The sequence below is a fragment of the Aspergillus oryzae genome, chromosome 7 (genome assembly GCF_000184455.2).
Source record: "Aspergillus oryzae RIB40 DNA, chromosome 7".
NCBI classification, from domain to species: domain Eukaryota; kingdom Fungi; phylum Ascomycota; class Eurotiomycetes; order Eurotiales; family Aspergillaceae; genus Aspergillus; species Aspergillus oryzae.
Window position 1 is genome coordinate 711,301 of NC_036441.1, and position 1,060,249 is coordinate 1,771,549.

The following is a 1,060,249-nucleotide window of genomic DNA, read 5'->3' on the forward strand; positions in this document are numbered from 1 at the left end:
TGCCTGTCCCGTTCCGGTTCTGATTTGCCTGATGCTGTAGGCAAGCCCTAGCCTGCTCGTCCTCCAATGTTTTCAAGACCCATAGCCTTGTATATTGATACATGACTAGCCCCCCGTGCCGTACACTATACTAGTAGTCCATAGGCTCTACTTTCACTTCCTCAACACGGCTTAGGACAAGGCATTTTCACACCTTCATGTATCCATTTCTGGAGAGCAAACTTAGGACTTACTTGCAGTCCCCACCAACAGCTTTCGGCTAGAAGCGGCATGTGCGAGACGTTTTCCTTACCTTATGATGATTTGTTCAACGAAAGGCCCTTCACGTGTATGTATAGAAGTCACCTAAATTATACCACCGAGCAAATAGACTAGTCGGAAGGTACTTGTTTTTTGAACCTATTACTGCGGTTCTTAGGTTACTAAAGTGGGATAACCTTGGACTATACCGCTCCCGGGATGTTGATTCAGATCGGAATCAACTATCATGGTCTTTTTACCCAGTGGAAAAGCACACCCTCAAACCTGGTACCCAGAGCTTGAAGACTCTTCCCCCACAATTAAGCGTAAACCCTGGATCCTCAGCCCAGAATAAATCATCTAAACTATCACATGCTTTTCGTGCCGTTACTGCATTTGGCAATTGGCCAACTTGTTGCCATTCTTTCTTTTTCTTCAAGCCCTTGCGTATTCCCCCTTCGATCTGCCAATTACTTATCTGTACCCGGACAGGGGCACGACGGTCTACTGTCAATAAATAAAGATCAAAGGCAAGCACCACCTACGTTCCACCTCGTTGCCAACCCTCCACGAACTTTTCCACTCAAAAGCGAGGGACATTGAAGATATATTTAGGCCTAAGTCAAGAGCGCATTCATCGCAGGAAGAAAACAATGGTTTGTTTGACCAGCCCATTTCAAGTTTAGTGTGAGGAGCTAACCTTATCACCGTTCTAAATAGAAGCTCAATAACTCAACGCAGAAAACTGTCGATGTTTCTCCTTTGCTGAACAGCGTACGTCTACAGCGGTCAATATACAGTCCTATTACTAAGTTATTTAGATAATAAGGCTGAGCCAGGCGCTTATAACGCTGAGTTAACAATCACTGGCATCCACACACGACAACCAGGATGGCAGTGGACTACCTCCGCTAGATAATATTGACGAAATGATTCGTCTGCAGGACATGCTCTCAGAAAAGCTTTCCCGGTTAAATGATGTTCTATACCACGAGGGCAATCATTGACCATGTCTTTCCAGGAGCTTTAACCACCTTGCTGGGGTTAGCCCTTATCCATTCAACTTCTTATCAAGGGAGCAAGCAAGGCACTGAGCGAATTTCGAAACCAATGCTATTACGCAAGTTCAAAAGTGACATGCAACTGTTCAGTACCAAATGTGTACATCCTATAACCTTCAAATGGAGTTATCTCGAATGCCAGTAAAGTATGCGGAATAGGTGATGTGCAGAACAGGCAGGTCATGAGTGTCTGTGTCATTGGGTTGATATCTCAACTCTCTACTCCATCCTATATCTGTCGAGAGGCTCCTAGCTTACAGTATTTTTGACCCCTTGGGGTGATGGAGATGGGGACAACTGATGCTTTTGTGTCTTTGTTCTTTTCTTTATTTCTTTCTTTTTCCCCTTCGCTTAGAAGCATCATATGACATGGATTTGTTTCTTTGATGCCGAGAAATGGACCACGCCAGGAAGGTTCTTCTGCCGCGGCTCCACCTAAACAGAGTTTACATTTAGAAGGTTGAATTGAGTGTGGAGACGTGCCCTCCGGCCTCTGCACCCAAATTGACACATTTGTGACGCAGCATATGTAGAGAATGTAATCCAGTGCAGACGCAGCTAGAGGTCGATTTTCCACGTTTCAGTACTTACTAGTACATACCTATGTACCGTTTAACCCATGTCGTATCGTTCAAGCCCGGATTGGCACTATACTCTCGGATATAATCTCCGTATGACACTCTTGACAAGTGAGGTGGGTCAGCTAGGAATTGACCTACCTGACTACTAGCTGCATTAGCAAGCATTGCCATATACAAAATACCAAATTCTCATGGCGATAGAAATAGTTAATTATTCTGTAAATAAGGTCTTAGCTATATAACTATTTCATAAAGACACATGTAGGTAGTAATGTCATGCCTGATAGTCTGCTTAACCCCGACCTGTTTAGCCTCGAGCTTTAGAGGGAAGCATCGCTTAGGACATACTTATGGTCTTTTTACTGGAGGCTATTGGTAAAATATAGGCTCTGATAAATAAACCCTACTTTTACACTACTATCTTAGCTAATCCTGTTTGCAGTTGGAGAAGTTTATATGCTCGCTTTAGAATAGGGCTGTATATAAATAAAGGTACTTTCTTTTTATTAAATCGTTTCTAGCTTCGATAGGAAAGATAGATCTTGCTCCAAGACCAATATTTTTAAGTAGAACCGGGATGCTCACAGGAATTCCAATGATATGACCCATTGGAGTCTTTACTTCAATTTGACTTCCCCTTGGATGGGTCCTCTGCGCTGCCCACTCGTGGTCCAGTGCATCGTAGCTCCCTGAGCCAATCTCCTTTCAGTTTAAAAGCAGTATAGTGACATTGCTTGTATATTCTTAGTTGCTGTGCCCCTTACGAGGGCAAATCAAAATAGAGATGCAAGTATCGCAGCGCAAGATGTGCTTGTAGGAGCTGCAACTCTCAGTCCATGGGCGGAGTGAAACTTGACAGACATTAGCAAGCCATATATTAATCGAGCGGTATGAACAGCCCATATGAGGGATCGCAAACCTTTACTCTCCCAGATGGCCAGTTTCTAGGGGTAGTTGGTACTCCATTTCCAACACCAAAATATCGTTATCGTCAAGCCCTGGAAATATCCCAATCTTCATGTGTGAAGATTCGTATCTTACAACACATGAATGCCAGCAGATCTGGACTCAGAGAAACGCACCACGGCACTTTCTCTACAAAATCAACGCGGCAGACTCGGACCAGTGCCACCGTGCACTGGAACCCCAGATATCAAGGTATATTCTGATTCAATTTCCAATATATACCGGGCTGCGAAGTATATTACTTGACAAACTGGATGAGGTCTAAAGACGGATAGCTTACAACAGGATTATATTCCACCCGCGGGCCATCCGCTACGTCGCCGAATTTATATACTAGACAGGATTGCCCAGCCAATTTCGAGTAATTAAGTAAGCTAGTCACCACTACAGCCAGATACATATGGAAGTAGATAGGTATATAGTTATAGCAGGAGTACTAGAAGGAACCAAGGACAAAGGATAGAATAGAGGATAGAGAACTGCTAGGGGGGTGGCAGGCAGTTTTAGTTGTGTTTAAAAGTTTTCGGTTTAGACTATATTCTCTCTGTGGGTTTTATGGCGTTTACAATTAGATTCTAGGCTCCCCGGCGCACCTGCATAGCTAAACGTTCAGTAGTAGGCTCTAACAGTTAATAGAATCTTGATTGACTGATTGATTGATTGATATGAATGCCAGCAGATTTTAACGGAGCGATAGACCAGCACTGTATCGACAGCGCCCTCAAGGAATGTCTCCCGCATTCTCAATCAGGTGAATAGGTGAGCTGTATTGCGGTAAGTCAATCTCTTGCCAGGACATAGCTGGATTATTCTAGCTAACGTCCCCAACCCACAGATTCGGCTTTCCGGTTCTTTCCTGAATATCCTCGGAGGAAACGAAGTCACATATGCAGTTTCAGACAGCTGGAGCTAGCGCGCTATCTTCTATCTTCTAGAGATGCAATAAGCTACCATCAGGGGAACATCGAAGCTGTATATTATTGGGAGAATAGCGGTGCAAATTCTGCACTAAGCAGTAAGGATTGCCAATGTTGAATACCCCCACACACCGGAAAGACGTTCACAGGTCAATGCAAGATGGGTTTCATCCAACATATACAGAAACAAAACAAATCTCAACAGGATCTCCGTCGGCAATTGTCGGCAATCTTAGTAGATTACAAGCGCTACTGTTGGACTGTTCCTGCATCAGACAATTCTAACTCCATTATACGTTGTATCACATAGGTTAGCGTGTGATATTTCCCGCAGGATGATATGACTTCCTACCGCCATTGTCCTCTTGATCACCGTCAACGCCAAGAATGTAGAACTGTGAGCTGTCACCCTCCTCAATGTTCATTCATTTATAACACTTGCCATGCTGTTACTCCCAGTGAATGATTCCTGAAGACATATCCTCTTTTGAATTGCGATTGTTGAGACAGCAAACCTGGTCCAATCATTCACTGGGTGGAATTCGAGGTGGCGGTGGCGGTGGCGGCCGTATACTCCTTGGCTGCAGCCCTAATTAAGACATCAGAGCCCGCGCTGTTATATTATAACATATTTTAGCAGCTTAAAAGAGCTTATGGCTAAGGGTGGCAATTCACCATCCCGCATGGGTTGAAATTCTGTTAAACTATTACGTGCGTCTCGGAATGAGGATTGGCTAGTCATTCAACTGATCGCCATCTCAGCGATTGTGTCTAGACTGCTCAGCCACATAAGACCGAAAAACGCCGGTCAGGGCATCTACAGGCAACAAGCACTGCAGCGTGGTTAAATCGCTTGATGTTGGTAGGGCAACTCATACTGGCGTGCTGTGGCGAGTTAACAGTTGAGAGAGACCTTCCCGAAGATATTTACTCTCGGTGCTACTCATGTGTCCTCGTTCTTGTCTTATAACCTGGTGTATTTATTGTATGTAATTTTCACTTGCGAGTAGCATACCTGAGGTATGGAGTGGTGTTATTTATTCCGAGTAACCGTGTAATAGTCCCAGCATGGAGATAGTGGGTAGCTGAAAGAGATGCTCCCACGAGTATCCAATATCGCAAAGAAATAATGCTAGTATGAAGAATGGTTTGTGCCAAATCCACAATAGTTCAGGCGCTCCACGTTATTCCTATTCACGACGAATGAGAATGAGAAGACCGTCTGCAAGCTTCATACCATCCAATGCATCTTCTGGAAGATCATATGGAACAACAAACCTGACCACTGTTAATATTGAGTAGCAATGTTGAGTTTTGCAAACTTATAAGGCGGGGCCATACGATGCGTAATGTACAGGAGGCAGGGCTGAGGTTGGAGGGAAGAGATTAAAATCTGTTATTTCCTGTCCAGCCAGCTTCGCTTTGATTCTAGTGATATACGTTAGACATGGTTAACCCTGTGGTCATAGCTTCAGGCAAAGGGGGGTGGCACATCGTCTCAATGTCTTTGTCGCACTGACCAAATGACTCGAGAGTGCTGTACCTAACGATAGCAAGCTGTAGGTACGGTCAATATCACATTTAAGCGGAACAAAAGAAATGCTCAGACTAACGTATCGAGGCATTCTGGCCGATCTTATTTCCCACCTTTATGAGCTTCTACTAAGTGTACTCTCTACAGCTAATATTAACAGCAACTGATGGATTGTTCATTGGGCTCAGCAAAGTGCTGAAGGGTCAACGGCAGTTGTGCTCCAACTTAATTGCTGTGACTTGTCATTCCCGATTGCCGTGTCCACTCTATGAGGATCTGCAAGAGAGAGAAAGGACACCCAACTAGGCTCTTCCTTTGGGTTAAAGTGGGTACCACCGGGCGTGGCATACCCCAATAGTTAGCTTTCCTTGCCCCAAATATTCTTTAGGATACGTATCTCCCTGAATCCACGCGCCCGGTTGTGGATCCGCAATGTTAAAGCGTGGCATCATCCACCAACCATAAACAATGAAGATCCGATGATCTTTCCTGTATTTACGCCTTAGCTGGATAATTTCAGCTTCAGCCTGCCCTCACCTGTAATCTCTGATTCATGGCCACTTGTGCTAACCATATCGATCACACAAACATTATTAAGAGATATTGGCTGGATGTTTCATCATATCTCTATCTAGATTAGGCGTCCTAAGGGACCTCGAAATGGAATGTCGAGCCAATTTGGGCGTGGCTTGAATAGATAACCACCTTGGCACAAGGGCTATGCAAGACGCCAACCATATCATTCTAGACTTACCTTTCAGGTATAGGCATTGTATGGCAACCAAATGACCCCCGGACTGGGATACCAGCCCACAAAACATAAGAAAAAGAAAGAAGAACAGAAACAGAAACAAAAAACTTGGGTGGGCCAGCCCCACTATGTAGGCTCGGGCTCTCCGAACGAACGGAAGGTATCCTGTAAGGCGCTCTTTGTAAGCAGGTTCCGTTATAAGCAACATGTCTGTTATAAGCATATTGGTCTGATGGTAAAGTTGGCTCCGTGTCCTTAAAAATTTTATTGATCTTCTAGAGGCAAGCATGAATATCTTCCACACTTCCTCTATCGAGATGCTTATACTAGACCGCTGGAACGTCTTGACTTTGCATCATCATACGAGTCAATGCAGCGTCGACCTATTTCCAACAGCCAGAAGTTGGCCCTTCGGTCTCAACACGCATTGAAGCCATACTTGACCCAGCTTCAGCTCTGTCAGTGGTTTGAGGCAGAATATCAACAGCCAATAGCGGAGTCTTCTGTCTCACGAATTCTCTCCTCCCGGTATGACTCACTTGACGGAGCTTCAAGCCACCAATTGAGAGCCAAACGACGACGCGCCGAAAGCTGGCCAGAGCTTGAACGGGCCCTATACGAGTGGATACGGCGAGTACAGGACCAAGAATCTCTCTCCCAGCATCTCATCCTGCAGAAAGCTAGAACGTTCTGGGAGAGGCTCTATCCGGGCCAGGCGATGCCTCAGTTCAGTAACGGGTGGATGCGGGGGTTCCAATCTCATTGGGATATCAATAAAAGCAACTTACAAGGTAAAAGCGCAAGCCATTCTGACGATGGGACAGTCGAGATGATCGGCATTCGCCAGCTTCTCAACCAATACGCACCCCGGGATATTTTTGCTTGCGACGAGACGGCCCTTCTCTGGAAGCGCATCCCGGAAAGTGGCTTAGCTGCTGCAGGCCATACTCCTACAGGTACAAACGGAAATGACCGCCTAACGACCTGCTTCTGTTGCAATTCGGATGCTTCGGAACGTCTTCCTCTCTGGTTTGTTGGGACCGCGAAACGACCTCAGGCATTCAGCGCTGCGGGCATCAATATCGAGAACCTTGGGTGTCACTGGCGGTTTAATACGAGAGCCTGGATGACTTCTACCATCTTCACGGAGTGGCTACTATGGTTTGATCAAAGAATGACTGGTCGGAAAGTTGTTCTTTTGATGGACGGTCTCTCGGCCCATAAATTCGCCTTTGAGGAGGTAGGCTCGCAACTTCAGAACACATTTATTATATGGATCCCCGCAACGCCGGAAGAAAAATACCAGCCCCTTAGTCAGGGGATCCTCTTTACATAGAAATCATACTGGAAATGCAAGTGGGCCTCTTATTTGGTGCATGAACATGACCGTGGCTGGGACCCAATATCGACAATGACAATTCTACACGCCATCCGCTGGGCAATCTCTATATGGGAAATTGATTTGGCCGACGATATCTTTACGCACGCCTTTAGAGCGACCATGTCTATAGAAAGCATTGAACGCATCGACAATCGACAAACGATCATGGACATTGAGAACCTGCTGCATCAGTTATATCTTTCAGGCTACGTCTCCGAGCCAATGGACACTAGCCATTTCATAGACCCCGTCGAGGAGAAAGTTGATGATAGCACGCTACATCTCGACGACTCCATATTGTGCCATTTTGAGAACGCTAGCGAATTACAGGAGAGTGCGAGTACTGCTATTCAACCTCTTTCACTAGTTTCAGTGTCCGATGCCTTAGAAGGGCTCTATAAGCTCCGTCTATATGAAGAGCAGCAGGTAATTGCGAATATGGACCTACTGCAGGTCCTTAAACATCATGAAAAGCTACTTCTCCAGAAACAAACTGAATCCCAACGTGTGTCTGATGCGAGGGCTTTTTTTTGATTGACTTACCTGTACATCCATCGCTCAGTGTTATATTGACGCAATTCTCATAAGAACCTTCAAGCCATTTACTCAATCCTAATCCATCAAGTAGTGTGGGCCACTACTGTTCGTTTTCTATCTTTGCTCTCTGCTTCTTTCTTCTTCTAATACTTTTGCTTCTTTTTCCATTTTCCTTTTCTCTTCCTTTCGTCTTCTTGTCAGAATTTGAATATTTCGCAACGACCTTCTACGTGTTCTACGATAGCTCAAGATACCTGGATGAACTAAGAACTTTATTTTCGCGTGGTTAACGGCGGCTAGGTCCGCCGTTCGGACATTTCTAGTGTGGATAACTTGCGTATTTTTTTCGTTCTCTTGCTTTTTCTTTTTTCTTTTTTTTAATTTTTAATTTAATTTAATATTTTTTTTTTTTTTGTTTTGTTTTTTATGCACGGATAACAGTGCTAATCTAGTACTAGCCTGGACTAGCTTCTGGTGGGGAACTGAGCACTTGGCCAATCATAGCTCATATGGAACTCATATCCGCGTGATCTAGAAGAACCATACCTTCTCCGAGTACTTTTTCTAGGGCTTTGTCCTTACTTCGGTCATATAGAGTTTAAATTTCTGAATGATGATCGAACTTAGTCCTGTAAATACTCTCTAATCACTGTGTTGCGATTCTTGGGCTATGAGTTGATCTTATTCTTAGGGAATCCTGAGTTTAATACTAAGTTCAATAATCGTATAGGCTTGGGGATTCCACGCACTTTTTGAGGGTTCCTCCCTTCCGACCTGTGGTATGTGAATGGTCTAGCGTATCCTCCGTTATAAGCATGCCCTTATTTTAGTACACCCCACAGAAAGTCCCACCCTTGATACGCTGTACATACATGAAGAAACCGTACACCGTACAATAGTTTTCCGGGTAAAACGTCGCGACACGTTTTTTCCACCTGGACATTATTTTCTTGGGCTAACGGCGCCTCCGAACGCCCCTAGTTGTGATAGATCTGAACAAAATAATGAAACCACAGATTAAGTTCGTGTTATGGGAGTTTATATATACTTGGCACCCTATAGGGAATTCGTTATCCTAGGTGGATCGATCTTACTTGCTTGATCAACATTTATTATCGAAACATCTTCTACTCCGTACGCTCAACTAGGTTAGCGACTACTCTTTCTAGCCACGAATTTTTCGAAGTGGGTCATTCTGTAAAGTTGAATTGCCTATACCCTCCGCCCTTTTTGGTAGCGGTGATGTAATATAGTATCCAATCATATAAAGCTGGAAAGGCAAAGTAATGCCCCACTTCAATAGCCAGAAAGAGTAAAGTGATGCGAGTATAATGTATAAGGCTCTCAGGATGTTGATTCCCAACAGAATCACCTATCGTGATCTATTCCCATACTCTAGGATAGCATAGCATATTGCATTGTAATTAGAGAAATACTTTTCATACAGTTCGACTACCGTAACTCTTCCGTGGTTGCCGGTACGTCGAGCGTTTCCCATAAGATTCGGCTATTGAAAAGGCAATTCTGCATTTCACCACCCTCGGCAGATCCCAGTTCCGGAGTTTGCCTGGCAGCCTGTTTTGCTCAATAGTGATTGCCCTAGGAGATCAAATAGACGGAAGTTCTGCATCATACATATCAGTCTCCTAGTTGTACGTTTAGCATTTTAGGCAAACCGATCGCCATTTATTCGTTTCTCTCACTCCTTGCGCCTCAAAGATTAAATTGATCTGCCGCAGGGAAGATGCACCTGGAATGGAGGACATGAACCCATGTCAGCTATTAATAAATAGAGGTTAAAAAAGCCAAACCCCATCTCGCATCTCACCTCGTTGCCAATGCTCCAGAAAACTCTTCCACGGGGAAGCGAAGGATACCAAGACTCATTCAAACCCAAGTGGAGAAGACATTGATCGGATACAGAAAACAATGGTTTGCTTGGCCATCTCTCTTCAGGTTCCATATGGAGAAGTTAAGCTTACCACCGTTTTGAAAAGAAGCTCGTTACCTCAACGCGGCAGACGGCCGAGATCGGTCCTTCACTCGACAAAGTACGTTTACGACACAACCGCTCTTGTTCTAGCCCTGTTACTGAGTTCTATAGATAACGAGGCTGAGTCAGAATATCGTGACGCTGACTCGGAAATCAATGACAGCTATGTGTGGCAAACCGCATAGCAATGCCCTACCCACGTTAAACGATATCGACGATATTATTCGTTTGCAACTCATGCTCTCCACAGAGCTTTCCCGGTTATATGCCGTGCTGGACCCCGACGACCACTACTCGATCAAGTCTACCCGAGACCTTTAACCATTCTGCGGATGACGGCCTTTATCCGGGAAATCCGCTTTGCTTTGAGACAGTCGATGGAAACTTTGGAAAGTCACATTGCATACTCCAAACCCCCTTTATACAAGGAAATAATACACTGGAGGGAATTCCATCAGTAAGGCCACAGCGCAAGTTCAAGAGCGAGATGGAAATCTTCATCATTAGAGGTGTACATAGATATGGCCCGACCGCTTTCACTACATAAAAAATAGTTCATAGCCGGTTATGAGACATCATTAAAAATTATTTGCAGTTGTTAAATAACGGTCTTAAACTACCAATGGTTGTTAATAATCATAATAGCTACTCGAACTTTTATAACTGTTTTATTATATTCCCTACTAGCAACCATCTCTGATCACTATGTACATGCTATCTACCACCTTCCAAGAGAGCCATTCTGTACAGCATATCCCTGAATTCCACTGAACAGGTCATGAGAAGATAAGACCAGAAGCTTCTTAATGCCTGAATGATTTTTCATTCGATGGGTCGTCACGGGGAATGTTTTTCCGGCTCCACCAAAATAGACGTACAGTTGAAGGATTTTTCCACGCGACTGTTGTCGAACCAGGAATCGAGTCATGCAGGTCGATTGCCGATAGACTCAGCCCCTCCGGCCGAATTGACTTTGCCTTGCTGACAAGGCACTGTGTAATCGGGAGCGCGGACTGGTAGGAGGTTGTGGTTGGACATCTGCGGTCGCACTAGTATGGAGGTACATATGACACTATTCATGGCCTCGGAAGGGTCACGCGGGACTGTGATTTCATTGGTAGGAATATGTTGCCGCCAATGGCGGCATGCACTAAAGGAATGATCTTAGGGCTAATGATGAACTTTCAACTAACTGCCAACGTCCGAGCGGATGCAATGGTCCATATTAACCGGCGGTGACACTGCACACACTCGGCCGAAGCCACAAATGGAAAGAGTCATCATTTTGGAGGCTTCTAGTGGGAAAAGAAGGGTCCACTTGAAACTCACAGGAGCCCACTTGTCCGTTATAAGCACGGCTCGGTACACGCCCAAGCAACTCTCTGGTTATCGGCACTCGGCAGTTTTCATTGCTGAAACGGCGTTACAGTATTGATGTTCCTCATGGTATTGGTTTATGTGCTTTGACGCATTCCTTTCACCTATTGGTACACATACTTCCAAGTACCCAGGGCGATGCACTCTATCGAATCGAGCCCAGATAGGAAATCTCATGGAACTGCAGATCACCGTACAGCATTATTGAATCTGTGTAATATATTTCCTGCCACTAGATCTTCAAGGCATTCCTGGTCTACGTAGTTGGTCTAGTCCTTCAACCACTAGCGGCTATTCTTCCACGAGGAGAGGAGACTCGTAGCTCATTCTTTGGTATATGTTGACTGAACAAGAATGTGGGACCGAGTCCACGCTCGACAAGGAAGCTTGCGTCAAGGTTGATGATCATGGAATGTAGTCGCTGCCGAATGCCATTGACCGAACCGTGAGGTACATAAGGATGGGATACTACGGTGGAAGAAAATGAGGCGAACGGTACAGAAAGGCGTCCAGCCCCATAAATGTTACTAAGTTAGGTATAGGCTTTCGAAGTGAATACCCAAAATCTATTTCTCTGTACAGTATTAGATCAGGGGGGGCTGGCCCTCAGCCACAGTTATTTTTATACGTGGCTCATGAATGACTGCGCGCTAGCCGCACGACGGATAAATGCTTGAGGACAGCAGGGAGTTTGCACGGTAAGCTCAACAGGACTCCTCACGCCAATTCACCACATACCACAGGCTACAGTCTCATTCCTGCGGCAATCTTATGCTGCACTGGACACGACATCCGCATCCAGTCCAGCTAAATGTGACAGACCATACGTAGCACCCCTTGTTGGGACTCTTGCTTGGCAGTTGCTTCTGTTTTACTAACTACTTGAATTAAACATCTAATCGCTTTATAGTGCGTACGAGGATTACACCGTATGATCATTACCCAACAAAAAGCGATAGTTATCCATTATTGCGCATCACAATCACCTAATACTGCCGCTTCCAATCAGAAAGACAGGCCAGTCGCCTTCATACCCTGCCTCAGGCCCAAATAAGCTTCGCAATCTCATCATCCTGAGTTCCAATTTCGTGACCTTCCATCTCCTCATTCCCCTCCCTATACCTCCATCTCTTTCCCATCACCTCCTTAAACACTCCAGTGTCGATATCCCCACGCATGACAGTCTCAGAGAAAGGCCGTATCGGCTGAATCCCACCGAGAGGCCTCAGCGTCACGTCCAGATCAGGTGCAATGAACAAAACCGCACTCAATCGACGAACGCCCGGTGTACGTCTAACCCGGTGTCTAGCTGCAGCGATACGGCCACCACTCAAAATAACCGCACACCAGCCAGTCAGGACGACAGTGGCATCACCCGCAACAGGGACCCACGAGCCAGGCGCACTGGCATCTTCGAGCTCCAGGCCAGGGGTACCGTCTTGGAAGATGATAGTGAAGGTGCCGTAGTCAGTGTGGGCGCCGCATCCATTCAAGGATCCAGAGGCAGCGGTCACGGGGTTATAATCGCAGAGACGGAAGTTCATGTTGTAGGTACTGTGCGCGGGTGTAAAATCTGCGCCAGCAATGATACTGAGAGTCGAGAGTATTGATGGGACATATTCGGTGGTGAGGGTGTTGAAGAAATCAAGGACGTCCTTGAGACCGTGTCCAGCTAGAGACTGCTGCAGAGAGGCTGGGATCAGAGCGACACGCTTTGGAGAGAGGTCGATTGTGAATTTCTAGTCTGAGGAGGTTTTGATAGTTGCTGCTGTCTTGAGGATGCCGCGACGGGGGTAGATCGCATTGAGATTGGTGGCATCATCTGGATGAGAGTATAGGTGATCGAAGAGGGTACGGATGGCGGAGAATGGTGCGCTGACGTCTAGCCGGACGCTGGCCGCGGTGGCGTTTGGTCCCAGGAGAGAAATAGTGGGAGCTTCTGTTGAACTTGGCTGAGAACCATTGGGGGTAGCCAGCGGATGGCTGACGGTAATCTGAGCGGTAGCCATGGGTAGCTGAATAGGAGAGGATAGTAGGCAGGGTAGTCAGGGTATGCAGGCCGAGAAGGAATGGGAGAACAGTTGTAAACAAGAGGTTATACCATTGGTATATATATAGCCACTACCCCGCATTTGAAATCAATTGTGAATGAAATGTCCCGCTATTTATTCAATCACGGTAGACTATACCAGTCACTACGCAACAGTGGGTCGACATCCCGTCTTATCATCTTCAATGTTTATCAGAACGACAATTTCCAAGCACTCTATATATTCCTCTACAATGTATTACTTGCAATAATATAGATTATAGAAAGATCACTGTATATCATATCTATAACACATAGTGCTGAATATTGTATAATTCTCGCGGCCTCTGCTCATAGGAATAATCTAAGGGTTATCAAACAATGAATATATACTATTAATTGAGCAGAGAGTAAATTTGTCAGTGCCACACATCGAATGGCAATTCGGCCGGGTGACTGTACTGTATACCTGACTCGGCCACCGAATGATCTATATACCTATCTGCTGACTTTCAAATAGTGGTCACATTTTAAACAGAATGCATAGTAATTTAGTAAACCGGCCTTATACATAGGATCCTGGTGCCCTTCGGTGTAGCATCTTTGACTAAAGTTTCACGGTCTATTAAAGTAGTACGAGGTCAAAAATCAGTTTCCTGTCTTGATACTAGGAGTGTCTACTGCTTGTCTGGGGTTTCCTCTGGGCACGTATCTTCCCTTGTTGACCAGTCTTTTGCCCTGGACAGTTGACATTTTTGGTAATCTCTATCTTGAGTTTCGTTTTATAAACCTTTGCCGCCGAGCAAGCCAACTTCTCACCCGAGCTCTTGTGATCTGTCTGGAAATGGTCTTCTGTTCCTATTGTGTTGTACTGCATGCATACAGAAGCCTGCACAATGACCAAGTAATATTTTAGCTCCCACTAGACAAATCAGGCTTGCAGTCTCTAAATAGAAACACAGGAGTGAAAGTCTTTGGTGAGGATAAGTGTGTCCCCGAGCAATTCCGCAGATCCGGTTCAAGTCGTGGTGTTATGAGCTCATTAGTGCAGCCTTTTCTCTTTGCTACTTTGGGTATTGCATACAGACTAGAAGACAAGAGATCTGTTGTCCGATCTTGCTAATTAACGCCCATGACCACTTGCTTCGCATGCATATCACGTATTCACTCACTTCATAGCCATTATATAGACCAGACCACTGACAAGTCACTAAATGGCAAGTTTGCCGCTGAGAATGCTGAGCAATTTACATCCCAGAGGGACTCCAAAACCTAGCCGATGGAGAGACCTAAACAAGTGAGTATCATTGGGCGAGGCTCTGTGGCTATTTTATCCATGAAAATAATCGACAAATATGCATATGAGCCACCTGGCTGCATAAGGAGATAATTTGGATTTCTACAATTATGACTTCCCCCGGAAAGCACCGAAAGGTGCGAATAGCATTAAATAAAAACAGATCTCGGCAGCCACCAACTGAAAACACTGCGAGGCTCTCGAGGACTCATACTAACGTAGATTCCTGTTTTTCGGTTCAAGCTTGTCTTAACTTCTCTCAATGGTCATGCTTATGCTTCTTCGCAGTCACAATCACATCCGAATGAAGCGCCACACCGGCCTCCGTGACGATAGTGTCCAACGGATCCCTTTTCAAGAACATCATTTCACAATGCTCCAAATGAGCCATATTATCATATCGATGTTCAATAATTGTCCCATGTTCCTTCGCCAGAAACATCTTCTTCCAATAATAAGCACAGTGAACAAGATGCCACTGGTGCGTGGTGAAAAAGTGACCCCCTGTCTCAGGCAACATGGATACCTCCTCAAGAGAGAGCACTCGTGTCTTATTCTTATCCCCATAGTATTGCCAGCTACCATCGGGGTTCGGACCCGCACGTTCAAACCGATCGATGAGCTCATCATTCCGGCACGCTGGAGGTAGCCAGGCTGCAGCGAATGAATCGTACCGACATCCGTTGGCAATAGCCTCTGAGACGGTCTCGCCGCAGTTGCATGATATTGGTTTCAGAGATCGGAGGAACCAGTAGGTTTGGTATCCTATGTTCATGAGACCGATGCCGGCGAGGAGTAGGAGGAAGGTTTGTTTGATAGGAGTACGGGCGAAACCCTCACAACGACGTCGTCTTCTTGAGCAATCGGGGGTGAGGTAGGTGTCGTTGACGCCATTCTCTGTTGATATATCTGCTTCGGAGTCTTGGGCCAGAGGGAAACCAATATCGATACTCGGTCTGTCGCTGAGTGGCTTGTATTCCACCATCGGATGGCTTTCGCTTGGTGTTTTCAATACTTTGCTATCCCTTCCGAACATCGTTGAATTTTAATAGAGGGATGTGTGGCTCACACTATACAGTAGTTAAAGACTGTGGTATTGGTATGCTGCTATGGTGGTAGTAAAGGGCGGAGTGGCTAAAGGATCCTCTCTTCCACTCACCGGTCATTTGACTTCTGAAATGTACTAGTTACGCCTAGCATTTCATGCCTATACTTGATGACAGTAATGTCAGGGGTCCCTGACCGACTCTCTCTGCAAGTGGTCAATTGGTGCTCCTTGCATGACCTTGAACTCAGCTGAAGTGGTGCAAACCTGTTTTACAAAAGGACCTACTTGTCACAGTCATAGCTACCAACAGTTGCGTCAGACAGATGGTTGGAAATCTCAACTGGACCTATACCAAGGGAGTTAATGGTGCGTTTCGTGCAATATGGAACTATACCTTTGCTCGTTGGTATGATCGTATATAGCAAGGTGTATGTCGATCAACATCTTATGTGTAATATCGAGAAAACAGCCTACGAGAGTATGGCTTGCCACAGTTTCTGTACAAAACGAATGCGAAGCACTATCTATACGTGACTAAAGAGAACAGGATAATCCCGCAATGTTGCATTTGCAGTGGCATTTTTCATGCGTAGCTAACTAAAGGCAAAGAGGCTCTTGGACAACCTTCGACATGACGGGGCAATCGACCAGCCAGATCAGAACACTTGAACTTGCATATTAAGAGCATTTCTGAAACCAAAAGAAAAAAAAAGTCGAGTAACAAAGAAAAGGATCGTATAAAGTTTGTTGCAAGATCATCGTCACATTCTAAAGTCATTCATGCTTTCGTAAATTGGCACTCTGAGCTTCGTCATTGGCCCATTCAAGGATAGAAGGGAATAGCCTCGGCGTCTTCGCTCCGCTTTGGGTAGTAAGGAATAGCTTCAGCATTCTCACTACGCTTCGGGTAGTAGGGAATGGCCTCTGCCTCCTCGCTGCGCTTGGGGTAGTAAGGATTAGCCTCCGCGTCCTCACTACGCTTCGGGTAGTAGGGAATGGCCTCTGCCTCCTCGCTGCGCTTGGGGTAGTAAGGAATAGCCTCCGCGTCCTCACTACGCTTCGGGTAGTAGGGAATGGCCTCTGCCTCCTCGCTGCGCTTGGGGTAATAAGGAATAGCTTCGGCATCCCCACTCCTCTTGGGGTAATATGGAATGGCCTCAACCTCCTCCGTAGCTGGGTAAAGCATTTATGAGTACACATTGATCGAGAAGTACGAGAAGGAGTCCTTACGAATTGGAGATGCCAGGGCCAGTGGAAGGCCGATAGCAAGCAGCACAGTAAAAATCTTGAACTGCATTTTTGGAGGCGGAGAAGTTAGGGCTCAACAGCGGGAGATAAGTCGGACCGGGTAGTTGTGGCGTTTTTGCACGGACTTGTGTTCGACAGATGTTTCGATGTCTAACGCCATGTTGGACACGAGAAGGCCTAATCTTATACCTTAGATTCTAATCAAAAATATCTGTCATGCAAGGCTTCAGCCGGAGCGGGGTGGAGTATATTCACTCCATGGCACGGTACGTTGGCAAGCCAAAACCACCCCTTACTCGCCGCTTCCCTTGCTTGCTATTTTCTGTCGCTGCACAAAACGTCATATAACAAACATCACACTGAGAGTTTTAGGCGGTGTGGTCGGGTACCCTGCTAGTACCCCTCTTTGACTTTTGCAGGGTGCTGAAATCGTAAGGGGTAAGGCCATCAGGAGCTGGATTTCATCATAGTTGGCATACGGTGAAGTCCGATGCGAGGCCAAACACGTAGTCAACCAGCAGCCAGCCACTTCTCACAAAGATAACTACCCCTCTTTTCTTGCTCTAATCGACCATCATCATATTTAAATCGGAATCTCGAAGGCTTACTGGGTCCCTTTCTGTTGCGGTGAACAAACAAGCAACCGGCAGTTGATTCTCGGTCTGCGGTTGAGCCCTTGAAATATAGGTAAAGTTGGTCTCTTGACTATCCTTCCCATCTTTCAATCAAGCCGAAACATATCATGTCGCACTGCCAACTCAAAGAGACGGCAAGAACATCCATCGATGGGAAGGGCGGCTTTTGTAAGGGTGACAGCGAAAGAGATTCCGAGAGGGGTCTTCTAACTGACTCCCTGCCAGCGGAGTCAGGGAATTATTGGTCCTGCTCTGGTACTGAAAGCAAGAGACCTCACTGTTTGAGTCTTTGGATTATATGTTTGAACATCCTGATCTTCAGTGCCTCGATCGTATTCCTCTTATCACCACTCTCCAGCCGGGCCTGCCTCAGCCATCTCAGCGATCAGGACAAATGGAAAGCAACCTCATACTATGGTGAGCTGATACCACAAATAAGTGTCACAATCGAAACATAGACTAAGTCTGCACTTCAGCTCCTATACTAGAAAGATTTGACATCCCGCGCGTCGTGCTAACGACGAACGGCTCATTGTATGACTCCGAGCCGCCCTCAATTATGCGCATCCCTCAAGGCGATGAAGCCGATGCAGAGTGGTCCAGGATAAGCTCTGGAGTCTTCCCAATCCTGATCTCGGCGGAAGAGGTCCGCAAGTTAGGCAAAGACCCGGCACTAGCAGTCCGAGTCCCCGATGAGTTTGGTTATGGGCCTGATGCATACCTTGCACAAACAGAAGTTTTCCATCTCCTCCACTGTCTTGACATGCTGCGCAAAGAGATTTCTTACGAGCACTACTATTACCCAGAGTTCGGAAACAATCCCGATGCCCAGCACACGGCTCATATTACTCACTGTATTGATATTCTGGCTCAATATCTCAAATGCCAAGGCTCTACTGACGTGATTTTGTTCAATTGGGTTGGAGGTTGGGACCAACCTTTCCCAGACTTTATGAACAAACATGTATGTCGTGACTTTGAGGCACTGCTGGCGTATGTGAACGAGAACTCGCTTGCGACAGAAGTCTTTCAGAAGATGAAAGAGCCACCCGATGGTTACCCGGTGCAGCCCGATCCTTCAATAGCGCCATTCGTTCCTACAGCTGTTCCTGGAAGTTAATATAACATTGTAGTGTTCGAAAAAATACCACTATTAATAACACCATGCTATTGAAGTGATATGCCTGTTGAGTGAAATAATAGCAAGTAGACGAGGACACAAAAGGAGAAATGCTAATATGATAGCTCAAAGTTCATTGCTAAGATGTAGATGGGTTAGTTATCGGACTTGTCACGGCGATTTCTATGCAAATTCTGCTGTGTATCTTCCCCTGAATGCACAAATATTGTGCTTATCTATGTCTAATTCTCAGCTCAATTCTCGACACTATTGCACCTCAACAGATGTAGAGTAGGTATCCTTGCGGGCGAATAGACCAGTATAGGTGCAGCCTTTCCACTCGCATTTAACACTGCCAGCGTGACGTGCTCTACTGTAGATGAAGAGTTAGGTATCTCATGATTAGACAGGGCAAAGGTAGAAAAGGGAAAGCTACCTTGCTTTCGATCCTCTGAGGCGGGCATCCGGTCTTCGAGTGCGGGTCTTGGGTACTGTCACTGTCGTAGAAGGCTGCTCAATGGATGAGACAGCATTGGGGTTCGTTGGAGGAGATTTAAGAGGTAAAAGATTGTCATTGTCAATCACTTGTGGGCAATATGTTGCGGCTATTGCAAAGTACAACGGTGTATCATTAGCTAGCCAAGTGTCCGCGCCATTACTAGGGCTGGTAGAGCGCACAGCATACCATGTTTCAGGCGAAGACAGGACTGGCAATGCATTTGACTTCATTAAGGGAGGTCTGTCCGATGGAGACGCATTCTCGGGGTACGGGAACACAGTATGGGATGTGTGGCTCTCGTCCTCACTCCCATTTACCCACGGACCTGCCCAGCTCCTGCTGTACGGATCGGACGACATAAGGACAGCACTAAATAGACAAAACAAGGACGAGAATAACTAAGGAGAACTTGGGTTTTGTGAGGATGAGACGGGCAATTGAAGCATGATGAATATGAGGAAGCGATTAAATGGGGAACGGGGCTTTATACACGAACATGGCTGGGATTGAAGTTTTCTATAGAACACACGGCTAGGGCAACAAGAATATGGCTTTAAGGTTTATCATAAATCCTCATACATAATATGTAACGGGCCAATCACTGTACTACGTAACGGGCTTCGCTCATCTCAGCCACTAGGGAGATTAAGTAGAACGCACTATTCCAATTTTGGGTCTTCTGTTCCGTTTGGATCAGAAGACCCAGAATTGGAATAGCGCGGTAATCGCAATACTGGGCTGGGAACATATGGGGAAGTTGGAAGTGTCTTGCTTCTAGGGCTATCTCAGCCGATCTCACCTCAGTAGTACTTCTCTATCAATTTAGACTTCCGTGCACTGATTATCTTTCTTCTCTGGCTGTTGTTTCACGTATTTCCACTTCTCTGCGCCAGATTCCCAAGATCCCCACCGTTTGAATTTTGCCTCGCATTGATACTTCCTACGCATCGTCCAATATCTGAGGCATTTCCCATCTCACCATAACTCGCTATATCAAAACCAGGCCAGAGCAGCCAAAGCAGTCTTCCTGGCTCGATCTATGTATTAAATTATATCCATCATCTTCTAATTTGTGGACATATGATCATACGAAGCCACATCTGCAAGGGTAATCCATTGTCCTGAGGTCCCAAACCCTAGTGAACTTTCATCGTATTGCAGATTTTAGAAGACATACTCCAAGTCTGAACTCATATATAAAGAGATACCCATTCCTCTTGAGTCATGGCCGTTTCATGGTGTTTCCGTGGCGTCCTATGGCCTAAGAGGCCTCTGACCTATTCTCTGTTGTACTCGTCTACCTCGCAGTATGGAGTCGTATACACGCCAGAGGAAGTTGGTGGATTTGATCTAGCCTCTTTTGCCTGGCTTCTAGATAGGCAGCTTCGGCACTTTTCTGTAGGATTCATATGGCCTCAAGAGGCAGGTTGCTATAGTTGCCATTTTCGAGGGAGAATCCATCCTAAGCTTCGAGTGCGGCCATAATTCTCCGTACAGCCTCACTCAGATACTCTTGAGGTTGTGAGAAGACTATTCTATACCATCCACCACGCTCTGAGCCGAACAAGGAGCCACTAGCCAAGAAGACTTTCTTCTGTAATAAGAGATCCATGACCGTTTCACTAACATCCTCATCGTCCTTGACCTCGGGGTGTAGTTCGTGATACTTCTTCCCCAGATTCATCCAAATGAAGAATGCGGCGTTGGCTCCAGTCGAATATTCAATGCCGTTACTCTTGAGCTGCTGCACAACGAACGAATAGTTCTCCGAGAGCTTCTCGCGGTTCAACCGAATATATTCATCCGTAAAATTGACGTCTTCAAGCAAGAGAGCTACCAGATACTCCGAGACCCCCGATACGTAAGAATATAGACCAACATTCCTTAATGCAGCCAGGATGTCACGATTGGCTTGTGAGATGATAACGCCTAGTCGGAGACCATTGGCGCCAAAGTCCTTGCTCACGCCCCATAGTACATGAACAAGCTGGGGATCAATGATACCCGTCAGATCAAGCGAAAGGGCAGATTCAAAGTCGACAGGCTTCGGACTCTCGTCAACGGTATTCTTCCAGACGGACAATGCATAAATCTCGTCACTGATGAAGTGCATCTGGTATTTTTGGCAGAGTTCCATCAACTTCAATAGCACGTCTCTGGGGTAGCATCGCCCTAGTGGATTGTGAGGATGGCAGAGTGCCAGCCCCTTTACTTTCCGTCCTGTCGTCTCCTGGAAACTCAACAGTGCTTGTTCATACTTCTGGACTGCCTCCAAACTGAACGGATCACAGTCATCAAAGCTCACGGGGATAACGGTTGCTCCAGGTCGCAATGATATATCCGGTATGAATGTCCCATAGTACGGTCTTCCCAGAAGAATTGCCTCACCAGGTTCCGTTATAGCCCAAGACACATGCTCGATTGCCGACGAAACACCGTTGGTAATAAACAGATGACTAGGCTCCACCGGATGGAAGGGACGGAAGTGTCTGTTAACAAAAGCAGACACAGCACGTTTAACTCTCCCTGACCCAGTAGGTCCATCATTATACGTGAGTAGCTTGGCAGGCAGGTCGAGTTGCCGGTTTATAAAACTCAGCAGGTGATCGTGCATCAGGACATTCTCAGCAACGCCCACATTCACGTATCCATTGGGGTTTGTCTTTTCGCACCATAGGTCATTCATCACGTCCCACATCAGGTTCTTTGAACCTGCTACTAGAGCGCTCTGTGCCCTTTGGGAGATGGTTGAATGTGTTGTTTCTGGCAGCGACATTGTGGGTGGTGGAACACTTAGAGAAAGCGAGCAAGGGGAGAAAGAAAGGGTATAGTGGTAAACGAATACCGAATACGACAGGTACTCTGCAAGGTTTATATTGCTGAATATCAAAGTTCTTTCTAGGCTGAGTCAAATTGACAAAAGAATTGGGTATACTTCCACAACCGACTTCGGCGTTATGACGGTTACGGACGGTTACATTCGGGTGGATCTCCGAGGAATGACCGAGTCACCGAGATTTTATCATCCAATGAATTCGAGAACCCTCAAAGTCGTATACGTACCGACTCGACTTGCTCTATAGGCTATTTTCAACTGTATAATACCGCTAAAAAGGCCTAAGTCCTAACATAGGTCATATATGTGCGTATTTATATACAAAAAGCGTATTAAAAATTAAGGATTTTCAATTCATGACTATGTCGAGACCCACTTAACCCCATTCCTTATGAGACTAGGGCAGGCAAGACCATAGCCCTATTCATTCCTAACAGGTGCAACCCTTAATCGCACTGGCTAGCTCACGTCGCCGTTCCCCAGGGACTCCCCCATGGCCACCCCCAAAGGGAAGGCACCAAGTTGAGAACAGCACTGTTTACAGCGTGCTCTGCTATTAGTGATAGAGTACACATTTTGATAGTCCCAACCTTTCCCACCTGGCGGATATATAATAGTACAGTTCGCAAAATTAGTGACCCTTGGCGGCAGGTTGAAAGGTGTTACTGTGGCAATGTCACTTTGAGCTAAATGCACCTCCCAGGCCAATATCAACATCATTCAAGAGGCGACAATGTCTCACTGAAAGCAAAGTAAGAGTTCCAGGACGACAAGCCGTCAAATAGTCTAAAGTTCGGCAACTCCCATGAATTATCGGCAACAGCAGAAGTACTAGCTTCCATATCCAGAGGCCGAGCATCTAGAATACCCTCCACGACACCTGTAGAAACTCCGCGACAAGGATCTCGGCTTGAATCGGGAGCTGGAATGATACAAATTGTTGGGGTAAACTAAGCTTGCATGGCTACTATCATCCTTTGGGTATAGGATATCCTGGAATAATCTATACATCATGATCAGGAAGCCCTCTAAGCCAACGTGTCTGATATCTAGTACTTTGAGCGAAAGCTTCTGCACGCTTCAGTCATTGCCCTACCAAACATGATTTTATACTATACTTTTAAAGCCCTCCTGTACTGGAGCTACGAAGGAAAGGCTTATACCGAAGTTTATATGATCTTGATGATCCAAGAAACGTCCATTTATTTTCCACCAGAACTAGACATGAGTGAGGCTGACGTGAAAATAAGAAGAATGCACTCGCAGGAGACTCCGCATATTACAGTCAAGCTCTTTCCTTGAAAAATCTCGGTACTTAACGATTTATGTCCTGCTGGTTCGGAACAGGCAAACTGTACATTCTGCTCGAGACCTAATTGTTGATTTGACTCCAACATGCACCTAAGCTTGTGTTACCGCAGTGCATTGCATTGCTATATAAGAGGTGCTTCAATTGCAACACGTCAACCAATCTGAATTGCAGGACGGCACAGCATGGTCTAAGCCCATATGAGCCAACCCGGGCAAATGCTGCATTCAAGCTCAAAGCGGGGTACCTGTATGATAGTCTGACTACGCCTCACGTTGTTCTTCCTTCCTTAACCACCCACAAAGGCTATATCCAAGTCCCAACGTTTTGATTGCGATATACCGCACCTCTCCCCTTGAATCAAATTACATTGCCTAGTGAAAGGTCAGTATATTAACACCTTTGCAGGACACCAAAGAAGACTATCAGGCTGATCCTTCGATCCTCCGCCGAGATGAGCTCCAATCTACAGAACAATACCCAGGCAAATCAGGAGGCGGCACTCCAAAATCTCGAAGGAACCGACAGCAAACCGAAAACTATTAAACCTGAGGATCGCGCTGCCTTGAATGAAGCGTTGACGGACCAAGCCACCATGATGCTGCTATCAACGGCCGGACGCTCATCGCAGCAAGAACGTGAGCGAAAGAGAGCAGATGCGGAGGCTCGATCAAGAGCAAACGGGGGATTGTGATGGGGATTACTGTGGACTCAATCTCGTTGAGGCTACTAGACATATAAGATTTTTTGAGACAAGCGACGGGGTGTGGTCGATCGGAGGATAGTTTCGACGGCAAACTGAACGTGACATTCAGTATTGTCGATTGATAACCAACTTTTTCATCCATACTAAATTCAAGACCTCTATATCCTCTTAAACGAACGTAAGAATAATGATATCAGGGGGATCTGAGGGATCAGCTGACTGCAGCAAGCCCCGGCCCGGATATATTAAGCTCCGGGGCAAGGAGCGATTCCTCCCTATTTGAGAACTTGTAGACTCGCGTCGTAGCCAACTTTGGACGAGCAAAATGGATTTCGACGATATCAACCTCGACACTGTCGACAATCTGAGACAGGAATGGATCAAGTTGGCTTCCAACTCAAGTGCTGGAATCTGCGAGCTCGCGAATCGCTATCGGCAACGAGATGACTGCAAGCTATGTTCCATGCATTGTGGGTCGTTCAACTTTAGCTTCCGTCTTAATTGGGATGATGAGGGAGAGGACTGGTTAATCCGATTTCCACTTCCTGGAAAATCCATGTTCCTGGACGAGAAGGTCCGTAGAGAGGCGGTCTTGATGAAATACATCGCCAGAGAAACCAAGATTCCTGTGCCGCGCGTCATCGCTTATAGAATGGGAGATGAGAACCCAACCGGCTTGGGCCCCTATATTATAATGACCTGGATTGACGGCAAGAAGATGTCAGATGTTTTAAGACAAAACGATCTCCCTGACAAGCATGACACTCTGGATCCCACCATCAACCCCGAGACACTCAAGACGCTGTATGGAGAAATGGCGGAAATTCTGCTTCAGCTCTGGGGACTCGACTTTGACAAGATCGGCAGCATTAGTGAGGACAGCATGACTGGGAAGCCAGTTGTTGATGGGCGACCCTTGACTAGGGAGCTGAACGAGTTGATACGGACCAGTGGATTGAATGACTGTACACCGCGAAGGATTTACCATACCTCCGTCGATTACATCACTTCGCTTTTAGCCTTGCAGTCAATGCACCTAGAGCAACAGCGCAATAGTGTGTATGACTCCAAGGACTGTAGAGAGAAATATGCCTGCCGTCAGTTGATGAAAGCCACCGCCCTGAATTTCATCCCCAAGGAAGACTGCGGCCCCTTTAAGCTGTTTTGCGATGATCTGTGCCCTGGAAATGTTCTTGTAGATGACTCGCTTCGGATTGTGGGTGTTCTTGACTGGGAGTTTAGCTATGCAGCTCCTTCTCAATTTGCGGCAAGCATTCCTTGGTGGTTACTCTTGCGGCGGCCCCATTCACTTCTTAATCAATATGGTCCTGACGCTTTCTTTGAATCTTTTCTCCCGAAGGCAACTCTATTCTTAGAGGTGCTGGAGGAACGAGAGCAAATTCGGGGTTTGACTGGACATGATTGCCGCCTGTCAGTTCGGATGCGACAATCCATTGAAGACAAATCTGCATGGTTCACACTTGCATCGCATATGGTTGCTTCCGTTGATCTTCTATACTGGGATTTACTCGATGAATATTGCTGGGGACCGAGATCAAGCATAGCACAGAGAGTCCGTGCTATTACAACATCACCAGAAATGCACAAACGACGAGAGGATTTCGTTCATTTAAAAATCCAACAGCTTCAGGAATACTACAACGAACTTGGGGTGGATAATAATGTGAGCTATGAGCCAGAGCCACCTCTCCAGCCGATAGCTGAGCGTGACCCAGGTCCAAAGGTATGATGATGCCTTATGCACCCTATCCTATTTTATTAATTACTGATTCTTATTGGCTCAGTATCTGGATGTTGCAAACAGAGGCTTCTTGGAAGGAGCTCTTGTCGGATTGGCCGTTGGGTTGGGTATCACGATCTGCCTGAGGTGGCATCGGTCGCCCCTCTAGGGAGATCACACTTCCTGCTTACACAGAAGCTAACTTTATGCCACCTTGCATAAGACCACTGATTGCTAAGACGTAAACTTGTCAGTACGAAACTTCAAGCGGCATTCAAAGTCTTCAATCTCCCTAGCTGTGAAGTCCGAGGATGATTCTGGATTCCCTTGTCTGCTTCCAAACAGACCGTGCTACGTGAATCCAAGCCGGGGCCGCGCGCTTCTAGACATGCTACAGCATCTTGGCCACCTATCAAACGCCAACCGTGATCAGGCCCGGATCAAAACAGAATATAGCCCCGTACAGCATCTGAGGGTGCACCACCGCGAGGTAGATGCCCCGTAGCGCCGCTGACTTAGCTCCCCACGTGGATCCCACGGTGTCTTTGAAGGCGTTGAGGCTCGTGTCCGCCTTGTTGGACACCTCAGCCTTGTATGCCTCCATGCTCAGCTGCGAGTCGAGCTCTACCCCATAGTACGTGCCCGTACCCTGGGTAATGCTCCCGAGTTCTATCGAGCGCCCGCTTACTGGCTGCCGGGGCGCTGCATAGTGCACTAGCTATGCTTGCATCGCTTACTAGTCAGGTCCGACTGAACTGCGTTCCCTGAATAGCGCGACCTCAGGGCGGCACTGCTCACCTAGTAGACAGAATCAGACCTTCATTTTCCGCGAATTAGAGCCTTTTCGCTTCAAGCCTAGATTACCGGCCAATACCGAATATCGCATACTAGATAGCTATAGTTGTACAGGTTATATGTTATTGCGTAGTACTGGTCATGAAGACGCAAGGGTCGGTCTTGACTCGAACGGGTCTTTAACTCCCGGAAAACGAACCTGTATCCTGGAAACAAATTCTGATATCGACCATAACATTAAAAGTAAAAAGTAAAGTTTAAAGTTTGTCTCCACTTCAAAGCCCGAAGGGTCGGCGATCGGTGATTGCGTCGGGTTACCGACAAGACATCAAGATGAATCTGTTAATACAAGTCCAATGCACACCTCTCTTTACCTCGAGACCGTAGGACTGGACGGGTATATAAGTGCTACAGTACACTTGTAGGTTCCCTTATGGTAATATAGTGATTACAATCATTCTCTTGGTTACTTTGCTCCGAATATCTTTGAGCTTGTACTGCCCGTACCTATTCGAGCCTCATGATCTGTCAGATGCTGTGAGGTCTTTGCGATAAATCACAATTAAAAAGTCTCAGTTGCAGAGAATGCAGGACACTGGGCAGATTGTCATAGTTGAATATCCACGTTGTGTTGTGAGGAACCAATTGCTAGACATCATATGAAACTATATATATATAAGTGGAACAGCCAGATATTGGGGTACCTGAATGGGACCGGGACCACACTGTGCAAGCAAGCTTAATTAAAGCTTTGAGCGTTGCCTCTTGACTTAGAGATTAGTTTCTTATTTACACAAAAGTGGATTTCCCTATCTTTGGGGTTTAATGATGCTGAGCACGTATATCCACCTCTAGCTGGATTAAGTACAAGAGAAGTCTACAAACACATGGTCCAAGCGCCCTTTAGCCACGAGCAAAATAGGTACAAGAGGTGTAGTGACTGGTAAGGGTCGGGCAATACCGCTTTCGCTTTCAGAGTATCTTACGTTTCTGGAGGTGGGCAATGAACATGGCTTTAATATAAACCGGTAGATTTTATAGGGAACTTGCCCGTGTATGAGAATCTTAGATCAATACATGATAGGAATTTTGTTGCGGCAAACCAGCGGCTATTGAAACACATTTTGCTTGAGAACAAGGAAATACGAACTGAAAAAGATCATCACCATGGCGCATTCCCAGCAGTGACTCGTAGAATGTCCGCCAACTTGGACAACACATGAGATGAAAACAACAAACACAGCGTCCCACGGCGGTGTGTAATAATAATGACAAGGGGAAGAAGAGTAAGTCAACAATGGAATACATGACACCAGATTAAAGGGAATACTCCGCCTCGTCTGTAGGTGGGATGCTGGTACGAAAGAGGTATTTGTACAGACGTTTCACATAATGCAAATTCTAAGAAGCATTTACTCGGGCTTGCGTCCAACCATCAGGTACATGGGGGTGAAAAGCTTCTTCTCACCACCCGCCACGAGGCAGTCTCCTGCCAACGCCAAGCTGTCGGCGGTCTTCTGGGTGCCCTTGGGGGCGAGTCCAATAGTTTCCAAAGCACCGACGAAGCGATGAGCGATGCCACGTCCCCACCATGTCATGCGGGCGATCGTGAAGAAATCCCAAGGCGAGGTCATGTGCTTGAATGACCCAGCAAGAGGGTAATACCAAGGGATAGCGTCGGGACGGTCAGCCAAATCTTCATTGTGAAGGACCTCGAAGCCGGCGTTCTTGAAGGCCTGAAGGCCCTCAGACACCTTGACCATGTTGGAGATACCATCTCCCTGCTCGATACCCAGACGGATCTTGCGGTGCTCGGCGTTATCGTTATCATATTCGTCGGTCATAAGCCACTCGTAAACACCGAACACACCACCGGGCTTCAGCACACGGAAGATCTCCTTATACACACCCTCGAGCTCAGGAGCATGGCATGTAGCCTCGATGGCATAGACAGCGTCGAATGAGTTATCGGGGAAGCTCATTTGCATAAAGTCACCCTTGACGAAGCTCAGTTTGTCGCTCAATCCCTCGCGCTCAGCATAGCGGGTGGCACGTTGAATCTGGTAATCATTGTTGTTGAATCCGACAATGTTGGCATCGGTGAATTTGCAAATCTCGCGCGCGGGACCGCCAACACCGCAGCCGACATCGAGGACCTTCATACCACTCTTGATGCCCATGGTATGAGCCAGATAGTGTTCATGACGGGCAATGGCTTGGTAAAAGGGCTCGCCCTGGGCAAAGCGGCAGAAATGGAAAGATGTACCCCATCCGTATTCATACAAATCGGTCGCCAGGTTGTAGTAACTGAAGGGTGTTAGAACAAAAACCAGTGGTATGAAGCTGGGTTGGGATTACATACTGTCTGGTCAAGGTAGCATATTCCGCACGGCGGGCCTGTTTATATAGTTAGACCACATGTAGACAAGGTGTACATTTCGAGTATTCCATACCGCGCGAATCTCCTCAGTCTCCTCGGCGGCATCCTTGTTGTCCCAGTGCTTGAAGTATTCATCAACAGCAGCCTTCTGCGCAGCGGCGTCCTTTCCTCCAAGCATGGCGGCGAAGCCTCCCTGGGCCTGGGACGACTTTCCATGAAGGACGCGGTTGAATTCAGCGTCACGAGTATGATTCTCTTGTTCCAAAGTAGCGGGAGCCATGGTTATAAGCAATTGGTGTTGAAGCCTTCAAAAAGGGGTGAAGTGGTGGAAGACAAGAATTCAGCAGGACAGCAATGACGGAGCGGGAAACTTCTGAGTGATTTATACCCACGAAGTAAAAAAAGGAAGGAAGAAGCCAAGTAGCCGGATAGGCAACAGAAAAAGAGAGACAGGAATGAGAGAAGAAGAGGTCAAAAATAGAGCAGCAAAATAAATTCAAACAGCAACAAGATCGACGGAAAGAAAGGAGGCGGAATTGCGACGATTTGACACTTCCCCTGCCAATCAGCTGGCCAGCCAACCAAGCAGCAGCAGGCTAGACCGAAAGGGGCCATCCGGGGTTCTGGCCCTGGCGCCGGAAGGACGTTATTCCGTCATAGCGTTAAACCCCTTCGGGCAGTCACATGGGAGAAACCATCGTATTCCGCGTATTCGATGGAGATGGAGATTAAAGTCCACATTGATTTGATGTTACGAGCTCCTGGTGGACCCTTAACAATGTTCGTCTAGACACTTAATCTTCAATAATTGATTCTTATCGATGAAGAGCCCCCCACATGTGCATTTACCTCCAAATCTTTCAACTTCTCGGCTTCCGCGGACGTATCACGTGGGGTTCTACCGTTATGTCAGCACATTAGCCACTAAGCCACACCGCCCAGCCACAGTATGAACAAACGCTGCTATCGATAATCATCATTCTTTTGCCGGTCATTGAACGCCACCAACTCATCACATCTTCCTTGCTCTGGCCCGCGCCATCTGAGCTAGGATAACAACACATCAATATGCCTCCCCCGCAGATCAAACAAGACTTGAACCGGTCAGGATGGGAGACAACCGACTTTCCTTCGGTATGCGAAACCTGCCTGCCCGATAACCCGTACGTCCAGATGCTGAAAGAGGACTACGGCGCAGAATGCAAAATCGTAAGTCGGTTCCGTGTGTAGATTAGGTCTACCATATTCTCAATCTTGTCCTGCTAACTCAATGAAAAGTGCACTCGCCCGTTCACCATATTCCGCTGGAAGGCGGACCGCACGGCACGCACCAAGAGAACCGCGATCTGCTTAACCTGCGCACGTCTTAAGAATTGTTGCCAGTGCTGCATGCTCGATTTGTCATTCGGCCTGCCAATTGTCGTCCGTGATGCTGCGCTGAAGATGGTTGCCCCGGGTCCCGAAAGCACAATCAACCGTGAATACTATGCGCAGGAGCACGAGAAGGAAATCGAAGAAGGGCGCGGTGCGGTCGAAGCGTATGAGAAAACAGATGAAAAAGCGCGTGAGCTTCTCAGGAGATTAGCAAACAGCGAACCCTATTATAGAAAGCCCCGTCAAATCGAGGCTCCCCAGGATGAGGAGAGTGAGAAACCGTCGACAGACGCGCCGGTGGTACATAGCCGTTACGGCAATGGCCCAGGACCTATCCGCACGACTGAGAGCCGTAGGGGTACGCCTTTGCCTGGAAGAGGACGCGGAAATATGCGCGGTGGTCGTGGAGGCCGCCCGTTCCCCGGCACGGCTCAACTGCCGCCCTCCCAAGAAGATATTCTCCCGCCCGCGGATCCCAATGTTACGTCCCTCTTTGTCACTGGTGTTGAGGATGACCTTCCCGAGCATACTCTGCGTACCTTTTTCTCGCAGTTTGGTCAGCTGCGGTCGTTGGTCTGTTCTCATCGCGCCCATTCGGCGTTTATTAACTTTGCTACTCGCGAAGGTGCCGAGGCAGCTGCCAAGCACTGCCAGGGTAAGGCTGTCATCCAAGGTTGTCCGTTGCGGATTCGTTGGGGAAAGCCTAAGCCGTTGGATAACATGGACCGCGAAGAGCGTATGAAGTACGCGCGTGAAGGCCGCTCGTCCGCGACGACGGCGAGAGCCTCAGGCTCAGGTAACAAAGCGATTACCGCTGCTGGCGCGGATCTCGGTAAACAGGAAAAACCCCGGAGTTACGCTGTCGCTCCGCCCCCTGGTAGTGGTGAGGTTCAATATACCAGCTTGTCTGGTGATTAAGCACGTTGACATGTCCATTACTTCTCTTCATATTGTTCTTAGGAATCAGGAGGCATTACTTGTATGTTCAAAGCAGGCGTTGTTATGTGTGTCTATTTCTCTTGTTACATTTATATCTTCAATCGAAATACCCCAAAAGACGCCGAAGGAGAGAAAAGTTGGGTATACTATAATACAATGCAAAAATGCTGGTGTTATCATGTCCATCCTTCGTAGGAAGTTTCCACTCAGCGACACTTATGCCGAACAAGCCTTGTGAATCTTGATGTCCTTGCCCGCATGCTTAATCGAATCATTGTCACCACGCTCGATATCATCGTGAATGCGAAGTTCTAGAGAGCCCCGAGGGTTAGCCTCCATCTATATTCGACACATGCAAACCACTGCGCGATTAGTGAAAACCAACGTACCCCACTTTGCGGCTTCATCGCCCTCAGGTTTGACTCCTTGCACAATGTTGTGCTTCAAGATGCTTGCCACTTCGATGGCATGGTTGATCTGCATGGGTGTATCGATGCCTACGCGCTTATGTTCGTCGAATTGACGGCGTGCCTCTTGACGAGCGGCGAGGAGTACACGAGTGTCCTCTATGAGAGGGATAATCAGCCCTGAAAAGTGTTATCACATGAAGTAGAGTACTGACCATGGAAGGCAATGCGGGTAGCGCGGAGAATCTGACGGTAGGCGCCGCGTGCTGACAGGGCTGGAGCAGTCATTTTGTTGTTTATAAAGGATTATGAGTCGGAGGCTGTTCGAAGAAAGAATCTAATCGTCTTATATAGTTCTCTCCGTGCCAAATCCCGGGCTTTGCGGCGATTGTAGTCTCGATTCGAGAATTTGGCGACGAAGAAATTGGGTCGATGCGGCAACACAGATAGTCAACCGAGGTGATAAAGGCGAGGTTCTTTTATAGTTGAAAGCCAAAGTCGACAAATAATATCACAAATCTGGAATAAAAAGTTGTGAAGAGGAGATAAATATTCGTTCCTGGCCTTGTCAATCCATTGCCTTCGATGACCTCCGAAACACCCGCCGCCTGATTGGCAGTCCCGAACGCGGGAAGTCGGGGCAGAAAAAAATAAAAACCGGACTCTCAATTTTCTGCCATCAGCCCCCCATTCTTATCGCTAGCACACAACATTGGGTATCCTTCCCTCCTACTTTCCCCGAAGCACATTCAAAGACAATTGCTTCGATTTAGACAAAATGACTACTGTTCAAGTTGTCAACGTCTCTTTGCCCGCCCTTTCTGAGGGCTGGTCCGCCGAGAAGGACTTCAAGGCCGTTGGCACTCTCTCTGCTGCTACCCAGAGGAACTTGGAGCCTGTTGGCCCTCACTTCTTGGCCCACGCTCGTAGAGTATGTACTCATTCCATCAAATGCGGTGGTGGGGTTCCTGGCGGATCTCACGATCAGGTCTTGATATATCGCATCGGTGCTAACAACCCTCTAGAAGCGTCACCACCGCACTTTCTCTGAGGATGAGAGAATTCAGGCCCAGCAGAATGTCAAGAAGACTGAAGAGGAGGAAGATGACGAAATCTCCGAGGACGAAGACCCCATGATGCTGTCTCGGGACGCTAAGGACTGGAAGGTATGTGCAACGGCCTCGTTACGTATGTAATTTCAAAGCTTAAAAGATGCTAACATCTCTTTCACAGAACCAAGATCACTACGCCGTCCTTGGTATTACCAAGTACCGTTGGCGCGCCACCCCCGAGCAGATCAAGCGTGCCCACCGCAAGAAGGTTCTCCGCCACCACCCCGACAAGAAGGCCGCCCTGGGTGACCGTGACGAGAACGACAGTTTCTTCAAGTGTATCCAGAAGGCCCACGAAATTCTCTCGGACCCCGTCAAGCGTCGTCAGTTTGACTCCGTCGATGAAGCTGCTGACGTTGAGCCTCCCACCAAGAAGGAGGCTGCCAAAGGTAACTTCTACAAGCTGTGGAACCGTGTCTTCGAGTCCGAGGGTCGTTTCTCCAAGATCCAGCCCGTTCCCAAGCTGGGTGATGACAACAGCACCTTCGAGGAGGTCGACAACTTTTACAACTTCTGGTATAACTTCGACAGCTGGCGTACATTTGAATACCTCGACGAGGATGTGCCCGATGATGGCGAAAGCCGTGACCAGAAGCGTCAAACCGAGAAGAAGAACGCCAACGCTCGCCGCAAGCGTAAGGTTGAGGACACTGCTCGTCTCCGTAAGCTCGTAGACGACTGTGCTGCTCAGGATGAGCGTATTAAGAAGTTCCGTAAGGCTGCTCGTGCCGACAAGGACAAGAAGCGTCTCGAGAAGGAAGCCGAGGCTAAGCGTCTGGCTGAGGAGAAGGAGAAGGCTCGTCTGGAAGAGGAGCAGCGCAAGAAGGATGCTGAGGAGGCCGCCAAGGCTGAACGTGAGAAGAACAAGAAGGCCAAGGAGGCCGCTAAGAACGCTACCAAGAAGAACAAGCGTGTTGTTAAGGGCTCCGTCAAGGAGGTCAACTACTTCGCTGATGGCGAGGCTTCTGCTTCTCAGGTCGACTCCGTCCTGACCGACGTTGAGCTTATCATGAGCAAGATTGATGCCGAGGAGCTTGCCGGTCTGGCTGAGCGTCTTACTGCTGCTGGCAAGGATGCTGCTGCCGTCAAGAACGTTTACGCTGAGGAGTCCAAGAGGCTGGTTGGTGCCGGTAAGCTCAAGGAGGGCGAGACCAAGAACTTCTAGAGTACTCATCTAGAAGGTACGACTTTGTTATGAACATAATGCGTCTCTAGTACACGGTTCTTTGCTAGAGATGCTTGTCAAGCGATATGGGGCATAGCTATAAAACGCATGATTACGATCTATAGATAGATAGATTTGGTTCTCAAAAGACTAATGGAGGCAACGATTTTGATGCATCTTATACTTTGATTCCAGCTAGCGATTATACAATGTTATAGACCTATCAGGTGGCCTACATCTGACCAGTAGGACACTTCACACAAGTAATAGACATGGTAACTTTCTTTGTCCTTTCGATAACCACCCCTGAACCTCCTCAAGAGCATCCCATATATTCTATACCAACAAGACTAACCATCTTAATCTAACCCCTACCTAACCACATTATACTCATCACAGACTTGCATACTATTCATTAACCTAATAGCTCGTATAAAAAATAAAAGTAGTACACTAAGTTCTAACATAAACATCACATCAAGGAACCAACTCCTCACAACTCACGACCAAATCAAAGATATCTTGCTCCAGACAACATTCGGCCTCACGTTCCTTTCCCTCTTCATAGCCTCCAACCTAGCCCACGTCTCCGTCTCAGCATCAACCTCCTCAACACCAGATCTCAAATCCACATCCTCAGGCCTATAAACCCATGGATCCTTCCTTCCAACCGTCAACCTATGCCCAAAATAAATAGCCAAGAAAAGCGGAATCCCAAGATACGCCGTCAAAAACTCACTCGCCGAAAACCGCCCTGGAAAGAAAACCGTAAACCCATTACACAACAACAGCGCCGCAAAAACAAACAGACAAATCCAAGCCGCGAGCGGCTGGATATTCGAACGATAGGGCATGACGATACCCTGGGCGTTGCAGGCCTTCCGGAACCGGAGGAAGATGAGACAGCATGTAAGCCAGGATGTGTATCCTGATGTGTTGGTGAGACAGACGAACCAGTTGAAGACTTCGCCTGCCTGAGAACCGGCGTTGAGGTAGGCTAGGAGGGTGAAGCAGCTACTTCCTAGGACGGCGTAGATAGGTAGACCGTAGTTGGTGCACCGGGCGAAGATCTTGGGTGCGCTGCCTGCGACGGCGAGGGAGTAGAGTGCTCGGCTGGACATGTATAGGTAGGCGTTACCGGCGGACCAGGCGCTAGTGAGGATGCAAGCGTTGATGATGGATGGGAGGGCGGTTATGCCTGCGTTGCGGATAGCAATGACCCATGGGGAGGCGTTGGCGTCGCCGGTGTTGGATGTCAGGCCTTTGGCGTTTGAAGGACAGGTCACGCCCATGGAGAGGGTGCCCAGGATGTAGAAGACGACAAGTCGACCGAAGTAGCGGCGGGATGCTTTGGGGAGGTTCTTGCGTGGGCTTCGCATTTCTCCACCCGTGAATACCATCAGCTCGGGGCCGAAGAAGAAGGAAAAGCCGGACCAGACCCAGACGTAGAGGAAGGAGGTGAAGCGGCCGCCGCTCCCAGGGACTATGTAGGCGTTTGTTGCGCCGGGGTCATTCCAATATCGGAATCCGAGTCGGTCGTGAGTGGGTGCTCCACCGAGCATGATGATGAGGGATAAGATGATCATCCCGATTATCATGATTACTTTGATGCCTGCAAACCAGAATTCGGCTTCTGCGTAGACACCTACTGGACAGAGGTTGAGACCTACGATGACGACCAGAAGGACGGTGACCCATAAGGCGATATGAACGTTGTTTGGCCAGTAGTTGATGACAAGGCTGGCAGCCGTGATCTCGTAGGCGACGATGATACCAAACGAGTAGAAATAGAGCCAGCCTAAGGCATAGCCGAGGGATGGCGAGACGTAGCGGCTACAGTAGTATGCAATTGACGACCCGGGGATGGGAAGGTACGTGCTCATTTCAATCACTGCAGTGAAAACACCGTAGACAAGGAGGGACATAAGTCCATAGGCAAGGAGAAGGAAGCCTGGTCCTCCGATTGCAAGCGCCTGGCCAGCACCAACGAAGAAGCCCGTGCCAATGGCACCGCCAATGGCCATCATTTGAGCATGCCGAGACTTGATGTTTCTTTTTACTCCAGCCCGCTCAATATACTGGCCAGCCGAGCAACTTTCGACCTTTCCGAGATCAAGGGCCTCTTTCTTCCCAATAATACTCTCATCAGAGTGTGGTGGACCAGTGGTCTCAGCCATGATGAGGATGAATACAATACTTCTAGTGAAAGAGACAAAAGAGGAGAACTAGGTGTCAACGAGTCGAGAAAGGACGGTTCGACTCAGAGCCGGGCCACCCCATGATTTAAATTCAATCTACTGGACTGGGCATGATACTAGTATCTCTCGTCCTTGTACTGATACGAGACGTGGCTTATCACGAAGCAACGTTCTTATTGCTGGCATTATCTTTGCTTGATAGGGCATGACTTCTAAGACCTTCCCAAGACTGTTATATCCTTGATGGCTGGCTGGCCAATCAAAAGTCAAACTGCGTTGAGAAAGTCTCCGCATCCCGTGACTGCGTTGCCCTTCCTCTTTTGGCGAGTATGCATTCTTAGAGCTGGTATCGGATCTTTTCTCCACTTTTTCCAACCAAGGTCAGATGGAAAGTGAAGGAGATAACATCTTGTGGAGGGAAACACCTACTCGAAGTTGTCTGCCACATGATCCCGTTGCTCACTGTGGGCCAGGAGTATAGTAGGTAGAGTCCACAGTATAAAAGACGACATATAGGCCCCGCATGAACTGGCCATCTGGCAATTTCCCATCTGCCACAAGGACATCAGTTAAACATACTCAGCAAAAATGGGTTCCATGGGAGCACGAGAGCAAAACTACGATGTGTTGATAATTGGTGCGGGACTTTCCGGCATCTACAGTTTACACGAGGTTCGAAAGAATCTTCCCTCCTTGAGCGTCAAAGTCCTCGAAGCTGGAGACGGAGTAGGAGGTACCTGGTTTTGGAATCGCTACCCAGGTGCCCGGTTCGACTCTGAAACAATTTCCTACCAGTTCTCATGGGATAAGGAACTCTTACAGGAATGGAACTGGAAAGACACCTTCTCCGCGCAGCCGGATACCCTCGAATATATTGAGCGGGTTTGCGAGAAACACGACTTGTACAAGGATATTCAGTTCAACACTCGAATCAAGTCGGCGCATTGGCAGGATGCAGAACGTACCTGGCTTTTCGTGGATGAGGCCGGTTTCCACTACCGCGCACGCTTCTTCATTAGTTGCTTGGGTGTTCTATCCAATCCAACACTACCTGCGATCCCCGGTCTCAAAGACTTCCAGGGTCAATCTTTCCATACATCACGCTGGCCGAAGGATTTCGACATGAAGCGCGACTTCGCCAACAAACGGATCGGCGTGATCGGCACAGGAGCAACCGGGATACAGACCATCACGGAAACATCCAAAGAGCCCAGTATCAGATCACTCACCGTCTTCCAGCGGACTGCGAGTTGGTCTGCCCCGCTCCGCAACACCAAGATTACGCCAGAGCACATGGAGAAAATGAAAGCTGAATACGACGATATCTTCCAGCGGTGTGCCTCCACCCCGACCGGCTTCCTGCATAAACCCGACCCTCGCAAGTCTTCCGAAGTATCGCACGAAGAGCGTGTCGCCCTTTGGGAGAAGCTCTATGGAGAACCCGGTTTCGCCAAATGGCTAGGAGCATTCTGCGACACGTACACCGATCGTGAAGCAAATAGGCTATACTCTGAGTTTATGGCGAGCAAGATTCGAGCAAGAGTGCATGATCCCGTTGTGGCCGATAGTCTGATTCCCAAGAACCATGGCTTCGGTACGCGAAGGGTGCCATTGGAGAGCGGATACTTTGAAGCATTCAATCAATCAAACGTCCATCTAGTCGATTTGCAAAAGACGCCCATTGAGAGGGTCACTCCGAATGGGATCCTTACTTCGGACGGCAAGGAACATGAGCTGGATATTCTGATTTACGCAACCGGCTTTGATGCAATCACTGGTGCCTTTAATGCTGTTGAGTGGCATGGAAGGAATGATCGACCACTCATCGCCAGCAGTGGCACTGAAGCAGGGAAGCGTGCCGTCTGGCTTGACCATCGGCCTTATACTTATCTTGGGCTCATGGCTCCTTCTTTCCCGAACATGTTCATGGTGCTTGGTCCACATCAGCCATTCGGAAATATTCCACGGAGTATTGAACACGCCGTGCAGGTTGTGAATCAGCTATTGCAGTTCTGCCACAACGAGGGCTACACCGTAGTGGAGGCAACTGAAGAAGCTGCGGACAGGTGGACCGAGCATGTGGTCGAGTGTAGTAAGGGCGCGCTGTCGAATGAGATTGATAGTTGGATGACAGGAGTGAACACGAACGTCCCTGGAAAGACCGTGAGGAGCGTGGCAAGATATGGAGGCAGCGCAATTGAGTATCGCAAGCGATGCCAGCAGACTCGAGCAGCTGGCTGGGAGGGGTTCAAATTTGCACGAGGTTATTCTCTTTAAATACTCTAGGTTCCTATAGAATGTTGCAGATCTTTGTCCAATGAGACCATGTTGTCTTTCGACTTTTCTCTTTCAAACTACTCCCAGTAATGCTTAAGTGACCCCAATCCTGAATTCCCTCTTCAACGAGTTTTGGATTGATCAGTATTCAAACTGTAGGATAGGTGAAATGTCCTAGTTATTCGGACTTTATTTAACACACACACACACACACTCTCTCTCTCTCTCTCTCTCTCTCTCTCTCTCTCTCTCTCTCTCTCTCTCTCTCTCTCTCTCTCTCTCTCTCTCTCTCTCTCTCTGTCTGTCTCTCACCAGATTCCCTATAGCCAGTCAATGATAGTGTTGCCCCTTAAATCAACTGTGGTACGAATACATAGAGGAAGACTTAGGCTGCCCATCTATAATCAGATATATTCATTCTGACACCATAGGTAGACTACATCAGCAAAGCCAACCGCCATCAACATTATAAACGGTACCCGTCACGAAAGATGCCTCGTCGCTCAACAAATGCACAATCACAGTAGCTATCTCACTAGCCTCAGCCCTTCGCTTTTGCACCGTTGCTTGCAGGCCGCGCTTCACATCCTCGGGGTTCTCCCCCTGAGACATGGGGGTGTTAACGGAACCTTGAAGCGAGTTAGCATTAATCATTACCAGCCAGCAGCAGCAGCAACAACAACAACAACAACAACAACAACAACAACAACAACAACAACAACAACAACAACAACAACAACAACAACAACAACAACAACAACAACAACAACAACAACAACAACAGAATAGATGTAGTTCTCACCTGGTGCAACGCAGTTGACCCTTATATGCTGGTTTTCTTTCGCCGCTGTTCTCGTCAATCCGATCACAGCTGCTTTACTGGCGCAGTACGGCGCAACCCCAGGCGAGCCCATCTGGCCAAATGCACTAGCCGCAGAAACCTATAGCTTGAACATTAGTGTGGGTCTTTATATTTCATAAACCCTACAAAGAGACTCACAATGCTACCACCAGCTGTCATGGCCTTCAACTGGGCCCTCAGGCAGAAGAAGACACCTCGTGTATTCACAGCAAAATTGAAGTCCCAAGTATCGTCGGTTTCTTCGGTAATTGGTTTGGTAGGTGTGATGACCCCAGCCATATTGACCGCGCCGTCGAGTTTGCCCAACCTTTCCACTGTTGATTTGATCCATGAGTCAACTGACTGGCTGCTACGCACATCGACCACGGTGTACATGTGCTTATCGCTTCCGGTCAATGACGCTGTTGCCTCCTTGACTGCCGCTTCGTTTATATCGGCGAGCGAGATAATTGCTCCACGGGATGCGAGCAACTTTGCTGTTGCAAGTCCCATGCCGGAGGCTGCGCCGGTTATAGCGATCTAGCGGAACGTCGGCGTCAGCTGTGCGTAGGACTACGTTCGGTGAGTACTTTTACTTACCACTTTGCCTTCAAAGGATGCCATATTAATATATCTCGAATAATACCACCAGAATTGGGTGTAGCAAAAGGATGTGTGTCTAGGGCTAAACTACCATTCGGGTCTTTTACGACCTTGTCCATGGTAATTTATCACAGATACCCCTCCTTGATGATTTCCCATGGCGGGGTTACAATGTCAACAGGAAAACTAACCCAGGTGTAAATTTCCCTATGTTCCTGGCATGATGTTGGCTTATCTCGGATGTCCTGGTTGGTGTTCTATCTCGGAAGGTCTAAGGAAGTCATGTGGATCTAGACCTTGGCCCTAACGCGCAATAACCTTCCTAATCGTCAAGCGTCCCCACATGGCTTATCGTCCCCCGCATGCAAGACACGACACGATATAACAAGTCATTCACTGAAGATTAGGAAGTTAACCTCGATTGAACACCTTCCGCCCTCAGAATGGCCACATTAACGGACGAGCAAAGCATACAATCCCACCCCACCCGCACCCGGTCATTCGGGGGGTGCACTACGGTAACAATTACCTTCCCCAGGTCTGCCCTTGTTCTCTTGCTAATTACGTTACGCAGTGTCGAAGCCGACATGTGAAATGCGACGAAGGCCGCCCAACATGTGCCATGTGTCGGTACTTCGGGTTCGTCTGTGCAGGCTACGAGAAGGGCATCTTTTTTGACTTTGAGAGTTCGACGGACGAACGACGCTTCCGTCGGCCCTTGCTTACAGAGGCGGAACAAGAGCGTATGAGCCAATGGCTTGTTTCAAGCGTCCCACCGGAGTCTGCCCTGCAGTTACTGACTCGCATTGACGATCTGTGTGAGAAGGCGGCTCCTTTTCGGGATCTACAGGTGGATTGTGGGCCTTTCGGGGCGTTCAGATTGAGTCAATTACCTTCCGCTCCTTCACCGGATATCGTTCCAGAAGAAACACTGGATCCATTGAGCAGTAGCCCACCAGAGGACGTGGTTAGATTCGACGACGATTTCACAGCTTCATCAGAACCCCCATTGACGCCGCGTACTCAGAGAATCCTCGAGTCAATATTCGGCCAGGCGCCCAACCCGACATCCCCAGATACGGATACAGGAGACATGGCAATGGACCTCTGTCGCATTGAAGCCGTGCTCAACGATGCACCTCTATCCAACTTCCAAGACTTCCCCATGACATCCATGACAGCAGAACAACAGCCCCAGTACCTACACAATACCGACCTAGCCCCAATACCTCCCCCAAACCCCTGTTTCTCCCTAACGACGACCAGCAAAACAGTCCCCCAAGAAGTAATGCTCTTACTAAAACACTACACAACAACCGTGATAAGCCTCATGACCCCAATCCGCCACGCAAAAACCCCCTGGCACATCCTCTTCATCCCCCACGCCAAGACCTGTCTCGCAGCCCTCACTCTAAACGAAGACCTCGACAACGCCAGCCTAGCAGCCTTCTACGGCATACTGGCAATCAGCGCATTCAGCCTCAGCGGCCTCTCCCAGTCCCAGATGTGGCTGGCCCAGGGAACCGCCTACAAGCAACAAGCGCTTAAACACGCCAAACTAATGTTGAGAACGGCATACGATATTCCAAAAGTGTCCAAGTATAAATCCACAATGATCGCCCTCCTCACCATGGTCTATGTATCAATGTTCTCTGTCGACAGGGAGCAAACAGAATACTTCTTCCTGGAAACGGAAAGACTTATTAGGTTGCGGGGTCTGAAACGGAAGAAATCACGCAAGGTCCGTCTGCTCCACCATTGCTATGCCTTCGAGCGGTTCTTCTACGAGAGTACCTTTACGGGAGGTATGAACTCACGCCAACGACATTATTTCCGGCGATCTATTGAATCGAGCGGTCTGGCTCAATATAGTAGAGATGACCTTTCCTTCCGGCTACGCGGATGGGAGAATCTCGATCAGGAGATGATGGAAGTGAAGAGTCAGGAAGACGGGGAAAATGATTTACATCTTGAACGGCCGGGGATCTTCTCGGCGACTCTGTACCCTGAGATCTTTGGCGTCCCGGAATCATGGGTTCAGTTGTTATCATTGGTGATTCGGCTCGGGAGGGAGAAAGATATCGCAGAGAGTCATGATCTGCCGAATCCACTTACTTTGAAAGACTTTTCGAGTCGGGCGAAGGCAATTGAGAGGCGGATTAATAACCTCGAACGGCCGGGTCAAGCCCAGCTTGATGAGCATTTGAATGATATGCTTGATGCGATGCACCAGGCGTTGTCTATCTACTTCTACCGAAGGGTGTATGATATGGAAGCTTCGATACTGCAGCAGAAGGTCATTGCTGTCAGGGATTGTCTGTGGCGTTGTGCGGATCCTCCTATGTTGCATGCCTCTGCCGGGGTTATTTGGGCTGCTTTTATTGCTGCTTGTGAGGCTGAGGATCGGGAGCTGCAGATGTCGTTTTCGAAATGGTTCCAGGATTCGGCGCAGCGCAGTGGGTTATCTTCGTTTCGGGAGACAATGACTCGGATTGAGAAAATCTGGAGAGAGAAACGTTGTGGGAATGGGATCAGTGCCACATGGCTTAATTTGATGAGAATAGATGCTTCTTTTACGGTAGGATAGCAGGTAGGAAGTCACAATAGTAGTCAAAAGAAAGCATATAGCATTTGGAAATCTCAAGATTCACCCATAACTCCAACCATAGCCCATAGACCTAACGCTGCGTGTACCCCCCATCCACGAAAAGCGCCGTCCCCGTAACAAACGAACTCCTCCCCCCAGAAAGATAAACCACTCCATCCGCAATCTCTCGCGGCTCTCCCATCCGCTGCATTGGCACAGCAGTCGCCACCCTCTCCTGCATGGCCTGCAAAACCAACGGTGACTTTGTCGTCATCGGCGTCTCTGTATACCCAGGACAAATCGCATTAATCCTCAACCCGTCCTTGGCATAGTCCTCCGACGCCGTCCTCGTCAACCCAATAACCGCATGCTTCGTCGCGGTATAAGCAGTCGACAACGGAATCCCTGCGACTCCCTGAATACTCGAGAAATTCACAATCGACCCCCGCTGCAACGGCCGTCCATCAATACTCGACCGGATCGGCTCCTGGCTCAACATAATCCGAGCCGCAGCCCGCAGGACGAAGAACGTCCCCGTGAGATTGACGTCAAGGATGCGTTGCCAGTCGGAGGTTTCGGCGAATGCCGCTCCGCCTTGGTGCTTCATTGCTATTCCGGCCGCGTTGACCACGTAGTCTAATCGGCTGAAGGTTTGCGCTGCGCTGTTGATGACTTCGTCTACCCGGTTTTCGTCGGTTACGTTGACCGGGTAGATTTCTACGCGGCAGCGGGCTGTTTTGTCTTGGCTTGATTGGGAGTTGATCTCGGCTTGCACGGTCTCTAGGGCTGTTTTGTCCAGGTCGAGGAGGGCGATGCCGCTTGCGCCATCGCGCGCGAATGTATGGGCGCAGGCGCGGCCGATGCCGGATGCTGCGCCTGTTATTAGGGCTATGCCGGGGACGTCCATGGTAGGGGTTTAAATGTAGAGGTATAAGATTGTTGTTTTGGTCTTTGTGTGATGAAAGTCGAGATTTCTGTAGGCATTACTGTAGTATCAGCAAGTGGCAGGGCATATAAATGGAGCTCAAATACCCCTCACCTGCGGGGTTAATGGAATTACCTTCCCCATGATTAGATATCTAAATCAGGATTTTCTAAGATATCGCTATCAGCACATACTTTCCACATGAGTATGTGCCAAGCTTACTTGATCGTCTCGGCTGATACGAGATCCCAAGTTTCGGAAGGCCTCCCCTGCGTTGACTTGCCTATCTGGATGCCAAGTACTGCGGGGTTAAGTCAACTCGACAACGATCATGTAGCACTCTCTTCTCATCGATACTACGTCAGGATGCAATGCAAACTGCGGGGAGATGGAGCGTGATGCGTGCGGTAGAAAAATCACCAATTCGTGAGCGGAGAGAAAAGATAGTAGTCCCAGTTATAGTACACGCTTGTAGTGGAGATCGGGTAGGCAATGATATCCTAAAATATCGATATCGATATGCTCTGCGCCAGCGCATGCTCACTTTAGTCGAAGAAATGGATGCTCGGCTAATTCTCGTGCCGTCCTCCTCTCCTCCGGGTGCCAGGCAAGCATCAGCTTCACGAAGGACAAGAAGTTTTCTTTCTCCTTCTCTTCCAGGGAGGGCAGTGTATCTGCGAGGTTTCTGTCTGGAATCAGGTCATTATGCAAAAACTCTAATATAAGGTTGTTAGCAAGGTCCATAGACTGGCTCTATCCAAGTCGTTCAAATACCATCACCATCGAAGAATGGACCCCCAAAGAATTGATTGGAACTTTCGTAGACATTATCGTCCACCGTTGCAATAGGCTGGGGCCATTGGTACTTGAGCAACGAGCGATATCTTGTGATCAGCTCTTGGGGTGGGGGACCAGGTAAGGCTATCATCTCTGCGAGGTGCGCCTTTGCCTGATATCGGCCTTGTTCATCATAGACTTGGCGGAATAATTCCTTGCCTTCGATCAGATCCCATAGCTGGAACTGCATTAGCCATGCAATAAATCACAATAGAGTGCAAACTCACAATAACACCCAAGTTCCATAAGTCTGTGTTCATCCTCCAACCACAACCAAGAACCACCTCTGGTGCGCGATAGTGATCTGGCTGGATAGGATATATACCCCAATCGTCATCAGAATCGAGCCTTGCGCAATGTCCAAAATCGACAATCTTGGGTATAATATTTCGTAGTTGTCTCAGGGGCCCAAAGTCGTTGTGACGCTGATATACCGGTCGGCCAGTGGAGTCTATTTTGTATTCCATCGGTTGATCAAATTGGTCGTTCATAAAGTCACCCATCACAGCTGGGTCTTCGAATGAGACCATAATATTCTCAAGCTTCAGGTCTATATGACATGTTATGAGCTTGACACCAAGTCAATGGATTGACCAGCAGAGAGCTACACACCCGCATGTACCATTTTGCATTCCGTATGAAGGTAATCGAGACCCACAAGAAGAATGCGAATATAGGCCTTGATAATCGGACAAGGAGTAATCCCATCGATGAAGCGTCTCGGAAACAGCCAAAGTGGCTCCCTCGTGGATTTATATGCGAGACACACATGTCGTCCTTCTGGACCGGAAATCTCGAAACATTTCGAAGAGGTTCGGAGAACTGCAAGTCCACAATGTGATGGATCTTTCTCAGCAATATACTGCTCGATTGCGCGTTCGTTGTCAGCTCTATGCCAGTTGGTATTGGCTATCTTCAGTGCTACAACGCCTTCTGGTTCGTCTTCATTTCTAAAGGTGGCTTTAGTAGTTTTCGCATTCATATAGAGATTAAAAGTGATGATACCCCCGCATATCACGAGCAAACCATACGGTAGAGGTGGTACCCCAGCCAACCTTGACGAGGATTTGATAGCGCTCGGCGAGTACCTCGCCAGGCTTCGCGGGGTAGAAATCCTTGGAATTATATCCTGCGCATCTTTCCTCATCCACAGGCTCGTTTGGGGGTAGAAGAGGCCCAGGATGGGGGATTGGAAAAGGCTTTCTGCGGAGTGAGGAAAGCGAACGCGTCAGTGAACGTCTGAGTGCGTTCATTTCACGTAGCGTTTTGACGCAATTCTTCGTGAAAAAAGACCCGGTCCGCTAATCCAAGAGTATAACATTTGTGATAACTTAATTTAAAGGTAGATTTATCAAAAGCTCGGGTGATGTAGAGATGCAGACCAGGAAACATAATGGCGTACACAACAAGGAGGCTTGGCGGGTACAGAACAGCGGCCCATGCCAGTAAAGCGGCGACCCTCGTTGTTGGTCCATGAAAACCAAGTAATCAAAGACATAGGCACCTCATATTTTAGTAACAGGGCTACTTTTGCAATCGACTGGAAGTATATCTGGACGCATGGGTCGGCTTAAGTAGTATATCGGCCCTGAAACTAAGCACGTCCGCTATGGGGCTCATGCTAAGGCTTCAACGCTTCTATCTCTCGACAGAGCTTGTCTTGAGCACATTGCTATTGAAGGATTACGGCGACGCATTGATAACTACTGTTCGGGGAGTTCTAGGCTAATTATGATAAGGGCAGGACAGAAAATTACAAAGATAAATTAAAAAAAAGAAATCGACAGACACTAGACCCGTTCTATACCCAAGCTCTGCTGAATCTTATACTTTGAGCCGTGAAGCTAACTAGAACTATTCCAGATGGCGGCCCCCCCCCTTTTTTTTTTTTTTTTTTTTTTGACGCGTGTAGCGTTGATTATAAAACTTGAGAGCTCATCGTATGTTGCCGGATTGCTTAGAGGATACGAATTATCGAAGAGTAAGACTGTCTTGGTATAGGAGTAGATAAGCACTTCACAAGGAACCGTAGGAGAGCTTAACCAATGCCAAGCAAGCTTGAGATATATAATCCTACTGAGCAGTCGTATACATCTCCGGGACCAGTCGTAAATAAAGTTACATGCGTTCTCGGCAGCATTCAAATTCTAGATTAGGATCGGCGCTTTTCATATAAATCTTTTACGTTAAAAGAGTCCAGGAAATTGGGCACGCTACCTAGGGAACAAAAGGCCAGCCAGACTGTCAATGATTGATGCCAACGGGGGCACGTGCCCGGGACCATGAGCAGGACGGACCCGCCCGTAGCTGGTTCGGACTATCCAATCACCGACGGAGGATGGAGCACCTGATCGCCTTCCTGTTTGGGACCCGGGCGGATGATCCCCCGCAGCCAGTAAGCGGTCATCCATTTACAACGTGCAGAAGTGCCCTCTTCGAAGTTACATTGAGATTGTCATTTGCTTCGTAGAACGGGAAATCCCGACACTACTCTCCATGAAGTCGTATGGGTCATGCAAGCACGGCCTTGGACCGAGCCAATGCCCTCCTATCCCCACTTTTGCAATGTTGCGATGGCTCATATGTAAGGGCATCCTTCATGCATATAAATAGGGAACGGATCCGACTTCCTGTCTTCTTTCCTCCCCTTCTTCAGCTACAGTGAAAGGAACTCGCATACATAATAATTGTATTGTTCCTCCATCTAGCGAAGCAGCAGGTATCATGCTTACCAGACAATCCCTCGTGGCCCTACTTGGGGGTCTATCTCTCGCCGCCGCTCAGACATCCTCCGAGCAGAACCCCTCATTAGAGGAGATCCAGGCGGCCCAGGCTACCGTTCTGCCTCATTCTCCCGTCTCTAATGTCAAGGGCCTTGCCTTCAACCGTTTTGTGAATATCTGGTTGGAAAACACGGTATGTTCGTCCCTTCGGATAGCCCCAGCACGTCCCCCAAGGCCGGTCTGACTGTAATTCCAGGACTATGAGTCTGCTGCAAATGATCCTCATCTTTCCAAGCTGGCCGAGAAGGGTCTCCTTCTCACTAACTACTGGGCAATCACACATCCTTCGGAGCCCAACTACTGCGCTTCTGCTGGAGGTGATACCTTCGGTATGGATAATGATAACTTCAACCAAGTTCCTGCCAATGTGTCCACCATTGCCGATATGTTCGACGTGAAAAACATCGCCTGGGGCGAGTACCAGGAGCACTTGCCTTATCCCGGTTACCAGGGCAAAAACTACTCTAACCAAGAAACGGGCGCCAATGACTACGTCCGGAAACATAATCCCATGGTCTTCTACGACTCTGTTACCAAGGATGCTACCCGTCTGCGCCAGATTAAGAATTTCACCACTTTCTATGATGATTTGAAGCACGAGCGTTTACCTCAATACAGCTTTATCACCCCGAACATGACCAACGACGCCCATGACACCAACATTACCTTTGCTGGCTCTTGGACCTGGCGTTTCCTCTCCGAGCTTCTGGAGGATGAGTACTTCACCAAGGACACCCTCATTCTCTTGACCTTCGACGAGAATGATACCTATGAGATTGGAAACAAGATCTACAGCTTCTTCGTTGGAGGTGCTGTTCCAGAGAACCTTCGGGGCAAACAGGACGACACTTTCTACACCCACTACTCCATCATTGCCTCTCTTTCGGCCAACTGGGGCCTTCCCTCGCTGGGTCGTTGGGATTGTGGAGCTAACCTGCTCAGCTGGCTGGCCGAGAAGACCGGCTACGTCAACTGGGAGGTTGAAACCGGCAATTTATTCCAGAACGAGACCCACCCAGGTCCGCTGTCTGCTGGAGAATACAACACTTTCTCTCCGGAGTGGCCTGTTCCATTGACCAAGGGGAGCTGCTCTGCTGGCCATGGCATTCTGCCCGTCGTCCAGCAAACGTGGAAGAACCTTACCGCCACCTTTAACTACACCAGCCCTATCCCGTATGACTCTGTCAGTGGGAACAACGTCGGTGTCAAGTATAGCAGGACCTTGGTATGTTACTCCGCCGCTGACATTCTCGGCTTTCATTTACTTGAGCTCTGTGCTAACATTATTCTTATCAATAGAAGAACGGAAAGACCGAGTCTGGTACTACTGAGTAGATACCTCCTGCCACATAAAATTGCATTCATCTGATGCATATGGCATGTAATTATCTGAGTCCTTACATATGATTAAGACAAAATGTTAGCGCTGCCATCACTACTACTTGAATAAACGAGCAGTCCTCCCACCGGACACGATCAGTAGATAATGCCAACGAGAAGTAGAATAGTTGATAATGCGAGATGACCTTATCTTATCGGAACCCCACAACTTCAGTGGCCGGGCGATTGCTCCGGCGAGTCAGGGCCAATCATATTGACTCCACCCGCTCCACGCGGTCTTATCTTGGCCACATAAGGTGCAGAGTCCAGTTCAACACCAACCGTTGTTCTTCTCTCCGATGACTCCTATCCGAGTCCTAGTCCCCGCTAACCCGCACTTCGCATCTCACCATTATGCCACCCAATAAACGGCTCCGGACAGAGCCAATTGTCCGCGTCAGGACGGGCTGTTACACCTGCCGACGTCGAAAGAAAAAGTGCGACGAAGTCCGACCATCGTGTGGGGGATGCGTGCGGAACAAGCTCAGTTGTGAATGGCCCGTCAATATCCCCGCCAGCTCGACAAGGCAAAATGGCTCTCATACGATCAATCAACAAGCTGTGCCAGATCAACCTGGAAGTCCATGCACAACACGAACGCAGCGTGGCTCGTCGGGTTCACCGACTTCACCATCCGGATCGGCGGGATCCCCATCCGCGCTGTCGAACGGCTTTGAGGCTACGGAGGCATTCTCACCACCGACGGATGAACAAGCCCTTCTAGTTCCAATGGGCTATTCCCATGCTACCCCGCGAAGTTCTATCTCGGGGCCGGACTCGCCCACATCAATGACCATTGGGAGTTTCATGCCCCGCAGCCTATCCATGCTCCCAGGGTACAGCCCTGAATCCTTTCAACTACTGAGCCATTACCTTGCGACAACAGCCGATGTGATGGCCAACGGCTCGACTCCCGTCAATCCCTTCCTGGTTCAGATCGTTCCGTTAGCGTTTACCAGTGACCTGCTCCTGCAATTGGTTCTCACGCAGAGTGCGGCGCACCGGGCATTCCGGTGTCGCAACGACTCCGACGAGGTAGCCCAGAGCCACTACACCAAGGCTTTGCAACTTTTTCGAAAAGGTGTCACCGAGTTCATCGATGGGAAAGAGTCCAACCCGTTAATGCTCACGGTTGGGGCTCTTGTGATGTGTTTCACCGAGGTATTGTCCCCATTACGTAAAGAAAACTAGACAGCTAACACCTGGACAGACAGCCAAGGGGGACATGAACGGGACCATCTTCGACCATCTATCAGCGGCAAATTCATTGCTAACCCGTCTCCTCTCACTGAGCGACACGGCCGTGCCGAAGGATCTGAAAGACTTTGTCATTGAGTACTACACGTACACCGCCGCCGTGAGCATGATCTCCATTGACGCGCGGGTCAGCCATCAATTACTCCTCAACTTCGACTTGGAACAAAAGGCTCGTCAACTACTCGAGTCGGAGTATGTGGGAAACCTCTGTGGCTGCTGGTTAGAGTTACTGCTCATGATACCGTGCATCTTCGATCTGGGCCGCCAGTGGATGATGCTCGATGGCCAACCAGCCATGCCAACAGCCGATGATATCGCTATGTTTGGATCCTTGCAGGCTCAGATCATGCGATGGAATCCATTTTCATTCGTCACTCCGGAGGTCTTTTTAGCCGGTCGGGTCTTTCAGCAGGCCATGTTGCTCTATCTATATACCTCTTTAGGGTCGTTCTCCCGAACAGAGCAGGGAATGCATCAGGGTTTGATCAACACTGCGATCACGGAGGCCATGTCCTATTTGAACCAGCTATCAGCGACCGCTCGCATTAATTCTGGTCTCTGTTGGCCTATCGCTGTGGTCGGATCCTGTCTATATGACATAGAGCAGCAGGAGCAACTACGACAGCGGCTGATTACAATGGTAAACACTTTCGGTCTCGGAAACATGCAACGGACACTTCTACTATTGGAAAGCATGTGGCAGATGCCTCTAGACGAGGCAGGCCCATGGAATATATGCCGGGCAATGCAACAACATCAAATCTGGATCTCATTTGCATAAGCGTTGATTAAAAGGCTATATTCATAAAGTACATCATCAATCATGAAGTCCCGACAGAAAAGACGGTCTACCTCCGCTTATACCTATTGGCCCAGGTTCTTGGGCGCCTCAGTGGCAGGGCCCTCAGGAGTCACATAGGCCTTAGTAAGACCACCGTCGACGACAAAGTCAGCGGCGTTCACGAAGCTGCTCTCGTCGCTCGCCAGGAAGATGACTGCGTGGGCCTGCTCAATCGCTTCACCGAAACGGCCCGAGGGGAAGTGAACCTCGCGACGGAAACGCTTCTCCTTATCATCACCCAGCCAGTCTTGCAAAAGTGGTGTGCTAAATACTGTCAGCTCGGAGTCTCACACAACAAACAAGGAAGAACATACTTGAGAGGAGCAGGACACAAGGAGTTAAACCGGAAGCCCTCCCGGGCGTGCACAATAGCCAACTCTCTAGTCATGGCCAACACGGCACCCTTGCTAGCAGTATACGCCAATTGAGGGGTGGCAGCGCCCACAAGCGCAACCATGCTTGCCGTGTTAATGATGCTACCCTTTTTCTTGCCGTGCTTCCGGAGGCTCTTCACTGCATGCTTGCTTCCGTACCACACGCCCTTGACATTGATGTTCATCGTCATATCCCAGATCGCCTCAGGTGTCTCCTCTGAGTCTCCATCCTTGGGGTGCATGATTCCGGCATTGTTGAACATGACGTCCAGGCCGCCCCAGGCGTCTAGATGGGCCACTGCCGCCTCGACTTCGGATTCCTTGGATACGTCGACCACGCGGTACTCGACCTTGCCGTCGCGCTGAGGAACCACGTCGTTGGCTTTCGCAAGGGCCTTTTGGAGACCCGGCTCGCTGATATCGGTCATGAGGACGGAGGCACCTTCGCGGAGCATGAGGATTGTAGTCTCGAGACCGATGCCTCTACATGGCCTCTGTTAGCAATTATCTTGTCCATTTCTCAGAAAATGGTACATACCCAGCAGCACCGGTAACGATGGCATTTTTACCAGCTAATCTTCCGACCATTGTGTCTGTTGTATAATTTGTCGTTCAGTCTATATTGAAATTCACAGAAACGGAGAACAATACACACAGTTACCAAGTAGACAACAAAACAAAAAGATAGAAACCCCCTTTTATAAGTTGACCCCGCATCGACCAGGTAGAACGATACGTAGCCAGCAATGCGGTGAGGTGAACACCAATCCAGCTCCACACCGCGCTTACCGACCCTTTCATTCCCTACCAGAGAAAATGATCCACAGCAGAACAACCCCTCATTGCCTCGGTTGCGATAAGACGAAGATAAGCGTGGGGCAGCAGCAGTTGTTGTTACCCCTCGCGCGGTCCCGGAGCGCGCTCAAGCACATTACTCGATCCGGTTAGACTCCACCCAGCAATCGTTCTGCGGTACTCCGTACGTCGCATCCTATGCGACGGAGTAGTGACTGTACCCGACAGCGGTATAATAGCTCTTTTGGCAGGGGAGTAGCAGGACTTGGTTACTTAGCAGGTCCTATATGTATCTAGATGCAGTTACGAGGCTCCTAGTTACCTCGTTCCTCAGGTATACCATCTTGTCCATATAACATTTCCGTATGGATAACTAGCTACACTTGTATGGCTTATATAGCTTAGTATGCTATCCCCCTTGCGATGTAGATTTGATAACATTCTCGGAATCTCACCGTGTTTGGTATTTATCATGTTTAGTAACCTAGTCTCAGAGTTTAATGCCCTAGGTAGATCAACAGAGACAAGACAAACAGTTATGAGCTGAACAATCCAGGCTTAGTCCTCCTTCTCCATTGCAGTGTAAAGCGTCCTAAATTTCGAATCCCTCCCAAGCAACACAGTAGGTGAGTCGAACTCGACGACCTCTCCCCTCTCCAGAACAACTATATAATCGTAGCGCTCGATGCAAGCAAACCTGTGTAAAATAGCAAGAATGGTATGGTCCCGGAATTCCTCCTCGATGATCTGCTGTGTGAAGGTTGCAGTGGTGTCATCAACACTATATAGACCGTTAGTTCAAGATTATAGCAGATGGCACCCTCGCGGATAAATCACAGACAACTACATACCTACTTGCCGCTTCATCCAAAAGCAGAAGCGGGCTATCCCGGACCAGAGCTCTAGCCAGAGCCAGTAATTGCCTTTCACCTGAAGACCAGGTGCTTGGGTTCAACTGCATGTTTAGACCACCATTGCCACTCACTCGGTCCCAAAGTCCGACCTTCTGAATCGCAAGTTCAAGTCTATCATCCGTTACTTTGGCATGCGGATCTAGATTATATCGAACTGTTTCGGGCAGAAAGAAGGGTTCCTGGGGTATCACGTTGACACGGCTCCGAACCACCTCTGGGTCCAAGTCACTGAGGCATGTTCCATCGACCAAAATCGAGCCACATTGGTTGTCTATCATCTGAAGAATGACCATAAATAGCGATGTCTTGCCGCTGCCTGAAGCACCACAAATTGCTATCTTTTGTCCTGCCTTGATATTCAAACTCACATTTCTGAGCACTGGGGGATTGCTAGGGCTGTTTATGACAGTTACTCAACTCGGTCCTCACGTAGAATCAATAAACCTACCCATAGCCTGCAGTCACACGATCAAACACCACCGTACCCTCACGAGGCCATCCATGACTGGCTGCTGCGTTTGCTGCAAGGGTGCGACGCTCGGATGGTGTTTTGGCAAACTGCTGCACGCGAGAAACAGCGCCAATAGAGATCTCCAGTTGGGTCTAGGAATTAATTGTCTGGACCAGAGATTGATTGAAAGTCAAGACAAGATTAAGTGCCACACCTACTTCTCCGGGGGTGAACTTATCTCTAAGTGAGGTTGTTATGGCAACAAGAATAACTGCCATCCCAGCTAGAACTAAATCTAGAACTATGGTAAGCCATTGTTGCACGCTGAGAAGCATATAAAATGGTCTTTGGGAATAATTCATGTTTTCCTCGAAAAGGTGGTGAAGCCTGCTTTCCCACCCGAACGTACGGATGACAGATAGCCCTTTCAGTGTCTCTAGGAATTGAGAGTAAAGTGGTGATTTGGCCTCGATATCAAGTAATCGTAATTGGCGACAGGTCCGCAGATAGACCCTTTGGATTAATATGATCGCTCCTATCAAGAAAGGTAGGGAGATAGCGAGATACTTGCCCATCACGCACAGTACTACGAGCTTTACCACGCATAGAGCCAACCCTGCAATAAATGTTACTCTCATCGATAAAAGTCAAATAGGACCATTTCACTACTTACCCCCGATGAAACCAACCGCTGCAGATGGTAGTCTCATATCAATAATATCCATGTCTTGGTTGAATCTGTTTGTTGTAGTGCCACTGTCTGTTTGATAAAAGAAGGCAAGGGGTGCATTGAGTGTTGTTTTCAGAAGGATTGTGTGCAGGCCCACGCCAGTATGATTTATCACCTTGATGAAGAGCAGGCTATGCCGCAAGTGACATATGTTTGATTAGCTTGGAAGTCGTCTTTTCCGGGCATAGTTCCCCATTTCGACAAAGACTCACTAGGTGGACCATATATAGAGAGTGATATTCAAGAAGCTTAAAACGGCATATACCCCAAGGTAACGCCCCAGTTCAGCGTTAGGATGTTTTGCATTGGAGTCAGCCCACCATTGAATCCAGATAGCTGCATATTGTTTCGGTCAGTAGTTAGAGGAAAGATGCAAAGCAGGACCCACTGACTGCAAAATGTCATTACTAACGCTGCCAAGAAGGCACTGATCACAAAACAGCAGGCGGTCCACAGACCAGCATTTTGGGCATAGAATCTATAGACACCCCATGTGCCATCGCGTCTAGAAAGGTCGAGCTCTTGCTGGTCAACCCTGGGATTTGCTTTGTTATCAACTGCCAATGATATCGGGGAGTTAGCGTTTATTTTCTCGTCAGTGGTATGGACGTCCTCTTCGTCGATTTGTTCTAGAGACTGCAGGGCGACTCTTGGGACGGCTGAAAAGATCTCAGTATACGATCCTCTACTGCTGACTGCGCCCTTGTCGAGGACGATAATTTCATCAGCAAATGAGAGTAAAGAACCTGCAAGCGTTGTTACCCATAGAATTCGTCAACAGTGATGCATTCAGTGGACATACTAGTATGGGTTGCCAGAATGACCGACCTTCCTGCTCCTCGGAAAAAGCCATTCTTCCCAAAAAGGTGCTCAGAAATCATCCGTATATTATCGAGATCCAAGCCGCTGAAAACATCATCCAAGACCGCGACAGGAAGCTTGGAGTAGAGTGCCCGGGCAAGAGCCTATGTCCAGGGCGATTATGGTTACTATGTGTGTAGGTCTGAGTGCACGGGGATCAATTTACTATTCGCTGCTTTTGCCCTCCACTAAGGCCATTGCCATCGCTTCCAGGGACGTACATGTCACCCGCCAGGAAGAGCATCAAGTCTTTCTTGAGAGAACATATAGAAAGGCATTGGTTGTACCATTCCTCGTCCACCAGGTCTTCACATGTGATGTTGTATCGAATACTCTTGTTCATAATCCATGGTGTTTGACCACAGTACGCGACATCTGAGAAGTTGGTGTTAATGTGTCCTTTCTGGACAATTGTCTCTCTAATAATAGTTTCAATCAACGTGGACTTCCCCGAGCCAACAGGGCCGATGATCATAGTAATCCCCTGCCCAATATCTAAACTGAAATTTTTGAACACAGGCTCGGACTTCGAGGACCAAGATATGTCAGCCCCACGGAAAGAGATGAGGGTGTTTTTGTCTATTCCATGCCTAGAGCAAGGTGATAAGGAGATAGAGTTATTTGATGCAGCTTTCTCGAACACATTGGGCACTAAGGCTTGGTCATTTAGCGTAATAGGATTCCTTGAAAGGTAGGCTTCGATTCGGTCATAGCAAGCTTGGGATTGTAGTAGCTGTGGAACGGCTTGCACAAACGTCAACAACGGAGAGGTCATTAGAGATATCAGGGAGAGCGAGGTAAAGGCCTGGGCAGTTAGAAGAGATTTATCATTATTGATCACAGATATCATCGCATAAACCCCAAATGTTGCAAAGGGGGCAAAGTCGAGGGGGATATTAGCTGTTGAGTCTGATCAGCTAAATCACCAAAGGGCATGAATTTACACCCTTACAGAGAGAAACTGTCCATAAAAGTAGTTTTCGAAATCGCTGTGAAGTATTTAGCTCCATCTGCCGCAGGCTAGATATCATCGAATAGAGAACATCTGTCAAACCAAGCATTTTAACGGTCTTTATGCTCGCAAGCATCGTTGAGGTGACGGTAAGCCTGACTTGAACTTTCTCGACCCATGCTCTCTGCGCCGTTGCCATGCGGGTCGAAATAGGAAATGTACCACAGAGGCAAACTGGTACATCCTCTGCATCAGCGAGCCCTTTGGCAAAAGCAAGGTTACTTTGAATACAGCGAATGGTACTAACCCAGGGAAACAATGGCAGGTACTACACACGCTGCTCGGACCTGGCGCTCTAGCAAGTAGATTGCGACCGCAACTTCGAGTAGCGATGCCCAACAATCATGCAAGATTTTCAAGCTAATCCATATTCGCTCGACGTCAGTCCCCATCAGTGTGACGGCTGCGATGTCTTGAACTTCGCTTCTTGTTAAGGCGGTCGTATGTTGGTAGATGATGGAAATAAGACCGGCTCGGGCCATGGCGGCGAGGCAGTTCGTCTGGCGTACATACACGGCTCTTGATATCTTGTATCGTCGAATTAACAGCTGATGTGAAATCACCATATGGGGGATTGACATCTTCATACCGCCATGCCAGCATAATTTAACGCAAACGCAAGAATGAGCATCCTACTATAAAGGCGAACATCCTCCCCGTTCTCCTGAAACAAATGAATGGTGGTGTTGATAAGAAAAGGCTGGCAGAAGGTGAATGCACTCAACACCAAGCGAGAGGGGACTCCCAACAGGAGGGTGTCCAGGTACGCGCGCAAGACGGCCTTGACAAGTCGGTGTTTAGGTTTTGTATTCTCCCAGGCATGTTGCAATTTTCGTAGTGAATATTGCGAGTCTAACCTTGTATCAGCCTTCGGAATCTGTTCGACCTCAAGGATATCCCGATACCCTTGTCGAAGCAATGGTATCACCCAGGTATAGAAGCTCCTGCTCCAAAATCCCACACGCTGTTCTCTTCCAATATCACCGTAGCAAGTATGCAGGAACCCGATTTTGCACAGTGACTGTTGTATCACAGCGAGGACGGTGATTATAAATATTGCTGTCCACATGCCTTGGCAAACATTTTCTGTCTGTATCAGCGATAGTGAGCGTAACCGCGGGATGCCAAGAATTGTCAGGACAGACAAGTAAAGACTGAGCAAAGACGATGGGGAGATATGACTTCGATCTTCTAGGATAGAAAGGACGATACATCCCGCAATCGCCAACGACTGCACTACTTCTGACGCTGTCGACAGTGTGGTTCGTAGAACGGCAGTTTCTCGTTGGAGGATTGTATAGACGATATGAAGAATAAGTAAAATGCTTAGTGAGATCTGCCATTGGCATATCAAAGAGTCAGTATCACCTGATAAGTCTACTTAGGTGATATCTTACGATTTTGTAGATGGTTAGTCGATGCGATCGCACTTTGACGGATGTTCTAGCAAGATACAGCACCCTGCCTGGTAGAATCAATAAGAAGAGGGCGGCAGGTAGCAGACTGAAGAAGGCATCTTCAAATAACAGAGTAAAATCAAAACTGCGACAAGCCGTGGTTATTCGAGGACCGAAAGCATTGTCGCTATAAGGTGGGCATACAATACCGACGTTAGTTGTGTCCATTGAGGGATAGGAAGATGAACTGAGAACCCGAAACGACAGCCGAATTAGACGATATGGAGAGTAAATCCGAAACGGAAGGTGAAAAAACGTAGCTCCGGTGAAGAATACCCAGATAATCAGTCAGAAGGGCAGTATGTTGCATGGTCTAGACGCTAGGGTTATGCAAGGGGCTCGGGGCATCTTTTGTTGGCTACTTTCCACTGTGATGTGTCGGTCACTGACGACAAACGACGCCAAGCGCCCATTTCTGTCTTCCAGATGATATGGCCAGCATCAATGATCGGCAGTGCATGCATGCCCCTCGAAGTCACCCGAAAATGGCGGTCCTCTTTTGTGGTAACACTCGTGGATGTGGACATTCGAGCCCCCTTGCTAGTAGGTCTGTCAAGCTCGTGACAACGATATTTGCCCATCCATCTCACCCCTAGTATCCCCTTGTCTGTATAAATACTCTCTACGGTTGTGGATGCTTGCCGTTCCGCAAAACCATGACTATCAAAGTGATTGTTGCTGGCGCCGGTGGAAACCTCGGCCATCACATCGTCTCTGCCCTTGACGATGACCATCGCTTTACGGTTACTATTCTAGCCCGAGCTTCATCCAAATCCAAATTCCCTTCCCATATTACTGTGCACCGCGTGGACGACTATTATCCCGAGCTGGAAGTAGTTGAAGCATTCAAAGGCCAGGACGTTGTCATCTCAACCGTGACCACGGGAGCCATTCAGCGACAGAAAACGCTTATCGATGCAGCACTAAAGGCAGGTGTTGGACGTTTCATTCCTTCGGAATTTGGCCATGACACTCGCAATGGCAACGCCTCGAAGATGTTACCCCAAATGTACCAACAAAAGAGGGAGGTTGTGGAGTACCTGCGAGCGAAGCAGAACGACGGGCTTGAATGGACAGCATTCGTGACAGGGCCGTTCCTTGAAGTGTTTGTTCTGCTTTCAATCACCGAAGGGCTAGAAAGAACTGACAGAAGATAGGGCAATCGAGAACTTCCTGGGCTTCAACCTCAGCCAGCAACACGCCACCATCCTCAATGAAGGATCGGATCGCTGGTCAGCCACTACTCGAGCCACCGTCGGTCTAGCGGTCAAGAACTCCCTGTTAATTCCTGAGAAGACCTCAAACAGATACCTATTCATTGATACAGTGACAGCTTCCCAAAATGATGTACTTCTGGCCTTGCGGAAGATGACCGGTACAGAATGGGGCGTGGACTATGTGGATGCGGAGGAGCAGAAACGTGTTGCAATCGAGCACCTATCCAAAGGGCGCCTCATTGGCATTCCAATGTTGATGAGGTACATCACTTGTGTTCGTGGCTATGGCGGAGATTATCTAGATTATGAAACAAGTGCGAACGAGATACTTTCCCTGCCCGTCAGGAACGTGGATGAGGTTATAGCTAGTATTCTGAAAGGTTGAGTCCGTACAATGACGTGGCTTTTTCCGATGGAGAAAGGGCCACGCTTATGTAGCTCAATATTACACGTGGCCCTCAGGAAAGGAGGGAGATGGGAATAATGTGAGAGAGAGTCCTGCGAGTGTGCAATATTCCATCCTTCTCTTGATGTGCAAGGGCTCAAATTGAATCCTGTCCACGGATGCTGAACGTTTAATGCGTGCTACCACTGGGGGCGTTTTCCGATCGCGGAGGCAGTCTCAGAATCCCCAGTACCAGTGCTATCAAGGCCAATAAGAAACTAACTATCAGCCAGGGCAACCCAATCCAAAGTCCTCCTCTCCCCAGTCCCCAGTTCAAACTATTGGTAATATACAGACTTGCCGTCACTTCGCCTATAGATTGCGTTGCCTCGATGAGGGTATAGAGACGTGCAGTCTCCTCTCTTCTAGCCAGACCTGTAATTAGCCCTCTAGCTATAAGGACAAAGCCTGCCCCACCTGCGTGTAGAAGCAGACTCGGTATCAAAGTGTTGATGGAGGATGAAAGACCAATCCCGAACAGTCCAAGGGCGAGGAGCATGACACTGATTCGTGCTAGCAGGAGGTCTGATTGCAATCTTGATATATATGCGCGAAGTCTTTCGGATATCTGGGGCAGAATGAAAAACAAAACCGGAATTGTGAACGCATGTTGAAGCGCCACGAGGAGAGTAGCATCTGCAATAGTCCTATGGAAACGTATGGAGATGTATTGAACTAAGAATGCAGAGCCCCCGGCCAGTTGGGTTACGAAGAATGCCGGCAGAATTACTGCCACTGGGTAATTGTAGCAGATGAATCGATATGACCAAATCGTCTTCTTGATTCTAAAAAAGAGCGAAGTCAGAGAGATGGAGGTGTCCGCTAAGATGGTTGTCTCCGGAGACTTCTTCCTCAATGTCTCGGGCAGAAGGTTCGCGACGAGTAGCCCGGCGAAAAGCAGTCCACAGCCAGTCATGAGTGGGACTCGAGAATCAAATTTCATGACAAATGAGCTGGTAACGTTAGCAAGAAAGCCTGCCGAGACAGTGGCGATCCCAAAGCGAAGGATTACTGTGTCTCGTTCGGAATCAGCCGTCGCATCGGCTATCATGGACCAGAAAAGGGCGAATAAAAGAACCGGACCACCACCTAACACCCAGCCTACGGCACCAAACCACATCGTACGCAGTGGAAAGATATTTGGAAGCCATATTGGAGCGAACGACAAAACCGAGTTGAACACGAACCCGACACTAGCCAGGCGGATAGCCAGCTTGCGTCCATAACGATCGGCCAGCAAGCCATACGGAAGGGCGAAGGTCGAAGCTGTCAATGTATTAACTACCCGAAGTAGGAGGTCTGGGATCAGGACATACTCAGGAAAGCATTAAAAAACTCCCTATACCCAATGATAGTGGTTACCTCTCTTTGCACTTCGGGAATCTTGCACATTCCCTCCGAGATCTGTTCTGGACCCGGTAGCTGACTTGGATCATGAGCATTCCAGTAATTTCGACAAGCGATAGACTCTACGATTCTCGTCAGTGGACTTTGAATCATTGGGCCGCCCATGCCAATGGCTAGGTATATCACGAATAGCTTGATAATCAATCCGTGGTTGGAATGCTTCTGGAAAGGTATATCTGAATTCAGTGATTCTGGACTTTCATCATCTACTCCTGGTAGGAATGGAGCACCTTCGCCATCCGAGGGCTCACTGTGATGAGAGGCCAGTTCAGGGGAAGCCATTATGGATATTTCAATGAGTACAGATCAGCCAAGTCTAGTTTCAAGATGGGATTAATTGAGACTTTGCAAGTTGTGTGCGGGCTGAACTAATAAAAAGAGCTCTTGGGCACTGATTCAGAAACCGAGCCGGCAGTATTACCATTACCTGGCAATACCTTGTTACCATTTACTGCAGTTGATGCAGATCGAGGAAGTACATATGTACAAGGTTCACTATGCTTGATCTATTTCAATAGTAGTTAAATGGCTGCGACTTCGTGGCCCATGTAAGGGGTGGACCGGTCTGCAGCTTGCAAGGACAGGACGGACCATAATCTCTCACCGCTCCTCAACTTTACTGTATACCGTTTTCTGCTTGCTCTTCCGAGGGCAGGAAAGAAAATTCACGACAGGCCACGACATAATATTATCTAACCTTGCATTCTTCACGGTTGATTAATTGCCTACTAGGTCACAGTACAATACAGATAGACAGCAATGAAAGGCAATACTGGAATCAAGCTTCAATACAGCTCCATTTAAGTTCAATATCACTCAACCAAGTCGGACGTATTACGCTTCTGCAATATGGGAGCTATTCGTGCCTTTTCGTATGTTGGTGTCCAGCCTGCCCCAGAACCCCCTCTTGCTTTTGATGTTTACCCAATTTCTCCCCAAGTTCCGACTCCCGGTTCTCCCAAGGTGCAGGCCACACATAGGCATCGTGGGGGATTGGCATACGGTCAAACTTTCCAGCATCCACAGAATTCTCTAGTTGCCACTTGTATATGGCTTCGAAATCTCTACATTTGCGATTAACACTAAAGTCAGGCCACGGCTGTGTGCGACCTTCCACCCAGGCCAAGGTGATTACCTCGGTGTTAGCATTGCACTGGATGTTTTGCAGCAGAATGTCAACACAGTGGCCCAAGTGTGTCCACCGGCTCGCGTGGGTGTTGTTAGCATCGGTATGAGCACCAGTCGGCACATATCCGGGATAATCGTGGAAAGCAGCTTTGCGCAGCATGTTCAGGCAGTGGATTTGCTGAAAATCCGACGTTGGTTGTTAGCAGAACAATAACACTTTGATCTCGGCTGATATCTATTCAGAGCACTCACATGCATCACGTCCAGCTGAACCATATAAGCATCGTCTCCAAACCTCCAATAGTCATTGTCAAAGCGCATCACAGTATCAGGGTCCTTTCCCAACCTCAAGATGTCCTCGCGAGAGACAATGTGCGTGCGGATGGTCTCATATTGTTCCCAATCAGCGTCGTTCTCCGGGCCGGGCTCTTCGCGTGCAATCGACACCTCTGGTTTAGCAAAAAACGTTCCGTTGAGTGTAGTCTCGTAGGTGGGGATTTCAATAGCGTCGAGAATTGGTGCTATGAACCTTTATGTTAGCCATTCATAGGAATATCCGCCAATCGAGAATAGCGGCACAAGAAACTCACACCACCATGAAATTGGTCGTAAGTCCGCATTCTTCCCCGCGTAAAGCTGACAGTGAGAGGTAAGAATCATAGACACAGTGATTCCAAGAATAATGAGATTCGTTATAGTCAACAGGATCCAGATACGAGACTTAAATATTACTGTCTTTCTCTTGAGCCGTTCATCCATCAGCAGGTGTTCTTCATATTTGCCTGCGAGCTCATCATCACTGGCTGATGAAGAATCAAGTGGATGAAATCGGTGATATCTGCGAAACGACTTGAAAAATTTAGAGAAGGGCTCCATATTGCAAAGTTGTCTAAAGGGCTTCCGTACTTGGTATGGTGGAAAGACAGAAAGAACGAAATAAAAAGAATCTTTTGGTGAGCAGGGTAGGTCTCCTCGTAGTCTAAAGCTTTAAAAGACTCGCACGCAGCCAATCGAAGAAGAACAGTCAATGAAACAGAAAGCGAGATGCAAACTGGAGTGCTTCTAAGGGCCCGGAGAAGGGTTTCTGGGTCTCATGACTTGTAAGAAGTCCCTTGCAGCCGCGATCTCATCGGATTCCTTTGCACTTGCATCCCATTGTCCAACTTTCAGGGCTTTAGCGCAACAGCTGCTCATCTCTGACGTATGACTCGATTGAGTCAGATCATGCAGCATATCCGGAGTGAATTGGCTGACTGGTAGTTACACTTTGGTAGGTTTTGTAAGACATGCCTCAACGCACTAGGCAACTTAATCGCATAAAGCTGCATGTCTCACACCGTAATATAGCGCCATACGTTCACAGAGATGTGATAGACTTTTATTTCCAAATTCATGCGCTGTGCTGGTTACACGATTCGGTTTTCATTTTCATTCTTTCCATCAGTGCTCAGTCACTGCAGTCATTAGTATTCACACTTGTAGTGGCACGTTTGTGGTAGACGCCTTCAGTAACGCCGACAAGAACAAATAATGTTGCCCATTACACTTGCTCTCGGTGTAAAAGCAGGAGCGCTCGGGTCACATTTGTACCGTAATTGTCTCAAGCGGCAGATACCGTAAAACCGGTCAGCAAGTAAATATTGTCGGTCAAGAAAGCGTCATTTGTGGCTGGCTGAATGCACTGGTATGTATAGTTTACATAGTCCAGACGCATGTCCTTATCCAAGCCTATATTGACGCTATAGCTGCATATACATGTTACATTTGAATCTTTCTCTGTAAATTACTTTCTCACATGACCCTAACCCTTGCCGCTGAGCGTGTATAGGTGATGAACTTGCCTATCCTTGTGGCGGCCTCAATATATAAAGAGCCCTGTTATACCTACATCCATCTCTAGGGCCGTCGATCAGAAAGGAAACCCTTTCTTAGTGTTCTTCCTTGAATCCGAATCATCCTTTGTCTATTGCTCTAGAAACCTATAACCACTCGCTATTAGCGAAGTCTTATCATTTTCATCAATCTTCGGTTAAGATGCATCTCTCGCGCTACATCGCTGTACTGTTGTCGGCATCGAGCTTTGTCTCTGCTCTTCCACTTCAAAATGATGTGATCTCCGACGACGGATCTAAGCCCATAGATGCGACAATGGCCACCGCAATGGAGCACAAGGTAGTTAACCCCGAGGAGCTTGATGCGACCCCTGCAACCCCTGAGACCCCCGAGGATCTTGATAAACGATTCTACTATACCGGCTACAAACGCACCGCTGAGGCCCCCGAGGATCTTGATAAACGATTCTACTATACCGGCTACAAACGCACCGCTGAGGCCCCCGAGGATCTTGACAAACGATTCTACTATACCGGCTACAAACGCACCGCTGAGGCCCCCGAGGATCTTGACAAACGATTCTACTATACCGGCTACAAACGCACCGCTGAGGCCCCCGAGGATCTTGACAAACGATTCTACTATACCGGCTACAAACGTACCGCTGAGACCCCCGAGGATCTTGACAAACGATTCTACTATACCGGCTACAAACGTACCGCTGAGACCCCCGAGGATCTTGACAAGTAATCTACTCATGGTGGCTACTACAACCATGATGTTTCCTAAAGTTCCAGGAAAAGCTCGACCAGACAGATGCTGTGCTTTCTGGTGTTGTTATCTTCCTCCTCAGGCCTTCCTTTCTCTCTGTTCTATCTCACCCTCCCCAATCAAGATATAAGGGTGGTCACCCCGAGATCAGGTTGATTCTGAGATATTCCCTCTCTCGTATGATTTGCTTTTAATTCGCAGACTACTGGCTGTCCTGTCTCTCATCTCTACCCCTTCACTTGTTTTGTATTTGGTCTCCAGCCCACAGTCTTTTCCTATATCCCGAATCTATTTCCTCCATTATGCAAACCAAAGAAGCGCAATACTAGAGCAAGGGTTGCTAGCACGAATCCAAATTCACCACCACAAGTCGTTCTCACGGAAATGATATTCGTGGCTCTAAAGTTTCCAGCCCAATTAGTATGGTGCAGCGAGATGCCTCCTTTACTCCTTAATCCGCTCACAAATTCACCCAGAGCTATTCAATAAACTTTCGGTTGTTTTCTCTGAATGCAGTTCTGTAGGCCAATGATGCAAATGCCAATGTTTATGACACCTACTTAAGCAGCTTCTCTTCACCGCTACCTTTAGGGATACATACATTATGCAGTCATTAAGCGAACCGTGTAGCAGTGAGAGAGAGATCTTCAAATTGCCGTAGGTCAAATTCTGTCTACTCGTTAGTGTCTGCTAAATCTGATCTATTTGACGCACGAGCGGTTCTTGTTAGCGAAATGCGGTTGCGCGCTGGGTCCTAATGATGCACATATATCCCTATACACTCGCAGGTCTGATTTGGTAGGGATGAAAACCTAAACCTGCCAATTAGGAACGCGTAGGGACCACGAGTACCAAACTGTAGGAGTGATACGAAACTATAGGTGTACACAGGGAACTCATTGCTTCATCACTAGGACAAGGAGATACTGTATTCCATAGAGCAAGCATTATTCAAGGGGTTGCTTGTGAGTTTGGAGCTCTCTTGACTGTGTGTTAGGGCTCGAGTGTTGTGGAGAATCGCCCGTATCGGTCCCTAAACACGCATATTAATACCTTAACGAAAGGATGGACTGAATCGAATTGGTGCCCCTTGATTGATTCTAGTGAGACGAAGAGAACTACTATTAAGATAACAAAATTCTGCCGCACTGCTCCATCCTGTTCCATTCGTTTTCGTTTCGCTCCTGACAGTGTGTACCAGAAGGTCTAGGGTTAATGGGAGCTTTAGTATTCGATTTACTCGTATTTTACCAAAGTACTGTACTAGTAGTGCTGGCTCCGTTCGGCGGCCCCAGAATAAGCCCATGGAGTATAGTCTCAAGGACGAAGTCTAGCCACTTTTCTTCTGCTGACGCTTCTTAGTTCTCTTTATGTCAGATCGCATACTAGCACTACTTTGAAATCTTTACATGACGTCAGCTAGAAGCTAGGCAGCTGCTATGAGGACAGAGCGGTCATTTGGATCACAAACCCTCAGGTTACCTACCCTATATAAACTACCGAAACTCCTCCACATCTAAATATCAATCATCACAACCTCATATCTTTACGAGAACAAAATCCCACCATGACCGACACACTCCTCTCCATCCTAACAGATGAAACCTGGTCCTGGGACCCATACGAAAACCAAATCAAATTCAACACAGACGGCACAGGCACAGTACTACCTCACTTTACACCCCCCCCCCCCCCCCCCCCACCCTCCCAGCCCAAACCAATATCAACACTAACAAACCCACAGCTAATCTGCCACCTCGAACTCGTCGTCTGAATTGCTGCAGAATTTAACTGGAAGCCCAAAAACCCAGAATGTCTCTCCCAACCCATCGACTTACCCACCAATGCCCCAATACGCCCCTCTCAACTCACCCAATTCAACATTGAGATAACGCTTACCAAACGCCGCATTACCGCGCTGGGGGATGCGGTGAACCGTCTCGTCATTAATGAGCAACTCCTGACGGATGCGGCATTCCTGCCGAAGGAGTATACGGTTAAACTCGAGAATGGGCAGTTCCTTTGCGCGTCTGATGTTGGGGGGAGGTATAGTGATTCGCCGAGGTTTAGGACTCGTTTGGTCTTTGACAAGTCGCCTTATCCGCCGAGGGAGGAGTGGAAGGAGACGGATGGGGGTGTGGATGCAAATCGATTTTGGGAGTGGAGGGAGTTTTGCTCGAGGAGGTTGCCTGAACGGACGGGGTTTATTTCGAGGATTTTGAGGAGTTTGGGGGGTTGATATCAGTGTATGTGAGGTTGGATATGTGACTTTGGTTTAGTTGGTGGGCTTTGTATGATTGGCCCTTGTATTGATATGGACTTTTTGACTGCCTAATGGTGTTTTCTTGTGATTGGTGGGAAGACTATTGATTATAATCCTCAGAATAAATTATTTGATACATTTTATTATTCCGGAGTATCTAGCACTAAGTCTGCTCCTCCTTGATATGGAAGCTCTTCAACTTATAGAACCCGTCAAACGCGTGCGGTCCCAACGTACATCCAAGACCCGAGTTCTTCCATCCAATCCAAGCCAGGTCCTATATCAATTCGATCAGTATGAAAGCTCCCACGAACAACCACGGACAAATAAAGGAACCATACCGGACTCGGGTAATCACACCGATTGATATACACAGTACCCGCATCAATCTTCTCAATCAAAGCCTCTCCAGCCTTGATATCCTTCGTCCAGACACTAGCCGTAAGACCGTAGTCGCTATCATTCATGAGTGCCACGGCCTCCTCATCAGAAGAAACTCTCATAACAGGGATAACAGGACCGAAGGTCTCTTCACGCATGGTGACCATGTCATGCGTGACATTAGTAAGAAGCTTCGGAGCGATATAGTTGCCTTCAGCCGGAAGGGAGGTAAATGTGGTGTTTTCAGGTGTGGCGTCAATAGCACCTTTAGATAGTGCATCATCGATGTGGGACTGGATGTTCTTCAAAGCCTGCTTGGAGATAACCGGACCAGTTGTGGTGGCCTTGTCGGTTGGGTCGCCGAGTTTGTAACTACTTTTATTAGTTCTTCTTGATGTAATTTTGAGATAAACTAGAAGTAGTTCTACTAACGTGCTCAATTCCTTCTGTACTTCGGTAATGAAGTTGTCGTAGATATCAGCGTGAACGTAAACACGTTCAATTGAGCAACAGCTCTGTCCCGAGTTAAAGACAGCCCCGTCGACAATCTGTGCGGCGACATAGGCTATATCTGCATCTGGTCTGACGTAGGCTGGGTCATTGCCTCCTAGTTCGAGATTCACAGGAACGACACGGCGGGCGGTTGCTTCGCGCAGACGGAGTCCACCGGCCGTGGAACCAGTAAAAGAAACAAGCTTGATCTGAGGAAGCTTGACGATTTCGTCAAGAACATCGAGCGAGCCGACGTGGAGGAGTTGGAGGACGTTGGTGGGTAGCCCAGCTTCATGGAAATACGATACGAGCCGTTCGCCGAGGAGGGGAGTCTGGGGAGATGGACGGAGAAGAACAGTGTTTCCGGCGAGGAGGGCAGGAAGAAGAGTGTTCACTGTGATCAAGTACGGATACTATGGACTATTAGCTCGTGGCTAAATACTGAATGCAATTCAGAACATGTCGCCTTACATTCCATGCAGTCGAAATCAAAGTGACACCAAGTGGTTCCTTCTTGAGGAACCGTCTGAAGCCACTCTCTGCCTGTCCAGGGAGATTCTTCAGGCTGTCATCTGCAATACTGAGGAGGTAGTCTGCCCGTTTGCGCATGGTGTCAATCTCCTTTGTGCAATAGGCGATTGGGCGGCCCATTTGAGCCGTGAGCTCATTAGCAAGAGTCTCTTTGTTTGCATCGACTATGTTCAATGCCTTGACCATGATGGCCTTCCGATCAGCCAGGGAGAGCTGTTTGTAGGACTGGAAGGCATTCTCCGAGGCTTGTGCAATAGCTCGAGCTTCGTCGAGGGAAGTCCCCGGGTGCTCGAAAATGACTTTGTTTGTGGAAGGGGAGAGTGTGCGAATTTGATTGACCATCTTGGATGTTGTATACGGGGTTCAAGATAGGTGAGAAGGTTACGGTGTTGAAAGGTTGGTTTGTAGGCTGCGCAGCTCAGATATAGGTAGAGCGTTATCGATAGTAGCGCGCTCCGATAACAGATAACAGACTGCCCAAAGTGGGTGAGCGCGGTAATTCTCCATGGTGGATCCAACTAATTCTCTAGACTGGGTTTGAACAGTTCACTTGGATTCCCCAGAATTCTAGCAGTCTCGTTCAGAATTCTTGCCCACTATAAGCATATTCATGACTTTACAAAGTGTACCCCTATCATGTTCACAATTTTAGTGAAACACTATAGTCTACGACGCATTTCTAGATACTCATAACTCCATTACTAACAACCCAGTATTTATATTTCACCAAGAATATGTTTACAAGCGATCTTCGCAATGAGCGCACCATCATGCTGTTTCCCGGCTCTTGATAATCCATCTTTAGCGAGCTCGGCATCGAAAACTCCCACCGCATGTCGAAGGTTGATCACCTCCGTCATCACAAACTCATCATACTCCGGATGACCTTGTAAGGCCAGAACACGCTGTGGCATATAGAGTCCTTGCACCTTGCATCGAGGACTAGATCCAAGATTCACGCATCCTCGAGGAACGTCGTAAACAATATCCCGGTGCATCTGATGTATATCCTATATCGGTGAGCTAGGACCTATAACCACCTTTTAAATGACTTACCAATGAATCCTTCGAGAACAGCTGCTTCCCAGTATCAGTCAACTGGAATGGCTCGACCGAGATCTCCCATCCCTCGTCGTTCCGGCCCACACGTGCTCCGAGAGCACGCGCAACAATCTGGTGTCCAAAACATATACCGACAATGGGCTTCTTGTGCTGCTCGTGTATGTCATGGACGTACTTCACCAACTCGATGATCCATGGTACGTCTGCATGCGCATCGTGTCCTGGACTTGTTAGAAAAATCCGATGTGTGACGGAGAAGACGTACTGCTCCCTGTCATCAAGAGTGCATCGAAGTCCCCCGGTTTAGGATATTCAGATTTGTTCACCACATCCCAAATAGTTGTTTGAATCTCGGTATCAGTAAGTGTAAGCCCTTGGAGTCCTGTATTCAACCAACGATTGAAAATCGCGCCGTAGGTCCCATAGCGAGCGAGGATGGGGTCAATGGGCGTGTCGGTCTCCAGGATAGCAACTCGGATGATGCGCGTCATGATAGCTCAAGTGATGAATGGAGCCAGTGTATTCTGATTCTCTAGATATCAGTAGCGCATTCAATTATACTTAGAACAATTGCAACAGTAATCACTAGGCGTCTTCCCATGAGCAACCTGCCATTTAAGGTAAGTGGGGCGTGAGCTTTATCGATAAGCGCGGTCTTTTTCCCCGCAGCGCGGTCCGCGGAATGTTTACTTACACTAAATCTTTTCCAACTGCGGCGCGGTTAATGTCGCATCGATCGCTCTTTATGAGGCGGCACAATGAAGAAACCAGTGGATATTCGAGCGGCGTCAATGCGGCAGATTACGCCATGAGAGCTAAGCCGTCGCATCAAGGCTCGGTGGCTCCGCAGTCCTCTCCGGAATTCTTTAAAGCTCTGCCTTGGCCAGTTTCTTTTTCAAAACCAATCTGTGAAGCAAATTAACAATTAGAAACAATGGCCACAAACGTCACATTAGAGAACCTGTCGAGTCTCCTGGCCGACGACATCAAAGTCAAGGTCGCTGGCATTGACTGCGATGGCATCCTCCGCGGCAAAGTCATGTCCAAGGAGAAATTCCTAGGCATTGCGGAAAAGGGATTCGGGTTCAGCTCTGCAGTTTTTGGCTGGGACATGCAGGATGTCCTCTATACAACCGATGCCAACATTGCGCCCAAGGACTCTGGGTATGTGGACTTTATCGCAGTTCCAGATTTGAGCACATTTAGGAGGATACCCTGGGAGGATGACATCCCCTTCTTCTTGGTGCGGTTTATTCAGAACGGTCAAACTGTTTCTGCAGATGGCCGGAATATGCTCAAATTGATATGCGATAAGCTTGCGGCAGAGAACTGTCAGGGAATGGCCGGTGGTAAGCGTCTCATCCATACTGGTATTCCCTAGTTTATCTCTAACGGGATTAGTGGAATTGGAGTTCATGAACTTCCAAACCCCCTCAGAAGACGGATACAGCAACGGCTCCCAAACCCAGAATATCGCAGCCTTCCTCGAAAAGAACACCCCTGGATCTCTGCGCCCTATAACTGCAGGCAGTTTCTCCTACAGCGCAACGCGACCAGTGGCGTTCAAGAAATATTTTTACGACATCTTCAATACCTGCGCACAAATAAACTGTGGAATCGAGGGGTGGCATACGGAGGGAGGACCAGGCGTATATGAAGCAGTGAGTGACCTTGACAGGCAATCAAACGAATGTGTCGCTTATTTCCCAGGCCCTCAAAGTATGCGACGTTCGCGAAATGGCAGACAGAGTATCCTTATTCAAGTAGGCAATCCTTCCCTACTACCCGACATAAGCTAACAGTCGAAGGCTACTGGCGAAATCAATAGGTGTTGAGCACGGCATCACTCCCTGTTTCATGGCCAAGCCGATCCAAGGTCAACCAGGCAGCTCCGGTCACATCCACGTTTCGCTTTGCGATCTCGACGGCAAGAACCTGTTTGCTCGGGAGACTCCCGACGACAACGCCCCCTGGCCTGATGCAGTTGGGCTGTCGGATCTGGGCCGCCAATTCCTCGCTGGTCTTCTGGAAGCTCTACCCGACATCATGCCTCTATTCGCACCGACCATCAACTCCTACAAACGGCTAGTGGAGAACTTCTGGGCGCCCGTGAATGTGAGCTGGGGTCTAGAGGACCGAATGGCCTCGATCCGTCTCATTACACCACCGGTATGTAAGCCTGGCGCGACGAGATTCGAGGTCCGTATTCCTGGAGCGGACTTGCACCCCCACTATGCACTCGCTGTTATCCTCGCCGCGGGCTGGCGCGGTGTACAAAAGAAGCTGGAGATCAAGGTACCGCCTGTGTCGGCCATGAAGAAGGATAACACTCGTCCGGAATTATTGCCAAACACTCTTGAAGAAGCTTTGAAGCGCTTCAACGCTGCTGATAGTGTTGCACGCGAGATACTGGATGGGGAGTTTGTGGACTTCTTCACCGCAACTCGTGAGCATGAGTTGCGGGTGTGGAGAGAGGCTGTGACTGACTGGTAAGTGGATAGCCTGGTGAGCAACGTGAATAATGACTAACAGTCAATAGGGAGTTTAAGCGGTACATTGAGACAGTGTAGATGGATATTGGGGGGCATAATAAGCATTACTAGATCAATGAATCGGTAAAACTGTACTGTACATAGCAAAGTATATACCTACAATTACATGTTTTTATGTTCTTTTTTCCCTCTTTAAGGAACACGTAGAGTATGTTGGGGTGGTAAAACATATGTATAAATCACATGATGAGAAAGATACACTATTATGCTAATTAGGTACAAAAGTAACATGTATTGACTGGGTATATCATGGCATTGCTCATTCTTCGTCATTTGCATCTTCCACTGATGCAGAGCCCTTGAACGGAGTAGGTGTTTGAGCCCTATCTTGTCCATCTTCCTCCTCCTTGTTGTCCTGGTTATCCTCTGTATTGTCGTTCCTGTGGCTCTCGTTACCCTCCGGTCCATGCTCTGGTGGCTGTTTTTGAACCGTCTTTCCCTTGCCCTTGCCGTTCTCTAGCGGCTTCTCAGCTTCGCTTTTGAAGTATTCCGTCCCAGATTCGTCTACTCCAGGCGTCACACCGTCCTTTCCTTTCTTCTTAGCTTTCGCTCTGCGAATCAATCGGTTGTGGTACTCTTTCTTTTCAACCTCGGGATTCTCATCCAAAATCCGTCTAGCAGCCTCCCGTCCAACTACAGGCAACCGATCAACTCCATGTACCCCCTGAGGGACAAGCTTTGGATCCAGCAATCCGACCTGGACCAGAACACTAGCCTGATCCCAATATACATGCTCAGAGTACAGTCTACCCGCCCGCAGGCTGACAATGCTAACGAGGATAACTTCCACCTGCTTATTAGTAGGCGGCACACCGGGCAACATCCAAGGAACCTCCTGTGTGTGCTGGAATGTCGCGTGCAGTTCATCAGCCACCCGGTCAACCCCGATTGTCCGTGAAATTAACCGCAACCGCATCGAAGGCGGTAGCTGACGCAGGAAGTTCTGCTCGTAGAACCGCCGCAGAGCGTGGTTGCCGATGCCCCCGCTTACCGTGGGGACGTATGTCACGGCGGGGTTGATATGGCTCACATATGCTTCCATTGTGTTGGACAGATTCATGGAGAAGAACTTGGCTGTGTGGACCAATTAGCGAATGTTCTGGGAAGCACTTGTCTACTGGAAGACAAACCTTCAAGATGTTCCTCCCATCTTTCTTCCAGATCAATATCCTTGTTGAATCCTCTCCGCAGAACCTGCAACGTTCGACTAAACGCCAGGTCGCACGCCAGTCGATCATACTCGTCTAGATCATGCTCTGCGAATCCGGGCTGCACATACTCATACGTATACGCCGTATGGCCGATGTTCAACCGCTCGCCGGTTCCCATACCCGGATTGATCTGTCGAGTTCTCCGCTTCTTCTTCCCCTGCAGTCCCACCAAAGTCGGAATAGTTGTCACGTCGACAGTGGTCCCCGCCAAATGCGTCAAGATCCGGACGGAAGGTGGGTACCGCGACCGGGTGTCGGGAATGTTGGTGGGATAATAGGTGACCAAAGCGCAAAGTCGACTACAGTTGGTGGGTTTCAGGTAATAGTCCAAACAGAATGAGGCAGCGTCTCCGAAGGCTAAACATGGTAACAACGTCAGTCCTGTCCACATCATATCCACGATTCACTCTAGCATTAGCAAAGGGGGAGAACTCACCAAGCACGGCATAATTCTCTCCGACCCCCAGTCCTTCCTTTACACTCTTTAGTCGGGCAACATACTCTCTTTGGTCACCATCATATGGGACATAGATCACATCGAAGCCCTCATCGCGCCAGTTCCGCAACGTCTCCGTGTCGAAATCCGGCGTCTCAGCCGAAATGCACAGTCGCGCTTTACCGGAGGCGTTGTTGTATAGGAAGCCTGTTGCTCCCGGTGCGTTGATGGAAATGGTGGCCATTTGCCTTTTGTTCCTTATTTTTGTTTTCGGTCCCCTGTGGGGAATGCTTTACTGCAGGTGTACTCAGTAAAAGTTCGGTAGCTCAGGAACGAGTACCACGCATGGGAAAGGATGGGTTGTGGTTGATATACATATACTTGATATCAATCAATGGGAGAGGGCATACGTCATGGGGTGTCACACCGCATACGTCATCGCGGGTGGATCAGATGATTGGGTGCTTCCCTTTCATAGTAATTTATGTACATTTTATATCAAGGTCCGTGGGCTCATTCATTGTTAAATTCCTTTCAAAAAGAAACATGGTGGGTCTCCCTCTCGGACTTACTGCACAACGGTCCATGGACCTAATGTGATTCTAGTAATCCCGAACCCTCATTGATATATACTTGTTGCTGCTATATAAACACTCTAGGATTCTTTTTAGCAAGTACGTCCAACGCTTGTACCTTGAAAAAAAATAAAGTAAGATAAAATAAAATAAAAATAAATTTCGTGTCTCGCTCTAGCGAGTTGTAGATAGTGTAAAGGAGACGCTTTTTTAGCTTATCCGATATAGTAATTCTCAACAGCTAAGCAACCGGTACAAACGACCATAGGGTGTGGAAAATAGGGTTTCCTGCCCGCTCAACCGTAGTCAAGCCACAGTCAAGCCACGGCCCTGTTACAACAGACCGCCAAGCGAGGTATTTATTACCTCGTCCAAGACGACTTACTAAAGCCAACTCACCAATGTGATACTGTTGGTATATTAACGCTGAGCTTCCTTTCAAATCCTTGGCTGAGGGTATACTAGTCCTTGCACAGTATATCTTCCCATTAGCCGTGGCAAAGTACACAGCCTGGAGGTTGAATGGTGTGGCCATGGCGTGCTGTACGGTGGCTGCACTCTGTATGTATTCTCTGGTTTACACTTTCTGATACACATCGCTCATGGATATACTTCTAGTCTTCGACACTGAATGATTAATGCGACTGGCCCATGGAATCAGTTTCACGGAACATATCACGCTGTACCCATTGTGTTTCCGATTCGTTTGCATCCTATTCTCGTACATCATTAGACAAACTCTAAACTCCATAGCAGTTCATAACATCAGCGGAAAGATCATCAGGATTATCAACTTTGTCTTCTACTCCATACAGGCAACTACAATATCTCACCGAGTTTTCTAGTACCCCACAATTCTGATCTGACCACTCTAATAGTTGAATATAGTGCCGAAGATCCCTTCTCGGCAAACCCTGTCGTGCCGAGTACCCACATAATATTAGACACGTTTTTTCGACACAGCTCGTGAACATGGGGGCTGTATCAAAGCAGCGACGGTCGTTGTTCTTTTTGCGAAAATCAGTGAACCTGATTCGCGAGCGATGTACAGTGCATGTGCGATATCAGATCTCACATACAAAGATCTCCACTCTATACCAGAACACACAGACAATGAACGCCAAGTCAATAAATCCTCTTGGCCACAAAAGCCCCATTCAACAAATGCATTTCATTGCCAATAAAGATTAAATTGACTCTTGCCAATTGAAGCCGGTTTTCTTGTCTCCTTATTTTTTCGGCATTTACCATGATTCATTGCCCATGCTCAAGCTGCCATCAGTATGTATAAATAAGGATAACTCTACTAGTCAATGAGAGAAGACAAAAGCTCAAAAAAACCCAAAATGCTCTCCTCTGTTCTCCTTGTCCTCTTCTCAGCGGCCGTGGGGGCAAAGACCGTGCCCAACGGCCAAACACTCACCCTCAACGGCATACCCTACTATCTCAGTGGGATCCCGATTTCGAATTTCTCACATAATGTTTTCGATAAAGCAAGCAACGATGTCGATATCTTCCCTTTTACAGTCATCCAGACTTCTAGCACCGTTCATAGTAGCTTTCTGAGTGAAACAGTTGCCAATTTTACCCAGCAGGATGACGTGTTCCAACCTGCGTTTCTTCAGACCGTCTATTTGACTTCTTCTGTTGAGGCGTCGCAAATCGACGAACTGTCTGGCAGCGAAGCTTTGCACCAGTTTGACAATAAGATGTTCCTAACCGAATCTGATGCTTCCTTGTCTACGCCCCTTCCGAATGGACCTTATTTTGCTTCCGCCCGCACAGGACACATTTTCAGAGCCTATCGTCTCTACTCTGATGACTCTTTGGCGTTCATCTCGGCCGCTATTAGCGATGAGAGTGGTGGTTTCATTCCTATGACTGGAGTTACAGAGGGCGTCATGACGAAAAATGTCGCTGTCCCATCCCGTCTCTACTACACCCCTACTGCTGAAAAGCCTTTAGCTGGTTTCCGGCTGGCCGTGAAGGATATATTCCACATTAAGGGTCTTAGAACCAGTGGTGGAAGCCGTGCGTACTACTACCTCTACGATGAGCAGAATGTTACCACTCCCTCTGTGCAACGGCTCTTTGACCTGGGTGCCGTAATGGTCGGAAAGGTGGGCACTGTTCAATTCGCCAATGGTGATCGTCCTACTGCGGACTGGGTCGATCTGCACTGTCCATTCAACCCCCGAGGGGACGGATATCAATATCCCAGTGGCTCCTCGTCTGGTTCGGGTGCTGCCATCGCCGCGTATGAATGGTTAGATCTGGCTATTGGCAGTGACACGGGTGGTTCCATGCGCGGACCTGCCGGTGTGCAGGGTATCTATGGTAATCGGCCATCAACTGGGGCTATCACTTTAGAGCATGCCTTGCCACTCTCGCCTCCACTCGATACAGCCGGTATGTTCGCACGAAGCGCGTCTTTATGGTCAAAGACCGTCCAAGCCTGGTACCCCAACTTCAACCGCAGCTATCCATCCCACCCCAAACAGCTCTACCTCTCTCACAGCAACTGGGACGAGTCCACCGCACCCGAAGCAAACGAACATCTGGAAACATTCATGCAGAGACTCGAAGATTTCCTGGATACAAATCGCACAATCGTCAACGTCACAGAACGTTGGTCCGAAACCCACAACTCACCCTCTTTGATCAACCTCCTGAACACAACCTACGCCTACCTAGTCGGCGTCGGCCAATGGAATAATCTCGCCAAAGGCTTCTTCGCAGACTACGCCCAATCCCACGACGGCCGTCGCCCATTCATCAATCCCGGTCCCTTGGCCCGCTGGGAATGGGGCCAAGCAAACGGTGGAAACGCATCCTACGACGCCGCCCTGCATAACATGACTGTCTTCCGAGACTGGTGGTCGACGTCCGGATACGGACGTTCTGATGATGATTCTTGCTCGGAAGGTATCTTCGTACACGCCTGGGCCACCGGAGCAGCAGACTACCGTAACCGGTACTTCAACCCTCCTGGTCCCCCGTTCGGATTCACAGACGACGCTATCGCCGTTTTCGCGGGCGCGCCTGAAGTTGTTGTCCCATTGGGCGAGTCGCCTTATAACAGTACCATCACGTTGCACGAGGAGTATCTCCCTGTTTCGATCGGCTTGCAGATGGCTAGAGGCTGCGATCGGGCACTTGCTGAGTTGGTGGATGATCTAGGCAAGGCAGGGATTTTGAAGCCTGTTTCTGCGGGCTCGAGATTATATTCTTAATTATATGTAATTCTATGTATAGATCTTGGTATATATAGATTGATATATCTGGCTATGTATGAATAACACATCCCTCAGCTTAGAAGAGAGTTTTCAAGAGCCGTATTAGAGATTTGACTAGTAAGCTGTGCAATAGCAAAAGACTCTGCATTCAGAACCTCGCAAATAATTTGCAAACAAATAGAATATTTGCACCGCTACTACGCCAGATCTTCAATAGATGCAACTTATACTTGACGCTAGAGGCCTGTTTCCGACCAACTACATACACATCATTGTACACTTCCTGCACTTTTCATTCTCAATTCAATCAGCAAGTATGTAAGCCACGCACGAAGGCCACCGTCTCTCACGACGCAGATCTTCAACCGGAAGGGAGGATAAATACCTGGACAACTACTCCGTATTCGCGGCCAAGTGCCTTCTCTTGTTGTGGACTTTGTGCCCCGTAAGGGCAATTTCAGGCTGGTCTTGAGATGCACTACGATATCAAGCTTGTGGTGTGCGATGCTGCCAATGGTGTATAGTTTTGGGGTTCTATCTTGACCATAGTATAGGCTCTGTCATAATAATTATATTATATCTCTGGTGGTGAGAAGCTCGTAGGTGGGTGAGCTGGCTCTCAGCTTTTAGTGGCAGGCTTACAAGTTACAGCCAATCCTCTACCTACATAGATGGTATATACACCACGTCTACGTGTTAAGAAAGCTCCCCTGGCAGAAACCGCCTCCGGGATACCCAGTTATCTTCTCATCCTGTCTTAACAGCGCAACCAGACCATATTACATCGACACTTGACAAAGGGTGGGGGCAACGGAAAGTAGCAAGGAAGATTCCAGCCTCAAAATAGCACACTCCGATTAGTTAACATAAAAGCCGACATATAATAGTACCGATACTCCGATAGACTTTTGAACGACAAGGGGACAAAAAGAGGTACATAGAAGGGACGCCTCCAATGCCCAAGGGGGGTAAAGCAGGAGAACTCTTGCTCCTGGCAACATTCACATCTCCGTCAACACCATCAATTGCACCTGAACAACCATGTCACATCCAGGCGAGTGTGATATACAATATAAAAATGCACAGGACAGACTCTAATCAAGTAGACACTTGACCCGACGGAACTGGACTGTCACACTCTTACCATTGTATGCGTTGGCAAGATAGTTGTTGGACCTGATTTCTATCCCATTATTATTAGATGCCTGCCCGACCAGGACTAAGTTAATATAGCAGGTATCCTTGGAGTGCGTAATGTCGTCACAGTCTTCCATGTGAGCCTCAAAATACGCATAGTTTCTGGCTGAAAGGCCCGCCGGGTAGAAGTAGCCGCGATTGTTGTTGGCGACGAATTCTCCGTTTCGTGAATAGTGATTTCCACGGAAGTCCCACAGGTATAAGTGCCCTCGGTGGCGCACCTCCTGGTCCTGTGTATTCTGGCGCTGACAAGAGCTCATAAGTCGACACACTTGGAACGTTCTGGAGTTCGAATAACCTCCAAAGAGGTAGTAGTTCCAAGGATTGGAGTCAGACCCCAACCAATTCCCATCAGCCTGGACCTTGTAGCATTCACCGTATTGCAGTGTGTGGTTGGAATCAGCACTGGTGTCGAGCGCGAGGTCATCGGACGGGTCATATGGCGAGAGCACCTGCTCTTCTCCCATGTATGGAATGGAGGCTTGGTTTTCCGGTATATCTTCAACTACTGCAACGCCATCTTCGGGCAGTACTCCCGGATAAGGATTGGCGTATCCACATTGGACGACTGTAAGAGTAGCAAGTGACACCTTCAAGATGTGGCGAGGCGAGAGGAATGGTATATTGGCAGAATTAGGTTCTAGGAGTATGTTGATCGAGTAGGTATCTTTGCTTGTTCCCACAAAACTCGGATTTTTTGTTGCTTTTGAATTGAGCGTAGTACTTTGGTAATTGTATTATATAGCGAAGCGCTTGTAGGCTATGTGCATGACGTAGAATACTCAATGCTGTGCTAAAAGAACTGGTGATGCAAAGATAGAACAAATAATGACCTCATAAACTGCATGCGGCGTTCTACCTACGATACATACCTATCCGTGCGGCCTGAGGACTGTCATTTATTTTGACATCTATACATCTCTTATATCAATGATCTCATGATATGCACATAGCGAGAGCGCGTCATGAGTTGTTGTGATAGTTAAGCTTCCAATCATCTAGGAGACTTAACTGGAAACATGGAGCAGGGTGAGCATATCATAGAGTTTGACACTTGAACGAGCTAAAGGTTAATTACCCAGACGTTTCACCTCTTCAGTATTCGTCATCAGCTCCAAGACCCATGGTTCAACTCCCTGTCAACTCAACTAGGCCTATGCATTGGTTAGTAGGGGCTATTATGTTGCAGCAACAAGAATAGAGGCCTCGGCGTCATGACCTCGGAGTAACCCACCGATCTTATACCACATCAACCGAGCTCTCAACATGATGTATACCCCCTACTTATCAATTTCATGAAGCCAAAACCCCTTCCTGACTTTGAACAAGCAATTGATCGTAGCTTATCATGTCAACCTCTCAACTTACAGGTCGAACAACTATTCACATTTTAGTTGCGAGGGTGAGTTGTCTCCTTTTCCTTTCTCAGTGAGCAGGATGACTTGGCAGAGATCCATAGAAGCGGGCACATCCGGAAACGGAAGAGGCTGGAGGGAGACGCATGGCTTAGAGCTGCAACGAATATTTCGGACCACACACGTTAGACTGTTCCAGAGATAGACCTAGATAAACAATATTCATCGGTACTACACTTACTTGAACCGTAAAAAGCTACGAGTCGTCGACGTACTGTGTACTCTCGGAGACCTTTAAAGCTACCTGGATTAGGGTGCAGCGGCCCGCGTGCTTAGGGTTACGCCGGCTTGGAGAACACCAGTTCGTTGAAAGCTAAACGCCGAGGTTGATATGGGTCAGACCCACAACGCAATCGAACCTCATAAAGAAAGACAACAATTTGTTAAGTGTAGTAAGGTTCTTTTAAATACCACATACAACCGTGTCATTTCTGTCGTCATTCAAGAGTTGCTTCTTATTCCCGAGTAACCCAGTCGAAATGCTGAATTACATAAACTATCTAGGAGATCACAATTGAGAGTGTCTCTTAGCCTGAGAAACTAGTATTAGTGTCACAGATTCTCTCTACCCGAGGTGTAGCTGAGGACAAATTGTTTCCCCACTGGTTGTTGACTCGTTGCGGGCATTCGGCCTCCCGGCCCTAACTTGGAAGGAATGAAGCTGTTACCTATTTTCTACAGCGTCGAAGCCTTGATCCACCTGATACTTAACTCACTTATCCATATCGAGCAGACGCTCCTTTAGCACCATCAATGAATTATTTGATGTTCCTGCCCCTTTCTTACACTACGGAGTATCACCAAGTGTTAGTATGTGCGGTTTTTCTTCCATCTCGACCCGTCTGTTTAGCCAGACTACGAATGTGTCAACACAATAGCCAGGTTGACTAGTGGGAATGGCTATTTGTCTTGGACGGATATTCTGGGCACCCTTGTCTCCATGTTGATAGTTGGTAAGCTAAATTAGATCAAGCCTCACGTGTTGGAAGTTTTAGAAGTGCAAATGCTTACACTTCTTTAGGCTCTGAGCAATTTGGGTAGCCAGGGTTTGATATGCGACAGTTGAAAGGGACCGCCATCAAGTATTATCGAAATAAACCGTATGATATCGTATCAAGCTAACTCCGAGAATTAATAACCTTTACCATTGCTGACAAAGTCTGTTGAATGGGAAAGGTCCGCTCAACGACTTATTGAGCCCCACTGTTTACTGGGCTGGGAAAGAAATGATGCTTTGTAAACTCCATGGCCAAGAATTACTATCACTCACTAGATAAGTCCTATCTAATCCGTCTCCCTCATGAATACTACATTGATCAAATCTAGCCGGCACACTTGTATACACCCCACTCATTGAATCTTCACGTTCCAGCAACACAGTATCCATGATGCTGTGTTGTACCACTCCCTACTTTCTTTCCTTTGGGGCGTCTACCTTTCGTGCTACAAATTTTGAATGGTACGCAGCGTAGAAACCCTATAAGAATAGCTATTATATCATGGTGTTATGCCCCTATGGGTGGCTCAGAACCATTTCTTTGTAAACAAACGTCTGCCAATCTCAACTTAGATGCTAATTACTATATGTATCTTGTATGTTTTCATAATACCTGCTCGGGAATAGTGGTATTCTCTGTTTTCTCTGCTATCCAGCCCCTCTGAGTTGTTTTGGTAGCAGGGCCTCAGGATGTATTCAAAAGAGAAACGTTACACTATATTCCCCATTAATATCATTCAAGAGATTCATAATGACAAGACAAGAATCTATTCAACGAAATGTTCTTTCAGAAAGTCCACCTGGACCGATACGATACGTTCAAAGCCTTTACCAGCATAGCCATCAAAATGACCACCAGGGAATATGTGCAATTTCTTCGGCTCTCGAGCCCGAGAATACGCCTCCAGAGCAATATCAGCTGGAGTGATCACATCATTGTCCGCCACAGTCATCAACAGCGGAGTTGGTGAGATATGGGCGATATGTGTTGAAGGAACATACCCTCGAAGAGCCTCGAGACTAGTAATCAGAGAGATCAGCGTTAGAGTCAGTTTAGCGGAAGAGTGAGGAAGTACCTTTTCAGCGTGACCTCATTTTTCCAGTTCGACTTCACCTCCCACCCATGAAAGAACTGATAGCTATCTGGAGTAGGGAGTGCAGATGGTTTCAGGGGGTCTTCGTCTACCACTTTCATCGTCGCAGGGGGTTTCCCTGCGGCCCGGGCCAATCTGTCTAATATAAAGATCAGAGAAATGATGAGCACTGGCGCCCCCTAAGTGACTCTCATACCTTCCTGATAGGATTTGTTAAGGGCCTCCATAATATCAGGCCGTATGAGTCGGCCCATATTTTGCCACCCATCTACAAACGGAACTTGAGAGAGCACCACCTTCACTCGTCGGTCAACTGCTCCAACCCACAGCACATGCCCCCCGCTGTACGAACTTCCCCAGATGCCAATGCGGTCGGGATCCACGTCGGCTCGCGATTGCGCGTAGGTGATGGCGTCGGATATATCGCTTGTCTGTTGACTGGGAAGAATCTCATGGCGAGGCTGGCCTTCCTTGGTGTCACTGTCACCGAATCCTCGGTTATCGTATACTAGACAACTGATGGGTAGGTTTTGAGTGAAATATTCCGCGAATGTGTCCAGTTCCATTTCTTTCAGGGCGGAGAATCCATGGGACATGACAAGGCAGGGCAGTCTTGTTTCCGGTGCCTTTGTTGGAGGACGGAAGAACCAGCCTCGCAAGGTGACGTGATCGGCTGTTTGGAATTCGATATTATCACGAGGCATATTGTGGAGTGGTTCCGCGTGTTTAGGATTTGAGTATATCTTGCAAAAGGGAGGACTGAGACGAAGGAGGGAATTTACAAAGTGTTTGAACTCCAGGCGTCCCCATAGGTCATTTAAAGGCATCCATGATCATTTAAGGCCTCCCTTGGTCGTTTAAGGAGTCCTAGGGAGGGGAATAGACTCTCACGTCATTTTATGTCAGATCTCAGCTACACTTGACGTTAGAGGTCGAGGTCTCTTCGCGCCAAGAATCAGGCGAGCGAGATTGAAAGTCTAATTTATCCTACGACTAGCGTGGTGAATTGCGACGCATGTGTTGGGTACGAAACTGTCGGTCAAGAACTGCTCGACCGGTTTCCAGGTTTCATTGGTGCTTGTTGTGGTGCAGTGGGTGGTGCGGGAATAGTGATGGTCTATCGAAGGTGCTTGATGTCAAAGTGGTTAGGGACTCGTGACGTTGATAACCCTATGTAAAGGCTACCTACACCAAGAACATCATGTTGTATGTATTTTTAATTGTCCATTTTGTTTTGGTTCTTGCTATATTGTAGGTACCAGGATCACGCTCGCTCCACTATGACAGCCTCCGAAGCGAGCAGGGTTACGATGCCAGTCGAGACACTCTCAATGTTCAAGTCGCCTGTGATCCCACCACTCGCATCGACACTCTGACCAGCCCAAGTCACGCCAGTTCTTGCATCAGAACTTTGGCCCGTCAAGCGTCTGACCTTTAAATTTAGCCCAAGACTAGAGGCAATGTTGAATTCCCTACTCGATCGGGTGGTTGTCTCGTTAAAATACTCGGTATTCAGGAGAACGAGCTTCTGGATCTGATCATTGTCGTAAATAGCAAAATGCACGGCGGAGTTAGAATCAAGCGACGTGATCGGTGTAATCCTGGGACCATTAAGATCTGCTACGAGATCCGCAATGAAGAGCATGCTATAGTATCTATTTCACCTCTATGTGTCAGTTATGGGTAAACGACAACCTCTTCGAAGTAAACAGGCCAGAAAACTCACGTAGGGTTAATATGCGGAACAGGCGATGTCTCCGTCGACAATGGCTCCCACGTAGAATAGTAAAAGTCGCCTTTACCGTTATGGAAGAAGAGTCGGTCAATCCCAGCTGTGGCCCCGGAGAGGGCGTAGTCCAGTTGCCAGAGTGCTGCTCCAAGCGTATTCGATACCCCATCCTTTCCATGGCATGCAACGGAGCCTGTTTCGCCCATGTGCATCATTTTTCCGAGTGGTTTTGCGGCGGATATTTGACTGCTGTATTGGTCAAGGAGGTCTAGGGTCTGTTGGTGGTCGAGGAGGTTTCTCAGGTCGACTTTGGCTGCATCTTCGTCTGTTTATATTCGGTAAAAAGTGAGAATCGGAATAATAAAGCAAAGGGAAAGCAATGACAGAACATGAGCATGGGGAAACACACCCGTGCATATATTCCAGGGGTAGCCATGGACAGAGAAGTATTCAATTCCTGGAATGGACTGCGGTACGCCCAACCTCACTAGTTCCGAGATACTCATATCCGGCTTGAATAACTCCGGGCCTGCAAACGATGGAAACTGGAAGCTCGAAGCGGCGGATGAGCGAGCTCGGAGACGTGGTATCCATTCACGCATTTGACGGGCATAATCATTCACGTCGTAGTCTGGTGGTCGAAAGTCTCCATAAAGGTTCACTTCATTGCCTAATTCGTATGCCATGACCAGAGATTGATCGATGTATTTGAAGGCACCATCGATCTCGGCTTGAGCTAGGCTGTAGCTGTCTGTAGGGTAATGAGAATTGTTAGCAAATCACAGGAGCAGGGAGAGCAGATACATACTGTTACGGAAATTGAGCCCAAAAATAATCGGAGTTCCAGCTGGCACATTGTTTGCCAGGACATTGAATAGGTTCTTGTTGAACGTGACATTGACTGCTTCGGTGCCCTTTGGGTCGTTTGGGTCGTTCAGCACGATGCTACTCATTGTCTGGTTACAGTTCTCGCAAAAGTTAGCTCGATCTTGAGTATTGCCACCTATACGTAGGATAGCTGGACTCTGAGACCGATCCACGATGTTCTGCAGAAGTTGTTTCGAAAAGGCATTGGGATTGTTCACGTCGCCGAAATAGTCGACTGCGTTACCAAACCTGAAGCGATTGTTTGTTAGCACCATATTTAATGGAAGAGGGAAATAGAAGCCTACTCAATGGACAGACCCATCAGCTGTTTATCCAGAGGCACTGCGTCTGCAGCCGCTTGCTGGACGTTAAAATGCACATCTGAGCGAGAGGAAGGCGGCTTGATACTGTCCAGCGGTAGTGTAGCTACGAGCTTCACCGTAGTAGCAGCTAGAAAAATGAAGTGAGTAAGCACCATGGTGACAGTTAGCATGAGTTACAACCTTACTTCCATACTTACATCTTCAACATACATGTTTTATACATCGACATGCTTGCGCTGTGCTACATGGAACCGGGGACATGATTGACGGGGAAATCTATGGTTAATACGGGAAATTGTCCGGCCAAGAGTGTGGGGTAGTGCCCCCCGCCGGGCTTATAGCAATCTAGGCACATCGTTAAGACTAGTGGATCTGACTACTAGCTGGCATCGTCTATGTGACAGGAGACTCAAGAAACCCACAGGGTAGGAGAACCGTTAATGGAACCCCAGTTGAGGGAGCCTGGATTAGGTGCCAGGCAGATATTGCCAGTATATTACTATGATAATCATGCTGGAAATGATCCACGGATCTATCGATCCCACAGGATAACTGACCAGCACTCTTATGGTGCCGATCTATATGTACGTGGCCCTGCTGGATATCTACAAGGCACTAAACCTGGCTATATTGAGCGAACCCATTAACTAGGGTCGTCTATCTCTGCCCACCAGTTGTGACTTGGTCAGGGGTAGTTCTGAGACAGTCCCGTAAAGTGACCATGGTCATAACTATCAGTATTCATGAGTTCTGTTTCTCCGTCCACCATCTGCCGGTTTGCTAGTGAGTCGGAGCTGGTGAGTATCTCCGTGGCCGTATCCAGCGGGTCATTCCGTTGCCCTAGTGGGTCAATCATTCAGCCCTGACCTACTTAGACATGCTATCTCGTTAGTAGTATACTTAAGACCTCACAAACATTACAGGTCGTCAGAGATCTGGCATGGCTTCTTGCAGGAATGGCGCGAGAATGACTTCCTTGTTTGTGAGCACAAATCCAGCACGGGCATGGAGTTTGTGGGTATGATGCTGCGAGTGATTGACAGCGATTGAAAATACTTTCTATCCACAGTTTTAGTCTTCTGGGCTCTTCGCGGTAGAGAGTTGGCGAACCAGTCTAGTTTTCTAGATGGCTGCCTTCTACTGAGATAGGTTATGTATATCGTTTCCTTGTACGAATTTTGCCAGCTGTATCTAAGATTATAACAGGAGCCACCCTTGCCAATTTAGTTTCAATAGTTGATCTGGAAGCTAACCACTCTAGGGGGATCAACACGATTTCGCACTAGATTTACATGACTATTGAAATTCAAGACCTTTGCACCGGTGGCTAGTTGGACATCTTTACTACCGCAGCAATAGGCAGACGGCTCCATCAAAATACTAATAAACGCAACACCAGTACTCAATATAAGACTACAGCAGTTTCTCTCATAACACTTGATATATCTACTCGAAAATTGTTTATATAGATTACTTGGTCCTCTAAAAAAGATAGTCTATATAGCCCTCACTGCCTCTATACCTTGCCTTTCGAAGCTGGATGGAAGATTGGTACTTGGACGTGCATGGCGCCTCCATGGATTCATGTTCGCCAAATGCCTGGACAGTCTCCCTTTCCTGTTGCGACTTCCCATTCTCTCACGCTGTATCTAGTCCGCCAGGGCTTTCGCCTTGCATGGTTGGTAGCGTGTCTCTATCTGCGCTGCGTTCTCGACCGTATCCCGGATTGAGCTATAGTTGCGTTTGCCTGTCCAGCTCTTTGTTTTGGTGGTTAACCCATGAAGACAGACACATTGAACTAGATGAGCCGATAACTTCGTTGCGTGCCTTGCCCACTAACCTTGCTCCTCCTATAATACCCATCACTTTTCCATATCTGTCGTGGTGCAGTGTTGGCAGTCGCCTTTCTCGCAGCTTTCTTACGTAATATGAGGTGGGTTGTGTTCCAGGATACTGCTAAGTACATGCCACGAAGTTTGTGTCTAGGTACCGTGTCGAAATCAAACTATTCAAAGCTTTTAGTCAATGTGTGTAGTCTCTTCTTCAAGGTGCGGTCTACGGCATCCTCAAACCGCTGGCGCAGCACCTTCTCATACTCCTCTTTATCCTGAAGCTTAGTAGATATTATAGTCTCTGTGTCGACAGCCCAGTAGTCCGATACAATGCGCGAAAATTCAGAGCTGACGCGATGGGCTGACACAAAGATTGGATGAATATGTTAGTGGAAAAGATTAAACAGACCTCTGGGGCTGTCCAAGGAATGGAAGTACCAAAAGCCCCCAGTCTGCCAAGCCCTTCTCATAAGGTCTGTCCGGTATGAATGTGTATTGTCTATGGAGGGCAATAACCTCTCCTCCTCTTCGAAAACATCCAGAAACTCTTCATATACTTGCTTAAAGGCCTCGAGGTTCTCCCCGGTCAGATCATTCATAGAGCGACCAGTCAACCACAATGGGGGACGGAGGGTTTCCGCGGGTAGAGAACATGCCCATTCGAGCTCAACCAAACATTTTACATGCCAATGCCTGTCAACAAAAATGCTGCTTGGGTGTAGATCTGTTAGTCTGTATAAGAAAGGTCCTTGGCGAAGTTCCCGATTAGTAAAATGTGGTAGAAGTGCCCGCATGATAGCTAATCTTGCCATCTGTGCTCGTCCGTCATCCTCATCACTGAGGGAGTTTGGCTGATGTCGGATTCGGCTATCGTGGCAAGCCAGAAGATCATGGTAGTATGCGTCCTTTGCTGGATATGTCAGTGTTCGGCCGATGTTGGTGGGAATGCCCCCGTTCTCTAATTGATGAAGTCAAAGAGTAAGAGGGCGGTTCGAGAGTCGCAAGGCGCCATTCTGGTCTAGTGTCCAAGATCCTATACGGGGCAGTGGTTTCTGGCTCAAGGAAAGCATAATGCGGGATAGACCCCTGAAGAGGTTGATCCTCTTGTCTCGGTGATGATGGTCCTCCTCCCAGGTCTCTGATAGCATTTGCACTTCCGAGTTACCAACGTAATCCATGAGCAGGTAGCCGCTTTCCAGCATAGTTAGATGACGATGGCAAATATAGTTACACGACGGAGTAGACTCCAAGAGCCACGATATGTATCGTTTGAAATACCAGGGGATCCTAGTTGTCAAAGGAGTATTCTCAGGTTTCGTAAACTGCATAGTGTTAGAAATAGTCTTAGAAAAGATAATGGTTGAGATCAGTTGAAATCTCATACACTTCGGCCACCAACAAGCCCCAAAGCCCCATATCTGAGGGGTCGGAGTCTCTGGGCAATGCTCTTTTATCCAAATGTAAGTTGCAGCTTCGCAATGGAGTTTTTCATCCACATTGCCGGGGTATTTGGATTCCCCTAGCTTGTACGGTAAGGGGAACCTAATGAGAGCTCGCTTCTTTGGTTGCTGGCTCTGTCTATGGATATAAATCGGAATGCAAACCTTGAAGCTGCCGTGTAGCCATTCGTTTATGTCTCCGAGCCGACAGGTCTCTGACCGACCTAGGCCAAGGTGATATGACACAATATCCTCGATATCTCCACGATTGCTGTACAATGACACAAAAAACTCTATTCGCCGCTCAAGGAGTATGTCCTCTTCTTGCTCGATAGCTGACTCCAATGTGGGGGTACCCCGAAGGAGTGGAAGCGTAGCCTGTTGATGAGGCATGGTAGTGCTTCTATATATGTTGGTGCGTTGAGACAACACAGCAAACACGGTTACTCGAGCATCCAAGATATTAAATCAGCACGACCAGATATCTATCAGACATCAGCGGCGATAGAGCTAGAGGTCTCAGATTTCACTAGGCTTGTTTCCCTCAAAGACCGATCAAGCCCAACCAGGACAGGGCTATCCTTAAGTGGAGATGCATAAAGGAGCACAGATATGAGATGGCAACCTACGACAGGCGGTCAAATGCGGCAGAATAGCGACTCTGAGATTATAGCGAAGGTCATAGAGGTACTATTCTAGACCAAGAGCCCACATAAGAGTGCCTTAGCACCATGGGAGGCATATGGTCGAACCCCATTGTATAGATAGTTATATTGATTTATCCCTAATACCTTGAATGGGCTCCCCAAAAGTACACCAGTACTCGGCATCTGCAGTCCATACATTGACACATTGGAATCTAAGTTGCTAAACACAAAAATGAGTGGCCACAGCAAAATCACCGATCCTCATAGCCAATTGTATAATCCAAGGAGCAATTACAACGTATCATCAACTAGCCAACAGTATGAGCCTGTTGCGCCGCGCTATGCTATAAGATAAGCGTACATCGAAGGTAAGGTATCTTATGTCACAAAAGACCCACAAAACTTTATCTGGTCCGTATCGTTGCCCGCTGCCCGAACGGATGGTCAAATGAGATAAAAAGAAAAGTCGGAAAAGAGAAGAAAGACGAAAAAAATGAGGCTATTTGGCCTTCAGAGTAACGCCCGTAGCAATATTATACTCGACATCAATCGTCCTTGAACCTGTCCCCAGTAGCACGAGTCCTGCTCGTCCCTGCCGAAGGACTATGGAAACGGCCTCTTACTGAGCCTCCATCGTGAAGACTTGTTGCGGATCGGTTGATCTCGGGCCTCAGTATCTTTGAGCTGTCGCGAGATTCTAGCCCATCATTAAGCTCGATCAGGTCTCCCACCCCTCGCGTCGCAGGTCGATGGGCTGTACCGTTTATTTGGTGGCCTTGTGTGCTCTGCTGCAGTTCGTTAAACCCAGCCTTTGCGCGGCTCGTCATCTTTCTGACCCAGCCCTCGACTGCACCGCCTATATTATCCAAGCCGGTGGGAGTGTTGGACACAGCATTTGAGGTATACTCAGTGGAGTCTTGGAATTTCGGTGGAGTGGGAGTGGGGGCAAGGTTCGGTAGATGCTGGGCAAAGAATTTACTCAAACCGTCGAGAGCCGGCCCAGGAGCCATTGTGTCACGATCAAGGGTGCCAACTCCCGGCCCGGCTAATTGTATATTGCTGCGTTGGCGTTGATGGCGCACGGCAGGCTTGGATTTGGCTGATGCTCGTGACCCTGACGAGTCGGCGTGAGGTCTATTTCCGGATATAGGTGTATCGCGCGAAGACTGAGGTTCAATGCTTGATGAAGTCGAGGATAATGTCGGGGTTCTCTCGCGTCCAGAGAATGAAGGAATCTCAGAATCAGTATAGGAAACAGACTTCCGCCTTGAGCGCGGAAAGAAGCCTAACGCCCTGCGCGGGACGCGGCCAATCTCTACAGGCGCAGAGAAGCCGTCGATCTGGACCCAGGACTCGTGTTTCCATATTTGATCAGCTTCTACATCTGAAGGAGCATCAGGGATTGCTTCAGGTTGATCACGGGGCCCTGAAACCGTACTCGGAGCTATTGAGCTCCCACTTGGATCTTCCAGTGAATCACGTCTAGAACTCCCAGCATCCACCAGGTTAAGGTCATGCCGAATGGGTCGTCCTTTGACTGAGCAGGAATCAACTGGTAGAAGAACTGTCTTCCGACCTTGTATACTATCACTGGGCCAAAATCCATTCGCCTTCCTGAAGATTGCAGGCTGACAACCGTAGCGTATCGTTACTCCCGTTATACTGTCCGTCGGCTGGACATGATGTACGTACGCCAGAGCCTCCTCATCCTGGTTCGAACCTCCCTTCAAATGGCTCGTTCGATCACTGGAATCGCGTCGTTTGTGTTTCGTATTAAGATTTCCATTCGTCTCTGTATCCGCTAGTAGTAGCGCTTCCCTTTTTTTCGCCTGCAGAAATGCTTGCCGTTCTTCCTTAGTTCCAGCGCCAATTGCGGAGGTAGACGGAACTGCCGGTCCCCACGACGAGGGTGTCAAGGTCCGCGACGAGGTTCCCAGGTATGAATCGGGGCGCGAAGGCTTCCTCGCGTGTGTCCGCGCCGCTCCATTGGTGGCGGGCCGTGCAGTGTCACTTCCCAAAACCGATGAGGCCAGACTCTGTAACGATGACCAAGACGCATCCAGAAATTCAACGGCGGCTCGCGACGACTCCGCGAAGTTGACTTGATTCTTGCCAGTATAGCTGAACCCACCTAATGAGCTACTCGCACCACGGCCAGGCGAAGATACGACGCGGGAAGGATGCCTCATTGGCATCGGCGAAGCTCCGCGGGATGTGTAGGGGGACGGGGTGGCACCGCGAGACCGAGGTACTGGGATATCCGAGGACAGGGTGGTGGACAGCCCGGAGGGCTCCAGTTGCCTTCCATTATCACTTTCGTCATCGTCGGTGAACGATACTAAACGGCAAGGGCGTGATCGCACGGTTGAGGTGGACCTGCGGGAAGCATTCGTACCATTTGTCCCAGGGCTAAGGGTGTCGGCAAAGCTGGTACTGGAACTCATCCCTGACGACGACCACGATTATATCCGAGGGAAGTCGTCAGCTCTCCTAAGGGCAGGAAACTCTGGGTGAATGATCGCCAAACGCAAAGCGCCATGGGAAGACCCTATAGCACCACGTTCGTCATCCAGTCTTCCGTCCCTATCGCATCCGTGTCCTTCAGCGGCGTTCCAACGTGCTAGGGTGAGTGAGATTCAACAATCCGTCCAATAAATGATGATCTTCACACTGTGGGTTGAAGTCCAGTATGACGCACAGTCCAGTATGACGCACAGTCCAGAGAATCAGGGACATCGAATTAGGGGGACCATCGAAAGCTGAGCAGGGAGTATGGGGGGGTTTGGATTAGTAGTTTGGGGCGCGGGATGCGGCAGGAAGGGTAAATTAGTTGGTTTAGCCTCCTTTGTGATGACGACTGCCCCCGAGTTTAGTAGCAAGTCCAGACGTCGTCCACTCACGGCGGGGCGGGTCCAAGTCTTATGTAAAAGGTTAAGAAAATGGGGACTGTAAGGCGCCCGCTGAGATTAGATAGGTCATTCAGGACTTTGCCAAGGAGGAAAATTGAGAGAAAGGAAGTGACCCCCAAAAACGAAGGAAAAGACAAGAAGGGAAAATAGGCAGAGAAAGTAGGAACAGGAGGAGAGGGAAGAAAAAAGACAAAATTGTGCTCGGAATATTCGATCGGCAAGAAGGTGATCCTTTCCCAGTCGAACTTGTCATGTTTCTTATCATACCTAGGTTTCCTGCCTCCAGTTGGCCACCACTGGCTGATGTACGGTACCGTACTGTATTGCCCGACCGCAGATCGGCGAGTTCCCCCCATTTGTGGTGCAATGGCTTACGCCAACAACTAATATCATGGCCCAATTGCATTACAGTGCTTGTCGTCTATGCACCAGATATACTTCTATCCAGTCAGGGATACTGTGAAACTTCGTTCCTCTCATCCATTGGGAGATCCCTCTAAAGCTAATACCGAAAAACAGAGGAGCCGTCAAAAATACTCTATGGACAGTATCGGACTTCATAACCAGGATGGGGTGGAAATTGCCACATATGATAGCCATATCCGACGACGCCATTAAATATCTGGCAAGATGCTCAAAAACAAACAGAACGCCATTCCCTTCGTGCTGTATACAAGTAACATAGACAAGGTGACTGACACGGCAAGTTCACGAATTCAGACAGTTCACTCAGGCGGCTCAACCATTTCAGCAGATGGCCGTGTTTCAACTTCAGACGTCGCCTCAGATTCCGTACTCCAATCTTTCTCCGAGCTAGCCTTTATGGGTGCCTGTAGCTGTGCCGGCGGGGGAATAATTCTAACACCTCCAGCACGTGAGAAAAAGTCTTCTGTTCGAAGACCACGGACCTCTTCAGGGTCGACCGTGTTCATTTGAAGACCAGCAGCCTTTTTCTCACGAATGAGCTCTCGAACTGGTGCCATAGCTGCATCGCGACAAGCTTCCTTGATATCACTGCCTGACATGCCTGCCATGGCTTTAACAAGGTAGTCAAGGTCAAAGTTCTCCCGGTCTACCTTGGTATCTTTAAGTACGAGACTGAGGATTCGAAGTCGTTGTGGTGCTGGAGGAAGGACGACCGGGAACTTCTTAGGCATCCGCCTGAGAATGGCTTCGTCAATATCCTGTATGCGGTTTGTTGCACCCATCACAACAACCCGCTGGGGTTCACCCGACGAGTTCGCGGAGGTAAGGCCATCCCAATGGGTCATGAATTCTGCCTTAACCATACCACTTGCCTCGTGTTCCCCACTCCGCCTAGTGCCAAGGACAGCGTCTATCTCGTCAATGAAGACAATGGAAGGCTGCAGCTTCCTGGCTAGGGAGAAGACTGCATTGACCAACTTATTCGAATCACCGTACCACTTCTCCGTCAGAGTTGATATGTGTAGGTTAATGAAACATGCTCCACTCTCATGAGCAAGCGCTTTGGCAAGCATAGTCTTTCCGCACCCAGGAGGACCATACAGCAGAACACCCGACGGGGCTGTAAGTAGTGAAGACGTAGATGAATAGAGATGAGGCATGGTTAGTGGGTAGATAACAGACTCTTTCAGCTCCTCAATGATCTCATCCAAGCCGCCAATATCCTCGAATGATACGGGAATGTCGTCTGGGGCAACAACATCCATTGCGATCGCTTGTTCGTATTGGGTCAGGGCAAGGTCTCCACGCTTTTGTCTCCGTCCCCGCTTGCCTTCTCTACGTGGTGAATCTTCATCAGACTCTTCTCCTCCATCGAGTCTCCGTAGAATAGCAGCCGACTTACGTCGTTGCTCTTCTTTCTTTTGGCTTTCCGGGTCGAAATCAAGACGAGATAGGAGGTATCGAATGAGGAAGTAGGCAGATGCCGACTGAGCATATTTTGTTAGTCCATGCGACACCAGGGGATCAAATTTGACTGACAGTGCCGGCAACCATCACCAATTCCTGTAAGAATTGCTGCCATCTCGGACCGCGCGCTGAAGCCATGATGATACAACTGCGCTCAATACCAACGAATGATTATACTATGAGGAATAGAGCACGGTTCTGCTTCAGGAATGCAGTTGCAACGAATTACCCGAGGCCAACAGCGAGATGAAAGATAAATTATGCAACAAAACCCAGCTGAATGTTACTCGGGTCGGCAAAGCAGCTGTGGCGCTGATCGGGGCCGTGGCTTTGCCGACACCGTCACATGCTTCACTGCCTGTTGGTTGGTTTGCGGTGTCGTAGGCGGAGAAGGTCCCACCGACGCGCCAGTGATCATTCGTCCGAGTTTGTTGTCGTGTGTACAGTCTGAGTGTTGCGCAGTGCTTTTTCTTTCTACTATTTTGTATAAGAATATATAAATATACCTTCTTGCAATGCCACCCAAGAGAAAGGCCGCAGCCAAGCTTTCTAATTTAGCGGAGTCCGACAACGAGGACGCGACGCAGGCCCAGGAACCACGCGACGATGAGCGCCCTACGAAGAAGCCGAGAGGGCGGCCTCGCTCGAAGTCCGCAGAGCTCAAACCACTAATCCAATCAAAAAATGACACCGCAACTGCACCATCCCAGGCGCCGGAGGCTGCACCTAAGAGGGGAACAAGAAGAGGGAGACCAAGGGGCTCCAGGGGCTCACTGCAATCTGTTAACCAAGAGATAGAAGAGCAGAAGGAACCCGAGGAAGGGGAGGAAGAGTCTGGTCCTCAGGTCCCGGAAAGCGCGCCTGCATCTAACGATGAGCTCGTCGCATCGCAACCTGCTGCTAGGTCAACTAGGTCTGCGAAACCTGCCAAGCCTACAACCACCCGCGGACGACGCAAAGCAACTGTTGAGAAGCAAGTCAAGACTGACGGCGAATTTCAATATACCCCGAGAAATACGCGACATTATAAGTCACCGGTAAAGGCCAACGAAGAAGCTGAACAATCCACGAAACAACAGCAGAAAGCAGATCCACAGTCAGAACTGGAAGAGGAGGTATCAGAAGGTGAAAAGGCTGCGCCAGATGTTGTCGAGGAGACCTTTGTCCAGGAGGAACCCATGGAACCTCGCTCTATCTCCATGTCGCCAGCTAAGCGTAGACAATCTACTCAACGTCCTCTACAGGGTTCGCCACTAAAGCCTAACGCGGAGCCGGAATTAAGGCGCAAGATCGGAGAACTCACTAAAAAGTACGATACTTTGGAGAGTCGCTACCGAACCCTTAAAGAGATAGGTGTGGTAGAAGCAAATGCCAATATGGAAAAATTACGGAAACAATGCGAAGCAATGACGAATGGTTCGTGAATCCCTGCTTCTCCGGCGTAAGAAGTGATATACTCACTTATCTAGCTTCGAACAACTTGGTTGCTGGTCTGAAGGCAGAACTGGAGGCGCAAAAGGCGCTTGGTCAGCGAAGCCGGACACTACAGAAACAGTTAAAGGAGCGAGATGCAGAAATCGCTCAATTGAAATCTCAAGCTGAAGAAGCCACCAGTCAGCTGTCTTCCGCTCAAACTGAGGTTAAAGCTTTACAGACCAAGCTTGCAGCTGCTCGGAATACAGCAGCGAGTCTCGAAAGTGCTGCCGCCAAGGTCCCTGGAAGCGCCATCAAGGGTGGTAGCAACCGTGCTAATGCCGCAGCAAGTGCTGAAGCCGCGCAAGCAGCTCAGTTTGCACAGCTCAAGGAGGACCTTTACACTGATCTCACCGGTTTGATTATTCGTGATGTCAAAAAGGGAGACTCCGACAATCTGTATGATTGTATCCAAACAGGTATCAACGGGAGTAAGTTTCTATACCTCCAACTGCACCAGAAATACTCTAATACAGAGACAGCGCTACACTTCAAATTGGCCGTACCGCACGTTTCATCAGCCAATTTTGAGAACGCAGAGTTTCAGTATGTTCCACTTCTGGATGACAACCGAGATCGCGATTTGATCGATATCCTTCCTGAATATTTAACGGTGGATATCACTTTCGTCCGTCAGCAAGCGTCGAAATTTTACACCCGAGTCATTGATGCTCTCACAAAACGGCGGACGAGCACTGGTAACTAAAAATTATTTATCGCTCCTTCGCTCCTATACACACTTCCTGCGGAATTGGTTCTACTTTGGTTATGGATTCAATCCTTGCTCCGTTTTGCATGGTAGGAGTAAGGGCAGTGTAACGGCGTATCATCCCTGGAGAAGGTATCTGGATAAGGAGTTTAGTGTTAATTTGGATGGTCGACTTTACGTATGCATTTACAAACATACACGGGCATGAGATAATGGAAACCTTGGTGGACGTGTAGAAGTTTGGTACGCCCCTTTGTTGAGTAGTAGTATATATCAGGGGCAATTGCGGAACCCGTGGGTGCCGTCTACCGTAGTCCGCTGCCGTGCCGTATTGAGGACCACCGATTGGCTGCGGGTATCCCCAAGTTCCTCAAGGTGTCAGGGACGCGCGGAAAAGTGCCATCTTTCATCGGAAGATCACTTTGAGGCTGCTGTCGGTTTGTGAGCTCCCCATTGCTTCACTTGTCCTTCTTCCCAGCTTTATTTTTATTCAATTGCCTGATTAGCCAATATCCTTCTACAGAGACTCTTATCTGTCAATTGATACGGGGCTGGCAAAAGAAACCATGGCGCGTGTCGGCCGCGTTGGGTTTCTTACCCTCGCGGTGGTCTTCCACCTAATGTACGCCTATTCGATCTTTGACATATACTTTGTCAGTCCGATTGTTAGTGGCATGAGATCGTTCGGCGTGGAACGAGAGGCCAGCGCTGAGGCACCGGCCAAGCGTCTGGTTCTATTTGTGGCGGACGGCTTGCGCGCCGATAAGGCGTTTCAAGCATTACCTGACCCAGATGCACCTTCAGATCTTGAGAACGATGAACCGATCTACCTTGCACCTTTTATTCGATCCCGCGCTCTCTCTCACGGAACCTTCGGCATCTCCCACACGCGAGTTCCCACCGAATCGAGACCCGGCCATGTTGCGCTGATCGCGGGGTTGTATGAAGATGTTTCGGCAGTGACGACGGGCTGGAAACTTAATCCAGTGGACTTCGATAGCGTTTTCAATAGAAGCCGACATACGTGGAGCTGGGGAAGCCCGGATATTCTCCCAATGTTCAAAGAGGGCGCCGTTCCCGGAAGGATTGACGCAGACACATACGGAGAAGAAGCGGAAGACTTCTCGGCTGATGCGACTAAGCTGGATATCTGGGTTTTTGATAAGGTTAAGGAGCTCTTCGCATCCGCAAAGAAAGACCCAGAGTTAGACGCGAAGTTGCGAGAAGATAAACTGGTCTTTTTCTTACATCTTCTTGGTCTAGATACCACAGGTCATGCCTACCGTCCCTATTCGAAAGAATATCTGCGCAACATCAAGCTGGTGGATAAGGGTGTGCAGGAAATCACGCAACTTGTGGAGGATTTCTATGGTGATGGCAAGACGTCATTTGTATTCACCGCGGATCATGGCATGAGCGATTGGGGAAGCCATGGGGACGGTCATCCTGATAATACTAGAACACCGCTAGTTGTTTGGGGCTCTGGCGTGGCCAGTCCCAGGTACACACACGAGGGAACCATAACAGGACATGAAGATGGAGTCTCAGCAGACTGGGGTCTTGATAGCGTTCAGCGCAATGATGTCGCACAGGCAGACGTCGCTGCCCTCATGGCCTATTTGGTTGGACTTGACTTTCCCACTAATTCCGTTGGACAATTGCCCCTCGGCTATTTAGATACCAGTCCTAAAGATAAGGCATTGGCTGCGCTTGCGAATGCACAGGGAGTTTTGGAAATGTATCGTGTTAAGGAAGAGCAAAAGCGGGACGCATTGTTACGGTACACACCGTTCGAGCCTCTTGCGGATAACGGCGAGACGTCCGTGGAGGCGCGTCTTGAAAGGATCAAGACCCTAATCTCGAACAAGTCTTATGACGCCTCAATTCAGCTGAGCTCTGAGCTCTTGCTTACGGCGTTGGAGGGCTTGCGGTACCTTCAAACGTATGATTGGCTCTTCTTGAGAACTATCGTCTCTCTGGGGTATTTGGGTTGGATTGCGTACGCTTTGACGACGGTGATCGATCTGCATGTCTTACACGGAAAATCCGAGTCGAATCGCACAACCTTTAGTATCATGTTCTTCTCATCTATCCTCGTTGCTCTCTTTTCAGTCTTACTGTATCAGGGCTCTTCATGGAGGTATTACCTCTATGCACTGTTTCCCATCTTTTTCTGGGAGGAAGTCTTCGCGCGGCGGAAAGCCTTGCTTGCTGGTCGTGAGATACTCTTGGGTCATGTCCATTCTGTAAGCGGGTACTTTGCATTCGCCATACAGCTGTTGCTGTATGTGGGTGTATTGGAGGCATTGGTACGTTGAGCTACCCCTCACTCTTTAGTTTATTATTAGTACACGGCTGACAGTACCAACAGGTGCAATCCTATTTTCACCGGGACATCTTCACAGTTTGCTTTATCTTGGGGGGTTTTTGGCCGATAACCTACGGTACAAAGTTCCTTGGCCAGCATAAGTTGCTTTCTGCATCATGGGCACTCGGTTGTTTCCTGATGAGCATTTTTACTCTCCTGCCTGCCAACAAAGTTGAGGACATGATGATGATGTACGAGATGACCCCCCAGTGCTATAGTGCACCTCTGTTCAAGCAGATACTTACCTGACCTTTTTCGTGCAGTTCTTGTGGTTCCCTGTTGATGTTCTTGACGGGTCTACTGTATCTTATCTTTGAACGCTCTATCTTGGGACAAAAGCGCTCTTCTGATCCAAACTCTGTTGTCTCTAGCTGCGGCTCGCGAACTATTATGGGTGCGCAGGTATGGAAGCCCTCATGGATGCCAATCACACTAGATTCCCCTCTTTTGCGAACCACAAGTTCTCAGACCTTTCATGTTTTTCATTTTGTGACTAATTCTATCCAGGTCGGTATGATTCTCCTTGCCTTGATTGTAACCAGGTCAAGTGTGGCATCTCTTCAGGCCAAGCAGGGTCTCCCTCTTGGAAACCAGGTTCTTGGGTGGGCTATCTTGGGTGAGTGCTGTCTCGTCTTTTCCTCTCTCAATCTTTTCCATTTAGTCGCGCGATCCCTCATCGGATAACGAAGGACATGTTAGAACTAATCTCAAATGAATGTAGTTTCTTCGCTCCTGTTGCCATTTCTTCACCGTCTGTACCCCAACAGTCACTACCTCCACCGATTGATGGTTATCTTCCTTACCTTTTCTCCGATCTTCATTATCCTTACCATCTCATACGAAGGCTTATTCTACTTTGTCTTCTGCATGACTCTCCTAGCATGGGTCCGGCTGGAGCAGGCCATATACATTCATACTACGGCGCCGACTAGAGAGCAGGATCATAGTGTGGCAAACGGCTCTCTACCCGCGAAGAAACCCAGTCCGGGAAACACGGTGGTAGTCGAAGGCCAACCCTACCGATACCGGACACTTAGCGTCTCCGATGCACGTGTGGCGCTGTTCTTCTTTTTCCTCCTTCAGTCGGGATTTTTCAGTACCGGAAATATCGCATCTGTATCCTCCTTCTCGCTGGACAGCGTTTACCGGCTTATCCCGATTTTTAACCCCTTTGCACAGGGCGCGTTGTTGATCTTGAAGCTTCTGATCCCATTTGCGATTATCAGCGCCAACCTGGGCATCCTCAACCACCGGCTAGAGGTTGCCCCCAGCGCTCTGTTCATGGTAGTGATGTCCATCTCAGACGTGATGACCTTGAACTTCTTCTACATGGTCCGCGACGAAGGATCCTGGCTGGAGATTGGCACGACCATTAGTCACTTCTGCATTGCCAGTTTCCTGTGCACGTTCGTGGCAGTCCTGGAGTTTTTAAGTGAATTATTCATCAGTGGAGTGGACTTTGGCCACCCAGCCACCACCGTTGGATCCGCAGTTGCGAAAGCTGTCAATGGGTCCGTGGCGTGTGGACATTCTCCGGATTCTGATATATCCGGGGAGGATAGCACGAGCGTGGGGATCACCGCCAAGGCTGATCCGGATGCCCGTTCATAAAAGATATTTTGTACAATTCTCATCTAGATAGATTTCTTACATTTTATTATTACCTTAATACATTATTCAATGATCAGACTTGGCTGCGAGCCATCTGCATTGAACGCCATCGCGAGCGGTCTGATAAGCAAGCATGGTAATGAAAAGGAATGTAGATCGTCATGAGCCGAGGCATCACAAGCCAAAACGTGACGCAATTCCCATCTAGAGGTGTCAGCGCCTGAACCAACCCCCAAGCGCTCGTACCTGTCCGTCATCAGTGCAGAGTCCCAACTTGTGCCAAACTCTCCGAAACCTCCCTTGCCCATCAGCCTTAAGGTTTGGATAGATCCCGAAGCGAGATTGCGGGGAGCCAACCGCCTGGATTCCAGCGTGCCAATCGTGCTACCTGTCAGGCACGGCGAATGAGGCTTTGCTCGGGTTCTAATAACGCCGTTTGAGGAATTTCGGTATGGAGTGCGGTCAACGTCTGTGCGGAGGGGCGAGGATCCTACCCCGTCCGGGAAAGGACTGCGAGGGTGTGGGAAACGAGGTCTGGTGATAGGTGGGTGGCAATAACAGGTTGGATCTCGGGGGATGTGAGGTGCGCGTTCTGGGGAATAGGATCTTGTCTAAGATTATCTGATTCGATATGCGGATGGAATACTGACAGAGTATATCGCATGATCAGACGTTCGTGCTTAGATTGAATTGCGTATTTCGTATCGTTAATCGTAGGAGCCGGCCCCGGCCCATAGCCCTAGTTACACATCCTGTCCATCCTTGCAGTTCATACCTTGATCCCCGGTCCGGGGGGGGGGGACGCAGGAACAGAGTGCCTTCGTATCCGTGCAGGGGATATTCTGGTCATGTATCTCGTATCGGTATATATATCTCTCTCAATCTAGATATTTGTACGGTGTACATATGTACGCAATTGCATATATATAACTAGCATATACGGGAATGTGGGGACAAAAATATATATTATCTCTCGAAGCATTACTCTATATATTTAGACATGAGTATTCGGACAGCGGGGATCAGAGAATCCCGATCACGGGCAACCCGTTAGATTAGCACGAGTCAAGCGTTTTAACGGACCTTCCCATTGTTGATTTCTGAGACTAAACCATCAGGGGTAAGTGGTGAGAGCAGTGATGGACCTTTAGTAGACAGACCGCCGAACTTACCGTGCGCTTGGGATTGGACTGAACCTTTGGGTCTCCATGTGCCCCAAAAACTAGACCAATTCCAATTGCCGTTTTAGAGTCCACCTGATCTGGATGTCGTGCGGATCTTAAGTCCGCTGTTTTACCTGGAGGCTTTTCGTGGAGTCGTTGCCTAAATATTAGTGTGATCCTCCTGTTTATGATACCTAATTATTAATCTTCCAAGTTGCCTACCGTGCGGAGTATATTGAGTTGTAGTTCCAGGGGATTGTTCATTGTTGTCGGTTCCTGTTTTTTGATGTAATTTATGTGACAAAGTGCAAGATCTGATGCCTTAGTCATTGACTTAGTCCTGTGCATAAACTGATGATAAGTAGTGCAGGAGTCCATGTGGATTCATATTACCTAAAACATAAACCGGGGTGGAGTTGAAAATACATCAAAGAAGCTTAAACGCTCCGGTCAGCTTTTCCCCTTGCATTTGGTCACACCTGTCCATATGGCTTTTAAAGTTGGTTCCTTCACTGGGAGGCACAGAGAAAGAACTTTAACATACCGCAGTAGAAGAAAGAGAGGCACGTGCAGTAGAGATTCATTCACTGGTCTGACGTTCAATGAGTAGAGTACCCTATGGACTAGGATCTTGTTAGGGTTGGGTTACATCGAGGGCGCTGTATTACTTACAATACCGAGCTTGGGGGCATCGTTTGTTTTGGGTACTGACAACCTTACTCCGTAGCTTACATTACATGCCTTAGCTCTTCAGTGTCATACCCTTTACTCTGGTAGGTGTCCTTATGTACCTGCTTCATAGAGTAAGGTTTTTGAGGAACCACAAAAGACAGTTAAGAAAAACCGGGTGTCACTCCACCATGGTAGTATTTTCTACTACGTATCCAGAATTCTAGATATGGACCCTGGTCACTTTCTGGATCCTTAGGTTAGTTCTCCGGCGCTACCGAAGAGATTTGCCAACCAGCAAGACTTTAGTGCAGCAGTAGCTCACCCGTCTAGCAACTGGAAACGAAGCAATACTAATCACCCTTCTCCACATCATCTATTTCCGGGATGGATGATCCGCCTCCAAGTCCACTGTTCTGATTGTTGCTGGTATTATTGCCACTCCCCGCTCGTGTCCTTCTGCCACCGTCCAGAACGGAGTATACTCTCTCTCGCGCGCGCCCTTTGTTCTCCATCCTTCATTTTTGGAACCTTTTTACCTTGCTCGTTTTGGCTGTTTGCTCTTCTCGCTACCTTGCCGAATCAATCAATTTGCCAGTCCAATTCATCATCATCGCAATCCGGTCTATAGAATTTCAGGTTCCTGCCAACCCTTTTACCTTCCGGGAAATTCTCTGTCCACACTGTTCCCACCCTCCTTGACTGCTTCTCGGTCTCCGGATCCTCCATTCTCCCTCCCTTACCTTTTTCGCTCGATCGCATCGCATCCATTCTTCTGGTGGCGGCGACCTTCGACCCGTGATTTTCCCCAGTACTTTCACCTACCCCCAGTAACAACTGGGCAAGAAGGAAAAAAGCGCTGAGAAGGGGACAACAAGAGTGGTCAAGGCCCATCTTTCGGTTCCTTGTAATTTTCTTCTTTCCTCACTTTTCCATTTCTGGATTTATTACATTATTTTTTTATTTTCTATAACCTTGGCTATATCCCCAATCCCTATATTATCGCCCTCGTCGCTCCGAACGTTCTTTCGGTCGCGTTTTCTCTGCATGGATACTTTTTGGCCATGAGCACAACAGGAGAAAACCACACAGATTCTACTTCCAGACCAAGCCCGGCCCCGAGTGCCACGGGCTCAACGGGAACTTCAGGTATTACAGTGCGAGCGGGCTCAAACGGTCAGATGGGTTTCAGAAGGTGTGTGTGATGATATTTCCTTTGCCCTGGGGTGGTTTGACCAAAGTGTGGGTTTCTGCGCTGGTCGCGGGGCTGCAGCGCACGAGGGATGGTCGCAGACCACCAAAATCAGAGTTGGGAAGGTCCCTGGGTGGATGGGAACGGTCGGGATTTAAAAGGAGTACAGATGGATGCTAATCAGATTTATCTAATCGCTGTTTCCATAGACAACGTGCGTCGCGTGCTTGTGAGGTATGTCTCTTTGTTCTTATGAGGTCGACGCGACCTGTGAAAGCCTCGGCACCTCGGCACATCGCAGCTTTGCTGGATGGCCCCTATCATACTATCTATCCATCAGGCAATCCTGGTGGTGATGGTAGTATAACGCAACCACGATCATGGTTCTATTTGAACATATTGTTGGCTAACATATTTTACTTCTTATCTTGTGAAGACATGCCATGCTCGAAAAGTAAGTCCCCCCTGGTCAAGACTCATTTTCTTCTGCCCAATCCTTCCGGTGTCACCCGCCCGCCCTGCTAGGTCTCTGCAGCAAAGGAGATCGCTAATCGCGTCATTTACCCACAGGTACGCTGCGATGCTGCCAGTCTAGGTGTGCCATGCACCAACTGTGTGGCCTTTTCGATCGAGTGCAAGATCCCCACACCGAAACGCAAAAAGAACCAAACGAAAGCTAAAGAGAGCTCTGGGTATGTTTTCAAATACCTCGTATATCGATTCGCTACCGACGTTACCCCGACATCTACTGACTCACCATCGAAATGAATAGTAGCGAAGAGAATCCCCAGAAAGAAACACCCAAGGACGACCAGTCGACGACGGACGGCAAGGATGCCTTCGGTTATTCAAGTAATCGAATGGCCGTCGACGGTATGCCTGTTACATCACTCACAGAGTCGCAGGCCGCTCAGCAAGCCACCCAAAATGGAGCGTATGCCCAGTTTATGAAACCAAAGTTTGCGCGTGCCCCGATCAAAGAAGCTGGCCGCGTCGCTTACCTCGGCGAGTCCTCGAATCTTTCGCTCCTGGTGCAGGACCGCCATGGAACGACGGACGTCGTACACTATCCCCTCCCGCCCAATATTCGAGGATCTCGTGCTAGATTGGCGGATCTGGATAATTTAGAATTGGATATACTTCATCAGCGTGGTGCCTTCCTTCTGCCGCCAAAGCCCCTTTGTGACGAACTCGTCGATGCCTACTTCAAATGGGTTGCCCCCGTTGTACCCATCGTTAATCGCAGCCGGTTCATGCGGCACTACCGCGACCCAAAGAACCCACCGTCCCTACTGCTCCTTCAGGTTATACTTCTCGCTGGGTCCAGAGTCTGTACAAACCCCCAGTTGATGGATGCCAATGGTTCGACAACCCCGGCAGCCATGACATTTTACAAGCGGGCAAAAGCACTCTACGACGCTAATTATGAAGATGACCGTGTCACAATTGTTCAGGCGTTGGTACTCCTGGGCTGGTACTGGGAGGGCCCGGAGGACGTTACCAAAAACGTCTTCTACTGGACGAGAGTGGCCATGGTTGTAGCACAGGGGTCAGGTATGCACCGAAGGTATGTTATTGTCCCTAGACCTTTAATATCATAGACAATCGTCTAACCTTCGTAGCGTGGAATCGTCTCAACTGAGCAAGCCGGATAAAAGACTTTGGAAGCGAATCTGGTGGACCCTCTTTACAAGAGACCGATCCGTAGCAGTGGCCCTGGGGCGCCCAATCGGTATCAATACAGACGACTCGGACGTTGGAATGTTAACCGAGGACGATTTCATCGAAGACGAGATTGATATAGCAGCCGAGTACCCGCCGGACCCCGTGCATGTACAGTTCTTCCTGCAATATGTGAAGCTTTGTGAGATCATGGGATTGGTACTTGCGCAGCAGTACTCTGTGGCTTCGAAGTCGAGACGCATGAATGCTATGGACCTGACACACTCGGATATGGCCCTAGCAGATTGGCTCCAAAATTGCCCCAAAGAGGTGTGTTGGCAACGACAGAATCATCATTTCTGGGCCGCCCTCCTTCATGCGAACTATTAGTAAGTCTTACGGCTCCTCGGTACCCTATACACCGGGCTAACGTGGATAAAAGCACGACACTTTGTCTTTTGCATAGGGCGCACATGCCACCAGCTTCATCTGCCCCAAATAGTTACCGTGTAGAAGAGATGGCTTACCCCTCACGCACGATCGCGTTCCAAGCCGCTGGAATGATCACTTCCATCGTGGAAAACTTGCAAACGCATCAGGAGATTCGATATACACCAGCGTTCATGTAAGTTCGGTAGTGTGCCCTCCTCAAGCACGAAGTACTCACAGTGTCGCAGTGTCTACAGCTTGTTCTCGGCTCTGATCATGCACGTTTACCAAATGCGATCGTCTGTGCCAACAGTTGTGGCAACCTGCCAGGAGAGAATCAATATATGTATGCAAGCTCTGAAAGATGTCTCCAAAGTCTGGCTTGTGGCCAAGATGGTCCGTACTCTGTTCGAATCCATTCTGGGAAACAAAGTTCTGGAGGAGCGTCTCCAGAAAGCTGCAGGGAAAAGGCACCAAAGGATAAGGCACGACACGGCGCAACATCAGCCCCCAAGAAAACCGGATCCGCCAAAGCGGAAGTTCGACGATATGGATCTTGGTTTGCCAAATGGGGGTCCCACACCACCAGTCTCCTATGAACGCTCGCGGCCTCAGACGCCTGCAGTGACTCCCTCAAGGGAAATGGGACAACCTGGATTGAACGTTCCTCAAGGCTCTCCTACCGGTCCTCCAGCAGGCAACTCTCGAGGCAATACGCGGCCGACAACTCCATTTAATGCTCAATTTTCCCTTCCTGCAACGCCACCCGACCTCTTCCTTGTCACGCGTACTTCACCCAACCTTTCGCCTTCGCTGTGGGAGAACTTCCAGCCCGACCAGTTGTTCCCTGATGGCACTGCCATCTTCCCTGAGCTGACTTCCCCGCAGCAGACTGCCGTCGATCCACAATTACAGATGTCCTCTCAGTTACAGACACAAGGCATGGATCAGCGACATATGATGCCGCATCAGATGTCCTCCCGAGGTCTTCCCGGAACACAGGGAAGCCCGGAGATGATTTCGAACATCCCCCCGGGATTGGGCATGCAAGGTCAGCAACCACCACAGGTGTTCGGAATGGAGAATCAGCAGCCTTGGCCCATGGCAGGTTTAGAGGCAGCCCTGCATACCGGGGTGGAGGCTGCTAGCCAGGATGACACCTGGAGTAATAGCTCCCGAAGTGGGCCAACCGCACCGACGACTTTGAACGTGGAAGACTGGTATGTTAAGTGGTATCTAGCTGGATTCTCTTTTTACTGATGATTCTCTGTTTTCTAGGTTCCAATTCTTTGGCATCAATGGTAGCTTTGGCGACCTGTCAACTTCAGCATGAATATGGAATGTATATGCGATGACGACCCTTCATCATGACAAGTGTATAATATCTCTTTTCTGCGTTCAAGTGGCTACTGCATTTGGTTTATCTTTTTTTTACTCTGAATAGTTGCATGTGAAGGGGATTTGGATGAGCTCGGGGTGAGCTCCTGTACATACCTAGAAGTATAAAGCAAAGGATATATAAAAGAAATTAGTCTCCGTTTCTGCCTCAGGCGGCGAATGACGAAATCGACACTTACGTGGACCAGCCAATGAACGAGCAGTGGTGGGGAGGCCATCCTTACCATGTCGGGTAAGATAGAATGAAGGACGGGGCGCTTCTCGAATGACTCTTCCGGGGAACAATAAATATTATCTCTCTTCTTCTCCCTTTCACCCTTCCATTGATTTGCCAATCTTTCCGTGATTTCTTTCCTCTCTCTATACCTTATTATCTTGGGGGTATTAGTTTCGCTCCCTTCCTCAGTGCTCTAACTTTCTCTCCGTCCTTGCCCCCTCTCTCCGCTCATCCCCGCAGCGATGTCGGCTTCAGGATCCGGTGCCGCGCCCGCGGCTTCATCATCAACCAATCCAGCAAAAAAGGCGTTTCCGAGCGTAGATCTCGAGGGTCACAATCTTCCTCCCTCACCTGCTCCTTCTAGTCCTCATACCGGAAGGCGCTATGCAATTGCCACAGAACTCGTCTATACCGACAGCGGCGACCAGTACAACGCTAGCAGCGTTCCTATCTACCAGGTACCGTCCTCGCGGCCTTGAAAGATACCTTGCTATTGAAAAAAAAAGCCATGGATGGATCAATAGTGCTAACAAACATTGCTGCAGAGTGCCACTTTTAAACAGACATCCGGTGGTGGAGGTGGAGAGTATGATTATACTCGCTCCGGCAATCCGACTAGAACGCACCTTGAACGCCACCTAGCCAAGGTCATGTCCGCTCAGCGTGCACTGGTTGTTTCCTCCGGCATGGCTGCATTGGATGTCATCACTCGGTTGCTTCGTCCTGGTGATGAAGTCGTGACCGGCGATGACCTCTACGGCGGAACACACCGTCTGCTTAAATACCTGTCAACCAATGGTGGTATCATCGTCCATCATGTTGACACCACCCAGCCCGAGAAGGTGCGGGAAGTGCTGAACGAGAAGACAGCCATGGTCCTGCTCGAAACCCCTACCAACCCCCTCATTAAAATCGTCGACATCCCCCAGATCGCTACCGCCGCACATGAAGTGAATTCTACCTGTCTTGTGGCTGTTGATAACACCATGATGTCTCCGATGTTGCTTAATCCTCTCGAACTGGGAGCAGACATTGTCTATGAGAGTGGAACGAAGTACTTGTCCGGTCACCACGATCTCATGGCTGGTGTGATCGCTGTCAACGACCTGGCTCTCGGCGAGCGATTGTACTTCCCAATCAACGCCTCTGGCTGTGGATTGTCTCCGTTCGATTCTTGGCTGTTGATGCGTGGAGTGAAGACCCTCAAGGTACGGATGGATCAGCAACAAGCGAACGCACAGCGTATTGCAGAATTCCTCGAGTCCCACGGGTTTAAGGTCCGGTACCCTGGGCTGCGGTCGCACCCTCAATATGACCTCCACCACTCGATGGCCCGTGGAGCTGGAGCTGTACTGTCATTCGAGACGGGCGACGTCGGTGTGAGTGAGCGTATTGTTGAGAGTGCCAAGCTATGGGCTATCAGCGTTAGCTTCGGCTGCGTGAACAGCTTGATCAGCATGCCTTGCCGGATGAGCCATGCTAGTATCGATGCGAAGACGCGCCAGGAGCGCGCCATGCCGGAAGATTTGATCCGCCTGTGCGTTGGTATTGAGGATGCAGATGATCTGATTGACGATCTGACAAGGGCGGTAAGTTTGTCCCTCTAGATTCCCGGTTGGTGACTTTTTGGTCTAATCTTTTTCTTTAGCTGGTACAAGCTGGTGCCGTCAACCTAAGCTTGGATGATTTCCAAGCGAACACGACTACCAACTGATTTACGTATACATAATGTACCTGCGTGTTTTTTGGGTTATCATGGCGGAAAAATAAGTGCGTGGGCATGTCTCGGGTGATACATTGATGCGGCGTTCGGAGCCTCTGCTATTATTTTAAATTTTTTCTTGTACAAAGTCCATAAAGATGCTTTATAAAAGAATCGGTATCTATGTGATTTCCCGAACTTAGTTTCCATGGCAATAATACTGCGGTAAAATGTTTTGGTCAGAAAAATCGCGTGGCAGCTATAAAACGTATATCCGAGTCCTGGGGAACATTTGCCGGGGGATCGCTCGGCCGGCACCGGAGCGTTTCCGAGTCGCCGGTAGGCCTTTATCGGCCGGTCCATTCTCGTCCGCGATGAGAGTCAGCGAGTCAGCTTATTGCTTTTCCCCCTACGTTCGGAAATTGAGATGTGATCTCCATTAGTTTCTGCTTCGGCAGCATGTCTTTCTAATTTGGTTACCCTGATTTCTTCTTTTGACCTTTCCTTTCCTTACGCGACAGTTGCCCTGCTGGTGTTTGCATGACGCCTCTTATCGGCGTCGCATTCCTTCGTTGAGGTTTTATCGTTGACTCATCTTTGATATTTTTCGAGTCTCCTCTCGCTCTGCATCATTGAAGATTATGCCGGGAAATGCGATCTCTCCCGATGGAGCTCTCTCCATGCAGGCTGTCAATGAGCGGCCAACATCTACCTGGAATACCCGCCGATTAGGTTCGCGACTGGGTGTAGATATCGCCAGCGCTGCCACAGCAGGAGCTTTGACATGCCCCGTCATTACTGTTATCGATCGGTAAGTGTGCAATCTCGCCGGCCCTTTGCTGCAAAGTCTGACATTAACCGCTTGATAGCGCGATCATCGAGAAAGCGTCTAAAGGCATTCCCATTCGACAGACGATCACATCATGTTTCGGGTCCATGATTCGTCATCCAGCGGGCTTCTTCCTCAGTACACCGTTTCTCCTTATATATACACTCTATACATCGACATATTTAACCGCCAATGCGATTGACACAATCTCGTCGACTATGCGCAATCAACCGTTTTCCTCCGTATTTGCCGGCACGGCCAAGTTCCTCGCCACGACAACGGTGAATATGGGAATCTGCGTATACAAGGATGCCAGGTTCGCGCGGATATTTGGCGCACAGTCCAAGCCTACACCATCTTCCTCATCGACACCTGCGCGCACGTCTCCCCCGGCCTCCTGTCACCCATCCGGCGCAGCCACAGTCCCCAAGGTCTCATATGCCCTCTTCTGTCTCCGTGATAGCATTACCATCTTCGCTTCCTTCAACGTCCCCACGTTAATAGCGCCGTCAATCCCTGATTATATTGCATCCACACCCGGGATGAAGGCAGCGATAGCTCAATTCTCCTGTCCGGCCCTCATGCAATTCGCCAGCACACCGATGCACTTGCTGGGTCTGGATCTGTATAACCGGCAACCGCCGGGAGGGCTGGGATGGCGCGAGCGGGTATCGCGTATTCGTCGCGATTATGTCCCCAGTTGTTTTGCTCGGATGGGGAAGATCGTGCCCGCATACGGTGTAGGAGGTGTGGCTAATGTGCGGCTAAGATCTGCTATGATGGAGTACCTAGAACGGACGGAGAAGTGATCGCTCTCCCTGCTGCCTCTTCTCTGCCTTTTTTTTATTTGCGCGTTTATCTCTTTATCGCCCTTCTTAATCCCTTTGTTATCCACTCTCCACTCAACTGTTATTCAGGTTGCATCGGCGTTTGGTTCTCCAATTGGCGTTGGTATAGATTTAGATCTACGTGTGATGACATCTAATATTGCTCGTCGTGGCCAGTGAGTTGGTTGATCTAGTTTCTGGTCATGTCTATCGATATTCATTGTATATGTGGTTGGGAATCTGCACAGACAGACGGTAGAATATATTTGGTTAATATATTGGACTGAATTGGTATTGCAAGTATCTTTTGAATAGCGACTCTTGGAGTGATGGTATCCCCTGTGGATTAGGTTTGACAAATCGTTTGAAATTGATGGATATTGACAAACCATTATACGCGACTTGAGCTCGAGAAGTCCCAGCTATATTTGGCGGACTTCTTGGACTTTTCGGTTTCTGTCGACGATCAAATGAAGCTGTCTGTCCTCCCAGCCCGTAGAAGGTCTAGATGCGGTTGTTGTATGTGGAACAGGTCTGAAGGTACCTGCTCGGAGGCCCTCGGTGAAGAGTTCATATGAGGGGTAGTCTGATTTAGTTAGCATACCGTTCTTTTTATACATCGTCCTGCGCATAGAAGAGAAAAAGAGTAACGGGGTAGCGTACAGCCATTGACAAAGTGAGTAACTTGTTCCGGGGTCATGCCAGTTCCTTTGGCAGCAAGAAGCGTCCGTTCTTGTTCCTGTCGCCAGTCATAGACGAAGTGTAGGTCTTGGGCATCACTGCAGCTCACATTAGAACCCATACATGGATGCTGAAACAAACGGTAAGACCAGCAATCTGGGAAAAAGCTTACATATGGATCAAAGCATCCAACTGACTGTAGTGGATTACTCGTTAGCCCTTATACCTCCCACTTCAGTCGCACCCAACAAGGCAGGGACCCAAACTCACTCCGTGATCAGATCATAGTCCTTCAGCGCATCATTAACAGCCTTGGCGGCCTCAAACGGCACATATCCCAGCCGTCCATCATAGTCGCCCTTCTCTTTCCGCAAAACAGCAGCATCCCACTTCTCGCGCAGGAGCTGATCATCCAAAGCGCGGAAACCAACACACCAGCCCTCGAAGATAACGACCTTTATCTTCTCCTGCCCCTCACCGTTAACAATCTCCCATTGCGACTCGGGTACGCGATCCCCTTGCCCCGCATACGCCGATTTATCATACTGCGGAATAGCCGTGGCTCGGCCCGCGCGGAGAGATTCAAAGACCTCCTTGGCTAATGGCAGATCATGGGTCCCCGGTTGTCCGCGATGCTGCAGTAGTGGATTTGCCGGGTGCGACTTGGCGAGATTGACCTGTTCCTCGTGGGTGAGGTATAGATCGTCGAGCGACAGAGTGATAACGGGGAGGGAGTATGGCGGGGAACGCAGAGTCGATTGTAGAGTGGACACCTTTTTATGTTTTGTAAGATAACCCGTCAGACATATCCATTTAGACGTAGTTTAACAGCCAGAATGGGACTATATTTCTCGCGGGCAATTTCATACCAGCACCGTCTTTCCGGCTCCCTGGACGCCGTTCAACCCCAGAAAGAATGGTGGGGTTCTGGCCGGGTCGTTGCCGAATCGCTCTTGGTGGGCTTTTAAGCGCTCCAGGAGGAATGGGATGCAGTGTTGGGATTTGTCGTCGATTATTTCGGGCATTTTGGGGGTTTATTTGAGTATTTACTGGGTTGTTTCTTTTTTTTTTTTTTTCTCTCTTTTGCTATGACTACGGTGGTTGAGAGTTGTGTTTTATATGGGGAACTACACTAAAGAAAGGGCATGTCGGAGGTGCGCCGAAGCGGAGATTCTGGAGATTCGAATGTCCGGGCGGTGAAGGGCAAATGTTGTGCCTGATGGATCAAGCATGGGTCTGGCCATTGTCTGTGGTCTTTTTACCAGCGACAGGTAATTTTGATCATAGCTGAAGGGGACTGAGGGTCGTATTTAAATCTCTTGCCTTTCCGATTACTGAACATTTGACCGTTGATCTAATGACCGACACGTGATGATGACGTCGAATCACATGTCTGAGTCAGCAGGGTGATGTGTTGCCATATTGGGGTTAGTCTGTGCATTAAATGTGACGGTCATGTGGATTACATAATAATGCCAATGCATAGTTTTAGCGTCGGCAGCCAGACAAGGGAAGTTTTCCATGCTGTAGAGCTTGACAGATGGTGCACGGCAGTGAAGCAATGCTTCTATTGATTGGAGATCTCTTTATGACAACATACAATATATGCATAATAAACACGCAGTCAGTCGACAAAAGACGGGGGTCCCCATCCAGGAAAGATATATCGGCATGTGAAGGAGGGATCATCTGCCTAGATCCGCTTGGTTGTGTGGAAACCTCCGAGCTTCAAAGCAACCAGAAAGATGCCGAGGTTCCAAACCCATAGTGTCCTTGCCGAGCACCGCGACCGTCCACTTATTCCCCCAGATCCAGAGGCTTCTTCAACTCTGCTCTCCCCCAGACTTTCCCCTCATACTTAAACTAACTACTGACCTCTTTCAATCATCGTTGAACTTTGAATACTCTGTCTATCCTCCTCTCCTCCCCTCCTCTCTCCCCCTCCTCAAAACTATTGAAACATCCTGTGCGGAGGCACCACGTCAATTATATTCTCAGTGTTTGCTTTTTTTTCTTTCCTTTTAGTTCTAATTATACCCGTTCAAGATGTCTGAGCTGCGCTTCGACAACCAAACCGTCGTTGTGACGGGAGCTGGCGGTGGTCTCGGTAAGGCCTATGCTACCTTCTTTGCCTCGAGGGGCGCAAACGTCGTCGTGAACGACTTGGGTGGTTCCCACTCCGGTGAGGGCAAGTCATCAAAGGTACGAACCGAACTATGGTCACATGCAAGTTCTCAAATACAATTTCTAACATGGGATTTCTACCATAGGCTGCCGATGTGGTCGTCGAGGAGATCCGTGCTGCCGGAGGCAAGGCAGTCGCCAACTACGACAGCGTTGAGAACGGTGAAGCTATTATTGATACCGCCATCAAGAACTTTGGCCGCATCGATATCCTCATTAACAACGCCGGTATTCTCCGGGATGTCAGCTTTAAGAACATGAAGGACCAGGACTGGGACCTTATTACCAAAGTTCACACCTATGGTGCATACAAGTGCGCAAGAGCCGCATGGCCTCATTTCCGGAAACAGAAGTACGGCCGTGTCATCAACACTGCCTCGGCTGCGGGTCTGTTCGGTAACTTTGGCCAAGCCAACTACTCTGGTGAGTATCTATGAACAGAGACTCTTTAAAAAGATCATCAAGCTGACAGGACAATCAGCGGCCAAGCTCGGTCAGGTCGGTTTCACCGAGACCCTCGCTAAGGAGGGTGCCAAGTACAACATCATTGCCAACGTTATTGCCCCTATCGGTATGTAAAGAATATCAATGGTTTATTATGACGAATGCTAACCTGGAACAGCTGCTAGCCGCATGACTGCCACCATTATGCCTCAGGATGTTCTGGACATCCTTAAGCCCGAATGGGTTGTCCCCTTGGTGGCCGTTTTGGTGCACCCCTCCAACACAACCGAGACTGGTGGAATCTACGAAGTCGGCGGTGGTCATGCTGCTAAGTTGCGCTGGGAGCGTGCCAAGGGTGCTCTGCTCAAGACCGACGACTCCTTGACCCCTGGTGCTATCGCTAGGAAGTGGAATGATGTCAACGACTTCTCTCAGCCCGAGTACCCGACTGGTCCTGCTGACTTCATGACCCTCTTGGAGCAGGGCTTGAAGACCCCCAGCGCCCCGTCAGGCCAAGAGCCTGACTTCAAGGGCAAGGTTGCTCTTGTCACTGGTGGTGGTAACGGGTATGTGTTTCAGAATACGGCTTGAAGGTGACTGTTTCTAACGCTCTTATAGTCTCGGACGCGCGTACTGTTTGCTTTTCGCCAAGTATGGCGCCTCTGTGGTGGTGAACGATCTGGTCGACCCGGAGCCTGTTGTGCAGGAAATTAAGAAGCTGGGTGGTCAGGCCGTCGGTAACAAGGCTTCCTGCGAAGATGGCGACGCCGTTGTCAAGACTGCCATTGACGCTTTCGGACGTATCGATATCCTGGTTAACAACGCCGGTATCCTGCGTGACAAGGCCTTCACCAACATGAACGACGACCTGTGGAACCCCGTTCTCAATGTCCACCTCCGTGGTACCTACAAGGTTACCAAGGCTGCCTGGCCTTACATGCTCAAGCAGAAATATGGTCGTATCGTCAACACCGCTAGCACCAGCGGTATCTACGGTAACTTCGGCCAGGCCAACTACGCCGCGGCGAAGCTTGGTATCCTCGGTTTCTCTCGTACCCTCGCTATTGAGGGCGCCAAGTACAACATCAAGGTCAACACCATCGCTCCCAACGCCGGTACTAACATGACCCGTACTATCATGCCTGAGGAGATGGTCCAGGCCTTCAAGCCCGACTATGTTGCTCCTCTCGTCGTTCTTCTTTCCTCGGACATTGTCCCCGGAACCGGCACCAAGGGTCTGTACGAGTGTGGCAGCGGTTGGTTCACTAGCACTCGCTGGCAGCGTTCGGGCGGCCACGGCTTCCCCGTGGACGTCAAGTTGACCCCTGAGGAGGTTGTGAAGAACTGGAAGAAGATCACCAACTTCGACGACGGCCGTGCGGACCACCCCGAGGATAGCCAGGCCGGTTCTGAGAAGGTCATGGCCAACATGGGCAACCGCAGTGATGCCGCCGAGGGTGGCAACGACATCTTGGCCAATATCGAGAAGGCCAAGCAGGCGACCACCGACGGAACTGCCTTTGACTACGCCGACCGGGATGTCATTCTCTACAACCTCAGCTTGGGTGCCAAGCGCACTGACCTGCCTTTCGTATACGAGAACAATGAGCACTTCCAGGCTCTTCCCACCTTCGGTGTGGTCCCTTGGTTCAACACCACCGTGCCTTACAACATGGACGACATTGTGAAGAACTTCTCCCCCATGATGCTGCTGCACGGTGAACAGTACATGGAGATCCGCAAATTCCCCATCCCCACCGAGGCCAAGACCCTGACCTTCCCCAAGCTCATTGATGTTGTCGACAAGGGCGCCGCTGCTCTCGTGGTTGCCGGTTTCACCACCAAGGACGCTAAGACTGGAGAGGACCTCTTCTATAACGAGTCCACCGTTTTCATCCGTGGCAGTGGCGGCTTCGGCGGATCCCCCAAGCCCACCGCTGCCCGCCCCAAGGGAGCCACCGCGGCCTACAAGGCTCCTCAGCGCAAGCCAGATGCTGTTGTCGAGGAGAAGACCTCCGAGGACCAGGCTGCCCTCTACCGTCTCAACGGTGACCGCAACCCTCTTCACATTGACCCTGAGTTCAGCAAGGTCGGTGGCTTCAAGACTCCTATCCTGCACGGTCTGTGCTCTCTGGGTGTCTCCGGCAAGCACGTGTACAGCAAGTTCGGTGCCTATAAGAACATCAAGGTTCGCTTCGCCGGTGTTGTCCTGCCCGGTCAGACTCTGAGGACCGAGATGTGGAAGGAGGGCAACACCGTCCTGTTCCAGACCACTGTTGTGGAGACTGGCAAGCCCGCCATCAGCGGCGCTGGTGTTGAGCTGTTGGAGGGAGCCAAGGCTAAACTGTAAATTATAATTGAAACGAGAACTTTTGCGTGATGGCGAATTTATGGGATTAAATTGTGTACATAGATATAACGATTTCTGTTTCTTTCCAACTTAACAATCTCCTGTAAATTGAACTTAAATATGTTTACTTTTCCAGCTCGGTGTATCTGACTGACGGAGTGGTCAACCTGTTTATACATGCCCGGGTGTTGTAGAAGCTTATTATAGTAGGGTTTTAGCCATTAGACAGATCTGTTTAAGGCTAAGATGGAAGCTCGGTACTGTTTTCAAATGTCACTTTGCTTAATTTACAGAGAGGCCTTGAACTGACGAGGACTTTCGCAGAATCGGTTGACTTCTTATGCCGCTCTCTTTGACTTTTGATATACTTCGTCGATCTGCGATATAATTTATTAATAGTAATTCGACTAAAGTGTTCAGCAGTGACGGATAAGAGGTCTAGATCCCACTGACATTGGCCCGCCGTACGGTCATGTAACGTAACACAATACCATTGACTGATGTCCACCGACTTCATTCAACCTCTCCTCTCCATGACTCCAACTCCACTTATCTCTAGGCAGTCAATCAACTCTCAATTTCTAGCGCACATCCACGCTCCCCAGGAGACCCCCTTACTTTAACTTCTTTCCGCCTCAGGCCCGACCATGTAGCAGACTCCCCCATCGACGCAACGATGGTCCTCTCGCTACCTGTCCCAAGCTTCTCCAAATCCCCAACAACGTCAACATCAACCGCCCCTCCCCTCCGCCCCAACGACAGCAACCAATCCACCACCATCAGCGAAGCCCTCCGCAACAACCCCTTCGGAATCACCTCGCGCTCGCTCCTAATCCCCCCATCTGCTCCTACAACCGCAGACCAAAACCGCGAACAAGAAGAACTAAACAACGCCCTAGAAATCCTCGCCCGGATCTTCCCAGACGTGAAGATCGAAGTCTTCCGGGAATTACTCGTACGGTTTGACGGGCAGAGCCGGCTGCATGTCTGCGTTGAGCAGCTCTTGCGTCATAAAAAGGAATGGGTGGCCGGCCGGTGGAATGTCCCCGGGGATGACGCCGAGGCGGCGCCGGTAACTGGGAGCCTGGTGATTCCGCGGAATGAACGGTTTCGGACGACTGAATACAAGCTTGCTGTGAGGACGGTGCTATTAAAGGAATTCAGCGGGTTGAGCAAGAGTACGGTTGATGCGGTTCTGGCGGAAGTGAACTTTTGTTATGTGCGGGCGAGGCCGACGTTGAGGGATCTTTCGAAGAGGACGTGGCGGGCGACGTTTAATAGTCTTTTTCCTTCTTTTAAGAGTAAGAAGGATAAGGAGGAGAGTCCGTTGGTTGTATGGCAGCGGCATGCGAATGGGGAGGTGGTTCCGACGTTGAAGGAGACGGGGTGTGTGGAGTTGGATCGGGAGTTGCATGATGCTTTGCTGGCGCCGTTGCTGAGCGCGAAGAAAGTGGAGTGTGAGGATCGGGATCGCAGGTTGGCGGAGGAGTTGAATGAGGAAGAGGCGAAGGCCGCTGCTGCGCTTTACGAATGCGAGTGTTGTTTATCTGATGTGACGTTCGAGCAGATCTCGACTTGTTCGGAAAGCATGCATATCATCTGCTATGGTTGTATCCGGCGGACGATCCAGGAAGCGCTGTTTGGTCAGGGCTGGGGGAAGTCTGTCGACGTGGAGCGGTCGACCCTGAAGTGTTTGACCCCGTTCGCCCATGATGGCTGTAATGGGAGCTTGCATCCGGAGGTTGTTAAACGAGCTATCCTCCTTGACAAGGGCGGATCTGAGACCTATGTTAAGTTTGAGGGTCGGCTGGCCTCAGAGGCTCTTCTCAAGTCGCAGCTGAAGCTCATTCGCTGTCCCTTTTGCTCGTACGCGGAGGTTGACTCGGTTTATCATCCCTCGGCGAAGGGGATCACCTGGCGCTTTCGTCGGGATGGGATCATCTCTACAATTATACTTACCGTCATGCTCCTAGACATGATACCCTTGCTCGTCATTCCCGTGATCATTCTCTACATTCTAGACCCATCCGCCGTTCAGAACTTCCTGCACAACTCGTTCCTAAACCTGTGTCTTAAGGTGCGGCCGAAGAGGTTCACCTGCGCAAACCCATTATGCCAACGGGTCAGTTGCATAACATGCCAAAAACCATGGCGTGACCCACACGTCTGCTTTGAGCCACTCTTACTCGACCTACGAGCTACAGTTGAGGCCGCCCGCACAGCTGCAGTGAAACGCACCTGTCCCCGCTGCGGCCTATCCTTCGTCAAATCTTCTGGCTGCAACAAATTAACCTGCGTCTGTGGATACTCCATGTGTTACCTCTGCCGCAAGGGCCTCAGCCCTCCATCCAAAGCCACGCAACGATTTCGCCCCAGACAACGTCAACAAGAAAATATCAACCCAGCAAACGCAGCAGAGAACGACGACCAAAACCTAGACGACGAGGAATTCGATGAACCAGAGGGCTACAAGCATTTCTGCGAACATTTCCGCATCAACCCGGGAGCTCACTGTACCGAGTGCAACAAATGCGAACTGTATCAAGATGAAGACGAAGAGGCTGTCGCACGTCGAGCGGGTGAGAAAGCCGAACGCGAATGGCGCATGCGGCAAGGCATGGCAAGCCTCGGAGTCCGGTCTTTGCAGGTCAACAGGTCCTTCTCACGACCGAACAAGTCAGCCGGCGATATATCATTGTCGGGTCAAGGGAAGGGCCTGAACTACTGGCTGGATGAAGTGTGGCGGGAGGGTCGGTGGAAGATGGAAGGACAGGCCTTTGTGGATTGGGTGGTAGAACGGGTGGTTGTTATTGACGAGATTTGAGCATTTCTTTCCTCTTTCCACATTTCGTTTTTTTTTTTTTTTTTTTTTTTTGGTTTCTACTTAGATCGTGTTTTAATATCGGCGTTTGGCAAGGGCACAACAGACCTTTTGCATGGATTTGATGATGTGACGAGATATGACATTCCTTTGGTTACTTGACGTTCTCTTCTCTATTGGATTAATATACTACCTTCATCTGAGATGCAATAGATACATCCCTGCTTGATATAGATAAGGTGTTCTTTTCTTGGTCAAGTGAAACCCGCACTACTACGCCTTATACAAGCCTACCCTAGAAGATCTGACGCCAAAGCGGTGACCAAGACAGTCGACTCATATACCAAACAATACAATCGAAAGCTAACAAGCACCCCCTGATCAACTCCGCCGCCCTCTCCGCCACAGAATACACAGTCGTCATCGGGTTCGCATGCGACAGAAGAGGAAGCACCGGCATCAACCACCCGCAGGTTCGAAGTACCGTTCATCATATAGAAGACGCCTCAAAATTGCCACTGCTCACACCAGTTTCTCATCAACTGGGGCGAGACTTCCTCCATCTGCCGCATCGTGAAGCTATTCGACTCAGTCCGTGTGATAGCCAATGGTACTGCCTTGAATCCCATCTTCGCGCCCTCTGCTGCCGATCTATAGGTGTCAAGCAGCTTCACAGCCGGGTTATTGTCCATACCCACAGGATGAACCTGGCTTTTGTCAAGTGCATCAATCCACTCCTCCAATGAGACCACTTCTCGGATCCTTTCGCCATAGAACTCACGCAAGATGGGTATAAGGCTAGACCACTCGGTAACCTTGGGATTGAACGCATGGATATACCCTGTAATCTCTTCAACGGTCCAGAGAGAAGTCACACCCGAAACCTCCAGTACCACATTTGCAATGTCCTCAACTGGTGCCCAGCCCATATCACTAAATGTGCTAAGGGAGTCAGGCAGGAGGCCTAGGTAGACGGAACTGCGAACCAAGCTTGGAAGCCACTCTTGCGAATTCCATTTGCCCTTCTTCCCGCGCGGGCCTACAACTTGTCCAATCCGTACTATAACGCTAGGCACGCCTGATACCTTGGTAGAGTGGTCGAGAATCGTGCTGCTTACGAGCTTGGACTGGCCGTACCCTATTGCGGCGAGGGACCAGTCTGGTAGTGCCTTCTTGGGTACAAGCACTTCTGGGGTCGTCCACTTTTCAATTGTTCCAATGGTGGAAATGAACGTTATGGGTACAGTTTTGCGTGCCGCTTGTGCGCTGAAATCGACTAGGTGACGCACGCCGCGGACGTGTGGCTCAAAAGACGCCACGGACATGTTGAAGTTGACAGGCCAGGCGTTGTGGATTACGCGGTCCACCTCATCGGCGAGTCGACTATATACCTCGGGGACAAGGCCTAAGCCTGGCTCTGCAAGGTTGACATGCAGGAACTCGGCTCGGGAGAAATCAGTCGATAAGCCCTGGGATGTACTTACCACAGTCTGTCGCTCTAGACCGTTGACGGCACGGTTGAAACAGATCACTTTGCTAACATTGGAGCATTTTAAGGTGAAGTCCAGCAGGTACGATCCTAGTGCACCCGTTGTGCCTGTGATAACAACGACTTGTCCTTTGTCAGCCGGAGCTGGCTTATTGGGTACTGCAGCAGGAAGGTCGTGAATGTACTTGTCAACGAGTGCACTGCATATGGCCGTCTATCTAGCATCACCCCTGAGCCATTGGTGGGACTGCCCTGTCTATGATTTGCACTGACCAGGGAGAAGGCGTATGCCGCTAGCTGCGTGACCGTCGGATGGGCATAAATAACCCTTGATTCCGCCGCCTCCTTGCTGACCTTAATGCCCGCTTTCTCTAGACTGACAAGCAACGCACGGGAGAGTTGGATTGCTTGCAGTGAGTCCAAGCCAGCTGCAAAGAAATCCTCCTCGGTGTCCAATTGACGGATTTTGAACACGCTCTGGACCAAGTCGCGAACCAAATGCATAAATCCCGTCTCAGAGGTAACGTCAAGATCCACAGCTATGACCAACTTATCTCTGCTGTTGTCAAAGAACCCTTCAATGTCTGCCGCGTATAACTTTTCCACCATAGAGCGCTGGATAGTGCCTTTACCTGCACGAGGAAATGGCTTTTGTGGATCGGCCAAAAAGACATAATCGCGTGAGATACGCCCATGTGCAACCGTTTCGGCATTGACCTTCTCAATAGTTGGCTAAACATCATCAAGGAAATGCTGTTTTTCTTCCTCACTCTTGGGATACTGGATCGGCTCGATCATGAGTGCGGCATGGAATTGCTTACTGCCAACGACCTGCGCGCTGAACACTGCTGGGTGACCCATGACGGCCCCCTCAATGGTTACAGGGTTGAGCTTCTCTCCTGTCGAGAAGACAATTATGTCATCAGCCCGTCCCACGTATGTCCAGTGGTCTGCCAATGTTGGGTGAGGCCGGTACAGATCTTTGGTGCTGAACTCGTCTAGCTCGGGAAAGGTATAGAAGCAACCCTGTAGCCCCGGGTGCTTATCCTTGCGCACTATGACCTGCTCGTACGTATCGTCATCAATCAACCGCCATTCAATGCCCATCAACTCCTTGTGGATGATGAACCATGGCCACATGGCGGGATCCGGTTGAGAGTAATAAGGAAAGTAAAAATACCTGCCAGTGTTAATAAGTCAGGCGCTTGGCAGGTTTCACATTCAGTGCAGTCGGTTTGAAGGTTTCTTACTCAGTACATGCAATGGCATTTATCGTCTTAATGCCGTGGCTTAGCAAAATGTCAATCGAGTCGTGGGCGATAGCGCCTGATGAGATGGTGCGAGTTAGCTAAGTCTCACCGAGTCAATCGTGGCATAGAAATTGCGACGGTAACCGACCTCCTCCACAACCCACGGCATGCAATTCTTTAAGCTCGATTATTGCCTGCTGTGAGCGGGACATATGGTCTAGGATGGCCGGCGGAATGAACGTCCACCCAGAGTTACTGTTTTGCAACCACTCGACCACATTATCACCTGTGATAGGCCGAGAGGGCTCCCGGAACGCGATCGGCGCATTATAGTAGAAGGCGCACACAGTCATGATCATGAGACCTCCAGTATGGAACAAGGGCATGATGAGCAGGTGGCGCGGATTGGGAAAGCTGGTCCATGTCGAAAGCCAAGCCAAGTTGCCATTGCGCGCCGGTATATAACGATGAAGATCATTCATAGCGACCATACCATGCCGCACCACCACAGGTTTCGGAAGGCCGGTACTGCCACTTGTGTGTAGCACTACATACGGGTCCCATTCTGCCTCAGCAAATGTCTTGGTGTACAGAGCTGGCGTCACTCCTTCAGCAACCCACTCATCAAATGGAGCTACAGCCACACCCTCCATGCCCGACCTGGCGTCCGCCCACGGCTGTACCATTGAGGCGTACTGCAATTCATGATATAGTATGTTGCAATCTGTCCTCGCGAACAGGTTCATTTGCGCCTCGATCGAGTTGCGAGGCGAAATGAGTAGGGCCTTATAGCCGGCCTTTATAGCGCCGACCACGAAGATGGGGTAACGCGGGTCCTCCAAGCCGATGTAGGCCACTGTGGGGAACGTGCCAGGTGCCGGGTGCTCAGCCTGCATGATAAGCATCTGTGCCGCATAATTGACGGCATTGGCGACCTGAGCCCAGCTCACAGGCTTCCATCCGTCGTGGCGATTGTTGCTCCGTGGAGTCGACATGCACTCAACATCGGGAGTTTTACGAGCCGTCTCGTCAATTACATGGGGTATGAGACGCTTGCCGCACTCTCCACCGGAGAGCATCTTGGCTGCTGTGTCCTTGGCGCTACTAAAGGCATGGGCGATGGTAGTGCCATAGGTATCACCTGTCATGCTGAATTATTCTCCTGTGTGATGTGGAGCTGAAAAGCCGTAATAGCGTTTATACTGTGGAAGACTTTGCAGCCTGGGCGGGAATGACTTGAGATAATAGATAGGAATGTCAAGCCCTTTTTTATACAATGATAGAGCTGTGCAGGGAGAGACTTTGTGACGACAAACCTCCCCTTCCGTTGTGCCGCGGCTAATGCGGTATTTGTGCAGATAATACTATTATCCCTAGATTTCCATAAAATCCAACAATTACTGACGTTGTTACTCCTCATTGCCTTCGCGTTGGGCGGCCTGAAAAAGGATTGCCAATGCGCTCCATGTAAGCGCTTATGTCAAATAAGGTCAGACGACCAAAGATCGTAGATCCCAGTGGGGGAGAACATTTGGGAATGTCCATCATGGACGGAATAAATAGTAGCCCTTCGACAAATGCCAAATACTGATTCACGGTTCTTGAGAGCTGGTCCACTATACGCAGTAGTACTGTACATAGTCCTATGTACTAGTGTGTAGAGTTAAGTAAGCACTTAGTACACAGTAGACCAAAGCACCAATATACCCCACTAGAAACTGAGAGGCGAAGATCTTGGAAATTGAAACTCTGTTCAGTGTCCTTCCTGAACTACTTGTTCTTTTCCCCCCTCGCCAACCTGCCATCATTTGGTATAGGAACGATCCAGCCCTAAACCGACTTCTAACTCCAAAGGCGAGAATGAATCAGAAAGTGATGATCAACAAGTCCTTTATAAACATATACTATTGTACATATGCTGTTTGCATAATTGCTGGATTAGAAGTTAGAACTGGAAGCCTGATTCCTTAAGCGAACCAACTCAATCTCCCCGCTGCGAAGCATTCAAGGAAAGCTGACAACGAACATTCCAGTCTAAACCGCAAGTACAGTAACACCCATGCAGAGTGATCTAAGGTATTCAATATGATTTCACAGGGCATTTTTAGTTATGTCAACTACGGTACATACAAAAGTAACATAGCTGGTACGCGAGCGGATCACCCAGAACATCACAGTGTAGACACCTTATAAATATACGTTGATTACACAACGTCAACTGCTAATTCCCATCTCTGTTGCTGTATTGCTATATGCGAATTTGGAGCACGTCTTCGGCTCCCCAGATCAACTCTATATTTTAAACTGTCAAAGAGTAACAGCAGAATAGGAAAGAAAAAGCAGATGGAAAACCCATAGAGCAAAGTATATAAAGAAGTATTAGATCTGGAGCATCACGCTCAGGCTTACTCCGAAGTATAATCTAACAAGGTGTCGGCTGGAGCTTCTGACATAAGCAAAGACATCGAGATCTTTTTTAGAATTGACGCCATATCTATCTCTGCAAGTGCGCTGAAGTTGCTTTTAACCCATTAAAGCAAACACGTCCTGACCATTTCATATGAGTCGATTTATGCCCGGCTAGTCTATTTCCTAGATTCCGTAGTGATGGTAGCTCGAGCTAACACCACTTCACATTTGCTCGTTACCATATTCCTTATCAGCCGGTCCACTTTCGCTACCAGTGTTTCACACATTGTCTTGATGGAGGGTTGGCTGATCACCTGATAAGTGTGAATGGTTTGGCGCACCGCTGTGCTTGTTTATTTCTTCGTGCCACGGGCCGGGGCCCGCAGCGGCCTCCCACTGATTAAAATCTTGGCCCGGATTAACGGTCTCATAGTGAAATATACTGAGAAAACCATAGAATCCAGAAGCAAGGAGAGACCCCAGTAATGGTCCTACCCAGTAGATCCAGTGATATCCTGGGAAGCTGCGGTTGATCACGTCAGGGCCAAGGGCACGCGCAGGGTTGAGGGCACAGCCGGTATAGTAGGTTCCTAGTCTCACAGTCAGCATACACGTGTGTGTGTGTGTGTGTGTGTGTGTGTTTTAATATAGACGATTCGGGTGTACAGACCGACTAGTTGGTTCACAAATAAAACCAGGCCGATCCCAACAGGCGCGAGGAACGTTGACTTTTGCTTCACTACAGCCAACATAATCACGACAAATACCAGGTGTGCTGTCAGGAACATCTCAATGAACAGGCCCTGGGAGATTGAGGTGCCACCTCCCAGCCTGGTCCCAACACTTAGAGGTCCTGGGAACAAGCAACTAACCACGCCTGCTGATGCAATTCCCGCTATAATTTGAGAAGCAAAAACTAACACACCACGAACAGGATGCATGCCTCCGCAGAGGCAGAGAGCTAGAGTGACCTGGGGTTTATTAGTATAGCTATCCATGTCATTTTACTGACCAGGAGTCTTGTCTGTATATGACCGCTAGCTTAGGAACATACCACTGGATTAAATAAGCCACCCGTCACACGGTAAAATGTCCAGACATTCACAAGCAGAGAAAATCCGAAGGAAAGGGACAGATAGAGTAGGTTCGAAGTGTTTGGTGCCGCCCCCTCAGCTGGCTTAGGGGTGTTGGAGACCTGGCCACCAGCAAATGCGAAGAAGAGGAACATGAAAGTTCCAACAAACTCTCCCACAACGGCAACAAAGGTATTTTGGAATGTATAGGGTACGTGTAACATGGGCAACTGCCCCTTCTCTGAACGGACGATGGGGGCTGTGTTCCCTCCAGGTTGACTCCGTATGCGAGCTGCTAAGGCCTGCATAATCGGGGTGGACGACGTGGTCGACACATTTCTGGAGGCTGGATCATTGACCATATCGCCCCGTCTCTGATGGATCCAGCTCGGCATATTTTTGGGGTTGAGATAACAAATCTGTAGGGAAAGGAGGCTTCAGCTTGAGAAACAAGTTCTGAATGGCAAATCAGAAACACACTATTTAAGCACTAAAAAGGCCGATCGTTGGCCATTATTTATAATTGAAATCTCTTGTCAGATGGCATGACTGGTGGGCATAGATGATATCATGAGTGCTATCTCCCGCATTACTTCTAATATCGGTGTCAAAGCGGAGAGAACATATTGTGTCATAAGATGAGCGCGTGGCAAGGTGAACAACTTGAAAACGCCGGATAACCAATCAATGGATAATTGTAGAAAAAGATGAACATGGAAGCCCATTGTGACTTGTCCAAGAGCTGATGAACGGGAGATTCGGCGAATTATGCCATGCAGATTAGGGCAAGCTTTCGGTCACTTGCATATTACTCTATTAGACTTTTAGCTATTTAGTCTATCTTGTAATCTTAAAAGAACATCTTATAGAGCTAGTATAGCTCTATTAAATTTAGAATCTTGGCTAAAGATATAGATATATATTAAAAAAGTCTATTAAATTGTTTATTTTCTTTTATATTATTATATCATTATTCAAATTATATTAAATTAAAATACTATACTCCTAGTGCACAATCGAGGAATGGCGCCTGTCTTACGAGACTATGGGATGGATGACACAGGTGGCAATCGCAGGTGGTATTCGCAATTCTAGAATCTGCCTCCAGACTTATCACTCGTACAAGACATTGGAGTATCGTATGATGCATATGATATCAGCACTTTGACTAATAAAGACCGGAGGTCGGTCCTTCAGTATAAGTATCGGAAAGGGTTATACTATTCTATATGCTTTAGGAAAGACTAATTAACCAAGCACATCAAAAGTTTAATCTGGACCCACGCCAGGGGTGGGGCCCCAACTGTATAGTAATCGCCGCTTAACCTTTGTGAGTGACTTGGCCATTTCCAAGCTACTTCATCAGATGATCCGAGAGAAGGACCCCACTTGTAGAGACAGCTGAACGGCAATGTCACGACTCCGGAACAACGATGGAGGAGATCAAATGCTACACGTGATTTAGTCAGTCACATTATACATGCTAGGCCACACTCACTTTAGAGCTTCTACAATATATGAGCAGCTCATTTACGTGCATAAAGGAAGGTGCAACCAGCGTCAAACCAAACACCTCTTAGTGATTTATGCAATGATCACTCTACCTGTGAACTTGGATTTTGGTGTTCTGCAGCCCTCGCCGCTCTCCGTGCCCTCATCCTGGCTCTAGTGGCTTCTAAAAGATCTCTTAAGTTGCTTTTCTCCGCCTGGCATCTGGCTTCCATGACCTCGTTTAATCTTTCAGAGTACTCATTTCTCTTCACCCGCCACTGTTCCCTTGGTATCTCTCGTATCATCCGGGGGGTCATACCGGTACAGTGAGGGAGATCCGGATCAGCTCCGTGTGCAAGAAGAAGGTCAGCAATTGACCGAAATTCTTGTAACTCTGCCTGCATCAATGCTGTCATTTGCTCCTTCGATATAATGAAGTTCACATCAACCCTCGGATCATCTAGGAAAATTTTCACAGCTTCGTCGCAGTTATTCCACACGGCATTTAAAAGTGGGGTATTATCACACCAAACTGCATTCGGATCGAGAAGATTGGGCTGCGGACCTTCCCACATCAATAGTCGCTCAAGGACTCTTAGTTGGGAGCCCTTAATGACAGATCCCAATGTCTGTGCGGAGAACTTCGCCACAGCGGAAGTGTTGGGCGGTATTCTTTGACGAAGCGATATACAAGGATCGGCACCCCGATCCAGGAGTTAAAGCGCGATTGACTCGTGGCGGAATCTAATTGCCACCAGAAGAGGGATATGGTCCGTATTTGTGGAGTAACCGTCCACCTTCAATCCCGGAGCATCAGCTAGCAGAACATCAACCACCGCAGAAAAACCTCTGACACACGCTAGAGAGAGTGCCGAACGCCCGCTCCTGTCCCTTCCCCCCTCCGTCTCATTCGGATTTGCCCCATGAGCCAGTAGAACCCGGACAACAGGAGCGTGCCCGAAGGAGGCGGCGATGAGAAGGGGGGTAAAGTTATTATGGATATTTCGGCTATCAACCTTGACATTGTAGCGACTCAGCAGGAACTCGCATATTTCTGCATGTCCTGCCTTTGCGGCATGCGAGAGAACCGTCTGGTTACTGGCGATCAGATCTGGATCTGCCCCTCCAAGTTCGATGGCTTTTGTGGCTGTCGAGAGACGTCCATAACGTGCAGCATAGACAAGAGCCGAGCTCTTCGATTGACCGACATTGTGCTGGTAAAGGTTGGGAGTGAAACATCTGTAAAAGAAGCGGTTGAGCTGGGTGAAAACGCTGATGTCCCGTTCCGTCTCGAATTCATTGATAATCGAAAGGAGTATTTCGTGTGGCAATTCATATATTGATACCATTATTGCGCTGGTTGTTCCAGTTCAAACCAAACGAACTATCATTTCGGTGGCTCTTTCACACCCGAATAGAATTTTATTTCCCTCGTCGATAACAATCATTCTTATCGGCATTAGTCTCTCCCCCCGCCAGAAAACGAGAGTACAGGCTAGGCTACGGCTAGGCTACAGCGCACTAAATCGAGGTTCCGGACAAGAGCGATTTCTTACCGAAACCATAGCATTTTACATCGCTCTACAGAGTACTGAGTACTCGATAATATATTGAGATTATTAGTTAAAATAGAGCTTCTAGCTAATTTGTGGACTCCACTATAGTACAAGTGGTAATAGCATAAATGGAGGGAATATCTAAGATTTCAGTAGTAGTAGTAATAGACTAATAGTAGTTGGGTTGGTGTATCTAAGCTTAGAGATCCCAGTGCCTAAAGTTAGTGGCAGTAATCCCTAAGTTTAGGGACCCCGGGCTACACTACCTAAAGATACAAGTTTTAAAGCGGTAAATATATTCGGAACTGAACTGTCCAATAATGTAATTATTTAGTGGAGCCTTCTAAACAGATTTTATCGGCTGGAATATAGTGCATTGGTGTTGGTAAAACTGGTGATAACTTACACGATTTACACAGTCCCCGCACTTTCTATGAGGTTTCGCCCCACCAGGTAAATTGTGGGCCAAGGAACTGTTGCATCTACAGGAGATTGGATTCCCTTCGATCCCGATGATTATCCCTGCTTCATGTTGGAACAACATTATGGAGAACGCTAATATTTCCCAGCATATGAGAATGTAAGAGTCAAGACTTTAGACTCTTGTACAGTATAATTGGCTAAGTGGTGACCATGCATACAGTCTATGGGCCCCACAATGACTGATTAGAAACCGGATCCCAGAGACACAAGCGACAAAGAGCGCTATGAGTGCAATGATCGCTTCGGTGGTTAAGGTCATTTTCTGGCAGACGGCAATGTGTCGATTGTTGGGGAGGGACATTCCCCATCTTATGTAGTAGGGGCAGTGGATACAGTAGCCTGCCGAGTTGTATCATGACTGTTTGGAACCATGTCAAGGATTTCTCTCATGGTTTGCTTTCTGTGAGATAAATTCTTAGTTGAGGGCAAAAGCGTGTGTTATTCCATTTCAACTGAACCTTGCGTGGCGACCGATGGTCAACGGAATGAAAGAATGCCTTGGGAAATAGACAGTGAATGGTTGTTCGTATAGATTATGCCAGCGGATGCATTGCATCGAGCCAATTACACTAGATTATTTTGATTCTGTAGTGGAGCTCATTCAATAGGAAGTTGTGAAGGGTCTGAGGTACTGAGCAAACAAGGTCCGTGATCATACTGCGTATACTGAGCCCCACCTCTCCACTTTCTTCTAAATGAGTGGTACAGAGGAGACGTCAGGGAAGATTATCGAAAATGCACTGAGGACAGCTCCTCAGTACCGTACTATTGTGATGTTTTCGTAGCACCCTTCTGGTAATATTATACTACTACTAGTGGCGAGTATTTGGGGTGATCAAACTATGGGCAAAGCGAGTCAAGTTCGCTTACACTACACATAACTTTGGGGCTTTCTTGCGTCGCATTTGATTCTACTTACTATTGTCGCATCTTTCCTATTATAACTCAATAGAAAGTAACTATTTATGAACTATCTGCGCAATACCATCCATAGCTGTTCTCATTAATCCCAAATGGGAAAATCCATCACCGTCCCGACTGTTGACTGAGCCATGCATTAATGCTCCCGCCTAGACAAGAGAAGTTTTAAATTAACCACACACAGTCAAGCTGTGTGCAGAACAGTAATACGATCTATTTCACTACTGTGCAAGCTACCATTGGACACTAAACCAGTGATGCCACAGTCATAGTGATAGACTGAAGCAACTCAAGGATTTCAACCAGTTTCCTTTTTTGGAAAATTATAAAAGCAGTAGATTTCTTCAGGATTGGACTAGTCGATATTTTGAATACTGAGACTATTATAAGTATTGAATGATATAGTGGAATCTAGGGAATAGATTTATTTGGCTGGTATATAGTTATCAGTAAGCTGCTGTTAGTAAACTGGGTGAGTATTTCGTCGTAATGTCATATCATTGCCTCGCTAAATTATATGCTGTACGGCTCGCCTTCTTATGGGTTAATTTAGGTATAAAAGGTTTCACCATGTTATGCGTATCGGTACTGTAGTGGAGATATACCACCATATAGGTTGCGCTCTGCCAGTTGAAGGGTTTAACTTATTAGATAGTACATTTGCGTCAGAGCAGTCCATAATCTTTTATATCATCTCTTGGAAGTTAAAGGTCAAGGTCGGCACCAAGCCTCAATGACTTTGCTTATATCTTTTCCTCAAGCATATAAAACACCTCCTCTCCCTCATCTCCAGTTCACTGCTAGTAGCTATGAAACATTTGCAACCATAACAAACAAACCCATATGTACCCATCGCACCCCCAAATTGCAGCATGGTTCCACGAATGTAACTCCCAGATCTCACACCGCAAGGGATACAAAAGCGATTGTTGTTCTCTGTACATGAATACAGAGATATCTTTCCCCTGCGGCCCTTCATCATAGCGTTGGAGACATACTCTGCAGATCGTATCTTGAGACACATGTAACAAGCGAAAAAGTCGAGTCCTGCTATCGGCTGCAAGGGGCCGTTGCATTGCCCTTGTGAGAAGAAAGGCCATTTCTCTATCTCGAGAAGATCTTTCATGGTGTATGATTTTCCATTTTCAAGGTTGTTTTGTGAATGTTGGTGGGCCTTTGTGATGGTGTAAAGCTGTCTGCATGTCCACTGCAATGCAATGATTGAGGGATAAGGTAGGTGGTTGAGTATGGATGTGATAAGTTCGTTTGGGAGGAGTAATATTTTAGAAATCATGTCTTTATCGTGTGAAACAGTGTATCTTTAGAAAGATACTCTGATAATAGTAATATCGGTATAAGGGACAGATCTTCTCGAGTTTGATGGCCGAGGTAAGGGCAGAGGGAGGATGAGGCGGGGTAGAGACGTTCTCAGACATGACATCAGTGTCGGAAAGCAATTCAATGTATGAGATCCGGGTGTTGATTTTGTATTCCAACTATTCTAAACCTATAGTTTTCCAAATTGCGCTCCAAGTGAGTACATGTATTGCCTAATCTCTTCTTGTATTTTTTTTTTCTGCCTTTCCACTCTAGATCTACCTGCGATAATAGAACAGCTGATATCAGATGTACTAGGTCTATTCTGAAAATAACTATGTCGCTTGTCTCTGGGGCTGAGATTGGATTGCTAGGAGCACATTGTTGGACCCCACGACCACACTGAGCAATGTATAAGCTGAAGCTGTTTTTTCTACGTACGCTATCCAGTGGTTTGATTTCTAAGTGGGGCAGATATTTAGTTTATAGATACTGCTGGCAAACTTGATTCTCTGGATTATAGGTACGCATTAAATCTGGCCGGACAACCTTATCTCGACGAATTTTTAATCTAATAAATGTGCAAAGGTTGACTACAAGCCATCCGGTTGCGCTCATGATCCTGTCAGGCACTAAGATTGGCCTTTGGCCCTACTAAGCTCTAAGTTTCTGGCCCATGTTGTTCGATGCCAGCCTGGAGATGCCAATGAATTTCCTAATTAAGTCTAGCGTCACTCTAAGTCCCACGACAAAACATCTTATCGTACATACTAGGACTAAAGGGAACTTGTTCAACGGTTGATTGAATAGAAATCTGACATCGCTGTTGAGCGCCTTTCCTTTCATAGCCGCCCTCCTGCGCCACTGTTCTTCTAGTTGACAAACGTATCCGATTAGCCCCGAAGCAGCAATGATGTCTAGCAACAAGGTGGACTCGCCGTGACGTTCTCTTTCTGAGGGCCCATAGACATATTCGAACAGCTACAAGCTAGCTGGCTCATTGCGGGGCCATGACTAAAGAACAATTCATCGGGACTCCGGGCTAAGCTTGATGTCTCTCTACTATTGGGTACTGCGTCTGTCATGCATGGGGGCCAAACCTAATGTATGATAAAAAGCTTCCGAAGTACTGGGTGTATAGCTAACAATTTCAAGATATTCTCACTGTTTCGTATAGAATTGCTAAGCAGCACCTTAGAGCGAACACGCAGAGCGTTGCATTAAATTCCTCAGTCACCTTGGTTGTCAGTTCCCCACTCATCATCATGTCCCTGCCTTCGTACGATGCACTGGTCGTTGGTGCTGGGTTTGGTGGAATCTATCAGCTATACTCCCTCCTCAAGCTCGGGTTGACCGTCAAGCTGGTCGAAAGGGCCGAAGGACCTGGAGGAACATGGTACTGGAACCGCTATCCAGGCGCGACAAGCGATACCCCCTCTCACCTCTATCGTTATTCCTGGGATAAGGAAGACCTCCAATCATACTCCTGGTCCCATAACTACCTGGAGAGAAAGGAGGTTCTCGCTTATCTGGAACATGTTGTGGAGCGCCACGACTTGCGCAGGCATATGCAGTTTCATACAGAGGTGGTCTCCGCGATATGGAACGACGACAGCTGCACATGGACTGTAGAATCTAGCCAGGGTTCTTTCATGTCTCGCTATCTCATCACGTCTCTCGGTATCATCACAGAGCCAAATTGGCCGAACATCCCTGGGCGTGATCAGTTCCAGGGCAGTCTATATCATACTGCTCGGTGGCCAGACCAGTATGACCTGAAAGGCAAGAGGGTCGGATTGATTGGGAATGGATCGTCCGGTGTGCAAGTAATCACTGCAATTGCCCAGGATGTCGAGTCTTTGGTCTGTTTCCAACGACATCCCCAGTACATCGTTCCTGCGGGCAAACGTGCCGTCTCGCAGGAGGAGCGCAATACGATTAACAAGGCTTATGACGAGATATGGCAGAAAGTGAAACAAGAGATCGGAGGGATGGGTGTTGAGGAGGCCAAGACGAGTGCGATGAGTGTCGTGGACGAAGAGCGCGAACGGATCTACCAAGCCGCCTGGGACGACGGAGGAGCCTTCCGATTCCTCCTAGGGACATTTAATGATCTAATTCTCAACGAAGCATCCAACCGAGCGGCATGCGATTTTCTGAAGAAGAAAATCGACCAGATTGTGCAGGATCCAGAGAAGCGCCGCAAATTAACCCCGAGCGAACTCTACGCGCGCAGACCAGTTTGTGCCGATGGCTACTACGAGCAATTCAATCGGGAGAACGTCGATGTCGTCGACATCGCGGAGAGTCCCATGCTCGAGTTTACTCGCGACGGGATCAAGTTGGCCGATGGAACCGTACATAAACTGGATGTCGTTATTTGCGCCACGGGTTTCAACGCATTTGATGGGGCTTACAGAAGAATCGATGTGGTCGGGCGCGAAGGGAAAACATTGAACGAATATTGGAAAGACGGACCAACCACAAATATGGCCGTTGCAACAGCAGGGTTTCCAAATCTTTTTATGATATTTGGGCCTCAGACTCCCCTGACCAATGGACCCCCGGCCATTGAAGCCCATGTTGAGTTCATTACTGGGGCCATATCGCGTGCGGAAAAGCATCGCAAGGAGCAGAGCACTTTGCCGACCCCGGCTAAGATAGTAATTGAATCCACAGAGGAAGGGGAAGCTGCGTGGGGTGGATTGTGCAATGCTATTAGCGACGCCGCCCTGTTTAGAACAGCCGCATCGTACTTTAACGGCGTGAATGTGGATGGTAAGCCACGGTCTGTGTATCTCTTCCTGGGCGGATTGAATATGTTTCTACAGAAGCTGAAGGAGTGCGAGGAGAGCGAATACCCTTCTTTTCATCCTTTTTAGATCTGTGAAGTCCTAAGGATGCCGCTTGGAATGAGCTGCTGCCCATGGGCCGACCAAAGCTTCACAATCTCTTACGACGCTGTTTTCACGGCACAGATTGCCTGGGCTTGTCAGGATGTAAAGTTATGCGAAAGTAATACGTACCCACTTGTCATGTAACATGTTAGGTGATTGAATTGCAAATGGAGTGACCCGTTTCAGCGCCAAGCTCGGTTAACCTGCCCACTAAGTGGAGAGATTGATCTTATCAATCGCTGTTTTCTCACCCCACCAGGGCCTCTTTATCAATCAATGGCAGAACTTTCGAGTCTAACGGAGTGGAATTAGGCAGCCACTTATCTCAAATTCACCATGCCTCCTGCGCAGAAGAACATGTCGGCTTAAAGCGGCTATATTAGGCTGTATATGTTAGTAAACTCGCTGGCGAATTATGACATTCAAATCAGTATTGGGTAAAAGGAACTGCGCGAAGCCTTATTTTAATCATTTGGACTTCCTCTTGTAACTACTCTGTACAGGCTGTTTGACTCGGGGTTCTTGAAACTGGTGGAACTTGCCAGTTCTGGCCCCAGTGGGGAAACTATAGTACCGACTAATATCCATGGAACCTAAGACATGCGTCGCTCCGCACAATGAACCCTTTTCCACAATAGCTCTTGAGGTCGTTCCACAAGCTGTCTGGAAATATTGATGAAAAATGTCCTCATTCATGGCCCGTGGAGGGACCAGCTTTGAACCATCTCGGTGGAGTGAGTACTTTCAAAAATCAGGTCCCTCTGAGGCCGACTCCAACATGTCTCGCAACCGGTCTCTCAATGTTTCACCTTGAGAATTTCAATCTTATCTCGACCCACTTCTACTTATCTATTCCAGGTTCAAGGCAGCCCTTTTCATTGTCGGGAAGACTGCCGAGAATGGCTAAGAGGCCGATCCCTGAATTGACCGTAACGCTCCTAGATTACCAGACTATATCGATCAGGTATCGTCGGATGGAGAGAAGACCATTTCAATGCAGAGATATGTGGAAGCGGAGTAGTAGCTTGAGTCAATCGATTCTCAAGTGCAGGAGTAACTCTGCAAAGGGTTTCTCGGCACGAGAGACACACGGGCCCTGCGCATACACAATCTGTTGCACCAGATCCATCTGCAAAGCTTGTACGGAAAGCTTGTTGGGACTTGTTTTGCGGCTTAGTTGTAATAATCCCTAGTGTTAAATGTCTCTGGTGGATTCATTTAAATGTCCTGACCTTGAATCATTAGTCGATCTAGACCTAAGACCCACCGCTCTACGCCAGAAGGAGCATCGACCAGAAGGCGAATTTCATCACTTACTGGTTTCTTTCAAAATGCAATAACGCGGGAAAAATTCCAAAGTCCAGAGTGGGGAGACCACGGAACGGAGACTATCAGGTGGCCATGTGTTGGAGTTATAAGCGCCCCATGTGCCAATGTTAACCTCTTGATCGATCATGATATTTGTAGTTTGTGTGAGTATCTTTGATCGCTTCTATCCAGATGACCACCCACAAGGATTCCCCCTCTATTGGGGTCAATGAGGATCCGATACTCCCTGCGGTGACCACCAAGAACCAGGACCAACAGGACGGTGTTCGAGTCGCTGAGGCAGTGACTGCCTCCTGGTCCAAGAAATCCCTCATCGTAACATATGCCTCGTGAGTATCTTTCGTGTCTTCATTTTTTTTTTTTCATATCTCCTGCTGAGTAATTACAGCATGTGGATGCTGTACTTTGTCAATGGCCTGAACAACAATCTAACCTCCAACCTCTCGGCATATATCACAAGTGATTTCTCGGAACACTCGCTGCTCACAGTCATCAGCGTTGTGACAAGTGTAATGGGTGCCGCATGTGTGATGCCAATTGCAAAAGTTCTGAATCTGTGGGACCGTACTCTGGGGATCTCCATCATGGTCTTGATCGCCATCATGGGTCTTATTATGATGGCTGGTTGTAACAACATCACAACTTATTGTGCCGCGCAGGTAAATCCTCCAGCCCGAATTTTCCACTCTGGATCTCCGCATGTCGAGATACTCATCATATGAAGGCATTCTATACGGTCGGCTTTACCGGCACAATTTTCTGCGTGGATGTGATCACTTCGGATACTTCGTCACTTCGCAACCGTGGTATCGCATATGCCTTCACCTCGTCGCCTTATATTATTACTGCTTTTGCCGGATCACCCCTGTCCAACCAATTCCATGAGACCAACTGGCGATGGGCTTACGGAACTATCTGCATCATTCTTCCAATTGTTGCTTCTCCCTTGATCATCACATGGGAGTTGGCCAAGCGAAAGGCAGACAAGGAGGGTCGGTTGCAGTATAAGCCGCGTAGCACCAGGACATGGTGGCAGAGTGTGTGGTATTATATCATCGAGTTTGACAGTAAGGCACTTTTTTACCTTTGTCTCGCCTGTATTGGATAACCCAGACTAACATGCTTTAACTATTTCACAGTCATCGGTATTTTCTTCATGATCGGCGGGTTGATCCTCTTCCTCACCTCTTTCAACATCGCCGGGAATACCAAAGGAGAGTGGAAATCGGCTAAGATAATTGCTATGATGGTAGTCGGGTTTTGTGTCCTTGCCGCATTCGTTGCCTATGAGCGCTGGGGAGCACCGAAACCATTTATTCGTTTCGCGTTACTCTCGAATCGAACTGTGATCGGTGCTTGTCTGTTGGATATCACATACCAAGTCTCCTACTACTGCTGGGCCAGCTACTTTACCTCTTTCCTACAGGTGGTCTTCAACACAAGCCTCACCCAGGCTGGTTACATCAGTGCGATCTTCGACTTGATGGACCCCGTCTGGCTTATTGGCTGTGGATACCTCATCCGAGTCACTGGTAGGTTCAAGTGGCTGCTCATGCTTGCCGTTCCACTCTACCTTCTGGCCAGTGGTCTGATGATCTATTTCCGCGCCCCCGGTCACAGTGTCGGGTACATGTGCATGTGCCAGATCTTTCTGGCTGTCGGTGGTGGTACCATGATCCTGATTGAACAGATTGCCGTCCTGGCAGCTGCCAAACATGAAGACTATGCCTCCATGTTGGCGCTGCTCAGTGTGTTTGGCAATGTGGGCGGTGCTGTGGGCAATAGCGTATCTGGCGCCATTTGGACCAACACGCTCCCGAAGAAGTTGCGCGAGCTGTTGCCGGCGGAAACAAAGGATCAATGGGCGGATATTTACGAGTCACTGGATGTTCAGCTTAGCTATCCCGTGGGCTCGCCTACTCGCACCGCCATTCAAAACGCGTACGCGTTCAGCCAACGGAATATGATGATTGCTGGAACCGCTGTGATGGGTCTGTCCATTGGCTGGGTTCTGATGATGAGAAACATCAAGGTGAAGGGCAACAAGAATGTAACACAGGTTCTATTTTAGGCTTGGATGCCAGGGATTGACCCGCGCGGCGGTATTCCCCGAATCCATGGTGGCACGTTTACATTCGGCGGTCTGTGAGAGAAAGCTCCTCTAACACAACAACGGAAGAATGAGTAGTATATCTACTCTGTGGGGCTTGACTTCGTGCGTGAGGCCCAGATTTTCGTATGTTCGTCGTGGTTGCAACTCTGCACTTCCTGTCCCAGCCACCCTGTACGCTCGTGATCATTGTCAGTTGTGACATAAAAAGGTTCCAAACGCGGAAGAAATGGAGAAGCACGAAGAGAAAGAAAAAAAGACTGAGGTCCTGGGCCTAAGCGAGATACAGGAATACTTTAAAAGTTCCCCACTATTTTTGTGCGCATACAAAGCAATGCCCCTGCCGATATGTAGCCCATTGGATATTATTTGAAAATCTATGCCTCATGTATGTTAGCATAATCAGGGTGAGAATTGAAGTTCGACGGTGCGATCGACGATCCCGAAATCAGGCTAACCAGATTTGGTTAGGTTTGCGAGCCCATAGTTTGACAAGCTTCGGCTCATCAATCTGTCCGGAGCAGACAAACATGAAATATCTCGGCGCTGGTTTGGCCCATTTCATAATCACAATACAAGTGGACCATTCGACGTATTCCATGATACCAAGATGGACTCCATAACCAATGGCCGAGGCAGTGTCCTTCTAGAAGAACCCAATATTCGATATTTGCATTTATAAAGTGTGAAGCTTAGCTCTGACCGTCTAAATTCATCGAACTTGGTTTTTACGCAAAAATGTCAGACTCAAGCTCAATTCCAACTCCTGCACTCCCTTCTTACAGCCAAGTGGCTTGCATTGGGGCAGGCGCAAGTGCGATTGCTTTAGGTGCATCACTGAAAAGATGGTACGGTTTAGAAGATATTCGCTTTTTTGAGCGGCAGACAGACTACGGTGGAACGTGGCATATCAACACCTATCCAGGTAAGTCCGGGTGATATGGTTCAACGTACCATGCTTCATCCGGAACTCACACTCTTTTCAGGCTGCGCATGCGATGTTCCCAGTGCTCTCTACAGCTTTTCATTTGCTCCCAACGCACAGTGGTCCAAATTGATGCCTTCGCAACAAGAAATCAAATCTTACCAGGACGGTGTTGTAGCAACATATGACTTGAAACAGAGGATGACGTTCCGCACGGAGGTCAAACGCTGCGTATGGCGGGATGATGCGTCTCGATGGGTTCTGTTTCTCCTCAATGTCGAAACTGGAGAAGAATCAACACATGAGTGTCAGGTACTGTTTTCTGCTACCGGTCACTTTGCTGAACCTCGGCCCTGTGAAATACCTGGAGCTTCATCTTTCCAAGGCAACATTATCCATTCCGCCCGATGGGATCATAGTGTCAGTTTAGAGGGCAAAAGAGTTGTAGTCGTCGGGAACGGATGTGAGTGGGACGGATCTGTTTCTGTTATGGTTGCCAGCTAACATTTGGCTCTCTCTAGGTACCGCAGCGCAGATTGTACCTGCCATTGTCAAACGGACCAAACATTTGACACAGATAATTCGGTCCCAACACTGGATCTTCCCAGCAACTAACTTCACCTACCCGAAGATCCTGAAATGGATTTTTGAGTACATCCCTCTTGCATTAAAACTTCATCGACTGCATATTTTCCTTCTTGCGGAGAACGGCTTCCGGATGTTTCCAATGACAGATAGGGCTGCACGGCTGAGACAGAAGCGCAGAATAGAGGTTGAGAAGTACATGAAAGAAACAGCGCCGGCAAAATATCATGATATTCTGATTCCAGACTTTGAGATAGGATGCAAGGTGCGTGTAGATTGCATGAAATATGGGAACCAAAACGGATAGATACTCATGTCACTAGCGACGGATTTTCGATGACGGATATCTCAAATCGCTCCACAGTGAAAACCTTTCTCTCACAACAGCCAAGATCCTCGAGATTGTTCCTGAGGGTGTGAGAACTTCTGATGGAATTGTTGCTGCCGATGTCATTGTTTTAGCAACCGGGTTCAAAACGAATCAATTTACGCCCTTCATGGAAATTGTGGGGCGTAATGGGAGCCTGGATGACCACTGGAAGAGATACGATGGACCTGAGGCTTACAACTGCTCTGCAATGAGTGGATTTCCGAACTTCTTCTTGTTATTTGGGCCCAACGCCGGGACTGGTCATACCTCGGCGTTGATGGCTGCAGAAAAGTAAGTTATGAAGAAAGAATCCAGTGTTATCACCAAGCTAACTTCCTAAAGCTCTGTCAATTACGCGCTTCGTGTACTGAAACCGGTCTTTGAAAAGGGGGCGGACTCCGTTGAGCTCACACAGGTAGCGGAGGACGAATATTCTCAAAGAGTTCAAGAGGCATTACGAAACCGAGTGTGGAATGCTGGCTGCCAATCGGTAAATTTATTGCAAGTTTTAAATCCTTTGAAGACATGAAGTACTAATCAGAGATATAGTGGTATCAGAATGATAAAAACTGGAACGCCATGGCTTATCCTTGGTCCCAGGCCTATTTCTGGTACCGGAGCCTATTCCCAATTAACTCACATTGGAATGTTCGGGTACGATAATCATGGCACTATTTATCCGTTGATAGGAAGAGGCTAATTTAAATCCCAGACACGGAACCCCAAAAAGTTTCGGATTGGCAAGTACTGGACGATATTACCCATCATTCTTAGTTTGAGTTTCCTCGCATCCCGCACTGGAAATACTTTGGCTATTGGTCCTACGATACTCGACTTTGGCAAGAATATGCTGTCCTCCGTACGACATGCTACAATTTCTGGTTTTAAGGAGAGTTTGATCCGTGGAGCTAAGGGCTTATTTTAGAAGTCGAATTCACCATGTCTCTGAGCGTCCTCAATAGAAAGAGGAAGCAAAGAATTAAGCTGATTGATCCTGGGATTTATTTATTATTTGTTACTTTAGCTGTTTTAGAACATTTACTTAGAATTTCATGTTGAACACTTGTATTCAGCCAACATACTCTGAAATAGGATAATACTGAGCTACGAAGCAGCAATAGAAGGGTGCATGTTACTGGGTCAGAGACCTTAGAGATACCACAACTATGTTGGATATACTGAATAAGATAATGTCTACCAGTAGATATTTAATTTCTGTTATCGTTACCTCCTCCGAACGTTCTTATTCCAGAGAGATATGACCCAAACGGAGGTGCCACCTTCAATGGAAGTTATACTTCATCAGCCGTGGGAAGCCAGGTCGCAAACACCGCTTTGCAAGGCGTGCTGAATACCCTTGCGAGGATACCGGTAATCATAGGTTTGGAAGCGTTATCCTGTTCCCATGGTAGATTCCTAGAAGAAAGGCCTCTTGAGCTAATATGCTAGCAAAATACGTGATATGACTAGCGCAGTCTTTCCATTGGTTTTGACTTTAGAACGGAGGAATTTTACCAGGCCTACTACAATACTAATCAGCCTCGGCTGGACTGATTTATTTTTCCGAGGCATATGTTCGGCATATGGACAGAATGACGAAGAGCAAGATATACCTCCAACCATTTATTTCTATATCAAACGGCCTTCGGTGCAACCGCAACTCCGCCCCACCCGGTGGGTTAGTTCCACTCAATAATCGCAGAAGTTTATTTAGCACACAAAATGATTCGCTGCTGGAATTACATTATTGGAATATCTCTCTGAACAGTGGACTAGGTATACAGCAATGATGCTTCGGCAGTAACCGAAGGGCCTTTATAGAGTACATCCGGACATCGGTCAGGCACCGAGCCTTTCTGAAAATTATTTTAACCGTGATTCATCTAAGTACCTGAGCAAGATGAATCCCATTTTCTATTTGAAAGTATATGTTATACGCCTTCTAACTCGCCTATTCGCCTGGCTTGACCGACGAGGCGGCCCATTGCGACCACCTGGCCCAAATTTGACAGTAAACATCCCGTCAATACTTTCCGAGTCTAAGGGTTCATTCGATGTGTTCTTCTATTTTCCACCAGGATATGACCGCAACGATCCCAAGGGAAACGGGTTTCCAGTCGTTCTCAACTTTCACGGCGGTGGTTATTGCGTCGGACATGCTCGCGACGACGAACGTTTCATTGCCGAGTTGACCTCTCGCGGTGCCGTTGTTGCAAGTGTCAATTACCGTCGAGCACCCGAGAGTCCATATCCAGTCGCGATCGAAGATTCCTTAGACGCATTGCTTTACATCTGGCGCAATGCAGCCTCTTTAAATATTGACAAGCATCGAACCGTTCTCGCTGGTTCAAGTGTTGGTGGCCACCTCGCCTTCACTTCCCTTCTCATGCTCTGGAAGCGGATGAAAGATAAACGCCTCCAAATTGATCCTTCAAATCTGGGAACCGTCAAAGGAATAATGGCTTTTTATCCAGTCATGGATATGACTAAGAGCCGTGCTGAGCGTGCTCAATCCAACCCGGCATTCTTGGCACTGAAAAAGAAGCCGGCATCCTCTAAAAAGTTCATCGGATCTGTTTTCGACGAGGCTTTCTTCTGGAAACTGAAAGAAAAGCCAGACAAAGGCTTCATGTACCTCTCTCCCGGGCTTGCGCCTGAGGATTCGCTGAAAGAGGCTTTGCCTCCTATCATATCGTTCAAACTTGCGGGTCTTGACTATCTCTTGAGCGAGGAGAAAGAAGCAGTTCGTCGCCTGGGATTGTTGGGGAAGAAAGTTGACTGTGAAGTTGTGGAAGGGGTTTCCCATTATTGGGACCATATGGCAAGAACACCGGAGATGAAGGAACTGAGGGATAAATGCTTGGGAAAGGCTGCGGAGGAGATAGAGCAAATGTGGCAGAGCTGAAGTGATGCAGGGATTGGACCTACATTAATACCAAGCAACCATACAGTTTGATACCTTTGTTCGAAGAATAATACTGCTAAGAATTCAATTCTATAGCCATACGCCAATACTAGCCAGTTGAAGATCTCTCAACAGGGATTTCGACCATTCACCTTCAATGGTTCCCTTAGTACCAGTCCATACGATGTAGGCTATTTAGGGCTTTACTTAATAGGGGAAATATGAATAGGCGGAGCTGACAGACTAGCTAGATACGATACTGCAATTTACTTTGCCTCCTTCCTACAGTTGATCTATGATGCAAGAGGACGTCTCTGTTTTCTACGTACTAGATCCTCAATAGGACTTGGAACCTCAAATACCAGACAGAGTATAAAATAATAGAATAGATGGTAGTAATATGCTTCTTTTAAGAATACAGTTGGTATATCCATCTTCGCGACTAAAAACAGGTAGATAAATTAAGATCCACATATAACCTGTAGTCAGTAGCAAAAATTAAGCCTTTGAGGGAAAAGCACAACCTTCAGCTAAACTTGATTAAATTAGTCTCTGTTTAGGATCGCGGCCGCTAAATTGTGGAGCAGCGGGGTATTATTCTTCACAACACCATTGCATCTTCAGCCCCAGAGGATCATTAGACACCTCATCCGTGTTGCGTACTCCTTACTATGGCGCACTAATTCTTCTAGACCAACATTGTCTGCGTGTTTTTCCGTTTCCACTTTTTGGCAATCAATCTATTCAAGGAAATACTCCCCTTTAGCGATGTTCTCTTGAAACTTCACCCCACCATTCCTCAAAATGAGCAGCATCCCTCCCGACCCCAAGACTCCGGCCGAGTGGCTCAAGTATGTACATAGCGAGGTAATCACATTCATCCCATCGAAGCAGGAACAAAAGATCATCCAGGTACGTATGATCCATTCCTACTTCAAGCCATGCAATTAACCAACCCCAGAACAGTATCAACGAGCGAGACATCTATCTAGATGAATCAAAGATTATAAATCCACCATCCCAGCTATGGTATGCATATACAGATATCTTTGCATTTACAAAGCCAGAGATTACCATCTCTCCAGAAGCATATGCTTCAATGCAGATTATTACAAGGGTTCTCACCGCGGACACACCCATCAACCTGAAAATCGTCCCTGATACGATATGCTGGATTTATATCTACGCTTCTATCCTCGATCAGCCAATCTCAGTGTCTGTGGACGGTCAGGAGCCTCTGCTCCTAGAGCTAGGTCCGGGGACGGGAAACGTGGGGGTGAAACTGATCGTCTTCCCAGATAAGATTGATCTGGAGTATCTAGAATGTTACATGCGAGCAGTTGATGAGGAGTTACACGCGAGTCTCAATACGCAGTTGTGCATTGCTCGAGCGCTGCAATGGAATGATACCGCCATTGCCTCTTCCCTCTGCTCGTATGTTGTTTCAGTGACTACCGATATAGAGCTGAGTTTCTATTCCCAGATAAATGCTCAGGCAGTGGCACTGGGGCAGCAGCTGGCAGCTAAGCGATGATGGGGCCGGATATAAGTTGTGCTTCTGTACTGAACACCATTTACTCAGTGGACGATTAAATTGAGAAATCCCGACTTGGACTTCACGAACCTGTCTGGGCCAACCCAAGCCACTAGGGAAAAGGCCTCTAAGCCAGTTACTCAATCTATCATCTTCTCTCTTCTTCATTTACCTCCTCGTCACATTTTCCCTCCCCCTTAACCCTCTTCCTTCCCTCCTCCTTCAACTTCTCATCATCCGCCCGATTCAAGGTCACCTGGGGCATCAGCCAAAAGGCCAAAACGAAAGCAACAGCAGCCAATGCTGCACCAATAAGGAATATAATCCGGAACCCCTTCTGGTAAGCCGGAATCAACAGAGATCGGGCACGTTCTGCTTCTGCCTGTGGTAGCTTGGAGAGGTAATTCTGAGGGCTCGATAGAAAAGAGCGGGTTTCAGACTGTGTGAGGCCCAGTGAGGAGATAGAGCTTGTGATTAGATTGTTTCTATTTGTAACGCAACGGTTAGTTTGAGTTCAATCCGTTATTTTAGTCGTGCCGGTACGTACATGATGGTTCCGGCGATGGCGAGGCCGAGCGTGCCACCAAGGTTCCTTACGAAACTGGGTTTGTTAGTCTGTTTTGTCCTTCGGTGATTGAGTTAACCGAGATGTGGGATTGTGGTAAACGTACTTTCGAAATGAGGTGACAACTGCCATATCCTTCCGTTCTACTCCTGCTTGGACGGCGATCAGGGCGCTGGGACAGCTCAGTATCAGGCTACTCTGATGCATATAATTCTTATGCGGAACTTACGGCTGCAGTGTATTCCCCACACCAACACCAGTCAAGAGTCCATAACCAATTTGTTTTCCCAGACCGGATGATTCATCTAGAGTGGAGAATAAACCAAGTCCAACGGCCCAGATCATCCAGCCGAAGAGAATACACTCCCTATAACGGCCCACCCAGTGAACAACAAGGCCTGAGACGGTACTACTGACAGCTAATATCTTGATTAGTGAAAGATGCCTAGATAAGGGGGTATGAAATAGACATACTCTGCATCAATGTTACAGGTAAAAGCATCGCACCAGCTTTCACCGTGGAATACCCAAAGACCAGCTGATAAAAGGTTGGGATATAATAAACCTGGACAAGAAAGTTCCACCCGTTTATAAACATAGTCAGGCACGCACCATTCACAATCCGAGATTTGAATATATGCATCGGCACGAGCGGATATGTAGCCCCTTTCCACTGCCAGATCACGAACCCAACGGCCACAGCAAAACCCACCACAATCGTGGCAATGACATGGGCCGAAGCCCAAGGGTATTCACCTCCACCCCATGTCAGACCTAACAGAAGAACTGCAGTACTGCCTAAGGCGAGGAATGCACCGATAAAGTCAATTGCCTTGAGCTTCATCTTCCAGTCCCCTGTTACCTTCCGCAGAGGCATGAAGAACAGCACGCACAGGGTTGTTATCGCCGTGAGTGGGAGATTCAGGCGAAAGATCCATCTCCATGAATCCTCGTTGATGGAGGACAAGGCACCGCCAATGACGGGCCCAATTCCATTGGCGATTGCTACTACTGCGCCCAAGATGCCCTGGTATTTGCCCCTTTCACGTAGCGGGACGACGTCGCTGACGATCATCTGAGCCACAGTCATCAACCCACCACCACCTACACCGGTAAAAGCACGAAAGACTATAAGCTGCGTGGCCGTCTGCGAAAGCGATGCTGCCAGTGACCCGATGAAGAAGATGCCGAGTCCGACAAAAAGGACAAGCTTACGAGACCATATGTCAGAAAGGCGGCCGTATATGAGCTGGAAACAGGTCGAGGTGCTACTTGTCATTAGTACATCGCAAGGTTACCCATAACAGTCCTTACTACTCACACAAAATATCCTCCAGATATCCAAGAAGCTTTATCACTGGCGTGCAAGGCATTTCCAATGATTGACAAACTCGAGGCCAGAGTGGTCTGGTCCATCAATGCTATGAGATCGACTGTCGAGCATGCTAAGAATATCTAATAGTATTGTCAGCTAAAGATAGCTGTTAGTGTAACTATTAGTACACATACCGTAATGATTGTGCTTTTCGGGACATAATTCGTCTGTTCATTGAAGACATGTGGTATCTTCGACTCCCCGTCGGTCTCTACAACAGCTGTCCCCGAGGAGTCTGACGAGCTTGGAGACTTTTCCGAATTGAGTACTGCTTCTGACATAGTGCTCAGAAGTGTTTCAAAGCTATCGGGCGGCAGTAGAGAGGTATAGTGATGAGAACCGGCGGATGCCTTTAAACGACGAAGACTACGACAATCCTATATCGGAGCCACATTCTGGGCATTTCTAAGCGAGCGGATCCTCAGATGGAGATTGTGAATATTAATTTGCAGAAAAATGAAGTAGTCCATGATTGTAAAAATGACGAATCATCAATTCCAGCTCCCTTGACGGAACTGAGAAGCGCAAAGGGGAAACCTTCCCGTTAGTTGGTTAGGGCTAAGGAAATGATCAGCGTGATTGTTCCGCAACTTGCTCAAATGGACTCATCAAGGTACTCACACAGGCCTGTTGCCAAGAAAACAACAAGTCCAGAACCTGTTAGAGAACTTGCAGATTGTGAGGACCTGCGTGCTTTTTGTATGTTTATCGATCCCCGGTCAGGGACCTTGCGAGTTACTTTTGCCCGTGGATCGGTCTTCACAAGCCTCGAGCTTATGGATTGGCAGGGATGGGCATCCAAATGGGTGGTAATGAAAAGATTTAGGAAGGCATTGAGTTTATGGCCATGTAGATCTTGTCTTGTCCTCGCACCCTGGGGGAAGGAATTCTCCGCCACATGTACGAATCGCATACTATTTCCTACACGATGTATGTACTGCTATCCTGTATCGGCTTATGTATTATCCAACCATTATCCACGTTTCAAGACAAGCGGATACGATCTTCATTGTCGGGAACCGCGTTTCTAGGTCAGCCACTTCCCTAAAAGGAGAATTATGTTCTTAGAATGAGTGCAATAACGCCATGCGGGTGGGTCATAGCCTTTGACACTGCAGCAGTCTAGCTTGTCAAAGTCAGATGTAAGAGATTTCATCAAAGGAGGGGTTAATGCACTCTGCAGGGGTATAACTTAGGGGTTGTCCCTCCTTGCGTTCCTTTTGTATTATAGGTCTACTTGTAGACGTGTCTCTCATTCTTGGTACCATCCACTCAAGTCAGAAAGATGGCCAATCTCAATGAACGCAATGTATACTTCGGGCGAGATTCGCTCAAGAAGTACTTTGATCCAGACTGCCAGCCTCCTCTACCTCTAGTTGAACTTCCAGAACATCTGAATCCTTATCATCAGGATGGTGTACGAGTCTATGCCAAGATGATGACGATGCACCCAGCAAACAACGTCAAGGCAATGCCAGGTACATACACACCATATATGAAATACTCAAGAATGATCAGCTAATAATGTAGCAATGAACATGCTTGAGAAGAGTGTGACGCCCGGTAAAACAAATACTATCATCGAGTACAGTTCCGGATCCACGGTGATCTCAATGTCTATGATCGCCAGAGTCATGCATGGCATTCAAGACACGCGTGCATTCTTGAGCAATAAGACAAGCGAGGCCAAGCTCCAGCTAATGCAGTTCTTTGGGCTTAATATCACTCTTTTTGGTGGTCCCTCCCAACCTGAACCGTATGACGAGCGAGGGGGTATCCAAAGTGCCCGGAGGATGGCACTGGATTCAGACAGTGTCCTCAACCCGAACCAATACGAGAACGACAATAACTGGCAATCACACATTCGCTGGACGGGACCCCAGATCTACAAACAACTCCCTGAAATAAATGTTCTTTGTGCGGGTATGGGGACATCTGGAACAATGACTGGATTGGGTACATACTTCAAGGAAGCGAAGCCATCGGTACTCCGTCTGGGAGTGTGCACAGCCCCTGGCGATCGTGTTCCGGGCCCAAGGTCGTTCGCCTTGATGAAACCCGTGGAGTTCCCCTGGAAAGCAGCCGTAGATGTTATTGAGGAAGTAAATTCGTCGGACTCGTTTTCATTGTCACTAGACCTGTGCCGCGAAGGTATTGTCTGTGGCCCTTCATCTGGCTTCAACCTGCAAGGCCTCTTTCAGATGTTGGAAAAGCGCAAGGCAGCTGGTACCTTGTCCGAAATTGCAGGACCTGATGGTTCCATTCATTGTGTCTTCCTATGCTGTGACCTACCTTATCAATACATTGGAGAGTATTTCCAGAAGTTGGGAGCTGACAAATTCCACCCTATCCAGAATGAAGTAAGTTCTGGCCCATTGACTCTCATTGCCTCATTTACTAACGCACCGCCAGAGACTTACCAAAGTTGATCTATATCGATACGACGAAAGCTGGGAGCGAAGTCCAGTAGTCCTTTTCACTCATTTTTACAATACCCCCAACGTTTTGTCGGAATGTCTCCTAAGTGACATCAAGCTGAGGCCCCTGTGCTGTGTTCTAGACCTGAGAACAACGGCGGACTTCGCCTCATGGCATCTTCCTGGCTCGGTCAATATTCCCTTGCGGAGTCTCGACTCACACACTGTGAAGCCGTTCTCGGACCCCGGTGTACTAGAGGCACAGTGGTCAGAGTTAGAAGCAATGTTCAAGGATCCGAGCGTGATCACCAAGTTGGATTCCCACCATGTGTTAGTGATTTGCTACAATGGAGACACAGCGCGAGTGGCCACTAGCGTGCTGCGAGCCAAGGGCATCGAGGCTGACAGCCTTCGGGGAGGATACCAAGCTCTGAAAGACCACGGGTTATGGGGTAGCAGTGGAGTTGAGTCGGTGGAGAAAAACACATATCCAACAACAACCACGACAGAACTGTCCGTATCGACTAATTAACCGTATGGCGCTAAGCTGAACTGGGCATTGATTGATATGGGCGGACAGAAGATGTATCTTTTTTTATTTCACTTTCTATATTTCATTTCTCTTTTTTCTCCAGCATATTATGTAGCTTTCAAATACATGATGATTGTGATGATGGTATAAATTGACTACTTGACAACGATATCTTTTACTCTGGAGTAGTTCAGTATGAGATCTGAAATCGGACTAACATGATGAGAACTTAGAATTCTCCAAAAATTGCCAACGAAAAGATTAGATCATTGAATCCAACGCAAATGTGCTCACCCGTAGTATTGAACACGTATCTGTGCATGAGATTTAATTGACATGATCGACATTTGAATATTTGCAGGGACACACTACATACGCGCACGGCGACGCTAAATCCAGAAATCTGCTCAATTGCGAGCATACCCAGCCTCTTCCGTCCAATCAGCAGCTAGGGAATGTTGCAACCCTAACACGGCTGCGGCACCTGCGATGAGTATTGTAATCGAGGCCTCGTGTCTGATCAATGCATGCATCAGTGACACAATCTCAGTCTAGGGTTGATGGTGCAATCATGCTGGTGCTAAAGTGAGTTTACTACCTGACACATATCCAATACAGCGCACCTTGAAGATTCTTATCCGAACCTTTCTCTTTACTTTGCTGCCCATCTTTTCCTTGCTTGGAACGTTTTCGAAATACGAGAGACCCTGTTGAGAATTTCCTCTCCTGGTGGTACAGGCATCTGCATATAATCATCTATACAAATCTCGTCTCTGTTATGAGCTTTGTGACGTGCAACATTCACGATGATGTCCATGGATGAAGAGTCCAGCGGCGGTCTGCCATGGCTGGACATGCCGGTCATGTTTCACTCATCTAGGGCCGATACATGCAAGATGACACCGGAACAATGTGCCTATCGGTCAGGGCACTGGAGATACTGGTACTTTCCCTTTCTATGCTAACATTATGAATGCCCTGTTAATGACTGAGCTCAACGCAGGTACGAAGCAGACCACGTTTATTCGTTAAATACGGTATATTTCCTTTGTGCGACCATCGGATTCTTTACAATAGTCCATTTTCTCTCGAAGTATGTACCAGTACAAGCAAGACGAAGCGGCATATGGCGAAAGACGACGGCCGTTGGGCGATACCTCGCATACAAAGGTTACCAACTACCTGCAATTCGGTACTGTTCTCCTTCGTTGGGCGTTATGCTCCTGGGTATCATAGGCACAATCTTCTTCTTTGGTTAGTACATCCAGTTCGCTCCATGTTTTCCATATTGCTGATGTACAAGTAGCCATGACGCTCGGTCCTAAACCTTACTACTGGCCTAACACGAAAGATGGGACAGTCTCTTATGGAAATAGTCCGCCTATCGCAACTCGGACTGGGTGGATGGCATTGGCATTACTGCCTTTTGTTCTGTGGGTACCTTAGCCCATGTTCAATATCCGATGCTAACCAGTGCAGGGCTCTGGGCGCCAAAGCCAACCTTATATCAGCATTGACTGGAGTCCCTCATGAAAAGCTTCAGGTATGTTGACAACGACTAGAGCTTTATAATATGACTAACTGGATAGGTCTATCATCATTGGACCAGCTATGCCATGTTTGTCCTGGCTTTGATACATACCTTCCCATTCATAGTCTTCAATATCTGGAAAGGTCAGATGGTCGAGAAATGGAACACCAGCGTAGTCTACTGGACAGGAGTTGCGGCCTTGATTACGCAGGCTTATCTCACATTTATGTCCTTGCCATCTATTCGGTACGATCACTCATATCAAGCCCAAATCACTGCTAACTAGGTATAGAAATCGATATTATGAATTTTTCAAGGCAACCCACTTCCTAGTTGCACTACTCTTCCTTCTCTTTTTCTTCTTTCACTGTGACTTCCGCCTTACTTCCTGGTATGTCCTTCTATTCATCGAGACATACAGTATACTAACGACAACAGGGACTATTTCGTTGCCGGAGGCGCAATATATCTTTTCAGTCTATTTGCGGCATGGACCCGCACCCATCTCATCAATGGCCGTCACTCAGCAACAATCGACCTCCTCCCTTGCGGTTTTGTACGAATCAGAATCCCGACAATCATGTCCTGGCGACCAGGTCAGCACGTCTTCATTCGATTCTTCAGCCCGCAGCTAGGCTTGCACTGCCTAACAGCGCACCCGTTTACCATCTGCTCCTTATCGCATGACCCAGACAAGGTCGGCAAAGCATCTGAGATTGTCTTCTATGTCAAGCCCCGCCACGGCATCACGGCACGTCTGGCAAAGATAGCCGCTAAGAGCCCCGTATTCTCCCAGACCGTGCTTTTAGAAGGTCCTTATGGTGGGATATCCGATACTGCTTCTCCCGCTGAATTTGATACTGTTCTTGTCATCGCTGGTGGTTCCGGCGGTGGGTTTTCTCTCGCTATCGTCGAAGAAGCTCTAAGAGTATATGGTAATATGCCAGACCTCCAACAACGCAATATGCAAGTCGTTTTCGCCACGCGGAATAGCAAAGTAGCCGAGTGGTACAGGGAGGAAATTGGAGATAGGGTCTCCATGTACGACGTACCAGACAAAAGAATATCCGTTTCCATTCATGATACCTCGTTAGAGCAGGCTGAAAAGCCAGTGTCTGCACCTGGAGACAAAGAACCATCTAACGAGATCACCGATGAGATTGAGCCTGCCTTATCGGAGAAAGGGCATGATGTTGCAGCAACAAACAAGCACATGAGCACAGTTGTACATGGTCCTCGACCTGATCTTCCTCGTCTTATCAATACAGCTACGTCAACTGGTAGCCACAGAATGGCTATCTTTGCGTGCGGTCCTGCGTCCATGTTACATGACGTTCGGAATGCGGCTGCTGAGGCGCAAAAGCGGGCGCTGAGAGGAGGCGCTGAGGTCTATTTACATACAGAATCATTTTCGTGAGTGTTCATTTTCTATGTCTCGGACCATTTTTTGCTAATTAATGTCTAGGTGGTGATGCTCGACAAAATTATCAGAATAATACGTCTATAAAATTTCACATTGTTTACTTTCTGATTGTTGATCAATCTGTGTCCTTTGATTGGATTTGTTGGTGTGGAATATTAAGGGTCACCAGCTTCGATGGCTAATAGCTCTTAATGCTCTTTATAAGCAACATAGATGAATAGCCGAGATTCTGTGAAGTTTCACGGTGTACAAAATCACTTGAGAAATCATTAAGTTTCTCCTCGTAGTACTCATTTTATAGACATGTATCCAGCAAGAATAAGCTTTATTTACAATATATATACTAACTACCGAGATGCAACAACAGTTAAACACATCCGGAAAATATATAGTATCACGTACAAACCGTAGGTGCAGTCCCGATTATAGTTCACAAAGAGTTTATCGTGTGTTGAACATAGTTGAAGGACTCCAGGTGATTGATATTGCAATTGGTCTTACTTTAGGACTTATATAAAATGCATAGAGAGCAAAAAGTCGTGCAACATTCGATTTGGAAAGATAAGAGGGTATACAGAGTGAATTTAGTACAATCCAATGTATTGTTTCGTGTTGGTTCCATTAAGGATCCAACTTTGAATCCTGATAATCATGAGTTAGATTGTGGAAGTCTGCACTTCTTTTCATGAGGTTAATAAACTATTGGGAAACATCATTGCTGTATTAGGTTGCTATGGTTGGTAGGATATAGTAAATTTCTACAATGGATGTGAGAGAGGGTGGAAGGAATGTACGAGGTTTACTGGACAGGAAGATTACCAAAGAAATCAAAACGTTTAGGGTATCAAGCTATAGAGAGTGCATCAAGCTTTTCATTTTTGTGCTAAATTCAGACCATCAAACCGTCACAGTCCACGTCCCAGTACGAACACCAATCGCTCAGAGTAGGCAATCTAGTTCATCTGGCGGATGAGGGCGTTGATGTTCTCCTCACGGTTACCATAGTCACCACCCTCAATGAAGTGCTTGAACTTGCGCTTGTGGAAGCCACCAGTGGGGTTGGAGAGCTTGAAGGGCCAGAGGAAGTTGTTGGCCTGCTTGAAGTTGGGGCCAACGGTGTAGATCTCGTGGATCAGATCCTCAACACAGACGATGCCGTACTTGCCGAGGTTCTCCTCGATGATCTGGTTGTCGGAGATGGCAACGCGCTGCTTGTTGACCTTTCCGTAACCGCGCTTGTAGATGAGCTCACGGATGCTCTTGAGGTTGGGGTAACCGTAGGCGATGTAGGGGTTGATGATGGTCAGCATCTCCTGGGTAGCCTTGGTAAGGCGAACGAAGGTGCCGTTGTTGATCTGGAGCAGACGGAGGAGCTGCAGGATCTTGCGGGGCTGGGGAGAGATCTTGTTGATACTGTTGGTATAGTTAGACGCTTGAAACTTTAACAATGGATATGCCACAAGAACTCACCCCTTGATACGGATAACGAAGACAAGCTTGGGCTCCTCAGGAACGTAGAAGTTACCCTCCTTGCGAGCAACGCGGGCAAGGCGGATCTTCTCACGCTCAGCATCGCGGTACTCCTTGACGTAGGACTCGGCGCGCTTGAAGATGGCGGCACGCTTCTCCTTGCTGGCCTGTACAATCTCTATTAGCGAGAATTCTACCCAGTCATTCATGACAAAAACAGTGGTAGTGTTAACGTCAGCCCCGAAAGATGGTTAACAGAAGCGACAGCATCGACCGATGGTCTAGTCGCGTAGTGGTTGCTATCATCACCCGTATATGTGGAAAAAAAAGGAAAGAAAAAATAAATAAATACTCACGGCCTTCTTCTTCTCAGCCTCCTCACGGGCGACAGCGCGAGCCTGCTCCTGGCTCTTGCGCTTCTTCAGGAGAGTCTCGGGGACGAGGACATGGTCCTGAGTGGGGACGGTGCTGTTAAGGTCAGTTTAGTCTGTCCATGCAAAAATATGCATATATTCGCCGAGTGTAAGAACTGCAGCTATAGCGGCATTCTCAACTGAAGGCAAGAAATAAAGAAGCACTCGACGACATGTATTTAATCAGTGAGACATGAAGGGCTTGCCAATCGGTAATGGGACGTTGCTACTAGCGATGCATTTTCAGCACGAGTTCGCAACTCCGCGTTGGCAGCCACAATCGTTTAATTCTCATCCGACAAAGCCCCAAGCATTACGCTCAGGAAGATAGTGTTGACGCCGTTCGTCCCATCTCTGTTAAGCCATTCCAGGTCTAGTCAGAGTATGGGAACGCAGCTCGCAACAATTTCTTTCAAGGAGAAAGTAACCATGACCTTCAACCTCAATACCCCAGACCATTGTGCGATCCATCCATCATCTCGTGCTCATATCACTGAGGCGCAAGTTCATGGGGGACGACAGAGATCACGGGAAAAATCGAGCTGGTGCCCAGCGACCGTTTCTGATCGCAGCATCTCCAGCGAGAAGGACGACTATAACTTCAACCCTTACAAGCTCATAAAACGAAGCAGCCGAAAGGGTATCCGCTAAAGGGTATCATACGTAGCAGTAGAGGCCATTGCGACGGTCCGTTGAGTTCGCGAGTTGGGCGGTTGGCGAATGCTGTCGTACTGGAAGAAGTTCAAAAAGAAAATTGCTTCGAGTTGAAGAAAAACGAGTTTGTGGGTGGGTCTCGGAACTAGCCCACATGCGGCTAGCCTCTGTTAGCACGACGACCTTTCCGTTCTGGGTGATCTGTTTAGGGCACATACATGTCAGCTGACAGTCTCCGATAAGGCGCTGCGATAACCGATTACAAGACGCCCATCTTGATGTTCTCCATACCTACCCCACGTCCCTTCTCTCTGCCTATCCTAGACAATACGTTGCCATGGCGTCGCGTCGAGGTGTAGGACTAGGTGCTTTCGCAAACCGCTCCCAGGCTAGCCAATCGTACGCCAACCATGGCGCTAATCTACGTTCCACGCATCTCTCCTCCCTGCAAGCACAATTATCCGTGTTCCAGTCATTACTGCACACATTCGCATTAGAGCATAGCTCGACGATAAAGTCAAATCCAACGTTTCGTGCAGAGTTTGCTCGCATGTGCAATGCAATCGGTGTTGACCCACTTGCAGCGAGTAATGTCAGAGGCAAGAATGGTCGGAAGGGAATGGGTGAAGGGGCAAGTTTTTGGACGCAGATTATGGGCGGGGATATGAACGACTTTTACTTCGAACTTGCCGTCCGTATAGTAGAGCTTTGCCGAGACACGAGAAGTGAGAATGGAGGCTTGATAGGCGTCGAGGAGTGCCGTAAGCGAGTAGGTAAAGGCAAGGCTATAGGGAGCGGGTTGGAAGTAACTGAGTATGTAGCCTCGAACCATGCAGTACAGAAGGTATACTAATTGCTATGTTTGCGAATTAGTGACGATGTTCTACGTGCCGTCAAGGCTTTGGAACCCTTGGGCTCGGGCTTTTCGATTGTCCGCGTTGGTAGCAAACAATACATCCGATCGGTCCCTAAAGAGCTTAATACAGACCAGGCGACCGTGCTCGAGGTTATTCAGGTCCTTGGCTACGTGAGTATATCCATGTTGCGAGTAAACTTAAATTGGGAAAAGGCTCGGGCGCAGACTGTTATTGATGACCTTCTGGCGGACGGTCTAGTGTGGCTTGATGCCCAAGGTGAAGAGAATGAGTATTGGTCACCACAGAATCTACTCGACGATAGTGGATGAGGCTATTTCTACTGAAAAGCTACTTTCTCAGTCAGTAAAGATGTTAGCAAGAGCTATTTCGTGGGGTTTATGTCGATCGAGTGGATGACAACCATAGTTTCGCTCGATCAATTCGAACCCTTACTTGTATAGACGTTAAAGTATATACAGCTACGTAGTGGCGTGTCAGAGACTGCAGAAGCATAAATACTAAGGAACAGTCGAATTGCCTGGTGGTTTGGCGAGGTATTGGGTATTGGCGCTACCCTGTTCTAGACGCCCTGGATAATATATATATTTGGGGGCTGCGAGTAAACCCCTACAGAACCCAATGGCTCGTACTACAAGGGGCTGCTAACGCCTAAAAATACAAACGAAAAACTAGAAATATATGATCATCACATTCGTACTGCTACATAAAGCATACCTAGAATAAGTTTCTTGGTCCGAATATGCCTATGTTTACGTCCGTTTCCTTGCTTTTGCATTGCTGGGAGCACCTATCTCTCGACTTCGCTCGTCCGATTCCAAAAAAAGGGTTTATTTGTAAAGAGGAAATGCCATATGTATCAAGAAAGGGAGAATCGGAAATTGACAAAGTGTTCGTCAATAATAAGAGCACACGGGATCATACGTAGTTAAATTCCAGGAGCATTAGAACCATGAAAAACAAAGGGATGCCATTACAAACAATTTTATGCCTTGATCGCTCCGCCCAATGCACCACCGCTGAATTGCTGTCCACCGGGCCGACGACCTTGTTGGCCGCCAGGCAGTCTGGGTCCACCACGGGCTTGGCCTCCACGTCCAGGGCCACGGCCTCCACGGGCGCCGGCGCCCTGATCGCGCTGGAAAGCGTTGGCCATGCCTTGAGTGCGCTGCTCGAGAGTCTTCTCGTTGGCCTCCAGAAGGTTCATCGACTTGTCGGCGAGAGTAACAACCTGGGACTGGAGACGCGACAGCTCGACACCCTTGCGGAAAACAATGGCATCGTTGACCTGGTCAAGAGCAGCGGCGAGCTCCTCATGAGAGATCATACGGCTGATGATGGCGGCAATCTTCTTCTCGGACAGCTCGAACATGTTTGACAAGGTGGAAATAGAGAGACTGTCGTAGAAGGGAGCATATGTGAAAAGGTAAGTTCTCAGGCCCTCTTCTTGGATCTGCTGAGACAGCATCTCCTTGATCTTGTCGGGCTGGGGCATCAGATCCCAGATCTTGATGGAGTTAAGCATCTCTGCAGCCTTCTTCCAGTCACCCGCAGCAAGGAACTTAGCGCTCATGATGACACCATCACGAGTGTTCTCTGCAGGGCCAGTGAATACCTGACGCTCATTGTAATCCAACATACGACGGAAGGTCTTTGAGATGATACGGCGCTTCAGCTCGGGTGAAGAAGAGGTTTGAGCCATGAGAGGGACTTCCAAGAACATGCTTGAGGTAAGGTAAATGCACTCAAGAAGTTCAAGGTTGATGTGCATGTGGAAGGGCAGCTGACGCTGACGCTCAAGACGCTCCTGCTCAGGAGAAACAGTAGAGTAACGCTGGAGGATGATACCTTGAGCGAGAAGTTCCTTCTGACGGCCACTGCCACAAACTTCGGACAGCGTATTTTGAGCTTCGTAGATAAGTCCGGCACGGAATGCGCACAGACCGATTTGAACCAGGGTCCGGTTGAAGAGAATCTGGGTGTTGACGTCGAAGTTGGAGATATTCTCAGTAAGATGAGACATGAGCATCAAGTCACGAGAACGGTAATACTGGTCGTGCAAGGCAAGGAAATAGATCTGGCACAGCATGGCACGGGCCCTGATGATACCGTCACTGTAAGTGAAGAGATAGTTGCACAGGGTCTGGACCAGTCCTGTCACGTCACCAGCATTTCCACGAGGCGTAACCTTGGAGTCCAACTCGGAGGGAAGTGCCTTCCAAGTACCCTCTTCCAGGATTGTCACAACCTGAGAAGGCTTGAAGTAAATGTGCTCCAGCCTGCGCATGACAACCCGGTTGAGGCTGTCCTGGCGCATATCACTCTTCTCAGCTTCGACAAGGCCTTCAATGTAAGCTTGAACGCGAACAAGGTTGGTATACAGCTGCTTCTCATCGCTCAGACGATCGATGTATTCAGCAGTGTGGGGATCGATGTGTTGCAAGGACCGAGTCAGCTCGTCGTCGAGCCTCTCAACATGAGACACGATGCTGCCTGGGATGTGCAAGGTCTCGCCTGGCTTGACCTGGGGTTGCTTCTCATCATCTTCCCACTCTTCAGCTCCCTCAGTGACAACATGGTCGCGGTTGGTCTCGAGGACAGACAGTAGAGCGGCAAGCTCCTTCTCAGCAAGCTTCCATTGGTCGACACTCATGTAGTTGGCGGAAGACGTAGAGCTGATGTCGAAACGGGTAGAGAGAAGAGTGAGGTAGACACGAATGCGCTGGTAAGGAGTCTGAGCAACCTCCAGGAGCTTCTCCATGGTTTTGATCTGCTCGAGGCGGTCTGTATTTTTCTTTCCTCTGGATTCGACAATGACGCGGAGGTGCTTAAGAATGCTCTCTGGGGTGTACTGCAGGGTCTTGCCACCACGGCCAACAGTAGCGAAACCATCATCAGTAGAGGTTGCTGCTGCAGGTGCTTCAACTACACGCTCAACCTTGGTCAGGCGCGGGGCAACGATGGCGGGCTTAGCCTCCTCTTCCTTGCCCTCCATGTAGCCATCCTTATCACTGCGATACTTCTCGATATGAGTGGCGTACTCCTTGTTGTTCTTCTTAATACGTTGCTTGACCGCATTGAAACCCCTGGAGTTGCTTGCGTTCATCTTCTTCGCTGACTTCTGCTTCGTAATAGTCTCGTTCACGAAATCCTCGAGATCGGCAACGGCTTTGACATAAATCCTGGGAACTGGGCCCGATTGCGTAACCTTCACGACCTGGCGGTTAAGCTTATCGAACTCTGGATCCTTTGAGTCAGTATGCATGTACCAAGGGTTTCACACGGCCATGTTCTTCGGCCTATATCCAACGCACCTGACGAGATAACAGCCCAGTCGTTAATCTTCTCGGCATTTTCAATCAACTTGATGATGCCCTCAAGTTCCTCCAGCCTCTTATCCTTGGCACTCTTCACAACCGTTACTTTCTCCTCATCCTCGCTCTCCTCGCTCTCCGATGCATCCCTCAAGAAACGATTGGCACCGGTTTCACCCTCGTCATCGGAGGATTCCTCCTCCGAAGTCTCCTCCTCCTCTTCGCTGGATTCCTCCTCGGACTTCTCCTCCTCCTCGCGATCGGTGAGAAGCTCTTCCTCATCCGAGCTGGAATCGCTGTCGCTACCGCTACCGTAGAAGAAACGCGACATATTGGCGGATTTTCAGGTAATTCGGACCGGAAAGCGTCGCGGGGTTCAAAAAATGGCCGTCTCCTTTAGTGGTGAGACGCACGGTCGTGGAATAATTCGAAGGACGATTCCCTTAAAGCCCGTCGGTTCGCTCTCAGAAAATCAAGTTGTGAGGGTTGGAGCCGCAGAGTCAGACCGCGCGAGCCACAACGAAAATTAAGCGAGGTGACGCCTAACCGTATCGGGTAATCATCCATCGTACTACGGATCGCGCCTCCGCTACTAAACGTCTTGACAATGCGGAGAGGATTGTTCATATCAAATAAATGGGCTTAGTTAATAGATCTACATAATCAGATGCCCTCTCCCTCAACCTGCATCCCGTTAAGTGACTAGGAGAGAGGAGCGGAGACTTTCTTTTGCGTAAAAGCCGACGGTGGTTCGATATTGATGAAATCCAAATATCCAAGCTTAATGATGCTTCTCTTAAACGTGTTCGAATAAAAGGTAAAAAAAAAGGGAACAGATTTATAATGGGAAATGGTTTATCATTTCCGGACAGAAAAAGAAGAAAAACAAAATGTAACGTTTAACATGATAATGCGGTAACAAAGAGCATAAATCTCGGTCTTTCCAAGTACTCCTGGCCATGCCGACAACAGCCACATACACTAATCTGGAAGAACTCGATTGGGAAGACAGCAAACCGACGGCGAGCACCCGAGCACTAGAAAGGCGATTGTGAATAAGAACCCCCCTGCAGCGTCGGAGGTGTCGTCGGTGGATAGCGCCCGTGAAATGTTGCGCATTCGGCACCATAGCGGGGGACTGATTTTACATTATATCCCCTCCTAGCCAAAGCTCGAAGCTATGCCGTGTGTAGGTCCGCAGACCATGCCAGACCAAGTGCACAACTTGATGGAACAGGGTGCGCATTGGAAGACTTTTTATTCATGGTCGGGGCATGTTGGATGGCAAGGGCTAGTAGCAGAGGGGCTGAAAGGGAAGCGGGCAAAGGTCCAAATGTCAAGCAAAGCAGAACGAGAATTTGGAGCAGCTCTGCGGTCATGCCTTGAGAGCACACGCATCTAGAGCTTATGCTTGCCCGGTCAAAAGTGCACTCGCTAATACAAGATGTTAATGCACCCACGGGTGCCACTCAAGCTGGTTTCAGCACATTTGTGTTTAGTGCCACTGGTTCTGGCCCATGAAACCATCTCCCCCTAATACGCCGTCTTCAAGTGTCCTAATGAAGTCCCGGTTACGTGTGCCACCTGCGCGACTCCCTCGTCGTCTTTGATTCGCAGCACCGGCGTCAACGTATCCGTCAGGAGGGGGAGGGTAATATGCCGGGCTGGGTTGTAATCGAATGGGTGCGTTCGGGTCGAGATGACTAGCAACTCGCTGAATAGTTGGTGGGATCCCGCCACCCTGAGGGTCCATCGTGGAGGCACGTTGCCGACCCGCTCTTGTAGTTGCCTGGGCATAGAGACTCTGGGACGGTGCATACTGTGATTGAGGCATCTGACCTGGCATTAGATTCATTTGATGACCGTAGCCAGGTGGCTGCTGGGTAGGGTACGGCGGAGGGGCGCCTTGTTGGTGGCCAGTGAACACCCCGTTGTACATGGGAGGTGGGGGCTGGGCATGGGTGGGTGTGTGGAACTGGTTCAGTTGCATCGAGTAGGCAGTCTGTGCAGCTGACTGAGCATGTGCTGCTTGCGCCGCTCTTTGTTTGCTTGCGGCCTCGGCCTGCTGCTGCTGCTGAATACCAGGAGCAACAGTCTTATTAAGAGAAGAGTATTTTAGGTTCATGGGAGGTACAAAAGGCCCTGTAAACTTCTGCTGCGTAATGAAAGGATGCAGCTTGGCTTGTTGTGGAGACCAGCGCTCCAGCGGATTGATTGATAACAAGCCACGAACAAAATCAATAAAAGCCACTCGGTTGTTTAGCTCTGGTGCAATGTGTTAGCAAAGAGATAGTGTATTGTCTTTGTTGGAGACAAACCTCGCTCAATTTCTGCTTGTTTCATGTTTTTTCTCGGCATCGGGTAGCTTCGAATAATTTCTTCTAATGTCGACGCCTGAAAGTATTTTTTGCTCGGCTGCTCCTTCGTGCCATGCTCCCGCGAATATTGCTCCAGGCCTTTCAGGCGATATGTCTTTCTTCCAAACTCATCCTGGGTCTTTTCGAAGAATTCACCAGACTGCTTCCCCATCTCTAACATCCACGTTGGCGGCAGACCTAGCATTTCCACAATCCGGCAAACCTGATTGTATTCTGAAGATCCTGGAAAGAGAGGCAAACCAAGGAAGAGTTCAACGACGATACATCCTAGTGACCACATGTCGATCGCCGACGAATAACTAACTCACGTCAGTCTCAGGTGAACATCATGGGGTGGGAGAGAACATTGTATATCGACGTACGGTAATCCAAGGAGAACCTCCGGAGAGCGGTAAAACCTTGACTGTATATATGTGTACACTGTCTGTCGTTCATCACAAGCAGACCCAAAATCGATGACCTTAATTATGGGACTCTCAAGACTGAGAAGCTCAAGTTAGCTGCCAAGTTCTGTTCATCAGCGAAGCAAGGACGAACTTTTTTAATAATATATTCTCTGGCTTCAAGTCGCAGTGAATCAAGTGCGCCTTGTTCAACAGGCTCAACGCGTTCAAGAGCTGTTGAGCAAATACACGCACTAGTGTCGTACTCAACCCTCGGAATTGGTTCTGTTTGATTAACTCGTAAAGATTAACACTTAGTATCTCAAATACCAAACAGAGATGCTGTCGGTGAATGAACGTGTCCTTAAGTCGTAATAGATGGTGGTCATCATTCTTATCATATCTGCTGTTGAGCTGCGATAGAAGTAAGCATGTGACTCGTGTGCTGAGTAACGGGCAGCTTACCAGATCCAAGACAGACACCTCCATCATGCTTTGGTTAAAGTATGCGGTCTTGTTCTTGATTACTTTGACAGCCACGACTTCCTGTGTTTTTAGATTCTGGCACTTCACAACTTGGCCAAAAGTTCCCTGTCCTAGTACATCGAGGATGAGGTAGCGATTCCTTGGGTTGTCAATACAGACGGTATAGGGCGAGCGGATGAATGTTTAAACTCACTTGTGGCCTGCTTCCTCGCTCCCCAAAATGTCGTTGACGTACAGAATATAGTCACTGTCCTCATTGTCGTAACCATCATTCTTGACTCCCTTGCTCGGCTTCGTCAAAACTCGCCTTGGGTTTCTCGAGGATTCGTAGTTAAAGCCAGGGTTGCATATCCGATATGTAGCAGGGAGGTGCGTGGTCAGGGCTTGGAGCGGCTATAAAGATGTTAGAGATACAACCATTTGACCAGCCCTTGGTACATACACTAATGAAGCCACCCTCAGGGTTAGCACGTCTAAATGGGGGTTGCGCATTAACGCGCGGCTTCAGCTCCTGAACCGATTTGATCTTCTGGAACTTTGGTACTGGGCCTCGACCTGGTTGTTGGCTGCCGCCGGATATCGACGCAGAGCGAGGAGATCTTCCATCTTGCCCAAAAGGTGCACTGAGTTGAGATCCTGCCGACGGGGGGTAGAATTGCTCTGGGCTCATGTCTGTGGGCTGCAAAGGGGGAAGCCGCGGGGCGCGTGAACCAGCTGTTCCAAGGATTACGTCAGTCACCTAACTTCATAAGTCCGCAAGAAGACGTGAGCTTACATGGAGGCGACTGAAACGGCTGAGGCGGCGAGGAGTAATTCGGCACCCTTGTTGGTGAACGGCGAGTTTGATTTGGCCCAGGAGGAAAGGCATACGCGTTGTGAGGCTTTCCGGGACTCGTATTGTAGGGCATCGATGGTGACAGCACGTTCATCGGAGAATACCTACGGGCGGCCGATGATTCCTCAGTGGGAAAGTACTGGGAGGAAGGCCGGCTATGGTGGGATGGCCTCGCTGAATATTTTGCCCGGTTATACGGATCCGCATCTTCCATTGTCGTGTCTGCATCGGTGACATAATCGCGGCTACGTGGCGTCGCAGCTGGAGACGACGCCATCGATACGGATTTTGAGTTCATACCGGTCGACGCGGGTTTTGCTGCGATTCCGGGGGTTTGAAAGGCTTCGTAGGTGTATCCCACAGGCGGTTGGGACTGCTGTGGTTGACCGCCGTATTTGGGACCGAGCTGCGGTGGATTAGACGTCAACCCATTATTCAACTGCGCAGGACGACCCATTAAGGGATCCTGGTATGGCTGCCACTGCGAATCCATCTGTCCGTCCTCTTAACACAATGTCTCTCATAAATCGGAGACTTCCTAGGTCAGGAAATTGGACGATGGCCTTTTCGTCGTCGAAAGCGCACATGCACCGCGACCGGGTGATATACGGTAGCGGGGATGGCAAACGCACGTATCGCGATCAGGCGGAGACGAAGCGGAGCACGATCGAGCCCTATAGCAATTCAAAGATAATATAAGGAAAGAAAAAGGAATTGAAGCTAGGTGCGATTTGTGTGGCACTTCATCATCCAGGCGACTTGTCGCTATGGGGAGGAGGGTTTGGAGTTCCAAGGGCGAGGCGGCCAGTAGACGACGGATGAGGTGTGGGCAATTCACAGTGACGACGTGCGCAACAAACCGAAGCCGATGGGGCTGGCTGACACGCTAAGGGGCTGGGGAAACGAAGGGAGTACCGACTGCTGGAAGCCCCGGGGGTAAAGGGGAATCCAAGAAGAAGCACACAGCCGAAAAAGAAGACTGTGTGGAAAAGTGGTGGAAGCAACTTCCAGCCGAAAGAGCTGACAACGACTAATTGCGGAGGGGGGGAGAAGAAGAGAGGGAAGGGGGTGAGGTTGGTGGAGGTGGTGGAGATGCCTGAGATTCGAGGGGAGTGTTGCGTTTAAAGGCCTCAGGCTGCCGTTGGGCTTAACATGGCATTCGGGGCAAGGGCAAAGGGCAGCAGCCCATAAACTACATGCGTATTTTGGATGATAGTTTATCTCTCTCGTTAATAACAAAGCTAGACTACTGCTAGTTAGTTCTGGTAGTGTAAGGGGGGCTTGCTTCCTTTAACTTCCTCGACATTCGTATTGGGTTGACCAGGGCGTATGAACGGGCTGCTGATCTCACGACTCGTACGGAGTACTTTGAATACCTAGATTTGCTCTTTTGGAATGGTCTTCGGATTTCACAATCTTTCTAAAAGGAAAGGAAATTACTTGTCTTTTTTCTATCTTTTGTATTTATTCCGTTTGAATTCAAGGCCTTTTTATTTGTATGGAATTTAGTTTAAACTTCTTCCTATAGGGTTACTAATGGCTGTCATTATGATTTACTGCATTCCAATAGTCCTTAATATTACCTATTACCAAGTATCCGCAATATTTATTTACTCTACCTCGCCCAACCAGCTTCTTAGCGTTGAAAGAGCACACAATATCCCCATAAGTACTCAAGTCCCAGGAACTATGGCAGGGCAGGGTTCATAATGATTACATCGTACTGTGTACCCATGATTACCAGGTCTCGATGTGATACATAGAGAACCTGATTTACCCGTCCAGCTCGTACGTACTATACACAAAGTCAGTTGCCGTTTGCAGCATGAAAAAGACAGTTTCGTAAGTTAAATAATAGGTATGCCCCGTGGCATGCAACTTAGGCGGAACTAAATTAGGCCAAAGAAGGAATGCTCCGATAATTAGTGGCACGCTTGACATCCAACAGAGATGAGCCCTAAAATCACAATTGATAGGCATCAATCAGTCAACAAAAAGTAGATTAATACCCAATCCAGACTATCTGGCGGCCCCAGTGGCCCCAACGCTGATGCCACTAGTGACGTGGGAGGCTAAGAGCATGACGAACGTCTGGTTAGTCAGTTTGGGACAGTCCAGCCCCGAAGGCGGTCAGTGACTCACAATCGGTGAAACCATTCTGCCGTAATTATGATTATCAAGACATGGATAATACTTGTGAAGACCTTGCTGGTTCACTCACTTTATACTTATACTAATCCCAATCCCACTGACGCATATGGCTGATGCGTAGGGAACTGTATAACACAACCTAATCTCAGTCTTAAGAAAGGTTCCTCTTTCCCGAGGTCTCCGAGCAGTATCGCTAAAACTGCCCATCGAATCATGTACTGCGCCACCAGTTCTTGGGACAGTTATGGTGGATAATTCCTTACTCTTAAGATATACCCCTCTAGCGAGACTTTACTTCGTACATGGTCTCTCCTCATTTGGTAATCTGAGAAACTTGGTATAACGGCAACTTCACATTCCGTTCTTTTTCTTTTTCCTTGTCTTTACCGAGTATGGACAACAACATGGAGGCCGAGCCGGACTCCTTATCTCAGAACGAGCACCCCAAGGACGAACGAGCGATGCTCTTGGGGGCAGTCTCGTCAGCGATTCCAGTTCACTCAGATCAAGTTCCTGCAACGGGCACAGATGAAACGAGCCGTCTACGGGAGCTTCAAGCCGACGTTCGCGACCAGGATGACCTCGAGAGAGATATATCTCGTCAGGTATCTATCACCGTGTGACTTTGAGGTCTTGTTTGCTAATGTATACAGGCCGACAGGTTGCTCATGGAGCAAGCAGACGAACGTGACAATAGAAGATTAGAACGTACAACACTTGAAAAAGAGTATAAACATCGGCGGTAATGGTCTTTTTAACATATTCTAACATTCTTATAGAAAGCTTGAAGCGCAGATCCTAAAAGCACACCAGCGAATGTCTCAGCCCATCGGTACATCTGCTCGGGTCCGCCTACATAATGAGATTCAAAAATTAGAAACCCGTAATGCCGCGTTGGCGAATGACCTTAAAGAGATACAGCAACGCATTAATGAAAGACATGAAGGACAGGAGTCTGGTGGACCGGCTATGGGGACAGGTCGAATGCCTAATGAATCTCGCAGAGATTATCTCATCCGCACAGGGAAGATCACACCATTCTCTAAAATGAGTACCGGCCCGAATGAGGGACCCCTTGCTAGTCTGCATGACGCTCTCATCGACGCCGAGGACGAGCGTGATGAAAGAGAAGCATTGGAACAAGTCCGAAACCGATCTGCGGTATCTCACCGAAACCTTGTGCGCCCTAGCTTTGGCTTTGATGAAGCGAGCGAAGCGTCTATGGAAGGGGATGGCCATCCAAAAAAGCGGAGAAAATTGACCCAAAGGCCCAAGGACAGAGAGACAACCATGGATTCCGAAGAAATGGATGAGACAGTAACGCCCGTGGAAGATGTAGCTTCGGACGATGGTTCAGCAAGTTATGTAGCGTCGGAAGAGGAAAAGTCGCCATCAGAAGACGAGGAGGACTTTGTACCCGAGGGAACGCCGCCACGATCCGCAAGCCGAAGTAAGGCTAAGAAGACCCCGGACGATGTAGAGGATTTCAGCGGGCTGGACGATGGAAACGAGAAGGTCTATCAATCCAGGCTTCAAAGCTGGGTCACACGAAGGAGTGCTGCGCGGAAGCGTGCTCTGCAGGGTAGTACAGACGCTCATGAACATGAAGAACAGGAGGAGTGGTTCATGCCTCATCCCACTGTACCCGACGTGGACTATGACAACGGATATCGTATTCCTGGTGACATTTATCCCCTTTTGTTTGACTATCAGAAGACAGGGGTGCAATGGCTATGGGAATTGCAGCAGCAGCAAGTAGGAGGAATTATTGGAGATGAAATGGGACTTGGAAAAACAATTCAAGTCATTTCTTTCCTGGCTGGGCTTCACTACAGCAAAAAGCTAACAAAGCCGGTCATTATCGTGTGCCCCGCAACTGTCATGAAGCAGTGGGTTAATGAATTCCACCGCTGGTGGCCGCCTTTTCGTGTCTCAATTTTGCATACCTCCGGCAGTGGGATGGTAAATATTCGAAATGAGAGTAGTAGGGAAGATGCGCTTTTGTCTCAGACGTGGGATAGTCGCCGCAGTCTGGGTGGGCTGAAAGCCGGGAGAAAAGTCGTCAAACGTGTGGTAGAGGAGGGTCATGTGCTGGTGACCACGTACTCCGGCCTGCAGACCTACACCCCTCTTCTAATTCCAGTGGAATGGGGGTGTGCTGTGCTTGACGAGGGCCATAAGATCCGTAATCCCAACACTTCGATCACTATCCATTGCAAGGAACTCCGGACACCACATCGGATCATTCTATCAGGCACACCGATGCAGAATAACCTGACAGAGCTTTGGTCATTGTTCGACTTTGTTTTCCCAATGCGTCTGGGGACCTTAGTGAACTTTCGAAATCAGTTCGAGTTCCCCATCCGTCAAGGCGGATATGCTAATGCTTCGAACTTGCAAGTGCAAACAGCAGCGAAATGTGCAGAGACTTTAAAAGATGCCATTAGCCCGTATCTCCTGCAGCGATTCAAGATCGATGTTGCCGCGGACCTTCCTAAGAAGAGCGAGCAAGTGTTGTTCTGTAAGCTCACAAAGTTGCAGAGACAAGCGTATAAGTCATTCCTTGGCTCTGAAGAGATGCAATCTATTCTCAGAGGCCGTAGGCAAGTGTTATATGGAGTGGATATTTTGCGGAAAATTTGCAATCACCCAGACTTACAGAGCCACAAGCTTACGTCGCACAAAGCAGGTTATGGTAACCCTGATAAATCGGGCAAAATGCAAGTCGTCAAGTCACTCCTCGAGCTGTGGAAGGATACGGGCCATAAGACCCTTCTATTTGCACAACATCGTATCATGTTGGACATCCTTCAAAAATTTGTAGAATCTCTATCGGGGTTCAATTACCGGCGGATGGATGGCACCACACCTATTGCCCATCGGCAATCGATGGTTGACGAGTTTAACAATAATCCGGACCTTCACGTGTTTCTCCTTACCACCAAGGTAGGTGGACTGGGAGTAAATCTAACAGGGGCTGATCGGGTGATCATTTATGATCCCGACTGGAATCCGTCAACCGATGTGCAAGCCCGTGAGCGAGCATGGCGGCTTGGACAAAAGCGGGACGTTACAGTGTATAGATTAATGACCGCCGGGACAATCGAGGAAAAGATTTATCATCGACAAATTTTCAAGCAATTCCTCACCAACAAGATATTGAAGGATCCTAAACAGCGCCAGACTTTTCAACTAAGCGATCTGCACGACTTATTTTCTCTTGGAGAAGATGGTCAAGGTCCAACGGAAACAAGCAAGATTTTCAAAGAAGCCGATATCACCTACAAAGAGGGTGGTAGCACGACCACTCAGCAGACATGCACGGGTACCCGCGTACAGAGTCACCCACGGAACCAACAGGATGAGAAGAAAGATGTTAGCCTTGTTGAAGGTATAGCATCAATTGAGAACTTCCAGGGCGACTCGGAGCCGCCGAGCGACAGAGACCAGGGACCTCCCGGTGCTAATAAGGAGTCGCGTATCATGGAGGGCATTTTTGCCCGCTCTGGCGTTCATTCCGCTGTGGAACATGATCAGATCGTGAATGGCAAGCGTGTTGTGCGGGCGGATCCCAAGATTATCGAAGCGGAAGCGAAGAAGGTCGCCGCCGAAGCCGCCGAGGAGCTGCACCGAGCGGGAGAGGCAGCACGGTCTGTGCCCATTGGGACGCCAACATGGACAGGTCAGTTCGGACTTGCCGGGAGGCCGGAGGAGCCCGCAGCGCGCCCGGCCTTCGGTGGAGGTAGTAGTTCTGCGAGACGAGCCGCAGCCGGTCCGTCATCAGCAAGCATCCTGGCCAATCTTTCTGCACGCACTCCTTCCCGAAGCGGCAGTAACAGTCCCGCGCCAGGCAAGGCACCTAGTGGAACGGAGTTCATTACGATGATTCGAGACTTTATAGTATCCCACGGCGGGTCCGTTCATACACAGATGCTGATTGACCATTTCAACCGTTTCTGCACTACTCCGCAACGATCAGCTGAGTTTAAGGAAATCCTTAAAACCATTGCTGTGCTGGAGAAGGGTGGACGGAACGGTCGAGGTAAATGGTCTTTGAAGGCTGAGTACGCTAAGAAGAGATAATGGGTCATTGTCTGCTTTTTTCGTTCCCTTGCACCTGACGTTTCTCTTCCTTCTAGCTTTGTGGGTTACTTGATGAGATGGGACAAAAACTTCATTTCTTTACCTCGGTGGTGATATTAAACATTGGTGCAGTGGGTACTGTTTAAAACCGATTGGCATGCTACCATGCATGGTGATTTTCACACTGGCTTGGGCTTGGGATATGGAGTACCGTGGCTTTAGAAGGGAAGGAATTTAGACTTATATACTACTTGAATGGGCATGGCCCATCCCCATTCTTTGCCTATTGTATATGATATATATAAATACTTAATAGAAAGACAAATAAGCCTCCAAATGGATATGGCCCCCTCCCTCTCCATATGAGCTAGTGGAATATCAGAATATACCCAGTGTACAAGTAAAAAAACAACTATGACTACCAGTGATGCAAGACGGGATTTTATCCCAAGCTTAGTGGAACCTGATGATCATGATGTAAATACTCAATCGGACGCATTTATACAGAAAAATGAAGGATGCTCTTCTTCGAAACCATCGCCCCATCTTCCCCCCCTTTTTTTCCTTTCTTTTTTTCTTTTTTCCCCTTCCCAATTCCCATATTTCTAACATTGATTGGCAGTGAGTTAATTGCTTAGCACGGTTGAGCCTTGCATATTAGCGGATATGGAATCGCAATAGTCAGAATGGTCTTGTTCAATCCTTGCAGAATCGGCCCTGTATGGTCAATGGTGGCTCATCCATGGATCCAGAGTGTGGAGAAAAGAGCCGAAAGGACAATTATCGACGTAATTGATCGCGGGGTATGACAGTATTGGGGGAGGTTGAACCCACGGAATTGATATGATTATCCTTATCTGCCAAAGAAAATGTCCGAAACACCGAGGTGCGTGAGAAAAGAACTCATGCAGTGATCCTTTAATGTCGATCTCAGGTGTGTCACTGCAGTCAAACAGTATCGTGGAGGGATTAACAAAAATAGAAGCGAAGATCAGTTCGATTTAATTTAAGACGTTTGAGATCTATTCAATCAGGAGCCTCAGAAGAATTTTCAAGACCACCTAAGAAAAGAAACATGATGTACGTTATGGAGCAAGTCTGTATCAGAATTTATCCACATCGACTACACAATGCATTGCCGCACGGAGAATAGGAACCATACATGATGTACTGTATGTACTGTACATACTGTGTACATGTGCACTTTGAGGGAAATAATTTCACGGAAATAAACCGATCACACATAGTAGACTGTGTGTGCACTGTGCTGGCGTATGTCTCAGAATCTTAGCAATTCTCTGCGTCTTTATCCCCCAGCAACCGACGATCGTTCAACATCACTGGTCCACTGGGCTAAGGATCTCCGCTGCAAAGACCCAATTCCATGATTTCTTACGCAGGCCAAGTGGAAAGGATACAACCGCGTTCAGTGGAGCTGTCCCTCTCCTGCCAAGTCAGTGAGTCGCCCCAACTGTAGCACTACACATTTTTTCTCTTTCTATTTTTTCTGTTTCCGTGAACGATAACAAACCAGTAACTGATCATTCCACTACTCGGGGAACCGGAACCGATATTCTCTCCACAGTCAAGGGAGAAAGTGTGGTGGCTATTCAATTCGGACATAAATAGGACTTCAATCCGCCTCCCTTTGCCACCCCGCGATCGTACATTCCACATTCTTCATCAATCTTCAATCCTCACCTGTCTTTTCTTCTCTTTCTTGTCTGTTAGATTATCTGTCAAGAAGACTTATTACTATCGTGCCTAATTGATTCGAACGGAACGTCTTCTTTCCACAATGAAGTTCTTCTCTTCGCTCGCTCTGCTGGTCTCCGCCGTTGCGGCCAACCCCATTCTCCGTACCCGCGACACACCTAAGAACTTCCATCTCAAGACCACTGGCGCTGACAACTCAGCACACAACGACCTCTACGTCTACGGCTACCACACCGGTGCTGGATTCAACGATGCTGTTCTCACTTCGGACGTTGGCACCGCGAGCCCGGCCTTCCTGAACGGCACGAATGTCCAGTTCAGTCTCGACACACCTTTCCCTTGGGGATTGGTAATGCGACCACAGAACAACTACGGTGGTAAGCTTCCCCCCCCCTCTTGCCCTGACCTCGGGACAAAGGAACATAGGATTAACATATCCACAGCGTGGGAGCCGGTCGAGATCAACACTGGGTATGGTAGCGGTAGTTTCTCCATCAACGATGACAGCCTGGAGTGGTCGGAACAGCAGGGATTCGGTGGCTGGTTGGGTAAGTTTTCATCTTTAGTGGAGCCCTCAATCCGATGTCAGGAACTCGCCACTAACATCCCCGCAATAGTCTGCGACTGGTACCACAATGCGCCCCAGCTCTTCTATCTGTACAAGTACCGCGAGCCTACCATTCCCTCCTCCTGCAGCAAGGTTCAACTCGCCGTCGAGCCAGTTTCCTAAAGCGGAGAACCTGCACAAGGTTTTGCCACTGGCCTTCCATGGGTAAACTGCCCTGCCTTGGGTCTCGGAGTCACCGAGGCTTCGTGAGTCGTGATTTCATAGGGGATCCGGGAAAGACGTCCCGGTACCTGAGATGATTGTATCAATACCTAGATACATGTATATGCTGATTTAATGCTAATAATTATAATGAGTCGGTTGGGATGGGATTTGGATTTTGAGTGTATATTATTACACCGTGGTTGACGATCTTCAGTACTTAATGACCCTGATGTTACAGATAAATAGCAATAGCCAGAGAAAAAGAAGAAAATTCAATAAACATGTGGCACGTCCAATAGTGGTCAATAGTGATCTAGTGGCTGGTTAAGCGACCGGGGAAACCCTTGATGGAAGAGAAAACATTTAGATGGTAGCGTTTTTCTAGAGATATACTTCGTTGATAAAAAAGCATGGGGGTTAATGTGACGATAATTCCAGTACGTCAAAGAAATGCCATGATAAGTTTATCGGCAACAAGAATGACTTTACTCCGATAGTTTGAACTATTAAATGAGTGAAGAAATCACACGGTCGCGCGAGTGCCTCAGGCCGGCCACCGGCCCAAAAATAGCCCAGAATGTCTCACATGCGCCCAAAAGGGTTAGAACAGCACCAATCAATCCAGTTGTTTCTTCGTTCCCGCTGTTCTTTTCTCCTCGTCCTTTTCATCAGACCTTCAAATATTCTTGTCTAGAGTCACTTGTGATTGCTGTTTATTCTTTCGTTTTCATTTCCCTCGTTTTTCAACACGTTGGGTTGTTGCGATCTCAGTCACTCGCTTTGTTTACTTGGTCAAGGGTCCGCTCATATCATATCAGCCGATCTGCATGTTTCACCGGCCCACCAGTCTTGAATAGGACTTTTACAACCCCCCGTTGCCATTTCTTTCCGCGCAGAACCATTCGTCAGCATTGCATTGAACACGATACACCTCGCTAGGTTCATCCATCCACCATCAGTCAACGTTCGTTACTTGGACACAATCGCTCGGAACTAGGGAGGCCACAGATCCGACCGTTGACTTGAATTTGAGATCTTAAGGGGTTCATCGACCCCCCATATTCTGGTCCAAGCCAGGCAGTGAATCTTTCGGGTTAACTCAATATGCGGTCCTTCGCTCTTCTTCCTGTATTATGTCTCCTGGTCTTGCTGGGCATGGTCTCGGCTTGGCCACACCCGCATGGTGAAGTCGTGGCTAGAGCGGGTGAGTATCATCCGAGACTACTATCATCCTTTGATCGACAACCAACTCACCTCTATAGAAACAACATCTGCAGAGACTGCTGCCGATAAAGCAACAACAGGTGCCGCTGCTACCACTGAGCAGAGCGCCACGAAGACCGAATCCCAGAGTGATGCCACAGAAACCGGGAAAAAGACAGGCAAAGAGACAGGGACAGCGACTGGCACAAAGACTGGAACAGCGACGGGCAAGTCGACGAAGACGGGCACCGATGCCTCCTCTACCTCGATCGATCCTCGGGACCCCGTGGGTGGTATTTCGATGCTGACGTCCGCCGGAGCCACCACCTACTACAAGATCGGCGAATATGTGACCTTCCAATGGAAATACACCTCGCTTCAAGTGACACCGTCGGCCGTCAACGTTGTCGCATCCTGCAGCAAGAACAGTGAAACGTATACCATCGCCAGCAACATGAGCGTCTCGGAAACTGGGAAGGTTGTCTGGGATACCAAGAAATACCAATCTAATGCGACGGTTCCGCTGTTGACGGCGACGTACACCTTGTATGTCTATGATGTGAACTCTACGCTTGGAGACACTGCTTCTGCTGGACACTTGGGCTCGCAAATCGGCTACAACTTCGGAATGTACACTCCTCAGTCTTACACCCCTCTTGACCGTAGGTTCTCCCTTCTCCCGTCGATATCAAGTTTCGTTTCAAAATAAGCTAACACCAATGCCCCCTAGATTACATCTGTGCTACTTGTAACAGTGCCCTCACCAGCACCGAACGTAATGCGATCAAGTTCGCCGTCGGCATGGCCGCTATCACCGTCGCATCCTTCACCTGGTTCGCAAGCGGCACCGGTGCCTTCTCTACGTAATTCTTCAAAACCGACCCTTGATGAAGTTATACGTTACCGTTACTGCGTTGCATTAGCTGAGCGATCTCTCATGATAGCGATCATTAGCAGGCTGGACTGGCGTTTATGTGATTAAATTGTGTAATTGTTTGGGATTTGTGATTTTGGATCTTTTTTTCCTTCCCCTCCTTGTCGATTAGAGCAACAGCGGGATTGTTATAATTATTCTATATGATGTTAGTCATTTTTCTTATATGATATTGTCGATAGATAAATAGCTAATAGTGACTGATGTATATGAAGTCTAAATATCGTGAAGAATTCGGAGCAAGCAAAGACATCAAAACAATCACGTTGCCCAGACAGCAACAAACAGTATACTAATCTACACCAACCACATCTATGCATTTTATATGCTAGTTACTAGTACTGTAGTACATTTACCCGACTCCACAAAAAGAAAGAAGAAAAGAAAGAACCATACAAAAGAAAAAAGAGCAAAACAGCATTCTACGGAAATAGTACACACTAAAGAAACCCACCCTATGCGACGTAAACACGCCAGTTCAGCACCCGATGCTCAAAACCATCACCCCCATCTAATAAACATATCTTCATATATAGTCACCAGACACAGCTACTATACTCATGCTACTTCGTATTGACTGCGAAACGGATCAAATCTTACAACGTAACCCCGCCAATAAGATTATACATATTCAAATCGATTCGGCATATTAAAGCTCGATGCTTTCTGGATCTGGTATAATCCTTGTTCCGGGGGAGGACTTTGGTATTCGTTGGCTTTGGCTTGTAGGTAGCTTTTTGGATGGAGACTTGAGCGGGTGGGAGTTATATGCTTGGACAGGGAATGAGGGGTGCTCAATGAACTGGATATTGTTGGGGAGGTGTTTGGGATCCATAGTTTGAGGGAGCTGGGTCCGTTGGTGAGGTTTCATTCAAGGGGGTAGTAGTCTAATATCCTCAGGCCTGGGGTATGGTTTCTAGTGTAGACTTGTGATCGTCTGGTTCTCAGACTGCGTGAGAAAGCATGGTATTTGAGAAGGAATGAGTTGTAACGAGTCCGATAATGGGACGAATGTATTGTACAGCTAAAGATGTTGTAGGAATAATAGTGCTATCGGTAGGATGATGGTGGGTTGATTAGATACAGCTTGAGTGGTAAGCTTCCCAGATTGGTGGTTGCTGGGGATCAGACTGCTGCTTCTGTTGGCGAACGGCCGGTAGTTGTGCTGCGTTGTCTGTCATCCTGCCGCACTTTACGCAAGGTGTTTGTTTAACATCGGAGTAGGAGGATATCATGTCCTGGTCCATGTTAGTTAATTTACTTGGGTTTAGGGGAGTAAATCACTTACAAGAAGATAGGCAAGATCCCATTGTCGTGAACGAGAATTCAAGCAATCGGATACTGCGCTCTCAAGTTTCGTCTTAACTTGACCAGGCATCGTTCGGCTCGAGACCTGCCATTCAGGCACACCGTTCACCTCAGACCCACCGATCGTATGTACCTTGAATGTCATACCGGCCTTGGGTAGGACAACAGTGACTGAAGTCTCAGATTTAGTCGGCAAGACTCGCACCCCTGGCACATTCTTCTGGATGAAGCTGTCGACAATCGCCCTCCAACCCCCTTCAGTCGACTGGATCCTCGAACGCTCGAGCTCCTCCTCGGATTTCCGCTGCTGTTCCATCCTGGCATTCTCCTCCTTGACAAGTTCTTCAAGGAGGGTACCATAATTCCGATCCCAAACACCAGTCGGTTGCAACAATTGCCCTCCATTCTCCTTGATCTGCGCATCGACACGTTCCCACACAGCGTTCATTTCAGGGCTGCGCCACATGTTCTGGAACTCCGTCACCTCGGCGACACCAGCCTTCGCAGCCTGTGAAAGCTGCTCATACAACATCTGCGGCGACCTCGGCACTGCCCTCCCCGCGGCAGCCTTTGGGTTTACAATAGGCACCAAAGGCTCCAATAAACGGTCCGGGAGCAATGTCCGCAGTTGATGAATCTAGCATCACAGATTAGCCATGTATACCGAAGGATGAGCGGATGTCAAGACAAACCATAGCCTCCAATTCCTGGAGCTTTGCGAGAGATGATACGAGTTGCATTTCCGACTCGGAGACCTGCTTGCTTGCATCGGAGTCTTGTTTTATTGCCGGAGATGATGTGGTGTTGACATTTATGTTGTCACCCTCTGACTTGATGACATTGGTCTGGTTCGTATTACTATTGTTTGGCTTTGTTTCTGAGACCTTCGGCTGGCCTGGTTTAGATGGGAACTCCACCTTAGGTACCACAACTGGTACCGTGGGGAATTTCGGGGCAGCTTGTGATGTGCTGGCCATTGTTTCGGAACACGGAGGGCGATGGGCTTGAAATCTAATTTCAATCCACGCGACGCGCGTCCTTGCGTACAAGAGCTCTTGAGGAAAACAAAATCCGACCAGAACGATGGGGTTAACTTAACCCAGTCGAAGTGAATATAGTGATAGCGGTATTCAAATGTGCAATTCAACACCCAATTAGATTCGAAGCTTAATTGACTGGTCAAATCCTCGGTAAATTAACAATAATGTGCGGAATGTGAATGCTATTTCTTTCTTATTCACTATTGGTGAGATTGAAGGATGTGATTTAAAAGCTTCAAACGGCTGAATCAATGGGCGATATTCATCCAGTGACCGGACGGAAGTGCGCCACAAGATGTATCAGCCACATGTGGCTGGGGGTTTCCTTTACAGTGTGGATCTTTTATTGCCTCAGGCACAAAGCCTATTTATGACCTGAACTTTGTATACGAATCGAGCTTTGATACCCAATTGAATTTGTTTAATGAGGTCTACTCTTGAAAGACATTATTCATTACTGGAGATCGCAACTGGAAGAGTAGTCCAGTTCAGATAAATTCCGGAGACTTTCAGCTCAAATAACATACAGCCTAGAGCGACTTGTATCCAAGGTCTGCCGTGATGTATGGTCATAATCATTAAGACATTCAAAGATTGCATAATTACTGGTTAAACCAGCATTTTGGCACCGATGAAGATAGTCTAACCTTTACACCCCGATCATGCGACATGGTGAGGGTAGATAGGATCGCGGGCTGTTTCAATTCTGGGTCGGCGCACTCGAGGGTATCAAAGCGCTGGACCAACTTGACAAGAGTATAGCTTGCTTCTGTAAGTGCATATTGCTCTATAGGTCCTATAGTTAGCGCTTCTCTTTACGTGAGGGAAACTGAATATATAACTTACGACCAAGGCAGATCCGAGGGCCTCCGTTGAATGGAAGATAGTCCCAACCGCGTCTGCCATTTTCCTCCCAGCGCTCTGGTCGGAACGAATGAGAGTCGGGTCCGTATAAGTCTGTACGGCGGTGCATAGCGTAGACACTATATGCGACAACTTGTCCCTTTGGAATAAAGACTGGGGATCTTCCATCAGGGCCGCCTCCAACTGGTAGAGAAGTGTCCTTGGCAGCGACACGGAAGTTGAGAGGCACAGGGGGCAACAGCCGGAGGACTATTCTTGTTAGTCTTGTAAGCTATAACTGGCAATGAGGCAAAGTACGTACCCTCGTTCAACACATATCGTAAGTATGGAATATCCTTTAGCTTTGCTTGTGTAATCTCGCCCTTCGGGTTTTGGCTATCCCCGAACTCGTCGATGATAGTTTGCCGCAGCTTCTTCCAAACATCCTGGTTGCGTGACAAGTAGAAAAATGCAGAGCTGAGTAGACTGGCAGTGGTATCACGGCCAGCCACGAGAATGTTGAGCATATTATCTCTCAGCACCTTTGGATCATCGTTGTCTGCAGCCAAGGCCTCCGCAAAAATATATCTATCGGACTTTTTATCCGGATTATTCTTGGATTGGATAGCAAGTTGAACATAGTGATCAACGACCTCGTGAACGCGCTGATTGGCTTCACGGAACTCCTTCGGATTGACCATCCAGTAAAAGTGCATAGCACGCGAGCGGGTTGTCAGATAATCTTGGGCGGTACCAAATGCCTCTGCGAATCCCTGTGCACTTCCGACAGATGATCTCCCTAAGAGGCTTGCGCTGTTGGAAGATTCCAAAGCACCTACCGATTCTCCAAACAGGAAGTGCGTGGCAGAGTCGATTGTTAGAAGGAAAAAGAGACGTTGAATGTCGAAACTCGAACCATCCTGGGGAATGAGATCAATCATGCGGGAGATATGACCGTCCATGAGCTCTAGGTCAGCCACCTAAAGAAGTCAACAGTTATATCCTCCAGTAATCAAGGGATTGGCTTCCGTACCTGATCTCGCGTGAATTGAGGCCGTAACAGTCCACGTGCATGAGACCAGCCGGGGCCATCGAGAGTAAAGATCCCGTCTCCAAGCAAGGGATAGAATTCACGATGTCTGGTTCCCAGGCCGAAATCGTTGAATTGGGTTGCCAACAGAGCTTTGATATTCTCCGGTTCAATGGTAGACACCATCCATTTACCCAGAGCCTTCTGGGTATAGGTGTTTCCGTAACGCCCATACTGCCCGGCAATATATTCAACCCATCGTTTGTGCCTGACTTCGTTGAGCAACCGTACAAACGATCGGATTCCAAAGATGCCTGATGGCCCTTGAGCGGCAGGCTGACATCCAAGAGATTGGGCTCGCTTGCGCTGCTGATAAAGTCGCTGGAGGTACTGTAGAACTAGGAATGTAATGCACAGGGCACCAAACAGCGGAGCAATTTGGGCCAGCATGATGCCGACAGAGTTACAGTTCTCTGAAGTAGGGCAATATATGTACCGCTAAGTAATGTGAATATAACACAAAAGGGGAGAGCTTGGGAACAGTACCCGGGCGGGTGAGAGGACGGTACTTATACATTGATTGACTGAAAGCACATGTGTATGGACGACTTGAAAGATTGAATAATATGTACAGGAAAGTTCATCGCGACCGAAGACCGAGCACGAGGCAATACTGAGAGAGGCATAATCCAGGCACATGATTTGCTGGGCCATCGCAAGCATCTCCTAAAGAGGTTAGCTTTACATTGTAGGATCGGCCCTCGGAGGCGGGCGACTTAAGAGGTGAGTTGACTTCATCCACTCCACATCTGGTACCCTTCTCTTTTCCCCTACATCACCGCCCCCTTTGTTATTTCCGCCTGTGTGACGTTCACCATGGAAGCCTTGGAGCTTGAAGGCTTGAAGCACGGCAACCATTTTGTCAATGCTTCCTTAAACAGGTCACGAGCCGCCTTTCCTTCTGTGGATAAGCCTTGGAAATCATAGCAATGCTCAGAATCTTTGAGAAGGTATCCGAACACTTTGTCCTCGCTCGTCTCGCCACAATTCGGAATCTTGGTAGAGAACGTGATTCCATCGGGCGCAACTTCAGGCGCGATATCTTCAGTGGTCAGCATAGACAACGTCCTCCATGGATCAAACTCTCCACCAGTGAAGAAAGTATTAGACGGTCGGATATTCCAGCCCCCGTACTCTTTGTTGAGGGCTTCCGTCTGTGGGTATGATGGCAGCACGCCGTTTGCGACCGCCAGGGCGAACTGGTTATTGCATACTTCCTGCTGATACTCCAGGGTCTGGTAGCGGGAGAGCAGTGAATGAGGGCCAAAATTGCTGCTTTGATAGAATCCCCACTCAGTGCAATACTGCCAACTCCAGCTAATGGAATCAGGGTCGTAATATGTCATATCCAGCTTACAAGACGGCTTAGCAGGATCACTAAGTCCTCTGCAATTGGTCTCCATAAAATTATTGACCAATGGCGTGAACGCTGGCCATGCAGCCCAACGTTCAGCCACATGCTTGCTTCCACGGACTGGAGCGAAGCCATCAGGACCTGCTGCTTCCTTTGTTGTAGGATCCACTTCCAGATGCTCGCAGAGTTCACGCAGAGTTCCTTCAGGACCGTCAAGACCATAGTTCTGGAAATAGCTATAGATAGTCGCCAAAGCTGCTGTAAAGCCTTCGTTGCTGTTCTGGTCAGCTCCGGGGCCAAAAAATAGCTTTTTGATAGCAGCAGCGGTGTGATTATTTGACAGTTGCTGGTCTATATAACCTAGAGCTGCATGGATATCCTTGGCACAGTTTTCAAAGCCATGTCCGACCAAACCACGGTAGACTTGGTCATAGTAGATGCTCATATTCAGTTGTGCCTGGACCGGAGCAGAGGAAGAATAAGCAGCGAAGATAACGTCTGGGTACTTGTTACGGGCAAAAGCCGCCCGAATTCCAGCATACGAACCTCCGACGAGGACCCAGGGTGTGGAGCTGGGGGTAAGATCATGCTCGGCGAACTTTGGGCGGCTGAAGTTTCGCGCAAAATACGGGATATCCTCAAGGGCTTGTTTGGTCGTAAGGTATTTAAAGTGCTCAGGCGGTGTATCTCTACTAATCGGAAATGGAGTAGAGTTTCCGTAATATCTACATGCCGTTAGCTGCCTGGGCGACTCATAGTTATTCAAAGAACAAACCTATGTTCCCATATAATTCCCATTGCGTGAGTGTCCTCAAGGATTTTTCTGAAAAATGACAAACTCGATGTCAAGTGATTCTTGGCAATACTCTCTGCATTTGTTTCTCCGGCATCGTACATGATGATCGGACGCCCAGCCTCGTAGTAGTCATCATTCACCCAGAACCGGTTTTGGTATGTGCCAACAGAAGTATCATTATGATCGATAGGTATCTAGAAGTGTATTTAGCTATGAAGCCAAAACATATGAAAAAGGCAAGCATAAACATACCGTGATGTATTCTGTAGTAACCTTCTCAATTTGAGTATTGGCCTTTGCGAGCACTGAGTGTACAGTATTTTTCTTGGAAAGTGATCTGGGGTCCAAGTTCAACTCAGCAGCCAGCTGCAGCTCTCGCATATACCTAGATCCTCTAAACAACCCCAAGCCCACAGCGGGGCCAGCCAATATAGCAAGACTGGATAATATTAGAAAGAGGTCGAAACGCATATTGGTCAGAAGAGACAGAGACTTTTCATGCGCGCACGTGCACAAAGAAATGAACGAAGGGTATCTCAAAGAGTAAGATTCCAGATAGCTTACCAGGTAGAAAGAAGGGAGGGTACCAGTATCTATTATATGTATGCGCAAGATCGATACTCTTGCTGGACGGCTGCGTCAATGAGATCATCCCAAGTCTTGGCCTGGTCAGCCAACTCAACGTAGGTTCCTCATGACCTCTCAGCATAGGCCTGTCAGGATGACATTGTATGCAGTAAGCTCGTATGAAGTGAATGAGTATGTCTGAGTACGTTGGACAACATGTTACCCAATGCGGAAATGAGAGTGCTTGGAAGAATCCAGATTGGATGGCTTCGGACATCGGCCCGGGCGGTGGAGACACACGACGCCTCTAAGTTCGGCGTTTGTCGGCCCACCTGTGCACATGGCGCCAAGAGCCCTGTCGATCGTTAACTATTAGGGAATGTCATGAATGCCCCAACCACCAAATTAGATCGAAACTTGACTGAAAACGGTGACTGTCTTTATATAGCTGAAGTGAATCAATAAAAGCAAATCTGGCTCACTTTTAAGTTTAGCAACCAGTCAGATGGCTGTGAGGTAGCCACCAAATGACTGTGATTCCGTGAACAAATGCCTGATGGCTTAATCTAGGAAGCTTCATACCTGTGGTCTTGGGATAGTAGTTTGGGTGAAACATACTGTCTAGGGGTTCAGCTAGGGGGGCAATATGCTTGATCCAGCAGCTTATTCTAAAGACCCTCATATATATGTTTTCGGAGAAGATAATTTGGATGGCGTTGCTCACTGAATGTTACGTACCAAGGGCTGCGGCTGCAATGTGCTGATTAGGAATAAAAGCACTGCCCCAGGTCATCCAGATGTCATTTTCTGGTGTTTCGAACTAGCAAGCCTAGCTTGCACACCGCCCATGGCTTGGGGGCTGTACAACGCCGTAGATTATGCGTTGAGAATGTTTCAATTCTCAAAGACAGTGAGCCGCCACGTGTAACAAATAGGGTCTGCATACTGACACTACCCACACACCTAGTACGCACAATGATCTCTATTGAAGACCGTATTCTCCATATGGTCCCTTCTTGTTGCTATAGTCTTAGGCTTTTTTTTTTTTTTTTTTTTTTTTTTTTTTTTTTTTTTTTTTTTTGAGGGGGGGGAGCCCGCAGGCTTAAACCATAGCAACTTGTGGATATGTGTTACACAGAAGTGGATAAACAGTAAGCACGCATGCGCAGTATATGGTGGATGCATAGCAATCTACTGACGATGACTGCATCATTTCTAGCGAACTAGTCAGTGTCCGTCTGTTGCATCTTAGATACACACTTCCAGACCAGCATCGAAGACTAGAAGTAATGCCTGATTTGAAAATGATACACTCAATGTGGAAAGACAGTGTCAATGGCAGAGACCCTACCTTCAAAAGCTCATGTTTGATACGCAAACAACCCAGAGTTAACCTTGTACAACCACAGGTTTTTGGCCCAGCTCACAGATCGAAACCATTCCTGAGGAGCATAATCAGCTCCTACTGTCTTCTCGAGACCTGAGGATGGTAACGCGGCAAGTGCCATGAAGTTGCTTGGTACCGCTGAGGCTGAAGTGGGATGGGGCTGGGATGGTACGAGGAAGCATCCATAAGCGCAACTATGATTAAGGCGACCCGTGACCATGTTCAGGTGACAATTGATGTTTGCTAGCATAGCAACTGCCACAACATGGATACCCTTGAGACTTGAACGCCAACCGTGAACTACGAATAAGCCACAGTACGGCTCTCTTTAGCGACCGCGTGCAACCACCAGCCGACTTTTAGCGAAATGCATTTGATTGACAGTGATGGGCCATTTCAGGATAAGACCTTGTCTTCTTATTATTGAACATCAATGGCCGAATGTATCTCAGGTTCAAGACCTTCTCAACCTACACATTGGCGTAGAGACATCGGCGGCAGCTGTGCATCAAGGAAAAGGGGCAAGCGACACATTGCATAATATGTCCAAAAGCAGGACATAATGTCTTGTCTGGAAACCAGTCCATATGTCTTGGCGACAGACCGTCTACCATTGCTTGTCTCACACTGCAGAGAGGGGTCCACGTAATAGAGCTGAAGAATCCTCATGATACACTATGGCTTCCACTTTCGGAGAAGCATTTATTTTAGGGTCATGCCAAGGCGAAGTTCAATATAAAGCTTTTCGGCACATTTCGCACAAGAATGGACGGATCACACACGATTAAATACCTGATTGATGGAGATAGCATACGGCCCCACTACACTAACATGGGACTGATTTATGCACCAGTGTCCCAAATCCGCCGTGTGTGAAATCGGGACTCCGCATCGATTCACCACAAAGTCCCACCACTGAAGAACAGGAATCTGGCCTTTTGTCCGGCAGGATTTAACCATGCTAAATGAACTCACACACGATCGTTATATTACTTCGGGTGCTCGCTTTAAAGACATCCGAAGTCAGTTTCGCACAGCGACCGGACAACACCAAAGCGTTTTCCTTGCTGCCATGTTCAGAATAAAGACGAAACACGTATGCGGGAGTCCAGTGGATGACATACTCGCCTCGGTGATGCAGGGGTTCTTGGCCATGGGTTGACCCCATAAATCTCCGACAGGTATTCGCAACTGCCGATTTCAAAAAGGGAAACTTCGTTAGCGATCATCTTAGCGACGGCTAGTGCTCCGGTGTCCCCTGTACGTTCGTCGAGTCATGCGCGCTACGCCTTGTTTCTTCATCAACCATGGCCCTTGAGATTGGTGGAACTAAACTGATCCATCTTTTAGAAAGATTAACCAGGGGCTCTGTTCTTCGTAGCTTGTCCTTATGCCCCTCTCATGGTCTGGGCACTCGAGACTAGTAAAACTCATGTGGGAGCGAATATAAAGAGACAATGGCCGACAATATGGCGAATATACAGGAAGGGGATACAATTTTGCCGAAAATTGACAGACAAAATGTTGTCCAGAACCATTCTTTTCTCAACGTCTTTTCTTTGGGTCAGAGTCGCCAATGCGGCCTTTGGAATCACCACCTCTGACGACTCCTACGTTATTGACGCTGGGTCGGCAAATCCTCTCAAATTTACGGTTTCCCGTTCGAGCTGCGATATTACCTCTATCAATTACTATGGCTCGGAACTTCAGTACTCCGGCACGGGCAGCCACATCGGTTCTGGCCTTGGAAGCGCAGATGTTTCTGCGGTAGAAGATGGTGAGCTAACGATAGAACAAGCTATCCTCTATATACTGATATCATGTCTGTAAAGGGGACTACATCAAGGTTACCTGCGACACCGATACCTTGACACAGTATTTCGTTGTCCACAATGGCGACTCGGTCATTCACATGGCGACGTACACCACAGAGGGTTAGTTTCACGTCACAGCGCAAAGAAAGAAATTCCTGACATTCGTCTTAATCAATTCAGAGCCCTCCGTTGGTGAGCTGCGGTTCATTGCCCGCCTTAACTCGGAGCTCCTACCGAACGAGGAACCGTTCGGCGATGTGTCCACCACTTCGGGCGGCGAGGCAATCGAAGGCTCGGATGTGGTAAGTACAAAAATGAAGCTAGGGCACGAAGGTAGCTGATGAAGGCTATATATAGTTCCTCGTAGATGGGGAGACCCGTAGCAAGTTCTACTCCAGCCAGCGTTTCATCGATGACCAGAGACATTGTAAGGCACGTACTTTCTGACTGTAGCGTATGGCTAACCTGCTTCTAGGTGTTGCTGGAGACGCCCACCGTGTTTGCATGATCCTCAACCAATACGAGACTTCCTCTGGTGGTCCTTTCTTCCGGTCAGTACACTACTGTGCGTAACATGCTTACATACTAATTTTAATAGTGATATCAACTCCAACAACGGCGGTAGTTACAACTCCCTCTACTGGTACATGGTACGTTTGACACGACATTATGCTTTTCAATTATCTCGTTAACGAAGGCAGAACTCGGGCCACGTCCAAACAGAAGACAGACGCCAGGGTCTCCATGGGCCATACTCTATGTACTTCAGCCGCAGTGGAACACCCAGCACCGATATTGACACATCCTTCTTCGCGAACCTGGACATCAAGGGCTACGTCGCTACAGACGGCCGCGGAACTGTATCCGGAACTGCATCTGGCGCCGACTCCAGCTTCAAATGGGTCGTTCACTGGTACGATACCCGTGCAATAATAGCATCTAAATCTGACCACCAAAATACAGGTACAATGCCGATGCTCAGTACTGGACATACACATCTTCAGACGGTAGCTTCACTTCCCCGGCCATGAAGCCAGGCGATTACACCATGGTCTACTACCAGGGCGAATACAAGGTAGCCGAGACCTCTGTATCTGTTACAGTCGGATCATCAACAAGCAAGGACATCTCTGGATCCGTGGAAACCGGCGATACCATCTTCAAGATCGGCGACTGGGACGGAACGTACGTGTCCTATTCCAACCCCTGCTAGCTAGCAAGCCACCCACATGGGCATAACTGACTTATCACCTCCAGACCAACCGGCTTCCGCAACGCAGAGAACCAACTGCGGATGCACCCCTCGGACTCGCGCATGTCATCTTGGGGTCCCCTTACCTACACCGTAGGAAGCTCCGAGCTCACCGACTTCCCAATGGCTGCCTTCAAGGGCGTTAACGACCCCGTCACAATCAAATTCACAGCCACTTCCGCCCAGACCGGCGCCGCTACTCTGCGCATCGGAACGACCCTCTCGTTCGCTGGCGGTCGTCCTCAGGCTACTGTAAGGAACCCCACTGCAAAACCGACTCACATTCCCATAGACCGGGAACCAAAATAAACTAACAAAAACCAGATCAACGACTACGAAGGCTCCGCTCCCTCTGCACCCACAAACCTCAACTCCCGCGGCGTCACCCGCGGAGCCTACCGTGGCCTCGGCGAAGTCTACGACGTGAACATTCCATCTGGAACAATCGTCGAAGGAGAGAACACTGTGCGCATCCCTCAATACCCTTCTCCCCTTACTCAAAAGTTCATAATTAACACAATCATCAGATCACAATCAGCGTCATCTCTGGAAGCTCCGGCGATGAGTTCCTTGCTCCTAACTTCGTAAGTGCTTACTTATTTTCTTTGAGTTATTGTCTTAGCTGTGGATTGATTGGCTAATGAATTACTTGTTTTAGATCTTTGACTGCGTTGAGTTGTTCCAGTAAGAATGTGAATAGTGTATCGAGTGGAATTGTACATATTGATTGGTGCTGGTTACGAAATGACCAGCATTTTGTTAATAGTGAATGTTTAACGGGTCTACCTTCATCAATTGGATTATTTTTGGCTTTGAGCTGGGCATCTTAATAAGGATTGTTAAAAGGATACCCTATCCGGTTATACTAACACCCTACGTCCCACCTCCTAAGCCTACCCTCCAAAACAGAAAGAAACTAGAATGACTCGAGAACTCGCGAATATCCTAAAGGCTACAAAAGCTCATATAGTATCTCAACACAATCCTCACCTATCCCCGTGTTCCTCCTCCCATCGAAGGTAAGGCACATCTCCTACAACAACTACCTATACCTAACACAATCATACCATAACTACATGGACATAGAACCGCTACAATATATACAATTCCCTAGTCTATTATCCCTTGAGATTATCTATTCTCATCACATCCCCCCAAAATACTCAAAACTCTAAAATCTATCCCCAATCCCTCAATCAGGACCCTAAGCACCAATCCCAAGATCATCATCCAAAGACTACAGTCTCAAGGAAGACTGAAACGAGAATATCTCGGCATGGGACCTTAGGAAGGTAATCTGGCTAGATGGTAGAGGCGGGAGCTTTTCTCCAAGAATGGGCGCTACAAGGCTGAACTTTGGTTCAAGTGAGGTTTCGGAGGAGGGACTAGGTACTAGGTTAGCGTGGAGATCGTAGTTTAGTTTTATTGTGACATCTTTTGTTTCTTTTACACGGCTATTTTGTACACCGTCGTATTCAGGTAGTGCAGTCTGCCTTGTGATTTTGGGCGTACGTTATCTGGAGTATATAGATGATTGTATTGCTGTTGCGATGTTTGTAAAGCCATATTGCCTCTGGCCAGGTGTGAAGTACTAGTAGTAAGGCGTTGACACAGCAGGTCGCTACAAAAGGTTGTCGGTAGATATATAGCTGTGAATAGCCCCGAAGTGGGTTGTCAGTATCATCATTATCCACAGGGATTCACACCTTTCTTATAGATTTATAGCTTGTTTATATTATAAAGGTTAATTATTCTGTATGATCATCAAGCGGAATCCGAGATGGTCAAGACCATCTATAAAGATAAAGAGAACAAGTCTATATCTTACAGCCTCAACCTCCTAAGAGCAACAACAGCACCAACGCCCACAACACCAGCGCTCAAAACCCAAGTCCACCAACCAGACCGAATTTCACCCTCCACAGCATCCTCCCCATGCACCAGCTTTCCTCCAACCCAGACACCCTTAACATTACGATCATTACCACTCCACACCCACTTGTGGATCTTCTCTTCCCACGTCTCCCATCCAAAGACATCAACTTGGCTTTCGCCATTGTCATACCGGCTCGCAGGTAAGAACCGCCCCAGATGGATCAGCTGCGCATCGAACAGCATGCCGTCGTCGAATCCACCGATATCGTTCTCCATATTGACCGCAGCTGCGCCCCCACGTGTAGCCAGGTACAGAGCCTCTTCCACGCTCAGGACGAGTTTCTTTCCTTCATCTCCTTCGCTGGCCGGTTCCACATGCCGAAGTAACCGGGATACGAGACACGCTTGTCGGACGGCTTCCAAGATACTGGGGCTATACCCGCCGCTAACATCCGTGCCGAGACCGACAGTGATTCCCTTGTCGAGGAGCTTGCGAACGGGACAGATGCCAGACCCTAGGGCAGAGTTTGACGCGGGACAGTGAGAGACCTTGGCGCCTCGGTCGTGGATAAGATCTTGCTCGTCGGGTGATAGATGGACGCCGTGGGCGAGGATCGTTCGTGGTGTTAGAAGGCCGTATGTGTCGTACACGTCGGCGTAGCTCTTGGCACTTGGGAATTGGCAGTGGACGTCGAGGATCTCTTGTGTATTCTCAGATATGTGCGTTTGGATGTGCAGTGGGGGTTCGTAAGAAGAGGCTAGATCGGCTAGACCACGCATTGCCTTCGGGGTGCATGTTAATGCAAAGCGAGGGGTAATGATCGGCTTTATCATGGTTCCTTGCGGATCGATGGAGTGGATGTACGAGATGACTTCCTTGTTTAGCTCGACGGATTCTTCGGTTGAGGGGTCAATATAGTAGGGCTCAGAGAAGTTCGGATTGTCCATGCAAACGCGGCCGATGAGGGCACGCTGGCCGCGTTTGTGGCAGAGCGTCGCCAGCAAATTCGTAGCTGAGACATGAATGGTGGCGAAGTATGAGGCGAAGGTTGTGCCGTTAGCCAGAGTGCGCGAGACGACCTGATTGTAGACCCTGAACGCCCTGGGGGACGGGATGTTGGAAAGCGAGCTCCCGAATGAAGCCTCCATTGGGAAGGTATACTGCTTTAGCCAGTCAAGGAGGGTAGTGGAACCAAAGAGTCCATTGTTGGGATACTGAGGTGCGTGAATGTGAGTGTCTAAGCTTGTCAGTGTCTGCATATACAAATCTATGGCTACACGCCTACTCATATGGGGCAGAAAATCGAATCACCACTTACCAATGAACCCAGGAAAGAAGAATTCATTATGTTCTTCTCTCGCCCGGACGATCTTTACTCTCGTCCCGGATTTATATCGAGGAGCATCCTCTAAGACCCAGCTTTTTTCTTTCAAAAAGTCGCGCAGATCACTTTCAGTGATGACAGTCCAGTCGGCACCCTTGATTCGGCCATCGGCGACGGAAACCCATAAAGCCCCCTGTTGGATAGCGAGGGCCTTCGACGTTGAACGGGGAAGATGCACGAATACACCGACGAAGACAATATATGCGGGGGCCATGTTGATGTTCCCTGAATCTCTCGATTCTCAGCGATATAAATTGAGGCTACGTTGCAATGGGGCCAGGTAGCACCAGTTCAGCTCGAAAGGATCAATATGTGTCCGGTAGAAAACAAGGGATAGAGGTAGCAAGACACGGTATACGTGTAGGCTAACTAATCATGCCCAAACTGCCACTTCATAAGTTATCTTGAATTCGTCAAGTATGAAAGAATGTCATGGATTCACCTTGAATGCTGATGTGTATGCAAAGGAGAACTACTGCACCAACCAGCGCATTGACGGAAGGATGACCGTTGGAACCTTATCTTTACTACCTGACAGAACACTAATGCACTGTACCTCCATGAGATGATATTGTGTACGTTTCAACGCTCGAGGGAGAGAGAGGCTTCTTATAAGGTCGAGACTTCATACAACAAGGGGTATGTTGTCATCCTGTAAGATTGAGCTCCTTCCAACTCCACAAGGAACCACAATCACATCTCAGATTGGACGTGACCTCGGGTCACGGCCGGTTCCGATGCCAAGAGCGGTTTAGTGCGGAGGAGATAAGATAGCCACACGCACAACAGGAGATCCGGTGGGATTCTGACCACTTGGAGGGCTGAGAAAAAGCAATCTTTTACTTAAGAGCTGAGACGGAGTGTTCACGTGCCACCTAGGGGTGACTTCCGAATCAAGCAAGCGCTGACTACCGCCCTGGAATCTGAAAGTTCAGCTCCAGCCCTGATTAAGATCAACGTGATCAAACTATGCAATGAACAGCTGAACAGCAACCGCTACTATAGCGGCAAGTATCATTCACTTTGCTAAATAGAGTCTTTTGTACAACTCAGATGCAAATAGTAACCAGAACGCCCCCCGAATGTCTATCATGAATGTTGAATCTTGGCGTCGTGTCACCATCATTATGCCAACCCAAAACTCAAGCAACTAAACATGTGTTGAAAAAATGTATCTCGCAGGCCATAATAATAAACAATCAAACATGGGTATCATATCTCTAGTCAGTCTCCTCCACAGGACCGCAAGTGCAGAACAGGTTTTGGTCACCGTAAGCTGTGAAAGTTCAGGTTAGCTTTGCTTCTGATCAAATAAGGTAGTAAATTAAAGGAAAACTTACCATCATCCACCCGAGTCACTGAAGGCCAGAACTTCTTCTCCACAAGGTACGGCAAGGGGTAAGCGGCCGTCTCCCGGGTGTACGGGCGGTTCCACTCGTTGGACAAAAGATCGCGCTGAGTGTGAGGAGCCATCTTCAGCACGTTGCCCTCACGTGGCTGCGCGCCGCTCTCCACCTCGGCAATCTCCTGCCGAATGGAGATCAGAGCATCGCAAAATCGATCCAGCTCCGCCTTGCTCTCCGACTCGGTGGGTTCGATCATGAGGGTGTTGGACACGGGCCAGGACATGGTCGGGGCATGGAAGCCATAATCCTGGAGACGCTTGGCAATATCGATGGCCTCAACGCCGCAGGTCTCCTTAAACTTGCGGACATCGAGGATGAACTCGTGGGCGCAGCGGCCGTTCTCATTGGTGTACAGGATAGGGTAGTGTTCCTTCAGACGGGAGAGAATGTAGTTGGCGTTGAGCAGGGTGATCTTTGTCGCATGGGTAAGACCCTTGGCACCCATCATGTTGATGTAGTTGAAGGTGATGGGCAGGATGCTGGCGCTACCCCAAGGAGCAGCGCTGATCGGGGGCGAGGAGGATTCCGTACGCTTAGACTGAAGGTATTCGCTGGCCGGGTGAGACGGCAGGAAGGGGCGCAGGTGCTCTGCAACACCGATAGGACCAACACCAGGACCACCGCCACCGTGAGGGATACAGAAGGTCTTGTGCAGGTTAAGATGGCAGACATCCGCACCGATCTCGCCAGGAGAGCAGAGACCAATCTGGGCGTTCATGTTGGCGCCATCCATGTAGACCTGTCCACCATGCTGGTGCACGATCTCGCAGGCCTCCTTGACACCAGGCTCGTACACACCAAAAGTGCTAGGATAGGTGATCATAACAGCGGCCAGCTCATCCTTGTGCTTCTCACACTTAGCCTTGAGATCTTCAAGATCCAAATTGCTGGTCTTGGTGTCACACTTAATGGTAACAACCTTCATGCCAGCCATGGCGGCACTGGCGGGGTTTGTGCCATGAGCAGACACGGGAATCAGACAGATGTTGCGCTTGGACTCGCCTTGAGCCTCCAGATACTTCTTGATGACACGCAGACCCGCAAACTCACCCTGGGCGCCAGAGTTAGGCTGGACAGTGACTTCAGCCATACCGGTGATGTCGGCAAGTTGCTGTTCCAGATCATCGATCATCTGGGTGTAACCCTTCGCGACATCTGCGGGCAAGAAGGGGTGCATCTGAGAGAACTCAGGCCAAGAGATAGGGATCATCTCGGTGGTTGCGTTGAGCTTCATAGTGCAAGAGCCCAGAGGGATCATAGAGTGAGCCAGAGACAGGTCCTTGGACTCCAGATGGCGGATATACCGGAGCATTTCCGTCTCCGAGTGGTGGGTGTTGAATACCGGGTGAGTCAGATATTCGGAAGTCCGCTCAAGGCTGGCCGGAAGAGGGGAGATACCAAGCTCCCCATCGATGGACACTTCTCCCTTGGAAGCATGGGTAGCAAACACCTGCAAAATGGACTTGACTTCGTCCCGGCCGCTAGTCTCATCAAGAGAGATACCAACCTTGGTAGAGTTCACGCGGCGGAGGAATATAGACTGTTCCCGGGCAGCTGCAACAATGGCGTCCGCCTCTTGGCTGGTGGGCAACTCTACAGTAACGGTGTCGAAAATCGCACCGCCATCGGCGACGTTAGTCTTGATCGGAACGTTATAGCCCAAAGCAGCAAGCTTCGCCTGCAAGGTCGAAGTCATGGACATGATGCGTTGAGCAATAGATTTCAGGCCAGTCGGGCCGTGGTAAACAGCATACATGGCGCTCATGTTGGCGAGAAGGGCCTGTGCAGTGCAGATGTTGCTAGTGGCTTTCTCACGGCGGATATGCTGCTCTCGGGTCTGCAGAGCCAATCTCAAAGCACGATTGCCGAGACGATCTTTGGAGACACCCACAACACGGCCAGGAACCTTACGCTTGTACTTGTCTACACAAGCGAAGAATGCTGCGTGTGGACCACCGTATCCCATAGGAACACCGAATCTCTGGGCATTACCGAACGCAATATCAGCTCCAAACTCTCCGGGTGCCTTCAAAACGGTCAAAGCCATCAAGTCGGTGGCGACGCTGAAGGTACCGCCAGCGCCATGAATATTGTCGCTCAAGGCCTGGAAGTCATAGATGCCACCCTCAGTGTCCGGATATTGAGCAAGCACACCAATAAGATTGTCGCCTTGTTCTTTCACCAACTTGAAATCATCCGCCAGAATGTCACCGATAACCAGGTTGATGCCGAAACCCTCGGCGCGCGACCGCATCACGGCGATTGTCTGAGGGTGGCAAAGATGCGAAACAACGTAAGCCTTACCGGGCTTCTTCTGTTTTGAAGCAGGCATAGTAGCGAAAGACATGGTCATCGCCTCGGCAGCAGCGGTAGCTTCGTCCAGAACGGAGGCATTGGCGAATGGCAAGCCCGTCAAGTCGGCAGTCAATGTTTGGAAGTTCAGGAGTGATTCCAGACGACCCTGGCTGATCTCGGGCTGGTAGGGGGTGTAGCTTGTGTACCATGCGGGGTTCTCCAGCACATTGCGGAGGATCACAGGAGGCACAATTGTACCGTAATAACCAGTTCCGATGTAGGTTTTGCCAGAAACATCAATTTGCTTCCGGTAGACATCCAAGAGCTTCAGCATATCGGTCTCTCCAAGACCACCGCCCACATTATCCCGGTACAGATTCGTTTTAGCGTGAGGATCAGTAACCTTCAAGTCCTTCTTGGACAGAATGTCTGCGGGAAGCACCTGCTTTACGAATTCGTCGAGAGACGCCACTGGGGGGTCAAGAGTGGCCAGCATTTCCTTCGCGGCATCTGGCGAAGGACCGATATGACGTCTGGGGAAGGTGTCGAGGGGTTGAAAGAGGTCGCGGGGGTGAGGGTCGCCATGGTCAGCTACTGAGCTTGTGTAGACCGGTCGCCGCGACGGCTGCTGTGTAGCTGTGTGCAGGGCGCGATGGGTGGCGCGGAAGGGAGAGGATGGAGTAGCTTTGCGGAGTGCAATGGGGGAAGGAGCAGAGCGCAAGCGAGTCCGAAGAGCAAGCTGGCGAGTGCCACGAAGGGCGCACCAGGATGCAGCCATGGTGATAATGTGAAGAGGCCAACGGACTGCGGTGTTCAATGGTTTGGCTAAGCCAAGGGATAGAAGTATGTTCTGATCTAGTAAATCCCCGGCGATAGCTCAACACATGAGATAGTCAGGAAGTTGGATAGGGTAGGGGGGAGGAATACAATTGAAACGAACAGGAAGACAAGATTTAAAAAAGAAAAGAATGAAAGAAGACTCTTAGGGAAAAACTTATCGCCAAAGTCATACAATCTATGGATTCCTTCGGCCGGCAAGAAAACCGCGGGCGATACGGATAATCACGGGAAACTGTCGATAACCCGATAACGCTGCTGCCCGAGCCAATGATAACCTGGGGTTACTCTGCGGTCCCTTGCAAAGTCGCCCCGCACACGCGCCCGTAAACCGCGCTTGGCTTCTCCGCGAGCGATAAGAGATTATTTTCCCGCGGGAAAGTCTTAGCTTATGATCTTGGTCCAGACGCGGGGTCGGAGATTTCTGGAATTTTTCTACCTCAAATAGCGATATTATACTATTTTTCAAGACTGAAGAATTAATTGAATTACGTTTGATCGACCTGAACCAGTCAATACAATATCGATACCGCTTCAGTTGCTAACATAGGCAGTCGAGTCTCCCAAAAAGTTATGCAGTACTTAGACCCTCCACAGGTTCTTTCCGATCCGATGTGAACCAAGCTCGGGAAGCACAGTCGGGCTATTTATACATGCTATGACTAACGAGTGACAGTAACACCACATGGACGGTCTGGAACCGCCATCGCAATTCGTGTTATGCGGGGTTTTACAGCCATTTACTTTGTGCGACAGATTTTATCTCTTTGAAAAACTCAACATAGAACAAAGCATATTGTCGGTAATGGAACACAACATCGCTCAGTGCCTCTGTATATTTATTATCGGCTAAATATCCTACTCGTTGAGAAATGTACAGAAATAACAAAGGATGGTTACCGGAAGAGAAAAGAGAAACCAGTGTAGTGCGATAGATTTATATCGTATACCGAAACTCTGGAGACCCCTCGATGACACGCTCCCCCCGGTCCGCTTCTCTGTTCGACCGGCGGAACCACAAGCTCATCGCGGCCACAATGACTAACATGAGGAGATTGCATCTACACGCCGCTTAGTAACTCGATGCAATGAAAGCTTGACTTGATAAAGGACCAGCACTTACGCAATAGTCGTCCACATGCCCGGTCGGTATCCAGGTGCATCCTGAGACCTAAAGACCAAGCTACTCACAATTCCTCCGATGCCACCAAATCCCACCAATGTAGCACTAGAAAATGCACGGGTCCATTGACCACGGACATTGTTCGCTTGATATGCCATACAAGCTGGGATGTTGGAGTTGGCACCGGCCACAGCGAAGAATACGCCCACGTACCGCGCAGCATTGCCTTTCGCAAAGCCCATAATGGGAAGTCCAATAATACAGAGTAAAGCGTTGAAGACGACGATTGCTCCTCGTAGGCGATATTTATCACCAATCCAGGCGGTTGCGTACATCACGATTCCGGCGAACACATAGGGTGGCGCAATTAAACATTGTGCGGCAGCGGTACTAAACCCCATACCCCGTTCAAGGATGATCGGGAGGAAATATGCGATGGCATACGTGACGGTCGTAGTGCAGCTGTTTCATGTTAGAGGATCGCTAAGAGAACACAATGCATTCGGCACGCCTTACAAGAATATCATTGCAAACCCCCAGATCTTCAGGTCGAGGGCAGGTGACAGGAAGCGCTTGAGAGAGAAGGGCTCCACGTCTCCATCAGAACGATCCCGGTTGATACGGCGGACGATGAACGCGCATTCTTTCTCATTAAGAAACCTCCAAGACTTGTGCGCCTTATCAGGGAAGTCAACCAGAAAGGTGATGGTCAGGATGCCAATCACCCCTGTGATCTGCTGGAATTAGCAACTGGGGTCGCCCAGGGAAAAAGCGTACATACCACGCCTTCCATGATAAATATCCATCTCCAGCCTTCCAGATCCTGAAGCCCGCCCATCTGCATCAGCCCAAAAGCAAGAATACCAGACAATGCTGATGCTACGCAACCGATTAAGTAGAAGACCGAGAACCGTTTTTGCACGTCAACTAACCCTGTCAGTGCTTAGGAGTAAATCGTATCGTAGGTTTACACTTACACCGAGTGTACCAGCTTGACAAAAGATATACACAACCGGGGAAGTAGCCTATATCGAATCAGATTAGTCTTATGTTACTTCGGGTTCCATAGTGATGATAACCAGGAGACAGCGCCGGATTTGGGGAAAGTACCTGCTTCAAGTATACCCAGCAGTGCACGCGTCGCGACCATATGCTTCCAATTCTTTGCAAATCCCATGCCCTTTAAACAATATCAATAGATTGTTCGACGGCATACTGTCACAAACCAGCGCGCTGAGCGACTCACAACTAGAATTGCCCCCCAAAGAATAACAATGGTTCCCAAGAAGTAGGTAGGACCTATCTTCCGTGTTATAACTGTCATGGGTGGCTGGAAGATCACATAAGGAACGAAGAAGATGAGGACCATGACGGACTATTGATGTCAGCCACAGATTCAAAATGTACGATGAGGATCTTGAGACATACATATCGGGTTCCAATTGTCAAACCCAGGTCCTTGGTCATGCTATGGGCGATCAATCAACGGATGAATCATCCATTTGAGGCGATGCCTACTGCACCAGGGAAACTTACCCCGCGACAGCAGCCATGCTCAGATTTGTCCTGTCCATGAGGGACACACAATATGCTAAACCCGTAATGGTGACAAGACGTCTATCCACCCGGTGGATAATCTTACGCTGCTCTGCATATGTGTATTCTTCATCGTAGTCAACATCGTTCAGGGCAGGTTGATTGACGTCTTCAATCCTGGTGTCTGCACCGGGATCCTTTTCGCTGCTTGAATATGACATGGTTGAATAATTGCTCGCTCCTAAAGTGCGTTCTGGGGGCAAAGGAGGGAGGAGTTGTGGGGGTGTCGAGAGGAAGAGGGGCACCAGGGACAACCGCACAGATGTAGGATTATATAGAGGCGGTCTGGTGTGTTTGTCTCATATACGCTATTCAGTTAAACTTTTGACCACAATTGCCTCTTCAGTGTGTAACTCGTTCGTCGCACAACATAGGACTGTGAAGACCCATTGAAGAATGCGCTATAGACGCCATCTTTCGTGCCACCAGGCTGAAGGCAACAGAGAACCAGATAACCGACTCGAAATCACCATATTACCTCGGCCTTGGGAGACTGATCGCTATCTCAATTGGAAGATGGTGACCTCCCCACATTTTCCCCAGCTTTTTGTGTTTGAGAAAGTGGAGTGAAAAAGATGCGGGGGTGTAGAGCGATTGACATCAGGACTCCCTTGGCAGCTTGGCGTATGACATCCAGCTGCCCTCATTCGCTCTGGGATCAGACACTTTGCTGGAACTTCCGGAGTCGCCGCGCCAGCAGTCGACATCTCGGAGACATCCTAAACCATCTTGTTTTCTGAGTCTTGCTCTTTGTTCTCTGGATCGCATGGTTCTTCCGCTACCAGAACTCTGGTACTTCTTTTCACCGGGTCATTCACCCAAAAGCCCGTATAATCCCGCGTGGTTAAGGATTGTGGCTTGAGGCGGGCCAATCCCAGGCCAACGCCCAGATAGGTTCGAGACTGGACTATCTCGGAATTAAAAATCCAAAGCGAGGGTCCCGTATGCGCGGATTAACTCCGCGCGCTGGTCCAAAGAACAAAATCTCGGAGCATTTTAGACTTCTAGCTTGCGTCTCGCGGAAACTCTCGCACAGATCATAACTCGTCGAGCTTAGATCATGCAGTTAACATAGAGTGAATAAACACTAGAGAAGATAGTACTCGAGCGCCCTCCTTGTTGTTCTTAGCCATCGCCATAGGCCTTCCAGCCCGTCTTAGGATGGCGCGAATTGATTGGGAGGAAGCTAGTCTGTCTCAGGTGAACAGCGAGCTGTCAAATGAAAACATTCTTTGTGGGGAAAATTGTACGTTCATTCTTGTCTTCACCGTATTTGGCTCCTTAGGGTTTCGTTAGTGGAGGCCAGTAAAGGCCCTAAGAATCTGAACTAAATTCCTAACCCGGATTCTTCGTATACAAATCTCTACTGTGGAATTCGCGTGTCTGACTGAGACTTTGATCGGGGAAGAGAACTCGATATTGAATCCATCAACTTGCTCTGGGTATCTATGCAACTCTGTGAAAGCTTTACCATCTGTAGCTGCAAATTGCAAAGTATAGCTGATGAACCCCGGGTGGCGTCCTGCTACCAACAAGCTACAGCGCCAGACAACCGCAATCCTTACTACCGATACGAGAATCTGCTAGATAGGCTTTTCTTGCCACATATGGAGTACATCGTGACAATAGTGGTATGATGTAGCTGTGGCGAGAAAGTACTCAAAGCGGGGCAGTGGATGTCAGGCACATCGTAAGGTTTGATAAAGACTAGCGTCTCTTGATCCCAGGTAGAACCCCTCACTTAATGCGGCATGCAGGGATTCTAAGCTTACTGCCTCAGTGGGTGACAGGGTTCTGCAATAAAGTGCCTCGGCTAAACCTTGCTATATAGATCAATACATGTAACTATTGGTTCTCTAATAAGTAAGGTTCCAGGTCAGCTGTCCTTTGAATTGGGATTGTTTCACTCCATTAGTTAGCCTGTTCAACACAGTCGACAGGCATAATTCATCATATTCAAGTTCATTATCAGAGCAATGCTTGAAGATCGGGCATTAGTAGCTCTGGTCACCTATCTACCTGGGGATACTGTTGATATAGTCAATGCCATCCGCTCGGTAAGTGTCGGTCTCGATATAGCTTCCATCCTTGGGTAGGCGGAACACGAAGTTCGATGTTTCCTGGGAATACTGTGGCCATTGGGGAATATTTGCAACTGCGTATGTTAGGTTTCTACCTATATCCAATTTTTCAATGATAATAAGGCACATACCGTTATGTCCATTGGGGTCTAAATCGACAACAAATGAAGTCCACATTCGAGCAGCCAGGTTACCAAGCTCAAGGCGGGCGGGATCGTCTCCCAGTGCTGTAATATTCTGGACCGGATTGGCGAACACAAAGGGAATCTAAATTCCTGTCAGTGCTATTCTGAAATTTAGATGTTAAGCACTCACCTCTGCAAAGTGACCCACCCCAATAGTGCTGGATGTATTCAAAGCGGGTACGTCCCATCTATAAGAGTAAACCTCATTTCTATACTTAACCATATTTTGCGCGAGGAGGCGCCTCGGTCCGACCATGGTAAGGTCGCCTGCCATCGACTCATATCGCTTATACATGAGTCCCAGATTTGGCCATGTCGTATTCCCCCATCCATATGGGCATCCCAGGGCAGGGTCATTTGGATAGAATGTAAGCAGTTTGGTGGCTTGCTCACGATTAAGAACCCAACGTTTTGAGGCTATTGTTGTCAATAAGTATCTAAGCCAGAGGTTGTTTATACTCACATATAAGCTGCTCGATACACTCTTCATCTGTATCCGTCCCTGTCGTGCCGAAACTAGTTCCCTCGTCTGTGTTTGTTCCCAGGAGGATAGGGACTTTGGCCATTTTTCCTTGCGTAATGCTTATCTGGGGATACTCCTTGATATATGTACCATCGATCGCTGCGAACCATTCCAGTCCTTCATATGCGGCATCGTATATTGTTTCGTAAGGTGCATCTCGTAGGCATTGAAGTGTGTCCGATGAAGAAGAACAGCTTTATCTCATTAGCCGAGTGCCGAGAAACATCAAAGATAATCATACCCTGTTTTGTTCGAGATGCGATCGTACATTGGCTGGTACCACTCTGTCCCATTCCAGGGAGGCCCATTGGCATTTCCAGATTCCATGATAGCTGTTGAATTAGAAACTGGCCCATCAATCAAAATGGGGTGAAGCCCACCTGCTCGGAAAAGACCTTCATTATCCCCGTCATTAGCGATCAAGTGCGCCCCGACGCTATAGGCACCCCTACTATTATCAGTACCAGTAACCTATATTGATATCCACTCGTTTCTTACGCAGATTCCCCCCAGATCGTGACCTTATCCGGATCTCCACCAAACGCCTCGATGTTCTGTTTCACCCACCGCATAGCATTCCGCTGATCTCGAAGCGCCAGGTTGTTATTCCCAGAGGCCTAAGAACGTCAAACCCGGTCGCACAACCAAGTAGAGGACCAATGACTGTTAAAAAAACTTACCCGAACCTCCTCAGAATCCAAAAGACCAAAAGCTGCCAGACGGTAATTGATTGAAACTCCCAAAACAGGTTTATCGTTCAACGCACCCTGGCGAACAATGTAACTCATATTGTATCTGCCAGACGAACCTAATAAGCACCTCAACAGGTTTTCAACATGTAGTACCTTACCTTGGATCCGCCGTTGCGCCCTGTTGCCATCCACCTCCGAAAATCCATAACATGACCGGGAGCAGCTGGGTCTCATTAGGATGTAGCTTAGGTCTGATAATGTTCAGATTATGGCAATCTTCATTGAGTTGTATTAAGCCCATATCGACCAGTTTGGTCTCGTCGGACCCATATCCGGGGCATTCATAGCCGTATTCTGTAGCATTGTAAAGTACTGCTTCTTGAGATATGTTCAAGTCATCCATAGAGGCCGTGTATGCCCCAGAGTCGCTGTCATCGGCAGTATAGCTTGTCTTCAGGGATGACGGGGTAAACCGGACGGGCTTATCTGCGTATTTGATGCCGAGGAATAACTCCTGGTCGAATTCGGGCAGAGAACGACCGACGAATACGGTTTCTGTCTGCGCATTATTCGACTTTATGGTAGCCACGGGTGGCGATGGGCTTCCATCGGCTCGAGTAGCCTTTGATGAACCTGGAAGAGCAGAAACAGACACCCCAAGGGTGAGAGCTACCCATAACAGCTTCTGGTAATGGCAAGCCATTATTCCATGGATAAGGTAAGATAATTGGCTTTAAATAAAGCAAGGGGTCCCCAAGGTATATATGATATACCACGACCGCCATTGCCACAGCTATATTGAAGTGAATTTCTCCGAGTGGTCCATCATATCGACTGTTTGTGGGGCCTGAATTTCAGAGCTGGTCAATATTGAACGATTATTCAACAGTCTATGCTTGACTAAATCTCCTAAATCAGCCAAGAAAAACGATTGGATTGACTAGTTCATTGGACATGACAATACTCTCAATGGGATGCCATGGAAAGTGGATTCTCTGATTGAAATGCATATACAATTCCACTAATAAGAAATTGCACTTTCTGTAAAGTCTCAGTAGCTTACCTTCAATCTGCATCGAACATTCCACCAATTAGAACTGCGACCATCTCACTACCCCACGGGCGATCAATCCCCTCACTATTTTAGTCTGCTCCGCTGACTGTTAGTGTAACGCTAACCCTCAGCTTTCAGAACTCCTATAGTAGGATCACATATTGGATTCTAATTATATACCGAATTCCTTATTCCTCTTAAGCTTTCTAGCTCACTACCGGAGCACTCGCTATACATAGATGTCTGCCACAGGATATCTTTCACCTCACCTTTGCCTTTCAATAGTCACTACAAGACAACTACAATCATACCGCATCCCTAATATGTCGCAAAATCTAGTTGACCTCTTAACTATATATTCATTTTCCCGTCATATATCATTAGCCCAGTCTCCTTGCCAGCCCTGTCAAAGTTCTCAGCAGTGAGGCATACTTCACATACGGAAACATCAGCTATGTCTACAGTTACGCTTTCTCCCACCTTCAGCGCTCCTAATCTATGACCAGTGCACAGACATAGTAAGATTGAATTGAGGAAGGGGCACCTCACATCATATGTGGACCAGGCAGCAAGCAACCCCGAGTATGATTTCACAAGCAGGAACCATGCTCAGAGTATGCAACTTCCCTTCAACACTCCTCCTCTCCACCTTGATCTACTCTACTCCCGGATCGGCCTCACCACTATAAGTCACTACTCAGAAACAACGATCTACCAATTTTTCCAGGTATCTCTCAAAGAGAAACCCGAAGGGAGGAGTCGAAAAGCAGATTCCCATCTACTTCACATACAACTACGAAGCCTCCGAGCCACAAATCAAGACAAATGGAGTGTGAAACCCTATACCAAAGATATCGAAAACTCACCCTCGACACGTCCCTACCAACGGCGTCTACCACGTACTCCCGCGTCGGTTCTTTAAAGAATATCTTTCACAACACTACTGTAACGAACTCGAATGAGGGTAGTCCGATATGTCTCAAGTGCGGAGGTCCAGTACATCTAGACGAGAACTTGTGCCCATCTGTAGCCTTCCTTGAAGGCTATATGTACGCTGTATGGTTTTGTGTTCCTTATGACTATATCCAGTACACTGATATTTTGGTAGCAACGGCAGCACCAGCATGAGCCAAGGAACGGCGATAATGATGGCGTCGCGAAAAAGAAGAAGAGGAGGAGACCGAAGATGGTAATTGTATCCCTCGGTGTACTTGGTATCTGGGTTCTTTACAACTACTAATTCTCCTGATAAATTGGACAGCTTTACCAAATGTACCGCCCTACGCCCCCTGAGCCACAACTCCTTATTCAGACCAAGAACGCCAGAAAACGAAGACGTCGTCGCGCTAGGCGGCGTTTGATGAATGTATGAGCAATGCTTTGCTGAAGATGCTGTGGATCTGAGTTAGCTGACCTGTTTCTATTAGGAACAAATCAGAAAAGAGAAAAAGAGACAGGAGTGGATAATCAGAGAGGCAAAAACCAGAGAGGAGACAATAACCAGAGAGTCAAGACCGCAAGAGGAGGAAGAACAGGCACGTCTCATGAGCCTAGGATATGCACCGACTCGCGTATATCAGTCTGAGGCATATATGTTTATCAATTGTTGACTAGACATAATGGTTGCTTTACGTTTATGCTAGTACTATTATAGCGTGAGTTCAGTTCCCACTGATTGCAGAGCTGTGGGTACACGTTTGAGACATCGCAGTTCCACAGGGCAAACTTTTACGTGACTTGAAACTGTGTTATTAGTTTTCACGTGTTAAACTCTGGGATATAATCAAACGCCGTTCGATTCGAGAGAGATTCTGCAAAAGAGATCCACATGGTATCAGGGACTCGGGCTTCTTGTTAGGGCATGTTTTGGCTTTTGCCTATTAATAGGGGTACGCGCTCGTTTTTCTGGAATACTCTAACGAAACCTTGATGTAACCCAACCGACGATGTTTTGGATGTCCGATACACTATTGATTTGGAAAAACTTTGTTCAATAATTGGGATTTCTCCCTTTCTCTTTCGCTGCTGCTTCATTTGTCACAAGTCACTCATACGTAGGACTATCTTACTACCGAGGTATTACGGAAGAGAAACAAAATCAAAAGTGTGACGAAAAGAAACAGAAGAATGTTCATTCTGTGTAATCTATGTCCTAGAATAGCTCGTAGTGTCGTACAGTATCTATTACTTTCTCTACACAATATGTCTCTGGTCCGCCTCCTGCTGTCCATGGAATATCGAGACTTCAGTGGTCACTCCGATGCTCTTATTCCCCGGGCTACCCGGTTCCGTCGACTGCACCGGGCCACTTGGGGGTATATTAGTCTCCGAGCTCATCATCTCGTAGTCGTCATAACCGTGCTTGGACCAAGATAGCAGGCGCTTACTGTCTCTAGCCCTAGACTTTATCCCGGATGTAGGCTTCGATTGGCTTTTCATATTAGACCGGTTGCGCGTCGAGAGCGTGTACTCGGTCAGATGAGTGAATATGTTCCCAAAGACAGGCTTCAGGGCCGGCACAGACAGCGCAATCAAGGTGCCTGCAATCTCAGCATTCTCAATGACCATCATGGGATCGTAGGCCCAACTACCGTCATCAGCCCATTGGCCCACTGCGACAAAGTAAACGCGGACAGCGGAAATGACAATGACACTGTTGCACTCTTGTTAGATGTGGTGGGGATATAGTGGGAATCAATAAACCTTACAGGACACCTGGAAACATAACGAGAGAGAGTTGGGCCTTCCTCTTCATGGAGACATGGAGTTCCTTGATAAGGATGGTCGGGATAATAAACATGAGCACGTCGCAAGTCAATGAAACACCGGAGTTGACTGAATAGACCAGACCCCAAGTGAGACAATTGTAGCTGATTGGCTCTTCCTGCCAGGGGTAAGGCCATAGTCCGGTTACAGGTCGACAGTGGAATATTATTAGAAACAGCTGAGGAAGATACGCGGCGAATAGGAAGCCGGCTGCAATCTTGATCGCGAGGTGTAGTTTGCTGGAGCGTGCAGCCAGGCGGTGGTAAAACGCCAAACCCGATAGTCGACAAAAGAACAGAGCAGTGGTGTAGAGAACGTGCGCAACGAAATCCAGAACCTCAGTCTGACGCACCGTGGGCATCGCCAGAACATACTGGATGTAATCCATATGGCGACCACTTCCCAAATCAATCAAAACGAGAGACAGAACAACAAAGGAGATATATATCATCTATTTCAGGACTAAAAGTCAGTTCCAGTTCCATCGTCATATCTAAGGATCAGTTCAGGGAAATCATACCATAGTGAGAATAGCCAGAACATCGTCGAGACCGAGTTTCTTGACAAGCCATATCCGTGCGTAGAGACGCACTATCATGATCACCCCGGTGAAGCACACCAGAAATATGATGCCCACAATGGCCGGGCAATCGCGCGACTCGGCGAGGTACTCGAGCGACATCCCAGAAGGGATCCTCCCCGCGGCATCCGCGAGGAGAATGTCATCGGGAATGCCCATGGAGAACGATCCACAGAAGGCAGGATTGGGCCTCACTCAGCGGGACGTGCGTGCCATCTTAAAGGCAGGCATGTTGTGTCTACCCAACAAAGGCGGACAGAGTTGTTTCATGGTGAAAAAAGGACGCAAACACTAATGAGGAAAAAAATTGACTCCGTCATAAAACTCTAACCAGGTTCTGACAATGGCTCGCATTGCCCAGAAATGGGCCATTCGTCAAATCAGCTCTTAGCGATGCCCTGCAAAGTCTTGTTGCGGTGGATACCAGTGATATCGAGTGAGATCCGCAGAGTACCGAAGCCGTGGGCTTGACAGTCGGTAGAGGCGCATCGTATGGGCTGATGGTGGAGGTGCTGCCTTGTTCAGCGGGTACTCTGATTGCTAATAGACTTTAGTTCTTTCAATTCATGGATTCATAAAGAACGCTGACGTTGCATTGGAAAATTTTGCAGTGGAGATAAGGAGACCAACGACATTTGTCTCTTTTCTTCCCCTGAAGTTAATTTCATTCAAGTTCGACGATGGTTGCTTTGGCTAACCTGCAGGATGAACCCAAAATACGATCAAGTTACAGGGGTATCACGGTACTGCCACACATGACCGACTAGCCCGATTTGATCAGATCGAGATCCTCGATCTCAAAACGACATTGTAAAACGTTCCGAGTCCAACGACAACAATAACCACCACCCCGATCCAAGAGTGGGGATGTTCCCACCCTGGTTCGGTTGTTAGTGCCGCTCGTTTCTCTGCTCTGGTTCGCTCTCATTGCTGCCACTATCAAACTATTGATTGCAAAGGTGGAGCTAATTTGTCAATTTCCACGACGACCTTCTCAGATGAGTATATGAACGTGGAGTTCCGGAACAGACCTAAAAACGCTCCGTCCCCTGCATTGCTTAGCCCCTCGCGTGGGATCGACTCCTGATCAAAAAGGTCGATCTTCCCCTGTTTAAGGTGGTTGTTTCTACCAAACACCATTTTTCCATCTCGGTGCAACCATCATGGTCTCGAAAGTGTTCGGTCGACTTTTGACCACCGGCCTTGTATTGGCAAACTCTGTTTCCGCCAGCACCGAGGCAGCCCATGACGATAGTTTAGTTGCATCTCAGGTTGTGACAAATCCCTATGAATATGATTTCCCTACCTTGGGAGCCACAGGAGCCTCGCTCTTCCCCATGCGTTTGTGCAATGGCTTCAAGCTAGAGGAAGCCAGCATCGACGCCATTCAGGAGCAACTCGGTGCTGGAAATCTCACTAGCGTTGAACTCCTGCAATGCTACCTGGAGCGCATTCACCAGACCCAGCCTTATTTGAAGTAGGTTTTCCTCATCTGCGTGTATTTAATATGCCTTCCTACTGACGTCACCACCAGTGCGATTTTGCAAGTCAACCCGGATGCTTTCAAGATAGCGAAAGCCCTTGATGAGGAACGCGCGCAGGGAAAGAGCCGCGGCCCGCTCCACGGTATCCCGTTCATCGTCAAGGATAACATTGCTAGCAAGGATCGTTTGGAAACCACTGCGGGCAGCTGGGCACTTCTGGGCTCTGTCGTGCCCCGTGATTCCTATGTTGTCCACGGCCTTCGTAAAGCCGGTGCTCTTCTCCTGGGCAAGGCTGCCCTGAGTGAGTGGGCCGACATGCGTTCCAACAACTACTCTGAGGGTTTCTCGGCCCGTGGAGGCCAATGCCGCAGCGCGTACAACCTCACTGTCAACCCTGGTGGCAGCAGCTCCGGGTCTGGCGTTGGCGTTGGTGCCAATCTGATTCCCTTCGCCTTGGGAACGGAGACCGACGGCAGTGTCATCAACCCCGCTCAGAGAAACTCGGTCGTCGGTATCAAGCCTACTGTCGGTTTGACCTCCCGTGCTGGCGTTATTCCCGAATCTCTACACCAGGACACCGTTGGTACCTTTGGCAAGACAGTGCGTGACGCAGTCTATGCTCTTGACGCCATCTACGGTATTGATGCTCGCGATAACTACACGCTTGCCCAAAAGGGAAAGACCCCCGAGGGCGGCTATGCGCAGTTCCTCACCAACAAGACCGCCCTCAAAGGCGCCACATTCGGTATTCCCTGGAAATCCTTCTGGGCCCTTGGTGATGAGGACCAAATCTCTCAGCTCCTTGAGCTGGTCGACCTGATCAAGCAGGCCGGTGCCACCGTGATCAACGGCACTGAATTGCCCCATTACAAGACCATCGTCTCCCCCGACGGCTTCAACTGGGACTACGGCTCTACTCGCGGATACGCCAACGAATCCGAATACAGCTACATCAAGGTCGACTTCTATAACAACCTCAAGGACTATCTGTCTGAGGTTGAGAACACCAAGGTCAAGTCTGTCGAAGACCTCGTCCAGTACTATCAAGACAACTACGGCTCCGAAGGCGGATACCCAAGCATCCACCCCGCCTTCGGCTCCGGCCAGGACGGTCTGATCGCTTCCCTCGAAAGCAAGGGTATCATGGACGAGACCTACTACCAGGCGCTCGAGTTCTGCCAGCGTACCACACGCGAGGAAGGAATCGACGCGGCCCTGAAGTACAAGAACAGAACCCTGGACGGCCTCCTCGTGCCTCCAGATGTTGCGCAGAGCATCCAGGTCGCCGCTCAGGCCGGGTACCCCGTGATTACCGTTCCGGCTGGCGTTGGCAAGGAGTCTGGCATGCCTTTCGGACTGGCGATCATGAACACTGCTTTCTCGGAGCCCACCTTGATCAAGTATGCCAGTGCTATTGAGGATATGCAGAAGTCGACTGGAACTAAGTACCAGCGCTCTCTTCCTGAGTGGCGTGGCTATTTGACTCGCAACCTCCCTGTGATTATGTAAATAGATCAAGACACTAGGTGCCGGATGGCAACACCGTTATATCTGCTTTGTTAGAGCATACACATCATGTAATATTTAGTTAGACTTCTTATAGATTATGTATGTCTTAATACATAATATTTACTGTTTATTTGCTCCTTCTTGTCTTTTTCTGTCTCTGTCCAGAGATTCGAAATGTAAGCCCTGTGATTCACACACAAACTCCGAAGTCACGGCAGCGCAGTATGCAGGCACCAAGGATTCAACCCTTCATATGACCATGTATGTATCTCCAACAACATCGAAAGAAGAGAAATCTATCCATTCAGATCCCTAATCAAGGACTTATAAGGCTAATACCTCGACACGTCCCTCCCAAAGATATTATTCAATAGCCACCGAAACGCAATCCGCAACTTATTCCTCCAACTCATACTCATGGTCAAATATGCCGAATTCCACACAAACCACGCCATCCGTCCCGTCAAATACTTAGGCGGTTTATCATCCTCGGTAGGGAACTGCATCAACGCATTGGCATCTCCAATATACGCCAGGGTGCCCATATTATGGAAAGAGAACGGTTGGGATGTTTGAAGATCGCCCTTGTTCAGCCTGGTAGCAAGCCACTTCGCTTCCTGGGTCGTCGCCTGCGCTGTCGCGGGCGGCGCACCGGTTTCCGGCATGGCGTTGTCACCGAGAGCGAAGACGTCCTGATAAACGGCGATTTTGCCGTCGGCGTTTTCGAGCTGGACGCGGAGTTGTCCGTCGACGAGGAGGGCACCCACTTTTGGTGCCTTTTTGATGTGCCATGTTGTGTCTTTTGTGAGTTCTGGGGGCGGGTGGGTGCCGTCTTTCAGCAGGGTTGATGCGGTGGGGAATGTTTCCACATCTTGGAGAGCTTTATTCACGAACTTGTTCATTGCGTTTCCGGTTACCCAGACGCACATCCCGATGCCTACTTCGCCTTCTTCTTTGGTAGTGATTGTAAGGCAGCGTTTAGGGTCCATTTCGTAAGGAGGTTCGGCCCCTGGCTCGCCCCAGCGTAGTCCTTCTACGTGGTGCGAGGTCTTGATGTCGATACCCTCTTTCTTCATGGTCTCCATGGCGTACTTTGATAGGGACTCGTCGAACATAGATAGCACCTTCGGTGCTACATCGTAAAGGGTAATACGGGGGAGATCTTTCAGGGCTGGATATAGTATCGTCATATCCTTGTAAATGAAGTCACGAAGCGATGCCGCTAGCTCAGTTCCTGTCGGTCCAGCACCAACAATAGCGAAATGTAGCAGCCATTTCCGCATCTCCGGAGTCGTGGTCGGTAGCACCGCCAATTCAAAGCATTCTCGTACCCGACGTCTCACGCGTCGCGCGTCACCAATATCCTTGAAGAACATGGCATTATGCCTCACTCCAGGGGTGTTGAAAGTTTTGCTGACTGCACCAACGGCGATGACTAATTTGTCATAGGGAACCTCGAAAAAATCCCCCTTCTCCCATTTGCGCGCCTCTTGCATGGGCCTCATTGAGGTCGTATCCGGGCCTTCTTCGGACTCTCTTTCATTCTCGTGGGTCCGCGGCGTCTCTGTAACGCCACTCGTGACCACGGTTGACTCACAGAGAACAGTCTTCTTTTCCAGGTTGACAGCCCGTGCAGCGGCCTGGATGAAATCGACTTTAGCGTGAGGATCCCGAACTGGCTCCACGATGTTTGAGAAATCCAACGACCCGCCAGCAGCGTCAGTCAGGAGAGGTGTGAAGACAAAGTATGAACGAGGGGATATGATGACTGGCGAAAACGACTTTGACGACAGTTTTCGGGAGAGGGTATACCCTCCCCAACCGGATCCAAGTATGACCACTCTTTCCTTCCCCCTGTCGGATTCAGGAATTGCAGCCGAATGATCAGCCTGCGTAGCCAGACATCTTTTACACTGTACAAAGCTCGACTGACTCACGGGGTATGTACTTGATAGCAAAGGCCTTGATATCCGTCCGAGACGGACGGGACTATTCACAAACACCGACCTCATCTCCAGTATATTATTTTAGGAACCAGCCTCTCCGGGTGGAGTTGCAGACACTGACATATTGATCGAAGAGCTTTTTATGTAGTTGTTTAAGGTTCGACGATCGAAAGCAAAACCACAATGAGTCTTTGGTTCTGAACACATGATGACCTCATCTCCTCGGTGCATGGAAACAAAAAGTTAGGGCGGTGGAAGGAATCGGAAGCACATCAATGTCCACTTCAACGACGATAACCTCAAGATTCCTCGAGGCTTCGAGGCTTCTATCCTGCTTCCATCTCACCGAAGGTAGTTAATTGATCCACCGACGAAGAAGGGAAGGGGGCACTGACTCACGGAGAGCTTCTGCGCCCGAATCCCTCCGAAGAGCTCCGCAATAGCGCACGTGCTAGCATAAGTCTGATAGTTTTCGGGAGATCTAGGCATTTCACACAGCCTCCTAGAAAGGAACAAGCTTCTCTGGTGGAACCAAACATTCGTGAAGAATTCCTCCCGCAGAGTTCTTTACTCTGGACCAGATCGGAGAGGGCATCGAGATGCCCGCGGAACCCGACGGGTGCGGATCGTCGAGATCCCGAGTTCCTGAAGTCAGTCATCCGGATCCACATGGGAATTTGGGCGATAAGACTGCAGAATTCCGAAGTGTGAGTGGAAGGGCATGTGAGATGAAATAGATGGGAGACAGAGACAGAATTTGAGGGAAGGAAGTAACTGCCATGTGACGGTAACATCAATACAGGAAGTTAGTATGCACTAATCTCATAATATACATCATATCTATACTAAAACGTATCTCTTTCTTTTATAAACTCATCGATATGCCTCGTCCCGCCTCAAGGATATACTTCTTTTACCCAAAGAACGAACCGTTCCTCTAGTAGAGATAGGTAGTAAGCTTCCAGCCAGTTCTGTATCAACACTTCTCCGGGACTTTGTCCCACTGAGGACATTGTCCAATCCTAATGCTGTCCTCGGCCTTGGCTCTTCGATCATGGACCGTCCACGGGGTTTCTTCTTCCTATGAAACATCCACCGGCGGGCCCGCCGGAAGGCTTCCTGGCATCCATCGCCGATATCGTCCACGGTCAGGGCAAGGAGAATAAGTGGGATAGAAATGGCAACCCCAATGCCGAATGTGTATTCTGCGACGTATGAGAGGGGGAGTTGCTCCGATCCGTCTGCATTATGAGGGAACTCTTCAAGATTCATTGTAAAAAAGGTTGCGATGAATGACAGGGGAAGAAAGACAGTTGTTACGATAGTAAATACCATCATAATCTTGCCCTGGCGGGTTGTGCCAGCAGCTTGGTCGCGGGCGAATCGGGCCTCAAAAGCGTTTGCGTGCTTTTGCTTTAGATCTAGCAAATCCGTGATGGATGAATATATACGCTCCGCTTGCTTATCCATCCGCTCGATGTCCTTAAGGTGCATGTCGATATTGCGCTGCTGTTCCTTGAATCGCCTCTTGATGTCGTACTGCGATCGATGCTGTACTTGATAAATTCCAAAGATGATGTCTTGGAGGTCAAGTAGAACATTCTGCTGGTGTTCCAGAACGGTGCGAATCATATTGAGTTCGTCACGGATATCCTTAGCCTCAGCGAGAAGGTCGATCTCCTGTCCGATATCGAGGAGATTATCCACGAAGAGAGGTACTTCATCTTCGTCTTCTTCAAACTGTTTGTCACCGTCACGGTTGGTGACATCCTTTTTTGTCTGCGAGTTCCGAGCGAAACGACTCAACTTGCGATGGTTCTTGAGCCAGTCCGAGGCCTGGGCTGATGCGCGGTTAAACTTATTAAAAAGCACTGTCTCGCGGTCCGTTGCGATGCCAATTGACGACTCGAACATGTCCAAGAATTGGTACTCATCGTCACCCATACGGTGGCGGTCAAAGACACCCGAGCAGCGATTAGTTATGATGCTGGCCAAATCATACACAGAACGGACTGGTTCTCGAGTCTTAGAGTTTATGTCCTCGATGATACCGTCCAGGACGTTTAGCGGGTCGTTTTTGGGTTGTTCCCATCGTTGTGCGAAGCAAGTGACGATCAAATCCGTGCCCATAATCCACATCCACAGTTGGTCCACCATGAAGATTTTCGGTTCCGTTCCGTATCGCTCTCGTCCTTGCCCCATGGTCTGATAGCGATACACCACCTGATCCTGATCTCGGGTCTGAGTATCGATGTTAGGGTAGAAAAACTGATCCAGGGTCCGTCGGACATGAAGCGAAGCCGTGGAAGATGCCAGGTGCGCGCGGATAAGCATCTCATCTCGTGTAGGGGAGCGAGTGAATCCAGGTTGAAAATTAAGCGTCTCAGCTCGTTGTATTGCTTCTTGCATCTTCAGTCTTCTTTCAGCAGTTTCAAAGTGAAGATATGGCATGAACACGCACACATTACTGGTGGTAGAATGCCCGTTGTCTTTGCAAAGGGAGAGCGGATGTCGATGTTGTTCGTCATTCTTCGACTTTTGCATCGATTCACCCTTGGATTTACCACGTTTAGTGTGGTTCTTCGCTTTTTTCCCGTGGGAGCTATTCGAGGTATCGTCAGAGTCGGCCCGTTCGGACTTTCCTCCCTGTGTCTTCTGCTTTTTTGCTTTGTTGCTACCGCCGTTTGCTGGACTTTTTGGCGGCTCTTGGAGACGTCCATTGATGACAATCTGAGGGAGCTTGTTCTCAACCTTCTCCTCTGGACTTTCTTCATTTTCTTCATGAAACCGTTGCTTTCGTTGCGTGCGTTGACACATCGGTCGCATAAAGTGGGAATGCGTTCTTTGGCCTCGATGCTGGTAGTGGAATGACCTCTCGAGGCCCTTGAAGCTTTCGATGTCGTGCGCGCCCTCCTCGATGAAATTCTTAGTGAGCAGACCCTCGACCCAAGCCATGTTGTTTGCGGGAAGATGGATCCACCTGAAGTCGGTAACTTTACTATCCATAGGAACAGTAGTAAAAGCTTGTTTGTGTGGATTTTCGGGGTCTCGCCCATAGAGTAAGTTGAAAACCGAGGTTTTTCTCACTCTGTTCTCGTTGCGAAAGTTTCCAAAGTCGACAACTGTCGCCTCGAAACCTTCGCAAGCGCCCCGCGCATCCGGCGAAAGTGCATCTACGTTATTGAATGGTGCCAACAGCAACACAATATCCTTGCGCTTGAACTGTGCTGCTCGCAAGAATGGCGTACATCCAAAGTTATCACGGATCCTCCGCTTCAAATCCGGATACTCCAGGAGACATTTGACGACCTCGGTGTGTCCTGCCTGGGCTGCCAGATGTAGTGGTGTGACACCATTCAATAATTGACTATTGATCTTGGCCCCAGCGTGCAATAAGATGCGCACAATCTCCTTAGCGCCCTTATCGCACGCATTATGCAGCGGAGTCCAGCCGCCATCACTTCTGGAGTCAATATCCGCACCATGTCGGAGTAGAAGATGCACAATATTATCCCAATCGTGAGCGATTGCGATATGGAGTGCGCTTTTATTTCTGAACTCGATCGCATTCACGTTTGCAATTGGCCCATGTGGTCTTGTCAAAAGTAACTCTGCGAAGCGCAACTTCCCTGTCGCACAGGCCCAGTGCAGTGGAGTCCGGCCCAACTCATCCTGGCCGGCTTCACCATCGATCTCGCAAACTGTCTTTAACAAAAGTGCAATCACATCTTCACCCCAGTTGCAGTGCTTATCTGCTGCCAGGTTATGCAGCACATTCCTCTTTCTGTGATCTTTCGCGTTGACGTTGGCGCCTCGTGCGATCAGGAGTTGCAGCACATGCCAGTGGTTCTTCCAGGCAGCTGTCATCAACGCCGTCCGACCATCCTTATCCGTCGTCTCTAGAGGTGCACCATAATCCAATAGCAGCTGCACTATTCGGACGTGATTCCGCTCAACGGCGCGCAATAGCGGCGATGGACGATTATTCGCAGCGAGTGGAGAGGGTTGACTATTCCCATCCTTCAGATTCATACATAATAAGTCCAGCAAATACTGCGTTGCGGCAATGCAACCGCGCTCGCAGCTTCGCATAAGCCCAACTCGCAGAAAGTTGTCGCTGTACTGGCCATTTTCGTGGGCCAATTCAATAATGCGCCTCAGAGCCTCGACGCTGTCATTCTCAGCCGCTCGTAATAAACGTGGCTCCAGGCGGTCACCGCTGTCACTAGCAATACTAGATCGTGACCTGGACATGGTCAGGGCTTTAAGTGGATGCTGCTACCGCATTCTATCGGTCGGTGCAGTTTTTGACAAGACTGAACGCGCATCGAAGCTGAGGCGGAGGAAATCGCGATTCTGACAACAAAAATTGCGGTAAAGTGTGTGATTAGCGTAATTACCACACGGGAAACCAATACGAAGTCGATCATTTAAGCATTGGCCCGGACGTGAGGTAGTTCATTTAGCTGCAGGTTTTGAGGCCGATCCGCGATAACGGCCACTATTCTGCCATGATCTGAGCGATTCCTTTTTTTTTTCTCTACCTCCTTTTCCCCACCTCCTCACGCCGCCTAGATACCTGTATTATATGTAGGTGTCCTTGACAAATTGGTGATGGGGAGAAGATGCGCGTCATTTTCCTTTACAGCAGTTGCTGTGCTCTCGTCCTCAAGAGCCGCCCTTCCGCACTAAACAAAGTGGCTGGTTTAGCGCGGGTCGCTGACAGAATAACCTGTTTGGTGAGGAGACAACTTTCGATCGGCAAATTAGCAGTATTTCTCTGTATCGTACGGATTGACATAGAATGGCTAGGGGTAATCTTATGTAAATAACTTCAGAAAAAGGGGATCAGCGAACACCTTGGTCCTCTATTTGAAGGTATAATAGGATATAGAGGTTAACGGTTAAGTTTCAGGGAGTACCAAAGCCCCCAGAAACAGGGGATAAGACGAAGAAGGGGAAGGACAAAAAGTCGCTGCTGAGTTGCAAAATCCCCCAAACAGGTGGATTTTATTATATTACCAGTCCAACACGGACCATTATCTCTATCGGGTTCATAGTAAAAAACATCAAATCAGACCGTCATCAGGTCGACAGAAGAATCCCAAGGGAATTCGCCCAAAGAAAAAAACGAAAAGAAAAAAAGAAAAAAAAAAAAAAAAAACGAAAACAGAAAAGGAATGAGTCAAAGGAAAGGTTATATGCTTGATGAAGGACGACAGGAGGTATGAAAGAACGCAGTGCTAAGACATAGATCTTCAAAACCATGGCGATCTTGCCATTCTGCTTAATGCACGCTATAGTCAAAGTGAAGCACCCATCTTCTCTTTCAATTCCAGGTCTGGGATTCAAATAGATTTGTAATTACGCCATTCCAGCCTTTTGGTCCAAATAGATTTATGTGCGCCCATAATGGTTAATAACCGACGTTAAATACGAACAAGAGGAGGAAGAGGATGAAGTATTAAGAAGAGCCAATGGCGACGAGGAAAAGACATGAGAGCTGAAAAGGCGTGCAGTTAAAAATGCAAGATAGGAGAAAAGATCCGTGGCCCTGATGTCAGAAGGAAAAGAGAGGGAGAGAGAGAGAGAGGTTTTGAGGTAAGAGAAAAAAGGAGAAAAGGGGAGGGAGAGAAAACAGAAGGAGGGAAAGAGATGAGCCCGTATCCCAGTTATGGAAAGGGCTTCAACCAGACACTGTACACGCCAGTTCATAGTCCTTATTTCTTCCCTTTCTGGTTTGGAACCTGCTTCAAAATGTCATCAAAACTCATGTTGGGATTGAACCTGCTGATGGGCCTGGCAGGTGGGTCAATCGGGGCAACACCAGCTGGTAGCGGAAGTGCTTCTAGACCAGGGTAGATTGAGTGACGATGTTCCGCCCGGCTTCTCAGGGCTGGGGAGTTTGTCCGGGGGATGACTGGTGGAGGCGTGAGGCCATTACCTCCTGGTGCCAGGAGGGGGGTGGGTTGTTGCTGTTGATGTTCCGCTGACGAACCTGCGGACGATTGCTGGGCCTGGTAGGGCGAAGACAGTGACGACTCGTTATCATAAGGATCCTCAACCGTCGGGGGCGCCAAAATGGCATCCTTCTCCGCCCATTGCTCGGCAACCTGCCAGCAGTGACTACGCCGATAGATGCCCTCCACGCCATTGATGACTACATCAGACGGCAGACTGACGACACCAGCCCCTCCTGCCACGCCAAACCAGCTCCGTGCCACTTTGCCATCATTCTGAATCCAAGGGGCACCACCCCGAGGGGCGATACAGCAGAAGTACTCGACTCCATCCGTGTACTTGACATCCTGCACGTCGACCACGAGGAGGGGAAGGGACTGGATGACACAGTACAGGAAAATCCATTGGCCACATCGAAGATCTATAAGGTCGTTGATAGTCTTACCATGGCCACATCGACGCTCAAACTGCATAAATGACTCAATGAATGGCGTCGGCTTGAGACTCTCACGGGTGTAGGAGCCCATCAAGACAGCATTGATATCGGCATCCTTGAGCTTTTTTGCGTTCTTTTTGGCTTCCTTCTTAGCATCCATAGGCTTGCGCTGTAGCGGTTGCAGAGAGGGGAACTGCGGGATATCGAAAGGGATGGGAGGCTGGACGGGCGGTGTGCTTCTATCATACTCGCTCAAGACCTGCCGGAGTGCCCTGTTTGTCATTGTATTGAGGTCATCAGCTTCTGCTACCTCATCGGCACCCATATCTACAGTTCGGGTAGTGAGGGAAGACCGGTCGACCAGCATGTCGTAGAGGTTGGCGAAGTCACTATATAGCTCCATCAAGACTCGGCGATTGAGGCCGTTCTCTTCAAACTGGTTTTTCTTGGACCGTGCCTTAGGAGGCCAGGAGCCATATCTTTGTCGGTAATACTGGATGGTATGACGCCGCATATCCATAAACGCAGCCTTCCACGCTTTAAAGCGGATCACCTTGCTTTCGGCAGACGTGGTTGAATTGGCAGCGCCGGCAAATGCAGAAGGGAAATCGAAGTCATTGAGCTTGCCGTATAGGACTCGGAGACGCGTATCCAGATCGATGAAGCCTCTTTCCAGTCGCTTTTGGGTCGCAGCGCTGATGAGACCGAACTTGGGACTTCTCAGCTGCTTCAGTTCATCCAATTTACCTACACCATGAACGAAACCTTCAAGATACAGCGGGAAGAAACGCAGACGCTCTCCCAGAACAATCGCTTCTATCGTCTTCTCTCGGCTTTTGCGAACATCTGCCAGGTGTAATTCGTCGCAATAATTGCCAAAGCTCGTTGTTGCGGTTTCGCCGAAGTTGGATCCGTCGAAGTTAGTGAATTCGAATCGAGAGAGTAGTGTAGCGACATCCATGAAAATAGCGAAAAGCGAAGGGGAGCGAGGCGTTGCAATTAGCGACTGTCCTAATAGGAACGCAAAGAGATTACGGAATAATAGCAGAGTTTCCGTGTCCTCTTGCGAGATGCGGCTATTAGGGTTGGAAACATCGCTATTCAGGGGGATGGGTAGGTAAAGATGAAGTTCCTGGATCTCGTCCTGTCCGTCATCCTCCACGAAGGCCATCCTCCTACTACTGGTGCTGTCATTGTCATTGTCCGGCAATCGGTCTTGAGGAGTCAGGGGTGGTGATGCAGGACCCATGACAGGGGATGCCAGTGATAGATTGCGAGTTTGCTGTTCGATGGATCCTGGGGTCCGGGGGTCGGTCCCCCGGGCAAGGAAATTCAGGGATGGCGACTCAGCAAAGACGGTTGAATCGACTCTGAAGGAAGCGGGTCTGCCTGTATTCTGGGGGAAAAGATAGACGTATGTGTCGCCATTTTCGTTCCACAATTCAGGAATCTAATGGATTCCAGGGTTAGTGAGACTCAAACCCTCCAACTTTGTTGACATAAGAGGGTAGAAAATTCCATAGCTCGTTACGTACCTGTTCCCCTCTGGATAGTGGCTCCAGGTCATATAGGATTTTTTGATCTAACCCAGCAATCCAAGCGCTAGGTAATGAAGGACTCGTAGGCGCCGTTCTAGTGTCTACTGAGCTTGCCCGGGCCCGTCCGGGAATCCAGCTCCTTCTCTTCGAAGGAGTTCCGGGCCGTGAATCAGGACCAGTTCCGGGCACAAACAGGCCCGCGGAGCTAGAAGGCCTGCTTCCACTCACTATGCGGCCTCTGCTTTGGGGTCTTGAGTCTGGCGAGCCGGGCGCGCTTCCGGCTAAATCCTGGTTCACGGCGAGAAGTGAGGGGGGCGGCGGAAGAGGGGCATCCAAGTCAAAATTATCATTCGGGATTGGCGATATAGGCGTTCGGGATTCCGAGTAGTCGACACTAATTGGATTAGATGCTAAACGAGCCGATCGCGAGCTGCTTCGATAACGTCCATCTTGAGTCTGTTGATCGGGAGAAGCCTTCGGGGCTCCGGGAGACCCAGGCGACGACGGAATCGATGCCTCTTTGCTGGACCCCAACGAAAAAAGCGACGATATCCGCTTGGCCGACTTCACCGGAGCTGACAGCATCTTGACGGCTGCTGTTGGGTGTGAACAGAGGAGAGAAAGCGCGACGGTGAGACCAAAGAATGATTCGACAGCTTAACTCGAAACCTAGTGGCGGGCGCACGCAATCAAGGAAAAGGGGCGCGACACAGTCACGAAACAGTGAGGTCGAAAGGAATGCTGCTGAAGACCAACCATGCGAAAAATACTCTGGGTCGTGTTAAGGCAAAGAATTCCCAGTGGGGAGTCAGTCAGATGGTGAATACTCCCTCGTTGGTTGGATAGCGAAGGGAATGGATCGGCAGGAGGGATCCGAAGAATGATGAGAGAAAAGTTATGATGACAAGGGTTGGGAAGGGGTACGGAGTGTGACTGAGAGAAGGGGATTTGGGGGGTTACCCTGAGACTTGACAGAGCAAAACGATCCAAAAAGTTCCTCTGGAGAAATAATGGTGGTTTATTTATTATTATGTGATTTTGTTATGAAATGGGTTTGGGATACGGATTTTAGGTGTATTTTTAACCATGGGTGGAGCCACGGTATGGGCAGAAAAAAGGAAAAAATAATCGATGGTTAGAAGGGTAAGAAAAAACACTTCAGATCGAATGAGAACCATGGAAAGTGAGGTATTAAGGTGTAAATATTCAAAAACATGTACAAAAGAAAAGAGAGTGAAAGGCAAAATCATTCTTTTTTCTTAACTTGTCTGGAATTTCCCTTACTTACCCCAGAACATTCTCAGTCCCCTTTCCCCTTTGATTCTTCTTGTTATATACATACTCTCTGTGTATACTCTGTATGATCATGGGAATTCACAGTACAGTTTCTATTATTATTATCAGAGTATTTGAACTGTTTGTTCAACACTGTGGTAAATTTTAATAAGCGGGTCCTATATTTTTCTGTTTTTTTTTTTTTTTTTTTTTCCTTTTTGCTTTTTCACTTCTACTACCTTTCTAGAGCTTTTTTCTTACGGAGAACGGAGTACTACGGAGTAAAAGACCTGTATCACTCTTGTCCGCCATCCACAGATACCAAACCGGTTGAAGGAAGTGGGCTGGGGGGGAAGTCGGGAGAGGCTGTGCTTTTTTCCTGGTTCAGGAGGCTCAAGGATGGCATCATCACCTGTTGGTTTGATCAGTTTAGATAATGTCTCCCAAGGCAGAATTATTATTACTGTGCATTCTTTGAGGATATTAACCTACCGTTGGTCAAAGCCTTTTTTTTCCCTTTCCATCGGTCATCTTGTTTTTATTCTTGAACTGGGTTAGGGAATTCTCTTATTCCTTGTTTTTCCACTACCATGCCAATAATACCAGGCATCAAATCATATACAGCCTCAAGAGTCGTAGCCGAACTGATTGTTGGAACTTGGAACACTAATAGTACTCCTCTAAGCGGTCTAGTTGGTAACATAACCCCTGTCAACACGCTCTCCCGGTCCTCCGGAGCTCTTCGGAGTCTTCCATCGAGATCCAGAACCCCGGGTCTGTCGCCTATGGATCATTCAATAGTGACAAAGTAAATAAATTAATATTTCCAAGTGGTTCCTAGCTCGGGCATTGTTGTTTCGAGAAGGAAATGGCTTCGAAATTTATAATGCATTTATTATTTGTCTCCTTATACGCATTTCCTTCTGCACGGTCTTCTAGCACTTACACCAGCACTATAATCATATATATTATCAGGTTAATATAGGATCCTGTACGGTCAGAACTGCTGACGCTGACAGGTGGATATACTTTTCTATCCAGGGGCACTCCGTTGTGAGCATAACTTTTTTTTTTTTTTTGCTTTTTTTCGCCCCTCCAAAATCCAGATCCTACTACGTAGTAGTATTGTTCTCAGGCTGCATTTCGGACAGAATTCTAACCCACAAGCGCCGACTCCCTTTCCACTTTCGCTTAGATCTAAGTGATTAATTGTCAATCCAATGAACTTATCCGGAAGCCTAATGCTCTAACTGGAAACCTCCTCTTGAGTCTTGACTCCGTCGATTCTTGGGGGTATGTAGGTTACCTGGTAATACCCGGATAGAAGACCGTTGTGGGAAAAGAACTGGAGGAGGCACACGCTAAGAATAGCAGCGGGCCTATGGTACCGCGCACTACTCCGTATACATACGTATGACTACTACGTAGGTACTTCATCCCTCCATGGCCCATATTAATTGAGCATCATTCTGTACATCAGTAGTCGATTGGAGAAACAAGGCTTGACGTGTCACTTTTAGAACTTTTACTTTCCAGGACACATATGCTACAACTAAAATCTCAAGGTAAATGACGAGTCTTTTTGCAATATACCTTCGTACGCCGCAAGTCAAATTATACTCCTGGTAAATACCAGTACAACAGACCCGGTCTTTTTTGTGACCAATTATTATTTGGAGAGGAACTGAGGATTTACATCACCGCCTTCTACTATCATCCGGTACCTGTGTCTTGGCGTTCGTATACTGTCACGTCGCAATTTTGCCCATCCTCACGTCTATCAATAATGGACATTCCGGTATCCGAGTCGACCTTCGCTGTTGCATCGTCGGAGTAAGCCGAAAAATACAAGGAAACCAAGAGCGAAGTGCATGAGCCGCAATCTTCAACTCCAACAAACGGAATAAGGCAATGTTGCTGACGTGGTTGCCCGTGATATATAATTGTATGCAAAACTGAGGAATCTCACTGTACCAACGGTGCAAATAAACGATCACCACCGGGTCATGCACGATTGTCATTGATAGGCCACAGAGAGATTACTATTGCTACCTTATTACCCACATTCACTGCCATCAGATATCCATACACGATGGAATCTCCAGAAGAGGTCAACCTGTTTCGTGGCTGGCCGAACCCCGCCTTGCTGCCCACAGACGCCTTAGCTGAGGCCTCCGCCACAGTCATGGCTTCACCAACCATCCGAGTTCCGGCTTTAATGTATGGTCCCGATGAGGGTTACCAACCGTTGCGAGAACACCTTGCCCAATGGTTGACGGCTTTCTACCAACCCCGCCATCCTATCTCTTCCGAGCGCATCTGTATAACGGGCGGTGCCAGTCAAAACCTGGCTTGTATCTTTCAAGTCTTCACGGATCCATCGTATACTAGGAATGTCTGGATGGCGGCCCCCACCTATTTCTTAGCATGTCGGATAATGGACGATGCCGGGTTTGCTGGCCGCTTGAGAGCTGTACCTCATGATGAGTCAGGTCTTGATCTTACATTTCTCCGTCAAGAACTGGTTAAGGCTGAGGAGAAGGCTCAAGCTGAGCAGCGTCTTGAACCGGTATGACAGTTTTCTCGAGGGATTCAGGGCGTATGTCTACAATCATACCCGATTTCTCACTCGGATGAACTATATCTTCAGAGCAGTAAGGCTAATACCTCAAAAGATATACAAACTACCGAGACCATGGGCTAAAGTTTATAAACATCTTATCTACGCCACGCCCACATTTTCCAACCCCACGACCCTGACAATGTCTTTGGCGGATCGGGAGGGCTTGGTCCGCCTTGCACGAGAGTTTGATGCTCTGGTTGTGACAGATGACGTCTATGATTTTCTACAATGGTCACCTGATCCAGAACAACCACTAGCACAGCCCGACAAGGCTCAGATCCCCCGTGTAGTGGACGTGGATCGCTACCTTGATGGTGGCCCTAAGGATGAGTGGGGCAACGTGGTAAGTAACGGAAGCTTTAGCAAGCTAATCGGACCTGGCGCAAGAACTGGATGGGCAGAGGGCACCGAAAAATTTGCCTATGGTCTATCACAAACGTATGTGTTCAACTTCTCTTTGAAGTGAATGACACCACTAACGGTCGATGAACAACAGAGGCTCCTCACGGTCAGGAGGCGCGCCATCACAGTTTTCGGCCGCCATCATTGCTCAACTGTTCCCCACGGGGTTCATCCAAACCTATGTCGACCAGGTCTTGCGACCAAGATATGCAGAGCGCTACTATCGCCTGATATCTGCTGTCCGTGAGCACCTTCTTCCCCTTGGTGTAACGCTTCCATCCACCTCGTTAGAGGCTGTGGGAGGGTATTTTGTCTGGATCCAACTACCCCCACCACTACAGGCGGATGATCTTGCGACCGTAGCGCTTCGAGAGTATAAGGTGAATGTTATTGCTGGTAATAGATTCCGTGTTCAAGGCGACCCCGACACTAGAAGGAACAGTTTTAACCGAAGCATACGTCTTTGTTTCGCCTGGGAACATGAGGAGAAGTTAGCGGAAGGGGTGCGCCGACTTGCATGCGCTATACGCTCCGCATTGAAATAAACTCTTCGTCATAAAATCACAACGTATTGCGAGGGACAGATTTCAAGAAATTCCAGGTCGCAACAACCAAGGGTGGGCGGCGGATCGATCCGCTCCGGCCCTTGGGCAGACATTTCTTGGGTTTTTGATGTGGTTGCGTAGCGGTCATTGGTGCCAAGAAGGGGGTTCTGCCAATTAGCAAGTGAGGGTAGATTACTTGGGGTATCGCCAGGCGCCAGGCGTCAAATGACTCTTGGGTTGTGTGATGCGGTCAATGGCTCCATGGTGACACTGCGGGGTGCAGCAAATCAAGCGAGTCGGCGGATGCAGAGGCGCGGGTGACCAGTGCAGGTGCAGCTGTATTTACGATATGAGCTGTATATTATAGGCATACGTTTGTAGAGGCAAGTAGAGTTGAAGCAAAGACGACGTAAACCGGATTACCGAGTCAAACAGTTTGAGCGAGAGTATGTAGTCAAGGGGAGCGACACACATTCTTCGTCCCGCATTCAGGGTTCCTACCACGCATTCTCGACGCCAACAATTTTCTTGGAAGTCTCATCATACGTTTTGGACCCTTTCCATATTTAATGTCTTGGACGAAACACTGGGCAGGGGCGCTCCAGGTAGCTTTTGGCGGGAAATTACGCGTTGATTTTACTCAGTAATAGAGTTCAATAAATCCAATCTTGCGGCAGCGTCGCTTCCTGTGGAACTTATTGGTGAAGCGCCGCGGGTAGTGCGTGTGGTGGAAATCGTTGGTCGCGGCATCGCGGGAGCCCATTAAAGCTTGGCTCTTGCAAGCTAGCATATAAATAGTAGAGCTACTGACTGTACCGCCGCATCACAACACCCCCTGGATAGCCGAGTGGGTCATGTATTCTTCCCACACGCGTCAAGGCTATTGCTCCTGTCGGCAGATTGGTGCCTGTTTTGCGCAGATTAAAGGGCAGGGCCCAAAATCTCGATCAAAACAAGCAGTACTATCTCCGCCGTGTAGATGCTGGTGGTATCTCAAGATAAAGGGATGTACAATCACTCGTATGACAAGTCCAATTATGTGTGTGCCCTGGTGTGGCGCTTTGTTGACATCGATGGCCCGAGGAATGTATGCGCATCCATGCTGGTTACTATGATCCAACGACAGTCAGCAATGGCTTTAGGGTTAATGTACTGCGAACTAGCGCGGCAATCTGCACAATTTCTCTAACCGATCGAGTAGTCAGTGGAGCTGTACGGCGTCTGATCCATACCAGTCGTTGCGAATCTCTCCCAAACAGCTCCATAGAGGATTCCAGAGAGAAACACTACCACGCGGTCTATTGTTTAGATGGCGAATAGGGGACATCCGTTTTTTTTATCATTCTCAAAGAGCTCTTGTCAATCTCTTGGAAGGGCTCATGTCCACCGTAAAAAAGGAAAACAAGGTATTGGCCACAGAAGGGAGAAAAAAAGCTCGCGCACATAGTTTAGACACGTTGGACAAGAATCTGGCCAAAAGAAATGTTGATCAAGGCCTTGGCTCAGCACTATGGTGATATATAGCCTGTTAGATCTCCAGATTGGGTGTCCAAGGCGCTCTCTCTTTCCCTCTTGCATTTTGTCTTTCTGCCCCTCACTCCTTTTGGCTTGTCTTCAGGCCAGCGTGTGTATTTTGTGTATTCCGTGCACTTATTGACGGAGTCATTCCTTGAAGCGCTCTGTATACTTCTCTGTATACCTAGCTTTCCATTCGGCAGCGATCCTTGTCACATCTTCCATTCTACACCGTCGTTCCCTCAAGGATTCTGGCTGGTTCCCACTTGGTATGATTCCCATGCGCTCCTTTTAATCTATGTTCCGCGTGCCTTAGGGAATTTGTAGTCGAATCATGCATGGCTAACGGCAAGTAGTCCACCATCATTCGTTTCATCCCCTGACCGAAGTGTTTCAAGCCTCGGTTGGTGCGTGGTGATCAGTCGTGGTCATTGGTCACCAGGGGTGGATCAGCAGGCAGAGTGGACTGGCGATTGGCTGAAGATTACCGATCATCAAACCCGAAAAGGCTATTTCACAACAATACCTGATTCAGTGGTGATCGATTGCCGTATTTACCGTATCCATTCACTGTCAATCGAGGCCTGGCCAGGCACAATAAGTATTCGACCTGGTCCATCACTGACAAAGCTATTCATTCATTCACTCATTCCTTTGACCTCCGGTAGTGTCTCTATCCGGTGTCTCGTCCATCCTTATTGTTCTTTTGATGATTCCTTTGTCCACCATTCATTGATATACTTCCGCAAACAAGCTGATTGCTATTGGGGAGAACACGACCACATTCTTTTTGTTCTTCGACGTCTTCCAAGGGATCCCCACTCATTTGACCATAGACATCTTCTGATAGTGTCGTGTGACAAAGGTTCAGAGCCCTCCTTGGTATAAAAATACTGGTTGGTGATCAGCCGATCAGGATAGCTTGAGTACCGGATACTCGAGATTGACTAGATATTGCACCTGTTTCCCACATTCAGTGAGATCTCTGCTGGTTCAGCGATCTCTTGGTCATCTCAAAGATGGCCTCTCTACACACAACGATCATGTTGTTCCTCGCCCATGTTTTGCTACTTCTGGGGTTGCCCGCTGGCATGGTCGGTGCCGTGCCTTTGGGTCAAGAGACGGATATCACAACAAATTTAGCTGCCAGGGCGGCGTCAGAATACTGGGTTGGAACTATCAAACGGCAGGGTGCTGTTGCTTTTGGAAATGGCACAGATTATCAGGTATATCGTAATGTGAAAGACTTTGGTGCTAAGGGTATGGGCTACCACGTTGCGTGAAGATGACATATGCTAACTGCACTCAGGTGATGGGTCGACGGATGATACTGCTGCCATTAACCAGGCGATTTCCTCAGGCAACCGATGTGGCAAGGGGTGTGATTCATCAACCGTCACTCCTGCCCTCGTATACTTCCCTCCTGGTACTTATGTCGTCTCCAAACCAATCGTTCAGTATTACTATACCCAAATCGTTGGCGACGCCGTCAACCTTCCTGTGATCAAGGCGGCGGCGGGCTTTGCTGGTATGGCTGTCATTGATGCCGACCCTTATGAAGATGACGGCAGCAACTGGTACACCAACCAGAACAACTTCTTCCGTGCCATTCGTAACCTTGTAATCGATTTGACTGCTATGCCTCAGGGATCTGGTGCTGGTATCCATTGGCAGGTGGGCCAGGCGACCAGTTTGCAGAATATCAGATTCGAGATGATCAAGGGCGGAGGCGATGCAAACAAGCAACAGGGTATCTTCATGGACAACGGATCTGGTGGTTTCATGTCCGACTTGACTTTCAATGGTGGAAATTACGGCATGTTCTTAGGAAACCAGCAATTCACTACACGGAACTTGACCTTCAATGACTGCAACACAGCCATTTTCATGAACTGGAACTGGGCCTGGACCTTCAAGTCACTTTCCATCAACAACTGCCAGGTCGGTCTGAATATGTCCAATGCCCCGCAGAATCAGACTGTCGGTTCTGTCCTGATTCTGGACAGTCAACTTACGAACACACCCACTGGTGTTGTTTCTGCATTCACCGAGAACAGCATTCCCATTGGCGGAGGTGTCCTGATTCTTGACAACGTCGACTTCAGCGGTTCTAAGGTTGCAGTTGCGGGTATTACTGGTAATACTATTCTGGCAGGCGGCTCAGTCGTGACGAACTGGGTCCAGGGCAATGGTTACCTCCCTGGCAGCGCGAAGCAGAAGCGTGAGGCTTCCGTGAAGGTGATTACCCAAACTGTGACAGAGACAGTGGAGGTCTGCACTGCCGATTATACAGACTCTCCGTCCGCACCAACAGCGCTTCCTTCGTCTTTGGGAGAGAGTCGTACTGCAGGGCTTTTGCCGACTCTTCCGTTGCCTAACATCCCACTCTTGAGCGGTTTGTTGTCCGGCTCCCAGTCATCTGCCACCCAGCCCGCTGGGGTACTGAGCAGCGAGGTCCCCGAGCCCACTGCCACTCCGTCAACTCCAGAGGAGGCTGAACCATCTACTGAAGTACAGCCGACGCCTCAGCCCTCAGCCCCTGCACAGTCACAGCCAGAGACTCCAGTTGAGTCCACCGTGGCCGCGCCCCTCATTCCCTCCCAGCCATCCCCAACTGTTCAGGGGTCTTCCTCGGTGGTTACTGGTCCAGCTTCGTCTTCGGTCGCTCATGCAACAAATCAATGCTCCGTCAAAACGGTCACCAAGACTCGTCTCCAAACTGCTCTCCCAACTCATGCTAAGCCCAGCTCCCTGCTCAATGGTGGAAAGGTTTACGAGCGCTCTAAGCCTCTGTATACCAGCTACGATGCCTCTTCGTTCGTCAGCGTCAAGTCTGCGGGCGCAAAGGGAGACGGATCGACCGACGATACAGCAGCCATCCAGAAGATTCTGAACAGCGCCAAGGAGGACCAGATAGTTTACTTCGACCACGGAGCCTACATCATCACCGATACCATCAAGGTGCCCAAGAACGTCAAGATCACGGGTGAAGTATGGCCCGTCCTGATGGCCTACGGCCAGAAGTTCGGCGATGAGAAGAACCCTATCCCCATGCTTCAGGTCGGAGAAGTAGGTGAGACCGGCTCCGTCGAAATCACCGACATCGCGCTGCAGACCAAGGGCCCCGCCCCTGGCGCAATCCTAATGCAGTGGAACCTCGCGGAGTCCTCCCAGGGCGCCGCCGGTATGTGGGACACCCACTTCCGCATCGGTGGATCAGCAGGCACCGAGCTGCAGAGCGACAAGTGTGCCAAGACGCCGAAGCAAACCACCACGCCCAACAAGGAGTGCATTGCCGCATTCATGCTCATGCACATCACGGAGAAGGCGAGCGCTTACATCGAGAACTCCTGGTTCTGGGTCGCCGACCACGAACTCGACCTCCCCGACCACAACCAGATCAACGTCTACAACGGTCGTGGCGTCTACATCGAATCCCAAGGCCCCGTCTGGCTCTACGGTACCGCCTCCGAGCACAACCAGCTCTACAACTACCAGGTCACTAACGCCAAGAACGTCTTCATGGGCCTCATCCAGACAGAAACCCCCTACTACCAGGCTAACCCCAACGCCCTGACCCCCTTCACCCCGCAGACGAACTGGAACGACCCCGACTTCTCCTACTGTAAGACCGACGGCTGCCGCAAGGCATGGGGTCTGCGCGTCCAGAACACCTCCGACATGTACGTGTACGGCGCAGGCCTGTACAGTTTCTTCGAGAACTACGGCCAGACCTGTCTGGCCACGGAGTCCTGCCAGGAAAACATGGTCGAGGTTGACTGCTCCGACGTACACATCTACGGATTGAGCACTAAGGCTAGCACGAACATGATCACGTCGAACAGCGGCGCCGGTCTTGTCCCCCAGGATGAGAACAGGAGCAACTTCTGCTCGACTATTGCTCTGTTCCAACAGTCATGATTTCTCTTTTTGTATGATGTTAGACTTTCATTTCTGATGTGTCCCTTGCTTAATCACTCGGCCTTTGCTTCTATCGCGTCGTTGTGGAGTAAATATTGGAATCAAGTGATGTATGATTCAATGTAATGGACTTGGTTTGCCTGTTTGAATGGACGCCTGGGCGTTGTACAAGTCACGACTGCGATAGAAGGGTCGTTTAGCACGGGAGGCACTGCTTTTTGTTCTTTTTGTGGATACCACTTCGTTGTTCAATCGTTAATTAGACTTTTGGTTCTATGTTAACCCGAAAAATGTCCTGGTAGGATATCACATTAATTACATCATATTAGAGTAAGAGACTCTGCTCGTATGGTAAATAACTGTCTCCACTGATAGATCTCATGCACATATGCACACATGCATGTCATACATAACTCCCGCTTTACATAGCATATAAACTAAACGAGAATAACTTCTCTTGCAAATAGCAAGACAACAATAAGCAGCAGAGAAAGCGAAGCTACAATTCCTTCTTCAGAAAATGCTCCGGCTTATGCGTCGTCTCATAATCGACATGCACATATGCCCTCTCCACGTCAGGCAGGGACTCTAGCTTCATCTGCAGTTCCTCGGCAACGTCGTGAGTCGCGCGGAGGGAATCATTGGGGTCCATGACAACATCGACTTCGACAAGCAGACGAGGTCCGGAGGTGTAGGCGCGGACCGTATCAATGGCGGTGATGAAGGGGGAGTGAGTCATTGCTGTGTGAAAGATCAGCATTAGAACTTGCGCTTCCGACCGTTACGGGGCACAATTGGGGAGTGGATAAGACTTACAGATATAAGTAATCAGCTGCTGCATTTTAGTATCGGCGGTGACACCAATCAAAAGCTGAAACTCGTGATAGGCAGTATAGAGCCAGAGACAGCTGACCAAGACGGAGAGAATGATAGCGCCCATGGGATCAATCCACCAGCGCAGCTTACTTCCACCGACCGAGGTCAGGATACCGAACCCGTTAATGAAGAGGTCATTGCGGTGATCTTCCCAGAGGATGCGGATCTGGGAGACCTGGTGGCGCAGGGCGAAGCAGTAGACAAAGAGGGCGAACTTGGTGCAGAAGGCAACGATAACAGCGACGACGGAGGGCAGATGGAAATCGCTGGTTTCCGACTGGGAGCCCTCGACCAGTTCACGGATGGAGAAGGCGATAATGATGAACGAGACGGCCGTCATGAGGAAGCAGAAGCAGATGTTACCCGCCGTTTCGATGCGGGCTTTGCCGGCGGGAAACTTGCGGGGGTCGACACGGTTGACGGCCTTATTGCAGAGGAGCAGGGTGAGGTTGGACATGGGGTCGAAGACGGCGTCGGCCATTGTTGTGAAGAGGGAGAGAGAGCCCGATGCAATGGCACCGTAGAGTTGTAGGACGGAGAGGATGACGTTCGCGGCGAAGCTGCCGTACACAGCGATTTTGTATTTGAGTTGGTTGTTGACGCTGATTTCGCGAGCGTCGCGGACGTGCTCTTCCACGGGTTTCAGCATGCGCTCGATGTTCTCGTTTTGCGAGTGGTAGAAGCCTTGTAGCTGTCTGGACGAGATGGCGGTGTCCAATGCCTTCTTTGGGTTCTTGGTTGCGCGGAGGAGTCCCCCCGGGCCGCAGCTGTCGCGTTTACGGGCCGTGTTGGCTTGCGGGTGGATTTGTCGGATTTCTTCATCGGTCTTGATCTTCGATGCGAGCTGGAAGGGGTCATTTTCGCGCGTGTATCGTGGTGGTGGTTGGCCCTCTTCATCGCTGGTGTTGCCGGTGCGGTGTTGGGACGCCTGCGGTTCTAGAGCGGTGGTGGTTGCTTCATTATAGGAGAGAGTGGATGGGATATGCGAGTGTGGAGGCTGAGGAGAGTTGAACGGGGACGGATGATGCGACATGCTCTGGCGGAGGTGAGATTCGTCCATTGTAGGAATGATTGATGAGTTGCAGATGAAGAGAAAGAAAGTAAGTAAGAAATGCAAGGGGGGGGTTCCAGACAAGAAAAAGTGATTGTGGCTGAGCTGCGGGCCGGCGTTCTTATCTCTTTGATAACAAACCAAATCGTTCATTTAAGATTCTTAAGTAAAAACGTAAATCTTTGTTCGTGGAGTTGAATGTAACCCAAGACACCTTAAAAAAAAGACAAATCCCCCCCAACATGTAAGTATACTCGATACGATACAAAATATACAGAATGTAAGTAAGACATAGATATAAAATGGGTGGGATTCTACCCGCATAATTTCCATATTGTGATCAACCTTGGAACAACTCCTGGTTGGAAGCTGCCGAAAAACCTTCCCAAAATATCCAGTCGTAACCACAGACCAAAAGAGTTCCCACCGGAATAAAACCTCTAATGTAAGCCGATGCTCTAGAAACAAGCTTCTGCGCGGAGCAATCTATTTGAATTTCGTCGATCCGGGTCGACAAATCCGTTGATTCCTACTGGCGCTGGTTCAAAATTGCAGGGGTAGCTCAGTCGGAATCTTGGCCCAATAACGAAGATACTCGCAATGGTAAATCGGTGAGACATCGACACTGGCTGAGATCCTGGTGGGACCGTAGGAGATTTACGTTTCATTGTTTGTTTCATGGAGATCCCTGAACCACTGTGTAGTTGTCCATCCATGCTAATTTCACCGAAGTAAGGGTATAGTTTTATGATCAACTCAACACTTTTGTCAGATCAAATCTCTTGATTTTAGCTGGTTCCGCTCAATATGGTACATTGCTCACTGAAGGTCACAAAACCTCTATTCTAATTTCATGTAAAAGATAATGAAGAAAGTAAAAGAGAAAGAAGAAATATAGACACAGAACATGTTCGGTTTTAGAGGGAATCCGGAATGTAATATATACAATTCCAAGCAAGGCTTTTGCGCATAAGACTGGGTTCCAGTGTTCAAATGTATAATGCAGGCAAATTCTATTCACGTGCTAGGAAATATATATAGATCTTTTCACACCCAACAGATTGGTAAATCACATCACCTTTTTTAAGCAATGTACTTGACGAGGGTCTGCAGAAGGCTGGCGATCCAGTTGAGCTTCTCCTCCGCAGTGCCGTCGGTGGGGATGGTCACGGTCGAAGCAGCAGAGCTGGGGGCAGAGGTGGCCGACGGCTTAGCGCTGGTGGCGAAGCCGCTGGGGGCAGCGACGTTGTTGCCGGTGGTTGGGGTAGCAGTGACAGCGACGCCAGTGGCAGTGGAGGAGGCAGTAGCAGCAGCGGTAGAGGCGGCGGAGGAGGCACCGGAGGAGGCACCGGAGGAGGAGCCAGAGCCAGAGCCGCTCATGGTGAAGTCAATGCAGGACTCGTAGGTCTGGTCGATGGACTCGGCGAACCAGTACCACTGGAGAACACAGGCACCAGCCTCGGAGCACTTGCTACCGAGGTCGCTGGGGAGAGTGACGCTGAACTTCTTGTCGGTCTCCTTGACACCGCTCTCGGTCGAAGCGTAGACGTCCCAGGACTTGAGGGCCTCGCCGATGACGGTGTTGGAGGCAGTATCGACGACGGAGACGTTAGCAACACCGGTGTGAGGAGCACGGATGTCGACCGTGAAGTCGACATTCTGGCCAGGGGTGTACTGGAAGACATTGTCCTTGTTGTCGTCGAACTTGTAACCCTTGCAGAGCCAGGCGTTACATTTGGCGGCATCGTAGTCGTTCTGGCTGCTGGCAATCTGCAGTTCACCCTGGACGTTGCCATAGTTGTCGGCCTGCTGGTTGTTGTACATCTGCTGACCACAAGCCTCCTGGAAAGCGGTGCCAGGCATACGGGCCTTGGGCGAGGTAACGAAACCGTGGCCATGAGCCATGGAGACAAGGCCGGCAAGGGCAAGGATGGTACCAGTCTGCTTCATTTTGAAGGTGTGTGTAATTGGTTGAGTTTTGAGTGAGATCGAAGAAAGAAGTTTTTCAGAGAATGGATCGGTATACCAGTATACCTTAGTCAAATGAATGTAGAAAGAGAAAGAATGCGACGGTCACGGACCGGGTAGTATAAGAGAGTGTGCAAAGAAAGAAGAACAGAATAAGCCTGCGCGTTTAGAGAACGAGAGAAAGGACGAGACGAGCGTTCTCACCCATCTATATATACGGTCGGCTCATCTATCATGGCCGGCAGGAGAGCTCCATCGGGAGCCCACCGTGAAACATCTCTAGGCACTTCTCAAGGAGACGGTTATCTCCCGAAGGGCCGAAGCCTTTAGAATCAATTACCCCGAGACTCTCCACCGGAGAAGGGCGTTGGACCAGGCCATTGTCGCAAGGGCTTAGCAAGAAATCAATAGTTAGTGGAACTAGATTTCGGTGGGCTCATTAAAAGCGACAAGAGACAAAGCGCCCAGTAGTTTCACCTTAATTGATCTAAAACATGACGGTGGCCGGTGGATATGCTTAGACCAGCTCCTGATGCTTGGCGCCTTGGTTAGGGTTTCAGCTTCATTAACCCGGCGGCTCCATCACATGTAGCCACGACTTTTCTCCGACGATTAGAATCCCATGGTGCTCTTGGGATAGCTCCTGATTGACCAGATCCGTATCCTTGGAGGAAAACTTATCGCAATAGTCCAGCATTAGCATCCTCATATAGATTCGCCTCCTGCGCCCCACTTCCTGAGTCAGTCCTTGAGTCTCCATAATCATAAAGAAAGGCCAACGGTCTTCGGAGTTCGTATCTGAAATAAGGCAGAAGCCTCGTACTTATGAGTAGGGGCAAATGAGCCCACTCTTTTAGTCGGAGCTGAGTTGCCGCTTTCTTTTTGGGCAAGCACTGGGTGTTCATTAAGTGATCTGTGCGATACACGGCTCTAAGAACTAGTACAGTCAAAACAAGCCTCGGGAAGTCCTCCGCGGATAAGGATTTTGTTGGTGATGAACAGGGTGTGGGTGCTCTGTTCGTGAGCGTTAGCATGCCAATATGTAGCTGCCATGAGCCTTATTGACCGCGCTTACCTCTCTGACAATCGCTGGCAACAAGCCTGGCAACTCTCTGTTTGAGTATGAATTTTGAACAAAGCCTGAACGACGTTTTTGCCACAGGGGAAATAGGTACATTGTCTCGTCTAAGCTGGTGCATATTATGTGACGCAGACCAGGCGTCATTTATCTTCTCAGATGCAACCAAACCAAAAACTTATACAAGTAATATTGCTCCGCGAAAGAGGTATCACATCAACCAAAAAAAAAAAAAAAAAAAAAAAAAAAAAAAAAAAAAAAAAAAAACAGATATAACTACATTCAAGCATTAGGAAAGGCGTTTAATCGTGCGGTTCAGAGGCATAAAGGGGACTGGCGAACGAGAAAAGCAACTTAAAGGGGGAAGACGCTCAACTATCCACCACACATCACGCGCGCTGTATAGGTCGCTGATACGGATCGTACCACGAGTCGTTCGCTGTCCCCTCCGTCCGTCCTTCTGGTGGGCCGGTAGTAGTAGTGTTGAAGTTATCGGCGAATGGGTTCTGCACCTGAAAGTCCTCCGACCGATACTCCGATCGGCCCATGCTGTTGTTCGTCGGCGTTGAAATCCCGCTGGGGCTTGACGCCGCTGGGGGCATTGCTGGTGGTATATAGGGGTTTTGCGTATCCCGCGGCGGCACCGGTGGGGGGGTAGCACTGGAAGCACCTAGTGGAGTAGTCTCGGACAGCGAGGGTGACTGGCTATCCGATTGTCCTAAGGCTCGACGCGCGTTAAGAAGAGCACGTTGGTGCCTAGATAGCGACATAGAAAGCTCATCATTCGCTTCAATCAAGGTCAGGAGAGTATCCTCGTCCGGTGGAGGGTTCGTCGAGTGTATATACTGCTGGATGGTGTGTGATGCCGACCGACATCGGTCAGAGAACTCCTTGATGAGCTCGTTCTCCGCCATTTCTGCTGGAGGCGTCGACTGAACGAACTGCACGAGCAGTTTTGCCGATGTCTTGGCTTCAGTGATACGAGCCGCGAGCTCATCCGGGGATGGCAAGGTTCCGGCCTGACGCGGGCCAAAATAATCCGGACGAGGTTGTTGTGGTTGCGGTGAAGTCTGGGATGAAACCTGGGACCTCCAAGTACTCTAACGAAGGGACCGTTAGCACTGTGGCACCAAGGTACACACCAAGCAACACATGGGTACATACTCCACTATTAGTCCTCTTGAGCTTGGTCTTCTCCCTGGTCCACATCTGTAGGAGTGGAGCAAGATCCTCGTCCCATCCACGCTGCATCTCCAAGGCATCCAGAGTCTGCCGAAGGAAGCCTTGCACATTCGAGTCTCTCGTCTGACGCAGGAGGTCTTTCACAGTTGCGACAAATTTGGCATCAATGTTCCGTGTAAAAGTATGGCCAGGGTTATCGACGAGTATGCGAATCAGCATGATCGCATTGTACTGTACATTTGCCGGCGTTGACGCTGGGTCGGACAACAACTTGCGAATGCGATGCGCTGCTTCCCTGGCCGCATTGGGGCTGGATTCCGCACTTTCGACAATAGCGGGCAGATGGACAAACTCATTCCCTTGCTGTACATATATTTCTTGTCAGTTATTGTTCGAGTCAATACGGTCGGGTCAGAAGCGAAGTCGATGCGCGAGGGGTAAAGGAACGTACGGCACTGCTGGGAGCTGCTTCGCAAAATGCAGTCTAGAACATCAACACAAATTAGTCTAACTTCCCAGGGGAAACACGACAAGGGGCTTGGGATTCGAAAACGAACCACTTCTCTCAGGACAATACCCTCGGGAGAATCCTCAGCGTATGACGACGGACCTTCCGGTGTTGGGCCTGTTCTAATGAGTAACCCATTGGACGTTGCGGGATGAGTCGCGATACATACCGGACCGCTTGCTGAAGGAGGTCAGAATGCGCTTCATGATTATAAGTCAAACTCCCCGAGGCGCTGGCGTTTACGATACAATAGAAGAAGAGGGAAGCAGAAGTAAAGCCCCCAAACACCGACACGGTAGGGAAAGTAAGAAAAACAGAAAGTTAAGCACGAGGGTTTGATGGGGTAGCGTCGATAGATAAAACAGGGAGGTCTACTAGTCTTGTGTAGGCTTAGTGTTGGTTCTTAGACCACTGAAAGGCAGAAACCCTGTCATCACTCAGGTTGTCACCTAGAGAAAAGTGTGGCAAGCTGTTGTGTGACACGCAAGCACTAGTCTGTCCACTTGGGACGATCCATATGCCACGGTCATGGCATAGGTTACTCGGTTGAGGTTGTGCGGAGGTTCTCCATTTGTTGATGCCTGGGACTGGAGGACGATCCCGCTGCTGCGTCATTCCCCCAACGGGCTCATACGTATGCACATCGACTTTAAAGATCTTACACCAGTCACCTTCCTCATCACTGCACCCTTGATAGATGGAATCCGTTCGCCGATGCCGATGATCTCGGAGCCATACCGAATAATCGTTATCTTGAGGGTCTGTGGCTGACAAGACATTGCATCGCCACTCTTGGCTTCAATCAGGCATCACTCAAGATATATATACTTTCCGTACAGCAAGCTGATCACCACCACCAATTGGAAATCTCCGAGTGGAGTATAGTATTGCATAAAGAGAAAGAGGCTTCTTGGCTTTACCTTCTGACGACTAGTATGATGTCTCTATATTGTAAACGCTCTTCCATAAATTAACTAGACTACGGAAGTCTCCATTACGGTCTAACCTACGTATTCAGCACCCGACGGTAAACATGGACGCATGTATGACTGTTCTAGTACAAGCAAGATCATCGGCATTTCTCCCGAACCTCATTAATATAGATTTCCGTATGCCATTCGTGAAACAAAGCTCAACAGTATCCTGAAGTATGAGAATAGAATGTCCGATCCAGCCTGTACCTAGCCAAGCATCCAATTGTTGCAAGGCACCATGGGTGGTCTGCAAAGCCAGGGGACTATTGAAACAAATGATCCCTTTCTCCGAGAAATCACATAGTGATTGTGAGATATTCGGGACATGATCAACGCTTAAGGAGATATTCATGACAAGAGGGAAGAACTGATGCTTCCACCCATATATTTCGAAGAGTTGTTCAGTTTGTAGAAATTTCTTTTGTATTCCTTCCGTAAAAAGGTATTTGTTCCGTACAACAGAAAACTCCGGCTTTCCCATTCATTTTCCGACTACCTCATCCCCGACACCCATGAACCGCTTATGCCTGGATGGCACGGCGGACCTGGAGGCCACGCTGACGGGAGGAGAGGTGAGCCTCCTTGGCAACGGGACCCTTCTGGACAACCTCCTCACCCTCAGTAAGGATAAGCTCGATGTGGCAAGGGTTGGTCATGTAGGGGTTGATCTAAGCCTCGAGTCAGCAAAAGATATCAACCGGAAATATGGGGGAAACATACACGACCGTGAGCACGGTAGGTGCGTCTGCGGCCCTTGGGGGCCTGGTTGACCTGGATGTGCTTGACAACGAGGTTGCCAGTGTCAAGACCCTTGGTGTCGGCGTTGGCCTCAGCGTTCTTCAGGAGGTCGATGAGGAACTTGGCGGACTTCTCGGGCCAGCGAGCCTTGCTAACACCGAACTGCTTGCCTGTAGAATTTTGTTAGCGAATGCCGTGCCCTACGTCCCTCGCCAAACGCTATGGTCCATTTCCCAGCACACGCCACCCAAGTCACATCATAGCCAGAATCCCTCCTCTTTTCTCCCGTATCTTGCACAAATCCAAACATCCCATAAACCGTCCCGAACCATAATCCACCACATGTAAAGAAATATCAGCCACTCACCCTGAGCGCAACGGCCGGTGCTGCCAGCGAACCTCCGCATGGGGACAGCCTCGAGCTTGTTGGTGACGTTGTCAAGGAAAGTAAGAGCACGCTGGAGCTTCATGCCGTTGATGGCCTGAGCGGTCTCACGGGTGTTCTTGAAGCTGACGCGCAGGTAAGAGCCCCGGGCGCGGGCGCTCTTAGCGGCCGGAATGTCCTGAGCAGCGTAACGGACCTGAAAGACGAAAAAAATCCTGCATCAGCAAAGCCATATTCCTCTATCTCGAAACGCAATTGATGGTGGCTGGAGTGGGTGTGGTGATGGCAGGGTCGAAATATCGGGATAGGCCACAGAGCCTAATCTTGGGATTGACAGGATCGAACATGTTCGGTGCAAAGATGTCTCTTTCACTGGTGATTTTTCTCCATTCCTTTCTTTCCCTCCCGATCAATCGAATCCAAAAACTTCAAATAAAGCACTCACCATCTTGATGTGGTTGCCGAGCGGGGTGGTCCTCGATGTCGGGTGAGAAGTTTTGTCGCTTTTCTTTCGGTCGGCCGCTGGAACTTCGAGATCGCAAGTCTCGTTGTGGTGCGCTTTTTCGCTCTTGGCATTTCCTAGGGTTAACCCTTTAGCGAGCTCAAAGCGGACTAGGGCCGTTGCTGGTAAGGAAGGGTCACACCGCCCGGCAGTACCACTTGCTACGGACAGGGCCGCGGGCCAAGTCTCGGCCTTCTGGAGACTGATTAAGACATCAACGAAGCTACAGGGCACTCATATCTAACCCAGGGAGATTGTACTGGATCCAGAAAGCTCAAACTGATTATGACATAACTCTTTAACAATTTATTCTATCAATTATATCTAATCTAATCTCCAACCTACATCTAGAACACATTCTTCTGCTCAGGGACCAACGTGATCATCTTTCCCTTCTCTACCGCTGAGCGCAAGTTGTTCAACACCAACAACTCCATATCCTTCTGTGTCTCATATGTCATGGTTCCAATGTGTGGCAACAGCATCACCTTGGGGTTATTCACCAAACCCTGCTCTACAACAGGCTCATTCTCATAGACGTCCAAACCAGCGGACAAGACCTACCCAACATTAGATATCTTTAACACGTGGAAACAACAAACGCTCAACTCACCTTTCCGGAATCCAAAGCAGCGACCAGTGCCTTTTCGTCAATCAGCGCACCACGAGCGGTATTAACAATGACAATACCGTCCTTCATCTTCTGGAATTCCTTCTCGCCAATTATATGACGGGTAGAGGCATTAAGAGCGAGGTTCAGACTAAGGACATCCGAGCTAGCCAGCAATTCATCAAACGACACGTATGTAGCGTCTCCCTCGAGCTCAGGCGACAGTCGGGACCGGTTGTGGTACTGGATCTTCATTCCGAAGGCCTTTGCGCGGTTGGCCATTTCCTGAGACAAGTCAGTTCATGATCTGGCGCAAGGAAAGCTTTGGTCCTTACCCTGCCGATTCCTCCCATCCCGAGAATTCCTAGCACCTTTCCTTGGGGATCACGGCCCAATGTAGTTTGGCCTTGCCACTGACCTGTGGTTCGACTATCAGCTACCTCTTGTTCCAATTCCTTTTACATGTTGTAGATACTCACCCGCCCGGAGAGCAGACAACGGCACGTAGGCCTGCCGCAAGGCACCGATCATCAAAAAGATGCCCACATCAGCTGTAGCATGGTTAACAGCGACAGGTGTACTGGAAACGGCGATTCCTGCATCGATTATTAACTCGTCAAACCTTCGCTCATCCGCAGAAGACAAGGGTATAACGTACCTTTATCTGTGCACCCCTTGACATCAATATTGTCATACCCGGCACCATTATGACAAATATACTTCAACGACTTGGGGAGAACAGCAAGTAACTCTGCATCAAAGGGACCCGTAAACTATGCGCGACTTAGCATGCACTTGCACTCTGAGCTTAAACCTTCACCATACCTTCGTAGAAGTATTGGAGCGATAAATAACCAGAACATCATCATATTGACCCTCCTTGCAATTGCGGATAAAGTCCTCTCTAGTACCGCTGGGGAATTCCTATATAATGACCCGTCTAAGTTATCTGAATTCAATCGTACTTGCCACTGGAATAACTCCTACCGTGAGCGTCAGAATGGACGACAGCTCCTCCCACTCCTTGCGGGCATGAGTGATTTCGCCAATCAACAGTGCGGAAGGCATGATGTCAGAGTTGGAGCAAACGTGGGGTTTTGGTTTCTTGGACTGTAGGAGTAGCAAAGGGTATACGGAGAGGAAGAAGGAGAAAATATGGAAGAAGGGGGAAGTAGACAAGAGGAGGAGAAATTCCTATTACTGGTCTTTTAAGAATATTCCAGTCAATGATTATGTTTCACTGAGTGATTGATTGATTGATTGTTGCCCCCCAATTCCGGTTGGCGTGGGGTGGCCCTTTTACTGTATGTATTACCGTTATCATGGATATCGGTATGCAAAGATGTATTGGGGTACATGTAGGTGCACGTTCATAGTAGGTTTCCTCACTAAATGCTTGATAAAGTAGCTCTATGAATAACTTTGAATGCTACTTGAGGATTATGAGAAAGTATCTACATCTGGTTCTGGCTGAATCTCAAGCACTACGTGGAATCTGTCGGATATCTCCAAAATATACATCCTGTATTACACGTCGAGATCGTAACGTATCCCATGATTGCCCGTCGGCTATTGATAGCCCGGTTCAATAACCGACGCGGAGGGAATCCGTTCAACCCCACGTTGGAGCGGAGTCAATGGCCGACAAGCAAGTCATGCTGTGCATATAATAGCATTGTCATAATGGCGGGCCTTCGCTCAACTTCATTTTCAATTACAACACACCGAAAACACAAAAATGGCTACCGTCACTGATACAGTTGCCTGCCAGGCACTCGTCCTACACGGCGCAAAGGATCTCCGAATGGTATGATAACTCCAAAACTTCAAATGAAACTATATCTAACACTCTCGCCAGGGAACGAAGCCCGTCACTGCCCCCACCGGCTCCGAAGTCCAAGTCGCCATCCGCGCTACTGGTCTCTGCGGATCAGACCTTCACTACTACAACCACGGCCGCAATGGCGACTTTGTCGTTCGCGAGCCCTTCTGCCTGGGCCATGAGTCCTCTGGCGTCGTAACCGCCGTCGGACCGGAGGTCACCACCCTGCAAGTTGGCGACCGGGTCGCGCTTGAAGTCGGCCTGCCCTGCCGCAAGTGCGTCCTGTGCAAACAAGGCCGCTACAACATCTGCCCCGAAATGAAATTCCGGAGCAGCGCCAAAATCTTTCCCCATCTCGACGGCACCCTTATGGAACTCACCAACCACCCAGCCGAAATGTGCCACAAGCTCCCCGACTCAGTGTCCTTCGCCGGAGGTGCTCTCGTCGAGCCCCTGGCCGTCTGTCTACATGCCGTCCGGCGCTCGCATCCCCCATCCAAGGAGGAAGTGCAATTGGCCGAGTCACTGGGCGACCAGTCTGCTGCTTTGATCTTTGGTGCTGGCGCCATCGGTCTGCTTTTGGCTGGTGCGCTTGCAACAGCTGAGAACTTCTCAAACATTGTCGTGGCAGATATCGACCCGGCACGCTTGGCCATCGCTGAGTCGCTTAACCTTGGTCTCAAGACTGCCCTCATCCCCAAGGCTGACCCTGCACACCCACCTCCAGCAAAGGATGCCCCTCACGCTGAGCAAACTGCCTATGCCTTGCAAAATGCCCAGCGTGTAGCTGCTACCTTGAAGGATACTATCGGCCTGACCTCCGGTTTCTCTCGTATCTATGAATGTACGGGTGTACCGGCCTGTGTGCAGGCGGGTATCTACGCCGCTGCTCCAGGTTCAGTTCTGGTGCAGATCGGTATGGGCAACCCTATTCAGACTCTTCCTGTGGGTGCGGCGGCTCTTCGGGAAGTCGATGTTATCGGTGTTTTCCGGTATGATGGACACGCGTACCCCGCTGCCATTGCATTGGTCGCAAGCGGCAAGTTCAACCGTGTTGAGGAGCTCGTTGTTACCCATCGGTTGCCGTTAGAACAGGGAGAGAGGGCGTTTGCATTGGCCGGAAAAGGTGTCGATGAGACTGGACGACCTGTTGTGAAGGTCGTCATTGAGAGCTAGAATCTTTTGGTCTTTTTTTCCCTTTCATTATTTTCTGAGTAATACCCGAGGTTTGACTTGAAGGTCGGTGTGGTTTTGTGGGGATAGAAAACTTATGAGATACCATGAAGAAAACGGTGTACAGTAGATGAAATCCATCATGACAGAACTAGAGCGAGAGTGTGGAGGAGGGCATATGTATCGGCATCCTGGTGATGTTAGGAAAAATAATTTAATCTTTAACGTACAATAGAGGTACACAACTTGACACGTAAAGGCTATGAATTCTGCAAAATATAGCTTTCGATTAACCTATGGATCATCGTAGTCATTTCGTAAATGGGTGTATGATAGAACTATATATATACACTATTTCAATCCTCCTCCAAGCAGCAGACTTTGACCAGTCATGTAACCGGTCGTCACAAGCATAGTCACCACGTTGGCCACTTCATCCGGAAGACCCAGTCGGCCCAAAGGAATACCAGCGGCAACCTCAGGAATGGCCGCAGCGCTGGGGATCATACCGGTTTCACCGATCATGGCAGGCGCAACATCATTGACACTAATATTGTATTCAGCTAGCCTCGTGGAAAGATTCTTCATCATTCCCGTCAGCCCCCCTTTGGAAGCAGCGTAGTCTGTGCGCAAGTTAGTGAACGTGGTCAATATTATTCTGAGTAAGAATGATCACATACGACATCCATTGATCCCACCTCCTTGGCCGGCAATAGAGGACATGAACACTATCCGACCCCATCGCTGACTCTTCATGTGCTCCACCACGCCCTTCACCAAAATGAACGAAGCACGTAGGTTCACATTGATGGTGTAATCGAATTCTTCGAGGGAAATGTCCCAAACCTGTGGGACTCGCTTGCCGTATCCAGCATTGGAGACCAAGATGTCCGGTCGCTTGTTATGTTGTTGGTCAATCTCCTCGAACATACGCTGTATTTCGTCCGCGGAAGACACGTCCACCTTATGGATTGAAACCCGGAGACTGTAGCTGTCTGAGTGTTTGGATTTGAGCTCTTCGGCGAGAGAAGATGTCGAAGATACATTCGTGGAATACGTCAAGGCAAGATGGACACCTTTCGCAGCTAGCTGGCGAGCACAAGCTGCCCCAATACTGAGCAATACTGAGTTAGACCGGTAATGACCCTTAGCAAGTTGCTCTAGAGTACCTACCCTCCAGAAGCTCCAGTAATCAGGACCAATCGGCCACTGATGTCATTTTGTTGCTCCATTGTGTTGACGACGTCCAAGTATGTGTTTCCTGGCTTCGGTACAAGTACGACAGGAAGAGGTTATGCGGAGCTCCTTCGTCCGGCGCATAATATTCCAGCGGGTCGGAGAATAGTCCGAGTGAGGGACGGACACATCGCGATCGGCTTCTGGTCAAAACCCCACATTCTCATCAGCCCCGCACCAGTAACGTGGGGGACAAACAACATTGGAACAATGACAGTACGTTCAGTTTTGGTTCCATTTCGATCTTCTATGTGGATGGCTCGCTTTTTCTCAATAAAGGAAAAATACCTTTCGGTTCCAATCCTGAATAACCATGACTTAGACAACTAGAACAGGAGGTTGGTCATATCTCCAGGCCAATTTGGCTGCCAGGCTTGGGAACGGTCCTGCCCTGTCTGATACGGATCGGGGTTCTGGAACGAATCGAACGCCAATGTGTTCGCTCCGGGTAATTGGTCTCCCGAGACGTAGTCCCCAACTGCTTCAAGATCCAACCACGAGAAATCGTTCGCTGGGCTGAATTGCATATAATTACTTTGCTCAGGCAAGCGATGGGGTATAGTGCTACTCTGCACCTGGAAATCACTGCTCTGATGTGTTCCAGCCGGGGAGGCAATTGTCGCAGCCTTGGGCCTCCACAGGAGTTCCAGCAGCCGAGAATAACGTGAGCCGATATCATCCGGTCCAGCACTTGCTCGTTTCAATACGTCAGTTGTTCGTGTGACAAGATCGCGCACTTTTGTTTCCTCGCCATTTGGCATAACTCCAAACGATCGAGCCTTAAACTCGAATTAGCCCTGGCACAAGTGTTTCAAAGGGAAGCAGAGCAACTGTACCTTATATAGAAAAACAGCCGCATAAATTCCGTACAGATAAAACCTGAGAGGCATAAAGTGAAGATGCTTCTCTGGATGCACAAGGTCAACAAGAATTGTCAAGTAAGCCTTAGCGGCATCTACGGATTCATAGATAAACCTGGCATCCTGCATCGATGCCACATCATTGAATGTTGATCTCAGATGTTCCCTTTGTGACTGATCGTTCTTTAACTTCGACACCATTGATTGGGAAATTGCAGCCTGGAACGCGAAAGCATTAGTATACAGCCTTAAATATTCGTATGAGAGTTGTAAGGTAGCTTGTATGGGCGTAGAACCTGCAACTTGTCAGTGATGGTTGGTTCGCATCGGGTCAGGGAAAACCCTCAACTTACAGGACAATGAACCCCAGAGTGACTTCCACCGCAAAATCGCGAGACGAAAATCATCCACGTATTTTACATAGTCCCCCATAAGCATCATTTGGTTGCTTGTCCGCATACCAGAGTAAAGCACGTCATGAACATTCCCGTAAAGTTGTGTTAGATCCAAGGTTGCTTGGAAGATTCTCGCGTAATCCTCATCTCCATCTTTGATAGGTTGTAAAGAAGGGAAATCTTGACTGACAAGGCCTGTCATTGGGCCAGGTCCACGAGACCAAAAAGCCCGTCCGATACGGACAGATATTAACCGATCCGAAATGTAGCAGCTGGTCCATGCTAGCCTTCTTCGGGCTTCCGTCTCCGTATCTCCCGAGGGATCACCTCGGAAGGAGGTTCGATCCAAGCCTAGGAAATAACCTGACCGCAATGCCAGACCAACATGCATCCATGCGGCTCGATCCTCCTCACCACGACCAACGCGCTCGATACGCGGACGAAGACCCTGTGGTTCCCATTCGGCAAGTAGAAGAAGGGCCTCCACGGCCTCTACATCACAATCGGCACCAGCAGCTATTCCCGAAATCAATTCGTGCATATATTTTGAGCAGTATTCATGGATATCCGGTCGTTCGACTAAATCCTTCGATGCGATTGTAAGTACAGCAGTGAGCAGATGTTTCTCATTTGTAGCGAAGGAATCTAGCGCACTGCGGTTAAAATATTTCCGCGGTACCAAAGGGAGATATGGATGAAAATTTTCGGCGTATCGAGCCACCAACTGCCATACTGTGCCCGGGTCTAAAGAGCGCGATTGCACTAGTCTGTAAGCCTTAATCCCACTGTTCGGTTGAAAGTCGGCTACAGTGCCATTTTGGAGAGCACCAAAGGAGAAGGCGCTGTGGGTTGTGCGCAGAGAATCAGTGTTCGTCTCAGGGGTAGGACCGTCATCACCTCTTTTGGCAATGCCTGTGAGACACTGCCAAGCATCAGATGGATTTCGCGGGACCGACCCAATAGATGCCGTATCTTCATCATCTACCGATATGGATGTCGCTGTTGTGGGATTAGGAGGCACAAAAACAACCGGACCAGGGTATGAGGTATTTGTGGACTGGCGATTGTCTGAAGCTGTTGGGCTGATCGATTCGACAATAGATTCCCGTCGGCCTGAAAGAGTTGTATCCGGGGTGAAGTTCTTCATTTTGTTCTTGCGGATACGGCGCCCTCCACGGTTTGAACTCCCCAAAATACATTCGCGACCATCTCGGAGACACCGCTGGCATGGCGGTACTCCAGGATTGCCGTTACTATCTCTGTAGCCGTCGATTAGCTCATGAGAAGGGAATGCCGACTAAATAAAGCTAGTGGCAAGAATTACCTTGACTTCTCAAGGGGTGTACTTACAAATCGCATTTCGACTTTCGCTGCCTGCAATGCAAACAGGCTCTCGATACGCGCTTCAAATGGTCCGAGCGAGATTTCGGCCGCGTCGCCGGTGTGCTTTCCGGCTGAGAGGATTGCTCTTCTTGTTCCATTTCTGCCCTTGGGACGAACAAAAATAGAAATGAAAATTTAAAAAAAAATAAATAGATAAATTGTGGGATGAGGAGGATGGCGGAAAGAAAAATGTCCGACACAAAATTAGAGGTAACACGTCAGAAGTGACATTTTCATGGACGCCGTGTTGGAGGCAGGTTTTGACAACGCGTCCAGACTCATCTATAGAACCTGAGTTCTACTCCCAGTAAGCCAAGCAAGAAGCCAATTGAGACAGGCTCAGGTTGAAATAAACTGTAGGATAGTGATTGGAAAATAGCTCCGCTGTTCTGGAGATCGACCGGTAAATTGTATTATCTTTGGGGTAATCTTGGAGGCGCTCGTGCTTTCCCCACACAGAAGGTTTTTCTGTATCGAAAATCCGTATTATGCAGCATGTATGGAATAAAGCATATCCCCCCGGCCCTGTATTCCAAATGGCAAATTGTCAAGTCAACAGCCAAGATTGATCGGGATGTGTTGCATGTATGGCTAACAGCTTGGAGTTACTAGTTGGCCCACGGCTAAAGCTACGTACCGTTGCGGGTGTTTCAATACTTGGTTCCATACATACATGCATACATCTGTATTATGGTTTGTATAGTATTAAGTATGTAAGGAACAACAACGCCTGATGAACTTCCTTCATAGACTAACCTGAGAAGGTTTGAAATTATTTAGATGAAGGCGATCATGAGATGCTTAATTTATCGTCTTTTTACTCATATCCTCCGTCAAGCAGTCTTGAAGTTGCTTCCACCTTGCCTATCTGGCAACGTATTATATAGGCTGTAGCTGATGTGAGATTAGCAAGTAAATCTATGTGACCTGGTCTCTCTTGGAGGATCCAAGAAAAGAATGAATGTTAACCGGTTCTTCTAGAGTCTCCATGAGCTAGTCTTCTCTCCATCAGAGTTCTATTGAGTCCTTGTCGCTCAATGGACCTACGTGTTACCTTGTCTCTGGCCGTAGAATACGCCGGAGTTGATATCCCCAACGACAACTTTGGTAAGTCAGCTGCCTGTCCTAGAGACTTTCACTCAATTGATGTTTAAATAGTTAACAGATAATTATCGCCACCACTGAAGTCTATCTATAGTGTGTTATAGTAGACCCCAACCAAGATCGAGTGTACATACATACAAAGCACTTAATGGTCCCGTAACAGTAATCATACATGGCACGTGCTTTCTGGATGCTTGGCGAGGATGGTTCAATTACCGACTGCGGGGAGTCGGCGTTTGATCACCGTGCCGGCAATAGGAATATCCGTTTCAGGTAATGTATCTACTGCCCCGCACGTGGGGGGACATTTATTATGAATGGAAGAAATCATCGCAAAGCAATACCAAGAGCAAAAGAAACTCTTTTATTATATCCCGGGGACTATCTTGGTTCATAGCACTTGAAGAGGAGCGAGAGCTAAGGACGAAAAGCGGACCAATCTTACATCTCTGACTCTACTTGATACCACATCAATCATAATGTCGGCTTCACTCTTTTCGCTAAGCGGAAAGACCGCTATTGTTACAGGAGGAACGAGAGGAATTGGACAGGCTATGGCTTTCGCGCTTGCAGAGGCTGGCGCTGATATCGTGCTGATTCAGGTACGTGCCCCCGTAGCTATTTTACGCCGTATGGCACGCCACATTACTCAATAGGATGCTGACCTACGAGCGATACTAGAGAGACGAATCCAACACTTCCACCCGTGATGAGATCATCAGCCGCATTGGCCGGAAAGCCTGGATCCACGTAGCGGAGTTATCCAGTCGGGATGCAATTAAAGGGGTCATTCCGGCGTTAACTAGCCAAGGCCTGAAACCGGAGATTCTGTTAAACTGCGCCGGAATCCAAAGAAGGCACCCGAGCGAGCAATTCCCAGATGAGGACTGGGATGAGGTGAGCCTACCCCTTTTCTCCACGGAGCAGATGGTTTTGGTTCCTTTCCGCCGGATGAGAAAGCTAATGGCGGTTGTTGGTTACGTAGGTGATCCAAGTGAATCTGACATCGGTTTTTACACTATGCCGTGAATTCGGCGCCTACCTGTTGGCGCGAGATGCATCCGAGTTTCCGACTGGTCGTCGCGGATCTATTATCAATGTTGCTTCTCTCCTGTCGTTCCAGGGTGGCATCACTGTCCCTGCCTACGCAGCTTCCAAGGGAGGTATTTCCCAATTGACCAAGGCACTCTCGAATGAGTGGGTCTCCAAGGGCATTAACGTGAACGCTATCGCGCCCGGATACATTGCAACGGATATGAACACGGCTCTGATCAATGATTCGAATCGTAACGCAGGTATAATGGCCAGGATTCCGGCTGGGAGATGGGGCAGCCCCGACGACTTTAAGGGGGTGATCGTGTTCTTGGCTAGCCAGGCAAGCAGCTATGTCTCTGGAGAAGTTATCTGCGTGGACGGAGGTTGGATGGGACGGTAAACAGGCATAGCTGAGAAAGCTCCGTATAGAGTAGGGTTCACATGTACATATTTTCGGAGCCCAAGCTCCGAAATTTTTCTTAATGATTGATAGGCCATGATTTCAACGTTCGAATCAAGAAAAAGATACCGCTCCACCGTTCCTACACCCACTTAATAGTTTCGATTGATATACCTTGTCAAAAAGTTGTGTTGCCTTTGCCTTCGTTAGTCATGCCACGTTTTTAGCCATGTTCTGGATATATTACTGGCATGAGCTAGACTCCGATTAATATCTTCCGATAAGTTCAGGTCCGAGCGCTTAGGGAAACTATTGAATCTCCAGTGCCTTTCGGAGTGGATTAGCCTTATTAGCCTTATACCGGCAAAGTCTTTAGGCAATGGAAATCGAGATATTAAGCCTGGGATGGGCCTTCAATTTCAACGGTGTTCCTATTAGGTGAGAAAACTGTTTATTAATCGGGGCTGAATAGGAAAAATTCAGCCCAAGTCGCCGAAGTGGAAAAGCCCACCGTTGTCAAGAATAAAACCTGGGCAATAGCAGGGCAAATTAACATTACCCAATATAGGGAATAGATTAAAAAGTCTTGGGACCCGTGACCACCATGTGACTGTTGCCCACTCCGCCCATCAACAAAGACTGGATCGCGAATGCAACTATTGTTTCATTTTGAAGCACCCAAAACTATCTTGCCAGTCTTGGTTGACAGGAGCGAACTGCTTTTTCACGATGTGTATCCTGTCCACCTTCGCTATTTTCTACCTAAATTTGCCGGTGGGTCATCGATACTACCTACCGAGCAAGTTCTGGCCAATACGAGGCGCAGGTTCCCATTGACTTCGCGAAGCTGAAACGCAAGCAATGCGCCTTCGTGATCAACTAGGTTCGAACACCTCACGAGAAGTGGCGAGACTCTTGGATTATATTAGCTGCAAGCCATGGAAGTAGTGGCTGGATGCCTTTCACCTACTCGGCGGCTATAGCCCACAGTTTATGCTATCGGTCGGATCCTATCAGCAAGGGTCCGTGGCCAAAATAGAGGACTCCATTCCTCGATGGTGAATGGACCAATTCGCCAAGTCGAAACAACGATCTCCTTCTCGTGGACTCCCTGCCGAAATAAGACCGCTTGACGCCTTCCTTAGCGCTGGGAAAAGAACCCTTCATTAGACCACGCCACTTTCGATTGCTAAAAAAATTTCAGAGGGTCAGTTATTGGTCCTGATTTACCAACCAGCACCATGCAAGCTCAGATCCGCAGTGGTCTCCGTGATTGCCTTTTAAGGTGAAGATATTCCTAGTTCGCGGATCCTGATGTCAGGCAACTTTTCTTTACCGGCTTCAAAAGTCTACATTTCTTCTTTTTCGTCATTCTCTTCACTATCGCTCGATTTTTGGACGATTTCAGCTGGCTCTGATCGCACTTCCATTTCAACACATTCTCTTGTCGTCTGCTGGCACTAACACTCTTCTACATATTAAAATTGCTGGCAAGTTGGTCAGGGGCTCTTCCCCCTTTATCGTCTCCACCAACGATTCACTGCCGACACTTGGTCCGTTCGTATCGTAGCTGAAGAGCTTTGTCTTAGTCAATAGACACCCATTTGTTTCTCTCGCTCTTTTGAGATTTTTACTTATAACACCCGCTCTTTATTTGTCGTCTGACGCTGAGCGTCTATTAGCCCCTTGCTGGATTCCTTGGTTTAGACTATGCATGTAGGAGGATGCGAGTAAGTAAATCTCGAAGGCTGGATAGCTGCTGGTATCAACTGACCGTGCATAAGATTTGAATTCACTGGAGAATCCAAAATATCTTTTGTCCAATTGAGATACAATCACTCTTGAAAGAGACATTTCTTTCAATTGCGGACAATTCGATTGTTGGAACAAACACTGAAAGCGATAGCCTGGTAACACCCGCGGTTTATCATCAATATAAGGATATTGTTGCATTCATTCGAGTGGCATTGTTTCTTATTACACCAATTTGGCGATACTCCATTGCTTCCAACGTCACTGAAGGGCTACTGCATTCCACTCGTTCCCCCGCCATCCAGCATTCTTTATCACGTCATATTCCATACGAGGGGTCTCACCATCGACAATCCTTTATCACGCCCTTGATTCACGCTCGTTTTATCTAAACTTATTATAGTATCCCAACTTCAACGACCAGTCTTTACTCTGGGCCATAGGGAGCCCCAACTTTCGATGGATGATCTTCGTCGGCACATCATCCCGCGAGGCTATGGGACTAATGCCACGTACGTCTACGAGTTCTCACGAGGGCTAGGTGGTGTCAATGTTCCTCGAGATGTCATTATCACGCGAATTATCTACGTCTCCGTCCTCGCCCTGGCGTTTATTGTCTTCTGCGGTCGGATCGCCCAAATAAGCCATGCTTACCTTCGCCATATCACCTCGTTGAACTCGAGCAAAAGGCAGCAGACATACTGGAGTGTCGAAGAATCCGACACATGGACAAACATCAAGAAACATCTGCTATATTCGCCCCTCGGTAGAAAAAGGCACAATCGAGAAATACAACTTTCTTCCGCCATAAACGTGGGTACCTTGCCGTCCAGGTTCCAAACGATCCTGATCCTATTGTATCTTGCAAGTCAAGTCGCTTATTGCACTATACTCGACTATCGCGTGAATGAGAAAAAGGCCCTTGTTGCTGAGCTTCGTGGACGATCGGGAACGTTGGCTGTTTTGAATATGGTCCCGCTTTTCCTTCTTGCAGGTCGTAACAACCCACTGATCGCAATCCTGCACATAAGTTTCGACACATACAATTGTCTTCACCGATGGCTAGGCCGCATTGTTGTGATTGAAAGTGTGGTGCATACAGTAGCGTGGGCAGTCAATGCAGTCGATGAGGTAAGCGTCTCAGACATGCTAAAGCGCCTATGCGATACGCCTTTCTTCACTTGGGGCTTGGTTGGAACTGTTGCAATGGTCTTCCTCTCGCTTCACTCACCTTCACCGGTTCGGCATGCTTTTTATGAAACCTTCCTGCATCTCCACCAGCTTGCTGCCTTGTTGGCTTATGTTGGTGTGTGGTTTCACCTGGATCTCGATGGCCTACCTCAGAAACCATGGGCCATCGCAATTGCTGCCATCTGGATTTTCGATCGGGCAGCTAGATTTTCCAGGCTGTTGTACCTTAACATCTCGCCCAGGAAAGGGGCCACCAAACTTGTTGTCCAGGCTCTCCCTGGTGAGGCCTGCAAGGTGACGTTTCACTTGCCCAAGCACGTTCACATCAACCCCGGGAGTCACGTGTATACTTACATCCCAAGCGTCTCCCTATGGATGTCCCATCCGTTCTCGGTTGCTTGGGTTGACCCCTGCAGCTCTGTAACAAATGCAGCAGAACCGGAAAAGTTCGCCAAAAGCCCAACATCTACCGGAAGCATGAGTCCATCACTGCTTGAGAAACAACCCGTGGTTGATTTGAACGACTACATGAGAGAAAGTCAAGAACCAACATCCGTCTCTCTTATCGTGAGTGCGCGTCAAGGTATGACGAGAAAGCTATACAACAAAGCCCTAATTGCGCCCAATCAAATACTACACCTCTCAGGATACATCGAAGGACCGTACAGATCGCACGTCTCCAACATGGGCAGCTATGGTACCGCCGTACTCTTCTCTGCTGGTGCAGGCATCACCCACCATATGCTGTACGTCCGCGACCTGATCATCCGCGCAACCGAAGGCCGTGTAGCCACGCAAAAAGTCTACCTCATCTGGTCCGTGCGTAGCACAGAGCATCTCGCCTGGGTACAAGAGTGGATGGATGAAATCCTCCGCCTCCCCGGCCGCCGTGACATCTTGACAATTAAGCTCTTCGTTTCGAAACCAAAGAGCAGCCGTGAGATAGTTTCACCCAGCGCCACTGTCCAAATGTTCCCGGGTCGGTGTCGCCCTCATGTCGTTCTGGATGAGGTCATTCCCAACCGCGTCGGAGCCACCATCGTTTCCGTTTGTGGACCGGGCGCATTCGCAGACGAGGTTCGTGCTGCTGCCCGAGATAACATCGGCAAGGGCGCGGTCGTGGATTTCGTCGAGGAGGCATTCACATGGTAACATTGTGTCTTCTACCTTACAACTGCTCCATATCAACATTTGTCTTCTTGTTTAAAATTTTGTCTGTAGAATAGTTTTTCCATCCTCGTAATCTCTACCCTCCTGTCTGTCTGTCTTGTACCAGAAAATCTAGGCGTTTCGGTCGTGGTCTGTACTTCCGATAGGACAATGGATGCTTCGAACATTTATTCAAGAGTTGACTCTCACCACATTAAAGATCCAAATACCAATCCAAGTCAGAAAGACGAAGAGAATTTGTACAGAATCTTACACATAAACACTTAAAAGAAGAGAACATATAGATTTGTGCTATATTGCATTAGGTTCAAGATGTATTGTAGCTATAGTTGCCTTCTAGACATGTATATGCAAGTCTAACAAAGAGGGGAGTAAACCACCCATATATCCGATGAAAACAAAGAACAACGAACAATCCAAGCCCAAGGCAAGGAAATCGGATATATCGTACAAAGCCATGTACAAAGAAGCAAAAGAAAGTAACAGGAAGATAGAGGAGAGCATCAAACGTGATATGGTATATACGTCAAATCAGAACTCATGGTTCATAACCAGAGAAACACAACAAAAACGTCGACTCTGTACATCAAGATATCAGCAATACACTAATTATTTTATATGAGAAAGATATTTCTAGAACAAAAAGAAGAAAGATTAAAATAAGAAAGATTAAAATAAGAAAGTAAAAAGAGGAACGACAATCTGGATCCAGATTTTAGTTCTTAGACCTCGAGCCCTTGGGCACACGAGCAAGCCAGTAAATGAACACCGCGGCGGCGATGTTGAAGACGATGAAGGCCCACATGATACCGAAGTTGCGCCACCGGTCTTCGTAGTAACTGCTAACCGCAGACAAGAAGGTGTCCGTGCTCGAAATTTGGCAGAAGGAGCAGGAGTCGGTGGCATTGTCGTTTTCCAAGTAGCCGCCAAAGGATCCGATGTAATCGCTCATGTAGTCGTAGCAAGTGGTGTTGGCTGGCGGGGTGAGGTGCAGGAATTCGACCTTTTCGCAGACGGCGGTGGTGCGACCGACACCTGTTGCGAGCATTCCTGATACTAGGTATGTAAATGGGGAAACGCGGTACATGAAGATCCAGAAGCCGGGGAGGGTTTCGGGGGTGGCGAGGACACCACAGAAAATCAGACACAGAGAGAAGAGCAAGTTTGCAAGGTTACCACCTGTCTCGGCGAGCTCAATACCAGCGATCATCATGTGCGCGAAGGTGGAGGTGAATAGGAGGAAGGAGAGGATAAGAAGCCACATAAGGGCTCCACGCTCATGGACACTGTCGGTGGGTTCAGCATTGCGGTAGAGACCGATGGGGTAGTACCAGCAGACGAAGATGATGACACTCATAAGTGCATTCCAGGGGAGCTCGACCAGGATATTGGCTGTCATGAATGCTTTCCAGGAGTATGCCTTGGAAGGTCTTTCACGAGCCTCGTAGAGGGCACGTTGGGTGACGAAGTTGGGCATAATTTGTTGGACGAGGTTACCGAAGATAGTCATCAACATAAAGATACTGAACATCTGGTTTTGGAGACCCTGTCTGCTGTTTTCTGCATGGAAGAAGGAGAACCCGATGTAGAGAGACGTGAGAATACAGAGAACTGCCTTAGAGTAGATGTAGACTGGTGTCCGCCAATATTGGGAGAACACGCGGACCAGACACTCGTACAGCTGAACACTGAAGGGTGCGGCGAATTCCTTGAAGCTGCTCTCATCGCTGTGAGAAGAGTCAACTGACTTCTGCGAAAGTGTGGATTTCAGCTCTGCAAGGTGGTTGCGGACAGCTTCGCGCTCAGGGCTCTCACGCCACACGGCAGGCCAGTCAATATCACTGTGGGATCCGGGAGCGGCACCAATGACTTCGAGCATCCATTCAGCGGGGTTCGCCTCAACGGGAAGTTTCGGGGCACCGTTTCGTTCGAAATAGCTCGCGAGAGTTGATGATCTCTCTCCAATTTCACCGAAGTACACGGTCTTACCACCTTTGGCCAGGAAGAGCAGACGGTCAAAGCGCTGGAAAAGCATGGCGGAAGGCTGATGGATAGTGCAAAGAATGGCTTGACCATGCTTAGTCAGGGTATCGATAAGATCAAGAATAGACCAGGAAGTTTGACTGTCCAGACCGGACGTGGGCTCGTCGAGGAACAGAAGCAGCTGGGGCTTGGCAGCCAATTCAACACCAATGGTTAGACGTTTCCGCTGTTCAACATTCAGACCTGTACTGAGTTAGACATGAACGGAGTTTAGGACTGCATAGAAAGCAAAAGAAATTAGGCATGAGTGACAGAAAATTACCTTCACCAGGAACACCAACGACCGCATCTGCGTACGCTTCCATCCCAAGTAGCTTAATCACCTCTTCGACATAATCGAGCTTCTCCTGACGGCTAACATGTGCAGGCTGGCGAAGGATAGCACTGAATCTCAAGGCCTCACGCACAGTGGTAGTGTGAAGGTGAAGATCTTGTTGCTGAACATAACCCGTCTTTCGCTGGAAGGATTGGTCGCGTAGGCGGCCATCGACCAGCATCTCACCAGTTACCACACCCATTGTCACACGAGTAGCAAGTACATCCAGGAGTGTTGTTTTACCAGCACCAGACACACCCTATAGGACAGTGTAAGCAACAGAAGAAGAACATAACGAGGTCGTGATCATCAGCTTACCATGAGAGCGGTACAAGTACCAGGCTTGACCCAGCCATCGACATGATCGAGAATGCGCCGAGGCTCGCCCTTGATCTTAATGTCGTAGCACACATCCTGCCAGTGGAAAATGGCCTCTTGCCTCTGAATCGCAGCGCCTGCGCCGTCACTGGATTCGTTCGTCTTCTCGGTGGCAGATACTTCGTTGTGGGTCTCGACATCAGCCGCACCACGAGAATAGTGACCACGGCGGAAGAGTAGAACTTCACCCTTGGACTTAGCCTCCGAAATGTACTCAGTGGCAGTCAAATAGGTGGCCAAGAAAAACACCATGAAGGCAAACATGATACCCAGATTCCTCCACTTGTGGCTCTCGTAGTATTGGAAACTCTGCTCAAGGTAGTCGTCGCCATAAACATATTCAGAACCAGCAACAGCACCGACTGTAGAGCAAATCTTATTCGCCAGAGAAGCACCTTCATAATTTGGAATAAGCTCTGCGGAGGAGCATTTCCATTTGGTGTTGTGAAATTCATTGACCATCAAACTTTCGAATCCATAGGCAATCGGATCAAGGTAGTTCATCCATCGCGACCAGCCAAGCATATTCCGAGTGGGGATGGTGAAACCGGTATAGATAACCAAACCCAGAATAAGGATGGCGGCAGGCACCAAAGCTTGAGAGAGGGTTCTGGACGAAGCGGCTATCGTACGGAAAAGCATGGACATGGTCATAGTAGTCACAAAAGTAAACAGAAGGAACACGAAGAATGGACCTGGCTCACGGCGAAGATTCGTCATGAAATAAAGGGTAATATTAAATATTATTGCATTCGTGATCTTGTAGGGCATGTCACAAAGCATAGACGCGATGGCTTCAGCGAACGGATGATACATTGCGTAACGGGCCTGTTTTTCGACAATGGGACGTTGAGCGTATAGAGTCAAAATCTATGCAGTGAACTAATTAGTGTTGTCTTTGAAGTAACGGGGAGAAGAACTGCACATACCTCGAGCGCACTGGAAAATGCGTTAAGCAACACGGCAAAGAAAAGTAAGGCGCCACGAGAATAGAAACTTGACGTATCATGCTGCAAATTGTAGAAGACACTTCCAATGATCAAGGCCATAATGAAATTTCCAATCAATTGACTCATGGTCAAACTGGAATCACCCTTCAGACGTTGAAATCCGCGGATCATGCAGAGTCTGACCTGTTCGTAGATGGAGACTGTATACGGAGACCCCACGCGCCTGCAGGAATATAATATTAGCACCCAATGGGGTTTCTAGCATCTTGCCAATGAACTTACTGGTTCTTCGCCTGCATTGCTCTGCGGGACTCGACGAATTTCTGAACGGATTCACCACCCAAGGGGAATTCCCGGTTGTATTCTTCGATTTCCCTTATCAATTTCGCGTATGCCTCGCTGTTCTTCCAGGCAGCAGCGAATTCATCGGGTGTTCGTGGAACCTTGCCCTCGTAGCCCTTCTTCACAATACGCTCAGATGGACTAGTAAGGGAGGTAAGGAAATCGGCAGTCGTTTGACGCTCTGGACACTCGAATCCCATGGTGGTGAAGAACTCCTTTGCTTCATCTGTGCGACCAAAGTAGATCTGTCTGCCTTCATACAATACAGTCACCTTGTCAAAAACATCGTAAGCACTCTGAGAAGCCTGGTAGATGGCCACAGCGACTGTGGCACCAGCATATTTTGTCATCAGATTCAGGGTCTTGCAGAACTCCAAGGCGTTTGCACTATCCAGACCACGGGTACTGTTATCCCAACACTGGAGAGGACTGCCGCTGAGAGTTGCCTCTGCAATACTGACACGCTTCCGTTCACCACCACTGACACCGCGGACAAAGTCATTACCAACTCTTGTGTTAATGGTATGCGTGAGACCAAGCATAGCCATCACAACATCGCGCATATGGGTGGCGTATTGCTCTCGAGAGACACCGGGGAATCGATTCCGTGGACAACGAGTAAGTGCAGCAAACTTTAGGGTGTCACCAACCGACAGCTGAGGAAAGTGAACATCGGTTTCGGCGTTATAGATAGCTTCACCACGGAATTGTCTCCGCATTTGTTTGGCGGGAATACCCTGGTAGTTCAAGTCGGATTTATCGTCCATATAGATACCGTTCATCTCACCAGCGAGTGTTTTCAAAAAGGTGGAGCATCCACTTTTGCATTAATTAGCATGTTGCATTCCCGCCAGCAATGAAGCGAATCCTTACCTTCCAGGTCGTCCCAGCACGACAAGCATCTCACCGCTCTTTACGAGGCCGTCAAAGTCGCGCAGAATCTGAATCTTCTGCTTACCGGTGCCAGTGACCGCACGGAACAGGGCACCGACTTGAAGGACCATGTTGAACACATCCTTCTGGTAATCCGTCGGGCTTCCATAACCGTGAACACTAAGGTTGCGGAACGAGACACCGGCTTCACGTCTGGGGTGTCTTTCCGGATCACGAGATGTAAGGGCTAACAAGTTCTTCATCCAGTTCTTTGCCTTGAAGTTAGGGCCGAGAGGGTTTAGAGTGGAATCCTCCTTGGTTTCCAGGAATGGGTTCTCCGCATTCTGGCTGACGGAGAACCTCGTCGATTGGCGGGTCAGTTGCTGTGCCAAGCGGGTGACCTCTGCTTCTGCGATCTGCTCATCGTATTTGGATTCATCTTTGCCTAGTTTGTCCAAGGCGGTATCAGACGTTCTTGCGCTGTCGTTTCCCTCGAAGATAGGCATTGGCTCCCCTCCGCTCACAGGAGCTGCGCCCTCGGCATCACCTTGAGCGCCGACTGCTCGGGCGGGGTTGAGATTAGGGTTTATTGTCCCCAGAAGAGACATGGTGGTTGGAAGGTAGAGATGTCCAGTCTCGAGGTAGTATTAAGAGGTACTAGAAAGGGAAAGCAAAAGACCGTGCGGGGGTATAAGGGGTATATATTAGTATATAGTAGATATTATTACAAGTGTTCGTCCATGTGTTCAGATCTGTAAAAGAAAAGAACGTAGATAATCAGGAGGGAGAACGAAGAGGGGGCCATCTAATAATAAAGGTCCCAATGACACCCCCCAGTATTTAGATTCTAACGCCTCCATACTAGCTACGGCAAACTCCGTATTAGTTTCTTATTTCCATGCCAGGCTAAAAGGGAATATAATAAAAAATCTAGGAAGATCAAAGTCTGGGCCACTCGTCAATTTTAACTCCAACGAATGAGAATGAAGAGTTAAACGAACAAGCGAATCGGGTCCTGGAAATTCAGGCGTCCGGACCCATCGACAATACGGCAGACCCGAATAATTCTCTCCCGTTGCGTACAGTACACCCGGGTCACAGGGTAAGCGAATCCCGTTCTCATTCTGGTAAGTAAAGCACAGCTCCAGGCTCCTCTTGACGTTTACGGGTCTTGTCCCTGGGAAAGCTACCTACGAGCTTTTCCGCTTAAGGCTGACTCGATCCATGTGTCTGAGAACAGATTGCCTAATGACTCATGTTTACTCCGTAGGCAGTCATCAATAGTCATCATCGACTCCCGGGAGCACCTTAAAGGTTATAACTTATCCTACGCAGTTTATTGGCGATCCCGTATATGTCGGACAACACATCGGGTAGAAGCACAATATCAAAGTTACATTGTGTTACACCAACATTGATCACAATTGAATTGTGCCTCGGAAGCAACACAAAAAGAACACGGTTGTGTTACTTAATAGGGTTGCGCAATGAGCTTAATATGACCGTTAGTCGAGAAGACCTTGAATGTGGAACGCCTCGTAAGATTCGTATTCCCGTATACTATAAGTACAACATAGCCAAGAAAGGCAAATGATGGCCAGAAAATTCTCCGTTGCATTCGCAAAACGTGGTCATAGAGATTTTCTGAGCCTGAAACCTGGTGCATTGACCTTAATGAGTTTAGTCCCGGTAGTGAGTGGGGCGGAAACTACGAAATCCGAAATCCGGGTTCTTCGCCTCTTCGCCTCCTTTTACGGTACAGTATCGGGTGTGCCAGATCCGAGATCCTTCAGCGCCGCAAATGTATAATTATCTTATTCTAGCTGCGTTTCAGCAGTTGCCCCTTTCGGACGGCTGAGGTAAGCCCCGATAACCTAAAGATGATGTTTACATCTTATCTATCCATTGATACATCTGTATGTATGCACTCTCTCCACCGAACCCCGATGTTTTCCTGTCAACGGAGGATATATCCCCCACATATGTATGTCTCTGACCCTCATGACCGCGGTTGAACGGATAACGTTCAGACAGATCAGATCATCCGAACCTTTTTTAGAGTTGGATCGGAACATGGCCATGACGCACCTACCTAGATCTGGATACTAAGAACGCCTTGGCTGACCACAATGCCGGATTGTTCCCTCAATCACAGCTGTGTAAGCTTATAATCTGGAGATAGAGCGGAGTCAAGGCATCCAATGTGCACTATGGTCTACGTATCAACTTGGTGCCTAACCGATGTTACATAATAGAGATCAGGCTTAGACCACGATTGCGCTTATCCAGAGTCCAGAAGCTCTGTATTTCGGGATCTGTCATATTCGGGCCTTGCTGGTTACACTGCCAACTGGTATACATCACAATAGTGTAAACATATCATCTTGATACATATAACGGCAGTAGTGGCACAGGTTAAGCGTTGATATACAGGGTATATACTTGATACAAGTGGAGGCCTCGGGATCTCCCAGGCACAGTAGGAATAAAACTAGTTGGATGTAAACCACGGCTATTGAGCTGCTATATTACGTAGACATATACCGAGAATTCAAGAATTTTGATAAGGCTTGCTCGCCCCTTGTGACCTGCTGGAGACTGGTGTACTCGGTAGGGTTGAGGGGAATCCTCGGGTTGAACTAAGGCCCGTCCCGTCTACCAAGTAGTACTCCGATTTTACCCTATTCAGTCCAGCGCGCCAAGTTATCAAGGGTATTACTACGGCCACTCGACTCACCGCAAGACAGAGTTTTCTGTGGCGATGTCTTGCCGGTTACGCAGCTCTAGACATTCTGATGGGTTCATTTCAACACAACAATAGTCCTGTTTGCTAGTCCTTTGTTTTGGTAGATCGCCGCTCTACACCTTGTATGGTTGCCGGAGCAGTTCATCTAAAAAAAATTGCTGACAGCCAAGGCTGTTGCACATCACGTTATCTCTGCGGGCAAAAAGACCTTGTCTCTATCGAAAGGATTGATGGGGCGTACCTATAGTTGGTATCGGCAACTCAGTTGGTTGGTTTCTAAAGTCTTCTTAATAGTAGTATGGTATATAATGTGATTTCCATATGAATGCCGTATACTCCGTAGTAGTTATTAAATATATTTTGTAGACCCTGCACGATAGCGATATGAAAATCACGCCATCAACAGCCCACCATTTCGGCAAAAGGTCCATGTAGTCTTCCAGGGCTATAGATTAAGGTCCTACAGCAGGCATATCAACCTTACTTTTCTCTGTGTCAGAGTGAGATTATTTTATTTACTAACTTAGGAATCACTCGAACAGCTGGTATGCCTGTATCAATAACGCCGACACGCTTGTAGTGCAACATGCTAATAGTACGATCCACCTCACTGCCTCCTTTCACAGTATAGTCCCGATGCGACGTAAGGAAGTTCTGTCTATGGAATGTGTCAAAGCCACAGAGTTCAACACAAGGATGATAGTGGTGAATTTTGGCGGTAATAGACTGAGAGCCACCACTTAGGGGTCAATGCTAGGTTATCGTAGTGTCACTCTAGGACTGCCGTTGCATGCAGGTGCGAAGCACGACCAAATCCTTAAGTGACCACTTTGGCGCAATGTGATACGCATGCTCCCGAGGCTCCTATCCACAGGAAAATATATACTTGGTATATACCTAGTGAAACAAACAGGCCAAGCTTTCAGCGTCACTTATCAACCCAAAGAATCCTCAAGTTATTCATGATCTACAAATGTAGGGAGCACCGTCAATTCGACGTACCCGGTATTATTCGTGGTCATTATCGTATCAAATTTGAAAGAAACTAGTTAGACAAATCTAGTTTGACTCCATAAAAAGCCCTCGGCTAGTATGTATATATTACTAGTACAGCCCACAGTGAGACCTAGGACTCTTCCTCTTCCTCCTCATCACTTTCGTCGTCGATCGGTTCGACAAGGAGATTGCCTCCTCGACCGATCTTCTCCCGGATAGTCCCTCCGGCACTAACTTCATATACAGCCCGGGGCATAGGGGAAACGAGTCGAAACCCGTACTGGTGCTCAAACCCATCTGGTTTCTCAACATCCGTGGGTTTCTCGTGCGACTCTTGTAGGATATCATAGCACTCAACGTATGCATACAGCTCTTCAAGGTCAGCTTCTGGCGCGAATTTCCGAATCACACGCTCGCCCGAAGGCAGTCGAATGCTAACACGAACGGCATCTTTGACATCCGCGCTCGGTTCGTCGGGGATAGCCTGTACCCGCCAACGCTTCCACTGCTCAAGATCGTGGAGCCGCTTCTCCTCCGCGGCCTGGCGCTCAGCAGCCTCTTGTTCCTCCCGTTGTCTAGCAGCCTCGGCTTCCCGTCTTTGTCTCGCTCGCTCTCGGTCAATGGCTAATGAACGCTCGTAGGCGGAGTCTTGCTGTTCCCGTAGACTGCGGGAGGCCTGCTGCTCGGCCCGAGTGGCCCCGATCCTCTCTAGAGGCTCCTTGTGCTGTGAGATGGCGGTTCGGAGTTTCTCAATAAATTCTGATGGTGAAGTAGTTCCGGATATTCTAGAGACGACGGACATGGCCGTCGATGATACATTGGGAGTGTGAACAATGGCAGCTGCGAAGGGGAACTTGGTGCATCGAAGAGAGTTGGCAACCTGATATGCCTCCGAATCCTGCACATTGCCTCCCCAAACAATGATGTTGTTCTGCGGGTCATTGACAAAGTCTATGACCTCCCGGAACAAGAGGGTATCCCGGACCCAACCGTTCGTGTCATCATGTTCAGGAGCCAGGAGAACCACGAGAAGAAATTTGAGGTCCCGGTGCGCTTTTTCTAGGGCCATATTGTATCCATTTTCCAAGAAAGGCAGCGTGTTGGTACCATATTCCTCCTCAAACTCTCGAATGAACCTGGCAGCTGTGTCTTTGGGTCCCAGTGGCCGGCGTCCATTGGTGTTCAGTCGTGTACCATGAAGAGCTGAGCTTGCTGTTGTATTGAAGAAACGGGGAAGGAAAGGGAATAGTGCTCCAAAGAGGCGGAAGGAACTGTAAAGTAATCGGTATAGAAGGTTGATTGGGGTAAATAGAAGAGCTAGTAGTAAAGGCGGACGATAAACCGGTTGTCCTTCTGGTTGAGTCTCAACTCGGGGAGCAGGATCGGCGGCACGCACAGCCGAGGAGAAGTTTGCGGTGAGGTCATCTGTCATGAGATTTTGGGTTTGACGATTAGGTCGAGGAGGAGGGGTATTGAGAGCTGCACGGGCTTCTTCGACAGGGTCTGGGCCTTCCCCATCGAAAAACTTGGAGATAGCGATCTTCGATTTGATCTGTTAGCCGCAGCCTATCACTCAATCGACTATGAGATCTGCCATACCTGTACATTCCATTGGGAACGGCGCAACAAAGGAATAGCTTCCGACGGCTCCTGACCTGTTACAGCTATATAGGTGTCTAGAGCAGACCTTTCGCTGTCGGAGAGCTGGGAAATATCAAGCTCCGAGGAGGACATTGTCAATCAATGGCTCGATCCATACAAATTGGGAAAAGGAATCGCTGTCGCGAGAGGCTCGTCGGGATCAACGGAGAGGTAGCTAATGGCGTGGACCGTCGTTAAACGTAACGCAGTGAATAAGCACGAGGATATTTTGAGTAGAGATTGAAAGACTCTTCAGATCACAAAGCGCCAGTGAGCCCAAAGATGTAAGAATTACCAAGGTAGTGACGAGTGGTCAATGTCGATAAACTTAGCTGTCCTCTAACTAGAGCTCCGTCATCGCCGCCTCGAGTTTAGCGGTAGACGCGCGCTTGGTGACAGCACGTGGTCCGTGCACAGGCCATTCCGGAGTTGGACACTCACAGACCATCTCATTCCATTCCCTCTCTCGCCTTCCCCTCTCCCCGCGGGCCCTTTTATCCCCATGTCGCCTCGCGAAACCCTCTTCAACCCATCCGTGGCATGAAGACGGCGGTATGTTCCTAGTCTTCGGGTGGTGATTCATCGGTTCTTTTTGTTAGATTGTATATTCTCTCGCGTTGAGGGCAGCGCAATTTGGAAATACATACGTATCCGTCTTTGGCTTCTTGCGAATTGCCCTAGCAAAACCCTTTGTTCAAGGGCGTGACGCAAGTGTCACCCACTGGTTGGATTAGGCAGAATTCATTCAGTAGAGGAATGTGGTTTCCTCTAGATATACTCGGTCGTCCGGTTTTTCTTTGTTCTGAGTCAATGGATATCGTTTTACGTTAATCCCCCACCGAATCGTGGATTGAGATACAATGGCTTCCGCAGGGAAGCCTACCCTGGATGACTCCCGCCGGGCGACGGGATCACCTAAGATGAAGGCACGAGGTTAGTCTGACATACATTTGGATTCACAATGTGGGGAATATAGTTGACCTGACATCATGTGCTGTTGTCTTGGTAGAGAATGCGAAAGATACCCTATGTCGAAATGTGACCATATACGGTCGTTGTCGATATGAAGATAAAGGTGCCGCGATAGTCCCTTAGCCCATTGCCGCATGTATCATCATTACGAACTTCATCTGACCTTGGCATTTATTCCCGAAAGGATGCGCCTTCAATCATGACCCGCATAAAGTGAATACAACATATCAATCCGACAGGTTGGCATACCCAGGCAGCGAACTGGACTCTTCTTCATGGAACGTTCAGCTTCAACTTGTAGTGACAATGACTTACGTGGATTGTACCAGTAGCAACAACAGTAGAAGACGGCTGAACGTCGACTCCCCGAGCTTTACACCCTCTCTACTATCCTCCAATGGCTCTTCGCCAACTACGGCATCAGTTACAGCGAAGAAAGCCGCAACAATATCCCCCAAAGCTGCCAATGCAGCTCCGTTCCAACCAAGGAATATAACTTCACGTATGTCATGATGACCCTTCACTTACTGGTGCACCATTGCCCACTGACTTAAAGCAGGATCCAATACTAGCACCCCGTCGGGTCGTGCTGAAACAATGACGCCGGACTGGTCTGTGGCTGAAGTGCAGGAATTTGTGCCTCAGGGCTTCGATACTGCCCACATGGTAAGGCTGCACCTTCCGAGTGAAAATGCAAACAAAAACCGAAAAATAAATAAACTTCCCCAGCCCATGCAATTCACTCTTCTGCCTTTCTAACCCCACACCATGCCGCTCTGCCTGCCCAAGAATTCCTGTCGCCCCCAAAATTACCGAAACTCTCGGTTGTTGGCATCGTGCATTTGTTTGATGAGGCAACCCTATTGCTATCAAGATGCAGAGCGTTTGGACGGACTGCGGCTACATGCCTGCGGCCCTCTTCGCCTCCCCCGTTTGTCAACCTCCACCAGAATCCCATTACATCACATCCTCTACGCACCCTTCTCGTTATGACTCAACTAACGTACGTCCCCAGGCCTCTCTCCAAGGGAATAGTAACGGTGGCGTTCCTTCGACGAGCCCGTTTGATCCTTTTGTGACAGCCTCGAACCCCCTTTCCGCGGCTAGTGCGGTCGGACCAGTCCAGGCCAACCCTTTTGCACATGATACTGCGGCGGCAGCTGCAGCACTGGGCGGCGCCTTTTTCGCCGGACAGTCCGGCTTCCAACAACCTGTAGGTCTCTACGCCACTTGAAACTATGGGCTTGTCTTACATTATCATCCTTAATACAGGTCCAGTACCATTTGTACGCTCCTATTGGCCCTCATAGTCAAAACACGCTGGGCTACCAACGGAATGTTCATGATCTTTTCCTTCCCAATGACTTCCGCGAAGAACTGCAGAAGAAAGCTGCAGCTACACTACAAACCTTACCGAGTATGTCGATTCCATTTCATGAGCCATATCCAACGGAGCTGACTGGAAGCCAGACACCCAACTACCCGCTCAAGTCGATTACTTCCATTCCCTTGTCCCCTTGGACCTAAATCACCAGAAGAACGCAACCATCTTTGGCTTTCCCAGTTGGGTATATAAAGCGCAATCCAGCAAAGATGGCAATTTCTATGCTCTTCGAAGACTAGAAGGTAAACTTCTCTTTTAATTTTCAATTTGAAAAGTTCCCAGCTGACTCGCCCCAAGGTTTTCGCTTGACAAATGAGAAAGCGATCCGATCGGTTCAGGCGTGGAAACGAGTTTGTAACGGAAGCGTGGTAACAGTCCACGATGCCTTTACCAGCAGGAGCTTCCAAGACAGCTCGCTGATCTTTGTCACTGACTACCACCCTCTCTCTAAAACACTTGCCGAACAACACCTGGGTGCTGGGAATAGGTTTCAAGGCCGGCATAATACGCACATCCCTGAGCAGGTCCTGTGGGGCTATATGACCCAGATCGCAAACGGCCTCAAGGCTATCCACAGCAACGGGCTTGCCGCAAGGATTCTTGATCCCAGTAAAGTTCTCGTCACCGGCAAAAATCGCATTCGCCTGAACGCCTGTGCTATCATGGATGTGGTCCAGTATGATACCCAGCGGTCTATCGCCGAACTCCAACGTCAGGACTTGGTTAATTTCGGACAACTCATTGTGACTTTGGGCGCCAATACGCCCAGTGTCATGCATAACCCCACCAAAGCTATGGAACATTTTACCCGTGCTTACAGTCCACAACTCAAGAATTCGGTGTTCTGGTTGCTCAATGGACTGCAGAAGGACCAAGACCGAAATATTGACATCTTCATAACTGGCATTTCTTCGCAGTTAATGTCAACATTCGACTCAGCCCTCCATCTGGACGATGAACTGACGTCAGACTTGAGCCGGGAACTTGAGAATGGCCGTTTGGTTCGTCTAGTGACCAAGTTGAATTTCGTCAACGAGCGGCCGGAGTATGAGCATGATCGGCAGTGGTCGGAGAATGGGGAGCGATACTTCCTTAAGATGTTCCGCGACTACGTGTTCCACCAAGTTGATGCTCAGGGTGACCCGGTCGTTGACCTGGGTCATGTGCTTTCATGTCTGAATAAGTTGGATGCGGGCACGGATGAGAAAATCACTTTGGTGAGTCGCGATGAACAAAGTTGCTTTGTCGTTAGCTACAAAGACATCAAGAAAGCACTGGAGTCGTCATTTCAGGCGCTTCTGAAGCCCACCAGAAGGCTTCATTAAACAGCCCCATAGAGGGCCAATCCCACGACGGATCCTTTCCCTCGAAGGAAAGACCACTTATATATGCGGAGGGACCTAGGTTAAGGAGATATCTCGTATGAAATGATCTGGCGATGTCTTTGCACATGATTCTTATTTAGGAGGATATATTCTTAGAAATCTGCTCTCAGAAGACTGAGTCTCACGGCCGACTTACAACTGCTTTATCTGTGCGGAAAGCTGGGATCATACATCCCCGAGTTGATTTTATTGCAACGCGGCAACGAATGTTTGCTTGCTTTGAAAATACGATGCCATTGATATATGAACGAAGATACAGATGCAATTGATTACAGACATATCACATTATTCGAATGGCTCGGTAGACCTAGCATGAACGGACATATCTCGTAGAGCCAACTTTTGATATCCTAAAAGTAGTTAGTATAAACGATACGACTTCATTCCAACTACAAGTCAAAGGCATGAGCCCACAACTCCATCCCCTCGTCATAATCATCCTGATCATCCTCCACCCACGCGGCAAGCCGCTCCTTCAGACCCTCCACCGTCAACTCCTCGTTCCACTCATCCCACTCCGTCGCCCCCTCCACCACCTTCTTCGGCGGAACCAAGACCTGATCGACAATGTGCACATTTCCATCCCGCCCCAACGCATCCGCAACCGCCACCCGCTGAAACCCATTAACCTTCAACGAAGCATACGGCCCAAACCGCGCCACATCAACACTCAACCTCCTATCCCCCAACAACGTCGGCAGATCCAAATGCGTGAACCCCTTGACCCCAAACGGCCGGATCTCGCCCTCCTCCGTGTAAATCACATCCGAGTACAGCGTCCGATCCGGAACAATATGATACTTGAGAAGAGCGAGGAGGTATTTCTGGCCATAGGGCGAGAACAGGAACGCGTTGATTTTGAGGCCGAGTTTGCTGAAGGCTGTGTTGGAGGGGGCAAAGATCGTGTGGCCTTTCCCGGTGTCTTTGCCTGTGTTTTCGGGTATGGTGAGGTTGGTTTTGAGGATGGCGAGGTCGAAGGTGCTGAATTTTGTGGGGACTAGGTCGAGTAGCGTTTTGGTTGTTGGGGGTGGGATGAGGACGCTGGATATACCGTGGATTAGGCCGTTTGTGCCGGGCTGGGATTTGTTAGTTTGGTTTCTTTTCTAGGGTGTTTGGTGGTTTGTTTCCGTTGGGAAGGGAGATGAGGAGGGGGGTTGTTGATAGGGTGGAGGGACTTACAATATCAGGTGCTACGACCCGACTATAGAAGTTCAGCGTTAGACCTCTCCAGCCTGCTCGGACGGATAGTCTCTGCGGGAGCTTGTCTCCCAATGCTCGACTCTCCAATTCAGTCGGCAGCGTGTGGCTATGGAAGACGGTGCGGGCGTCCCAAAGTCCCGGGACGAGGTGGTACTTGATGAAGGCGCGGATGAGCTCCTTGGGCGGTTTGTGGTCGTCATGGTGCGGGATCTTCTTGAATGCGTCGTCTGTGGGCGCGAAGAAAGTGTGGTTTGCTTCTGTCGAGTTGAGGAGATGGACTAGTTCCTCGTCTTCTTTGATAAGCTTCGCCAGGATGGTGGTGTATTTGCTTTCAGTGATGAGCTCGTAGATGGTCTTGTCGGAGGGCGGGTGGTGTGGGGGATGTAGTTGGGAGAAGGGAGGCAGCTCGGTGATGTCCAAGGGGAAGTATTCTGCGTCGTCATAGTCGTCATCGTCGAAGTAGTCGTAGTCGTAGTCTTCTGCGTCTACTGTGTCAAAGATCGGGGGGAGGATGTCGTCTAGGCGACTGTTTTGTATTTCGGATGCGGCGTCCAATAGTGAGAGTTGAAGGAGGTAATCGTCGAGGGCGGCCTTATCGTTTACGTCTATGTTGTTGAGGTCGAGGTCTTTTAGGGCTTGTTGGGAGGTGGGAATGAATAAGGCCGAGGAGAGAGTGGCGGTTGCTGCCACCGTCCAGAGATAGACCTTCATGGTGATTCGATTTTAGTATCACTTAGGGTATCGGGATAAACACGATAAGGGAGGATGGGTGCGGGATCAACGTAGCTAGTACACGGGTGTTGAGCTGTATTTATGCTGGGATATAGGCTGCCGATTAGATATAATAAGCACCAGCGTTAGACTTTCCAGCCGAGCCGATTGATCAGGGTCCTTGAATAAGTCCACCTTGAGCTGTCCAATCTGCGACGGTCTAGAGCATTCGTAATCGTATTCGTGACCGAAAATGTGATTTAGCTCTGAGATTCATGACGCTAGCTTACTGTCATATAACATGATGTCACGGGCTTAGCACGGTCACGCCATGTGGAGGATATCTTAGTGATCCAACGTTTGGTAGAACAAAAGCTACGCGGATGAATAATGCCATGGTTTTCATGACTCGTGATTCATTATTTTAATTTTGCGTTTAACTGCGCTTCCGACCATTCGCTTTCACACGCTTCATATTATGAACAACCAAAGGCGGAGATACTACTCGACCTCATAGTTCAAGTGGATTCACCAGCATCGGCCTTAGCGGAAATAGATAAAGACTCGCCATGTGGGGAGCTAGCAAGTTGGGAAATAGAGGGGATGGTTAAATAAGTAGACTGACACCAGTCCAAACATGCAAATGTCAATAGAGTAAATTCCGCAATTGCTGTGATTGGTATCGCATGAGAGTAGGGAACTCGTCTTGAAATCCTCAAAGACCAGATGCAAGACTGGTAGTCAAGAATGGCCAGTGCTGTCCGTCGTATGAGAGTTCGCTTACTCCTCCGCTTGCACGAAGGGGTTGGCAATCTCTTCACTGCCATCGGCAGGAGAGATGAGTACAATGATAGTACCACGAGCAACGATCAAACCAAGAGAACGAGTATTCTCGTTGCCCTCGTCATCTATTTACAGGCCGTTAGAGTTAAGTAGAGAGGTAGTGGACAAGTACTAGAGCCACATACCGCGCATAGATTCCTTGACATCATCGAGAACCAGGTTCATCAGTTGGTCAAATCCCTTCAGCGTGCCGACGACTGTACTGGTCAGTGGATCCAAAAAAGTAAAAAAAAAAAAAAAAAAAAAAAAAAAAAAAAAAAAAAAATATAAAACTGATATGACAGGAGTGGACCTACCTTCTCTGCCACCATTGAACTTCACCCGAACTTCCTTATCCATATACTTGCTGAGGTCGAGGATGTTTTCCTTTTTGGGCTTCTCCTGCTGCTGTGCACCGCCACTGGCACCGCCACTTTTGGCATGACCGCCACGGCCGCCAGACCTGTCATGGCCTCCGCCGCGGCCACGACCTCCACGGAAAGATCCTCGTTCGGACATGCTTGGCTGGGACAAAGTTTTTTGTTTTTTTTTTATTTTTTTGTGGTTTTTATTTGTTGATTTATTTCCTCGGTTATAATATAGAGAGGGGAAAAGATAGTAAGACAAGAGAGGGGAACCGATGAGGGGAATTGTCTAGAATTGCAATGGGTGGGTGCGTGAGAGAGACCGGATCCCACTTTGGACTTGGTTGGTCCGTCAAATTGCAGGAAAGGATGGGGTGGAAGGGGGACGGGTGTATGAGGGATTTTCGAGGAGGGGCCGATTCAGTAAGTCAGCGGCAAGAGAACAGATGTGCTGTGCCTCTGTGGTTCAACAATAATAGCAGCAACAGTAGGACAGCGGCAGGCAAGGTAGCCGTGAGAGGGAACCGTGAAGTCACGGGAACGGACTTCTAAGCACCGCCCAGAAAAAAAAAGAAAAAGAAAAAAAGGAAAAAAACTCTGATAACACACAATTACTGCGCGTCACACGGACGGTGACCATACCTTACTCCCGTCCCGTACTAGTGTGTATGAAATCCAGTCCACATGGGTCCTAAGAGGACAGTGGAGTGGACGGCCAGCGTCGGCCTTTACCCAATGGAGGTCGAGCTTAGGCAGCACCCTTACGAGCGGAGCGGCAAGTTGGGTTGGTGTCGGAGAATGGGACCTTCCATTTGTACCGGTATCGACCAAGTATGTACATCCACACTCGACCATTATCCTCCGTTTGGTGTTGGGGCGCCTCCGAGTGACACCTCGAAGAAAAGAAGGGGGGAAAACAGGTTTTTGTTACTATTTATCAATCGAAGAATTTCCATATGGGCCTCATCACGGATGACCCTGGAATCTTAGGTTGTCATTGTACTACCGATAGGCCGGTCATGCAAGGGGTTTCAGAATTTGGTCCCTCGGCTGGTATCTTTCCTCCTATCTGATATGGACTGATGCAATCAGAAGGGATTATAACATAAGCCCCATCAAACTTCGGGAAAATAGCGGTATATCTTTTCTACCCTGGTCCTAAAATTCCAATCCGATGCGGATCATAATGATAATAATAATAACATTGTGCTCGGGAGTCAAAAAGCAATCTCTCAATAATAAGATCTCAATTCATCAGTCAAAGAATAAAAGAAAATGGCTCAAGATGCTCTCCTAGGCTGCCGGTAAGATTGAGTACCAAGTAGAAACGGGTATGGAAGGTGACGAGTTCAGTTCCGAGCTCCCGGGCCACACCGAATGGACGGCGGAAGAGACCGGCGGGACTCCGCCCGCTACGTGCTGGGCTGCCTAAGGCGCTAAAGGTACTCTCATCTACCTTGTCTTGACGGGAACTGCGACTAAGAGGGATCGGGTTAGATGAGACTTTCAAGGATCGCCCAATCCCCGGCTGTGGGTTCGGGTCCATTCAGTCCAGCCATTCATCGTGTCCCACTCGGCATCATCGAACCTTACGGGAGGGGAGGAAAAGATTGAAGGAAGAGAGCTTTTGCGTTCCGCTCACCGTCAGCCACTGCTCCGTTGGTAGTATCATTGGGTGTTTTGTTTCGCTCATGTCCTTTCCCCAGTACTTTCACTGGATGAGAGTTGTCCTGACTACTATCTTCCATTCCAAGTCAGGAACGGAAGTGATTGGGTTGAATGACAATTCAATTCCCAGTCACACCTAAAGATAACCAATATTGATTGAACGAACGCGATATTTCCCAGGAGAAACTTAACCTACCAAACGGCTATTCCGTTCCGTCCGCCTTTTTTTTTTCTCCTTCAATCTCTTGCGCCATATATACGCCTCCCGTGAGCTTCCTTTCCTCTCCCCAGCATCCGCTCTCTCCCTTTCCCCTCCCCAACATCTTCTCTCTCCCTTTCCTCCCTCTCCCCTCCTCTTCTTCCGCATCTCGGTGCGCGTATCCTGGCCTGTTCATTACACCTTTTCTCTTCCTTTCTCATTGTGTATTATTTTTCTCGACTTTCTTCCCCGAACCCCAGATTCGTTGGGGTAACTCTTATTGTCATTACCTAACTTGAACGGGCACGAGTGGCTGAACTTGCAACCCGCACCGCTGGAGCCTGAGTCCGTCCCTCCGCCATCGGCTGCACTTCTTTCGTCCACGTTCTCGTTACTCAATCGCCCTGGAATCGCTTAATAATTTTCCCTTTGCGCTTCTGACGCCATCTTCCACGAGTCATTGGCGCTGTCTTTTTCTTTTCTTTTCTTTTTTTTCTTATTGTATTTAGTCAATCCGCTTCGTGACTCGTGCGCCTCCCCGGCTCACTTTCTCTTCCGCACGCCATGGAGTCCAGGACAGCGACGGCAGAGCCGTCTAGCAAGCGACCTCGATCGCCGTCCGGCGATTTCCCTCCCATCGCTTCTAAAGTCCCCAAAACACATTCGAACCACCTGCAGATCAACTACTTGGCGCGTCAGTATCCGGATAATCTCCCACTGGTCTCCATCGATGATACGATGCCCGCGATCATACACCTGATCGGTGAATATGACGGAGTTCTCCATCGCCACGAGAGTATCGCTGGAAATTTGGGTGCATGCCCTTTGGGACCCATTCTGATCAAACGCTTTGAGCGCCTTTTCGATGGCCCTCCCCGCGTGCTCAAATCGCACGGCAAAGACTCTCCCAACATCACCTGGCTGGACGTAGTGGAGTTCGCCAAGAACAAGCCTGAGCAGTTCAATCTGGAGAAGACCCGCAATGGTGTGCGAGTCTGTCAATTCTACACCAAGCAGTGTCGGGTGGAGATCAGCGAAGAAGACTTCGTGCTGATTGCGTCGGGAATGCCGCAGAAAATGATCCCCCCGCAGCCGATTATCGAGGATGAGGAGAAGGAGTTAGGCGCGTTAGAGATTTTGGAGAAAAACCTCCAACAGATTATTCAGGTCGCAGACCAAGGTGAGTTTCCAGGCAAAGCGATGTGTATATCTGCCGGTGCTAACCGCTCGCCTCGTCTAGTGTCCGCGCGAGCGAGACAACTTAATCATCGTCTCAAAAACCGAAGAACAGCGATTGTCACCCGCCGAGAGAATGATCTATCTCTTCATTCGCAGTCGCAGTCGCAGTCGCAGTCGCAGCAGCAACAGCAACAGCATCGCTCCATCAGCCCTGTTTGGCGCGACGCCAATGGAAGTCAGCATCCGCTGAACGGCAGCAGTCACTCGAACACCGGGTCTCCCTCCACCGGCTTCGTTGCGGTTAACACCGGCCGGCCCGGTGGGGAACCTACAACTGAAGATAATGCGCTGTCTCAACAATTCATGTTCTCGCACTCCAACACAGATAATGTCACCATTATCAATGGGACCTCCATCAAAGGCGCATCTCCGACAACGCGCGCGGAGCTGATGAAGAAGTTCTTCACTACCCAAGACCGACAATCTCGCAGCTATGAAGAAGGAACTGGGTCTCAAAACCGCCAGTCATCCCGGCCACGGCCACGGGCGTCGGATGCGACAGAGTACAATATGTACACCCCCACCGCGGCCACAGTTGCCATCCCCAACACGCCATCATCGCTACTTCCTCCGCCCAAGTCCCACCACCATGAGAAGGACGACGGCGGCCCGTTCAAGATGGAGATGGTTGCCCGCATGGAGGAGCTGCAACGCGGCGAACGCATACTGCCCCCATGTGATCGGTGTCGTCGCCTCCACATGGATTGCTTGAAGAACCTTACAGCATGCATGGGCTGCACGAAAAAGCATGCCAAGTGTTCTTGGAAGGATGTCAAAGCGGAGGAGCTACAGGAGTCCCGTGAGCCCCGTGAGCCCCGTGAGCCACGCCCTGATCCAATGGCACGGGAGCGACCGGAGAGTTTGACCCCGAAAGAGTCCTTGCCGACGACCACAGCACCGGCACCGATGGCGCCATCTATATCTTCCGTGCCCACGCCCCCTTCAGCTGCAGTGGTGCCCGAAATCGATCGTCACCGAGAGATTGAGTACAACGTGCGCAGGGAGTCCGCTCCGACAGCGGGCCCCATACCTGGGACTCCACTCGGCAAGGAGCCGTCGCCCCGCCGGGCGATGAGTGAGATCCGAGGCGGCTCCTTAAGTCATGACCGGCATATCGGTATCAACCGCAATACCAACCCAGCCGCCGAGGATGATGACCCAGATGCCAACCAACGGCTGATGCAGGCGATCCTCGACACGGTTGACCACCACGCGCGGGCCGCAGCCGCGGCGAAAGAGGGCGGACAACCGATGACTGAGCGTGAACGCGAGCAAGAACGAGACCGAGACCGGAAACTGGTGAAAGCTTAGTTTCTTCTTTCTCTTTTCTTCCTGTTTTAGCCTTGCATTTTTGTGGGAAATTCATGTCATGTAGCATGGGCTGTGGGGTTTATAAGGGTGTTATCTATTGTGTCCATGCTTTGTACTACTTGAGCGTTTTAGCGGATATCCTAGTGGTTTAGTTCCTCTCGTGTTGGGCATATTGCATATATGAACAGATTGGCATGATTCTTTGGACAACACAGCATTTACTATATAATATATCAGAGCTCTGGCAGGTTTTGCAAGGGCTATACATCTTCCAAGCCTTCATTCGGTCACCCAAATCCTATTTCTCTTAAGGTTAAGATCTTTCTACATCAGTCTGTTATGAACCCTTATCTTTAAGGCCACAGTGAGCGGGGCGCCAGATCTGGCTCCCACTGCTCCAACTGCGGGATACAAATACTACCCCCACCTACTATTTAATCAACAGACTCGGTTACAATAACATCCATTGTCCACCGGGGAGACGGCTAGGCCAAAACAAGAAAAGACTCTCTTCAAGTATACTATACAGAAATTCTCTTTCTCGACCCCCATCCCCCAAACAATATAAGACAATGCTCCGTTCGCGCCTACGGAACCTCCCCGCCCCGAGCGTCCCAGCACCAGATCTACACGAGGATCTCAACACTGAGATCAACGAGTCACCGGAGGATGTATTCGGGGCTTTCCGGTCGCAGCTCTTCCCAGAGGCCCTGGCCAGGAACTTCTCTATGGCACCCGCTGGGGCGACCTGAAGATCATGGTGCCCACGTACCCGAGCCTAGATGATAAACATTCAAACGAGAATGCTACAGATCAAGCAAATCAGGTCAACGAAGGCCGCGAGCTATTTGCCCATTACATATGGAATGCAGCCATAGTAGTGGCCGAAGGCGTCGAAGACACATATTACAGCCGCACGGAGCCACAGCCCGAGAAATCAAATTCGCATGAACTATGGCATGTAGAAGGCGAGAGTGTACTGGAGCTAGGCGCCGGTGAGTGGCCTCTTTTCTTCATAGACCTTCCGTCCATCCATCCATCCATCCATCCATCCATCCATCCATCCATCACGTCCAACTAACACCCCATCCAGGCGCCGCTCTCCCTTCACTCATCTGCGCACTGGCCAACGCAGCCAAAGTCGTAGCAACAGACCATCCAGCCTCACCCGCCCTCACAGGCCCAATCGCCTTCAACATGTCCTCCAATCTCCCAGACCCATCCACCGCGCAGGTCTCTATCTACCCGCACGAATGGGGCGTGTTCACCGCCCCCTTCGCCCAGGAAAACAAGGGCGCCTTTACCCGCATCATCGCGGCAGATTGCTTCTGGCAGAAGTCGCAGCATGAGAGTCTCGCGCGTTCGATGGCGTGGTTCCTTGCTCCTGGTGGGAGAGTCTGGGTGGTGTCTGAGCCGCATTTGGGTCGTGCGGTTGTGGTGGGCTTTTTTGAGACGGTTTTGGCATTGGGGTTTGAGATTGAGGTGGTCTTTGAGAGGGATTTGATGTCTTATATTGAGTCGGGGGTTGAGGTGAGGAGGGAATGAGTGCCTGTTAGAGGGAGTTAGGAGGATCATTGGAGGCAGTGGTGTGTGATTGCTGTTTTGAAGTGGGGTGGGGGGTCTTGATTTTGGGGATATATGGGGGTTTTGGTGGATTGGGCGAACTATATGGTTGTTATGGTTATATTGATATTGGAGATTTGGACCCCCACCTGGGACTTGGGTGTGGTTTAAAATTTTGTTTGGTTTTGTAGATTGAAAGGGTAGATTTCTTGGTTGGTGAAGAAGGTAACTACGAAATGTAAATAGAATATTCGATTTGAGGTCTGGTGGACTTGATGGATGTGTTGATGGGCATCTGCCGTTTACCATGGGTACCTGGAGGCCTCTGCTCTGGATTTTATTTGTTTTTGTGCTGGAATATTCGTAGACTCGGGATGACAGGAAATTTTGGATGTACAAGATATGTAGAATGTAGAATAGAACAAATAGTAATAGAAAAATCACGCACTGACTAAGTGGGTGGTTGGTCCCTTATCCGAATCTGCCATTTCGTAAATGCTGATGGGCTCTCATCTCGTCACAGCCGGCAGCCTAATCTGAGTAATTCTCGTGGTCATACTCGTCACTCTCATCCTCGACGGTACCAAACTCGACGCTTTGGACGGTCCCAACACCGACAGTGCAGCTCTATTTACGAATAATGAAGCGTCCAAGACAGGGGTTTTTGCTGTAGGGCTCAACGCACATGGGCTTGGTGGAAACCATCTCGACAATGGCGCAGTCACCCACCTTGATAGAATCAGGTGACTGTTCGGTCGGCCTGCCAGTACGGCGGTCCTTCTTGTGCAGGATCCTCGAGAGCCTACAGGGAATATGGGCAGTAAGGCAGTCTACAGTCGCGGTATAGCCAGGACTGATCTCGCCAGAGTGGCTCAGAATGATAACTTGGGCACTGAAGGAGGCAACACTCGCCGGGGGGTCATTGTTAGGGTCACCAGCGACATAGCCGGGGAGGATCTCCTCCTCAACCTCTATGATATGAACGCTGACGTGTTCACCTGCATGACCTGCATGGAGCTCCTCGTCATTACGCTCGATAGATACCACTTCAGCAGTGATATTGGTCGGGGCGGTGGTTAGCTCCATGCAGGCGTAATAGTTCCAGTCTCGATACGGCCGACCAGCACAGTACCGATGTCGGGTACCTCTTTAACATCCCGGATGGGTAGACCTAAGGGCTTATTAGTAGCGTTGCGGTGCGACGGGGTTACCAAGGCGTCGATGGCATCAAGCAAGGTTTTGCCCTTCAGAACGCCGTACTTGGTCTCACTTGTCCAGCCCTTGAACCAGGGCATATTCTGAGACTCCTCCACTAGATTATCACCGTAAAGGCCAGAGATAGGGACGAAGGCCACTGCCTTAGGATTATAGCCGATCTTTTTTATGAAATCGGAGGTCTCCTTGACAATCTCATTGAGGCAGTCATCGGTATACCTAGGTGTATCCATCTTATTCACGGCAACAATAAGCTGGCGGACCCCTAGAGTATATGCAAGTACAAGGTGTTGACGACTTTGGCCACCTTGATCCACACCGGCCTCAAACTCACCATTGGTAGCAGAAGTGACGAGGATCGCGCAGTCGGCCTGAGAGGCACCGGTGATCGTATTCTTGATATAGTCACGATGGCCAGGAGCGTCTATCATGGCGGTGAGGATATAATAAGCCAGCAGACCCGGACGGTTGCTTACCAATGACGGTGACCACAAATTTAGGGGTCTCGAAGGTGCAGAGGGAGATGTCAATAGTAATCCCACGCTTACGTTCAGCCCTCAACTTCTCAATGACCCATCCGTACTTGTACGAGGGACCAGCTTCCTGTGGGGAATGGTTATCATGTGGCCTAGCACCCGCACACAAGAGATCTGAAGACAGAGAAAGCATACTTCCGTACTCCGCGATGGGATTTCCGCTGACCCTGCCATACTGGTAGATCAGTTGATCTGCATCAGGAAAGTGAGCATGCTATCCGGCAGATGGAGCGGCACGGGCAGTCTGATATACCAGCGGTAGTGGACTTGCCGTGATCGAGGTGGCCGAGAAAGACGGCGGTGATGTGAGGCTTTTCCCTATTGCAGGCGAGGAATGGCTTAGCAACAGACGAGGTGAAGTAAAAGTTGAGAGGCTGACTTACGGCATCGTGGCGGTTAAAAATGGGTTCTTGTAGTTCTCTGAAAGATACGAACAGATTCTTAAGGATGCTTGTTATAAGGTATGTACTATAACAGAGCCTGTACAGGTGCAAGAGCAAGAATGACAGCCAGGAATACATAAAGAGGGAGGCGTATGAGTGAATTGAGACTTCAGGGTCAAAAGATAGAAGATTGTAGCAGTGGGGGAAATTTCGAGGGCAAATGCCCTAGTGGTGTTGGTCTCGACATTGATGCCGATCGAGGTCAAGGCCCCTCTAGTGAGGTCGTGCATGACTGCATGATCGGCTGAAAAGGAAGTGGGTCTCTATCGTACTAGTACGTACTCCGAGTAGAGTGTGATAGATACGACACGGAGTGGATCTTCTCTCAATCTGCCCCAAATTTATAAGGTTTCGTCGTGTTGTTCGGTAATTGTTGAATCTAATGTTACTCTGCGATAACGTTTCGATTGTGCGGAGCTGAGCTTTGATGGCTGCTGTCTGCAGGGCCTCTTCCTCTTCGATAATTTGAGTGACGCTTTTGATATCTCTGAGCTCGTCCTGGTATCTACGGAGAAACGTAGATTGTTCTTTTTGACGTTTGTAGGCGTCGTTGAGTCGAAATATCGCCTTGAGAAGGGCCAGAATCGAAGCAGTGGCTGCTACGAAATTCTTGTATCATATTAGCGATATCCCGTGATGATCGCCAGAGGCTAACGAACTATTATAGCGGCTAGTAAAGATAACAGTCTGAGCATACTGCCCATATGAAACATAGTCATGACCGCCAATCAGTCCATATATGTGGACAAGGTATTGACTTATGCCCTGGGGTGTAGAAATCAGAGTAAGCGAGAGATATAAGAAATCGATTTCTGACTGGATTATCAATCTAGGTACGATCAGTAGGAAACTGAAGACCTTTTTATAGTCAAGTTTATACAAAAGCTCTCAGAAGCCACAAAGGGCGTCAAAGGGCAGAAACAAAATAATAAAGGCATAGTGGCGAAGGCAAACAGCTTATAAAGATGCTAAACGTCCACAGGATTGACATATCAAAAGTCGCTCCCAGTTCAGCACCACGGCAAACTAAACTATCTAGGGCAGCAGACAACAAGCTGCTGTCCATGTCAGCTCTGGATTTGTTATATAGTCATATCTGATAATCATCCATCAACATGTTTTGATGTATTCTAGTGGTGATTGTAGACCCTATTTGGCGAAGGAGGTCCAGTTGTACAAGAGAACCACATAGATATATATATATATCCTTGGAAAGAGATGTTCAATACAACAAATGTATTGGAAATGTTTATTTTGAAGATGACCCTCTCGGTTTTACCCATTGCGGGGGCCAGCATTTTAGAGTTATAAAAATACCATCAACTGTATGTGAGAAAAAGATAAGATACTAACTATTATTGTAGGTTCAACAAAGGACAGACAGAGGGTAGGCACTCAGGAGACAAACTCAAAGAAGCAAAAAAGAAGTTACAAATCAAGTCATACGCCTTGTTGGCGCTGCTGGGAATCGAACCCAGGTCAATTCGGATTTGCTGGGTGGGAACCACCACAACGAATTATGATCACCACTACACTACAGCACCTTGATTTGTTGAGAAATTGTTCTTGATATGAATCTATAAAGCTAGTTGCTCTTATACAAAGGGCCGTCAAATACAGAACATCGGCAATGGTATTAGCCGTTGACTGTGGGAATGGATCCTATTCCCCACAATCCAAGTCGTTAGTATTACTCTTCATCCTAGGTTAAGTGGGGGGGGGAGATGTCGTTCTGTTTTCTAGATTTTCACAGACCCCTCCTTTGCATCTATCTCATAGTGTCAAGCCCAATTCCTTTACTTTGTCGCAGAGCGTAGATAGAGGATAGGATACTGTCGATGCACCCCGGATATACGGCTTAATGCACCGCCGTCGATCAGCGGGGTGATATCCGGACGAAATTCCCATCCCACCCACCAACAACCCCCGGATTGCTAATCCGCCATAATCCCAATGGCAATTCCCACCGGCAGATCCATCGGGGAGAACTTACACATTCCCCATGAAGGAACCAATTCCGCTGCAACCATGCTTATTCAACTCTTATGCATCATCCGATCTGCCCAATGCGGGGGGTGATGATCCACTCTTCCTTGCAGTATATAGGAACCACAACTCGCAATTGACTTTTTCCCTTTACTTTTGTCTTCTTCCACCCATTCTTAGTGATACGTACTCTTCAATAGTGAGGAATTGAAACACAAAATGGATCCCTCACAGGTTAAAATCCCACCCATGAAGGACCTGACGGTCGACAACATTACGGAAAATGTCATCCGCATTAACTCGCTGTGCGAGGATGAGCGCATGAAATATGTTCTCGAACGACTGGTTTCGCATTTACATGATTTCGCCCGCGAAACGAGACTCAGTTCTCAGGAATGGATGACAGGGTTAATGTTCCTTACGGAGGTGGGGAAGATTTGTTCGGATGTGCGACAGGTAAGTAAACTGTATTCTACTTCCATACCACCCAAATAAAACACGGAAAAAAAAGGTCATGATACTGACATGAAAAAAGGAATTCATCCTTCTCTCCGACATCCTCGGACTCTCAATCCTCGTCGACTCAATCGACCACCCCAAACCCCCCGGCTCGACCGAAGGTACAGTCCTCGGCCCCTTCCACACGCACGAAGCCGAAGTGATGCCCCACGGTGACAGCATGTCCCACGACCCCAAAGGCGAGCCGCTCCTCGTCGTCTGCACGCTCAAAGATACCAACGGCAACCCCATCTCCGACGTGAAGATCGATATCTGGGAGACGGACTCCACGGGCCACTATGACGTGCAGTATGCGGATCGGAACGGCCCCGATGGCCGCTGTATCATGCGCAGTGATGACTCCGGCGTGTTTTGGTTTAAGGCGATTACGCCGGTGCCGTATCCGATTCCGCATGATGGGCCGGTCGGGAAGTTGTTGAAGAAGTTGCATCGCCATCCGTTTAGGCCGAGTCATATGCATTTTATGTTTGAGAAGGAGGGGTATGATCATTTGATTACGTATGTTTCTCTCTCTCTTCTATGCTCTATCTGTTGTTGGTTTTGGGGTGTGGGTGGCTAATGGTTGGTAGGGCGCTTTATCTTCGGAATGATCCGTATGAGACCTCGGATGCGGTCTTCGGAGTCAAGGATTCTCTGGTGGTTGATCTCGGGAAGGCAGGCCCGGAGTATGCGAAGAAGTATGGTGTTTCGGAGGACCATGCTCTTCTGACATATGACTTTGTCTTGGTTTCGGATGCCGAGACCAGCGCTTTGCGCGAGCGGAACTCTAAGGTGGCGTTGGACAAACTGGGCCGCAAGGTGAAGATAGTGAACGGTTTGCCTGTGCCGGATCTGGATTAGGTAATGAACTTGGATGTGATGTGAGATGAATTAGTATGGTCGTCATTTATGTCGTTATGTACACTATCAATAGAACATGGTATCAATCACCGCCACGAGGTTCAACCATATCTCCGAAATCATCCCCATCGTCGGCGGGCAGAACTGCGGGGGCATTGGCCTCTTTTAAGCACCGCAGTCCCTCGCCGTCCTCCAGCCAGCCGCCGACCTTCTCCACTCCCTCGATATACTCCGCGCCTACCCGTAAGTTCAAGCTTGCACTGAGCGCTCGTTCTATCCGGGTTTCACGGGTCTCTGAGATGAGCACTCGGAAGACATGCGCAAGAAACCCGCTCAGAATATCAACACTCCAGTTATCTGGAATAAGCCGGAGGACCTCGCCCACATCGAACCAGGATGCAAATCGTGCCAAGAGGTCACTAGTTCGTTCGATGCATTCCGAAGGGTCCTGGATATGTAGAAACTCATCGAGCAAATACCCGAACAGCTCGCTCTGGTGCGACCGGTCAGCAAATTCTGTGGAAGTGTTTGTCGAGCTGGTACTCCGAGGACCGCCGAATAGGCAGTATCGAACTGCAGAGTCGTAGTCGCCAAGGCCATGTGTAAGAAGGTGCAGGGCTTCTCGATGACGACCCTGGAGCCCATCGAGTATAATAGACTCCGATACGAGTTCGTTTTGAAATGGCTCAATCCGTGCAAGAACAGCTGGAATGGAATACGTTAATTTGGGAGACGGGACCGACGAGAATTGACTACTACCGCCTCCGCCAAGCAACTGGAGAAGCCGAAGTCGAGATTGCCACCAAGATTCAGAGGGTGTGTTTTCGTGAATAAAGTTCATATACGTTGGTTTCGGTGGTTGTAATGCACGGTAAGTCGAATATGATTCCGCAAGCGACGACCGAGCAGCAGGGGAGGTCTCAAGAACAGAGAGCACAGTATCAAGATAATATGAAAGGAGGTCATCTGCGTATTGTGTATACTAGGTCAAGAGTTAGCAGATAGAAATTTAAAAAGGAGATGGGGTAGAGCCAACATTCTTTGAGAAAACCAGGTGCTCCAAGTAATCTTGAACTGCGTTGGGTGCTCGTTCCTTGAGCAGGCGGACAACATTTGCAGGGTCTAATTTGACTCTACTAGTGTTGTCCGCAAAGACTTGTATACCAAGACTAGGGTTTCGCTGTGCCAACCAAGCACCATATTCCTCAACAAGCTGTGCATCTTTGATCTTGACCAAATACCTGCGCATCTGTGTCTCAACGCCAGAGGCGGTGGTCTCATTCCCAGAATCTTCCTCCCCTTCAATGATCCGCCGCCACGTCTTGAGGACATTACGGGACATCTTTTGGCTCTGGTACAAGCGACTCAGGAGAAATAGTCGCTTGTAGTTTTCCAGAAGCGCGACTGCCCGGTCAAAGTTACCCTTCCAATTATCCACCAGCCTATTCAATTCCGTACGTGTTCGTGAAGAAAGGCGGTGTTCCGTAGGTACATTTGAATCTTGTTCCAGCAGCAGATGCAGGAGAGCCGCATCGACGCTATCGAATATGTAAGCGTCGTCCGTAATGCTGCCATATCCTCGTTTTTGCTGCCAGGCAAGTAAGAAACGCTTGATCATATTCAAGACCCCGCTATCAAAGACGTCGGGTTCTTTGGAAGCTTTTACACTATCCAGGCGCTTAAGGTACACCTCTGAAACCTCTGCCAGACCCCCATGAACCCAGATGCCCTGCGGTCCTTGCAGAACTTCTTGGCGCAGAAGGGGGACCAGTAACAAGGCCACTCTAGGGTCCAGCTCACCGGCAATGAGTGCTTTCTCTGTGGCATCGATCGTCGCTCCATCCCTGACAGTCGGGTCCATGAAGACCAGATCGCCGAATAGGAGTAAACTGGATTTTTGCTTCACGTAGTTCAAGCCCAGGAACTCAGCCTCCGACTTAGGCTCTGCTTCTTGTACCATTTTGATAATGTCCATAATCACATCACGCCTTAAGACACTGTGGTCGCTCCCCTGCGATTCTTGGGCACCTTGAAGCGCATCGTTCAATTGCATAGTCAAAGGGTTTTTCACGACCCGCCAAATCTGATTACCACTCCACAAAACAAGGCTGCTTTGGGTTTTGCCCAATCCACGCGCGAACTTAGCTTCGTCGGCATTTCGCTCCGCTTCCCAATCGGGCGTGTCTTTCGTTCCTTCGGCGTCGATTGCCTCCTGAGATTCGAACAGTTCTTTTTCTTTCTGTAGCTGCTCTATCGATGCCTGTGTTCTCGGGTCGGTTGCAGGTATATGTGGTGATAGCGACGGGGTTCTCAAACGGACCATTTGCAGCAATTCCCTCATCTCGCCTACTTCGAGCTGGCTGGGGGAGAGTGTATGGAGAAGTCCAACGTGAGATTGCACGGAAGGTATCTCTACCCAGCTTTTGTGATTGTCTGCATTTCCGGGGTCGACATCCCAAAGTTGTACCTCCAAAAACTTGCGTAGCTTTCCGTCTTGGTCGGCCTCTATGACTGCAAGGATGAGATCCTCACGGGTGTCGTTGGGTGCTCCAATAAGGTTATTTTCGTCGCCCTTGTCAATGACAACCGACTCCGGGTACTTGTGAAATGTGATTGTTCCGCGGACTACATCACCGTCCACGTTGACAAACATTCCAACTCCTGGTTCGGTCGCATCGGTGCCTCTAACCAGCAAAAACTCAGATGATGTCGGAGAAAGAATATGTGGTTTTAATTGTGTCGACGATTGCTTTGGCAATGGTGGAAGCGGCTTTGGATCTTCACGAGGACTAGGCTGCGAATCGCGCGATGGGTGCTCCGATGATGTCCTTGGCGAAGTACTATCACCTCGTTCCTTCGAGCGTGAACGGGTGGGTGTCCCGGAAGTGGAGGAGAGTTCAGGTGTTACAGAGCTTGAACGATCCTGTGAAGCTGATCGTGCATTCGGCTGAAGCATCCCGGAAAGCGTATTCAAACTGGGGCTTCTGCCATGTGCATGGCTCTCGGCAGAAGAGCTAGGTGACAACGAGGCGGGCGGCATGTCTTCTACTTGACCAGACGCTAAGGCTTCATCGAAGAAAGACATTGGAAACAAAGGTATCTTTTGTTGATGTTCCACATCTAGCAGGGAATACGAGCGAGCATCCGCAGCACAGGTAATTATGCCTCGTCGTGATGCTGTCAAACATCCGGGAAACTCAATGTTCCGCACCAGTCGAGCATCGTCGCCAATCCGCACGAGCATCATTTTGTTCTGCGTTGCAACCATTACAACCGGCCTCTCCGGCTCATCCATAGATGCATTCTGGTCAAGACCCCCGATCCAACAACAGTTGTTAACCTTCGTGTTCTCGCGGAATGCTGGGCTGAGCTCCGGTAGCAAGTAGAATGTAGCAGTTCCATTGCAGAGAATGCAGGCTTTGTTCACGGATGGAAGGAGAACAATTTGCTGGATACCTTGCTGCCTGTTCGTCACTGAAGCGTTCTTGGAAAACGGAATGGGCAATCTCGAGGCTAAAATGAAGGATGGCTCGTTGGTGTTATCCGATGGATCAGGCGGAAGGCAGACAAAATGTAAGATTTCAGCAGCGGAGGTTCCGATATAGAGGTTGTCATCTGTCAATGGCAGTTAGCGCATGCGATGAAATTGTCCAAACGATGTCGTCTTGGAGCAGACATACTCCAATATTCAACGCAAGTGATATGGACGTCGTCATTGGGGTCGTCAGCCGTCAGAGGTACTTCATCGAAAAGAGGTCGTAGCATATAAGGTACGGCTTTCGGCGGAGTGATCTTCCGCTTCTTGCGGGGAGTGGTGCCATCGTCTTCTGACACCATAATGAGGCCCGCTCTGGTGTCACGATATGAGATGGTTCCTGGCACGGCCTCTGAGGGGAAACGTCGGAAGCTTTGGAGGTGATGTCCTAAAGTGGCTTAAGAGTGGGCCCCAGCCGGGGTTAGATTTTGCTGACTCAGGCACACCCAGTGGAGTCTTTCCCTACGTCTACTACGTCGTATCAAAGTATCAAACTTCCTCTCCACCATAACAAAGTACGTGTACTTTTGTTTCAATTCTATACTCAACAACGGATATAGTCTAGGCTACTTAACTACGCAATTGACGGCCTCTTCTTATCAACTGTATTGTCTCGGTTATGGGCTCTTATATGCACCGTGCTCAGTGTCTACACCACACTCTAAATACCTTTATAGTACTAGCGCTAATAGTGCAATTAACTTTGATTCCATGGACCTGGAAGCACTTAAAGGTACTGTAGCAGATATAAGTTTCAAGGATGCAGTAATATCTCAGGTATATCTCATACACGGGTATACCTGGGAACAATGTATATCCTACACTCTCTATTGAGGATTGTGAATTGAAATGAACAATGTTTACAGGGTGTCAATTGACCAACATAGCACACATGAAACAGTTATAACATGGAAAGATACTCTGTGCGCCATTAATCAACAAAGAGATTTAGATGACATGTTCCAGGGTCTACTACGTGTCCCGCGGCACATGTCATGTCAATCTAAGAAAAGCAGTAGCTTACGCGTTCGGATCATCATCGGGCCGCCCGGAGCGTCTCATGTCTCCGCATCGCATACTGTATTGTTACTCAGAGTCTCTTCTTCTCAGAAGCGGTGTTGATGTTCTTTTTTCCTGTGGGGCCGTCGTTCAAGATTCAATGTATTTGTAATAATCTATAAAATCCTCAAATATGGATTCTTTCGCGCTTACGGAGGGCATTGTGCCTGATTCAAACAATCAAGATGGCCACGATGCCGAAAAGGACACCACTGGAAAGTTGCCCGAGGGGGCTAACAAGTTTCAACGCGCTATTGCAGCTTGGAGAGGTACCTTACTTAAAATGGCATATTCTGACGTACCCAGTTTGGAAACTAACTAGTCGGCTTTAAACAGGTATTGACCTGTCCAATACGATCGCGAAGTTAGATTCGACTGCCTCCGACATTGTCGCTCAGCAGCGCGATGCCCTCGTTCAAAGGAAGGATCTCGCCCAGAAGACGAAGGATTTCCGAAAGCTGGATGACGCGACCAAGCTGGCGGAATTCAAGGGCCTGTTGAAAGGTTTGTACCTTTCCCTACGGATCTCGTTTCGGCACTGGCGGGCTAACGGGTTCATGACCAGCGTACCAAAGCTTTATCGACGTCTTGACGAACCAGGGGAAAGCCTCTTCCAACGCTTTCCTACAGCTATACTCTTCCTTGTCAGAGGCCCCTGACCCTTATCCGCTCCTTGAGGCATCCGTCGACTCCCTCGTTCATTCCGAAGAAACCGTACCGAAATTAACCTCCGAACGGAACCAACTACAGAGCAACGTGGACCGCCTTACCTCTCAATTAGATGATGCTGAAAAGCGACTCGAAGAAGAACGGACCGCAAGAAAGAAGTTGGAGGATAACCAGGAATCAAAGATCAAAGAGATTGAGTCTTCTTGGTCAGCCGTTTTGTCGGAGAAATCGAACAATTGGACCGCCAAGGAGAAGAGCTTGGAAGAGAAGGTAGAGAACCAAGAACGCTTGATCAAGGAACTCAAAGCGAGCTATGAGGTCTCACAACGGCTGGGCCAAGAAGAGAGTAGTGGTGATGGCCACCAACAAGGAGGGGCTACCGCTGCGGAACTGGAGCTGGTGTCAGCCGATCTCGAAAAGACTAGTATTAGGCTGGCAGAAGTAGAGGCAAGGAATGAGCAATTGAGACTTGAGCTGGCTCAAGTTGTCTCGCATTCGCAGCCAGAGCAGACAACATCCGTTGAAGAAGACCCCGCATACCTTCGCCTTCAATCGGAGAACTCTTCCCTATTACGCAAGTTGGATGCAGCACGTTTTGACAGAGAGTCTGAACGGCATTCTTGGGAGGCCAAGATATCGCAATCCGAGAGGCATGGCGCCAAAGTTGCCGCTGAGAGAGATGAGTTACGAACGAGGTTGGACAAGGTCGCGGATTATGAAGATATCCGCCGCGAGCTGGAGATGATAAAAGTAGGTGGCTATACCCTTTTCCTTCAACGAATGCTAACAGCCGCCTATAGTCTATCGAATTTTCTGCCGGTGACGATGATGATGCCCGAGACTCCACGGATGATGCCGCGATCGCCGCCAATGGCACCTCCAAGGCTGGTGCAAAGAACAGTTTAGAGCAGCTTCTGATGTCTAGAAACAAGAAGCTCACGGACGAACTCACCATTTTACGGGTATCACACCGGGACCTCCAGGGCCAACTCGAGACTCTGCGTGAAGACCTGTCGACGACTAAGGAGGAGCTTGAAAAGTCCCAGAAACTCTCTACTACTCTTGAGAATGATCTCCTTCGGGTGCAGGAAGAGGCAGCGAATGCCTTCCCATCATCTGCGATGTCCGTTGCAGGCACGTACACATCAAGGCACCCCTACTCCTCTCGCCGGGGAGGTACGTCGCCGACATCATCAATCATCTCGGGCTTTGACCACTCTTCTGGGTCTTCCAACACCATGGATGCCATTCGAGCAGGAGAACCTGTTGGGGGTGGCTCAGGCTTATTGCCGATGATCCAGGCACAGCGAGACCGGTTTAAGAAGAAGAATGCGGAGTTGGAGGAGGAGCTCTCAAAAATGTACAACTCAGTAAAGTCGCTTCGGCAGGAAGTTTCTTCTCTTCAGAAGGATAATCTCAGTCTGTATGAAAAGACTCGGTATGTATCAACATACAACCGTGGCCAGGGGGGCTCCTCCTCTGCAAGTGCCTACGGGAACAAGCCGAGCGCATTCTCTGTCCATCTGTCTGCGGACACACCATCGGGACTCTCACTTGATCGCTACCAATCTGCCTACGAGGCCCAGATTTCGCCGTTTGCTGCTTTCAAGGGCCGGGAATCTGTACGGGCATATAAACGCATGAGCCTCCCTGAGCGGGTTGTCTTCTCTCTTACCCGAATAATCCTGGCTAATCGGACTAGCCGGAACCTATTCGCCGGGTATTGCTTCGCCATCCATATTCTTCTGTTCGCTATGTTATACATGATGAGCACGATGGAAATTGAGAAGCACAGCGCAAGCTTAGGTGCTGCTGCTGTGGCTGGTGGAGCTGGCAACATCCATAGTAGCGGCCAGCAATTAAACGGGGACGACTGGCAACAAGAGGGATTCCATAATGGCAGATAGATAGGGGGCTGGACTTTCCCAATTTTTCCTGGATGCGATCTCACCTTTCGTTGATTTGCGGGAGTTGGCGTCTATGGGTAACGATATTAAGAATGTACTATTCATCACTATATTTCCGATTAGCTCTGCAGGCAAGAAGTTAGACTACTATCTAAATACCCTTTCTATCTTAATAGCTGCACATTTTAAATGCCGAGAGAGAGTTCGAAACTACCTAAGATAGTATCCCTCTTGATAAGTTCATTACCAGTCTTTTGTACGGAGTAGAGTGATAGATAATAGACGACTATATATTAGTATCCCTAGGTATAGCTATTTTAACTACTAATAGTTTCAGTACCTAGAGTAATGTTTTAAATTATTATCTATATTTGATATACTAAGATCTTAAAACCTTTTTATAAAATAAGTAAAAAGTCTCATTATAATAGAGAAGAGCAAGGCGCTAGGCCAGTAAAAATATATTATAGAAGCCTAATGTAATCCCCTGAACCACTGACAATGATCCTATCAGTAAGTTACTTTTCACGCCGAGAGAATTATGAAGGCATAATAGAACATACTTGGGTAAATAGTCTACAAGAGACACAAGGCATGAAAATCTATATCCTGGTCAGGAGAAGTAATTCTTTTCTGCCTTTTACGGAGCAACGGAGAGCATTAGCGTATAAAAATAGTGAGCAAGGCATATCGTAGTAATAAAGACGCTTGTAATAATTCCCATACGATAATAGATACTTAAAGGGTATACTATGGGAAGGCGACCGTAGCCATAGAATGTGGGCTAGCTCATCGATATCTTTGGGCCGTAACGTTTCCCAGTACACGTGGAAAGTCAACACCCAAGGCAGCTTCATTGCAGGCCACACTGCATTAGTTACATCCAGAGGGATAAAACGTTTCATCAGGTAGCCATGCATGAATAGGATGTTCATGTCGGCACGTGTTTGCTGGTCGTCACCTTCCACTCGGCCCAGTATATGTGCATCCGAGGGTACTAACTGTGCAACTACATATCATTCCCAGGAATCATTTGCTCATCGTGGTTGCGGAAGAATCAAGATACTACTGTACACATCACTGATTATTTCACTTCGAGAAAAGGCCCCGATGGCGATCTCTTCGATAATCTTGAGTCACGAGGAGAAGCGTATTCGTGAATTTTACAGCATAGTTTACTTATTAAGCTCCCTAGGCCTCAGAAGAGGAGATCGCATCAAGAGAGGAGATCGCATCGACAGAGGAATTTCAGTTGAACAGAAAATAATCAGTGTTGCGGAATATAGGCGGAACGTTGCCGACGCGTTGGCATACATATCTGCGTATGACAAAAGGCCAGCCCGTGTGACTGCTGTTGCGCTTGGAATCGAAGAGGGTAGGCTAGTTGTTTGGATAGCAGCTAACCAAGAGGTGAAGCCCAAAGTCAAGGATTTCCTAACCAGCGTGCTCAGTCGGCTTGATCAAATCGCACAAGATCCTGAGTTGGAATGTGATGGTTTGGTTGATTTCGTCCTCCAGTTCAACTGGAAAGGAGTCAAGAAATACTACGAGAGATTTGGTTCTGAATGGGCCAGTTACTACGAAACTCTCCAATCCTCAGGTCGGCCATTGAATCATTGCTCCTAGCGTATAAGAGACACACATGGCTAATGATTAGAGGAATAGGTCACAGCGTTCTCCGAGAGTTGAACCACTGGGTTCAGGAAACATGCCCCAATCCTGATAAGCCGGAGGATATGGCGGACCTGGCGAGGAAGTGCTACGAGGAACGCAAAAGAAACGGTGGAGTGTTCCATATGCTGAACGAAGCTACCAAGCAGGGCATTATGTCTTCCAAAGTGTCTGAGCAGTTATGTAACCCGCTTTACAAGATCCGGAAACATATTACTATGTGCTTAAACTTGATCGATGCGAGAATGTCGCTCACGGAGGACTTCAAGCATGGTGCCGTGGTGAAACCAGTTCGTGTCCCTGCCCGACACCTTGACAGAACTGAATGGAGATTTTCCTTTGATAGCATTACAACTCATATATTCCGGAGTGAAAGTGAGAAGCAGACATTTTACGGCCACGTTGATCTTTTCCATGACCATGAGGTGATATCGAAAAATTTGCAGACATGGGTCAAGAGTCCACTTCGAGTGCACGCAGAGATTCAACTGATCAACCACTTTGATACCAATAACAGCCCGCTACTCGAGAAAAGAAATCCATACATTGGCTGTAGTAAGCCTGCTTGTTACCTATGTTACAAGTATATTGCCGACCATCCCAGACAATGGTTTCCGCCACCTTCCCATCAAAAGCTTTATTATTCTTGGGGTCTCCCAAAACCGCGAGGGAAGGAGAACCGTGAAGAGTTCTTGGCTACTACAGCAGAAGTCCTCCAACGCGAACTACGAGAAGATATTGCGAACAAGCGGGGGCCGAGATCGGAATTTGACGATTCGACTGCCGGGGTCACATCAGTTCCTCATACTTATGCAATGAAGAGAGAGGGATATGTCAACCCACAGTCGACTGTTGGTAGAACTATGGAAGTAGGGCACGGTAAGGCGGGACCCCTTACTCTTCACGAATGGCTCTATCTAATTGATGTAAGCTGGCATATCGTCTAGGAGAGTGATAAGTGTAGTAGGAGGAGTGAGAGCAATTGGGAAACCGGACCATGATGACGAGGATAATCATGATGATCATGAGGAGGAGGAGGAGGAGGAGGAGGAGGAGGGTGGCGGTGGTGTTAAACTTCTTTAAACGGGCTCTCATAGAGATTGTATCTTGTGGCCTTACGCCTAGAATGCCCGAGAAGGGTCTGTCTCTCTGCAAGAGATCAAATGCCATTTCAACTATATGCTAGACTTATTCCAATCATCTCTCTGCATGTGTCATGATGGACCGTCAAACATTAAGAGCAGAACAAAAAGGAAAACCAGATTCAGGTAATGAAAATGGCTCCCTGCCTTCCCCTGAAAACCACTTCGTCCTCTTCATCTTCATCTTCATCTTCACCTCCAGCATATTGGTCACAACCAGAAGGCTTGTCACCTTCGGTACCTAATGGAAATCTATAAGGAGTAGGACATTCATCAGCTTCGCCATAAGATAGGTCCTCCGATTTCGTGGTAGTCTCAGAGGAAAGGCTAAACGACTGTGATATATCATCGTCCATCAATGACTCATTACTCTCGGAGCAACGATCCAGTACAAAACTCTCAACATCTCTGCGAACGCGCTCCGTAATTTTGCGCAGTATATCCGTCTGTTCTTTAAAATGTGCGCTGCTTTCGGCAGCTTGGATGTCAGGCAAGCGCCAGTGGAGGTCAATATCGTTTGGATCGCATTTTCGCAAGTGGTAGTTGAGGCGATGTGACATATATTGACTGCAGAGGTAGCAAGACGGTTTGCTAGTGGCAATATATCTGTCGTACTTGTCGAAATATTGCACCCGATTACTCTTATCAAAATAGTCCACAAGGCGAAGCTCCGGATGAATTTGGGTAAGAACATTTTCTTGGTAGTATTTAAGCCGTTCGATAAGCTTGCTGGGCGCAGGCACGAATCGCTCTAATACTTGACTGAGCTGCTTGGAGCGTTGACTATCGGAAAACATCCGATGGGCTATATCATCAAGATTTAGCTTCTTTCTGACAAGAGGGATCTTCATGCGCTCTCCAGGAGGTACGTTGTAGACCTTAATCTCCCTGTGAAGATCCTGACGTATGGAATTTGCTGATTTGAGAAGCAGCTCACACATTGCCATAGGCATAGTCAGGTTTAGCAGCTGTCGATGGAACTTTTCGAACAATCCCGCATCCCGCTGGCTTTGGCAAACGAAACGTTTGAATATCTCAAACTTCCCATCCTGGTATGCAGAAAAGCAACTGCGGACCAGACCCGGCATATCATTTTTGGGCAGTGCCATACCATTACTGCTGAAAAACGTTCTCCGAAACCAATCCGCGAAGTCGAAACGAAGACTCGAATTGTCTGCATGGCTTCATATTAGTTACAGATTCCAAACCATAGGGAAGCCATTGTCATGCCTTTCGGGTCGCTGGACCTAGCAGCCATTGAATTTATTCAAATGGGCGCAATTTGATGAAATATCATGTGATACACTGCGAAGCTATTCTCATTGTGCAATCCCGTCACGTAATTTGAGATTTTCAAAAGGTCTCTATTCCACGTTTCAGCACATAAGCCTGCATGGAGAGCACCTGTGACCATGTCTAGTAGTCTTTTTAGAAATCGAATAACCTGGTCACTGACGTCCGGGCTGCCTGCGACGGCGATAACTACACTATCGTGGTCGTATCCTGCTGTGATCGCCAAGTCGCACCCTTGCTCAAACGCTGCAAGTTGAACGAGCGCATTGAGAAAATCGCGGCGGTGATGTAAGATTCCTCCCACCCCGCCAACATCAACTACCTCGATATCCTTCTGCTCTACCATCTGCTCCTGTAATGCACATAGTAAGGATAGAGGTTCATAGAGCCGCCGGAGTTCTCGTGGTCTATGACAGACATAGGGCGAAGAGGCCGGACGTTGCGCCATGTTTGGTCACGGCTTTCCGAAGTCTCAAGGTGAATGTATTCGGGACTTGTCAGATCCTTCTTATTCGTGACTTTATAAGCTTTTGCTGAAGTGCTGCTGACTAGCTCTTCGTCAACGATGATTCACACATTTATCTAGGACGCGCTTGGGCGAATAACATCCAATATAATATGCGAGAATCGGATGAAATCAGCTTCCCAATTAACCTGCCGCGTGCTGCCAACTCCCCGGCTGGGGGAGGGGCAGCCCATAAACCAGCAGATCCGTTACTAGAAGCGAGTTTTGTTAAACTAGAGTTTTGTATTGTCTGTACGACTAGTAGCACGCCTTGCCTTTCCATACAAAAGAATCAGTTTGATGACCAGATCCTTTAGGCAGGACACCAACTTTCCAGCCCGTATTTCCTTTGAGCTTCGACGGGGGATACAAACCCCGTTAGTACATCATTTGATCCAGGATGTCTGCGCGAGCCTTGTCCGGAACTAGCGTGATTGGCCATGTTTGGCTACAGGTTGTATGCCCAGGTCGTCGTTGTACTCCAGAAATGCAAGCTGCAGATACATGGACATCGATATGTATGCACCTATCCCAGCTGCACATTAGGAGACTCACAGTGAGGCGTCATCCTTTCTTAGCGCTATTTGACGTATGCCCTTTCTCGACTTTTGCAGTAAATGTTCACCCAATGTGACAAGCCATCTGCACTGACCAACTGAGTTTACTGGCCGAGATACTATCGCACCGATAATCCTCCACGTCACTCTGTGTAGGCAACTCATGGTAATATATGCTGTTACTGACAAATGAGATAACTTATCCCAGGTGGCCTTCGAACCTACAGTGCGATACGAACCCAAGCCTCCTGCTAAGTCCACTGTCCGATAACTGGCTTAAGCGTCGTGTTATCGCCGCTTTCCACATTGGTGCTAGGAAACTCGTCCAGCCTATGTGGTATTTTGGGCATCAATCGACCTATGTCAATCATACCTGAGATACAGGTATCTACTCGTGTATCTGTTCTGTGGTGCTTGGAAAAACTAAGAACGTGGCTGTCGGGCCATACCTGGTCTTGTTTTTTAGCCACTAGACCTGGCCATTGTCCGTTAGCGAATTCAATGCCCGTAGGAGCCCGAGGGGCTGTGAGATATCTTATGCTGTATGGATTCGGATATAATAACAACCTTCCCGAGTGGAGATCAAATTGCCGATCACTTGTGGGTAGACTTGACCCAAGCCCGCGGGATTAACACTACGCGCTGATTTCACCCCCCCACTGTGTATCTAAAATTAATATTTCCGTACGCTCCACATTTCATGATCGCGACAAACGCTAACCATCATAACGTACATTGACGCTTGGCCCTGTATGTCATTCGTACCTCGATCTGCATAATCTACCACTAAATGAGCCGAGCTCACTCGGGCAACCCATGTATTATGGCAATCTTTGGGTCCTCAGGATACTAGGATTGTCCGGCCTTGCTACTAGGCAACCGTAATGGAGGAGTGCAGTGCTTATTTAGCCCTAACGTTAACGCACAGTAGAGCTATGGGGAATAGATGGTTGACGCCCCCGCATCCCTAAACTAGGACAAGTAGAGGCTAGGCGAGGAGTGAAGCCTTGAACGCGGTTCGGGCGTCGGTCCACGGCGGAAGAGTGATAGTGGAAGTTTATTTCACCATCAAGACATGCTCTCAGCCGTGCGCGATTTTATGCGCGTAGTAATGTCTGATACCACCGGATCCATGTAATGGGTGCCGTGGTCAAGTACGATGTCAATCATATTATGCAACCCTGAGCCAGCTGGCTAGCAGTCAGCGGTCCGAGCGTTAGGAAGCGGATGCGAGTCAGGGTTGTGCTTGTGGTTCACCAGTGGCTGCCCTCCTTGGGCCGGATCCTAGGGTAGCGAGCTGTACGAGTAAATGGCCAACACACGCATGCGCTTGGCGCCATCTCTGTACTCTCGGTGCCGAAGGATTATCCAGATGGCCAACAGTGAAGCATTGTCCCTTGGTTAGGTAATGAACTATTGGGCAGGCATGATCTACGTAACGAGAACGCTCTTCAGTAATCGCGAGAAATCATGGCCTATAAAGACTTCCCCAATACTGGAAACTGTCGTCGCAACAAGGTATTATCGCAGCTTCCAAGTCTGGCCAACCCATTAGTCCTGAAAATGTCTCCTGCGGCTCACCAGATCGATGACTGCTACACTATCGCCGGTAAGTTTTGTCTATTTTATGGGAAGGCATGGTGATTGATGAACACCTAGATTTCGAGATTGGCAAGCGGCTGTTTACAACTCATATGGCCGTGCAGTTAGTCGTGGCCTCACCTGAAGGTAGAGAAATTGGCTCCCTGGTGAGTTTTGCCTACCGCTACATAGTGACCTTTTAGGTCACGGATGGCTAACGATCCTCTAGTCCCAGTTAGACGCCCTGATCACTGGGTATGACTTTGAAGAAGCTATTGCCACCTTGGTAAAAGCTGGCTTGGATGTTCCCCGAACGAATTTGGTTTGTGATGAGACCTATGAGGACGTCCTCTATAAAATCATAGGACGTACCAGACTAGGTGACTCGAAAGAATCCTTTCCCACATTGTTGGGGCAACTCCCGTTGTTGGATCTATCAACTGATGGGGTAGACCTCACGGTCACTGCCACCACTCAACGGGTAGCGAATGGGCTTAACCTTAGTCCCCCAGGTTCAGAGGCCGACAATTGGAAGTATACATGTCGTTTGTGGGAGGATGCACAGGGAACGGGAGAAGAGCCAAAGGTAACGGAAGCATGCATTAGCAACTTTCCAACTAGGTTTCGGATCACGATTCAGTATTGTGGTGTGGAAGCCTCTGGTGAAGGAAGAAACAAGAAAACAGCGCGCCATCTCGCGGCTAGACGTGTTTGTGAAAGGCTCAACCTACGGCTATCCTTGTGAGTTGCAAAAGATATGTATCTATAGCTCGATTGTTTGAGACAATTGGAGCGGTAGTGAGTTGGCATAGCTAATCTAAGGCTCAATTATTTTATTAAAAGCACTGGGCATACTAGTTACTGGCGTCAAATATACGAGAGCTTGGTAGAAATACACTCTTTTGAAAATCCACAAGTCCAGATCACAAATAGCTGTAGCCTGGCTAGACTCGTAGGAGGTTTTAGGTGGTTGGAATTCCACATTAGCATGGCAAGATATGTTGATATATCATGTTCCATCATCAAGCCGATACAATGGCATAAGTCAATGGATCTGATTACACTTGATCTTGAGAAATACCAATCACCAGACTTTGAAACTGTAGTACAAGGTAGGAGATTAAGAAGAACCCATGTGTAATTTCATTCATTGTACCCAAAGTCTAGTAATTGATTAAAGATGTGGCTGCTTGCTGTGGTAGGGAGTGTTTCGATTTGGAGCGAGCATTGCGCAGTAGGTGAACGATTACAGCCGCCAGTTGGGCAAGTACACTGCGTTTGCTTGGTCTTCCACAGCAACTGTCGCTAGGCTGTCCACAACTACACTATATTTGATTGACATGCGCTGTACCCTCGCCTGGTGAATCCTGCCAGAGATTCTGTGCTTGTGTAGGAGCCGGCTGTTTGGGATGATCTGTCACCACATCGTGAGATATAAAATGCTCAAGAAGTGGCAGGATTCCCAGTCTTTCGGCCAGAGCTTCCGACTGCTGTAAGCTAGCCAAAGAATCGATGTATATCGCACCGAAAACACTCTGGACAATGTCAGAGAATACTTTGAGACCCCGAAAGACACTTAGTCGTGCCCAGGGATATATTCCGTTTTCCCATAGATCCCTCTTGATGACGTGGAGCTGACTGGTGAGATCTTCCACCAGACTGGATACCTTGTCTGAGAGAGAGTCGCTCTGTGAGCGTAGAAAATGATAAAGCGCTACTCGGCCACGGGTCTGAATGACGCTTGGGACGCCCATACTATCGACCTCAATAATATCGTGTTGCTTCTCCCAATGGAACGTGAGACACAGGAATGCAAGGAACATATTGTTGGTCACAGCGGATTTCAGAGATTGCAGCCTTTTGGAGCTGGTAAAGCTCTTCTGCCTATGTAAGTACCTGACAACTACCAATTCGATGATGCCGGCCCCAAGAAAGGATAGACGTCGATAAGATGCTGTCCCGTAGAGTCCGACACAGGATGGGTGTGTCATTGATTCTATCGCCAGACTTTTATCAGAAAATGTGTATCCAAGCAGGGCTTCCAGATCTATTATGGTTGAGGCACCCAGTGACTTGGATGGCCGAGACTTAGAATAAGTGCCATCGTAGAGAGATATTGTAGTCCAGGACTTGATCTTGGGGATCATTGCTGCTGCACATATGAAAGCCTGATCCAGTCCGTTGTCTAGGAAGGCAGCGCCGGCCAACGCCTTGACCATATCAGCAACAGTAGCAGCGCCAACATATCTCCGCCTGGTGGGACCACTTTTTGACAGTGTTGTTGATACGAAAGACGGCCGCCACCGTTTCCCGTTGAACCGTGTAGTTATAAGATAGGATCCAAACCCAGAATGACACAACGCGGCTGCAAGCCCCGTATCTGACACGATGGAATCCTTCACGCTAGTTAAAAGGCCCTCGTGCCACAGAGTGTGATGCAGAAATAGCTGTCTCGTTATGAGAAACTTTACTATCGCGTCCCCGATAAACGCCATAGAGCGAAACTCGTGGCGATGCATATCATCGGTTGGGCTGAGAGCAATGCATAGCAAGTCCATTCGTTCGAAACGAGCTGCTTGGGGGTTTGAAAAGATCTGTTTCCTCAATTTTTCTGCGATCAGATATACTCCAATTCGGTGAATTATGCTCGGAGCTAACAGGGCAGCTTCGGCATAGATAGATGGAAGCCGATCGACCAAATAATCATCAGCTGCCAACTCGCTCAATCCCTGCCGGACCAAACTTGTGGAGTGCTGGTTCTCTGTCGGTGTGACCGTCACTATCTTTGGATCGTAGAGAAAGTTGCGACGTCGGGTCAATGGATGTATCTTGCCTCTAATTCGTAGGTTAACCCCGTCTCTATGAGGGTCCTGGCACTCGTGTCCATCTATGACTTCGATACGCAGTGGGCGAGAGGTCTTTGTGACATGGCGCAAGAGGCCGAGCGAACCGGGCACAGTTGGGCGCTGCTGCAAGCAGGCAGCCAGGCTTGTCCTTCCGGAATGAGCCTCTAAGAATTTAGACATCGCAGCGGGATCCCTTTCTGGGACAATGATGTTAACATAGTCCATGTTTAATTGGGTGCCGTGGCATTGATGTATGGACTGTAGAATTAAATGCGTCACCTGTTGACATATCGAAATGTCCGTGGAAACTGGTCTGGCCGAGCTCACAACTGCCTTATACTCCGTCCCAGAACCTAGGAACAATGGAATACGAGTTTCGATTCTCAATGGGACTGGGAGAATCATGAAAAGTTCAATGTCTTCTCGCTGTGGTCTAGCAATGCGAAGCTCATGGCTAAAGAGCTCCCCTCCGCGAGACCAGAGCAAAGACACATCATGCCAAGGATCTAGCTGCTCAGATATGATATAGTGCGATTTTGGTGAGAGATCCTTTCCAATGATGTCTGACAGTCGCAAGGGTAGAAAGTGATCATTGATAAGCCTGGCGTGAAACAAGGCCTTGTATGCTTGCAGGGCTGCATCTTCCTTTGCCCACTTTTTCTTCGCCCATTTCCTGAGACTCTTGAACGTCTGGAGAGATGGGTCAAGATTGCTGGGCAGCCTGACGATTGCCTGTACCTGGCCGCACTCGTCCGTCTCGTAGCTAAATGCAGGACTATTGCTCACAAATGGCTGAGCCGGTAATTCCCCGCAGAACCTATACAGGTGGCTAATGGCATTTCCCATAGTCATTTGAGCTCTGTTTGGTCAGTTTAGGAGTTCACAGTTTTGAGGGACATGTACACACCCTGTGGAAGAACTGAAAGCTAATGAGTCTCTGAGCCGTTCATCATGGTTCAAGCTGTCTGGGAGCACTGTCCTTCCCTCATCTTGAAGTTTTCTAACCAGCTCACTCTCCCGAAACTGGAGTAGGCTCACATTTTTTAGATCCTCTTCATCCTGAAGGAAAATGAAGAATTTGGACTGTTCTCTCCGTGCGCGCCCCCGACGCTGAATGAATGATTTTAAATTTAAGATACAGTTGAAGTTCAGGACTGTGTTGCATGCCGGTATATCCATTCCTTCCTCCAGTGCGTCGGTAGTAATAATAAGGTCTAGGACCCCGTCCCGGAACTTTTGAAGTGTTTCCATTTGGCTTCGGATATCATGAACATCTCCGAGCCTGGTTTTGCTTTGGTGAATCCGGGACATACCCACAAATGTCCCACAACGAAATCGTCGGCGTGTTTCTGGGTGATTTTCTATCAGCCATTTCAATGCAAGTACAGTTGCTCGCAATGAGACAAATATCAGAGCCCGGAATCCTTTCCTATGTTCCTCGATAAGAGTATCAAGTAAGCGTTGACTCATGGGTGAGATATTATCAGAGTGAACTAGCTCGTCATAATCTTCTATATTACCTAGCTTGCAAAGCATCTCCATAGCATATTCTCGTTCAGGGCTCGGAGTGTGTGTTTTCTCAGCATTCATTCGCATGTGTTCTTTGAATTGAGTAATTGAAGTCTGAATGTACTTCGTGGCGGCCCAAGGTCCTAGCTCCCTCCCTATTATTTCCGCTTGGTTGCTAAAGCGAGTAAGTTGTCTTTTTGCATTTCTCGAATATGAACCTCGTTCATAGGATGATTGTAAAAGTCCACGTATTCTTTCGAGTATCAATGACGGACTTGGACTCGTCATTGAGCCACGCAACGGCACTAGGGGCACAATTAATGGTTGGTTTGTAAAGCGTAACAGCTGCGCATAAAACTGGCGTGGCGTCTTGCACGGGCTGTGTAGTCTTCTCTCAATTTCCCTTTCGTTTACCTGTCAGGTCCTAATCTCGAATCTGTTCCCAATGCCAGATGTATACATACTCTAAGGTGGAAATATTAGACAAAATTGGAGACGCTGTGAGGCCCAGGATGTATGGTGTTTGTTTGTCATGGCTCTGTGGTTCAGTGTGATAGTATTCTCGCATTATCTTACTGGCGGGATGGTCATCAGTGCAGTGGTGAGCTGGTTAGTCTGTCAGCTAACATCACATAGGGAGTGCCATCCATCTCTCCTCAGAACTTGCCTTCATCGAAGATAATCAAGGACAACCGGTCCATAGTTACAAACCTATGGACCAGGGCATCATAAAGAACCTGGTAGGTCGAGATTGCAACCTTCACGCTGGCCAGGGCAATGTTCCACGTTTCCACAGTACCCCAATGATCGACGTTATCGTTACTGGTAAATGATCTACACCACATAGGAGGAACATGGGCAGTGATGGTACGAACATGCTGGTTGCACAAAGCGACCGTTGGACACAGAAACCAGATAAGCTGCGGGAGGTTAATCATACTGTCTATATAGTAGGTAAGGACATCTTGCCTTGTCTGGGTCCCCTCGGTCTATCTCTGCGAGGATCCGGTGTATGGCACTTGTTTAAGTCTTGAGTACTTCAGCCCCAACCGAAAAATGGATACGTCCCTTACATCTGTGTTTTCCCCGTTCCCGTGGGCATCTTAAAGGGGTGTTATTTAACATTGCATCCAGCTTTGGACGTAGAGAATAGAGGGGAAATGGCTCCACTTACCACTACAATCAAATTTCCTTCCAAACTCTTATTCACCATTTCCACTTGATAGTCCCTGATTTGAAAGTGCGTATCAACTGCGTCGCCTGGGACAGAGCCTTGGGTGTTATGCATGGTGGATGCCATGTGGGAATGTGTGGCAGACTGTTTCGGTGCTCTCGAGATACGATTTTAACGACGCTCACTGGAGCACTGTGCTATATATTTGTATATGATAGGAAGAATATCCTAGGGAGCTATATATGTCGAGAGCTACATTATACAAAATGTCCAACATTGCAGATTGGAGACGACGATGCATTTTCTGCCCAACATCTAATTTACTAGAGCTGACTGATAGTGGCCGCCTCGTTTTGAACACGTATCTAGCATGGCGCCCTCCTGCAATGCTCAGCCTTGCATCGGTTCAGCGAAAACCAACAAATCACTGTCGGACCTAACCCTCCCCTTTCTTTTGTCATCCAATGATAAGTGCTTTTGCTATATTGTACGGGCGGAAGAACGGAAAGAAGAAGGAAGGAGAGGGGGAGATAGAAGAGCATTTCGACCTTTAACCACAAGGTCTAGAGTGGGTGGACTTTCACCAGCTGTTCTTCAATGACGACAATACGGACCCTAAGCACTGGCAATAGGCCTCTTTCGTTATGATATCATAGGATCAAACAGAGCCTACTCCATAGTCTCGAGGACATTGACCTGCAGCTGCCGTTATTCGACCTTTTGTAACCGACTTACTAATTGTATGCCATTCCGTTCAAGCGTGGTTTGTACAGGACATCACCAAAGCAACTGGCCAAATATGCAACGTCTTCTATTGTAAGTCTAATTAACGCTAGATACGTTGAGAAGGCTGACTGTTAATAGGATAGCCCCGAGGTTTCAGTATCTGGAGAAAGATAAACAGAACTTTCTAAATCCTAGAATAATGTACTTGCTTTTATTGTACCTCGTGCAACTCTTGGAACTACTGTCTTACGAGAGCCTAAGTGTGTACCTCACTTCTGGGAGGCCTCGGCAAGTCAAATATCAAGGGAAAGGGATTCTATGTATGAAATAGCAATGAGGCTGCATTGAATGATCTAGGCTCTCTACTTTCCCGTGCCGGTACCGGCCGTGTCTTCGTGCTTCCTTTTGTAATGTTTCCGTAAGTTGTCCTTCCGCGTGAAGCATGTGAAACAGATCTCACAGTAGAACGAACCCTCTATCTTCCATTGATTCTTGGCCCACAGTTTGTGCATTACCGTTACGTGCCGATGAATAGCTTTTGTTGTTGCAGCTTGGACGGTACATCCAGGGCGGGGACATAGAACAGGTTTGTGGGTCCTCATATGGTTTCTGATATCGTCAGAAAAGGCACTAAAGATGCAGATGGCAGAAGGAACTTACATGAGGTGCGCCTTCTGCTTGAAGCCACGCCTAGATTGGGATTTCGGACGATCGCAACGATAGACCCTTTCTGATGTGGCACTGGAACGATCGTAGGGAAGGCTTCTAGTTTCTTCCGAGCCCAGATCACAATTTGGCAGCGAAAGGAAAGACGCCTCTACCTCACCAGCTCTCGTTGACCCAGCGGCTCCCAAAGAGCCCCCCATGTCAGGCAAGCACTCAGTACTCTAAGGAGACTGATGTGCGTCTTCCGGGGACGTAATGCCTTGATGGGAGTTCTCTATTTGGATTAGATTCGGGTCGGGATAAAGGTATGGGAATTGCGCTAGCGTTGTACTGATCATAGTTGATTGCACCTCAAGATCTGGAAACGCAAAGGGGTCTCCAGCTGCCACGGGGTCGTCTGATATTTCGGTGGTGGGTATAGTCAAGTCCGGGTACCAAGTCAGGTACTCGTTATAGCCAGGGAGAAGTGACTCCATGGCTAAAATCATGTGCGGAGGGGAACAAACAGGACAAGATTACTTCATGGTTAAAACGCCCGGAAGCGAAACTGACTGCTACCTCTGTGCCTTGGTGTACGGTAGGGAACAGGAGTAGAAATACTCACCAGATCGCTGGCGCCAATTCTGTGTCAGTGTTGGGCGACAATGGTTCCGGGGCTATTAGGGCTAACATTAAAATCATAGTGGACGATAACCCCTCGCCACGTCACCACCACCTACCTCCCAACTTTCAACTGACCCAGCACACGATACCATAATACGACAGAGTAACATCCCACTAAAAGGTGCATGCAGCAGACACATCACATATCCGTCAACCGAGCAGATGGCCCACCACCTACAGGACATAGCCAACGCATAATTACCAAGAGTGACCGAATTTCACCTCTGCTGCACGTTACCTATGAACAAGAAGATAAGCGTAAATTTGTTAGAGAGGTAATCAAAAAGTCTCCGACCCTTATGTTTGGGGTCCCGTTTCTACTTATCCCGGCAGCTATTGTCACAAATCGGAAAGATAACCTCCCCGCGAGGCTGTTTGGTGAAAATGATTAAGTTTTGTCAACATGACGCGGAAAAATACATACTTTGCTGTGAGACCTACTCGTGACCATGGTAGACTTTTCTATCGAAAAGTCCGAGCCCTAGTTTGTCTCTGGTATTATGATTTTAGATACGTAAATGTTACCACTCCAACTGGTGCTGTGCCTCGGCTTTAACTCTTTGGGTCTTACTTTACCAGGGGTGATTTTATACGTCATTCTACAGGTGAGATCTCTTGAAGACTCGGGGTACATTTCAAGGGTATATTCAATATTGCTAGCCAATGACCGTTCCAAACAGATGCTCAAAGCCCAAAAATTCGCCTAAATGCCGGGTACCGTTAGATGGCATGAAGTGCCATAAGCCAGGATGACCAAGGTCAGAATCTCATGGTGACGGCTGGGTCGGTGTGACGGTGGTAATAAGGAGGCTTGTAAGGGTGATGTTCATTGGGGCTTGACAATGATTCGGACAATGTTATACTGCCCTTTTGAGATGCATGACATTGAACCAGGCATATTACAGTCCATGGAATGTAGGGTCGTTAGCGTCAAAAAGTCGTAATTAGCCGATACTTGACCAGGGAATAATTTGATGCCCCTGTCGCTCAACCGTAAACGGTCGCGATTGTGGCATCCAACACATTGCAAAGTGTAATGAGCAAGAAGGTGACCGCTATTTTCAAGGTGATTACAGTCAATGACCGACCCTCAATTCAGAAGAGGAAGGATGGTCTGGAGGTCTTTCGGTTGTTGCAATATGTAGCTATTGTCTCTCATCTCGAGCTGGAGCGGGGGGCAGAACTCTTGAGGTTCGTAAAGCATCATCTTTATAACCTTCCCAGCTGCCTCGCCCAATGCCCGCAGATAGCGTCCCTGAGAATGGTCGAGGATGGAAACGATGTCGCGAAAGACGGACTCGGGTACCTTGGAGAGCCTAGTAGCTCGTTAGTTAGACCTTCGGCTATCCCATATAGTACATACATATTGTCAGTTAATTCCAGTCCTGGATGGTGGAAATGTTGCGGATAAGGGATTAATGCGAGTATGCCATTACCGAACCGCTCCTGTAGGATGTGAAATCTCCGTGCGAGTAGTCGAAGGTTGCGAACATGATTGTATCCCTTTTTATATTCTGGAGATCCCGGTTCGAGACCAGGGAGCACTTGCTTCATCATCGCTGTCGTCAGCTCTGACTCTGCAATTTTAAGGGGATTACCAGCTCGTTTGATGGCCGATGCGTTATAAGCTGGGGTTGCAACAAACCCTGATAATGATGGAATCTCACATCCACCACAGGTTTTGAATAAGTATGAGATGTGGTATCTTCGAAATAAATTCAAGCCCGTGATTGTCTGGTCGATGCGGCAGATATTAGTATATGTGTCTGCCTTCGAGGAATGCGTAGAGATCTGCAGATGAAGCTGGTCGGTCCTCGATCGCCAGGTTTGCATCGCCTCTTTTAAGACCAGAACTGACAGTGAGCTGCCAGAAGCTAATATTAGCCGTTTCAAAACATCATCGTACTGTTTCAGACCGGCCTCCTGGATGGCTATCTCAATTTCTGCGCTAAAGTACCATTCTCGCGGGGTTCGAATAGATCTCGCTTGACATTTCATGGTTTCTTCCTTCAGGAAGGATACAATTGGATTATGCAGCTGGTGTCGACCTCGCATTGGCTTTGGTTGATTCTCCCCACTCTTCCCGAACGAGATATCCATCGATCGTTTGGGTTTGCTCACCTGTGCCGTGTCTGGTAGTAAATCTGTCGTCTCGGCACGTCTGTCAGGTTCCCCAGAGAGTAATATGGGCAGATGCGTATCCGTATTTATGCTAGCCTGTAGCCGTGTTGGATCCACCCCGTTATCCTCTTGAGTAAAGAACCTATCATAGTCTTTGGTCAGTCCCTGGTTTAATCAGCATCCATAATAACGCCTTACCCTATATACTCCAATATCTGCCACGTACGACGATAACTTCCCCCGCAGTCGAGATGTGCGGCTGCAATAATCGCTGCCATGGTCCTTCCGACTGTAATGTGACGTTCTTCGCCGGGCGGCGAGTTGTATGGAATCATCCTGTCAATAGCCGTGCGTTGGGCGACTGAAACAAGATGAGCGTAAGTACACAGTTTTTCCTTTCCTGCGGCAATATCGCCTTCTCAATGTCAGATTAGTCGAACATCCACGAGCTCGATGTCCTCACCTGGTGGAATGCGCGTCTGGTAAGCATGGAACGAAAGACATAGACGAATCAAATCAATCCCCAAATCCCCCAACCATTCCCTGTCGGCCCTAGGCGCTATAAGAGCGTCAATAAGGTGGATCTGTGGCTCATTCTGGTAACCCAGAATGTGTGCGACTTGGTCAATGCTGGTATTGATGTCCATCTTGCGAGATCAACTGAATAAATGCTAACCTAACAAGACTAAGCGTTTTGATCACAGATATGCTTGGATATCTTCGTGGAAACTGGTCGAGGTAAATATACATCCACTGCACCCCTCGGGTATACCGAGCAGCGTTCCCTTTCCGTTATACATCCATCATGCAATTCGCCAAGTCTCACCGTGATTTTGAACCAATATCGACATCCATCCGAATGCCTCGTTTCGACATTGGTTACAATGGTTATCTTTGGTCCCATTGATGTCATGATACTTACGCGACTTACCGGCTAGCCCCACGGGACCAGATAGCCAACTCATCATCTCCTGCTTTGACTGTTGTTGTTGTTGTTGTATATATGAATCTTTTTTTATTCTTGGTATATCGCGTGGCTGGGTGTTAATTGCCATACAGTACACTAGACACGAGATCTAAGAAAATGGTATAACCGTATAAGTTCTTTGCCGGGCGATCATACATGCATTACGTTAAATTTAGGGGCCACTAAGCAGAGCTTTGTAAATATGCGGTTGCAAATAACTCATGTCGGAGGCCCATTTATGCGGGAGGCCCATGATGCGGGAGGCCCATGATGCGGGAGGCCCATTATGCGGAAGGCCCATTTATGCGGGAGGCTCATTTATGCGGGAGGCTCATTTATGCGGGAGGCTCATTTATGCGGGAGGCCCATTATGCGGGAGGCCCATATACGACAGTTCCATTTATGCGGGAGGCCGACTATGTTGACATGGATACAGCACGCACGGCTTCGTCAGCTTGGTTGGGCTTACCTGCCCCCGACCACGGGAAAAACTCGTTCTTGTTTTTATTTTTATTTTTATCCTTATTCTTATTTCCCTTGTTATTTAATTATGGGACAAAGCTACTAGAAAATGAATTCGATCACATCGATCGCCTCCCATTCAAGTCATCTCAGCTCAGCTCAATTTCTGTCCATTTCTTACATGTCACCAGTCACGAGCGAGAGTGTAATTGATCAGTCTTTGGTTCGTCGAGGTTGCAGTTTATTTCTAGTTGTGATATTCAGTCAAAGGTAGCCGAATGTCCACCACTAAATCCTGACTCCCATGAAAAACGTGCCAAACCCACCCATGGGTTTGAGTGGGCTTGGGCGAGGTCTCGATAGTAGATACAGTTGGCGTGCCGCGTGTGCAAATTTACCTTCAGTTCTCGAATCTCGGCACATTTTTTGGAACTTTTCCCACACCATCTTCAAAAGTATCTACTTTCAACCGCTTATAAATCAACCAATTCTGTATTACTAGCAAAAGTAGAGGGAAATTTACATTCAAAGTAAACAGAACAGGGATTAAAAACATGGATCGAATAAGTATACATAGCGTGTTGATATCGTTAATTTTTAGATTTGTCAATTTTTACTTTTCCTGTATAATATAGACTCCTTATGCTATTATCTTCGATATAGATCTATATCGAAGTGATATAATAAGGATTGGTTGAGTTATAAGCATTTAAAAATAGCTATTTTTATAGATGTTGCGCGAAAAGTTGAAAAAAATGTGCCAAGAACTGAAGGTAAATTTGCACACGCCTAAGTAATAATCAATCACCAAAAGGGCTGTGGAACAGGTGGTGTTGAAAACCGTCGCATTGATCGATATCATTTTCTCGATTTTTCTTTATTTCTTGCTCTTTAATTCATTGTCGAACATGAATTTGAGAAGCACTGACCTATTCTCAGCCGCGAGGACCGCTACGGGTGCAGGAGGCTGTGCGAGGCTGAAAGAGGATGCGGGAGGCGGGGTATTCATGAAGGCTGAGAGGTCATATCGTTGTGCATACCTATATACATATACATACAATATCATTCCTGTTCATTTCATTGATTGTAGACCTCATACAAAGTCGACTGCACTGTGGAAATGGATCGAGTCTCCAATATCGCCGGTCGCTTCCAAAGAAACTTGACAGAATTACATACAGTATGTGAACTAGCTATCAACTTTCGAGAGGATCAATGTGAAGTTCTAATACCAGCTCGGTTATCCTTGAAAAGCGGTACCACGGAGTTAGCTTCCAATACCTCCCCCTACAAGGACCTTCGGACATCCGTCTACTCAGTATCCAGTCTGGAAGGCCAAGTGACGGGATTTCCTGCTCCATACGAGTCGTTAGCCTTGACGAAAACCCAGAATACACGGCTCTCTCTTATACCTGGAGGAAACAGCACTCACCCTTGCGTGGTGGCGCCCTCATGGCGTTTGAAACCATGAGATCGATCTATCAAGGGAATTTATTTGATATGCACATTCCAGAGGTTGAAACAGAGGAGCGCAACCCCAAGACCATCCTGTGCAATGGCCGCAGAATTAATGTATCATTGAATTTATATGACGCCTTGCTATCACTCAGACAGATACAATCAAAGAGTTGGTATTGGATTGACGCATTATGCATAAACCAAAGGTACCTGACATCTCATATTTGTTGTCTAAATTGGCCAGAGAAAGGCAAATGGAGCATGAGACTAAATAGTTTATCAGTGATACGGAGGAAAAGTCTCTTCAGATTCAGAAGATGGGTCGAATATACCAATCTGCCGAGCTTGTTCTTGTCTGGCTCGGTGACTGCTCGTCAAAGTTAGCTCGAGGTCTTCCCAGCTTAGAAACACTCGCGAAGAAGACGCAAAATGAACTACCGCCGCTGCCCAAGTTCAAGGGGCCTGGTGGGGAGTTGCAAGCGGCGGCCACGACTGCGGTAGATCTTTCCTGTCGGCAATGGTTCAAGCGGATCTGGGTACTCCAAGAATACCTTTTAGCAAGAAAAGTCAACTTCCTCTATGGTAACAATGAAGTTAGCTTGGGTGCCTTACTGACCGCTTGTATATGGGTATCTCATGACCCTGGTGCCGCAATGACACCCGAGCTGCCAATGAAGGCTGAATTGAGAGAAGCCCTTGCCCACACTAATGACATCCCCAACTTCTTGTTAGCTCGCCAAGCCATTGGTCAGGGCCGCAGGTTGACCCTCCGCGAATGGCTTCGGGCATGTCGAAGGCGCTATGCTAAAGATCCCAGAGATTTTGTGTTTGGCGGCCTATCTCTGATTTGCCCTGAGTCATTGAAGATAGACTATCAGCGCCTTCAGCTGGGAGATTATCCATGCGTTGAAACTCAGGCGCCGATACTCCCTCCTAGGGCGGGTATACACTCTCAGAAAGACAATCGATTCACTGCGGAACATCCCACTGCCACATTTAAAGGCCCAACATCATCATCACTTATACCTGGGGGTCTATGGGATTTTCTCAGGGCTGACTATGCGGCCAGCGAAGTCGAGGTACTTATCAATGTTGCAGCGTGCCTGCTTTCCCAGAAAGAGCAGCACACCCTCGATCTGCTTTCTATTGCGGCTCGTAGGCCGTGGGATGACTTTGACGCTGACGTACGCAATTGGTTCTGGCCTCGCGCTCATCCTATTCTCCCATCTTGGGTCCCAGCTTTGGGTTCCAGGGGTGTAAGTTCATCGCACATTTGCTCAACTCGTCCACTTTTACTTTACCCTACCCCCCTGTCAACACAGATAACGGCGCATACTAATCTGGATCTCTATAGTCTCTTGAACATAGCAACTTGGCATCTACAGCAGAAGCATCGGATCATGCTGGTACAACCTTTGCAGCTGGTATATTAGGACAGCCGGGCCCATCACCTAAGATCTCTCGCGACGGCAGGACGTTATTCCTTGAGGCTGCACCCCTTGACACCGTCGAGAATATACTTTTAGATAATACTCTTATGACAGATGAGTACATCGACATCCTAATTAGGTTCCTTGAAACTGTTGGCGGGATGCCCCGCGCTCACCTCCCAAGTGGTGGGACGAGTTTCGACGCGGTCGCAATATCCCTTGCTTCTTCGCTGTTCTTCTCTTTTCCCCAAAGCACAAAACTAAACGTCACTAAGGGCCAAAACCATGAAGGAATATCCCTATCATCTGTAAATGAGCAGCATGCGCGTGTCTGGCTTTGTGAGTTTATCGAGAGTGAGGTGCGCCACTGGGTGACGTATTTAAGGATGACCCGCGAGGACTATGTTTTGGCGCATGGGGTTGAGTCCTCAGGAGCGAAGTGGCCAGAGGAAGCTAGTAATGAACGGCAGAAGAAACTGGATAGCCTTATATCCGCTTACTGGCAGCTGAACGAAAAGTTTGATGATCTTCCATGGTCTAGGACAGCAGATGAAGGTGTGGCGGCAGCAACAGCAGCAACGCCATCCAACGAGGTCACGTCCAATCTATGGGACCTCCTGGAGACCTTACAGTCTGCTGTTGATGAGAAAAGCTTTGTTTGGAAAAGGAAGCTATTGATCTCTCCCGAGGCACAGCAATACGTTACTGCCTTTTCTCTCGATCTTAAAAGGCGGAGCTTGTTTATAACGCAAGACGGGCTTATTGGAATGGGGCCTAGTTGGTTGAGAAAAGGGGATCGGGTGATGCTGGTCAGAGATGCCAGTGTTCCTTACGTGTTTAGACACGTTGATGAGGAATTGAGGCACCAACTGCAAACAATGGAGATGAGGGAGGATTTGTTGAGAGAATGCTCCGTTGAAAGGAAATATAGCTTGTCACGGCAACTCAAGCGGCCCACCCTTGAGAGGCAAATATCAGACCTAAACCTGAGAATTAGCCACCTTCAATCTGGCACAAAAGATGGATGGATTTTAATTGGGGAGTCGTACATTCCTGGTGTCATGCTAGGAGAGGTTCTGGAAAGAGGCGGTTCTGAAATCTTTGGAAGGATTGCCATAGTATAATCTTTTAATTCTGCTAATAAGGTTAATGCCCATATCATGGCTCTCCAATCGTCAGGGATTACGCCCTTTGTGTTCCTCATAGCTAGGTTACATAAAAAAGGGTCTCTTCGTAATGCAGCTACTCTCATCCAGTTCCCATAGCTAAAAGTAAGCTTGGTGGACTATTTGAGGTCTACATATGTATTGCAACTTGTCCACCTCAGATTCTTCCCCATATCCATGCTAAAATACTACGCCATAAAGTCATGTAGGATCGTTGATCGCCATTTCACTGAACTGTATGCCATAAGTAGTGGATCGAATGGCCCCTTTAATGCCAACCTGATATCACCCAGCTTGTGTAGCATGTTTTAGGGGGTCATTTAGCGTGCAACTTAATCTTGGGGTTTGTGTCTTGGAAGCATCATTTAGAAAGAGGAAGAGTACGTAGGTGGTGGAACTGGTTTCGCTGGTCTCCGTACTCACTTAAGTCTTTTCTTCCGGTCCCGAGTACCGAAGGCCGTCGCGTGGAAGGAAAACATGGAGACCGATGACACGCTAATAACTGCCTTTCTGTGTGGCAAGCATTATATCAACCTGTTTTACAGTCCATGATGATGATTCATACTCTAACCCCTCGCTAGGCGATATGCGGGAGTACCACTACCTGTAATGTATCTGTGCGTCTATTAACAACAAAAAATGAATTTAAAAGTGGGGATTAGTGATATAGAAAGCTCTATATAAGAGGCGCTTAGATGTAGGAATGATGAATCTCTATTAGAGCGGTTATCGGGTCGGGTTCGGTGTTAGCCTGCCGGTCTCTTTAATCGTGAGAGAACTTAAGTGTGTAGACTTGGGAGAGCTAAGGATTTATATTTGTTCTCTTGAGAGAGTTTAAGAGAAATGGCGAGCTGAGTCAGGCAACCTAAATCCCATCTTCTAGATCTATAGCGAATCTCTATGAACCAGTACAGGTTACAAGGTACAAGATGCGTAGGGTCTTGTAGATTGATCGTAGGTCTCGATGCGCCTCACTGCGAGCGACGTTTGGCCAAAAGCGAGTCTATTGCCCCTCTTCCAAAACGCAATGTCGGACGGATCTTGCATTAATCTCCCCTGTTGCAATTCATGTCTACTTGCACTATTCAGTCAAAGGTAGCCGAATGTAAAGTAATTTAACATCAAGCCATAGACATCTACGTACTGTAGTGTCTCATAGTACATTGCATTCGTGGCAGTTCACGCTGTCGAAGCTGGACAAGAGAACACATAGAGCTGGACCCTCTGCCTGATAGTTCTCTAGGTTCTCGGTGTATAGACTCAAAATTCTGATAGGGTAGTATTCCCACCACAGTGATACAAATTACCTGCCCAAGCCATGTATCGGTGTGTATAAAACAGCAGTATTGTGCAAATCTCCAAACAACGAATTCTAGCTTTTTTTGTGGCCAATGTCTTCATAATCTCCAGTTTGAAATTATCAGCTATAATGATAAAGACCCGCAGCAAACAGTCTGTACGAGGGCTACAACAATCAAGGAGATACCGGTAGCTGCACTATCTAATGACAGTAGGTGTCCCTCTTATTTCCATGACTTGCTTTTGTAAGGTGCCCATTGCGTCAATAACCAAGCCGCGCCCTTTTCCCTATTCACCACTGCCTCGTTCGGAAATGAAATAATGCGACTTAGATTGATGAGAGATCAAATCAAGAGGAATGCAGGTCATGTAAAAAGTTGTTTTACTGGTGAAAATGAAGTTTTCAAAGCTCCCAGTCGTCAGACCGACTCGATTTCTTTTTGGTCTTCCCCTTTTTGGACTTTTTCGATCTCTTCAAATCCCTCTGCTCGATTGAGGGGGCTCCTATTGGCTGATCCCCTATATAGTCATAGCCTGATTCAGTGACTATCTCTGCAGGTGTTGGCTCATCCACAAGAGGGGGAGCCTGCTGTGAAACTGGAGAAAGAATATCGGGGATGGTGGGACTTAAATAGGTATTGTTCACTGACATGTCAATAAATGTAGGGTCTTCGTTTTCGTAGAGATCATCAATGCTGGCTTGTGGGGTATCAACCTTTTCCAGGTTGTCCAGCTCCTCTGGTCGATCGTCTTCAACGATGTCTATGTTAGATCACTTCATTAGTTGACGGTATTGCCTCTCAGGGTGGGCGAGACTCTTACCGAGCCCTCGTATACCGATAAACATTCTACAAGTCTCAGATCCCTTCCGCAGGATATGCAGTTTGCGGGAGAGTTGATCTCGGAGAGATTTGTTCTCTATTGACTCTCCCGCAATACGTGTCGCCAGGTCATCTGCCATATCGAAGACAAGTAACGGCGCAAATATATCCGCGAGTGGCTTGATGAGATTGGTCTCGATGACCTCGATCGCCACACCGTCGATAAACCGTTTTAGAGCGACCTGATAGAACTTAATAAGACGAGGAAGCCAACTCCTAACAGATAGGACTGTCATACCTTGTAGTACGCAAGCATACACTCAAGCGCCTCTGTGGCAGCAAAGCGACTCATGCTAGACTCTGTGGACTGAAGGATTGAATCATGAAGATGACGGAGATTGTATGATGGGCCATCCAGAGAGGTCGCTTCCAAGGATGAGACACCGAAGAAGTTGCAAATGATCGTTGAGAGACCATCTCCCCAGGCTTCGCGCCGGGCCTTTTGAAGATTCTCGGTAAAATAGTGATTGTATGTAATTGGATGGCCCTGCTGATGGGGCTGCAGAAGTTCACTGGTTCGTTGTTGTAGATCTCTGAGCAGCTGGTCAAACCTCGGGTCTACAATCTCCCGGAGCAGCCCCTTTGCCGTAGTAATATCACCTATATGCAGTACAACAGCTCGAACGAAGTCTTTCGCAATATTCCAGGCTGTCGTTACGTGACCTCGCGCGATAGCCTCCCATTGACTGGATTGCTCCCTGAATAGCTCCCCTATTATCAATGGATTGAACGTGCCGGGGAGCTCTTTGCCTCGTGTGTGTTTGAGGACATTTTGGATATGCTGGATATATTCTTCTCGCGTCACTAAAACCTGTTGTCTCGATACCGCCTCGCTCTCATCTCCATCTGTTATTTGACGATAATGACCGCCCGAAGTGATCCTTTCAGTGAATTCTTGATTCAGATTTTGTATTGTGGCACGTATCCGTCTGCTATAGCCACTCGTTGACTGGCCACTATTGAAGAATGGGTCATTGTAGGTGCCATCGGTAGCAGTTCTCACAAGGTTCTGGAAACTCTGGCTGATATGCAAAAGATAGTACTTCTGCTCCGCTATCGTTGTTCGAGGGCTTCCAAGCCTCTCTAGCCTTCGTTGACAGTCGCCAACTTGGACTTGAATTTCTTCTATCAGGCTGGGAAGTTCAGTCGCAATCTGCCCAAGCAGTACCTTGCTGAGGCGCTCCCGAAACGGCTTTATAGCCACATCAGATAACGGAAGATCTCGCCAGACACCCTTGGCAAAAAAATGTTCTTCCTCCGCATCCCGTTCTGTTAACGTACCATTGCTCTTCTCTGAATCCTGGTTTTTCAGTACATGCCAACCGTGCCGGAAGGAGACCTGTTGATTTTTCGCCAGTGAGACAAACATCGCCTCAGTCTCCGATCCTGGGGTCAGCGTATCGGGTTTGGTGATGACACCCAGCGTCCGAGATCCGGTCCTATCTGCCTCCCGGGCTAGTGTAAGAACAATTTGATTGGCAAAATCGTTCTTTGCAGAGACCACAGCTAGAATAATTGAACGCGGCTCCCGCATATAGGATTGTACAACATCCTGCACGAGTTTAACATCCGCAGCTGACTGCTGCTTGGTTTCCGAATGGATAAGACCGGGTAGATCGACAATGGTCAAATGCGGCCGGTCAGGGCCTGACACCTCTACCCGAAGTAGATCATTGGAAAACGCCTTTCCGTGCGTAGAGATACCCATGATCGCTTTTGCATTGTCGATAAGACGTGGCAAGCCGTCGAAGCCTTCGAGCTGCTCGTGGAATTGGCTTAAAGACTGCTGTTCTGCCTCCGTTCGTGAATGATGTGGCACAATGGACACGCTCACCCCGATCTGTGGGCTCTTGCGCAGGACGAGCTCTGTAGGAAATCGTGTACAGAGGTTACTTCGTACAGGGAATGATACGCCCGAGATCGCTTCCAGGACCGAGCTCTTCCCAGAAGATTGATCTCCACAAACGATGATTTGGGGAAGCGAAATATAATGGCTGATGCCCTGCAAGCGCAGCGTGTCAATGGAGTCGAGCAATTCTAGTTGCTCCTTCGTGCAAAGCTCTTCAAGGGAGTTTGTAAAGAATTTTTTAAGGACCATTTTGACTAGCCAGTGCGAGGTTACCACTTATGATTTCTAGAGATGATATTGGTTGCCTCTGGGGAACAGCGGCGAGCAAGACCTGATTTATAGATAATTCAACAGTGGGAATTCTAGCATCCGACTTGGTTTCTCCTGCAAGGGCGAATTCCACAGGATAGGTTCTAGGCAAGAATAAGAATGTAGTGTGAGAAATAGAACTATCTCTGTTATACCCCATTCATCCCAGCCTACTTCGGTAGTAAGTAGAAAGCAATAGGGTTCATTGGACTGTGGCCGCCAGGCGTGCCATGTAACCTACGACAACACTTCATCTGGCAACTCCATTCTTTCTGGTTTTGAATCAAGGATCATTGCAATCCGTAAGGGGCTCCAAAAAGCTTTATGCGTGGCTCTACGAGGCAAAGAATGTGTGGTTCTACCCTTCAGCTCGGATGCATTGGTCCCAATGAGGCAGTTACCACACCTTCAAGGTTATACTTCCTGAAATGGAATAGTGTCTCAGACTGCAATGACTTAAGCACCAATCAAAGAAGGCTCGTGATCACAATCATTGCTTGGATGGACTTCGTGAGCAAAATACAACAGTACCTGCTCATATTGGAATGGTGGCGCTAGGCTCGCTTGCCCATAACACACAGCCTATCTTGATCACAGGCGACTGTAAGTTCTCATGCATGATGATGACAGCCTACTGGCTGAAGACTATATGATTTTTAATTAATGTACTACTCATATAATGGCAGTTTAAAGCCCGACAGTGACGCGAATATAGATCTCGAAGAGAAGCTTGTTACTACCTAAATATCTATTATATTAGTGATTACAGTTGTTATTACTATTTCTGGGTTAGAAGTTGTCAGAATTGGAGACGGTAACATCCATACGATTCTCTACTATAGTTATATAGTTGTATTGAAAACTAAACCGTTCCAAAATTCATATGAGAAGGTGATAGTAACGTATGTGGAAGGGCAAATGGCCCTTATTATATGCCCCGCTCAGTCTATGTGGTAAGATTTCGACTAATCTGACTGGCCTGGAGTGAACACTGTACCACCCTGGGGGATCCTAGTCTTCCGTGAGGACCTGATCTGATGGGGCTTTATTAGAGATTTACGGAGTAGAAGAATAGATTTATGACTGGATTCCAAGAATAAATATGAGTCGTGAACATCGTGTTTCAAAGGAGATATCCAGCAAAGTTGACCGAAAACGAATATACTGCCCCTCTTCCAAAGGCAATGTCGGACGGATCTTGCATTAACCTCCCCTGGATACCCGACTCTGTCTGGTTTGAGATTCATGTCTCTTGCGCGTATTCAGATGCTGCGTGAATGATTTCTCGTTTCTCGGGGATCTGGAGAGGTTATGGTTGTACCTGGGTACTTCTCGGAGGATAACTGCGCTTTCTTCGTTGGGCATGGTACGTTCGACGTCGAGCCATTTGCTTGGGGTTTGTCTTATAGACTCGCTGTCTGCCTGTAGCATAGATCCCTTGTGGAGCGGCGATGCCTCCCCAGGAGTGATAAAATGGGGAAACAGGACCAAAACAGGGTGTCCACGAAGGTCCGCACCCTTGCCTGTATTAGACCTTCCGGCTTCAGCACAGAGGTGTCCATCAGAAATTGTTGTCACCCATTTAGAGCTCCGTTGCACCTTGCCCCACAAATCGGCTGCATTTTGGAGAAAATGACGGAGTTCGTCCTCGAACCCAGTACGGCCCCGCTCTAGTAAGGGCTCAACTATGTCGACAACCTCGAAGACAACGCTCTCAATGTTTTCGCCCACCTGCCTCTGTTCATCTGATTCAAACACCTTTACTAGAAGTGCACGTAGTAATGCTTTCTCCTGAGATGTAATTTGATTGCACTGGTCAAGGACACAGCTCATTGGCATCCGGCTAGCTGGTGCTTCAAGACACAATGACTGGAATATATCGCGGGAGAGACGGCTAGAAATTAGGGATTGCACGCAGGAAGCACGGAGCTTTTTAGATTGTCCAATAGCAGGCGTAGGAAACATCGAAAAAGGATTCGGTGGTGTACGTGCTTTCCACTGGACTTGCTGAATGGTAGGGATTACCTTATTTATTGAATTTGTTAGAGATCGGTATCAAAGCACAACGTAAGTGATGGAGAATATACCTGGCTGATATCAGTCGGAAAATCCTTGTAGAAATATTTCTGAACCATGTCGCGCAAGGCCACCTCGAGCTCTTTGATGTTCTGTATCCTAGCCTATATGAGCCTATAAATAATCTCGGCAGGATATATGAAGCGGGCACTTACAGATCAGGACCAAAGTCCTCCAGTTGAGTCGCCCGTTTCAATTCTTCAACTTCTTGTTGACTCTGTGCAAGGCGCCCTTGTAGACCGACGATTGTCGTATCCTTTTCTCCTAGTTCGGTACGGACCCGGCGAAGCTGCTCGTCTTGATTCCGGACCTTTCTTGATAGGTCGTGTAACTGGGCGTCGCGACTCGTTTCTGCATCCTCCCTCGTTTTCTGTAACTGGGCCAGAAGCTCCTTCTCTTTCTCCATCCAGCCTTTGACGCGCTCTTCCAGGAAGTCACTCAGATGTGCCTTTTCAGTCAATAATGTTTGTTGCTTCTGACGCTCTTCCTCCAATTGCCGTTTGTGATCCTCTACTGTCGAATGTGCGGCCTTGAGTTGGTTCTCAAGCTCTGTGTTTTTATGTTGTAGTTCTTCGTGGGTTTTAAAAGATTTGGAATGATATATCACGTCTTCCGCTGCTGCCTGCAGGGCCTTGATGGAGGACCAAAAGGATTTGTCCTTTGACTTATCTTTGGGCGTCATTTTGAATATAGATAAATGACTATTGGATATCACGTTTGCTTCCGATCACGATCACGAGGGATTGTACCCCTTTTTAAGCCATGGCCTACCTTGAGAGTATGCAAATTACATCTCTGGTAAATCCATTTTTTCCGACCTGCTACGACGACATTCATTTATGCAAGGCAAAGCTTTGCGTCGAAAGTTCTCCAGGATCGCGTGAGGCCCATATGCAAGGACATTGGCGGTCAGAACTTTCCATCCCCTTGCGTTGCAAATATAACATGGAGTCGCTTTGTGATCACCTAGCATATCAGCAAAGACGGGGAGAGACGGCCCATTGTTGAAGCAGCTAGATAGGCACACTTTTGCTGGCACAGTGTTTCGGAATACTTTTTCTGTCATCATATCGAGTCTACCTTATATCCAGGTATTATAGGGATGCCTTCGTTCTATGACCTCCACCTAGTGTTGGATACTATTTGCCTCAATTTTCTATTGCACCACCCATTTGTATACTATCCCTTCTCCTTGCTCATCAAATATGACACCCAGCCCGTGCTGTATTGTTGGCTGCCTACGATCTCAGGCGAGGGGTTACAGGAGCAGACATATGACATCCTCATTCTATCTGGAGGCAGCCTTGCAAGGAATAGGAATGTTATGAGTCGAGAAACTTGGGTTTTGGAGTTTTTCCATAGGCTACATATCGGAGGCCTGCAATTGTGGTCGCTTTGCAGCAACATCTTACCTCCCTAGCTTGTACCACAAGTTTCTTCTCCTCGATGGAAAATAGCACCTGCAGGTTAGACTCATGATCCAATATGTAGATATAGTCAGGTTGCCATTGGAGTTGGGAGATGTATGCTCTTGGATTGGGTTAAAGATGACACGCGTCGTGTACTGATGCTGATGCAAGCTATTCCTCCAATGTAAGGCAACGAATTCACGCCATGCAGTGATAGACCTTGGATATAGTGCGAAAGGAATCATGCTTCAATAGAGCAGATTTGTGGAAGCTTTCTTTTCAATTATTGATGTAGGCCACTTACAAATTGAGTCTGACTATAGCTTGGTATGGGACTACTAGCAAATCGCGTTCAAGTTTGGCATTCATATCACTGCACTGAGTGAAAAAGTGCAACACGGATAAGTGAGCAAGGCTTGACATGATCAAAATAATCCCCTCGGAGCACCCTTCTACTTGGGTGGATAGAAATCTTTCGGATGCGTAGCAACCTTGCTTCGAACGCCACCAACATGTAACTGAAATGGTCAATTTTCCTTCACTGTAAAGTTGAAAGCTACATGGAGCTACACAAATCAAGACACAGAAAGTCTGGTGATCAAACCGAAAGGACACTCTTTCCACCATCAGAGGTCAATCGTTCCCGCACTTTTATAGGCAAGAAGTCGGAACCAAGTCGGTGAAACTCCACCCGGCCATCCTCCAGTGTTCCAACCTTGACAATAGCGCTCGGCGCAAATAACAATGCTTCGCCAACGCGAAGACGGACAATAATGTCAAACGCCGAGGGAGACTCCTTCTCATCCCCCGGTTCTTCCACCTCGCTGCCATTATTGCCAAAGCCACTCTTTGAAGAGAAAAGGTTGCATGCAGCTGCGGCAAGATGCTTTTGCAACGTTCGGAGCCATTCGGGGGAGGTAAATCGATGAACAATTGTAACAGAGCATAGATTCAACAAATCGGTCGAGATTGTCGGCTCTTGGGTAGAGATGATAACTCGTGTTCCAAGGTGTCGTTGAAGACGAACTGCTGATAGTAGTGTTTCTGTGAAAATCTGGGCCTCTGCAGAGGAGTTCATATACTTTACGCTTATTAGAAACATCCCTAAGCCTGGCAGAGTTGCATACCTTATGTGCTTCGTCAAGTGCAACCACCCGACCAATGGTTGGGTCTTGTTCGAGGAAGATCCCCAGGCAAATATTGAAAAGCGAGCAGGCCGTTTCTGGGGATATACATGGACATGACATATCAACAATAGTTAAGCGGCCAGGCTAGATGCTTTAGCAGATACCGAGGGCGAAATGAATGCCCGACTTACCACTGGATCCCATATTGAGCTCTTTGTCACCTTTCTTTCCTTTGACCTGGACATTTGTACTTGCTCTTGAGGCATAAAACTCTCTAGAGTATCGAGTCTCTGCTTCAAAGGTACCAGCTGATCCCGAGTCAGCCCACAACGCAGGATTCTATCCTTGAACTCTTGATAATTGAATAGTGTCCCTGACTCCTGTTGTAAGATCCGTAGTTCACGAAGGACTCGTTTCACCGTATGTATATATAGTGGTATCTGCCCGTCTTTCTGTCCGATAGCCATCAAATCCATCATCCGTTTCGTGTTCAAATGATTCTGGTCCAGTTGTAATGGATCAACTGGTATATTGAACCTCGAATAGTAGCCCTATATCCTCTATGTTATGATCATTATCTATTATATCACGTTGTACAAAGCTTACCCGTATAGTGTGAATATTTGTGGGGGAGCAAAGTACTCGGACATGCACATCTGGGTGTGATGACAAGAAGGCTGCCTCACAGGGGGATCCCACTGTGTCACTGATAAACGTATCATAATGGAAGACTAGTCCTGTTAGCGGGTTCGGCAACCTGCCGGCCTTTGAGGGTATCAGGCAGTTTTCCAAAAGGCATGACAATGTATGGCTCTTTCCGGAACCCTGGGAGCCACATATAAAGACGCTGGAAGGGTGTGAAACATTGAAGAGTAGTCGAGGATCCTTATCCAAGCTCGCGATAGGAGAGGCACGCTTTGGACGAAGATCTTGTAAAAGGGGCCTTGAACCGGCCAATAACCCAAACTGCGGGATCTTTGGCTTATCTTGACCATTTCCCAGGTTTGCATGATAAGCTAAAACACTGCTTGGGATGATCGGTGCATACGCCGATTCATCTGAGACCACTTCGCCTCCATGACCGGATTTAAGAAGGCTTAGATGATATCGTATGACGTCGTCGGAGAATATTGGATCATTCAGAGCTCCATCAGATAAAGGAGAAATGGTTTCGGTGCTCCCAGATGTTGAGCTAGTAAAATCCTCAATTGAACCCATGTCTGTAGGCGGTTGGTTCTCCGTAAGATATATGATGTATACTCGGATATGGGGGAAATGATGAGGTTTTCAAAAGTAGATTTCTGGGCCATTGGCCGGATTGATGCTTTATGTAAACGCTTTAGTTGGTAGCTCATGATACATTAGGGTCATGAGTATCCACCACGTATGATGCCCTGCATAGTTATTCGAACCCCTTCCTACCTCATATTGTAACTGCCGACTAGAATGTAATAATGTGTCGGTAGAAGAAGTATGGACTAGATCGGCATACCATCCATGGCTTACTCGCATATAGCGTTGGAGGGGCACTGTTGCATCAAGCAGGGTTTAAACGAGATGTCTCTCCGAGAGATTCCTTTGAATGAGGTAATCTATTCCATTCTGTAGGTTTACGGTACAGGGTACTGTATTGGGCTCTCACACAGTGTCTTTCTCAGTATGATGAATGCCGTGTTGGATGGGGAGGAATTGCGGGCTTACGTCCCGTACTGTCCAGACGCCTCACCGTTGTGAAGCATAAATACCGATCCCCTAGTTATGGGTCTTGGTATGCACACTATAGCCCGTAAAGTACTAAATCCACCGAGGTATTCATAGTACCTTTTTGATAAAGCGCAGCCCTGCGCAGTCAGTAGGCATCGAAAAATTTGAGAGCTGGATTTTGCATGAATGGGCAGCGAGGATTGTACCGATACCACCCCCTGACTGTTCCTGTCGCAATATTTTGGCTGGGATCGTCACCTTCTAAGCCTAGAGCAGCAGTAGCTAGCAAGAATGGAAGCTCTATCCCTTCCTCGGGTAATGTTGGAGTGCATCTAACCATGTCTTGGCTTTGCGGCAATTCCACTGTGCCACTTCCCAAAAAGGTGGTTTCCGCCTTGTGGGTGTTTTATGCCCCAAACAAGTATAGAGTTGCCAGCTAAGGTTCCTGAAAGCTATCGGCATGGAACACACACGTCCTAGGAGATAAAATGATAGTGAATTAGAGGGAAAATATAGAATATTCCGGGTAATTAGTCGTTGGATTAACAACATTTTGGCGTGAGAGGTTGACCATCCCAGCCATTACAGCAATTGATATCTCTGTCGCTACTGTTCAGAATTGAAACGGAGAATATTGTCAGTGATAAGAACAGATCCCCGGCTACCTAGCATACTGATAATATACTGAGCTATAGCATGTTGCTTTGCAAGTAAATTTGTATTTCTAATTTCATCCAACCACGTGACAAAAATCGATTGCTGATAGTCCTCGAGAGGCTTTTCTCGGGACTGGACACTTTTTCGTAGCTTGATATGATGGAACGGCTTACATGTGACTCAGATTCTTATCAGGAGGGGCTTAAGGCGCTTGGTAATTTCTTATAGTTCTCGACAGGGCTTCTATCGCTGTAAATGATGGTGAGTTACTGTCCTGAAATAAAGCCTCGAGATATAGCTGAGCTTTCTGATCTGTGTTCTTGCAATGACTTGAAAAAGAAAGTAGATATTGACACGTACTACAGCACGAGGGCCCAAGATATGAAGGGTAAGAAATAATAGACTAGTCCCAAATTCCCATTTGCACCCCGTGAATTACCCAAATAGTGTTTCCCATGCCTTTCCTCACCTTACTATCATCGTCACCTAATACCGGCTCATCATGCACTTGTATCTTTCCTTGAGCCACTTGTCAACTTCCTTCTTCATAATGGGGATATAAAATACGTTTGGCTGCAATTCATGACATATACAGGAGACAACTTGATCCGAATGACTCCGGTTTCCAGTAGATTGAAATGGTTAAACACAATAAACCATTCTCTGCCCCCAAAGATTAGTTCAACATCGTCCCCAACAGGGGTCTCCCTGAAGGACGTTCTTTGAGCGGTTCGGTCTATCTCAAGCCAGACATCCTATCCATCCGTCGCCGATCAGATCCCGACCAAGCCAGAGCTGTTGCTATGCATTGGTGGGTGTACCAGGATGGATTACCCGTGGAGCAATGCGCTCGGTCAAAGCTGCAAAGCCTAACAGACCGGATCCAGCAGGAAACCAGGTTCTCTATATTAGTCGGGTTTGGAGTGGGGTTGATTCAAATGCAACCTGTGACCACCAACCCAGAAGTGCAATATGAACCTAATAACACGATCATTTCGTGACCAACTATGACGGCGAGTGATGAGACACTTCTGGAAATTCCTTAAGATGTTGAAACCACGCCGAAGGATATCGTGGTCGAGATTGAGCAACTTCATGCGGACACGGCTCTGGGGCAATGAACTTCTTTTGGCTCGCAGAAAGGCCATTGGAAGCCGTTGATCGCCTGGCCACCACTCGCCAGACTATCATGAGAGTTGCACGTGAACATGATCTTCATACAATATTCCATTCGCGATCTGTTCATGGTACGGCCGGCAATGGGGCCCATGTGCATTTGTTACGGAGAGGAGATGAATAACCATTTCTGATGTTGAACTTTGTGCTCGCCCCACAACACAGACAACAACTCCACCACCTCCGCCCTGTCCTTCCGCACTGGTTTTCCTTTGCTCTTCCCAGTCTCGGACTCTCTCTCCTCGGCCTTTTCCATCTGCATGCGTGGCGAGTATGACTTTTTGAATCTCATTACCAATATCCTGTATAGTACTACTCTATATAAACCTTTGCATACAAAAATCTGCTACATACGACCATAGGGTGTGGAGAACAGGGCTTCCCGTCCGCTCAGCCGTACTTAAGCCACACGCCGGGAGGTTAGTAGTTGGGTGGGTGACCACCAGCGAATCCCTCCTGTTGTATGTTTTTCTTTTTTCTCATCGTTGTGTTGTTCGGTTGTTTATTGCTTTGCCAGCCACGGGGTCCTAACTGCTTTCCTCCGCATGCTGGAATGGATATCCGTATTTAGTAAATACGTCGCACCCAACCGATTTGGCCGGATTTCGAATATGACCTGGCGCTATATCGAGTGAGCAGAGGCTGTCATCGTCAGTCCGATATTCAGGTATATGATATCCAGAAGTGCCAAAAACATCGAAACTGGAAGAGTAGGCCGGACCGCGGATTTTGAGAAGTTCGGGGACGGGGTTCGGGTTACGGGTACGGAAGAACGAGCTGAAGATATCATTCAGTATCTGGGAGTGACGGATATCTCGAGAGTCGTAATATGGGTTGACATTCTGAGTCTTCGAGTTCAAGGTACCCCAGACAGGCAGGACGTCAGATGTATGGCATGTGGCGTTATAGTTGGTATTGGGAGAGCAGACTTTTGGGGTATCGATAGTGGTTTGAACGTGGCCATGTTGAATCTGGACGGTATAGACAACGGGAAGTACTGTGCGGGCACCGTGCTGAAGGAGATAGGCCTGAGGGCAGAACCATTTCGAGTGGGTGAGAGCGTTGGCACCGGTGTTTCGGAGACTGTCTGGGTCGCTGGAGTTGATAGGGAAGGCGTCTGAGTTTATAAGAGACTCGGTCAGACCAGCAGGATAGACAGCGTTGAAGAATAGGCCAAGTGCAACTTTCGTGTTGCCAAGTAAAGGAATATGGGGAACATAGCGATCCACGTATAGGGCAGCTTCATCGGTCACTGTAGTAAACATAATAGGGACAGCGTTAGGAAGAAGATTAGTCGCAAGCAAGGTATGGAATTGGTCGTCAATAATGCCTGAACCATGGTCATCGACAATAGGCATAAGTGGTGAGCTAGAAACCTGGAATTTCTTGGTATGCAGATAGTCATCTCCTACAGCCTTCGCAATTTCATCCGATGCATGCATAAATTCGGTAGAATTGTCGAGATATTTAGCCGCAGGGACAGAACGCAGACAGGACAACATGCCAAGCTCATCAGAATCATCACATCCGACAGCCTTTGCAACCTTTGGGGTAATGATCTCTGTGTACACCTGACGTGAATACCAGGGTATATCCAGGGCAGCTGACTGCACAACTGCACCGGAGAAAAGGCCACTGGCGGCACTTGAAGACAGCATTGCAATTACACTTTGGCCACCAGCAGACTGGCCAAATATAGTAACCTGTGAAGGATCTCCACCAAATGTTATTATATGCTGTTGAACCCATTTTAAAGCCAATATTTGGTCCCGAGTACCGTAGCTCCCAGTAGTCAGTTTGTTTGTTGCAAGCCAGCCCAGGGCTCCAACCCGGTAATTGACAGTGACAACCACAATATCATTACGACTAGCAAAGTTACCACCGTCGTAGTCAATCATAGCCGTACTACCTTTAGTGAATCCACCCCCGTAGAAGTAAACCGCAACAGGTCTGTGTGTAACATTCTTACCACGCTGGGCTGGTAGCACGGGGGTATAAATATTCAGGTAAAGGCAATCCTCGGAGATTCGACTGTTTTCAAGAGTTCCAAAGCCTGACTGGGATTGAATACAGGAGGCTGGTAGACTCGTTGCGTCGATCTCCTTCTGTCCAGTATATGGTTGCGGAGGTGCGAACCGTAACTCATTGACTGGGGGATTCGCAAAAGGTATTCCCAAGAACCTAAAGGATCGAGCATCACGATAACCGGTTATATTATAGTCATCAAACGATACAGATAGCCGAGAAGACTTCACAGGTTCCCTGTGTTTGTCCTTAGTAGGGGGAGCACTGGAGGTGCAAAGTGTCGGAAGTTTTCTATGGCAAGGTAGCGGAATAGCAGCCTTGTCTTTTTGAGAATATGCTGTGCAGGCATGCCCAGAGGTACCAGATGAACCTACCCACAGTGTAGAGTACGGCTGCAGGTCCTGGATATGGACGAGATAGTCGAGTTCGTAGCCCAATTCGGTGCGATTGAGCTCAGACGTATCCTGGAAAGGGTAGAGACTTTCTCCAATGGCACCGCATCTAGCGTGTGCCTCAGCGTTGCTCAGAGGCTCGTAGGACAGCACCGCTGCTGTTCCATTGTTCCAGGGGTCTAGGTAATTGTATTTCAAGGCCAGTAGTGTGCCTAGTGAGTCAATTCTAGGAGGAGCCTTGGGAGCTTCGCTACGCACAATAGCAAGTAAGCAAAACAACGAAGCGACCGCAAGAGATTGGAAGTACATATTCAAGGCCCTCCGAAGGTAGTATTTCGGTAGAGTAAATGTAGAATCTAGGAAGGGAGTCAATGGTCTGCGATGTAAATGGCGAGTTTTAGGGGTTAGGATGATCGCTTGGCATCCCTAGGGTCGACAAGCCTGGCAACCCTTTTTGCTCAAACATTTTCTAGGGTCCTTTAGGGCTATTCAAGCTTTATTAACGTTGAACACCTGCGCCACGAAAGGCCCTTATAGGCCCCTTTGAGCACAACGAATAGGGTTAGTATACGCTACACGCGTCCGAACTTCTTCGAAGGGACAATCCAATGAACTAATATTTAAATCTTTACATGAAAAATGTTCTCGTAATATTTAGGAATAGTTAAGGTATGCTAGGACAGTCATTTGTGCAAATTGATACTGGCATTGATCAACTTTTTTTAATCACATAGGATCAGAGACAAAATTCTCAGGGAAAGGGTGCGGGACTACGCACCATACCTGAGAGGTAGCTGATCAAGAGTGTTTAATGGAACACTGCAGCCTCTCGCCAGCTAGACTGTTGATCCTCTTCATCTAATGTGAGTTATCGCAGGTGTCACATCTGTCAGGCGGTCGGGCCTCAGTAAGCATACATTTCATTCTACGTGTTTTACATGAGAAGTCCATTGTATCTAGTAGTTTCCACATCACCAATTTGACTTGATACTGGGGTTCAGCTGAACACCCAGTGGCTTGTGCTACTACTGAGGTCTACTGCAAGGGACTTCCATCAAAGGCCAAGGTAAACATTCCCAACAGTTGGCCCTTTTCTATAGTTTTGCCGCTAGGATAGGTCATATTGTAACTCGTAATAGACTTTACTTTATCACATGCGTCTAAGATTCAATAGTTACGCCATGGAAGGTGTATCCTACATCTTTTGTGATATCAGATGCACCCATCATTTGACAGATACAGTGATCCACCTTAGACGAACCTCAGAGTTATTGATGCCGGGTTGCAATGCACAATTTATCATACAGGCTTGTTATTGCTTTGGGGAAAAAAGCTTGCACGGTTTACTCAGTCCATGTAGGTTGGCATTCTTCAGCTACGCCCAAAGTTTATCACACATAATCTCGGATAGGAAAGATTGACATTTTGTACTGTAATGCCCCGCTTAATTAGACGAAAGCAGCCACGATGATTTATCTCACTTCTCGGGGTATTACAGTAGCCTCGGTAAAATAATGTGTCGAACATCTTGTCTTGAAACCTTCCGCAGATCGGGGAATATTGTGGGATGAAGTTGGCGGTATATCTAGTTGAAGCCCACCCCTCGAGATGCTCAAGTGCAGTTGTATTGACAGGCTGATTTTCATTTCTTTCTTCCTATCTTTGCTTCACTACTGGCCTACCTCTTGCTGTTACATTATGGCGGGCCCAATGCTGCCAATGTACTTTGGACTACCTGATGCTCACCTGTTCGAACTTCCTCCCGACTCTCATCCCCTACCTAGCAGTCCCGCATCGCGGTCCCAGCTATCGTGGGATAGGCCGATCAACATAAGCCCGGCTCTGTTCGATCACACGCTCGACGTCAAACTACCTCTGCTTATCGCCACCCTCTACGCATTAACCGTCTGTACTCTCAATTACATCAATCGAAAGCGACGGAACCGTCCATGGCCCCTAAGCCGTAGTCCGCTATTTCATCAGTTTGTGCTCATCCATAACGTGGGCCTGGTGCTCTTCTCTGCATGGCTTACTCTGGGCACTTATCAAACGATTAAATCAACCCTAATGGATCAACGAAACAACCCACCTCTTGCATCTGCTATCCACGTACTTTGCAAATTCGACAGGAAAGACGAACTGAGCTATTTTCTCCAGCGCAGGGTATCAGAGTCCCGTTCGCACCTCGATCTCAATGATCATAGATCGGAAGTTGTCCATCCCGGAGTACTGGAGTTTGATTCCTTATGGGATCGTGGTATTGATTATTACATGTGGATGTTCTATATGTCAAAATTCTATGAGATCGTCGATACCATGCTCCTCCTTGTGAAAGGAAAGAAGAGTTCCTTTCTGCAGACTTATCATCATGCAGGTGTCATGTTATGCACATGGGCAGGTGTGAGATATGTGTCTCCACCGGGTCTCATCGGCCTTCTGCTGAACTCGGTGATTCATACTATCATGGTAAGTGACAAGCAGCCACCGATTTCTTCCTCAAGCATTCGCTAAGACCCGTCCATAACCAGTACCTTTACTACACCCTCACAACATTCAAGGTTTCAATACCTGGTTTTCTCAAGCGCATCCTCACTGGGATGCAAATCGCTCAGTTCATCTTGGGATCGATCCTGGCATGGTCATACATCTTTATTTCGTACGATGCGTCCATCTGGCCCCCCTTGGCCTCGATAAATAACAAACGTGAAGAAAACCGTGGGAATGAGAGTCGAACGAGCACACTCTTTCATGAGGATAACTCCCAACTGATCCCCTGTTTGGACAACAGCGGACAAGTGCTTGCATTGCTCTTGACCACAGTCTATCTTATCCCGCTGACTTTCCTTTTTGTTCGGTTTTTCATCAGATCATACCTGTCAGGATCGAAGCGAAAGTTGGTAAAACATTAGTTAAGGTAGGCCGTCCGCGAGTTGCGACGGTACCAAATTCTTTTTTTCCATGGGGTAATCATAGGGTGTGGAGAGTCCACCTTGTTCCCAGTGTACTACAAAGTAAAAAGACAGAATAAATAAATGGGAGACTTACTAGAAACCTCTTTTCCATCCTGTACTATGTGAAACACCATTGTCAATCAATCAGGATTGTTGTTAGAATTAGCTATATATACAGCATTTGATTGATATCTTTACTCTCCCAATTATCCATGGCCATTACTCTCCCAGCACAACCCCAAATCAACTTGGTGACGCCACTGAGCCTCTGAAGCCACCTGCGCAGCAATCATAGTCGGATCTTGTTGAGCGTCGCTAACTGTTCCTCATACACCGCGTAGATACGCTGGCATTTATTTGCTTTGGTGTAGGTGAACACAACCTGCAGAGCACCGATACCGATCGTCGCGGCGACAGGCAACCTGTTCCGACTTGCGTAAGTGAGGTAAAAGATGGACATGACTTCGACGACCGTGACGGAGACATTCACATAGAAGGCATAATAGTAGAGGTTACGCATTCTAACATCTCCATGGGTAAAGCATCGTCTGAGTATGAGCGTCAGATGCGATGTGAAACCTGGCATCCCCGAGAACAGGACTATCACCATGTCAACGCATGCCCATATACATAGGTGGGGGGAGGGAACCATCACTTACCCCAGAATATGCCAATCTCGGACATGATTCCCAGGTACCGCATTTCCTGTGCCCTCTCTACTGGTGCGTTCACAATGAGAAATACGAGGCCCTGGACTGCCAAGAGGACTCCCACATGGTGAACCATGTATACCAGGCGTAGGCTCGTGTCGTAAATGAGGTCCAGGAGACTAACCGCAACCACGATATAACCGGCAAAGGTCGATGTCTCCCAGAGAGTCACGGACGAGTGGTGGTAATACGGGTCCGTCCATTCTTTGCCACCTATCGTGACCTGCACTATGGAAGATGAGACGCAGACCAACAGGATACCTTTCAGCACTACATTCACATGGTGGAAGCAGAATCGTTGTTGTTCCTGAGGAGTAAGCTTCCCGTACATCGGACCGTAAAAAGAGTGAAATGCACGAGAATCCAGCATGACGCGATTCAAAGCCGCACCGAACAGCAGAATCACCGAAAGAAAGATACCATCAAAAGTGTTTAGTCGAGTCCCAGCCAGACATTCTTGATGCAGCGGCTGATCCACCCCATCATGCAAAAAGGCCTTGCAAGCCGAGTTATACAATCTTTCCATCAGTTACGTATGACGTCCTTTTTCTTCGAATGGTGAAATAACAAGGCGGAGAAAAAAAAAAAAAAAGTCTGAGTAGATGGGCATAAGAAGAGGTTGTAAACGAAGGAATGGCTGAGCAAAGCGTAACCTAAGCCTGAGCTAGCATATTAAAGCAATGTGAGGTATCGATATTCCGATAAAAAATTGTGTTGATTCCCAACAAATACCATAAACGACTATGCAACATGGCTAGGGCCTTCAAGATTTACAATCATGCCGTGGATATTTGCTAGCTAGGTGCAGGGTGTTATGTTCAATCAACTATGTAAATTCCGATAGAGTTCTCCCACACTTATTTCATTCGCTCCTCAATCGCCTTCAGGGATATCGCGTTTGTTCTCATACAGAGTTAATGATTCCTCCTTTTTCTTTTCTTTTTCTTTTTTTTTTTTTAACCAATTGTCCTTATTGGATAGTTAGGCAAGCCTGATCGGAGATGTCGCCATACGATCCATACCAGCTATGATAGGGTTTCATATTTGGGGCGTTCAATACCTAATCTGTCAATCGCTATTTTCGGACGAGTTCGGCATCCATCATATATTTAGGACTAAACTTTTGTTTAATTATTTACACACATTTCTTTTTTTTATTTTTTTTCTTTTTCTTTTTCTTTTTCCTTTTTCTTTTTTCTTTTCTTTTTTAATATCTATGAGAATAGGCGCCCTCGAGTGTAGGGGATTCCCCCGATATTCCTCCCCCCCCGGAGTGACGGGCAAGACAACTTTAGATTTTGAATTTTTCAGTCTTCATCCCGGGGCTGCTTTTCCGCTCGGAGATTCTTTTGTTATAATCTGTGATACTAATCTATATAAGTATTAGTTCTTTAACTATAATAGGTAAAGGTAACGTAAATAGGAAAGTTTTTTTTGGCTGTAATCTGTATAATTGGAATGCCTGGCGGTGTAATGATCGTTACTCTTTAGTTTTAGGCCTAGATTACTAGGTGATACCGAATATCATTCTTTCAATATAATGTATGCCTCTCCAAAGGATGTGTCAAGAATTTACACCTTCATTCTCCGACCTCAAGCCCCTTCTCTCTCTTTCTCCTTTCCCTGATAAAGGGGCGACATGTGAAAAACCAGACTTTGGCTGGGAAAGTCTCTTTGAGTCTTGCTATTGGAAGCGACTCCCACTTGTGAGGAAACCCACAGTTAACAATTTCAGTCCCAGTTCTGGTTGCATGCAAATCTGTCCGACTGCACTTCTGGCAAAGATGAATATTCGTGTTTCCCATCACTTCCGTCAGGATACCAATGATCCTTGATGCGATGCATGAGGGCAGTAAGAACTATCGCTGTTAGCATTGCGTGTACAACAACAGTAATGAGCGGATTGGTGGTCCTACAGCAGAAGTAGAAAAGACCACAGGTGTATAAAATGGCCACGTATGCGGGAGCCATGAACCCAGTTCCTTCAATAGCTTGACACAAATCCCTCGACGATCCAAACGCTACGAAGCTAAGAATCACGGCCACCTAGAAGCTGTCAGAGGCATATTCAAATCCCCAAATGCAGATGATACAATACCATTGGAGTCACATAAGGCAGGTTGCTTTGGACGTCTGTTGAAGCCTTGACCGTCCAGTCGGGTATAACCAAGATTTCCACAATCCTGAAGGTCGCCGCAACCACCATTGTATACCCCAAGACTTCGTGGATCTTTTTGCCCAGCATAGCCTCTTGGTGATGAGATGTGAACAATATCCCGAGAACCACGATGATAAGTGCTGGGATGAGATTTCTTTTAGTATGATGTCCCTTTCTTTTGCTGATCATGAGGCTAGCTGCTGCCCCACAAAGCACCATTAATGTGTACGACGAATGTTCTAATCGTCCAAGAAAGAAATGCCAGTCCTCGTCTGCATGATACCCGACTATCAGGACCACAATCATTACCAGGCCGCATGCAAGAAGCAGTACAGAATCATAGTAGTCGGGTGTCAGACTTCTCTGATTGGGCCATAGCCCAGCAGCGAAAGAGAGGAGTAGGAGTCCTTCGCTCATTACGAGCACCAGGAGAACTGCATGTGAGAGGGTGTTGTAGTAGTTCTCGCGAATACCAACGAATTCCAGGGATCCAGCTGTTACGTGATACCAACCAAGGGCAAAAAGTGCCATGGTTGCAAGAGTGTAAGAACGGTCCAAGTATTCCAGAACGTACCCCGAGTGGACTTTCTGCTTTTGATGAATATATAATCCCAATGATTGTCGCACGAGCAGAAGAATAGTCAATCCGACTTGGGGGATTATATACGTGTGATATCCACTACCGCCATGGATCCAGAGCCCAATCAACGATATTAAACCGGCTAGAACTTCCACAGCTGTGGCCCATGTCGATTGAATGATCTTCCAAACGTTAGCTATGCCGGTCTAAAAATGCATTACAGGATCTCATATCGCCGAGTAACTTACCCTCAGAGTAAAAGCTGAAGGTATCAGGAATGCAAAAGCCAGTACCTGGAAAGCAATGGAAACCCCGATCAAAGCGGACTTGAAATAGTTTGCGTTAGCGAATACCGAAACTACCGATTGAAGAGTACTTGCCATATTGAACACAACACTTTATGAATATTTGATCCGGGGAAGATGAGTGTGCAATCACTAAGATAAACTTGGAGTATTAGCACTCGCACATGGCCAGGGACCTCTAGGTCATACAATAGCTCAGAATGTCCAGAAGACCTTTTTCTAGGCGCTTTTGGCGCTTTTCTGATATATCAGAGCTCACCTGTAATAATTACTAATACACTTCGTACATGGGCCAACAGTCCACTTCAAGGGCCTGAACAGAATGTTCATGTTTTGTTGTGGATCCACTGATTAAAATTGAATGTGATGTACGGATGGTTCCACTCTGTTATGCTGAGCCTTCATTTGGCATTTTCGACCGCTGATCTTCGTACGAATGATTTGACAAGTCCGTTTCTAAGAGGATTGCCGTCTTCGTCATGAACCACATTTGAGAGTCATTCCAAAATGCCGAGGGAATTCTATATATGCGCCCCTGCCTCAATTCCAAGCATAAAACGCTCATGTCGTGAATCCTTTCTTTAGGATCAAAGCTGGGGCTCCAACAAACAAATTCTTTACCCTCAATAAGGATGCCAAACTCCTGGCATGGCCAGCACCTGGCCTGTCATCCAGTCATCGACGGTGTGCGGAATCTATATGGATATCAGCCTTCTTTGGCAGCTGGAGTGTTCTTCTCGATCCTCTTCACCATATTGATGATTTTTCATGTTGTTCATTGTATTCGCAGAAAAACATGGTGGTGTATGGTCTTCGCCATTGGCTGCTTAGGTGCGTCAACACATCCTTACCCTATCTCTTATAACTCATTTCAATATAGAGGGTAGTGTGGGCTAATATTCATATTGCCATATAGTTGAGGTCCTGGGGTGGGCTGCTAGAACATGGTCGGCTAAATGCCCATATACCAAGTCTGCATTTCTTATGCAGCTCGCTACACTGGTCATAGGTCAGGATAATTGTGATATGCTACGGAGTTCAGCCAGCAGCTTAGCTAACTAATATCCAGCCCCAACCTTTTTCTCAGCCGGAATTTACTTACTCTTGGGGTATATCATCCGAATCTTCGGACGGAAATCTTCCTACTTCCGGTCAGATTGCTACTTCTGGTTCTTCACCGTCTGCGATCTCATTTCCCTCGTAGTCCAAGCGGTTGGGGGGGCTCTTGCTTCCGCTGCACTCAGTGCTCACCGTGATATGAGCAATGGGACCCATATCATGATTGCCGGTATTGCATTTCAGATGGCCTCAACACTCGCCTTTGCCACCTGCATGGTGGATTGTGTCTTGAGAACCATCCATCGCCCGCGAGGTACGATTCCCAAAAGCGTCTCATTTCTGTTTGCTGCTATGGTTCTCAGTGTTCTATGTATCTGTACTCGAAGTATATACCGGCTCGCTGAGCTGTCTCAAGGATGGACGGGTTATCTCATCACACATGAGAAATATTTCATCATATTGGATGCAGTAATGATGGCTATAGCAGTCGGAATCTTTGTTATCTTCCATCCTAGTTTGATGGTATCTGCAGCAGCTAATCCACCGATGGGAAGACGCTATCGGGAGCTGGCGCCGATCAATGTCAAATAAACAAAGTGCATATGATATATCCAAAGATACATACTTTGGGATGAGATGTGTAGTTAATTTTGGGGTGGGGTGTCGATCAAAACTGAATCATACCTGCTGCATACCTCGCTGGATGTGCATCTGGGAAGCAAGGGGCTGCCTTGTACTGTGGATATCCACAAACAGGAAAAAAAATGAACCACCAAAAAAAAAACTCTCAATAGAGTCTATTGCATAGTGGCTGCAGCTTTTGCTCTCGGACATGAGTAGATAGTGTTAGAAGGCGTGTGAGGATCTTAACTGCGCGCCGCTTTGCAGAATGATAGTGGGTTATATGTAATATGTCGCGTTCAAATTGGTTGTTTTCACCAGCTGCAGCAATCTGAGAATTCCAGACATTCTCAATATCGCCTGGAATCCTATCTCAATCATATTAGACAGTGGTCTGAACCCGTGCAAGGCATCCCTCTCTCATCTGTTAATGAAAATAGCGTGGATAAATGCGAAAAGCCGCCCCAACCTGCCATCAAAAATCTACTGAGACGAGCTGAAATGTCTAGTGAAGTGGCACTTCGATCAGGGGACAGCCCATTCTGCCTCGACGATAAAGCTGAGACCGCTAGACTAAGCCGATTACAGCTGTTAGGTATTTCTGGCATATACATCGGTAAATTTTCCCCATTGTCCCCTAAAGACTCTCCAAGTGACAAAAAGCATAGGTGTTCTCCTGGCAAGCTCCGGGGACACGTTGGTTGTTGCCGTTTACAACTCTATCGGCTCGGATTTCCACGATCTCTCAAAAGGGGCATGGCTGCTTGTGTCGTATAGTTTAGGTTCTTGTATTTCCTCCCCTACAGTAAGTAGCTTCCGAACGACTCGTTCTTTGCTTTCGTGCAGTGTTGATGCAAACCCCGTGGGCCAGTTCGGGGCACTTGATGAACTTTTTGGAAGGAAGACGACGCTGTTATGGACATATTTTCTCTTCGCTGCTGGAAATATATTATGGTTTGTCCAGTCGTTGATACCAATTTCATGCTAAGGATATTCCCTAGCTAATTTCTTTTTATTTGCTTTTATTATATGTTGCAGCGGAGCTAGCACTTCAATGCCTCAGCTAGTAGCAGCAAGAGTATTAGTTGGACTTACTAGTGCGGGAATAGTTTCCTCATCATCCGCCACTGTGACCGGTGAGAATTACACGAAATTGGAAGTCCCTACTATACTAATATTGGAAAGCGCTCATCCCGTCCGATAAGGCTACTTGGCTTCGAAGTTACGCCGATGTGGCCAATACCATTGGGCGCAGCGTAGGAGCTGCAGTCGGATTCCTGTTCACAAAAACAATCGGATGGAGATGGTGAAGTACCTCGAAGTATCTTCCAAGGCTATTGTTCGTTCTAACTGTTGCCAAATAATATAGGTGCTTCTATAGTAACGTGCCGCTGATTCTTCTCTGCGCTTTTATTGTCGTACAACAGATTCCACCTGATTCGCCAAAGTCTTCGCAAAGCATGGACGACAGTCTTCCTTCCGAAGTCCAGAGCATTGATTGGGCTGGTGTATTCACTCTCACAATCACATTAGTGCAACTAATTCTCTTCATCCAGACTCTTCAACCAGGCCAGATCCAGCAAGCCCGTATGTTATACATAACAGGGGCTGGGTCTATTTTCTCCATATCAATCTTTGTTTGGATAGAGACATGCTGGGCGCACTATCCCCTACTCCCTCTTAACTCCATGAAAAAGGCATTTGGAGGATACTGTCTTTCACAATTCTTAATACTGTCCGGCCGGACCGGGGTGAGTAAATGTCTTTCCTAGTAACGTATTTATTTATTGCTGATTATAACATCTACGAGTAGCTCCTCACCAGTGTAGTTCCTTACTTCACTCGAGCTAACATTGGAGGTGATATCACAACTCTCCTAGCAGGTGGCATGTTACTTGTTGGCCTACCTTTCGGAGGGATTCTAGCAAATCACGTAGTGAGACGGTGAGTCTCCTCACAACGCATCATCGTTATTCGACCCCGCTTATAGCTCTCATCTCGGTTAAGGACACGCCATTATAAACGCCTAGGGCTCATCACAATCATTCTACTCGTGTTAACCTATCTTGTCGTCTTCCTACGGTGGCGGGAGGGTATACACATTTGGGAGATAGTGTTTCTGTTCCCTTCAGGTTTAGCAGCGGGGATGTTTCTTGCTACTCAGTTCATTGGCATGACTGCGGAGCTAACAGGAAATAACTTAATACAATGCACAGGCACGTACTACTTATTCCAACAGCTGGGTAGAATTCTAGGCCCTGCCATAGGTTTCGCTTTGATCCAGGGAAATTTCCAGGCGAGATTAAACTGGAAGCTACGGGGTCTGCCTAATACCTCAGAGGTAGGTTTACTTCAATCTTAAGCTATGTCAGAAGTCTAAAGAGTTCCTAGCTGGTCCGGAATATCCTCAACGATGACAAATTCTCTCGTACATTGCCAGCTCCAATGCAGGATGTTGTCCGTGAATGCTACTTGTATGGGTTTCAATTTGCTGCACGTAAGTGTCATCATTGCATCTTAGTGATCAGGGATCTTAACATTGTAGCGCAGTGTTTTCGATATTCAGTACTATTGCGGCGCTGCCCATTGTTGTACTGGTAAGAGAGGCTTATTTGGACTAAGGGACGTGGCCCATGGGGAGAATCTATGTCTTATTTTGTTTCCTTTTCTGTGATACGCTACATCCACTAAAACTACACCTGAATTTAAAATCTTTGGAGAGCAACAATGATGAAATAAGACCTACTTCCCCATAGTTTTCCCGATCAACTGACCATGCATGTTAACTGTTTACTAGGGCCACCTGTGAATAGAGAAATTGACATATCGCGTTGCTGAGTAGCAATACATATCCGACATTTTCTGACTACCATAGCCATAGAACAGAGTATAATACTTTCCTTTATAGACAGAATATGAATGTATTCACAATAGTTTAAATCCAGTAGAATATTGCAACACATGACTATGAACATGATAAAGCAACCCACAATTTAATCAATCAAGTTCGAAGTATATAAATTTATATCCTTTATTAGCCATCAGTGCCCTCCGTACATAGAATATAAGATGATATCTAGGAAGATCTTAAAATTTAGTATACTGTTATAGTGTCTAGTTATAAAGAATAAGAACAGACTTTGTGAAGAGAAAATAATTAACAATTTTTAAGATTTTTTTATGACTTTTTTTTCTTACGGAATACATATATTTTCACTTTAAAAGTTTGCGGTCTTAAAATTGTTTACCTATATCTAAATTACTTAGTTAAGACTCCTTAAATTGACTGTAGTCCAGGACATATACTAGATCTTGAACTCGAACCCAACCCATTAACAACTCTAACTGCACGTATTTAATTGACATTTTCAATAACTATTGGGATCCTGCCCTCAGCATCCCGAACCATATCACCCAGGCCATATCTGGTGGTAGTCAAGCTACAAAAAATAGATCAGTATTGTTCCCAAATTAATATGCTATATTTTTAGACTGACAACATACCTCCACAAGAAGTTGGCCATTTGATTGTAGCGACATCCAACTATGTAACTAGCGACCTCGTCAACCTTTTCCGGGTGAGTGAGTTTGATCTCCTCCAATAGTGCATCGGCAATTTGATCAAAGCGCTCGATATTCCGATTGATCTCTGCTTCAGTCTCCTTGACTGCTTGCCGGACGGTTAATCCACGAGCACTAACCAGGACAGGGACCATGCTGTCAATGTCACCGTGCTTCTGTATGAAGAACATGCGTTAGAAGAAGATAATAGTGCTCAGGTATTTTTATATGATGTAGACGTACGATCTCTTTGCGCAGTGACAGGAGGTCATTAGATAGCGACATGTTCATGTTCACCTCGTACCAAAGCGAAATCATCTTCGGATCGGTCATTATGTCTCGTGGGATATCATTTCCATCGGCAAATCTGCGTTGTGAAAAGGTTAGCGGCGTTTCAATCCTAGTATCAGAGCGCCACCATACTCATTGAGAGCCAACATCGAGGTAACAGCACTGGTTCCCATTCGCGTTTCTAGGTATTCGGCGACGATAGGAAGTCGTCCAGTCAACTTGCGCTTTTGCTCCCGCTGCTGGCAGCCCATATAATAATCAATTTCGTTAACAAAGGTCATTATTTGATCTGTCATGATATAATATGGATCAGCCCAGGTCGCAAAATAACTGCATAACAAGACACCGGTACGTACCATGGTTATAGACCTTCTGTAGATGTGCCCCGATCACGTCCAGACTCCGAATGAGTGGGCGGTTCGGGGGATTGTTCTGGAAGTCCCACTTGGCGGTTTCGTCATCTCCTACCCCAAGACAGAATTTGACGTATTCTAATGACTCCTTCCGGAAATCGTTGGCTTTGTGGATATGGATAAAAAGGTCAGAGGTAGACTGGTCGATCTCGTCGTCCCATGTGAAGAGCCAAAGGAACCAAAATGTGCAGGTCTGAAGACGGTCTGCCGTGGCACGCGGCCACCACATGGAGGACAACAGGGCGTAGTCATCTTGGATCAGCTTTGCCGCCTTCTTAGGGGGATAGAGACTACAAAAGTCAGCATGGTCAAAGCCCTAATTGCGTAATGGTAGAAACTGCACTTCTTGATTCGGGCTTCTAAGGCTACCTTTAGCCCGGGGTAATCAGGATTCACCGCCGTGGGCCAGGCTTTATAGTACGGCTTAAGATTCGGGATTGAGAAGGGTTCTTTGGTGAGCTTGGCCTTCAAAGCTGGCCGGGGATTGACAACGACAGATTGAGACATGGTAACCGAATACGATGGAAGAGTGGGTAGAGGCAGGATGACAGTCGACAAGTCGAACCGGGGTTCTTGGTTATGTTCTCATTGCGGTATTTGGTTAATTATATAGCGATCCGAGATGGAACGATATCGAGAGAATCTGACTGAGTATGCTCGGGGTTACAGATCCTGCAATCAGCCATTGACAGATTTGGCCACCTTCATCGGTGCGCCTCTTATCCAAGCACCGCAAATGGACCGCTCTAAGCCCAAGCAGTCAGGGACTGAAACGCTGAGCCATCCACGGTGGCCTGAAATGGCGAGCATTGGCTGGATACTGGGGGTTTGAAAAGAATAGCAGTGGACCTACGTCATGCCTCCCATTCGAAGTGTTGAAGATTGCGCTTGTCAAAGACTCAGCTTAGGCCCTACCTTGGAACTGTACATACATGAGGGCTGCTTAGGGCCTTAATTAGGCCCTCCTAGTGGGGCCATGTTATTTAGCACTCGGGCCTGAAAAATCCACTAATATCATAGCTGGGAACTGGCGCTGCGAGGGAATCATATGACTTTCGACTACCCTACCTAAAATATCAAGATTACTAGATGCCTTGCACTATCCAAATGACCTTGATGATCTGAATACATTGTACTAGTACAGTAGTACTGCATAGATTACCTATCTAGACTGCCTAAATGGGTTTAGATTGGTTATGTATAATGCTTGCTTCGCTTCGCTCCGCGCAACGACACTAGGGCTTACTCTGGACCCAATTTTAATGTTGACTCAATTTTGGATCAGACCTCCTCAATACGCAGCATAACAAGGGATGAACTTATCAGGATTTGATTTTTTATGTAATCCTATCAAAGCAGCCCCCTCCCCTCCAACTGCAAATCAAATCTCGCCAAGTCGAGCCATTTGCGCGTTCCGACCATAGGGTGGATTTGTCGAGTTTTAGGCCCATTCACGGCCTCTGCACTTGCCCCAGCATGGAAAGAGGGATGATTTCGGGAGGATGGGCGAACAGGCTCTCCTCAGTGGCGACTCGCCGAAGCTCCGCTAATTTCGGATTCTGTCGATGTTGATGGAGAGCTTCCTGATTCTTGTATCTATACATGTTGTTTACCATAAGCAACTCACTCCAGAGATGCTAGCTATGGTATTGTAGGACTACCACACTACCACCGTGTTTGAGGTAGTTCACTAGATAGAAACTTACTTCTCAAGGACTATCATGATCGGCTCCCCTCCAGGCCTGGAACCAAAGAAAACTTGGTACTGCAACGCATTGGGTTCGTTTTCCTGCATGGAGGCGATGATACCGTTCATGATTTCTTTCAACTGTAGTCGAGATATTCACATTAGATAATTCTAGAGGAAACTCATTTGGTAAAGCTTACCCGGTCTGCTTTCCCAGCTCGTGGGTAAACAATGGCGCACTGGACCTGTTCTTGTGATTCTCCCATAGTAACAATGGAAATCCGAACAAGATGTAATGCCTTATGGAGAAGAAGGATGACCAACGAGACTGCGTTGTCAGACCTGCGGGATATTAATATTTATCCGTAGTGTAGAAGAATTCCGCTCTGTTGGTTCGGCCCACGTATGCCTGAAGGCTTTGCCCACTTCCAACGAATTAAGAAAAGGGCCAGTTTCGCTGTGCCTACTCTCCAGCTAAGTCGTCCCTGTGTTTTATTTCACAAGAGATGCAGCAGAATATGATTATCCCTAGTTTTTGGACCGGTACCGCCATTATCGGCCTGGTCGCGTGCGCCTATGTGTCCTACCAATGCCTTCTCTCCCCGCTAGCGAGATTTCCAGGTCCTTTTGCGGCCAAACTCTCGAAGGGCTGGAGGGCGTATAAGACAGCAAATGGTCAATGGCATCGCAAGCTTGTCGACCTTCATCGAAAATATGGACATGTGGTCCGCATTGCGCCAAACGAGCTGTAAAATCTCCTCGCCCCTTGTAGTTGAGACCGACCTAACATCGACTCTGCAGGAGTGTTGGCGATCCCAGCTCATTCCGGAAGATCTACAGTATGTGCAGTACCACTTGCTCCGCACTTCTGGAATGCTAACGAGGTCCGGCAGAGGCCGGGAATGGGTTCAACAAGGCTGCGTGCTATAGCGTGGTTCAAGGTAATCGGCCGTTTGATTTAACTGGAGAACGCAACGAAAAGGTGCATTCGGAGCAGCGCAAGCTGGTAGCAACTGCATACTCAATGAGCTCGATGGTCCATTTTGAGTCCAAGGTCAATGTAGTAATCGAGACTGTGATTCACAAACTGGAGGCACGATGCAGGAAAACGATTGATCTGGGACATTGGCTGCAGATGTGGGCGTTTGGTGTGTTCACCCATTTATTAGTTCCTCTTCGGACATATCCATCCCATGGCCACACGTCTGAGAACCAACAAGGCCACTACTAAACTCTCTCAAACCAGATGTTATTGGATCCGTCAGCTTTTCTCAGCCATTTGGATACGTCGAGAGCGGAGATGACGAGGGCGTCTTTAAACGTATCCAGAATGCAATGGGCTCGGCAGCTTGGTTAATGCACGCCGGTTGGCTGTTTAGATTGCACCAGAAATTGATTCCAATCTGTGGAAACTGGCTGGCTGTTAATGATCGCAACGGCTACTTCTTCCAGGTCGCATGCAGGGAAGTATCCGGACGGATCAATCGCGGCGGTGACGACAAGGACATCATCGGACAGCTTCTAGAGACGCAGAAAATCAAGCCACAGCTGAAAGACTTGGACATTTCTTTCATGATGACATCTAACGTTTTTGCCGGATCGGACAGCACGTCCATTGCCTTTCAAAGTATCTTTTACTTGCTACTTACTCACCCCGCTGCTCATGATCGGTTGATGCGAGAACTGCGTGAGAGGGAGGAGAAGGGAGAGCTGAGCGATCCGGTTTCGTTTCAGGAGGCTGAATCCTGGCCATATCTACAGGCAATCATCTATGAGGCCATGCGACTGTATGCTCCAGCAGCCTTTGTCTTGGATCGAGTTGTACCCCCAGAGGGTATGATGATCGAAGACAAGTTTGTACCTGGAAATGTGAGCTGCCCCTTTTTTATATTTACGAGAGACCTATCGTTCTAACTCTATAGACTGTCGTGGGATCAAGTGCTTGGGTAATCCATAGAAACCCTGAAATTTGGGGCCCAGATGTAGACACCTTCCGGCCTGAACGATGGCTCGATGACAGGAAAGATGAGTATAGTACGTTTCTTATCTAGCTATGCCCAATATCAGTATATTTGTACTGACAAGCGTTACCCGTTGCAGAGCGGTACTTCTTCGCTTTCGGTGGAGGCTCCAGAACTTGCATTGGCAAAAGTATGTGTTCGTCCACGGCCTATATATGTTTCTTAACTAATGTTTGCTTTAGATATCAGTTGGCTTGAAATAGGGAAGGTAGAGATTTCCTGGGATGTTCATAAATTTGACTTCTTGAGATTCGCTAATCAGACATTTCTTAGTTGGTTCCAACTCTACTTCGGCATTTTGAAATGAGACTCGAAAATGGTGCAGTGCTGAAAGAGGAGTTCTGGTAGGTGGACCTTGTGCTTGGAGTCCAGACTGAAGACGCTCTAATTTGATATCAATAGCGCTCTTGTTTTCCTCAAAGGGCTTAAAGTTCATATCTCACGTCGAAGGGTTTAGAGATATACTGGACTACACATGTTTGATATGAGCGAGATGAGCGGCGGTTTCCCTCTGTCTTTTTGCCGTACATAGTCATACAGTATTTGATACGTGATGCCGTTTGTCTAGCGTTAATAGTAAAGGATATCGTCGTTTCTTTCTCTCGAAGTCTGTTGTTTCTGAGAACACATAATAGAATTATGGCCACACCACACTACTTTGCTGGCATCTCTACGATCATTCTTCATTTTCTTCATCTTAGTAGGTTGCAGGGTTGATGCATTCAGAAAAAGACATCCACTCGATAGAAAAATTACAATAACAGCTAGCATAAACTTCTTCCCCACAGAGAATTATATGTCTAACTCTTCACAGGGTGCAAGTTCACCCATAGAGGGGGCTTAACCCAGAAAGTGAAATTCTTCTGCTCATCCCAATCCCCGCACTTCGGATTCAACTCCAAATCAAAGTGATAAACGAGTTTAGCCAGCGCAAGCTTAATCTCCTGATATGCCAAGTGCCGACCAAGACAATTCCGAGGACCAAACGAGAAAGGTTGCAGAGCGCCTTTCTTATCCTTGCTATACATCGGGTCACCGAGCCACCGCTCAGGGGCAAACCGGTCTGGATAGGTGAAGTTGCTCGAGGCCCGGAAAGCGGCATACATGGGCATCCCAACACCGATGCCTCCCGGGATGTGTTGATCGTTCAGCACGATGCCTTCTTTGGGAACCATGCGGGTGTGGTTTGCCGGGGATGGAGGGTAGATTCGCAGACATTCTTCCACGGTGGCGAGGAGATACTTGCATTCGGATAGACGGGCCACGGTGATCTCTCCATCATTGACAAAGGTGGTGCGGATTTCCGTAGCTAGTTTTTGGAGAACCGGTGGGTTCTTGCCGAGGTGAAATGTGGCACCTATGAAACCTATGTTAGCTACTGGGTACAGATGGTGCAGAGTTTGCTATACCGGCGAGTAGAGTTGCTGTTGTTTCGCTCCCGCCGATGGTGAGGATGTTGGCGTGTTCTTTTAACACAGAGTAGGGAATGTCGCCTTTCTTGTAGAGGGCGATCATACGTTTCATGACATCTTGGTGTTGTGGCTCGTGCTGGAGGCGATTCTGTAGTTTACCCTGGAGTTTAATCTGTAAGCACTAGCATATTGGATGGGGATATGGGGAATCGCTACCTCAGTGAGATCGCGGTGTAGAGCGACCTGTCTTTTCACGTTGCTAGGAATCGCCCATTGCTTGTATATCTTGTCGAAAGGGAACGGCAGATGACGGGCAGCCTGACCCAGGGACATGAGAATGGCAACGCACAGCATAGCTTCAATCCAATCATGAAGCTTGGAGCTGGTCAAGCAATGGAACTCTTCACCGTATGCTGGAATAATGTGAGTCAGGAGAGCTGATGCATTATCTCGTTATACCTGGGAATGAAAATACTTAGAAAGCCGATAACATCGAAGGTAAGATACTATTTTTAGGTTAGTTCTGGTCGTCCAGGTAGTATAAAGGGAGAAAGAGGCAGCCTCACATTCCATTGATCCGTCATATTCAACTCTCTCGTTCCCTCCGCGGAGGTCTCCTTCAATCGCTGGACAAACAAGTCGACAAAATGGTGAAGAATATGCTCTTGGTCTTTGAGGGATTTTTCCGAGAACGAGTTGGACAGTATCTTGCGATAAAAGGTGTGCTCATCCCAGTCTCCGGTTAAGATGGTAGGAGTGGGCTTCACGGTGTCATGATATCGCGGGTCTTTAATCAGCTCACGGTAGTCCTTTCCAAGCTGATGGCCGTAGATTGCACTCCAGTTCTCGGGCTGGATGAAGGACAGTTCGTCTGGCGCGATTCGAACGACATCACCATATTTTTCATGTAACTTCAGGGTGTCCTGGGCGACTGTTCCCCGAGCGAGTGAGCGGGCATACCATAAGGACGACGCTCGTCCTAAGAGTGGCCCAGGATATCGAGCCAGAGGATGGAAATAGAGGTTGTACAATCCTACGGCCAGATAGAACAGGCTGTACTAAATTCGCCACAAGCAGTCAGAGGTGAGTGGGTGGTGGATCTGTTACTCTAGTCTTCAACATACAACGACAATGAAAGCGAGAGATAGAGACAAGAGGATCCATTGAAAGCCCCCTGCGCTGAACAGGGCGGAAATTGAGTTCATTTCGGTAGGCAGGAGCAAGACCAAGTAGGCCCGATCATACGGAATATGGCAGGCTTGACAACAAAAAGAGAAACTCTCAAGATATTCTTAAAACAGATTGCTACAAAACTAGCAGAAAAGGATGTCAAATGTCTTGCTAAAGGGCTAAGTTCCGAAGATTACTGCGGCAAGAAATGCCTGAGAGAAGAGGATTCCAACCATGAAGATATACCGTATTATGCGCCTTGGCGTCTTTTTAGTGCAGCGGCACTGCTCGATAGAGGATTTCTAAACAGTACTATTAGTTGGTTAATTTGGACAGCATAAGACCTACTGGAGCATTGGTAAGGAGCCACGGCAAACACGCTGGTAGGGGCTTTTTTAAGGCCTTCCAGGCCCACTTCGCGGTGGAGAAGCAGATCTTACTCAGGCTGGCCTAGGGCAGTTCATGCAGCATTCGCCTAACAAGATTAGTTCGGATAGATTGAATGGAGCTGATAGGGATTTGGTATGGCATGAAATAAATTGGGTGCCATCCAACCTCACCCATTTCGCTGTAGTAAGGAATTTTTATAAACGTTACTAAGATCTAGAGCACCCAGGATTGGAAGCAAAGAGATAATATCTAGCATGCGCTTGCTGGTTAAAAATTAGTAAGCGATCTATGGACCCACGATACGCCCAGGGGTTGAGTACGAGTACTTGGCTAACTATAAGTAAATGTACACTATGGACCATTTTAATCTGGCAGGGCCGGAGTCGAATACGAGTATAACGAGCCTCGAATGGCTGGGTATCAAGAACTCATTCACTGGCTCCCATTGGGCACACATTACGGGTCTCTCGGAGCTTCATCCAACAGGTTTTCTTTGCTTGATAGCCACATTGATTATTGGCATTGTTCACTTGACCAGGGGCCCCAAGCCTACCGTTCTGCCTGTTGTCAATCCCCCCGGTACATTTGAGCTGACAGCGAACCGAGTAAAGAAGGAATGGCTAGTAGATGCAAGGCAGATTATCCGGAGGGGATTCGAAAAATTCCCTGGAAAACCATTTAACATGATCGCTGCTGATGTGGGATTGACAACGGTCCTGCCACCAGAATACGCCAGTGAAATTCGAAATAACCCAAGCCTTAGCTTTGTCGCCTTCATGGCTCATGTAGGAATATATCCACTCCTCTATGGGCATCGTCGAGTATTACATACTGACTAGGTCAATTAGTTGTTTTTCAGCGAACTGCCCGGATTTGAGCCTACCAGGGAAGGGATGTTTGATAATGATATTGGCATCACCGTCGTTCATAAGTATCTCACAGTAAATCTAGGTCTGTCGTTCATCTGGATAGGCAGCTCTGGGGTAATTGCTCACGGACTATCGGTATAGCTCGAATCACTGAACCTCTGTCACGGGAGGCCACGGCCGCGTTGAAGGATATATTCACCGACAATTCAGGTGGGAGCTGATTGATCTCTCCAAGTCGAAGCAAACTAACTGTGAATGAGCAGAATGGCATGATGCCAATTTGAAAGCCATCAATCTCGCCTTAGTTGCTCGATTGTCGTCCCGCATTTTCCTGGGAGAAGAGCTTTGTCGGAACGAGGAGTGGCTCAAAATCACCGTTAACTACACAGTTGACGTGATGAAGGCGGCAGAGAGACTCCGCAGAGTGCCTGGTCCGCTTAGACGCATTGTCCACTGGTTCCTCCCCGAGGCCCAGAAGTGCCGCGATGAAGTCAAGCGCGCTGGAAAGGTCATTCGGCCCGTGTTGGAAAAGCGACGGAGAGAGAAAGCGACGATGGAGTCCGAGGGTAAGGAGGCCTTGCAGTACAATGATGCCATAGAATGGTTCGAGCAGATGGCCAAGAGTCAAGGTACCTCCTATGACCCAGAGGTGGTGCAGTTGTTTCTTTCGACCGTGGCCATCCATACAACCTCGGACCTGTTGACCGTGGTCATGGCGGATCTGGCTCGCAATCCAGAGATAATTGAGCCACTGCGGGAGGAGATTTCCTCAGTACTCCGAGACGGTGGGTGGAAGAAGACGTCGTTGACCGATATGAAGCTTTTGGATAGTGTGCTCAAAGAGTCGCTCCGATTAAAGCCCATTGCTGTTGGTCAGTGCTTCCCTGTATACTTAAGCGTAGTGATACGCTAATCAGCCCGCACAGTTTCCATGAGGCGGGTCGCCATGGACCATCTGAAGCTCTCGGATGGTACGTTCCTACCCAAAGGTACCAAGATGGCTGTTTCGTCGCACCGCATGTGGGATCCGGATGTATATGAGAACCCGGAACAGTGGGATGGCTTTCGATATGTCAATCTACGCGAAACCCCGGGACAGGACAAACATGCCCAGTTTGTGTCGACAAGCGAGCGCCATCTGGGCTTTGGACATGGTAAGCACGCCTGTCCCGGTCGGTTCTTTGCTTCTAGTGAGCTTAAGGTCGCGCTGTGCCACATTCTGATGAAGTATGACTTTGAACTGGCCCCCGGAACGGTTGTACAGCATCGCTACTCGGGGGCATCGTACTACGCAGACCCTGCCATTCGTGTGATGCTTCGAAGGAGAAATGTCGCATTGCCTTCTTGGTTTGAGCGATAAGGAAATTGGAACACCGGGAGATTTTATTGTTATGGAAATTGACACATTGGATCGTAAGGAGATCGAAAAGTAACAGTAATAGTGGACCAAGTGTCCGCCTCTTATCTTGTCTATAATTTGACCTGCCACCTCGTCCGGATATACTCTCCATACCGATAGATCGCAATTAGCAAAGGGTTAAATACCAAAGCCATGAACGCCAAAATAGAATTTCCCCATCCGAACCCCAGCGTGTCATACATGCGCTGCCCGGCCAGGGGCAAGACCGCACCGCCAATGGACCGAAGAACAGCGTTCGCGGCGATAGCAGACGCGGCATAAGTTGGGAATGAATCTACCAAGTAGCTCACCATGGGCATAAAGAAGAACATATTGCCCAGGCCGACAATCCCAGAGCCAACGATAGGCATCATCCAGTGTATCCGAGCTTGCACGCTCCAGCCATACCAGAAGAGCCCAGCTGCAATGACTGGGCCCGAGAGAATCATCATGGGCAGTCGATGCTCTGGCTTGGCCGACCCGAACCGGTTTGCCTGTGCCACCATATACCGGTCGCTCGTCATTGAAAAGATCCAGAGGCCGACGAGGTTCCCGATGCCGAGCCCCAGATAACCAAGCCCCGATATGCCAATCGAGAAGTGGTATGTATCTTGAAAGACGGGCGAGAAAGTGGTCACCAGCACGTAGAGAATGCCGTAAATAACGGCACAGCATAACGCGACGATCAGGGAAATGGGCGACAGCAGAAGCAACTTACACGGGCGAACCAGGCTGTAGAAGAAAATTGCAAAATTAACCGAGCGATGCGTCACACTGCTGTGTACGGTGGTCTTCCGCAGCCTCTTTGCTCTACGGTTTAGAATGGTCATCGCGTATGTCTCACGGGTAAACAGAATCTGGCAAATGGTGATGGTACCATTCTGAGCCTTGTTAATCCGACCTTCCCTCCTCATCGTCTATAGCAGGGTGACTTGAGGATGACTCCACTTACCACAATCGTCAGGAGCCAGAAAACCCACCGCCAGCCCAGGTTCTGAGTCAAGAACCCGCCTGCGACAGGCCCGATGGCTGGGGCCACAGCCTGGCCCAGCGTCACAAAGGAGAGCGCAAGGCCTCGTTGGTGCATGGGAAATAGATCCGCAACTGTTCCGCCGCCGATGGTGAGAGGCGCAGATCCTGTGACGCCAGCGAAGAAACGGAAGACAATCAGCATGGAAATGTTGGTCGAGACACCGCAGGCAACAGTGAAAATAGTGTAGAGGATGTTAAACACAGTGTAGCAAATCCAGCGGCCGTACATCTCGGATATGGGGGCGGCCAGCAGAGGCCCAAAGGCGAGTCCCAGGACAAAAATCGAAACGACAATTGTTGTCAACAGTTGATTCTCCTCGTGAAATTCGTGAGCCAGCTCGACCACACCGGGAGCAAAGATGGATGAGGCCAGCGGGCTTTTCTCTCTCGCTCTGTATCAGCGACTGCGCAGCACTCCGTCGTTTGTAGACGGGTTAACTCACATTGTAAAGGTTCCAATGGAAATAATAGCCACATGCACCCATTTGGCCAATGGCGACCAATTCAATGGGTTCGTGGGGTCGTCCTCTCCTTCCCAGGAGACGACATTGTCTTGACTCTGCTCGCTGTCGTGGTCCCTGGGCCTATCGGCTTTACCTGCTGGCGTTTCCATCTTGTGGCTGGCTAACTTGTTGTCGCACACTTCAGACAATTCAGAGAGGCCGTAAATCACTGCGGTCTGCGATCTCTAAGATCTGGCGCAGGTAAACATTTATCGTAGGGAAGGAGAAACTTTGCAGAATTAGGAACAGACTTGCGGCGCATGAAGGAAAGAAAAGGTTTAATTGACCTCCTAAAACCCCAGTGGGTCATTATAAGCACTGACCGGCCGCCTAAAGTCGGCCAGCTGCAAGAGAGCGCTGATCATTGGAACGGCTAAAGAGAGAAGACTCGACTGGGCAGTGTTCACTTATTTCCTTTCCTTAAAAATTAATTCCCTCACCTTATTTGACTGGGGACAAGATCTCCGCAGACTGGACTATTTACTACGAGTCAAGATAGATGTTTAGGTTTACAATTAAGCTCTTCATTTCTTTCATTATCTTGCGAACTACGACAATGTCCATATCATCAATCATGACCCTACTTCCCAACACTGGCAATGTAGGCAGTCAGGTCTAGCACCCGCCGACTGTATCCCCACTCGTTGTCATACCAGCTCACAATCTTGAGGAAGTTCGGGTTCAAAGAGATACCAGCCTTGATATCGACAATTGATGAATGAGGGTTCCCCTTCATGTCACTTGAGACAACATCATCCTCGGTGTAATCAAGAATACCTACTCATCCTTAGTTATGCTATCAAACCAGAGCCACAGTCAGCTTACCCTTTAATTCTCCCTGTGCAGCTTCCTTGATCGCAGTAATGATCTCCTCATAGGAGGCTCCTTTCTCAAGGCGACAGGTCAAGTCAACCACGGACACATTGGAGGTTGGCACCCGGATCGACATTCCGGTCACTTTACCCTGGAGCTCAGGGATCACCTTACCAACGGCCTTGGCCGCCCCGGTACTACTCGGGATCAGGTTCTGAGCAGCAGCACGACCGCCGCGCCAGTCCTTCTTCGAAGGTGCATCAACTAACTTTTGCGTAGCAGTATAAGCATGAACCGCGGTCATCAGGCCTTCAACTACCCCAAACCTCTCATGAAGAACTTTAGTCAACGGCGCCAGGCAGTTGGTAGTGCAGGAGGCATTCGACACCACATCGGCCCCTGCATAAGTCTTCTCATTCACCCCCATGACGTACATGGGTGCGTCGGCAGAAGGGGCAGAGATAATGACCTTCTTGGCGCCACCTTGAAGGTGAGCACTTGCCTTTTCCACAGTAGTGAACACGCCGGTCGACTCGATAATATATTCCGCTCCAGCATCCTTCCATGGAATTTTGGCAGGATCCTTTTCCGCGTAGAACTTGACCTTCTTGCCGTTGACAACAATGGAGTCACCGTCAATGTGAACATCATATTCAAAGTTGCCGTGGGTAGAATCGTACTTGAGCATGTATGCCTAAGCAACCGACAGATTATCAGTAATCATGTCCATTTCGACATCAGACCCATCCAAGGGACATATACCGCGTATTGAACCTCGATAAAAGGATCGTTCACCATGACCACTTCAGTGTTTTCATGGGAGAAGGAGTTGCGGAATACGATCCGACCGATCCGGCCAAAGCCGTTGATACCAACTTTAGCGGTCATTGTGTTCTTTGGTAGTTTTGGCTTGCAACAGGAATGGAAGGCCTTGATGTGGGTGGAAATGACAGTGGAGGATACGAGGCCACGGACGAAGGGAGACAGACAGGGTAGCGAGGGCAGGATTTTTAACCCCTCTCAGATACTCGGTCTTACGACCTCCGAACATACCACCCTCGGACAATGACCTCAAGTAGCAGAGTCTACTATGTACAAGGATGCCTCCGGTGTACTCCGTAGAGACCAGGTAGAGCCTGTTTTCTCCCTGGTAGTCGGTAGCCACTACTAGCCGGATCCAGACACCGGCTTAAACATGCGTTATCTGCGCCCAGTGAGAATATGCTCCGTACCTTGGTTCATTAGGTCGAGATATGCACCTAGGGACGACTAGTGGCGTAACTAACCCTATGGAGGTCATAATAGTGGCCTACTAAGTAAGACGCCCAACTTCCGTCGGATCAGCCCGCGGAAGGCCTAAGAAGTGGGGACCGAAGAGGGCCTAAGAAGCTTAGCCCTACTTAGTATGCTATCACCAGTGCTACTATAGCCTTTAGGCCACGCACTGGGCCACCAACAGGACCGAGGATAGAAGGAAGAGGTTTCAATGTGGTCTCCTAGACACACGGAGGATCATGACCGGCAATGATAAAAGTCGAGGCTGAAAGTCCTGGTGGGTAGGTTCGATACGATGTAGTTGTAAAAGAGCTGGTTTCGCCATTGTTCTGGTCCTTTAACGACCAGTACATACAATGGCTTCCTTAACAGGTGCTGCTGCTGTTTTACTAGCGTTCATTTTAGCCTATTCGACCGCGCTCACCATTTACCGTCTGTTTTTCCATCCGTTGGCTAGGTTTCCAGGACCAAGGCTGGCGGCGGCAACAAAATGGTACGAGTTCTATTTCGATATCATCAAATCACCAGGTGGTCAGTTCTTCAAAGAACTCAGTAGGATGCATGATGTTTATGGTACGTCAGAGTAAAAGCCTGGTGATATCTCCTGATCAATTAATTGATCATCTCCCAAGGACCGATTGTCCGGGTCAATCCCGATGAGATTCACGTTCGAGATGCAGCCTGGTTCGAAGTTCTGTACGCGCCCAACCCGACGAAACGCAACAAATATCGTCCTTCGGCGGAGATGGCAGGACTGACCCTCGGAAGTATGACGTTGCATTTGTATATATTTTTGGTTCATCCTTCATTAACTCGGCTTGACAAAAGTCCACGGCACAGTTGACCATGACCTCCACCGACGACGACGGATGGCGATCGCCCCAATGTTCAACAAACAATCCATTCTCAGTGCCGAACATCTGATCAAACAACATATCGACGAGCTGACCGATGTTTTTGAGTCATATCTTGGGACCAACAATCCAATCAATTTACAGACCACCTTCTTGGCCTACACTACTGATGTCCTGTACCATTACATGTTTGATACAGATGCGGGCTACCAACGCGACTCGGGGGCCGCTCAGCAATGGAGGCACTCGATGGACGCTGTCGCGCAAGCTACCCCTTTCTTGAAACAATTCCCCAGCCTCCTGTCAAGAGTAGCATTAATACCGCTTCCTATGCTGATATGGGTTCTCAAGCGGATTCAACCCGACGTTGCTGGATTACTGGGCACACATCAAGTAGGTTGCCCCCGTGTTTTGTAGACACTGGAGGAGAGGCTGATTGAGTAGCTGATGGCAAGCATTGTATCAAAATACATGGCATCCAAACCCGAAGAGGATCAAGACGAACTGATAGCAACGAAGGCTGTCAAGCCCCGTACCTTATTTCACGCGATCGAAGCGAGCTCTTTACCACCTCACGAGAAGGCTCCCACTCGTCTGGCGCAGGAAGGTCTAACCGTCCTATTTGCAGGTGGCGAGACAGGTTCACGTCTGCTTGCCCACACAGTATACCATTTATTGAAGAATCCCGAGATTCTCGAGAAGGTTAGGAAGGAAATCCTCGACGCTGCAGGAGACTCCAACCAACTGCCTGACATGAAAGCTCTCGAGGCTCTCCCTTGGCTTGTACGAAGCCTCTCACCTAAGGATATTGCAACGGGGACAGGCTGATTGGATATAGACTGCCTCTGTCCGAGAGTCACTCCGCCTTAGAGCTGCGACTACGTCTCGATTGCCGTTGGTCACCGAAAAGCCATTGGCATATGCTGACTGGGTGATACCGCCCAATGTGAGTGCCATGGATATCACAACAGAAGTTGCTTGGATGTGAATGCTAAATGATCGGTACCTTTAGACCCCTGTTAGCATGAGCCACGGAGATATTCTACACAATGAAGACATCTTCCCAGACCCTATGAAGTTCATGCCTTCACGGTGGTTCAATGCGTCACCGCAGCAGAACCGCCTGTTCGTGCCTTTTGGTAAAGGAACCCGTATGTGCGTTGGAATGAAGTAAGTAAGATGCGCAGATCTTCACTTCCGTTGCTGATCTATTTGGTGATCAACAGCTTCGCCTATTGTGAGATATACATGAGTCTTGCCGTCATTCTTGCTCGGTTTGATTTAGAGCTATATGACACCAGATGGGAAAGAGATGTGCATTACACTCGTGACTGCTTCCTAGGCGAACCAGACCCGGCCAGTCCGGGCATACGGGTCAAGGTTGTTGCTGACCACAAGACATTTACTCGTTCTTGAAACTTATCAGTATAAGCGGAGAAGGATAGAAATAAATAAGGACACCGAATTCTCTAAGCGAGATGGTATTTGGCTCTATGCGAATCTGCTTTTGACGTCTCCCGTATCTGTGGTCCGTATCATAAAAATCATCATGCGAGTATACCTCGTCAATTTCTATCCAGGTTAAACTGAACAAGAAAGCTCTACCCAGAGCTACGTCCATACAGGTGGCCGCTGACCCACTTCTGCGCTTCAAAGCGTTTTCTCTCAGCTTCTTGCCTCGATTTCATGATGAATGTCTATATCGGGAATCGCATCGGCCGTGCCGTGTGTCTCTTGACCCGCGTAGTGGCTGTTATTATGGATCCTGCGCACATGATCTCTCATGTTGTCAAGTCTACTGAACATCCTCGAACATCGCTCGCCTCTCTCATCCAGACAAGGGCATTGAATCCTTGGGTCGTGCTTTGCCTCATGTCGGGCACGGTCTTTCCTCGTCGCGAAGCCGCGCTTAGTGGAGGGATGAGGGCCCTGTAGACCCGGCCCAGCCTGCGGACAATGCGGATAACGGCAAAAAAATCGTTTGAAATGTTGTTTATAGTGCCGTCGAAGCTCGCGGGACCCGGTAAACCGCAGTGTCGACTTGCACCCAGGAAACGGGCATGTCACAGCACCGGGTCCTACAACTTCAAGGTCGCTGATCTGCATCCATCGGGGCTCCGGGTCGGCCCTATCCGTCAAGTCAGGTAAGTGAGTGGTCGGACCCACCCTTGCAGGATTCAAATCCGCGGGAAGTTGTAGCTCACCCGGGAGGTTGTCAAGAAGATCAAAGGGACCGAACTTGTTCGTTTCGTCGTGTTCTGGAGAAGGATCTATAGGTAGCAGCCCGGGGCTCGCCATCGACAGAACATCACGCGATGATTCTGGAGAATTTTGACGGTTAAAGAGCGGAAGAGCCATCCATGTTTCAGCCATTTTCAGACGCGGTACAGATACACTCGATCGGCCGTTTTAGGTGAGACTCGTGGGCATATATACCCTGGTCCCCTAGAAATATGGGAAGCACATTGCCGTGTTTCATGTCATCCTTGATAAGCAGCAGTGTTTTTCTGTCATCATAATTGAACTGATATACTTGATTCGCTCACCGATCCCCTTATGTGTCGAATAGGACCACTGTTTGGGAGCCAAAAAAAAAAAACCAGTGAAAGGAGAGCAAGGCTGTGACAAGAGGCCTATTCCTTTGTTGCGCAGGTGGAGTCAAAGGAAGGCAGTGGTGGACTTCGCAGTACAAAGTAGTATCCGAAGATCCTCAACCGATCAAACCCGGTCGGTTCTTTCGGGCCGCAGGTGGAATACTGATGACCCAATATGACCTAATCACGGGGGGGGACTAGCCCCGAGAGGGTCAGGTACATGACCCCTGCACACTAGCACCCAATCCGCGTACAGACCAGCTCCCCGTGCTCGCTAATATAGCCTAGGATGTACTACTATAATTGGTTTAGCACTAATACTTATCTAGAATAGCCTGAAAAGAAGCTCAGAGTAGTAGGCGGATCAGTACTCCGTACCCGGGCGATACTTCCTAAAAAGGGAATTTTCTAATTCGGCAATTTGGTTTCCGACACCTACTAGTGCTAACTTCCGACAATGTGACTCCCTCTATATACTAGCACTGTAAGATCCTGATATAGATATAAGCTCTGTATTTAATCAATATCAATATATCATAGAACAGCAAGCATATTTTATAGACTAGGGTCTAAATAAGTGCGTGGCTTAATGTAGGTAAGAATTGGCTCTTGTCCAGAACCTTGATTCAGTCCTCCGTAACTAGGCAGAAGATACTACTAGTGTATACTCTGCAGTCTCTAGTGAGCAGCCCCATCCGCCATTCGTCACCCCGATATGGCGGCTTACTTAGTAGAGACGACTATAAGCACCAAAAGTACCATGCTTGCTACGCCAATCTGACAAGGCAAGATGACAAAGCAAACCCCTGATTCGCCCAATCAACTGTTTATCATCCACAGGTGAAACCTGGTCCAGACCTTGGATGACGGCTACAGCCCACCAGCTCAATGTGAAGAATCTAAATCTTGACTAATCCTATGGCCGTTGTTACCCCTCCAGGTTACCTACACGGAGACAGGAGTACATACCTTGCACTCGAGTTATAGCTTCCTCGATATATCAGTGATTGATTTCTTGATATCTTAGCAAGTTCTGACCCACTATACTCATTTCGTGCAATGCCCGGGATCGGGCGTAGATAAGCCATGGTCTCGGTTGAACGGGGGTTCAGGAAATCAAGGATTAAGTGGACAAGGGTTTGGGAAATCCTCAGAATTCTCCCTGAGGTTATAAACCCCGTTCAGCCGGATGTGTGATTTATTCATCCTCTAAAGCCTGTACGGCGCCCAACCATGTTCCCGGATAATTAAAGTACCGTGTCTGGAGTGCCAGAAATAACCAAAGGAAATATTGAAAGTATATCTCACCAAAATGATCTCAATGAGTGTACCTAGGAAAAAGCAGGAGAGGGAAATCAGCCTTCTGATGCATTATGTGGACGACGTGTTTCCTCATCAATTCCCTATCTATCATAGCCAGTTTGTGGGGAAAAGAGAATGGCTGTTGCCCTTGCTCTCTTCAACGAGATCGGTCTATTACGCTACGCTGTGCCTCAGTCTACTGCACAAGGAGAAAAGCTCCAATCTGGACCAGCCAGGGTCGGTATCTTTCTGTCAAGAGGAGAGACTCCGATATTATATACTGGCGCTGCGAGAGACACAGCAGCTTTTACAGCAGTTGAGCCCAGTATGTGACCTAGAAGCCATGAGATCCTGTGTTCCTTCCCTGGCAAGCGCTCTACATCTGATCAGTTATGAGGTAAAGTAGCCCTTTCTCCGACAGGATACAGTGACTTTGTACGTTAACTTGGCTACCTTAGTCTTCCTGCCCTGTATACGGGGATTGGAAAGTTCATCTACAAGCTGCAACATCACTGATCCCTATTCTCGTAGGGGGCTGGAACAGTATGATTAAACCTATCAAACATACTTCCACCCTTTGGACAGGTTTAACCCTTTCTGATTTCCATGACCTCCACACAGAAGGGTCCCTCTCTTACGAAGATGCCAGCGCCTTACGGTTTCTAACCAATGCACTAGCTGTAACTGGCATCCTCTCGTTCATTTCAACCGGCCCGACATCTGCACTATCCGACTACCGCTACCTGATGGATGCCACATGCGACATGGTCCAGTGTGACCAGTTCCTTGGTTGCGAGAACTGGGTGATGTCAGCTATTCTAGACGTAGGCCTACTGGACCGGTGGAAAAGAGAAGAGGAAGGTAACCGACGCCTGAGCTTCCGGGAACTAGCAAACCGGGCCAAGAGACTCGAGGACTGTCTGGAAAACGGCATCAGAGAGCTATCGGCCAAAACGTCCGGCTCTTCAGATGCAGTTAGCTCCATTACCCGCATTTATGCCAGTTCCACCCTGACCTACCTCCATTCGGTAGTTTCGGGTCTCAACCCGGACCTAAGCGAGATACAGGAGAGTGTTTCTCGGACCATTGAGCTCCTCAAAGAATTATCCAACTGGCATCTTCTCGCCTGTCTGACTTGGCCCCTGTGTGTGACTGGATGCATGGCAGCACCGGATCATGAAGCCTTTTTTCATAGTCTGGCTATTTCGGCGGAGATTAGTCCGCATTCGTTGAGGCATACTTGGATTGTTTTACGGATATTAAAGGATGTGGGCAAGGTTCGCGGCTCTTTGGGGGAACAGATATTGCCCACATGGGAACAGATTCTTTGTATTGATGGAGCTCCAATACTACTTACATAAAGATCGTCTAAAAGAAGCTGGGGTATCTTTTACAGTCTCATTCAAAGGTTAATTGACTTCACGGTAAGCCTTTGTGAGGACCAGTACCAAAGCGTAGCAGTCCAAATTCTTCCTGAGGCGCTGATGAATGGAGGCCCAGGATTTAGTTGAGGCTCGAGGGTTGGTCGAGTTTCTCACAGGTCCAGACTATGACAGCCACATTGTACCAGACTTACTCCGATATAGGATCCAGAGTTCGATGTGCAATCCAATTCAGAGGACTATGGGATACACCTTTGTAGGATATCAGTATGATGCACAATCTCCTAATGCTTATGTGATACTGTATCTAGTAGTAAATCGCAGATTCCAGTTCAGGCCATCATTTCTATCCTAAGGGCGATTGTATCTAGGAGAAAGAGAACAAGGACAGGATGAAAATGAATCATAGAACAGAGGGCGGCCCAGAATCTACGTGTCTTCCAGCCATCTTGTTACGTATCGTACGAGACCCTCAAGGGACAAAATATGAATTTACCCGAGATACTTCTCAAAGAAGTCTGCAACCTGGGTGTACCTGTTCCATAGGCGTCAGTAATCACTTTTCGAGAAAGAACATGAAGTTCCTCTTACCCTCGTCGGTATTCAGCATTGCTTTCTTCACTGTCCAGATTAGCACGTGCTCCCATCCAGCCATGCCACATGGTGCTGTATGTCTCGACGTGGCCACCGATACCATTCGTGCTGATGACATCGGCATAGCCTTGGATTTCCTCCGCTGGCTCATCTTTGGATGCAAGGACGATATGAGGAATTGTAAGTTTCTCAGCGTCTGTTTTGTCAGTCCGACTACAAGTAAGTGAATAGATTCAGTATTCTTCTTTTGTGTATATCAGTTTGAGGCCATACATACCCAGGATGAACTTGCGCAGTAGCTACAAACGGTGTACCGGGTCCAGAAGCTAGAACAGCAACCTAAGAAGTACATGTTCCTTAGTTGCGAAGATTATTTCGACCCACAATAAAAAGAATCAGCTCACCTTCCCACCCCAGCACAGTCCCAATGCAGCCCATTTGGACACAGACGGAAATAATGTGTTGTACTGCTTAGTTATCTCCAGCAGAGTGTCCACATTCCTCGGAATCGAGGCTTCATTGGAGACGAAGCTCGTAAGAGCGTTATTCTTCTCTTCTGTGTCCGCCGGGAACCATTCGGGCTGGGCATAATTCCCTTCGAAGAAATCGGGCACCAGAACCAATGAGTTCAATCTTGTAGCTAGAAAGTCTGCCCCCTGCAGGGTCTGGATGGCCATGCCGAAAATGTCGTAAAGGACCACAAGCCCAGTGGAAGCATTCGGCGGACCAGTAACATCTGGAGAAGGTCAGAGCTTGTTCTTCTTCTTGTGTATCTGTGTGTGACTTGCAGGTGTTCAGGCCGGCGACTTCTTTATAGGTGCCTTTGGTGGTGTATCCTTGGGAGATCACCGGTGGTAGCGTTCGGCATGCGTCACAAGACATGGTGGGATCCTTCGTAGGTACGATGGTCTTCTGGATTGTTGTTTGTATGAACACAATGTCAAGTTGCGAGTTAGTCGGTCTTATACTATGTGGACACGCTAGTCTTCGGAGATTATCACTTAACGCCGTCGGGATTAAAACGTCCTTTTTGAATAAAGTAGGCTAAGCTTTGGTTGGCATGCCCGGGACCGGCCCTGAAACGGGGGATCGGACTGCCACAGAGAACGTTGGTTCCTTACCCATGAAGTTGACGAAAGAAAGTCAGTATCAGTGTGATATACAGCTATCTCTCAATTTGACACTACCAACTGCAAATCGACTCTACAGTAGTATCAATGGCGCACGGCAACCAATCAACGAATGAAACGGAAGATATTAGCCCGGTGAACTCCATAATTCGCTCTAAAGATCAGACTGACGAGACAAAGGTAGACAACAACGAACTTTACCCGGTCGGAAATGAATGTGACAAGAACGATGACGCTCCCTACTGTTCCCTTTCTGAGCGCCGAAAGATCTCCGTGATGCTAATAGCATCATTTTCCGGCATAATATCCCCAATATCTGCCAGTATCTATTATCCAGCACTCCCCACCATTGCGAAAGACATGCATGTTTCTATCTCCTTGATCAACTTGACTATCATGACCTATCTGGTAAGTGGACTTTGCTATACTAGTTCAAGAACTTCCTTTATTCAGAACAAGCCTAATATGTATCCAGATATTACAAGGAATATCTCCCTCTTTCACCGGATCCTTTTCTGATGTCTATGGACGACGGCTCGCCTACATGCTCTGTTTCATCACCTACATCGGGGCAAATATTGGCCTTGCATTACAGTCCGATTACGCAGCTTTAATGGTCCTGCGTTGTGTCCAGGCGGCTGGTAGCAGCGGAACGATCGCGATCGGAAGTGCTGTGGTTGCAGATATATCGACACGAGCTGAGCGAGGCAAATACATTGCATATGCCACGATGGGGACGACACTGGGACCTGCTCTGGGTCCTGTTCTTGGAGGTCTCCTGGATCACTTTCTTGGTTGGAGATGGGTTTTTTGGTTTCTTGTCATCTTAGGTGGCTTCAACTTTACCCTCATTCTCGTGGCATGTCCAGAAACGTGCCGTGCAGTGGTGGGAAACGGTTCAATTCCCCCTGCTAAATGGAATCGGCCTTTGTGGGTGATACTGAGGGATTCACTAAGACCTCAGAGCCATAAGGCCGGAAAGAGGGTTGACTATGAGACTCTGGAAAGGAGCAAAACGCGCCCGAATCCATTGACTTCTGTTCGTATCGCTCTGGAAAAAGAGGGTGGTTTGATTCTCATCTACGGGGCACTGCTATACGCCGGTTACATGATTATTCTGAGCACTCTGACCTCGCAGCTGGAGAGCGAGTACGGATTTAACTCCATCCAGGTGGGATTATGCTACTTACCTATGGGAATCGGAAGCCTGACATCCCGTTGGTCCGCAGGACCTTTGCTGGATTGGAATTTCAAACGGGAAGCTAAGCGTCAAAACCTACCTATTGTCAAGAATCGCCAACAAGACATCCGAGACTTCAATATTGAAAGAACTCGTCTGACTATTACAATACCTTTCGTGTATGCCGGTTGCCTGTTCCTTCTTGCATACGGGTGGGTTATGAGATTCCAGACTCACCTGGCGGTTCCGTTGGTGTTGTTGTTCTTCTCCGGCCATCTCACCACGGGGGCTTTTTCGACCCTTAGCACGCTGATCGTTGATATTCATCGCCAAAGTGCGGCCACCGCCGTGGCTGCTAATAACTTGTTTCGCTGCTTGCTTGCGGCTGGTGCGACAGCTTTCGCGGCACCCCTGATCGATCGTATTGGCATTGGCTGGACGACTACGTTTATTGTAGGTGTTTGGATTGTCTTCAGTGCGTGTCTGTGGGCGGTTTATCTCTGGGGACATAAATGGAGAGATGAATTGCGTGTTAAACGGAGTGAGGGAGATGGTAGCCCAGCATAGCAACATCAAAGATATGACAAAGGAATACATTGCTTTCTAAAGATGCTGCATTTGTAAGACTCGCACGTATCAATTTTTAAGCCGGCGCTAAGGCGGATGGATGCGTCGGACGTAACCCGGTCTCCGATGAGGGTGAGATTTAATAATCCCCGGAGATAAAGCGGCCTTCGTATATTCTAGACTGGTTGACGGAAATACCAGGAAGTAACCATATCAAAAAGAATACATTTGCTATAAAATCCCTCCCCATGGTCAGTCGGAAATGAAAACATCATACTTTCAGAGCCGTCTTTGATCTCAAAATTGACAACTTCTTACTTTGTTAAAATTCTATCTCCTAATCATGTCTTCAAATCGTGCAGCCTACCTCCTTGAAGCCCACAAGACTCCCCTCGAAATCCAACAGGCACCTTATCCCACACCAGACCCGGGAACCATCGTCGTGAGAAATCACGCCGTCGCAATCAATCCAGTTGATTGGAAGCTTCAAAAATTTGAGATCTTCCCCATAAAGTACCCCTTCATCCTAGGTGAGGATGTCGCAGGCGAGGTCATCGCAATCGGCGACGGAGTGACCAATTTCACCATAGGACAGCGTGTTGTCGGGTGCGTTATCCCAGATCCAATCCTCTCTTAACCAAATTAACAAGCATCGCAGACACTGCAAGAACTTCACAGCCGGCGACAATCGATACTCCGGCTTCCAAAACTTCACCGTCCTATCCGCAACCCTAACAGCACCTCTACCCCCATCGATCTCTTACGAGAAAGCAGTTGTTCTCCCTGTCTCAGTCAGCACCGCCGCTGCCGGCCTTTTCCAAAAAGATCATCTCAACCTCCCGCATCCATCTCTATCCCCACAGCCCACGGGCCAGACGATTCTAATCTGGGGCGGTAGTTCCAGCGTCGGTCTCAGCGCCGTACAGCTCGCGCACGCCGCAGGTGTCGAGGTCATCACGACAGCCAGTCAACATAATCACGCTCTTCTCAAGAGTCTTGGCGTATCGAAGGTCTATGACTACCGAAGTCCCACAGTAGTCGATGACATTGTCGCCGCGCTGGAGAACAAGCATGTCGTCGGAGCATATGATTGTATATCGGAGGATAAGACTCAGCGGGCCTGTGCGGAGATCCTTGAAAGGAGCAACGCCGCGCGTAAGGTTTTAGTGTATACGAATGATGTTCTGACACCTGAGGGATTGCCGGCTTCGGTCACTGCGAAGGGGATTTTCTGTCTTACGGTGGAGGATAATGAGGTGGGTCCTGCTGTGTGGGTGGAGTATCTTCCGAAGGCGTTGGAATGTGGTCGGTTCAAGCCTTTGCCTGAGCCTTTGGTTGTTGGGACGGGGTTGGAATGTGTACAGATGGGTATAGAGAGGAATATGGCGGGGTTGAGTGCGACTAAGGCTGTTATTAGGTTGGTTTAGTTTCTTGATGGCTTGGGGTAGTATACCTCTTCGGGTAGGGTAGGGAGTGTTGTTGGCTTCGCGTGGTTAACTTGGGCAGTGAGCAGTGATATACGTTAGTATTATATAAAGACAGTGAATTTGATATTGCGTGAAATGTATTTTCGGTGGTTATTACTGTGCTATGTGTGTATATAATGGACTTGTTGAGAAAAGTTCATTTTGACTGGCTTGTAGGTATAGTCTGCCGTATATCGGACTAAATCGACCATCCGGTCGAAATGAATTCTTTCCATCACACGAATGCTTGAGTATTTCTTTCCCTTTGATTAATGGAATATGCAACAAAGCATGTTGCCAAACTAATAGGTCGTTCCTGTAATACGGTACCCCGTCGAAAGAAACTATTATAATGCCTATCGCATACTGCGCTCCGGCCAATCAACCACAATCGAGAGTCATAAAAGTCATAATGTTTCGATAAAGTGCAAGTCCAGTGATTAATCTATAGTGGATGAAAGTCACCACATCTCAAACTGGAGCTGGTCCCAAAGTTCAGCTTCACCAGAGTCCGTGGAGTCACTACCCTCGCGCCCAAAAGCAGATCAACGTACTTCTAGTTTCTATATTGACAAGTCTGCTGTCCACCAGCATCACTGGCCTGTCCCGGAGGAACTCCAACAAAAGTACCCGTACAACCCGCCTCCACGCACTCAGCAAGGCTCCCGAAATGCACGCCCCTCTTCACCATCCCTGGAGCGTGATGGGCGTATTTGGCCGAGTTTGTCATGATATTTCGAGACGTGACGGGAATAACAGGTTCCCCGAGCATGCACCAGCAGGTATCTGTGATAATTGTTGCCCCGAATTCCTCGATAATATCGATATAACCAGCCTTTTTCGACTTTTCGTATATATCTCGGCCGGTAGTTATGATGACTTTAACATCGTCGGCTTTCTTGCGGCCTGCGCATAATTTAGAGAGAGCGTCAAACTCTTCAAGAGAAAAATGGGGATTTCCCAATGATACAAGATCAACTGAAAGATCTTGTGCGGAATTGAGCATATGCCATGTATCAACTAGTTCTTCATGCCGGAGATCTATAACTGGTAGCTCTTGCTCTAGTTCGGCAAACTTAGAAGCCTCGGGCGTAACACCTTTGACGTGGAACATTGCGGCAGAGGCAGTGGTGCCAAAAGCGGCACTAAATGCTTTGAGATCCACCAGCTGTGGCTGCAGATATTCTAGCCCGCAAACCAATGGTATGTTATGCTGGGCCAGTTTTCCAATCACGTATCCCAGTAGCGGATAGTAAGAGTCATTGATTGATCCCAAATCGCTCACCCGGATACACATTGTTGGTCGTCGACCCTCAGGTAAGTGACATCCGGCTGAAGGAGCCCTTCCGGTTAGTGCAATGCAAACATCGATAAAATCGGGATATTTCTGGGTTTGAGCACCAAGGACGCTGTTAGCGAAAACCACGGCGTTCGACTCTGACCATCCAATATTTTGCCCGGCCTTGGGAGCAGCGTCAAGTGCGTATGGGGCGCAGGTGAAACTGGGCTGTGCACCCATGGAGAGGTAGATATTGGCCAGTGTGCCCGCCTGTGAAGCCAACTTAGGGTCGACGTTGAGTTCCTTCCAGCGGCGTTGATCGATCGAAATAGAATTGAGGGTGGTTGGAAGGGTGAATTTAGCACCCATGGATTGGAACTTTTGTGCAAACAGAAGGCTTGCAGGGCCTGTATATATACAGGCATCAATGTGAGCCTGCGAAACATCCAATAGTGAGCGCGCCCCTTGAATGATTGCAAAGCTCCTGATAATTTCCAAAGCAACCTTGGCTGCTTGGCCCTTTTCGCCGGCCAGGATGCTCCGATCAAGATCTGAAAGGTCGAAGTCGCCTTCAACGGGGTCGGCAGGCAGTTTCGGGGTCGGTAACAGAGCATCACTGACTAGCACGGTTTCTCCATCAATGGCAGCGAAGTGTCTATTGCATATCTTCGAGAAGTCCGAAGAGGACAAGACCACAACTGGTATAGGACAATCAAGTAGCACTTTTCCTACTAGAACCCCAAGAGTCAGAATCTGCTCGGGCTTCTCGAAAATCAGCGCAGCTGGAGCACATCCATTCAGCAGAAGCTTAAGCATGACTGTACTTCCTGAGCATGAACCTCTACCACAGGGAATAGCAAGAACACGGCCGGCAATAGACTGGCCACAGAGGGGATGATGACGGTCTACCACCTGTCCCGTCTCAGGGTTCACTCCGCCCCAAAAGCTGATCTCAACCGGGCAGAATTGTAACTCTGCAGATGCAGCGCCCTTGATGAGACATTGACCACGAAATTCCATTGTGCTGCGAGCAAGACGGCAATATGATGTGTGACAAAGGCAATGGATCTAGTGGGCAAGACGGGTCATAGCACTTGACTCTTAGACCTTCAACAACTGATATTTTCTGTGTGCAGGCAGCAGATTACTTGTTGCCTTCGAGATAAGACAATGAGCAGCATATAGTGGTTAGCTTACTTAACCCCGCCCGACCTTGGCATTCCCTCGGTAATTTGTAATTATGCTTGATGAGACGCCTTTTTCCTCATATCTGCGTATATGTCAGAAGCCTTCGAGCATCATGACTCATTTGCGATGACTCCAAGGTCTTTGGAAGTTAATCTGATGTTTGATTGACCTCATTCCTGTTCATGGGGTCCAAACAGGATTGCAGATATTACCCTTTCGGGATACCGAAGCTGTTTGATGAGTTTGTCCGGACAAGTTGCAAACCTAGCAAACATTGCAAACGGCCGATCTCATGCTCTGATTGGTCCTACGAATAGTACACCTCAATACTAGGCCTTGCACTCATCAGTGATTGTGGATGGATATACTATGGAGCTGAACAAGCATATAAACCTTTGCTGTATCACAGCTTCCCAAAATCCTAAAGAAGTTTCTACCTCAAGAGCAAAGTCCATTTCCATCTAGCTTTGGCATTTCCTCTTCGTACCCTGCAAACTTTGCTCTAAATCATTACCATGGCTACCTCTATAGCATCTCACGAAAAGCTGGTCGAGTTTGACCTTGTCCAGTCTCACTACAAGAAAGTGGGTGATCACGAAATCCGTGCAGATTTCATCATACCCCATACAGAGTGTACCGGGAAACGACCTCTCATTGTCCGGTTTCACGGGGGCTGTCTTGTAAGCCAAAAGCCCAACCAGACTCTGTGACTGGCAGAATTAAACATTGGATATAGCTAACGGAACAAGGTAACTGGAGACTCACTGTCAATGGAATGGTTCCCTCAATGGCTTCTTGATTTGGCCAAGAAACATAATGCAGTGATCGCAAGCGCCAACTACCGTCTTCTTCCCGAAGCCACGAGTCTCGACATCTTCGAAGATGTCGAAGATTTCTGGACTTGGCTCCACTCCTCGGAAGTTGAAGAGCTGCTGTCGTCATGTGTAAACCCCACGAAGCTAAACCTTGACCGTATCATCACGGCAGGCGAATCTGCGGGTGGTCTACTTAGCGTATGCCTAGCCCTGGCTCATCCGGATGAAATCCGAGCGGCAACAGCAAGTTATCCATGTCTCGATATGGCTTCGGCGCACTACAGTGCCCCAAATCCGGTGCCACTGACCAATCCGCCCATCCCTGAGTCGCTGATTGACGAAACTCTTGCCCAAGTCAAACCTGGAGCTATCAGATCTTCCGCTTTATTACCCGACCGGTTGGACTTGGGGCTTGCAGCGATTCACTACGGGCGCCTTACCCAGTTATATGAGCGAGGAATAGGGAGCTCACACCACCGAGATCTGCGGTACCCCTTAGAGAGACTAGACCAGCTAGATGCTAAAATTCCTCGAGGTGGGATTGCTATCATCCAAGGATTGCAAGATCACATCGTGCCCGCCGAAGGCAATCAGAGATTTGTTGAAAAGGGACGCGAGGTCATGAAAGGAAAACCGAGCGCTGATAAAATTATACTGACTCTACGAGAAGGTACCCACGGATTGGACATTCCGGCTCGTTTAGAAGAGGGATGGATGCAAGAACACCTGGAAGCGGCAGTTGAGGCTTGGCTAATGTAGAGTAAGGGCCATGTCGTGTGTGTGCATACCATACAATAAGTAGATAAGCAGCAACCTTGGCTTTGTATTTGATGTATCTAAGGCCCAGTAATATCTGAAGTGAGCAATGAGCTTGTCTGATGGTGGTCGCGGTATTATCTGATCTTGCAACCAGGCGATATAGATACGATGATTTGTTCCGTGGGGATTTTCTGTCGAGCTTTTGAATTCAATTTCTATGCTCCGTAGACTGAGCACTATGTGTAGCAGCACTGATCTATATTATCATCATTTTCATGACCAGTCTTGGTGATCTCTTTGGCTCTTCTTACGAAGATGAAGGCAGGCTATGCTGTCCTGTTGAAAATGTGACCTTGGGTGTAGCTGAAGGCTTACATTTGATATGAACCTACTGTTTAACTCGCTCTGACCGAGTTACTTCTACGTATTTAAGGTCTATTTTGGGGATACCACCGCTATCCAGAAACTAAAAAAGTGTATCTTAAGGTACACCTTATGCTGTCATATATTTTGAAAAATTATCCAAACCGAAGGGAATTGTACATGTTTTAGAGTATACAAAAGAGTACTAATTAGGGTTCCAGAGATATGGATCCAACACTAGTGCTGACCAGGGTAAGGTCGAAGGTCACAGGACTCCACCAACGATTTAAGGCGCACTTTTTCATCTGTCTTACATCGTGTGTACATCCACGTTTCAATAGAAAGACCTCAAGGAGCGACTACGGCACTTCTCCATCTCCCATCAACCTGTGTTCCGTATCGGCTCAATGACTACTACCACAGTTCCGCATTCTCAGCGAAAACGGCGACGCCCAGCTCTCGCTTGCGAGCAATGTCGTCGTCGAAAAGTCCGGTTAGTTGGAGTTGTTCCCTGAGTCGCTTGACATGCTCTCACTCGGCTCTAGCTGCGATAGAAACCACCCGTGTGCTAACTGCATACGATCTGACCCTCGATCTTGCCACTACATTGACACTGATCGGAAAACGAATGTCACACACGATCAGGTCATCGATTTGGCCCCCACGTCATCTTCGAATGGCAATCTACCATTGGACTCCTCAATCTCCCCTCAAGATGCACAGTTTTCTGAGCTTCCAAATGTAGATGCACTCCAGTCTCCTCGTTCATCATTGGCGAGTTCCACAGTTGGTCAATATTCTAAAACTTCCCACGTGCCGGTAGAGTCACAGGCGGGGTCGCCTGTTCACTCATTGGAAGATCGAGTACGTCAGTTAGAAAAGAAGCTTGAAGACACCCTCAATTTGCGACCACCGGATAGCGCTCCAAGTCAGCCACCCATAAGAATGCCTGAGCACGGTTCAATAAATGGAAGGTTCCTGAAGACGAGGTTCTTCGGGAACAGCCATCGATCTATATGTGAGCACAGGGTACCACTTTCTTTCTACTTGTAAACTGCGATGACATAGACTAAAGGCCAAAAGGTTCAAGGAATGATTTACATGTTCCATCGAAAGGCGTCTGAGAATCCTGAGATACAAAATCTGTACGAAAGGTGCAAGCAGCTTGCAAGAACAATTAAATCACAGGAGATAACTCAGCAGAGTATCTGCCCCGAGCTAAGGGATTACATGCCATCGAAACAGACATCGGACAGGCTTATCCAAGCCTACCTTCGTACATTCGAATCTGTCTACCGCATCGTGCATGTGCCATCATTTCTACGTGAATACGATCAGTACTGGAGAAATCCTCAGGCAGCCAGCCCGGCGTTCATCATCATGACTTTGCTAATGCTAGCGATTGGGAACTCTTTTTGCCAGTCGGGGGACCCAGGCAAAGACTATGTTCCGCGTTCTACATCCTCACAGTGGATATATACGGCGCAAACGTGGCTCAGCTCCCCGTTTGAAAAATCCCGTCTCAATATCGCTAGCCTCCAAACACAATGTCTCCTTCTTTTGGCCCGCCAGACAAATGACATTAGCAGTGACCTTGTCTGGATCTCAGCTGGCGCTCTCCTTCGAACAGCTATGCATATGGGCTTCCATATTGACCCTCGTCATATCGATGGCATCTCTTTCTTCGATGCACAGCTTAGACGGAGAATATGGAATACAATTCTTGAGATTGTTGTCCAGTCTAGTATGGATGCTGGAGGCCTTCCTCTAATTCGTTGTGATGACTACGATTGTGAGGCTCCCCTTAACATTGACGATGCTCAGATGGAAGATGCTATTCCTAAGGCAAAGCCCCTCGAGGACTTTACCGAAACATCTCTGCAGATAGCCTTACGGCGATCACTATCTGTGCGTCTACAAATTGCACAGTTTCTGAACGATTTCCGCCGAGGCACCTCGTATGATGAAGCTTTGCAGCTTAGCAAAAGCCTTATCAGTATATACCGCGAAAGCTCAGCCTTATTTGACGCTTTTAAAAATAGTGGAAAATGTCCTACTCTCTTCCAGTCAAACCTCTACAACTTGATGACGCAGCGCTTCCTGCTTGCTCTTCATGACCCCTTTGCTATAAAGGCAAAAGCTGACCCGAAATTATATTACTCACATAAAGAAGCCCTCCTAGTGTCCATGCGTATCTTAGCACCATTCAGCACCTCGACATCGGAAGATCTTGACTATACCGCATTGCTGCTCACAGGCTCGCCATCATTTCGGGACGTCCCTACCCAAGCAGCTGCCGTCGTTGGAGATGACCTCATTGAACGGATTAAAGAGCAGATTAATACTGCAGTATCAGCTCCCTATACGTCATATCCTTTGTCACACGGAGACTCCAGGCGTGCTGTGGAGAAATTTGTCTCCTGTGCATTGGCACGACTTGAATCTGGCGAAACTAACATAAAGGGCTATCTGGTGTCTGCATGCTTTCTGGCACAGATAGAGGCTATGGAGTGCGGTCAGCCCATTGATGAAGCGTTGAGTAGAACTATATTGGCAGTTCTTCAAACGTGCTCAAAGATCTTAGGAGACAGAGTTGAAACACTGAGCCCTTCAAAGCCAGGAATAGAACTGAGTACAGCGATTAATGAGGAATCAACCTTGACAAAATTTGATAACCAGTTTAACTGGTCTCTCGCCGATGACTTTGTGAGTTGTCTGCTTGTCCTGGTTGGAAAGCAAGGTGCACTGAAGTTTACTGATAGGATTCAGGATATGGAAATGGATCTAGGCTCATGGTTTCCTTCCCTTGCCTACATCTGAGCTGGAATTGTAACAATGTTGTTTATTCATGTTGGATTCTGCTGATGTGAGGCCTATCTATTGATCTGGATCGCCGATTATCATAGAGTTAGAAAGGAGACAAGTGGGTTAAGAAGAGTGGCGCAAATAGACGTTTATTTACGGCACCATACTATTCTTAACATCCTATATTCTTCTAGAAGCTATTTCAAACTCCGGGCAGATATCAACGTTCTGTATACGTTTGGAAGATGGGCCGAAAAGATCATGTCTCTACTAGTATCTACAAGCCATGACATGACATAACTAATGTTTTCGATCATCGGTCTTGGAGATATATACATGGAATCTAGAAGATTCTCTATCTGCACAGCCAGAATCCCAGAGCCATCGAGTAACCAGGTAACAGACGTTGCTAAGCCTTAGCCGAACCACCCAGCATTTTGAGGAGGTACCAAGGTAATATAGACTGAAGTCTACATCGAAATTCGCTCACCATTCACAGATTGCCGTACACTTGATCTCCACCAGTAACCTCGGATTCGGTAATTCCTTGACACCAATTGTCGTCCTCGCCGGCGCATCCTCGCGATTCGGCCACACTTTGTTCCATTCTTCATTCATCCCTTGATAGCAACCGGTCAGGTCAGTCAAGAATACCGTTGCATCGACCACATTCTTAATGCTCCCTTTGCCGTCTGTTGCGCCGCGAATAATAGTGTCAATATTGCGAAGAACTGCCGCGGTCTGTTGGCGAATATCCAGCGTCCATGTTCCATCCGCATGTTCCGTTACGCCGTCCCAAGTCCCATCTCCGCGGCGCGATGATGTACCAGAGACGTGGATGGTACGAGAAGTGGGGTTTGTGGGGAGAATGCGTGCATGAGGGTAGTTGGCGAGGCCTTGGGCTTTTTCAGGTGGGAGGAAGAAGGCCGAACCGTTGGACATGTTGAGAATGATCGAATTAAAATTACCACTAGGGCTGTATCTGGAGGTTTTAGGCGATAAATCAATTTAAAAAAGGCGGGTAGGTTTTCTAGGAATGGTGCTGTAGGTGTCCCTTTATAGCTTCATTTGATATCCGTCGGATAAGGACCCGGTTCCGGGTCAAACGGGTGTGTTCCGTGAATTCGAAACCCATGGGACGGTTCAGTTGGGACAAGCCAAGCTCCTAATCGCGTTAAACTTCCGATTGAATAATTGAAAATTTTCCTTGGTCATCCAGGATAATCTTGGTTTAGCTTCAAGCTAACAGCTCAGTCGTATAAGATTAGGGCATTGAGCTCACATGGTGCGGAACGATGCGGGGTGTTGTCCCATGACGTACTAGCCTACTGAGGACTATACCTGCATTTATGGAACCTGCATTTAATCTGCATCTCATCTCTGACCGTCCTCTTCAACCATCCCTTTCTTAGCTGGCTTCCCAGCAACAACCGTCGACAAGATGACTGCCCAGACCTTTCGTCAGATCTCAAATCACAATCTCCAGACATTCCGCCACAATTATGTGTCGGAGATTTCGGGTTCGCTCGGCGATCTCGGAACCTTTCTCCCCATCGCCATAGCGCTGGCCATCAACGGTACTGTCTCGCTGTCCAGCACCCTCATCTTCTCAGGGCTCTTCAATATCTTGACGGGTCTATTCTTCGGGATTCCACTTCCTGTACAGCCCATGAAAGCAATTGCTGCGGTAGCAATCGCCAGATCCTTCAACAATGGCACCATTGCCGCTGCCGGAATCTTCGTGGGCGCGATCATTTTCATATTCAGCATCACTGGCCTACTGCACTGGTTCGCAGACGTAATTCCTATCCCTGTTATCAAGGGTATCCAGGTTGGGGCAGGCTTATCGCTTGTTATTGCTTCTTGTGGGAATATCCTGTCTTCTCTGGGATGGGTCGGGCCGTCATGGGCGGATAACCGGATTTGGGCCATCGCGGCGTTCGTCTTCCTCATCATCACCAATGTTTATCGCAAGGTACCCTATGCGCTGGCAGTATTCATCCTTGGCATCATCTTTGCCATTATCCGCAGTGCACTAGTAGCTGATTTGCCGTCTTTCACGTTCTGGCATCCTTACACCGTCGTCCCCACTCCCGGTCAGTGGTCCGTGGGTGCTCTTGATGCGGGTATCGGACAGATTCCGCTCACGACGCTGAACTCCATCGTCGCCGTCGTACATCTTGCGGGCGACCTGATCCCGAATGTACGTACGCCTTCGATCACGTCTGTCGGACTCAGCGTTGCCGCAATGAACCTGGTGGGGTGTTGGTTCGGCGCCATGCCTGTCTGTCACGGTTCTGGCGGACTGGCCGCCCAGTACCGATTCGGAGCACGATCTGGCTCCAGCGTGATTCTCCTAGGCTTACTGAAGTTGGTGATTGGTATCTTTTTCGGTGAAAGCTTGGTGGGCCTGTTGAAACGGTTCCCTTCAGCGCTATTGGGAGTAATGGTGATAGCTGCGGGTCTGGAGCTGGTCAGCGTTGGAGAGAGTCTCAATACCACGGGTGCCCGGGATATCATGAAGGCCAATTTTGGAATTTTGGGTGATACCAGACAGGATATTTCGCCGATGCTCAGTGATGCAGACCGCAAGAGACGATGGACGGTCATGATGGTTACCGTGGGGCTGTTGGTTGGGTTTAAGAATGATGCGATTGGATTCCTGGCTGGTATTCTGTGCCACCTCGGCTATGAGCTGCCTGGTCTCTGGGAAAAAGTACGAACTCGGTGGAACGAGGGTCGGGTCAGATTGCAATAATCGCCCGCTTGACAATTTCACGCAATGACGCTGGTTATGACTGCATACGAAGCTTACTACTGGATGGTTTTTGTTTTGACGTCGTTTCTAGCCAATGATATATAGCCGGCATGTTTTGTTATTTGCTTTTGCTTCCTCTCGGGGACGGAGCTGAAAGGGCAGCAATTATGGAGATGGCGCCTTGGCTTTGCCAGAAGATACGCAGATCGAACAACTTGAAGTAATTTCTTGGGAGCCAACCACGAAGGTCTTTGGCGTGACAGTATTCCCTGGAACGAGAAGCATCGGCTATTGATTTCCGCCGCTCTATCTCGAAATTTCGGCCAACGAAACACCCCGAACGCGGACACATCTGTTGTACAGAGCATAAAAGCGTTGACACGTTCTTACCTTATATAATGCATGAGGAAGAGTCACTGGGAATTTCTTCACCAGTATGCCTCTGCCCGTGCAGCACTGACGAAGCGAGAATTCCGGGTCATACTGGTCACCATTGATTGCAAATTAAATGTCTTTGGCTTTAGAAGTTTTGTTTAGCTTGCTAGTGAGTTACAATATCAATATAAAAGAACAATATAATACAGTTGGAATTCATATTTCCCCTTCCTAGAAATATAATCAGTGATTTAAGCATATTTAGCAAAGATATTAAAGATTCATTCCTAAACACAAGACAGTGCACATCATTAACTAGATTAACTAGTCACCATATTTAACCCCGACAATTTCCACCCCAAAACCTCAATTAAACCCCCTATCATATAAGTTCAAACTAACCCAACCCTAATCATAAGATTCACCCCCCTCATCATCCAATTCCGTAATTCGTCGCACTCCCCCAGCCGAAGAGTTCCCCGCAGTCAATAGCCGACCGGTCTGGTCGTACCGTTTCTCATCAACGACATCCGGCTCGCCGAGATCCTGACGAATGGTACGAACAGTCGTGGTTCCATCAGGCTCGGTCTGGGAGACCGTAGCATAACGCTGACCGGTAGCGGCGGTGCCGTCGTCGGTGCTGCTCGAAGAGCTGTAGAAGTAGGAAGAAGAGCTGGAGTAGGACTGCGACATTTTGAGTTTTGGAGATATAGCTTTTGGTTCGAATTGTAGAAGAACGTGATTTTTTATTTTGTGTATGTGGTTTTGTTTTTCTAGTCTTGAATGAACCCTTGGGTAAAAGTATGAACTTATATGGACCTGTGGAAGGTCGTGTGGCGATGGATGATATCATAACAGCATCAGTTAGTACGGGATCTCCACCTATGAATGATCTGGGCGATGGTGATATATTTTCCAGGTGTTTAGAACGTATTGTCATTTAGGGCTTGGGATACTGTATGTGACGTTTCAAACAAAGAACTACTGTTTGTGTGGTGACGTTGTGGTCTTGTGTTCTTTTTGTGGGCTGGGCACCTTGTGTGGCTGACGCGATTGTTCTAGAAGGGTGAATGGATTTCTTCGAGTATACTGTGTAAGGGATTTCCGTGGTTAGGGTCTGTTATTGTGGGACTTTTGTTTGTGTTTCCTTCTGAGGTCTTTGGTGGGTATTGGTTATATATATATATGGATTGAGCTGTGGTAAGTGTAAGGATGACTAGCTCTGCGCCCGTTGTGGGATTTGTTGCTATGTATAGGAGCTGGTTTTTAACTTTGGGAAATATATATCAGAAGTCCTTGGATACAATACTGGACTATGAGAAGGTAAGAAGAGGAAAAAAAAAAGATGATTGCATGATAGACGGAAAGTAAGGCCAAAAAGAGAAAATGTAAAAAGATGGAGACGCGGGGAATCGAACCCCGGACCACTCCCATGCTAAGGGAGTATTATACCACTAAACCACATCCCCAATTGGATGAAAGGAATGAGCCATTAATGTCTTATAGCCACTATGTAACAAAAACGCACTAGCGCATTGCTTATCCCATCGGGACCGATAGAACTTTTCCCGATGCGATTTTATCAGAAAATCTTCCAGACCATCACAAAATTCCCATAAACGCCCTGCACCGCCAACGCAGCTGGTGGATGAGCTGCCTTTTGTCGTATCACGTCTGTCCGATCTTACAGTCAACTACCATTGCGGTAATACCCGATAATTAATTACAACATACCCCTACGCAGCCATGGCTGCCCCCGTCCTCCCTCTCCAACAGGTCAAGCTCCCGGCGCTGCCCTCGACTCGCTTGACACCAGAGCAGCAATATTGGAAGACATTCAAGAACCCTCTGCTGATCCCCTCGCCCGCCAATGGCCCTGTCAATCTCATCACACAGCCTTCCGCTCCGTCCTCCGCCTCCGCCTTCCCATCTCTCACCCAGCCTCCCGATGTCTTCACCGTGACCACCGGTGCCCGAGTCCAAATTTACTCTATTCGCACCCGGAAACTCCTCCGCACCGTCACTCGCTTCGATGATACCGTACGCGGTACCGATGTTCGTCCCGACGGCCGTGTGTTTGTTGCTGGTGACGACACCGGTGCGCTCCAGGTGTTCGATGTCAACTCGCGCGCGATCTTGAAGTCATGGAGGGAGCACAAGCAGCCGGTCTGGGTCAGCAAGTTCTCACCCAGCGACCCGACATCTCTTTTCACGGCGAGCGACGACCGCACCGTGCGACTTTGGGACCTCCCGAGCGAAAACAGCGTAAAGACGTTCGTGGGCCATACCGATTATGTGCGCAGCGGTGCATTCATGCCGGGGTCACTGGCGTCTTCGGGACTCCTGGTGTCAGGTAGTTATGATCGTACTGTGCGCCTGTGGGATCCGCGCGTGGAGAGTCGGTCCGCGATGACCTTCAAGATGGCTGCCCCGATTGAGAGCGTCCTGCCGATGCCGACGGGCACTACGGTACTTGCGGCGGCCGATAACAAGATTGCTGTGCTGGATATTGTGGCCGGAAAGCCTCTGCATATGATTCAGAGCCACCAGAAGACTGTTACGGCGCTAGCGTTGGCTTCCAATGGCGAGAGACTGCTGAGTGGTGCTTTGGACGGTCACATGAAGGTGTTTGAGACGACTGGCTGGAATATGGTCTCTGGATCCAAGTACCCCTCGCCCATCCTTTCGCTCCGCGCCATTACGTCTGGACCAGCGCAGGAGGATAAGCACATCGCAGTTGGTATGCAGTCCGGTCTGCTGTCGATCAAAACCCGTCTCTCCGGCCAGCAGAAGATCAAGGAGAAAGAGCGGAGGAAGGAAATGCAGGCCTTGCTGGAGGGCAAGTTGGAGGAACATGACCGTAAAGTGGCCAAGCAAAAGAAGCTCCGGGGCTCCGGTTGGGAAAAGCGTTTCCGTGGTCGTGATTTCATTGGTGAGGGCGTGGACATAATCATTGAAGGCCAGGATCGCAAACGGAAGAAGGAACAGCCTTGGGAGCACGACCTTCGCAAGGCCCGCTATTCCGCCGCCCTGGACCAAGTGCTGGCTTCGGGCGACAAGACCGCGCAACTTACTCTTCTGACCGCACTTCGGCACCGTTCGGCTCTCCGCGCATCCTTACAAAACCGCGACGAAGTTACCCTGCAGCCGGTGCTGCAATGGGTGAACAAGAGCATCGGCGAGCCTCGCTTGGTGAAACTCAGCGTCGAGGTGGCCATGAACGTCCTCGATATTTATTCAGGAAACTTGGGCCAATCCGCAACGATTGATAAGATGGTTGACCGACTGCACCGACGCGTGCGAGACGAAGTGGAAATGGCTCACCAAGCATGCCAGACCAAGGGCATGCTCGACATGTTGAAGGCGGCCTAATGGAGCCACGGCTGCACTGGAATCGAAATAAAATAAAAGCAAATGTTTGACTAGATTTGTTGCATTACTGGATACCTGGTTGGAGTTCGGGGTTTGGGATCGCCCAACTGTATGGCCATATAGATGTAACTAGCGCAATTGATGAATATTGACGTCCATCACACAAGCCTCCATATATACACAGAATCAATCATTGATACAACTTTGAAAAGCCCTCCCCATTCTCCGGCGGCTGCAACCAATTCCTCTCATCATACTTCCACCCCTCCGCGCCCTCAATAACATGAAACGTATACGCAAACCGACTCCGCTCACTGGTGTTCTTCTCACTCTTATGCAAAACATTGCCATGAATCAAAACCAACGACCCAGCCTTGACCTCTAGAACCTCCACATCCTCCTCCTTAGGCCCCTGACCCTCTTCCTCTTCCTCCTCCTTCCCCCTCGGCAAACCGGGCCCATCATTCTCCACAAACTCCGTCCCAACCACCTCCCCTTCCCCATTAACCCTCCTCACAAACCTCCTCTTAATCCTCCCCCCAGCCTTCCCCCGATGGGAACCCGGATACATCCCCAAAGTCGCATTCCCGGGTCCAGCATCCTGCAACGCAAACCACCACCCCACCGCACTCGGCGGATCCGTATACAAAAACTCCGAATCCCGATGCGGCGGCACCGCCCCCCCAATCCCCGGCTGCTTACATATCACCATACTCTGCAGCACCCGGGGATCCTTAAACCCCAAGGACCTCGCGATCGCCGCATTACGTTCGCACAGCGACACGGCCCGGAACGGCTCCGAGAGACTGTGCAGCGAGTGCCCGATCTTGTTCACGGCTTGCTGCTTGGGTTTCAGGAGCGTGGGCTTTCCGGTGGTTGGGTCGGGCGTGGTGGAGATGGCGTCGGGTTCGAAGAAGTATCGGATTTTGTCGCCTGAGGTGAGGAAGTAGGTGTCTCCGACGTGGGGTTTGCTGTTGGTGTCCAGGTCGTCGCCGGTTGTGAATTGCGTTAGGGGGTGTGTGTCCAGTGGGAAGGTGTCGAGGAGGTGGTGGGTTTCGGTGAGGAGGGAGGTGATTTCCGTGGTGGTTAGGTGGTTGGGGAGGACTAGATAGCCTTTTTCGTGAAAGGTGGTGAGTTGGGTGGGGGTTAGGCCTTCCATTGTTCGTCCTTCTTCTCTTGTTTGTGGTGGAGGTTGTTGGTGTTTGGGAGTGTGGGTTGGTTTTTGGTGGTGGGATAAATGGATAAATGGCGAGAAATGCGGGGAACGTTTTTATTTTGTTGGCGGGTCTTATCGGCTTATCGCGGCCTCGGAGCTGGCCGAGCTTCAGGTACTCATGATGCTGATTGGACTATACACTGACAAGATTACTGTTTTACTGAATGATAGAGTTCGATATTCTGTCTGCTCTGAGCTTGAAGCATGGATTATACGAGAAACAAGTTTGCTTGCCACTGGCGATAACCACCAGCGAGATAATCAATACGCCTTTTGGTCTTTTCCTGGATGGAAAGTTTAGTCGTCGTGTACGCGGCCGCAAATGATGGACCGCACTGTGTTCTCCGAGAGCTACAACCTGGAGATAAAGATCTTGGCTGTGCAGAAGGACAGGTTCTGGCCTCGTTTCTCATGTGGAAGAAGGAATAGATCACCGTATGATCGATTAGTTACCCAGTCTGGGTATGCCAAAATCGTTGAATGACGGACTTTTCCGACCAGACTTAGAATTCTACAATAAAGCGCTGCACTATACTACTGCAATGGGTCATTTAACAATATATTAGTAGGCCATATGGTTCAAAAACAATAGACAGACTAAGCACTGGACAGGTGGAAAAGCGCCAAGCCGGGTATACATTAGGGTTATTATAGTAAGCACTAAGAAAGGCCCTTCTACAATAGCATCTACTAAAGACTAGTACTAGTCCCGAGTCCTTTTCTTTGTTCACTGCCTACGTAAACAAAGACTAGTTACTAGGATTGTTCTAGCGATCTAGCCAATAAGACGGCATACTTAGGTTGGGATTTGATGAACCCTGCTCAGAGTAGTACTCTATATGTTGGCTGAAATATCGTATACCCTTTCTGCCCCCTTCCCGATTTCCCCTCTCCCAGCAAAGTTGTCTTGATCTTTCACAGCACTATCCTACCTTTTCTTTACCCTTTCAAGGATTTTCTGCGCACTTACAGCCCTTGTGATGGCTATTACACTGGACGGCGGCATTGCTCTTGTCACAGGCGTACGTTTATTCTTGTCTTCCCTAGCGTTAACCATGATCCCCCTCTCCTAACAAGATATGTGGCAGGCTGCCTCAGGAATCGGCAAGGAGACGGTCTTTGCCCTCGCCCAAGCCGGTGTAGAAGGCGTCATCCTTGCCGATTTGAACCTCAGTGGCGCTGAATTAGTCGCTCAGGAGAGCACAAAAAAATGGGCTACTAACTCCTATTTTCGCACGACAGCAGTCCAGGCGGACGTTTCTGACGAGGCTGCCGTAAACAACATGGTTGATGTAGCAGTGAAAGAGTTTGGCAGAATTGACTACTGTGTACATGCAGCGGGGGTAAGTCAGAATAAACAACGGGAGCGACAATGTTCATTCATGAGGACTGACATCGATAAAAATTATAGATAGGTAGCATTTCCGGGGCGACAACTGAGCATCTCAAGATCGACGTCTATGATCAGATAATGGCAGTCAATGCTCGAGGCACAATGTTAGTCTTGCGAGCTGTCTCGGCGGTGATGGCTAAACAGGAGCCTCGCATGCACCAGAGTGCCCGTCACGGTACTTCGCGTAGTCTCGGCCGTGGCTCTATTGTTGTGGTTAGTTCTGTGAATGGAACCATGGTTGCGCCCGGGATGTTGTCATATACAGCGTCCAAGCATGCTGTAGCAGGCATAGCCAAAACAGCAGGTAAGCGGATCACCAGGGAACCTTTCTCCCTCCCATTCCAAGATTGTGGGCGCTGACTTGCTGGTTCTCACCCTATTAGCTATTGACAACATCAAGAACCATATCCGAGTTAATGTCGTTGCCCCCTTTTACACCGAAACCCCAATGTTCGAAGCTAGCTTGAAGCGAGTCCCTGAACTGGGCGCTGCTATCAAAGCAATCACCCCATTGAAAAGAGCTGCAGCCCCCGAAGAAGTTGCAGATCCGATTGTGTTCCTGTGCAGTCCAGCAGCAAGTTACACGAATGGAGCCACGCTTATCATCGACAGCGGAACAACGCTCACCATTCCCCGGACCAGTCTGTGAAGCTTTCTCGGAGAGGTTATTCAGCTAACCTTCTTATGATCATTTTGTTTCTCCTCTGATGTACTTAGGCAGAAGATACTACGCTCGTCCATAATATGAGCCAAAGCCTGCGTTTTGGAAAGCTTTATGGCTGTTTTGTAAGAATGTACCCATGCAAAGGCTGTTTGGTATTCAGACAGAGAATATAGTAATAGTCTGTTCATATTTGGCGAAACTTTTCTTTGTACTTGCAATGACATAACTGGCCAATCAGGGATTGAGGGAGCCCACGCAGCTTGCTCAGCGATCCTTAACGTTGGGGAGACACCGGAGATGAGGCATTCATAAGACCCTCAACCAACATGTCCCAGACTGTGAAGCCGGATGCATCAATGGAGGCAAAAACGACGACTAATACGGCTTCAAGCTTCTCGCATCAAGGCCACCGTATAATTTTGCTGAGAGTTGATCATTGGTCATTGGTCTAGAACCCAAACATGTAGCCATCGTCTAGATTCATCTAGATTTGTGTGTAGTCTATGACAATCTCACTCGACCAAAACACCATATGGCACTAAGGTCGTGCCTTGAACTCCATACGCCCAACAGCTTACCTAGTACTATCGAGGGATGTATGTAAAGCTACACCTGCTCCCCCCGGTCATTATGTGGTTTCTTTATTCAATGATATGTAACTGCTATTAGACGTCTCTTGCACCATACCCCGAGCCTACGGATCGAGAGATCCACTGAGAGATAGAGGTAGAACTGTAATACTGTGACGGACTGAATGCTATAACCACAGATTAACTACTTAGTATGTCATAGATTGTTTCTTGCACTCCTACGCTTGGTCCGGGGTCGCCCAATAGAGAATGCACTACTGTCTCTAGTGGTCTAGGATGTCAATCTGTTGAATTTTATCATCTACTCGCGCGCAACGCCCGCGAATCATTTGGCAGCATCATCGTGTATCATCACACACCAAATGACTTGGTATCTGCACATAGCCACACTTTAGAGAACCCCGCGACCCGTTGGCATGTTATCGTCACATCGAACCTGACAGAACCGATTGCGATAGACATGGCACCTTAGCCTTCTTGGAATTTCTTCATTGTGTGGGATCTTGCGGCTGAAATAAGTACAGTGGGAATAGCTTTGCCAAGTTTCTCATGTATGGAAAACACCATCATCACCCATTGATGGACACACACACACACACACACACAGAGGGCTTGCCGCCCACTTGTTATATTCGCTATCTAGGTCCCGCCATTCAGTAGGACGAAGCCATGGCCACCAAAACCCTAACTATAATGTATACACGGTGGGCTGGATATGCATCGTCTCCTCCGAGATGAACGCCGCACGAGCCCTATTAGACGAGGAGCACGAGAGCCTCCCACCAAAGCCAACGGATGATAATAGTTACCTCCTCGGCCGTAAGAACGGGCACAATGTGGTGATCGGTTACCCTGGGTCAGGCCTCTACGGCCCTCACAACGCCTCTCATGTCGCAACGAACATGGTGAGGACATTCCCAATATCCGGTTTGGGTTGCTGGTTGGAGTCGGTGGTGGAGCGCCGAGAACCGCCGATGCTGAGAATACGTGGAATGGCATTCGACTGGGAGATGTTGTTGTTGGTAATCCGAAGGGGAGTCATGGTAAGAAGTATTGATGAAGTGCCTTGGCTATTGAGTGTGTCAATACTGACCCGGGCTCAGGAGGCGTTCTACACTACGACGCGGACAAATTCAAAGATAATGGAGTGTTCCATATCACTTCCCATCTGAATCGATCGCCTTCTCTGCTTTTAACTGCAACGCAAAAACTCCTATCAGACCATGACTCCGAGCTAGGACAGATGGGAAACTACATCAGTCAAGTCTGCTCAAGGCTTGCTCGCCTCCCAGCCCTAAGAGCATCCCGATTCCCGGGCTAGGACCGCGACCATCTATTCATTTCAAGCTACAAGCACACCGGCGAAGGAGACTGCTCAAAATGGGACCGTGCATACCTGGTGAAAAGACTTGACCGTGAATCTGATATTCCAGTTGTCCACTACGGTCTCATCGCGTCTGGAAGCGCAGTGATGCGCTCAGCCCAGCGCCAGGACCAACTGCGTGACGAATGGGATGTATGTTGCTTCGAGACAGAGACTGCAGGCCTGATTAATGACTTTCCGTGCCTTGTTATACGCGGGATATGCGATTATTCTGATGGGCATCAGAACAAGGAGTGGGAGCCCTATGCAGCTATCACTGCGGTGGCCTATGTGAAGGATCTTCTGCGCGTGATTCACCCTGAGACTGTTGAAGGGGCAGCGAATGTGGTGGGGAGTCTTAATGATGGTGAGCCTTCAGATATGTTCACTAGATTTAGCTTCGGTTTTTAAACAGCCTGACAATGTCACAGTCTCACGTGCCCTGGATAAGGGGGACTTGGAGGTATCCCAATTGACAACGTCCGTGGATAAAATCCATGAAGAGCAGAAGAACGCAAACATCCTAGAGAGGCTTCACCTCCATGATTTCAACGCCGAGCAAAGCGAAGCCTCCAGTGAATCCCGGGAAGTAACTGGAGAGTGGTTACTCGTCCTCGTCGGCAAGCGCAAATGCACTGGCTTTTCCCCATGAAAGCGTGTCCGATAGTTGGCAAGAGGCTCGCGGGGGAGAGGAATTGATTCGAGTGATTTTCGAAAGATTAGAAATCTGTAAGGCGGAGTCTATACGCAGCCCAGCGACGGTATGAGATAGGCTCTGTAATCAGTCAATCATTATATAGAGAAGAATAAAAATTTTATAAAGCCCGAAACAGCTTAGTGGCGCAGAATAGATATCCATGATCTTTTTACTGGTATCTATGAACATTACTATATATATTGTCTTTTACTTTGCCTTTTATTCCAAATACAGTGCTTGCTTAAGTTTACTAAGTCGAATATGAAGGGTAAACCTTCTCCAGAAGCATTGGAAAAACTTAAGCGCATGTGCTGTTCTACGGGCTGGCAGCCCAGTGGCAATTATATACGATTACATGAAGAAGGTAAGGAGATCACAAAATAGCGGAACATTCTACAGCTTTGCGACAACCAACGAAAAGAGGCGAATGTATGAAGCCAGCGCGACTCTTTTTTTTGGGCCTGGATGTTTGTGCTACTGTAGAAACTATCATCCCTAGTAGTTATCCCTGCGTCACCCTACATATGTCGTGCGTATCTGTGGGAGAGTGTGGAATGCCAATAGCGATGTCCATGTAGTAGAACCAGAGGACGTAGCCGCGAACCGCTCCCAGACATCTATCAAGTTGATGATATGGAGCAATAGTTCGAGCTTTAGAAAACAATATACTCATGGATCGGTGATAGCGAGCGAAGCAAAACTTTGAGTGAATGGGTTTTTACAGTCTGTTTAGCTAGCTTTTAGGACTTTATAACAAGACTGACTCCAAGCCAGAATACACAATCTCCTATCGCTCAGACATACCTCAGGAATGGAGACTACGATGATAATTCACCTGAGCGATAAACAAGAACTGTTGTACAGCAAAACCATCACATTAATAATTACCACTAGAGTAGCCCGATATAGTCACCATAGGTATATAGATAACCAGCTCAGCGCGACTCAATAGCATACTTGAAATCATCCACAAGAAGCGTAATATCCTCCGTCAGCTCCTTGTCCTTTCCAGCAGACTTGATCCGGAAGAACAACGCATCCACAAGATACAGATCGTCAAGGTCAACCGTCTGCAACGCCTTGGTGTCGGTATACTTAACCGAAACGAACTTCTGGTTAACTAGGTTAGATCCGGTGATCTGAATATCACACGGCACCGTCTGCTTCTTGTTCCCATTCTTGACGCTGCAGCCGAGTTTCACGGATTTCCCGTTGAATTTATCCTTGCCCCCGTCCACACTGACAGAACCCCTGACCTCGACGTCGGTGATGTTGGTCATTGGGTAAAATAAGAGCTTGTTTCCACTGGTGGTCTTGATGTTCGAGGCTTGCACGGAGTACCGGCCAACTTGCCAGTCACCCTTGTATTTCAGGCCCTGGAAAGGGTTGGGCTTGAGGGGACCGAGCGCGCGATTGTTGAACTATGGTAGTTCGGTTAGTAACAAGATAGGACGTCACGGTTGATTCCTAAAGATGTCTTACCGGAACAGAATGGTCTTTGGTTGACTCAGTCGGAGCTGCAACAGCTACACCGGCCGCGGCCGAAAGGAGAGAGAGAAATGACAGCTTCATGTTTAGTTGAGTCAGGAGGAAAGAGTTCTAGAGGAAGCGGGGTGAGAATTAATATTTGTAGTGGAGAAAATAATGGTTACATCAACAAGAACCCATGGCCCCTTTATACGGCAGCCAGGGCTGGATAACCCATCAAAGATACGGGGCTGGCTGAGAGGTGAAATTCCAATCGGCATTCCTAGGAGCACAGACTGTGGGACCCGGATCTGCAATTTAGTTTATGACTAGTGTGCTATTAAGGTAAAATTAGTGACTGGTGTCTATACTAAAGGAGAATCAATCTCGGAGCTGCTCGGCACCCCTGCATCCCCATGATTTAGATCGACAGGTCGAATGATTTCCATTCCGGACACGAAGGATCGCTTTCCTTTTGAGCTTCTTGGGAGAAAAGCAAGACTTAACTATTGGTAGGTAGAAGAACTTGGACCGGATGGGAACAATATTAAATGATATCCTCTACCCAACGAAAAGGCAAGATGCTTGTCGATCCATTCATTCTATGCGGGCATTAGGACAGTGATCACCAATAATAACAATGTGGCTCCTTAATACCGGGTGAGGAGCGCAAAAGAGGTGCTCTTTACTATTTCTGTCAGTGGCAACACATACCAGAAGTATTCATTATTATCAGTGATTAGTTCAACTCCGACACGGTCCTTAGCACAGCCCGAAGAAACAGTATTCTCAAGTAGTTCGATTTTATCTTAGCCCAATTGTTACTGAATCGCTATTGACCTGAAATGCTTGACACTATAGGCTTTGGCCTATAACCCGGTTAAAGTGGTAGGTATAGCTTTCATAGTGTGATCCCTGCCGACGGATACATTACGGTGGGCTAAATCGCGGTCCCGGACAATTTATGTAAGATATTACCAAGTTTACCAACATCAACGCACTGTATTTCAGCCGGGTGAGTCTATTTAGAAGGTTCTACTATATTATCTTAACGATGATAATCCGATTCTGAATGTATTTGCTACTAGTATAATTCTCATTCTGCAGTATTTTACTGCTGGAAAAGACTTTTATCTGTGGGTAGTGTATTTACCACTACCAGTGGTAGTGGTAGTGATGGTAGTATCTCCCACCATCACTAATACAACCCTAAACTGTAGGCACTGAGATCCTCTCTATACATTCTTATTATTACTAGACTATAATAAAAGCTCTAACTTGGCTATCGGATATATAATTAATCAATAATCTTTGATACATTATAGAATACTATACTAGATTTGATAAGGTCGAGCGTTACTAAATAAGTGCGTGGGGGTAATATAAAACGCTATAGTTTCGGTAAAAAAAAATCGCTCTTGTCCAGAACCTCGACTTCACCGTAAGTACGTAACATTCACCTAATCATGTGCATGTGACAATGAGTGACTCGTTTACATATCATGCACCCCCTCATATCCAAACCTCCATATCTCGATATCGGTTGATATCTTCAATCACAAGACTCCAAGGACGTTATTTAGCTCGACTACTACCAGGTCTCCCGAGTAACGCACTGGGAGTATTGCTAACTGCTACCCTCTCTTGTTCTAGTAACACCTGTGGCTAAGCTTCTCACTCTCAGAACGAAACGAGATGGCTAGTTGTCATTCTTACGGCTTCAGCATGACTGCGAGCTCACCTTCCCGTAGCCGGTCATCTGAGACTTATTTCCCAGCGGCTCCTTCCTCTTCATCTTCTTGCTCACCAAGAGTTCTGACACCTCCCTCTCCAACTCTGCAGCAACACAACACGCTACCCTCTCCCATCCAACCACAACTACGCATCCTTGTCACTATGGGCCCTTGTACGTGGAGAGATGGTTATCTTAGGTGCTCATGCGAATCAGGATCGAGCCTCACGTCTGATCTGAATGTGAATAACGCAGTGTGCCGTTGCAGGCATTCAATGCTTCTGCACCAGAGCGCTTGTTAGTCCTTTACGCCTTTCATGAATTGATGACAGGCAGCTAATCTATATTATCAAACCAGCACCCTCGCAGAACATCACTGTGCCAACTGTCCCTGAATCTAGAGTTGTCTGTCCTCTTGGTAAACAGTTCACTCTGAAACAAATATGTGACAGCATTCTAAGTGTTGACTCGTACAGAACTACAACCTTTTGCGATCGCACGAGAAACACTGGTGGATGAAGTGATCGCTCGAGTTAACCATTACCATATAATTCGGGTGAACGGCACCCCAGCCTCAGGAAAGACTACTTTGATGACTCTTGTAGCCAATGAGCTACTCATAAGGTATGGGAAGAAGAAGCCTATTTACTCACTTCCAGGATGGGGGACGAGCGATACTAGGATAGGCTGGGCCACGTATTTGGAGCAGGAGACCGGCGTACACGGCCGCAAGTGGCTCACCTACCCGGCTTATCTGCTTCTAGATGAAGCACAGCAATCATTGTGGGATGAAAATCTTTGGACAGACCTCTTCAAACGTCTCGAGCCTGTTACTGGCCCATTCATAATTCTATTTATGTCGTATGGCTCTCCGCACAGGGGCTTTGTGGGATTTGGCGGGGAAGAGCATGCGCGAACTCCGATCAACTTTGCCCCAGAGCAGCAGATTTCCTTACAACCAGAAGAAAGCATTGGACCTCAGACTCTGGCCCCACCACGTTGGAGGCCTGTTGGTCTACTGCTTAACGAGGATGAGGCAGAAGACGTGGTAGAGCGTTACGCATCAGCCGCCCTAAGCTCAAATATGGCTGTGATTCTGACACGCGAACTGAAACAAGGCCTCTTTGCGTGCAGTAATGGACATGTAGGGTTGCTAACGAGCCTCACGCGTATGCTACAGGACACACCGGTGAGCCTTACCCTGGAGTTAATAGTCGAGGCATACCACTGACCTATCTACTAACATTCATGTTTCCATAATAGGAATTTTATGAGCACGTACGGACTGGCTCCACTGTTGATTGGACAACAGCAAGGAGAATACTTTTCCGTAAACCCCTGGTTTTTTTCAATTCGCTGAAAGTTTCTCCGTTTGGTCGCGGCTTACCTCCAGAGGAGATATTGCAACATCCTAGTGCGGCTGCGGTCTTTAAGGTAGCTATCACCTGTGACGGGTTGTACAAATCTCAGTTCAGAACCGAGAACGAAGAACTGAAACAAGCTCTCAAATGGATCTGGCAAAATGGGTGGCTGCATGCCGAGAAGTCATATAATGATATCCGTTATGTTTTTGCAAGTCAGATCCACAGGTGGTAAGCGCGTGTTCTATATAATGTTGTGCATCACTAAATAACAGAATATTTAGGTTCTGCCATACCCTTTTCACCATGCGTGTCCCCGACAACAACATCATCTATACTACACCTCTCCAACTAGCGATTCATGCTATCACTAAGTTCCAACCAAGTCAGCTGGCCATGCCCCCACGTTCCAGGGCAGTCGAAGGCAATGTATTGCCTCTTGAGGACCAATACCAGAAGGAATTTTACCGTTGCCTTTTCCCTATATTGGACGGCCACTTTGTCCTTTCACCCGAGTTTGTAGTCAAAGCAGGGCCAAAAGGTGGCACCATTGACTTCCTTATTGCTGAGAAGAAATGGGGCTTAGAGCTACTCCGAGAACGTGATCGGCTCGTGGAACATATGAGAAGGTTTGAACAACATGGCCAATACTACAGCATGTTGAAATCCGGGGAAATGGAGCAATACATTGTTCTAGACTTTACAAATACGGCACCAAAGAAGTCTCGTCCAGGTAATACCTGCCTTGCATATATTTTGCTTAACTGACATCTTCTCTAGAATATAAAAAGAAACTTTACCATGTCGTATTCACCGACAACTACCGACATGTTGATGTCATTGATGGCTCAGATCTAAGCGTCGTCCAGTCTTTCGTGTTGCTGGAGCAGTCAAGCTCAAATGTTTAGAATAGGCTGACCACCTATTGACTCATCCTGTGATTGCGTCTAGGTAGTTTCTAGTATATCGGTACACCCGGTTTGCACTGCCTCTGGGCAAAGTTTCCTTCACTCATTGACTTTAGATAGACAGAATAATATCATCACATCTGTCATCTTCGCCTTCTTACAACTCACCAGTTAGAACTTGCTCTGAAGGTGGCCAGGCTTATGTATGACTACAGCCGTACGGTGAAAGGAAAGCTGGGAGGGGACCTCTGGACTTTGCCACCGTTCCAGGACGGCACAACACTAAAGCGATCTGATACCACTGTACTTCCGAGCGCAAACATCCACGCATCAGCCCGCATCAATCCAGTAGTGTATGCAAAACGGATTGCCTTAAGGTATATTGAGATTCTAGAGGGGTTAGGGGACGCCAAAGTACTCTTGAAAGCAGTCCCCTGGCCTTGGAGATGTAGATCGAAGCATCGGAAGCGTTCTGCACATTTTCAACCTCAATCGAAGACAGTGAGCCTTCGGAAACAAATGACACTGAGGGTGGACAGGCATATACTGGGATCGAAGAAAAAAGAATAGGTCAGTGTCGCTAGAAAGTTTGGGGTTCTAGAAGACCAAAGATACCTTACGCGATTCACTGCAGACTCTTGTATAGAATCGGCTGCCCAAAATCAGGAATTGGCTTGACATTAACGGTCAGAGGCAATGGTTTCCCACTTTTGCTCCACCTATGGACCCTGAAGCCTTGGCTCAGGCCAAGGTAGCGCCCGGCGGAATTGCCGGCTTGCTATCAGGCCTCGAGAGCCCGATGCCAAACTATAGATTTGATTATCTGATCCGTCATGCCTTTGAGCTTGTGAGCGAGCTCCGAAGTCTTGAACAGCGATTTCTTACTATCAAAGAGAAAAAAGACGCTGAAGGGCTGACATTACTCGGCTCACGCCATCAGGGCACCGTCCTGGCACTGATCAAAAAGGTCAAGGAGCACGAAAAACAGGAGGCACTCAAAGCCATTGATGTCATTAGCGCAGCGCGCATACTGCAGGAAAAGGCGATGGAATATTATCTCCAACTCACTGCCGATAAAGATAAAACTCAAATCCCTACTATTGGCGAATCATGGAAGGGCGTGCCACAAGAGATTCACACTATAAAAGGGGATATCCCGATGTCTTCCTTCGAGAAGGAGGAGTTAGATAAGGCAGATACAGCATCCAACCTCTACCTAGCAGCGGGTGTGATCAGCGCAGTTGGTGCCGTGATGGCCGCCATACCTAACTTTGGGGCAAAGGTACAGCCGATGGGTGCAGGAGTCGATACTACTACAGCGGGGGTAGCTTTTCCAGAGTCAGCTACTTTCAGATGGATGGTCTAAAGATCGCAGCGCAAGGCATGCAGGAGGAGGCCGCGCAGGCTGGACGGAAGGGTGCGTTGAGCCGTGCTCTTCAAGAACGCCGACAGGCCACGAACAACCTTGGCTGGGAGCTGGTGCGGCTCGGCAAAGAGAGATCGCACTTACAGGCTAGATGTGATATGTGCAATGCGGCAATCGAGTCATCACAGCAAGAAATTGAGAATGCTGCCGCGGAAGAGGATTGGCTCCGGACAAAGTATACTAGAGAGCAACTATATAATAGGGATGATAGCGCGGTGGCCATGCTATCTCGTCAGACATACCAGCTTGCCGTTGAGATGGCCAATGTTGCCCAGCGTGCTCTACATTTTGAGCATTCGCTCCGATTTCCTAACACTATAAACCCAGACAGCCAACCGGCCAAGGGGCTGACAGACTACTGGAAGCAATCCCCTGATGGGCAATTAGCTGGGGAAGCCTTGTATCTGGACCTCAAGCGAATGGAGATGCTACACATTTCTATTCGGCAGCTCGATCCACGTGCCCTCCTTCATTTACGCGAACAAGACACATCTGATTTCGACTTACCTGAGGTTTTATTCGATATGGACTTTCCAGGCCACTATTGTCGGCGGAACGTGTCCGTGGCGGTATCTATTCCCTGTATCCTAGGTGCCTACACATCGCTCAACTGCACCTTAAGACTACTGAGTCATAGATACCGAATTGCGCCAGCTGGCAGCCAATCCGCATTTTACAACCAAGAGAGATCAGAAAGCAAATTCCATAGTGGCAGTATCCCCATAGATTCTGTAGCCGTTAGCAACGGGCTGCATGATACCGGAACCTTTACACTTGATTTCAATGGACAACCACGTTACGGACCTTTCGAGGGTGCTGGGGCTATCTCCAAATGGCCGCTTGAGTTCCCTTCACCATTCCCACAATTTGACTATCATACCATCACAGACTTCACGTCAGCTATACCGCTGTTGATGGTGGAGGACGATTTGCTAGGACGGCTGCAGGCGCAGTAAAATAGTGGGTTACCGAGCCGAAAGGATCGGCCTTTGCAGTTGACCTTAAGAATGAGTATCCAAATCAGTGGCGATGCCTAGCCCGCGAAGGTCAGATGGATCTTCCGGGTATGAGAGATCGATTGCCATTCTGGACCCACGGGCAGAGCTTAAGCGTTTGTTCTCTCAAACTCCTTGTGTTCCCAAAACCTGAGCATGTCCTCCCGTCCGTTGAAGTCGAGGTTGGAGAAGACAAAATCACCGTGACTCAGAATGAGAAGTTTTTGAAGGATTACGGGCAATTTAAAGGGGATGATTATATCCACGGCCTTTGCACCGTCATGGAGCATCAATGGGTTCAAGAACAATTCATTTACCCAAGGCTGGCTTTTAGTGCAGTTTACCTCATGAGCCCCTTCATAGTAGACGTATCGCTTCTCACCCGCAGAATAGATGTAGTCTCTAGGATCGCTCGTCTATGATATGTCTTTGATGTATTTCTGTATAGTATCTTTTCCGTGTATATAATCCACGCTCTCGAGGTGGGGTAATGGCGAGATTCTACGTATTCCTGCTGCAGATTTAACTCTTTCAAGCTGGTCTAGGGAAGCTTATAGGTGGCTATTCCTGCAATCACAAGCTATTTGTAGAAGTGATGCGCGAAGTCCATTCAGGTCGGGCATCATCTTCCCCTCAGCATAACCGAACTAATCTGTGGGTATCCGACTAGGGCCATCATACAGGTGCAGTGTCCTCCCCACCACTGAGGTAGTATAAAAAAAGCCGAGACCCCGAATTCTTTCTTGAATTCCTAATCTCCAATCTATCCTGAATTGTGCTTGGTTTATCCGTCTCGTTATATCACCACATAATGCGAGCTAGATCCCCTACGCCTACGAATGACCCCATCAAAAAGCTCGGAAGGAAATCGGAGGTCACCACGATCTGTTTGTGGACAAAAGAGGGCCCCGCTTCTATGACTGGGCTGCCGTTGGTTTGAACCGCCGGATATTCAAGCGGGGTTCTTGGAAGCTCAGCTGGGACATATCACGAAGTTCATATTGGAAGTTGGGGGCGCAATATGATGATCCGGATCTCCTTTCCAAATGGCCATCGGTTGAAGAAATGCTGCGGAAAAGGCATTTCGACTATTTAATTGGTGTAGAAATTGAAGGAGAGAGGGGAAGGTGAGCGTACATACAGCCTCTCTTTCGTTGTAAGATATTTCTTTCTAGATGCCCTTCCAGCACTAACGGTGGGTAGATGGCAACATACCGCGTATCAGTTGTGACGGGGTCAGCAATTAGCGTGGGTGGTTCAGCGTGGGGTGGAAAAGGCAGGACTTCGTCTCTCTCCGAAGGAAATTCCTCCGGTTGCTTACTCTCTGAGCTGGTGGGCATTAGGGACTAGAAATAGATTGAGCCGCGATACTAAATACTTTATCGACAACATCTGACTATCGATTGGCTTTGCCCGCGTCGCTAATTGATGATAATTTAGATTTTATGTCAAATCGGAACACCACTCGTTGCACGAGTTCTACTACCTAAGCCATGTCAGTAGCAGGTATCTTGAACACTCTACTCACTATACAGCCTGCTAGTGTTTCCCTCAAGATATTCTGGCGCGAAGATTCTCTAATCTAACTCCATGCTAGGGAGTTTGCAACGTAAACACTATCATGCACTTTGCTGCATTATCTTGTTTGGCTTGGAACCAGCCTTATCTCTTTGAAATACTTGTCAACAACCCCGTCATAGTTTCTCTGGATTGTAATACGTGCTCATGCGGTATTTCGTTTCACCATCATACTGAGATAGATCCTGCAGTGCCTGCAAACCCTCTCGTTCAATGGTAGAACGAATCTCCTGGTTGCAAGGAGTAATCCGACACTCAAATGAATTGGGCCGCATATTGAGGCCATTCCTATGAAACACAGACGATTAGCCGCTACATACTAGTAGTCAAGAATAAGGAAGCATCATGAAAGCACTTACGTGAAATCAAAAATATCCACCGGAACTTCGTTTCCGTGCCGGTCCAGCGCCTTTCGTATATCAAACCCCCATAGTAACCGGGCGATAGTGATGAAAGTCCCCTGCTCAGCTAAACCCTGGCCGCTGCACACTCGTCGCCCCCATCCAAATGTCATGTAGCCCTTATCCACCGGGAACGGGCGATGAACAGGACTTTCTTCAAAATATCGCTCCGGATTGAAACGGTCAGGCTCGGGGAATTCTCGTTCGTGATGGTGAATTGCCCAGACATTCCCCTGCACCCAGGTATTTCTGGGGATTAACCAGCCCTAATTAGGTCCACCGGATCAGCACATCTAGATATAAACAAGTACGGAATTCAAGGAAGTGCATCGTACCTTATAACGATCATCCTTAATGGGTGCATGCGGCTGTCCCCCAATAATAGCGACCGATCTCCACCGCAGCACCTCCTTCACAAACGCCCTTACATATGGCAAATCAGACTCATCCTCGAACGTCGGACTCCGATGTGGCCCCACCACCCGATCGAGCTCTTCCCATGCCTTGGGCAGTGTCTCCGGAAATGCACAACAAGCGAGAACAAAAGTGACAAGTGTGGAGCTGGATGTATCGCTGCCTGCTCCAAAAAGGTTACCAGCGAGCGAGGAGATCTCCATTTTGGTAAGGTTGTGTTTCGGCACTTCTTCGAAGAGTTTCCTTGCGTAGCACTGTTTTGCCTCTGGACCACTGGCGGCTTCTTCTGCTAACGCGTAGAAAAAGGGCCTGCCGCGTCCTTGTCCATTGCCTAATCCGTGCTTCCAGGGTGCCATCCAGTTGGGGAATTTGGCGAGGACTAGACCGTGTTAACTGACGACACAAGGATAAGAATACATTGATAGAGGACTAACAAGGAAACGACTCCATCAACATGGGAAACGACTTCCCCGGTACGTTCAACTCAGCCGCCCGCTGCATCACCGCAACCACCTCCGTGATAATTGGGTCCGTATATGCAGACACACGTCGCCCAAACCCAATTATCGAGACCACGCTCGTCGCGTACCTCTCGAAATGGCTCACGTACTCCCTGGGTTCGCGCAAGAGATCCAAAGCAACGACCTTGCTCTCGTCGTTCTGGAACCCGCGGTAGTTGCGCACTTGCTGCAGTCCAACACCCATATGGGTTAGTTTCCTGTGCAGCCGCCATCTATCTCCGTAGTACATGTTGACCATGTTAGACTGGCCGGCGCCGAGCTCGCTAAAGACGACCATTCGTGGGCGGGATGCATAGATTGCGGCTCGCTTGTTGAGGAGTTCGTCAGCAGCCCAGGCGTCGCAGATCCAGATTGTTGGTCGTCGGCCTGTCCAGAATGTGACCATGGGCGTGTTGTACTCTTTTGCTAGTTGCTCGAAGTATATCCATGGTTTTTGGTCTGGTAGGAGATGTGTGTTTCCGATCATGGGAAGGGGGAATGGACCTGGTGGCTGTAGCTAAGTGTTAGCGTAGCTATTAGGTGACTCGTTTGATATTGCTGTGGGCTTGCCATTTGGAAATGGAGGTATATCATATATCCATAGTCTACAATCAAGGCCAGTCCCAGGATTACCACTACCGGAGGTATTAGTGTGGCGAAATTCACGTGGCTCCATCCAGGATGGCTGAGGATGCGCTGACCCTGAATGAGAGCAAAGAGTTGCTCAACCCTCTCGACTATCATAGTTCCTAGATGGCGATATGGAAGCAGAGAGCATGCTATAGCAACTGAGTCAACTAGTCATGTACATATATTTACGCCCCCTTACTTCACTCCTCTTCGGATAAGGATGTATACTGGGTTCATGATGATAGACCCTGCGGGGTATCGTCTTCTGAGCTCATACGGAAATCAATACGGAAACTGGGGCACAAGTGGCGGCACATGTGGCGGTAACCCTGCGTCTGCTGAGCTTACCCCACATCCTGCACTGATTGAAGAATTTCCGGGGGAACGAGTTGCTTAGTCTGAGATATTGGGCAGTGGTTGTGACCACCTGTCGCCGTTGTATTGCACCATTGTTGCGTTGAGAGACCTGCAGCAATATACAAAATAGCATCCAGATCAACCACATCACAATATGCGTATATTCAAGCTAACAGATGTGTTATATTCTTCTATCTTTGATAACCCTAAGCGGGACCCGCTGCGGCAGCCCCAGATGTTTAGAGCCCATTTGTGGGGTTTGTGGGGTAAGGACAGCCGATCTCCGAGAAGAAAGACATTGCATAATCTTGACGGACTAATCCAACTGAGTCATGTACACTCCAAAGGAGCGCTGCTAACGGGTCAGAAACAGGTGGGCGATTTCAAGCCCTCGGCATAGGCACTGCTCTTTTATAGCCGGAGCTACAAATCAATATGTGGGGATACACCTTGAAAAAGAAGTGGCGCTGCACTTTAGCTCTATGGTTGCAGCCGATGTTGCAATTATCTTCCGTAAATGCCTGCTCTCTAAACCATCATGGCTGAGGTGAGTATATCGACGACAACATTATGGCAGAACCGAAAATGTCTTTTCCTCTGCTCTCTGGTCTCAATGGCCAACCTGCAATATGGATTTGACCTGGCCGCTATTGGATCTCTCCAGGCTATGCCAGGGTTCCTCAAAGTATTCGGGTACCCAGACCCAGGATCTGAGGGGGGTATGCAATGGACGTGAGATTATCTCCTCTTTCGGAAAAGACATGCACGAACTAACGACCCGCCCATCCACATAGAGCACGGTTCAACAACTGATAACATCTCTCCTAACCCTGGGTTCCTTCGTTTCTTCACTGGTAGCAGGGTTCTTCTCAGCCTATCTAGGCCGTCGGCATGCCTTGTGGCTTGCTTGTATCGTGAACGCCATAGCATGCACAATTCAAATAGGCGCCCCCTCAGCAGGAGTTCTATACCTTGGGCGATTGTTACTAGGATTCGCGAATGGATTCCTGGTGACATTCTCCAACATTTACACTGCGGAGGCATCACTAGCCCACCTGCGTGGCGTAATGGTTGCTCTGTTCGCGTACTGGGTGAATATCGGTAGTATACTCGGTGCTGCGGTAGACAACAAGACTAAGGAAAGGATGGATCGTCTTTCGTATCGAATTCCCTTGGCTTGTCTATACATCGTCCCTACGTTCCTCTTCGTGGCATTGTTCTTCGTCCCCGAGAGTCCGCGGTGGCTTCTCCATCGAGGAAAAGCACAAGCTGCAAGACAAGCGCTTGAGCAACTCCGCGGTACCAGCTACGCCACCATCCGCGCTTCATCCAGCGGCGACGATAGCAGCGACGAGATAACCCCATCTCTCCTAGAACTCGAATGGGCCGAGATGGTCAAAGGCGTCGAAGAAGAAAAGCGCGAACAAGGCAACGTCACAGCATTAGACATGTTCCGAGGTGCGTCCCCCCTTCTTACCTCCCACCCTAAACAAACTTGAAAAACGAATCATTCCTCACCATATAAATCATACCAGGAATCGACCTCCGCCGCACAATCCTCTGCTACAGCATGATCGGCTGCCAATCCGCCTCCGGCGTATGGTTCCTAATCGGCTACCAAACCTACTTCTTCACCGTCTCCGGCATAACCAAAGCCTTCGAGTTCTCGATCATGAACACCTGCTTCGGCTTCCTAGGCGTCAACATCGGCATGTACGCAATCCGGAACTGGCTCGGTCGTCGCGCAATCCTCATGCTTGGCGCCATCGCCTGCGGCCTATGCCAGCTAGCAAGTGCTATTGCCGCGACGGTGAGTCCGAACTCGCTTCCCACGGGTCAGGCATTGGTCGCGTTCACGGCACTGTTCATGTTCTTCTATAATGGCTGTGTTGGGGCGGCGAGTTACCCTGTTGCGACGGAGTTGGTGAGTTCGAGGTTAAGGGCGTGGACGGTCGGCACGGCTACGTCGTTGGGGTATTTGCTGGCTTGGTTGGTGAATTTTTGTACGCCGTATTTTATTAATCCGGAGCATTTGAATTGGGTATGTGGACTCCTCCTGGGGTTTGGTTTCTGGGTGTTAAGGCTGACGGTTAGGGGTAGGGTGCTCGCTATGGGTATATTTGGGCTGGGTCGAACTTGGCGTGTGTGGTTTTCTTTTACTTCTTTATCCCTGAGATGAAGGGGCGCTCGTTGGAGGAGTTGGATGAGATCTTTGCTGCCAGGGTTGCGGCTCGCAAGTTCAGGTCCTATCAGTGCCTTATTGGGGAGGCTGCGAGGATTGCTGCTGTTCATGCGGAGGGCCGTAAGCAGAACTGGGAGATGTAGTTGGCGATTATGCTACAGTCTATTCAGTCTGACATCTGCACCGTCATCAATGAAGACTGAGATTGACCATCCACTGGCTCCAAGTCATTGTGATTGTAGCTTGCGTGCCAAAGCGGACATATAACGTAGAGATCGCTGCTATTAGCATTCTAGGGAAAGACAATCAAACGGATAAAAATGTGTACTGCCAGCTAGAAATTGTTTCCCGGGATTAGTATCCTACCTAGGGCTGATTTATAGGCCCCGGTAAGGCAATGGACATCAGTATGTAAATTATAGTAGGTCGAATTAGGGTTAGGTCAGCGGATATTGCCAATTCTTCATGAGGGTGAGGATCGCATGCATTCTCTTGTATGCCTAACACTCCTGGACGTCATGTATATATAGACGATCTTTTGACCACCGCTACGGTAGCAAGTTCTTTCGACAGACAGCAGTTCTATCTAGGCATATATACATTACCCAACCGCCACGACAGAAGCTGCAGGATGTCAGAAAGAGCATGTCTAACGCAATCCCCGTGGGGGTTCAACCAATCATTTGTCAATCAAATTGTCCAGAATTAATCAAGTGGATCTTATCAACGAAGATGCCTACTGTAGTCTGTGGGTGGTCAATTCAGACTCGCAAAAGCTTCAACCCTCGTGACGTGAGTGATGTGATGTATCACTTCATCCCGTATCCTGCAGACTAAGTGATGATCTCTGAACCAATAATAGCTGGATAAGCTGAAGATCAGGATGAACTCATGCATCTTAAACTTCTCCTCATGATTAATGACTCTCTTCTATTGGATCAACTCCAAGACCAGAAGATGATTCGCCCATAACATTATCAGTGCGTTCCATGACAACTTCGTGCTAATAAATAGCACGGTCATGAACCTATTTTCTGATTTGTAAATCTCGAAACGCATAACTTCAGTAGCCGAGTCAGACTCTTTGCTTCGCTCTTCGTCTGCGACCGGATACATTTTTCTTCTTCATTCTTCTCCAGGCGAAGCTCTGAAAAGCAGAAACTTGCCGGACAGTGTCTGTGCCCGCCATGGAGTCTATACTTCTATTTCTCACTATTAGCCTTGTTGGTTTATATCTCGTTGGATCTCATCTCAGCAAAAAGCACTCTCTGGGACACTTACCACCAGGACCTCCCCGAAAGCCAATAATCGGCAATCTAACCGACCTGCCATCACACGATGTGTGCGATTGGGAATACTGGCTTAAACACAAAGACCTCTATGGTAAACACCTCACATATAGAACAGGATATCCTCTCCACCAGGATGATTATAACACTGAACAGGCCCAATCAGCTCATTGAGTATATTCGGCGACAACATCGTCATCCTCAATGACGCCCGCTTCGCACGAGACATACTCGAGAAGCGCTCTTCCATCTGGTCCTCCAGACCCAGTTGGAACTTTGGTAAAATGTTGACTTCATCCTTACTGACATCTTTGTATTCGGTATGGCTGCTGACACCAGTCGAGGGCCGGTTGGAATAAGATTCTAGGCACCTTGGCATATTCAGATCCCTCGTTTAAGGATATGCGGAAGGCCATTGGTCATCAGATTGGGTCCAAAACAGCTGCGTCTCGATTCAACGCAGTGCAGGATCTTGAGGTTCGTCGATTTCTTCTTCGTGTGCTGGAGGATCCGGATAATTTACTTCAACATATACGCAAGTATGCTTTACGATATCGTCCGGAATGGTGAGTCTCCGCTGACAGAGTAGCTAGAGAGGCCGGTGCTATCGTTTTAAAAATCGCATATGGCTATACCATTGAGCCACACGGGCATGACCCCCTTGTTGACCTCGCTGATGAGGCTATGGCTACTTTCGGGTTGGCGATTCTTCCCGGGACCTGGGTGGTGGATTTTATTCCGATCTGTAAGCTGTGAGAGGCAATCTCTCTTTTCGGTGCTCCAGTTGACTTGAATATCAGTGAAACACGTGCCTACATGGTTTCCGGGGGCTCAGTTTGCACGAATGGCAAAGCAATTTCGAAAGAGTGCTGCAGCTTTCAGCGACGTCCCCTATGCATTTGTTAAACGCAGACTGGCCCAACGAGACTTTGAGCCATCTTTTCTTGCCGGTTTGATCCGAAAGAATGAGGAGCAGCCAGGCCCGGGGTCTTATGAAGAAACAGTGATAAAGTGGGCTGCTGCATCCTTCTATGGTGGGGGATCTGATACGGTATATATATACCCTTGCCATACTGCGCATCAACTGACGCTGATTCATGCCAGACTGTATCCACCATGTCTAGTTTCTTCCTAGTCATGGCACAGTACCCCCATGTGCAACGGAAGGCACAAGCGGGAATTGATTGTGTTGTAGGGCCAGATCGTCTGCCTAGTTTTCAGGATCGCGAAAATCTTCCGTATATTTATGCCATGGTCAAAGAGATCCTTCGATGGCATCCGGTGCTCCCGATGGGTACAGCGCACGCCTCCGTTATGGATGACACATATGAGGGATATACATTTCCCAAAGGGACTCTGATGGTCCCGAATGTCTGGTGCGTATCGTCCTGGTTGTGTCACCAACGCTATGAACATCGTCTCAGTTGGGTTGTTCAGTCCTTAGGAGACAATTCGTGTTTCACATAATCAGCCATCCCCGCTAATCTCATTCAGGGCTTTTACGCACGACCCCAGTACCTACCCAGATCCTCACACCTTCAAGCCAGAGCGCTTCCTAAGCTACGAAGGGCATGAGCCAGAGGCCAATCCGTACTACTTGGTCTTCGGGTTCGGCCGCCGTGTCTGTCCAGGCCGCACGCTCGCTGATGCGAACCTGTATATCTCCATCGCTCAATCGGTGGCAGCCTTCACCATCACCAAGCCGATTCGAGATGGCAAGGAGGTTGATCTACGGGCCGAGTATCAATCGGGTGCGATCAGTCACCCGGTGCCTTACAACGTTACTATCACACCGCGTAGCCCGCGGTATGAAGAGCTTATTCGGGCTGTGGAGACGGAACATCCGTGGGAGAAGAGCCATTCCGAAGAGCTTAGGCTGGTGTGATGTCTGGCGTCAGTACTTGGGCTCTTTGAAGAATAAAGCCTTTTTTTCCCGTCACTCCTCTGTTCATCTTGGAGGTATGGCGAGATCCGTGACGGCGTCCGGTTTGTTGAGTTTCATCTGAGAACAATATATTTTGCACGGGGTCTCCGCTAAAGTAGGTAATGTATGCCATGGTACCAAGGGGCCTCGAGCCGGTGCCTTGGTAGTCTGGACAAGCTATGGAATAAGTGTTTCCAAGGTCGAGGAACAACTAAGGGCCTGGATCTGGCTATAAGAGCACATACTTTGGCGCAAACCAACTCAGGAAAAGGGAAAAGCGTAGCAACACTGAGAACACGTGTCCTGGAGAGGTCCGCAAAAGCTATGAAGCAAAAAAATGGAGACGCGGGGAATCGAACCCCGGACCACTCCCATGCTAAGGGAGTATTATACCACTAAACCACATCCCCAATTGGATGAAAGGAGGATGGTTAACATAACATATGAGGCAAATTCAACAATCAGGTCAAATGTGAAGCCGCGGACTTACGCATTCCTGACCAGATTCCAAGAATGCGGTCAAAATCCAGAGTTCAGCTAATGCGGCAACCCACGTGGAAAAGGAGATAATCCCGTTGAGACATAAGTTCCAGCCCGTCTAGCGAGCTATGTGGTGTGATATTCCCGACCGCCCGTTAACGGACAATGAAGATCAACTTGGTGATGGGGGCCGAGCATCATGCAGCAAACTCCGGAAATATATATTTTTGTCTGACATGATGCAGGTTGTCGCATACACTTTCCCGACCCCATCAACTCTGCCATGTAATGTCGGTGGACGACAAGGCAAGTTTACCTTCTGTCAGACCGACTAAACTTGCCGGGATTCTCCCGTTGAAGTTTAATTATAGTATCGAGTGGAGTGAGATCATCTTCCAAAACATAACTGCCTGGTGTCGTGGCTGTGGAAATTAAAACGTATGCAGCTGAGATAGGCAACCGAATTTCAACTATAAGCGGACCGGGATTTCCGTACATATTATTCACCGCAATCGAGATAGCTGGCTGAACGGTTTGTGTGACCGGATTCGAGACGGAGTTGTCTTTCTGTGAGACCTACAGTGACAGCTCACGAGGTGGAGGAGAGAATGCATCTCTGGTCCTGTTATGAATCCAGAAAACGGAGACCGTGTATTAAGGTATGCAGCCCACATTTCAAGGTGGAGACCTGCTGTGGGCACTGAAAGACTCGGCAGGAATGCTGAATGGTCTGGAGATGCCTCGGGCGCTAAGTGTGCGCCTGACGATGACGATGACCAGGAATTAGTGTTGCAAAGTGGATATCTGATTGAAAAGTATGTCGACCAGTGGGTGAAATTGAGAGTGGCTGGATATAACGAAGGAAAATAACAAGTGTGAGGCTGTTGCGTCAAAGGTCTTGAAACGGGGGAAAATCAAGTGTATCGGAAACTGCGACCGATAAATACAGGACACTAGGCTGAACGGGGGACAGTGGGTGCAGTTTTGCATGCAGGAACAGCAGGGCTCCACTAATCAGGAATCATCCCCAGCCACCCCCAGCCACCCCAAATCCCAGCGCCTGACCCAGGGACCCGCCCCGCATCCAATCAGGCTGCTCATCGGGCGTAATAACGTAAGATGTGGTAAAGTTTCGTTTCCATACTCTTACTATCGCTCAGATCGTCTTATCGGAAAGTCTTGTTTGGTTTCCCCTCCCTTTCTTCATCTCATCTCATCTCATCTCTTCCTCTTCCTCCTCTCTTTGGTTTATCAATTCCTCCCCCCTGCAGGTGTTAAGCCCCCTGTCGTAAAAAGAGTCTCCGGAACTGGTACCATTGGTTTTTTTCCTGTTTGTTATTGTGGCCGTTGCATAGATCCCCTGTATTCTTGTATTACTACACTTGCCCCCAAGCTCACAAATCGTTTTCGTTGCGACGAATGCGGTGCCTCCCAGTGATATCGCATTCCTTTGATTAATCCCCTTCGTTCCTCTCGGGCGACTTGTCAACTGACGGTCATTATAATATGGCTTCTAAACCGCCCCGGTTGTCCATGATCAACCATGCCGCCGGCATTTACGCTGACATGTCCGTCGATGGGCCTGCGATTGGAACTCTGGTTCTCGTCATCGACCGGGCAAAGAACCTGCCCAACAGAAAGACAATGGGGAAACAGAATCCCTATTGTGCGGCTCGTCTAGGGAAGGAAGCTAAGAAAACTGAGACTGACTTGCGAGGGGGCCAAACGCCGAGATGGTACGCGCTAGGAATTCCCTTTGTTTGATCTAAGTCTCTTCTCTGTCGAACCACATGATTTTAACTAGCGCATGTTGACATTCTCTAGGGACCAAGAACTTCGATTTACCGTACACGAGTCGCCAGACTATTTCAGACTCAAGGTAACCATATTCAACGACGACAAGAAAACTGACCTGATCGGAGAGACCTGGATTGATCTGAAAGACTTGATCATCCCCGGTGGTAGCCAGAGCGATCACTGGCATCCATTGCAGTTTCGTGGAAAGTATGCCGGTGAAGTCCGTATCGAGATGACTTATTACGACACTAGACCAGAAGATGAGGCAGTGATTGAACGACGGTTGCATGCGGCAGAGAAGGTCAACGTCCAGGGTAAACCGAGCGCCTCCAGCTCGAGTCTAAACTTAAGGTCGAGTCCAGCGCCAATCAGCTCCTCTTCGTCTCTATCAGGACCCCGACAGCTGAAAGAGGTCAAGCGACGCCCACTGCCTAGTGGTCCTCCGGGGTCAGGTTCAGCACGTCCTGCGCTTCCAGAGAAGACTGCCTCAGCTCCTCCAGCACCCACCCAATCCCCTCCTCGACCCACTCCCGAGCACACCCATTCCACCCCACCCCTGCCAACCCACGATTATCCTCACTCGACGCCGTCCCCAGTGGAATATACACGCCACTCGTCGCGACATCCGGGGCCTCCAGAGGTCCCCTTGGATGCGTCGGCGTATGGCCCACCACCGGGGGTAGCTTCGCACTCCGCGAGAACCTATGAATCTCCCGATGATTTCCAACGGGAATGGAGTAATCCATCCCATCAGGCTCCGGCTCCCCCTCGGCGTCATCTGCAGGAAGTACCCTACCATTCGCACCGTGAAAGGCCAGACTCGTACGATACACGCTCTCATGCACGGCCACGGTCTGGGTACGGCAATGCGCCGCCCACGGACTTTCGCTCTTCTAGGCATGACCGGCCAACAAGTCGTTCGGGACCGGAGATGTATGCGCCCATGTCAGGGGCAACGCCACCACGTCCGAGCAGCCACCACAGCAATCATCATGCATTCGCTTCCCAAGAGCAATATGTGCCCAACGAGATAGCGCATGCACAGCAAGTCTCACGGTATAGACAACGCTCTCCTGCGGGGATCCGTGAATCTCAGGTAGAATATGGATCCCACCCAGTGGAAACGGAACTCCGTTATCGCCCGCATAGCAACTCCCTGGTCAAAGAAACTAGTCCAATCCGTCCTCCAAGTAGTCGTGAAAGCCTACCGGCAGAGTATGCAACGATGCAGCCCCGGGTGGAAGACGAAGAAGAGGAAGGCCCTCCACCTCCGCCCCCGGTTCATCGATCAGGCCTGGTGCAGACCAGTCAGCAGTTAGTACCGTCACCAACCCCTTCGTACCAAGCTTACTCGCCAGAGTTTGCATCTCCCCGGACCTCCAACGAAATCAACCTGTCGCAGCCGTCGCACATGCAGTCCGACGGAGGCCGGATGCAGGACCTTCCCCCCCATACGAACGGACTGTCCATGCCCCCCAGTCTAGTCGCCGGGTTTGATCCCGCCATTGCAGAGGCCGAAGCGGACCGTGCCGAACACGAACGGCGCCAGAGCCGAAGACGCAGTGAGCTGATCGAAGACATCATCATGCCGCCCGAGCCGACTTCTGTGATCGTGCCTTACCCCGTAGAACCTTCCCCGCCAATCATGGACGACCGCCGTTCACTGATCAGTCGAGGATCAGCGCATTCATCCGAGACTCGTCTCGTCCCTCGCCGGAAATCTGTCAGTCCCCGGCCACCACCCCTCGGCGAGCGGGAAACTTCGCAAATCCCCTTCTCGCCGGATTCGTTTGATGCCTTTAATCCAAACGCAGCTCGCGCAGCGGTCCTCCGGGACCCAGCTCCGGCATATGACACACCAGCCGAGGCGATGGACGCCGCCCGACGGTCTGAGAGGGAAGCAGCGCGGGACCCGGGCCCAATCATCGGTGACGATGGTCGAGAGATCGATCCCTCCGACCACCTACCAACCGATACGTGGGCCCCAGAGCCAGAACGGAAGACTAAGAAACCAGGTGTGGTAGTCCGCTTCAAGAATGTTCCACGAAAGAGGAGCCCCGCGCCACCGCCGGTTCGGGAGTACGCATCACGGTCCCGGCCCTTGGTGGACGGACAACATAGACGTCAGTCATACGTGCCGGATCCTGCTATGCGAACCTCGCCCGGGGAGAATCGTGGTCGCGCACTCTCGCCTTACAGACACGGACGGACCATGAGTTCCCCAAACGCAGCCCCCTCTCATCGAACCTCTGTTTCCCCATCTCCACGGGGTCACTCCCCGTCAAGCTTGTACGCCCCGGTCAACACGGGCCCACCCATTCCAGCCAAGGTGCCGATTGCCCAACCCATGAACCAGAACTACCCGGTGATGAATGGTAACGGGACTCCCCAGGGCTTTCCCGTGGCGGGCAGTCACCCAGGAATGGACGCGCTAAGTCGAGAGCTGAACACCATCGATATCGGGTCCGTGGGGTGCAGCAACCAACGGGCACTCAGGAGATACGTCCCCAAAGTGCCTGCGGGATATGCTGCATGATGTCGGTCTATGACTTGATGAATTTCTTCTTTCTGTCTTCTTTTCTTTTCTTTTCTTTTTTTTTTTTTTTTGTTCTTGGCCTCTAAGATTGCATGGAGAATGAAAAAACTGTACGAACGTGGTTTCTAGGTTTATCTTTTCGGGCGGCGTTCAGGTTTATACGCAGCGATATCTATACATACGCAGATTGATATTTGGCATAGCTTAACGTGATTTGGCTTGGGACATGAACACGATTATAAAAGACGATTTGCATTGCCTAGCATTACTCCAAGACTGAATCCTTAGTCAATTCTTCTCTGATTCGCTCTGACCACTTACCACCTATCATATCCAGGCATCTACAAAACCTCACCAAGACCAACAACCCGACAGTGAAGAAAGAAGAACCCCTTTGTCTCCCATCCACCTACAAGAATCACTATCCCTCCCAACCAGGCACCAGGAATTAATCCCTTTCTCCAATCAAAACACCACACACGACATTTGCCACATAAAACCCCATATATAAGAGTAAAATAAAGAGACCCTCCCCATCATCCCATATCCCCCTAAACAAAGCTATCCATCCCATCCATCCAAACCAACCCAAGCCCCCAATCCAAAGCCAAAACACAAAAGCAAAGAACCCCTTCTCCCAGAGAAAGGAAGACAGAAAACAAAAATGCCCCCAAAACCAAAACCCCGAAAAGAAAACCAACCCCAAGAAGAACCCCTCCCACCCTGCGAATTCACGTTCCCCTGTCCAGCAACAGACGATAAAGCCAACAATCCACGCCGAAAGGTCATATCCCATATCTTCGGCCGAAATAAGTACGCCACGAAGCGGTTCCCGGACCATGTGTGGGTGCATTACTGTCGACAGCATTACCAGCGGGCGCGGTATAGGGTTGAGTGGCCGGTCATGCAGTGTGAGCTGTTGATGGTTGTCCTGGGACGCATGGAGAGATGGGGTGGTGTTAAGGGGTGGGATGTTGTGTTGAGGAAGAGGGAGGTGGAGAGGTTGAAAGGGGAGGATGGGGGAGAGGGCACCTCTACTTCTACTTCTACTTCTACTACCGAGTGTGATCTTATTACGCTCTCGTCTGGGTCCGGCTCGTCGTCTGCCTGTGTTGGGTTTACTACTGATGATGGTGGTGAGCATGGCAGACGTAGGAAACCAAATATTGTGGCTTCGCCTGTGTCGGGTTGGCTTTTGAGGGAGGTTGGTTCGGATAAGTCTTTTGCAGATTTGCGGGACCTTGTTCGTCGGGTACGTGAGGATATGGATTCTCTTCGTGGACGGGGCGTGCCGGCCCGTCGAGTCGTGTTTCCGGATATTGAGCTTTTACCGACGTTTCAGTCTTGGGTTCTGGCTCCGGCGAAGAAGAGGCGGAGGAGTGTGAGGAGAGATGTAGGTCGAGGGAAGAAGGGTGGGATTGGAGAGAAGGTTTCGAGGGTTAATGGGAAGGGGGCTGTGAAGAGGGTTCACCAGTGAGATTGATTTAACTTTATTTTTTTTTATCATGTCGGAGTTGAATGGATTGGAACAACTTGTTTAGTTGCATTCCTGTTGTTTAGTCAGTTCTGGACAGTGTGATGTTGAAGTCAGTCGGTATTGCTCAATGAACAGCAACTCACGTGTCATAAACATTACTCGTAGACATCTAGTCTGTATGTACATTCAAAAAAGAACGAAAGCCACCAAGCTAAAAAGAGTGCAGAAGCAGGGAGAAAAGAATGCTGCATAAAAACGCGGAATCGCGAATCACAAGTGCACCGCCGTAAACGTATATCGAATCGTACCACCGTTGACAAATCGTCTCCATAAAAATGGAATTAAGAATGGTCGGGGATCAACTCATAGCCACCTTCAGACGGTAGCACGCGACCGGCAACAATAAGGGCAGCCGCGCAGAGCAAGCTAATGCACCAGCTGATGGTGCAATAAATCCAGGACTCGTCCAGTCTCCAGCCGGGGAAAAACCGCGTGTCATGGTCGTATAAATAGGCCTGAAGTAGCAATACTTAGCACGCATCTCATTCGCAAGCCAGATCAATCAAAACCTACCACGATGGACATGCTCGCCGCCTGGACAACAGCCGATAACACGATCAACAAACTGAGAACCTTCCACCCAGATTCCCGCAGTCGCTTCCCACCAGACAATATGATCAAGTATGCGACGATACTCATGCCCTCCAGAACGACGGCAAAGGACATAAGGAAGCCCACGGAGCGCCACATGGAACAGAAATAGCGGCCTCGGCCACTGCAATCGTCCTGCTGGGGGAAACTAACGCAGGCATCGGTGACTGAGGAACAGCGCCGATGGAGGCCGTATGAATACCAGATCTAGATCGATGAAGGGTTAGGACGCATGCTGATCGAGGCTGGAAGACAATGAATGAAACTACGAGAGAATCCGCACCTGATCGTTGCGATAGCTGATCCATTTTGGAACCACAATGGAGGATACGGTTAAGCCGAATGCTGCGTTCCCTGTCAGTCTGTCGTCATACTCGTTGGCCAAGTGCGATTGCGACCGGAACACTTACAAGCTAGAAAAACAACCAAGGATGATGTGTAGACGATGGTCTTCGTTAGAAAGCCTGTGTAGTTTCGATCTTCGCCGCGCGGTACTAGATGAAAATCCATCGTGGGGGTGGTATATATAGGAATGACGACAGAGGGAGTAACCGTTGAGCAATCGCGGCGACCGACCGATCGGGAAGAATTAATGACAGGTCTCGAGGGTGGAATATGGCGAGTTTTGAATCCACTAAGGACAGGTCGAGAGCTTCCAGCCCGGAGAATAAAGGTTGATACTGTTAGTGGGATAGATTTAATGTGTCATTAAAGGAGAAGAAGGTGAAGAAGGGAGGAGAAGTTCTTGCTTTCAATGGGCGAGCGAGAGCGATTAAGTTGGGTTCATGCCTGAGGTTTCCTTTCCCCCAGGCCAGGTGATACACAACGGTTGCGGAGCTCCAGCTTTTCTTGGTGGAGCTTCGCAATCAATTCAATGGGACAATTCTTGCACTGTAGAGTTTGGACTTGGATTCTCGAGACCTCCAATATTCCACAGCAATGAATGAATGATCTGAAGCTGGACAATCACGAGAAGAGAAGAAGAGGAATCAAAAAGGAAGCGTGGGATTTTTTCGTTCTTCGTGGGATAAAAAAAAAAAAAAAAGAAAAAACAAGGAAATGCATGAAGGAACAGGTGACTCGGACGATCCTCACGGGTTGTACAGTACATACATTCATTCATACCATACCACTTGATGGTATGATTGAATGTATGCATGCATGCATGTATGTATGTATGTCTATGTACTGTACTGTTTACCCGACTTGAAGGAACCCAAGTCCCTCAAATCCACCATACAGTCATATATAAAACCGACGAAATATTCGAACGATTCTTTATACGTGACCATTTGAGTTCTTCCAAGACTGATAACGGGATGGTTGCCTGGTACGGAGGATTGCATACGAAAAATGCCTCAGGCTCGGTCCAAGCGACACCCCCCCGCTTTGGGCGGTAAGAGATCAACTCTAATTCCTTAGTCCCCATCGACTAAGTCTGTCATATCACCCAAGCTCTAGCCAGCAATGGCTCGGAGAATGTCGTACTAAAGCAGGTCATTCTGTCGCGAAACACTGGTTGGATCGGTGATATGTACTACTACCTTGGATCCCTTTCTTTTCGCATGAATTCAAAGGGTAAAAACACATGCGTGTTGATGTCACGTTACATGGAGAGGGTCACATCGCGAAACTCCGTCCTCGGTACTATAGAAGGCAGCTATGAACGAGATTCGCGGGTTCATTCCGATGGGAGACGGCGTACGCCTTCCCGGGTTATCTAGCGACAACTACTACTAACTATGTAGTGACATCATAAGTAATGGTAGATAGAGAAAGCGAAAGGGAAAAAAGCCCGCAGGAACAAAGAGGACAAAGATACATCAAAGTAATCTACAGTCAACAGCAACCTGCAAATCCAGCTGCAAAATAATGGTAGAAACTTGGTCATGGTACTTATACAACATGCAAGTGAAACGGCACCCACCAGGGACAAGTGTGACAGTGTTCAAATCAATTCATTTCATCAGAAACATAGGGAAATAGGAAAAGAAAATCAAGAAAATTAAGGGCAAGCGACTGGGGAGGAACGCCATACCTCACTCCTCGCGACCCCGCTGGATCATCGCACGGAAGTCATCATTGCTCTTTTTCGTCTTCCCCCCTTCGGCGGAGGGTGCGCTGTCGGTCGTCATCATTGTCGTCGTCATCGTTTTCTCTCCGTTGTGTCCTCCATGAGGGCCGGCGCGTTTCACACCGAGACCCCCTCGTCGGCCACCCCGCGAACCCGGTTGTTGTGGTCGCTTGATCGGCCCCGTGGGCTGGAGGAATCCCCCTTGCTTCTCCTTCGGCTTGCTGGATGGTTGTATCCGACCATCTTTATTCTCAGCGGACTGTTTTAGCATCTCTGGTACGGTGCCCACATGCAATTTGCGCCCGGGCGCAATCTCCTGGCCCTCGAGCTCCAAAGAAGCCCGGCCCGCATGATTCACATCGGCAAACTCCACAATGGCACCCTGATGATCGGGCCGTAAGACAATCTTGATCAATTTGCCGTACGGCTCCACAAGGGCCCGGATACGCGCGTCATTCACCGTGTCGGGAATATTCATCAGTCCCAAGCTACGCGCAGCGCGTTCCCTGCTGGGAGTGTCCGCATCGGCTGATTCTTTACTGCCGTTGACTACGGCTGCAGGGGACTGGGATTTCCCAACTTGAGACACGATGGTGGTCGCGCTTCGCTTCGTGCTCTGGGGAGCGGAAATCTTCACGTGGAGGGTTCGCGATCGATACTCTTGCCCGTCCATAGCAAGGGCGGCAGTGGCTTCCTCTTTATTCGAAAAGACAACATAACCGAAGCCCTTGCTGCCACCGTCAACCTTCCTAGGCAGGCGGACCAACTCCACGGTTCCGTACTTCGAGAAGAGCTCTTGGACATCACGCTCACTGGCCTTGAAGTCTACATTCGACACGTGGATCTCCCGTCCTTCGTATATAGGACCATGACGGTCCTGTTTCCGGGAAGGGTCCGAGATCTTAGCCGTTAGCGTCAGACCTTTACCAACCGTAGTCCCATCCAACTTCGTGGCGCTATGCGCTGCCTCTGCAGTCTTGAATTGCACGTAACAGAAACGTCGGTGCGTATTATATTTAAGCGATGGGAAGCGAACATCGATGATTTCGCCATACTGCCAAATGTTAGTAACGCTATGTGGCAAAGAGGTAGAAAAGAGGGACAGAAACAACTCACCTCACGGAACAGGCCACGAATGTAGTTTTCGTCTGCCTCCGGGGGAAAGTTGGTGACAAACAATGTTGAACATGTCCCAATCTGCACTTCGATGGTAAAACCATCCAGTGATTTCTGGTCGCGTGTTTGCGCAACAAGGGCTTCGTCCCTTGAGTTAAACTCGATGACCGCAACCTCCGAGTTCCCGTCACCCGGAAACATCTTGACGCTGTTTATCGTACCGCACTGCCATGCTACCAATTAGTTGTACGTTTACCAAGGGGGGTCAACCAGAATAACGTACATGACGGAAGAATTGTCGAACTTTATGTTCGCTGATCTGGTGGGGTAAGTTTTTCACCACGACTGTCGCATTTTCCCGGTCTCGCTGAAGGACCGCTGGCTCTGCTTCCGCAGCCGACGTTTCCTCTTCTCCGCGAGCCTTTTTAGCGGGCAATCCATTTACATTAGCTTCCTCCTCCTCCCGTTTCCTCTTTTCAGGGTGCGTCGCTTGTTGGGATGATGCGGCTTGTTGCGCATGCTGTGCGGCCAGTTCTCTCGCGTCACGTTCTCGCCGAGCTCTGACCGCCCGCATTGCCTTCCTCGTTTCCAAAATGGCCAGCTGCAATTCATCAGAGTCCTCATAATCCTCACAATGTGCGATGTAGGTTTGCATGATTTTCTCGGGCCAATCCAGGTCCGTCCGCTTGATAGCTTGTTTCAATACAGCGGTGGCAAAACTGGGGTTAGGGGTCCGGCGCGCGGCATCAACGGTGGCTTCGCCTTGCACGAATTTGCTCCATGAGATCAATTCCCATTCATAGTACGTGAGCCAGAACTCATAGCTGTTGCCTCGTCGACCCATAAGACCCTTGAAGGTTTCCCGTGCACTATCCCAGCTGCCACTTTCACTGAGATAGCGAATGTAGATGCGCTCTAGGCGAAACAAGGGATCGCCTTGGTAGGACCGACCGTACTTCTTTTCACCCAGCTCTTGAACGCTTTCGATGGCAGAGCGGATGCCAACTTCGGCAACATCGAGATCTTCATCGGTGGAGTCCGGCATGAAAGCTCTCCTCCGGAGGTAGCTGCACCATGCTGTATGTACCTTGAGGACCTCCTCCATGCCGGCCACATCGAGTAGACCAGTGCTGGTGGCCTTGTGTTTGATGTCGGCGATTTTGGAGAAGGACTGACCCTCCCGTTCTGAGCTGAGTAAATACTGAGACCAAAGGGTACCGGAGCATGGGCAGTGCCGAGTTGCCCGTTCCAGGGTAGAGATCGTCGTGGTGTTCGCATTGCCATGCATGGATTCATCGATGAGGAACATGACAAAATCCTCCCACATGTTGGCGTCGGTTGGGAACCGAAGCACTGCACGCTGGTAGACAGCGTTGACTAACTCAAAGTTGGAATGGTGGTTGCGACGATTGTTGCTGATTTCCCACTCAATGTACTCCGTGAAGATGGTCCACTCCTGGGTGACATCGCCCGCCTCGGTGGCATTCCGGAGTCGGATTTCAAACTCTTCGCGAGCGGAGTACTGTTCTTTGCAAGAAGTTGCATATCGGCCTGCAGTGTCTGCCATAATAGTTTCGTAATTTGCGTTATAATAGGTGGAGACAAAACCCGAGAACGCCTGGAAAGTCTGATCCCAGGTGGCATGAGGGGTTTGCAGTCTGATATCGAATAAATTCCGCACATGCCCAATTTTCTCCTGGCTGGGGTTCCGAGTGATGTCCTGCACCTGCAGGTCGAGCAGTCGATCCCAGACCAAATGGCTATCGGGAGTCCGCCACCGAGTCGCTTCGGCACCCCTCTGCCAGACATCCAAGACCATGTGCCAAGAGAAGACCTCGCGACCGATCATACGATCCTCTTCCGTCCACTGATGTTGAGCACCCTCAGCGTGCGCAGAATTATAGAGATAAAGAACCCATTCCCCGTAGATGCTCCAAAGCTTCGTACTGCCGTACTCTTCCTCCACCGACCGCTGGCAAAGCTCCATAACTACGATGCGCTCATCCACGGTTTGTGCGAGCATGCTCTCATCTTGTATCCACTCTGCCCAGAGGTCTTCACCCATGGCAAAGAGCTTGTCCATCTCTTCGCGAGCGGTCCGCATATCCTTGAGCAGGTCATATTTCCGAGGGTCGCCATGAATGTCGGGGTTGTTCGGTGGGTATACATGGTTGACGAATCCCGCATGGAGTAGTCGAACGAAGTTTACATGCGCGTCGTACGACTGAGGGTTTTCTTGTATCTGAGCAAAAAGCTCGGTTGCCATCCGCTGTGCATTTGGAACCAACGAGGTATCCATATAGTTTCTGCGGGCGGCCTCCCTGGGGCCATCCGACATGGCTATATCGAATGACGACCGTGGCGTAGGTGTATTGTGGGCGACCGAACTGACGTGGGGGTACATAGTCGAAGGAGAAAGTTGACTCTCGTAGGATTCGGTGCTTCTGAGGAGCGGGGCATTCGAGCGTTGGGGTTGGTGATGCTGCATTGAAGCCAAATCGGCGAGTGTGTCCATTCCAGGGGTCGAGGGCTGTCTAGGAGGAGGTAAGTCCGCCGCCGGAGGAGTCCCGCTTCCACTACCCACGTTGGGACCAACCGTCGGGCTTATCGCTGGCGGCGAGGGTTCTGAGACATGCGACGGCGCGAAAACGTGCTGCGCGAGCGGGGATGAGGTCATGCCCTGTCTGGTTTGACCGGCGCGATTCTTGCGCAGAGGTTTTGGAGGTGGCCCTGTGGACGGGATAGATGTGTTACTGACAGAGGTTGGGGCCGCCGAGGGCGAAGACCGCCCCGATTGGGAATTAGACTCCTGCGGCGAGAGGAGTGAATTGATGTCCATCATCGAATCTGATATGGATTTGAAGATGGGTAAAAAGAATCAGTTGCTTCTGAGGCCCTGGGGCAAGTGGAACCCAGGAACTGACAAAAAGAGAAGTTACCAAATCAAAGAACAGCTTTAAGTCGCCTCATCAACGAGTTCATTCCTGCCCCGGCCACAGCCTGTCTAGACTCTGGAACCGGATAATCACAATTTCTTTCTTGCGAAGGGGGGTGGTAAACTTAACCACGATAGGTTGCGCAAAACAAGGAGCGAAGAGTAAAACGAAAATGATAGAAAAAAAAAAGTTTTTTTTCTTTTCTTTCCCTTTTCTTCGATCAGTGTTCTCAGATTAAAATTTCTTTTCTTCTTTCAAGCCTTTGTGCTCTTTCTTTTGGCAGCAGAAGCTCGGGTGGTCCGGGCGCTGACGAATTGGTAGAGTGAGGCGCTTCGGGTTGAAGAATGAGACGGCTGGGAGAGAGAATGAGACAGAGAGGAGGGGGATGGAAACAAGCTATTGGAAGGATGGAGTGATTCACCCGACCATAGGAAGGGAGACAGCTAAGAAACAGCTGGTGAGCGGCAAAGATGCAAAGAATCGAAAAGGCGGAAAGAATGAATGGGGAAATGCCGCAATTAACCTACAGGTGTAAAAAATAAAAAATAAAATAAAATAATAGACAATAAAAAATGCGTGAGAGCAACACGCCGTAAGACCCTGAAGGGCTTAAAAGGGGAAGGAAAAATTGAAAAAGAAGAGGATGAGGACAGTGGATCGACACACGGTAGAGATGGGTAGAGAGTAAGAGACTGCTCGAGTACTCGAAGGAGGGAAAGGAAAGAGAGCTCGGCATGTAGAAAAAATAGCTGAGAGAAGAACAAACAGCACAGCACAGCAGGAGGTCTGCAAACTGCTCCGTACGGTAAACCTCTTCTCCTCCCCTCCACTACGGGGAATTTATTTTCTACCAACTAAATTAAATGACTTACTACCAGTACATACGAACTACTAGTATTTGACCACCACAACTAGACAAGAAATGCGACCAATACGACCGGAGCAGATGGGAATAGCAAATCTCATCGGACCTGATATTATGACGAAAAGAAAACTGCAGTGCCTCCAATCGGACGATGGGGTTTATTGTCTGCAGTGATCTGTAACTTGGTTCCTAGTAAGACTCTTGTCGATCGGACTGATGACGGTGTAACGGGACTAGAACGCGAGACTAGTAGAAATCTATTCTACGCGAACATTAGTAGGTCCATCAGCAAAAGTTAGCTCGAAAAAATAAATACTAAATCAGAAGAAGGGAAACATATCACGAGCTCCTAGGATATGCATGCCTGCAGATGACTGGGAAGACACTACTGTATGTACATACAGAGAGGTAAAAAAAGGTCCAGTATTGTTATTTTTTTGTTACTATGGGAATAGGGCTGCTCTGGAAAGGGTTTAGCTCACAGCTCCCGAGAACGACACCCTTGTCCAAGTATGAGGTAATGATACAGGAGAGTAGGAGGCCTGATTGGCAGGAAGCCTCACGCGGTGCATGGACCTCCAAAAAAGCCACATGAGAGCCGGAAGACGGCATTACGTCGGAGCCCATGTGTGGCTCACCCGAAAACTGTGGCTTGACACTTCCCCCAGGCACCTGAGCCGCTACGGCGGGCCGTGAGAACCTAAGCCGCAGCCAAGCATTTTGCATCTCGACACTTTTTTCCATCGGGTCTCCGAAGTCACGTCCCAACCAGCCTTATCTGCCTTGCTGGTTGTCCGTCACCATGGCCACTCTCGGTGCTCTCAACCCTTACGGGCATCTAGCTCGATCAGGTAAGTTATCAAATGGCTTTTCTCCAATCACCCTAGCCCATCAATGGCGAGTTCTCACCTATCCGAACTTCCAGCCCGGACCGGCATCACCTACATCCCTCGCCGCACCTTGACCTATACTGTGCCTCGCCGTGCCCAAGAAAATGGTGACAATGGAAACAAAGAACCCCAATCGAAGTCCTCTGCTTTTTCGTCCATCAAGAACTTCTTCTTCGGCGGAAAGTCCGACGCAAAGCCCACGGTCCAACGGAGGACGGCCCCCCAGAAGCGAGAGGGTAGCCTGAGTGCGGACTCGATTTTCGCAGAGGACGAGGCAACTCCCAAGCTGATTGCATCTGGTCGCACACCGGCTGCCCGTAAACAGGAGGCTGAGCCCACCGAGGAAGAAGAGGTTCAGACTGGTGTGGAGCACCGGAACCGTGCCAATATGCAGATGGTGCTAGACCCCCGTCCCGAGGCCCGTATTCGTTGGGAGCGTAAGATGGTCGTCCGGGAGGTTCGCCGCCGAGGACGTCTTTCAAAGCCCGAACAGATCATGCGCACGGAGCGCGAATCGGTCTCCAAGTCACACTGGTTCAAGACTTCCGTCAAGAAGCTTGGTCCCCTCGCTCGTCAGATCGCGGGAAAGAACATCGACGAAGCCATGCTGCAAATGCGCTTCAGCAAGAAGAAGGCTGCCAAGGATGTTCTCGAGCACCTCAAGCATGCGAAGAACGTTGCCGTCGTCCGCTCCGGTATGGGTCTTGGTGCCGCTGAGGCGACAATCCGCAAGCCCATCACGATCACTCTGAAGTCGGGAGAGCGTAAGACTATCACCGACCCGACCTCCATTTACATCGAACAGGCGTGGGTCAACCGCGGTCCATATGGTGTAGATTACGACCACCGTGCCAGAGGCCAGATCAACCTCCTCCGCCCCCCGTACACATCTCTTTCGGTTGTCCTGAAGGAAGAGAAGACACGAATCAGGGAGTGGAAGGACCGCGAGGCTGTGTCGCAGCGCAAGCGCAAGACTCAGCTTTGGACCCAGCTGCCTGACCGGAAAATCTCCGCTCAGAACCAGTACTACAGCTGGTAAGCTTTTTCTCCCGACGTTTATCTGCGGCCTCGTCTTGGCAAATGATGGGTTTCTTCGGCGTTTGTCTCTTGTATTATTTTAGACCGTTAGCACTCCACCTGGCAGGTCAATCAGCGCATGTTCCTTATTCTTTCTCTTTGCGGCATTTCTTTTGATCTAAACGCGGTTTCACCATCTCCTCGTCCCTTTGGGTTGTTCGACGTGTGTCGAGGCAGGATGCACCTTGGCCCAACCTGTTCAGATTATTTCGTGATGGAAGACGCCGACCAAACTTCTCAAGGAGCCTGTAGTGGACAGAGCTCAACACATGTACAATATTGAAATATACAACATATATCTACATGCTCTCTTATCACCCACATCCCATTCACTTACTAGATCTGTCTATCCCAACCATACCACACCCCCCAAACAAAAACCAAACCACCTAAACCCAACCCGCAGGACAGACAGGCGCCCTCGTCGGCGGCTCAACCTGCACAGGGGGACTCGGCCCCTCAACCCTCACCCCCCTAACCAGCACTGGAATAACCGCGCCCGTCATCAACGCAAACCGCCGATGCCCCACCACCTCCAAAATACTCGTAATAGCCCCCGAATGCGCCGTCAACGAAACAACCGTACTGGCATCATGCGCAAACACATCAGACAAGAGCTCCCGGAGCCGGACATCCCGCGCAAAGTCCGACTCCCGGAGCTCAGGGTCATACAGCGGATCTTCTTCCGCAAAGCCCTCTTCGAATCGGTACAGTGGGTATTCCTCCGCGATGGCCGTTTTACTAGATCGGCTGTCGCAGGTGTGCAGGCCGAGTGTTTCGCGGAGGAGCTAGTTTATCCTCGTTAGTCAATCGAGTCTTATCGTGGAATTGAGTAATTGAGAATAGCGGGAGTCATGTTGTAGTGTTGCAGTATTAGTTGGGCAAACTCACCTCTTTAATCACAGGCCGAAAAGGTTCCGTATGCGGTAACCCTAGGTCCTTGAAGGTGATGCTAGCGGTCGCTAGACACCGGTTCAGGGGACTCACGTAGTAGGACTGTGGGGAGGGGATGTTGTTTTGGATCTGTGTTCTCCAGGCCTGGTTGGCTGTTTCGGCTTGGGAGATTCCCAGCGGAGTGAGACGGGCGTCGACCCAGGTGCCTGTTTCGTCGCCGTTTTGGAGAGACCAGTAGCACTTTTCCCCCCTTTTCATTAGTATCAAAGATATGGAATGTACGGTAAACCAGGCTAGAATTGGATCATGGTCATGGAATCCTGCAGAGCCAAACAAAGAGAAAGAGCGTAAGAAACTGAAAGGAAAAGAAAGGAAACATACATCCCAAAGCTCAGTCCCATACCTCCTCTCAGCAACATTATGGACGCCCTCTCCATGTCTACCCAGGAAGAGCAGCTTGAACTGCGTCTCGGGACCACTATCCCGGTTTAGCTTGTCAATGTGGTACTCGAACCGTTCCCATTGGGTTTTGCGGCCCTCTGGGTCGAACTCAGGGTCGGAGTCGTAGCTCCGAGGTATGAGTCCGAAATTGGATGATACCTGTGTTTTTGCTGTGAGTGTCTTGTCCTTCTTTCTTGTTTCTGTGTTTATCGGGGGTGAGTTGCAGGGTAGATGGGACTTACATAGTCGAAGTTGTCGGGGTCGGTCTTAGGGTCATCTTGGAGGAAATAACCGGTCACTGTTGTGAAGTTGAAGTGGAAGTCTGAAGGTGATTTGGATGTCATGGCGATGGCAGTGTTGTGCTCAGTGATAGTGGGTGGGTTATGTTAGTTTTGGTTTCCGCGTGTATCTTGTGGATTGGGATCCGTTGTTAAAGGTATGGACATACAACGTAGTTGATACTGGTGTGGATACCCTCCTAGCCCTAAACTTAATGAGGATAGGTGGGGAACGACCGGCAAGTATTCCCTTGACTACAGAGGACAGAGGCTGGAATTTGAGTAACTTGGTAAAATTATGTATTTGTCTAACTCTAGCCAATCGTCAAAGACCGATGGAATATTCATGAAAATATGCCCAAAACACCGCTAAAAAAACCTAGCAACAAACCAAACAGGTATCTTTTCCCACAGCCAAAAAAAAATCAAAAGGACAGAAGCTTCAGCACCAGCAGAAGCTCAAGCAGGCTCGAGGTTAAATTAACCCCATTCCCTTCCTAGCAAACCAATGTTCTTTGGAAGCAAAGACAGCAAGTCTGCCAAACATGCCTCCGGCCGATGAAACAGCCGATCCAATACTTTGCCAAAAACCGGCAAATGCGAGACCACTCTTGAAAATCACTGTGGTAGCATAGCTGCTGAGCGCGGTACAGTAGTTTCCAACCGACACTTGTTGGCTTGTGACGGTAGACATCGTCTGTGAAATGCGCAATTGTTGGCTTCCACCACTCGACGAGCGGTTGGTAGACACAGATTGGAGTGGCAGAGAGTTCATCTCCACACTGGTGGACTGTATGCGAAGTGAACCTTCGTTGTTGCCATTTGGAACTTGGCGGACACGCCAAGTAATAGTTTGCGGCGAACCGCTTGACACGCGATTGGCGGCACTGTGGCAGATTCCCCGTTCCAGGACAGATTGCTGCTTTGAGGTCGTTACAAGCAATGTCTGCGTTGGCGACATCAGGCGACCAGGAACTGAAGGAGTCTGGTCGACACCACGCAAGGGCGTTGTCGACCTGTAAGGCTGCGGCACCTGCGCCCTGAGTTGTCCCGTGTTTGCAGCATTCATAGGCTTTGACAGAGAACCCGGCGAGTGCCTTCCATGGTACACATCCAATGGTGAAGGCGCAGTGACCGAGTAATTGTCCTGTGGAGACCGACGAACGTCTCTCTCCCTGTGCTTCCAAACCACAGTCTTTGGAGTTTTTACAGTCGGTGGAAGCACACCAGGCTGCGTCTGTTTAGTAAGTGAAACATGACGTGGCCGTACGTGGGACGGGCTATGGAGTGGCAGACTAGTCTGCCTAGTTGCATCAAGCACAGCTGTAGTAGGAGAAAGTGCGGGGTTGTTGACATTTAGACGAACGCCCTTGATCTCAAGGCAATTGCACTACATCCTTGTCAGTACACTCTGCACACCCAAAGGCATGGTCGGTTTACTTACCCTCTTATGCTGTTTTCGATGTTTTTCACAGGCACCATGTTTTCGAACTTTGATGTAGTTTTCCTTTTGAGCCCGTGACCGAGGTTTCTGCTTCCTCGGTAGATTCGCTGGCGTGTTCATGTTGAGGTCCAAGACGAGCTCAATCCCGCCGGGTGTCGCATCGGCGGAGGGAGGTGTTGGCGACTTGGTTGAATCGGACAGTGAAGTAGTCGCAGGGCTGGCGCATGCAGGGTCATGGGAAACACTCCACTGAGGCGATGGAAAACTGGTATTTGAATCCGAAGACATATCTGTCTCGGGAAGTGGGGCATCTTGCAAGCGCTGTAGATGTAGGGCTATGGCTGCTTCTCGGCGCTTTTCTTTTTTGGATGAGCAGCTCGGGTCAACCGCCGCTTGCGACTCTACCATATGCCGAATGGTCGAATAGTAATGGTCGTCGTAACCGTGCGCACCTGGCAGCCAGGCATTGTCAAACTCGGATCCAACGAAGACTTCACTTGGTGAAGTTGACGGCAGTTGAAGGATATCATTGGGGTCTACAACGGGCTCGGCATTCGCGGAGTCTCCGAAGTATTCCTGGAATGATGGTTCGTGGTTGACAAAGTCGGTGAATGGAAATTGAGTGCACATGTCGAGTCCCGAGTCCCAATTTGAACCGTCCAGGTCGTTGTAAGTCAGGTCAAAGTCCTTGGGGGAAATTGAGTTCACCGAGGTCGGGTTACTGTCGACATAATCCGAGGGGATATCAAAGAAGTTGTCAAAGTCAAAGAATTCATCACCCTGGGATGAGTGACCCATTGAGTAAAGCAATTGATCCGCAGACATTATCAAAGAGTGACTCGTGGTTCAATGGGGGAGAAATTGATAGATGGTGTATTATACAGTCAGGGTCGAACCCGATGAAGCCTTTCCTGATAGGGTATTGTAATGAGGGCTTTTCAGGCGGCTGAATTTCAAAGGATTCACCCGAAGACGAGGAGGTCGCTGCGCTTAGAAAGCGAGAAAACAGCCTATCCAACGTCGTACTGAGGAGTAATTTGTGTAATGACTAAGGAACACAAAGCGTTCACTCTTGAGGGGAAAGGAGATAGATGTAGAAAGAGATGCCTGAATCCTTGAAGGAAGAACTTCCCTCGTTCTCCAGACACCACCTTTCCTCTTCGGGATCCCGACTCAGCGCTAGACCCGATTGGGTGCCCGACGGCCTCTTCCGTGTTGCAATGCGACATCACATGTCCTTCGTCACTGGGTTTGTGGCTGTGCGCTTCTTTTTCTTCAACGGGCAATACGAACAATGCCCACTGAGGACACCAATGGCAGTGCATTCTCCCCCCACAGCCTGCCTTGAATACGGAGCGATCGACCCCGCCAGGTCACGGTACTGAGTAGTCACAGACCTTGTTGCTGCTTCTTTCTTTTAAACCTTAAAAAAACTTGGGTTTGCATGATTTGCATTCTTTCTCTTTGTATTCATAACACAAGTATCTATATGGCGCACACATGCTTTAGTCCATGTCCAGCACTCCATAACCACAACAACCAACAGCAATCACTGAAGCCGCCAAAATACTCAGCGGGAGAATTCCAAGACTTTCTAACAACCTTGCGGCACCAGACTGTTTATCCGAATCGGACGAACTGTCAGCGGCTCCTTTAGTTGACCCCGAAGTTGCGGTAGCGCTTGGCGTCCGTGAAGGAGTACCATATGTGTGGCTCTTCGCATCATACTTCAGACAAGCGGTGGGTAGAGGATAGGAGGTTGATGCCAAGACAGCTTGTACTCCGACCCTTTCACTAAAATCAGCAACGTCGACCTCCATGTTAGCGAGGACACCCATGTCGATGTCCACCGAAGGGGCGATATGTGTCAGGCTGTCGAAGACATCATCCAGGACAGATATCAAGCTGCTACCTTCATTCCCTTTATCAGCCACGGGCTCACACTTTTCACTGACATGACTCAGTTGAGTCGCATTCACAGATACTTTTGGCAGATTGACGAATGCTCCAACACCGCCGGATACTAAGCCCTTGGCCGTACTGATTCCAAGCAGGATCTGCGGCGTGAAGGTAACACTGAAAATCAAGGACGCCGGCGCAGACGTAGATTCAAACTCCAGCGCGTGGACCTTTGTTTTATCACTACACCCTGTTAGCTCGCCGTTCAGCGTTCATGCATTGCTGAGGATAACGTACAAACCCGAAATGGAGGAATTCCCGGGCTCACTCATGTTGATCTTAATATTCGAGTTATCAGGTACCTACATATATTAGTATAATCGGGGCGAATCTCTCAGCTAGGAAACAGTACCGAAAGATTGAAGCCGTAAGAGAACCCTATCTCCTCCACCATATTCAAGCTAAGTGAGAGATCCGGCTGGATTATTGGCCCGAAGGCTACAACTCCTGGTATCTAGGGTTGTCAATACCGTCATAGTAAAGCATGATAACACCTTGTGCCCGGATGCCTACCTCAAATGGAGTGAGAGGAATTGTAGGGAGAGACATGTTAAGGGAAGCCAGAGATTGGCTCAGCGAAAGGCTAAGACCAAGTTCAACCTGTGCGAAAAGGCCATTCGATGTGATTTCAAGAGCACCGTCGTCAAAAAAGGCAATTGTGTCTTTAATCGTATTCCCAGAAATGTTGAACGAGCCTCGAGTTATCTCAATATCGCCCTGGAGCGTGCAGTTTTTGCAGGTCACTGTTACTCCTTGCGGACTAAGATCGTTAGCACCGTGAATATTACATACATTTGTGCTTATAAGACCTACATGAACATGTCAGCGGCAGGAGTATCTGGCGGAAATATCTTCTGATTGACATAGTGCTTGTCGAGCGATTTAGTCACACTCGAAGGCAGTCCCGTTGTCGCAGTGGGAACCGCTGGAAAGGATATGGAAGGCGTAGAGCCTTCCCCTACTACCCTCGTGGTTGTCGGCGCACTTGTTGCCTCCTGCTGTCGTTTCTGATGCAAGGTATATGTACGCCTCTGGATCCTTGATCGGTGCCTGTGGGAGAAAGACACGCTGGTAGAATGGCTTGCATCGTGCCAGTCGCATTTGACCTTCTCCAGGGTGAACACTTGACGAGCAAGGTCGACACTCGTCTTCGTCACACTATATACCGTATGAGATGGACTCAGCCTCGCTTCAAGCTCAGGGACTTACTGATGGATGGACCTCTCGCCTTCCAAGTCACAGCCTTCATGGGAAGTGACGACAACAAAATCTGATACAGCCTCGAGTTCCTGCTTTAGGGCTCTGGCCCGAGTAGGCGAGTCGATGGACAATTGAATCGTTGAATCCGAGCACGACATATCATCTATGTCGGTTTCTAAAGCCTCAAGGGCAAGAATCGGGTGTTGAGATGCCACATTGAGGGTAGTGGTGAAGACATATTCCGTGTCATCTCCTGGGACCTCGTGTATAAAGTCGAAACTTGCTTCTCTCTTTAGAGCGACCATTTCGATCTCTCTCACTCTGAGGCTGGGGGGCAGACTGGCTGCAGAAAGTCGCCGGGCCTTTGGGAATTCCAAGGTTTGGGAATGCTGATCGAGTGCCAAGTTGGCCCCTTGAGCAACGCTAAAGATAGCCAAGAGAGCCAACAGGCCAAAGGTTCTAAAAGTGTTCATCGTACCTGATCGAAAGAAAAACTCGTCCATGGCGGCGACATGTATACACGCTCTTCTGGCGATAAAAATACAAACGAAACAGAAAACCCTCTATCTTGCAGGGTACCATGCATATTACATATACCCCTTTAATGCACAAGGTGCCTCAAGGAACACTATATGTGAGCGGACCGTCGCTTCCGCCTCTAGTGCCCTAAGCTAGAGGAAAATGTAATAACGAGGGAGTGATGATTATAGGTTACTAACTGCACAGCCCTGTGTCCGTTCAACCTAAGCACAAGGGAGCTGCCGCTATTATGCTCTGTTGGGTCTAGCACCAGTTACTAGACATGCAGAGTCACTGTGCCGCAAGGCTGAAGCCGGCGTTAGTACGGCAGCTAACAAACGGCCCCTCAGACGCGACAGGCTAACATCACATTTCTCGCTTATATCATTGGTTGTCGAGACCACTTACTGATAACTGTCAGACTGTCAGGGGAATGACGGGGCTGTACACTGCATGGTAACTTGCATGAGGTTTCAGATAGCAAGAAGCTGCCTGAGAATGATCATGACTGACCCACGAGACGTAAGACTGTACACAGCAGGTACCATAGCATAACTCTTCATGAAGGAGCCACCTTCAACATGGTTCTTGTTCCGAAGTATCAATGGGTGTTGTATAATGATGAATTGATTACTGTGTCTTGGGTTAGTGTTCTGCCGCCATTGGCCAACAAAATAAATACATACTCTGGAGTACATAAAAATTCGGTCTGTTTCTTACTTTCCAGGGCTCACTGCGATAATTACATAATTTGTATGAAGGTGAGAAATTAAACTATTTCTAGACCCAATTCGATGGAGCTCTTACTAGTGCGACGACCAGGCGAGGCCTTCTACCAATATATATCTTAACCTCGGTCGAATTTAACCCTAACCTCCTTTTTGCCACAACACCATTGCGAAGTGACCGCGACAATCGGGCACATCACTGGATAATGATACTATATTAGGGATAATCGTGAAGTAAGTCTCTGAGAAGACGGTAGATTAAGCAAAAATGAGTACGTGTTGCCTAGCACTGCATAATGACGATGAAACGTGGAGAATAGGAATGTGGCCACTCCACCAGGAACCTTCCAGGTTTGAGTCTCAACTGGCCAGACCACCTGAATCAACAACTGTCTAATTATTTAGTGTAGATCCACTGCAGCATCTGAAGAAGCTAGGTCGGCAAGTCAGGTACGCTATTAGTCAAAACCAGAGGAACTCGGCAATCCACGGTCACGATGATGGGGCCGAACCCCGCATAAAAGGGAACATGCATGATTGACTTAATGTGAGGGGAAGACCTGAAGGTCCGCCACCACCTTTCCTTCGTCCTTTCTTTCTCTCTGCAACTTATAAGAGCTCCCAGTGAACCTGTCGACCTGTACAATCTTCCTTCCCAGCAATCAACCACCGCGATGGTACAGTCATTAAACAATTGGCCCTAATTGAAACTATTTGGTGATCATTTACTGCAACCGGTACGCAAGGGGTGACTGGTGTAGCCGCGACCCATTCAGAAACGAACGACGCCAACGACGCCTTTTGGTACCACAAGTGATGTGGCTGCGATGATTGCTCTCAAAAAGTGTGTCCCATTCGCCTGTCGCCCGAGTGCTGTTTCCCGTGGGACGCCTCGGAGTGCCAGGCACTTGTCCAAGACCTTGCAAGCACTGCCCCCGTGGCGGCGAGGTTTGCTGACCCAGAGCTATGCTCGTGGACCACTAGAGGTACCCTTGTGCTACGTGTTGAGCGTCTAGATCGCATGAGGCTAACATTTACTCTTTTTTACCCTAAGCCTCCATTGCTGGAATCAACCATTGGGGATCATTTCGCTCAAATCGTTAGCGCATATGGTGACCGAACAGCGTCTGTTTCCTCATCCATTTCAAAATCATCTTGCTCTGACATAGAAACTAACGCGGGATCAGTGTCATCTGCAAACATCAAAATGACCGAGTAACTTATGCCGGTCTCGATGCGAAAAGCAACGCCCTCGCACGGGGCTTGGAGTCTGTAGGCGTGCGCACAGGCGACCGTGTGGGAGTGATGCTGGGAAATTCCATGGAATTCTCCATTGTATGCTATAAGTCTAATCTCCGGCGCCAATGACGCTCATTATCATTATCAAGATAACTCACGTCCATTGTGCTGCAGGCGACTTATGCGTTGTTTAAACTCGGAGCCATTCTCGTGAGTTTCTGTCGTCGCGCATACCGCAGAATGGAATTTTAATCTCGCTTCCCAGGTCCCAATAAACCCATCATTCAACGCAACCCAAGTGGTCTCGGCATTAACTCACCTAGAGGCTACCCATATGATCGTCAGCACCGAATCTAATCTGCCGCGAAAAGAGCCCCGGAGCAACATCCCAATCTTACAGCACCTGGTCCAAGACCTTCACAAATCAAAACTGGAATCCGCACTTGTCCCATCCCTGAAGCATATCATCATAGTCGACAACTCCTCCGGCCGGGTTGACATCTCCGAGTACAGATCTTTGACGAAGTTTTCCTCGGTGACATCCGCCGCAAAGGCAGATGAGGCCGCATTGCCATATCGAGATCTATCACCTCATGACGTCGTAAACATCCAGTTCACATCCGGCACCACCGCCATGCCCAAAGCAGCCTGCCTGACCCATCGATCGGTTCTCAACAACGGTTCCCAGATCGGCGACCGCATGCGCCTCACCCCGGAGGATATCGTCTGCTGTCCTCCACCGCTGTTCCATTGCTTCGGCTCCGTGCTAGGATATATGGCTACGGCAACGCACGGCTCGGCCGTCGTATTCCCCACCGAATCATTCAACGCCCGGGCAGCGCTCACGGCCGTCCAAGAGGAGAGATGCACCGCGCTTTACGGCGTCCCGACAATGTTCATCGAAGAACTCACCCTGATCGATGACGGCGAAGTGCCCAATGAAGGATTCGGCCATCTGCGAACAGGCATCGCAGCCGGAAGCAGTGTGCCAGCTGCCCTGATGCAGAGACTGCACAAGGTCTTAAACCTAACGGAATTGACCATCTGCTATGGCATGACGGAAACCAGCCCCGTCTCCGCCATGACGACCACCGACGATCCGATCGACAAGCGAATCAATACCGTCGGCCGACTCATGCCGCATGTAGAAGCGAAAATCGTGAACCCAGCCGATCGGAGCCAGATTCTCCCCGTCGGTGTGCCCGGTGAACTAGCGGTGAGCGGATACCTCTTGATGAAAGAATACTGGGGCGACCCGCAACGCACCGCGGAATCGATGATCGCGGACGAGAAGGGGAAGGTCTGGATGCATGTATGTTCTTTTTCCTCTAATCGACCGAACCCATCACATAGATCTCAGCTAGCTAACAATGACATACTAGTCCGGCGACGAAGCGACCATTTCCCCTGACGGGTATGTGACGATTACTGGTCGAATTAAAGACCTCATTATCCGCGGCGGAGAGAATATCCACCCACTTGAGATCGAGAACTGTATATTGACGCACGCTGGCGTCATGGATGTGTCGGTTGTCGGCGTGCCTGATGAGAAGTACGGAGAGGTCGTGGCTGCTTTTATTATTCCCAAAGAACATCAGGATGAGGCTGCGCCTTTGACTGAGGAGAATATCCGGGAATGGGTACGGGGGCGGTTGAGCAATCACCTTGGTAAGACTTCCTTTCAACAGATTGCTATTATTTATGAGCAAGAGCACATAGAACTGATGTCCTTACGATACAGTCCCGAAGTACGTTTTCAATTTGGAACACACGACCATCTTCCCCAAAACTGCCAGCGGAAAGATACAGAAGTTTAAACTGAAGGAGGATGCTATCAGAACCCTCAAGGAAAGGAACTCGTTGAGCTAATCTCAGCACTTAGTCTGGTGAGTAGTAATGGGACAGACAGACAATCGAATTTTGGAAGTAGCAAGTTCAAGCGATAATCTACCTACCAATTCAAGCTATAAAGAAGGAGAGAAGTGAAAGATAAAAAATCTATATGCCTCCAAAACGTATGTCCAAGTGTAGCCCTAAAAGATATCAAACGCCATGAACTCCATTTTTCGTAACCCAGCTCTAGATCTAAACTCTATAGTATATGCAAATCATGACACATAAACCTCACTCTTCCCTATCCTCCTAGCCCTAGAATTCAATCTGAGATAAATAACCTCCTGCCCAATCGCCAACACCAACGCCCCAGCCACCAAGGCAATCATAACGACAAGCCCAGTCAGATACCTACAAACCAAACCAAGCATCAGTCCACATCCACAAATATTGAAAAAAAGTAAAATCAAAGAAAACAAGAACTCACAAAGGCGAATCCCTCCCCTGAAAAATCTGCGATCCACCCATCAAACCCGCATTCGAAGCCATGACCCCTAAGTTCATATACTCATCAGCTACTATCCGACCACCAGTATCTACTCCAACAACACATCAGACACTTACACATCCTAGTAATAGTAATGCAACCAATTAGCCCCACAAGCCCAAGGAAAGGATAAAGGAAAAGAAGAATAACTCACGCAATAGCAATACTCCTCTCCCCACTACACCGACAATTAAGCTGCAACCACGTATTATGCACGGGATGATAGCAAACCGCAAAGGCATTAATCACAGTCCAGATACCGAACTTTCCCCATTTCCCCTCTACCCTGGGCAGAAGACACCGACACACGATTAACACGATTAGATAGCACGTTACGGCGGCGATGACTGTTAGGCCGCGTTTGGTGGTGCGGTCGCTGATGTAGGAGAAGAGGAAGACGAGGGGTAGGGCTAGGGTGGCGCCGATTGCGGTGAGGGCGTTGGATTGGAGGCGGGTGAAGCCTAGGGTCCTTTTTCTCTCTCTCTCTATTAGGGGGCTCCTAGATTGTGTGTTTGTTGGGGGTTCGAGGGGGTGTACGTACATCATGATTGTCGGGGTGTAGGTGGTTAGTGGACTCCAGGTTGAGAAGACGCAGGGGGCTAGGAGGAAATGGGGCCAGCGCCGGTAGTTGAGGAGGGCTTTTTTGATGTTGGATTTGTATGCTGGGGAGGAGTGGTGGGTTTTGGAGGGGGATTCGCTTTCTATTTCGCTTTCACTTTCTCCTTCTCTTCGAGAAGTTCGAGTGAGTAGAATGTCTCTATCTTCCGGGGAGAAGGATTTCACACCCCGCTTTAGAAGATAAGGTCTAGGGTTTGAGGGGCTTTGGGGAAGGAGTAGCAGGATTATAATTGCTGTTGTTATGGTGAAGATACCCTCAACTGCGTGTTTGTTGGTTATTAGAGTAGACTAGGGTTATATGGTGTGATTATTGAAATGGACATACTAAGAAATATCCACTGCCAACCTTTCAGACCATGTTTCCCATCCAATTTCAAAATCCCCGCCCCTAAAAGAGGCGAGATAGCGTTTCCACCAAACATCCCGAAGAAAAAGATGCCGACTCGTTTCGCGAGTTCGGTTTGCTCGTACCATATCGATAAAGTGTATAATGAGGCCGGGATGTATCCTGCTTCCGCGAGTCCGAGCAGACTCCGTACGACTAGGAAGCCTGTTCGATTGCGCAGGAAGACCTGAAAGGTTGCGATGGTTCCAAATGCGAGGACCTGCGCGGGGATCCATTTATCGGGCCCGATCTGTATTTTGGTATGTGTTAATTGTGGTTATTCTAGCATATGTACATTGTGTTGATCGAAGACACCAAGTGAGGGACGTTATTAGTAGCAATTGGTGACTTACTTTCTGGAGGATAAGATTAGAAGGAATCTCTAGCACAATGATACCCAAGAACATCAACTGGTTTCCTAGATTGACTGTACTCTGGTCGATGTGTATATCCTTGCCAAAGCCGCCGGTCAAGGCACTGGCGATATTCATGCGGTCCAACTGAAATACCGTCATGCCGAATAGCAAGAGGGGCAGGACTGAGAGATCAATTCTGTACACAATTAATCATTGCCCGTATAACCAAAAAGTCAATTGGGACTGACTTTCTCCGCGTCTTTCGCTCCGACACGGCACTCCATAATGTCTCTGTGTCGCTGTTGGATTCCCGCTCCGAATAGTTCTGCTCGGGTTTAGTTTGCGATATAAGCATATTAATTACAGTAGGAGGTACATGAGATGAAGAAGCTTCCTACTGATTGTGAATTTTAAGGGATCTTCAAGGTTAGGATCCACTGTAAGAAGTGGGATGCTGGCGTGAGGACCTTCCGGGTATGATGCAAGATATGCTACGTACCTTGAGGGCCGTGGTTCAACAAGGTGTCGGGATTTGAAGAAAATCTCACAACCCTCTGCCTGGATGGCGTCATGAATATTCTTATCGGTCATTGAGGCACTAGTTTCATGGTTATTTAGAGATCTTCCAATCAGTCCAGCCTCTCGGCAAAAGCGGGTCGTCATCTTCCAATCTATAGTTTACATTTTGGATGATTCTAAATAATAAGTCCTCGTACTTATCTACATCATACATTATGTCCTCTTTCGTGACATGCAAAGCTCGGCTGTAGACAAAATTCATCAATATCATATAGCCACGAGGGTATCTTGGCCATGAATCGGCGTCATGAGACATCATCGTCATTTATAGTACCACATGGGCCTGCAGTGGTACCCAAAAACATCATTCGCATAGAGAAACATTGACCATAATTAAACACCACGGAACTGGAAACAAAAAAATTCATCAGTAAAGAATCATCACAAGCATCGATCAGGGAGGAACATACCATTCGCACAACCAAGTACCACAGCGCTCCGATAAACTTGAAGATAGACAATCCCGCAACACTCCAGAGGACGACCGCCATGTAGATTGTGGATCGCTTGTTCGAATCTTCACTGGTCTTCTCACTCTGATCGAAACGGTCCAAGCCGGCTGCGCTGAGCACGACGGCCCCCAGAGCGAAGTTGCAAAACACCCATGCCAGCACGACCGCACTTCGGAATCCCTTGTAGTAATCGGCCTGTCGTTCTTCTTCCGAGATGACCTGTACTTCCTTGGGTGGCTTTTCGGCAAATTTGGCCAACTCCGTGTCGTATTGGGCGTTCAGATCGCCATCATCCTGCGGAATGTCGACGTCCACCTTGCCGCCAGGCTTCAGGTTCGCGGAGGGCAGCTTTTCCGCCTTGTCGTCACCCTTGGTACCCCATGTGATATCGTGAGTATTGCAAAACGCATAAATATTCAACACGTTGATATACGTCGGAGTGAGCAAGATATATTGGATGAACTGTCCCGGGTTAGAAAGACCAGCTGAAGAGCCGGATAGGAGGACTTACGCTGGTGAACATATGCCAGGGATCAAGGAAGATAATCGATGCGACAAACCACATGACATACGTTGAGCCCAAGGACACAATGATCGTGAAGAACGTCGAGTTGGTGAACAGATCCGTGAAGGTAAAGCCATCCTGCTGCACCTCCGTCTGGATAGATTTCACCGTGACAAAAATGCAAGCAAATGCTAAGTAAATCATAATACCAATCCAGAAATAGACCATGGTCATGTAGAACTTATTGGATCCGCCCGGGCGATTGCCCAAGGCCAGGACGAAGCACGTTACCAATGTTGCGAGGTAAAGCCACTCGAAAACCACACCAAGCACTTTACCGGTGGTGCCGAGGAGGTCTTTCTGACCGAGATATGTCGTGAGAATGTGGAAAACCAAGAAGAAATTACCCTGAAATGCAAGTTAGTGTGACAGTGGCAGGTGGAAGGTAGGGTGGTGCTTACAATGCCAAACCAAGCGAACAGCATGTTGATGGTCTGATAGAAAAACTCGATGAGCAACGCGAATTTCCGAATAGCGGAATGGTCGCTTCTCCAGATCTGATAGAAATGGGCGATTGCATATACCGCAGCGAAGAAACTGCCGTTCAGCCACCGACGGCGCTGAAGAATGAACTCCGCCATCTGATCCGGAACATCGGTCTCGCCAGTAGAAGACTTCACATATTGCAGTAGCCAGCGACAGTTACGCTTGGTGACGATTTCGAAACACAGAATACGATCCTCAGCTAGGTACATATTGGCCGTGAAAATACCGGCATTGGCGCCATGCATCTTTTCACCGAGGAAATACCGCTCCAACGGACCTTGGCCGTTCTTATCATTCTGTAATGCGACAAACCGGTACGCAGAAAATGCACCAGGAAGCACACTAATGAACCCAAAGGCCGACTCCATAGGTTTGTCGAGGATATTGCTCAGCTTATACTCGAAGTTCTGACCAGCAACCAGGGGGTTGAGCAGTTTCTTTCCGTGCGAGAGCATGACTTTGATTTCACCACAAGCCCCTCCACACATCGGCTCCACATCGAATGCCTTCCAGAGACGATAGATGGAGTCCTTGCCGGGCTTCGTTCCAGCATCCAGCAGGACACAAATGTTGGGGTCCAGTACTCGACCAAATGCCTGGAAGAACCAGCGGTGGGAGTTGATCTTCTTCTGATTCTTTTCCTTCAGACAGAAAATCATCTGAACGGGCACTGCCGAGCGTCCCTTGATTTGGACCTGGGTTCCCTTCAGCTCGAGAGCTATCTGAGTGGTGTATTCGTAGATGTGCGCTGTCACGTCCTTGCCGTTGACTTGTTGCTTAGCAATTCCGTCCTGGTATACTCCCAAAGCGGCCAACACTGCACGGGTTCGCGGGTTGATTTTCGCACGACCATCGCTGATTACACAGACCACGATCTTCTTCCATGCGTCTTTGCCCCAGGTCTTGCTATGCGTCCTCGAGCACATATGTTCAATGTTCTTGAATACACCAATCAACGTTCGCGCGAAAAGAAAGTCATCCTCATTATACATCGTTACCACGATGAAGAGTTCGGTATGACGGGGCTTGGCGAACAGTTTCTGGCGCAATGTGAAGCGCTCCTCAAAGAAGTCGTTGGGGTCGCATGTTGCGGCGGAATAACGCATATGTGTGAACTCGTCACGGCCCGGAGGCTCAGCATGAGGAACCTGGTTAAGAAGTTTGGGTGCGATCGGGCAATCTAGAACAAGATTACCATTGAATAATTGCACTTCTTTGACCGTTTTCCACCGTCGGATGGGTGCCGGGCTAGGGGTGTGGCCGTCCGCCTGCTCTTCCACTTGGTATTCATCGCTGTAGGGATCGGGTCCGAATGGATTGTCCTGTTGTAGCATGGGAATGCGATCATCGCTATAAGAGTGCTGGTGCTGGTGTTCGGGGTATTGTCCTAAGTCATAATCATCATGTGGCGTGACTGTAGGTTGGTAAGGTTGAGTATAATAGGCGTCGTGATGTGCCTCGGGATCCACTGCATACTCGTATCCGGGGTAAGACTGCTGGTGGTGCTGTTCGTAGGCTTCGTTATGACCGTAAGAGTTAGGCAATCTCTCCACTGAATACTGTTGTCCCAAGTTCGTCAGTTACCACACCGTGGTATATGTCAGACGGGGATGCTTACCGTTGGTTGCTCGGCCAGTAAATCACTCGAAGGCATATGAAGGCGCTCCTGTGGCCCGTAAGAAACATCTGAGAGCTGGTAGGCATTCAATGGCCGACCCGGTGACGGAGACCGATTGTTCGTTTGGTGGGGGTTCATCATGGGAGAGTGACTATGGTCGTCCTCCCCATAAGACTCTCCTGGAGTAGGGCGTCAGTATACTAGAGGATGCAAGAAGGCTGGAGGATTCCAGCGATCGCGAGCGCAAGCGGAAACAAAAGGAAAACAAAAACAACAACAAAGAAGGACGAAAAAAGATGTTGTCAGCTTGCGCGCGGAGCCTATAGACAATCTCCTTCAATATTCTAAAGTTTCAGAAAGGAGATGGATATCGGTGCGACAGCCCACAGCGACGCAATCGGAACAACTTTAACAAGGGAAACCATGCGCAATGGGAAATATACTGACCCAGGCGATTGTACGACATGTTGGACGATCGTGTTTCGGGTTAACAATCGTTCCAATCGGCGCGGATTCCTCGAACAGGGAAGTTGCGGAGAGAGATTGCGCCAGGAGCGCGGGTGGAATGCTCTCAATTCACTTTTAATGGTTCCCAGGTCGAATTCTCGGCGAAAGTTTCAGAGGAAGTGATAGGCGGTTGACAAGATAAAAGGTGGGTACCGTTGATTCGTTGTCAACAATGGAAGATTGATCGGTGAAACGTGAAGCACGACGAAATGATGAGTTTAAAGAAGAAGATTGATGAGAGGCAGCGTATTTCTTTTGACGAGTGCCTGGGAAGCTGCCGCGCCACTTTTCTTCCCCAAGCAAAGCAAAGCGCGAGGCACAAACTTGTCTTGGCGGGGTTTACGTTTGTTGACCAAGGAACCGAGGGATCAGCGGGAGAGATTCGTGGACAAAGATAGCGAACTAATTAGTTAGTTAATGGGGGAGGATCTGACTAAAGGAAAGAAGTGAGTTGAGGTACGAATGAGATTTCCTTTTTCAGGCGACGATCGTGAAGTCATGTGGGCCCCCAGCCCATTGGGCGGGAGGATTCATGTTACGGTACTTACAGTACGGGGTCCCTTTTCGGACTCTTCTCTATGTTGGTTATTTATATCGATGATGTCTGTCCTGACAGCGGGGGAATATCTCCTTCTCGACAAACCCGGAGAATTAATTCTCAACAGGACCTTTCTCGAATCAAAAAATACGGAGGATTACTCTCCTATGGAAGCAAGCCCTGGCCAGCCGTGGATACCTGAGGAGAGTTGCACTGGTCCTTTGGGTCATGTCTCCACTCCCCATCACTGGGCCAACAACATCTCGTCCACAGCCACATTGCCGTGGCGGTTCCTTGGGAGCGTCATTGGAAATGTTCTTTTTGTTTGTCAGTTCTTTTTATAGGAACTTTTTCTTGGTAGCCTAACAGAAAGACGTTCTTCAGCCCTGTCAAAGGCTGTCACGACTCACAATGGAGGAATATTCCATTTCGTTCGTGGATTTTATCTAACTATAGACATGCGCTAGTGTATGTATACTAATCCGACCAACGTCATAGTATCAGCAATGGGCCGCCGGGAAGTATTTCCCGGTAGTTTATACTTCCCCCAAGCAACTTCAAGCTTTGAGTCGGATTGTCTCTTGGTCAAGGACCTGAGGATACGTATTACGAAGTATTTCTATCTACCAAGGTTTCATTGCTACTATTTTGGAGGCCCAATAACTCATAAGATTACGTGAGATATCATCTGACATAAGCTCGCCATTTGTGACTGATCCTGGTGCACCTCTTCCACCGCCTAGACCAAGGGCGAATAACATCGAGTCGCAGTATACCATGTCTCGGCAGGCAGAATAAGCCCAGTGTAGTAGGCGGTAACATTGTATATCTTGTTTATCTTGTTCCTGTTCGATATTTTGTCCCTGGCTTATTCGGTGAGTCGATAGGGGCCAAACTCGACTGAGCCTGTAAGCACTATAATTCCACGTCGTTGGATAGCGAGGTCATATACACTTCGACAGGGCGTATTGGACCATCCATGATCTGTAACATCCTGGTAAATACTGATCAACACATACCCAGACGTTGAGACTTTTATCTGTTCTGTGCCTCCTGCAAAGGTGCTCTCATTTTCTAATTTCAACCTGATAGAGGATCGGATTTAGAGGCAGTACTCGTGTCACAGAGACTAATTATAAGCATACTGGTCAGCGTGATGTTTACACCACAGAGAAAATGCAACTCAGAACAACTAATACCTGAGAAGTCGTACATATACCTGGTAGTAGCACAGGATAGAAATAATTACTCTGCAGGAGCCATGTGCTGAGGGACCGTAATTAGATACGGCTTTCGTGGGTATATCCAAACCTGGTTTGATAATGAATAACACTTGTGGAATCAGACCAAGCTCATCTACACAGTTTGTTTAGATATATACCATGATTGAGGGTATGTGTCAGTTAAGCAATGGGCGTTCAACGTAACAGCCTGGCTAAGGACAATACGTTAGAAGACGATGAAAGGGATATGTGCACCTAGTCTGAGGCTTGACAATGGGCAACTCGAAAGAATCATACTGAAAGGAACTCGGCACACTCACCGAATTCCTGATATATCGTAGGGCACAGGCTCTGAGTGCATAGCCTATAGCTATATGGCCATGATTAGTAATGTGGCCTGATGCTCTCAATATTGCCATGAATTAGGCCATGACCTGGCCGGTTAGAGCGCCAGAGCTAAGACAGGAAATGAAGTAGATCGCTATTTGCGGTCACACGAGGGTCTACAAGTGGAGTATGAGTATGAGTAACCTGAGAAACGATATACCATCTGAGTAACGCACTTAATAATCATGCTAAGCATCTGCCGCACCTAAAATAACAACAGTGCATCCTTTGTTATCAGGATCCAAGGAACAGAGATTGGAATATCATTAGCTAGAATCCAGCAGTATCTTCTATGAAGCTAGACTCGCAGCTCAACCATTACAACCGGACTATCTTCGTCATTGGAAGGGCAAAGGACAAAGGGCCAAGGAACCAACAACTGACGATGATTTGTCTAGTTATGATGCAATGATAAGCACGTTCTTGTTCAAGCATTGCCAACCAAGACTCTTTGTATTTCGCCCAGCCAAGTCATATGAAGTACTGATTGAAAGGACTGGATTTGTGGGTCCCCGTGTTCTCAGGGCATGTTTTCTAATTAAACTGGTCCCGCTGTTTGAGTAAATTGACCCCCACGTTCTTTATTCGAGGAACGTGGCAGTGATATCGGCCATGGATGGCACGATTTGAGGTAGTATCGTCGCCAGACTCTCCACATATGGCAAACACAAAGAGAGATACTCCAACAACCCCCTTTGAAGGCGTAGTCGTCGGAAAAGACAAATTGGGAGATTACTTCCCAGGCTCAGGTCTCCGATTTGCTCGGGTTAATTGGTGAAATGCAAGTCCTTTTTCAGAACCAAACGGGGTCCTTTCCTGTGCTCATGCACGAAAGGTCGTGGTGTGAGTTTATCCATATAGGGTTGAATGAGCTGTTATAATGCTACACGAATCACAGCCAATGCGTACAGGGGCAATAATTGCCCCTGTTTACTCGTGGCAGAATACCCCGACAGTCAATCTCCTGGGGCTCTAAAGTCGTATTTGCGCGACATGCCATGAGTAGTTTACTTTTAATAGCTACTCTCGGCAATTTTTCCCCTGGTCTTTCCCGCGTATCGTGACATTACTATTGGATCCTTTAGTCAAACAACCCCTTGACAGCCACAGTGGGCGTCAGCCCTAGTCTCACATTCCCTGTTTTTGAACGGCCCAATGCCAACATGGCTCCGTGTACGGTACCTGTCGATCACGAAGTAAACTGCCTTTGTCCTCATTTGAGTTTGAGTGCCCGATGAGAACAACTTCAGGTCTTTATTAGGGCATCGCGAGTCACTAGGTTGACTAGTCAGGAACGACCTCAGATTAAGGTTTGGTGCCCGGCAGTCTGGCCTCAGGACCCATGTTAGGGCACGGGTTGACCATGTGTGACTATCTAAGATTACTTTCATAACTTCCTACTCCGGACCTAATCAAACTTACCAGAGTCTTGAATTCCTTTCTTCCCCGCACGTTCGGGATCTTTGTGTGAGGATGTGATATATCAATGCGTCCGTGTCTTGGGTTGTGCTTTCTGATTGCAAGAATCGGTTGGTCTGTATGATGAACGGCATCTGTTCTTTGTCTTGGATATCTGTTTGTTCATAGAGTCAAGGTGAGACGACGGTCAAAAACCTTAATATATGGATTTCTGCCATGATTGTGTATTTCTAATCTTAACGGCCAATGTGAGGCCGAGGACTGGTATCTCTCAGGGAGTGGATCGTGACTTAAGTCTAGGTAGCGCAATTGAAATCTTACTAGGATGGATTCCATATCGAGCAAGGCACAGAATGGCCCGGGCGCTGTCTTCGGACGTCTTGATGAATTAGACTGATCAAGTAGCCAAACGAAAGGAAAGGGTTACCAAAATAGAATATTCAGTAGTTGAAAGAAACACAAGTCATAATCTTAAGATACACTAAAGAACAAAGCTGAGGGATCTGCGCACATGAGACAGATACGTTAACTCCAACAAAAGCACTCTCCCTAGGGGTATCAGTTGCAACAAGGCCATCATAACATGTGCCCGGCATACTCCACATCAACACTTCCCACTATCCCTGTCTCTAATGGTTGGTATTGGCATCCAGAATAGCCTGAAGACGTTGTAGCTCATCATCATCCATCCCACTGAACCCTATAGATGCGGAGCCTGCAGATCTAATGTTAGCAACAGAGGCTAAATAAAGCAGTGTCAGGTTGTCCTTACCAAGGGGAATGGGATCGGGCGAGTCAGGACCATCAAGAAACAGGGTTGCAAGCGTCATGCACGCAGGTGGGACGTTATCAATTCGAAAGGCCCCCGGTCCAGTAGGGATGAACTCCACATTAACATCTTTCAATTGGTCATCGCACAGGTCACCTGCTGGTTGGGGAAAGCTTGCAAGTACATCGTACCCGGGCTTTTCTAGTTCAGAGTCGCCCTCTGTACCATTGCTAGTATGTCATTAGTTCTGTGCGTAGACTTGCTCTCGCTACTGATATGCTTACAGGTTCTCAGTTCCAGTCGGATGAGCAAGGCTGAATTGAGGTGCCCCAAGGAACAGCAGTGCAAGAGCTGAGACAGATGACTTCATTCTGACTATGAGTGGAGTACCTGGAGAGAAAGTAAGAGAAATTGCTTGTCGGTGATCAACTGTCAACGTGGGTTAGCATTGATGATAGCCCGAGATGCTGATAAGATCAAATGCAGATCCAGGGGGGTTTATATAGACAAAATTGGGAACCATCATCGAAGCGGCCGAGGTTGATGTTCATATGTCCTGCCATGGCGTTTGTGGCTCAACTGTAGCCTCCTTTGTAATCTAAATGTAGAATGATGGTTTGCCTTCTACCTAGCTATCATGTTTATGTAGTATTAATTGGCTGCAGCCCACCTATTAAGTATTCCACAGTGGGCCACAGTCATGAATGCTTAAACCTATGCTGAAAAAAGATCACGATAAACTGTGACCGCCAGAGATGGTATCGTTGATAGAGACATTGAGTACCACAAAAGACGAACGGGTGATGCAACCATCAAAGTTCTGACGGTCTGTCCCTGCATACGCCCCGTTCGAACACAGTCCGACACTCCCGCTTCTGTCATTCAGTCTGGCAGACAAAGAACGTGGAAGTGGAGGACATTAGTCCCCTTCCGTCGATGTTGAGGCTTTCTGATAGGGTTACACTCTCACCGGGCAAGACACGGGGCGCAGCTTGTGCGTGATTCATCATTATGCTTATCATATGTGGTGTCATTTTGACCCGAAACCTAGAATGAGTAACATCACTGCCAATCTCCAAGCCTAAGATGGGAGCTGTGGGCATAAATAGATATACCATGTCCCCGTTCCTGCATTGTTTATTTCATTTCCAACCAACCAACTGTTTGTCACTCTTTTCTCATAGTAAGCTCGTTCATTTATCCACTTTATCAACTTACGTTCGTTAAAACCATCCAAGCAATGGTCTCCCGACAAATCCTCGGGGTGCTTGCTCTGGCACTTCTTTGCCTTTTCCAATCATGCGGAGCGCTGCCACTTGAATCCAGAGTTTCACTGTCCGCTTCTGGTTCTGAAGCTAAACTGGAACCTCGTCTGTTTGGTTTGGGGAAAATAGCGTCTCTTATAGGCAAGCTTGTTGGTAGATCGAAAGGCTCGGGGGGGAGTGTTGGGGGTAGTCATAGGAAGGAAGAGCCGAAGAAGGAAGAGCCTAAGAAAGAAGAGCCTAAGAAAGAAGAGCCTCCTAAAGAAGAAAAGAAGGAAGAACCGAAGAAGGAAGAGCCAAAGAAGGAAGAACCGAAGAAGGAAGAGCCTAAAAAAGAAGAGCCTCCTAAAGAAGAAAAGAAGGAAGAACCGAAGAAGGAAGAGCCAAAGAAGGAAGAACCGAAGAAGGAAGAGCCTAAAAAAGAAGAGCCTCCTAAAGAAGAAAAGAAGGAAGAACCGAAGAAGGAAGAGCCAAAGAAGGAAGAAAAGAAGGAGGAAGCGCCAAAGGACGGCAAGGCAGAGGACAAGAAGGAAGAAGCGCCAAAACAGCAGTCAGGACAGGGACAACAGCCTAGACAGCAACCAGGAGACCCGACGCAAGGACAGCAGCTAGGGCAGGGACAGTCCCCAGCGCAGGGACAACCCCCAGTGCAGGGACAAGCTCCAGTGCAAGGACAAGCTCCAGTGCAAGGACAAACCGCAGTGCAAGGGCAGCTGGCAGCACAAGAGATAGCACAGCAAGTACCCCCGCAGCAGCAATCAGCACAGCAACAACAGCCAGGGCAAGGACAGCCGAAAGCACAAGATACCACACAACAGCAAGGATTTCAGCAGCAGCAACCAACACAGCAACAACAGCCAGGGCAAGGACAACAGGCAGCAGAGACGGCACAGCAGCAGCAATCTACACAGCAACAACAGCCAGGGCAGGGACAACAGCCAGGGCAGGGACAACAGCCTCAATCACCAACACAACAGACATTCGCGCCGCAACAAGCATCGACAGAGCCAGCAAACGTCCACGTAGATAATACCCCTACCAGACAAGATATCTATGGCTCGGCTGTTCTGGGAGCTGGGATTGGAGCGATTCCTGCCAGTATCAGTGCCGCGACACTTAAAAACGAGAATGAACTGAATAGGGAGCAAAATGCTCACGAAGGAGAATTGAATAGGCAACAATCTCTCGACCTGGCCAACAAGCAAAATAACAATAATAGTGGTGGTGCCACTAGCCCTGCTCCTCCTGCCGGCCCTGCTCCTCCCGCCGACCCTGCTCCTCCGGCCAACCCTGGAAACACTGGTTATGGCGGCGCCGGTGATACTGGAAGCACTGGCTATGGAAACACTGGTAATACTGGCAGTCCCAGCTACGGCAACCCTAGTAATGCCGGCAGTCCTAGCTACGGCAGTGCTGGAAATACTGCTAATGCAGGCACTGTAGGCACTACTGGCAATGTTGGAAACACTGGATATGGAATTCCTAATACAGCAGGCACTACGGGTTCTACTGGCACCGTTGGTACTACTGGCAATGCCGGCTATCCCGGAAATACTGCCAACGCTGGTTATTCTGCCAGTACTAATCAGAAGCGAGGGTTTCCACAGATTGACCAGGGAGTTCATCGAGAAATCCAAGAGGTTCATGATTCTTGTGATAAGGACATTGATGGTCCTTCCTATCTGGTCACCTACTATGCAATCAGCTCTGACTGTAAGTTCTAATTCTCAACTCGAGTATCCTGACCTACTTACTAACAGATTGGGGTTCTAGCTATTCGATTGGATGATGTTCCTCCATCCTGCATAAAACTCGCAGAGATCCTCTCTGGTCAGCCTGAACTGTCTTCTAGCGGCCCCGTGCCAACTCCCATTGGTTCTACAAGCATTGAGTATCATGGGCTCAACGAGCAAGAAAAAGAGAGCATCATGAACTCTCTACATGAGTCGCATATTTAATTCCTATGGTGATTGACTCTCTCAGAATTGTTGAGGAGGGACGAGTGAGACATTTGTATTTCCATGTGTTTTGATTAACAAGTTTGAAGTACTCGAATATTTTTATTCGATTTTGCAGACTTTCCAGTATTTGTACCTAACCAGGTAGTCCATCGTAATGCTTAAAGGCAAATGCAAGGAGTAATTCATGCTATTCATACAATGTGTCCTAGGCACAAGGGATGCTAAGGTCTAAGCAAAGCTAGTATTAGACTTGCGTTTTATAAAGATCACAGCGGGAGCTGCTGCTTGACTGCATTCAAGGCTACTAAACTAGATAGCATTTTCTCAGATGCCTCGTGGTGCAATTGCATTCATTCCAGCTGACTATGCAGGATAGCTCTGCTCTTGAGGTGATCCATCCATCGTTAACTAGTTCATGTTCCTTTCTCCCTGGACTATAAACCCACTCATCAAGTACCTGTTGTCCGGCTCTGAATCAATATCTACGATAAAAACAGGATAATCATTAACGATAGTCGCTGACATTACTGTTGAGGAAGCATCCACCCTCGTCCCGCTGAGATACACTTATCGTGTAATAAAGACTATAATAGAGGTCATACCAACGACTGCAGGTTTATTTCTAGATTTATTAAACTCTATACTTTCTCTTATCGAAATAATAAAATAAAATAGCATTATAAGCATATATCACTAAGTGCACAATTCCCTTCTATAGTGCCACATAAACGTATGGATGATCCCCACGCTACAAGCCCACCGTTTTAGGGCTAGAGCCCCTGTAGCGTGCGCAACGGATCTCAGATCTCAGATCTAACGATCCATATTTCACGCTTAACCGCTAGCGAACAATAGCCCGAGAACCTCTGGATGACTTCTACACACTTTTCCCCCGCCAATCTGCCATTTCCTAGGAGTAAGAGAATAATTAACCATGACCCGCGCTGAGCCGGTGACCTTCACAGACGGCCTACCTCTGCCACGCCTCATCGCTTTTGACTTGGACCACACATTATGGCCATTCAAGGTCGACGCGGATGTTTGCGAGCCAGTCGAGGCTCGCGACAACAATTCATGCGTCGTGGACCGGTATGTCAGAACAGAATCGTGGAGTTCAGTTCCATTAGTTTCGTTTGCCTAAGCTCTCTCAACCAAATAGACGGGGTAAGTCCTTCGCCTTCTATCCCGCTGTGTCCTCAATCCTCTCCTCCTGCAAGGATCGGTCAATCCCCTTGGCACTCGCTTCGCGGAGCCATGCTCCCGATTTGGCGCTTGCGATGCTCGAAGCCTTGCACATCAATCTCGCGTCCTCGGATAGCACTGCCCTTAATACTCCCTCTGTGGGCGCGCGGAACTACTTTGACTACATGCAAATTGTCTCTGGGACTAAAACGCAACACTTTACGCGCATCCATCATGCCAGCGGCATTGCCTATGAGGATATATTGTTCTTTGATGACGAGGCGCGTAACCTCGACGTGGAAACTGAGCTCGGGGTCACATTTTGTCTGATTAGCGGTGGAATAACCAGAGACGAGGTGGATCGCGGAGTTAGGGCTTGGCGGAAGCGGAAGGGGATTGCACAGAAGACGACTGATAATAGGTCGTCCGTATAGGAAATGCTTGTATATAGCGGTGACCACCGGTCACTAACATAAATACATCACCTACCGCAGTAGATCTCATCACGCTTGGATACTACACAGAATTATGGTGGCAACCTCAGGTGTGGATCCGAGACCACTTAGGATGAGATTAAACACACACTAGGGGCGCCACCGGCTTACCTCGCTTCTGCACTCTGTGCTGGCTTACTTTGGCATGTGTGCCTGATGTCTCTTTCGTCGCTGTCTCTTGATCTCACCTGGAAAAGCTTTGGCAGTATAAGAAATTCTTTCTCGGTCATTTCACCTTTCCCCTTAAAGTAATCCTTATCTTGTGCCATAGACAGGTAGTATTTAGCCTTACTATTCTTGACCTACGAATCATGATGCTGGTGAGCCTCGGGAACCGAATTGGAAATGAGCATGTCAATGATAAAGGGCTACTCGCTGTAACGATTCATGATTTCCTGGATTATTTTAGAGGTAGAAATGCCCTGGTTCGATGGGAGAAGTTCCACCCGTCCCCCATTAGCCTCTACAAAGTCGCGTCCGACCACTTGATGCAATTCATAGTCACTTCCCTTGACAAGAAAGTCCGGCTTGATGGCCTGAATCAGATGAAGGGGAGTTTCTTGGTCGAACAGAACCACAAAGTCCACACATTCTAGTCCGGCCAGAGTCTGAACCCGTTGGGCCTCTGGGACGATAGGTCGACGGTTCCCCTTGATCTGCCGTACAGAAGAGTCTGAATTGAGCCCCACGAGCAAAAGATCCCCGAGAGCCTTGGCTCTCTGCAAGTAACTGACGTGTCCTGCGTGAAGCATGTCAAAGCAACCATTGGTGAAAACAATTTTCGCTGACGGCTGGGACTGGCGCACAGCGTGAATGTCGGATAGGAGTTGCTCGAGGGTTCGATTCTTGCTTGGGCCAAGTTCTCGGTCGAGCCCATTGATCGAATGGACTTCCACAAGGGAGAGCAGTTCGTCCACGTTAATTGTGCTGATTCCCTTCTTACCAACGGCAAGAGTGCCTGCGTCGTTGGCCAGCTTTGCGGCCTGATGGACTGAGAATCTGCGGATGGTGAGAGCCCAGGTGAATACTGCAATCACAGTATCTCCCGCACCACTGACATCAGCTACTGTTTCTGCATGACCCGGAAAGTGTGTCCTTTGCTGAGAGTCCGAATCATACAACCTTATACCGTTCTGTCCACACGTGACAAGAAGCACGGGTGCCTGAATCTTGTCCATGAGCTCTCTCGCAGCCACATCGATATCGGACGGAGAGCACAATAATCGACCAGTGGAAAGCTGGAGCTCGTTGATATTGGGCGTCAAAGCGGTGACACCGCGATAGTGGTCGAGTACCTGAAGTTTCGTATCCGCAATGACCGTCTTCTCCAGCGATTGTGCCTGGCGAATAATCGCCGTTACAATTGACGGACTAAGGAAACCCTTATTGTAGTCCGAGAACACTAGACCGGCGGAACCTGCGAGGCACCCTTGGATAGCCTCCAGTACGCGTGACACGTGTTGCTCCCCCAACGGTGTGGTTACCTCACGGTCAACGCGGACAATTTGTTGCTGTTCTGCAATGATTCGAGTCTTGAGACTCGTTGGCCTGCCAGGGATGACCTGAATCAAACTGGTGTCAATTTTGGATTGCGACAGGGAGCGCATCAGTTGTCTGCCTTCTTCATCATCTCCAATCGCTCCAACCAAGACTACTGCCGCACCAAGTGCAGCAAGGTTGCAGGCTACATTGGCAGCACCGCCGGGATAGAACGCCGCCTCCTGTTGCTCCACAACTGGTACTGGTGCTTCTGGAGAAATCCTTTTGACTGTCCCACGGATGAATTGGTCCAGAATCAGATCCCCGACGACGAGAAGGGGCCTTTCGGCGTAAGGAAGCGTAGCTGAGTCTTCCGACAGCATATTATCGGCCAATATCCTTTTCGAAAAATGTTGGTCTCTCGATGCATCAGTAATGGAATACGGCCTGGCACTCCTCTAGTAATATATCTCTCATAACTTTATTTGGTTAAGAGCTGCATTAGTGACTACTCATGCGTCTTACCGGACCAACAATCTCTGCAATTTTACCCTATGGCGTAGTGTGGCGTGTGTCCTCCATAGCTGAACTGAACCTCAGCTCCCGACGTAGTGGGGGTAAAGAACGCCGATCGATCGTACATACGTGGCACCAGTATACCCTAACCATGGACCCGCGATCCCTCATTTAAGAAGCTTTTGTTGATTGGCCAGTAAACCGCAGTAGGATCCGGGAGTGGGGTTCTTGCAGATACGGTGCTAGCCCTTGCGAGAGAGATTTGCAAGAAGTAGTAAATGGGCATGTGAGGGCAATGCACAAATTTAGGGGTGAACTAATCCGCAGCAAATATTCATTTCCTTTCCTTGGAGTAGTCCTTGAACCACTCTCGTACGACCTGCTTTCTCGTCAAGAATCATTTGTTTGTGAATCTGGGTTAGTTACTGGAGACCAATGACCATCACCATACCGACGCAACCACGGGGGAGCCATTTAAGGCGATTGAAGTGTGGTGGGTTTAGTATAATGCTCCGATGGATAAAATCGTACTGACTGAGCGTCTTAAGGAGTTTCTAACAATGATTGGGGTAAGGACGTCTCTATATGTGGAGGGGAGACAATTTGAGAATGGAGACTGAAGATTGGCAAAGGAAAGCTTGGAAAACAATCCATAGTGGCCCAGTTTGCTGTCACCACGTCCGCCGTAGAGGACAAGGCCTTGGATGAGAATAAACCCTATGCTGAGTTTTGGATGGGAGCGCATCCTTCTCTTCCTTCTTATGACCATTCCACCGGCCAGTCTTTACAAGATGTCCTTAGGGATAACCCACATCTTCTCTCAACCCATGTGAGCCAGAAATTCCGTACGACACTACCGTTTCTATTCAAAGTCCTTTCCATCAGAGAGCCGCTTTGTATACAAGCTCACCCGGACCGAGATCTTGCTCATGACTTACACGCAAGGGATCCGCTTACATATCCTGGTAAGCTGACCAGGGGTAGAGTGGTTTTGCCTATACCCTAGTAAAAAGTATAGGGGATAGAAATATATATAACTTCAATTGTAGATTCGAACCATAAGCCCGAAATGATTGTCGCGTTAACCCCATTCGAAGCGTTGTGTGGATTTCGGCCCCTGAAAGAAATTGATCGTTTTCTTTCTAGTGTACCACCACTACGAAATCTCATCAGCGATGGCACTGCTATGGAAGTACGATCTACCTGCGGAAGCGCAGGAGATAGATGTGATCAAAAAAGCGCTGAAATAGCGCTCAAGAGGGCCTGGTCAGAACTACTGACCGCGCATCCATCACGAGTCCGTTCGTGCGCAGAAGACTTGATCCGCTTCGCGACTAGCAGACCAAGCAACGAATCTTTTGCGGTTGAGCATGGAAATCTCACTGATCTTATCCTTCAGTTGAGTGAGCATTATCCCTATGATGTTGGGCTTTTCGCCGTTCTATTCATGAACCACGTCTGCCTAAGCCCCGGGGAAGCTTTATTTGTGAGATCTAATGAGCTTCACGCTTACCTAAGTGGCGGTATGTTGCTTCTTCTTCTACTACTGATACAGATCTATAATTTTTGATCTGCCATATCTAACGGGCTGCTTTCAGATGGTATCGAATGCATGGCCTCATCGGCGAATGTGGTACGGGCAGGATTCTCACGGAAAACCAAGGACGTTGATACGCTCATATCGATGCTCAAATATGAATACCTGCCACCCTTCATTGTAAGAACACCGACTCCCTATTTGCGGGTGGCAATGAGTTCTCAGCAATCCACATCGGTATTATACGAATCACCCGCCGAAGAGTTTAATATCATCAAAACTTCCCTAGCACCTAGGTCTGCAAGGGCGAACTTCCAAGCGTTTCGTGGCCCTACAGTGCTGATATGCACCCAGGGAAGCGGGAAGATCGGCGTAGCAGACCATGCTGAACTGATTGAGTGTGGTTACGTCTTTTTCGTAGGCGCCGGGGCGGAGATCTTCATCCAGAGTAGCAGTGAGGAACCATTGATCCTGTTTCAATCTTTCTGTGAAATTGAGGAGTGCAACCCCCAATTATAAAACAGTGATTTGGATATTCACAAAGATGCTCCACGGATGAGATGAGATAATATGAGTGGCCAAAGGAGCTTGTCCAATGTTCCATCGGGGACTATTGATGTTCTGACTGAGATAGGGTTATGTCCGTCATGTGTGGTGATACCTCATCGTGTTTTGTTTTTCGAACTGTGCGTGATATTCCATTCTTCGAAGACCGAATGATATTTACTCATTTTCCACTCCGTCGTAGTATAAGGGCATTAGTTTACTCTGTACTCTGTATATGTATAAATATCTCCTACGCACGGACCACTCGCTATCGATAAAGAATCTGCGGCAAACCCCGCGGCCATATTTAATTAATTGATAGCGATTCCGGAGTACAGTAGTTTATCCTTCAAACACCTCCACCACTACATAGACCGGAACAAATCATTCTGCCCGTGAAAACAAACCAAGATGACAGCTACAAAAGCAGCACCATCCGGACATCAAGTCAATGTCCTGTTCGTCTGCCTCGGGAACATCTGTACAGTTCTCCCTTTTCCCTCCCCGCACGGGAACGAAAGGAATCAAGTCTAACCTCCTAATCACCACAGGCCGGTCTCCCATGGCCGAAGGAGTCTTTCGGAACATGGCTGCTTCCCATCCTCTAATTAACGAGATCGATTCCGCCGGCACTGGTGCTTACCATACCCACGAACCCCCGGATTCTCGCACCATGTCTACTCTCCGCCAGCACGGTATCAAGAACTACAACCACGCCGCCAGAAAGGTTACTAAGGAGGACTTCCTGACATTCGACTATCTCATGGCTATGGATAAGTACAACTTGCGCGACCTCCTGGATGTGCGCGAATCTGTCATCGCTTCCCTGAGCAAATCTAAGAAGGGCACCCGCGCGGCGAGTGGAGAAGCGGGTGCTAAGGTTGCGGAGGTGCGGTTGTTTGGGGACTTTGGAGCCGGTGGAAAGTTGCATGAACGTGTTGGGGGTGGTGAGGTGGTGCAGGACCCTTATTATGGGGGTGTTAATGGGTTCGAGGAGGTTTATCAGCAGGTGGTGAGGTTTTCGAAGGGCTTTTTAGATTACCTGGAGAAGAACCAGGGTGGTGAGGATGATAACTGAACGATTATATGCGGAGGGGGACATGCGTTTTGAGGTTTTCTCTTGCATCGGAGCGACGTTGAGAAGAAGTGGCTTAGATACCCAGCGCTTGTTTAGACCTTGAGCGATTGAAGCGTGAGTCAATGCTTTACAGGCGTGTTTAGACGTCCATATAGTACATGCTATACATAAAGAATGTAGAAGGATGATAAAAAGATACGTTTCCAAGGATCGTCAATGTTCATGGAACGTTAATGAAGAATATAATACATCTACTATGAGTGTGGTATTGTACAAAAGACCTGCAGTTTATGAGCGGTCCACCATCCCGAATGGTACCCCTTGCTGCTCTTGAGATTATATCAGGCTCGCTCGCTGGATCATACCTTCTCACTGATATTGATCGCCGCTCTACACCCTAATCGGATGACGCTGACTAGCGGGTCGTAGGGCCGAGCTTCTTTGGCATCATTCTCGACAGCATGATCCAAATGCTCTAATTCTTCGTCGCGTATCCTTCGGAACGTTGCCAGCATATCCTTCAATTCATCGTCCAGTTCTTCCCCCCTACGCTCCGCTTCAGCCTGCCACGACAGGATCTCCCGCACTTGTTCATTATAGTGAGAGCCAATCTCCGTCTCCACAGCTTCTGTGCAGGCCATGGCAGCCTCGCGCCCCATTGCTCCAGTCGACCAGCCGAGAAATGTTGCCGCCACCTCCCATATCGGATACATTGCCGTTGGCCGAACTTGATGTTTCGCAACCATTTGATTGAACGTCGAAAAGTGCCCAGCCTCTTGATCATACATGTGCTTCATCAAAGGACGCAGGTGGGGATGGGAGCGCACGACCTGCGGCGTTTGCGCCTTGTAGATTAAAGTAGCTGCAAGCTCTCCTGCCTGGTTGACCCGAAGAGCACTATCCAAGAACTCGCGTTGTTTTTGACTGAGGACATATTTGGGTTTTGGTGAAATAGGGGTTGTGTCGGGCGATGGAGATGCATCATGCGATTTGCCCCAAAAGGGTGTCTTTGCTGTGGATTTGTATCCGCGAGAGCTCTGTCGCAAAGTTGACGGTGCGAGGAAATCGAACACCAACGGTGATGGCCGGTAGGAGTGGGTAAGAGGACACCTCCGGAGTGCTGCGACGGTCTTCATCTCGGTCGGATATGGGATTGGTGAATAGTGAGTGAGTATTAGGGAAGCGATAGGAAGAGGAACAGAAAAGAAGGTAGAAAGAAATTCACCAGAGACGGAGTAAAGACATTCATTCCGAGGTGGTCCAACCCGCTCAATTGAAATCCGCAGACGCGCGCTTAAAGGCCCGAAAAGGGCTTGGCACGACGGACGTCATGCCGACCGCGACTCAAGTTAGTCGCTTCTTTTCACTTCCAAGTTCAGTCAAAGTCAACTTCTTCAACCCGCCACCCGACCTGCTCCCTTTGCCGGTGTTCGTATATCATTGTCTCTCTATAGTCCGTTCTTGAGCGGCTTCTTCTTGTACTAGTCATCTATAATCCTATATACGACCATTTAATCCGATTCTTGAATACAGTCCGGCTAGTGAGACACTGTTGCATTGCGACTACCGCCCAGGGGTCGTCCGTTCATTATCCTCTCACCAATCTCCTCTGCCTGAGCCCGGCACTTTCCGTCGCTGATAGGCGCTTCTTTCCGACTGACTCAGCCACCTCATATTTCAGGCACCTTTTGTGTTATTCACCATGGCGGATGATCTTGATGCCGAACTGCTCGCGCTTGCGGGTGACGCCTCAGATGAGGAGGCGTCTTCGCCCCCCAGGCAGAAGGATGCTTCTCCTTCTGCATCCCCCCCACAATCCCCTGAAGAATCGTCAACCATGGGTCGCAAAGGAACTGCTAAGCCCGTCCGTCGGGGTCGAAAGTCACGGAAAGACGATGAGGAAGACGGAGAGGTGTACGTTCGAAATATTTCTTTCTTTTCCCCTGACAGAAAGCCCAACTTGTGGTTATATCGTGGTGCAATAAGGTCACTGACACGGCACCTTTGACCAGGTCCGCGGCTGAATCTCACAACTCTCTTGACTCGGCCAGCATGGTTGAATCGGAGTCAGGCTCTGATTCGGAGGGGTCAGACGCCGGTGCTGAAGACGACGGGCCCATCTTTCCTTACGACAAGCTATATTATTCCTCCAAGGACAAAGAAGAAATCATGGCGATGCCAGAAATTCAACGAGAGCAAATTCTCTCCGAACGAGCGCAACAGGTTGACCGCCACAATCAAGATCTAGCCCTAAGGCGCCTTTTGGCTTCCCGTGAGCGCGAAGAAGCCCGCCAAGCGAAAAAGAACAAGCGGAAAGCCAGCATGGCAAACCTGGAGGATGGCCAACGGAAGAGCTCGCGCCAGAAGACAACACTTGGTGGTCGCAAGGTCGGCGAGACCTCCGATGCTATCGAGGCCTATAAACGACAGCGTGAGCAGAAGGGCAGACGTGATGAACTTCGTCGTCGTGAACCGGCATCCAAGGATCAGACTGTTCGTCCGAGGGATAGGGTTTCTGACGAAGACGCGGAAGGAGAAAGCGATGCTGAGTGGGACGATGGAGATCGCTCACCATCGCTACCTAAGGATGATCCGCCAGCTGAGCTTAGGGATATCCAGCGAGCTCGTGTAGGCCGGACCAATTTCGCGCAGGTCTGTTTCTATCCTGGATTTGACGATGCCATCTCTGGCTGTTATGCACGAGTCAACATCGGACCGAATAGGGAAACTGGCCAGAATGAGTATCGGCTTTGTCTGATCAAGAGTATGTATTGCCAATTTTTCGTCGACTCTATTTATGAAAACTGTTTCTAATAAGCGTTAGAATTCACTGAGGGCCGACCGTATTCTATGGAGGGGCCTAATGGCCGATCATTCGTGACCAAGCAATATGCTGTGCTTGCGCATGGGAAAGCAGAGCGGGAGTTCCCTTTCGTTGCTTGTTCAGACTCTGCCATTACCGAGGTTTGTTTCATATTTCTTCCTGCAAACCCACTTTCTAACACTGTCGCAGGCGGAATTCAATCGTTATCGTCAAACTATGGCAGTTGAAGACTGCAAGATGGCTACGAAGTCCACAGTAGCCGAGAAGGTGGTGGATATTAACCGACTGTTGAACCATAAGTTCACTCCGGAAGAGTTGACTGAAAAATTGAGGAAGCAAGGATCACTGGACACCAAGTCGACTGTTTTCAAGCGCATGGAGACAGAAAAGAAGCTGAAGCTTGCGAAGGCAGCTGGTGACGATGCTGAAGTCGAGAGATTAGAGTCCGAATTGGCCAGCATGAGCACACCAAAACTTGCTTTCAACGCGACCTCTTCTAAACCTCGTGCAGACAAGCCTTCCGAGCATGAACGTCTGCTAGAGCTGAACCTCCGCAATCAGAGACTCAACACTGAAAATGTGCGCCGCGCTCAACTGGAAGAGAGAAAGGCCAGCCGAAAAGCCGCTGCAGCAGTTGCCCGCGGAGAAGCTCAGCCAAACCCGTTCATGCGCGTCAGGACACACGCGAGGACACATTACGATGCCAACGGCAATGGTACAACACTATCAGAAACCACTACTCGAGATGGGACCCCTGCAACTGGGTCCGACACGCCATCAAAAGCAAATACCCCCAACGGAAGCAACCCTCCCTCTGGCTCCCAGAAGAAAACCACCAAGGGTGGCGTCGCAACAATCCGTCATCGCAATATGGACGATGAGAATATTGCGGCTCTAGATTTGGACCTAGATATTGAGATCTGATCCTCGGCAACGCATTGCTACATGCCGAAGTTCACGAACTGTGTTTTATCCCACGCACAGCTCTGTTTATTGGATAGCCAACGATTCCTTGATGACGTATAGACTCTTGGAGATTGGACCAGCTACAACTTCCCTTTTTCCAACCGCGAAGCATCTGGCACAGCGTCGGTTCTTGTATTTGAAAACGGATGGAGTTCACTTGGCGTTACATGGCTCTACTACCAATATCTTGCATGAACATGTATTATTGAACTATAACTACTATTACCTACCTTAAAACTGAACTCCAAGTACATTACCACTTTCTATCACTGTCATATAGCGAAATGTCCCAAATAACCTTCAATACAAAGACTCAATATCCAGAACCCTTCCCAGTGTTACATTAAAAACTCCACTGAAAAGTAGGGCTCTCCACATATCACGTGCGATAAGAGAATGTGACGGCAATCGGAGGATACGCGCTCAACACGCGGCGCGTCGGTCAGTAGTAGATTCTCCGCCCTAGATTGACTTGACATTTACTCCATAGCCCACTCTACATTTTCCCACCTCCTATGACCAAAAAGAACACCCTTAAAACCTACAATTAAACACTATAGTAATGATACAATTTCCACTTGCCACCTATTAACACCAATTCTCACATACGACACAACAATGTCGACTCCCTCCACACCGCGGACGGCGCGTTCCGCGTCACCAGCAGCCAACTCACCAAAGATGCTCACTCCAGGGCAAAAAATCAAAGCAATGCTCGCCCAATTCGACAGCGACTCAGATTCAGATAGCGGAAAGCCACAGCCTCAACGATCTATCTCCAAACTCACCGACACTCTTAAGAACAGCACAGTTTCAGATCAACCACCAAGCATGGACTTAGACGAAGAGGCCTCAGACGAGGACGACGATATTATTATGCCCAAGGGCCGCATGGCTGCTCGACTACAGGCTCAGAACGATGAAAATAACGAATCGGCATTTGATCGAGTATCGAAGAGCTTAAGGAACGCACAGCAGGAAAAACGGGATTCAAAAGCTGATGGGGCGATGTCTGAGGATGATGACGACGATGATGATCTTCCTGTGGCTGGTCCACGGAGGAAAACTAATAATCGGGTGGTTGAAGAGCGTGAAGAGAGTGATGCGGAGGAGTCGCCTTCTCGTGCGCGCGCATTTTCGCCGCTGTTTGTTTCTTCCCCGACTCGTGGTAATGATCAGGAACAGGATGGAGCGGAAGATTCGGAGCAGGATGAGGTTCGGCCGAAGGCGAATTCCAGATTCCTTGCCCTTGTTGCTCAGAAACGCAAGGAGCGGGAGGAGAAGGAGAGGATTGAAAATGAGAAGAAGGCTGCGAAGGCGAAGCAAAGAGAGCAGTTTAGCTCCGAGATACTCTCGGGTGAGGATAGTGAAGGGGATGATGAATCGGGACGGAAATTATCACAGCCTGCTCGACCAGCGCGTAAGGCCAGTAAGAAGGCCCTCGAAGAGATGAACCGGGAAACCCAACGAATCAGCAGAAGTATGCAACTGGTTCATCAGGCCCAGACCAAGAAGAAGATTAGCAAGGAAAGCTTCTTTGCTCGGTTTAACTTTATGCAGCCTGATCAGCAAAATGCCTCCGGATCTGCGCCGGATAACTCGTCAACTACTGCTGATTCGCAGAATTCGTCGGATGCTGAAGCTCAGAAGAACAAGAACACGCCGCATACTTCGCCGATTTTAGGTCCATCTGAGAAGCCTTCAACCGGCAATGATACCAATGATGCGTCCAAGGAGGCTTCAACCGAATTCCCGACATTGGAGGAAATGATTGCCAAAGCGCCGCAGCACTCAGAGCAACCCATTGTTGGCCGCATGGAAGAACAAACGACGGATAAGAAACCTCATGTAGCTGAGGAGAAGAAGCAAAAGAAGGTTCTAACAATGCCACCTGTTCGAGTTCGCCTTTCTCGAGAGCAAGTAGCGCGGAACCAAAGAGATGACTCCGACAGTGATGACTTGGAAATTGTTACATCTCCCGCCAAATGCCGACGATACGCGGCGTTCGAGAACGTTTCTATGAGAAGACACCAGGAATCGGCCACTATGCTGAAACTGAAGGCTTTGGCACAGCTCACATCTCCTCCGAAGAAGTCAGGCATGAATTATGCCGAATTATCCGCACATCTCTTGCATCAAGCGAGGCAGCAGGCAAGCAAAGAGAGGATGGAGAGAATTGAAGAGCTGAGGGCAAAGGGTGTCATCATTGAAACGGCTGATGAGCGAGCTGCTCTGGAAGATGAATTAGAGAACCTTGTCGAAAAAGCACGGAAGGAAGCCAATGAAATCGCAAAGAAAGAGAAGGCAGCAGCTAATGGTGAAGGCGATGATGAGGATGACGACTACGAATTCTCCGGGTCTGAGGAGGAAGCGGATGAAGCTGACGAGGACGGCGACGATGACGACGAGGAAGAGGAAGAGGAAGGCAATGAAGAGGGCGAAAAGGACGGAGACCTATTGGACGCCGAAGCTGGAGAAGACGAAGAATCCGATGATGACGAACTCGAAGTCATGTCATCCGAAGAGACAAGCCTGCCAACCCAGAGACGGAAACGGCCTACTCGAGTCATTAGCGACGACGAGGACGAACCTCCCGTACCGAAGACGCCTGCAAAGATGACTAACCGAATTAAAGTACAATCTGTGGAGCGACCACACATTCCCGGTTTGCCTTCTGATGACATGACTATGAGCTTAACCCAGGCATTCGCGGGAACTCTGGGCGATAATCACAGCCAAGCAGGATCTACCATCCCTCATTCGTTGCCTGATCCAGTCGATGGTCGACAAGAATCAGACTCGCAGATGATCATCAAGGATAGCCAGGAACAACGACATGAAACTCCCGATGTGCTGGCGGGATATGCACAGTCTGAGATACGAGTTTCTGAATCCCCTGCTCCACGAGGGATGTCTCAGTTTTCTCAGATTCCGGACCCAACACAGGATGCTGGCTTTGTACTATCACCTTTTGATCCTTCGAAACGATTCATGAGTACCCCTGCGTCCACCGTAGAGACTGTTCTCATCAACCGGAACCAATCCCAGAACAACTCCCCTACTGTTGAGCGGAAGTCGAAGCATCTGCGTCGCGGACGGACAACAGAACTCTCTGCCATTGAAGAGCAAAGTGAAGGCGATTTTGAGATTGATGCTAGTGCATTCGACATTATGAAGGCGAACAAGAAAAAGTCCAGTGTCCCGTTTGATAAAAAGAAGAGTAAAGCGAAGGACGTGGTGGAAGAAGCTGCGGAGGAATCAGACGACGAATATGCTGGGCTTGGTGGCGCGAGCGACGAGGACGACGACGTGGAGGATGCCTACGATCGACAAATGATTGACGATAACAGCGGAGAAACTGCCGACGAGAAACAATTAGCCGCTCTCAATGCGTATGTGATGCAATTCTGGAATAACAATGATGAGAGCATATACTGACCTTTTCCACAGACTCCATCAGAGAAATGCAGATGAGAAACAAGTAGCCAAGCTTCTGAAAGACATTACAACGGGTGCTCTTCGACGACGCAGGGGAGGCGATGATGAGTTCGACCTGGATGATTCTGACGATGAGCTTCTCGCACGTCGGCGAGAGAAACAGAGAGAATTTGCACGGATGCGAAAGGCACTGATGGCTGACGAGAAGATTGGTGAGATTGCCGAGAACCCTAAGAAAGCCGCATTCTTCAAGGCTGTTGAAGATCGCGATATGGACGACGATGGCCTCGATTTCTTAGAACCCGAGGAACATCCTGAGTCTCAAGGGGAATCGTCATCGCAAGACGTGATTCCGGACTCACAACCAGATACTACCACAACGGGTGATAGCAACAAGAGAAAGAGGCCCCTTGAGCCTTCAGCTGAAGACATTAACAATCGGCCTCCGCCTCATATGCGTCGTAAGCCGGCAAGTGTCATGTCCAAGAAGCCAGCTACCCTTGCTGAGATCCGCGAAACCCTTTCCTTCCTGACCGAAACGCCCGAATATGACTCGTTCCACGAAGATGCAACCGTCGATGACGATGAGGAACAGGACAAGGCTATCGACGGTGAGGCTGCGGATGAGCAGCCCTCCAACAGCCAGTCTACGGAAGAATTTGCCGTCCCCCGGCATCCACGCCGGACCAAGGGCCCTGTCGTTGACCGACTTGCTCTGCTACGACAAGCATCATCTAACTCGGCCACATCCGGTTCCTCTAACACTCGATTCGCTTTCCAAACCGGCTCTGGGCCCGATCCCATAGGATTCCGCCCACCCTTACTTCGAAAGACTACGACCAGCTCTTCTTCGACCAGCAGCTCCTCCAAGTCGGACACATCGCGACGAGTAACCAAACCTGCATCTGGTGCCTCGGTTGCCAAGAAGGGTGCCGTGAACTACTACACGGCCGCGCGAGAAAAGGAACGTGAGAGGGAGCTCCGGGCCAGGACCCGTAACACCGGCACCAATATCACTGCGTTGGTGAACAAGCATTCTAGCAACCGACTCGGCGCTCTTGGCAGAACCGGGCAATGGGACTAATTCAAGGCATTCTGCGAGCACTCTTTGTACATATGGTATTTGTTTTTGATGTTTGGTGTTCCGGAGCAGGGATGTTTCACAGTCATGGCCATGAATGATAATTTTAGCTAGAGATTTCCGATGGAGGCTGGGCTTGAATGGTGTTGATTTGCACACCAATTGATATATCTTGTCCTTTATGTTGATTATGCATTATATACCGCGCCTTGAGCTTACAAACAGCAACAATAGAGTGGAGAGAGCTCTACCATACAACCATACCAGAGTATCACACATACTCGAATCAACGATAAGCCTCGAGCATAGGGATCAAATCCACAAGCGACCGAATGACATTATCGGCATCAGCACTCCTCGCCTCGTCGCCACGAGCCAGGAAATACCCATCCCAACCAGCCCCAACAGCAGCCCTATAATCCTTGTCAACGTCATCCCCGACATGAACACAAGTCCAGCCACCAAGATCTTCAACCCGAGTCAAAGCCTTCGCCTGCCTCCTCGCCACCTCAAAGATTCGAGGACTCGGCTTCTCCACTCCAGCCTCGTAACTCGTAATAACCAGATCGATATCGCTGACACCGTCATTCACACCGGAACCTTCGGTCATTTCAGAAGAAGACCTCTCTTCAAACCCCGACAATCGCATGCTATCCACCCCCTCATCAGCCCTACAGTCCCCAACCCGCAGCCCTAACGACTTCAACACCGCCGGAACCCGATCATCCGAGTTCGAAACCACGCCGACCACCACCCGCTCAAACGGGCCCAGTCTGCCTTCGTTCTCCTTCACGGCCCGAATATGAGAGAAAAACGGCCCCACATCATCATACAGCGCATAGCCCTCTTTACTGGCAAACCGATCAAGTAAATACCCGACCAGTCCGTCGGGAAGATCTACTTGACTCCGACTGTTGCTGTTGTTATTATCACTATCAGTAGTAATGTTATTATAATGATAGTGTTCAGCCAAAACCCGCGAAAAAGTCCCCCGGATAATCTCCCCCCACCATTGCCGGGGTCCGCCGTAGCAGCCGCGAATGACGTCGTCGCGACCGTAGTTCGGGCGCGCTTGCGACTGCGCTTTGAACACGGGTTTGAAGGCGGAGAGGACGCGCTCGGCCGTAATTGCTGTTTTGGGGAGCCCGAAGTGGTGCGCGGCGGACGCGTATTGTTCCGGCACGGAGGGGCGTGGGTGGAAGAGGGTTTCGAAGGCGTCGAGGGTGAGGAGGAGGGTGCGTTTGTGGGTTTGGGTCATGGCTGTTTTTTCTTTTTTTGGTTTTTGGGGAGAGGAGGGTTGGATTAGGGGGTTTAGGTAGTAGGTGCTAGGTTTATTGAAGAGTTTCTTCAGGATTGACTGGGGTAGGGCGGGGAGATTTACTGCGGACATACCGAGATTCGGGAGGATAGGGTTCGGGTCTGATACCCAGTAAGTAGATTAGATTAGATTATCTGGTTGAGGAGATTCTTTGGAATTAACTAAAAATAAGCGAATCGTCTACTACTATATTAATAGGGAATTACCCTCTTAGTGTTATTTATAGAATCCAATGTGTATCTATTCAGAGTAGTAAGATGTAATTGGGTGTTGCCGTAGTCATGCATGTCATACATCTTGACAGTCAACAACTGCCAAGCATACATATCACGTTTAACAATCGCAGATAGTTGAAAAGTTAGATACTAATATAGAGAATAAACCACAAAGTTCCTTAGTGTGTATTACCTAGAGGATATATATGACAAATCTGATTAAAAGACCGACAGCATTAGACCTTTTCAATGTGCAAACAAGGACAACCGTTGTTCAACCATTCAGCTCTTCCTAGCCAAACTGTACACACCCATCAATGACAATCATAGCGAAGTATTCTCCAGCTCTGAGACCCCCAACTAGTATGTCTCATAACCTTATCTATAGACCACCATGTCCACATTCGCGAACACCAGCGGTGGTCCAAAGTCACTTTTGTACATATGACAATTATTCTGATGTGGAAACCAATGTGCCCATTTGCATTCATCAGCCAAGGTACAGAGTGTAGCGCACTGTTCAAAACTTTGGGCACGTGGTGAGCGGAGTGGGTTCACCATACACGCTGGGAGCTAAGGGTGTGTAAGTATATCCATCAATCTATCCAACTGTCTAGGAGCTAACATACCCTTGTTTGCATATCTAGTCATCGCTCTCACTTTTCCTATGGGCTTATATTAGTCTCAACTGTTCATATTAGGAGAATGGATCATATAGCATACTCTTTATCGTCTCAAGCTCTGTTTCCAGTCGACTAACATCACCGTCACGGCTGTTCAACTGCTGGAGACATTTCTCCTTTGCCTCGGCACATGATTCAGGCGACTCTCTTCGAACAGTCATATACACATATCCTGGGACGTTGTTGCATGCGCATGGATCCGTGGTTTCTGCATCGAGATCCGCAACATGGTCATGGTCACTCCACCATCAGGTGGCATCTTGCTTTTTCCAGAAAGTTCCCTTGCATCCCTCTATTTCGCTACATGCCATGGCACAGGTTTCAACAGAGAGTATACCTTCAACCTTATTATTCAGTCCCCACTGATGTTCCCTGTCAGAGACCATCTTAGAAGCCCGGGGTGGTGAAGATAATAGCTGGCCAAGCAAGGATTGATCGATACAGCCAATGGTCCATCACTAACCCTGGTCGTATACCGGTCCCAACTTACTCAGAGGATCGAATCAAAGAGATCAAAAGCACATGCAGGATGGTACACAGCCATTAATCCTTCTCGGGAACCTATCGCTTTAGGCATATTACGTGCTATGATTGATTACTTTCACCGGCTCAGTCCAAAGTACGTCACCCAGTTACTATGATAATATGCTTAGGATAAGCAGAAGCATGCCATACGTGCAAACCATTGGTTATCCTGCATTTACTGTCGCAGATTGAATGGTAATCCAGCCTGAGGAATTTACAGGATACCCTGTCCCTTATGCATAAGCAAGCTATCGAATAGGAGATTCAAGGCCATATCATATATCTGCCGGCTTTGGGATAGCGAGAAGTAGATCATACGATAGGCAGGCTTTGTCCGAAGGATCCTGTGATCTTTCGATACAGAATGTCTGGCTATAGATATACTTACGGTTCTATAGAGGAAGCTTGAGCACTGTGTGAGGCTTTTTCGAAAGCTTTGTTTCTGTACCATAATCGGTACCTCAAGTTCCCTGGACAAAGCACTTTTGAAGCTAGATTCTATATATTCCTACGTTGACTCTGGTTAATCCATATTCCTATATCCAACGATCACTGCGAGACGTCTCATCTACAGTATATAAGCGCTATAATCATTACTTATAAACGGGCTTATGGGCCTTGAGTGATGGGGATAGAAGACCATCGTTGCCTAATGTACCACAGACATTGCGCTCTGACGCGTCATGATTTCTTTGTTGCGCGTGGCAGACACCGAATTCATCCATACAATGCAACTCTCTTACAATTAGCGCGCTGGCATACAAAGACAGTAAGATTAATCTCTGACGATTTGGTCACTTAGAATTAGTGTGGGATTGAATGGCTTCTGGTATCGTCATCATATGCTCTGCATGGTACACATTGTATTTATCCAAAGTATCGATGATGAGGGTAGTTGGAAACGACTCTGTTAGGGCTCACTTGCCTGCATACCCTTCGATCTGATAAAGATGAGACCCACACGTGTGATAAGATCGACTGTCGGCACTTGACCTGACGACCGAACCTGACCTTCAAAGTTCAATCTCAGTTCCGGTCTTTCTAGGCAACCTAGTTTCCAATTTCTCTTTCAATTCCGGACAGCCCGATCTCGACACCAACCAATAAGCCGAAGGGACGAATTTAACTCAGATTCTGCCTGGTTTCACGGGTGACGCGGCCGTCGTTGTCATCCCCCCCACTTGGCGCCATGATAGCTCCGAGTCCGCTGACTATAATAGAGCGGCCTCAGTTAAGTCATCAAAATTTCCCAAGAGGCTCAAGAAGGGAGAAAGAGTAACACACGAGCCATGGCAGGACTTACTCTTCCCGTGGTCCTTCTGCGAGCCTTTCTATTGCTTTTCGTACTCCATGTCCCTAGCATCACCGCCTCGGAGCTCAACTTTCCACCCAATGCTAACCACATCTTCAATGCGATTCACTCCTCGATGCGCCAATGGGGGTCGTCGCTGCATCATAATGGCATGTCCTTCTTTCTGGCCACCGTGCCCAAAGGAACGCAACTGTACCACGGAAATTCCTCCCCAGACCCAGTGAACGGAACAGAATGGTTAGCCTTCGAGCCTGAACATGCTATGGTCTTCGCAAGACCCCATCATGGCCCTCCTCCAGGCAAAGGTCCACACAAGCGGTCCCAACTGCCGCTCAAGTTGGGGCCCAAGGAATCAGGAGAAGGCCAGGATAAGGATCAGGATAAGCCAGGATTTCTCCATACATACACGGCCGCAAAGGACTTGCGACTATTGTACCTCGATGGAATGTCGGCTGCCAAAACAGAAAACGGAACACTCGACTCTCAGGATCGGATCTTGCTTCGCGATGCACTCGAGGGCAGGCCTGGGATGCTGGAAGGCGAACGGGCGGAACTGATTTGCCGCATGGCTCGGGACAATTACCAAGGCCGTCTGGATGGTGTCATCCGTATGGAGGCCGGGTTTGAGATAATTCTTTGTGATTTCGCTAGGGACCTCAATGAGATTCGGGTCAGTCAAGTGAAGTCTGATAGAATGGGTCCTGGCCCGCGTGGTGGTAAGGGCAAGGGCGGCCCTGATGGGGGCATGCTCTGGTACAAAGCCATCGCAGCACGGTACAATGGAATTGGGAGCAACAGGGTTATCCTCAACTATGACAACTTTGTCACAGCGTACGTCTACGGCTTGGATTTGTTTCGTTCGTCGGGTAGTAACAGCAACTTACTGCCGCGACTGAATCATCTCTTTGCCGACGAGCTGGGTCCGATTCGGAACGATCTGGACCATCTCATTTTGAACCAAGATCCCAGCGATGCCTCATTTAACTGGCAAGGAGTTGCAGATATGGTGGTGCAGCGATACGCGCATGAGCTGAGGTACCTGGCCTCTGGACAGCTCTCAACGCTACAGGCGCTTCACGAGGAAATTGAAAACAGCCTCGGTCCTTTCGTCGACTATAGCGATCGCAATGCAGCTCTGGAGGCCGACAGATGCAGTATGCAGTTTGTACCTGCAGGGGCTCCCTCAGGTGGACTAGCCAGCGGTGCCGTCCGATCCGTTACTCGCAGTATCTGTTCGACGATGATCGAGGCCTGGAATCAAACAGACTACGACACAGCGGTCGCTCAACTTCAGAGTTTGATTGATTACTTGTCCTGGACCACATGGAAGGAATGTAAGGGATGTGCCGACAACGAAGTTTGCGTGATTCCGATTTGGCCGATGGGAACCGTAGAGGACTACGAGCACCCGCAGTGTCGAGATGCGTCGAGACCGAATGGCCAGGGGCGACGCTACTGGGGTGGTAGACCCGGAGGTCCCGGAGGACCTGGAGGCCCAGAAGGTCCAGATGGATTCCGACACTCAAGTTGGCTACAAAGAATACTACACTACCTGCAGGAGATAATTCGATAAAAAGCGCCGACCATGAAAAATCCTGCTCGCGACCTGATGCACCGTTGCGGTACATGCTTGCTTTTTCTTACCTTGTATTTTTCTTACTTTATTTTTATTCTTTGACTATAGAATAAACTCCTGTCAGGCTATAACTTCCCAGCCAATTGGGGGCAAATTGGGCTTCTCCTGGTGATCTATCACATCCGATCTGGGTTGATCAACTGCGCCAAGTTCAATAGTTCATGCAGGCCCATACCCGAAAGCACACCAAACCTCGGCGATCACATCAAATCGGAGGAATGGCTCAATACTACTTTAAGCTTATTATGGATCTTCTACCTGACGAGAAAGTGGATTTCTTTAATAAGATACACCTTTCGCCACTGTGGGGGATATAGTATGAGGCTGTATAACAGGGTTCTAGAGCGTCGAACAAGCCCTAATCCCTGACCATCGTCAGCCACATTGAAGTTACGAATGCATGTCTCAGACAATATGCACGCAGAACCCCTGAAGATGGAGCCCAATTTAGGAACTCAACAAGGCGAGATGTCCAACAGAAAATTTCACGAGATGGCTCACCAGAGATACAGTTCTGTCGTTACCATAGGGTCGATATGTCAATACCTCTGAGTGAGATATAGAAAACGCATCTCAATAGAACTTAGATAGGTACATACAATATGAGAGAGTGTTTACCCGTGTAAACATCCTATTATCTTTGTGCCGGTGGGCTTGAATCTTATCCTTTGAAGCAACGGATAGTCACCAGCCTCATGGGCTCGTCACTACTCCACCACTTCCGATGGGACTGGATAGTTGTGAATAGTCACTGCTTGGCAGAAGGTTCCATTGCATCTGACCATGCAAACGCGAAATGAAGCAAGCCGATCAGAAGAAGAGAAGTGTGTATAAATATGACCTCGCAGCGCTTCCCTGTCACTCAACAGCAACCATTCATTCCTTCTTCGGGCTGTCCTGCTCTTCTTTCCTTCTTCTCTTGACAGTTATCTAACAGTCACTCTTTCTGATTGTACCTTCTTCATTCCTTCCACCATGAAAGCCACCATCTTAGCGACTATCGCTTTGGCGGCATGCAGTGCCGCCAGCCCCTTGGGCAGCGCTCCCCACGCCCGAGGCCTCCTTGGAGATTCATCCAAGCCCTGCGACTGTGAATCGGATCATGATGGCAGCTCGCCTGAGGTACCATCTGGGCCTGGTTCGGAGGGCCCTGCTCCCGTTCCGATGCCGGTTCCAGTTCCTGTTCCTGGTGGAGAGCCAAACGGTCCTGGCGGAGTCCCAACCGTTCCTGGCCTTCCTGGTATTCCTGGTGTTCCTGGTGTTCCTGGTGTTCCTGGTGTTCCTGGACACCCCAACCACCCTGAAGACCCAGAGGATCCCGAAGATCCTGAAGATCCTGAAGACCCGGAGGATCCTGAAGACCCAGAAGACCCAGAAGACCCTGAGGGACCTTCCAAGGGTGGCTGTGACGACGACGGCTGCCACGGAACTGGACACCTCATACAGGATCTGGGCCCGCAAGCCAACGACATCCTGACCATTGTTGGTGAACACACCGAGGAGCTCTTGCTCAAGCTCAGCCCCGGTGTTGCTGGGCTTCTGACCGGACTCGGCCTCCCTGGCTTGGGCCAACCCGTCGGTCACATCATCAAGAGCGCTGCCACCATTGGCGAACTCATCGCGGACTTGGGTGACTCCGTCGAATGCCTCTTGACCGTCATTGGACAGGACGGTGGATTCCTGTTGATTGAACTTGAGCCGTCCATTGCTGGACTCCTCACTGGACTCGGACTGCCTAGTATCGCTCAACCCGTCGGCAGCATTGTCGGCACTGTCGGCAAGCACCTCAAGCGTGACGATGGACTCCTCGAAGACCTTGCTCCAGTTGTGAACTGCGCTCTTAAAGTCGTTGGAGAGGACTCCAAGATTCTCCTCATTGCATTGAGCAAGTCCGTTGCTGAGCTGCTCATTGGTTTGGGTCTCGGCCAGCTTGCCGAGCCTGTCGGCACTGTCATCCAGTCCGCTGCGACCGTTGGCGATCTCGTCTATGACTTGGGTGACCCCGTGGAGTGCATCCTGACCATCATCGGTGAAGACGGAGGTGCTCTCCTGGTTCAGCTTTCTCCTTCTATTGCAGGCCTCCTTGTCGGACTCGGATTGCCCGGTGTTGGTATTCCCGTTGGCCAGGTGGTGAAGACTCTTGGCGAGGCTTTGTAGTATGTATTTCGGCTGCTTCCACTCGCTCTGATGTGTGTACTAACTTGCATCGACCAGAATACTGTCGTCGGACGTCCGAAACACTTCCGCCACGAAAGCAAGGGGCTTGACCGAAAGGGGAGATGATCAGCGGTCTGCTGTGTGTATATCACTATAAGTATGTATAAATCAGTGTACAATATTAGATAATACTTTTAATACCATCGGAATAATCACTTAAACCCGACATGCCTCTGCCAAGTGTCGGCACTCCGAAGACGATGGAAGTAAATTGATTCGCCCCACGGGGGAAAAATGCCGACGTGGAGAGACGACGAGAGTTTTGTTTCCCCAGATCAACCATGGCCAAGGAAATACATTTTTCTCATTCGAAGTCGCCTCTCGTTCTTCTCGATCGTCTCCATTGTGGGATTGTGGGGAACCGTGGGAGTTCCGGGATAAATCTTTTCCCGCCTTATGGCCGAGGACCGTGCCCAGCATTTAAATAAATCTACATCTTAACGACATCTCGTTCAGACCAGAGACGAACAAGTCAATCAATTCACACAACTAATTTCGCAATGGCTAAGTCACCGCAGGATCTTCAAATTGCCATTCTGGGCGCTGGTGTGTTAACATCTTTTTCCCCGGAGCAAGAGTAATAGACCACTGACATTGAGGATGTTTTAGGTATGGGAGGGCTTACATGTGCCCTGGCCCTCGCCCAAGAAGGCTTCAAGAACATTGATGTCTATGAGTCGGCTTCTGACTTGGGCTTCGTTGGAGCGGGTATCCAACTGGCGCCGAATATGGCTCGAGTACTGGACCGTCTGGGAGTATGGAAGGGAATTGAAGCGGAGGCCGTGAACATCGAAGAGACTAGCGTAAGAGGTATTGTTGAACTCCCCTCGGTCTTAATAGTGATCGCATGATATACTGACATTTGGTTCCAGTGGGTGCAACCGACGCTGAACTGGCACATGTTGAGCTGCAGTATATCAAAGACACATATGGATACCCGCACATGGTTGGCCACCGTTCATCACTGTCCAACGGACTCTACCAAGGCTGTCTCCGCTACCCGAACATCAAGTTCCATTTCGCCACGTCCGCCGGAAACGTCGACTCGTTCGGCCCTCGGCCCTCCTTCACAGCTACTCCCCGCGACTCCAGCCAAGCGCCGTACCGCGTCGAGGCGGACGTGCTACTAGGCGCCGACGGCATCAAGAGTAACACGCGCGTCGCCATGATGGACAAGCTCGGCATCCAGACCGGAGTAAAGGATACGAACCAAGCCGCCTACCGAATCATGATCCACAAGGACCAAATCAAGGACGACCCCGAGCTCCTGGAGCTGATCAACGGGACCAAGGTCACGCGCTGGATCGGCGAGAAGCGTCACATCATCGCATACCCCGTGTCCAACAACACGATCTACAACCTGTCCACCGTCCAGCCCGACACAAACTTCGCGGCCGCCACCAACGCCACGTACACGACGCGCGGATCGAAGAAGACCATGCTGGAGGTGTTCGGCGATTTCTGCCCCATGGTGCAGCGCATGCTGAGCTACGTGCCCGAAGGCGAGGTCTGCGAATGGAAGCTGCGCGTTCACGAGCCCCTGGATACATGGACGCACGAGTCCACCGCTCTGGTCGGCGATGCTTGCCACCCGACGTTGCCTCATCTCGCGCAAGGAGCTGCGCAGGCGATTGAAGACGGTGCGGTGATCGCTATCGCTTTGTCCCTGCTACCGGATACGACCCCCGCCTCAATTGCCAAGGCGCTGAAGGTGTACGAGAAGGTCCGTAAGGACAGGGCGTATGCGCTTGTCGAGCTGGCGGCTGCATCTGGTCGCGCTCTTCATCTGGGTGATGGCGCTGCTAAGGAGGAACGTGACAAGCAGTTTGCTGCGTTGAAGAAGGGTAACGGCCCCGTGCCGGATAAGTGGGCCGATGCGGATGTGCAGAAGATCATCTATGGCTTTGATTGCCAGCAGGAGACGCGGGACAAGTTCAATGAGTATTTCGCGTAAGCTTGGCTCTTTTTCTTGGTTATGTGATTGATGTATTATGTATTTAGAGGCTGATCTGATAGAAGGTCTTCACGGGACGCTAAATTAGCATGAGTATAGATATAGCATAGCGAGATGAATGTATTGTTATGAAATAAACTGCTCTTAAAATAATGTGTAGATTTAGCTGGATAGGTGATTTTGTTATCGCAACTCGGATGACCAACAAATATATATTCATTCGAGTCATGCAAGATATGTAGCAAACGCATTGAGAGACGTACATTATGGACCGCACTATAAGCACACCTAGATTTTAGTATAAGTAATACCTAGAAGTGTCTAATTAAAAAGGCCGTTGCTACACGCATTGTCACGGACAGCGTTCAAGGTATACGTTGAATTAGGGCTAACGGACGACATATGATCAAGACGTAGCTTATGTGGGTCACAAACGGCCTCGGCTCAATTCGTTTTAATTACTTAATAAAATAATTTCAAGTATGACAGCCCTACCTAGTAGGTCATATGCCAAAAAAAAAAAAAAAAACAAGGAAAAGAAGAAGAAAAAATTGGGCGATGGCCGATGGCCGAGGCTGAATCAGCAAAGAATCCCCACCACGTCGGCAAACGTCGGCCATCAGTGCCATTGGACTACAGCATATCCTTTTCGATGGCCACGTTCAATTAAAATTTACGATGGACAAGTCTCATAGGCGCAAAAATCATGTCTGCCCGTCCCTATCGCTCTAAAAGGCACCGCCCTTGCGATCAATGCCGTGAAAGGAAGCTCGGGTGCCAGACGGACGGCGGACTACCGTGTGTACGCTGTCGTTCGGCCGATCTGCCCTGTACTTTCGAGCATCCACCCCCCAAGAGGCCTCGACGTGAGTCGTCGGGTCATATGGGTGATCATTCCGGTTCTGTAGCATCATCTATTGATCCGGAATCATCCTTTTTGCCCCCGTCATGGGAGGAGCCGTCCAACCATCCTGCGTCTCATCTTCCCTCCCGCGGTGCTTCTGTCAACCCTGCGGTCCACCAACCAGCCTTTGCTCCGCTGGAGGATGTGCCTACGAATGGGGCCGTCTCCCCTGCTGTATCGGGCTACCTGGTTACAGTTGGCCGATCTCCCACGCAGTTTGTGCAAAGCCTTGACCAGCTCGAAGGCTTTTCGGCCCATTTGTTTGGGGCGTCTGCCGAGTCCGACCCTTGGCTCCTTCGGCATTGCTCCTTTGATGATGCCGGTGTGAAGTGCTTCTACAAGGTCCACTTTCGTAATGCAGGCGGTGTTCCGACGGCAGACAAAATCCCGGTTCATTTCATGCTTGCTGCAGATGATTTGGCTACGTCGGCCAAGCAGGAGACCTCCTGTCGATTCAGCGGTGACGCTACCCGGGAAGAGCTCAATCGCTTGGTTCCACACGATTATGGCCAAAGACTGGTGTCTCTGTAGGTTCCGCGCGCCCTGAGCATGACGGTCATGTGCTAACTTGGACAGGTTCATCAAATATGTCTGGCCGGCATTGCCGCTTATATCACGCTCTCAGATGGGGCTGACTCCTTCGTGTTCAATACCCGAGCCATGGGCCTTAGAGCGCACGCCGGTGCATTTGCTTGCAGCGGTCTATGCATCTGCTCTGCCTTTTGCCGCCCATGACGATTATCTGTGCGTGCTGCAAACATATAACGCCCCCCCGGCGGACAGGCTCTGGCGGATGGCCTATGAGCTAATTTCCGAGGAGATCCACACACCACACCTGGCTGTTCTGCAGACGGCCTTGTTGTACCTGCATCGGCCACTGGACGAGGCCCGGGCCAGCATCGCTGACACCCCATTTGTCTGGTCATTTGTCGGCACCATTGTGGGCCTAGCCGAATCACTGGGGCTGCACATTGAATGTCGTATGTGGGGGATACCCGCCTGGGAGAAGCGTCTGCGTCGCCGGCTGTGGTGGGCCATCTATGCCGAAGACAAATGGCGCAGCTTGCTGATGGGTCGTCCGCCGTATATTCATCGGAGTGAATGGGACGTCAGTGAGCTGGATGGAGCAGACTTCCTCTACCACACCAGGGGTGCTTCTTCATCGTCATCCGGGGTCCACCAACCACAAGATCCGGTGCCTTTTCGCTACCTGGTGGACCTGTCTGGCATTGCAGAACAGATCTATGAATCATTTTAGTAAGTATACGAGGACAGCGCCTATTTTAGCGCATACTAACAGATAACCAGCACCCTCCGCAAATCACAATACCTCTCAGAAAGGTTCCGTGTCTCACACGACACCGGCCGGCCACTGCTGGAGAAGCTAAATGACTGGTACTCCTCACTACCGGAAAGCTTCCGACTTCCCAACTGGAGTAAATCAGTCAGCGGACTCGCGCCATATCCCACATCGATCCACTTCGCCTACCTGATCCTGGTCCTGTTCGTCTACCGGGCGCTCCTTCGGCCAATGGCTCGGTCATCCAGTCCGCCGTTAATTTTCGATCTGGACGAGATCCCCACGAACCCCTCAGCACTGGATACAGCCATAGACGATTCCCCTGTTCTAGACTTCCTGAACATGCCCGAGATCGAGTCCTTCCCTGCAGTGGAGCTGTCCGACCACAGCACGGGCGAGACGACCCTCAACTCGGCGGAGCGCTGCGCTTCGATAGTAATCAGCTTCACTCGGCGGTTGACGTCGAGTGACTTTACAGGATTCTGGTATTCATGTAAGTCACGTCACACCTGTACCCAATCATCCCTACAGATGGATACTAATCAACGGTCTGTCCAGGGTCTCGCATCGGCTTCGCAACCGTCTCCAACTTTGCCCTTCTTCTCTTAGTCCAAGCGCCCAATGCCGAGCGAGCAGCAAAGGGTAAACAGCTTGTTGACTCCTGGCTGCGTGTGCTCCGCTGCCAAAGCCAAAGCTTCCCCATGATGAAGCTTGGCTTGACGCGACTGGACGCCATGCACTGGGTGGGACTTGGGCAGACATTCGTTCTACCTCAGCATGTGCAAGAGGTAATTCAATCATCGGGGAACTGATTATCTTCGGCCAATTGTTCCTGCCTCAGGTGTACCATGAGTATGAGGTCGGCAACCGTGTCGGCCATCGGCATCGATGTTGGGACCAGTTCTATAAGTATAAGAATGGGCTCCTGGACGAGGGGTTTTGTAGATAGCAGATAATAACCGTAGTCACAAGCACACAATCAAACTGTACATATAATCCACCTGGACAGAGTCGTGATTAAAATGCCTGATTTCTTAATCGACCTTCTCAAGCGCAACAAGGCTCCAGAACCCAAGCAGCCACTGGATGCTCTGCAGGACTCAGCCTCGGAAATGACGTTAATCGAGTAAGTTAACCATACTGGTTTCTTTCTTGTTTATCTTTCAAATACAATGCTGACAGGATGACAGGAAAGCAAAAGCGAGACCGTGTCACGTCCAAAAGAACAAAAACAGAACAACAAACACCCATTTCAATCGTAAGTCATGTCTACGTATATATATTGCTAGCTCTGGCTAACGAGTATTACTAGCGGCTGATCTTTGTTTCGGCTCATGCTGCCGGAACTGATGGAATGGTGAGGTTTTTCACCTTGCGTGGAAGGGGGCCTCGTGGAACTATCGCCGTCGACATACTCAACCCAACCAGTTCCTACCTAAGCTAAGATCGAGATCGAGATCTTTTCCGTCATTTGCCAAAAAGACAAATAACAGATCATGGTATACGCCGCCAACATATAAAACCGTTTATAGGTTTTGCGATCGAAGGCAACGCCACCGTGCCAGACACACCGGAATCCAACTATGCATGCGAAGATATTATGCAGGAAGCCTGTTATGACGAGTCCCGCTACCGTCCATCGTTGACTCGGGAGGGAAGAGCCCTGGATATAAGAAGCCGTGGCAATGAGGAGCACGGCGCCCGACCCGATGACTAGCATTGCGGTGCCTGCCCGGAGGAGCCGTTCCCCCTTGGGTCCAACCACGACTGGAAGCGTCCGTCTCTTCATCCGTTTGTCACCCTCGGCATCATGGAACTCCTGCATGTGTACCGTGGTCACCACCCACAAGGAGAAGAGTAGGAGGATATGCTTCGGCATGACCGGGAACGACGGGATCTCGCTGTGAACGATGGTGTCCACGAGTCGGAACATGTTGTAGGCGCCGATGGACGCAAAAGCGTTCCGGAAGATCCAGTGATTGATCTTCGGCCAGACATAGCAGAAATACACCCAGGCTTGGTATGCTCCGAAGAGGCCGGCTGCTTCCGGGCCCGCGAGGTGGCTGGCGATGACGGGGCAAATGGCCCAGCTGAGGAGCCAGCGTCTATAGGCGCCGGGAATGCAGAGGAAGCCTGCTGGGATCGGTCGGTGCGGCTTGTTGGCGATGTCTTCATCGACGGAGAGGACTTGATTCACGATTTCGAATACGTATAGGTGGCAGATGAAGCAGATAAAGGTCTTGAGGAGTACTAGGGCGAGTTGGGTCCAGGGGGTCGTGAGGATGAGGTCCGGTGCAGGCAGGAAACGGGCGATGAGGCCGATGATGGGGAGGACTAGGCCTTCACGGATGTTGGCACGGAGTAGTCGCTCTGTGATGAGAAATTCATGATGCAGAACTTGGCGAATGGACTCATGGACACCCTTTGGGATTACATGGTCGCTTTTGAGGGGTTGGATTGTCGATCTGGAGAGGGTCATGCATTGGGTAGTAGTGGTAGGCATTTTGATATTCAGAATATTTGTTAGGATACAATCGATCAATCAATTGAACAACCGATGCTCCTCTCCCACAATATTCCAACACTTCATGGGACACACTGCACCACACCTGATATAAACCACGACCCGACATCACGGAGAACCCCCGGGAGCCAAACCTTAGGGTACATCAGTAGCGTTTCCAGGACTGGCCGACAACTGACCACGTCAAACGGTTAAGCAGGCTACTTTAGCGAACCCCACCTGTCAAATGCTCAAATGGTAGACCCATTCCGGGGCCGTTTGACGAAAAGAGGCCCTCGTCGATTATCGTGATGAAGCTCGCTAGGACGGATCAACCCTTACCGGGATTTGGACCGCTGGCGTCCCAGCGGTGCCTTCTAGCGTCTGCAAGTCGTCCATTCAGGTACATTCAGTGGCTCCCTTGTGCCTTCAGTACCAGGCTAGCGCTCAGGCCTGGTAAAGGCGGGCCCATCGTCGTCCTCGGTTCTGGGCTGGCTACAGCAACGGTCCGTTTGCTAGTTCGAGGTGTCAATCCCGTCCTCTGGGACTCGAAGTGGATCTCCGCTGCATCCGTACTAAAATGGCGTGAAAATGGGTTTAATCCAGGGTTGACTCCCTGTTATTCCCTGCGTACCTTTCTTTGTCTCTATTTTGCATGATGTGGTATTAATGCCTCGTACTTTTTCCACTTGCAAACCCCGTCGTCATAATGATCATTGTTAACCATTCCTTCCTGCCTCGCAGTATGCAATTGATATGGCATGATTCTTTCTGTTTCAGGCAGTTTCCAGGCTGAGCACGGTCCACTCGAGTCTCGGCTGAAGGATTTGGCCGGCCAATCGGTCTGTCCAGAGAACGAGCGATTTGAGTATCTAATGCGTTGTCAGCCAATCTTTCGGGTCAAAGATAATGCTGATCATGAGGATCAGACACTCCGTCGGGTATTCTCACCGTAGAAAATGGGAAGGGATCAGCAGTTGCATACTTCATGTATTGATAACATCAGTATAGGATCAATCCTTGATTTCTGCCATGAATGCATAGCAAACGGTCCTTTCACGCATCTTATGATGTAACCCTAATCCACTATAATTTATAATCCATGTTCTTAGAACTGCAAGTGTTCCCGCCAAACCATTATATCAACGGTTGGTATGCGCAGGTCTAGGTAACGGGCAAACGCCGAGCGTCTTTAGAGTTGAAGACCCCTCCAACGCTTCGCTGTACGGTGACTAGTCTGGCAAATAGTTTCAATTCATTGGGTAAGATTTTGACAAATACTTTTGCTGCCCGTCGTTTGCCTTCTTCTTCGAAGGATCGAACCTATGCTTAGTGTTCATAATTCTCTTGTTCATGGGCCGCACAGGACAGGATCCTGCGGAGAGTGCATTATGCAATGCACTTTTGGTGTCAGGCTTGACAGCGGGATTTGAACCGAGGAAAGTTGACTGGTGGCTTCACGCGCCTTTATCGATGTCCGTGCTAATCGAATGGTGCTTGGCTGTTTCCTGATACTTGTGAAAGGACGCTGGTGACTAGCGATCGAAATCGGCTAGCTATCCATCGATGACCAGACACGTCAACCTCTGAAAATCCGGATATCTCGGGTCCCCGTGCTTTGTTAGGCTTGCAGGTGCTGCTCCTTGAAGAACTCTATCACCTGGGGCTTAGTGCTACATCATTCAGAAATAAGAATCCTGTAGCAGGCAGCTTGTACAGCTTGTACAGCATATACTGCATGCATAGGCATATGTAGGGGTAATTGTGTCTGTGATGTCATGACAGAGAACATAATAAACTTCGCTCAGCTCACCAGACTCATCCAAGTCTTTTGTGGTAAGTATGCGTGACTTGTCATATAGCACAGGCTCATGGGTGGGGATATTTTCTTGAGGCCTTGGGCATCAATTACTGTTTGACGGGGATTAAGGAGATAAGAGATCACCTGAAGATAAGATCAATATCATCATCGCCGTCATTCATCCATCCATTCATCATCAATTTCCATCTCAACCCCGCGGGTTCACTTAAGAAATGTCGCAACTGAACCCTTCCCTGCCCTCTATTTGCTTCAATGCCCCCTTCTAGCGTAAGTGGTCTATAGAAAACTTACTTCCTAACAATAACAACCATCTAACTACCCAATCGCAGACACCTTTTCGCGTTCCCTCTTCTCGTCGTCCCAATTCCTCCTCTCGGCCCAGTGCTGGTTCCCAATTCGCGTCAACACCCCGTTTCGTTCTCTCCCAGCAGACTCATAGCTCAAATGCACGAATACATGGCAAAGATGATCTCATAGATGACGATGGATCTCAATCCACCCCTATCGCGAATACACAGGCTGCCAAAAGAGATCAAGACCTTCGACCAACCCAGCGCCAGAAAGAGATAATTGAAGACTCTGATGACGAACTAGAATACAATGAATCCAGACCCTCACACAATGACATCACCGGGAGTCCAGATCCGGATAGTAGTTCACCAGGCGACGCAGGCGAACTGGAGGCCGAATTCGAAGCTCTCTTTGGACCGACGACAACACGGACAAAGCGAAGGCGTGCATCGCTTGACCCACAAACACCCTTCACCCAGAGAAGGAAACACGATGATGATATAATTCAGACGTCTTCCCCGGAAGTACTATCGCCTACTAAGGACCGTACTCGACTACAAATTCAAACTCCGAACCAGACATATCCCGAGATAAACCCTCAGCAAACGACCACTACTCCCCAACCTTCAACACCAGCAACCATCAAGCCCACCGTCCGCAACAACCCTCGCTTCATGCTATCAGCCTCCCAGGCATTCCCAAGCACACAGCCCCAGTCAAGCGCTCGACCGACCCCATTCGCAACACCGGCGCCGACTTCTCCGCCCCCGAAACGGAAACCGACATTCGTTCTGCCGCGCTCACCGTCCCCATCCCAGGCCCCTGAAGACCCCTCCGCCATCCCTACCCCATTCTCTCCTTCATCTCACACGCTCCGTCGTCGTGGCCGTGCCCGCTCCTCGGCCCCTAGTTATCTACCCGGCGGCATGGCAGCCGAAGTGCGCAGCTGGATCTTAGAATTGAGCACCAAGCGAGAACAGATGCAGATGAACTACCGAAACCGCACTGGAGCCGGCCTGGATCTGCAGAGATACCTTCTAGTCGTTCGTATTGCGGATATTCGTCAGTCTACCCTCGCTAGTTCCGGACCGCTTGCTTTTGTACGAGGCCAACCTGTGACGTCACTAGATGATGAAGAGGACGCTTCTGGTCATCGTGAGGGCAGTGGGATGAAAAATATTCTTCTTTTAGGGACCCCGCGCTCTCAGTCGGCTGGAGTGTCGTCGCAGCATCCAGATGCTAGTCGTGTTCCTGAGCTTGTTGGGGGGAATGTGGTGGGTGTTCATCGGGGATTGGTCTGGGAGTTAGATTTGGAGGATAGGCTGGCTGGATATGGTACACACAGCGATCCCGAAAGGGATGGGCACGGGCAATCTGGGACCACGACGAAGTGGCTCGTGTGTATGGAGTGGGATCTGATATCAGTTCAGTAGATTGATGGATGATGATGATGATCGGGATTATGTCCTGATGGCTTTTTATGACTGTATATGTATACTACGCATGATACCCTGGACTTCACATCGTTATCTGTGAATGTTTCCTCCACCGTGGGAGAGGTCTATACATTTCGTTCGATGACATATTATACAAAGAATCAGAGCACAAAGTCTAATGCAATGCTTTTATCCAACAAGCCACACATCCCATATCAAAGACAACCATACGCCAAAAGCAACCTCAACAGTCATAGACAAATCAGTCAAACCCAGCCGTTTCCTTCGAGACAACCTTCAAAGCATCAACCGCAACATTACAACCCCACTTGACCAACTTCTGTTCCTTCCCAGAAACAACGTCCGACTTGGCCACGACCTTACGTAGGAAGAAGATCAGGCCCTTGACAATCTGAGGCGTCTCACGGGTACGAATGAAGATTTCCATCAGAGCCTTCTCATCCTTCTCGTCGTCGGATTTCTTGGCGTGCTTTTTGCCACGTTTCTGCTTTTGGGATTGCTGGATGACGCTGATAAGGAGGAGCTCGACGAAGGTCTTGGATTTGGGCTGGAGGTATGCGAAGTTGAGGGTCTTTAGGATGCCCAGGTTGAGGGTGTTGTCTGCGATGAGGCTGCCGTACATCTTTGCGAGGTTGACGATGGCTTTCATGGGGAGTTGGTTCTGTTCGTCCTCATCAAAGTCGGCGTCATCTTCTTCGTCCATGTCGCCTGTTTCGCCCATGCGCTTGAAGATGTTCCAGAGTGTGAACATGAAGGAGACTTTGAGGCGGCGGCCTGATTCGCCGCAGAGGCGACGCGCGATTAAGGTGTAGTATGGGTTGTAGGCCTCTTCTTCCATGGAGCAATGGGTTAGTACGCGCGGGATTTCGTATTCTTGTGCTTTCTTCAGGCGGAGTTTGAGAAGTCGGACGTGCGCGTCTTGGTAGTCTGTTGCGGACATGATGGCGACGAAGATGGAGCGTCGGACATCTGTGTTCATTCGGTGGGCTTTTGCGAGGTTGACGAAGTCTGGTTCTCCGTCGCTATCTTCCTCTTCTGCGGCAGCAGGGTTCTGCTGGTCCGCTGGGAGGTTGGAGAGTTCCTGGCGAGCGGAGACTAGCGGGTCCTCCCTCCAGCTTGCGCCGACGAGCCACCATTTTCCTTTTTTCGAGGAGTTGTGAATGTCGTCTCGCGAGATGCTTATGGGTTCGGTGGCACGGATAACTCGGGAGTTGTTCAGAGATCCTAGGATTTTGCGCATTTTCGTAATGTGCTCCGTGGTTACACTGGAGCCGACTCCGGCCTTTAGCTTGTTGTTTTTAAGGTCGGTGATTGTGTCAATCATGAACTTCGTGCGCACGGAGAGAGATGCTTCGCCAGCCTTGGCTACTGCCGGCTGGATAAGAAGAACGATGTCTTTCAGAGATGACGGGTCGTCTTGTCTGAGTTGCGGTCCGGAATCTATTACTGTTAGTTTGTTGCGTCCAGGCACGTATGACGTGACACTTACTCCTGATGATCTTGAGGAGTAATTCGGTATTCTCCTCAGTGATGTCTTGCAAAAAGATGCGAATATAATCGAAGATTAAGGTACTGGAGATGACATGGAAGTTGTAAAGTTGCGCGAGAAGAGAGACGAGGTTGAGGGACTCTTTCCCTTCGAAGCTGCCACGCTCATCGCCGCGGGCATCGAATGTTTCAACTATCTTTTGGACGAGTTCGGCGCCAAAGTCCGTTCCAACAATTTTGTATACAGCAGCGATGAATCCTGCGTGGAGAATTAGGAACGTATCCTGAAGGGCGGACCGTTCGCAAATGAGGCCGAAAAGTAGATTTATCAGTGTCGTAGTTACTTCTTTTCGTGGGTACTCCCGGTAGAGCTTTTCATACTCGCCCAGAATAGAGACTAGATTGGCCTCGGACAATTTATTCAGATGTCCTTGAGCCTGTCTCCTTAGTCGAACGAGAGACTCTGACTCGGACCCGGATGCAGCCCGCAACGACGGAGGGATATATTTCTGTGGACGATTCTCGTTTGTTTCTGCGACAGGGGCGACATATGGGTTTTCTCGTTTCTTCGGGACGGGCTTCTCCTCTTCGCTTTCTTCGTCATCTTCTTCATCCAGATCGTCGAACATGTCTTCATCTTCGTCAAGGTCATCCATCTCTTCCTCACTTCCCAAGTCACTCCCATCTTCTTCAGAGTCACTCTCAGGCGCTAAGCCTTGCGCTTTCATCCTCTTATTCCTTAGCCATTCGTCAGCTTCCCTTCTACGCTTCCGACCTTCATCTGCCGACCCCTCGTCCAAATCGCCTAGCAAGTCGCCGAGACCATCCTCTTCGAAGGACTTTGGAAGTTTCTTCCCTTTCTTCAGTCCGAGCTTTTTCTCCAGCGCAGCAATCTCGGCTTCGTCTTCGTCGAGCTTTTCTTGAACCGCTTTGGATATTTGACGCGGGCGTATTGTCTCTTCCTCCGCGCTATCACCTTCGGGAGCCGACTTTCCAGCCTTCGCCTTCTTGAGTATCGGTTTCGGCTGCTGTTTCGCCTGCTTTGCAGCCTTTAACTTAGCAAACACATCCTCCTCGCCAGCTGGGTCCGACTCGGCTCCAGAACCATCATCGAACCCCTCAAAACCATCTTCATCGTCATAATCATCGTCACGACGGTTCGACCGCTGTCTCCCGCCGTGTTTGGAAACTGGCGCTCGTTTCGTCTTTTTCTGGTCTCGTTCCTCCCGCCGACGATCTTTCCGAGTCGCAGGACCGTTTTGCCTTCTCTTCTTATCGCCATAGGTATCCTTGATGCCCAACTCGTCGCGCAGATTCCTCGGTAGCGAGGTCGTATTATGCATCGGACGTGGCATTGTGGGCCAATTATCCTGCCTCCGCAGAGTTGTGTTGCTCAAAGCTCTTGCGCAACGAAACTTTTTTTTATGCCGGGAAGAAAGGTGGGCGGAGTGGAGGCGGAGAGCGATTAAGTCAAGGCGGTGAGTCGCCCTCAACTGCGGAGGGTTGTCTCGACCGCCCGATGTCAAGATGCTGTTTAGTGTCCAGTTCGAAACTGCAGAACAGAGGGGTCTTTGAGAGTTGTCGATCTTTCAATTAGCTTGGAATAACCTCCGCTCAGTATATTGTTTGTTGTTGAAGGTATCCACGTCACGGAATAAGACATCCTATCCCGGATACATCGCACACAAGCGAATTTCATATCGTTCGTCGCAAATCTACAATGGCACCACATCTCGGCCACGAGGAGGTATGTATATCTTTCTTCGCTGTCCTAGTTACATGGGAATTTTCGATTAGAGTTTGAGATTGTACTGACGATCAACAGTTCTTCTCCTCCCTCTCTGACCTCCTATCCAAGACCTCTCAAAAAGCCCGAGGCTCCGTCTTCCTCACCCAGAAGCCTCTCATTGACACCACCGCATCTTCAGAGAACGCCTCCTCCTCGTCGCGGCCGTCTATCCTTATCCGTGCAACAGATGGCAACACCAATGCACCCAATCCGAAGAACAACAAGGTCGAGAAGAAGACCGTCTCGAAAGTGAAGCTGTCGACGATAGTGGCGCCGGAGGACCTCGAGGCCTTCTATACCCGCTATGCGGAGGTCTGCAAGGCGGGGATGACGGGATTGAAGAAGAGGGATCGTAAGAAGGGCAAGGCTAAGGCGAAGGCTGCAAAGGCTTAGGCGTACGGGCCGGTACTTTGATGGGGCATGATTTGATGATTCGTGGAGGGAAAAGGCTTGCTCTATATACGATGCGGCATAGAAGTACGGATCGTGATTCATTGATGGGCGATGTTTCTGAGATTGGTCCTGTTTGTTCTTTGCATTGATGGCGTTGTCTGGTCATTTTTTTTCTAAGTTTCTATTCTCCTTTCCTTGTTTGTTTCCTGTTGATATGTTAGATATACATATACCTAGACCGGTTGGTGAGTCGAGGACCTGGACCGAATCGAGGAATGAACGATTCAATCTTTTCCCCTTGTTCAAATGAATAATAGCAGGGTATATTAGCTATGACTATGACTGAGATATGCTAAATTACAAACGGGACATTAAACAATAAATAGCCAAAGCAGGAACCCATCCGCCAACAAACCGTACAGTAAGCCAAACCGACAAATATGGTAAAACAGTGCACAAATCATCATCATAGAAACAGGGACGTCATACTGAGTACAGAGTGCGTGGGGAAAATACTGTGAGTGGACTACAGACGAGAGATTGAATCAGACAGAAAAGGGGGCAAAAAGAAAGGCAAAGAGGAGATATGCGTCAGAGACGCCGGCAGCCAAGTTACACAGGCTGCCTTGGCAGAACATTTAATCCAAATCCCAAGAGTTGGCTTCGGATACCGACTGTTTCCTCGGACAGTCGGGTGCAAGTGGAAGATCAAAGTCGTCCACAGCCTCCTGAGGATCCGCCACTTGATACTCATACTTATGATTTAACTCCCCCATGGCCGATGTCAAAGCTGGGCCTAATACGATCCGAGCTGCTATATGAATGAGGACGATAAATAACTGAATCGGAGGGATAAGGACCACCGTGCATGTCTTCTGAATCAGAGAGGCCGCGTTTTCTTTGTCCGAGGGGCTGGTAAGGGCTAAAGCCGACTGAGGTGGCATCGGCGAAAGTTCTCGCTCCCGGGACGCCTTAGACCGACGACGAAATTCTATGCTCATGCTGTTGAGGTTGGGATTGGAGTCTGTGGTCTTAGATGTACCAGCATAGCTGGCAATGGACATCTGATCATCCGGCAGCGCACCAGGCACTCGTCGAAACTCTTCCTCCGAGAAAGAAGCCCTAGGGGAAGCCGGGGGCCTAGGTGAACAGCAATCTTCGCACTTAACTTCTGGTACAGTGCGTCCTGCAGAAAAGTCAACCTCCTCGAATTTTAGATTCTCCAAGTGACCCTGGTTGTTACTGCTTTCACGCAGACCGAGATCGGTGCCGTCAGTTGATGTGGCCGAAGGGAAAGTTGAGCCAGAATCTGATTCCGCTGGCGACGACGATAACGATGCGACGGTGTGAAATGAGTCAACACTGGAAGATAATGGCATTTTGGGTTCCACGGGTGGTTCAGGCGTGTCTTCAAACCTTGCCAGCAAGGTCTGGAAGCTCTGTTGAGTTTCGGACACAGAGCGTCGGGGCAAATCTGTGATTTCGGGCATTTTGTTGGGCAGTGAAGGCTCGTTGTCGTCGGGAATAGTTTCCAGGACTGTGCTATTGCTACCTTTCGTTGTGAAGCAGCTATCGTCCGTTAGATTGCCATCGGTGTCTTCGCCAGCACTCAGAGAATCAGTCAGAGCGATTTCGCGGGCTGGACTCTTATCAAGCATGTAGGCAGAAATGATAGGAGCGCTCTCCCTTCGCCCTTTCGGACGCCATGCTCTTTTGCGCCGCGGAACCCTGGCCTCCTCTGGTATCTCGACTGTAAACCCCCTTTTGAACGGACAGGGGGTGACTTCATAGCGGAGGACCTGAGGCAAGGCCTCTTTCATTGCTGCCACGGACTTCCTATCCTCTTCAGTTTCATTAGGAAGTTCGATACGATAATATGTGAGAGGGCGAATGCGCAGAACAAATGTTGATACGCCGTCGATACACCAACATTGGGAGTTCTTGAGGATTGCATGGACGACACTGCCGCACTTCAGGAACACGGTCAGGCCGTGAACCTTCTCAAGCCGAAGGGGCGCAAATGCAACTGTTCGTTCCGTAGGGGACCTCCATGGAAGGGTTTCGACCGTATCAACCGGATAATCAAAGTCTGCTGGCGCGGTGCTGGACGGGATGGGCGCAAGTGCTCTTGGGGCGAAATGGACTACTTTGGCGGCAGGATGGTAGAAAAGATCATTCTCCGAAGGCCTCAGTGACTCTACACTGCGTTTGGAACGTGGATGCAATTTCGAAGGGAGAGTAGCAGACCGACGGATCTGAGGAAGCGGCGCATCCGAGGTATCGGTCATGGTTCATGAGAACTCGTGAAAGAAAGGGCGGATAACAACACAGGTTACATTGAATAGATTAAACCGATTGCGAGATAATACAGATGTAATATGAGAAGCAAGAAAAGAAAGACCGCAGTTAGTTGAGAATGAGTGTCGATGGAGGGAGAGAATGTAAAGAATGAACGACCATCTCTAGTCAGCGTGTGATACGGGGTGATAAAGTTCATCTGATTTGCCTCAACAAAACCGCGGGGGAATCAGGAAGGGATCGTAGCCTCAGGCATAAGCTCACATGTCCCAGTGGGTCCTGCAAGCGCCTGCGTTTAGATGGCGGCTGCTTGGCCAATCCCCTGCCGCTGCCATAGAGGTTCTTATGCGGCTGCCTGCGCTCTTTCTGCAGGTCCAGGCGATCCACAAATCGAAAGATACACGTTGACTCTCGTATATATCTCTTCTCCTTCACTGTGAAGTTTTCGAATTACGCAGAACGCTCAAAATGCCCAATTTTGAGCCAAATGCCGTTATTCGCGGTGCTCAGCTCACGATTGTTGGAAGTGAGTCTCCTTAATACACCACCCTTAAGTCCGGAGCTTCCGGATAGCCCTTTTGGTCCTTAAGGGGTTATCCTTGATTATCATCCTGGATTTAAAATCTCCAGACAAATGGGCCATGAGCTCCATCGACCATGGTTATCAAAACAGTGATTCCATGGGCTCTCAGCATTCGATTAGGCCATGGATGGAGATCCTCTTGGCATCTTTGCTAGTGGATATGTGGCTGACCAAATGACCAACAGCTGTTCGAGCACTGCGGAACCCAGAACTTTTCAAACATGAGCACTTCCGGCAAGCGGGTTTTGCGATAGCTGTAGGAATCGCCATTGAATTACTCATTCAGATCCCCGTATGTTCCCATTCCACAATAGGAAATGATCTACAGAACTGACGATGCCTCCTAGATCATCGGGGTCAAGTTTCTTCTATGGATCTTATCTTGGATGGCCGACTTGGAGAGCGCGACTTGGGACGATACCCTTCTTGAGAGCCTTGATTTTCTGAGCAAATCGGTCCTTCAAGTTCCCTTCTTGGTGATGACGCTCATGCGATACATCACCCCAACTCTCGATGAAATGTAAGTCCCTCGTTATTCCGTCCCGCTTGGACTTCATGGACTGACTCAGGTAGCTTCATGGAATCTATAAAATGGGTCGACTCCACCTATGTTGACAAACATAAGGCAGATGATCCCAAGACCCTACGGGCCATGTACTACCCAAGCCTTTCGATGTACTCCACGAAAGGGAGTGTTGGGGTGTCTAAGCCAAAAGGTGAATCGGCTCTCGTCTTCGTCCGTCGGTATGGGCGCAAGGTCGGGATGATGCTTGGCGTCTTTTTGCTGTCGCTTCTTCCTATCGTCGGGCGATTCGTGATGCCTGCAGCTTCGTTCTTTTCCTTTCAGCAGATGGTGGGCCCAGCCCCTGCAGCTGCTATCTTCGGAACCGGCCTCGTGCTCCCTAAGCGCTACCTGGTCACCTTCCTCCACACCTATTACTCTTCCCGCAGTTTGATGCGTGAACTCGTGAGTGCTCATGACTACTGTAAATCCTATAAGGCCATGCGTGACATCTAACAATTCCAACAGCTCGATCCATACTTCTGCCGTATCAAATACACTCACGAACAGAAGCGCCGCTGGTTTGCGGACCGGGAAGGTGTCCTATTTGGTTTTGCGTTTGCCTTCACTATTGTGCTGAAGACACCGTTCATCGGAGTCCTCATGTACGGTATCGCCCAAGCATCCACGGCCTATCTTGTTACCAAGATCACGGATCCTCCACCAGTGCCAGCGGAGAGTGAAGGCTTTGCTGAAAGCCAGGTGACCTGGAAGAATAAGCACGATTTCCTGCAGTTATCACTGGAGAACATTGACAAGATCAACCTCGCTGCGCAGGATAAGAAAGACGGTGACAAGGCGGATGAGCCTGATGCGCTTCGGCGGAAGTTCACCTAGGTTACCGTGTTCATTGGGATCTGTAGATGTGTTCTTAGTTGTGGAAGCCGAGGAGATATGATGGAGTAGAAGATATGGCTGGATGGTTTAATCCACGTCACCACTGATCCTTAACTTGGAAACGGTGCGGAACAGATTCCGGCCTCTCCAATGAGATAGAATATCAAAAGCATTGAATTGATTCCTCCCGACCAGGCCCGCTGATAAGCGCGATAAGTCGATCGTTTTCGTAATCTCCAACTGCGGGGTTGGTAAAACAATGAATCAGTCAAGAGATAATCATGCAGCCATGAGGGGAAAAGAGTTACCCTCTCCTCCTCACTTGGAGTTGCAATCCGAACCTTCTTATATGCGCCATTCCCTCCTTGAGAACCTCCATCTTAGCTTCTCACCGTGGATACGTACATAACCAAACATCAATCCCAACCAGATATTAGTATAAATATGGGACACAAGGGCATTCGCACAGCTCTCAAAGTCGATCTCGACAAGCCAGCCTGGGAGCAGCCTGGGTTACATGTATGTCCTCGATGAGCTCACCTACTTAACCCCATGTTAGGACTAATGAATGCTCTAGAACCGATGGCACCCGGATGGTATACTAATCCTCCTGATCATTACATGTAGCACCTTTTCTAAGCTTATATCTTCTGAGCAGTTCCCTCCTGCGGTAAGATCGCCAACAATGAAGTCGTTAAAATCGAATGTCTGGACTGGACCGGAGGACAAATCAAAAATAATGACTCGGCCGACGACGTCAAGAATGTGGACCTGACGCAGATTCACTATCTATCTGGCCCATTCGACATTGAGACTGCCGAGCCTGGAGATGTCCTTCTGGTCGAAATCCAAGATGTTCAGCCTTTCCAAGACCAGCCTTGGGGATTCTCTGGTGTGTTCCATAAGCAGAATGGTGGAGGCTTTTTGGACGAGATTTACCCTGAATCGTACGAGACAACCACCTACTTGAGATCTCCTTTTTATGCAGACCCTTGAAGAGACTGACCTGGATTCTTATAGAGCAAAGGCGATCTGGGACTTCGAGGGCATTTTCTGTTCCTCTCGTCATATCCCTCATGTGCGTTTCGCAGGCCTCATCCATCCCGGTATCCTAGGATGTGCACCCTCCACAGAGGTTCTGGCAGAGTGGAATCGCCGTGAAGGCGAGTTGATCGCAGCCAATACAACCAGTCGCGAGGTTGCGAAGCCACCTGAGCCCAAGAGTGCACATGCTGGGAGCGCGGAAGCGAGTCTCAAAGAAAGGATTGCCAAAGAAGGAGCTCGGACTATTCCTGTATGTCCAGTCCAACAAAGTCATCATTTGAAAATTAACAAAAGCAGGGTCGTCCCGAACATGGAGGAAACTGTGACATCAAGAACCTCTCCCGAGGCTCGAAAGTGTATCTACCGGTCCACGTCCCTGGAGCGAAATTCTCCGTAGGAGACCTGCACTTCTCTCAAGGTGACGGAGAAATCTCCTTCTGTGGTGCCATCGAAATGGCCGGGATCATTACTCTCAAGTTCACCGTGATGAAGGGCGGCATGGCCAAGTTAGGCATGAAGTCGCCAATCTTCCACCCAGGACCAGTTGAGCCACAGTTTGGCCCTGGTCGATACCTCACCTTCGAGGGTTTCTCCGTCGATGAGAACGGAAAACAGCACTGCCTCGATGCTACCGTTGCTTATCGACAGACGTGTCTCCGCGTGATCGAGTACCTTCGTCGGTATGGCTACAGTGACTATCAGATTTATTTACTACTCAGCTGCGCTCCAGTTCAGGGTCACATTGCTGGCATAGTGGATATTCCGAATGCGTGCACCACAATGGGGGTGCCGATGGATATCTTTGATTTTGATATTAGACCTGAGGCGGAGGTTGTTAAGTTGGATATGGGCAGCTGTGCATTTGCGAGAAACTAATTCAGTTATGGATCGACTATGTTGTGTCAAGTTTCAGATTCACTTTTGCCTCCCCTTAATCTTAATTAATCTATTAGGAATGGGCAGTCTATCCTTGTTAGCTACAGCTTTCATTTCTCTTGATTCCTCTGTCGCTCAATGAAGTTTCAAGTATGATTGAAACCTATCATACACGTAGTAACGGCACCTCTGAGTCTAATTTTGTTTTGATCATCTGACCAGCGGAAGCAAATAAGCTCACCAGTGGTTGCACGAGTAGTATACTTCTTTTGGAATCTTCATATTATGGACACGAGAACAAGCTATCGAATAGCTTCGTATACATTGCGCTTAAAGCCGACTCTTATCGCCAATCTTGGTCCACTCATTCTCTCCAACCTTTTGGAAATCCATTACTTTATTCGGACCTCCGAATCTATTTTGCGTATCCTTCCAGTCTCGTTGGGCGGCAATCTCAGGCCTCCACCGTAGTGCATGCTTCAGTTCCTTTTGCAGGTTTCCCTCCAGAGCATCCGCTATGAACCCACCAATGGTAGGCATTTGCATGGCTCCATTACCAGATCCACCGACAGCAAGCAGTAAAGAGCGATACTCAGGATGCCTATCGATCAAGAAGGCGCGATCCACTGTATCAGCATCCCAGCATATACGAGCAAAAGACAGTGGTCGATCAGCAAGATGAGGCATCGTATCACGGAGGAAGTCCCTTGCACGGGCCTCGGCTTCAAGAGGAATCTGATGCTTTGCAAATGGGATACTGCGCACCTCACCGCCGTGCTTCGGGTCCGGGACGAAGTTGCAATATCCAGGATGCTCGTCGCAGATCTTAAGCTCATGATTATCCTCATCAGGTTCCATGAAGAACCCCTTAGCGACGTTGAACAGCACAGGAAGATTCCGGTACTTCTTGGCCTCGTCGGGCGTCATTCTGATGTGGCAGAGCGTCCAGGCGGTAGGACGGAGCTGTTTCTTAAAGTCCAGGAGACGATCACTGCCAGCCCCTGCGGAAAGAATGGTATGGTCTGCTCGGTGGACGGTGCCGTCGGCCGTTCTGGCTCCGACTACGTCTCCATTCTCGTAAATTAGAGATACAACGTCTCCTTCAGGGGAGCCGGTGATGAAAGTGACTCCTAGGCGCTTTGCTTCGGTGTATGCGGAGAACATGGCCTTCTTGGCGTGGATCCATCCGGCGCCGGTCTTGTTCAGCCAGCCCTTCCAGCCGGGGAAGTTGCCAGTGAGGATTCCCGGGGGCATAGTTTTGCGGAAATCCTCTGCGGTGTTCAATTTTATGAACTCGGCGTCTGACGAGTCGATTTCGTGTTCTTGTATATGTTTAATCAAAGAGGCGGTGTGGCCAGAAACTATTGCCCCCGTTTCATGGAAGTATGGCTGGAATACTGGGTCGTTTTTCCAACCTTTCAGTGCAGCTCGTGTGCATGTTGAGAAGGCGATACTCCAAGGATCGGTTTCAGAGGCTATTGGGGTGAGCGAACAGTCGGTTTGATCTGTGTCATGAAATCGACGTACCTTTTACCTCCCTGTGCTCCATAATCTTGTTAATGTCATTGCCAGCTGCAATGGGAGAAGGGACCGGGTGCGGATCTAGGACCGTGACATTTTTGTATCCTCGACGGGCAAGATGTAAAGCAGTAGAACAACCCCAGGTCCCTGCACCGACAATTAAGATAGATGATGTGGGAGTCAACTTGGAGGATGTCATTTTGTGTTATTAATGTCTTTAAGTGTAAGAGTATGACCAGGAGGGTAGTTATTAAGAAAGGCGTTTACAGAACCACAGTGGAACTACTCCCGCGTTTTTATATATGTGAATAGGTCATGCCATCAATAAGCAGAGACGCTAGCTGGTTATCCCGAAAACTGCAACAGGTAAAGCCTTGACCATTTCCTGGAGCAAAAACCGGCAAGGTGGCCTTATCACCTCCGACATGGAATATATGGAAGGGAAAACAAGAAGCATGATGCATGGATGAATGAAGTGGTTATTCCAGTACACAATCTGATTGGACACTCGTGACCAGCCCATCACCTGATTAGGGTTAGATTGAGAAGAACCGGTTGGACCTTCCTTCCTTTAAGCTATCGTATCTTCTCCGCATTTTCTATCAACCTTATACATCTTCCATATCCATCCTCACGATGGAGCAGAGATAACCCTTGACTCAAACGGGTCAATACCCGCATGACTGTCCCCGCGTTTTATCGTTCGTGGCAAATCTAGATATTAATCCACCCAATTGTGGACCACAGGGCTCTCTCCGCACCAGGTCCCTTCCAGTATCAAATTCCCGTTGCATCATGACCAGTCGTTTGGAGCTTCCCTCATGTCGATCACTTATCGTGCTCCCCCTCTCCTGTTGGGTGGGTCGTATACTTATCATTCTAATCATCTCCATGCATTTGCCCGGATATGGAATCGTAGACCTCGGGACATATCGTGTGGAGAGGAACATGGCGTATATCGAGCCGGGTAATCTGCTACATCGCCCAAGCCTATCGTAAGTGGCCGGTAAAGCTTCATTAGATAGTTCGGCTGGCTCGTCCAATAATGGGAGTTCTAGGATACGATGAACGGGATGTTGGGCATTCTTCCCCTCAGAGGAGGTTTGCGAGTTCGCCGCCACGGTTGTATTTAAGAAGCTGTGTGTCCCCAGGATAGACGTCTGCTCATAGCTGTTGAACGAACGGAAAACTCAACATGGCTCCTTCTGACGACATCCTGACTGATGTGCCCGGAACCGTTTACTTGGTTGATAGTACGTGTGCATCTGCTTCGAATTGGTTCTGTATTGATTTACATTAACCATTTATGTAGCATCCGGGAACTTGGCAGATGCCGCTCACGCGAATGACATTCTTCTGATTCCCCAGCCGTCATGCTCTGCAGCTGATCCTCTGGTAAATATATGCCCTCTAACTAACTCACCGGTCACTAACATCGGGTGTAGAACTGGCCCAAGTACAAAAAGTACTGGACCCTATGTCTCATCTCCGCCTATGCATGCGTGAACTCCTTCGGCGAGAACAACTGGGGTGCATCATGGACAACGATATCCGACGAGACCGGTGTGAGCCTCGAAAACATGAACGGCGGCTCCGCCCTCAATTACCTCATGCTTGGCTTCTTCAACATCATCTGGATTCCGACGGCCATGAAATTCGGACGAAAGATAGTTTACATCTTAAGTTTGATATTTGTCGGCGCGAGTGGTATCTGGGGTGCATTCTACGTTGGGACCGGTCAATATTATGTTATGACGACTATTAGTGGAATGGGCACAGCTGCGTACCAAGCCCTGATCCAGCTTACGGTTAGTCTCACTTCTTGGTCTGTATTTTGTGCGCTGCTAAGTGGGAGAAGATTTTCGATACGTTCTTTGCTCACGAACGAGGTCGAATGATCGCAATTTACATTTTCTTCCAGCAGTTGGGGTCTATTCTCGGACTTATACTCGGTGGATACATATCCGATGGTATTGGATGGAGATGGAGTATGCCCATTGTTGCAATTGCCTGTGTGAGTACGCATTCTCTCTACGTGTTACCAGATTGATAACTCATGGCATCTAGGGAGTCTTAATCTTATTGTTCATCTTTACCTTCGACGACACCATGTTCCCACGGTACCGCTTCTCAGAAAGAACACCATCAGAAGCCCTGAAAGGTGAACAAGGCTATGACGCTTCTCCTGAAACGCAATCTGAGAAGCATCGGAAAGAGGAGCCCCAGATGTCAGTTACCCCAAGCAATGGCGCGGGCGAGGTAGACATGCCGCCACGGACATATACCCAGAAAATCGCTCTAGTACACTACTTCAAGGACGACCAGACGACATGGTTCCAGTACTTCCGACGACCATTCTACCTCTTCGCGTTCCCGAATATCGTCCTAGCTGGTGTTCAATTCGCGTTTGGTTGCACAGCAGGAATCGTCTCCTTTAACACCATCTCCGAAATCATGACCGAAGCTCCATACAACTGGAGCAACGGTTCAACCGGCCTATTATTCCTCGCTGCTCTCATCGGCAGTTTCTTCGGGTGAGTAATAACCACCTTATCTTCTTCCTTCCCACCCTATCTTATTATAAACAAAGCTCACACGAAAACAGAATGGGTATCGGATCCCTATCGGATTGGCTCGTCCTCTTCCTAGCCCGTCGCAACAAGGGCTACAAAGAGCCAGAGATGCGACTCTGGGCTTACATATTTCCGCTAATATTCGCCGCCCTCGGGTACTTCATCTACGGCTGGGGCGCAACAGCAGGAGCACATTGGATGACTATCGCCGTTGGTTTGTGTTGTATGATAGCTCAACAAGTCTCAGCAACCAGTATCGCAACAGCTTACGCTATGGAATGTTTCGACAAGGTATGTTGCTAGCGCAGTACTTTACTGAACCTGTCCGGTCTTCGCCAACTAACCATGTGTCTAGATTTCTGGTGAATTGGTGATCGTACTTGCCATATGCTCTTCTGTTATCAACTTTGCCATCTCGTTCACCGTACAACATTTCATTAACGCCACGAACTATGGCTGGGCCTTTACATTTTATGGTATTTGTGTGGTTCTCTCCATGGCGATGGGCGTGCCTATGCTTATCTGGGGGAAGAGCTGGCGCCGACGGGGGAAGGGGCGTTATGAAAAGTTTCTGGCGGAGACGGGTCGTCAATATTGATAAATATCGTGCCAGAGTATTTGAGCTGTTTCATGTCATCTTTGCTATCTGCTCCTTGCTGTTTCTGGTTCAGCTTGATTTATTGTAATTTTTTAGGGGTACGTGAAGGCTTTTGAACGTTCACCAGCGCCTGCAAGATACCAAATATTCGTACTTTCCATTGATCATTATTTTATTGCTCCGTTGTTAGATCTCGGAATTTTCCTAGTTTATATTCACTGTTGGATACGAAATCCGCCGATCAAACCTTAGGAGATAGCAAATCAGTGCGCCGGTTTCACCATGCTATCGAATACCAAAGACATGGTCTTTAGGAACGAGGCCGCGAAAGCCGGAAAAGACTGAAGATGACGATAGACGAGAACAGGAGCGGTACCACTATCTAGATGACGCAATTGAGACGTCGCTTTTATGCAGAAGGAAAATAAAGTGGTTGGTAGTAGAAACATTCATGAATCATTCATGGCATTATCGCGCTTATGAGAAGAACTTCTGCGCAGTGGCGCGTTCCTTGGCCTGACGGTCCTTGATGGCCTTCTTGACCTTGGCAATTTCGTTGGTGATGCCGGCGTCGCCGGGGGCCAGCTTCTCGGCTTCCTGGAGGTCCTTCAGGGCCTCGTCCTCTTCCTTCAGACCGCTGGAGGCCACGGCACGGCGGTAGTAGGCCTTGGCCTTGTCGGCATCCTTCGCATTGGCGGCGTTGGCGGTGTCCAAGGCGTAGGTAGCCCAGGACCGACCGTTTCCGTACTGTGCCAGTTTGTTGGCCAGAAGGGAAGAGTTGGAGTGCAGGGCAAACCGAAGGGCCTTGATCTGACCATCAAGCTCTTTGGGGTCATTCTCATCAGGCTCGGGGAACTCGTGCAAGTAGCGCAGGCCTTTCTGGTACTTCTCCAGACCAAGCGCAAGGTTGCCGCTCTTGAAAGCAGCGTTTCCAAAGTTCTTCAGTTCCGACGCAATCTTGAAGCAGACTTGGGCATTAAGCTCCTCGCCTTGGTGATCATCGGGGAAATCCTCGTAGGGGTCGCCGGTAGCATCAGGGGTTTGCTTATCAGCATCATCGTAGTCCTGGCCCGTGAGCTCACCACACTCGACAATAGTGACGTCCTTGACGGGCTTGTCTGCCTGGGTGTTCATGTTCTCGACCTTGCGGACGACACTCTTTCCGTTGATTACTTCTCCAAAAACAACGTGCTTGCCATCCAGGTGAGGGGTGGGGACGGTAGTGATGAAGAACTGACTTCCGTTGGTGCCGGGGCCAGAGTTGGCCATAGAGAGGAGGAAAGGTTTGTCATGCTTGAGCTCAAAATTCTCGTCGGGGAATTTCTCGCCGTAAATCGATTCGCCGCCAGTGCCGTTGAATGCAGTGAAGTCACCACCCTGGATCATGAATTGCTTGATCACACGGTGGAAGATCGAACCTATGCGGTGGGTGTTAGGACGTATGCGCCGTGGGATGCAGAAGCGGGGTTACGCGCCGTACCCTTAAAATGCAATGGCTTGCCCTGCTTTCCCATGCCCTTCTCTCCGGTACAGAGAGCACGGAAGTTCTCTGCAGTCTTTGGTACGACTGTACAGGGTCAGTGTTTGTGTAGCGAGAAAAATCTCCGTTGACAATGGGACTGACCATCGTTGAACTGTGAAAGGCGGGGTAGTTAGCAAAGGCTGCTGTACAACCATGAGCAACGGGGGATTGGGTATCTATAACTAACGTACCAATTCCAGGGCAATACGGCCAGTTTTTTCGTTGCCAATTTGAATGTCAAAGAAGACACGGGGACGACCTGGATTTCGAATGCGATCAGTACTAGGTTTGCGATGTGAGGGCGGAACCCCACAGCGGAGAAAAAGAGCAAAACGCACGCTGAGAGTCAGCCATGGTGAGTAGTATAGGAGGCACAAAAGTTGGACGGAATAGAGAATTAGGTTGGAAAAGTGGATCGGTAAATAGATTGAGATGATTCAGGTAGAGGAGTCAGTACTCAGTAGGAGACGAGGGGGAAGGGGAGAGTGAGGTAGAGAAGTGGACTGGAGCTGAAGGTAAGAATGGGAACGAGTGATGCTTCAGGAAGCTTCCATTGATCACGGGTCTCCGCACCATGCAATTCTTAGCACAATAATACTTAGTTCTCCCATTCATACGATCTAGACTACTTCCGACGAATCATTCAAGCTGAGGTCAGTCGATCATTGGCGGTTCCTTTTTTCAATGGATCTTAGAATCATTAATGACATTCATTAATTCCCATTCCATAGTCTATCAATCTATGTACCAACCCAGGGTATAAAAATAAATAAAGAAATTGAAAGAAAATAGAATGCAACAAGAAGGAGAGGTATCATATGTATAATATAGAAATAGAACCATTATTCCAACAACTCGGGAGGTAATTTAATTTCGATATTCTTCTGCACCGGTTGCGACGGCTCTTCCTTCTCCGATTTCTCCTTCTTCGGCAACTGTGTGTTGATTTCGATCGTAACCTATTGATTTCCCCATCCGTTAGCGATTCATTCATAAAAGGGTTAAGGAGCAGCAAAAGAACGAGCAATGGCTATACCGCTGCATCTTCACTGCGGTAATCTACACCCACCGGCCCATCGTTCTTCAATTCGACCTCCATCATTGCCTGGAAGATACCGTTCTTCACCCGTTCGGGCTTGTAGGCCTCTCCCAGTCGTCGGAAGAAGTAGTCGTACAGTTTGCGTGCAGTCTCCACGTCAGCGGCGTCGTGGAAGTCCGGTTGCTTGCCCTTTTTCAATTGGCCATAGAGTGTAAATTGCGACACTGCGACGGTCAGCAAACACAATCTGGATACAGTCGAAGTATAATCACATACCGCAGAGAATCTCTCCTTCAATATCCTGGACATTTCGCTTCCACTTCGCACCGAATAACATCCGTCAGAACCAATCCATCTCGTTACGCACAGTCGAGTCGGCTAATAGCTTACCTGCTTATCTTCATCGCCTGGGAACAACTTGGCTTTCAGTATCCGCTGTATTAACGTGTCTGCATCCTTCTCTGTGTCTCCCTTGCCAACACCTGCCAGAACGAGCAGACCCCTACCGATTTTGGAGACTAGCTGGCCATCAACTGTAACCGACGCGGATTTGACTCGCTGTATAACCGCTGACGTTCGGTTAGTGGAGGTATCTTGGAAGGAGATGAGATGGCGACGAACCCTTCATAATGAGATGAACCGACCGATAGGCGTATAAATAAGTCGTAAGTTGAATAAAGTGGTTTATAATGAATGCGACAAAACTGTATTCCCGGGTATAATCAGCTAGCGAACACCGCGCTCGAGGGAACCATTATTCATACATGGCATTTATAGATCTGTAGCCGCGTGCTGAAAACGGAGCTTTCACTTACCGTGAGCATTCACAACACAGGTGGGTTCAAGGTCGGCGACTAGAAGACCACTGAATCGCAAATGCGAGGCGAAGCAAAGTAGTCATATACTCTTATAGAAACTTGAGGCAGAATTATCGGCCAAGAAAGAGGAGTAAGAAAGGCAGATGATCGGAGGAAAGTTAAGTGGTTCCCGCGATGAATACTCCGTAACCTAAGGCACACACTTAAGGTATCTACAAACTGATTTCAATACTGAGTTACGCCGCCCGTCAAGTCTTGGCGCCAACTGAGCTCTTCGACAGGCGCTGGATCCATACCACATATCAGGAGATTGTCTACCCTTCACCCCCAGGACTTCTCTTGACAATCAATCAATTCACTCACCCACCGCGCACACGTCCTTCAATTTAGGATAGAGTTGCCCGGCAACCTTGATCCTTATTTACAGCCCCCCGGAATTCCTAGACGTCGAGTTCATAACGAATTCCCCCATCCGCCCTACCTTTCTCCGCTTCCCACCCACCCTGAACCCACACCTCAAGTGCAATTTTCAGCCTCCTTCCGTGGCCATCTGTTCATGTGAACAGCAGCCATGACATCGCGAAAGACGCAGCAAGAGATCGACAAGACCTTCAAGAAGGTCGCCGAAGGTATTCAGTCGTTCGAGGGCATCTACGAGAAGATCCGATCCACGTCAAATCCGACCCAACGGGATAAGCTTGAGGAGAACTTGAAACGGGAGATCAAGAAGCTCCAAAGGTATCGCGACCAAATCAAGTCATGGGCATCAGGCAATGAGGTCAAAGACAAGGGACCGCTGCTGGAGCAGCGCCGAGCCATCGAAACTGTGGGCTAACGATTCCCCGACAAATCCTGCCCTCCAACGGCTTATCGGACTTGCGAGTAGCTAACACAGGTGCAGTGCATGGAGCAGTTCAAAGCGGTAGAAAAGGAAATGAAGACGAAAGCATACTCGAAAGAGGGCCTTTCGGCCGCATCCAGACTCGATCCGAGAGAAAAGGAAAAGGTGGAGACAAGTGACTTCTTATCGAGCATGGTCGACGAGTTACAACAAAAGATTGAGGCCATGGAGGCTGAGGAAGAGACGCTGCATATGCAGATGAAGAAGGGCAAGAAGGACGTCGCCAGGGCCAACCGGTTAGCGGATCTTCAGCGGATAACGGAACGACATAAGTGGCATGTCAATAAGCTGGAACTCTTGCTACGATCGCTGCAGAACGGCAACGTGGAGGTAAACCAAGTCTTGGACTTGAAAGAAAGCATAAAGTACTATGTTGAAGACGGGCATAATGTGGACTACTCTGGAGAGGATGAGACGCTTTATGATGACCTAAACCTAGATGGTGAGACTGAGGCACAGTTCGGCATGACGGGTGATAACGACCGGGTATCATCGCAGGATACACAGTCCGTCCAGGAGGAAGACCTGGACTTGAGACCGAAACCCATTAAGAGTGAATCCACGGCGCCTCGAAGACCCTCAGCGCAGATGAAATCGCCGCTCCCAGTGCTTGCGACGCTACATCCGTCAACGTCCACCAGTGGCACATCTGGGATGAAGCCCGCACCACCGCCCACCCGTCTACCTGGGGAGACCCTCAAATATGCCTCCGCGGCGGCCGCGGCGGCAGCCAGCGATAAGAACGGTGTTGGCATTGCTCCCCTCCCTCCACCGCCGGGCGCAAGTCCTGCTTTCCCAGCTGCCAGTTTGGCCTCGAGACCTTCATCGACTGCTTCCCCTAGCATTGCCTCGGTGCAACCTGTATCTAAACCGACCGCAACGACAAGTATTGCTTCGGAGGAGCGGTCCAAGACACCCGCGCTCAGCCCCAATGTCACCGCCGCGAGTGCGTCGAATACGGTACAGTCGACGCCTGCGACCAAGAAGGCGGAGGCCTCAGCTACCAAGGAACCACAGCCAACGGTGAACGGTGAGGCGAGCAAGGAAGAGTCGCGCGAGGAGGAATCGATATACCATCTGCCTCCGGGGCTGCAAGATCTGATCCATTCCTTTGAGGTGACCAAGAGCCGAGCGGCAGCACAAAGTTCCACAAACCCCCCTCCTTCAGTGCAACGGCTCCTTACGGCATCTCTCAACACCTGCCCCGAGCCGGCGGATGCAGAAAAGCCACGTCACTATAAACCTCAGAACCCGTACAACACCCCTCTTTATTACCCTCAAGAGCCTCTTGCCATCTTCGACGACCCCCGATTATACGACACGGGGCGGATCGATACGGATACACTGTTCTACCTGTTTTATTACCGACAAGGCACGTATCAGCAATTCTTGGCGGCCAAAGCGCTCAAGAACCAAAGTTGGCGATTCCACAAGCAGTACCAGACCTGGTTCCAACGGCACGAGGAACCCAAGACCATCACGGAGGAATTCGAACAAGGGACGTATCGGTTCTTTGATTACGAGAGTACATGGTGAGTGGAGTCTTCTCTTTCATTTCTCCTTTTTTTTTTCGAAGCCATCTTTCCCCTTTTTGCCCTGTTTTCATTGAAGTTGTTTTACATGTCGGAGTTCAATCTCCGATGTGTCTCGGACAAACCGCTAACCCAGCACCCAGGATGAACCGTCGTAAGGCCGATTTCAAGTTTGTCTACAAGTACCTGGAAGACGAACTATAATGCGGCTTTAGTCTCCTTGTTTCTTTGAGTTCGTGTATGTATGGTAGGCATTAGGTCCAATTATTTGCGGTGTGGTTATGGGTCCTCTACACTGGAGACAGGCATTGAGTTTCAGATCGTTCGGGTTGCCGACGGATGGGAGTCTGTCATTTCTTTTGACTTTTTTTTTTTTCTTCTCCCTTTTTTTTCACTTCTTTGTGTTTGCGAGATTTCTTCAGGAACGAGTAAACGACTGGGACTGCGGGACAGGGGAGTTCTGCGCTGATCTTGCGTGGCGGCTGATGGAATATACAGCCATGTCTTATGCACACACTGTTGGGTTGGCCCCATTGAGGAATGCAACCATCGTCCAGATATCTTTGACCGATGATGATTATTACTGCATGCGTTTCCGTGTTCAGACTCGTCTGGCCCGGGTCTGGCGTTCTGGAATCCGTAGCGATCAGGAGAAGCGTAGCCCGAAGCAGCAATCCGAGCCGCCGTGTGGCTCACGATCATCCAAGGTTGGACAGATGAAGCCGAGTCTGCATCCACCTGCGGAGTTCACCAGTGGGATGGTTTATCACTGTCGGACAAAGAAGAAGAAACATGAAACAGTAGTAGAGAAGTAAACGTTCTGCTAGTGAACGGTTGCTGCTATAATTATTTTGCTCGTATAATTGGACGAGCGAGATGAACCTACGGTCAGCTATCGCGAGCAGTCAGGACTCAGTAGCCGTCTCTTAGGTCAGCAGACCCACCACGCACTTCGGCGTGTTGGTCTGCCTCACCCAAACGATAATTCCCACCTAAACGATAAATTTGAAGCTATTCAGGCTCCTATATACCACCACCATGCCTGATTCTTATTCTGATATCGAGATACGGATCGTACAGGCCTGTACAATCGCCCAAGGCCAAAAAAAGCCCAATATCTCTGCGCTAGCGCGTCAATTTAATGTTCCTTACCAACGACTCCGGGCGCGTATTCATGGCCGAGCAAATCTTTCCTCACGTCCTATCTCAACCAAGACACTTGATGATTCACAAGAAAAGGCACTAATTCGTTGGATTCGTCAGCTTGATAATCTATATAGTCCACCTACGGCCGGAATGATTGAGCAGAGTGCCAACCAAATACTGCAGCGGAATATAACCGACGGGCAATCTCGTACAGTTGACAAGAACTGGGTTTATCGCTTTATTAAACGTCTTCCTGAGGAGTTTAAGCTCATTCAGCAGAAGCCGAAAGATAAGAAGCGTCTTGATGCAGAAGATATAGGTGTTCTCCAACACTGGTACGACTGCTTAGAGGCCTTTATCAAGAATATACCTCCCAAAAATATATACAATTTCGATGAAACTGGCTTTCAACTTAGACAGGGAAAGACTCAAAAAGTTGTAACTACTATGCCTCTACGAGCTGCAAGAGGAAATCCCTCTAAAGAAGTAGGGGAACTGATCTCTGCAATAGAGTGTATTGCAGCGGACGGTTTTACTCTTCCTCCATACTTTATATTCAAAGGAACATATCATCTTGAGCGGTGGTACGATGCAGATATTCCAGAGGAATATCGAATATCTCTATCTCCAAAAGGCTATACTACAGATAAGATTAGTTTTGACTGGATTCAGCACTTCCACCGTCATACAAAACACCGTATCTCTACAAAAAAAGAGGTTCGATTACTATTTTTCGATGGCCACGAGTCCCATCTTACCTATGAATTTCTTCAATTCTGTGGACTACACTATATTATACCATATTGCTTTCCTCCTCATACAACACATCTTGTACAGCCTCTTGATGGACAACCTTTTCAAGTCTATAAGCACTTTTATCGCAAGAGAAACAATGAGCTCGCTCAAAGAGGTGCTGAGATGGACGATAAGAGTGATTTTTTAAAAGAGATCCATTCTATTCGTACGATGACCTTCAAACAACGTACAATCCGGGATGCCTTTGAAAAGCGAGGTCTATATCCCTTAGATTCAGAAAAGGTGATGAAATCTCTACGTGAGGCTTTGGAAACTGCTCCAGAACTTGAGATAATTACAACACCATCACCACCACCATCAAGCTCATCGCCACCATCTACAATACGAGGTCTTCGTCGAAGTATTAGTAAAGCGCAGAGCTTTATTAATAATAGCCCGGAGCTTGATCAAAGCTTTGTACGACGCCTTGACCGTGTATTCCAAAGCTCGCTTGAAACTACTGAATTAGCCGCTCAGCTCAAGGATGATCTACAGCAGCATCTTCGATACCGGAAGCCTCAGGATAGACGGAAATCACAGAAAAGGGTTAAATACCACGGGCCACTAACTGTATATGATGCAAAACGCCGAATTGCGGATCGTACTGAGGTGGAAAGACTACAGGGTCTTAGGCAAATTAGAAAGACGGGAGCTTTGGAATACGATAAACCACCACAACCGACAAATACAGGGGATCTGCCTAGTACAGAAGCTGGCCAGGTGGATAGGGAAGGCCCTAGATTACCTTATTGGATAGATACTCAAGGCGATGTTGTATAGGAGCTTGAATAGCTTCAAATTTATCGTTTAGATGGGAATTATCGTTTGGGTGAGGCAGACCAACACGCCGAAGTGCGTGGTGGGTCTGCTGACCTAAGAGACGGCTAGTGGGTAGGAGTGGTAGTCGTTAGTTAGTTAGTACAGACAAGAGAGGTTCAGATGCTATGACTAAGGTCGGTTAGGGCGATCACCGGACTTGGACCTTTTACGCTTTCTGTGCCCGACACACAGACAACCAGAAAACAAAGGACAACAATTGATTTCTCCGTCTCGTTCTCGCTCTTGCGCTGTATCTGCGTGTGTCTCTCGCCCGTCCGCCTCACTCACCGTCGAGTCATTTGTTAAACGCAAATTAAAAGCCTCAAAAAATAATTAAATGACGGTCAGACTAAAAAGTACCTCACATCTTCAAAAATCCCTCACGGAAACGACTCAAAGTTCCCCCTGCATGGACTAGTAGAATTACTTCTTACGGGGTGGCTGGTGGAAGGAATAGAATCATCGATCATCAATCAATCGATTGTGAGTGGTAGTACCAAAGATATCAGCATCAGCATCATCCAGAACATGTACATACTATGTCGTAGTTGCAAGTGGGCTGTGCGGCTAAAGGGTAGCCACTAGTTTACCAGTGTCCCAACTTACCCAAGATACGTACTCAGTGAGAATCCGCCCCTCCATGGATTCAATCCGAGAAATCCAAGTTCCCAATTGAATTAATTTCCTTATTCATTATGTGGTTCTTTTATTAGGAGAAAAGTAAACCTTGATTTTGGACGGATTTTATTCATTGATTTTCCTCCCCAGACTTTTGTGTTCACCGAATGAAGGGACTTGGCGCCAAGGCCGACGGCTCCACAGCCACAAGGCTGTCGAATCGCTGATTTTCGTCCCGAGAGAATCAAAGAAAATGAGTCGGAAAACGTGCCGACCTGGAAAATCAAGTCAAGTTGGGTGTTCATGCCTTTTCATGCCTGCTCCCCCCATGTCAGTACGTACGGGACGGTCCCTGGTTAGCATCAGGAACAATCATAGTTCTCTTCATTATGCTAATTATACTAATTATAATATTCACGATCTTCATAAACTTCAACCGGTTATAATAATACAACAAAGCAATACTACTATAGAAAAAAATATAAAAAATATAAAAAATGAAAAAAAATACAAAATTAAAATGAACGATAAGAGAAATAGAATAAAATAAATAAAAAAAAGAATAATCCAGTCAAACAAAAGTCAGGAGCCGAATCGGGTAAAGTCAGGCAGATGACTGTCCCCAAACCATAGTTGACCATCATCGCCATCTTCTCCACCGCTTCTCTTTCCTTCGACGGAGATAATATCAACAATCTCCTCGGAGCACAATCCCCCTCCTCCGCCTGCAGTGGATACAGTAACAACAACCGCTCTTCGAGGGATTCATCAGTGCGTTCCGATCAGTGAAGGGAAAATAAAAACCCACGGTCCAAGTCATTCCTGACGAATGAGACCCGGTCCAAGAAGACCGGAGGGAGACTAGGATGTCCGTTTAGGGCAAGACTCTAGTCGGGTGCCATGTCTGCCTTATTGGTTTCGAAGGGTCCACCTGTACTTGGACCTTGTGGGGTTGGATTTAGTGCGCCTGGACGATGATGTAAAGTTCAAGCAGGAAGCATCATCATCTGTGGTGTTACCTGTTGTCAGTTATTCCTTATCGGCCCGTGTTTGCAGTGCCCCTGGGGCTGGATCTACCAATCATCCCCTGCCAGGGCATCACCGGTCAATTCCACTCATCCCCTAGAAGCCTGGCAGAACCTTCGATCCTTTCTAGCGGCGTTCTTAGCGTCAGCAACGCAAGGACGCTTCACTTCCGCTGCGCCAATAAGACGCATCCGCGGTTCGTGGCAGTGCGTCGCAGACGTTCGCTACTGCATTCCCCGGCCAATATTCATGTCGACTTCCTGCATGGGTCCCCCCAGCTGGCATTCTTAGTCGTGGATCGTAGAGCTGTTGCTCACCTGATGATGTCGCCATGGATCTCCTTCGTGTTATTAACACGCCAGACGGGTCCCCCTAGTCAGACATCGTTGTGGAGAAAGCGCGGTTTGCTTTGCTCTACTCCATGTGCAACCTACAAACCTCGAGATACTCGCCTTATATAAAGAACTCGACTCCCCCTCAAACCTGGGGATACTTACCCACTGGCCTTCAATAAGTTTTGACTTCCACTGCGATTGACTTGACCAACCTACTGGATTCCTTCCTTTCTTTTTCCCAGTATACATAATGTTGCGTTACTCTTCTCCAATGGTATGCAATTGATGGTGTTTCTTTCCTACTTTTCTTCTTCTCTTCATTTTCTCTGATTGTCTGTATGATAATAAATGTGACAATATTTTGCTCTCTTGCGTACTTGCACAGTACACATCAACAGCATCAAGTAACTCAACTAACCGTCGAACTTCAGAACCCTCATGCGGCGGCATGCCCTCCCATGGAGCACTCCTACTCGACCAGCAGTGAGGAGTCCATGCAGTCTCCCATGGGATATTATGATATGTACAGCATGGCGAGCAATGATTTCGAGCTCTACCATGCCCAGTCCAACGCATCCTCCTATTCTTCCTCCTACCCATCTTCCAACTATTCCTATTCCTCCTTCGGCTCCTATGATTCGGGCTCTTTTGAGGCGTCTTCCTACGACTCTGGCTCCTATGAATTTACCACGCCTCCGCCCATCTACTGCCCACCGGATCTCAATCCACAGTTCGCCCCACAGTACTTTTCCTCCCCGGTTCAGGGCACATGGCCCACTCCCCCTGCGCAGGTCTCACCTGTGGAGGAGATCCCCTACCCCCCACTGGAGACCCACTACACTCCGTGCGAGACAGCCAAGTAAGTATCAACCCATGGAATAGGTTCAGCCATCTCATTTCGCAACGATGCTAACTGACTGTCTAGACCGGTGAAGCCCTACGTCTGTGAGTGCGGCCGGGCGTTCACTCGACCGGCGGACCTGAAGCGGCACGAGTCCAGCGTCCACAACCCTGTCTTCCAGGACTGCCCGGTGCAGGGATGCATCCGCAAGGACAGCAATGGCTTCCCGCGCCGAGACCACTTGATTGAGCATCTGCGGTCGTACCACCATCTCAATGTGCCGAAGCGCCGTGCGGCTACTAAGCGGGTGGCAAAGGCGGCTTAAGATGCGACACGGTGATGTCTTGGCTTGCCTCTCTCGTAAGGGCTTGGGCCCTTGACGATGGTTGTTCATTGGCTTCAGGGAAGGCAGTGATCAACCATATGTGACTGCGTGACATGCTTGGCGCCTCCTCCTCCCCTGGCATGATTTCTTTGTCTATACCTTATCCCCCTGGTTCATACTCTGCATGTGTTGTATCCACTATCTTTTCTTCGTCTGCATCGTCGACCATGACGACCCGCATCCTTTTTTACTGTGTTTTTTTTTTTTTTTTTTGGATTCAGGTTCATGTATTGATGACGAGTTATGTACGGATACCAGACCGGCGTTACGCGATAGACGGTGCATTGTATCGTCTGGGCTTTGCTTTTCTTCTTTTCTCTTCTATTGAACACGGACATGGCCGTCTCTGAGGGGCTCAGAACCGCAGACAACATGTCCATTAATTTTATTTTTTATTTTTTACTTTTTTTTTCCTTTCTCAGTCCCCCTGTTAATTCTCATTCCCCCCTTTGCTTTTTACCTTTCCATCAAGCTCGAGCTTCAAGATACACAAGACAAGACGGCGTCGGAGTTAATGCTTTACATTATAATCCAATAAACCTACTTCTGTAATAACGTTGTACATCCTCGGCAATTTAGGATAAATACGTTGTAGTGCCCAACACACTGCAGCCTTAACCAGACTAAGCCGACACTAAAGCAAGCAAGCCCCAGTCCAAGTCCAAGTCCAAGTCCCAAGAAAGAGAGAAAAAGTGAGAGAGATCTCTTTGTTCCCTCCCCTCGGGCCCCCCGATAACCATCAGTCATCAATCAATCATAAAAACCCCTCCTCAGAAATAAGATTTTCTTTATACTTACAACCCCACCATCAAACACAACCCAAACAACAAACCCGCCACCATAATATCAACAACCAAGGAACTTGACCCCCCGGCCCCTAGAATCAACCAAACAAGAAACAAACAATTGATAAAAAGATAGTAATCAGCTACAAAAATAGTTCCGCCGTCACCAGGGATGATCTCCAACCTTATTTCTGACTCCTTTTAGCCAGGTACAGGATTGCTTTCACTGGGTGGATCCGAAGATATGGTTGAGGGAGAACAAAGAAAATCGAGTGATCTGCTTCGGTTTTCCCTGCTTGCTGGGAAGTGCCGTAAATAACATCCTGGGAAAAGTTTATGCGGAATGGCTGGGGTTTTGTGTTTCATGTTTTTTTCTGGCTTGGGTTAGTTAGGTAGGTACATAGGTAGTGGAAGTTAGGTATGGAGTACTCCGTCGTTGGATCATTAAGGCTTTTGTTTGATAGTCTTGGTCTTAGGGTTTGTTTTACTCTGAGACGAGGTGATATACTTGGCAGGGACTGATGAATTGGCCCTGCATGAAAGAGATGCGGATGGAAATAGAATATTTTCTCTTTGCTTTGGGGTTAAAAAAAGTAACAAACTGGTTCTTATTCTCATTCTCATTCTCAGCCTTAGTTCAAGATATGGAGTACACTTAGATACATACTAAGATTAACACCTCCCAACCACCCCAATCCCCACCTATACGAATCCAAAGAACAGAATCACAACGAAGAAAACCCAACAAAACACTCCCCTCTCGCCCTCCACCGTCCCTCCCCACCACCAGCCCTACTACCACACATCCTAGACCTATCTTTAGCCGAAACAACCCACTCAAACCCCACCCCCTCCTCCTCAAGCATCAATCTCTTCCGCTCCAGATTAGCATGTCCACTCGCTGGCCCAGCGCCCATGTACCCGCCCAACCCGCCGTCGGCACTGAGGACCCGGTGACAGGGCACATCCGGAGCGAAGGGGTTCGTCCGCATGGCGGTGCCGATTGCGCGCGCGCTGGAGCTGAGGTGCTTTGCCAGGGCGGCGTAGGTTGTCCAGCGGCCGGCGGGGATGGTGAGGAGGGTGAGGTATACGCGCCGTTGGTGGGGGGTTAGGGTTGGGTGGGATTTTATGCGGTGGATTTGTTTGAGGGTATTTGGGTTGGGGTTGGGGTTGCTTTTGTGAGTGAGTGTAGGTGTGGATGGAGATGGGGATGGAGGTTGAGATGGGGTTGTGGATGGGGTGAGAGTGGTTGTGGTTGTATGTGGCGGTGGTGCTTGGGGTCTGGTGGTCATTATTGTTGTTCTTTTGGTGGTTTTATGGTTTTGTTGTTGTAGAGGTTGGAGGGCTGGGTTGGTTAGATAGTTTTTGCTTGTATGTTTTACTGGAGTTGCGTACCTAGGTCGTGATGTTGGTTTAATTCATTTATATATCTTAGAGAAAGTAGGGTGGTGGGTAGAAAGTTCTGTAGTTTTATATGGTTCTAATGATGGATGTCCGTTGATGATGTTGATGTTGTTGTGGAACTGACCAATCACGGTTTGCGCTGAGATAAATCTACCCACGGCACCACCGAATCTACGACATACAACCACTAGGTCTTAGTACATTCTAATCCATTAAAGATACGACTAAGACTTGCAGCTTGTCATTTTAGAGAAGAGAAAAATGTATTGACGATTAGTCCTTGCAATATGGCGTCGGCTGTATCGCAAAAGTGGGTATCCTTGATCTACATGTATATTATAGCGTGTTCAACCGTCCACTCGTTTAGTCGTTCCTCCCGTCAAAATCCCATCACGACGCACTCGAAGCATGCTCCTCATGCGCATCGGTCGGCTTTCCCATCTCCGGATCCACCGCGCTGTTCTTGCGGTTGGCGGTTTCAATGTACCCCGGGTTTTCCGCCTTGAGACGGGCGAAAGTGCGCTCGGCATCCCACACCCACGGCGTCTCGGCAGCAAACAGCAGGTCCATGTCCTCCAGCGTCCGCTGGTTACTCTCGGGATACAGAGCCCATACCATCGGAATAGTGATGACGTTGCTGGCCGCGAAAACATACAGCGTCTTTTCGCCGATCGCCTCGAACATCACCGGACACAACAGAGTCTAGCCAATCAGTCAGCGAACTTCTCAGACAGCCTACAGGACACTTCTTACCAGCCAGCCGTTCCCAATACTCCATCCCACAACACCCCAGGCGTTTCCTTTTGCGCGGACCGCCAACGGATAGATCTCAGCAGGATAAATCCAGGGTACTACTAACGTTAGTAGAGCCAGCAAAAGTAATGGAAGCATCCTACGTACCGGTCAACCAGGTAGCTCCAAAGACAGATGTAAAAATAAAGACCATCGACGCTGCGGCAGCACCAAATGAGTTCGCGCGAGAGATATTTCCATCCGCTCGGGCATCGATGGCAAGTCGGGAGAAGCCTCCGGCCAGGAACATGGCGATACCCTGCGCAATGGATCCCCAGTACAAAGTCCACCTACGACCAATCCGATCGAGCGTAAAGACACAGACAAGGGTCGCAAACTATTCCTGTCAGTCATGTCATTGTAGCGGTGTTCTGGCTGTCCTACCATATAGAAGACATTATTCAACCCACTGATCCATTGGCTCTTCATCGAGTCGAATCCAGCAATGCTAAAGATAGTTGGCGCATCTAACCTCGTCAGTGGTGCGCTTGTGGGGATTTCAAGTAGACATACAAACAGTGACACCGGCAATGCCGACCCATTCCTGCATGATCTGCAGCCAGATCACCAGTTGCACACGTCGCCCGAGATGTAGCTTGCCTGTTTTGTAGCCGAAAAGCATCGCCAAGTAAGACGTGCTATGGTTCATGCTTTTCTCCATCTCTGCCACGTTTTGGATGTCCCGGAACTCGGCTTCGGCGCGAACTGCATCTTCATCACTGCTTCCACGGAGCCGACCAAGAATGTAGCGCGCTTCTTGCTCGCGACCGACTTTGACCAACCATCGCGGAGACTCTGGGAAAAACCAAACGACGACGAACAGGAGGACTAAAAAGATAATCTGGAAGGCGATCGGGAATCGCCAGCGGAATGGAGACCTTCCGCCATCGATGAACGACAATCCACTAGAACCTATTAGACAAGTCTAGATACTTGGATGATTAAGACCTACAATTCCAGCCAATAAGCCAGGACGACACCGAAGATATTCAGAGTAAACTCGATTGCAATGAATTGTCCTCGGGATGTGTGCTCGGCAGTCTCTGTCGCCCAGACCGGGACAATTGCGTTCAGAATACCAGTGCCAATTCCATTGATGAAGCGCGCTGAGTAGTTGTTAGCCTATGGGGCCTGAGAGGTGTTCACCCGTAATGGACTCACAGCAAATCATCCAGTTGTGGTTTTGTGCGGAACACTGCAATGCAGCACCAAGAATAGCCCAGAGAGCGCCTGCTGCAATGGTCTTGATCCGGCCAATACGGTCTCCAATCCAGCCACCAAGGAGTGCGCCGAACAATGTCCCCAGATAATAGACTGACACGATCCCACCTTGAAGCAGACTGTCTGTCACAACTGGGGTGAGGTAGCCATCCTTCATCTCGGTGTAGCCGAACCCCATGAGGTCGATGTAGTCTTTGGAGTTGTTGACTCCTGCCATCATGCCCTGGTCGTAGCCGAAGAAAAGAATCGACAACGCCGCAACACTGTTGATGCCAATGAGAAGCTTGCGCTTCTCCAATCTGTGGACGACATTCCACTTGGGTATCTGATCACACATGGCGAGAACCCAATCTTTCGAGAATTAATTGCGAATGACAAATCAATATCCCAACAAAGGGTGTACTTCGGGACCCTCCACGTCTCGCTCAAATACCTTGACGAAAAGAATAGCGAGACAAATGGTACCGGTAGAGGCTTTCCACAGACATCTGTGGGGTGATACGAGGTCTATATAAGGGCTTGCCGAAAAACTGCAATCGGCCGATGGCCGACGGCTATTTTGTCCTGCATATTGATCGGCCAGGCCATGGGATGACAATCGAGGCCATTTTGAATCGAATTAGGTTACATTCCGTGTGGGAGAAACCTAGAAGACTGGGTTGGAGACATAGCACATGCAAGGTAGTTGATTTTCTCCACCGAGATAGACGATGTTACTCGCCAAACGGCCCCGCAAGAGAAAAAAATCTGGAGATAGCAAAGGCCGGATTTGGCTCCAGACCGGGAAGATACGAATCAAACTCGGTAATCCGGACGGCGGGAAAGACGATGCCATTGATTATTTGGACCGGCTTCCTTAACCGGGAAGAGAACCCGGGAAAATTTGACCACAATTCATCTTCACAGGAAACCGACTTTTGCATCAGAGAAAGATTTAGCCTGAGAGCGCTAGCCGAGGACGCGCTCGACCAGGTTATTGCGTCACTTGGTGAAGATCGCCTTTTCGAAAAAACCCGGTCCAGGGACGGTGTCATAACGTGAGCACCAACCAACCCGGGACGGTGGAAGGATCCAGTATGGGCGTGAAGATTGACGAATACAGGCGTTGGCCAGTGCCATTCCTCCATTGCGGGGATTCTGGGGATCTTTTGGGTGGGGAAATTCAAGGAGAAAATGGAAAAGTTGTTCGGGACTTCCCCGACAATGAGCAGGTGACCCGGAACACCTGATTCCCTGGTGAATTTATCCTTTTTTTCCAATTCTTGTCTTTCTACAATACCTTATGTGTAAAGCTACATACATTGAGGCCATGAGCCGGTCGGACGTTGATTTACCTCCGACATGTCAAGTACATCCTCATCTCACTTCTCTCTCTCACTTATTCGAGATTACCCAAACGCGATTCAATTGAAAATATAGTTCCCTAGTCTTCGATGTATATGAACATGTGTACCAGCCAAACGAGACCGAAGAGACGGGTTGCGCTCCAATCAACCTCATCGTTCGTTGCTTTCCACAGTGAAATAACAACCCATCTAATGATCTATCCCCTTACTTGTCGGAGTTTTGCTCATTCAGGTACCCGTGCTCCTTGAAAGCTTTCTGGAGGATTTCATGGATCACAGATTGCTTGCGGTCGGAATACTCGTTCACGGTCTCCCCCGCCAATCGACTAGCGGCAGCGGCCTGCCGTTTGGTATCGACATACCTTTGGCGATCGTCCTCATGGTTGCGCAACCAGTCACGGAACAGTCGATGACGAACGTGTTCCGCGCTGTTCGGACCAAATACATGGATATTCGCGTATGGTTCGTTGAAACCGAAGAGGCGATGCTCATACCAGCCAGGCTCGCGAAGCAAGAACTGAAAACCCGCAGCCTCAAGGGCTGGCACGTAGGAGTCTTCCGCCGTGGGGTCAGCTACGAGTACGTCAACATCGATGACCGCTTTGGCTGGTAACCCTGGTACACTGGTTGACCCAACGTGCTCGATTGAGAGAAGTCGATTACCAAGGGCATCGGCAATCCGGCGTGCAATAATCGCAAACGACTCCGGCCATGTTGGGTCCGGCTCCACGATCTCAATCAACTTTTGCGGCCGGGTTGAGATGATTTCGACAGCGCCCGGCATTTGAAACTCTGTAATCTCACTTTTGGATGGCATTCTGGTAGCGAGCAAGGTCTTGTGGTAATATAACTTCTACCGATGGTGTTGCAGCTAGATCATGCCTCCAGTGATCTTGAGGACAGTTTTGCGCAAGATCGCATAAGCTGGATGACTCAGACCAAGATCAATACTATCCCAACGACTCGTATTAGGCACCCAATAACTGGGGTGCGGCTAGTAACAATAAGGTATAGTCATTTCCCTGGATTCTTATAGGACAAGGAACTTCCATATCGGACCATGCCGTCTCCGTATACTGGTCATCAGCGATTCGATATCATGAACTTATATGCTTCTTGGCACACCTTTTGGCTTGTTTCCCGCCATCCCAGTCGCATTGAGCGATCGAGACTCTCATATCTACTTAAGTTAGTAGATGTTCGATTTTGGCTGCACAAAAACTTGACCTTCCAGCTGTGAAGCTTTCACTCAAAACAACACCCTTGTGTCCATGTATTCATAAGTGGACATTGTACTATTGAAAAAGTCATTCATACCCAACAAACCCAACCAACGTGGCGATCAGAAAAACTATCAAAACGCCCCTGCATAGTTAGTATCACAAATGGCATCTTGGGGTTAGAAGCATCAAAAGGTCTTGTTGTCGGGGAACAGCGAGAGAGACATGCTTCGATTACGTTATTTACCACGCAGGTGACTTGGGCCTCACTGGAAGATGCCGACGATAACCTTGGAGGTGTATTACTGATTCCACGTTACCCGCGGAGAACACGCGACATCCTATACGTCCATTTTTGCCTTTTTCTAAGTTGATAATTCATACCAAAAGAAAGGCCAACATTGCCAGGTGCGAGGGATCTTCACTGAATCTGCATGGGGCTGTTAGTCATCGTAAGTCAAGTGTCGCTTTCCCTTTTGGGCGGTTTATGAGGTATTTATGGTTCACCGGCCCGCTGACAAAGCGTAGCATATTGTCTTGAATTCTCCGTACACCAACTTATCGGACCTAGATAGAAGGTCTGGAATGCCTGGCGAGGGTCACCAGGGGAAAATCCAAGAGCCCAATGACCTCATGCCCGTTTGAACTATAGACATCCACATATATGGCGTATGTGCCATACCACTGGGTCGGCAATATGGCAAAGGTTAGCCGAATTGACCCGAAGATCACTGGCCTGGATAATTACATACGCGGCGGAATACCGTATCAATACCGGCCCGCCAGCTTCTGCTGGCAAAACCTCAAAAGAAAGCTTCTTGTCCCAACATCCTTTTTCCCTATACTATACCCTTCTTCCTTCTACCACCTGCAATTGCTGCCTCCCCTTTCCTCTCCACCTACTTTAATTGGAGGATTGGCTGTCCATTATACTCTCTATCTTTGGTTTTTTTTTCTTCTTTAATTCCCCATCCTTCTCGCCATGTTCCGGACTCTCTTGCCGCGGGCTGCACCGCGGGCTGCCCTCCGCACTGCTCGCCCTCAGTCTGTCCCTTCTAACTTCGTCGCTGCTCCTACCCTCTCCTTCTTCTCGAAACGTGGCTACGCCTCCGAGTCTGGTATGTGGCCGAGCTTTTCCCCTGCGATAGAACGGCCAGGGACAGGCCCTGCGCTTCCGAAAACCGCTGAGATAGGTTACTGATGGGCGTTGGGATAGGTGAACATGACCTTGTTATCATCGGTGGTGGTGTCGCTGGATACGTTGCTGCTATCAAGGCCGGTCAAGAGGGCTTGAAGGTGCGCTCAAACTCTCGGTGTGCCTCAATCGGAGATTTTTTGCTAACCACGGAGATCGCCGACAGACTGTCTGTATCGAGAAGCGTGGCCGTCTTGGAGGCACCTGCTTGAACGTCGGCTGTATCCCCTCGAAATCTCTCTTGAACAACTCCCACCTTTATCACCAGATCCTCCACGACACGAAAAAGCGCGGTATTGAGGTCGGTGATGTCAAGCTGAACCTCGAGCAGATGATGAAGGCCAAGGACACTTCCGTCGAGGGTCTGACGAAGGGTATTGAGTTCTTGCTCAAGAAGAACGGTGTCGACTACGTCAAGGGTACTGGTGCTCTTGTTGATCCTAACACTGTCAAGGTGAACCTGCTCGAGGGTGGTGAACAAACCCTTCGCGGAAAGAACATCCTTATCGCCACCGGTAGCGAGGCCACCCCTTTCCCCGGCCTGAACATCGACGAGAAGCGCATCATCACTAGCACCGGTGCTCTTTCGCTACAGGAAGTTCCCAAGAAGATGGTTGTCATTGGTGGTGGTATCATCGGTTTGGAGATGGTATGATTGCGATTTTTGCGACGTCAGAGGTTTGAGACATCAATCTCCATACTAACGTTGGTCACAGGCTTCCGTTTGGTCTCGTCTCGGTGCTGAAGTTACCGTTGTTGAGTTCTTGAACCAGATCGGTGGACCTGGTATGGATGCAGAGATTGCCAAGCAGGCTCAGAAGATCCTGTCGAAGCAGGGTATCAAGTTCAAGACTGGCACCAAGGTCACCAAGGGTGATGACAGCGGCGCTTCTGTTTCTATTAGCGTCGAGTCTGCCAAGGGCGGCAAGGAGGAGACCCTAGACGCTGACGTTGTCCTGGTTGCCATCGGTCGCAGACCTTACACCGAGGGTCTTGGCTTGGAGAACGTTGGTATTGAGAAGGACGAGCGGGGCCGTCTGGTCATCGACCAGGAGTACCGCACTAAGGTTCCTCACATCCGTGTCGTTGGTGACTGCACTTTTGGCCCCATGCTTGCCCACAAGGCTGAGGAGGAGGCTGTTGCTGCTGTTGAGTACATCACCAAGGGTTACGGTCACGTCAACTACGGCGTCATCCCCAGTGTCATGTACACTCACCCCGAAGTTGCCTGGGTTGGCCAGAACGAGGCCGAAGTCAAGGCCGCTGGCATCAAATACCGCGTCGGTACTTTCCCCTTCAGCGCCAACTCCCGTGCCAAGACCAACCTCGACACTGAGGGTCAGGTCAAGTTCATCGCTGACGCTGAGACTGACCGTGTGCTCGGTGTTCACATCATTGGCCCCAACGCTGGTGAGATGGTTGGTGAGGCTACTCTGGCCGTTGAGTACGGTGCTTCTTGCGAGGACATCGCCCGGACGTGTCACGCTCACCCCACTCTCTCCGAAGCTTTCAAGGAGGCTGCCATGGCTACCTACTCCAAGGCCATCCACTTCTAAGTTCATGTTACCAATTCGCCATCTGTATCTTTTTTAGACTAGCTACGCTAGCAACCTGTAGCATTTGACTGATTATATTTCCTATGTTGGTTGTGTACTGAGACTTATGAATAAAGGACATTATTCTTATCACAAAGAGTAACTCGACGGATGTCTCTATCGCCAGGCGAGACCAGTATGTGGTTACTTGATCGTATTTCATGTGATGGCCCGGACTGGGCAACATTAAGAAGAGATAGTTTCTAGCTGAATTTCTGCCAGCACGGCAGTGGGCCTGTCCTTTCATCAGGACATTGCTATGGAGTACTAGTTTCCAACTACACCTAATTTTTAAGCAGACTCAAGGGTTTTCGCTCTATTCAGAGATCTGAAACACGTGGCCCGACGATGTAGGCATCTGTCTGCTATACGTCATAGACGGCGCAAAGGGAACCACCCATTCCTTCAGAACAGCAAGGAAGGCATTGCAAACAGCATCCACGGCCTGTTCGCGAGACGCTCCACAGCTTTCAACATACACTTTCAAACAGTCAGTCACAGAATCCAAAGGGCCCGGGATATGTATGCTACTTACACTTAACTTTAGGCTCCGTCCCCGAAGCCCGGAACGTGAACCGCACATCCTGGTCCAACCAGAGAGTCAACATCTGGCTCGACTTATCAACAGGCAGCGTAGGTTTGTTGTCGGTCGTTCCGGAATCATAGCCCTCGGTCATGTCTCGCCAACGCAGAATCTTGAATGGTCCCAGTGTCTTCTCGGCTCTATAGGGTCCATTCCGGATAGCTCTGAACAAGGCCATTGTTGTCTCCGGATTCGGGGACCGGAAGTAATTATTGAGGGTTTCGTAGTGGCCATATTCATTGAAGAGCTGCTGTAGTTTCATGTAAGGGGTGAGTCCTTGCGATTGCCATTTGGCTTGTGCTGCTAGGAAGACCATCGCTGCTGTGATGCCGTCTTTGTCGTGGCAGACGGCTGGGAACATATAGCCTAGTGCTTCTTCAAATGCGTAAGGGACATTGTAGCCCTCGCCTTCAAGGCATCGGGCGATGTTTCCCATCCATTTAAAGCCGGTGAGTGCCTCTTCGAATTGGATCCCCTTAGCTGTTGCCATTTTCTCGAGCATGCCTGTCGATACTGTGGAGTTTAGAACCGCGATGCGTTTGCCGTCCTTTCTGTTCTCCAAGGAGTCAAACAGGTGCGATGCGAGTAAGACTCCGATATGGTTGCCTGTGAAAGAAAACCATGATCCGCTGGATATTTGGTCAGATCATCGGTGGTATTTAATGATATCGGAGTGCAACACGTACTCGACTTTCTCGGCGGCCGCAAAGCGATCCGCGTCTGGATCATGGGCAATAATCAAGGTTTTGCCTTCCCTATCGGCGGTCTGCATGGCCAGATCCAAGGCTCCAGCTTCTTCGGGGTTGGGGAACGATACTGTCGGGAAATCCGGGTTGGGCTCTACTTGTTCCGGCACAGGCGTGAATTCGGTTATGCCCACAGACTGGCAGAGGTCGGGGAAAACAAGGCCTCCAACTCCGTGCAGGGGCGTATAGACAAAAGGTCTTGGTTGTTTCCAGTCAGACACAGTTGAATTCTATATGAGTGATTAGCGCAGTGGGAAGCAAAGTGGATGTTCACTTACTGCGTAATCCCAAACGGTCTTTGTATAGTGAGGCAAGATGGTCTTGTATGCATCGGCGTGTAAATATTCGCATTCCTGGAGATCTTTCCAGGCGCCAGACCATGGTGCAAGGTTTTCCTCAATCGACTGGGCTATCTCTACATCGATTGGGGTGTTGATCTGGGCGCCGTTCTTGAAGTAGCTGGTAGCATGTTAGTGAAACTAATTGGGACAGGTGAGCAAGCTGAACGAACACTTTGTATCCTATACAAAAAGGGGTTAGTAGGTCAATGCATCAGATTTGAGTGATTGAGGCTTACCGTTGTCTTGTGCCGGGTTCTACTGGAGAGTTAGTTTTTATTTTCATTTTCTGCTTTTTAGAGTCTAGAAAACATACATGGCTTGCAGTGATCATAATACCAGCAGCAGCTTTCAAGTGAGTTACTCCAAACGGCACAGATGGAGTCACAGAGGGTTCGGAATAGAACCAAACCGGGATCTGCTGTGAGATGAAGGCATTCGCAGCCAAAGCTGCAAACTTGGCCGAGTTATGACGAGCATCATGACCAATAACCACTCCGCCCGAAGCACTGTCCGGATGCTTATCCTTCAAGTACTTGGCCAGGCCTTGCGACGCCTGGATGACGGTCAACGAGTTCATGCAGGAGAACCCTGCCGCCATCCGGCCGCGAAGGCCTGCAGTCCCAAATTGAATTCCTATTGTTTACAGTTAACCTGAACCGCTCGGTACAATAAACATATTTATGACATGTCACACACGTTTCTGAAGCCGTTGCTCAAGATCTGCGACAGCTCCGGAATCCCGAAGCTGTTGGATCTCGGCGCGGGTGGTGGGGTCCTGCGACGTTAGAATGGACCTGAAGCTTTCGGTGTCGGATATATAAATATCAACGTCTACGTACTTGGTCCCACTCCAGCCATTTTTGAATCAGCGGAGAAAGCGAGTCCTACATCTGTTAGAAATACAATATATTCGGTAGAAAGGGAGTCACCACCATCATCGACAAGGAAAGATGATCATAAGATCTATTCTAAAAGAGGTAGTAGAAGTAGCAGCACCGAATAAGAGAGGAGGATGCGGAAATGGAGGAATGTAAGTGGACTGATTTAAAAAAGGATGGGTTGACGATCGACGCCGCGTTTCCAATTTCTCGATAAGTCCACCGCTTCCACCCGCTCCTTCTAACTAGACCCTCTCTGCTGCTGCAACCTTCCACCACCACTTTCCACTCCTTCCGATCCCTTGCTACCCTTTCCCCTTCTTTTTCTTCTTGTCTTTCTTTCTTCCTCACCGACGCAGGTCGTACGATGTTGACCCGAACCGCTTTACTCTACCGCGACTGAGCTGGATACGATCGTTCTCTACATATCATGGCCGATACTCTTAAAGCTGCCGCAACACCAACTCCCCCGTCGAGGAAGGATACGATCCTGTCACGGCGTTGGATCGAAGGTCAGATCGCTGAAGGCAAGCAAGTTATAGTCTATGACGACCGGGTATTGAGGGTCGATGCATGGATCAAATTCCACCCGGGTGGTGACAAGTCGATTAAGCATATGGTGGGAAAAGATGCGACGGATGAGATCAATGCGTACGTGCTTCAGACATCCGGAGAATGCCGGTTGCGATATGCTGGAAAGCCTTCCTGGGTCACTGACAGTCTCTCATACAGTTTACATTCGAAGGAAGCGCGTCAGCGGATGTTGGCCTTCCAGATCGGACGCATCCAGGGTCCGTGGTTAAACTTCCTCCCACCGATTCAAGGCGGGAAGTTCCGCCCATATACCGAGGCAACTTGCACATCAGATGAAGACAGTTCTGGTCAGGACTTGTCTACACCGCCGTCTCCGATCTTCGACTCAGTCGACGCTAAGTCCGGCCTCCGCCGGCGAAAGTCTGTTTCCTCGGATACGTCCGTTTCCTCAGCTACCTCAGAGTGTGAGCCAAAGCCGTTCTTTCTCGACGCTCGAACCCAGGAAGAGATCGTCCTTGATGTTACCAAATACCCGTCTTTGGATACGGAGAGCCAGGAGAGTATCAAGAAGAAGTACCGTGCATTAGATCAGCGGATTCGCGATGAAGGCCTATACAACTGCAACTATTTCTCTTACTTCATCGAATGCTGCCGCTATACGCTTTTTGCGGCCCTGTCTTACATATTCCTCCGATCGGGCTGGTATGCAACGTCGGGATTCTTTTTGGGATGCTTCTGGCACCAGCTCGTCTTTACAGCTCATGATTCAGGTCATATGGGCATTACCCATAACTTCCACGTGGACAGTGTAATTGGTATCATCATCGCCGACTATCTTGGAGGGTTAAGCCTGGGCTGGTGGAAGCGCAACCACAATGTCCACCATATTGTGACGAATGCACCTGAACATGACCCCGATATCGAACACATGCCCTTCTTTGCCATTTCGCACCGTTTCCTTACCAGTCTCCGCAGCACTTACTATGAACGTATTATGACATTTGATGCTTTTGCGAACTTCATGCTGCGCTATCAAAACTATCTTTACTATCCGATTCTCTTGTTTGGCCGCTTTAACCTGTATCGCCTGAGCTGGGAATATCTGCTGTGCGGTCAAGCGCCGAAGAAAGGCCCTGCTTGGTGGCACCGGTGGTTCGAGATGGCTGGCCAAGTCTTCTTCTGGTATTGGTTTGGGTACGCTGTGGTGTACCGTAGCATCCCCGACTGGAGTAGCCGTCTGATTTTCATTTTAATCTCGCACATGGTTACCGCCCCGTTACACGTGCAGATCACGCTCTCCCATTTTGCCATGTCGACGGCCGACTTGGGTGTCAACGAGTCCTTTCCCCAGAAGATGCTTCGCACAACCATGGATGTCGACTGCCCAACCTGGCTCGACTTCTTCCACGGAGGTCTACAGTTCCAGGCCATTCACCACCTGTACCCTCGCATTCCACGCCACAACCTGCGTCGTACCCAAAAGTTGGTTATGGAATTCTGCCGCGACACTGGCATCCCGTATGCCGTCTTCACCTTCTACGATGGCAACAAAGAGGTTATCGGAAAACTTGGTGATGTCGCGAAGCAGGTCCGTATCCTTGACGAATGCCGGAAGTCGTGCGCCCAGCAGGGCGTCTTCTCAGACCACCACTAGATGGCCACCGTGATCTTCTAAATGTGTACTGCCCCCTCTGATTGACCGTCGTCTCCGCGATTAACCGCAAACTCTGGCCCCGTGTATATCCTGCACAGTTGTATATAATCATGCCTGCGGGCTGCTTTGGGGTAACGCTATCGGCCACATTTGGAAGATTTGATGTCGACAGACTTGTAATGCCCTATTTATGATGTGAAAATGTCCCCCAGTTTGACGTCGATTATTATTTATATGTATGAGTATCCACTTAGAAAGTAGACTTACGATCATACTATATGACTTACAAATCCATTGTCCTTACATATATACCTTTCTTCACATGCAAGCCCATTTTCTCTATTTAATAATGCCCGTCATTCGGGTCTATTAAATAATGCAGTATATACACAAACTATGAGTCTCTATGGTCATCACAACATCATGAAAAGTCACCATCCAACAGCTGGCATCACCCCATCATACCCCCAGCCCGCGCCACCTTCTTCGCCCTCTGCTGTCGACGATTATGATTCGCCCTACTGGCCTTATTCTCCTCCTTCCTCTGCCGCTGCGCGGTGGTATTCCCGTCGCCGGAACCCGCATTACCACCACGCCCACGTCCAGCACCACCACCTCGTCGACCACCCCTACCACGCCCCCTACCGGGATCCCCTCTACCTCGAGACCCAGAACCAGCCGGCTCATCAGTCTCACTCCCCGACTCCCCATCACCCCTAGGCCCAGGCCTCCGATACGCCGTCGGCTTAATCTCCGGTTGCATAAGACCAGTCCCACCAGGCCCAACCACCGAAAGCGATAACCGATCCTCCAACTTCGCCAACCGCTTCGAATCCCGCGCCAGCATAACAGCCCATCCCTCAATCGCTTCGTCCGTCATGCCCGTCTCGCGCTTCAGCGAAGCCCGCGGCTGCGATCGACGGGTCGCTGAGTCCCGAGCAAACAGCGCCGGTGATGCCTTGTACGTCCGGAATAGCGTTAGGTCAAGTTCGTCGGCTTTCTGTTTCGCATCGGCATCTGTGTCAGTGGTGGCGGCGTCAACGGTGCCGCCTACGTCTGCTACATCATAGGTATCATCGCGTTCGTCGTCGTCTGAGTCAAAGGTCGCCAGCGCAGACATGATGGCCGCTTTATTGACGGCGTGTTTGCTGCGATCTGCGAGGATGTCGTCGGCGGTTTGGTCTGGGTTTGCGCGGCCGAAGCGCAATTTGTCTGTTTCGGCGAGGTCGGCCAGATCGACGTCTTTGTCGAAGACGTTTTTGCGGGGTTGCACTGGTGGAGAGGAAATTTGAGGTGGTGTTGGACGCGGAGGGAAGGGGTCGTGCTTGGGGGCAGTGGAATTGGTAGTGGGGAGTTGTTCTGATTTATCAAGGTCCCGGAGCTCAGGGGGAATAGAGTCGTCCAGGAGATGTGCGATGACGGTCTCCGGGTTATCGTCGTAGACATCGAGTAGACGGACGATGTACCCCGATCCTAGGTCGGGGAAGAGGTCTTGGATCTGCGTGACGAGGGACATTCGGTGGATGTGCATGTCTTCTGCTTGGGGGAGATCTGTCGTGGCGCGGGCTTTGCCTTTGTCGAGTTTTTTCTTTTGTTTCTGGTAGCGGTGGTGGAATACATTTGATTCGATTTGGTATGCGCGCAGACTCGAGAGGAGATCTTGGCCGCGTTTCTGTGGGTGCGAAATTAGGTACCGGTCCAGACGGACGAGGAGATCGGAGCTGCAGATGAGGTCTGAGAGGAGGGTAGGTTCCTTCTTTGTTGTTGGTGCGTTGATCCCTGCGCTGGCTTTTAGGCTGAAGAGCTGGTCCAAGAGTAGGGAGAGGTTTGGTTTTGGGCCTTTGAGTAGAGATGTAAGGCCAACGTAGATGACAGCGACGAGTACTTTGCGGAAGTCGTCCCTCTTGTGTGCTTGGTATGCTTCGCAGCATGTGTCCAGGAAGTCGGAGCCGGCCATCAATGCCTGGCCGCATGCGGGGATGACAGAGCCCAGGATGGTTAATAGGCGAATATCAGGGATAATCCTTGGAGCTTGTGCGGAACTCAACATAGCCAGCTGTTTCGTCATGGCTGTCTTTGCCTTCTCGAGGCTCGATGATATCGTCTCTTCATGCTTGTCCCATGCTTCAGAAAGTAATTTCTTCAGCGCAGAGCTGGAGGGATAGCAGCTGCACATGCTGCCCAGGTACTTCCATCCTAGTAGATCGGGTGGTGAGGTGGGCGCGTCCAACAAGAGTCGCCGTGTGAGCAAGAAACATAGCTTCCGTAGTATTCTAGTTTTCGGCCCTGTATGCAAACCCGGCGTACCAGTGCTTGCCAGCTGGTCATAGAATGAAGTCAAGAAGGTGACAACAGACTCATCTGTAGATGCGTGTTCTGTGAATTCTGCATCGGATGCTTCTATGCGCAAGGTCAGAAGCAGGATCCACGCATCGATATAGAGCTCCCATTCCTGGGGTGGTATGGCACTCTGCACCGCGGGGGGTGGGACTGGTGCAAGAGGAGGCCAATTTGCCATGACACAGCGGTTCTACAAGAGTAAGGACGCAGTAACAAGAAGTATGCTAGAGAGAAAAAGCTCAAAACGAAAGTGAAAAAAAAAGAAGTCAGAAATATATCGTCATCATTAAGCTTGACAATCAGCCCCATATTCTTTATCGCATTTATCAGATGGCATGTCATTGGTGATCTGCTGACTCATCCACCCCGGGGGCCCGATCCGGTTAGCACCAGATAGGCGAGCGCCAAGACACCGCACCCGCACAAGCGGCGCTAAGCGCACTATCGAAAAAAAAAGCGAAAGAATTCACGATAATTATAATCGCGTATCGCCCAGAGCTATTCTAACGGCCATCATCACCTTACCGAACCTCGAAGTTCAGGTCTTGATTGGCAACTAGCCTTACTTTGCGGTAGGTCCCCCCACTCCCACATTTATCTCTTTTTCCTTCTTCCCCTTCTTGCAACTAACCCGTCGACCTCTAGCCATCTCAATCCCGGTCTCCCCACCACAAACCAGCCGTCAAGATGTCTTTCCAGAAGCCCGAGAAGGATTTCGGCGAGGGCCCTGTACGTTGACCCAACAGCTCTCCAATCTCAAGTTCATCTCAACAAGATGACGGATGATGGGTGGAAGAGATGCTACGAAACAATGCGCCAGCCATACTAACAACCCCAACAGAAGGTCCACAAGATCCGTATCACCCTTACCTCTCGCAAGGTCGCCTCCCTCGAGAAGGTTTGCTCTGAGCTGATCGAGCGTGCCCGCTCCAAGTCCCTCCACGTCAAGGGTCCCGTCCGTCTTCCCACCAAGACCCTTCAGATCTCCACCCGTAAGACCCCCAACGGTGAGGGTTCTAAGACCTGGGACAAGTACGAGATGCGCATCCACAAGCGTCTCATCGAGTATGTTGCACTCTATCTCCTGTTGTGATTAAGGAAGCGGTTACTAACGATATGATGTAGCCTCCTCGCCCCCACTGAGACTGTCAAGCAGATCATCATCAACATCGAGGCTGGTGTTGAGGTCGAGGTCACCATTGCCGCTTAAATTTACTCTAAAATGTTCTAGTTCAGTTCAGGGAGGGAGTGATATCCGCTCTTGACTGGGGTGGGCGAGTTTGGCGCGTGCTGGGCTTTCGTCGATACCCGCTAGAATCTGGCATAAAAATGGAAAAGTTTGTGGGAAAGTACTCTTTGGTCCTGTTGTAAGCTGGCCGTAGAACGTATGGAACGTATGGAACAGGTAGAACCGTAGGACGTGTACGATCGTAGATTTTGTAGTCTGGTGTTGCTTGGTAATCCAGCTCACTGGTTGGCTCGCTGAAGGTGCTTTGTATTCCATGTGATCGTCATATTAAAAGAGAAGAAGTACCTATATATACTACAGAGTTCGTGAAGCGCATATCGAAAAAGAAAAAACCATGGTATCCTCAGTGTTCTCCAGGCCTTAGAAGTCGAAGCTCACCCATTCCGTCTTGGGTGGTACGCTTGGGATGACGCCGTCCTTGAAGTATCCGTTTTTCACAAAGAACTCATACTGTTCCGTGACCTCGGGGGTATACTCTTCCGATTTCCCTGTGGCATCTCTCAGGCTTGCCTGGTCGGGAGGCCCATCCGGGAAGAAGATGCGAACATATGTTTGGCGGTCTTGAGGATGCAGATAACACGGATTGTTGTCAATATACTTGACTGGCTGCCCTTTCCATGTGGACAGTCTCTTGGTCATAGGATCTCGGACCGTCTGGCCGGATAAGGGTGGAATGGGGCTGAGCTGATTTGGATCCTCAACCTTGATGATGGCAGGAGGGCCAGTGCCCGCCGTTGCGGTAGGAGCTGGCGGTTGTTGTTGGGCAGGCTGGGCGAAACCGGCCGCTGGTTGGCCAAAGGGTGAAGGAGCGGCCTGTGCTTGTTGCTGCTGTGGTTGACTGGGAGCCCCGAAAGGATTTGGTGCGGTGGATGGTTGTCCAAATGGATTTGACTGGGGCTGGGGTTGGGGCTGGCCAAACGGGGATGGTGTTTGCGTCGGCTGACCGAAGCCGCCAGTTGTTGCTGGGGTTGTAGATGGTTGTCCAAATCCAGAGGGTGCTGCAGGTTGTTGGCTAGCAGCTTGTGCAAACGGAGACACAGCTGATGCGGCTTGGCCAAAACCGACACCTGCGCCCTGGTTTTGGTTTGATATTGCGCCAAAGGGTGACGCGTTAGTCGATGCGCCGAATGATGAGCCTCCTACTGATGAAGGTTGCCCAAACGCTGATGGTTGACCGAAAGCAGGCTGACCTGGGTTCTGCTGGCCTAGACTGGGCTGCCCAAACGCCGGTTTACCAAACGCAGGCTGCCCACCTCCTAGCCCTGAAGGCTTACCAAAGGCTGATCCTGAACCCAACGTACTTGGTTGTCCAAAACCAGAACTCTGGCCCAAGGTAGATGGTTGACCAAATCCCGATGGCTGACCTAACGTCGATGGTTGACCAAATCCCGATGGCTGACCTAACGTCGATGGTTGACCGAACCCAGAGGGCTTGCCAAAGGCTGATCCTGATCCTGAGCCCAAAGCACTTGGTTGTCCGAATCCAGAACTCTGCCCCAATGCCGACGGTTGACCAAATCCTGATGTCTGACCGCTAGCAGCTGGTTGCCCGAATGCCGAGGGTTGGCCAAATGGAGAGGGCCCTTGACTGGCAGCAGGACCTGTCTTACCTTCTATGATATCAATCCTATTCGGATGCTCGTTGATACCATCAACGATGTATTTCACGGCACCGCCAAGGTCGTTCAATATGACATCCATCTGTTTCAGTGCCTCGGCGTACAAAGCCTGAGCCTCTTGGACTGCCTGCTCTACATTTCCTGTTGCAGCAGCTTCATAGTGACGCAGCCGCAGCTCTTCGAAAGATTGCTCTCGCTGAGCACCTCCAAATAATTGCTTTGGGGCGTTTTTACCAGGGCCATAACAAGAAAAAACCCATTCTGGACGACCCTTACCAGCGGTTAGGTCGGTCTTGATATCATCCGCTGTGACACCATAGCTTTGCTTAAGTCAGTGGGGGATTCTTTTCTTGCCAGAAGTGCATCACTTACTTTGCTGGCTGCTGGTTCTGTTGCGCAGAACGACCTGTACCAGAGTCAGATACAGAGTATACATGGTAGACCGTAAAAAAAAAAAAAAAACAAAATTTAAAAGAGTGCAGGTCAATGCCAATTCCAGTAAGGTACTCAGTGCAATGGGTATTTCGAATAATATTCCTAAGGCAAAGATCACGTAGCTTGCAATATCCCTTGAGGAACTTGTGACAAATGCCTATGCACTAAGTTTGGAACACAAAGCATTCTGAGGTTTCAGGGGATGCAGAACAAAGGTGAAAACGAAAGTGAATCAAAAGGAAGGCATACCTCCGAAGCCTCCACCACCACCTCCTCCAGACAGGACTCCAAAGCGGTTCCCTGAGCCTAAACTTGATTGGCCAGGGTGCTCGAATTTGCAGCGTTCTAATCCAGTGATCAGTAAAACGTCCACCAACAGTTAGGAAGTATGAACGAAAAAATTGAGATTCAAAGGGGTTAACTCTACCTCCAAATTTGCACCGGCCTTGCTGGAAGAAGCTGCAGACCACCATCTTGCTTTCTTTTCTGATATCGGACTTAACTAGAGATCAAAGTTCCCTGCTAGACTTTTGCAACAGGGATCTTCAGATCGAGAATGATGCTCGGCTATGTATCAGTAGGCCAAGTTCATCATCTGACAGAAGCGAATGAAGACGGCATGTATTTGCGATCAACCCCCCGAGTGATTTATGAGAGTGGAAGTTTCTTGTTGATGAGCCGTCAGCGAATGAAGTGTTGTCCATCGATCTGAAGTTTATGCCGATGACAATACATTTCACCCAGTCGGAGTGCTTCCTGTCCCACGCATACCCTGGACGGTGTACGGCACCGGTATTGGTAAATTACAACATCATGCTATGACCTTGCGAAAGAACATTCACCGTTTATCTGTCTTTAAAAGACGACCCTTCAATGTAAAATCAATCTTCGAAATCTTGGTACGGTGCTGTGTTGAGTACTAATATTACAAGTGAATTACGAAGGCTCCAAATTCAAACTCCAAATTCTCCAATCTCCAAGCCGGATCCATAAGAATTAAAATCGTGTCGCATTTCCAACAAGCTGCGAGCTCATTTCACGAAACTTGGCCATTGCAGTGGTGCTACTATGTCTGCGATGGCTGAATGCCTTGTCTGAGAATGTCCCAGTTCAGCCCATCGACCTTCTTTCCGCCCAAGGACTCAAGATCGGCCGACAAGTTTTCTAACTTCCCTGTCGCAAGACGGCGCATCATGACGGTGTCCTTAGCACCATGCAAACCCTTTGCATTCCCACGGAGAAGACAGTCCTCAAACCACCCCTCTTCCTGGTCATCGAAGGGGAGACCAATCAATTCCATAGCGCGCTTGCTCCGGGTCTCGCCAGCTTCCGTCGAGTGCACGAATTCAATGAGCTGCGCAAGGTAATTCTGGCGAAGCGAGTCGTCATAGTTCCGGGTAAAGTAGAAGGCTTCCGTAATGCTGGAGCGACAAAGAATTCTGAAGAATGCTTTCTGGACCTTTGTGGATGCCAGTGGTGGGCTCACGGTGAGGTAATACGCCATTACGAGGCTGTCATCGTGCTTTGGAAGCTGTGGTAGGGTGAGAACATAAAGGATTTCATCGGGAAATGTTGGAATGATGGAGGGTTCAGTCAAATATTCAATAGCGCGCTAGATTCACCGACGGCGTTAGCAAGCTATCGTGGATCGCATGTCCGGTATCCTCGTCGTACCTTAAAATCTAGCCTGTCTAGGTTCCAGAGCCCTTCAATGAAGAAACGGTACTTTTCGGGTAGATGGAATCGCCGCGAAAATTGTGAAGCGTAGTCATTGGCTGCCCGGCAGTCCTTTAAGAGATAGTAGATCAAGGCCTGCTTGTGATGGATATCCAGTGGAGATGATACGATGTGTCCGAAAAGGGTTCGGAGGTCTGCATTGGACTTTGGAGGGTATACTTTCGTCACTATATAGTTATGCTTGTCAGAAACATTGTACATTATCAATGTTTGATCATTATTACCTGCTTTCACGCCGAGCAGTCCTAGGAGTCTGTCGGCGAACAACTGGTTATCCAAAGCCCGGCGGTTGGACAGTATCTGTTCAATGACCTTGCCATCATATGTAAAATTCTTGTTGAAGGAGAAAACACTGTCGAAATCTTCCCAAGGCGCCATTTTGGGCCGCGCCACACTCTTGTTAGCTGTGAGACCTTTTTGATATAAATGCCAAAGATTACTCTTATCATGTTGACCTGTACCATGGTTACAGTACATACGGATGACATAATACGGGCGGTGGCTGCCAGACTGTTGTGGCAGAAAAACAAGGCTTTTCCTCTTTGGGCGACAATGTAAACAACCCACTTCCACCCACCAGCGCTTTTTCAAACAGCCGATAACATCGCGACACTGGCCCCGTTCACACTCGCCTTCATGAGGCCCTCCTTTGCGGACCATACCACCATATCATAATGTCATCAATCGCAAGAGGCAGGCCATCCCGGCGCTCTGCTCCTCGAAGGAGCTATGTCATGTCGGAGACATCTGAAGAGGAAGATCCCGGAAATGTGACCCCCACGCCGTCCCAGCATGACGTTGAAGAGGAGGATGAAGACGATTCCACCCCAGTTCCCAAGAAACCCTCCACAAGGAGACGGTCTAGCAGGCGTACGACAGCTGATGCGCCTGCACCTACGCCTAGCACCGCACGCCCCGCACGAAGGTCCCGCAGGTCGACAACGGCAGAGCAGGAGCAGGCATCGTCGCAAGTTGGTGAATCAAATGACGAAGGGAATTCAGTTGCATCTGTAGAAGAGCCTGAATCGCCTTCACAAAATGTGGCGGCAACGAAAAGAAGAAGTACGACATCTCGCAGGAGTCGTGACTCCATGACGCCCAAACCGGAACGGTCTTCAGTCGAGCCCTCCATATCGCCTCAATCCCAAGCCCGGTCTCAGAGAGGCAGCGTGCCACCGCTTGGCGATATCACCGAGGCTGCAGTGAACAAGTCCCCTTCGCCCGAGGATACAAAGTCGCAAATTTCGATCATTAATCCCCATTCGACCGTTCTCGAGAAGCCGATGGATATCATGATGAAGGCGCGCAACTTAGCTCATCCGACGATACCTGAGGAACCATCAGGACCGAAGAGTCGCATGGTTATCAAGACTTTGATTCTTAACAACTTCAAGAGTTACGCAGGGAAACAGATCGTAGGGCCCTTTCACGCTTCTTTTTCCTCGGTTGTGGGACCGAACGGCTCCGGAAAGTCCAATGTGATTGATGCGTTGCTATTCGTGTTTGGCTTCCGAGCCAGCAAGATGCGACAAGGCAAAATTTCTGCTCTGATTCACAACTCTGCTGATTTCCCAGATTTGCCCTTCTGCGAAGTTGAGGTTCATTTCCAAGAGGTCCTCGATCTGCCAGATGGAGCACACGAAATAGTCCCAGATTCCCAACTGATTATCTCTCGAAAGGCATTTAAGAACAACACCAGCAAATATTACATGAATGGCAAGGAAACAAACTTCACCGCCGTAACGACCTTGCTCCGTGACCGAGGAATCGACCTAGACCATAAGCGTTTCCTGATTCTCCAGGGTGAAGTCGAATCCATTGCCCAGATGAAGGCAAAGGCCGCCAATGAGCATGAGGACGGGCTTCTCGAGTATCTTGAAGATATTATCGGAACTTCGAAATACAAGGCCCCCATTGACGAAGCGGCCACCGAACTAGAGACGCTGAACGACGTCTGTGTTGAGAAGAATAACCGTGTGCAGCATGTAGAGAAAGAAAGGAATGCCCTAGAGGACAAGAAAGATAAAGCTCTTTCCTACCTCAATGACGAAAACGAGCTCACCCAGAAGCAGTCGGCGCTTTATCAAATTTACATTGACGAATGTGCCGATAACATCCGCGTCACGGAAGAGGCTATCCTCCAAATGCAAGAGCTCTTGAACATGGAACTTGAGAAACATGAGGGCAATGAATCGGGGATTAAGGAGCTTGAGAAGGCTTACAAGCGCGGCATGCGTGAATACGAAAACATGGAGAAGGAAGTACAGGCTTTGGCAAAAGAGATGGCGAAGTACGACAAGGAGTCCGTCAAATTTGAGGAAAAGAAGAAGTTCTTGGTTGGCAAGCAAAAGAAGCTGGAAAAAACAATTCAAACTGCCCGTTTGGCTGCTTCCGAATGCGAAAGCTTGGTCGAGAAACATACCAGTGATATTACCAAGAAGACCAAAGAGACAACGGATCTAGAGAAAGAGCTAAAAGTGGAAGAGGATGAATTGTCGGCAATTCGTGAAAGCTTGAAGGGCAAAACCCAGGGCCTTTCGGATAAGATCACGGCCAAACAGAAGTCACTTGAGCCATGGGATGAGAAGATCAACAAAAAGGTCTCCGCTGTTGCAGTGGCACAAAGTGAGCTTGACATTCTTCGGGAGAGAAGCAATGCCGGTGCTGTACTCCTAGAGGAAGCACAGGGCAAGGTTTCATCTATTGAGGAAACGTTAGCCGCCAAGGAAACCGATCTTGAGGAGCGGAAAGAGCAGAAGGCCATTCTTGAGGAAGAGGTCGCAAAGCTAAAGCATGACCTCAAAAAGTACGCCCACAGGGAGCCAGATGTTCGCGCTCATGTCTCCAGCGCCCGGCAAAAAGCCGACGAAGCAAGAGCTAGCCTTGCAAGCACACAAAATCGTGGCAGTGTACTGTCTGGCCTCATGCGTCTCAAGGAATCTGGTCGTATCGAAGGGTTCCACGGACGACTTGGAAACCTCGGGACAATCGATGAGAAATATGACGTGGCTATATCCACCGCTTGTCCAGCATTGGAAAATATGGTGGTGGATACAGTCGAGGTTGGTCAACAATGCATCGACTACTTGCGGAAGAACAATCTTGGCCGAGCCAACTTCATACTTTTGGATCGTCTTCCACGACGGGACATGTCATCGGTATTCACCCCGGAGAGTGTCCCACGCCTGTTTGATCTCGTGAAGCCCAAGGATCCGAAGTTTGCACCAGCATTCTATAGCGTGATGCAAAATACTCTTGTCGCCAAGGACCTAGAGCAAGCTAATCGCATTGCCTACGGTGCCAGACGGTGGAGAGTAGTGACACTTGATGGCCAGCTCATAGATACCTCGGGTACCATGAGTGGTGGTGGTACCCGTGTTGCTCGGGGTGCAATGTCATCGAAGCAGGTCGCGGACACCAGCAAAGAGCAGGTTGCAAGACTTGAAGGTGACCTCGAAGAGATGGAGAGGAAATTCCAGGCTTTCCAGGAGAAGCAAAGACATATAGAGGCGGCGATGAGAGAGAAGACGGAGGAAATCCCACGTGTCGAAACAAAGATTCAGAAGATCTTGATCGAGATTGAAAGTACCAACCGCAGTCTCGCAGATGCCCAGCGGCGCGTGAAGGAGTTGAGCGCTGCTCACAAGCCATCCAAGACGGACGCAGCCCAGGCTGCAGCTCTGGAGAAGCAGATCGCTTCTCTCGAAGAGGAAATCGAAGATCTCCGTTCACAGAAGGGAGGAATTGAAGAAGAGATTCAAACTCTCCAGAACAAGATCATGGAGGTTGGTGGTGTAAGACTGCGAGGTCAGAAGGCTAGAGTCGACGGTCTGAAAGAACAGATCGGCATGCTTGCCGAAGAGATCTCAAATGCGGAAGTCGGCAAGTCCAAGAACGAGAAGCTTATAGCCAAACATCAAAAAACACGTGGGGACGCTGAAGAGGAGCTCAACCATATTACCGAAGACCTTGACAAGCTGAATGAGGATGTCTCCAACCAAGCTAACGACGCATCCGGTTGGAAGCAAAAGGTAGAGGAAGCACAAGAGGCCCTCGAGTCGAAGAAGGGAGATCTCAAGACCGTGAAGGCCGAGTTAGATGAGAAGGTGGCCGAATTAAACGAATCTCGGGCCACGGAAATCGAAATGCGCAATAAGCTTGAAGAGAACCAAAAGGCTCTAGCGGAGAACGAAAAGCGCGGGCGCTACTGGCACGAGAAGCTGTCCAAGTTAACACTGCAGAATGTGAGCGATCTTGGAAATGAGGAAGCGCCCGCAGAGCTGCAGACATATACCAAGGATGAGTTATTGGAGATGAACAAGGAGTCTTTGAAAGCTACTATTGCAGCTTTGGAAGAGAAGACGCAGAACTCCCCTGTTGACCTCTCTGTCATCGAAGAATATCGTCGCCGGTCTGCCGAACACGAGGCGCGTTCAGCGGATCTCAATACTGCCCTGGCATCTCGCGACAGTGCTAAAGCTCGTCTTGACGGCCTTCGATCCGCTCGCTTGAACGGATTCATGGAAGGCTTTAGCATCATCTCGCTCCGCTTGAAGGAGATGTACCAGATGATTACAATGGGTGGCAATGCGGAGCTCGAATTAGTGGATTCTTTAGATCCTTTCTCTGAAGGTATCTTGTTCTCCGTCATGCCTCCGAAGAAGAGCTGGAAGAACATTGGCAACTTGTCCGGTGGTGAGAAGACACTGTCTAGTTTAGCCCTGGTTTTCGCCTTGCACCATTACAAGCCTACGCCGCTGTACGTCATGGACGAAATTGATGCCGCCTTGGACTTCAGAAACGTAGGTGTACCCCATTGTCTCTCGACACAACAAGCCAGCTAACTCAAGCGTTCCAGGTTTCCATCGTAGCTTCGTACATCAAAGAGAGGACGAAGAACGCGCAATTCATCGTTATCTCCTTGAGAAACAACATGGTAAGCTTCTCAACCTAGTGGACTATTCTTGGATATCGCTAACGATAGTAGTTCGAACTCGCATCGCGCCTGGTCGGTGTCTACAAGGTCAACCATAAGACTAAGAGTGTGACCATCGAGAACAAGGATTATATCAAGAGACAGTAATGAATGCTGAAATTAAGTGTGCTTGTTGTTTTGCGTTGCTTCCTCAACGATGTTTATGAGCCGGAAATGGATGGGAATATGATGTGGTTCATGTTTGTTCGGTGTGATGGGTTCCTGCAAGTGTTATCGATTCTCTTTTATTGTGTCCACGGATACCGACGGGGATTTTGGGATAGGTCACTTCTATTCGGTTGAACATGTTTTTCCTTGTGTTCTTCAGTATATAATTTTCTTCTAACAGACGGAGATCTCTGCAACTTACATCTCGTTTGCCATCGTCTATAATCTTCAGATCGATTAACATAATCACTTCACAGTTATCTACCGGTCAATATGCGTCTCTTAATGCACCCACTTCATTGTTGGTAATGGCACGCTCATAGCCATACAAGACAGGGAGGAGAGCATGCAAAAAAGTCACATATAGAAATGGAGAAAATCAAGTCCATTAGCGAGATATAGAACACAATGATGTCTAGGGACGACATCTACGCGCTAGCCAACGGTGGTCGACTAGACACTAAAGGCAGTTATGCTTCTCTGAAGACCAAGTTGATTTCTACCGCTGATATATTTGTGCCATCGTGTAGTGGATTTAGAACGGATATATATTATGTCTTAGTGCGATGCGATCTACTGCATCGCGAGCGAACGAGTACATATTAAATATATCATCGAACTCACGTGGGGCTTGGGGCCTCTCATATCGCTGTGCATGGGGTTATTTGTGGAATGCTCTTGTAGATTTACGCATACTCCCTGGCTTTCGTAGTAGTATACTGAAAGCTAGAATAGCTACCTCAAGAGTAAATTACTGAGGGATGCTCTATCCAGTACCAAGGCAATGATGCTGTTCTAGATCAACCTTATGTTGTGATAGTACTCTTGCAAACCCTCGCATTTATCAATTCAATATCTCATCTTTAGGAGAGCAAGGTCTACAGGTATACACATTCTTCGATTAAGATCACAATGATTGATTCAGACCCAGAGAAAGGGCACTGTTGAGATAGAATACATACAAGCATGTCAAATGTCGCGCGAGCGTTTCGTTCATCGCTTTCGTAACGACATTCACATCATGAACCAAGTGCTTGCCAGCCTCGTCCTCTCCCCTTAAAATTATTAGAGAAATATAATTTAAGAGTGTAAAGTGCGTGTTCGAAGTTGAAAGGGAATCGAGCAAAACTAGACCGCTTGTCCACCCACGCTTGGAAAGAAGTAAAGAAACTGGCATAGAGGTATGTTGCCCAAAATAAACCGAAACTCCGCTTCCATCTTAAAAGGCGCCGTAGTCTATGTCGAATCCGTCCGTCAATGTCACAAAGGCTAGGAAAAGAACAAAAGAAAAATAACAAAAAAAAAGGGCATGGTCATTGACCGTCATTCATGAAGCAATATCCACGCGTTTATGGTAGAATATTGGGAAGATGCACGTGATACCGTGATCTGTTATGTAACGTAGTTTGATAGCGACCACCAATATGGTTTATGCGACAACAGACCGGCGTGGTGCGATAGGGATAGGCTTGGGACCCGAAGATATATCAAGCGTAGACATTCCGAGGTCGCTATCTTCGTATTTCTGCGACGCTTTCGGTTTACCGCCACCCACGATCGAAGGCCGTCGCGAATCCTCGCCGTCACGTATCGTACTACAAACGAATCTTTCTTCGAAAATGGGGTCGGCTCCGAACATCGAGCCTAACTGTTGCAAGAGAGCAACAAAGTTTGCGTGAATTTCTGCAAAGATGTACTGGTTGCCCACGATCTCGCTGAGATTCCTTGCCTTCACCTGACCAGGGCGACGAAGCTGACCATCTGGATCAAGGGCACGGCCGGTGAGGAAGGAAGAGACTGGGGTGTACTGTCTACTGTTCGTCCGATCAGGTCCTTTATTCTGTTCTTCGCGACGCTTTTCTTCCTCCTGATATTTCTCAGCCGATTTGACAATTCCCGCTGAGATTCGACCGAAAGCACGCCAGATCACCGGACAAGCGCGGAACGCCCTTCCAGTGTCTTTGCCAGCCAGTGCAACCAATGCGTAGCTGCGCCGTTTACCGCGTGCCATGGGGTCCGGAAGGCGAAAGACAAACGCGATCGTATACCCTGCAGAGGAGTCGCCAAAGCACAAGGGACCGGAGGAGGCACCTTGCGGGAGGAGTTCACAACTCAGGGTTCGAATGGAAGAACGTCGGAGAAGAGCATAATCCGCTGGGTTTGGAGGGCCTCGTAGCGAGAGATAGGTGAGAATATGTGTGTGGCAAGAGGCGTCAGATGCAACCGACGAGGAATGTAAAGACTCAGGATAGGAGGCGTGTACATGCGGGTCGTGTGCACCGTCTTCGGTTTCGGAGTGATTTGAGCCGCAAGAGTAGACGACCTCTCTCGAGCGCAAAACGGGGCTCCCGTTTTTCCCTTTACCATCGCTCTTAGGCGTACCAGGGGCGCCTGGAGGGAGCTGCTTGCTTACATTATCTGGCAATGTCAAACTACAGCTTGCGCAGGTATCGCCGTCTCCGCCTCCAAGTGGGTTCAATCTCTGCTGGGCCTCAGCGGAATTGGCCTGAGGCTTGATAAAGTAGGGGTGATCCTCGATTTTTTCGAAGTCGGCTTTGCCTGGAAGTTTTCCATGAAGTTTGGATGAATTGGTGTCCTTGCCGTAAGTGGGGCTCTGTAGATGAGAAGATACTGTGTCATGAGAAGTTGCAGGGGTGTCGTCGGGAGAAAAATCGGATCTGTCTGGGTAGCATTGCGAGCAGGAGAACGGCAAGACCTGCGAGCAGATGATCGAGGTGGGACCATGCACCTCGCAGAAATGCGTCAAGGAGAGCTAGTAGACGAACAGTTAGTTTCGGACAAGTAACACCCCGAGAAATACGAGCATGTGTTGGAAACCTCCACGGCGCGAGGGAGGCGAACAATGATGAGATCATCATTCTGGCGAGGCCCCATGCGACCATGATGCGCTCAACACGTAAATTGGGAAGAGGGCCAGTTCATGAGGAAGATAGAAAGCATCCATGGGAACGAGAGTAACAGTGATAGTACACGTCATTACGTCGATGCGATAGAGCCAAGGGGACGGATAGGAATAGTAGTGGTGATAGCGTCGTGCGTCCAAGCCGGAAAATATAGTTTCACACTTACAATGAAGTCCATATCCACGAGTATCAACGTCTAGCGGTATCCAACAACCATATTAGACTATAATTTCGATACATGCTTTCCGAGAATGAAGAGCCAAGTGGCGAAGATCGTGGTTGTGGCAATGACGCAGGGTCGAACACTGAAGTCAGACTGAGATAGAGAGTGCGGAATGTATGTAGGCTCTAGTCTGGCTGGACCGGGTTTCCAGACCAAAGCAAGTCAAATAGAGAGCGAGAGATTGTGAACTGCAGACGACTCGACTCCCTCGTCGTCGGTTGGGAAGGGGCTGCAAAGACCAGCTTGCAGACCAGAAAACCGGTCGTGAAGGAAGGAAAGAAACGAAGGGAGAAGAGGCGAATATTAAAGATGGAAGAACCGACGAGTCTACTTTTCCCACTGGCAGGATTGTTACTATGCAAGATTAATGGATCAAAAGGAAGGGGGGGTGGAAAGACTTCCAATGTGGATCCCATCGGCTGCGTACGGTATCATTCGGTATTGTAACGGTTTAGGCCGAGAACAGTAAGAGGCCCAATGACCTTTGACCCAAACAAAAGCCTCGAGTCCTTCTCCCCACCAGGCCATTTTCAATTCCTTTTACTCTTGAATCATTTCTTCCCGTCCATACATACCGAATGGTAACATATTACTTACTTTACCTCTTGGGGATGTATGGAAGTACGGAGTAAGGTTGGAGGGGCATTCATTCATTCATGCATTGAATTCATTGCGCTACATATGTACATACATACACACCTACATTAACTGTATGTACATACAGACTGACTTACATCGGTACCTACACGCCTGGAAATACTTCCATTATTAGTATTGGAATCATATACAGCACCGTGGTATTTAGAAATTCTTGCTCACAATTGAATATAACATTACGAAAGGGCCTCTCCCTCGTACGACGTAATCTCTCATTGTTTGATTCAGATTCTCAGCGCTAGCACAATTCCTCGTCAAACGGAGTAAATAAATAAAACTAAACCCAATTCCTCTGTTTCTGGTTCGCTTGTGGTGAATGAAACTAGCTGAGATCGTTCAGTTCTTGGCCAACTAGTCGGATGGAGCCTCGACAGAAAACGGTCTTCCTCCTGTCCATACTTAGTTACACCGAACTTAACTCGATATTCTTCCATAGTGATAATATAGTAGATTGTCATTATAGTTGTTCGCTTAATCAGGCTGAGACGTTTCAGGAGAGATCATCGGTTTAAAGGGGAAAGAGAGGAAAAGTGGGGACTGTAGAATAATCATTCATTCATACCGGTGGTAAGGAAGTTACAAAGAGCGTCTCGGGAAAACGCCCAAGGCTTGTACACGCTTGCTAGAGTGGAAGGAATCTCTCCGTACCCAATTTGGCGGGACGGCGTCTGGCCGCTAAAATCGATGCTCTCCGATTTCTTTACGCAATCGAAGGTTTGTAGAACGGGAAATGGAAGAAGTCAATCGCAGATCCATCCTTATCCTTTTTCCGCGCTCTTTGCCTTTTTCCCTTTTTTTTTTTTGTTTTCTTTCAACCAACTTTCCGAGAAATGAAAAAGTACGTTCATGACGATTATTGACTGCTTCCAGCAAGGCACTTCGAAAAAACAGGCTTTTTCTTCTTTATTTGGAAATATATTTTTATCTATATAAAAAAGCCAGTCTTGAAATAAAAAAAGATTTATTAGGGGAAATTGTCTATGAGTTTCTTTGGCCGGTGACCATTCAAGGAATAAAATAAAATAAAAATAAAAAATTGATTAAAAAATTGAAAAATAATATCGAATAAGATAAATCAAAGACGAACTGAAGAAAATCGGTAGTACCCATCCCAAAGTCAGGAATACTTATTTGCCGCCCCAATGCCGGTTGTCCCGCTACGTCCCAGGGTTGTTCCTTGATTGTATCGGCATGATCCTCGTCGACTATTTCTCTGGAATCTGGAGTCTGGAGTCTGGAGTCGAGAATCGTGATAAGCTTCAAGGTAACTAGTCTTCTCTATGGATCTCGGAGCAATCACAGACATGGTAAATAATCATTCCCGGAGGTCTAGGGTTGTGGTAACCCTTCCGTAACTTACGGTTGGAACCGTTTTCGTCTTCTTCAAGCCAGCCCTGATCGAGTAAGGCTCCACGAGATAGAATCCGAAGCAGGCTAGACTCTGTCACATGTGCAGAGGGGATTCGTGTTTGCTGCCTCAGCCCTTAAAATGGAGTTTGTCCTGTTTCTTTAAGTCCGCTAGCTGTTCCATCTAGAAACCTCGGCGGGAGGGAGTAAGTAAATGCTACGGTTAAATCCTCTCGGAGTCCGGAGTATTACCCTCATGGGAAAATACACACAAACTACTAACATAAGGGGGTTTCAACTACAAACAACCGGTTCACCTCGGGGGCTGGATTGATTACCGTTCAGACCACTATCAGTTCAATAGTCTTTTCTCAATGCGTAACGAAAAGTACAGACGAGGATATACTCCGTGATTCGGGTGTACACCACACTGTCAGACGGTCGAGAGCCTGTCAGTACAATTCCTGGCCCTCCGATTTGCTACAAGGAGCAGAGGTCTAGAAGGAAGCAAAGTTAACCTTTTACATTTCAGTGGACTCGGGAAAGCGGCACTCAACCCGACAATCATATGCTTCTCATTACTGCTTCTGGTACAGGAAACTATAACCCAGAGTAAAAAAAGAATATTTTAGCATCAACAGAACTCCTGGTTCGTGGTTCCACCTCGCCTTGGATCAGAAGTAAAACAGGTTCAGCCCAACCTTGGGAGCCATGCGGGTGTCGTCGTCTTACCGCTACGTGGTCTTGTACATTACTACATAGTACACTAGATATCACTACTAACCTCCATTTTGTTGCTGCATGCGGAGTGCAGCTCCCCGTCGATGCTAATTAGCGGGATGTCACGGGGTTGACGGACGGGGGAGGCTCGTCCATTCCAATTCGCCCCCAGATTCCAACTACCGATAATTACCCATGCGAGCTCGGGATCATCGCTGGCGACAGGGAGAGAGCATGTGTGTCTGGAACGGGGACTTGTCGTCTGGTAGCGACTCTGACTAGGGGATTCCGCGCGAAATAACACCGAACTAATCCTGAGCTCTTGGTGACAGATCAATGCGGCTGGTGTTGAATGCGACCGGCCAGATTCCTTGTCGCCCAATGTCACGGTGCAGGGTGGACAGTGCGTCCTCTTAAGTTCATCGCTCCCTTACATCCTACATAACGAGCTACTGGTCGGGTGGTCAGGTCGTACGTTCTACATGCCTATAGGAACTCACTGTTAATGCCATGGATCAACTTGGTCGCCGCATTAGGGCTTGAGACATGTGAACCTTGAAATGTCGGAGCTCTCTTATCAGGCTGAAAGATGTGATAGATCTTGAGTGAGATAGAGACGATGCACAACTCGATACCGATAAAGCTCCGTATCTGCAATACAATGCGATTGTCAACCCGAAGTGAAGCTGATTTTAGGTACGATATCATCCTCTCTAACTAAATACCCGTCCGATTAAAATGATCCCCAGCCATACTTAATCATTATCCGCCCGCGCGCCCTCTAATCTCGCATAATCCTTATCTGAAACACCCACGTCCGTAATCAGTCTTAAAAACCTGTATGTACTTGCTAATGTAGACAGGGTTTCTCGGTATATATCCGAACAGGCTGTATATACTACTATAGACATGGGGATACAGTATTCCATCCCATTCGATTGCAGAGGTTCCTGCAGAGGTGATGTAAAATCGAAGTTCCATACGGATGAAGTAGGTTTACCCGACTACTTGCTTACGTACTACTACTATACATACACGAATAGTTACTTAGTTAACTTACTTACTTACATACAATTACTGTACCACAATGACAGAACCACCAAATGATTTCAATGGTAAGCAAGCACACGACCACACTCCACTTCTTCTCACCAAAACAACCACCCTGGGTTCGGGTTCCATGATCTTGCCTTCCTTGCCAACTGTATCCACTGCGGCGCCCAGACAACTTCAGGTTACTGTACCTTTTGGGTAAGAAGTACGGTCCCCACGTGGCAATCTATCCTCATGATTTGCTGCTTGCGTTGGCTCCATTGAGAACTTCCCGTCTTAGCTGAATGCACGAGGGACCAATGACCTCGACTCGCTGCGTGTCATTCTGTCGACGTACATGTTCTGTTATGCATTCTCCAGAGGACGGTGGGTAGTCGTGTGTATGCCGTATATGTTGTTTCGTACATAGAGGCTACTAGAACGTGGACGGTGCAGTCAATTGAAACTCCAATAAGGCAACATCCACGGTGCGGCGGAAGCTTCGGCTATATTAGCGCTAGTACTCTCTTTCAGCTCCCTCTCTCATGGATGAAGGACTTGGCCCTCTTAGTGGTGGATCAACCGTTGACATCCACCGTGAACTTTGAACTGGTGCCTGAATTCCTTCTGGCCTGTGCTTCTGGTCCAGCGACTCAGCCGGTTAGTCAAAACGGAGTATATTCCCAAGTACGGATATATTACGGACATTGAAGGATCTTAATTTGCTACCGCGAGCCTCGGTCGAATGTCACCTGGAAGTATGTACCCAGTATAGTATACATACTCATAGTACGTAATTATATTGATCCTCAACTCAGTACTACTATGTACATACTCCGTAGATATGTAACAACAACAACAAACCCCAGCATTCCAAAATTCCCTCGACCCGAAACAATCCCCATACTCGGACCGATTCCGGCTCATACATGAGTACATTTTAACTAGAATAGGCAGCTCAAGTGAGACATGCATGCGCTGGAGATTTAAGAGTCAAGACCACGAAAAATAAGCAACAAGCAAAATGCAGCGTTCTAGACTGGACTGACATGGATTATTTGTTGTTTATTTGTCTCGTGCTGCTTCGCCATTAGGTAACTTAACCTCTTTGCTCCATAAATTGTGGGAATCCACATTTGAGCGATTTTCTGCGCTGTCTCCCCTGCAGTAGTTCATCTCTTTGCGCCCCCGGTGGATCGGGTTACAGGATTAGTGTTGGATACGTATATGTTTTCGTGTTTGTGTTTGTTTATAATTGTTTTTTTTTTTTTTTTTTTCTTGTAGAAGTAGTCTGAGCTGAGGGTGGTTTTATTTTTATTGTTTTTATTTTTGGTACTGGTGTTGGTGTTGGTGTTGCTTGGTGGGTATTGGGTTATCTGTATGCATGGTGATGGTGTAACCTTTTGCTCGTATATATGGGTGATTTTCGCGGTCTTGGCTGCAGCATCCGATGTCATGGGTTTTGTTTAAGAGGACAATCCTAGTCGCGAGGTCATGGGGATGGTTGGCCTTTTTTTTTCTTTTTCTTTTTCTTTTATTTTTTTGTTTCGTGGTGTGGATTTGTTTAGTTGGGTTTTAGTTTTCCACTGTGGCTGGCTGGCCGGCGATGATCGTTCCTCGTTGTCAAGTAGATACATACATACATGATTTTGGGTATACAGTGATGAGTGTTGTTTGAGTCTACATGAAATTAACCACACATATACATACTCCTCGCATCGTAGACGCTGACTAGGGAGGAGATTATCAACGCGGCTGCATGAACTACCAGTCTCCTTCGCTATCGCTGCCGGGGTATGCCTTCTTGCGCAGCTTCCACAGGGATTTCTCCCGCTGCGCGGCCTCTCGTTGATGGCCGCTGTTGTCTTCAATTACCGTCATCCAGGGTACGTTGCTGGCCCGTCGTATCCGGTCCCGAAGGATGGCAGACACCCGGGCTTGCTGCTCTGGTTCGATAATGCTGTCCTCTTTGTCGGTGGTGGCTTCGTTCTTCTTGAGCTTCTCGAGGGACTCCCGATAGCGTCTCTCTTCGGCGCGCGCGGCGTAGTAATCTTCGCTGATGGCCCAGTTGGGGTTGTCGAGCTGGCCTCGGACGAGGACGATGCCGTGGCTTTGTTCGAGGGCGTCGCGGATCGCGGATCCCGCAATGGGGGTGACTAGTTCCAGTCGTTGCGAGGAGACGTCTATGGAGCGTACAAGAGCTAAACCTAAGCAGCGAGATGCTTTCGGATCGAGAGGGTTACTGCTGCCTGATCCCACGAAGAGGTAGGGTAAGTTCTCGGTAGGTGTCCGAACGATGTTTGCATCAATGAATGGGTTAATAGGGTCCTGCAAAGGAACTCCCTCCATCGGTGTATCGGTGGAATCGTCCATGGTGACATCTGCATCTATGGGTTGGGCAGGGTGATTGATTGTTAGACCGGGGCCATCATTTTGGCCTAGAATCGCTTGGGGTGACTCCACGGCGACGACGGCGACAATAGACCCGTCCAGAACCTCCTGGAGCAGATCAGGGTCGATCTGAGAGCCCATGACCATTACGCCCTTGATACCCTGTTTCGGTCCAGCGTAGTGAACGTGGAATGGTCTTGTGCGGGAGATTGGCTTCTCTAGCCACAGCGGGTTGCTGATTTCGGTGGGGCGAGTCATGTGGAAGTAGGACTGCATTTGCATGGAGCGTAGCTGTGCGCTGGACCGACTTACGAAATCAGTTGGCTGGGATGGGAGAATGGTCAGAGGGGCCATGGCTTCTTGAGCTGCCTGACCGAGAGGCATCACGACCTCTGTGGGGCCTTTCTCGCTCATGTATACGACGTCGGACAAGCCAAGGGATCTAACGAGCCATGTCGCAACTTCTAAGCCGAGTCCGAAGATCCATCCTGGATAGTTGATGATCAGCGGGCATTGGGGGTAGCTTGCCAGCAAGGCACGGTAGCGATCCATGAGGTCCATGGCAGCGAGCACGTAGTGGTCGGGGTCCTCTTTAGGTGACGTCGCACCGATGTGGTGGGCTCTGATGATGGTTCCCTCCTGGGAACTATCTAACGATGGGTGGGAGAATGGGGGGCCGAAGACGGGTGACCGGAGATGCGCCAGATACACTTGTCCCATGGGAGAAAATTCTGGCTGGCCGGGATCAAGATCAAGGAAGGCCACGCCATCAGTGTTACAGTAATTCGTTTCAGTCTGGGGTGCCGGGCTGAGCAAATGGTTTAGAAGATATCGACTGAAGGTGGATTTTCCAGAAGCTTTGGGGCCACAGATCAGTGCCTTTAATCGACCTCCTCGCTGAGATAGCGATTTGATAGCTGAGCTCCATTGCTTCTCAAGATGCAATGGCCGGAGATGCCGTTTGAAGGAATCGTCTGCAGACGTGTACAGCTACAAGATGTCAGATTCAGTGACCTGATATCAGGGTAACGAGCTTAACTTACGACAGAGAACGTCCTCTTAGCGGAAGACGGGGAAGTTCTGAGCGTTAGTTTGTCCGCTGAAGTATTTTTGCCATTCCATATCCGTCGATATAGAGGAGACAAATCCCTGAGGCGATATATACCGCTATGGCATGACTTGACTTCAATTTCTGCCGCCCCGTCAACCCCAGATACACACTTGATCACTGGTAATGAGTGTGTAGACGGAGCGTAAACTCGGTAGAGCCGTGGTGAGGGGTGTAACTTCGCACCCATGACACTAACGACACCGCGCTTCACCCACAGGTCGTAATGACCGAGTAACACCAGACTCATCTTCTCCTTTATCCGGACACACAGTGTATGTTCATCGCTGTAAATTATATTGCTCTTGTTCAAACGAGTTTTGGATAGAGGAAACTCCTGGATAGGCCCGGAAGTATCAGCGGGAGATTCGTAACTATAGATCATTAGTGTCTATGTTCCATGCATCAGCTAGTACCTCTACACTTACCCATCAACATCACCTCTAAGAGGAGCGATTCCGGCATCATTCTCTCCCACAATTGGATTTTGCTCCTCGGATTCTTCGTCTGAAGAAGACTGGTCCTCTTGTTCCTGCGGAGAGCTACGAACAGGCAATTGTTCGGTATATTCAGCCGAAAGTGTTTTCTCCTTTTTCTCAATCAGTTTATCAACTTTCAAGCTCTCAGCTTTCCGTTTCGAGGATCGCGTTGTCCGTCCTTGGGGTTCTCCGCTGGCAGGCGGGGTTGGCGCCGCTTGTTCTGGCGAACGCCGTGCTTTCTTCGACGGTGGCTCCTGCACTGATTCGGCTTGCGAAGGCTTCACCACAGCTATCGCAGCCTGCATTTGCTGCTGACGAGCCTTACGCGCCGCAACTGCGCTCATTGGGGCCGGTGCTAGAAAGTCATGTCAGTAGACTCCTTCAATGAAACCTGGAAAGTATGGCGTTGCGCACCGGCCGCCTGTTGCTTTTCCGCCTTTCTCTTCATATTTTATAAAATCGCGATGAGAATGACTAGATTTCTAAGTCATTCGTCAGCGCCGTAAAGACTGGGAAAACGATGTTGGCGGCACTTTTTTAGAAGATCATATCGGACCGCGGACTTTGATGGTGGTCCGTGCTTCGCGGAGCAGAAAAAAAAAGGTTATCGCTCCGACAAGAACTACGTCGGTACTCTCTCAATTCTTGAGGAAATTCTACTCTGCGGCCGTTATTTCAATACAATCGCTAATCCCACCAGTGAAATATCCAGTTTTGGTTCCCAAAATTCCCAGTCGTCTTGCGGAAATCGACTTTTGCTCTGTAAGGCTTGGCGTTCCGCATCGCAAGCTCCAATTTTTTTTTTCTCTTTTTGCTCCGCAATCTTTCGCATTAACGAACATACTGTTCAGACATCCTGCGAAAGACACAATGGCCCCCAAGTCGAAAGAAGCAGTCGCCTCAGACAGTGAGAGCAGTCGCTCTAATTCTCCTGAAGTAGCGGAGAAAGCGGAGGTTTCCTCGAGTTCGGAGTCGGAGAACAGCTCCAACGAGAGCGATAGCGATAATGACAGCGTTGCCTCCGAGACGCAGGGCAAGAAGAAGTGAGCATTAATTCTGCACTACAGTGGTTTCAAATCTAATTCACTATACATAGGTCCTCTAAGTTCTCTTCCCAAGCACCTCAGCCCTACCGGGCACCCTCTGGTTTCAAAGCCGCGAAGAAACAGTCGCCCCCCTCATCTAGCACTACCTCCCTTCTTTCCAATCTCCGCAGCAAACAAGTGTATCACATCACCGCTCCTGCGTTTCTGCCTCTGTCCAAGGTGAAGGAGATCTCGCTGGGCAAGATCATGAAGGGCGAGCCAGTCATGAAGCACGAAGGTGTGGAGTACGGAATTCCAGCGGAGAGTATAAACCAGGGCGATATGGGCGGGAAGGCACTTCTTTTGTACGACTCGAAATCTCAAACATATTACACTACGTCGACCAACGATATCCGGAGCTATCATGTCCAAGAGTTGATCAACCTCCCTGAAAGATCCGAGGAAAATGACACGGTGTTGGAAGCAGCCAAGGAACAGATCAAGCCTCCAAGGAAGCAGCCTAAGCATCTCAAGATGCGTTTCCGACCCGTTGGAAGCGAGCAAGGACCACCGGAGACCATTGGAAGCAGCTCCGAGGAGTCGGAGGGGGAGCAGCCGACATTCAAGATGCCCAAGGAATCGCGCAAAGAGAAGGAAGATAAGAAACGAAAGCACCACCAGACAGATGGGGAAGGTAGCCAGCCCAGTGCTGAGCCGCGGAAGAAATTCAGGAAAGAGGATGGAGTGGAGAAGGCCGAGAAGTCGAAGAAGTCGAGTAAGAGCAAGGAAGAGAAGAAGCGCAAGAAATCCGAAAAGTCTGCCTGAGAGTAATCCTATGAATCCGGATTGTGCTTGTTTCATTTTTCACCAAAAGTTGAATGGTATTTGCTTTGCATGAAGGCGTGATGATACCTGCAATGGCCTCGGGCTTTACGGTTTCCTTTATTACCTCTAGTTTTCTTTTCCGTCTATTCTTTACCCTGTTAGCCCTGCAGCATTTGTACATAAGGTCAAAATGTAGAATCTCTGTTGTTCGAGTATTATTTGGTAAATTTGTCCTAGAACACATGTATCTTTAGGGACTCGAGAGACCACCACATGTAAGGGGTGGAAGAGTAAGAACCTGCGGAGTAGAAAGGAGACGAGAACTTAGGTATCATGTTTAGCGATTATAAGTAGTATTATGACTCTCAATTATTTCCATGGATAACCATATCTGTAGAAGGAGCATCATAATCCGTAGAGTTCAATAAAGTGACTACAGATGGAGTAGGCTGATCCAGGCTACCTTGAGGGTTGATAATTTAAGTCAAGAGGCCCACCAAGGAGTGTCGATCAACCCGAGCCTATTTCTCCAATTAAGCATAGCCACTAAACCTCAATTATGGGGCCTCGTGAACTAATTTAGTCGCCCGACTGTCACTGATCCATTGAATGTAATAATACTACCCAGGGTTGGATGAACCCCTGAATTCACAGGGTTGATTATTACCTCTAAAAGTCAAGGCGGATGAGTATATAGTAAACTATGAATTATTAAGGTACCTCACGGGTACTTTATAGTATTGTTGTTGGCAGTCTTTCTTGACCGCATCTCCATTTACTCTAAAGTAATTTACCGACAGATCGGATCCTAGAGGATGACATAATCCACCCATGGACTGACTGTTATTGGTCCATCCGGGGACCCCAATCACATGCACCGAGTTTGATTGGCTCTCCGGTACTTGAGGAACAGCTGATATGAACGAGTGACGCCAGACTCCAAACTCCGGACTCCCATGCTTCCTTCCCTTCGTGCCTAGAATTTACCTGCATCTCGTACGCTAGTCGACCGCTTCTGCTCCTCTCATTCTTTAGTCGCTGGTCCCCAGTTCGATTACCATGTCTCTCTCTTCGTGATGACACACAACTTCCCTCGTGTCCTGCTTTGATGGCTCCCTTCTCCGTTCTACACGGGCCGTTGATACCATTTTAAACGGCGCTTATCGGCTCACGGACAAAAGACGTTTTGGGTACTTCCCTTGCTTTTTCTTTCTTTTCTTTTCCCATGTGCTCTGCCTCATTTCCTGTAGCCCCTTTCTTTCCGTTTGTTTGCCCTGTCCTGAAAAATATAGACAGCGAACTGATGACATGGCTAACCTAAGGTCATCTGTCGGCATAGCTCCTTCCGCCTTTGTCACTCGCGCGGACAACTCACTCCCTTGACGGAAGGGAGTGCATCATACTTGTGACCATCACTTCCCGCGTGCTCGCAGTCCTGTTTAACATCCTAATCCTTGCTTTGCCGTCGTTTACGCTCTTTTATTTTCTTGTCTCCGATCCAGATGCCCAACATGAAACCTCTCCTCGAAGACGCAAAACGGCGAGTCGACCGTAGGCTGAGTGCAAGCAGACAATCAATCTCCTCTAGCCGTATATTTTCCAGTGCCTTTCCGGATCGCTTGAAAGACGATCATGATGCCCAAGTTGACTATACCGCACCACCTCGTGGAGCCGGCTCCCGAGACGGTCAGCTGCCGTATATGCACCAGTCCATATTTTCAATGATTGCTGCCGTCGGCTCCAAATCTGATTTCCATGCACGGTTTGATGAATCGAGTGATAGCGAGGGAGAGGCGGAGGGACAAACCCAGAAGCAACCTGGAAAAGCTTCATTGTCGAATAAGAAGAAATTCCCCCTATCGCCTACTCTCAAGCCTCAAAGTACCTTGGAAGGAAGAGGGCGTCGCCATCGAAGGTCAATATCTGACAACAAACTACTGCGATCTTTGAAGCCAAGTCCTAAGAGTAGTAAAGGTACAGAAACAACTGTACAAACTGAGCCTCCGACGAGTGATGAAATGTCTCCGCTTGCTTCTCCTAGGCGCGCACGCAGTGCCACTCCTCGCGCGGCTCCCATCCTCAGTCGTATGCTTGAAGCGGAGGCTCTTTTGGACAAAAAGCAATCAGCAGATCAACCTTCATCATCTACCAAGGGGGAGACTGATGGCACATCTGAACAGTCTTGTGCATCTCCGCTTTCTCTCCGACTGAAGGAGATGTTTGGGTTTGAAATGCCAGAAAAAGTACTTATGGAATATGCTTGCTCCCTATTACAAAACATTCTTCTTCAAGGGTACATGTACGTCACGGAGGGGCATATATGCTTCTACGCATACCTGCCCAGAAAGTCTGCGGTTACTATAAGGTCGGGATATCTTCATAAACGAGGCCGGAAGAATCCAAAGTACAACCGGTACTGGTTTTCACTGAAAGGGGACGTTCTATCGTATTATACGGATCCGTCCAGTCTTTATTTTCCTAGTGGCCATGTTGATCTCCGATATGGAATTTCTGCTTCTTTGACCGAGCAAAAGGACAAAGATAAGGAAGTACGAGATTTCCAAGTCACTACAGATCAGCGAACATATTATTTCAGAGCGGATAGCTCTGCTAGCGCGAAAGAATGGGTCAAAGCCTTGCAAAAGGTTATCTTCCGAGCTCACAATGAGGGTGACAGTGTCAAGATTTCCTTCCCCATTGAGAGCATAATAGATATTGAGGAGAGCCCTATTACCGACCTTGCTGAGACATTCAAAATCCGGGTGGTTGAGAGCGATGAATCATATGCCATTGATGAGGTACGTCTTTCTTGAGCGAATACCACATTGTCACTAAACTGGGGGTCTAGTATTACTTTTCATTCTTCGAATCTGGCCGGGACGCATATAATTTTGTGAAAGGGTTGATCAGTGAGGGCCCGATGAAAACGTCCCAGCTTTTACCACCTCCATCCGAGCAAACAAGCCCCGCAACTCGCGCCCGTGGGCCCCGGAACAGATGGTCGTTGAATAGTGATTTGAGTCAATCTCGAGGGAATGGAATTTTCAAAACGCAACGGAAACGGAGTGCAAGCACCGGCCAAACTAACTCTGGCCCCGATGGAATCGGAATGTCTCCCCGACAGCGGGATTTGTCGGACTCCTTTGTTAACTCTTTCGAGCAAGCAACAGACGCTTCAGCAGTTCTGCAGTCGATGATTGATACGACGGAATCTGCCAGCCAGATCTTAAATCGAAGTGATGTTTTTCAATCCCCTACAATCCACACCTTGCGACAACGGCATCCCAGTGGAGACAGAACAGGCCGTCGGCTTTCAGACGGAACGGCACGGTCAACGCATCCCAATGCTGCCGATGCGAACAGAAATGGGCAGGAAATGCAGTATGCTAGCAGTGATTCCGACCAGGGCACACAGCACCCATCTAAGGTGAACTCATCTGCGCCAACCTTGAATGAACTGGTCAAAGCTGGTGCTTATCCCCTTCAGCGCGCCGCCGGATTCGCGGAGTATCTGAGAAGCCGGTCGAGGCAAATGAGTAATCTTTTGGCAAGCGAATCAATGGGTTACATTGAGAAAGTCTCCGGGATGTGGGCCGGTGGCCGCAGACATTATGGAGAAACCGAAGGCGTGCTACCAGATGATCAGGATGTTGATCCTGAAGACAAGGAAGATGGTGTTAAACATGGAGATCGTTTTCGTGCCCATTTCGCCCTGCCGTCAACCGAAAGGCTGCAAGCCACATATTACGCATATCTGCATCGTGTTCTCCCGCTTTATGGGAAAATATATATTAGTCAGAAAAAGCTTTGCTTTCGTAGTCTCATTCCGGGAACACGCACCAAGCTGATATTACCACTCAAAGACATTGAAAATGTCGAGAAAGAGAAGGGCTTTCGCTTCGGCTACCAGGGGCTAGTCATCATCATTCGTGGACATGAAGAGTTGTTCTTCGAATTCAATACGGCAGACGCTCGAGATGATTGTGCTGTCACAGTACACCAAAGCCTCGAGTCTATGAGGTTCTTGGTAGAGTCTGGCCTGCTAGCAGAACAGGAAAAAGACGAGATCGAATCGGCTCAGGCAGAGCATCGCATGCTACAGGAAGCCAGGTTAGATGGAGCTGGCGAGCACGACTCTCATGCATCTGTGAATGAGTCATCGGAGCTTCATCCTATTTTTGATGACCCTCGTGCTTCGATTATCAACTTCAAGCCCTCCGAGTCATTGCGCATCACATGCCTTACCATCGGCTCGCGGGGTGACGTGCAGCCCTATATTGCCCTGTGTAAAGGATTGTTAGCAGAAGGCCATAAGCCTAAAATTGCAACCCATGCAGAGTTCGAACCATGGGTGAGGCAGCATGGTATTGACTTTGCCCCAGTTGATGGTGATCCTGCAGAGCTCATGAGAATATGCGTTGAGAATGGAATGTTTACATATTCATTCTTGAAAGAGGCGTCTACTAAGTTTCGAGGATGGATTGACGACCTTCTATCCTCGGCATGGGCTAGTTGTCAGGACAGTGATCTTCTTATTGAATCTCCCAGTGCAATGGCTGGCATTCATATCGCTGAGGCACTCAGAATACCCTATTTCCGTGCCTTTACGATGCCGTGGTCTAGAACAAGAGCATACCCGCATGCCTTCGCTGTCCCGGAGAATAAGATGGGCGGTGCCTACAACTACATCACATATGTTATGTTCGACACTGTCTTCTGGAAAGCCATTGCGGGACAGGTGAATCGTTGGAGAAAGAAGCAGCTCGGACTAAAGGCGACCACTCTCGATAAGATGCAGCCGAACAAGGTTCCCTTCCTTTATAACTATTCTCCTTCTGTGGTGGCCCCTCCATTGGACTATCCGGACTGGATACGTATAACAGGATATTGGTTCTTAAGTGAGGGGGGCAATTGGACTCCTCCAACAGACCTGCTAGACTTCATCCACCGTGCCCGCAGTGATGGCAAAAAGATTGTCTATATTGGGTTCGGGTCTATCGTCGTGTCTGACCCCTCGGCTCTGACACGAACTGTGGTGGAATCCGTCCTAAAGGCCGACGTCCGTTGTATCCTGTCGAAGGGATGGTCAGATCGACTTGGAGATCCTGCCAGTGCCAAGGTCGAGATTCCCTTACCGCCGGAGATCTTCCAAATTCAAGCAGCGCCACATGATTGGCTTTTTTCCCAGATCGACGCAGCGGCACACCATGGTGGTGCTGGAACTACCGGAGCGAGCCTTCGGGCAGGTGTTCCTACCATCGTTAAGCCGTTCTTTGGTGACCAGTTCTTCTTTGGCACACGCGTCGAAGATTTGGGCGTGGGTATCTGTATGAAGAAGTTGAACGTAAGCGTGTTTTCGCGGGCTCTGTGGGAGGCTACTCATAGCGAGAGAATGATCGTGAAAGCCCGAGAGCTAGGTGCACAGATACGGAGCGTAAGTCTCCGAATATCCTTCGTCATGGTGCGTTAGCTAACATTAAACCAGGAAAACGGGGTGGATACGGCTATTCAGGCAATATATCGTGACCTTGAGTACGCCAAAACACTGGCTCGACAGCGCTCGATTGTCTCGTCCACTCCATTCTCCCCAACACCATCGGCTAAGACCACGGCCGAGCAGGAAGAGGATGACGTGGATGACAGTGAGGAGTGGACGTTCGTCGGTGACGACACAGAAATCGATGTTTCGAGACGGCTGCGCGACCGAGCAGTATCTGATGCTGATATGCTACCCGAACCAGTGACAAGCGCATCTTAGGCGGACTTATCGACTTACCTTGCGATGTTACCATCACTACCTGTGACGAACCTTTTCTTAACAGCTCATGATTCATGATTCTACTTATCTCTTCGCTATGGATGTTACTTTGGGTGCCCGCTTGACTTCTGCTTGAACTCTTATTATATCTTTCCATTTTATTCTTAGTGTTTTCTTTTTCGAACAGATCGCATGGATTTAGATGGTTTACGAGGGTCTCACCTCATTCATTCCTTTCCCCCTTTGCGTTAACATTTTACGTGATGACTGATGATTGTTTGGGCGGTGATATACGCATGAAGCTCCCTCAATTAGCCCTTCCCTGGCTATGATGGCGGCATCGACCTATATTAATTCCTTTTTGTCCATTCTGAGATAGACTGGTATAATGGCTCGGCGCAGGAAGCTTAGTTTGTGCATTATTTTATCCAGTTCATAATCGAACCCATAGGACTAATAGAGAGCAAGGATTGCTTATATCTACACCGATCAAGGCAGCACTTTTGTTTCATCCCAACCCTCACTAGGATATACGCAACCCGAGTAAATGAAAAATCTTTTCTAGGTAAGCCAGACAAAGTCATTAAAAAGACAGAATCATGAAAATGAGCTTTAAGCACCCGAAGGACCCTTTGCCGTATCATCATCTTCGTCGCCCTTCCCGTCCGCCTTGTCTTTTCGACGCTGCACGACGTCCCAGTTATACACACGAGCGGTAGCAACCTCCATCGTCTGCGACCAGTTAGCACCGAACCACACATATATAACTCTAAGGCACCGGAACAGCGGATATATAGAGAGTGGGAAATGAACGGGAAAGAGGAAATGCATACCGTAATCTGCTCCCTCAAAAACTCCAAATCCTCATCACAATTCGCCAGACTCAACTCCGCCGTAGACAACTTCTCCGTCAACATAGTCTCCGCCTCCCCAATCGGATAAGCCAACATAACATTCGCCCCGAGCCAAAGATACACCTCCTCCGTGTCCGCAGGGTCGACCGTCGCACGCGCATAGAGCGTATCGTTCAATTCGAAGTTCGTCTCCAGCGGGTCGGCGTTATTATCGCGGCGCATCTTAAGAAACTTGACCATTTCCAGCGTCTTCTTGATATCCGGAATCTTTTCACGGAGGCCAGCCGCCCGTCGTTGTGTGTTTACTTCCATAAATTGGTATTTGGAGATCATCTCTTGGAAGGAGCGGAGCGTGGGCTCGACGTCTGCGCGCGTCGAGACGTAGTCGGTTACATTGTCGACGAAGGGAGCGACGGGGATACCGCGCGGGTTGGTCTCGGGGTTTATTGTTCTAAGTTTTTAGCGGTTAATTAATTATTTATGTAGTTGATTTGCGGTGGTGGTTTTGGGCTTGGGGTTTTGGAGTGGGATGGTGGAGGGGTTATGATTTCGCCGGGGAGTTTTGGTTTCTCGTGGATTTTTGGGCGTCGTGACGTACGGGGTTTTCTTGTCTGCCATTGTGGCATGCCAGACTGGGACCAGTCTGTATGGGAGAAGAGGGGGAGGAAAGAAAGAGGGAAACGAGGAATAAAACGTCGAATGATAGTAGCGTTATCTTTGATGAAGCCGTAAACGCTGAAAGGTTCATGTGGGGGAGCATCTTGCCTATTCGGGAAAGGTGGCAGTACTGAACTGTATTCGCGGTAAGCTTCCTGGTTGCTTTTAGGGCTGAGCTTTAGTAAACCATATAACTCTGGATTTTGCTTTATTAACAGGAATACAGTTTTAATTGGCATTTTTGCTATTCGAGTTTCTACTGTTAGTATCCTTGGGTGGTCTGTAGCGGAATCTACTGGGAGATCACTTCGGAATGATATACTACGTAGGTACGGAGTATACTCAGATGTTGGCCTGGTACCCATGCAATAGAATTTATCGCAAGCAGTAGCTACTCAAATACTATTTAAATTAAAATCTAGATTGGAAGCTATATTAAGACGCAAAATTTTTATCAGCAATATTGCTCACTGTCCTTTCGCAAAGCCTCCATTTCACAAGAGACAGTCAAGGTATCCCAGTAGTATGGCAACTAGACATAGCTGTAACCTACAGATCAATCTCATTTGACGGCCTTGCCACATTAGCCCTCCAGTGGTGAGTATTGATAGGATCCTTCCGATACAGGTTAAGCTCGAAGAACTTGTTGTGCAGGGTGCCCCTGAAGTTCTTGTAACTACAGCCTATCAGCAATTGCCTTTCACAGTTAGCACAATATAAACCTACGAGTTCAACTTCTCGAAGTTCTTCTCAATGAGCCACTGCTCACTCACTTCGATGAGCTCTACACTAGAGAGGTCTCGGCGTGGAATGAAGTATCTTCTGCTCTTCAATGGGCCGTAGTTCACTTGCTTTACCAACTGTACTGCGTATTCTGGTACGGGTGATGGAGTATCGCAATCGGAGGAGACTTCGCTCGTCACGGTCAAGCGAGCCCATACCAGAAATTCGTTGAATTTGCTCTCCTGATCCAAACCTTGCGGCCGGTAAGGAGTATTGTGCGAGCAGCAGGAGATGGAGGTAGGGGTTAAAGCCATTTTGTAGGGCACTGGCAAGTTTAGATAGTATGCCTGAGAAACGCCACGGGAATATATAGAGAGGATATGAAGCAGTGTATTCTTTATCTGGTAGGATACTATAACTTATAGCACATTGTATGAGAAGTACTTCTGTCAGAGAGGATGAGGACGGAAATGCTTTCCGCTATACTAAATCAACCAGACCCTATCGTTTTTGAGGCCACCCGGAGTCCTACAGTTGTTCGATGCATTCCTGATGTCTTTTTGCATCTTTTCGCATGATAGTTGACCCAATGAATGTTATACAATCTGAGGCCTACTGTTGATCCCCACTAAGGTTGGTATAGTATGTGCAATACTAGTAGATGCATAAGCCCCAACCAATGAAACATCCCCGTTTTGAGGCCTACCATAGCCACACCAACCTGAGGCATCCACCAAGCCTGGTTAAATATTGCTGCTTTGCCCTTAATCTCCTGAGCTTCTTTCTTTCTTTTTCCTCTCCAGGGCAGTGGTACTGCCACTCGTCCGCTCTTTACTCAACTTGTTTTTGATTCCAACTTCTCGCAAAATAGTTCTGTTGTGCTCTTTCTCCCCTTCCCACCTTGCGCATCTACGTGGAATCATTTCCTCTTGTTCCACGTAGCTTGATCTATCCTGCAATCCAGGCTCAGGTTGCCCCTTGTTGGAGGAATCATCTGTGAAGAGAACATATAACCCTTAACCTTCTGTACCCGGAGTTTCTACTCTTATACCGAGTCCCAGATCAGATAGCGTAGGTCGGCCACCACAGGTATTAAACTCTTATCACACAGCACCTTACGGAACTGTCGACCCTCGCTGGCTCGATACTGCTGACCGGACGGGTCCGGAGGCACTGCCCGAGTCAGATGATTCTCTCCATCACTTGAGCCAAGACACTCCACCACAGGATCTTGATCAAACTCAGCATTGGGAAGGAGAGTCTGCAGATACACATAACAGTTTCGAGTCGCCGCAATTCATTTTTGAACCACGTTCGCCCGAGACACAACATATAGCACCTGAGTTACCCTCGGATCTCTCAATTTCAGGACAAGATACATCCTCTGCCAATCAATCGAGTGATTCTACCTCACAGTCGTTCCCGTGTGACCGGTGTGATCGTGTCTTTGACAAAAGACATCTACTCAAGTAAGTGGCATTCATAAGCTGCAGGCGGATTTCTGAGCTGTATTCTAATTTTGAACAGTAAACACAAGACTTCCGTTCACGATCGCCCTCACAAGTGTGACGTAGCAGGCTGTCCCCGAACAGAGGGGTTTCAATTCAAGAAAGATCTCAGACGGCATTACAACACTGTCCACGGGGGAGGAAGTTCCAAGGATTATTACTGCAAGTATCGCTGGTGCTCCGCTTCCAAGCCACAACGTGAGCGCAAGGGAAAGCCGAGAATGCGGTATGACAACTATCTGCGACATATGAAACAACACCCTAGTTTTGGACAGTGATTTAAATTGAGAGATCATCTTAGAGAGCTGATGTGTTAGAATGTCAGAAGGGGTTCAACTTATTGGACTAAGCTCCAACTGACCAAGTGGCTAGCATTAACACGGTAGTTTAAAGGGTATATGATAATTGTGTAGTAGGGCACCTGATAGATAATTATAAGTATGATGATAATCAACTACATGAATTATTGCCAGACATTAGCACTACGACCCATTCAGATTCATATTCCAGTGATGACTCATGATGATATATGCCAGTCCCATGTTTATACCCTTCCATGATGAGGAAAGTCTATTCACTGCCTTCCTGTCTACAGCGATAGTATATGCCGTTTCGGAAATATTCGGGCGGTCACAAGGTCTGCTCCGAGGCTGCCCGAATTCATCTGACTTGATGGGAACAATCCACATCGTCTGCACTATCCAAAATCCACCAATCCACGATGCCCACTGTCAAGACTAAATGCAAAGTCGCCTGTAAATCGTGTAACTTGCGACGAGTCAAGTGTGATCGGACTGAGGAAAGACCATGCTCATATTGCCAACTAGCAGGGCAAGAATGCCAGCCCATTGCTTCGAGACGTGGAAAGTATGTTTGCCTGTCCCACTTCACCTGTGCAAATAAAATAGGAATGGACAATAGGCTGAAATGACCCAGGTACAAACGAAATCATGATAAAAACACTGATACTCGGCCGGCACCTCGTCGGTCGTCAAGAAATCAGCAAAATGAACGCAACCCTAATAGTGCCGTATCAGGCGAATCAAGGTCAGATTCCATCATCATTAACACCAGTAACCCCAGCTTTGGCAGTAGGAATACTACTGCTGAAGCACGGCCGTGTGGGTCATCCAATTTTCAGTCAAACGCCTCAACACCAAGACAAGGCTATCGAAATTCATCGACAAGCTCAGACAGTAAAGTGGTATACTACGGTGACTCCTTCAACCTTGATTATATGTTGCATGAAATGGGAGACCCTTTAGGCGCTTCCCGTAATGGTCGCACTTGGGAGGATGCGCTTGAGCACTTATACTTCAGTCAGCTAGGGCAATCAACAAAAACACAGATAGAAGAGCATTCTCGAAACCAGCGTCTGCAGCTGAGAGACATTGGTGCACTTAAAAGTTTCGAAAAAAATGTCAGTGACGACTTAATCAGGATTTTCTTTGAGATGTGCTACCCTCAGTGCCCTATATTTGACCGAGCGGACTTTCAGCATAACTATGAGGCTGGGAGGGTGTCACCGCTGGTTTTGCAAGCTGTGTTCTTCCTGGCCCTCAATCATTGCAGTGAAGAACTCTATAAGCGTGCTGGCTTTGCAAATAGATATTTGGCAACATTTACATGTTATCAGCGAGCGAAAACTTTGTACGACACCAACTACGAATCTGACGCTATAGCGACTCTTCAAGCGGTTTATTTGTTGTCATTCTGGTGGGGAAGCCCGATGGAACAGAAGGATATGTGGCATTGGACTGGCATCGCATGTAATCGAGCACAGTCCCTGGGATTGCATCAAAGGTTGGTCATTTATGGCTGATGCTGTGAGCTGGCTGACACTTCCCAAGGAAAACTTATGTGGGGTTAAGTGAGAGAAACAGAAAGCTATGGAGGAGGATTTGGTGGACTATTTACGTATGAAACCCTGGGTCAAGCTATGGCATCGCTGACTTAGTTATCTAGGTACATGATATCTCTGTAACAATCATGCTGGGACGAACTCCGCACATCAACGACGCGTACTGCAGTGTGGAGATGTTAGGCGAAGATGACTTCGAAATATCAGATGATGACTTGATCAACCCTGATCTGTTTCGAGAACCGACACGTCAAAGCCGGCTTTACTTTATCTACTTAGCAGAACTGTATTCGCGAAGTATGGCTACCCAGTTATGTTCTCGACTAAATTCTTGCTGACACTGCAAAGCAAGTAACTGCTGGCTAAATATAGCTGGGGCAAAGTTCAATGAGCCGTTAGCTCTCAAAAGCCTGGACGATCTTACGTCGTGGAAAGCGTCCCTTCCAAGAGAATTGAAGCATCGAGAATCCACAGTTTCTGTGGAAGATGGCCTTTGGGCCACCCTGGTCAATCTAAGTTACTTGTAAGAAGCATCCGCCTCGAAGAAAATACCTCTAACAAACCTTTAGCACCGTGCAGATTTTAATACGCCGGAACGGCTTTAATGATCCGGACAGGATGAAAGTCGGGTCATTTGTGTTTGAAGCAGCCGTGCAAATCGTGCGAATATTGGAAGACCTTGTATCATCACAACTTCTTCCTTTTGCATTAATGCGCAGGTATGTTCTTCCCCTGCACGTTCACATTGTTGAGGGATATTCACAAACCAAGTGCGCCGGCTGTTTTCGCGGCTATCTCTGTCCAAATTGCGAATATGCGCGGATGCCCATCCCATGTAGTCGATGTTTCGAAGCATAGAGCTCGACTCTGTATGATGATCATAAACAAGCTACAAGACCACTCACCTCCACTCCTGTGGTACTATCGCCTTTTTGTACGGCTATTGCGTAGTATGGGTTGCGAGATCCCCGATGAAGAAAGTCGAGAAGCTTCACACCACTCGGATCAGCGTCTACATGGGCTGCAATCACCTACGGCTGACTTTCTCTACAACCACCGATTTGAGAATAGTTCGCATGAGATTGGTCCTAATGATATCTCCAACGATTCATTGACCGGCAATGCAGCACTTTGTGACTTTAGCCTGTCTGGGATGACAGCATCATTTGTGTTCTCCAGCTTTCTCAACAGCGACTTAATTGATGGGACATCTCCGGATCTTGGAAACCACAGCCTCGATCCTTCGCTTCTATAAAACGTGGAAATAGCCTCTCAACCGGTTGAAAGAACACTACAACACACGACTATAACAAACTTCATACAAACCAAACCCATCTCACCTCCGATACCACATCCTCGTCACCTTCGTCCTCCTAATCTTCTTCTGCAGCTGAAAAATTGCATACATCAAAGCCTCCGGCGTCGGCGGACACCCGGGCACATAAATATCCACCGGAACCACCCGATCAACACCCCTAACCACACTATAACTATAATAATAGTATCCACCCCCATTAGCACAGCTCCCCATACTAATCACCCACTTCGGATCCGGCATCTGATCGTATAATTGCCTCAACGCCGGTGCCATCTTGTTAGTCACCGTTCCCGCAACAATCATGACGTCGGCTTGGCGGGGCGAGGCCCGGAAGATGATTCCCAGACGGTCTTGGTCGTATCGTGGCATGGAGACATGCATCATTTCGATGCCACAGCAGGCGAGGGCGAAGGTGAGAGGCCAGAGGGAACCTTGGCGGGCCCAGTTGATGAGTTGGTCGGTTGTTGTTCTGTGTATGTGGTTTAGCTAGCTATGCTGGGATGGTCTAGATAGATGGGGATCGTACAGGAAATATTCGAGTTTACCGTTATCTTCTTTTTTGTTCGTGGTAATGCCTTGTTCTTGGCTTGGGAGCTTAGGGACGGTGTGTGGATTCCAGGTTGAGGATTGTCGGGTTTGTTTGAGCTTGAATGATAGGGGTGTTAATGTTCCTTGGGTTAAAGGGATGTATGCAAAAGCATGTTTCCATGTTTGTAGTCTCAGAATTTGAGTCCTCATCGTTGTGGTTGTTGTGGTCCACATGGTCAACCTCTGTTGTCAGCAAAGTAAGAATGATGTCCCAGGAAAAAAATAGAGAAAAAAAGAAAGAAGGTAAATGAACATAATTTTTTTTCATTGAAGAGGTTATAACAATATTTTATAAGAAGATGTTTATATCGCCGACATACTTGACATTGAACAGCATGTCGGCGATATACAGTATACAGTACGTGCTTTAGCTCATATCGGCGATATGCTTCCCGTATACTAGGGCTTCCACTTGATGGGCCAATTGCATTGCATCGGTCTATGAGTTTGAAGAGCCTATCTTTCGACAAAAACTGCTTCATTGATCGTGATTTCTCTATTAGCTTCAAGCTCTGGGAAAGTTTTCAAGAATGCATATCGCTGATGTTACTCAACAGTACTTACGATGTATGTACTTAGGCATGGGCTAAGGTAGGGACAGCAAAACCAACAATTTTACTATACATTTAACATACTTATCAGTGTGCTTAAGACAATCGTGTTGCATCCTTGCTTTACAATGTCGCCCTACATCAATCATTCACTTCATGCAGCCCCATAGAAAGACATGGCCAATAATTCATCCCACGTCAGGTGCGGGGAGACAGCCGTCGATCGCGGGGACAGCAATTGCACCTTCACTCTCACAACTCCCCATCCACGACCTGCATAGCATTAGAAGAGCACCAACAGAATGGCAGCATATCCTCGTCCAGACTTCCAGCGCCCAGCACTCAATTGGACGTCGCTCGACGGTCCCTGGGACTTCATCTTCGACGATGCAGACAACGGTCTATCACAGCGGTGGCACCAGAAGGGAATCCCCGCCAACACCATCACCCACGCCAAACGTCAGATCCAAGTTCCATATGCATTTCAAACTCCCGCATCTGGAATTGGCCTTCACGAGGCTCACGAAGTGCTGTGGTACGAGCGCACGTTGACAGATATTCGTACGGCGGATGAACTGGCCAAGAGGAATCGATTAGTGCTTCGCTTCGGTGCAGTAGACTATGACTGTACTGTCTGGGTTGATGGCCAGATGGTTGGAGGGCATCGGGGTGGTCATGTGCCCTTTGAGGTCGATGTGACTGATGCATTTGGGACCCAAGAAAGTGATACAGCGGATAGACGTTTGACGGTTCGGGTTAGAGACTCGCCGTCTGATCTTTGCCAGCCACGCGGGAAACAGTATTGGGGCCCTGTCCCTGAAAGTATCTTTTACACACCGACGAGTGGAATCTGGTTGTCTGTTTGGTTGGAAAGTGTACCCAGGATGCGCTTAGGCAGTAGCAGTGACGGCCTAGTTCTCCGGTCGGATGATATCAACCAAGGGCAGCTTCATGCGCAGGTTGTGGTGTTAGATCGCCCGGCAGCGACGAAATGCCAGGTAGAGATCGAGGCGAGTCTAGGGGGTATCGCTGTGAGTCGCAGCAGACAGGATCTGCCGCAAGACAAAGATTACGTGAGTCTCGATGTAGACATGCGTGGTCTAGACCCTGAGTCATTGAGGGAGAATGTGCCCTTTAATGTCGACGGGTGCTGGTACAACGGGATAGCCCTCTGGGCACCCGAGCATCCTAACCTATATGACTTGGCTTTGCGTCTGTATGATGCCTCGGGAATTCTGGTTGATGTGGTTCAGACTACCACCGGTATGCGCAGTGTTACCTGGAAGAATGGCGACGGGACCTTCCGGCTCAATGGGAAGCCTCGTTTCCAAACCCTGGTATTAGATCAAGGGTATTGGCCGGAGACCGGCATGACACCTCCTTCGCAAGAGGCACTGAAGGCTGATATCGAGATGGCGAAGGAAATGGGCATCAATGGGTGCCGGAAGCACCAAAAGGTGGAAGACCCCGTCTTCTTTTACTGGGCTGACAGACTGGGATTTCTGGTCTGGGGCGAGATAGCAAATGCCTACGAGTTCAGCGATGACTACATCTCTCGGTTCAACAGCGAGTGGATAGAAGCTGTCAAGAGGGACATCAACCATCCATCTATCGTGGCTTGGACCCCTTTCAACGAGAGCTGGGGATATCCTTCCCTGAAGGATAACATCGAGCAGCGGAACCATATCCGAGCGGTATATTACTTGACCAAGTGCGTTTTTTTTTTCGGCTCTCTTACTAACAATGTATCCTCTTGTCATGAACTGACCAATATAAAAGGACCCTGGACCCTTCTCGACCCATCAATGACAACTGCGGCTGGGAGCACGTCTCGACAGACTTGACAACCTACCACGACTATTCGGATCACCCTGCGCTGGCCGCAACCTGTTCGGACTTCAACAACGGCATTCTGGGCCAGAAATCAAACCGCGACATGTTCGTGGGTCCCATTCCTTCCGCTAGCTCTCAACCCCTGGACCCCGGCACTCAACATACGCCCGGCGCTCCGGTGATTTGCTCTGAGTTCGGAGGAGTGAATATCATTCCTGCGAAGGGCACCGCTGCTGGTGAAAGGGACTGGGGTTATACTACCGCAAGCGATCCGGAAGACCTGCTGAGCCGTCTTGAAAACCTGGTGATGGCCGTCGTCAAGGGAGGACATACGTGTGGCTTGGTATATACGCAGTTGTACGTTTCTACCTTTTTTTTAGTGCCTTTCTCCACAGATCACCTGATTGTACCTGTGTTTCTCCGTTGTCCCAGCAGAGGATATGGGTATGACAAGCATGATAGCTAATTTAGATGCAGATGCGATATCGAGCAAGAGGTTAATGGTTTGTACTCGTACGATCGCAAAGAGAAAGTGCCGGCTGCCAGAGTAAAGGCAATCATGGATGCCGCTCACATATACTACTACGAGCACGTAGCACCGAAGTAAATCCTAGATAATAAGCGACGGGGAGAGACGATCTTTGGTCTGACCTTCTTCTAGACTCATTAGCAGCATTACGAGTGAATACCGAACATTTGAACGATATCAAGTCCATCACATAGCTCGACGCAAGGCCTCATGAAAACCCTAGTAAGCAGCAAAAGAGTAAAGAAAGGCCTATACAAATCAGGAAGAGGAGCAAGTGCAATGCAAGATTCAAAACCATGCCTGTTGGTAGGATAATATCTTGCTAAACTCTCCCAGAGGATATTATCTCAGAATAATTCGAACGCATCCATACGATGTCATCACCACTTCACATCAGGGCTACTAACCAATAATTCAACACAACTCTAGGAATTAGGGCTATCAGACCTATCTGATGATATGCCCTGTTTGTGAGAGGCTGCGATAGACATATTATCAATCATATAAAAAGCAATCTAAAGACAACTAGTCTATGAAGTACAAAGTCTCTCGAAAGAAGAAAGAAGACATGATTCGTTTCTTCTTTAAGAAAACGGAGGAGGACATCCATAAGGTATCCTGATTCCTGACGCGACAAACTAAAACCCCAACCAGACAACACTAAGCCAAATCCAGTAACCCCATTCATCCCATGTGGAGTCGATATCGTGATTCGATACCAACACCATCATCTTTAAATACTGTACATCCATCAACACCTACAGCTCAACCCTCCAACAAATCTCAAACCAAACCGCTCACCCCTAAAATGTCCTAAAACAAACCGCACCATTGCACAGCAAAAATGGTCCAACTAATAACAACAACCCGGATCCTCTCCGCCCTAGAAGCGATCCCAACCTCCGATCGCAAAGACCTCAATCTACCCTCCAACCCATCCCTAGACAGTCCCATCACTCACGATCAACTAATCCGTCTATCCCGCTACTTCCGCTCCGAAAATGCCACCTCCAACCCCGATGACGCCCGAACCCTCAACTCCCTCCTCCACGGAACAAAAGTCTACGTCCCGCCTCCGCCACCAAAACCCAAACCCGTACGTCTTCACCTTCTCCAAACCATACATACCATACCACAAGCCACAACCACAACCACTAATATAGATATAACATATCTAACTAACAACAACACAGAGCCCAGAGTACCTCGCCCTAAAAGCCCGTCTCCTAGCCGCCTACGAAGCAGACACCTACAACCAAATGACGACCTCATCCAACACCCCAAACGGCCCATCACCGATCTTCAGTTCCTCGACACCGACCGTTTCGGCACTCCATGACGGCGATGCACATTCGGACGCAGACACTCTTACCCCCGGGCTTGTGCTGAATATTTTTCTTTCGGTTGTGATTACCGGGTTCAGTGTTTATTGGGCGTTGACGAGTTTTTCGACGCCGGAGGTGTTGACGGAGGCTGTTTCGTCGGTTTGGGACCTGGACCGGGGGTCGAGGAGGGGTGGGGGCGTGTCTGAGGCTGTGAAGGTGCTTGTGTCGTTTGGGGCTGCGGTTGCGGTGGGTGTTGCTGAGGTGGCGATCTATGCGATTTACCTGGGGAAGGTGGAGCGGGCGAGGAAGAAGGAGAGGGGGGTTAAGGAGAGGAAGGTAGTTGTTGGGAGGGAGGTTTTGGGTATAGGGGATGAGGGTGAGAGTGAGAGTATGCAGCGGGTGGATGGGGAGAAGGAGGAGATTTGGGGGAGAGGGCCGAATGGTGGGTTAAGGAGGAGGGTGAGGGAGCGGTGGGAGGAAAAGGGAAAGGAAGGGGATGGAAATTGATTGTAAGTCGCCGGTCCGCCGGTCTTCTGTTGACACTTGAACAGGATGCATGTTGCATGTTCTTGATACCCCTCGGTCTGAAAGGACTGATTTGTATGATACGTTTTTTTCGACTTCAAAATGAGAATACACCTTTGTGAAACGATCTACTCCATTTAATTGCTTTCACCTACGTTCACCATCTTGGACGGAAAGATTTTTGACAAATCATTAATATTGGTATTCATATGCCCTCTATAATAAAACAAGGAAAACAATGCTTAACAGAAATGCTACATCATCGCTCAATCTATGGCGCTGATATATGTCTGCTGCTGTCAGGTCATTAGTGATCATCAGTAGCGTGGATATCTATGGTCATCAGGTATGTTTTGTGTTTGTGGTTGTCGTCTGAAATGTGTGGGTAGCTGTGCATTGGTCAACAGCTCGATCGAAGTACGGGAGCACAAATGAAAAGAATCAAACACGTTTCTCTAACAGCAATGTGCCGGTTGGAGTCTTCCTGCTGAAGCCGCCGTCTCGGCTAAAGACCTTCTCGCCGCGCAGCCACGTCTCACGGACCATGCCGCGCAGGGTGCGACCCTGGTACGGCGAGCACTTGTTCCGGAAGAGCATGGTGCTAGGCTCCACGACCCATTCGGCAGAGTCGTCGAAGACACAGATGTCGGCGTCAAACCCGGGGACGAGATCACCTTTCTGGCGCTCAAGTCCAACCTGTGCCGCGGTGTTGGCACAGCACAGGCGTACAATGTCTTGGAGGGCCCGCTTGGTGTTGGTATCCTCCGGAGCAGAGGTGAGACCCTTCCGGCGGCTGAGCTCCGTCCACAGGATTGGAAGACCCAGACCGACAGAAGAGATACCGCCCCAGGCGGAGGAGAAGCTGCCTTGGTTCTTTTCGATGGCGGCATCGCCCTTGGAGGTGCAGCTACCCGGGATATGGGAAGGAAGGAGCTTCAGATCCGGGGTGCACGGGGAGTGGTCCGACACGACGGTCTTGATGACACCATCCTCGGCGTGGCGTTCCAATTCGGCCCAGAGGGCATCCTGGTTAAGCTGTGAGCGAATCGGTGGGCAGCACTTGTGGCGGGTATCACCGTCCCGGATCTCCTCGGCGGCCAGGGATAGATAATGGAAACAAGTCTCTGCAGTGATAGAAATTCCGTCTGCACGGGCTTTCTTCAGGAGTGGAATAGCCTCCATGGCCGATAGGTGGACAATATGCAAAGCAAGCTTGGGAGCCAGGTGGGCCAATGACAGGATCTCTTCTACAGCACAGGTCTCATATGCGGAGGGACGAGATGCCAGGAAAGTGGAGTATGCTTCCGCGGGGCCTTCGGGGATCTGGGGTTGGTCTGCCTGGGAGGATGTGTTGGGGGGCACCATTTCCGCATGGAACATGAGGGTGGTGGGCTCATCGGCAAGTTCCGCCATGGCCTTACGGATGTCTTCCGAGGAGACGGCGGGGAATTCGTCAACCTAAAACGGTAAGCACGGAAACTTACTGAGGGGGCACTGATATACTCACCCCACTGTCAATGAGAAACCCCTTGAAGCCGCGGACACCTTGGTTAACGAGGGCCTTCAGTTCGCCAGCGTTGCCGGGGATGATGCCGCCATAGAAGCCGACATCGACCCAACACTTGCCTTGGGCAGCATTCAGCTTCTCCCTGAAACCTGCCACGGTGGTGGTGGGCGGGATAGCGTTCAGAGGCATGTCAATGACGGTGGTGACACCACCAAAGGCAGCAGCCTGGGTGCCTGTATAGAAGCCCTCCCATTCGGTGCGGCCGGGCTCGTTCAGGTGAACATGGGCATCAACCAAGCCGGGAAGCAAGACATAAGGCGAATAGTCGGTATAGGGAGTCCCTTCAGGGAAGTCAGAGGCAGGAATGACGGAGTCAAAGACCGCAGTGATCTTTCCAGAGGTGCGAGAGATAACGATTGTGGCTGACGTTAGACGACCCGAGATGACGGCTCGAGACGACGTCACCACCGCGATAGAGGGGATTTGTTGCGTTTCCATGGTCAAGGAGGGTTATCGATAGGAAGACAGAAGAGAGATAAGGGGATAGAGAGAAGAAGGAAGAAAGAAAGAGGAGGAAATGGGAGAGAGGAAGAGGTCAAGGAGGGGCCCAAAGAGGGTGATGACAGTGAGTGGACGAAAAGATAAGGACGAGTTCAATGAACTGATAAGAAGGCAGTTTCAGACAGGTTTGGGAGGCAAGGGATCCTTATTGGGAAGTCCTGAAGACAGACTGATAAGGACTAAAACTCTCACGAATGAAGAAATGCGATATGGGAGGGCAGGCACGATAGCGCAATCCGGGGTATCGATAAGGGTTTTATATAACTATTTCCCATCATCCCCCTCGTCTGTGGGAACTCTTAGTGCCCTTTTTTTCTCAGTCCCCGAACTTTGGCCACGTCTTGTCCTCGACCGATAACAATACTAATCGAGTAATCGAAAAGGGAAGAAGAAAAAAAAGTATAAAAAGGGGATCCACTTTACAAACAAGCGGATCCACCGGTGCCACCGGAACAGTATCAGAGATTCGTCTTACTCGATTGAAATACCGATAAGGCTTTCTGACTGTCGGTGTATTCAAAAAGGTCTCTCACCCCAGCCATGATAAACCTATCAGCCGACTTGTTCTCCCTCATCGTAGGGAGATTTGTGAACAAAGGGAAGTTAGAAGAATCCATGTGACCCTCGATACCCTCACTATTACTGATTCGGGTATTCGGAAGTGTTCTTGGTGACCTCGTAAAATCCTGTCTGGCCTGGGTCCTCGCCAGTCTGACTGCTCCCCCTCAACCGTGGTTTTGCATCGGGCGCCTCCGGCATCCGCCATCGGCTCGCTCCCTGCAATTGCTTTTAGTACCTGTCTTTACTCGATCAAAATTGGTCCCCATTTCCCCTTCAGGAATTTCCTTTACTCGATGGTTTCATGTAGTTGGACAGTGTCCTCGGAGATGTACAACGCAGTGCGAAAAATCGTAATGCAGGCACTCCGCATGCGCGTGAGTGTTTCCAAGCACTCGACCATTCGGCTAAACATTCCCTTTGTTGGGTCGGAGGCCCCCGTTGGACACACCGTCTCTCTCTTATTGTTCGTATTCCAGTATTCGTTCCAACTTCCTCATCACGACTGTGTTAAGGTAGATCCCAGGTAGATCCTGGACCACAAATCAGGGGAAAACTCATAAATTACTGGGGACTTACCTGTAAATTCGAATTGTAATACTTCCGAGCCACAGAACGCCACCCGGCTAAGCCTTCTTTTGCTTCAGGGCACCCAACCGAGGAAAGTCCGTACCTGTGGTCGGACCCAAGCCACCCAAGTGTCAACGCCGCTTCCAGGTAAATAGTAATACACTGTGTAGAACCTCCCAGCACCAGCATCCGAATGATGTGCATGATGCGAAGATGATCCGCGACGGCGTGTAGTTGTGCAAATAGACCTGTCAATTGACTTTCGAGTATCCACTTTTCGGACGAATCGAAGTTCTGATCGTATACTCCCAGACAGGGATTGACTATAGTGCCACCAAGAAAAAGAAGCAAAAACAGAACCAAGGACCTAAAATCTAGTCCTTCGATCTGACATCAATGCCCGATTCAGCCCCAGAGATGTCGATACCTAACTGGTCCAGAAATGAATTCCTATCGCCGATAAACCCTTCGTTCATGACATTCTCCAATCAGTTTCGGTTTCGCTTCGCTTGTAGTAGCCATTTTTTTAGACTTCTATATAGGCTTTGTTCTGGCGTCATCTTGTCAACTCTCTATGTGGTAGACAACACAATGATAATTGGAGGGGGAGCATGAAAACGAGCATCATCAGCAAGAAGCGATATGTTGAACGTCTCTCTTCCATCTGCTAAACAAGGGAGAGAAATACAACCACCCGGTCACGATCACCCGTGACTTTCCTCTCTGGGTTACGCCAGGTAACCTCTGACGTGCAAGAAGCCCTACATAGCCCTGTTTACCCTGTCATGTACACTATCTCAATTTCCTGTCTCCCTAGACCATGACACAATATCATACTGCAGCCCACAATCAAGATTTGCCATTCATCATCCTCGCCAGAACCCCCATCGCATCCCCCTCTCTACCCTCCGGAATAAAAAATAGGATCGTGGTAAAATCAACTCATGGTTGTTGATGTTGATGTTGTTAACGGTGATTGTATATGTGAGGTGGGGTGTTAGTTGAATGGTTAGAGTCTAGATTCGAGGGAACATGATAATCATTAGTATTTTGTGTGATGGGAGGGGATTAATAGATGGCCTTTGGGGAACGAATCATCGACGTTAAATCAGACCCTTGTCAATGCAACAATGCATAGAGTTAGCTACCAGGTAGAAGCCCCATGTTGACACCGCATATCCTTTGCATCCTTTGAACTGAACGTCATTCTCTGCTTTCCGGGGTAACAACTACTTAATAACTACCTAGTGCTTGACTACTAATCGTCTTCTGAAGCTCGAGTCTCATCATATTAGCCATCCCATCACCCACCAGCCATTAACCTTGCATAAATGCCTAGAACCAGAAAGGCAAGCCAGCTCCTAAAGCGGCCAGAGACCAGACGAGTCTTATTCATTGCTTCCATCCGTGTTCAGAGTCTCCAAATCACTATCATTCATCTCCTTCAGCTTCAACTGAGCCTCATACATGGTCGGATCCGCATGTGCTCGATTCAGCCACTCAAGCATATCCTTCCAAGCGCGCGGCATGATACACTCCACATGCTGCATCTCCCCAGATGAGTAACAGTTACAGCCATACCGACGGGAGCCCGGGACCAAACAACCCTTTGGTGCGTCAGAGATAACATAGGCACGACAGCGGGAAGAAATGAAGGCAAGGAACGAGCCCGACATCTCATCATTGACAGCCAGTTCAACGTCGGTGGAGTGGAGAGGGTTGGTAAGAACAACAGCAGATATATATCCACGCCAACCCTCCCCTTTTTGAATTGATTCATATGTTAGCCGTAGTTCAGACGGAGTTTCACTCTGATCACGATACAATAGCACTTACAGTTTAGAGATAAGTGGCGAATTGCGCCCTGGCCCCCTTCAGCGATTCCGACGATGCTGATTTTAGCATCATGGCGCACCAAGCGTCCGCGGTCAGCTAGGATTTCATTAAAGACACAAGAGATGTGATCTTCCCAGCAGCCGTTGTCAGGGATCTTGTTTCTATGGGTCATCATCAGGGGAGGATCGACGGCCGAGGGGCGAGGATAAGCGAGCCAGGTCGGCAGGGTCATCGGGCGACGAGCACCGCAATGCCAAATTAATTGGCCTGTGTTCGCAAGCACCAGAGCAGTGTTGCCGCGCTTGGGGGCGGACTCAGTGTTGGTTCCCTCTTTATTAGTTTCGGACTGAAGGACGGCTTTGACAAACGAGACAGCAGAGCCTGCGTTGATGCCATCCACACCTATGCTTCGATACGCCCAGATTCCCAGATCCTGTACTGGCTCTCCGAAGACAACAATGATATGAGATGCCGTGGATAGGTTAGATGACACCAGGATCGGAACATGAGCCTCATTCACCTTAGAAATGAGAGGAAGACGCAGGATTGTAAGGTTGAGCTCCCGTAGGCGAGAAGCCAAGGTTTTGCGGATGCATTCTATAATGTTTACCAGTGTTAGACACCTCAGATTGCAAAATATTTTGGGAGAAATAGGCATGTCATCTCATTCGGACGCACCACTCATCGCCTCTCTCTGCATGTCATTGACGCGGGCATTTTTGTTGATCTTGTACTGAAACTCCTGCGTAGGATCCGCGATCTTTCTGATCTGGTCTTTCTCATTGATGAAGTATCTAGTTGTTATCCTTCGTTTAGTATTTGGTCATTACTGTGAAGGAAGCCTCGAGTCCATACCCTAATTTCTCAAGGTCCGCAGGAAACTCGTGCTCGGGTGGGAGGTCTTCACGACGGTAGACAAACATCTTGCTGGCTTCTTGTTCTTTTTATTGTAAGAAAAGATAAGAGGGCGCAGGATCAGTGCTATGATGAAAGGGGAAGAATGAGAGGAGAGGCTGTTTCACTGAGAGTAAAAGTGCTAGAGTTGATTAGTCGTTGTTGTATTGCAAACGCATGAAACACAGTGAATCAGACTACAGATTGAATAAATTCATGCAAACGGATATCCATTGTTAGGCATGAACGCCTGATCACAGGGCTTGTACTACACACTCATGATATATAGCTTCTTTGTAGGCTTGTTAGACCGTCGCTTATACTCTTTAGGTTTAAGATATCTCTATCAAGAGCATCTTTGAGCTGCAATATGAACACCGCAGTCAAAATTATGGTGACCGATGGACAGAACGAAGACGGCTAGTCAAGCCTTAGACTTCAAATACATGGCAGTGGATTTGTGATGATATATTGAGTAAAGGATGTCATTCAAGAACAGATCGAAACGAGATCTTAGCTAAGGCGGTCGAGTCAAAGCATTTGTACTGCTAATGTGAAGGTATACACTCAAGAGACAAATATTCACCTGTAAGATGAATCTTTGTCCACGGGACTATGACATGAAGGGAGAAAAAAAGGGGGGGAACGAGTGTATTCGCTAATGATTATAATACTAGAATAAAAGTAGGTTACCTGACGGTGTTGGGTTTGTCCGTGCCCAGCCTTATATCGCACTTGTTTATGAATGATAAAACAAGATGGCTGATCTACTGGAGAACGGATAGATTCGACCAGTTCCAATGTACGGAAAACCTAGCAGACGGTAGCGAACGCTTGATATGAACGAAAAAGCCGTCATAATCAGCGGAGAAAATCCAACACATATCGTCTATTGAAACCCGGCAGTTGATATATTGTACATCTTTCTCGAAGAAAAAAAAAAGTATGGAATTAAACGCCCTCGTGCAAATCGGCTGACCCAGTAGCCATGAACATAATAAAAACAATCCGCAGTATATGGACACACTACCAACTGGCTTTCTTCACACCGGGTAGTTCACCAGCCAGTGCCTGTTGACGGAATTGGTACTAAACACGATGTCAGTCAATGCCTGCCACTCCATTAAACGAGTTTGGAGGAAGTTGCTTACTCTAGCAATTCTGAAGTCGCGAATCACACTTCGAGCAATACCACCCGCCACACAGCGGTTCTTGATCTGAGTGGGCCGGGTGTAGGCGTGCATCTGGGAAAGCTGCAACTGAGCCTGGGCACGGGTACGCTGTGGAAGGGAGGTGTTGCGGATGATGTAACGGAGAGCTTGGCTATAAGATAAAACCAATTGATTAGATATAGGTCCCACAAATCCTTGTCAAAAGGGAATGCGACAAAGGTCCAAAAAAAGCCGACTTAGCATACCGTTCAGGCTCGTGCTGCTCGAAGACCTTCCGTTTGGTGTGGTCACGAATGACACGGGCGTTGATAAACCCGCTAAGGTCCAAGCGCTTGGATCTGAAAAGCGACATGGTGTATTTTCCTGTAGCTGGTGAACTGCGATTGTCTGGATGTCGGCACTCGATATCTTTTGATGGCGGTTGTGATCGGAGTTCTGGGGTCACGGGAAGATACGCTTTCCTCATTCAGATTAGTCTTCAATCTACCATACTGGGTAGTAAAAGGCCGCCGATTGGTTAGTAACTCACCGCCTTCGCTTAATGAGAGTACTCCGTTGTTAACTTCTCGGGAAAGTTAAGCCTTCCATGAGAAGGTAGTACATACTCCCGTACCCTTGATAATATTCTCACGTTTTCGAGGTTTATAAGGAAATCGAATCGGCTACCCGAGAGTAATCTCTCATCTTCTGGGCCTTTATCTCGCGAGATATTACAGTATAAAGTGATTATGATTCGAATATGAAATTAACCCATCAGCCGCACGGAGCCTTCTTACTGAGATGGTGATATCTAAAGCGCCCGCTACATGCGTATACCTACACACACATACAATCGTAGGGGCAAATTCATATTCGCTGTGGATTAATTGTGAAGAAAATACATATGATTGCTGGATTCAAGTCAAACTATCGATTACTCATTGGAAAAGACACCCTCGAACATGGCCAAAAAGTAAAGCAACGACCAGGAATCAGGATCCTTCCCGGGCCCGCGATTTACACTTCTTACTGTAGGAAGAGGCAAAAAATGAAGATAGGACGTCAGCGACAGGATTCGAACCTGTGCCCACGAATGGAATTGATGACGAATATATGAGAATTCGAGTCAATCGCCTTAACCACTCGGCCACACTGACTTACGATTGGAAATTATAGTGCATCAATTGTATATCACACTACAAAACTATTCAGGTTACTGACTCACTAGTGGGATCAAAATCCGGAATTTGCCATGGATCGTTTAGAGGCCGACAACCTGTGCGGCCAACTTTACGGAGTACTGTGAAGACAGTTATCTACGCAAAACGTCTAGAAACTCGCTTTTACAAATAATGGGTGTCAGTGTGGCCGAGTGGTCAAGGCGACTCGGACTTTCATATCCGTCACTAATCCCATTCATGGACAGCCAGCCTGTCGCTGACAACATCTTGTTGCTCCTCGCCGAGACACCTAGGGCAAGGCCACTTTTATTGGCAGACTTGGTCCCTCCGGTGAGATGTCCAATAGTTCTAAGTCTACCGCATACCCTGTACTAGATTGTGGAATGTTTGTATTGATGTCTCTTGAACTGCTATGGGGAGTCATATGGATCTACTATTAAAGCTCTAGAAGCGCAGGGAATCTATATATTATACTGTTCTACCTTTTCACCTGACCTCTTACTTATTGAAACTGTGTGGAATTGGATGAGCGATCATAATTAGGAAAGGCACGGTTCTATAGATCTTATTAGCTCAGGTGCTCGCTTAAGATCTGTAGTTTTAGAGGCGTAGCATAGGATTCCTAAATGGCAGCTTCTGCTTCTGATAATGGAGATACCTCACCGTGCTGAGGCAGTTATTCAAGCAAACCGGGGGGCCTGCATGCCTTTTCTTTCTCTATATGAATGATTTCCACAGAGTTGAATAGCTTTATACTTATTGATTTTATCAAGCCGGCATAAAGTTAGCTGGTGAATAGACTAAGTAAACCCTTCTTACTATAGTAACGATGAGATGAAAGGCCGAGGCGATATATCTCAACTACCCATGTAACGGCTATCAATCCCCATCCGTCCGGCCTGTTTGATAAGGAGCTCTAGCTCTAGCTCTGCATGACTCTAGTGCAAGTGATTATCATTTACATGAGTTGATGTGGTGATAGTAGTCTATATGGCTTACATCAAATTTACCGGGGCTTCCTAAATATTACGGCAAAATGAACACCACCGTGCTATCACCACTCATGATTCTCATGCAACTGCATGATCAGCCTTCCTTGAGTAGGTCATTGTGATGCAACTTAATTTGATATAAGCCGGTGGATCGAGTGATCCTAAAGAAAAGAAGCTCTGTAGGAATGGAACAGATTATCCACACTGCGACTGGATCATGCATCACCAGACTTGAGCTCTAGATCATGAAATGTAGCCACCATGCTCCAAGCGACTTTATGAAGCTACCAAGCCAGCAGTACTGAGAAGCATTTAGCAGCGAAAGACAGTTTATATAAAGCTAGTATGGGCGTGTGATAACTGTCAGCTACTGCGATGACTTCGCAGCCGAATTACGCGAATGAATATCGTTCAAGGCAAAGGAAACAGATGAAGCATGTACTGGAAAGACGACCGTAGCAGTAGTGGTACAACTTGTCAATTCGTCAAAATCTCATGACGGTCTATATGCCTGTACAGAATAACTGTCCGCAAACCGAAATTTGGGCGAAGCAGCAATCCGGATAATCAGCCACCCTCCGTATTCTTCTTTCACCCGTCAAATTGACATTCTCAGATTAACAGAGATTAATTTAGTGCTTGCTGTTCTTGAGGTTGGGGTTGCGGGGGTCGTTCTTGAACTCTCCGGCTGCAGAAGGGAACCAATGTTAGCTATAATTGAGAAATTGCGGGAGTTGCTCGCATCGAAGGGAAAATCTAGCTCCTATAGAAGCATAAAGTCCCCTGAATTCGAAGAACGGGGCGACTCACTGTTGGCGAGGGCGTTGCCGAGGGAGTTGATGCCGTAGAGGATGACAGCGCCTAGAAAGACTCCCGTCAGTATCCGAGATCCAGTACCCTGTGCACTTGTCCAAACACGTATCCCATAGTCGAGATCAAATAGAATAGACGTATTCGTAGAGGGATTTCAATAATGGCGATGCATACCGGCAGCGAAGAAGGGGCCCAGAGGCTTGGCTATAACGAGGTAGGTCAGTCAGCTTTCGACCTGGTTTAATCCAACAAGAATCTCCGACCGGCGCGGTGTCTTACCAATGGGGGTGGGGAACTTCTTTCCGAGGAGAGACATGGTGACAAGTTATATATTGCACGGGAATGTCCTAGGAGGATAAAGGTGAGAGGTGAGTTGATGTAGGCGGAATACGGTGCAACGAGGAGGAGCGGGAACAACGAGTTTTGCCCGGAGGTCCGACTTCCGGCCGCTTTTACCATAGCCGCACGGTCTCATCGCCGCTTTTATCGCTCCATTAGCCCCTCCGCCTGTAAACAAATGCAGCAGTTGTCATGAAACTCCAACTTCATACTTTCTAAGTATATTCATTTAAAAACGCTTCCGCATTATTTCGCCCTCGTATCACCATGGCGGCATCACTAAATGCTTCAGTCACGTCTCTCCAATCCTCTCTACAACTTCTCGACTCATCTATCTCCACTCTTGAATCTGGTGTTAGTGACTTTCCTCGACTGTGCAAGGTCCTGCAAACAACCCGAGTAAGTGCCGGCAACGTACCTTCCGGAACCCGGTAAATGTATTGATAAAAATCCAATAACAGCACTTTGAACTTCTTCCCGAGCCTACGCTCCGCGAAGCACAGCAATCATTACTTGACGAAATTACTCCCAGCATCGGACACTTGCTATCATTAGCGTCAAACCACGTTGAAAAGCTCTCTCGTCGCGAACAAGCTCTCCGAGCAAAAGCTGAGCTGCAGGAAGGCAGAATGTACTCCAGCGAGAGCCGCCAAACCTCAAGCCGTAGCCAGAATGCCTATGGGGATCGACAAAAGGCTAATGCTGCTAAAGCGGCGGAGTTCAGGCGATTGGTACAGAAGAAGGAACGGCTGAAGTATGCTGTCGAGAGATTGGAGTTGCAGAGTAAACAGCGCGAACGTCAGTTGAGAAAGAGTATGGCCGCCCAATAAGTCTGCACTCACGGGGTGAAAACTATAGCAACAGCGCAAAATGGTTGCAACTACGCCATCCCTGTTATTCAAGACACCTGCCATTATAATCGGTGAAACTACCCGAGCTCGACGACTCGGCTTCAATGGAAGTAGGTCGCTGTCATCGCCGAGCAGCGTTGAGACTTACCTTTAACATACGTCTACTATTCGCCTTAGTGCCCACGGTGCATAGTGTTCGACATATGCGCTACTAATGCATAAAGCCGAAGATTGGTGATGCGAAAGTAAAGTCTTTCGATCTACCGTCATCCGCCACCAATTGCTTGATCCCTCATGCTAGGATTTAGCAGGCACCTTCAGACCATTTGCGTCTTCCCGTGAAACAGCCAATTGCAATTGTCTTCGACACAGTCCATGGATTATATAAGGAGCTGCGAATGCTGTATATGAGAGGAATATTGGTCACATTGAAATTGAGTGAAGAGCTCAATAAGCCATACAGTTGTGGTCTAATTACATATATCCGTTATTTATAATACATTTATTATACATCCTTCAAAACTTTGAAGCCCAGGTGCCTGTACCGAGATATGAACCATTTATACGCCGTAGCCCTATGCCTTGTGTTTCCCGCCAGCCGATGAACTATGCAAACGAAGCTTTCAAACTAAGAAGTCATCCTGCGCTACTTTCGCAGCGGCATGCTTCTTCGAAGCCTGCCTCACCTTCTTCTTGTCCGCATGCTTCTTCCAGCTTGGGATCGTTTGGCCCTTCTTTCTCTGCTGTATAAGCACCTCAGGCCAGTCAGAACCCTCGGACTGCTGCTCAAGTTCACCTTCCTCGGCTAAATCGGCCCTAAGGGCTGCCCGCCTAGCCAAACGTTCTTTCTTGCCTTCGCCGTGCTTATCACCGAGTCTCAAGCTTCTTGGGATGCGGGTCTTCGCACCAAGAGCCCACAGATCTCCCCAATTTGACTTGCGAGCATCTTTGTATGCCCGGCGGCTATAGGAGCGGGGCACCGTCCAGCGCTCAATCTTTCCAGCAGGCGTACAAAAATCGAAGATGACATGTCCGCGGCGTTTCATTGGAGGATACACAATACGAGGAAGAGACAACGTGTGGAAGTTCTCGGGCTTCGCTTGTTCGCTTGCCTCGGTCTGGGAACTAGTAGCTTCGTCTGGTGCTTCCATCTCTTCTACAGCTGGGTCGTGTAAATCTTCGTAGCCAGCAAAGGCCGCTTCGGTAGCTTCCGAGCCTTGTACAATACCCTGCGTCTCACGCAAGTCGACGCCACGTTGTACAGCGATATAACTGAACTTCACATCTTCGTGGTTCCGATCCTTGGCTCCCAAGATACGTTGGAGGAATGACGGTCTGATATATCTCTGCTGGAAATGACAATAATCTTTGCGTCCCTTGGAATGGCCTGGAGTGTTGAACATGGGGCATTTCTCATGGTTAGTGCAGGGCGCAACAATCATTCCGGGTTCCTTCTCAATATGTGAATCCTCAATTGGTGACTCGGTGAAGTTGGTATATGTTGTAGAGCCAGGGCTTGATACGAAACGCTTAAGGATCATCTCACGGGCCCCGGCAATTGCTTCGAATCCTTTCTGGTGTCCCTTCTCGAGAAGGATTAGAACACCGCCATCAGGGTTGAGAAGATTCCACAGGTTCTCCACGTGCTCTTTGCGTAAGAACTCCTCCTCTATGCCGAGCAAACTATGGGGAGCCACGATAATATCGTACTGCTTTCGCTTTGGAGGAGCTCTCTCATCATCTAGAGTAGGTTTTTCGCGGATGTGAACATAGTCAGGCAAGCGTGGTAGAAACGAAGTGTTCTCCAACAATAAACTAGCACGCATTCGAAGGGCATCCGAACCAGTGACGACAGTCGATCTACCTAAAGGATAAGGACTTGCCCTGGGATGGTCTGGGACCATAGACTCCCATTCTGCACGAATGACATCTCGCCAAGCAAGGACACCGGCACCACCAGCACTGGCATCAAGGATATGCGGCCCATCTTCTTTCGAGATGAGCCCACGTAGCCACTCCGTGCCCAAGCGCTTTCGGACCTCGACCAAGGTGCTCAGTATAGATGTATACATTCCAGGGAACAGAGCCGCAATGTATGCATTCGCCTCCATTTCTGTCATGTGTCGCTGGGAAGCGTCTAGCGGAATAGGGAGCTGGGGCATCTGTGCGCGCGGTGGAGGAGTGGTAGTAGAATAAGGAAGGCGCGTACCGCCAAAGGTACGATGGGCAACATCCGCAATATGCTTATTGGAGTAGTCGGACAAGATGATGGAAATAGGTCCAGTTACTGTATCCTTGGGCAAGAAAACAGTACTGGGATCGGTAGAGAACTTCCCTTCCACAGTCAAAGGATGCAGTCGAGGTGTGTCGTCGGGGTTTGCTTCTTCTTCAAACTGCTCCAGCATGATTTCTCCACCGAGCTGTTCCGCCACTTCCCTTGTCCGTTGCATGGCGATAGATTCATCCTCGACCGGGCCAGCCTCCATATCATAGACCACAGGTGGTTCATCCTCTGACTCAGCCTGCTCGAAATCGACAGCTTCCCATCCTCCCTGACCATCTTCACGGTATAGAACATCTGCATCCTTCTCATCTTCCGTTGCTTCAAGCTCTAACTCCTCCTGGCGAATGATCGGCTCGCCATACAACTGAGTGTATAACCGCAACTCAGTGTCATTCAGCAATCCATCGGGCAGAGTGTCCCCGAACACCTGTCTCGCCTCCTGAACGCGCGCTTCTAAAGTCTCCTGGTCCCGATGGCCGATCGTCTCGCTGAATGCATGATCAAGCTCTGGACCATCAAGGTTGAGAGCTTCCCAGTAATCGTCCAACAGGCTCAGCTCATCCATAAGCTCAGCCATTTCCATCTCATTTTGTTCAATTTTATCAATCACATCGTAGATGGCGTCCTTCCGATCCGCATTGACATTGCCATCTGCCGGGGGCACCGTAGACGCATATCGCCGTCCATTTTTCAGACCGCCGATTATGTATCCAGTAGCAGTCTTTCGAGGAAATCCGACCGGTGAATTAAGGGGAAACTCGTATCGCGCGTTTGTACATCTGTACCGCTGCGCTATGAAACTGGTAGCTCCGCCGCGGAGCTGTTGCGAACTGATTTGCGACGACTTCGATGCAATGGTGCGCAGAAGGCCGTGGGAGCAAGACCGGCTCGCCCTTGATGCTGGGGATCTTGATAGCATCATCAAACCCTTCTTACCACCTTGGAAGCGATAATCAGCGACCTGAGTCTGGGGATGGAGGAAAAACGCCACTCGTGAGAGCTCTGTTAGGAAAATCTTTGCCAAGAAATGCGGCCATCAGAAATTCCACTTTTCCTATTGGCGGGTGGAAGGAGGTAGTCCAATTATGTAATTCTCATAGTATGTGCATTATCTTAAAGGACATGAGATTATGCAGAAGTATATAATGATATGTAAATGTATTTGAATGATATAAAACAGTATGTACAATTTAGAGCCTTTCCAAGTCTATTCCTCGCTATCGGTATCTTCGTTGCCCATAAGCACTTTCAATGCAGAAATCCATTTCATCACTTCGTGTTGCAAAGCAGTCAACTTCGCCATGACTGCCATCAGGCTCGGGTCCTGACTCTCCACGCGAATCTTTTCCCTTACTTTGACCTCGTCTCCCTTCCATGTGAAAACATCTCCAACTTCATCATGCCCACGGTGTCGAGTTCCAAACAAACGGTCGCGCAAATTGAACCCAGTCAAAGAAATGTCGGTGGCAAAAGCTGTTGGAGTATGTGTGGGTGTGCTAGACTCGAGCGTCCTTAGATACAAGACGAGAGCAGAGTCGGCGATGGATAGATGGAACGAAAGGTTTAGCGGCAACGGTGGATCAAACATCTTCGCAGTTATGTTAGTCACCAATAAAGGGGACAAAAGAACGAGGCGCCGAACATACATCCTCAAGCGCACTTGTCTCCCACCACTTGCCCCTGACTTGATCACTCTCGCCCTTCAACATCTGGCGAGCCTCAGACAGCGTTTCATATAATAAGCGCAGCTGTCCATATATGAAACTTGCATTGAGCGGGTCGCCAGTCCAAGTGCTGACATCCACCACATCGAGACTCTGGTTGACCAAGTTCCTCACCGAAACCAACTGATGTAGCACAAGCTCTGGAGCACCGGGCGAGTTCGACAAGCATAAGCGAGTCGTTGGGGAGCCACGCGCAGGAGCAAGGGAACCAAGGCGTAGTTGAATATCCTAGCGCACGACGATACCTGATCAGTCTAATCGGTTCGTCCGAGAAATAGGAGAATGCAAGCGCGAACAACATACGCCTTTCACGATTTTCGTTCCGACCCTTGTTACGAAGCCTTTCACGATCTCTGATCGTACAGAGGAGATAACCAATGTTGAGCCTGGCTCTTTAGGGGCAAGAAGCGCAGCGCATTCATGCAGGCCTTCCCTTAGGGAGGCGAGTGAGTCTTGCAGAGAACGCAGTAACCATTCTAATTCCCTAGCCTGTGTCGGTGTCAAAAGTCAACAACAGAGGTATACTATACACGCGATGCTTTAACCCTTGAAAAGGCCAAATGAAACTCGTAGGCATCTGGGGAGAGGTATACCAATGCACTATCAGCTTCCCGTTCCAGCTGCTGCAGAGGTAGTGGCGGGTATACCCAAGTAGCCATTCTGGCGAAGCGAGTCCACTAGTTCGGGAGTTGTGCTGTTTAGTCAAGATATCGAGATTTTATTACTATCCCAGGATTAAGAAAAAGGTAGAAATCTAACAGGGAAGACTGTTCAGGCAGATGGTTGCTGTTGCGCTATTGCTTCAGCTCTTGTGACGTTTGCGGATGGAAACGTACTAGCGTGGATCTAATCTATCACCTGCATATTTACGTAATGTAAATAATGCGTCGGGATCTTACCGTGTACTTGTACTAGGATGCACTCAAGTCTACTTATCCCATAGTTCTATCTGGTATTGTGACAGATCTTTCGTATGCCAGAGAAGTGTATGGTAGGGGAACCAAGGCCAAAATTTTCACTTTCTTTGCCCTTAATCCAAGCCATCAGCTATAGCCTACCCATACCCATCTATTCGGTGTAGCGCCTCACACACACAAATATATATATACATATATAACTTTTTCCAGCGTTTTGCTTTTCAAGTTTCATTCCACCGCGAACGCCGTCCAGCGAAGGCTTATAAATAACATACCAATTGTTCATACGCTATTTAGATATTCTAATAGTGAGCAAGGCTTTAGGCGCTGAGTGTTGATGGACTATCCTTTGTTTCGAAGCTATCCAGACCGTTCTTCCGCAGCCATCTTCATCTCATACAAAGCCTGTATGAACACGAACCGTACAAAAGGTTGGTGATGGGCTCTCCACTGACAGGTGCGACTACTAATATTGACATGACTAATGTAGAGGTAGAGATATTGCCGCACTGTACAAGAATATTGTAGTGAGTCAAGTTGTATTTAACCTCCTATCGACATGGCCTATCAACTTTCCGTGTCAATATCCGGCCCGGGGACCTCCGAGCGTGCTCATTGGGGGTTGGTTATCCATAAACCCCCAAGTCGAGTCGGAGACCTCCTGCATGTTAGAGTCATCGATGAAAATACCAACCTGTTTGCATTTGAAAATCGTTCCGGGCATGTCATAGATGATCAAAACGCATGGGGACTGGCCAAGATAACAATGCTGGATGATTTGCAGCGTGCTAAGGCAATTTCAATATTGTTTAATGAGAGGCCACCAAGCAATGGGGGAAAGGACTGTCAGGATTGGGTGCTGGATGCATTGGTTTCATTGGAGGTCGAAGAATTGGTTCCGGATGGAACGACACAGACATGGACATCAAGGACGGGCAAGCAGACAAAGGCTATCCAGCACGAGGTTGGTGTGAACTGGGAAGCTCTGAATGGGAGATAATAGATGAGCGCTATACGGGAAATATATCCTCATTCACCGGTCTACTACATCCCACAGCTCGTATTCTGTCCAGAAAAAAAAGGAGCAAAAGCTGGAAAGTAACTCATCCCACTTCTAATTCATACTAATGCGCTACTACATTGATCTTAGGCATGCCGTACAAGTTTGACCTGAAATAACTCAGTCTAGAAAATTGGTAAATTAGTGAAAGTTAAAGGGGGAAAAAGACAATTCAGTGCTCAAACACAAACAGTTTAAGCTTCCATGACATGTTCCATGTGTACTCCTGCAGGATTATAGCTGTTATGCCTCTATGACCATTTTTGGGACTATGATGAAGTGATCCTTATATGGCTCGACATAATCGAGTGTAGTATCGACCAGGCTCAGATCAAATCGGCGCACCAAGGTGGCGAGTGTAAGAAAGAGTTTCGCGCAGGCAAGACTAATATATAGGTAGCATGGTTAGTATCTCCATAAATTTGCGCAAATCAGGACTATGGAAGAAAAGATGGGGTGAGTACACGTACTTTATACCTAGGCATTGGCGGCTTCCTCTGGAAAATGGTACAAGCACCGACTCAAGGGATTTTCTTTCTTCGGCCATACCCAGCCGTCTTTCTGGGTTGAATGTGTGCGGATCCGGAAAATGCTGAGTATCCATATGGACAAAGTATACTGACTGACTCACTGGTGTCTGGCAAAGTATTAGTTATGGTCACTATATGGGGCACTGTACTACACCTACACCAGGAGGTATAATGTGTCCTTTGTAGTTCAATGCTTCGAAAGGGGCGACTCGTGGAAAACGAAGGAGTACGCCAAAGGAGAGCCGAAGGCCTTCTTGTATTACTGCCCGCTTCGTGGAATCAGCAAGTAAACTATTTGTCGAAGCAATATAATAAAAAAAGAAGAAAGGGAGGCAGAATCCTATAGTCATACTAGTAGTGGCAGAGTCTCGAGCTCGGGTAGATTAGGAACATGATTTGACTGTGGCATCACATGCCTGTAGTCCTAGCATCTCCTGTACTTTGATCACCCTGGGTGCTGGTAGAAAGATCTTCTGCATCACGTTTGAAGGAATGCACCTACTCCTTGACATGTTGAAAGGAATGAATCTGAAAAAGTGACAGAACGATGCAAACGGCTGTGTCGCATTTTAATCTCGTTCAGTGTCCTATATCTTTCAAAGAACAGTGACCTTTACTGTATGCATAATTTGAGATGATGTCCCCACTTAATGCTGAAAAGGCTATAGAGAGATTGATGACACTTTGTTCCTTTTGGGCCTTTCCAAAATGCTGCATTGAGTCGTCATTCTCCCCTGAATAAGCGGCTGCATATTTGAAACTGATCATTTAAAGTAGTACTTGCTCAATATCTTACGGCGAAGCTGATGATGGTTGTGATCAACCTTTGAAACTATTGAATCCGATACACCGAAGAAGCGAACAAAGACGAAGATTTGTCTCTCATATGAGAATCACCAGCATAAATCTCATTGTAAAAGGACGAGTCTCGTATGTGAAGCTCGTTTGGCGTGATACGTACAATCGATCCTTTTGATTTGTCCGTCTCTCGCAGAAATCCTCAAACGTCTCACAGATAAATTCTACCATACATAGAAGACAGGAAATGGCATTTGTGGCATTTGAAGAACCATGCTTGGCAAAGTGAACACTTCTATGATATTAAAATATGTTCACAGATAAATTCTACCATACATAGAAGACAGGAAATGGCATTTGTGGCATTTGAAGAACCATGCTTGGCAAAGTGAACACTTCTATGATATTAAAATATGTCGTGGGCCCATGGTCCCCTTTATTGATAATGGCTTCAAAATGTTGTCGGCTATTCTGAAAGCGCTAGGAAATAAATAGCTCGGCAAGCTGTAGGATAAAGCTCCCTGCGAGAAGGAATGGGCTCGATGAACACAATTCTGCGTACATTCATTGTATACATGAACAAGATAAGAAGTAACCCAAGCTCTACTTATGTTTGAAATGTCAGCTGGGATGTAGAGATACTTGTGTGACATATGTCCAGCGTATCTTCAAATGTTTCGCCGAGGCGTTGGTATAGCTCGCTTCCAATGCTGCAGGCGATATTAGCGGATTTTCTCTTGAAAGCTACACAGTAGTACACCATCCATAAGTAAATCGGCAGACACTTGAATGATTATAGCAAGCAGAAGCCACGCTGCTGTGAAATTGGAGGAATGTGTAGGCGGAATTTCCTAGTTACCCTTGCTTGAGGACTTCTGTTTTCTCATCAGTTGGAAAGAGAAGGAAAGCCTTTCTCGGGAATTTCATGAACGAACATGTTGGGCATTGCCAAGTTTACCCAACAGCGGACCGGGTACAAGTGTTCAGCCACAAAAGGTCTGGATTGAAGTTAATATAAGCGCTAGGGACAGTAAAGACAGGGATCGATCTCTGAGGAATATTCTAGGTCTCTGCTTCAAGTCAAACGTGAAAACCTCATGGCCGTTGGCGTCAATATATGATATCATGCAAATAAACCAGGAATATCTGGAAGTACTTTGAAGCTTCTGCAGGAACCGTCACACTTTACGCATGTTTAGATTTGCGCGTACATGCCGCTCCCATTTGTATGGAAGTTAGACGGTACCGGGGTATTCATGGAGGGGTGTATACGTGTCCCGAGATGCTTAACTGCACTGCAGCTAGTGGCGAATATACCCAAGTAGCTGATTGGGTTCATGAGAATGCAATCGGGTTCGTTATCCTCAAAACTTGGGTACTGTGATGTACCTAGTGGGCCAAAGAGGCACCGTATAAAGACAGTGACCAATATTTCACCTCGCCCTAAGGAGGCGTAGCCACTTGACCGGTTCGATAGGCAGAAGGGAGAAGAGATTGCAGCATTGACTTTTTGAGACCCACGTCAACCAGCGATCAACTCGAAAAAAATTGCAGCCTAATGGTAAACACAGGAAAGGTTGTCAGTCCAGGTGCAACGTCAGTTCACGAAATGTAGTTCGACAACGTCATGGACGTTAAGTTTAAGTTGCCTGAACGGGGTTGGCGTGGAGTAAAAATTGGGGCTAGCCGAGGATAGTTAGCGGGGCACGCTGCAACGATGACGTTGAGATCGAGTCGCATGAGTGCAACTTTCGCCAGTCAACCAACTACTATGATGCACTCTCATTATTATATCACTACTCTTCCCCGTGAACATGGGTCGCCGGGACTGCCGGAATTTCGCTTTAATACCTAAAGCCCTAGCTGTGTTCTCCCACTTTCATCGTCTTCGACTCCTCTTCCTTCCTTTTCGCCTTCAACTCTTCCCATTGTATACCCAAACTGGCCAGTTGAACATTTGGGATTGAACCATATTGATCAACACTTGCGTGGTTATACATAATCTATAAAATCCTGAGCCGGGTAGAAGGCCAGCTGCTTCAATCATGGCTTTCAGCAGTATGTTTCTCCCCCTACGGTCGCTCTAGGCGCAAAACCACTGACATGAACCCGCATAGGAGTAATGCTGGGCTTCCTAGGCCTATTCTTCACGGCCGGAGCTCTGCTACTGATGTTCCTGACCCTGCTCGGAGGAGCACGGAACTCGGTCCCTTTGAACGAAATCTACTTCCTCCAAGTCGACACAGGCAACATTCCAGGTGCACCATCTGTATCCCGATGGACATTCTGGAACATCTGCGCTGTCGGCGACAATGGGAAGAGCGATTGTGGAACCTCATACCCTGACTTCCCCTTTGATCCCCCGAGCCACCGCAACTTCGACACAACAACCAATATCCCTGCAGCCTTCATCGGGTAAGCAAAACACTCGATCAGACTGAATCGCGACGAATTGAATCCCTAACTAACTCTCCCCAGCACAAACCACTACTTCCTGACCTCCCGGTTCACATTCCCATTCCTTATTATCGCGCTTTTCTTCGGCGTTGTATCTCTCTTCACTGGATTCCTGGCCATGTGCACCCGTATCGGCAGCTACCTCTCATCCCTGATGGCATGGATTTCCTTGGTTTTCCAAATCATAACGACATCCCTGATGACGTAAGTTCGGTCATTGACTACATCAATCTCCCTATTAGAAAAAACCGTACTAATACCTATGTTAGCGCCGTCTTTGTCCAGGGTCGCAACAAGTTCAACGCCAACGGCCAAACCGCCCGCCTGGGCGCCAAGTCATTCGGCTTCATGTGGACTGCTGTAGCCTGTCTCCTCCTCGCTTGCATAATGTACTGCCTCGGAGGCTCCGTCGGCGGTAAAGAAACTGGGTACAGCGGTCGCGAGCACCGTCGTCGTGGTTTCTTCTCTTCCCAACGGTCCAATAGCGTCCGGAGCAACAAGGAGGCCAACCCATGAGTCAGCTAGCCATATAACCCCCGATTCTCTCGGTCTCTCTACGAGGGATAGATTCAGTGAACCATATATCTGGAATCGTGGATGGTGGGTGAGAAATCAAGATTATTATTAATAAGGGGTGCATTTCGACGCAGCCTCCAGCTTCGTTCATTATAAATTTGGGGACGAGTGATGGACAAGTTGTCCAGAGCCCACCCTGTTTACCATAAAACATGTGCTTTTCTTTCGCTCGGTTTTTATAATATGGTGGCCTATTTCACGGAGTCCCATGATCTTTATTTGTTTTTCCTTGCTTTTTTATGGATGGTTGGATGGTGTATGTGGTGCTTTACGATATCTGATACTCTTTTGTTGTTACTACACGTACAAGGTATTAATTGTAATATAATTGATGTTTTATCGAAAATGGCCAAGCTTACATATCTATTTGAGGTTATTGAACTGTATTGTTTTAATCAGTAAGGAATCATATTTCTAGAGTCTAGGCCTCTCTATATACTTTTAAGAAACCATCATTGATACATTCATCATCGAACAGTCATTGCAAGACAGGACGCGTCTAAGACAGAAGGTCTCTCATATCCAGAATCTCTTCTCATAAACCGATCACGTTGAAACGGGATATGACGCGGTGGAGATAGACAGGAAGTGCATGATGTCTAATAAAATTTTGATGTTCTAATAAGTCCAGTGGGAAGGAGCAAAGCATTAACCGTGAGGTGCGTCTGAAGATAGGAAGGAAATAGGTTATGTACTACCGGTGAAAAGCTTAAGCAGCCTGTACAGCACCGCGAACGGCGTTCTGGCCGCCGACTTCGCGAGCGGTGATCTGCAGACCCAGGTCGGCGTTGACGTGGACCATCAGCTCGACCTTGCTGCCGGCCTTGACGCCCTTGACGGCAAGCTCGGCAATGGGCTTCTCAGTCTTCCAGACGATCTCACGGATCTCTTCCTCCTCATCCTCGTCAGAGTCGAAGTCGGAGTCGTCCTCATCTTCTTCAGTCTTGGGCTTCTCCTCCTTGGGCTTAGGCTCAGGCTTGGTGACCTTGATCTCGCGGACACCCTCGCAAACGCGAATGAAAACGTCGCCACCAGCCTTGGGGGCGTTGTACTGAGCGACACGACGAGCGGGGAGGGCGGTCTCAGTGTTCAGGAGAGGCTGGAACTCGACGGTCTCACCGGTGGTGAACTCGACACCAATGGCGTTCTTCAGATGAGGAGTGGCAGTGACCATGGGGTGGATAGATTGCTCAATGTCCTCCTGCTCGAACTCCTGGATAAGAGAGGCCTGGATGGCGGCACCCCTGGGGGCCAGCTCAGAGGGGTTGATAGCGCCAGTGAAGGTCGAAGGGGCAAGGATCTTAGTCTTCTCGGAGAAGATGTTGCGGGCCAGCTGGGCGATCTTGGGAGTGTGAGAGGCACCACCAGCGAAGATAACCTAAACCTTAGTCAGAACTTATCTCTTATACTACCGTGGATCCTGAAAAAAAAAAAAAAAATCACAAGGGACTAACCTCGTCAATGTCCAAGACATCCAAACCAGCCTTCTGGATAACCTGCTCGATCAAGCCGGTGAACTGGGCGAAGGTCTTGCCGGAGAGAAGTTCGTAGCGAGTACGGTTGACAGTGGAGCCGAAATCAATGCCATCTGCGAGACTCTCAATGCTCAAGCTGGCGTTGGTACCCAAGCTCAAGGTCTTGCGAGCAGCCTCACCCTCAAGCTTCAACTTGGCGAGACCACGAGCGTTCTCGCGAGGATCGGTCTTGTGCTTCTTAATGAACTCCTTGGCGAAATGGTCGATGATGATCTTGTCCAACGAAGCTCCACCCAACTCGTAGTCATGAGCAGTTGCGAGGATACTGTACATGCCACCACGGCAAGCGAGAACAGCAGCGTCGGATCGGGTACCACCGAGGTCGGCGACGACAACAAGCTTGTCAGTAACAGTAGCCTCGGGCCTGGCATCGTAAGCCAGGGCAGCGGCAACAGGCTCATGGATGAGCTGGAGGACCTCAAGGCCAGCAGCCTTAGCGGAGGCGGTCAAAGCCTCGCGCTGAGCATCGGAGAAGTCAGTGGGGACAGTGATGACGGCGGCATTGACTTCCTTGCCCAGGTAGTCAGAGGCGGACTGCTTCAAACGACGGAGATGGCGGGTGGCAATCTCGGAGACGGTGACAGTGCTGGGGGTCTCGTTGGTAGAGTCCACAATGGAGAAAGCAACGGTAGACTCGTGAGGCTGAGGATGCGCCGAGTTATGGCATGGTGTGGCGTCTATCGACTTGAAGCTGTGGGGTATTCATGTCAGCGTTTGTCTCACATGAAGCAACATTTTTATACTAGGAAGACATACTCCTTGCCAAGGTAATCTCTGAAGTATGCGACAGTGTTCTGGGAGTTGCGGACCAACTGGGCCTTGGCTTGAGTACCGTGGTACTCCTCACCATCAATGTATGAAAGGACGGAAGGGATTTGACGATCTGTGTATCCGTTAGTTTGTGCTCTTAAGATTACCCGCCACCAAGCAGTAGTGGACTAACCTCCTTCTTCGTTGGCGATAACCTCCGGCTTGCCCTCCTATATATTGATAACCATTAGTACTACTTTCTTCTGCCTTAACAGTGATTCGAAGCCTTGAAAGTAAATCCGAGGTCTTGAATCAGGCTCACATACAGGGTTGATGCGGGCAATGGAACTGGAGGTGTTGCCAAAAGAGATACCGATAGCGAAACGCTCCGGGGCACCGTTTGTTCCGTCGCTCATTGTGAATTGTGTGTAGGGGGTTCTAGGGAAGAAAGAGGAAAAAGGGAAGGATTCAAGGTAGAGAGGAATGGAGAAAATGGAGATAGAAATCGGAACACAATTCGGGCTCCGCCTCGGAATGGCTGATTCTCTTCCTTCGTTTTCTGCCAGACGAAGAAAAAAAATTTTTGGTCTGTTTGACAAGAAGGCGGGCAGCTGTGGCTAGTGCTTATCGATAGCGCGGTGGCGGTGCGATCTAGACTAAGCCAAAATTGCATGTACAATAACTTGTACAGGTCATAGGAGCCGGCCCTTCCTCGCATTGAAAACATTACACAGAGTAGCTCTCAAGCATGGTTAATATAGATCTTAAAGTTATATTACTGAGTTATCTATACGTAACCACCAGTACTACCATTGCCTAGTCCACTGATATAATGGCGCAGAAACAATCTCTCACGTGAAGATAGCCGATAAGCAACGATTTGCGCTTTTCACAGCCAAGGGCGATCCTTCAAGTCTCCACCATCAGATCTCTTCAAAAGCAAAGACAAACCACCACAACAACCCGGCTGGTTGATTTACTCCCTCAAAATGGCGTCGCCATTAATTCTACTCCCAGGCGACGAAGTTCCCTCTGAATATCTACCATCCAACAATTCCGCTCCCTTGAGACTCGGAGCAGGTCTTCGTCTCCTGTCGCAACCGTCGTCGAATCCCCCCAGCCATGTCATAACTGCCACGCAACCCGGGCTCCTCTCAACAGATAACAAAAGAAATGCCGTCTCTATCCTCTCTACCCCAAACCGTCGCTACCTCCCGACACCCGGCGATCTCGTGATAGCGCAAATCCACCACTCCAGTCCGGATTACTTCCATTGCATGATTACACCGCAAGCGCCCCAGGCGCTGCTGGGACAGCTTTCATTTGAAGGTGCGACGAAGAAGACACGGCCGATGTTGAAACAGGGTGATCTGGTTTATGCTCGTGTGTTGTCGACTGGTCTGGGCGCTGGCGCGGAGGTTGAGCTTACGTGTGTCAATCCGGCGACGGGACGGGCTGATGGAGGATTGGGTCCGTTGACTGGGGGTATGGTTTTTGATGTGTCGACAGGGTTGGCGGCTCGGTTGATAAAGGCGAGCTCCTCGTCGGCGGAGCAACAGGATGGTGTGGCAGGGTTGGTGGTCTTGGATGAACTGGGCAAGAAGTTGGAGAAGGCCGGTGGATTTGAGATCGCTGTGGGGAGGAATGGCAAGGTTTGGGTGGATTGTGCCAATGGAGGCGATTATGCTGTTAAGGCGACGGTCGCAATCGGGCGATGCCTGAGTACCATCGATGAGCATGAACTGAGCTCGACAGATCAGAGGAAACTGGTGACCAGGATATTACGAGAAATGAAGATAGAATCGTGACGTGTCTTTGTATGTTCCATATTATCTTTTTATTATACAACATCTCTTGTTGATGGTGTTATTCCTCATGTACTACTAGTAGTTTACGACGCTGAGCGCAATCCCAAAGCATACCCAAAGGAATGTTTATATTAAACAAGGAAAATAAAGAGAGAAGGCTTGACCGCTAAATTTCTAAAGCTTGGGCGCGGAAAAGACCGCAACAGTTCGCCCCGTCTTGCTCTCAACTTTAGTGTGTCCCTCGGCCGGAACTTTTTTTTTTTTTTTTCCCTCTTTTTTAATTTTTTTTCTAATTGACTCTGACTTTTTTTAAACATTGTTCCTGTCAATTTTAACTACATTCTTACCTCTGCCTACAACCTCCTTTCACCAGATCCAGGCGATCCATTTCCCCCCCTTCCTCCCACCCCATGGGTAACGGGTCTTCTAAAAAGGCCGAAGATGGCATCCGCGACCACACGCGTAAGTTTACCAGAGGATGCCGGCGCGAAAAGCTCAGACCCTTGAATGATACCTGACATTGGACCTCGATCGTAGAAGGAGACGGGTCAGATCTCACGCCAAGTCGCCCGAAAACTTTGAAAGCCAAGAAAATGGAAACATCGAAGGGGCAGTCCGACGATGCAGTTACGCCGAAACGAAAACGAAAAGCCAGCAAACATGGCAAGCCGGCTGTCGCGACATTATCACCCCCAGTCGAAGAGGAACCTAGACCTTCGAAGCGCAAGAAGCTCACTGAATCGCCTACGGATAACATTGAGGATGGTCGCAATACAGAGAAAGCATCTACCACCGTAACTGATAATTCCCCGGTGAAAGCTCAAGTCAATGGTAGCCCTTCGATCGAGACTTCGAATGACGCAACTATACAGCAGGGGACTGTTAAGAAAGGAAAGAGAAAGCAAGTGGGGAAAGGGCTTACAGGCTTTTTCTCGCAAGACGAAGTTCAGGCGCTGGAAAACTTCAAGATTGAGTTCTGTAACTCCCATGGTCTTTCGTCGCATGCGTTTGATGCGATGGTTCAACACTCCGAACGAGAGAAGGGCATTGAATTCCCTTGTGATTCGTCTATTACCATGAAACCTGAGTTCTGGAAGACTATTTACAAGATTCTTCCTGACCGGGATAGGAGATCAGTGTACCGCTTCATGAGGCGACACTTCCAGAACTCTGACGTGAAGCCTCATCATTGGACTCACGAACAAGACGAAGAACTCATTCAGCTCGTTGCACGGTATGGCTTCAAATTTGCCCAGATAGCTAAAGAGTTAGGCCGGAGTGACGACGACGTTGTCCAAAGATGGAAGAACCGCTTGGAGCATAGGACTACGATGAACCGAGGCGCATGGTCGGAGGAGGAAATTCGCTCGCTACAGAATGCCTTGCAGGCTGTATGGAAAAACTTGAAGGAAAAGGGCCATGACGTAGGCCGAGATATCTATGAGATGGACGAGACGCTCATATCTTGGGGACATATTAGCAATAAACTAAAAAATTGTCGTTCCAGACAGCAATGTGCAGATAAATGGCGCAAGGCCAGGAAAAAGGTTCAGCAACTGCGCGACAAAGGGAACCCGGATGCTGTTTTTGACCCCGTCAAAGAGTCCAAGAAGAACAGACGCAAGTCGCGGACGGGCACTCCTTCGTCCTCACAAACTCCACAGACCCTCCACAAAAGCGCTGAATACGTTCACTCAGATGATTCAGACGATGAAGCCGCGCACCAGGATGGAAAGACAGGGGAATCGGGCAAAGCATCTATAAAGGAATCCACCTCTAACGATAAATCCTCATCTCCCGACTCCGAATCAGAATCAACGGACGACTCACGCTCTGGTGATACGACTGAAGATGTGAAGTCTAACGCAAAGCGGAGCGAACGCCCCAAGATCAAAGACCAGTTACAAGCTACAGAGCCCAAGAAGAGCACAAAGACTACCCCTCAAAAGAGAAAACAATCAACGTCATCATCCTCCGCATCAGATTCTGAAGGTAGCGACTCGAGCACAGGTTCCGATGTTCCCGCCCATCTACAAACATCGACGAACGGCATGTCGAAGACATCACCAGTGGCCCCAAAGAATAAGGACAAGGTCGAAAAGAGTTCATCTGAAGACGACTCAAGCGATTCATCCGATGACGGAAGTAGTGAAAGTGACGGGGAATCCGATGAGAGTGAAAGCGATGTAACCAGCTCCAGTGGCAACGAGAAAGGAAAGTCGCCGAAGAAGACTTCAAACAACATCAAGCAACAACCCAAGAAATCCTCGTCAGAAGAGTCTTCATCGGCGGATGAAAGTGAAAGCGACGATTCCGACTCGGCCGAATCAGAATTCGAGTCAACCCCAGCAATGCCCAAGCCCAGCAAGTCTAAGAAAAAGAGCACGAAGGAAGCAGGCGCCATGAAACGACGCCGTGTAGCAGAACTCTCCTCAACTTCTACTTCGGCTCGTTCATCTGTTTCCCGCGATATAAAAATGGAGGTTACTAGCGACTAGCCATTGTCGGAGTCTATCGACAAAAGGACAGAAGAACGGGAAATCACAGTGTGAGGTATATGTATAAGGGATTTACTGACGAATGATGAACAAACAAATGTTTGCACAAGTTTTGTCTAAGCGTTGGTGAAATGGATCATAATTGTGTTGTTGGGCGATGAAGTTCTTGCTATTTATTTTTCTAAAAAGTTGTGTTTTCTTTTATTCATATACCCCATCATCCACATGTATAGTTCAGAACAAAGAATGACTTCGGACTCGAAAATGCATCTGCGATTCGTAAATGTGTAGATGTCCGTTTGAGCCGAGCAAGTTTCCGAGGCTTTCGATCCAAGCCTTGATACCTTAGCTTTGAAAGAATTGATCTATCGTCGACCTAGGCTATGTCTCCTATCTACTAAATTTTACCTATCCACGCATAGGTTCGGCGCTCAACCTCTGTTCGAGCACTCATTCACACCTCGAACACCCTAAGTCGATATACCATATAATTCAGCGCAAATCATATATCTATTGAAATACGAGATAAAACACATAATATAATGTAAACCTACAGCTCATCCTTCGTCCATACCCCATCATCTTCATCTCCCTCATCGTCAGGTTGTGCCTCCTCACTTTGTTGCTGCTCAAGAGCAACCTTCTCCACCAACGCAGCAATCTCCTCATCATACTCAGTCCACTCGGGAACCTGCCGTCTAGCCCTATCAAGCTTAGGCTCCTTAGTCTGCGGGTTATTACATAGATCAATCGTTCTCGCCTGACCCAAAGACTCATCGGAGCACCATGTCTCACACCACAGCCACTCCTGCGGCAGACTCTTGATCGGGATTTGATGTTGCATGTGATTCGGCAGGTCCTGGTCAAGATTACTCAAACTGTTGGGATCAGCAGAGAGCATCTGGTATTGACCACGGAGACGGTCGCCGGCAGCCAGAGCACGGAATCTGCTTAAGTCGACCACGTAAAGGGCCGAAATGTGATAAGGCTGGCCGCGGAGGAAGTTCTTCCAGTAACCCTGTTTCCAGAAACGGAAGCCTTCCATTTCATGGCGCGAATCGCACATGGGTGTGAAGCCGTAAGGAGCGCCTTCGAGATCTAGGTTGACGAGGTCGTACATGTCTGTGCGAACGACTTGGTCTGCGTCGACGAAGATGACCTTGTCCAGGGAAAGGGGGAAGAGAACGTCTAGGAAGAGGATTTTGTAGCCCCAGATTTCGCGCTGTTTTTCGCGCTGGGCACGGAGCCAATGTGGCCATTTGAAGGTGACCATTTCATAGGAGAAGCCGTATTCTTTGGCTAGGTGGGGGAGGAAAGACTTGAAGGAGGGAGAGAGGAATTGTTCAATGAACCAGAATTTGACGGAATGTTTGGTGTTCCGCATCACTGATACCATCATGATATTTAACATTCGTTCGTATAGATGGCCGCTTGCCACTGAAAAGATGTTAATGTCGGCTTGCTTTTCGGTGGTGCTAAGCTTAGAGCCGGCTCCAACGCTCGACAGGATGCCGGAGGCAAAGTTGAGCCCCTTAGAGACGTAGTCCATGGCAGATCCGGGCTTAGGATTTGTGTCTAGAACATCTTCGGACTCATGACCCTTCTTGCGCGACAAGCGAGGGAAAAGGGTTTTGCCTTGGAAGGAAAGGAGCGCTACTTCATTATTCTCATCTCCGAGTTGCGGAGCATAACCCATGCCACCAACGCTGTCGAGCTTAAATATACGTTCGCTGCGGCCCGGTTTTAGATTAATCTGCCACAGTCCTGGCTGTGCCTTGAATTGGAAGTAACCCAAGTTGGCCATGATGATGGTGTCAGAAAAATATGGGTTCTCCTGGGTACCAAGAGCTAACTGAACTCCCCTTGGTGGAGTCTTTGTAGTCAAGTCCCGCGAATGGCCTTCTATCAAAATATGCTCCAATGCATAGATAGCATCAACATCAGATCCTGCCTTCAAGGTACTCAACTTGATGTTATCAAGATCATGAACGGAGTCCTGGGGAGCTACAAGCCAAGACGATGGGACATCCATGCCCAAGGTAAGCAGTGCCTCAACTGGCACACCCGAGAAAGAGGCACCAGGTCTCAATACAGCTCCGTCACCGGCAAAAGAGGGTTCCGGGTCCAAGACATAGCGGTAGAAACGCTTAATTGGAAGCTCCTGTATTTCCTCCCGGGCGTTCAAGAAAAGTCTAAGCCTGACGCTTGCCAATTCTGAAAGTACCTTCAAGATCGGTAGCCATCTCTGGGCCACTTCAGACGTCGGGTCAATAGAAGCGACAATTGTGATCGCCGCATCTTCAGAGTTAGAGACGGTCACGACCGAGTGCGAATCGTTCCACTTATCAAAGAGGTTCATTCGGACGTCCGGAGTCGATTCGAAAATACCCTCCGGGACATCAGAGATAGTAGAGAGAGTCGCTAGAGAGGTTAGTTTAGCAAAAGCCAAAGGTCCAGAAAGCTTTGAGTCAATCTCGAGCTCCTTGGCGGCCTCCGAAACAGGACCTATGCGCTTCGTGAGCTCATATCTCAAGAGCTGGTCAAAATCATCTGGCACCACTGTATAATCATTCGGTATAGGCCCAACTGCTCTGCCATTGATAACAACACCGCTCGCTCCGGGAGCAAAGCCAAGCTCGCCAGCCAATGGCTGTTGTAATGCCCAAAATCGGGCAATCTCTGCTTCTTTATGGGCTGGCAGAGAGACACCAGAAGACCCAATATCCGCCAGGACCTGTGTGACATCCACGTTTTGGCTTTCCTTCAGCAATTGATAGACAGCTATGGATCCACTTGCGGTAGGTACATGGGCCGGGTTGTGAAGGAAGAGGATCTCAACTTCATCATGCTTTTGCCGGCTTTCCAACGCTGCAGTGAGCAGTTTGGTACCGCTTTCGGAATCAAAATCACCAACAACAATCATATGAACGCTGTCGAGAGCGTTGTCTTTGTTAGAGGCAATGCGCGGGAGCACACCCAAACCTCCTTTCTGCGACGCCGACACCTTAGCCAGATCAACAACCCGGATATCCTTTGGATCCTCCGGGATCACCCAGGGGTTGCGACGATCGAAGGCCTGGGAAAGGAAGAACTTTGGTAGCCATGCGTCTTCCTCAAAAGCATTATCCATGATCCCTTGCTGGAGTGACTGCAGGTCTTTGCCTACCCTGTTGCTCATCTCTTGCACCCAATTATCATCCCGGACTATTGGGACGCCGTTGATGAATATCAACGATGATCCACCTGTGATCCTGAGACGATTCTGATAGTTAACTGTTCGAGACACTATCTCATCGAGCTCTTCATGTTTCAGAACCTCTTCAAGCGACAAGGCACTTCTATCAGCGCGGACTTTCCGCTCCTTGGTTGCAGCTTGGAAGGAAGTTTTATCTGGAGATGCGATCTTGTTCGAAGACAAAGACTGGGGAGAGTTAGCGTCTGGCAAATGTGCAGCCTTTGGGGTTATTGGAGTTTACCTCCTCGAGATATTGAATCAAGCTCGCCAGACCGAAGGTCTCTTGGAGGTAATGTGCGACTTTAAGTTGAGCTGTAGATCCAGGAGAAGATGCAATAGGAACCAAGCCGAATCTCACAGGTATCTTTCTCTTTACAAACACCTGGATTGTCTTGACTACAAAGTTCATGTCTTCAGTATCAGTCAAGTCTACTGGGACAACGATGTTGTGCGCATCGCGGCGGACTGGCGGAAGTTGACCTGGGAATGTGGGCCGCAAGAACTAGCAACGATCAGCATGGATACCTAAAGTAGCACATCATATAGAGTCGCTTACTGCCCCTAACTCGCTTGGCCAAGAGTCATATTTGGCATCCTTCTCAAGGTCGTTCAGCCATATGAGGACCTTACCACCCTCGGTTTCATCTCGGTAATTGTAACGTTGAGGTGCATCCTGTTCTAAAGACTCCCCAAGAAGCTTGTGGGACAGAAGATCTACAGCCTCCTGCGCAGAGATCCCTAGATCTCTGAATTTCTCTATTAATTTTCTTTCACGGCGCAAATGGTCCAGGAGAGAGTATGCATCAATTTTCCGAGGATCCATTTGGACCCCGTTAATCCACATAACGTTAACTCCAGATGGGAGCATTCCTAATCGACTAGAGCGGATGTCTTGCAAGAGCTTGGTAGTGGCATTGTGAGCTGCTATTTTGGCGGAGTATTTTGGGAAATCCTGCGAGAGCTTCACAAGTGTATCCAGAGGATTGGCACTATCCATCACGTAGCTAACAGTGTTCACACCAAGCCGTGATACTTCAGACGAGGAGAGTGGCCGAAGATCATCTGGGGCGTCCCCTTCTATATCGCCTGCCTTGTTGGCCTCCCCATTGCTGGGTTCTTTCTGTCCAGCATCTCGGTCGTCAATCACAATATATTCGGTTCGCTTTAATGCAAGTTCAACACCATAGCCGGAAACAAAAAGTGGTCGAGCGCTCCAGTGCTGAGGTGGCCGATATCGTACTCGGTATGAAATCTGTCCTTCTTTTACCAAAGCACTCAGCGTCTGGTGGAAGTCCTTGAACATTGGCGATGCCACATCCGCGTACAAGACGGCCGGAGGCAACGACATATCACCCAGGACTCTATCAAACGGGAGTTCTCGCGGGTGCCTGGAAAAGATAACAGGTTAGTGTATCGCCCGGTTTCCCATCCTCAGAAGAGTGCCACCCACAAGTCTCCAGAAACATCCTGCTGAGCACGCTCCATGGTCGAGGAGCAGTACTGTTTGCCATCTGAGTGTACCCATACCGGACAAGCTGCGTCCTGCGCTGCCATCAAAGAATGTTGTACGGAAGCATTATAATATTGATAGTGGGCTGCGATTCGGGGGCTTGCCGAGCGAATTGCCAAGGAGAGTTTAAACGATGAAAGGCTTTCAGGAGTTCTCAGGTGGCCATCCTCATGTATGACCTGTAAAAAACGATTATATACTTCTTTGTCGGTCACAGCATCATCGAAGGCTCCATCGGCGATACGGTCCAGCAGTGGGAAATAGGCAGTTGCGTTTTCTTCTGCGGCAGTTTCTCTATAATGGATAAGTCACTGCAATTGACTTAAAGTAATCTGAGAAAATGAAGGCCCATGGGAAGATTGCTTACAGAAGCTCTATGAGATACGGTGCCGAGTCAAATGAAGCCTGTAAAGCAACATTGACTGATGGGCTTGCGTGTACGAGGCAGGTCAGCACAGCAGCGACAATTACAGAAAGTCGCCATGAAGCGACAGGACCAATGCCGGATATCATGTCTGCTGCTGCCTTCAGCACATCCGTGTATACAGAAATCGATTGATAGCGGTTTATCTGGCCACAAATTGAGCAGGTCTAATTATAGTCTCAAGTCAAAGCAAAGTAAGCATAACGGGCGAAGGAGGCAGGCAATATTTGAGGGATGCAACAGAGGATGAGATCTCATGCAACGATATTTCGATATGACATGGAGGAGATGCCGGATGATACAGACTGATCCCCGACTACCCGTCTAGAAAGGAGTGAAACAATGAATGGTCACCTCATGCGTTCTGGCCACTTCGGCGCCTTGATGGAGAGCTTCTACGGGAGGCGCAGCGGCCTCTTGCGCAGAACTTCCGTGTCTTCTTTCCCGGCCCCTTATTGGCTGCTCACATCCATGGGTCACCAGTGTGACAGCTCTTGCTCCTCATGCCCAGCGACCTGTGGATTAATACTAACTACTAGCAAACTATTCTTCTACGGAAACTTGTTCCAAGCTCCAAGTTCCAATGTACCTTTCCCTTTCCGGAACAGGACTAGCTCAGGGCCGATTTTTGCTCCGTGATTGATCCTGGAGCATAGGGCTTAGGCGGGGTAATCTACCTAGGTACAGCCCCTAATGCCCGCCAAGCGGGATATACTTCGAACAGCATGTCATAAAATGTCTGAATGCAAGCCGAGAGTGACACATATCCTGGCTATATAGAGTTTCAGCTGATACAACCTCGGTCACTGAATTGCCTTTAGCCATGAATTTATTAATTGCGGTAATCTCATGTCGTACAGAGTTTGCGAAAACCAGTCCTAAATCCTCATAATATTAGAAATACTATATTCAAAAGATCTTCATATACTTTGAGTTGTATGAGGTTGAAAAGCTTCATTCTTGACGTTGATGTGAAGTTGCGAAATCGTGCGGCAGACAGCGATATTTATGTGGGAAGCAGTGACCGAGGTTACAACATACTAGGCAACTCTCTCCAGATGTGAGCAGCCTGGAGAAACGGGTAAGCGAGCAAAAGTGGGCTTTACACCAAATATAATTGAGTTTTACCAGTATATTAACCATACAACCCAATTATCGTCAAAACATATTGTGTTCCTTATACAATTGAAACCTTTTTTAGCCTCATTCAACCCCTGCCCATGATGCCATCGTTGCTTGATCTCCCCTTGGAGCTCTTGATGCAGATCGTACAAGAAACGATCCCAGTTGGTTTTGAAGCCGCTGCTCTCTCTTGTAAAGCCATGTTTGCCGCCAGCGCTCCGTTCCGGGCGCAATACACCACTCGACGGAAACGGTTTCGACACTTTAAATTTTCAACAAAAGTCGAAGAAAATTCAGAAGGAGAGGAGGAACCCAGCTTAGGCGACTATTGGGATGAGATTACCAAAGAAACGGGCATCAAGATTGTGACTACACGGGGGCTATTGGAACAAATTGCGCTGGATCCCCCTGTGGCGCAATACATACAATCCATTGACCTTCGAGGGCATGGAGATGTCGATGACGATGACGAGGTGATAGAGTCCCTGGAAGTCGGGGTACCTAGAACTCTAAGGGACTTGGTGCTTGCGTCGCCCTTTATTGAGGCCGACGGGGGGGATACCAATGATTGGATTGGAGGAATCAAAGAGTCCACAATAGATGCAGACGTCTTTCTCCTAACCTTGCTACCACAAGTGCGAGAGGTAGCTTTACATCCACGCTGGGACGAAGCGGATCCTTCTAACGAACGTCTGTGGTCGGTACTCAGTCTGATCACACACCGGGCCAATCACCAGGAGGAATTTCCCAATGCTCCGTTGTCCAAGCTCTCCGTCCTGCAGCCTACCCGTGACATGGGCTATGAAGAGAGGTCCCGATTGACACCATTTGTACCATTACTAGCGATTAATTCTGTGTCCGAAGTCTACTTGGGTAGCTGCATCTTCAAGGATGATGGGTACACTGGATACGCCTTCGATCCAGTGGTGAAATGCTACAGCACAAACTTGCGGAAATTGTGTATAGAATCCTCTGTCGCTGGCCCAGAGGAGCTATCACAGCTACTATCGCGAATCCCAAACCTGGAGATCTTTGAGTTTTCTCATGAAACCAAGTGGCATGGCTGCGGTTATAACTGGAACGTTGGTGCATTTTTGGATACGGTGCAAAATATCTGTGCAAAGACACTCAAGGAATTGTCGGTCACAACTCTCACAGAGTGGTGTAATAGAGGGGCAACACTGGTGGATATGACTCGTTTTCAAAAGTTGGAAGTCCTTGATTTAGGCGTCGATATGCTGTGCGGCCCCGCGTATGATCCGTCGATGAGAGATTTAGAATGGGATGAAACTGAGTCGGTTGGAAATCCAGCCTGGCCCAGACTGATCGATATGTTGCCAGCGTCTCTTAAAAGGTTCAACTTGTATCTCGAGACCTTCGATGAGGATCATCTGAAATGCATCTCTCATTTAATTGAGGGTCTTTCAGATGCTCGGACCACAAAATTGCCTCATTTAAATAACATGAGCCTTTTTGTACGTATGGATTCTCCGAAAATTCCGGATATGGCACTTGAGGTTTTGAATGATGCGAAGAAAAGCGGGTTCTCAATCCTGAAGTTTGCTACATCTATCCCTCTTCTATAAACCCCTTCTTGATTATTGTATTCGGGACGCCCTCATGAAAACGATGGTGTTTCCCCTACAGACGGAGAAGCTTCAGTCGTATGCACTTTTAGACCTTGCTGTGATCATGTTGAAGACATGGAGACTACCCGTGCTCGCTCCTATACATGGGTTCGCAGATCTATTATCTACGGAAATGCAAATATGAGTTACACCAGTTCTAAGACGAACTAACAACAGATATCAATTCGTAAAATCATTATCATCTAGTAACATTCATCAAGGCTTTTCTCTAGCCATTTTATCTTTCGCTGCTGTTGTTGAGGTTCTCCTGTTCAACCCGGGAGAAATTCTTCCACCACGCTCAAAACTCCCAATGAAAAGATAACACGCCAATTCCTCTTGTATGCTGAAAGACTGACAAAGACGCCTGGAGCTAGCAATTGCGCCGCCAACCCGAAAGTAACAAGATATATCACAAAAAGACAAATCAAACGGCCAACTCCATTACAATCCCAATAGTAGAACATCAGCTTTTGTCTTTCCTGCTTTTTTGGTGAAGTTTAAAAAATGATGTCATAAGTGTACAATCAATCGAATCAAATTGAATCACAGTCAATGTGAGTCGTTGCTGGGCTGTTTGCTATGAGACCTTTTGCGGCTCGTAGCCTCCCAAATCAGACGTTTTCGTTTCTGGTCATCAATCTCAAAGAAAGATGAGTTATCAGGAGTGTGGCTGGGAATATTCTCCGGTCGCATAGCGAGGGCACTCGAGGACTTCATTTTCTTGAGGCTCTTGACCTTTCCAGCGTCGCTGAGTTTCCGCAGCTCTCGTGTTAGCCGCTCTAATGCGGAGCCACCCGTCTTCTGATGAGCTTCCTTCGGGGCGGGTGGCAAGGGTTTGTCCAGCATGTCTTCGGAGCCACTTCTGCTGTGAACAGACGGGGCGTGGAACTTATCTGCCGAGCCAAAGCTAATGCCTGAATCCACCTTCCGACGGGGCTGAGACTCCGCCTCTACAGTCACCTCGAGACTACTCTGATCATTGACCATGGCACAGTCATCGATGATTTCGTTGGTAAGCCGAAGGTACCGATCCAAGGCGTCTCGCACCAGCGGCCATCCCGTCTCCTCTCCCTCAGGTGCGCCCTGCGTGATGACCTTCTGGAGGATATCTTTTCCATTGGGCTTATCGAAGGCTGCAATGTACCGGAAGAATCCATCTCGTTGAGACTTGAGAATCTTAGCAGTCAACTGTGGCGTAGGGTTGACGGTTGCATCCGTAACGGGTGGGAATAGAGTGTTAAGCATGGCAATACAGTTGGCCTTGTTGTGTGGTTCAAGCAGCATCTCATTGATCAGGGTCTGAGGGAAATCATTAGTTACCTATTGAGGAAGAGATAAACATGGGGACATACCCAGCGGCGTAGGCCAATGTAGACCTGGGTATAGAGTGCCTCGGCCGTGCGGTTTTTGGCGCAGTTGGACTCGATCCAGGTCAAGACATTGGGCCATTTCTTTCCAAGCTCCGCCTTCTCCTTAAGATCGTCCGGCTTGACCTGTAAACGGTCCAGTGCCGCTTTCACCTCCTTCCTTCGACGAATCTCCAGATCTCTGAGATAATCAAGACCGGTCAACGCCTGAGGAAAGTCAACGTCACCCAGCTCCGGAGTGAAGCAGCGACGCAGAAAGGAGGTCACAAAGCTGGGAGGCAGAGAGCATGGCTGTGATGGCAATCGGGAGATTTGGTGGGTGAGCAATGCCCTAAAATCGGCGGCACGATCCAAGGGAGCGTCCTGGGACGATACAGAGGACTTCGGAGAGTGGGACGGGCGCTCGCAAAAAGCTGTCTCGGGAGCACGGTTGGCGGGTGGCGGCTGTCTCGTTGGGTTGCAGTTTAATGCATACATAGTGCGCAATGGAAGCTCGTAAGAGCCAGGGTAACGAAGACAATGGTCAAAGATCCAGGTCAAGGCGGATCCATCAGGGGCATCCAGGTGTTCTTGTGAATGCGCCATGATGTGTAATAGATGGAGGAAAAAAGCAAGTGAGACGAGTCACAATGGTATGAAGGTGAAAGAAATGTAGGTTGCGATGAGGAACTATGAGGGTAGCTAAGTATAAAAAGGGAAGCCAAGCATCCAAACTGGCGAGAATCGAATGGAAGGGGATAAGCTTAGGGATAGGAAGGTGCTTGTACGACGTGACGGGATGCAGTCAAGTACCGTACACAGACTATCTCAAAGTTGACTGGAGCTGTCCGCGAGAAGGACGACTGACATTACTCGTGTGTAACGTATGTTCTTATCGCACGAATATGCAGAGTTGACAGAGTTAAGACGGTACCGACACTCCTTAACTAGGGGAGCGAGCGCTTTATCCCTTGGGTCTTGATTGTGGTGGTGCGCGTGAGGGGCAACGTTCCTGCGGGAGTCCACCAGTGGAACCCGTTCTGTCGCCTGTGCTGAGTTGAAGTAGACGGAGCTGCCTCTCAAATTCTCTTTGTCCTGTTTGGACGATTTTGCTTTCGCAAGGGCCACAGATCGAAAAGGAGGAAGGAGATTGAAGAGTAAAAAAAAAAAAAAAAAAAAAAAAAAAAAAAAAAAAAAAAAAAAGGTAAAAACAAAGATTGGATAGGTTATCAATAACCTAAATGGAGAGAACGGAAGGATAAGTATGGCTTAGGTTACACGGTAAGCCAATAGTTTAAAGTCCCCGGATAGGGTTGCCGGCCAAGCAAAACCAACGCAATGGAATATGAACTATCAATCGGAACCGAGGCACTGCACGGTATTTTTTTTTTTGTTTGGTTTGGGTTGATGGTTGGTTGGCTGGTTGACACGAAGACAGGAAGAGACACAAGAAGATGGGAGCTAAGACAGAATTAAAAACAGAAATGAATGTGTGTAGGATAGAGAGAGGTGAGAGCGAATGATTGAAGGTCCAAACGAAGGAGCGTTTCGTCCAGAGGAAGGAAAGAAACTGAGAGAAAGAGAGAGGAGAGAAAGTGGGCAAGGAAAGGGTAATAAAAAACCAAAGACACCGGGAGAGGGGAAGCAATCACAAATTTAATAAGATGATAAAATATTATTTGATGTGAAGGAAAAGAGGAGAACCAAGAGAGTGGAGACTGGATCAGGTACAGTCAGTCAATTCTCGGTTCTGGACTCTTAAACGGTTGCGTCTAACAGCGATCCAAAAGTACAAGTTTCCATTGACCCTTTACCTAATCAATGCATAGCGTCCAGTGTCCATCCACTTGCACTCCGGAGGATCGATCGACTGCCAGTTCCAGTTCCACGGATACTGCCCGTGTCTTTGGTAAAATAGTACCAATCACCGACTCGAGAACTACGTTTTGTTTTCCTTTTTGTTTCTTATTTTATGTCACCTCGAGTCCACTTCGACTAAAACATAACAACAATACTCTTATTGCCCTATGCTCAATTGCCCTGAACTTGAAAGAAGATAAAAATAAATCACACGTGTTCTTAGAGTAATCGGAGGCAAACAAGAAGAGAAGAAAAAAAAAAAAAGAAAAATTCAGCCATCCCACCCTTTCCTAAAATCGCCACAGACATAGACACAGACACAGACACGCATACTGAGCACCACTAACGCAGTTGATCTGTCGGAAGCTGGGATGTCCGTCAGACTCCGTTTCGAAAAGTTTCGAGGACTCCGCGTAACAGCTTCCGGCCCCAGTCGGCTGGGTATTGACCGTTCGGAATGCGGACCCGTTTTTAGTGAAAAAACTAAAATTAAGTATGGCAAGAACTGAAGGGAGGGAGACCAACGCCCGATAATTGGGGCGGGAGAGAAACTAGGAGTCCATAGTGCAGGAATTTGAGTTCATGCGCGTTGGTGTGGCTGAGGATGGGGGTGGATGGATATGTATGTACAGTCAACCCAAACAATGAAATCTCTGCCGTCATTTGTTCCCGAGGACCGACTAAAATGATCGATCATACAGGAGGTTTTTTTTTTTGCTTCTCTGTCGGGCATTCGACCGGACTATTTGATGATTCAATCATCGTGCTTGGTGTGGATGATGCCAATCGGCGTGTAAGGGGCGGATGAGATCATTCAATGAATTGAGATACTTGCCTTGTCCTTACTCTTTCCTCCTCCTCGTTTACCTGTCTTCTTTTCTCTTTCTCTCTGTCTGTCTTGCCTGACAACCTCGGTGGGTCGGTCGGGACGCGCAATCTGACTGACATCCCGCGGGCCACTAACGATCTTCTCCATGCGAAATATGAAACATTCTTGACAAAGTCGATTCGGTATGCTCGCTCCCCATGAGATACGACATCGAGAGGGCACACACAGTATCCTCTGCTAACTACTCAGGCCATGGTGACTAATGGGGAGCAGTACAGATGACCAAAACTCGACGTGTATCAAATGCTTCGTAGTAAGGTTACCTTCAATGTTCGACTTCAGTGACGCTATTCTATGTGAAACAATCTAAAACCCGGACCCAGGGTCTTTGCTCTTCCCACGTTTTTTTTAGTCCGGGCCACCTTCTAATTGGGGGCTGTTAGCTTGATTGGAAAATGGGGGATCCTCTTGCAATCATTTCATTCGCAGCCCGACCGGGGGGGGTCGCCGACATCGTCCATGCTCAGGAGTTCTCTGAGACGTACGCAGTACTCAACATGATTTCAATGCACGGTGAACGGGCGGGAGCGAAATCCTTGGTACATACATAAATACAGTACTCCGTCCCATGGATTGCTTACCCTGCCGAAGAGAATATCCGTGACATGACAGGGTAAAACAGCCAACTAGTCTCACACGTGACCTAGCCGCGTCCAATGGTCGTAGCAACTTCCCTCGCGTAGGTCAAACATGCATCCCGATTAGGTGAGATGGTACCCACCACGCTCACGTGTTTGGCTCAGTGTCACCGTCCAGAAGAACGGTAGCATCCATTCAAAAGCAACTATAGAATAACTAAAGGAGTAGTACCCTGATAGTCTCATAAATCCGCAATTATGATCCAAGACATCCTGGAAGCCTGAACCTGTACACCCCGACCGCACCCAATCAATCGGACGTTCCTGACAGCTATCATCTCATCTCATCACATTGACAATCAATCAATGGGTACAGCAAAAAGCAAGCAACTTGTATGTTATGCGCGCTGGACAAGGGGTCGCTCACTTTTAAGCACCGCTGCTGCAGACAATAGAGACTCGGTTCGCGAGTCGTTCTCAAGATCATATCGGTCCCTGCTCCAACCCCCACCTAGTCAATGTGCTTGTGTCAGGCCAAGCACAGGCAGACAAAATCTAGACTGCGCTACTGCATCGGGAGCACACCGAGGAGCGATCAGTTGAAGACCGTCGTACGGTCATAGTTGACTTGTACCATGACCTATGTGGGCTAGATGAATTTGTTACCCTTCAGGATGGGGAGCGTTAAGCTAACGTGCCAATCGTCCATGATGCCCAAGTGGATTCTAAAGCAGTTGAAAATCCTCGTGAACCTTACCGAAAGAGTCGTGGGAGACACAAAGCGCTATACCAATCAAGGCAAAGATCAATACGCTAAAGTCGCCCTTTTTTTCTCGCTGGGTATTCTATCGTAATTAACCAGGCTCGATAGGGGGAAACCGAGGATGATCGCCAGGCGCAGACCCGTCTTGCCGGTCTAGTTCTTTTGATCATCGTGAGCCGCAGGAAGCTGCCCAGCCGAGTTCAGGCAAAGAGTAAAAGCAAACGTGAACGAGAAAAAGTCAAGAAAAGGCAATCGATGGCCCGGGAAATGATGTCAGTGGCATTGGATAAAACATACATTATGATCGACCACAAAGCTTACAGCGAAACAACAGTGGGGGTAATGATATTTTCATCACGCTCTTTTTCCAGGAGAACCCTCTCAAGCAGATGTGCGGCACACCGGCAAGGGATATCCCAAACCTTTCCGATGTCCTCTAACTATCCCTTTCTCTTTAACTCAACACAACCCTAGGCTCTGCCGTTCTATAGGATGTGGCTGTGTGGATCAACTCGGACTTGGTGAGCGCTTCCGAACAGTTATTCAAACCCGCCCGATATCCCCTTTCACGGCTCTGCCAACGTATCGGCTTACGACTTCGTTTACGGGTAATTCGGTCACCGAGCTAGCACCCGTAGCGACCGAGTAGACTGGGCATAGTCAAAGTAATACTAGTTATGACCACTGCGGTGGGAATAAACTTTGCCGAGTTCACCGGCCCAAGCATTATTTCAGTTCCTTCGCCTCATCGTACTCGTTTCCGCAGGAGCAAAGGAGGATTTGCTCCATGTAGTCCACGCCCATGTGAATGTCTTCCCAAGGAGCTGAAGTGCGGGTCAAGATGCAGCTGACGCTCTGGTAGTTATCACAATTCTTTTTGTGGCTCGTCCAGTCCTATGGGAAGAACAAAATAAGGCCAGAGGCTCAATACATCCGGTACTATAAGGGTACCAGGGTTCGCGCAGGTCAAGGCAGAACACTTACCTCGGTACTTGGCGTGTTCAAGCCTGGTACATTAGTGGGTTAGTATTATAGCTTGACAGCCGTTGGAAACTTGTTTATTTAGATCGCCGGCTCGACATTGGACGGCTCGACGATCATCAGGCCCGCCTTTCTTTATGCCCAAGGAGCTAAACCTTTCCAATAAACGAGGAATCGCGAAAGATTCCAATCGTCCAAAGAACAACACGGAAAATTGGTGAGATCCCTCGTTGACCGCTTCACCTGTGTTCCCCAGGGTTGATCCTTGTATGACAGGCCAACCTTAAACCTACTATTGCTTACTGTGTACTTCCACATCTAGATCGCGGCCAAAGGTACCATCAACTATAGTACGCGGCGATAATACCCGTTCTAGAACGATGATTTGCTTGGTCCACTGCGCCAAAGTCTCTACTAGCGCGCAAACTTTGGCCACCGGTTTGGTGGATATTCTTTTCGAGACATACCCTGTCCCAAGCTACTTTTCAAAGGAATCGATCCAACTTACCAAATCAGGTATACGTTGTTCTTGTTAGACAAAGTATGGAAGGGAAGGTGAGATCTCGAATCAAAGGTTAGGCGCTTTAGGTCCTTGTACGGCGGAACAAACTAGCAGCTTTTTTTGTTGTTTTGAACGCAATATATCTCATGGGTGAAGGCTAGGCCAGCCGCCACCTGATATCTTCGAAATTTGTTATGCTAATAAGTGCTGGAATAGTAGAGGTATGAGCCGTTAATAACCTAGTGGCTTGAGCTATTCTTCACTACTGATTCGTACAAGACTAGTGATTGTTCGCTCCTGCCAGTGAAAGACTTATGGTCTTCTAGCTCTTTTATTTACAGAGTTTTATCGAGTCTGAAGCAAACATGGCACACCTATCAGCGATGAACTAGCCTACTCTAGGAATGATAAACCATGTTACTTGCGAGTAAGAGGCATCTTCATTTTCCCCTTTACCCAAGTGAACAAACAAACAATGCAAGACCATGGCCCAAATTACAGATGGCCGACTACTCAATCATGTAAAGAGAATCTAAGTATAGATTTCATTCGCCACTTAATGCTGTGTGCGCGAAAGAGTACAGATTGATCGATCCTTTGAACCTCAAACTAAATATGCTTTCAAAGCTCTTGGATGCAAGTAAAAAATCAGCGGATATTGAACAGCACTAAAACTATCTACGATAGGGGTCTTTCGAACAATTTATATCATCTCCCGCGGTGGCTGAAGTTTGAACTTGGGTGTATTACCCCCAGAAATGTGTCATGGGGCACCAATCTCATAATATCTCTGTTCAAAAAGAGTCTTGGACTGTTATCCCTAGCTCATTGCTAGCTTCACCCTATGCTATGGACAGCTCCACGAATTCAGGTAGGATTGTATCTAAGGTGACTCTGACTAGCACAGCTGGCGACTAAGTTTCGCATTCCCTCGAATCTCGACCTTCGAGGTGGGGAATGGAGCCCTTCGCTGAACTAGGGGATCACATTTGCAGAAAATTCTGGCAGAGAGGCCGTGTTTTTAATGTGGAATTCATCATCCCACCCACGGAGCTTGACGCCCCGGAACGCAACTTGGTCGAAATACCAGTGTCGACCGGAGCACATTTTTCATATGACCAAATTTAATGAAGAGGAGGTTTCCACGCAGAAAGTGGCTAATTGACTAGGGAGACTCAGATCGTGCTTGAGTTCCACGGTTTCTTTTTTGGTGACTGGCTTTCGGGGTCTCGACGACTTTGAAGGAATGATAGGAACTGCTGATGGGACTAAAATCATTGCTTTCTGCCCCATATCAGTATTTATTTCCACACTTTCATTTATCGGCCAGTATTGACCACAGACCAGGCTGCATCAGGCGGTCCAGCAAGCTGTATAAGAACCGAGTAATTATACTCTCTACACGAAATATAATCTCTGGATACTTGACATGTTGAGAGGAAGAAATCTTGTTAGTGCTAATACTCTCGCAAGTGGGACGAAAGGAACGCCCTAAAACAAACGACTCATAATTACAGATAAGGAGTATATTCAACGCTTGGAAACATGCTCTTGGGAACTACCACCAGTTGAAGAAACAATGACTGGAGCTGCTGTGGCGCATGGAAAAGGGTTCAAAGAGAATAACTTTGATTGGTGTTATACAATTGATCCTAGACAGTGCGAAAGAAAGCAGCATTCACTTGTGTTGTATGAGTTCTCGCAAATTTACTTAGTAAGGGACTAAAGAGTGAATATAAGATAGCCTTGATAAAACACACCACGCTAAAGTCATGGTAAAAATATAGAAATTTTCCTTTGTACCGCTTTTGACTGCTATGGATCAATTTATTAGGAGCGCAATAAAACGGGCAACTGTGGCTATTTATTACTGGTAGCCTTGTCTTGTCACATGAGGCTGTGCTGGATACGAACTCTCTCAGCCTTGTGTTATCACATTTCATCTGCTCCATGAACTCAGTGTCTCCAAACCCTAGCAACTACCAAGGTTTTCATAGCGAATGGTCACAGCCATGCCTACAGACACAACCAGGTATCGATCTACCTTCCATGTCAAATCACAGCCATTCACTGAAAAATACCTCAGTGAGTCACTCACACAGAATGACTACCTGGTGGGATGGATCTGCGCCTTACCACTTGAGGCGGCTGCTGCAACTGCACTTCTAGATGAGGAGCATCCGCCACTCGATCAAGACCCTGGAGACATGAATGCGTACACACTTGGTCGGATTGGTCGGCATAATATCGTTATCGGATGTCTCCCCTTGGGCACCATTGGGGAAAGCCCTGCCACAGCAGTTGCCAAGGATATGCTTCGGAGCTTTCCTAACATTAAAATCGGTTTCATGGTGGGAATCGGAGGGGGTGCCCCTGGGCCCGCAAGCGAGAACCCCGAAGATGATATTAAACTTGGGGATATTGTCGTGAGCAAACCGGGGCCCGGCCATGGTAGGTCAACACCGACCCAAGCATTGAGACCCGATGCTAAGCGCTGTAGGTGGAGTTATCCAGTATGATTACGGGAAGACCCTCTCCGAAGGCGAGTTTGTGGACATTGGCTATTTGAATCGCCCTCCCAATGTTCTCTTGACGGCACTTACAAAGCTTATATCGCGAAATGAACTCGAAGGCTCGTCGCTACCACGGCAGGTAGCTGACATGGGAAAGAAATACCCAAGAAAATACCAGGAATGGAAATACCAAGGAGTCGAGAATGATCAACTATTCGTGGAAAGCTTTCGACATCCTGACATTGATCGTTCTTGCAAGGATATCCACTGTGCTGAATCCGAAGACCGTCTGGTCTCTCGCAAACCCAGGCGCTCCACAGACCCTGTGGTTCATTGCGGGCTAATTGCTTCCGGGAATCAGGTCATGCGAGATGCTGTGACCCGCGAAAAGCTTCGCAAGAAGCACGGTGTGTTATGTTTCGAGATGGAGGCCGCTGGATTGAGCAATAATTTTCCATGTCTTGTGGTCCGCGGCATTTGTGATTATTCGGATTCTCATAAGAATAAACGCTGGCAACCCTATGCTGCGGCTGTGAGCGCTGCATTTACCAAAGAGCTTCTTCAGTTCATCCCCGTTGTTCAGCTTGAAAGGGCCCACAGGGTGTCGTTCATGACCAAGAAGAGTTAGTCATGCCTAGAAATCAGACCTTGTAACAACAAACTAACGTTCTGTCGTGATACAGTGGAGAAAGAATTTACGAAATTGAATGATAATATCAAACCGCTCTTACAAACCCAGGAGCGGGAAGAACGTCGCAGGGTTTTGAATTGGCTTGCCCCCGGCTATTACGAATCGCAACAGGCCGATGCCCAACGGAATTTGGACCATGATGCTGGTAGATCTTTCATTGAGAATGAAAAATTCAAGGCATGGTCAGAAGGAAGCAAAGACGTTGAAACACTTTTCTGCCCGGGATTGCCTGGAGCTGGGAAAACGACACTAGCCTCAATTGTTATAAGCAAGCTTCGGAAAGCTCAAGAGAAGCAAAATTCAGCTGTTACCTTTCTATACTTCAGCTATAATCTGCAAGCGGAACAGACACCCATCCACATGCTTCGAACCCTACTGCGGCAGCTGATTGATACTCTACCGTCTATCCCAAGTGAAGTTACCGAGTTCTATTGTGCTAACCAGTTTCCTTCTCTACATGAAACCTTTAAGATACTATCAGGTGTTATACAGGATTATGATAACTTGTATATCGTCGTTGATGCCTTAGACGAATGCTTGCCAGAGTATCTGGCTGGATTTCTCGAGGCTGTTAAAAACCTGCAGTATATGGGAGCTCGCTTTATGTTGACTTCACGCTATACAAATATCATCGAACGAGAATTCAGGGATATGAAGAAGTGCTCTTTCTTGGATATCCGTGCGGTCAACAAGGACATGGAAACATACATTACCCGCAATTTTGACTTCTCGGCGTTTTATAAGATACCTGATGAATTACCACAAATCGATCGCTTCAAGCAGGTGGTCATAGGGTCTGCAAGGGGAATGTAAGATTTTCACACCTACATATTTCGTTGAGAACTAAAGGGTCTAGGTTTATCCTCGTTCGACTTTTTGTCAACATTCTCAAGAACAAGTGTACTAAAGGGGAGATACAAGAAGAACTAGAGAATATTGAGCATGGTCGAACCAGAGATCCTATTCATGAAGCGTACAAAAAGACCTCCTTCATGATAGAGAAGTCCGACCACTCCGAATGGGCCTATCGTGTCATATCTTGGGTGTTTTATGCTCGGAGGCCCTTGAGCGTTGATGAACTCTCAGAGGCTTTGGCAGCCCAGACCCAACGAGGCAACAATTGCCTCGACATGAACTACGCTCCGCCAGACATTCAGATCGTTATATCATACTGCTCAGGTCTTATAGTTGCAAACCCTAGCACTGAAAAGATCGAATTTGTTCACTTGACCGCTTATCAGTATTTCGAAGAAAACCATCATGAACACCCTTGGATTGCCAAGTCTCTTAAGGAGATATCTTTGACTTGCCTCAGGTATCTTTCATTCGGGCAATTTTCGTCCAAAGAAGAGCATACCTCGTTTCTAGATTATGCTGTTCATTTCTGGGCGGAACACACCGGTCCAGTCCAAGCGGACTGGGAGGTGCGCCAAACTGCCAAAAGGTTTCTTCAGAACCCTTCTTTAACTAGCTCCGCAGATCAAATGTTCCCCGCGAATGAGCACACTTATATATCCCTCTCTCTGCTTATGGACGGCTCCCAGGAGTCTGGAGCCACAGGCCTTCACCTGGTGGCCAGATTCGGTCTCGTGACACAACTTCGAGATTTACTGAAGGAAATACCAGTTTCAGAAATCAATAGTCGGGATCCCTACGGCCAGACACCTTTGGTCCTGGCTGTAAGGCATGGACACTGGGATATCATCAACATCATTCTCGACGATAGCAATGTAGATCCCAATCTAAGCGATGATGACGGTCGGTCGCCTCTCTCAATCGCATCGCAATTAGGATATTCGAGCGTGGTTGAAAAGCTGCTTTCAACGGGCGAAACTGACCTCAATCTCCCTGCGTTCGATGGATGGTCACCACTCATGTATGCCTCCAGAGGCAATCACACAGAGATCATCAAACTTCTACTAGCTGATAAGAAAATCCACGCCAACTTTACAAGTCCTGATGGTCAAACGGCGCTTAAATTGGCAGTGGAGATGGGATTCACGGACGTAGTGAGGCTGCTACTGGAAAGTGGCAGGGTTGAGACCAACCCATCCGACTCAACTAGCAGGGACACATTCATGACCGCTCTCGAGAACGGAGATAAAGACATTATCTACCTGTTATTGGAATATGGCTATACCAACGCAATAGAGACGTTGACGTTGCCATCATCAGCGGGTTTAGTACCAACAGTAGGTCTTAGACGTCGCTCTAGCAGCCTATTTACATATTACGGAAGTCCAGAGACTAGAAGGATATTCTGGATGGCAGTAGAGAAGGGCTTTGTTGATGTGGTTTTACTACTGCTGCGCACTGGGAAGGCAGATCCCAATCTGACCGATTCCGCCAAGAAGAGCGCCCTAATGCTAGCAGTTGAGAACAAGCACAAGGAAGTCGTGGAAGCCTTACTGTGTGTTGGCTCCGCATGTACCGATGCGATGGCAGAGAACGGGGATACTGCTCTGTTTCTAGCAGTTGTTAAGAGAGATGTGGATATAACCCGGATTCTTCTAGAAATCGGAATGGCTAACCCGGATCTCGTCTACGGTGAGTGGCCTATTTACTTTCTGTATTCCTAAGAAAACTAACTAATCATTTCCATATACAGACGGCCCATTCAAACACCCACTTTCATACGCGGTAGAGAATAATTACCAAGATATCGTCCAAATACTCTTGAGCACCGGAAAGGCAGACCCGATCCCCGGGCTCCAAGCAGCAATCTCCATGAAGCAAATAGCAACGATTCGCAGCTTCCTTGGCATAGCAGGTGTAGACCCTAACACCCAGGACAGGGTCAGCGGTCAAACAGCTCTGATGGCAGCAATTCAAGCGCAAGACTTGCAGTTCGTTCAGACCCTCCTAGAAAACAAGATGGTCGATATCAACGCGCAAAACTGGGCGGGCGGGACGGCCCTAATGCTCGCAGTGTGGTTCAAAGATCTGGACGCTGTCGAACTTCTTGTAGGATATGGCGCCGATCCCAATCCAAGTTTACGAAGTTGGGATGGTGTTACTCTTCGAGATTTGTCTGACCAACACGGGGTCAAGAGGCTACTATCTCCGAAGAAAGTCCGGACTGTCTGATATAAGACTATGGTTGTGATCTTTTACGATGCCTACCATAGCTTTCTGTGCCACACCAGAACATGACGTACCATGGGGCACTTTGTCCCATCGCCAGTAATCAAGTACTTCAATCAACACCGCTACTCAAAGTGGTAGAGCAGTGATGTTATACTTAGCAAAATTCTCCCCAGTTTATATTTGTAGTATTCGATTATTGGTATACCAGACTGGATTATATTAATGAATGTTCAGGTAAGAATCACAAAAAGTGTGGATGATCGATGAGTGGAACCTCGCTGGCTAGACCGACTGCTGCAGATCCGGCTGCACTTCCAATGTCCAAATTCCAATGAAATCAATTTGGGTGGGTTCTCCAACCGCTGCTGAAGAACTAGCGCCGTTAACATCTTCTTTATAGAGTGCCCCAGCTGTATGCCCTACCCTTTGGCTGTGGCCTAGAGAGCCTCCCCAGAATTGTCTCTATCTCCCTTAAGCTCGATTCGTATCTTTGCAACTTGTTATCTTATCTCGCTTGTCTGACTCGTATGTATGGTATTTTGGCTTTAGTGCTCCACGAGATCCTTCATTAGAATCCAAATAATTCAAAGCATATGTACGTACACACCACAAGAAAGTTGACGTTCTAGACATATCGTTTCATATAGAGACCAAGGGTCCATCTCTAGCGGTCTTGGATGCATGACTGCAATCGTTCTTAAAATACGAGACATTGGCTTAGACTCGTATTGCTACTTTTGGTATGCTTGGCCTAGCACCGTGGCATAGCCACCCTATCTGTCTCGTATTATGAATTGTTTTACCATGTTTGATCTTCCGGGGTCATCAGGGTGTGGCAGTGTCGATCTTCTAGATGTTCTTCTCCACTTCGGAATCCAGCCCTACCCGTGCCAAGGCGGTTTACCATTGGCCAAAGTCCTGCACGGAACTACGAAAGGCTTGGTTCAAGCTTATTTTTTACGGCTGCCTGTCTTGTCGTCACCGCTGCGCGTTCTTCTACCCAAATAAAGGATCACGAAGCCAATTATTTTAGGGTTGGTACGAACCCGACACCCGTATTCGATACCGTTTAGCGCTTCACTGCTCGGAACCTCGGAATGAGTCACAGTGAACTGTGGATAGTTCTTGTTCAGACGGAACGCAGCCATTCTCTCCAGTGACGTTCCCATTGCGCTGAGATTACAGTCACCGACAAGGTCAACACGCTAGACGCCTATAGAAAACAAAGAAATAGGTTTGAAAAGTAAAAGCCTGTTTAGATGGCATGTTGTGTGCCCAAAATAAACACAGGGTAGGGCTAAGCAGGGCTCAATTAGGCAGACAAGTAAAGGGTTTCACAAATACGATCTGATGATGGAATCCCTACGGATCCGCAGTCCGTCCAGGGCGGCACCCGCGGGGTCCGCATAAGCAAATGTCACAACCCCCGGCTACTGAACTTAAAAAGGAAGCACTATAGTTGCAGACTACGCGCCGGACCCCTTGTGCGAATAGACCAATCCTGGTCCAACGAATGCTACTGCCTAAGTATCCATCGGAATACCCGATGTCATTCTATTGCCAAATCCGACTCTTATTGTTTGGTGTGAGTGGAGGCGAAGCGTCTATCCACTCAGTGCCCTGATGGGGTCCTTTAGGGGTCCATTAAAGGGCTCTTGAATCTGAATTGACCACAGGAACCTGCCTGTCTCCTAGACAATGAAGCAAAAATTTTCGCATTTCGTTATACCAATTGCCCACCATGTCTGCTCAATCGAGCGTTGAGATCATTCCTCCGACTGTCCCACAGACGTCTGGCGGCGCAAAGACTAAGCAACCGAAGGCTTCTAAGAAGAAGCCAAACCCGGCGAAGAAAGACCTCCTATTTCGTACTGTGGGCGAGTCCCTTGCGAGTCAACTCTTCAGCCACTCGAAGCTACATAATACATGCACTTGTTGTGCACTCGCTGCGGATCATCAACGGGATCAGGGTTTCTTACTTCCACCAGCGGCACATCCTACGCATGACGCAAGATCCCGCCGTTGTGGCAGCAGCTGTTGTGGGAGTAGCAGCAGCAGCCAAACTCTTGTGGAACCCACATCAGACTCAGATGCGCTATCCTCTCGTTATTCCTCGAACACATACGGTCGTTCAAGCTCCGAATCATCCTTACCTCTAGGACGCGCCGGGTTCGTACCGCTGTCCAAGTCGACATCCTTACCGCAGATCAACCTACCCGGTCGAGATCATATGGACAATGCCGAAGTTTTGGAGAGATTAGCCGGGCGCTATGGGAAAGTCTCACATATGGTAATACTCGACCGAAGTTACAATTTCTTCCTTAACAAAGCCCGAACCGGGGCTTTGTGTTATAAGGTGCAAAATCAGGTAGCAATAGTCGCAGGAGACCCCTTATGTGAGCCGTATCTGTTTTCCGATATACTGGACGAGTTCAAGGCATATCGAAAGCAGTTTCACTGGGGAATTGCTTTTATGGGGGCCAGCGACAGTCTAGTCAAGCATGCGCGACGGCAACATTGGGCCACATTACAATTTGGTGCCGAGCGTGTGCTTAATCCAATGACGAACGATGTGCTTATGGAGCGAAGTGGCAAGCGAATCATCGTCCAAAACAAACAACTCCTCAATCCAGACAAAGGTGGGATTACCTTAGGTGCTTACGCTCCAGCATACGGGGCAGACCCGTCCCTACAGAGTGAGCTAATGGGCATTTACGAATCATGGCGGCATCAACGCAACCAGGCCGCCGCCGCAGCCCAGGCTTTTATTACCGTTTACAACCCGTTCGACTTTCCTAATCTGATGATCTATATATATACCCGTGGCCCCGATGGTGTCGCTAACGGATTTGCGGCGCTTCGTCGGGTTGGTGCCAACGAAGGATATCATCTTGACCCCTGCATCGCGGCCCCCGGAGCACCCAAAGGGATTAGTGACTTGCTGGCTTACGCAGCCATGGCGCTTCTCAATCAAATGAATATATCTTACCTCAGTCTCGGATACGAACCTCTTACGATCCTGGGCGATGTGACGGGCTTACCATCGGCCATTGAGAAGATTACGCGGTCGTTATACCGTCACACCTTCCAACGATTACCGATAGGAGGGAAAAAGGCATATCATGACAAGTTCCGCCCCGACCCGTTCTTGGACTCAGAGTTATACTTGGTGTTTCCATCAGGTGTCCCTGGACTGCGACATATGCTTGCCATGGTCCATATGGCCAATATCAGCATTCGCAAGCTTGTTCGCTCCGAAGCAAAGTCCGCCTCGCATAAAGAAAGCCCCAGAGATGACCGATGACGTACCTCATCATCGACATGTTTGCGTGGTATATCTCATTAATAATTATCTGAACTTCATATGGGATTGGTGTTTTGGTTTACAGCCGTCATTTTGTTGATTGGGGTTACAAAAACATATAAGTATATAGTGACACTTCCGTTGATCGCGGGTTGTACATGCGTAATAAGCATCCCACCGTGATTTCTTGTATTATATATCATAACCGGCGTTCGTTGGCCTCGTTTACTCGAGAATAGGCACATTGTGATTGAACATTGGATTTTGGTTAGCGTTGGGTTTCAGTTTCAATACCACATAATTATCACTCCTTTCATTTCATCTAGCTCCCCTTGAGTAAAAGAAGGTCAGTGCCAGGTGCGTTCTAAGACTTAAGCGGTCCGATTGCCCGTCCGACAGCTAATATGACTGTATCTGGGTAAATGAGAGCTATGTAGCCAATCGGACCACAAAGCTCCAGGCTGACAGCTAATATTACTATATTTGGATATATATAAGAGCTGTACGGCTAATCGGGCCACTTAAGAAAAACACGATGAAAATTCGAACTCCCAGCGGTTCAGAAGATACGTCGAGTGGGCGTAGTGAGTAGTAGTTTTCTGGGTAAGCCTTGTGCTCAACCCCTTTTTCACCTAACTATACTCTTGTCTCATGAACCATTGTGCCAGGTGGGGGTACAGTAAAAACCCTAACCCCCTTCTAGGCCGTGGGGCGTCAACCTTGAACTTAAAACTTCACCTATTCAATAACTTCAAGACCCTAACTTAATAGTTACTCGCAGGCAACACTCAATCGACCACGGTTTAGTGAAATATGGCTCAACGTGAACATATCTTTCATAAATTATCTAAAGGGGAAAACATCACAGAAACATCCCTTCATCAACTCTCCCGTCATCAAGAGACGGAGAGCGTAAGCCGAAGATAAAAATTAAATGCCGAACCCGAAGCCTTCCGTCTCAGCAACTAACTCCGGGAACCGGCAAAGCAGGTAGAGTTAGGCATATAATACTACCCTTTTAGTCAACTACATCGGTGGATGTTCTCTATGCGGGAAACCTTCGGGCCCCAGTTGATATTGCGTTGTAAATTGTATCACTCGCCGTAGATTGATCCACAGCTGACTCGGCGTATCTCTTTCCTGAAATGGCTTAGTGCGTGTATGATGTTATTGTTCGGACATATATATTGTTCAGGGATTCGGATCGGCGTCGTGACTAGGGCGTAGAGATGGATGTATATATGTGATGGTGTGTGTATTGGTCGCAGATAGTCACGACTCTGCGGTGCTTTGGGTGTGTCTTTCCGGGTTTTGTGGGTTTTTATTGGCGGTCGTTAGATAATATGTGTGTGGAGAGAAGATGTAGGAAAGAGGAGATGCTGATTGTCTGTGCTTTCGAAGTCTGGATTGGAGGTTCAATCTCTTTATATATCAAGAGTTTAATCTTTGATCTTATATTGTAGATGGGGATCCCATTGTTCGTTCGACAGCAAGTACTATATTTGTTACTCTGTCAACAAGGTCCGAGCATATTGAGAGAATCCTGCAGAGTGAAATGTACATCTCGTCTAGCATAGAGCCAGTCAGCAGTAGTATTGTGCATATTCTAATACAGTTATGAGTAGAGTTCCTTAGTAAGAATTATATGTTAATTAGTTTCGGGATTGGTCGCAAGCATAAGGCATGGCATAAGAAAGCCAATATCAAAGTAAGAGAAGTATTGAGCATCATGAGAGGGTGATCACTAACTATCCCAAATCTACGGTAATAGCTGCTGGTGACAGTAGAGTTGATTTCGGGGGAAAATGGTTATTTAGAAGGAATAATGTCGATGCAAGTTGAAGACGGTTTCTTCAAAGCACAATCGCAAGAATGAGGGGACAGTAGAAGTCATGCATCCTTAGTCAAAGGAAATCTGGGGCTTTTCTTATACAGAATGACAATCACCTCTTCCATACAGTAAAGGCGGAGATCTGAGACTTTCCTCTCATATGATCGCCGTCATGAACTGACTACGCAGATCATTAACATGAGCCTGGAGTGTGGACACTTGATTTCAACCCCTTCGTGTATCTGTATGCTCATCATTATATTAGGAGCTAGTTCCATGCTTGGAGAAGTAGTGTATAACAATTCGATAAGTAATCGAAGACCATGGAAGCGATATTGGGGGCTTTTTTGGATGACATTTTACAGAAAATGGATGCTTCTCATCTTGGACAATGCGAGCTAGACGGCGACCACTGCTTCATCCTATTTTTCGCTCTGACTTCGATATTCACCGTAGAATAGAGAAAGCTAGACAGCAGAATTAGACTAAGTGAGTCATGGGTAAAGTGGAAGAGCACATTGGAAGCTATCGTCATGAGTCCGATGTCGAAGTAAAAGGTGGTAGCTACCAGGCAACATATTGACTGGATGGTGGCAACTAAATAGAACGAACAAGAACGTAAGGATATTAGTTAAGGAGTTCTCATTTAGCTAGGTATAGATAGTGGATATAGATAACAGGTGAATAATGAATAGCCCATTATTCAAAATGTCGGCTTAAACATCGTAGTATAGGTATAACAGGTATTCTTGACAGCATTATCTCAATGTTAGCTCAGTTTGAACGCATTCATACATCCAGGGGCCCATGTACTGCATGAACTGCTTGATATGGTGATTGAATGTATGTATGAAGTTCTCCCGGTCAAACAAACAATCAAAATTCTATCAAACTGTTAGAGCATAACTATTGAAACGTCTAGCGATGCAGGCACCTCGCAGACTCAGTGCCATATACACCTAAAACCCCTAGAGCCCATACTATGAAGTCTTCTCATGCTGGGCCTCTACTACTAGGGACGGTAACAACTTGCTTCTAGATATTATGAATAGGACCAATAGGGTCATCTCGCAATACCAGCTGTGCATGTGATATATCACGGGGAATCGGTGGTAGTAGGGAACAAATATGCGCGAATGATACTTCGCAAATGGCCCTTACTTCACATAAAGGCCGACGTGCAGGGAGTCTTTACAGATAGAGCCCATCATTACCACACTGAGGTATACTATCCCGAAATATACTCGCGATACAGATGTACGCTGTCATTCTGCAGATACGAGGTCCCGATCTCCCCTTCCATTCTACACTGCATTAAAACCCATTTCGGCTTCACCAACGAGTTATACCGCCATGTTTGAGCCCCAGGCTCTGCTATGACCACGTCAACAAGCTAACTACATGGAAGCATCTGACTACCGGTGGTACAAACACACCAGTCAGACCCTCAGCCAATGCCAATCCACTTCGATGAGGACGGCCGGTCACAATAGGATAGGACAACACGGGATGGACCGGATTGATACCCATGCGTAATATATTCTCATGTTTTCTTTTCTCCATCCTTCCTATCAGAGGAAATGACATGTAGCACCTGTGCAAACGAACATAGTATATTGGGCATCCGCGCAAAATGAATACACAATACTACCCAAGATCTACAGTTTCGCATCAAGCTATGATGAGGCTCTTGCAACTAATGGGCTATATGAGGCAAAAGGGATTCCGTGATGGCCAAGTAGAACAAGCTGACTGCAGTGCATTAAGCCTTGCTGGACTGTCTTTTAATGCAGACTCTGCTCATCCTATACTGTGAGTTGCCAAGGATAAATGTCCTTACTGAGCGTTTTGTTTGGCTCTGGTTGAATGAGTACTCACCCAAATAGATTTAGTAGCAAGGCATCATTGTCTCTTAATCATGGAATCTCAGACGATTGTCATGCGTTATGTCGTGCAAGATCGCCTGGAGGCACTGCTAAGGAGGCGATACCCGCAGGGAGGGTATCAAGTCAGCGTAAGTTCAGATTTTCTACTAATGTCTCTAATCGCCACATTTGATTTTCTAATCCCTTTGGACGGCCCTTCTCCAAGCAATCATTGTGCGGGTATTCCCATCTTGATCGGATTGAAACCCTCCTCATTTTTCTTGGCCTCGGTTTCGTTGTTTGTTTTCCCTCTTTGGTCTTTACGTATGGTTTACGTGTTTGTCTTGCCCAATCAATTATTATCATTTGGCTTTCAAATTCAGCCTTGCAGCCTGCTTGCTGAGCGCGGAGAAGGCGCGGAGAAACACGAGAAACACCTCAGCATCAGCGCGGCTTACGGCAACTAATGCATCATAAGGTTGGATAAGATGGGGCTGTGCTAACTTGGACCAAAGATTCGACGAGGCATTTGTTACCTGACCTTACCACAAGCACTATCGCAGGTCTGTCATTGCGCCATACCCGCCACCCATGCACGGGGCTTGAAACGAATCCCTAGCATTTTGTGAGAGGTAATACTAATGCTGACCTGATAGGACGATATCGAAAGTTGTAGTGAAGCCTGACCAGGGCCTCGTGCTCAGAAGTACGCAGAAGGACGCAGCTGAAGACAGCTCATTTATACTTCTATTCATAGGAAGGAGTGGTCACAGTATATAAGGATGAGAATAATATATATTTTGTTTGAGCTCCTCCAAACCATGACGATTGTGCAAATGTGAATATGAAAACTTTCCATTATTGTTCGTGTATAAATCCGGTCTCCTAATTCTGTCTTTTTTTGTCGAGTGCGCCAAAGCAAATTCCACAGCCTTGTCGTGCGATGAGCCGAGGACGCTCCCCCAGTATAACCCCCAATCAGGTTATTGAGGGCAAATATATGAATCCGAAGAAGCTCGTTAAATTGTTAAGAAATGAATATGGGCAAGCTAATTTTCGGGTCGAGGTGTGTTTCTTTACTCACTGTCAGGGTATCTGTCCATGGCTAAGAAATGCCGCACAGTTACGCCTGGATCAATATAAGATATACGTGTTGGACCAAGAACGAGCACGCTCTCCGGGACTGACTCAGGTTTGAGCTTTGTGGGTGACTGCGTGATAGGAATTACTAAACTTTTACACAGGAGCAAATCAATGAGTGTCGAGTATGGTATTAGAAGATTTTCATATCAATACGTTGTACAATAAACATCAAACGGGGACCAACGAAAAGCGCTACGCAATGGGGAAGATGGTGGGGTAGGGTGAGGGGGTTGTACATACACGATTAGTTCGGCGTAATATTGATTGACATAGCTATTACTCCTTAAGTGCATACAGAACATTACCTTGTGATGGCACCTGCATCAGTCCCCAGCATAAACCTCACTCATAGGCCCTGATAAAGTAATGAAGTATCCTCATTGGCTAGTATAGGCGCTCCCGACTAGGGTTGACTCTCCATGTTTTAAAGAGGCATTCCGCGAGCCCTGGAGAGTCTCCCGCTGACTGACATACACGAGGAAAGCCTGCTGATCGCTGACATGTTTTGGAATTGGCCCCGTCACACTACACTCGCTCCGCACTCAGCTGTCTTTTGCCCTCATAAGACCGTTTTGCCCGGTAGTTTCAATGTTAACCGGGTAGAAACATTTTCATCCAATGCCTCGATGGTTCCGGCTTAAATGTTAAGCCTCAATAGAGCTGCGGCGAAAATGATCAGCCTCTTGGATTAGAGCCGCATGCAAAACATATCGTGAGCACTGAGATTGAAGCCTCAAGCTGTGCTCTGGCATTGTATATAAACACATGCGTCTCCAGACTCGTGGCAATCCAGATGTCGATTAACAATTCAATCCCTCCGTGCGCCGGACAATGGACCCTATTTGCGCTTCTTCCCGTGTTGATCAACTCCTAGAGGAGAAAATCAAGGCTAGAACGAACAGTCTTTTTAAATCCAGGAACGACGTTGCTCAGCTAGTAGTCTATCTTCTTTCTTCGTCAAAGGACTCATGCGGCAGACGGATATTGCAAACCAAGCAACCCATTCCGATTAATCACGTCTCCGAGCTGAAGCGACTTCAACAGGTAATTCGACCACCTGGGATACTATTCCCTTCATTATTTCATAATCAACGTACCGATTTACTTTGCTATAGGAAGAGACCACTGCTTGTGTACAAGTTTATACGGTCGCGCAGTTGCGGTCGTGGACGACATTAAACATATCGAGCGAACTTTTCCACTATCTCCTAGAAGCACAAAGCGTCTTCCCCTATTTCTGGAAGTCGGTCCTCACATTTGGCATCAGATTCGTGGAGAACGAATATGCATTTCCTCCTTTTCGTGCTAAAAGCTCGCAGAGCGTAAACGGCAAGGTTGATGGTTAGATCCCGAAAGCCCCTTCCGTCTCCAATGCAGAGAATACTCTATAGGTTGACTGGTGGCATAGAGATTGCATATGTGATCCGACGAGTCGAACGCAACCAACGCTCGACGTCGAAAGGGGAGTGTCCCTGGTCAATTCGCCAGACAGGAGTTTACCAAAAATTGACATATCCGCATGATGGCTCGCCAAGCTCTTCGGTGTTTATTTTGATTGCGCCCTCCCATACAGTTGAGAATGAGGTCTCTCTATGCCTTTCAGGAAGCGAATTCGAGGGGGAGGTCATGACGCCGCACTTCTCTGTTCACGAGAGACTCATCTCTGATAGCCTGGGAAGCTGGATGGATTACATGGCTTGGTTAGAGTCCGAATGCAAGCAAAAGGTTTGTTCACTCGCTTTCTTTTAGTCTTCCCACTCTTACCAGTGTGTATGCACTTACATGCATGTGCCTTCTGTCTCGGTTTACATGGGCTAAACTATGTGTTCTTTAGGCCGACCGACTGATTGTCTGGGATGTCGAAGACCGAGATAAGCATATGACATACTTCAAGGTGGAAGATAGACAACGTCTTAAGCAACTGCGAGACTATATAACGGATTTAATTGTCGTCCTTCAGACTGCTGTGAACACTATCGGTCGCATTGGGAAGAGCTGCCAAAGACACTGTAAAATGAGCTGCGCTGCCAGAGATGATTGTTTCTGTAATTCCATGATCGGAGAGTTTGTTGAATATGAGACAGAAGCTCGCGTTTACCTGGAACGGGCAAAGGTGTTACAAGAGCGGGTTCAGTCGACAGAGCAACTGGTAGGCAGCCTCCACCACCCTGTCCCTCAGCACTACTGCTAACAGGTCGTGGACGGGCAGTTAACCGATCTACTGAGCTTTGAGGAGACTCGAGCCTTGAAACAATTGGCACGAGCATCACATGTGGAGACAAAAGCTTTGAAAGAACTGGCCCAGACTTCTCAGGAAGAAAGCCACCACCTTGCCGAGCTTGCAGTGCGTTATTTTCCAACGTGGCTGTGATGGACATACTGCTGATGATGACGTCCGTTAGAAACGGAGTGCAGAAGACGCTGCGGCTGTGAAGATGCTAAGTCTTGTTGGTCTGGTTTACCTCCCCACCACCATTGTAGCGGTGCGTTCCATTGGCTGACCTTGAAATGGGGAAAAAGGAGATGGGATTGCTGACTCTTTACGATAGAATTTCTTCTCCACTGAGTTCGTTAAAATTAATGAACAGGGAGGCATATACATTTCACCCTGGGTTTGGATTTTGGCAGTCATTTCAGTTCCCTTAACAGTAGCTACGATCTTTCTGTGGATACTTTCGGTGCGATATAGCGACTCGTCTTGGTTTCTGAAAGTAACTCGGATTCGTCATCCACCACTGTCACACAGGGAGGGTGAAGAGGCAGACTTGGAACGGGGCAGGTTGCGAGGCCGAACAGAGTCGGAGGTGAATCAGGGCACGATGCCCTTCAGCCTGATGCGCCTGTCTACCTATGCCACCACCACCACCAAGGCCGATTAACCTAGCATTTTTACCCCGTTGCCCGTTATTATGTAATTGGGTTTTGCCTTGGAGGGTGTTGAATGGAGGATAACGAGTATTCATAGTCTTTATCGATGTACTTTAGATAGGATTTACAGCGTGCCGGACATTCCTCTTCCAATGTTCTAGAAGTTCTACGTCAGATGTGAGTAGGTAGAAAAACATTGAGGAAGGGCAGAAGAAGGTAAAGAAAAGAGCAACCAACCAAGGGTGAAGTGACGCGCAGGCGCAGGAACGAGGGTCAACTGTGGCCAATGGGCAAGGCTTGAGCTTCACTGCCTCGTTGCCCGATAATGTCATTCTTTTTTTTTTTTTTGACAATTGAATCCTACTACTAGTAGAACACTATTGTCAAGTCGGCCAATGACAAGTCAAACGTCTCGAGGACAGCAATTTTGGGTCTGTCCCCAGACTCGACGGAGGCAACTGCTCACGTCGATCGAGGGCGTTAGAATAAGATGGGTGTCCCCTCCCTCCTCTTGACCTTGACCACCACCACTAGTAGCAATACTAGTTTTTAAGTAATATTTTCATAAGAAATAAATAGGTAAGCAGGCGGTAGCACTTCCGCCCTACCTTTTTCAGTGTTTGTTGAGTCCCTTTAACCATCTCCTCTGCTTCAACTTCCTCAAATCACCACCACCTGCGCCCTACTCCAATTCTACCGGACGTTTTGTCCTCTCCCAACCGAACGGAGGCGTTGAAGCGGGTTTCAGTTCTTTTTGGTCCTTCTTGTTATACATTTATACTTTTCTTCCTCTTCCTATGTTATATTTCTCCCCTTTAATCACCCACATTGTATTCCTATTCGCTTTCCGCGCCCGTCACTGTCCAACCAGTTCTCACTGACGTTACACTCCGATAAGCAGTCCACCTTTGTACAGCATCCACCATGTATTCTCTTTACTATCTAATTTTCCTTTTGGCGTGTTTGTTCCTGCTTCTTTCATGGAATTCGCGACGTATCAAGAATGGCCCTCGTCCCCAATCCGACTCTCCCAAACAATACACCCCGGCCACGAGTCCACCCATGTCCCGCGAAGGCTCTCACTCCAGTCAAGACCCGTTTCCAAGTTTGGCTTCTACGTTGGATCGGATACGAGAATGTACCATCAAACTTGCGTTTATTCCGCGAAGTATTATCGATGCCGAGATCAACGAGGAAGCTGTGCGGGACATACTAGCGGAGAAAAAAATCGGTAGTAGATTCCGAAGAGCCAAGTTGGCAAAGAAGATCGTCCAAACCGCTCAAAAGCTATTCACAATTCTGGTCATGTCAAAAAAGGTGGATTATATAAATACCTTCCTGGATCGTGGGATACACGATGGCGATCTCCCATTCAAACTGGACGGGAACGTCTTGCGAACCAGTCAAGGCCAGGAGGTCCTGGTGCCGGAAGGTTGGGACTATGAAGACCTTAAAACACTGGAAGCAAACCAGTGGCGTGTGCTCGTGCCGGTTTTTCATCAAGGTGCTCATTATGATTTTCCAAAGCAGCAGATCTTTCCTTTTGTTGGGAAAGAGTCTGAAAAGTCTGCTGAAGGTGGATACGGAAGAGTCTCCTGTGAACGCATCCACGCCGACCACCACGAGTTCTGGGAACCTCCTGACAGCAAGGTAAGCGATAGCGAAGCAAATATCTGGGCGATAACGCATCCTGGTTGCTAACCCAAAGCAGAGCCAAGGGTATAGAGTTGCAGTTAAGAAAATCCTCTGGCGAGAACCACATTTGTTTGAGAGGGAAAGAAGATTCCTCAAGGCCCTAGGCTCAGCTGGTCCCCATCCACACCTGATCAATCTTCTATGCACCTTCAGCTTCCAGGAAGACAATCACTTGGTGTTCCCTTACGCGGACGAGAACCTTCGAGAATACTGGAAGCGGACTCGGCTACCCGAATGGGACAGCCAGAATATCCTGTGGTTGCTCAAGCAGATGGTCGGAATCGCGAGTGGATTATCTGTGATACATAAGCTAAACCGGGCGGGTAAGACATCTGGTAAGAAGCTTTATGGACGACATGGTGATCTGAGAGCCACGAATATTCTATGGTTTAAGAAGCGTCCTGGGTGTACAGATGCAAACGGCATACTCTTGATTGCGGATTTAGGGCTAGCGAAACTTCACGGATTTGAGTCTAGGTCAAACGACGTAGATGCAGTCTTCCCTCTAACATACTCACCCCCTCGCCGTCCCGGGGAGCGCATAAACCGTGCCTTCGACATCTGGGGCCTCGGGTGTCTATTTTTGGAGTTTGGTACCTATGCCATATGTGGGGATCAGGCTATCGAAGAGTTCTCCCGCCTTAGGGGATACGATGACCCCCGCGGCGAATTCACTACGGATTGCTTCTACAGCATAGATCACACAACAGTCCGCCCATCTGTAAATGAATGGGTGTTGAATCTGAAGAAAAAACCGCGGTGCTCCCCTGTGTTTCTTGACTTGCTGGATTTGATCATGTCTCAAATGATCCGCGTTCAAGCGCACGAGCGAAGCAGTGCTCAAACAATCTACCGCAAATTGAATGTGATGTACAAGAAGGCTCAATCTGACCCACAATACCTTCTGGGAAATTACGAGATGTCGCTACAACAGGAGTTGGATGACCCCCATGAACCCTCCCCCGAAGCGTCACCTTCTGCCCGAAACATATCTCATGGCTCCAGCTCGACCTACTTCACCCCCAACGGACACAGTCTAGGCGACGCTGTCCACAATGCGCGAGTCCTCCATTTGAACAAGTTAGATTCCGAGATGCAATCCAGACTGGTGCTAGATAGTGATGATTCGTGGTCCATGAGTGAGTTCGGGCTACCAAGGAGCAGGGGGACATGGCCACAAGTCACCAGCAGCTGATCCTGCCGTAGTCAACCTGCTCTATTCAAGATTGGTACTCATCATTCCCCCTTTATTTGACATTAGCATCCTTTCTTCATTCCCTCCTTCTCTTTGGGTCCATCTTGATTATGCTTGGGTAAGATGTAGAAGATTTATATGTGTGTATTATCTTGACATGGGCGTATATCTTGGCTGATTAGATTTTTTGGGACTTCATTGGTGTTGGCGAATATATCATTAGGAAGTGGGAATTATAGATCCCATATGATGAGGAAGTCGACGAATGATATCAGATATGTCACTGGTGATTCTATTTTGAGTAGTAAATTTCTGCAACAAAGTTTATGTCAGAGTGCGAGATTGGACAGGCAAGCTACGGGTCAACATGTATAAAGGTAGATAGACAGATGCAGCTCGAAGAGCTACAACAGGATCATAATCGGACGGGTTGAGCTGGCACTGTGACATTCATTAACCAAGCCCTGGCTTCTGGGGCTAGCGGCGGTGAAAGTAGCGGGAAGCTGATGGGCCGATTCTAGGTATTCGGGGGATAGGGCTATGCTGTTCCCAGCGTCAGGTACTACTTCTCGTCCTACGACATAGCGGCGTGCACGGTTACTTTCTTGATGTATGGAGGAATTAACCATTCGATATGGCACCCCTAGTCCAGGACTAATATTACTAAGTGTTCCCTAACTTTCCTAATCTGAAATATGTACATGGTTTACTAACGAGTAGCTTGTGTTGGAGCTGTCATATCATATGCATTGGCCACCCGCGCCGCATTAATGCTGCCTTGGAGTTAGATCTAGCATATACTATACCGGTGTCATGACAGGCTAACGCAGCTACTATGCTACTATACAGTTCTGGCTAGTGTCCTCTTCAGTATCCTTGGCTTCTGAGCGCAGAGCTCTCCGGCTTTGATACCATTCTCCCCGAGGGAAAACACTCTGCATCGCTGCGTATTCGCTACCATGGGGCCCCCACAGACCGGCCGATAATATTCCGTGTTCATGTAATCTGGGAGCTGTTTTGCTCCTATCGTCTATCCATGTAGATGTCTGGGGGTCTTTCTAGATGATTCTGAGATCACGGTAAATATAGCGGAGGGAGAAGATTTAGTGACTCTGAAGCCTGGAGAAAGATGGAGTCCATCATGGACAATTCTAGAAGATATATATAACTGGCAGATTAGGGATACATGGCATTATCAGTTTAAGGGTGGTGTGGTCGATTGGTGGGATTATGGAGGGGTGTGGACGAACATGTCGGCACGACTGTTAAGATGCCACAGGGTTACTGATCCGGTTGATAATGGAGGAGGGCTTGAGTTTGTCATTTCTGCGTCGAATGCGATTGAATTTAGTATTGTAAGGAAGGGGTAAGTTGTCGAATGGTAGTCTGAACTATCAGGAATTTTAGTTCTAGATTGACAATAACAACGGTATTACTTGGTGAGTGCTGAATCCAGTTTATTGAAGAGTCAATTTATTGACGGAAGAATATACCTAGAATATCACTCGGAAATCTATATACCGTGGCCCCTAAAATCTATGTTTTGGCCCTTAAAACTAGATACTAAGGCCCCCTAAGTCTAGGCACTTGTAGTCCCTAAGGTTTAGACACTATAGCGCCGTATCAGCGGGGTTCACTCACGTGCGCCATTGGCTCACCCCTCAACAACCATTTCAATCTAAGACTCACACACACCTTCTGTATGACAAGCCGCCCGGTCATATTCTTCCTGTAGATAACGGGCACCATAATGGCGGTTCTCAAAGTCGCTTCAAACGCAAATGCTGCCCTTACCCTCCCTGCCATTCTAGCTGCGGCGTATGTTACCCATCAAGGAGGGGAGGTAGACATCACCTTTGAAGGGGTGGACGGGCGCCAATTACAATATCGGGCTCAAAAACACCGAGAATGGAATTGTTTGTCGGTTTTCCCCAGAGCCCTCAGGATACCTCCACATTGGGCACGCTAAAGCGGCCTTATTAAACTCATATTTTGCCTATGAATATGGAGATAAAAGGGGTACTCTAATCTGCCGATTCGATGACTCGAACCCATCGAAAGAGAGTGAAGAGTTCAGGGAATCTATCCTACGCGATCTCTCGCTGCTTGGTGTTATACCAGACCGTATCACATATTCTAGCGATTAATTCCAAGAGATGTATGAGGCATGTATTGGGTTGATCAAGTCCGGAAAGGCGTATGCCGATAATACTATCAAAGAAATCATGCAGGATCAAAGGATGAAAGGAATAGCCTGTGCATGTCGCGACATGAGCCCTAGGGAGAGCCTAGCCCACATTGAGGAGATGAAGTCTGGCTCTGAGGAAGGGCTACAATGGTGTATTCGAGCAAAGATATCGGTGGATGATACAAACAAGGCCTTGCAAGACCCTGTTATATATCGCTGCAATCACGAGCCCCATCACCGTACCGGGAGCACGTGGAAAATCTACCCTACCTATGACTTCTGTGCTCCCTTCCTCGACTCCATTGAGCAAGTAACTCATGCATTGCGAACGAATGAGTACCGTGATCGCAACCCGCAGTATCACTGGATGCAAGAGGCGCTGGGCCTTCGAAAAGTCGAAATCTGGGATTTTTCTAGACTTAACTTCGTTCGGACGGTTCTATCGAAGCGTAAGCTTACAGCCATTGTGGACAAGGGCGTGGTTTGGGGATGGGACGATCCCCGCATGCCTACCGTACGGGGAATTCGTCGAAGAGGCTGTACTATACCCGCCCTTCGAGAATTCATCCTGAAGCAAGGCCCTAGTCAAAATATTGTCAACATGGATTGGACTAGATTCTGGGCTATCAACAAAAAGTATATTGATCCTGTAGCTGCACGCTACACAGCAATCCCATCACTCAATGCTGTTACCGCCTTAATCGACGGGGTTGAGGCAACAACTTCCGCGGAGAAGCCGAAGTATAAAAATCCATCTCTGGGAACGAAGAAGGTCATCTTCAGCAAGGAAATTATTATCAGCCAGGACGACGCTCAGCATTTCAAAGAGAACGAGCGAGTCACTTTGATGAACTGGGGTAATGCCATTGTTTCGAGGATTACTACCGACCCGGCCACTGGAAAGGTGTTAACCCTAAATCTAAAGCTTGATTTGGAATCCGATGTCAAGTTGACCGAAAAGAAGATTACGTGGTTAGCTAAAGATTCGAGCAATATGGTGCCAATCAAGCTGTACACTTTCGACCACTTGATTTCGAAGGACAAAATAGAGAAGGATGAAGACTTTGCATCCTTCTTGACAAACCCGAGCGAGTTCTGTACAGAAGCCTGGGCGGACTGCAATGTTACACAGCTCTTAAGGATGACACCATCCAGTTTGACCGTACCGGCTATCTCAGGGTTGACCAAGCATACTGTGACGGTCAGCCGGCGGTTATGTTCAACATCCCGACAGGAAAGGGGGCCTGAAAGCAACACTTGACTGTTGATGTGACAAGCCCGATAAATTGGCCAGGTCCATCATAATTGATGTATATCCAGAACAAAACCTAAAAGAATGACTCCAGATCATGTCAAAAGGAATGCCTCTCTCCCAGCAAGAGCCCTAGGGCCTAGGGCCATGAATGCACTGGTTCCCATCTTACCCCTTGAGCCGGAAGCCCGATCTCTATCACTATTCCATCTCTCCAAACACGCACCTTGGTGCATAGTTCAGGGCCACACAGTAAGCCAAAAGCTGCGGCAGGTCGGGCCTCAAGCGGAAAGGGAAAGTCCCCAGATTCCCGCAGAAGTCATGTATGTTCGATGGTTGCTATTTCCCCTCCAGGCAACCAGCTTATGGAATAAACCCTCGTCATTCATTACTCCATTGTTCATCTATGAGAAATGGGAGATACTACCTGCCTCTATTAGAGCGTTGGCAATGAATTCCTGTTTTGTTATATTCTCGCTGTCCACGAGCGCCTTTTTCTCCTCCATCTTCTCCGAGGCTTTATCATACTTATCCAGCTCGTCTACTTTCCGCGCCGCGAATGCTTCAAGCTTTTCTGTGTGGTCAAATTCCTTCTCACGCATCGCCCACTCAGCCCCAAAATGCCGACGCAGCAGCATAAAAGAAAAGCTGCGATAGTCATTAAAGCCAGATAAAAGAAGCATATACAGCCACATAGCCCCGGAAGCTTACAACCACTTAGTAAGACTCGAGAACTCTCTCTCCTTATACCCTAGCATTTATACCTCTTCCTCTTCTAAAATATATATAAAGATATCTAGGTACTTAAAGTACTAGATAGTAGTCTTAGACAGCTCATCGCCTCTGCAGTCCCACGTACTATCTAGAGGCTTATTTTAGAAAAGTTACTACAGTGCCGAGCTAAACAGCTTATCTTTATCACAATCTTATCGGTGTAGTCGTCACAGACCATCCCTACCCGAGGGAAACGAACCATCTAGACTGTACTATCACTGAAGATCATCTTCATACCGGCATTAAAGGCACCATGGTAAAAGGTGCTGTCAAATTGACAGGGAAGCTTATCGAGATGGAAAGTCAATACCCACTGGCAGATACAATCCATTCTATAGGTCTCGTTCACCTTCTCAACCCAAAGCTGGCCCTGCACTTCGTGGACGAGATCGACAAGCACATCGGTGTCCATAACGTCAGAAAAGGCCTAATCAATAAGGACGAGCACTTGAGGTATACGACTTTTGTGAACGAGTGAGTTGGCCGAGAGATGCGCCAGGCGGACTAGGTAAGGGGGTTGGCCCTCCTTGGCGGCCTTCTTTTCAACCTCGCGTTTCGCTCGCGCCTCTTTGTTCCTCCTACGCTTCTCAACAGAAGAGTTGGCGGCGTCAATCATCCGTCCGACGGCGGCACTCCCCGAGCTAGCGATCGCCTTGCTCACTTCCCTTCGAGCGTTAGGATCAATAGGATCGGTGCCAGACATGGTGGGTAGATGTATAGTGGTAAGTTGTGAGGTTGTGCGAAGTCAAGCAAATGTTCCAGACAAATATCTATGGCTCGGAGTCGAGGAGATATCAGTAGTCAGTTTTGATTAAGATGATGAACCGGCTGTTGTAGGTAGAACCTCAGAGACATGGCACCAAAGCGCTTATGGGCACTATAATATTTTAGTTAAATGTTCCCTAGAGCCTCTTCAGGTCTTGCGTCTAGAGAAATGCAGTAGTATAGGTACAAAGGGGCTTACGAGGAAAATAGGTCCTCCTTAATACAGCGGTGCAAGCCAATTGGCTAAAAGCAGTGCTGTAGTTCAACATAATTTCACCATTCAAATCAAATTTCCCCCACCCCCCCAACTTCCCAAAGCTTCACCACGGGCTCTGAACAAAGTTCCAGTTTTAGTGGATCCTATCTCAAAAAGAATGAGGGATTATGTCCATTTTTCAGGGCCATTCACTAAGCCATGTTCTGCCATCGCTGAGGACCCGCCCTTTTCCATCGTCAATAAAAGAGGGACGATCGATCTGACTATCGTTGTCGCGTACACATAGCGATCGAAGTCCGATCATATTGATTGATTACGCCATCTGTGACAACCATGAGAGCATAGCATGATGATCAGCTCCACGCCCTGCTCTCTATCAACGAGTGAGTCTGAGAGCAGCCGATAAGCACAGGCCACATATCTTTCAAAGATGGTAAGACCCCGCGAACTTTGACATACTTGATCTCCACCGGAACCGATGATAGTCTTTCAGTGGCGTCATAGAAAGGCTCCAGCATGCCCAATGATCGGTGATCGAACAGTCAAGTAGTCGTACCGTTCATGCGCCATCCGTGAACAGTGCTCGTACGGTTCGCCACTGCGTATGAATTATCGGGGATCATGTAGGGAAGGAGGGTAAACATATGGAGCATATGGTGCTCAGTGTAGGTTTAAGGAACCTGGTCGTTACTATGGTCCATCCAGGGACCGAGCGCGTGGCTCAATGCCTCTCGGACTCATAGATGACGTGCAAAAAATTGTTAATATACATAGAAGTACGACACTGACGATCCTTTGGAGGTTTGGCGCTTCTTCCCAACATGACGTATGATATCTGAGGACCTCGATCGCTTCAATGATATCAGAGATTAGCCTGTCACCACAATTGACGCTGATAGGCAAATGCAACAGTACATGAGCTGCACCGAATAAACCCAGCCAACAAGAATGGCATATCAGCGAACATCATTGCTGCCATGAGCACCGCAACCCGTGGTTGACCATCTTTGGTTTCAAATAGATGGCGGTTGATGATCCCGCGAATTACAGGCGACGAACCAGAATCTCAACCGTGGGTCTAAAGCTCACTGATCCATTCCTTTCCCTGGAGACTAAGATGACCGGGCATGTCCGATCAAGCTTCTAGGTATTACCTATCTGGGTAACAGCGTACAGGTCAATTAACTCGGAATCATAGACATTCATGCCCATGCATTTAAAAGGACCTGAAAGCCCCCCTGCGCTTACAAAACCACAATCAATGCGCATGAAAAGTCAGCTAGAATCACAATCCTCATGGCAATAGCAGCAGCAGAACTAAAACAATCTGTTACTTTCTTCCGACAGGTTTCGCGCGCCAGCGTACCTGGGCGGTCGTCTTTGGCTGCAATTTCACATGGAAAGCTACAGAAAGAATCCTTTTCTCCTACTCCCGATCTCCGTCGCTGTCTGGGCCACCACGGCGTCTACCGCAAGTGCGTGCAAGCCGCTCAAGAAGCCGCAAGCCAGCCTATCCATGCATCATATGGCGTAAACAATAACAAATATCATACTACTCCGGACAACGCAACAAAACATGAACCCACTACTACTACTACTACCCCTCCTATCCGATCACAAATTTCCCAGGCCATCAAAGCCATGACCCAACGCCGACATATTAGTGCATCATCTATCAAGCCTGAAAACGATCTGATCCGGGTACCATCACGTACCTCGCCCCGGAAGAGCAATATGGCCGGTAGTCTGCAGTGCAGAGTCAAATTATTCTTCAGCCGGAAATCTTTACCTGAGGAGCGGCCTCTATGGCAGGATGCCGCGGGTTGATGGTCTCATGTCAAGATCATTTTATCATACATCATCATCGACTACTTCCGTTAATTCTTTCTTCGATTGCAGGGACAATCCTTCATCTTACTTCTTCCATCAGGATGGAACAATTAGATCTTTTACCATACAGATTTTTGATGTTACTGAGACGCGCAACTTGTTACGACGGTTATGATTAATGAATCGGGTTCACATGTGCATTGTCATGATAGTTTTGTCACAATGAACGTGCAATAGGTTATATTTCATGAATACAAATCATCTTCCAAAATAATGAAAGCTTTCTCCACCTCTCAAGCCAGAGCATCGCCCATCAGTATATGTAGAAGAATGAAGTAAAAGATAGGCATTGCTACAAAGCCATGAGGGAAAATGAGATAGCAGTAATGAGTCGAACTCTTCATAATCCTACTTTAAATCCTCCCATTATCATTCAATTCCATTTCCTACTCCACGCAACATTCAAAATTATAATTTCCACCAGATAATTCCGAATAGAAAGATAGCCCTAACCAATGACCTCACTCATACTTCTCCAAGTAGGAAAAGCCATGCAAACTAAACAAACACATCCTAACCCGGACTAGCCGTCTCTTAGGTCAGCAGACCCACCACGCACTTCGGCGTGTTGGTCTGCCTCACCCAAACGATAATTCCCATCTAAACGATAAATTTGAAGCTATTCAAGCTCCTATACAACATCGCCTTGAGTATCTATCCAATAAGGTAATCTAGGGCCTTCCCTATCCACCTGGCCAGCTTCTGTACTAGGCAGATCCCCTGTATTTGTCGGTTGTGGTGGTTTATCGTATTCCAAAGCTCCCGTCTTTCTAATTTGCCTAAGACCCTGTAGTCTTTCCACCTCAGTACGATCCGCAATTCGGCGTTTTGCATCATATACAGTTAGTGGCCCGTGGTATTTAACCCTTTTCTGTGATTTCCGTCTATCCTGAGGCTTCCGGTATCGAAGATGCTGCTGTAGATCATCCTTGAGCTGAGCGGCTAATTCAGTAGTTTCAAGCGAGCTTTGGAATACACGGTCAAGGCGTCGTACAAAGCTTTGATCAAGCTCCGGGCTATTATTAATAAAGCTCTGCGCTTTACTAATACTTCGACGAAGACCTCGTATTGTAGATGGTGGCGATGAGCTTGATGGTGGTGGTGATGGTGTTGTAATTATCTCAAGTTCTGGAGCAGTTTCCAAAGCCTCACGTAGAGATTTCATCACCTTTTCTGAATCTAAGGGATATAGACCTCGCTTTTCAAAGGCATCCCGGATTGTACGTTGTTTGAAGGTCATCGTACGAATAGAATGGATCTCTTTTAAAAAATCACTCTTATCGTCCATCTCAGCACCTCTTTGAGCGAGCTCATTGTTTCTCTTGCGATAAAAGTGCTTATAGACTTGAAAAGGTTGTCCATCAAGAGGCTGTACAAGATGTGTTGTATGAGGAGGAAAGCAATATGGTATAATATAGTGTAGTCCACAGAATTGAAGAAATTCATAGGTAAGATGGGACTCGTGGCCATCGAAAAATAGTAATCGAACCTCTTTTTTTGTAGAGATACGGTGTTTTGTATGACGGTGGAAGTGCTGAATCCAGTCAAAACTAATCTTATCTGTAGTATAGCCTTTTGGAGATAGAGATATTCGATATTCCTCTGGAATATCTGCATCGTACCACCGCTCAAGATGATATGTTCCTTTGAATATAAAGTATGGAGGAAGAGTAAAACCGTCCGCTGCAATACACTCTATTGCAGAGATCAGTTCCCCTACTTCTTTAGAGGGATTTCCTCTTGCAGCTCGTAGAGGCATAGTAGTTACAACTTTTTGAGTCTTTCCCTGTCTAAGTTGAAAGCCAGTTTCATCGAAATTGTATATATTTTTGGGAGGTATATTCTTGATAAAGGCCTCTAAGCAGTCGTACCAGTGTTGGAGAACACCTATATCTTCTGCATCAAGACGCTTCTTATCTTTCGGCTTCTGCTGAATGAGCTTAAACTCCTCAGGAAGACGTTTAATAAAGCGATAAACCCAGTTCTTGTCAACTGTACGAGATTGCCCGTCGGTTATATTCCGCTGCAGTATTTGGTTGGCACTCTGCTCAATCATTCCGGCCGTAGGTGGACTATATAGATTATCAAGCTGACGAATCCAACGAATTAGTGCCTTTTCTTGTGAATCATCAAGTGTCTTGGTTGAGATAGGACGTGAGGAAAGATTTGCTCGGCCATGAATACGCGCCCGGAGTCGTTGGTAAGGAACATTAAATTGACGCGCTAGCGCAGAGATATTGGGCTTTTTTTGGCCTTGGGCGATTGTACAGGCCTGTACGATCCGTATCTCGATATCAGAATAAGAATCAGGCATGGTGGTGGTATATAGGAGCCTGAATAGCTTCAAATTTATCGTTTAGGTGGGAATTATCGTTTGGGTGAGGCAGACCAACACGCCGAAGTGCGTGGTGGGTCTGCTGACCTAAGAGACGGCTAGTTTTATCGCAAACCAATCTATCTATCTAAACTCCAACGAACAATTCGCAATCACCAACAATTCTACGACACGACCTCTGAGCATATAATATACCTTTAACTTTGACTATCCATCTCTACCTCCCCTTCAGAATATTATACTCCGAAATACCCAACAAACAAAACAAGAAAACACCCTCAAAATGCCGCCCAAAGAACCGCTAAGAAACGCCCTCACCTTCGAAAAAAAGAATAAAGACATGCTCAAGCTCCCCAAACGTCCGTTACCCCCATTTCACCCAAAAAGAAAACAATAAAATAAAGAATAAAAAAGTATCATCTCAAATCGAACCAAGACCCAAAGCTAACACCTCAAACTAAAGATGCCGGAATCCAAAAACGCCCCATCCCCCACGCCCCAATAGCATCCCCATACGCCGGGTCCAGCGTCCCCAAAGTCGTCTACATATCAAGCAACACGCCCTTCATGAGCGCCGTGAAACGCGTGCAGAAGTTCCTCCAGCAAGCCGAGAAACGTGCGACCGCGTCCGTGAATCTATCGAGCAGCAAGAAGCGGGACCGGGAGAGACTAGCGGAGATTGCGCGGGGGAATGAGTCGTTGAAGAAAGAGGAGGTGTTTGTTAAGGCGACGGGGCGGGCGATTGAGAAGGCGCTGCGGGTGGGGAAGTGGTTTGAGGGGAGAGAGAGTGAGTATGTGGTGCGGGTTGAGACGGGGAGTGTACTTGTTGTTGATGATGTTGTGGAGGATGAGGAGAGGAAGAGGAAGTTGAAGGAGAAGGTTAAGGGTGGTGCTTCGCAGGGTTCGGAGTCTGCGGCGAAGAAGCAGAGGCGGGCGGCTAGTGCTTTGGCGGTTGCTGAGGAGGAGGAATTGCCTGAGACGAGGACGCGGTGGGTGAATAAGGTGGAGGTGTCGATTGCCTTTAAATGAAGGGTATGCGTGTGCATTGGGAAGAAATCTTGGACTTGATGGTCGCCTGAGTATCAAGATGAGGGAGAGCAGCTGCTGGGGGCAGCGCTGGTCGTTTACCCAACTGCTTATGCGATATTATGGTTCGAACTGTATGTGGAGAACATGCCTCGTTTTAACGCCAAACACAAGAGCCGGGCTACCATACCATCCGTCGTGGTGCAACTATTGCTGATTTCCCGCTTGATGCTTGAGTTTTGTTTGAGGTGGACGACCGCAGTTACATACATTGCCAGGCGTCACTACGGGAAACAGTCCGCCTGAACCGCTCACGAAAGGAGTCATCTTCAACTCAAGGGGAAATGAAGGAAGATCCACCAAGCGTGAAGACATTCGCGTCTACGGGCCCGTGCCCATATTATTAGGTTTGGGACATATTCAATGCACATGAAAAATCATGTGTTGAGAGGCCTCTTGCCGACTGATCGAATTTAAGAAACTAGGAAATCTAGCGTTTTCAAGAGCGGAGATTTTGTCGCAAAACGAGAATGGTTTAGAGTAACTCCACACCAATCTGAAAACTAAGTACCATGACTTTTCGCATGTTCACGCTAAAACTGGAAGCTAGACGCTATACCCTGAGATAAAGCATCTCAGAGTAGTTTAGTACACACAGCTACATCAGATATATACAGCCTGGACAGAGAGTCACAGGGGGTGATGTCTTGCATATCAACGCTTCTAAAGTTGCCTTCTCTTGATCTTTTCAATCCAAAAGAAACTGTTTCCTCGAACCGCTGTTCGAATGAAAGTACGGCTGAATTCAGGCGGACGAGAATAGGAAATTGGAGATGATATCTCGAAGGCTGCAGGGAGGGGATGATGGGAAAACATATCGATAATCATTCGTCGCTTTGTTTAACACTGAAACTGCCAAGGGAAGTGATGCTGCTATGATAGACTAATACACAAAGGCGGGTGAGCCTTACATGACTTGCTTCTGCCCGTGAAGAAGGAAACATTAACGTAGAGTGAAAATCAAATGAGAAGAAAGAAGAAAAAGTGAGGAAACCTGCTGTTGCCAGAAGATCGTAACTGGAACAACATGCAGTACAGGAAAGATATATGAGAACGAACAGCGGATGACAAGGGAGGGTCATGCAAGTTATGCCATCTGATGATTGCCGATAAAAGCGGAAATGGGAGGAGAAAAAGTATAGAGATTACACCAAGCTGAGCAAATACTCTTTCGAGCATCTGCAAAATACATAAAAACCCAATGATATCAGATGCGAGATCGAAGTGAAGTGGGAAAGGAAATGAAAATGAAACGAACGGTCCAAAGAGTGTGAAAGGATCCAAAAGTCGAGCCCAGGAAGTTCTTTTGTGGAGCAAGCTTGGGGCCTTTGCTTTAAAACAAATACAAGGACAATCAATCATTTGTCCATTTTCTGCCATCCATTCAGATAGGCCATTAGCCCTACACCTAGAAGAACGACCCCAAGCATCGACGCGTATGGGCTAGAGTGCTGCAAGATATCATGCTTGCGCGGCTGCGTCGCAAACGTCGTATCGGAAATTTCGGCCTCCTTAGATAAGGGCGATGTTCCAGTGCACTCTGGTTCCGTCTCACTGTCTGCGACTGGGTGATTCTTCGCCTCATCAGCGCTAGAAGGGCTAGAGTGATCGGTAGCATCCTGTGTCTGAACCGTCGACTCGTTTGCCTCAGAACGCTCTTCACGCTCTCGTCTTAGAGTCTCTATCATCTCTGCTAACGACTTTCTGGTCTCAACCGTCTCACTCTCAGCCTTCTCAGCGCGGTCCCTAAACACCGTGATTTGCTTCCTCATTTCTTCCATCTCTTCCATCATTGCCTCTAGGCGCTGCTGCAAATCATTATTGTTTGTGGCTGCCGACTTCTCCTCTGGGATAGAATCGTTCAAGCTAGGTTCAGGCGACACCCCATTTACTAGCGTCTCCTCAGGGCTTAACTGCTCTGCAGATGTCTCTTGATTATTGATGGTATGAGAATCAGAAGTAGTATGGTTTGCGATGAAGTCATTATCCTTAGCCCTCAACTCGAGACTTCTGGCCTTTTCTTCTGCCGATTGCCGTGCGGTCCGTTCTTCAAGTAAAAGGCTCTCTAGCTCTTTCACGCGAGCACCCTGGCTGTCGAGCTCTCTTTTAGCTGACGACAGAGCTTCAATCAGCGACAGTATTTGACTTGATTCACGAGAGACAGGTGAGCTTATGGCTCCAATCTTCGGTTTCTCTGTATCGGATCGCTTAAGAGGAGAAGTAGCGTCTGTGCCATTGCGTGGCAAGGCATCAGGCTTTTCAGGCAGAGGTTGCTGTGGAGGTGGGGCGGGAGGGTCAGAAAAGCGAGAGAAAGAATCAAGTCGAGGCATCTTTGGCCTGCCATTGACTTGACGGGACGAAGTGCTATCCGCAGGAGAGCTCTTAACTCGTTCTTTCTCAGGGTGGCCTGACTTCGTAAGATTGGTCAAGAATTCGTCCGTTTGGCGTAAGTCTTGTGACTGCTGTTTGGCTTGTTTCATTTCGCTCTATAGAGGGTTAGGGGGCAATAGAAATGAAAACCGGGCATCATGGAACATACTGTAAGTCTTTTGACAACTTGTTCGATAGATATAGGAGAGTTCCAGTAATTCATTTGCCGCTGTTGCTGTAACGCATTGAACTGGCTGCTGGCAGTGCTCTGTACACTCCTGTTGCTCAACGAGCTCCCGGATCGCCCTCGCATATGTGATAAAGGCTGGCTAAGGGGGGAAGGTAGAAGGCCTCCTCCTGAGGCAGGGTCCAGATCTCCAAGTGTGAGATCGAGAATATTCGGCATAGTGCCATAAACACCAGCATATTCCACTTTGCAACAGACCTTGTGATGCACAACCGTTGTCTGATCCTCGCTAATTATATCGATTCCCAGTTCCAGCTGGTCATTTTCACGGAGCTCATGCGGCTCTGACTCGCGGTTTTCTGGAGACAACCGCGTTCCGTTAACAAACGTGCCATTCGATGATTTCACATCACGAATAAAGATTCTCCCGCCTTTTTCGGCCCAAACTTCGGCATGTTGTCGACTGAGCACCTTGGAATCAAAGAATCCATTCGCTGGTGTAGGCACTGTTTTTGCATTCGTTTGCCGGCCAATTCGAACCACTTCCGGGAAGTAGGGCACATTGATCTGCTTCTTTTCAAATGTACCGTTGAGCGGTACCAGGGTCAAAACCGCGGGCGGTTCTCCAGAAGGCGCGCTCCCTGCGCGGACGCCATTTTGTTGGGGTTGGAGCATATGTTGGGATGGAACAATGGAAGAGGGCTGGTGATGAATGGCGGACATAGCCGATGAGGCAGTGGGACCGGAAGAAAATGCGGGCATTGCTTGAGAGCGTGCGTTGCTCACGCCAGACACTGGTTCTGACTTAGAGTTAGGCCACAAACTGCGCGAAGGTTTCTTTTTAGACGACCAAGTGGCTGATTCAGGGATGTGGCTTTGACCGGCATTAGTATTCTGCGGAGTTGATGTCACGGTTGACGTGGACGTAGTAGATCCTAGAGAAGAGGAGGAATTCGATCTTTGAATGGTCTTCCGTGGCATAAACATGCGTGAAACTTCGTCCCCGTTCATTGAAGACAGAGCTCCTTGTCCTCCGTTACCAGATTCGTACCATCCCAAGCGAGGGCCCGATTGCACACTAGGTGGTGATGCCACAGCAGTCATGGAGAAGGATGCCGGCGATAGTCCGTAGGTGAGACTGTTGTTCCAAGGCTACCTTATCTCATAGGCGCTGGGTGGATAAAAAGAAAACAGTGAACAATCAACCGTCTAAATATACAACTCGAAAACCAATCGTCTGAAATTCACCGATAATTCTCTTTCGCGACAGTCTCTAAAGCCGGATCGCAGGTAAGGGATGTGTGTGCGCCAAAAACCCGTTTTCCGTATTCCAACCAACTGTTATCGAGGGTTACGTTAGTATTAAGCCGCAGTCGTCAAATTAAACGGTAATCCAGTCTCTCGCGAGGGGGGAGCGACACAAAAAAAAATAAAAAGGGTCCAGACCACAGGGGTACAGAAGACAGGAGAGGCTTACCTCCGTAGTACAAATGCTGACGATCAAAATAATGTGGAGTTCGGATGCAAAGCAATGGGTGCTTCAGACCAAGGAGGCGTGGAGTCTTGGCCTAGTCCGCACAGCGACCGGTAAAAACGCCGTCCAAAGGGAAGAAAGAAAGCAGCACGAGACGGGAATACCGCCTTGCACAGGCTTGTAAGCCGCCGAAAGCGTATTAACTCGATGCAGAGGATTTTGACAGATCGAGGACCAAGTCGCATGGGCAACGGTTGAGAGGGTCAGCTCACGGATCCCTAACGCCTCAGGCTTCTCTCACGTGAAAAGCCACACGTGCAGATTATCTAAGCGGGTCTTGCGCTCGACACGGTCATGATTTCCCCAAGAGGAAGGCGGTGTCACGTGTCGCCGGCGGAATAACCCCGGTTTTGGTGGTCCAACTGTCGGAGCTTTACCTCTCTATAAGCCTTTTTGAAAGAAGAAAAGAACTGCGGTTTGCCTGCAAGTTCCTCGTCGATTCATCTTTATATCCTTAGAATATCCCTAACTCAGTTTCCCTCACTCTCAATATGCCCGTCGTTGCAGGTCCTCCTCAGGCCCACGGCCCCTCTACCTTCGACAAGAGTAGGTTCTTCCTTCGAGCAACAGATTAACTTTGTTTAACTGACCTTCTTTACAGTGAAGATGGGTGCTATGATGGGATCAAGTAAGCCATAATCTATATACTCTCGTCATATTGGAGGAGTTTGTTAACAGTGTCTCCAGCCGTCGGCGGTATCATGGGCTTCATCATCGGTTGGTTGCTTTCCTATACAGTGAGCCCCAGCAGGCTTGCTAATGATTCATCAGGAACTGTCACCATCTTCCAGTACGGTGCCGGACCCAACGGTGTTATGCGGACCTTGGGTAAATACATGCTTGGCTCTGGCGCGACTTTTGGGTACGTTTACATCTTCGAATAACTATGGTTGTCTATTATTTGTAAAACACAACATGCGCATCTCTTCAGATTTTGGCTATACGGTAAATTATACCTTGCTAACCAATATTTTTCGCCACCTATCAGTCTCTTCATGTCCATTGGCAGCGTCATCCGTACCGAAGGACCTCACAACGATGCCTGGCTCCGCGCTCGGGGACCCCCGATGATGCTTCCTCGTCAAAGCCCTCTGCGGCCCATGCGTCAGTAGCTGCGCAGTCACCGACTTGTAGCGGAATGGTGGGAATGTGAAACTTCCCACGGGTTATCTGTACAATAGTATTTATCCTGACGAACAATCTGTATGGCCGACGGGGCACAGGCGGTCGACAGTTAATGCAGGAGAGGGGATGAAAGGAAGCAGGGATGATCTCTGCATAATGTACATACAGTCTGGGCATTGGGACGGACTGAAGACATTTTTGGCCCGGTGACAGGATGTCTCTTGGTGTTACAACAAAGCTAACCGGTTAATGAAGGATGGTCATGAGCTAACGACTTAAATAATGAGGTAGCCGATTGACTCGAATCTCACTATAGGAGCAGTAGAGTGGGTGACTACAAGCCCAATCATTGGGAAGAAGCGTAGATAAGTAACCTTCAAGATGACCAAGCAGCTCGATATACGCCGTTTTAGTAGCATGGCATGATGGCAGTTTAACTTTGATGTTGGCAATACGGAACTAAATTTATAGGGTTTGTCAAATATAGTAGATGTGCTCAGTACTTCTACTTCCACGCCCTGATGCCCTTGTCACGACGCAGAAACCTCCCGATCCATGTTCCACGATATTGAAGTTGAGAGATAAAACATGGGTGAACTCCTCAAGCCAATTCATAGCACCTAAACATCTCACATTCATGGTACGCCCTCTACAGCAGTTGACTTTAGACCCGTGCTGTTTCAGATCACATACTACCGCGCCCCTACCAACGCAAGACTTACTCCATACTTCCAAGTTTCCAGCGGCTATCCACATAGTACTCGTGAACAGAGACACTTATAATGTAAACATTCTATTGGGCCTTGTAATCAGACAGACTATATTGCTCGTTGCCGAACAACACGAAAGTATATTTCCTAGCCCTAACGCAATGCAAGTATCCTCAGCACGTAATACGGATATTAATATGCAATGTACACTAGCCACAGCAACAAAATAGAGCATGAATGCGTGTCATAGTTACATCGGCGGTTGCCTACGTGACATGTAACATCTCACATATCATTATCCCGAGCGAACTGAGACAAAAATCAAATTAAGGGTACTAAATATCCGAGATTACAATCATATTACATCGTGTTTGGCTGCAAGTTGCTCGGGGTTGAATTATACGATTGGCAACAACATCCTGCACTGGAACACGCTTGAGGGTGTGTTCTTGACCACTAAGGGAAATGAGCCTGCATGGATCAACGGGGGTTTTCTTCGGTGCTCCTTGATATTCGTCCTGAGGGACCTGGTTTTTGGCAGTCTATGGGTATCCGAAGGAAGTACGAGATCATGTTACTGTATACTGGATCAAGGTAGATTCGTTGCAAGGCATGACTGCTTATGGTGGTTGTGGCGTATCTGGGCTGTTGTATATTGGTAATAGGAATAAGCTTAGCTCTGCAGCATCTCGGTCTATTGGCGGGAAACTATACTACAGACACAATCTAGAATCACAAGTGTATAATAAGTGTTGTAAAAACATGGAAAGGAAGGAGAAGAAAAAAGCGGACTATAACTCTGTACATGAAAACATCAGTTCATGAAGGCGGTCACATGAACAGTCATTCGTCAATAATTAATATCAGGATCCTCTTCCTTTCTTTTCCAATCCGCTTTTAGGCTTGGTCAAGATCACGTTAATCATGTCAAGAATAGACGAATTAAAAAGTGAGACGAGCTGGAAAGACTTGCAGAAGCCAGGTCTGCAGTACCCCGCTCAGTTGAACACGAGAATCATCATCGGGAAAACGGACTATGCAATCCCAATTTACGACCGACCGTACTTGGCCTTGCCGAAGGAGAAAGGTACGTAGCGGTACTTGATCATGTGCTGGATCTGTCGGCGCACTGCACACAATTACTCGATCAGTACTGCTAAACAAACCCATGCGAAATTTCAGGGAATGGGGAGACTCACTGGTCAAGACAAAAAGGATAATCCAGTACACAACGAGCACAGGCCAGAACACAGGGATATCAAAGACACTGAACCAGCTGCAGACAAACCCAATGGCAATGGCGCGGGTGGCGCTCTCCCAGAACTTGAACTCCGGGAGACGGCGAATGAACGGACGAAACTCGTCGTCCTGCTTAGTAGGGAGGGATGCAGCTGCGTCGCCGTCCTCGAGACCTTCGTCTTGAGTGAGAGAAGGGTCGAACTTGGGCTGAAGGAAAAGAAGGAAGAGGTTCAGAAGGTAGATGCCGAGAGTGTAGGCGACTATTTGGTGATATATTGTTAGCGCATGTTTTCTAGGCTTAGTCGTTTCTCTTTTAGTAAAAGAGGTTAAAGTGGACATTGTCCGTACCGATGTACCAGCCCTGAGCGAGGATGATCCTCAGGAAGAAGATAATGAGAAGGACGACGGTGCCGATCCAGCGGTAGGCAGTGAACGGCGTCGAGGCATCGAGAAGGGTTTGATATTTCTTGGAACTGTTAGTGACGTTCCTTGGGCTTTCACGATGTCTTGCGCCGGTTTAAGACATCTAAGTCCAGGAATTGTACGTACTCTGGCGAGCTTCGACGTCTGTGCAGTCACCGCGGTGAACGGAGTCTGCTCGGGCTCAGGGACATCCATGGCGTGCGTAAACAAGGAAAAAGTGGGGGAGGAAAAGGGAAAAAGGACAACGTAAAATATCTCAGAAGCCCCTGATATTCGTACTTCTCATGCACGATATGACTTCCCAGAACAAACCCAATCGACTGTGGTCCGGACGCTGAGAGGAGGCGCGACTAATCTACACACTGGAGAAATGCGCTGTTTCAGGCGTAGGAAACTTGTCCACAGCGCCTGTCAACTAAACCGTTTTCGGGATTCCAGCCACTCGGAGGCTGTACAATTACGCTAGCCTGGATTTGGCCCTCGCTTACTCAGAACTTACCTAAGGCCGGTACCAGCAGTTCACGTGCGCGCATTGCCTCGGAGGAACGGTTCGCTTCGGCTGCGGGGAGCGTCATAGCTCCGTTTACAAATAGCATAGGGACTTGTCGACATAACAATAATCCCATCGTCTTTTTACGCCCGTCCTTTGCGTCTTAGCTGATTTGAAGCCATTTGACATCAATTGATTTTATAGCAGCCACAATGTTCGCCCGACAGTGCTCACGATTGGTGTCTTCCCGGACTGCCGTCCCCTTGTCTTCGTATCTTTCCCGTGTTAGGCCGTATTCCTCGGCATCAGGATATGAGCACATCCTGACCTCCAGCCCCAAGCCTGGTGTCGGGCTGAGTATGTATAGACCTCTTGTTACACTTAATATAGCAAATAATAGTTACTCACTAGGACGATAGTCACATTGAACCGCCCTAAAGCCCTTAATGCCCTTTCAAGCCCCCTCTTCAAAGAGATCAACGATGCCCTTTCCAAATACGATGAGGACAAGGATATTGGCGCCATCATAATCACAGGGAGTGAGAAGGCTTTCGCTGGTATAGTAACTATCTGGTCCTAGATTTGGTTTTTGCAAGATAAGGCTGATTGGCAATCAAAGCTGGTGCCGATATCAAGGAAATGGCGCCCTTGACCTTCTCCGCTGCCTACAGCAACAACTTCATCGCCCCTTGGTCCCACCTTGCCAACAATATCCGTAAACCCGTTATTGCCGCAGTGTCTGGCTATGCCCTTGGTGGTGGTTGCGAGCTCGCCCTCATGTGCGACATCATCTACTGTACCTCGAATGCCACCTTCGGCCAACCGGAAATCAAACTAGGTGTTATTCCCGGCGCTGGCGGGTCGCAGCGCCTGACTCGTGCGGTAGGAAAGAGCAAGGCTATGGAGCTGATCCTGACTGGAAAGAATTTCAGCGGCAAGGAAGCAGGAGAATGGGGCGTTGCTGCGAAGGTCGTCGAAGGAGGCAAGGATGAGTTGCTCGAGGAGGCCCTCAAGACTGCCGAGACGATTGCAGGATATAGTCGTGTTGCCGTCGTTGCTGGCAAGGAGGTGGTGAACAAGAGTCAGGAACTCTCGTTGAGAGAGGGCGTCGAGTATGAGAGACGGTTGTTCCATGCACTTTTTGGTAGTAAAGACCAGAAGATTGGTGAGTTGCCCCTTGTTCTTTTACTTAATACGTTGCTGACAGCATTAGGCATGACGGCTTTTGCCGAGAAGAAGAAGCCTGAGTGGTCGAATGAGTAAAGTTGATTGTAGCGATCGATATTCCAGAGCCCCCAGTTGGCTTCACTATTCAGGATAATTTGACCGAAAAACGAATCCTAGGACGTTAATGCAAGAACTGCGATAACCCATCGCTTCAATATTGTAGCCAACAACACAGTTTGGCAACCAAAATCGGACATAGCATCGTAACGTAAATCGTATTCATGATTAGAGTATGTACAGCATTAGTTATCATATTATGTTCCAGAATAGTATAATATTATCATGACGACCCGGCTTGCTTCTCCAACTGGGCCACGTCAGTTGTGGCCGACTTCTGTGTTTGATAGTTTTTCACCACGTGGTCTTCAATGGTTTCATCGAAGACATCCACTTGAGTGCTAGCGAACTTGCGTGCGCTAACACCTCGTTCAAAGAGAAGGTCCAGTTCAGCAAAGGAACGGCCCATGGGCTCGGGGACGCGGAAGTAGGTGTAAATGACACACAGGAAGCAGATTCCACCCCAGAAGAAACCCGCGAAATTACTCCAGTTCCAGGCCTCTGGGTTGAGCATATATGGGGTCAGGACACCGCACACAATAGCGACAATGTTATATAGATTGCGGCCAAGGACCACCGTTTTGATTTGCAGTCGGCGGGTAGAAAGTTCAGCGACCAGGGAGTATGCGACTGTTCCAACAGTGCATTGGTAGAACAAAGCCCAGACAAGCATCATAGCGCCTGTCGCGAGAGCTGATTGGTCCCGGTGTGAATCTGGAACCAGGCCGAGGAAGCCCATGACAAGTAGCATGACACAGAGACCGCAAAGTCCGTACAGGTAGAGGGTTCTGCGACCGATTCCCAGGGTCATGAGAAACCATGCCCCGAAAACGCCCACCATATTGATACCGTATTGCCCCATGGCAAAAGCATAGGATTTATTGGTGGCTAAGCCTGCCTGCTTCAAGAAGTATGTGGAATAGTTGGAGAAGGAGTTACCGCTTAGGTTCTGGATAGCCCATACCATGCAAACGATCTCCGTTCGCCGTAGATCGGTGCCCCTGAAGCAGTCGAAATAGCTAGCACCTCGCGTAATTTTGGCTTCGAGTGCCGTGGTATGAACCATCATGGAAATGGTTTCGTCTGGATCAAAGTCGGTGTCTCGCTTCGCGCTAGTTAACCGTTGAAGAGCTCGTTTGGCTTCCTGCGTTTTGCCTTTCCTTACAAGCCACCACGGCGACTCAGGTGCCAGGAAGATCCCAACGAGCAGGGGTCCCGGCCACATCCATTGTAGGCCGTACGGGATCCGATATGCCCACTCATCAGTCCGGTCAATCATTCCCATGATCACACCGATACCAATCAGCTGACCTAGACCCCAGCAAAAGTTGACATAGGTTGTTAGGTATCCCCGCAAAGCGACCGGACAAACCTCTGATGCATATGTGACCGAGAGTGTTTGGAAGACACCCCAGGGGATACCGGCGAGGATCTCGGCAGCGAGTAATGCTTGAACATTGGGTGCGGTGAAAAAGATGGCAGTCCACGCTGTGATCAAGATGAGGCATGCGATCATAGTAGGCCGGTATCCGAACCGTTCCGAAGCCCATCCATTGATGAAAAGCCCAATAATTTCTCCAACATACGCACCGTTGCTCAGACCTGCTTGCCACTAGAAAATTCTGTCAGTACACGTTCATACGTTTTTGCCGGTTGACAAGAAAGAGAAAAGATAAGAAACACATACCCGAGCCGGTACTTCATATGTCCCATCAGCCGTTAGCTCGCCGTATTTCTTGTTGAATTGATCAAAAGCGTAGAAATTGTTGACCAGACTGATGTCGTAACCTTCCATGACTATACAAGTAGAGATGAAAACACTCCATGCGACGGCTTTCGGGTAAAGTTTGATGCCTTGCAACAGGGTCATCTGCTGCTCCTTATCCGTCGCGGCTTTTGCATTATGAACGATCTTAGCCGCGGATGCCGTGGAGTCCTGGCGACCGTCGCGAGACTCTGGCAAGTGTTCGTCTGCCGGGTCAATGGCATCCTGAGGCTTGAAGGAAGCCATGCTGGGCAATTGCTGTCCCCAATTGAAGGGGAAAGAATAAAGGGGGGTAAAAATGGTAGCAAAGGGATCTTAAAGAGAAAAGGGATAGACACTCGTGGACAAAGATTGCACCAGTGGTTCCTCGTCTGGTACAGCCAGTGGGACGACGTCGCTAGAAATTTATGGCCTCTGGCTCGGCGGGGCCTCTTGAGTCCCCACTTCCGCTTCTACCCAGGAACATCGCAGAACGCCAGGGGAGTGCGTTTTGGTTGGATGGTAATTCTCTGGCCTTTTGACGCCAACGAGGAAATAAAATTGTACTTGAAGGGAATAGGAAATTTTTAAGAACTCGGGAAGCCCTAAACCGGACTAACACGAGACTGGGGATTTAAATTGCGGGGAAACGGAGATTTGACTCGTGCTCTGTAGCAGATCATAGGCGGCCAAGCCATTAGTCTGTCTCGCCCATTGGATTGCTGGTTGGAACTGGGCGTATGGAGTCAATCGCAAGGTTTTGTAGCTCCCTGTCAGTGGAAGACTGTCCCGAGGAAGGAATCACAAAGAACAGATTGGAAAAAATGTTTGTGTACGGAGTAGATGACGCTAGAAAATGAATCCAGAGCACAAAGATGGAATCGAGTTATGCAGATTTTTCTGCAATGGTTCGACCTGGACAAGGTTATCACACCTTAATGACTCTTCGTGCCAGAAGTTTTCTGTGTACCTAGTAGGTTCCCGTGATCACCACTTCTGGTCTAGACCTTCCTTCCCAAATGATCCTGGTTCCTACCATCTGTCATGTGAGATCGTGACACGGAAAGAAAGAACGAATTGAAAAGCAAGGAAAGAAACAGAGCTCAATACTCCGTGGGCTGTTGTACATTTCAGTAAAATATAGATAATTAAGCGACGCTCATAAGGTAGAGATTTTCATCTTTGCATGTGTCTACAGATAGATGTTGAGGGTGGCAAGAGGAGCGGCATACGCGCTACAAATTGAAGCAAGGATAATTCGTAAATAACCCTACAACGCTCAAAATATTTGACTGTCAGGGTGTAGTCTCATTCATCAAAATAAGCTATACTTAGCATTACATGTCAGCTCATGGCCAGTTGACTTCTCCGATAAACCAAGACTTTGCGCTGAGTACATCCGGCCTGTATTGACTATCATGGCAATCGGTATATACGATAGAAGGGCTTTTCCTTTCTTTCTTTCTTTCTTTCCATTTTTGTGTTTGCCTACCGGCGCATGATGGCTTACTATATCAGGATAATGTAAATAGTAAATCCACTTCATTGCGCTGAAATATAATATTCAGCCCTGTCCTTGCCTCTTGAGTGGCACTCACTACAGGTACCCTCTGTAAGCCTCGTTTTCGAGGGCTTATATGTCTAGTATAATCAAATATACATGGCTCGACCCCAGGATGAAGTTCGACAAGAATAGAAACATATATTGCAACCCGTGGAACAACCAATTATCGAGGTTAGCACCTAGCCCCCGAAAGCTTTAGCATGACCACTTAGGGCTGACAGAGATACCTCCAGCGACAGAACCAGATCACAAAGCTAAACATCAAGCAATACTTTCACCTCGATCTCCAAACTAATAATACATGGGCAGTAGAGTCCTATTAAAGCAAAATAGTAATAACATGATGAAGAAGAACAAAAGCGTTCAAAGTCTGTAAACTGCCCCCTTCAGAAAGCCGTCGAATGACCAGAATATACATGAGTAACTCTCACTTCTTCTGCTCAGTGTTGCTGAATATACCCCCCGCCGACTGTCCAACGTTCTGGGTGGTGTTTCCGAGTCCTTCACTGGTGCCGCTGACAGTCTTTCCCAGACCCTCAGTCGCTCCACCAACGGTTTTTCCTAAACCACCTACAGCGGTGCCCAGGGTACCAGTTACTCCATCGACGGTCTTGCCCAGGTTATCGCCGACCCCACCAAGTAGGCCGGCTACAACGTCTGTCAGCATCACTAGTCATGTAAGTAGGTCGTATAGACCAAGAGATGCGGTCAAGATAGATAGGGGTAATCACGGGTTCGGGGATTATCTTCTATGGGAGGGAACGGTTAATTTACTTACGATTCTGCTTATCGGAAGAGGAGGAAGACATTGTGTTTGACGAGAAGCTGGTGGTGTAGTTCAACGGAGGTAGTTTTGTCACGAAGTTAATTATAGATGTTGTACCAGACTTAACAATCTTGATTTCACCAATTTTGCAATACTGTAGTTAAATCTAACATCTATGTAGTTCTTATATGTATGCCTGCAGGGTGCAACGCCGAGGGCACTGGCCCACTATGATATCATCGGCTGACCTCAACGGCGTCGCACCCGGCCAATTATGTCTAATAGATCGCTCGGAGAATAAGCGATCGGCTGATATCGTCGTTGGAAACTAATGGATATGATGCAAGTATGAGAATCAAGATCGTACATCTTATTTCTGCCGATGATGGCTTCGATACGCGAGGTAGTACCTCTTCCGTCATCGTGCATGCGGAAGCCTACCTGCATGGCAGGTAGAAATAGGCTGATTTAATGGTATGTAAAAAGTCACAAGGATGTTTAGTATGGGCGATATTGCGCTATACTGATCACACAGTGGGGTTTTGCAACTGCATGACGGTAATGTAGTTATCTGAACTGAACGTGTTAATCAACTATTAACGTTCCTTTGGCCACTTTACGAAGCACGGAGACGTCATTACACAATGCCCTTGTTAGTTGAGGTGACTTGAGACGAAGAGGTCTGTTCTGTTACAAGGCTGTGTACTGTGTACACTTGGATCTTGGCTCCATTAAGATACTTGTTCGACTATTGGAAGAAATGCAAATAATTGAATTTGGTTATACTCCCTTTGTTCGGTTGTTGTTTCCCCCTTTCGCTTTAGTTTTCTTTTGTTTTATTGTTGCCTTTTTTCTTATTTCTTATCATCTAGTACTATCTTTTGTTCTGCACCACTAACGCCTCTCATAAACAGTTCATTACTAAGCCGCGATGGAAGAGCATGATACTGGGATATCGAAGGTTTCGCTCTCCGGGTGGCTGTTGCTGAATACTCCTTAAGACATTCTATGCGAACTGCAATAGGCAGGCGTGTTAAAATATTCGCCCGATAGGAATCATTCCGAGGGAGCATGTTTCCAATTATCGTCCACGAGGAATCGCGCTTCGATATCATGACTTCGATCGTCCCGGATTCGTCACTAAGACAGGTGTTTCATAACGATGGGCCTGAAGCCTTTGATTTGTATATAACTCATTCGATTCCATTGGACACCATACTCAACGATTTATATATATGCGAAGGATAACCTCGCTTGACTGTGCGGTGGCGTTAGAGAGGTCCTAACTCACATAATTCAGTGGACTCAATTCCTCCAAAAGTTGCTCTGAGGGTTGTCCAACGAAAAGTGTTTGAATTGTGGGGATCTCAGTATGACGGCTGCCGTAGGCAAATACCGAGCCATATTATGGCTGAGAAAGCCGCCGGTGCATGCAGAATGGTGGGATTGACCGTTGAGATTGGAGGAGATGCCCCACTCGTCATTTCTTCACGAAGTGCTCTATCGCCATATGGAAGAACGACCACCAATCGGGCAACCATGCTCCACTGCCCTGAGCTACATTGGGGCATTCTGGGCTTCTTGTCCAAGACAAGATTGTCCTTACTTGGTACATATCAGGTGAGATGCATAAGGTGTCATGAATTAGTGCGTGCTAACGTTCTGTATTTGTTGTCCATCAAGTTGTGATTGCCGAGATTTTGCCAGTTTCGAGGTGACACAGCTTATCGGGCGATGCCTGATGTTAGTAGCTTCGTTAGGTTACCCTCTTAAGGCAGCTTGGAGATGTGGCATAGATTAAGTGTCCCACCCCGCATCTAAGTACCAGCCCATGGTGGTCGGTATTCCATATAAGATTCTAGGCGAAAAATAACACAGAGATACAAACATGTTTTTTCTAATCCTGAAGTATCAAGATTCTGTATAAATTGAGAGTTCCCGACCGGATGAACAATCGTCAATCTCCCGGAACTGAACTGGATAGTGATAACTGATACAGTTCTAATAGTCATGTGTTGGCAGATCTGCCGTACTTATCAAGACTGTCCTCACATGTACCGATATGACTATGGCAAGTGTAGCGACGCTAAATCTCGTTCGAATCAACGTTTCTGTGTTGGCCCGGATGGAACTATGCGCTCCCTCGAACGAATGATTGATGTGCAGGACCAGGACGTATCTGGAGTTTGTCCAGCTTGCGCTGCACAAACGCCGTTCAGCTCTGAAGGCTCACATATGGGGCTTGTTGAGTAGCAAAGGTACATCTCCCTCCAACTGCCGCAATGTCAATATTTGTACGGCCTCCTATATCTAGATGATAATAGTTTGATACGCCCTGACATCAACCCAGACAGCTGCAGCGAACAAAAAAGAGAGCTAGGTCCCATATACCTGGGCGGCCGTTGGGAACCTAACGCTCCGATACGCAATCCTGGTTCATCGGACATCTATTGGACGGCACGGGATGCAGCATCTCTGCACATTCGTCCCCATCCGTATGTATCCCGTGATTGGCAGGGGTGTAACCACTGTTCGAGAAGAGGGGCTAACAGCCTTGGCTGTGTGTTTCAAGACGCCTGGTACCAAGTAGCACTGTCGCCAACTACAGATTACCTCAAGCCACACTTTACCCATCCCATCGGTAACCGCACAGTCTAGCTTGGTACCTCCAGCAGCGCTATCTTACACTTTCAGAGGGGCAAGCGTCAGAGCTAGAGCTACTAGTATAAGACCACCTACTACTCAATGGCAACCCCTGTCTTACAGAATCTACCTAAACAGCCGAAACGGGTTATCTTACAACTCCGCGTGGACCAGTTCACTGATTGCCTGCAAGGTGATTTTGAAGATGCCATTGAAAAATACCTTGTGGTATCTGGGCGATCTATGAGTGAGATACGCTTGGGACGACATTTCATCCACATAGAGCCGTTTCAGAGTGACGATGTGCCTCAGAAATACTTCCATATTGTTCTCGATCTTGAACAAAGCCAGGGTCCTGTCGCTTTCTGCACGTTACCGCATGAGCTGTTTCATATTCGCCGGTCCGGCAAAGGAATGTAAGAGATAACTCTCCTTCACAGATGATGTATAAGAATCGAGGTAGTTCACAGTCCAACTGGATTTGCTGACTGTGAAATAGGCAGCTATTGAAAACGAACAACCAACTCGTCGCAGAGAATATGCTGAGAAAGATACGTTTCTATACTGATGAGTTATACCCTTGGGGAAGAACTCGAGTATAATGGTACTTTATGGATAAAAGATCCTTTATCGTTTCGAAGCGCACGGCATTGTGTTTTGCATGACGTGAACACATTCGCGACTCCACAATAATTGCAACTCCTTTCTCCGATCTGGGTGCCTCTATTTTGTCTGTCCAAGCTCTGGAACAAAGGTTCGGAGCGATAACCCAAGTGGTTCTAAGCACCTATAAGCCACATACCCCCTTGCTTCGATGGCTGCTATTTGGCTTTGGGCATTTTTTCCTCGAGTTCGTTTTGCCTTTGCTTTAGCAAAGAGGGGGCTAGACTTGAGTTACAATAGACCATCATCACCATCATCAATATATGGCCAACCTTTATTTAAATGTTGAAGTTGTTGTCTAGTGGGTCTTTCGACGATCTAAAAGTGTCTTGGCTACGGAGTACTATCGCCGGATTACCTTAAATCTATTTCAGTCTTCGCCAGGTAACAAACTTCGATCTCGCCATAGGCCAGAGCGTATTTTATTACAAAAAACAAGTACCGACAAGACAGGACATTATAGTTGTCTTTTGAGATTAGTGATCTTGAGATCAAGCAATTATCCAGCATTAATCGGACTTCAATGTTCTCCGCTTCGGAGGGCGGAGCTTCCCGGCGGATGGAGGCTCCCGCCGGGGAACTGCTCAGGGCCGGAAAAGACCTAACATCAGGTTCCACTGTACGGAGTAAATTGTGCTCGGTTGGTTGTGGAGGCCATGGGAGCATAACTATTTGCTGATTTTTGTGCTGTACATAGTCTTTCATATTACGGTCCCTAGAGCGGCATGTGTCGCATACCAGGTGTGTAGGGCTTATAAATGAAGCTGGAGAACTATCGAAAGATCGATCATGGAACGTTGAAGCTCCTGTATCCGTGATCTTCATTAGTTTCGTAGTATCGGGACGGAATAGTTTCCGCAAGGCGGAGCGCTCCGTTGTCCGTTAGTGTGTTTTGTAGAGCTTGAATTCGCCCGGCCTATGCCTATGTTCAATACACCTACCGAGTACAAGTCAAAAAATTTCGGTTCGTAGGTCTGCGGGCTGTGGGCATATTTATGTCTATCTACTTGTTGAATAACTGTATTAGATAACTGATTTGTATTATGTTCACTGGGGGATATAACGTTGGATATGAGCCAATAAGGAACTTGAGGTCGTGGGGCGTATTCTATTGCCCAAAAAGGGCAAAACTCGCGCCCCGCAGGTGAATTAATCTGTATCGGTAATCCTGCCGGTCGGGAAGGTCCAGACAGGGTGCATTTTTCAGCATTCGATGTCGACAGGACCATTCTAGCCTGGTCCACTGACTAAGATCTCTAGAAGGAAGCCTGATGTGCAGTGCTGGCAGAGTTAATTGCATGCTACTACTAACTAGTGTGACCTCGGAATGTTAGTAGTTAAGGAGTTGACCTGGAGGAAATCGGGTCCCACTCCCGGTTCCCTTAGCGTTGACCGCCGTACAGAGTAGGTGTTTCCGGGAGATACAACTGTGTCTTTTTCGCAAGATACCTGTACCACTCCGTACGACTTTCGGTTTATAGATCTGAAATGGCTTTACAGAGATAAGAATTACCATTCTTAAGGATTCTTCAATGCTGCTTTTATCTACCCCAGAAATATGGGAGGGTCAAACGTTCGGTCTCCATCTGACAATGACAAGAGGTATCATTGGCCAGGACCCTGGTGCGATGGATATTGAGTTGTGCGGGGTAAAAGAAAAGCTACTCCGTTAGCGCTTCGGGAAACTCCTTTTATTTTCTAATGTATACAAGGTTTGCTGGGAGCTTCTCCTCATTTTGCCCTGCCCGGTTAGACCCGTTTAGTAAATGCTTTCCTCACATAGGTGCAATGCGGAGATCATAATCCATCTCATACATACTACGGAGTATACTGTACATCCTGTATTGAAGGCGTTAGTAATGTCTGGAACTAGGGGCAAGTTATGGGTCTTGGCCAGTGGATGGGACGTCATCATCTGAGTAAATCTGCTTAACCATTGGTTGAAGCTGGAATGGATTTGAGGAACCGCTAGTACCTACCGTTTCGTCTTTTTTTAATTCTTTTTTTTTTTTTTTTTTTTTAAATTACCATGTCTTTGTCCAACTCGACCACTTTTATACACTACTTGCTTTCCCCTCCCTTCCTGTCGGCTCCATTCACGATTTGAACTCCGGGTATATAAATCCCCGCATTCTCCATCTCCCGACTTGTTTGGTTTTCTTCTTCCAGACTATCTCTTTCTCTCATTACATACTCTCTCCACATATTCCATCATGGGTAAAGACGACGAACCTAGTATGTCTAGCCTCCTTCGCCTCCTTCGTAGCTGAAACTAATCTAGTCCTTCTTCATAGGAACCTACCGCTACAACGAGAAGCCGGTTTACACCAACTCCAATGGCTGTCCGGTCTTCGACCCTCAGGCCGCGCAGCGCGTTGGCCGTAACGGCCCTCTGCTACTTCAGGACTTCCACCTGATTGACCTTCTGGCACACTTTGACCGAGAGAGAATTCCAGAGCGTGTCGTTCATGCCAAGGGTGCTGGCGCCTATGGCGAGTTCGAGGTCACTGATGACATCAGCGACATCACTGTCATCGACATGCTCAAGACCGTTGGCAAGAAGACCAAGTGTTTCACCCGTTTCTCGACCGTCGGTGGCGAGAAGGGTTCTCCCGACAGCGCTCGTGATCCCCGTGGTTTCGCCATCAAGTTCTACACTGATGAGGGTAACTGGGACTGGGTGTTCAACAACACTCCCGTTTTCTTTCTTCGTGACCCTGCCAAGTTCCCCATCTTCATCCACACCCAGAAGCGTAACCCCCAGACCAACTTGAAGGATGCCACCATGTTCTGGGACTACCTCTCCACTCACCACGAGTCCGTTCACCAGGTCATGCATCTCTTCAGCGATCGCGGTACCCCCTACTCTTACCGTCACATGAACGGCTACTCTGGCCACACCTACAAGTGGATCAAGCCGGACGGCACCTTCAACTACGTCCAGATCCACCTGAAGACCGATCAGGGCAACAAGACCATGAACAACGAGGAGGCCGGTCGTTTGGCCTCTGAGAACCCCGACTGGCACACCCAGGACCTGTTCAACGCCATCGAGCGCGGCGAAAACCCCTCCTGGACCGTCTACGTTCAGACCCTGAGCCCTGAGCAGGCTGAGAAGTTCCGCTGGAACGTCTTCGATCTCACCAAGGTCTGGCCCCAGGCCGAGGTGCCCCTGCGTCGTTTCGGCAAGTTCACCCTCAACAAGAACCCCCAGAACTACTTCGCCGAGGTCGAGCAGGCGGCTTTCTCTCCTTCGCACATGGTCCCTGGTGTCGAGGCCTCCGCCGATCCCGTGCTGCAGTCCCGTCTCTTCTCCTACCCCGACACCCACCGCCACCGTCTTGGCGGCAACTACGAACAGATCCCCGTCAACTGTCCCATGCGGGCCTTCGCCCCCTGGCAGCGTGACGGCTACATGAACGTGCACGGCAACTACGGCGCCAACCCCAACTACCCATCCACCTTCCGTCCCTACGAGTACAAGCCCGTCAAGGCTAGCCAGGAGCACGAGAAGTGGTCTGGCTCCGTCGTTACCGAGCAGCTCCCCGTCACATCGGAAGACTACGTCCAGGCCAACGGTCTCTGGCAGGTCCTGGGCCGCCAGCCCGGCCAGCAGGACGCCCTCGTCCACAACATCTCCGTCCACCTGTGTAACGCTCACGAGCGCGTCCGCAAGGCCACCTACGAGATGTTCACCCGTGTCAACAAGGACCTCGGTGCCCGCCTCGAGAAGGCTACCGAGAAGAACGCCACTCACGCCAAGTCTGCTCGTTTGTAATCCAAGAATCATCCCGCTTTTGTACTATTCATCTAGCAACTCAGTTTGATTTAAAATATTATTAGCATGAATTAACGAACCAAATGATAAACTATTTTTTCTATCTTTGCTTTTTCTTCTCACTTATGGTTTGTCTCGCCTAGGTTATTGGGATGGAAGTAAATCTCGCCTCTTTTTGGCTCTGATTAATTCTCTTGTGGGATCACAATCCTACCTATCATGTTGCCTCTAATCGAACCGCTCATGTCAGTTGTCTGCATACCTAGCTCTATACTCGTACTGATTGGATGCATGTCACAGTACTTAGGCTCTTAGCTGTCAAATAGATAAAGAACAGATAAAGAACTGTAGTGATAATAGTGATAATGATGAATGTCAAAAGGCAAAGCAGTATATATATAAAACTTCCTACAGTACAACCAATAGCAATACGTGATCCCGTATATATAATGTAGTCCAAAAACAGAACCAATGCAACCCGGAAACCAAGCGTGTCCAAAAAACAAAAAAAAAAAGGTCAATAATAACAGTCCCCGATCTGTCAGCCAGAAACACCTGAAACTCGCTATGTTGAAGAGGCAAGAGAGCAAAGATCGTAGATAGTCGTGTCGTTTATGAGGCGGAATGTTAAGAGTTTCTATATGTCAGTTCAGCTCGCGCTTTGGATGCAAAGTCTTAACTTTCGGTGTATATGTTCAGCACAGATAAGTAAGCGCTATATGTACGCGTCGTTGTGCTCCGATCAGGGTGGCGTGGTGATGGGGTGACTACTGGTGGTTACGGAGTCCCAACAGCCCCAGACATATCCAGGCGTGAGGCATGTGTGAGTCAGAGTTGGGGGTGCTGTTTGGGGAACTTTCGAAGTAGTGGTAGGGTCGTTACAGCCAAACCAGCCGGGTGTCTTGCACGTTGACGAGGTCATGGTAGGTGCGGTGGTTGTGGGCGACGGTACGGTGGTTGCGTCTGCTGTAGTGGTCGGGTCGTTGCAACCGAACCAACCGGGTGTCTTACAGGTTGATGTGGACGTCGACGTGGATGTCGTTGTAGCTGTCGTAGTTGTGCTCTCATCAAGACAGCCCCACCATCCGGGAGTCTTACAGGTTGAGGTACTTATTGGGGTAGAGCTCGTGGTGGACGTTGTCGAGCTGGTGGTGGTGATTTCAGAGCCATTACTGCGGAAGTATTTCCATAACACGCAATCATAGCACTCTTCTTCCGCGGCACAGTCCGGGACCTTGTCATATACCTTGATAACATCGGAGATCACAGCCTTTATACGATGCGTCCCAATTCCGACGCGCCAGCCTTTGTCCTCAACGGTATCGTAGACACACATTTGACCCGTATGACATGCTGACTCCATGGCGTAGCCTCCCCATGTGCATACAGAACTAACACCATTACAGGTTCCCATATAAACGGGATCGGCGGTATGCCCGAAGTGGTAGGCCCCGGTGTACCGTCTGGACTGAGGATGTCTGGGATCATATCCCGGAGGGCTGGGGAGACCTAAGCGTGCCGCAGGAAGTGCCTCGGGGACAGCTTCAAATGTGACAACAGGAAGCCCATATGTCAAACCAAGCAAACTGGACATTGCACCGCCTAGGGAATGGCCTGTCAGCCAAACATTCGCCTCTGGATAAAGCTCGGTGACGTTTGAGTAGAGATCCAATGCCGCACGGTAGTACCGGTTTTCATCATTCATAGCCTCAGTTATGCAGGTCAAATTGGCCTTGTACGCAGATGTCTGGCAATCACATACTTGTCGCCAGAGGTACGAGCCACCTTGCCCGCAACAGCAGCTAAAGAACAGGTTATCATTCTCTTTGTCATTGGTAGTCGTACCTGCACCATCGAAAAGAGCAGGCGAAGTTCCCTTGAGAGATATAATAATAGTGCTGTTTGCCTTGTCAGCATAGATATGACCTCTCAGTCCATCGCCTCTCCAGCCGAAACTTGATGAGTAATTGAAGTGACCATGAACATCCTGCCAATCCTCACTGCCTGGCTCCTCGATATAATCATTCGCCGTCATCTGGGCAAATGTGAGAACACTTTCTTTATGCGTAACATCAGGCCCAGCTAGCGTATCCATGACCCAATCCGACGGGGAGAGTACGGCCGCTGACCCAGACGACCTAGCTGCCATCAAATGTGCCTCGATCTTCGAAGGCCGTCGATCTGCAAGCCGTTCGATGCTAATAGGGCGCGATAAAGCCACTAATGGGGAGTCCAAGATGGCGGGCCCCTCCTCGAGGCCATCTTCTGAAACGGTCCGAAGACGGGTATACGGTTTGATGTCGAGCCTCTGGTGGAGATCTGGTTGTTCATATGCTCCGCGACGGAAGATGTGGCGAAGTGTCTGTGTTAGCGTCAGTCTACTGCAAACTCAACATAAGTATGTAAGCTGAGTAGCAAAGCACCTACAAACTCATGGGTGCCTGAAAGAGCAGGTGGTTCAGCTAAGGGGACCTGTGGAGGGATCAAGGGAGATGACCCTCGGGATCCGAAGTATACGGACCCTAAGCCGAAAGCCGTACTGGGAAGGAGGGCCACACCCAGAAGAGCATTTGAAATAATCATATTTGTTGAGAGGTACCTTATACTTCACACTCGGAGAAATTCCATAGTAATACAGAGATGATCACAGATGTTGGGGATGACATTGGAACAGTCGACCTTATCAGCGAATGACCAATTGCCTGGGCGGTGAGGCGGCGGCGTGACGCAGTGCGGAGAGACAGGGCTCCACTTCCTAAAAGGTAGCTGTGTTTTCCACGCTAGTCCTAATACAGTGACTCTGCGCAAAATTTACGTCCAAGTGATTCGAGTATCTAACCGGGCCTGGTTAGGTTGTCTACTGCTTAGCAGGGAAAGATCCCACGTGATTGGCTCGGGAACGCGTGATGGTTGTCAATCATGGCTTGTCGCAGTGAATACTCCTCTATCTGTACTCCGCATTTGCTCTCTTCACTATCACTTTCTCCCCAAAACGCCTTGGGGTTTCTCCGGGTCTCACTAACAGTATGCTTGGTCTGTACGAGTAAAATTATTTCCACAAGTGTTTGCCTTGTTTCTCTTTCGGTGTTTGTCTCCTTCATACTGGTGTTGGTTTATGTGTTATCTATCGATTAACAGTAGCGCCAGATAATTGCGCGCAATCTGCAAGAACCGACCGACTAGACTAGTTTAGGGCCATATCGCAGTATATCACAACATATTTCGACCGATCTCGGGCCCAGTATACTTATCTAACACAATCATGTCTTTCGACCCTACTGAAAATGGCTCTGGAAAGCCTCGATTGCATACGGCTCGCTCGTTTCCCAGGATGGATACTTCGGAGACGAGCCCTTTCATTCGCTCGAGGTCTAAGACCTTTCAGTCAGTGGCAACACCGGAGCATGTCGAGTCTGATGCACATCCCTTACCGTTGTCGCCAGCCGAAGAGGACCAGGAAACGGGCCCTGACCTTTTTGAAAAAACAGGTACCTCAGAGCTAGGCATCGATGATGATGGACAAGGCGAGGAGGCTTCAATGCTATCGCGGGGTACGGAGGAACAATCAGAGGAGTTGCCAATAGAGTTGATCAGCCTAACTGACCGGTAGGGTGAACGCTCGGTTTTTTAGACGCTGTTCAATTGCTGACAATGTTATTTGTTAGATTTGTCAACTCTTTAAGTGCCAAAGTGCACAGCTCACCACCAACGATTGAGAAAATTTCCCTTCTTTACCAAGATTTTTATGTCCGAGCAGAATCACATATAGCCACACACATATCTGCCCTCGCTTCCCGAATAAACCGTGATCCTTCGCCACATCCTCAGCCGAAATCAAAGAATAAACGCGTCGAAACCAGCCGGCAGATGCTAACAGCATCAGAAGTCACAGAAAAGCGGATTGCCCGGAAAATGCTTGCTTCTAAGCGCGTCGCTTTGGAAGAAGCAGTGGAGCGAAGAGCTTGTGAGAGTATCTACGACAAAATATGGCGGCATAAAAGTACGCTAGATGAAGTTAGAGACGAGAAGTTACGTTCTAAAACAGCCACATTACTTCTAGTCGGAATAAATCTGAATGACCTTGGGGTTGATGTCGACACGGCTTCGATCGATGAAGAAAAGCAGAAGGAAGCTGATGAGGGGTTGTCTGTTGCCAGAGACTATCTTAACAAAATGAACGAAGCAAAATACCCATTAGGGAAGCTTCGGCATCTTGCCGCCGCCCACAAAGCGATAGTCGATGCCTTAACCAAGCTACTACCCTCTTCATCCTCCGCTGATGAGATTTTACCTACCCTGATCTACTCACTTATCACGTCCCCTCCGGAGGGCATTAACGTCATAAGTAACTTACAGTTCATACAGAGATTCCGTTCGTCAAATAAAATTGATGGCGAAACTGCTTATTGTTTGACTAATCTTGAAGCTGCAATAAGCTTCTTGGAAAACGTTGAACTTTCTGAGCTCCGCGCTGACCAAGTGCCGGAAGGCCAGACGAAAGTTTCTAGCAATGAGCCTACATCAGCCATAGAAAAGGGCGATCCTCGGCCACCTACAAAAGATGAGCCAGCTTCATCTTTTACAACGGTGACGACTTGTGCGGAATTCTCGAAGTCCGCCGGCAAGGAATCCGGGTCTAATACGTTTCCCAGGCCTCAACAGTCCGCAACAACGCAGCAACGTTTAAATAACCTATTCCAACCCCCATCAAAGGTCTTCGGTGCAGCCAACGATGCTGTGCGTAATACCGCAGACCAGAGCCTGAAAAATATAGGTGCAACATTGGACAGCAGTTTCACTTTTCTTTTCGGCCGTCTCAAAGAATTGCAGTCTAGCCAACATGCTGGCAAGGATGGAGGTAATCCGATAGTACCAAAAACACTGGCAGAAGCCAGACGCCTGGTTGCGTCCCCATCTTCTACAGATAATAACTCCCCCGACCAAGAACTCAAGTCAACGAGGGAGGCTCCCAACGACCGGCCTCACCTCAGACGTATCGGCTCGAAGGCAGAAGATACCTTCTTAGGACTGGTTGGTGGGCAGAGGACGCCGCGCGACCGAAGTGCAGACAGCGTCAGAACGCAAGGAAGCTCCAAGAAGACTAACGCTGCTTCGATCACCTTGAGAGATGAATCGGCATCCGGTATACCCCAGAGCTCCCCTGCGAGCTCGTCTTCTCTGGCCCCTACACCTCTGGAATCGATGCGGAACTTTGGGAATACACTCAACCCTCTTAATCATATTCCTGGCATGATCAGGAGCTTTGGTCGTGCTACTCCAGACGGCACGGGGGTCCTTTCCACTCCCTCTCCTTCTACAAAGAGCCCTCCTATCTCGAGAGAAATGTCCTCAAGCATGACAACTACTCCGTCTAAGATCGATCCCCCGATTCAGCGTTTCCTTCAGACAGCACACGCCAGCGATCTCACGATTGGAGACGTAACCACCCTACTTGAAGATTATAAAAGGATTGCCGCAGTCTTGTTAAAGCAAGGCACCAATCCAAAATGAGGACCGAATTTCTGATCTAACCATGTTTTCGTCCCTTCTTTCTTGTAATAGTTTAATCTTCCCCCTTTTTTGCCATCATCATAGCGTTGCGAATTCCGGATCATAGATTGCTGATGGCGTTCTGTCTTTTTACCTATCATGATGAATATTTCCTCAAGGATGTAGGCAGCTGGCATTGAATGCCGCTTGAATATATCCTGTGTGATCTGAATGCTTATTTCGTACAGTAGTATCACTATGAGTACCCTTGCTAAACTATGGCACCCTTCGTATCTATTAAAACCAACTTAAAACCCCTCATTATGCTTATACTACCCTGGTAACGTTGGGAAAGTGATATGAACATGTGTATACACAGTGAATATGAAGGGCTGCAGTCGTACTCAACTAATCTCCAGGATCGGAATACGTTGCAGCGAAAATAAAACCGAAAGTAAAATTACGTTTCACGGAGTACGACCACGTAGTACCTCAGCACCACCCGACCTCATTCCTTCTAGCTTTCTAGAAAGATCAGAAGACTGTTCCTCAACACTCTCGTGTCTTCTCTTGATCTCGGCTTCGAACACAGCGGCCGTTTTTCGTCGAGCATGACGTAGGTCCTTCATTTTGGTGAGCATCTGAGTGAATTGATCTATTAATTGATCACCACAGTCCTCCCATTCGTCCATAGATAGATTGGAGAAATAGGTGCGGCGGTCGGCGTCGGAAAGATTCATGAGGTACGGAATTCTGTCTTCTGGATCAGGTTGTGTTTCCTGGGTTGCGTTCGGTGATGGAGCGGCTGCTGGAATGTGGTCAAAAGGTTCCGCCTGGAGCTCAGCGAATGATTTCTGATAGAGTATATCTGGCGGATAGTCTGGTTCGATATGACGCTTTTTCGGATTGTGCTGATCCGGATTAATACGCTGGACTGAAAGACGTCTGGAGAAGGGATCGTTGATGGGGTCATCATCGTCATTAAGAGCATCGATATTCGTCACGTCAAAAGCGGTTATTGACTGCATGCTACCACGTCTGCCGTAGCTGTTTGAAAAGAACCCGAGACCTACATTTTCCACGGAGTCTGAAGTTTCAATGCTCGTGATCCTCTGAGATTGCTGCGGCCGAGGACCAGGGGTACGACGTGTAGGGGTCAAATCTAATTGTTCCAGAAGAGTAGGCTTTGGTGGGCTAAATCTTGTCCTCGGGGTTGTACTCGTATTAGGAGGGAGTGTAACCTTCCTAGGTGCAGTGGCAGGTAGGACGTGACTAGTCCGTTTGGCATCCTGTATTGACCGGGTGAAAGTCGGAATCTTCGACGATTCCATATGAGCCTGATTTTCTGGCTGTTGGTACGTCTTTCGGCCAGCATTCCAGAAGTTCTGCAGACGTTTGCTCAGAGGCTCATCATTGAGGCGTTTCCTGATAGGAACCACCGATTCGTTGGTTCCATCGGAGGCCTCGTCATCACCCACCACTGATGTTAGCTGACTTTCATTGTCGATTTCATCCGAGTCGAATCCAGCTGTTTTCATGGCTTTGTCTCCGAAATTGTCATACCACTGAAAGTCAAAAGGGCGGCGTGTTTGCTGGAACTGATGTAGAGAGTTCGCAGCAGCACCTTGCTGTCGAGCATTCGGGCCAGGAGAGAATCGGTATGGAAGATCCTCAACACCAACAACACTCGTCGCTGCAATGGTCGAGTCATCAACACCTTCCACGTCTGTGTCAAACATGTCCTTCTTCGCGCCATTGTCATTTGGTGCATGTGACCCCCCGGGAGCAGGTAGGCCGCCGTAGTGCTCAAACTGTGTTGGTCTATTGACTGGCAGTTGTGTAGGCGCATTCAATTTTGGTGTCGGAACTTCGACCCTCGCCTGTTCGGCTATCTGCTGCCGTGATTGATTGGGTATATCAAGTTTGGGTGGTCTGGGTTGACCAGCTTCTTTTGAATGTACATAATCTCCGACACCCATTGTCGCTGAGATGAGAAGTGGAATGAATAGCCGATTTAAACATGCAATTAGGGACAAGGAATCAGAGGCAATTTCATTATACTAGGGGTTCTCCACTCAGGACACAGATAATCTACCAGTGGTTGTAGTGGGGTCAATCATGTTTGCCATGGGTAAATATTTGCCTTGCTCAGTGGTGGACGCGTTACCTTAATTTTGCCGGTAAGGCACGCGCGAGGCATCCACGAAATCACGTGCAGTGCATGGTATATCTCCAATTGCAATCAAGCTCTTTTCAGGTATTTTAAATGGAGCTAGACAAGAATCTAAACTTGTAGTTGTACATATTGTCAATGCATGAAGAAGAGACAAATATCGGATTGCGTAGTAACTCATACTGTATCCCACGTCTCTACTGTGATCACTTAGAGATATAAATTTCATCTTAAACATTTCCCGTTGGAGAGTTATTCTATGTAAACGTGCAAAAATCGCCCGTATTAGTCGAACAAAGCATTGTCGTCAATGTGTAGGTCCTCAAGTGTCGAGGTCATCCCTTTTCCACGCTGCTTCGCTTTTTCAAAGAGATCATGAGCTTTTTCAACCTCAGATTGTCTCTTCTCATCCGCAAGTCTCTGCTCTCGTCTGGCTTGAATCGAGTTTTGAAAGTCTTCTCCCGCGGTCAAGTCGTTGTCATCAAACCCGTCATTATCCTCCACACGATGGGCCAAGGAGGACATGAAAAGGTCGCCGATCCAAAGGGAAACCATGCCTCTAAGTTCTAATAGCTCGGGAGAATCCGAATATGGGGGAGAGACAAGAACTTCATCCATCCTTGCTGCAATCTTCTGGGCTTCGTGTAGCTCAATTGCCCTGATGTCTGCGACCAGGCTCTGCGTTTCTTGGCTTGAGCCATCGGAACTCTCTGGATCAGATGCTGCATCGTCCGGGTCTTCCTTTGGTGCAACTTCCTGGCGATTCCATATATCTTGACGAGCAGCATTGCTCTCCTCTTGCGTAACATAAACCCAAAGTCCGAACATGGCTGGGTAAAAATGCAATGAACTCGTGAAGTCTGGAGCAGTTTTCCGAAATGGATACTGGATTATGAGTCTCTCATAGTATTGCTTGGCAGCTTCGAACCCTTCTCTTGTGAAACAAAGCTTAGAAGCTTCTGTTTTTTGGCCATTTCTGACAGACCTCGCAGACCCTGAGGTGATATCAGAAAGCTGGCGATCTCGGCGGAGCAATATTTCAGCCCCAATACCCCATCTCCCTTCAACGCGCACATCAATTGGGTTTCCTCGAAACTCCTCACGAAGGATTAAGCCCCAAGCCCTTCCAGCACGAACATAGTCTCTATTAAGAAGACAGCGATGCAAAATAGAAGAGAGAACAGCAATATGTTGCAGACGAAGGTTGCCTTGGTAGGCTGCAGACTGTGGTGGGTAGATCGGTGGTGTCAATGATGATAATCCTTTCATAACATTATCCTTTCCCCGGTTGCTAGCGCGTTCATCCTTGGCAGGACCATGTGGGAAATGACCCCCTGGTAGTTCTCTATCGAAAGATAGACCGGCTATGCGATATTGGTGTGCTTCTTCTGGTGACAGAATCAATGAGGTCCCAGAAGGTGCGACTTCAGATCCGGCGTCAGTTGTTTCGCCTTCAAAAACATCGTCCTCAGTGTCCCAGCCATCATGGACTTTCTTACGCTTCCTCGACTCATACCGGGCAACGCGCGCACTCTGAGGTTGTTGCCATGATGGAATTGGCAATGAGAAGGCAGAGGCTGAGGGAACAGATGCCATCAGCGGTTAAGAGATGAGTAATCTATGGTCTGAATGTTCGAGCCGCTATCCATGGATACATTGGTCATATGTCGGAAATTAATTATCCATATTCTTGAATGACCGTAATCGTAGCTCTAGCCCTGTAGCTGTAACGCAAAGCAGGAACGCGGTTCCGTAGTAGAGTTTGGTATATGCTATCCTGAGGCACAAAGGCATCAAAAACACACTCAACCTCAGGTTCCACTTGTACGTGTAGAGGTACTAGTGGTACTACTAGTAGTAGTACAAGGTGATTGGCGATCAGTATTCACCGCCTACTTCACCTGCACTAGACATAGCCTGCCCTCTAGATGGTTGATTAGTTCAATGACGGGAGCGTGATAACTACTCCGTAGTAGTTGATACCTTATTAGTCTTACTAGTACGTACGGAGTACGGAGTACTTTGGAGGTGTTATTGGAGAACCGTATGTACTTGCTGGAGTATTTTGCTGGAGTATTCATACATTGATTGGTAATAACTGATTTAAATTTCATCTTGCCTTGACTGTACTTAATATTATGAGTTCAATAGCGAAAAGGTCCAAGAGATAGCCTGTTTCTGTCCTGTGCGGATGAAGCGCTTTCGGTCAAGAAACAATCTGGTATGTACGTTCTCGGCAAGTATGTTTTGTACTGTAACGCAACTGTCACCCTAGTACCCTACTCCGAGTATTAGTATGCCAATCCCTCAGCCAAGAAAGTCACGGGCTAGCCTCGACCCGCCTTAACCAAAGCGCCTTAACCTGAAGACCAACACTCCCAATTTAGGTGCGGCCGTTATCAATTGTCATCATCATCATCAGCAGCAGCAGCAGCATCACTTCTACCACCACCATCATCCTTCCCCCTCCCTCGTTCCTGCCGTCTCCCTCGTTTTGGATTCGCGATACAGCATATAATATTACGTTCTAGTAATAGTCCTCCAGGTTGCCGACCACCTGGCACTACAACGTACCTACCGTTTCTATTCTTCAATTCTCTCCCTAACGGCCTAATTTCCATAACCGACTTTTGCATCGACGGTCCTTTCACGGTTCCAGACTATACTCCCATGTCTTCTGCTTAAGCCGTCCGATGGTATGTGGTATGTGGCCTGTTGAACCAATATGGTGTAGTTGTAACTCCCAGCACCGGAAGTTCACGGTGCTCAGGTGCTCCCGAGGATTCCGCGAATATGTTTGCCTTAACAATCATTTGACCTTCCATCTATCTCTGCTCCTATCCCACTATCTCACTATCTCTCGAGCATTTTGCCCCTCAGCAGTGAATGCAGTATTGTTTGTCTTACTAATGTTGAACTGTGTCTCTTTAGTCATCAAATGCCGATGGCAATACTAGGCGGTTTATAAATCCCAGCGCCACGTCCTGACCATTCATTTTGTTACTATGGGACAATCCTCCTCAACACATCAACGCCACAACAGTTCTTCGAACCGTCTGTCATTTATAAACCGTGGTCATCGCGATAGGGATAGGGATAGGAATAGGGACATGAACAACGATCACAATTTGGAGCAAAACGGGGTGTTTAGGCCCCAACGAGGGGCGGATAATGGCGATACGCTACCCGATCAAGCCAGCTCAGGGTGGGAGACATGGCGACCGGCCGAGGGGCAAACGAGCGGTATAGGACACATGGGAAGCATTCAAGAAGAAAATGGGCCACAATATGAACCGACTCAGCGGGAGTATCGGTCTGCGATCTTTGCCCGCATGGCAGCAAGAAGGCAATCCACAATGTCAAGGCTGGGGTCCAGAATTTTACCAAACTCGGTCATTCGTGGCCTTCTTAACAGCGAAGAAGAAACACCTGCTGAGGGCCACGCTCATCGACACGGGATCGTATCGAGGTCAATACCAAGATCAGAAGTCGCTCATAGCAGCAGTCGTTTTAGTCCGTTTAGCTCGCTTAGCTCAAGAGGCATTTCTCGACGACGCTCAGCCCGCGGCCCCTATTTCATTCCACGCAGTGATCCAGGACTACTTTCGGATACTCCCCACTCTCCTACTTTTTTCGACCCTACCTCAGATCATACGCCAGAGACAACTAGAAGTTCTTGGCGAAGAAGTGCTCGTTTGCATCGTGTTAGAAATTCACTTTCGGGTCCGATCACGCAGATGTTTGGCCAACCGTCTACAAACATGTCTGATCAGAACATTGGGGATTTACGCCATTCGATGGGACCAATCCCTGGTGACACTCCAGGTACATTCCTCCCCCAACCAGGGCCAATGAGTAGTCGGATGGACTTTGATGAACCTCATGAACTTGATTCCGTGGAACCTGCCATAGGAAACACCCGCCCTACCTCTCCCATGTCTTTGCAGTCTGGACAAAGCCCAAGTGGCTTGCGCCACTTCCCAAATTTGTTGCGAGCACGCCCATCTAGAGTTTTGCGGCGAGAGGAGCAGACACCGCTCTCCCGTGTCCTTCAACTGGCGGCAGCTGCCATTGCTGCCCAACTTTCTGGCACAACTGGTCCTGTAATGCCTAATATTCAAGCCCTTGGCAATGAAGGCCTCGACAATTCGCTAGAAAATTTTATACAGAGTTTACAACACGCTACTTCTGCGCAAACGGCAGCCGATAGTCAAACTACTTCTGGAGACAATGGGGCGGCAACTCCGGTCAACTTCTTACGGGTGTTCCGATTCGCAAATTCAGATGGCGCAAGGCCTTCCACAACTTCGAATCGATCCGCGACAGCCACGAATGCCCCGGAGAGTGGCTCAGATGGGATGAATGTTGAGAACCCCGTGGAAGGACCTGAAGGGCGTACTGTTACCCTCGTTGTTGTGGGAGTAAGGTCTGTCCCGTCAGGTAATAATCTCGGCAATGACCAGCAGAATGCAGGCCCCGGACCTGGCTTGGATACGTTGCTCCGTCTACCGTTCTTGTCACCGGGTAGTCTATCACGGAATCCAGACAACGGTCCTAATCTCACATCACGTGCTGAAGGGCGACCAAGATTCATACCTAGTCGGCACCAAACCGGAGGTCCTAGTACTACGACTAATAATGAGGATATTCCCCTGCCCGTGGGACATCAAAGTCCGTCAAGAAGGCTATCTGATACTGGGAGCCGTGGACCTCTCTCATCTCTACCTTCCATCATCTCTGAAAGCCCTCCTGGCCCTCACCCTCCACCATCGACGCCTGCTGAACCCGGGCTTTCAGCCGTGTCGTCAGGGGCCTCAACTCCAAGCCGAAGACTTTCTTCTGCATCAGTGATGTCCCCAAGCACCTTGCCGCAACTGGACGAGCACCGGATTATGCAGCCTCCAGCTGAATCTGCTGATGGTAACATTCCATTCAACATATCTCGCCAGCGACGTCGTAGTGATTCTGAGTATGTCCGCCATCGTGACCTAGGCGCTGGTGCGATTAGGCGTAATGGTGTTGTCGAACCGGATAATGCTCCCTCTCCTGCCGGTAGAAGCTGGTTGATCTATGTCGTGGGAACAAACCTTTCGGAAAATCACCCTGCGTTTGCGACACCAAGTCTCTTCACCGATGTAAGGATGACATGATTTCCCCTTTGCCCACATAATCCAAGCTAACTCAAATACTAGAACCCAACATATGAAGACATGATTCTACTCTCGTCTCTCCTCGGTCCAGTGAAGCCTCCAGTTGCCACCCAAGAGGACCTCACTTCGGCTGGTGGAGTATACCGTGTTGTGGAATATAGTGGCTCTCTTGTTGCGGAAGCTTTGGATGGTGCTGGCGCCATTCAAATTCCCAACGGGGATCGATGCTTGATCTGTCTCGGCGATTACGAGGCTGCGGAAGAGCTCCGGCAATTGACCAAATGCGCGCATGTATTCCACCGAGATTGTATAGATCAGGTTCGTTAAGAAATCTACACTGAGCCTTTTCTGTGGATCTAACATATTCTATAGTGGTTGACAACTGGTCGCAACTCTTGCCCTCTATGCAGAGGTCAGGGCGTAGCCGAGACATCGAATGCAGATCGCACTCCAGAGAACACGTCATCTGCTTGATTGCTTGCCCCCCGTTAGAGACCATCTGTCCCTCTGTCACCCATTTGCATTGGTTACCACCAAAGATTTGCATGAAGCGCATACTCCATAGCTTAACGAACATTTTTTTTTTTTTTGTTTTCACCGAGGATATCCATTGCCGCATTTTCTTTTTCTCTTTTCTGCATACTTCTTTCCTGGACCGTACCTTTTTTCCTCTGTTTTTTTAATTTTGGGCTATTGATATTGGGACTGATAGAGGCAGGATGATGAGACAACGGATAAACTGGCGCGGAATTGTCTCATAAGTTTGCCAGAAGACTGGGTTTGTCATCTATGTCTCTTGTACCTTTCGATGTGGCATAGATATGAAATATTGAACAATCCCTACTATTAAGACACTAATTCAGTAGCCTGAACGTACTGTGTCGTGAGGTGAGCAATAGATAGTTGGATGGTCCATAATAGTGAATATGATATTATTGTAATAGTACTGAAGTAGGGTGCAGTACAGACAGTGGGATTGAAGCTGACCAGATTATATTAGAGTTGTATAGACCTAACGACATATCTCGAGATAGGTAATGATATGAGACTAAAACAATGGCTTTGAAAGAGTACTATAGGAGTTCCTTTACAACTCTGCAACTATACATTGATACACATTTTTTCTTTTTTCTTTTTCTTTTTTTTTTTTTTTTTTTTCTGGGAATTAGTAGAGCAGGTATATGCTGTCTATGTCCTTATAGACTAGACATGTTTCCTTTTCTTTTTCTGTTTCTCCCCCTTTCAAAGCCAGTACGGGCTATACTACGGACTTACTATACAGTACCTACAGTAATCCAGATGCCCCGCATGCGTCGACTGGAAACCGAAAAATGGGCTGGTTGCCCCTCTTCAACAAGCTGCTGACTCAGCCCACATCTTTCCTCAACCCCACCAACTATATCTATTTATCAATCTATCGATCCTCACTGTCGTTGAGAGGAAAGGTTAAGCTTATCTTTGCTCCGTGGTGACTTTTTCCCATCGCCTACAAGCTTTCCCCATTCATTTGATTAGTTTATTCACATTATCTTATTTAACGAAACCAATTGACTTGGGCAGAAATAGACCAGCAAAAATTGTTGCCAATCGTTATCGGTAGTCCAGACAACACTTCCTATTCTCCGTCCCTCCAGCCACCCCTGTACCTTATATCCAGGATGGATGCACCGATTCGACTCACTGTATTGATATCAGGCAATGGCTCAAACCTCCAGACCGTAATCGACCAGACAGCCGCGGGGGAACTTTCGGTGAACATTGTCCGAGTTTTATCGAACCGCAAAGACGCATTCGGACTCGAGCGTGCCCGACGTGCGGATATTCCTATACACTACCACAACCTTGTGAGATATAAGAAGCAGCACCCTGCGACACCAGAGGGTATCCAGGCGGCTCGGGAGGAATATGATGCGGAGCTGGCGAGGTTGGTCCTTGCTGACAGTCCGGAAATGGTAGCTTGTCTGGGATTTATGCATGTGCTGTCCCCGAGGTTCTTGGAGCCATTGGAAAGGGCTAAGGTTAAGATTATTAACCTTCACCCTGCGTTGCCGGGGGCATTTAATGGAGCGGTATGTTCTCTATCCTCCCCTTGTTGCATTCTTCCCGACTACGTCTATTAAGTTGTGGGTACTTCCCTCGAGGAATGATATGGTTAACTTGCAAACCCTTGCAGCATGCAATTGAGCGGGCCCATAGCGCCTGGTTAGAAGGAAAGATTGACAAGACAGGGGTAATGATCCACAACGTGATCTCTGAGGTTGATATGGGTACCCCTATAGTTGTACGAGAGATTCCATTCGTCAAGGGAGAGGATGAAAACCTTGAACATTTTGAGAAAAAGGTCCACGCTGTTGAATGGGAGGTTGTGATCGAAGGCGTAAAGCTTACAATCGATGAGATAAGAAAGGAAAAGAAACATGGCTCGACGGAAGCTTGAACGAGGCTGCCATCAGAGGGTAAAAAAAAAAACCGAAAAAAGAAAAAAAAGAGGCGGTCTGGTCTAAGATCATTCGTCATGGCTATTCCCTTCGGGACAATAATTTATGGTTTCAATTAAGCATTGACTGATAGCAAGGATGTGGCGGTATGGTTACTGCATAGTTTGTACAGTGCATACGTACGTGTTTTCTGGATGTGCTAATGGAAAATATTTCCAGATGAGCGCCCTGTGATCATTAAACTTTTAACACTTAACCCAAAAGGAGGTTCGAGTGAAGTCATCCAATGGACATGACTCGTAGACTTTTGTTTTTCGATGATCAATCAGACTCGGCCGGCCTCTCGAATTCCAAATTCAATTTACTGTTCTATGTTCGTTAGTTCCAGATCGTTCCTAAGCTAAGATCTGTTCGACGCTGTGTGACTGGCCTTGTGGATGATGGCCTTCTGGGACTCCATCGTCGTGGAATGACTGCAGATCACGTTATACTCTAAAAGGATGGCTGTGCTCATCAGGCCCTATGAGTATGAGTATGCCCTTAACTGGTCCTGGTCATACTATAGTTGTCCATGAGTCCCATGGATTCAACGTATCGACTAACTACCTTTTCCATGCGAGGCTAGTCGGACGGACTATTGAACTACGCTGACAATTTGACTCGTCCACAGAATTAACCTAATACTTTAGTATCCCGCCTGCCTCGGAGTTAATCATCATAGTGGATTAGAGTGACTCCGCCACTCAACCCGAGGCAATTAAGGGTTGGACTCGGCGGGTGTTAAGGCCTATGATATGGCTCCAACGGTTGGCCTGCATCAAAGCTAAGGCAGAGGACATCCTATGAGGATCTACCCTGGATAGTAGGCCAACACTAAGTGGTCGACGGGTTGACTGGTATTCTCCTAGCGGGTTAGTCGCCATTTCCGAGTCTCTCAGATAGGACAGAGATTGAGTGAGAGACAGGAATCGATCCCCATCTAAATTAGCTTGGGTTTCAGAACACCATCGGAATGAACCAGGCGCAAGCCACCGGATTTGTGATATGGGGGCCATTGGATCGTCACGCGGACGACGGTCTGGGAGCTGATCCAGTTCTCATCCCCTCTCCCCTGCTTTTCCCCCTCCCCCCCCCCCAAAGCTAGTGAGCTCAGTTGATTAAGTTCCCCCTTCAGCAAACTTCCCAGTATTACGGGGTAGAACTGTGCTTCGACTATGCTGGCTTGGGTCCTCTTCCCTGAGTTGGACTCGGTGGGCATGCTGTTTCGGATCATTGGCCACGTAGGTACCTGTACGTCATACTTGGATCGAGGCAACCCAGGATCAACCTCGTCAGGCGTGCCATGAAAGCAGGCTAGACAGTAAGGTAGTCCCTTAGAGTTTGGAGAGGGCCGCCATCCGAGACCGTGGGCCCCCAAGATCAAAGCGGAACAGAGGTACGGTATCTTTTGACCGTCGCATAGATAGGATGTGCAAAGTGCATAGAGGTACGAATGTCCCAGCCAGCCTTCTCAGTAGGTCTTTAGGTCCATCGCTCACGGACCTGGAATGGTCTCCGAACAATTCATTCCTTCCATGTGGGTGATGGATCCCTTTCCCCATCTGGGTAGCCACCATAGGCCAGAGAGCAGATAGTCAAGCGCTTAGTTTGGCTCCGAAGAAATGTGAGTGGTAGTTGCCCGGACATGTTGCTCATTTCTCTAAGGGGCCCAATCTTTTCTGCCTTCAAGTGATGGGCAGCCTACCCACAGGAGCAATTACCTCCTTTTGCCATGGGCCATACGGTCCCCGTTTTCAATCCTTGGCTACTATTTTCACTGGATTTCGGTCGATAGCCACGCTACTCAATTCGTTGGTACTCCGATAATTTGGGACCTTTTTCTTTTTTATTTTCTTTTTCATTTTATTTTGTTAAATTGCGGGTTTGTGAAGATATCGTCCCACTTGGGTCCAATCGCTCGTCACGAGTCTCTGGCCAAGAACCTTTACCAGGCTATCTGAGGCACAAAATGAGAAACAAGGACGACAAACTGAAAGAAAACAAGCTGGTTACCGCAAAGAAAGTGGATAAGGTAGTACGAATCATGCAGAAAATTTCCATTCTCTGTACATAATAGCGGATAGAACGAATGAAAGAATACGAGGCTAAAGGGGAATGAATGAACAATTGCCATTTGGCTGCCAATGGGACTGGTCCCCGGCACGAAAGTTTGACCAGTGGGTTGGGCCGAGCATGAGCGAAAGAGAGAAAAGCTGTCAAAACCCTCGATGTCGATCAGGAACGGATGTCTAACCGGTTATGCCGATTTGCTTCCTCGGCGGGTCAAATTCCCCTTCCATCCCGTCTGTTGAAACTTCCACGGACAAAACTATTAATCATGATTAGTCAAACGAACTGGACCTCATGTGGTTGCCTAGAAGGCCGACTACTTCATGAATATGAGTCCTGATAGTCTCATGAAGTGACCTGCAGCGGACGGCGATCACCATGGCGATCCAATGCAGCTGCTGACTCGCAACCAACCACAGACACAGGAAGGATGCACAAACAGTTCACCAGATGTCTCACTTGAACTGGCAGTACAGATCGTGTGGCATGTCTAACCAGGACCACAACGGCTGTCAGATACCCTGTTCTTACGATTGACTCCTATGAGCCTGGTTGATGGAACGCGGTGCGCAAAAAGGCTACTCCACTGAACCACTCTATACCCTAAGTCGGTAGGACTAATACTCTTATCCGTCTCCACTACTGGCACAACACGTCGGCAAATCCTGCCCAGATGGTACTGGTTCCAACAAAGGGTCAGTTTCATATTTGCCGACGCGGCGAACGGCAGTACGGGATGGATTTGTTTTAGATACTATTATCCACAACATTCCCCGAGAAAGAAAGTTGGGCGGAGTGCTCCGCGTGGTGCAGAACGAACGGGAGGCGTTCAATGTGCCCGACTTCCGAGGGGGAAAAAAAAAAGAAAAAGAAAAAAAAAAGAAAGATAAGAATTATTCGCTGCTATTTGCTGTGGATGAACCCATCAACCTTAAGATTTGCACCGCCATCAAGCGCCGCAGCAAGCTTGATCATGTTCTGGAGCTGAAAGGCTTTAACGGCACTTGTTCGGCATTCTTAGGGTTACAAGTACGTACTCCGGATGAAAGCTGGACAAGCCTTGGCACGCAAGATCGGGGACCACTGGGTCCTTTGTGGTCCCTTTTACTACTATGTATTATGTTACATAGCCTTTTTCCACACGGCGTTCGTGGTTGAAATTCTTCCGCTGACCGATAGGCTGACTGATCCAAAAAGCTCGGAAGCAGTATAGATCGACCTAACATGAGCTCGGTTGCATGACCACCATCTCCATGGGGCTCCATGGGACATTTTCTGGATTTATCTGGCCAATGAAGGCTCAACTTCCGGGATTTAATTCCGCGGCTCCTTCGAAAGCTTTTTTCCTCTTGAGCCACGACGGATTCTCTTGCAGTGCATTGTTCTCCCAGTCAAGCTCGAATTGTGGCTGGTTCATGGGCATCAACATGACTGGTTTACAAAAGTCTGGAGGCAGGAAAAGGAGCGAAATCGATAGAATCAGATTAATATATTTCTCACCAATTAACTCGAAGAGCTAAGGAATTAAAGTCGGTCTTTATTTCGCCCGAAAGTCCCGACGAGACATCATCATGACTTATCTACGGATACATCATGAGTGGAGAAGAGGGAAGAAAGAGAGAAAAAAAAAACAAACCCAAAACAGAAAAAAAAAAAAGAAATAAAATAAAATAAAATAAAAAAGTGAGAGAGAGAGAAGAGCCAAAATAATGTAACGAAAGTCCGGGACATAAGGTGGCTGAAGATGAATTGAGCGCCAGTTCTTCTTGGCTTTTCTGCATAAGAGGAAGAAAAGCAAAGACCACCATTTATTCTCTTTTTCCCTTCTTTTTACTTTTTCGTTTTTCTGTTCCGTAACCCTTAGTCTGGTATTGGCATTTTTTTTTTATTTTAAATTTAGTCTTGGGACCCCCTTTTTCTTTATGTTTTATTTATTATTATTATTATTATTTTTTTTGACTTTTTAACTTATGAATCATCTTATGCTCCCCAAGGCCAAAGCCGCACATACCAACCCTGAGCCACTAGTGAGATAGCGTTGGGTCTCTGCCCCATAGTATGGGTCCCCGTTTTATCTGCTCACATCTAAAGTCTTTCCGGTGCCCCAGACTGTCGGAGGGGGAATCAGATGGTTCCTGCAATGACAGACAAGTTGACTACATTGGTGTATCAAAGAAGCAAGGAGGTTCTACTTGCCGGAGTAGGGCGAAGCAAAGGGTGGAATATATTAAAATAGAATTTACAGAAAACAAAAAAGAAAAGAAAAACGGCCGCGTCAAATTCGAATTGAACTGGACTTCACATGGGGTGGATAGATAGAGAGCTGAGCTATGCAGGACAGTCTTCTTGATTCAGCCATGATGCATGGCGTATCGTCGGCCATGAGTGATCTGCTGATTCTCCATCGTCAGAGACCCTCTAAAATTGGCAATCATTCGATAGAAAGGACTAGTAGAAGATCGGTGGGAGAGCCGGAGAGGAGTCTTGGGAATTTAGTGTTAGATTATAGTATAGGATTAGTGTGTATAGTGTCATCCTGAATCTTTGGAACTCAAGATGGTTTGGGTTTCCAATTAGGGCAATCGAGGCGGTTGGTGAAGTCATTGTCATCCTTTCTCTTTAAAAAAAAAAAGAAAATTATGGTAAATATTCTTTTTTGAATATTGTTTTTTATTTTATTTTGATTTCCATTCTTCTTCGATCCTCTCCTTCTAGACACACACTAGTGATCCTTGGATTTGACTTTCTTGACTCTCCCCCCATCAGTCTCACTAATGCTATTTCATCTCCATTCCTCCTGTTGACCGGAACCATTTTGGTTGTTCTTGATGTCTCCAGCGGAGTCACGATTCCACTTCATCCATCGTTCCACTTCCTTTCCTTCCGTTTGTCCATCCTTCTCGAAGACGCTTGTTTCAACTTCCTCCCCCTTTTTTTCGCTTCGGCATTAGATATATAATCAACAATTTTTTTTTATATATATTTTTTATTAATCATTAATACTATCCTTCCGCCCTCTCAACGAAAATCCTCCGCGTCTGGATGATGAGAGTGGCCAGAGTCCCCATCCTGCGGTGCCGACATGCTCTGAGCTGATCAGGTCATTTCTCTTCATGCCGATCTCGTCAACATCAACTCGATTGATAGCGTGGATGCAACTCACCTGGCCTCGGTCACTATGGCAAACTCACTCCCGCCATCTCAGACACCCTTAAACAATTTCCTCTTGCATCCGTCACAGCACCTGAACGAGCCATCGGCGCTCTCCGCCTACTCCATTCTAGGTCCCGGTCAATATCCGGAGAGTGTCGCCTTGTGGCATAACCCTCCTACCCAACCCCCCTCGCAGTCGGGGTTGTCAGTAACTGCCCCGCCTGCCTCGTTTGCGTCTGTTCCGAAATCACAGTCGCTGCTGCAGCCCATCCCAGATCATAAAAAGCACAAGCGCACCAGAAGTGGTTGTTTCACATGCCGAGCCCGTCGGATCAAATGCGATGAGACTCGTCCCGTCTGTGACAGATGCCGGAAGGGAAATCGCGACTGTGTCTATCCCACCCCGGGCACAAGCGGCTCTATGGCCTCGGCCGGATCCCGGTCCGGAAGTAAGTCCAAGGCACCTCGGCCCCAGTCGCGCGGCAGTGATTCATCTAGCCATGTGGAAGCGGACGACGTACACATCCTGGAACCCATAGCAGATGAGGACGAGGAAGAAGAAAGCAGTGTGGCCTCTAGTTCACGTTTATCGCCCTCCGCGGTTCCGAGTGGGGCCAGAACGAAGCTCGAGCTTCGCAACAAACGTAGCGCGCAATCTTTAGCCAGACGCAAAGCGAAGCAACAGTCACTCGCAGTTCTAGCTGCCTCTGAAACTTCGGGATCTTATAGGGAGGCGAGCAGCTCGCCATCGACCGAGGCGTCGTTGAGGCTCGATTCGTCAAGTGTGCGGTCGGTCAGTGTCGGCCTGAACCCTTATGAATCCATCACAGTTCCCAACACCGCCCATCTACCGGAAGATGTGCGCTTCTATCTCAGTTTCCATCAAGGGTATATGACGCCACGCCATTACTTCATGAGGGGTGATAGCGACCGGTTCATCCATCAGAGTATCATCGAATTAGCTCTGCAATATGACCCCCTTCTCTATGCCGTCGTTGGATTTGCTGCCTACCATCATTGCATTCAAACCGGCAAGGGGAAGCTTTATACATTTCTCAAGTATTACAACATGGCTTTGAAATTGTTGCGGAAATCGTTAGCGTCGAGCGAAGAGCACTCGGAGGCGACACTGATCACCGTTTTGGTTCTCACAACCTTCGAAGTAGGTTTCACCGCAATAGTACCGCCATTATCATCCTTTCTCCCTTTTCCGCCCATCACCTGCCGCTAAAGTACCTTCTTCTCAAACGGACAGAAGCTAATTTGGAATCCACCAGGAATTCGTCGGTGACTGGGTGAACCTGATCGACCACCACCAAGCTGCCCATGCACTGATGCGCGAGCTCTTGAGCCCCAAATCCATTATCACAAACGAGCTCCATGGTCAGATATTTCCTTGGTACGCTCGATTTGACGTGGTGGCGGGAATATTGGCCGGAAATGAAATGGTCCTGGGCCGGGAGTGGTACATCGCGAAAGAAGACTACGATGCTCAACAGGCCACCAAATACCCAGGGAACGCAGACAAGCAGCTTAACTTAGCCGCGTCGATTAATCGTCGCTTCGGGCTAGAAATGGCGTCGTTGTATGCCAAACTGTCGCGTGGGATGATTCCTATTGACGAATTTATCATTCAAAACGACCAACTGGGTCAGACCCTCGAAAGAATGCGGGAAATCCTGGAGAAGTTCCACAATTCGGAGTACGCTGTCTGGCAGTACCCAGACAGACAACCTTTGACGGAGGATGACATTGTTGACCCTTATATCCCTGGCGGCATGTATCGGGGCCCACTGTGGGATGTGAATGTGGCGTGGATTGATTACTATTCCACTAAAACCATGTTTAAGTATCAATCCCTGCTCTCTGTGAGACAATCGTCGCCATCAGAGTTGCAACACTTGGCTCTGGAGCAGTGTCGACTGATCGAGGCCATCGAGAGGTGGCCGGAGAAGGAAAATGGATATATGTTTACTTATAAGAACAGTATTGGGATGGCGTGTTTGTTTGCCCCTAAAGACAGTAAACATGCCATGTGGGGCCGAAAAAGGCTTGCGCTGTTGGAGCGTAACGGGTAAGTTTTTCTGATCTTTCTTGCCCCTTGGACACAACATGTACCACTGAAACCAGATATCTGACCATGCATTGTGCTGTAGGTATGTGATGGCCCCGAAGTTCCGGCAGCTATTGGCCACCGTATGGCAATCGCCAGAGACCGACCACTGGTGGCTCCCTAACGACGAAGGGTATCCGGATATCATCCGAGAGGTGCGGTCTATGACAGAGGAGCGTTCAAATAACCCGCGTGATAACTTCCGCGAGAGTGTTCGCAATATGAGGTCACTGTTCTGGAACATCAGCATGGATGACTCCTCGAGCTCGAGTGGTTCGTCTCCTTTGGGACAAGAAGACCGATAAGCAGGGCCACGGACCCGAAGCTTGTACAACTACAATAACACATTCGAATGCTATGAGCTCACCCTTGAGTCCACTGTGAATTGTGGCTCCTTCATCTCGAAGACCCTCAGATGGCTCTGTAGAGCACACCCTTCAAAACGCGACCACGACTGGTACTTCGCCATATCCCATTATAATCCACCGTTTCTGGATATTCTCGCTTAGCTTCCACGGTGTGGAGGTTCCCATACTTGGGAGGATGAACCCCATCCTAGCAAAACCCCCCCTTGATCTGATGATGGGATGAGATGTCTTTTCCTTAATCTCTTCACTTGTTTTGCTTTTATTAATCCATATACCCATTGAGCGACGTTTTATATTCGTCCATGACATACATTCTAGTATTATCTTTTTATGTACGATCTTGAAGATGATGGGAACAAACCAAAGAAAGGTCATTAAAGTAATATTATAATTTGAGACGCCGCGCTATCGACAGAAAGGAATACGGGGACAATCGCTTATTGATGGATTTCATACCATTTACTCGCATCTGCATACAGATATACATGAGACATATATACCCAATTGAAGCATGATTGCATGAACCTGTCTACATTCAGTAGACAATGATATTAATCTACCATGAGTTCCTTTGAGTTTTGATATCGTCGTACAATGTCCAGCTGTAGTACAAGTTTTACATAGGTTCGGCAGACGAAGTAACAACAAGGTCACCCAGCGTCAGACAATTAATTCCCTTATCGACAACAAGCATAAATGCAGTGTCAAGACCGAACCCTCACCTCCTGAGCTGGTACAACCGTCTCCAATCCACCCGCCAATTCCCCCAACCCGTCCTCCCCATTCACATCTTCACCCCACGGCAAAGAATCAACATCGACCTCCCAACCAAGTAAACACCTTAACACCACCCCCGCCCCAGCTTTACTCATCACCTCATTCATCTCCTTGCACCGTTCATCGCAAACACACTCAATACACCCCTTCGGCGTAATACACTGACAAGCCTCGATCCTCGCCACCGCACGTCGAAGAAGTACATCGACGAACTCGAACGCTTTCCCTGCGATCCCAGACCCGCAAGACCCGCCCTTCGCGTCGTAGAAAGTTAACCGTGCGGGTCGTTGGCGAGCCGGAGGTCGCAGGATATTCTGAATATTCTCTTTCTCCCTACTTCGGGCCTCGACGGCGACTCGTAGATTCTTGCCTAGCTCCTTCTTCGCGACTTTGCATTCTGTTCGCACGTCGCCCGGAGAGGATATGACGAATGTAGGGAGTAGAGAGAGGACGGCGTGTTCGGCAGCATGTATGGCAGCAGCGATGTTGAGGTGTCTTGATTCGAGAATTTCGAGAGCCCGTTTAGGCACATCGAGCCACATGCCTTTTGTAAGGATGTCAATGGGCGGGTTATCAACCGCCACGGCGTCGAGGACGCGGCCCCGTTTATCGATCTTGAAGAAGCCGTAGACGACGGCGTGGATGCGCACGGCGCCGTAGAAGGCGCGCGAGGTCGTCGTCGGGCTGATCTGTCGGATGGTGTCGGTTTCGATGGGGTCGATGTCTGTGTAATCGCGTTGCATGGTGTTCCAGTCGACGTGGACGCGGACGACGCGCGCAAACCGGCTGTCTGGGTTGAGTTCCTTGACGAGGTAGGTTTGGCCCTGGTGGAGGAAGATGCCGCCTTCGTAGATGGTGAAGAATGCGCGCGAGGCTTCGACTTCTTCGAGGACGATGTTTCGGGCGTTGGTTGTGTCGATGACGGCGAAGTGCTGGTCTTCGGTGTCGCGGATGGAGACGCAGCGGGATGGTTGTGGACGGAATCGTTCGTGGCAGTGGTAGAAGCCTAGGGCGTCTTTTGTGAGGCGTGTGGCGGCGAATTCGGGGAGTTGTTGGCCGAAGTAGATGCTGTCTTCGTTGGGGCGGATGGGCATCTCGAATGCGGCGCATTGGATGTGGCCTTCGAGGATGAGTTCGTTGGCTAGATCTACCTGCAGCTCGCAGTTGGGTTTGGTGAAGAGTTCTTCTGGGTTTTTCATGTAGTATTGGTCTGTGGGGTATCTGTCTCCGACGAGCACGGAGAGAGAATCCTTGTTCCTGCGTCCGGCCCGGCCGCTCTGTTGGCGTAGGTTGGAGATGGAATACGGGAAGCCGAGCGTGATGACAGCATCCAGAGAGCCGATATCGACGCCCAGCTCGAGGGCATTGGTTGCCACGATCCCCATTAGCTTGCCCTCGAACATCTCCTTTTCGATTTTCCGTCGATCTTGGGGACTATATCCGCCTCGATAGCCCATGACCAAGTTACCGATCTCTGGTCTGTCGAGGTTTTGGAACTCGGCACGCACGGCCTGTAATAGGACTTCGCACAGCTTTCGTATCCTACAGAATGCTATCACTCTTGCGCCCCTCAGAATTAGCTGGCAGAACAGTCGTGCGGTTTCAGCGACGCTGTCTCCACGTCCTGAAGTAGGGTCGCCGGGGTCTTTGAAGGGTGTGTTCCAGCATATGAACTCTTTTCGGCCAGAGGGGGAGCCGTCAAAGTCTATTAGTTTGACGTCTTCGACGCCGAAGATTGCCTTCATGTGGTCTTCCGGGTTTGCCACGGTAGCTGAGCATGAGATAAACCGGACATGGCGGTTCCCTACAGCTGCACATATCCTGCGTAGTCGCCGCATGACGAACGCAACATGGGATCCGAATAAACCGTTATAGACGTGTAGTTCGTCGACCACGACAAATTTCAGGTTTTTAAGGAATGTACGCCAGGCGCTCTCCTGCGGTAAGACTGTGATATGTAGCATATCTGGGTTCGTAAAAATGATTCGCGCCTCGTCACGAATTATATTACGGTTCTCCATTGGTGTGTCGCCATCGAATGTTTCGACCATGGTATGTTGCAAACCCTCCATGTACTGCAGTAGATCTTTCATACTGCGTCTCTGGTCCTGGGCCAATGCCTTCGTGGGAAATATATACAACCCCCGGCTATCATGATCATTTTCCAGCTCATGTAACATCGGAACCTGGTATATCAACGATTTACCAGAACTGGTAGAGGTAGAAACAATGACGTTGTGCCCCTCGTACAGATGATTGATTGCTTCCGCCTGGTGAGAATAGAACTGCGTAATACCCCGTGTGTTATACAAGGCATTGACGAGATTCTGGGAAAGTTTAAACGCCAACTCTCCGTGAATAGCAGGCTGAGCATCGATCACCCTATGGCCCTCTGGCACGATCTGTGCTGTATACCAATCCATCTCACGGATATCCGCAATAATCTCTGACATGGATTTGCGTTCCTTGGGAATCTGCTGTGGCGGAGCTTTCCTTACAGGAACTGCATCTCCATCATCGGGAAGCACAGGAACCCAAGCATCCTTGTCCCGTTCGAGTTTCTCAACTGGATCAGAACCATCATCTTCACACTGTACTAAGAAAGCATCAACCGCGTCTGAGAACTTTTTATTCCGCTTCTCGATTAAGGCGAGCATCTGCTTCTGACTGTAGACTGGCATTTTCAGATCTTCATCCTTCAACTTGCGCATGGGTTTTGTGTCCTCCCCGGGCTTGGATCGTTGATTTTCCCTTTTCAAATCACCATCTATGAACTCGAATAACAGAGCCTTAGTCTGTGAAGGTGGCTCCAAATTACCATCGCCACCGTTATCAAGCTCATACCTCCCATGTCGACCATAAGTCTCCGCCATCTCCTTATCCCCGACTGTCATCACTTCCAACTTCGCCTCATCAACATACTCAAACCGTACTGCCCGCGGTACAAGAACCCTCACCCGCGCAATCTCCTCAACCGTCAATTCCTCGCCCATCTGCGCCTGAACCGCCTTCTTGATATTCTCAAACGTCGTGGCGAAGTGCTTCCGCGTACAGCAGAACGTGTATACTATATTCAGGGCGCGGTGCGTATGTGACAGTTTCTTGAATGGGTCTGGCCATGGTGCAGATGGAGTGCGTTTTGGTGGCGCCGTTACTTTAGGTTTGGGACCCTTTTTTGCGGTCTTCTTGGATGCCGGGTTTCCTTTGGGTGTGTCAGAGACATTGTCGGCTGTGGATGTTGTTGATGAGTCTGGAGGAGTTAGACCCTGGGCTTTTTTGCGTCGCTTGGCTTTGGTTGGTTGTTCTGGGGTTATGGTTGTTGATGCGCCATCTTGGTCTAGGGGGCTATCTTCGACAGATGATTTCTTCCTCTTTGATACCGAGTTGGAACGGTTTGTCTGAGGTTTGGCACCGGTCATTTTGGTGCTACATTGTGAAGTTTTCAATGTTCCTGGATGGAGGTATGGAGATTTGGGTCGGAGAAAGCACGGGATCCACGGTCTGGAGGTGACGAGACGCGGTGTCACGTGGAGATAAGGATCTAATGTCACTGGATTGGGGATAGTGGGTGTTTGGATCTATAAAATCGAGTACTCTCTTTAAGAAATACGCTTGTTAGCCAAGGCCCATACTACGGTAGAAATAGATAAGAATCATCGGATCTGTAGACTCTATTTATGCATGTAGGTCATCTTGCTGCATGCATGGCCCAGACCCACTCAAAATACGAAAGCGGTCTGCCTCTGAAGTTGAATGTACTACTACATACTTCGTGGTTATAAACATTTAGAGAAAGGGCTTGCAGTTCTTCACTAAGTTCAAGATTCCCAATATGCGGAAGCACCTCATACCCGAAATCTACACTCAAAGTGAGAATTCCATCCTCAAGAAGGGTGATTCTAAGCTACCTATTAAAAGACCGGCTGGTGAACTTCCCCGAATGGAATCAGCCCTCAGCCAGTGGATACCGCGTAACTCGCCATGTTACTGGAGTGCCATGGCCCGGAGGTCAGGAAAAAACCGTTCTGAGTCATCATGATTGAGGCCGGGCATGCAGAGAACTTCCTGCACCACGCCCGGAAGGCCCTTGTAGACCTGGACATGGAAATTGTGCCTATTGATATTCCTAGTGATATCTATCGATTTCTTTGACGTCCGAATCCTAACTGGACTCACTTCTACAGTGGTACATATGAGATCTAACCCATCACTCCGAAAAGATTCAGCCGTTGCCCAATTTACAGAGCACTGGCATGCATATCTCCCACGAACATGCCGAGCTAAACTGTGCATTAGCTGGTTCAAGCGAGATTCAACGGTTCCATCGTGATGTGGCCCGGCTCCGATCTTGCGTTTTTTGATATGCTCAGTACTCTCCAGTGGGAAGATTTCACTATAGAGTACCATTCTAGCAATCGGCTCAGTTTCTTAGATAGCGGGGTTTCAGATTGTGAATCCTCTGTCGAGGAGCAACTAACAGCCTATCGGAACCTTAAGATGGTGAACAAATTGCCTTAACCCGGATATTAAAAGGCCGATAGAAGCCAACGAAATGAGAAATGAAAGAAAAGCCAAAAGGAAATGACACTCCCCCCTTGTTGCCATGACCTGTACACTACTATGCCCTTCCACAGACTTGAAATATAAGGGATTCTGGTCTTTCGGTGCAGATACACCTTAATAGTCCATGACTCAATATTGTCCGAATGGCCGAGGCCTTTATGGTTAATCTCTTCCGATCCTCCTTTGTCGGTCCTTAGAATATAGTTATCTTAAAGTTGGGTTAGGGTATGCCAAGCTTTCTCGTGTCTCATATGCAAGGGCCTGTGGAATGGTTGCTTGGTGACAGAGGTGGATGTTTATTCTAGGTGACCGGCGGCCCCGAGGGCTTTCAAGTATGGCCCATAGCATGACCATGCAGAAGACCATATCGCCTATATGAAGGAAGATAGCATTACTTATTCATTGATGTGGAACATGATTATGCATACGTTGGGTTGAATATAACTAACCACTATAATAAAAGGGAATACAAGAAAAGAAGGTAAAAGAAGCATACAGGTATTGATACTTTAACCTGCCCTCGCCCTCTGTCGTTTCCACGTATGTCTCCTCGAGCTAATTTACCCCGTGGCGATCAGAACCTTGGGTTGAAATGATTGATGGATGTATTAAAGAAATAAGATAACTGTACAAAACGAATGCAGTGGGTGTATATTCAAAGTTGAGAAAGGAAAAAAGTGTATGTCGAATGAGACCCCAGTGCCAGCCAATGTAGAGCCACGCCCATGGCTCCATCCAACACTCCTGTCAATACAGACTCCTCGTAACAAATGCAAAATGCCAACCCATCTTAACCTACTACTGTAAGGATGTAGACGCTCACCTTTTGAACCGAAGGGCTCTTATGTGCGACAGCCACGTTCCAAAACATTGGTATCCGGGTAGTTGTCCCCTGAGGACTGATCCCTATATAATGGGCTTACTGGTGCTCTAGTAGATCACTGACAATGTGATAGAGCTCCTTAGCAAGATCCTCGCTTGGCATCTACATTTTGTTAACATCTTGTCCATGTAGAGATCTAGCACGTGCAGATATAACTTACCCTCAGTAAGGTAGGAACCGATCGGCCTTCTTCCAGACTTGCGAGGTGGATCTGCTTGGACTTGGGTTCGTTGCCTGACGCATCACCAACCTTCATGCCCTTGAAAAGGGGTGTGTTTAGCATTACACGTAGAACACCGTCGGCGCGCATGATCAAGCGAGCAGCCTTCTTGTCCTCTTTGCCATCGGTAGCCTTAACATTGACCTTGAATGTGCCAATTCCACGCTCCTTCCACTCTCCATTTGAGAATTGGAAGAGTTTTGCCTTGCTTGAGAAGTACGTTTTCTCTCCTTCTTCTCCTGTCTGGACTGTTTCGTGAATGTGGTTAGCGGGATCTTTTAGAGAAATTGGGATGGGACGACGTACTCGGTCGTTCAAAAAACCTTTCATCTGTCTTATCCTCCTCGAATTCTCCAGGAGCAGTATCGGCTTCCTTCTCCTTCTCCTTTTCTTCTTCTTCTTCGTCCTCTTCTGCCCCAAACGGTTTACTCTTGCTAGAACTGCCGAGAATACCGGCGCCCCCTGGTGCAGCGAAGCTAGTGAGACCGCCCTTCAAACCGGCAGCCCCAAATCCACCGCTGAACCCAGAGAATCCGGAACCCAAAGATGCAAAACCGGAGGTGCTAGCAGCGCCCGCGAATCCGGTAGCGGCTGGTTTAGTAGCTTCAGTAGTAGTTGCCGACTTAAAGACGGATGTGTTGGAGCCTCCTATGGCGCCAAAAGGTGACTGCTCTGAGCTAGCAAAAGCGGCCAGGCTCGAAGCAGCGAATGCAGATGAGGATGTGGCAACCGGCTTCGAGGTTTCTTCCTTGGGCTTCGAGGCACCAAGCGAGCCGAAAGGCGAAACAGCAGATGTGTTTGCAAATGCGCTCTTAAGAGGGGCCGATCCTCTTTCCTGGGAAGCGTCCCTGTGTCGCTTCTTCTCAGGCTCCCCTGCAGTTGTCGTGGAGGCGCCATTTTCTGCAGAGGTCTTGTTGTCCTCGACGGTGCTTTCGGCCTTTGGCTCATCCTTATCCAGTTGGTCTCGGCTTCTCTTCTTCTTTGGGCTCAGGATTTTTCTGGCGATGTTCGTGGTCTGTGTCTGCTCACCCTCTGCCTCGGGCGCGTTTAACGAAGTAATGTTCTCATCCTCCTCAGCCTTGGAGTCGCGTGACCTCTTCCGCCTATGACCGTTTTCCTCGTCTAGATTCTCGGGTTGGTCCTCGTCGAACGATCGCTTCCTACCTCTGCTGCTCGAACGGCTATTTTCACCGTCTTGTTGTTGTTCAGTGGAAGCGCCGGTTGTCGAAGCGTTCGGGGCCGAGGTGATGGATGTCTCCTTTAGCTTGTGACGGACAGGGCGCTCAGCGTTGTCGTTATCGGACGCTTGAGAATCATCCGCAGTGGCTGTGGGCTGTTAGACAAAACACACCAGCTCCCCGAGACTCGACAGCCGCAGAAGGGACGGACTTCAAATTTTTTACGTACCTCTAGTGTCCATTGGGTCCACGCGGGCATCATCTGTGCGATCACCACGTCAGTTTTCCAGGCGACACTTCTGCAGAACGGTGTAATGTACCCTTCACCCCAACATCATCTCCTGAGTCAGTGGCCATGTCGTATACTCTTCGGTTCTCTCTATAGAACTTGCAGCGGAGGTCGACGAAGAGAGGTTTGCACGATTTAACGAATGTGGGATGACTACCCGAGCTAAAAGGTCGCTCCTCAGCTATATGATCGACGTGGGGACGTCGATCTGATCAGGTGGTAGGTACTGTGGTGGTCGCTAGAGAATATCTGGTAGAAGAAGGAGTCCAAGGTGCCGGGTTCTAACGGTCTCTGTCGAAAAGCGATCGAATGAGGCAGAGATCCAACTAGTGGGAGGTGTGCAGGTCGAGAAGCGGCCGATTCGCACCAACGAACGGGTGACGACAAACTGCTTTGTTGTCGTCGGCAGTCGTCCGGTCACCGCCCCGCAGTAGCCTTACTAGTCAGTTTATCTCTCGGCACGCTTTTAATCTGATAGAACAACCACAAGAACACCAATAGGTCGAGGATAAGAAACATTCTCAATTGGATATCTTAGCATGCAATAATCTAATACACTTAAGGAAACAGACAAAGCACAGCTTCAAGGCACAACGGTGGAATAAAAAGGAAAATAAATAAAGTGATAAGTAGATTTCACACGCCCGTTACCATTGACTTGCTTGCCCTTTATCACGAGGGCTGCTTGAGTCCCGAGCTATTACATCGCCAGCGTCTCATACCACTTATTCTTAACTGATGAAGCAGAGACAACCGATCGCAATGTAGAACACAAACAATGGGTATACTGCGATACCGACCCGATTCTTGAGCACTCCGGATCCGCCAAGAATGCTGATACCCGCCGCCAAAGACCATGCAATCAAGACAAGATATACCGGTATCCGCGCAATAGTCGGCAGGCCAAGCGCACTGAGAAGGGCAGCAATGACGAGAGGGAAGAGCGTATAGCCGATGATGCAGACGGACTGGAAGAAGGATCTAAGAACACGGCATTAGTAACCATTCTGGGGACCACCCTAGAAGACATGGATGCACATACATATTCCCACCCAGCAGCTTGATCTGTAGAGTCACAACCGCTTCTCCAATCCACACGATACAGAACACACCGGAGAAGACCAGATCTGACTGGTCTCCCTTTGCGCGCATTGCCAGGAAAAAGCTCAAAAGCAAGCAGAAAATGAGCGGTCCCCTATCAAGGCGGTTCTTATTAGTATTTCCGTAGGGCCAAGCCGCATTAGGTTAAGAAAGCAGCATGCTGCCATCAATGACTTACCAGAGATCCCAGTCACGTAGACCTTCACTCATTCCGCCTTGCAAGACAGTATCGGCGTCCGGCCAGCGGCCCACGAGATTCCTCAGACCACCACCGCTACCAAACCCAGTGGCCTCTCCTCGTTCGGCCGCACCGCCAATGCCTCCTCCACCCCGCTGCAGCATCCCACCCATCAGGTATTTGGGCCACAGAACCTGGCGCATCTTCTCCCAGACTGCCAGTAGGTCGCGCGACACCGTTTCCCAGACCGTTTCATCGATGGTGTTCTGAGCGGCGCGGCGGTCCTCGCCGGGGATTGAAGAGGTCAGATAATTGCCGGAAAGATTTCCGCCTCGAGAGCTCGATGCCTCGGCTTGAATATTGCCTCTCAAAGGAGTGGTATCGGTATCGTGTAACGGGTCATCAGCGTCGAGAGCTAAAGAGCGGAAGGGTCAGTGGCAGTCAACAAGGGGCACGAATCCCATCTGAGGGGCCAGCGAAAGGTCAAGCGCACCGTCATCGGCTTCAATAACATCATCATCAAGAATTGATTCGTCATCGCGTAGATCCCCGTGCGGGTGAGTATGTGATACGCTGGCCATGGTAGATATCGTTTGTTGTAATGAGACGGAGTTCGATCGCGGAAAGAACTTAGCACCACAGGAGCATTGCTTGTTGATCCAGATGCTACCAGAGCTACTGGATTATCGAGTATGCCAAGCGTTGGTTCGCTAAGCACAAAATATTCGCCGAGGGATAATGAGATGGGGAGGCAGAGGTCACGATATGAGCTGTCTCGTTCCTGGGAGAGGCTACAGTGGCATAATGCACGTCTTACGTACGCGGCACGGGCTGAAAGGGGAAGGCGGAAACGTGCGGATCTTATCACGTTCATTAACTACCCTAACTGGGTTATGATACCAGAATGTTATCCCAACATCAACCTCCAACCTGAGCTACTTCTAGTTATAAGTTCGGTGTAAGAACTGTATCTCGAATTTGACATAATGGTGATGTGTTCTGACGTGGTGGGTGACTAACTTCGTGACAAAAATAGCTGTTACTTAACGTAGCACACGGCGGCTCCATAATGACTTCTACTTTATGGAGGGCCACAACACTATATTTTACAAAAATGTGGCCTTTTTGGCAGGGATGCATTTGGGTAGAACATAAAAAGGCAGAGTAGCCAACCATCGGCCAACTGACAAGGCTGACTCCAAAGCCATAAAAGGATCAAGATGCCACAAGATAGCCTCAACTACCTAGTACCTAACATGTACCCTTCCGAGATGGAAGTTGACCCGCCTGATAACAACCATACTACTGGTTCTTTTCAAACTCCTGTGCAGAGCACTTCCAACATATCACCAGCCTCCCCAATTACCCAGAATCTACTGGCGGCCTTGCTGAATAGATATTTGCCAAGTCCCTCAACACTAGCGACCATTGTCCATTCTGACTCCATCCCTGAACCGCTCGAAGCGTACCTCATTGTGGTCCACCGTTTGTGAAGGTATTGATTGTATAGAAAAGATTTGCGAGTCTTCAAGCAAGGTCTATATACAAATATCTTTCTTCAATGACTCCCTCCTGACATTTCTTTAGCGAGTGGGCTTTCAAAAACCCATGATAAATCTACATTGGTTATTTTCAGGATTAAAGTCATGGTGTAGATCACTCACGACTATAGACCTCGTTTTGCGGAAACAGTGTGAGGGAGACTGGTAGCACAAGGCACTCGAAATCCGTGTATAATGTCATCATTGACAGTTCCGAAGTCTACTTAGTATATGATGCCTACTCCGAGCATTTCTGATATGCGTTGTTTAACAATGTGCAGTTCGTTGAAATATTAATTCATTTCATTTCATTTCAGTTTAGTTTGTTTCCTTGCAGAGAGAGATAGTCGCTTCTGTAGCTTTTCGTTTTTGCAGAAAGCTTTCAACCTAGTCAAAGTATGAATACATCGGGTTAACGTGGTTATAAATCAATTAACAGAACTGAGATGTCTTGTAGGTATAGAGATATCTATTATTACATGAGCATTGCCGATATTTGTACATGGAAACCACCTCATTGCCAACCATGATAGTGTACACTGAAGACTATATACCAACGCCTGTATATGCATGCAAGTATGAGGCAGTATCAACCATCAAACAAGTCATAAAATTATTCGTTGCGCAGATTGCGCAAGCTCCCGCTACTCTTTGTGGAGCTTAGTCAACATCCAAGGAACCCTCAGCAACTTGCTGATCTTTGTATGCCAGAACCTGTTCAGAAGTCGGAGAAACTAAAGAATCCTTGTACTTGTTGGTAATCTTAGCGTTTGAGTACCTCCTTAAATCTCGTGATTCTTTCTTGAGTTGGGCGCGGGTTTCTTTGGAGAGTAGCTTGGAGTTCGCTGGCATCAAGATATCGTCTATTAAACCCCTCACCGTAGCTAATACCTTAAGAGCTTCCTTTCCGGAGACGGCATGCTCATTAGAGCTATTAGAGCGAATACCGCGGCCTTCGACCGGGACTGGAGATACTAGGCCTTGCTCCATAGCTTTATCGAGTTTGGCAATGCAAGGACGCAGAGCTTCAAGAGCGGTTGTCTGTAAATTAAGGCGCAGCTGCTGACCCAGAGCACTCAGACCACCGGCCGGCCGTTTTCCATTCCCATCAATACCGCTCAATGACATAAGAAGCTGGGGCCTATCACCCAAGATGCGGACCAGGTCGAGGTAAGCTCCTAATGCCTGAGGGAAAGGAAGCACAAGTGATGTCTCCATGAGATGAAGGAGCCCATTGGCATTCTTGAAAACGTTGATATTTTTGCGATCACGAAGACAGCACGCAAATGCGATCCGGAAAGACCGCCCTTCCGTCATTTGGGCGGGCACCATCTGGTTGCGTATCACGTCAAGGGCAAGACGGCTGGAATGGCCAAGCCGTAAAAGTCGGAGGTATTGATGGTATGTACCCCCATCTGGCTCGATCTTGTAGTCAGTGTCTTCCAGGGTAAGGTGTTGCCAGTAAGCTTTTCCAGCACCAATTCCAAATTCTTGAGTCATACTTAAGCAAGCCTCCAGAATCAGTGAAAGTTCCCTATTTCCCACAGAAATATAAGAAGGCGAGGATGTTCCCGGGCTAACGATAGGGTCAAAAACGTTTTCAAATGTTTCTTCTTCCCCATCTTGTTCGACTTCCTCTGGCTCAGCCTCTACTGGTCGATACAACTTTTCGCTATCATCGACGAACGGAACATCTTCCTCTAAGTCGATTCCTCTACTCTTCTTTTGTATTTTCGAAGAGGGATCCGACGGCTCTTTAGCGAGAATTGGAATTCCAGTGACTTGGTGAATCAACGCGAATACGTCGTAGCAACCCCGGTCAGTAGATGCTTCCATGAGCAGATTAGCCATCGCGCTCACAAGGAGGTTGTCTATTTCGAGCTGCCCCTTCTTCCATCGATAAATAATATCGGACCATATCCGCTTGCCTTCTTTGACACCCTGGGCCTTTCTCGCAAGAATTTTCTCCACCTGAGAGTGTCTCATCCGTACTACGTCCGCCTGGGCTGCATCCGAGATAGCTCTCAGGATGATACTGTATGTCGTGCAGTTTGGAGAACCTGGCCCGTCTTCAGGAAGCTCGCCAGCGACCCGCCATAAGCTGTCCATATCACGTTGGCGTGCACAGACATTGAGCATCGCATTGGTGTGGATGAGATTTGGCGTTACGGTTGAATTGGGTGCAAAGATAGACTTGTAAATAGAGAGCGCGGTCTTGACAGGGTGGACGCCGGTGTCCCTGCTTACTCTGGACAGGCCATCCAGCATAATTGTATACGTGACCGAATTAGGCATTCGTCCTCGCTTCTTCATCTGCAGATTGGAAACTCATTGTCAGCCCTACTGCCAGCAAACACACGAATTTCACATGGACAGTAGTAATATCTCACCTCATTGTAGAACTTAAGCGCGGCCTTCGGGTTATTTTTCTCCATACAATACTCCATGAGATGATTCCAAGCCACCGTACACTCCATATGCTCTCTCTGCGCCGTGCGGACCAAGGCCACAGCCAACAGCACATCATCGGCCTTCAGAAGTCTTCCGACTCGGTCGGACAGCGCCCGAGGATCCTTCAACCATTTCAACTCCATTTCGACAACTTTCCCGGAAACTTTGACCGGCATGGTCCCGTCCAACTCCTCCCGAGTTTTCGGCGAAGTGCCCGCCTTCGCAATCGAGAGCAGAAGGTCATCGCGTGTGATTCCTTGTCTGCTTTTCAGCGACGGTTCGGGCTCCAGAAGCGTATCTTCAAGCCCTTCACTCGCAACGAGAGGTTCCGAATCATCAAGCTCTTCACTCACATCAACGGATTCTGGATCTTCAATCCCTTCTGTCCCAGAAAGAGGTTCCGAACCCCTAGAATGTGTAACTTCAGAATTTGTAGAGTATCGTCTTGCGCCAACAGGTAACCTCCAAGCACTAATTTGTCCCGGCGCAATGCCTCTCGGAGCAGGATACGAGAGAGAAATCGCCCTAGCGCCTCCCGAAACACCTCGAGACCATCTCGAGCCGAGAGATAATCTCGTCAACGGACAGCTCTTAACGCCCGTCCGCAGAGCACTAGCATTGGTGCAGCGAAGCATTTAAAGAGCGAAGACCGACGAATCGACTCGTTATCCGATTATAAGATTAAACTCCAACCTTTCTTCTTGTATCACTTCTACCGCAGCAATATGATTGTCTGGTAGGTCTAAGCCGACCTGCGCAGGTTTATTATTGGCAAGGAAAACTTTTCGGTAGGATAACGGGCGGAATCGTGAAGGGGAGGCGGGTGGCTTGAGCGATATACAAGATAGCGAAAAGAATGATAATAAAAAGAGAGAGAGAGAGAGATAAAAGTAATTCCAAAGGCGCAACCCCAAACAGTCTCCGAGGCGAGCAGCAGAGAAAAAAGATGGAATAGTAAAGAAGGCGAGCCTGTCTCATGAATGCGCAGCTCTCCGATAGCTCAAATTATCGCCGTATCGTATCGGCCTGGTCAACGCTAGTCAAAATGAGGTTAGACACCTGGGATGCTTAGTTGGGAAAGTATTTCCGGTTCCGCTGCTGCTGGCCTTAGGCCTTAAATTCTAAGTATGTGTCTGCCTCAGGCACAACGCACTAAACACTCCTTCGCCGCTAGTGGCGACGTGAACCGCTGGACATGTCATTGAGCAGTGACAGGATGCCCTACTTCGTCTTAGTTTCAATAGATAGCTAGGGAAATAGCCGCTAGTCAGCATCTTGTTTGCGATGGCAAGCCTCTCGGGGCCTAGGGAACCCCGCCAAACCATAGATAACCTAAAACCAAACCATGTGTGCCTCGTGGGCAGAGAAGGTTCCGAACTTACAGATCTACTAGCCTAGTCTCATACCTTAACAGCTTAACCTTACATTATACATGCTTTGTACTACGTACTAGTAATCCTGGCTGGAATGGTCGTACCACTAAATCTTAGCCCACCGTTTCTGATGCATATTACCTGTAAAATTCAACGATCAGCCCTACACCAGCTCGCATAGCCGGATGTGCCAAGTTTATACCAGGAGTAAGGTTGGACTACAAAACTACGTATAACACATAGTCATATTGCAGATCTTGCTTACACAGCTCCACTAGTTCTTCCTAAGGTGTAGAGAGTTCTATACCTATATTAGTGTATCTGTATTCACTCACTACCCTTCTACCTACTGCAATACGCTTTCCCTTCAGGATGGTAACCATGAAACTACTCGACGTATCATTCCCACATTAATTAACAAAATATTGGTCTTAGCTAAGAATAATTACGGTCTTTGAAAGAGCTGCAAATGGTGAATCTGAAGGCGCACTTTCCGTGCAAATATGTCCACAATTATTGACATGTATCGTAGGTATTCAGAAGTTCATAAGAAATGCGAAAGAGGAGAAAGTTCCGAGTTGTGTGGAAGACTGTAACCACCAGTCCATGACCTGGCGAATAGATGAACAAAGGTCATGGACCATAGAAAATAATGCACAGTTTCGGGGACCAAAACCCAGGGTAACATAAATTTGGCCGAAGCAAGAAGGACAGTCGAAGACAAAAGCAAGGGCCATAACAAATAATTCACATACATAAGAAAGGTGAATTTAATAGAAACATGATATGCATAATCCACAGGGAATAAAGCGCATGAAGAACAACGGGAAGAAAAGGGAAAGACAAAATGCAGATTGCCCCGCCAGACATCTCAAATCACAATCCTATAGCCGGTATTCGAGAGGGAAAAACAAAGATGGGATTCCCCGATAAAGGAGATTCTCTCCTTTTTGTCAATCGATCTAATTCAAAAAAACATAACTGGGGCAGAAGCGTAAGTCGCATGGCCACTCTTTTTGACTGGAGCAATCAAGGCCAGGAGATGGTATCATGTGCGCAAGAATTTAAAGAATTAGATCCGGGGAGTGGCGATACACGATTAGGAGAATTTGGTATTAGAATATTCAAGCTGAGAGAAGAGAGGGAAGTTGGATATCTATTGCGGGTAGCTGGTCGATTGGTTTTCTGCAAAGCCATCCTCGATCAGCTACAACCCGTACAACGATAGACCAGAGGACCTCTCCTCCCAAACTTTCCTTTATCTCTTTCTCATGATGTGTTTGGTCATGTCGAAACATCTTTTTTTTCTTCTTTGGATTCCTCGTGGCCCGGTCCTAACCAATAATGCAAACACAAAGGACTGACTACTTACGTTGCTGATATACTTGACCGCTCTGGCCGTAAGGCGAGTGAGGGTAGTTTGGAGGATAGGCCATCTGTCCGTTGCCCTGATAAACCATGCCACCGCCAGGAGCTCCGTACTGACCAGGCACCTGGCCGTCAGCGGGCTGATACCCGATCGGGGGCAGCTGAGGACGGACACTGCCCGGGTAGGCGGGAGGCTGACCGGCCTGCGCCGGATCGCCAGGGCCAGGAGCATCAACTTGGTTGGCTTGCGCAGCCTGAGCAGCAGCAGCACGTTCACGCTCCTCGGCGGCCTTGCGCTGAGCCTCTTCCTCCTTCTTGCGAGCCTTCCACTCTTTGCGAATTTCCTTGAATTCTAGAAAGCCTAGTTAGCCTTATCCCACCACCAATTGTTGTGGTAAAGTCCCCGTAAGAAGATAAGGACATGGGGACAGCTGTAAGCGACGTCACTGGCAGGGAGGACGGCTTTGGTTTAGGTTAACCTCCGCACCGGCTCCTCACGCTACTGCGATCCCGCCGCGCTAAAGCGGTGTAACTCGACTAGCGCGTGGCACCCGCACTAGCCTAAATGAGATACCCGCGACCCCTCTCAAAACACAAGGAAATCGAGGACAAGAAATCACAGCAATGTCCCCAAGAAAAATTACCCCCCCCCCCCCAAAAGAAAAAGGAACATACCTTCAGGAGTGCGCTTGGCTCCATGAGACTGCATGGTAACGTGCGCGTTCAAGTGGTTCAGTGTACCATATGCCTTTTCACAGCCATTCCATCCACACTTGTACATACGCTCGATTTCCTCATACCGACGACGGGGTCGCTTGTGCTGTTGCGCACCGGGAATCGGAACGAATGAGTAGACCTAAAATTTTCCAAATGAGCCTATGACCACTGACAGTATAACCCCGAAAATAAAGGAGAAAGTTAAAGATGAAAAAAGCGCGCCGCTAGCCATCCTTAACCCCAAAAAAGGCAGGCTGACAGCGGCCCCCACTTCTGGAGGCGTCCAAGACAGTAATCAACGCGAATGCGCAGCCTTTGGAAACAGACGCCAAACTCATCAAAAACATACCTGGCCAGGGCGCGGCCCTGCGGTCGCAGCAGGGGAGGCGGGACCAACCGTTGTGGCAGGAGTGGTATAGGGTCCAGGCAGACCGTGCTGATGTTGACCATACCCATGCGACCAATCTGGACGCGCATACATCTGTGGAGGCGGCGGAGGAGGGTGACCTTGATACTGGGCCATTTCATGACCCTGTGGCTGATAAGGCGAGTAGGGAGGAGGATAGGTAGGGCTAGAGGCCGCGATTGAGGGATCTATAGGAACGTCTGCGTCAGACTTTACGTTCGTGTGATTGCGATGGTCATTTTGCAGCCCATCATGGAGGGTATGCATAGACGGACTTGTTGCTTGAGCCATACCTGCCGCACCACCGGCCTGTGTGTTCGGCGCGTGATGGTACTGGGGCGGGCGGGCGAGGTAATCAGGATAAGCTGGAGAGCGCGCGGCTGGTGGCGGCTGATTCAGACCGTAGTCCGACTGCGGCGTGTTGGAAGAGGAAATATTGGCGGCGGGGCGAACCTCGGGTTGCGGTGTGTATTGAGGATTGGGGCGCACCTCAGGCTGAGGCGTGTATTGAGCAGTAGCAGCAGCAGATGCCTGGTCTGCAGCTGGAAGTTCAGAATGGGGCGCGACAGACGGTGGATATGGAAAGTGCGAACCTGACTGCGCGTACTCCGAAGCCGGTCTGTTGTCCATATAATATACTTTGCGCCGTTACCGGATAAATATCCCTGACAGAATCCTCCCAGCTAGAAACTCGCGTGTCTGTCTGTAGACGCGTCGAATAACACAATGAGCTTTGTGAACGTGATAAAGTTGGGGTAAGATGCGCCGATATGGGCCAGGTATAAAGCAGGGGAAGAAAGTTTGGTTTCAGATCTCTGAACAAGATTCCCGGTAGCGTGAATGCTTCTAGAGATCCTTTCTTGTTGTCACGTACTATTTTGTGAATTGAGATTCCGCCGTGTGAGCAATGATCACTTGACCTGCTCTTCGCAAATGGTGGTTTGTTGGGTGGAAAAGAGGGGAAAGGAACAATTAAGGGTAAAAAAAAAAAGAGGTTGGACGCGTGAGACTAAAAGTGAAAATAGTCACACTGAGAACACCACAATTCAGAAAAACACCTGGATTGGGTATTGCAAGTCAAAAGGATAAAGGATGAGGGTGTAGTGACTCTTCCAGACGGAGATGTTGGATCGCGATGCTTAATCGCCTTAGTCGCCTCTTAGGGTGACGGAGAATGCCTTGCAGGGTGGCGGTCGACACGACAGCACGAGGAACCAGCGGGAAAGAAAGAGACGGTCCTGTTCTGCGCTCGGGCAAGCTTGGGGGTAGAGGGTTTAGAAAGGAGCCAGGCCAAGAGCCAAAGAGTAGCGTCGATAGCCTAGCACCAACTAGTAGAAATGGGTAATATAATAAAATAGAATAATTTAGGTCCCAGAATCCACTGCTTAAACGGGTGATAGCGCGAAGAGCGATGTCTCGATCCACGAGCGGCCACACAGTAGTACAATCACCCTAAAATCAAGACGGAGGAAAAATGGTTCGACTCGACCCGGAAAAAAAAGAGAGACTTGAGCAGATGAGGCGACCTAAAAGGTTTTCGGACGGACAAGCAAAAAAGAGGCTTTTCGGCAGGAGGAAAAATCGCAGGTTAGAGCACCTCGTGGGATCCGAGAGTACGGTGGAGCGGCGCGTGGGCCCGTAATTTTTCTTTGGTACTCTTTTTTTTTTTCTTGCCAACGATTTTTTTTTTTTTAATTTCTTTTCCCCTTTCCACTCTGGAGAAATGAGTGGAAGGTAATTGAAGGACAAGAAAAGAAAAATAAAAGATAAAAGAAATAAGTAACAAAAGGCAGAGAGAGGTAACGAATGGTAATATCGTAAGAAGGGGGGGCGGTTTCGGTATTGTCACTGAAGGGAACCCGGAAGATTAATTATTATTTGCTCTTCCTCACTCTCTTCTCACTCAATCTCTTTCTCTCTCTGTTTCTCTTTTTTCTTACCCTTTCTTTTCCTTCCCTCTCACCCTGATGGAAAGAGTATTGCTGTCGCGCTTTGTGGTGACGGGTCCGTTGCCAGTACCTCGACCCACTTTTTCACAATGAAATATCAGGCCCCAGAAACTTTTTTTTCAATTAATATTAGGAATTATTTTTTTCTTTTTGGCCCCCTTCCCCTCAGTTGTTCACCTGTATTGTGCTTTTTCGTGACCCGGTTAAGCTTTCCTTGTCTGTGGGAATTCTGTTTTTTTTTTTCCTTCTCCCTTCTCCCTCCTCTTTTCTATCTCTCCTGAAGGCGGAACACTCCGCGATAGGGTGGCGAAATTAAATTTTTTTTCTTCTTTCCTCTTGGACACACCTCCCCCCCTTTTTTTTTCTTTCTTCGAATCCTTTGTTATGTGTATTTTATTCCCGTTCCCTTGGGAAATCTTCCCCCGCTCTTCTAGCCGTGTGGTGGTGTGAAGGTGTAACAAAGCTTTATATCAGAAGTAGTAAATAACCACTCGATATAGTAAGGGGTGGGATTTTTAGAGCTTGGATAGTCTACCCGCAATTCGGGACGGACGGTGCTTGTCGAGTTTGGTCGTAGGGAGGACCTGGTGAACCTAGCGTATGCGCCCGTGGGTACTAAACCAAGATCGCTGGCCAACGTTCGGGAAGCGTGGGTAGGGGGAGGTATCAAGGCCTTAGTGAACACAAACGAAAGATGGGGCTAGGAATGGCGTGCCCGAGGAACGGCTTGAACGGTCTGGGATTAGGAGGCCGCGATAGCGCCGGACTAGTGTGAAAGAGGGTGTAGCGCAGGTCGGGGGAAACCACCACCTAGCGCGTGCAGGGTCCACGGAGGAAAATCCCAGAAAAAGCTTTAGGGGGGAAAATTAGGAATGGTAATGGCGTGTAGATTAAATCTCGAGTATAATAACCAATAGCGTTCGGGGCAGATTCAAATAGGATACTGACAGGGCGGTTGATGCCGGCGATAGCTCTCTTTACCTGCTGAAGGCACTTCGGTTAGACAAGAGTTGTTGTTGTTATGGAGTGGATGGGGGTAAAGGATGGGTAAGCACAATAAAAATAATAAAAATAAAAAATAAAAAAGACAACAATGACTGGTGGGAAATCAGGAGGTGGAAAGATACTGTAATGTCACTTGCAAGCCTGTCACCACTCTTACTACCTCACCCCCCAGGTTGTGCTACTCTTACCAGTATACTTACAGGCCACTCTGCCCAGAGAAGAGGGGGAACAAAAAACTCCCAACCAAAAGTATGATGGTACATGTGCCAATGAAAACCACAATTGCTGGTGGGGTCGAGTCTTGACCTTCACGATCACTGGTCATCTCTATTTGCCCTGGAAGGTGCATTTCCCAGTGTTCCAAGGTCGCAACATCTCGCCATCTTCTTTTGCATCTGATCTCTTGATCTCTTATTGTCCTTTTTCCTCTTGCCAATGCAATGCTGTAATATATCGTATGTATTGGCTGTGTAACCCGGTAAGCAACTACTGCGGGCTAGTACCTTTCACTGCGCAAGTCAGGAACGCGTCGGTGGAGAACACGAGGGTAACAAGCCCAATCGAGGTCAATGGAGAATTCACACCATCGGACATTAGGTTTCAATTTCCAGCAACACTAAATGAATATGTATTTCACGTCGAGGGAGGTTTATGGTCACAAAAGGCATATGAGGCTTCAATGTTGGGTACATTACAACATCTCTTTCATGAAGGCGACACATGGAGAATTGATAGGTCGATTATGACCTCAGTGTATGCAATGTTGAAGTCAGGTGAGAGGGCGTTGAACGGTAACAGTCATAACTATTACGCCATGCCCGTAACGAGGACGTACTTTTGCAACGTATACAGTATCATGGTACGTAATAATTACCTCCAAAGTATATCTTCTATCTCTTGCCAACAACATCCATTCAAAAGGAATTAAGACAAGAAGAAGAAAGAATCAAAATGGAAGAGAAATGTTCTTTACATGTTAAGTTACAGATATATGAATTGGGTAAGCAGACAGTAGAAATCAAGAAATAGGAAAAAGGAATAAACACAGGAACCGAAACTCAGATTGGATACTTGATATCTATCAACCCTGAGATGTTACAGGATTCCGATAGGTTACCAGCAAAGTAAAGAAACGAGGTCGGGGGTCAATTGCCCTAGCAAGATATCGCGTTTCTCCATTATGCATGAGAAACAGAAGATAGTACTACTCCAACGTTCGTAGGACGTACAACAACAGTAGATGCTACCTTGCCTACTAAAGAACGCATAACGCTGATGATCCGAAGTCACGTTCAACTAGATTAGTTTTCCAGACAAGTCGACTCCCCTATCTTCAGACAACAGCCGGCGCCGAAGAAAACGAAATTCATCAAAAATAAAATAAAAAGGTTTCGGGAAGTTGTCCTCGATAGGGAAGGCATGCGCAAGGTAGGAGAAAATAGGAACGCGAGAAATGCAAGGCTCCAGTCTGGGAAAGGTTCTCCTCTGGGCAAGCCAGACGGATGCAAGTTGATTGGCGTCGTAACTGGGCCGTACCCCGCGCAGGCGGAACCCAGACAACATCCACTGCCGGTGAAGGACAAGAAGTCAAGAGTCTCCTGGTTGTCTCCTGGTTGGTGCCAAAGCTTGATAACTCCTGTCGAAACCAAGGTTGTGATTATCTTGATATTAAATCATCCCTATTCTTGTTATTACTATTATTCGATTTGATTTTATAAAAGGAAAAAGGAAATAGAAAATACAAAATACAAAATACAATATGATCATTACTTTCGACGTGATTATTGCTCAATGCGTCCCACGGTAGAGCCATTGTACTTAGCAAATAATTCCAATCATGCGATATGAGCACCACGGTGGGTCCTGGAAGTCAATAGATGTGGTGGATTAATAACTGATATCAATATGGAATACAGGCCAGTACTCCCCTTTGGCATGTCCATAGACTCCATACACGCGCAGGATATCTCAAAATAAAATGGCAAGGCGTTTTTGCAGACGGAGTAGGGTATGCTCTGTTTTCCGAAGCGTTATCGGACATTATAATTTACTACACCTTGGGGCCGGCTAAAGACTGTTGCCCACCAGGAACTCGGTTCTTAATTTTACCATTTTGATCGAATTACAGATTGGAGCTCCTTTGATTCCCCAGATGTACGGGGTAATATTTATTATACTACTACCACCAGTACCATCCAACTGTCCCTCAATAAGCCGCAAGGTGTTTCGGATGCTGGCCGGTAACCATACTCGGAGTAGGTTGATGGACGCCTGTCGATCCGGGTTAAGACACCCCCTTTTTACTCCGTACGCTGGCTTCAATTTAGTCCCAAGGTAGCTAATCCATATCCATCTGCCATGCCTTCGGGAAGCCAATGAACAATGGCATTTCTGATCTTTACTCCGGAGTGGTGGAAAGCAAATCAGTGACAGCTGACAAAGAAAAGCCCTAAGATCACGGAATCAGCAACAGGACATCGGCTATCTGGCGTACCATATAGAATGAGAAAATGGTGTTGGGATAGTCGCGCTTGTAATATACCTGTATTATTTACAACCAGGGTGACCCACCTTGACAACACAGCAGAGCTCATCCGCCCCTCATAGTATTACCTTTTTTTTTTTCTGTTTTTTCTTTTTTGGCTCTAGCATGGGACATTATATGCACATGAAAGGGGCTAAGTTGCAATTCCGGGTATGATGTAGTATGTACGTTTTTGGTTGATGGCTGACAGTTGCAGTGGATGCCCCTGCCATCGAATTTTCTTATTTACCCTTCTAGACTTTTTAATTGTCCGCAATATGACTACTGTACGGAGTAACTGCACTTGCTGCAATGCTTACGACAGATTGTCAATGCCTTAGGAGCACTATATTAGTACAAGCGATAGGCTATGGTGTTATCGCGTCCGTGTCCAGGCTACTTTGGTGCTTTCCCCACGTGGGCCTAGGGAGCTGTAGGTAGCAGCTGTATTTGGTCTGTAGCGTCTACCTCGCTCTGTGTAGACCAATTTTCAATGTCTAGTATTTTTAATCGGATATACATACTAAATGGCTGCTATAGGGGATTTCTCTAGGTACCATCCACTCTGTACTGCTACTTACTTAGGCAGTCATTCAAAACATGGCATACATTTTTATCACGTAATTGGTTAAGGAGATAAAAGAAAAACTGGATAATACCATGTACTCATTACTCCGTATTTTGCGCTTTTTTTATTATTCATTCAATCTTTTTTTTGCCCCCTTTTCCCGACTGCAACACTCCAAAATCAAATTTAATAATGGGCAGCTGACATTATCCAATAAAGGCGGGGGGTAAACAAAAATTTTATTGGACGACAGAATCAAATGATCCCCATTCTCGCACAGTGTATGAGAAAAGAAAAAATAAAAAAAGGTTAGTCTTCTATCATAGGTTGAATGGAACTGCCGTATATTATGCCTAAGCCGTATATTAACAGCGAAATTGTTCCAACATTTTACCGAGGAATGTGTTTCTGTACGGGGGACCGCGTGCCAGCCATCAGATATTATTTAGGGTACACGGAAAGACCACCAACACCGCTTTTGCGGTTCACACCTCCGACTTTAGTTCTGTGGAGTATATGGTTTAGAATGGGACCATGGTTATGGTTATTATTGTAATTATTTTAAGAAAGGCCGCCTTTGACTCCCGCTCCTAACTCAAAAGTCAAAAATTCGACGATGTATGGGAACCAGTGAGCGTGCCGACAAAATTGATTAAATCTGGGACGAGATTGACAACTAAGTAGGCTACTAAACTGAAGGTAGCATTGTTGGATGTTGTCCACTGGTCCGCGGTAAAAGTACTTGTGTAGGTAGTAGGTACAGAGTACAGAACATCCATACTCCGTACTCTTCTGCCAACTCGCACTGCAGTTGTCCTCGGTAAATGGCTATTACGATGGTTGCACCCAATCGACACCCATCAGTAGCCACAGGAGATAATCGAAATGCGTACATTGCTACAAGAGTCTCAAGTACAGAAGGGACAATAGAAAATAAATAAAATAAAAATAAAAATACAACAATGACATTTAATCCCTCTGAGGTTCAACTCTCTCGGAATCAATTTAGTCAAAGCGGAGTCCTCCGTGTTCCATCCTCTTACCGAGATGGTCACTGGAGATCAAGATTCCTCCATAGGAGTTAGGACATCGCCGAATAATTGGCCCACAAGTGGGATACCGGAAAGTTTGTCTCACCCGTCCAAGTATTGCTCCATAAAACTCTCAAGATAAGCGCGTTGAGAGACCTTTACCCAGAATACTACCAAGTACTGTACCTATGCGTGCAGAAAGCACATCATTGTATCTCATTTCCATCACTAATCATAATATTAATCACGCCCAGGCAGAACAGTCCTAGGTCATATATGGCTCGCAAACGCATATTTAAAAGATGTATGTAATTCTGATATGCTAAGAATTTGTCAGCACTAAAACTCTCAAAAGGAAAATCATTTGGGAGTGCCAGACCTCGAAGGAAAGGACCCGCCAAGAAATATCATGATGATTAATTCTCGGACCAAGCACCGACGCCCCCACGGAGAACCAAAGAAGATATTAAATGCGGTGGAGCTTTCATGAGACCCGGACCTTGCACTTGACTTGGACAATATCGTCCAATGTTTGCATGAACCGCAGGAACTATACTGCAGAAGCAAATCATCATTTTAGGGCTCACAGCATTCTGGCGTCGACTGTCGCGATGTTACATGTTCCATGCATGTTCTACGGTAGCTCTAAGCGTTAAATCAAGTTTCCTGGACACCTAAGGTGTCTAGGTACGTGAGGCTTCTACCGGCGGTGTTGGTTGGTGTCATTTCTTATTACGTTAGTCTTAAGGGCAGGGCCAATTACCGTCGCCTCGCGATTCTAACCAGCGGAAAACCCGACTTCCGCGCATTGAACTAATTTTACTAAAGTTGGCGACTAACCGAAGGAAGTTAGAGTGAACCGGCCCCTTAACTATTCGGGCCACTGCCAATTGACTTCGGGATAGCACTAGCCATCTTTGGAATGGAACCGTATTCCTAAATCTGCATATGCCTCGGCGCTTGTAACTTGATATTGCGCTACGGTAATTGCGCTACTGTAATTACCGATGACTTACACACATCCATCCAACAATTACCACCCAGTTCAAGACCGGAGATAGACATGCAAAGGCGTTCAGACGATGATAAGAACGATATTAATAGGGGAGTTTCAATTGAAATGTTTTTCCATTGCAGCTATCATTGGCTACTCCTCCCCTCACGTCATGCTACTAGTGTTTTGATATCCCATAATTCCGAAAAGAATCATCTAACGTGCATGAATCTATCTGTCGTTATACCATAGTTCAATGTAAACACAACAGCTTGATTGACCCACCAAGTAGCACCAACGGCCTGTCTCGTTCCGCCGACAGCTTACGGCCGCGAGAGAGATACGCTTTGCGACTAACCCATCCAGTCAGGATTGACCTTCCTAAGTGGGTAAGGAACAGATATCGCGCCATAATCATGATCATGGATGGACATGTATGAGACTGACTCAGGTAAAGACATGAGGGTTTTTCACGGTCGGATGAGAAGAGGCCGCGATATGGGGAAGGTCCCAATGATTCACATCGAGTCGGCAAATGGCTCCTGCCAAATCCAGAATAACTTCCTGACGGACCTCATATCAATTGTTTCTTGACCCCTTTTCCGGTGTCCTTCTCCGATGTTTACCTTTTTACTCGGAGCACGTCGCGCGGAAGCGCGATATCTTCTTCTCCACAAAAACAACCGCTACGAAAGCATATTGATGATCTCGGCTACACTACGGAGTTCAGTAAACTACTCCGTACAGTCCATCCACTACGTCCTAACCCCCCACAGTTGAGCCTCCAATCCCCAGAAGGCTGATCAGAGCTCTTTTGCTCTATCGCTAAGAGATCGGCAAGTGCTCTTGGTCCTTTATACGGAATTGTGGATGGCATTATACGGAACCGCGGGTGGCTGTTCCGAAGCGTCGTGGAGCTTTAGCTCGATCGTTTGGCTAATCCTCGGAAAAAGTAGCGTCGTGCACACTCCATCCATTCTTTACCCCTAAGATCCGATAGAATGGGCAACTCGTACCTCGAACAACTGTTCGGCTCAATTGATCCGTGATCGATCACCAAGTAACATTTCCAGCTTCCTGGATATGCTGCAAGGGATCAGTTAGATCGTACGTCTGTTGATCAAAAAACTTTTTAGAGACGGAAAAATTACTTCCGTCAGACGCGAAATCGTGCTGGAATTCTCCGGTATACAAGTATATGCGGAGAAATATATATAAACGAATACGGCTTCAAGAGCCTGCGGCAATGTCCATGAAACCAATATGGTTTAATTCTCGATGCATTTATAAACCGAATAACGCTTATTCTGTCATTCTTTGCACCAACATCATTAGAAGCAGCGTCCCATAATGCGCTTCAAATCACATCTCCTGCTTACCACCGGTGCTTCCTTATCCGTAGCCCTTCCTTCGGGATTACCATCGCAAGGATTTGACTGGGATTCTATTCAGTACTTGTCCGTGCTTTGAGCCTGTCCTGTGCACTTGAAAGGAAGGCTTCCAACTGACTACCAGGCTCCCAGGCTTGCCTTCGGGGACTCGTATACATACATCCAGGGAACAGCAGGGCATCAGAACTATAGTTTCATCGGGGATCAACTGAATCTCGAATACGATGCTCAAACTCTGCTAACTAACAAGATTGTGCAAAATCAGGTTCGCAAACAGTATTCCTTGCTCATCCAATTCCACTGAATACTGATACCCATCACTGGCAGACCGCAACTGCAGAAGGTGGCCCGAATTGGGTTGAGTACCTAACAGGATGTGGCTTAGAAGAAGGGTTAACTTCTCCGTTAAGCTGTACAAGACAGCTGTGGGATTTTGCTTTCGCGGGGGCAGATATTTCCGTAGAACAGTACGCGAATGTTTGCTATTGCTTCCATTGTTCTCAACACGGCTAACATTCCACGCTGCTAGCACCCCTCTGCACCATAACTTCACCGTCTCACTTGTCAACCAGGTCGCGCAATACAGAGCATACGGCCACCCTGTTCTCAAAGACATAGTGGAGCCTTCAAGGGCGCTGGTTGCCATTTGGATCGGCATCAACGATATCAATGACAGCGCCAAATACGCCGTCCGTTTTCCTACGTTCTACAATGAGCTTATGGATATTCTTTTCGCCTCTGTCCGAGTCCTTCATTCGTTAGGATATCGCTCGTACCTGTTTATGAACCTTCCACCATTAGACCGAACACCAAGCAACCAGAAGACGACCAGTCCAAGTCCCAATGCGACCCAGGTTGCGTGGTTTAACAAAGCACTAGCACAACATGCGGGAAGCTTCGACAAACAGTACCCTGATACCAACGTGCTACTTTTCGACGCCAATTCGGTCCTAAACGATATGATGGACCAGCCAGCGCGGCATGGAATTACGAACACGACTAGCTTCTGCCCTGGCTACGATCAACCAGATATAGAATGGAACTATCGAGCTTATGGCTGCCCAATGCCCCTGGACACATATTTTTGGTTTAACTCTGGGCACTTGACTAGCCATGTGCACAAGTTACTCGCCAAAGCTCTGGAAAGCACCTTGAAATAAAGGAAATGAAAAGGACGAGATGAGGTTGAGATAGAGGTAAGATAGAAACCTAGTGAAGCCATGGAGAAGATGGTTGGGGAAGAGGAGAGGGGTAAAGGAAAGGTAAGACAAAGAGAGTCTATATGTATCCTGACGACGAATATGTGACTTTACGAAGGAAAATTAGCAAATGGACACATTAAGAGAGCTCACTATACAGTAACATTCAAAGTTGATATAACATAGACAGTCCTTGACACTGCTGTTGAATAAGAAAACGCCTTCTTTGCCTGAAATTTAGGCATTGCTTTTAGCCAGGCTGCCCTTCTATAGCGGTCATTAGCTTATATATCCCCGCGTTTAACGCTTCGTTTTGTCTTGGCTGTGACCGGTATCTCTAGGATGTTGACAGAAGAGAGCTTACCAGTGAAGAGGGTCATAGTGTAGTTTTCGAAGTTCAACAAAAGGGACATATCGTATTGCCTCTGGTAGCTCAGGTTCCTCTTGTCCATACCAGTAGGCAACCAAATGCCGGTCGCCTGTTGGCGAAGAATCAACATTCCAGCCGTAACCATGGATGCTGTGAAAAAAACCTTAGTTCTGGTGTATTCTGACGTTGCGGCAAAAGACTTACGACTCAATGCTTCGTAGCTTTTCTTTCACTGTGTTATCTATTGCCAGGTTGAAAATATCCTGGGCAAGCTCATCACTGACATGGCGGTCTTCAAATGCTTGGGGTACAAAGCACCGGATTGTGACTATGATTTTGATATATCCTCTTTCATCTCGCGATCCTGCTGATAATCTAAGTAAGGCATTGAGGTGTTCATCGCTTATATGAATGTTGGAGAGGAGTCTGTTTTGCCATGCCTCCTCTTCAGATGAGGGCTTTGAGCATGAGTCCAGTGAAGGCATTTTTCGCTGACAGATATATTATTCAAACTATATATTGGATATTGGGCTTGAAAGTTGGGATAAGCTCCCCTGATTTATAGTCTGTGATTTAAGAGAATACCGACTGCCAGATGTTGGCCTAAGTCGATTAGACAAGTATAGCGCGATTCTAGTCAAAGATATTTGTTGATGCATTGAGCATGAGATGAAAGAACTTTGTCTCTTGTGTGGCACCTCTCCTACAGCCACGTAGCTATGTTAGTTGATATATATAAAAGAGATGCTTACACAGAGACTCGTCTTTGTATAAAGCTTGTGTACGAAGCCCTAGTTGCTTTTTCCACGTTGGGTGTTTTCTTTATAAAATGAACCGCTTTCATCACCATCTCTTCCATGTCTTTCAGTCTAAGACTCTTCCCTTTCAAATAAGCAAAAACCACCCATGAATCTAGATTCAATTGACTGGGTCTTCTGAGGCATCTTCATACGTTTTCAAACGGGTCTCTCTGAGCGTCGAATGCACAGTACCGGTTACATATATATTTGAGTAAATATGGCTTCCAAGAGAACCTGACGAGTACATGCCGGCTATTTGGTGGATTTTTGAATTATCCCAGTGGATCGATCCAGTACATATCTGAAAACATCTCTCTCTCTCCCCTTTTTTTTTTTTTTTTTTTTTTTTTTTTTTTTTTTTTCTAGATATATAGCTCTGGTCTTGGTTGTCTCTAGGGATTTGTATGCTCTGGAGTGTCTTGGGGAAATAAGCTTGGAGAAATGCCTTTGGGGAAATCTCTCCACCACACCTTAGTCTTCCCCAACGCACAATCACTCCATTTCTGGTTTTCTCAGTCAAGTATTCAAATAGGGTTTCTTTTCTTTTAGTGTACAGTAGTACCCGGTGAATTAAGATAAGGAAGGAATAATCATAACTCCTGTTACTGATACACATAGAGTTGGGGTAAGCTTAAGAATCCCCCTGGAGAACATCAACGTCATTGGAGACGTCGGACACAAGTATAAAACCATAAAACCACAGATCTGACCATCACTAAAGAGTAACCAAACCAACAAACCACACCCCAAGAGAAAAAGAAAAATGCCAACCAACACCATAACCCTAATCATCTCACCTTACCACGTCGGCCTGCGGGATCACCGCGTAGGCAACGGCCCCCACCGCATCCAATCCCAGGGCTTAATCCCCACCCTCAAAGAACAGGGTCTCCAATTCCGCATCCACGAAATCCCCAGCGTGGACAACTTCGAAGGCGAGATCGGCCGAAGCTTCGAGATCCTCCGCCGGATTTCAGTCGCTGTCACAGAAGCCGTGGACAACAACACCTTCCCGTTAATTCTGGCGGGAAATTGCATGTCCAGCGCGGCGGTGGCTTGCGGCCTGAAGATCCACGATCTATCGTTTATTTACTTCGATGCTCATGATGACCTGGACTCACCGGATGTCAATGAAAATGGGTACTTTGATGCCATGGGTTTGTCCATGCTACGGGGTGAATCGTGGAAGACGTTAATGGGGACCGTGCCGAATTATAAGCCGTTTAGTTACGAGGACCGGTTTCTTTACTGTGGGTTGCGGGATCAGTCTGATGTGCAGCGGCAGAGGGTTGTTGAGGCCGGGATGAAGGCTGTTTGGGGGGAGACGGCGAGGAAGGTTGATTTTGTGGGTGAGTTGAGGACGCAGATGGAGGAGAGGTCGTATGGGTCTGCTCTTGTGCATCTGGATCTGGATGTCTTGGATGAGTCTTATGGGAAGGTTAATGATTATCCGTCGCCGGGAGGTTTGACGGAGGAGGATTTGGTGGCTTGTATGGATCTGGTGCCGAGGCTGTCTGAGCCTAGGTCTTTGACGGTGTGTTCGTTTGATCCGGATGTTGGGGATGGGGATACGATTGCTAGGATTGGGATTCGGGCGATCAGAGCTTTCGTGGGGGCTTTGTTAGAGACGGGGGTTCTGATTAGGGGTTGAGATGGAGTATGTGTCTAGAATGATTTGAAGTGCCTTTGTCAACGTTCGATAGAGGAGATATGTTTAACTCTTTGGCATCATTAAGTTCGATGCCAGCCAGATAGAAGATAAAACTAACTACCGATTAAATAGATATTGCCGGGTCGTGAGCTACGGTTCGTATACTTGGTTTATAGAATGATATAAAATAGTATACTAAAATAAGTATATTGATTTTCTATTGGTCGTCAAAGACAGCCTTCTTTCTACATGTCTTGCCAAGGGCGGGGTTTTCTAAGCGACGGTAGAATGAGCTTGATTAACTAAATTTATCATTCATCTTACCTTAAAAGAAGGATGTCTTCCTCGTCAGCTTCAGAGTGTCCGCTCTCTCCACTTCGAGAGAATAGAAACTACGGTGGGCTTTACTACCGTCCTATATCGGCCTTTGTTGAGAATGCGTCGATATGTGCCGATTGCAGTATACTGTTACAGGCCGTAGAAGTGATTAAACCAGGCTGGGTGAGAGAAAACTACAAGCATGGATTAGTGAATGTGGAGCGAGAAGGAGCAGACGACGACTTCGATCTGGTCGTGCCTACGATGACTCTGGGTATTCGGCCACCGAAGGAACTGAGGGATCCCTTCTCCAGAGAATTGCAGCATAGTTTCTCCTTCCATCTTCTACGACTGTCGACTAGCCCTGTCTACAGATCCTTTGATTTTCGTGCCGTGCGCTTTGTGGGGCAAGCACTTTCTCAGTCTCTGGAGGTTAGCAAAGACTCAGGCTCCTCGGCTGCTTTTAATCGCGCCAGACAATGGCTCTCACATTGCGTGCAGCATGATCAAGCTTGCCAGCCCCCGGACACAGAATTTATGCCTCGGCGCCTGGTGAACGTAGGCTCGTGGGATGGATCCCGGGAACCTTTCTTGTTTGAGCCCACGACACCGGTAATTTATGCCTGTCTCAGCTACTGCTGGGGAATCGATATCGACCGGGTAATGAAAACGACAACCGATAACATTCATTCCCACTATCAGAGACTCGAGCTAGCACAATTGCCGGCGGCCATCCAAGATGCCATCGCCGTTTGTCGTGCTCTCAAGATCCCCAACCTCTGGGTTGACTCCCTGTGTATCATTCAGGATGATAAGGTTGCCTGGTTGCACGATGCGTCGACCATGCATGACGTGTACCACAATTCCCATCTAACAATTGCGGTCATGGAGCCAAATTCGTGTAAATTGAGGTTCCTAGGGAAACAGCAGTTCGGCGACCATAGCTGGCAGAGATTATTTTGCCCTACCCTACCAGATTTGCCAGAAGATACATCTACAGAGCTGTTGATGCGACCGGGTAAATTCAAGCCCCGATCCGATACTGAGCGATCCTCCCTGGATAAGCGAGGCTGGTGTCTGCAAGAATCACTTTTGCCCAACCGTCGGCTCTGTTACGACGGCAAGGAAATGATCTGGGAATGTCTATGTCGCCAGGTCTGCGAGTGTGGACATGTGGTCGAGCCACAGATTCCACGTAATACCAGTAAAGATTATGGCAAGCTTGGAACGACACTCAAAACCCACCTCCCAGAGGCAGAGCCTCCATTCGATAGAATGAACGGATTCCGCTTCAGGCATTGCTCGCCGTCCATGATGCCATATTTCGGATGGAGGGACCTTGCAACCGACTATTCCCATCGCTCGCTCAGCAAAAGATATGACGCGCTGCGGGCCATTTCGGCATTGGCCAAAATGGTTCAAAAACGGCTACCCGAGAAAGACGGATTGTCTGACGAGTATGTGGCTGGGTTATGGAAGGGCGAGCTCCATTTCGATTTGTCATGGGAAGTCAAGCCAGTCGATGCCCATGACGTGCCTCCATCTACTGGCCTTGAAGACGATAACGAGACCAGTTATCGTATCCCAAGCTGGTCATGGGCCTCTGTGGGGAAACCAATTACCTACTCTTTTACTGACGCTTTTCGAATCTGGAAATATGAGCCCGAAGTCATCGATAGATGTCAGATAAAGGTGATTGATTGCAAAAGAGAGGTGCCAGAAGATCCGACCAGTGCTGTTATCGGGGGTTCCCTTGTTCTACAGGGTGCTTTTGCCCCCGTAAAGCTTGTGAATGAGAACGAGAGAAAAGTTGCATATGTACAGTCTCCAGGCGCGCAGACCTTACCGATCTCTCTAGACTCGCCGGCCCTGGTCGCCAATGGAGACGATCAATATTACTGCTTCAAATTGTTCACACTTGTGGGTTATAATTACGATCAATTTGCGATGGGCCCAGAGACAAGATTTCTTGTTCTGAAGAGATCCACATATAAGGAGGGTGCTTTTGAAAGGATCGGCACTGGTGTTTGGGATGATAACTTTGGGGGGAAGAGGCCGTGTCCTTTGTTTGTAGATGTCGAACCTGTTGCAGTTGAGATGGTATAGTTGTATCATGAAACAGATAGTCTTCTTGAAATTTGGTGATTTGAGGCAGATCAGAATATAAAAGAGCGTATAGGATCAGACATATCTACATCAATCAATACTGTTATAGTGTAGTCCCTGAGCTCGCGGAGGTAAAGCAGATGGAACTAACCACTAACGGTAATGGAAAAACCACTTAACGGCGATTGGGCGGTGAGCGCGTACATCTCGCGTTCCGCTCACGCGTTGTCTCCGCGACGCCCGCCTTTGAACCACTAGACCCTTTCTCTAATTCACACCGCGGTATCCTCTGCGGAAATCAATTGAATCCACGAGAAAAAGGTGTTTAATGGACGCCAATTCTTAGGGATCTTCTATTGTGGCGCCATGGCATCTGCCCGAGCAAAGTTGGCGGAGTTGCGTGCTCTGCGCGCTTCAGGAAAGAAACGTATATCGACGTATGAAGTTGAAGAACAGGACGATATCTACGAGGAGGTCGACGACGAAGGCTACAAGAAGATTATCCGCAACCGGCTTGACGAGGACGATTTCGTTGTGGACGATAATGGCGAAGGATATGCCGACGACGGTCGAGAGGACTGGACGGTAGACTACCATGACAGCGAGAGCGACGACGGCGATTTACCTGCCAATGGCAAGGCTGCTAAAAGGAAACGTGAGGAAGATAAGCAGAGAAAGGAGAAAATCAATAATGGCATATCCAAGTATTTCAACAAGGGGAGCGGCGCATCTGCCCCGAAGCCGAAAGTGAGTGCGACACCGCAATATTCTGAAGTTTATATCATGTCTAATATGTTCGCTTAGCCGGTCGCTACTGCCGAAGATGAAGCATTCATGGCTGATCTCCTTGGTGAAGTTGATACCAACGTTGTCTCGAATCATGTCCCAACACAAAATGTGATCAAGTCTGAAACTCGACGCAAAGTTCGGGTCCTTTCCCCTCCTTTGTCCCATAGACCACGTCCGCAGAAGAAACAGACGAAAGATGAGAACAGCGACCCGATGTCGCCGATTGGCCAGAAGCCGGACCTGGACCTTGATAACGATGACGGGCCTCTCCCGGTGGCAGACGATGACGACGTTCCCATGAGCGACCCCATGCCGTCATCTCCCGTCAGCAAGGCCGTTGAAAGGAAAACGGCTATTACTGTAAAAACGGAGGACCCCGACGAAGAAGACAATGATTTGATGGAAATCGCAGAGGTCACCGGGCAACACGAGGCTAAGACGACAAGCGTCAACATGGCCGGAAGTCGGCCACCACCCAAGATCAAAAAAGAGGCCTATACCACCCCTGCGAACTCTTCTCCAGTGAAAGCGATGCCAGATGTTGCAAATGCTTCGTGGAATGATGTGAGGAACAAGCTGAATGTCCTCAGTAGCCCAGCATCGGAAACGCGGACGTTCGGAAAACTACGTGCGCAAGATGTTGTGGAGGATGATGGAAGCCTGCGTATGTTTTGGATAGACTTTACCGAAGTCAATGGCAGCCTCTGCTTATTCGGAAAGGTTAGAAATAAGCAGACTGGAAACTACGCGAGCGCATTCGTCAAGGTCGACAATATCCTACGAAAACTCTATTTCCTTCCACGAGAGTATAGACATAAGCATGGCCGGGACACGGACGAAGAAGTGGATATGGAAGACGTCTATAACGAAGTTGATGGTATGATGTCGAGACTCAAGGTTGGGATGCACAAGATCAAGCCATGCACAAGAAAGTATGCTTTTGAGATGCCCGGCGTTCCCAAGGAGACCGAATACTTGAAGTTGCTATACCCGTATGATAAGCCCGCTCTGCCCATGGAGACCAAGGGAGAGACCTTCTCTCATGTCTTCGGTACCAACACCTCCTTGTTCGAGCAGTTCGTTCTTTGGAAGAACATCATGGGACCCTGTTGGCTCAGGTTTGAAGGAGCAGACTTTTCTGCTGTTAACAACGCCTCATGGTGCAAGTTCGAATGCCAAGTCTCGAAACCAGCGCTTATTTCTCCAGTTCCAGACTCTGAGAACTTAGAGGCACCTCCTCTCACTTTGATGAGTCTTGCCTTCAGGACGCAATTGAACGTGAAAGAAAATAAACAAGAGATATTAATCGCAAGCGCCCGAGTGTACGAAAATGTTTCTCTTACGGACACAACACCCCCAGAGAAGCTTCCTTGCAAGACTTTCACGGTGATGCGACCTGTGGGTTCATCATACCCCATGCATTTCGAAGCTGAAACCAAGAGGCAACGAGGCACGTATATCTTGGAGAGGAGCGAGCAATTCTTACTCAGTAAATTCTTGGCATTGTTTGAGAAAATGGATCCTGATGTTCTGATGGGACATCAGCTTCAAGAGGTTGACCTTAGCATCCTGCTCAACCGATTGAAGGAAAAAAAGACTCCTGGGTGGCATCGATTGGGCCGGCTGAAGCGTGGAGATTGGCCCAAAAATTTTAACAGGGGCGGAGGTTTCTTCGCCGAGAGACATCTCATTGCGGGAAGATTGATGTGTGATGTGGCCAACGACATGGGCAAGGTGAGTTCCTCAACATTTGGGTAGTATTGTGCTTGTACTGACAAGAAACAGTCCCTCATGATGAAATGCCAATCGTGGAGTCTGACAGAGATGTGCAATCTTTATCTTGGACCAGGTAATGTACGGCAGGAACTGGATGGCGAAGCAGCATTGAAAACTTGGGCTACCACCAAAGATGGCCTAATGAACTTCGTGAACCATTGCGACACTGATACCTATTTTGTTGCCGCATTGGTGCTGCGACTTCAAATGCTGCCTCTGACTAAAGTGCTTACCAATATTGCTGGTAATTCTTGGGCACGTACCCTTAGTGGTACACGAGCCGAGCGTAACGAGTACATTCTACTCCATGAGTTCCACCGGAATAAGTATATCTGTCCTGATAAGTACTCTGCCAAGCTACAGAAAGCAGAAGTAAAACTACAGGATGGCGATGACGATGACGCCACGGACAAGAAAAAGAAAGACAAGTACAAAGGTGGTCTCGTTTTCGAACCTGAGAAAGGCCTCTACGATCGGTTCGTTCTTGTGATGGACTTTAACAGTTTGTACCCGAGTATCATCCAAGAATACAACATCTGCTTCACAACAGTGGAGCGGACTGCAACCGTAAGGGTCTTTGCTGAAAAGTCTTGTGGTAGTATATGCTGACATGATCTATAGGCTGAAAACGAGAATGAAGAGAAAGTACCAGAAGTTCCTACCTCGGATCAAGAACAGGGAATCCTCCCACGGCTTATTGCTACACTTGTCGGCCGTCGACGAGAGGTGAAAAAGTTAATGAAAGACAAACGCGCAACACCTGAACAGCTTGCACTGTGGGATACGAAACAATTGGCCTTCAAGCTGACTGCTAACTCTATGTATGGATGTTTGGGTTACACTCAGAGTCGCTTCTATGCTCGTCCCCTGGCCATGCTTACCACGTTCAAAGGTCGTGAGATTTTAAGAAGCACAAAGGAACTGGCAGAATCGAAGCAGTTGAGGGTCATTTACGGTGATACCGACTCCGTCATGATCAACACCAATATGGATACGCTAAGCGACGCGCTGAAGGTCGGAGAGGAATTCAAGAAATCTGTGAATGAAAGATACCGGCTTTTAGAAATCGATATTGACAATATCTTCCGTCGGCTGCTATTGCATGCCAAAAAGAAATACGCCGCTATAAACATGACGGAGATGGATGGCAAATATGTGGACAAGTTGGAAGTCAAGGGTTTGGACATGAAGAGGCGTGAATACTGCGCCCTGTCAAAGGAGGTGTCTCAGAGGCTCTTGAATGAGGTTCTCTCCGGCGAAGACCAAGAGATCGTCCTCAATCGGGTCCATGACTATCTACGTGACTTGGCCGGGAAGATGCGAGAATTCGCCGTTCCCGTCCAGAAATATGTCATTTACACTGTACGTCATGTCCCTGTATGTTGAAGTGAATGAATGAGGCGCTAATACTCCCTGCAGAAACTCTCTAAACGACCGGAAGAATATCCTAACAAGGAGACGATGCCGCCTGTTCAGGTTGCCCTCCGGGAGCTTGCCCGCGGCAAGTCAGTCCGGCCAAACGATGTTATCTCGTACATTGTGACAAGTGGTGATTCTGAAACATCCTCCCTTGCGCCAGCAAAGCGCTCGTACACACTTCAGGATGTGATGAAACCCGATTCAGGGCTCAACCCTGATATTGAATTCTACCTCTTGAAGCAGATTTTCCCTCCTATTGAGCGTCTGTGTGCTCCAATTCCCGGAACTGATGCGGTTCGACTGGCCGAGTGCCTGGGTCTGGACGTCCGCAAGTATCAAATCAATACTTCTAGCGGTGGAAACCAGCAGAACACGGACATCTTCCCGCTGGAGTCACAAATTCCGGATTCTGTTCGCTTTGAAACTGCCGCAAGACTAACGCTGACATGTCGGTCCTGTAAAGAGAAATCAGTTTTCGAAGGGCTTGCAGCATCATCCCACATGTGCAACGCCAATGGCCTTTTCTGTCCGAATACTGCTTGCCAAAAACAGTTTACTGTTTTGACAATCATCGCACAGCTGGAAAGCCAAATCCGGGCCCAAACTTCCAAGTACTACGAGGGCTGGCTTGTCTGTGATGACTCCGCGTGCGGTAACCGAACGCGGCAGATGAGTGTTTACGGGCATAGATGCCTGGGTCCCCGGGGCCACGCTGAAGGCTGTCTTGGTCGGATGTCCTACGAATACTCAGAGAAGCAACTTTACAACCAGTTGCTGTACTTTGCTGGACTCTGGGATGTGGATAAGGCGCGGGTCGCCGCAGAGAAGGAAGCCAGTGGGGAGAAGAAAGACAGTGTCGTTGCTCTTGCTTCGTTTAACCGCGCACGGTTTGAGACGGTTAAAGGCGTGGTGGACGCGTATCTAAAGAAGTGCGGGCGGCAATGGGTTGAAATGGACAGTCTGTTCCGGTTCATGCTACCGTAGACTTCACGCAAGGGATATTAATCGACTGGCATCTGTATATAGTCTGCATGTTTTGGATGGTTCGGGTCTGTTGTTTCTATCACTGCGGATAGCGCAATTGGTTTTATGTTTGGGATGATGGGATGAGGGTTATAAACATCAATGATAAGTTCTGAAATGTCTGCCATTTTCACATGAATGTATAGGCACATAGTTTAATTCCAATATGAAAAGTACGTATCTTGAAGTCTCGCTCTATCTTATCGTAATTTGGGATAAATGATATCAAATGCCCCACACCCCGCCAAATAACTTCTTTGCCGCACTTCCGCCGGCTGTTGAACCAATTACTAAGACATATCACCTCTGTCCATCTCCATCGGTGGATGTTTTGTGATCTCACTGGGTAATCTTCGAATCCGCCGTCATGTCGGTGAAACGAGTTCTGGTTATCGCAGGTTCTGACAGCTCAGGTGGCGCGTATGTTTAACTCATTCCCGTCTCATGCACTGGAGCGATTGATTTTCACTCCGTGAGGCGCAGCCAGACTAATGCATACTCAGTGGCCTGGAGGCGGACCAGCGCGTTTTAGCTGCGCATGGATGTTATGCTCTAACTGCGACCACTGGACTGACAGCCCAGAACACTCTGGGTGTACAGGATATCTTCGTTGTCCCGGCTGAGTTTGTTAAGAAACAAATCAATGCCGGTCTTGAAGATATCGGAGCGGATGCCGTGAAGCTTGGTAAACACTGTCTTATTCTTTTCTCTCGTTGTAGGTTCTAGCCTGACAAATTTAAGGGATGCTTTCGTCCGCAGAGACAATTGATATTATCGCCGAAACGCTGGTGACCCACCAAGTTCCGTCGGTGGTGTTGGATCCGGTAGCCCTTACTCAACTTGCCTGAAATACACTTAGCATCTAACATTACCGCAGGTGATGGTCTCGACTAGTGGCTCTAAACTACTACCTGAAGCGGCTGTAGAAAAATTGCGGACGAAGCTTCTGCCATTGACAACCGTTCTCACCCCCAATATCCCCGAAGCGAAGCTGCTACTGAAAGACGCCGGTCTAGATGTACCGGAGCCAGAGGGTCTCCCGGACGTTCTTCAGTTAGTCAAGCAAGTCAAAGCCCTAGGCCCCAAAGCTGTTCTTCTTAAAGGCGGGCATTTACCTCTCACCAAGGATCACAAAACGGCGCGGAACCAGGACGAGGCTACCACAGTTATAGACGTGCTTTACGATGGACAAGATATCACACTTTTCGAGACAGACTTCTTATTATCTAGGAACACCCACGGCACCGGATGTTCTCTTGCGTCTTCGATCGCAGCCAATATTGCCTTAGGCAAAGATTTGAAGCGAGCAGTGCATAGTGCTGTTCGGTTCGTCGAGGCGGGAATTAAGACCAGCTTTGATATTGGAAAGGGAAGTGGTCCAATCAACCATTTCCACTCGGTGTATACACTACCTTTTGCGCCGTACGTTGCTATCTTATTTCCGGGAGCATGAGAAGTGAGGGTGCTAATGGACACACAAAGTGGTCGTTTCTTAGAATATGCCCTGGACCGCCCTGATATTCGCCCGGTATGGCAGAAGTTTACCGAACATGAATTTGTTTTGGGCATGGGCAGTGGCACACTTCCCGTGGAGAAATTCAAGGAGTACCTAGTGCAGGATTACCTCTACCTGGTGGACCAATGCACCCTTCATTTGTCCAATGGACTTTGTCTAACAATGTGATATTCAGGTCCAATTCGCTCGAAGCAATGCGCTCGCAGCCTACAAGGCTAAGAATATGGAATCCATTGCTGCAGTAAGTGAACCGATTACTGTGACTTCTCCTGTACAAGGCATTCAGCCGTTCGTAAGGGTTGACTTGGCTTGAACCACCATAGTCGGCGCAGATCGTCCTACACATCCAGCGCGAAACAGCGTTGCACTTAGATTATTGTACCTCCTTCGGACTATCAAAAGAAGAGATGGAAATGACTCCCGAAACTATCGGTACGTTCACAAATTCATGCCATTACCTGTGTGAGGTTGCTAACAAGTTGCCGTTGGGATGACAGCTTGTACTGCATACAGTAGATACATCCTCGATGTTGGTCAATCTGAGGATTGGCTCGCATTGCAAATGGCTCTTGCGCCTTGTTTAATTGGTTACGGAGCCATTGCCCAGAGACTGTACACGGACAAGGACACTCTTCGGCAGGGCAACCGTTACTGGAAGTGGATAGAAAACTACGTTGCGGAAGACTACTCGGAGGCAGTTCGACTGGGATCTGGTAAGTGGCCCTCATAGCACTGAAAGCACCATTCTCATCGTGACCATGAATTGCTGACTTTGCCGTAGAACTTCTTGAGAGACACATGCGCGAGGTTTCTCCGAGCCGAATGGAAGAGCTGATTCAGATCTTTATTCGGGCAACGGAGTTAGAGATCAGATTCTGGGACATGGGGTTGGGAGCTCGATAGAAGAAGAAAAAGGTAGAAGAATCCATGATGTATAGTTAACGGAGCAGGGTAGACCGATAATACCCATTCAACACAAAGAGTTTGACCTTTCAATGGAGCCTAAATTAGGTTTAGTTCTGGATGGCGAAAATGATTACTAGTAAGTCCAAACAGTGCAAACAGGGTATACCCACCAGTCACGGGAGGCGGTGAAGGCAGCGACAAGCGGTGAATGGACGGTGTAGCCATAACTCTACCATTTTGCCCATCTTTTGCCATTGTCATTCCTTGGGTCCAGTCCCCTGCACTAATCCAATCGGGAAAGCGTCGCCTTCGCCTCTTTTTCGCCTTCGACTTTTTCTTCTCCTTCCCGCCCCATCGCGACTATTTTTTTTTCTCCTCCTCCATCTCCCTTATCTCTCCCCCTTCCTCCTCATCCTTGTTTTCTTTCTCTTGGACATTCTTTCGTCCTTTACCCTCGGTCTTTATTGTGGAAGAGGCTGTCTAACATCCCCTTCCTTCATTCAAACCCATTCTTTTAAGTCTTTTGTTTTCTGTTTTTCATCTCATACCCGCCAAAAAAAGGACCGCATAATGTCTTACAACGGTGGCTATCAGCGCGACCAGCGCGACTCCTACCGGTGAGTGACTCTATCCAGAAAAGTTATCTAATGTGAGGCGGTTTTGGAGCATTTCCTATCTGTCAGTCTTGCGCGGGCGTTGTAGTCATCACACCATCTTTGCAACCCAGTCGCAAGGCCTGACGTATGGAGAGACAACTTATGCCCCTTGCCTTGGATAATTCCTTTGATACAGTGAATCGCGTTTGCTAACGTCGGTTTTCGTTTTCTAGCTCTAGAAACGGTGGTGGTGGTGGATACTCGAATGGCTACTCCAACGGCAACAGCAACGGCTACTCTGGTGGTGGTAGTGGTGGTGGCTATGGAGGTGGCTACGGCGGTGGTGGCTACGGCGGCGGCTATGGCGGTAGAGGTGGTGGCGCCGGTGGTGGTGACCGGATGTCCAACCTCGGCGCTGGCTTGAAGAAGCAAGAATGGGGTATGTGTTAATCCTTAAAACGCGTATTCGTCAGGATATCTGTTGCTAATGTTTATCTCAGATCTGGATTCTCTACCCAAATTTGAGAAGTCTTTCTACAAGGAGCACCCCGATGTCGCCAACCGGTCTCAGCGCGATGTTGATGAGTTCCGTAAGAAGTTTGAGATGTCTGTGCAAGGAAAAAACATTCCTCGCCCCGTCGAGACCTTCGACGAGGCTGGCTTCCCCCAATACGTGCTGAGCGAGGTTAAGGCTCAGGGTTTCGAACGCCCTACCGCTATTCAGTCTCAGGGATGGCCCATGGCTCTCTCTGGTCGTGATGTCGTTGGTATTGCCGAGACCGGTTCCGGAAAGACCCTGTCCTACTGTCTTCCTGCTATTGTCCACATCAACGCTCAGCCCCTTCTTGCTCCTGGTGACGGCCCTATCGTTCTCGTCCTCGCCCCTACCCGTGAATTGGCAGTCCAGATCCAGGCCGAAATCACTAAGTTCGGAAAGTCGTCTCGCATTCGCAACACTTGTGTGTATGGTGGTGTCCCCAAGGGTCCCCAGATCCGTGACTTGAGCCGCGGCGTCGAGGTCTGCATTGCTACTCCCGGTCGTCTCATTGATATGCTCGAGGCTGGCCGCACTAACCTCCGCCGTGTCACTTACCTTGTTCTTGACGAGGCCGACCGCATGCTGGACATGGGTTTCGAGCCACAGATCCGCAAGATTATCTCCCAGATTCGCCCTGACCGTCAGACTTGCATGTGGTCCGCCACGTGGCCCAAGGAAGTCCGTCAGCTTGCTTCGGATTTCCTCAATGATTACATCCAAGTCAACATCGGTTCCATGGACCTGTCCGCTAACCACCGTATCACGCAAATCGTCGAGGTCGTGTCAGACTTTGAAAAGCGCGATAAGATGATCAAGCACCTTGAGAAGATTATGGAGAACCGCGGCAACAAGTGTCTCATTTTCACTGGTACTAAGCGTATCGCCGACGAAATCACTCGCTTCCTCCGTCAGGACGGATGGCCAGCACTTTGTATGTGTGCCTTCTATCTGCTCTAATTGAACACTTGGCTAACTGTTAGAATAGCTATTCACGGTGACAAGCAACAACAAGAAAGAGATTGGGTCTTGAACGAGTTCAAGACGGGCAAGAGCCCAATCATGGTGGCTACTGATGTGGCTTCCCGTGGTATCGGTATGATGAAATTGCGATTTACCCCCCTTCCCCTCCCCCTTCCCCCTCCTTCCTTAGAAGCACCCTCACCCGTATTGAGGTTGTGTGACCATGGCACGGTGCTTAACTCTCTTCCAACATATGTTGGCGTATATGACTCGTCCAGGCTTTGTCGGGTCTCCTGAATTGGTTCTCATGCCAGGAGAACCTTGGACTCACAGTGCAGTGTAGCAGACGTATTATTTCTTCTGTTCTGATTCTCCATCTCTTCTCTGAACCTCGTTGGTCGAGAGACGGGGTTTCTTGTTCCGGCATGATCAAGCTGCATTCCAAGGTTGCTCCAGGACCGCGATTTTTACCAGCCCAGGGACCTAACCCGCAACGGATCCTGATTTGAAAAGTCCGAGAGAGAGTGATGCATCAAGTCTCACACGACTGATAAAGGGCTCATAGGCCACCTTGCTATTTTCACTAATGCTCTGTTTGCTAACATAAGTTTGTGTTTGAAGATGTTCGCGACATTACTCATGTGCTGAACTATGACTACCCCAACAACTCGGAAGACTATGTTCACCGTATCGGTCGAACTGGTCGTGCCGGTGCCAAGGGTACCGCCATCACTTTCTTTACCACTGACAGTAAGTCCTCTTCTGACCACATCCGCCCAAGGTGGCCGTGCTAACGTATTTTTGCAACAGACTCTAAGCAGGCTCGTGACTTGGTCACTATCCTTACTGAGGCTAAGCAGCAGATTGACCCCCGTCTCGCCGAGATGGTTCGCTACAGCGGTGGTGGCGGCGGTGGCCGTGGCGGCTATGGTCGCTGGGGTGGCCGTGGTGGTGGTCGTGGCCGCGGCGGCAACTACACTGCTTCCAATGCCGCTCCCCTTGGAGGCAACCGCCGTTGGTAAAACTGCTCGTAATGCCCAGTTCAGTCATTGAGCTTGTATTCCCATTGTCGCATCGGTAGATCTTGCTTTCCTTCGCATTCGGTATCCATTGTAACTCTTTACGGGCGGCGTTCGTTGAAGTCACGATAGACTATTATGCGGTTTTTATTTTTCTTTCGCTTTTCCGTTTACAGGTTCCTCTGAACTCATACGGATACGGGTTAATTCTGGTTTCTTTGCCCTTACGTATCTTAAAAAAAAGTTGTGTATCTCCTAGCGCATTTTGAGAAGAGCTGAGGTTAGATAGTCTAGTCTCATGCAATGTATTTATCTGCTTATGACTTGTCAAATACACGCTTGACCTGCGTTGTCATTCTTTCCTTGTAGTAAAGGCATCTATTGCTTGTTGAGTACTTGTGGTGTTATCCCATCATGGTCGTATATCGTAGTCAAGTCATCTAGATTCAAGTACTAAGTCTTTGAGTCAAGGAACCCTATAATATTCACCATACCTTTTGTTCAAGTTCCAATCCATTCCACTCAATTCATAGCCCCATTTCAAGGTCCCAGATCAGCGGGATTGTTCTAAAATGGAGGAAATGTTGACATGGTTGAGCTCCCCTGATATCAGGGAAGAGGAAATGTATAAACCCTCCACTCTGCAACCCTATGTATGAGCTACAAGTCTTTACGGAAACCAAGGGTCGTTATACTGTCAGAGTACTCTACTGTATACTGAAATAATAAGATACTTGCGTTTTCGATGGGACATGGTAGTTGGAAAGATTCCATGAGCCCACCACGCATGTTGCTCTCTTACTGCTGATATCCCCCCCTAATTGCCTCGATTCACTTTCTTAGTCATTATGGAGAATCATTATGGTTTCATGATAGTTACGATATCAAAAGAATGCAACAAGAGAGAGACTTCAATGTCTGCCCGATTAACCCCACATCCTCGGTCCTACTCTCAATTCAAAGCGATAGTTGCAACCTCGGCTATCTTGGACTACGATATGTCTCCTCTTTCTCGAAACCACCACTATGTAAAGAAATTGAGCTGCCCCATATATTCAAGCTTCGATCTAAATACCTAGCTAGTAGTTTGCTGACAGTGCCCAGGAAAAAATGAACAAAGTGGACAAGATTCTGGACCAATTCACAGACCCCTTGACTGGGTCAGTGCATGGCGCTGTTTTCATCGCCATTGACAGTTCAGGTAATGCCTTTTTTGGGATTTATGTACTGTGTCTTGTCAGAGCTACCCTTCGTCTTTCATACCTAATCTGACGGCTATCAACAGGGAAGATTATCTATCATCGTGCTGCCGGCAAAGCAAGCCTTGATGATGAAAATGCACCTGCTTTGCAAACCGATTCTCTGTACTGGATTGCTTCCATGACAAAACTTGTGACTGCAATAGCTGTAATGCAGCTTGTGGAGCGAGGCATCGTATCACTTGACGAAGATGTTCGGACAATAGTCCCCGAGCTCCGAGATATACAAATTTTAGAAGATATAAGGAACGGTGTGTGTATACTCAGCATAGATCTATTATATTCACCCAATCGCTGATCTTATAATCTCAATTGTAGATAAGGACTCATCATCAGAGTCGAACCAACTACATCTGAAGCCCGTTCAAGGAAAGATAACTCTCCGGTGAGCATTACCCACTGTAACAGATAACAAATGACTATTGCAGGGTTTTATGGGGGACTCTTAGTTTAACATATTCCATGTAGGAATCTCATGTGCCATACAGCTGGCTTTGTGTACGACAGCTCGTCGCCACTTTTGCAAAAGTGGTCCAAATCCCACGGTCGAACAGCATACACCTTTTGTGGCAGCATGGTGAGTCCATCTTACCTTTGTGACCCGGAGTGGTATAGACGTCTCTAGCTGATATACCTGCAATCCATCCCAACAGGCTGGCTACCACCACCCGCTACTTTTCGAGCCCGACACCTCTTGGGGATATGGGGCTGGTTTAGATTGGGCTGGCCGAGTGGTAAAGCCTCCCAATCTCCTCGTCGCATTCACACCCACTCAGAAACTAACCATACATAGATTGAATGCGTAACAAACTCTACACTCGAGGATTACATGCAGACACACATCTGGTCCAAGCTCGGCGCCGTATCAACAACATTCCACCCAGAATTACACCGCGACACACTCCCCCCACAAATGGGCATGGGATATCGCGTCAGCGTCGGCCAGGGCACCAAGTCTCTGAAGTCAGGGCCTATTATCCTCAAACAGCCCGCGCAAGATGATCTGGGGGGTATTGGGCTCTTCAGCACGCCGATGGATTTCGTCAAGTTACTATCTGCGCTTTTGGATGGTGGATATCCACTGCTCACCAGGGAAAGTGTCGATGTTTTACTGCAGCCACAGCTTAGTGAGGCATCCCGTGAAGCAATGCCGAGGCCACTCGGGGCTCAGATGAGACGGGTGTTGGGGATTAAGGACGCCGGTGATACCCAGCAGGCGGATCATTCTCTTGCTGGGACTGTTACGTTGAGGGATATTGCTGGTCGGAGGAGAGCTGGTACGGTTAATTGGAGTGGGTTGCCGAATTTGCATTGGGTAAGTATGAGTCAAGAATGAATTGTTAAGACTTTGTGATCAACCTTCATGTTGAGTATGGGAATGATTTGCTAATCTTATTATTGACTATAGTGGATCGATCGGCAAAACGGCATCGCAGCGACATTGTTTACGCAAGTTATGCCGCTGGGAGATGCTGCTGTCACTAGCCTCCTTATCGATTTAGAAGAGAGTCTTTATGCAGCGTTGGAGGAGAGCGGTGGCCATATGAAGACTCATGTGAAGCTATAGAACATCTCTTGGATAACAATTTGTTTGATGGGGTACACCATTTTTTTTTTCTACATTCTGTAAACATAGGATACCGTGCAACTTGAAGAAACGAGAAAATATGCAGAGCTCCAAAGTTCTGACTAGGGTTAAATTCATTTTGACCGTCTTGGGGATATAGTCCGCCATACGGCAGACTAAATCGACCATCCGGTCAAAATGAGTCCCTATAGATAACTCATACTATAACCACAAGAGTTAAAGACAAACGAACCATAATCATAATCGTAATCATAATTATATATTATAGACTATAGACTATACATCGCTGTACATAAGATCATATCCAATAAATCATAACCACTCTCCAGACTCAACCCTCAGCAAATCATCGTCAAGTTCATAACGTTCACACAACGCGACAAGAAAGAAGCACACGCAAGTCCAGACCCCTTAGTTAGACAGGAACACCGGGGCACTGGACCAGATAGCTGCGATACTGCGCATCACTGGAGAGACAAGTCTCAAGCTGGATTTCGTGGGGACTGGAGCTGCAGGTGACGTCATCGTAAAGAGCCACTGGGTTCTGTTAGGAACGAAAAGAAAAAGAGCAACTCTGGGATAACTTACCGGTACAGGTGTCAGAATACTTGGCTTCGAAGCGCACAGACTTGACGATGGTGTTGTTGTTGAAGGTCTGGCACTGGTTGAGGGCGCCGCCGTAGACTCCCAGCTCGCCCTGGTTGAGAGCCGAGCAGCTGGGTTCGCCCCAGAGGCGGAGCTGCACGTACCGCGTGTCGGCAGGGGGAGCGGGTCTGGGTGCTGCGGAGACGCCCATGCTGAGGGCAAGAGTAGAGGCGAGGATGGTGGTGAAGAGCATTTTGAATGGTTGTGTTGTGGTGGTGGTTGTTATGGTAATTGTTATGGCAGTTGTTTTGGGGCGGTTGTGGGGTCAGTGGTCGTGTTTTATACTGGTGGTTGTGAGGTGGTTGTGGAGGTGGTTGGGGTTGGGGTGGTTGGTAAATAGTTTGTGGAGCAAAGTTGCGGTGTGCTGATCGTCGACTGAAGACTGAGGACTGAAAACTGATTTTCCCGGGGATCAAGCTGGGTTTATATGGTTTTGGGGTGGACAGGCAACCCGTCGTCTGGAGATCTACCTGGTGAATGCCGTGGAGTGTTGGTTCTATTCTTGTACCCTAGAAGGCAGTGCATCTTCCCTAAAATCTGACGGCAGTATAAATAGTACGATAAATACATGGACGAAATGCGGGCGCAGACGCATGTTTCACTTACTCCGCCTCGTCCGTGTGCATAATTTACAAAGGGACTCGATCTATGAAAAGTAGCTTATGTATCGCGTGATCTTGCAGAGCTGGAGAACTATAGGCTAAGCTTTGCTGGCAAGCTTGATATGCAGAGAGACATTAGTGGTTGATCAGGGTCTTTCCCTAGCGCATACTTCGTGTTGATTGTTTACTCCGCTGTCTTCCGTCCATGGCAGTCCACGGGATTTACCAGGAGAGACAAGTTTCTATAATTATAGCTGCGGTATTGAATAATTGGAGCTCAGTTGATCATCTCCACATTTTACGTGGCCCGCCTCAAGTTCTAGACTTCGGTCGTTAATGAAAGACGGGCGCCTGACCTTCTCAAAACCTGATATGAGGTCTCATATCCTATTTATATCAAAGCACTACTCATTATGTCAGGCTTAAATAATTATTAAATTCTTTGGGTTAGGGCTATCTCGGGGATATTCCCACTATCTAGTTATGAACAAGGACACCCATTACTTGTTGATGCTTTCTCACCAGTTGTATTGCCTTTATTTTCATGTACGACCCATTATCAAATGACCATTTCGTATAGAGATACTAGTTCTTGTATATCCCTTTGCAACGGTACCTGAGATAATATCATGTTTCCCGGAAAACCGTGATTCTATCTCCAAATCGACCTTGCAACAATGCTTCACTCCTCCACCCACTCAATCACCCGTCTCAGCACCTCAAACCCATCTGTTGGCTGATCGAGCTTTTTCAGATGATCCTCGAGCTCTTGCTGGGAAAGATTGCCATTGTAAACATCGTCCTCTTCCAACAACATCTTCTTGGCGAGTGCGGCCTGGACCTCTGGATGTGCTTGGAACGACAAGACCGTATTCTCTTGATTCACAAACATTTCATGGTTTTCAGCCAAGTGAACAAATCCTAATCCAGGTTTTGCTACCTCTCGTACATGAAACTCCGGCAATCTCTGAGGAGGTTGATTAGTAGGAAAATCGACGGATGGGAAATCAACGGAACACGCACATAAGATTCAATGCCTGGGGCACAAGCAAAGAACTTCTTCCCGGCATCTGTCAACTTTACATCTTCAACGCCAGCCTAGGATAAACCGAGTATGAGCTTATGGCTTTCTCTAGTGCGTCACTAACCAATTAATGTACTTACAATCGGACCTGTAGGCACAGCTCGCACCGCTCCCCCGAATGCCCTTGAAATAGCCTGGTGACCCCAACAGATACCTAGAATCTTGGTATTGGGTGATTCCCGCGCTGTTTTACGCAGGAAGTCTAGCACGCCTAGAACCCAGGGCTCAGAAGAGGAGGCGTCCGCTTTGCCTCCACTTAGGACGATCAGGTCGTAGTGTTGGGGATCGGGAAAGTTGCCTTGAAAGACAGGGTCGTACATGTCAATCTGGGCGTCTGGTGCAACGGCTTGAAAAGCAGCACGATATGCCTCGTTCACATCATTCCAGAACTCGTTATTAGGGGGCGTGTTGACGAGAACAGCGATACGCAGTGGTACTGGGTTGCTCATTGTGCTGGATGTTTCTTGGGTTGAGTATAATTGAGATGAAGAGATGAATCTAGTTGATTTTCTTGTTTGAGTGCTCAGATCGGCTCGTATACATGCTTTTATAGACCATTCTCTACTCTATTATGTCGCCTTCTATTCGATTCTGCACAGTGTGGAATAGAGCCAGATTGTCCATGCTGATGGGGCATCGCAAATGTACACTCTTTCTGGTAAGATTGATCCACCAGGGGCGGAGAATCTTATCCAGGCACCGTTAGCCCTGGAACCTTCACTCAAGGCCTACTCTGTACCGTAGTTTTTGCCCAAAGGAGAAGATAGATGGCTATCGCCATATCCTGCACTAATCCAGATTGAGGGACCAGGTACTGAAGTGGATATCCAGTTGTCCAATGATACGAATAATCAAGTCCCACAAATTACTGTATCTGGTGAGCAAGAACGATGGGCCAATGAGAGAATAGTCCAAGTATACCTTAGCAATCAGGAGCCGGAATCTCCATCATCAGCATGAAAACTACCAAATCATAGTCTTCTCATATCAGGTCGACTGTCGACAAAAGAAACATCAGACTCATGACAATGCCGCGTCACCCATCTGAATTTGTTGACTCTCTGACGAGAGATGTTAGACCCGCTTCTGTGACTCGATTCGCCGCCTCTTATCATGCTACAGTCGCTGACTATGGCCAACGCAAATATAGACTGAGAAACAGTGACTAAATTTCGTCAACGATATATAATCAGCTCAATCTCGAGCATCGTTTCCTCCCCATTTCTCCTCGAATATATACCCTCGAGTTCTAATCATGTTTCTTCCAAATGTACACGCAGAATCTGAAACAGAAGTTCTCCTCAAATTCATCAAAGAGAACCCCCTAGGAATCCTCATCACAGGCATCAACTCCTCCTCACAGAACTTCCTGCAATGCACCCATGTCCCATTTGTGCTTGACCTCCCCAGCACAGGTGGCAACGAATCAACCGCCCCCCGACTTCGCGCCCATATTGCGAAACAGAACCCCCAAGTGAAAGCCATGCTCGAGACACTCGATGGAAAGCCACCGGGGGTCCTCTCCCTTGACCGAGATGTCCTAGTGATCTTCAACGGACAGCACGATCATTACGTGACGCCCAAATACTACACCGAGACCAAGCCTGACACCGGTAAAGTCGTACCGACCTGGAACTACTCCGCTGTCCAGATCTATGGGAAATTGTCGCTCTATTACGATTCCAAGACTCCGGATGCAGGGTCGTTCCTGGCGAAACAGATGCATGATTTGTCGGAGCAATGTGAGAGAAATATTATGGGGTTTACGGGTGGGGAGAGACCGCAGCCGTGGAAGGTTGCTGATGCGCCGGGACGGTATATTGAGTCGATGCTGAGGAATGTCGTGGGGATCAATATTGAGATTGGCAGGATTGAAGGCAAGTTCAAGATGAGTCAGGAGATGAGACGCGGGGATCGGGATGGTGTGGTCAGGGGTTTTGCAGATTTGGGAGGGGAGGCTGGAGAGGCTATCTCTGCGTTGGTCAAGGAGCGAGGAGAGTTACATGATAAGAAGATTGAGAAGTTGAAAGCTGCGAAGGCAGGGTAGTTTTCTCTACTATATTGTTACCTAATAAGGGACTTTGATGTATAAGTTTAGGGGTCTTCTTAGACAAAGGGCACAGGTAGAATGGTTAGGTGGTCTATGACTACTCTGTTAAGATCTACTATCAGCATAACATGTCCGTATAAATAAGCATCTCGTTATTTGGCAATTTTCTATAGACTCTATAATTTTCGCTTTTGGAAGCCGAAGTGAATATTCTACAGATCTTCCTAATCAGGATTAGTTTTGGGGTTACCGAACAAATAAATTATGGTTGCCACCTGCCACTGCATTCCTTCTTTATCAACTAACTCATATCCTGACAGCATCAGAAAACAACCTACCGCAATCATTCTACCATATGTACAAACCTGCGCCTCCTAGACCAAGAAAGACAAACATTATACGTTCGCGCAATGGCTGTAAAAGCTGTCGCAACCGAAGAACAAAGGTTGAATTGTTGCATAGAACTGCGATTATATGGCGCTAACATTGGGTAAAGTGTGATGAGCAGAAGCCAATGTGCGGAACCTGCGCAAGACTGAACAAGAGCTGTGAATATGTTCAACCCGTGCTCAAGTTCCAGATCATAACAGTGCAGAATCCAAAAGGACGATTATCCACATATGACACCCCGTCTAAAGAGAGGAAGCAACGGCTGGCTGAGGACGAGAGGCTCGTTATCCAAGCTGAACAAGGCAACCCCCGGATAGGAGGCTATAATATAGTTAGATCATTGCAAACGACAGAGAGAGATATCTTCTACACCACGTATTGGGAGGATTGTTGCTTACCAGCTTTACACCCAATGTTCTACTCTGCTACTCTGTTGACCGCCGATTATCCTATCCTCAACGACGCCATCCTGGCTTTGTCTTCTTGCAACATCAGCCGTCTCTATAGTGAACGCAAAACATCTTCCACCGGATTGATGGGGCCGTTGAGTCCCAGTCTCACCCATCAAACGAGAAGTCATTTGTACTACTCGTCGGCAATCAGGAAGCTAACCGCAATGACAGCATCCGACTGTCGGCATAATGCCGCAGTTGTATTCATTGTCCTTGTCCTATTCGCTCATCTAGAATCGGCAATGGGCAACTTTCAAGGCTTTTATTGCCACGTGCAAGGGATGATGAATTTTCTTGTGGAGTGGCGTGGAGGAGCCGGAGACGCCACCATTAAGCCTCTCCTTACTTCATGGATGCAAACTCGGTACGTTGTGTGGTGGGCTCGTGCCTATTTCAGCTCGTTGGATATACATCAGCAGTTACCGTCGATTCCCTTGCCCATCTCTATGAAAGAAGTGCCCCTTACACTCCATGGAAGACGCGTCAAGGTACTAAGTATCATGTGTGACTCACATCGACTGAACGTTAAGGCTGTGCTTCAGCGATTTAAGAACATGAGGTCTGAAGAAGAGATCCCACTTGTAAACAACCAGGGCTACGCTGAATGCGTTTGTCTCCTGTGCCAAGAGGCTACGAAATTAGACGAGTGGCTGTTGCATCTTCCACCATCCGAGCAGCCAATTTACGAACTCAATGACACAAGCAGCACGGCAATTCATTTCCAATCTCACGATGCGGCTCTGAACTATGCCTACTATGTAGTAGCGCGTATAATGCAGTGTACGGGTCTTTTGCGAGAACTATATAGTCAAACCACTCCAGATCACGAAGATGGATGCTACAAAGCAGAGTTTTGGGTGCAGACATTGGTACAGATTGCGCAAGGCGCAGATATGCGGACTTCTCTCACCAGAAACAGTTATACAATTGGGTTCTCAGGCTTACTACTGGCGGGGATTCTTCGATGCCAGAGTCTTTCTGTCGGGTTGGAGATCCAAAATTGGTTACAAACGCTGCAGGATCTGCAGCCAACAGAAGAAGGAGCTTTCCCAGTTTATCAGACCTTAAGTGTCGTCAAAGTCATTAATCAACAGAGAATGGTCGGCCGAGATGTGTTTGCTGTTACGCAGCCGGTGGACGATGGTGGTGGACACCCAAAGGTCACGGCCTACAACAGTCAGTCTATATCTAGTCTCTTGTTTCATGGCAGATGTCGAATACGCAATTGTCTCTTCGAGGAATGTATTACTCTAGATAATTAGACTTCTATCCATGGCTGATACTCAATACCACAGCCTCAGGCAAACTTTAACCAACAATATATTCAATCTCGAACATCACCTTAGTAATTCACAAATCAGTCTGTGCAAGTACATGCATAGGCTGACTATGGGGGCCATCTTTTTCCGAGATTTCAGTTCTAGTTGCTGGGTTCTGATGCACTTCATTATAGACTATCAATTTAGTTATAGCTACTCTTCCTAGGTAATTAGCTAATTCAACCCTTGTAGTTATGGATAAGTGATCTTTCAATTATTAAGAAAATATCATTATATAACTGAATATAGGTCAAGAAAACTTGGTAATAATGTAAAACACTAACATATAGTCATAAATTCCATAAATGATGAACTCCACCATACTATGAACATCTTCATCAATCTCCAACACACAAAATCCTCTTCCTCCCAGCCACCTTATTTTACCCCCCCCCCCCCCCCCCCCAGTGGGTCATAGAACCAAAACCTGCTTGTACGATCAAACCCCAACAGACCAAGAAAGAACTAAACAAGCTCGTTCTCCTTCGCCAAGTGCCATGAAGTGCTAAAATACAATAGTGCTATGGGGTACAGCTTCCAACCCCATAAAAATGTGGAGTTTCTTCAGTCCCAACGGTGACCATTTCGGACTAGGTGGCTACATTTCGCTCATTTTCTGGAATCGTACGATTCTCCACAAATGCTAGGGTCTTGTAGTAATTGTTGACGTAATAGAAAAAAAAAAAAAGGATAAAAACAAAATATGAATAATGCTATCAAGATTTCATTTCTAAGCACTATGGTTATCCTATCTCTGTCATGATCATTCCTTAGTCCGTTACATACAAACTAGTATAAATGTAACAGCATCCGGCATACTCAATTCCCTTCTGGGTCCGTTTCAAAGAGGAAAGCTCCATCGAGTTTGGATTCCAGGAGCTCGCGAATCGGCTTCTGTGCTTCCTCGGTGATATCCGTGCCGTTCGCCGACTTAAATATAGACAGGGCGAAGCCTCTGTTCCCAGGTCCTAGCTGGGTGATGAAGCTGAGGAGGCCCTGGGTTGTGAATGAGTTGGGGCCGTCGATGATAAGGCTTTGGAGTCTGTGCAGACAGAGGAATGCGTCCAATGCGTCGTCGCGGAAATATTCGCCGCTGATCCGGAGTCGCTCGAGATGAGGGAGGCAAGGCGTGAGTGTCTTTAGGTGGTCGGTGGTGAAACCGTCCGATATATGCTCGAGCTCCAGTTCACGGAGACTGTTTAGTTGGCTGATGCTCCGGACAAGGGATCCGTTGTGCTCGGGTTGGTTGATTTCATGGCCTTCCAGGTACAAGTATTGTAGTGATGATTGGTGATGGAGGATTTCGTGGAAGAGAATGGCGTCGTGTGTCCTGCAGCCTTCTACTGAGAGGCTCGATAGACGGAGACTCTCCTCGGGGAGGACTTTTGCGAGTAGAAGTGCATCGTCCTTCATGAAGCGTATAAGCTCTAGCCGCTGTAGGGCTTTACAGCTGCGTATCCAATCTGCGACTCGGTTTAGAGATCGAGAGTACGCTTCCTCATAGACCCCAACCGTTGAGTGTTGTAAAGTCAAGACTTTCAATGCTGGTGGTGCGGTTAGTAAGTGCAGCTCGGCGATTGCTTCGATCCCGAGACTGAGCAGCTTGAGTTCGGTTAGTGAGTTCCAATGTGAATTCAGGGCCCTGACTGTGCGGGGTCCTAGGTTGGAAAGGATGAGCACTTCGAAAGAGTCCAGAGTGTTAGGTCGTAACTCGTTTAGAAACTTTTCCGAGTCCACTTCTGCATTCCTGATACCAGACCTGGTAGTGGATGCTCGTAAGCAGTACTAGGCGAGAGGTGATGTATGGGGTCATACCATTGGTGTATTGTGAGTTGTTTGAAGTCGGGGCAGCAGTTGTGAATCGTCTCTCCCATATGCTCAGTAAGAGAAGCACCGGACCAGATTCTCAATGTTTGCAGAAGGGTTTATTGTCGAAGAAACTCAGCTAGCACGGAGGGTTGCACTAGATATCCAGTCAGGTACTTCCTAGTGCGCTGGTGTGCAATGATGTAGTCTACAATGGCAGGATAATCCTCTTATCGACGTTGACTTTTTGAGAATCGCTTTACTACTATTAGCTCGGCGCGGCACATAGAACTGTTATAAAGCTAGAGTTGATTGGTGCCAGTTTGTCAAGACAGGGTTAAACTAACCAGAGCCGATTTTCGACACAGCATATTCCACACTATATAAGTCGGAAGAAGAACGAAGACGCTCCTTTCCTATCATCCCATAGTCATGAGGTAATTCATCATCAAGCTCTGGGGTAAAAAATGTGCTATGCATTGTCAGAGGGGCAAAACATCCTTTTGTGATAGAGCTTACCTACTTCGGATAAACATGACGAGAATCCCCGCCAAGAACTTTCTGCAGGCCTTCCAGGTCCAGATAGCGAATATAATTATAATAAGGCAAGGAAGTACGCCCCAAGGCAGACAGCGTTATGGAGCGCCACATACCACACCATTTGCGCCTAACAGCGGCACCTTCGCTCCGAAGACTGCCTAAGGTGAAACGCCGTGGAGCCGTCGTCTTTCGGTTTATGAAGTCGCTACGACTTTGGGGCGAACTATTATACAGGCTGGTATTGGATATCAGTGGATGATGCACAGCATACATAGCGACAGCACCTTATTTATACAGAACCCGCAAGGCGGGTTCCGTGAAGCATCGGGATGTTACGGCACATTGATACGAGCTGTTGTAGTCGCGCTGGTCTCCGAGAATGCCTGGAATAATGTAGAGAATATCGCCGGTTAATGCGAAGGTCATCTTGACATGAAGAGATTAGTTAGCAGCGACGATCAGCTCGGCGCGTCTCATTATAAGAACTTATATCTCCAATTTTCCAATGACCTGCGAATGCAGTGCGGCTTATGTAAGCTCGCGTTCGTGTTTGGATTTCATGCAACTGATCCGAGTCTAGAACTCCTGATCTTTTACTGGTTCTTATGTGATACCAGTGACAGGTATAGAGACTGGCAAATGCAGGCAGAATATTACCATTGAAGAGATATGGTCGCATTATCATTTTCCCTCGCCCCCGAGGCGCTGTACCAGCTGCACGATGCACTGACGTGCCTTGCCAAGTTCTATGAGACTGTAGCCATCGAGGCCGAGTTCGACCTGGTCAGTGCCCTGAGATTGTAGGATTATGTACTTTTGGAGTATATACTAACTGACCGAGGGATACAGCTTCGTCTGAGTGTACTGAACTCTACCAAAACGGCATACGCCGCCTTTGTCTTCGAGTCGGACACCTTCTTTGAGTCCTACTCCTTTGATATGCCACGGGGCAGCAGAGCATCTAGGACTGGCCGCCCCGATAGATTCTGCTGTCAACTGTACATTAAGGTGAGAACCTCCGCAACGTCGCATCTAGGGATGTTCTTGGCACTAACATTCGTAAGGCATTGCTTTCGGTCTTCAAGGGGAGAACTAGAGACAAGGATACCGCAGTTGAACGTTGCGAAGTTGAGTTGCATGAACACCCGGATCAAACTGAATGTAGACTTGCCATTAAGATGTTTTGTGGACTTGGTAAGTGGCCGAGCGAAATCATCGGTGTAAATGCCATCTTTCTACGGGCTTACTGACATTCCTTTTAGGGGTCATCAAGTCCTATAAGCTCACTTATGAACCAACTACGGTTAACCATGCCGTCTTTGACAGGACAAAAACGACAAATCAATGGAGCATAGAGCCCAGATTCCTGAGAGAGATAACAGATCATTTCAGTCCTTCCGCAGAGCAGTTGGACATTTACTCTGAAAACGGCAAGGCTGTTTTCACTAGCTTTACTACGAAGATCACTGATGGAAAAGGTCTGGTTCATTCATTGACTGTTGTAGTGATGCTCTAATTAACGTCCCACAGAAATTCTTAAGAAGCCGGTACATACATCAGTGGCCATCGACAAAAAGGACTTTGAATATTTCCTAGCAGAGGACAATCTCCACATTGCTATCACCTTGAAAGACTTCAAGGCGGTGATAGCGCATGCTGAGTCTGCACATTCAACAATCACAGCTCGGTACACACGCCCAACGCGGCCCTTACAGCTTGCGTACGATTTCGGGGGCGTGAAGACCGAATTCACTCTGATGACAACAGGAGACCCCGATAGCGACATCCCAGATTCATCTCGTGCGCCGGAATTATCAGCAAGGCAGACGCCTGCTCCGGCCGGCGTCAGCCGAGCGAACGTTACTTCCAATACGAGCCATATGCCTCCACCCCGCGCCCGGTCTATTCGTCCGCTCACCGGAACTCCTGGAGCTTCTGTTCGTGGCACAGATACGAACACTCAAAGCCAGCGGCCGCCTCCCGCATCCATCCAGTTCGACAGCCTGTTCGTACCAGCAGATGATGACAGGCAATGGGATGTACCGAACGACGAAGAGGAAGAAGCCGAGGACAGGCTTGGCTGGGATGCAACTGGCGATCAGGTATGGCAAAGAACCGATCTGCCTAGACGCATTACTGATCAAAGCTAGCAGACATTCGACGAGAGTCTCGCCCCCCGCTTGCGAGATATTCAGCCCAGCATGCCTCACCAAGACACAAGCCATGAGGAAGATATGGGTATCCCCCCGACGCAACGCATATCACAGGTAAGACGATTCCACTCAGCCACAAGAACCGGGCTGACATTCCGTAGCTTCAAGGACTTGGTCTTTTCGACTGAGGGTATTAAACTCTTCCTCCCATCACATATTGACTGAATGAGAGTCACCAGCCATGGCTTATCGCCCAGTACCCGGAATCAAATAAACGGGTCTACTTCCTCTCCCTGCGAGACCATCCGCAGGTCACGACATGACAACCCAGCTAGTCGCACAACCCGCCCCAACACCAACAACTTGGGACTCTCCTTCCATAGAGAGAGGAATCAAAGCATACTTTCCCTTCACATTCCCCTGTTCGTCAGCAACAGGCCCACAGTTCCCATGCTCCCCCCAACCAAACGCCACTACGGTCCCACCATCAAGCAAAGCAAGTGCATGCTCACTTCCCACAGCCAACTCGCTCACAACCGGCAAATCCACCGGCGGAAGCTGACCACGATCATTCCGTCCCCAAGCCAAAACACCCCCATCCCGCTGTACATAAACACCATGCCAACTAGCCCAAATACCACGATATACCTCCAAAGCAGGAGGCGCATCAGACAAGACATTCCACCTATTATCCGCGGACCCCAAAATCACAAACTCCCCCTTACTTTTATCCCCCGTAACAACCGTAAACTCGCGCCCACAAACAGCCCCCGTGGCCCGAAACGGCAACCCCTCAACCCTAACCGGCTCCCAAACAACTTTCCGCCCCTTCGCTGCCTCCCCAAGCTGCCCCTTCCTCGCCGCACCCCATCCATACACTTCTCCATCCGATAACACAACAACCGTATGTCCCATCCCACTCGCAACACCAACAATCTCTGTCCCGGACGGCGGGAAATCCTTAACTGGCACAGGCCCAGTAGCCCGCACAACCCCCTCCCCAAGCCCCAGCTCCCCCTTCGCCCCAGACCCAAGCACAAACACCCTATCTCCCGCAGCAGCAACAAGGAAAGTCCCCTCCCAACACGCCGAAACGTCCCTGAACGTCTCGCAAGACTGCCCACTTACTTCATCCCGCACAATTACCCTCCAGAATTTCATCAAGGAATCCCCGGGCTCAGCACCACATCTCCCGTCGTCGTTACATCCCGCCGCGTACACGGCTCCATCGGAGAACAGAAGAAGGGTGTGGTTTCCACCTGCAGCTATGCGGCGAATGGAATTGGTTGAATTGCCTTCGCTTGATATCAGGGCTTCTGGTTCTGACGCTTCAAATAAACATCTAGTTGGGATTGAAACGTCTTCGTCGTGCCCGATGCCTAATTGGCCGGATCCATTGGATCCGAAAGCGTAGAGAGGCATGGTTTTATGCGTTGTGGGAGCCGCTGTGGCGGGTTGAGTTTATGTTGGATAGAATCTATGTGTCTAGACGGTGTAGTTTCATTAATTTTGATTTCGAGAGAGGAGGCACGCAATGTCAGTACATTCTATGATGGTATAGTGGGGTTGGTTTCTTGTCTGAGTAGTTGTTTTCTGTATCTTTTGGCATACCGCCTACTGTTTGTGGTGTGGAATCATTATCACAATCACATGATCTGAAGATGCCCAGGGCGGAGAATATCTTGACTTATTGAATCGGAGAGATTACGTCGGAGATTTGATTAGGAAGAAAATGATGATGATCCAACACGCTATTGATTGGGGTATGCAACATTAGACAGGTCTATACTATATACGCGGGTATTCATAGCACTCAATGCACATTGCTCTCGTCAACTGATTCAACAACGTCACAAAAGAAGGGAAATTAAGCTATACAGGTAAAGAGACGAGAGAGTTCCATGCATAAGAATATGCCACATCCCAAAACAGTCAAAAGAAACTCAGCAAATGGGTATAAAAGCGATCAGGTGGATTTTTCAGACTTTTCGTTGAAAGACACGGTCGAGTCATCTTCCTGGGCCGCGGGAGGCAGAGCGAAGTTATCCGACTTCGCATTCTGCTCCATCGGGCGGAACATAGGGCTAGTCCGATGAAAGTACGAGTGAACGTGTCCTTCCAAGAGGCTCTCGTCAGTATCCATGGCGAGTTCTTCACCCTTCTCCTTCTCGGCAATACGAGCAGCCATTGCAGACTCCCATTCGGCACGATACTCCTCAACCTTCTGCTTGTAATCGGCATCAGCATCGTAGAGCTTGCCCTTGCCCATCAGGCGTTCCCAGAGGGACAAGTGCTTCGGGTGAACAGCAGGGCCGTGGTACTCGTGCTCACGGCCGTCACGGATGTACTGCCAGCGACGCTCCTGTTCCTTGAGATCCAGACCAGTGGTGTCGGGGAGGAAGACGTAGGTCAGGACCATGCCTGCAAGACCAAACCAGGGAACCACGTAGAACTTGGTCTGCGTGTCGATGTAGTTGTACAAAACTGACGCCAAAAGGGCACCAGCCTTACCGGCGGCGGCAGAAAGACCGTGGGCGGTGGCACGAATAGGAGTGGGAAAGACCTCGGCTGCAACCAGGAAGGTGACCGAGTTAGGGCCAAACTGGTTGAAGAAGGAACTCAGGAAGTACATGGTCTGGAACTCCTTGATGTGCTCTGGCGAGGTGTAGTACTTGTAGTGGAAGGCGGGAACAACGAAGAGGACGAAACACATCAGAAAACCGACCATCTGCATCCACTTGCGGCCGTAGAGCTTGTTGTCGATGAGGAACGAGGCGAGATAGTAGCCGACCAGCGAGACACCCACGTTGCACAAGTTCCACAGCCAGGTTGGCATGATCGACTTGGAGGCTGGGCTGATGACCGAGATGAATTCCGACTGGAAGAGCTTGTTGCCGTAGAAAAAGACATCGTTGGCGAACCAACCACCAGCAGTCGCCAGGATACGGGGTCCAAAGTACTTGAAGGTCAGTGCAAGAGAGTTGAAATCGTAGCCGGTGACGGATGCCTTCTTCTTGGCCGCCGCCAACTGCTTGCTAGCAGCCTTCATGTGGTAGGCACGGTAGTAGACCAGCCACAAAGTACCCACCGCAGGAATGGCAAAGGAAACACGGTACACCCATTGAGCGGACACAGACGAGTAGGGAGGGTTACCGCTGCCATGGTGGAAGCAGAGCAGCAAGATGATGAGAATAACCTGGTTGAAGAACTGACCCCAACCTTGCATCAGGAAAGCGCTAGTGACCTTCCTACCGCGGTGAAGACGGTCCTCCTTGGTCGAGACTTTTCCAGAGCCAACGGCATTCTCCATACCACTAGTTGCGGTCATAGGATATTCGCCACCAACACCAATACCGTAGAAGAACAGTGACCAAGCGTAGCAGATCACCCAGCCATTCTGGGTCACACCCCAAGCAGCGGTAAGCATGATCAGACCGATAAACATGATAGCAGCATCCTGAATCAAACCCCAACGACGACCAAGCCTAGAAACCCGTTAGAAAACCCATTGCCGACCAATCATAAGCATCCAATAGAAGAAGTGCATACCAATCACCGACAATACCAACTAAGATCTGACCCACAATGATACCGATAATTTCGAGGTAATCGATGGCGTTGAGCCATTGTGCATTGCAGATTTTATGATCCTTCCAACACGACTTGAAGGCGGCCTGGAAGAGAGGCTTAACGTTTCCGATGGAGAAGAGCACGTAACTAGAGCGCTCATGGGTTAGCGTCCGACCAGTTCTGAGGCGCTCGCAATGGAGACAGTACTTACCCCTCTAGACCGAGACCAGCACCGGGAAGCACCATGTTCTTGAAGTAATAAGAAACGGGCGACAAGGGATCTTGCTTCATCATTTCCCAGATGCCGCCTAGTTCGCGCTTGGCTTCCTTCGCATCATAGGAGCTCACGAACTTGACTTTCTTGAGGAGGGGCAGATCGGCCCAGTAGGTACCTTCCGGAGTATAGCTGTCATCGGGGCGAATCAGCGCATCGAAAGCACCCTTCTCGTGATGATCCATGTCCTCGAGGGGATTGTGAGTCCCCGACATATCGGGCCCATGGGGGGCACGAGGTCCAAAGTCGGCCATCTAGTCGTCGAGAGGTGAAACTGAGCAGGAGCGACTATGGCAACGGTTTATCTTGGCCTGCGAGATGAGAGGTTCGAGAGCTGGTTAAGCACTCTTGGTACCCCTAAGGAAATGAAGATGACCGTGGTGAGGCGTTGACACACGATGCAGGCCAAGTCGGACAGGCGCGAGGTTAACTTATATGCAAACGGACAAGAGCACCCGAAATTTCTCTGGGCAGAGGCAACCCTCCACCAGCCCGCCTTCGGGGCCCAGGCACATGGCCGAATGGCGGTTTGTGATAAGTCAATGCAGGCCTGGTTAGATCCAGAGTAGTGGCGAGGATCCACGCCGGGCCAAGAGCAACAGTCGTCTTGTCAGTGGAAATTCGGCGGACCATCTGCTCTAGAGTTCGCCTGGTCCGAGAAGGAAGGGCCCATCGAGGCCAATGGCAAGACCGGAGCTTTCCTAGTGGATGACATTGCCTACCACCGACGTTCGCTCGTGGGGTGGAGTGTGTGGAAGTGGGTACTTGAGTGGTTCCCTTTAGGGCACGTTTTTTTTTTTTCTTTTCGTTCTGGGAAAAAGATTTTTTAGAACCGGAATTGGCGAAGAAGGAAGGAAAAAAAAAAAAACAGTAAAAAATAAAAAAGTGAAAAGCCACTAAACCTGTACGGTGGAAAATGGCGGAACTACGTTACAAGCGCGGAAGGCGGAGCTTCTTGTACATTTAGACTCCGTGGATCAACTTCCGCCATCGTCCAATGATTGATGCACGTGGCGGCAGAATCCAGCAGATCCCCCGCCACCGCCTTCTTTATGAAGATTACCCCCCAGTTTTCCCTTCCGCCAATCAATTTCCCTCCCATTGCACACGCCCGCCGTGACTCGGTCGTCTAATGCTCTCCCCGGCATCCGGGCACGACTTCAGACCCCAAGAGGGGAAATTAGTCTGGTGATGATAATTATGGATGCACATGAGACCCATCGTCAGTTCCCTGGATGTTCAAAGGTATCCGTGCTCTGATTCTCGGTGAGATTGAATATGTCATAGTCATGGGAGCTTATTCCACAGAACAGTACGTGACAATGTGATCTAATTTCATTGATTGGGTTAAATTGATATTATTAGGCACCTCTTTTTACTGTTTGAGACACACAGATTATCCGTGCACGATCCTGTGCCGTCGTGCATCATGTATAATGGTCGAGGACTACGACTGCATGTACGTACACTTGTACAACAACGATCCCGATCTTGAGCAACGTAACGGGGGTTTCCCAATTCAGTATCTGCTCGTGCCGTCTTCTGCCTATTCTAGCGATGGTCACACCACCCAAAAACAAAAGTCTCCTCCATCTTGCATGCCAAGGGAAGGAATGGACTCAAGTTCCGGCTTTCATGAACACAAATTCACGAGTGAGCCCGGGACACATACTCGCTGACGGGCCGGTACCTACTCGTGGATAAAGTCTATCTCATTTTTAGCCTGGGCAGTGAATAAGCCACCTGCATGGCATCTTGGCACCGGTCCGGGGTCCAACAACCAGTCAGAATGCCCGCTGCGACCACGTTCCCCGTGGCACGCTGATAAGTGCGGAGAGCCCTCGTTAGATATGATAATGATCGTGGAGTGGACCCTCTTCCCCTTTGCTTTAGTCAAAGTTGACGGAACCGCATTCTGATAGTCCCAGACCACATGGTCAGTTCTTCCCTTGCAGCTTGTTCACTACGGATATGACGGAGATTGCCCATTTCTGTTGGTCCTGCCGCTTCAAGGAAGAGTTCCATGGCTTCATTAAGTTTCTATCCTACAGCCAGACCAATCAGCAAGGAACAACATGTTCGTGTTGTCATGAGGAAGCAGAAGACTGCACGTTTCAGCGCTTACTAGACAGCTTTAACCCCTAATGACCACCGGACCACTCATGTCCATCGACCTCTCGTGTTTGATAGTGGATCTATGCCTCCGTTCTATTTCGAAGCATTCTTGCTGATCCAAATAACCATATGGTCCCAACGTCCCCTACTATCAAACACATGCGTCAAAGCCCTTGAAACATTGGCTCCTTCACGTCCTACTCATCTGAATCCCCCTGGCCTAATACCCGGCTTACATGGTAGCTCGCTCGAGCCCGGTGAAAAAAGACCGCAAGTAACTACTGCATCATAATCATTCCATGGGCTTCAGAGTGACTAACAAGAAATGCTGACTATCAAATCCTTCATCCATAATCTAATTAGGTTGCGCCACCTCAGGTAGCCCATCGCCATGGCTTCTTGGACAAGTCTTAGCGAGGCTTAACCCTCTGGTCTATTGCTTAGCTGAGGATGATGAAGAACCAACGGCAGTTAAGAAGAGGATCAGAAGGTCTCACAAGTGAAACACATTGGAAGACAGCCTTGCCAGGTGAGTATGACTACATGACTCGGTCGATAGCCTCCAGTTCATGCTTCGGCCACTCCGATCGCCTGATAGTTCACCTCACGGCCCTCATTTCCCTTCTCTTTCTTTGCCCCTTTTCCCTTTAACTTTTCCCTCATGCAGCTAGCAATGAAGAGGCACCAACAAGGTCCAGTCTACGTACCATGTGCTATCCTTCCACCAATGGCTAGCTACCGTGCGGCACCCTTTCCATTCTAGAAGCTCCTTGCATGTCATCTGGTAACCGAATGCATCAGGCAGATTCCAGAACCCGGGCGCTCATATTCGCTAAAAGCTTCTACATATTCCATACGACCCCCAAAATACGTGGCCAGACCCCCCATGTGGCGCAATCCTTCCACGCCAAGGGAATGTAAACGATGAGGACGCTAGTCGTACCCGAGATTCCGAGACGCAGCCAGAGGTCCCTGATCACCCCTAGTTCATGCAAAACAGGCGTTGACTCCGTGTGCCTAACGCGGCTAATCTGAATCGATGTGGCGACTCCCCTTACCGACCTACTATTGCCTGTTCTAAACCATTCTGGTAAAAGACCCGGTCAGTGAAAGACACCAATAATATAGCTCCCATTAGAAATCGCTATCCTAGACATCAAACACCGATTCCTAGCGAGTAGTCCTAGAATCAAGTCATCTCTGCATGTAGGGTTACATCATCAGGTGATACAACAGATTGTCAGACATCAATCATATCACTCTTATAAATACCCGCATGCACCCTTGCTTGCCGGATATCTATATCAAGCAACATTATGCATACACCCACAGAAAACCACGCTTACCTACATATGCAGCTGTCACAAACAAGTTGATCTCTTGCTTTGCTTCCCATCGCAGAATTCCCATTGCAGATCGGGTACCTGGTCACATGCCATATGATCCAAGCTTGGTATAAGTACGCCAGTCGACCGTGGGATGTACCAGCCTTTTGCATGTCATACCCCTTGCCTATAGGAATCTAACCTGTACTGTGTATTTTGCGGCGGTGGTTATATTATTCTAATAACTTTTATGGAACAAGAATTACGGCTGATTATGATTATATCGAAATGAAGCAGCATAGCCCTGATCTAGTGTCCCGTAAAGAGCGGTACAACCAAAGCCTCTACTTAAGTACAGAGTACTGCACCCTGAACCACTGATCAGGAAAACAGTATCCTTTAATCATCTATGTGGAGTCTGTCCGAGTTGCCTATCGTAATTCTGGAGCCAGAGGCCCAGAGCTTGACCCGCGAATGCTACAGGAATAAGGTCTCGTAGTAGGAATAGTACCATGGGTACTTCAAGTTGTCTCGCAGATCGAGCCGTCCCCGGGCTACTAGTAGCAATCCTTCCACAGGATATGCGATGTAGTTGGAATGTTCATCTAGAGTTACATTGCCTGCACCAGCGCCACTGGAACTGCGGGGCCGTTTCCGGGGAAGAAAAACTGATGGCTGGCGAGAGTCGGGTTTGAAGTCGCTGAGCTAGTCTTCAAGAGTATTTTCCTTTAGCTTTTTACTTGTGTATATCGTATCGGTAATGCAGAATGCAACTCACCTGTGATCTTAGTGGATTGTAATTCTGGGAACCTCGGATCTCTACAGCGCCATGTATACTACTTGCCTATTCGGCTTCTCTTGTTGTATACTGATTAGCGGAAATGAGTTTGATGTCATCAGATATCGAACATATATTGTTACTTAGTAAACGTCCAGATGTGTCTAGAATACAGTTGACGTGATCTTCGACCCACTGATGGGCATTCACCTCGATATATATCGCAGTTTGGGAGAGCGTTCTGCGGTATACTGAGAGTCGTGTGGTATGCCTAAGTAGGGACTTTGATCGGGATCGATGATTGAGTGGTGAACATACCACCGAAGTGTTTTCTTCTACGTGTATCTTGCGGGAAGCCGTATTGGGATCAGTTTGTTAAGTGACCAGCTATAGCTCTTGATGTACAGGTCTTTTGTGTACGGTATCAATCTCCATAAACTGAGTATGTTAAGATTGGGCTGAGATTCATAATTAGGTTTCTGTTATGTTTTTGATTATGCACGGCTGTTGGAAATAGTATCGTATGGTTGGACGTAAAAGAATTGCCCTTAACAGGACGCTGGCATATACATTGCAGATTGCCTGAGGCAGGAAGTAGGACCTAATATATATTCAGGTAGTTATGGCTCCGATGCTATGCAGTATACTATGTCTGCTGTTGTTGTTGTTCAATTTTCTTCCTTTGACATCTAGATACTTCCTCCATACATATCTGCAAACTTTGTGATGGCAGTATAAGTAGCCAATGACTTTTAAGATTCTTTGGTACATCAAGGGTAGAATAAAGGACGACCACAAACTACATTCACGCCTACAGGGCTTCAGTAAACGAAGTTAGGAGAGGGTCTGATTGGGTAGTGTACGTGTAATTCATTTTAGAAGGTTGCATTCGTACTGCTTCCTCATCAAAACTGTGCCCCAGAGAGTTTGACACGTCTAGGAAGTGTGACCGATCTTTAGATCTTGCCTCTACTCGTACGTCATTTAGACTCGGCGAATCGGTTATGCAAGCGCATAGAGTCTGATAATAGTAAGGACGGCTGCCTAAGGTATGATGAGACGGCAATATGTACAATTGATGGTTTCTACTCTGATCATTCTCTTTACAGTATCACTTATCCTCTCCTGTAGTTTGTAGAGTTGGCAAATGAACTGTTGAGGTATATAGATCGTAGGTTTCTCATGCTTTCATAGAAGCATGATGCAGCTACATAGCTTTTGTTGTACAAGTGGCTTCCACAGTGAACTCCACTATATCAAACTTCATAAGCGCGAGAGCATACTGTGTACAGACAAGGCATCACACGAGGCTCTCCTATGAGTATTGAATGGACGCATACACATTCCCATACACTAAACGCCCCAGCTACGACTACACCTGCAGAAAAGCAAGATCTCCACACTGGCCCAGAAACCAATTCCTCATAATAACTGCATACACGTAGACAAACACATCTACCTGAAAACTCTACTTCTCTGACTGGTGCCTAACCAATGCTTCTATTCTTGGATAGGAAGCATAATTCCATCTCCCCAGTCAACACCTATTGAATCTAATAGATCTACAGATGACGACGCCTGCAAACAACACCGACACAGTCAGCAACACACCCAATAGGTCCACCGACCGCCATTCTCTTCAACCTTGATGAATATGCCTTGGCAAAATGACTCCGCCACGCTCGCCAACACAAACAAGTGGGCTGTTCACTTTCCTCAGTGATAGCCTAAGCTGCACTTCGGAGCTTCAGACCCGTATCGGTAATGACCGGTGAAAATTGCTGCCTAAAATTCGGACGTGTCGTGAGATGTAGCTTTGAGTTTGTATCGTGCATGTATCATGATTCATCTTGCAGATCGGCCAAGAGCCGGATGCTGGCATGAAACTCGGCTTTGGGGTTTACTGTAACTTTCGTGGTCGGTGTTTGTGTGCTTGTGATATTTCAGAAAGTTGTTGATAGTGGATGTGTCTTATGTTTTCCTGGGGGGTGGTCGTGGGAACTTCATCATGTAGGTCATTAGTATCTATAGTATGTTGACTTTCATCCCGGTATTATCTGCTCTGTTATGAATTGTTGTTATTTGCGGGCTTGGATATAAAGATATGAGAAGAAGAAAACAGCTAATGGCGTCAGTGAATTGCGTGATAGTGCGGACTATAAGTTTTCCGATATCTCTTCAGTTGAATTCAAGATCTGATGACTTATATATATCTAGTTCCCTCGGATGGGAACAGCCATCAAAGACACCAGCCAGTTTGAGAAGAGAAGACTCAATTTTCCTATGAGAATGCACCACTCAGCCATCATTCCTATCAAACAGGATCTAGTAGCTGCTACTGTTGCGTGACAGATAGTGACTCTTTTTGTTCTCTAGAACAAACATTAGAACATTATCATCACTGTAAGCCGACTAAAGCTTCTATATTTTCCTTGATTCATGAATTACCTCTTCGATGATGATGAAAAATATGTCGTTGCATCCAAGCACTGCCAGTACTGAAAACACTTTGTGTTCTCAGTAGCTGAACAGAAAAGAACCCTAAGCTGAAAGATATACTTACTCTCACTATCTGACCTAGATTGAATACCTCCTGCTATTATATTACCTACCTAACCAGCATTCGCAGAGGTCGAAGAGCTACTGACTTCTCTTCCACTCATACGTACCAGGCCTGATTCTATATTTAAAAGACGCAGACAATGTTTTTAGAGGTACAGCAAAAACGATAGCTGTTGAGCTATCTGCTGCTACGGCTGAAGTTATCTGTTCTTCATCTACTCAATCCATGACTATCTACTACGTTATAGTATTGTATTTGTATTGCCAATTCTCTAGTTATGTAGGTGTACTTACTGCATTGATTACTTTCCTCAAGTCTGAATGACCTTTACTTTTTATGTATCTTCAGAGCCGTTGTGTTTGTAAGGATGTATAGGTGGAGCAGGATCATGCACATCTATGATGAATATTAGTGTCTCTTTTCAGTGACAATAACCTCATTCAAAGTAGAAGAAGGGGATGGAAGTTAGATCCTTGGAGGAAAGGAATATAGATATGATCAATGTTCTCCATTCCTACAGTCCCGACACTTCATGCACTAGTATACAATCTTGAACTCCAGAGTAGAATTCGGTTGGTTTGCGCTGTCCGACTTCTATAAAAGCTATATAAAGTCCTATACCAAGCTCTACAGACTTTGTTCAGAACCCTAGATGATCCATTGTCTATGAACTAGTTATGTCAAATGACATCGATGCCTTAGAAAAAGTGATTGCCCGAACAATCCTAGTGCATACCCAGCCCGGAGAGAAAAGGAGAAAGGAAAAGGATATGAAGAAGATAGGGTAGTGAAAAACAACAAAATCGCTAAGAAACGATCTAAATCAGGGCTGCTAAACAGATGCCATTGACTCCTTGTGCTAGAAAAGGAGGGAAAGACTACAGCACATATCAGACTGTGGTTTCAGTTTGAAACTACTCATTGATGCTGCAAAGTAGAAGTTGCTTATTCGGGAATGCTGCCGAAAGATGGGTCCCGAACACTGCCGCCAGCATCTCCAAGACCAGCAACCGGGCGATTGTAAGACCAGCCTTCAAACTGCTGCTGCATAGTCTGGGACAAAACGGGGCCCTCCACATATGAGTCTTGAGGTGCCTCGGATGTGAACTCCCGGTCGAAGTTGGCGGTGTCACGCGCGTCAACCTACACGAGTCAGCTGCGATCAAGATGTAAGGGAATTGGATGATGATTCTATCACATACCACGTTGGGTCGGAAGCTTGGTTCGTATTTCCGCTGGAGCAGCTTACGCCAATCAATGTTGGCAAAGAAGTGATGCGACTTGATTTCTGCAGCACCATTGGCACCCAGTCGACGCTGCGGGTCACGGTCAAGCAGTCGTGTCAGAAGGTCCCGAGCAGCAGCGGGTACAATATCTGTGCTGGGGAAAGTCAGGGGCTCCTGCAAAATTTTTCGGTACATGTCGTTGGTGTTTTCGTCGTAGAATGGAGGAAGACCTGTCAACATCTCATACAGGAGGACACCCAGCGTCCACCAGTCAACAGACTTGGTATATCCGTTGCCCAATAGCAACTCAGGTGCAAGATATTCAGGGGTTCCACAGAAGGCTTTCGAGAACGTTAGCGAAGTTAAACGGAGTTGCGGATGCACAGGAGGTCTTACTGTTCGTCCGATCTTCATCCTTCATGTCTAACTTGCAGAGACCAAAGTCGCAAAGAGCAATGTGTCCCGTATAGTCGAGGAGAATGTTTTCCGGCTTGAGATCACGGTAAATGACCTTGAAGCCATGCAGACACTCCAATGCGCAAAGCAGCTCAGCCGTGTAGAAACGGGCACGGTTGATATCGAAACGCTGCTCTCGTTGGAGGTGGTGGAACAGCTCTCCACCGTTTACGAAAGCAAGAACGAAGTACAATTTCTCTGGGGACTGGAAGGAAAACTTCAAGGGGACAATGAAAGGATTATTGATCTGTGCAAGCACCGATCTCTCGGCGAGAGTGTGCGTGACTTCCGACCGTGAAATGATGTGAGCCTTACGGATAGTCTTGAGGGCATAGATACGGCCTGTATCTTTCTTCATGACCTGCATGACCTTGCCGAAACTACCTTTACCCACGACCTTCAACAACTCGAAGTCCTCCAGCTTCAAGCTTTGCTGCTTGTTCTCAACGAACTTAACACCGATTTTGATCGATCCGGTACCGAATTGAAGGTCTAGCCATTCTGCGCCCAACTGGCCCAAATGGCGCTCCTGGGCTGCGTGGGCCGCAGCCGCCTTCTGGTTGTCCTTCTTGCTGAGTTTGGGGTCCTCCACAAACTGTTGGGTTTCTTCGAAGCGCGGGTGTACCTTGACGGCACCGAGGAAGATATCCTCACTTCGACCGGCACCGGGCCGAGCGGCCGGGTTCCGGAGATAGAGCTGGACGTTCAATTCCGTCTTACGGGAGACATCGAATTTGAAGGCGGTGTTGTCTCCGGCCCAGAGGGGATTCTCGGGCGACCCTGAAACTGCGTCGACGAAAACCTGGTTCTTCTCGAAATCTAACAAAGCGTAGGGAAGATACTTTGTCGAATACCGACCGTGGATTGTGGGCGCCGCATTGATACCTCCGCTAGTCGACTGAGGACGGCCATTATGGACGAATGACGCAGCTTGGCCATGGGTGGAGTGAGAGGACGAGGAGCTCGGGCGCATAGCATAGTTGTTTTGGAAATGCGAATTGAAGATCTGTTGGTATTGCGGGGAAAGAGCGAAATCTCGGCCTTCGTGGAGGGTGACGATCAGAATACCGGGCTTAACGGGAGCCACGGGAGGCGATACGAGAGATTCCGAGGCACCTTTTCACATGTTAGGACGTGCCTGTGATAACCGAGAGGCATAAGCTACATACTGATTCCATTGATGTTTGACGTGGAGATAGTCGGAGTCGGAGCCTGCGAAACCACAGGGGTTTCTTCCCCGGACTCGGCCTTAATGGTGGATGTAGATGAGGACCGGGTAAAGGTTTGCGTCAAAGGCGCAAGGTGGGTTTCCTTTAATTCTATATGAAGTGGGTTAGATAGAGGTCAACTTGCAGGATAGGCCAAATTGATGCTATATATAGAAAGTAAGGGACATACTTTTGGTGAGTTTCCAAGACATTGTGACAGGAGGTTTATGATATCCAGGACAAAGGTGAGAGAGGAAACGGAATGCAGTAGGATCTTGATCAAGTTTGTCACGGACTAAATAAAAAATAAAAAATAGGGAGGGAATGAAACAAAAAGGAGGTCGTTCTTAGTACCCCAAAGGGTTGGTGCAGTGACAGAGATGCGGTACCGCCACAGCCACAGCGGTCAGAAACACACAGAGAAGGAAACCTGAGGGGGGATCAGGGAACTGGGATCGCGAGATAAGAAAGTTGATCGGAGACTGTACAGGGGGAGGTTAAGTAGGGGGAACAACAACAACAATAATAACCAGGGCCGGAACAAATTCCAACAACGACCCAGGTTTTTAAAAAAAGAAAGAAAAAAAAAACAAGCAAGATGGATTGTCTGAACGATGGTAAGGGAACAAACACAGATCGAGGGGAAAACCAGAAGGGGGCACGGGAGAAGGAGGGGGGCAAAATCACCCGCCATCATTGGGTCAGGAACATGGCTGCCTGGGTCCATTCATAAAGCGCCTAAGGCATGAATGCCCCTGGGGCGGTGCGGATCCCTGAAGATTCAGGCTTCCTAGCCCACTAGCCCCGATGGCTAAGCCACTTTGCCCGCCGGGATCTGGCGATGCCGCTATGTACCGAAGCTAACTGCAACTTCAGCTCCCAATAGAGATCAGCCAGCGCATCGTGATTAGGAACTTATCTCAGCCGCTCGATTGACATCTCTCCCTGTCCCGATTCTTCCGTTCCTGACTGGCCAGTTGACCGCCCGCTCACCTGACTGATCCCCACTTTACTGCGGAGATTCCCCTTCGCGTTCTCCGACTTCCCATCTGGACCATCTCACAACTTGATCGGTTCGCCCCATATCGGCCCTCTATCACCACAAGAGGGCGCGGAATCTAGTCGAAACGGCTCAGGATACAGTGGAGGATGAAAGGGATTCACAATCGATGGGCGTAATACGGAAGAAGACCGCCTCGCGCGGCACGGAAGCTGGGACCAAGTACCATTGCGATATCTGTTCGGTGGACGTGACTTCAACGGTATGAAGGCACCGATGTCAATGGAATTACACGGGCTATATCTGACTGCAGTGTAACAGGTTCGTGTATCGTGCGCCCACCCCACCTGCCATGAGTACGATCTCTGCGTTCCCTGTTTTGCCGCCGGAGAGAAGTCCAAGAACCACGATCCATCCTCACATCCGTTCCAAGTGATTGAGCAGAATTCGGTTCCGATCTTCCAGGAAGATTGGGGAGCCGATGAGGAACTTTTGCTGTTAGAAGGCGCGGATATTTATGGGTTGGGGTCATGGGCCGATATCGCAGATCATATCGGTGGTTACCGGACAAAGGAGGAAGTACGAGATCACTATATCAGCACATATATAGATAGCCCGAATTTCCCATTACCAGAACGCGCCGATCCGGACGATACGCGACTGTCCGACTCGATCTCCAAGGAAGAGTTCCAGTTCCGCAAGAAGCATCGCATCGAGGAGCGCAAGGAGGCGGCCAAGGCGGCCCCTCCGACGACACCAAAACAAAAGCCGACTGCCAGTGTCCCGGCTTGTCACGAAGTGCAAGGGTACATGCCTGGTCGTCTCGAGTTCGAGACGGAATTCATGAATGATGCGGAAGAGGCGGTGCAACATATGACCTTCGAACCGGGCGCAGGTGAAACAATCAACGGTGAAACTGACGCAGAGATGGAGCTGAAGATGACGGTAGTCGACATCTACAACTCGCGTTTGACCGCCCGAACGGAGCGCAAAAAAGTACTGTTTGAACACAACCTACTTGAATACCGCAAGAACACGGCATTGGAGAAGAAACGCACCAAGGAGGAAAGAGATCTACTAAACAAAGCGAAGCCGTTTGCTCGAATGATGAACCATGACGACTTCGAGGAGTTTAACAAAGGCTTAGAGTACGAGCACAATCTACGGTTAGCCATCACACAACTGCAGGAATGGCGACAGATGGGGATTGGAGACCTTAAAGGTGGAGAGAAATACGAGCAAGAGAAACAGCAACGCGCCCAGAGACTCGTGCCACAAGGATCCTTTGATCGGTTCGCCAGCACACGACCGAAGCAGTCACAGCAGCCTGAGGGTCCCTCTGCAGCCAGCCAGTTGACCACTCCCGAGCTCCCTTTGCGGTTACAAAAGGCATCTGGCGCGAACAAGGCACCGGAGCCGGTTAACCAACCGATGAACGACTTCGACCGAGCATTTGCAAGCAACGGAGACGGACTCACGACGCCGCAACCAGCCAAGACGAAGTTCGTAGTCCAGCCGCTCAACGGGGTCATTCCATGGAAACTAGAGAACGACGGCGCACCCGACCTCCATCTCTTAACCAAAGAAGAGGTGGAAGTATGCAACGTGCTGCACGTCCAGCCCAAGCCCTATCTAGTGATCAAGGAGACCCTCCTCAAGGAAGCAATGAAACAGGGAGGAAGTTTGAAAAAGAAGGACGCGCGAACAATCTGCAAGGTAAGATTTACCTCCAATTTTACAACAAAAAAAGAAAACAGAGGAGTAGAAAACTCATCAATTCATAGATCGACGCGACCAAAACGGGCCGAATTTACGATTTTATGGTGCACAGCGGCTGGATCAACAAGGCATAGTCCGATTGATGAATGAGTCAACAGTTTTATATCCAGGGTGTCAATGGAACGGAGTTGGGCGTTGCCGGGGGGGGTATAAGTGTAGAGCATACCTACAAAGGCTTGAAGCGGGCTTTATTTTTACCTTTGTCATCGAGAACTAATTCTGAATACACAAACACACATACACCTTGTAGATACACTCAAAACCAGTCCCTAAACTCCATTGCCCATCTACTAGTTTAGTAGTCAATACTAGCCCAACAACTAGTATCAAACCAAGCAACACCAAAACTCCACATAAATAATCACAAAAATAACCTTCTCCGCATTTCGGCCCTCGGCAACGCTCCCCCATCAAACTAAACAAGATAAAAACCACGACAACCCATAACCCCAATAAAAAAATATATAACTCCCCAAAACAACAAAACTAAAGAACCCCAAATCCCAAAAGAAAGAAAAAAGTCAAGAAAGATAAAAAAAGAAAATGACTTTCAAAACCCCACCCCCAACCCCCCAACACGCCAAAGTGACCTTCCCAACCCCACACGTCCTACAAGTGACGCTCTCACGACCCAAGGACCTAAACTGCATAAACACAGCGGGTCACAATGAGCTACACGCGCTCTGGGAATGGATGGACGAGGAGCCGAGTATCAGGGTTGGGGTGTTGACGGGGGAAGGGAGGGCGTTTTGTGCCGGGGCGGATCTAAAGGGTATGTCATATCTCGATCCGTCCGTTACGTATCGCAGACTAGCTCCTGATATACATCCATCCATCCATCCATTCATCCATAACGTTCTATTATTATACTTGATGGGTTCTGAAGAGATATATGTACTAATGGAATGGAACAGAATGGAACAACCAAGTGAACAGCGCCGAGGGATCCAAACGACAACAGCCGTCGTCGGGATTCGGGGGTCTTTCCCGACGGAGCGGAAAGAAGCCTATTATTTGCGCGGTGAATGGGATCTGTCTGGGTGGTGGATGTGAGATGATTGTCAATGCGGACATGGTGATTGCGTGTGAGAAGGCATTTTTCGGGTTTCCCGAAGTTCAGCGCGGAGTGGTCGCGATTGCGGGGGCGTTGCCGCGGGTGGTCCGGACGATTGGGCGACAGCGGGCGATGGAGATGGTCTTGACGGGGCGGCGGGTGACGGCAGTCGAGGCGGAGAAGTGGGGATTTGTCAATGAGGTGTTGCCCACGCCCGAAGAAGTGGTGACGCGGGCATTGGAGATCGCGGGTCAGATCGCGGCGAATAGTCCCGATGCGGTGATCGTCAGTCGCGAGGGGGTCAAGTTGGGTTGGGAGGGTGTTGGAGCTGAGGAGGGCAGTCGCTGGTTGATCGACGGGTGGCAGAAGAGGTTAAACGAGGGCGAGAATATCAAAGAGGGATTGAGGGCGTTTGTGGAGAAGAGGCAACCAAAGTGGGTGGATAGTAAGTTGTAGATTAACTACAGATGTACATTGACGAAGAACACCTATACACTTTTACAGGAGCACGGATTGTAGATCTTACAGATACCAACTACACCAAGACAAAAGAATACTCTCATAATCATTAATCTCATTAGACTCGTATGCGCTGCACTAAGTCAATACAAATCATCATGTATGCTAATCCGAGATCCCATTGAATGCTTCCATTCGCGCCGTCCATATGTTCGCCGTATCCCATGCAGTTCATGCCCGGCCAGCGGACAGAACAGTTTGATATCAGATCCAATATCCCTCGGGCGATCCATATTGGTGATGGACTCGGAACCCTTCGTTTTCTGGTGATAAAAAGGAGTGTGGTGGTGTGGAAAACGATCGAGAATCACAGCACTGATTTGGAGCCTTGCTGGACCGTGGACACACGCTCAACCACATGAGAGTAGAGTGGGTGGTCTTTCTCCAATCCGGTGAGCTGCGAGGTGGCATCCTCGGCCGAGTTCTCCTTCAAAATGCGAGCAAGCTCGGAACTCTCCTCGTCGCCTGGGACGTTCTGGAAGCGAAGAGCCATCTCGATGGCGCCCAGGAGAGCATCGAACTTCTGGCCGCGCTCTGCGAGCTGCGAAGCAGGTCCAATGAACCGTTCCTTGCGAGACAGTTTGCGGAGAGGAGCACGTCCCACACGCTCAACGTTGTCCTCGAGATAGGGGTTGGAGATACGGCTGACAATCTTGTCAACGTATTCCTTCTGCTCCTGCTCCGAGATCTCATGCTTGGATACAATGAGGGAAGCAGTCTCCTCGAGCACCTTGTGCACAGTCTCGCGGATCTCTGGGTCTTCGAGGGCCTCGGCGATCATCTTCTTGCCACGCTTGTGAGCATAGTAGGCGGTGGTAGCATGGCCAGTGTTGACGGTGAAGAGCTTGCGTTCGATGTAAGGTTCGAGGTGGTCCACCCAGTGGATGGCAGGGATGTCGGGGTGACCCCATTCGCCAAATGGAGTCTTCTCCACGGCCCACTCGTAGAACTTCTCGATGCGAACATTGAGACCACTGTTCGGGGGCTGGTTGGGGACGATGCGGTCGATAGCCGAGTTGGCAAAACGGGCACGCTCAGAGAGGGTCTCCAGACGGTCAGGGTTGGTGTGCTGCTTGATGTAGCCGTGCAAGGTATCTGTAGCGCCGATAGCGTTCTCACAGGCGATCACAGCCACGGGTCTCTCTTCGGTGCGCGCATCAATACCTTTGGCAATGACTGGCGCGATGAACTTAAGGATGTTGGGACCGACAGCACAGGTAACCACATCTGCCGATGCGATCTCCTGAACGACGTCGGCCTCATGCGTCTTGGAGTTGATGGCGCGATAGTTGGTGATGGTCTTGGTGCTTTCACCCTCTTCGCTGACCTCCGTGACGTCGTACGACGGGGTCTGTTGCAAAGAGTTGATGACGCTATCCATGACATCAATGAAGACGACTTCATAGCCGGCAGCGTGGAGAAACTCAGCCACAAAGCCACGGCCAATGTTTCCACCGCCAAACTGGATAGCCTTTTTACCCATGATGGATGGTTGACAACGGTAATATATTGATGTTGGGTTGAAACAAGAATGGGGAAGAAGGTTGTGATGGTGATGAAGTAGGATAGAAGAGAGTATATGAAAGTAGTGGTAGTAGATGAGAGACAGAAGGATGGGTATCAGAAAGAGAACCTGTGAAGTGGGAGGGTGATTGTTGTTGTTGTTGTTGATGATGATGTTGATTTCTTGGGAAACAGAAAGAGGGGTAACGAGGGGTATTTATTAAATGTACTACAGAAACATTTCACGATGGTGGACAAGAGAGGGGTGAATGAAAAGGGAAGGAATGATGCAGTGACGCCTTGTATGGAACGGCAAAGAAACCAAACTCTGGGCGAGAATGGAACCTCCTCATTCACGACTGGTGGAACTCAAGTGGGGAAGGGGGGAAACGTGCCTATGGGAATAGTATCAACTAAACACATGGGGGCTAGGAACGCAGTCTTCCGGAGGGCTCAGACTTCATTTCGGTTTTCTGGGGGGGGGGGGGGGGGGGGGAAATTGTGGCTATTCCCGTGCAAAAACAGGAAATGAGGGGATTGGTTTTCGTCATGATATTGGGTATTAGTTCAGGTCATCAATCCAACCAGAACCTCAGAATTTCTGATCCGGACCATTCCGTGATCGTCCTGGCGATAGGGTCATGGATTTGATTCGGTATCACGTTACGCAGGAACTTAGAGACCCAATTGTCACCCGATCCTAATTCTCTCTTTTCCTAACAGTTATCCAGTCGGGGTTGCACTCCGCTAGGTGACCATAAAACGGACTCATCTTTAGCCGAACGGGTGAATTCGACATTCTGTACTCCGTCCTGTACGGAGTAGTTCAGTCGTCCATGAGGTTAACCCCTGCTCATCCCCGAGTGGATTTCCTGCAAGACTGAACTGAACGACTCCTAGTCTCTTCACTCCCTCCTCCGCGAATAAGACTGGTCAATTCCTCCCGATAAATTTCCAGTGCATGACAGCAACAGTCGTAGTCAACTTAACGTCATCATTTGACATCCCTTGAATCCATCGAGTGACCCACTATCATTGATAGAATCGCAGGCATAGCGGTTGGAACGGAGGGAACCGGGTTGCCTCATTTGGCGAGACCTTTTCCCGGGTCCACTCGTGACGTCGCCATCCGCGGGAGACCCAATTTTTTCTTACACTATGACTATGATCTCAAGACCCCTTCCCACAAGCCATGCTGCTATTGTATTGCGAAAAATAAGGTCCACTTCAACCACTGTTACAACATCATCGATCAGAAAATATTAACAGATAGTCATGGAATTTCTGCTATGGAACGGTCGAGGTTTGGTGGGGCTCTTGTCCTTTCTTTCGACTACAGTACGGAGTATATTCAATATTGGGCTCCAATCCAACGTATTTGCAAACAAGAAACACTCCTCCCGATTCGTTCCCTTTCCTTGGCTTTCTCCGGTCTTCTTCTTTTTTTTTTCCCTACTTTTCCTGCTTTGGTTAATTTCCCCCTTTTTTTCTCTTATGATTATTCCTCTCCATTCTGTTCCTTTCTTAGTCCCCCTTCTGGTTCGACGCTACCGAGTCCGAATCCTCGGCCACCGTCTTCGGTTCTGCCACCGGTTCATACTGGTCTGCCGATCGGTTGCGGTCCACCAATACCGTCAGTAAACTGACAGTGCTTCCGACCAGCAACAACCCGACGGCTGCCCACGTCATTCCTAAAAATTGATGTCCATATCTCGCTGTCACACCAGACTCCTCTCCGTGACGATTGATGAGGCTCACAAATTGTAAGGCAACGACCGTTGCGATGATAGACGGTATGCTGAGCATAGTGAAACTGAGCTGTGGGCCTTCTTAGTACCGGACGGGATCTAGAACGTTCAATGGAGCCTACCATAAGAGAAGAAACTTCTACAACCGTCTGTCTCGGCCCTTTCGCGATCACGAACCACAATCGTTCCAAAACCGCCAGTCCCGCTAATCCTATCCCAATACAGTAGAAGACACCCATACTCTGGCTGGTAGCACCGAACGTGCGTAGATCATCGGTGATGGAACTCGGCCATCCCAGGCTGGATAACGAGGTGTTGTTGCCAGCATCTTTCGTTAACGCTTCTGTCGCATTGAAGGAGAACAGTAGTGACGGGTGTGAGCATCCGGTTAGGTTTCGATTTTCTGCATGCAGGAATCCCTCACAGTAAGACATGACATATATCGAGTAGAAGTCCCGCATCCCCGTGCCATTGCTTATACTTGTCGTATATATCTTCGCCTGTCGTTAGTCCCCGCTCGTACAAGCAAGTGTGACGGAGGCTCACACACCGTGAAGACATCTGTATCTAATAAAAGGTTTGTTTTCGTTCCTGCAAAGAGGCATAGCATGCCCAGGATAAAAGCGATGAAGGCGGTTAATGTGGGTAGTATGTTGCTCCAGTTGACCATCTTGCCGGTACTGTGCTGATATCTGCGATAGTAATCACCGTTGTAAATCTCGGCTCTTGAACTCTATCACACAAAGCCGTGGCATCGTGGCATATACATAGTCCTGAGCTGGAGACAATCCTCCGGTAGTCACCATTCTTCAAGATGGCGGACATTCGTCCATACTTCGGTCGCTGAAGCAAGACATGCTCCGATCTCACATTTCCGCGAGGCACCTGTGCAGTCGACACTAGTACACTGTCAGCTATCACCATATCGGAAAAAGAAGCTCAACGGACCTCATTGGCTGGAACAACCTCCACGACTTGCAGCAGGAATGCTCAGATATAGTAGACGCCGGGTGGGTACGGTTGCATTGCGATAGGCTCCAGCCGATCTGGGGAATGTGTGCGCCAACGTCTGGCATGCTCGACTGTGAGGTACGAGGACGCCCAGTCTTTAAAACCGGTTTCCATATATACCAAGGGGTAGGAATCCTCCTACTGTCGTATTTTGGTTCTGGCCCTCTCGCATACGACGTTTCCGTTCAGCTCCTAGATGCCTAATCATACTATGGCTTGTCGAAATGACTTCGAGTCCTTCCTTTTTCAGGTTTGTCTATGAAGAACTAGACTATTATCTTACAAGTCCAATAGCATTGTACTATCGAGGTCTCATAATTTGGTCCGGATTAAGTATCACCTACGCGGCTACATCCAAACTGGCATTATACTCAGTTTCAGTAAAACAAATCATTGTAATTTTAGACACATATCAGTAATAATTCCATCTCTTATATGCAAAGCATAACATCATTCTCTTGCAACCAGTAAACGCCCTTCTTCTCATCTATCAGTCACAATACAACTGCATACGCACCGGCTACCGAAGAGTTATACCCCCTCAGTAGATCTAACTACTAGCAGAATATACGCGGATAAACCCCAGAAACCCAAGACCTTCAAACCACCATCTATGAAAATCCCCACCAAATCTACTCACTACTCACTTCACAATGACTCATAACACCACTGCCACCATTCCCCTGACACACAAAACATCCGGTGTTTTATTCGCCACATCTATAAAAAGGGGGAAGCCGGCGGCCGAGGTGGCGCCAGACCATATACCCTACGGGCCGATTGCATCGGCCATCTTCGAGTTGAACCGACATTTACAGACACCGGCTGTGGTTCCATAATATGTAATACTTATGGGAATTGGGGGTTATTTCATATGTATATTTCTGTTACTTTGAAGTTCTATAGTCTATGCTTTATAGTTGCCGTGTTTTGGGGGTTATGTAGCGGTTAATGTCGGATATTTATAGGGAGACTGTTGCTCATATCTTGGTGTATCTATACTAGTGATACCCGAGAAAATATTCCTTGGTGGTTAATAGTGCTATCTTATGTAGGTATCAGTCATCTACTTCCATAAATAGTCTAGCCACCTGACACATCCACTCGCTTTGGCTTTCTTCTTGTCCCCATTATCAGACTCGACTATATTATTCACTTATGAATTGCTAATGATCCAGAAGTAAGAGAAAGTTTTCTCAAGTTACCTGCCAAATCTATGGATCTTCAATCGAATAATGCGACTACACGGATTTAATCAGGGCAATACCAGGAAACACGAGCTCATTGTTAAGCGAATTCCCTACAGCAGCTTGATTAGGAAGTTCATGGGGCTAAGGGCATAGGTTGATGGATCGGATACCATGCTTCCTTCACCTTGAAGATAAAGTTCTCAGCTTCTTCTGTATAGCTATAGAAGGGAGAAAGCATCAAGCGTGCCCTTTGAATTGGGCTAATTGATGAGTAATGGTATTGCTTCTGTGCATAATGCCTCATGGCAAGAAGCATAAGGTTCGATCAGAGAGCAAGTTAGGATAATGTTGACAGTTATCTCATGTTTAAAGGAACAATGGCCGCGATCGCTACAGAGTGCATGATAGATATGAGACGTAATAATATTCAAGTCATAGCGGGCAAAATGGTAGAAGAGGACTAAAGGGGTAGAAACAAATAACTCTAGAACAATAAGGTAATAGATACACCCAACTTCTCGCTGCAATCAACGGTCATTCACCCCTTCATTCATGCTTCGGCTTCTACCTCTGGAGCCCCGTTGGCTGCTGACTCGGCTTGTTCGTCATCGTTGACGTCGATAAGCGACTCTGATGAAGGAGGCTCAGGGACAACGCCTTCCTTCTCCAGGCGGAGGTACTCATCCCATTCTGGGAAGAGGTCGTCATCGGCGGTAGCGTCGGGAGCACCGGGAGAAACACCGATCAGGCGAGCGATCTTTGTCTTTCCAGACTGCTCAAGCGACTGCTTCCACTGAACTACGAGCTCGGGTGCCCGGGATGGCTTGTAGGTTTGTGTGAAAAGGACAGCTTCCGCGAGACGGTTGGTCCGCACAAGAAGATCTGTGCAGGCATCGATATCACCGAGAGACCACAAGGTAGAGAAAGCAACATTGTGCAGACCGGCCTCGGACGCTTGTTCTGCGAGGTTACGGAGACCCTGCTTGTTGCCGCTGGCGGTGTGCAACAGCAAAAGGGAGCCGACATCCTTTGCATTGGTGAAACATTCCTGAGCCAATTCCAGATTCCATCCTGCCAGGGCAGCATCACCAACAGTCTTCCATTTATGTTCGACGTTAGCTTCACGAGCAATTTCGAGGGCAATGTCGAGATTGTTGAGAGAAAGGGCAAGGTCGAAACGATGTTCGGGGTCAGTGGCAACTTCAAGGGCCATGTCCTTGTAGCCCTGGCCTTCGAGGAACCGCGCAACCTTGTTGATCTGGTCCTGCGGGATGTCCTTCAGCAGCTCTGCTGCCATATCCATGTCTCCACGAAGAACCACGGTCTGGTACTCGACCATGCTAAGTGAAAGACCAAAAGAAACAACATTGACATCCTTGTCGGCTAGATACACCCTGCCATCGCGAGGCAAGTAGCCAAGGACATACATTCCCTGGTCAAAGTGAGAGATTGTGTAGGTCTGATCACCAACAAGGTAGTTCAGGCGGTTGGTCGAATTGGTGTAGATAAAGCAGTCACCAACCCATTGACCTGTCCTGACAGTCTCATTGACATCAGTGACGACTTCGAAGGCCGACTCAACACCATCCTCGTCGGCTTCCCCCTCATTGAGGCCGTTGATATAGTTTTCCCTCGAGAATCGGAGCACGTAGAATGAGTCCTCACAGGCAAGAGTAACCAACTCTCCAGACTCAGACCAATAAACCTAGAAGCAGTGTTAGCGGCTGAGACTTACAATGGATATTTTTCGGTGATGCTTACGGCCTTCGGGTCGACTTCAATACGACGGACTAGATTACCGGTCTCCCAATCGAACATACCAATGCCTCCTTGTCCTTTGACACCAAGAAGCACACCATCAGTGAGTCCTTCGGCTTGGAAGCCGACATCTAGGCCGCCGCTGACCTCCTTGAAATTCCTAAAGATCTTGACACTAGTTGGTGACTCGCGAATAGCATAGTCGTTGCTGTTATCCTTCGAGCCCCAGGCGAAATCAAGTGCTTGCCCGAATGCCTTATTTCTCCAAGCAAGAGCAGTGTAGATGATATATTCTCCATCACCGCAAACTGAAACGAAACGGCCATTGGGCGAGTGTGATAGTGTCTGGGGGTAGACCTCACATGAGCCCAGCTCTTTTGTCGGTAAGGAGATTGGTGCGCCATCCTTGATAGTAGCATCACCACCCTTAATGACTGTTGAAACCACTTCATTGTGTCTTGCCCAGACGACCTTTCCTGATCCGTCCATAGAGACGGCGGGTTCCTCGCGACCCATTTTCACGACCACTGCACCATCATCAAACCCCATTGCGATACCTTGTTTACCACGCTGGTATGCAACACACCACGCTCTTTCAAGGCCATAGCTTAATGATTGCTCCAATCGGTATGTGTTTGCGTGCCAAATCTTGATGGTTCCATCTTCAGATCCCGAAATGATCACTGGTAATTCTGGGTGATAGCAGGCGAAGGAAACATTACTTGTGTGCCCTTCCAATGTCGCAATGAGCGCTTTTGTGGTATAATCCCAGATCTTGACCGTCTTGTCATCTGAGGTGGTAAGAAGATACGGCTTATCGGCTTGCGGATAGTAGTCGACATAGTTAACACCCTTCGTCTCGTGGGCCTCCAATGTGAAATTGGCATGTGGGGAACCAAGACTCCAGATCTTGACCGTCCGATCCAAACAAGCCGATGCGAATGTGTTTGTGTCCTTAGGGTTAATGGACAGTCCCATCACATAATGAGCGTGGCCTTCGTACACCTGGACACACTTCCAACCTTTCTCCCAATCCCAGAGCTTAATTGTCATGTCATCGGAGGCTGTAAGAACGAAAGGTTGGGTGGGATGAACAGCAATCGAACGGATATAGTCTGGGTGGGCCTCAAACGAGGCAATCTTCTCGGAAGTGTTGTAGTTGTATACGCGGAGTTGGAAGTCATCTGATCCGCAAACAATCCAGTTTTTGCGGGCAATAAACCGACCAGCTCGAACGGGGACATCGGTAAGTTCAAAGGTTTTGATGATTGACTACGGAGATTGACGGTCAGAAGACAATTGGACGTGACGTTGCTCATCAAACACTTACCTGAGTCTCGTAAGACCAGATGTATACGTGACCTGTGGATTCCGATTAGCGCATTCGGCCTATAACCATTTAAATGCAGATCCCCCAACGCACCGCTGTATAAGGTTGTCAGGATCTGAGGCCAGTCAGTATAATGTGTCGGCACCTGAGATCGTAGAGGCACTCACCCATGGCTCCGTCGGATGGAAATCAATGCCCTTTACTCGCTCCGAGCGAGCAAAGAGCTGTCTCTATTGCGTTGCAATTATGGTCAGCAACAATATCATTTCCCTTTAAATGTATCCCCAAATGAAGAAGCGCTAGCCTATTCCACATTGAGAATCGTTCCAAACAAGACACGGCGTACCTTAACATCCAGTCTCATGTTGTGTGGGGAAGGAGAATGTCGCGACTATTTGCGGCGTCGGGGACGGAGGGGAAGAAACCAGGCCACGAGCGGCTCAGACAGGCCAGCCCGGAGTTGCAAATAACTTCCGTTGGAAGTATGTATTGAAAGCGCAGAAAAATGAGGAAGTCCCCGACCGGAATGGCCTGTAGGTCACCAATGTAGATGTTCAGGGACTCGGCAGCGATGTGTCCACAAGGAGATGGAATCCCGCCAGCTATCTACATTAGCCTAGCGACCTGAGCCCTCACCGCCTACGATTCTAGGCTCCATGCAAGATATGTATGGATGATTTCCAGTTCAAACTCATGCTACTTTACTTCTCCCATTTACCCTATGTACGGAGTAGTTGCTATCCTTTAAATTTAAACATTCTGAGCGTCCGCTAAAATGATTGCTATGCCCACAAACACACAGCAGCGTGGTCGTTGACATTGTCTACAATTTTCCAATGTTTTAACGATTAACCACCTTCGTCTATTGCGCAGGAGACTTCCTAGATAACCTTGAACTTGATAGCTGTATAGAGCATAAAGACATCAACCTTCTAATAATGGATATAATTTCGACAAGATAGCGTTCCTTTCCATTTGACACGCATCGGCTAATAAATACAAGTGGGGTTAAGGATCATAGAAATGAACAAGTCTTTTTATTCATCGGGGTCAGCCTTTATGCAGAGTCTTTGCGCTCAAAGTAGGACCACTGGCCAGGGGCGGGCTGTTCCTCTAGCTCCTCCCAACTTGTCGGACGTCAGCGAATTCCTTGCATGACCATACTCCTCGGAATTTGAGAACTTACACCTTGGACTTGGACATCTCGTCAACGAGCTTCAGCTCACCCTCTGCGACCTGGATGACCTCCTCAATAAGGCCGGCTCCAATCTGGTTCTCGATTTCGGCAACCCTTGGGTTAATTGTTAGCTTTGCTTCCCAAGAAAGTGCAACGTGTGAACGTACTGCTCTGCTTCCAAGGCGGGCTCGTTCTCCCACTTCATAGCATGAGTTTGGAAATCAGACTCGTTCTCTGCCTTAACCGAATCTTCGATAGCCTGGTGCCACCGAGCTTCTTCCTCTGGGGTACGGGCAGGGCCTTCACTGGTCGGCTCGAGGGCTTCTCCATCCCACTCCTCACCACGAGGATTGTCGCTTCCATCGCTGCGCATGACTGCCGCGTACGTGCCATCTGGGCGAAGGAGAGAGGCGAACCGCTCAGGTTCAGTACCAATAGCCTTCTTCACGCGCTCCAACCAAGCCTCATAGCCAGGAGGTTTCGTAGATTCGACAATTTGCAGGCGGTGGCGGGTTAAAGCCTCGGTAGACTGGCGGTAGACGGAAGACTCGGGGAAGGCCTTCAACTTCTGCAGGGTAGTTGTGTAGAGATAGATCAAAGTCGGGCGGGGACTGGGATGAGTGACAAGGCCGGTGATACCGGTGGGAGCGAAAGGCTCCAGGTACCGGGCCGGCTTGACGTTGGCCAGCAACCGGAATGTAGACCTCATTGTAATAGGGGGGGTATATGAGAAGAAGAGGGGAAAGAATTGACCCAAAAAGGTGAAGGATATGAGGGCCAATGGCAGACCATGTAATTTAGTATCTCAGGTTGTCATTGACTTCGGGAGCGAAGTTGAGGTTCCGTCGGGAGGCGGAGAAACAGAGATTCCACCAGGACGTTCCGGCCACTTTCATCTGAAGGGAACTAAACTTATCGATCTCTCCGCGCTTAGGGGGTTTACCCATTCTCAACCCGCATTCGAGACCAGCCTTCGTCTTGAGGACCTGCGGATTTGTCCGCAGATTTCTCTTCAGGTTTAAATATAATCGCCTGCTTTGGTTTTAGAGCCGGTTTCTCTGCGGTGGTTGTTCCAACTTGCTGTGGCCACCGAGCCGCATTTCGACACTCGTTCTAGGTCTTCATGTGCCACCCGTAATTTCTTTGGCAATCGCCCTTTGTTCTTACGTTCACTTTCCTCAAAGACAACGCATCAGGGTCCTAGACCTTGACTTACAGTCAGTATGAGGGCATCCTTGCTGGCGTGTTCGCTTCTCTCTTTATTCTCTATCCCCACCCTCGCTTCCCCTTCCGACAAGGTCCTTGAATCCAGAGATGGTCGACTTGTGAAGAGAGCCGACGATCCCGTCGACCCGGGTACCCTGTCTACTACCTTCAACGGCGTTGAAGTGCCTCCTATGAAAGACTTGACACCTGATAACTTCGAGGAAACCATCAAGGACGGCTACTGGTCAGAACTCTCTATCATTTCGGTGTCTAGATGTCGACTCTAACATCTACTAGGTTTATTAAGCAATTCTCTCCTGCCTGCCCGCATTGCCAAAAGATCGCTCCTACCTGGCAGACGCTCTATGAATATTACTATGTAAGTTCTATGGCTTCGTCCATTAGGAAGTGTGCTCATTCAAGCCCGCTAACAAACGGTAGACTTCGGATCCTTTGGCCTCTTCCTCTTCGAAACCATCCGATACTAAGTCTCTCAACTCCTTCCATGGCTTCTACAATTTCCATTTCGCATCGCTGAACTGCCAGGCCTATGGCGACTTTTGCAAGAAATTGGATGTCAAGTACTTCCCGCAATTCTCGCTGTATCACAATGGTGAAAAAGTAGAGGAGTTCACGGGAAAGAAATCAATGGAGGGGCTGAGCGAGTACGTTGAAGACAAACTTGAATCGATCAAGCCTGGGTCTCGTCCTGCGAAGGGGGTCAACTTACCGAAGCCCGGCGCCAAGGGCGTGGATACGAAGGCTGAACCAGAGGTCCCTGCTGCTAAAGACAAGGACCCCGAGGCAGGCGCCAAGGCTGGTGAAAAGCACAATGAGCAGGTTTCCGCCGAGGATGCATCTTCCGAGAAAGCCTCCACGTTGAAGAGCAAAACGAAACCGAAAGGGGGTCCAGCAAACCCTCAAGGAATCTCTGTTCCCCTCACCGCCGAGAGCTTCCAGAAACTTGTTACGACCACACAGGATCCCTGGTTCATTAAGTTTTATGCCCCATGGTGTCATCATTGCCAGGCACTTGCCCCTAACTGGGCGCAAATGGCCAGGGAAATGCAAAACGTTCTCAACATCGGAGAAGTAAACTGCGACGCTGAGCCCAGACTTTGCAAAGATGCCCATGTATCGGCCTTTCCCACTATGTATTTCTTCCGCGGTGGTGAGAGGGTCGAATACAACGGTCTTCGGGGTCTAGGCGATCTAGTCAACTATGCCAAAAAGGCAGTTGACGTTGGCTTGGGTGTTCAGGACGTCGACGCCACTTCCTTCAAGGAGCTGGAGGAGAAGGAAGAAGTCATTTTCTTGTACTTCTACGACCACGCTACGACATCGGAGGATTTTGAGGCTCTGGAGCGCCTAACTCTTAGCTTAATCGGCCATGGACGAATTGTGAAAACGAACAGCGCAGCCTTGGCTGAACGGTTCAAGATTTCAACATGGCCCCGCCTTCTTGTTGTCCGAGACGGTCGAGCCAACTACTATACTCCGATTGCTCCCAAGGATATGCGAGACTTCCGACAGATCTTGGGATGGATGCGCACTGTGTGGCTACCCATAGTCCCCGAGCTTACAGCCTCCAATGCTCGGGAAATCATGGATGGCAGGTATGTGGTTCTCGGAATCTTAAGCCGGGGACGCTCGGACGAATTCTTGCAGTCAAAGAGGGAGCTGAAGAGCGCGGCTCTTGAATGGATGGACAAGCAGGTTCAGTTGTTCCAATTGGAACGGGCAGAACTTCGAGATGCCAAACAGCTCCGCATTGAGGAGGCTGATGACCGTAACGACCAGCGCGCATTGCGAGCTGCCAAAAACATGCGCATCACTATACGTGAAGATGACAAGAAACAAGTCGGCTTCGCGTGGGTTGACGGCGATTTCTGGGAACGGTGGTTGAGAAATACGTATGGTATTGATGTGGCAAATGGGGAACGAGTCATCATCAACGATCACGATGTGAGTACCCTCCTTTGGGGAAGAAGACGATTGTTTTGATATTCATGCTAATCCGACCAGAACCGACGGTACTGGGACTCATCTTCGAGCGGGTCTCCTATCCTGGCCTCGCGTACTTCTATTCTCGAAACTATTCCTCTTGTGATCGCCAACTCCCCTAAGTTGACACCGAAGTCCACTGTTGGCACCTTTGAGTCTGTCTTTTTCTCCGCTCGGTCCTTCATCGTCAACCACCCCATACTCTTTGTCCTCATCCTGATCTTCTCGGTTGTTGGCGCGACGTGGTTGGCACGAGCCAGAGGCCGGCGTGCCGGCCGCGGTGGCATTCTTGGTGTCACTAACGGCAACAATGGTTTCTTTCACCTTGATGGGAAAGAAGGTCTGTTGAACGGCGGCTCAACTGGAAAGGTTGATTAGTCGACGGTCGATGATCCCGGAAGAATCATTTGTACAGTTATTATATTCATTTTTACCTCTTTTCCCTCATGACCTTTCCCTCCCTCCCTCCATCCTTCAATTCGCTCGCGTTGATTTCACCTGGTTCTTTATTGGATTTGTAAGGTTTTAACTGTGTTCTATATCTTGGTATTGATGATGCCCTTCATATATCTCGTTCCATTTTTACATTGATCTCCTGGTTCAAGCGGCGTTCGGGCGAGTGTTGTGCTGTCGGCAAGCTCCTCCATAATTTGTATCAGACACGCGAGTGCCTTATTAGTACCTATACAGATTACAAAAAGCAATCACTTTATATTGCCAGTGGGAGAAAGGTGATGAAGCCTTAGTTAGGGTACAGTTTTAAAAGCAATGTCCTGATGCCACCTGGTAGCCTTGATAGGCGACAAAAAGGGAAAGAAGATGACTGGAACAGCTTAGGATTATAATTATCTTGGAAGTCTTTACATTTACTTAATAGTGACCAAATCTGATATTCCAGAATCTCATACTATACAAGGTGCTCGAACTACTAACCGCGTTGACCTTGAATGTAAAAGCGAGGCTCTGATTCGACAGCCCATTTGTTTCACGTGATGGTCAATTGGCGGATGGTGATTGGTTATCAGGTTGCCGCAAGCATTGTGAACGTCGCGGAGTCTCCCGGTTTTCTACGACTGCCTTGAATCTCAGTTGCTGCTGTCAATCATCGCTTTTTTAGAACGGTTCTTGCTTAGGTCCTACTTCTAAGTTTATAGCCAAGATGGTATGTGTATCCCACTCTGAAATTTTTACGTTTTAATCGGGTTAAAAGCCCGTTCACTCTCCGAGGACTCGGGTTATGAGTGTGATGTTCAATCGCACCATAGACCGGCTTTCAGCAGAGAAACTTTATGAAACTCACCAATTGCTAACAATTTTTGTCGCTATAGTTCTCTCAGACCCTTCGCCGTGCTGCGGCCCAGACTGCTGGTGCCTACCGCTCTCCTTTCGCTCCCAAGTGAGATCCCCGAACTTCCAATGGACAGTATCGTATCACAATGTCCACATGGGCTGTACCTGTGCCCTGGGCTTGCTTGACTTGATCTTGGAAACGGTCTTTTGATCAATCTTCAACCCTGGGTGTGCGGCCAGCAAAGGCAGCCCACGCCGTGTCGCCAGGGTTGAGACCTACATAGCCGGCGAACAGAGAAGCCCAATGAGATCGTTGAATACACAACCGGAGGGATAAGGGACGCCTGCTAATTCGAATCCTTATGGTCTCCAGGTACACTACTCCTCTTAACTTCCACGGTGTGACCGTTGGCGCTGCCACCAAGTAGTGAGTACCACCTGTTTTATACTCTCATTCATATTTCCCCACCTTCATTATTCCTCGTACTGACTGCGTTGCCATCACAGTGCCCAGATTGCCGCCACTTTCGGCGCCAGCGCTGGTGTCTTCGCTCTCTTCTTCTTCGGTGAAGTTCCCCGTGTCCGCAACGATATCCTGCGTCAGCTTCCTTTCTTCGACCAGTACTTCGACCGCACCATTGCCCCCGAGGACAACGTATGTACCCGTTTCCTTCACCTAGGAATGCCGATTCGCGACGTGGCATGCTAACAATCATGTAGCCCTTCTAAACCTTTCCTTACGAAGTACGATCCATCAACCATATCCTACTCGCAGGGATTTCTTATGTTTGCGCATATGCTCCCTATCAGCTATATAGTGGAGGAAGGAGTCGGTTCTGTACTGTGTAGAATAGCAGCGATGAATTGTGACAGCACATAGACACGCCTCCTTAATTATCACTTCCTTTGTTTCTCATGCCTCTGTTAGGTACTGCAAGTGTGCCTCGGTGATCAGTGCGTTTCCGGCATGTCGGGGCAGCCCACAGCCAACCGTCCTGCTAAAGATAGGGAACGATATATATGCTTAATGATGGTTGATGGTTGATGGTTGATTGTCTGGTGACAAAATCCATCCACGGTCAGGGTTTCCCATAAGGGCAGGTCCAGCCTACTTCAATAGTACTATCAAAGTAAGATTATATTTCAACAAAGAAAGACTGATCGGATGAATAGGTTGTTATCATGTCGAATCAAAATCATCCGTAATGCCTTTATCTTCTGGATCTCATTCTTATCAGAGGTTGAACATTCGTCGGTTGAGACGCCACCCACCCGAGCTGATAAGAAACCCCGGCTTTTGTGTCTTGGGCCCCTTACTAGAGCAAGACAGGTCGAAGCTATGTGACCAACCTTCTTTTGAACTGGCGCCGCCTGGAACTGCCCTGCTGAGTATGGACTATGCCGCCAAGCTTTGAAGAGCTGTGCGATTCAAGCGGAGTAGACCGATGTTGCTACAACATGAATGGTCTACTGCATACAAAGGAGAGTGTGACCAGATGCCAAGCAACAGTAACCCCCCACCTGGGAAGTTCCTCCCAGCTTCACCTTCCATGTCATTCGCAGATTACTTTTATCGGTTGAGATATCATCCGCCAAAGAGAATGCGTCTCACCATCATGGTTTCGATCCTAGGGGGTGTGGATACGCTTCCCCCCGTGCAGAGTGCATGGTTACTCTTGATATAACTACTTCGATACGCAACCCCTGCCCGGGACATATTCGCGTATATATTCCTTTTTCTTCCCCCTCTCCGGCAGTTCACCGTTGAGGGTGCCACTGAAACGCTATATTTGTGTCACAGCGGCGTCACAGACTTTTGGTGGCCCGGCGACAATTCCGTGGTCAGCCTGGAATGACTGGTTGTTTATATTATCCGCTCTCTGCAGAGATAGCTGTCTGCCCGTCTAGAAATATTATCAAGATCCAAAACGATCCTCGATTGCGAAGGACGTCGTCACCATGTCTTCCGTGAGCAAGTCGACGCCTTTAGATAAGACCACCTTGAAGGGGTCAGTATACGCCGATGTGGACCATGACCCGGTCACCACGGTGTTGCCGAATGGCGACGTGCCGTATACGGACCATGCAATGGATGCGGATGAGAGGGTTATTGTAGCCCTGGGATACAAGCAGGAGTTCAAACGAGAGTTCTCGTTATGGACAACATTCTGCGTCAGCTTTGCTGTGCTTGGACTACTCCCGTCATTTGCAAGCACAATATACTATGGTAGCTATCCTGATGCCGGGCGGACTTTAACAGGCTGACATCCGTCCAGGAATGGGCTATGCGGGCACAGCAGGCATGGTCTGGGGTTGGATCATCGCCATGGTGTTCATCCAATGTGTTGCCATGTCAATGGCTGAACTGTGTTCGGCGATGCCAACAAGGTATGTCCACTTCGTTTTCTTTCGCGTCCACCAAGCGCTTGTTTTAGTTGTCTTTTATTGAGACTAACTTCACCAGTGGCGGTCTCTACTATGCTGCTGCAGTACTCGCACCTCCGGGATACGGACCATTCGCGGCGTGGATCACCGGGTGGTCCAACTGGATTGGACAAATTACAGCAGCACCGTCGGTGGATTTTTCGCTGGCTGCGATGATCCTGGCTGCAGCGTCGATACAAAACCCGGACTACGTGCCTACTTCCTGGCAAACATTTCTCCTTACCACACTTATCATGATCCTTCACGCGGCAATCAGCAGCATGCCAACGAAATGGGTTGCGCAGTTTAACTCGTGGGGCTCAACGTTCAACATGTTTGCGCTCATTGCTGTCATCATTGCCATTCCGGCCGGGACGAAGAATGAACCCAAGTTCACCCCGTCGAAGGAAGTATGGGGGACAATCACCAATCTAACCGACTTTCCGGATGGGGTTGCAGTGCTCATGACGTTTGTCGGTGTGATCTGGACCATGTCTGGGTACGATTCTCCGTTCCATTTGAGCGAGGAATGTTCCAACGCAAACATCGCCTCTCCGCGGGCCATCGTGATGACCTCGGGCGTCGGGGGCTTGATGGGCTGGTTCTTGCAGCTTGTAGTCGCTTACACCGTCCTTGATATCGAGGCGATAATAGACTCTGATCTCGGGCAGCCTTGGGCATCATACTTGCTGCAGGTGATGCCTCAAAAAGCCGCCCTGGGAATACTCGCTTTAACTATTATGTGGGTTCTCGATGGGCCAGGGATGCATGGTAGCCGCCTCGCGAGTCACGTACGCCTATGCCCGCGACGACTGCTTTCCTTTATCAAGGATCTGGAAAAAGGTAGACAGTCGCACCAAAACACCCGTGAACGCTGTCATCATAAATGCCATTCTCGGGATCCTTATGTGCCTCTTGATCCTCGCCGGGGATGTAGCGATCGGCGCTCTATTCTCTATTGGCGCCATTGCGCAGTTCGTTGCTTTTGCGATCCCTATTTGCATCCGGGTGTTCTTCGTTGGAAACCGTTTCCGACGGGGACCCTGGCACTTGGGGCCATTTGGTCCCTACATTGGAGCAACGGGTGTGCTCTTTGTGCTGCTGATGGTGCCAATTCTGTGCCTTCCCAGTGTGACAGGGGATGACCTGACACCAGACCTGATGAATTGGACGTGTCTTGTCTGGGGCGCTCCGATGCTAGCGGTAACCATCTGGTGGGTGGTAGATGCCCACAAGTGGTTCAAGGGTCCAAAGGTCAATGTGGAGCATGCCATCCACCCCGTGGAGGAGGAGGAGCCCGTCGTTGTTGATGTGGGGTTCGATGGCGGCGAAGAAGAATTGGACCGAAGTCAGGGCTGAGGCCATGCCCTGGGGGGTACATTTACACAACTATAGATCTAATTTCGCTTTCTGATCTTTCCTATCACAGTCAACTTTGCATAGTATGGATGTAGCATATCAAAATGACGGTATCTTCTGTCCTCATACACACCGACATCTCACAATGTATGATATTAGTCCGCAGGCAAACCTGAAGCTGAAACGATGGTAGATCGTTAGCCAAACGGTGTAACGAAGTGAGGCGCCAGATTCGACATGTCACAAGGTACTAATTAAGGAAATGATCGAGATTTCAGCCGAGGCATTCCCTGAATATCAAATCCTACCTTGCAGGTGAACAGCGACCGCCTTACATCTCTCGAATGTATCCCGTTGCCTACACTATCACGAATCTGAACTCGGCATATGGACTGAGTGCCCGTTATGTACTTGGGGGAGTGATGAAAGAACCGAATAGACCGTTTGCCAATGCGAGTCATGCTCTTGGTGAGTGAGTGTCCTAGACTAAGTGACAAGCGTATATACATAACTGCGATCAATTCATCAGTATGGGATAATTGTTTGAAACTATCCCATTCACACTACCTCTCGAGTCCATATACAAAGCTGAACCAAACATGTCTTCATCTATTAATAACTGCAATTCCAAAATGACCTGGATTCGGAAAATGTCGAGTTGTCCCACCTCGACAAACTTACAAACATCAACTCAATCAACCGGCAAACCTAGATGACGTACAGCTTCTACCCAAGTCCACTCAAGAATAAGTATAAACAGCCTCACATTGAAACCCTCAAGCTCCAAATCTATCACTGCACTGACATCACCACAAAAACAGACCCTCACAGCGATAACCAAGAAAAGCCCACCTGCACATCAAAAGCACCATCCACATGAGAGATCACATACGTCCTTCCCTACACAGTCCAGTCCATAAGTACACTACACATACAGCTACATCACCGCGGATAAGTCCGATGCAAGAAGGTTTCGTCGCCACCTATCAGCGGCACGCGTCCAGCTGCAAGCGTCCTTGCATCGCGTCGTTAGCCTTGCGCACAAGCCCTTCCTGGTCCTGTACTTTGCGCCGAGGTACCTGGTACACTGCATAGCCATCAGATCTGGATTTCCTGTCGCCTGCAGATAAGAACGACGTGCGTCATTTTTCGCTGGGTATTCCTTGCATATCATATTTGTGGATGCATTGTTTTACTGGGTTCTCTTATCGACGGGAGATACGGAGTACAGAGCTATGCTATTCTGGGTATGTGCTACTTTGTATACTTTGAGATGGATGGACATTCTAGAAGAACTCAAGATGACTGACAAACTTACTTTGTTGGATCCACTGGTCCGCTGTCTACATACATTCATACTAGCTATAGAGTATAGTACGAATCTAGATATATAAATCAACTCAAACCAAACCATCTATCAAACACATTTAAGCCTATATTAAACCCACAACTCATTAATCTCCCAAATACTAAAACACAGAAACAATACACCCTCCACCTACACTACTCACACAGAGAAAAAGAGAGAGGAACAACCCAACCCAACATATCCCCTCCCCCTCTCAAACCCAAACCTCAACACAATCCTCAACTCCCAGATCCACAAAGTCCCCACAACGGCTCATTCGAAAAGCCGCTTACCCATCCATCCCCTCCCCGAGCAAAAAAAAACACCTCATCTAGCCGATTCCACTCGCAATTCTGCAGGTACAATATGCAACATTGCACAATCGGGCTTGGCTGAGTTCTAACCGAGCCGATATCACCACATGATTTTCTATTTTAAATATGCTCCATGGAAAAGAAGGTTGAAGATGAAACCGACTACCCCTGAGTGAGAGTTTATGATTAAGCTCTAAGGGGAAGGTGAATCTGGATCTGGATGCTGAATCAGAATCATAATCAACTGGCGGGTGTGCCGTGGACTCTTCGGTTCGGTAAATGGATACGAGTGAGTGAGTACCCGCTTGCCGGGTTTGGTTCTGGTTCTGCGTTCCTGTTTCTCGGGCGAGAGGATGCTGTAGGTGCGGGTTTTTTTTTGGTCTTGGTATTTTGTTTACTGCGTAGTATCTAGGGTTTCTTTCTACTTCGTGTCGAGTGAGGCTGAGGTTCTATTCATAAGTACGTATAAAATCTGTGTTATTATCTAGGTATCGTCGAGTATGCTATGTATAGTCAGGGAAAAGGGATATACGCATGGAGAGGTATGTATGTATGTATGTATGCATGTACGGAATTCTCTCAATGCAATTATAATTGATTCGTGTCCGGTGTTGATCAATGTAACTCCCATATAAATCACTCACTGTATATATAAAATTACATCCCCCATGTAGATACTACGGAGTACGTAACTCATAATAAACCCAAGACCAGGATATCAATTTATGCTTAAGATTACAAGAGCTCCAGCACAAAAGTGTAATAGATCAATGATCGGCTTATTCTATATTGTGGCTGAGGACGCATGACTACAGTATGTAGATGTCGACGCCTTCTAGAAAAAGATTCTATTTTCTAAAGTATCTCCACGGGATCCATGGTTATCCGTTTGTGTCAAATTTCAACTACCGTGCGAGGCAACCGAAGGGTTCGGATATCTTGTCAGATTTGGGATTTTCATTATTCATTCTTTTTCATCGTCGGGCACTGTTAGAGGAATCATGCGGTCAAGCCACCGGCGGACTAAAATGTTGACCAGCTGTCCCGGGATTCTGGTGTAAAGAAATAGGAAAAGGTAAACTAAATGTAATGGATGCTACGTTGCGAGTTCTAGTGTACTTTGTGGTGTTCAAAAAGAAAATTTACTCGGTATAGATTGGCGTTATGTTGACCGACCTCAGGAACTCAATTCTCTCAATTATCAAACATCCACTTATGTCATCTTGCAGTCCAGATCGCTTGTATTCCGTACTGTGTACCAACACACTTTGTACAGAGTACAGTAAGTACACCCCTGAAGGAAAAGAGAGACCGCTTGTGGCGTTTCTCGTAAAGCGGCGGATAACTTCAGACCGGATGTCATTGGCTCGCTCACCGCGCGAGATGAAACGGAGCCGATCCAGACTTTCCCACTTCTTGTTCGGCTTTACTCCGGTCTGCACCGGAAAACCCACCCTTCATGGGTAAAAGTGGTAAAAGTGCCGAGGGAGGAAAAAACCCTGAAAACCAGCCAGCCCTGGAACCCGAGAATGCCCGTGTCCCGGATTCGGCGGAATGAAGAAAAATAAGAATGGTCACGGGGGACTAGTAAAGTGGACGATCTGCAAGCGAAACTTGCAGTAGTTTTTCCTTAGGGGTGAGGGGCGGATTTTCAGTAGGTATGATGGTTAGTCTCGTTTAGCTTCGTTAATTAGTGACCTAGTTGGGAGGTACTACCGTACTAGGTACCTCGTACATCTCGTTAACTATGTTTTGTTTGGACCAGCCACTGATGTTTTTTACTGGGCTGAGAAAACTGGCCATTCCCTGCCACGTAGCGGTTGGCTAGTTAAGTTTATTGACGGACGGTGGTGTTGTCAATAGAGCCATGTATGTACAGTGTTGTAGTATGTACTCGCTATCTGGGTAGAGAAAACGAGTCCAATGGGAATAACGGTCTGATGGTGTTACAATCACCGCTGTATTCCACATGAAGATGGTATCGTCAGTAAACCAGACTCGGTCAGTCGAGGAGGAACAAAGTTTGGTCGTAGAAAAGTCGATATTCGGAATCGGTTCAAACCTCGGCTGAGGCCAGAAAGGTGAAATGAATACCTTATGATCTTAGGGCTCTGTATAAGCTATCCCCAATATGCAATACTACAGTAGCACCATGACATAAGGGGAAAAGAAGCTATGACACCAGGACGAGTAAGGCAGCCCAACAGAGAAGAATCAATAGCCAAGCTTTCGATAAACCAGAGGATTATTTCCTGATTCACCATAGTGGAATCTTCAAGGGCCCTTGGGGAAGTCAAGTTCAACTATACACAGTAGTAAATTGTACGGAGTTCTCTCCGTATTCCTACTACTACTACTACTGAAACCTACCCATGCATACGATCACTCCACACCGCCTGGTCAGTCGTTCTCCGTGGAAGTTTCCATGAGCGGGCCATCGGCTCCTCAGGTGGAGCAGACTGCCGTGATCGGACCGCCACATTGGGCGAGGTGCAGAGGGTAATCCACGACCTTCCCTCAACGGGACTAGTCCGATATTCCTTGGAAATCTCACAAGTGGCAAGTTGGGCGAGGTGACTCTTGAGTTTCTCCCCGTACGGAGGACCAACCCGGAGATAGTGGACGAGGGTACGGATCACTTGTAACAAGATACACTTCGAATTGAACCCCAATTACTCCAACGACTGAATTCAATCGTGGGATGAAATACATGGTCATTCGATAGTGTTTCTCGTTTCCTTGGGATTGAAATCCTGTATCACCGCATGCTCCGTCTGCCAACCATAACTCTGAACATTCGCCCGAGGTGCGCCGTGACCACGAGCGAATTTAATCGCCAATCTTTCAACCACTCTTCCTTCTCGTCTTTTCTATTTTAGATTTTCTGCCACATTTGTGACAAATTCACGGAACGCTTCTTCCGGAAATACCGGGAGGCGGAATTCTTCGTTTTGTACAAATTGAAATTATTCATCATCGCTTAGAGAGAACAAAAAAAAATATACGGGATGTTTTGATCGACCGTTTCATATGCTGTCCCCAAAGTACGTGCTCAGTTTTGTGGTCAGATCAGATAGTCGGAACAATCACCATGCAATCGATCCCATCTTTGTCTAGTGGTCAAGGTCCACAATCGAAGCGGGAGAAGCTCCCAGCGAAAATCTCCTGGTGGAGAATAGCCGCTTAACTCTCTTGTGAAGCCTAAAACTCAAGGACCCATCGTCTATCTGTTTTGATATTGCAAATCTGGTCGACGGCGTCTGCAGGAAAGGCAAAAATGTTAAAAAGCCTTTATAACAGGAAAAAATAATGATAAATGAATACATAATAAAATTTGTTAATCGTGAGGGAATTTTAGACACACCACTTTTCATCGAACGACACTACGCACTTAATTAATGACGAATGATATATTAAGAGAGTTAATAATAGTGTCAATTATCTGTCGATGTGATTCATCATACGTGATTGATTGGGAGGTGGCAATGACACGGCAGTCTGAACCACGGAATACCCCCTTGGAAATACGATTCCTTTCTTGTTCTCGGGCTTACTTCGTAGATACTAGGGGAGAAACTAATAATCCTACTGATCTGATTCACTCACTCGGCTGCATATGAAACAAGGTGCGTGGCATCATTTCATTGTCAAGCCAAAAATCTTCTCATGCTATCCGTCGGGTATTAGTCAAAAGTACCGTCGTGAGGTCTAGAAGGTCTGATGCCTACTGCTTACATCACCCCCAATGAGAAACTGCATCCCTTGTAGATATCGATTTGTAGATGTATCTGTGGTGTAAACATGTAAGTATTATCAAATGCTTTCGCGCCATTGCTAGTGCCTAGAACCTGCGATCGTCAGTGGTGTGAATGGACAGTCTTAAGTTTCGCTACTCGTACTCTCTTTTGTATCTTGCCCTGAGATCTATGTTATATAAATAGTTTAGACTCGAAGCCATGTACGTACAATACAATGGGAACGATCTAGATGAACCCAACTAAATTCACACTGAAACATGAATGAACCTCTGTATGAATTGATTGCCAATGGGCAGTGGATATTAATAGCAAGCGATATATCTATACCTGCGATAACCGATAGGAATATACGCTTATCGTAAGAATATAGGTCCAAAATGTACCTCCGTTGCTTCCCGCTGTGACACGCAGACATATCATCTGCGGGCTGACTGTCTACGATGTCGGAGGTGGTATGATAGTGGCGACGAAGGAGTGCATATGAGGCAGGTTGCCTTGGGAAGTGTACTCCCTATAGTACTGTATGTATGTAGATGCAAATAGATCATGGCATTATATGCGGGAAGAGGAATCTGTATGATATGTGCTGCAGGAATGGCATGTCAGATGGCACTATATATACTACCCTGACTCAGAAAAATGCTGCTTCTCCAGGGTTGATGACATTCCCACATCGAGCGGAGCCGGGTGGAAACAACCATTGTTCATCTTCAAGGAACAGGCTCTATCACTCCACAGCAGCAATGATAACTTTGATAAGGTTCTGCTCATGTGGGATGGTGGATGTGCCATGAGGACTGAGCGCCAGCATTGGATGGGCTGGGCGGGACTGTCAACTGCGGAGAAGGGGTGCAGGAAGGTCCATTCCACCTTCCGCCTTATTTTGGGACTATATTGCACTCAGAGAGGGCTTAATTGAACCTGTGAAAATGCCATCCAGATGAGGAATGCATTCCTGAATCCTTCCCGCTGCGCCCGACACCGGCCCAATTGTTTCACTTGAATGCAGCCAACGATACAAGAGGAATGAGAGCGCGATCGGAATTGATTGTCCGTCAGAACAGTGAAGGGCGTGTGGTATCGTATCATGATGTATGTATGGTACCTACAATACAAAGTACATACTACCCGATCTTCCCTTCTTCTTGTCCAGCCAATAGTACCTCTCACACCTGAGGCACTCGTCTTCCATTTACGTAGCCATGTCTGAAAGCAGACTAGGTCGTTGTCACCAACGAACCTCTCTTCACAACCCGACTCCATCATCCTGCAAGTCTAGGTGCCCGCCCCTCTATTCACTTATCGTCGCCCCTCATCTAGCGCTGGTCGACCTATGCTTATCATCACATCCTAGAGGATGATAATGACGATTGTTAAGGATGATCGACTACACTTTTAGGGCGGGACTTGGGGGGGGGGGAGGTAACTTTAGGTTACAATAATTAATATAAGTACACATTGCGTGTACAAATATAATTATTACAATCATTCTGTTTTCCTTTCTTTCTTTCCTTTGATTTCCCTCTCTTTTCTTTTCCTTTCCCTTTTTTCTATTTTATTTTCATTCTTCTCTTTCTCTTTCCATTTCATTCTTAGGTTCTTTATTGGTTCTAAATAAATCTCTTAGCTCGAACGACCAACCAACCGATTGTCCGCTTGCGTTGGTAATTGGAGGTACCCTGTAAACCGGTAACGACAAGTTACTGCCAAGTATCTTTTACGTAGCCGTATGCGGCAAGGATACTATTATGGTACTCCCCGACAACTGTGTTCGGTACACGCCCGAACTTCCCTCCCACCACCTTCGTCATCTTCTGACAAGACCTTAAGAAAAATCCAAAAAGAAAAAAGAAAATTAAATTGACCAACCGACGCCAACTACCTAGGGCGGAATGGTGTTTTCATCCTTTCTTTTTCCTCTGCTTGCCGCGCTACTGCCTGCCAAACTGTCTTCCTCCCCCGGTCGATGTTCGGAATTGGTTGTGACCGCTTAGCCGACTTTGCCGTTTTCTGATCCAGAGCGAATGATTCGACCATTTCTTTTGACTTTGAGATAGTTTATCGTCTAGTAGATGAGCCAGAGATTTACAGTATCTCAACCGTAGAACACCAGATTTGCCTGTTAACGGTTCCAAATCCTACATGATTGGAAACTTAAACATGCTTGAAATACCAGCAGGAAACATGTCGATTACTCGGCTCTGGTCGAACTCTCGGATCCCGGATAGTGAGGCACGAATCAAGTGGACGGCAGCAGTAATTGTTCTAAATGTTGGGTGTTGACCAGCGTAATAATAACAGAAATAAATAATACATGACCATTTGATTTTATTTTTCTCTAGCATTTTCTGGTTCGACATTTTTATTTTATTTTATTTTATTTTATTTTATTTTATTTTTCCTCTTCTCTAGGCGGCTTTTTGCCTCCGCGAGTTACGATCGTCACCGCCCTCTCAACCTTCTTCAATCGGTTTAGTACTAATCGCCTTTTTTTTCTTACTCTTCCTTCTCTCCCTCCTTTTCCCTAAGGGTGTCTTGACCTTCTATTCCGAATCCTGACACTTATTTTTTTTCTGCCCTCCCTCTTAACTTTGCGCCGCCGCCGCCGTTCGTCGCCCCCCTTTCCCCTCCCTCCATTCCCGTGATTAGACGGCTACCTTGGGTGCTGTCGTTTTGGAAAAAAAATAAAAAATAAAAATTATTATTATTTTTTTTTTTTACCGTGTTAACCTTTTTTTCAATTTTCAATTTTTTTTTATTATTCTATCAATTCATTTTTCTTTTTCCCCCTTCGCCCCCCTTTCTTCTTCCTTTTCATACTTGTTGTGGACTCCGCACCTGTAACTGCACTGTTCCTGACAGTTTTCATTTGATTTTAAAAATTTGTATCTTTCTGAAAATCCTGGTCCCTTTCGCGCATTGTTGACGCGAAGCACTAGCTGCTTTTTTTTTTCTTCGAAGCACTGCTGGTTGTTGTTAGACCCACATACACGCCGCCTCGCTGGTGGATCAGGACCATTGACTGTTGACAACGTGCGGATAAAAAGAAGTTCCCACACAACTCGATTTTCCTGGTGGGTGACCGTGGGGAATTCACGATTAAGCATCTCGACCTCATCCTGACTTCTTTTCTGCAGTGGAGTCGCACTTGTTCCTGTACGCCCCCATCATCGACTGCAAGGATCCTTGAGCGTTTGCTGGTTGAGGAATTGATTGTCCGATCGAATTTACCCTCCGGACGTCTCCATATCCCCGTCCTATCACCGCGTTAAGTGGGAGGATTCATTCCGTCGAAAGAGGAAAAGCAAAAGAAAAAGTACCAGAACAAGAAGAGAGAAAAGACCTACAGGAGGAAAACTCTGCAGACAGTGATCCGTTTCTCGTTTGCAGTGGGAATTGGCAGTCGAGAGCACACGTATCACGCTTGCCTGTTCGTCAAAAGACCAGCCGGCGAAAAGGTTTTTCTCGTTCTGCAATCGATGATCGGGATACCGTGAACCCTACCCCCAGTCCAACTCTGTTCTTGCCCTCCATCTGATATCCTCTCCGCTTCATGATGGATCCCAGATCTCATCCGTCACGGCCCCCATCCACCAGCTTACCCCAAGGCTCCACGCCTCTCCCGACTACTATCTCGAGTATGCCAATGCCTCAGTACACCATGCAGGCTCAGTACCCTGTGTCCCAGCCTCATACTCTCCCCCCGCTGCAGCCTCATCACAGCCAATCTCCTGCCCCTCATTCCTACATGAGCCAGCCGCCGTACAGGCCGGATCTGTCGAGGTATCCCACTTCTACTCACGATGTATACGCGTCGTCTACCGCTCCTATCATGCCTCACACCACCGTGGGTAGCCTGCCTCCATCTTCGTTCCTCTCCCACCCCAATCCGCAGGCGCAGCCCCAGCCTTCGCAATATCCTCCACCTCACAGCGTGCTGCCTCCGGCTTCTAGCGCGCAGACATATCCGCAGCCGATCGCGCCGGCACCCCCGCGGGACCGCCGGCCGGACTTTTCTGGCATGCCTTCCGGTGCTTTCAGCTACTCAGATGGCAAGGGCTCACCTTGGATGAATCCGGATCCCGTTGCGGGCGCAAATGGTGCCTCGCCCTACGGTGCAAAGGAGCCTCCTCGCACTCAGGTGGTTGGCTCTCAAGGCCGACGCGGAATCCTCCCGAGCGTTCCGGGACGCGCCACGCCAGTCACCAACGGTGTCAATGGCACGGCGAAGAACACCACAATTCCGGCCAAGGATGCCGATGGAAAATTCCCTTGCCCGCACTGCAACAAGACCTATCTCCACGCCAAACATCTGAAGCGCCATCTGCTCAGACGTGAGTTTCCAAATCCCCTAGATTGGAGTTGATGTGGAGTGTGCCGAGAATTCTTAATGTCGCTGACAATTTGCTTTTCTGTACAGATACCGGTGACCGCCCATACATGTGTGTTCTGTGCAAGGATACTTTCTCCCGTAGTGATATTCTGAAGCGCCACTTCCAGAAGTGTTCGTTACGACGCGGCAACCCGACGGGAGCGACCCACTTGTCGCATCCCCAGGCACATTTGAAGAGGTCTCAAGCTGCGAATCCTGCTAAACCGGTTCAGGATGAAGTCAGTAGTACCGTCTCTCCCGCCACTGCCCTTCCGGGTACGGCTTACGGCGAGGGGGCCGTGAACGGTAACGGGCTGGCTTCAGGCCGACCTGGGTTCACGGATCAGCAGCCTCTGGGCTATCCGATGTCGTCGGTCAATGGGATGAACCGTGGTCAACCGGACGATGCGTTCCCCGCTGGTCAGCCACATCAGAGAGGCCCCTGGCTGGCGGCTCCCAAGCAGAACCCGTATCTGGCGCAACCTGGCACTGATGTATCTCAGCAGCTGAGTGTTGACCGTCCTTCCTATGAACAGGTAAAGCCCCCGGTGGTGCAAGACCCTAAGCGCCCAGTAATGCCTGGGCCCACTCCCAATCACACTGGCGAAATTGACTGGACTTCGATGTTTCAGCCCGGAGCGAATGATGGTTACATCAACCCCGTTTTCCCCCAATCCATGGCGTCTGGCCAGGAGCCGATCCATGCTCACGTCGATACCGAACGGAAATTCTATCCTACCACAACCGGTGGTCCCCAGGAAGGTGGCATGAATGGTCTTTACTTGGCTTCGACCACTTTGGCCGGTGATGGTAAGTCACGTGAATCCTAGTATGCGATCGGAGCGTCATCTTAGACTCACACAAAGAAATCAGGTACCGTCCAGCCCGCGAGGCAATAGTGGCGGAATGAAACGAATGCGTGACGGTCGACTGCGTTGTTGATTTCGGACATTGTTCGTGCAACTCAAGATGGGAGCTTTGTATAGTCAAGTTTCTATTTGGTCGGAAAACTACTAGGTCTCTGAACTATCTTAATGAGTCTAGCTTGCTGAAGACACGCGCCAGATTACTTTAATAGGGATTTACGGGTCACTATATGGAATCTGCGCCGTTCCACCGTTTCGGCATCGGCTGTGCAGGTGCGCTTTGACTGCAATATCGCCGCGACCGAGATTTGAATCCGAAGTGTGTGGGCTATGTCGCAAACGTCCGGCGTTGCTTCCCTGATCGCATTCGACCTAAACAGTTTATTTATTTTTTTTTATTACGAAATACGGTCACCTGTGTCTGGTTGTTGGGTTTCAAAATTGTGACAGCATTTTTATACGGCGAGTGCAATCTTGTGGTGGTCCTGGTTCAGTTTTGTTTCTTTCCATCCATTATGAGTGGGCAGATGGGATGGTGTGTGGCTTTTATCCGGCGTCCGACAAATAGACCTGGGCATGTGTTTCTTGTGTTTGTTCCTGTTCAGCTTTGCATCGTTTTTCTTGCAATGTGCACCAAAAGATTTCGTGTGGGATGGCCTCTGTCGACTCTTCGTTGCGATTCGCATTGTGTTCTGTTTCATTACTGGTCGACCCCCGAGCGCGCCGGCCGAACTGAGCAGCGTTCGGGTTTGTTCTGCATAGACCTCACAACCGTTCTGATTCGATTCGCATGTCGTTCCCCCGACCAACCATGTAAGTACATTCGAGGTGTTCTGCTCGGACATATGAACTTGAGCTGGACTGAGGTGTTTTTGTTCATCTATGTTTGTTGATTTTCTTTTTCTACTTTTCTACTGTGTTCTGGTGTTATCGTTTCGTGTCTTTTGTCCTCCATCTCTGCTCGAATTGTGTGAAAAAAGGTAGCCATCTGTTTCTTCATACGTGTCGCGGCTGGGTTGCCCGGCGGACGTTGGCAAGGGCTCCTACGCCTCCTACAGCGTTGGAGAGCCTGGTCGGTGAGCTTCTGCTGATGTGCGTTTGGGTGTGCCCCTGGTCAGCCCCCCATGATGTGTTATACGTCGGTTGTCTTGCTTGTGTCTATTTGGCTGCATTGTGTCTCATTTCCTTTTCTCTGGCGGGGGTTTATGGCAGGTCCTGGACTGGGAGCGAGGCAACTCGTGCTCTCGGCCAGGCTGGATGGAGAAAACATTTGGGTGGAATTACAGGAAAAACGCCAAGGGAATCCAAAATTAGAATATAGACTCCGATCGGATTAGATTCTCGAAGCAAAAAGGGATAATGAGGGAATTAAAAAAGAATCAAAATTACAGATCAAATCAAATCATATTCCAATCTCACATTCAAGCGTAGGATATATCACATAATCATGAGGAGACCATGTATAACCAACTAATGTTTCATCATGCCACCCGGGTACTGAGTCAGTAGTACGTAGCTGGATCCCGTGATGAAGGCTCGATAACTGAGGATGCCTGGTCCAGTGACTTCAGACCCATTTGCCCGGAGAGCAGTGGAACCCGAGAATTCCCTATGGAGAGCACTAGTAGGAGGTCCAGACTATGGATTGTCAGATGCCATTAAGTCAACCCCACGTTTCTTCTGGTGAACTTCCCCTCCGCGGATAGTGGATTAGGGGTATCCGATTCGTACGAAGGGGTTTGTGCTGTATTCTAGTGACTAATGATTACGATGGCCTTAAGAGAGGTCAACTAATTTACTAACATCTGCCGCATAGAGCAGACGAGAAGGAAAGCCAAAAACCGGAAAACGAAAGGAGAGGAAGACGTCACTCTGGAGTTTCTTTATATGCGCCTCCACTGATTGGCTCCCCGACCACGGGATGCCTCGGAGAAATCGATTGGATTGAGGTCCCCTTCCTCAAACTTTGGCGTCCTATTTTCTTTCGTCCTCCTCTTTTTCAAATCCCTCGCCGCAGACTCGCCGATCCTCATCGAACTACTATCCACTGTGCATGTGTCCACTGTCCAGGGGTACTTTAGTGTTATGTTCATCTCGGTTGAGATCTTGACCGTTACTTAGCGACCCTTCGCCGGTATTCGGATGATTGCCGCCAGCCCTTTCCCTTGTGCCGACCTCCACTCAGATCTTATCTATATCTCGAGAGCCCTGTCGCTGCCGCGGGGAACCCTTCCTTGGCTCAAGATACAAATACAACAGCACTCGACGTGCGTAGTCAATCTGACTGCGACACCATTGTCCAGCCTCCGATTCATGCTATAACGATCTGCCCCGTAAGACTGGTCTTCGTCACGATGTCCACCAACCGTCCATTCCTGGCCAACTTTTTGGCGGCGTTTCGCGCCCAGTCAACGTATAAGGCCTCGGCCGCTGGTTCCCAGTCGGCCACCACCTCCTCGTCTCTCTCGCCGACTCAGATATCACAGAGTGCCCGTGCTATAGCAACCAAGGCAAGCAACTCAGGGGCGTCTTCTGAGGCCGCCTCTACGACTCATTATCATCATCATCACCATCATCATCATCACTCATCTTCAGCCGGCGCTTCCCACTCCCGACCCCACTCACACACCCGATCCCCACTGAATCAATCATCTCCTGCCGGGGACTCCCCGGTGCCCTCGTCCTCGGCCACTCCACCAGCTCCCTCATCCCCGCCAACCCCGGCTTCATCCAATCCTATTCCGATTGCCAATGGACCGGACCGTCAACGACGCGGGAGCGACAGCTCCAATGGATCGGGCGGGTTCCGAGACGCTCTGGGGCCGGAGAAATGGTACATCGGCGGGAGGACGCCCGGCGGAGAGGAGCGTTTCTATCGATTAGGGATGGTGACGAAGGGCGGCGGCCGATTAGGCGGGAGCGGTCGAGTGGGAAGTATCGACCAGTTGAGCTTGTGATTGATTTATTTCGGTTAGCCTTTTGCGTATACAAGTTTTTGGAACGACGTCTACGGTATTAAAATGTTGGCTTGGCGTTCGGTTTGCGCATGAACGGCGTTTGGGTTTTGGATGAACTGGAAACTGAAAATGTCTTCTTTGGTTTCTTGCTTCTTTGCCTCTCTCGGGTTGGATTATATTCTGATATACCTTGGACTAACGTGTACATGAAGTCTTGGGATTTGGCCTTCCACCTTGGGTTGAGGATGGACCAGTGTTATTATACGATAAATTGTCGAGTATTAGAATGTGGATTTACCGACTTCTTTCCTGCTCTCAGGAGGGAGTGGTATTCCTTATGTTACGCTCTTGAACATCTTATACTCATTAATCTCATCTATGCCTCCTACTTGAGGTCTGTCTTATCAACCATACATATCGCATGCGCCATCATCTTCCACACATCACAGTGAACACGGAACAGGCGATGGTAGCACTACTCAACAGTCACTACGTCAGGCACAACCTCCGTAATCACCACCACATAAGATCGGACGTATGTCAAATCCTACAAGGGAACCCGCGGCGTCACACAATGCAACACACCGAAACATCTCAACAGGATCCCCGAACCCCGACACAGTCAACCCGTCCCATATCTCCTCATAACCCACCGAACCCATCTCTCACGAATCCAACCTCGACACAAGCACAACACCAGACCCGATAACCCTCACCACCACCAACATGGCAATTAGTGATATCTAGCCCTATTCCCTAGGAAACTAAATCACCTTCTCCATCCACACCCAGTAATCGACCCCCCCCCCCCCCCCCCCCCCCTCTCAACCTCACCCTTAGTTGAACCGGCATTTTGCACCAGACAGAGAATACTACTATCCGTAGCCAGTAGAGCATTCCCTCCCCGCCGACTTCTATCCCCTGGCCCTCTAACCCCACAGCAAGTGATATAAATCGGACTCGATAACCCGGCCGCGAACTCAGGTCTTGATTAGTTTGGAAGAGGCCATAATTGGCCATTTTATTCATTCCCTCAGTCCCAGTCCCGGTATAACTGTCAAGTCTAAGCTCCAGTTTATGTCCTCTGGAGGGGGAAGGAGAGGATCGTTGAATGGAGGGGTCTGGGTAGGTTGAGCTGTTTGGGCTATTGTACGGTTTTTAGGGTATGTAGATGGGTGATTGGTCATTGGTGACTGATGGATGTATGCGATATATGTAGGACGTGGAATTGTATGAATTGCTTATCCTTGTTCTTGGGATGGGTGGATATGGGAGTATACAGTGGGGTTGGGTTTGGATTGACTGTTGATATTATTGGCATTGGGGTTGGATCAAAGGTATGTATGAGTATATGTGTGTAAGTAAGTATGTATATACGGAATGGGTTGGGAGAAGATTCAATCTTGCTTTGTCTAGGCTGCAGCTGTTCAAGCTGGGCCATTCATTTCGGGGGCCGTGGACAGGTATATTTAGGATTACATTTCGAGGTTTACTGTGTTAATATTGTAGGTTTATAGGTGAGTACTGTTTAGGTTGTTGATGTGTTGATTGTGTGTCTACGTGCTGTATAGATCATTGGCTGTCGCATGGTCTAGAGCTTGTTTCTTGGAGGCCCTACCTATGCTTTGTACTTTGATATTGAGATCGCTCTCTTCTCTCGCGCTATTATGTACACATATTCCTTAAAGTTCTATCTATACTCAATCTTGTAGTATATCATCATTGATCTAGTCTCTAGGCTAGTCTACACCCAGAACAAAATGCACCCAAGTACATATCATGCATATGTTACAAAGTACCCATACTTCATAACCAACAAGAAGACAAACCTACGCACCATCCCCATCCAGTAACCTTTCCCTCTCCCTCTCCTCCTCCTCCTCTCTCCTCACCTTATCACCCCCATTACTAAGCCATAACATGGGAACAGCAGTCAACCCGGCTAACAATGCCAACGTCCAGGACATATTCTTCCATCCGAAACGATACTCAATGAATCCACCCCAAAGTGGGCCCACAAAGAGCCCCAGAAATTGCGCCATGGTTTGTACGCCGAACGCCTGCGCCACGGCACCCTTCTTGCCGAAGATGCCTGGGCGCTCGCGCTCCATGTCCTCGAGAACTTGTTGGGTTTCAACGTAGAGGGCGGGCACGCACAGGTTCATGAAGAGGCCGATGAAGGTGAGTAGGGTGATGAGGAGGGCGATGTGGGAGGTTGTGTTGGATTCAACGAAACGGAGGCAGACGAGGGGGATGGAGAGGACGAGGAAGCCAGTTAGTGTTACCTTGCGGGCGCCGTAGCGGTCTGAGAGGTAGCCTTCGGGGAGGTTAGAAAGGTTCGATGGCCTCTTCGATTCTTGGGTTGGGTCTTACCGAAGTAGGGCTCGAAGAACGCGGTGACGGCTGAAGGGAGGAATGTTAGTCCTGCACCTAGCGGGCCCCAGTGGAACCGTGTTTCGACAAATACGGGGATTGTCTGTGGGACTGTGTTAGTATCTGTTGGAGGCGCTCAGATTTGAGAAAGGAACATAACGTACTGCATCGAAAGCGGAATATAAGAGCCCGTGGACTAGGAGAGCCCACGACGAGATCATGATCCGTGGCTGGCAGATGACGAGGAACAGGGCTGGTTTCCTCGACTTGGGTGACTCGGAATCCGATGGTTCTGATGCGTCGCCGAAAGTGTTATACCCCCCGGCGTGAGGGCCTGACTGGCTCGTCTCCGAGTCCTCAAGGAGCCACCGACGGGCAACCTTCTTCTCGATCACCGCGACCCGCATGAGCAAGTCTACGCCGACAATCACGAACGCCATCGCAAACACCGCCTGGTATCCCGATTTCTCGTAGAGAATTCCCCCTATCAACGGACCAAGCAGGAACCCCAGCGCAACAGAGGAGCCTAGGTAGCCGATCACCTGGCCGAGGTTGTCGAACGAAACGGAGTCTGTCAAGAGCGCGAGACCTGCGACGGTGACCATTGCCGTCGCACCGCCTTGCAGTAATCTGGCGACGATGAATAATCCCACTGTATGCGCAATTGATAGGATGACCATGGATGCGCCGAGGAGTATGAGCCCGAGCAGATAAGGGAATTGGCGGGTGGGCGTGTTGTCAACGATGTAACCGAATATGGGGCAGCAAATGCATGCGACGGCGGCTTCGCACATAAGTAATACGCTGACCCAGTACTCGCCTGTTGTAGAAGTCAACAAAGGGGTTGTGCAGGTGGGTTGAAGGAGATGCACGAACGGTCTTGGTATGGGACGCCGGCGCGATCAACCAGTGCTGTTGGCATGACGGGGACTATCTGCAGCTGCTATGAGTAGGTGCATCGCGAAGGTACGCGCGATTCGGCCAGAGCCCTCGCTCACCATGGCATATAGATAGAAGTCCTTGCGTGTCGTTAGCTATGCTCTCGGCGCAATTCAAGGGCGCAGCCACTCACCGTGAACAATGACGTCCATACTGTTGCGACAATGAACACCGTAGAGGAGCGATATCGCAAGAGCCATGGAGGGCGTTTATACCCTTCGGAGATCAGCGATGTCATCTTGTGGATGCCAAAGCTGTGCCTGGGTGGATATTCGGGAGTGACGTTGCAACGATCTCGGGGGTGGAGAAAGAGAAGAAGTTGCGTCCTTTTTTCTATTTTCCTTTTTGTTTTTCTCTGCTCCGCAGCGTGTCCCAACCCTCTTTTGGACCCCGACACAATAGTAGTGGAATCGCAGAACACACTCCCAATTCGTATATCCCACCGAAGGAAAGAAGGTCCCCAGATTCATCATGGCGCAAACATTCCACTGCCCTTTGACCGTAGGCAGGGGGATGTTGTTTCATGTTATCCGTACTCCATTGCGAATACGAGGCGTGTATGAAGAACAACCCATTGCGGCGTTATCCTGTCGGCGATGCGCCTTTGATTAACGTAAATCAGACCATTCACGGCTGCATTTTCGGGATTAAGAGAACAAACGCCGATCTCCATGTCGAAGTGCAGGGAGACTCAATGGTTTTGTAGCAACAAAGCATAAAAAGATGTTATCGATAAGATGGCCAGCGATAAGATAAGGAGGGTTGCGGCCGTTGCGAACCGCGGGTTTCGGAGGTGGCCGACGATGCCCATCAGACCATTCCGTCGCTCTTATCCTCCTTCCGGGATTTAAACGGGATCCAAAGGATTTAAAAGCTGGCGACAATTGTCCTGTGACTTCCTCTTGTCTTGTTCCAAACCCTCACTGCCTCTCTCATTCCTCTCGGTGCCCCCGATCCTCAATCCAACTTGTACATACTTCTCCCAACTCTCTGCTATATCCTTCATATTCCCATACTACAAGATGTCCGCAGTAAAAGCAGCCCGCTACGGCAAGGACAATGTCCGCGTCTACAAGGTTCACAAGGACGAGAAGACCGGTGTCCAGACGGTGTACGAGATGACCGTCTGTGTGCTTCTGGAGGGTGAGATTGAGACCTCGTAAGTCACCCCCCGTCTAAACCGATCCCTTGAAAGTTTGGCTAATAACCGAGGACTGCAGTTACACCAAGGCCGACAACAGCGTCATTGTCGCAACCGACTCCATTAAGAACACCATTTACATCACCGCCAAGCAGAACCCCGTTACTCCTCCCGAGCTGTTCGGCTCCATCCTGGGCACACACTTCATTGAGAAGTACAACCACATCCATGCCGCTCACGTCAACATTGTCTGCCACCGCTGGACCCGGATGGACATTGACGGCAAGCCACACCCTCACTCCTTCATCCGCGACAGCGAGGAGAAGCGGAATGTGCAGGTGGACGTGGTCGAGGGCAAGGGCATCGATATCAAGTCGTCTCTGTCCGGCCTGACCGTGCTGAAGAGCACCAACTCGCAGTTCTGGGGCTTCCTGCGTGACGAGTACACCACACTTAAGGAGACCTGGGACCGTATCCTGAGCACCGACGTCGATGCCACTTGGCAGTGGAAGAATTTCAGTGGACTCCAGGAGGTCCGCTCGCACGTGCCTAAGTTCGATGCTACCTGGGCCACTGCTCGCGAGGTCACTCTGAAGACTTTTGCTGAAGATAACAGTGCCAGCGTGCAGGCCACTATGTACAAGATGGCAGAGCAAATCCTGGCGCGCCAGCAGCTGATCGAGACTGTCGAGTACTCGTTGCCTAACAAGCACTATTTCGAAATCGGTAGGTTTTTCTGCATTCCCGGTATCCCTTGTTTTGAAGCTGTCGCTAATGAGATAATCTTTAGACCTGAGCTGGCACAAGGGCCTCCAAAACACCGGCAAGAACGCCGAGGTCTTCGCTCCTCAGTCGGACCCCAACGGTCTGATCAAGTGTACCGTCGGCCGGTCCTCTCTGAAGTCTAAATTGTAAACCAACATGATTCTCACGTTCCGGAGTTTCCAAGGCAAACTGTATATAGTCTGGGATAGGGTATAGCATTCATTCACTTGTTTTTTACTTCCACTTCGGCTCGTATAGTACAAATGCACCGTATATGTGTAGATGCAAGTAACATTCTTCCGGGGAGCATCTTCCGGGAGCAGGAACGAAAAGCCCAAACATTATATCAGAACAGATCAAAAGAACTCCCACCCATGCGCTAGCAGATAAACAGGAAGAGACATAAAATTACAGACGAAGAAATACAATAGACCATCGGGAAATGACCCAAGGAAAAACTATGCTTGGGTCTTGGCCTCCTTAAACGCTTCCTTCACCTCCGGCAAGTTTGCAATCACCGACTGATTCCCAAGCTTGACAATGTTCTCTTCGTATGGGTGAGCCAGGCCCTCGAAAGCTATATCAAGTCCGCCGTTAGCAATCAATCTTCCAATCATTGAAGCACCCAACCACCCAATCGCCGATGCCCAAATCCCATTCGCCGTAAAGCAGTTAATCATGGAAATGAAAACATAGACATACTCTTCAGTCTAGCCAACCGCTTCTCCCGCAGCCGGTTCTTGGGCAACATGCCCTTGACAGCCCGTCGTAGGACCTCACCGCCACCCCATTTCTCGAACATCTTGTCCATCGTCATGCTCCGCAGACTACCGGGGCGAGTCGTGTGCGTGTAGTACTTCTTCTGGAAGCGCTTCTTGCCGGTGGTCTTCAGGTCGTGGCAACCAACAGCGACGACATAGTCACCGCAGTCGGTGGAAGGGTCATAGATAGGCTTGTGCTTGCCCATCAGGAAGAGGGCGATGGAGGAAGCAAGCCGGCCGAGGCTGCGCGGATCGGTGCCGACGTCGACATGGTGCCAGGCCCGAGAGTAGGCGAGACGGGTCTATATCAATTCAAGGAATTAGCATTGAGTAAGCTCCGGCCCGATGGGAGGATTCAATCCATGTGTTGTAATGTAGATATGTCATCGCAAATAGGTACGGCAGAACAGATAGACATCGATAATGGGACGTCAAAAGAGCATTGCTGGGAATTAATTACCTTTCCAACAGTCTGCGACATGGTGACAGTTCTTTCTATCAATCAAGACTAACACAAGAAGTATAAAAAGAAACCCAATTAACCCGTCCCCGCGGATATCAAATCAACAATCGCGCAAAGCAAGTCTCTATCCCGACCTCCGATGGAGACCCAAACTTCAGCCGCCCCGGCGGAGCATCACGTGACACGTGACCAGCGGCAAGCCCTAGCGGAGTCGCACTAAGCGAAGTCACCCGCACGGATTCTGAACCCCATCACCGCAGATTCGAATATCAGGAAGACGACGACAACTTCACCACACTCCCCTTCCCGACACCGATCAGGGCCATTCGATCACCATGGCTTCCGTCCCGAGTGTGCAATGCTTCGGCAAGAAGAAGACGGGTAAGAATTTGTGCCTGATGGGAATTTTTTTTCCCAAATTGAAAGAGGGTCTTTGCGGGAAGAAATAAAATGCTGACTTTTTATTATAGCTACCGCTGTCGCCCACTGCAAGGTATGCAACCAATTTTTCTCTTTTTGTCTATCCTGTCGCACTGTGTATGGTCGCTTGGGGAGAAATTATTGCTGGAGTGGAATCGAGGAATGGAGAAAGAAAAAGCATTACATTACGATATATTCAAGAGGAGGAGAAATGTTCAACGGAAAGAGAGAAAAGAGGATGGTGATTGAATGATGTTTTGAACCTGCGACATATGCGCTCTGTTATTTCGATTTTGCAAGAAACGGTTATGGAAAAGGAACAGATGCTGAGAATGATTACAGCAAGGCAAGGGTCTCATCAAGGTCAACGGCCAGCCCCTCTCTCTGGTCCAGCCTGAGATCCTCCGCTTCAAGGTACGCCAAACCAAAGGAAAATGAACAACCCAACGGAACAACCCCCACCTGATACAAGAAAATCTAGGTCTACGAGCCTCTCCTCATCGTCGGTGCCGACAAGTTCGCCGGTGTTGACATCCGTGTCCGCGTCTCCGGTGGTGGTCACACTTCCCAGGTCTACGCCATCCGTCAGGCCATCGCCAAGTCCCTCGTCGCCTACTACCAGAAGTACGTCGATGAGCACTCCAAGAACCAGCTGAAGCAGGCTCTTGTTCAGTACGACCGCACACTGCTCGTTGCCGACAACCGTCGCACGGAGCCCAAGAAGTTCGGTGGTCGCGGTGCCCGCGCCAGGTACCAGAAATCCTACCGTTAAACGGCCTTCAAATCAAAAAAAGACCCATCTTACGGACGACCGACGGGAATACAAAAAAGGACGCGGAATGGTATCTATCAGGTGTACTGGGGAGGAGATTTGGAGCGTGCTCCCAGGGCAATCGGTTATGGTTCGGATCTGGTTGTCGCTGGGGTGGAATTATTATGGTGCGATACTACTGGCTCTGTCGATGCTGGATTTAGTATAGGCCAGGTATCTCAAATATCACCCAATATTTTTTTCCTGTTAAGAGACGAGAGCCATCCGGATGTTATTCTATGTTATGTCTTTGGGTTTCTTTTTTGTGGTTGTTTTAACGGTTTCTGGACAGCTGGAATACATTTGATGTCACGTGACCAGGACGTCCGCCAGAAAATGCAAGATTACGACTTCAACTGAGATTATCAGATGTTGTCTTGGTTAGTAGGTCGTAGCAGTCGGTGGCTTAGCGCCACTGCTCGGTACTGCTAACGCGCTGGTTAAACCGGTGTAGAACAAATGCCCAGACCTCATCTGCCAGAAACGGTTAAATTAGGCAATTCAGAGAGGAATCAATCCCGGGACGTCGGAAGACACTCCGTCTTATTTATGACCAGTAGTTTCTAAACTTAAGACTAAATAGACTTGACTGCCTCCACTTCTCCCCAACAACCAACAACAACTGCTAACATGGCCAACTAATCTCACCATTAATAACAACTATTCATTTCCCCATACGTACTTAGTATATACCGAGATCAAGCGCAAGGTTCTCAGGCTAAATGGAAGAGGACACACCATGTCTCGCGAATGCAACATCTCCGCTCTCCCCGCAGGATGACACAAACCACTCGACAGCAAAGTCACCGGCCTCGCCCTTATCGGATATATCTGGCTCGGGTTTAACGGCTACAGTACACGCCCTTATCCGCCTCATTCAATGTTCATGTTGCTCGCGGCCTCTACGTGCGCCGCTACGACTTCCGTGTGGGAACACGTTATGTCGTTCTTGCTTGCCCCCAATTCATGAGCGAACGGGAATCACATATCCGTCGAGCGACGATCGAAAAATGGGATTCACATGCCATTGGGGTACGGATAATGGTTGTGCTGGAGAACATTGCTTAGGTGACTGTGGGGCCGATGTGCTGTTGAGTAGGCTGGTGGATGTTTTTGATGCGGTGCTTTGCAATTCTAGTGCTGGCTCGGAGGCGCCTCTGGGAAACGAGTGTGGCTTTAGAGTGACATGGACAGGATTGAGAGGTGATCAGCCCGGGACAGTGGCGAAAAGTGCAGATGCTGCCGGAGGATTATTAGAGGGTATGTACGACCTAGTCAAGTACGGTCGTTTCGACTATGATGCGTCAGATCTCAAATTTGAAATGCACGAGCCTATAGACCAGGAAAACCAGCGTTTCGAAAGACTTAAGGACGCTGTTCAGAATGAGCTGGACTGCCAGGTCTGCTATTCGCTTATACTGGATCCATTAACAACATCCTGTGGCCATACCTTCTGTCGCAGATGTGTTGCAATGGCACTGGACCACTCCGACCTATGCCCTGCCTGTCGCCGTAAACTGAACATGGCGTCGACGGTGAAGTCTGAGCCTACTAACAAGAGAATCTCAGATATCATAGAGACCTTGTACCCTGAACAGGTCGCTTTACGGAGAGATACAAGTGCCCAGGAAGTGACTGCACTCGATGACGAAGCAATACTTCCTTTGTTTGTCAGCTCACTTTCTCTCCCAACAATGCCAACTTTTCTGCATGTATTCGAGGCGCGTTATCGGCTTATGATGCAAAGAGTCATGCAAAGCAGGGGGCGCAGATTCGGCATGGTCATGTTTAACCGTGCCGGTCGTTTCCAGCAAGGACTTGGAAGGTCGCAATTCATGCAGTATGGTACAGCCTTGGTCGTCGATCGTTATGAGCTGCTCCCCGACGGGAGAAGCCTAGTGGTTGCTACCGGGCTGTACCGTTTCAAGGTGCTCAGTTCATATATGCTGGACATGTACTATGTCGGCAAGATACAGCGCGTGGATGATATTTCGGTAATAGAGGAGGAGAATCGGGAGGCTTTGGAGACATCAGTCGCGGATGCTTCGGGTGAGCAGCCACTAGAGTCCATGTCAACACAACAGCTGTTTCAGTTGGGCTTGGACTTTGTAAGGAAGCAACACAGGCAAGCCGCTCCTTGGCTCCATCCTCGTGTGCTTTTAGCGTACGGTGATATTCCAACGGAACCTTCACATTTTCCCTGGTGGTTTGCCAGCGTATTACCTGTCTGGGAAGAAGAAAAGTATACGCTTTTATCGACGACCAGTGTCAGAGAAAGATTGAAGATCACTGCACGTTGGGTCAGAAAGCTGGAGTCTCGTGAATGGTATGTACCACTGATCACTCAACTCGGAAAACCTTCGGTAATGATGTGTCACTCACCATGCACTATTTGACCAGGACGGCTCGATCCCGGCCCTCCATTACGTCTGCCTTATGACTAGCCGTCCCTCTCCTCGTCTTTGCTCTAATCCCGGTCATAATGGGACCGGTCGCATCATTCATACCATTCTCGTCTCCAAGGGTTTCGACATATTTTGCCCCGTTTTCCATGTCGTTCTCTGTTACCTTCGGCTCTGCCGACTTGTCAATCGATAATTCGCGACAGCTGGCAGAAAATCAGGATTCCGAGACTTATATTCCGCAGACCCTTGTAATAGGCATTTTTCTTGCTATGTTCGTAGCACAGGTTGCTGCCAATGGAGTCCAAATCTTGCGGTCGAGGCGACAAGGAATAATAGAAGACCGACGGAATACTCAAACTGAGCAAGAACCCCCAAGAATACCACCGGAGCCACAGGGCGAGGACGAGGACGAGGGACGAACTCCAGAACCTACCAGAGATGCTGAGTGACACTCTAAAGCATTTGTTGGAACAAGAATGCAATTGCAGTGGCTCTACCCACCACCTTGTGCTAGCGACATTCCTTATTGCCAATCAGGAATCAATATAAAGTAGCTTGGCAAACTTGGTGTGCTGTGTTGAGATGATTGCTGCCTGGCCTGTGTCCTTACCGGCCGTGGATGCACTTGAGCCCCCTGCCACAAGGCTGCATTGAGGGATTGGCGGCTGTGCATCAGGGTGTCTTTGACATGAGTGCCTTCTCCAGGCTTATGTACTGTCTTTTAATCCCATCGGAGATAGAGATGGTTTACGATCCGGCTACTGGGCACACCATATTCACACTTCAGGCGGAGCCTGCTTTGTACATCCAAACAGGATTATGTGGAACCCGCGGTGATATCAACCTCGGGGGCTGAAAGTCGGATAGTATTCGGAGTGACTCATGTACAATCGGATATATAGACCGACCAAAGCATTTGAACACCTGTTCATGTAATTCAGACGTTGACTGCAGTATGCGCCGACGATCAATATAGCGTACACTCTTTTCCTGTGGAGATGGGAAGGGAAGGAAACGCAATCTTGAGATCAGAATAATGAAATGCAAGGACTTTTCCCTTTTTTTTTTTTTTTTTCATCTTCCTTTTGGAAATAATTAATTTTTTTAAGAAAAAGAACATGAACTGTTGGTTCAGATGAGCGGTAAGCAGATCCATTTTCAGCCATGGATAGCACTGGAACAAGAAACTAGGCGCCTTGCGTCGTCGAGAGCGTATCGCCAATAAATCAGGACAGGACGATCCCGGCGCCGCGCGCATTGGCACAGAGACATTGGGCTTGAGTTTCTGACTTGTCCAACGCCACCTAGGTGGCTATGCGTCCGTCACACAACGTTGTTGAGAAGATTCAGGTTGAGGATATACTAATTAGTCTAACCAGTAATTTCCTGGCATCTTTTCTTCTTCTTTGGATTTCGCCTCGTTGGGCCAACATGAGTGCCCATCATAACCAACATTTAATAATAGGAGGGGCCATGCATTTCGTCTTCTGGCCGTCTTGCATATCATCTGCATGCCTTCTGCTGTGTTGGTCACTCATAGGATGGAAGTGATCGAGCTCAGCTCTCGGATGGAGAAGAGCGTAACCACTTTCTGATAGTATCAAGTACTTTATCAGGAAAAGGGGGGTTTTATCAAGAGGTTAAGTTAGTTTGTTGATCGCGCCTGCAGAAGTAATGTGGGGTGACGTTGTGATATGTCTTGAGGAAAGCACGAGACTTCCAGCTTTTCTTGCTACATGCTTTCTTCTGTCTCGCTTCCCAATTCTTACTCACTCACTCACTGTTCCTGTCACTTTTCTCTCATTTTAAGTTTGACCGGTTCAATCAGTCTTTATTATTTAGTCTCGCACAAGGTAAGCCTTCTTTCTACTGTTCTCGGCCCACCTTGTACTAAAACGAAATCAGGTTGTAGGCAGAGAATCGGCTACCATGTCTTCTTCATTTATTACTGTTGAAAAACGTCACTTTGAATCTTTACTACAGAGGTGAGCATCGGGACATTTTCTCTCTTTCTAAAGGCTTTCTTTTGTACTTTGTAACTTCGCGCATATTAGCGCTTTTGGTCGCTCTATACGGACTCGCCTTCCTCCTCTTTTTCTTTTTCCCTTTCCCCCCTGAGTTTAACTTGTGAACTTCGATACGGTCATTTTATACAATTACTAATGTCATGTTTTGATAGAGCAGAAGCTGTGAGTCTAATAACCTATGCTTTGCATTGTAGTGATCCTCTATTCATTCTTGGGGCCACAAACCCAAAACAGCATTCGTCCCAGGAAAACAAAAGCTCTGCGAACTCAGATTCAGTGACCATCTCAAACTCAGAGTACCAAGGTCTGGTGAGTACTGTCAAGAAGGCTTTCACATCCCCTGATAGTAAAGGCAGAGATTCGGCGAGCTGACATTGAATCAGCTTGCAGTATCAACTCAGTTCGGTACGTTTTTTACTCATGTCTGCATAGCACAACACTCATTTCTGACTGAATGACCGCAGCAAAGCTAAAGAAGTCCCTTTTGAATGGCGGTTTGTCCCAGGAAACTCTCGATGTCAGGTTACACTTCTCGTCGGCGTCATCGTTTTGCTAACCTCGTTACCTAGATATTGATATACGGTTCACCACCTCTATCCGATAATCAGAATAGCAGCAAGGTGTGCACTGAAAGCTCCTTAAAATGCAAGAAAACTCCATCACCTACAAGAGCAAATCTATCCAACGACCACAAGCGTTGGGAAAGCTACGATGATGATGATGAAGAAGAAGAAGAAGAAGAAGAAGAAGAAGAAGAGGGTGTCTTGCTAGCTTCCCAAGATAGTGATAGGGATGATTACGAAGACTCCTCTAGAAGCTCAGAGTCGTCGATAGCTTCAACCCCTCAGCGAACCATTCTGCTCCGTGGCCTTCCTGATCGTGCAACTCACAGAGATCTTGTTGAAGCCATAAAGGGCGGCGCCCTTCTTCATGTTCACCTTCGAACGCGAGAGCGCATGGCCAGCATTTCGTTCGTTGAGGAGGCAAACGCACAGGAATTCTATCAGCATGCAAAAAGTCACGGGGTCTGCATTGCTGGAAAGCGTGTACGTCGCCCAACCCCAAGGCAATCGATATGTTTAACATTGAGGACAGGTGGAAATCTCTTGGAATGACCGACAGTTCTACCTCCCTCCTTTCGTCAGGGCTAAGATCAACACCGGAGCTTCTCGCAATCTTGTCCTATACAATGTGCACCCAAACGTCACGGAATGGCTTATCCGGAAGGACCTCGACCACATCCATAACCTCATTGTCATCACAGTCAAATTTAAGAATGGAAACGCTTACATTTCCACGAATTCCGTTCATAATGCATTGTTTGCACGCTCTTGCATGATGTCTCGACTCACATATAAGGGGATGAGGATTGCATTTTATCCGGATGAATGTGCCGAGCCTCTGTCCAAGCTTACCAATGGCTTGAAGAAAGAGTCACAGGTGCCTTCCAAGAAGTCTGTTTCGGCTCTCAACCGGTTCCAGCTCCTTTCTCTTGACGGGGCTGAGGAAGATGAAACCGATCATGATCACGGTCAAGTCGGATTGGACAGTTACCGGCAGAATACTGCACTGAAGGTGCAGTATTAAGGGAACCACCTGGGGAGGGGGGTGATACTTGATGGAGATCCAACTATGTCAGTTGAACTAACACGTTAGGAAGTATTACTAAACAGTTGGTATAGGTCAGATTTTTAGTGGTAGCAAGGTGCTAGAAAGTCAGTTCTAATATTCTGAATAAGATTCCCAATCACAAGATGTAGTGTCTTACACCATACAAGCCTAAATTTAGGAGAAGTCTTATAAGCATATCTGGTGGGCGGATGAGTTAGCAAGTCACACTGGTTGAGCATAACGGACAGCTTTACTGGGAAGTGGAACGAAACAAGAACAGGGAAAAGATAAGTAGTTTTCCACATACATAGATACTCATGTTGTATGTACAATACAATGAGACCAAGACAGCCATCCAATTTTAGAGTCCATAAAGAATCACAACCAAAGGTCCTCTTCACAAAATTTGTCTCCTTGGCTGGTTTGCTCCCTCTCTTTCTTTTTCTTCCTCCGCTGAACAACCTAAGAAAGGCTAGTGAAAGCAAGACCGACAAGTAAGTAGGAAGCAAGTCATGAAAATAAAAGAAAGGAAGGAAGGAAGGAAGGAAGGAAGGAAGGAAGAAAGAAAGAAAGAAAGAAAGAAAGAAAGAAAGAAAGAAAGAAAGAAAGAAAGAAAGAAAGAAAGAAAGAAAGAAAGAAAGAAAGAAAGAAAGAAAGAAAGAAAGAAAGAAAGAAAGAAAGAAAGAAAGAAAGAAAGAAAGAAAGAAAGAAATCACATGCTAACATGCTTTCGTTTCTCGTAAGCCCAAAACCCATCCAACGCCATACCAAAACAGAGCACTAAAAATAGCTGCAATAAGCTGCTGAAGATCCAGATTCAGGGGTATGCATGCATGTATGTATATGATTTGTTGTTTCTATGATACTGTTGGGTATAACATAACTCTGACAGAGGAAGATGGAGAGGGCGAGGAAGAGTTACTAGTCGCCATATGACGCTGAGCGTCGGAGGAGATGAACGCTTTTGTGTGTGAGGTGGAAGATACTCGGTCTGGTACTCTTGACCTCGTAATGTAGGAGCGTCTGACCGCGCAAGTGTCTTGTCCCAGGTTTTTTTCACAATGGTACCGCCCGCTGAAGGATGGCTCCCGAAGGTTTTGCGGGATAGATGAACGAGGTAGGTGAAGTTACGTCAGTTTTATACTGTAAGTTGAATATGAGGGACTGAAAAAGCTAATGCGTTCATTTTGCTCAGCCAGATTCCTGGGAGGAGGCTACTTCCGAGTCGGTGTCGGAGTCGTCTTCCATTACTATTCGTCGCATGACGCTTTTATCGAATAAGTCCAGGGCGAAGCGTCGGGCAGGGAGGCGGAAGTGATGGCTTTCGAGGATGCTGAGGGTTTTGCGGAATAGGTGTGGTTGGTGGAATCGTTCAGGCTGCTTTGACTTTATGCTATAGGTTGATAGTCGTGGTTAGTGGGATTATTCTGTATTATATGGCATGATATGAGAACGACGCATTATGTACCTATGAAGATCCGCCGCCGCTCGCTTGGATAGGACGGTGTTACCCATGTCAACAATGAGCTTTAGGATTTTCTGGTTGGTGGAATCTGGATCGGTGGTAGCTTCCTTGAACTTGTCTTGAGATATGCGTTTGGATTCCCGGTTTCGAGAATGTGAAGGGAAGTCCACCTGGAAAAGAGGGGAGCTGTTAGTGACTGCTTGTAGTATTCTTCGAATAGTTACTAGTGTTGAACATACCAGAAACAGTTTTTTGAAATCAGTGGGGAGGCACAGGCCTAGAGAATTTCCCTTCTGATCGAAAGCAGAGTCCCAACCAAAATCCCTCAGTACCCTGAGACCATGTCGACTGCGGGAGATCAAACCAAGGACAAAGAATGCGGTTCCCCTCATCGTTAGAACCTCAGCACTTTCAGCGATCTTAACTATGCGCTCGACGATATCTGGCTCGAGGAACGGGGCGCCTAATTCCATGGAGCCAACGTTCCCAACGGCCCAAAGACAGCCCTTGACTTTGAGCAGAACCTCGGTGTCTTCCTCGTTCAGACTGAAATCGCGGATGGTCCAAGCAAACTCGCTAAAATGACCCGATTGCTCAAGAAGCTTGCAGCCCTCCGCTGTTCGAGCCAGCTCTCGGTAAAAATGCGGTGGGACCAGCCCGATGTCCTGCAGATCGACAAGATCTTCCGGAACGAAACTGCCTCTTCGCGGCTGATCGACGTAAGCTCGTGATAGAGCAGCTTCCACTAGACCCACATACGCATCGTTCCGGCCCAGAAACCAATCGTCCATTTCTTGCGTGATGTAGTCGAGTCCATCTAGATAGTGGTAGCCTACTGAGGTGGATAAGAAGCGCAAGAGCAGGGGTGCGCCAATCTCACCCAGGTGGTCTAGGGATGGCCTGCATTTGACCACAAACTCGAGATAGTCTCGATGGTTGCATGCTTCTTCGAGAATCTTCACAGCCATCTGGCATACAGACACGTCAGGATCGTACAGCTGAGTGACAAGAAGCTTGACAACCCAGTCTGCATTGCCTATGGCCATCTGTGGAGAGAGCGGAACATTCCCCACTGCGTATTTCCGGAGCAGCTTAGTCGCGAATATACGAATATCCTTCGAGCCCGTCGTGAGAGCCTTAGATAGCATAACTCTCAGATGGCTGTCCTGTGTGTAATCCATATTGCCCAAAAGAGTCTGTATGAGATCGTCTCGATCTCGCAGTTCAATAATATGGTAAAACATGTTGAGCATGTGCCACCGCTCCATCATAGCAAGCCCATTGGCATCGCCGGTCAATGTGCCTAGCAGGGCAAAATACCCCCCGCTCAATGTGTTAGCCATCTGTTCTCGTGAGAAGAGAGGCGATGAGGACGTCAGTCCGCTCATACGATCTACTTGAGCAAGGCATTCCGCAACCTGCCTAAGGAATTTGTTCTCAGCCAAATACTTTGTCCCCTCGGGAATGGAGACTAGGGTGCGCATCAGTGCGCAACCTGTTCGAACATAGCGTTGGTTTGGTTTGGTATTCGGAAGCATGGAGAATCTATACTTGAAAGGTCGATAAAATCCCATGAGTCGCTTCATGAACTTCGACCCTTTGATCGCCTCGTCTAGCCTCTTGGGGTTCGTCAGGGGTCCCTCGACTATGCGGTGGATAAGATCCCATTTCCACTTTAAGTAATTCACTGTGTTCAAGACATGCGTTTCTAGAATGGCATTGCGGAATTGAGTTTCATCCATTGTAGGGCTCAGTCTGTCTTTGCTCTGGTCACTCGACAGAAGAGAGGCGGAGATATCAACATCCACACTATATCGGCCGGCCCCATTCGAGAAACCAATAGAACGGGCCAAGGTTCTGTTTATGCTCTCGATCTGATAAATTGTGGCCATGGAAACATCATGGTTGTCAACATCAAATTTGATTGCAGCGGGCAATAAGTGTGGAAGGACCTGGAGTTTGGAGCTGATGTCCTGTGGCAGAGAGTGTTGGGCTAGCTTTAGAACTTCAGTCAGGAGCAATGTTGCTTTACGTCTGAGAGACTGATCCTCTTCATCCTCGATGAGCTCAGAGAGCGCCTATGTCTTTTAGCAAATAAAGCCGACACAAACAAAAGTCAAGAGGAGAAGTACCTTGGACAATCCTGCATCCACTAAGGTCGCGAGGATGAGAGTAGAGAAGTGTGCTGTTAAGTCAAATTTACTCTCATTGTCGTCGTAGTACCCACGGTATTGTTTTGTGTCTGTCTCTGACCGAAGATTTGAAACTCTGCCATAAGTTGTGAGCCGTCGACCCGCAAGAAAAGATGAAGACCACGACGGTGGCTTGATTCTTAGGGCGTCAAACAATAGCTCCATGATCAGATCTCTGGCCTGCGAATCGGGGTAGTGCAAAGATTCCAAGAGCGACTGTAAAGGTTTTCCACCATTCCTTGCGAGGACTACTAAGCCCGGCCACGTCTTGAGCATTGCCGATATAGCTTTAGCTGCAGACTTTAACCGGCCATTGCGAACACTATCGGCCAGTGAATCGGTAAAGGGTGCAAGAACAGCTTCGAGCTCGGTCCCTCCTCGCAGGTGTTTTCTACTTTGTGGAGTGTCAAGTACATGCAAAAAGCTGGCTATCAGAGACTCGGAAGCTCCGAATGTCCCTTCTGCTAGGGCATCATGCAATGTCGCAAAGCCACCAGCATAGGCAATGAGTTCTGGCTCTTTGACTAGAATTTCGGCGAGGGTCATGATCGAAATGTTTCTGAGGCGATCCTCGTAATGTTCAGCAACAGAGACAATAGTCCGCACTACCGCGCGCGAGATTTCACGCACACCATCCTTGACATCTAGAAAAGCCCTGACGAATTTCAAGGCTTGTTCACGCTCAATACTTGCTTTACTCTCTTTGACAAGAGACAAGATTACCAGCTCGTCTGTGTGTAATGAACGGATGATCTGGAGGGATTTTCGATCCGCAATGGCATAGCGAGTCAACCTGTAACCAGCTGCCACGACTTCCTTGTTGTCACTTAGAAGCATGACCTGAACGCGCAAACCGAAGACAGACCAGGCTAGGTCATACTTCAAGGTGGGGTGTCGTTTAAAGAGTTCAACAAGGCTATTTGCACGCTCAACATAGTAGTCTGGTGACATGCCCTCAATCTCCAGTGCCTGTAACGTCTCTGCAAGCACATATGTCGGTGACTCCATTTCCGCCTCTCCATCCTCCAGCTGACCCTCGTCCAACTCCACATTGCTGCGAGAGGGTGAACGCATGGAGCTACCCTGAAACAGAGACGATAGGCGACTCCGTGGAGGAGTGGACGGCGCCTGCGCACGTAGTAGTTCCTCCTCCAGTTCATGATGGAGTTCGGCGAGCTTTCGATTCGACGAGCTCAACTCCGATTCCACCTTTAATCTCTGCTCCTTTGTTTGTTTCGGGTTCTTGGCCAGCAATGCCTCGAGCATATTCTCCGTGCCTGTTTTAATTTTCATCTCCTTCGCAATCTTATTTCGGATCGCAGCCTGGCGCTCCTCGGTACTTGACAAGTCGTCGGGCTCGACGTTACTGCTTCCTCTTCGCCTGAACGTAGTATCGGGCCGCGGCGTTGTGCTCCGTGATGTTTTCATGCTTTTTAGCTCAGAGCTGAAGCTACCTGGCCCCCCGGACCCGGACGAAGGGGCCAACGACGGCGCTGCCCGAAAGCCGATGGTCGCACTACCTCCAGACTCCGATCGAGCATTTCTCCCCGACCTCGAAGCGACCCCCGGCCAACTGCCATCCACAGAGCCATCATCAAGACTGGAGTATGATCGCCCATCTCCCGCAGCACGATGCTGGGTCGACGTCGTCGAGAACGTTGAGTTATATCCGGACGCCATAGATCTCCATTTAGCCGTAACGGTATGCGTATCACCTGTCGCTAATGAGAAGAGGGGCGGAGGGCCGCATTGAGTTCGCCGAGGAAAGTTCGACTGCTACCGCTAGGACGGAAGATAGCTTCGTGGATATAGATCGAGCGCGCTTTGGATCGGTCGGGCTAAACAGCGGGTCCGATTGGAAGGGAGGGGGAGAGGAGTACGCTGCAGTCGCGGAGAGTTGCTTCAGTCGGAGGCCAGAGGAGGGGTTAGTCGGGACGTATGGAAATACGAGAAGAGGGTCACATGCACCACGGTACAGCAGATGACAGTTTCAATTCAGCAGCAAGTTCACGAAAGCCTCGATGGGAGATCTGAGCCCATCCCACTGGCGTTGGTTTCAGGTGGTCGTTGTCCGCTGACTAACCAGGCCCTATCAATGGCCTCAGGCTGCTATCGTACCGTATTATTTACATACAATTGTCCCAAAGGACACTTGATTCTTAGAGTCCTTTCCCTTCCATCCCATATACGTTCATACCTCGTATTCGAATTCTTGTGCGGCATACTATTTCTCAGGCAACACAGACTGCGTGTTATCCATACCTCCATTCAAGCCCCCTCGAGGCACTCCGACTATATATATTATACGGATAAGAGTTTGCATCTAAGGATTCCGGATATTTCATGAGATAAACATGTTTCTCAGTAATACCAAAGGCACTATAGCGACAAAAGCATCATACATGATTATGGAATTCACCACTTCTTCTCAGAGATACTGCTAGATTCAACAGATTTCGCTCGCGCACTGTCAAGCTTGTCACTAGCTTGCTCCAAATCCCTCCTGTTCTGGAAGAACTCAGTCTGCAAATTAGCGATGACAGCCTGCGATTTCTTCTTCTCCCTACGCCACATGACCACAAAGACATATAAGATGCATACTCCTCCGCAGACCATGCCGTATATTATCGGTGGAATTGGTGGGATATCCTCAGTATGCTGATACGCGTAGTAAAAACCCATTCCACCATTGACGATGCCAATGGCAGACAATAGGCGCCCGAACCAGCGGTGTAAGACACCGTAGATGGTGGTTCCCCCCGATCTTAGGAAATGCAGATGCTGCACAACCCCTATGACAGGTTGGATAAGGACGACAACACCGACCAAAACATAACCTATAGTCGGATGGTAGCCGTTGGACAGTTTGAGATCCATAGATACGGAGACTCCAAATCCAAGTCCAATCAATGCCACACAAGCTGCAATTATTTGCATAGGAGCATGCATCCACAGAACGGTGTGGCGAGAAGGGTATATTTGCAAGAGAAGCCCAAAGCCGGGGAACATCAGAACGAAAGCAATTGGCGTCATTACACCATGTGCAACACGTTTTCTGTAAAGCAAAGCATCATCAATCACATGCTGTTTTGAGAAAAGGGTGACATCGTGACGTGGGTATGTCATGTCGAGAAATGGATTCGTCGAATTGCCGCCAATGGCTTTGGTCATATTTAGGGTGAAGCTACCGTGAACATCATGCTTATGGATCTTCACAGCAACATCCGAGGACACCAATGGATATCCATGGCATATAGCCCAACCCCAAGAGCTAGAGCTTCCCATTAGGCTATCCCCGTTATCTAAGTGCATGCAGTTGTCGCAACGGATGTTTGCTGTTATCACACCGTCATGGATCCCAGAACCTTCAAGAAGATGGGCCTGGATATTGGGATCATAGAAGACGTCAAGATGACCAAATGCCTTTCGTGGCGAGAGAGTAATGCTGCCATCAGGCGAAGCGTAGATGAGAAAGATTCTCCCCCCTGCCATTCGCTCGCCCTGGCCGAGTGCTATCCATTTTGTATGAGACGGTGCGCTCAGTTGGAGATAGATAGTATCGTTGATATCAGATGCTGTATTCTCAGGTACGTTAAAGCTGTATGATACCCCCCCTCCTTTAGAGGGGATGTGAGTGATGATTTGACCCCATGTAGAGGAAACTGGTAGAAATCAGCCAATGCTCATCTTGCACGAACCGGTGACCTACCTAACATCAAGGCAAATGCCAAAAAGACAGGCAAAGGATAAAGCATTGACACTGCTAACTCGGAAACTCAACGGGATTCCTCAAATCAAGTCGATATACATAAGGGAAATGCGAGGAAAAGAAAAAGTACAAGTTTATATCCTACGGAAGACATAAATAGCTCATTCATTCATAGGATTTAACAAGAGCCAAAGCAGCCGTGCGGGGGCACACTACAGGGAATTACTTCATCAACGCTCACTTACTCCAATAATCTAAGAATGAAGTGAAAGCATGACTCGATAACGGTGCCCTAATCCGACTTTGGCGGTGGCTATACACTACTTCACCAGGGGCGTAACCAATACTAAACGAACCCTGGTGACTTACGCCCCTGTGTAATTAAGGTCAGACGTGAATCGAGGGGCTCGCGAGGCTAGAACCAACCCACCTTCACTTATGCAAAGCCAGCATCTGTATGCGATTCGCACAGAGTTGCTTGCTTTAACCATACCCGCAACAAATCAGATGATATTGCGGAACGGAAAGAATGAAAAACTGAGCCTCATCGTGTTGCTTTCAAGTGCAATACCAGGAGTTACATCGTGGCTTAACAGTTGGTGGAGACTACTTGACGCCCTCAGGCTGTAGGAGGACGACGAAAATGGTCGCGTGCCAGGACGGCAACAGCCATGTTACACTGCTAGTGAAAACTACCGCAGAAGTAGAGAAGACAATCAAGCGGTCTCAGACGTGTTCATATATTTCTAAACTTCTCAATGGAGGGAGGAAAGCAGTCATCATCAACCGAACTGTCAAGAGGATATCTTCGAACGTTAGTGCTATTATGTGACTGGACACCAATCTCTCGGGAACAATCTGTATGGACCACGTAGCCGTTAAATTCAAGACCGCTCAGGCAGGTTTCATGAATGTGTAGGACACAGCTGGTCTTACTCCAACATGACGCACGCTTAGACCTTCAAGCCAAATGGTTAATGTTCGAGAATCTATACTATGTCGGAGTGGGTAGAAACGGCCATTACGCTATCTAATTGGTTCGGAGAAAATATAAGGTAGCGGCCCGGGCCTCGATCAAACCCTAGAATATCGTCCTGTTTGGAACTGATAAAAGGCAGAGAAGAAGTTTTTCTACAACTCAGAGATCGCTCTGTGTGTAGTATGGAAATCTTACCTCGCTTTTGAGAGACTAAAATCAATCAAGATTTAATCCTGGTTCATCTGTCTATCCCGCCCCTGTTGTACTCTATAGACCCATTTGAAAGTAATCCATGCATAGCACGCTGCAAGGACTGGGGTGCTGGTTAAAATAGAACCTATAATAGAACAAAGGGTTTGTTGGGGAATGCCCAACCTAGAACTCTGAGCACACTGCAGTGCGACGGTGATATGTCTCCAGTGGCCATTACCGTTCATTTGCATCTAAGTGACGCCACCTATGAGTATCCGCTTCTATATTACTATTTACACTTTCTTGCTTTCTCACGCCTCTATCTGAGTACACCGATGCTTATACAATTCTATCCCGATGCTTCCGATCTTATGTCATCTTGTTAATGTTTGCCTTTCCCTTCCCTTCCCTGCTTATTTTGGGAGAGGGGTGGAACGTACTCAGTAGACGACCGGGACTACATATTAGCGCATAGAAACATTGCTACCATTCACCGGGAAACAGTGACTAGGAAGTAAGTCACCATCGGGTCCGGGTCAATTACATTGAGATCATTAGATGAAGTGTTTACATGTAGTTTATCGACATGTGAAGGCCTTTGCTTCGATTTACTGAGTCGGGAGAATATGCCCCGATGTTCCACCTTCTCTCGGAGTCATCATATGACAACTGTTTCTAGAAATCTCGTTTAATTTTCGAGAATATCTGGGGTTTGATCACACATACCCGAGTGCGGCCAAGGAACAACCCTTGCAATCATACGTAATCCCCCCCCCACCCCTACTAGTTAAAGATGTGAACGTTGAACCGTGGTCTAGCCTTATACGGGATTACAAAAAACACATTAAAGCTTGATAAGCAAGATCAGAACCTCTGATGACTCGCTAGTCGGTTTATGCACAGAAATCTTTTCTTTATAATAGCAAGTACGGTGTCAGATATGCCGTCTCCCTCGAAATGCCTTGGTTACTAAAGTGCGATCCTATGATTTGTGATTGAGCAAAAAGCTTCATATAGATCACCTTTACTGAGGGATTTACCTTGGCGACATTCAACTCGTAAATCTGTGATACCACAAAGCACATTCTGGCTTAGACCCGAGATATCTATAGGGTTACTTGCAGATACTCCTTGAACTACATAGCTATCAAATCACCTACCAGGCCACGGAGAATACCAACCTGAATGTTTGCATCTTCTCTAGGGTTGCACTAGCGCCATCTGGCTGTAACAGTCACTGAACTAGTAGACTGGTTCAGCATACACCCTTCAACAACTGAGACTAACTTCACAGGTCACCATGATGGTCATTTTATAGCTCCAACAATGTATGCCCATTGTACAGAATTTTGTAGGATATCATATTAGAAGAATACTAGAAGGTCAGCAAGTACAGATTAGATCGTATATCGAGCATAGAATTCCCTGTCACTACTTCCCAAAAAGAAAATTGGTAGGAGTATAATTTGCTATACCTTCATCCCTTCCTAGCTTTGATCGGGGTAAAAAACAGATTTACCAATGATTATTGTTGTTTTCAATAGTATACAGTGTCACCTCTCTGTGAAACGAACATTGCGGTGAGTTCGTACTTCATATACCTCTGTCAGATCAGCATGAATTACGTTCGGCATACTACCCCCAGGCATCAAGCGTAGAAAGTTCATCGACCGTTCTCAGCTTCCGGGTCGCTGCTCTACATACCTTATTGTATTGTCATGACGCCTTTCATCCATAGCTACCTGTTTTGAGAATATAAGAGAGCGCCCTATGTTTCCTTTAACATACCAGATCTTCAGTGTAGCCTGCAAAATGCAATCAAAAGGAACTTTCAATGCAGGCATTGCCCTCCTCAAAAGAAGCATGTGCAAGCAGCCGACTACAGTTGTCGTGCAGTGCTCTCCACACCGACAAAAGCAATAACAGCGACCTCATAGGTCGACACTTCGAGAGAGTTGGACCTGGTATTACCCATCTACCTGAACCCATTTACGAGGTTGCCAGGATCTAACTCTCTTCAAGCACCAATGGCAGATGCTTCACCAGCGACTCTGATATCCTCCGGCGACAACCCAGCACCAGACACTCGAGTCACGCTTGCACGTTAGAGTAACACGGCTACCGGGTGAGATGCTCGTTAATATTATCACTCACGTGGTTGCGCCATATACTCGCAAGAAGCAGCATAAGTGCATTCTCCAAGTTGATGATACGGATATGTGTGATGGTATGTCTGGAGGGGGTAAGGGTGGTTGTGATTCTAAGGCCCTGTTGTTGCTGGGATGATCCGTGTTAGTATCTTTACTTGTCGAGGTTGCGCAAGCCCAGGATTCACTGATAGCAGGTTGGATTCGCTCGTCGAAGCACGTGCATTGAAGGGAAGTTATCGTGAGTGTTAGGCATACAATGCATCTTTATAATGCGTACTAGGCAACTTGACGTCTTGTCGTACCAGTGGTTGCGGGATGTTAAGCTCAAGAAGATGATAAACACTCTTTCATATAGGTAGGTTGCGCATATATCAGGGGTTATGCTACCGGATAAGGGAATTTGCAACGCAGGCATTTGTTGGAAAGTTTTGGGTTTCACTTGAAGGCCGCTATCATACTCTAGGTAATTGCCGGCTGTTGTATCTTCAAAAACCCAGCAATATGCCATATGTCTGAGTAGTACTTAAGGAAATATGCCATATCGGCCTTCATGCTAAACCTAGAATGTTGATATCGTGAAGATTCTCATCCATCCATTTCCCGCCCTTGGCTTCTTTTGCATCATGGTATTATTTATCGTTATCTCTCCTTCTCCAGGTTCTAGTTGCTCTTCGTCTTCTCAAGGATAGTTTTCATCATTTCATTGCCTAGTTTGACGGCATCGGGGAAACGAGGAGCAAAGTATCCCTGGATCCGCTCGAACCGATCGCGGTAGGACTCGAAATCACCAAATGAAACACAGTCTGACCATGCCTGTATTTTCCGAATCATGTTAGTGCTTCGTAATGGAATGCATCTGTTATACTTTATAAAGAAAAGGGAAAAAGAAGAAGTTCGAGCACTGCTCCGAGGGTAAAATGCAACTAGATATAACTTACCCGAGCCGCAAATGTAAATTCTAAATCGTCAGAGCGGAATGTCTTGTCATCAACGGCAGTATCCAATGCCTCCTCAAGCAGATCAGGACTGCGGAAGAGGTATTCAGTGACTCCCAGCCAAAGACGGAAGAGCTATATAAGCATTGCAGCGGTCAGCGAATGATCCACGCATGCACCAAGTGATCTATATTGGTACTCACAGGCGTAGAACAAATCATATGGTCATAAGGGACAATTCCAAGCTTTGACCAACAATCCACAATTGCGAGCAAACTAAGGTGACTGTTAGGAGGCGACGCCTCACGAGGTCCCTTTGAGAGCGAGAACCGGTCAAGAACCTCGTCTTTCAATAACAAGTCCTGTCCCTCCGTGCCCTCTTTGAAGACGGCTGCGCCTGCAGCCTTGACACGCTGTTTAAGCTCCTCCCGGCGACCCTCGATCATCAGCTTGTACAGGTCCGTCACTGATTCAGCATACTGTCTGATCTGTTCCTTCGCGCTTGGGTTGAGAATGGCCAAGCCAGCATAGACATGCCATTTGTTGGAATAGATGCGCAAAGTGATGTTGATCTTCACGTTCTCGATTCCTCCTACCCAGCGAGATATCTCCCATGGAAACTGATTATTCGCCCGCCACGCAGTGCCCATGCTCAGGAAAGCCGCATGTGTAACAGCTTGCGTATCTGCAGTGATTCGGTCGTGCATCTCGCCAGTGAGGTAGACAAACTTGGATTCGAAGCATGACAGTACATTTTCGACGAATCGGAGACTCTCGTCCGACGCGCGGTGCTGTATCAATACCTGGAACAATACATTATCATCGGTACAAGCTGGTAGTGATCTGCGTATCATACCAGTGGTTGAGCTTTCGGGTTGACTTTAGGGCCATGGAGCGAATGGCAGGATACAATTTCTACATCCGAAGGGAGATGCTTCTCGAACGCGGCCAGCTCTGGGGCCTTGCAAGAGGTCTGGCCACCGACAATCGCACCGACCTTGGTAGCTGTGTCAACAGGTCAGACACTGCTCGAAAATAGGCAGTGGTGGTTTGGCTAGACATACATGGGCCATATTCCGCCACTACCTTGTCGATAACTCCAGCCTCTACACTGTATATAATAAAGTCGCTTATTCTTGAAACCAGGTGCCCATTCGGGTAAATTGTGACACCTTGCTATATACGATGAGTCTAGGGACAGCATGAGCTGTGATCGATAGACGTACTTGAGAAGCAAATTCAGATTTCAGGCTCTCAAAACTATCAGGTTTGTCACATGCATTTATCCTTGAAAAGAGTATTCTTGTTAGTAACTAAGGCGTGTCTATGAGCTATAGAAGCGATATACTGCAATAATCTTGAGATAACAAGTTAGCCCATAATCATGAAAGGTTCAACTTGCAACACGGTGAATGAGAAATTTTTGAATCAGACAAAAAGATATAGGTAGCTGAGATTTTACATCATTGACAGTCCAGCAGTACAACCATATTCCAGAATGGCGATACGGCGCACAACTGGACCATGCTCGAGCCAAATGCACTCAAGTCATCATTCAAAACAGGAAGCGCGAAAACTGCTGGGAGAAAAGAAAAGGGTAGTCTTACCTATTACGCGAGAACAGTGTGCAAAGCACTGACAAAGACCGAAAAGATGCTGGGAGATATTACCTCCACCCTGCCATGCTCAGGCGCTGAGCATACATCTTGCCCATGTCACCCATGCCGATGATACCAATCATGGCATCTTCCTTAGTAAAACCCATCTTGAACTGGCAACACCAAGTTCAATTGACTATGATATGGTCGACTCAGATTATCTTCCAGCCAGAGCAATTAACACAACATCAAATCGTTGCACTCGTCGCTGTCCTTCCGAAACACAGAAGTGCGTGTGAAGAAGAAAAAAATGAGAGCTGTCAGCAGGAAAGGAGGGAATTTATGCGGAAATCCACCGCTTCGTCGGCCCGACTGTTTGCCGAGACTTCCCCACCACTGCTACGGACTGTCAAGTAAGATGCTAAGAACATTTAGTGCCTGAGGCCTCGACTCGCTTGATCTCCGCCGAGATTCAACATTCATCCAATCAGCGTCAACAAAGGGACCGTAGGGCACACACCATCCATTTTCCCTATCCAAGTCAATTGAAGGATCCGTTTTCCTTCCTTCTCTTTTCCATATTCCATACCACAGTCCAGCACGACAACAATGGCCCCCAAGCAGAAGACCGCTGCCGCTAAGGAGAACGTCACTCTCGGCCCTCTGGCCGGAGATGGTATGTATAATCTCGAAACCTATAATATATGCGCATATCTAATAGGAATGGGGTTGCAGGCAAGCTCGTTTTCGGCGTTGCCCGTATCTTCGCCTCCTTCAACGATACCTTCGTCCACGTCACCGATCTGAGGTTCGTCGCACCATCTTTCCTACGATTTTCCCGTTCATGCGAGATTCCCCTAGAAAGATCGATGTGCCGGAGATGGATTATGAAATACAAAAGAAACAGCGGGCTAACACTTTGGTTATAGTGGTCGCGAAACCATCTGCCGTGTCACCGGTGGTATGAAGGTCAAGGCTGACCGTGACGAGTCTTCTCCTTACGCTGCCATGTTGGCTGCTCAGGATGTTGCTGCCCGTTGCAAGGAGCTCGGTATCAACGCTCTCCACATCAAGATCCGTGCTACCGGTGGTATGTAGCGATATTAGATCTCACGGAAGACAATCACCAGTTGGCTAACGCTCTATAGGTAACGGTACCAAGACCCCCGGTCCCGGTGCTCAGTCCGCCCTCCGTGCTCTTGCCCGTTCCGGCATGAGAATCGGCCGTATCGAGGACGTCACCCCCACTCCCTCCGACTCTACTCGTCGCAAGGGTGGTCGCCGTGGTCGTCGTCTCTAGATATGTGCGAGCGTATCTTCTCCAACTTGTGCAAGTTTCTTGCCTGGCTGGATGGGAGGCTATCAGCAGAGTACTCTGCCTGCGGATGTGGATGGAATAAACGCGAAGAACGGCCTTTATCGCCTGGTCTTCAATTTTTTTCATATCCAAAAAAGTTTCTACTTGGTTTTGGGCATCAGTAGTCTCTGAAATAGCAGCTACGTTTCGTCAATATACCTCGACTAGAACCGTATACCTTGTTATATTCATTCGTAAAAATCTCGTAGTGACATTACATAACTTTTTGAAGCAATCTATGACCAATAAAATAACTCGGGACATAGCAGTTGTACCTTAAATACAGCAGCGCCGACATTTTACGTCTGTAGATTAATATGCCGGGAGAATTTAATCAAATATTCAGATAAGGACAGCTCCGGAAGCTTATCGATGATCAACACCGAATCCTTTGCGCTCCGCGGCAAAATTTATTCCAGTGTCTCTACCAGTTGACTACAATCCTAAACAAATGATCTAACTTACTTACTACGCGTGTTACCTGGTGAAGAATTAGTTACGGGAAAAGCCTAGGGAGAACCACCCCAGCAGCTTGAAAAAGCATACCACAGCGACAGCTCCGTCATCGAATGTCTTACGAACAACTCTAGGAATCAGCACAGCTATATATCGCCGATTCAGCTTACTTCATTCTTCATATCTCCGGAACAATTACACGCAGCTCCATCGACAATTAAGCTATGGCTTCCGTGACTCCCTCCCCCACCATCCTCGTACCCCACCTTCCACCGAAGACGCTGGTCGGCATCGACCTCATTACCTTCACATCAACACCGAATTTCCATGGAATCCGCGATTTACCTACTGGATGGCATTTTCTCTACACAGGAGCAACAGAAAGTTTGTCGTTGAGAAGTGGCGGATGGTTTTACGTCGGCGATATCAGCGCAGCCGGATCCACGAACGATGGTGCCCTGATTCCAGCTCCGCGAGGGAACCTGGGACCCGATGTGATCATATGGAAGTGGGATATAGACACAGAGACGCTGGCTCCTCTACGTGCATGCGATGATGCAGATAAGCAGGAGGCAATGCGCCACAAGGCGAACTTGGCTGCCGTTTGGCAAAGTGGAGGATTATTCCGCTACCGCAGTCGCGTACCCCCCTCATCTCAGGATCGAGCTCAGTCGCGGGATGTCGACGATGACGAGAATGAAGAGGAAGGTCGTCAAGATTGGGAGGGCCTTACGAACCGGTTGTCACCTAGGCTTTTGAAGCGCATTATTGGGGACCCTGAGGAAGATGTCGATGGTCGGCCTCGATGGATGGTTACTTCAGCGAGTACAGCACAGAAGGATAGTGAGAGTATACCCGGGATTCCTGAACCAGGTCAGGACTCTGATAGACTAGCGGATGTCATCGGGGAGCAAGAGAGCGAGTTTTCTTTCCTTCATATTGATCTTAAGAAGACTTGGAGGGAAGGGGCTATTGGACGTGAGAGGACAGAGGCTGCCCAGGACCGTTCGTGGGCGCTGGGGGATCTCATACAGCAGGTATCCAATGCAGATCAGGGAACGAGTGAGATTGATGAGCAGCTTGGGGAAGCACAGATCCTGGGTGAACTACAGTTTACCTTCTTGATGGTCTTGACATTGATGAATTTCTCGTGTCTTCAGCAGTGGAAGAGGCTACTGGGCTTGATACTTACGTGTCAAAGAGCCATAAAAGAGAGAGAGCAGTTCATAAGTAATGTGCTACGGTTGCTCTTGGTACAGCTTCGGCGATGCGATGATATTGAAGGAGGTTTCTTTGATCTAGATGGGGAAGAAGGCGGGGAGTTTCTACGAAAGCTGCTTATGAAATTTAGAACATCTCTCTATGAGGTCATCGAGGACGCAGGGACCTTGGTGAAGGAAGATTTTAAGGCACTGGAAAGTTGGGTGAAAACTGAATACGATTGGGAGCTCAATCATGGGGCTTTTGTACGGAGAGGCATGCTTCAGCTGGAGGATGGAGAGCAGGTTGAAATGGACATGCCTGATGACGAAGACGACGAGATGGGAGAGTACGCCCCTGTGGTGGTAGATTTGGGCGAAGGCAACACGATGTAATGATAATGGAATATGGTGATTAGAAAAAAGCAGTGTCAATTTCAAGATATTGTGCTTCTCTCGATATTGGAGAAACTATATTAAAGCAAAGGCAAAGCCATAAAATGAACGCTCAATTGAAATCTATGATCTATGCAAGGATCTTTGACCCCGTGACATGCAGGTCATTTATCATGTATGTACAATGCAACCAACCCCACCTCAAGCTCTCATTATTGTATTCCTCAGGTCCATCATCAGAACTTTTGAGTCTCCCTTATTTTTCGCTCTCCCCCTCAATGATGTAAGACCATTCGTCATTCTCCTTACCATCCTTACCGTACATGATGGCCTCCAACCAAGACTTGATCTGGACTGCATATCCTCCACGGGCTGCACCAGCCTCCAGCATGTCCATATCGACGTCACCATTCCGGATAAGCTTAACTGGCGTAACGAAGAACTGCCCTATTGTTAGCATGTGATTGTTAAAAAAATGATTGGTATAGTGTAACTTACGGCAGTGCCGCAGACGAAAGCTTCGATGATGCGGCCCTCCTTCCAAGCCTGTTCGACCTCGCTAATAGTGAAGTCTCTCTCAACAACCTCAACTGGGGCAAGGGAACCAGTAGGCTTTGACAGCTCTGTGCGTGCCAATTGGAGGACACTACGGCGAGTAACACCGGGAAGAATCAACTGGTTTTCCAGGGGAGCGGTGACGAGCTCGATCTTTCCTGTTTCCTTGTTCTCCCAAACAATGAAGAAGTTGCTAGCACCGGCCTCAGTTACCTGACGGTCCTGACCAAACAACCAAAGAATCTGATCAAAGCCAATGGCTTGAGCTTTACCGTGCGCAACCAACGAAGGACCGTAGTTCGCTCCGAGCTTTGCATAGCCGAAACCACCGGGCCAGGCACGGATAGTATCAGGTGTAGAAGCAAGAAGCTTCAATCCGGGTTTAGTGCCTTCTTCAGGCTTCTTCAGCTTGGATGGGTCGGGCCATGGCACGGCAATGATGAAAAGGAGAGCTTCCTTGGGAGTCTGAACACCCAGATGAGGGCCGCTACCAATCATTGTGGGACGGAGATAGAGGAAACGACCGGGTTGGTCCTTGGGGAGCCAGCCTACAGGTAATTGGGTCAGCTGAGATAACAATTACTAGCACGGGGTGACATACGTGGTCCATCGATCTGCATCAACTTAGCGATGAGAACCTTCAGCTCCTCATACCGGAAGCTGGGCAAAGAGGCTCGTTGAGCACTCGAGAGCAATCTCTCTCCATTGCAATCCGGGCGGAACAGGCGCAGTTTGCCATCATATCCTCTGTACACCTTCATACCCTCAAAGCATTCAGTGGCATAGTGCAAGCAAGAAGCCGTGGGAGGGATGCTAAGATTCTCAAAGGGCTTCACTTCGGGGGTCTCCCAGCCATTGGCCACGGTCCATCGGGCAGTGACCATATGGTCAGTACAGTACGAATGGCTCAATTCCTCGGGCGAGCCCGGTTCAGGAACCGGGCGGAGATTTGTCGACCGAGTGATCTTGACCACAGAGGCATCAAGCTCTGCCACAGAGTGTGCAACGGAACCCATGATAGGTGTTTGTACAATTCAAGTGTCTGAACTTAGGTTTGAGGGATAAAGATCTGGCGTGGGTGAGGAGTTATAACCCGTGTGGTGTGAGTCACAAAACACTCGTGCGATTTCCTTAGGTGCGAGATCGGGGCAGGGCTCTGAAATCCGCAGGCTGTGGACAATGCGTGATACAAATACTGATTGGAACGAATATATACAGGAAAGAAGAATTTAATATCCCCCAATGACTTCTCTTAGCTTCTTTTTAAGGTTCAATGTCATAGGGCGCAAGAAAAGATTTTTTCCTTGGTTCCGACTCAATGTCCGGAACGTTGCCATCGATATCCGAGCTACCAGAGGGCCTTTCGCCCTGACACTGTCGGACAGGATTCAATTGTCGTTGACTACTGGGTCCGTACAGCAAATTGTCGAATGAGATTGCCCTTTTGATCGCACTTGGTCCCTCCCCGCTATCTTCTGTTCGCTTTTTTATGTGCAGAAAACGCTCTATTACCATATCAATCGCCCCACCGCCTTTACCCCTCTATCAGGAAGCCGATGCTAACCGGAGGCGGTGAAAACCGGGTCGTTATCGGCCTGGATTTGTTTCTACACTGAATGATGTGCTTCGAAATGAGAGTATACAAAAGGCGGAGACTTTGTAGAATGTCAAGTGGGAAAGTGGGAAATGCTGACACCTACTAAGGATGCACGGTCAGGCTTCTTCTGCAGGGGTGGCAAGGGCTGGAGGAACACAATTTAATGCCTTGGCATCATACCATACCGCGAATGGACCACATGGTGGCGGCTAAAAAAGAGATATACAATAGGGAGGCCGCGCTAAGGTAGCATAGTGTGTATTACCGAGTACATATATGTCGCTCTAGTTTAGCTTTAGTCCCTCGGCCGCGCGGACCGCTGGATACTAACTTAACATATAGAATGTGAGTACCTGTGAAATCGACGCTGAAAATGACCGCCAGTGAAGCCGTTCACGGCGTCATTTTCACATGGTGTTTCAGTGACCTGTTAAGACAAAGGAAACAGAAGGAAAACCATACACTATCACCATTCTTGCTTAAATACCTCTGGCATCCAAAGCAGCACGGAGAGTCTTCTGGAAATTGAAGACGTGCTCAGGTCCCAACATGGTGTAGTGAGCACCGCCGACCTCGTGGAAGCGGGGCTCGGAGCGGGCGATGTCCACCCACTTACGCAGGTGCTCGTTGCGCCATTGCTTCTTGGAGGAGGCAACGACTGCAAGCGAGATACAGTAGAAGACATCCATGCTGGTACTGGAGCCAGAGCGGTCATAATCGATGGCCATGCTCTGCAGGGCAAATGCGAGAGTAGCCCATTTATTCAGTGCCTCTGGTGACAGAGCAAGCTCGAACAGACGGTTCTGGTCGGCGTCTTCCATGACCTTAGCCATAGCCTGCTCTCGGGTTGCACCTTGCAGCTCTGCGGCGAGCTTACGAGCATGCGCTTCGGTCATCAGGTCCAGGAAGTAGGACAGGTGGAGGAGACGCTCTTTCCAGTCGAGCTGATGCATACGGCTCTTGATGTGAGGGGGGAGGTTGAAGGAGCCCAGGAAGCTGACCTTGTCGCCGTTGCTCTCGAGGACCTTGCCAACCTCGAAGGCAAGCATGGAACCATAAGAGTAGCCGGCCAAGGCTTATGGTCCCCCGGGCTGTTTCTTCTTAATAGCGGTGTGGTACTTGGAAACAACCTCGGCAATGGTCTGGAATGGCCGCTCGCTCTCATTGAAGCCACGAGCACGAGGGAGGTAGGAGAATCAGCGGTTGAAGCTAGGGGTCAGACCAGGGATCTTCGATTCGTCCAGGGCGGGTTCGATCTTGCGAGGGTTGTATTTGACACCATTGATAACCAAGACCTCTTTGGCACAACCCTGCAGAGTAAAGTAGCCGATCTCGTCAATAGAGCCCTTGTCTCCAGTTTTGGTCCACCCGTCACTGAGGAAGGACTCCTCGGTTGCAGTGACATTGTTGAAATGGCTCTTGAAGACGACAGGGCCGCTGATCTCGAGGTTGCCGACAACGCCAACCGGGACGGTCTCACTGTTGGATCCCTCGGTGATTCTAACCTTGATACCGGGCATGCAAGCACTGACAGAGGTGAACCCCAAGTTGCGCTCCTTGTCGTATGTCGGACACTTGGTGTTGAAGATGGAACCAGGAACAATGACATGGGCAGGGACACCGTAGTGGGATAGGAGCTGCGAAACGATATCATACGTCTTAACGACGTTAGCCTCACCCCCAGAGGCGATGTACCTCGGGCAGCTGAGGTCCCAATTGCGAGGATTGTTCTGCGCCTCCAGACCGTGAAGGGCAGCACGATGCTGCTCTTAAAGTCACCGTCGACGAGATCCTGGCAGCAGGAAACATCGACGCTAGGATCACTGTATCCAGCTCCTGTGGCTACTATGTTACAGGCTGTACGAATCACGGAGGTAGGCTTAGGGCTTTCCTGTCAGGATAGGAGGCATAGTTTATAAGAATACCGCCGCCTGTGCCAGTTCGTGATCCCTGTATTAACCCAACCTATAGCATCGTACCATGTCCAGTCTTACCTGTAATGCCCTTTTACGCCCAGGAATGGGTACCAATACGGTTGTTGGACCGACCAAATATATCTACAAAAATATATATAGCAGGCTCAGAAACACCTAAAGAACCCATATAGTATGCCATATACAAATAGACAACCCACCTAGACATTGTATTAGTATGTTGTATGTAAAATGGCTTGTGAATTAGAGCTTGGTGACATTTCTCCAGGACATCAAGATGGCTCAATTCACAAGATATCGAAATATCTCCGGGTGGCCACTCAGTAAGTCCGACACCCGAGTAACCGGTACCTGATCGACCAATAACGTCATGCCGAACCATATGACTAACGGCTGATCGATAATCAAATCCGCAAGAAACTCATTCACGTAGCATTTGTTTTCTACAAACACAATCTCACCCTTTGAATACCTTCGGTCCTGAAGATGTCTCGCTCGATGCTATCATCTGCTGCTCGCCAGTTATGGCGGCAGCGCTCCCCTCGCACAGGAGTTTCTGCCTTCCCATCCTCAAAACCCCGTTCGAGCATCTCCCCATCGTTCAGCGATTCTACCCCCCGCCGCTCGATATCATATGCCATCTGCGAGTCGAAGACAAACCGACTCACTTCCCCACGGAGATCCCTCCCCGCAATTGTGCGTCTTCAACAGCGTTGCGCCTTTTCGTCCACCTCTACCAGACCCGCCACCAAGGTTATACAGAACCCGAGAACCGGCGAAGATGGCAATCCACTGACGATTGAAATCTCGCCCCGCGCTGCAGAAGTACGTTAGTGACGCTCTTAACCCATTACATCTTGTGTTTTTAAAGCGTGGCGTGATCCGGCATAAGAGGGTTGGGCTGGACGGGAGTAGCTCCTGGTTGTGGCCGTTGATCCTGGAGTTTTGCGACTGAGCGGAGAGTGTACTCAGCGCTTTGGCGCTAAAACTCCTAATCAATTGTCTGATAAGTACATACGACCATAGGGTGTGGAAAACAGGGCTTCCCGTCCGCTCAGCCGTACTTAAGCCACACGCCGGGAGGTTAGTAGTTGGGTGGGTGACCACCAGCGAATCCCTCCTGTTGTATGTTTTTCTTTTTTAATTTTTAAATTATTTTCTTTTTTCTTTGGCACTTTGAACTCTTTAGGAGGGTCGTTTACAATAGTGCATATGATACTAATTGATTTCCCCAGCGTCTCCGCGAAGTCACCGATCCTACATCATCTCCATCTGTCCTTAAAGAGAACCCATACCACCATCTCCGTATCACAGTTACCAGCGGAGGATGCCACGGGTTCCAATATATGATGTCCCTGGAAGCCGCATCGAAGATCGACCCGGAAGAAGACACCGTCTTCGAGGCAGAATACTCCCCCGAGGAAGGATCGTCTGAGGCCGCCGGCCAGGCCAAGGTAGTCATGGACGAGCCCTCTTTGGAGCTCCTGTACGGAAGTACAGTGGACTATACAATGGAGTTGATCGGCAGTCAGTTCAAGATTGTCGATAACCCTCGGGCAACGAGTAACTGTGGCTGTGGAACTAGCTTCGATGTGACTGATTAAAAATGGGGCGAAGGCATCTTGTATTTGTATATTATACTTTTGCATCTGGAGATAGAGTAATTTTTACTATACCCCCCCTTCTCCCTTCTCCCTTCTCCTTATCTTCCCCGCTCTTTCTTTTTCTTTAACGGTGTTGGCGGGGTTTAGAGTGAATTGGAAAAATGTCATCATCTATTTCATCATGCGAATTCCTACCACATTTGTCCTCTGCTATCTAGCGTGTTGTTGTGCATGTTATGTTATGCACAGATCAAACATGTCGAACATGAATAGTAAGCAAACCAAGTATAGTTAAGCATCGAATACGCCCCAAACAAGCCTCGAGACTTTTGTAACCACCCCAAACCCGTAATCAGAGTAGAGTCCAAGGTTGCAACCCTGATGAAAACATGGACAACGAAATGTAAAACATAAAAAAGGGAAAGGGTAAAACAAGGGAAACAAAAGATAATTCATGATATTGCTGGGGACTGAGAGGTGAGATTATGGGATGGATTTGACTTCCCCACTGCACTTCTTCCACAGCCGTTTGTCTTTCCACGCCTACTCCCCTGGGTTCTGCCTCTCTTTTTTCTTCCCTCTCCTATCTGCGGTTTGGTCGGAGAGGCCCTGTGTTTTCGAAGGGTACCTCTATATGTGCGCAGTTGGGAACATGGCACGTATCTCAATATTTGAGTGCGTTGTCGCCTGTTTCCTTGACCAGGGATCAGACGATTTAGTAGACGCGGGCGAGGTTCCGAAGGTACCAGTCCACCAGGCGACGGCCGGCCTTGGTCTCGCTGACGTGGATCAGATCGTTCTCCAGAGCGTAGTCCAGGTCGTTAGCGGCGACGGGCTCACCCTCCAGCAGACCGCCCTCAACCCAGCGGACCTGACGGCTGCGCTGCTTGTTCACCAACAGCCAGGAGCGGAGCTTCTCGGGCTCGACTTCCAGGAAGCCGGCCAGCTTCTGCAGATCCATCGTAGTGTACAGCTTCAGGTAAGAACGGATAGTAGGGTTGTACAGCGTGTTCTTGACCTCATCCATGAAGATAGCTGTGTGGTGATCGACGGGGTCGACGTTGACGGAGGGGTTGTCGAAGTCGGGAGGAGTGGGGCTGATGAACTTGGGGCAAGCGGAACGGAAGAGCTCCTCAAACAGAGGGAGGGCCTCGGGGCCACCGTGCTGGAGACGGTGGAGCTGCTCGCCGTACTTCTCGCGGAGAGCGGAGTGAATAGTGTCGTCGAGACGGGTGGGGTGGAGGGCAACGCAGATGGCAATGAGAGCATACATCTGGTCGTTCTTCTTGGCGATAGCATCGTAGCTGTTGCCACCCTTCTGGAAGTTCTTGGTCCGGGAGACGTAGACCAGGATGTGGCTGAACATGCGGATGGCGTCACCGTAACGGCGCATCATCATGTAGGAGAAACCCACATAGTAGTAGGTGGTGAAGTGAGCTGCCATGACACGAGCGAACATAGCCTTCTTGTTCATTTCGATGTCGTCAAGGGTCTTGAGGGCAAGGCTGAAGTCACCGAGCAAGCAGTGGACACGCAGAAGTCCGATGATCGAGAAGTATCCGAGCATCTTGTACAGAGGCCGAGAGCCATACTCTCCAGCGAACGCCATGGGGTCCTCTCCACGCTTGATAGCAGCCAATTGCTCATTGATTTGGGACCTCTGGATAAGGGAGTAAAGAACGTTGAGCACGGAGTAGCAACCCCAGGTGTTCGGGTTCTCACGCAGAAGCTGGGCCTCCTCCTCGTTGGAGCCGCTGCGAGCGACGCGGTTGCGGTAACGGCAGAACGATTCGAACTGGTAGATGAATTCATCGATCACATCCCAAGCCCAGTAGTACTGTGGAAAGGAAGAGATTCGTTAGCACATTGTATAACAACGGGCTTGGCGCACACATTGGGTGGGGGCACGGGATATGCAGGGAGCAGAGCACATGTAACCCCCAAGGATGACAGCTAGCGAGCGAGTACATACAGAAGGAACCTCCAATTCAACAGGGCCATCCGAGTTGAGGATGTAGTGGAAAAGGCTGCAGTAGTTGTCATAGCTTGCAAACTTGGTCTCCAGTGTGGCCTGGTATTCAAGCGGGGTCGCGGCAGCGGCGAGCTGTGCCTGGAGATCTTGCGTCTGAGAGCCAGCTCCAAGGGAAGTAGTCCGGTCCAGTTCGCTCATGCTATCGTCGAAGTTGACTTGCTCGCGGTAATCGTTGACGAGCGCTTCCTCCTCAACATCGGACTCGTCGCCCAGGTTAGGGTGCGCATTGGCGCGCTCTTCGTACGACATGTTGACAGGTAAAAAGTCTGCGGAGGGAACGGGGATGATCCAGCAAACGGTCGACTGAGGGTAGGGCGAGAGGGAGAAGGCACGTCGTCTGGCGGTAACTGCTCGGCGTCGGCGTGTGGGATTTCGATTGTTTCGGCGGCAGTTGAATTTTGAGGGTTTTCGCTTGGCCCCGGTTTGTGCTTATCTTATCTGCGCATAACGGAGCCGATGAGTCAGCTATGAATTGCTCGTCAGTTTGTGGAATCAAACAAGCAGTATCGAAATTTGAAAGGTCTGAAACTGCAACTGGGAATCATTCAAGGCTCACAATATTCTCTTGGATGTATGGCTAGACTAAAAAGAAACTAGAGAAAAAAGAACTACAATCTTTTGTATCAACTCTCGCGTCATACTCCGACAGCTTACAGTTGCTCTAAAGAACTCTCTGTCTCTTTTTACCTTTTGAATGACTAATTAGAATGATATTGAATTAATCTCAGCTTATTATGCGAAATATAATAATATTTCCATCGGAAACTGGTTCTGTCTAAGACAATGAAGTAGATAAGCCCAACGCGAGCCTAGTTTTTTGCCACTGTGTCGTAAAACTGTAGCGAACAGCTTGTCGTCCACATGAGAACTGATCGATGATACTTGGAAAGGACGACAAATTCGGGGCTGTAAGGAGGCAACTAAGTGCCAATCAAATACTGCTGGATAGTCTGGGTTCGACCTTTGCGCGGGCCCAGAAAATGTCAACGTACCAACAACAAGCACACTGTGGATCGCCCGATAGGCCTGTTGTAATGTCGTAAGGAAGGTAATATGCAGTCGCAGGCTGGCCAACAATGCGACTGGCGATGGCATGGGCCAGGTTAGAGGATCGTCGGTTCAACACTAAGGTCAATTAGCAAGCACCTAGTCAGATTTGCCGGTCCTCACCTACAAGAAAGATTGCCAAGGGCTGCCCTCCGCATTGGAGATCATGGATAAAGGTATGGGGTGTAGTTGTCCAATGGTATGGCACCGGAAAACTTATCCAGCCGAGATCTTGTCCATCTAGTCTCATAGACCCCGTGACAGGCTCTCCTCTCTCCATCTCTTCGTATCCCTCTCTTTTCTTCGTCCAAACGCTTTTTGGTTTCAATTTCAATAGTACACCCGGCAATAAAAGATGTACACCAAAGAGAACCCATCTCCCTCAAAAAGACAGACAGTCGCCACTACTTACAGGTGGTCAACTATAATGGAGTAACACCGAGCATCATGTATCGTAGCAGGATGATCGGAATGGAATGCTAATTCACACAAGATGCCTCTGCATAGTGTATATACATACGCACCTTGTTCGACTGACATACTAGCTCCCTTCGCCGCTCCCTCATACTTTACGCTTTCCCTTGCTGTCGCAAGAAGCAATCCCACAATCTGTACATCATCGCTAAGTAAACCGCTGACTGATTGTCATGCTCCGGAATTGATATACATACCGTGGAAGTCCCGGGTTATAGCCACTGGGACGATTCCAAATTCCTGTGGTCGAACACTGCACCGGCTTCGGGGGAGAGTTTGATTCCCTTGGATTCGGCTGTAGATTCTATATTCGCGAGCATGTCTCTCGCGAGGGAGAACCTCTTGCTGAAGGCCACTAGGAACCGACACACTTCAATGAATTCCTCTTTGAGATTATCTTTGCAGTCGTCCAAAGCGGCCAGTAAGATGAGGGTGCTTGCATTGGCAGGCTCCAGCATCTGGCCGGGAACATGCCTAAGCCCATAGGCTTCGTGGTATAGGAGGAGATAGTCAGCAATCTGCTTCGCTGACTGAAGTCGGATGAGTCGAGCCTGGTTAACATCAGACGGATGCGACATAGGAGCGAAGTCTTCGTGGTTCATTAAGAAATCGAAGAGCTGGATGATGGCATGGTGGTATCTGATACTACAACAATTACAGTCAATATTTAGCAATCGATTTGCCAGATGGACACATTGCTCTTACTGCAAACTCAATACTTGCGGGACTTGTACAGCTTCCTTGTCGATTTTCAGTGGAGGGGGCAGGTTATCCAGCCATGTTTCTAGGCGAGTGTACACAGCGCTTACCGCCCTACATAGGTCGCCAATATTCATATCAAATGCCTCATCAAAAAGCAAGTCTTGCATATTGACGACAAGTTCCGTGAAGCCCACCGTTTGGATCATTATTTCACGGAGTAAGGCAGACTTCTTTTCGTATCCAATATGGTTGGAACGAGGATATGGGATCCATACAATGTCGTCATTGGAATTATCTCTCCCAGGAGGCTCGAATATTGGGGGTTTTAGGTTCGCGGTTTTCCGACATTCCATGGATATTTGTCTGAAGAGAATGGTCAGCCAACTCAAAGAATATGCCGGGGTCGCCTAATGACTGTACGAGTTCAGAATAAAAAGCCCCCAAGCAGCTGTTGCTCCAGCGGATTGCATATCAACCGACGTGTCTCTCCACTTGCGGTGCCCTGTCCGCGGGGCCTGAAAGAAACCGAAATCTTGTCCAAGCTGCACTGCTTGCCTTAGCAGCAGCCAGCCAACGTCGGGCTTTCCTTTCAATTTCAGCCTGCAAAATGTCAGTTTGGCCGTCACAGCATATGATTGACATCGGACAACGAGAATCACACATACACATGGCTCATCAGAGCAAGAGCCTGAATGTTGGCCAAAGATGGACGACCTTCTTCCGCTTTCCATAATAGTTCTGCTTCATTAAAGAAATGTGCACCTTTAGAGGAGACATCTCCGGGGATAGCGAAAACTTCAGGGAAATCTGAATATGTCTAATCAAAGTTAGAATAGACCGCTGATCAGGTCGACAAGAAAACATGCAGAATCACCATACATACACTTGCAATTGCTAATATGCTATTTACAAGGAAAGGGGTGCAGAATTCCGTATTCTTATTGCCCTCCCTCATATGTCTCAAAAACACTCTCTGATCAACGATTTGCGACAATGGATGATCCCATGTGAAGTACAAGGAGATCAAATGCGAAACCAGATGATCGTCATCGGTGACGGCCGTCCAAGGCTTCACTGGCACTTGAAATACGGGGATGTCGCAAAGTTTCTCTAGGGTTATGCGAGAGTGGGCATCAGCGGCCAAACGTTCCTGTTGAGCTATGGCGTCATCTGTGTTTCCTAGTGGTTTGGAGTTATCGGAACTTGCATCACTCAAGTCGGCTGGTGCATCCACAACATTGGCAACATTGGATAGTAGAGCGCTGCCGCGTATAGTCTCCAAGATATGGTTGACCTTGTCTTCATCTGAGGAGCGAAGTGACTCTAACAAGGAATATAACAAGCCTCGATAGCATTCCAACTCCCCGAGCGTACGCCTAGCAGCGACCTTGCGCCTGAGATCGAGCGTCTCATCGAAAACACATTCAGCGTCTGTGTTCTGACAGGCTTTACAAGGTGCGGGGCGTCCGGTGCACTGCCGTGTGGAGTAGATACGTCAGTGGGATGTCTATCGAGGGGATGAACAGAAGTGAAGAATAGTATTTTTTTTTCCTAAATTGGTTGATCTGGGGCACTGTCCTCATTCTTGAATGCAGGGGCGGAGTTCCAAGATCGTCTTACCTTCCGTTTCGCTTGTTTACACGGCAGGCAGGCCGTGGAATTTTTCCTCGGCTTCATGAGAGTGAATGATTGTTTGTTGACGGGTCCGCGAGGCCCTGGAGCGAGCGCTGGAAGATGGTCCTCTGAAGTCATCTTAAGCCGCACATTTACTCTTCCAGGAGAAGGAGAAGATCATCGCTAATGTATAGAATCCAGTCTGCCTAAACTGCGGTGTGTCCAACCAAAAGGATATCGAAAGAATTGAAATGGATGGCAGCCTTATTTTTAGAATTTTCATTCGGCAACAATGTTCGCAGAGTTGGGCAACATCAAAGTTGTTCTGGCTCTAAGAAGACCCCACCAGCTCTAGTCTCTAGCTCCTTTCACTGTGGTTCAACGCCTTCCGAGATGTCGATGAGATTTTTGGGCGCTTCGCATAGCAGCCATGTCTCGTTACGGGGATTGTGATATCTTTAGCGGTCGGTGATTGCTATGAGACGTCTCCCGTACCTAAGAGATCAGATTCGACGGGAAGGTTTCCAGGTGCATTATTACAATAGGAAACATCAATTGCAAATGGTCCAAGGTGTCTCTTTGCAGGGGAAGTGGGGACCAGAAAACAAAAGAAAGTTCCCAAAGCACAAAACGATTGATTTAAAAATGGTGGTGTGTGAAACAGGCCCCTTTCCTTCCTCTAAAAAGGTTGCAGCAAGGCCTCGATACAGCTGTTGTCAGACAGTCTGGAACTGTGACTAAGACCCATGGTACCAAGCTGAATGGCGCTTGGATGCACGCAGATATGAGAAATGGTTCCTGTGGGCTCAGGCCAGAGCACAGACTCGTGGGCAGAAGACTTGAGCTTACCCATGCACGGGATTTTGCCGTGACTTGAGGTTCCTGATCAGCAATTTCCAACCAACATCTCTCTCTACCTATGCACTTTATAGGAAGTTCCGGACCACGGCTTCCGCCGATGCACATGCAGCCCGTTGGGGCAGTAAGTCCTATGTCTGGTCTATTGGACAGGGGGGCATTAAGTGGGTACTTGTCAACCGGTCCTCCTTCATTCTTGGCTTTGACATCAAGAATCCCTCACTGCGTCCCCAGAATCACCAAAGAGGTACCCGGGAGATGCATGCACCCTATTCGAGTGGCGTCATTCCTGTGTATCGGTGTACCAAACCGATGTAATTTTGACATGATGGCTAGGGATGGACGACTTGTTTGGCCTCTTGCATTGTTGAGCATACGTACCTTACGTTACTTTGGATCTCCCGCTGGCGCGCCTCTATTGGGGACACGGGTATCCGGGAATGGAGCGTACATGCGACCGATTACCAGATGCTTGTATAGTATGTGCAACTAAACCCAGCAAACAACGGACTTAACAGGTTTGGGACAACCGGCACCTGACTAGCAACCAAGTAAGAAGAATTGTGATAGGACGAACCTATGAGAACGCCCCCAGTCTAATTGAAAACCATAACCAATACAATAGGCGGAAAAGATTACCGAACGGACGATCCTCTAATAATGAGAATTTTCCAGGCTTCTCATCTCTCCTTTGTCATACCCACACAAATCCTGACTTTAAGATTCAGTCTTTTAATAGTCTTACTAACCCTGCCCAAGCATGATGCTTGAGGTTTGCAATGTCGATGTCGATCTTACATCAGCCCAGCCCGATCTGCTCTACTAGATACGGGAGGCGAACTCTCTTAATTAATGTCCACCTTCAATTGGCATGTCTTATTAGGGATACTGCTGTGCGTAGATTCGAGCCCCGCATAGGTACGTCAGGAGTCTTCCTCTTGACATCTTAACCTACACTAGAGACGTCAAACCAGGGGCCACCGCTCCACGAGTGACATATAAAGTGGCGAACAAGCTCAGCGGTTGTCAGCCGGCGAGCCGAAATCTGGGTCTAACTCTGGACATCACACGAGAGCCTACTAACTATGTGGTACTAGCAGACCACGCGATATCATTCGCCGTGGAGCCTCAACCTAATACCTTGTAAGCTTTGCTCTTTTCACATTTCTCGTGGTCGGCAGTATGGTAAAGAAACAAAGGGCCCAGCCAGACCACCGGAAATTAGGTAGGTTAGTGGCAACCGCCTGGCTAATCGATACGTACCGTACTTTCAACGTAAATATTTTTGGGCCTTTTCCGTCGGACTTCATTTTAATCTTCCTCCTATGCTTCAATGATTATCCTTCTGTAGTATCATCGACGTATGCATACTCGTAGGTTATCCTGCTTTAGGTCACAAGATCCCCGTCACTCCTGCAGGAATACCTTACCGAAAAGAGAAGAGATCCATCGACATCACATGACATGAGTCCAGAAGCTCACTATAAAATCTTATGATAACAATAATTCCAGTTCCTATCATCGGTGGCCTCAGGCTTTTCCTTAAAGTGTTATGATTCACTAGTTAGACAATCATGAGCAGCATATAATACAAGTCTATTAATCAATTGTCGACCGCTCATCTGCAGTCACAGCCAAGTCGAGCACGAAACTGCAGGGACCCACTGAGCAACGATCTGCTTATAAGCAGCATGATGCCCGACTCTACTCCGCAGTCGGTGAGGAATGTCATCTCAATCTCGTGCATTCTGGGAGACACTGCAGGTAGTAGTGGGTTTGGTCAAGCCGATGCATATGCAGCTCAGACTAAGACTTAGATATGCAAGCCTGGATATCTTTCAATAAAGGGGGTTTGGAAGAGCACCAGCCCGGTCTCGGACCGACAAAAAGGAGGATGTTATTCTGGGTGCGAAAGTGGATCTTCACTAGCTTTGCATCGTTTTCAGTGTGGTAGTGAGCTTAATATGTTTCTACTATGACAGGGAATCAGACCCTTGATGTTTGCCAATATTTGTTGAGCTGATTTTTCGGCGTCCTTTGAGACGCAAAATTATCAGATGCGCTTGATTTCTTGTTTGTCTCCCTGTTTTACAAGGTCTAATCAAAATCAATGAAATCATCCATTACACTCTCTTTGTCTATCAGTTACCTAGTCTACCTCATAGCGCAAAGAGCCAGAGATAATTGCACCGAGGATCTCCAAAGACTTTTCAACTAGAACTCTGCTTTGTTTTACCCCTTTGTCTTTTGTCTTTCTTTTGAAATGTTCTCAATGTCTTTCTAGGCCTTCAGACCGGATTTCAGATCTAAACATGATCTGAGCGAGCAGGGTTACATCTAATCTGTAGAGGGGTTGCTTACTGCCGAGGAGATTAACCCTAAGTCAAATACTTTAAGGACTTGGAAACGACAATGGCTTTGAAGCACATGGATATTCATTTTCACCGATAGGTTTCATACCTATTCATTCAATTGAAACCATACACTGCCCTTACTGGCTATCCTTAGTACTTCAGAAGAAAAATCCTTCTCATGCGGTTTTCTGGTATTCGCATTCCTTTAGAATACACATGTTTTGTAGATTAATCAAGTTGTTTCCTTAGGTTTGATTACCAAGACGTACTTTTTGAGCAAGTTTGAGGCAGTTAAGACACATTTAGAAATATTCTATCGTCGCACATATAATACACTAAGATTGAGGTAGGTAGACAGCTTCCTTGAGACCCTTGAAGAAACTATAACTCAAATCTATGCGGATGGTGTTCTCCCCTGCCGAAAATGGCGAGAAACAGCAGGGGAGCCATTTTGTCCCTGTGCACAACCATCCGGTCTCTGTTTCTGGCGAAGGCAAGAGGGCATATATAGAAGTCTGAAGGATGGCTGATCGGCGAGTGGTACTAGCTAATTGATGATTCCCTTTGATTGGCTCGAGGATAATGTCATTGACAGAGTAACCGGGGTTGGAGTTGAAAAGATGCTATTATGCATAACTAGATCATGAATTTTAGAGGGAAAAGCTGGAGCAATGTGGCACCTGAAATAATAGGAATTGACAACTGGAACTAACCAGTGCTTAATAAAACTCTGTGCCTATCAGATTTCTCTTAGAGGAAGCCAAAGTACCCCAGGTGTAGGCGCGGAGATATTGAGCCAATCCGACAAGAGATTTACTTATGGTGGGTCTTTCGAAATATATCGCGGGGTTGAGCTTGATTAAGATATCAACTTCAACGATATCTCAATTCATTTACTCATATTACTTTATTGCATTGGACGTCTACTCTTTGATTTCTGAAAACAGTGCCATATCTTATACACATCACCCTGGTCGTTCCTTTCAAACACAACATGGGATCCAGACTACACGTTCAAGAGATCAAAAAAGGCCCCCCACTTCCCTTCAAAGATGATATCAGAGCTTTCACGCGAGAGTACGCCGAGTCCCTCGACGCACAAGATCCCCTCCGTCATTTCCGAGACGAATTCATTATCCCATCGAAGAAAGACCTGAAGCGGAAGACTCTTAATGCCAATGAGAGTATGTCCTCTTTCTCAATCTCCCCTAGTGGGTTTTCATTCGCTAATCAATTGTTACCTAAACATAGATATTGAGGACTCCTCCGACCCCAGAAGTATTTATCTTTGCGGAAACTCTCTAGGTCTTCAGCCTCGGAACACCCGGAAATACCTCGAGCACTATTTACGGACCTGGGCAATTAAAGGTGTTACTGGCCACTTCACACCGCATGACGACCAGCTGCTTCCCCCATTCGTCGATGTCGATGACGCCGGAGCAAAGCTTATGGCCCCCATTGTGGGAGCGCTCGAGAGTGAGGTGGCGGTAATGGGCACGCTAACTGCAAACTTGCATTTTTTGATGGCGAGCTTTTATCAACCAACAAAAGAGAAGTATAAGATTATTCTCGAGGGCAAGGCATTCCCCAGTGACCATGTAAGTTCCTTGACGATTCACAAAGACTCGTGCTAATGCCGTCGCGAATTAGTATGCCGTGGAATCTCAAATCCAGCACCACAATCTCGATCCGAAAGATGCTATGGTACTCATCGAACTTGAAAATCTCGATCGTCCTATTTTAGACACTGAGAAAATCCTGCGGGTGATTGATGAACATGCCTCGAGTACAGCTCTTATACTCCTCTCCGGTATACAATTCTATACCGGGCAATATTTCGATATCGAGAAGATCACGGCCTATGCCCATTCCAAGGGTATCATCATTGGCTGGGACTGTGCCCACGCGGCAGGCAATGTCGAGTTGAAATTACACGATTGGAACGTGGACTTTGCGGCCTGGTGTAACTACAAGTATCTCAACAGTGGGCCAGGCGGAATGGCTGGTCTGTTCGTTCACGAGAACCATGGGCGAGTAGATATGACCAAGGTCGGTTCCAAGGATGAGCCTTTTCGTCCGCGGTTGTCTGGCTGGTGGGGTGACGACAAAAAGACTCGGTTTCGAATGGAAAACAGTATGGAGCACTCGTATTCGCTAACTTGTTCTTAACTGATTTGGCTTGCAGGGTTCGTGCCGCAACCAGGTGCAGCTGGATTCCAGTTATCAAACCCATCTGTCTTGGATATGAACGCAGTGGCGGCATCCCTGGAAATATTCAATCGCACGTCAATGGCTGAGATCCGCAAGAAGTCTCTGGACCTCACGGGTTACTTAGAACATCTTCTTTTGAAATATCCTCTCGATGCTGCCCCGGAGGACAAGCCATTCTCTATCATTACACCCTCGAACCCGGCCGAGCGAGGTGCACAGCTAAGCCTGCGCTTGGGGCCAGGGCTTCTCGACAACGTCCTAGAAGTTCTGGAGGAGAATGGAGTAGTGATTGATGAGAGAAAGCCGGATGTCATTCGGGTTGCGCCAGCGCCTCTGTATAACACCTATGCGGACGTGTGGCAGTTCTGCCAGATCTTCTTCGATGCTTGCCAAAAGGCAGTAAGAGCCCGAAAGTAAAGGTCTTGGATATGACATGGCTTAATGTTTCTAACTTACAATTTTTGGATAAATGTGCCCACCCAGCATCGGTGACCACGATTAAGACTCGTTTACCTTGCTTTGACCGCCTGCAATGAAACTTCTAGAATCAGAACACGCTGACATCCATTCCTTGCAGGCTTACACCGGAGAATGACATTGCCACGTTCTAACTTGCTCCATGTTCTGTTGCCCTGTCTGAGCTGAAAAGCTGGCGCAGATTACCCCTTGCCGCTGGTCAAACTCTCTTTGGCAGAAAAGCAATGGCAATTTTCCAGTTGGCCTGTGCTAGAATTTCAGCAGATTTCGAAACAGTTTCAGTGGCCCAATTTCGGGCGAATGGGACAGGTATTCGGGGCTGCCATTGCATAGTACGGACTAAGGTGCCACTATATGTGAGCTATAATTTAGCCATTCCTACAACGGATGAGATGATTTTATATGTGCTCCAACATATTATAATATAACTTGAATTGCGTCACAGAAAAAGCTTTCATCTAATTTTCTTCGGTCGTTCGTTGTCGCCCGTCAGCCCAAGGCAAAATAAGCCCTTTCCAGAGGTTGCCGTTCCGACTCCCAAGCTAACCAGTCTGACCTTGTAGTCCTGTTCCAGAAATCGTATTAGTTTCCATAGAGTATTAACTGGTGAGAACAGAAGAATTAAGGAATAGCAGCAACATACGGTAGAAGACCCATCGCATTAACCTTCCACACCCCCAATGCAAGTAGCACGAATTGCATCAAAACATAAACAGCTTTCACCCCAAGCAGCTTTCCCCGTGTGGATTCCGTGTCGAATTTAGCAAAGACCGTGTTCGTATTGATCAAGTCCTGGATGGGTCCCTTGAAGAGCATGAAGACCATCATAATACTGAAGATTTGGAGGCTGTTTCCGGACATGTACATCATGATCGCGTTCATGGGGATCTGCTTCGAAGGTGCCATAGCAAGCTCCCACGCTTTCTTCAGCTTCAGCGTATCAGTATCCTCGGATTTGGATGCGGCGGTGGATGTGGATTGTTGCGTGCGCTGTGAGTCCCGGTTTGGTTAGTATGTGTCACTTTCGAAGAGGTGGCGTAGCTGCAATGACATACGTTCTTTCCTCCTACTTTGCTGCTAGAGAAACCTGGAGGGTCGGGAATGCGGGATGCTGCTTTTGAAGGTTGCGGTGCAGGGGAGTTCAAGGCCACGGCCCATTGCGGTGGAGGGACAGGGTTGAGTGGTTCAGTAGCCATTATAGGTCGGAGATTGGAAGAAACTGCGGCGACAGAGAATGTGGTATAGGAAATGTAATCAAGGTATGAAGTGAGTTGGGGCAAGACAGCAAAGCAAGAAGGATTGCCGGGGCGGAGGAAGGAAGATGAGTAGTGGTGATGATGATGATCCTACGCAGTAAATGGAATTTCTCCACAAGCGCGCGGAGTTGGCGGCAGCCGATCCACTCCTGAGTCTCGCCTGCTAAAGAACGAACTATCGTGGAACGGGTTTCACCCCCCGTCAATGCTTTCTTCTCCTTTTAATTTACTCTCGAGTTTGGGAAGCAAGTCAATCCTTACCACATTAACCAGATCCGGCACACAGATGACCCCTTGGATGTCGCCCGTGCCGCATTGACAAATACACTGAAGTCTACCAGACACAAGAAAAGGCATGGAGGTTTCGGAGCAACAGATCAGCTAAGAATTTAGACGAAGCTATTCTAGCTACGCGATCGGTCTCATATTCGTCCTCTGCGATATCCTTATGCGATTTTGATATTCGAAAGAACCGATCTACACCAGGAAACCCGCTTGCTTCATTGACCACAACAGGGGAGGAGCCCCTCGTCTACACACTGAAACGCCATCATGAGCTCCGGCGGAGGAGATGCGAAGCTGTTCGCTAGGGTACGTTTGTCTTGGTTTCTGCTGCATCGTTGGGGTTCAGACCGCATCGATCGGCGGCTATCAAACCACTGGCTTATCATTATCCCCTCGTCCCCTCATGTGTCGAACCACCTATAAATATGGTTCGGTCTAGTCTTTGACTGGACCATAGCCCCCCTCGTCCATGTTTCCCTGGGCTTTGTGGTACAACCTGTGGTTTATAATGTATCATTTCTTCATGTTCTACGACTTCTCCCGGCCATACTCATCAACCAACACTCGTCAGACATAAAAAAAACCTACCCTATGTTTATTAGCGTGATACCTTATGCGACACAACATGGCTTACCATCTTCCCGGTCTTCACAGGGTAAAGTCGCGGAGTTGCGACAAGAACTCCATAGCGGCGGCAAGAAGGACAAGAACTACTCCGCGAAAAAGATCGCCCTCAAGAAGATCGTCGCAAACATGACGATGAGCAATAACGACATGGTGGCACTGTTTCCAGACGTTATCGAATGTATGAATCTGCCGAGCTTGGAAATTAAGAAGATGTATGTTAGAACAAAGTCTGGCACATGCTATGGTGAACAACGATCGCTAATACTTTTGCGTTCGGTTACAGGTGCTTTCTTTTCTTGGTCAACTACTCGCGAATGAAACCCGACATTGCCTTGAAGGCACTGCCTATTCTCGTTAACGTACGGGCTCATGCATCCCTCACATATATAGCGAAGGTTGGCTTAACCAGTGTGTTATAGGATATGGAAGATACAAACCCACTTGTGCGAGCGCTGGCATTACGGACTATCTCATATGTCCACGTGCGGGAATTCGTCGAGGCGACTGTGCAACCTGTCAAGCGTTTAATGGGAGACATGGATCCCTATGTCCGCAAGACATCCGCTTTCTGTGTCGCAAAGCTCTATGAACATGATAGGAAAATGGTTGAGAGCTCCGACCTGATTGACAGGTTGAACCACATGTTGAAGGACGAGAACCCAACGGTTGTATCTAGTGTGCTTGCGTCTTTGAACGATATCTGGGGTCGGAGTGAGACTATCTCCCTGACCATCGACTACACAAGTGCATCGAAACTTGTCTCGATCCTGCCTGATTGCTCTGAGTACGTATCTCAACATCGCGAGTTTGCTTCATGCTCCTAACGCTATACAGGTGGGGCCAAACCTACATCCTTGAAGCCCTAATGTCATATGTTCCTCAGGATTCCGCAGAGGCGCTCTTGTTGGCAGAGCGAGTGGCCCCTCGTCTCTCACATTCCAACTCTGCAGTTGTTCTTACTTCCATCCGTGTCATTTTGTATCTCATGAACTATATTGCTGATGAGAGGCACGTCACTTCCCTCGCCAAGAAGTTATCACCACCTCTTGTCACCCTACTATCCAAACCACCAGAAGTACAGTATCTGGCGCTTCGAAATGCCATTCTGATACTGCAGAAGAGGCCCGAAGTTCTACGAAACGATATCCGGGTTTTCTTCTGTAACTACAACGATCCAATTTATGTCAAAGTGACCAAGCTGGAATTGATATTCATGTTAACGACGAAGGAAAACATCTCAGTCGTGTTGGCAGAATTGAGAGAGTAAGTTCTGGGCCTATCACACTTAAAATGCTTAACTAAGAAACCTCTAGGTATGCGACTGAAATCGATGTTCATTTCGTCCGTAAAGCTGTACGGGCCATCGGAAAATTGGCGATTAAAATCGAGTCTGCCGCCAAAGAATGCATCGACACTCTTCTCGAATTGGTCAACGCTAAAATCCCATACATTGTGCAGGAGGCGACTGTCGTCATTCGCAACATTTTCCGCAAGTACCCCAATCAGTATGAAAGCATTATCGGCCGTATCATTCAGAACATTGATGAGTTGGACGAGCCGGAAGCAAAGGCAGCTATTATCTGGATCATCGGACAGTATGCCGACCGCATTGAAAACTCAGACGGGCTTCTACAGGATTACCTAGCCACTTTCCACGACGAAACGGTTGAGGTACAACTAGCCTTATTAACGGCTACCGTCAAATTCTTTATTCAACGTCCAACAAAGGGCCAACAGTTGGTACCGCAAGTATTGAAATGGTGTACCGAGGAAACAGACGACCCCGACCTCCGAGACAGAGGCTACATGTACTGGCGTCTTCTATCGACAGACCCCGCGACCGCACGACAGGTTGTCATGGGCCAGAAGCCCCCGATCAGCGCAGAAAGCGAGAAGCTGGACTCTCGAACCCTAGAAGAGCTCTGCCTGAACGTCGGTACTCTCGCAACCGTTTACCTAAAACCAGTCCAGCAAGTCTTCCGCTCCGCACGTACACGACGGCTCCAATATAGCCCTGCCTTACAGAAACCCCGCAACGACGACGGAAGCAATGCCTGGCAATACCCAGTTAGCCCGTCCTCCGCTACCCCCGTTACCCCTACCTCGGCGGCAAACGGTGCAGCCCCGGCACCAGGCGACATGAATGCGGCAGTGAATGCGGCCGATTCCTACTTCAACAGCGTCGGTACCCAGCAGATGGCGGCGCTGGATCTCGGTGGTCGTGGGGATGGTATTGGAGGCGGTGGTGCGCCGCAGACGCAGTATATTGTCAGCCAAAATCAGCAACAGGTGTATCAGCCCCAGCTGGCTGGTGGAGCGGCTACGGGAGAGTTATTATTGTTGTAATGTAGTATACTTAAACTCTGTTTCTGGTTAGACTTTTCTCTTCTTTTCTGTTCTAGCGATGTCAAACGCGGACTTGTGATACCTCCTTAATCATTGTGCCTTCTTCATTGAAATTTCTTAATCTCGTAGTATCTGGTTAATTATATCGGATGATTCAAGGAAAGTGAAACTGAGCGTCTGGTTGTTTGATTGATTAGGCTACTCTGAGCTGGATAGTTGGTGGGCTCCGAACACTGTAGGTTCCTAGGGGAACGTCGCTAGTATGACGACGGTGTTATTGTGATTCATGTCTCTACTACGTACTTTGGATGTCGAAGATTGTTGCGGATTTATCAACGGGTCAGTACATTCCCATACGCCTGGTCTTAATGTGATATAACGAGTAAAAGTAGGGATGACGCCCCGCGCAAAATAGTAAAATGCCCTGCAGAATAGTGTTCCTGTTTATTGACATTTTAAGGGATATCATACTGTCCACTGAAAACATCACAATGGACGCAACCCATGGGAGAATATCGTATGAAATGAAGCAATGAAAAACCCTAGATAACAACGCCAGAAAGGACCGTCAAGAACGCTGGATGCAAAATAAGGAATAGGCAGTCCTAAGCACTCTCTCGGAAACTTAAAACAGACGAAATTCGATGTTAGTCCTCCATCCGAGCAAGCCCACCACGACTGCGCTTGATTCGATCATCCAGATTATCTTCCTGGAGCTGACGATGAAGACCTGCGACAAATCTACCCTTTTCTGAGCGCTGTTTCTCGTCTTCCTCACGTTTCTTCTCTTCCATAGCCGTAACATCGGCAATCCGTTGGCGACGAGTGTCTTCCATTTCATCTGCATTGTTCAACATCTCTGCTAGCTTCCGCTTGCGCTCTTCTTCAAGTTCCTTTGCTTTGTTCGTGTCTCCTGCTCCGGCGTCATTGGGACGGTCGCGAGTGTACGAGTCTCTGGGACCTCTGTTATCTCTTCTGTCTCTGTCGTTGTGACGATAGGGCCTGTCACGCCGATCATGGTCTCTGGAATAGTCGTTGTTCCTGTCATCCGTGCGGCGCCTATCAGAATGACGATGATCTGCCCGAGGAGAAGGAGACCTGTCACGTAACGAATCCCTGCGAGAGGGCCGATCGTGCCGCTCATCACGGTCTTCGCGTCTGCTCGAACGATAATCCCTATCATCCCTATCTCTGCGATCCCGGTCACTCCTACGCTCACGATCCCGATCCCGATCCCTGCGGTCCCGATCATCTCTCTCATCTCTGCGCCTCCGATGCGACAACCGCTCTGGTGAAGCAGGAGACCTAGACCGATGCCGATGCGAGCGATGACGATGACGCCGTGAATCCGCTTCCTCGTCGCTGTACCTCCTGCTCCTCCTATGTCCACGATCTCTCTCCCTCTCCCTCTCTTTCTCCTTCTCACCCCTAGCAATCACCTTTCCCCTCACAGCCGCCTCCTTAACCGCATTCTCATACGCCGCCTGCTCCCTCTTCCGAATCTCCATCAACGGATCCGCCATAACCTTCGTCATCATATCCCTCGGATTCCCCGTCCCAACGACCGGCTGCGCAGCAGCAGGTGCACCCATTAAATCCGCCCCCTTCTCCAACTTCTTATTATCATCGTGCTTCAAGAGAATCCCATCAATCCGTCTCTTGCCCAGTAAGTACCCCTCCATCTCCTCAGAGTAATGGCCTGTCGCGCTCGACGGCGCTTGATACATCCAGTCGACCCGATTATGCTGCCGCGGCTTGCCCGAGTCTTCTTGTAGTCGCTGGAGTTCCTGGATCTGGCGCTCTTCATCGCGCTCACGGCGGAGTTGCTCGACTTTCTTGCGTTCTTCGAGGGCGCGTTTTTCCTCCGACCACACGCGCTCTTGGTTGCGCAAGAGTGAGGGGTGCCATGATCTGTATTTTTGTGTTAGTTATTGGGTTGGGGTGGTTTGATGTGAAGAATGGGATTTGATTGTAGCGTATTAGAATTGTGTTGATAGGCTGGGTGAGGGTTTACTTACTTCTTGAGATTCAGATCGCCACCCATTTTGATTTATGTTGCAGGCGAGCTGCGGTGTAAGGAATTATGGGAGAGTGGGTTCAAGTTGGTGGGTGGACTGAAGCGCTTTCTTGAAAGCTGATGGAGGAGCTTCCCGAATGGGAAGGATGGTGTTGCCACCGGGCCGATGTTGTTGCTTTGGTGCCTGAGGCTACATAAAGTTTTAGACAAGTGAATATTGGAGAGTTCGTAGTCAAAAAAAGAAAAAAGAAAAAAGAAAAAGAGAGACAACCCTTCATTTTAATTCAGAAGCACCAGTCCTCGCTGGGGTAAGAACCACATACACTATATTCCGTATCCGGCTTCTCATCTTGAGCTTGGAATGGCCCTAACGTACCTTAACACTAGAAAAAAAAAGAACCGAGAAATAGAAAATTTATATCATTCAATGCTACTACGGATGATGCACATGTTCAAGCACGGTGATTAACATCAATACATACATACAAAGAGCTGATAAGAACACGGAGAGTAGAGTCATTGCGCAAGTCAACCTAGTAGATTTGACTGCAGCTCATGTACCATGTGAAATTAGCATATACCAGAATCAAATCATTCACTCATCTTCTGTTCAAACATCTGCGGTTCCATATGGTTCCCTGGAGGAATTGCAAAGGGAAAGGAAATGATGAACAAACATAATGCCACCCATACTATTCCGCGCATTATTCATCAGCTAGTCCTTGCTGAAGCTAGCCACATTTTCAGTCTACTACTGCTCAACCTCATTTGCCCCAGCCAACCCAGTTGCGAGGCATTACCCGCCAGACCTTGCACTCTCCACTGCGCAAATCATTGAGTTTGAAGCTTTCCACCTTGACTTTCTTGCTTTCCCTACCCTGTTCCCATGCGCGGATCTTCTTCTTGGTGCCATCCCAGTCAACAACAATGCCGACATGGTCAGGCTTGCCGACTTCGGCACTGTATTTCTGATGCATGGTACCACGGTGGCCTTGGAAGCGTGTGTTACGGAAGCTAACGATATCACCGGCACGGATTTCGTCATTTTGCTGTACGGACGCGTTGGCCAGATTGGAATAAACTAAAGCACCGTAGGCACGTGTGCCGACAGGGTGTAGGGCATCTGTGATGGGACTGAGCAGGTGCTGAACTAGACCGAATGGAGTGCCATCTGCAACAGTTGTATTTTGGATGCCGTTCACAGCAGTGGCGATGCGGGTTCCGATTTGGAGATGTGCATTTTCGAGTTGGTCCTGGCGAGGTTGGAGAGGGGGAGCTTCATGGCGTTGCTCCAGAGTCGCATCGGAAGGATTCCGAGCATCGAAGTTCACGGTGATTATAGTTTGAGAGTAGTCGATGAATAGAATATAGACTTCTTTGGTAACCGTGCTACTTCCGCTACGATTTGCAGGGCCGGAATCTTCAAATTCGAACAGAACATCTTTCCTGTTTTGGAAGGCAGGAGGAGGATTATTCGGTTGCGCCCACCACAGCGTGTGTTCCGCCAAATCAACATCCATGGCAATGTAACCCTGATCAACAGAAGGACGGTTTATGTCCATAGACCTCCGCAGGTTGGATGGGCCTCTCGGAACATCCAAGGATGCACGATTGCTCCGTGATGTGGATGGAGGTTGAGGGGCAGCGCTAGGGGGAGGCATGCTGGGAGGTGGTGGAGGCGCCACTGAGCTACGCCTTTCGGGCGACGTAGGAACAGGAGGCAGAGGTGGTGATTGTACTGGGGATGCTTCATACATGTCGTCTGAATCATCAACATTTTCGGGCTGGGCGACGGGTGGAACTACCGATCGTCGCTCGGCAGGTACAGGTGGTGCTCTCGGGGAAGGCAACCCATGCTGGGGAGTGGTGTAACGATAAGGATCGTACTCATCATCATCACCATAAGATAGCTCCCTGTGGGGTGGGGGCGGAGGTGGAGGCGGTCCTCTAGGAGACTCCATGGAAGCTCTCCCAGCGCTTCGAGGGGGTTGAACAGGGGGTGGTGGTGGGACTGCTCTGGGTGCGGACGGAGGAGGCGGTGGCGGAAGACGGGTCTCGTGGGGACTTCGTGGTGACTGGAGAGAATGGTCATCCGTGATGGTGTCTTCGTCAATGCTTGAATCACGTCCATGAGCTTTCAATGCATCTTTGAACTTTGCCCCGGACGCAATGTCTGTATCATAGTCACCGTCATACTCCGTGACTTCGCCTTCTACTTCCTCTCCGGTTTGGCGAAGCTGTGAGGCTGCGCTGACACGACTATCAGCGGTTGATCTGCGACGGAGATCACCGGGAGGAGGTGGAGGTGGTGGCCGCGTTTGCGACGGGATGGGAGGATTTGCCGGGATGGGTGGGGGCTGGCGGCTGAATCTCTTCTCTGAAGAGAAAGTTGGTGATTTCGGGGACGTAGCATCGTAAGTCGACAAACGACGCGAGTCAACATGATCAGGAATTGGAGGCGCTGGCACCGATGGAGGAGAGGCAGACCTATCGGTTGCCGCAGCATTCAGAGACAAGTTTTGAGCATGCACGGAAAGCTCATCATCCGACTCCTCGCCCGGGTCGCCGGATGTGGAGTTCTTCACGGGAGGAGGAACTGGACGGGCTATTCAAGCAAGATTAGTATGGGCGAAGTAACACAGATAGGATGAGACATTTTAACTTACGTTCAGGCACCGGTGGAGGGGACAGGGGCTGACCCTGGGGGACAGGAGGAGGAACAGGCCGGGTTTCCAAAGGTGGAAGAGGAGGTGCTGAACGCTCTACAAAACAAACTTCGTGAGTTTTGGGAATCATAAGACATGAGATGAAACCGTTCTTCATACCTTGAGGTGCAGGTGCCCTGTCTGATGAGACAGGACGAGGAGGCTCTTCTGGAACAACCTCCTCGACATCAGGAACTTCTTCTGCAGGATGCTGTTCCGCTAAAGGAGTAGTTGGGGCCTCTTCTTCCTCCTTTTCCACAGTTGGAGGTGCTGCCGGTTTGGTAGTATTCATCCCTGGAAGAGCCATAACAGGAACAGGGGGTGCAGCAGCTGGCGAAGTCGGCTCCACGTCTCTATTGCTTCTCTCGGGTTCTGTAGTCGCCTTGGGCTTACGAGGGGCTGCACCAGGAAGAGGCATACCGCCAGGAGGACCGAAAAAGCCCATCATGCCCATTCCACCACTCATTTTTGCCATCCTTTCACGAAGTTCCATTCTGCGCTTGACCTCTGGGTCGATCTCTTCTTCTTCCTCTTCCTCCTCTTCTTCGTTGTCATCGCGCCCGTCCTTTTCACTTTCTTCTCCCTTCTGTTCCTGGGGTTGAGCCACATGGCGAGATTCAGCACGGGCACGCTCATCGTAATCTTCTTTGCTTGTAGAAGTTTCCTCCGCATCTTCAATATCAGCGGCGGCAGAGTCATCAGCGTCGTTGGCATCACTCGCCGGTTCGCGTGCAGGTGGCGGAGACATAGGTGGTTGTGGCACAGGTAAGGCATCAGGCTTCACAGTGTCAACACTAGGATCCCGCGCAGATTCCATCGAGCCTGGTCTCTCCGCACTCGGCTCCTCTGCTGGGGCGGCTCCCTCGTATGACTCTGCGCGCTTCTTCGGAGGGGGCTTCTTCGGCTTTTCTTTCTTCTGGGCAGCTTCAGCATGGCGTGCAGCTTGCTCCATTTGTTGCTTCTGAAGAAGAGCTATCCGCTCCTTCAGAGATGTCGGCTTAGGCTGGTCTTCCTCCTTATTCTCGGTGGTTTCGATCGGCGCAGGTCGACTTTCAGAAGCGGGCGGCTCACGCGAAACACTTTCCTGGACGTCTGGATCCTCCTCTCTCTTGTATATCTTGGGAGGAGCCTCCCTTGGTGGGGGCACATAGGCATTCTTGCTAGGTGGTGGGGCAACGAACGGTTTCTTGATGAAAGTATTAGAGCCCCCGGAACTCCAACCCCCTGGCTTGAAAGGTGCAACCGGAGGCGCTGCTGGTTTATTAAATGCTGCGATACGATCTCTGAATGAGGACGAGGCAGGTTTCTCAGCAACCGCAGGTGGCGGAGGCTTCGGCGAAGCCTTTGGAGCCGGCTCTCTCGCTTCGGGTGAAGACGGCTGGTAAGCTGGAGCAGGCGCCGGTTTAGGCGGGGACGCAACCTCACTGAGCGAAGGTTCTGAAGGAGGGGGAGGCGATTGGGGAGGATTGGGAACACTCCTTGGTTCATCGGCAGGAGCCTCCTCTACTTCTGGCTCCGGCGGGGGATGACTCTCAACCGGAGTCTCGACTGCAACAGGCGCAGGCGGAGGGGCGACATCGGCTTCCTTCTTTGGCCTACTTGGGCGCGTCGGTCGCGGAGGAGCCGGAGGGTCATACTTTTCCACAAAATTCTTTGGGAAGATGCCTTCTGTCTTGCTACCCGACTCGTTTGTGTATTCGCCATAGTACCACTCTGCATCTTCCTCCGCAGTGACGGTGATGATTTGGCCGATTGAAAATGTTAGGTCATCCTCGTGGCTCGACGAATACTCGAAGACCGCTTTGACCGTAAATGGTGGGCTGGACATTTGGCAAGCCGGGCCCTATCGCGGAGATGTGGGACAATATGTAAATACTGAGGGTTCGACAAATAAGCATTAATCACACCGACACAGGATCTTCGTACTTAGTGAAGCACCGACTTATGCAACCTTTCATGCAAAAGGGCATATGTAGAGGTGCTTCACGGGGAATAGGAGATTAAAGGGAGCTAGTACCAACCAAAATATGTCAGCCTGGTTGACGTACGTCACAGCATAACCTGGGGCTGGCAATGCCCTCCCAAAGGTTATGGTTCAATAGATATCACTTACTGAAGTTAGAGATATCAATTCCTGCGTGATATAACTTCAGGACAAATGCCAAGGAGGGGAAGAAACAAAGGGATGGGACATGAGAGAGGGAAGTGAAGGGGAACGAGGAGACACGGAGGTGTAAGGAACACAGACAACCGTCGTCACCTTTTGGCGGGACAAGTTGCTCCACCACGGGGCGATCAGCGGCTAATAATATTCAAAGACCTGCCACACCACGACTCACTAACTGCCCAAGTGTCAATGATTTTGGAGATTAGGTGTGTGGAGGGGTAAAGGACTCTTATGGTCACTAACGTGGCGGTCAGTATACATGATCTGGTACCATTTTTTGTATCAGTCTACCATTTAAAACGGTCCCCGTTCCTTTAGGGGGTAATTCATCCTAGGAAGTGGCATCCGTCGTCATGGGTTTGATTTGAATCTGGGGTTTGCCTCCCGACCCGGAAGCACCACCTCAATTTCACAACCGTCTTCAATGCCCAACCACTTTTCTCACCCTCTACACCATTGACAGAATTACCTTACAAAATGTCCACCAGTCGGTCCCATCTGAAGACCTCCCTTCCTTCGGCTCATGCTGCTTCCACACAGGCTCCGTCCAGCATGCGCCGTGCGCCACCAAAGTCCACTGTGTCGCTCCAGCAAAAAGGACAGCCAGCGAACAAGCCAGACGCTGATCCACGTCACCTCGCCATAGCTTTACATCATGCGCACCGTATTCAGGCCCAAAAGGATACGGAATCTCTTATCTTGGATCGCATTCTCGAACTCGTCACGTTTCCGTCTTCACCTTCAGCAGATCCTGCTTCTCCGTCACCCGAAGATGCCCAGGCTTTCAAATCAGCTTTGATACCATTCCAGCCAGCTGACTACGATAATTTGATCCAAGAGCGGAATATTGAGGGTCTCTGTGGTTACGGTTTATGTCCTCGCGAGCACCGTAAGGACGACTCTCGTGGGGCTTATCGCATAACGTGGGGTGCCAAAGGGAGTGGCCCTGGTGGCCGGGGCCGGGATATGAACATAGTTCCTCGCGAAAAGCTTGAGATGTGGTGTTCGGATGAGTGTGCTGAAAGAGCTTTGTACATACGGGTACAATTAGCCGAGGAGCCAGTATGGGAAAGGCGTGCCGATGACGCCCGGGGCAAGAATCTCCTCTTGCTTGAGGAAGGAAGAGCAACCACGCGAGGAGGGAAAGGTAAGGCGAGAAGCTCTGCCACGGTAAGGGAGGTTACTGGTCAATTGGACAATTTAGATATGAGCAGAACTCCAGGTTCGAGCAACCTGGCAGGTGACATGTCCAAACTCTCGGTTCGTGACAGTGCCCAGTCCCGTGAACTCGCCTTGGAACGCGGCGATGCAAACCCGGCATTACGGGCCGGGCGAGTAGATGTTCAGATTCAGGAGAAGGATAACCTAGCGTATGAGCACGTCACAGCACCGGAGATGCGCCCAGGGGACGACAAAGGAGGCTCTATTGAAGGCTACGTGCCTCAAGAGTTTTAAGAGAGGAAATGGAGCATTCTCTAGCATATACCATCAGAATTCTGACTTCTATAGATTGAGCGTTCACAAGTTGATGATACCCGGGCTGTCAAGTAGATACACCAGCCAAATGAAGTTCACTGTTTTAGTGAGGACGCTAGCGTTTCTTAGCATGGATAATTCTCGCTATTTCCATATGGTCAAGTGCCAGACATTGTTAAAGCGACGAATTAACTTCGCAGACATGAGGATATGCCTAGACTGTCCTCCGTACTGGTTCCTGCATTGACGTTCCATGCATCTATATGCTGTGTCTATAAATATTGGTATTACTAATACTACGAACTAACCTATTAAATGCGGAACCTACGACAGAGTACTCTGTTAGAATTAATTACCCCCTTCTTGTAAAGTCCAGAATGTAAGCGGCTGAATTGAGATTAATATTCGGTAAATAGGATACCGAACCCCGAGTTAGTCGCGACGTCATTTATTGATCGGGGGTAATGTATCAAGGAACTGCCAATCTCCACTAAGCCCGGATCGTAGCTTTGACTCATAATTGAATGTACAAATAAAGCACTCGTTGGAACTTGTTAGTATACTCGCGGCGTAAAACAACCGGACTTAATGTTGACTCCGCTAAGTCCTGGTAATCCCGCTACAAGTTGACGCAAACCATAGCCTATATTTGTCATCACCTAAGGTACTCAAATGCCCTATCATATTCAGACGATAACTGCGCTGGTGGACCAGAGTGGGGGACAAATAATGGGGTTAGGGAGGGGTACATCCCGTTCTACTCATTACTATATAAAGACAGACGTTCCTCGCTCAGCATCTGATGCTTATTGTAAAACTAAGCTTGAGATAATAACCAGACCGAATAACTTCAATAATACGACTGGCAACTGTAACCATGGTGAAAGTGCTCTTGACTGGTATGCTATGCCATCCAACTCTATGAGGAGGCCCAATTCTGACGTACATGCTAGGCGGCAGCGGATTCATCGCAGCTCATATCATCGATATCTTGCTGCAGCGTGGGTGAGTGTTATAATTTCCGACTGTCATCACCTGGGTTGAATTGAGCTGACGCTGGTCGCCCTGGTTAGATATGAGACAGTAGTGACAGTTAGATCCGAAGAAAAGGGACAAAAAATCCTTGACGCTCACCCCAGTACCCCGAAGGAGAAACTTTCGTATGTTATTGTCAAAGATGTCGCAGAAGAAGGCGCATTCGACGAAGTGAGTGCTATATTTCATCCTTTCGCACCTCTGGGTAATAGCAGTGCTAAAGCATCCTACCGTTCAGGCTGTCAAATCTAACCCACCCTTCGACTACGTCCTCCATACTGCCTCTCCTTTCCATTATAACGTTTCAGACCCAGTAAAGGACTTCCTGGACCCGGCAATCAAAGGAACAACAGGTATCTTGAAGGCAATCAAAGCCTACGCTCCGACAGTGAAACGTGTCGTGGTCACATCCTCCTTTGCTGCAATTGTCAATGTTAAGGAACACCCTAAGGTCTACAGTGAGGAAAACTGGAACCCCGTGACTTGGGAGGAAGCAATGGATCCTTCCCAAACCTACAGGGCAAGCAAGGTAAGACAACACTACTATATAGTTATTAAGACTACATATGCTGATAAGGATACGTGAAGACATTTGCAGAGAAGGCCGCCTGGGATTTTGTTGAGAAGGAGAAGCCAAACTTTGACATTGCGACGATAAATCCTCCTCTTGTTTTGGGGCCTGTTGTGCCTTATTTAAATTCCCTAGATGCCGTCAATACTTCGAACAGCCGTATTAGCAATTTGGTCCGGGGTAACAACAAGGACGGACTTCTCCCAACTGGAACGTTCCTTTGGGTAGATGTTCATGACGTTGCATTGGCCCACGTGAGAGCAATTGAGGTTTCAGAAGCAGGTGGGCAGAGATTTTTCCTTGTCTCTGGCTCTTATGCGAACAAGGACCTTGCAGATATCATCCGAGACGCATACCCTCAACTCGAGGAAAAGCTGCCTCCTAAGGATTCTGCCAGTGATATGCCAGCCAACGTCTATGGCTATAACAACAAGAAGTCCATTGAGGTGTTAGGTATCCAGTACCGGTCATTGAAGGAGTCGGTTGTCGATACAGTCAAATCATTGTTACAAGTTGGCGCATAATCCTTACAGACTATAGAGCTTGAATTGTTTCAAATACAGTGATATGATCTGATTCTATGCAAGGTCCAGGTAGCCTACCAGATGCCCTAACAAGCTCCTCAGAAATACAGTAGCAAATTAGCAATATGTTGAAGCAGCCGCTCAGCGAGAAGGCGAGCCCATCTCTCATAGTGAATGTAAATATATCGCACTCTTCCTAAGCAGAACACTACTTAGGATGTATAGAATAAGTGTATTAGTCCTGTCACTTCTAACACAATGCATCGATAAATGAGTGGATTGGAGGAACAAAAGACCAGGCTTGAACGGTAGAAGGCTGCCACATGCTTTGATTCTTTTTTCGTCCTTTTGTAGGTAGCTGCCATAGCTTTAGTTCTCCTTAATCATAAACATCAAATTTTGCTTTCCACAAACAAGTATACGAAGTATATATCAGGACTGCCTTCTATTAAGGGCAGCGTAGAGTACGAACAAGGAACAAATAATCTATTCGGCAAGGGAGTATATAGAACTGCACTTGGTGCTGCTGCGGTTGACCGGACCGTATAGGCTTGGCACGCGGCTAGTCTACGCGACCAACTTTTCTTCTCCAGCATACTCCGGAGGAAGAGCCACCAAGACGTCGCAGTTGCCCATTGAACGCCATGGCAACAGCTAGGCTATCTCCCACAGCAAATCTGCTGCGGAAGTCTCGTCTGTTCGCGCTCCCGCAAGCATTAAAACCACCTCAGGATCCGCCCACCTCAAAGGTCGTCTTTGAATCCGACACCGCAACCCTTCCTCATCCTACCCGAGCGTCCATTGTTACCCCAAGATCATCGCTAGCAAGAGGAGATTGGGGTCTCAAGAGATCGCTTCCTGCGAAATCTACGTCTGCTAAATCATCCAGGCCTGTTGTGAGGGTGAACGCTCTCGACACATTCGAACATGTTACCGACTTCGAGTCTGCGGCCGACCATACGGTGACCCTTGAGAAGTTCCAGGAACTCCATATGCCTCTCTCTTTACCTTCGAAGGTCAATTATGCGACTAGTATTGTTCCTAGGCATCAGAGCCCTTTCGAGTCGTATGTGGACAACACAGATACTAGCAAAGGCCTCGAAGAGACCGGTGCCAAACAATTTAGGCACTCCGGGCCTTGGCTGGCTGGACAGACGGAAGCCGAATTCAGTGCCTACCTGAAGAAAGTGCGGAGCAATAAGCCAGAGCTTTTGCAAAAACTCCGCCAACTCTTCTCCGAAAAGCGAACTGCTGAACGGAGAAAGCAAGCTCAAGATAACGGAGAGGATTTGGAGGCGCTTGAGCCTGTAAAGGTTACGGAAGAGGAGTTCCAGACCTACCTCAAGTCCTTACGTACAGATCCTTTCTCCCTTGGCCCCGTGGTCTTCGAGCTATTGGACCTGCCCTCGCCCCCAGCCGTACCGAGCGACCGAATTGGCCACAAATACTACCAATCACCTGGAACCAAGTTGTCTTCAGCAGAATACGCCGTATCCGGTCCTCCGAAGACACACCCTTCTGCTGGACTGTCATACACACGGTCACATGCTTTGATCTACAACCACCCCAAATTTGGTCCTCAGGCATATCAGCGTCCAGTGGAGGCCCGTATCTTGCGACCAAAGGGTAGGTTCAAGGGCAGAACCTCCAAGGCTATTGCGGGTGTTGGCGGTATTGCTGTGGAGGACTTAAATGCCATGACTTTCGTGGAACAGGGCTCTCCCCCGGGCCTGGCCTACTTTGACGTATCCATCCCTGGTGGTGCCAAGTACTGGGTCACTCCTATCCGGGCTTCGGTTGATTCAGAGGGTAGAATTGGCTTGGCATCTTACAGAGCAAGTGCCACTGCTAAAGCTCCCTACAACATTGAGGATTACAAGAAACCCTCTCTGACAACCATTTCCGATGTTGCTCGTGGCGATCAGCGTGTCGTCCCGAGGCTGGACAGGCACAAGCCACGTTTTAGGCCTTCGGGTGAACCACAGCATACCACGGAGGACATCGCCAAAAATCTGATGAAGACTCTTAGCTCCTCATAAGAAAGTACCCCAACTATTTCCATTTTATTGCATGGTTTTGGGCAGAGAGAACAGTTGGTTGTACGATTAGACCATTGGACGATAAATGTAAAACTATTTCTGTGCCTCTTTGATTTGTGTTATAAAGCATGTTATTAGTATTATATTCTTTCTGTGAAAATTTAAATTCTCAAGAAATTCTCAAATCAATTCTTACAACCTTGAATTGTAACACGGCGATCCATACTCCACGGGTTGCCATTGCTTACTATTTAGTCACCCACCATTGCACGAGACAGGAAAGTTCCTCATGTAAGGGCTTTGTGCATCGTAAACTAAGACGACGTCTCATGACACCTTAGCATGTGATCTTAAGGAATGTCGGGCACCAAAATCCCGCAGCTGCGTATGTGTAAGTATCTTTAATGAATTGCAAGGCTGGCAAAAGACGTGGACGAGGTGAAACGAGCACAATAGGCGTCGGCTCCGTACATGTCATGAGGGAACGATAATTACTAGAGAGAACGCCGGTGGGGGCAGTGCAGTATATCTAGATAGATGCAATAAGTACAGGTAGACCTGGATATATCCAATGGTATATCTGATTCCAAAGAATGGAGGTATTTGACGGTATACAGTCGCAACAATTATCCGAACTAAGTGCTGCATAAATAAGGCGCAGCGGCAGGCAAGCCAAGAAGATGCCCCAGGCCAGAAGCGGCTTGGCCCGTGCATCATCCGGGAGGCCCTCAAACCGCACCTCCCACATCATTCACGCCGCTCATCAACTGCTCTATATCTTATGCTCAACTCGTGTCATCGTACATGCCCTAGAGGTTGACTTCAAATGTCCACCCTGGGGTGTGCTACGCAAATATGGCGCAAGCAGGTCCTATTACGGACGTCACTCAACGTCTCTTCGTCGAGTTGAAGTCTAAGAATGAAGAAACGCGGGCGAGAGCTGCTTACGAGCTTTACGATAATGTCCTTGCTATCTCACGAGGTAACACCTGACTCCTGGCCATATCTTGGGGATGCTAATACCGTTATCCTCACCATAGATTGGCCTCCGGAGAAATTTCTTGAATTTTACAATGCCGTCAGCCAGCGCATTGCACAACTTGTTGTCACAGGCAGCGACGCACATGAACGAATCGGTGGCCTACTAGCGCTGGATCGCCTGATAGATTTCGATGGAGTAGATGCTGCCCAGAAGACTACCCGATTTGCCAGTTATCTGCGAAGCGCTCTGCGCAGCAACGATAATGGAGTGTTGGAATACGCTGCCAAAGCTCTGGGCCGTTTGGCTAAACCGGGCGGAGCTCTTACTGCGGAGCTTGTTGAGAGTGAAATACAATCGGCTTTAGAGTGGCTTCAGTCTGAAAGACAAGAGAGTCGACGCGTTGCTGCCGTACTTGTTATCCGCGAACTTGCCAAAGGGTCGCCAACACTTTTGTACGGCTTTGTCCCCCAAATCTTCGAGCTCATCTGGGTTGCACTCAGGGATCCGAAAGTTGTTATCCGAGAAACAGCCTCCGAGGCAGTCAGGGAATGCTTCGAGATTATCGCTGCAAGAGACTCTCAGGTTCGAAAGTCGTGGTTCGCGCGGATTTATGAAGAAGCACTCCAGGGCTTGAAGTCCAACAATGTAGATTGGATTCACGGGTCACTACTAGTCCTCAAAGAGCTCCTTCTCAAGGGTGCAATGTTTATGAATGAACATTACAGGAATGCTTGTGAGATTGTTCTTCGTCTCAAAGATCATCGTGACCAAAAGATTCGCGCACAGGTCGTTTTGACAATCCCTATCCTTGCTTGCTATGCCCCAGTTGACTTCACAGAGACGTATCTTCATAGATTTATGGTCTACCTTCAAGCACAGCTGAAGAGGGACAAGGAGCGCAATGAGGCATTCATTGCTATAGGAAAGATTGCGAACGCTGTCGGCGTGGCCATTGCGCAATACCTTGATGGGATCATCGTTTATATCAGAGAAGGCCTGGCCATGAAAGCAAGAAATCGCGCCGGTGTTAATGAAGCGCCAATGTTCGAGTGCATCAGCATGTTGTCATTAGCTGTAGGACCGGCGCTTAACAACTACATGGAATCGTTGCTAGATCCAATCTTTGCGTGCGGGCTAAGCGAATCATTAACTCAGGCGCTTTTTGATATGGCACATTTTATCCCACAAATCAAGCCTACTATCCAAGAAAAGCTTTTGGATATGTTGAGTCTGATTCTTAAAGGAGCCCCGTTCCGGCCTTTGGGTTGCCCAGAGAGCAGATTGCCCCCTATTCCATCATTTGCGAAAGACTTCGCCCCCCAAGAGTTGCATTCAGATGCAGAGATAGCACTAGCACTTCACACTCTGGGAAGCTTCGATTTCTCTGGTCACATTCTTAACGAGTTTGTTCGCGATGTCGCCATCAACTATGTTGAGAATGACAACTCTGAAATTCGGAAAGCTTCAGCACTTACATGCTGTCAGCTATTTGTCCACGATCCAATTATCAATCAGACTAGTAGTCACTCAATACAGGTTGTTAGTGAAGTCATTGACAAGCTTCTGACGGTTGGTGTCGGCGATCCTGATTCAGAGATCCGGCGCACAGTTTTGTGGTCATTGGATCGCAAATTCGACCGCCATCTTGCACGGCCAGAGAATATTCGTTGTTTGTTCCTTGCGGTTAATGATGAAGTATTTTCTGTCAGAGAAGCTGCCATCTGCATCATTGGGCGCCTCTCAAGTGTGAATCCGGCCTACGTATTCCCGCCTCTTCGAAAACTACTGGTCAATCTTCTGACGGGGCTTGGATTTGCCAGCACGGCTCGCCAAAAAGAAGAGAGTGCTCAGCTTATCAGCTTGTTTGTCTCAAATGCGACAAAACTCATCAGGTCATATGTCGATCCTATGGTGACCACCTTGCTCCCAAAAGCCACTGACACTAACCCCGGTGTCGCTTCGACCACTTTAAAAGCTATCGGTGAACTTGCAAATGTCGGGGGAGGCGAGATGAAGTTGTACCTGCCACAGCTGATGCCTGTCATATTGGATTCGTTGCAGGACCTCTCTTCCCATGCCAAGCGGGAGGCAGCCTTGCGTACGCTGGGTCAGCTAGCCAGCAACTCTGGATACGTTATTGACCCGTATCTTGAGTACCCTCATCTCCTTGCTGTGCTTATCAATATAATCAAGACGGAACAAACGGGGTCTCTGCGGAAGGAGACAATCAAATTGCTAGGTATTCTTGGCGCTTTGGATCCGTACAAGTACCAGCAAATAAGTGAAACTGCACCAGATATTCACCATATCAATGAAGTCCAAACTGTCTCCGACGTCGCTTTGATTATGCAAGGGCTCACTCCTTCCAATGAAGAGTACTACCCGACAGTGGTCATCAACACCTTGATGCAGAATATACTTCGCGAAAACTCCCTCGCCCAATACCATTCAGCGGTTATTGATGCTATCGTCACTATCTTCAAAACTTTGGGATTGAAGTGCGTGCCATTTTTGGGACAAATAATCCCTGGCTTTATAGCCGTAATAAGAGGATCGCCCCCTAGCCGTTTGGAGTCGTACTTTAACCAGATGGCGATATTGGTCAATATTGTGAGGCAGCACATTCGGGCCTTCCTTCCGGAGATTATTGAAGTTGTTCGCGATTTCTGGGATGCATCATATCAAGTTCAAGCCACGATATTATTGCTTGTGGAGGCCATTGCCAAGTCTTTAGAAGGTGAATTCAAGAAATACATGGCGGGCCTCATTCCCATGATGTTGGATACCCTCGAGAAGGACAACACACCACGTCGACAGCCTTCAGAAAGGATACTTCACACTTTCCTCATCTTTGGCACCAGTGGGGAGGAGTATATGCATTTAATTGTTCCCTCTATTGTGCGCCTTTTCGACAGAACTCAAAACCCACAGAGCATTCGGAAGACCGCCATCGATAGTCTGACGAAACTATCACGGCAAGTCAATGTATCTGACTTTGCGTCTTTGATGGTCCATTCCTTGTCCCGTGTTGTTGCGGGCAACGATCGAATGTTGCGACAGGCCGCTATGGACTGTATTTGTGCTCTCATTTTCCAGTTGGGCCAGGATTTCAGTCACTACATCCATCTTCTGAACAAGGTTTTGAAACGTCACCAGATCACTCATGTCAATTATCATATTCTGGTGACGAAATTACAGAAAGGAGACTCACTTCCGCAGGATCTTAACCCTGATGAGAATTATGCAGCCCTGGCGGATGATACTAACTTTGCCGAGATCGGCCAGAAGAAGATGGTTGTCAACCAGCAGCACTTGAAGAATGCCTGGGATGCCTCTCAAAAGTCGACACGTGAGGACTGGCAGGAGTGGATACGACGATTCAGTGTGGAACTTTTGAAGGAGTCTCCTTCTCCAGCCCTGCGTGCATGCGCCAGTCTAGCTGGCATTTACCAGCCATTGGCCAAAGATCTGTTCAATGCTGCCTTCGTATCCTGCTGGACTGAGTTGTATGACCAATACCAGGAAGAGCTTGTTCGGTCGATCGAAAAGGCGCTCACGTCACCTAATATCCCTCCTGAAATCTTGCAGGTTTTGCTCAACCTCGCTGAGTTTATGGAGCACGACGACAAAGCTCTCCCCATCGACATCCGCACACTTGGCAAATACGCTGCCAAGTGTCACGCATTTGCTAAAGCTCTCCACTATAAAGAACTTGAGTTCGAACAGGATCAAAATTCGGGTGCAGTTGAGGCTCTGATTACCATCAACAACCAGCTTCAACAATCTGATGCTGCCATTGGTATTCTTCGGAAAGCCCAAGCTTATCGGGATGTGGAACTTAAGGAAACCTGGTTCGAAAAGCTTCAGCGCTGGGAGGAGGCCCTTGCTGCCTACAAGAGACGTGAGAAGATAGACCCGGATTCCTTTGGCGTCACAATGGGCAAAATGCGCTGTCTGCACGCCCTTGGTGAGTGGAAAATATTATCTGATCTCGCCCAAGAGAAGTGGAATCAGGCCTCATTAGAACATCGGAGAGCCATTGCTCCTCTCGCTGCTGCGGCTGCATGGGGTCGTGGTCAATGGGAATTGATGGATTCCTACCTGGGTGTTATGAAAGAACAGTCACCCGACAGGTCATTCTTTGGTGCCATTCTTGCCATTCATCGGAACCAGTTCGAGGAGGCAACGATGTATATCGAGAAAGCGCGGAATGGACTTGACACCGAACTTTCAGCCTTGCTTGGTGAATCATATAACCGTGCTTACAATGTCGTCGTCCGCGTTCAGATGCTCGCTGAACTCGAGGAAATCATTACTTACAAGCAGAACATCGGTGATCCAGAGAAGCAGGATTCTATGCGCCAAACATGGAACAAACGGTTACTTGGCTGCCAACAAAATGTTGAAGTATGGCAGCGTATGCTCAAGGTTAGAGCACTTGTCACCTCCCCTCGAGAAAACCTTGACATGTGGATTAAATTCGCCAATCTTTGTCGCAAATCCAATCGAATGGGACTTGCTGAGCGGTCTCTGGCATCTCTGGAAACCGTTGTTTCTGACAACAATGGTACCCGGGCTGTAGCTCCTCCAGAGGTCACATATGCTCGCCTAAAGTTCAGCTGGGCTACTGGGCGGCAGCGTGAAGCTCTTCAGATGCTTAAGGAGTTCACTACAAGTCTCACCGAAGACTTCACGAGATTCAATGCTCTCATGATCTCTCAGTCAGAGCATAATGGCATTAATGGCGTTAACGGCATCCAAGATACAAACCATGGAGATATAATGGGTCTACGAGAGCGTATTGGGGATGTGGCCAAGTTCAGAAGGCTCCTTGCTAAGAGCTACCTTAGACAGGGGGAGTGGCAGACTTCTCTACAAAAAGGAGATTGGAAACCGGAGCACGTCCGAGAGGTCCTCAACGCATACTCTGCCGCTACGAAATACAACCGTGATTCTTACAAAGCTTGGCATTCGTGGGCATTGGCCAACTTTGAAGTCGTTACAACAATCGCAAGCCAAGCTAGCAAAGATGGCGCGACATTGGCCATGGTTCCTGGGCACATTGTAACAGAGCATGTGATACCAGCTATTCGTGGTTTCCTCAGGTCCATATCCTTGTCGTCAACCTCATCTTTGCAAGATACCCTGAGGTTACTTACCCTCTGGTTTACTCACGGTGGCGATCAGGAAGTAAATGCCGTTGTTACAGAAGGTTTCACGGCGGTGAATATCGACACCTGGCTCGCGGTAACACCGCAACTCATAGCACGAATTAATCAACCGAATATTCGGGTCCGAAGCGCTGTCCATCGACTACTTGCTGAGGTCGGTAAGGTTCATCCTCAGGCGCTGGTGTATCCATTGACTGTTGCGATGAAATCAAACGTTGCCCGACGGTCGCAGTCTGCAAGTAGCATCATGGACAGTATGCGGCAACATAGTGCAAAACTGGTCGAACAAGCTGATCTTGTAAGTCATGAATTGATTCGGGTTGCCGTTCTATGGCACGAGCTCTGGCACGAAGGATTGGAAGAAGCTTCCCGCCTCTATTTCGGTGACCACAATGTCGAAGGAATGTTTGCAACTCTAGCACCACTCCATGAAATGCTTGATAAGGGGGCCGAAACGTTACGCGAAGTATCCTTCGCACAGGCGTTTGGTCGTGACCTTGCAGAGGCAAAGCATTACTGCATGCTATACCGTGAGACCGAAGAGATTGGTGACCTGAACCAAGCTTGGGATCTCTACTACACCGTGTTCCGGAAGATAAGCAGACAGCTTCCGCAATTGTCTACACTTGACTTGAAATATGTCTCTCCTAAACTTAAAGACTGTGTCGACCTTGATCTTGCTGTTCCGGGCACCTACCAGAGTGGCCGACCGATCATCCGTATCATGAGCTTCGATCCTATACTTCATGTCCTTCAAACCAAGAAACGACCACGCAGAATGACCCTGAAAGGTAGCGATGGTAATTCATACATGTACGCACTTAAGGGACATGAAGATATTAGACAAGATGAGCGAGTCATGCAGCTCTTTGGCCTCGTGAATACGCTCCTTGACAATGACAGTGAGAGCTTTAAACGCCATCTTTCAGTGCAACGATTCCCAGCCATTCCATTGTCTCAGAGCTCTGGTATCCTAGGCTGGGTCTCGAACAGTGACACTCTACACGCATTGATCAAAGAATACCGTGAGAGCCGCCGAATTCTCCTGAACATTGAACACCGCATCATGTTGCAGATGGCGCCAGATTATGACAACCTTACTCTCATGCAGAAAGTGGAAGTCTTTGGATATGCTATGGATAACACCACAGGAAAAGATCTGTACCGGGTCTTGTGGCTCAAGAGTAAAAGCTCAGAAGCGTGGCTGGAGCGACGAACAAACTACACTCGGTCCCTTGGTGTTATGTCAATGGTGGGTTACATTCTTGGTCTGGGTGATCGTCATCCGTCCAATCTTCTTTTGGACCGAATTACTGGAAGAGTGGTTCACATTGATTTTGGTGACTGCTTCGAAGTTGCAATGCATCGGGAGAAATATCCCGAAAGAGTTCCGTTCCGGTTGACTCGTATGTTGACCTTTGCCATGGAAGTCAGCAACATTGAAGGAAGCTACCGGATCACGTGTGAGGCTGTCATGCGTGTCTTGAGAGAGAACAAAGACTCTCTGATGGCTGTTCTGGAAGCTGTAAGTTCTCAAAATCGACCCTCATATTGGCTCTATCGATATTTCGAATCTAACACTTTTTCTTGCAGTTTATTCATGATCCTTTGATCAACTGGCGCCTAGGAATCCGTGAGTCGCCAGACAGGATGCCATTCTCATCAGAGCGCCGGCAATCGATTATTGGTAATATCAACTCTGAACAGGGTGTCCAACCCAGCAACTTCTCCCGTCACCGACGGCCATCTATTCTTGAAGGTGGCATTCTTGATGCTCAGGAAGGCATACCTAATGAAGCCCGTGAAGCACAGAACGCACGCGCCCTACAAGTGCTGGCGAGGGTCAAGGAGAAGCTAACGGGCCGAGATTTCAAGCCCAGTGAGGAGCTCAATGTCAGTGATCAGGTTGACAAACTCCTTGCGCAGGCAACTAGCGTTGAAAATATTTGTCAGCACTGGATTGGATGGTGCAGTTTCTGGTGATCAATCAGCATTGTTTTTCTCTGCGGTCTATGTCTTCAGGAGTATGACGGCGTAAGTTGCGATATGACGGATTTTGCCTGGCACGGTTTGTTTTATGTTTGACGTTCTTTTTCGCCTGTAGAATTATTCTGTCCTATTGATTCCCGTTGCTATACTACGGATATGGGCAGTCGGGAGCCGTGTTCATAATAATAACATCTGACGTTTTACGCGACGATCCACTGTACAGTAGGCTTAACATAATATGCCTACCGCCTAGCTCCGAAATATACTAAATCTGAACCTTGAACATCAGGCCTCGCTCTGAAGACGAACCGAACCCGACTGAACAAAGTCTGCCGAAAAGTGCTCCGTAAATACCGAGCCGCTACTGCCAAGCGCCGACTACAAACACCTTAGTTTTATCTTCCCACTCGATTGTATTGCTCCACAATCGGGTTTCGAGGCGAAAGAGGAATAATGTACGATATAACAGACTAGTCATGTGGATGCCCTTTAGTTCGGGACCAGTCAGGGAGTCGGTGCCTCCGACGTCCCACGGACCGAGTAAAACAGAGTGCCCAAAGCAACTGGATACAAGTGAACATACCTAGCGGCGGCGTTTTCAAGATATGATTGGAGAGTCGCCACTCCCCGTAATAGCTTCAACTTAGATAGCGGCGGCGAATGTCCAATCAAGGGCCAAAAACGCCGCCGGCCCACTTCTTAGCTTAATATCTTGATTGAATCTTGAATCTCGAATCATCCTCCGGCGCGGGGAACGGGGGTCTGGGGCCCCAGAATGGCAGATATTCTCGGTAATCGATCGATAATTGACTAATTACAGTGCGCGGGATTTTAATCCATGTCTTAACGTAGTCATGCCATACCCGGAACTGGTGTGAAGGAGGTAGGGTTTCGGCTTTTCCGGGCTATCAAAACCGGGTGAGTGCTTAGCCTGGTTGGTTCGGGATTCCCGAAGTAATACTAAACTTTTCCCAGCTTACATTTTTAAATGAAGTAGAAAGTTTGGATGTAGCTAGTAGTTGTTTTTGGTTTATTAGTTGGTGTGCTCGGCGTAGAGCTGACCGAATTGGTGGTGGTGATGCTGGGGGTGGTGGTTATTACAGGATTGTGTAGATGAGTAAATGACGCATGTAGATACAGATGTAGTTTGTTTTAGATGCTGCTTGGGAGAAAATGGGTAAACTGAGGAGACTGTCTGTTCTTTATTGACTAGTTATCATATAACGTACATTGCAGAGCCATTGTAATCTGATATAGGTGTACAGTAGTAGATCGAAAGAACTGGTTTACACCTGCGACTTGTTCTCGCCAAACTCCACATGGTCTGTCAATGCTCTTTCCTTCTCCATCGCAGCAGCAGCTCCTTCTGGGTCCTGCAATGCATGTGGCACGATCTGGTCCCCGAAGAGCTCGTCCATCTGCTCCAGTGTACGGCCCTTAGTTTCTGGGTAGAAGAACCAGTAGCACACGAATGCGATGAGGTTCAGCACGAAAAAGAGATAGAAATACTTGAAGCCGACAGAGTCAAGCGCGTTTGGTGAGAACTGGGCAAAGACCAAGTTTACTGTCCAATTAGTGAAAGTTGTAATCGCATTACCCAAGGCTCGGACCTCAACAGGGAAGATCTCGGCAGGGTAGACCCAAGAGATGATACCCAATGGTGTGTAGAAAAAGCTGAAGACAAAGTTCATGGCCACCATTGAGCGCAGCTGGTTAGTATTGCTCTGATCCATGTATTGTGCTTGCACTGCGTTGACCAGTAATGCCGCCGCAAGGCCAGCAGCCGATACGAGCAAAGGTCTAATACGACCAACTTTATCCAGAAGATAGAGTCCGATAGTACAGTAGACAACTGAAAGGGCTCCACTGATACCGATGATCATAAGGGAGGTATGGTTGTCAATGCCTAGAATGTTATAGATCGTCGGGCCATAGCTAGACCACTGTCAATTACTGCATCTTTACTTATGATAGAGGTTGCTGGGTGCCTTACTAGTTGATAACGTTGGTGCCAGATAGGGGACCAAAAGCTTGAACACCGCAACCAAGCAGTAGTCGACGACGCCAAGAAGGCTTTGAAATGATGGACCTCCAGGTAATCTCGCCCATCGCACGGTCAGCCAAGATAACATCACGGATCTCTTGAAATTCCAGCTCAATCAACTCGGGATCTTTCCCCTTACGGAGGCTCATGAGCACTTGTCTCGCCTCTTCTTGACGATCCTTCTCCATAAGCCATCTGGGAGACTCGTTGAGGAACCAGATGCCCACCACCAGGATTATACCCGGGATGCATTGAAATGCCAAAGGGAAGCGCCCTAAGGAGTTGCTTGCTTAGTATTCTCCCAAGGAAATAAAAAAGATTAAAAAACATGGGATCAGCCTTACATGAGAATTCTGTGGTGTTGAAAGAGCAACCATATCCTAGCCACTGCGCTACGAGATAGCCCCAACTCAGCATCCACTGTAGTAAGCCGGATAAAGAAGCACGCCATTGAGGCTCAGAGAGCTCCGAGGCATACATGGGGATAGTAGCAGTAAGCATGCCGACTGCTACTCCCGCAATGAATCGGCCTACAATCAACATCGACATAGCCACAGCGCCGGCTTGGATAGCACATCCCAGACAGGAAATTATGGCACCGACCAAGATGGAGTACTTTCGACCAATCTTATCAGCGAAAACCATATTAACCATTGTTCCTGCGATAGCACCACCCTGGAATGAAGACACCACTCCACCGGTTACCGTGCCACTAGGGTTGCCGAAGTAATCCTTGAATGTGGCCAAGGATATAGTCGAAGTGATGATACCGCTATCATAGCCGAAGAGGAACCCTGTATTACTCTTTGATCAGCAACATGATAATAGCACAAGTCAAGGGACCCAGAAGTACCTCCTACGGCCAGGAAGAGAGCCGAGAATACTGTTTGTGCATGCCCCATGTCTGATGCTGTGACCGGTATACAGTAGCAAGCGTTTGTCAGTCGTGCATCTTGAACACCAAGAAGAGGCCCAAGACCAGACTACTTAAACCCGCCGTTCACTTGAAGACAACCAACCCCAGACCGGGGGAGAGTCCGCGGGGAAACTACGGACAACATTGAACCGAGCTAAAACTATGGAGAGAGACGCGGCGTGGCACCGGCCAGGGACTAGAGATGGGCTAGCGGGACCCGTCGCAACCGTATTTCACTCCCGAAAATGGAGCCCCTCCGAGGGCCTAGAAGAGATAATTTACGCCGTCAGGACGCCATCATAATGCTAGTTCGGTAAGAAAGAGCCCAACGGCATCCCTGCTGTTCTTGAAAAAATATTTTGAAGGTCTGCAATCATTCGGCAAATCCATCGGTGTTACTTGTGCCGAGTAAGACACCAGCAACGGCCGGCATAGTTCGTGTCCACCTTGAATTATTTTACAAGGCGTGGCCTCGCACAGAATTTGTATCACCCTTGGATCAAGACGTTTGTTTGGGCAGCACCTGCTTACCGACATCATGGAATTTACTCGCTGCGGTATCCATGGCTTCCACGAAGTCATCGGTATAGACACCGATGAGATTAGATTCTTCTGGGCTTTGCACGCCGACAAAGAGTATGCCAGACAGACTGCCTATCGGGTAGTTGTATCTACCGACCGTGATAATTTGCAATCGCAAGGTGTGTGCTGGGACTCTGGACGTGTTGAGAGTGATGCTCAGAGAAACATCAAATGCACTCCCAACCAGCCTTTCCAGTCGACCACTTTCCATTACTGGAAAGTGACTGTATGGGACGAAAATGACATCCCCTGCGAAAGCCCCGTGAACGAGTTCTATACCTCATATCCGCGCTCATCGGGGCTGTTACCACCGTACAGCATGAATCAAACATATGTAAGCATACCTAGTCGTCATTAGCTTGACCTGAGATATTTACTGATTTGCGACAGATGCCACACAGTAGTCTCATATTCCGTACTTGGTTTGAGGACGAGCCCAACCGATGGAAGGCAGTTTGGGTGGGTGATGGTGGAGACAAGCCCATCTATTTAAGAAAGTCTATCCAGCTTGCTCGACAGCCCTCTCGAGTCGTTGTATTCGCATCGGGACTGGGACATTTCAATCTCACCGTCAATGGGAAGGCGGCATCTGATCATGTTCTTGATCCTGGCTGGACAAACTACCACAGATCTGTTCAGTACGTCGGCTACGACTTGACTTCTCAATGGCAACAAGGGGAGAACGTCCTTGGGGCTCATGTTGGAAACGGCTTCTACGCAGGTGATCAGGGCGACCGTTTCTTTTGGCCCACGTATGAGGATAATACTTTCGTTCGATATGGAAACGAACTATGCTTCTTCGCTGAGGTTCACCTGCATTATGCCGATGGTTCCCACGAGACCATAGTGTCAGATCCTACGTGGAAGGTGAGGAAAAGTGCCACCACTCTTGCCAATATTTATGCCTCAGAGAACCTGGATCGACGATTGTACCCCACTGGTTGGGATTCTCCTGGATTTGATGATGCAGACTGGTCGCCAGCAAAGCCTTTGACTGGTCCGAGAGGCAAGCTGAGCTACCAGAGCCAGCCCCCCGTAGTCCTACATAACACATTTCACCCTATCAAACGCCAGGTCACACGCCCTGGTGTCATCGTTTATGACCTAGGGCAGAACTCGAGCATCATGGTGCAACTAGAGGTCAGTGGACCATCTGCGTCAGAAGTCATCGTTCGATGCGCCGAAACCCTTGGTGATAATGGAGAAGTCTTTATGCCCGATCCCCTATTTAAAGAATTCGAGCATAACGTATACTCGAAGATTATTCTTACTGGCGAAGGCCGTGAGACTTGGACTCCTGACTTCTGCTTCACAAGTGCCCGGTATGTCCAAGTGGAGGGGGTCTCCGACTCCGACAGCGATAACCTTCCCACTATTCATTCTCTAAGTGCTCAGCATGTCTCATCAGCTGCACGGCAGCTTGGGCATCTCAAAACCGATAAAGAAGACGTCAACGCACTTATCAACGCTTGTTATTGGACCTTCGCCAGCAACATCTTTAGCTACCATACCGATTGCCCACAGATTGAGAAATTCGGATGGCTAGAGGTCACATCGCTTCTTGCGCCTGCCACGCAGTACATCCGTGACATGGAAGCAGTCTACACCAAGATTTTGGACGATATCATCGATGCTCAGGAGCCGAATGGCCTTGTACCTACAATGGCACCGGAGATTCGGTACATGTGTGGCCCTCTCCATGACACTATTACCTGGGGCTGTGCGGTGTGCTTCCTTCCCGAGCTGATCAAGCGCTACTACGGGTCCACTCACGTATACTCTAAGATATATCAGCCTTGTGTACGATATATGGAGTATATGAAAACCAAGGAGCGGAAAGGCGGTCTGATTGAGCATGGACTGGGCGACTGGGGCTATGATATAGCCTTTGGTAATCACCAAGCAAACATTGAAACTGCGGTTTACTATCGCTGTCTCTGCAACGTGGCGATGATGGCAAAGGAGCTGGGATTTACCGAGGATGTTGCCTTGTATGAGGCCTGGGCTGCACGCATCTACGATGTTTACAATTCTCACCTTCTTGTTTCCGATAAGACCGAATATCCCTATGCCTTTTATACTTCTCTGGACAATCCTGGTGTCCATGACCGCACTATGGTTAACCAGGCGCTTGCGCTGCAGTTTGGCCTGGTGCCCGCAGAGTACCGCTCTGATGTCATCCAAGCATTTGTTGCTGCTGTAGAGGAGTCGGGTCCGAGGATCCGTGCTGGAGAAATTGGGCTGAAATACGTCTGGAGCACATTTGCCGAGGCCGAAGTAGATCGCCCCGACCTTGTCCTCGCCATGGCCAGGCAAGAGGAACATCCAAGTTACATGCGATTCATTCGGCGCGGCGAGACCACACTCTCAGAGTTTTGGCAGGACGCTTGCCGGTCCAAGTGTCACGATATGCTTGGGACGATCTATGAATGGTTTTATGCTGCGGTGCTTGGTGTACAGCCTATCGGCGATGCGTACCGCACATGGACCTTGCGGCCACCATTTCGAAGCGAGTTCGACTTTGTTGAAGGAGAAGTCGATTGCCCGTACGGCTTGATTCGGGTATGCTTTGATCGTAAAAAGACTGAGGGCACGAGTGCCCAGCTAGAAGTCACAGTTCCAACCAGCACCGTCTGTACGTTACAGCTACCTTCCAATGGCAGTTTGGCACAGATTCAGAGGAATGGAGGGCAAGAGTTAAAGAAGGTAACCGGATCAGAAGTGACCCTGATGCCTGGTGTATATAAATGTGTGATATGGCCTTGAGCGACTGGCATGTGAATCTAAGGCACAGACAGAGTGTATAGGAATGTCTTCAGTTTTTCGATACAGCATTGATGATAGAATATAGCAATGACCAATATAGACCTGACCAAGTTTTTATCCTTACCCCAGATTTTTTTTTGGTTGTTTTTTCCTTCGTATTTTATCTGCAGAGTGGAGAAGGGCTGTTACTACGTAGTAGTAACCTCGAAACAGTTCGCAGATCAATCAGCTGAAAAATAACCGAGGTCACGAGCGACCCCGGAATCCAACTCGTGCTTCTCCATCTTCCCTTTCCTTCCCCAGTCTCCGTCTATCGCTCCCAGAAGCATCTCACAATGTATATCTAAATACATGTGCCCTTAGACTTTTTGAAGGTCATTTGATGCATTATGGAACCTAGTTCCGAACGCGACCCTGACGGGCACGCTCAGGTCCACCCTGTTGTTCGCGAAGCTCTCCGCATTTCCCTCAGCGCCAAGGAATACAAGATCCTCCACGACCATGCTGTTCGGCGCGCCCCCGTGAAGGTTCAATCCAAATTGCCCTCTCCATCGAGATATGAAGCGATAGTGCGCTCAAAAAATAAATACAATGAGGCAGCTCTCCGCGCCTCTATCCGAGTCTTCCTTGTCTCAGGCGCTTTATTTAAATTCGTTGATTGGGCACTTGCAAGAATCCGAGGTGATTTGTCCAAGTAAGCTTTCAATCCAATCAAGAATCAAATCAAAGCAGACGTCAAATGTGCCTTAGCTAACTCTCACGTCTCACCTTTGTTTGAAAATAAAGGAAGAAAGCACAAACTTCTTTTCTCCGCTCCCCCAACTTCCGCCTGTCGGCGTCCCTTTCGCTCGTCCTTCTTTTCCACAGACTTCTGCATCGCTTCTTCACCCGGCTACGCGCGAACCTCCGCACAGATGAAGCCCAGCCCTTCCGTAATCGGAACCCCCGAGTGTCAAAAGCGTTGACATCACGCTATGCGCCTGCTGTTGGGGCTAGTCTGGCCCTTTTTGGCCTGGGCATATGCCCTCAGAATCAGCTACGGCTGACAGCCGCAATTTGGATGGCTACTCGGAGCTTGGAATTTCTTTTCAACGCCATTGATGAAAAAGGATGGCTTGAGAACAGGCCTGCGTGGTTTGGAAGTTGGTTGCTGATGCCCCTGTCATGCGCACAACTATTCCATGCGTTCATCTTCGATCGGGAAGCTACACCTAAGGTTTGTTATTCCATATATAAGAAAGGCCATTGGATTTGCATACTAATAGAACATAGTGGCTCGGAAATGTTATCTTCAGACTCTCTCCAGGTTACATCCCCGATCGCCCTGAAAGTTTGCCTGCGGAGTTTTCTTGGCCAGGAAAGGAGGACGTGGTTGATTCGCTCGCAACTATCGCCAATCTGCGCTGGCCGTACGTTTATACTCGTTACCTACACCTGGTACATGATAGCTTCTTTTCTAATCTTTCAATCAGCGCATTCGTCTCACCGATATTGCATCCTGGAGACCTTAATACCTTGCCATCAGCTGTCAAGTCTATTTCACCAATTACTGGGCCTGCTCATCCGTCTATTTCAGGCTTATCTTGCGCATTGCTCCATTCAAGCAGCCCCAGCTGTAGTACGGCCTTCTTGCACAACATTCTCCTCTCAGTCCCTCGTCTGGCCCGATTTGTAACAACCGTTACATTAGCACTCTCTGTGCTCAAGTTCAAAAAGCTGATGGCCAATCCCATCACCTCGATCAATAATCTTTCGAAGAAAATCATCACACTGACTGCTGTCCTCTCTGCGTCTGTCGGTTCCGCGTGGGGCAGTATTTGTCTCTGGAACTCACTTTTCCCGCGCTCTGTCCTGCCTACGAAACGCTTCTTCCTGAGCGGTGCACTTGCAGGTATGCCATTTGCGTTCCTTGCGAATAGCCGGAGCGTTTTTACGTACTTTTTTCGAGCCGCCGTGGATTCGGCATGGAAGACGGGCGTTAAGCGGGGGCTATGGAAAGGATGGAAGGGCGGGGACCTGTTCATCCTTGTCCTTTCCTGGGCACTGATGAACTCCATCTTGGAGAGTAGACCAAACGCGGTTCAAGGCCGAGGGGTGCGCAAGGCGCTAGCATGGATGAATGGTGAAGGTTTTGTGGACCCGGTTGAGGCTGCAGCAAAGAGGAAGCTGAAGAAAACCAAGAAGGCTGAGACTGAGCATTAAGCGACTATCGGCGTTGATACGCATGTTCTGTTATGTTTACCGTCCCCTTTATGCACGATAATCATGCCTTTTGAACCTACCCACAAGCAAAGTACGCTGCGATACACTCACTCCTTGTTGATACCACGCTATATCAAGTACATATTTCATTGAATTCAAGCTGAGCTTGCTAGCAGCGAGCGGAATGTAAGTTAATCTAGCTCATGTGATAGCTGCGATAGAGTGAACAAGGTGAAGGACCGACCATATATGGAGCATATTTTTGCATGGGGAAAAAACAAAAGGAAATCCTCCGATGCGGGGAATCGAACCCCGAGCTGCTCGGTGAAAGCGAGCGATGTTAGCCATTACACCACATCGGATATTGTTAAAATATTTCTCAATACTTTAATTCTCAAGCAAGATAAGATATAGAATAGTCGTACCAGTTACCAGTTCAACCGAAAGGTTCCAGATAATCTGGGGAAACGCAAAAGATTGCGGAGTATTAATAGCTTCTTACTTCAACTCCGAATTTCCCCAGCCTTTCAATCTCCACCACCCAAAACGCCTGTATAGGAACAGTGGGCTGTACCTTTCTTTTCCGCCCTGATCCATGGTTTTCTCTCATTTGCCCCCTTCTCTATCACTAAGGGCAAACAATCGGATTTCGTACTGTGGAGCCCTCTTCACGATGGGGCCCCAGGAACTCCTTTTCCGACCAGTGCTGCAAGTCTGGATTCCGGGGTAGTAGCGATGATGGGTAACTAAATAGGGCAATTGGCTTTCCATGCTCCAGTCTCTGACTTGGCAAGCTACAGTTTCTCCTCCTCACTTATTCTACTGGATACTCTTCCTTTTCATGTTTGCCAATTGGTCTTCGGCTTCTTCCTCTGTGAATCCCGAGTGCTAGGGAAACAGGTAGACCGACGTTGTCTCCAACCCGCCACAAATTCCGACCGGCCGCATAAATTCTCACCGTCTCCTCCGAAAACTACCTCCCGATAGTTACTCTTTCCATCTTTCCAAACCTTCCTATTCTCATACCTCCTCTACTTTCTTCTATCACTTTCTCATATCCACCATGGCTGCTACTAAGCTCAAAATTGGCTGTGCTGGTCTCGGTCGCATGGGCAAGCGCCATGCCCTCAACTTCCTCCAGCGAACTCCCCGTGCCGAGCTGGTCGCCGCTAGCTCCCCTGACGATGCTGAGCTTGAATGGGCTAAGGTTCATCTTGAACCATATGGCGTGAAGTTATACAAGAACTACGATGACATGCTCCGCCACGAAGGTCTGGAAGCCGTGGTCGTTGCATCGGCCACCGCCGTTCATGCCGAACAAGCCATCAAGGCCATCGATGCTGAAAAGCACGTTCTGTGCGAGAAGCCTTTGTCAACCAGTGTCGAGATCGTATGTAACCCCATTTCCTTTACTCTTTTGCCCATCAACCTAGTAGCTAGGGGATTGACAGTCCTTTTCCTAGTCCCAATCCGTCCTCGACGCTGCTGCCAAGAAGCCTCATCTCAAGGTGATGTGCGGCTTCTCTCGTCGCTTCGACGCCTCTTATCGGGATGCATTCAACAAGATGAGCGCCGGCTCGATTGGCTCGCCCTCAGTTATGCGTAGTCAGACATGTGACAAGCTGGACCCCAGTGGGTTCTTTGTCGCCTATGCCCAGTTTTCCGGTGGCATCTTCGTTGACTGCTCGATCCATGATATCGACCTTGCCCTTTGGTTTTTCGGTCAAGACAGCAAAGTCAAGTCTGTATCCGCCGTCGGGATCACGGCCGTCGAGCCGGACCTGCGCAAGCACAACGACCGCGACAATGCCGTCGGCTTAGTCGAGTTCCACAACGGCAAGATCGCCTACTTCTACGCTTCTCGCATGATGGCCGCCGGTCAAGAAGATACTACCGAAATTATCGGCACCCAGGGCAAGCTGGCCGTCAACACACAGCCAGCTCTAAACCTTGTCAGCATCTACGACAGCACTGGTATCCGCCGGGAGATCCCTCAGCACTACTACGACCGCTTTGAATATGCCTTCGTGACCGAGGCCAATGAATTCACCGCTTGCTGTCTCGAGAATACCCCTGTCCCACTCAGACTCGACGGTGCTGTTCAGGCCGTCCGCATTGGAGCTGCGCTCCAGGAGTCGCTTATCACCGGCGAGAAGATCTTCTTCGATGAAGAGGGCAACCGGGTGGACAAGTCTCGGCTATAGATGCATGCTTAACGACTGGATTTAGATTACGTCACTTAATGATTGTCAATTAAAGAGCAATTTTGGAGTATAAAAACACAGTGTCTAGACTTCATATAACGCCGTTTACATTTTTATCTGCGTATCATCGCTGAATGACCTCCTCGATAAGCCAACCCATCCCACCCCATATCTCGAAGGGATGAACCCTGAGTGACCCTCATGAATTTCGAATAATTATATAATGAAAACTAGCGCACGTGTACTATATACACTAGTCTATGCAACCCTTCCCTAAAACAGCCACGGGCACAGTCCACAGTTTAATTTTTCACAATGTGACCCGTCCCGAGACACTGATTTGTCGAAGGTGGGTAGATCGCCGACATACCCCGGGAACCCGTTTCCGAGTACAAAGTTTGCCGCCAAGAGTTCGTGCTGCATTGTTGTATCATAGATAAGCTATTGTTAGTAAGAGGTCTGATGGTGCTTGTGGCAAGGGTCTCGGAGAGAAGAGAACTTATTGTAGTCTTGTAGACTTGAGTGGGATTTTGGTTCTGGCGGTGTATATGTGAATATGTACTGAGGACTACGGTGGATATAAGCTTATTTAGATTTTCATCCGGATAATTGGGAAATGGGTATTTTTTATGAATTAGTCCCTGATTAGTTTTACAGGGCTATATAATTCATTGGTGGTTCGTGAATCATCGCTTTAAAAAAAAATGCAAGAACAAAAACTGATATATCATAAACAATGGAAGACAAGGGGATCTATTATCAAGCCATTTCGAGCGTTAAAACATCTACCACTTGATGACCTTGTTGGGGAAGAACTCGTCGATAAGTTCGAGGTAGTATGGCTGCGAAAGCGTTAGTTGAGATTCATTTGATTTTTTGGAAGGGTAGGGAGAGAGGACGTACCTTGAGCTCGTCGACGGTGGGAACGTCGTCGCTCTTGCTGTAAAGGTCGTAGGGGTTGAAGGCCTTGACGGCCTTGAGCATCTCCTTGTCATGATCGTTCATCAACTCTTGGTATGCGCCGGCGTTGTGCCAGGGGTAGAAGGAGTGGTAGCGGATGATGGCCAGGGCCTCGTCGGGGAGAGTGGACTGGTCCTTCACGACGTGGTAGAGGTACTCGTCGTGACCCCAGGAAAGCATGACCTTGTCCAGACCACAGCCGGGGCTGTAAATTCCGAACTTAGTGCCATAGACGTCGTGGCCGTAGTCAGGGTTCTCCTTGAAGGACTCGGTGCCGTAGATGATGCGGTCATCGAAAGCGAGACCGACGGGGAAGGTGTCGCCGACGACGTCCCACTGGCCTTGTGCGTCGAAGAAGTAGAGCAGCTTGCCCAGGTCGTGGATGAGACCGGTGAGCTGCATCCAGCGGGGCTTGCCATCGCGGCGGATGGCCTCGGCGGACTGGAGAAGGTGCTCGATCTGGGAGAGGCTGGTGTCGGGGTCGGACTCGTCAATGAGGGTGTTGAGCTTCTCCATGGCCTCCCAGATGGTCATCTCGGCGCGGGTCTTGGAGTGAAAGGCGTGGCGGGCCTTCAGGTTGTAAGCAACAGTCTGCTTGGTGTGCTGCTCCTTGTAGAAGTTCTTGACACGGTCGCAGGCGTCCTCGTATTGACGGAACTTGGTCTTGTCCTTGTTCTTGTCGAATTCAGATTCGGCGTAGATATCCTTGTCGTCTTGCTTAATGTTCTGCTTGAGGACGTTGACGGTGTCGATGGCATCGGAGGTTTCCTCGAGGGCCTGTCCATCACGCTTGGTGTTGAACACCGGGGTCTCTGGGGCGACAGCAACTGGGGCCATTGTGAATAAAAGATATGTGTTTGATTTTTTATGTTTCTTTTTGTTTCTCTTGGGTATATTGGGATCAAGTCTGATCTGGGTATCAAAGGATGCTGCTGGAGAGAAAAAAAAATCCAGGAAGACACAGATGTATATATAAAGGGAAGGGCACTATAGAAAGATCATCGTGATCTACAAGAAATTCAGTATCCGACCAAACCCCCCAGTCGAATAAGCCCTAACGCGCTACACCCCAGGATCCGACGGTGTGGTGGCACCATTGTGATGTCCTCGTTGTGTGAAGATCGGATTCTGGCTTCCGCACTCTCGAGATAGATTCTGGAAATCTTCTCCACAACTGTATGACGCGGGGTGGAATCTGAGGTACGGATCTGCAGCCAACCAGAGACAAGTTGTTACTAGTGGAGAGACTGTGGGGAGGATTGAGGCTGTCAAGGATTTTGGTTTCCGAAGGCCGAGAACATTGGCCGCCGGGGCAGATTTCTCTTCTGGTATGCCACCTTTGCCCTCGATTACCCTTTCTGTCGCGCCTGATGTCACTGCATTCCCCCTTGAAGCAATAACTGACAATCAACATCATGCTCAATGGCCAGTGCTCGCTGACCCCAACGTTGATCTGCCGGTTGAAACAACTAAGTTGCATCACATGGGAAGAACCATCGGATTTCTATTTAGGTCGTCTGGTCTGGAGCAAGTACAGTACTGCCATTTTCGCATACAAGTCTGAATGTGGAACCCATGAAATTGATCAGATCGGGTATAGGGTTTTGGTTCGTCTGGAAAGAGAAATGGTTTCCGATGGCTGCATATGCACGGTCATTCTGGCTCCCTATGTCGCTTTCCGATCGGATTTAATCTGTTCGAGCAGTGAGTAGATGAGATAGACAATCGAGATAATTTTCCTGGAGCAAATGAAGACATTGATGCCTTTAGAATGGTAAATACTCACTATAATGAAGAGAAGAAAAGTATGGAATTGAACGGCTCGCGTGAATATGACCCGAGGGAGCGATGTGATTGATGGAACTTGGGGGACAAATTCCACTGGGCGGGACAATTGACGGCGCGATCCCCGAGGTCTGTTGATAATCTCTCTTTTGCCCCTCTACCCCTCACCCCTCTTCTCCTTGATATTTGTTTCTCCTTCCTTCCTTAAGTTAATTCGCAATTTTACTCATTCCTCTGCTTTCCTAGAATCTGTAACGAATCTATATTCAATTACACACATACTACTTACACCATGGCCGTTGCCGACACTCGATTCAAGCTCAACACTGGAGCAGAGATCCCTGCATTGGGTCTCGGTATGTAGTGTTCCATTTTGACACATTGCAGCAATGGTCGTGCTAATTGACCAGGTACCTGGCAATCCCAACCCGGTGAGGTTGAGAAGGCTGTCAGTCACGCCATCTCGGTAGGCTACAGACACATCGATGGCGCTTTCTGCTACCAGAACGAAGAGGAGGTCGGAAAGGGCATCCGCGATGCCCTCGCCTCTGGAAAGGTGAAGCGGGAGGACCTTTTCGTTACCACCAAGCTGTGGTGCACTTACCACAGCCGGGTGGAAGAGGCTCTGGAAAAGAGTCTGAAGAACTTGGGCTTGGATTACATCGATCTGTACTTGATGCACTGGCCATTGGCCATGAACCCCAACGGTTAGTTATGCATCTTTTCTTGTCATTACCGTGCTCCAGATCTAACAATTTATTAGGAAACCACCCTCTCTTCCCTAAGCATGAGGATGGATCCCGAGACATCGACCACTCGCACTCTCACGTCCAAACATGGAAGAACATGGAGAAGCTCCTCGCAACAGGAAAGGTCAAAGCCATCGGTGTCTCTAACTACAGCGTGCGTTATCTGGAGCAATTGCTTCCTGAGGCTACCGTGGTCCCTGCAGTCAACCAGATTGAGAACCACCCATCTCTTCCACAGCAGGAGATCGTCGACTTCTGCAAGAAGAAGGGTATCCATATCACCGCCTACAGCCCTCTGGGAAGCACTGGTAGCCCGCTATTCACAGCCGAGCCTATTGTAGAGGTCGCAAAGAAAAAGGGAGTCACCCCCGCCACGGTTCTTCTCAGCTGGCACAGTATGTTACAATCACCCTTTCCAACATTCTCGTCTTTCAAGCTCGATGTCATTCTCTAACCATGTAATGCAGTTGCCCGTGGATCCTCCGTTCTCGCCAAGTCCGTCACACCTTCTCGTATTGAGGACAACCGCAAGTTGGTTCAACTCGACGAGTCGGACATGGCTACCATTGCCAAATACACCGACGACCTCGCTGCCAGGAAAGCCTTCCAGCGCTTCGTCTACCCTCCCTTCGGCGTCGACTTCGGATTCCCCGACAAGTCATAAACTGTTTGGAGTCTACCTACCAAGCATCTCCTGGCACATATGACCACCGGATGCGAAAAGCAGGGCTTTCCATCCACCTTGCCATACCTCTACTATCGTGAATAGACAGGGCAAAATCTCAGTGAACCATTAGGCTTATTATTTCCTTATAGAGAGGCGTTATGTGCCCGTTAGTGGTGAGTGTGGACGATTTGAGTGAGCATTGTATAACAGCCTGGGGAGCCTGGATAAATAGTTTTGATTCTTTGGATTTGTTTATAGATAGACGACATATATCCCTCATGAATGATGTTCCAGGAAGCTTCTCCCCTGCTTGGGTCAATTGTCTATGCTTAGGACTATTTCTTGAAGCATAGGTCATGATTGGTTCCGATATTTCCCCGTACTAGACCTACCTTGCCACTGTACTAGTATAATCCGGTTTTTACTATACCTTTTTTGAATGGCGAAATTATCTTGAATTTCAGCACTTATTCCTTTTTGCACTAGTTGTGTAAAGGGAGATGACATTCCATATTTATCACTTTTACGTTACTGTTCTATAACTAATAACAGTTTCAATATTAATCTCAGATAGTATACTAGCCGCATTGTAAAATTTAGAACATATCTTAACCTTATACTTTCTGTTTAATGATATTTCTGTATAATTTGTATACTATAGCATTTTAATAACCAATATCTTATGCTGTATCACTTTCACGTTACCAGAATATGAAGAATACCACCTTCCATATCAACTTCACGTTACCTGACCATGGCCAGTGATATTTGGGACATCGATATTACGTTGCCCATTGGTTAATATATGAAGAATTAATAAATAATCATAGCAGATTTTCAAGGCAATCTATCCTGCAGTCTTTATTGTGGTATTTTTAGAAGTAACGGAAAATTGATGGCTCTGCTACTATAGTTGGGTGCATACAACAAAGGAAGCTTTCGGGTGACGGGAGCACAGCCATTGTGATCTAAAACTTCAATATTCATGCAAAATCAGAAAACATAAACATGTTAGTTTACCGCCTCTGGGGCCACGTGAGTATTCTGCCTATATTGTCTTTTAAATTGTGTTTCTTCATTCATGACTGTCATCCTGCCAACTACCCAACCGCCACCTTAATCATCATCCTGTGCATCAAAGTGCACACGTCTCTTGACTGAGTTCATCTAAACACACTTAGATAGGGTGGGTGGGAGGGTCTCATGTAGGAGAATATAGCATTCTCTTACCTCTTACGCTTGTGCTTCTTGTGCTTCTTGACCACTCGTTTGACTCTGGGTGTCGCGACTGTCTCTTCCACAACAGCCAGACCAATCCACTCCCTGTTGAGAGTAATACCTGGGCCCTGCACTTCTCCAATAGTGACCGTCTCTCGATATCCCAGCTCTCGAACCTCATCGGTAGCACTCAGCTCGTCTTTGACCCCCTGTTTCGCAAGGGCTCTGAGGGCTTGCAAGCGGCGTGTCTCGCGCTCTGCTACTACCGCCTGGGCGAGGTCACTCGATAAAATATTCTGCGCTTCCATGGCCTCCAACATCTGTCCTAGCTGCTTGTACGGAAGGTAGATCAACATCGCAGAAAGCACTTCAACATCTCGGTTCGGGTTTTCTCCCTGGCGAGGCGTATACGATCGAGGACTAGTGATCACTGGACCCGGGACTCCATGCAGGCTTTCTGGGATTCGATTCGGCAGAGTCTTACTCTGCGCCTTGGTGTACAGTGTGAAGTCCATGCCCATGTGCCTGGTGACGAACTGCAGAACCGAACTAACTAGCCGTGGAGCCCATCTTTGCAGCTCTTCTGCTGCATCATAATCTCCAGTCTGGTCGAGGGTAACAACCGGTCTTGTCGTGCAAACTCCGAAATAGAGAATGCATTCGACTGTTTCCCAGTCGATTAGCTCAATGGCTAGTCTGATACCCGTTTCGATGACTGCCTCTTGTTGAAAGAAGGCCCCAGATGCGGCATAGCACAGGGCGAAGTCTACCATGGCCGCCATGAGTGAGAATTGTATTTTTCCCACATTGTTCTCCGAGTATCCATAGGTGGACAGAGTCGCCAATCTGAGCTGTCCTGCTGTTAGGAGTGGCCTCCCATACAAGTGTTGCAGCGCATATTCAAAGCCTTTGATCATACAGAAATTCTCATTTCCCACGGCGACAATCTCATTAGGACGCTCTTTCTGGATCGTCGACCCCAAGACATCGGCCATGAAACGGCTACGGCTGATCACCACACGATGTGTTTTGAAGACTATGGGCATGAAGATATCTTTGGAGGATCTCAATATTATCTGGGAGTCGGAGAACTCACTCGCTTCTAGGCAGTGAAGCAGGTGTTCTGAGAGTGGATCGAATCTATTGGGGAGTATTTCGGTCGCGATAGTATGGTGTTCGGATGAAGCTATAGAAGACGCATAATTAGTGCTGAAACGATGAAATGGTCGAGTTTATGAGAAAGTCTCACCTTCACTACTTCCCACACCAACATCCACTACATTCTTTTCCTTGGTCTCTTGCTCTGAGGTCTGTCTAAAACCATCTGATGGCGCCTCTGAGGCATGTTCATCGAGATAAGAAGACCCAGAAGCAAAGACACAATTACAGCAATCTCCTGAGTGATGAGCGCAGCAACAGGACCACTTAGGTGGACAGTTGCAGTCAATAGTGGGCTTATGCACGCAACAGCTGAAGTTAAATTGACATATATTCCGACCGTGCAAGTGACAGATGACAGGGCCGGTTTCATCATAAATCGAAGAAGGCTCATTCTGCTCCTCATGTTCTTCCCCTTTCTGGCTTGAGGGACGAACTGTATGGCTCGAGGATGTATCTGCATTAGACGTCTCAAGAGAACCAGCGGCAAGGCCGCTATAACTGGGTGGAGCTTCATCAACAACAGGCTTAGAGCTTATAGTCGCGTTATTAGAGAATGGGTGTTGTGTGTTGCCGATATTGACCTCACCGCTATCCAGAGGCGAATCAATTGTCTTACCCTTTTTTGCTTGTTCTGTCTTCCTTTTCTTTTCTTCTTTCAACTGCTTCTTCTTCAGTCTTCTCTTCTCTTTCTTTCGATCTTGCTGGGCCTTCTGTCGCTCAGAGGAATGATCCACTTGTGGCTCTACCGTCTTGAACGCAGGCCCCGACGATCTAGCTCTACAGAAAGAGCGCAAATCTTCAGAGCTAAGACCTACACGCATGATTTCAAAGACGGAATCAAAAGACATGACAGCAGACGGCAACTCGGAGGTGCAAAAGGAGCTTCTCCTCTCCGGGTCTGTCATCTTCTTCGCCTTCAATATCTAATCACAACACTGAAAAAGGCAAGAGATAGATGAGTCTTGATATCTGCTAGAGAAACTCTGATGGGATCGTGAAGGGGTTCAGAGATGAGATGGTGTGAATATGGATGGGTCAACGTGTGAAGGGGAAGGTATAAAGGGGGAGAGACTTATGTTGTTTGTCTTCTGCAGTTTCTTCGTTGCGTGCGTTTCCTTGACGATTATGTTGTTTTTCTTTCAGAAATCACAGCCTCTGGAGAATCTTCTGAACAGTTCTTGTTAATTACAGTTTACTGACTACATTTCAGATAAACCTAAAGCTGGTTTCTAAATTATCTGCAGATTGAGAATTTCCTCGGTGACCTGCATTATCTGCTCTTATGGTAAAATCAGAACTTAGAGATCTATAATTATATATACAGTCAGATATGCAAACAGCAAAACCCTCTTCACATCAGATCAAAAACAGTATGAGGGCTTCACGCTCCACGTGACGGGTCACATACACGTGACACGTCTTTCATAAGAAAGACATGCAGTAAAAAGGTGATATTCGGTGAATGGTAGTAAAAAGTATAGTGTAATAACAGGTGTGGCCCTTTCTTTCTTTGTTCAAATCAGTGAAGGTGTGCACCACACCCTGTCCCCCTAGTAATATGCAAAACACGAAGAATAGCATTCACCAGTTTGATAAGAACAAAGGAAACTCCCCCTCGGTAAATTGAACTTAGAATAACAGTCTTCAAAGATACGTGATTTATTACAAGTCTATTTCACACAAATAAGGATAGCTAAACTAGCTAATCCCATATCTAGAAAGACAAGGTATTGTACATTTAGATCACTTTTTATTGACCTATCTAGGTATTTTGTAATAATGCATAGAAGATAAGGAAATGCTATGGTAGAAAGAAAGAATAAGGCTCAGATAACAAAGTCAAATGAAAGACAGTCCCTGTCCGCTCAACATAACGCAGTTGGTATATCATCACGAGCAAAAATGGTAATCAAAAGAAGGTATCGAGAGTTGACATAAATGAAATGGGAGAATGATCGGAAAAGTCGAGTAATACATGTAACCCGGCGGGAGAGGAAGATAGTTTGAGAAAGTAGGAAAGTAGTAAGAGAGAGAGAGAGCAAGTTTAGCCGCTATGCAACTATTGTTTAAAACATGCCTCCTTCCATGGGGACTTGAGGTGGTGGATAAGCTGGCATAGCTGGTGGCGGGCCAGTCATAAGTTGATGTCTCGCTTTGGCGTTCAGGTCTCCACCTTCGCTGGAAGTTTTGCGCAGCCTGTTTCGGGTCCTAGGCCGTCTTTCACCCTCGTCGGAGAATGTGCTATATTCTTCCGCAGCACTACCGGCTGTCGATGGAGCTATGGATGGGGCGTACTGAGATTGGGCATACTGCGACTCGTACTTATCCCCCCTAATCGCACCCAGGATGGTTTGGGTGGTGGTTTGACGGCGACGACGTGGGTTCATAGGAGGGACCGGAGGTGTTGTCATGCCGTTGCTCAAGCTTGCTCCAGGGGGAAGACCGACAGTTGGAACGTTCGAGGTGGTGGACACGAAAGTGGGCTCCGAAATCTGATATTTATCGATGGGACGCTTCTGAAGGCCACCGGTATGTCCGGGAGCCCGCTGAGGAAGGCTAGTTGTGGAAGTAGATGCCGAGCTAGAAGAAGGATCAGAGGACATGTCGTACAACGGCGGAGTAGCATTGGCAGAGTAAGGGGCGATGGGTGAAGGTCGCGGCGGTGCACCGATCATCTGTGGGTTAAGCGCAGGCGGATGCAGTGGTCGTTCAACAAAGCTTGGGGTTCCAGACCGACTGCCGCTGCGATACCTTCCAGATGCGGCAGATGAGCACCGATCGTACATATATGTATCGTTGACCTCCACAGATGGGCGGGCGGAAGAAGCCACAGATGTCAGACCGCGCTGGTCAAAGTCGGGAAACGCGGACTGTTCATACGGATCAGACTCTTCTAGAGTGCCGAGATCATCCCTTTCCCGCCGAGTGCGACTCTTAGAGCGACCAGAGGCGTCGGAGGTTGAGCGATCCCGCATAGACCTAAAACTTGAATGTGGTGATGCACCACGGCTACGGCTCGACTCACGAGAGTCTTCTTGGCTGCTGCGGCCAAACATGCGAGACCGTATGGAACGCTCTGAAGAGACATGGGGAGAGCTTGAGTTGGAGTGTTTTCCAAAGCTGAACGATGGCCTTTCTTCCTCCTCGCGCCATTGGTCATCCGATGCCAATGTTGGAGTAGAAGCGTTACCCAGACCGAGCATCTTCGGGTTTCTCTGGTCCTGTCTGCTAAACAAGTTGTGCTTTCCAGACTTACTCTTCAGCAGGGAAAATGCATTTCCAGGCTTGACTTGAGTATAATCAGGGGTTTGGCAGCCCGACACAGGGCTAGCTGATCTGCTTTCATTTTCGGCCATGCCCTTCAACTTCTCCTGCACCTTCCTCCGTCTCTCCGCCAGTTCGTTCTCGAACTCTTCGCGTTCTCTTTGTGTATCGGTGCTTGCTTGACGCCTGTGTCTCGCCACTAGCTCCCCTTGCCAGGAAGAGCCGTTGAGAAGCTCCGACGGGTCGATATTCCTTCTAGGTATTTCATGCTCCTGTGAGACAGAATCATCTGTGTTTGACTCCTTCATAGGAGTTTCTTTGTGCTTTTCATCATCCATCAGCCTCGATGGAAGGCCAGGGGAGGGCGGTGGGAATATGGACGATTTGTCACTGTCGTGCCGCAGGTGGGTACGAACTAAGCCACTCAGACCCAATCCTGATGGCCCCAAGGTGGGCGAATCGGGCTTTTCAGGAACGGCATTCCCGTCATTGACGGTCTTTTCAGGGGTACCGTTTTCGGCTATGGGTTTCAAATCCCCCAAGTCCGAAAACCGTACTTCAGGCAAAGGGCTTTGTTCTTCTTGTGCTTCTCCACCTGTGGGTGTAGATGGCTTTTGTGGTGTTTCGGACCGAAGCGCAGGATGCACAAAGTCGTCCGCGATTACTCCATTGGCCAACTCAAGCAAAGCCTCAGCCTCTTCATCTTCAGAATCACTAGGGCTCATGTTGGCGAAGAAAGTACCGTTCATGTGTCGGCGAGGGGATTCATAGACACTCGGGGCAGCGGATCGATTACCTGGGTGTTGGGCTTCGCTATAGTGTGAGGTCGCAGAACCAGCTCGTGGCCGGTAGCTTGTGTTTGAGAGACCTCTGGGACGTCCAGTACTTTCCTGGGAAATAGCCCGTCCAGGAAGTGGAGGCCGCGACAATGGCGGCGTGCTCCGTCCCTCGTGCATCTGAAGTTGACGTTGACTAAACTGGCTTTCATCGTACGGGGTTCTAGGTTTGTTGAACAGTCCCAGGGCTGTAGCTTTTCCGTGGTCTTCCGGCTGTAAAGAGGCCATCAATGGGGCACCTTCCTCACGTTCACTGGCTGGAGGGCTTAGCGGAGGGAGCACACCATGGGGAGCGTCATGGGGTCTCTGTTCTTTGGCATTGGTTTCGCCGAGTTGTTGCGTAGGCGCCCTTGAAGATGGTGCCGGGCTAGTAGGGCGGCGTGTAGCAATTGCCGGCTCAGCTAGCGGAAGCCTTTGTATCCTATCGCGAAGGCTAGTGGCGCTTCTGGAGTAGCTCCGGTTGAGGCGAGGCATTTCTGGAGTCCCTGCTCGTTGACGGCTAAGGCTCTCCAAACGATGTAGTGTAGAATTTTGCTGGTTTTGGACAGATTGCGCTAGACCCTGGCCGTATAGACGCCGTGATTTGACAGAGCCCCGTTCTGGAGCCATCGCAGGTACGGATGGTTTGGAGAATGCAGCTGGACTCTCCTGGGACGGCGAGACTGCGAATGACTGCTCGTCGATGGAACTAGCTGATGTTGACGTACGGCCATTGGCAGTCGGGCCCGAGGCTGTTGAGGAAAACGTGGTTCTCTTGGCGGAAGAAATGCTGGACAGAGCGTCTTCTGACTCCGCAGCAGAAGTATCTTGGTGGACTTCCTCAGCTGCAGCACGTTCTTCTTTCTCTTTTAGCCTCAGCCGTTGAAAAGCGGACAAGGACAAATCATGGTCATAGACCGCGCGGCCTCCCATTTGTCCAGCATCCGCCGCGACAGATACATTTGATGATGCCTTGGCGGGAATCTTGTAGACTTTTTGGCGGCCGCCAAACAGATTGTTACCTTCAGTTCGGCGGGCTCTACTCATAATGCTCTCTTTCTGCGAGCGGTCGTCGTCGGTACCATAGCCATCACCAGCCGAGGCGAATGAGTCACGACCGAGGTTAAAAGACGGCCGACTACCATCTGTAGATACCTCATCGATATCCGTGAGCAGGTTTGGATTGTGGCCGAAGAGATTCAATCGGGAGGCGCGCTTAGGAAACAGGACACTATCGTCACTCGCCTTGCCGATAATCGAGGCCGGGTCGTCTTGTTCCCTCAACATGCTAAACCGCGCCGATAATTTTGGCATGAGTAAACTCGTGCGGAAGTCATCATTCGATGGTAAGGCATTCGATAGGTCGAGTTCGGGCTTTTCCTCGGGCTCATCCTTTTTGCTTCGCTTGGACAACTTGGAGGTGAGTAAATTGTGGGTGTTCTCGATGGCTTCCACATCCTCCTTCGTCTTCTCCTTCTTGGCCTTGCGGAATCGATTCATGGTGATATTCGTTGGGGGAACAATGCGAAACTCAGAGCAGTTTGAAGCTGACGGTATGGGCAGTGGCATAGACGGTCGACCAAATGTAGTATCGATGGTGCTTGGAGAACTGCCACGTAAAGGGGTTACAGATCAGATGGACGCATGTATTCCGCTGATACTAGGTCAATCTTACGAGTCAGAATCATATGTCACTGGCAACTATGGGCCGTCGCCACAAGAGGGCTGCATGAATCGATCAATCAGATTCGGCGACTTACTGATAAAGGCCGAGACAGGAGTGGTCCGAACGTTCACCAACGGCAAGCGACAAACGAGCGGCTTTATGATTGTAGATCAATCCGCCAGATAGAACGAGTGGGAGTATCAAAGCGTTCGAGTCATGGGCTCATCCCCTAGAGTGATGGAGCTGCTCCGCAGAGCGCCAAGGAACCGAGGCGTGGTTTGACGACGAACTGTCAATAGCGGGCGTGACTTGCAGAATTGACAAGGAATTGGTCAAGCGTGCGAGATGCTGGCCTTAAGATATCTGATAATATCAGTCGGATTGGAGACACCAGCCGTCTGCATGAAATGGTGGAATGTGGCTGCAGTATAGACAGCTGGTGCGGAATGCCAAAATAGATCTGAGTTGACGTCCAGTGGCGGAGAACGAATGACTCGCCGTAGCTGAGAATGAATGGCTGGGTATTTAGAGAGCGAAACCACCAACTAAGGTGTTGAACGGAATTTTGAACAATCCAGAGGAACCAACTGTAGAAAACGAAGGACGGTGTGACCTCGAAAAAGAGGAAGTAAAAAGCGACGCGAGAGGAAAGAAAAATAAAGCTAATGAATGGGTGGAAAGGAAGGGATCTGGATTCGATCGTCGGGGAGTGTCTCTGTTTCTTTTCTTTCCTTTTCTTTTTAATTTTCAATGATTAATATTTTTTTTTTTCTCTTTGCTTTTATTTTTTATTTTTTATTTTTATTTTTTTTAATTGGGACAAGAACATGAGCTGTACGGAGGACAGCTGAGTCGGGAATTGGTGCCTTAGACCAGTGGATTGTTACTAACTAGTAACTTACTCCGTACTTACTAACTTACTCAGAGGAACAGTCCAGAGCGAACGAAGTGGTTCGAATTATTGGACCCAATGGGGCCGCCGGTAAACTCTTGCAAGACGATCGACACTTCTAATTCTGATGATATTTAATTAATGTCACTATTAATGGTCGGGAGGATCCTGCCTGGTTTCCAATGACTATTTAGCGAGGAATCCATGGGCCAATGAAGAAGAACAGAGAGGGAACAATTGAGAACTGGTGACATTCCCAACTTCGATACGTCGATATCTGGCCTGGAGAAGATAGTCAGGATTTTGCTTTAACCACTCTCGAGTATGGACAGGGTAAAAAATAATAAACTGTCACAGAAACCATGGTTGTCTTTCGGTTACCGTACGGTACCTTGGACCCAGTGCCCCTTGCAGGCCCCACTCGCATGAACCACGAATCGGATCCAGCAGTAGGGCCCAGGATCATTTCGGGTACCATACTGTACTACGAGTAGCTCGGTATGGTTATTAAGGGAGTCCTTGCGACACAAGCCTAGGACAAGCCCTGGTTTGATATATACTTACTCCTGTGCAGTCACCTGTAGTAGTCTAAGTACCCATCCTGAGTCGTTCCTTTGTTGTGACCTTCTTCCTAGTTGTTAGACGTATGCTCAAATCCAGCGAGTTACAATGCTCATGTCTTCCTTCTGTTAGTGTAGGCAGTTCGATCTCTCGTATCACGGGATGTGGATCGATCTGGGCTGAGGTCTGAGCCACAAGATGCCGTTGGCGCTCACAGTACCATGGAATCGGTTGGTATAGAGCACGCCCAAGCCGGAAAGTGGTTAAAGGAAGGGAGCTCGCTTGCGGTCGATCAATATACAATCCCTTCAAGGGAGTCCGTTAGAGAGTCCTACATGGAAAGAAAGGAGGTGCAACGGATAGACTGAGTCGGTCAGCTGAGTTCTAGTGAGATAACTCATCAATGGTTTCAATAATTATGACCTGTCGCCTTGATGATACGCTCCTAGCGCTAGATGGGTTCCGGAAATTTGGACGAGCGGGGACGATCATCTCATTGCCGTGTCTCATCATTACTTGATTGATGTTAGGACCGAAGCCTGGCTAATGCATGGGTTCTTTCTCTTTCTCCATCACTAAATGAATCTTGTAAGCCTCATTGTGCTTGCAATCAAGTTTTGCTTTTGTGTAGGTAATGAAAGACGTCATCTTGACATATGCATTCTACCTTTTTTTTATTTTTATTTTTTTTATCTATTTTACTTCCAAGTATGGGGTACATTGGACGCGGGAACTTAGTTGGATAGTCAGAGTATATCGGAGCACCTGCTTTGTTTTGATAGCGTGTAAGCCCAATACCTACAGAAATACCCGGTGTTAATCTCCGGCTTACGATCCTGGCCGACACGAGATAATATGAGCAGTTAAGTATTCATACTATATTGGATTCGATCCGTTTCGAGGCTGGCGACAATGACTCCTTATGCTGAAAGATATTGTTGTTGTGTGTTATCTCTTTTTAGTAAATTCAAAACAAAAGATAGAAAGGGTCGCTGGTGTAGGGGAAAACCAATAATATCCCAATTCTACAAGCCAAGTCGTCTACAGCCATGGAAGGGCTTTCAGATGAAAGCCCTTGAAGACGGCAAATTTCCAAATCGAGTGGTGACGCCCACCAGCCTGACTCCACAGACGTCCCATATTACAGCAACAGCCCTAGGGTCATCGGCAAGCCACATCAACAAGAAAAGATTGGAAGTATTACGGAGTAGACAGCCAAGAAAGACTGAGTCAGCGAAAAAGCAAAGAACCAAAAGAGAGAAAATTAAAACGGAAAAAGGAAAAAAAAAAAGAAATGGAGTGTTGACCCGTACTTACCGGTGGGCCGGGGCAAGACGGACATTACGAAGTGGTAAGTACTAATCGTTGGCAGGCTTTCTTCACTAACCAAGCCTTGACTAGCACCACTTTAGGCACTAGTGAGTGACAGGAAACAGTCACAACAGTCACTCTGCTGGAATCATTCGGAGCCGTTGAGATTACCTAAAGAGAATTAGCCGTGGACTCATCCCTCATCACACAGAATATGGAGCCCTCCGTCCTACCAGTTCAACGTCGGACAGATACCCATTTCCGCTATTATACCACCGACCAACAGAGACCCAGGAAACCTCAGCAGGTGTCATGCTGACCTGAATCGTACTACCTCGATCATATAGCCCCTCCCCTTATCTGAGGGGTGATTTGTGGGCGATGAAATGATGGTTGCAGAATCAACATGCAGCTAAGACGATTAGCTTAATCGCGCGCTGTCTGACATTTGAAATCATGGGTACGGTTTCACTCTACCCACCTAGTAATACATATTCTATACTGCTACGATTGACTCTATATTATTGTCATCCATTATTGGTCAATGCGTGTCTCACTGCTTCTTTACCTTTTCCGTTTCCCCGGAAGCTTCGTCAGCTTTCATGCCGCAAAGCCAATCTATCTGGAAAACGATATACCCAGCCGGATAAGCATAATACAGCAGATCTATGAGCCTCTCTATTTATATACACCATTAATCTATCTGGTTTGGGAGTTTCTTTAGTCTACAGTCGTGCCTGTGACGATGCGGAACTTGCCTAGTATGACAAGGCGACCAAACGCCATACAAGCTAAGGTCGATCAAACCGTCCAGAGAAATGAAACACAACATGCTTTCTCAATTTTGTTGACCTCAGTCAACCTCAGTCTCTAGACTCTAGTACTTAATAGAACATATCACCGGTACCTACATCAGAACTAGGATGGATACTAATTTCAAATACCTCCACTCAGAGACTGGAGAAGATTATGCAAGATTAGGCAAGGTCACCTGCCATGGCCGTACACAGTGGTTCCCAAAGCCAAAGCTACTGAGCGCAATGTCCATCTGACAGGTGGATATGCATGTATGTACCCCTCAAACCGACCGCATCAAGTTATGTCATGCCATTTCCCGCCCCCTTACCAACAGAACACATGTGCGTTCCATTGGACTGGCACACTCAGATAACAGGATTCTCGTCTATTCCAACCATTCTTGGCTGGGGCTTGTCAACACCGCAGCAGTCAAGGGATACTTTCCGGAATGTTTTCGGTGGCTGGATGTAACAGCGGCTGCCGTTCATCCCTGGCTGTGTAGCGAGACGGGTATCGATTTCCGAGCCCTACCGGGATAGCAGGCGTTCTGGTAGGTGCAAGATGAGAGACTTACATGGATTGGACCGATGTCAAAGCAACATAATAAACAAACACTTAACATGATCGACTTATTATGGTGCCATTGATGTCTCACGTGCTCGGGATATAGGTATTCGGTTGAGGTTATCGGGTCATGCATATATGTATATATCCTACCCGAGGTACAGTAGATCAGTCAGGTATTGTTTCATCCTGCTTCACCCGGCACCCATGGTAGTGTTTATGCATATAACGTCTTTCATATGGCTCGGGCGGAACTGTCAAAGAGCATGGTGGAGCTCGCTGCATGAGCGTCATGTATCCTTGAAAGCCATTGTCCTGAAAAGAGGGGAACAAGTCACAGTAAGCAAACATATGTATGGAGTACTGTACTATGTGAGCGACAATCTCGCCAGATTAACCACCAAGCAACACGAATTGCTGAACCAGTCATGACAGCGATATATTTAGAAAGACATGCCCCTAATCAAAATACGCATAGTCGCATACCGACTAAACCTTAGTAGTCCGCTTGACATGGATAGTCTCGGGCTGTCACGGAGCACCCAACAGTTCAAGTTTTGTTCTCTTGGCCCTATCCCAAGCTTACCGCCTCTTCGTTATCTAAGATCGTGGATACTCCGTAAACCAAGCCTCACCACCACGGGGGCCACCCTCAAGAACGTGCAGATGAAACAGACGGTGAGCCTATATACCACAATACCTATAATCTTCGTGCAATACAGCACAGTAGCGGTGATTTCATGGGGGTTGCATCCCCTCGTCCGCGCACTACTTAAGAAATTCAGCTTATACTTACATACCCGCCTCGATAAAATACATCTCTGCTACACCAACCCTGGTCCTTAGTAACGGTACTTATCATATGTACCTTCGGTACGAAGAGTTTAAAAAGTGTACGGAGTAGGTATCCAAAGTTCTCAAAGTATGGATTGTACCAAATGTGCCGATATACGGCACGCCAGTAGATAGTTTCGACCTCTTCAATGAACCTCAGCCAATACAATCGTTCAAAAACACACTAACACCCCCATCCCTTTCGCGGACCAAATTTCTGTGGTGGATGCCCCTGACTAGACTCGAAAGGGGTCAAATAGCCCTAAAACTGGTGCCCGTATTACCTCATTCAATACATACAATACCAACTCTCCAGGACAATGGTTTAAAACCGCTTTAGTACTCCATAACTCAGGTCAACCACAACCCCGGCTAAAAGTACCACATCCGCAGTGGCACATCTTTAAAAACAGAAGATCGAGACGGATGCATCGCAGAAAACGGAGTACTCTCCAGATAGAGACTCAAGATCGGAGAGAGGAGGGGGGATCCATATCACCACCCTTCAAACCTTCGATTAATTAAATCAGAAAAGGCCACAAAAATAACCAGTGACAAAAGCTGGCATTCGCTAAAAATCGACAAGATTCCAGAAATCACATTTTAATCTATTTTCCTTCGAAGTTTAATGAGCAAAGCAATGAAAAATCAAAATAAGAAAGTCTAGAACTCTTTCCACTTTTCTTTCTTCCCCCGCCCAGAAGGACTTTTCATCCCCCACTCCGCTAGAAAATCAGATCAATATTCGACGGTGAGATCAAACTTTGGATGTGCGGTCCTGTTTTCCCCGGTCAATAACCGAAGCTCGGTGTTTCAGATTAGGTGATTGTGGGATACGAGAGATTCAATAATTAAACCTGTTGATTTTGCCCTTTCTTGGATTGCGTGAGGGCCTTTTGGTTGCCTTTTTTTTTGTACTGTATTTTTTTTTCTCGCAAGGTTTAACAGTAACAAGGCTTTTGTTTGAATTCGAAAGTCAAACTCGGAGTAAAGGGCGAGGGACTATTGGGAAAATGCTCCGGAGTAGAACTCTGATAGCCGGGTAACAGTGAAGAAAGACGGACTCGTCAAGGGATGGGAAGCAATATGTTTCACCTGAACTAGACGCGGGGAGACACAGACACAAATGTATGGGGCATCAGGAGATCAATCAATAATCAATATTGATTATGATTTTATCCCTTGGGAAACTGAGACATTGCGTCCTCAATACCTGAGGCATTCATCTTGAAATGACGACATCATTATTAATGCATCTATGAATAACCTGAGGCACCACATTGGTGCTGCCCCCTCACCAACAGAAACTAAATACCTCGCGATATCAGCCTACTAAATAGCTTGAACATACTATTGTATAGAACGACAGGAAATACGAACAAAATCACAATGCAAGTCCTTCTCCTCGGCGGCCACGGCAAAGTTGCCCTCCATTTAACCCCACTTCTTCTCAACCGTGGCTGGAATGTCACCAGCGTGATCCGCAATCCAGAGCATGAGAATGAGATTCTCGCGCGAGGCAAAGGCACAAAGGGCAAACTGAACATCCTCCTTTCCAGTCTAGATGACATCAAGAGTGATGAAGACGCAAAGAAGATCATCGACACTGTGTCTCCGGATTATGTAGTATGGTCAGCCGGTATGCGAAAGATACTCAACCTACCCCGCTTGATGTGCCCCAATGCCATCCAGAAAATATGATGGAGTATATTATTTACGAACTCGAGGCTAATGTGCAAACAAAAGGTGCCGGCGGTAAAGGTGGCCCCGAACGGACGTTTGCCATTGACGAACGCGCCGCAAAACACTTCATCTCTGCGTCGTTTGCTTCCCCCCGTGTGACCAAATTCCTCCTCGTCTCCTGGCTTGGTAGTCGGCGGGTCCGGCCTAGCTGGATGTCTGATGAGGGCTGGGAGGCTATCCAGAACGTATTCTACAATGTTCTCCCCGCGTATGCGAAAGCGAAGCTGGAGGCGGACGAGTACCTGACTGCGTTTGCGGCTCGGCGTAAGCAGAGCCAGGCCTCGCCCTTCCAGGCCATTTGTCTGCGTCCAGGTACTCTGACTGATGAGCCGGCCACCGGAAAGGTGCAGTTTGGTAAGACGGAAGGGCGAGGCAATGTGACCAGGGAGGATGTGGCTATTGTGGCGGATCGGTTGCTTGCTCGTTCTGATACAAACGGTTGGTATGATTTGATCAACGGCGATGAACCGATTGATGACGCGGTCGAACGGGTGGTTAGGGAGAAGGTGGATGTCGTTGAAGGGGAGGATGTGGATGCGATGGTGAAGCGCTTTTTCCCGTAGAGCGACATGCGCTACCTGATGGGTAACAGTATCTCTTACTGGTATCCATACCATCATTGACAATATACACAAGATACCCTACTTTCAGTGGGCTTCGGCTCATATCCAGTTAGCCTAATGAATTCTCGGGTGCTAACTATATGCAAAAAATAGTATATACATAATAACCACTTGTACCATAGCTGGGTCTATTCTAATTACAGCTTGGCCTTGGGTGCCGCCGCCGCCTCCTTTGCTTGCGCCTTGAGAACTCTCCGTAAGATCTTTCCGCTCACGCTCTTGGGGATTGCGTCCACAAAGCGTACTCCACCACGTAGTCGCTTGTGGTACGCGACCTTACCATCAAGCCATTTGATAATATTAGCTGCCTCTTGTTCTGCGCTGGCGCCTGAGGCTTTGCTCTTCGCACTCCGCACAACAAAAGCAAGCGGAACCTCAGTGCCGTGAGCCTCACTTTCAATCCCGATAACGGCGACATCGTCGATTGCCTCGTGGTCCACAAGGATACCCTCCAGCTCTGCCGGAGCCACCTGGAAGCCCTTGTACTTGATGAGCTCCTTGACACGGTCCGTGATGTAGAAATTTCCGTTCTTGTCTTGGTAGCCTACGTCTCCGGTGCGGAACCATCCGTCGGTAAGACAATCGGCGGTTGCGGCTGGGTTGTTGTGGTACCCCTGGAAGATATTGGGACCCTTCATGTACAACTCGCCTACCTCGCCTACTGATACCTCGCGCGGTTCCGATTCATCCTCAGGCATGGTCATGTATTTGGCTTCCATGTTCGGCAACAGTTTGCCGACAGATCCGATGCTAGTGCGCCATTCCTCCCAAGGCTGAGTGTGAGTAGTAGGGCTGGTCTCGCTGAGACCGTAGCCTTGCTTGATACCACATTTGATCCGTGCATATACGGCCTCTACGAGCTCGCGCGTGAGTGGGGCAGCACCCGAGTTCATCATGCGGAGACTAGAGAGGTCATACTTGTCGACTATGGGATGTTTGCTCAACAACAAAACGACCGGGGGAACGACGTAGCTAAACGTGATGCGGTAGTTCTGAACATGGGCACACCATTTTTCAATATCGAATCTCTCCATCACCACAAGTCGGTAGCCTTGGTACAGTGTTTGGTGCACAAGACAGGTCAAACCTAGTAAATCCGTCAGTATATTCGAAATATATATCCACTTAGCAGCTGAGCCTACCGTAAATATGGAAGAATGGCAGAAACGCTAGTACCCGGTCTCCTTTGCCGTCGGCACCGCCATTCCAAGTCAGATGGCCTGCCTCTCCTGCAGCCAACTGAAGAGAGTTGGCGACGATATTCCTATGGGAAAGCATGACACCCTTAGGAACACCAGTGGTACCCGAAGAATAAACCAGGAATGACAGATCCTTATCCGGATTGATCTTGGTTTTGCGATACCTGGTTGCCCCCGAAATGTTTCGGATAGACGTAAAATGTTTCAACCTGGCTTCTGGGTCGCGCTTGTCTCCAATGAGGATGATGCGGTCCTCGGGGATGTTGGCTTGCTTGGCGGCCTCTCTTACTACCGACAGCTGGGGAACCTGCGTAATCACAGCTTTCGCTCCCGAGTTCTTCAGCTGGAAGGCCAGTTCTTCGGTCGTGTAGGCTGGGTTTGCCGGGGATACGACGCCCCCAGCCCAATGAGCTCCCCACATCACCACCGGGGTGTCAATGCTGTTGGGAGTGAACAACGCCAAAACATCTCCTTTGCGCCAATCATAAATGGCTTTTAGTCCTTGACCAAAGGCAAGCGCTGCATCTTTTAGGGTTTTGTAGGTGTAAAATCGTTGTGTGTCGGCATCCTGATAAATGACTGGCGAGATACGTTAGCTTCCGAATACAGGATAAATGAGGCGCTAGCCGAGGAGACGGCCAAAAGTGGCCAAAAATGGGCGGGCGTACTGTTGTCATCTGGAAAGGTCCTATCCTTGCGTTCAAATAGAAATGTCCAAAGGTCGACATTGGGGATGTCAACCGGCGGATACTGTGAGGAGACCGGCATGATAACGGTGCGGGGAAATCTGGGGTTAGGCGCCGGGGGTGATGAGGAGAATGGTTTGTAGCAGCTAGGGACTTGGCAGGAAAGGGCGAATCAGCTGGGAAGGGGAGGGATATGGAAAGAAGGAAGTTCTTGAAGGGATAGATAAGTAATTAAAGGGTAAGGTATGAATAATCCGTCCCAATGATTGGGACCTGTCTCGTACTCGGCCCTCGGCTTGGAATTGATAAGGAATAACCGTCCGCATACCTTCGGATGTACACCCGACCTAACTGAACCTTAAGTCCGTTTTAGGAACATTTGGCTACATCGGGTAACCATGAACACGATCCGCCTAGAGTACCTCTAGTCCGGCGAACGGACACATTATAGTTACTCGTAGCACTGCTTAAGCATAAGCAGAACAGTTCGACTTTACGGAGTACTCCCTACATATATAGCTTATGTACAACCGCTGAAGCCGCAGAAATGAGGCACTACCGTGAAATGATATGATAAAGGATCGTGCGAGAATCTTGGGACGACTTAAGCATGCAATAGTATGTTATGCTTAACTCTCTGGGGGCAAGCTTCCAGATCATATTGACTGACAATGAAGTTCAAAATGATAAAAAAAGATAGTATAATGTGAGTAATGCAAAAAGTTAACCGTCCAGGGTGAGGCTCGAACTCACAACCTCCTGATTAACAGTCAGACGCGCTAACCAGTTGCGCCACCCAGACAAGTTCCTGGTAAAAATTGAAAATTGGTGTTTTATACGGGGTAAATCCCAGGCCTAAGATCATCTACAAATCAGGTTGTCAAAAGCAAGTTAAGGTAGGGGTATCATCATCTACAAAGTATACGGAGTAGGTCACTTTGCAGTGATCTGTTCAAAAGTCGAGCTAGGTAGAGGAACATAAATAAGTCACTCACACGCAAGGGGACAAAATTCAGATCCAATGTAGCGGTGAATGGTCGGGTTCGCCTTATTCTCATCTTAGGCTGCTCGGCTCAATCTCGGCTATACGATGTTTTATCTGTGACACATTGGTCTACCACAGCTTGGAGCTCCCCTCTAATTCTCTTCCTATACTAGTGTGCACATGAATCTTACCATATTTCGGCACATTGATTATAATACCAGGCAACTTTACCTAGTATCTAGGTAGTGATAGATCACTGCTTTTTTGGGCTTGTTGACTTGTTTTTCTATGCTTCAAACCAGTATAAAAGTTATACTTGATAACTTTAATAAAAATTTGAAGATTATACAATCGTCTGGGTGGCGCAACTGGTTAGCGCGTCTGACTGTTAATCAGGAGGTTGTGAGTTCGAGCCTCACCCTGGACGGTTAACTTTTTGATTCTGCAACTTGTTTTTCCCTTTTTGCCTCACTCAGTACTTTCACTAGAGCTTCTCACTGTGCTCTAATACTCTTAGAAGACCCAGCATTTCTGAGTTGAACTACAACTGCGAACATATTGACAGAGTCAGTTTTGGACTTCTTATGACAAACACCCACTTGCCATATCTATTTTAAAATGTCACTCTGCAATCCCTCAAATTCTTTCTGCTATGCGTTGACCAAACCTTAGTATCATATGGAAAATATTCGTTTAAAAAGTTCAATAATATCCAACTAACTTCAATAGTGAATTGATGGTTCTTCTCAAGTTCCTTCCGCAGGCTGCGCTATTCTCTATGTACATGGACTGAGCGAGGTATAGTAGCTCCCGAAGAGAACCAGATAACCTGGTATCTTGTTTTTATAGATTGGATATCCTCTAGTACGAGCCTGGAATAACGGTCAATGCTGGCCTAGTTTGAATATAGATATTCTAGCATTATATACATACCCCAGCGTATATATATTCTCCTAGGCTTGAACAGCATGTACCTTCTGTGCATTCTCCAGGATTATACCCCACCAGCGTACATAGTTCCAGAACAAGGACAGGATATTCCAGATTCCATATGAGCATGAACCAGGAAGGATATGAGTTAGATACAAAAGTAGGGTTTGAAATCAAACAGAACAAAGCAATATAAAAGTATCTCCACCGAATTTGTAATCTGTAGAAAGACAAACAGTAACGAGGCTTTATTTTCCTGGATCATTCGTTTACAAGTTATAAGAATGTTGCTCTCATTCATATCCTGTAGCTCACTATATATAGTGACATGTGGATATTACTCGTTTGACCGTTTCACTCGACGTGTTATAGATAATACAAAGTTTGTACTCCCAAATTTTCCTGCCCTATCTAGCTGGATAGCATAGTGTCGGTTGGTCTTTCCGGAAGATTAGGAACTATCACCATCAAACCAGCCTCAAAAGATCGCTCAAGAACCGAGAACATCATTAGCCTATTCCTCGAATAAAAGAGTTCGGCCGGCCGGACTTTCCCGAATATAGCATCCATACTGGCCTGCCCGTGTGCGTATGAGAATATGTGGGAAGCGGTCATAGTTTTGAGTGGAACTAGTCCTGAAGAATTGGGCACCAAATAAGCCCATTCTCATTGACACCCTCACAATCTGCTAGATCTTTTGGATTACGTGGATCATGTATGCTCGCTTGTGCGAAAATCTATGTCGCTTGACTTGCCCTGAGAGAACTTTCACAGAGATACAATCAATACCATCACTGCAGATCCCATACATTGGAACACGCCTGTATGCTGTCTGCTTCCCACTTCCCACGCCATTAACAGATAGAGCATCAACTGACAATGCCCTGTTTCCACCTGTGACGGGGCCTTGATTTCGGTATAGCAATGCACCGCATCAGGTTTACCGGTGACGGATATAAGATAAGGCCTTGACCGCGGTGGGCAGGCCCTCGCCCACTGGGCCCTGTCTAACCCGTGTGGGAATGATATCAGCCGTGGGTGTACATACGGTGACTGGTAGTCAGTGCCGCAGACCTCCCGGTCGTGCAGCGTGCGCAGAAAAGCGTTTATCTCAGGGGCAGTCGCGTCCGCAGGCAGGTGTGGGGGGTCCAATGGCGGCACCGAATGCGCGAACTCTTGATCTTCGTCGGGTATTGTGGGAGTTCTAAACGGCAGGGCCACTGGAAAAGCTCATGGCCCAATACTGCATCGAGTTTGTCTTTCAGTAACACCTTCCGGGCATACGTTCCTCTTCTACCCAAAGACATCTGTGAACTCAAGATACTTGACATCATTGTACTCAAGCTGGCGAGGCCATACAACCTGTGGAAAATGCTTCCCTGCCTCAGTAAGCTTTCCATTCCCATGTGCACTTTTGCGATTCCACTGCATATATTTTTGATTGTATTTGGCGTCTAGATATTTAATCAATTGCCCGTAGTCGACTGGAAATTTTCGGATGAATGCTTTATCCTCTGGGTTGAAATTAGGGATAAAGACGATGTTCAACTTCTTGATAATTGAACCGGAGCCAGAGATTCAGTAATAGCAGGTACCGTTCTCTTCGTCCTCAACAGGTAGAATCCGAGTGTATGCGATGCTACGGTGACAGGATCGAACTTTTCGGAGAAAAGGTTTTCGAATGATGATTGGTACCCCTGTCGAAGGCATGGGGTTACATATTCTTTCCTCTCCTTGCAAGCATTGGAATCAAGATTTCAATATCGATGTTTTGCCATAGCTGGCGCATGTCTCCATCTGTTTCACATGAATCCATGTCTTCGACCAGGTTATTTACCACCCAGGGATAGGTAACGGAAGAAAGTTCGGAGAAACTGTCCAGTTTCATCAGATACACCACTGATATGTATCAATCTAGTCTAGCGGATAAGGTTTTCCCTATCTGCTGATCTTGCGGGATGACACTGTTCTTTTAAAATCTTGGTCTTGTCTTGTCCGATATAATGCCAACTGGCCTTCTGAGGGTCGCATTAGCTGGAGGCAAAGTATATTGTAGTTGGACTGCTCTACCTCAATGTGATATATTCTCAAGTGGAAAAGGGCTTTCACAGTGAAAGCAGCCTTACTGGCTCGTAAGGTTGTCTTCTTGACCATTGTGCCCTGATTCTGACCGGATAGTAATCAGGCGTCAGAATCCCAAACGTTGCCGATGTTGCAACAATCTGGCTTTTGGTTGGGCCGAGAAGATGCAGAGAGACAGAAGACTAGAGAGCAAAGAGAAAAAGGGCGGGTAGAACCGAATAAGTAGCTCAAAGAGCTACCGTCCTAGAATAGCGAATAGGTATTTGAGATGAATGCTAAAGTCCTAGGTAACTCGGAAAGATATTAAGAATCCTATAGGTGTAGCTTTCTTTATATGGGTTGGTAACCTATATCAAAGGAGGTATCATATGGCAGAGGGGTCAATAATATAACAGATTAGGTAGACAGCGATTTGCCAGATACTTACCCTGTGGGCCTATGGTCGATGTGAAGCCCTCTTCTACAATTTACTGTTTTTAGTGACTTGCATGATAGATTCATTGTTTCCAGGTGCTCACCCTTTTTGACATAGCCCAGTGAATATAGAATAGTTCTCTATCCCAAGACGTATACAAGCAGATCTACCTGGGTAATCCAGCAGTCAGGCGCCATCTTCCTTCTTTAATTGTAGGTATCTCCATCGGGAATATTGACAAGGGTGTTCATCTCGTACATATTATTCCATTAATTCGGCAGATAACTATACATACAGGATATTCCCGTTACTCTTGACCATTTGCAAACACAGCGAGTAGATAAGCCTGGTCTGAGTACGTGCAAGGAGAGCATCTTTTTTGTGATATTCAGTATCTGCTAGATAAAAGCATACTGTGACTTTGTGAGATCGGGATCGCGGGCTATGATAAGCTTAACTTGACTACAGTTAACCACGATAGTGACAGACTGTCGTATCTAGGCTGGTGCCTTGATATTTGAGGAGAGCTACTATGAAACTCATGCGATATATAGTATGATTCGAATGCTTTACATATGTAAGTAGTAAATGTACATTTTTCAAATCATAATGCTATATTTGATATAACAACTCGAGTTTCCTTTGTTTCCTTCCTTCCCTTCCCCTTCTCAAAGGGCACGGAGTGAAGCTCCGTGGCAATAGTGAAGACAGCTTTGAGTAGTCACTTGAAACTACAGTAGGTTAATAATGTAAAATAAAATGAAACCAAAATATATAAATGTCTGGGTGGCGCAATTGGTTAGCGCGTCTGACTGTTAATCAGGAGGTTATGAGTTCGATCCTCATCCTGGACGTTTGTTTTTGCTTTTCTCGACAATTCTACACTCGGATTTTTGTCGTGCTGATAGGTGCCACTGCTGCATATCCATTTTTATTGTGCGATTGTGCATCCTGGATCTGGACTCAGGTGAGGTGCTGTAGCTAGGAAGGAGGGTTGGTCGTTGGGGAGGAGAGCCTAAGTATGCAAAACTGGTGGACCATGACCTGATAATGAAACGGCTGGAAGAATGTCATGTCGTTAGTTCCACCATACATTCGCAGTAATGGTTGAATGGGATGGCGGTTCAATTGAGACTGGGGAGTAGCAAGCTGCTTAGGAAGCGACTGATACGCTCCTCAACCAAGCCCTGACGATCTTGACTGCCATTTAATGGACCCAAAGAAGATAATCGAGTCTAAAGCGTACCGTGACAACCTCTGAGTAAGGCTCATTACAGAGGGAAGGAGACCAGCAAGTGTATACTGCGTCTGATGGCTATGCAGGATCGGAACCAGGCCCCTATTGTTGTCGCACAGGTCCAATGGAATGTGCACGATGAGGTTGGTTCTACTTCCTGAATTCTCTCTACTGCGATTCAGGCACGCTACTAGTCTAACTAATGGCAAATCTTAGCGGTTCCCCTATTCGATAACATGTGCCAATAGAGAGATAATAGGTAGTGGGGGAAAATAGAACCTGGATATTAACACCCTGGAAGATGGATTCCGTTTCTCTCTCTATTGCTCTTACGGGTTCGAAGCCCTCTATTTAGATCTTCATATCTCTTCATCCTTTTCAATTTATTTGTTGTCCTATATACTGTTCTAGGGAGTAAACTAAATCACGGAGACAACCAACATTATACTCGAAACCGCATCCAACCTCTCCAAGTATGGGTTAACCAGAGCAAATTCTTTTGAGAATTTGTTGACTGGGAAGGGAAATTGTCTTCTCCAATGAAATAAATCTGCAAATTCATAGAAGCTCTCGAACGTAGAATATTCCTTAGTTCCGAAGGATATTGATATCCGCCGTTGGGATCAGGCCTACCGACTAAGCTAGGGCAGATCACAACACCATTAAGAAGTATATGTATAATTGAATACTCTCGGTGTAAGAGTGTCTCGCATATTTGGCTCTGTGATTACCAGATTTCCCGAGGCTATACGAATGGGCAAACTTCCACCCAATCATGTTACGCCCTGGCTTGTCACATTCATGTTTCCCTTCAACTAATATCCTACCAGGATGCGGACGCTATAAGACGTCAACCCTCTTTCAAATAATCCACTAGTGTATAAGCTCTCAATATTGCAATGGACTGAGATAGCTTGAGCGACCCATCTAGCTAGCTCTTTAGACCTCGACTTTGGATTACTGTGATCAGCAATATGTAACCCTCTAAAAGGCTCCAACTCAACAAACTATGTGCTGCAAGGCACCTTGCTGAAGCTGCACACGAAACTCGATTTACCAAACCAGAAGGAATAAGTTGCTGTTGGTATTGCTTTTCTCTTCCCTATTGAAATGATTGTGACCAAATTAGAATCCTAGAACTAGGCAGTGGTCATCTCGCAGAGGGATAACTTCCTACTTTACTTTCAACCAGCACCCGGGCTTCTACGAAACGCATGCACGCATTACTCGAATATCCTGATAGCAAAAAGCTATCCATAAACAACCAAAAAGGAAAGACGTCCCAGGTGAGGCTTGAACTCACAACCTCCTGATTAACAGTCAGACGCGCTAACCAGTTGCGCCACCGAGACAACAGATGGACACTCGACCTGGGGTCTGCCACCTTATTCCAGGAGAAGTATTAGGGCTTCAACAAAACAAAAAGAAAAGAGACGTCCCAGGTGAGGATCGAACTCACAACCTCCTGATTAACAGTCAGACGCGCTAACCAATTGCGCCACCGAGACGACTGATGCACACCCTGCCTCGACTGTTGATCTGTAAAGAAATGACTGGATGAAGAAATCAGTCTGCAAGCCGCCGGCTATAAACCACCCAGTGGGAAGCTAATTGTAACCACGGTTTCTGCTCTATTCTCAAACACCGAATTTATTGAACAAGATATGCCAGAAAGTGACCCTCTTGATAATTAAGTACACATCTAGTAAGCTGACTGGTGGGTGTGCTTTGATGCATACCGTGATGAGTACGTGAAATAGACCGAAGAATAGCCCTAATACGGTGCAGAATGAGACCAGGAACTTGTTTTGACCTTTTCAACGATACACACAGTTAGGTTTCAATGCAGAAACTAAACCTTTCCAGCAGCGTGCCTGTATACTTAGTAGTGCCTCCTTCTGGGCCGAATTCCTCCTTGGAGGGACCACAGCTGTAGTCCTATCTTAAAAAACTGAACATTGACATCCTAGTCAGTGATGACTTTCTATCTACTCAACAGCTGTTCTACATTTACCAAGTTCTTTACCGCGAGGGTTTGTTCAACTAACTACCTGCCCGCGGTATGACGAGCGAATAACATTCTGCCAATGGATAGTCAATTCAGCACGAATGAAGTAGCTGGCTACCCTGCTTGCCTGGAGATCTCCGCCACCTTCATGGAATACTCACGATGTGATTCTTTCGTTTGTAGTCTAATGGGCTTATCATTGCTAGATTCCGTCAGTTACACTCACTACTCTGCCCTTCCTTTCTATTCCCCTTCCGCTTGATACTCTCTACTCGCTACTTCATAGCATTGAACCCATCTTTGTACTTGACATCAAACCGTCGTTTGCCTCTATACCCAGGTCCACGAATGCAGGGTCACTAGCAGATGAACACATGGGTACTAAGGCAGACCAGTTTCGCCTGACTTTCTATTTCCGCCAGCATCGATCCAGGTCCGTACAAGGCTTTGCCCCAAGGAAAAAGACACCCATCCAGATAGCGGGATGACCTTGGTCGCTCTCACCTCTACCACGTACCCCCCTTAGTGGCTTGAAGTCGCAAAGGGTAAACGGAAGTATTAAAAATAAAAAGTTAACCGTCCAGGATGAGGATCGAACTCATAACCTCCTGATTAACAGTCAGACGCGCTAACCAATTGCGCCACCCAGACAAGTTGTTGTATTTCCGAAAAAGTTTTGATAATATAACACAAGATAGATAGAAGCCACGTTAGCACGGAATCTCGATGACTGGAACCGCCGCTTTTCCATCCCATAGTTCATCATCACATACATACCTGACTCCTACGTATGTCGAAGCTGCTCATACGAAGAATTCACAAAACTGGTAACTTCCTTGTATGCGATGTATGCATCTTGCTACCATTTACGGTGCCTGCTCAGCTATCTGAGCGAGTTCAGATACGCTTTAGTTTCTCAATCTGTTACTGAGTCTTTTCGCCGGGCGTTGGCCTCAAATGAAGCACATCTGTGCGCATCCAACCTAGATGGTTGATGTTCCTGGCCTCTCGCTTACTGGCCAATCACAGATTAGAATGTAAAGGTATATAAACTATCGTCAACAGAAAGCTACTGCCCTCGAGGCATCCGGTCAATTTGAAACGATACAGAGAAGATTAGCATGGCCCCTGCACAAGGTTGACACGCTTTATCAAGGAGATGCTAAACTTTTTTTTAAGCACTCTTATCGGCTTAAATTGGAGGTATGGAGTTTCGGTGTCCATTTTTTACCTGCTTGAGGGTTCGAAACGGGTACGGAGCGCGACTTGATTAGGTCTTTACTTTCACTTCTATACTTGGGAGTTGGACAACTGTTTGAAGTCCCATGTATAGAAACTTCTTGACTTAATATAGCTTCTTGACTTAATATATAGCTACCTCTACCTGAGCGTTGAAGCGCCACACCCTCTTTAGCTCGACTTGGAGGTATGGGATCATCGTTCTTCTCGACAATACTGGGGTCTATTGTCTTCACGATGACCGCATAAATAGCACTATCGGTATCTAGGCAAACAGCGTTATAGGTAGTTATACATTCAATATACAATCATCTATACAGATCCATTGAATCTCACTGTACATAAATCACTGTGTAATCACATCAGGCTTGTTCGCCCTCCAATCTCTTGACTACTCTCGCCGTTAGGCATCTCGCCATTCCGACCAACCACGAACTCGCGGTAGATCGCCTGCAGTCGCCGTCGCTCTGCTGCACTGAGTGAGCTGCGTGTTGTGTTGAGTGATCGCTCCATGTGCTCCCATTTGATAATGATCTCTTGACGAGGCTCTTCCTGAGTGGTCTCATTTGCGGCAGGAGTCGCGGCGTTAGTTGTGCCTTGCGCAATTTGCCGTTGGCGCCGCCGGGCACTCTTGATTGCGTCGAGCTTGGCCGCAACGGCTGCAGGTGGAGGCATAGACACCGTTCCGTTGGCCTGCTCCGACGTGGAGTAAAGAAATTGGATGAAGGACTTGGTACTGGTACTCGTCGACTGCTTGGTATTGCTTTTGGCTGCCGGCTTATCAGCATTGTGATCCCCGAGAGCATCATGGACGGCTTCAAGGTGGGCGTTATAGACGACGGCTTGAAGATCAGCTCCAGAGAAGCCCTCTGTTCGTGCAGCAACTTCATCTAGGCGAGCCACCACTTCGTCGCTCATCACCAACTTCGAACTGACAGCTTTGATGATATCAGCACGGTCTGTGTGGTTCGGCATATCGCAGAGTAAAGACTTGTCTAGACGACCCGGGCGCAGAAGTGCTGGATCGATCAAGTCCGGTCGAGAAGTAGCGGCGAGAACGTAGACTCCGGAAAGCCCTTCCGCTCCATCCATCTGTGTGAGCAGTTGGTTGACCACGCGATCTGTGACACCTGTGGAATCATGGCCACGCTTGGGTGCTATACTGTCGAATTCATCAAAGAACAAGACACAGGGCCTAGCAGCTTGAGCTCTTTCAAACAGGTCTCGTACGCTTTTCTCACTCGCACCGATATATTTGTTCAGGATTTCAGGACCCTTGACACTTATGAAATTGAGGCCACACTCGCCTGCCACCGCACTAGCCAGAAGTGTTTTCCCGCAACCAGGAAAGCCATAAAGTAACAAACCAGACCGCAGACGCAGCGGACACTGTGCAAAGATCGGAGCGTACTTGGTAGGGTATTGGAGTGTCTCTAAAAGCATCTGGCGAGTCTCGTGCAAGCCACCAATGCCGGCAAATGTTGTAGTAGAAGACGTGAGAGTAACGTTACGAAGGGAGGCTGGTGTGAAACCTTTGATGGCATTTTCAAAGTCGTCAGCACCGAGAGTGATCGCCTTTGATGTTCCGGAGAGCTCTTGGACAGAGCGGATCAAAGCCTCATTTCTCGCCCGAGAGACCAGGAGAACCAAGTCGCCAGGCATATATCCATCCGTTTTGCCAGCTAGTTCAAGGAAATCTATATCACGACTCAAGACAAAACCATCTGCTCCAGCAGAGCTCGGGCGGCTATCTGGATTCGAGGGATCTAACCATGAGCCCTGGGTAGATGCACTAGCTTCTCGTGCATGGCCGTTCATAGTGATACTGGCGCCTTTATCTTGACTTGTCAGCTGCTCAAGCACCTTCCGCCGGCCTTCTTTATCCGGAGCCCTTATATGAATGATTTCACGGGCAACATGGCCTCCGATTATCACGTTGTTCAACGACTCTTTCGACTGTGCAGTTGCCAATAGCACCACCGAAGAATTCATGGAGCAGTATTCTCGCACCATAGAGCAAATCACTTCACTGTTCTGACGGCTGCGGCCATTATCTCCTCCAACCTGTAGCTCCGTTTCCACCGGACACAGTTTATCGAGATCATCCAAGATCACGACTGACTGCCCGCCTAGGCGAGAGCACCAGGAGGCGGACATAAAAAGGCGGTTCAAAGTCTCTTTAATATTGGAGATTCGAGTCTCGTCAGTAACGAGCTTGCGACAAGAGAAGTATTTCACATTGAAGAGGTGGTCTTTTCGAAGTCGATGTGCCAGGAGATGGCTAAGCTTCGTCTTTCCAGAACCAAGTCCGCCAGTCAACAAGATTGACGACGACTTAGTTAGGTTATCAAGAGACTGTCTGATGATCTTATCGATGCCCACCATCTCTGGTACTGTGGATGGTATTGTATCCTCCGTGGGCATAGGGGACGAGCCCTGATCTGAAGGTCGGGGAATTTCAGACTGTACTTCAAGTGACAACTTCTGTTCTGATCCCTGCAACCACCCGAATGTTGGTTCTGAAGCGGCCTTTAGGGGAGGGTCAAATCGGATAATGGCACCATCAAATGCAGACACTGTTGTCTGATTATCTGCCTTCGGGAGAACCATTCCATCTGTCAGAGGTCCCGACAGTAACCCCTTCTCTGAACCAGGGCTACCGTATATTACCTTTATACGCTCGGCTAGCGCATCCTTTGCAGCTGCGGTATCAGCACCGAATTTTAACCCATCCTTCTTCTTCGATGTGTCAGCCATGAAGGGATAGACCTTGATTGACTTGACAGCTGATTTTTGCAATGGGGGTGGGGCTGCTTCGACACGGACGATGCCACCTACCATGCCCTCAGCACCTAGAGCGGAACACAGCAGCGTAGACATAGCCAAGTGTTCACTGTGCGGAGCATCTACCCACGGAAGCACTTTGGCAACGAGTTTTGTGCTGGGCGCACCAGCCTCGTTTGACTTTTGTTCTGCTTGATTCAGTTGTTGTTGAGGGTCAAGTGGAGGTTTCAGGCCGGAAGGTTGAACGATAGTGATGCAAGCCCAGCTGGCTCCCCGAAGTTCGTTGGACGCAAGGATCTCGGGCTCTACCCAAACGCGGAGGCCCTTGTTGGTATCATCTTCAGACTCTCCATCGAAGTACTGCTCAGTCCACTGTCGATCGATACCTCTGAAATAGAGACATCCTCTGCTTGTCGAGTCTGATTTACTCTTTGTCCGCGCGGTGCTTCCGCTACTCCTCCCCCCGACGCTTCTCCGGCTGCTCCCATTAACACTTCTACTATCCCCTCGGGTCCCTCTTGTATTCCTGGGACGCACTTTCGGAGCAACAATAACTTCCGCATCGGGTGCTATCTTGGCGAATGGGGAGGTGTCCGACGGCGCCGGCGTAAGAGACGTAATGACAATATTGGCGGTGGATGTCGGGGAAAGATGCAGAGCAAGAGGATGCATATGGTCTGGCTGAGCCGTGCTGTATGTTGGATTTGGAAGAGCCCGGATTTGAGAAAGAAGGTTAAGCTCCAGAAAAGTTGCGTGCAACTCAATGACTGTGGTCGGGATGAGTCAGTGAATGCAATCTCAGTTTTGTCGAACATGAACACCATACTTTCCCAGTCCTCAGGAGTTAGAGGCTCGATATTAATAGTATGCGCTACCGGAGGGTCCAAGTGAATGAATATTCCGACCTAGCACCGTATTAGAATACCTAAACATGCAGCGTAGTTGTTAATGTGCGTAGCGTACCCTTTGTCCTTCGGTAAGGCCCAAGACTCTGCCAAATGTAGTATCCATTTCGACAGTAGAGATATCCTGTTCTCTAGAAGAGGGACCGCTATTGATGCCATCTTTTCCAACAACTGGCGCAAGCCTCCGCTTGCTTGGCATCCCCGTCCACCCCAGATAGCATGATCGTTGTGTCGAATTGCCGCTGGCCTTTCCGGATGTAGGTCGGTATTGCAGCTCGACAATCACATTTTGTGCAGCCTGGCAAAGAATTAGAATTTTCGAAGCCAATTGACATCCACAGTAGATGAGGAGCTAGCTTACAGTATTGGCGTTGACGAGCAGTGCAACCAGCGATGGCGGCAGGTTCACTAGACAGTTCTTCAAAGGTACGAGGGCAACCTCGGCTGTGGTGGAGGGTTTCTTGGGCGCCATTCTCAGGCGCTGTGAGGGTATATGTGTTCTGTTTAGAAGCAGCGGAGAGCTCTTGAAGAAGAGAGAAGACCGCAGCTCAAGATGTCCCCGGACATCGACTCCGCAATCAAGCGCCCGCCATGCGCCGTTCGCCGAGCCGGCCGGCCCATAGATCTCGGACCGAGACTTAATCCGCTCCGATACACGTGCATAAAATACTAGTTCTTTTTGAGACTAGTGCAATATAAGGAATGGAAACGCGTCGGTTTTCGTGTCGCGACGTGTTTTTGCGCCTCAGGTTTCTGGGCCTAAGGTTGCTGGGGTTCCGAAATTGATCCACTACCAACTTCTCCGAGAAATCACCAAAAGTACGTCCGCCGCTTCCTTCTGCCCCCCCGATCGATGCGAGTCTAGTACTGTCGCCATTCGCATCACTTGCCAGTTAATTTGTCAACTAAACTGGTTCATCCCATTGTCGCATCATGGCTTTACTTCAGTACCATGCTCCTGTTGACTATGCGGCGCAGTTGGACGCCTTCAAGGATTTCCTCACGCACTTCAAAACATTCGAATCAGCTTCTACATCCGCTGCGACTGAGGCTATTGAAGACTTACACATTGACGGAGACCGCACCAGCGATGAATATGACTTTATGGATGATGCGGAAGATGAGAATGGAGCCCAGAGAGAAGGATCAGGCCGCAGGCGCCGCGAACCAAAACTGAAGTATATGCAGATGCTCCAGGATGTGGCAGATCGCGAGCGCACAAATATCTTAATTGAGCTTGATGACCTAGCTACCGTGCGTACTCGACTATTCGGTTCCTCAACACAGTGACTGACATTATGGCAGTTCGAGAAATCCCTTCCGGAGGACACAGACCTTAAGCTTGTTGAATCCGTGCAGAAGAATACCAAGCGCTATGTTGATGTTCTCTCACAGGCTGCCGATGCTGTCATGCCCAAGGAAACCAAGGAGATCACGTATGTGGTGAAACCGAAGGCTTAGGTGAACCCAATGCTGATCGAATACAGATTCAAGGATGATGTACTTGATGTTATCATGTCACAGCGTGAAAAGCGGAACGAGGCCATGACTATGGCCATGGAAGCCGACATGGACGCAGCGGCAGCGCCCTCGATCTTCCCCCCTGAGTTAACCCGTCGATACACCCTGAACTTCAAGCCAATTACTCCTTCCGGATCAAGCAGTGAACGTGAATCCAAAGCCCTTGCGGTTCGAAATGTACGAGCAGAATATCTTGGTGGCTTGATCACTGTCCGAGGCATAACTACTCGTGTGTCGGATGTAAAGCCAGCCGTCCAAATCAATGCCTACACTTGTGATCGCTGTGGGTCTGAGGTCTTTCAACCAATCACTACGAAGTCATACCTTCCCATGACAGAGTGCATGTCAGATGAGTGTAAGCAGAACAACTCCAAGGGACAGCTGTTCTTGTCTACTCGTGCTTCGAAGTTCGTTCCTTTCCAAGAAGTGAAGATTCAGGAGATGGCAGATCAGGTTCCCGTTGGTCATATTCCACGCACAATGACTGTTCACTGTCATGGCAGCCTGACACGACAATTGAACCCTGGTGATGTGGTTGATATTGCAGGAATCTTCCTGCCCACCCCGTACACCGGGTTCAGAGCCATCCGTGCTGGATTGTTGACTGACACCTACATGGAGGCTCAGCATATTACGCAACATAAGAAGTCTTACAACGAACTCGCGATGGACAGCCGGACTCTTCGCAAGATCGAACAACACCAGAAGTCTGGGAACATGTATGAGTATCTGGCACGCTCGATTGCCCCTGAGATCTATGGCCACCTTGACGTGAAGAAGGCCTTGCTTCTTTTGCTCATTGGAGGTGTCACAAAAGAGATGGGTGATGGCATGCACATTCGTGGTGATATCAACATTTGTTTGATGGGTGATCCTGGTGTTGCCAAGTCTCAGTTGCTGAAGTATATTGCTAAGGTCGCTCCTCGAGGCGTGTACACTACGGGCCGAGGAAGCAGCGGCGTCGGTCTCACGGCCGCTGTGATGAGAGATCCTGTGACGGATGAGATGGTATTGGAGGGAGGTGCATTGGTCCTGGCGGACAATGGCATTTGTTGTATTGATGAGTTTGATAAGATGGATGACTCTGACAGAACTGCCATCCACGAAGTAATGGAGCAACAGACGATTTCAATCTCCAAGGCAGGAATCACAACCACTCTCAATGCTCGCACGTCTATCTTGGCGGCTGCTAACCCGCTTTACGGGCGGTATAACCCACGTGTTTCTCCCGTCGAGAATATCAACCTTCCTGCTGCTTTGCTTTCACGTTTCGATGTCATGTTCCTTATTCTCGACACTCCCTCACGCGATTCCGATGAAGAACTGGCACATCACGTCACTTACGTCCATATGCATAATAAGCACCCCGAAAATGAAGATGCTGGTGTCATGTTTACCCCTAGCGAGGTTCGCCAATACATTGCGAAGGCACGTACCTACCGGCCCGTCGTTCCTGCATCCGTCTCGGACTACATGGTCGGTGCATATGTTAGAATGAGGAAACAGCAGAAGGTCGATGAGAGCGAGAAGAAGCAATTCGCCCATGTTACTCCACGTACTTTACTGGGCGTTGTTCGTCTTTCACAGGCTCTCGCTCGTCTTCGCTTTAGCGAGGAGGTTGTTCCGGAGGACGTGGATGAGGCACTACGTCTTGTTGAGGTCAGCAAGGCGTCTTTGTCTAACGATGGCCAGGGAACTGCGGATCAGACTCCCAGCAGCAAGATTTACCACCTCATTCGCTCCATGTGGGAGAGCGGTGCGGCAGCCGTGGGCGAAGATGGCGAGCTCAATATGCGGAGGATCAGAGAACGTGTGCTTGCTAAGGGCTTTACTGAAGATCAGCTCACGATGACCATCGACGAGTATGACCAGTTAGGAGTAAGTATTTCCAACAAAACCCCTTTTCTAGTTCGACAGTTGCTAACACGATGTTCACTCAGATCTGGCAAGTCAATGGCAACGGCACACGTCTTATGTTTGTTGGTGGTGATGCGGAAATGGATATGTAAAGACGGGTATTCCACCATAGTTCTCATCGAAAAAGAATCTCTAATGTTTACTTGCCATGAGTTGATCGGGGCTAATCACGGTTTATCGTTCTTTATCTATTGTTCCGAATTGATGATTCTTCCAGAGGCTAGATTTGGCACAGGTGTTATGGTGCATAATGTATCTCAATGGAGTCTAGGACCAATATATACCTCATTATGATTTCCAAGAGTATCAGTGGGTACAGAATCAACATCTCAATTAGAGCTCTGGTTAAGGAACGACAAAGTGAAGCTATAGCGCTAAGCTCAACAAAGGAATGTAGATTAACCCTGACAACAGCCATGCATATCAAAGTACCGACCAAGTACCGCTCCACCACCTTCAACCACCCATTATCTACCTGCATAGTCACCAATTCCCACCAACCATAATCTATTGATGCATCTCCTAAACCTCGCACCTATTCTGAATCGGCACCTCGGCACACAAATTCGGGCTCGCTCCGTACGGGTTATCGCAGAGCGTATTACACACAGTCGACTCCGGAGTAAAGACCAGGAACTGGTAATTGGGCATGTTCAACCGGAACTGCTTGGTGATATCATTGTTGTCCTTCGACGCCTTGTAGCCCGCGCGACAGGCGCAATGGAACCGGGTGCCCGTGTTGATGCACGAAGTCGTGATGTCGCAGTTGTTTTGGCCCGACAGAGGGTTGCAGGTGCCGCAAACGGGCTTGGTGGGATTGGCGAGGACGAGGGAGGAGGTCGCCAACAGGAGGGTAGTGAGAATGGAGAGGGTTTGCATATTTGTGGTTACGTGTGCGTTATCAAGGTAGTATTGAGAAGAGTATAGAGTGTAGATTGGGAAGTGGGTAGACTTTGGGTATGAGCTTTCAACTGAAGAGTAGATGATTCTTTGCCTGTCTGATGCTCTGTCTCGGTTTGAGTATGCCGGTCTTCATTGCGTCTTATATACCTTTTGTTTCCTCTATTTTGGGAACTGTCATGCGACGGATGGCTCGGTGTGAGGAGACTAGAACTTTGCCGTAGTAAGCTAGGCCTCCAAGTACGACCTTGGAGAAGGGTTGAAGGCGAGGACGCTATTTTCCAATACATGTCTCTCTTTGCTTCTAGAGGTTGTCATGCTCAGCAATTGAGTTGGGAGCCACAAACTGGCTGCTTCGGATACGAGCTCTGGAACATGGGACAAAGGAACCAGTGCCATGATGTCGAGCTAGCATTCGCTTGAGGCGATAATGCGGGGGAGAGATTCTCGGATCTCGAGTCTAGACTTTGTAACTACTGAGCTTTGACGTGGTATTTCTTTGCCGGATACATGTACCGACGTGGTTGTTCTCTAAAAGTGTGGATGACGCAAGTGGCAGGGAGACTAGCTTGAGATGTCACTCTTGAGTTGTCAGCACTCTACAATCTTTTTTCGTAGATTTTTCTTGTTTGTACCGTGGTTGGATCGATGAAAGAGGCTGTCATTTCCGCACGGCATGTTGAGATGGCTAGACATGTTCGTTGCTGCCGCTCTCGTATATCGGCGAGGGCCATCCTGGAACATGGCGAATGGTGGCGAGTTCATAGCGAGGAATCCGAGTCAATGACTCCTTCTTTTGTATGTACATGGTTGGACTTGTCGGTGATTTGGCTCTCAATGCTGTGCTCACCTGACTGCTTCTTAACTTCATTGGCTGTAGTTAATGAATGTACTATTTATAGTGGCTCTAGACGTGAGTGTTCGTCCATGAAGACTAGGAAATCTAAGGCGAGAAGCTAAATTACGGTACCCTAAACTCTAAACTCATGATTTATGGAGTGCAACTAAGATGTATGGCTTGCGTAAATCATCTATTGCGAGACATGAAGAGAGTCTACAGACGCATCTTCGATTGTTCCGGCTCACCGATCAACTCCAAAAAACTCTCGTGGACCTCATCAGTGAGGTCACTGGCCTGCATGCTCCTGCCCTTCGCCTCAAAGGCGCGGCGAGAACACTCTCTCGTAATCCCACTGCCTGCCCAGGCAGCAAGCAGCAAGGTTGTTGCTGGGGACATTCTCTTGTCTGATGACTCAAGCTCCGCCTGAATATCTTGCTTACTCTGCGCCTCCTTTTGGTTATCCTTCTCACCGGAATCCCAAAGTCCGTTGTGATAAGCCGCTCGCCACGCCAGCAGCGTGCCCAACGATCCCGTGAGCGTATCTCCCTGGCCTCCACTGCGCTTCAATCCTCCGACGATATCGTTGACGAGGCTCGTTACACCGTTTGAGATCACATCGTGAGGTCCCTTTTGGATTATCGTCACGCCACCAAGAGCTTGCGACAGTTTCTCACAGGCTTCGGTTTCTCGGCTCGTCTTGTCACCGCCATCAGACTCAATCTGGGCTATGCTGGGAACCTCGATATTCAACGCTTTGGCTAAACGGCTGAACTCGTTAACATTAGGCGTCAAGATACAATCCTTGTATCCTTTAACAAGATCTGGTTGCTCGGTGACAAGTAGTAGTCCATCGGCATCTAAGACAAACGGTATTGAGCGGGACCGCGCCTCCTTCAAGACCTCCGTCACCACTTTCAGCGTAACCCCGTCACGACCCAATCCCGGTCCCACTACTAGGGCATGGAGGCGAGATAGCATTGCCACGATGGGGCTAGCAAGATTAGGCGCATCAATCGAATTGGGGTCCTTTACAGACTCGCTACTTGGTAGTATAGGATGAACCATCAGGTTCGGAGAATAAGACTTAATGACCTGGATAGATTGGTGAGATAAGACATTCAACGCCCAAGCAATTTGACATGGCACAGCATAAGCTTACAGTCGCCGCAGATCGCTCACAGATAACATGACTCTGCTCTTTGTCAGGAATCGTCGCATGAATGATGAGATAGATTCAGGCATCCTACCATATCGCAGCCTACAGAGCTTAGTCAACGTAATCACCCTCATGAACGTTGTTCAGTCACATACCTAGTCGAGCCGAAGCCATGGAAGAGAAATATGGAGCCCCTGTGTAACTTGAGCTCTGTCAATACGACCTGTACATACTCACGTTGGAGGAGTGGACGTACTCTAGTGATCCTCCAATAACGGCAACACGTCCATGCTGGCCTGGCTTTACTATTAACACAGAGTTCTTTTGCTGTGGTACGAGAACCTGAATCGCCAACTGTGGAATGAGGAAGGCAGACCTTTGTGGAATTTCTCCAGCATAGGCGGCACAATCTTGCGTACCTTGCTGAAGAGAATCTTGGGCGAAGTCGTTATATGATGAACCTCCATGATGAACTATATTACAGAACCTTGCTATTCAATTGAAAGAATCAACACATGGAGTAACAGGGAGGAAGTTGATCATGAGAGGATAGAAGAGGAAGAGAGCAAGAGGTGAGGTGCAAGAGTAGCAAGCAAGAAGAGGACCATGGCCTGTGATGTCACCGCCTACTAAGTGGGGCTGATCCGGCGATAAGAATCCTGTCCATCGGTTCCAGTTCTCATAGAAATTTAATAAACAAGCATAAGATGTAAGAATGACGCCTCTCCCCACCTAGTAAACAGGACGCAAAAACACCGGATAGGGTTATTCCAACGGAAGGAAAAGAAGATAACACTAAGAGCAGCGTTGCCACCCTATCTATCAACACCATGACGCTCGCTAATGCACAGAAGGACTCAAAAAAACATATCATAAACAGAAGTTGCCCTAAAGAGAAGAGAAAGTAAGAGATAAGGGGGAAAAGATGAGATGTCATATGTAATGCACCCTCGGGTATTTCTCGCTGATGCTCCGTTCCAAGCCAAAAGTAAAATGTGCTGAAGAAGTTTAACAGGAATTACTAACAAAGAAAAAAGCAAAATGAAGGGAGAAGACTGGTTTGTAGCCTCAACGTCTTCGGGACGCCAATGTAGAGAGCTTCCTCTGGCGCTCCAGCTTTGCTTGCTTGGCTGCAAGCTCCGCACGCCATTCTTCTTCATCTTCTTTCCTTGCAGCGGCCAATGCGGCTGCTTCCTCCTCCTCCACATCGTTAAATCCACCTTCCATATCCGAGGATGCATCTGAGTAGTAGTCATCGTAGTCATTTGCATATTCTCCCTCGTCTTCCTCGTCTGTTCCAAGATATTCGTCCATCCTAGATCGTTTGCTCGATCGAGCCTGTGCTTTCCGATCGGTTGGATTACTTCGGGCGGGTAAGCCAGCCGTACCTCTGTATTCCGGTACCGCAGACGGTGTTGGCCTTGCGGTACCCTTGTACGACAGCTCTTCAGGTTCGCGTTTCCTGGCAGGCTTTACATCACCGACTTTGCTACCTGTTGCTGGACCGGACGTGGCGCCGGGTTTCTTTGCCGATCGTGCGTCTTTTCCCTTCGCTTGTGCTTCCATTGCTCGTTTCTTGCGTTCCATCTTGCTAAGCTTCTCTTTAGGTACGGCCTGATGCTTGAACATGCCCGCTTGCGTTGGGGCTTTCTGCTGCAGTTCCTTTGCCTTTGCCATAATCTCCGCGAACGACCCCTTCGGGGGAGGTTTTGAAGATACCGGGGCTGCTTTCTGTGATGCCGATGACGTTGATATAGTGCTCTTTATAGCGGGCCTCGCAGCTGGTGTAGAAGTAGGACGGGGCTTAGGAGCCGCAGCCGCAGCCATTGGTCTAGAAAGTGGTTGTTTGATAGACGTCTGGGTGAGAGGCTTTTGAGGACGTTGCAGCAGCTCCTCAGCCTTGCGTTTCGTACCTGCAGCATTACTTGTCCGCTCAGTGACATCACGAGGGGTCGTGCTGGGCCTGCGGGCCTCCGATTTGGCAGTTGAGGATGAGACGGGCGCTGATTGTGTGGTAGTGACTGGCGGTAGTGGAGACGGTTTACCCGTCTCGATAGATGAAAGAACGGAATCGAGGAACTGCCCCATAAATCAGCGAAACATTACCAGCATAGCGGGATTAGGCGCTCCTACACTCATCTTGACGCCTAAGGCAGGTGTAGATGCGCAGATCTCAGTCTCAGGGAAGAAGTGATGAGGGCAGATTCACCGTCGGTGGTTAGTGTGACGGATTAACTTCATGACTTCTTCTGAGGCAGAACCTGAAGTTTCAAAGCTCGAGACTTCGAGATTGGCCGTCTTCTCACCCTAACTCAACCAAAGAAGCTAGGTTGAATTGAGGAAGACGTCGAAGCCTTGAGATACACAGAGGATAGACTGACGATGCCGTTAAGACGAGAGCGCCGGCGGTTTAAATAAGTTACAGCGAGTCGCCATCCTGTCTTCTAGAAGCGACTGATCACGTGCCGGACCAAGTCATCCGGAAGAACCCTTAGTAAGAATGCTACCCTTCAAAGCATGCATGCGCCACAGGCTCGCTTAGAGGAGCCTGGGCCACGAGCCACATCCACCAGCCGCAACGCACTTTTCTTGCGATTTTGGCGATCCGAATCTTCGACTTTCCTCCATCCACATCGCTAACCCTCAGCGAACTCGACGTTTCAGTCTCCGCCCAACTTGCGGTTAAATCGATTGATTCTCGTGTTCACATATTAAACAAATCTGTATGTTTGACAAACCTGGAGCATCGCGCTGCGATCTCATTGATCTTATTGTACTCGGCGAAGGTTCATTTCTAACAAAAGTTATTCTTGCACAGATTCAAAATGAAGCACCTTGCCGCTTACCTCCTCCTCGCCCTCGCTGGCAACTCCACCCCCTCCGTTGAGGACATCAAGAGCGTTCTCTCTTCCGTCGGTATTGATGCCGATGAGGAGCGCCTCCAGAAGGTCATCTCCGAGCTCGAGGGCAAGGACCTCCAGCAGGTTCGTAATACGTTGAATGATTGAGACATAGGGCGCCTGCTGACCATCTACTCACTACAGCTGATCACTGAGGGTAGCGAGAAGCTCGCTACCGTTCCCTCCGGTGGTGCTGGTGCCGCTGCCCCTGCTGCTGGCGGTGCCGCTGCCGGTGGTGACGCCCCCGCCGCTGAGGAGAAGGAGGAAGAGAAGGAGGAGTCCGATGAGGACATGGGCTTCGGTCTCTTCGACTAAGCGCCTTCACTCGTGCGAGCCTCAAAAAATATGTGATATCTCGTGGGGGAACAGAAATCTGGCAGTCATTTGCAGTATTGGGAGGAAAATGGCCCATTTCGGTCAAGTCTGTTTGTTTCAGACTTCTCTGATGCAGTTACGAATTATGCATACGTGAGCTGAAAAAGCTCCTTGATAGCCAATACAGATTATCTGACCTCCACGAATTGTTCCATATCACGTAAATGCGCGTAAGCCGACTTTCTGTCTATCAGGTATGAATTACGGGGCGCGAAATTGTATTACGCGCATTAATTACATATCAAACCTAGGCACTTGTACTCCGTAAGCCCCAGTTAATGAGAGCCATAGATTGTCTAGTTCAACAGCCAATGATAACGGCCATAATCTACAATATCCATTCAAATTTCCCGATAGGGAAGTATAATGTAGGGCTAGCGGCATATAACCCTACAGCCAGGAATCCACAACGGGCCTAGTTTCTAGGTTTACAGCCCTAAGCCGTCGCTTAGACGAATCTCAGCCCACCTCCCAACCGCAGCGTCGAGCACAAGAGTTGGCCCGACGAACGTTCATCAGCGACACGACACGACAACCCACTGTCCCTTCGCTTTTCGAGTGCTGTTCGAAAAGCGACCTTGAGAGGAACACCCGCAAAAATGGCTGACACCGAATACGTGAGTGCATATCCGTCTAGCATGAGTAATCTTAGTTGAAAAGACTTTTATACTAACGTGTATATGTATTAGAACGCTGAGGAGGCTGCCGGTACGTTGTCGAGAAACCCTTTCCCTTCCCTGTTACGCGATGGAGGAATACAGGCTGTTTATTGGATTCGTTTACGATGAGGCGTACGGATGCTTGGATATAAATGGATGAGCTTTGGAACGAAGGGGGCGAAAATGAATCCGGCAAACGCGATGCAACGGGAAATCACCGAGGAATAAATCGAACAAGGCGCTGACTGGTTATTGATTTACAGCTATCAAGGCCAAGAGAACCTTCCGCAAGTTTTCCTACCGCGGTATTGACCTCGACCAGTATGTGACAACTTGAACAAGCTCCGGTACCACCTACTCCCGACTCCGAACGAGCGATATGACCGATGGCATCTAAGATACGATTGTTTATCCTCGTGGGAGTCGGGTGTAACGGATGGAAATGTTTGCAATGGTGCCGTTTCTGACATGGACGTATTACAGGCTCCTCGACCTCTCTTCCGAACAGCTCCGCGATGTCGTGCACGCCCGCGCTCGCCGTAGGTTCAACCGTGGTCTGAAGCGCAAGCCTATGGGCCTCATCAAGAAGCTCCGTAAGGCCAAGCAGGAGGCCAAGCCCAACGAGAAGCCCGACCTCGTCAAGACTCACCTCCGTGACATGATCATCGTCCCCGAGATGATCGGCTCCGTTATCGGTATCTACTCCGGTAAGGAGTTCAACCAGATCGAAGTCAAGCCCGAGATGGTTGGCCACTACCTTGGAGAATTCTCCATCTCCTAGTACGTTCCGCCTCCGTTCAGATCCTCTTTGCGTCAAAGGTCACAATCTAACAACCACACAGCAAGCCCGTCAAGCACGGTCGTCCCGGTATCGGTGCCACCCACTCTTCTCGTTTCATTCCCCTCAAGTAAAGAAGAAAAGCTTTCAGGAGTGTCGCGTGGAGGATCGGGCGTCCGGTTGTGTTGGGAGAAGAAATCAAAAGCGATGGATACCATTTGTGCCTATTTGGGTTCATCCAACTTGTATGTCAAGTGCGGGTCAGCTGTTTGCATCTCAATATAAAGGTCTTGTCGGCATGTGAACGAACCACGGATTCCTACTCCAATGTTGAGGAGATCTTCAGTCCTTAGCCCTAAAGGGACGAGGCAAGACCGCCTGTTCCCTTCCTATTATCCAAGGGAGCGGGGTCTAATTTAACGATTTCTTTTTCTTTGACATCAATTTCGTTATCAGTCTTATCTCGTAGGATGCCTTGCACCAAGACTCGACTATCGTAGCCCTGGGTCCTTGCATGCAATCTTGGCATATATAATTGACATTATGACATGTATCCATCTGATAAGGCTTCCATGAACCCACCTGGTGTCTCCATCTAATGCAAGCCACGCTTGGAACCCATACCTATGCCGGTATGTAAGTCACCAAGCTAACCCCGGGGTAAACTTGTCCCCAATCTAAAGACACAAACCCCCACGACAAGGCCGATCCACATTAATATCCCTTCTCAAGCGCTCTGTCAACAAGCAGTTCAATCTTCTCCCACTCCCTCCTTATGTCATCTCCCCTGTCCTCTGGTTTCTTCTTATCCCCCTTAAACCTCTCATTCACATCATCAAACAACCACCTAACCATCGTCTTAAAGCTCGGCACAGTACAAGCCTCATCCTCCAGCTCCACAAGCCGACTCAAAACCGACCAAGCAAGCAACACAGGCTCCATTCTCACATCCACCAACCCAAGCAAACCAGTAGAATCCCCATCCTCTCCATAATCCAAAGAAACCGCCACCCTAGCCAGCGCATACGCATGCAACTGACGAACAGGATGCCGCTCATCCCCATAAACAACCGGATCAACACGCAAATATCTTACAGCAGCCTGCACAAACCCAGAACCGATATCCTGATCCGCCAGCAACGAAGCAATCAACTCATCTCTCAAAGAAACAAGAGGCTGTTCCGTAACAGGCCAAGCGCCAACCTTCCGTAGGAACTTAATAGACGACCGAAGTCTTTTAGCCGTTTTCTTGGGATCGGTTTCCACGGCCGAGGAGCATTCGTTCAGAAGTTCGTAGGCTTCTATTTCTGCGCCTTCGAGGGCGGAAAGATCGTCTTGGGTTTCTGGGCCTAGGAAGCTGTGTTCTGGCTCTGTGAGGTCTTTGGCGCATTTGGCGCAGTGGCAGTCGAAGTAGTAGCGTTCGCGGAGTTCGGAGCGCCGGAGTTTGACGGGGTTTGTGGCGTCGATGTAGGAGATGAAGATTTGGTCGCCTTTTTGGATGGGGCGGGTGGCTTTTATGTACAGGTTGTCGCTGTCGAAGGTGACGGCGGCGTTGTAGTTGCAGCTGTGGTTGATGAGGGCGGCGTAGGGGTGTAGGTAGAGACCGATGCGGTCGGAGAGAATGTTGGTGAAGTTGAAGGAGTTTAGTTCCAGCTTGATAAGTACGTTAGCAACAACTTGGGACATGGGGACGCCGAGAGCTCGGGCTGAGATGTCTTGCTCACTTTAGCACCAAAGGCGGATATCGTTTCTTCCTTCATATCTGTTCCAGAGTAAGCCTTGACGGCCTTGGAAGATAAAGCAATACGCTCCCATTGCTCCGGACTCTGGTCACGGATTTCCGAGATGTGAGTCTCAAGTTGTGAGAAAAGCTCTAGTTCCCCATTGGTGTATTTTTTATGCGCAGTGCGCACGATCATCCGTAGAAGAGCACGAGCGTTACTCGGCAAAATGCGAGGGTTTAGGTTCTTGAAGATTGCGCATTCGTGTGCGTGGGCAAACTTCCAATCTTTTCTTTGGCATTCCTGGTACATGTGTCAGTGACTGGTTTTGAGGGATAATATTTGTAGCATGGAGTATAGACCCTGTCACAATACTTTACCACTTTGCATCCGGTACAGTTTTTCAGAGGACCGCTGTGATGAAAAGGTCCGCTCCCAAGACATCCTGAACATGTGTCACTCAGTCGTGGCGTATCTAACACAGCTACAAATGGACTGGTAATGTTCAAAACATCTTCGCCAACTTTGATGGTAGTTGAAGCAAAAAGACCTCTTCCCAAACCACCAGGTGCTGGGCCTGGTGTGGCTCTAGTGTGTACGGAGGGGAGGGGGTTTTCTAGAGGCATGATATTCTGGTTTCATTCGCCAATGACCTCGGACACAGTCCAATAAGTTTTATGTATACTTTCTTTGGAATAGGGTAGACACTTGGAACAATAAAAGCTGAAAGGTTAACTTAGGGCGATCCCGCGATGCTTAGTCAGTTCACGTCAAGGACTCCCCTCAGAGAACAATACAAGATGATTACAGTGTAGACATGGCTGGAGAAGAGAGGTCTTGATCAGATATTTCAAAAATACTATACACATGTGAATCATAACGATCAATTCAGAGGAAGCCCACAGGATGCTTTTCTCGCTCACGCACAAAGCCTGCCTACTGGGAGGAATCATAAATGGATAACAATAACAAAGAGAAACAAGTTCCACCGGAGTACATGAGCATAGCCACCTTTCCCGTCAAAGGTGCTTTGTCAAGGCCAAATAAAAAGTCTATCAATGTAGAGTAGAGCCTTCTCCACTACGCCAAACCAGACGGCTATTCCGTGCCTTGAAGAAAATAGAAACAACATCAGGTGATTATTATGTTGACAAAAACTTTTGTTTTAAGACCGCAATGCTGATTTACAGAAGCTTGCCGCCGGCGAACTCAGACCAGCTGCGGACCTCAGAAGGCATACCCTCGGCACGGGGCAGCTTCTCGCTCATGGCCTGGGCAAAGAGGAGAGCAGTCTGTAAAGAAACATGATTAGCATCAATAAAACCTGGCAGATACAACGTGGGTCTAACATACCTTGGTCTCCATGAACAGAGGAACACCGAAGTCGACGGCGTTACGTCTCATGACGTAGTCCTCATCCAGCAGGGTCTTGCCCCGGGTCTTAGCAAGGTTAAAGGTACCACGGATGTTATACTTCTCGAAGACCTCGCGCAGTGCACGCTTGTCTTTCTTGGGGAACTCAATCACCTGCACGGAAACACTTTCCTTGGCAGTGGACTCAATGTGATCCTTAACAGAGGCGCTAGCGGCGAAGAACTTGTAGCCCAATGGCTGAAGGTATTCAACAATCTTGGCCAGAGCGGGGTTCTTGATGTCACCACCAAGCAGGATACCCTCACCGGGCTCAGGGACACGGAAGTTCATGGTGGACTGGAGAGATGCCCAGTAGGCCTCAACCAAGTCCTTACCGAAGCAAGCAATCTCACCAGTACTGGACATCTCGACGCCAAGGAAGGGGTCAGCACCAGCAAGACGAGTCCAGCTGAACTGAGGGACCTTAGTAGCGACATAGTCACGCTTCTCGGTCATGAGGTCTACAGGCTCAGGAACGTCACGGCCAACAAGGGCCTTGGTGGCAGTATCGATGAAGTTGGTGCCTAGAACCTTGCTGACGAAGGGGAAGGAACGGGAAGCACGCAGGTTGCACTCAATAACCTTCAACTCAGGCTGGGCACCTTCCTGGTCGGCCTTGATGATCTGCATGTTGAAAGGACCGGTGATGTTCCAGGCCTTAGCAACCTTCTCAGCAATCTCCTTGACACGGCCCATGACTGACTCATCGAGATAGGCTGGAGGAAGAACAAGAGTGGCATCACCAGAGTGGACACCAGCTGGCTCAACGTGCTCACTGACAGCATGCAGCAGGAGCTTACCATTCGAAGCAACAGCGTCGACATCAATTTCCTGTGCGCCCTCAATGAACTTAGTGATGACGACAGGGTGGTCAGGGGAGACAGCGCTAGCATTAAGAAGCTTCTCCTTGAGCTCATCCTGGCTGTAGATGACGTTCATGGCAGCACCAGACAGGACATAACTGGGGCGGACTAGGACAGGGTAGCCGACAGACTCGGCGAAACGTTCGGCATCAGCAACTGAAGTGAGTTCCTTCCAGGCAGGCTGGTCGACACCAATGCTATCCAGGATCGAAGAGAACTTGTGACGATCCTCAGCCTTGTCAATATCAACAGGGTCAGTACCGAGAACGTTAGCGCCACCAGTCTCCTGAAGACGAAGGGCAATGTTCTGTGGCAGCTGGCCACCGACGGACACAACGACACCGCTGGCAGTCTCGAGTTCGTAGATATCCATGACACGTTCGTAGCTGAGTTCTTCGAAGTAGAGCTTGTCAGCAGTGTCGAAATCGGTAGAGTAGGTCTCAGGGTTGTAGTTGATCATAACGGTCTTCTTGCCCATGTTCCTGAGAGAAAGGGTGGCGTTAACTGCACACCAGTCGAACTCGACAGAGCTTCCAATACGGTAGACACCGCTTCCCAGGATGATAATACCATGGTCATCGAAAGTAACATCATGGGAAGTGGCGTTATAGGTGGTGTATAGGTAGTTAGTGTCAGCAGGAAACTCAGCAGCAAGAGTATCAATCTTCTTCACCCATGGGGTGATGCCAAAGCTCTTTCTGCGCGCACGGACATCGTCTTCGGATGCTCCGACAAGGAGGGAGATCTGCTTGTCAGAGAAACCAAGCTTCTTCGCCTTGAGCATGGTCTCCTTCTGAATGCCGAAGAGGCTGCCAATTTCCTTAAGTTCATTATGGCAGTCAACGATGTTCTGAAGCTTGTAGAGGAACCACTTATCAATCTTGGTCAGCTCATGAACCTTATCGACCGAGTAGTTCTCGTGGAGCATAGCCTGGCCGACTGCCAACCAACGGCGATCGGTAGGGTTCTGCAAGACCTCGTCCAAGTTCTCGAACTTGTCACCCTGGAAACCAACGAATCGAGGGTCAACCTGACGGATAGCCTTCTGGAAAGATTCTTCGAAAGTACGACCAATGGCCATCACCTCACCAACCGACTTCATAGCACTTCCAATATCCCGGTTGACATGCTGGAACTTGCTCAAATCCCACCGGGGGATCTTGGTAACAATGTAATCCAAACTAGGCTCGAAGTTCGCGGTGGTGGTCTTCGTCACAGCATTGGGCAGCTCGGGCAGAGTATGGCCCAGACCGATCTTCGCAGCGGTGTAGGCTAGAGGGTAACCGGTAGCTTTAGATGCCAAAGCAGAAGAGCGAGAGAGACGAGCGTTGACCTCGATCACACGGTAGTCCAAGCCATCGGGTTGCAAGGCATACTGCACGTTACATTCACCAACGACACCCAAATGGCGGACGATCTTAATGGCAGCCGTACGAAGCATGTGATACTCCTCGTCGGACAGAGTCTGACTGGGAGCAACGACAATACTGTCACCAGTGTGAATACCCAGGGGGTCAAAGTTCTCCATGTTGCAAACAGTGATACAGTTGTTGTCAGCATCACGCACAACTTCATACTCAACCTCCTTCCAGCCTCGAAGGGACTTCTCAACCAAAATCTGAGGAGCAAGGGTCAAAGAGCGGGATGCCAGGTTCCTCAATTCCTCGGGGTTGTTGGCAAATCCAGAACCCAAACCACCAAGAGCATATGCGGAACGAACGATAATGGGATAGCCAACTTCCTCGGCGGCCTTCAAGGCCTCGTCAACAGTGTTAACAGCAATGGACTCGGCAATGGGAATGTTGATCTCGTTCAGCGCCTTGGCGAAAAGATCACGGTCCTCACTAGTCTCCAGAGTCTTGATGCTCGTTCCCAAAACTCTCACACCATAACGTTCAAAGATACCCATGCGGTTCATCTGCACACCCAGGTTCAGAGCGGTCTGTCCACCGAAGGAAAGGAAGATAGCGTCCGGTCTTTCCCTCTCAATGACGTAGGTGACATATTCAGGAGTAACTGGAAGGTAGTAAACTTCGTCTGCAAGCTTGTGATCGGTCTGAATCGTTGCGATATTAGGGTTGATCAAAACGGACTCCACTCCAGCTTCTTTAAGAGCCTTGAGAGCCTGGGAGCCTATAACATTCGAAAACCAGCATTAGTTACCGTTATTGAGTTACAATACCCAACCGTCCCGACTGTATCTCGGTCGCCGCTGCGCTCATTTCCAACCGATTGGTACAGCTCCCTCGTGCCAGGTTTCGATGTTTAATTGCACAAATGAGGAGATCATCCAATTGGTACAATGGATAGATGATAGCCGAGGCCGTATCGGATAATATAGATATACTGGACTTTATAACTTACCGGAATAGTCAAACTCTCCAGCCTGTCCGATACTCAGACCACCACTACCGATAACAAGGACCTTCTTCACATCGACCAGATTGCGACCTGGCTTTACGATGCCACTGGCAAGGTAGCTTTCAGCGGAGGGGGCATTTGTCGACTCCGACGCCAGGCGACTAATTGCACTAGAGAAGGAGCGAAGCTGCTGGGGCCTCCATGGCGAAGGGGTCTTCTGCTGCAATCGCAGACTCGATGCCGCCGAATGGGCAGTAGTTTGAGAGGAAAATGGGCGCAGAGCAAGTGTGGATCGGCGAGATTCAGCCAGACAACGCTGACGCAGAAGGGAGGCCGTGGCCTGCCCGCACCGAGTAGTGAGAACCATTGCGCAGGGCGCTGGTATGGAAGGGGAAAAGGAATCTAGAAGTCAATTCCCGGAGATATCCAAGGAAGACGGTGTATGGTCTCTACTGTCGTTTGACTGTATGAGTCTGCCTTTTTTGGCACCCTGTTATCCCGCTTTATGCCACACGCCCAGTACACAGGGGAGGACTAAAGGAAGAACGGGATGAATGGCCAGGGAGTTGGGGGAGAAAGTAGAGTAGTCAGAGGTGAAGAAGATAAAGAAAGGACAGAAGGGAAGAAAAAAGGTTAAAAAGGTCTTGGTAGGGCGATGAGTCAATGCACTACAGTGAGCACTTCTGGAGACACCAAGAAACCAGGATAGACGACATGGAACCCCCGAAAACGCGAAAATGCCCCAACCTCCAAGCCGATAAGAGCTCCGGTGTGCGGAGCCATCAGCTTTTTTTGCGTTTTTTCTCTGTCTCTTTTCCCCATCGGGATGCGGCAGGGTCACCGCCCGATAGTGCCACCAATCAGAGGGCTGGACTAGGGCTGCGGTAAGTGCAGGAGATCATAAAGACCAGAGCTGCAAAAGACACTAGACTCTCTAGTTCCTGGCGGCGCTAACCACTTTACGCCTAGTTGTATGAGTCAATGGCCTACTATGGAGAACCGGGTATGGGGACTCTTGAATCTTGAATAATGATAACTCATAATGCCGGTTGAGATATTCAAGATTATAATTTACCATGACCCATTGGAATTGATCTTCACCATCAATGGTTTGGTTGACCAGCCAAATCCCCCCTCAATGGCTCTGAAAATCAGGGTCAAGGGCTGCAAATCCTCGCACAAAAAAAATTTTTGACTAAATTGCAGATCAGCCCTCTTTGCAGGATTCTATCAGTTGAGTGGTGTCTCCGCTACAGAGTGCTCGCTACCGCGCTAATGGCAGCTAAGCACGGGAACACCGGCATTCGGAGTCCCCACGTTATCTTTTGGAACCAATGTTGGCATACATTGCCGGAAGTACATCCCTGCTATTATTTCCCATCGAATCATGGTTTCTTGACAAGATAAGATGTACTTTCTTAGTTCAGGGTTGCTACTAGCTTGTTCCATCTAATGGCTCTATCATTCCGTGACTCCTATTTGTCCGTCAAGCTTAGCCCATGGCCCTTTAGCCCTTGGTCTCGCGTGCGACCTGGATGACTCTGCCTCATCTTGTTCTACCTTGTTCCGCAAACCTTCCTCTAGATCCTGGTTTAATATGCCGTAAACTTCTTGCAAGGCCTGCTCCGCATCTTGGGCGGCTTCGATACCGTCTTCCAGGTTGTGTTCCACATTTTCGCGTTCACTGGTCCCTGCCGCTTCCGACGCAAAGGCCCATGCTTCAGCTAGTGCAACGACCTCATCAGGTTTGGCTGGCTCCACCGGCGTAGTAGCATAACGGGCATTTATAGCCGCAGTCGCATGTTTAAATCGTGGCTGCCGAGCAGGCATAGGGTACTCCGGAAGAAGGCGACTTTCATCTCTCAGCCGATTCAGGATGCGCAGAGTCGTGGATTTTTCTTTTGCAAGAGTCCCAGTCAGGTAGAATTTCTGCAAAGCTAGTGCCCGTTGGCATTTCGAAAGTGGGAGGAGTTGCTCATCCGCAAAAGATAGGACATCCACTGGCTCTAAGGTTGGCGTTTCCTCTGGAGTAGTTTTTCGTTTCTCAGTGGGGCGACTTGCAGGTTGCACAGAGCTGGTACCAATGGGCTGGCACGCCCTAGAGGCAGCATCGAGAAGACGCTTGCGAGCATCAACGTAGGCGGCATACTGTTCTGCGATCTGTGCTTTCTGGTCTTCCAGCAAATTGGCCGACTTCTCGATTTCCTCGGGAGGCAACTCCTGAACAGGACCATCCTCGTTGTTCCCAACACTCCCCAATTTTTCCTCGACCCATTGTACCAAGACATCTCGGGTTTTCTGGAGCGCAGTAACCTTCGCGCCAGAGGCAATACCATCATTCTCAGAACCATCCTCAGTATCATGCTGCGCCTTCAGCTCCTCAAGTAGTCTCTTTTCTCTCTCTAACTGATATCTCGCGCGTATCACGGCCCTTTCAAGGTTATGCATCAAGTCCTCAATTCCAATCTCGGAAGCGCATCCATTCTGATCTTCTTCCAAATCTGGCTGCAGGGCAGACTGTTGGCTGCGATTTCCTATACGATCAAAGTCCTCTGGTTTGATTATATCTCGATTCTTAAGCTCTTCCAAATAACGCTGAAAGACTTGGAGCTTCGCATGTTGGCGACGGTCACGGAGTAGTTCGAGATAAGCTCGGAGTTCTGAGTTAGGGTCAACGCGGTGTGCGTTGACGCCACCAGAAGGTTGGCCCTGTGTCTTCCCAGAAGTATACCTCTCGGACACCAAACGGTACTCCTTCCTTGCGTTCACATTTGCCTTCAATGCTAGTAGATATTCCTTTCTTAGCCCCGTCAATTCTGGAGGAATATGCTTCACATCGACGACGGCATCTTGAGGTACGCATAAAGAGAGATGAGATCGGGCATGGGCATTTGGGTAGTCTGGATTATCATCGGCAAACGTAATTTGTGATCGGAGGTAGGAGGTTAAGACTTGTCGAATGCGTAGTGCTTCCTGGCGACTTTTGATGTAAGGAGCAAGCGGTTTTGCGAAGGCAGGAATGTGCGCAGGGATAGCGGAGTCGTCATTGTGATGGGCCATAGATGGGCGTAGGTATGAGCGGTGGAGGTCCAGCGCCGTAATCTGAAACGTCGAGGGGGAAACTTATTCCTGTTGACGGCTCTCTGAAGGTATGATATTCAATACCCCGGATTCAAGTTGTTTGTTTCTCTTGTTTGTTTGATGATGCCACTTGACATTAGGTAAGCCAGCCCACGGCTCAGTGATCCACGTGATTGGTGCCGGCCAGCGTTGTTTTCTGTATACAGAATGATAGTACACATTCGTACCTACGTCGTATGAATTTATCGAATTGTATGGGGTCGATGTGGAGCGAGACGGTGTGAGGCGAATTGTTCTAAATTAAGAAGCCTTCTCGCCTCGCAGATGTGGTGCTGTTAGTTTCAACATGTTTGAGACAGGAAAATATAGACCAAAAATATATACCTCCCCAGATTTAACAATCACACACTTTAATCGTCTAATATTAGCAGTAGGTCATACTCACTAAAAAAGACATCAGTACCACCGTGCCCCTCTTCGAGCCATTCCGTCAGCGATCATGTAGATACTTGGTTGCAGTAACCAACCAAAACCAAAGATACCCTGGTTCGGATCTTCGGGCAACTGTTTCAAGGATCCTTAGCCCTGTCATTTCATTGTTTAGTGCAAAATGAGTAATAAAGTAAAGCCTCGGGTCCGGAGGAGAAATATGGACAACTCTAAAACGAACTGGCCCTCCTTTCATCGTTAGACAGGCAGAAAACATTACCAGAGCTCGATCAAGTTGCATTGTTGATAGGTCTCATGCATGCGCACTGTTAATAAGGTATCTGGGCTGGGAATTCTTTCTTTTGCAGCTCAAAGAGTGGTCCTGGGGTTTGGTATGCTTTGACCCTTTGGAATCTCAATCAAGGGGGGAGGGGATTTCTCTTGTCGTTAACTTTCATATATAGTCCGTCTACTTACTCCTCTCTCTCTTGTACGGTAACATCCACCCCTTCGCTTCTACTTGAACGAATTTATCGCTCAACTTTCTGGTCTTTTCCCCATCGGTCCCAATCTCGTGATCTATCATAATCCTTCATAGAATGGCACCAGAATTGGCCTCCGTGCCCATTTCTACTCCAAGATCACGGCCCCGAGCTGCCACGGCGATGCAACCAGCCACTACACCGCCAGCCATCTCTTCTCGACGTCCGTCGCAAGTAATGAGTCCTCCTGCTCTCCCACTTGCGCCGGTTGCATATACAGGGAGCTCTGGGCCTGGAGGCAATGACCATGGCAGTGTGAGATCGGCTTCCGGTAAGCTGCCATTTTCGCTTTAGATTGGAACTCTCGAGCTGAACTACTTCAAGGCCCACTGAGACATCCAAAGCCCCTCACGCCGTCCGACATCCACTCGATGCTTGAACAAGAACAAGAGGCAATGGTATCCAAATTTAACAGCCCATAAGGTCGCATATACGTACTGACTTGAGCTCAAAGGTTAATCGTCTATCAAGAGAGTTGTCTCTGCTCCGACAACAGACAGCTTCTGTCGCATCGACAACATCCTCTACATCTACCACCCTCAACGAGCCGTCAGATACCCTGCAGGCTTCTTACTTATCTTCCTCAGCGCATTCCACTGTATCACGGCGCCATCGTTCCTCGTCAAGCCTGAGCTCCTCGTACATCCCAGCCGTCCAGGGCTCAAGAACAGGAAGCGGTGCTGGGATCACTCCCTCGCGAGATGTTCCTTTAACGTCTTCCCGTCCGGGTCGGAGTCGAGAGCCGTCCTTTACCTCTCCGCGACAGTCAGAAGGAACGCTGCCACTATTTCCTGCATCAGCACAGCAGCCACAAAGTGATCAATTCTCGAATTTTGTCTCCGGGCCGCATCCGTACCCCCATCGTAACTCGCTCTCTCAACAACGGTCACGAACTACTTCTATATCCCGCCCGGATGAGATAGCACGACAACGTGGGGAGTTGGAGATACTCAAGCGGGAAAATGAAGGACTCCGGCGCCGTGTTCGAGATCTTGAGCTCGTTCTTCGAAAACATCGCGAACGGGAGCCGGATGCGACAGACCAAGTAGCATCTGGAACCATTGCAGCTATTACAGATGTGTTGGACAATGCTTCCGTAACAAAAGTGGATGGTACCAACTGAGGCGGCGAAGAAACCCTCTTTGTTATTGTTGAGTGATTATCTGTTTAGTTAGGAAGGAGGGTCCTAGAGGGATCCAGGAACAGGTAATGCTAAGAAATTGTCTATTCGCTTTCGCTCGCATTCTTAGCCATTCTTCCACCCGCCGATCCGCTATTCAAAAATAGCCGTTCTATTCTCTTTTTCTTCGGAAAATACTTCTGCCTTCTAGCACCAGCCATCCACATCATAATTACTTGCCGTCACATGTTGATGACGACTCCCCACTGTGGCTGTGCAACGTGCCCCTCTCTCCCACGTCATCTGTGGCTCGACTGCTCCGCTCAAATAAATACTCCTGAATTGTTCTTCCATTCCTATAACTCTCTATTATTTCAATTGCACCCCCTGCTGATATACCGATCTTGATATATTCTCTACCGAAAACCACATTCCATCGTCACCATGTCTGAACGCAGCACAGTCCATGTCTCGGGCATCGCGCCCGCCACCTCCGAGAAGGAAGTCCGGGACTTCTTTAGCTTCTGGTAAGATCACACTCTTTTTATGTTTCTAGACATTTGACACGACTAACAGCTATATAGTGGCAAGATTACCTCCATCTCTGTGACTCCAGTTTCTGGTGAGTCAGGTGCTTCCAAGTCCGCAACCGTGACTTTCGAGAAAGAAGCGTAAGCCTTACCCCGCACTAGCTCGCTGGCTCTTATAATCCGAGCTTTGAAAGACGACCTTGGATGGAATTCACTAACTATGGTTTAGGGCTGCCAAGACTGCCTTGCTTCTGGATCAAACTCAGCTGGGAGGTTCTGCAGTGCACGTCGAGGCTGCCCAGACCCTCGACGACATCGCCGGTTCCCAGGCCGCCAGTGCAGGAGAGGCCAGGGATGAGAACCACCATGAGATCTCGCAGGAAGACAAGCCCAAGTCCCGAATCTTCGCCGAGTACCTTGCTCACGGCTATGCACTGAGCGACAACGCAATCCAGAAGGCTATTGCCCTCGACCAGAAGCACGGTTTCTCCAACCGCTTCACCTCGGCTCTGTCCAACTTTGATCAGAAGTACAAGGCCACGGACCGCGCCAGAGGAATTGATGAGAGCTACAAGATCAGCGACAAGGCTGCCACTGGTTGGCACGGACTCCACTCATACTTCGAAAAGGCTCTTGGTACACCATCAGGTCAAAAGCTTCGTGATTTCTACGTCCAGACCGATAAGCAGGTGCGGGACATCCACGCTGAGGCCAGGCGCTTGGCAGACCTGAAGAGTGGAAAGACCACTCATGAGGGTGAGGCCCCAGCTGCCGGTGCAGAGGCCTCCGGTGCCGTTCCCGCAGCTGCTGCTCCTGCGGCTCCTGCGGCTCCCGCTGCCCCAGCCGAACCTGCCCCTGCGGCGAGCCAGCCCGCTGGAACCGCTGCCCCTGCCGAGCCTAAGGCATAATGAATTGACGACGTACTGAATTTAAACTGGGATGCTGTCTGATTTGTGTTTCCTGTATTCTGATGTGCGTTTTTGAACAAGCTGTCTGGAACAGGCTTATGTCAAATAGCTACTATTCTAATCAGTTATTCTTCGAATACCACTGTGCTTAGTACCAAGCTGCAGAATGATTGGGCAAACATGATCCACAAAACAAAATGAAGTAGATATAGTATATATTAAACTTCTCTTGCGCAGCAATAGTAGAATACACCAAGCACCTTACAACCACCTTCCAAGCTATCTAGACTTAAACTTAAAAAGAAAATAAAAGAAAATAAAAAAGCCTTTCTAATCCATTCACTCATATTGAAAAAGGAACCCAATCATGAAAAATTACATATATGTAAACAACATCACACATCAGTCTATTAATTCCCCGTCCCCTTCTCAAACTTCTTCGCCTCGATATCCTCCAAGGGATGTTTCGGGTTACTCTCGAGTCCATGGAGCTTAGTATCCTCCGACGCTCCCTTAGAATCACCATGGATGCCATGCTGGGTGTGACCCGAGGCAACGGGGTCCTGTTGCTGGGCGCCGGTTTGTTTCTCCGGGGGAGGAGACTGGCGGCCGGAGTTGGGGGCGGACATTTTTGGTGTTTTGGATTTGTTGTTTCGAGTGTAGAGAGTAGAGGGAGGTGAGTTGTACTCTGGGAGGGTTGTATGGTTAGATTTTGTAGAGATTTGGACGGTGGGGGGTGTTGCGTACTGAACCTGGACTTTGGTTTTTGGGGTGGGTGAGATGAAGGGGTGGTTTGTTGTCTGGAAGGATGGAATTGGGTGAGGATTTGGTGTTTAAGTAACTGCCATTGTGTTTAGGAACTGAGATTTATGATGCCAAGTTAGTCGTTGTATCATCATGATGACGTCTGTCTGGTGGTATCTGGTTCCACTGCTGGCGATGGTGTACACCGGCGTTGTAAGTTAGCTATCTTATGTTGAGGCATATTGTCATTGATGCCCTACGTTTCGCCATGTGGCAGAACATTTTAGGCCGTGAAAGGTGTGCTATATGAGATTCAGGTCATGAACTCATGGGAGTTGTGCAATATCTGATATTTACTTCGGTACATGTTCGGATGCAGATTGTGATGGCGTCATACGTCATATTGTTTGCTCTGTTTGCTTAGCATACCACGTGATCTATGTAACATGCGAGAATTGGTTGAATGAGTATGGAATCCGCTCCGGAGATAGTTTCCGGCTTGTTTTGATATTTCTTTCTTGAAGACTGACTGTCTTGGTTGTCTCCCGAGCATGAAATTGGATGATCTGGGTCATCTGGATATGGGCATCGGTCAACTGACGGAATTAATTGGGGATATCAGTGTTTGTAAATGCGTGGAGTACAATTGGAATGAGGCATAGTGAAGAGAAGACTTTTGGGGACATTCGGAGGAACGACAACCATGGATAACGGTAATGATTGCGTCAAGGAAAAGGAAACGATCTAAACAACAAAAGAAACAAAAGAAAAAGGCGTTATAGCGTATCCAGCCTGTCGCTCCATTAGACCGGCGACCTGAGATATCTCAAAAAGGTGAAGGCTGCTCCAAAAACAGACATTCGAACTGGATTGGCATCTTTTATATCGTCATCGGCATCCAACAGAAGTCAACTGGTTCATTTCGTCGACCTGCTGGCTTCTTTTAGTTCTTCTATATTTCTAATTTCCATTGGTCTGGATCCCCGCTGCCGCAGCTTCTGCGTTGGCAGCAGCCAAAGCCTTGGCATCGGCTTCATGGAAGACAGCCTGTAGCACTTGCTGCTCCTCCGCATTCAGGATCTTCGTCAAGTTCTCATACAGTTGTGGCTGTTCCTGCTGAAGACCTGTAACATAGTTAGCTAACGGATTTCGATGCGTGGAAAATGGATGATACATACCCATGAAGACGTGCTTGAAAAGGCCATATGGCTCGATCTTGTCCAATGGGGTCTCGAGAAGGCTTTCCTCGTCCAAGTCATCTTCATCATCATCTGCAAAGGAGCCGAACTTCTGGGCCTATTTATCCAGTCAGTCGATAAAATTCCACGACGTTCGCAGATGAGCTAGCTCACCTCTTTATTCAAGAAATCAAGGTATGCGGCGCTCTCATCTTGAACATCGCCCTCAGGGCCACCCTCGGTCTCATCTTGATCGGTCCACTCAATTTCTCCATCCCAGTCGTTATCCTCATCACCCTCGTCATCCTCGTCGTCGAAGGTGAAGTCTGACTCTTTAGTTGCATCTTCGCGGTCTGTGCAGCGTAAGTATTATATCTCAAGGGGGGCAAGGGAAGCAACATACTCTTAAGCGCAGCAGGCAGTGTCTGGAAAAGCCTGGTCACTCCCTGAAGCAATCTAGGCCAACCTTGCTGCACACTCGCGGGAACATCGCCAGCGTTCAATGTCAGAAGCGAGCTAATTGCTGCAATGGAGAGCTTCTTGTCATGAACTCTGCGGAAGTTGTCGATGTTGGAGAACCAGGCGCTGAAGAACTTGTTCGTCCAGCCCTTAGCCTCCAGAACCTGAAGACTGAGAACAGGATTATAATAGATAGCGTTAATCACCATCTCAATCAGATGGATGCGGTAGGATTTAGTCTTCGCCTCGTCAGCGTCGAGCACGCGCATCGGCAACTCAATGAACAGAGGGATGTATTGGTCAATGCCGCCGCGAAGGTTCAGCATCACAGTCTCTGCTAGCTTGCAACCGCAGATCCGGTCCACACCGCCAACCTTCTCATCGCGGAAGATGTCTTCAACCATACTGACAACAGCCGCAAGGTAGGCTGGGTTCTGAACCATCATCTGAGAGCCATATGCGACATAGTTGTCAAGTGCGGGCAGCATGTCCTCCAAGTACAATTCAGCGCCCGCTTTGAAGGTCTTGTGAATAAGCTCGAACGCTTGCCACATAGTGGGAGAGATGGACTTAGATGCAAAGGTGCAACTGTCGATAATCTCGAAGATCTCGTTGTAGAGGTCATATAGCTTGTTCTCAAGCGTGATGCTGATGACAGGCATGAGAATCGTTTCGAGGTGCAGAAGCACATCGGGGGTGCTCTCCAGAGTGAGAATGAGGGTTCCAATAGTCTGCAAGACACCAAGGGCAGTGATACTCTTATCATCCAAGAAGTCACCATATTCATCGTCGCCCTTGGCGGCGTTTCTTTCCAGAAGTTCACCAACAATACGCATGTATGTGTCACGAAGCTGCTCGCTCAATGCCACAGCGAACGGAGTGAGCTCAGCAGAGAACACTTCGACGAAATCTTCCATAACGTTGGCCAAGGCATCCACATCGACCTCATTGGCGAGTTTGAGAAGCTGCTGCATGATCTGAGGAATGTTCTGCTGCATCGAAGTGCGAATGATATCGTGGCGGATAAGGGGTTGCAAAGCAAGGGCCGCTTCAACCCTGACAGGAAGTTCAGGATCGGTCATCGATTCAAGGATATTGCGATAGATGATCATGAGGTTGTTCGGATCCTGGAAGTCGAGCTGCTCAAACTTCTCTAAAGTGTCGCATGCGCGAGCTCTGAGGAAGCCGTGAGGACTGCGGAATTCAGGGAAGACGTGACGGACAAAGAAGTATTCAACCTGATCCGCGATAGGGCTCTTCTTTCCAAGGATAACTGAAGCCAAGGAACCAATCATCCGCAGGGCACCTTCTTTCTCCCTAGGAAGCTTCTGGTCATCTGGAGCAGCCTCGTACTTGCTGACGACGCCGTTGACGAACGTAAGGATCGAGAATGTCTGCTTCTTGCGATTCTTCGTGAGAGCGACAAGGAAGTTTGTTGCTGCAACATCGGGCGCGGAAACCTCCTCGTAGTAGTTCAGCTTACGGTGGAGATACTCGGAGGGGTCGGTCTGGAACAGTTCAATGTCTTCGTCGGATTGGCAAAGGATAGGGAAGATGAAGTGAGCGATCAAGTTGTCCATGTGTGGCTTGAGGTGGTCCCACATCGCCTTCGGTTTGACACATTCTTCCATATAGACCAAAGTGTAGGCGAGGGCAGGGTTGCTAAGCCACTGGCCCTTGGAAACCCACTTATCGATTTCCTGCAGATATCCCTTGAGAATTTCCGGAGCGAAGGTGGCAATGAAGTTCTTGGCATACTGGGTATAATCAGGCGTGCTCGACTTGGTCATTGTGGTGGGGTTTCCGTATCTATGAAAATTAGGAAGTGCTAATCTCTCTCAACGCAAAATACTCACCTGATAAAGAGGCGGTTCAGGTTGGCGTAGGACCATTTCTTACACTTCCACCAGTGGTTAAGCTCCCTCTCTTCCTTAGATTCCAACATGGAGTTTGCAGGAGGATCCTTTGCGATAATTCTGAGGAACAGTGTGCACCAGTCGACAGTCGCTTGATGTGTTTGCAGGAACGGTGAGAGCTCGAACTATTCATTTTCAGTCAGCCCTAATCCAATGTTCGTCTCCAAAGTTTAGTTCACCCACGTAAATGGCATGTTTGTAGGACTTGACGACAATTCGGAGCATCTCAGCAGCCTCCAAACTTTCTTCATCGACAAGTTTCAAGCCGATGTTAAGCAGCTGAGGGAACGTATGCTCAACAATCTTATCAAACTCCTCCCTCTTCTCACCAGCCTTGAATCTATACACACGGCAGATGGCCAGCAAACACTGCAGACCAGCATAGACCGAGCTTGCATCGTTGGTGCCTAACAACTGGAGGGTGATATCCAAGAAACTCGGCCAATGCTCGGGGAAGTCATGCTGGAGGATCTTCTGGAGAAGTGGGACAAGCTGTGCGCGAACGTTCGGGGGTGTTGATACCAAAGCCGGGATCAACCTTTCACGGAAGCCCGGTTTCTCCCCCTCTGGAATCGGTGTGCGCTGTGGGTTTTCTTCGACGGAAGACCAGCCACGGGTAATTCGGTTCTTCAAGTAGACACCGGCTACAGAAAATCATTTCCGTGTTAGAAAATACTTCGCAGATGGCATGAAGCAAGGACAAGGGCGAAGAGGAGGGGGAAAAATCAGGCTGACAAAAACGTACCCGACAGTTGGACGGCATTATTTTGTTCCCCTTGCAAAATATCCAAAAGCGCATTTATAAAGCCGGGCTGTGTCTCGGCCTACGATATTCGGGAAAATAGTATGAGTATAGGCCAGAATCAAATCCATCCAAAAGTATTCCACATACATATTTTAAATCTATCTCAGCCTGACGGCGATTATCCGCATTTGGGTCGAGCGTTGACTGTATGCGGTCCCGAAGAGCTGTAACATCCATATCGCACCAACAGCAGCAAACCCCCAGCAAACAGAAATCGTATTCCGAATCAAAAGTGCCCCGTCACGTAGCAAGAGGCCCGGTAGGACAGAGAATGGGGCCGAGAAAGTTATGTCGCGGGGAGATGTTGTAGTAAAGAAAGTGCAAAAGTGCACATTGGGTTTGTTGGGTTTGGTTTGGTTTTCTCGTGGATTTTCAAGCGGTGCCGGCCCCGCGCCTATGGCAGCTAATCAGAGGGCTCGCCGCCACGCGCGGTAAGAGAATTTTTTGCTGCTCCTGAACATTTTGCCCCGGAAAGGAAAGGAAAATTCCCAGACTAGCTTTAAAGACCCAAGGTTCGCATCGGTTTTGCCGGCAGAATGGCTGGATGTATTCAATTCTCTGTGAAATATTCTATGCAAGATCCTTGCTAACATGCCTCTATGTATGTATGAAGAAATGAAAAAAAGAGCCTTTGAACCTGAATATCAAACAGGTAAACAAACAAACAACATAAAATAAAATAAAATAAAATAGAAATAAAGATCAACACCCCACGTGGTCATGAACCTTAGTCGAACTTCGTGGTCTAACTACATATACAACGACGCCGCAAAAATCACATCCCTCTTGATCAGTTCTTGTGCCTGTTGCATCTTAGTATATAATGACGGGTCTCCAACCAGCTTCGCTGCATTCTTCACTTCTCGGCATGTTTCGTCCAGACGAGTTATAGTCCGTACAATCGTACCTTCCATCACATCGGTGAGGTCAGTGATGCGGTTGAAAGACATCCCTTTAGCCCATTCGTAGACGACCTCCGCCAGACCAAATCGTGGTTGACTGGCAAAGTCATTGCTATCTTCACTAGACTGAATGACCTGATATTGAATTTGGAAGTCGTTCACCTTCTCCGAAATCTTAACAATCGCTTCCTTGCCCTTCTCCAAGCGCGGTGTCAATGTAGGAACATTCTCAGTCTTTTCCTGGAAGACAAAGGCGGATAGAAGTGCAACAATCTCCTCAGGCTCGTATTCAGCTAAGACGTTCTCGAGGACCAATTCCGTTAAGACAAGCTCATCAGCTGAGTGAATCTAATCAAGCTGTTAGTGAAAAGACCACGACCTCTTTCATCGAGTTAATGAACCTACCTCACATGCTACCTTGCCTTTCAGCTGTACGCGAGATTGTTCATCTACAAACCCTAGTTCTTTCAGTACCTGAATACGTTGTTCGTAATCTGGCAAAAGTTGAAGATTTTGATCGGACATTAATTGCTTCAACTGCGAAATGTTCTCTTTGACTTGCCATTCGTCGTGTTGCATCTCGAACTGTTTAATGTAAGCATGTTTTACTTACTTTTCAGACACACTATGTTCACTTACATGTTTCAAGAAGTCCGGGCATTGCAAGCATTTGCAGGACTCGGCAATTGTTGCCTGGGCTTGTCGTTTTTCCAGTATGTCCCTCACCTGCAATTCTTTGATTCGAGTCCAGTCTATCTCGTCCCAAGCGGTGCTCGTCCACGATCCACAGTATTTATGCAGCTCTTTATCGGCAAATTTGATGGCCTCTTTCTTGATATTGAGATACCACGTGGGACCAGTTAGCTTCACCATGGTATTGGTGAGACACTCCAGATCAGAGAGTGGTATCTTGCAAACTTTCAAGGTCATATCAGCTCCACGGGTTGGTAGAGTCTGGAATAGATGTCGGAATTTAGGAAGGAAGGGGAGGATATCGCTTGGATGACGTCTGCCACCTAATTTGCCGATTTCGAGAATCTGTACGGTGGGCGTAGGCCCTCCTCCAACCCCTTCTCGGACGATAATACCAGCAGTCCGATATCCATCCTTTCTGTAAACGACCAGCCGCTTGGGCATAAATAGACGCTTACCGACGGGAGAGGCGAGCAACCCAACATGCAGCTCACTTGTTAGTTTTCCGTACTCCATGGCTGCATTATGACAAGCCACGAGATCAATGTCACAGATATCGCAAGGCTCACGCTTAATCTTAGCCAAACTAGCTTCTGATAGTTGAACTTGTTTCTCATGCTCTGGAAGCAAAGCCTGCGTGGCATTTTCACTAAAACTGCGCTTGATCATCTCTTCAATCCTCAGAGCCTCAACACGCAAGAGATTCAGAATCATATTGTAAGTAAGCCTAAATTGGGATCGAAGTTTGGTTGGTTCACCAAGGATCATCCGCTTCAAAGCACCGGCAGGAGGCGCTTCATCTTTACCAGTGCTAGTAATGATGACATAGCCGACAGTGTCAAGGCCTCTTCGCCCAGCACGGCCGGCCATCTGGGTATATTCACCTGGTAGCAGGTCCCTGAAGCCTTTACCATCATGTTTACGGAACCCCGAGAAAACCACCGTACGAGTTGGTAGATTAAGCCCCATAGCGAACGTTTCTGTTGCGAAAAGAACCTTGACCAATGATTTGGCGAATAGGATTTCAACGATCTCTTTCATAATGGGCAGAAGACCTCCATGATGAACAGCAATTCCTCTGCTTAGCAAGTCGCGAAGGCGAAGTATCTGCGGGAGCGTCCTATCTTCGGGCTTTAAGCGTGTAAGTGACTTCTCGATAAACATGTGGGTAAGACTTTTCTCCGACGCATTACAGAAGTCCTGGTTTGAGAGTGAATCCGCATTCTCCTCACATCTCTTCTTGGAGAACACGAAAATACAACCAGGGAGCAAATTCTCCTTGCGAAGATGTTGGACAAGTTGTACCCAGACAGTCTTATCTTGTGCAGCTGTTGTCCGTCCTCCACCTCTTCCTGTACGAGCAATATTCCCGGTACCCCTAGTGGCTGGCTGCCCTCTACCACGCTGAGCACCACCCCCGCGTTGAGCACCTCCACGCTGCGAATTGCCGCGAGGGCCACCTCTGCCTGGAGCTTGACCGCGCCCTCTTCCCTGCTGGCCGCCTCTCTGAGCTTGGGATTGAGCCTGAGCCTCGGCAGCTTTTTGGGCTTTGATCTTATCTCGGCCAGAGATAATGTTATCTGCTTCTTTCCAACCGCCTTCCAGGAATCGCTTATTTGAGTCGACGATTTTGAATTTATCTTTACCCGCCCACAAATAGTGCTCGAGCGGGACAGGTCGTTTCGCAGTCGAAATAACATAGATATCCTTCTTCTTGGTGCGACCCACCCAAGAGGCAAATTCATAAGTATTAGGGACCGTAGCAGATAGAAGAATCAGAGTGACATGTTCAGGAAGCATGATGATCACTTCTTCCCAAACGACGCCTCTTTCGAGATCATTAACATAATGTACCTCATCAAAGATCACGAACTCGACATCTCTAATAAGATCTGCTCCACGATAAAGCATACTTCGGAGAATTTCAGTGGTCATGATCAGACAGCTTGCTTCTGGATTGATCTGGACGTCACCCGTAAGGATACCAACATCGTCGAATGTAGTCCTAAAATCCCTGAATTTCTGATTACTGAGAGCCTTGATGGGTGATGTGTAGATAGCCTTAGTCATATGCTTGGCAGCCAAAGCAATAGCATATTCAGCAACAACTGTCTTTCCCGCTGACGTATGAGCCGCGACAAAAACGGAATCACCGCTCTCCAAATGGTAAACAGCCTCTTTCTGGAAGGTGTCCAGTTCAAAGGGCCACTCTCTAGCCATATCCGGCACAAGCTCGCTGAAATTTGGAATGTCTTTGTTAACATCCACAACGTGCGCCCATTCCCTGCCACCTTTCTTCTGGACACCTGATAACAAAGGAGCACGGGGTTCCAGTGCTGGGAACTCAACGGGCAGTAATGAATCTATATCCTCCTCATCTCCGCTCAGCTCGTCATCGTCAATCTTCACTCCTCCAACATCTGAAGCCGTGTCGTCCTTTTCAACTGGGAGATCCGCTTCCTCCTGCTGGAGGACATGTTCAACTTCTTGATCATTCTCAGCAGCTTCTTTTGACTTTGCTACTTCGAATTTCAGGCCACGGCTGAACCCAGGAGCGACTTCTAGAAGGCCACCCTCAGCGCCGAAGTTAATGATCCGGTCAAGGCCAGATGGCTTGCCTCCCGGTCTCGAGCTATCTGCTGTCTGGGCTTCAGATTCCATTTCAGCGATAGCCTCAACACCATCAAGTCCACCTGGCGCGAAGGGAAAGAATCCAGCGGCGCCTCTGACGAAATCTGCGCGACCAGCTGGTCGACGAAGCAGAGATGTTGAGTTCTTTGCATTTGCACTGGTGGCGGGAACCGTAACTTCATGGTAGCCAGTAACACGCCCTTCTAGACCCTCACGGTCAAAACGAACAATAGTTCGTGTTTGAGTCGGTGCGACCTCAAAAAGGTCCTTGTAGTCTGTCGACACGTCCCATCGTCTATAAAATTGTCAGCGAACGGAAGGGCTAGAGTGGGGCATCGAACAAAAATCATATGGCAAGTGGTCTCCCATACCTTTGTAGACGATTCAGCCATTCAGGGCTAAACTGAGATGATGGAGTGAGGAAGTCAGCCTCCAGCTCTTTAATAAGATCTTCAGCATTTTGGCGGGCTCTTGGCCGAGGACCCCGGTTCTGATATTGACCACTTTCTTCTTCCGCAAGTCGATCATCAAAAGCTGACCCGCTGAGACCCTGTGCATTCAGGTTTAGCTCAGCTAGAGTGGCAGCGAGAGCTTCTGCCTGCGCCATCGGGGGACGGTAGAAGTGACTGTCCTAGAAATGTTTATTGGAGAGCAGGTAGGACACCCTATTGATTCCAACAATCGTCTAAATATTACGTTAGTCACAAAATCGTCGTACCTAATTTTTATCGCGAAACAAAGTACATTCACCCGTGCCTGCGATATTCACCAAGAATGTCCCAGACGCAGTTAGTTGGCTGAATATAGCCAACATTCACAGGTTGCGGTGGGAAGAAAGAAAGGTACTTCATTCGTTGGCGGTGTTTAGCGGCGGAACACACAAACGCTGACGTCGGGTGGGGACATAAATGGATTTAGGCCAAATCCATGTCTACCTTCGGACTATATATCGATCTGGCAGATATATTTAGTACACAATGGCTACGAAACCCCTGCTACCCTATTTAGTAGTATTTGCTGGCAATTTCTTGCTCTTCAATTTTGAATCATTTTTACTTTTCCCCCGCCAGAGTGGGGCACTGTAGGTCGGCCGACTCAGTACGTGGTTTCAATGCCCTCTATGCAATTCCATATTCAAGAATTTCTTCGAAATTGTTCAACAACTTGACTACCCGGCAGCGTCGTATCCTGATACTTTAAGGGGAGGTATTCCTTTTAGCTAAAGGCCAGCCCTGACATGTATAGTAATACAGCACGTTATCCGCCAGAAGGGCTACCTAATAAACAGTAGCTGAAATAATAGCATTTGTTATACCCGTCCTTAACCCTGCTGCACATACTTGCGGATGTTGAAAAGCTAGAAAGTACACGAAATCAGCTCCATTTGGCATAATTAAATATGACAATACTGTCGAAGATAATTAAGTCCACATCGGCAAGCTTATTAAGCATGCATGAGTTCTCAAGATCATCTTAACAACTTGGTAGAGCATGATCAAGCAACTATGCAGCGTGCATGGGAAGAGCAAGGCCGATAGCAGCAGAATTAAATAGACGAAACAATAACAAATCTCCTGAGAGTACTCTGGGCCAACCAGCACATGTTTCAGCATAAATGTAGGATGTATTTCAAAGCCTTGTACGGGCGTAGGATCATGATATCTCAACCTGAGGCAGCAATACCTAGTTACTACTCCGTAGTACTAGTAGATTTAGGTAGTTGGTCATGTGCAGTCAGTGTTATTCCGTACTTTGCAGTTCAAGAAAGGTTCTATATGTTTAGTACCAGTATTCTTGTGCCATCCTTTTAATTAACTTACTAAGATAGAAAGTAGATAAGAATACAACAAATAGAAAAAACAAAAAAACCTCGAGGACCGCATGCGTTGAAATCAAAATCGAGCTAAACAATCCGAGGATACAAAAAGTTCCTGGAGGGGAATGCTTGGAGTCCGAGTCCGGACTCGATCCCAATTGCTGCTCTCGACCGCATTCCCCGGATCGACCGCCAAAAGTCCTGTGTCAAGTCTTACGTCATCCGCCCATGACTCCCGCCGAAAGTCATGATCGCACTGGAGGACAAGGTTGTCAAGTAAGAGCGGTGATCTCTTACTTTACTTGGGCTGAGAGCTCAAGCTTAACTACATCGAGCTATCGCTTCCTACCCAACGTTTTGAAACATTCTCACAGGAATAACTCGCCAAACCATTCTCCGATTGCGTTCGTACCACTCCTCTCCTTCCACGTTGACGACTCACCGGCCTTATCCCTTTCAGCTCTACTGCGTCCACCTTCCTTGTGGTTCGTCTCTCTATTGCGCCCTCCGCCATTCTCGCAACGCCGCTATCTAATGGGAACCGATCTTTCCAACGATGTCACCTTAGTCTAGCCTCGATCTCTAACCATGACTACGGATTCTGCGCTTTCGTTGGTCTTGCCCCATCCAACGAGTAATGATGTATACCTACGTTCCGCATCAACTAACGCGCTACCCTGCTATTCTAGGTACCAATCGACCGAGTCTCTAATCCTTCCGAAAAAGCGACGCTTCTTTCCCTTTAAAATCCCAATTTTGTCAGTGTCCTAGACTTAGCGCAACATGGTCGCGCGCTTAGCTTGAACTAACAATCATCTAGCCATCCACAACTTCACAACTATATCAGCACCGCCGACCCCGATAGGATTTATGTTGTCGTCGACAGAGTCATATATTCAATTCACATATCATCACAAAAACGAGAAACTCTAGCTGTTATCCCGTTCGGACCGAGATGTCTTGCTGCGGGTTACGGTTGGATCGCCGTTGGAGGTGAGCACAACGGTGAATGTGCTTTTATCAAGATCTCCGACCGCCAAGTGCGTGTACGAGAGGACCCATCAACTTCTCAACCTTCAGATATTGACAGTGCCTTGCCGATTGATCTTGGTGCGCCTACAAGAACCTCCCAATCTTGGCTTTCTGGCGACGAACCGGATTCAGCACAGGATGCCGACCAAATGCAATTACCGGATGTCCAGCTGCATAAATTTGGTGGCGATATCGTTAACTCCGTGACCATCCACCGGCTGCCTGGAGATGGAAAAGGCTTAGCGGATGAAGACATTGTCATTCTCAGGTATTGCGGTCACTTCCTACCGTCAAGCCACTGTCGTGCTGATGAACCCTGCCAGTAATAATGACAAGTCGGTCACCGTTTATTCTCTGACCCGCTCGAAGGTTCTCAAGGTCCTCAATCACCCGGCATGCATGAATTATGCGGTCGTCTCCCCAGACTCTACCATTCTGGCTGCGGTTGGTGATGAAACCCGCGCGTATTTCTATGATGTTACCCGAGATTTCAATACAACCGTCCTGACAGAAAGTGGCGAAAAACTTACGGGCTGGAACTGGGACCCTCTCCGCTCCATTGAAATGGACATCGGCACTCGGATCGACGATGGTTGCTGCTTTACTATTGCATTCTCTCAATTTAGTCGACTGTGCGCCATTGGATCTCAATCCGGGGTTATTACTGTTTTTGATGTCAAAACGCTTCGGGACATTACCCACGAACCAAATGAGAAGAGCTCAATAATATGTCAGTTTAATTCTTCGAGACTTTGTTGCAATGGCGGTGCTGTGCGCTGTATGGCTTTTGCACCCGAGCCTTGGGACCTTTTGGTGTGGCTTGAAGACAAGGGCCGAGCCGGAATTGCAGATGTTCGCCAGGGTTTTCTGCGCAGGCAGATCATTCATCTGGACAAAGATGATCCCGAGATAGAGGAAGTTCGTACTGACCCTATCTTGGACGATTCGGTGGGCTTGGAACTTGAAATTGATGGTCGGTTTAGCCCAGGATCCGGCGCAGATGCAGGACAGCGGACCACCTTGGGATCCATTGACACTCCGCCAAATGAGTTTGGTGGGGAGGCGTCCGAAAATCCGCCGTTGCGTGATGCTCTGTTACATGATCTCACTGACAGGGAGAGGTTGATCGTAGAGTTTCTGAACACGGCTCGCTGGACCTCAAGGCTGGAAGAGGGCTTAACAGACAGGCGAACCAGAGCTAATGCTCATCCACATCCTGCACCGCGCTTGCGATTCCAAGGTTCCACAGATGTGTCCAATCGCACTTCTCGTCCCACTTCACCCCTTCGCCATGGAGATTCGCTTCAGGACACGTCGCGAGATGGCACCTCAGCGCAGCCGGGCACCAGCGACCGCAGACACAACGCTAGACGTCAAGCTTCTGTAATCCTATCCCAGGACAACCCCGAAGCACGCAATAGAACCCCGGAGGCGGGCAGCTCAAACATAGAAACACAGCCAAGCATTACACTCAGTTGGACTGCTTCGCCCTCCGAGATACAGTCGATCGTATCCGACACTCGTCAGCGTGCTGCCGACTCGTCGAGTGATCATAGTTCCAGTGGTAACGAAACGGGCGTAGGAAGTCGGAATTATGGGACTTTAGGTCGCCCATCCGCCACTTTTGACTATTCCGCGACCCCTGTAGACTCAATACCACGGCCATGGGACCATCAGCGATCCCGTTCCGGGCACAGGCATACAGAGAGACAGGACAACCCAGCTGGTACCCGACACGAACCTTTACGTATATCAAACACGGAACTAAGAACCAACGTGGCAACAGAACGCCTTCGACGACAAAGACAGGTTGTCAACGAAACACATAATCGAAACCACCCGCGGTATCGACAGCAGATATTAGGCATCGACAACACCCGCTCGCCTCGCTGGATTAGAAGTATCTTAAACGAGCTTCCAGACCGCAGTTTGGGAGTTGGGCAAAGATATCAGGAGCCAGGGACTGCTGCTGGAATTGGGTGGGGTGCAGACGGCAGAACATTGTAGGTTTCTCAGCGTACATCAACGATGACAATGCTAATTTGCATAGGTACGTCGCGACTGTCGATGGTATATTCGAATACCAGCTTAACATTGCGGACCGGAAAACATTCCCCGTTGTTAATTACCGCTAGATCATCATTCTGTTTCAAGGTTTTGTTTCACAGATGAGCTATGACTTTTCACTTTTATATTTGGCGCTGCTTAATGTTGAAATACTATTGCCAGGTAACCTTTCTGGGAAAGGATTCTGGTTCCTTCGCGTACCTCACCATGGTGACAATGGCAGAGGAATACGATTGGCGGTGTTGGTGTTGCAACTTGTTGTCATTTCTTTCGTTTTTGTGGTTGGGCTTGATGTGCGATCTCCCGCATCATCATATCTTGGAGATACCATCTATTTTCACATTCGCTTCTCCCTTTCCTTCCTCGCCAAGTTTGCTTCGTTTTCTGACTCGGTCAAGGATTCATACTACTCGTCATCTTCAGGGGCGTTCATTTGTGCATAGTTGATTCAATTGTCTCATTGCATTGGCTTCGGGCGTTTGGGAGGGAGGTGAGTCGCAGTATATGCAAGGATAGCTATAGTCTTACGTCAAAAGTTTACGTGTATCTGCTCGATCCTTGTTATGTAAAAAGTGGTCAAAATGATTGAAAACGTCATGATCTCTGAGTCTCTAGCAGACAGGAGACCTTTTGATCTGAAGGTATACGAAAAAAACAACAATTGGAAATGTTACATATACATTGTTCGCGTCCAAAGCTAAGCACAATAGCAATGCAACTGTTCCATCAATACCTGGTCGCCGAAATGCCCATAGGAACAAATCACGCACAACCTTCGGGTTAATGTTTCTTACCTGGGGTGAACCTCAACCACAGGCCCTGATGCAAGCCAAGGTTAGTCATGCGACGATGCTAATTCTAGATCAGACGCTCGTGGCCACTGTTTTAGACATAGCACGTAGGGCTCTACCGACCATCTTGGAGGTTATGCTCTTGGTCCGGAAGCGACCCTGATTTCATTGAGGTAAGAAACATTCTTGCAGTTAGAAGTATAGTATTGTAGACTTGGTCTCTCGTAAGTTTAGGTATGCGATGACGTTTTTGATAGAAACAAGAGAAAAGAAAAACGCAGCGCTTCTCGTCAGAGCTGCCCTTTTGTTACTTCTTGCGTTTATATAGTGTATACTAAAGGGAACTAGGGGGCTTGTTCAAAACTTGCATGGGTGTATCTATTTTACTTCCTGGTTGTCCTGACTTTGAATAAAAGCTTTGTACTTCTCGATTATATATATACCTAGGTTTAGTTCCGGTATATGCTCGATAGCATCTCGACACCTACAGGAGACAACCCAATTGTATTAAATTGAAGTGAACCCGAACCTTCATGGACGAAGCTTACTACCTAGATGATAGGCACCGTGTATTCGGCAAGTTCCTAATAACATAAAGTGTTGGGCCCGGGGGTTGTTGAGATACTTCTAGAAACAGCTAGCGTTTACGATGAATCAGAAGGACGGGTAGATAAGATATAGAAGCATAAAAATTTTTTTATTTTCTCTCAAAAAGAATCAAGAAAAAAAAAAAAAAGTAAAAGAAAAAAGCCTAGCATTGCGACGTTACGCTTACAGGAGAATGGTGAAAAACAAAACATAGAAGATAGATTGAAGGGCAAGGAAACAAAAAGGAGATAAAAAGAAAATTTCCTCGGCTTTGCTTCTCTGGTATGTGCATAATGGGTGGCCAATGTACGGAGTACAGTATTAATATGCCGCCACAATACGGAGTACATGATAGCTCCATTCGAAAAATTGAGATAACGACAAGCACACGTTCTAGACTAGGTAGTTGAGAAGGTGATTTAATCAGATGAAACGAATTGATTGATTCTCTATCCTATGTGTCCTACGCGTAGGTGCGTACTCCCTGCAACACCCATTCCGTACATTGACAGCCAAAAAGAAGAAAAATAAAGCTTCACTATATTAGCAATCGATCCTATAGCTGTATAGACCTTCTTGTACAGTTCACAAATCAAGACTAAGCCATGAATGATCCCTTAAACGGTCTAGGATATGGGATCAAAAGATCCATATTGACTCGGACAAAAGCCTCCACACCTCAGCTATCCATTACGGAGTCTTCCTACTAACTCCGTAGTGTCACTACTGGACGGGAGGAATGGGACTCTCTCCGGCGGGAAACGCAGCTCCAGCGGGTGGCGAAGCCGATTGGCTCGGTTACCCAGGCGGTCAAAAGGCAGCCCGGTTACTCATTGGGTGGCAAGCTACGCTGCTGTGATTCTACCAACTTCGACGACGGGCCGAAGCTCTCCGTGACAATTTTTACTACTGCCGGTCTCCCTTCTTTTTATGTTTCCTTCTCCCCCGGAAAAGACTTGAAAACCATCATCTCCTTTTAATCACTCCTCACCCTCTCAACCTACCTTTTTTTCTCTCATCTACATCTCATCTCTCCCGTCGATTGAGTCGATTGGAGTTTCCTATATTTTCTTTTTAATTTTGTATTATTTATCTTTCTTTAATTCCCAATCACAATGTTGCCTTCGCGTCTCACCCGCGCGGTATGTGTTTCCTCCCAACAAACAGACCCTCGCATAACGAATTCGTGATCGAAACTGACTTGGCTTTGCATGCAACAGCTCCCGCGCACTGCTTTCACCCGCGCCGCCGGTCTCAGAGTCCCCAGCACATCCTTCCGGAGATGGAACTCGACGGAGGGTGGTGAAGAGAAGGTAAAGGGCCAGGTCATCGGTATTGACTTGGGTATGTTTAGTCCAAACAAAACCAATTCATCAAAACAAGCTCCTAATGAAGATTTATAGGTACCACCAACTCTGCTGTCGCTGTCATGGAGGGAAAGACCCCCAGAATCATTGAGAACGCTGAAGGTACGTGAAAATTTTTTCGTCGGGAGCTCGGCATTTGATTGGTGAGCGCTGCGGCTAACCTGCAATCAAAAGGTGCCCGCACAACTCCTTCCGTTGTCGGTTTCGCTCAGGATGGCGAGCGTCTCGTTGGTATTGCTGCCAAGCGTCAGGCTGTTGTTAACCCCGAGAACACTCTTTTCGCCACCAAGCGTCTCATCGGTCGCAAGTTCACCGATGCTGAGGTTCAGCGTGACATCAAGGAGGTTCCCTACAAGATCGTTCAGCACGACAACGGCGATGCTTGGGTTGAGGCTCGTGGCCAGAAGTACTCCCCCTCTCAGATTGGTGGTTTCATCCTCAACAAGATGAAGGAGACTGCCGAGAACTACCTCAGCAAGCCCGTTAAGAACGCCGTCGTCACCGTTCCCGCCTACTTCAACGACTCCCAGCGTCAGGCTACCAAGGATGCCGGTCAGATTGCTGGTCTTAACGTCCTCCGTGTCGTCAACGAGCCTACTGCCGCTGCCCTTGCCTATGGTTTGGAGAAGGAGGCTGACCGTGTCGTTGCTGTCTACGATCTTGGTGGTGGTACCTTCGATATCTCCGTTCTGGAGATCCAGAAGGGTGTCTTCGAGGTCAAGTCTACCAACGGTGACACTCACCTTGGTGGTGAGGACTTCGATATCAACCTTGTTCGCCACATTGTCCAGGAGTTCAAGAAGGAGTCTGGCCTCGATCTCTCCGGCGACCGCATGGCTATCCAGCGTATCCGTGAGGCCGCTGAGAAGGCTAAGATCGAACTTTCTTCTTCTCTTCAGACCGAGATCAACCTTCCCTTCATCACTGCTGATGCCAGCGGTGCTAAGCACATCAACCTCAAGATGACTCGCTCCAACCTCGAGTCTCTTGTTGACCCCCTCATCAGCCGCACTGTTGAGCCCGTCCGCAAGGCCCTGAAGGATGCCAACCTCCAGGCCAGCGAGATCCAGGACGTCATCCTGGTTGGTGGTATGACCCGTATGCCCAAGGTCACTGAGTCCGTTAAGTCCATCTTCGGCCGTGAGCCCGCCAAGTCTGTCAACCCTGATGAGGCTGTTGCCATTGGTGCCGCTATCCAGGGTGCTGTCCTTGCTGGTGAGGTCACCGACGTTCTGCTCCTCGATGTCACTCCCCTCTCTCTCGGTATCGAGACCCTCGGTGGTGTCTTCACTCGTCTGATCAACCGCAACACCACTATCCCCACCAAGAAGTCCCAGACCTTCTCTACCGCCGCCGACTACCAGACTGCTGTCGAGATCAAGGTCTTCCAGGGTGAGCGTGAGCTCGTCAAGGACAACAAGCTGCTCGGAAACTTCCAGCTTGTTGGTATCCCCCCTGCCCACCGTGGTGTTCCTCAGATTGAGGTCACCTTCGACATCGATGCCGACAGCATCGTCCACGTCCACGCCAAGGACAAGTCCACCAACAAGGACCAGTCCATCACCATCGCCTCCGGCTCTGGTCTCTCTGATAATGAGATCCAGTCCATGGTTGAGGATGCTGAGAAGTACGGTGCTCAGGACAAGGAGCGCAAGGCTGCCATTGAGGCTGCCAACCGTGCCGACAGTGTCTTGAACGACACTGAGAAGGCCCTCAAGGAGTTCGAGGACCGCCTTGACAAGGCCGAGGCTGAGCAGATCCGTGAGAAGATTGCTGCTCTCCGTGAGTTCGTTGTCAAGAACCAGTCCGGCGAGGGCACCGCCACTGCTGAGGAGCTTAAGCAGAAGACCGATGAGCTCCAGAACGCCAGCTTGACCCTCTTCGACAAGATGCACAAGGCCAACGCCGAGCAGCAGCAGTCTCAGTCTGGCGAGGCCAACCAGGGCGAGAACAAGGCCTAAATGTACCACCACTGATTGACCCTGTTCCTGAAAAGGCTCATTGTTGATTGATTCCCTGTACCTCTCCTATATCCCCCTTCTTGTCTCATCTAGAGATCCATCTCTTCACCCTTGTTTTAACACGCATATGATATGTATACATACCAATAGTTTTGATTTCTATGCCCTCTGCTCGGTGTATGGGTGTTTGTTGTTTTCTACTCGTTTGTATTGGAACCGGTTGCCTTCATACCTTCTGGGGTCGGATGAGCATACTTGAAACGTTTCTCTTTCTGTTTGTTGGGAGGCAATCCTTGACGGATTCAGGGATTGTCTACACTTGTAACTTTAATGACATTTAACGGCTGGGGACCACGAAAAAGGGGGTTATCCGGAGCATGTGTTAATAGATTAGGAAATTCTCCTCTCGATTCAACAAACTTTTTTTACCATTCCACAGATTCTGAGTAGGCAGCGTTCTACTATGAAACCAGATGTGTCGGAGCTGGATAGCTTCCTTGTGTTCAAAACACCTAAGAGTCGTAGCCCACAATCTCCCTGCCCCATTTGCATTCTGGAAACGTTCAGAATTCCCCAAGTGGGCCGAGGGAGCGCGCGGTCAGCAGAGTAAGTAGTGTATCTTTGATCATGACCAGTGTCGCCGCTCTTTCCTCATTCCTTTTTCTTTCTTTGTTAGGACAGTACAGAATATCTGCATTCGGGGTGGTATTTCTCTGATTCTATTTTCTTAAACAAGGATTTGTACACACCATGCTAGCCACCTGTCCCTACATACATGTACGTAGCGACACAGTACAGAAAAACAATGTACATAGTACATCCAATCCACCACCATACAGATTCGACAACGAGTCCTCCGTAACATCTGCACAAAATTCCCAAAAGAAAAAGAAAGAAGAATAATAACAAAACAACCCTAGCCTAACCCAAGCGGTACACTGAAGCAGATTAGACCCAACACACATTTATTTCGTGTTGTCCTTTGCCAGCTGTTCCACTAGTTTGCTGATGATCGCAGGGCGATTTTAATTAAAATCAACTGGGTAACGAATCAGAATCGGATTTTCAATCCCGAAGGCAAGACACACACCATTCTGATGCTAAAGTCCGCCATTCCATTGTTATGTTAGTTAGAATGGTTTTGGTTTAGTTTTGTTTAGTTGGTTAGTTGGTGGGTTTTGGGGATTATTAATTGTTTTTCGATTTGTTAGTTATGAGTTATTGGACTTGGCGATGAGAGTTAGTTACTTAAGTTGAGTAATTAATATGTTGACTATCTTTGATATGGGTTTTATTATTATTATGAAGTTGAGGTTGATGGGAGCCGAGGATGAAACGAAGATTGCAGTGAAGCTCTCACCGATAGAATGGGAAAAAGGGTAGAAACCAGAAAGAAGAAAAAAAAAAAAAAAAGGAAAAAGAAAAACAAAGGTACCCCATTGTTGGCGGGTATGTTCCAATAGTAGTGGAATTCCTTGCATGGGGAGACGGTATATATCGATTATCTGCCTTGGAATTCAACACTTTATTAATCCACAATGTGTAATCCGTTTGAATGTTACCACTTTACAAGGCTTGTTTTGGTTTTTATTTACCAATTTTTACCCAAATCCTCAGGCAGGGAGAAAAAGAAGAGAGAGGAGAGGAAGAGAGGGGGGGAAGCCACACACCCCCCGGTTTGGTAGAAAAAATAAAATAAAATAAAAACCGAAGGAAAGAATTTTTATTGGAATGTTAAAAGGGGGGTGTGTGTGGGCTTGACACAACTGTAGTTTGTGTGTGTATGTGTATGTGTGGATTGTGATACACATGGTGGAGCAAGATATGCAGGATTGACAATACTTTTTGGACTTATCAAACCACTTGTTTATACTCTGGATAAACTATGCTAATATAGTTCAATGGTTGATTAAGCTGGCCAGAACCGCCTGTGGTGTTTGGACAAGTTGCTCCCCAAATATGGGGTAGGCTGATGATAATCCCAGCGGCGCTATTATAACGGGGGCATGTTATAGGTTAGTTAGTGTTAGGTAGTTATCAAGAGTTGGGACGGGGCCAATCGATCACTTTCGTTCCCTATAATAATGCATATTATGACTGTTGGTGGTGGAGGAGGGGGAGGAGGAGGAGGAGGAAGAGGAGAAGACGACGACGACGACTACGATGCTGCTGATGATGTATGTTCTCTAGCTGTACCCTCTGATCCGGCATTACGCAGGGCTCCACTGAGAGACTTGCAGCAGCAGTTGCAGTAGAGAAACAAATCAACGTTGTACACAACTGCAGTTAGGAGCTCACGTCAAGGATTGGAAGACTTGTCATAGATAGAGGGAACGGATAGGTGGGTTTCTACTCTGTACTCTTTTTCTGTTCATTTTCGATCTGGAGGGGAAACTAAGGGGAGGAGATAGTACTGTCTAGAGAGTAAAAAGGACCTCACCACAAACAACTGAATAAGATGAAGGGGACTTGTTCCTGAACCAGACTCTTACAATGATCACATTCAATCAAATTAAAAATAACTGTCATTTCCCGAATCCAAGGATTGCAATGATGAATCTCTGGGTCGTGACCCATGGACAAGAGGAAGACTCACTTTCTCTGGCTCACCCTGGCTCGCCCTGATTTGCTGATCACTTTTCTCATGCTCCATACGGAGTCTGAATCTCCAGTTGGACTTTTCTGGGTTTTCCCCACTTAGTTCAGACTCATTACCAGATGGGCTTTTCATCCCTTAAGGAACAGGTAACTTGTTTTTCTCCCTTTCCCGTGACCTTTTCTTTTTCTGTTCCTCCTTTTCTCCCAGGCAGGGAGATGGTCAGTTGCCACATTTCCGCCCTTTTTTGTTCAAACCCACAGGAGGTTTCATCTGTATTAGTAGATATTTTGTGTGGCAGGACAATCCGGGAGTTACGACTACTAGTACTACTTACTTACTCCGATACTATTACTAGTAGGGGAACAATACTAATGGAAATCCACTGGTGATCACGCATTACACAATCCACTAATTTTCCATGATCTTCCACATCCCTCCTCATTTAACCATGTTACATATTGGTAGTAGATCATGGCGCCCTGATTGGCCTGTCCCAGCTAAAAATAAAATAAATTTGTTAGAAAAAATTGTTGCCCGTCTTCTCCCTCTGTTTTGTGGAAACGGAAGAACGCCTCGAAGTTTGGTTTTACGAATTCGTCAGTGGGCATTGTCCCGTTTCCAGGAGATCAATGGAATTTTGATATGTGGATTTGGGCACCGTTATTGTTTCTGTCTTAGATCGAATCGAAACTGAATTGTGTGTGGCTAATGTGGTGGGTTTAGGCCTTTTTTATTTTTTTTAATTTTTTTATTCTTAAAACTTTTTTCTTGCTTTGGGTCGGTGTCGCGCGTCCTGTACCCTATGTTTCTGTACATAGTACATCTCAGATCCTAGACTGGGGGTGATAAATTAAAAAAACTATACATCAATGGGTTGATTGTGTTTGTCACTAGTGTGACAGTAGTGGGTTTTTATTAGGAGGGGGTCCAACTGAACACAACACATTGGATGATTGGGGGGGGCAAAATCACTTGGTAATACCCAGGTATTTAATTCAATGTAATCATAATCAGAAAGGGAGGATCTCAGGGTAAAAAAAAAAAAAAAGAAAGAAAGGAAGAAGAAGAAGAAAAAAAAATAATTTAAACAAAATGTTATTATGAGCAGAAGTAAGAATCCTTCACAAAATACCTGGGAGCTATTTGTCGATATCCTGCTGAAGAACTGGAGAATATAATTATTGTAATGAATCTGCATTTCTTGTGCAACCCCCCCAATGTAAGGCTGTTGATGTTAATTGAACAATTATTACTACATCTGATACTTGGAGCTCAACTCGATCCATGGACTTGTTTGTTTGGAACTGACCGCAAAAGTCAAAATGGGGTTTAAAACTACTAGTATACTAAGTTAGTTTAGTGAACTAGAGCTGTCCCAATTGAAGGCGCCATTATTATTATTTTCTTCTTTTCTTTCCCTCGCTCTCTTCTTTTTTTTGTTAGCCTCTTACCTTTTTTTTTTTTTTTACTTTTTTTTTTTTACTCAACCATTTTTCATAAATCAAAAAAAGTTTAGAAGAAAAGAGAGACGAAAAAGAAAACCAGATAAACTTTTACCATCATCAATTAGCATTACCGCCTATTTATCATCGGCGGTCTTGACTTCCAATCCGTTGAATCCCTTGCTTAACCGTTACCACTTCTTCAACTTTGACTGGGTGACAAGACCATCTCTGAAAGGGTCCACGGGAAATTTCCTGGTCGCTGTACTTTTCTTGAGGGGGAAAAACGGGCAGACTGCAGCGCGCTAGCGGTTTGTTTTTCTTCTTCCTGCTCTTGGAGAAGTACTTTCTTTACTTTGTTCGACCTTCTATTGCTGCAAGTGTAAGTCTTGATTCTTATTCGAGTACTTGGGGGTTTCCTTGTCGAATCCCTACCGATCGCCCATACTCTGACACTCGCATTGGCTTTCTTCTCTTGCCCTCTTATCTATCATTCTTAGCCCTCTTATATTCAACCCTTCCGCACCCTACATTCTGTCACTGCTGGACCGTTTTTTTCTTCTTCCTCTCTGGCTTTTGACTCCTTCTGTTCCTTTCTCCCCTGCTTTAGATAATCTGTCTCATTTTACTTTACTTTTTATTTATAATTTCTTTTTGCATCGTTCACTGTTCATTCACCTCTGACCTCGCCCGCTTCCACCACCAACTCTACTTACATGGTGCATACTCCCGTACAAAAAAAAGTAAAAAAATTATTTCGCTAACCCTGGTTGCTTCTTCAGTTGTCCATCATGACAGTTGCTGCACCGCCTGTGGCACCCGTTCACGAAAATGGTATCAACGGCAGCGGCCCCGGACACCACCATGTCAACATGAGCTTGCCACGTTTCCACCCAATCGCAATGAACCCGAGCCAACCAGTGCATCCCGAGCAAATGATGCCGAATCATTCTCATTTCCGTCCTTTTCCTCCACCTCATCCTATGCAAGAAGCGGGCCCACCGGGCCCGGCTCCTCATCCTCCTTCTCATATAGATCAGATTGATGCTCGCTTGAGGCAATTGGAACATGAAGAAGCCGCTCGTATGGCCGCTCGTAGCCATCTTCTTGCTATTCGAAAGCGGGAAGACGAAGAATTCCGTAGGATGACTGAGAGTGCAGAAGCCGAAGAAGAGGTATGCTATAATACATTATGATTAACTCGATCACCCGCTAGATTTAAGTCTGACATGGGGAATTGCCCGCACAATAGGAACTTCGTAGGCAACGGAAACGACTGAAGCGCGAATCTATGGGATTGGGGTATAATGCAAGCATGGACTCTCCGCCACTGCGGCCGACACCGCCACGTCGTTTGTCAGAGACCAATGCAGCTACCACCCTTGCGTTCTTCAAGCAGCAAAGTCCTCCAGAGCCTCGTACCATCCCTCCACCGCCTGTGCAAGCACCGCCGTCTCATCCTCCCCCTCAACATATGCCTCATGACCCTACTGCCGGTACAATTCGACGAAAGCAAAAATACACCATTAAGAATGTCGAGGCCTGGGGTGAACGCCACGGACGACCTGCAGCACACGACCCTTCTGGACGCGCGTTGTGGAAGCGACCATCCGATGGTAGTTTAGTGTATCTGACCTGCCCAGTTTCCGGCTGTGGAAAGGCCGACTTTGTGACGCTCCATGGTTTTATGTGCCATTTGACAAAGAAGCATAAAGATCGCAGTCTGGGTAGTCAATCAAGGGCGTTGGAAGTTTGCGGGATCGTCTATGACCCTAATGCACCCCTTCCGCCAGTGTCGACTGTACAGCGTGCGTCGACCGAAGAAAGTCGCGGTGACTCGGCCCCTACAGACCCTGAAGGTTACCCACAAGAGATGGACTACTCTTCCGCATCGGATGATGAGGAGAGCCGGAAGAATCCCGTGAAGACAGAGGCGGCAGATCGGACATTACCTGTACCGACAGTCCCTTTCCCGCACCCTGAGGAGCCCTCGAAAGCACGGAAGCTCAATAATTCTACAAAGCAGTCGATATCCTCCATAATTGATCGTGACCCGGAAGATGAGCCCCGGGAGCGTTTAGTTTCTATCCCCCCTCGCCCAGTCGAGGCCCTATCGCGAGCCTCACCGGAGCAAAAGCCCTCTATTCCAAATGAAGCCGAGGTGTCTCGGCCTGATGAACGAAATCAGGAACCCAATGAGTCAAAGGAGACCACCGAGTCAAAATAATACAATCGATCCTATTTTTCTTATAATACGGTCTGTTGCGCTATTAAAATACGCAGAACTTGCATTTGCATCCTACGAGCACGCTTTAGCTTTTGACACCTTTGCAGCTGCGTGAATACCCTTCTATGCATACCTGGGTGGCTTTGTCTACTTCTTATTTCAATTCTCTTCGAGTAATGTAATGTCTTTCCCATCATTGCTGGTCATTCTGTTCTGGGGCGCTGGTCGACTTGCGTCTGTTCGTTTCCTGTCAATTTTGCTTCAACATAGTGGATACCTACGATATAAACCGATCTATAACTATGACCTGTGTGACTTTGTGAGTCACCAAGAAAATCCTGTTGTGTGCATCTGCTCTGCCGGGTCTCCATTGAGATCTTGCATGCCGTTTATGCATCTCTTTTATGTTACTTAATGGATACTGCGAAGCCCATTAGTGGCTCATTGCATAATTGCAACAGACCCTTGATAGTGGCCAAACAAATAAATCAATATATCATGTTCATGCCTTATACACACCTTCCGTCTGCTCAGGATGACCCATGACTACAGATGTCCTGAACCCTCGATGAGAGCTAGTGACTCACAGTACTGAGTTTCACTATAGGACCGGCACTCTCCCCCTCTACCATATCTCACCTCTTCGGACTTCCTCCTTACCAAATCTCACAAATCCCCATCCTTCAACACCAACACATGCACCAAATACCCGGACCCAGACGCCAACTTCCCCCCCAAGACCTCATCACCAACCCTCCAAACCCGAAACACCCTCATCGTCTCCCTCAACCACGCCTCAAACACCTCCGGCGACCGCTGCTGCTGCGCAATCACACAAACCGTCGGCCTCATCTCCCCCTCCCCCAACTCCTTCTCGGCACCATAAACAGCCCTCAACCGACATACATCCGCACAAGTCCGCACAAACGGCGCAATCAACGCCTCATTATAGATACAATCACAGGAAATCAGCACATCAAACCCCCGATCCTCACGTCCCGTATTCCCGTCATTGTTAGCAATACTATCCTTCAACAAGGCCGGATCATCCGTTTCCCAGTCCAGGGTGGTGAAAGTGATGTTTGGAGTTGGCTTTTGTGCTGTTTTGTTGTTGTTGGGGCCATGTTTGCTGGGTTTCCTGTGACTACCTGCCTTGGATCTGGGATGTTGGCTTGGGGCGTTGGTCTCGAGATTGGAGCGCAGGAGTCGATGGACGTATTCTTGGTCGGTGGCTATGTAGTGCGTGATTTTGGGGGAGAGGGCCAGGGCTATTAGGCCGGAGATTCCGCAGCCCAGTTCGAGGACTGTGGAGGTTGGGGTGAGGATTGTGGTGGTCCAGAAGGGGTTGGATTGTGTTGTTATCCATTCTGCGAAGAGGGGGGTGATTTTCCAGAGGACTGGGGTTTTTTTTGTCTGTTGTTAGCTTATTGTGTAGGGTAATGGTGGTGGGGGGTAGGTTGGGGTAGGTTGTCTGATAGAGAATGTCGATAGCGATATGGATAGATGTATGTATGCAGGTAGATAAGGCAAGGTAAGATGTCCAGGGTCGGAATGGATATAGTGGATTCAATAAATCCATGTGAATGTGTTCGATAGCCAAGAAATAGGAAACGAGATGTTTTACCTGCACCAGTTGTGCCGCCCGCGCGCGACGACGACAACAGCGTCGGAGATTGGTTAATGGTATAGTCTTGTCCGTGGATGGTTACATCGACAGATGTTGCTCGTGAATCGACGAAGCCCAGATTGGCCGAGGGAATATCTTGCGCGAAGAGAAGGAAGCATTCTAACAAGGATGTGAAATTAACTAGTGCGCGCCGGCTATTTCGTGTTTTTTCTTAGGTTCTTGGTTGATATGAGAGTATAGTTAGGTAGTCTACACGGGGGCTACGGATGGAATAGAACGTGTGGTGGGAATGTTGTGGAAACATACCCTCTTCGGCATCTTCGACCTCTTCGCCGATGGATGTTAGGAAGGTGGTGAGTTCTTCCATTGGGTTAGGTAGTAATAGCTGTGTCGGCGCTCTGAGTAAGGTTAGGAGGATCTTGGGAGTTCAATTAGATCGGAGGCTCGAGCTTCTAGGGTTAGGATAGTCCTGGTTAGATTGGACCGGGGGGAAGCTGCTTCCGCGTCTATCGGGAAGGTAAATTGTCTCGTACTAGTAACTACAGTAGCCTCATTAGCAAAGTCTGGACTACTTTTTTTCTTGTCTTGTGATGATACCCAGGGTTTTCCCTGTAGCGCCATGTATGGCGCCGATCGGTATAGAAGCGACAGCTGAGAAGAGGGGAGGAAGGAATGTACCTAATTAGGGTTGAGTCGGGATAGCAGCCGATTGATCTACCGTACTTTTCCATGGACGAGACTTAACGGAGTCGAGAGGCATTATTGTCGTTGATTGTTTGCTGTCAACGACAGCCGAGGAACTTCTGGAGCTGACGTTCATTGGTACCCCTGCTGATTGGTTGATGCTGGACCCACTGGCTGGATATGAGCAGGAAAAGTGGTGCGTAATGAATGTACTTGGTGCAGGGACTTATGAACTTGTTAAATTTGGTTATGCGTGGCAGTGTTACTGCTCTACGAAGGCAAATTCTACAATGGTAGTTTTTCTCTAGTAATAAGGTAGTGAAGTATACTTTGGAGTCAGGACGGAGATCTTCGAGTGTTGGGCATTTTTCCCAACAAAATACGGATCAAAGCTTCCCCCGAAGCTCCGGCTGTATACTTTGCGAAGGAGCATTGACGGGTTACTTGACTCTGAATCGGCTTCAAAGATACAAACGGACGGGTTCGGTACGAGAATTGTTTGTTCTACACGGCAGAGGGTCTCGGACATTATCAGAAGCCTGGGGGGGTTCTTTTGTCTGAACCGCGGTAAGGGGCGAAGAGGAGAGAAGAGAAGTTCCGAGCAACCTTGTCAATTAAAGATTTAGCCGTAGTTTTAGTCGATTTTAATCACTATGGATACCGTTTTTGAGGTCTGTGTGGCATCAGGGGTGGTTGTGTCTCATGTTCCCGGGCAGGTTTGCAATCATATGGGATGTACCAGAGGAAAAGATAAAGGGAAGAACAATGGAATAAAGAAGGGTAGATTTCCCCCCCGGTACAATACAATAACCAAGTTGCAGAAGAAGGGCAGGAACGTAGTTCCGTTCACGTCATTGGAGTGCTCAGACCGCCTTGGACCAATGCCCAGCCGCAAAAGTCTCGCTCTGACTTCATCCGTTCAAGCTTCATCTTGAGCTGCCTCCCCTTCTCCTCTTCTTTCTTCCCTCTCGTATTCCTTCCCCCGCATTTCTTTATCTCCCTCTCTCATCTGATCTCCTCTCCGACTCGAGACCACACACTCCATTTCACTCTCTGCTCTCGACATTTCGAGAGTGAAGAGTTGCTGGTTCCCGTACAGCTCGTATCCACCACTTAATATTCTCCGTAAGTTGTTGTTTTGAGTTCTGCCACCCTGGAGCGATCCGTGGGTTCCTGTTATTCGCACGTTTTTTGTCCGCTCGACTGTGAACACTTCAAGATCTCCTTCCTCGGTAATCGGCCGACTAATTCCTTCAAAAGCCAGTTCCCTTGCCGTCCAGCTTTTCTCTTTCTGTATTCATACCCCCGTATTTCGTAATTCGCCGCCAAGATGTCACTACAAAACGCTCATCTTCAACCGCGCATTTCCAAGAAGGCCCCCTTTTCAGTGGAGGTTCCTGGCGTTGAGGCGAAACCTGGAGAGACTGTCCCCCGTCGGCTGCCGGCGGCAAAGGATGGACTCATCCTGAAACCTGTGGAGGATGTCGCAACTACCTACGATGTCTTCCGCCGTTCTGCGCGCGTGTTTGGTAACGCAAAGGCTGTCGCAAGTCGCCGCTTAATCAAGACTCACGAGGAGAACAAGAAGGTCAAGAAGGTCATCGATGGCGTCGAGAAGGAGGTCGACAAGAAGTGGACATACTTCGAGATGAGCGGTTATAGCTACAAGAGCTTCGTCGAGTACGAGCAAATGGCTCTCCAACTTGGTGCGGGTCTGAAGAAGCTTGGGCTCGAGACGGGAGACAAAATCCATCTTTACGGTGCAACAAGGTGAGTGTGCAGTTTGGCTCGGTGGAATGGAATTCTTCGGTGAATTGGCTAACACTGGTCCTTAGTGAAAACTGGCTGGCCATGTCACACGGTTCGTTACAGTTATCTTGCGCGCGACGGTGTTCTGCATACTAATTTTGAGCAGGAGCTGCATCCCAGTCGTTGACGATCGTTACCGCCTATGACACCCTGGGAGAGGAGGGGTTGAAGCACTCCCTCGTCCAAACATCAAGTGTTGCCATGTTCTGCGATCCCAGTCTCATTCCCTCAGTGGCCAATGTGCTTAAGGACGTCAAGTCGATCAAGCACATCATCTGGAACTCGCACTTTGCACCCAAGCAGGCGGACCTGGAAAGACTGAAGACTGAGTACGAGGACATCAATGTCATCAGCTTCGAGGATCTCCGGACGTTGGGTGAACAGAATCCGGTGGAACCTGTCCCACCGTCTCCTGAAGATCTCTGCTGCATCATGTACACCTCCGGATCTACCGGCCCACCAAAGGGTGTTCCCCTTACCCACGCAAACGTCATCGCTGCAAGTAAGCTCATTCAGCTGTTCGCACCCCGATATGCCAAAACTAATGTTGAGTAGCCGCCGGTATCAATACAATTGTCGGACCATACATTGGGCCCTCCGATGCTCTCTTGACTTACCTCCCCCAGTCGCATATCCTTGAGTTCATGTTCGAGAACCTCTGTCTAATCTGGGGTGGTACCATGGGTTATGGAAACCCACGGACGTTGTCGGACGCTTCGATGCGTAACTGCAAGGGCGACATTCGTGAATTCAAGCCTACGATTCTTGTCGGTGTGCCCGCTGTGTGGGAATCAGTGAAGAAGGGTGTGCTTAACAACTTGAACAAGAACAACCTCATTGTGAGAGGCATGTTCTGGGGTGCTATGGCCGCCAAGAACTTTTTGATGACGACCGGGTTCCCTGGCCACAGTGTGGGCTCTTCATTACTGGATGCTGTTGTTTTCAAGAAGTTGAAGGACGCGACTGGTGGCCGGTTGCGCATTATGATGAACGGTGGTGGTCCCATCTCGAAGGATACCCAGAAGTTCCTGTCTATGGCCATTGCCCCAATGATCAGCGGGTATGGTCTCACCGAAACCTCGGCTATGGGTGCTCTGAATGACCCGATGGCCTGGAACCCCGACGCCCTGGGTGAAATCCCTGCTTCCATTGAAGTGAAACTCGTTGACTTCGCTGATGCCGGGTACTTCACGAAGAGTAATCCCCCACAAGGAGAGATCTTCATCCGTGGAGGCAGTGTGAGCAAAGGCTACTGGGACAATGAGGAGGAGACCAAGGCTGCCTATACCGAGGACGGGTGGTTCATGACCGGTGATATCGGCGAATTTGATAAGAACGGCCACCTGAAGATCATTGACCGCAAGAAGAACCTCGTCAAGACGCAGAACGGTGAATACATCGCTCTCGAGAAGCTCGAATCAGTCTATCGCTCCTCTCCCCTTGTGGGCAACATTTGCGTCTATGCCGCTCAAGATCAGGACAAGCCTATTGCCATCATTGTCCCGGTTGAGGCCGCGCTGAAGAAGCTCGCGCACGAGAATGGCATTGAGGGCGACACTCTGGAGACTCTGGTTCATAACGAGAAGCTGAAGGGGATTGTTCTCAAGCAGCTCCAGACCGCTGGTCGTGCGGGCGGTCTCAAGGGCATTGAGATTATCAACGGTGTAGTATTGTCTGACGAAGAATGGTCCCCTCAAAATGTAAGTCGCTGCGGTCCATTGATTGCAGTAGCATCGCTAACTTGCTTTAGGGATACATGACCGCCGCTCAGAAGCTCCAGCGCAAGAAGATTGTCGGCCACTTCCAAAAAGAAATCGACCAAGCTTACGGCAAAAAATAAATGACGGAGTCACTGACGTTACACTGAAGCCGAGTAAATCATAATCATATATATCTCTTAGTTTATTCCGATGCCTGGTTTGTTTTGCTATGTACCGCATTGCCAGTTCGGGTTGTGAATGTTTCCTTTTCCTTTATTTGAGCTGTCTATTTCCTTAGTGTTTCTTTTTTTGTTTAAATATCCCATAGGACGGCGATTGAAAATGTGTCTATGTTATCTTCGCATCAGTAAAGAGCATAATGAATTGGAGATGAATAAATGCATGCTTGTCTTGGCCAACTACAATGATGCCCACGCATATTCACTTTCACCAGTAGGAATTGACAACAGCAGTATGAAGTTTCATTTAATGGTATGTGACAAGCTCTTCTACTAACTGCAATTGTACTGTAGTTAATGTACATGTAGGGCAAGGTACTGCAAACCATTTCCTAACCCTACGTGAAGCTAGAAACACCATTAACCATATACGCTATTATGCAAATTAGGCCTTATTGTTCCAGAAATAATTTGTCCACACCCCGAACCTCCGACTATTCTCTGCGGCACACCTTCAAAATCTATAAAATGAGTCTAGGTTATTCCGGCTATATTCAGCAGAAGTGATTCCTACCTTATAACGATACTAGTTTGTTTGACACTACTCGAAGATCCTACCTTGTCTTAATAGCAGTAGACTTGTTATTCTAAACTTCTGAGGCGGAGTAGGAACAGGTAACATCCAACTATCTATATTTCCCAAGTCTAGACCATCATTGCTCTCCGTATTCTGAGAAAATATCAGTAAAGTTACTCGGTGTTCCAGTAGACCGCTGCCTCAAAGAAGCCTTAAACATATCAGCATTATGAACTAGGACCCTAAATAGTACAAAGAAGTAAATTATACGTTGGATGCTCAGAGCTGGACTTTCAATATCAAATTAAGCTGTTTACTTTCCGCACAAGGCTAGCCAAGATGATAATCTAGCATTATTATATCTAGATATTCTATAACCTACTAATCTACCTCCTATCTCAACGATAACTTATTCACAATATCTAAAGAACATACTCTACTATACAACACATTCACAAAACAATAGAGAATCCACAGAATGTCCTCTTGAATGGCATCGACTTCATGAAAGATCCACATATACCTAAAGCAGGGAATATTCGACCAAAATGAATTCATCAGATGCGGAATATTACTTATTGTGAACACTTTCAGAGAAATCTAGGCAACCCTGAACCCTGATTAAGTCAGAGATAGTGCGTAAAAGAAAACAGGATCTGATTATACCTCAGTGCTTTGAAGAGATAGCTCCGGTGTTTTAAGGTTTGATGGCCCATTCTATAAGCCAAAAACTACATATATCGGCCCAAGTGATTCTCTGAGACCGCAGAAGGACTGAGAGTCCAAGCCTTTTGCATTCCTGAACCCACCTAGAGTGGTATAGGCAGAACCAATGTGGTAGAGGGTAGTATGCATGTGTAAGCGTTAATTAGAAAGGCTGATAACCAATGCCGCCTAAGGCCTTGCACTTTGCTGGCTGTGTTAGTTAATACATTCAGGCTATAGTGAGTATTATAGACAATTGAAATGCCGTAGGGAACCTAACGTGTCTTTTTGGAAGTGAAGAGAGAAAGTGACTACATGATTGTATTTGTGAATCAATAATATACAAATACTTTCAAAGGCGAGAAGATACCACTAGGACTTTTTTCCTTCTGTCATATCTCGAGTAGGCTCAGAGGTTGGCCACTTGTCAGCCTAAGACAAAACAGTTGTTCGTATTCTTGACGAGATCCCTTTAGCAGTGCCACGCGTGGCCTGGAAATGACCATCTACTCATATACAGATAGTGACCTGGAAACTAGAACGCCACCTGCACTGGTTCGATGGCTCAGCTAAGCTATGTACAGATGATCAACCAGCGCTAAGGGAGTTCTTTCAAATAGACTCCCCGCAGAACATAGCAAACGGGCTCGGAGCCTCGACAGGATCCCTGGGGTTGTTAAATGCGTATTTAAGAGTTGACGAGGACACCCGATCTTATTCCTGGGGCCATCCGGCCTATGCTTCTTTTTTGCTGGAGGTCATGAAGCGATCTAGAAAATGGGCAGACCTCATAACCAAGCAAGGACGAGCGCTTCTAAAGTTGATTGAGGTTAGGAATTTTGAATTACAAACAGCGGACAGTCGCAGACCTCTGCATGGAAATCGCATTGTACACTGGCCACTGCCGGCAGATCTGTTTAAAGTGAGCGAGTATGCCTGGGAAAAGCTAGACCCCTGGCCAAGCGATTCAAGTGACCTTCCACGTTTTACCTTTCCAGCGGTTTTGCTCGAAGTCCGTTATGCATTCGCCGTGGCACGATATAAGAGTTGGATGGTCAACAAACCAAAATCGCTGAACTCGTCGTGTGCCGTAGCCGGCTTTGAAAGCAGGGAGCCGTGTACTGGCCAAGGTCCTGTTACGCTGGCCTAGACTCCGCTATCTGTGACGGTCGCACGCTATCAATGGGGCCCTGTAGTTGCACACTTTCTGAAAGCTATACATCAAGGATCCATGAATGAACCGGCACTGTTCTGCAAAGACGCGGTAAAACTTTCGCTCGCCCATGAGGAACTCTATCGGACGTGTGAAAATCCCGCTGCGTTGGAGGTTGCATGCCGTTCATCTTCGAGGAAATGGAACGAGGCATACATGATTATCGATGTCAAGCCCTTAAATGCAGAATCTGGGATAGAAAAGACACTACGGCAGATAACGCTGGAAATAGTGGCATAGATCTCTCATAGGATTCCCTCAGGCGATACTACCTTTCCGTATATCCCAGTATTGTTTACCATGCATTCATAAAATCTTTATAGGCCATTTTGCTGACAGTCTAGCAGGTACTACATGATATCCCAGCATCATGCCGATGTTTTCCTGACTGTGGTCGAGTTTGATGACCGCTACATAGCGTATCTTCAGGAAGAACGGGAAGATATACCAATCGAAGTCCTGACAGTATGCAGGATATTGTAATCATGATTGACCACAGAGGCATGGAAAAAGAGCAAGCCTGCAATGGTCTGCAGTTCATTGACTTGAGAGTGGGTAAGTAGAATATACATACTATGCGTCACATTGACAACGCCCACCGAAGTGACTGCCATCGGTACATTTCTTCATTAGTTGGAGGAGAAAAACAAGGATGGGAATATCTTATCCGTGCCACAAATAGGTCTTTTGGTGATTTACGCCGTGGCGAAATGTTAGTGCGCCATATACTAAGCATTAAAGGGTATTATTCTATGATATTTCTAGAGCTATACTAATCAGTTCGGGCATGGTAAGATAGTGAAAACTATCCAGTTTACCAGGAAGTTGCGGAACGAAATTATGGTCAGAAAGGTAGCGGGCTACAAAAGCGTTTGAACTAATATCCTCATCAGAAATTGACTATAGGTCCCCCCGAGCTATAAGCTCCTTGTAGGGGTGCATTTGTGCCATTGGCCTCAATCTCCACCGCAGCTGTGCCCTTGAGGTGCAGATGGAGGATGAGATACAGCGTGCAGAGACGGAGGGCACGGGTTAGGGTCGATAACGTCTTAGACTTACCTTCAAGTCTGTTATTCGAAGTCTAAAGTGATGATTGCATTCGTGTAACACAAAATGGTATATATATGATAGGACAGTCATAGCTCGGCGAGAAGTATTCACGGGTGGTATATACGCCCCATATAGACACGCCGGTACAAGACCACTGAAAGCTGGTCCACAGGATCTGGGACCCGTGACGCTCAATCGATGGCCACGTCCCCATACCAAACTTACAGACACCTGGTGTGTTTTAGCGATACTTGGAAGACTTCGGGGACCCGCTTGGAAGAAGTAAATATGCCGGTATTCTGTCGTTGACGGCAGATAATTGTGTTCAACTAAGAGATCGAGCAACGGATATCTCCAGTGCTCAGACCGAAGGACTGAATTAAAAGAATGATGCCTCTAAACAAGTCGATGACTATACTCCAGAACATGTTATAGGCAGGCGAGCATGGAGACGCATGGATGCTATTCTTAGGGAGAGCATTGATGAATTCGGTTACTCACTCTAGGACCCAGAGTAGTTTTTTGTATCTACAGATCTACAATTTTTCATTGAATTCGAACTCAAGGACCGAAGGCACCGGAAAATACTAGGTAAGAGAGGCATTGCTAAGATGAGAGATCATCATCTCTAGGATATACAAATAATATCAGGTGACTAAAGGGGTAATTGTCCCTGCCGCTATTTGAGGCCATAGCGCCCTATCTTTCTTGGATCTTCTCCCAGGCATACGCGGCGAGCTATAGAAACTGCGTGATCTATACCTTTTGACGAAGGGGGGAGATTCTCCACATTTACTTAACGAGCTGATGGCGCAAACAGAACATGAAATAGACTATGATCAATGTCAGATTTATCAATATCTCCTCAAATACATCCTTGTCAACTGGAACGATCATCTCCAGGCTCAACCTCTATTCGACAGCGAACGCTAATGGTATCCTCATCGGGCCACTACCCAATATAAAAGCTCTTCTTTACCCCCGCGATTCGGTCAAGGACTGTTGCTATGATCTCCCCTCATGAAGACCTGGCTAAAACGTTTTGCGGCAAGCGGTCCTGACCGGTTCGAGGAGTATTTCGGCGTCAGATATATATTCGTCATCGATCTTAGGGACGCTGTTAAAAACTCAATATAGATGAGGCTTACAGTCGTTCTACCTCTCTTATGTCAACCCTGAGCTGAAGGGGCGAGCCATTTTACTTTGCAACGATTTGTTGATCCAAAAGTTGTAGAAACTATCTGGTAAACCTCTCCCCATGTCCTCATTCACATTATAACTCGTACACTTGCATAGCCAATCCAGAAGGACAAATCCATGGTCAACCCTGAAATTGCAAAGACCTCATAATCCATGGAACACTTGGTGTATGTCTCCGAGCTTCCCTATTGCGCATAAGAGACGTTGTCTGACTATTCGGTTGAGAAACTGGGCAGGTATGCCTTGAGCATGCCCGTTTGCCGCTTTGAACGACGCGTATTGACACAGACAGTTCTACTAATATGACGAAATGTCGAGACCAATATACGCAGAGCATTAATGCATCTAGAAGAGTGGTACATCGACCTCGACCCGACAACGCGCAGCGATTACCGATAAGACAAACTTGAAACCTGGCCCTTACCACGGCTGCTTGCGGCAGAGATTGAGACACAATCTATGCGACCATGGATTAGTACTATTATACAGAGTTACCATCTTTATTACTGAATGCACTATTTCCTCATACTACGCTCTATCATACAGATTCACTCTTTACCACTTAACGTGATTGTCGTCGTTGGCCACACTTTCTCATCACTAGACGAACCTTTTTCTCAATGAAGCCTTCAACGCATATTCATTTGATCGTGAGCACTAAAAAAGGCCGGAAGAGGAAGACAAGCTCGTTCATCTCGCTGGCGGTTGCTACTTGAGAAACTGATAGTGGACAGACCGGTCGAGGGCCATTTTTGGCCCAAGCCCAGTTAAGTTTCTCTCTGCTTGTTTGGCCATAATGATCACCTGTAATCGGATCAAATATACTGGATATGGCTAGTTTTATAGAACATATATCTAGTCGTTAACTTTTTTGATTGCCAGAATGTATCCAAGTGGTCCAAATAATATAATCTAAGTTAAAGTGGCTATCAAGATCCGAGGAATATCCAAGGATACACAGGTCGCTACTCGACGTAGCAAATCTTAGTTGATCCCAGTGTACGTGTGGTTCGTTAACCATTCCATAGACACTAATTGGGTAACTTTGTCTATCTTCACAGATTGTGGATGTGTCTGATACCTGAGCTTTTACCCCAGGCAAGCAGCTCAAGTCATTTTGTGACTCGAATGCTCTGGAATAAGCAAACAGTGTCAGGAATGATATCAATGCATGAGATAACATACGGTTAGCATGAGACCGAACGAGTATGGAATCCTTTACCGTCGAAATACATGGAGGTCGGTATACTGTTACCTTTGTGACAATTATAGAAATGTATCAGGAATCAATGAACCTGGAACAATGATAACTTCATACAGACAAAACCATAACCATTGTGTATAGACATTGAGCCCTAACAGTAGGGTTTCAGAATATCATTGTCTACATTGCATGTATGTTTTGTCTGATAGTTGAGATACATAGATCATACACATATCAAGGACGATATAATGACCGATATACTGAAGCATTCATATATAGATATATGTATGAAAGGCCCGGGATTGCAATGAATCATGCATCTGATGCCCCTTCTTTCTATTCTATTTTCATCTCTATCTATCAAATCCTATCCTTATCCTCGGTTCTTCCCATATATCCCCAAAACACAGCTCTACAACCATCCATTCCTAGACCCAGTAATGCACCCCCCAAGCCCCTAATCACGCAAAATCCCCAAAGTCCACACCAGATAAACCCCCTAGAGAAGAGAGCAAAGAGAAGAAGAGAAAAGAAAAAAAAAAGGATGCCCCCACACAAAATATTCCTCATCCCCGAAATCCTCGAACAGATCCTTCTCCGAACGCCCCCCCAAACCCTCCTAACCACCGCCCAACGTACCTCCCAAACCTGGCACAACCTAATAACAACCTCCCCCAGACTCCAAGAAACCCTCTTCTTCAAACCCCAACTCCAACCCCCGAACCCCAGAACCAAAACAACCAACCGCACCCTAAACCCCCTCCTCCCCCATAAGATCTGGCCACACCTCTTCCGCAAACGCCTCGCCTCCCAAACAACAACAACCACAAACCACGGCTACACCCTCCCCCCCGCAGACCCAGTAGAAGAAGAACTCTACCTCCGCCCAAACGCCAGCTGGCGCCGCATGCTCGTGCAACAGCCCCCAACCTCATCCATCAGCGTCTTCGTCATGCACCGTTCCTGGATTTCCTGCGACGAGGACATATCCCCCGTCCAGGTCTTCACGGCGGATGTGGAGTTTCTGACGCTGGGACATCTGCATTGGTCGGCTTTTGTGGGGTGTTTGTTGCCGTTGGAGAGGGTAGCTTGCTTTTGGGATTTTGGGGATTATCATCTGGTTAAGGATGTGGAGTGGAGGAGGGAGATGGAGTTGGCGGTGGAGAGGTTTGGGGATGTGTGTGATTTGGTGGTTTTTTCGGGCGGGAATTGGGATCTTTGGGGGGTTTTGATGGGGGTTACTGGCTGTTGAGTTCTCTCTTTCTTTTTCTGTTGGTTTTGGGCTGATTTGATTTGGTTCTGGGGGTTGTTGGGCGTTACAAGGAAGGGTGAAGGGTGTGCTTGCGGTGGCTGTATAGGTGGTGGTAGGGCTTGGGGATGTGTTTATATTGAGTGGGTGTTTGGGGTTGTGGTTGTCTTGTTTAACTGGGTGTGTTAGATGTATATATTCTTTTGAATTTGGTGGATTTAGGGTTATGTGGATTGCCGTGGTACTTGTATAGGTATTATTATTGTAGTGTTGGAATAGTGTGTGGAAGAGTCTGTATGTTGACATTCTTAGGGTTTCTAGTTCACTTTAGTTTGTATTCTTATATGTTGCTGGTGACTCCGTATGCATGGTCTACTTAACATGGTAATGTATAAAGAGCTAAGCTCTCTGTTGTTCATTTCATATTGAATGTTATCTGAAATTCGAGTAACTTGTATATCCATAGATTTGGCTATTGCAAGGATGGGAGAGCTTCCGATGAGTGCTGAGGAAAGTAGAGCAATTATCATGGATTAAGAAGCCACTATCAAAGCGTCTAAAGCTCATAGAGAACAGAGAAAGACATATGAGTAATAATCTCATGGTTCATTAGCAGGAAATCAGTCGACTACTCCATGCTTGGGTCCTATTGTCTAGTCCTGTACGGACTCCATCCGTATTGATCACTCGGGTGATGCCTAAGCAAAATGTACCAATATAGTCCTAAAGATTGTAGGCAGTCCCAATCAAATGGCACAGCCTGCGGCACAGTATCTCAATTGGTGGATTGGCCACATTTCAAAGGTGGTATACGTACTTCTCCTTCTAACGGGGCGGCCTATCACCAACTGAAACGAAGGTGTGGATACCGCTGAATCAGTGCTGATAGTGGAGGTATTTTTGACAGTATAGAGACAAGGTTCCAGACTTAACTGAGCCGACTAATCCATGGGTAGCTACGTAACTAGCCTGCAGATTTGGGTTCCTTACCCATCCCGGCCGGCTAAAGCGAAAAGTCTATTACGGACTGAGGTTATACTTGACCCTTGTATAGCACCAGGAGCCAACAAAGGTTGGCGGAGGACGGGGGACGGAGGACCGATGGCACGGGTGGGCAGAATCAAAAGCGGTGAGAAGGGACCCCCATCCAATCCGGCCTGAGGCAAGTGATCTCGTCTAAGCTAACCCTTCCAGGACTGGCGGCCTTTTATCGACGTGACCGTCGCTCGAAGAACAACGAGGAGGTCCTGCGAGTCGACACACCTCACCATCCACCCGGCAAATCAACAACTTACAGACATGTCCCTCTGGAGGTGTGTATATTCCCTTCCTGTGAGGACCTTTTTCCGAATTGGGTCTAACCCCCGCCGCTACTAGCTCCTACCGTTCTTTGTCGCCAAAAACAAGGGCCCTCTTCGGAGTCGGCGTGATGGCTTGGGCGTCGATTGGCCTCTGGGTTTTACCGGAAGTAGAAGGCGCCATGGGCATGGCTCCAACAAAGCAAGAGCAGGAAGAGTTGGATCGTAAGATGGCGATTCGGATCTCGCGGGTGGATAAGGATGGTCACTGAAGAAGGGTCTTAGTGTGATGGCGGAGGGGGCTTAGAGTTTATTTGCAGTCGGCCTCTTCTTCTCTGACGAATGCCTAGATTGTTGTCGGCCGAGTCAACTTCATCGTGTGACCGTGGGATCAAGTCAAAGCTCCGGAACAGTCGGCGGGAGCAGACGCCCATTGGGAATGGAAATGACGGGAAGTCAGCAACGGCCGGACGCAAGGAGGGGCGAGGAGAAGGTTGGGTAAATACAAAAGAAGAAGGACTTTTAGGATACTCAAGCAAGGCGCCTCTATACCGTACCTCTTGTTCATCGCGTGTTGTGGGCTGTCAGAAGTTTGTTTGGCGCAACACAACATCCGGCGACCGTTTCGTGAAACCGAGATACAATGCATGGAATGTTGGGGTGAGAACAAAGAGGCGGGCTGGCAAGACGGGGAGGCCGTAGTATAGCTGGACACTGGCTCAGATCGTACGAATGGAATCCATGTAAATTAGAAACTCAACAAGGATGTAAAGACTCAACAAAGTTTCGGAGGAATCGTTATCCGCTAAGGAATCTCCTTGGCAGCGAGACCAGTGATGAAAGGGAGCCGTTGACTTGAATAGCAAATCTTCCACGAGAGAGGCGCGCACGGTCGTCCGAGTCTCGTACATTTCAAGGATTTTAGGCTTAAACAACCTGGTCCGTGTTTTCGGGCTCTGGAAAGGCTGGGGTCTGATCCCGACACTAGAGCCATCCAGTCATCCACACAAAAGACCCTGGGGCCTTCCAGCCTTGTGATGCTTAGCTATTGGCTCCTGGATGGCATGTGCCATGTTGAAGAGCCCAGCCGGGCAAGAACACCCTGAACACATCAATGGAACTTCGGACATGCGTCGTATGTAGTCTGTACCCGGTAGGGGAGGGTTTCAGGGGTCCTGATAAGCCAAGGCCAACCGTTACTCATAGAGAAGGAAAGATGAGGACGTTAGTGAGGTTTAGTGTCATGGAGTCCTCGCAGATTGGATGCAACGTTGCACAACCATCCACTTTTTTTTTTTTTTTTTTTTTTTTTTTTTTTTTTCAAAACAGAAACACGCGCCTTGTTGGTTGCTTCTTCCGCCTTCCAAAACAGCTATTTTCGTCCCGCAGTGAGTCAATCTCCTATGGCTTGCAAAGTTGTCCACGGCCCATCTATCACACGCATACTTTCATCTCTCTCTCCGCCGGGTCGACCCCTTGTACGACGTGCATAAACGGGCCACCTTGGAGGGAGGGTTATTGCATGAAGACTGCCTGGAATTGCTAGTGACCGAATCACCTATTGGTATCTGTGCGCTTGGTAATCTTTGGGGACTGGGGATCCCGTTCTGACTGGCTTATAGATTGACCGATGGGTCAATTTATGAGAGATGAGATGAGCATGTCCTGCACATCTCACTGGCGCGGAGGTTATCCACGTCTGGAGCTCTGCTGGGGGTTATGAGACCAAAGGTCACTCCAGTAAAGACCGAAAATAGAAGCGAGGAAAAGAGAAATGCAGTAACCATGCATGCACAGAGACAGTGGAAACAGCGTACCGAAAACAGAAATGGAGCCATGGATGGTCCACACCAGACGATCGACTGGAATGGTCGGAACGTGCCGAAGTGTCTGCCAAGTGGAGTTGGAGTCCAGCGATCTAAACTCATTCGGGCAGTAGCCAGGGCTTCCCATTCCGTCAGGGCTGTTGATCCTTCGTGCGAAAACTATCTGCATTGGTCTGTCCTCTACTGTATGTTAGGTCGATCCTTATGAGCCCACTGACGATCATCTCCGTTAGTCTCATCTTCCTTTGACGTCGTTGGGCGGATCCCACCCTTTTTTTGGTGGCATAGTGCGGTGAGGGAGACTGATAAGGCGCATATTTTCAAGATCCTAGTCCTGAACGAAAGGATGAATGAATAGGGTACCAGCAGGCAACCAACACCATCACCTCTTCAGACATACGTTTATACATGACATGACAGGACAGGACGTGACAACAAAGGTGCGCAAAGACGAGAAGATAAAAAAAAGAAAAGAAAAGAAAAGAAAAGAAAAGGAGGTGAGACCCCAACACCGCTTAATGCTGGCGACCGCCAACTTTGTCCGGCATAATTGTTTGGCATGTTTTTGCCTCTTTTACCGGTTTCTTTTTCTTTGTACGAAAGAAGAATATCAATAATACAAAAACAATACTAAATAACCAAAAGCCGTTTACTTCTCGTATTGGGTTAATTTGATAATCAGATGTGTTGTCATTCCATTCACATTTGACTTGGTTTAATTTTATCTAAATTTATTTGTATTTTATTGGTCTTCTCTGTCTTCACTTGCGCTTTTTGATGCTTTTGTCTCAATAAACTCGGATACTTCATTTTCTAGATAAATGCTTTGGGCTTTCAAGGGACTAACACGTAACCGCATCCTCTTCACCCTGTTTCCATGAGTAAACTTAACCACTGACAGCCGTGAACAATCTGGTTTTACGTGCAGTTGTCAAAAACCCTGACAGCGGACATGTCCTACTAGTTACTTGAAGCAAGGCAACATATCGGAGAGATGGCGTCCGCGAGAGCCAATGAGCATACGACCCAAACCACCAATTTAGGTTCGTGTTCTTTATCCTAACCTAATAATTAAATTCATGTTCCCGTTCAACCATCCCTGGTGCGCCGTCATGATTCTTCCCTTCGCCATTGGTTTCCGCCGACGGCTACGGCGGTATCTGCACAGCTTAACCATACTGTCGGTGACATTGACAAAGTCTCCTCGACGAAACATCTACACGTGAACTTTTGGATCACCCGTCCTCTCAGTCTTTCGCGGTACGTAGGACAGTATCAAGTAAATGAACCGGGTCCAGGACCGGTTCCAAATAAAAATGGTTCTCCCTAGGAAATAAAAGCGGGGGTGGGAGAAGATGGATAAGGCAATATTAGGTAGTAGGAAAGGGTGAATAAGTAGGAGAAGGACAGAAAAGGATTGACAAAGAATATGTAGATCTTACCAAATTAGAAGAGGGGGGAGGGGCAAAAGAGAAAAGTAAAAGTGAAAGAAACAGCGAGACAGACAAATCATTAGTTAGTTTCATGGAATTCAGATTGGGCAAATGAATCTCGGAATTAACTCAAGATGGTGGTCTATCTCGCTGGCCATGATCTGAAGCTTATCATCGAAAGTAAACAAAGAAACGGACCTCCAATTTTCGTCTCTTCCAGGCCATGACGCAAACACGACAACAATATCATATAATGAATAGGAAAGGTCAGCTAGTGATGCATTAATCGTAAGGGAATTTTGGTTCAAGGATCTTAGTTTAAAGGTCCGGGAAAGATAATAATAATAAGAAGAAGAAGAAGAAGAAGAAAAAGAACAAATAGACAGAAAGAATGACGTAGCAAAATAAATCGAAGGAAAATCAATGAAAGAAGTACCAAAGAGAGACACATGGCTAAGCGCATAAGCTCTGAGAGCCTTGAAATCGAGAGTGATGACTGCTATCATTGGAGCGTGCTGAGTAAATGGGGTCATAGCTGCTGCCAGTAGAGGGATGATGGTACATATGAGACGCCATTCTGGGCGGATGTTTTATGTAGTGCGGAGGCTCGCTTTGTCCGCTTGATATCATGGATACCATCGGATCGTATGGCTCATGAAAGGTTGTGCTGGGCTCTTCACTAGGCTTTGAGACAGGATCATACTCGTAAGGGCGCACTTGGTGGCGAAACTGACTTTCAGGTTTCCGGCCGTCCAGTATTCCATCGCTGGAGCCATGATACGAATCAATGCTTGACGTGCTTTTGATGGGATCCATTGGGTCCATGGAATCACCCAGAACGCCTATATCAAAGCCCGATGATGACGAAGAGGAGATGTGTGGGCTTCCACTTAATGGGGAATGGCCAGATGTTGCTATTTGGCTGTAGTCAGCCCGGCCATAGTGTGGACCGCCGCGCTGCGAAGAGTCGTACGACATGAGGGCCAAGTGAGACCGTGCAACTGCTCCGATGCTTGGATGTAGTACAGCCCCTCCACTGCCATCGCCTGAGCCACCGCTTCCCCCATCGGGCCCCATACTTGTCGAGCTGTCTCGACGGCCATCTTTGTAATGGCCCGGGGAGCGGCCGCGCACAACCATTGGATGCGACAGCTTCCGAGCAATCTTGATCCACTGGGACTCTGCTACTTCTGCGTAAAGGTCGACAACCAGGTTGTAGTACTGCTGCTGGGCTCGGCGCTTCCCGTTATTAGCCGTAGCCTTTTGAAACTGAATGCGCTCAAATGTATGCTGCGTTGGAGGTTGCGAAGGTTGTGGAGGACTGTTATATGAGCCGTTATAGTCGAGAGACATCCCTACTGATTGAGAGGCTAGACCAAATGTATGCTGACTGCCACCGGATCCCGACGAATGGCTAAGGACCAATGGTGGTGGCTGAGAGGGCTGTAAAATAACTTTACCCGGTTTCCTCTCCGACTGTTTATCCCGCTTTGGCGTGTGTTGAACTAGCTCGCGGACTTCGGTAAACTGTTGATTCACAATGGCTGATATTGACATGGCAAACTGTGAAACACGCTCGGTTCCTTGGTCATATTTGAGGTAAAGAGGCGCATGAGTCCATGGGTGCAGCGAGAAAGAACATGAGACAGAGAAGTAATTTCTCCGATAACAGGTCCACTTTTCATCAACCTGAAAGAACCCTTTATGTATCTTAGCCTGGATCTCTGTTTTAATGGTCTGATTGCCGCAGACGATTTGGTGTATAATATTAGTCTCGCCGAAAGGGGGAGCGTCTGTCATCGGTGGTGGCATGCGCTGGACCGGCTCCATCAGCATGTTCCCCGGTTGACCATATAACAGATTCTGAGAGGTTCGGTCTATAGTGCTTTCCAAAACCCGCGGAGTAGTCGTGTACTGTGACATTCTGGACATGTCACTAAGACTTGACAACGATGGAAATGTGCTCCGTTGGAGTGTGTATGTCCCATGATAACTGTCGTTTCTACCCAGAAGGCCCGCACCTCCAGATACTGTCGTACTCTGCGAATGCATAGGAGAAATACCGGTAGGTGGTTGACTTCTCGCCATTTCGTATCAATCAATGCTCATCAACAAGCTGCTAAAGAATGAGGGTGACTGGCTTACAGAGGGGGTACCCGATGATGTCTGAATTCTGGCATTCTATCGAATGGCAGCCCCGGCGAATGCGAGTAGATTGAACCCGATGCGGGAGAAAAGGTTTCTATAGAGGAAACCATCAGTCATATAACTTCGGTATGTGACCGGCTATAGATAACAAACCCGAGCAGGAGTCAGTAGGACTCATGAGAATTGTCGGAGATGTTGCAAAACTAGAAATATCACCTAGAGTTAGTAATCATGCATCTTCTCAGAGCTTGCCAAATAGACAGACAAGGAAAGATAGAGCTACGATAAAAACAAATTGCAAAAAGCGAAACAGAAGTGCATATAGCCAGCGCATCGCAAGAGGACACGACGCATATAAATCAGCCAGGAGTTAACTGTAGGAACATTTCGACATTCTATGACACAGCCCGAGGAGTAGCAGCAAAATGCATGCATGCATGTAGCACTCAAGCTAGAATAAAAAAAAGTAAAGAGTCACAAATAAAAATAAGTAATATCAAGGAAAGTAGAACAAGAATAGGAAAAAAAATTAAAATTATAACCATTATACATGACTGGTAAGGTTTGAAAAGAAAAGAAAAGAAACGAAAAACGTATCAAGGCATCGCCATTCAACACACCCAGAGAAGGGGGAATATGCTGTGACGAGTAAATGCAAGTGGACAAAGTGGAGCACAAAGGGCAGTCTGAATTAAAAGACAACTTACGGTACATCCTGCAGCGCAGACTGCTGTGTGTTGTATCTCAAACCGTTCGTCGCAGGTATCGAGACAGGTTGCGCCAAAGGATGTCCAACGGCACTGCCTCTGCGACTATGGTCCTCATCGTCCATAGGGAAGCTGATTGGACCAGAAAATGGGCGTTGACCACCGGTATAGTCACTATCGGTTGTAATCGGACCGTCCATTTGGAAAGAATTGTGCAGTAGAGTTGCTGCTGGTGAAGAGAAGCATGATCAGAACGATGGGGGAGCCACAATACAGATATACAAGAGAGCTGAAAGCGCCAGAGCAAAAGGAGAGCCAAAGTGAAAAAGGTACTGAAGGCAATCGGACAGTTGCCAGTCAGAATTGAAATAGGGTCTTCATCCTTGACGGCCAAGAAGACAACCGTCCTTGATGTCATATCAATACAGGGAAATGAAGAAATACCAGGATTGTGTAACAGAGCATATTCGCTGAAAATACCAACGAGACGGGAAAATTAACGTTCATGTAGATCGCTCGTCATAAGCAATCCATTGGGGGGGGGTCACGGGTGCAGGGGAGGAGATCCGATGTTGGAGAGAGAGAGAGCGAGAGAGGAAAAATAATAATTCAAAGAAAAAAAAAAACAATAATAAAATAAAATAGAAATAAAATCAGAGAAAGGGGGAAAAGAAAACCAAAAAAAAAAAATACAATACCATCAGAAGAAATACCAGAAAATGATATCAAAAAAATAATAATAACAAATTCCAAATAAAATAAAACCGAGTAATAATCATAGTAGTAGTAGTAGTAATACTTACAATGATTCATTGACAAGCCCACCGAAGATAATCTCAGTGAAGATGGGGTTGGGATCTTAGGACAACTTGAAGGTTCCTTAAGACCAGCCCAAGTTGAGCGAGCGCTAGAGTGACGCCCAAGGAGCACTAGGCTTCTGATGGCGCTGAACAGGGGTATATTAGAGTGAAAACGGTGTCAGGGAATATGGCAGAACAATCTGCTCATTGGATTTAGAACCCTGCGGCTCGAGAAAAAAACCAAACAACGAAAAGAACAAAAAAAGAAAAGTAGTTGCCGCTCCTATTCGGCGTTAATTTCTCCTTCAAGCTTGTTAGCAAAGTAGCGTGGCTTTAAAACATTGTCAACGTCTTTGAACAGGACGCTCAAGGCAAGCTAATGGGCGTTGGAGAATATGGACCTTTCCGGAGAGATCCCAGTAGGTAGGAAGGTACCGTCAAACAAAGAAGTTGGCTGGCAATCGCAAGCCGTGAACGGATTCAAACGTTGGATCAAGGAAAAAGTAGAGGATATGGACGTCAAAAGCAATAGTGGTCGGAGGTTTTTGAGGGCTAGTTTAGAAGTAGGCCAAACCAAAGAAGGAAAACTGGACGAAAAAAAAGAAAACATGGCACGTTCCATCAGCGAGACTCTGCTTCAGGGCATCATTGCATTTCACTGCCCACAGATATAGACAGATGCGATCATTTGCACTCTGAAGGCCGCAAAGGAGAAATGCGATGAGAGCAATACAGGCACGTTGCTGTACATACACCAGCGTACTGTACAGCCTGTAAAATAAAGTAGGTATAGAAACGTGTTTATAACAAAGGGAAGGGAAAATCAGACGAGTCCACACATGGGGTAAGCATCGGATCTACACAATGAGATCTGAAGAACCTGGCCACATGTTTCATTCTTTTTTTGGTGAACATTTTATTTTTCCATTTGAGGGAACTGGTCTGAAAAAGCAATTGGAAAAGACACTGTGGAAAACAGGTAGAGCAGATGTTGGGCAAGATGAATTGCTAAAGAGAGACGCCTACCTGAATCGAATGAACTGTGCGGTATTCAGTCAACGGTGTAGTGTCTTGCATTTATTGCTGCAGAATATGACTCCAGGCTGCACGGCTATATGTAAAGTGATTGCCCGCAAACGATCGACTATCAAACTGATAATCGTCAGTCTTTGTTTCTGCTTCCCTTGCCTAGATAATCATCCCAAAGGCTTGATGAAAGGGGTTTGTTGTTGGCTCTAGTAGTTCCAGCTTCCTCTATCACAGGGAACACTGATGACTGAGAATGAGAAATGTTGGACCGATGATCGAGGGATCTGTCGGATTGATATTCGTTCGCAAATACCGAATGGAACACTTCGCTCAAGTCAAGTTGGCCCTTTTCTTTTTTTCTTTTTTCCTTTTTCTTTTTCTCCTTTTTTATTTTTATTTTTCTCTTCCTTTTCTTTTACCCACACCCACGCCTGCTTTCTCCGTTTCTAGCCCGACCTCCTTTACGTCCAATGTATGACCCTTGTAGGTATGCGGCGGAATTGTCTGCAGAACGGCGTTGCGCACAAGCCCTGATAGCTCCTAGTTACCAAATTAAGCTTGAAGATGAATACCACTTTTGCCACGAGTTTGTTGTGCAATTCGGGACCATGTCAGGGCCCAAAAAAATAAATAAATAAATTAATTAATTAAAAAAAGGCGAAAGACGTAATAACCACAAACTAAAACTAAACAAAACCGTAAAACGAGAGATTTTCGTTGCATCTGTATTTATGCAACGGATATTCCATGTAAGAAAAAAATAGAGATAAAGGTAAAGAAAAGGTCACATAACAATAACACTACAATGGGTGACAGTAGAAAGGGTCCAAGTGTAATGAGAACTGGATCATTTGGGGGCCTTTTTTTTCTTCATTTTTCTTTTTGACCCTCTGTTAGCTTCCCTGGAATAAAATGAAGCATGAGAGCCGTCGTGGAGAATATTGTTGCATCAGCCGAAATAGCGCGAAAGGGCACTGGACCCTGTCAGAGCGTTGGAGAAACACAGCATTGGCCAATTTCGATGTTACAACCCCTCAATATCCAACTCCAGACACTATCAAAGCTGCACAAACTTTGAGTAGTTCCGAGGGAAAAATGGAACTCCAGCGTTGGCATGATTCAGCTGGACGCTAGTCGGCCGGCCGAACAGTTCTAACCAGACCACTGCCGGTAAAGTCAGCTGTTCTAGCGTGAACACCCGGTCAACGGCAAAGTGCAGCAAGCAAATTAAGATGGCGCTAGAAATGATTAGTAGCGACGATCATGGCCCCGGAACTCCCGTGCAGACCCCAGTCGCATGACGGAGGCTGTCGACACTACTGAGCTTAGGCAGCCGCAGAAAGCCACGGCGATGGGCCATACCAACCAACCATGACAGAGGTACTAAAATGCGTCAGTAAAATTCTGGTATAAGGGAGGCAGGGGGCTGGTGGACCCATTAAGAGGATCCATGTTCTAGACATGACGCCTCCTTGGGGCCGTTCCAAAGAACTTTCGGGTGCTCGAGGCACGAGCACCAACTCCTGCATGAATGAGAGATCAGGCGATCGACGGTTTCCAACCAACAGTTGGGAAAATAAAAATATCTTTTTTTATTAATTTCCATTTATTTATTTATTTATTTTTTACCTTTTCAACTCTTCCCCTAAGGACATGGACTTGTCGGTCGCTCACCGACACCGGCGCCGGAGAGCCGATTGAATCATGCAGGCTGCATGGGTACATATGTGGAATACCTACTTACTGGTTGGTCGGTAGGTTCCATAGTATGTACCTCTTGGAAGGTACATCCATAATACCAGATGCCGTTCACCAGGATGCTATATTCGGTAAGTTATTGGAACTAATGGATCAAACCACGCATCGGGGTTGATCACCCTCTCTCACTCTCTTGTTCCTTTGCCCCCTCCCCCACAATGTCCACTCTAATACCTGTGCCATGGGAGAGGTAATGAGACATCTATCGGAGGAGTCCGAATTAGTAAGAGATTCTGTAGCTAGTTGTGGAGAGACGCGTTTCCCGTACACAGCATAGTTTCCAGAATTGAGCTTTGGGCCCCACAAACCGGGGAGGAGTGAGACCAACACAAAGAAGTCCCATTTGAATCTCAGATTAGCGTCATCCTGTCAATTATTACTATGATTATGAGCTCTTTTCAGGTTCTTTTCATTTCACTCATTTCTTTCTTTCTTCTTCTTCTTTTTTTTTTTCTTTCACGATTTCTTCTTATCTCGTTTGGAGATCGTCTTGGGGCGGATCCGGTCATCCAGCCATGCAGGAAGCTAGTTGGTCCAAATGCGATATGCATGGCGCTGAAAAAGGAGTCCAGGCAGGACCATTGGCCGAAGGTCCCTGCTAAGATCCATCCAGGACTGGGAACCAAGAAAACTTGAACTTAGCAAATCGAGAGTGCCTAATGGAGGGGTGTTAATGTCGTGCAGGATGTTTTGTGTGCGCGGGATGCGGCGCAAATCCCAGAGCAACCTCGTACAGGGGTCTCGGAGATGGTGGCGGTGGGGAGGTTGCATTTCAGGTCACCGATAGCCAATAAGCATGGACTCTAACGAAGAGAAAAAGAAAAAAAAGAAAAAAAAAAAAAAAAACAAATACATAGTGATGCATATGGAATGAATTCATAGGATAGGAAAAGATGTAAGCGCGTGTAGATTGACTAATCTGAGAAAATGTGGTTAGAAGGAGAAACATAGCCAGTCCACATGCACGGTGATGATTGCATTTGCAGTGATTTGTTTTGAAATTCGATGTTCTTTTTTAATTTGCTTAGTTTTTTTGCTTATGTTTTCCCACTCACCTTGTATGTTTCCCGTCACCCATGCAGTCACCATGCCGGGAACTGGTAGATTACCTCCTGTACGGAGGAGTTGTAGTAGTAATGTTCAATGTTGATCCCAACACAAAGGAACCACTTTGGCGCTAACCTTGGAAAGGCTACAACCCCATGGGACTCTTCTGGCACGTGCACCATGCCTAACCCGAAGGAGGATAGTGCATGATACCTAAGTACTACACCTGTGTACTTCCATTTCCCCCAAATCCCTTCCATCCGAAACTAAAATGTTTTTGGCCTTCTTTCACCCAACTACGTGCTAACTAAATCTTGAACAATGAAAGGAATCATTGACTAACTAATCCACACCTCCCGTCGCTCTTAACTTGATTTTACCCCTTCTTAAATCCTTCCATTATATAATATTTTCCATTTACAGGCATCGCTCTGTGGATGATTTGAATCGTCTTTCTATTTTTGTCCGATGGGACTACACTGACCCATGTTCCTGGATCCAACTGATTCTCCTCAGTCTTATGTAACCCATTCTTGAAATTGATGAGAGGACAGGGATTCTAAATCCGTCCTTGATTGTAAAAAGAAGGTTAATCGTTTAATACCCTCAGCTCTTATTGACTGACTAACGTTCTACCATCAAGGTTCACTTCTTTTTGATCATGATTTATGATTATTGTGTTTTAATATATATCATATTAAATTATTACGGTGATCATGTTTGCCCTCCCCGTCTCTTTCTCCCCGTCGTCTTTTCTCGAATGTGCGCTTGCTGTCGCTGGACGAGCGAGTTATCGACTTCATCTCCATAGCCAGTTAAGGTTTTGATCGTTCTAGGCCAAACTTTGACCCTCCATTAGACTCCTACTCATGTGGGAAAAGTTTGCAATACGTTGCCAGCCTTGGCTTCGGGTCTACTACTACCGATCATACTAGTTCAACCATCCAATCCAGTTAGAATCCACCCGTATAAGAGTGGATACAACGTTCTCAACCATGCTCTTGCCAGATCCAGCTTAGTGGCCGGTACTAGACCGGTACCTTTTCTTGAAATGTTCCTGTACAACCGCAATTTTTTTTTAATTTACCTTGACCAGCCCTGACGGAGAGTGAGATACTACTAATGTACTGACCTGCAGCTGGCCGGTGGAAACTCTGGCTCCATTGCGAGAGCAAATCTTGTCCCTCCCACGAGTCAGCGTCGAGCTAACGGAATCGCGCGAGTCCAGACCATTCGGGCATTATTTCCGGGCTTCCCTGCAGTCTCCACGCTTGAGAAGAAACCCATTGACGGACGGTGATTCTGGAGCTTGAACTTTCTACCGTCATTGCGATCTTCACGCTTTCTTTGGTCCTCAACCTTGAATTTGACTGGTCTTGGCAATTGGTCCCCAGCACATCGATGGTGGCCCCGGATACCAAACTTGTCAGCTCATCGCGCTCTCTCGAGCCAGATACGTCCTGCCTGTGCCCTCGACTAGCCTGTTGTCTCCACCGTCCGCCCCAGCGGGATACCGTGGTAACCGATGAGCGGGTATAGTAGAATTCTTGGCTATATTCACGGAGGCTTTGGCGATGGCGATGATCGACGTGGACTTTGGGTGTTGATTTGAAATTGTAGTCTACTACCATTGCAACCCTACTCCCGAGACCCATGAACGTTTAGTGGAGACTTATGCTCCGAATCATGCGTCCGTCACTGACCGTAAGGCCAGACTGTCAGGTTAGAAGCAATCCTGCCTCTCGCCCCGGATCTTTTGCACCGCATCTAATGCACCCACCGCTCACATGGATAAGGAGTTGCCTGTCCATGTGCTTTTCCCTAACGCAGCTGCCGCGTGACAGCCTGATATCTCAGAATGTCCCGTGGCTGGCTTTAGCATCGACCATATCCATACACCTGGATCTGTTTGTTAGAAAAGAAACTTTCTTGTTCCCACTATTTGACCCTTGCCGAATCTGGTCCTGCCTGTGTGACTCAAACGGGTGCCAATTCCCGCCAGATATCACCTGCTGACCCTCCACAATTTCATTCAAAAAAGCTTCATTTGAGGTATCTGGAGGCTCCTCGTAGGAACCGTGGCCGTATAGTGTAGGTTACAACGCGGATTCTCATCCGGACGCTGGAAAATTCTCCCATAACTTGAGAGGTGAGTCGTCCTGCCCTCTGCCTTTACTGGGCCCCCACGGCTGACACGCATTTCGTAGTGTCCCAAGTCACCTCTGCCACGCTAACTCGGCCTCGTTACGCTAAGGAAGAATCCCAACGAATTGCTCCACGGACGAAAATGATCCTGAAACCAATGATGATGAAAAGTCGGCGCAGGAAGACTCTTGTTGAGCTAGTCAAACTTGACCCAGCCAGTACAACGAAGAGACAACCGTTAGACCTTATTTACGTTAGCGGCATTAGTTTGAACCTCTGACGATGACAACCTATTCGACGGCCCGCCATGCTGACTTCCGCCCAAACTCAGAGCTTCCTACTTGTCCATGACAGCTGCCAGTCCAAGGACCGCTTGAGTGACACAGACGGACGTGGAAATCTGCTCACGAGCCAACAGGCTACGGCCTTTATTTGGAATATCGACGATTCGCCCGTTCTGAGATTCCATCCATGAAACTGATGACGACGACGATCCCGATAAACCCCAGGTCCGCCTGATGTAACCGGACTTATTTCACCCGCGCTCTTTCACGTTCCTTCCAGTACCACCGAGCATCCCTCTCATTGGATGAGAGATACGAAGCTGATCTGATTTCTGTCGGTCCTGACCCTGCGTTACACTCAGCTCATACGGGTGATGCTACGCTATACCGCCATTTCATCGTTCGGCCGATGAAACCGGTCCAAACATCGCCACAGAGAGTGGTATCCTGGAAATCCCCAGCCCATTGTCCATAGATATACCCGCACATGTAAGTCCAGGTCCACACGGCACTGCGGTGAGGATTTAGGAATTAGCCCCGATGGCTCTCTCCCGCGTATGTACCGCTGTGCATGTCTGATAGCTGCAGGAGTTCCCACCTGAGAGAAATGACAGTATGTACAATGGGCTAGACTTCTAGAAAGAAAAAAAAAAGGGCAAAAACCTCACAAAAAGAACTCAAATTCAAATCAAAGCCTCCTGGGATCCTACATGTCTACGTAGTACCCGAGGACCCCGACCTCTCAATCTCCAACCTCACTCGAGTCCCAGCATCTTCAATTCCCCCCTACCCCCAGACCTGAAACCACCCCCTGCAAGAGATTCAACAAAGTCCCCAACTCGTAAGCATCATCAGAGTCTGACAAATCTCCATTTCCTCTTCGATCCTGGAATCTAAGCCTCCTCATCTCACACAAACCCTTGGGTTTGCCCCCTTCTATTATTAAACACAAACACACTCATTTCCACACCCACACCTACACCCAGAGAAAGACAGAGAGTGAGAGAGACAGAGAGTGTGTCATATCCCCATACTTGGTCCTGGATACGGCCGCCCGCCCCCTCCCCTGTCACACAGGTAGGCTTAAGGTTCTTCAAGACAAGGGTTCCGGGGCGGTCGTGAGAATTGTTTGTCCGTGGTTCGGGGGAGGGTGGCCTTGAATTAGAGTTTTGTTTCGTTTTCCTCTTTGGGAAGAGTTGGAGCTTGTGTTTGTTTGTTGTTTTGCTGGGGTGTGGTTATTTGGGTTTTTGTTCTGGGTCGTTGTTGTTGATGTTGGAGAACTACTTTATGCATTTCTAGGGGGTTGTGCTTTTTCTCTTTTTGGAATGGGTGGGTGCTTTTTGGTCTATCATTTGCTATCCATGTTTCCATATTGAGATTGTGGGGAGTTAAGGGACGAAGTAAGTAGAAGAGGAAGAGGAAGAGGAAAGAAAGGTGGAATCGAAACCCCTCTAGAACCGTACTTTTCTTTGTGTAGAAATCGACAAAAAAGCAAATGTAAATGACACGGTTTGGATGCCTTTCAGTAATCATCATTATCGATCAGTTCATACATTACAAAGAAAAGATTCCTCAGCCATGAAGGAAGGAAGCCCGCCTGACGAAAAGATCCAAAAGTGTCGTAAACCGGAACGAGAAGAAGAAATGGTATGGGGGGGGTGAGTGGTTTATGTGGTTCTCTTCGCGAACTCGACGCGGAGGATAAGATGGCGGTAACCGACTAGAAGAGTTTTGTTAGCCTGTTGCTCTGTTTTTCTTTTTCCTTTTTCTTTTGGTGTATTCTTGTTGAGGCTGGAAGAGGGAAAACTGGGGAGGAACGTACAGCCATCCATCTTCTCGCAGGCGCGTGCAGCATCGCTGCGATCTGCGAAACTGATGAAAGCGAAGCCCTTGGCTCGTTGGGTCTCTCTGTCTCTGGCAAGAAAGACTCTGGTGACGCGGCCGAAGCGTTCGAACAGATCGCGGAGTTCTCCTTCTTCCGCCAACTCGGAAACCTGTTGTTCGTGGTTAGGATTGATATGATATATATATAGAGAAAAACGTAAGGTGAAAAACTCACGTTTGTAACTCTCAGAGTCGCCAGATCGTCCTTCTCGAACTTGCCACCCATTCTCTCGCCGCCGCCAGCAGCACCTTTCCGGAGATGAGGAGGCACGTAGCTGCCAGATCCAGTGCCGACAGCACCGGCGGCTGCTTCATCATCTTCACCAGCGCCACCAGCGGTGGGCTCGTCGACGGGCGCCATGGTATCCTTGAACGGACAGCGGGCTGTAAAGTGCTCTCCGCTGCAAATACGACACTTGACCTTCTTGTCCTTGAGCTGATCCTTCATGCTGCCCTTCTCGCCGCCGTTCTTCTCCGCCTCCGCGGCTTGTGCCTTCCAGTTGATGCTGGGTCTGAAAGCGATGTTCTCACCGACGGAGGTAGTATCGAACGAGGGTCCGGGAGCGTGGCCCTTCTCGAGACCGAACTTGGCCCAGGACCTCCGCTCCGCAACCTGGGGGTTGACATGTTCGCGAACGACGGTGGTCTTGATCCGGCGGGTGACCTTCACCTTCTTGCCCTCATCGTTGAAGCGGTACGACACAACGGTCTTGGTGCCATCTTTGTTCGTTGTGACTTGTTGCGCGGGGAGCGCGGAGGGGTCATCGAACTCCTCGTCGTCGGCCCAGTCGGCGCGGCTGCAGAAAGTTGCAAAAATTTCATGTCAGAGGACTCCCGGCGACGCGGGTTTATGGGGTCCGGTCTCACTTACTTTGCTAGTTTGGACATTGTGCTTTATGTGGTGATCTGCAAATGTTGCTGAATTTCTTAGGATTTCAACGAAAGATCCGTTGTGGATTTGTTCGGCGCGGCAAAGACCTGTGGCGCAGTTGGTGGCTGGTGCCGGGGAGCTGGCTCACGTGATGCCAACTGGAGGACCTCTTCGTAGCCCTATTGTGTACAATCAAGCGTAGCAAAAGATCTGAAAAACCTGGTCTTACAGTTTTGCTAAAACTGGTCACCTATTAAATAACCGGGATAACTCATATTTCAACATTATGGAAACAAAGCTTAAGCATACCATACTATCTCAGATAAAAAACGACTACATAACATCGCACCTACTAGTAGTCTCCACTACTAGAAATGGAAGGACAGTTCAATGCAGACACTTATCAACGAGTCGATCCCTTATGCCACTAAGTTCGCATAACTAATTTAGAAAAGGATAAAGAATACAATGTTGGGGAAAGCTCCGAGATGTGGCGGATCGATCTCATCAGCAAAATCAAAGTGTTCTCTGTTGAACTGTAGTAGAGGAAAATGCCCAAATGGGGATACGTGATGGATACTAAATCAAGAATGGTCAGGTAATTGGAGAGAATGAGGTCAAATACACCATCTTCATAGTCCAACTTTACCCTACTCCGATAAATAAACGAACTTGTATGATCAAAGCCTCTTGTCCCCCTGCACCGGCGACAGGGAACCAGACACTCAAACCAAGCACTTGCCAACAAGACACGGAGTTCCTTCTTTGATGCATCTCACAATGAGGGCATGAACTAACAGGATAAAGTAGGACCTGATTGATGCCCGACGAACCATCCAAGATTGTAGAATATTTTCATCTTTAAGGGTACAATGAACTAGGATGACCATCTTGGAACAATCAAGGAGACATACTTGAGTGAGTTGCAGCCCTCACGTGGGAACTGAACTGCTCTTTAGAGATTTATGAGTGGAAACGGTATAAGACTAGCTTTATGCAGCAAGGCGTTATCTAGAAGAGTGACCTAGATCGTCCAGAAGGTAGTAGTTGTTGTTCGGGACTATAGTTATACTTTAGAAGGGACCTCTCAATGAGCTGCCAATGAACTCCAATACTTATAGTACTGTAGATAAAATTTCATTGTTCTGCTACGATTTCCTCTGCATTAGGTCTTAGCGGTCTTTTGAAGTTCTATCTGTAGCTTTGCAACGAAGATCACTCCATGTAAAAGTATACTTAAATTCATAGGGTTGAGCACATGAATGCCTTTAGTAATGGAGGAATGGCTTCGATCATCAGTGTCTGAGGTCTGACAGGTGGATATGGGGAATCAACGCCTTCTAGAGTCAATACCTCATGTCTGAGCCTGGGGCGTAAGGAGTCGACCAACAATCCTGTATCGAAAAGCAGTGGTCTTATTGCTTATGAGTGAGATACGTGGAGCTTTATATAGGATGCTCATTTACACGGATCACATGTTCTTAAAAGATATACACGTAGTATATTCACATATAAATTACATACACATATATATGATCCGCGGTATCATGAAAATCTAACCAAGCATCTTCAGAGATAACGGTCAATGCCGTTAAAAACGACGTAGTAGAGATAACTCAAAATAAAACGTATTCACAGACCCATACCCCAAATGTAAGAAAACAAACCAAACAATTACCGACCAAACACCTTCAATTCAGCCATTCTCAAGGGGATATACGACACGGAAGCAAAAGCAAACGCTAACTCGAACCCGACGTCACCACCACTGGGTAGCGCACCCGCATGCTTTGCAATGGGTCCGATCCACCACGACTGGCTCATTCCAGTAACCATACCGGCGATACCGAAGCAGAAAGCAACCGCGGCCGCAATACCCGGGGGAAGCTTGTTGGGCTTATCGTAGATCTCAACACGGTATCCGCCGAATCCACGTTTGAAGACGAAGTGGTCAGTGAGTGAGATCCCAGAGTAAATGGCGAGCCAATAAGCAATGATGTTCATGAAGTTCTCCAGGATGGTCTCGAAATGGGAATATCCGGGGATGGCAATGGCCACAGAGGCGCAGGAACCCAAGAACACCCAGATGAAACGAGGAACTCTCTGGGTATAACGGCTCAGAACTTGAAGGGTCAGGGAGACGGAGTAGATGTTGGGGCAGTTGTTGGCGACAATGGAAAGGGCCAGGATCACGAGGCAGAACTTGCCGAATCCACCAAGAGGATCGAGAACAGCAGCGAGCAAACCTCCGTTTCCAGAAGCTGTATAGCCAGCTTGGTACTTGTTGTCACCATCGTTGAGACTGGTGGCGGTCATAATGGCGATTCCGAGGAATTGTGTGAAGATCAGAGGAACGATAAGACCGGCCCATGCGGAGAAGAAGATCTTGCGGCGACTGCGGTCCCGGGGCTGGTACACCGTGTAATCAGCCGCGTAGCTGGTCCAACCAGTGGCAAATCCGTACACAGTTGAACCGAAGGATAGGCAGCTGCCGAGTTCGGATTTCCCGACGCCCATGGGGATGTTCACAAAATCTCCGGAGTGGGCGAACATGCCAAAGACGATCATGAAGACGATAAATGTCGGCACCCAACTCCAGTACTCGTACATGTGGACGACCTTATATCCGGCAAAAGTAATAATAAACGTGCAGAAGGCGATAATTAGCACACCTGCAAATCCTGGGACGTCGGTATTGACCGCATGGAGGAGCTGAGCACCAACAATTGCATTGGCCGCAGACCAACCAATACAGGCCAAAACGTTGAGGCAGGCAACTAGACAAGTATTAATGGCTGTTTAACTATAATAAGACACCACAAATTGGATATACTCACTGAACTTTGTCCCCCAATATCCGAACCAGAATCTGGAGAGTACCATTTGTCGCAGACCGAAAGGAGGACCAAAGCACGAAAAGAATCCCACAGTCATGATACCCAACAAGTTGAAGAAGAGATTTACCAGGATGGCATCCACAAAGCCAAGAGCGAAGAGGGATTTTCCGAGGACACCAATGGCAAAGGAACTGACTACCATGTTGGCCGCCAACCACTGCGTGTTGGGTCAGTTGGACAGGCGGTCTTGAAATGCCAGACAATAGCTGGCACAGACAAAATTAACGCAACGGAATCATAAACACACCATGCTGCCAATATTGAAGTACGACGTATCCGTCTGCTCGTCTGGTGGTACCCGTTCAATTCCACGCTGCTCGATATTGATCTTTCCTGCGAGCCGTTGAAGCTTAGCATACAGCGAATCGCCGTATACAAAGGTCTCTCCGGGTACCGCGCCATCGCTGCTGGTGTCCAATGCCGTCTTCGCCACCTGAGGACCTTTTTCAAGGTCTTGATCTTTCCTTCCGAACATCGTGCTGGATTCGGGAGTCCGACAGGACCGTATTTTCCAACGGTGATTTCCTGATTGATGAAGATCCCCACCAATGAAGGAGGAGACTTGAAATTATAGAGGGTCGGAGAGCTAGATAGCTCTTAGGCCGACCAAGTAGGGTTGGTAGGGAGAAGGAGGGGAAAATGATCAAGCTGAGGTTCACATCTTTCCTTTCTCTTTCTTTTTTCCTCTGCGTCAGAGGACGGGGGGAGCTAGAAATAAATATTTGGTCGGAAGGACTAGGACAAATTCTTCCCACACATCTCCACTCGATCTCAAACCAGCGAGAATTGCCGCGACCGCGTAACTTCCGCTGGGTTCACTGTCGCGTGTCTTCCCAAATCCAGGTCAAGCCTTTTTTTACTCGTTTTGAGAAGGCCGTCGGGGATCCACTTGTGCCTTAGCCCTAAGGTTCCATCCACTAACGTGTTTTTTCAACGAATCATGGAACGACAAGCTTTCCTTTCGCCATTCTGATTGGCGGATAGGAAATTTCCTCGGAGGGACAAGCACCATCCAAGCTTCCGTGATTGGCTGCAAATTTTGACAAGCCATGTGGGCCCGACCAAGGGTGGCAATGTGAATGATAAGACTTTCACTGCTGATAGGCACTGTTCCTGATTATCTCAGTCACTGATACCACGGCCATATCACCTGCCCGCATTCAAGCTTTTGCCTATCGATCTCAGTTATCTCTGATTGCTCACGCATGATATGACTTTTAATATCTTCATTAGAGCATCGGACACCACCGATACAATCATATGAGTGCAAAATGATTATTCTATACAGGAAAACAAGATATAGATTGTCTATATCACTTGAATATCAGACTCATTTCGGCGTGACTGTACTCCGTATAGGCTCTAAAGTCACGATACTGGAAACAATATCTCATCTATGGTAACAATCATTTGGCTACTTGATCTAGATCTCTCACTTTCCCACGTAAACATCACCTCAATCCATATGATGCTCATGATGATAGTAATATGCTACATCAGCAGTCATGTCCAGGGATCACCTCCGTATCCCTTCTCCAGATCTCTTGCTTACCCCGCGCCAGCGGAAACTTACGATCTCTCTAGTCCCAACTCACAGCTTCGGTAATCGCCGTTTCTGATAAGAGATGCAACCAGACAAGCTATAGATTGTCCTTGGCGCAGCTGCAGCTCTAACTACGTATGTTTAGATCAGAGAAAATCTAAGATAACTTTATTAGAAAATATTCTAGAAATTGATTGGATACTCAGTGTTTTGGACCCTTGTATTTTCTTCTGGAGGATTAGATCCCGTTGATGTACGGATTATATACTTCATTTCTATCCTCAGGCATCAGATCGTGACTCCCACATGCAGCAGTCATGTCACATCGGGCGTTTTGGCTACATATTTAGATCACGACGCGTATTGCATTGGTTTCGATGTGTCCCCTATCCACAAGTTTGAACATTCACATATCCCTTCTCCTCAGCCCATCTCACCCTCCAACCCTTAAACCACCAACTGGAACACCCCAACCAGTAATACTATACAAACCAATACTATATAACCTACACGAAAGGCAACAAACACCCAAGCCCTAACCCGAACCTCCAAGTGGATCAACCCCCGACCCATAATCCCCACCCGCAAGCAAAAAAAGCCCGCCACAAAACGTTCCACCTCGGCAGTGCGGCTGAAGCTCTCACTGCCAAAATTCCTCTTGACTTAGGCGTGAACCGCGTTGCTTGTGAAAGTCATGTGTAATAGGTTTACGACCTAGAACACTGAGATACTTGTGTTCGGGTGCTGGATTATCCATTCTAGGATGTGTATAGCATGGTCTGTTGCGAATTGACAGCGTTCCTTCCGATGAGTCAGCGGCTCTTTTTGCCACTGTTCCCCATCGTGCTGTTGATATTTACGGAACGATTCCATGTTCGTCGGTTTCATGGTCGGGTCTAGGTGGAGATGGAGAATTGCACGGGTACGGCTTGCCGAGCCGATTGCATAATTAAATTCTTGGGTCCGGTCGGGATTATGTATTGCCGTCTGTGGTGGTTCTGGAAGGTAGAACTGCTTTACTTGGTACGAATACTCTCTGGGTTGGTAAGTAGTCTTCAGTTTCTGCGGTCTATTGCCGTACTTTATGCCGCACAAAGTTGTTGTAAATACTAGTGCTGGGTTTCCATCGGCAGCTGCAAAATGAACCGTGATACAGTCCGGCTGCTGGGGAACTCTCGAACTGAAAAGAAAATTGGAACGAAGAACGCTAACCAGGATAAATGGTCATGAATATCAACATTTATATGCAACATCCTCATACCCGGAGTGCGCCATTAACAATGAAATTATTTACAGTTTAGCAAGCATCTTGTGGCCCTTCTGCAGCAGATCAGCGGCATCGTTAACAAGCTCATCAACAATAGCCTTGGCAGACTTCTTCTCATTGACGACGGCAGCGACCTTGCCCATCAGGAAGGGACGGGCGTTGTCCAGGGTCTCGTCGTCAACGTCATCCGGCAAGTTCTCCATGTCGTGCTCGACAGGGATGATACCCTTGGAGGTCAATTGCTTGATCTCCTCCTGGCGGTTCTCTTCCCAGTTGGTGATGTAGGCATTCTTGCGAACACGAAGGGGACGACCCTATAAACTGGTTAGCGAGAAAGTACACGTCAAGGAACGCCCAAAAACCTACAGTGAAGATAATGGTGCGGATATTGTCCTCGAATCCGGCAGTGCGGACGGCCTCCTGGTGAGCAACAGGAGCACCGGCCTCATCGGACAGGATGAAGCGAGTACCGATCCAGACAGCAGAGGCACCAAGCATAAGAGCGGCGGCAACCGAGTTACCGTTGAACAAACCACCTGCAGCGACGACCTGCACGGGCTGACCGGTCAAGGAGCTCTTCTTGCCTTGGCACAGCTTGGCAACAGTAGGGATGAGAACGGTAGTCGGAACATCACCAGTGTGACCACCACCTTCACCGCCCTGAGCGCAGATGATATCAACACCAACATCAAGGGCCTTCTGAACGTGCTTGGGGTGGCCGATCATGTTCATGCACAGGATGCCAGCACCGTGGAGCTTCTCCACGACGTGCTTGGGAGGGACACCGACGGCCGAAACGAATAAGCGTGCGCCGCTCTCAATGATGATGTCGACAAGCTCGTTAAGCTTTCCCTTGGTGTAGTCGTAGCTGAAGCCAGGCAAATTAGCATTTTCGCCTCTCACCCAGGGTGTCCCAGGTACAGGGAGGCTTACTTGGTCTTGCGTGCGTTTCCTCCGACCTGCGGAAGCAAAAGGTCGACACCGAAACCCGCATTCTTGTCATTCAAGTAGCTCTTAAGTTCTGCAATCTGTTCACGAAGCATTTCGGGGGTATAGCCGACACCACCGATGACACCGAGGCCACCGGCGTTGGTGACCGCTGCGGCCAACTTAGGACCGGCGGCCACGTTCATACCTGCCAGCAGGATGGGGTGTTGGATCTTGAGCAGATCCGTAAGGGTAGTACGGATTTTCTCTATCGATACCTGTGATTAGCAAGGAGTCCTATCCAGTTGCATTGCCACAGCTCCCAATCACATGATGGAAGGGCACAAAGGCGGTGGGAGCTTACGAGGAGAAGCCATGGTTGAGGGTGGGACGTGAGAAGAGAAAGTAATCGAGAATCAAAAGATAGATGTAGTGAAGATGATCAGGAACAATGAAATGTGGAGAGTATGGAGAATAAGTCCTAAATATAGGAGAAGAAGAGGTTGGCATGAACCGAGGAGGAAGCATGAGCATGACAGCCTCGGTTGCAACTTCAACACGGGACCTCCGAATGAACTTAATTTCCCCATAATTGCCAGAGCCTTTGGAGTTTAGCGCCGAACCTGTTGGCCGATTGACAGGCGGGGTTTCAGAAGTTTATTAGTCACCCAACTAAGCTGCCTCAGGTGTCCTGCATCAGCTGATTCCGCTTCCGAAAAAATCGCGAACCCATGCATGACGTATTGCCTGAACTTTTTTTTTGGACGAGTCATAGAAAATCTACTGATTGACGCCAGGGTTCCCCATTTCTCACGAAGTATGAGGCCAGTGTCAATTAGAAATTGGCATCCTAATGCTAGATCCTTAACCTCAACCATTCCGGGCTCTAGGCCATGGCCTTCTTTCAATTCAGGCTTGTTTCCAACCCTGGGACACAGCAAGGTCTGTGTGCCGGTCTATAGGAGATTCTGCGCGGGCCCGACAACGAGGCATGTTCTCTTTGATAAGACTGTGTGATAACCCCTCGTCTAACATAGTGGTAGAAATCTGTCTGTCTCTGGTACGAGTATGTGACTCAATTGCATTTTAAGTATTCACTAGGATCAAATCCGGCCGTCTATTTTCTAAAGTACACCTGAAATCTGTTTGCATTCGGGCATCGCATTGTGCCATAACGCTCTCATGTAGCCACGGAAACTAATGCCCTGTGTATTAGATCTTGGAGTGCCTGGACGACGTGATAGCCGAGCGTTGTCCAAGCCTAACGTGGGCAGTTCCAGCCATGGATCTCTAAGATCGTCCGCATATACCCGGGGCGTTTCCACTAGCTCATTGAATTCATTCAATACTGGGATGAATCCCTGTAACCCTCCGCTTCACCGGGCTTTTATAGCCCTCGGAAGCAATGTCGGAGAACGGGTTGAGATGATTGAGAAGGCATGCACCGAAATGGAGAGAGCCAATATCAGAGTCAAGCGGACAAGTTCCCTGTTCGAGACCGCTCCAATGTACGTCCTCGATCAAGACCCGTTCATGAATGGGGTTTGCGAGGTCAGTCACCATCTAGTGTAGTTTTGTACTGTACAAGCTCTTCTAACATCCAACGGGTAGGTGGAAACCAGCTTAGGACCTCTGGAACTACTCGATACCATCCAATCGATTGAGATCGGACTGGGAAGGAAGAAGCTGATCGACAAGGGACCCCGGTCCATTGATCTTGATATCCTGCTCTACGATGAACAGATCTTCTCCCACGACCGCCTCAACATCCCCCACCAGCTAATGCTCGAACGGGACTTCGTACTACGACCTCTCTGCCAGTAAGTACCGTCGTACAAGCCACGCTACCACAACCCAGAGATCTAACAACAACCCACCAGGCTCATCCCTCACGAACGACCCCCATTCCCAGGTCACAGCACAACCTACCTCTCCCATCTCAAATCCCTCCCCCCGCCAGAACCAACCCCCCATGCCACAACCTACATATCCAAGAACTTCCCTCCCCTCCACTCCACCAACCCCAACCGCCCAACCCACATAATGGCCATCCTAAACCTAACCCCGGACTCCTTCTCCGACGGCGGCAAACACTCCCCAACAGACCTAACAACCCTAACCAACACTGTCCGCACCTTCATCGCCTCCGGCGCAACAATCATCGACATCGGCGGCGAAAGCACCCGTCCAGGCTCCGCTCCTGTCGGCGAAGCCGAAGAACTAGCCCGCGTCATCCCAGCAATCCGACACATCCGCACATCCATCCCCGAAGCCGCAAACATCGCCATCAGCATCGACACCTACCGCGCCCGCGTCGCCGAGGAAGCCTGCGCCGCCGGCGCAGACATCATCAACGACGTCTCCGCCGGCCTCCTCGACCCAAACATGCTCCCGACAATGGCCCGCACCGGCAAAGCCGTCATCCTCATGCACATGCGCGGAACCCCATCAACAATGACCCAGCTAACAGACTACCCCAACGGCGTGATCGAGGACGTGAGCGCCGAGCTCCTCGAGCGCATCTCCGCCGCCGAAGCAGCCGGTATCCGCCGTTGGCGGATGATCCTCGACCCCGGGCTTGGGTTCGCGAAGAATCAGCCGCACGATCTGACTATTCTTCGTGATTTACAGAAGTTCCGTACCGGTGTCCAGGGACTAGAGTATTTTCCTTGGTTGATGGGGCCTAGTCGGAAGAGGTTCATTGGGAGACTTACTGGTGTTGAGAAGGCTAGTGAGCGGAATTGGGGCACGGCTGCCACTGTTACGGCTAGTGTTGCTGGTGGGGCGGATATTGTTCGTGTCCATGATGTTAAGGAGATGTGGCAGGTAGCCAAGGTTGCGGATGCTATTTACAGGGTGGATGAGTAGGGTTTTGTTTGTTTATGGGTATAGAATGGTTGAGGTATGTGCTTGACACTTGTATATTTTCAACAATATCGAGAGATTGTAGGATAGCGTGATCATCATCAACTTGTATGATATAAAAGCAATATATGATTTTTGAACTTAGTTTGGTGTGGGCCTTTTAAAGGATGTCTGTTCTACTCTAGACCTGTTGTGAGGGTTGAGGCTTGTATTAGATGTGATCTTCGATTTGATGCTTTACATGCAGTGGAGACCCTAATTTAAGCTATCAATGGTTGCTACAAGATAGAATTATTCTAACGTATAAAATATCTGATTTTAATTGACAAAAAAGCCTAACACTACCTAAGAAAAAAGGATATACAGGAACCATAGCAAATCAAGGATGATATTCAATGAAGATGCCAATTTAAAAGATTTTCGACTAATTCAGAATCAAAAGCAATTAACAATAGAGAAGCCGACATCAACCACTCCAAGAATCAGACTGCAGAAAGCCGAGCGTTTTCCCGGCCAGAGTATCGCAGTCCGCAGGGGTGAAATTGGGCCGGGTTGCGTTCGCGAGGATATCTTTCTAAAGGGATAGGGATAAAAACGCCACCAAAGTGATAGACAATGAACTGGCTAATCATGGCAAAGTAATGGTGTCCGAAGGTGGAGATTGAAAAGGTTGCCGCGGTGTTGATCGATTAGTTGTATCCGTTTAGCTGTTCATGTAGTTACGTATGGCGCCTAAATGTTGTCAGTAAGATGTGGGTGACCGGAGGTAGGTTAACGAACCTTGCAGTTTGACGGCGCTGTCTCCAACGAGTTGTGTAAGATTCTCAAGGTCGTCTCCCGCTGTCATGCCAAAACGACGAACAAAGTCCTTGGCTGCAGTTTCCAAGTCTCCATATCCATCATCTGCAGCAGGGAAATCGTCTTCTGGTCGGCCAAAGTAGGAGTTGCTAGAAATAGCGGTGGCGCCATCAAATTGGCGGAGGCGCTCCTTAGCCTCGGCCTGGGCTGAGGGATCAAATCTATCACGCCCGAAGAACTCATCGGACGAGATACCCTTCTGGTTACCAAACCTGGACTTGGTCTGGTTTAGCTCCTCTTCTGTATGGTCTGTTAGTGTTTGCAAACAATTTGAAGATGGCAATAGTGAACTCACCGTCAGCAGCTGACCGAGCAGGAGCGACAGAGCCGAAGCCCAGCTTCTTCGGAGCAGCAGGCTTCGAACCAGCGGTCTGGCCAAATGCTAGGCGTCCGATGCCCATTCCCAGACGCTCTACATCGCTGGAGTTACGCTCGTGGGACTTTCTAGAGGCGCTGGGGCTGATCGGCGTGGGGGCGGCAATAGGCGTAGCTCCAGTAGTAGTACTCTTGGCCTTAGCATCAGCCTCAGCCTTTTCAGCCTCGGGGTCATATCCAAGCTTCTCAATGCGCTCGGCTTCTTCCTTGGCCTTCCTTTCTGCTTCTTCGAAATCGATGGCCTCAGCTGCGCCGATCTTCTTGGCTCCGAGCTTGGGAGCCTTCTTGGCGCCCAACAGACTGCCCTTCTTTGCAGTGCTAGCAGTCGTAGTCTTCCGGACAGTAGTACTAGCCCTGATAGCAGCGGGGGCAGGAGCGCTTTCCTTTTCGGAGGCGGAAAGAGGAGACTTGGAGCGCGAGCCATTTGCGCCTGCGTTCAAGAACGGAGACGCAGTGCGGCTGACCACCGGGGGAGTTCCTGTGCGTGAGGGAGGGTTGCTGGGGCGCTTGATCGAGGGCTTGTCCCAGGAAGAGAAGAAATCATCCTCAGCATCGCCAGCAGGCGTACTGGAGCCGTTGGAAGGGGTGCCAGCGGGAACGTCCGTGATCACAACCTCTTCGGGGAATCTGTGAGAAACAGCAAGGTAAGCATCTAGCGGTAGAGCGATATGTATGGACAATATGCAACTTACTGCTCGGCGTCTTGCGCAGCCCGCCTCTTTAATTCTTCCTTGTACTTCACGGCAGCATTGCACGTATACTTGACCTTAGTGTCCTTGCTAGCCAGGGCGGCGGAACCTCCATGCGACTGGAAATACTTGGTGGCGGACTCATTTCCACCGACTTTCATAAGCCGAAGCTGCTCCCATTGCCATTCTGCAAGCATCCATTAGTATCAAAGTAAAAACATATCTGGGGTAGACGGTGGTGCATACGGTCGAGGTTTGTGGAACGAACGAAGGAAATGTGGACACCCAGGTTACGGTGGTGGGCCGAGCAGTCGAGACACAGGTAGATACCGAAAGGCACCGACGACCATGTAGGGTTCTTGGAGCCGCAATCAAAACATATCTATGAGGGTGAAGTTAGCGAACTCGGCCAATTTCTAGACCAGTGGGGAGGGGTTGCGCGCACCTTGTTTGCGGGCTTTAGTTTGAGTTTCTCAAATATTTTTTGAGACTCCGCCTTGGTGGCACTCATTGTGAGACGAGTAGGACGAGACGGGTCCTGAATGGAGTGGAAACAAAGACGGTATAGGATGTCAGGACTTCCAGGGAGGAGGAAGAGGGATCCAAAATGCAATCGGGAGAACGAACGTGGTCGGAATCGTTTTGGACTCCCGGGCGGAAGTTACAAATTACTGTAACTTTTAAAATTCCCTCGGCGCTCAAAGGGGAAGATCAGATCTGAAACGTTGCAAAAAGATGTCTTACCCTGTATTCATCTCAATAGGATCCACAATTATACTTTCAAGCCAAGCAATGGTATCAAATACTGGTCTAAATATGGAAGTCTTCACACTTTCTTTGACACTGCGTATTGCAATTACATCCGTACTCGGACCCTTCCGGAAATTTTCACCAGAGCGGAAGTCATCCACGTGACCCACCCGTCTCCCCACATGGACCGAGTCTCAATTGAATGCCGACCACGGCTCAGCGCATGGAATTTTATGAGATCATTCAGCAGTTCTTGCTCGAATCTCCCATGCTCACGACCGCCGTGCGATACAGTTTGATCCGACTGGAACCCGGGTGATGTTCGATATCCCACAATGAGTGCATACCTCCTACCAAGACCATCCTTGCACCGGGCTTCGTCTGCCCTTCTCTTGCGACCTGGATTTCCCCGCACGGTCGAGTTGACGCGATGCTATGCGACTCACAGCGATCTCGGGGGAGGCTCAGGACCAAGCTCGACTTCGAAACGGAGGAATGTGACCGTATTATCCGATGATGGGCGATATGAATGGGGAGAATTGACGGGACGGGAAAAGGTTGCGCGCGCTACCCAGCAGTCGTTCAACTTTGTGATTATATTGGCTGGTGCGGCTTTGACGGTTAGTGAGATCTGAGTGGGCAATACTGTTGCTCATGGGCATCTCATGATGCATGATGGACGCAAGACTGATACATCGGTAGGGTGGTGTATTTTACTTGCTTTACTCAGAGGTTTTCTCCCCGAATAGCCGGACATGGCAGTACGAGAAGGCAGTTGAACGCATCTTGGACGACAGTCGGTGTACGGATATTCTGGGAGACCGAAGAGAAATCAAAGCATATGGAGAAAGTACTTCGAATAAGTGGGCGCGGAATCGTCCTATTGCGTGGGTACCCTGTTGTTCTTGATTAGTTACGCATCAAAGACGCTAACTTCTTATTAAGAGCCACTATCGAAAAAGATCGTTTAGGCCGGGAACATCTGCGGATGAACTTCCATGTACGTTGCGTTATTCCTTAGATAATATGTGCATAACTAATCGTCAACGTTCAGGTTGAGGGACCGCGCAACCAAGGAGTTGTACACGTCCACATGATTAAGCCACTCGACAAGAATGAGTGGGAATATCAGCTTCTAGCATTAGATGTTAAGGGTAAGCAATAGTTGATTCCCGACATATACAATCTCAAGCTAACCCTACGTAGGTCACTCTCGAGTCATCCTTGAGCAAGCTCGTGAGAAGCCTGGAGTCGGGCAAGCGTTGAAGATCTTTGGCATACAGTGGCGATAGATCACGCCCTTGTCAAAACAAATTTTTGTGCTCTGTCAGGTAGCCTTGACATGAAAAGGCTCCCTCTTCCTACCCTGGCTGGCCAACACCAGAAGTAAGAGCTAGATGTTTCCATCTGCAGCCGACGCAAACCAGTCGGCATGATCAGTCACTGTCGATCAGTTATTCGACGGACTTTCGAGTTTGAAGGGATAGCTTCAAGCTTGTGACAGACGAAAGTCGTTATTCTTGGGTGATCTGCGTCTGCGTATGGCTTCTTTGTGCCACGACGCCACAGTTACACCCGTATTGTACTATAGAAAACCCACACTTGGGCATGTATTCATAAAGCATTCTGCAGCATATTAAATCAACGAGATAATAGCAGCATTTTCATAAGAAATCAAACAATGCAATGGCTATTTTCAATACATAAATATTAACATGAGAAACATAAAACTTATACATCGAACTTTAGTCTCATCATATCCGAGGACCCTCCAGAATTGTCTTCGCAGCATCCGTCGTCCACCAACTCTTGCCCTGCTCACCGGGGAAGGCAAACTCATCCATACTCTCGGGCTTCATCTCGACACTGTATCCAGGCTCCAGAGGGGTAACATAGTAACCATCTTTGACACTGGAGGGATGCACGAAGTGCTCGTGTAGGTGGTCCACATACTCCAGCACACTCTTCTTACCACTGACAACAACGTAGTCAATGGTGCTAAGATGTTGGGTGTACTCAGGCAAACCGACACCACCGGAGTGAGGGACGATAGGGACACCGAACTTGCGAGCAAGCAGGAGGATAGCGAGGACCTCGTTGACACCGCCGACACGGCAAGCATCAGCCTGGAGAACAGTCAAGGCTCCTGCCTGCAGAAGCTGCTTGAAGATAACGCGGTTCTGACACATCTCTCCGGTGGCGACACCGATAGGGCCGTGTGGGGTGTTCTCGAGAGCCTTCTTAATAGCGGCGTGGCCGAGGATATCGTCGGGGGAGGTGGGCTCTTCAATGAACCAGGGCTTGAACTCGGCGAGCTCATGCATCCAGCTGATAGCCTCAGGTACAGACCAGACCTGTTCAGAACTGTCACTAATGTAATAGAGAGACAGGTTTCGACAATGGTCAACTCACCTGGTTAGCATCCACCATCAGGATGTTACCCTTGTCATAACCAATGGCCTCACGAGCAATGCGCAACCGCCTCTTATCGTCTTCGATGTTACCTCCAACCTTCAACTTGAAGTGCCTGTAGCCCTGCTGAACGGTCTCTTTCAGAAGAGCCTTCAGCTTATCCTCGCTGTAGCCAAGCCATCCGGCACTAGTAGTGTAGGCAGGGACTGCACGGCTCTGCTCCGCCTCCTTGATACGCTCTTCCTTGCCACTCTCAACCTCCTTGAGCAAAGCAATGGCCTCTTCAGGAGTGATAGCATCAGTGATATACCGGAAGTCAATGCAACGAACGAACTCCTCGGGTGTCATCTCCGCCACGATCCGCCAGACGGGCTTGCCGAGTGTCTTAGCCCACAAGTCCCAGAGCGCATTGACGACGGCTCCCAGGGCAAGGTGAATAACACCCTTCTCAGGACCAATCCAGCGCAGCTGGCTGTCAGAGACTAGATGACGCCATGTCTTACCCCAGTCGGCTGTGAGCTCGTCCAAGTCCTTTCCAACGACGAGTGGGGCGAGAAGGGAGATGGCGGCGCAGACGATCTCGTTTCCACGGCCGATGGTGAAGGTCTATTCATTTAAGGTATCAGTATTATGTTAATGTGGCGGGTGTTGCATGATCCACATACCATGCCATGTCCAGCGTGTGGGGAGTCAGTGTAGATGATACAGTAGGCGGCGGAGTAGTCGCCCGCTGCGTTCATGGCATCGGAGCCAGTCTTATCCAAGGATGTCTGTGCATTGAGTCAATAATTGAAGAGTAATTGCATCGGATCTAAGAACAGCCTCTGACTTACCGGAAACCGCACATCCCGGGTGGTGAAACCTGTGATCTTGACCATTGTGTAGGGTATATTTTATGGAAAGAGAGGGAGAAGAGGTCAATTGAGTTGTTGCAGAGAAACAGAGTAAAGCTCAGGCTCTAGTCGTAGGCGAAATAATTGCAATCGCTTTTTCTTCAAGATGCGGGGATGGTCATACAATGTAGTGTATGAAACGAAGAGAGATCTATACAAAGTCCAGGTGTAGAACCCCTAACAAGACAGAGACGGTGAGAAGAGACGTCTCTTGTGCAAGGAATGAAATAAACACGAAGCAAAAAATCAAGTTACAGACGGGGTAAAAGGCGCAAGATATACGGCCGTCGCCCCTCCTCCCCTCCAGGCTAAAAAGGGAAATACAATGGATTGCGTTGGACTAATTATCCCGATACTGTGGGGAATCCACTCTTATTGGCGGAGGAATTCTTCCACTCCATGGGAGCGGTTTTTCCACCACTCAGCGTGTGTGATCCGACAGTCGAACCGCCTCTGTGTTCCTGAGCATCGTCTATATGTCAGCTGATAGAATGATACAGTTCGTAATGCCGAACGGCTGCGGCAGATCTCCGTCCATACATTAGATCGGCTATAGATATACCTCTTTCCATGCATTAAAATTTATAAGGTATAAGCCTTGGCTACTTATGAGTCCGGTAAGACTATGTTTACATCCGCTAGCGACAGATAAGCCTGAAGATCGTGTTGATCAAACATTCAGTATACCGAATGCAACGTAGTTTGTGCCTCCAAAAGGCGGATATCAATTTAAAAGTACTGGTACTTTCATGTAATAATGGATTGGTGTCGTGAAACAGGAGTGCTGACCTCCCTAGACTTGACTGAACCGGTATGATCTGGTTTTCGCCCAGCTTCCAAAGGTGTCCTAACCAGACAAGCCTCTCTTCTCGCTTTCGGAGAAGAAGATAATCATTCGCCACAGCTTCCGCACCAAAACTTCTGCCTCCTCGTCGAGAGCCTAGGGAACCAAAGTTAGACATCACAGCATATTGACAAAGGCGATGCTTGAATGAAGATATACTCACCTCCTCCAGCTGCTCCACCAGTTCTTGGGGAGGTCCATGCTTTCGAACATGCTCTTCCACCACATCCACCAACATCTGTTCCTGAACACCCAGGTATTCGACAATCTTCTTCTCCACGAAGGGCTTGAGTTGTTCGCTGACCACATTTTCGTCCACGAACTCCCACTTGACTTCCCAGTTCCACAATCCTTCCTTCTCGGTGGGGATTTCGGCGGCCAGTTGTCGGGCAGCTTGCGCCCGCTCCTCCTCGCTGAGTCCGGCAGCCTCCGCAGCGCTGTCGAACTTGATCGGGATAAGAGGGCGTCTTGCCGTTGCTTCCGGCTCTTCTTCGTCTTCCAGCAATCCTTCGACTTCGGCAACAGTACGGCGGCTGGTTGCAGCCTGAGCCTTCTGTGCCGCAGCTCCAAGGGAGAGCTTGAAGCGCTGGGGTTCTCTGGGGGCCTGAGTCCGGGTCTCCAATTCCTCCGCCTGTCGAGCAAGGAAGTCGTCTGCCATACCACGTGCCTGTTCCCGCTGTTGGACAGAGCGAGCCCGCTCCCGCTCTTCGGCAGCACGGTCAGCCTCATCCATACTAACCTCACGTGCTCGGAAAGCTGCGCGACTACGCAACCACGCTCCCCTATCGGCGTAGTAGTCATGGGCCTTGCGACTGGCCTCCGCATCATCGTTCCACTCCCCGAAATGCTTATCAGCCTCTTCGCGCACTTCCTGCAGTTTGGCTTCTTCCTCCTTATCACGCTTCTTCTCTCGCTCTAAAGCTGCAGTCCTGCTCCGTTCGCGATTGAGCCAGCGTCGCTCTTGATCGAGGAATTGTTTCTCTGCTTCAGCATCCTTCCTCTCTTGGCGGCGACGTTCCAGCTCTTCATCGCTCGCATCGGAGTCTTCATCTTCACGATCAATGTAAAAGGGGGCGCCATTCACCGAACCGCCGTTCACAAATGCCACACCCTTCTGGTAATCTTTCGGGATCTGCACGCCAAAGCCCTTCGGACCAGATGGCGCATTCGGCATGCTGCGGTCCCGAGGACCAAGAGGGATCCCGTTTGCTCCGGCAGCGGGTCCGCTTGGAGCTGTAGGCGGAGGGGAGGCTAGGCGGCTGATGCGAGAACCTGAGTTGCGTGCTCTTTCCATAGACTCGATCTCTTCCTCTCTCTTCAGACGCTCTATATCCCTACGGTTGCTTCTCTCACGGAAAGCTGCGATCTCCTTAGCAACGGTTTCCCTCATTTCCGGAGGAATATCAGATAGCTCATCCTCGACGGTGATGGGGATAGTGACGACTTCAGCCGATGCACCATCTTGGCCCTCTGCATCCTTCATCGCAGTATCCCCTTCACGATCAATCGCTGAAACATCCTCTTTCTGAGTGGGTGATGACGGGTGAAACAACTCTGAAAGGACGCTAGACAGGGTCGAGCGCGCAGCATCTAGGCGGGATTGCCGCTCCGCGGGGTCCACCTCGCCTCTGCTAGCCTCATATTGCTCTAGATAATCCAGAGAGCCCTCGTCAACGACAACCTAGTTTAAACAAGTGTTAGATTATACTCGTAGATCCCCAACATGCATAATACATACCAGTAGTTGGCTCTTCTCAATCTCATTATCTTCCTTGTCACCGCCCTCCGACGGCGTCTGTCTCTTCAAAGGCACTTCGACGTCCTTTAGCACTTCCACAGCTGTTCCCAGACTCTCGGGGTCCTCGTACTCAGCGAAACCGAACTTGCACGGTTTTTCATCCGCATCCGTAGCACGGATCCAGCGCCTAAGATTCCCAGCAGACCGCAGAATCTTCTCAATACCCTCATCGCCACCAACACCCTCAGTAATCCCACCGACAAAGAGCGTCCGAACGATCTCATCCCTGGTAGGCGGCTGCAGCTGCATCATCGCATCTCGCACATTCTGGCGCTGGGTTTCCAGATTCGACGATCCCAACCCGGCACGTCTTCCTGGGGCTTCGCGTTCCTTGTTGGTATCGGGGGTAGCTGACTTCGACGGTCCCGACGTTCCCAGGCGAATCACAGGCGCGGAGAAGTTGATGTTGGGCATATTTGGGGGCGGTTGGAAGTTCGCAGGGAAGCCCGCAGGCCGGCCTGGCTGTTGGGCGTTCGCTTGCTGCATCCCAGGCGGCGGAGTAGTTCCGGGGGCAGACATTCCGGGAGGGGGGGCTGTATATGTGTTGTTAAGAGAATGTTAGACAACAGGAGCCAGTCGTTGGCACTTACCCATGCCGGGAGGAGCTCCCGGGTAGGCCCCGAAGTCAGGCGGCCTTCCATAAAGACCTGGAGCTTTAAAATAGAGTCAGTAAGTTATATATAGTCTAGAGGAGTGCGAAGTTGTCATTTTAGGAGGTGTATCCTGCGTACCTTGGTAAGGATTATACATTGCGACGGATTCGCAGCTCCAGTGCAACGGCAACGATCACGAAGGGAAAATTAAAAGGCTTCGGCAGTCTCCGGTGTATGTGAGTGTCGGGAAAAGAATAAGTTCAGGCTGAATTGGTTATGATGCAGAATCATAGAAAACCAGACGCAACCGTTATGAAAAGCACACCTCGATCTGGGGGAGGGAGATAATGCCTTATGGGTTAGTTGGAGGAGTTCGCGACGGTTGAGACCGATTTGCTTGTTCAAAGTTCAAGTGGTCCGTGCGTGCCACGTCTTGGCGCATCGGAGCAGAAGAAAGTGCAGCCCTAGCTAGAACTCAACACTCCAGGTCAAACTTCACTAAAATTATGGTCGGGAGTTCTTATATTTAGTCAATAAAAAGACTTAAAGTATAGAAGCTACTAATTTGGGAGCTGGATGACATTTCTCCCAAGGTCTTCAATGCTACAACGTTGTACGTCAAATATATATAAGCTTGATGCCTCTTTGTTGGTGCTGTATCGGTGCAGTAACGTCTCCTAAAGTACAAACAAACCAACACGGGTTTAAGCTTGCAATGAGTTTATATAGAAGCTGGCACATGGAGACATGAGGCGAAGTTCCCGGCTTGCCGTTGTATGGAACCCCGGAGCGCATGTTATGTGCAAGATGCAAGAATGTCGATCGAAGTAACACTACGTCTGACATGAAGGTAACCTCCTCACAAATACCAGTTCATTGTATAGAGTATAAAAAAACCAATACTACAATAATGGCCTTCTTGTACCCCCGTCTGGCACGCAACTATACTTCTAGCTACCAAGGAGACCGCTGCTTACATTCATATCAAACACCACTAACTAAACTTGGAAAAGAGATATTTACTCAAAATAATGCATTCATCAAGAAAATAAACAATAATCAATTGTATTATACATTCATTCAATACTCGTTGACGAGATCGTTTCCTATTGTACAAGTTTCACCCTCGAAAGCAGGAGCACGTAGATATTTACTCCTCCGGGTGTCCAGTAGCCTTTCCACCCTTGTGGCCAGCCTCCCTAGCTCTCTCATCCCCAGGCTCGAAGCTTCCACCAGAGGCAAGTCCACCCTTGTGACCAGCCTCCCTAGCCCGAGGGTCTCCAGGACGGAAGCTGCCTGACGAAGCGTGACCGCCCTTCGAGGCGATGTCTCTCTGCATTAAGAAGTTAGGAACATATGCCTAAACGTAAGGTTAATGGGTGTTAGCAATGTACACACCTGCTTATCCTCGTCCGTGCTGGCGAAACCACCTTGGTGGCTCGATTGGCCTCCCTTGCGGGCGATGTCTTCGACCTCGTCATGGGGGCGGTTGGCGAAGTTTCCGGGGTTCGGGTTGTGGGCCATTTTTGCTGATGTGTGGTGTCGCGATTCAAAAAATGAGATTTAAAATAGTTCACAGAAGGTGAGACAGAGTATTGTAGTATGTGGTTCTCAGTGTTTGGATAAAATAAGCGTTTTCAGTTCTTAACAGCGGATTATTCCTCATATTTATATTGAGAGTTGTAGACCGAGGGCAGATCCATGACTACATGGTGATGTAGGATGTATGCTCCAGTAGCAAGTTTGACCTGAATGCCACAATACCTAGAAGCTTCACCTTCAATGGGTCATCCAGGGGCAGATGTCGCGATGCCCACCTCTTACGCAAGTATGACTTAAGTAAAACAGGGAACTGTTTCTATTCAATGGACAAATATAGTAGTCCCAGTATTGCTGACGTCTATTTTAAAAGCAAAACTAGTGTTTTAGGTTTGATTTTAACTTCAGGGATCTGGACTTTAGTTCATGGTCAGATTGTTCTGGGTATGAGGTTCAGGCTCATCACTATTACCTCATAGGCGTGAGGTAGGTGCTCCACTTGTTATGGACACAACATTCTCCTATGCTACTCACCGTAATTCCTACATTGTACAATTGAGCAATTCATTCAAGTAGGTTTGCTTTCCGACATTTTGGTAGGGTTTGAATCCTCTACCTATATGTCAGTGGCGGGAGGTTGAGTTAGACCTGGAGATATTTATTTGATCACCATCAAGCACTTCAATTGCAAATAGTTACCCGACCGATTGCAATGCCAAGAAAAGAAAATACAGTCTGTGTACAAACTATGGACAGTTCGCTTATGACTTACCACACAATATCACAGCAAGAAAAGGTAGAATTCATATTCAGGATAGAGCAATATATCTCCACATTCATATTACAGCAACATCAATTACCATCCGGATTTTCGCATATAGTTACAACATAAGCATCAAATTTCACAATACGAATCTAATTTACTCCTCAGGGTTCTCGCTAACTCTCTCGGCAGCACTGCGTCTTGCTTCGTCCGATACATTAGGGTTATGCGCGGCACTAGACACAGGTTAGTATATATGTACGTATCGGACTTTGCGTGATGATAAACTTGTAAAACATACGCTTTGAGTCCAGCGTTGACTCTCATCGGATCCTTGTTCTGCTCACCACTTTCGGTATAGAGGTCATGGCTAGGCTGGTCACCACCAAGCTGGTCGAGCATCGCCTGGGCGTTTTGCTTCGCCTCATCCGAGACTCTGGGGTTACTGAGGGTGCTATATGTATACTGATTAGTTCCATTGAGGTTTTATGATAGTACTACAAGAGTACTCACGCCTTGTAGCCACGCATGGCGTTGACTCTTTCTTCGGCGGAAGACATTGTGATCAATAAGAGTTGTGAAGTTGAAAAGCTATTTTGTGTACTGGAGTGTAATTTGGAGTTGTTGAAATTCAAACTAAGTTGCAAGGGAGAATAATCTAGATGCTAATGCTGACGGCTCTTCGGCTCTTATACCAGCTCCTCAAAGCTACTTGATGTCAGTCCCTTGCCACTGTTTATGCTCGTCATAGAGACATAATGCCTTCATGGGGATCTGGAAAGCAAAGAAGTGTACTATTTAGCTTGGATCGGCGGACGGTCCTATTGGTGGAAGCTTCAACTAGGGTTCATCTGTATCGAATAGAACCCAAGGTTGACGTGGATAATACATCACCCAGTCATTCTACATTAGGGCTTACAAAAGCATTAACCTGTACAGAACTGTACACATATCCAGGCTTCTGGGGTTACTTCAGGCGGTCTACAATAGTTAGTGTGAGTATATACTGTGTGAATCTTCTATGGTTTGCGAAAGATTGGTTGGGAACGTCATGGTGACGGGCAAGTTAAGCGTGGTGACAATTAAGGTGAATCGACCATATTGTTCTTGTGAAACACAAATTAAGATGTATAACATGTGAAATCCAGAATGACAATAATACGTAGAAATTCCAACTTCACGAATTCTTCGCTCATATTGCCGTTCTTAATCCTGGTTAGGAATGCCCGGGCAGCCAAAATGAGCCCGACGCCTGCGCTCTAAGGATTCTTACGAAAACCACTTCGCTTTGTATCGTGTCCCAAGTGCGAATGACAATAACTCATTCGGCAGTAGTTTACAGCTCATGACAAAACAGCCAATGTATGAGTTTGATCTTCGAAGGGTGGAGAGAAAGAACCATTCCGACAGACGCCTGCTTCTTCACAAAGTCGAGGAGGGTACGCCCAAGAGAATGGCCACAACGATTCCATAGGATCAACAAGGTGTCAAAAAACACCATGCAAATACATAAAAGAAAAAGTAAATGACATGGAGATCAGCACTGGCTACTAATGGGACGCAGTTCATATACTAGTCTCTGCTAGCTGGCTGTTCTTGTCAAGTTTTTTGATGACAATATTTAAATCAATGATAGGCAGTTGGAACACCTGTGATGGTATCGGTAGCAATGACTTGAGGTGAACTTCGTATACCTATATCGCTTTGATTTTCTTTTTTTTGCTTCGTGGTAAGTCACAGTGTTTGAGTCTAAGAATACCTACCGAGTAGTAACAGTTGCATGGCTTGAGCTACAGTAGTCTTGGTAGCGGGCACTACCATTGGTCAAAGTACACAAGACATTGAACAGCCCAGGTATTACTGAAAATGCATATGTCGGGACGAGGTGTATAGGGTTTCAATTCAAGGCCTTCATCGACCGTTATGTGAGTATCTGTACTGAGCTGAGCATACTAGCCACTATGGGAAATTGTTCGCTTCGCAAAGTCATTTTCACCTATTTATTCGAAAATCATGCAATTTCGTATAGATCTGAGCTTATTTGATAGATCAGTCCGACTCAATGCATGGTAAGTATCGTGTTTGACCGGATATGTTTTGAGAACCCGGTGTTGTTGGATGCGGTTACTATATCGCGTAGCCCTATAGAATCATAACCCGGGACTTGAACAATAGGTTTACCTCAATAGACTCCACTAAATCAGTGGTTTCTGACATTTCCGTGGCTCCCAGGTCATACATGTTGGTCCAATAGATGTAACGAGTATTATGTCCACAGTGGATTTAAGTCAGCCTATCATGGTTATGAGCACCTAAGTAGGTATTTATATTGGCTGCGCAATCCTATTGAGACATGTTTTGACAGGAGTTGGGCATGACAGTCTTAATCGACCGAATTCTTACAGATTCTAGAATAATTTTGAAAGGAGAAAGAAAAAGTCTCAATTCGTCGATTGCAATTAACCGGCGGACGGAGAAACTCAGGAGTCTAGTCTGTAGTCGATGGAGTGCCGTAAACCGATAAAGTTCCCGTCCCAGATCACCGGTGTGATTTCCGAGTACCCTTTGAGAAAGGAATTTATCCCGATGATCCTATTGCCGGAAAGTAAAGTTTATGCATGAATGATTATGGTCACGGGGTGAGAAGAAAATGAAGGGGGAGAAAGTTTTTGCTAATTTAGGTCGCCTTGAAGTTTGACAAGCTGATTAAGTATTCAGTAAGAGATTATGACGATTGGTTGTGGCTGTCAAAGCTACTATATTTGCCCATAGTTAAGTGGTACGTCGGGGCCCATAACTCCGGAGTTGATATGGGTACCTGTAGTCAACCGCCGACATTTGCTCAGACTCCCCCACGCAAATTGCAGGCGATCGACAATGTCGTAGTAATAGCATTAATAATAATAGTTTAATTAGGACATACGTACTCCGTAATATATGACAAAGGATGAGTAGTCTAGACAGGTCCTAATCCAGTTGGTAAAGTCGGATAATTTCTTGGAAGGGAAAAAAAAGGTGAGCCCCACGGCAGCCCCTCCAAAGCCGGACCCCAGCACACCGGTTGACGCCATAGGATTCAGGCCATTGTTTGTCTGCCCACCTTCAGCGTCATCTGCCCCTCCGCGACTCCCGTTGTCTTTTTCCCTCCGTTTCTTTCCCAGCCATCCATTCTTCTTGGGCATTCGTCTTGGTGACTTCCTCTTATAACCAGGTATGTCTTTCTTGGGTCAAGCTCGTTCATCTAGGACTCTTCTTTTCTTGATTACTTGCTGTTGAGAGCTTCCCCGCACTGACACCAGCTATCTCTACTGTAGAATTTCAAGAAGCAAAAGCTATCATAATGCCGGCTTTCTCGCAGGCTACCGATCTCTCCGCCTGGAAGGAGCTCCAGGAGCACCACACCGCTGTCGGTCGTAACATTGTCCTGAAGGAGGCCTTCGAAAAGGACCCTCAGCGCTTCGAGAAGTTCAGCCGTACCTTCAAGAACACTGTGGACAACTCGGACATCCTCTTCGATTTCTCTAAGAACTTCCTCACCGAGGAAACCCTCTCCCTTCTGGTCAAGCTGGCCAAGGAGGCCAATGTTGAGGAGCTCCGCGATGCTATGTTCAAGGGTGAGCACATCAACTTCACTGAGGATCGTGCTGTTTACCACGCTGCTCTCCGCAATGTCTCCAACGAGCCTATGCAGGTCGATGGCAAGAGCGTTGTCGAGGATGTGAACTCCGTCCTGGAGCACATGAAGGAGTTCTCCGAACAGGTCCGCAGTGGTGAGTGGAAGGGTTACACTGACAAGAAGATTGACACCATTATCAACATTGGTATCGGTGGTTCTGATCTGTAAGTTCTCTCCTTGAAGCTTCTAAGTTTCAGACGTCCCTAACAGCTGTTATAGTGGTCCGGTTATGGTCACCGAGGCCCTGAAGCCATACGGTGCTCCCGGCATGAAGCTGCACTTTGTCTCCAACATTGATGGAACTCACATTGCCGAGGCCCTCAAGGACTCCAACCCTGAAACCACCCTCTTCCTGATCGCTTCCAAGACCTTCACTACCGCAGAGACTACTACCAACGCGAATAGCGCTAAGAAGTGGTTCCTCGAGACTGCCAAGGATGAATCTCATATCGCCAAGCACTTCGTTGCTCTGTCCACCAACGAGGCCGAGGTCACCAAGTTTGGCATTGACAAGAAGAATATGTTCGGCTTCGAATCCTGGGTGGGTGGTCGCTACTCCGTCTGGAGTGCTATCGGTCTCTCCGTCGCCCTCTACATCGGTTACGATAACTTCCACCAGTTCTTGGCTGGTGCCCAAGCCATGGACAAGCACTTCCGCGAAGCTCCCTTGGAGCAGAACATTCCCGCCATTGGCGGTTTGCTGAGTGTGTGGTACAGCGACTTCTTCGGTGCCCAGACTCACCTGGTTGCGCCTTTCGATCAGTACCTGCACCGATTCCCCGCCTACCTGCAGCAGCTGTCCATGGAGAGCAACGGCAAGGCTATTACCCGCTCTGGTGAATACGTCAAGTACACCACCGGCCCCATCCTGTTTGGCGAGCCTGCCACCAATGCCCAGCACAGCTTCTTCCAATTGCTCCACCAGGGCACCAAGCTTATCCCGTCGGATTTCATCATGGCTGCCGAGTCCCACAACCCTGTCGAGGGTGGCAAGCACCAGCGCATGCTCGCATCCAACTTCCTTGCTCAGTCTGAGGCCTTGATGGTCGGTAAGACCCCCGAGCAGGTCAAGACTGAAGGTGCCCCCGACAACTTGGTCCCCCACAAGACCTTCCTTGGAAACCGCCCCACTACTTCTATTCTGGCTCAGAAGATCACTCCCTCCACTCTCGGAGCTTTGATCGCGTATTACGAGCACCTCACCTTCACTGAGGGTGCTGTCTGGAACATCAACTCCTTCGACCAGTGGGGTGTGGAGTTGGGCAAGGTTCTTGCCAAGAAGATCCAGCAGGAGCTGGAGACCTCTGGCGCTGGCGCTGGTCACGATGCTTCAACCAGCGGTCTGCTGGCCGCCTTCAAGCAGAAGGCCAATCTGGCATAGGTGTTGCCATTGAGTAAGCCTGCCATAAATTGAACAGACAAAAAGGAGTATAATATTTCCATATTGATGAGGACATGAAGAGTCACCTTTCTGTTAATTAGTCACATCCCATTGAATGAGACATGTGTAGTAATTTTCAAATATTGGCACCATTTCTAAGTCGACGTAATTGAAACGATATTAATTGTTGCGGCCAAAAGAGATTGAGAAAGAAACGGTGTAGTTCATTGCATGAAGACGGAACTTGCTTTCCAAAGTTGGCAAGATTGGCCCAACTCGGCCTTAGTTCCCTTGGATGTGCGGCTCGCCACCGTGTCTCCTCTCTGCAACTTCGACTCGACGATAGACCGTGAGCCCATCCGCCGAGCCGGCGGGCTATGAGTATCTAACATGCCATTCGTAAAGAGTGGACTTGTGCAATTGTTCAATGCGATCTCCTATTATGGACTGATGTCATCTTTTGCGGTGCAGGTTGCTGCGGGAGGCAACTCGGCGAGTGCCTCTCAGGGTGGGTATTTCCACGGACAGCCCATGCCGGTGACATGCTTGAATCGGACAATGTGAGTGTGAATATTATTAAGTAATTCCGAACATGGTGTGGAGGAGACTCTTTTGTGTTTTGGTACGATATGACTTGTCGATAGATGCTAACGCTTTCTCCGATTTTAGTGACTCCGGCGAACATGTAATGCCTTCCCGCGCTCATTGACTATGCGTTAATGTCATATTGAGGATTTTAATCGATTGTGTGTTTAGCTAACGTAATTTTTCCAGATCACCGACAGTCTCGGCAAACTCCAATACATTCCATTCCCAACCTGCAAGGAGACCTCCCTCCCCCTCGCCCTTCGCTACGGTGTTACGGAGACAGTCAATTGCACCATTGACAGAGTTTCTGATGAACTTTACCACCTCCTCGAGTACTATGTCCACTCTGATGTGCCGATGAACTGCCGTGTGCCAACAGCGCCCCTTCTGCCGCCCACATCTTCAGATTCGGATGACAAGGCACATGAAGGCGAGGCCGTAGGCACCGAGCTTTCTGCTCTGAGTGAGGAAGGACCTCCTTATACTCCAATCACCTTTGCGCTGCAGGGGACGTTGCAGCGCAGTCATCTTCATATCTGGACAGATATGAATGTACTCATGCACAACATCGTCTCGACGCCAAAGAAAAATAAACGGAAGACCAAGAAAGTGGCGCCGGGATATGCTGTGGCCGGTACTGCATACTCGGTTCCTGAATTCGAATTATCCGTTCTCAACAGCAAGAAGAAGGTTTCCGATGAAGAGAAGGAGGCAGCTGCCGTGGCTGAGGCTGCCCGTGAGCCTTGGACAGCGGGGCATGGCACGAAGGTTATTCGTGAGCAGCCTCTCACCTTCACTTTCCATGTGAGTTGGGTTGAAGGTGGAGGAGGCATCGGATGGCCATCCCGGGGGTCTGCTGCTAGTGAGTTGACGGGGGGAACAGGTTTCTTCTCGAAACTGTTCTTCTTCGTTCTGGCTGCATCATTGGGAGCAGCCATGGCCTTGTATTGGGAACGGGCTCGGCGACGGGGCTGGCGAGGCGATGGGATCCTCGGTGTACCTTCTCGGGGAAAGGGGTCGGTTGGAGTTGTATATGGTAATGGCGGAAAATCCAATGGTTATGGGGGTTATTCCGCTAGCAACGTCTCAATGACGGGGAACGGAGGAGGGTATGGGTACGGAGGGTTCTCGGCTGGGAAGAAAGATTAGATTGCGGTAGATATAGACGTATCTAGTACTGACAGTAACTGGATAAAGATCCCATTCTGATTGTAGCCAGCTAACTCCGAGTACTAATCAAGTGACATAGTATACATGACAGAAAGAACATCTACTGCGGGTGAGCAGGATAGCACGCGATCTCCTTGCGATCTCAACGACGGCGACCTTTGCGATCCCTTTTATATACACCCCAATACCAGCCGTAATGATACACCATTAAAGACCAAACACAATTACCATCCCTGAGCTCTCATCTTCTCGATCCGACTAACAGTCTTCTGGAACGAGAACTTGAACAGCTTCCTCCACCTCTCCATCCTCAAGTTCTTCCTCACTTGTCCCCGTCTGATGTGGAACTTCTGACCATTGGCCTGGTACCGAACCTTATTCGCCGTGCATGTCGCCTGCAATATCCTCAGCGCAGAGGCCAAATCTGTGCCCTTCTCCGGCTCAACATGCACCTGACGACCAAGAGTAGGTCCCAACTTCAGCTCCACCCGCCGCACAGGAGTCCGGTAGTTTTCTGTTTCTGCAGACATGCCGACCGCGCGGGAGAGCGAGAGGGGGTCTTCAGAAGGACGGTTCCGCAGTGAGCCTTCGGCGGCGGATTCGCGGTTGTTGATGTTTAGTTTGGAAAGGATCTCGTCAAAGTCGGAGGGGGCTTGCGTTGCGGTTGGGGTCTGAGCCTTCGTGGGTCCCGAGGGTTTGCTAGCGTAGCTGCGGATGGAGGATCTGTTCATATATTGGGTCGCAAGGAGGCTTGGTTGTTGCTTGTAGAGAAGAGATGTCGGCCTCGAACGGAGGCAGCGGGTTAGGGAGCGCATCTCCATTGTGATTGAGGCGCCGAGGGAAGGCTTTTCACGTCGAATATAGGAGGGTAATCAATTCCGGTCTCCTCGATGTGACTTCTCGAGCTTTCTGGGATCGTAATGGCGGTAATGGAGCCGGTTGGGTTGCAGTGTTGAAATCTCCGGATGCTTTGGCTCCAAATTTCCAGATCGGAAATCTGTTTTCACGTGACTCCGTATTATGTTACATACTTCCTTCTACACCACGACATTCTTTTTCTTCTGGGTTTCACTATATTGAAACTTCCTCCTCCTGGGATTCGATATCTGTCGTTGCGGTTGCAATATACTGTATTCCTGGCTTCATTAGATCTACGAATCTTAGACTCATCGGCCATCGACTGTTTACAATGTCCTCCATCACCATCGCAACTCTTCCCCGCATGAGTCGGGATGCCCTCTCAGCCTTGCTTCTTTCCACCAGTACCCCCAGTAAACTGGCTATTGTCGATGTTCGGGACTCTGGTAAGTGATACGTCTTAGATCCTTTGTTATCTACATCCTATAATCTAACCTATAAAACCAGACCACGTCGGCGGCCACATCTTCTCCTCAACATGGGTTCCAAGCTCTTCACTCGACGTCCGCCTGCCCGAGCTCATCCGTACACTGAAGGACAAAGAAAAGGTCGTGTTCCACTGTGCCCTCAGCCAACAGCGTGGCCCGTCCGCTGCGCTGCGCTATGCCCGCGAACGGGAACGTGTTTTGGGCGTGGAGGAGAGCCAGAAGCAGGAAGTCTATGTTTTGGAGGGTGGGTTTGTACAGTGGCAGGAGAAGTATGGCAAGGATACGAGATTGACGGAGGCGTATGTGGAGGATATCTGGCAGGAGTATTGAGTTGTTTGTTCCCGGGGCCCTTAGCTTGGGCTACTTCATTTCCTTCGGTTCGTTTTCATGGTTGGTTAGAGTTATGCATGGGAGATACCCGGTTAGAGATTCAATAGATTCAGTTGGTTTTGGTTCTTTTTTTGCGAAAGGGACGGACCGTCGGGGTTGGTTTTGTTTGTTGGGGTTGACGTAGATGACATTAGCGTGTTCAGTTTTTGTGTTTGTTTCTTTGTCTTTGTTTTCTCTCTCCTCTTTGTTGCTTGCGCAAGATCCTGTCTTGTTCAGTATGCCTAAAGCATACTAACTACATGTTCACATAAACTCAAAGCCATTGGGAGAACACCATGGGGACTCAGAAACGAACTGATAACAGCGAACACGGAGTGAGGGGAGCTGCAGAGTCAATTGCATTGCATATCCTGGTGTCCGTTGGCCGATGGTGCCAAGTGGCATGGGTAGCAACTGTTGGCTCTCTCTCCAACTAATGAATGTGATGTGTCTTAGCCCGTGACAGGGATCCAATTCCAACGGCGATCATGTGGCCCGAACTCCCAAGTTTGCGGAGTAATCGACAACTGATCAACAGACATTCCTCCATCAAAGGGTTAGGCTTGTCTAGGGAATCATATATCGCTAAGAGATGCCAGCATGTTCCAGTTGCCGCCAGCCCGCTGTGGCAGCGCATGGGAGCAATGCATGTCAGCCAATGGCCTCCTGCTAGTACACTGCAATTGCGAACCGTGCTTGCGTGTGAATGAGGCTGTGGTGGGGTAAAGAGAGGTATAAAAGCGCTATCTTGCCCATTCGGGTCCGGGCTGTTTTGCTGTCCAAGGAATATTTATTTCAGTTCTTGTTGCACGCCATCACTAGTTGGAACCTATTGTCTTTGTTTAGACATGGCCCTCAATGAGAACCCATCGTTGGCGAACCAGTCGGCGCCGGTCAAAAAGTTCAAATGTTTACGGTGTAAAAAAGATACCTTCAAGTCTGCTATAGGGCTTGCAAAACATCAGGATGCCCTAGGCCACCACAACGTTGTTTGTCTCGTATGCAACAAGGAGTTTGGCACCGAAAAAGGCCGGGATGATCACCAGAGATCATCCCACGACCGACGCCGCGTACCTAGGAAGAAGAAGAAGGCTGTCCCTAACTTAGTGACCCCTGCACAAGGCTCTTCGACGCAGCAAGAACAGCAGCAGGGCAATCAACAAGTGCAGCAGCAGGAGCAATGGCAACATGAACACGAACAACAACAGCAGCAAGTACAGTTGGTCGTGGACAAAGGTGTAAAGAGGACAGCTATCGGTAGGGCGTAGTATTTCTAGATATACTGGGTGAAAGCTGCTAATCGCAATCAGCTTTCTCCCATACCAGCAGTACCACACTACACGATCATGTGGGAAAAACAGAACCTGTTAGTGGCTTTCTGAATGAAGTACGACTATACTACAACGGCAACCTCTTCATGACCCTCACTCCTGCAGAGCAAGAACTTGTATACGCTGATCTTCTCACAAAGTGCCATTCGCCTGTTCGTCTTCATAAGCAAGGCTATACCATGTCAAGTTTGGCACAAGGTAACCAGGTGAATTCGAAGAAAGCTGCTGTTGCACGAAACCACTTTCTCGAAACGCCCGTATTGAACCTGTACGGAGCAAGAAGAGCCGTCGTCATTGATTGCGAAATGGTTCAGGTCAGAAGATGGCAAAGAGAGGTCGCCTTTCTTAGTGCCGTTGACTTCCTCACCGGGGAAGTTCTCATTAACAATTACGTCCGGCCAACGGGAAAGGTGACCGACTGGACGACTAGGATCAGCGGCATAACGCCAGCTGCAATGGCCGAGGCTGTAGCAAGAGGGCAAGCACTTAATGGATGGCAGTCCGCGCGACAGGAACTATACAAATACATTGATTCTCAAACCATCCTCATTGGTCACGCCCTTAATTCCGACCTGGACGTGTTGGGCATATACCACTCGCGAGTTGTTGACTCAGTGATATTAGCTAGCGAAGCTGTGTTTGGGCTTTCCTCTGCGTTTAAGCGCCTCTATAGTTTAAAGACACTGTCGGAGGTGTTTTTGAAACTACAAATCCAATCGGATAATCACCCCCACGTGTGCTTGGAAGACACACTCGCGACACGAGATGTGGTTCTGTCCTTTCTGCGGAATCCCGAAGGCCTGGGAGTGTGGGCTGGGAATGCGAAGGCCAATTATGACGCAGAGCAAAAACAACGCGAAGCGAGAAGGCGTCAGAAGAAAAATGAGAAAGCGAAGATAGCAGCAAAGCAACAGCAGGCAACTGCGAAACAGCCATCAACATCCTGTGGACCTCAAGGGAATGCGTCCCTGTTGCTGCTTTCTGAGGAATCTTCCGATATAGAGGGATGCGATGGATACGATGACTCTGAAACACTTCGGTGGGAAGATATCGCAGAGGCTTGCGGATGGCCCCATCCTGATACAGGGTACGATCCCTGGTCAGATTGAAATATTTCTCCGAGATTTAATCGACGTCTTTGTGTGTATCTGTGACCGCGATTTTCTGCATGTAATGCTGCGCTGCACTGCAACACCTGCATGGAGTTTTGACTGGGTTTAACCTTCTGCCCATTTTCTATTCACATCATATGAGGAGCTGTTATTCCGTTCTTCTCTCTAATTTTTTAGGAGTGGGAATCCTTTAATTTACTGAGCTCCGAGGTTCGAGCCGTTGCCTTTTCTTCTGCCCTTTCTTTTGTTGATTACTTTCCTTGGAAGATCGACGAGAGGTTTGGGGTTTTCTAAGCATGGGTTTTCGAGATGTGATGCTCAATAATGGTTCTTCACGGTACTATGCAGTTTTTGGGAGTTCGTCCGAAGAAGAACCCAAATATTAGGGCGCACCCGTTGATCGGGTTTCACTAGCCGGCTGAACTAAACTAACCCTAACGGCAACACGATAAGACCCCGAGACCCTTGCCTCGGTAGGACTGCATTAGGGACAAAAGCCCCTAGGGTTCGGTATACGATCTGCCACTGATCGCTGCCTCAGCCGGGGACATGCCCCGAGAAGTGGTCCCCTGGCTGACACTAGTGGGCACTCTGAAACACCGCTGCATTCTACCTATCAAAACTCTAAATCAGGCAGGATTTTTTCGATAGAATGATGACCCTGGCCATTGAGCGACAAATGGTTTCGAGTTGATATGGCACTGAATGCCGAAGTATACCCTGTTGGCTAGCATCGGTAGTGCTTTGCTATATAAAGGCCGCCAATTCTTCCCAAGATGTTGTATACCAGGGTACTACTCCAGACTCGAATACAGTCATTCACACACTAAACCAGCCACCATGAATCTCCGCCTGTTGACCCTTGCTCTCGCTGCTGTGGCGGCTGCAAGTCCAGTAGATATCCAGGAACGCCAGCGTATGTGGACATCTAAACATAACTTCCTACTTGAGCGAACGTCTTTTGCTAACCACGTCTGACTCGAGCAGTCTCCGGCGGAAACGAGCTGCGAGATGGCTCTTGCAAGCCGATCACCTTCATCTTTGCCCGCGCTTCCACAGAGCCAGGACTTTTGGTGAGTCCTAGCCCTTACTATTACGGGTTCGCCAAGCATTAACATAATTCTATTAGGGTATATCAACTGGCCCTGCAGTCTGCAATGGCTTGAAGATGGCCAAAGCGGGCCAAGTAGCTTGCCAGGGTGTTGGACCCAAGTACACGGCAGACCTCGCATCAAATGCTTTGCCCGAGAACACGTCCCCAGCTGCCATCCAAGAGGCACAAGACCTGTTCCAGCAGGCCGTCACCAAATGCCCTGACACCCAAATTGTTGCCGGTGGTTATAGGTCCGTTGCCCACCCCCACTGACTCACCACAACAACACAATGATGTAACTAACTCCAACGAAACAGCCAAGGCACAGCCGTGATGGATGACTCCATCAAGCGTCTACCAGACAACGTGAAAGAGAAGATCAAGGGTGTCGTGCTCTTCGGCTACACCCGCAACGCACAGGAACACGGTCAGATTGCCAACTTTCCCAAGGACAAGGTCAAGGTCTACTGTGCCGTAGGCGATATGGTCTGTGACGGCACCTTGATCGTGGGGCCCGCCCATTTCACTTACCTGGGTAACACCGGCGAAGCAACTCAGTTCTTGCTTGGTAAGCTGAGTGCTTCGTCTTCGTCTTCGTCTTCATCCGGTTCTTCGGATACTTCGTCCGCATCAACATCCGCTGCTGCTGACTCTTCTTCGTCTTCGTCTTCTTCATCGTCGCCTTTTGGGAATCTTGGTAATCTCTTTGGTGGACTCTAGATCATGACCCTGAACTGTCACTCTCATTTGTTTTATATTATGATATTGTTTTTGGTTTTGGTTTTGGTTTAGGCTTCTGAATCTATGTGAACCGGAGTGAGGATTAGATGTTATTGTTTTGGATATGTTTTAGCTTATTCAATTCACTTCTGTTTAGGGTATCTCCGTTTTCTTCAGCTCACGCAACTTCCCTAAGCTTTCCATATAACCACAGAGGTGCATTCCAAAGACCAGTGTAGAATCTTCTGGCAGAGATCTCTTCCAACCATATGCGAATCTTGCACTCATACAATAGACCCAGTAAATCTTATTCAAGAACAGCCATTGCCTACATCTGCTATCCTAAAACAATTCTTCACATCTTCATATCTGTCTATCTACTATTATATATGGGAACTACCCTCTTGGCATTTTGTAGATGATAATACAATATGTAATTTCTTGTAGAACTAGATAATTCTATCCATACACTTCTTAGGCAGTAATTCTCCGTGCAGACTGTTACTGTATCTTTGTTAGCGCAGTACATTAGTGATCGCGCCTCCTCATCATTCCCAGGCGTCAAATATATTCCCAGCGTCGAAATGCTTAGCACTGACTTTTTGATATTAAGGCACTTCATCAACTCAATAGAGGGTAAAGCATTCCATTTCCAGGTGAAATCTTAGCAGATATCACCAAAATCAACCCATCATATAGCTGGGTCTCACCGGTATTGCTGGCATTCCACAGGATGACCCTTGTTAAATATACATAAAATACAAGAGAATCTATATTACAATCCTCACCAACCCTAACAACACCCACTACCAAACAATCTAAAGCTCAATCCCACCTCCAAACCCAACTGGTCTCCTCTTACCCTCATTCTCCGGCACAATAGCCATAAACTTATAAATCTTACCCATACCACCACCCCCCTTCTCGACCAAGCGCTGCCACCCACTTTCCAACGTCTTCCTCTTCTCCTCATCCTTCTCATGCTTAAGCAACTGCTGCATACGCTCCGCAATGCCCATCGTCCGCAGGAAATCCCCCTGCTCAACAGGCCCATGCACCTCCACCCCCTCACTGCCCTCAAGGGCCGCCTCCGCCAACGCCGTGAAATCTACATCAGCACTCACATCCACCTGTCCCGGCGCTGACAACGGCGGAACCTTTCGATGATGCTGGATACCGCGGAGCGAGTTCACAGGGATGGTATCCATGGTCCCGTAATCCATGATCAGGGCCGCGCCGGAGGGGACGCGCTTCGCCGGTGCCGCCGGTTGCGTAGATGCATTCCTGGCCTTGGTGCGCGGGGGCTGCGAGGCGCCGCCGATTCGGCGGGCGAAATCAGATGCGTAGATGCGACTTTCCGGACTGATTTCGATGGTGGAGCCAGGTTGGGACTTCAGGGCGCGGTAGCGCGGGGAGATCTCGGGGATGACGAGGGAGGAGGGGGTTGAGGCTTTTGCGTGGGTGAGTTTGAATTCGGGTTCGTTGGGGAGGTTTTCGTCGATTGCTTTCGGGTTCAGGGTGACCATTAGTTCGCGCCATTGGGGGGTGTTGGCGGGTTTGAGGGGTTTGTGGAGTTTTGTTGGGCCGGTTGGGGTCATTATTGTGTCTTGGGATTGTGGGGGTTGGTTTTCTGGGGAGGGGGGGACGGATTCGAAGGCGTGGATGGGGAGGGCGTCGAAGAATTCGTGGGCGATTATGAAGGGGCTTTTGTCTTCTTCTGTTGTTTTTGGGATGTGTTAGTGGATGGCTTTTTCTTTTGGTTGATATGGGGGATTGATTTGGGGTTGCGAACCGTGTGGGAGGAGTCGGATGTCTTCTACCCAAATTACGGGGACGTTGAAGTATTTGCAGGTGCTTGTGTGGCCGATTTCTGTTTCTTCCATTGTGGCATCGCCGCATAGACGTTGCTTTTGAACTTCCCTTAGAGTGGGACTGGCTTCCACTAGGTAGATTGCTTCAATGCTCGAGGTGAAGCTTTTGAAGTTCCTGAATGTCTGTGATATGACACCGGTGGTCAGTATGGTGTCGAATACTTCTCTCCTTCTTGCTGGAGAGAAGAGAAGATGAGGTAGACTCACACGCAACATATCATCCATCAACGTTCCCTTTCCAGGACCAACCTCCATCAACTGCACCCCACTACTCTTGCGTCCCTGCGCCATCCATTCCGCGATGGTCCATATTCCGACTAACTCGCCGAACACCTGCGAGATCTCGGGCGAGGTAACAAAGTCGCCTTTCTTGCCGAATACCTCTCCGTCACCTGCGGGTCTGGTCGTGTAGTAGCCGCCTTCCGGGGAGGTGAGGACCTGGCGCATAAACGCCGCGATGGGGATGGGTCCTGTTACCTTGGGCAAACGTTAGCTGGATCCTGATAGGTGTAGGGGACTAATTGGGTCCGAATACTTTAATGGCATCCGCAAGTGTGCGCGCCAGCGGCGTGGACCATTGTCGGGTTTCATAAGTTGAGGACCATCGCTGGGATGGTTTGAGGACCAGTGACCGGTTGGGATGGTTCCTGATCAATTGCGTCAGGGCGCGCCGGGCTCCATAGTTCATTTTGGGGCACCAAGCCTTGAAGGCCGTAGATTTTCGATTATCAAGAAAGAGAGTGTTATCTTAGAATTATTAAGGCTTGTATTGAAAGTATGGCTCCAGTATATTGTTTGTTCTCCAAATCTTCTCCGCAAAAGTTCCGATGCACGTGATCGGCCTTATCATATCATATCAGTTTGCCAACAAACAGAAGAGAGAGAAAAAAAAAAAAAAAGAAAAAGAAAAAAAAAGGGTAGACGATTATTAGATATCTATCGTTACATCTGGTGTCTTGAATGAAGTAATATGATCGGAAGTGTCCAAACCCGGGATTTCAATTGATATTCTTACATATGACGATAATTTAAGACCCGAATATTGAATTGCTACGATCGAAACGCTCGACCGTAGTCTACCGCTGCCACCGACCCCGGTTGTTTCTCGGATTCCGTGGTGGCGCATCGACCATCATTTGATCACTGTAGAGACCCTGATCGTTTGATTGTTGATCTTGGTTCCTGCTGATACCCGCGTTTCGGTTGCCTCGGAAGTGGCGTCTATTATTGCGGTTCCCGGAGGCATCATCGCGACCAGTTGCTTGGTTCTGTCCACCGAACCCATAGCTTCCGTCTTGAACAGCAGAATCTGCTCCACGATTTAACATGCGCTTACGGTTTTCTTGTTCTCGAAGGTCGTTGAAAGAGTTCTTGGTGCCCGTAGAGCGCTCGAATAGATCCTGACCCTGGGACCCGGCGCCGGTTGATTTCATTCGCATCGACAGGATTCTGCCATCTGCCTATATCGTGTATTAGTGACACCGAAAAACCACCGGATCCGCGTAGGAAACTAACCCTCTGGTTGTGGAAATTGGCAATCGCGCTCTCCGCTGCCCATTTCTCTGAGAACGTCACCTCCGCAGTAACTGTAGGATGCTGCGAGGTAACCCAACAACGCAAGATATTTCCGGTTATGGGCTCCAAAGCCGACTGGATATCTGCAGCGGTGGTCCCCGGTGCGAAATTACTTCCGACAACAACAAACGGTCCCGACCCTGCGCCCTTGATGGAAAGGCCGACAGGGCCATCACGAACTGTTGCTTGACCACTCGCGGGGTTCAAAGCGGACATCAAGCGATCTTCGTCGGGGCGACGCTTCTTTCCAGGTTTCGCGTTCGAAGCGGTGACTCGTGCTGGTGCAGACGGCGTCCGGATGGCCTTTTTAGGCTTGGAGGGGGCAGGCGCAGAACGCTAGGTAATAACGCATTGAAATCAGTTCTCTCTGTCGAAGGATGTCGCGATAGTTCGTCATTATCGTTTACCTTGGCTACACCGATCCGACTTGCCAGACTCCCTTGTGTCGCATTTTGCGCCTTGTTACCGGCGCCCGGAGCGCTCGTCCTTCTGTTCTTCCCCAGGATGCTGTTGGCTAGTTCCTCATTCTTTCTCTTTTTGCGATCTTAAAAGAGAAGCAATAATTAACAAGTCAATAAAACCAGAAGGAACAGCGTTGGACAACTGGAAGTTTACCAGCTTTAATAATCTCATTGAAGGAGACTGCTTGCTGGCCGGCGGCCATAATGACGGAAGGGACAGAAACGCCGAAAGCTCGTCGGGCGATTAAGTGGATGATACTGTAAAGGAAAAGAGTCAAAGAAAAGGTGCTGCTAAAAGGTAAAGATGTCGAAAGGTAGATCAGCAATATTCCGGGGTCGGAAATTGATCAAGAGGTTGTTAAAAGGATGAGGCTGACCGATGGAAAGAAAAAGGTGTATCGAAGCTTTGCGACGGACGTCGGTATTGTATTGTATTGGAAGCTTACTTCAACGCAACACATTAAATAATTCAGCGGGTGTCACAACACCAGCCGGAACCCTTTGATAACCAACATCACTTGAATTCAGCACTAGGTGATAGTAGGCCAAATCGCCATGCCCTGCTATCTCTTCAGCTCAAAGCCTCTGACTAAGGAATAAAGACCAACTTTTGATAGTCGTACCTGTTGGAAACTTCGCAATGTAACAACCACAATATATCCACCATAATTCCTGTCATGATGCGCCGAAGAGCAAACATTGACTGAAGACCTGGCACACCCGACTGGTCGCACCTGCTGCCAGTGGCTTCCAGTGAATGAATCCTTGCCTGTCTAACCTGACTGTAACTACTAGTACTACAAGTACTAGTAGTATTGCCAAACACAATGTCCAATCAACAATGCATGTGGCTGTCTCGTACCTGCCTTGATTGGGATCAAGCACCGCGACCCCTACTTCCTACAGCTGGTGGCCTGTTCAGTGCCTGAACAGGTTTCTCCTTTCACAAGGGCCAGTCTTCTCCAAATCCATAGGGCGCCAATTTTTTGGGACTCTTGAGGTATATTGAGCCTGCTTGTTTCAGTTGAGAATACGTACTTCATGGAAAACAACCTCGCTTGATATGGCAACCGACACCCAGGGCTGCAGTTCAAACAGACGCCGCCAGGCATTCTCATTTTCGGTCACCCTTCGCCCCTCGATAGCAAGAAGAGCCAGGTACATTAGCTGATTCCTTTGCGTGAAACGCGCATCTGATGGCTTACTAGGATTGTAAGACCTCCTGTTCCTCCACCATCGTGCGAGGAAAGCGTCCATTACCCGGTCTTCAATCCTCTTGATCCTCGACATAATCCTGCCGTTGTAACGTCCTCATGGAATAGGGGTGGTTACTATACTTCTCGGAACACAAACCTTGAGAGCCCTGTAAGCTGGGTACAAAGTTTGTCCAAACGGTCTCTTCGAAGAGCACGCTCAGGACTTATAGCTCTGAGAGCTGGAGTGCAGAGGCGCACTTCTATCTTCGGTACAAACCGCACGGTTAATATTCCTCGAGCTTGGCCTTCATCTAATGCCACTGAGGGTTCCTCGGACCAGCAGGATGACGCCTCCTTCCCATCAACAATTTCTGAAGCCAGCACAGAGGAAGATTCTGATTTTGGAACTCATCTTCATCGAACAGAGTGCAACGATGCTTCTTCGCTGAGTTGCGATGTGGATAAGTGCTTGGACAACTGGCCATTCTCTGTCACAATTACCGATCTCAATCCCTTCCAGGAACTGACTGGAGGATATTGGCCTCCCGGTCTCTTTCTAACCGAGGCGGCGCATAGTATCTTCCCGAGGGATTCAACTGAGGGCAATAGTGGATTAGGATTGCAGATTTCGAGGGAATTAACTACTGGGGATTATATCCAATTGGACGATTTTTTCATGAATGAGTCGGATTCCGAACCAGAGGACTCTCTTCCCAGGCTGAGCCGTTCATCCAAGAGCCTTCCCGAACCTGGCTGTTCTCAAATAACAGGTGCAGAGGTTCAGCCCTCGCATTCAACCATTTTGACACCATTGTCCAACAACCTACTTTCACCAGCCTTGCCTCGAGACCCAAGTATTAATGGGAATACGTCTCAGACCATGTCCCCCTTACCTTCCCCCAGTTTACCTGGACCCCCAACGTCGGATGGACAGCCATCTGGGCGATTCTACGCGTCCAGAACTCCCCAGGTGTCTAACGCTGCTCTGGTAGTGGAGTCCCGGGGACTCATCGATCGAGTTAGCGCCTACAGCAATGATAGTATTAGTAGGACAGAAGACGAGGTTGAAGATCAAGTCCTAGGGCCAGCCATTCGTCATGAGTCTTCTCCAGACCTACAAACAGAGCCTACCCAGTCAGATCGTCAATCGATCACAGAAGATGCCCAGGCACAAGATATCCCCGAATCCGGAACAAATGACAACCTATCAAGCGACCCTGTTTGCACGGTGCGAACTTCAAGCTTGGATCTAGCAGACGCGACATCTGCAATGCAGCATGATGATCATCTTACTCCATCGCGTCCATCAGGCGACACTGGTGGGCTGGGGTGTAGCGACTTTTCAGGGGAACAAACACCATGGTCAGCCCGCCCCAGCGAAGAGGTTACGGTAACTGATCGCACATCTGTGTCGAACAATCTATGGACACCTATCGAAAATGGTGATCTTGCATCCTTACTATCCTTCACGGACGAATACTTTTTCGTTGACGGCAAAACCAGGGGTCACCCCGATAGAGGGGATAATCCTACAAAGGCAGAACGGAGCATCATCAGCGATGGAAGCTTGTATAATGGACTAGGTCATGATCGCAGCCCGTCGGCGGGAACGCTAGATGTCCCTGAGGTAATTGGTCCTGGACGACCGATCCCTATTCAACCCCCTCGGCCATATCGAGTAGAGCGAGATGCCAGTGATGAATCCGTCGATGAATATCTTTTTACGTATCCAATGTATCAGCGACGTTATTTTCCTTGATACTTGATGGCCCCAACCGCTCATCTACCGTTCCGACTGCGTACCATTGTTCAGTGGTAAATTGTGTACGAAAGCATATGCTGTACGGCCATTGGAAAATGTATACACTGCATTGTTAAATGGGTCCATATACTTATTTTCCAGCCCAGCGGTTTATAGTTTGGCTTTGAGGTGTTCCTCAAAGTTACCACTCTTTTACGACCCAGTCTTGTTGGTATAGCCACTATTTCCGATCAGAGATTTGGATATTGTGGGATCGGAAGATCCCACAAGCCAACGAAGAACTTTAATGTTATATGAATATCCAAATTCCCATGACTTTGTTGTGTGTGCAAGCCAGGTAGTGATCATCCCAAGCGTAGAGTAAAACCTGCCCCCGTCTCCCCACCGTCACCACTTGACTGGCCACCAAATACACTAGCAAAGTCCAGTCTTGGAGCCTCCTGGCCTCGCTTCGGCGCTTCGGGCGTCTGCCGCCGCCTCCGTTTCTCCATGCCTGCCTTCGACGGGAACGTAGGAAACATTTCCTTTGGCTTTGGCCGAGGGTCTTCACGGAAGTACGGATGTGAAAGACATTCCTGCGTCGTCGGCCGCGAGCTTGGATTCAAGGCTAGCAGCGACGAAAGCAGCTGAAGACCGGCATTTGTCAAAAAGGGAAACTTTGAACGTGGCAGAAGAGGTGGGTTCCCCGATGGAGCCGAGGTCTGCGGGAGTCGAAGAGACTTCGCATTGGGAAGAGAACGGAAGCCAGGCCAAGTCTGCGGTGTTGGAGGCCCAGTCAAAGCAAAGATCTATTTTCCGTAAGTACGCATCCAACGAAACCTAACACCACGGGTATCAAGGATATGAAGTATAAACGGTACCTTGGACACTTGATCAACCTCATTCTTTCCCTGCAGGAGGGGCTCCTTGGTGAGTAACTCCCCAAAGATGCATCCGATACTCCACATATCAATCTCAGTGCCGTACTTCTCCGCCCCCAGCAACAGCTCCGGGGATCGATACCATAGCGTCACGACCAGCTGCGTCAGCTTCGGTGGCGGATCGCCGTAGTACCGGGCCATACCAAAATCGGCGATCTTGATTTCGCCCCGGTTGTTCATCAAAAGATTCGAGGTCTTTAGATCACGATGCATGATCCATTGAGAGTGGAGGAAGTCGAGACCCGAAAGGACCTGGGAGAGGAGAGTTTTGATTTCCGATGGGAGGAATGGCTCACGCATATCGTCGAGGAGCGTCTTCAGATCATGTTCGAGAAAGTCCATGACGAGGAAGACACTGTTTTATGCGGTGATCGGGGGCAGGAGGGTTTGCCTCGCACCCCCGGGCTTTGAGGTTAACTTTCTGTATCTGAACTTTCCAGGTCCTGGGGAGATGGGGAGTGTGAAGGGGTGAATTGGTTGTGATACGGAAGGGGGAAACGCACTCATCCATTTTATTTCCGATAACTATTTCACGGAGGAGGACGATATTTGGATGACGAGCCTCCAGTAGGGTTTGGATCTCCCGTAAGCCCGTTACGGGGAACCCATCCGGGGAGTTGTCCATCTTGAGCTTCTTGAGGGCGACTATTTCGCCCGTCGTGATATCCTTGGCTCTGCTCACCCATCCGTACGAGCCCTCCTCTATATGATTCAATCGCTCGAAGTTGTCCACATGCCGACTGGGACCCCATTCCTGGGTAGGGAACTGTAGTATATTCGATGTGTTTTCTTGTGGTTTTGCTGATCCAACCTGGACGTCGGCCGTTGTGTCGGGATCATTGGAAAGTCGGCGACGTTTCTTGGGGGGTGCTTCTGTGTCATTGTTTGCGGCTTCGCGTTGTCGGGCAGCTTCTTCAGCTTGTTGCTCGAGCTGACGTTGTTTCTCTGCTTTGGCGCGTCGTTTCTCTTCCTTTTCGCGTTTGCGTTGCGCATTGATCGCTTCTGCTTCTGGGTCTTCATCCGCCCAGCGGGACTTGGAGGACATTTTTTTTCGGCAATTGGAGGGGTGATTAGGGTTATTAATTCGATATTAGAATGTGATGAAGCTCCAGGGTCGGGAAGCTTCCATGTGGAGGTTGGTTTCGGAGTTGCGTGCCTGAGGTTCTCGGAAACGGTAATTTAATTGGAGGGATGACGCTATCAGCATTTCGACGCCGATTTCAAATCCCCCGCTTTGTTCCGCGGGGCTTCTGCTTTTTTTCTTTCTACACGGTCGTTTATTACTATCTGTGACTCAACGATTATTACAATTTTTATATACTTGATTCCATCTTGCTATATCCTTTGCGCTGCGAGCGTTACACGTCCCAAACGTACATCATGATCGAACCCTTCCAGGTACGTTTGTTCCGCTCTATACCGTGGGTAGCAAGTATATTATAAATCAGGGCTGAATGTTTAACCAGACCACCTTCGCGGTCCCAATGACCTGTGAGGGCTGCGTGAAAGATATCTCCAGTACCTTAAACAAGCTCGACGGTATTAAATTTCCCCTGTCACAAGGATTGCCTGTTTGTCCGGACTAACTGGTCGGCGGCGTTCCCCAGGCATCAACAAGGTCGATGCCAGTTTGAAAGACCAACTCGTATTTATCGAAGGCACGGCGCCACCTAGTTCCATCGTTTCCGCGATTCAAGCTACGGGTCGTGATGCAATTCTACGGGGTAGTGGGACCTCCAACAGTACGTCTCTCCGTTTATCCTTGTTTCATTTGCCGCCAGGCATCTGCCTGGTCCCTGGGGCTGTGCTGATATTCACCCATCAGGTTCCGCTGTTTGTATTCTGGAGACGCATGCGAATTCGGTCCCGAACAAGATCCGTGGATTGGCGCGTATGGTGCAGGTCTCGTCCAACATGACGCTTGTGGATCTGACCATTAACGGACTGGCGCCGGGCAAATACTGGGCCACAGTGCGCGAGACCGGAGATATTTCACAGGGAGCCGCATCTACCGGGGGCATCTGGGAGGCATTGAAGGCTACGGTGTTGGGATCGGAGGCGGCCAAAGAGCCACGCGGAGTGTTTGGGACAGTGGATGTGGACGAGAAGGGACGAGGCAATGTCTTCTTGGATCGGCCATTGGCTGTTTGGGAGATGATTGGACGGAGTATGGTGGTGTCGAAGAGCAAAGAGGGTCCGTTCCGTAATGAAGACCCGGATACATTGGTTGGGGTGATTGCCCGGAGTGCGGGTGTGTGGGATAATGATAAGATGGTGTGTTCTTGCTCTGGAAAGAATGTGTGGCAGGAGCGTCAGGAACAGGTGTCTCAGGGGATGGTTTAAGTTTTGTTCTTTTTCTTTCTTCCTATTTTTTTGGGCATCTATTTGATGCTCCCTTTTGGCCCCATTCACATTGACTTTGTGACTGGAGAGGCGGGAGCTGCCTTACATTTTTGTTTTTAAGTTGTGATACCTACTTGTAGTGAGATGATGTCAGTGATGTATCGTATGTGAATGAATCTGCATGAGGCTAGACGTGATGCTGCTGGGTCCTGAATTGTTAGACGAACGGGCAGGATTGTGATTCCATTGAATTCAACGATCAGTGCGCTGGAAGTGGAACTATAGATAGACGGTGAAGGAGAGAAGATACCTACCTAGGGTATCAACTCACCCCCTGATCATAGTAACTAGTGGATAAAAAGGGAAAGGCTAAAGAAATTCCGCGATGGAAACCCCGCTATTGGATGTAAGGACATCAAATTGCAACGGTCGCGGAGCGTCATTGGATCCTGCCACGCGTGATTTTCTAAATGAATTTCTTGCGTTCAGTCAATTCTCGGCAAGGAAATCCAGGCGGAATTGTGCTAGTCGACGGAAATTGATTGATAGAAAAGTGAGGGATGGACTGGAAGCGCCGTGGCGGGGCGACAAAGTATATTCTTGCCAATCTCATATCAGGTTTCCCCGGAGCATTTCTCATTCGTTTGCGGGACGGCAGTCGCCAAGGAAATTCATTGAGTAACGATCTTATGATCTTAGGTAGGTAGTAGCAATCTCCCATGGGATTGTCGTACTGCACCTCGGGAGAGTGGTTATTAATAAATGAGAGCGTTCCTTGTTCTCCGCCATGGCTCGTCGGAACGACCTTTTAATATATTCAATACTACTCCAAGGATATAGTTAAGGAATAATAGAAATGAATATGGAAAATAAGTGTGAATATTGCGGCAGCCACCAATGAGGGAGGGGAAATGAGGGTTCTTCCCTGCAATGTGATGAAGTTTCCCCTGCAGGGGACCAATCAGCGACCGGGATACTAGCTAGGGATCCCAGACACTGCAGCTGCAGCCATTCAGGCCAACGCTTGCTTAACGCCCCTCGTCAGGAACTTCAACTGGCTGGTCAAATTGAACGGATCAGTTATTTTTATAATCTCGACTCCCTTGGCAGTCCTTCGTCTTTCCCCCTCCTTCCTGCCCTTCGGCGCTTCGAATCGGATCTATTGGTACTCCCTGAACTATCTAAGTATAGTATCGACCACTCCATTGCTTTACCTTGCTGCTGCATACTCTGCACGCTAGTCTTCATATGTGCCCTCTGCCACAGATTTTCCCTGTCCTTACCTTTTTTTTTTTCCTTTCCCAGCTGGGTGAATTGCTCCTCTTGACTTCATACATCTTATAGTGGCCGCTTTATAGACTCAAGGTTCTCAACTGCACACAATTCGATCGACCAAAGCTGTGAAGAATGCTCACAAGGGTAGGCGAGTTAATCTAGCCACCGCATTATCTATCTATCATCCTTGCGTCTGCTTGTCATAGTCACTAGTGGCCATTCAACGACCCTGGTCACCCGTGATCTAAATATATATCCGATCTATCTCCCCCACCAAGCCAGACTAACTCGCTGCATTGCGGTGCGCTTGGACTATCACTGGCTCCATTGCGGGACAATATTCCCTGGCTCACCGACTGAGAAAGCTCCTAGCACGCTTTTATCCTTTCGTGGCACAAACCGGGTCTCTCGGCCTGCCGGTCCCATCACTACCCCTGCCTCTGCGTGGTGAACTTGCAGTGGTTGGTTTCTTGGCCATTAGTATATATCCGCTGCTACCTGAGCGCACCGCGAGAGTTGTCCGGCCTACTAGTCAGCAACCCGTGGGCTGTACCTCTGTCTGTGACCTTGTCTACCATCGCACCGACCCGGTTGTCAGGTGAGGGAACGACCAGGCCCCAGGAGATCTAAAGAGGTATCTTAAGCCCTCGGATAGCTGGAGCCATGTCTATCAAACAGGTATGTAGCGTGATGTTCGGAATGTGACCACAGATGCTCATCAAGACGATCAGGAAATCGAGACGTGGGTGCAAGCCCTTGAACATTATGACCGTCAAGAATACGACGAAGCCCTCCGGGTCTTTGACCAGATTGCCGACACGTCTAAGATCTTCTTCAACTGTGGCGTGATCTATGCAACACTAGGGGAGCATGAGAGGGCGGTATGTGCCGAAGTCTGACGTGTACGACACGGTACTAACAACTGTAGGTCGAGTGTTACCAGCGGGCCGTCAGTCTAGACCAATACCTCGCCATTGCGTACTTCCAAGAAGGTGTCTCCAACTTTCTTCTGGGCGACTTCGAAGAGGCATTGGCCAACTTCAATGATACCCTACTATACCTCCGAGGCAACACATCCATTGACTACGAGCAACTGGGCCTGAAGTTCCGTTTATACTCATGTGAAGTTCTGTTTAACCGTGGTCTGTGCTACATATACCTGCAGCAACTGGGGCCCGGGATTCAGGACTTGGAGTATGCGGCGAAGGAGCAGGTCACGCCAGACCATAGTGTCATTAACGATGCCATCCGAGAACGGGCAGAGGTATGTCTAGATCCAAGATTGGTTCTCTATCTGTATTGACTCCATAGGGTTACACGGTGTTTTCCATCCCCGTAGGGGTTCTTTATCGACCAAATGAGGCCAAGGTCAAGAACCTCAAAACCAAGGACTACCTCGGCAAGGCACGGTTGATCGCTGCATCGGATCGTAGTGGTGCCCCGCTCCAGCCAGGTGACATTGTCAGAGCTCAGTCTGGACTAGACAATCGAGCTCCCCCCGAAAGTCTCTACGCAGCTAGCAAACTAGTACAACGAAACATCACGAGAAGTCGTCAGCACTCAGAGCCACCTCTGAACCGCAACCTATTTCCCCCAACACCACCGCCAGATGCCGACAAAAGTAGCGTCGGCAGCCCTCCTAGTAGTTCTGGGATGAACGGTCGACCGGGCTCCATCCGTGCGGCCCGTCCGCCTCGCCTCGACTTGGACCGACCGGGTGCCCACCCTCCCGGATGCAGAGTTGATACAACACCGGAGAAGCCACGAATCGGGACGACGCGCACAGCATCGGAGCCGCGGGGGCCACCCCAGCTACACCACCGCTCATCTCAAGGCGAATTCACAGTCTACCGAGAAATGGGGCATCGACGGGGAGCGAGTGACGCAGGCTTCCCAGCCCCATCGAAGAAGATGTATGGAGAAGAAGTGTACAGCGGGTACTCTCGCCCGACCGTGGTCGTCAATGGAGGCCGGAGAGCCATGCCCCGTCAGCGGGAGCGGTACATTGATGAAGAAGAAGAGTATGCCAGCGAAGCAGAGGAAGGCGGGGCAGACGGTGACTTCGAAATTGTCGAATCACGACGCCGAACACGGTCACCGAACCGAGGGTCAAGAAGAGCCAACTCGCGCCGGCCAGAGGTACGCAGGTTTCGGGTCAAGGTACATGCCGTGGAGGACACACGGTACATCATTATCGGGCCGACGATCGGCTTTAGCGAGTTCGAAATGAAGATCCGGGATAAATTTGGGTTCCGCGGGCTATTGAAGATCCGTATGCAGGACGAAGGGGATATGATCACGATGGTGGATCAAGAAGATCTGGATCTTCTGTTCAGTTCTGCCCGTGAAACTGCAATAAGGGAAGGGAGTGAAATGGGGAAGATGGAGGTATGTCTTTGCCCTTCTGCGTTCGCGTACCGAGACTGACCACAGCAGATATGGGTTGAAGAGCGATCTATGATTTGATGACCTGGTGTTGGCGTTGGCTGGTCGCATTGGACTGCATGGCATGTTATACCCTTCGATGACGCTTGTACATACACGATTATGATAATGCATTTTTGTACAAACACTTGTGACTGGTAACTATAATTGTCTAACATGGGCGACAATAAGTATCGAGTACACATTGAAAAGATGGCAAGTAGCATGGTCTCAAGTGAGCCAATAAGTTCATTACCTTCAATTACTGCAAGAAGCCTGAAGTGAAAGTCAGAAAAAGAGCAAGACAACTAGAGGGAACCCACCAGTGTAAAGCATAAAAGCACTAGAATTCCACGAGAAAAATCCATATTGCTGTCCAGATATGTGATAGAAATGTAAAGGATATTTTATCCTTTTAGTCATAACAAAGCTATCCAACACCACCTGGGTAGGGTATTAATCGACCCGCCTGAAGTCTCTCTTAGTTCTGATACGAGGAGAGCTAGGGTCTCGAGAGTGGGAGCAGCTGGGAATCTTGAATCTACAGCTGAGATCTGACTCTGACAAGTCGAGGTCATCACTGTTTCTCGCTGTCTCAAATTGTGCACTCGCTTCTTCCTTTGGCATCGGATGTGCCTGTCCTGGTTCCAAATGACTTATACATAATTGCTTGTCAGACAATGTTGGGCCTATGTTTCCATGCAGGGCTATATACCAATTAGAACCTCTCTCACCGGCATACCGCAAAACGCGAAAGCAATTCTGAGCTATGGACAAGCGAGGAAAAAGGCTATTCTTCCTTTCCATCCAACAATGAAGCAGCCACTGTATACAGCCGTAAGTGATGTCCTAGGACTCAACGTAGAAGTCATGGCAACTTTCATAAGTTTGCTCGTTCCCGCTGGCATACCAATACCACTGTATCACGCAATTGCCGGCCTGGCTACACGTTGAACCGAGAGAGTCCGGAATGGTCACATTGTAGTCAACTATTCCGATAGACACAGGGTGAATAGGTTAGTAGGAATCTGGTATGTGAGGGCATATTAGTACGTACTATCGTCACGAGGTGGGCCTGAGAGATGGTCTGGCCAGTTATCCCATGAGCGGAGCGGCTCGCCAATGATCTCGTTTGTGGCCGTGTTGACGATCGATACGTTCTTCCTTGAGTATAAGCCATTGAACTTCAAAAGCAGAGCTAGGAGAGGGCAGGAGCTTACAGCGTAACCGGGATGGTGACCGGCGATCAAGTTGATGTGGAAGTAGAGAACTTCGCCAGCCTTGAGAACCTGGACATTATCGGTATTGTCTTCGAACTGATATCCTCTGCAAAGGAAGGCATTGCAATTGTAGTCGGCGTCGGTTTCCTGTACAGCGTTCTCTATAGGGCCGGCGATGTCTGATGCTGCCTGTCACCATCCCCTTCCTGTAGATGATCTGGAATACACTAACCACTTTCGAGGACATCCACGACAGCTGAACCACATGCAGCTTCATGAGCTGGACCCGTCTATTGCATATGTTTTAGCATTTTTAGTGGAATCAAGATGGCGGAATTACGCACCTTGCGAGGAGGGGGATCCTCCACAACGGCGTGCCCGCAGACGCCTGATATAACAGCGAGCAGAGCAAGTTTCGTTACGGGGGAAATCATCTTCAGGTCAGCTCTGGATCACTGTACCAGATTGATATAACTGTATTGTGTCGTCAGAAGGGAAGTGGTATTATACAAATCTTTAATTCCATACTTATAGGGCTCGCATTCACTAGGATAGAGCGGAGACACCAGATTGTAACGCTAAGACTGGTAGACATTATTTCGTGGATGAAATATATAGCTACATTTCTTCCACGAAATAATGTTTACCCGCGAATCATATCACGTACGGTATATACTACTCGTCCTCGTAGTGGTCTGAAAATCCATTCACTTTTGGGGACTTGAAGTCGAAGAAATCAGGTGATCATGGATATCAATCCCATAGATTGAGGGCATGCTTTTAACCCGCGACACAACCAGTGACCAATTTAATCTCTGCTTCCATAAAGTGGTAACACTAATTTTCTTGGCTCATTAGATTACTTCGACCTTTTCTATTGCAATGTCTAGCAGTTTGTTATTGCAGGAATTGCATGAAACACTACGGAAATGCTTTTTTGCTCCAACGACGTCGTCCTGCCCACCCCGGAGCACGGCCCGCGCCGGCAATCATAGTATGATATGTGTGGTACATGTGCTGATCTTCTATTCTCATCCAGTATTTAATATATAGCTGTCAATTTCAATTGCTCTTCAAAGTTCTCATGTTGCGCTCCGTGGTGAATCCGGAAGTTGGACTCCAAATGCCGTGATCGTCATTCCCGGCTTCCTGCCATTGGAGGGGAAATATGGTATAGATTGCTTGGCTCAAGGGAGCACTTTCACAGTTTGTGTATGGAGGCAGGTTCATGGAGAGCATTTGGCCTTTTACGAAGTATGGAGAAAACGCCAAATTATTGTCCAAGTTTGCATATAAAAGGTATGTGATCTTGCAGCCGATGAGAGCATTTTCTTCTAACAATTCACAGTTCCCAAGAGCTAAAGATAGCTTCATTTGACTTTGATTCCTTGCTTAACTCTAGTTACCGGTGATATTCTCATTTTATATCGGCCAAGATGCGAGTTACTGCCATCTTGACGTTGGCAACCATTGCCATTGCCTCCCCTACGAAGGTCCTGAACAGCCGCAACGAGCTCGCACGTCGCCAGGCTACAGAGGGCTGCTCCATCGGGTACTGCACCCAGAACGGCGGCACCACCGGTGGTGCTGCTGGTGACACTGTCACGGTCACCGACCTCGCTAGCTTGACTGAGGCTGCCGAAAGCGAGACTCCATTGACGATTATCGTCTCTGGTAACATCGAAGGCAGTGCCAAGATCCGTGTTGCTTCGGACAAAACCATCTACGGAGAAACTGGCAGCTGTGCGTATTCTCCTTGAACTTCCCCCGGCGCGAGTTTCCACTAACGATTCTTAAGCCATAACCGGCGTCGGATTCTATATCCGCCAGGTCAGCAATGTCATCATGCGTAACCTCAAAATCGGCCAGGTCCTTGCCGATAATGGCGACGCTATCGGCATTGACGAGTCCACCAACGTATGGGTTGACCACTGCGATCTCTCGGGAGATCTCAGCGCCGGCAAGGACGACTTGGATGGCCTTCTGGACATCACTCACGCTGCTGAATGGGTTACCGTTTCTAACACCTACCTTCACGACCACGTAAGTCTTGATTCATCCAGGCACTGGATATTCATTAACGGTTCGTTCAGTGGAAAGCCTCACTGGTTGGACATTCAGACAGCAACGCGGACGAGGACACGGGTCATCTCCATATCACGTATGCCAACAACTACTGGTATAACATCAACAGCCGTGCCCCGTCGATCCGCTTTGGCACGGTCCACATCATCAACAACTACTGGGACAGCCTGCTCGGAACGGGCGTCAACTGCCGCATGGATGCTCAAGTATTGATTCAGAGCTCCGCATTCTCGAACTGCCCCGACGAGGCCATTTTCTTCGCTGACTCTGACTACACTGGCTACGCCGTTGTTGATGATGTCGACTTGGGTGGCTCTACTAACTCGGTTCCCGAAGGCACGCTGACTGCTTCGTCTCTGCCATACGATGCCATCGAAGCGCTTGGCTCCGCCCAAATTGCTGCCACCATCCCAGAGACTGCAGGCCAGAAGTTGTAATTTCGCATCCTGCCTTCTGCCCTATGAAAGCCTTCGCAGCCTCATTAACCTGATCTTTTGTTTTTCTCTTCGCGAAGCGCTAGTAGTGTTTCAATGTACGTGTTAGTGTTAAATCGAATCATATTATATTACATGCTATGAGCTCGACTAGCATAGTAGTTAAAATAACGATTCGCTATGTGCTGTGTCTTTGGTACAAGTGTCGTGATAGTACCTACTTGGATGGTTAATTCTTTCGATTGTACTGTTTATCACAACCCTAAGCTATAGAAATTTGCATTATGAATGTTCCGGAGGGTAACATAGTTAGACGAACTCCATGTACCCCGAGTATGACCTCGCTTAGCAAAGATACCGGGCTATATACTCAGTCATCTTCAAGTATAGCTGGAAGGAGTCAATCGCTTGATGAGTATCCGTACTTGAAGCGGTAATTCCTCGCGACTTGTGTTGTATACTGATCCAATAAAATATAACTATGCTTATCTTGAGTATATATCGATATATACCTGCTCTATACTTCTATAGTGTTCTAATTCGAAATGTCGATTTCTGAAGAAAGTGGGTACATATCGAGAAAATGTCCTGAAACGACGATTTACTTGAAAAAATAAAAAGTGAACGGTATTCTCACTATGGGACCCGTAGCATCACGTTCTGGTTGTATGCAAGTATAAATGAGGACACGGTTGTAGGCATCGCGGTCGACCCGACCAGCAAGCCCGTCTCAAATTATCTGTCATTTTAGTTCTATTATGCAAACATACTATACTAATAGCCAACTACTCTGCTGAGTTTTACGAGCTCCGTGACCCTTTTTCCTTAGGGCTCCCGTCAATCATTGTCTCTGGTATAATCTTACAAGCCCTACAATCTTCAGACTTAGCCATAGAATGGGAAACTAATCGCGAAATATCAAGTCCATCAAGGTCTATTCAAATTCAGGTCTCATATCTAAACATAATCCAACTAATAGTTATCGTCCGCCACGAGCTCATCAAGGTGGTTCTGGGCCTCATGTCCTGCCTTCTTCTTGTCAATGTAGTCTAGGCCTTTTGTTTCTATTACTCTATCAAGAAACGCCCCCGCAAACCCGGCCATAAGCTCCTTAGCTTCTGCATGGGAATCGGGTTTTCCTGCATCCGGTGGTTAATCCATATACCTTTACCATTGAGAGCGTAGGAGTCCACGGTACCATTCTCAGAGCAATGCTTTTCGTATGCTTTCTGCGCCTCGTATGCTGCGGCAGCGCCGAGGAGTTCGTGGGAGAGTTCGGCTTTATGGGGTGATTGGGTGACTTGGTTGTAGGCATCTGCCTGGTCCGAGTCATCTAATGCAGTTAGTGTCTGCGATGGAAAAAAGTAAATGTGTAAAGAAGGAGAGATATATGATACCGCTAAACCAGCCCATGATTTGCTGCTGCTGCTGTTGTTGTTCAGAGAACCTGCTTGTTGTTGTTGCTATTAAACGAGGTGATAGAGTGACCTTAAAGATATATACTTAGGGCTCGGATGGGATAGTAAAGCCTTTTTATAGTTGCCATTGCCCCAAGTACGATTCAAAATCAACTCTTCAGTATTAGATGACATCATGTTTCGATAATGGGTTTAAAGTGACAGCAATTGATATGACGCTTTAAAGATCTGTCCTTTTGTCCCTGTAGTCGGTGATGCTGATATCATTTTTGCTTCTTCGGGTATCTTGTTGTGACGATTAGCGGGGCTGACGGGGCGCCAGAATCCGGACGGCTCTTATAAGTTCCAAGTTTAATCCACGATCATTGAACCGCGCGTCTGCCTGTTATGGTATAGTTGCTACCGATTTCGGGATAGCGTGTAGGAGCTTTCTCATGCTCACGCTGTGATATTTAGTCAATGGGTGGATTTATAACCGATACACGATCCGCAACAGACGCTGGATATCAATTACTGCACGTCAACCATATGTAGATAGCAGGGGGGATGTAGATGGGGGGTACGAACGCAGATGACAAGGTATGGAACTTTGTATACACAATTCATCATGCTTTTAGACTAACAAGACGAAGACAACAACGAGCCCGAGTGTGACGGGGGCGAAACCTGTCGGTGTTTCAAGCCTGCGGCCGACTATCCTAATCACCCCTGGGTTTTCTCTAGAGCTGGATTAGACAAAATGATCACGTATCGTATCATGTTAGATTTGCGAGACCCGGATAACTTTTCGATGTACACTTTCAACGACCACTCCGCCTACGGTGCGATTGAACTCGTACAGAATATGATGCTCGATTTCGAGGAAGCCTCAGGCAAATGGCAGCAGCAGTGGGCCGTGATCGAAGCCCTAGCCTGGCTGCTTAGTGGTGACTTTCTTTCACCTATGGTGATGTAAGTTCATCCATTATCTTTGGTTGAAGGTGCGTACTAATTTATCCACTTAGGATTGATGATGGGGATCTTTTTCGAGAAACCACAATCCTGCTTGAACAGATGTTCCTCACCATGCTCGCCGAGCTCGAGAAGGAAGGCCAATTGGAGGCACACTCTGATGTCCACAATATTGGTTTGATAATGGGGTTGATCGCCGGTGAAGCCAACACTTTGCGGTCTGATGGTTTCATTAACATTAAGAATTCGAAAGCGAAGTCGTATCACGGACAGAATTTCATCCCCTATCTGCTCGCCTATGCCAGCAAAGGCAATATCTCCTTGCGTGGACCGTCCAACATCGACGAGATAATCGCCGAGGGTGAAGAATTGTCAGAACAGGAGAACGTCGAACTCCCCACCGCCCAAAAAGACCCCTGGAAATGGGGCACGGCTTTCAAGGTATACAAAAGAAACGCAGTTGCCCCCTACGGTGGCCGTTCTAGGATAGCCATCGGTGGTGACTGTCTCGACATCACCACCTATTCTAGTGCAGAGCGGAAAAAAGCAAGTTTCACCAAGAAGGATCCCATTTCTGCAGACATGATCAAAAAGATCAAAGAAGGATTGGTCCTTTAACTCGCATAGTCGTTCTCAAGAATGATGGCGAGATATCCTACTATCTTTTCGGGATTATCTGATGCTCTGTGTCTGATACAGGCCGGATCTGTTTATCAAACTTGTACAATAAGATTATTAAAAAAAATGATAAGAAATTAGAAACTTTGAGATCCACCTAATTATGCCACTTTCTATCTGTTACGGCAGACTAAATCGAGGTTCTGAACAATAGCGACTTTTCACCGAAACCTCAGCGTTTACATTTAAGACACGCAGTTTTCTAGTAGCGCTTATCATAAATACTATTCAGTATATCCTATAGTAAATTAATCATTTTTTAAAATCAAGGGTTTTATATAGGACTAGTCGTAAGAAGAATATGTAGAGGGGATCACAACACCTCAAATTAATAGTAGTAGTAGTAGTAGTAGTAGTAGTAGTAGTAGTAGTAGTAGTAGTAGTAGTAGTAGTAGTAGTAGTAGTAGTAGCGTATGCTAGGCTTAGGATGCTGGTGCGTAAACTTAGCGGTAGTGATCCCTAAGTTTCAGGGACCACAGTACCTAAAGAGTTTAAAACAATGGCAAAGTAGGTAGACAAGGTAGTAAATCCACAACCCAGACCAAGGATGTCCGTTTTGTCCATAGGCTCCGAAGGCAAATGGCACAACGAGAAACTGCGCTCTTATTCTCATGAACGTATTTGCTTTAATCGAGTTCCGAAGATAGTCGATAGTGTTGTGAGGATTTCATCGGCCTGCTTTTGCAGAAGCCAACGCTTTATATGTAATGTATCATCCTCGGATCTATCGATGGCTGTATCAAATACAGTCGGATACAAATGGGTAATTTGAAAATTTGTGTCAAATAAGAGTAAAACTCCAGTGGGGAACTGCTGCAATTAAGATTGGTTCCCGATCTCATTCGCCTACAGATTACTAGCCATTACTACCGAGAGATCTATTTCCATGCAAATGATATGCGATTTAGATTCTGAAGTTGTGAATATATACTTAGAAAGTAAGTCACGTAATTTTTGAACCTGGAGAGCTTCAAAGTCCCATTGGAACTTTGCGTCTTTTTACATTCGAGTCCGATTTACCTACATTGCATGGTTTGGATGTAGATGTTCCCAAAACTTTGCCGCCGGAGAATATCCCGATTAGTGTAGTCGCTAACAATTTAGAAACTCCTCATATGAGTATTGTATCGATAAATGCCGTCACTTTTACAGAATCCTTGTAGACAGGTGCGAGAAAGGATGATTTGTGGGAGAATTTCCAGCCTGGTTTATTTCGCACCCGCGGAGACCTGATTTGCATACGTCGACCATGATACTTTCGTAAGGCCCTGTAACATCTGCTTTAGGCTCCCTCCGTTGACGTAGTGGAAAGAGCACTGCACTGTTGACGGTTGTCTTATAAGTTCCAGGAAGAGGTGTATAAAACACCCATCAGTTTGCGGGTCACGCAAAGCTGTCTCCAGCCACAGCCACACTTGTCGGCTCATCCCTCCGACCAGCGTATCGGGCACCTCCTGTGCCAGAATCCCCAACTCATATTGCGTCCATGTGGACACGCTAGGCCCACCCCTAGGTGTAGCAGATTTCCGAGAGCAGGTATCGTGGCCATATGTGCTGTAGCTATATCGCATTGGTTATATCGCGCGCACCCCCCACCAAAGCGTCTAGCCCATTTCATTGATTCGCGCCGTCATTTCTCTAGGGCTCGATTCGGCCGAGTATGCCCGTCGTAAGGAGTCCGCTGATGGCTCTGCAGATGACTTTTGGCAATTACATCGCCGTGTTGTAAGGTCAGATGTTATCCGCTCGTCATGAGTCCGTTGGACATCACTGAGGCCACAATCCCTGTGAATCTTAGATGCCAGGATATCGATCCTGATTGAGGAAAAACTGTCAGCTCAGATGAAAAACATTGGGAGCCCCGTGGAAGATTAATGTGGACATACAACATAATAAAAGGAAAGAGACATTCCATGGTGTACAGAAACCGATCGAACTGGCCTGCGAGTGATGTTACTTCCTGAGAAGCCGTTTGAAATGAATAAGTTATGGATCGACCAGTCCCAATCAATGCCAGAGTGGCCAAACGCATTTCAGTAGTCCGTATCAGCTGTTGAAGAATGTTGCTAGTCGACATAAATTCCAACGTGGAACGGTGTGTGTCACGAAACAACTTGATCAACAGGCCTGAGCTTAATATCTCGAGGAGTGCAATAGCAATGAAGTAGCCCATATGTAGGTGAGCAACGAGGTACTGTAACGTGTCCGACCCGTGCAGCAAGCCTTGTGCGCGGCTCGTCATAATCGCAACCCGGATTCCAACAATAGCTGCCATCAAGATCCAAAAGATAAGTAGGTAAATCATTCTGCTCCAATTTTGCAAAGCCCGGACAAGGATTTGGTAGCTGTAAAACGAAAGACCTGCCTCCTGCACCTATATTTGCCATCATGTTTTCAGTTAGTAACAACTTCGCGTCGTAAGGAAAGCGGTCCTTACCAACCAAAATAAATCGGCGAACACACCCGCTACCACTCGATTTTTTAATGCATAGTTCGAATAAAAGGCATAGTAACAGAGGCCGTTTGCTAAAGCACATGCTGTCGAGACGACCAGAGGCACGGCTAACAGAGGCGAGAGACGCGTGAGATTGGCGACCAGTAGGCACGCTATCAGTGCGAATATGCCGATGGTGCTTGAAATCGACCAGCTCAACTCGAAATAAGGAGTGCTGGTACCCATCCTCACGAGACAAGGGTTAACCTGATCCCGAGAATTCCCTTCAGTACCCCATGTATTTACGAAGCCATGAATGACTTCGAAGGCCAGATTTGTAAATTTTCGTACGAGGGTTCAAATAATCCTCCTTTTCAATGATATATTCTCTGTTAGTTGGTCTCGATGATTCGGGATCGTAGCCTCTGCGCAAGGTGTGAAATTCAAATCCAGGGCAACAGGCGGCGAGGGGGATCAACTTGTTTATTTCAATCAGTAATTTTAAAGAGATCATGCTAATATGATCTTATTGGACACGGACCTTTGTACTGATTTCTTCCACGGTTACGCAAAACTTGACCTCTTCCTGTCGGAGCAAGCCGAGATAGTATATGCTAGTAATCCAATTCGGCGAATGAGGATGAGGATAAACCAAAGTAGAACCCCATCTTCTGATGGCAAGGTTGATTGATTGAAGACATCGCACTCCACAACTCCGCGCTCGTCAACGTGACCGATGACGCAGATCCACCAAGCAGATCTGGGGTCAGAATTCCTGTAATGACCTTGTTAAGAGCCTGTTTTTTACGGAGTACAATTCATACTTCTATTACCATACCTAGAAATCCCTACGCTGGACTAAATCTAGCTTACGGTCAACCGACGATTTTTTTTTTACCGAAAGCTTGGCGTTTTACATAAAGCCACGGCTGCCACGCACTTATACCGTAGTTCAATGATTACTTTCCATAGTACAGCTTTTTAAATTAAACGGAATATTATGTCAGTGGTTGAACCAAGAAAGGCTTTAAAGATTAAGTCTATTAGCACCGTGCTTTTACCATCTGAGTTTAGATTCCTATACTTCCACTGTAATCAAATTAAGTATACAGATCGGCAATGATTGGAAGGGTCTGCCGGAGCTGAATTTCCTAAGGTCTCTGTACAAAGAAGGGACTGCTGTATTTGCTCTGCCAATGATAGTCGGGCAGTCATCAATGCAGAAACAGCATATCCCCGGGGATTCAGAAAGGTATTCGTACCAATACCTCTTTGGAGCTTCCAGAGATCCACAATAGCACTGATATATTTAGTGCTGAATAGCATTGGTTCCCAAGGTCTATTCTATTTTGACCAATTTGGCCGGGTACGAATTCTTGTATTACGAACCTCGAAGAGGTTGATTTAGGACCTCAGTATACTATCAAGGAAGTAGACAAGCTTCTTCTCTGCGACAAGTACGCCGTCCGGGAAGTCCTGCTTCTTACAGAAACTGTAGATTCTAAATGCTCCAATGACCTTGAAAGATAGCTGTAACTATAATTATGATGCATTTTAGAGTTAGTAAAAACATCTTTGATCCTGCAAATGGTCAGATATCAACTCTGTCAAGTTATAATACATATTCCTTCAATCATTTCGGAGCTTGGCCGTAAAAGACGGCCTTGGTTATAACTTATCCCTATGAGAAAGAAAGAGAGGCAAAGAAACGGGAAGACCAAACAAGGGAAAAGAAATAGAAAATAAAATATCGAGCCAGAGTATAACCACTGATGCTATGGGATAATGAATCTAAGTAGTTGAAGTGTAATAAAGACTTCTGCATCCTGCAATGTCGAAGAACTACTCTACTCCGGAGGAACTAGGGCTACTCCGATACAGTAGACGGCTTCAACACTTAGCACCGAAATCACGGGACCTGATAACGGCCAGCTATATACATACAACAACATCTCCAACTCCGACTCCATAATCATTCGGCTCAGACCACAAAACGACACCCACCTCACCAAATCCCCGACCCAAAAAGAAAAGAAAATCCAAAAAGAAAGAGAAGAGGGAGAAAAAGGGAAAGAGAAAAATGACCGATCTAACACCAACCCTCAACGCCATCCTCTTAGAACGCCAATCCCCGCCTATCCCAATCAAAACTTATAATAAAACCTCACCGGCTGATGAATTCCTTAAGGAAGCTTACCGGATTGTACGTATTTTCTTCTCGGATTCAATCCAATCTATCCAATTCCAATCAATCTCAAATGCAATTCCCAAACCAACCCAAGAACCCAACTAACAAGTCCACAACACAACAGAACAAACACATAACCTCCCTAACAACTTACCTCCAAAAAATCCGTCCCCAATACCTCTCCCTAACCAAACCCCCGCGTCACAAGCCGTCATCCCCAAAGTCTGGAGAAGAAGCAGCAGCAGCGTCCCCACTAAGCGACTCCGACCGCGACCAAATCGACACCTCCACCTCTCTCGTCCTCCACGATCTAAGCAACTCCATCTCAACACTATCCAGCGCCGAGACGCTCCGCCACGAAACGGCGACGAGTATCCTGCGGAAGAAATACGGGCGGTCGGTCGCGGGGCGGGTGCTTGCGAAATGGGCTTCGGGGTCTGGAGCGCTTGGTGATGGGGAGAGTGAGGAGGGGAAGAGCGAGGAGCAGGTTCGGGAGGAAGAAGGGGTGAGGGTTATGCAGGTTGTGAGGGGGAGTGTGGTTTGGTTTTTGCGGAGGGGGTTGGAGGATGTGGTTTCTTTGCAGAGAGGGTTAGTGGAGAGGAGGATTGAGAGGGTTACTGAGAGGGAGAGGAGTGTGCTTTTTAAGGGGGGGTCTGGAGGGTCGAGTGCTCGTGGTACCGCTGCGGGTGGGGGTACTGGTGGTGTTGGTTCTGGGGGTGGGTTTGCGGTGGATGATACGGTGGGTTTGAAGGGTGCTGGGATGGATGAGAGTGAGGTTAGGGCTATTGAGGAGGAGTTGTCGGCGGAGCAGTTGCAGCTCTTCGAGGCGGAGAATGATGCCATGGTTAGGTATTATGAGGATACCTTGAGTAAGGTCCAGTATGTTTCTCCATCCCTCGACAGCGGTCTTGTGTTTAAAGGTGTTGGTTTATGGGACTGAGCTAATGTTCGGCAGGAATGCGGAAAAGTCGCTTTTGGAGATCTCGTCGTTGCAGCAGACGCTGGTGTCGCATCTTTCTACGCAGGAGGAGTATATTTCTCAACTCGTCACGGATGCGGAGTCGACGCAGACGAATATCGGGCGCGGAAATAAGGAGTTGAAGAGGGCGAGCGAGCGACGGAGTGCGGCGCAGGCAGTGTTCTGGGGCACGGTTGGGTTGTGTACCTCGTTGATTGTTTGGGATCTGATCTTCTAGATTCTAATCTAGGATGTGGGGATGGAGATGGTTGCACGACGGGGTGTAAAATTCCATACTGTACTTATTATACTACATTATTAATTCTCATGAGTGATGCAGATACTTGATCTATATTTAGGGGATATATAACCGCTATCTGAATGACGAATAAAGTGGACATGGCATCAATGAAAAAAGGTACAGGGAAATGAATTTTACGATGTCTCCCGGACGACACTGTCGACTGCCTCTGCGAAGTAGTCGATGTTATGTGTGTTGAGGCCGGCCATCGAGATTCGGCCATTCTTGGTCTGGCATGACGGTTAGCTTGATCGTTCCAAGTGGCCTGACTCCGAGACCCGACAGAAATGCCGACCGGATACCCGGTCCAATCATCGGCAGCACGGAATATGAGTACTAGCGGTGAACTTACCATATAGATGTGCCACTTCTCCCGCAACAACTTGACCTGTGCTTCACTCAAGCCTGTGAAACTGAACATGCCGATTTGATCCGTCACATGGTTCCATGTGCCCGGTGTGCCCTTGGCCTCTAGACGCTCACGCAGGCCCTTCCGCATCTCCGCAATGCGTCCACTCATCGTCCGGAGGTCTTCCTCCCACTCCGCGAACAAGGTAGCGTCATTCAGAATGCGGCTGGCGATTTGTGCACCGTACGCCGGGGGATTCGAAATCTCCGACCGCTGCAGGATGGCCAGCTGACTGGCGACATTGGCGATATCGTTCTTGGCGGTGGCACCGGGGGCCGAGACGAAGTGGAACGCGCCCGCGCGCTGACCGTACAGACCGAAGTTCTTCGCGAAGGACTGCGCGACACACAGCTCGAAGCCCTGCTCGATGAAGTATCGCACCGCCCAGGCGTCGCGGTTCAAGTCGCCCGAGGCGAAACCCTGGTATGCGGTATCGAAGAAGGGGAAGTGGCGGCGCTCGCGCATGACGACGGCGAGCTGTTTCCATTGGTCTTGAGTGAGGTCGACACCGGTGGGGTTGTGGGCGCAGGCGTGGAGGAGGATGACGGAGCCGGCGGGGGCCTCGCGGATGCCGTTCAGCATGCCGTCGAAGTTGAGGCCCTTCGTCTTGGCGTCGAAGTACGGGTAGGTTGCGAGGGAGAGGCCGACATTGGTGAAGATCTGGTTGTGGTTGGCCCAGGTTGGGTTGGAGAGGTAGACGGTGGGCTTGGGGTTCGCGGGGTGGAATTTGGCAAGGAAAAGGGCACCGAGATGCACAGCTCCTGTGCCGGAGATGGTTTGGAAAGTGGCCACCTAATTGACCAGTTAGAGAATGGTGGGACCAAAAAGGACCGCGCGCAGCATACTCTTTGTTCGCGGATCGCGGGGCTGTCCGATCCCAAAATCACTTTCTGGGCGGCTGAGGTGAATTCAGGGAGACCCTTGATGGGCAGGTATTCGTTGTTGATGGAGGGATCATTGCGAATCAGATCACCGGCCTGACGGGTTAGCTCAATTGGTTCTCGTCGCCTTGCTGCGCAGTCCACCACGTACCTTTCTCACGACGGGGAGGATCCAAGGCTTCGCATTGTCATCACGATAGGCGCCGATAACCAGATCGACTTTCTTATCGGAGGGGTCGTTGCGGAAGGCCTGCGCCAGACCAAAGAGCGGATCCTCGGGGGCGGCAGGGACCACCGAGGTCGAAAAGACGGACGGGCTGGCAGAACCCATGATTTGAGCGGAGAGTGATGCGAGACGATTGCGAGCGGTGGAGGAAGAAGAAGCTGAGGTGGACGGAGGCGACATGATGACGGGGTTTAAAAGGGCCACAAAACAATTGATCGATCACTGGTCACACCACCTGAGGTCACGGCTTGCTGCTTGCGTTCACCGGGGCAAATAAATTCCTGGTGAGACTGGAATCCCGACGGCACCGCAGGAATTCGTCAGAGGCAAATTAAAGAAATAAAAATAAAATCGAAAAAGTTGGGGTATTGAGGAGAACAGTTACCTAATAATGAGGGGAAATATAACTCATATAATAATAGTAATCTGGTAATAAATCTCGTATAGGGAAAGTAATCGCGTATAGTACAAAATACACCAATGCAAGGATATCAGTCAGATCGAAGTAATGATACACCGAAATCCAAAAGAGAGAGAGAGAGAAAACAGTTCACCTTTCGAGAACCGTACGATGGTTCGAGCTCCTTTAATTTATATATGGAATCCACCGAACTGGCCACAAGACTGATTATCTTCAGGACAGCCGAGGGACAATCGGATTCGAAGGTTAACGTACCGACCATGACGACATTCACATGTCGGCATTCCGATCACGAGTTCTTCTCATAGGATACAAAAACCATATCATATCAATTCGTCTCTGAGGAAAAAGATTGACCCCGGAGAACGTATTGCAGTTGACTTGAAAGGGATAAAATTTACCTGACCGATATGTCTGTAAAATACGATAACACCGCAGACGATCAAATCAAATGCGGGGAAAAATAGCATCACTGACAGCTCCTGCATTCAGCAATGGAATTATTTACTCGATCCAGATATTGGTTTCCCCCCCACTCCTCCGCACAATGGCCATTGTATTTTCTAGAAACTGTACTAACGAATTGACATACTTGAATCTGATTGTAATCTATCTACTTTCTCTAATTTCCCGAATGGAATAAAAATGGTCAATCGGCGATTGACATGAAAAAAGATATACCTCGATCTCCGGCTCTACCCCGTAATTTGTCGTCGACCAACCACCTCGGCCCTAATGGAAACAAAAGGCTTTCCCCTTAAGAGGTCTAAAGCCCTCATCCGGCGCCAGCCGTCCCCGTGACTTTTTCTCCCCCGGTTAAATGAAACCCGAGCGACAAAAATAACGCAACGTCAGAAAATGACTCGGACTAAATCCGGTTGCATACCAACCGGGTAATTATCGTTCGCGACACTTTTCCCTTTTCCAGGACACAGCTGCCTTCCCAAGCTCTTGGCCTTGCCGTTTGACTTTTTCTAATTCTCCGTGGAAGGGTTATTTTTGCTCTATGTGTCTATGTGTGTGTGTGTGTCTGTACCTTGTGGGGTATGTTTGTGGTTCACCGGTATGGTACGATATAGTATGATCTGATATTGATGGGGAATATGGTATGGGTCTTGCCCGTTGCACCGACGTTATCAATGACGATGGCTAACAATTATTCTGGTCGATTTTCTTTTTTCCTGTCATTCTATACCATTTTGTATACTTATTTTACTATTACTGTCGAACAATTCTTGTTATGTAACTATACCATGACAATATCAGGTTCAACCAGTAAAGCCCTCGAGACGAGGATCTAGATCGCGGTGCCTGAGTCATCCGCCAGGCTGATCATCCTCCGTTTAGTCATATGCTTCTGGGGCGTGAGTAATGTATGGAGCCTCAGCTTTAGGGCTGGCCGGAATCTACGGTTACTGGTGAGCTGATAGGTTGGTCAAGTGATCGCAGACAATGACTAGTCGTTTACTCCAACATCGCATGCTTCTATTCTTCTACGTAAGAGGAAGTCTAGTTTAGTTACTTGACGTAAGAGCTCAGTTTCTAGAAAAGTTTATTGGAAGTGACCTTGCAACGTTGGGATAGGGATTTTAATTTCTAATGAAGCTGCCTTGACGCTCTCAACCCCAGGAATTAGGATATGTTTGCAGTTAATGTAATCTCTAGATTCAGCAGTTAGTCAAGTTCATATATACTTCAGGGTTTAAAGAAAATGCATCACAGCCACTTGATACTATTTATTGCCATACAAGAAAACATACGTATACTAGCCTTTGCAATTACCTCAGCAACACTGAAATTATGAGGATTTATTTCCGAACGTTTGGGAATTTTGGTGTTTGAGTCTACTTCAGATGCAATATCGCTCACCATTCTTTTATATTTGGGTTGTTGTTGAGTTATATTACCTGGACTGTCGTTATGGATATCAGAGATAGTGCTGATCAGCTGCCTCTTAGGTGAGATTCACCCGTGTTAGAGACTGCCTCCACTTGCTATTCTATGGAGCTAGTGCTGGGATGGTCATTGTGGATTTTACAGAATAATCGGAACCTGCAATCCTAGCAGCAAAGTTCTTTCTAATGAAGGGAGAACCTCGGTTTCTCCTATCAACCTACGAGAAATCGGCATTGATCTACGTGGTTTAGAAGCCTGTGTTGGGAGGTTTCAGAATGTAGATGAAAGAGCCGAGTCACTGCGAGATAAGGGAATACAGATATCAAGGGAACCTGAGGACGGCAGACTCAATGAAGACAACGGCGGTTTCAATTAAATACATACCCATATACGTGGGTCACTCGGATTACAACTCGGGTTGCGCTGTTGAATTTTAGTCAAATCAGATCAGATCATAGCTGTTGAAATGGTTACATTAATAAGTCTTCACCGTGAGAGGGGTGTCTAAAAGCTGATACTATCTGGGTAAAATGGCTATTGAAAATCATCTCTCTATTCGTCCACACCACAAGCAGTGGAGAAGGGGTATATGAATAAAGCTAATATCCTTATATGGTGGAGGAATACCGTTGCAGCGGATTGCCCAATGGACCCTGCATACTCCTTAATGGGGGCTAAGTTCTCATGGTGACGATCACTGTCAGAGCCGGATAGCCTGGTTTGACTGCCCTGACTGCTTTTCCTTTGGAAAAGAAGTATATCAGTACAAGTCTGGAGTATCGAAGCAAAAGAACCTGTAGCGATCTATTTCCCGTCTATAGTTAAGCAAAATTTCTAACCTAGTATATAATACATATCACTGCCTCCCTATGGGATAGGATCAGCGAGGATTAAGCGTAATCCCAAGGACGAATCAAAGCTCCTCGGCCACCTGGTGCAGGAGCTCCTCGCGCCACCCCCATCCCAGAGCAAACGTTGCTCCAGGCCCCAAAGCCAATAAAGACGTAACGAAAGCCCCCGCGGCCCGAGTCCAAGAAAACCGAGCCCCCGCTTGCTTTAGCTCGCGGAAACGCAGTCCGAGCCATACATACGCACTCGCCATGGAAAGTAGCTCATCGTACTGCAAGAAGCGTGCAATTCCGTCACTGAAAGAAGTCACGGGGGCCAAATGATCCTGCAGACCCGGAACGAAAAGTCTCCAGAAGGAGACACCTGGTGGGGCTGTGAATCGGCCGTAAATGAATGTGAGACCTGAGATTAGAGCGAAAGCTCCGTATGCGTAGCGGATGGTTTGCATTCTTTTTCTCTGTTCTTGCTTTTGGTCTATCTTATCTTGGGCTGGTGAAGAGGGCGAGACCCAGCGTTTCGCGAGCGAGAAAGGTATCTGAAGGAGAGGGATTGTCACTGGGAAGATTTGCCACATCGCATTAAACCATTGGCGTGATTGAAGACTCGGTGCGAAGAAGTTGGCAAAAGTGGTCGTATAGTATCCAGCCAAGGTCGACAAGACCAGGGATTCAGTGGTGACAGCATTGATTTCCTTGTTGCTGCTGCTGCTGCTGCTGCCTGAAAGCAGGGTGGATAGAGGCGTGATAAGATACTCCAGGGCGTAATAGAATGGAGCAATCATCCATATCCCCTTCAGTTGTAATGCTGTACCTGCTGCCAGGGGGCTTTTGCATGGTTCCCATGGGTCAGCCTTAGAACTGTACATTGGGTTTGCCGTTTATACTTACAGAAGGGCGTTGGTCCAGGAGTGAGCGTTGCGATAGCTCTCTAGTAGCCAGATTCCATAAATGGACCCCAGGTCTGTCATAAATGAAAGCATCTGGATTCGCGAATTCGGATCAGATTCAGTGATGGAGGGTAAAAAGCAGGTAATGAAAGGCCTGAACAAGTTATCGAGGAAGAGGTTATGGTAGAGGGGCTTGGTCAAACTAAGGACCTCTCCATTACCTGCTGTCCAGGCTCCTTTCTTAAAGAGAGTGTATAGATAGGGTCGAGTATTCAGGATCAACGGTAGTGCAGTGGCTTTTCCAACAGCGTAAATCCCGATCAATGGCAACGTCCACAGAGCTCGCCTCCAGATCGCTTCATCTCGAGGCGGATGAAAGTTGGTAAATGGCATCGTGCACTGCAATGATCTTGGCGGTAGTGGTACACAGTCGAGCTTTGTTGCACCGACGATACTCTTCGATGCTGCATCGGCTAGGTAGCTGCTGATGTATGGGAAGAGATAGAGTGCAATGCATTTATCCTTCCTCGTCGCCAATGCCTCTAGTCGAGTAAGGCCGTGTGCTGACTTGAAAACGTCCTTCACACGATCCTGTCGTTTCTTCTGCCAAGGCTGCAGGTAGTCGTTTAGATCCTTTACTGAGACTCTGGGCTCACGGGAGGCTTCAATTATGCTAGCAAGAGTATTGGCGAGAGACGCAGCACTTTCAATGGCGCTGTTTCCGCCTTGACCAAGATTTGGAGTCATCTGTCGTAAGAGGTCAGAACCTTTGCCAAAAGGGCTCACACAAGAAAGGCAAGGTATTACCTTATGAGCGGAATCCCCAATACAAACCCACCTATCGATGGCCCAATGCTTATATTCAGCCTCTTCCAATGACAGGAAAGTCCGGGTTATCGCCCTCTCGTACAACGCAGCGAAAGGGACGGTATCGCTGATCGGCTTTTGTAGGTAGGGGGCAACATGCTCGTCAATCAAGCTCTGGTTAAACCGCGGGATCTCGGAGGCGGAGTATACTCGATCCATCTTAGTAAAAAAGAACCAGTAGACCCGACCCTCTTTACCGATGAGAGTCAGGAACGAAAAGCCCTCGCCAAAGGTTCGGTGTCCGCTTCCGGGGTCCAAACCTGGGACGGCTGTTGAGATGCCAAAGACACAGTTATACTCAGATGTCATTGCTGTACTCCAGAAGATATGAGAGTTAGGTTAGTTAGGCGACAACAGACATACGCATAACAGTATCAGGACATCTTCAAAAGGTGGGCAACATACCATTTCTTTCTCTCAAAGCCTCTCTTTCGAGACCCTTAGAGTCCATGTAGTCCCACATTTGTTGTCGAACAATACTCCGTACACCATCAGCTCCGACTACAAAATCACCGTCGAAGACTGAATGATCTTCACAGTGAACCTTGACCTTGCCATGCAAATCCTCGACTTTGACGACCTTTTTGCCCGTAAGGACACGATCTTGGTGTTCCGCAAGATGATCGTAGAGGACCTTTAGTACGACCTGACGATCAATAAAAGCAATAGGATAACCATGCCTCTTCTGTATCAGCTGCGGAGTGTCATTCCGGACAATGAGGTTTCCCTCCCCGGTCCAGTAGATTGACTCCCGCAGGGGCTCTGTAGTGGCCAAAATGTCATCAAACAGGCCCAGTTGATCCAGGATGCGAGCACCGTTGGGTATGATGCCGATTGAGGCGCCGACCTGAGGTGCGATCTCACTATGAGCCTCGAGCACCACGAAGTCAATGTTGTTCCTCAGCAGGCAGTGAGCTAAAGTCAAGCCTGCGATAGACCCGCCCACAATCACCACGCGGAACTTTGGCTTAGGATTCGCCATCGTAATTGATGTGATTGTTTATAGAATAGAAGACAGATGAGTTGTGTGTTGCGCTACTAAGGAGGAGACCTCTGCCATTTAAATAACTAGGATACTCCTCCTGAATATACAATCAGACAATGCCGTGAGATGTTGGGATAAAAGTTATGTATACAGTGCCATGATATTCTCCTTTTTCATTGTACAGTACGTAGTTCAAGCGACGATCATTTACCGAACCAAGCAGGCCCGTCTTAACCGGGGTGAAAATTACCAGAAATCCGAAAGTTACATACAAGAAATCCGAATGATCATCAACACCTTCCCGTTTTTAGCCTTCACTTCCACCCTTCTACATCTACAGTTTGCTATTGACTATCATGATGGACCCTCCAGTCCCACACAATCCAGTATCCGATCGGAAGCGACGGCACCAGAAGCCTCGAGTGCTGCAGTCATGCACATCGTGCAGAGAGAAAAAGTAAGGCCGTATGCATGTATGACGGGAGACCCAAGTAACTTGGTCGATTGATCTAGACTGAAATGCAACCGCGCCCTTCCTTGTATGAATTGCAAGAAGCGCAAGCTGGGACAGTTATGTCGCTACGTGAAAGCACGTCCAGAACACCCCGAACAAGCAGTACTCCATCGGAACGATCGATCCTCTGCTCCATGGCCAAGCGAATGCAACACAGAAAGTGGCACACGGTTTGTCAACTCAGCCCACTGGCAGACTATCATGAAAGATGCAGTCAGTGCTCACCCGTCTTCGGCTCTCTGCTCATTTTGACGGTAGGTTGACAATCTTGGCAGACTAAGCAGCTTGAAAATCAAAATATTGCCGATCATTCGTCAGGCGAGGAATATCTACAGACAGGGCCCCATGCTCCGGTGCTGTTGTCGGGGCTCTCACGCAATGTAGACATGAGAGACCTTGTCGCTTCATTGCCAACTCGTCAACTCGCAGACAAACTAGTGCTTAGGTGCCTTGAATCTGATGAACCAGCCTTGAGTACGTTCTAACGAGGAACCCATCTGCTTACCACAGCTGACTTTTGATCGAGTGTTCATACATCCTCCTACATTCCAATGCCAGGTATAGTTTCTCTCTATAGCAAATCATCTCGTAACACCATCTGATAGGCAAAGTATCGCAAATTCTGGCAGTCTCCCTGCGCAGTCAGTCCCGCCTGGCTTGCACTTCTTTATGGAGTCCTATCATGCGGTGCCTGGATCGAGAAAACAATGAATCCAGTGATGGTAGAGTCAGAATTGCCAGATCTCTTTCATTATTTGCGGGAAAAGTGCGCCGTCTCGATAGCCAAGTCCGACCTCACCGCTCCTGGGTGCTACAAGGTGGAGGCAGCACTAATGTACATGGGGATCGAGTACTTGGGAAGTAATAACTCGAAAACCGGTGTCTCGATTTTGCTCGGGATTATTTCGCGCTTGGCCATCATGATGGGATATCATCGCAGTACTCACCTGTACCATCCTCCGCTGCGGCCTTTTGAAGTGGAGATGCGACGTCGGTGTTGGTTATTACTGTCAGTTACTGACTCTATCGTAGCTTTACAGTCAGGGTTGCCTCGAGTAATCTACCAAGGGCTTGGAGACTTTACTCGCCCACGCAATCTGTTGTATGAGGATCTGGACCCCGCTATGTCAATCCTACCACCTTCACGGCCTGAAACAGAAACACCAAGCCGTATCATGTACATGTTGGCGCTCGATGATATGTTGTCAGTCGCCAATGAAATTACGGACATAACTTCAAAGGGGGCCATCACACCAGAGAGAACTATTGGTCTGGACCAGGAGTTGAAGACTACGAGAGACCGTCTCCCTGGCGCACTGAGGATGCCTCTTCTAACAAAAGCCCAAGAAGCCCAGAGTGACATTACCATCATGCAGCACACTTTGGAGATGATCTACCAGCGTTCCCGCTGCATCTTACATCGCCAGTATCTGGTATCTCCGCAACCAACGGACATCTACAGAGCCTTCCGTTGGGCGTGCGTCGACGCTGCGCGGTGCGTTCTTGAGTATCAGTGCGAGCTCTTTCAAGATGTTCTGCGTAGTCCAGGTAACAGACAGCGGGTGTGGTTTGGAGCATCTCGCTCGGTTTCTGACTGTCTGACCGCTGCCATGGTAATATGTCTGGACGTGATCAATGAGTCAAAGGCCGCTCAGCCCTTCTCCGAAAGTACACGGACTGAGCTCATCCAATTGCTTCATAAAACCTATCTGAGTCTGAAAGATACTCCGCGACCGTCAGTCGGGATTGCCAAGGCAGCCGAGCGAGTAGCTACCATGCTGTATCAGATGGGCCACGCTGTGACAGAAGGAGAATTACGGTGTTCCCAGCCTGCAGCAGCAGTGGCCAGCCAGCTTCCCAATTCCCAGCTCGCAGATCACACTGCAGCCCCAGAAGAGGGGGCTTCCTTTCCCTACACAGCTTTCGAGGACTTCCTCAATGGCGACAATCCGCTCGAGCTGTTTGACTGGGTATGTCTTGTGTCACTCGTATTTCAACCGTCTCGGACACCCTAGTTCTCGATATGAGGTTACTAATTCCCATGATTAGGGTCTTTGGGATTGGGAGGTGCAACAATTCAATAGTCCACTTGTTGAGATCATATGCTAGAGAAGTACAAGGACAGGATAAATCAAAAGAAAGCAATCGAGACGAACAATAAAACGCAACAAAATTATGTTAATTCGACTACTTAGAATCGTCCAGGAATATTGTCTCTTACATTCTTGTGGCCATGCCCATCCCCATGGACCAGCATTGCTCATTATCTCTGATCGCTGACATATAGTCTCCGCAACAAGGGCCTCAAAAATACAGTGGGCTTTCTGATCGCAATAACTGATGGCGCTAGAATTCTCTTTGGAAGATCTATGACCATGATACTCTTATCTTGCAGGGTATATACTGACTATTAGTCCAGCACCCAAGGTCAGGTCCGTAGTTGACTATTTCATGAAGCCATCTCTTGCCATATCTAGCTCTTTGTATTTAGTAGGGACTTTTATATGATCAACATAGATATCGCTTGGTTAAACCTTGTGTCAAATTGTCAAGCCTGATCTCTGGAGGTTCTTACATCGATTATCATAAAATTGTTGCGTTATTGCTGACTTCCTTTTTTGCGAGTCCTCAATTGGTATCTACTAATATAATAACCGTCAACCTAAGTCTTGAAACTGAGATTGAGAAAGCTCAGCGTCTTGGGTCACTGAGCCCTCTGGAAGAAGCACGACCATTCCCCACGAGGGGGTTTAAGACCATTGAGACCAATCAATTAGTTGAAGAGGAAGAGTTGCCTGACCACCGAGCTGATAGATTTTACCCTGCTCGACCGGGCGAGATTTTCCAAAAACGCTATCAAATAGTTGCAAAACTTGGTTTTGGTACTTCATCGACAACTTGGCTAGCTCGGGACCTGAAGTAAATACCTGCGGTTTCTAGTCCCATGATATCGACCTAACCTATGCAGAGAGCGCAAGTATGTCGCTTTGAAGGTGTATGTACATACTTCATTGGTCCATCGTGAACTCCCATGCTACGACCATATCAGCCGCCGTATGGCCAACACTTCACATCGCGGCCGAAGGAATATCCGGTGGCTGCTGGACTCTTTCAATGTAGTAGGTGAGCATGGTAAAGATGTTGTACTTGTCTTTGAGGCGGCGTAAATGAGCCTGCGTGATATGAAGCTAGTGTTTCGGCCAGATGGGTTCGATGAAGACTTTGTCCGGGGCGCCATTACGGAGCTTCTTCGAGCTTTGGACTTTTCGCATAGCGATGGAGAGGTTGTTCATACCTGTATTATGCCTATTCGCTACTGACTTGACCTAATGTGTCGCATGCTGTTGGCTAATTTGTGGCAGATGTACACTCAGCAAACATGCTTCTGGGCGTTTATGATAACAACATTATGCAAAGCCTTGCGGAAAGGGAGTTGACATCTCCAGTATCTCGCAAGGCGGTGTCGCCTACTCGGACAATTTATCTCTCACGCCTCATGCGCCCAAGGGAAGGCCCAATGTTATTATCTGACTTCGGTGAGGCTAGGATTGGCCCAGGGCTACACGGCGGTGATATAATGCCCTTGGAGTATCGGGCTCCAGAGACATTGCTTTACGTAGGTTGGAGCTACCCTGTCGATATCTGGAGTGTTGGTCTGACGGTATTCTTTGAATATTCTAATGACTACCAATTCGCTCATGCTATTAAGATGCTAACAGTGTTCTGAAAACAGGCCTGGGACCTTCTTGACCGAAGAGGCTCTTCACAGCGCGTGACGAGGATGGCGATCTATACGACGCTGCTCACCTTGCCCAGTTAATTGCTGCATTGGGTCCACCACCGCCTGAATTTCTGGCTGAGAATCCGGAGAGGAGAGCTGACTTGTGGGACGAACAAGGCATGATGAGTACTCGGAAATAATAGATAGTCTATATGAGAAGACTATTCTGTCTAGATCATTACTCTGCATTGCTTATTAACACTGTTTGGGTAGGGAATTGGCTGGGTCTTGCGCCCATTGATTAACCAGGCAGACTCGGAGCGCTGTAGGTAATCGGCTGGTCGCTGTGAACCTATTGTGGGCGGCTCCACCGGCTTTTGTAGATTGTCAAAAGATGAAGAATGTGGATATCATGCTAAAAGATAAACGTCTTAAATTCCTAGTAGATTTATGAACAAAAGACGACCTTTTATACCGCTACACGATCACGTGGATATATATAAAGGGCCTCGAGATAAACAAAGAGCCTCTAGACATCTACAATTGTCACCGAAGCTATATGTCTCTGGAAATGGTCGAAACGGTCGAATCGGTCGAAACGATCGCAATGATGGAAGTAAGCTAGCTACATTTAAAATGGGTTGACCACCCCTCCTACCCGTACCCCAGCCTGATACCAGCCGTAATATTCACAAGTACTATAAACTAGGGTCATCCATTTAATTCTCTGTATCCCCTATATCGCTTCGCATTGTAGACGTAAGAACAAGAAATCTGGTACACCACTTAACCTAGATTGTGCACCACAGTTCCTGTAGTTTTAGATACAAGTCCCAACAGTATCCCACAGGAAGCCAATGGACCAATGCCCAACTCCGATATCATTCCTCACGTCTGCGTTTACGACTAGTATACGCGGATTCCAATGGCTCCACATGTGCCAATGTGTCGGTGCTCGTCTCTCGTGCGCCTGCTTGCCATCAGCTTAGGGGGACGGGACGACTGGAACGGCTTAGACATTACCACCGGCTTCGCCAGCTCTTGGAGGCGAGGGCGAGGCGGAGGGTACAGGAGTCAAGTCCCACTCGGGGAGTTGGCAGATTTTAGATACTGTAGCCTTAGCCTGCTGAAGCATGTACACCATATTGCTAAAGTTAGTGCATCGATTGGCGTGAGAAGCGGCGGCGGAGAGTGGCACCGTAAACTAGTATTGCGAATTCTCATGCAGGGTAGCAAACAGATACGTGTCCCCATCACTGCAAAAGCCATAGACGGGAGCCAGAGGTTGACCCTTACGCATCCGGTCATTTTATATAGTCGCCATGTATAGAAGCAATTCGCCCCGTGCCTTTCCCCAGTTGTTCAGGGACTTGGCCTCAATAGCGATAAGAAGCTTAATTCCGTCTGTCGAAATATCGTAGACACCAAGTCCCCAGTCGACGCGACTATTGATATGATATATCATCTTTCTCTTGGAGTTGAAAACACGCTCGATAGAAGTAACCAACCTTGCTTCTGGAACTAGGGAGAACGCCGCTATGGGCTGAGGTCTGAGGTTGGGAACTTATAAGAGCTGATAATTGCTGTAGTCGACACCAGTATTAGCGATCGCCAGAGCGGGAATCAGATAGGCTTCGATCACGGTACGAGACCTGCATTCGCCGTAGACGCTATACCCGGCCCTCGCAATCGCGTCGAGCCATAAGACTATATAGGGAAATCCCGATACGGTGAGTTTAATGTCGCCTCGAGGCATTTAAGCTTGTCTGTACATGGATGATACGTACTAGTTAATTGGAGTAGCTCTCGCGGTTCAGCACCCGTGAATTCTAGAGTCTCCATCATCTCTTGAAATTTGAACATCAAGTCCACCTTAAGTTCGTCGACGTCTTCTGAGGTAATCTGCGCTCTCAATTAGCGATTGCGGTAGACGTACCTAACCGAGAAAGAGGATGCCAAACATATTCATTCTGTACCACTCCCTTCGAGGGTTTCAAGTGATCCATGAGCGGTAGCAAGTACGTGAGAACCGTTTGAGGTGGCATATTTTTCTCCTTGCCAGGAGTGAAGTAGACGGTATCGCTGGACAGCGCGGCGATTGATCGCACAGAGTCGTACAGTATCTCATTCGGGACAGCCAAGCGCACTTCGAGAGCAGCACCCTCGTCCGACTGGTGTTCCTTGAGTAGATCATTTACTGGCAGAGACTGGTCGCCCATATACGCTTTGGCGAACTCCATGGGTTTAATCTTTAGCTCTTGGGAATCCCCTGTTCACAAGGTCTACCACGGTGCTATTATCAGGCATCTGTGTTGGACTGGTTAATACGACTCGAAATAGGGAGATGATAAATCATAGAGGTCACGCACCTCAAATACCACAGGCCTCCCATCAGGGCTTCTCAAGTACACGGTAGTCATATCGGCGCTAATAAAAACAATAGACACGAGGTCCTAGTATAGTATACCAAAGAGATTAGAAGAGCGGTCCGGAAACACGGATAGCATACATTTACTACAACAGGAGATACGGTCGATACAGTAGCTACTATAAGATAAACGGGCTATCAATTCTATCTATTTATAGAAGGCGAGAAAGATAGCAGAGGGAAGATTAGAGAGATAAAGAAAAAGCTAGCAGTTGCAATCCCACATAACTCAGAGAGATGGATAAGAAAGGGATACACACGTGAGTGGACAAGGTGATAGGTGAATAAAGAGAGTAACAGGCACCGGAGCAAGAAAACGACTGAGTCAACCCACTCGACGAATAGCGTTGGCATGGCGAGTTGATCGGTGGGTAAGAGTTTGGTGGGTGTTGTTGTCACGAAAGGAAGAGTATTTGTGGGATTCTAAACCTGGGAAAACAGGAATTAAATGCTCCAGCGTCGCAGCCTTGCGCAGCTGTGATCGAAATGGTACTATTAACGATGAACGTCGTGTTTCGTGCCTTTCCATCTATTAATCGACCTCTTTTGAGTCAATTGTCTAAGATATCTGGATGCCACTGGATGGCTCGGAATGACGTTCGCTTGTAGCACAAGTGACAAGTTGGCATCCTAAAATTCAGACACATACATAATCGCGCAGGTATTCCTTTCGTAGTGCCTTAGTTTGCCCGCTGCCGGATACATCACAATATGACTTTTTCTCACAACGCTTTTTGTTGGTACTATAGTGATTATGGCATGGCTCGTTCTGTCGTTTGTATTTCCCTCGTTCTCCGTCGTATGGCCCTCTTTCTGCTGAGTGTTACTCTCCAATTATTCACCTTCATCACATATAAGCCATCCGAGCCTTCACTTTCAATCGCATTGGGTCTAGTATCTTCTTACTAATGAGAATGGTGCCCGATGGCTTGCAAATGCCCATTTCTAAGACAATTTGCGCGGGCGCTGGCTTTTCATAGCTTGGGGTGTCGAATCGGAACGTCCTTCAGGGTTCCGAGAGACAAAGCCCTATCATCAACAAGGCTGAGACTCAATAAGGCAGATTTCACTTGAGACCACCGCCTCTTGCGGTGAGATCTCTGGTAAAAGCTACGAGATCGACCACGTTATTAAGCTACCGTTTGTTCATGGATTAGGGTTTCAGAAAACTATGTATCTCTACACGTGTTGTCTTTTTGCTGGGAATTGGCCTACGAGCAGCATTATATCATTGCGGACGCTCTAGCGGAATTCTATGGGGGATTACATGTTATTTTCTGAGACTTCTGGTCGCTGCTAATTTTCTTTAGCAACATTAGCAGTCGGGAGGAACTTTGTTTGTAAAGTGGAAGAGATGGTGGCACCTAGTGATGGATTACTTTGAGTTGCTTAACTGCATCTATTGACAAGTAACTGCTAGCCAGATGGACATGAGAGTAAATAGTTCGCTATTTACGCTCACAGCAATTATAGTTGACACAGTAGATTGATTCCGTTAGGAATGGAAAGTTAAGCACACCGCAAGACCCTTTCCTCCAAGAGCTGATTCACATCTTAGCAATATTCACGTCGTGTCTCAGACTCTCGGTTTCTGGATCTCAGCCTGATTCTCGCCACATGCACCGCCTGTGAAATTCACGAAACATCTACGCTTGGAGCATGCTTCACAAGTATTCCATGCATAACTAAACAAGATCAACGGGGCGCTATGGCCCTTCCCTCATCGTATGACTCTGTAGGGTAACGTCATATGAGTAACTCCTCGGCATTTGGTAAGGGAATCCCCCACAGTCTATTTAGATTATACCATCCACCCACGTCATTTGTCCTCCTGTGGGTGATTCTAGTCTGTGAAAGACAGGGAAGCTAGGAAGTTGCTTCAGTTTTCTCTCTCTCTCTCTCTCTCCCTCTCTCGTAAATTAGTAGTCTTGCCTGCTGGATACAACCCTCCACAGCACAGCTACAATTACAGTCACTTCTCCAAAAGCTTTTATCTTTAACCTCCGGACTCTGGCTCCAGTCCAGATCGGCAATAAATTAAGCATGATGCTCCTCATTTACCGTCGGCCAATTAATGTGCGTGTTATATAGTTTCCCTGAAACTCTAGACTTCATAAACTAACGTTTCATGACAACAAGCTCGGACCCTCTGCCAAAATGACTACTGTTCCTCGTGGAGGGTTGGAAACAACGTTGTCTTTCGTTATATAAAAAACAAGAAAAATGAAAGGATGGTCTCCCAGAAGCCTTCCACTCACCCCTGCCTGCATTCATCTATATCCCAGCACCGAGCCGGAGAATAAAGCATAGAATGTGAATATATTCAAGTACAGCCAGTCTTGGCATTGTCTTTCCCCGCCCAATTCTCCACAGAGTACGCACATCAATGCATAATTCACGGCAATGTAAAAGTGGCACTTCATTTTGCGTGCATAGAGAATACTCAGTGACGGGAGTCGGCAATTCTACGGTTCAATCATTGGTATTTAATTCTACACAGCATTACCGCGTTATGTCTATTATCCTGGCCTGTCCGACATTACACAGATTTATGCCGCTATGTAACCATCGGAGGGTATATAAATACTATGTAGGACTGAATTTGAAGCTTGTTTCATCTGCTAGACAGTTTATATGAATGTTCGGATAATCATGCTTTCTTTTCTGCCTCTTCCGGGGCCCTTCAGTTCGCCTGTGGGAACTGTTGGGTTCTATCTCGGACTGGGTGTATTACTGGTGAGTTTTTTATACTATATAAATTTGACCGGAAAACAAGAATCAAGTTACTGAGTAGAACCAAACAGAGCATTCTCTACCTCTTCGCAGTTATCATCTATAACGTCTACTTCCATCCTTTAGCAAAGTTCCCCGGCCCAAAATCATACGCAGCTACACGAATCCCATATTTCCAAGCTTTACTCGGAGGCCAAATCGGCCAAGCTATCAAGGACCTCCACCAAAAATACGGAGAAGTAGTCCGCATCGCCCCCAACGAACTATCCTTCATCGACGGCGAAGCCTGGAAAGCAATCTACGGCACTCGACCCGGCCATAAACAAAAGCCCAAAGATGTCCGCTACTACCCACCCACCGCAGGCGGAGTCCCCAGTATCGTCATTTCCAACGATGAAGACCACTCTCGCTTCCGACGAACACTATCTCACGCATTCTCCGAGACTTCATTGCGTGTCCAGGAGCCGCTGGTCAATAGCTATATTGATCTTTTGATACAGCGTCTACACGAGCACTGCGAAGCTGGTAACAAACCTCTGGACATGGTAGCTTGGTATAACTTCACAACCTTCGATATCATCGGGGATCTGGCTTTCGGGGAACCGTTCAATTGTCTGCAGAATTCGGCGTATCATAAATGGGTCTCCATGATCTTTAGTAATATCCGATACGGCACGTATGGAAACCTCGCGAGACGTTTTCCCGGATCTAAATTTCTACTTCGGCTCATCACGCCTACGCGTATCGCTAATGGGAGGAATTGGCATATTGAGCTCACAAAGGAGAAGGTCAAGGATCGACTCGCTAAGTCGAACGACCGGATGGATTTCTACGGACATATTCTGAAACAGAAGGATACAGAGCGGGCAATGACTTTCGATGAGATGGTTACGAACGGGAGCACGTTGATTGTTGCCGGTTCTGAAACTACGGCCACCTTGCTCTCGGCTGTTACTTTCTATCTTCTGAAGAATGAAAGGGTTCTCAGTAAGCTTCAGCAGGAGATTAGGGCCTCGTTTGAGAGTGAAAAGGATATTACTGTTACGGGTTGTAATCAACTTGAATACCTCAATGCCGTATTGACGGAGGGCCTTCGCATCTTCCCGCCTACTCCTACGGGACTACCTAGGATAGTTGACGCAGATGGTGATATGATTGCTGGGAAATGGGTCCCTGGTGGGGTATGTTCACAATCACCTTCCGACAATCCCAATCTCTACAACCCAAATACTAACACATCCCCCTGCAACAGACCATAGTATCAATCCCCCACCTCGCAGCCTTCCACTCCGCCTCAAACTTCACCGAACCAGAATCCTTCATCCCAGAACGCTTCCTCGGAGATCCCCGATTCGCCAACGATAGTAAAACCGTGCTTCAACCGTTCAGCTTCGGACCCCGGAACTGCATTGGACGAAAGTATGTGTTCCGTTCCATTTGTCCTCTTGTATCCTGGCTAATGACTTTAGTTTGGCTAACGCTGAGATGCGTCTTATCCTGGCTCGTGTGCTTTATAATTTTGATTTGGAATTGGATGAGAGGAGTGAGAATTGGAGTCGGCAGGAGACGTATATTCTTTGGAATAAGCCGGGGTTGTATGTTAGGTTGCGACCTAGGGTTGGGATATAGGATGTGATTGGTGAGAGATCGATTGGGTGAGAGGTTGAGGGCTTAGTATTTAAGGTTGATGGGGTTGGGTTATCTTTGATAGCTTTTTAATGGATATTTTCACATGAAGTTCATATTGAGATGTGTGTGTAGTAAAACGCTTATTGTAACAGATAGTACGATATAGATTGAGCTGTATTGTCACTTAATCTAGATCTCTTTCTAATCAAGACTAATTCCTAAGCTATACCTTTCTAATGGAAAGGACAATGCCCAAAATTAACTCTATCCCATCAATCTCTCCTAAGGGTAATAGAAAATGTATATCCAAAGAATACCTACGATCTTTAGCCGAATACATATCCCAAACTAGCATATCATTGATCTCACTACTAAATACCAGTACCATCAGACTGAGAATAGATATGATCTACTCATCAAATCGCATACAAAAACCGAAGCTCACCTCATTGAGTAAAATAAAAGAAAATAAAGCAAGCAAGAACGAAAAAACAGAAATACAAAAAGGCAACGCCCTCACTACATCCCAGACACTGCATCGGTAATTCATGTTCCCATCGCGTAGGCTACGCTCGATGTTAATGTAACAAGCACAAACTTACCCTAAATGGAGTACCCCCTACGATTATATATACTAACTAGCACGCAACCGCCCTGGGTACAAGTACACTGCACCTTCAACGTAGTATCTAACAGAATTAGTAGTAAACATTCCCGAAAATGCAGTTCGAAACTCTCTCCAAAGGAAATGGTCTTATTTCCCAAACACTCACCCATTCGTCCCTTTCCACTCTAGAATAATTACTAAGTTCTCAATAGCCATAAACCTACATTCACCTAGTTCCAAGAAAAACACCCAAGGAATATGACGATAATGATATATCATACGCCACTACGATGCGAATTTGTGAGCTTCGAAAACCCTTCCTTTTCAGACGCGCGACACGCATTGGGCAATACTGTAATCTACCCTGTTCGGGGATGGTGGAATACTAGGTAAGGATTCTGCGGGGAACAAGGCTTACAGTCGCTCATTATCTCATTATCTTCATAGTAGTCTACATAGTTAAATTCTTTGGTAGATATGATAGACTATTGCAAATAGTACTCCCCCTTCAATCCTAAATAGAAATCCTAGATAGATGTACTCCATACGATAGGGCTAATAATCCGAGTAGTAACATAACTTGCTACTAGCCCAGCCCAGCCTAGCCCTAACTCACCCCCGCACGATTCTTATCGACCTGTCAGATTCACCAACGTACATCTATCCTTCCATCCTTCCATACATACATATGTACTTGATTTTCTAGGACGGTCGATGGCCTACTCTTTCCGTTTTAGTGCTCATCCTTCGCCGCTTTTTACTCACTGAGTACATCAAAGCACGTCCTGAGCACGCTCTAAATAGCCTAAGACTATCACTAAATATAGAATAAATAAAAGACTAAGTGTCCTGAGCGAGTAATCTCAATAAACTATATCTTAACTAATAATCACCCCCTTGCCCGCTTCTCCACTTCTAGTCTACTCTTACCCGCCACACTTTTCTAAAGCCCAGTATAAATATTAGGTCTCTTTTCCCAGTAAAAAATACTATAATTACTACTCTGTACTAGTATAGCAAATACTTTAGTGGGTTTTCTCTAGTAATAGATCATAAAGTCTAGAAGTTTATAAGAGAAACTCTAGTTATCTTAAAAATCAAGAAATCCTCGAAGCGGCGAACTACACTAGCCAATCAAAACATCTCTAATTTTTAATTATAAATAACTACTGATTAGAACGACATTACTAATATATTCCTATTAAAATACATAGTTCTAAAGATCAATATTACCAAATAAAAAGATTAGATTTGAAAAAAAAAAAAAAAAAAAAAAAAAAAAAAACTAGAACACAGCATTGATTAGCTGTTATAAATCTAGTCTAGAGAATTTATTTATACAGTACAGAGAGATATCAGATTAACTCTAATATACGTAAATACTACAAGAAAGATTATTTTTTACTATCCGAAGCTTTGGCTCAAACACAGAACAATAACAAAGCAATATATAGATATAGCTGGTATAATAGTCGACATACAAGTAGATATAAACCAAATTTTACACAGAAATTGCTGATGTAATATTATAGTCAATCCATAGTAGTAGTAAAGAGTTGTAAATCTTAGAAAGCTAATACTAGCTCTAAGAATCCTTACAGCTCTCTAGAGAACGCTCTCTAAAGACTTACCTGCTGCATTTATTAACCAACACAAGAAATTAAGAGACAATATAATATTTTTAAGGCTATTTAGACTCGCAAATGGCTCCCTCTCTGGCAATCCCAGCTGGTCACTCCCAACTAAAGAGAGCTCGATTACTTTTAACTCATTTATCAGTCGGACTGTTGAAGAGAGAAAGAGAATCTTTAGGGAATACATTAGAAAATGACTTGCGGGTTCAATGTATTCCATATAGTCAACGCTTCTGGTACCGTATTTTGTTCTGCAGGAGCCCTGCCTGTTGGTTACTTTATGTAAGTACAATCAATTTTGACTCGGTGAGTCTTCTTTTCGTTGGCTTTGCTTATCATCATAGAAATTCTAACGTGAGAGTGGTACGTATAGCATATTTGTAGCTCTGAGATTAAGAGTTGTGTCCTAGATGCTTGAATAAAGCATGTAATCTCTCGTGTCGTCAATACACCGATTGGGGGATGAATTCGTGTGCTATCTTGTTGCGTCTAGGGGCAATATGCCCTATTTAAGTGTGGTCGATCATGGTCTGGAATCCCAATTCCAAAGCTGGCAAGCGATCAGTCATCGCATGTAGATCGGAGAAAGCCGAACCGAAATTCTTACACAGTATAATTGGGGTCACGATTGTTCTTCAGCCACTTTTGATCGATCCGCCATCCTACCTTGTAGGGTGCATCTGCAGAATGGAACAAGACCAGTTCGATATGCTGCGAAACTAACTCAGCAAAAACGCTGCACATGTCAAGAGTCTCACAACACTCTCACCTCGTATCGGAGCCCTCTCACTTCCGTGTCTTTCGCATCCGGTATAAGAGCCCCAATCCTTGCTCCGGTAAAGAGGAATGCCTGCAGTGCGAATACAATGAAGACTTTGAGTAGGCCGTGAAGGAAAACGGGGCTGTCCCTTACCCATATCGAGGAGACGATTTTTCGAAAATCGTCTCGAGTAAAGTTGAACTTCTGCTTTTTGATGTTTCTGATGGTTTCATCCTCCGGCAAGGTCTTCTTGATCCACTGCGTAAAGTCGGTCAAATCCATCACAAGAGGGTAATTTACGTATGTACATGACTTTTTTTTAAAACCGTCGATGGCCTTCCCTTCCCGTTTTAGTGCTCAACCCTCGCTGCTTTTTGCTCACTGAGTAGATCTGAGCACGCTCTGAGCAGCCTGAGGGAAAAGTTAGTCTGCCTTGAGTAATTCGGTCCAGGATGTTTTGGAAGCAGTCCAAGGCCGCGATTGTAGCCATACGCAGTTCAGACCGACCTGATCTCTGCGACCTTGCGTGCTACATCCAGAGATGCACCTGGTGGAAAACCACAGCACAGCCATTGTGCTAAAGTTTGAGGTATAGACACAATTCACCATCTTCTGAGTACCCTAGACCGCAAGCTAATAAGCCGTTCGCCCATGAGGGAAATCGACCAGCGCATCCACCATCAACTCATAGTCCAGAGGAATGCCATCAATTGATAGCCATGGTAGGTCTGAGTATGATGCGGAAGGACCCCATCTCGATATGTCATCCAAGACCGCAGTATCGGGTCGTGCAGCAATACTGAAACTGGATTCCGTATTCTGATCGATCCCAGGCCGGCATGACCGTCTATTGAGTTCCTGCCCGACGGCTGGAATAGCTAGATCCGACAGAGACTCGATCTCAGCCTCTGACCGCGGGAAATTCCGAGATTCGGCGTGGGGGTAATTATAGGACGATTCAAGCTTCGTCAACGTCGACTTCCACACTGCTGCAACCTCCCATATTTGGCTAGCTTTGGACAGCCACTCAAAGCCCCAATTGAAGGATTCCAAAGCGCTTTCGCTTTGGAGATTCGTCGCTGGCCATCTTCTAATGTACGAAAGAATGGTGACAGCGTTGAACACGCAGTAACAAGTGAAGGGCACGTGCAAATTGAGCCCTTGACTGGTGAGCTCATCCATCATCCGAATGGTTGATAACGCACTCTCGGATAAGCGATTAGCGCTGTCCTTCGGCCAGTTGACAAAGACAGCCTCACGTGAGAACGCTGTCTCAGAACTGGCCGTTTCCTGCGCGTCGCGATGCAAAAGAGGAACACATTCCCGATACAAAAAGATCGTGGTCAAGAAGTAGATCAAGTTCACCAAACAATATCTTTCTCCCTGTTTGCGAGATATGAATGCCTGCAAGTGTGAGCCCGCAAGTGAATAGTGGAACTGTGGAGGTTGAATCGCTCGCCAATCTTCAAGTGCCCGGAGGCTCCGAGTCCAGAAAGAATTAATAGTCTCAGGGCTCTCCGTCAAGGATGTTGACCCGGCCTGGTTTCTGGCATTAGAAACCCACCGTGAAACTTCGGACCATATGTTGAAGCCCTGTATGACGAGTGCAAAATCTATCTCGCTGCCGCTACCTGTTAATCTTTGCATCTCCGGGGGATCTGAATGTTCGAGATCAAGCACTTCTAAATGCTTCGGATCATCCATACGACAGACACCGAAGGCGAAATCCACGTCAGTTATTGGGAGCGGCATGTTGTATATTTTGGCGTGAAGACTTAATGAGCGAAGATGCCCGCATCCGAGTAAAGACTCTATCATCAGACAAGCCCATAGTGTTCGTCGTGCTTCTTCGATTTTTATCAGATGAAGGTCATTTGAACTCTGGGTCCTTTGACTGGCAAGCCTCGCAAGAATTGAACAACAATTTCGGGTTGCCATTCCTGTATTCAGACATCAGTACCAGGTATGATCACATAGCCCGAAACAGAACGTCCGGGAAGGGTGTCGCGCGGGGTCCACTCAGCCCCTTAAGCAGTTGGGTCTTACCAATATATGCCCATGCCTGGCCTCCTTTGGCAGACCCCCAATCATGGAAGCTCAGCAACAACAGAGCCTGTGCTACGGCAATATCATGTCCAGTGGCTGCCTGGCAAGTGATCTTGGATCGTAGATACGAGGCAAAATGCTCAGACGCGGACGGAGGACTGCCATGGCGGCGTATCAGCTGTGGAATGAATCGTGCGCATACTGCCAGAATGCCACAGAATCGGAGATCCAGCGGATGTCCTCCGTAGATCAATGACAGTAAGGTGGGGCCGTGTAAGAAGCTGAACATCGCGAAGCGCTGCTGAAAGATCTCGACCGCAGATATGACGGTCTCCCGGGCCACATCTGCCAGCGGATATTCACTATTATTCGGCGCGATACCAGAGTCGGGAACTTCCGTCGTTGGCAATACGCAGGGCACGTCGGCGGAGGAGCTTTCGTTTTGGATGACGTTGGCGCCTGGCGAAGGTACTAGGGCTCCTCCTAGAACTTCTCTCCGTACCCCAGAGCTCAGACCAGTACCTTTGATAACTCGTGAGACCTGTCCTACTCGGCCCAAGGCCGAACAAGGACCAGGAGCAGCTTTCTTCCCAGGTAGACTCAAGACGCATTCGCGGAATGGATTCGAAGCACAAGCCTGGCAAGGGGGTGCCCCCTTGTGTCGGCATTTAATTTTCGATTTGCGACACCATTGGCAAGACAAGCTCGCTCTCATCCTGACTCTTCCGATCTGTTATCAAGCACCCTGGAGGCTGCAGTTGGATGGTTCAATCACGCAAATAGTGATGGTGGCGCTCCGGAACTGAATCGATTACTAATGACCCCAGCAGATCCCTGGCCGCCGATCGGTCCCTCAAAGCGGTAGGGCCGTTTTTGGAGCCCGTCCATGGTACGGCGGACTATATCTAGCTTACGGATAAAATAAAATATTACCAGATTTACCAATATCAACGCACTGTATATTAGCTCTACTATATTAACTATATACCATAATGACTTTAGATACAACAACCCTAAAGATTAAAACCCAGTCTTATACTACCACCACCATTACCACTACCACTACCAATACAGCACTACCACTCGGCACTATTACTATCACTACTACCACTACTATTACCACTACTATTACCACTACTATTACCACTATTAATTAAATAAATATTATTAATTATATATAAGATAAAACTACTATTTTATATTTTTTAATAATGAATATTCTATATAATAGTATATTTTAGAGCTTTATTAAATCTATATCTTAAAGTGCGTGGCAGTCGTGGCCGAATGTAAAACAGTGAGATTTCAGTAAAAAACTCTAATAATCTGAAGTTTTGTCCGTAAGCTAGATTTATTCCGCCATACCGTACTTTTGGCAGATACGCACGAATTACCCAAGCTCCTCAAATTTGCAGATCCGATCCCAGCTGCTAGCTTCAGCCACCATACCGCTCACCTGGTTTAGTGACCAAGATCCAAACCCGCGCATGAGCCAGCTGGGTTGTTCAGGTACTCTAGGCGATCCAGTGTTCTACAATAAGCGTCGTGTTATTGCTTCAAATCGGTTAGAGAGAAACTTTATAGTTATATGCAGCGTAAATACAGAGAACGGCCGATCACTGATTAAGCGGTACCTGCCGTTCTTCTTGGACGCCTCACCATTCATTTTTGTCGAACTTCGTGACGTATGTAATATCTGGCCCGCCGCCAGAAGAATGTGAGGCTCTTGTTCATTGAAGCTAGCAGCGTTACTGCGCTGAATACGAGAGAAATAGGGTCGATACAGCGAATGACTAAATATGACCGAGCAGACCCTGACTAACGGTAAGGCTGGCGTTGAAGCACTTACTAGCGGTCACCAAGTTCGACAATTTCCCTTAATAGAAGATGAGCATCCGATAGCCTACTCGAGCGTACTCACAAAATTGACGCACTTTTGAAACAATATGCGTGCTGAGGCTATCAATGTGAAGGTGGACTTGAAATAGTATAGTTGTTCACCTCCATACAAGTAGCCAAGCCAAGTATTATCCTGCTCTTTATTTCTCTAATTCGCGTACTCCACTAATTCCGGTCTATCTGGAGGCCTTTGCAGACTGTCCATCCGAGTCTCATATTCGTGAGACGCAAGTTCCCAAGCAAGCCAGTGACCGACGGGCTTTGTAACGCGGTGCGACTTTAGGCAAAGTTCTTCTATGGATATCGGAACTTGACATTTCCGAATATCTTGCGCAACCGTCATCCCGGGTGCGTATGGGGGAATTCCTATCGGATGCGGATGTATAACCCTCATTCAGAACTGACCTCCGACTTGGCGATGGTACCATACTCATGGGGGTCTAAATAGAGATGACGATCTTGTGGGTAATCGATTTAGGAGAAATATGCATCATGTCAGAATGCGGGAGTCTGAATTACCGCGTATAATACCGCTTAATCTAGACGAAAGCGTCGAAACTCATCAACAAGAGTTCTGACTGTGTATTCGGTTCCGTTTCGGCTCGCTATGATGTGTGGCTCCGCGAAGTTAGCATAGCGTGTCGTCAGGGCCATCAGGAAGTTCCAACACAGCAGCTTGGGGTCTTGGATGCCTGGCAGCTCATATATCGTGGCGTCATCAATAGTAGAAAGCCATTCATGAAGCCATTAGTCGATATTAGTGTTCCTTGAAGGGCCATTGTACAGGCGGTGGAGTTTCCGTTGCGTATTAAACTTCCTGTCGAATTCGGACTCCTGAAAGGGATCAATGATTGAAGGCATTCACACGGTGTCTGCTTCTCGGAGATATAATGGAGAAGCTTTGTGGCGATATGGGTCCGAATATACTGCTGGATGTCCCTAATTACCCTTGTTTTCTTGAGGAAGCAAGCTTCACAATAGTGCTCATCTCGGTGGGAGTAAGATCAGAGAGCTTGGTGGCTCCTTCATGGAAGTCTTGGATCGTTGGCTCTGGACCATACGTGGGTGACAACGTGTTGGTCCCTTGAGGGTTTATATAGTCCCATACGCCCTTCGATAAAGCGAGGTTCTTGACTCCTTGATACCATAGGCTCCAGTTGTGCTTCTCTGCGAGCACGCTGGAGCCCTTGACGGCTATGTGGCTTATGATGGAGTATGGTGGGCAGTTGAAGCGGTAGCGAGGGCGACAACGAGGTCGGGGTTGCTCAGGTGGACGGTGGAATGGATCTTCTCGATTCGGAAAGGGAAAGGGCTTCAAGATTCAAGGGAATAGGAAGCAAATCGATTCCTAGGCGTCTATAGAGACAGGGCCGGGCTCATAACTGCGTATAATACCGCTTAATGTGGACGGTTGCAAGGACTTGAATTCATCTAAATCTATCGAAAATAATGCCCATCTTTATGATCAATTTTGACCGCTATTTCGGCTCTTTTTAGTCCGAACTGGAGTCGTGGAGGGAGGTGCAGGGAAACTCTGGCAGGCAATACGGGACTCCCTGGTTTGACGCATATCAAGTAAGGTTTGGAAGGGTCGGTTTTGAGGTTTCGGCTCACGGCTTTCGCATATCGGGTTTGCCAACATCTGGACCCGCCCTTGCGCCCTGTTCTACAGAATATGTCAGGAACTATGGGCCCTACGATG

General features: G+C 48.4%; 346 protein-coding genes and 11 non-coding genes across 357 annotated transcripts; 173 read left to right on the top strand and 184 right to left on the bottom strand.

Moving 5' to 3' along the window:
* Positions 1 to 6,420: 6,420 nt before the first annotated feature.
* On the top strand, positions 6,421 to 8,004 carry AO090011000280 (uncharacterized protein; the record flags this gene model as incomplete). Its single annotated transcript, XM_023232877.1, has 3 exons — positions 6,421 to 7,290; positions 7,387 to 7,936; positions 7,994 to 8,004. The coding sequence occupies 3 exons, from the start codon at positions 6,421 to 6,423 to the stop codon at positions 8,002 to 8,004; spliced, it is 1,431 nt and encodes a 476-aa protein (XP_023093441.1).
* Positions 8,005 to 12,007: 4,003 nt separating this feature from the next.
* On the top strand, positions 12,008 to 12,948 carry AO090011000282 (uncharacterized protein; the record flags this gene model as incomplete). The annotated part of the gene is made up of 2 exons (XM_023232878.1): positions 12,008 to 12,036; positions 12,348 to 12,948. 2 exons carry the CDS (start codon positions 12,008 to 12,010, stop codon positions 12,946 to 12,948), a joined length of 630 nt encoding a protein of 209 aa, XP_023093442.1.
* Positions 12,949 to 14,813: 1,865 nt separating this feature from the next.
* Positions 14,814 to 15,700, bottom strand: AO090011000283 (uncharacterized protein; the record flags this gene model as incomplete). The annotated part of the gene is made up of 2 exons (XM_023232879.1): positions 14,814 to 14,890; positions 15,268 to 15,700. The coding sequence occupies 2 exons, from the start codon at positions 15,698 to 15,700 to the stop codon at positions 14,814 to 14,816; spliced, it is 510 nt and encodes a 169-aa protein (XP_023093443.1).
* Positions 15,701 to 16,535: 835 nt separating this feature from the next.
* Positions 16,536 to 17,009, bottom strand: AO090011000284 (uncharacterized protein; the record flags this gene model as incomplete). Its single annotated transcript, XM_001825885.3, has 2 exons — positions 16,536 to 16,885; positions 16,943 to 17,009. The coding sequence occupies 2 exons, from the start codon at positions 17,007 to 17,009 to the stop codon at positions 16,536 to 16,538; spliced, it is 417 nt and encodes a 138-aa protein (XP_001825937.3).
* A 693-nt stretch (positions 17,010 to 17,702) lies between these two features.
* Positions 17,703 to 18,865, top strand: AO090011000285 (oxidase ustYa family protein; the record flags this gene model as incomplete). Its single annotated transcript, XM_023232880.1, has 3 exons — positions 17,703 to 18,012; positions 18,072 to 18,559; positions 18,848 to 18,865. 3 exons carry the CDS (start codon positions 17,703 to 17,705, stop codon positions 18,863 to 18,865), a joined length of 816 nt encoding a protein of 271 aa, XP_023093444.1.
* Positions 18,866 to 20,676: 1,811 nt separating this feature from the next.
* Positions 20,677 to 21,990, bottom strand: AO090011000286 (putative aminotransferase; the record flags this gene model as incomplete). Its single annotated transcript, XM_001825887.3, has 1 exon — positions 20,677 to 21,990. The coding sequence occupies one exon, from the start codon at positions 21,988 to 21,990 to the stop codon at positions 20,677 to 20,679; it is 1,314 nt and encodes a 437-aa protein (XP_001825939.1).
* A 1,385-nt stretch (positions 21,991 to 23,375) lies between these two features.
* Positions 23,376 to 24,053, top strand: AO090011000287 (uncharacterized protein; the record flags this gene model as incomplete). The annotated part of the gene is made up of 2 exons (XM_023232881.1): positions 23,376 to 23,404; positions 23,768 to 24,053. The coding sequence occupies 2 exons, from the start codon at positions 23,376 to 23,378 to the stop codon at positions 24,051 to 24,053; spliced, it is 315 nt and encodes a 104-aa protein (XP_023093445.1).
* Positions 24,054 to 24,390: 337 nt separating this feature from the next.
* AO090011000288 (uncharacterized protein) lies at positions 24,391 to 25,815 on the top strand (the record flags this gene model as incomplete). Its single annotated transcript, XM_023232882.1, has 1 exon — positions 24,391 to 25,815. The coding sequence occupies one exon, from the start codon at positions 24,391 to 24,393 to the stop codon at positions 25,813 to 25,815; it is 1,425 nt and encodes a 474-aa protein (XP_023093446.1).
* Positions 25,816 to 28,013: 2,198 nt separating this feature from the next.
* On the bottom strand, positions 28,014 to 29,261 carry erg6 (sterol 24-C-methyltransferase; the record flags this gene model as incomplete). Its single annotated transcript, XM_001825890.3, has 3 exons — positions 28,014 to 28,908; positions 28,964 to 28,998; positions 29,055 to 29,261. 3 exons carry the CDS (start codon positions 29,259 to 29,261, stop codon positions 28,014 to 28,016), a joined length of 1,137 nt encoding a protein of 378 aa, XP_001825942.1.
* Positions 29,262 to 30,154: 893 nt separating this feature from the next.
* Positions 30,155 to 31,273, top strand: slt11 (Pre-mRNA-splicing factor ECM2; the record flags this gene model as incomplete). Its single annotated transcript, XM_001825891.3, has 2 exons — positions 30,155 to 30,190; positions 30,260 to 31,273. The coding sequence occupies 2 exons, from the start codon at positions 30,155 to 30,157 to the stop codon at positions 31,271 to 31,273; spliced, it is 1,050 nt and encodes a 349-aa protein (XP_001825943.3).
* A 237-nt stretch (positions 31,274 to 31,510) lies between these two features.
* Positions 31,511 to 31,989, bottom strand: AO090011000291 (LYR motif-containing protein; the record flags this gene model as incomplete). The annotated part of the gene is made up of 3 exons (XM_001825892.3): positions 31,511 to 31,605; positions 31,684 to 31,860; positions 31,917 to 31,989. 3 exons carry the CDS (start codon positions 31,987 to 31,989, stop codon positions 31,511 to 31,513), a joined length of 345 nt encoding a protein of 114 aa, XP_001825944.1.
* Positions 31,990 to 32,479: 490 nt separating this feature from the next.
* On the top strand, positions 32,480 to 33,978 carry AO090011000292 (putative ribosome associated DnaJ chaperone Zuotin; the record flags this gene model as incomplete). Its single annotated transcript, XM_001825893.3, has 3 exons — positions 32,480 to 32,632; positions 32,727 to 32,867; positions 32,935 to 33,978. The coding sequence occupies 3 exons, from the start codon at positions 32,480 to 32,482 to the stop codon at positions 33,976 to 33,978; spliced, it is 1,338 nt and encodes a 445-aa protein (XP_001825945.1).
* A 500-nt stretch (positions 33,979 to 34,478) lies between these two features.
* On the bottom strand, positions 34,479 to 36,155 carry AO090011000293 (uncharacterized protein; the record flags this gene model as incomplete). Its single annotated transcript, XM_001825894.1, has 1 exon — positions 34,479 to 36,155. One exon carries the CDS (start codon positions 36,153 to 36,155, stop codon positions 34,479 to 34,481), a length of 1,677 nt encoding a protein of 558 aa, XP_001825946.1.
* Positions 36,156 to 36,764: 609 nt separating this feature from the next.
* Positions 36,765 to 38,453, top strand: AO090011000294 (flavin-containing monooxygenase; the record flags this gene model as incomplete). Its single annotated transcript, XM_001825895.1, has 1 exon — positions 36,765 to 38,453. One exon carries the CDS (start codon positions 36,765 to 36,767, stop codon positions 38,451 to 38,453), a length of 1,689 nt encoding a protein of 562 aa, XP_001825947.1.
* Positions 38,454 to 38,894: 441 nt separating this feature from the next.
* AO090011000295 (SDR family NAD(P)-dependent oxidoreductase) lies at positions 38,895 to 39,918 on the bottom strand (the record flags this gene model as incomplete). The annotated part of the gene is made up of 4 exons (XM_001825896.1): positions 38,895 to 39,082; positions 39,256 to 39,394; positions 39,454 to 39,834; positions 39,895 to 39,918. The coding sequence occupies 4 exons, from the start codon at positions 39,916 to 39,918 to the stop codon at positions 38,895 to 38,897; spliced, it is 732 nt and encodes a 243-aa protein (XP_001825948.1).
* Positions 39,919 to 40,340: 422 nt separating this feature from the next.
* Positions 40,341 to 42,484, top strand: AO090011000296 (Zn(II)2Cys6 transcription factor; the record flags this gene model as incomplete). The annotated part of the gene is made up of 2 exons (XM_023232884.1): positions 40,341 to 40,415; positions 40,472 to 42,484. The coding sequence occupies 2 exons, from the start codon at positions 40,341 to 40,343 to the stop codon at positions 42,482 to 42,484; spliced, it is 2,088 nt and encodes a 695-aa protein (XP_023093447.1).
* Positions 42,485 to 42,575: 91 nt separating this feature from the next.
* AO090011000297 (SDR family NAD(P)-dependent oxidoreductase) lies at positions 42,576 to 43,391 on the bottom strand (the record flags this gene model as incomplete). Its single annotated transcript, XM_001825898.1, has 1 exon — positions 42,576 to 43,391. One exon carries the CDS (start codon positions 43,389 to 43,391, stop codon positions 42,576 to 42,578), a length of 816 nt encoding a protein of 271 aa, XP_001825950.1.
* Positions 43,392 to 44,175: 784 nt separating this feature from the next.
* AO090011000298 (uncharacterized protein) lies at positions 44,176 to 44,749 on the bottom strand (the record flags this gene model as incomplete). The annotated part of the gene is made up of 2 exons (XM_001825899.3): positions 44,176 to 44,424; positions 44,474 to 44,749. The coding sequence occupies 2 exons, from the start codon at positions 44,747 to 44,749 to the stop codon at positions 44,176 to 44,178; spliced, it is 525 nt and encodes a 174-aa protein (XP_001825951.3).
* Positions 44,750 to 46,970: 2,221 nt separating this feature from the next.
* Positions 46,971 to 48,364, top strand: AO090011000300 (putative acid phosphatase; the record flags this gene model as incomplete). The annotated part of the gene is made up of 3 exons (XM_001825900.3): positions 46,971 to 47,162; positions 47,226 to 48,254; positions 48,329 to 48,364. 3 exons carry the CDS (start codon positions 46,971 to 46,973, stop codon positions 48,362 to 48,364), a joined length of 1,257 nt encoding a protein of 418 aa, XP_001825952.1.
* Positions 48,365 to 48,763: 399 nt separating this feature from the next.
* On the top strand, positions 48,764 to 50,447 carry AO090011000301 (Zn(II)2Cys6 transcription factor; the record flags this gene model as incomplete). The annotated part of the gene is made up of 2 exons (XM_001825901.1): positions 48,764 to 49,570; positions 49,620 to 50,447. The coding sequence occupies 2 exons, from the start codon at positions 48,764 to 48,766 to the stop codon at positions 50,445 to 50,447; spliced, it is 1,635 nt and encodes a 544-aa protein (XP_001825953.1).
* An 83-nt stretch (positions 50,448 to 50,530) lies between these two features.
* AO090011000302 (oxidoreductase, short-chain dehydrogenase/reductase family) lies at positions 50,531 to 51,469 on the bottom strand (the record flags this gene model as incomplete). The annotated part of the gene is made up of 3 exons (XM_001825902.3): positions 50,531 to 50,771; positions 50,822 to 51,364; positions 51,420 to 51,469. 3 exons carry the CDS (start codon positions 51,467 to 51,469, stop codon positions 50,531 to 50,533), a joined length of 834 nt encoding a protein of 277 aa, XP_001825954.1.
* Positions 51,470 to 52,234: 765 nt separating this feature from the next.
* On the bottom strand, positions 52,235 to 57,269 carry AO090011000303 (uncharacterized protein; the record flags this gene model as incomplete). The annotated part of the gene is made up of 13 exons (XM_023232886.1): positions 52,235 to 52,457; positions 52,528 to 52,980; positions 53,039 to 53,193; positions 53,239 to 53,657; positions 53,715 to 53,902; positions 53,993 to 54,107; positions 54,164 to 54,517; positions 54,574 to 54,736; positions 54,799 to 55,532; positions 55,579 to 55,828; positions 55,902 to 56,171; positions 56,234 to 57,025; positions 57,081 to 57,269. The coding sequence occupies 13 exons, from the start codon at positions 57,267 to 57,269 to the stop codon at positions 52,235 to 52,237; spliced, it is 4,305 nt and encodes a 1,434-aa protein (XP_023093448.1).
* A 488-nt stretch (positions 57,270 to 57,757) lies between these two features.
* On the top strand, positions 57,758 to 58,703 carry AO090011000304 (isoflavone reductase family protein; the record flags this gene model as incomplete). The annotated part of the gene is made up of 2 exons (XM_001825904.1): positions 57,758 to 58,206; positions 58,259 to 58,703. 2 exons carry the CDS (start codon positions 57,758 to 57,760, stop codon positions 58,701 to 58,703), a joined length of 894 nt encoding a protein of 297 aa, XP_001825956.1.
* Positions 58,704 to 66,328: 7,625 nt separating this feature from the next.
* AO090011000306 (aldehyde dehydrogenase family protein) lies at positions 66,329 to 67,911 on the bottom strand (the record flags this gene model as incomplete). The annotated part of the gene is made up of 3 exons (XM_023232887.1): positions 66,329 to 66,442; positions 66,507 to 67,451; positions 67,510 to 67,911. The coding sequence occupies 3 exons, from the start codon at positions 67,909 to 67,911 to the stop codon at positions 66,329 to 66,331; spliced, it is 1,461 nt and encodes a 486-aa protein (XP_023093449.1).
* A 266-nt stretch (positions 67,912 to 68,177) lies between these two features.
* On the bottom strand, positions 68,178 to 69,122 carry AO090011000307 (type 1 glutamine amidotransferase; the record flags this gene model as incomplete). The annotated part of the gene is made up of 4 exons (XM_023232888.1): positions 68,178 to 68,200; positions 68,336 to 68,579; positions 68,626 to 68,834; positions 68,897 to 69,122. 4 exons carry the CDS (start codon positions 69,120 to 69,122, stop codon positions 68,178 to 68,180), a joined length of 702 nt encoding a protein of 233 aa, XP_023093450.1.
* Positions 69,123 to 69,565: 443 nt separating this feature from the next.
* Positions 69,566 to 71,201, top strand: AO090011000308 (glutamine synthetase family protein; the record flags this gene model as incomplete). The annotated part of the gene is made up of 5 exons (XM_001825907.1): positions 69,566 to 69,980; positions 70,033 to 70,292; positions 70,342 to 70,394; positions 70,440 to 71,120; positions 71,171 to 71,201. The coding sequence occupies 5 exons, from the start codon at positions 69,566 to 69,568 to the stop codon at positions 71,199 to 71,201; spliced, it is 1,440 nt and encodes a 479-aa protein (XP_001825959.1).
* A 241-nt stretch (positions 71,202 to 71,442) lies between these two features.
* On the bottom strand, positions 71,443 to 73,074 carry AO090011000309 (dienelactone hydrolase; the record flags this gene model as incomplete). Its single annotated transcript, XM_001825908.3, has 3 exons — positions 71,443 to 72,257; positions 72,314 to 72,751; positions 72,831 to 73,074. The coding sequence occupies 3 exons, from the start codon at positions 73,072 to 73,074 to the stop codon at positions 71,443 to 71,445; spliced, it is 1,497 nt and encodes a 498-aa protein (XP_001825960.1).
* Positions 73,075 to 74,751: 1,677 nt separating this feature from the next.
* On the top strand, positions 74,752 to 76,638 carry AO090011000310 (uncharacterized protein; the record flags this gene model as incomplete). The annotated part of the gene is made up of 1 exon (XM_001825909.3): positions 74,752 to 76,638. One exon carries the CDS (start codon positions 74,752 to 74,754, stop codon positions 76,636 to 76,638), a length of 1,887 nt encoding a protein of 628 aa, XP_001825961.1.
* A 1,097-nt stretch (positions 76,639 to 77,735) lies between these two features.
* AO090011000311 (uncharacterized protein) lies at positions 77,736 to 78,305 on the bottom strand (the record flags this gene model as incomplete). Its single annotated transcript, XM_023232889.1, is given in 2 exon segments — positions 77,736 to 77,770; positions 77,786 to 78,305. 2 exon segments carry the CDS (start codon positions 78,303 to 78,305, stop codon positions 77,736 to 77,738), a joined length of 555 nt encoding a protein of 184 aa, XP_023093451.1.
* A 2,712-nt stretch (positions 78,306 to 81,017) lies between these two features.
* Positions 81,018 to 81,445, bottom strand: AO090011000313 (uncharacterized protein; the record flags this gene model as incomplete). The annotated part of the gene is made up of 2 exons (XM_001825912.3): positions 81,018 to 81,270; positions 81,327 to 81,445. The coding sequence occupies 2 exons, from the start codon at positions 81,443 to 81,445 to the stop codon at positions 81,018 to 81,020; spliced, it is 372 nt and encodes a 123-aa protein (XP_001825964.3).
* A 78-nt stretch (positions 81,446 to 81,523) lies between these two features.
* AO090011000314 (alpha/beta hydrolase) lies at positions 81,524 to 82,171 on the bottom strand (the record flags this gene model as incomplete). Its single annotated transcript, XM_023232890.1, has 1 exon — positions 81,524 to 82,171. One exon carries the CDS (start codon positions 82,169 to 82,171, stop codon positions 81,524 to 81,526), a length of 648 nt encoding a protein of 215 aa, XP_023093452.1.
* Positions 82,172 to 82,608: 437 nt separating this feature from the next.
* AO090011000315 (glycosyl hydrolase family 79 C-terminal domain-containing protein) lies at positions 82,609 to 84,492 on the bottom strand (the record flags this gene model as incomplete). Its single annotated transcript, XM_023232891.1, has 6 exons — positions 82,609 to 82,999; positions 83,071 to 83,398; positions 83,483 to 83,824; positions 83,882 to 84,189; positions 84,246 to 84,390; positions 84,474 to 84,492. The coding sequence occupies 6 exons, from the start codon at positions 84,490 to 84,492 to the stop codon at positions 82,609 to 82,611; spliced, it is 1,533 nt and encodes a 510-aa protein (XP_023093453.1).
* Positions 84,493 to 88,726: 4,234 nt separating this feature from the next.
* On the bottom strand, positions 88,727 to 89,191 carry AO090011000317 (putative LysM domain protein; the record flags this gene model as incomplete). Its single annotated transcript, XM_001825914.3, has 1 exon — positions 88,727 to 89,191. The coding sequence occupies one exon, from the start codon at positions 89,189 to 89,191 to the stop codon at positions 88,727 to 88,729; it is 465 nt and encodes a 154-aa protein (XP_001825966.3).
* Positions 89,192 to 91,815: 2,624 nt separating this feature from the next.
* On the bottom strand, positions 91,816 to 93,121 carry AO090011000318 (protein-degrading AAA family ATPase MSP1; the record flags this gene model as incomplete). Its single annotated transcript, XM_023232892.1, has 2 exons — positions 91,816 to 92,934; positions 93,056 to 93,121. 2 exons carry the CDS (start codon positions 93,119 to 93,121, stop codon positions 91,816 to 91,818), a joined length of 1,185 nt encoding a protein of 394 aa, XP_023093454.1.
* A 377-nt stretch (positions 93,122 to 93,498) lies between these two features.
* AO090011000319 (putative chromosome segregation protein (Pcs1)) lies at positions 93,499 to 95,162 on the top strand (the record flags this gene model as incomplete). Its single annotated transcript, XM_001825916.1, has 3 exons — positions 93,499 to 94,399; positions 94,453 to 94,887; positions 94,939 to 95,162. The coding sequence occupies 3 exons, from the start codon at positions 93,499 to 93,501 to the stop codon at positions 95,160 to 95,162; spliced, it is 1,560 nt and encodes a 519-aa protein (XP_001825968.1).
* A 569-nt stretch (positions 95,163 to 95,731) lies between these two features.
* On the top strand, positions 95,732 to 99,144 carry AO090011000320 (mannose-ethanolamine phosphotransferase MCD4; the record flags this gene model as incomplete). Its single annotated transcript, XM_001825917.1, has 5 exons — positions 95,732 to 97,474; positions 97,537 to 97,724; positions 97,797 to 97,935; positions 98,041 to 98,149; positions 98,255 to 99,144. 5 exons carry the CDS (start codon positions 95,732 to 95,734, stop codon positions 99,142 to 99,144), a joined length of 3,069 nt encoding a protein of 1,022 aa, XP_001825969.1.
* A 2,896-nt stretch (positions 99,145 to 102,040) lies between these two features.
* Positions 102,041 to 104,220, top strand: farA (CeGAL family transcription factor; the record flags this gene model as incomplete). The annotated part of the gene is made up of 5 exons (XM_023232893.1): positions 102,041 to 102,171; positions 102,378 to 102,622; positions 102,764 to 102,860; positions 102,944 to 103,735; positions 103,791 to 104,220. 5 exons carry the CDS (start codon positions 102,041 to 102,043, stop codon positions 104,218 to 104,220), a joined length of 1,695 nt encoding a protein of 564 aa, XP_023093455.1.
* A 128-nt stretch (positions 104,221 to 104,348) lies between these two features.
* On the top strand, positions 104,349 to 105,630 carry AO090011000322 (uncharacterized protein; the record flags this gene model as incomplete). Its single annotated transcript, XM_023232894.1, has 3 exons — positions 104,349 to 104,455; positions 104,517 to 105,479; positions 105,588 to 105,630. The coding sequence occupies 3 exons, from the start codon at positions 104,349 to 104,351 to the stop codon at positions 105,628 to 105,630; spliced, it is 1,113 nt and encodes a 370-aa protein (XP_023093456.1).
* Positions 105,631 to 106,116: 486 nt separating this feature from the next.
* AO090011000323 (cystathionine beta-lyase STR3) lies at positions 106,117 to 107,588 on the top strand (the record flags this gene model as incomplete). Its single annotated transcript, XM_001825920.3, has 3 exons — positions 106,117 to 106,332; positions 106,420 to 107,463; positions 107,523 to 107,588. 3 exons carry the CDS (start codon positions 106,117 to 106,119, stop codon positions 107,586 to 107,588), a joined length of 1,326 nt encoding a protein of 441 aa, XP_001825972.1.
* A 629-nt stretch (positions 107,589 to 108,217) lies between these two features.
* On the top strand, positions 108,218 to 109,214 carry AO090011000324 (uncharacterized protein; the record flags this gene model as incomplete). The annotated part of the gene is made up of 2 exons (XM_001825921.3): positions 108,218 to 108,387; positions 108,446 to 109,214. The coding sequence occupies 2 exons, from the start codon at positions 108,218 to 108,220 to the stop codon at positions 109,212 to 109,214; spliced, it is 939 nt and encodes a 312-aa protein (XP_001825973.1).
* A 965-nt stretch (positions 109,215 to 110,179) lies between these two features.
* Positions 110,180 to 110,938, bottom strand: AO090011000325 (TDA10 family protein; the record flags this gene model as incomplete). Its single annotated transcript, XM_001825922.3, has 2 exons — positions 110,180 to 110,686; positions 110,783 to 110,938. The coding sequence occupies 2 exons, from the start codon at positions 110,936 to 110,938 to the stop codon at positions 110,180 to 110,182; spliced, it is 663 nt and encodes a 220-aa protein (XP_001825974.3).
* A 1,021-nt stretch (positions 110,939 to 111,959) lies between these two features.
* Positions 111,960 to 114,891, top strand: mfp (putative peroxisomal multifunctional beta-oxidation protein (MFP); the record flags this gene model as incomplete). Its single annotated transcript, XM_001825923.3, has 5 exons — positions 111,960 to 112,115; positions 112,184 to 112,520; positions 112,579 to 112,668; positions 112,720 to 113,107; positions 113,160 to 114,891. 5 exons carry the CDS (start codon positions 111,960 to 111,962, stop codon positions 114,889 to 114,891), a joined length of 2,703 nt encoding a protein of 900 aa, XP_001825975.1.
* Positions 114,892 to 115,567: 676 nt separating this feature from the next.
* AO090011000327 (E3 ubiquitin-protein ligase) lies at positions 115,568 to 117,715 on the top strand (the record flags this gene model as incomplete). The annotated part of the gene is made up of 1 exon (XM_001825924.1): positions 115,568 to 117,715. One exon carries the CDS (start codon positions 115,568 to 115,570, stop codon positions 117,713 to 117,715), a length of 2,148 nt encoding a protein of 715 aa, XP_001825976.1.
* A 503-nt stretch (positions 117,716 to 118,218) lies between these two features.
* Positions 118,219 to 121,599, bottom strand: AO090011000328 (uncharacterized protein; the record flags this gene model as incomplete). Its single annotated transcript, XM_023232895.1, is given in 5 exon segments — positions 118,219 to 119,385; positions 119,430 to 119,933; positions 119,940 to 120,381; positions 120,452 to 120,527; positions 120,600 to 121,599. Coding segments are annotated over 5 exon segments (3,189 nt in total).
* A 1,540-nt stretch (positions 121,600 to 123,139) lies between these two features.
* On the bottom strand, positions 123,140 to 124,157 carry AO090011000329 (uncharacterized protein; the record flags this gene model as incomplete). Its single annotated transcript, XM_001825926.3, has 3 exons — positions 123,140 to 123,450; positions 123,531 to 123,831; positions 123,915 to 124,157. 3 exons carry the CDS (start codon positions 124,155 to 124,157, stop codon positions 123,140 to 123,142), a joined length of 855 nt encoding a protein of 284 aa, XP_001825978.3.
* A 6,809-nt stretch (positions 124,158 to 130,966) lies between these two features.
* On the top strand, positions 130,967 to 132,704 carry AO090011000330 (flavin-containing monooxygenase; the record flags this gene model as incomplete). The annotated part of the gene is made up of 2 exons (XM_023232896.1): positions 130,967 to 132,489; positions 132,680 to 132,704. 2 exons carry the CDS (start codon positions 130,967 to 130,969, stop codon positions 132,702 to 132,704), a joined length of 1,548 nt encoding a protein of 515 aa, XP_023093458.1.
* A 1,394-nt stretch (positions 132,705 to 134,098) lies between these two features.
* Positions 134,099 to 135,998, top strand: AO090011000331 (uncharacterized protein; the record flags this gene model as incomplete). Its single annotated transcript, XM_001825928.1, has 4 exons — positions 134,099 to 134,256; positions 134,316 to 134,586; positions 134,652 to 134,994; positions 135,067 to 135,998. The coding sequence occupies 4 exons, from the start codon at positions 134,099 to 134,101 to the stop codon at positions 135,996 to 135,998; spliced, it is 1,704 nt and encodes a 567-aa protein (XP_001825980.1).
* A 777-nt stretch (positions 135,999 to 136,775) lies between these two features.
* Positions 136,776 to 138,842, top strand: AO090011000332 (flavin-containing monooxygenase; the record flags this gene model as incomplete). The annotated part of the gene is made up of 7 exons (XM_001825929.1): positions 136,776 to 136,962; positions 137,024 to 137,425; positions 137,484 to 137,812; positions 137,871 to 138,208; positions 138,260 to 138,407; positions 138,467 to 138,571; positions 138,630 to 138,842. The coding sequence occupies 7 exons, from the start codon at positions 136,776 to 136,778 to the stop codon at positions 138,840 to 138,842; spliced, it is 1,722 nt and encodes a 573-aa protein (XP_001825981.1).
* Positions 138,843 to 139,817: 975 nt separating this feature from the next.
* Positions 139,818 to 140,822, top strand: AO090011000333 (uncharacterized protein; the record flags this gene model as incomplete). Its single annotated transcript, XM_001825930.1, has 1 exon — positions 139,818 to 140,822. The coding sequence occupies one exon, from the start codon at positions 139,818 to 139,820 to the stop codon at positions 140,820 to 140,822; it is 1,005 nt and encodes a 334-aa protein (XP_001825982.1).
* Positions 140,823 to 141,626: 804 nt separating this feature from the next.
* AO090011000334 (uncharacterized protein) lies at positions 141,627 to 142,349 on the top strand (the record flags this gene model as incomplete). Its single annotated transcript, XM_023232897.1, has 3 exons — positions 141,627 to 141,673; positions 141,939 to 142,256; positions 142,346 to 142,349. 3 exons carry the CDS (start codon positions 141,627 to 141,629, stop codon positions 142,347 to 142,349), a joined length of 369 nt encoding a protein of 122 aa, XP_023093459.1.
* Positions 142,350 to 142,504: 155 nt separating this feature from the next.
* AO090011000335 (putative MFS drug transporter) lies at positions 142,505 to 144,577 on the bottom strand (the record flags this gene model as incomplete). The annotated part of the gene is made up of 7 exons (XM_023232898.1): positions 142,505 to 142,841; positions 142,904 to 142,948; positions 143,001 to 143,114; positions 143,151 to 143,340; positions 143,396 to 144,189; positions 144,243 to 144,376; positions 144,431 to 144,577. 7 exons carry the CDS (start codon positions 144,575 to 144,577, stop codon positions 142,505 to 142,507), a joined length of 1,761 nt encoding a protein of 586 aa, XP_023093460.1.
* Positions 144,578 to 145,581: 1,004 nt separating this feature from the next.
* AO090011000336 (putative cysteine synthase B) lies at positions 145,582 to 147,245 on the top strand (the record flags this gene model as incomplete). Its single annotated transcript, XM_001825933.3, has 3 exons — positions 145,582 to 145,774; positions 145,827 to 146,656; positions 146,709 to 147,245. 3 exons carry the CDS (start codon positions 145,582 to 145,584, stop codon positions 147,243 to 147,245), a joined length of 1,560 nt encoding a protein of 519 aa, XP_001825985.1.
* A 1,616-nt stretch (positions 147,246 to 148,861) lies between these two features.
* Positions 148,862 to 150,283, top strand: AO090011000337 (ferric reductase family protein; the record flags this gene model as incomplete). The annotated part of the gene is made up of 4 exons (XM_023232899.1): positions 148,862 to 149,022; positions 149,069 to 149,167; positions 149,215 to 150,189; positions 150,268 to 150,283. 4 exons carry the CDS (start codon positions 148,862 to 148,864, stop codon positions 150,281 to 150,283), a joined length of 1,251 nt encoding a protein of 416 aa, XP_023093461.1.
* An 869-nt stretch (positions 150,284 to 151,152) lies between these two features.
* On the bottom strand, positions 151,153 to 152,762 carry AO090011000338 (60S ribosomal protein uL30; the record flags this gene model as incomplete). The annotated part of the gene is made up of 4 exons (XM_001825935.3): positions 151,153 to 151,612; positions 151,670 to 151,836; positions 152,026 to 152,137; positions 152,746 to 152,762. 4 exons carry the CDS (start codon positions 152,760 to 152,762, stop codon positions 151,153 to 151,155), a joined length of 756 nt encoding a protein of 251 aa, XP_001825987.1.
* A 311-nt stretch (positions 152,763 to 153,073) lies between these two features.
* Positions 153,074 to 153,922, top strand: AO090011000339 (ESCRT-II subunit protein SNF8; the record flags this gene model as incomplete). The annotated part of the gene is made up of 2 exons (XM_001825936.1): positions 153,074 to 153,549; positions 153,610 to 153,922. 2 exons carry the CDS (start codon positions 153,074 to 153,076, stop codon positions 153,920 to 153,922), a joined length of 789 nt encoding a protein of 262 aa, XP_001825988.1.
* Positions 153,923 to 154,596: 674 nt separating this feature from the next.
* Positions 154,597 to 157,256, bottom strand: nip1 (translation initiation factor eIF3 core subunit c; the record flags this gene model as incomplete). Its single annotated transcript, XM_001825937.3, has 2 exons — positions 154,597 to 156,851; positions 156,926 to 157,256. The coding sequence occupies 2 exons, from the start codon at positions 157,254 to 157,256 to the stop codon at positions 154,597 to 154,599; spliced, it is 2,586 nt and encodes an 861-aa protein (XP_001825989.1).
* Positions 157,257 to 158,420: 1,164 nt separating this feature from the next.
* Positions 158,421 to 161,500, bottom strand: AO090011000341 (putative protein kinase Yak1; the record flags this gene model as incomplete). The annotated part of the gene is given in 7 exon segments (XM_023232900.1): positions 158,421 to 159,190; positions 159,244 to 159,602; positions 159,612 to 159,785; positions 159,841 to 160,311; positions 160,366 to 160,565; positions 160,615 to 160,886; positions 160,912 to 161,500. Coding segments are annotated over 7 exon segments (2,835 nt in total).
* A 2,062-nt stretch (positions 161,501 to 163,562) lies between these two features.
* On the top strand, positions 163,563 to 167,204 carry AO090011000342 (DNA-dependent ATPase RAD26; the record flags this gene model as incomplete). Its single annotated transcript, XM_023232901.1, has 4 exons — positions 163,563 to 163,763; positions 163,984 to 164,337; positions 164,545 to 166,900; positions 167,182 to 167,204. The coding sequence occupies 4 exons, from the start codon at positions 163,563 to 163,565 to the stop codon at positions 167,202 to 167,204; spliced, it is 2,934 nt and encodes a 977-aa protein (XP_023093463.1).
* A 1,835-nt stretch (positions 167,205 to 169,039) lies between these two features.
* AO090011000343 (uncharacterized protein) lies at positions 169,040 to 169,687 on the top strand (the record flags this gene model as incomplete). Its single annotated transcript, XM_001825940.3, has 3 exons — positions 169,040 to 169,334; positions 169,401 to 169,505; positions 169,575 to 169,687. 3 exons carry the CDS (start codon positions 169,040 to 169,042, stop codon positions 169,685 to 169,687), a joined length of 513 nt encoding a protein of 170 aa, XP_001825992.1.
* A 1,146-nt stretch (positions 169,688 to 170,833) lies between these two features.
* AO090011000344 (uncharacterized protein) lies at positions 170,834 to 171,799 on the top strand (the record flags this gene model as incomplete). The annotated part of the gene is made up of 3 exons (XM_001825941.3): positions 170,834 to 170,933; positions 170,992 to 171,594; positions 171,663 to 171,799. The coding sequence occupies 3 exons, from the start codon at positions 170,834 to 170,836 to the stop codon at positions 171,797 to 171,799; spliced, it is 840 nt and encodes a 279-aa protein (XP_001825993.1).
* Positions 171,800 to 172,942: 1,143 nt separating this feature from the next.
* Positions 172,943 to 174,151, bottom strand: AO090011000345 (RNA polymerase II mediator complex subunit MED27 domain-containing protein; the record flags this gene model as incomplete). The annotated part of the gene is made up of 3 exons (XM_001825942.1): positions 172,943 to 173,104; positions 173,155 to 173,811; positions 173,867 to 174,151. The coding sequence occupies 3 exons, from the start codon at positions 174,149 to 174,151 to the stop codon at positions 172,943 to 172,945; spliced, it is 1,104 nt and encodes a 367-aa protein (XP_001825994.1).
* Positions 174,152 to 174,816: 665 nt separating this feature from the next.
* On the bottom strand, positions 174,817 to 176,537 carry AO090011000346 (cytochrome P450; the record flags this gene model as incomplete). Its single annotated transcript, XM_001825943.3, has 4 exons — positions 174,817 to 175,001; positions 175,061 to 175,327; positions 175,380 to 176,037; positions 176,091 to 176,537. 4 exons carry the CDS (start codon positions 176,535 to 176,537, stop codon positions 174,817 to 174,819), a joined length of 1,557 nt encoding a protein of 518 aa, XP_001825995.1.
* Positions 176,538 to 176,917: 380 nt separating this feature from the next.
* AO090011000347 (putative serine peptidase, family S28) lies at positions 176,918 to 178,768 on the bottom strand (the record flags this gene model as incomplete). The annotated part of the gene is made up of 3 exons (XM_023232903.1): positions 176,918 to 178,193; positions 178,277 to 178,491; positions 178,550 to 178,768. 3 exons carry the CDS (start codon positions 178,766 to 178,768, stop codon positions 176,918 to 176,920), a joined length of 1,710 nt encoding a protein of 569 aa, XP_023093464.1.
* Positions 178,769 to 181,772: 3,004 nt separating this feature from the next.
* rglA (putative rhamnogalacturonase B) lies at positions 181,773 to 184,005 on the top strand (the record flags this gene model as incomplete). Its single annotated transcript, XM_001825945.1, has 12 exons — positions 181,773 to 182,028; positions 182,084 to 182,185; positions 182,246 to 182,367; positions 182,423 to 182,492; positions 182,541 to 182,616; positions 182,664 to 182,715; positions 182,767 to 182,978; positions 183,029 to 183,250; positions 183,323 to 183,569; positions 183,642 to 183,782; positions 183,845 to 183,901; positions 183,976 to 184,005. 12 exons carry the CDS (start codon positions 181,773 to 181,775, stop codon positions 184,003 to 184,005), a joined length of 1,587 nt encoding a protein of 528 aa, XP_001825997.1.
* A 1,136-nt stretch (positions 184,006 to 185,141) lies between these two features.
* On the bottom strand, positions 185,142 to 186,791 carry AO090011000350 (chlorohydrolase family protein; the record flags this gene model as incomplete). Its single annotated transcript, XM_001825946.3, has 2 exons — positions 185,142 to 186,430; positions 186,512 to 186,791. 2 exons carry the CDS (start codon positions 186,789 to 186,791, stop codon positions 185,142 to 185,144), a joined length of 1,569 nt encoding a protein of 522 aa, XP_001825998.1.
* A 1,006-nt stretch (positions 186,792 to 187,797) lies between these two features.
* On the bottom strand, positions 187,798 to 191,056 carry AO090011000351 (glycine decarboxylase subunit P; the record flags this gene model as incomplete). Its single annotated transcript, XM_001825947.1, has 2 exons — positions 187,798 to 187,853; positions 187,918 to 191,056. 2 exons carry the CDS (start codon positions 191,054 to 191,056, stop codon positions 187,798 to 187,800), a joined length of 3,195 nt encoding a protein of 1,064 aa, XP_001825999.1.
* A 996-nt stretch (positions 191,057 to 192,052) lies between these two features.
* Positions 192,053 to 193,995, bottom strand: AO090011000352 (putative phthalate transporter; the record flags this gene model as incomplete). The annotated part of the gene is made up of 9 exons (XM_001825948.3): positions 192,053 to 192,176; positions 192,239 to 192,700; positions 192,755 to 192,972; positions 193,020 to 193,165; positions 193,216 to 193,263; positions 193,349 to 193,418; positions 193,485 to 193,613; positions 193,667 to 193,706; positions 193,775 to 193,995. 9 exons carry the CDS (start codon positions 193,993 to 193,995, stop codon positions 192,053 to 192,055), a joined length of 1,458 nt encoding a protein of 485 aa, XP_001826000.1.
* Positions 193,996 to 195,849: 1,854 nt separating this feature from the next.
* Positions 195,850 to 196,755, bottom strand: AO090011000353 (uncharacterized protein; the record flags this gene model as incomplete). The annotated part of the gene is made up of 4 exons (XM_023232904.1): positions 195,850 to 196,182; positions 196,231 to 196,517; positions 196,564 to 196,656; positions 196,731 to 196,755. The coding sequence occupies 4 exons, from the start codon at positions 196,753 to 196,755 to the stop codon at positions 195,850 to 195,852; spliced, it is 738 nt and encodes a 245-aa protein (XP_023093465.1).
* Positions 196,756 to 196,848: 93 nt separating this feature from the next.
* On the bottom strand, positions 196,849 to 197,411 carry AO090011000354 (uncharacterized protein; the record flags this gene model as incomplete). Its single annotated transcript, XM_023232905.1, has 3 exons — positions 196,849 to 197,071; positions 197,122 to 197,240; positions 197,304 to 197,411. The coding sequence occupies 3 exons, from the start codon at positions 197,409 to 197,411 to the stop codon at positions 196,849 to 196,851; spliced, it is 450 nt and encodes a 149-aa protein (XP_023093466.1).
* Positions 197,412 to 197,469: 58 nt separating this feature from the next.
* On the bottom strand, positions 197,470 to 198,018 carry AO090011000355 (uncharacterized protein; the record flags this gene model as incomplete). The annotated part of the gene is made up of 1 exon (XM_023232906.1): positions 197,470 to 198,018. The coding sequence occupies one exon, from the start codon at positions 198,016 to 198,018 to the stop codon at positions 197,470 to 197,472; it is 549 nt and encodes a 182-aa protein (XP_023093467.1).
* Positions 198,019 to 200,562: 2,544 nt separating this feature from the next.
* Positions 200,563 to 201,874, bottom strand: AO090011000356 (uncharacterized protein; the record flags this gene model as incomplete). Its single annotated transcript, XM_001825952.1, has 3 exons — positions 200,563 to 201,022; positions 201,078 to 201,586; positions 201,656 to 201,874. The coding sequence occupies 3 exons, from the start codon at positions 201,872 to 201,874 to the stop codon at positions 200,563 to 200,565; spliced, it is 1,188 nt and encodes a 395-aa protein (XP_001826004.1).
* Positions 201,875 to 202,878: 1,004 nt separating this feature from the next.
* Positions 202,879 to 204,708, top strand: AO090011000357 (amidase family protein; the record flags this gene model as incomplete). The annotated part of the gene is made up of 2 exons (XM_001825953.3): positions 202,879 to 203,192; positions 203,250 to 204,708. The coding sequence occupies 2 exons, from the start codon at positions 202,879 to 202,881 to the stop codon at positions 204,706 to 204,708; spliced, it is 1,773 nt and encodes a 590-aa protein (XP_001826005.1).
* A 332-nt stretch (positions 204,709 to 205,040) lies between these two features.
* AO090011000358 (putative pyridine nucleotide-disulfide oxidoreductase) lies at positions 205,041 to 206,720 on the bottom strand (the record flags this gene model as incomplete). The annotated part of the gene is made up of 1 exon (XM_001825955.3): positions 205,041 to 206,720. One exon carries the CDS (start codon positions 206,718 to 206,720, stop codon positions 205,041 to 205,043), a length of 1,680 nt encoding a protein of 559 aa, XP_001826007.3.
* Positions 206,721 to 207,527: 807 nt separating this feature from the next.
* Positions 207,528 to 210,908, bottom strand: AO090011000359 (ankyrin repeat protein; the record flags this gene model as incomplete). Its single annotated transcript, XM_023232908.1, has 1 exon — positions 207,528 to 210,908. One exon carries the CDS (start codon positions 210,906 to 210,908, stop codon positions 207,528 to 207,530), a length of 3,381 nt encoding a protein of 1,126 aa, XP_023093468.1.
* A 1,466-nt stretch (positions 210,909 to 212,374) lies between these two features.
* AO090011000360 (uncharacterized protein) lies at positions 212,375 to 214,618 on the bottom strand (the record flags this gene model as incomplete). Its single annotated transcript, XM_023232909.1, has 2 exons — positions 212,375 to 214,440; positions 214,534 to 214,618. The coding sequence occupies 2 exons, from the start codon at positions 214,616 to 214,618 to the stop codon at positions 212,375 to 212,377; spliced, it is 2,151 nt and encodes a 716-aa protein (XP_023093469.1).
* Positions 214,619 to 217,956: 3,338 nt separating this feature from the next.
* Positions 217,957 to 219,434, top strand: AO090011000361 (aminotransferase-like domain-containing protein; the record flags this gene model as incomplete). Its single annotated transcript, XM_001825957.3, has 3 exons — positions 217,957 to 218,433; positions 218,540 to 218,925; positions 218,984 to 219,434. The coding sequence occupies 3 exons, from the start codon at positions 217,957 to 217,959 to the stop codon at positions 219,432 to 219,434; spliced, it is 1,314 nt and encodes a 437-aa protein (XP_001826009.1).
* Positions 219,435 to 221,968: 2,534 nt separating this feature from the next.
* On the top strand, positions 221,969 to 224,870 carry exgO (exo-beta-1,3-glucanase Exg0; the record flags this gene model as incomplete). The annotated part of the gene is made up of 2 exons (XM_023232910.1): positions 221,969 to 222,209; positions 222,259 to 224,870. 2 exons carry the CDS (start codon positions 221,969 to 221,971, stop codon positions 224,868 to 224,870), a joined length of 2,853 nt encoding a protein of 950 aa, XP_023093470.1.
* Positions 224,871 to 225,369: 499 nt separating this feature from the next.
* Positions 225,370 to 226,806, bottom strand: AO090011000363 (cation diffusion facilitator family transporter; the record flags this gene model as incomplete). The annotated part of the gene is made up of 2 exons (XM_001825959.1): positions 225,370 to 225,611; positions 225,687 to 226,806. 2 exons carry the CDS (start codon positions 226,804 to 226,806, stop codon positions 225,370 to 225,372), a joined length of 1,362 nt encoding a protein of 453 aa, XP_001826011.1.
* Positions 226,807 to 227,880: 1,074 nt separating this feature from the next.
* Positions 227,881 to 228,747, bottom strand: AO090011000364 (lytic polysaccharide monooxygenase; the record flags this gene model as incomplete). Its single annotated transcript, XM_001825960.3, has 1 exon — positions 227,881 to 228,747. One exon carries the CDS (start codon positions 228,745 to 228,747, stop codon positions 227,881 to 227,883), a length of 867 nt encoding a protein of 288 aa, XP_001826012.1.
* Positions 228,748 to 230,232: 1,485 nt separating this feature from the next.
* Positions 230,233 to 230,757, bottom strand: AO090011000365 (GAT domain-containing protein; the record flags this gene model as incomplete). The annotated part of the gene is made up of 1 exon (XM_001825961.3): positions 230,233 to 230,757. One exon carries the CDS (start codon positions 230,755 to 230,757, stop codon positions 230,233 to 230,235), a length of 525 nt encoding a protein of 174 aa, XP_001826013.3.
* A 2,271-nt stretch (positions 230,758 to 233,028) lies between these two features.
* On the bottom strand, positions 233,029 to 234,078 carry rpl17 (60S ribosomal protein uL22; the record flags this gene model as incomplete). The annotated part of the gene is made up of 4 exons (XM_001825962.3): positions 233,029 to 233,175; positions 233,228 to 233,415; positions 233,613 to 233,826; positions 234,076 to 234,078. 4 exons carry the CDS (start codon positions 234,076 to 234,078, stop codon positions 233,029 to 233,031), a joined length of 552 nt encoding a protein of 183 aa, XP_001826014.1.
* A 401-nt stretch (positions 234,079 to 234,479) lies between these two features.
* On the bottom strand, positions 234,480 to 235,810 carry AO090011000368 (D-mandelate dehydrogenase-like dehydrogenase; the record flags this gene model as incomplete). Its single annotated transcript, XM_001825963.3, has 7 exons — positions 234,480 to 234,692; positions 234,746 to 235,027; positions 235,078 to 235,160; positions 235,222 to 235,338; positions 235,401 to 235,515; positions 235,568 to 235,666; positions 235,730 to 235,810. 7 exons carry the CDS (start codon positions 235,808 to 235,810, stop codon positions 234,480 to 234,482), a joined length of 990 nt encoding a protein of 329 aa, XP_001826015.1.
* A 670-nt stretch (positions 235,811 to 236,480) lies between these two features.
* Positions 236,481 to 237,740, top strand: AO090011000369 (NAD(P)-dependent alcohol dehydrogenase; the record flags this gene model as incomplete). Its single annotated transcript, XM_001825964.1, has 2 exons — positions 236,481 to 236,549; positions 236,601 to 237,740. The coding sequence occupies 2 exons, from the start codon at positions 236,481 to 236,483 to the stop codon at positions 237,738 to 237,740; spliced, it is 1,209 nt and encodes a 402-aa protein (XP_001826016.1).
* A 348-nt stretch (positions 237,741 to 238,088) lies between these two features.
* AO090011000370 (SDR family NAD(P)-dependent oxidoreductase) lies at positions 238,089 to 238,969 on the bottom strand (the record flags this gene model as incomplete). Its single annotated transcript, XM_001825965.3, has 3 exons — positions 238,089 to 238,360; positions 238,418 to 238,851; positions 238,911 to 238,969. 3 exons carry the CDS (start codon positions 238,967 to 238,969, stop codon positions 238,089 to 238,091), a joined length of 765 nt encoding a protein of 254 aa, XP_001826017.1.
* Positions 238,970 to 239,299: 330 nt separating this feature from the next.
* On the bottom strand, positions 239,300 to 239,734 carry AO090011000371 (uncharacterized protein; the record flags this gene model as incomplete). The annotated part of the gene is made up of 1 exon (XM_023232912.1): positions 239,300 to 239,734. One exon carries the CDS (start codon positions 239,732 to 239,734, stop codon positions 239,300 to 239,302), a length of 435 nt encoding a protein of 144 aa, XP_023093471.1.
* A 238-nt stretch (positions 239,735 to 239,972) lies between these two features.
* On the bottom strand, positions 239,973 to 241,709 carry AO090011000372 (Zn(II)2Cys6 transcription factor; the record flags this gene model as incomplete). Its single annotated transcript, XM_023232913.1, has 3 exons — positions 239,973 to 240,052; positions 240,187 to 241,487; positions 241,579 to 241,709. The coding sequence occupies 3 exons, from the start codon at positions 241,707 to 241,709 to the stop codon at positions 239,973 to 239,975; spliced, it is 1,512 nt and encodes a 503-aa protein (XP_023093472.1).
* Positions 241,710 to 243,194: 1,485 nt separating this feature from the next.
* On the top strand, positions 243,195 to 244,150 carry AO090011000374 (putative 2-deoxy-D-gluconate 3-dehydrogenase; the record flags this gene model as incomplete). Its single annotated transcript, XM_001825968.1, has 3 exons — positions 243,195 to 243,317; positions 243,397 to 243,612; positions 243,701 to 244,150. The coding sequence occupies 3 exons, from the start codon at positions 243,195 to 243,197 to the stop codon at positions 244,148 to 244,150; spliced, it is 789 nt and encodes a 262-aa protein (XP_001826020.1).
* A 1,710-nt stretch (positions 244,151 to 245,860) lies between these two features.
* AO090011000376 (ferric reductase family protein) lies at positions 245,861 to 248,245 on the top strand (the record flags this gene model as incomplete). The annotated part of the gene is made up of 2 exons (XM_023232914.1): positions 245,861 to 245,880; positions 246,592 to 248,245. 2 exons carry the CDS (start codon positions 245,861 to 245,863, stop codon positions 248,243 to 248,245), a joined length of 1,674 nt encoding a protein of 557 aa, XP_023093473.1.
* A 733-nt stretch (positions 248,246 to 248,978) lies between these two features.
* AO090011000378 (pleiotropic drug resistance family ABC transporter) lies at positions 248,979 to 253,773 on the bottom strand (the record flags this gene model as incomplete). The annotated part of the gene is made up of 6 exons (XM_001825970.3): positions 248,979 to 250,489; positions 250,569 to 250,881; positions 250,941 to 251,870; positions 251,930 to 252,173; positions 252,233 to 253,111; positions 253,166 to 253,773. 6 exons carry the CDS (start codon positions 253,771 to 253,773, stop codon positions 248,979 to 248,981), a joined length of 4,485 nt encoding a protein of 1,494 aa, XP_001826022.1.
* Positions 253,774 to 257,037: 3,264 nt separating this feature from the next.
* Positions 257,038 to 258,641, bottom strand: AO090011000379 (clathrin-mediated endocytosis regulator UBX3; the record flags this gene model as incomplete). Its single annotated transcript, XM_023232915.1, has 2 exons — positions 257,038 to 258,447; positions 258,507 to 258,641. 2 exons carry the CDS (start codon positions 258,639 to 258,641, stop codon positions 257,038 to 257,040), a joined length of 1,545 nt encoding a protein of 514 aa, XP_023093474.1.
* Positions 258,642 to 259,408: 767 nt separating this feature from the next.
* AO090011000380 (PAN-complex poly(A)-binding subunit PAN3) lies at positions 259,409 to 262,229 on the top strand (the record flags this gene model as incomplete). The annotated part of the gene is made up of 6 exons (XM_023232917.1): positions 259,409 to 259,481; positions 259,822 to 260,022; positions 260,603 to 260,733; positions 260,793 to 260,937; positions 260,991 to 261,146; positions 261,202 to 262,229. 6 exons carry the CDS (start codon positions 259,409 to 259,411, stop codon positions 262,227 to 262,229), a joined length of 1,734 nt encoding a protein of 577 aa, XP_023093475.1.
* A 449-nt stretch (positions 262,230 to 262,678) lies between these two features.
* Positions 262,679 to 264,200, bottom strand: AO090011000381 (fasciclin domain-containing protein; the record flags this gene model as incomplete). The annotated part of the gene is made up of 2 exons (XM_001825973.3): positions 262,679 to 263,365; positions 263,469 to 264,200. The coding sequence occupies 2 exons, from the start codon at positions 264,198 to 264,200 to the stop codon at positions 262,679 to 262,681; spliced, it is 1,419 nt and encodes a 472-aa protein (XP_001826025.1).
* Positions 264,201 to 267,818: 3,618 nt separating this feature from the next.
* Positions 267,819 to 269,804, top strand: AO090011000382 (Zn(II)2Cys6 transcription factor domain-containing protein; the record flags this gene model as incomplete). The annotated part of the gene is made up of 1 exon (XM_023232918.1): positions 267,819 to 269,804. The coding sequence occupies one exon, from the start codon at positions 267,819 to 267,821 to the stop codon at positions 269,802 to 269,804; it is 1,986 nt and encodes a 661-aa protein (XP_023093476.1).
* Positions 269,805 to 270,561: 757 nt separating this feature from the next.
* Positions 270,562 to 271,349, top strand: AO090011000383 (uncharacterized protein; the record flags this gene model as incomplete). Its single annotated transcript, XM_023232919.1, has 2 exons — positions 270,562 to 270,799; positions 270,898 to 271,349. The coding sequence occupies 2 exons, from the start codon at positions 270,562 to 270,564 to the stop codon at positions 271,347 to 271,349; spliced, it is 690 nt and encodes a 229-aa protein (XP_023093477.1).
* A 645-nt stretch (positions 271,350 to 271,994) lies between these two features.
* On the bottom strand, positions 271,995 to 273,791 carry AO090011000384 (uncharacterized protein; the record flags this gene model as incomplete). The annotated part of the gene is given in 5 exon segments (XM_023232920.1): positions 271,995 to 272,473; positions 272,482 to 273,006; positions 273,059 to 273,310; positions 273,372 to 273,598; positions 273,670 to 273,791. Coding segments are annotated over 5 exon segments (1,605 nt in total).
* A 1,223-nt stretch (positions 273,792 to 275,014) lies between these two features.
* AO090011t00004 lies at positions 275,015 to 275,105 on the bottom strand. Its single transcript has one exon. It is a non-coding gene; the product is annotated as a tRNA-His (tRNA).
* Positions 275,106 to 275,766: 661 nt separating this feature from the next.
* AO090011000385 (uncharacterized protein) lies at positions 275,767 to 277,861 on the top strand (the record flags this gene model as incomplete). Its single annotated transcript, XM_023232921.1, has 3 exons — positions 275,767 to 276,003; positions 276,083 to 276,564; positions 277,846 to 277,861. The coding sequence occupies 3 exons, from the start codon at positions 275,767 to 275,769 to the stop codon at positions 277,859 to 277,861; spliced, it is 735 nt and encodes a 244-aa protein (XP_023093479.1).
* Positions 277,862 to 280,424: 2,563 nt separating this feature from the next.
* AO090011000386 (CCAAT displacement transcription factor COY1) lies at positions 280,425 to 284,076 on the top strand (the record flags this gene model as incomplete). Its single annotated transcript, XM_023232922.1, has 4 exons — positions 280,425 to 280,479; positions 281,837 to 282,004; positions 282,066 to 282,919; positions 282,970 to 284,076. The coding sequence occupies 4 exons, from the start codon at positions 280,425 to 280,427 to the stop codon at positions 284,074 to 284,076; spliced, it is 2,184 nt and encodes a 727-aa protein (XP_023093480.1).
* Positions 284,077 to 285,641: 1,565 nt separating this feature from the next.
* AO090011000387 (uncharacterized protein) lies at positions 285,642 to 286,303 on the top strand (the record flags this gene model as incomplete). The annotated part of the gene is made up of 2 exons (XM_023232923.1): positions 285,642 to 286,172; positions 286,265 to 286,303. 2 exons carry the CDS (start codon positions 285,642 to 285,644, stop codon positions 286,301 to 286,303), a joined length of 570 nt encoding a protein of 189 aa, XP_023093481.1.
* Positions 286,304 to 287,011: 708 nt separating this feature from the next.
* AO090011000389 (nucleic acid/nucleotide deaminase domain-containing protein) lies at positions 287,012 to 287,842 on the bottom strand (the record flags this gene model as incomplete). The annotated part of the gene is made up of 1 exon (XM_001825980.3): positions 287,012 to 287,842. One exon carries the CDS (start codon positions 287,840 to 287,842, stop codon positions 287,012 to 287,014), a length of 831 nt encoding a protein of 276 aa, XP_001826032.3.
* Positions 287,843 to 288,078: 236 nt separating this feature from the next.
* On the bottom strand, positions 288,079 to 288,630 carry AO090011000390 (uncharacterized protein; the record flags this gene model as incomplete). Its single annotated transcript, XM_023232924.1, has 2 exons — positions 288,079 to 288,136; positions 288,194 to 288,630. 2 exons carry the CDS (start codon positions 288,628 to 288,630, stop codon positions 288,079 to 288,081), a joined length of 495 nt encoding a protein of 164 aa, XP_023093482.1.
* A 2,084-nt stretch (positions 288,631 to 290,714) lies between these two features.
* Positions 290,715 to 291,607, top strand: AO090011000391 (double-stranded RNA binding motif domain-containing protein; the record flags this gene model as incomplete). Its single annotated transcript, XM_023232926.1, has 4 exons — positions 290,715 to 290,853; positions 290,904 to 290,992; positions 291,055 to 291,566; positions 291,595 to 291,607. The coding sequence occupies 4 exons, from the start codon at positions 290,715 to 290,717 to the stop codon at positions 291,605 to 291,607; spliced, it is 753 nt and encodes a 250-aa protein (XP_023093483.1).
* Positions 291,608 to 292,150: 543 nt separating this feature from the next.
* On the bottom strand, positions 292,151 to 296,118 carry AO090011000392 (uncharacterized protein; the record flags this gene model as incomplete). Its single annotated transcript, XM_023232927.1, has 4 exons — positions 292,151 to 294,530; positions 294,579 to 295,583; positions 295,645 to 295,755; positions 295,844 to 296,118. The coding sequence occupies 4 exons, from the start codon at positions 296,116 to 296,118 to the stop codon at positions 292,151 to 292,153; spliced, it is 3,771 nt and encodes a 1,256-aa protein (XP_023093484.1).
* Positions 296,119 to 303,734: 7,616 nt separating this feature from the next.
* AO090011000396 (uncharacterized protein) lies at positions 303,735 to 304,850 on the top strand (the record flags this gene model as incomplete). The annotated part of the gene is made up of 2 exons (XM_023232928.1): positions 303,735 to 304,673; positions 304,803 to 304,850. The coding sequence occupies 2 exons, from the start codon at positions 303,735 to 303,737 to the stop codon at positions 304,848 to 304,850; spliced, it is 987 nt and encodes a 328-aa protein (XP_023093485.1).
* A 104-nt stretch (positions 304,851 to 304,954) lies between these two features.
* Positions 304,955 to 306,116, top strand: AO090011000397 (uncharacterized protein; the record flags this gene model as incomplete). Its single annotated transcript, XM_023232929.1, has 2 exons — positions 304,955 to 305,965; positions 306,054 to 306,116. 2 exons carry the CDS (start codon positions 304,955 to 304,957, stop codon positions 306,114 to 306,116), a joined length of 1,074 nt encoding a protein of 357 aa, XP_023093486.1.
* Positions 306,117 to 307,715: 1,599 nt separating this feature from the next.
* AO090011000398 (uncharacterized protein) lies at positions 307,716 to 310,291 on the bottom strand (the record flags this gene model as incomplete). Its single annotated transcript, XM_023232930.1, has 3 exons — positions 307,716 to 307,831; positions 308,135 to 308,375; positions 308,432 to 310,291. The coding sequence occupies 3 exons, from the start codon at positions 310,289 to 310,291 to the stop codon at positions 307,716 to 307,718; spliced, it is 2,217 nt and encodes a 738-aa protein (XP_023093487.1).
* Positions 310,292 to 312,393: 2,102 nt separating this feature from the next.
* AO090011000400 (uncharacterized protein) lies at positions 312,394 to 313,109 on the bottom strand (the record flags this gene model as incomplete). Its single annotated transcript, XM_001825987.1, has 2 exons — positions 312,394 to 312,526; positions 312,583 to 313,109. 2 exons carry the CDS (start codon positions 313,107 to 313,109, stop codon positions 312,394 to 312,396), a joined length of 660 nt encoding a protein of 219 aa, XP_001826039.1.
* A 1,325-nt stretch (positions 313,110 to 314,434) lies between these two features.
* AO090011000401 (uncharacterized protein) lies at positions 314,435 to 315,167 on the bottom strand (the record flags this gene model as incomplete). Its single annotated transcript, XM_023232931.1, has 3 exons — positions 314,435 to 314,898; positions 314,924 to 315,058; positions 315,155 to 315,167. The coding sequence occupies 3 exons, from the start codon at positions 315,165 to 315,167 to the stop codon at positions 314,435 to 314,437; spliced, it is 612 nt and encodes a 203-aa protein (XP_023093488.1).
* Positions 315,168 to 319,027: 3,860 nt separating this feature from the next.
* On the bottom strand, positions 319,028 to 322,341 carry AO090011000402 (uncharacterized protein; the record flags this gene model as incomplete). Its single annotated transcript, XM_023232932.1, has 2 exons — positions 319,028 to 321,236; positions 322,340 to 322,341. Coding segments are annotated over 2 exons (2,211 nt in total).
* A 1,620-nt stretch (positions 322,342 to 323,961) lies between these two features.
* On the bottom strand, positions 323,962 to 324,454 carry AO090011000403 (uncharacterized protein; the record flags this gene model as incomplete). The annotated part of the gene is made up of 3 exons (XM_023232933.1): positions 323,962 to 323,981; positions 324,067 to 324,146; positions 324,189 to 324,454. The coding sequence occupies 3 exons, from the start codon at positions 324,452 to 324,454 to the stop codon at positions 323,962 to 323,964; spliced, it is 366 nt and encodes a 121-aa protein (XP_023093490.1).
* A 65-nt stretch (positions 324,455 to 324,519) lies between these two features.
* On the bottom strand, positions 324,520 to 324,948 carry AO090011000404 (uncharacterized protein; the record flags this gene model as incomplete). The annotated part of the gene is made up of 1 exon (XM_001825991.3): positions 324,520 to 324,948. The coding sequence occupies one exon, from the start codon at positions 324,946 to 324,948 to the stop codon at positions 324,520 to 324,522; it is 429 nt and encodes a 142-aa protein (XP_001826043.3).
* Positions 324,949 to 326,309: 1,361 nt separating this feature from the next.
* On the bottom strand, positions 326,310 to 327,267 carry AO090011000405 (uncharacterized protein; the record flags this gene model as incomplete). Its single annotated transcript, XM_001825992.3, has 3 exons — positions 326,310 to 326,437; positions 326,495 to 326,624; positions 326,677 to 327,267. 3 exons carry the CDS (start codon positions 327,265 to 327,267, stop codon positions 326,310 to 326,312), a joined length of 849 nt encoding a protein of 282 aa, XP_001826044.3.
* Positions 327,268 to 328,253: 986 nt separating this feature from the next.
* On the top strand, positions 328,254 to 329,271 carry AO090011000406 (RTA1 domain-containing protein; the record flags this gene model as incomplete). The annotated part of the gene is made up of 3 exons (XM_023232935.1): positions 328,254 to 328,452; positions 328,538 to 328,657; positions 328,709 to 329,271. 3 exons carry the CDS (start codon positions 328,254 to 328,256, stop codon positions 329,269 to 329,271), a joined length of 882 nt encoding a protein of 293 aa, XP_023093491.1.
* A 3,974-nt stretch (positions 329,272 to 333,245) lies between these two features.
* AO090011000408 (terpene synthase family protein) lies at positions 333,246 to 333,795 on the bottom strand (the record flags this gene model as incomplete). Its single annotated transcript, XM_001825994.3, has 2 exons — positions 333,246 to 333,442; positions 333,510 to 333,795. The coding sequence occupies 2 exons, from the start codon at positions 333,793 to 333,795 to the stop codon at positions 333,246 to 333,248; spliced, it is 483 nt and encodes a 160-aa protein (XP_001826046.3).
* A 1,964-nt stretch (positions 333,796 to 335,759) lies between these two features.
* Positions 335,760 to 337,304, top strand: AO090011000410 (uncharacterized protein; the record flags this gene model as incomplete). The annotated part of the gene is made up of 5 exons (XM_023232936.1): positions 335,760 to 336,001; positions 336,055 to 336,092; positions 336,138 to 336,401; positions 336,464 to 337,122; positions 337,176 to 337,304. 5 exons carry the CDS (start codon positions 335,760 to 335,762, stop codon positions 337,302 to 337,304), a joined length of 1,332 nt encoding a protein of 443 aa, XP_023093492.1.
* A 770-nt stretch (positions 337,305 to 338,074) lies between these two features.
* Positions 338,075 to 339,891, bottom strand: AO090011000411 (cytochrome P450; the record flags this gene model as incomplete). Its single annotated transcript, XM_023232937.1, has 6 exons — positions 338,075 to 338,631; positions 338,684 to 338,771; positions 338,846 to 339,099; positions 339,162 to 339,192; positions 339,253 to 339,744; positions 339,811 to 339,891. 6 exons carry the CDS (start codon positions 339,889 to 339,891, stop codon positions 338,075 to 338,077), a joined length of 1,503 nt encoding a protein of 500 aa, XP_023093493.1.
* A 708-nt stretch (positions 339,892 to 340,599) lies between these two features.
* On the top strand, positions 340,600 to 342,475 carry AO090011000412 (cytochrome P450; the record flags this gene model as incomplete). Its single annotated transcript, XM_001825997.1, has 5 exons — positions 340,600 to 341,031; positions 341,095 to 341,197; positions 341,257 to 341,325; positions 341,379 to 341,987; positions 342,042 to 342,475. The coding sequence occupies 5 exons, from the start codon at positions 340,600 to 340,602 to the stop codon at positions 342,473 to 342,475; spliced, it is 1,647 nt and encodes a 548-aa protein (XP_001826049.1).
* Positions 342,476 to 342,585: 110 nt separating this feature from the next.
* On the bottom strand, positions 342,586 to 344,159 carry AO090011000413 (MFS transporter; the record flags this gene model as incomplete). The annotated part of the gene is made up of 3 exons (XM_023232938.1): positions 342,586 to 343,395; positions 343,467 to 343,938; positions 343,990 to 344,159. The coding sequence occupies 3 exons, from the start codon at positions 344,157 to 344,159 to the stop codon at positions 342,586 to 342,588; spliced, it is 1,452 nt and encodes a 483-aa protein (XP_023093494.1).
* Positions 344,160 to 344,629: 470 nt separating this feature from the next.
* On the bottom strand, positions 344,630 to 345,750 carry AO090011000414 (type I glyceraldehyde-3-phosphate dehydrogenase; the record flags this gene model as incomplete). Its single annotated transcript, XM_001825999.3, has 3 exons — positions 344,630 to 344,826; positions 344,875 to 345,556; positions 345,625 to 345,750. The coding sequence occupies 3 exons, from the start codon at positions 345,748 to 345,750 to the stop codon at positions 344,630 to 344,632; spliced, it is 1,005 nt and encodes a 334-aa protein (XP_001826051.1).
* A 743-nt stretch (positions 345,751 to 346,493) lies between these two features.
* Positions 346,494 to 348,407, top strand: AO090011000415 (cytochrome P450; the record flags this gene model as incomplete). Its single annotated transcript, XM_001826000.1, has 7 exons — positions 346,494 to 346,710; positions 346,770 to 346,904; positions 346,966 to 347,384; positions 347,436 to 347,774; positions 347,830 to 347,937; positions 348,004 to 348,161; positions 348,218 to 348,407. 7 exons carry the CDS (start codon positions 346,494 to 346,496, stop codon positions 348,405 to 348,407), a joined length of 1,566 nt encoding a protein of 521 aa, XP_001826052.1.
* A 249-nt stretch (positions 348,408 to 348,656) lies between these two features.
* AO090011000416 (uncharacterized protein) lies at positions 348,657 to 349,364 on the bottom strand (the record flags this gene model as incomplete). The annotated part of the gene is made up of 1 exon (XM_001826001.3): positions 348,657 to 349,364. The coding sequence occupies one exon, from the start codon at positions 349,362 to 349,364 to the stop codon at positions 348,657 to 348,659; it is 708 nt and encodes a 235-aa protein (XP_001826053.1).
* A 1,533-nt stretch (positions 349,365 to 350,897) lies between these two features.
* Positions 350,898 to 352,248, top strand: AO090011000417 (fungal specific transcription factor domain-containing protein; the record flags this gene model as incomplete). The annotated part of the gene is made up of 2 exons (XM_023232941.1): positions 350,898 to 351,284; positions 351,346 to 352,248. The coding sequence occupies 2 exons, from the start codon at positions 350,898 to 350,900 to the stop codon at positions 352,246 to 352,248; spliced, it is 1,290 nt and encodes a 429-aa protein (XP_023093495.1).
* Positions 352,249 to 352,922: 674 nt separating this feature from the next.
* On the top strand, positions 352,923 to 355,740 carry AO090011000418 (MFS transporter; the record flags this gene model as incomplete). The annotated part of the gene is made up of 3 exons (XM_023232942.1): positions 352,923 to 353,043; positions 354,073 to 354,401; positions 354,469 to 355,740. The coding sequence occupies 3 exons, from the start codon at positions 352,923 to 352,925 to the stop codon at positions 355,738 to 355,740; spliced, it is 1,722 nt and encodes a 573-aa protein (XP_023093496.1).
* Positions 355,741 to 356,083: 343 nt separating this feature from the next.
* Positions 356,084 to 357,167, top strand: AO090011000419 (zinc-binding alcohol dehydrogenase family protein; the record flags this gene model as incomplete). The annotated part of the gene is made up of 2 exons (XM_001826004.1): positions 356,084 to 356,346; positions 356,399 to 357,167. 2 exons carry the CDS (start codon positions 356,084 to 356,086, stop codon positions 357,165 to 357,167), a joined length of 1,032 nt encoding a protein of 343 aa, XP_001826056.1.
* Positions 357,168 to 357,762: 595 nt separating this feature from the next.
* Positions 357,763 to 359,505, bottom strand: AO090011000420 (aconitase family protein; the record flags this gene model as incomplete). Its single annotated transcript, XM_001826005.1, has 1 exon — positions 357,763 to 359,505. The coding sequence occupies one exon, from the start codon at positions 359,503 to 359,505 to the stop codon at positions 357,763 to 357,765; it is 1,743 nt and encodes a 580-aa protein (XP_001826057.1).
* A 938-nt stretch (positions 359,506 to 360,443) lies between these two features.
* On the top strand, positions 360,444 to 361,247 carry AO090011000421 (uncharacterized protein; the record flags this gene model as incomplete). The annotated part of the gene is made up of 1 exon (XM_023232943.1): positions 360,444 to 361,247. One exon carries the CDS (start codon positions 360,444 to 360,446, stop codon positions 361,245 to 361,247), a length of 804 nt encoding a protein of 267 aa, XP_023093497.1.
* Positions 361,248 to 362,702: 1,455 nt separating this feature from the next.
* Positions 362,703 to 365,040, top strand: AO090011000422 (fungal specific transcription factor domain-containing protein; the record flags this gene model as incomplete). Its single annotated transcript, XM_023232944.1, has 2 exons — positions 362,703 to 364,316; positions 364,915 to 365,040. 2 exons carry the CDS (start codon positions 362,703 to 362,705, stop codon positions 365,038 to 365,040), a joined length of 1,740 nt encoding a protein of 579 aa, XP_023093498.1.
* Positions 365,041 to 365,856: 816 nt separating this feature from the next.
* Positions 365,857 to 367,173, top strand: AO090011000423 (putative sulfate/molybdate transporter; the record flags this gene model as incomplete). The annotated part of the gene is made up of 1 exon (XM_001826008.3): positions 365,857 to 367,173. One exon carries the CDS (start codon positions 365,857 to 365,859, stop codon positions 367,171 to 367,173), a length of 1,317 nt encoding a protein of 438 aa, XP_001826060.1.
* Positions 367,174 to 368,945: 1,772 nt separating this feature from the next.
* On the bottom strand, positions 368,946 to 369,017 carry AO090011t00005. Its single transcript has one exon. It is a non-coding gene; the product is annotated as a tRNA-Ala (tRNA).
* Positions 369,018 to 369,294: 277 nt separating this feature from the next.
* AO090011000424 (snoRNA-binding rRNA-processing protein UTP15) lies at positions 369,295 to 370,920 on the top strand (the record flags this gene model as incomplete). Its single annotated transcript, XM_001826009.3, has 1 exon — positions 369,295 to 370,920. One exon carries the CDS (start codon positions 369,295 to 369,297, stop codon positions 370,918 to 370,920), a length of 1,626 nt encoding a protein of 541 aa, XP_001826061.1.
* A 190-nt stretch (positions 370,921 to 371,110) lies between these two features.
* AO090011000425 (phytanoyl-CoA dioxygenase family protein) lies at positions 371,111 to 372,079 on the bottom strand (the record flags this gene model as incomplete). Its single annotated transcript, XM_001826010.1, has 1 exon — positions 371,111 to 372,079. One exon carries the CDS (start codon positions 372,077 to 372,079, stop codon positions 371,111 to 371,113), a length of 969 nt encoding a protein of 322 aa, XP_001826062.1.
* A 1,037-nt stretch (positions 372,080 to 373,116) lies between these two features.
* AO090011000427 (uncharacterized protein) lies at positions 373,117 to 373,608 on the top strand (the record flags this gene model as incomplete). Its single annotated transcript, XM_023232945.1, has 3 exons — positions 373,117 to 373,158; positions 373,225 to 373,479; positions 373,552 to 373,608. 3 exons carry the CDS (start codon positions 373,117 to 373,119, stop codon positions 373,606 to 373,608), a joined length of 354 nt encoding a protein of 117 aa, XP_023093499.1.
* A 53-nt stretch (positions 373,609 to 373,661) lies between these two features.
* AO090011000428 (SDR family NAD(P)-dependent oxidoreductase) lies at positions 373,662 to 374,178 on the top strand (the record flags this gene model as incomplete). The annotated part of the gene is made up of 2 exons (XM_001826012.3): positions 373,662 to 373,833; positions 373,913 to 374,178. The coding sequence occupies 2 exons, from the start codon at positions 373,662 to 373,664 to the stop codon at positions 374,176 to 374,178; spliced, it is 438 nt and encodes a 145-aa protein (XP_001826064.3).
* A 2,076-nt stretch (positions 374,179 to 376,254) lies between these two features.
* Positions 376,255 to 376,798, top strand: AO090011000429 (uncharacterized protein; the record flags this gene model as incomplete). The annotated part of the gene is made up of 2 exons (XM_023232947.1): positions 376,255 to 376,513; positions 376,578 to 376,798. The coding sequence occupies 2 exons, from the start codon at positions 376,255 to 376,257 to the stop codon at positions 376,796 to 376,798; spliced, it is 480 nt and encodes a 159-aa protein (XP_023093500.1).
* Positions 376,799 to 377,648: 850 nt separating this feature from the next.
* On the bottom strand, positions 377,649 to 378,415 carry AO090011000430 (uncharacterized protein; the record flags this gene model as incomplete). Its single annotated transcript, XM_023232948.1, has 3 exons — positions 377,649 to 377,661; positions 377,801 to 378,264; positions 378,326 to 378,415. 3 exons carry the CDS (start codon positions 378,413 to 378,415, stop codon positions 377,649 to 377,651), a joined length of 567 nt encoding a protein of 188 aa, XP_023093501.1.
* Positions 378,416 to 381,709: 3,294 nt separating this feature from the next.
* On the top strand, positions 381,710 to 382,311 carry AO090011000431 (uncharacterized protein; the record flags this gene model as incomplete). Its single annotated transcript, XM_001826015.3, has 2 exons — positions 381,710 to 382,136; positions 382,184 to 382,311. 2 exons carry the CDS (start codon positions 381,710 to 381,712, stop codon positions 382,309 to 382,311), a joined length of 555 nt encoding a protein of 184 aa, XP_001826067.3.
* Positions 382,312 to 386,426: 4,115 nt separating this feature from the next.
* On the bottom strand, positions 386,427 to 388,031 carry AO090011000432 (cytochrome P450; the record flags this gene model as incomplete). Its single annotated transcript, XM_023232949.1, has 4 exons — positions 386,427 to 386,598; positions 386,670 to 386,977; positions 387,017 to 387,504; positions 387,560 to 388,031. The coding sequence occupies 4 exons, from the start codon at positions 388,029 to 388,031 to the stop codon at positions 386,427 to 386,429; spliced, it is 1,440 nt and encodes a 479-aa protein (XP_023093502.1).
* Positions 388,032 to 389,150: 1,119 nt separating this feature from the next.
* On the top strand, positions 389,151 to 390,937 carry AO090011000433 (uncharacterized protein; the record flags this gene model as incomplete). Its single annotated transcript, XM_023232950.1, has 4 exons — positions 389,151 to 389,344; positions 389,409 to 390,070; positions 390,148 to 390,653; positions 390,713 to 390,937. The coding sequence occupies 4 exons, from the start codon at positions 389,151 to 389,153 to the stop codon at positions 390,935 to 390,937; spliced, it is 1,587 nt and encodes a 528-aa protein (XP_023093503.1).
* Positions 390,938 to 391,981: 1,044 nt separating this feature from the next.
* On the top strand, positions 391,982 to 393,968 carry AO090011000434 (cytochrome P450; the record flags this gene model as incomplete). The annotated part of the gene is made up of 8 exons (XM_023232951.1): positions 391,982 to 392,177; positions 392,259 to 392,362; positions 392,423 to 392,622; positions 392,668 to 392,828; positions 392,884 to 393,134; positions 393,188 to 393,459; positions 393,508 to 393,537; positions 393,578 to 393,968. 8 exons carry the CDS (start codon positions 391,982 to 391,984, stop codon positions 393,966 to 393,968), a joined length of 1,605 nt encoding a protein of 534 aa, XP_023093504.1.
* A 377-nt stretch (positions 393,969 to 394,345) lies between these two features.
* AO090011t00006 lies at positions 394,346 to 394,417 on the bottom strand. Its single transcript has one exon. It is a non-coding gene; the product is annotated as a tRNA-Ala (tRNA).
* Positions 394,418 to 395,114: 697 nt separating this feature from the next.
* Positions 395,115 to 395,925, top strand: AO090011000435 (uncharacterized protein; the record flags this gene model as incomplete). Its single annotated transcript, XM_023232952.1, has 3 exons — positions 395,115 to 395,302; positions 395,445 to 395,817; positions 395,923 to 395,925. 3 exons carry the CDS (start codon positions 395,115 to 395,117, stop codon positions 395,923 to 395,925), a joined length of 564 nt encoding a protein of 187 aa, XP_023093505.1.
* Positions 395,926 to 395,993: 68 nt separating this feature from the next.
* AO090011000436 (uncharacterized protein) lies at positions 395,994 to 398,820 on the top strand (the record flags this gene model as incomplete). The annotated part of the gene is made up of 2 exons (XM_001826020.3): positions 395,994 to 396,223; positions 396,312 to 398,820. The coding sequence occupies 2 exons, from the start codon at positions 395,994 to 395,996 to the stop codon at positions 398,818 to 398,820; spliced, it is 2,739 nt and encodes a 912-aa protein (XP_001826072.1).
* A 664-nt stretch (positions 398,821 to 399,484) lies between these two features.
* Positions 399,485 to 400,297, top strand: AO090011000437 (putative pathogenicity factor; the record flags this gene model as incomplete). The annotated part of the gene is made up of 1 exon (XM_001826021.1): positions 399,485 to 400,297. The coding sequence occupies one exon, from the start codon at positions 399,485 to 399,487 to the stop codon at positions 400,295 to 400,297; it is 813 nt and encodes a 270-aa protein (XP_001826073.1).
* A 341-nt stretch (positions 400,298 to 400,638) lies between these two features.
* AO090011000438 (uncharacterized protein) lies at positions 400,639 to 401,458 on the bottom strand (the record flags this gene model as incomplete). The annotated part of the gene is made up of 4 exons (XM_023232954.1): positions 400,639 to 400,812; positions 400,871 to 401,155; positions 401,232 to 401,302; positions 401,359 to 401,458. 4 exons carry the CDS (start codon positions 401,456 to 401,458, stop codon positions 400,639 to 400,641), a joined length of 630 nt encoding a protein of 209 aa, XP_023093506.1.
* Positions 401,459 to 402,987: 1,529 nt separating this feature from the next.
* On the bottom strand, positions 402,988 to 406,221 carry AO090011000439 (U6 snRNP complex subunit PRP24; the record flags this gene model as incomplete). The annotated part of the gene is made up of 3 exons (XM_001826023.3): positions 402,988 to 404,076; positions 404,139 to 404,363; positions 404,422 to 406,221. The coding sequence occupies 3 exons, from the start codon at positions 406,219 to 406,221 to the stop codon at positions 402,988 to 402,990; spliced, it is 3,114 nt and encodes a 1,037-aa protein (XP_001826075.3).
* A 2,612-nt stretch (positions 406,222 to 408,833) lies between these two features.
* AO090011000441 (mitochondrial 54S ribosomal protein uL22m) lies at positions 408,834 to 409,868 on the top strand (the record flags this gene model as incomplete). Its single annotated transcript, XM_001826024.3, has 1 exon — positions 408,834 to 409,868. The coding sequence occupies one exon, from the start codon at positions 408,834 to 408,836 to the stop codon at positions 409,866 to 409,868; it is 1,035 nt and encodes a 344-aa protein (XP_001826076.3).
* Positions 409,869 to 410,295: 427 nt separating this feature from the next.
* On the bottom strand, positions 410,296 to 411,518 carry AO090011000442 (histidine phosphatase family protein; the record flags this gene model as incomplete). The annotated part of the gene is made up of 3 exons (XM_023232955.1): positions 410,296 to 410,694; positions 410,798 to 411,278; positions 411,484 to 411,518. The coding sequence occupies 3 exons, from the start codon at positions 411,516 to 411,518 to the stop codon at positions 410,296 to 410,298; spliced, it is 915 nt and encodes a 304-aa protein (XP_023093507.1).
* Positions 411,519 to 411,863: 345 nt separating this feature from the next.
* On the bottom strand, positions 411,864 to 412,294 carry AO090011000443 (uncharacterized protein; the record flags this gene model as incomplete). Its single annotated transcript, XM_023232956.1, has 2 exons — positions 411,864 to 411,888; positions 412,005 to 412,294. The coding sequence occupies 2 exons, from the start codon at positions 412,292 to 412,294 to the stop codon at positions 411,864 to 411,866; spliced, it is 315 nt and encodes a 104-aa protein (XP_023093508.1).
* A 520-nt stretch (positions 412,295 to 412,814) lies between these two features.
* Positions 412,815 to 413,788, bottom strand: AO090011000444 (uncharacterized protein; the record flags this gene model as incomplete). The annotated part of the gene is made up of 2 exons (XM_023232957.1): positions 412,815 to 412,823; positions 412,964 to 413,788. 2 exons carry the CDS (start codon positions 413,786 to 413,788, stop codon positions 412,815 to 412,817), a joined length of 834 nt encoding a protein of 277 aa, XP_023093509.1.
* Positions 413,789 to 415,360: 1,572 nt separating this feature from the next.
* AO090011000446 (putative GPI anchored protein) lies at positions 415,361 to 416,625 on the bottom strand (the record flags this gene model as incomplete). The annotated part of the gene is made up of 3 exons (XM_023232958.1): positions 415,361 to 415,682; positions 415,736 to 416,080; positions 416,132 to 416,625. 3 exons carry the CDS (start codon positions 416,623 to 416,625, stop codon positions 415,361 to 415,363), a joined length of 1,161 nt encoding a protein of 386 aa, XP_023093510.1.
* Positions 416,626 to 417,637: 1,012 nt separating this feature from the next.
* AO090011000447 (putative AMP-binding enzyme) lies at positions 417,638 to 420,477 on the top strand (the record flags this gene model as incomplete). Its single annotated transcript, XM_023232959.1, has 7 exons — positions 417,638 to 417,641; positions 418,287 to 418,494; positions 418,557 to 418,704; positions 418,783 to 418,818; positions 418,874 to 419,920; positions 419,991 to 420,276; positions 420,350 to 420,477. 7 exons carry the CDS (start codon positions 417,638 to 417,640, stop codon positions 420,475 to 420,477), a joined length of 1,857 nt encoding a protein of 618 aa, XP_023093511.1.
* Positions 420,478 to 420,756: 279 nt separating this feature from the next.
* Positions 420,757 to 422,506, bottom strand: AO090011000448 (uncharacterized protein; the record flags this gene model as incomplete). The annotated part of the gene is made up of 5 exons (XM_023232960.1): positions 420,757 to 420,852; positions 420,929 to 420,995; positions 421,143 to 421,866; positions 421,932 to 422,241; positions 422,345 to 422,506. 5 exons carry the CDS (start codon positions 422,504 to 422,506, stop codon positions 420,757 to 420,759), a joined length of 1,359 nt encoding a protein of 452 aa, XP_023093512.1.
* A 753-nt stretch (positions 422,507 to 423,259) lies between these two features.
* Positions 423,260 to 426,513, bottom strand: chsA (chitin synthase class I; the record flags this gene model as incomplete). Its single annotated transcript, XM_001826031.3, has 6 exons — positions 423,260 to 423,274; positions 423,337 to 423,840; positions 423,890 to 424,291; positions 424,345 to 425,988; positions 426,048 to 426,226; positions 426,495 to 426,513. 6 exons carry the CDS (start codon positions 426,511 to 426,513, stop codon positions 423,260 to 423,262), a joined length of 2,763 nt encoding a protein of 920 aa, XP_001826083.1.
* Positions 426,514 to 430,750: 4,237 nt separating this feature from the next.
* Positions 430,751 to 431,260, bottom strand: AO090011000450 (uncharacterized protein; the record flags this gene model as incomplete). Its single annotated transcript, XM_023232962.1, has 2 exons — positions 430,751 to 431,120; positions 431,175 to 431,260. The coding sequence occupies 2 exons, from the start codon at positions 431,258 to 431,260 to the stop codon at positions 430,751 to 430,753; spliced, it is 456 nt and encodes a 151-aa protein (XP_023093513.1).
* Positions 431,261 to 432,130: 870 nt separating this feature from the next.
* On the top strand, positions 432,131 to 434,110 carry AO090011000451 (uncharacterized protein; the record flags this gene model as incomplete). Its single annotated transcript, XM_001826033.1, has 2 exons — positions 432,131 to 433,865; positions 433,926 to 434,110. 2 exons carry the CDS (start codon positions 432,131 to 432,133, stop codon positions 434,108 to 434,110), a joined length of 1,920 nt encoding a protein of 639 aa, XP_001826085.1.
* Positions 434,111 to 435,047: 937 nt separating this feature from the next.
* On the top strand, positions 435,048 to 435,729 carry AO090011000452 (magnesium-dependent phosphatase-1; the record flags this gene model as incomplete). Its single annotated transcript, XM_001826034.1, has 2 exons — positions 435,048 to 435,202; positions 435,273 to 435,729. The coding sequence occupies 2 exons, from the start codon at positions 435,048 to 435,050 to the stop codon at positions 435,727 to 435,729; spliced, it is 612 nt and encodes a 203-aa protein (XP_001826086.1).
* A 428-nt stretch (positions 435,730 to 436,157) lies between these two features.
* On the bottom strand, positions 436,158 to 437,651 carry AO090011000453 (uncharacterized protein; the record flags this gene model as incomplete). The annotated part of the gene is made up of 1 exon (XM_001826035.1): positions 436,158 to 437,651. The coding sequence occupies one exon, from the start codon at positions 437,649 to 437,651 to the stop codon at positions 436,158 to 436,160; it is 1,494 nt and encodes a 497-aa protein (XP_001826087.1).
* Positions 437,652 to 438,344: 693 nt separating this feature from the next.
* On the top strand, positions 438,345 to 439,840 carry AO090011000454 (uncharacterized protein; the record flags this gene model as incomplete). The annotated part of the gene is made up of 4 exons (XM_023232963.1): positions 438,345 to 438,353; positions 438,407 to 438,749; positions 438,810 to 439,307; positions 439,383 to 439,840. The coding sequence occupies 4 exons, from the start codon at positions 438,345 to 438,347 to the stop codon at positions 439,838 to 439,840; spliced, it is 1,308 nt and encodes a 435-aa protein (XP_023093514.1).
* A 438-nt stretch (positions 439,841 to 440,278) lies between these two features.
* ltpA (tyrosine protein phosphatase LTP1) lies at positions 440,279 to 440,945 on the top strand (the record flags this gene model as incomplete). The annotated part of the gene is made up of 2 exons (XM_001826037.3): positions 440,279 to 440,348; positions 440,419 to 440,945. The coding sequence occupies 2 exons, from the start codon at positions 440,279 to 440,281 to the stop codon at positions 440,943 to 440,945; spliced, it is 597 nt and encodes a 198-aa protein (XP_001826089.1).
* Positions 440,946 to 441,304: 359 nt separating this feature from the next.
* On the bottom strand, positions 441,305 to 442,081 carry AO090011000456 (demethoxyubiquinone hydroxylase family protein; the record flags this gene model as incomplete). The annotated part of the gene is made up of 1 exon (XM_001826038.3): positions 441,305 to 442,081. The coding sequence occupies one exon, from the start codon at positions 442,079 to 442,081 to the stop codon at positions 441,305 to 441,307; it is 777 nt and encodes a 258-aa protein (XP_001826090.1).
* A 566-nt stretch (positions 442,082 to 442,647) lies between these two features.
* AO090011000457 (RNA polymerase-associated protein) lies at positions 442,648 to 444,693 on the top strand (the record flags this gene model as incomplete). The annotated part of the gene is made up of 4 exons (XM_001826039.3): positions 442,648 to 442,859; positions 442,958 to 443,709; positions 443,770 to 443,909; positions 443,959 to 444,693. The coding sequence occupies 4 exons, from the start codon at positions 442,648 to 442,650 to the stop codon at positions 444,691 to 444,693; spliced, it is 1,839 nt and encodes a 612-aa protein (XP_001826091.1).
* A 723-nt stretch (positions 444,694 to 445,416) lies between these two features.
* AO090011000458 (uncharacterized protein) lies at positions 445,417 to 449,257 on the top strand (the record flags this gene model as incomplete). Its single annotated transcript, XM_001826040.3, has 2 exons — positions 445,417 to 448,127; positions 448,186 to 449,257. The coding sequence occupies 2 exons, from the start codon at positions 445,417 to 445,419 to the stop codon at positions 449,255 to 449,257; spliced, it is 3,783 nt and encodes a 1,260-aa protein (XP_001826092.3).
* A 283-nt stretch (positions 449,258 to 449,540) lies between these two features.
* Positions 449,541 to 450,644, bottom strand: AO090011000459 (uncharacterized protein; the record flags this gene model as incomplete). Its single annotated transcript, XM_001826041.3, has 1 exon — positions 449,541 to 450,644. One exon carries the CDS (start codon positions 450,642 to 450,644, stop codon positions 449,541 to 449,543), a length of 1,104 nt encoding a protein of 367 aa, XP_001826093.3.
* A 2,778-nt stretch (positions 450,645 to 453,422) lies between these two features.
* Positions 453,423 to 454,880, top strand: AO090011000460 (uncharacterized protein; the record flags this gene model as incomplete). Its single annotated transcript, XM_023232964.1, has 1 exon — positions 453,423 to 454,880. The coding sequence occupies one exon, from the start codon at positions 453,423 to 453,425 to the stop codon at positions 454,878 to 454,880; it is 1,458 nt and encodes a 485-aa protein (XP_023093515.1).
* Positions 454,881 to 455,918: 1,038 nt separating this feature from the next.
* Positions 455,919 to 457,100, top strand: AO090011000461 (uncharacterized protein; the record flags this gene model as incomplete). Its single annotated transcript, XM_001826043.1, has 1 exon — positions 455,919 to 457,100. The coding sequence occupies one exon, from the start codon at positions 455,919 to 455,921 to the stop codon at positions 457,098 to 457,100; it is 1,182 nt and encodes a 393-aa protein (XP_001826095.1).
* Positions 457,101 to 457,660: 560 nt separating this feature from the next.
* AO090011000462 (putative monooxygenase) lies at positions 457,661 to 460,565 on the top strand (the record flags this gene model as incomplete). Its single annotated transcript, XM_023232965.1, has 4 exons — positions 457,661 to 457,706; positions 457,770 to 457,970; positions 458,033 to 459,110; positions 460,550 to 460,565. The coding sequence occupies 4 exons, from the start codon at positions 457,661 to 457,663 to the stop codon at positions 460,563 to 460,565; spliced, it is 1,341 nt and encodes a 446-aa protein (XP_023093516.1).
* Positions 460,566 to 460,643: 78 nt separating this feature from the next.
* On the top strand, positions 460,644 to 461,276 carry AO090011000463 (fungal specific transcription factor domain-containing protein; the record flags this gene model as incomplete). Its single annotated transcript, XM_023232966.1, has 1 exon — positions 460,644 to 461,276. The coding sequence occupies one exon, from the start codon at positions 460,644 to 460,646 to the stop codon at positions 461,274 to 461,276; it is 633 nt and encodes a 210-aa protein (XP_023093517.1).
* Positions 461,277 to 461,660: 384 nt separating this feature from the next.
* AO090011000464 (uncharacterized protein) lies at positions 461,661 to 462,130 on the top strand (the record flags this gene model as incomplete). The annotated part of the gene is made up of 2 exons (XM_001826045.3): positions 461,661 to 461,811; positions 461,877 to 462,130. 2 exons carry the CDS (start codon positions 461,661 to 461,663, stop codon positions 462,128 to 462,130), a joined length of 405 nt encoding a protein of 134 aa, XP_001826097.3.
* Positions 462,131 to 462,753: 623 nt separating this feature from the next.
* Positions 462,754 to 463,821, bottom strand: AO090011000466 (UbiA family prenyltransferase; the record flags this gene model as incomplete). Its single annotated transcript, XM_001826047.1, has 1 exon — positions 462,754 to 463,821. One exon carries the CDS (start codon positions 463,819 to 463,821, stop codon positions 462,754 to 462,756), a length of 1,068 nt encoding a protein of 355 aa, XP_001826099.1.
* A 2,787-nt stretch (positions 463,822 to 466,608) lies between these two features.
* AO090011000467 (uncharacterized protein) lies at positions 466,609 to 467,367 on the top strand (the record flags this gene model as incomplete). The annotated part of the gene is made up of 1 exon (XM_001826048.3): positions 466,609 to 467,367. The coding sequence occupies one exon, from the start codon at positions 466,609 to 466,611 to the stop codon at positions 467,365 to 467,367; it is 759 nt and encodes a 252-aa protein (XP_001826100.3).
* A 265-nt stretch (positions 467,368 to 467,632) lies between these two features.
* Positions 467,633 to 470,234, bottom strand: AO090011000468 (MIF4G domain-containing protein; the record flags this gene model as incomplete). The annotated part of the gene is made up of 2 exons (XM_001826049.1): positions 467,633 to 468,831; positions 468,881 to 470,234. The coding sequence occupies 2 exons, from the start codon at positions 470,232 to 470,234 to the stop codon at positions 467,633 to 467,635; spliced, it is 2,553 nt and encodes an 850-aa protein (XP_001826101.1).
* A 365-nt stretch (positions 470,235 to 470,599) lies between these two features.
* Positions 470,600 to 471,061, top strand: AO090011000469 (signal recognition particle 14 kDa protein; the record flags this gene model as incomplete). Its single annotated transcript, XM_001826050.3, has 2 exons — positions 470,600 to 470,626; positions 470,705 to 471,061. 2 exons carry the CDS (start codon positions 470,600 to 470,602, stop codon positions 471,059 to 471,061), a joined length of 384 nt encoding a protein of 127 aa, XP_001826102.1.
* A 638-nt stretch (positions 471,062 to 471,699) lies between these two features.
* On the bottom strand, positions 471,700 to 472,551 carry AO090011000470 (uncharacterized protein; the record flags this gene model as incomplete). Its single annotated transcript, XM_001826051.3, has 1 exon — positions 471,700 to 472,551. One exon carries the CDS (start codon positions 472,549 to 472,551, stop codon positions 471,700 to 471,702), a length of 852 nt encoding a protein of 283 aa, XP_001826103.3.
* A 926-nt stretch (positions 472,552 to 473,477) lies between these two features.
* usgS (transmembrane protein UsgS) lies at positions 473,478 to 475,341 on the top strand (the record flags this gene model as incomplete). Its single annotated transcript, XM_023232968.1, has 6 exons — positions 473,478 to 473,502; positions 473,802 to 473,885; positions 474,128 to 474,234; positions 474,290 to 474,462; positions 474,516 to 474,909; positions 474,973 to 475,341. 6 exons carry the CDS (start codon positions 473,478 to 473,480, stop codon positions 475,339 to 475,341), a joined length of 1,152 nt encoding a protein of 383 aa, XP_023093518.1.
* A 444-nt stretch (positions 475,342 to 475,785) lies between these two features.
* AO090011000472 (acetamidase/formamidase family protein) lies at positions 475,786 to 477,261 on the top strand (the record flags this gene model as incomplete). Its single annotated transcript, XM_001826053.3, has 5 exons — positions 475,786 to 475,860; positions 475,919 to 475,937; positions 476,000 to 476,288; positions 476,362 to 476,635; positions 476,683 to 477,261. The coding sequence occupies 5 exons, from the start codon at positions 475,786 to 475,788 to the stop codon at positions 477,259 to 477,261; spliced, it is 1,236 nt and encodes a 411-aa protein (XP_001826105.1).
* A 330-nt stretch (positions 477,262 to 477,591) lies between these two features.
* AO090011000473 (NAD(P)/FAD-dependent oxidoreductase) lies at positions 477,592 to 478,981 on the bottom strand (the record flags this gene model as incomplete). The annotated part of the gene is made up of 2 exons (XM_001826054.1): positions 477,592 to 478,736; positions 478,789 to 478,981. The coding sequence occupies 2 exons, from the start codon at positions 478,979 to 478,981 to the stop codon at positions 477,592 to 477,594; spliced, it is 1,338 nt and encodes a 445-aa protein (XP_001826106.1).
* A 996-nt stretch (positions 478,982 to 479,977) lies between these two features.
* On the top strand, positions 479,978 to 481,953 carry AO090011000474 (putative MFS transporter; the record flags this gene model as incomplete). Its single annotated transcript, XM_023232969.1, has 7 exons — positions 479,978 to 480,035; positions 480,095 to 480,177; positions 480,228 to 480,590; positions 480,641 to 480,796; positions 480,850 to 481,316; positions 481,388 to 481,646; positions 481,711 to 481,953. 7 exons carry the CDS (start codon positions 479,978 to 479,980, stop codon positions 481,951 to 481,953), a joined length of 1,629 nt encoding a protein of 542 aa, XP_023093519.1.
* A 477-nt stretch (positions 481,954 to 482,430) lies between these two features.
* Positions 482,431 to 483,829, bottom strand: AO090011000475 (peptidylprolyl isomerase; the record flags this gene model as incomplete). The annotated part of the gene is made up of 4 exons (XM_023232970.1): positions 482,431 to 483,371; positions 483,434 to 483,520; positions 483,663 to 483,734; positions 483,814 to 483,829. The coding sequence occupies 4 exons, from the start codon at positions 483,827 to 483,829 to the stop codon at positions 482,431 to 482,433; spliced, it is 1,116 nt and encodes a 371-aa protein (XP_023093520.1).
* Positions 483,830 to 485,903: 2,074 nt separating this feature from the next.
* On the top strand, positions 485,904 to 487,969 carry AO090011000479 (CNOT2/3/5 family protein; the record flags this gene model as incomplete). The annotated part of the gene is made up of 3 exons (XM_001826057.1): positions 485,904 to 486,158; positions 486,234 to 487,765; positions 487,909 to 487,969. The coding sequence occupies 3 exons, from the start codon at positions 485,904 to 485,906 to the stop codon at positions 487,967 to 487,969; spliced, it is 1,848 nt and encodes a 615-aa protein (XP_001826109.1).
* An 834-nt stretch (positions 487,970 to 488,803) lies between these two features.
* On the top strand, positions 488,804 to 490,486 carry AO090011000480 (transposase; the record flags this gene model as incomplete). Its single annotated transcript, XM_001826058.1, has 1 exon — positions 488,804 to 490,486. The coding sequence occupies one exon, from the start codon at positions 488,804 to 488,806 to the stop codon at positions 490,484 to 490,486; it is 1,683 nt and encodes a 560-aa protein (XP_001826110.1).
* Positions 490,487 to 492,754: 2,268 nt separating this feature from the next.
* On the top strand, positions 492,755 to 493,670 carry AO090011000481 (uncharacterized protein; the record flags this gene model as incomplete). The annotated part of the gene is made up of 4 exons (XM_023232971.1): positions 492,755 to 492,778; positions 492,890 to 492,987; positions 493,034 to 493,363; positions 493,430 to 493,670. 4 exons carry the CDS (start codon positions 492,755 to 492,757, stop codon positions 493,668 to 493,670), a joined length of 693 nt encoding a protein of 230 aa, XP_023093521.1.
* A 1,570-nt stretch (positions 493,671 to 495,240) lies between these two features.
* On the bottom strand, positions 495,241 to 495,807 carry AO090011000482 (MGMT family protein; the record flags this gene model as incomplete). The annotated part of the gene is made up of 1 exon (XM_023232972.1): positions 495,241 to 495,807. One exon carries the CDS (start codon positions 495,805 to 495,807, stop codon positions 495,241 to 495,243), a length of 567 nt encoding a protein of 188 aa, XP_023093522.1.
* Positions 495,808 to 496,309: 502 nt separating this feature from the next.
* Positions 496,310 to 498,269, bottom strand: AO090011000483 (putative MFS monosaccharide transporter; the record flags this gene model as incomplete). Its single annotated transcript, XM_001826061.3, has 7 exons — positions 496,310 to 496,621; positions 496,673 to 496,770; positions 496,820 to 497,048; positions 497,096 to 497,178; positions 497,225 to 497,616; positions 497,664 to 497,817; positions 497,873 to 498,269. 7 exons carry the CDS (start codon positions 498,267 to 498,269, stop codon positions 496,310 to 496,312), a joined length of 1,665 nt encoding a protein of 554 aa, XP_001826113.1.
* A 1,214-nt stretch (positions 498,270 to 499,483) lies between these two features.
* On the bottom strand, positions 499,484 to 500,095 carry AO090011000484 (GrpB family protein; the record flags this gene model as incomplete). Its single annotated transcript, XM_001826062.3, has 1 exon — positions 499,484 to 500,095. The coding sequence occupies one exon, from the start codon at positions 500,093 to 500,095 to the stop codon at positions 499,484 to 499,486; it is 612 nt and encodes a 203-aa protein (XP_001826114.1).
* Positions 500,096 to 501,480: 1,385 nt separating this feature from the next.
* AO090011000486 (dihydrolipoyl dehydrogenase) lies at positions 501,481 to 503,249 on the top strand (the record flags this gene model as incomplete). Its single annotated transcript, XM_001826063.3, has 4 exons — positions 501,481 to 501,616; positions 501,715 to 501,794; positions 501,860 to 502,342; positions 502,410 to 503,249. 4 exons carry the CDS (start codon positions 501,481 to 501,483, stop codon positions 503,247 to 503,249), a joined length of 1,539 nt encoding a protein of 512 aa, XP_001826115.1.
* A 355-nt stretch (positions 503,250 to 503,604) lies between these two features.
* AO090011000487 (phosphoribomutase PRM15) lies at positions 503,605 to 505,556 on the bottom strand (the record flags this gene model as incomplete). Its single annotated transcript, XM_023232974.1, has 5 exons — positions 503,605 to 503,768; positions 503,824 to 504,500; positions 504,558 to 504,847; positions 504,896 to 505,076; positions 505,195 to 505,556. The coding sequence occupies 5 exons, from the start codon at positions 505,554 to 505,556 to the stop codon at positions 503,605 to 503,607; spliced, it is 1,674 nt and encodes a 557-aa protein (XP_023093523.1).
* Positions 505,557 to 506,266: 710 nt separating this feature from the next.
* AO090011000488 (fatty acid desaturase) lies at positions 506,267 to 508,024 on the top strand (the record flags this gene model as incomplete). The annotated part of the gene is made up of 2 exons (XM_001826065.3): positions 506,267 to 506,487; positions 506,569 to 508,024. The coding sequence occupies 2 exons, from the start codon at positions 506,267 to 506,269 to the stop codon at positions 508,022 to 508,024; spliced, it is 1,677 nt and encodes a 558-aa protein (XP_001826117.1).
* Positions 508,025 to 508,475: 451 nt separating this feature from the next.
* Positions 508,476 to 510,542, bottom strand: AO090011000489 (ASCC2 family CUE domain-containing protein; the record flags this gene model as incomplete). The annotated part of the gene is made up of 1 exon (XM_001826066.1): positions 508,476 to 510,542. One exon carries the CDS (start codon positions 510,540 to 510,542, stop codon positions 508,476 to 508,478), a length of 2,067 nt encoding a protein of 688 aa, XP_001826118.1.
* Positions 510,543 to 511,051: 509 nt separating this feature from the next.
* Positions 511,052 to 511,574, top strand: S10a (40S ribosomal protein uS10; the record flags this gene model as incomplete). Its single annotated transcript, XM_023232975.1, has 3 exons — positions 511,052 to 511,093; positions 511,206 to 511,429; positions 511,490 to 511,574. 3 exons carry the CDS (start codon positions 511,052 to 511,054, stop codon positions 511,572 to 511,574), a joined length of 351 nt encoding a protein of 116 aa, XP_023093524.1.
* Positions 511,575 to 511,973: 399 nt separating this feature from the next.
* On the bottom strand, positions 511,974 to 514,140 carry AO090011000491 (FG-nucleoporin nup42; the record flags this gene model as incomplete). Its single annotated transcript, XM_023232976.1, has 4 exons — positions 511,974 to 513,552; positions 513,605 to 513,638; positions 513,917 to 513,967; positions 514,095 to 514,140. The coding sequence occupies 4 exons, from the start codon at positions 514,138 to 514,140 to the stop codon at positions 511,974 to 511,976; spliced, it is 1,710 nt and encodes a 569-aa protein (XP_023093525.1).
* Positions 514,141 to 514,733: 593 nt separating this feature from the next.
* AO090011000492 (ELYS family protein) lies at positions 514,734 to 515,782 on the bottom strand (the record flags this gene model as incomplete). The annotated part of the gene is made up of 2 exons (XM_023232977.1): positions 514,734 to 515,279; positions 515,342 to 515,782. The coding sequence occupies 2 exons, from the start codon at positions 515,780 to 515,782 to the stop codon at positions 514,734 to 514,736; spliced, it is 987 nt and encodes a 328-aa protein (XP_023093526.1).
* Positions 515,783 to 516,078: 296 nt separating this feature from the next.
* On the top strand, positions 516,079 to 520,487 carry smc4 (condensin subunit SMC4; the record flags this gene model as incomplete). Its single annotated transcript, XM_001826070.3, has 3 exons — positions 516,079 to 520,206; positions 520,263 to 520,340; positions 520,392 to 520,487. 3 exons carry the CDS (start codon positions 516,079 to 516,081, stop codon positions 520,485 to 520,487), a joined length of 4,302 nt encoding a protein of 1,433 aa, XP_001826122.1.
* A 1,489-nt stretch (positions 520,488 to 521,976) lies between these two features.
* Positions 521,977 to 523,450, bottom strand: AO090011000495 (folliculin domain-containing protein; the record flags this gene model as incomplete). The annotated part of the gene is made up of 2 exons (XM_023232978.1): positions 521,977 to 523,320; positions 523,355 to 523,450. 2 exons carry the CDS (start codon positions 523,448 to 523,450, stop codon positions 521,977 to 521,979), a joined length of 1,440 nt encoding a protein of 479 aa, XP_023093527.1.
* A 5,764-nt stretch (positions 523,451 to 529,214) lies between these two features.
* grc3 (putative RNA processing protein Grc3) lies at positions 529,215 to 531,772 on the bottom strand (the record flags this gene model as incomplete). Its single annotated transcript, XM_023232979.1, has 3 exons — positions 529,215 to 530,831; positions 530,885 to 531,323; positions 531,378 to 531,772. 3 exons carry the CDS (start codon positions 531,770 to 531,772, stop codon positions 529,215 to 529,217), a joined length of 2,451 nt encoding a protein of 816 aa, XP_023093528.1.
* A 1,215-nt stretch (positions 531,773 to 532,987) lies between these two features.
* atg26 (UDP-glucose:sterol glycosyltransferase) lies at positions 532,988 to 539,036 on the top strand (the record flags this gene model as incomplete). Its single annotated transcript, XM_023232980.1, has 4 exons — positions 532,988 to 533,268; positions 534,882 to 536,076; positions 536,127 to 538,712; positions 538,764 to 539,036. 4 exons carry the CDS (start codon positions 532,988 to 532,990, stop codon positions 539,034 to 539,036), a joined length of 4,335 nt encoding a protein of 1,444 aa, XP_023093529.1.
* Positions 539,037 to 539,648: 612 nt separating this feature from the next.
* On the bottom strand, positions 539,649 to 540,508 carry AO090011000499 (tubulin-binding prefolding complex subunit PAC10; the record flags this gene model as incomplete). The annotated part of the gene is made up of 3 exons (XM_001826074.3): positions 539,649 to 539,768; positions 539,870 to 540,341; positions 540,489 to 540,508. 3 exons carry the CDS (start codon positions 540,506 to 540,508, stop codon positions 539,649 to 539,651), a joined length of 612 nt encoding a protein of 203 aa, XP_001826126.1.
* Positions 540,509 to 541,096: 588 nt separating this feature from the next.
* On the bottom strand, positions 541,097 to 541,584 carry AO090011000500 (uncharacterized protein; the record flags this gene model as incomplete). The annotated part of the gene is made up of 2 exons (XM_023232981.1): positions 541,097 to 541,208; positions 541,274 to 541,584. The coding sequence occupies 2 exons, from the start codon at positions 541,582 to 541,584 to the stop codon at positions 541,097 to 541,099; spliced, it is 423 nt and encodes a 140-aa protein (XP_023093530.1).
* Positions 541,585 to 544,027: 2,443 nt separating this feature from the next.
* Positions 544,028 to 545,166, top strand: AO090011000501 (fungal specific transcription factor domain-containing protein; the record flags this gene model as incomplete). The annotated part of the gene is made up of 3 exons (XM_023232982.1): positions 544,028 to 544,581; positions 544,809 to 544,936; positions 545,012 to 545,166. The coding sequence occupies 3 exons, from the start codon at positions 544,028 to 544,030 to the stop codon at positions 545,164 to 545,166; spliced, it is 837 nt and encodes a 278-aa protein (XP_023093531.1).
* An 809-nt stretch (positions 545,167 to 545,975) lies between these two features.
* AO090011000502 (NuoB/complex I 20 kDa subunit family protein) lies at positions 545,976 to 547,475 on the bottom strand (the record flags this gene model as incomplete). Its single annotated transcript, XM_023232983.1, has 2 exons — positions 545,976 to 546,426; positions 547,396 to 547,475. The coding sequence occupies 2 exons, from the start codon at positions 547,473 to 547,475 to the stop codon at positions 545,976 to 545,978; spliced, it is 531 nt and encodes a 176-aa protein (XP_023093532.1).
* Positions 547,476 to 550,302: 2,827 nt separating this feature from the next.
* AO090011000503 (TMEM199/VMA12 family protein) lies at positions 550,303 to 551,290 on the top strand (the record flags this gene model as incomplete). The annotated part of the gene is made up of 2 exons (XM_001826078.1): positions 550,303 to 550,554; positions 550,652 to 551,290. The coding sequence occupies 2 exons, from the start codon at positions 550,303 to 550,305 to the stop codon at positions 551,288 to 551,290; spliced, it is 891 nt and encodes a 296-aa protein (XP_001826130.1).
* A 459-nt stretch (positions 551,291 to 551,749) lies between these two features.
* On the bottom strand, positions 551,750 to 553,313 carry AO090011000504 (allantoinase alX; the record flags this gene model as incomplete). Its single annotated transcript, XM_001826079.3, has 2 exons — positions 551,750 to 552,766; positions 552,816 to 553,313. The coding sequence occupies 2 exons, from the start codon at positions 553,311 to 553,313 to the stop codon at positions 551,750 to 551,752; spliced, it is 1,515 nt and encodes a 504-aa protein (XP_001826131.1).
* Positions 553,314 to 555,892: 2,579 nt separating this feature from the next.
* Positions 555,893 to 557,025, bottom strand: AO090011000505 (uncharacterized protein; the record flags this gene model as incomplete). The annotated part of the gene is made up of 3 exons (XM_001826080.3): positions 555,893 to 556,266; positions 556,341 to 556,937; positions 557,019 to 557,025. The coding sequence occupies 3 exons, from the start codon at positions 557,023 to 557,025 to the stop codon at positions 555,893 to 555,895; spliced, it is 978 nt and encodes a 325-aa protein (XP_001826132.3).
* A 1,235-nt stretch (positions 557,026 to 558,260) lies between these two features.
* Positions 558,261 to 558,758, bottom strand: AO090011000506 (mitochondrial 37S ribosomal protein uS14m; the record flags this gene model as incomplete). The annotated part of the gene is made up of 3 exons (XM_001826081.3): positions 558,261 to 558,323; positions 558,386 to 558,557; positions 558,652 to 558,758. 3 exons carry the CDS (start codon positions 558,756 to 558,758, stop codon positions 558,261 to 558,263), a joined length of 342 nt encoding a protein of 113 aa, XP_001826133.1.
* Positions 558,759 to 559,445: 687 nt separating this feature from the next.
* AO090011t00007 lies at positions 559,446 to 559,542 on the bottom strand. The gene has a single exon. It is a non-coding gene; the product is annotated as a tRNA-Ser (tRNA).
* A 2,435-nt stretch (positions 559,543 to 561,977) lies between these two features.
* AO090011000508 (DASH complex subunit SPC19) lies at positions 561,978 to 562,540 on the top strand (the record flags this gene model as incomplete). Its single annotated transcript, XM_001826082.1, has 2 exons — positions 561,978 to 562,109; positions 562,172 to 562,540. 2 exons carry the CDS (start codon positions 561,978 to 561,980, stop codon positions 562,538 to 562,540), a joined length of 501 nt encoding a protein of 166 aa, XP_001826134.1.
* Positions 562,541 to 563,184: 644 nt separating this feature from the next.
* On the bottom strand, positions 563,185 to 565,764 carry AO090011000509 (tRNA methyltransferase RSM22; the record flags this gene model as incomplete). The annotated part of the gene is made up of 1 exon (XM_001826083.1): positions 563,185 to 565,764. One exon carries the CDS (start codon positions 565,762 to 565,764, stop codon positions 563,185 to 563,187), a length of 2,580 nt encoding a protein of 859 aa, XP_001826135.1.
* Positions 565,765 to 566,052: 288 nt separating this feature from the next.
* On the bottom strand, positions 566,053 to 567,228 carry AO090011000510 (uncharacterized protein; the record flags this gene model as incomplete). Its single annotated transcript, XM_023232985.1, has 4 exons — positions 566,053 to 566,433; positions 566,492 to 566,797; positions 566,873 to 567,058; positions 567,100 to 567,228. The coding sequence occupies 4 exons, from the start codon at positions 567,226 to 567,228 to the stop codon at positions 566,053 to 566,055; spliced, it is 1,002 nt and encodes a 333-aa protein (XP_023093533.1).
* Positions 567,229 to 568,045: 817 nt separating this feature from the next.
* Positions 568,046 to 568,486, top strand: AO090011000511 (uncharacterized protein; the record flags this gene model as incomplete). Its single annotated transcript, XM_001826085.1, has 1 exon — positions 568,046 to 568,486. One exon carries the CDS (start codon positions 568,046 to 568,048, stop codon positions 568,484 to 568,486), a length of 441 nt encoding a protein of 146 aa, XP_001826137.1.
* Positions 568,487 to 571,919: 3,433 nt separating this feature from the next.
* AO090011000512 (SUR7/PalI family protein) lies at positions 571,920 to 572,847 on the top strand (the record flags this gene model as incomplete). The annotated part of the gene is made up of 4 exons (XM_001826086.3): positions 571,920 to 571,932; positions 571,992 to 572,289; positions 572,353 to 572,535; positions 572,601 to 572,847. 4 exons carry the CDS (start codon positions 571,920 to 571,922, stop codon positions 572,845 to 572,847), a joined length of 741 nt encoding a protein of 246 aa, XP_001826138.1.
* A 769-nt stretch (positions 572,848 to 573,616) lies between these two features.
* Positions 573,617 to 575,608, bottom strand: AO090011000513 (ribosome-associated complex protein SSZ1; the record flags this gene model as incomplete). The annotated part of the gene is made up of 5 exons (XM_001826087.3): positions 573,617 to 574,285; positions 574,362 to 575,133; positions 575,199 to 575,325; positions 575,386 to 575,422; positions 575,519 to 575,608. 5 exons carry the CDS (start codon positions 575,606 to 575,608, stop codon positions 573,617 to 573,619), a joined length of 1,695 nt encoding a protein of 564 aa, XP_001826139.1.
* Positions 575,609 to 576,181: 573 nt separating this feature from the next.
* Positions 576,182 to 577,000, top strand: AO090011000514 (exosome non-catalytic core subunit RRP40; the record flags this gene model as incomplete). Its single annotated transcript, XM_001826088.3, has 1 exon — positions 576,182 to 577,000. The coding sequence occupies one exon, from the start codon at positions 576,182 to 576,184 to the stop codon at positions 576,998 to 577,000; it is 819 nt and encodes a 272-aa protein (XP_001826140.1).
* Positions 577,001 to 579,105: 2,105 nt separating this feature from the next.
* On the bottom strand, positions 579,106 to 584,756 carry AO090011000515 (putative UDP-glucose:glycoprotein glucosyltransferase; the record flags this gene model as incomplete). The annotated part of the gene is made up of 6 exons (XM_023232986.1): positions 579,106 to 579,109; positions 580,053 to 582,919; positions 582,975 to 583,235; positions 583,290 to 584,121; positions 584,184 to 584,537; positions 584,611 to 584,756. 6 exons carry the CDS (start codon positions 584,754 to 584,756, stop codon positions 579,106 to 579,108), a joined length of 4,464 nt encoding a protein of 1,487 aa, XP_023093534.1.
* Positions 584,757 to 586,583: 1,827 nt separating this feature from the next.
* AO090011000517 (uncharacterized protein) lies at positions 586,584 to 587,375 on the top strand (the record flags this gene model as incomplete). Its single annotated transcript, XM_023232987.1, has 1 exon — positions 586,584 to 587,375. The coding sequence occupies one exon, from the start codon at positions 586,584 to 586,586 to the stop codon at positions 587,373 to 587,375; it is 792 nt and encodes a 263-aa protein (XP_023093535.1).
* A 594-nt stretch (positions 587,376 to 587,969) lies between these two features.
* AO090011000518 (uncharacterized protein) lies at positions 587,970 to 589,372 on the bottom strand (the record flags this gene model as incomplete). The annotated part of the gene is made up of 2 exons (XM_001826091.3): positions 587,970 to 588,719; positions 588,773 to 589,372. 2 exons carry the CDS (start codon positions 589,370 to 589,372, stop codon positions 587,970 to 587,972), a joined length of 1,350 nt encoding a protein of 449 aa, XP_001826143.1.
* A 7,904-nt stretch (positions 589,373 to 597,276) lies between these two features.
* On the top strand, positions 597,277 to 600,868 carry AO090011000520 (uncharacterized protein; the record flags this gene model as incomplete). Its single annotated transcript, XM_023232989.1, has 3 exons — positions 597,277 to 597,475; positions 599,023 to 599,395; positions 600,865 to 600,868. The coding sequence occupies 3 exons, from the start codon at positions 597,277 to 597,279 to the stop codon at positions 600,866 to 600,868; spliced, it is 576 nt and encodes a 191-aa protein (XP_023093536.1).
* Positions 600,869 to 602,371: 1,503 nt separating this feature from the next.
* On the top strand, positions 602,372 to 603,909 carry ergS (the record flags this gene model as incomplete). Its single annotated transcript, XM_023232990.1, has 2 exons — positions 602,372 to 603,414; positions 603,813 to 603,909. 2 exons carry the CDS (start codon positions 602,372 to 602,374, stop codon positions 603,907 to 603,909), a joined length of 1,140 nt encoding a protein of 379 aa, XP_023093537.1.
* A 6,235-nt stretch (positions 603,910 to 610,144) lies between these two features.
* On the top strand, positions 610,145 to 611,309 carry AO090011000524 (uncharacterized protein; the record flags this gene model as incomplete). The annotated part of the gene is made up of 4 exons (XM_023232991.1): positions 610,145 to 610,498; positions 610,608 to 610,922; positions 610,968 to 611,117; positions 611,217 to 611,309. The coding sequence occupies 4 exons, from the start codon at positions 610,145 to 610,147 to the stop codon at positions 611,307 to 611,309; spliced, it is 912 nt and encodes a 303-aa protein (XP_023093538.1).
* A 2,298-nt stretch (positions 611,310 to 613,607) lies between these two features.
* On the top strand, positions 613,608 to 614,591 carry AO090011000525 (uncharacterized protein; the record flags this gene model as incomplete). The annotated part of the gene is made up of 2 exons (XM_023232992.1): positions 613,608 to 614,272; positions 614,543 to 614,591. The coding sequence occupies 2 exons, from the start codon at positions 613,608 to 613,610 to the stop codon at positions 614,589 to 614,591; spliced, it is 714 nt and encodes a 237-aa protein (XP_023093539.1).
* A 1,690-nt stretch (positions 614,592 to 616,281) lies between these two features.
* On the top strand, positions 616,282 to 617,967 carry AO090011000526 (uncharacterized protein; the record flags this gene model as incomplete). Its single annotated transcript, XM_023232993.1, is given in 4 exon segments — positions 616,282 to 616,353; positions 616,394 to 616,655; positions 616,686 to 617,842; positions 617,860 to 617,967. 4 exon segments carry the CDS (start codon positions 616,282 to 616,284, stop codon positions 617,965 to 617,967), a joined length of 1,599 nt encoding a protein of 532 aa, XP_023093540.1.
* Positions 617,968 to 621,023: 3,056 nt separating this feature from the next.
* On the top strand, positions 621,024 to 621,554 carry AO090011000529 (uncharacterized protein; the record flags this gene model as incomplete). Its single annotated transcript, XM_001826097.1, has 1 exon — positions 621,024 to 621,554. The coding sequence occupies one exon, from the start codon at positions 621,024 to 621,026 to the stop codon at positions 621,552 to 621,554; it is 531 nt and encodes a 176-aa protein (XP_001826149.1).
* Positions 621,555 to 622,248: 694 nt separating this feature from the next.
* Positions 622,249 to 623,931, bottom strand: AO090011000530 (transposase; the record flags this gene model as incomplete). Its single annotated transcript, XM_001826098.1, has 1 exon — positions 622,249 to 623,931. One exon carries the CDS (start codon positions 623,929 to 623,931, stop codon positions 622,249 to 622,251), a length of 1,683 nt encoding a protein of 560 aa, XP_001826150.1.
* Positions 623,932 to 624,235: 304 nt separating this feature from the next.
* On the top strand, positions 624,236 to 624,981 carry AO090011000531 (ribonuclease P subunit p20 family protein; the record flags this gene model as incomplete). The annotated part of the gene is made up of 2 exons (XM_001826099.1): positions 624,236 to 624,311; positions 624,416 to 624,981. The coding sequence occupies 2 exons, from the start codon at positions 624,236 to 624,238 to the stop codon at positions 624,979 to 624,981; spliced, it is 642 nt and encodes a 213-aa protein (XP_001826151.1).
* Positions 624,982 to 626,396: 1,415 nt separating this feature from the next.
* AO090011000532 (putative cytoplasm to vacuole targeting Vps64) lies at positions 626,397 to 628,582 on the bottom strand (the record flags this gene model as incomplete). The annotated part of the gene is made up of 2 exons (XM_001826100.3): positions 626,397 to 627,524; positions 627,578 to 628,582. 2 exons carry the CDS (start codon positions 628,580 to 628,582, stop codon positions 626,397 to 626,399), a joined length of 2,133 nt encoding a protein of 710 aa, XP_001826152.3.
* A 1,038-nt stretch (positions 628,583 to 629,620) lies between these two features.
* On the top strand, positions 629,621 to 630,241 carry AO090011000534 (MGR2/ROMO1 family protein; the record flags this gene model as incomplete). The annotated part of the gene is made up of 5 exons (XM_001826101.3): positions 629,621 to 629,675; positions 629,731 to 629,757; positions 629,817 to 629,846; positions 629,901 to 629,991; positions 630,118 to 630,241. 5 exons carry the CDS (start codon positions 629,621 to 629,623, stop codon positions 630,239 to 630,241), a joined length of 327 nt encoding a protein of 108 aa, XP_001826153.1.
* A 1,772-nt stretch (positions 630,242 to 632,013) lies between these two features.
* On the bottom strand, positions 632,014 to 632,821 carry AO090011000535 (Rer1 family protein; the record flags this gene model as incomplete). The annotated part of the gene is made up of 4 exons (XM_001826102.3): positions 632,014 to 632,093; positions 632,164 to 632,463; positions 632,552 to 632,669; positions 632,753 to 632,821. The coding sequence occupies 4 exons, from the start codon at positions 632,819 to 632,821 to the stop codon at positions 632,014 to 632,016; spliced, it is 567 nt and encodes a 188-aa protein (XP_001826154.1).
* Positions 632,822 to 633,328: 507 nt separating this feature from the next.
* Positions 633,329 to 633,696, top strand: AO090011000536 (uncharacterized protein; the record flags this gene model as incomplete). Its single annotated transcript, XM_023232995.1, has 2 exons — positions 633,329 to 633,473; positions 633,536 to 633,696. 2 exons carry the CDS (start codon positions 633,329 to 633,331, stop codon positions 633,694 to 633,696), a joined length of 306 nt encoding a protein of 101 aa, XP_023093541.1.
* A 59-nt stretch (positions 633,697 to 633,755) lies between these two features.
* On the top strand, positions 633,756 to 634,379 carry echA (enoyl-CoA hydratase echA; the record flags this gene model as incomplete). Its single annotated transcript, XM_001826104.3, has 2 exons — positions 633,756 to 634,281; positions 634,330 to 634,379. 2 exons carry the CDS (start codon positions 633,756 to 633,758, stop codon positions 634,377 to 634,379), a joined length of 576 nt encoding a protein of 191 aa, XP_001826156.3.
* A 244-nt stretch (positions 634,380 to 634,623) lies between these two features.
* On the bottom strand, positions 634,624 to 636,411 carry AO090011000538 (putative MFS alpha-glucoside transporter; the record flags this gene model as incomplete). The annotated part of the gene is made up of 2 exons (XM_001826105.3): positions 634,624 to 636,012; positions 636,088 to 636,411. 2 exons carry the CDS (start codon positions 636,409 to 636,411, stop codon positions 634,624 to 634,626), a joined length of 1,713 nt encoding a protein of 570 aa, XP_001826157.1.
* Positions 636,412 to 643,993: 7,582 nt separating this feature from the next.
* Positions 643,994 to 647,265, top strand: fgaCat (catalase easC; the record flags this gene model as incomplete). Its single annotated transcript, XM_023232996.1, has 3 exons — positions 643,994 to 644,015; positions 644,075 to 645,554; positions 647,223 to 647,265. The coding sequence occupies 3 exons, from the start codon at positions 643,994 to 643,996 to the stop codon at positions 647,263 to 647,265; spliced, it is 1,545 nt and encodes a 514-aa protein (XP_023093542.1).
* Positions 647,266 to 648,820: 1,555 nt separating this feature from the next.
* Positions 648,821 to 651,069, top strand: AO090011000541 (VPS9 domain-containing protein; the record flags this gene model as incomplete). The annotated part of the gene is made up of 2 exons (XM_001826107.3): positions 648,821 to 649,164; positions 649,224 to 651,069. 2 exons carry the CDS (start codon positions 648,821 to 648,823, stop codon positions 651,067 to 651,069), a joined length of 2,190 nt encoding a protein of 729 aa, XP_001826159.1.
* A 446-nt stretch (positions 651,070 to 651,515) lies between these two features.
* AO090011000542 (uncharacterized protein) lies at positions 651,516 to 653,027 on the bottom strand (the record flags this gene model as incomplete). The annotated part of the gene is made up of 1 exon (XM_023232997.1): positions 651,516 to 653,027. The coding sequence occupies one exon, from the start codon at positions 653,025 to 653,027 to the stop codon at positions 651,516 to 651,518; it is 1,512 nt and encodes a 503-aa protein (XP_023093543.1).
* Positions 653,028 to 653,506: 479 nt separating this feature from the next.
* On the bottom strand, positions 653,507 to 655,302 carry AO090011000543 (uncharacterized protein; the record flags this gene model as incomplete). Its single annotated transcript, XM_023232998.1, has 2 exons — positions 653,507 to 654,566; positions 655,118 to 655,302. 2 exons carry the CDS (start codon positions 655,300 to 655,302, stop codon positions 653,507 to 653,509), a joined length of 1,245 nt encoding a protein of 414 aa, XP_023093544.1.
* A 2,769-nt stretch (positions 655,303 to 658,071) lies between these two features.
* Positions 658,072 to 658,845, top strand: AO090011000544 (RING-H2 finger protein; the record flags this gene model as incomplete). The annotated part of the gene is made up of 3 exons (XM_001826110.3): positions 658,072 to 658,356; positions 658,414 to 658,689; positions 658,744 to 658,845. 3 exons carry the CDS (start codon positions 658,072 to 658,074, stop codon positions 658,843 to 658,845), a joined length of 663 nt encoding a protein of 220 aa, XP_001826162.3.
* A 1,184-nt stretch (positions 658,846 to 660,029) lies between these two features.
* AO090011000545 (phosphoribosylglycinamide formyltransferase) lies at positions 660,030 to 660,491 on the top strand (the record flags this gene model as incomplete). Its single annotated transcript, XM_001826111.3, has 1 exon — positions 660,030 to 660,491. The coding sequence occupies one exon, from the start codon at positions 660,030 to 660,032 to the stop codon at positions 660,489 to 660,491; it is 462 nt and encodes a 153-aa protein (XP_001826163.3).
* Positions 660,492 to 667,140: 6,649 nt separating this feature from the next.
* AO090011000547 (uncharacterized protein) lies at positions 667,141 to 668,149 on the top strand (the record flags this gene model as incomplete). Its single annotated transcript, XM_001826112.3, has 2 exons — positions 667,141 to 667,233; positions 667,349 to 668,149. 2 exons carry the CDS (start codon positions 667,141 to 667,143, stop codon positions 668,147 to 668,149), a joined length of 894 nt encoding a protein of 297 aa, XP_001826164.3.
* Positions 668,150 to 669,256: 1,107 nt separating this feature from the next.
* On the bottom strand, positions 669,257 to 672,748 carry AO090011000548 (ATP-dependent 3'-5' DNA helicase; the record flags this gene model as incomplete). The annotated part of the gene is made up of 1 exon (XM_023233000.1): positions 669,257 to 672,748. The coding sequence occupies one exon, from the start codon at positions 672,746 to 672,748 to the stop codon at positions 669,257 to 669,259; it is 3,492 nt and encodes a 1,163-aa protein (XP_023093545.1).
* A 1,963-nt stretch (positions 672,749 to 674,711) lies between these two features.
* On the bottom strand, positions 674,712 to 676,530 carry AO090011000549 (uncharacterized protein; the record flags this gene model as incomplete). Its single annotated transcript, XM_023233001.1, has 5 exons — positions 674,712 to 674,798; positions 674,936 to 675,111; positions 675,302 to 676,321; positions 676,403 to 676,435; positions 676,494 to 676,530. 5 exons carry the CDS (start codon positions 676,528 to 676,530, stop codon positions 674,712 to 674,714), a joined length of 1,353 nt encoding a protein of 450 aa, XP_023093546.1.
* Positions 676,531 to 677,193: 663 nt separating this feature from the next.
* Positions 677,194 to 678,322, bottom strand: AO090011000550 (Yip1 domain protein; the record flags this gene model as incomplete). Its single annotated transcript, XM_001826115.3, has 4 exons — positions 677,194 to 677,443; positions 677,505 to 677,657; positions 677,742 to 678,156; positions 678,235 to 678,322. The coding sequence occupies 4 exons, from the start codon at positions 678,320 to 678,322 to the stop codon at positions 677,194 to 677,196; spliced, it is 906 nt and encodes a 301-aa protein (XP_001826167.1).
* Positions 678,323 to 679,942: 1,620 nt separating this feature from the next.
* On the bottom strand, positions 679,943 to 681,268 carry AO090011000551 (uncharacterized protein; the record flags this gene model as incomplete). The annotated part of the gene is made up of 1 exon (XM_023233002.1): positions 679,943 to 681,268. One exon carries the CDS (start codon positions 681,266 to 681,268, stop codon positions 679,943 to 679,945), a length of 1,326 nt encoding a protein of 441 aa, XP_023093547.1.
* An 85-nt stretch (positions 681,269 to 681,353) lies between these two features.
* Positions 681,354 to 682,368, bottom strand: AO090011000552 (uncharacterized protein; the record flags this gene model as incomplete). The annotated part of the gene is made up of 2 exons (XM_023233003.1): positions 681,354 to 681,383; positions 681,673 to 682,368. The coding sequence occupies 2 exons, from the start codon at positions 682,366 to 682,368 to the stop codon at positions 681,354 to 681,356; spliced, it is 726 nt and encodes a 241-aa protein (XP_023093548.1).
* Positions 682,369 to 684,470: 2,102 nt separating this feature from the next.
* AO090011000553 (putative C2H2 transcription factor (Con7)) lies at positions 684,471 to 686,227 on the bottom strand (the record flags this gene model as incomplete). Its single annotated transcript, XM_023233004.1, has 3 exons — positions 684,471 to 684,826; positions 685,150 to 685,330; positions 685,541 to 686,227. 3 exons carry the CDS (start codon positions 686,225 to 686,227, stop codon positions 684,471 to 684,473), a joined length of 1,224 nt encoding a protein of 407 aa, XP_023093549.1.
* A 9,206-nt stretch (positions 686,228 to 695,433) lies between these two features.
* Positions 695,434 to 696,219, top strand: AO090011000555 (SGNH/GDSL hydrolase family protein; the record flags this gene model as incomplete). The annotated part of the gene is made up of 1 exon (XM_023233005.1): positions 695,434 to 696,219. One exon carries the CDS (start codon positions 695,434 to 695,436, stop codon positions 696,217 to 696,219), a length of 786 nt encoding a protein of 261 aa, XP_023093550.1.
* A 399-nt stretch (positions 696,220 to 696,618) lies between these two features.
* Positions 696,619 to 697,113, bottom strand: AO090011000556 (uncharacterized protein; the record flags this gene model as incomplete). The annotated part of the gene is made up of 2 exons (XM_023233006.1): positions 696,619 to 696,778; positions 696,833 to 697,113. The coding sequence occupies 2 exons, from the start codon at positions 697,111 to 697,113 to the stop codon at positions 696,619 to 696,621; spliced, it is 441 nt and encodes a 146-aa protein (XP_023093551.1).
* Positions 697,114 to 698,191: 1,078 nt separating this feature from the next.
* On the top strand, positions 698,192 to 699,079 carry AO090011000557 (arginase family protein; the record flags this gene model as incomplete). The annotated part of the gene is made up of 1 exon (XM_001826121.1): positions 698,192 to 699,079. The coding sequence occupies one exon, from the start codon at positions 698,192 to 698,194 to the stop codon at positions 699,077 to 699,079; it is 888 nt and encodes a 295-aa protein (XP_001826173.1).
* A 336-nt stretch (positions 699,080 to 699,415) lies between these two features.
* AO090011000558 (HET domain-containing protein) lies at positions 699,416 to 701,503 on the top strand (the record flags this gene model as incomplete). The annotated part of the gene is made up of 1 exon (XM_023233007.1): positions 699,416 to 701,503. The coding sequence occupies one exon, from the start codon at positions 699,416 to 699,418 to the stop codon at positions 701,501 to 701,503; it is 2,088 nt and encodes a 695-aa protein (XP_023093552.1).
* Positions 701,504 to 701,869: 366 nt separating this feature from the next.
* On the top strand, positions 701,870 to 706,471 carry AO090011000559 (DNA-directed DNA polymerase alpha catalytic subunit POL1; the record flags this gene model as incomplete). Its single annotated transcript, XM_023233008.1, has 5 exons — positions 701,870 to 702,250; positions 702,308 to 704,026; positions 704,078 to 704,666; positions 704,742 to 705,430; positions 705,488 to 706,471. The coding sequence occupies 5 exons, from the start codon at positions 701,870 to 701,872 to the stop codon at positions 706,469 to 706,471; spliced, it is 4,362 nt and encodes a 1,453-aa protein (XP_023093553.1).
* A 919-nt stretch (positions 706,472 to 707,390) lies between these two features.
* Positions 707,391 to 708,398, top strand: AO090011000561 (putative thiamine biosynthesis protein (Thi-4); the record flags this gene model as incomplete). The annotated part of the gene is given in 4 exon segments (XM_023233009.1): positions 707,391 to 707,932; positions 708,086 to 708,190; positions 708,202 to 708,267; positions 708,350 to 708,398. 4 exon segments carry the CDS (start codon positions 707,391 to 707,393, stop codon positions 708,396 to 708,398), a joined length of 762 nt encoding a protein of 253 aa, XP_023093554.1.
* Positions 708,399 to 708,516: 118 nt separating this feature from the next.
* AO090011000562 (uncharacterized protein) lies at positions 708,517 to 708,929 on the top strand (the record flags this gene model as incomplete). The annotated part of the gene is made up of 2 exons (XM_023233010.1): positions 708,517 to 708,739; positions 708,808 to 708,929. The coding sequence occupies 2 exons, from the start codon at positions 708,517 to 708,519 to the stop codon at positions 708,927 to 708,929; spliced, it is 345 nt and encodes a 114-aa protein (XP_023093555.1).
* A 573-nt stretch (positions 708,930 to 709,502) lies between these two features.
* AO090011000563 (DEAD-box ATP-dependent RNA helicase DBP2) lies at positions 709,503 to 712,048 on the top strand (the record flags this gene model as incomplete). The annotated part of the gene is made up of 6 exons (XM_023233011.1): positions 709,503 to 709,549; positions 709,768 to 709,967; positions 710,029 to 710,997; positions 711,052 to 711,159; positions 711,648 to 711,776; positions 711,837 to 712,048. 6 exons carry the CDS (start codon positions 709,503 to 709,505, stop codon positions 712,046 to 712,048), a joined length of 1,665 nt encoding a protein of 554 aa, XP_023093556.1.
* A 1,107-nt stretch (positions 712,049 to 713,155) lies between these two features.
* Positions 713,156 to 714,871, top strand: AO090011000564 (serine hydrolase domain-containing protein; the record flags this gene model as incomplete). The annotated part of the gene is made up of 7 exons (XM_023233012.1): positions 713,156 to 713,246; positions 713,331 to 713,555; positions 713,641 to 713,689; positions 713,773 to 713,881; positions 713,958 to 714,038; positions 714,098 to 714,619; positions 714,713 to 714,871. 7 exons carry the CDS (start codon positions 713,156 to 713,158, stop codon positions 714,869 to 714,871), a joined length of 1,236 nt encoding a protein of 411 aa, XP_023093557.1.
* Positions 714,872 to 715,307: 436 nt separating this feature from the next.
* Positions 715,308 to 715,730, bottom strand: AO090011000565 (uncharacterized protein; the record flags this gene model as incomplete). Its single annotated transcript, XM_001826128.3, has 2 exons — positions 715,308 to 715,429; positions 715,481 to 715,730. The coding sequence occupies 2 exons, from the start codon at positions 715,728 to 715,730 to the stop codon at positions 715,308 to 715,310; spliced, it is 372 nt and encodes a 123-aa protein (XP_001826180.1).
* Positions 715,731 to 716,821: 1,091 nt separating this feature from the next.
* Positions 716,822 to 717,672, bottom strand: AO090011000566 (uncharacterized protein; the record flags this gene model as incomplete). Its single annotated transcript, XM_023233013.1, has 4 exons — positions 716,822 to 717,106; positions 717,163 to 717,237; positions 717,304 to 717,478; positions 717,542 to 717,672. The coding sequence occupies 4 exons, from the start codon at positions 717,670 to 717,672 to the stop codon at positions 716,822 to 716,824; spliced, it is 666 nt and encodes a 221-aa protein (XP_023093558.1).
* An 806-nt stretch (positions 717,673 to 718,478) lies between these two features.
* Positions 718,479 to 719,270, top strand: AO090011000567 (FMN-binding negative transcriptional regulator; the record flags this gene model as incomplete). The annotated part of the gene is made up of 1 exon (XM_001826130.1): positions 718,479 to 719,270. The coding sequence occupies one exon, from the start codon at positions 718,479 to 718,481 to the stop codon at positions 719,268 to 719,270; it is 792 nt and encodes a 263-aa protein (XP_001826182.1).
* A 1,087-nt stretch (positions 719,271 to 720,357) lies between these two features.
* Positions 720,358 to 721,427, top strand: AO090011000568 (uncharacterized protein; the record flags this gene model as incomplete). The annotated part of the gene is made up of 2 exons (XM_023233014.1): positions 720,358 to 721,291; positions 721,378 to 721,427. 2 exons carry the CDS (start codon positions 720,358 to 720,360, stop codon positions 721,425 to 721,427), a joined length of 984 nt encoding a protein of 327 aa, XP_023093559.1.
* A 4,167-nt stretch (positions 721,428 to 725,594) lies between these two features.
* Positions 725,595 to 726,005, bottom strand: AO090011000570 (uncharacterized protein; the record flags this gene model as incomplete). Its single annotated transcript, XM_023233016.1, has 1 exon — positions 725,595 to 726,005. The coding sequence occupies one exon, from the start codon at positions 726,003 to 726,005 to the stop codon at positions 725,595 to 725,597; it is 411 nt and encodes a 136-aa protein (XP_023093560.1).
* A 240-nt stretch (positions 726,006 to 726,245) lies between these two features.
* Positions 726,246 to 727,355, bottom strand: AO090011000571 (RCC1 domain-containing protein; the record flags this gene model as incomplete). The annotated part of the gene is made up of 1 exon (XM_001826133.1): positions 726,246 to 727,355. The coding sequence occupies one exon, from the start codon at positions 727,353 to 727,355 to the stop codon at positions 726,246 to 726,248; it is 1,110 nt and encodes a 369-aa protein (XP_001826185.1).
* Positions 727,356 to 727,899: 544 nt separating this feature from the next.
* Positions 727,900 to 730,031, bottom strand: AO090011000572 (putative MFS phosphate transporter; the record flags this gene model as incomplete). Its single annotated transcript, XM_001826134.3, has 3 exons — positions 727,900 to 729,418; positions 729,483 to 729,650; positions 729,715 to 730,031. 3 exons carry the CDS (start codon positions 730,029 to 730,031, stop codon positions 727,900 to 727,902), a joined length of 2,004 nt encoding a protein of 667 aa, XP_001826186.1.
* Positions 730,032 to 737,503: 7,472 nt separating this feature from the next.
* Positions 737,504 to 741,623, bottom strand: AO090011000574 (serine/threonine-protein kinase; the record flags this gene model as incomplete). The annotated part of the gene is made up of 5 exons (XM_023233017.1): positions 737,504 to 737,701; positions 737,761 to 738,125; positions 738,181 to 739,356; positions 739,410 to 739,559; positions 741,467 to 741,623. The coding sequence occupies 5 exons, from the start codon at positions 741,621 to 741,623 to the stop codon at positions 737,504 to 737,506; spliced, it is 2,046 nt and encodes a 681-aa protein (XP_023093561.1).
* A 1,147-nt stretch (positions 741,624 to 742,770) lies between these two features.
* Positions 742,771 to 743,882, top strand: AO090011000575 (enoyl-CoA hydratase/isomerase family protein; the record flags this gene model as incomplete). Its single annotated transcript, XM_023233018.1, has 3 exons — positions 742,771 to 742,999; positions 743,142 to 743,726; positions 743,863 to 743,882. The coding sequence occupies 3 exons, from the start codon at positions 742,771 to 742,773 to the stop codon at positions 743,880 to 743,882; spliced, it is 834 nt and encodes a 277-aa protein (XP_023093562.1).
* Positions 743,883 to 744,107: 225 nt separating this feature from the next.
* On the bottom strand, positions 744,108 to 745,283 carry AO090011000576 (mannitol-1-phosphate 5-dehydrogenase; the record flags this gene model as incomplete). The annotated part of the gene is made up of 1 exon (XM_001826137.3): positions 744,108 to 745,283. The coding sequence occupies one exon, from the start codon at positions 745,281 to 745,283 to the stop codon at positions 744,108 to 744,110; it is 1,176 nt and encodes a 391-aa protein (XP_001826189.1).
* Positions 745,284 to 749,802: 4,519 nt separating this feature from the next.
* On the bottom strand, positions 749,803 to 752,704 carry AO090011000577 (coatomer subunit beta'; the record flags this gene model as incomplete). Its single annotated transcript, XM_001826138.1, has 6 exons — positions 749,803 to 750,957; positions 751,014 to 752,282; positions 752,341 to 752,372; positions 752,434 to 752,455; positions 752,508 to 752,570; positions 752,687 to 752,704. 6 exons carry the CDS (start codon positions 752,702 to 752,704, stop codon positions 749,803 to 749,805), a joined length of 2,559 nt encoding a protein of 852 aa, XP_001826190.1.
* A 693-nt stretch (positions 752,705 to 753,397) lies between these two features.
* On the bottom strand, positions 753,398 to 754,226 carry AO090011000578 (complex I NDUFA5 subunit family protein; the record flags this gene model as incomplete). Its single annotated transcript, XM_001826139.3, has 3 exons — positions 753,398 to 753,467; positions 753,527 to 753,631; positions 753,685 to 754,226. The coding sequence occupies 3 exons, from the start codon at positions 754,224 to 754,226 to the stop codon at positions 753,398 to 753,400; spliced, it is 717 nt and encodes a 238-aa protein (XP_001826191.1).
* A 514-nt stretch (positions 754,227 to 754,740) lies between these two features.
* AO090011000579 (putative disulfide isomerase) lies at positions 754,741 to 757,105 on the top strand (the record flags this gene model as incomplete). Its single annotated transcript, XM_001826140.3, has 4 exons — positions 754,741 to 754,967; positions 755,021 to 755,102; positions 755,165 to 756,688; positions 756,749 to 757,105. The coding sequence occupies 4 exons, from the start codon at positions 754,741 to 754,743 to the stop codon at positions 757,103 to 757,105; spliced, it is 2,190 nt and encodes a 729-aa protein (XP_001826192.1).
* A 1,274-nt stretch (positions 757,106 to 758,379) lies between these two features.
* Positions 758,380 to 758,835, top strand: AO090011000580 (cytochrome b-c1 complex subunit 10; the record flags this gene model as incomplete). Its single annotated transcript, XM_023233019.1, has 3 exons — positions 758,380 to 758,444; positions 758,525 to 758,672; positions 758,698 to 758,835. 3 exons carry the CDS (start codon positions 758,380 to 758,382, stop codon positions 758,833 to 758,835), a joined length of 351 nt encoding a protein of 116 aa, XP_023093563.1.
* Positions 758,836 to 759,976: 1,141 nt separating this feature from the next.
* Positions 759,977 to 761,800, top strand: AO090011000581 (amino acid permease; the record flags this gene model as incomplete). Its single annotated transcript, XM_023233020.1, has 4 exons — positions 759,977 to 760,244; positions 760,294 to 760,405; positions 760,482 to 761,232; positions 761,285 to 761,800. 4 exons carry the CDS (start codon positions 759,977 to 759,979, stop codon positions 761,798 to 761,800), a joined length of 1,647 nt encoding a protein of 548 aa, XP_023093564.1.
* An 8,976-nt stretch (positions 761,801 to 770,776) lies between these two features.
* On the top strand, positions 770,777 to 772,491 carry AO090011000584 (uncharacterized protein; the record flags this gene model as incomplete). Its single annotated transcript, XM_001826143.3, has 3 exons — positions 770,777 to 771,554; positions 771,641 to 772,402; positions 772,466 to 772,491. 3 exons carry the CDS (start codon positions 770,777 to 770,779, stop codon positions 772,489 to 772,491), a joined length of 1,566 nt encoding a protein of 521 aa, XP_001826195.3.
* A 2,321-nt stretch (positions 772,492 to 774,812) lies between these two features.
* On the top strand, positions 774,813 to 775,415 carry AO090011000586 (uncharacterized protein; the record flags this gene model as incomplete). Its single annotated transcript, XM_001826144.3, has 1 exon — positions 774,813 to 775,415. One exon carries the CDS (start codon positions 774,813 to 774,815, stop codon positions 775,413 to 775,415), a length of 603 nt encoding a protein of 200 aa, XP_001826196.1.
* A 1,690-nt stretch (positions 775,416 to 777,105) lies between these two features.
* AO090011000587 (MFS transporter) lies at positions 777,106 to 778,927 on the bottom strand (the record flags this gene model as incomplete). The annotated part of the gene is made up of 5 exons (XM_023233021.1): positions 777,106 to 777,109; positions 777,249 to 777,732; positions 777,789 to 777,891; positions 777,953 to 778,608; positions 778,861 to 778,927. 5 exons carry the CDS (start codon positions 778,925 to 778,927, stop codon positions 777,106 to 777,108), a joined length of 1,314 nt encoding a protein of 437 aa, XP_023093565.1.
* Positions 778,928 to 779,749: 822 nt separating this feature from the next.
* On the top strand, positions 779,750 to 780,783 carry AO090011000588 (urate oxidase; the record flags this gene model as incomplete). Its single annotated transcript, XM_001826146.3, has 3 exons — positions 779,750 to 779,886; positions 779,948 to 780,594; positions 780,659 to 780,783. The coding sequence occupies 3 exons, from the start codon at positions 779,750 to 779,752 to the stop codon at positions 780,781 to 780,783; spliced, it is 909 nt and encodes a 302-aa protein (XP_001826198.1).
* Positions 780,784 to 781,091: 308 nt separating this feature from the next.
* On the bottom strand, positions 781,092 to 781,875 carry AO090011000589 (mitochondrial 54S ribosomal protein uL13m; the record flags this gene model as incomplete). Its single annotated transcript, XM_001826147.3, has 3 exons — positions 781,092 to 781,210; positions 781,336 to 781,696; positions 781,855 to 781,875. 3 exons carry the CDS (start codon positions 781,873 to 781,875, stop codon positions 781,092 to 781,094), a joined length of 501 nt encoding a protein of 166 aa, XP_001826199.1.
* A 317-nt stretch (positions 781,876 to 782,192) lies between these two features.
* Positions 782,193 to 783,049, top strand: AO090011000590 (40S ribosomal protein uS9; the record flags this gene model as incomplete). Its single annotated transcript, XM_001826148.3, has 4 exons — positions 782,193 to 782,238; positions 782,328 to 782,350; positions 782,620 to 782,691; positions 782,759 to 783,049. 4 exons carry the CDS (start codon positions 782,193 to 782,195, stop codon positions 783,047 to 783,049), a joined length of 432 nt encoding a protein of 143 aa, XP_001826200.1.
* A 5,281-nt stretch (positions 783,050 to 788,330) lies between these two features.
* Positions 788,331 to 794,468, bottom strand: AO090011000592 (putative cytosolic regulator Pianissimo; the record flags this gene model as incomplete). The annotated part of the gene is made up of 4 exons (XM_023233022.1): positions 788,331 to 788,702; positions 790,350 to 790,524; positions 790,600 to 792,674; positions 792,729 to 794,468. 4 exons carry the CDS (start codon positions 794,466 to 794,468, stop codon positions 788,331 to 788,333), a joined length of 4,362 nt encoding a protein of 1,453 aa, XP_023093566.1.
* A 735-nt stretch (positions 794,469 to 795,203) lies between these two features.
* AO090011000593 (cytochrome and DOMON domain-containing protein) lies at positions 795,204 to 796,988 on the bottom strand (the record flags this gene model as incomplete). The annotated part of the gene is made up of 3 exons (XM_023233023.1): positions 795,204 to 796,363; positions 796,743 to 796,789; positions 796,867 to 796,988. The coding sequence occupies 3 exons, from the start codon at positions 796,986 to 796,988 to the stop codon at positions 795,204 to 795,206; spliced, it is 1,329 nt and encodes a 442-aa protein (XP_023093567.1).
* A 3,490-nt stretch (positions 796,989 to 800,478) lies between these two features.
* On the bottom strand, positions 800,479 to 802,518 carry AO090011000595 (prephenate dehydrogenase (NADP(+)); the record flags this gene model as incomplete). Its single annotated transcript, XM_001826151.3, has 7 exons — positions 800,479 to 800,631; positions 800,757 to 800,888; positions 800,957 to 801,556; positions 801,610 to 801,758; positions 801,818 to 801,929; positions 801,980 to 802,040; positions 802,424 to 802,518. 7 exons carry the CDS (start codon positions 802,516 to 802,518, stop codon positions 800,479 to 800,481), a joined length of 1,302 nt encoding a protein of 433 aa, XP_001826203.1.
* Positions 802,519 to 802,960: 442 nt separating this feature from the next.
* AO090011000596 (40S ribosomal protein uS11) lies at positions 802,961 to 803,651 on the top strand (the record flags this gene model as incomplete). Its single annotated transcript, XM_001826152.3, has 4 exons — positions 802,961 to 803,027; positions 803,087 to 803,159; positions 803,281 to 803,441; positions 803,500 to 803,651. 4 exons carry the CDS (start codon positions 802,961 to 802,963, stop codon positions 803,649 to 803,651), a joined length of 453 nt encoding a protein of 150 aa, XP_001826204.1.
* Positions 803,652 to 804,388: 737 nt separating this feature from the next.
* AO090011000597 (AAR2 splicing factor family protein) lies at positions 804,389 to 805,759 on the top strand (the record flags this gene model as incomplete). Its single annotated transcript, XM_023233024.1, has 1 exon — positions 804,389 to 805,759. One exon carries the CDS (start codon positions 804,389 to 804,391, stop codon positions 805,757 to 805,759), a length of 1,371 nt encoding a protein of 456 aa, XP_023093568.1.
* Positions 805,760 to 806,015: 256 nt separating this feature from the next.
* AO090011000598 (branched-chain amino acid aminotransferase, cytosolic) lies at positions 806,016 to 808,807 on the bottom strand (the record flags this gene model as incomplete). The annotated part of the gene is made up of 4 exons (XM_023233025.1): positions 806,016 to 806,201; positions 806,258 to 806,862; positions 806,916 to 807,302; positions 808,711 to 808,807. The coding sequence occupies 4 exons, from the start codon at positions 808,805 to 808,807 to the stop codon at positions 806,016 to 806,018; spliced, it is 1,275 nt and encodes a 424-aa protein (XP_023093569.1).
* A 3,357-nt stretch (positions 808,808 to 812,164) lies between these two features.
* Positions 812,165 to 813,730, bottom strand: AO090011000599 (putative eukaryotic translation initiation factor 3 subunit EifCl; the record flags this gene model as incomplete). The annotated part of the gene is made up of 2 exons (XM_001826155.3): positions 812,165 to 813,286; positions 813,422 to 813,730. 2 exons carry the CDS (start codon positions 813,728 to 813,730, stop codon positions 812,165 to 812,167), a joined length of 1,431 nt encoding a protein of 476 aa, XP_001826207.1.
* A 1,484-nt stretch (positions 813,731 to 815,214) lies between these two features.
* Positions 815,215 to 816,057, bottom strand: AO090011000600 (putative C6 transcription factor; the record flags this gene model as incomplete). The annotated part of the gene is made up of 2 exons (XM_023233026.1): positions 815,215 to 815,647; positions 815,708 to 816,057. The coding sequence occupies 2 exons, from the start codon at positions 816,055 to 816,057 to the stop codon at positions 815,215 to 815,217; spliced, it is 783 nt and encodes a 260-aa protein (XP_023093570.1).
* A 54-nt stretch (positions 816,058 to 816,111) lies between these two features.
* AO090011000601 (Zn(II)2Cys6 transcription factor) lies at positions 816,112 to 817,381 on the bottom strand (the record flags this gene model as incomplete). The annotated part of the gene is made up of 4 exons (XM_001826157.3): positions 816,112 to 816,304; positions 816,370 to 816,521; positions 816,588 to 817,178; positions 817,325 to 817,381. 4 exons carry the CDS (start codon positions 817,379 to 817,381, stop codon positions 816,112 to 816,114), a joined length of 993 nt encoding a protein of 330 aa, XP_001826209.3.
* A 4,143-nt stretch (positions 817,382 to 821,524) lies between these two features.
* bna5-1 (kynureninase) lies at positions 821,525 to 823,158 on the top strand (the record flags this gene model as incomplete). Its single annotated transcript, XM_001826158.3, has 4 exons — positions 821,525 to 821,714; positions 821,782 to 822,128; positions 822,181 to 822,664; positions 822,716 to 823,158. The coding sequence occupies 4 exons, from the start codon at positions 821,525 to 821,527 to the stop codon at positions 823,156 to 823,158; spliced, it is 1,464 nt and encodes a 487-aa protein (XP_001826210.1).
* Positions 823,159 to 823,586: 428 nt separating this feature from the next.
* AO090011000603 (uncharacterized protein) lies at positions 823,587 to 824,414 on the bottom strand (the record flags this gene model as incomplete). The annotated part of the gene is made up of 3 exons (XM_023233027.1): positions 823,587 to 823,596; positions 823,862 to 824,208; positions 824,274 to 824,414. The coding sequence occupies 3 exons, from the start codon at positions 824,412 to 824,414 to the stop codon at positions 823,587 to 823,589; spliced, it is 498 nt and encodes a 165-aa protein (XP_023093571.1).
* A 612-nt stretch (positions 824,415 to 825,026) lies between these two features.
* On the top strand, positions 825,027 to 827,732 carry AO090011000604 (putative AP-2 adaptor complex subunit beta; the record flags this gene model as incomplete). Its single annotated transcript, XM_001826160.1, has 6 exons — positions 825,027 to 825,065; positions 825,414 to 825,598; positions 825,670 to 825,745; positions 825,806 to 826,170; positions 826,221 to 826,649; positions 826,700 to 827,732. The coding sequence occupies 6 exons, from the start codon at positions 825,027 to 825,029 to the stop codon at positions 827,730 to 827,732; spliced, it is 2,127 nt and encodes a 708-aa protein (XP_001826212.1).
* Positions 827,733 to 828,379: 647 nt separating this feature from the next.
* cwc25 (U2-type spliceosomal complex subunit CWC25) lies at positions 828,380 to 829,776 on the bottom strand (the record flags this gene model as incomplete). Its single annotated transcript, XM_001826161.3, has 2 exons — positions 828,380 to 829,643; positions 829,751 to 829,776. 2 exons carry the CDS (start codon positions 829,774 to 829,776, stop codon positions 828,380 to 828,382), a joined length of 1,290 nt encoding a protein of 429 aa, XP_001826213.1.
* Positions 829,777 to 830,513: 737 nt separating this feature from the next.
* Positions 830,514 to 834,282, bottom strand: AO090011000606 (SH3 domain protein; the record flags this gene model as incomplete). The annotated part of the gene is made up of 3 exons (XM_001826162.3): positions 830,514 to 832,354; positions 832,416 to 832,511; positions 832,575 to 834,282. The coding sequence occupies 3 exons, from the start codon at positions 834,280 to 834,282 to the stop codon at positions 830,514 to 830,516; spliced, it is 3,645 nt and encodes a 1,214-aa protein (XP_001826214.1).
* An 816-nt stretch (positions 834,283 to 835,098) lies between these two features.
* Positions 835,099 to 836,076, top strand: AO090011000607 (Rtr1/RPAP2 family protein phosphatase; the record flags this gene model as incomplete). The annotated part of the gene is made up of 2 exons (XM_001826163.1): positions 835,099 to 835,768; positions 835,844 to 836,076. The coding sequence occupies 2 exons, from the start codon at positions 835,099 to 835,101 to the stop codon at positions 836,074 to 836,076; spliced, it is 903 nt and encodes a 300-aa protein (XP_001826215.1).
* A 3,143-nt stretch (positions 836,077 to 839,219) lies between these two features.
* On the top strand, positions 839,220 to 848,402 carry tor (putative TOR pathway phosphatidylinositol 3-kinase TorA; the record flags this gene model as incomplete). The annotated part of the gene is made up of 3 exons (XM_023233028.1): positions 839,220 to 839,580; positions 841,307 to 847,944; positions 848,013 to 848,402. The coding sequence occupies 3 exons, from the start codon at positions 839,220 to 839,222 to the stop codon at positions 848,400 to 848,402; spliced, it is 7,389 nt and encodes a 2,462-aa protein (XP_023093572.1).
* Positions 848,403 to 849,694: 1,292 nt separating this feature from the next.
* On the bottom strand, positions 849,695 to 852,649 carry AO090011000609 (sugar porter family MFS transporter; the record flags this gene model as incomplete). Its single annotated transcript, XM_023233029.1, has 4 exons — positions 849,695 to 850,343; positions 850,402 to 850,726; positions 850,797 to 851,246; positions 852,520 to 852,649. 4 exons carry the CDS (start codon positions 852,647 to 852,649, stop codon positions 849,695 to 849,697), a joined length of 1,554 nt encoding a protein of 517 aa, XP_023093573.1.
* A 2,456-nt stretch (positions 852,650 to 855,105) lies between these two features.
* Positions 855,106 to 856,918, top strand: AO090011000610 (uncharacterized protein; the record flags this gene model as incomplete). The annotated part of the gene is made up of 4 exons (XM_023233030.1): positions 855,106 to 855,410; positions 855,503 to 855,932; positions 856,023 to 856,125; positions 856,242 to 856,918. The coding sequence occupies 4 exons, from the start codon at positions 855,106 to 855,108 to the stop codon at positions 856,916 to 856,918; spliced, it is 1,515 nt and encodes a 504-aa protein (XP_023093574.1).
* A 290-nt stretch (positions 856,919 to 857,208) lies between these two features.
* Positions 857,209 to 857,280, bottom strand: AO090011t00008. Its single transcript has one exon. It is a non-coding gene; the product is annotated as a tRNA-Glu (tRNA).
* Positions 857,281 to 857,981: 701 nt separating this feature from the next.
* AO090011000611 (Gfo/Idh/MocA family protein) lies at positions 857,982 to 858,381 on the top strand (the record flags this gene model as incomplete). Its single annotated transcript, XM_023233031.1, has 2 exons — positions 857,982 to 858,308; positions 858,370 to 858,381. 2 exons carry the CDS (start codon positions 857,982 to 857,984, stop codon positions 858,379 to 858,381), a joined length of 339 nt encoding a protein of 112 aa, XP_023093575.1.
* A 48-nt stretch (positions 858,382 to 858,429) lies between these two features.
* AO090011000612 (uncharacterized protein) lies at positions 858,430 to 859,122 on the top strand (the record flags this gene model as incomplete). The annotated part of the gene is made up of 1 exon (XM_003190759.2): positions 858,430 to 859,122. One exon carries the CDS (start codon positions 858,430 to 858,432, stop codon positions 859,120 to 859,122), a length of 693 nt encoding a protein of 230 aa, XP_003190807.2.
* Positions 859,123 to 859,907: 785 nt separating this feature from the next.
* On the bottom strand, positions 859,908 to 860,919 carry AO090011000613 (inositol oxygenase; the record flags this gene model as incomplete). The annotated part of the gene is made up of 2 exons (XM_001826169.3): positions 859,908 to 859,964; positions 860,026 to 860,919. 2 exons carry the CDS (start codon positions 860,917 to 860,919, stop codon positions 859,908 to 859,910), a joined length of 951 nt encoding a protein of 316 aa, XP_001826221.1.
* Positions 860,920 to 862,159: 1,240 nt separating this feature from the next.
* Positions 862,160 to 863,280, top strand: AO090011000614 (putative glycerol dehydrogenase; the record flags this gene model as incomplete). Its single annotated transcript, XM_001826170.3, has 4 exons — positions 862,160 to 862,223; positions 862,278 to 862,574; positions 862,631 to 863,011; positions 863,084 to 863,280. 4 exons carry the CDS (start codon positions 862,160 to 862,162, stop codon positions 863,278 to 863,280), a joined length of 939 nt encoding a protein of 312 aa, XP_001826222.1.
* Positions 863,281 to 864,383: 1,103 nt separating this feature from the next.
* AO090011000615 (uncharacterized protein) lies at positions 864,384 to 866,567 on the bottom strand (the record flags this gene model as incomplete). Its single annotated transcript, XM_023233032.1, has 3 exons — positions 864,384 to 864,411; positions 864,514 to 865,687; positions 865,751 to 866,567. 3 exons carry the CDS (start codon positions 866,565 to 866,567, stop codon positions 864,384 to 864,386), a joined length of 2,019 nt encoding a protein of 672 aa, XP_023093576.1.
* Positions 866,568 to 867,728: 1,161 nt separating this feature from the next.
* On the bottom strand, positions 867,729 to 871,241 carry AO090011000617 (uncharacterized protein; the record flags this gene model as incomplete). The annotated part of the gene is made up of 1 exon (XM_023233034.1): positions 867,729 to 871,241. One exon carries the CDS (start codon positions 871,239 to 871,241, stop codon positions 867,729 to 867,731), a length of 3,513 nt encoding a protein of 1,170 aa, XP_023093577.1.
* A 6,515-nt stretch (positions 871,242 to 877,756) lies between these two features.
* On the top strand, positions 877,757 to 878,673 carry AO090011000619 (uncharacterized protein; the record flags this gene model as incomplete). The annotated part of the gene is made up of 2 exons (XM_001826173.3): positions 877,757 to 878,006; positions 878,114 to 878,673. 2 exons carry the CDS (start codon positions 877,757 to 877,759, stop codon positions 878,671 to 878,673), a joined length of 810 nt encoding a protein of 269 aa, XP_001826225.1.
* Positions 878,674 to 878,870: 197 nt separating this feature from the next.
* On the bottom strand, positions 878,871 to 880,700 carry AO090011000620 (acyl--CoA ligase; the record flags this gene model as incomplete). The annotated part of the gene is made up of 3 exons (XM_001826174.3): positions 878,871 to 879,820; positions 879,876 to 880,511; positions 880,601 to 880,700. The coding sequence occupies 3 exons, from the start codon at positions 880,698 to 880,700 to the stop codon at positions 878,871 to 878,873; spliced, it is 1,686 nt and encodes a 561-aa protein (XP_001826226.1).
* Positions 880,701 to 881,346: 646 nt separating this feature from the next.
* On the bottom strand, positions 881,347 to 881,420 carry AO090011t00009. Its single transcript has one exon. It is a non-coding gene; the product is annotated as a tRNA-Asn (tRNA).
* Positions 881,421 to 881,956: 536 nt separating this feature from the next.
* AO090011t00010 lies at positions 881,957 to 882,030 on the top strand. Its single transcript has one exon. It is a non-coding gene; the product is annotated as a tRNA-Asn (tRNA).
* A 3,780-nt stretch (positions 882,031 to 885,810) lies between these two features.
* AO090011t00011 lies at positions 885,811 to 885,884 on the top strand. The gene has a single exon. It is a non-coding gene; the product is annotated as a tRNA-Asn (tRNA).
* A 1,661-nt stretch (positions 885,885 to 887,545) lies between these two features.
* Positions 887,546 to 887,619, bottom strand: AO090011t00012. The gene has a single exon. It is a non-coding gene; the product is annotated as a tRNA-Asn (tRNA).
* An 82-nt stretch (positions 887,620 to 887,701) lies between these two features.
* On the bottom strand, positions 887,702 to 887,775 carry AO090011t00013. Its single transcript has one exon. It is a non-coding gene; the product is annotated as a tRNA-Asn (tRNA).
* A 1,077-nt stretch (positions 887,776 to 888,852) lies between these two features.
* Positions 888,853 to 888,926, bottom strand: AO090011t00014. Its single transcript has one exon. It is a non-coding gene; the product is annotated as a tRNA-Asn (tRNA).
* A 945-nt stretch (positions 888,927 to 889,871) lies between these two features.
* On the bottom strand, positions 889,872 to 893,675 carry pex1 (AAA family ATPase peroxin 1; the record flags this gene model as incomplete). Its single annotated transcript, XM_023233035.1, has 4 exons — positions 889,872 to 893,065; positions 893,125 to 893,203; positions 893,262 to 893,501; positions 893,565 to 893,675. The coding sequence occupies 4 exons, from the start codon at positions 893,673 to 893,675 to the stop codon at positions 889,872 to 889,874; spliced, it is 3,624 nt and encodes a 1,207-aa protein (XP_023093578.1).
* A 461-nt stretch (positions 893,676 to 894,136) lies between these two features.
* Positions 894,137 to 896,733, top strand: AO090011000622 (DNA replication licensing factor MCM7; the record flags this gene model as incomplete). Its single annotated transcript, XM_001826176.1, has 4 exons — positions 894,137 to 894,457; positions 894,509 to 894,639; positions 894,691 to 896,602; positions 896,665 to 896,733. 4 exons carry the CDS (start codon positions 894,137 to 894,139, stop codon positions 896,731 to 896,733), a joined length of 2,433 nt encoding a protein of 810 aa, XP_001826228.1.
* A 1,862-nt stretch (positions 896,734 to 898,595) lies between these two features.
* AO090011000624 (ATP-dependent (S)-NAD(P)H-hydrate dehydratase) lies at positions 898,596 to 899,360 on the bottom strand (the record flags this gene model as incomplete). The annotated part of the gene is made up of 1 exon (XM_001826177.3): positions 898,596 to 899,360. The coding sequence occupies one exon, from the start codon at positions 899,358 to 899,360 to the stop codon at positions 898,596 to 898,598; it is 765 nt and encodes a 254-aa protein (XP_001826229.3).
* A 1,246-nt stretch (positions 899,361 to 900,606) lies between these two features.
* On the bottom strand, positions 900,607 to 901,677 carry AO090011000625 (uncharacterized protein; the record flags this gene model as incomplete). Its single annotated transcript, XM_001826178.3, has 2 exons — positions 900,607 to 901,617; positions 901,672 to 901,677. The coding sequence occupies 2 exons, from the start codon at positions 901,675 to 901,677 to the stop codon at positions 900,607 to 900,609; spliced, it is 1,017 nt and encodes a 338-aa protein (XP_001826230.1).
* Positions 901,678 to 902,363: 686 nt separating this feature from the next.
* On the top strand, positions 902,364 to 902,753 carry aspf8 (ribosomal protein P2; the record flags this gene model as incomplete). The annotated part of the gene is made up of 2 exons (XM_001826179.1): positions 902,364 to 902,522; positions 902,583 to 902,753. The coding sequence occupies 2 exons, from the start codon at positions 902,364 to 902,366 to the stop codon at positions 902,751 to 902,753; spliced, it is 330 nt and encodes a 109-aa protein (XP_001826231.1).
* A 2,211-nt stretch (positions 902,754 to 904,964) lies between these two features.
* AO090011000629 (S-adenosylmethionine-dependent methyltransferase) lies at positions 904,965 to 905,936 on the bottom strand (the record flags this gene model as incomplete). Its single annotated transcript, XM_001826180.3, has 1 exon — positions 904,965 to 905,936. The coding sequence occupies one exon, from the start codon at positions 905,934 to 905,936 to the stop codon at positions 904,965 to 904,967; it is 972 nt and encodes a 323-aa protein (XP_001826232.3).
* Positions 905,937 to 907,155: 1,219 nt separating this feature from the next.
* On the bottom strand, positions 907,156 to 910,975 carry AO090011000630 (carbamoyl-phosphate synthase (glutamine-hydrolyzing) CPA2; the record flags this gene model as incomplete). The annotated part of the gene is made up of 3 exons (XM_001826181.3): positions 907,156 to 907,263; positions 907,325 to 910,380; positions 910,612 to 910,975. The coding sequence occupies 3 exons, from the start codon at positions 910,973 to 910,975 to the stop codon at positions 907,156 to 907,158; spliced, it is 3,528 nt and encodes a 1,175-aa protein (XP_001826233.1).
* Positions 910,976 to 912,069: 1,094 nt separating this feature from the next.
* On the bottom strand, positions 912,070 to 914,419 carry AO090011000631 (uncharacterized protein; the record flags this gene model as incomplete). The annotated part of the gene is made up of 4 exons (XM_023233037.1): positions 912,070 to 913,508; positions 913,921 to 913,984; positions 914,074 to 914,097; positions 914,360 to 914,419. 4 exons carry the CDS (start codon positions 914,417 to 914,419, stop codon positions 912,070 to 912,072), a joined length of 1,587 nt encoding a protein of 528 aa, XP_023093579.1.
* Positions 914,420 to 916,224: 1,805 nt separating this feature from the next.
* vip1 (putative actin cytoskeleton protein (VIP1)) lies at positions 916,225 to 917,218 on the top strand (the record flags this gene model as incomplete). The annotated part of the gene is made up of 3 exons (XM_001826183.3): positions 916,225 to 916,307; positions 916,365 to 916,451; positions 916,540 to 917,218. The coding sequence occupies 3 exons, from the start codon at positions 916,225 to 916,227 to the stop codon at positions 917,216 to 917,218; spliced, it is 849 nt and encodes a 282-aa protein (XP_001826235.1).
* Positions 917,219 to 917,628: 410 nt separating this feature from the next.
* On the bottom strand, positions 917,629 to 918,515 carry AO090011000634 (uncharacterized protein; the record flags this gene model as incomplete). The annotated part of the gene is made up of 3 exons (XM_023233038.1): positions 917,629 to 917,906; positions 918,223 to 918,264; positions 918,392 to 918,515. 3 exons carry the CDS (start codon positions 918,513 to 918,515, stop codon positions 917,629 to 917,631), a joined length of 444 nt encoding a protein of 147 aa, XP_023093580.1.
* A 407-nt stretch (positions 918,516 to 918,922) lies between these two features.
* Positions 918,923 to 922,497, bottom strand: AO090011000635 (putative nonsense-mediated mRNA decay protein (Nmd5); the record flags this gene model as incomplete). Its single annotated transcript, XM_001826185.3, has 8 exons — positions 918,923 to 919,086; positions 919,141 to 919,258; positions 919,315 to 919,493; positions 919,544 to 921,408; positions 921,456 to 921,640; positions 921,699 to 922,159; positions 922,261 to 922,339; positions 922,408 to 922,497. 8 exons carry the CDS (start codon positions 922,495 to 922,497, stop codon positions 918,923 to 918,925), a joined length of 3,141 nt encoding a protein of 1,046 aa, XP_001826237.1.
* A 572-nt stretch (positions 922,498 to 923,069) lies between these two features.
* Positions 923,070 to 927,153, bottom strand: AO090011000636 (SKI complex RNA helicase subunit SKI2; the record flags this gene model as incomplete). Its single annotated transcript, XM_001826186.3, has 4 exons — positions 923,070 to 923,570; positions 923,628 to 923,807; positions 923,862 to 926,841; positions 926,918 to 927,153. The coding sequence occupies 4 exons, from the start codon at positions 927,151 to 927,153 to the stop codon at positions 923,070 to 923,072; spliced, it is 3,897 nt and encodes a 1,298-aa protein (XP_001826238.1).
* A 2,640-nt stretch (positions 927,154 to 929,793) lies between these two features.
* AO090011000637 (uncharacterized protein) lies at positions 929,794 to 931,529 on the top strand (the record flags this gene model as incomplete). Its single annotated transcript, XM_023233039.1, has 2 exons — positions 929,794 to 931,397; positions 931,445 to 931,529. 2 exons carry the CDS (start codon positions 929,794 to 929,796, stop codon positions 931,527 to 931,529), a joined length of 1,689 nt encoding a protein of 562 aa, XP_023093581.1.
* Positions 931,530 to 933,955: 2,426 nt separating this feature from the next.
* On the top strand, positions 933,956 to 936,168 carry AO090011000638 (uncharacterized protein; the record flags this gene model as incomplete). The annotated part of the gene is made up of 2 exons (XM_023233040.1): positions 933,956 to 933,982; positions 934,573 to 936,168. 2 exons carry the CDS (start codon positions 933,956 to 933,958, stop codon positions 936,166 to 936,168), a joined length of 1,623 nt encoding a protein of 540 aa, XP_023093582.1.
* A 4,832-nt stretch (positions 936,169 to 941,000) lies between these two features.
* Positions 941,001 to 941,431, top strand: AO090011000640 (uncharacterized protein; the record flags this gene model as incomplete). The annotated part of the gene is made up of 2 exons (XM_023233041.1): positions 941,001 to 941,384; positions 941,426 to 941,431. The coding sequence occupies 2 exons, from the start codon at positions 941,001 to 941,003 to the stop codon at positions 941,429 to 941,431; spliced, it is 390 nt and encodes a 129-aa protein (XP_023093583.1).
* A 252-nt stretch (positions 941,432 to 941,683) lies between these two features.
* On the top strand, positions 941,684 to 942,436 carry AO090011000641 (uncharacterized protein; the record flags this gene model as incomplete). Its single annotated transcript, XM_001826190.3, has 1 exon — positions 941,684 to 942,436. The coding sequence occupies one exon, from the start codon at positions 941,684 to 941,686 to the stop codon at positions 942,434 to 942,436; it is 753 nt and encodes a 250-aa protein (XP_001826242.3).
* Positions 942,437 to 946,077: 3,641 nt separating this feature from the next.
* On the top strand, positions 946,078 to 948,396 carry faa4 (long-chain fatty acid-CoA ligase FAA1; the record flags this gene model as incomplete). The annotated part of the gene is made up of 5 exons (XM_001826191.3): positions 946,078 to 946,517; positions 946,583 to 946,608; positions 946,663 to 947,058; positions 947,112 to 948,256; positions 948,307 to 948,396. 5 exons carry the CDS (start codon positions 946,078 to 946,080, stop codon positions 948,394 to 948,396), a joined length of 2,097 nt encoding a protein of 698 aa, XP_001826243.1.
* Positions 948,397 to 954,928: 6,532 nt separating this feature from the next.
* On the top strand, positions 954,929 to 955,636 carry AO090011000644 (uncharacterized protein; the record flags this gene model as incomplete). The annotated part of the gene is made up of 1 exon (XM_001826192.1): positions 954,929 to 955,636. The coding sequence occupies one exon, from the start codon at positions 954,929 to 954,931 to the stop codon at positions 955,634 to 955,636; it is 708 nt and encodes a 235-aa protein (XP_001826244.1).
* A 5,401-nt stretch (positions 955,637 to 961,037) lies between these two features.
* AO090011000646 (NDT80 / PhoG like DNA-binding family protein) lies at positions 961,038 to 962,278 on the bottom strand (the record flags this gene model as incomplete). The annotated part of the gene is made up of 2 exons (XM_023233042.1): positions 961,038 to 961,104; positions 961,164 to 962,278. 2 exons carry the CDS (start codon positions 962,276 to 962,278, stop codon positions 961,038 to 961,040), a joined length of 1,182 nt encoding a protein of 393 aa, XP_023093584.1.
* A 9,497-nt stretch (positions 962,279 to 971,775) lies between these two features.
* Positions 971,776 to 972,880, bottom strand: tif35 (translation initiation factor eIF3 core subunit g; the record flags this gene model as incomplete). Its single annotated transcript, XM_001826194.3, has 4 exons — positions 971,776 to 971,828; positions 971,931 to 972,102; positions 972,168 to 972,789; positions 972,864 to 972,880. 4 exons carry the CDS (start codon positions 972,878 to 972,880, stop codon positions 971,776 to 971,778), a joined length of 864 nt encoding a protein of 287 aa, XP_001826246.1.
* A 1,657-nt stretch (positions 972,881 to 974,537) lies between these two features.
* Positions 974,538 to 976,235, bottom strand: AO090011000649 (cytosine permease; the record flags this gene model as incomplete). The annotated part of the gene is made up of 3 exons (XM_001826195.3): positions 974,538 to 975,640; positions 975,701 to 975,917; positions 976,008 to 976,235. 3 exons carry the CDS (start codon positions 976,233 to 976,235, stop codon positions 974,538 to 974,540), a joined length of 1,548 nt encoding a protein of 515 aa, XP_001826247.1.
* A 2,358-nt stretch (positions 976,236 to 978,593) lies between these two features.
* AO090011000650 (nitronate monooxygenase) lies at positions 978,594 to 979,874 on the bottom strand (the record flags this gene model as incomplete). Its single annotated transcript, XM_001826196.3, has 4 exons — positions 978,594 to 978,884; positions 978,937 to 979,438; positions 979,504 to 979,765; positions 979,862 to 979,874. The coding sequence occupies 4 exons, from the start codon at positions 979,872 to 979,874 to the stop codon at positions 978,594 to 978,596; spliced, it is 1,068 nt and encodes a 355-aa protein (XP_001826248.1).
* Positions 979,875 to 980,850: 976 nt separating this feature from the next.
* Positions 980,851 to 982,365, top strand: AO090011000651 (folic acid synthesis protein; the record flags this gene model as incomplete). The annotated part of the gene is made up of 3 exons (XM_001826197.3): positions 980,851 to 981,048; positions 981,109 to 981,317; positions 981,378 to 982,365. The coding sequence occupies 3 exons, from the start codon at positions 980,851 to 980,853 to the stop codon at positions 982,363 to 982,365; spliced, it is 1,395 nt and encodes a 464-aa protein (XP_001826249.1).
* Positions 982,366 to 983,065: 700 nt separating this feature from the next.
* AO090011000652 (ADP-ribosylation factor GTPase-activating protein) lies at positions 983,066 to 984,795 on the bottom strand (the record flags this gene model as incomplete). The annotated part of the gene is made up of 6 exons (XM_001826198.3): positions 983,066 to 983,094; positions 983,143 to 983,460; positions 983,516 to 984,222; positions 984,288 to 984,471; positions 984,531 to 984,666; positions 984,730 to 984,795. The coding sequence occupies 6 exons, from the start codon at positions 984,793 to 984,795 to the stop codon at positions 983,066 to 983,068; spliced, it is 1,440 nt and encodes a 479-aa protein (XP_001826250.1).
* Positions 984,796 to 985,369: 574 nt separating this feature from the next.
* Positions 985,370 to 986,326, top strand: tim21 (the record flags this gene model as incomplete). The annotated part of the gene is made up of 5 exons (XM_001826199.3): positions 985,370 to 985,654; positions 985,737 to 985,921; positions 985,980 to 986,034; positions 986,089 to 986,188; positions 986,241 to 986,326. 5 exons carry the CDS (start codon positions 985,370 to 985,372, stop codon positions 986,324 to 986,326), a joined length of 711 nt encoding a protein of 236 aa, XP_001826251.1.
* A 462-nt stretch (positions 986,327 to 986,788) lies between these two features.
* AO090011000654 (mandelate racemase/muconate lactonizing enzyme family protein) lies at positions 986,789 to 988,324 on the bottom strand (the record flags this gene model as incomplete). Its single annotated transcript, XM_001826200.1, has 4 exons — positions 986,789 to 987,388; positions 987,447 to 988,052; positions 988,112 to 988,216; positions 988,280 to 988,324. The coding sequence occupies 4 exons, from the start codon at positions 988,322 to 988,324 to the stop codon at positions 986,789 to 986,791; spliced, it is 1,356 nt and encodes a 451-aa protein (XP_001826252.1).
* Positions 988,325 to 989,186: 862 nt separating this feature from the next.
* AO090011000655 (uncharacterized protein) lies at positions 989,187 to 991,731 on the bottom strand (the record flags this gene model as incomplete). Its single annotated transcript, XM_001826201.3, has 5 exons — positions 989,187 to 989,279; positions 989,347 to 990,864; positions 990,922 to 991,514; positions 991,572 to 991,634; positions 991,713 to 991,731. The coding sequence occupies 5 exons, from the start codon at positions 991,729 to 991,731 to the stop codon at positions 989,187 to 989,189; spliced, it is 2,286 nt and encodes a 761-aa protein (XP_001826253.1).
* A 993-nt stretch (positions 991,732 to 992,724) lies between these two features.
* On the bottom strand, positions 992,725 to 993,098 carry AO090011000656 (general stress protein; the record flags this gene model as incomplete). The annotated part of the gene is made up of 2 exons (XM_001826202.3): positions 992,725 to 992,907; positions 992,973 to 993,098. The coding sequence occupies 2 exons, from the start codon at positions 993,096 to 993,098 to the stop codon at positions 992,725 to 992,727; spliced, it is 309 nt and encodes a 102-aa protein (XP_001826254.1).
* Positions 993,099 to 997,216: 4,118 nt separating this feature from the next.
* Positions 997,217 to 998,933, top strand: AO090011000659 (glucose-6-phosphate isomerase; the record flags this gene model as incomplete). The annotated part of the gene is made up of 2 exons (XM_001826203.3): positions 997,217 to 997,716; positions 997,772 to 998,933. The coding sequence occupies 2 exons, from the start codon at positions 997,217 to 997,219 to the stop codon at positions 998,931 to 998,933; spliced, it is 1,662 nt and encodes a 553-aa protein (XP_001826255.1).
* A 390-nt stretch (positions 998,934 to 999,323) lies between these two features.
* Positions 999,324 to 1,000,670, top strand: AO090011000660 (uncharacterized protein; the record flags this gene model as incomplete). Its single annotated transcript, XM_023233045.1, has 3 exons — positions 999,324 to 999,441; positions 999,515 to 999,618; positions 999,708 to 1,000,670. 3 exons carry the CDS (start codon positions 999,324 to 999,326, stop codon positions 1,000,668 to 1,000,670), a joined length of 1,185 nt encoding a protein of 394 aa, XP_023093585.1.
* An 83-nt stretch (positions 1,000,671 to 1,000,753) lies between these two features.
* On the bottom strand, positions 1,000,754 to 1,001,512 carry AO090011000661 (mitochondrial 37S ribosomal protein bS21m; the record flags this gene model as incomplete). The annotated part of the gene is made up of 2 exons (XM_023233046.1): positions 1,000,754 to 1,000,858; positions 1,000,955 to 1,001,512. The coding sequence occupies 2 exons, from the start codon at positions 1,001,510 to 1,001,512 to the stop codon at positions 1,000,754 to 1,000,756; spliced, it is 663 nt and encodes a 220-aa protein (XP_023093586.1).
* A 368-nt stretch (positions 1,001,513 to 1,001,880) lies between these two features.
* AO090011000662 (phosphatase YCH1) lies at positions 1,001,881 to 1,002,367 on the top strand (the record flags this gene model as incomplete). Its single annotated transcript, XM_001826206.3, has 2 exons — positions 1,001,881 to 1,001,995; positions 1,002,057 to 1,002,367. The coding sequence occupies 2 exons, from the start codon at positions 1,001,881 to 1,001,883 to the stop codon at positions 1,002,365 to 1,002,367; spliced, it is 426 nt and encodes a 141-aa protein (XP_001826258.1).
* An 887-nt stretch (positions 1,002,368 to 1,003,254) lies between these two features.
* Positions 1,003,255 to 1,003,674, top strand: AO090011000663 (uncharacterized protein; the record flags this gene model as incomplete). Its single annotated transcript, XM_001826208.3, has 1 exon — positions 1,003,255 to 1,003,674. The coding sequence occupies one exon, from the start codon at positions 1,003,255 to 1,003,257 to the stop codon at positions 1,003,672 to 1,003,674; it is 420 nt and encodes a 139-aa protein (XP_001826260.3).
* Positions 1,003,675 to 1,004,042: 368 nt separating this feature from the next.
* On the top strand, positions 1,004,043 to 1,004,846 carry AO090011000664 (uncharacterized protein; the record flags this gene model as incomplete). Its single annotated transcript, XM_023233047.1, has 1 exon — positions 1,004,043 to 1,004,846. One exon carries the CDS (start codon positions 1,004,043 to 1,004,045, stop codon positions 1,004,844 to 1,004,846), a length of 804 nt encoding a protein of 267 aa, XP_023093587.1.
* An 843-nt stretch (positions 1,004,847 to 1,005,689) lies between these two features.
* On the top strand, positions 1,005,690 to 1,006,857 carry AO090011000665 (cutinase family protein; the record flags this gene model as incomplete). The annotated part of the gene is made up of 5 exons (XM_023233048.1): positions 1,005,690 to 1,005,765; positions 1,005,837 to 1,005,922; positions 1,005,979 to 1,006,193; positions 1,006,260 to 1,006,510; positions 1,006,820 to 1,006,857. The coding sequence occupies 5 exons, from the start codon at positions 1,005,690 to 1,005,692 to the stop codon at positions 1,006,855 to 1,006,857; spliced, it is 666 nt and encodes a 221-aa protein (XP_023093588.1).
* Positions 1,006,858 to 1,007,480: 623 nt separating this feature from the next.
* AO090011000666 (uncharacterized protein) lies at positions 1,007,481 to 1,009,221 on the bottom strand (the record flags this gene model as incomplete). Its single annotated transcript, XM_023233049.1, has 3 exons — positions 1,007,481 to 1,008,379; positions 1,008,455 to 1,009,010; positions 1,009,069 to 1,009,221. 3 exons carry the CDS (start codon positions 1,009,219 to 1,009,221, stop codon positions 1,007,481 to 1,007,483), a joined length of 1,608 nt encoding a protein of 535 aa, XP_023093589.1.
* A 388-nt stretch (positions 1,009,222 to 1,009,609) lies between these two features.
* AO090011000667 (uncharacterized protein) lies at positions 1,009,610 to 1,010,741 on the bottom strand (the record flags this gene model as incomplete). The annotated part of the gene is made up of 3 exons (XM_023233050.1): positions 1,009,610 to 1,009,993; positions 1,010,049 to 1,010,444; positions 1,010,724 to 1,010,741. 3 exons carry the CDS (start codon positions 1,010,739 to 1,010,741, stop codon positions 1,009,610 to 1,009,612), a joined length of 798 nt encoding a protein of 265 aa, XP_023093590.1.
* Positions 1,010,742 to 1,012,645: 1,904 nt separating this feature from the next.
* AO090011000668 (uncharacterized protein) lies at positions 1,012,646 to 1,013,524 on the top strand (the record flags this gene model as incomplete). The annotated part of the gene is made up of 1 exon (XM_001826212.3): positions 1,012,646 to 1,013,524. The coding sequence occupies one exon, from the start codon at positions 1,012,646 to 1,012,648 to the stop codon at positions 1,013,522 to 1,013,524; it is 879 nt and encodes a 292-aa protein (XP_001826264.3).
* A 347-nt stretch (positions 1,013,525 to 1,013,871) lies between these two features.
* On the bottom strand, positions 1,013,872 to 1,015,492 carry AO090011000669 (uncharacterized protein; the record flags this gene model as incomplete). The annotated part of the gene is made up of 3 exons (XM_001826213.1): positions 1,013,872 to 1,014,315; positions 1,014,388 to 1,014,802; positions 1,014,951 to 1,015,492. The coding sequence occupies 3 exons, from the start codon at positions 1,015,490 to 1,015,492 to the stop codon at positions 1,013,872 to 1,013,874; spliced, it is 1,401 nt and encodes a 466-aa protein (XP_001826265.1).
* Positions 1,015,493 to 1,016,361: 869 nt separating this feature from the next.
* Positions 1,016,362 to 1,016,790, top strand: AO090011000670 (copper chaperone CCS1; the record flags this gene model as incomplete). Its single annotated transcript, XM_001826214.3, has 1 exon — positions 1,016,362 to 1,016,790. One exon carries the CDS (start codon positions 1,016,362 to 1,016,364, stop codon positions 1,016,788 to 1,016,790), a length of 429 nt encoding a protein of 142 aa, XP_001826266.3.
* A 2,516-nt stretch (positions 1,016,791 to 1,019,306) lies between these two features.
* On the top strand, positions 1,019,307 to 1,020,531 carry AO090011000671 (putative PB1 domain protein; the record flags this gene model as incomplete). Its single annotated transcript, XM_023233052.1, has 3 exons — positions 1,019,307 to 1,019,329; positions 1,019,499 to 1,020,453; positions 1,020,502 to 1,020,531. 3 exons carry the CDS (start codon positions 1,019,307 to 1,019,309, stop codon positions 1,020,529 to 1,020,531), a joined length of 1,008 nt encoding a protein of 335 aa, XP_023093591.1.
* A 2,614-nt stretch (positions 1,020,532 to 1,023,145) lies between these two features.
* On the top strand, positions 1,023,146 to 1,024,231 carry AO090011000673 (pectate lyase family protein; the record flags this gene model as incomplete). Its single annotated transcript, XM_001826216.3, has 3 exons — positions 1,023,146 to 1,023,452; positions 1,023,508 to 1,023,752; positions 1,023,803 to 1,024,231. 3 exons carry the CDS (start codon positions 1,023,146 to 1,023,148, stop codon positions 1,024,229 to 1,024,231), a joined length of 981 nt encoding a protein of 326 aa, XP_001826268.1.
* Positions 1,024,232 to 1,026,403: 2,172 nt separating this feature from the next.
* Positions 1,026,404 to 1,027,215, top strand: AO090011000675 (uncharacterized protein; the record flags this gene model as incomplete). The annotated part of the gene is made up of 2 exons (XM_001826217.3): positions 1,026,404 to 1,026,597; positions 1,026,651 to 1,027,215. 2 exons carry the CDS (start codon positions 1,026,404 to 1,026,406, stop codon positions 1,027,213 to 1,027,215), a joined length of 759 nt encoding a protein of 252 aa, XP_001826269.3.
* A 3,108-nt stretch (positions 1,027,216 to 1,030,323) lies between these two features.
* Positions 1,030,324 to 1,031,035, bottom strand: AO090011000676 (uncharacterized protein; the record flags this gene model as incomplete). The annotated part of the gene is made up of 2 exons (XM_023233053.1): positions 1,030,324 to 1,030,506; positions 1,030,820 to 1,031,035. The coding sequence occupies 2 exons, from the start codon at positions 1,031,033 to 1,031,035 to the stop codon at positions 1,030,324 to 1,030,326; spliced, it is 399 nt and encodes a 132-aa protein (XP_023093592.1).
* Positions 1,031,036 to 1,031,113: 78 nt separating this feature from the next.
* On the bottom strand, positions 1,031,114 to 1,031,821 carry AO090011000677 (uncharacterized protein; the record flags this gene model as incomplete). Its single annotated transcript, XM_023233054.1, has 3 exons — positions 1,031,114 to 1,031,201; positions 1,031,433 to 1,031,500; positions 1,031,654 to 1,031,821. The coding sequence occupies 3 exons, from the start codon at positions 1,031,819 to 1,031,821 to the stop codon at positions 1,031,114 to 1,031,116; spliced, it is 324 nt and encodes a 107-aa protein (XP_023093593.1).
* A 146-nt stretch (positions 1,031,822 to 1,031,967) lies between these two features.
* On the top strand, positions 1,031,968 to 1,033,093 carry AO090011000678 (putative SNARE protein (Ufe1); the record flags this gene model as incomplete). Its single annotated transcript, XM_001826220.3, has 2 exons — positions 1,031,968 to 1,032,776; positions 1,032,853 to 1,033,093. The coding sequence occupies 2 exons, from the start codon at positions 1,031,968 to 1,031,970 to the stop codon at positions 1,033,091 to 1,033,093; spliced, it is 1,050 nt and encodes a 349-aa protein (XP_001826272.3).
* Positions 1,033,094 to 1,033,290: 197 nt separating this feature from the next.
* Positions 1,033,291 to 1,034,852, bottom strand: AO090011000679 (aspartate aminotransferase; the record flags this gene model as incomplete). Its single annotated transcript, XM_001826221.3, has 4 exons — positions 1,033,291 to 1,033,386; positions 1,033,509 to 1,034,357; positions 1,034,411 to 1,034,542; positions 1,034,598 to 1,034,852. The coding sequence occupies 4 exons, from the start codon at positions 1,034,850 to 1,034,852 to the stop codon at positions 1,033,291 to 1,033,293; spliced, it is 1,332 nt and encodes a 443-aa protein (XP_001826273.1).
* A 3,869-nt stretch (positions 1,034,853 to 1,038,721) lies between these two features.
* On the bottom strand, positions 1,038,722 to 1,040,573 carry AO090011000681 (FAD-dependent oxidoreductase; the record flags this gene model as incomplete). The annotated part of the gene is made up of 4 exons (XM_023233055.1): positions 1,038,722 to 1,038,817; positions 1,039,031 to 1,039,471; positions 1,039,532 to 1,039,902; positions 1,039,997 to 1,040,573. The coding sequence occupies 4 exons, from the start codon at positions 1,040,571 to 1,040,573 to the stop codon at positions 1,038,722 to 1,038,724; spliced, it is 1,485 nt and encodes a 494-aa protein (XP_023093594.1).
* Positions 1,040,574 to 1,041,797: 1,224 nt separating this feature from the next.
* On the top strand, positions 1,041,798 to 1,043,105 carry AO090011000682 (fungal specific transcription factor domain-containing protein; the record flags this gene model as incomplete). The annotated part of the gene is made up of 1 exon (XM_001826223.3): positions 1,041,798 to 1,043,105. One exon carries the CDS (start codon positions 1,041,798 to 1,041,800, stop codon positions 1,043,103 to 1,043,105), a length of 1,308 nt encoding a protein of 435 aa, XP_001826275.3.
* Positions 1,043,106 to 1,046,721: 3,616 nt separating this feature from the next.
* AO090011000684 (uncharacterized protein) lies at positions 1,046,722 to 1,047,593 on the bottom strand (the record flags this gene model as incomplete). The annotated part of the gene is made up of 2 exons (XM_023233056.1): positions 1,046,722 to 1,047,080; positions 1,047,500 to 1,047,593. 2 exons carry the CDS (start codon positions 1,047,591 to 1,047,593, stop codon positions 1,046,722 to 1,046,724), a joined length of 453 nt encoding a protein of 150 aa, XP_023093595.1.
* A 1,803-nt stretch (positions 1,047,594 to 1,049,396) lies between these two features.
* AO090011000685 (cytochrome P450) lies at positions 1,049,397 to 1,051,601 on the top strand (the record flags this gene model as incomplete). The annotated part of the gene is made up of 4 exons (XM_023233057.1): positions 1,049,397 to 1,049,419; positions 1,050,016 to 1,051,153; positions 1,051,225 to 1,051,391; positions 1,051,442 to 1,051,601. The coding sequence occupies 4 exons, from the start codon at positions 1,049,397 to 1,049,399 to the stop codon at positions 1,051,599 to 1,051,601; spliced, it is 1,488 nt and encodes a 495-aa protein (XP_023093596.1).
* Positions 1,051,602 to 1,055,235: 3,634 nt separating this feature from the next.
* On the bottom strand, positions 1,055,236 to 1,056,354 carry AO090011000687 (fungal specific transcription factor domain-containing protein; the record flags this gene model as incomplete). The annotated part of the gene is made up of 1 exon (XM_001826226.1): positions 1,055,236 to 1,056,354. One exon carries the CDS (start codon positions 1,056,352 to 1,056,354, stop codon positions 1,055,236 to 1,055,238), a length of 1,119 nt encoding a protein of 372 aa, XP_001826278.1.
* Positions 1,056,355 to 1,056,571: 217 nt separating this feature from the next.
* Positions 1,056,572 to 1,057,363, bottom strand: AO090011000688 (Zn(II)2Cys6 transcription factor; the record flags this gene model as incomplete). The annotated part of the gene is made up of 1 exon (XM_023233058.1): positions 1,056,572 to 1,057,363. The coding sequence occupies one exon, from the start codon at positions 1,057,361 to 1,057,363 to the stop codon at positions 1,056,572 to 1,056,574; it is 792 nt and encodes a 263-aa protein (XP_023093597.1).
* Positions 1,057,364 to 1,060,249: the final 2,886 nt, after the last annotated feature.